This window comes from Tursiops truncatus, chromosome 7 (genome assembly GCF_011762595.2).
Source record: "Tursiops truncatus isolate mTurTru1 chromosome 7, mTurTru1.mat.Y, whole genome shotgun sequence".
Classification (NCBI taxonomy): domain Eukaryota; kingdom Metazoa; phylum Chordata; class Mammalia; order Artiodactyla; family Delphinidae; genus Tursiops; species Tursiops truncatus.
In genome coordinates this window covers 71,088,340-71,930,093 of record NC_047040.1, presented here as the reverse complement: position 1 = coordinate 71,930,093, position 841,754 = coordinate 71,088,340, and the positions used below count along the sequence as shown (strand labels likewise).

The 841,754-nt window shown below is 37.2% G+C and overlaps 6 protein-coding genes, 1 long non-coding RNA gene and 2 pseudogenes across 40 annotated transcripts; 4 read left to right on the top strand and 5 right to left on the bottom strand.

Moving 5' to 3' along the window:
- Positions 1-8,592: 8,592 nt before the first annotated feature.
- BAZ2B (bromodomain adjacent to zinc finger domain 2B) lies at positions 8,593-395,506 on the bottom strand. Of its 25 annotated transcripts, none has more exons than XM_073807661.1 (41): positions 395,384-395,506; positions 393,774-393,961; positions 336,908-337,010; positions 308,884-309,247; positions 214,731-214,773; positions 143,477-143,623; positions 124,442-124,630; positions 119,910-120,077; positions 118,774-118,967; positions 112,453-112,656; positions 111,740-112,135; positions 106,781-107,387; positions 104,832-105,125; positions 103,585-103,645; positions 102,690-102,798; positions 102,319-102,420; positions 92,205-92,415; positions 86,254-86,346; positions 86,077-86,138; positions 81,272-81,337; positions 79,520-79,585; positions 78,058-78,102; positions 77,806-77,838; positions 76,511-76,576; positions 66,534-66,674; positions 63,887-64,141; positions 62,708-62,922; positions 61,769-61,843; positions 60,697-60,940; positions 53,558-53,620; positions 52,388-52,532; positions 37,453-38,108; positions 36,791-37,064; positions 36,470-36,625; positions 35,929-36,089; positions 31,142-31,452; positions 30,618-30,753; positions 25,736-25,882; positions 17,887-18,149; positions 17,482-17,625; positions 8,593-13,066 (listed from the first exon to the last, which is right to left on the bottom strand). In XM_073807661.1, exons 6-41 carry the CDS (start codon positions 143,619-143,621, stop codon positions 12,913-12,915), a joined length of 6,651 nt encoding a protein of 2,216 aa, XP_073663762.1. In that variant the 5' UTR covers positions 143,622-143,623; positions 214,731-214,773; positions 308,884-309,247; positions 336,908-337,010; positions 393,774-393,961; positions 395,384-395,506; the 3' UTR covers positions 8,593-12,912. The 25 variants fall into 25 exon arrangements, with proteins under 25 accessions (XP_073663762.1, XP_073663760.1, XP_073663770.1 ...); XM_073807659.1 differs by having other exon boundaries at positions 336,908-337,007; XM_073807669.1 differs by having other exon boundaries at positions 31,247-31,452; positions 336,908-337,007.
- On the top strand, positions 277,559-279,335 carry LOC109547488 (Golgi-associated RAB2 interactor protein 4). Its single transcript, XM_033860133.2, has 2 exons — positions 277,559-278,603; positions 278,635-279,335. Exons 1-2 carry the CDS (start codon positions 277,559-277,561, stop codon positions 279,333-279,335), a joined length of 1,746 nt encoding a protein of 581 aa, XP_033716024.1.
- On the top strand, positions 320,825-322,055 carry LOC101327241 (small ribosomal subunit protein eS6-like; annotated as a pseudogene).
- A 71-nt stretch (positions 395,507-395,577) lies between the features above and the next one.
- On the top strand, positions 395,578-444,079 carry MARCHF7 (membrane associated ring-CH-type finger 7). Of its 9 annotated transcripts, XR_004527425.2 has the most exons (12): positions 395,578-395,729; positions 409,733-409,897; positions 421,538-421,733; positions 423,377-423,529; positions 425,144-426,248; positions 429,612-429,781; positions 435,667-435,776; positions 438,647-438,760; positions 440,235-440,283; positions 440,802-440,987; positions 442,417-442,441; positions 442,773-444,079. XR_004527425.2 is itself a non-coding variant. In XM_019922520.3 (11 exons), the coding sequence occupies exons 2-11, from the start codon at positions 409,745-409,747 to the stop codon at positions 442,783-442,785; spliced, it is 2,088 nt and encodes a 695-aa protein (XP_019778079.1). In that variant the 5' UTR covers positions 395,579-395,729; positions 409,733-409,744; the 3' UTR covers positions 442,786-444,079. The 9 variants fall into 9 exon arrangements, 6 of the variants coding, with proteins under 6 accessions (XP_019778075.1, XP_019778077.1, XP_019778081.1 ...); XR_002173781.3 differs by lacking the exon at positions 442,417-442,441; XR_002173780.3 differs by having other exon boundaries at positions 440,802-442,441.
- A 347-nt stretch (positions 444,080-444,426) lies between these two features.
- Positions 444,427-575,913, bottom strand: LOC101316502 (lymphocyte antigen 75). Of its 2 annotated transcripts, XM_019922515.3 has the most exons (39): positions 575,758-575,913; positions 569,856-570,227; positions 563,856-564,026; positions 561,023-561,187; positions 554,487-554,597; positions 553,233-553,373; positions 550,579-550,773; positions 549,485-549,642; positions 547,300-547,410; positions 546,658-546,746; positions 546,366-546,535; positions 543,812-544,011; positions 543,101-543,243; positions 531,970-532,051; positions 530,972-531,040; positions 528,430-528,544; positions 524,843-524,878; positions 524,276-524,451; positions 523,477-523,544; positions 523,116-523,195; positions 522,388-522,527; positions 520,236-520,341; positions 519,844-520,004; positions 514,252-514,381; positions 510,851-511,077; positions 506,524-506,689; positions 504,874-505,041; positions 503,332-503,448; positions 499,712-499,906; positions 496,840-497,066; positions 495,118-495,286; positions 491,336-491,485; positions 484,870-484,992; positions 483,200-483,367; positions 459,255-459,365; positions 452,794-452,910; positions 451,815-451,988; positions 450,519-450,545; positions 444,427-447,139 (listed from the first exon to the last, which is right to left on the bottom strand). In XM_019922515.3, the coding sequence occupies exons 1-39, from the start codon at positions 575,849-575,851 to the stop codon at positions 446,937-446,939; spliced, it is 5,625 nt and encodes a 1,874-aa protein (XP_019778074.2). In that variant the 5' UTR covers positions 575,852-575,913; the 3' UTR covers positions 444,427-446,936. The 2 variants fall into 2 exon arrangements, with proteins under 2 accessions (XP_019778074.2, XP_019778072.2); XM_019922513.3 differs by lacking the exons at positions 444,427-447,139; positions 450,519-450,545; positions 451,815-451,988; positions 452,794-452,910; positions 459,255-459,365 and adding an exon at positions 479,774-481,448.
- LOC141279220 (centrosomal protein of 57 kDa pseudogene) lies at positions 492,167-493,770 on the bottom strand (annotated as a pseudogene).
- A 171-nt stretch (positions 575,914-576,084) lies between the features above and the next one.
- On the top strand, positions 576,085-723,482 carry LOC109547925 (uncharacterized). The gene is made up of 7 exons (XR_004527424.2): positions 576,085-576,235; positions 647,254-647,299; positions 670,456-670,553; positions 714,501-714,610; positions 715,383-715,435; positions 716,398-716,443; positions 719,266-723,482. It is a non-coding gene; the product is annotated as an uncharacterized lncRNA (long non-coding RNA).
- On the bottom strand, positions 626,162-746,129 carry PLA2R1 (phospholipase A2 receptor 1). The gene is given in 30 exon segments (XM_019923216.3): positions 626,162-632,193; positions 632,195-632,400; positions 635,117-635,293; positions 636,573-636,689; positions 638,541-638,681; positions 640,533-640,701; positions 642,263-642,501; positions 645,655-645,802; positions 646,174-646,304; positions 646,995-647,112; positions 654,862-655,001; positions 656,556-656,659; positions 663,076-663,140; positions 668,632-668,789; positions 669,257-669,292; positions 669,869-670,001; positions 672,221-672,305; positions 675,872-676,017; positions 677,561-677,763; positions 689,476-689,645; positions 699,596-699,708; positions 702,940-703,038; positions 705,918-706,075; positions 707,373-707,567; positions 710,793-710,936; positions 711,752-711,865; positions 716,835-717,008; positions 728,081-728,254; positions 731,311-731,694; positions 745,830-746,129. Coding segments are annotated over 30 exon segments (4,404 nt in total). The 5' UTR covers positions 745,945-746,129; the 3' UTR covers positions 626,162-632,145.
- Positions 746,130-770,437: 24,308 nt separating this feature from the next.
- On the bottom strand, positions 770,438-840,509 carry ITGB6 (integrin subunit beta 6). Its single transcript, XM_004313630.4, has 16 exons — positions 840,443-840,509; positions 840,259-840,334; positions 839,432-839,511; positions 836,640-836,844; positions 835,780-836,026; positions 826,818-826,983; positions 825,397-825,558; positions 822,219-822,314; positions 806,641-806,730; positions 798,943-799,077; positions 798,304-798,721; positions 791,466-791,688; positions 788,600-788,697; positions 783,756-783,875; positions 778,217-778,383; positions 770,438-772,591 (listed from the first exon to the last, which is right to left on the bottom strand). The coding sequence occupies exons 1-16, from the start codon at positions 840,485-840,487 to the stop codon at positions 772,493-772,495; spliced, it is 2,427 nt and encodes an 808-aa protein (XP_004313678.3). The 5' UTR covers positions 840,488-840,509; the 3' UTR covers positions 770,438-772,492.
- Between the last annotated feature and the right edge of the window lie 1,245 nt (positions 840,510-841,754).

The following is an 841,754-nucleotide window of genomic DNA, read 5'->3' as shown; positions in this document are numbered from 1 at the left end:
ATAATAGACATTGTATAATCAAATTCACTTGATAATAGCCCAACTTACAGAATTATTATTAATTCAATCTCTTTGTCATAGGTCTATTTAGATATTCTCTTTCTTCTTGAGTCACTTGCAGTACTTTGTATCTTATAGGAATTTGTCATTATCATCCAAGTTATCTACTTGGTCCATAGTATTCACTTAAAGTCCGTTTTTGTTTCTACAATGTCCCCTCTTTCATTCCTGACTTTAGTAATTAGTCTTCCCTCTTTTTTCTCAGTTGGTTCAGCTAAAGCTTTGTCAATTTTGTTGATCTTTTCAAAGAACCAATTTTTGGTTTAATTAATTTTTTCTATTCTTTTTATTAATTTCTGCTCTAATTATTATTTCCTTCCTCCTGCTTGTTAATGCTTCGTTTGGTCTTCTTTTTCTATTGGAAGGTTAGCTTACTGATTTATGATTTTTTTTCCATATAGGATTTACAACTATAAATATCCCTCTAACCACTGCGTTGGCTGAAGCCCTGTAATTCTTTGTATTAATAAAATCTACCGATCTTTTTTAGGTCGATCACAATTTGGGTCTCAATAATAGCATAAAGCATTGTCCACACAAATCCATATCAGCCCAAAGTTTCACTGGGTCAAAATGCACTCCAGCCCCTCCACTTTCTTATTGGTTGTGTGTTTTTCATCATGAGGTTTCTCAAAAGCAGTGTCTCCCCTTTGAACCTAAGGTAAAATATATTAGCAGTCTTTCCTGACCATGACACATTACTACAGTTCAATCTACTTACTTTGCCAAGACCCTCTTCAATTGTGCATTTTAGTTCTTTTCCAGGACCATTTCATAAGTGATGGGATACAGAGAGGTAAGATATTATGCCCTACAGGGCCTATTTTTTTCCTTCTAATCCAATGGTTTAATAGCCAGTCTGCATCAGGATAGCCTAGGATATGAGGCAATTACAATGAACCCTAATATCTTAGTGACTTAAAATAAGGTTTATTTCTTGTTTATGCTATGTGTCCATTGGGAATTATGTTCAACATAGTTAATCAGAGACCTGGGCTAACAGAACATGAGTCATTTTGAGCATTAATAGTAGCTGTGCCAGAGGGAGAGGAGAGAAAGTAAATACTTGGCCAATAAGATGCACATGATAATTATATTCACATCTCTTTGGCCAGAACTAGCTTGTCAAATGGCCTCACTCAACCACAAGGAGTATAGGAAATACAATTCCATCATGTGCCCAGGAAGATAAGTCTTTGATTTTATGGTATTAATGACTATACCAGATGATAGGTACTCTCCTCTTAGAAAGGAAATGAGATCAAAGTTAGAGACCAGAGGAAAGCAATCTGGAGACTTACAAAGAAGTTTTACTTTGTACCAGATAATCCCTTCTTTTTGACCTATTTAGTTCACCTGGGACGTCTTAGGTCTTTTATTACAGACATGAGCCTCTTTAACACGTCCCAGGAAGCAGCTGTATGCTATCAGAACATTACTAGGCTTCAAGATATGATTATAAAGTAATATGACCTCATATTTCATGAAATATAATCCAACATATACGTGCAATAGGAGCTATCCTTTTCAAGGCAATCATTTGGAAAATTCAAACATTTATTCCAGCATAGCTGCTACCTAAAAGATATTTAGAACCTGGATTTTGGCATTGCTTTCAGAGAGTATAGCTCATTCTTTTGAGTAACTTCCTTGATGGGAAGGCTTTATTGACAAAGTTTTACTGAGTGCCATTAATATGTCAGACATTATACTAGATACTGGGTGTTTAAAAAATGTGTAAGACACAATCTCTTGAGAAGCTGTGTCAGGTGAGAGTGGGAGATACACAGCCCATAACAGCAATACCCTTAGTTATGGGAGAATATGAATTCTAGCTGCTCACAGGAAATTTGAGTGGAGGACTAAGAAAGCCAGTTAAATCCATATATAATGGACAGTTATCTCTTGTCATAAAATAAGAGCATGTCGATAAACACATGACTCATGAAATGTGCAGAATTCCAATCAGATAGCTAGAAATAATTTTAAATAGGCAGAACTGGAAAATGTGATAATCAAGGAAGCTGAGATATTTCATTTTCTCAGGAACAAAAAATGGGGATAAGCATCATGGAACAGAGAAAAAGGGGAGTTTGAGGGGTAAAATATGCTGTTTTGTATGTATTGTCCAGGAAAGAACCCCAGAAGTTGTCAGATAGAGACTGCATTTTGGTTTGCTGTGTTGTGGAGAAGGGCTGATTCGCCTGCCCTTACCATGCCTGGATAAAACACTCCCAAGCATATCTCATTCTCATTGTGTTGAGTCTATATGCTCACCTAGTATATTTCAGATAATTCAGTCTCTTTCTTAGATATCACGATACTGGAAACCTGGACATGGTACTTTAGCTAGTTGAATGGAATCTTTCCCATCATAATTTAGTTGATGTGATAATGGCTCTGATAGTAATAAAATTCTATAGGAGTAAAAAGTAACTGCCACCTGGGGGTGGAGGGTGGGAAGGAGAATAGAGGAAGGCACAAATAATAGCATTTAGCAGGTGGTGGGTGGGTATACATTGTGTTCTGGAGTTATTTTGTGGGATGAGTAGCTAATGCAGGGAAGAGAGGATGGGGTTATGATAGGACAAAAGACTAAGATTAGGCCGAGGCTAAGTCTGAAGAGCCTTTAATGCTACACAAATACCTTTTTAGCAAGGGACTAACAGAATCAGATCTGGGTTCAAGATGGCAGAGTGGTGGACAAAAGGAGGATGACTAGACTGATTTCAAAACTTATTACAACAATGGAAAAAAACATTGGGAAAGACGAGAGAGCCTAGAAATAAATCCTCGCAAATATGGTCAAATGATTTTCAGCAAGGGTGTTGAGACCACGAAATGGAGAAAGGAGTTTTTTCAACAAATGGTATGGCAAAAACTGGATATCCACAAGCAAAATAATGAAGCTGGACATTTACTTTATACCATGTACAAAAATTAAGTCAAAATGGATCGAAAACCTAACTGTAAGAGCTAAAACTATTAGAAGAAAACATAGGGGGAATGATTTATGACTTGGATTTGAAATGATTTCTTGCATAGGACACCAAAACCATAGACAAAAGAAAAAAACAGACAAATTGGACTACATCAAAATTAAAAATTTCTGTGCATCAAAGGATATAATCAATCAACAAAGTGAAAAGGCACCCCATGGAATGGAAGAAACTGTTTGTAAATCATATATCTGATAAGGGTTGTTAATATTTAGAATATATTAAAAAAAACTCCTGTAACTCAACAACAACAAACAGCTTGATTTTAAAATGGGCAAAGGACTTGAACAGACACTTCTCCAAAGAAGATGTGCAAAAGAGCAACAAGCAAGTGAAAAGATACTTATCACTAACCATCAGGGAAATGCAAATCAAAACCACAGTGAGATACCACATCACACCTGTTAGGATGGCTACTATCAAAAAATAAACAACAAAACAAGTGTTGACAAAGACGTGGAGAAATTGGAAACTTGTGTACTGTTGGAGGGAATGTAAAATGGTACAGCTGCTGTGGAAATCATTATGGTAGTTCCTTAAAAACTAAAACATAGAATTACCATCTGATCCAGCAATTCCATTTCTGGGTATAAACCCAAAAGAATTGAAAGCAGAGTCTTGAAGAGATATTTGTACACCCATGTTCATAGCAGCATTATTCACAATAGCTATAGAATGGAAGCAACCCAAATGTCCATCAACAGATGAATACATAAACAAAATGTGGTCTATACATATACGATGATATTATTATTCAGCCTTAAAAAGAAAGGAAATTCTGATACATGGTACAACATGGATGAATCTTGAAGACATGTTAAGTGAAATAAGTCAGATACAAAAAGACAAAAAGTAGAATGGTGGTTGCCAGGGGCTGGGGGAAGGAGGAGTTACTGTGTAATGGATATAGAGTCTCAGTTCTGGAATGGATAGTGGTGATAGATGTGCAAAAATATGGATCTACTGAACACCACTGAACTGTACACTTAAAAATGATTAAGATGGCAAATTTTATGTCATGTATATTTAACCACAATTTTTTTAAAAAGGGAGGATGGCTAGAGAGAGAGAGGCATGGACATATATACACTACAAAACATAAGGTAGATAGCTAGTGGGAAGCAGCCGCACAGCACAGGGAGATCAGCTCAGTGCTTTGTGACCGCCTGGAGGGATGGGATAGGGAGGGTGGGAGGGAGGGAGACGCAAGAGGGAAGAGATATGGGAACATATGTATATGTATAACTGATTCACTTTGTTATAAAGCAGAAACTAACACACCATTGTAAAGCAATTATACCCCAATAAAGATGTTAAAAAAAAATAAAATAAAAAAGGGAGGATGGCTAGAAAAAATGAGATACTGGTACTTAGTAAATGATGAGGCCTAAACTAGTATAGTGGCAGAGGGAATGGAAAATTGGAGATAAATGTACACCATAGGAATTTTAGAGGAAGATTCTTCAGGATGTCATGGAGGGATGGGTAAAGTGAGAAGTCCAAAGGAATTCTGAGGTTTCCTACCATGGGTGGCTAGATGTATGTTGATTCTGTTAACCGTGGTATGGAATACAGGGGAAAGAGCAAGTGTGAAAAGTAGGAAGACAATGAGATCATTTTTAGATTGTTGAGGTTGTGTTATCTGTGTCATGTCCTAAGATAGAGTTTGAGGTCAGAAGAAGAATATAGTGTGTATTTATTGATACAGGAATCATCAATGATAAGTAAGCCTGAGGTTTTCCAACTTCTAGGCAGACTCTGAATGTTATAACTAGGGGTTTTATGCTATTTTTAATGACCCAAATAGTCTCAAATGAATGGCACGTGTGCCTGTAATTATGGTGTACAAGGTATTATTTTTTTTAAATGCCACTGCTTTGTAAATAAAACTCTTCAAGCATTGTGACATGGAAAGAAAAACAACAATAACAGTTGTACATAATAGTGAAAAGATTGGCAACCACTACAGAGGTAATACTTGAATCTATATGAAGATGAGTAAGGAATATAACTTTTATTCCAAGTTTACTTAAGACATCAATCTGTTATATTCAAACCTGGGTTACCCCACATTATAAAATCAAGTTCCTTTCCACTTGTCTTTCATATAATATGACTCTTAACTTACCTTAAGGATTTAGACATATTTTATGCCATCATAGCACCAGTCCCATAATGAAAAACATCAACACCAAAGGATGAACTGCAATGAAAATCCTCTACCTGTGGAGGATACTGCATCGCATGCTGTAAAGTGCTGAGTTAATCAAAATAATGGGTAAGATAATAAAATTAAGACTGGAGCACCTCCAGATACTAAATCTTTAGCCAGGGTAATTGTAAGGCCAGCTTCATTTCTTACTCTTATTTCAGGAATTAGTCTTGTGTTGTAGTCTAATGTCTAAAAACATTTGTTTTATATACTTTGTTCAGTTGCCTGATTGCTTACAGCAGGAGGCTAAAGATAATTCCAGTTCCTTCCTCATGTACAGAAGTGAACTTAGTGTTCAATATTCTTTTCAGATTTTGATTCCATAGCAGTGTAACTATTTCTAAATAAACTAGAATACATTCATCTCTTAAAAATTACCATCTTGTTATTATTCCATAACACTACCAATGCTCAAATTAGTTGTGGAATATTTTGGTGAGAAAATGCATTCAAATAATGTTCAAAGTAATCAAGAAAATCAGTCTTATGTTCTGAGGAATTTTATTTGAAGGCCAAAGACCTTACCAACTGAAGCTTACTAAGTTTGCTGCCAATGCGTAAATTACTCGACCTTTTTGGTATTGGTTTTGTCATCTGTAAAATGGGCTACATACTGGCCTATATGAATGGGGCCCTCTGGAATTGTACAGCATGTAGCCTGAATTGCTGCAAAGCAGTAGCCCAGGCTATAGTAAGATGCTTTCATCTGAAACAAAATATTCAAATCAAAATTGCTTATGCAATAAATTATCTCATCTAGCAAAATGTTCAGAGGTAGTGTGGCTCTAAGATTAATTTGATGGCTCATGTCATCAAGAACCCAAGTCCTTTCCATCTCCCTCACTTCCCCCATTTTCAGCATTACTGTTGTCATCTCTCAGGTTTGTCTCTGCATAGCTGAATGATGGTTGCAGTAGCTCCAAGCATCATGGCCTCCTATAACCATCTCCAAAGACCAAAAGGGACAGAAATTCTCCTCTGAACAATTCCCCAGAAGACTTCTCACAATGTCACTGCCCAGGATTATATCACATGCTCATTCTTTAAGCAATCACTTTCAACAGGAATGGAATTACCATGATTGGCTTACTAATTAAAAGATTTATCCTCCTGGGGCTAAAAAAGTGCCCACTTTCCCATGATGTTTACAGCCAACCAACATCTACAGAGTGGATGGAAGGAAGAAGACAAGACAGCCAGCTACTGAATAGGCAATTAAAGTGTCTTCCACATGAAAAATACCTATACAATAAAAAGCTATTTAACTTAAGTGAAATAATAGATGTGAAAGTAATCCACAACTCAATTATTATGTAAATGTTATGCCTTAACCTTTAAATGGCATCATTCAGTATATTCCCCAGTTATATTTACCAGCTAAATTTACCATACTTGGTTTGTGACTTTTTAAATGTTAAAAAAAGCACACTTTTTTGCAGAGATATTATGATCTATAGATAAGGAAGATGACAAAGATGTTAGTCTTCCCAAATTCTACCAACCAGAGAAAAAAAGCACTGTTAATGTTTTATACATCCCTGCAGGAAAAAAGCACTAACATTTTAGTATATGCATCCCAGCAAAGTTTGCCCCATGCTAAGTGCATTAAATATATTTTAACAGAATTACTATACATACTATACTATAACCAGCCATTTCACTTAATTTACCAATATTAATATAGATTTTCATGATAATTTTTAATGGCTGAATAGAATCAGCCTTTGTTTTTAAACAGTCACTTCTATATTCAAAAGAATTGAGATTTGCTATAATGAGGATATTCAGAAAAGCAATTTTGAAGAAGAGCTGTAAACGTAATTGAAGAATTGGAGGAATCACAGATGAGACCATACCTTTCAAGGCCTTCCACTCTCTCCATACAAACCTGCCATGTAAATGTCTTGTTAGCCTTTGGTGATGTAATGACCTTGCTGAGCATTCCTTTCATCTCAGCACAAGGTTTATTCTCAACTGGCTATAAGCCTTAGGTCTCTTTCATTCACTACTGAATCCCTCTTCAAGATTCAACCACATTCTTTGGTAACCATTACCATGATTATTAGGGCTATTTTAAAATTTTTATTTATTTATTTAACAAACTTATTTTTGGCTGTGTTGGGTCTTCGTTGCTGCATGGGGGCTTTCTCTGGTTGTGGCGAGTGGGGGCTACTCTTCACTGGGGCGCGTGGGCCTCTCACTGTGGTGGCTTCTCTTGTTGCGGAGCATGGGCTCTGGGCATGCTAGCTTCAGTAGTTGTGGCACACGGGCTCAGTAGTTGTGGCTCGCGGGCTCTAGAGAGCAGGCATAGTAGTTGTGGTGCACGGGTCCAGTTGTTCCGCGGCATGTGGGATCCTCCCAGAGCAGGGCTTGAACCCATGTCCCTTGCATGGGCAGGCGGATTCTCAACCACTGCACCAGCCGGGAAGTCCCAGGGCTATTTTTTATTAAAGGACATGGTAAGGAGTTTGTTCAGGGAGAATAAGGGCACTCTTAGAAGTCCAGCTTGATACTTAAATTTTTTTTTTTAATTTCAAGAATGAACTACATACAACTTATAGCATACCTCACAATGCTTTTATTTAGTCATCCAAGTGAGAACAACCCAAATGATCTTCATGTGTTTGGTCAGGGTAGAGATAGAACAAATAAATCTCAGATATTAATTTTGCTACGGTGCAAAATTCTCTTCCAGTGAAGGTCCAGAAGATCCAAATTATCTTTTCCTTTAACCCTGCCTTTAGCCAACTTGTTACCCATCACACTTCCAAGCACTGCTTTTGCTACAGTAACTCATAAGTCTATATAAGCTCCAACAATACCCAAGAACTCTCAATATTTTCTACTCACCTCCATTTACCTGAGCTTTTGCCTGCTCATCTCCTGAATATCATTGGCTGAATATAAAATTTGGGGCAGTTTTATAGTCCCTAAAAAGCAGATAGGGTTAGATATGATGTCTACATAAAACAAAAACTATAAAAAGAATCAAAGTTGAAGCTGCTAAAAAGATTGGAGAAATTGCTCGATATGCCTCAAAACATGGTATTCGAATTCAAAATCTGTAATAAATTGTTAGTGAAAATTAATCCAAACAAATATTGAATACTGGTTGAGAAGTAGGGGGAAGAATCCTCTTCCACTGCTAGTAGGAGTGTAAACTGGTGTAGTCATCTGGAGGGTAGTATGGCAATAGCGTGGAAAGTTAGTGTGCACATACCTAACAACTTGGGGATTCTCCCCTACATATAGATCCTAGAGAAACTCTTACCACAGTCTGTTAGTTATCTATTGCTATGTAACAAATTACTCAAAACTGAGTGGCTTAAAACAACGATAAACATTTATTATTCCACAGTTTCTATGGGTCAAGAATTCAGGAGTGTCTCTTGTAAAGTTGCAGTCCAGATGTTGGCCGGGGCTCCTGTCATCTGTTTAACTTCAGCTGAAGGATCCACTTCTAAGATGCTGCTGTCACATGACGTGCACGTTGGTGCTAGCTGTTGGCTGTCCCATGGGGCTGCTACAGTGTCCTCAACAACACTGTTGGCTTTACCAGGAGCCAGTGATCCAAGAGAACAAGGTGGAAATAGCAATGTATTTATTACCTAGTCTGGGAATTCACACATCACTGCCACATTATGTTGGTCACACAGGCGAAACCCGATACAATGTGGGAAGGGATTACACAGGGGCATGAATCATGTGGGACCATCTAGGAAACAGGCTTGCATACGCAGGTCCATAGAAGACATGTATGACAACATTCACTGCAGTATTATTTGCAGTGACAAGGAGTTGCAGGCAACTTAGGTTTTCATTCTGAGAGAAGTTTGAAAGTAAAATGTGGTATACGCCTGTGATGGAATACCTTGTAGCAATCAAAAGTAATGAACCAGATTTATGTATTCCTTTTTCAACTCAAAAGAAACAAAAATAGACATGTATAGCATAATGCAACTGATACAAGTTTGAAAAACACTGTATATATATATATATTTTTTTTCCCACACCATATATTTTTAAAGATGTATGTGTTGCTAAATATATATATAAAAGGTTGACTGGAAAGACATATGTGGTTGTATGTGGGGGGGAAAGGGCATTGAAGAGGAGCTGAAGGAAGAAGTAAGAAAATGAAAGAAAAGGGGCTTTGCAACAACAATGTGAAGAGTGTGTCATGAATTGAGGAGAGGAATTATCTTAATTCTGTGTAGTTGAGGTTTAAAAAAAATTTTTTTTTTTTAGGCAGAGTTGTAATGTGGTCCAAGCAGGCCTCCTAAGAGATCTAACTGAGGCAAAATTCCTAGTAGATAAGGTTCTACTAGTTTCTCTGTGTTGTATTTTTTATGAGTCATATTCCTGTGGAAGGAAAATTTCAATTGTCTTAGAATACCTCTCTTATCTCCTTGTTGGAATGAAATTCTTTTAACAGAACACAAACTTCTTTTGTTTCTCAAATGCAAATAATCTTGAGAGAGGTAGCCCACAAATACAATTTATAAAAAGGAGTAAATCATTGATATCAGATCTCCTTGTTAAGGATGTGTTTCATAGGAGCCTAAATGAACAGGATTTTAAATTTCTTGAACGGGTATGGGGGTAGAGGGGATAGAAAAGAGAAGGAGCACAGAGGGGGTGCAGTAAGGTACCAAAGACAGATCAGCTCCCTCATGATTTTGATTAAAACTAGTGTTTTTAACAAATTTCATTTTGGGGTTGAAATAAGAAAAAGAGATTACCTTGCATTTATGGTAATTTAGTTCTTTTGAGTTCAAGGTATACCCACAGATAAATTTTCATTTGTTTAATTTTAACCATGGTTAACAACTAAATAAATATATTAATTTACTCTCTAGATGTTGTTTCAAACTGATGACTATTTTTGGGGTTCGGTAGTAGTGGATTGATTGGTTTATCCTCAGGATAAATCAAAACCTATACTTGAGGTCAGGCCAATTTTTTACAATTCACAGAGCAACCAGGACTAAAATGGAGAAGGTTCAGGTTAAAACCTAATTTATCTTAGAAAAAGTATGTTGTGCCTACTTGTAATTGTATGATAGCAGAGGGTTAGGAAAATGTTTTTATATTTGAGGAGAATAATAATACTGGTTTTACTGAAGATAGGCCCAACCTATGGCACCGTGAATGCAAGAGTCATTCACATAACAAATGATCCACATGTGTATTGTAACAATTGTTCTGGAGACTAATTGTGGCCCTTTGGGGATCATGGCCAGTACTTCTTGAACAGCTACTCCTGCTGAGTAACAACAATGAAGACAGCAGTCCAAAGTAGCCAATAGTCACCTTTCTTTTTTTCAGGGATATTTAATTTATTTTTAAAAGAAAATTAATCATTGAAAAACTGTTCTTCGTGTGTGTTTAAGTATTTTATTTCTCATTCGCCCCTCGGACACCAGACATGTTAATATCAAGCTCTTATATGCCAGCTAATATAAAGTAATGTAACCACATATGCTCCCTAAGGCAAAACACCCCAATGAAGACGACTCTCCATGGAGCATCTGGCAGCCAGTTCTACAAACACAAAAACCACACACTTGATTCACAGCACCACCTTGTTCTCTGTTCCACATGGTATTTTTGATTGAGCACCAGCTCCTTAAGGCATCACTGTAATATTTGGTTAACATATGTACATAATAACAGCAGATTTTCATATAAGCCTTCACAAACACTCTAGGAATTTTGGAAAATACTCTGAGGTTATGAAGCATTCTAAAGCTTAATATTTCTTCAAAACTTTTCTATTGTCCCTTCACTACTTATGAAAAGCCCTTTACTAAGGACATTAGCTAAGGATCACGTCTGCACTAGACTGTAAGCTCCATGAAGGTAGGGCCTGTGCCTGTCTTGTTCATTCAATGATTCCTCAGACCCCAGCAAGGCATCAAATCATAGTTCATGAATGCCTGAACTTGTATCTCATGACTTATTAGACAAATTTATATAATAAATTTTTCTTAATGACAACTGGGTTGTATGTCTACAATAGAGACATTTCACCTATTAGAACAAGACCTTAAAAAATATTCTAATATTTTCATATTAGAAATGTGAAATAAACAATAAAAAGTGGTCCAGAGAGGTTCAGAGACTCATGAAAGTCACATCACTTGACTTAAGACCACCTTCCTCCACCCAGCCCAATGCTCTTTGAACCACACTCTGCTGCTCCTCCTTTATGATTCTGTAAAAAGCAAATTTAAATTAACTAGCTTTTTTTGAGAAAAAAAAAATTCCAGGTTCATTAAGAAAAACTAAAAAACTAGTTTGTAAAAGTCTTTTATTGTATCCGTGCCACACATAGTAGTGAAAAATAACACTCCTAAAAAAAAGAATGCTACCTTTTCCACAACATTTTATTTTAAATAAAACTTCAAGTACTCTTACATAGGTACAAAAAAATTCTGATCTACTTGCCTCCAACAGGCCACCACAACACACAGTAGATAAAACACAGTGGTTACAAATGTCTTTTAAATTTATTTCTGAGGCAAGGCAAATGGGAGGGAAATGTTTCTATGAAAAAATACTGTGTGCGTAGGAAATTGTCACAATTTTATTCCACATGGATACAAATGATTATACTTTAATTTAGGCCCTGGTGGCTTAAAATTATATAACAAAATAGAAAAAATGGAAAACTAATATCCCCTACACCCTGTTTCAAAGGCAGGCACTACCAAGATCAAGGAGATGCCACAGTGTTGGTAGAGGATAATTACTGTACAAGCTGTATAGCTATAATTACCTTCAGACTAAAATAAAATGCTACAATCCTTCTAAGGCATAAACAATAATGTCTGCAAACAATATATACACATAATACATATTTAAAACAAGACTTAATATAAACAATAATGAACAGTATATACATGTCAATTTTTCTTCACTGTCTTGAAATACAATTTAACTACACAAGTGATGCAGCAACATATATATATATACACATATATATATGTGTATATATATATATATATATATAAATGTACTTGTAACTCTACAGTAAAGTTTATTTTTGGTGCTTTTATAGCACATCAGTGTAAACAGTTTAACTTGGCTTTGTTTTATATTTTAAAACATTCCTTGTTGTATTTTCAAGATTTAAAGCAATTTTTCTAGTTCTCCCTTTTCACAGAAAACGAAGATTCTGGATGTGGTTTAATCATAAATAATTCATAAAATTAAATACATTCACTAAAAAATAAACTACAAAGTAAAAAAATGAAAAATAGATATTTATTGAGAGGGAAAGGAGAACCATTTCCCACGTTAGAGCTCTGGTGTTGAATATTCAGTGCGATTTGATACATTTTAATTGCTATTGCACTATAACACCCTTTCCTTTGAAAATTCTTTGGGTGTGCTTCCCTGTTCTACCTAAATTAGCTGATAAATCACACAAACCAATAACCAAGGGCCTTGGTTGTTGTAGGAGTGAAGCCTTTAAAAACGGTATCATTCTTCTGATACTTTTTTTTTGTGTGATATTTATTTTAAGGAAAAAAACGTCATTATGTATGTGCCTTGCACATGTATGTAAATACAGTTCACATTGCTGGTTCGTTTGTCCTTGTTTAAAAGGAAAAAAAAAAAGAGATTATTATAACTTCAGCTCACTTTGAAAGTATCTGTCCACTTTTTTTCAAAATACTTCCTCATACTGTGGCCAGCTCTGCCTATATCAGAATCATCTTCATTAAATGTTTCACAGTTGTCAAAAACAAGCCTGACATCTAGAGCAAAAGTTTCAAGGTTTGGATACCTGGAAGAAAACACATGATTACAGGTTGCTTTTGTAGGCTGGTTTTGTTTTGCAAACAAATGAAGAGGTAATAAAAGATAAAATAAAACATAAAATTGAAAGGAAAAAAGAAAAAGATTAGGGTAACTGCATTTAAACTGATATAAAACGTATTATACCCTCTTATAAATAGGACGTTTAAAAGACTGCACGTGTTCTGGACATATAGAATTTAAAGACAGGTTAAATGGAAAACAGATTTCTCTTGAAGATCAAGATATATTTCAACAAACTTGCATTTTTCTTACATCCAATTTCCTGTTCGACCTGTATCACAATTTTGTTACAGGACTCATCCTACTTGATTAGTTTATTAACTCTGACCAACTGTATCACTTGCGGTACCCTATTTTTTACACTCAAAAATATTTAGCTACAGTAGAAATAATATAAATGCTTCCCATGCACTATGTACATGACACTTGCCCTGTAGCTTTTACATACATCCCAGGATAGGTCACTCTGTGTTAAACCTTGCCCCTTTCCCATTTCTCTTCTTCTCTCTTCAGATATGCTCTTTTGCTCAAACACTGTCATATGATGATCGAAAACAAGCAAAAAAAGCATGTGCTATCTCTTTACTGGAGATAACATTATCAGGAAACTGCCTTTCAATGAGAAGCACTGTGAATTCAGTGCTTTTTTTGGTGGGATAATCCCAGTCCTCTTTCCCTGTAAGAACACAGAGAAGAGAACTGAAAGGTGCACGACTAGACTTATTAGTAAGGAAGGAGTGGTGCATTTCAAGCCAAATCAATACATTTTGAAAAAGGGCTTTTGGAAAGTCAAATTTAAATTAACTCTAACTTATGACAAATTGAATACTAAAATAATTTACCCATTAGAAATACCTATGAAGCGCACACTGAAGCTCTGAGATCTGGTAAAAGTGGAATTATTTCTTTGATGAAATACCTTGTACAGTCTTTTCACTCCTTTCTTCTAATATGTGCAATAATAAAAGAAGAAAATTTCTTTATCTGTAATGAGCTCACAGAATTGTCAGCCCTGTGTAACCTCACCCATTTTCCTTTTCTTCTGAGAATTATTATTTTTTAAATTAAGGTGAAATGCACATAACATCATATTAACCATTTAAGGTAGATAATTAAGGCACTTAGCACACTCACAACATTGCATTACCTAGTTCCAAAACACTGTCATTACCCCAAAAGGAAACTCTATCCATTAAGCATTTACTCTCTATTCCTTCCTATCCCCAGCCCGTGGCAACCATCAACTTGTCTTTTGGTCTCTATACATTTACCTATTCTGGACATTTCATATAAATGCAATCATATAACATGTGTGGGAATAATTTTTATAAAATATTTTAAAGTTGCCTTGAGAAATATTTATCTCTTTAGACTGTTCCTTACTACAAGAAAAGGTTAATGATTAGCACTAGGGAGACAAATCCGGGAGAGAATTTTAGGCGAGATTCTAGATGAAATAAGTACAACGGAAGGAGGGGGAAGCTGATGGAACCCAGAAAGATTCATTAAAGGAGGCACTTCTTCCCCTCTGTTCTCTAAGTTTCTAGTTTAAAATTTGAAATACTGTTTGTGAGTTTGGGTTCCAGCTCATTAATTTGGGTTTAATGAAATAAGTCGAAGTGAGAGGAGTCTGAATTCTCTGAATTCTGTCTCCCACACCTGGCATCACAAACAGGATTATACAGAACTGCTTCTCTCTGCTTGCTTCTGCTGTGACCTCCTCCATTTACTGGTGCTCATTCTCAAAAGGGAGCTTAGGGCTTCCCTGGTGGCGCAGTGGTTGGGAGTCTGCCTGCCGATGCAGGGGATACGGGTTCGTGCCCCAGTCCGGGAAGATCCCACATGCCGCGGAGCGGCTAGGCCCATGAGCCATGGCTGCTGAGCCTGTGCGTCTGGAGCCTGTGCTCTGCAACGGGAGAGGCCACAGCAGTGAGAGGCCCGCGTAACAAAAAAAAAAAAAGAAAGAAAAAAGGGAGCTTAGATTTTGCAGATCTTTTGGTACTTCTGTGTTAATGTGTAAGCCTGTTTATTTTGAGGTTTAGGTTCATCCTCTATCCAGGAACTGGAGAATTATGGAAGTTAAAAATGTTCATTGCAGCTCTATTTACAATAGCCAGGACATGGAAGCAACCTAAGTGTCCATCAACAGATGAATGGATAAAGAAGATGTGGCACATATATACAATGGAATATTACTCAGCCATAAAAAAAACGAAATTGAGTTATTTGTAGTGAGGTGGATGGACCTAGAGTCTGTCATACAGAGTGAAGTAAGTCAAAGAGAAAAACAAATACCATATGCTAACACATACATATGGAATCTAAAAAAAAATAAAAGGTCATGAAGAACCTAGGGGTAAGACAGGAATAAAGACACAGACCTACTAGAGCATGGACTTGAGGATATAGGGAGGGGGAAGGGTAAGCTGTGACAAAGTGAGAGAGTGGCATGGACATATATACACTACCAAATGTAAAATAGATAGCTAGTGGGAAGAAGCCGCATAGCACAGGGAGATCAGCTAGGTGGTTTGTGACCACCTAGAGGGGTGGGATAGGGAGGGTGGGAGGGAGGGAGACGCAAGATGGAAGAGATATGGGAACATATGTATATGTATAACTGATTCACTTTGTTATAAAGCAGAAACTAACACACCATTGTAAAGCAATTATACTCCAATAAAGATAAAAAAAAAAAAAAAGCAAAAGCAAAAAAACCAGTTCATATATAGACAGAAGTTTTTGCTATTTGGATCATATAAGAACCAACAATTTTGGGCTTCCCTGGTGGCGCAGTGGTTGAGAGTCTGCCTGCCGACACGGCAGGGAACACGGGTTTGTGCCCCGGTCCGGGAAGATCCCACATGCCGCGGAGCGGCTAGGCCCGTGAGCCATGGCCACTGAGACTGCGCGTCCGGAGCCTGTGCTCCGCAACGGGAGAAACCACAACAGTGAGAGGCCCGCGTACCGAAAAAAAAAAAAAAAAGAACCAATAGTTTTAATGTTTTCGGAATTTAGGCAGGTCCCTTTCGAAATTAAAAAATAATAAAATGGGACAGACATAATTCTTTAAAAGATTGACAGTTCAGCCTCCAGAGAAATAAACTAGTCGTTTGGTCAGTCTCGTAAATCATCTGATACATGTAAGACAGACACTGATCTTTATGAGTTAAGTTCTACTCAACTCTTCTAAACTGAGTTTAAATTACAGATTACAGTGATTTTCACCAAAAGAATATCTAGAAAGAACATAATAATAATAATAATGCAATTAAATATATTTTATAGTTTTTTTAAATGTAAAGTTCCTTCTTTCTCCTTATTTATGACTTTGCTTGAAGTGATGCGCATGGGCTACACTAAGGTAAACTGGTATGCAGGAATAAAGGGTGCAGGGAGAAGGAAAAGGGAGATGCATAGCTCCTGGCCATTAACACATGGAATGCTTTTGTGTGGGCTTGTTTTGCAAGAGAACAGCCTTATTCTTGTGGCTCCAAAATGTCTAGAACCAGTGTCCAATGTCCAGAACCAACTAAATGCCAACATCTAACAGCTGCTACCCTCTGGCAAGAAGTCTGAGGCAATCTAACAAAGATCATTAACTGTGGCCAGAAGTCATTTTGCTCTTTGGATAGGATCACAAAGAGAATATGGTAGAGAGGAGCAAATAATAATTTTCTTCCACATTTAATAAACACATTTTTAGTATTCTCCAACAACTCACAATAAAGCTTTTTTTTTTTTTGCAGTACGCGGGCCTCTCACTGTTGTGGCCTCTCCCGTTGCGGCGCACAGGCTCCGGACGCGCAGGTTCATCGTCCATGGCTCACGGTCCCAGCCGCTCCGCGGCATGTGGGATCTTCCCAGACCGGGGCACGAACCCGTGTCCCCTGCATCGGCAGGCGGACTCTCAACCACTGCGCCACCAGGGAAGCGCCACAATAAAGCTTTTAATAGTTAAAATTTCCAGTGATCTTCTATCTCTACATTGTAATAATCTGAAAATATTACAGAGTCAATTTTTGTTAAATCCACATGAGACAGTGTCAATATTCCACTGATGTACAATACAAGCTCTAGCTTACATGTAATTTACTTTGGGAGGCTTTCTTGATACTCTTCCTTACCTTCCAGGCTGAGTTTGGTGCCCTTCCAATGTCAAAATGCTTTATCACACTGCTTTTTAATTATTTACATAATTTTAATTGATTTGTCTTACATACTATACTACCCTGGCCAAACGCGAGTGACACACACACACACACCCCTCTCCAAAGGCAGAGCCTATGTCTTTGTTGTTAATGTATTTTTGGCTCACTCGAAAAGTACCCAGCATGTACCAAGCATTCAATAAATATCGAACTGAAATGATTTACTTACTGTCCACTACTTAATTTCTCTCTAATTGTGGAAAAATCCATAGGCTTCTTAATAACTTTCTTATAACCAGGAACAAGTTTCAAGTTTACAGGAAGTAGAAAAGGCCATGCATCCTCATGAGTTTCCATTTCAGTAAGGATCATACTAAAGAAAACAATGCCTGAAATCAGTATCTATGCTTTAGAAATATCTATTTTTATTAAAAATTTACCTTTCATAATCTTTCAAGTAAAAAATGCAAATTAATTTATTTAAAAAGATAAAAGAATATATTTACTTATACTATAGACTTTCATTTACTACTTACACAAATTGTCAAAAAGTTGCCTTTAGTATGGCAGAAGATTTCTAAGCAAATAAAATAGGAAGTTGTAAATATACAGTACATGAAAACTGAAATAATACCTGCAAAGAGCTAGGTCCTTGGAGTCATCTCTTTTAGGTTTCTTAACAGAAGTAAAACTTTCTTGTTTTGACAAACTAATAGAAGTATTTTCCTCCATTTTTCTTTTTTTCAGGTCTTTGATTCCTCTTTTTAATGAACTACTTGTAGATGCAGAGTCTTCATCCTCAGTATCCCCTGTTAAAGTTACTTTCTTGACTTTTTTTGACTCAGTCTTTTTTCCTTTGACATGAAGTTTTTTGATTTTTAGAGTTTGACCACTTGCCTTTAATTTAAAAAAAAAAGGAAATGAGGTATAAGAAAAATAACTGTCTACAGGCCTTTTATTATTTTAAGTTAGGAAAGCCTGACAGGGCCAACAAAAAGAATATTATCTCTGATCTCAAAGGTTGATCATTTTATTATTTTCAAGAGAGATCTATGAATTTGTTCTCCCATAATAATGAGGCAAAAATCTAATAAAGCGTGAAAAGTTTATTTTAGGAATTCTTAAAATCTGAAGATGTTGATCTCGTGGTAATCCATCTTCGAAACTATAGAACTTATCAGCAGTATTTCTTTAATCTAGGTCAGCGGACCCCAACCTTTTTGGCACCAGGGACCGGTTTCACGTAAGAAAATTTTTCCATGGACGGAGGATGGTTCAGGCGGTAACTCGAGCAATGGGGAGGATTGGGGAGCGGCAGATGAAGCTTCTCTCGCTCCCTGCCACTCACCTCCTGCAGTGCGGCCTGGTTCCTAACAGGCCACCGAGGTAACAGTCTGAGGCCTGGGGGTTGGGGACCCCTGGTCTAGGTCACTAACTGAATGAGTTTAAAGATATAAAAGTACTATCTTTTGGAGCACAGTATAATTAAGAACAAAGGTTGAATATAAACAAAAATATAGATCTTATTAATAAGAAAGTTGAGATAATTAAGAAGCTAGGCCAAAACAAGGAAAATAGCTCATGAAGTGTCCAATAGAGAAAAAGTCCTTTGTAAATGATCAGATCTACTGGAAATTGATATTTCTTTCTAGGTAAAGAAAAAAAGCATTTTCTATAAGAATAGAGTTCCACAAACTTGTGGTTACCAGATGTGAACAAAGCAGAGGTGAAGGAAGAGGGAAAAAAATGCCTGTTTTTGAGGAAAACAATAAAGAAATAGTATAAAAGAGATTATATTTGGAATCAAAGAATATGATTTCCAGCTATGGATCTGTCAGTAACTAGCTATGGAACTTTGTACAAAAATATCTGTGAGTCCCTGTTTTCTAACCTGTAAAATAAGAAAGATAAGCCACACAATTCGTACGGTCATTCTAGCTCTAAAATTACACGAAAAAAAAAAAAAAAAAAAAACAAATTCAAAAAAACTCAACATGGCCTTACGCAATCTAACTACAATGTACAGGCAGCACACTGATGTAACAATAGCTGCCCACCACATCCCCCAACCTAGAAATAGCGAAATAAATCTGTATTTTCAGATTTTACAATACTACAATAAATATATCAGATCATAGAAGAATATCAGTGCAAAGACCCTGTAATGTATGGTTTTTGTTTTAATTTTCCGGAACAGTGTTTATCCTCTTTTAGCAAATTATTTCCTCTCTTACCCAGACTATTAAGAAATCTTAGACTTAAGACTTAGGGTCAGATATCAATCAGCTGTAATTTAAAGTTGGATGTATCCTTGAAATGAATTTGGCTGAAAAACGTTTCTCTGGAGTATTTCATACCAATTTCTTTGAGGATTTCAGGACCTCTTCTAGCATTATTTTTAAAAATTGCTTTTAATCAAGCAATTAAAATTATTTGTTTCTCTATTGGTAGGTTAAAAGTATAGTTAAAGAGATATTTTAATTGACTAAAATAATAAAACAAACCATAAATCTAACATCTTCCCCATACCATATGAAAGAATCACTACCCCTTGAAACTAACTGGAATAATTAAAATGTTTTACTAAGTCTCTTCTCCATTTAGTTTATTAATTTTTATTCACTAAAATCTGATTATTTTGAGTTTTTATATTACACTGAGATTTTAGCACTCTGAAATCATAAAAAAAGAGAAAGAGAATGCTTAGTTCATGAGGAAAAGGTCTATTTAATGAAGATTAAATTAAGTTAGATTGAATAATTGTGTTACTTAAAAAGAACAAAATTTCATGAATAATGGGTCAAAATTCCTAGTTCCTATTTGAACGAAAATACTATTGGGTTGGCCAAAAAGTTCATTCGGGTTTTTCTATAAGATGTTACGGATCCCAATACTTGGGATCATATTCTAACAAATTAATACTCATAGTAAGAAAACATGAAATTTAAATCCACAGAAATAAAAACTTTGGCGATGTTTTAAAAAGACAATGGAGCCTCTCTCTTTCTTTTATAAATGATGTTTATCAGCTTACCTCATTAGATCATGCACATACACTTTTTTTTTTTTTTTTTTTTTTGGGGTACTCGGGCCTCTCACTGTTGTGGCCTCTCCCGTTGCGGAGCACAGGCTCCGGACACACAGGCTCGGCGGTCATGGCTCACGGGCCCAGCCGCTCCGTGGCATGTGGGATCTTCCCGGACCGGGGCATGAACTCGTGTCCCCTGCATCGGCAGGCAGACTCTCAACCACTGCGCCACCAGGGAAGCCCTATGCACATACACTTTTAAAAGCAAGCTTTTACACAGTTGCTCTGTTACTGATGACTTTGTTCTTGGACAGAGAAGTCCCCGTTCCCCACCCTTTCTATCTTATTAGAGCCCAAATCCAAAGAGGAACTTCAGGATATTTTAAGCCGAACCTATCAGATTACACATACAAGGGCTCATTTCTGTTATGCTTGTATATCTATATATCAGAAGTTGTGAACTGGTGGCTCAGAGGCTGTAAACAGCCCACAGAATGTGTTGTTGTTTGGCTCATAATGCTTGTAAAAATCCTGAATTTGTTGCCAACATTTAACATTTGGGAGGGCATGCATAAAAATCCATAATGAAATATTGGTAGATCCTGGAACACTGGGCCCACATGTCTACATGACGGCTGGAGTTGAGCAATGTCTGTCACATATAAATGGGCCATGGCTTGACTTTCCTGTTTGCTACAGTCCCAACTCTTTTGTGTTATTTGGCTTTTGTAGGCACTGGAATTTAAAATTTCTTGTGTGTGTGTGTATGAGTGTGTATAAGTATGTATATATACACACATGCAAGTTTTTTTGATTCTGTGATCCTGAGAGAAAGTATATATATCTATCTTTAATATATATACATAGTGTATGTATATATATTGGCATGAAAACACACATATACACAGAATAAAAACAGTCACAATGACGTATGCAGAAATAGCTATTTGAGAGCAAGGTGTATAATATAGATATTTGTAAATAACTGAATTACTGGAAAGATATTTTAAAAATCTTAACTTTAAAAATCTTTACCAAAATCCAGTGTTTTTAACATTTTTTATTGCTGTAAGAAACATAACACCTAATCCACCACATTTAAAAAACAAGAAAGCAGAGGCTTAGAAAGCTGCATTTACATAGAAGGGTTTAGATGAGATCATACACCTCACATCTTCTAGTCCATTCCTGGAATGATAGATAGCCAGAATTCTAATTTAAGCAAATTTACAGAAAACAAAACCTCCTATAGCCTACCAGATGATACCCCCAAGAATTAAAACACTGATTTGTTAGTAATTCATAAAGTATTAGAGACACTTTTCTATAACTTGACATTTATGAAGTTAAAAGATAAGTTATGTACCACCAGGGAAGATTATTATTAAACTACATGTAACTATATATAACAAAAATGATCAAGTAATGAGAAATAAAAAAGCAATTATTAGTGAATATGGTGCCATGTGAGACCTCTGCTATTTTGTAAAGTATAGCCTAAAATATAATAAGGTATTAATATAAATATATCCCCCCCAAAATAGATCACAGAATTTTAAAGTCATAAAAACCTTCAAACACACAATATTTGATCCTTACAAATTCCCGCAAAGCAGATACGATTCCATTTTACAGATATATCTTTGAAGCTAAGAAAGCACTCCATATTTATAGATCTGGGAGGTGAGAAAAACCAGCAAAGGAGACTGAAAAGGAGCAAAAGCAAGAAGAAAATCAGGTGAGTATGGTATCCTAGAAGACAAGTGAAAACAGAATTTCAAGGAGGAGGGGAAGTTCCATTCTATCAAATGTAAGTGATGGGTTAGATGAGATCTAAGCACTGATCACTGGACCGAGCAATGTGGAAGTCATTTGTGGGCACAGTAAGAGAAATTTTGGAGAAGCTGTGGAGATGAAAATATGACTGGAGTGAGTTTAAGAGTGAATCAGAAAGAACCAGACAGAAAACTTTCCAGTAAAGGGAAGGGGAGAAATGGGGGAAGTGGATCAAGGAAGAAGTGAGGCCAAAAGAGGGTTTTTGTTTAGTTTTTGTAAGATGGGAGAAAGAGTACCATGTTAGTAGGCTGATGAGAAAGAACCCAGTGTAGAAGGGAAAACTGTTGACGCAGGAGAAGACAGAACTGCTGGGGCCATTCTCCTAAGGAGGTGAGAGGGGATGGGATCTGAAGCACAAGTGGGGTTATTGGCTTAGTTAGGGGCACACAAGCAGTTCATGGCAACAGGAGGGAGGGTAGAGTATGAGAGCCCAGATATAGGAAGGATGGTAAGTGTGGTGGTGGATGCTTGTGATATTTTCTTCTGATGGCTTCCTAGTGAAGCCATCATAGTGAAATGGGAGTAAGGTCATCAGCTGAGAATGAGGATGGAGGAGACAGTAAATTATCAGGTACCACTAAAGGCCCTCTTAGCCTTAAATTTAAAAGGGTGGGTGTTTTCTCCAGCCACATTCAAGATACCTTTGTATCTGTATATATAGGTGCCGGAGAAGTCATAGAGTTGGATTAACCAGAATGATGGTTTTACCAAGTGAGAGAGAGGCACAGGAGCTAAGGGTGGATGCAGTGATTATAGGAGGAAAGAGAGGACATGAATGGGGAGAGGGACAGTGAAAAGGTCTTAAGATAAATGAATTGAAGGTCCTGATGAGATCAAAGAATTATTGGAATTGGAGCACTAGAGGGAGTGAACAGGAAAGAAAGGAGGCAGTGGAGAGATGGATGCTTGAAACTGAGTTTATGAAGTGGTGGTAGTTACTGGTAGTAACTACGTCAAGAGATTAAACATGGAAGAGAGTGTCTGAGATAGGGAAAACCTAATGAAGAGTTTGGCCCTCAATACATTCTAACCCTTTCACACTTCTTACTCCTTACTTTATAACTCTAAAACCCATTTCTTTCTACTTTATCATAGTGCTACTCTTTAATCAATTAGTATTAGAATTCACAGGTTTCCAATTTATATGTGACTGGAAAGTGACTTAAAATACATATGCTTATTACCATATGACCTAGCAATTCTACTCTTAGGTATATAACAGAAAAATTGAAAACATATATTCATACAAAAACTTGGGTATGACTGTTCATAGCAGCATTATTCATAAAAGCCAAAATGTAGAAACAACCCAAATGTCCATCAGCTGAACAGATAAACAAAATGTATTCTGTCCATATAATGAAATATCATTTGACTTTAAAGATGAAGGGCTCGAACACAGATGAACCTTGAAAATATTGTGCTAAGTGAAAGAAAAAGGCCACATATTGTATGATTTGATGTATATGTAATGACAATAGGCAAACCCACAGAGATAGAAAATAGATTAATGGTTGCCAAAGGCTGAGAAGAGAAGGGGAATGGGGAGTGAATGATAATGTGTACAAGCATACTTTTTGGGGATCATGAAGATGTTCTGGAATTTGATAGTGGTGATGGTTGTACAACTTTGTGAATATATTAAAAACCACTGAATTGCACACTTTAAAATGAATTTTACAGTATACAAATTATATCTCAAAAAAAATCCCCATAAAACTCTTCATTTTGAGGGCTTCCCTGGTGGCACAGTGGTTGAGAGTCTGCCTACCAATGCAGGGGACACATGTTCGTGCCCCGGTCAGGGAAGATCCCACATGCCGCGGAGCAGCTGGGCCCATGGCTAAGCCTGCGCGACCGGAGCCTGTGCTCCACAACGGGAGAGGCCACAACAGTGAGAGGCCCGCGTACCGCAAAAAAAAAAACTCTTCATTTTGATCTGGCAATTAAAAAGTTTTAAGTAATAATACTACTTAAAAAATACTAAAATTTATATGGAGCCATAAAAGACCCAGAATTGCCAAAGTAATCCTTAGGAAAAAGAACAAAGCTGGAGGCATAACCCTTCCAGACTTCAGACACTACTACAAAGCTACAGTAGTCAAAACAGTGTGGTATTGGGGCAGAAACAGACATATAGATCAATGAACTAGAATAGAGAACCCAGAAATAAACCCGCACACCTACAGTAAATTAATCTACAACAAAAGCGGTAAGAATATACAATGGAGAAAAAACAGTCTCTTCAGCAAGTGGTGTTGGAAAAGCTGGACTGCTAAATCAATGAAATTAGAACACTCTCTCACACCCTCACACCACATATAAAAATAAACTCAAAATAGTTTAAAGACCTAAACATAAGACATAAAAGTCCTAGAAGAGAACACAGGCAAAACATTCTTGGACATAAATCATAGCAATATTTTCTTAGATCACTCTTCCAAGGCAAAAGAAATGAAAGTAAAAATAAATGGGACCTAATCAAACTTAAAAGCTTTTCCACAGCAAAGGAAACCAACAAAACAAAAAGACAACCTACCAGACTGGGAGAAAATATTTGCAAATGATGCAACTGACAAGGGGTTAATAACCAAAATACACAAACAGCTCATACAACTCAATATCAAAAACACAAACAATCCAATCGAAAAATGGGTGGAAGACCTAAATAGATATTTCTCTAAATAAGACATACAGCTGGCCAACAGGCATGTGAAAAGATGCTCAGCATTAAGCGTTACTAAGTATTAGAGAAATGTACATCAAAACCACAACGAGGTATCATCTCACACCAGTCAGAATGGCTATCATCAAAAAGTCTACAAATAATAAGTGCTGGAGAGGGTGTGGAGAAAAGGGAACCCTAGTACACTGTTGGTGGGAATGTAAATTGGTGCAGCCAGCATGGAAACAAGTATGAAGGTTCTTTAAAAAAATTAAAAATAGAGCTACCATATGATCCAGGAATCCCACTCCTGGGCATATACCTAGAAAAGAAGAAAACTCTTAATTTGAAAAGATACATGCACCCTAATGTTCATAACAGCCCTATTTACAATAGCCAAGACATGGAACCAACCCAAGTACCCATCAACAGACAACTGGTTTAAGAAGATGTGGTACACATATACAATGGACTATTACTCAGCCATAAAAAAGAATGAAATATTGTCATTTGCAACAGATGGATGGACCTAGAGATTATCATACTAAGTGAAGTAAGTTAGACAGAGAAAGACAAATATCATATCACTTATACGTGCAATCTAAAAAATAATACAAATGAATCTATATACAAAACAGAATCTACATACAAAACAGATTTCTAGAAAATAACCTTACGGTTACCAAAGGGCAAAGGTGCTGGGGGTGGTGGTGGGGAGGATAAATTAGGAGTATGGGATTCACAGATACAAACTACTACACATAAAATAGATAAGCAACAAGGATTTACTGTAGAGCACAGGGAACTCTATTCAAAATCTTGTAATAACCTATAATGGAAAAGAATCTGAAAAAAAATATATAACTGAATCACTCTGCTGTATACCCGAAACTAACACAATATTGTAAATCAACTATACTTCAATAAAAAAATTTAGTTTTAGATCATTCTTACCTTAGCAATGCAAGCTGGACAAAACCAGTCCCCATCTGGTATAGTTGTAATCTTGGGTCTATGACAGTATGTATGACAGCCTTTGTCACAGCCATCGCAAAGGAGGAGCAGTTCTTCATTATCTCCCTTTCGACAGATCTGGCAGTACTATAATACATGGAAAATCATTTAAAATTAACACTCTGCTACAAATAATAGTTTTGGGGATATTAAACACACCATTAATTCCTAATTTATATTAGTAATGAACATTCCGCTTGCTAACAAATATACAGTAGCCATACACATCTATGTATCTCTCGTTACACAGATATGGACCACATGATGGGGTGAGCAGTTCAGTTGGGGTAAATGCACATTTCAGGTACACTGCAAAAAACAAAGCTAGAGGTTGAATGCCTGCACACACTTCAGAAGCATGTACACATTAACATACGAAATAATTAACATGACATTAGAGCACATAAAGCAATGAATAGCTTTAATACATGGTGTTTTAATTTTTTAATATATTTCATTGTTTGCTTATCTTAGCATCCTCATGATATCCTGAGAAAGAAATAAGTAAGAGTTAGAGTAATTTTTAAGATCAAAATTAGGAACATGTATTAGTAACAGAATTATAAATAATAATAATAAGATGTCACTGTATTTTGACTATGTCCAAATCAGGAAACTTTGGAAATCAAACATGTGTCACAAATGTAGAAAATGGATCCTACAAAATGATTTCTAAGGGAAAAAGAAATTGATACAATAAATTAAATAAAAGAATTTAGAAGTCATAATTTATTTTCTAGGACTAAAAATAAAATTGTTCCTTCTCTGTTGAAAAACTTCTAATACCATTAAGAACTTTAAAATCTATAAAGAGATTTTTTTTCCCCCATGCACACATATTCTGTATAACAAGTTTCACAAAGGGAAAGAAGGAAGATTAGACAGGTAAAAACTTTAAAGATGGCTTTAAAAAATGGTAAGTACTAACATTATATTTTGACATTTAGTTTTTATTTCAGTCACAGTAGACAATGTCCTGTAATCAATATTCCAAAAAATGAAAACATTACTAATATAATATTGTACAACTATATTTCAATTGAAAATAATTAAAACACTTAAATTATAAATCATTTGTACTAATTTTAAGTTATGCATTTATATACTGTTAAAAACAAAATAGCTTAATTGTTCAAACTTAAATTAATTTCAATAAAACATTAAATCTTAATCTGGGAATGTCTAAAATAGTCTTTCATAACTCAATACGTACACCAATGATAGCTTAAGAATCTTATCAAAACAGCAGATACATGCTATTCACCTTAACAAATATCTACCAAATATATGTAATATACATGCAATACTGAAACTGGCATATGTACTAAGAGCAAAAGCAGTAGAGTTTAATATCCCAACAGTAAGTATTTATTTTATGACCTTTCCTGATAACCACATCACTAAACACCTTAATATGGTGTTATTTCTCCAAATTTGAGTTATTTCTTTAAAATTTCTATTATAAAAATACTCATTGAGAAATAACATTTCGAAGGTTATATTTCAATCCCTATAACAATAAATTTTAAAAATCAGGTTCATGAACATTAAGTAAATTCTCATTGTTTTCTACAATAGCTAAAAATACTATGAAGCCTGTCTTACATCTCACATTTATGATTTAAAAATAAAATTATTTTCTGATACTTATTAAGAAAGGGTGGCAGGTATCAAGTTCATAACATTTTTGAAAATCCACAGTAATAGCTCACAATATGTTAGAGCAAATGTAGTAATATTTGGTTTTAACTCCTTTGCTACCACAGTAAAAAAAAACAGTGGATGTTGCCGATTGCTTAACATTAACAACAGAAAACATATTGTGGGCTGAGAAGTATCTGGAGGCAAATCATGGCAGCTCCTTCTTTCCTAGTAAGCATGGTTTCTGGCAAAGAGGATATTTCTAAAGACATTGAGCACTTTAACATTTTTTTTTAGGACTTCTTATGAGGATTATTATAGGTTTTGTTACATTTCTAATTCAAGGTTACCAAGTGCTCATTAATCTTTGAATAAGAAACTCTGCCTTCTTTTCAAAGTAGTTTTATAGCAAATATTGTATTATTAAACATTAAAAAAAGAAATAAAAATTATGAGATGGAGTTAAATAATGATGAATGTATATTAATTTATTAATAACAATAGAAAAGAAGTTTGCAAAACCTGAAATAAAACTTTAGATTGCAGAAAGTAAGTACACTAATATAAAGGTAGATTTTGGTACAAGTTTTGGGTTTCTGTGTATAGGTTATAACAAAACTGCCTACATTGTGATGATTGTTTTGGTGTAGATGAGAAAAGTAACTGTACAAATTTCATTCTGATATAGGAATTGAATCTTTTTTTATCATTATAGCCTACATTTCACCAAATATATTTGTCTAAGGTGACTTTAAAACTGGTTTTAATAATAATTTTTAGAAGGAAAATTATTTTTACCTGGTAAAAATGCTACCAGATGACCTGAACAATGCCTTAAAACTTACAGTAAATTCTAATCTATATAGGGAAAGACCTAAATTTGAGCATATTGTGAAAAATGCAGATTCATTATTCCATGGACATTTTAGAAAGAAGTGAAAAAAACCATAGAAGAAAGCAAATTTATTTGTATAGAATGAATAAAGTATTGAGTAGTCTAAGTATAGAGGTAAAAAGGAAGGAGAGAATGCTAAATTATTTAAGAATCACTTCTTTTCTTTGGCGAAGATTATTTAAAATAGGTATTTTATCCTTAGTCATTCATGAAAACAAATCTCAAATGTTTGAATTTTAAAGTTAACCTGTAATTCAAAAGCAACTGTTAAAGAAATTCATAAAAGTCTACATATAATAGATATTTCTGTATATGATACAAAAGAGGCAAAAGGGACACGTACGTGATTTAAAATAAATCTCTCTCTGGAAAATATAAGAAATATAGCTTTTATTTTGAACATATAGCATTTGTTGCCTAGTACAAAGTAGAGGCCACTACACGATAACTAACTGGGCTTGAACAAAGAAGGAGAAAAAACATTTTTAACTGTTAGAGGAAAGACTAAAAGATCTACTCAATGCCAACTATATCCAAATATTGGGTTGGCCAAAAGGTTCGTTCGCTTTTTTTCCGCAAGATGGCTTTAGTAACACTTAGTTGTCTATAAGTTCATTCAAAACAATTTTGTTAGATTGTATGTGACACCTATCATATCAGCGTGCATTTAAAAAAAGCCTTATCAAAATTGGTGAATTTTTGTGTAGCCATTTTAATACTGAAGATGGAAGAAAAAAGGCAAAATTTTCGGCATATTATGCTTTATTATTTCAAGAAAGGTAAAAATGCAACCGAAATGCAAAAAAAGATTTGTGCAGTGTATAGAGAAGGTGCTGTGACTGATTGAACACATCAAAAGTGGTTTGTGAAGTTTCACGCTGGAAATTTCTCACTGGATGATGCTCCACGGTTGGGTAGACCAGTTGAAGTTGACAGCGATCAAATCAAGATATTAATTGAGAACAATCAACGTTATACCATGCGGGAGCTAGCCAACATACTCAAAATATCCAAATCAAGTGCTGAAAATCATTTACATCAGCTTGGTTATGTGAATCGCTTTGATGTTTGAGTTCCACATAAATTAAGCAAAAAAACCCTTCTTGACCGTATTTCCTCATGCGATTCTCTGCTTAAACATAACGAAAATGTTCCATTTTTAAAACACATTGTGATGGGTGATGAAAAATGGATACTGTACAATAATGTGGAATGCAAGAGATAGTGGGGCAAGCGAAATGAAACACCACCAACCACACCAAAGGCCGGTATATGGTGGGATTGGAAGGGAGTCCTCTACTATGAGCTCCTTCCAGAAAACCAAACGATCAATTCCAACAAGTACTGCTCCCAATTAGACCAACTGAAAGCAGCACTCAACAAAAAGTGTCCAGAATTAGTCAACAGAAAATGCATAATCTTCCATCAGTATAATGCAAGACTGCATGTTTCTTTGATGACCAGGCAAAAACTGTTACAGCTTAGCTGGGAAGCTCTGATTCATCCAGCTTATTCACCAGACATTACACCTTTGGATTTCCATTTATTTAGGCTTTACAAAATTCTCTTAATGGAAAAAATTTTAATTCCCTGGAAGACTGTAAAAGGCACCTGGATCAGTTCTTTGCTCAAAAAGATAAAACGTTTTGGGAAGATGGAATTATGAAGTTGCCTGAAAAATGGTAGAAGGTAGTGGAACAAAAGGGTGAATACGCTGTTCAATAAAGTTCTTGGTGAAAATGAAAAATGTATCTTTTATTTTTACTTAAAAACCTAAGGCAATTTTTTGGCCAACCCAAAACATGATATTGGTGCATAAAGGAAGAGCTCTCTGCTTATTCTGTATTTACTTAGCTAAGTATTTCTGGCATTAAGAAAAGAAAATTGATACAAATATAGATATTTTAGAAATGAAGTGAACGTACCTAGCAGGTAATGTTAGCAACTGGAGTGTTTACAAGATTGAAAGGGCCTTCAAAACATTCAGATTAACAACTATTATGTTGACAGAATGGAGAAGACAACTTCAGTCAGAGTTATAAACAATATTCAAAGGAGAGAAAGACAAGATTTAAAAAAATGAAAGATAACATTTGGTAGGTTCCTTCAAAAAGCTCAAAATAAGGAGGAAAGTATCAAACTATACAGTATTTAAGAATTAAGGAAATTCTCAAGTACAGCATACATTATTTTGACAATAAGTAATGCATAATTAAGAAATATCTGAAGATTGGAAAAAAAACAGGACAAAGTAAATTATAGTATTTCTTAAATAAAAACACTTACAACTTTCATAATTGATTTTTCCCATGCTACTGATTTCTGTAACTGCTGAATGCACAGAGCTACCTGTGCAGCACTGCGAGCTTCTGATAATGCCCTTCTCCATACCCTGAGCCCTGGAGCAATATCCTCTTCAATTCTGCATTGAAATATAGAAAAATTAAGTAGGTCACGTCCACATTTACGGTTACTGAATGTGAAACAATCATCACACTGAAAGCCAAGCAATGACAAAAACATGTAACAGCCAATAAGTATAAGGTTTAAGCAACTAAATTTGATGTAGTGCACAGAATGTGGCTACGTGCCTCAAAGCTTAGTCACAACCAGGTAAATGTAAGATCACTTTGCAGGATTATCAACGCACATAACAACAAAAAAAAATGTTTTTACAAAGCATCATGCAAACAGCATGATCCATATGGATCACAGACATACAAGAAGATACATAGATAACAGGCAATAGAAAATAGGCTCCAATTAGCAAAGAAGCACAATAATTTTTCAAGTTAATCTCAATAACCTACCCGTCACCATCACCACTAATGGATGGTGCAGGAGCAGGGACAGTAACTGTGCCCACATTATCCAGTTTGATCTGAATGGTGGTACTTAAGGGGCTCTTCAGATACCTTCTTTCAATGTTCCGCTCCAAATCAGCCAGCCTGGTTACAGCTATATCTAGGGGGTTGTCACTCTTCCGTTCCAGTGCATGTGCACTGCTTTCTTCTTCGCCAGTAAATTCTCCATCATGCTCCTTGCACAATTTAGAAAATGACTTATGTTCAAAATATACCAAGTCCTCCCTTTCTGATGCAGGCTCTGGACACATCCAACCCTATATATCAAAAGAATAATGTTATTATGGTTTCCTCTTAAAATGCCTGCTGGGTGAATTACCTTTACTTAAAATACAGCAGCAGACACCAGCAGACCTTAAGGATCTTTTCTAAAAGTTTTTATCTTGTGTTTCCTAATGCTAGGTAGAAACAAGAATAAAAAATTAAAAGAAACAGTTGTGAGAAGTTTGAAAAAGAAAATTTAATAACTTTTGATATTATGAAAGGTATAATGAAAATCAGCAAAGTATTCTGAGAGACTTTAGACTACATGCTTATTCATTTCAACAGAAATCTCTCCATGGTCTCTGAATTCAGCTCTTCCTTTCCATTTCCATTCCTTCTACCACTCTTCAGTACAGGGGTCTGTACAATACTTACCATTTTTCCTCCAGCCGTAGGAGTTTGCGTGAGCTGTTATATTTGTCTGTAGAGCCTTTCCCTGTTGCTCTTAACCTGGTTAAATCCACTCATCCTGCAGCTCTCATTTTAAAAGTCCTCAGGGAATCCTTCCCTGACCTACTTTAGCAGGTAAGTCTTCATATTACAAGCCCACAAAGGACCATATAGTATGCCACAGCCTTGTGGTACTCACAATTTTTTACTATTGTGATTATTTGATTCACATCTTTTTACCTCTAAATTCCATGATGGCAGGGACCACGTCTGCTTTTACTCCTTTTATCTCCAGCACAGTGAAAGCAAAGAGTAGGCACTCAATACACACGTGTTGATTGAATAAGTGAACGATCTTATAACTCAGCTTGCTTTTATTGATCTTCTACCTCAAAATCCTTCAAAGTTTCCCTACTGTTTAACAAAGTCCATATTTTTATCATGACATTCAAGTACCTCAATCTGCCTCTTCCTCTCATGTTCCCGTTCACATATCCTACACTGCAAATTCCACAACTTGCAACTCCACAAACATGCCCTAAACTTCTGGATCCTGGTGCTCTGCTCAGGCTGTTCCCTCTTCCTAGTATGGCATTCCTTGTCAAAAGCTGACACACCTTCTCAACTTCTACGTGAAATGTTCCCTGATCTCTCCCATGTCTCCATCAGAAGTTATGCATTCTTTTTCTAAATTCATGTATGACTCTGTACTCCTCTGGGATCAGTTAACAGATTCCGTGGAGATGTATATATGACTTATCTCCCTATTAGATGACAAGATTTCTGACAGCAGAAACCACATTTTATCCAATTTTGTGGTGCCTACTGTCTGATGTGGAATAGGGGCTTAGTAAATGCATATTAAATGACAAACAGAATGAACATTATCCTTTTTATTAAACCTCTTTAGAGATAATTATTTTATCTTGTATATTAGGATCAATTCCTCTTCTTTAATTCAGTAGAACATTTATATTTGTGAAGTAAGGATGGAATTATGAATAGTACATGTAAGTGCATTAGGTACAAGTCATGTCAAATGAACCGCATTCCCGTATTTTGAAAAGGGTACTAAATTCATAAATCAAGAGAACCCTGTAAACATAGCATATCTTGATGTCTGCAAGGCAAATGACAAGACAAAAAATGAAGACTAGATTAAAGAAATCTAGACGGTTGAAAACTGCTTCCAAAAAATGGTGATTGACAGAACTTGTGTCACCTTAGAAAAGGTCCCCAGTGCCAGTGTCCAAAAGGCTCTGTACTTGGTTTGTCCTGTTAATACACTTATGAGTAACTTGGTTGATTGTTATTAAATCTGCAGATGATTTAAAATTAGGGAGAAAATTTAATATTCTGTATAACAGGACTAAGATAAAAATAGTTCCATATGCTGAAAAATGTACCCACATGAAATTAATAAAAATAAAACAATGATAAATGTAAATTTTAGGTTTGAAGGTTAGGCAACTAATCACAGAAATATTGAATACTATATGTGATACAACTTGCTTAAAAGCTCTTTGAAAGAGGGCCAAAGTTTGTTTTTTCATAGCGTATACTCAGTGAAGCAAGAGAATGATGTGGATGCCAAAAAGCTAGTACAAAATTCAAGCAGCATTAATGGAAGTATAGTGCTGGATTGAGGAAAGTAAAAGTCCCATGAACACATTCAGACAGCGCTATGTACAGTTATGGATACAACATTTTAAGAAGGATATTAACACTGGTGTTTATACAGAAGAGAATCGTGTACATGGAAACTCTTTCACAGGACTAATGGTTGAAGGAATTAATTAGCTTGTAAAAGAGAAAACTTAGAGACACAGGAGCTATCTTTAGAGGAGCTGGAAGAGTAATTAGGTTCTTTGTATACTCGCAACAGAACTAGGACAAGAGACTTGCAGATTTTCCTACAAAATAATAAAGAATGTCCAAATTATCAGCAATATTAAAAATATAAATGAATGCACCTAAGTAAGTCCCACAGGCCACCTGTGTGATGTGTCTTCACAATGGCTAGTTCCCCACGTTAAACATATAACTCTATTTTCTTAAAAAAAAAAAAAAATTAAATCTTCTATAGATGTTAAAATAATGTCTTGTGGTTATTTTCATCATTTGTGTTTTTAGACTCTTCAAGAATAATATAATTCATTTTTTCAGAATAATACAGAACAATTTAGTAATACCTTAATAACAGAATATTAAAACATTTCACTTAAAAAACAAATTCTACTTTTCTTATATACTTAGAACACAGCCAAGATTGTCTAAGCAGCCAGTAATGTGATAAGGTTAATGCAGGAAAATATGAGTATGGCTCCAGGAAAATGTTTCAGGCCCACACCCTGACTTTATACTTAACGTAAAAAAGCTTGGGACTTCCCTGGCGGCACAGTGGCTAAGAATCCACCTGCCAATGCAGGGGACACGGGTTTGAGCCCTGGTCGGGGAAGATCCCACATGCCGCAGAGCAACTAAGCCCATGTGCCACAACTACTGAGCCTGTGCGCCACAACTACTGAACCCACGCACCTAGAGCCTGTGCTCTGCAACAAGAGAAGCCACCACAATGAGAAGCCCGCGTGCAGCAACGAAGACCCAACTCAGCCAAAAATAAATAAAATTATATCTTAAAAAAAAAAAATCTTGGTGATATGTTTTCCCAACCAATAGCCAATTAGAACTGGCAAATTAGGTGGAGGAAGTTGGGGGAAAATTGGGCCAGAAGAACCAACCAAATTTAAACCAGCAAGTAGTAGCAACTGACCATGAGAGAAGACAGAAACAGACTATAGAAAGCAGACACAGTCGTTTAAAAGCAAAGCACACTAGGACCATTTAATGTAGGGGCAAAACCTCTTCACATTTCCTGAGGGAATCATCATCTAATAATTGGTCTTCGCACTAATGATCCTGTGTCACCAAGATAATTTAAATCAAACTCATTATTCTCAATTTAAGAAGGTAGTGTAATGCGTAACATAAGCGATTTGACAAACATGTTAAAAAATTATGGTGCTAAATGGAATAATTTTCATTTCTCTAGAAAATTAACTTGTGTGGAAGACTTCATTTGTTGAAGATGCCAAATAAATGAGGCATTTTTATACTGTATTATAGTACTAGGAGGAAGATATAGTTTGCTAGCAAAATAGAGTCAACAAATGATAAATTTTGTTTCCCAAAGTTGGTAATTATGTTTGCGGCAAGAAAGGGATATGTTATTAGCTCTGGAAAGTGACATTTTTTGGAGAACTTCAAAAGTTTCCAAATGCCATAGGATAGTATTATGGCATAAGTTTCTCATTCTGAATAAAACATAAAATAGCAAATCAAATTACATGGATACTACATTTTCTAAACCTTTTCAGGTGTCTCATACTTATTCATCATCCATCCATTTATTCTCAGAGACATCACCTTATTATCAACTGAGAAGACTTTATATCTCTCCTACCAAAACTAAAAATTCTTGCACTACAGTAAAGCTTTCCTTTTGCCCGTCCATTGGAAGCCAGTCTGATCATGATAATGCTTGTGACATGGTAATGCCCAGCAGATAAATAAATTTAAAATTTACATATATATGTAGGGTGTGTGGGTATGTGTATAATGATACAGTGTATATTTGGATATATCTATATTCTCCAATTTTAAATTATATAGAGCGAAATTTTGACATACAACATAGCTTGATGCAAGGAGGTTCCTCTATATGAAACAGTTCAGTAGGAATTTGATAGAGCATTATATTTATCATGGGTAAAACTAGAAATGACACTTTTGAATACCATTAAGGAGGCAGCAAGATTTGGTAAAAAGAACACAGGTTCTGGAGTCAGACAGACTTGGATGAATACACACTTAGCTTACGATATGACCACTGGCAGGTTACTTACTTTGAGTCTTGTTCCTTACCTGTAAGATGGGGGAAATTAGTTCAGGATCATTTTGAGAATTAAATGAGATAAAGTGAAAACATTTAGCAGAGTAACTGGCACATATCAGGTATACAACAAATAATAGTTACCTTCCATCATCCTTAAAACAGATTTCATTCCAATCAATTTTACCTTCACTTGCAAACTTGCTGATGCAACTCTCCTTTCTAGATCTTCTACCTGTTGAAGAATACTCAAATCCATTTCCATTGCTTGTTCTTCTACTGACCAGTTCTCCACAATATCTCGAGTTACCTGGTTTTCTTCATGTTCATTTAATTCAATAATAGCAACTATATTTGAAAAGAAATTAATTTTAAAATCCACTTCATCCCTCAATGATTTCTTCTAAAAAGTGAATAAGGTTCCAGGGATAACATATACGTGTAACTTAACAAACACAAATGTACTTGTGCATACACAGGCAGATTACTCTTAAAAGTAGGAATATTCTTTTTTAAGAAACAAAACAATATGTCTGCAGGTTGTGAGAAATTGTAAGAAAGTAATACCTATTTAAGAAATGTAAAGAGTTACTGTTTGTTGAACAACATAGAAAAAAAAGCCTATTAGTAATAAATTAAGAATTAGGATATACTAAAATATGTTTTAAGATAAAACAACTAATTCTCATAACTAAGCAAGAGAGCAGAAGTCTCTTTTAGGTACATACCATCCTTATTTTTGATGCAAGCTTGAGTAATATAATCCAAGTGTTTCTGAATTTGCTTTTGTAACGCCTTTTCTCTTATTCCTCTGAGATGGAGTACTTTGAGCAAAGCTTTTAGGTCCTCTGGGTCAATAATTCTCCACCAACCAAACTGCATTTCTGAGTTAAGATAAATATGTAGATCTTTTTACAAATATTTTGAATATAAATTAATGGCACAATGCAAAACAGAAGACTTATAACTATGTAGAAAACCATCAAAGATGCAGGAATCTATAACAATAAAATAAAGGAAGTGGCTATAAACCATCTCAATGTACCTACCTTCTGGAATAGGTTTTGGATTAGGAAAATCTACTGGTTTTGCTACTTCAACAGCTACAGGCTGAGTTGAAGAGACTTTTTCATTCTGTGGTACTGGAGATTCACTTTTACTTGAAGCAACATTAGGAGTCAAGAATGAATTACTGTTTCCTTCTGATAATCCCAACCCTGATCCAAGACTAGGTAAAGGTGATGTAAATGGATTACTGGAAGTAAGCACACTGGTGGGCCACCCACAAAACTGGAGTCCCATCATAGATACTCCACTTTTCATCTGCAAAAAAACCCAAAACATTTAAAAAGTAGAACAATCTAAGAAGTTAGGAAAAGTGTTTAGAACCAGAAATTATTTACAAAATTCGGAAAAAACATTCTTTCACTTATCACAATTAGAGGCATACGTCATTTCATTTGCTCCCCAAGTAATTTCTTTTTGGATATAATGCAACAGTAATAAGTTAAAAAGTAATTAAAGAAGGCTTTGACTTAGACATCAGTAGTTCTGATGAATCTTGGTGATAGCAAGTCTGACTCTTCAATTTTCAAACCATGGCGGAGATAATATTATAAATATTCAACTGATTTCCCTTGAGAGAAAATCTTTATGGGGTCAAAGATTAAATAAAGCAACATAAAAATGAGTTACAATTAGCAGCACTAACCTGAAGAGGTGATAAAGCAAATGGATTTAGGCCAACAGGATTCTGAGCAGAAGATGATCCAAGAAGAGGAGCTGGGGCAGGCGAAGGTGACTTAGATGGTGGCTGAGACTGAGGGGTCACTAAAGAAGCAGTTGACATACCTGCATGGGTAAGTGATGTGTCATCACAAGGTGTCCTTGGCAAAAGGCTAAACCACTGTCTATTCTTTTCAGTCAGTGTTTTTAACAACTGGTCATTGGGGAGAGGACTATAGAACTTCCCTGGACCACCTGAACTGGTATTGAACAGATTATTAGAGTCTGTCTTTTCCACGCTGCTTTGTGTTGCTGTTGACTGAATGCTGCCCAATGAATGTTTTCCACTGTTTTGATAAGACAATGTGCACCCATTTGCACTACTGTTTGGTTTGGGGGTTATTACATCTGACTCAGGAGGCATCTTAGCTACTTCTAAAAGCTTGCTTAATTTTGAAAATGAACCAGGTTTCTGAAGAAACAGATTTGTGTTATCTTTTTCTTTAGTATCTTCCTTTTGCTCACAATGATTTGGATTTGAACAATTTAAAGTGTCCTCAGAAGTCTCAAATAGTTCTTCTTTGATCTGGATACTTTCTGCCTTTTTTAGTTTTTCTCTTTCTTTTGCAATTTCTTCTAGTCCTAAAAAATTGAAAAGCATTATAAAGATCAGTTACTCCAGATCAAACCAATACTATAATTATATTCTTTTATTACTTATCAAGTTATATGCATAAATATTTTAGGAAACTTTTCTAGATTACCTAATACTCCCCATTTTCCCCTTTTTTATAGATTAGATTCTTTTGCTCATTGGAAAATTAATGTAATTTTGTGACTAATCTTTAGAAAAACTAAAATATAAAAAATTTAAAAGCCCTAATACACAGCAAAAATTATTATTAATATTTTTGTCTAAATCCTTCCAGGCATTCTATATGTACACACATACACACTTAAACCTATAAATTAAAAAAAAGGAAATCTTATTATATACATAATGCCTAACCTACATGTTTTTCTCTGTAAACATCCTGATATGTCAATAAATATATAACTACATCATAAATTTTAATGGCTATAGAATATTCAATAGAATATAACATAATTTAAATAATCAATCTTCTACTATTAATAGGGCCAAGTTATTCACTATTATAAAAAATGCTATAAATGATTTACTGAGTCCTAAGATATATACTTTTCAGAGTTTTTGAAATATGTTGTCAAACTGAAAGTCTAGATCAATACACGTTCATACCAGAAGCAAGAGCATCTGTTTGCCTACACCCTCAAGGAAACTAAATACTATCAGTATTTTTTGTTTTTGTCAATATCTGGGCAATAAAAATCTAAGCTGCATTTTTTTTTTTTTCCTGATATCCAGTAAGGCTGAGTATCTTTTCATGGGCTTACTGGCATTTCTCCTTTGTGAACTTCTGGTTCATATTTTTGAACAGTGTTTTTAAAATAATTTATAAGAACTCTTTAAAAAATATAAATCCACTACTTTATTCAATTTGAAAAGTAATATATGTCCAAGGTAAAATATTCAGTAATGAGAGGTATAAAAAAAACCCTTTCTGCCCTACTCCCTTCGTCCCTATTTCTACTCTTCAGAGGTAACCATGGTTAATCTATCATGTCTATATATCCTTCTGGAAATCTTACATGCATCTATAGGAATATCATTTTGCAGTATTACATAAATGGATACTACCCTTCACTTTTCTGCAACTCAGAATAAAATCCAAACTCCTAAGCAAGGCCTACAATGCTGTATGGTCTGGTTCCTGAAAATTCCTACAACCTCTGACCACTCTTGTCCTTGCTAACCTTGCTCTTCCTTTCTTCCTTTTTTTCAGCTTCTCAAACATACCCAGTTCTCTCCTTTTCTGGGCACTTTGCACTTGCTGCTCCCTCTGCCTGGGATATTGTTTTGTTGACTGGCTCCTTATCCTTCATGTCTCAGATCAAGTCATTTCCTCACAGAGGTTTTCTCTGATCATTTTATTTGAAGTAGGTTCCCTATTCCATTCACTTGATTTATTTGTTTTCCTGACATATGGTTGACGTACAATATTAGATAAGTTACAGGTACATAGTGTAGTGATTTACAATTTTTAAAGGTCATACTCCATTTACACTTATTTAAAAATATTGGCTATGTTCCCTGTGTTGTACAATACAGCCTTGTGTCTTATTTTACCCATTCACTTTAGAATATCATCCTACATATTTCCGTCACAGAATTTATCATTATAAACAATAACCTAATTATCTGTTTATTTTCTACTCCACTCCCATCCACACACTAGAATTTAAATCAGCAAGCTTTTAAAAGTAGAGCAATGTTTCTTGCTTATTATTGGATCCCAAATGCCTAACATGGTGGCTGCTATAAAATAGAAGCTCCATAAATATTTCTTGAACGATGAAATAAAAGGATGGATTTGATATTTTCACTAAATACCTTAGACAGTTTTCCATGCTAAAACATATAACTGTACTTCATTTTTTTCAATCAGCTGAATAATATTCTATTTTATGGATACATCATAACTTAACCAATCCTCTACTAATGTTTGAAATGGCTTTCACATGCTTCTCTTGAAATTAGTTTCTACCCCAAATTAAAATCCTATACTTCAGACTTATGCTTCTGGACAATATGGAATAATAGGGACTAGATTTACACTCTTGCATGAAACAACCAAAAAAGAGGCAAAATATATGAAACAACAGTTTGCAAGAAACTGGACGTCAGGCAACAAAAAAAGAAAACAAACACAGTCAGACCTATGATTGCCCCAGCTTATTGCTTTGGGTTAATCTCCAGGCTACAGCATAGGGAGGAAGAATCCAGGTGGAGCCTGGCAGACTCCCTGAGATGAGGAGATGGAACTGAGAGTCCAGGGAGATCAAAGTAGCTACAGTGCCCAGGAGAGAGTACTAGCGAGGAGAGCACTGCATGGAGAGAGAACTCCAGAGATCTGCAGTATTCAGCTGAATAATGAGCAGTGTGTACATGTGAGGAACTTATCTGAGACCAGGAAAAAACCACCTGAAAGAATTGGAGGTGACAGTGCCAGGTGCTCATACAGGCTGGGTATCTGGTACCTGTTCCTACCAACCAGATTGGGAAACCTCAAGATTCACGGCCATCAGGTGGAGTACTCAGAAGGATCTTGCTTTACTAGTTAGGGGATAAACTAGACTGAGCACTGTTTTAGTCCTGCCTAACAAATTTTTAAAGAAAGATCTGAAAGGATCAAACTTCTCCCACGTAACTTAACTGTGTTTCAGCTAAACAAATCTCAAAAATATTTATAGAAATTCAAAAATATCCAGCGCCAAACAAGGTAAAATTCACAATGTCTCGCATTCAATCAAAATTAAAAGACATACATGAATGATACATAATTAGAGAACTCAATCAATGAAAACTAACCTCAAACTGACAAGACAGTAGCATTAGCAGACAAGGTCATTAAATTTGAAAAATAATGGCCGAAAAATTGCCAAATTTGATGAAAATTATAAACTACAGATCCAAAAAACTCAACTCCAAGCAAAAGAAACATGAAGATACATAACTACTCCAAGACATACCATGATCTAATTGCTCAAAACCAATAATAGAGAAAATCTTAAAAACAGCCAGAAAAAATTATTGTGCCTCATATGATCTTTATGCACTTCTGCACATTTGCCCTTAGAAGACCACCCTACTTCATCACCTCCAATAGGCACACATGAAAAGAGTCACAAATATTCTCTTCAAATACCCATGCTCACAAATTTCCTTAACTTTACACAAATTATTGGCTAGTAAGGAAATATTAATATTTGTGCTTGATTTATTCTGAGAACTAGTATCTCAAAAACCACTGTCATATATCCAAAAACAAACAGACCAACCAACCAACAGACAAGCTTTTTACTGGTTTGAGACTAGTTGATGACTTCCCATTTGCACCTAGGAAAGTGAGTTGATGATACATTTCAATAGCCTATTCGTGGTTGTCTTTAACTTTTATATTCAAATTGCTTAATTATAAACAACTAAACCTCTAACAGAAGTGTAAAATTATTTTTAAAAATTTGAAAAATATACAGGATATTTAGTAAAAAGATTTTTTAAATAGTTGTCTATCTCCTATTTCACACAATCCTCTGTTCTTTCCAGTCCTTACTTCTCTGACATGTATCAATGAGTGTTAAAAAAAGTCTTCAACGCAGACGTAGAGAATGGACCTGAGGACATGGGGAGTGGGAAGGGTAAGCTGGGATGAAGTGAGAGAATGGCATGGACATATATACACTACCAAATGTAAAACAGATAGCTAGTGGGAAGCAGCCACATAGCACAGGGAGATCAGCTCAGTGCTTTGTGACCCCCTAGAGGGATGGGATAGGGAGGGTGGGAGGGAGACGCAAGAGGGAGGAGATATGGGGATATATGTATATGTATAGCTGATTCACTTTGTTATAAAGCAGAAACTAACACACCATTGTAAAGCAATTATACTCCAATAAAGATGTTAAAAAAAAAAGTCTTCAAAACAGACTAAAGAAGAGGAAAATAAGTAAGAGATGAAACAGGGAGTGCCGTTCACTTGATTGATTTCCTTGGTAGTAACTGCAAGTATATAATGACAAAGAAAATACCATTTCCCAATTAAACCAATTGAAACCAATCCTAATAAGAGCAAGTTTGCTATTGGAAAAGAGACTATGTCTTCTTGAGCTTAATCAGAATCACTTTGAAACCCTTTAGTTTACCTAATAGTTGTCACTGGACCCTAGGGGTCCACGATTCTCAGTTCGAATGAAATTTTTTCCTTTGGCTCTTCTTAGTTGGGCTGAAGCAGGCTAAAACTTTCAAATAGATTTTACTAAAATCTAAGTGAAACACAAACAAAGAACACAAGAAATGTAAAAACATTGGCATTTAGAATACAGGTCTCTGTTCAGTGGCTTCCTCCCAGGGTTCAAAGGCTCTCACCCATTCAGTATAGCCTAACCTCAGGAGTACTTTCACAGCTCCTTAAGTGACTTCATGTTGTCAGTACTACCACAACTCAGCTCCTAGGAGACATCTTGCTATTACTGTGGAGAAGACTCAAGGAAGCAGGTTCTTATCGTTGTCTATCTAGGATTGTTCCTTCCCAGTCTGATCCAGGAATTTTTTTAAAAGATGCCTTTTACCATAATACCTTCATCCTTCAGGTAAGATTCCTCCACTCATGCTAACAGGAATTAGTTTCTATACTTATAGACCTAATGCTGTAAACATATCCTAATACAAAATGGAAGAGTAATATTCACATCACAGTTCAAAAAACTTGTTTCATTTTCCTTCCAATATTGAAGGAATCAACCACAATCCAATATACCCCAAACAGAACAGTGAATTGAAGGGCAACAAATCCTTGGTTTTGGCTGCATGGCCATGGGGCTTTCTTCCTTGCCACTTTCCTGGGGGCTAGCAGAAGGATAGCAGGGCCTTTAGCCAGCTAATGTCAACTGTTCTCAGGATCTTGGTGTGTAGATTTTGATTCTTGGTATGCATACCTGTAAGCACTGTTCCTAGACCCAAAGGTCCCTTGACATGTTTACTGTTACTTAGAGAAATTCAGTGCTTCTTACCCCTTCTTACACTAACCCATAAATAGAGAGCAAGGTATGGGGTATAATGTTTTGTCTCTTGGAGTGTTCTTGTCACACATCCAAGTCCTATGGAACCATTATGGGAGCTGGGAGATCCTATGTACTGTAACTTCTCTGCTTATAAGTTGCCTTCAGTAATAAATTATGCTGTTATTAGCACTATGTATGTCATTAGTGATTTTTGTGACCATGCATCTTGTACAATTGGTGACCGACAAAATCCTGATGTCATGGATTTCTGGAAGGGGCACACCCAGGGGTGGAAGAATTCCTTCTCGGGGTCAGTGGTAATTCACTTGGTGGAGTTAGAATGGTCTTAGTAGCAATGCCTGAAGACGGCAGAAGCCATAAAAGTGGTATACGAAAGAGGATGACCAGTGGTGATAAGCTGACTTGAAATCCAGTTCTGTCTCTCTTCCTTACCAGCTTAGAGATTTTCATGAGCCCTAAGCGGGGGATGGTAAACTAAAAAGGGTGACGGCAGCCCCTTTAGAAGGGAAAGTGGGGCAAACTCCCACTAATACACGAGGCAACTGGCCCCTGTGTACGTGAAAAGCCAGTTATTGTGAGGCATGCTCTAAAGGAATCTGAGTGGACACAACAGCGGGAGGAAATCCAGCAGTGTACAGAGTAAGAACTAGGTTCTCAACAGGTCTACTACCACACGCACTTGGAAGGATCCTTAGAGGTTTGGCGTGTTTGTTTGCATGATGGAGGGACAGCAGTGATATTAAATGAAGCTGAGAAGGGGGAACACATGCCCCTGTTACAGAATGAGCCGTCTGGGTTGACTAATAATGCTGTGATAGGCGTTGCCACCCTGTTTCCAAACAGAATGCTTGGTAGTGTTGGTAAAATATAGCCCCGTGATTTTCCTGACCCTTGAATGTGAGTGGGACTAGATCCGCAGAGGATGTAGCTGTTCTGAGACCCTGGCTGTGTTAGCATGATTATAAGAAAACCCAGGGCTTGAGAGGGGAAGGCCTGACAACATGTTCTTGGTGCAAATTATGTTGAATGATCAAATCAGAACAGGTCCACCTGAGTGGACGACTGCTTTGACTTTACTCCATCACGTGTGAAGCACTGATAGAAATGAAATAGTTCTTTTAGGTCACACACGCCCCATCTCAGGGGAGGAAATGGAAAGAGGGAGCTTAGTAAGTGGTACAGGTTTCCATACAAAAGAAAAAGAAAAAAGGAACAAAGGAAGGAGAAGATAAAAATAAAAAAGAATCGAAGACAGGCTAGACTTCTGGCAGAGGCTCCCGCACACCACTAACTGTGGTATTGCTCACAAGCAGAAGGATTAATAGGACAGAAGTTGATGGTTGTGTAATCCTGGAGTGCGGGAATGTGGTCCTATTCAGAAACTTGAAAGACCTACTGAGACCGTGAAAAAGATTCCTGTGAGGTAAGACACAATATTGAATGGTTCACATGCCATACTGAAGAGTTGTTAGAAGAGTGGGAGACACCAGAAGATTAGGTGGAGAAGGTCCCTGGTAAGGAATCTCCTTCAGGGATTACAGCTATTAAGCCTCACTCCCACAAACCATCTGGTAAGATCGCATGGCCTCTACACTCCTCAGAAAAGAACTCAGAGAATAGAGCTGAGGGAAATACCCTACATTAACCTGACTCTCTTGAAATGGGATTACATCAGCTCCACCTTATGAGTTTGACTCAACTCCTGAAGCCAGGTTTCTTTGTTCCCTGACCTAAGCTCTTTCAAACTTAAGGAGGACCAGGGCTGGGCTCAGTCCCCAGGGTCTCCTCCAAGGGATCACTAACCATACTCCTCAGTTCATTATGCTGGAAAGGAGAACAGCCTCAAACGTTCATGGGCTTGCTAGACATGAGGAACCAAGTATCTACTGTTCCAGAATGCAACAGAGCCGTGGCAAACACATTTCCCTACTGGGGTTGGGATTCTGGGTTCACTATGGCTGGAAGACCAGAATCACAACCACTGCAAAAGTTTTTGCATGAACTCATTCCTTCCTCAGGTTGCATACCTGGCATGGACAGACTGAGGTATTTAAGTCCTGCACAAGGATGCCCACATATCAGTTGGACTTATTTTTTGTGACCTCTACTGGTAGCTTCTATACTGTTGGTCAGGTATGTTGCCAAAACCCAGCTATACTTACAGGGCCAGGTTGTACAACAGTGTTGCATACCTGGAGGAGAAAGGTTGCATTTCTTCTTCTTTTTTAAAAAATAAATTTATTTATTTATCTTTGGCTGTGTTGGGTCTTCGTTGCTGTGCATGGGCTTTGTCTAGTTGCAGTGAGTGGGGGCTACTCTTCGCTGTGGTAAGCGGGCTTCTCATTGCAGTGGCTTCCCTTGTTGCGGAGCATGGGCTCTAGGCACATGGGCTTCAGTAGTTGTGGCACGTGGGCTCTAGAGCGCAGGCTCAGTAGCTGTGGCACACGGGCTTAGTTGCTCCACGGCACGTGGGAATCTTCCCAGACCAGGGCTCGAACCCGTGTCCCCTGCATTGGCAGGTGGATTCTTAACCACTGTGCCACCAGGGAAGCCCGAGATTGCATTTCTTTTCTTTCTTTTTTTTTTTGTGGTATGAGGGCCTCTCACTGTTGTGGCCTCTCCTGTTGCAGAGCCCAGGCTCCGGACGCGCAGGCTCAGTGGCCATGGCTCACGGGCCTAGCTGCTCTGCGGCATGTGGGATCTTCCCAGACTGGGGCACGAACCCGTGTCCCCTGCATCGGCAGGCGGACCCTCAACCACTTGCGCCACCAGGGAAGCCCCGAGATTGCATTTCTTAAACAAGCAGAGATTCAGGTAGGGGTACTGAGCAACCTCATTTCACAATTTAACAACCCTGTTTAGTCAACTTTATTTGATAGTAGCACTACAAGTATCTGTGACTAAAGTCTCTGACAAAGAGACTCTGATGACATTTGCTAGCTTTTGGATATCTGATTTCCTCTAGCCACTGAATAATATACACCTTTTCTGGATATGGAGTTACTGTGTCCCTTGTGTGTGCAGACAATACACATACTATCAAGACTGAAACGTATTTGTTATATATTGGAGTTTCCAAAAATTATACAAACAATTGGGATTTTTTTCACAGCTTCTGCCATTTAACAATGGGCTTACTAATATGGTATTGGGTGGCTGGTTCATGCTCCCCCTTACCCACAGGCAGTAGAGAATGCAGAAATAGCATTCTGAAAGATAGCTCCAATTGTAACCAGGCATGTTGACTGTTCTCATTGTTGCCATTGGACTAAATCTCAGAAGCCTGAATGATGGTGGCATGATTACACAGAGAAGCTCAGAATGGTGTGATTCTGAGGCTTCATTTCAATGCTCCCGTAAGTATTAAGTGCATATATTTAAAATTTTCACTTATCACAGGGAAATTTAAAATTGATTAACAAAAAATCATCTTTTTCAAAATTTCAAAGGATGTGGAAATTTGTGAAGTATAATATTTTACTTCTTTTTCTTTTTTAATTAATTAATTAATTTTTGGCCACATTGGGTCTTTGTTGCTGTGCACGGGCTTTCTCTAGCTGTGGCGAGTGGGGCCTACTCTTCGTTTTGGTGCGCAGGCTTCTCACTGTGGTGGCTTCCCTTGTTGCAGAGCACAGGCTCTAAGAGCGCGGGCTTCAGTAGTTGCGGCATGTGGGCTCAGTAGTTGTGGCTCGCGGGCTCTAGAGCACAGGCTCAGTAGTTGTGGCACACAGGCTTAGTTGCTCCGCGGCATGTGGGATCTTCCTGGACCAGGGCTGGAACCCGTGTCCCCTGCATTGGCAGGTGGATTCTCAACCACTGCGCCACCAGTGAAGCCCAATATTTTACTTCTTAAATGCCTTTTTTCCTCCTCTAATTCTGCCACCTCCGACTATGTTATCTACTATTAATGAAATTTTGTACACATACTTTTGGGTGTACTGATAAATTAATATGCAAGTCATTTTTGGGGGGTCTATATACTAGCTACACATTTTCCATGCAGTAAACATGATTTATATATAAATTGTAAATTTATCCAACTAATTTGTTGAAATAATTCCAATGAATTGGAACTGCTAGAACTAAGGATATCCAAAATTTTATAGTTTTGAGTCCAAACTAGAGTTTCCCCTACTATATAGATGGGACCTCATCTTGTCCCCCAGTGTTTATGTGGGTATGTTTCCTAAAACCGTACAAATGTTAAATTTTTAATCTTTAGTGATATGATATTTCAAAGAAATTGCTTTTCTTCTGTTATTGTTCAGCTCAGTCATCTTCATATATGCTTAATCCTTACTAGTCACTTGTGTTATTTCATTTTCTTCTGGTTTGTTTTTGTTTTAATTTCCCTTGGTTTATTAATGTCTTTGTTACTGGTTTCTAAGAACTCATTTAGGACTAAGGATGTTAACCATCTGTCATGCAATGCAAATGAAATATCAATATTATATTTTATTGCCATCAATTTACTATAGTGTTTTGCATTTTGGTTGTGTATTAAAATATAATCATGTTGTGTTTTAAAAAAATAAAAAAATAAAAGATAGCTGCACCAACCCCTTCAACAATGACCTCTGTAAGACTTGTCTGGTCTGGCTACCTTGGACTGTTTTTACTTTGAATACTGCTTATACCTCATAAAGGTCCTCCTACTTTTGTGAAGTTCCTGGAGTTGAAGAGCAGAAATGAGGACTCTATTTGGTATGCCAGGCTCCTGAGTTTTTTTTAATTTATTTATTAAAAAAAAATTTTTTTTAAGACTTTAATTAATTAATTTATTTTTGCTGTGTTGCGTCTTCGTTTCTGTGCGAGGGCTTTCTCTAGTTGTGGCAAGTGGGGGCCACTCTTCATCGCGGTGCGCGGGCCTCTCACAATCGCGGCCTCTCTTGTTGCAGAGCACAGGCTCCAGACGCGCAGGCTCAGTAGTTGTGGCTCACGGGCCTAGTTGCTCCGCGGCATGTGGGATTCTCCCAGACCAGGGCTTGAACCCGTGTCCCCTGCACTAGCAGGCAGATTCTCAACCACTGCGCCACCAGGGAAGCCCGGGATCCTGAGTTTTTATACCTCAATATTCCTCTCCTTTTTTGGTACCTTTCATGATTTCAGTAGGTGGTTGGGCGGTTCCTGTTGTTCATATTACGGATGAATGGATGGATACAAATGTAGATACTCTCCTGCTTTCCAGATGAAACTCACTAGCTATACCCACAGGAGGGTCAATTTTGATTCTCCCTTCACTCCAAACAGTTCTAAAATTTGTTATACACTCACTCTAGAAGTGGGAGATTTTCCCACAGGCCTTATACTCATATAGGTAATCCAAGATCTGATTATCATCTCTGTGTAATATTATTGATCATAATGATATTAGAGGGATTTTTTAAAAAACTTGTATATTTAAACTTTTAAATAGATGAGTATTAAATCTAACTTTATTAAGTAAAGACTGTGCTTTTATAGAACTTCTAAAAAGTGATAAATGAGCAGAATATAAAAATACATATTGTTGGGTTCCCTGATGGAGCAGTGGTTAAGAATCTGCCTGCCAATGCAGGGGATATGGGTTCGAGTCCGGGTCTGGGAAGATCCCACATGCCGCGGAGCAACTAAGCCCACGCGCCACAACTACTGAGCTTGCGCTCTAGAGCCCGTGTGCCACAACTACTAAGCCAGCGTGCTGCAACTACTGAAACCCATGCGCCTAGAGCCCGTGCTCCACAACAAGAAAAGCCACCCAATGAGAAGCCTGCACACCACAACGAAGATTAGCCCTCCGCGCGCCGCAACTAGAGAAAGCCCATGCGCAGCAACGAGGACCCAACACAGACAAAAAAAAAAAAAAAAAAAAGCATATTGGTAACACTCTATTAACTTTCATTACCCACTTATTTCATGGTAGTTTCTAACAGCTGGTACTTATTCATCCTTATCAGCCTTGCCTCTCAGATATAGTACTTGCCTATAATGTTACATATTTACATGCTTTTGTTCTTTGTCTTCATATATGCCATATCTTTCCAATTAGACTGTGATCTTTTTGTGGATAGAGATAGGTTAATTGATTCTTTTGTATTTCCACAGTACTCAGTACAAGGCACAGTATAGGTGCATAGTAAACACGATTAAAGAAAAGGAATCTACATCTGTTATTTATTTTATGACTTCCATAGCACTTAGAATAATACAGCAGATGCAAATTACCGAATTAATAAAAATTTTATGAGAAAATAATCTTTAAATAAAAAGTTATTCCTACCTTTCCCGTGTACTGTGCAATGAACCCAAATAATAGTATAAGGTACAATTAATAGTTAAATATCTTGTAGCTCTTTTAGATTCATTATGTGACACGATCCTTATAACAACCAAAGAATTTATACAGAGCCTATTAAAATTCTATTGTAGAGAGGAAAATCAGAGTCTAGAGAGGTTAAGTGGTGGGGCCTGAATGGAAACTGAGTTCTAACAACTACAAATTCAATGAATGCTATCTAACTGGAGAGGCCTAACATTTAAAAAAAAAGAAAGTCTCCTAGAAGCTATTCTTATAAACCTTATAGACATTTAATTAATTATTTACTTACTTTCTTAATTAAAGCATTTTTAGTGTGCCTAGGTATATAAGGTACTATGCTTAACACTATGGAAAATAAAAAGTTGTACATACAAGGATTATCAAATTTAAGTAAAATAAATAAATAGTATGTGGATCAATGTGCCAGGATAATGGTATAATTATTTGGTTTTCTAGGAACTCACAGGTAGTAAAAATTGGTTCCACTTAAATAAGCTAGAGAAGAGTTTCAAAAGGGCTAGGATTTAAGCTGGATCAAGAAAGACGGGCAAAATTTAGATGTCTGAAGAAAAGGCAAATTAGCATTACATTGAACAGAATTTGGCAAAGCACAGTGAAGTTACAGGGGGAGGAATACACATGTGTTGAGCAACAGTAAATAGACTAGCTTATGTACATTCATACTGGAGAACCATGTAAAGATCTTCTGAGGTCAGATTTATAGAGGGCCTCGAATGCCAGGTTACACACAGATTTATTTCAACATCTTATAGGCAATAGGGAGTCATTTGAGGTTTTGGAGTACAGACATGATACAATGCCAGAATGCAATGGAAGAAGGGGATTGCACAGAGAGAAGCTGAGGACAGCGGTAATAATTCAGATATATATTGAAAAAGACCTGATTTCACTAGTGTTGCAAAGAGACTGACTGCAGATATTTGGAAGGAAAAGTTTATGTCCTAGATAACTTCAAGTTTACATGCCCAAGTGACTACGAATGAGGTAACCCTTAATCAAATTGAGGGATATTTAATTGTTCTGGGGTAGGGCTCACTTTTTTTTTTTTTTAAGCTTCTCAGGTGATTCTTAACACAGCTAAGGCAAAGCCACTCACCGGGACATTTCTTTATTTTGCTTTTTAGCTTTACCAAGGCTCTGCACCCTCAAGTGACTCACAGCTTTGTCATTTTAAATTAGATTTCTAGGGATCATATGGTAGTTCTAGTTTTAATTTTTGAGGAACCTCCATATTATTTTCCATTGTGGCTACACCAATTTATATTCCCACCAACAGTGCACAGGGGTTCCCTTTTCTCTACATCCTCCCTCACCAGCACTTGTTATTTCTTGTCTTTTTTTTTTGCGGTACGCGGGCCTCTCACTGTTGTGGCCTCTCCTGTCGCGGAGCACAGGCTCCAGACGCACAGGCTCAGCAGCCATGGCTCACAGGCCCAGCTGCTCCGTGGCATGTGGGATCTTCCCGGACCGGGGCACGAACCCATGTCCCCTGCATCGGCAGGCGGACTCTCAACCACTGCGCCACCAGGGAAGCCCTTCTTGTCTTTTTGATAACAGCCATTCTGACATGTGAGAGGTGATATCTCACTGTAATTTTGATTTGCATTTCCCTAATGATTAATGATGTTGAGTATCTTTTCATGTACCATCTGTGTATCTTCTTTGGGAGAATGTCTTTTCAGATCTTTTGTCCATTTTTAAACCAGATTTTTTTGGCTATTGAGTTGTATAAGTTCTTTATATATTTTGGATATTAGTCCCTTATCAGATATATAATGTGTAAATATTTGTCCCCATTCAATAGGTTACGTTTTCATTTTGTTGAAGGTTTCCTTTGCTGTATAGAAGCTTTTTAATATGATTAGTCCCACTTATTTATTTTTAACTTATTATTTTAATTAATATATTTTCCATGGTTAAAAGTACTTTTATTTTTAAATATTTTAAGCAAACAGTTAAAAAAAGAACCCACCACACTATCCTATTAAATCAACATCTACATCAACTTAAAAACAACTACTTTATATGATTTCTGTTCTAGATGTCTATGTGATTAGTAAATCCCCTCTCTCCAATGGACTGTTAAATTTCTACATGGCATGGACTGTTTTTCATATCTTTCAACTTCCTGCAGTACCTAGAAATGCCTGGCATATAGTGGGTATTCCAAAAAAAAAAATGTTTTGCAAGAAGTTTTTCCTCCATGTACCACCATGGGGAAATAGCTATACCCTGAAACCTGTAAGCACTGACATAACGCTTTTGCCCCCATCAGAATTTAAGCATTTGTAAATGTCCAGGTACAGAGTTCTAAAAAGTTCAATTCAGATGGTTTATTGAGCACGTATATGCATTATGTTACATGCTAGTTAATGTAACAGGAATGGAGCCAGCGAAAAAATAGTCCAAAGGTAGACTGTAGAATTGTGTGGTAATTCAGAACTGAAGAAAGGAAGAAGTTTAATGGAGGAGGAGGTGATCACAAATTTCAAACATGAACAAGATTTCAAGATGAATGAGGATTATAATAAGGGTCTTAGATTGAAGCAAGTTACCTCCAGGGATACTGCTGGGATGTATGCTTGTTGGGAAGGTTAAAGAATAAAACCACATGTTGGAAAACTTGAAAATGGGAAGGACGAGAAATGGAGGAGTAGTTATAAAGAATAATACAGGTGAAGACCTTTGTCTGCTAAAGAAAAAGAATAGTTCATGTTTGATGTCAGAAAGAGTGGCAGAAGAAAAATCATGGAGAGAGAAGGAGTATTTATCAGAGCAAGGGGCATTATGAGTTCAAAAGGAATGGGAATCAAGGTTTTACAATGTTTATCCATAAAGCAGATTTGATTCTGGAAGCACAAAATATATTGAAGGAGTAACAGGGTTTTTAAAAAATATGGTTCCTTATATTACTTTGTAACAGATTAATAGTTCCTACCTTCACCACTCTCCATGCCTTCTACAAAAATCCCCCCACATTGGGGAAGAATCCAGTACCGGCGTCTGTAACGATCCTGGCCAAACATCATCGAACGTAAAGAGTGAGAAGCGTCAAAGAGCTTCCTTCTGTACTGACTCTGTTGCTGTTAAAAAATGATGCATATAATTAAGCTATGGATGTTAAGTGCTTTAAAAATTAATACATAAGCGACTTTACACTTATTATGCCTTTAGAGCAGATACATTTCACTACTGGGAAAAGACAGCAAAAGAGTTAAATATTACAAGCCTGACTTCAATTTTAGTTACACTTATAAATATAGAAATTACTTTGAGGGTAGATGGAATATTTTTGTTGCCGTGGATTAAAGAGTTAAGTTTATTTTATCAAGTATAGTATAGTAAAGCATGTCTTATACTTAATAATAAACAGTGTGACCAGGTATTTCATTAAGCCAAAGCAAATTGGCTTAATTCTATTGATTACAATATGTAACAAATAACACTCATATATGTAATTGACCAGACCTCTATTTGCCTATTTTTATACTCATGTTGTAAACCTAGGTAACATATGACTAAATTTTGGGATAAATTTGTGATGAATCTAACATGGTTATAGTATACAGGTATCTCATAATATCAATTTCATAATACTTTTAAAAACTCATTTTTTTAAAACAAAAAATTCATCTAAAACTTCACTAATACTACTGAAATTCAATTTTTAATGAGAAGTTCATAAACATTTATAGTTTACAAATCCATTGAAAATAAAACCCACAAATGTACTAATATAAAATAAAACATGAGCTGCCAAAACTATTATCATAAAATTCGACTGAATTTTTAAAGTAATTAATTCCAAGAAATAAAACCATGCATTTATTGGTATTTTATACTTAAAAGAAGACCTGAAGAATAGAAGCCCTGGTGAAATTTAGTACCATGTCTTAAGAGGCAAGTTTTTAACCTTGGCATTAAACTTTTAAGGTTTAATTGTGAGAATGTTTCTAAAGCTCCTCATTTTAGCTAGTTACAAAAAAAGCTTGTTTTTATTTAGCAACCAGAAAAACTAATCCCATACAAGGTGGATTTTTGAAATGCTGCAAAATAAATAAATAAATAAATAAATAAATAAATAAACTGTAATCTGAAAAGTGCTTACTTTACTCAGTTTTTCAATCTGTTTTTCTAGCTCTTCAACACTTGCTGCTTGGTCACCTTCATCCTATACATAACAAAATACAGTATCATTTACCTGTTTTTAAGATTTATTTATTCAGTCAATCAGTAAATATTTAATGAAAGCTTCCTTCCTATATACAAAGTACTAGGATAGGCACCATGGAAATGAGAATATCAATATCAGTTCTTGCTCCCGTTAAAGTGTTAATCTGGTAGGGAGACACATAAAACATTACACTAATAAATAAAAACTGCAGAAAGCTATAAGGACCTCAAGAGAGGTGGAGATTAAGAGTCATGGAGCTCAGGGAAGGGTGAGGTTACTTCTAGTGGGAACCTATACCAAGAGAGGCTATATGGAAGAAGTTATGTTTTAATTAGCTACTGAAGAATTGTTAGGATTTGATTGATCAGAGAAAAGAGGACAGGGCATTTCAGAAAGAGTTTGACCTGAAGACGTAAGGTGGGGAGATGAGGCACAGATGAGTTTAGGGCTAAATTATCTAGAGCTGTAAGTGCTTGGCAATGGACAATAATATGATCCTTTGAGGGAGATTAAATACCAGAACTATGCTTTACAAAGATTAGTATGGTAATAGTTGTAAGATGGCCTGGAGCAGGGAAAGGACTACAGTTGGCAAATCTAGTTAGCGAATTGTTGCAATGATTCAAGAGGAAAAGAGGATGTGGGTCGTACTAGGATAAAAGAAATAGAAAAGGAGAAAAGGAAATGGATATGAGATAGTACATAGTCAGAACTGTTAAGTCCTGGCAGCTCACGGATACAAGGCAGAAATGGGTGAGGGAGATGAAGGAAGGAGTAAATTATGATATTAAGGGTTTAAATCTGGGAGACTGCAGAAATATTGGTATCATTAACTGAAAGAGTCATTTTAGAGCAAAAAAGGGTAAGTTATATTTTGAACACATTGAGCTTTTAGAAGAAAAATAATCCCTACTATATAGAGTACTGATTTCATAAATAGAAATTTTGTGATTATATAAAATTTTTCATTCTACAAAATGAATATAGGAAAGCTACACCCAAAGTATATGTTTTAGAGGGAAAGCATAACATAATATAAAGTATATGTGCTTCTTTGGACCTCAGCTGCACGATTTCATATAGGCAAATTATTTAACTCCTCTAAAACTGTTTCCTGATCTGTAAATTGGTGATAACATTATCTTGTGATAACATTATCTGTAACATGGGATTTTTGTGAGGACTAAATAAGAACAGATCTGAAAGCAACTAGCAGAGTTCCTGGTACATAATATATAAATAAGGTTACTTTCCTTCTTTCTGAAAGTTGTCCTTTAATTAGAAAATGTAGGTACATCTCAGGTTTAAAAAACATAAGCAATTGTTTTTGATGTTCACTTTCTATATGCTTTTTAAAAAAGCCACACTGCCACCAACCACCCTCATGAACAGATATTTCTAAACCAGTATAGTTATCTCGCCAACAGAAAGAAGTGAAAGGAAAACTTCAATAGTTTTACCATTCTCTATCTATTCTTTACCCAAATTTAGGGGACCAATTTACAAAGGCATTTAGGCATATTATTTGTGGTAATAATAACATCATTTCTATTTATTTATTTATTTAAACATCTTTATTGGAGTATAATTGCTTTACAATGTTGTGTTAGTTTCTGCTGTATAACAAAGTGAATCAGCTATACATATACATATATCCCCATATCTCCTCCCTCTTGCGTCTCCCTCCCTCCCACCCTCCCTATCCCACTCCTCTAGGTGGTCACAAAGCACCGAGCTGATCTCCCTGTGCTATGAGCTGCTTCCCACTAGCTATCTATTTTACATTTGGTAGTGCATATATGTCAATGCTACTCTTTCACTTCGTCCCAGCTTACCCTTCCCCCTCCCCGTGTCCTCAAGTCCATTCTCTATGTCTGCGTCTTTTTTCCTGTCCTGCCCCTAGGTTCTTCAGAACCATTTTTTTTTAAGATTCCATATATACATCATTTCTATTTAAAAGAGAACAGGCTCAATGACCCTTAAACCTTGACTCTTCAATTAAATAGATATTTAATAGCTATATGATTGTATAGTGACCGTTTGACCAGCAGCATGTTTGAAAATTTGCTTACATAAAAATCAACTCTATCAACAAATATTTGAAATAAGACATCAAAGTAGCTATGTAACAGCCAAATTAGCTAACTACCAGTTCTAAGACTTTTCTTATGATGAAAAAGAAGTAAAATATCTACTAGAGTTTTATTTAAAGGAGCTTTGGCTAATAGTCCTTATAATTTAAGAGATATGAAGGAATTTGAAAGGCCAGAGAGAAAGGCAATAACTACAAAGCTAAGAACGCAGAATCTATCCCTGCCATGGTTCCCCATGGTTTCCCAATCAGAAGAGAAGGCTGTTGTATGTGTCACTACATATCATAGTTTAATTGTCCACATAACCTCCTCCACAGCAACTTGTGAGGTTAAAGCTCACATAGATTTCAACACAAACCTAAGTATTAGGGAAAGAGTACATGTGTTGAAGGAACGAAGAGTGAAGAAAAGTGGGAATCACCCTTGAGACAGAGGGCTGTGACTTAGTCTCAGGGCAGTATCTTCTAATTGAAAGGGATCACACGGGTCTCAATGGAAAGGCTCCTGCAGTTAGTCCTTTAAGGAGTATAACTACTGACACTCTACCTATACTTTAATCAAGAGGCCAGACCTATTTTCAGAGGATAATCTTATCAATAAGGTTCATTAAATAGTTAACCTTTAATTTTATTAGGAAATTGATAAGTGGTTACCACTTCTTCATGATAAAGAAAAACTCCCAAGTAATTTAAAGGAAATGCTAATTTGGTTTCTTAGGTCCTAAAATATTCATTATTTTCAAATGTTTTTAAACTGTTTTCTCACATTAATAACAAATACACATTTGCCAGGATTTTGATCACTCTAATTAATTCTATAATTCAACATTCATAAAAAATAAAAATGACTACTTTAAATGACACATCCGGTCTTAAAATATTAAAAATGATGTTTAAATCATTAGTACTGATTTTTAATAGTCTTCATCTCCCTTAAAGAAAAACAAATGCATAGTTTGTTAATTCTCCATGTGAAAAAGGCCAGGTGAAACACATAATTTCTGTAAATAAATTCCAATTTAGTGGGATGACCCCCAGTAGAAGATACTGAAGTCCCAACACAAGGCTGTCAAATTTATGAGAGTTAACACCTTAAAACAATTTATAATATTAAGTGCTGAAAAGGGATGCTAATTCTATAAAAAGGTGATTAGTATTGGTCAGAAAAGTTTAATTCCTGCTGTGGAAACAGCTCTACTTGCCAAATGAAGCAGATTGGTTATAAATAGTATCTTTGGGTAATTACAATACTGATACCCAAATTATATACCCTTCACATTATTTGTCACAGCATGAAAGTATTTGATCAAGTGGTTTCAGAAATACAACATTATGAAGTAATTTCTGCAAGGAATCTCAGTGTAGTCTCCTTTTCAGCCTGGTACTCTTAAGAGAAGTAAAGCTCACTCTAACAATTTTTATCATTCTGGTTTAAAATATAACATGGGGGGTGGAATTTATGAAAATATTTTGTATTTATGCTATTTTTACTTACGAGAAATTGTATAGCACATGATCTTATAAATTATATTATTATCCAGATTTAGTAAAAAATTTGATTCAGTAATTTGTCATTGGTCTTGATTAGATATTATTTTCACCCATTCCATCAATAATTCATCTAAGTCTTCTTTCTTTATTTCTCCAGCAGTACTGAGTTGATACAAGAAAGGAGAAGAGTTCTTTCTAGACTTCCTTGGCTAAATACTCCTGGCATCAAGGGCAGAAGGAATAGTTGGCTGTATATTGTTTTCTGAATGCCATTCTGCAACCCTATCAATATTTCTAGCATTCTTTTCTGGTAAAAGGTAAACATCAACCTTTATCTCCCTTTTATATATGTCCATTTCCATGGCTTATGGTAGCTTCCCTTACACACACACACACACACACACACACACACACACACCCACCCCCTCTCTGTGACCTTGCCTTCTTCCCTTTAGCCTGCTCTTCAAAACTAGCCCCGGGCTTCCCTGGTGGCGCAGTCATTGACAGTCCGCCTGCCGATGCAGGGAACGCGGGTTCGTGCCCCGGTCTGGGAAGATCCCACATGCCGCGGAGCGGCTGGGCCCATGAGCCATGGCCGCTAAGCCTGCGAGTCCGGACCCTGTGCTCCGCAACGGGAGAGGCCACAGCAGTGAGAGGCCCGCGTACCGAAAAAAAAAAAAAACCCTAGCCCCTCTCTTTACCTTAATTGAATCCCCTCCAATATTTTTAGGGACCTTATACCATTAATTATTCTCTTCCTCTCTTTAACCTTCAGTGCCTCTCTCTTATTTAATTGGCTCTTTCCCTTCAACCAAAAATCATCTCAAACCTTCTGCATCTGAAAAATCCTTGGTCTTTGTCTGCCTCTAGGAACTACCCTTTCTTTTGAGGCATAATGCTTGAAATAGTTAAGTTTACTTTCTCATTTTCTATTGTTTTCAATCAATCATAGCCTGGCTTGTGCTCTCACCCTTCCAACGAAACGGTGCTGGCACTGGTTACCAATGACCTCTGTGTTGCCAAATACAACGAACACTTTCAGTCCTCGTCACACTAGGCCCCTGCTCCCTTAACATTGTTTATCATTCCCTCCTTTTTAAAATGTTCAAGTTTCTTGATTTTTATTATTATGACATGTGTAGAAGAGAGTTAACACTGTAGGCCCTTGAAAGGTCGGCTTACAAAGTTTGCCCTTGGCTAGTGTCTGGAAACTTGAATTTTGGGGGGTTCCCCCACCCTAACTGATAAGAATAGCTCACTGGACCTAAACTGTGCTAACAATGTGGGTTACACTGAACATCTACTTTTCTTTTGGGAATCTGGAATTTAGCACATGTTATGCAGAGGGTACCTATGTGGCCAGCCCTGAATAAACAACTCTAGGCACAGCGTTTCTAATGAGCTTCCTTAGAACACAGCATTTCACAGATTGTCGCAATTCACTGCTGGGAGAATTAGGCCCATCCTGTGTGACTCCACTGGGAAAAGACTCTTGAAAGCTGGGCCTGGTTTCCTCTGGACTTTGGCCCATATGCCTTTCTCTTTGCTGGTTTTGCTTTGTTTCCTTTTGCTGTAATAACTCGTAGCCATGGCATGACTAGATGCTGATTTCTGTGAGTCATCCTAGTGAATCGCTCTGACTCTGGAGGTGGTCTTGGTATTGGAAATCCCTGACCCACTACAGAAATTTTCTACATCTTTGTTCCTTCTTCAACAAGAAGCCTTGTGGGCTCTTCTTAAATATTGACATTCCCTGGGGTTCCAACCTCAGTCCACTACTCTAATTAATAAACCAATCCCGCTGTGCAAACTTATCCAACTCATTATTTTAAACTATTGTCCATGTGCTAATAACTCCCAGATCTACACTTTCAAGACTAAACTCTTCTCCAGACTTTAGATTCTTTTTTTTTTTTTTTTTTTTTTTTTGCGGTACACGGGCCTCTCACTCTTGTGGCCTCTCCTGTTGCAGAGCACAGGCTCCGGATGCGCAGGCTCAGCGGCCATGGCTCACGGGCCCAGCCGCTCCGCAGCACGTGGGATCTTCCCGGACCGGGGCACGAACCCGTGTCCCCTGCAACGGCAGGCGTACTCTCAATCACTGCGCCACCAGAGAAGCCCCCAGACTTTAGATTCTTAAATCCAACTGACTGCTGAGCTTCTGAACAGGCACCTCAAACTCAACATGTCCAAAATAAACCTACCATCATTTCCTGTCTTCAGTTATCTGTTCCATATTCCCCTCCTCCCCTGTCATTTACTTCCTCTGCTCCTTCTGATTTCTCTGTCTCAGTTAATGGCAACAATAGCAGAGCAAGCAGTCCCCAGGCCAGATAGCTGGTATCAATCCTACCTCTCCCTCCATCAACCTACACAGTCCATCTTCAGATACTACTCATTTTTCCTCCTAAATATTTATTGAATCCTTTCCTTCCTTTAGTCCAGTTTCAGACCCCTCGTAATTCACCTAAACTACTGCAATATCTCCTGATTGATCTTCCTACCTCTGATCTTGCTCTATTCAAATCTATTTCTATCTTCCACAGAGCTGCCATAGTGAGCCAATGAAAAAAATCAAGTCTGACCATGTCATTCCCTCACTTATAAACCTTCAGTGGCTTCCTATTACCACAAAACTATAAAATCCGAGTTCACAGTTGTGGCATGTGAAGCTGTCTCGTAACACTAGAGCACTTGTAAGTCGCTTAAAGCACATTGTGGTTTCAAGGCTTCTGCGCCCTTGCTCATGCTGTTCTCTCTGCTTGAAGATTTTTCCATGGATTCCTGGATTCTTCTCTAGGTTAACATTTAGTCCAACTTGTAGCCTCAGCTAATGAGTCCAGAAAGCCTTTGTGAAAATTTATTCCTCAGAAAGGTTCAATGTCCTTCCTTCGTACCTGCCTAGTACATTGTAAATACCGCTATCAAAGCAGTTAACACTTAACATATTACATTTTCTTACTGTAAATCTTCCTCAGTGAGACTGTAAATTGAGAGGGGACTTTGATCAAAAATGCCTAGAGCTAAAAAAAAAAAAGGAAAAGAAAAAAAGCCTAGAGCTAGGCACTTAATAAATTGGGCTTTGAGAAATACATCAGTTTCATTAAACCTGACAACACTTTTAAGGCATGAAGTATTGTACAAAATAAATGTAAGATAGCATGTTAAATAGAATGAAAAAGGATACCTAAAATTAAGAATCTGAATAGTTCTCTGGAGAACTCTCATTATATAAACAGGAAAATTTAACTTCTTTTATTCAATGTAAATGCCCTCTAGGTATAGAAGGCATTGTATTCTACTCAATATTTACCTAACCATCACAAAAAACTTTGAGGTGAATATTATAATATTCAGTTTCAGATGAAGAAACTGAGTCAAGTGTGACAACGAAATTCAAACCCAAATCTATTTGACTTCAAATTCTGTGTTATTTTCAATATGTTATGTAATATTAGTTAAGTATTGAAATCGACCTAAATTTGATTACCTCATCTTCACAGATCTCAGTCTTCTTTCCTTTTTTGTCTTCTTTATCTTCTTCATCCTCATCATCTTCATCAGCTTGGTCATCACTATCATCATCATCATCATCATCATAATCACTATCTCCTCCCTTCCTTCTTCGTTTGCGTCCTGGAGTGGGTGTGCCCAATGGATGCTGTTCTTCTCCAAGATCAATGCCACCTGAAGTGTCTCTTTTGCCTGTTTTCTTAGCATGAATGATTCTGAGCCTTTAAGTATGAAAAAATGATGACATGGAAGAAAAGCCTTCTTCTTATACTTTTTGAAGAGCATACTATGAGTTGTAAGCAAAAATACCTTATGGTATTTCTCTCACACTAATCAATAAATGAATGACAATAAAAATTAGCATGAAGGAAACTTAAGAAGTATGTTCCCAGAAACTACAAAATATATTAACATTCAAGAATTATTCTGGCTATCTCTTTGGAATTAGAATACATTTTTTAAAAAACCAGAAAACTGAGAAGATTAACTCAGGAATGGCCAAGTGGTAAGACCTGATCCTATACTATCTGACTGAACAAGTTTCAATTCAAGTTACTGCAAAGAAACTATCCTCTTAACACAGAAGCTGAATAATTTCAGCATTATATTTCCTAGCAGGAAGCTAATTAAGTTTTAATGCTGAATACATTTGGATATGTTAGGCCCTCTATAAAAGCAAATTTTAATTAGAAAGCAATTAAGGAAAAAAGTAGTAGTTCCAAACAGATTCTACTTGTGACAAAAATAACCTGATAGCAACAACAATCTTAGAATATGTGATTGCTTGACTTCTTTGAAAGAAAAAAGATAAATTGACTTTCTTCTAAATTTGAAGCATATGAGCTCAGTGAATATCATTATATCTTTTGTCTACTGAAAATTCTGGCACTGAGTTCTATTAGTTTCATATCTCATCTTAATTAAGCTTTACCTTTTCTAATTCTTAGATAAAATAAAGTTTAAATTCTACCTTTGCAATTTGTATGTTTTACTCAGAAACTTGCAAAAAAAGGAAAACAGTATATTAGTTTTAATAAAACATGACTTACTTGCGGAGTTTACCTTCTACCACCCATTTATCTCTCCTCAAATTTGACATGTAATCAATGTTCTTGTCGATTTCACTGCCAATGCAAAAGTTTATTAGAAGACATATATTAATCCATTATGCAATACATTAATTTGGTAAGCAAAATGATGCAGTTTTGGGGGTAAGTACAAATGATGATTGCCAATGAACAGCAAAAACAAATGAAAAATTATATTAATACATAGCTAAGAGATGCGTAGAAAACTTAGAGATGCCCAGCAATGGTAGAAATGCATGGCTCTGAAATGTTTGGATTGATTATTTTCCTAGAAAGGTAAAGGAATAAAAGTAACATAATTAAAATCTGTAAAATAATGAACAGTAAGAGCAAGATGAACATGGAATTTGTTCACCAAATCTTCAAATACTATAGTGGAGGACTTACTTTGACTCTGAAATGAGATTAAGTACTTTTTTTAAGTGCAAATTAATATACAATAAATAAATAATATTAAGATTGTATCAGCACATGATAAAAAGTAGGTAGATAATTCTACAAATGGCAGCTACTAAGGAAAATCAGGTAGTCATTTATCATCAAAAGATGAAAGAAAAATTCTAGGTTTTTGCAACAGTGCTGGATTCTGGAGCCATAGCAAGAAAAACCTGCTTACACTTCAGTATACAAATAAATAACAAAATTACCAAATAAACAAAACGGGTTACAAAGACTATACACAGTATGATTCAAAATTTCTTTTCCAATAGACTGCAAAGAAATACATTGAAACATTATTAGCAGTAGTCATCTCTGAATGGTGAGATTAGTGTAATTTTAATCTTTTTCTTTGTGGTAGTCTGTAACTTCAAAATTTTCTATAAGCAATTTGTATTACTTTGTGACCAGACAAATTCAAAACAGAAAAGAATCACCAGAAATGTCTGGGCATATGCTTACCTCACCACACTCTTGCTGCACGCCAGTTCATTGATCAGGAAAGCCAGAACTGAGGCTTTCTGTGCTGGAGTGTGAGCCTGAAAAGCTTTGGTCTTCAGGCTTTCAGTAAGCTCAGTTTGTCCACAGTGCGCTTCCATAAAAATCTGCAAAATCTCGGAAACATTGTCTCGATTCACACCAACATTCAGCAAATGTTCTCCAAGAGCTGTTTTGGCCTATAAAAGGTTGGCATTTTTATCAGTATTGACCACAACGACTCATAAGATATAAACAATAAGACTTTTAAATATTGGTATTATATGATTTAGGTATTACTGACAAGGGCTTTATTCACATTTTTGATGAAGTGGCGATAAAACATGACGTTCAATGTCATTTAGTCAACAGATGATAGACAAGTTTTCAAGTACTTGTAATTTTTCTCTTCCTTCTTCAAACCCTTGGTTAAAAAGTTTGGTGGGGGGAAGGGTATGTAAACTTGTGGCTAAAAATGGTCTCACCATACCTTCTTTGACTACAGACACTATCCCAAGCTTTTCCAGGCTCTACCAGTAGTAGTGGGGGAGAGGTTGAAAAGTACTAGCAATGTGTTTTCTTGCTCTATGGTGTCACGGATTTTATTGCCTAGTATGCTGAATGAATAGGGAGATGGAAAAAAAAGTAACAGGTGCATCTGGAAGATTCTCTCTACATTACCTAGAGCAAAGCTGACTGAAATGTGTATCTTAATTGGAATTAAGATAAATTTGAATTATTGAGTATCCACTTAGCAGTACAGTATCTTAACATGCTGGTCTGTAGGGGCCTTGATTAGCCTCGGTTATTCATAGTGTTTCAGAGAGAACACAGTATAATTTCAGAAGGCACACATAAGTTAATTGCTTTATGAATTAAGAGTTCTCTGTTTTGCTGAATATCACTTAGGTATTTCCTTAAATCAGATTGCTTTTTACCAAAAGCTAGAGGGAAAGAAAGTAATCTGGTAATGATTTACATTCCTTAGGTTTTGTGAACCAGGTTTTTCTAAGTTTGCACCAGTTGTACCAATCTACCTTTAACTTTGTACGAAGTTATGTAGAAAAAATTGGATGTTTGTACAATCTTCTGCTAATACACTAAAGCCAGCTATCAATGCACTGATAGTACAAATTAAAAAAATTATATTTTGGGTTTTTTTACCTTGTATCCTGTAATTAGACCTGGATCACATACAGCAGCTGAGAGGAGCCTCACAAGCAAGTCTTGTACTTCACCCATGCTGTCTCCTATATTTAGCAATCCCTCTTGAAGAACACTCAGGTTTGGAACATCAATATTCACATCGAAGCCCAAAACTTTACCAAAGTTTCGTAAGAACTGCACCACCATCAGACAGTCTGAAAATGTACTTCCAGAGAGAACAAGTCCTGGAATACGAGGCAACTCTGGCAAAGGCTGAAAATAAAAGAAAAGAGAGAAAAAGTAGTTCAAAAAGCCATGATTTTATAGCTCCTGAAGTAAAGTAAGTTGCTATTTTTCTCTTGCGTTATACCAGTGGTCTTCCCGCTGGACTGTAAATTCCCTGGGGGCATTTCTATAACCCCATGGTACTAAGCATAGAATCCTGAACACAAGTAACCACTAATAAATTTTGGTTGAACTCAACATGAACTTAGGTCTCTGCAAAAGAGAACACTAATTTTAACTTAGGTATTGATAAAACACACGTTATACAACTGGACCAAAAATCAGGTAACATAAGAAATAAACATCTCAAAAGTACTTTAACATGGACATACTTAGTAGGGCATGTGCAATAGTTTCTTCTACTGATGTCCATTGATTTATAATTCACACTTTTTTGGGAGCTCAGAAGTTAACAGTGTGCATCTGTGTGCCGTATGGTTGGAGAGAGTACCATCTTTGTTTAATGACTGCAGATAAATTACTAGGTCCACATGACCAGAACCCATGACCCTATCAAGAACCCAGTAATACTGCAACTATCAGTCTTTAGGTTTCCCGTATATTAGCGAAACATTGAATTTCAGTGTTAAAATTAGAGAGCTCTCTTGCTATTTCTCAAATATGCTCACATATTAACATTTTAATGACTAACTGTATTATCAGTTGTTATGGACATTTTAAAAGTTAGATAAATAAGTAACCTAAATTAAAAACATTTTTGTCCATGAATGGGATTCAATAATAGTACTTTCAATTCTGATTGAGAAAAAGGTGCCTTGTAAATATTTCTATTTATCTAAATTTGCCCTTGTTCAAAAACGTTTCCTCCACTCTGTGCTTGCTGAAATAACTAACCAAAGACTTTTTCTACTAATAGTGTGTGGAAACACAGAACTATGGACAGTTGCTGATATCATACAAATCTTTTGTTACATATGAAAACCATTTAATTCTGAGTTTTCTTTTTTCCTGAATCAGATCAGACATACACATTTCCATATGATTCTAAAAATTTATATAACAAAGCTAACGACAGTAAGGCTTAAAATGGACTTACAAATATTTGATATAGTGCATATGGATTTAAATGAAAACAAAAGATCACTTAGGACAATTTAGGATTAAAAAAAGATCATTTAGGATTAGCAAGAAAATAAAGCTCACTTAGGATTAAAAAAATTGCTCACCAGGAGCTTATTAAACGTGTTGACTAACCACTATACCCATTCTGTGCTTAGGAAATTTTAAACATCCAATTGACTAAAACTAGAATGCATACTTTCACTTTTATTTAGAAGCATTTATGCTAGGTAAATAAATAGAATATTAGTATCATTAAATTTTCCACTTGGGTACTAAAGTTTGCTTTAAGCACTTTAGAAAAGAGCTTACATAATCAAGAGACAAGCACTATCTGTATATCATATGGCATGCAAGTAAATATAGATGCTATTGACCAAGTATAATATTCTATTACTGAGACAGTATTATAGATATGATATACATTATTATATAATTTTCTAGGAATACTATCTTCTTAACTATAGCCAAACATAATTGATTTCTATTTGTAAGTATGTGAAATCATGCCAGTTATCACGGTGATTTTGCTCTTTCCAAGTTGTTACTTTTCTGTATTTTAGCAACATTATAAATCTGTGAAGCATGATGGAAGAGAAAACACACATGAGGTACTTTGCTTGGATACATTTCTTGGCTTTCAGGATCATAAACAGTATGGGCTCTGGAGTTTAAAAAACTGGGGACTGCATCCAAGTTGCCACTTATGAGCTGTATAATGTTGAGCAAGTTCCTTAACCTCTCTGTGTCTCAAGTTTTCTCATCTGTAAATGGGCATAAATACCAGTCCTATAGGATTGTGGTGAGGATTAAATGAGAAAATTCATTTAAAGCACTTAGCATAGGGCCTGGCATGTACTAGACATACTCAATAGTTAGCTACCATCACTAAAGCATTGAAGGAGGTTATAGATTATAAATCCTAATTTATTTAAACATCCATGGAGGCATGGGGGAGGAGTTAGATCTTTCTGTAACTAAATGCCTGGGAAGGACCAAATGAAACACAGAAATCCTATCTATTTCTATAATTCATTTTTATAGATTTCTGTAGTATTTCTACTTAAATTAAAAAGGTTTGCAGTGCTCCGTTTGTATATTAAGAACTGCCATTATCAGCACAGGGCTCTAGAGAGGTTTACTCGTGGCCATCCAGGAGGGACAGATTGACCTAGACTTGGAAATCCACTGCTCCAGCTAAAAACACAAGGCTTTCATAACGGCAGCTCTGGCAAAGGAATCAGGTGAGAACACAGAAAAAATTAAATTTATTAATGAAATGGTTTACTTGATAAATTACCTTTTGGTCTGCTAAGCACATGTCTTCATTAGGCTTCTTTAGTTCCTTTGCCATTTCTAATTCTAATCTTCGTTGCTCTAGTTTACGTTCTTTATTTAATCTTTTCTCATCACGTTTTTCTTGCTTTAACCGTTCTTTTTCCTTAAAAAGAAAACCATGTCCACATATTCTGTTTAATCATTATACGTGTTTAAAAAACCTCCAGTTAAAATTTAAAAAGTAATCAAAGTGTTATTTCCATGAAAAAAATTCTCTTAGGATGTTTAGGAATAGACTTGGAATTACATAGAAACAATGACGTATTTTGCTTTTCAGCGTTTTCACCTTTTGAGTTTCAAAATAATCTTATGACTGTATGTATATATACATACATATACAAAATATCAATATTAGTTTCAACCCAGATTATTTCATTATTCAAAATTTATTCAATCCTTTCCCAGGTTATAATATGAGAATAAAATAGTTATTAATAAAAGCAGGTATATAAAATGCACATGGGCAAGTAAATATTCATAAAAAAAGTTAACTAGTATGAACAAAAATTTTTGTGTAGCTCAAGGAAGCAAGAAAAGATTTACAGCATGAAAATGGAAGCAACATGTTTGAATCTGCAAACGCAGTTCTTTCAAAGTGAATTAGCTAGTCTTAAGACGTGCACCTATGATGAAATAAAAATATTATTTACCACTCTAAACAACATTTAAAATAATGTAAAATGGGTTTTGAAGGCAATTCCAAAAGCTTTAAAATTATTTTGGGTAATGGCAACAATATGGAAATAATCATCCTGTTTCCCTGTTGTAGAGTATGGCATTCTTTTGGAAGAAGTGACTTTCTATAATAATACTGGTGTCATTACTTTATCGTCACACATCAAATACAATTCTCTTTTTAAACTGAAGTATAACTGACTTACAAAATTATATTGGTTTTAGGTGTACAACACAGTGATTCGATATTTTTATACATTCTGAAATGATCACCATAATCAAGTCTAGTTACCATACAAAGTTATTACAATATTAATGACTATATTCCTTATGCTGTACATTACATCCCCATGGCTTATTTATTTTATAACTGGACATCTTAATTCCTTCACCTATTTCATCCATTCCCCGTAATCCCCCTCCCCTCTGGCAACCACTAGTTTGTTCTCTGTATCTACGAGCTTGTTTCTGTTTTATGTTTGTTTTGCTTTCTAGGTTCTACATATAAGTGAAATCATATGGTGTTTGTCTTTGTCTGACTTATTTCACTTAAGACAATACCCTCCAGGTCCATCCACGCTATCGCAAATGGTAAGATTTCATGCTTTTTTATGGCTGAGTAATATTCCATTGTATATATACATATATATATATCATCTTCTTTATCTATTCGTCTATTGATGAACACAGAGGTTGCTTCCATGTCTTGGCGATTGTAAATAGTGAGGCAGTGAACATGGGGGTGCATGTATCTTTTCGAGTTCGTGTTTCCATTTTCGTTGGATAAATACCTAGGAGTGGGATTGCTGAATCATGTGGTAGTTCTATTTTTAAGTTTTTGAGAAACCTCCATATTGTTATCTATAGTGGCTGCACAAGTTTACATCCCCACCAACAGTGGACAAACATCCCCTTTTCTCCACATCCTTGCCAACACTTGTTACTTCTTGTCTTTTTGATAATAGGCATTTTGACAGGTGTGAGGTTATATCTCATTGTCCTCTGCCCACAATCCAATCAAATACAACTCTTATTTATTAGAGGAGAAATAATGGTAGAATCAACAGGCAATTCTAAACTATTACCACATACATCTTTCAATTTTCTTTATTTTTGCCAAAATAGAGTCCAAATCCTTACTTTTGAATTCAGGACTCTCTTCTTTTCCAACCTTATCTCCCACTGTTATAGTCTATGTAAATTTAGTCAAACTATTTGCTATTCCTGATAAACATCTATTGTTTCCTTACCTCCTTGTATTGGTGTACTCCAGTTAGGAAGGTCATTATTCCCATCCTGCATACAAATCCTAATTAAAAACCTCCACCTCCTTCCTATTCCTAATTTCTCTTAATTGTCTTACCTAATTATAGCTCTTACCTATAATTTTAACCTAGCACTATTGCTTCCTCTAGTATATTAGCATTTTTGCCCATATCTTAACCATCTCCATTTCAATTATCACTGGTAAGACAGCACGCTGACTGCTGCGTCAGAGCATGCCAAGGGGGAGACAGAGAGGAGTGGAGAAGTAATACATTCCCAGCCAAGAGCTGAGAAAGCACGATTCTTGGATATTATTATTTTTACCTAGTGATATGCAGTATCTTTCGAATTAAAAAAGCATGTCCATAATATGGAATAGAATGTAAAAGTGACATCTATACCTTAGGATGAAATGGAGGTTTGCAAGAAATCTTAAAAATTCATAGGACCTTTATTACTTAAAGACAAGCATCTACTCCCTCAATGGGATACTTTGAGGGAAACACGGAGTCTCTAAATTTAATGCATTTATTCACTAATTTATTTAGTGACTTCTACTGAATTGTATAGGACTAATACAAATCCTGTGGTTTTGGTATAAAATGACTCTCAAAGAACCAGAGCTTCTAGGATCCCCTCAACGATCAACTAATATTTAAAATGGCATATAAAGACAGTCACAATCTAGCCCCACACAAGTTCTGGTCTCCTATCTCATGATTCTCAGTGAATCTCCCAAACTCTAGGCACATTTTGTGATACAACTGTGTTGAGCAAACAGTGTAACCAGTTTGAGGCACTGCTTGGATGATAATGATAATGGATCATGAGGGGCGGGGGGGGGGGGGGGGGGGGGGGAGGGGAGGAGAGGGGGGAGGAGGGCGAAGAAGAGGAGGAGAAGCAGCAAAGCCAAGAGAGGTATATGCACAAGGTTAAAATTGACTAACCCCCTCTTTGTACCTTCCTCCCAAGACCCCAGAGGTCCTGTTTAGTTGCAACATTGTATTTATGTACCTGTCATCCCCTCTGACTGGAATGCATAGCCCTTCCTACTTCACACGAAAATAAAGCCTGTGTTTTAATTTTTCCCACAGCTAGTTCAGGAGTTTTAATATTTCCCTTTTTTGAGCTTCACATAACTTATTACAGCATTTATTGCACTCAGTGACAATTATTTGTTTAAAGTTGATCTCTCGCACTGTAGTGTGAACTTCTAGAGATCAGAGGAACCAACTTCTGCACCTCTTTGTGGACCTATTCAATTCCCAGCAGTATAATTTGCCAGAAACTCTCAGGAGAGTTTTTAATATTATCTTTGTCTCTGACAACTCAAGCCTGTATCAGTGCAATTTTCCTCTCGCACTGGTCTAAATATTGTTCTTATTTCCAACTATAATAGTTATCATATGTCTCTAATGGACATATACAGTGTGCATTAGCATATAAAAATTATTTAAGCATTGATTAATTTGCTGAATGATTAAATCTACAAATGCCACATTGTTTAAATTTCAGGGCAATAACTTACAGTGTCTACAAATGACTACGAAATATAGCTCTTAACTATATTTTAGATTGACTATAAACAATTACAAGCAAATTAGAATGTCTCCTTCCAATTTTTTGGGCCTTTATTCCCAACTTTCCCCGTCCTTACGCAGTTTTCTAGATGTAAAAATTTATGAAATAAATGTAGATTCTTGGTATATATGTCATTTACAATAAAATATCTTTATATCATCTTAATTATAGTAATGAAATTTTCTGTATCAAAATATTACTAATATCCTAATTAAGAAGTCATTTAAATTTCATTCAAAGTTGCAACACTTTTCAATAGCAAAAGTGTTAAATTTAGATTACACTAAATAGCCTAAGATACATAGGGTGAAAATTTAAAATGCATAAAAGGATTATTTTAGGGACTCTAAACGCATAACTGAAAGTATTTCTAGAACTCTATAGCAAAATAACAAAGGTATGAAATGAATTTATTCTATTTTAGAATCATAGAAGTTTAAAAACTAAGCAATGAGTGTGGTAGGAGGATCTGTTATTATAAAGTTTTACAACTTATCAAATTGCCAAACAGGCCATTTTTAAGAGGCCATGTTGCAAAGATGCCTATGTTTCCTGTATTTTATGATTCTACTGAGTCTCTTAGGTGTTTGCTCTGGGCATAATTAGGAGATTACATTTCTTTTCACAGCAACTGTACTTAAATTTCAAAGACATAAATATTCTTTAAGAGACACAGATTTACCTCAGGGTGCAAGAAGAATAAAGTGTAAATAAGACTAATAACATAAGCCATTTATAGAAGACAGATATAAAGAATAAAAGTGATACTATTTTACATCACATATTGAGCGTGAGTAGAAAAATCAGGGTAATTTTTTTAAAGGGCCTATTTTTACATTTAAAATGTAATAATAAATTAAGTTTAAACAAATGAAAAAATTATGAATCCATGATAAAAGAAATCCTTATATTTAAAATTTTTAATAAAATTATATTATTTATATTATATTTTATTGTATTTTACAGGTATCAATATAAAATACTATTTAAAAAGAGTAAAAATTTCCAGTTATCACATTTTCATAAAATCCACCAAAGTATTACACAAAAGTCTGTACTTACTTTAGATTAACTATCACCAAATATTCTTAGAGTAGCTACTACTATTCAAATGTCTCCTAAATTAAAATCAAAATTGTTAATTCTTGAGTCAGATAAGTAGAGATTTTAATACATCTAAATTACATTGATAATAATTCGTTCCAAAATTGTGCATGTATCTTTTAAACGTGTATGACATTTAACATTTTACTGAATAGTTAATATAAAATCATTTTACATGGTTTTTTTTTTTTTTTTTTGAGGTACGCGGGCCTCTCACTGCTGTGGCCTGTCCCGTTGCGGAGCACAAGCTCCGGACGCACAGGCTCAGCGGCCATGGCTCACGGGTCCAGCCGCTCCGGGGCATGTGGGATCTTCCCGGACTGGGGCACGAACCCGTGTCCCCTGCATCGGCAGGTGGACTCTCAACCACTGCGCCACCAGGGAAGCCCTTACATGTTTTTAAAGACAATTTAATTTTAAAATTGAAATTAAGTACATTATATAAAGTACAATACACAAGTATGTCATATAAGTACATTTATTATATCTTCAACTGAAAAATGGGTTTGTTTAAACAAACTGTCTACATGAGCAATTCTTTTTATTTTTCACTAAGTAATGATTAGTATAAATATAGGATTATAAAATATTCTCATGACTTGAATCATTGAATGGGTTATACATTTTTTATGCTTGCAAATTATTAGATGGTTTCTGAAACCTGAACTACTCTCTTCTATTTTATGGTTTTGTCTCCTAAAGTGCTGACATAGTCATTCTGTAATAGACGCATGTTTAACAACCTTTTGTTGTTTATTGATCCTTGGGGAGACACATATACAAAAGACTCTGTTACGGTACGACAGTTGATTATTCAGATAATATGAGTAAAGTGTTTATAAATTTGTGACTGACATAGTTTGAAGTTTTTATAAATGAAACAGGAGATTTTGAGCTACTTTGTCACACTGCTTAAACCAACCTAAGTTTCCAGTGATTAGTAATAATGAGAGCACAAATATATTAAGACTTGAATTATACTAGGACATAAGCCTTTTTTATTCATGAGGCTAAAGATTATCCTTTCTTACATTATATAATAAAAATATTTATGAACTATGATGATACACTAAAATTAATATAATAATAAGTAAGGTAATTTATGTCTGAATATTCTTATTAATTATAGATTTATATAAAGGAAAAACTATAGAAATTAGATTCCTAAGTTAGGGAACCAATATAAATTTGGGATGTTTTTAGTGAAAAATAAGTTAACACTAAATCAAAAAGTAAGATCAGGGCTTCCCTGGTGGCGCAGTGGTTGAGAGTCCGCCTGCCGATGCAGGGGACGCGGGTTCGTGCCCCGGTCCGGGAAGATCCCACATGCCGTGGAGCGGCTGGGCCTGTGAGCCATGGCCGCTGAGCCTGCGCGTCCGGAGCCTGTGCTCCACAATGGGAGAGGCCACAGCAGTGGGAGGCCCGCGTACCGCAAAAAAAAAAAAAAAAAAAAGTAAGATCAGTGTAGTGTACACAAAGAAACATAAAAATGGTGTTTGTGTTACCTTTTTGATGACTATGGGAGTTTCTTAGAATAAATTCTGATGTTATAAGAGATTTTTAATTAACAAGGTGAAAGCAATTAATTTTTTAACCTCATAATTCTATAAACATTACCCATAACATCAGCATTTTTGTTTATCTTATTTTTTTCTTCACAACTTAATAATTAAATGTCTAAAGGTATTAAAGTTTAGAATCAAGGGTTACACATAGGCTATTTTAGAATTTTGAGTTGGCCCTGCCTAAGTATCATATGGCTTTAACTTTACAATAAAGTTTGTTCTTTTAACAGTTAATAACAGAAAAAACTGCAGATGAGCTATTAGGAGGTAATAAGAGGCAGAATATGAAGCCAAGATGTGCCCATTACTCTAGTTACATTACTCTAGTTACATCTAGTTACTGGCATTACTCTAGTTACATCTCATGCACATTAATAATGAAGAAATGAACAAATAGACATAGGAAGGGTTTGTTAATATTCACGGAGGTGTAAGTTTATGTAAAAGATATGGTGAAAGTTTGGATTATCAGTAAAAATATATGCCTAGTCACTGCTTAACTGTTTATACTGTAAAGATTTCTCTCTCTGATATGATAAAAAGCGTCTTTAATTTTTTTGCTTTTCCTGCAGCATCTAATTTAATGCTGTGTACACAACAGTCTTTTAAGAAATGTAAAAACATACTTAGCTGATTACTAAGATCTATAGGTATCATTCAACAGAGGAATACAACTTAAGATCTGAATAACTGGGGACTTCCCTGGTAGTCCAGTGGTTAAGAAGACTACACAGCTCCCAATGCAGGGGTCGCGGTTTGAACCCTGGTCGGAGGGAACTAGGATCCTGCATACCACACGGTGTGGTCAAAAAAAAAAAAATCTGAATAACTGGTAAAATTCTCTAGTCCTGTTCACAGGTCTATAGTTATCAGAGGATAAAAACATTTTGAGAATTCAGCTTTACCTATGGGATTCTCTCAAACATCCTGATAAAGGATTATTTGTAACATATGTTATTGTATTGTTATTTTAAATAATAGTTCCTAAGTGTTTAAAAAAAGAAAACCACCTAGAATAAAGTAAAATGACTTTATTATTATTATATAAAGAAAATTATATAGACAGAAAACATATAATGTACTCTGTTCTGGGAAGGCCTCTTTGATAAGTTAATATTTGACCTATGACTGAACAATAGACAAGAACCACTTGAATATTCAGTGGAAGAACAGCAACAGTAAAGACCCTTTGTTTAGAAATAATAAAAAGACAAAAATGACTGGAACATAGTACGTAAGGTACAAATTGTATGAGGTAAAGTTGGAGAGGTTGGCAGAGGTCAGAGCATGTGGGTCTGATATGTCACTGGTGAGGAATTTGGACTTTATTACTATTGTAATGAGAAGCCACTGGATAGTGTTTATCCAGATATAATCTGGTTTCTTTTTTGAATAGATCACTCCGGCTACTCTGTGGAGAATGCATAGGGAGTGTGCTGAGGAAAGCAAGAATGAAAGCAGGGAAAACAGGTTCTTTAAGTTATTATGCTTTAAGCTGTTACTTTATGTATACATGCATGCACACGTGCGTACACACATATATTTTTGGTTTGATATTTTGGAATAGTTTTCTTGCATTTCTTTTCTAATTACTCATGCTTGATACGGGCAGCCCTATCACGAACTTGCATTGCTCCAATGTAGGTGGGTTAATTTTCCTTTAGTTTCTTCTCACTTTATCTGATAATTGTTTTTATATTTCAAAGTACTTCAAATTGAAGAGTATTTTGTATGCTATTCATGTTCCTTTTTTTCTGAGGATGAAGGTAGCTAGAAGAGGGAGAGCTGTACCCGGTTTCTCATATCCCTTTCCAAGTTTTATTGGAAGCAGTGTACCTGATTTCACTCTATCTAGTCAAGGGTATATCCTTTTCCCATGAAAGATGCTCTTGGGTCTTGAGAGATTCTTAGAAGATTTCATTTGAATTATCTTCATTTATCCCATGGTTGCTACCTTCCACTCAATGCAGATCTTACTCACCTCTCTTCAGCAGCTTTTCTTACTCTCCTCCCAGGCCACAGAGCAAATATAAAAAAACCAGTGAGAGAGGACATGACTTTTGGGCCTTTTGGGTACCTCTTAACCTGAGCATTCACTCCCTCGGATGATCTTATCCTTACTATTCTCTTGGGTGTCCCCTTCTACCAAATCCTAGTACGCCTGGAGATAATGCTCTTGGTTATTTTCATTATTCTGCCTTTCTTTAGCTTTCCTCTCCAAGAGGAAAAATCAGAATAACAAGCCCTGGTTCTTCTTGGTCCTTCTGGTAAGAGGAATACCTGGCAGGGAAGAACTTGACTCTTGAGGGATATTCCAGGTCTTTTCCCTGAGTTACTCCCTCAGTTCCCATCTCTCCAGATAGGAGAATATTAGGTCGAGCTTTTAGAATTTTAATTAATCCCCTTCCCTACTCTTCCCGCCACTGCATTCAGAAGGGAACAGAGTTCGCAGCCATGCCCAATCCTGGAATCTGTCACCTCTCTCTCTTTCCCTGCCTGTCATTTTTCAGAGATTGTGGTTATAAATCCATGTGTAGATTCCCTTGTTGTGTTAGGTGTAGAGGGTGTCAGTGGCCCTGGATAATTAACAAGTAAGGAAAAAACACCTACATAGTAATAAATAACTTATTGTGATAAGTAAGTAGGCACTATGTAGTGCCAGGCACCATTCCAAGAACTTTACACATACGCTCATATAGACACACACCCATTTAATCATAACTACAAACCCTATGAAATAGGAATTAGTATCATCTCCATTTTACAGATGAAAAACCTGAATCGCAGAGCGGTTAAATAACTTGCCCAAGGTCATATAGCTGGAATGTATGAAATTAGAATTCAAATCCTGATCATTTGGTTACAATGTCCAGGTTCCTAAACAATACACATACTGTGCCTTCATATCAGAAATCTGTAATGAGAGTTTAAGCCACAGCTGAGGCTAAAAAACTGAAATATAGGGCACTCAACTTCTAGACCAAATAGTCTCATTTTCATTAATTATTATTTATTAAATGCTTATCCCACTTGATAATCTTATAATCCTACCAGAATCATTTTCTCAATTTTAAAGAAGAAATAACCTGATGAGCTTAAAGCAAGTTGGTTTAGAGCCAGCATAGGTATTTGAGTCTCTGAAACTCCAAAGCCCTGGTTATAATGGCCATACCTCTATTCAACTGTTTTAATTCAGAATGCATTCCTTTGTAACATTTTTTAACCTTTAAGTAATTTCTATTAACATCCATATAAGTTCATTTTGACTTATTGCAATAATTTTCTTATTCTGAAGTATATGGTAAAAGTCTATTTCAAAGATAGTACTTAGGCCTAATTTTACACATAGAATGCTAAAGAGTAATTCTGAGGGCAGAAGTCCATGGCTGAACTGACTGATGTTTGAATTAGGACACATAGGACTTGTCTAGGCATGCCTGTAATTTTGTGAAACTCTGGTCACAGTAAGAAGAATTCATTTTATCCAAATGAATGCCATTCACTATATTTTAAAAAGGTAATTAAAATCTCAGCCAAGAAAATTAACTCATACATTGGAATCCATCCTATGGATTCTTTTATGTTCTAACACTTGGTTACTATCTCTAACCTTTCGTTTGCTTATGTATGAGAGTCGGTAAATCATGACAATCCCTACTCCAAAAAATCTATACTTAGAAGAGCCAATGTTTTAAGAAAAAATATTAATTTATGACAAGATAATATTTTTCCAGAAACATACACTTACTTCTGCTTTTTTACGCGCTTCCATAGCTTTCATAAGCATCATATGTTGTCTCCTTCTCTCTCGTTCCTATTAGGCCAGATAAAATTAGGAATATAACTCAACCATAGTTAATAGTTTGATTTTCAAATGGAAAAACAAAACAAAACAGAACAAAAAAACTCGGTATAGCATGTTTAGCATTTATAGACAAGTCACAGTAAATACTAAATATAAGACAAGAATGGCCAGTCTGTGCATGTTTTAGTTCAGGTTTAGAAAGCAAATACAAGAACAATCAAAAGCAAAAAGGTAAAGCAATGAACATGGAGACAGTGTAAACAGAAGCATACAAGGTTTACTTATGGTCAGTTGTGATGCTCCTTCAAAAGCTGGCAGAACAAAAAGCATAATGGTTGGCTGGAACAGGTCAGTTACCTTACATCTGCTATTAGAAAAACCACAAATATGTACTACAGCCAATTAAACCAAAGGTTGTGCTGTTCTTAAATTTTTAGATCAGGTAGAAATTGATTTATATTCACTTTCACTTCATGGTTTTAGAATTAGTTATTTTTATTTCAAGTACACTATCATTTTGTAAATCCAATAAGCCACCGACAAATTAGAAAGTTTTTTTCAAGCTGTTATAGGCATGATTCATATAACAACATCAATGAAATGGGATATTCCTGTTTACTGATGTCTGCCACTTGATGCACTATTTAAAGCCACAAAAGCTGCACCATGGGCTCGTAAGTGGAATCTAAAAGGCACAGTATGAAAATAAGGTAAGCATTAGCTTACTTCGATAGTCTCATTTTACTTTAAAATAAAGAAGTCACATAGCTATAGTACTGAATCATTCTTTTTGATTAAATATACGTGGTTCCCCCAAAGGGATATTTCTAAAAATTTCTAAAATTTGTCCATAAAACCAGAATATATTTCATATTCTCTCATCAACCTAACTCAAAATTCCCATTGTATTCAATGGCAGTTTTGCATCTAGAATGATGGGAGAATATGGGTCATAGTCATATCTAATTGGACAGTGATCCAACTTTCACTGTGACATCAGTAACGTAAACTTTTAGACAGCAGCCTTATATAAGGCCTGCCCAATTCAATTGAAAATCTTGGAAATGTACCATATTTCTTTATAGACAGACAAGCAGATGTATGCAATGCACTGTGCTGTAAAGCCATGCAGCAGTATGTAATATGACAGCAGCCAGTGCTACACTTTATGCATTGCTATGACAACCATATCACAACCAAATCACAATGCGGTGTTAGATGTACAGAAATAAACATACCCATACCATATCTAGTCTATGCCTCTCCAACTCCTGGTAGAAAGAGTTGGCACAACATTATGAAACAGAAATCACAGAGTCATGAAACCAATTTTTAACCCCCCGAAAGACACCAATCCCAAAACCAGGAATTTAAGCAGGAATTATACTGGAACTTTTAAAGAAAATATCTTGAAGATTTTTCCAAAAATAGATTTAAGAAAAATTATAAAATGTACATTTCGACAACTGTATAACTATGTGTCTACAGACCTGATGCTTTAGAAGAACAGCTTGTTGTCTTCTCATTTCTTTTTCCTTAAAAATAAGAAACTTTTAAGATGGATTTTTAGGGAAAATTTAGAACATGCAACAAGTATTAAAAGTTCCTTTTCTGAGATTCTATAGTCTTCCATTAGGTTGAACCATATGAAACTGCAAACATCCAATAATTTTTTACTTATATAGTGGCAACTTCATATGGTTCTACCTAATATATAAAAACTGTAGGACAGGAGCAAGGATCCTTATTCAGTAGACATTTAGAGTTAAAATTCAGTGACCTAATAGTAAACACACTTCAATGACCCATTCACTGAACTGACTAGCTAGATAGACAGAGCATATCAGATACAACTGGCACTAAAAAAAAAAAAAAAAAAAAAAAAAAAAGAAAACATAATGAAGCAACCCTCAAATCTAGCTAATTAAAACTCTCTCCACTCTGAATATAAATCCCTAAATACACTCTGGGATTAACAGCATCTATATCATTTCCATCACTGTGTAGGAATGAAAGTGACAAGAGAAAAGGAATCAGCTGGAGATTTTTATGCCCACCTATGATTGAGGGCACCATCCCAAAGGGGTAGGGCTTAATCCAAACAGTTCTGGGAATGTCACCAATTTGAATCTTTTTATAAAGATAAAATACGGATTAATTAATATTAAGGCAGCCATTTTGAAAAGGAGTAGAAATTTAAAGAACAAAGTAAGAGAGTCTATGTAGAAAAAGGTAACAAACAGTTCCCTGGTTTTATAAGATATAGCTGTAGTGGCTGTTTCTTGAACCAGTAGGACCACATGGCTGCCCAATTTCAGTAAATAACTATCAGAAAAAATGGAAGGTAGGGGTGTAATGTGTGTCGGGGTGGAGGCTGGTGGGGGAGTGAGGGTCCAACTCTCTTATGTTTCACGCCAGAAAATCAAAACCAAAACATCCCCAAACAACACATCAAGTTACAATATGTAACAATGGCTACTTTTATTATTGGTAAATTATAGCTGATAAAGTTAGGTTTTTGTTTCTGTAGGCTTTTCACTTTTTAATAGCTAAAACAGTTATTAGACATTAACAAAGAGAACGTTATAATCTAAGGAGAGAATCGGATTTGGAACACATTTTGAAACTTAAACATAAATGATACAAAATAGCTCTGGGGAGATCTTATCCATCAAAACTATATACAGGTATTATGCAATAGTTTGCATTTCTGATTTGGTCTGCTATTTAAAGAGCTCAAAGTATCACATATAACCTGTATAACGAAATATAAAAATATACATACAATATACATACAATAAAAACACACACTATACACATGTTTTATCTGTGCTAAACATTTTTTTAGATAGTCATTTTGAGGAGGGCTTTTTTTTAATACAATTGATACTGGTATAATATCATACAGTTTTTATTTTTGAAAAATGAAAACTGATTCTCATCTAAACTAACCTTTATTCGTTTCTCGGCCTCCAATAATTTGGCATTTGCTGCTTCTTCCTTCTTTTTCTTTTTTGCCTGTGCATGCAAAACAGGTCTCAAAGTCATGCAACAGCACCACTGCAACTTGAAAGTAATCTATGACTTGAAAATGGAGCTACATGCCTCACAGGTACAAAACAACATGGAACATATATGTAAACAATTACACATTTTCCCACAGTTAATATTGTACTTAACATACTAATTTCATTTCTAATGTATAGATTAGCATTAAGATATAAAAAATTCTTAAATTCATAAGCGTATGTCAGCTTTTCTTGACTTCTTCAAACTCTATTAAAAGTCTGAAATAATTGAGTGTTTATTATTTTACATTAAAACTTAATCACAGAAAAAATTTTATGTAATTTTTCCTTTTTTTTCTGATTTTTAAAAGTAAAAAATGATCATAAAAAATTTAGAAGATGGGATAGATTTTAACTGATAATAAAAGTTACTTAAATAATAAATCAGTAACACATTTAAAAATGAACATGTCTATTTGGATTTTTTTAATACTTGAAATTTGAGATAAAGTAATCCATTACTCAGCTGATATAAATGAAACACATTAAATCTGATTTTCTCTAGCTGTATATTGTGATTAAATTCAAGGTTTTTTAAAAAGATAGAATGGAAACTTATAATCTTTCATGAAGTACATTTTGAATATCAAGGTCATGATACCAAATCTGAGCGTCATAATGTTAAAGTCATTAATTATCTAGTAGTTTGATAACTATCCAGTAGCTATTGTTAATTTACTTGAAGGTAGGAGTACTTTTGATTTGGATTTTTTAAATTAATTTGAAATGGATAAGGAAACATGTGTATATTTCTAGAAGGAATAATCATGTAACATAGAACACTTCAGCTATTTGACACCCTCAGGGAATAAATCGTTTATACCAAGAGTTTCCTGAATAGCTGGGAGGTTATAGCAATTCTGAACATTAAAAGTTTATTTTCACTATTTTGGATGGAAATAGTTTTGAGATATATACTGCTTAGACACACTACGCTAAATATAATTTGGCTTTTTCTTGATGACTTGGGGCAATTATTCTGAACATCAGTTATTATACTGTACAGTTCCACAGAGTAATGCCTTTCAGCTGCTAAGGTGTTGAAAATTGCTTGCTATTCAACTAAAAGATTACAGACTCTTGGTAGGCTTTTGAATTCCTATACATGCTGGTTGGAGTTTTTCTGTATTTTCCCTTGCTATCTTGTGGCTATTATTTTACTGATTCCAATATATGTCCTCTAGTCCTATTCCATCAGCTTGTGGGGAAGCAGGGTATATTAGAAGCCAAAAAAACAAGCTGATTAAACTGTCTCTACGTTTAAAATTTACTTTCACTCTTGTAATGTTTTATTTCTAAATTAAAAGTAAATATCTGACTATAAGTCCTAATGAGTTTTCTAAAAGTAAAGAACACGAGTTTCAGCACATGAACCTTATGACACCTATACTGGCTGTTCAGAGGTTTCCCTGTTTTCTTCTTCTCTTTTGTCTTATTTCCTGGGTTGTTAGGATTAGATGAGTCTGCTAAATAAGGATCAGATAAGGTCTTACTCTATGCATTATGTTTAAAGAGAGTTTCTGATGGACATATTAATTTGTATAAGTGACAGAATATGTAGGTAAGATTTTTATTTTGGGAGACTTTAAAATATATGACTATATTACTTTAATCATATCACATTTAAGAATTCTACCTCTAGAATTTGCTGGGCTCGAAGCTCTTTTTCCATTCTGATTTGTTGTATTCTCTTAATTTTTTCCTGTAGAAAAAATTATAATAATTTAAGATAATAAAATAAACTAAATATCTAGGTGAAAAGTATTTAAGTCAAATCAAATAAGTTAAGATATAAATACAGAGTTACCAAAGGTTGCCCATGGTGGATGTAAAACTTGTTTAGTTTAACATCATATATAAGTTCATGTCAAATTAATATGACTTTATAAAATTTCTCAAAACAATTTGTAAAATACAAATGCTAAATATGTATACAGAAACTACATAAACTAAACTCATTTAGCCTGTGAATTTTTATAAGTATCTGCAGTTACAATTATACTTAGTTTTAAATAAAAACAGGACAGAAAAGTAGAAAAATAATGTATCAGGAGTGAGAAAACCTAAGGCTAGTCCTGAGTTACTGTCATTCATACGATGATCTTGAGCAAAGAATAACTACTCTTGTATAAAACGGGGAGAGGTGTTTGCCCTCTCTCACTATGTCATGAATAAATTAAAAATGCTTAAAAAAGTGTGTGGCAGGGGCTTCCCTGGTGGCACACTGGTTAAGAATCCGCCTGCCAATGCAGGGGACCCGGGTTCGAGCCCTGGTCTGGGAAGACCCCCACATGCCGCAGAGCAGCTAAGCCCGTGTGCCATAACTACTGAGCCTGCGCTCTAGAGTCTGCGAGCCACAACTACTGAGGCCCGCGTGCCTAGAGCCCGTGCTCCGCAATGAGAGAAGCCACTGCAATGAGAAGCCCGTGCACTGCAACGGAAAGTAGCCCCCGCTCACCGCAACTAGAGAAAGCCCGCGGGCAGCAACGAAGACCCACCGCAGCCAAAATAAATAAATTTATAATAAAAAAAAAAGTGTGTGGTGCCACACAACTGTAATCGATTATCATTAACAATTTCCATACTATAATTTCTTACTTCACATGATAATATTACATTGCTTTTTTTTTTTTTTTCTTTTTTTGCGGTACGCGGGCCTCTCACCGTTGTGGCCTCTCCCATTGCGGAGCACAGGCTCCGGACGCGCAGGCTCAGCGGCCATGGCTCACGGGCCCAGCCGCTCCGCGGCATGTGGGATCTTCGCGGACCGGGGCACGAAGCCGTGTCCCTTGCATCGGCAGGCGGACTCTCAACCACTGTGCCACCAGGGAAGCCCTACATTGCTTTTAACTACTACAATAAGCCAAATTCAGAAATAATCTGTAATATTATTTTTAAAAGGCTTAATTACAATTGAACATTCTAGAGAATGATTCCAATGGCATAATTGGTGTTCACATTGTCTAAATTTAATGTACTAGTTATTGTTTTAGAATTCAGTGATTAAAGTTTGATAAAACTTTACATTTTGATTTAAAAACATTATCTCATATGCTATCAGCACAATGTTAACAATTTCATGTTCAGAAACCCCTTTGAAAGTCCCAAACTGGTACTCAATAATAATATGTTTGCCCCCAAACACCCCAATTTTCCTACTAGCAAATTGCATTTCTCGTAGGATTTCCAGAGCGAACACATTTTATACTGCTTAATGTTATAATACCTGTTCCAATTTCCAGATGCTAGCTGTACCTTTGCAAGCTATACTTTAACGTTTTTAAACATTTCTTTTTATGTACACTGATGTTATTGATCTCAATATATACATACATAGACATACATAGACATATATATACACACACACATATATATGGTAGTGGTGTCATTAGCATTAGTAGAGATAAACATTATTTATAAGTTATTATAATACAGATTCACTTTATAATATTGGGTATCCAACCCCTCAACTGGGCACTCTACATAAAATATCTTATTGATCATGAAAAGAGTTGAAATTATCTTCTTTTTACCTAATAGAAAGCTAAAGTTCCTAGAGAGTAAATATTTTGCCTTAAATCAAATAGTAAATACAGAGCCTTGGTCACATTCCAATGCTTTTGTTCCTTCTGCTTCATAATAATGCTTCTGTAAGCTTCCAGAATATTGTCTTGAGGACTACCTGGTGATACTGGCCTACTAGGTGGAAAAAATAATCCAGAAGCACATGCTACTATTTTATTCTAGATCTAAAGCTGACTTTAAAATAGGCATTATGTAACTGACTATGTGAGTAGACCTAAGCTATACTTTGATTCACTTTGTTGGCAATAAGGAATAAGTCAGATTGTATTCTGAAACTAGCCTCAGATAAATATCTTGACAAAACTCTACGATCAGCTCATTTGTATTAACGTTGCTGAAACGTTGGTACTCCAATGCTTTTTTATTTTTTAACATCTTTATTGGAGTATAATTGCTTTACAATGGTGTGCTAGTTTCTGCTTTATAACAAAGTGTATCAGCTATACAGATACATATATCCCCATATCTCCTCCCTCTTGCGTCTCCCTCCCACACTCCCTATCCCACCCCTCTAGGTGGTCACAAAGCACAGAGCTGAGCTCCCTGTGCTATGCGGCTGATTGTTTGATGAGCAGCAAAAACCATGTATATTTAGGTTGTAGCCACTTCAAGACTTTAGGGTCACAAAGCTGAATTTAAAGTGCTGATAAGATTTGATGGATCTCTAGCCATTAGGAAATAGGATGAGCTATAAAAAGGTATAATATTTAGAAACAATAGTATTTCACTTGAAAATGAAACATAAACTTATTTTTATATATATGTGATATACAGTAAATATTTATATTTTAACAAAGGCATTCATTAGACCAGATATTTATAAGTCAATCTTACAGTGTCTTTAGCAGTGACAATTAACAAACTATTTGGAATTAACAAACTAAAGGAATTCAAGTTTACTGCTGACTACTTTAAATTACGGTAAAAGAGTTTAGTATGCAGTTTGGTGTTTTATATCATCTTTTAAAAAGTGAGCATTTGCTTTGTGCCAGGCACTGTTGCATGTACTTTACATTTATCACCTCATTTAATCTTCAGATAATGCAGTTATTTTCTTTCACAGTGGAGGAAACAGAGACTTAGAGGTTGAGAAATTCATCTAAGGTTACAAAATTCTTAAGTAGCAGAGCCCATATTCAACTCTTACAGTCTGCCTGACTGTAAACTAAATTCTGAATCCCAATTCCTTATCAACTCTTTCTAATCATACTGCTTTAGTCAATACTGGAAAGAACCTTCGAGACAGCCACATCAAATCCAATCCAAGCCGTTTATTTAGCAGCTATTTATATAATAACACAATTGGCTTCATTTCATACTCAGAAATAACTACTTGCCATTTAAAAATTTTTTAAAGAATATTAGTTCTCCCCATTTCCTTTCTGCTTTAATGATTACAGTGAATATATGGAGATGGGAGAGTAGTGTACACATTCCCATCTTCAATAAAGTTGAATATCTTGTCATATAATACTTTACCTGTAAGAATTTTAAAATTACTTTATTTACCTATACTTAATTTTGAAAACTACACACAGGAGAGGTACTGTAGATATACAACAGAATGCTGCTGAAATGATGCTTTTTTCATTGTTTGCACTGTAGTTGGCTCTCCTTATCTGCAGGTTCTGTATCCATGGACTCTACCAACCATGGATCAAAGCTAAATTAGAAAAAAAATTTTTCAGGAAGTTCCTAAAAGCAAAACTTGAATTTGCCCCATGCTGGCAACTATTTACATAGCCTTCACATTGTATTAGGTATTACAAATAATCAAGAGATGATTTAAAGTATACAGGAAGATGTGCATAGGTTATATGCAAATACTACACCATTTTACATAAGGGACTTGCATCTGTGGATTTTGGTATCCATGGGGGTCCTGGAACCGATCCCTTGTGGATACTGAGAGACGACTGCAGTAATTTTTTAGTAATTCTGAAAGCAATCACAAGCAATGGAGGCAAACCTTATTCTATATAACTTGAATTTAATTTTTTACTAGTATTTTACATGTTTTAGGACAACAACTTTTCTTATTAAAATTTGAATATTTAAGGAATATCCTTCATTTACTAATACATTAATTTAAAAAGTTTGAAAGTTATTCATGATGTCAACTTATATTCAAAGTCTATCAGGATATTAAAAGTACTTATACAAAATTTACTGTTTGGTAAGCAATTTTTTTTTTTTTTTTTTTTTTGCAGTACGCGGGCCTCTCACTGTTGTGGCCTCTCCCGTTGTGGAGCACGGGCTCCGGTGGTAATCAATTCTTAGAAAAACTTGGAAGTAGAAGACTTCGCTTTAAAATGAGGTGAATTTAGGGACTTCCCTGGTGGCCCAGTGGTTAAGAATCCACCTGCCAATGCAGGGGACACAGGTTCGAGCCCTGGTCCGGGAACTTCCCACATGCCACGGAACAACTAAGCCTGTGCACCACAACTACTGAGCCCGTGCTCTAGAGCCCACGGGCCACAACTACTGAGTCCACGTGCCACAACTACTGGAGCCCGTGCTCTGCAACAAGAGAAGCCACCGCAGTGAGAAGCCCGCGCACCGCAGTGAAGAACAGCCCCCGCTTGCCGCAGCTAGAGAAAGCCTGTGTGCAGCAAGGAAGAGCCAATGCAGCCAAAAATAAATAAATAAATAAAAATAATAAAAGTAAAATAAAATAAAATGAGGTGAATTTTAACTAATGAAAGAGGACAACTTTCTAAATAAGATACATAACATTAATGTGAAATACAGTTATTTCAGAAATCAAAATGAAAATAATGTACACAGAGAAAGATACAGATAGATCCCCAAAACAATGCCTGTGTTTTAAAAATCAGTTCCAATGAATAAACATACCTGTTGTTTCATAATCTTTATCTGTTCTTTTTGCTTTCGCTTCTCCTCAGCAGCCATTATTGCTATGATGAAAAATCAAGGCACAGATATCATCAGAAAAGGAACAAAGAAGAGATGCCTCTTATGAATTACCCAATCCTCACTCTTCAAGTTTAGGCTACCATTTAAATCACCCACCTCGTTGTTTTTTAGCTTCTTTGGCAACCCGAGCCTGTTCCTGCTTTTGCAGTTTTCTCAAAAGCTTTATTTGTGCTGCTTGCCTGGCTATTTCTGAAAAATACAAAATTTCAAGGAATGTTATTAACAACTTTACATAACTGCTAACCTAAAAACAATACCTGTGAAACTGGTATCATCATGAAGGACATAATTTTTAAGAAAATTGCCAAACATTAGATACCAAGTAGGAGAACCTCAGAAAATGTCATGTTCATTTCCCCTAGAAATTGCCAAACTATTTCATCGAATATGATCCCATATACATAAGAAAAATGATGCCTCTCTTACTCCTCATGGCAAAGGCTAATATAAGTACATTTTTTTTCACATTTCATGTAATCCTCACTTAGTATGAAAGTACCTGCTAATATGTAAAAAAAAGTGATTCAGCTTCAGTCTTAAAAATAACAAAATACATAAAAAAAAGAAAGAGAACCCAAAATAGAACAAAGCCCCCAAACTTAGCATTTCAGTCCGCTATATAAATGGTAAAATTTTTGAATCCATTGATATTTTCATTTATGAAGGAAAGCGACTACATCTCCTAAATAAAGAGTACAGAATGTCAATGAGTTTTAAGGACAACCTCGTTCTCATACTTTTTAAGGACAAATGTATGAAACTGGGATAGACTGACATAATTAATGGTCCCAAGTCTTCATTCCTTGACTATCCATGCCATTTGTAATGTGACTTTGCGGTCCCCTCTCATCAAGACATGCATGGAATATATCTTCTTGTTCCTTGATTTTGTGTTCAGCCATGTGATCTTCTTTGGCCAATGGGATGTAAACAGTGTGATGCAAGTAGAAGTCTGAAAGTATACCTGTACTCTTTCTACTCTTTTTACTCTTGTGCCTTGCCCTTTACTATGAGTACAAGTTCGGGCTAGGCTGCCTGAGGTTGGGACACATGGAGGCGGCTGACTCCACTAATGTGAAAAAGCCCAGCCAAGATCAGCAGAGATGCCTAACTGCCTAACTTGCCACCAGCTCATTCCATCCGCACAAATAGGTAATGCTTAGAGTTGTACACCACTGAGGTTTTGTGGTTGGCCTTAATGTGGCAATAGGTAGCTGATACAGAAAAGCATGTAACGTTACACATTTTTCTGCTGGCAAACTTGATCAAAATACTGCTAACTATAAAAGTGGTGTATCATTCATAAAATCATTTTAGAAAATACCACTTTACATTAGACATTGTTTTCAACTTTGTAGCAGGTGAAGAATTTTAAGAAACTTATATTCACTGATAATGAATATGATTAGGTAATCACTTGAGCTCTACTCATAACCTCCACCATTTATTGAACTGTTGTATTAAATTTACATGATCTTGTTTAATTTTCATAACAACCTTATGAGATAGGCAACATTATGCCCAGCTTACAAATGAAATAAACTAAGGCTCCCAGAAGTTAAAGAGCAAAGCTAAGATACACACCCAGGACTTTCTGACTTCACAGTCTATATGTTAACTACTTCTAAAACCCTTAGAGAAATTTAAATGCCTTCAGATTTTAGAAAGAAACTTAACCCTATGTCCTTGTAACAGCTGAGGTGTAGTTGGTTACTACGGTTGATTTCCTATCATGAAGACTTAAAAAAAGGGGAGGGGATATAAGAAGGTTTGATTTTATCTAGGAAACTTGAAGTGTTAATAAAAGATGAAACAGAAGCTGATACTAAAGTATACCTCCAATCTTCCAATAATTTTCAGTATTAAGTTTTAAGCATCATCAAAAATTTCTGAGCCGCATAAAAAGGATTCTCCTGTTCACGAAATACTCTGGGAAATAAAAATGTATCAACTGGCCTGCAGAGTTAGCAAGCTCTGATAATAATACACCTGTAGGACACTGTTCTCATCTATGATAGATCCAGGTAAACATTATTTTTTAACATATAAGAATTGAAGGCTTTCACTGAACTCTGATGTAAAGACCTAAATCTGCCTTAAAATGTAAAGGGTTGCTAAGTGGTTAAAAAAAAATTTCCTAGAAAAGGTGGCATAAGTATGATGCTTTGTTCCAAGCTAAACTGATGCTTTCTAATAGAAGTTTGGCTTATAATAAAGAAACTTTTATCACATATATTGGCGTATTTTTTTGTATATGAATGTATCAGTCAATTTCAAACTCCACACAAGTTCACAGTAATTTTCATGTTTAAACTCCTGGAAAAAAAAAAACATTAAAAAGCTCAACTCATATCTTTTCACTTTAGCAAGGAAGATACAATTTGGATTAATCTCTTAAAATTTATATAGCTTAACTTTCACGTTACGAACAGTTGGAGAAAACATGAAAAAAAAATGTTAAAAGAAATTAGAGACACTATGGAGGAAGGAGAATGAGCTAGAGACCAAGAAAATTCACTCAGGCTCTGAGGAATAAACTGCTCCCAATATCTTCTCATTTATTTGGTTTATGGTTGCTGAATATATTATTATTATTTTTTAAGATGTTGGGGGTAGGAGTTTATTAATTAATTTATTTATTTTTGCTGTGTTGAGTCTTCGTTTCTGTGCGAGGGCTTTCTCTAGTTGTGGCAAGCGGGGGCCACTCTTCATCGCGGTGCGCGGGCCTCTCACTATCGCGGCCTCTCTTGTGGCGGAGCACAGGCTTCAGACGCGCAGGCTCAGTAGTTGTGGCTCACAGGCCCAGTTGCCCCGCGGCATGTGGGATCTTCCCAGACCAGGGCTCGAACCCGTGTCCCCTGCATTAGCAGGCAGAGTCTCAACCACTGCACCATCAGGGAAGCCCTGAATATATTATTATTGTAATGAGCATTTGAAATATTAATTTGAAAACTACCTTTCATGGTTGAAGAATTTGTCTCTTTAAATTTCAAAGGTAAAAATTTATTTTGAAATAAAGTTTAGTTTCACTTAGAATTAGGGATATTTTACATATACCACACTTCTTTGATTCTAAGATGCATTTTTACACATGTCTAAAATCAGAGTGTGTGTAGAAATTGGCAGCTCTTTTCTTCCTTAGTGGAACATCTTAAAATACTGGGGCATTGCACAGACTAGGGCATCTCAGATCCTACAATGTATGAAATGCACAAGTGTTACTCGGTATCTCAGAAAATCTGAGATATGAATGGTATTGGCCAATTAAGAAGCAGGTTTATTTAGATAGGTTAAAAGGTTTTTTCATATTCAAACTTTGTCAGATTCTTATTTGTATTCCCTGAGAAATTAGAGACCTCTCAGTTCACAATGCTTGAAAGTACATTCAAAGTTTGCATTTATTTTACTGTTCTGAATCTTTCTTCAAATTAAGTCCAGTTGTTCAGCCTAGTTGAGTCCTTGTACGATGATAATATATAACAGAAACTTATAGAATCCCCTTGGATAACCCCCTCAAACTGTTAATGTAGAAACCTTTTAGAAATAAAAGGGGTGATAGTGATTCATTGCTATTTTCTTTCTTCCCAAGAAAAAAAAAATACATATTATACCACAGTTGCTTGTACATATTAATAATTATTATTTATCTAATGTTAAATATTTAACATTTATATACATGCGAGAAAGAACATATATATACAGTAAGGTCAAATGTAAAATAATTTGCAAAATGCAACATAATACAACAAGGGAAAAGTATGTAACGGAATACAAACCAATTTGAAATCTAGAGGGAGAAAAAACCTTGAGTAAAAGTTGAATAATCAACTTCTATTTTGTAAAAATTTAGTTACTTTTGCAAATATAAAGTTGCCATTTTGGATACTAAGTATTAATGCTATTTGTATAAGATATGCAAAACATGCATGAAGAGCCCAGACTTTGGACATCAGTTAATTTCAAGCTTTCTTATTTTACGCAAACAATGCACATTCCCCACTATTATACATTCTTTAGAAGAGCCAGTGGTTTATTGACAATACTAACTTTAAAAACTCATCATGTATGGCTGTATCTGTTAATATATTAACTTATTTTTAACCTTCACTAATAACTCTTCAAGGGAGATAAACGTCTTAATAGAAACCAAACAGAATAACTTTTAAAAATATTTTAAAAACATACTAAGACAGAGAAAAACTTATACAACATTAAGTTACATAGCAGGCAATTAACTTACATGCCACTGGTGGAAGTATGAACTGGTGCCAACTTTTTGGAGATAATATTTGCCTGCTATTTACCAAAATTGAAAACGCACACACCCTTTGATTCAGAGATTCTATCTCTAGGATTTTATACTATACATAGCCACACCTGTAGAAGGATGTGAAGATATGTGTAATATGTACTACTGCAGCACTGTTTGTGATAGCGAATGTCAGGAATAGCTAGAACAGTCACCAAAAGGAGACTAATTTAATGAAGTGTGGTAGAATCATACACAGTATCACTCACTATTCAGCCATTAAAAGCATAAGGTTGATTTTTAAGTGCTGATACAGAAAGATGTTCAAGATAAATTAAGTGGAAAAAAAGCCAAGCTGAATAGTATGTACACTATAAGCCATTTATTTTAGAAATCAAAAAGGATATATATGTAATACAACATATTGTATATGCATATGTATATATATGAGTGTTTGAAGGCATGTGCTATAGGAGTTTATGTACAGTTTATGTATACGAGTCTCTGATAGCCTAACAAAAAACTGTTAATAATGATTCCACTCATGAATATCTTTTACAGAAAGTTTTCTGTTCTATGAGCTTTTGTCATAGATATTTGTTTCATAACAAAAACAAAGGAGCTACAAAGAAGTCAACATTATGATGTTGTTTACAATAAACAAATAAGTCAGGCTTTTCCCCCAGAGAGAACCTATGAGAAGTAAAATCCTGTTAGTCTTCTAAGTTAGTTCTTATTGTTGAACTTTTATTTTACATTGATATATATGTTTATATATATGCTTGTGAATATAAGACACGAACACATATACTGATATATATTCAGATAGCCTTCACAAGAAGCCCTTCCCTTCACAAGAAGAGTCTTCCCAGTTGTAACTAGTAACTCAAACTCAGGGCAGGACTGTTTTATTTATGCCAGCTTTTTCTGTGTCAGACATAGCCTGGGAACTTAATGTTAACAATTTATGTATGCTTTTTTTTTTTTTTTTTTTGCGGTACGCGGGCCTCTCACTGTTGTGGCCTCTCCCGTTGTGGAGCACAGGCTCCGGACGCGCAGGCTCAGCGGCCATGGCTCACGGGCCTAGCCGCTCCGCGGCATGTGGGATCTTTCCGGACCAGGGCACGAACCCGTGTCCCCTGCATCGGCAGGCAGACTCTCAACCACTGTGCCACCAGGGAAGCGCTATGTACACTTTTGAGTCATAAATACATTTGAGGTTATTATGAGCACTTTGTGCTTGACAGTGATACTTTCTGATGGTCTTAAAATAAATATCTGTGAATTAAATCTATTACTTGGGCATTTTGAAAATATCTGTAATATGTGCATACTACAGAAGAACCCAAAGACTGGGGTTACTTACCAGTAATTGGAGTTCTCTGACTGAAAATTTACTCCACAGATCCACATATTTTGGAGTTATCCCCTTGTACCACCTCAAGGAATCGGGAGCTGTTAAAATGAGAATTTCCAGAAGGTTGGCACAACCTTAAGGCATGTGCCGAGTGCTGGTAGATGCCCTTTCAGTGCAAGCCTTCAAAGCTTATCACCCACCTTTGTAGTTCTCAACACACAGGGTCTGCTGTGTTTATGAATATGGCTCTTGAAAGGAGCTTACCTAATCAAAGAACTCCAGTTACCAGTGGGACTCCTTATTTTCTCATTTTTATTCTAACACAAATATCTACTTTTTAGAAATTGAGAGCAGTGTTAATCTTTCATCAGTCAAAAATATAAGAAATATTTACACTTTTTAATATGACTATTACAGTGTCAGATACGTTCTGTTTCTTACCTTGAGCTTGCAGTTTTCTTAGTAACTTGGCATCTGTGTTATCTAGAAATTCAGCACTGCCAACATTTGGAGGCCGACCCTTCCGACATCTCATCCTGGATTCCTCTCTTGCTCGCTGTCTATCTGGATTTGGTGGTCTTCCTCTACGACACTCCATTGCCCTGATACGGGGAATGACATCCTCTTCTTTCAAAAGACACCACTGCATTCCCTTTTAATTAACATTTTATAGAAATAAAGATTACAAACGAAATAAACACAAGTGATCAATATGTCAGAAAATTCTAGGCAAATTCACAGATATTTTGAAATTTATAAAGCTGGTACAAACTTTAGGAATTTTATTTTTTTAATTAAATTTATATTTATAATTATTCATGGACCTGGCATCGTTTTGATATTCTTAATGAATTCAACTTTAAACACAAAGAGATTTATATCTGTATCTATAAACATATAAATAGATATATATTTTTAAATAACCATTTCTGAACTACAATGACCATAAAGTTGGCAGATATTTGAAAATTAGTTGTGTGATGACACCTCTGTGGATTGTTCTCATGGGTTAACAGTTAAACCAAACATTAAACTATCCAAATAATAGATGAAAGTTCTCTTTATAGAAATATTAGAGCTAATAAATCAAGATGGAATGTAAGAGTTAGAATATCAGCATCTTGCAATACCTGATGAATTAATGAGTCTAAGCACTGAACTTGAATGGTTGCCAATCACCAAAAAGAGAGACAACCAGACAGACATTAGCCTCCTGATGGAGGTTCACTCGATCACCTATAAATTAGTCTTGTCCCCTACAAAATGAAATCAAATCTAGATTAGACTTAATTACTATAACTTCACAGGAAAAACTGGGTGAGAAGTGTATGGTTAACTACACAGCAAAATCCAGTCGAGGAAATACTACAAATTTCTTCAACAGTTTCTTCAACAAATAAATTTCAAGAGGTAAAAAAACCTGTGGGACAATTAAAGGAGCCTTAAAAGATGTACCAAACAATCCCAAAGTGTGGAGCTTACCTAGATATTGATTCAAATACACGAACTGTTCAGAAACTTTTGACAGTTAAGGGAAACTGAAAATTTGAACAATGACTATTATTTGATGATATCAAGGAACTATTAAAGTGTCATAATGGTACCATGGTACCCTTGTAGACAACAAGAGTCCTTATCTTTTAGAGATATGAACGAAACATTTATAGAGGAAATAACATGTATATTATTTGCTTCAACAAATTATGGAAGAGGAGAAGTGGATGGGGGTATATGTAAAATAATATTGGCCACATGATAATTTCTACAGCCAATGATGAATATATGGTGTATAATTGAGATTTCCCATTATAAGTCTCCTGATGGAAACACATTCACCAGCATAATGCTAGTGTATTATAGGAATAATCCTGTTCAGTGTATAGATACCATAGTGTCTGGTTTTCATTATCCTTCATATGTCATTCAAAACAAATATATTATTTGTTTGTGATGAGCTGCTTTTCTCTTAAAAAATACATTATTATATTACCTTACTTATTTTCCAAATCAACATGTTCAAATACAGAAAAGGCACCCTCTTAAAATAATCCTTCTAATATAATTGTTTTCTTATTTCTTTTTTTAAAGAGATAATTCCTTTAGTGTGACATTTAAGAAAATGTTTTAAACATGCTTTTTTTCTTAAAAGAATCTCAAACTAGGAATTTAGCTTGAACCACTATGGGCAATTCTGCAACCAAAAATAATCAAAAGTTCTTGAGGTATACTTTATGCCATGATACCTAACTTGGGGCAAGGAGACTATGAATATCTCATTCAATGGGTACGAAAAACACAAATACCACTCCTGCTACCACTACGGATGATGGTTACATCCCACATTCCAAGCACTCTGCTTAGTTCCAGGCATTTTGATTACATTATGTACTTTAATCTTCACAACAGTACTATCTAATACGGTGGATTTTACTGTACCTACTTTACAACTGAGAGAATTCAGGCCCAGTTGAATAATTTCCTAAGGTAAGGAGGCAATAAGGAACAGAACTATGATTTGAACCCAACTGTCTCACTCTCAAACCTGTGCTCTTAACCACTACATGTACTTAACTGATGTCACAAAGATGTTCTTATACTTGATAAATGACTGATCACAATATTCAGCCATGAAAGCACAGCCAAGGTTATGGCAAGGCAAGATTGTGGCAGAAAAAAATTAATGCGTATAACCCATATATGTTTAAAATAATATCTATACTAATTCTTTTCAGTAATTGCCAGGTTAAAAATAATTTTACAAATTAATTCTGAGGAAAGTAAGAATTTTTTTGGCTGAGATTTCAATGAAGTCAACAGAAACAGTAGTTGTACCAACTGCATTTTCATGCCATAAACCACTAAGAAGGAAGCCATCGAAACATTTTTATGTTCACCAATATGGGAAGCTTTTGATTAGTTCAGGCTTTCATTTTTCTATTATGCTCTTAGGCACCAAGGCAGCATGCATCACATAAATTGAAAAATATAAAAGTGACATTCGTGACACTTGAAGTAGAAGACAAAGACTAATAAAGGAGTCTGTAAAGGAATCTGCATTCAGTTTTTAAAGTACCTTATTAATAATAAAATCAACTTTTAGCCAAGATTTGAAGGGTTTCATCAATTTATTTTTTTATTCAGTTATAATTTTACAGTTATGTTTTATTCAGCTAGGAAAATATACCTGCCTGTGTCAAAAAAGGAATAGAATATGTTGGTGCCCCAAACTGGTAACATTATAGCGACATTATCATTTACATTTTTGCCCTTGGCATTTATAAAGTAAATGCTTTCTAAGGGAGTTGCATATATTGGACTACATATAATGTCTTTTGACTCCTGGATTTTAGAAAATGAGAAATGGATTGTTAGGAATCTGAAGCTTACATTACAGCTTTAATTCACTGAGTAGCCAAGATAACCGTGGGTAAGGAAAAAAAAGAAGCATTTTTCTTAATAAACTTTTCCTTAGGAAAAGCAAATACAATTTACATCACTTGATTCATATGCTATAAATTTTTTGAAATTATTCATCAAAAGAGTAAATTTATTACTTTTTTTCTTAATTTTTAAAACTAAGATAGTAAATGGTTCCTGAAAATAATCTTTCTTGACTAAGATTTAAAAGATATGGATAAAAAGAAAATAGATATTCAACATGATGGAGATGATGGCAGATTAAGTCTCTTATACCATTATAATTCCACTTTCAAGAGTTACTAATTTAAAGCCTTAGCAATAACATACTTCTGTAAATACTACGAAGAGAAGGAAAAAAGGGCTTATGTTTTATTTCAGAAGACTGAACAAAATAATTAAGGTTAAGTGAATGAGATAACTACATTATATACTATACACTCTAATGCATTATACAAGACTACACTGTAAGACTGTAATGTATAATAGAAATAGTTTCCAACTACTTGAACATTTGTTGAAGTACCTACTCTGTATCGGCATAACATTTTCTAAAGGTAAACTAGACAGAGTTCTCTCCCCCAAATGACCAACATTTTTAACTAGGACCCGAGGCTCCAGCTATTCTAATGCAGGTGATTCAAGGACCACACCCTCAGCAGTAATGAATTTGAAAAAGTTTAGAGGTTGGGACAGTAAGTTGCCTCAATTGTCCACTTAAAAAATAATGATGGTCTAGATTAGGACCTGAGAATCAGAGTGGAAAGGAAAGTGAATACTTTAGTCTTTTTCTGGAGGGAGAACTTCCTGGATGTGAAGGAGAGAAGTCTGAATGGAGACCAGAAAGGTCTGGAGAAATACTTGAGAAAACTGGCAAATAAATTTATTGCTTTCAGGTATTTTATACTTTAAAGACAAAATGGAGCTTTAAAGAAAACATTTGAAATGAGTTAGTTTTTAAATGTTTTCTGTATTCAGAAATTCAAAAAAGATGCTAAGAAATTTAACTTAAATAGGATTTTCTATTTCAACCTTTCTATTATTCTTCATAAATGATACTCTGAACATCTCATGAGCAACTGCTTTGTTTTCACCTTATGTTATGGACACTGAATTGTCTAGTTCAGGAGATATTTGACAGTCCTAACTCTTACATTTCACTGATAACTAAAGTCAATTTGTGGCTTACCAGAAACATGTTTAGGTCTTAAACGGAGGTGTTATCAAGTCTCACTCCTGCTTCAATTTTATACTCTAGCTTATCTTTATTTTTCTTTTGTTGCTCCCATTTTGCTTGATTTTGTATACTTGAAGGTTTATTTATTTTGGGGGGAAAGCAGTATATAAGTAAAGTAAACCAGTCCACCAAAAACCAATTCACTGAATGATCTATTTACCAAGTTACTGTGGTTTTTTATTTTTTGTTTTTTTAAGTTTTAGTATCACCAAGACTTTGCTGCAGCAATTTCACCAGGGATTTGCAGTCCTGGGCCACTAAGTGTCAATGCCCTCATTAATATTTGAGATGCCTACTACTTCTAGAACGCTCAATGTTATATAAGCGAATAGATGATCTTTACTCATAGTTTTCTGGATCAGGACCTCTATCTATCCCAGTCTTTGACTCTGATAGAAAAATAGCTGTGATGAATGTTTTAAATCTGGCTTAAGGCATTGGTCTGACAATTTTAGGTCTGTTGGTCATTGAGTGAAGGATCATTTACCGAATTGATTTCTGGCTAAATAATTTTCAGTAAATTTAACCACGGTTCAAGTAAACAAAGATAATTGTTTTCTACTACTTTTCTCTTTTAAGTGTAATTTCAGAATCTTTTACTTCCTGATACTTAGTTTATTAAAAAACTTTAGAATGTCACACCTAAAAGGGAACTGATCTTAAAGACCTCCTATAATATATATACTTCACATTACAGATGAGGAAATTAAGGCCTAGAAAAGTAGGATTCCGTTTTTCAAAGTAACATAGGATGCTGAATTACCCTGCTAGGAGTCTAAGAAAAATCTTAGGGCACAAGCAAAGCAAGGACATCAAATATTTTTCACAGGACTTGACATTCCATATTTTAAGAAAAACATTAAAGTTATTTTCATGAGAAAAATCAGAATTTTGTTGGATTTCCTTACACCTAATTCACAGTTTAGTATTATGTCTATTTTTAGCTACTTTGTGGTGCCAGAGGTAGGTAGTGAGAGCTTTATATACCATAAACTTTACAGCATTAGGGATTCTTAATCTTAATAATAAACTATATTAATATCATATACTGAATAGCACTTTAAAGATGTGAAAGAGTAAGAATAGTTATCTATGCTGGGAGATGGTTGTCACCTATTAAAAACAGTTGAGGAAGATGTGGTTTGATACAATTGTTTCCATAACACTGACTATGATTTCCAGGGACAGTAGGTTACCCTCAAAGACTTAGGACTGTCAGATATCTCCTTAGCGCTACTCTTGGATTCTTACAGTTGGCTTCCTAGTAGAGGCCTTTGCCTAGCCATCAAAAATCCTACCTGGTAGATTAGTGACATAAATTTCCAGAGTTTTGGACTTCTGGTACTGATCTTTCGTGTTCTCAGGGTCCATATATGCCCACAGCTGTGTTGCATTCGGTATGACAGTTAACAGTAGAGTTGAATTAGAACCCTGGGTGTTGACTCCCAATCGTTTGTTCTTTACTTATTTGAAATAATTACCGGCATTACAGTCTTGCCACAGACTGCGTGTTGACTGCTTTATTGTGAAGTCTCCCCTTATTCCTTATTAACAAAACCCTGATTTTAGCTGAAAAGCATTGTGCTTAGTGTTTTATCTTCCCCAGACAACAAGCTTCTCTAAACCAATGATCATAACTTCTATTTCTTTTGTACTCTGCAGTTTCTCCATGAACATTAGTTTTTCCTCAGAGTCAGGCTTTCAAGTTCATTTCTGTAGTGAAATGTGTTCACAATTTCCTTTATGGAAAATGCCTTTAGGGAAAATTTATTTGGGAAGAAATACCTGGAACATTAAGTATTTGCCACAAATATCAACTGATTAAATGACTAAGAACAAAAGGCTCTTTTCAGTAAGAACTATAGATGTTTTTCTTTTCTCGTGGCATTATGCCATTAAAAAAATATCTTAAAAAATACATCTCAAATAGAGAGAGCAACGTTTTTTTCCTAAGTCACTTTTAATTATTCCTTCTTTGCAGCTTTCCTTTTCTTTGCTTTTTTGGCATGAATGCAGCAGACATTCATTGACCTTTGCTTGTTAACTTCCTGGTTGAAAAAAATAAACTTAATTGTTATATTTATGCTTAGACGTTTTGTTCTCTACCATTCACACACAAAAAATCCTTCCCAAATTAGATTATCATATATTTCAAAATAATCTTTGCCATTAACAATTCATTTTGAAACCTTCATATATCGCTAACAAAAATGTGAATACTTTTTACCTTTTTACCTAAGTATCATATTTAGGAAAATAAAAATAACCCTATTTTATATTTACCAAAATCTGCCTAGCTCAACCACACTTTCTATTATTCTGACACTCAAAAACAAAATAAAATGAAAACAATGATAAACATTAGGTTCAACTAGTTCTTTATAATGTGATGGAGAAGTCTGTAAGAAATATATTTACCTTATTGCCTTTTCAAAGGGGTTTCACTGATTAAAATAGTTAAAAGAATTTCAGTAAGAAGGTAGCCAGCCAGTATATCACGTGATTATAAAGAGTGCCATGGTTCATTTTGTTCCATGAAATCTATCATCCTTAAAATCATGATTTTTATAGAAGCCAGGAGGAAGTGTTTGGTATCTAAGGATCAGTAGATACTAACCAGTAGATGATTTTGCAAATCTCTTACCACATTTGTAGACTGAAATAAATAAAATTGATAATGGATAAAGGCTCCCCGAACCCCAATTTCTTGTGTCAACCCTATCTTATTTAATTAAGGACTTCTCTTTTTAATTTTTTTAAAGTTAATCATTAGATTTTTGTCCTTTAGTTGATGAATTTACTAAATTTCAATAAATATGAACTCTCATACCTCTCATCTTACTGTACTGCACATAAAATTAGTCAATACTTTCAACAAATGTTTGCTGTTAATAAATATATATATAGTCACTGTCTTAAGCTCAGAAATACCTTGAGTCAAAAATGATTAACATATAAAATAACCACGGTTCTCTACTGCAGATATTATCTTCTAACAGAAATTACCATTTCCTAAATTTCATCTGTAAAATATAGAGCTTTGGAATACCATTGCTGCAATTTTTTGAAATACTCTGAATGAAATTAGAACTTAGAGAACTACTATTGGTTGTTTTTGGTTTTTTTTGGTAAGTTTTAAGAGAAAAAAGAAAAATATGATGGAGAAAATTACATTTTCCAATGCAAATGTTTTATTAGGAGAGTGATTAAGAATACTAATGAATTTACAAATACAGCATTTCATTTGCTATCAAACACCAAAAATAAATATATGAAACTTGGAAAACTGTAGCGGTAACACTTAAAATCGTTATGTAAAATCTCCATGCATTTGGAAAACTGCATGCTCAGCTTTATTGGATTACAAGGGGTAGATGCAATTATTTTTTAAATAGGAAATTGTTTTTCATACTATATACGTAATACAAGCACAATTTAGAAATTATGAAACATGCAAGAACATAGGAAAAAAAAGTTCCACTGTACCACCAATCATTACATCCATCACTAAAATTTTGGTACATTTCCTTTCAGTCTTTCAATATGCATAGTGTTGTTTTTCAATATACGTACAGCCATCATACCATTTATACAATTTGTATAGAGGCAGACCTATTGTAAACATATACAGATCATCACTGCTTGGTAATGGTGTCTTTATCCCAAATTATATTTTATATCTTCTACAAAATTTAAGCCAATCAAAGTTATTACACATGACAGTTACTCTACCAAAAATATGTAATCTTTGCTCATTTTCATAGAAAATTGTAAGTATATACATTTCTAATTAACTATATGCTTATACATATTGATCATACAATAAAAAAGTATATGGTTCTTCAACTATATGCATCTCTAATTAATTAACTAAATGTTGTTTTGATTACTCACCTTTAATTGTTGTTCTCTAAAAGTATCCTGAAATGAATTCAACTTACTCTTATTTTTTAACCAAGAGAAGTACAGTCAAAATTGCTAATATTTTCCCTTAGTAGTCTGCTGAAATGTTGGCAGCTTAACACATTCTGGATTTAGTAATTCATCATATTTCCTTGATTGGAATTGATCTCTCAACAAGACAATATGCTTTGGAAAACACTGATTATGTTTAATAAAAAGTGAATGGATGTCAAAGAACAATCTGTTCTGCCTAATAAGGCTTTATAGACTGAGTCTAATTATCACTGATAAAAAACTAAAAGTCCTTTACGTATTGGACAGCAATTAGCTTTCCTCTCAGAATAAAATTCTATTGAACTTAAAAACATAAAGATATCTTTAGCATATTTAAATGAAACAAGTAAGGTTATGATAACATGGAAATCAAAAGATTTAAAAAATGAGAATTTTTAAATAAAATTATTATTGCCTTCTAATATGTTTTGTGACTTAAAAACTGATTTAGTATATATGGAGTGCGTAAAATAACACTGTGGTTCACTAAAATTCCGAGAATCTGTTTGGTGACAAATTTAGTCCAAGTTAGACACATTTTTAAGTTTAGAAAAGAAAAATCCTAGAATATATTTCCATAAATAAGTTAAACCTCAGATGAATATATTTTGGCATTTTAGAATTACGGGTAAAGAAACAAGTGGATGTGGACATAAAAAGTCATGGACAACAATGGAAAATAGGTTACACAATGAATGCAAAAGAACACTTGTTAGAAATTTTGAGTTCAATTATGTCTCTGCCTGGTTGAGGTTGTGTAATCTTGGAAAACTCCCTTAATCTTTGAGCTCTCAAAATGAACTTCCTGCAGAATTAGGAAGGCCTCTTCTATTTCTATAACTGTAAAATTAAAGGGTAAATAGTATGGAAAAGCCTGTCTATTCACAACAGAAAATATTAATTGCCAGAAAAAATCTTTCTGTGCATTATAATGGGCCAAAAGAGAGAAAGGTTCAATCAAGAAAGAAAATAACAACTTCAGTTGGTTGAGCATTTTAACCTTTTGAAACATTGTCATGCGTATGATCTCATTTTAACCTCTCCATAATCCTATGAGGCAGAAGTAAAATTATGATTGTCTCTATTCTGCAGATAAAGAAACTGAAGAAAAAGTGGGCATTATTTTGTTGTTTGAAATCACAAAACTATTTCATGGGTTAACAAGAATCTAGGTCTCCTTAGTCCGTAGCTATGACCTCTTTCAATGGAGCTAATAAAGTTAAAGGGAATAATAAGCATATGTAGCTGAATCTAAGTAAGGAACAAAGGCAAACCATTAAAGGACACATATAGGAAACAAGGTTTCAGTGGTAAGTTCTTTGCGCTGATCGGTGAGGTTGTGTACTTAATCCTCAAACTCAAAGGGAGCTGTGGTCATTATTTCAGAAATGTGTATAATTATTTAAAAATTCAATTTCTGCAAAAAGCAGAAATTTCACTCATTTAATATTATGGAATTCCCCCTACCCCCATCAAAAATTATCAGACTTGTGACAATGAATCATGTAGTATGGCATAATCAAATGGACAAGATCCTTCCAAAAACGAAGGCATATTTATCCTCTCTTGGACTGACTTATAAACAACATGTTTTTTCCTATTCAAATTAATTTTCAAAAAACTGTTTACCTTTCAGGGAATTAAGGTTTTCCTATATTTCTCATGAACATACAGATTCTTTTATACCTGTATAAACTGTAAAATTAATGACAGAACTAACAAACAGGAAAAACTTTACTTAAGAAATTTGAAAAAAATGTCAAAGCTCCTCGTTACTGAAATATAGTAAATTGAGGTCTTGTGAGTGTTTACCACAAAGGTATATGTATAGCTACACGAGTTAACTAACAAAAGGCAATGCTCCAGAGTGTAGTGAAATTTACTTCATTTAGGTTATGTTACTACTTTTTGGTTCAAAGACTGTACTTTTTAAAAAGTGGATACCTGCGGTCCATCTCTGGCTTCATAGAAGTCACCCAATCTTATTTTTGCACTGAAGCTGAAATTGTCCCTTGAGATATCCATTATTCCATTTCTGCTGAGATACTGAAAAAATCACATATTTTTCCACTTCAGGTTTTAATAATTACAACCCAGCTCTGATGTATAGCTATCTTCAGGACACTACTGTTTTGCATATTCTATCAAGGGGCTATGGATTTACAGGAGATCAATTTAGGTTAAGCACATTCATTAGTCCCATACAAGAGAATATTTTGTATCAAGGAACTTTATCTGAGAAAGGAGTGTACTTCTTTTTCCATAAGCATGCTTAATAGGCACCAAATGTGTGTCATTTGGTGAAAAGTATGTACCTTTATTACTTCAGGGTACTGCCTAAGTTTCTTTCCACATGGAGCATAATATGCTACTTCTCCTTGAAGTCGCCCTCCAAAGTTTCTTATTCTTGTCTCTCTCTGCCAGCTACACATAATAGAAATGAGGGTTATCACACACGTAATTTTAAGAAAGCTTTTAAAAATAAAAATTTAAAAAAGTTTGAGAACACATGCTCTTTAGAAAACATGAAAAATACAAAGAAAACAAATATAAACAGCCAGTCATGCAATTCAGATACATTTACTATTAAAATAATTTAGATACTTTTGCTAAGTAATTCAACTAAAAATTAATCAAGGACTCAATTTACAAATATTAAACTCCATTAAATTTTTTAAGAGATCATACTGGCATTACGTTGGGTATTCGGACATGTTCAGGCACATGTGTCAATGTGTACTGATTTTTTTACAGCTGAAAAGCTTTAAATGAGAAGAGTACAGTAAACCTGGCTCTCTGCTCTTTGGGGATCATGAAAATTCTCAGTTCCTATTCAACCATTTTAGCCAAACTCTGCTCAAGTCCCTCAGTTTCGCCCACAGTGGCTTTCACCTTCCTTTAAATCTATCTTCACAAAAACCTCTGACACTCTTAACTGTGTCGCTGCTCTTTGCCAAATGATTTGCTCTTGTGACTGTTTCAGTCATATTCCCACCTGGATGCATATGTTCCCATCTGTCATACCTAAACCCAGAAGTTAGTCTTAATTTTTTTTCTAGTATATCAACTTCAGATATATCAGCTTTGCTCCTCTGCTCTAACAAATAACTATGCAGTATATTCACTTCTCTTATTAATAGTAGAGAATGAGAAATCAAACATGCCTAAATATGTGGGGGGAAGTATAAAGATATATCTTATTTTGCATACCCATATTCCAAAGGAATACGCAGCTCACGTTCATCTGTTACTCTTCTTCTTTTGGAAGTGCCTTCAAGAAAATTCAACCAGTTAACATAAAAGATTAGTTTACATACATGAAAACTTTCTGATAGTTTTGAAACTTTTCTTTGAATAATATATCTTAATGACTTGAATTATTTAATGTATTTCTGCAACTTGTGCATTATTTTTAGATTCTTTTCAACAAAACACATTGTATATAAAGTAAAGGGTGTTTTTCTTTTTTCTTTGGTCTGCATGACAGAATAACTAGTATTCCTCTCTAATGAAAAGACAATGCAAGGTAAAAATATACAGCTTTCCTGTCATTTTGTTATTAATGAAATGGCTAAAGAAGTAGGAGGAAAATAGCAGATAGAGGTTTTGGAAAACTATGTACAGTTGTTTTCTTTGAAAATATGAGTTTTAAGATGCTGAAAAATTTCAACATCTGGATCATACATTTTAAAATAATATAACTTCTATAGCCATATGAATCTATAGTCAAAAACACTTTTAATTAATCTAGAGTACAAAGAATAGGATTATGATTATATGGAAAATTTTTCTTAGATAATGATCAAGCTTCACCAATGCAAATGCACACATCTTATATTAGTAGGATATCATATTGGTTTGTGGCAAATGAAAACAAAACTAGAAAATTTCAAGAAAACAGTGAAATATGTAAAACAATATAATATTTTACTATACACATCTATATTTTCTTAGCTACTGAATGAGAATAGAGATTAATTTGGGAGTATTAATGTAAAACCTTTTAATGAAGACCTCTGCAAGTTTATAAAAGGTCAAATAGAAAAAAAAGATACGGCATGTTAAAGGAATAATAATGCTAACTCACTAATACAAATGACATTGGCTATGTGTTGGGCAGATATGCAATTGTACCTTAAGTAACCAAGTGAGCTCATTTTTATAAATTACAAAAAAAGTCCACTGTCAAACTCTAAATTCTAGAAGCATAAACTGAACACAAAAACAGGAAAGTATGCAAACTCAAAAGCTGCCATCAATCAGGTTCTTAAATTGGAAGCACAGAGAATAAAAATGGTAATGAGTCATATCCTTTGAAAATACACGCTGACCTTTCTTAGCCAACCTAAAATCTAGCCCTTGATTCCAGTGAGATCATCCCCAGAACACTGTATAAATAAGAATTCTTGTTATGGTTTGACTTCTACTTCACAATAATAAAAATAAAGTGTAGGTACCAGAGTGTGGACTTGAAGTAAGTGTGGAAGAAGGTGTGCCAAGGAAAGCAGGTGACTGGGATTCAGAACATAAGGCAGCAGGAGCAGAGCCTGGGGCTTTTGCTATGTGGAGGTTACGAGGTGTTGAGTGAGCTGTGAGACTGATGGAAGGGCTTTTGACAGAGGAAGTTGTTTTATTCAGTTTCATTGAAGTTTTCTCTCCTTCAGTATCACTATCTGATTCATCTTGGTCTTTATCATCATCATCATCCTCTTCTGATCCTTCTGTATCTGATTCTGAATTACTATCTGATTCTGGGAAGTAAAAGAAGCATTTGTATATTATAACTAGATAATCACCAACAGTTTGCAGTTCGTATCTAAATGGAATAGTTCAGGAATCAGCATCTGTGACTGAGAGCTCAAGTGAGCAACTTTTCTGAAGAGTAAATGTAAAAATTACTATCTTAAAAGCTATTTGAGTACAATGTATGCAGGCCATAAATCCTCAAAATTCTTCATTAAAAGTAACTGTTTTACTCAAATTATAAAACTTAAATCATAAAACAGTTCTTCTCACATGACAGTATTCACATGATGAGTTTCTGCTTAGTGGTTTCAAAAGCACTTTTAATTTAATAAAGAAGCCAAAGTATAGAGGAAACAGAATTGATTATTTAAATTAATAGATTCTAGTAGCTTAAGAAGTATACTAGGTTCAGTATGAGGAAGAGAACTCTGGAACTATCATTATCCTTTCTTCTGGGCTTTGAGGCCAAAGAAAACAATTTTTGCGGGGAGATGTTTGGCTTTGGAGGTTACAGTTATTCTATTTAGCTGCAAGATTTCATCAAGTTTCTCAGGCTTTACAAAAGACTAGGATTACAGAAATAATTGTGGGGAATAATTTAATGATTTAATAATTTAAGTTCATGCTAGCAATGTAGTCCTATAAATGCATCCATTCCTATAGATATGTAAAATCTATTTCTGGGTTAAACTTGATAACACAGGACTAATACTTGGACTGTATCTTAATCGTTCCCAGAACAACAGCTTCTGTGGAATTGTTTTTTGTGTAGTACTAGCTGTCTACACTGAAGTTCATTATAAAAATTATCTTTGAAAGTGATTAATATTGATATCCATGATCTATCATGCAAAGTTGTGTTTATGGGAACCCTAGGAAAAATATCAGGAAAAGCTGTTCTTACCCTGAGCAAATAGGTTGTTTTTACCTTATAGACACTTTTTAAATTGTATAATTGACTATATTTTCCTCTTCATATTGGTAGATAGAAAATTTACAATTGGATTTGTGGCTGACTAGGAACAAATCCAAAACCTTTCATAATATGTATTTCATCTTTGTATTTAAATTTTAAGCTATCTTATATTTTATGTTTTCAATCTTCTGTGGAACAAGAAGGAGAGTTAAGAGGAAATAAAACAAAAAGAAATTAAAAAGAAAACTAGAAAGTAAATCAAAATAAAATCAGGGGGTACTCTATATATGTTGTTAAATACATTCTGTGTTGCTAACAAATATTCATAGGGATATAGGTTTTTGGTATTTTCTGAATGACTGTGACTACAATTTTACCTTTATTCAAAATATCTAGTGACACAATATAACAAGCAGCAGAAGAGATGAAAAAGAAAGGACAAATGAGTGGTCATGAATTAAATGAAAATGAAGCAAGTTCCTGAATTTCTTAATTCATGAATTATTTATATTCAATTTAAAGTTATTTGTTTAATGTTAAATGAATAACAGAGCTGAGAACTTAATTTAGGATTTCCAATTTCAATTATTCCTGTATTTTACCACTCATTATAGAAAGGCGCATAGCTGTGTGAAACACAGTGAATGACAATGATTTTCAGTCTGTGAATTAAGAACCTCTTTAAAATGTTTTGGTTCACATAGCATTTAGAGAAATACTTTAAACTTAAAAATAGAAAATAACCTGATTGGCTGTCATCAGATTCATCATCTTCATCATCTTCCTCATCTTCTTCCTCATCATCTTCCTCTTCATCTTCATTTGAATCTTCAGAATCTTTGCTACTAGGAATGTCTGAATCTGTTCCTCTGAACTGTTCCACTAAAGATTTTGCAGGATGAGAGTGATGCTGTGTTTTTACTGTGTTCACATTATTGCTAACTGCTTTTTCCTTCCCTTGACTATGCAGTATGGGAGAGGCAGAGGGCATGACAGTTGTCTGATTGCCAGGGGTTCTTCTCCCACTTGTACTCAGATTTACAGGTGAGGAAAAAGGGGTGCTACTTGAAGTAGCAATGTTTTCATTAATCTTACTCTGCATTTTAGTTTTGGTAGTAAGTGCCAGAGGAGCTTCTTGAATGACACTTTGAATAACTCCATTTGGTTGATGATTACCTAAAAGTGCATTTGTCAAGAAAGGATTAGGGTGGTTGTTTTCTAATGTTTGTTTTGGATGTGCTGGTGAACTAGAGGTTGCTTTTGGATTTGACAAAGCTGCAATAACCTTCTTCAGGCTCTTAGATGACTCCTGTTTCTTTAACTGAGCTGGGAATGTCTGTTTATATTGTTCCTGTTGAAACATAAGTTTAAAAAAAAAAAACAATAATGTACCATAAGAACAAAAATTACTTTTTTTTTGCCTTCTGTATCTGACACAGCTACTCATATACAAATTTAAATCATGATACACAAGTGCTACAAAAGTAGTGGCAATAATGACTAGTTGGTTCCTGAATCTTGCTAGACATAATATATTTAAAAATTCAATTAGTCTTTCTGCTTCAAAACATGTTTCCTGACTGCCCACCTCTTATTACTACAGCTCCCGTTTTTCTCAATAACCCAAACTTGAAACTCTCAAAACATCTTTTACTTTTCTTTTTTCCAAGTCAGCCATATTACTATGTGGTTTGGATTCTCTCATTGAAATATTGCTCAAATTTAAGCTGTACTATCACTTCTTCCTAACCAACTCCCAATATATGCTATATGCCAATGCCAATTCTCTCGTTATATAAGCCGTATTTTATTATATTAGCTCTTTGGTCAAAACCTTTAGTGCCTCTTCCATCATTGCCAACTTTATAAACCCTAAACAGTTAAATCTGATCCTCAAATTACTTTTTACTACCTTTGTTGTCCAAGTGGACTATTTGCCATGCCCTGTGTATGTCATACTTTCACCACCTCCACATTTTGCCATCACCATTTTCTTTGCGTGAAATATCTTCCTCTAATAAATTTCAAGCAGATGAAATCCTGTTCATTCTTCAAAAGCCAACCCAAGAAGCTTTCCATGTTTGTCCCAGCCCAAAGCACTCATTGCCTCTATCCTTGAGCTCCTTTATACCCCCTTTTATTCTATCCTGTATTACCTACAGTAATCATGATTTGAGGTTAGTGGGAAGGCTGGCTCAACATTCTGTGGGATATACTTTTGAGTGCCTTCAGCACATTAACATTGGAAAGAGTTTAGAAAATAATTTAGAAAAATTATACCTTCCTTGGGAAAAATTATTTTGTAAACCATTAAGCCATAAAATTTACATATGTAAATAAGAAACAAAAAATTATTTGGCTATCAGAATCTTCATGAAAAGAATAACATCATATGAATTTCATTAAATTTGTATAATTAAAATATATAAAACCAAACCGAAATAGGATGATTAAAATATCAAGTTAATAGAAATAGAGTTGAATTTTGAAAGGTAAAATTCTGTAATGAAAATGGTTGCCTTGAAATTAAAATCAGCAGTACTGTCAGCATTGGACCTGGGCTGTTAACACTCAAGTCAGCAAAGCCTTGTGGTGGGTTATTTCACAAGTATAAATGCAGATGGAATGCCATATAGAATGACTTATTAAATATTTTAAAGCACCAGTACTAATAAGCAGTAAGAAATTCCCATATAAACTTCTTTATCTTACTTAACTTATCCTCACTGTATTTGTTTAGAAAGTTAAGTTAGTACTTTGTAAACAAAGACTGTCACATTATATTTGTATTGATACATAAAGCAATGCCTCACAAAGAGAAACTGCTTAATTGGTATTTATTCAGTGCATAAAATATGGAATATTATACTACATAATTGTGTTTACCTTTTTAAAAGAATTTTATGGCAAAATTTTTACATAAGATACTTTAATATAATTTTACTTAATATTTATATGAAACATAAATATTTTATGTTATATTATGTGAGTATACATATAATGTACTTATACTTCATATTTTATACATATGCTGATTTAAATTTTCAGCAGAAAAATTTAGTGTATTTTCATTTCTTAGAACAAAATTTTGTCACATAATCATTTTGTATTCTTTTTTTAATAGGTAGTAAATATTCCTTCCAAATACATAGGATCAAAAGAGTAATGAAAATTAAAACTTTCCCTTTAGTTTTAAATTTTATATTTTAATTTTTTGAAATTGTTTCTCACTCTATAACTCTGAAGAATCACTCCTCATATGCTGACATCTGAAGGTTTTCGAAAATAACCAACAATCACTGTATTTTATCCCAAGACTAGTATCAGTAACTCTTTTACAGCAAACATGCTATCTTTTTTGATATTAGGGGTGTACATAAAGTAGGAGGGGAGAAAAAAGAGACCTGTATAGCAGCAAGTGTCCTGCTACTTTAAGATATCCCCTTGGGTGACAGGAGTATGAGAAGAGAGAGGTTCGAAGCTTTGTCCTACCACCAAGCTCTTGCTCCCCTAGTTCTTACCTGAGTCTCTGTAAGGCCATAAAAAATCCACTAGGCAAAACTTGATAAAGACTTTTCACTCCTGGTCTTTATATATGATTAATGTATATTGATTTAAATTAAATGTCTACAGTATAAGGGTATGAAAGGATCCAATGATTAAATAACACTGAAGAAAATCATAAGACTAGTGTGGGAGCCAGATACATAGCAGGAAGCATGAAACAATTGAGACTATCATAAGAAATCAAGCAAAATTCTATGTTAGACTGTCACATAAAGAAAGAGAACTGATATAAGAGAAATATTTCTAAAAATACCCTTTAACTCAATAGTAGATACCAATAAAAAGTAGATAAAGTCTTTGAGAGTTGAGTCTACTGTGAATGCCCATTCACATAAAATATTTCCCATTAACAACCATTATCATTTCAGAAACACCAAATTATTTCATCTTAATCATGGGCTTTGAAATCAGAATGCTCTTGGTTTAAAACCTGTCTGCTCTTAACTTGTTATATGATGTTGAAAAGTGACTTAACCTCTCTGAGCCTTAGTTCCTTTACCTGACACAATTTTGTAAGGATTACATAAGATCCTATGTGTAGAAAGCCTAGCTTGGCTACATTTAAATAAGCAAGTGTTTAACAAATGACTTTCTAATAGGCAGTCATATGAAAATCTTTAAATAAGAATTTAAGAAACTCTGAAAAAATTAAGAAAACTTTCATAATGCAAGTAACTCGATGTGGCTCTATACATTCATTTGTCTTAAAGTGGAATATATATTAATGAAAAATTAAAATAACCCAGTGTGATTTTTAATTTGCTTAATTTCTTAAGGAGAGTCAATAATGTGATGCCGATAACTCCTTATGATTGACCCATGCATTACAAATTCTCATATGTGTGATACTACGATACCACTGGTCATTCCATTTAGATCAGTGGTTCTCAAATTTGGCTGCACATTTGAGTCACTTGGGAGGCTTTTTAGACATGTAATACCTCAGTCTCAACACAAGAGATCCTGATTTTAAATTGTTCTAAGGTGGTTAGTTCATTTTTGAAGTTTCCCAGGTGATTCTAATGTACACTTAGTCTTGAGAACTACTCATTTAGATTCTCAAAAGAGCCTGATTTGCTCAAGTCATTTTTCTTTGACCTTGTTCTGAAATTCTTCACTGTAAAATAAAAGTCAGTGGACAAGGACATTGCAACTTTTTTGAGAAAGAAAGGCAGCATACCACAGTGATTAAGAACAAGGATTCTAGTACCACACTGCCTAGGTTTGAATTCTAGCTACATCACCAACTAGCAGTGTGATCTTGGGAGAGTTATGTAAGTCTTATGAATCCCAATTTGATCATCTGAAAATGGACATAATATTATTAGTGGCACTTACAGATGTTAGTATCCAATGAGTAAATGCATGTTCAGCACTTAAAACAATGAATGGCTGGCAAAACAGTAAGTGCTCTACAGGTCTTTTCCAATGATTAGGATGCCTACTGATAATTTGTATAACCAAAAGACAGGAGACTGTGTTCAAAATAATATTTTTTCTCTAGTCTGGGTGAGTTCTAGAATAAAAAGCACTGGTTATTTAATTACTAGAATTCTTCTGGACATATGACTGTAGACTATATAATATTATAATATAAAACTAACAGCAAGAAAATAAAGATGAAAAAAATTCTCTGATGAGAGTGGTTCTGGTGTTTATAGAAGTAACGTTACTAAAAATATTTTGTATTTTGTATAATTAATTAAGAATGGTAAAGGAAAAACATTCTTTATAAAGGATTTTTATACTTAAAATTGACAAATTATAGGACTACAGAGGTAAATGACTCAAGAGTTCATTTCTTTAAAAAAGAATATACTAATATTAGAAAATAAAGGACATTGATTTTAAACAAAAGTAATTGTAAAGTATGTCCAATTCAAACATATTTCTCCCCTTACTGCTAAATCATTAAACCTGGGGAAAAATGACAAGACTGTGTTGCCAAAAATACATTCAACAGATGTGTATGTAAATATAAAATCAGAGAAATTTAGTTTTCTGATGTGCATATTCTATTCCTGGTGACTAAGAAAGTATAACAATAAGAGTAGAATTCAGTTTAAACTTGTATAAGACTATATAAAAGCTGTTTTTATAATAGTAAAATTCTTCTATAAATAATTTTTAACTCACCCGTTTGGAACGCAATTCACTGGTCAAAGGACTAGATTCTTCAGAGGTATTTTTATTCCCTGCTTTAAGTACATCAGGAGAAGGAACTATGAGTTTCATGTAAATTTCCTTTTTGGCTTGATTTACCAAAGATAAAGGTTTCACATTGGACACCAATCCCGTAGACTGTATTACACTTGTGTGTTTGTTCACAGATTCCTCCTTTGCCTGAGAGCTTTGGAAAATAAATGGAAGCTGCTGTGACAAAACCTGAGGCTGCTTCTGCTGGGATTGGAATGATGAGTGAGTCTGGGACTCAGACACAAGAGGTAATGGCTGGTGTATTCTTTTTTCCTGGGCTTTTTCAGTTGCTTTCTGTCCTTCTGCTTTTGGGTCTGAAACACTATGTAATAGCACCTGTAAATACAAATTAAAAGGCAACTTCTTAACGTCTATTAAAACAAAGAGCATCGAGGAGTAAAACATGGAGGAAAAAAAGGGTACTTAAAAAAGTGTTCCTAATGACTTACAATAGATGTATAAAACTCACTAAAAAATACACAAAATGTTCCTTTAAAAATGTTTCACCACCTCCTTTTTTTTCTTATGTAAAAGGAAAAACTAAAGGCAATGATTAACTTTAAACTTTATAGACTTTGAGAGTTAAGATAAGACAGTTAATTCCTAAATTTGAATAATGTGTAGATATTGCCAATGAAATGATTTGTACCTACCTGGTTGTTACTTTTATGTTGTGCTTCACTCTCTGAATCAGAATCATCATCTTCACTTTCTTCAATACTTTGATCTTCTTCTTCTTCATCTTCCTCTAGATCATCTGAATCACTACTACTAATGCCTTCACTTGATGTGTCTGATGATGTGCCTGAATCACTATCACTGTTGCTAGAACTTTCCATAGCTTTCTTCCTTGGTTTCTGGATAAAGACAAGATTTTTAAAAAGACTTCTGTTTTTGGAGAAAATTCAAGTTTCAGTAAGAGGTATGCTCTTTTAATTTTTTAACGATATTTTCAATCTCAAAACATTTTTCTAAAATGTCATTTTAGAAAAAAGTAAAAAGTCACATGTTTTAAGGGTATTTATTCAACCAACTGATCAAATTAACTTATCTGACAGGAATTCTCCAGTAAAAAGTATAAACTCTGTCAATATGCTGTACAGTATTCTGTATAGAATACTGAAAACATCAATATAGTGTGTATATATGTACATATGTATACATATATACACACTCATATGACTGCCATGCTTCAAAATGTAGGACAGATTAAAAAGAGCAATTTATGATAGGGTTACATACACTGATGTTCTACATTTAGCTTTTAGTCTTCTTTCTTTGTGCAAATAGTGAGTCAGTAGCCAAACACACCTTTCTAGGTGCTGGACTCCAGTGAAGTCTAAGATGAGCCTCTGCCTTCAAGAAACTTACATTCTAGTGGTGGTGGTGGTGGACTAGACAGAGAGTAATTTCAAAACAAATAATCCCATATAGTAAAAAGTACTGGAGAGAAGATAAAATAGGTAGAAAAAGGCTTAAGGGGCTGCTTTAATTAGAGTCAAGGAATTTAAGTGTTTTAATATTTCTGAATCAAAAAGATAGAAAAATATGATAAAGAAGGAGATTAATTTCTGGAACATTTAAAATCCTATAGGACAATGAAAATCCAAAGCTGGAAAGGGACATTTGGTCGCATAAAAGGAAAGTTGTGTGTTTAAAGGACAGACAATGGTAGTGGATAAAAAGATGAAAAATAATGAGATGAATTATAACTAATAACTATATAACAATGAAAAAGTTAAAATTCTGCCAATAGGAAGACTATAAAGGAGAAATGTCAAAACGACAGAGCAACAAGATTGAGTACAATACAAAGTTACTTAGGAACATTTCTATAGTGTTTGCTGGTAGATAAAATAGAGAACAAGATACAGAAAAATCAGCAATAAATTACAAAAGCAGCAAATTAGAAAAGTTATGGCCTTAATAGCAATACAGCCTTTCATAACTACTGGGTTTGGAGAATAAAAGACAGTAATACACCTCTACAACAGGATGCCAGGTTGAAGCCGTAGTTACAGATTGCAAACCTACACTCTTTCCTTTGTGTCTTCTAAAATTTGATTTAAATCATATAAAATACATGAGTGAGGAGAGTCACTCCTGTTATATTCTGTTTGCCATGGTACTGTGTTAACTGCTCCAAACTAGCAACTGTAATGCTTCCTCCACAGACACACCCTTCAATAAGCTAATATTTCCATCATTCCCTGAGCTACCTTCTTCGCTCACAGTAAAGCAGAAAGTGAATTGGAATAAAGGAAATCAAAGGATGAGAAACACCAAAGTAGAGATTAAAGGGAAACAATAGTAATATAATAACATTAAGCCTATCATTTATTTGGCAGAGAAACCGCTCCTTCTTTGCAACCAAAATCTGCTGTGGAGTTTTCTAAGCATGTATAGCAAGACTATGAAAGTCATTTCATTTGACTATGAAAGTCAAATCCAAAGTTATCTCTTTTGGATTTAGTAGAGGCTAAGTAAGGAAGGGAATGAGGGAGCTACCGTGATTTGGCAGAAAAAAATAAACTGCTATTTCAATGTCCAAGTAATCTGTGTAGTTTTAATTTAAAGCCAGCATGACAGATGGGTCCTATACTCCCCAAGAGTGGGTCTAGAGATGCGGGTTCTAAAGCTTTAGGGAGCATAATATTCAGCACAGAAGTTGCTGCAACCAGCAGATTCCTGGGTCCCAATTCCAAACAGGCACAGGGATCTGTATGAAACAAGCCCTTAATGTGATTCTGGTGCAGGTGGTCTTTGCAGAGCATACTCTGACAGTGTGCAAAGGGTTTGTGTTTTATAAGGTAACAAATTTAGTACCTATGTTAAAAAAAAAGTAGACATGAGTAGACAAGTCCAAGTATTAGAGAAAAATGAATTTCAATATCACCAATTCCATCTCCTTGGTCCCTATTAACATGTGTGGGGGGTGAGGGTGGTCCTTTTGCCTGCTCACAATTAGGTAGTCTGTCTTTTTTCTGTCATTTATACATTTTAAAAATGAGTCTTCTTAGGTTCATAAAAAAATGATCAAAGGAGAGTTTATTAATAATAAACTCCACCCCCCAACCAACCTGGGAAAGCTTTTCAGAACCCTCTCCTTGAACTTTCATTTCACTGTATATTTCTTACATTCAATAGCAAAACAAATACATATTCAAGGCTATTATGTACCAGGCACAGTTGCTCTAGTCTCTGGGGATACAAGGGTGTGATAAACAGACAGCAACTCTGCTCTCATGGGAACAGGGAGAAGAGAATCAACAAACAATATAAATAAGGGTTTTTCAGTGATAAATACCATGACTAAAACAGGATAATTGAGTAGACAGTGTGTGCTGGATGGACATTTAGATGTAGTTGTCAGGTAAGACTCTTCTGAGCTGAGACCTAAATGGAGAGCAAGAGCCAGTCATAGAAAGATAAAAGGGCCTTTCAAGACAGGGGAAACAGCAAAGGCAAAAGCCACGAGCTGGAAACAAGTTTGACACGTTCAAAGAATGGAAAAGTCAGCTAGACCTGCTACAGCACAGAAACCTGGGAGAGAACAGTAGGAAATAAGGCTGGATGGACTGGCAGGGGTGAGACCACACATGGTCTTATGGGCCATGGCAAGGATTTTATTCTTAGTGGGATAGGAAACTATTAGACAGAGTGATAACACAGGATGTTTTAAAACGGTAAAAAATCACTTATGTTTTTAAAAGACTGTTACAGCTGCTGTGGTAACAATAATTTGTATGGCAGCAGGAGTGGAACTTAACCTTGAATTGTCTTATTTTTTTTTCTCAACAGGCTGTATGTTAGTATATTTTAGCTTGTGTTGACTTACTTTAATTGTTTAATTTAAAATACTTATATTTATTCTAAATATACATGTAGACTATGAGAGGGAACTGGACTTAATCAATGATTTTCAATGAGTACTACTGAGATAAGTAACCCTGCCTCCCAGGAGGGATTATCAAAATCAGCTGAAGAACATTTTTCAAACTACACATGAAAAGGGCTGATGAAGCAATTTTTTTTTTTAAGTTTTTAAAACTGAAAAACATCGGGTAATAAAAGTATCGGATTTTCTTCTTCAGTTTCAACTCCCTTCATCTTCATTTAACAACCTACTAACGCAAATTCATTCCAGACCATGTATTATCCAAAGATACGCTTCTGAAATCTTAAGTTCTAGTATCCCTCACATTGATAGTCAATCTCTCTCTAGTGTTACTTCTATGTAGATGTAAATCAACACCCCTATGGTACCTGGAATTTCTTTATATCATTAAAGAGGTACCTCTGCAAGTTTTTAATACCTGCTCCTGGAAATATTTTCTACTTTAACAGCACCAATTTTGTTTAGGAATGTCAATACTGATTCCTTACTAGAACTAAGGACACGATCTGTTTCAAATCCATTCCTCCAAAGTCTTGCCTTGTACCTTGTTACTAGATTTAGCACTACTTCTAAGAGGTAGGATAGTGTAAAGTTTAAAAACATGGACACTTAACTTTTAGAAATACATATAGATATAAATATATTCCATGATACTATGTCTACGACCTGCTTCAAAGTACCATGGGAGCAAGGAATGGGTGGTGTTTTCAGACAGCGTCTGGTGTGCAGAGAAGCTAGAAGCAGTACAGAGACAGGCCTTTGGAGCTCGTACTAATGAGAATGCCCTTGAAACAAATCATAAGGGAAAAGAGTAAAGAGCAGTTGAAGAGGAACAGGTGGAAAGTATGACCCTAAAACCTGTGTCCCTGGAAGGAAACAACCAAGAGTCTTTTATCACATTTGCTCAAGTGCTCAGTGGGGTGGCTTGAAGAGGAAAGTAAATGTTTGCCTTGGGGCCTAAATAGAGTCCTGTCGAATTTTTGTGATGGCTATCATTAGGCTTTGAGGCTTCACCAGATGACCTTCCCCCAGACCCTCATATGTCTTGCTATGTGCTGGAAAACATTTATCTTCTGTTGAGAGGGAACTGAAAGATCTAGAGGAAGTATTTCTATAAAATATGCTGGGCAAAAGGGAAGAAACCTTTATTTGTTTAGCTGATCCTGGAAAATATATGGAGCTCAATGCTGTCTTGAGAAAGGACAAAGAAAAGTTTGATAAAATAGTTCCTTGGGGTTAAAAATTGGAGCCTGGGAGGCATGTTGTTCAGATTTAAAGTTCAAATCAGCGCTATCTGAAATCAGTGACTACTCATACCTTGCTCTTGCTGTGGTGTGTCACAAGCTTTTCAATTCCCTTATTATTATAGCTGAGGTCATGGAGAAAGTGGTATTACAGTATCACAAACTTTTGACTCTCTTCCCCCAGAAAAATCAGGCCCTGAAAGTGGTTTTTATAAAATCTAGATGAAAAGACATTGCTCTAGTTATTATCTTTGTTTCCGAAATGTTTGCAGTTGATGCGAAGGCTTTAACTCAGAATAAACCAAGACTTCTCTCTCAAGAAGAAATCCCCAATGGGAGCAGACCAAATTCACCGATACAGATGCACTTACTAGAAATTCTGGATATAATGTGGTAGTTCCTGTAGCTGGAGGTATCTCAGCTTACTTGGTTGGATGAATGAAATCTGGACACAGTGGTGAACTATACTTAGTAAAGTTGAAATGTCACAGCTTCCCTGGCATGATGTGGAAGAGGAAATCCAAAGGCTCAGAGTGACCAGAATATTGGAGTGAATTTACCGTGTGCAATCCGCATACCCACCCTACTCCTGATACTGCTTCTACGGCAGACAAGGTCTAGTCAGGAGGCAGAAACCACATGATCAATTTGAACAGCGAAATTTTATCATAAGGAAGCAACAACTAGTAACAGAACATGAACTACTAAGAGGGAAAGAGACCTGTGAAGAATACCAGAATAGCCGATGTAGGGAAGAGCCACTTCCTGTATGGCTGAGGTAGAGTACTAAAATAAACGCGGAAGAGGGTCTTTCTTCTCCAACCCCTCATTCACCCAAGGCTGAACTTCAGACTTTGTTGGAAAGGATGTGGCTGTTGCCCACTGGATGGCAGAGAAGCTCACTGAGGTATCACAGATCAAGGCTGGTACACAGGAGACACCACCTGCTGGAGTGCCAGAAAAACTTGCTGGGAATCTGCTATCAGGGGTGACAGTAAAGTTAGCTAGAAAGCCAACCACTGGCATCCCAGAAAAACTCACTAATAAGCTGCCTGCTGGGATGTCAGTGACACTCACTAGACAGTATACAGTACTGGGTCTCCTGAACACAACTGGCAGAGTAGCCGCCAGCTGGTGAGGAAGCCACCCACTGGCAGCCACAGCATAAGACCAAGAAGAAAACACTTGAACCAGGAACAGAAGCATTTTCCTCTTCCAGTGTGTCTCTAGGACCCTCTAATGACAAGGTCTAACATAGTGCCAACTGGCAAAGGAGAAAAGGAGAATTCAGCTGGGGTTATGATGAAATATAATTGGCCATGAGATGGTAACTGTTGAAACTGAATAATGGATACACAGGATTATTATGCTATTCTGTCTTCTGTGTATATTTGAAATTTTCCATAATGAAAGTTTTTTTGTTTTTGTTTTCCTAAAGCATGGGCTCTGGAGTCAACCTGCCTGACTTTGAATCCTGACCACTTAATGGCCAACTATTTGGGGGCTCTTTTTCCCAGTTTATAATAATAGTACCTACCTCAGTAGGGGTATAAGGAGGATTGAAATAGATACTATATGCAAAGCAATTACAGCAGAACTGGCCTGTGTTAAGTTCTCAATAAATCTTATCTATGACTACTATTTGTATTATTTATACTGGTGCTGACAGTTTTAATTTTTTGATGCATAATACTAAAACCACCCCGCAAAAATGAATATCTATAAAAATAAGAGTTGATAATTCATAAAAAGTTATTCCATAGATTCAGGTGGTTTGATCTTTAGAATACTTATATCGATCTGTTATATTTGTGCCTCAAAGAACAACTTACCTTATCTTTGATTTTGTCAGCTCTAGCATCCAAAGGCTGGGTTTTGTTTGGTTCCTGACTACACTTTCGATTTCCTCCACCTGAGCTTATACTTTTAGTTTGTCCCACAGAACTTGAAGCAGTAGTGGATAGTACAGATGTGTTGATACCAGATACAGATGACGTATTGTTTCCATTTATTGACCCATTTACACCTTCAAAGTAAAAATAAATATATTTATGCAAGAGAATGTTATTCAGCCATAAAAAGGAATGAAGTAATGACATATGCCACAATGTGGATGACTCTTGAAAACATTAAGCTAAGTGAAAGAAGTCAGACACAAATTATGATTCCATCTATATGAGATATTCACAACAGGTAAATCTATAGAGATAGAGTGCAAGCTAGTGGTTGCCAGGGACTGGGAGAGGGAATAATAGAGACAAACTGGTTAACGGGGATGAAGTTTCCTTTCGGGGTGATGAAAATGTTTTGAAACTAGATAGAGGTGGTTGTTGTACAACACTATGAATGCATTACATGTCACTGAATTGTTCAGTTTAAATTGGTTAATTTTACATTTATGTGAATTTCACTTCAATTAAAAAATTTTTAGAAAGATAATTAAATGCGAGTATTCCCCCTTTCGGAGCAAACTCCCCAAACACTTACTTAAGTGAAAAGAAAGGTAATAAAAAACATCTAAAATGCTATTATAATTTGCAAATGTATTCTAACAACAGTTATCAACTATGAAATATTAATGACAATTTAAAAGAAAAAGGCATACTAACATATTAGTTTTAATTAATTTAATGCTTAATTACAGAAAAAGTAATATATTTTATTGAGTGAACGTGAAGGAGGTAATGAGATACAGAGGAAAAAGCAGTGGAGTCTGGAGTTAGAAAACCTGGGTTAAATTCTGCTATGCAATGTCAACATGTAAACAGTGCTTCCTTGAATAACTTATTTAACCTTAGCTGCAAAATGACAATGCTTCCAATCTCAAAGAGTTATTATAAGGATTAAGCAAGACAATGTGAAAGTGTCTAGCACAATGCCCCATAATTGTTACTAAATGTGAACCCTATTAAAAATAGGTATTGAAATGGAGGATTTGTAGTACTTCACTTAAAGTTAACATGGATACCTTTTTCAGGACCATTTCGATTACTTTTTCCCGAAGCCCTCGAATGGAATGAAGAAGAATCATGATTCTGGGCTGGAGGAGCAAACAGTGGTGGAATTCCCAGTAATGGTGGAAAGAAGGTTGCCCCTGCACGCGTATGAACATCTGTTGTTCGCCACCATTCTGCACCTCAAAGTCAAACACCAAACAAGCAAAAATATTTGAATTAACTTTCTAGCTAATTTAACAGTGCTTTTTATATTTTATTCCTGAAAAAAAAATTCAAATTTCATCTTGGAACAGAATTGCTGAATTACACATAGTTCTGATCATCTTTCTAATTATAAGACAGCTGATTAGAAGTTATATACTCATTATTCTGCTCATTAAGACAGTATCCAAGGATCTTCACTTAGCAGCTTCCTTGAGTTCAAATTTATGAAGAACAAAAGTAGTCTACGGTTTTAAAAATAAAATGGGAAACTTGGTATATTAAAGAACTGTGACTCTTTGATGACTTACATCATAATTTTTCTAAATTAGTAAAGAAACAATATTTAAGACTATTTTAATCTACTTTAAAACCTTAGAATTTAAGGTTACCATCTACAACCTATGTTAAGAATTTCCTTAAATTACATACAATATAAAGCTGGCTTTGATAAATCAGGTGGTTTAAATAATAATACAAAGACCACTGTAATCCAGCATATCTCAAATGCATTTTTGGAGGAAAACATCCTATACTCAAAACAATAGAGATAGCAAAATCAGTAAGCCTTTTTATTTTGGGGGGGTGGTGTCTAAGCAATGAAAAGTGCTTCAAAGAAGATTTTTAAAACAAGTTAAGTCACATTAAAATATAAAAGATTTATAGTTTCTCCCCTTAAAGTTAATGAAGAAAGCCTGAATTTTATTTATACTTCCTCTCATAAATTACAGATAACAATGTTTTATCAATGTAAAATGACTAAACGGTAGAAAATCATCAAATGCAATTTAGATATTCAAACAGTGGCTTTTAGTTAAAACTTTTAGAAAAGGAGAGAAGACAAATTTTATAGAATACATTATTTAGGGAAGGGTGAAGATTAAGAAGAAATTTGAAATAACCCAATGGACAGTCTTGTATTGCCCTATGTAAAATCTCGGAAAGAATATTTTCCAATTGGCTAACCAGCTAGATTACCAAATCAGTTATTACCTTTCAGGCTAGTCTTCCAAGAGATATAGGATACTTTTCATTGACTTGATAACCACGAAAAAATTAGAGGAAAAACCCCAATAATATAGTATGGGAAAAATTCAATATTGTCAGTGTACTGTATTATATGATCTTTAAAGCTTTTCTAGGAATATCTCTTTATTAAAAATAGGATGTTAAGTGATGTGCACCTTCATTAGCTAAAGACAAAAGTTTAGCTTAATAAAAAGTGAAATGTTCATGGTAACTGACATTCTGAAAGGTCTAAAAAACAGTATAAGCAGAAAACTACAAAAGCTATTCTTCTGCACTGCAGGAAGGCACTGCTAGTGAAATGACACCAATGTATATTCAGCAGTGGCTGAATGATGGGAACTGAACCAAGAATAACTATACAAAACCATAAATCATTTATCTACTGTTTAGATGAAAGAACTGTATGTAGATAGGAAGAAAAACTATGTATTTGGGGCTTGTATTGGCACAGCTGGAATCTGTTGTTATTTATAGGTTTGAAAACTAGGTCCTACATAGCTGATAAAAAAGGAAACTTCAGTTTCCTGAAATATTCATATTATTTAAAATAGAGTCTATAATTAAAGCATTACAGTTGAACGTTCAGACTTTGTAAACAACCCACAAATCGGTCAGACAGTCAAAGTATAATAAGACTCAAATATTTTAGACATAATCAAACTCAGAAACAACATAAAAATGTACTTAGAATGTCAATGGTAAATAAGCACACAATAGGGATTAGAAAAAAACACAACTGGAAAATGTGTACGTTATAAATAAGGTGACACCATGAGTAAAAATACAAGTAAATAAGATTAATTAAATAAAAAGATGAAAAAGATAGCGCTTCTGATCACAAGCTTCATAAATGTCTAATAATTCATGGGAAATAACAGAATTTTTGACAAGTGATGAGCTTATTTCTCTTCCAAATTTAGGAAAATAAAAAAACAAAATTTAGTCACTCACAAACTAGCTTGTTGATAAAATGAAATATACAAAATAAGAATCACATAAACCAGCACATGATGAATTTCTAAATGTATTCAAGGGCAGTAACTGCATGGTAAAAACATTAATCATATTCAACTGAAAGATTCTAATATTTCAGAGGATATACTGAATCTCAATTTGAACATAGAAGACAGGAGAATTTAAAAATCTTTCAAACTTGATAGAGTCAGATACTTCATGAAAATTCACGGTAATATACAAATATAATGATTAAAAACTGTAAATGTTTTAAAAGAACTTACCGTGAAATACTATTTCAATATAAAAAACTTTACTATACTAATATCCATTAAGTAATTTGCATGTGTTGATTTAGTCATCTGAAATGTAGACACATTTAGAAGTGGATAATATTTAAAAATAAACTATTTCTCATTTAAAATTCCTAGTAATTTCTTCCTGTGTGTCTTCATCTATTTAGTAGGTGATTTAAAATTTTTGGCATTTTGGTTACCCTTTTGAATAAAACTAATCATAGGAAATTTAAATTTAAGTTATACAAAACGTACAACTTAAACAAATGAGGCCTCTAAAACAAGGTATAGTGTCTGTTCACTTGGCAAAAAAGTATGCTTATACAGGCATACTTTTACCACTAAAGACTCTGTCTTGTAATTGTCTGTTTATCTCCTAAAAACTATAAGCAACATAACATATACTATGTTAGTATATTCCTCAGTGCTTGGCCTACTGCACAGAACATAGTAGATGCTCAAAGAACTTTGTATAAGAAATGAATGAGTGAATAGTTTATGTAGGCTAGGGAAGTTATCAAAATTTTTTTCTATACAGTGGAAGTATTAACATTATTGAAGTTGAGATGAGTAACTCTTTACACCTGTTAACCATGTTTTCAGTGCAAAAGATATTTGATTTTAATTATACAATAATTACATTGTGGTTTAGAAATGCTCAAAAGTAATTAATACTTTATATATCAAACTATATCAAATATAATAAACTATGATAAAACAATTTTTAAAATTTAAGGTACTAGCAACTATCTATATTACTATTATTTTAATTTTTTATTCAGCAATACTATATTTCAGCAAATACCTATTGAATACTCATCTTGCTAAGCAACCATGCTCAAAACTGACTGAAATAAATTCCTATTAGTATTTTTAAAGCAAATGTCAAGACTTAGTTTAAGACTTTGTTTTAACTTTCTAGCCACATTACTATCTCCTCTCTGAATTAAAGAAATAATATGACTCAAGAAATAGTACTTGAAATATATACTTAGCCAACTTTCCATTCTACATATATAATTCAAACAAGATACTTGTTTCCTTTTAAAGAAACATTCGACAAGAATAAAAATGATGGTTACCAATTACATACTAATTAGGTGTGCTAAACACTGCATTCAGCACTAAACATGGCTTATTGCCTTTAATCTTCACAAGAACCCTAAGAGGCAGATACTATTATTATTATTATTGTTATTCTCATTTTTCAGATGAGAAAACTGAGGCTGAGAGGTCAGATTACTTGTTCAATCAAGGTCACACAGCTAAAACGTAACAAAGCCAGATTTAAATTCAGATCTATTTGTCTCTGAATTATGCTCTAATTTTTAAACTACTTTCTATAACAGTAAATCATGCATCCTTAACTAAAATTTATTAAGGTAAAGTTAATCAGGAAACACATTAAAGTTTAGACTTTCAAAATAATATAACAAGAGAAATTACAGCATGTTTGTCTAAATTAAGCTTTAATTGGTGTCTTACTGAACTCCTGAATCCTCATAATCTGTAGAATTTGGGATAATTCTGGCCTTCCTGCCACACAAGTGGTGCAAATCTATGGCTGTTTTAATGAAATATGAAAAAAGTAGAAATTTAAGAGCCAAGCTCATCTTACTTATAAATGCAGAGAAATGAGAACTCAAAATAAAAGTGTATTCATTATAAGAACTGGACTGCAGTTTTCCACTGTAAGTTAAATATTTTTTTAAAAAATCAAATAAAGCTGAGAATAATTAATCAAACTCTATACTTCCCATACATATACTTTTCTACTTCAAAAAAAAGCATGAGAAAAACCTGGCCTAATTACTCACTTTTGTGGCAGATGCCTATTTTTCTAGCTTAACACTTGAATACCGAGTCAGTTGTGCTGCCACCTAGCACACAGAGTGTTTTATTTTTTTGCACAGGATAAAAAGGACTGAGTTAATTCTTGCACAAGAGCTTTAATATACCAGGCATAATACTATTCTTTTTGTTCACGTTAATTACCAAACTACTGCTTGAACATTTTCAAGCTTTCCTCCTTTCCTTGAACACTGTTTGTAACAGATGTTTACCTGGAAAAGACGCTAGTTGGGGATGTGCAGCTAAGGCTGTGGGTGTACCAAGTGTCCCCAAACCACCAAATTCTGAATGCCCTGAGCTGGCTGAATGCAGACCAAAGACTGGGTGGCTGACCACTGGGAAGGCACTCGACACTGTGGACAGGTTAAACAGGTGATCCCCAGCTGCTCTGAATAAATGTCCTGGGAGGGAAAAAAACACACTTAAAGTTGTACTAGAAAAAACAGATGAGATTTATCTGATTTCAGCGTTCATAGTGGGTTAAAATTTATAATAGTTTATCTATTAAATTTTTATTATACCTTTTTTCTTTTGCATTTCTGTTCTTCAAACCCTGCAGAATGTTTTTAGAAACATGAAAGTACTCTAAAAATAATTAAAACGAATGGTATAACCTTATTTACTTTGAATTTTGAGATTTGAGAATGACACTTTAAGTACATAACTTTCACTAATTGTAAAGTTTGACCTGCCGAAGTGAGGCAAACTTTCTGCTAATACATGCACATTAATATTTTATCAAAATTTTTTACTCATAAGAAGGAAGATAAAAACATCTAGTTAATACGAAGTTGAAAATCAAGAAAATAAATCCAGAATCTGTCACCAATTCATTACTCAAACTGTCATACACTCTAGGCGAAGAGTTCCTAGTTTCCATGTGCCAGAATTGAAGCTATGTCCTCCATCGAACATCTTTTAAGTGAGGAGAGTTGATACCAAAAATGGATTATATTCTAGCCTGATAAGGCAATGTATACGACAGCATAAAGATTTAATAAATAAACTTGCTAATTTATATCTAAATGCATCCGAGGGTGGTTATCAATATAAAAATCATGTTTAAACATTGTGATAGAAAGTTCATATTCAATCCAAATGTGTGGTTTTTCAATCTCTACGTTTACTCTAAAGAGAATCTAGTACTAAGTGTCATAACCCCAAGTTGCAGTGTTATACCATCAAAAACACAACTTATTTTTCATAGTTTGTAGGGATTTGGCAGAAGATTTGTTAATACTTGGAAATCTTCCTTTTACTTCCGGGAAATAATTAAGTTTCCCTGGCTTGATACTGTGAAAACAGAATATCAAAAACCCACACTCCAGGCTATCTTAAGAATTTACTGCATGAAAGCTATTGCGCTCTGTGTTAAAATAAACATAAGGCTTCCTTACTATCCTGTTTATATCAGACCTGACTATGCACTACAATATAGTTTCAATACAATATGTTTAAAGTAAATTTAAAAATACAACTTAAAAATAAGTATATTTTTGTTATCATTTAGTTATCAACAAAATCCCTCCTCTTTGCTTTTTTATTCGCTGAAAACTAAGAGGAAGTCATCAAAGAGGTCACAGTGTACTCTCATTGACTAATATAAGCCCTATATTCTTTACTGAAATAACACTATATTTTTCATTGAAGTAGTAAGATTTAAATAGATTGTATCAAGTATATCTTACATTAGCCTACAAGGTAAAAAGTTCTGATTGAGGGTTGAGGTCCCACTATAACAAAGCAATAAGTAGATCTCATAGGGAAGATCCTCAAAGTGCCTTTACAAGGAAGGCTCACAAAGAAACTGAGGGAGGAGAACAAGGGAAGGATACAAACTTGAGTATATTTTCTAAGTCAGCCCATCTTAGTTTTTGTTCATCAAAGCCTAAACAGAAAATCTGTGAATTTGGTACTTTTGTGTAATCAGAATTCTAGACTGCAATTAGCACTGAAGTTAAGTCAAAACAAAATAGGGCATGCTACTGGAAGAAAGGCGGTTACTCAAACATCACTATTTTTAAGACTAGTGCTATGGCACCAGAAAGATTGTGTAAATTTTTTTTGGGGCGGGGGAAGAACAAATTCTCAAAAACCCAGCTAGTTTCTCTAAAAAATGAGCCTATAACATTAAGAGCCAGTGTTTATTTTCACATGTGATTGCCTATAAAATCCCCGATTCTCACTAATCAATTCAACTTCCTGAATGACATGTCCTTAATCAAATGTTTTATTTATAAACATACTATGATCTGTTACATTTCCTTCTACATCAGTTTTCTTGATAAGCAAGTTGAGCTAAACACTCAGTTTGTGAATTTTAGCATAATTTTTCATTTATATTTTATAAAATAAAAGTTCTTAAATTATATTTGTCAACTATATATATGTATCAGTGACTTAATACAAAAAGTTTTGTGAGGTAAGCTCAAAACTACACAAAATATTATAAAAATTCAGAACACATTAAAATTATAAAGGGTCAGAAACTGATAGAAATAGTTGCTAGTAAGCAGCATTCTTAGATGTATAGTTAAAACATTAATTTTCTAATTGTGAAGAAATAAATGAGCTTAAACCTTGGAGTCTCATGAACAGAAAACATGAGTAATACCTGAATGAAGTTGTCACTCTTGCAGCAATAATTAAGAATAGATCTTACACAACTTGATAATTTAAAAAGTTCTTTTTTTTAACTCTAAAAAGAGTGATATCTAGAAAGAGCTGAATATAAAATTTCAACAAAATATGAGCGTTATTCACCATAGATTCAAACTGGGGAAAAAAATATAGTCTTGTTCACAGAGTTATATCTATGCCTAGCAAAATTACGAAGAAGCTACCTTACTCTATTTTCTTATTCTTTCTTATAAAACTTTTGAAGATAATTAAAGCATAGAAAGTACTCGAGTGACAACAGAATCGATAGGGCCTATTCCTTGTTGGCAAGAAAAGGTTCACGTCTGTATTTAGTAAAGAATATCAGGCCCACATTATAATGATTACAATGATACCATGCATTATTAAAAACACACATTAGAGATTTTCTTTGCTTTACATGGATAAAGTTATAAAACAGAAGAGAAATAATTTCATATTACATTTAATAGTCTTTATTAAATTTTGCCTTTATAGCAAGAATATAGAAGTCAGTGATACAAAAGTGTATCTTTCTCATTAAAAGGCTCTGTAATACTACATACAATTTTAGTATTGTTTTTGCCACTGCCTTTAAAAAAAAAGCCAGCTACTAATTCCATGTAAAAACCCTCCAAAATTACTGTTCTTTATTCAACAGTTTCCATAATTCACACATTTCATGAACATATCTATTAAGCACCAGGTGCTATGTTTAGTAATTAGCATACAAGGATGAATAAGACATAATCCCTAGTCTTAAGGAACTCAATGGTTTGAACATAATTGAAATAGTATAAGACTGTTTTTCATACCACAATGTATAAAACAAGTTAGTTAATATTATAAACTGGTACTGTCACATACAGGACTTAGTAACAGATCCCAAATACCTAAAACAGTGTCTTGTACATAGTAGATATACAATAAATATCTGTTGAGTGAATTGATTACTCATTAAGAGCAGAAGAGGCACATCCATGGGACTGATTCCAAAGGGCTTCATCAGAATAGGAAGTTGTCCTGAATTTTCATTTAAACTTGCAAGGATGATTCTTACTAGTTTCCTTTTGCCTTACATGTCACCTACCCTGGGTCTTAATTTTTTTTTTTTAATTACCACTTGGCCTTTTATTTCTCCTTGATTCCATTTAGGCCACATGTTGGATTTGATCACATAAAATTCTACCACCTCCAAGTTCTTAAATTCTTAAATTTTACTCTAACCATGGTTTCCACATTTCCATTTCCTTATTTCTCAGCATGACCGTTGGTCTCTCTCAATCTTCTACCAGTCCCTTGACCCTATCTATCTCCTTCCCTCTCAATCCCATCTCGGCATCTCTCCTTGTTAACCTTGAAAGAAAACTCTTACACTTGTATGTCTACTTCCTCCTCACTTCTCAGAATCTTTAATAGCTGTGCCAAGTCCAAGCCTCCCTTCCACTTTGTCTGTAAAGGAACTTAAGTTTTCCTAACCACTAGATTCCATTAATCTTTGCCCTTCTCATTTTTAACCTGTCTCTATAAATCTGGCATTGCTGATTACCTCTTCCTTATTAAAACCCATGTTTATCCTTAAGCTCTGGGTCATGGAATTATTTTGATGTTCTTCTTAACTATATTTTTCCATAATACTAGTGTCCACTTTACTGGGTTTTCTTTTTTCTAAATGTAAGATTCTTAAAGATTTTGTCCAACTGTCTCTTTTTTCCTCTTTATATTTTCTTCCTCAGTCATTTCATGGGCTTCCACTATTTTAACTATCACTTCTATGCACATGAATTCTAAACTAGGATTTTAGCTCCTTGAGAGCAAAACTGAATCTCATTCATCTCGGTAATCCCCAATACCTGGCATAATCTGAAATATAACAGGTGCTTAATGAATGTTTCCCACTGTTGTATTTTGGGTCACACTATTTCTTCTTCTTTAGACCCTCCATGCTTATATAACATGCTCTTTGACTTCTTTTGCCTTTTATAACATTAACTATCCTTTCATAATCATCTCAAAAAAATATTGCCCAAGAAGTATTCCTGAATCTCCCAGACAGATATGTTTTGGACCTCCTTTGAATATTCATGATTATTCACAATCTTTCATCATACCATTACTAGAGTACAAGGTTATAAAGGAAAGAATCATTTCTTAATCATTTTTACTCTGTACAAAACACTGTATAAAGCAAACTGTTAGCAGTTGCAGGGATAATACTTCATAATAATACCTGCTGTGGATAACTCTAAAATGGTAGTTTTCAATTCTTTGTTTCTCTCTTCCTTTAAAAAGCTAGAATAACCAGGAGTCATTTTTAAGTGATAACAATATATCACATTTTTTCTCTGTTCCAATTATAAAAAGCATTCACAATGTTACTAAAAGCTCTTTGGGTAATTAGAAGCTAATTTAATGACATCTATGTTGTGGCTTTAATCTTGTTATACAGCAAGAGGGTGCTGTTTCGGTTACACCCTTTGGTTTCATTGCCAGGACAATGCCCTTCGCCTTCTCCAACTGTCTTGAAACTTCAAGCTACTGTTCACAAGGGGATTTTTGATCACAGACTGGAGATGACTCAGTGAACTCTACAACTACATTTACAACAAAGCATATTCTGTATTAACAAAAGAGCAGAATATCTTCTTATAGGAAACAAAAGACAACACAAGCCAAACCAGCTCTATTAGATTTATGACTACAAAAATAAAATTATTTGGATGTTAGCATGCCCTACTTTCGGAGAAGTAACTTTTTTCTACATTAATATACCTAATATCAGAAGATCCTCCCAAATAAAAACCTGTTATGATTAAAACTCTTCAATTTTGCTCAGAGAACACATTTGCAAACTGATAAATTACATCATAAAATGAAAACAGTTTTAGAACACCATAATTATTCTTTTTTACAGATATTAACATTCAAGCATAGTTTCAATATTATAGATGCAACTTTTATTAGTTTCCATTTTAACTGACAGGTAACAATGTGCACGTACTGCATAATGAAAATATATGTCTGTAATGTCTAAATCCTCAACTTACGTTATAGTAAGCTGACTACTTTTTAGCAGAGCTTTTCAGATTGTACTAGCCAATCTATATGTAAGTGATTAAAAGCAGTTACACAAAATGCCAGTGTCTCAGTAGCAATGCACGGTAACTGCAAGTGTCTTTATTAATATTAATGAACTTCACGTAGTGACACAATAAGGGTTTTTCCCTCCCACAAGAACAAAATAATATAAATAATGTACTAATGTCTTGAACCTACACTACCAGTGGACAAATCTCCTATCAATAAGGAAAAGCCCAAATAGCAAATTAAAACAAAATGATTATAAGGAATAAGTATCCTAAAGCATCTAATCTTTTTTAAAAAATCAAGGAGACTGCTTATTATGACAGAATTCTACCTATGCTGTTTTTTTGTGTGCTAAAAATGCCTTTACTTTTTCACTGCTACACAAACTTGTTGCAGCATGTCTTCTAACTCTTATCTCTAGTTCTTTAAACTGTTAGCACATTTTACAGCATTGCAAAATCAGCCTCTAGTATACAACCTGCAAAGTATGGTTAATCATGAAAAATGGTAGCACATTCAAATATAGGTTACAAGAGTACTTTAACACTAGTAATAACCAAGTGTAATAAACAAAGTGAAATTACTGTAAATTAAAGAAATGCTCAAATTATTGGCCCATATATTAAAATTCTTAATGTTTAAATATTCTGAAACTCACAATGTACAAATTCTACAAACTTGAACTTTGATTAAAGAACAGAAAGAATTCTATAGCAAATGGTGACAAAATATTCCCCCCAATAATTTTCAATTCATTCCTTTATTCTCATAACTTTTTTAGTAGTTAACCTTTACATTTTAACATTAGAAAAGCATGGTATGGAAATAAAGTCTTTCATTTTATTTTTAAGTATTTGCTTTGAGATTGTTTTAGACTTACAAGAGTTGCAAAAATAGTACAGAGTTCCAACTTCCCCTATGTTAATATCTTATATGATAAAAAATAATTTTCAAAGCCAAGAAGTTAACCCCGATTAATTAACTAAAATAAAGAATTTATTCAGATCTCATTAGTTTTTCCACTAGTGTCATTTTCCTGTGCTAAGATCCAATCTAGGATCTCACATTGCATTTAGTTACTGTGTCTCCTTAATTTTCTCCAATTTGTGACAGTTCCTCAGTCTTGTCTTTCATGACCTTGATACATTAAAGAGTACTAGTCAGGTAGTTTGTAGAATGTATCTCAACGTGAGTTTGTCTGATGCTTTCTCATGATTAGAAGAGGTTAATTAAACATGATTGGGAAGAGTACCCAATGTGTCCTCAGCACAACATATCTGGGGTCTGTGATGTTGCTATATGGTGCTGGTGATATTAACTTTGATCACTCGATTAAGTTAGTATCTGCCAGGATTCAATATAAAGTTACTAATTTCCTTTCAAACAGTCTTTTCATTAGAAAAAAAAATCATTAAAAGTCTAGGTAGGGCTTCCCTGGTGGCGCAGTGGTTAAGAATCCGCCTGCCATTGCAGGGGACATGGGTTCAAGCCCTGGTCCGGGAAGATCCCACATGCCATGAAGCAACTAAGCCTGTGCGCCACAACTACGGAGCCTGCGCTCTAGAGCTGGTGAGCCACAGCTACTGAGCCCGTGTGCCACAACTACTGAAGCCCACGCGCCTAGAGCCTGTGCTCCGCAGCAAGAGTAGCCCCCGCTCGCCCCAACTTGAGAAAGCCCGCACACAGCAACGAAGACCCAACATAGCCAAAAAAAAAAAAAAAAAAAAGTCTAGGTAGCCTTGGGAACAAAATCTACTACTCTACATAACACTGAACATGGTGAACAAGATTTTGATTCAGTTCAGCCAATATGTATCAATCTTCAGGCAAATGGCTATTCTTCAAAGATAGGAGCAGCTGCTCTTTTGTAAAAAAGCATTTTTGTTAGATCTAATGAAAGAATTTAGAGTTCACAGATTAAAATACTAAAATTACACTATATTTTATATATGTTTCTATATTCAAATATAGATGTACTTTATTTTTATAATGAAATATAAAAAATAACAGTGAAAACAATCTAATTCTAAAATCTTATTTTACTTATGTTTCAATAAAGAAGTCTTAGTTTTCCCATAATGAACAAAAATTACTAAAACCAACTTTGAAAAACACACCTTTCATTGCTACATAAACTTGTTGCAACATGTCTTTAAACTCTTTTCTCTAGTTCTTTAAACGATCAGCATATTTTTACAGCATTGCAAAATCAGCCTCTAGTTTACAACCTGCAAAGTACAGCTAATCATCAAAAATGGTAGTGCATTAAAATGTGCATTAAAATAAAAGTCATATATTAATTTGCTGGGGCTGCCATAACAAAGTACCACAAACTGGGTGACTTAGAACAACAGAAATTTATTGGCTCAGTTCTGGAGCTACGAAAGTCTGAAAGCAGGGTGTGGGCAAGGCCATGCCCCCTCTGAAGGTACTAAGGAAGGATCTGTTCCATCCTTCTCTCCTAACTTCTGGTAACCTCAGGCATTTTTTCCTATGTCTTCACATGGGCTTCTTTCTGTACACATCTCTGTGTCTAAATTCCCCCATTTTAATAAGGATACCAGTCATTTTGGTTTAGAGCTCACCCTAATAACCTCATTTTAACTTGATTACCTCTTTTAAGGACCCAATTTCCAAACAGGTCACATTCTGAGGAACCAGGGATTAAGACTTCAACATATTTTTGGGGGGAGGAAGAAACAATTTTATCCATAACCCTAGGTTCATTTTTAAGATTACTTAGTTGATTTGAAGGCATTACCTTTCTTTAGTAATTTACCTATAAAATTCTAATTAAAACTCTGAAGTTCTACTCATGAAAGTTAGGTAAGGACTCCCCTAGTGGCGCAGTGGTTAAGAATCCACCTGCCAATGCAAGGGACACGGGTTTGAGCCCTGGTCTGGGAAGATCCCACATACCGCGAAGCAACTAAGCCCGTGCACCACAACTACTGAGCCTGCACTCTAGAGCCTGTGAGCCACAACTACTGAACCTGCATGCCACAACTACGGAAGCCCGTGCTCCTACAGCCCGTGTTCTACAATGAGAGAAGCCACTGCCATGAGAAGCGCACTCACCGCAAGGAAGAGTAGCCCCTGCTCGCCACAACTAGAGAGAGCCTGCGCACAGCAAGGAAGACTCAAAGAAGCCATAAATAAATAAATAAATAATTTTTTTTTTTAAAGTTAGGTAAAATATATTTCAAAAATACCTGGTGCCTTGTGATCAAACCCTTCATTAAATAAATCTACTGAAAGGCAAAAAAAGCTAGACAGTTGAACATTCCAGGGCCTTTATTTGTGACTTAGAGATATCTAGAATATAGACAACTAAAAAACAATTATTGTTATAATAGTTCATACTATAATATAAATACTCAAAGAGACTAAAACTTTGGCTTTATATCCAAACCCTCAAGAATAAGCCCATCTCATTCTCTTGACAATTCTCTATTGACTGTAAACGTAAGCTCCATCTTTTAAATAAGAAGTTCTAATTAATAACTTTGTATTTTCAGGGTTTATTTATTCAATGCCTCATCAGTAAGGTCTGATCTTTTAAGATTCTTCACCCTGTGGCTTATAATGCCCATCTCTAACTAAAATCAGCACAGTTATTTGGTATTACCAGAGCAAAGCATAATACAGCCTAGAAAACTTATTAATTAGAGTAAATTTATCATTTAATTTGCAAGTCCTATTCCTGAGAGTTCACCTCTCCTTCCCTCCCTTTCTTCAACAATTGTTTCTTGAGCATATACTTTGTGCCAGGCACTGACTGGATACATATCAATAAAAAAAACCGTATGGTTCCTGCCTTTTAAATGTAGAAGAAGGGACAAATAAGTAAAACAACACCAAATCTATAATTATAAACTGTTAAAGAGTACTATGGAGGAAATTACTAGGTGCAAAAACAGGTAATAGTAGAGCAATTACCTAGACACTATGAACAGAGGAGACTTCTCTAATGTCTCAGGACACTTAACCTGAGACAAAGCATGAAAATCAGCCTTATGCAGTTCCTCTAAGACAAAGAGAGAACATGGTTGAGACCCTGAGATGGGATTCGATCATGGAGGGTATATCAATTAGGTTGAAAAGTACAAAACATCCAGCTCAAAATGGCTAAGTGAAAGGTAAACGTATTGATTCACATAACATAAAAACATTTGGAAAAGGCACACTTCAGATAAAGAAGGTTGGCTGAAAGCTTACTGGGACTTAATTTCTCTTCCGTCTCTTGGCTCTACTTCCTCAGATAGGCCCTTCCTTTTAGGTTTGTGGGACAAAAGGGTATCCTCCCTCACCAGTCCCAGTAAAAATCCTAGAACAGAATCTCTCTGCCTTTGATTAGTCTCATGTGCCTTCCTTAACCAATCACTTAACCATCGTTGTGTGGGAAATATGATGTTTGGACTGGCTAGATTGTATCACATGTCACCCCTGGAGTCTCAGGTGAAAATTTTTTTAAAAAAGAAAGTGATTCGTTTTGCGGGGGACAACTTCAGGTAATGGTAGAGTAGTAGTGAAGTGGCCACACAAATCATCCACAGAAAATAATTTTAAAAATGTGATTTAAAACAAAAACAAGGGACTTCCTGGTGGTCCAGTGGTTAAGACTCCGCACCCCCAATGCAGGGACCCCGGGGGTTCAATCCCTGGTCAGGGAACTAGATCCCGCATGCCGCAACTAAAAGCCCGCATGCAGCAACTAAAAGATCCCGCATGCCACAACTAAGACCTGGTGCAGCCAAATAAAAAAATAAATATCAAAAAACAACAACAACAAAACTAAAGATACTGCAAAGCATCCAAAAGCAGAGAAAAGTCAGCGGAAGGTTTAATCTGGAAAAAATGGTAACAAGAAGGGGTGAGGAGTGTGACTTTGTGGCTTTCTGGTCTGATACTGCTGTCTAAACCTCACAGCTATAACTCCAGAAAACAGTGGAAGATGAAACAGCAGGCTTATCAACTAAAGGTGCCAGAGGTCAGACTCCAGGGCTAAGAAAACATCAGGAAATCAGGAAGTTTAAAGGGGAAATCTTGGCAGTGATCAAACAGAAAGAAGGAGACTCAAATTCAGAGATTAAACTTTCCAAGTGCCTAGCTAAAAGTACACTGTGCGTGGGGCACCACAACATAGCCAGGAGAGAACGTACAGAAAGTCGGAGCTACACACAGCAGATCTGTTTAACTTGATGTATTCCTTAATTGAGTGCATACATTCACCATGATTAGAAAGCCTGAAGTATCAGAGAACAGAGTCGAAAGCTGGCAGAGCAGCTGGAAATCAAGGGGTAATCTTAGGAGCAAGGAAACCACAAAGAGAAAGAGAAGCATCTCTGCCACGTAGTTGGCTGACCCAACAACTTTCACAGGCACAGAGGTCGCGACCCACAGGGGGTCAGTCTGCAAAAGTGGCAGTGGGAAGCCAAAAAACAGAGCACATATCATTAGTATGTTTTTTGACCACAATAAAACTAAAATGGACATCAACTGAAACATTTAACATTTAAATGTTAAATTACTGACTTTTAAACAACCCATCAGTCAAAGAAGAATTCACAAAGGAAAACAGAAAATATTTTTACTAGAATGATAATGAAATGAAAACTATCAAAATTTGTGGGAAGTGGCTATAGTTGTATTTAAAAGGGAAATTCATAGCATTAAATGCATATATAAGAAAAGGAGAAAGGTCTAACATAAATGATCTAAGTTTTCTCTTCAAGAAATTAGGAGAAACGATGAGGAAATCCGATCCATGGAAAAACTGAAGGAAATAATAAAGGGCAGAAATCAATGAAACAGAAAACAGAATATCGGAAAAAAAAAATCAATGAAACCAAAATCTAGTTTGTCAAAAAGATTAATTAAAGGAAAAAAGAGCACAAATTGTTAATATCAATAATGAAAGAGAAGATATCATTACAAATCCTACAGACATTCAAAGGATAAGGTACTATTTTTTAAATTAATTAATTAATTAATTAATATTTTGGCTGCGTTGGGTCTTCGTTGCTGTGTGCAGGCTTTCTCTAGTTGCGGCGAGCAGGAGCCTCTCTGCTGTGGTGCGTGGGCTTCTCATTGCGGTGGCTTCTCTTGTTGTGGAGCATGGGCTCTAGGCGCACGGATTTCAGTAGTTGTGGCACGTGGGCTCAGTAGTGTGGCTCACGGGTTCTACAGTGGAGGCTCAGTAGTTGTGGCGCACAGGCTTAGTTGCTCTGCAGCATGTGGGATCTTCCCGGACAAGGGCTCAAACCGATGTCCCCTGCATTGGCAGGCGGATTCTTAACCATTGCGCCACCAGGGAAGTCCCAGGATAAGGTACTATTTGGAACAACTCTGTACCTGTAAATTCAACGACTTAGAGGAAATGGGCAAATTCCTTGAAAGACATCACTAACAAAGCTCACTCACAAAGAAAAAGATAACCTGAATAGTTTTATACTTCTATTTTAAAAGTTGAACTCCTGGGAATTCCCTGGTGGTCCAGTGGTTAGGACTTCATGGTCTCACTGCCGAGGGCCCGGGTTCAATCCCTGGATGGGGAACTAAAAAAATGCCACAACCCACACAAGCGTGGCCAAAAAAAATGTTGAACTCCTGATTTATTATCCTCAACAACAACATTAAAACAAACAAAAAAACAACAATCTTCCAAGCCCATATGACTTCAGAGTGGATTCTCCCAAACTTTTAGAGAAGAAATATTATCAATTTGATACAAACTCTTCCCTAAAAAAGGTTTTTAAGAAGGAAGGACTGGTCAATTGTGTCAATTCTTCCGAGAGGCTGAGTGAGATGAGGACAGAAAAGTGGCACTGGTGTGGACTGAGATATACATAAAAGATGAGGAAAAGGATAAAGCACATACAACTATGTATTTTGAGAAGTTTGGTTATAAAGTAAGGGAGAAAACAGAGTAATCGCCAGAAGAGTGTTCGGGGTGAAAGAGGGAAGGGTTTTTGGTGTGTATTATTTTTTAAGATGGGAGATACTATGAGCATGCTTTTATACTAATGGACATGATCCAATAAATACAGAAAAATTAATGATACTGTATAGGAGGAATGGAGTCCTTGAAAAGTTTTTTGCAATCTTTAAAAAGAATTGATAGGTATTTGCTTTTGTGACAGTTAAGAGCCATATCGTCTTGAGTTAAGCATTTATTTTATTTGGTTTAACTTATATTATTACATAGAATAGTGTATCAAAAGAGATCTGTAGTAAGTATATATGAGCTACTAGATGCACTAATGAAATACTATTTTTTTCAGAAGAAAAGAACCACTGAAGGTGGAATAAAGTTCATGTACAGGTATCAGGAGTTTATTATAATACAAAGGTGGGGAGATATGGCAGGGGGGCTATCACCAGATGAGCTGAAATGGATAGATAACTGGCTCATAATTTAACATGTGCCCCAACCTCCTTTTAGTGTACCTTCCTGTGATGCAGAAGCTGAACAGCTAAAAAGTATATTTACCAGTCTCTCTTGCAGCCAGGATTCTGGAAATAATTTTGATTCTGCCAATCAGATGTATTTGGCACTGAGTTAAGCTGTTAGATTGGCAGGACATGAGGTATCCTTTTTGCTGGTGCAGATCTAGCAGGCAGCACAGAACAGCCCTGGAGCCTGTTATGTCAGTGGTTCTTGATCACGGGATTGCAGCTGAGGTGGTATGATCCATGGAGCCACCAGTTAGCACAATGGTGTCCTGACTGAACTAGAGGTAATTTCCTTAAGCAGGTCAATTCAACAGTAATGCTCTGAAATCACTCATGGGGGTCAGGGGTCAGCTCCTCAATAATTTTATAAGTACCTGATTCCTTGTATTAAATCTTTCTGCTTAAAATAGCATCAGTGGTTTATGTTATCTCTAGTTGAACTCACTGATACATCAAACAACAATCTCAACTGGTGATAGTTCCAAAACAAAAAGGCAATTCAGTCTATCACAACTGGCCTGGTATCTGATAACCATATACTTTTCAAAGTAATATTAAATGAGAGATAAGTGAAATCTCAAAAATATATATGCATAACCTTGGAGGTAGAGGACAATTTCTTAGACAAAAAGCATAACCATAAATAAAAATATTGGTAAATCTGCCGACATTAAAATTGGAAGTTCTTTTCATCAAAAGACAATGTAGAATAAAAAAAGACACACCATGTGGGAAAAGCTATCTCCCACAAAGATAACTGAAAGAAGGACCAGCATCCAAAATATAAAAAGAACTCACAAATCTATAAGAAAAAGATGCACAACCCAATAGAAATATGCACCAAAGCCCTAAACAATCACTTCAAAAGAGAGGAAAACCCCAAAAGCTATAAACTTATTAAAAGGCACCTTAATGAACACTACTTCATATTCATCGACAAAAATCAAAAAGTCTGCCAATGACAAGTGTCAACATGAATGATAAGCATCAGGAATTATAATACACAGCTGATGAGAAAATAAATTGGTACTACTGGTAAAGTTGAAGACATCTTCAAAACCGTATGCATATGCATCAGGATTCATGTATAATGATGGTCATAACATTGTAACTGGCAAAAGTTGGCAACAACTCTAATATTAACCAAGAGTATTTACATGGATGTACAGTCCATTCAAATGCAACATGCAAAAAGATAAATGACCCTTTTACACTTTAAAACGTATTCTTCCTCCACATTTCTCATTACATCACCCGTCTCCCAGTTATCCAGGTCATGTCAGGGTTTCTCTCTCAATCTCTCTCTCAACATCCCTTTGCCCAAATCCAGTCATTATATCCTATAAGAATCTACTCCCCAAATATCTCTGGAATCTTGTTTCTTTCTCCATCTCCAATAACTCCTTAATTTTGGCCCTTATCATTTCTCACCCAGATAAATTTAAGTACCTTCTAATGGTCTTCTTTGCCTCTAGTCCCATCCTCATTGCAAACTGATGCTCTACATGCTGCTAGCATGCTAGCATTTTCAAAGCATTAAAATCCTTCCACTTGATCAAGTATGAATAAAAGTAAAGGTTACAATTTGCTAGGCACCTATTCTATGTCAGGCATTAGCTCAATTATCATTATAAAATGGGTATCATATTTATTTTATAGATGAGGTACCGAAGTTCAGAAAGGGGTAATGTACCCAAATTCACATAGCTAATAAGTGGACAAGCCAAGATTCAATTTCAGGGCCTTTCAATTGCAAAGTCCTTGCTTTTAGTCAATACATCATTCTGTCTAAACTCTTAAACATGGTGCATGAAGTTCTAAATGATCTGACCTTAACCTACTCCCCGGCTTGATCTCCTGTCCCTCTGTTCCATTTAGCCATAGCAGATACTGGCTATCCATTCTCTCCTTATTCCTTACTAATAACCTCTATTTTCTTCAGGATGGCAACATGCTCAGCTAAAAACTAATTTTCCTGGCCTTCCTTGAAGCTGAGATTACCATTCATACAGTTCCGACAAAAGAGATACTAAGTGGAAATCTCTGGATGGGGTTTCTGGGAAAGCTCTTTAAAAGGGGTCAAAGTAAGCTGGCATACAAATTTTGCCCTCTTCTACTCCACCTTCTTCCTTCCTGGAAAACAGGCTGTAGGTGGATCAGCCTTCTAAAAGCCATGAGATTAAGACACATGAGCATGAAGGTCCCATACCTCAGAAGACAGGATATAAAATTAGGAGCCCAGGTCTATGATGGCATCACCCACCTCAGAACTGCGGATCTATGGACTGGTACGTGTATTTGCCATGTGTTCCTATTCATAGTTAATCATTGTCATAACTGACACATACCCTAAGTTGAGGCCTGACTGATCAACTTGCGATTTCCTCAATATACCATGATTTGGCACAGTTCTACAGAGGTAGGCCTGCAATTAAGATACATGTGTGGGGCTTCTCTGGTGGCGCAGTGGTTGAGTGTCTGCCTGCCGATGCAGGGGACGTGGGTTCGTGCCCCGGCCCAGGAAGATCCCACATGCCGCAAAGTGGCTGGGCCCGTGAGCCATGGCCGCTGAGCCTGCGCATAAGATATATGTGTAATTCAGTCCCTAACTTTAAAAGAAAAGTAGGCATACCCCAGCTTTAATGAGAGAAGTTTTAAACAGTTTCTCTGTTTTATACATTCAGCATTTTACAAGTTTTGTTTGAAGGGTTCTACCTCAAAAATGGATTGAAAACCTCTGGTCTATGGCACAGTTTAACTATCACTGAAATTTCTCAAAGTTCTATGCTTTGTTTGTATTAGGTCAAATGACCACAAATCTCGAACGAATCCACTCTGTAAAGTTTAATTTTGGAACTATGCTGAAATACTATTCTTTCAGCTTTCACTCAGAGATAATATGTGAAATAGTGTCTGAATACTTATGAAACTGGCATATAGGATATTGTGTATCATGTGGCCTTTTATACAAAGGTTCTGGTGGTATATTCCCCAAACCACTCAGAGCCAGGAAAAAGTTCGTTTTTCTCTGAGGAACTGATATGTTCACTAGCACTAGTATGTGAGCCATGTAGCCCACTATGTTTTCTTTTTATTCTTAACAGCTAATTAGTTAATTTTTTTGTTCAATATCTGTGGCTTTCCTTGGCTTTTTAGAGCCTATCTTTTAATATTTTAGTTAATTGTCTTGTTTATTATGACAATATGTTTATTGAAAGCTGTCCAAAATTATTTAGAAGTAGGCAAGTTATTTTTTAAAAATTATACTTTAAAGGGAAAAGAAATATAACTCTTCTAAGACCGACAAGACCCACTATATGCAGAGAGCCTTAGATTAATCAATCTTTATTGCAGTGTTATTTTCTATCCAAGTTACTATAATAAAATTAAAGGTGTGTTGTGAGAGACAGTCCTCCAAGGTCCCTGCATGTTGTTGCCAAGAATGCAAGGTCTTGACCATTCTTTAAAACTGGGCCATTTCTCAGGACTGCAGTGAGCAACCTTGATGGATGAGGTGACATTTCCTTCCAGACAAAGAGCGGCTTTGCTTTCATTTACTATAAAAGCAGTGGGTTGCCTAAGCCGTGACACAACCTCCACTATATGTATAAGATTCAACTGGGCCCCTCCGTGTTGCCCCTGTGGGACTTGGGAGACATGGGGAGCCAATGCCAACATGATGTTTATGCTATTTACTATGCTATAGTAATAAAATCTCTGACCTAGGAGTCTCACATCTTCTACCAGCATCATAATAGTAACAGTACGTAGGTATACTCCCAGACCCTGACAAGGTGTTGATTCAAAAGAAATTAGTTGATCATTCAAAGTTCGAAAGTAGGCTTGAATTAAATCCTTTGTAACTCAGAAGAATTCCTACAGAAATATCATTAATGAAGATGACAGAGAAAGGCCAATTAAAATAACTGTTTAAAACAAAAGAATGTCCTCAAAGGGACCATTAAAGAACTGGTGAGGTTTTGACATTTTTCATATGAAAATTCTTTTTTGTTGTTTCTATACATCAAAAACATTGAGGAGATTCAAATTGTTTAAAATAAAGAGGCTAGGCGCATTATCATTCTATAATTTTACTTTTAAAAGGAGAAAATTACAGACAATGACTAGGCCAAAAACAATGAATCAAATAAGAGAAGACAGGAAAATATGATAAACTGAATTATGCAGGACAACTGAGCATTCTCCATGCCTTGTAAGGCTCTACTTTAAACATAAACCACAACACTGCAAATGTTAAAAACAAAAAATAATTTCCTTAGAAAGAAAAAAAACTCATGCTGTAGGTACTAAAGATATAATGTGTTAATAAGTGATATATTTTGGAATAAACATTGAAATAAACTATAGTTTCATTCAATTTAAGTATCTCCACATAAAAATTCAACAACCTATTTTACTTGCAAATAAATGATGAAAACTAATTCCTTTCTAGATAAGGAAATTTCTGATGTTATTCAGCAACTAAGCATACCCCACCCTTCTGCAACTCTCAACTACCACGAACAAAAAATAGCGCCCAACAGGTGACTACTCAGAATCATAAACAATTCAAGTGTCACTAATTCAGAAAACTAAGTGAGAAATAGGTGGTAGCAAAGGGTCCAGAAAACTCAAGGCTCTGTACTCAAGGAGTGAAAGCTTCAACATTAAAAAAAAAAGGACATTTCCCTAGAAATATTATATATTTTAAATACAAATTCACAAGTAAATACAAAGACAGCAGATGGGAGGAACACAATGAAAGGAGCTGACACAAACGAAAGGAGAAGAGTTATAAAAAGCACGAAAGAATAATTACAAAAGTACAGCTGTGTGCAATCATTTAGACAAAGAAACAAGGTAAAATGCCAACCATGGTATCACTATTTTTGAACACAGCATATCATCAAAGGCATTCATCATTTTATATATAGTCATCATTTTATACACAAGGGAAATGTGGTTGAAGTTGTTAAATGAATGCCTTAACCAAGATTGTACAAGGTGCGGGAGAACAGGAATTTTATTTATTTTTTTAAATGTAATGGTATTTTATTTTAGTTATTTTATAATCACTAAGAAAATGTTAGAAAATTGTTCTGATAAAATGACATCCTTGTCATTCCATTGATTGGAAAAAAATCAGAATAATTCAATAAATATATATTTGACAATTTGCTAGGGTATTTTGTCAGCAAACATTCCATATTTACGTACTTCATTTACCCAAAATTATAAATCTAATTTTTAAAAAGTAAAATATCATTTAGTTCTAATGTTTAAACATATGAAATAATCTATAAGATAAAATATATTTAAGATTAAAAATCTTCCTAGTGATAAAGGAATAAGTTAATCAAGTTTAAGTTGAAAAAAAGAAAGTATTCTACCAAATATCCAAACACGTGTTTGGGCAAAAAGTGATTTTGAGGGGTAAATAAAAGTACCTTCCACATAAAACTAAAACTGAGGATATTTTCACTACTGAAATAAAGTTCCCTTTTTAGCAGTATAAACTTCATTCATGTTTAAGAAAAATTTGTCAAATATCTTAAAATATTTTTCAAAATATTTTTCAAAATATTTAAAACTTTAAACATATTTTCCATCAGGTAAATGATATGCCTTAGTATACATCTTGTGAACTAGGATAGCTGGGGTTTGGTGAAGGTCATTTCGAATACTGGAAGCAAATTTAGGGCAAATGGTCCATGGCATTGGGACCTTATCTTACCATCAAGGATTCCTTTATATTTCTTCACTCCCTCATGGGTCTATTCTTTTAAAAGAGTTTGCATGTATTAATTTATTAATTAAAATGGTCAAAGGAAGATATTAAAATGAAACTCTCAAAGCTTCTAAAAATCATAGAAAACATGGAATAAGCAGTGCTACTCCAGTGTGCTGATAAAATACAGAAAAAGCAGAGACTAAATGTTTAACCTAGCCATTGTTCAACAGATCAACAGATGTAATGAGAACATTTGATTCAGAGTTCAATAAAACACTATGAATGCAAATTAGTAAAAGGATGGCATTCTAAAATTGAGTTAATAAAGGGTATTCACCACATGGGTTGATTGTAGAGCTAAGTGAAGCAGCTCCAGTGGAAAGGCCGCCTTTTGAAACTGCTGAAGCCACAGAAGGTATAGAAGATGAAGTTGGTGTAGCAGAGGAGGCTGTTGAGGACGGTAACCGTTCTCCAGACTCCATATCTATGGGAGGGAGACAAATGTTAATTTACAGTATTAAATAGTGGAATTAAGCAAAAGAATTAAACATATTTAAAATAAGTCAAACTTTTAGGAATACTTTTTTAAAATATGAAATAAGTTTAGAAATACATGTTCTTCAGAGAGATAAAATATGAAATAAATAAAATACAATTTAAAATACCAGTTTATGAAATAAGTTTAATGTTAAGTATACCAAATTTTCTTCTAATAGACTTGCAGAATATTCTTATATAAAAAAATAATAGGGCGTCCCTGGTGGCGCAGTGGTTGAGAGTCCGCCTGCTGATGCAGGGGACGCGGGTTCGTGCCCTGGTCCGGGAAGATCCCACATGCCGCAGAGCGGCTGGGCCCGTGAGCCATGGCCGCTGAGCCTGCGTGTCCGGAGCCTGTGCTCCGCAACGGGAGAGGCCACAGCAGTGAGAGGCCCGCATACCACACACACACACACACACAAATAATAATAATAGTCATTTGAATACAATAACTTGATAAAACTGTGTGTTGCCATAACTTTAGGAAAATTAGCATATTAACTTCTTATTCTTCTTAAATCATCTCATGGTCTACTCACTTACATCATAATACTCATATTATCTTAATGAATCAAGAAGATACAACCACGTCTGAGTGAACTGTAACCCTGTCTTCTAAATCCAGATACCAATATAGTTGTAGGTCTTAAACATCCATGAATCTGACCTGGTAATCCCCAATACAGTAAGTCCTGCCCAAAATAGACAAATACATTTTAGAGTTTATACTAGAGTCTAGTCTGAACTATGGTCTCAAAATGTCTTTAGTATGATCCATTTATAATGACTTAACCACTTCTAAGCATCTGTATTAATTTGCTTAGCTATTTTGGGTACAACCTTACATTGGTCTTATTGTAATAGTTTATGTTGATATTAAAAATCTGGAACGGAAATGGATGAAGGAGTCAAAAGGTACAAACTTCCAATTATAAAACAAGTAAGTCATAGGATGTAATGGGCCGCATGGTGACCATTGTTAATAATACTTTATTGTACATTTGAAAGTTGCTAAGAGAGTAGATCTTAAAAGTTTTCATCACAAGGAAAACAATTTGTAACTGTGTGGTGATGGATATTAACTTTTTGTGGTGTTCATTTCACAATACACACAAATATCGAATCATTATGTTGTACACCTGAAACTAATATAATGTTATATGTGAATTATATCTCAATTTTTTTTTTTTTTTTGCGGTACGTGGGCCTCCCATTGTTGTGGCCTCTCCCATTGCGGAGCACAGGCTCCGGATGCGCAGGCTCAGCGGCCATGCATGGCTCATGGGCCCAGCCGCTCCGCGGCATGTGGGATCTTCACAGACCGGGGCACAAACCCGCGTCCCCTGCATCGGCAGCCGGACTCTCAACCACTGCGCCACCAGGGAAGCCCTACCAATCTACTTTTAAGACTCTATTGTATAGAAATAAGGCACAAATAGTTCCTTTGTTATAACACTGTTTAAAGGTAAAATAAAATTGAAACCTGGCAGTACAGAAGAGTAGAACTAGAGCTAGTAGTATGAGGTTGGGGGCCTTTTTCAGTTTCAGTAAAAGTGCAGTTTTCTCATTTATTCTGGTTGTTCTTGCTGTTCATTTAAGTGGGGAAAGTTTACCTCTTTTTTAAAAAACAGGCTTATGCAGCCATTTTCCTTAGAAGTTCTATTATATACATTATTCATATATTCTTTTATTTCAACTGTTTTAATCTCAGATATATATTTCTAGCCAGTATTCCTCTCATACATAAAGTACTTTTTGTTACACTGGCCTTAAGTTAAAACTTTTTTTCTCATGTTTTAATAGGTATTTCTTAGTTCTAGTAACTCAAAATTTGGTCAACTATTCCATGTTCATTTATAGATACCTTTCTTTTCATTTTAAAGAAATTTAACAAATCCACTCTAGCCTTTGCTACTCTAGAATGAAGATTGTTTTATGCCTGCATTAACAAGGATTGGCTTTTCAAGTTTTTCTTTTTAAGTTAAATATTATTGAATTCAGATTTTATTTACTATTGTTCCCTGTTAAGCTTAACTCTGGAAAGAATCCTAGCCACCAACTTGAAAGTTAAAAGGTAGGAAGGCAATGCCTTTGTAACAGTGAATAATTCACAAAACAATCATTGGCTTGCCATATTGTAAGAACTATTCAAAGGAGAAAGTTTAAAATACATGTGCACCAAAGGATGCTAAAAGCAGTAGGTGAAAGTCTGAGTAGAAACAAGGTATTTGCATAGTCTCAAACTATCTCCTTTAAGATATTTACTAATTAAAAAGGGCAAACACCACAGTGGAGAAACTATATCACCAATAATAAAACATATTGATATCCTGTATCCTCTGATGTGCTTAGAAGAGCATATCACCTCTGTGGTATTCCTCCCAATAACATATAACCTCCATTGAATCATGAGAAAACATCAGACAAACCCAAACTGAGAGACCATATACAAAATAATTGACTAGTATTCATCAAGTATCAAGGTCATGAAAGAAAAGGAAAGACTGAGGAACTGCCATAGGTTGAAGACTAAGGAGATACAACAACTAAATGATGTGGGATCAGATTGGATTTTGGAACAGAAGAAGGACATTAATGGAAAAACTGGTAAAATTCATAAAAGATATGTAGTTTATGGTTAATAGCATTGTACCAATGTAAATTTTCTGATTTTTTAATTTTAATAATTGTACTATGGTTATATAAATTAATAACATTAGGGAAAGCTGGGTAAAAAATATAGGTGAATACTATGTATTTGCTTTTTAACTGTTTTTTAAGTCTAAAATTATTTCAAAATAAAAAGTAAAGAAAAGAAAAAACAAAGTCTGGCATACAGTAAGCACTTGAAATATATATATATTATATATATATATATATGTATGCATTGGGATTGAAGAGTGTAAACTTAGACCTTGAAGAAATAAAGAAAGAGATTACATTGTATCAGCAAGACACTTGATAATAGATGTTATCTGGGTTTAAAAACTGTATCTGAACCTTATTAGCTATGACCTTATAAATTATGTAACTTCAGTGAACTTCCAGTTTCCTCATGAGTAGTATGAAGGTATAACTGGGAAGATTAAATGGGATAATGCATATAAAGTTCTGAATACCTAGCATTCAATAACTGTCAGCAATTGTTTTTAATAAATGAATGTCTGTGCATATAATTATCCATGGGTATATGTGGCAGTAAAAGGTATTTTTAGATTATTCATTTCAAGTAAATATTTCTGAGTCACATCTATTTATAGGTTATATGTATATGCATAGCATGTTTGACATTTTTTACCCAGATAAATTACGATAAGAATTTAAAATAGGGAGATTGGGATTGACACATATACACTATTGATACTATGTATAAAATAGACAACTGTTGGAGGAAACATACTGTATACCACAGGGAACTCTAATGCACTGTGGTGCCCTAAATGGGAGGGAAATCCAAAAGGGAGGGGATACATGTATATGTATGGCTGATTCATTCTGCTGTGCAGTAGAAGCTAACACAACATTGTAAAGCAACTATACTCAAATAAAAATTTAAAAATAAAGAATTTAAAATAAATGCCTTGGGACTTCCCTGGTGGCGCAGTGGTTAAGAATCCGTCTGCCAATGCAGGGACATGGATTCGATCCCTGGTCCGGGAAGAACCCACATGTTACAGAGCAACTAAGCCTGTGCGCCACAACTACTGAGCCTGCACTCTAGAGCCAGCGAATCACAACTACTGAGCCCACGTGCCACAACTACTGAAGCCCGTGCACCTAGAGCCCGTGCTCCGCAACAAGAGAAGCCACCGCAATAAGAAGCCCGCGCACCGCAACGAAGAGTAGTCCCCGCTCACCGCAACTAGAGAAAAGCCCCAGCAACGAAGACCCAATGCAGCCAAAAGATAAATAAATAAAATAAAATATTTTTAAAACATTTTTTAAAAATGCCTCACAAAGTAGCCGCATAGCACAGGGAGATCAGCTCGGTGCTTTGTGACCACCTAGAGGGGTGGGATAGGGAGGGTGGGAGGGAGGGAGACGCAAGAGGGAAGAGATATGGGAACATATGTATATGTATAACTGATTCACTTTGTTATAAAGCAGAAACTAACACACCATTGTAAAGCAATTATACTCCAATAAAGATGTAAAACAATTTTTTTAAAAATAAACAAAATAAAAGAAACAAGTAAAAAAAAAAGCCTCACAATTCTATAAGTACAAATGGCAAGGTGTTTTACCTCAAAACTTTCAAAAAAAAACCTGGAGCACAAATATAAATGAAAATTAACATATTAATTATCAGTTGAAAAAATTTACTCTGTGATCACATGAGTTATTATTCATCATTCAAGCATACTGCATAAAAGTTGGCAGAAATCCATTTATTCAAACCATCTTAGAAAAATACATTCATTAAAATAAAAATAGGATCCAAGAGCCACCTATTCCCAGATTTCGGTTCTGGCCAAAGCATCCAGATATGATACTTGCACTCCTGTAATAGCCTCTCATTCTCACTCTGTGTGTTAAGAATACTACCTTCATCTCACGTTCCAAACAAACACCATCCAATCAATTCTTTGTGGCCAAAACCAGCCCAGACACAAGATAAAAATAAGCAGACTGTAAGAACATGATCCCCACCACAACACACTCACCTATGGGAGGATATCAATTAGTAGGTATGTCGTTTAGCTTAAGGCCATTCATGAGAGGATATTTTCTAATGTATAACTTCAGGATTTTCTTATTTACAAAGCTAATCAGGTAGGGTAAAGATTACTACAACTGAAATTTAACATATAACACTACAGTAAAAAAAAGTTGTTGATGTGAATGGGTGAAAAATGTGTGATGATGAAGGGATTTTAAATGATTTGATCCATTAGAGATCTTTCCCATGGTCTGAAGCAGTAGTTCTTAACCAGAGGTGATGCTGTAATACCCCCTCATCTACCAGGAAAACATTTGACAATGTCTGGGAACAGCTTTGATTGTCATAACTGAGAAGGTGCTACTGGTATCACATAGAAAGAGTCCAGGCAGGGATAGTGCTAAGCACCCTACAATTCACAGGACATTCCCACAGAGATAATTACCTGGCCCAGAATGTTAGTAGTGCTAAGGTTAAGAAATTCTGATCTAAAGTATCAAAAACTGTATTACTTGGAATTCAATCAACCAAAACTTTCTGTTAAGTAGCAGTTCTTTATAATTATTATAAGAAGATATTTCAAGCTGATTTATTGCCACTGCAATAAATGATAAAATTATATTCAACCTATCTTTATCAGCATACTGCCAGAGTTTATTATTTTACATTTCGTCCTAATTGTTTAAAACTGATCATGTATAATATACAATTATACATTGTATACATTAATATACATTAATTGTATACATTGTATACATTAATTGTATACATTAATTGTATACATTAATGTATACATTGTATACATTAATTGTATACATTAATATACAATTAATGAACATCATAATGTTCACGCACACTGGGTAACATGAATTTACTGTATTTTACTGAGATGATATTTACCTATAACAATTCTGAGAACAGACAAAAATCAGAATTACCACAACAACTTCTTCCCTGCATGATGATTTTATACACGCCAAAAAAATTCAATGATTAGTTGTTAATGATAATACTAATCAAATTCACACATATCAGATGTTCCTTTTTCTGTAAACATAGAGCTTATGAACACTGACAGCTGCTAGGTGTAAATGTGAACAGGTGCAAATAGGGATGGGCAAGACAAGTTGGCTCCAAAACATAAACATGATCAGCTGCCCTCTGTTTCACCTGCATGAATCCTTTAAAAGTATAGCTATAGAATAGACTGAAGATTCAGAAAGTAAATATATAAATAGACAGATATTTCTCCTGCAAAGAGTTTTCTTAGAATGTCTTTATCTTTGCTAACAATACCAAAAGTTCTCTGTGGGAGTTCAAGGCACAAAAGTAGATTTGGCGAACACTCACTTTTCCTTACAATATAACCTCACGTGAAAAACAATAATTGCAAAGAATATCAGGAGACAGTCACTATGCTGCTTCTTTTGCTTTAGCAGGATCACTAACACTAGAGCTTTATAAATCAATTATTTTCTCAAAGTTCTGACAAAGGCTTTTATATAATTATTATTTTTTATTATTATTTATTTTTATTTTTTTTGCGGTACGCGGGTCTGTCACTGTTGTGGCCTCTTCCGTTGCGGAGCACAGTCTCCAAACGCGCAGGCTCAGCGGCCATGGCTCACGGGCCCAGCCACTCGGCGGCATGTGGGATCTTCCCGGACCAGGGCACAAACCCGTGTCCCCTGCATCGGCAGGCGGACTCTCAACCACTGCGCCACCAGGGAAGCCCTATATAACTATTTAAAAAATAACTTACAGGAAACTGAATATTTGGATAAACAATACTTCAAAATATTACATAGCAAAACAAAAAATAAGCAACAAAAATTTTTCTGTTAAAGGATTTAGAGAAATAGGAGATGAGGCAGAAATACCTTATTAGACAACGAACAAAATTATTTTGAGTATAATATTTTTGAAGGAAAATGATTCTATTTATAACATTTTTATTTACCTACATTTTCAGAAATAGTCATTTCAACTTATTAAGTATAATACATTGTAGTTTAAAACAAGAATATATGAAAGGGATCAATTTCCTTTGCCGCTTGACACATTTTTAACTACTACAGTAAACAGTCAAGCAATTACATCCCCAAACAAAAGTGGGCTGGCAGTCAGGTGCTCTGGTTGCAGCCTGCGAGCTGGAGCAAGTCTCTGACAATACCTCTACATAATAGTTTCCTTACCAGAAAAATGATGGGATTGAATTAAACTAGCCCTCAAATCCATATCAATTTGATGAAAAAGAACAAAACAACAACCAAAAACCTTCACATTCCATTAACATATTTAACAATTTAATTCCTCATTTCCCTCATCCTCCCTACCACTTGCCTTCATTCTATCTTCAAATGTATGTCATTCTAAATTACAGATTTCTGTTAAATCTTTAAAGATTTACTCTTGTTTTATTTATACCTCAAGAGACTTGATGATGAGAAAATTAGCCAAGAGTAAAGCACTGATTTTCATACTGCTCAGTAAATATCTATTCAAGGAGTAAACTTTTCCATCCAAAGGATTAAGTATTCCTTTGCAACGAGCTATCTGTGAGGAAGAGGTTATCCTAAGATACAAGAAAGGATATAAAAGAATATTAAAGAAACATTTGAACAAGATTTAACATATACAGATCAACTAAACTGTAGGTAGAGTCTGTGAATTTAAATACTGATGAGAATTAACAATATCTAAAAAGGATACAAATGTTAGAAGGATTAAAAGAGAGACAATGTCTGATTAATTGATCCTTTCACCTACAAATGCAAGGGGTCCCAAAGAACAAGCAAAAAGACCCAAATCTTTGCTTAACTAAGAAACACAATTACAATTAACTGAAATTTCTAAGACATTTCTGGATAGTAACTGAGGCGGATTAGTAACAGATTGAGAAAATAAAACAGGGTAACAAACCAAAATCAAGTAACTCTATGTAAAATATCTACATATACTCAGAAGTCAAGGAAAGAAAGATGCCAAGTACTACATGACTGATAAACTAGAATAAATAATGCGTTTCAATGGGGAAGAAGCAGAGCTAACCTAACAGGGAAAACAGCATACTTCTTAAAGAACAAAATTAGCCTAAAAGTTTATGAACACCAATGCAGAAATAGTTTTGTCCTGGTCACCTTAACTCTATCTAATATTATCACTCTCCTGTTCAAAAGTCTTCAATTTATCCATATCACACATATGGGTAAAGATACACGTGAAGAATATTTATTATAACATATTAACTGCAAAGACTTTTACAAACAAAAAATTCCATCAGTAAGAAACTGTTAAATTATGATACTATGCAGCTGCTACCAAAGAATGAAGTAGATCTAGACTAGCTAATCTGCTGAATGAAAAGAGTAAAGTGAAGAAGAATAGAAATAGCAAGATCTCATGTGTGAAAAAGAAAAAAAGGGATATATTCTCATGAATGTATGCTCAGAATAGTTCTGGAAAAATATATAAGACACTGGCAACTGTGTTTCCTTGTAGGTAAAGAGACTAGGGAATTAATCTAGGATGCGAGAATTCTTTTTCACTATATATCTTTTTCTTTTTTTTAACCACTTGAATGATTTACAATGTGCTAGTATTAATGACAGTTAAACTAATTTTTAAAAAGATTTCTACAGGTTTGTTATTGCAAGAAATTATCTTTCAGAATGTTGTGCAAAAGTCCCAGTTCAAGATGGTGACATAAGAAAATCCCGAACTCACCTCCTCCCACAGCCACACTGAGCCTACAGCTATATATGGAAGAATTTCCTTTCAAAAAACCTAAAGTCTGGGTGGATGATGACTACACATTGGGCAAACAAGAAGAAAAACACATCAAAGATGGTAGGAGAGGCTGGGATGAAACCCCACCATAAACCCCACCATTGCTGCAGCAACCCACAATGCAGAAGGAACTCAAAACCTGGAGCTTCTTCCTGAGGAGCTGAGGGTTCAAAACCCACATCGGGCATCCCAGATGCTTGAGACATGAGTCCTTAAAAAATCTAACTTTGAAAACCAGTAGGGTTCCTGTCTCGAGACCCACAGGACTGCAGAGATCTGAGAAAGCCCTCTGAAAGAACTCACATGCTCGGACCCCAGGGCCCAGCTAAGAGGCCGTGTATGGTGTCCAGACTTAAAAAATGAAGGAGGCTCTCACCTGAGGGGCAGACACCTAATTTAACACACACTTCTAGGAGAGTGCTGGAATACTCACCAGGGATGCAAGCTGCATCTTTGCATTTTCCCTTTGCTGTGCTCCAGAGCACCAGTATCTCCAGGAAGGTGCCCCAATTTTGGTGGGTATCATCTAGGGGACCCTCTACATCACCTGGTTCTGGTGACCAGTAGGGCTTATGCCTGTGGGTCCCACAGGACTATAACTCATGAAGAAAGAGTTCTTAAATAGCTACCACCTCTAGGGCACAGGGGCACAGCAAGAGACAACAGACCTAGGAGCTCAGTCTTTCTCTGAAGGCCTATTAGCTAATCATCATGCCTGTGGACTGAGGGGCAGGCTTCTAAATAAACATGCGTCTGGGGGCTGACTGTAATCCTTTCCAGACACCTCAGAGGGCAGGCCTTATCTTCGTGTTTACCCTCTGCCATGCTTCACAATGTCAGTGTCTCCTGGAGGGGAACATTACAAACGTCTGATGCCCTGGATTTTATGTCTGGTGGCCCAGTTTTTGCAGCTATCACCCAGGGAACACTCTTTATCACCTGGCTCTGGTGGCTGCGGGGAGGTTGCATTCTTGCATCCTATGGGACTGTGGCAGAGACGTTTCTGGACAGGCTACCATCACCATGGCACTATGCAGACAGTGAACTGAGGCACAGTCCCCAGTCTTTCTGTAAGAAGGCCTCTTTGCTTGTCCTGAAACTCCGGCCTGAGGGGCAGACTTGGTACTCTCCCACTGCCTTACTCCAGCTTGCTGGTAAAACCCAGAAAAGAGCTAATATACTCATCTGGAGGTCTGACTTTTGTGATTTCTGCCCAGGGGACACCTCCAGATCACCTGGCTCTAGTGGCAAGCAGGGCTTATACTTGTTCTCCCACAGGACTGTACATATTTGCATACTTATAAAAGCTGATGTCTGAGGGTCTAGGTGCTGAGATCCTCCCCTTTAGGACAGTGACAGATCTTAGAACATTCTCAACTGCTGGGAGCTATTAAAAATAGGCTATTTGGACAAGCTCAAAGGTTGGAGAGAAAACCAAGAGCTGAGGCAGTGTTGAATAACAAAGTTCATCTCATACTAGAGGCCCCTCCTTCAAGAATGGGAGAGGTGGTTGTTTCACCTACTATATAGAAACCAACACAGAGAGTCAAGCAGAAGAAACTGAGGAATATGTCACAAGTGAAAGAATAAGATAAAACCTGAGGGGGGGAAAAAAAGCATAAAATCAGAGATAAGTAATACATGTGATAAAGAGTTTAAGGTAATAGTCCTACTGATACTCACTGAACTGGGGAGAAGAATTAACTCAGTTAGAACTTCAACAAAGAGATGGAAAATATAAGAAAGTACCAAACAGAAGTCACGGAGCTGAAGAATACAAGAACTGAAATGAAATATACACAGGGTGAGGTGTGGGGGGAGGAGGTTCAACAGTAGACTAGATGAAGCAGAAGAAAGAATCAATCAACTTGAAGACAAGCCTGGGAAACTCACCCAATCAAAGCAGCAAAATAAACAACAAAACAAAAAGAAAATCAATGAAGACAGCTTAAGGGACTTATGGGACAACATCAAATGGACTAACACTCACATGATATGAATCCCATAAGGATAAGAGGGAGAGAAAACTTATTTGAAGAAATAATGGCTGAAAAATTCCTAACCTGGGAAAGGAACAGATATCCATATCCAGGAAGTACAGAGAGCTCCAAATAAGAGCAACCTAAAGAGACCCACATCAAGACACATTATAACTAAATATTAAAAGTTAAAGACAAGGAGAGAATATCAAAAGCATCAAGAGAAAAACAATTTTATGAACAAGGGAACTGCCATAAGACTATAAGGAGACTTTTCAGCAGAAACTTTGCAGGCCAGAAAGGACTGACATGATATATTCAAAGTGCTGAAAAAAAAAAAAAATTTCCAACCAAGCACACTCTATCTCACAGAGTTATCATTCAGAAGTGAAAGAGAGATAAAGTTTTCCAGATAAGAAAAAGCTAAAGGAGTTAAAACTGCCTTATAAGAAATGTTAAAGACAGTTCTCTAAGCTGAAAAAAATTAGTAACAAGAAAACATTTGAAAGAATAAATCTCACTGGAAAGGTAAATATATAATAAAGGTAGTGGATTAATCACTTATAAAGCAAGTATGAAGGTTAAAAGACAAAAGTAGTAAAAAAAACCCTATGATTATAATAATTAATTAAGGGATACACAAGATAAAATTATGCAAAACAGCACACCAAAAACATAAAATATAGGTGAGGGAGGGAGAGTAATAATGTTGAGCTCTACAATGAAATCAAACAAGTTTGTTATCAACTTTAAAACAGATTGTTATGGATATGTGTTGTTTTATGTAAGCCTCATGGTAACCACAAAGCAAAAAGCTATAGTAAATACACAAGGGGAAAAGAGAAAGGAATATAAGCATACCACAAAAAAGTAATCAAAACACAAAGGAAAAGAGCAAGAGAAGAAGAAAGGAACAGAGAGGAACAACAAAAACAGCCAGAAAGCAATTAACAAAATGGCAACAAGCACATATCTATCAATAATTACTTTAAATGTAAATGGGCTAAATTCCCCAATCAAAAGATGTAGAGTGGCTGAATGGATTTAAAAAAAAAAAAGAAAGAAAGAAACCCACCCATCTATATGCTGCCTACCAGAGACTCACTTAAGATGTTGGGACACACATAGACTGAAGGTAAAGGGACAGAAAAAGATATTCCATGCAAACAGAAACCAAAAGAAAGCTAGAGTAGCTCTGCTATACTTATATCAGACAAAATAAACTTTAAAAATTTGTAAATATATATGCACACAACATAGCAGCACCTAAATATGTAAAGCAAATATAAATAGACCTAAAGGGAGAAATACAAAGCAATACAATAATAGTAAGGGACTTTAATACCCACTTACATCAATGGATAGATCATCCAGAAAGAAAATCAACAAGGAGACACTGGCCTTAAATGACACATTAAACCAGATGGACTTAACAAATATTTATAGAACATTCATTCAAAAGCAACAGGATATGCATTCTTGTTAAATGCACATGGAATATTCTCCAGTATACATCGCATGTTAGAACACAAAATAAGTCTTAATAAATTTAAGAAGATTGAAACCATGTCACACAACTTTTCCAACCAGAATGGCATGAAACTAGAAATTAATTACACAAGGAAAACTTGAAAATTCACAAGTAGGTGGAGATTAAAAAATATGCTACTGAACAACCATGGGTCAAAGGAGAAATAAAAAAATATCTGAGACAAATGAAAGTAGAAATGTAACACACCAAAATTTATGGGATGCAGCAAAAGCAGTTCTAAAAGGGAGGTTCACAGTGATAAATGCCTGTTTCAATAGACTAGAAAAGTCCCAAATAAACAACCTAATTTTATAGCTGATAGACCCAGAATAAGAAGAACAAACAAAGCCCAAAGTTAGTAGAAGGGAGGAAATAAAAAAAGATTAGAGCAGAAATAAATGAAATAGAGAGTAAATAGACAAGAGCAAAGATCAATCAAAGTAAGAGCTGGTTTTTTAAAAAGATAAACAAGGGCTTCCCTGGTGGCGCAGTGGCTCAGAGTCTGCCTGCCGATGCAGGGGACACGAGTTTGTGCCCCTGTCTGGGAAGATCTCACATGCCATGGAGCGGATGGGCCCCTGAGCCATGGCCGCTGAGCCTGTGCGTCTGGAGCCTGTGCTCTGCAACGGGAGAGGCCACAACAGTGAGAGGCCCGGGTACCGCAAAAAAAAAAAAAAAGATAAACAAGTTGGGGAGTTCTCTGGCAATCCAGTGGTTAGGACTCTGTGCTTCTATTGCAGGGGGCCCAGGTTCGATCCCTGGTCAGGGAACTAAGATCTCGCAAGCCGTGCACATGACCAAAATAAAATAAAATAAAATAAAGTAAACAAAATGGACTGACTAAGAAAAAAGAGAGAAGATTCAAATAAATAAAATAGAAATGAAAGAGGAGACACTACAACTAATACCACAGAAATATGAGAAACCATAAGAGACTACTACAAAGAATCAAACAACAACAAATTGAACAACCTAGAAGAAATGGATAAATTCCTATAAACATGCAACCTACCAAGACTGAATTATGATGAAATAGAAAATCTGAACAGACTGATTACTAGCAAGAAGATTGAATGAGTAATCAAAACTCTTCCAAAAAGCAAAGGTCCAGTACCAGACAGCTTTACTGGTAAATTTTATAAAACATTCAGAGAAGAATTAACACCAATCCTTCTCAAACTCTTCCAAACAATAGAAGAGGAGGGAACTCTTGCAAACTCACTTTCCAAGGCCAGCATTACCCTGATACCAAAAGCAGACAAGGATCACCACAAGAAAAAAAATTATAACCCAGTAACTCTGATGAACATAGATGTGAAAATTCTCAACAAATATTAGCAAACTGAATTTAAAAATACACTGAAAGGATCACACACCATGATCAGGTGGCATTTATTCCAGGAATGCAAGGCTGGCTCAACATCAGCAAATCAGTCAATGTGATACAACACATTAACAAAATGAAAGATAAAAATCATATGATCATATCACTTGATGCAGAAAGAGCATTTGACAAAATTCAACATCCATTTATGATAAAAACTCATCAAAATGGGTATAGAGGAACATAACCTCAACATAACAAAGGCCGTAATGACAAGCCCACAGCTAACATCATACTCAATGGTGAAAAGCTCAAAGCTTTTCCTCTAAGATCAGGAACAAAACAAGGATGCCCACTCCTACTGCTTTTATTCAACATAGTGTATTGAAGGTCTAACCACAGCAATGAGATAAGAAAAAGAAGTAAAAGTAAACCCAATTGGAAAGGAAGATGTAAAACTCTCAGTATTTGCAGAAGATATAATACTACATAGAGAGAAACCTAAAGATTCTATCAAAAAACTATTAGAACTAATAAATAAATTCAGTGAAGTTGCAGGATACAAAATCAATACACAAAAATTTGTTGTGCTTCTATAATCTAATAACAAACTATCTGAACTAGAAGTTTAAGGAAACATTCCATTTATGAGTGTAACTAAAAGCATAAAATACCTAGGAATAAATTTAACCAAGGAGGTGAAAGACCTGTATACTAAAACCCATAAGATATTACAGAAATTAAAGAATACACAAAAATATGGAAAGATATTCTGTGCTCATGAGTTGGAAGAATCAATATTGTTAAAATGTCCCTACTACCCAAAGCAACCTACAAACTCAATGCAATCCCTATCAAAATTCCAATGGCATTTTTCACAGAAACAGAACAAACAATTGTAAAATTTGTATGGAACCGCATAAGACCCTGAATAGCCACAGCAATCCTGAGAAAGAATAAAAAAACTGGAGGCATCATGCTACGTAATTTGAAACTTTATGACAAAGCTATAGTAATTAAAAGAACATTGTATTGGCCTAAAAAACAGACACATAGACCAATGGAACAGAATTGAGCCCAGCAATTTTTATGGTCAACTAATTTATGACAATGGAGCCAAGAATATACTATGAGCAATCCTATTTCTGGGTACTTATACTAAGAAAATGAAAACACTAACTTGAAAAGACATATGGACCCCCATGTTCACTGCGGGGCCATTTACAATACCCAAGATATGGGATAATCCTAAGTGTCCACTGACGGATGAATGCATAAAGAAATATTGTGATAAATAAATATACAATGGAATGTTATTCAGCCATAAGAAAAATGAAATCTTGCCATTTGTAACACCATGGATAAACCTTGAGGGCATGATGCTAAGTGAAATAAGTCAGAGAAAGACAAACACTGTATGATCTCTCTTATATGTGAAATCTCAAAACCAAAACAAAACCAAGCTCAGAGATACAGAAAACAGATCGGTGGTTTCCGTAGGTAGGGGGTGGAAGAGGGATGGGAGAAATGGGTAAATCAGGTCAAAAGGTTAAAAGAACTAAGGGGTCAGACATGATAAGGGGTCAAGAACATGTACATAACTGTGGGGAGTAAGAATGGAAGAGTGTACCCTCATGAGTGCAAGCCTCAGCAAAGATTTCAGCTATTGTGAGTATATGAAATTAGGTTACAGGCCTGGAACATAGAAAAAAATGGTTTTTTTAATTGTATTTCATTCTTTTACAACTAGGGTCCTGTTAACACTTTCAGTTTAAACTCAGGACTATAGGATTTTTATTGTACCTGATCAATTTTTACAACACAGAATTACTCATCTGATTTATGACACAATATACAAGCAATAGCCTCAGAATAACAATACCAAAATTATAATAATACAAGAATATGTTCACTGAAAACACAGTAATTTTGGTCCTCAGAATATAGTCCACTAGGGACATATAGTCAAATTACAATATTTAAGTCACCTTAAATAGTTCTCCTCTGTGTGGTTATACCTCTAACTAGATTTTAAAAATCAAGTCTTTTCATTAGATTTCATTCTAATTTTTATGGACATCATTCAACTAGACAAGCAATTCTGATGAACCAAAGACCAGTGTATCAAAAGCAATGTCTAAATCTGCACAGTCCAATATGGTAGCCATTAGCCAACCACACGCAGATAATTAATCTTAATTAAAACTAAAAATTTAAAAGTCACACTAGCTATATTTCAAGTGGTCAACAGACATCACATTATCATTATAGAAAGTTCTGTTCTATAGCACTTGTCTAAATGATACTCTTCCCTCAGACACTGAAATCTTGCTTAGTGAGGTAGCCTGCTTCATACTGAGTAACTACAGCTGTTAAAACTGTCAAAGCATGAGTTGGCAGCCTTAGGGCAGATACTACCTTATTAAAGTTTTCTAGAGGAAGGTTGATGGACAAGAAGTTATCTGGGTCAGCAGTAACCTCCATGAAGAAACTGAAACTATTATCATGCTGTCGTGGTTTGTTTACAGAGTATATTACCAAAATATCGAAAATATCTTTAAAATCTCTTGGAGATTATTTAAAATGGAGTTGAGTTATTTATAAACTATTCACTTAAAAACTTGAACTATTCACTTAGAAGGTAACTTCAAATAACTCTCTCGTTACATCTTGCATTACTTCTTAAATGTTTCCATTAAAATATCCCTAACACAATTGTGACATCAATTATACAAAGTTTAACCATTTACGAAAACAATCTATGTCCAACCTTTCAGACAGCACTTATTAAACCATGAAGCGTTTTATTCTATCCACAACATTGTAAGTCCAATTATTATTTGCAGAAGAGGTGATACACATATACCTGCTAAAAGTTCTCAATGTGTTTAGTTAGAGACAGAATTAAACAGGAAAAAAAAAAAAAGTGGCTTCATAGAACAGGAGCAGATACAGGATTTCTTTGCCTGGGTTTTCCCTTGCCCCTCCACTGATGCTGATGACACTCGGTATAGGTAGGATCTCTCAAGAGTTGGAAAAGAAGCTAAAGACTTGGTGAACTACTACTCTTTATACTAGAACTTATATCAGAATTTCAGAAAAACCCACTACTCCAGTGACAGAAGATAAATAATACACAGGAAACACTGGCTACCAATCCTCAAATTTTAAGTCATTCCTATTTACTGAATTCTTTAGTCCAAGTTGCAGCCATATTTTTAAAACTGTGGGTAATAACCCATCAGAGGATCATGAAATCCACATAGTAGGGTCATAAAAAGTGAAATATTCTGGGTTGCTGTCAAAGAAGCTTGAAAAACGCTGATCTATGTGGCTTCCCAATAATGTACAGTTTTTACAGGCAAACACAGAAGGATTTTACAATCCCTAGTCATACTAGATGCTATACTAGTATAGCATCTATATATATGTACTATATATACCACTATATATACACTCTTGTGTGTGTTTGTGTGTATACTACTACACTAGCAGAATTCATGCTTTTTGTAAACAGTCCATTAAAGTGAGAGTGGTTATACAAAATTCTTAGAATTGCTTTAGGACCCAGAGATCTATACTGCTAATTTTCCAGCCTATGACAAAGAAATATGGGGCATTATATTTGCTGGGCACCTGGGATGCCACCTAAATACTAGTCTTCTACTCTGCACACTTAGCTAATTAAGGATAGATCAAAGTTCTTTCACCCAGATACTATAAGGGACATCAATTATACAAAGTTTAACCATTTATGAAAACATTCTATGTTCAACCTTTCAGACAACACTTATTAAACCATGAAGGATGCTAGGTGTTTGGGATATAACAAATAAGTCAATTACGTTAAGTAGTCTACTTCAAGGTTTTAGAGTCTAACAGGTTGAAGCAATGGTGGAAATCTAATCAAGGCTAAGTTAAACAGATTCTTACTTGCAAGAACTTGAGCTATGTGACTGTCACAGTGATACCAGGTATTGAAAGATGGTATAGACTTAGGAGTTGGGGTAGCCTTTTGGGGGGCCATATGTGTAGATGAGCAAACAGTCAAGTAGGAAAATAAGTCAAATATGCAGTGGAAAGATCTCACATTTATCCTTTATTTTGTTAACGATTAGGTATTTCTATATTAAAAGCTACACATTTTCTCATATTCAGGAAAATAAAAAAACGTTTAGTATGAAAAAGTAAAATGCTTCTGAAAATAAATTGACATTCTAGAATCCAATTCTAAGTACAGATTTATAATTGTTTTATTATATACAGGATATTTATATACTTTTAATTATTCTCTAAGGATTACATTTATGGTTCATCTATACTTGTAAATTTTAATATCTACAGAGACCACATGGCAGTATCTCATATTACAGTAAAGTAGGAGAAAGAGATGAGTACCCAAAACTGTATATAAATTTTAATTAAAGAAGAAATACATTTAAAAACTCAATACTACTGAAGTTAAAGACAATGAGAAATTTGAGAATTCTAGTAAAATTTCAAGGAAAAATTATTTTACATAAAGGATTCATTCTCTCTCTGCCTCTTATAGCTGGCCTATTGCTAATTCATTTAACAACTATTATTGATCATCTACTACAAAATTATATAATGGCTTAGTTGCTAGAATATAAAGATGAATGTCATAATCTTTCCCTTATAAAAGTTCATCATCAAATAATCTTCATTTCACACTATTCTCACCATAATTTAATCCAAATATAAATTACTACAAATTAAAAAAATTTTTTCTAGTAAAGAGAAATGTATGTGCTAACTTTACAAAATTCAGAAAATATGTTGAAAATACAGGAAGGAAAAATTTTAAATCCACCTCCTCACATACTACATAAAAGTGGGAAAGAAGAGCTAGGGTGATGAGAGGGGTGGGCAGGCAGGGTGGGAGTGCAAAAGCTTAAGAGTTTGGGGAGATACAACATCACTAATAGAGTAAACAACCAGGAAGAAAAAAAGATCTCTGCCTTGAAGTAATTTTTATATGATGACAGTTTCCCTGAAGGCAAAATCCTACCCTTCACCCACATCCAGGATGTAGGAGGTCCATGCCCCACTGAGATTTCCCTGTGCTTCACTCATGCTTCCTCTATACAGACCATCTAAGGTACCAGACAGGACTTTTTGCTACTGCGGTAATTCTTGACCCTCAACAATGGGTCATATGACCCCACTCCTGTGGTCAAAGCTGTGTGAACCAGACATTACCCAAGGAGATAATGGCTGACCGTAAATCTATGACATGTGTTAGCTGCCTCTGAAAGATGCTATGATCTAATCAGATTCTCCCTGACACATGTCTTAACTAATAGGAGGGGAAGTTGTTGTTGAGTAGGAGATTATAAAGGCTATGGGCCTAAAGATATACAAGCTAAAGAAAAGTGGGTTAGGAAAAATGTTGAAAGAATACATGTACAGAGAGGTCAGTGGTCCTGAGAGAGAGGAGATAAGAGTATGGCCAATCTCAGGTACTTTTCCTTAGACTGCCTTTTTGATTTTTCTATATTCCCTGAGACTTCTCTGTAGCCTTCCAAGTACCTATCCTTTTAATTGAGTTTTAGTGGGTTACTGTTATTTGCAACTGAGACTGGTAGAAAACTTCCTAACAACAAATGTCATGTTTAGTCTTCTTTTGTCATCTTTACTCATGCTATTTACCTATTCTGTTTTCCCTTTCAACAATCTAAATACTATATTCCTTCAAATATAGGCCCAAGAATCACTTTATCCATAAAGCTGTATCTGACTAATCTTAGGCCACAACTTCCCATCTTTGAACTATAGAGCATTTTAGCTTCTACCCAGGAAGCTACTAATTACATGGACTGTATTTGTTTTATGAATTCACTGTATTATTCAACACATAGCCAGTATGTCTGCTGAGTCTTAGTTTCTGAATCAGTAAAATGGATTAATTACACCTCCTTCAAAGAGCAATTGTGAAGAGAATGCTTAGCACACTTCCTGCTAGGTATTTTGTTCTTGAGTGTTTGGCCAAAATTCAGAAGCAAGTATCTTTATTTTCTTCAAACTAAATATACAAGAGTGAGAAAATAGCTCATTAAAAGTCAATACTATTTCTTTCATAAATTCAGTGTGAGCAAAAATAAGTTAAAAATGTCAAGAGCATTTTCATTTCCAAGCAGATTTCTTTCACAGGTAAATCTGAATAGATGGTCAAGAAGTATATTAGAGTATCCCCTGTCAATCTGCCTCTCAAAAGAGTGTTATCATTACTTTAGCTTTAGATAATACTAAAATTTAAAATTTTGTTTTTAGATACCAGCAACACTTTCAGTTTAGTTTTTAGATAAGCAAAATAGTAAAACTGCTTTTTCCTGAGAAGATAATGCATAATTTTATAACTTTCATTATTCAAAAAATTAATTTTGTTCAGAGTATAACTTTTTTTAGTAATTTAAAGACCAAGATTTCTCCTTTATGACTTCAATAATTTCTAAAAATTCACAAATAGTTACAATAATTCCCTATACCATCTCTTAGCTATAAAACTTAGTCAAATTATGCACTAACATCCTTTCAAATATGCCTCTTCCATTTTCCTCTTAATTTTTTATTATTTTCTGAACTGCATATAGATGGTCCATTCCTTATTGCACTGACAGGCCAAAATATTAATATAATAATACTCCTAACTTTTCATTTGGAAGATTCAAGACCCTTCAAAACATTGCTCAGAGAGAATTTAACTGCCTACTTTCATAATACAAGGCTCTAAGTATACATCTCAAATGTGTCTTAACATGACCTGCACTAAATACATGAAAACATCATATAACTGTTAAATATAGTGATATAATAAATACAACTATAAGCCATTTTTTTAGTATTTCTACAAAGTACCAACTCAATAATAAGATCATTCTAAAAACAAGCATTAAAGTGATAAAAAAAATTTAAGTATCCTTTATAAATAGCTTACTGATTACTAAGATAAATGTAGTATGATAGAACCATATATTTCTATTGAAACTACAAAACTGTCTGTACTTTAAATGCTCATCTGAATATTCCACTTCAAATGTTCAAAAGTTAAGAATATTTGGGTTCCTCAAAAGGCTAAACATATGGGCTTCCCTGGTGGCGCAGTAGTTGAGAGTCTGCCTGCCAATGCAGGGGACACAGGTTTATGCCCCGATCCGGGAAGATCCCACATGCCGCAGAGTGGCTAGGCCCGTGAGCCATGGCCGCTGAGCCTGCGCGTCTGGAGCCTGTGCTCTGCAACGGGGGAGGCCAAAACAGTGAGAGGCCTGCGTACCGCAAAAAAAAAAAAAAAAAAAAAAATTGAAAAAAAAAAAAAAAAAAAGCTAAACATAGAGTTACCAGATGACCCAGCAATCCTTTTCCTAATTATATGCCCAAGAGAAATTAAAACATATGTCCACACAAAAACTTGTACACAAATGTGGAAATAATCCAAATGACTATAAACTGATAAACAGATAAATAAAATGTGCTATATCTATACAATGAAATATTATTCAGTAATAAAAAGAATGAAGTATTGATACATGCTTCAACATGGAGGAACCTTGAAAATGTTATACTAAGTGAAATAAGCCAATCATAAAGGACCACATACTGCATAATTCCATGTATATGAAATGCCCTGAAAGGGCAAATCTATAAAGACACAAAGTAGATTAGTAGTTGCCTTGGGCCATGGGACAGTTGAGGAAAAATGGGAGATGACTACTAATGGTAATTGGGTTTCTTTTTGGGAATGATGAAAATGTTTTAGTTGACTATGGTTATGGTTGCACAACTCTGTGAATACACTAAAAACTGAATTACATACTTTAAATGGGTGGATTGTATGGTATGTGAATTGTATGTCCATAAAGCTGTTAAAAACAAGAACCTTTGGATCTCATGTTGATAAAATGCTATTTGACTTAATGTATTCTCTATTGAAATTTAAAAATCAGTATTCTCAATTCTAGCCTCCATATTCAAGACTAAATGTAGAATGTCCCTCAAGACTAAATGTAGAATGTAGTATGACCTTTCATGTTTCACTTATCAAACTCAGGCACTCATCCATTTAGTTAATTTTACATCACTCTCCCTCTCTCCCTTCTACCTCCCTCCCTCCCTCCCTCCTCTCTCCCTCTCTCTCCCTCTCTATAGATATAGAGACAGAGACAGAGGTAGAGACAGAGACAGAGATAGATACAGAAATAATTTCTTAACTTGCTAAAGTTACATTAATTCAGTTTGGGAACTAACAGGTTTATCCAACATATAAGCTCCTAAGTACTTACCAGACTTGTTCCACAACTTCATTCCAATAGTCACATGACCAGCTAGATTTTTATAATAGAGGGATTTAACAGAGATAAATAAGCCTGAGATTCTAAACCACAAATTATTCACTCTCTTCTGCTGACTCTGATTCCTAAGTATCTTCTCTCTATTCCCACCATCATCTTAGCATAATCCTAAATCAGTTCTTACTGGAAATACTGCAAGAGCCTTCTAAGAGGTTCCTCTGCTTCTCTTCTCCACTCCTCCACGCAGACACAGCAATCCTATTTATTTTAATGGTAATCTTTTTAATATAAAAATCTGATCCTGCCATTCTACCACTTAAAAAAATCTTTCATTATCTCTCCATCAAATACACGATAAAATCCCAGGTCCTCTGTTTGGCATAAAAAGCTCTTCTTAATGAGGCCTGTGACTTCATCTTTGGTGTCACTCTCTTCTCATACACTAAGTAACTAAACTTCTCACCATTTCCCCAAATATAATATGGTCTCCCATGTATCCATGCCATGTATTTGGTACATGGTGTTCACTTCCCTCAAATGTCCTTCCCTTATTCCCTGTTAAACTCCTATACACATTCTAGGTTTCATCTCATGTTATTACCTAATCTGGGGAACAGTTCTAATTCACTGAGGTAGTCTTAGGTACTCCTTTCTTGTTGCTCTGGTATATTCCCTAATTAAAGCACTTACAACACTGTACAGCAATTTTCTGTTTTGATATCTGACTTCCTACCACGATGTGAGATCCTTGAGAAGCAGGGACTACTGCTGATCACCTTTACAGCCTTAAACCTAGAATGTAAGACCTCAATAAAAGGCTTTGAATGAAAATGTATAATAATCTTTAAAATTTATATGGAACTTGATAATTTACCAAAAAAAGTATGTGCATATATTCTCACTTTACCCTAAGGACAAACCCTGAAGTAGGTAGATCAGGCATTATTACTTCAATTTTACAGATGAGGAATTCTGACTTAATATCTATCAGTCAGTTAAAAAAAATGAGAAACTTAAGATTGAGAAAAGTCTCTCCTTACTTCTTATAAATTATGTCGGAATAACTTTAAAGTAAGTTTTCTTAAATATACTTGTCAATAACTACACAAACTGCTTATACATTTTCAGTTTCTGAAGTAGAAAAATGTTGACCAACGAGGCCTACACATTTCCTTTAATCTATCACTCCAAAGTCAACAACAAATATTAAGGACCTGTAAGAGGGACAGACATATACTTGTCAATCATGAGCCTAATTTTGAACCCGCTCTCCTGTTTCTACTTGATTCTACTCTAGTGCTGTCACTACTATCAACTTTTCATTCTTCCTCATTTTTCTGATTTGATGGTTTCATTTATTGTGTAAGACCTTGGCTTCCCTTGAAAACTATTTTGATACCCTATACTAACTCCAGTGTTTCCCAGCTGCTTTGTTGGACAACTCCCATAACCTTGTTAAAGTTAATACAAAGTAGTCTTTATCTTGCATTCCAAGTCTTTTATCACTTAACCTAATCCCACTACCATAATAGTAGAAAAATTTACTCATTCTTATTTTCAAGCAGTACCCACTCTGTTTTAAGTATGAATATTAACTTATCCTTTTTGGTCTTCTGTAATTTTGTACTTAGGAGCAACACATTTTATCATTGTTTATGTTTTCTTACCTAAAATATCAATTTTTAGGTGATTATAGATCTTCTAAATAAATAGCAGAAAGGTTTAACAATAACATATTTAATAACTAACCTCACCTCATCCTCATATCCCCAAATAAGAGTAAAATGACAAGGAAGAAAAGAGCACAGGGAATAGGGATGCCTGAATTCCATTTGCAGCTATGACACTAACCAATAGCATGTGACACTGGGCAATTTAACATCTCTAGACTATAGTTTTCCCATAGGCTTGGGACTTTACTTTTTAAAATACACCAGTAATGCTCCTTTTTTTTTTTTTTTTTTAACCTTCTCCTGAAAGTTTAGTTCAGGATGTTCAAATGTCCTGTCACATTGCCTTCTCCATGAGGCCTTTCCTGGCCATATTATTTAAAAATCAGCACTACATCACCAGCACCATTTCTCCTTAGCACTTATTACCATCTAAAATATTTCATTTATTTTTCTAATTTGTCTGACTCCCCCACAAGACTATTGACTAATATATCCATTTTGTTCACTACCGTATCTTCACAAGCCTAGAAGAGTCCTGGCACATAGAATGTGTTCAAAGAATAGTTGTTGAATAAATAGCTGAAGACCTCTTTAATTCTAAAAATTCATTCACCTAAAAAAGTAAATCAGAAAATCTCTTCAAAAAGCTTCCACAAACTGGTCAAGTAAATTGAATACAATAAATGTCTACACTTTGTTTTAACTTTGTCTAAGTATATTATAAATATACTATAAATGTGATAATTAAAGGAAAAGCATCACTCTTGATTAGTAATTTACCCTATCTATCATTCAAGAAACCTGACTTGTAAAGCACACAGTACAGAGTGTCTTCTGTTGGCACCTAGTCCTCATTTCCGAATTTTAATAAACTGTTGAAACCAAAAAAAAAAAAAAAAAAAAAAATGTAACTTGCCATTCATGTGACCTATTTGTGCTAATAAACTCTTTTCCATAGTTATACCAAACTTCTCAAATTCACTAAAGTAAGGAGTTAGGGTCTACTAGTTCATTTTTGTTAGCTAATTTTACTTTACTTAAAACATAGCAACACCCTGGGGTCAGTTGAGTCACATTTGTTTTATGAATCTCACTGAACATCTCTCTCTTAAGACGTATATCGGAGTCCCATAGAGGATAGATAAATGAGATTCCACCCAGCGTACACAATAAGATACTTTTTCATATAAATATAAAATACTATATACAAATACATAAAAGTACAGGTCTAGAATATTTCTCTAACAAAGTTTCACATAAATTTGTTTGGGTCTACTCTTCAATCTTATATAAAGGTTATATATATATATATATTTTTTTTTATAAAGGTTATATTTTAAACAAAGACACAGACAGCAAAAATGTTTCAAAATCTGCCTTAGTAAACAGAACTTGATTTACAAAGCTACATGTTTATTATATAAACACTATCAAGTTATTTTAAATCTTGATGAACAGGAGGAGTAACATTATGAAAATGATTTACAAAATATCCACAGATAAAATAAGCTACTACAAATGAAGGGACTCATCTACTCAGAGAAAATTTGACCAATTAAAAAAATCTTAATTTAGAATCTAGTGAAACAAAGGAGTGTATGATTTATTTCACAGTAGAAGAGAATTGGGCATAGTGCCTTCAACTACTAGGTTTTCAAATATTTACTATTAAATGAATTTTTTACTACAAAAAGTTTTACCCTAGACTTTCTTTAATGCAATAATTCTCAATCCTGGCTATACATTAGAATCACCTGGGGGATCTTAAAAATATTTATATACATGCAGAGCCCAATTCCAGACCAATTATATCAGAATCTCTGGGGATGGGGGCTATGCTATGCATTAATAATTTTAGAAAGCCCTCTTAGGAGATTTTAATGGGCAAGGAGGGTTGAGAATCATTGCCACAGTGCTTTACAAAGCTTCAATTCAACATTACTAGATAATATCAATCTGGGGGTTCAAATGAAAATAACAATCAACTAGTGTTGACTGCACTGTTGGCCTGGTATATAATATTACTAATATTAAGGATGCTATAAGTCTGACTAAAATGGAAAGAAAAAAAGAAAAAGATCTGCTAAAATGAGGTGGTGAGAGGGATTAAGATGAGTACAAGAAGAGTAGGAAAAATATACAGACAGCCTGGAAAAGAAGAGCACAATGAGAAAATGGGAAAAAAACAGAAATAATCACCATTTTAAAGTCCAAAAGCCAAGTGGGAAAATAAAAACAGAATAATTCATACAGTAAGTAATTGTATACAGCAAATAATTCATAACAGCAAATACATGTAAAGGGAGCTTCTATAACTGGCTTTACTGTTACACAAAGGTTCTAAATAGGTATATATGCATAAGCTAAATGAATATTACAGACTGTCTACCCTGTATCCAGGTGAGCATTCAGGGTGATTGGTAACAAGGGCAGGTATGAGAACTTCCAGCCATCTTCCTGTCATAGTAAGGACAGAGAAATCCAAACCAAGGATCTCTCCTTCCACTTCTTCTCAAAGAACTCTCATAGGCGCTGGCTGCTATGTCCTATAAGTAGATTATTTAAACTGAGTTTTACATATACACTAGGCATACTGAAAGGAAGTAGGGAAACGGGACCACCACTCCTCCAAAAAAGTTTCTACAAGGACAAGTGACTATCTGGGTAAGGCTCTACAGTTACCCACATATCCCTTACCAGGTAGCCCTTACCATGGTCTATCACTTCTTCGGTCTCCACCTCACCCACACAGAGGGAGCCAGGAAGATGGGAGGGTAACTGGACCTAGCAATGGAACCTATTGTCCCAAATATTCAAGAGATTTGAATTATAATTTGCCATATTATACTAAGATAACTTAATATCCATAAAGTTCAGTTTCAATATCATGTCTATAGAATGATTAATGAAATAAACAGATTAGAATAAACCAATCTTCTTAGGCGATAAAGATTTTAGAAAAGCTTCCAGAGAGGGAAGACAGATATAGACTTCTATAAGCTGTTTATTAGGTGGAGGAATATCTCCCAGTACTTAGGCAGTAATTCCACAAAGAACCAGATAGGCCTGTTTCAGGAAACACCCCAACCTTCAGAAAGGATACTATTAATAACTTAGGCTACAGTTTAGAGAACAGGACCTGCCTTTTACAAACTATATATTTATTACAATACAGGGCCAGCAAGGGAAACATCATTACCACCAATGTCCTGTTCTCCACTTCCCAATTTTTGAGATCCTAAAAACTTTCCTTTTGGAGTTAGAGATGAATAACTGAGAGTACTAAGTCCGTTTCCACCCTCCGTAAATTGTGTCCCAGGATGTGAGGAGGGTAAGAAAAAGCAAAGGGAAAGAATGAGGTAAGTAAAAGAATCTTAACAATATAAAATATCCAAAGAGGTTAAAGAGTCCAAAAATTGGCACTATTAGTAGGACTGATAAGTAATCCATCACTCACAAACAAACCCTTTGTTCAATATCAAGTATGATACTTTACAGGATAAGCCAACAGAGAAGTCGTGGTATTCCTAAAAAAGTATCTAAACTATGGTAATGAAAAATTATAGATTCCTGGGGTCCCCAATTAAGTTTGGAATTATAAGAAAAGAGAGCCTTCTGACAGATGCTAGATGGCCATCAAAGAAAAGCTGGATGGCAGCAAGGAGACCTCAATGTTCCTGAGGACAAAAAATTGAGGTTTTCTTCTAAAATGTAGCCTGATATACTGAAGAGAAGCCCAAAACCTTGAGAAATCTGCTAAGAACTCTAGAAAAAGTTTATTAGGCTGACTCAGTAATAAAATTCAGAATTCAAATACTACAATAGAGTAACGAGATAATAGGAATTCTGGCCAATCTTGGAAGAAGGAAGATAAAAAGGGGGATCTGGGAAGAGGAACAGCAAGCAAAGAAACTCCCCAGCTGTTGACTCATCCACATTTGGTGTTACACTGGAAAAGGCCAGTGTTTGCATAGTAGGCAAGGGCCACAAACATACCTTGAACACCACTCCATCCAGTCTGATAGGGTTACCGGTGACAAGGTCTGGGGTAGCATCCTGGAAAAACTGATAGGTGTGGAAGACTCAGAGAATATGTCAGAGACAAACAGAGACACTAATTCTAACCATATTTCCTTAGAGGACCTTGAAAAGCTTTCAAAGTGAAAGGAAACATTACCTGGACCAGTAAAGGGGAGGATTCTTCAAATTGGAATATCAACCTCCGAGTCTATTTGGACAGTTTTTCCTTTTGTTTTTTGTATGTAAAAAGTGTAGAAGCACTAGACTCTAGAATACAACCTCTCAAGAAATGGCAATAAAGAAATTATATCTAGAAAGAAAATTAATTCCAACTATTAGGTGAAAACTAAGACTTGGAAAGGTATTCTTCCTAGAAAAAAAGCAGTGGTATCTCTAAAAAAATTTCATTTGAATTTCACATAAACTAGTTCCAGAAAGTTCTAAGGCATTAAGTCTATTTGAGTATGTGTCTAGATGTTCATCAGGGATTAATTTGATTTTGGAAAATTAGATGTGTTTTTCAATCAGTGCACTAAGATACTGGCAATAAAATTAGATCTAGGATTCATTTGATGCTTCTGACCACATGACCAGTAATCTTTTAAAATTGAATGATAAAAGAATAATTAAAATAACAAAAATGAGAAGGGGCAAAGTAGGTAACAGTTAGTTATACTAAAGGTACAGATACTTTTAAAAAGAAGGAACTTAAAAGTTTGAAAAAGTGAGGTTCAAAAGGGACCATATTGCTTCTAACTGGAAGTAGAGATATTTTGAAATAGAAGTAATAGCAAGATGGGATTTCCCTGGTGGTCCAGTGGCTAAGACTCCACGCTCCCAATGCAGGGGGCCTCGGTTCGATCTCTGGTCAAGGAACTAGATCCTGAATGCCGCAACTAAAAGATCCCGCATGCCGCAACTAAGACCCGATGCACCCAAGTAAATAAATAAATATTTTTTAAAAAAAGAATTAATAGCAAGATAATTTGATTTCTACTATGGAATATTACACAACCTAATAAATACTCCTATCACCAGGGTGCAGCAAGTATCTTGAAAGGAAAGCTGACTTCAGTGGTCTTTTTTTACCCTCTTTTAATTTCTTTTTTTAAAAATTTTTCTTACTGTCGCAAGAACACTCAATATGAAATCTACCCTCTTAACAAATTTGTAAGTGTACAATACACTACTGTTGACTGTACGTACAATGCTGCACAACAGATCTCTAGAGCTTATTTACCTTCTTAACTGAAACTTTGTGCCCACTGTCTAGTAACCCTCCATTTCTCCTTCCCCCCAGTCCCTGGCAACCACCATCCCACGCTTTGATTCTAATAAATTTGACTATTTTAGATATTTTATGTAAGTGGAATCATGCAGTATTTGTCTTCCTGTGACTGGCTTATTCTACTAAGCATAACGTCCTCAAGGTTCATCCATGTTGTTGCATATTGCAGATTTTCCTTCTTTTTTTAAGGCGAAATAGTTATTTCACTGTATTCTTATAACTACATTTTCTTTATCTATTCATCTGCTGATGGACAGTTAGGTGGTTTCTACAACTTGGCCACTGTGAACAGTGCTGTAATGAATATAGGTGCAGTAATATGTCTTTAAGATTGTGAGTTGAATTCTTTTGGATAAATACCCAGAAGTGAGTTTGCTGGATTATATGCTAATTCTATTTTTCTTTTTTTTTCTTTTTTTTTCTTTTTTTTTTTTGCGGTACGCGGGCCTCTCTCTGCTGTGGCCTCTCCCGTTGCGGAGCACAGGCTCGGGAAGCACAGGCTCAGCGGCCATGGCTCACGGGCCCAGCCGCTCTGCGGCATGTGGGATCTTCCCGGACCAGGGCACGAACTCGTGTCCCCTGCATCGGCAGGCGGACCCTCAACCACTGCGCCACCAGGGAAGCCCAATTCTATTTTTAATTTCTTGAGGAACCTCTATACTATTTTCCAAAGTGACTGCACCATTCTACATTCCCACAGTGTGCGGGGTTCCAATTTCTCCACATCCTAGCCAATACTCACTGTTTTTTTGTTTTTTTGATAATAGCCACCCTGAAAGGTATGAGGTAATATCTCATTGTGGATTTGATCTGCATTTCTCTGATAATCAGTGACATTGAGCATTTTTTCATACCTGTTGGCCATTTGTATGTCTTTTTTGGAGTAATGTCTGCTCAAGTTGTTAGCCCATTTTTAAAATCAGACTATTAGTTTTTTTACTATTGAACTGTAAGAGTTCTCATATGTTTTGGAGATTAACACTTTATCAGATATGTAGTTTGCAAATATTTTTTCCCATTCCATAGGTTGCCTTTTCTCTCTGACAATTGTTTCCTTTGCTATGCAGAAGATTTTTTAGTTTGATGCAGTCTCCCTCATTAATTTTTGTTTTTGTTGCCAATGCTTTGGGTGTCATATCCGTGATACCTTTGCCACGATCAATGTCATGAAGCTTTTCCCCTGAGTTTTCTTCTAGGAATTTTACAGCTTCAGATCTTACATTGAAGTCTTTAATCCATTTTGAGTTGATTTTTGTGTATGGTGTAAGATAAGGGTCCAATTTAATTCTTTTGTATGTGAATATGCAGTTTTCCCAACACCTTTTGTTGGAAAAACTAGGCTTTCCTTATCACATATTCTTGGCACCCTTTTTGAAGATTAATTGACTGTATCTGCATGGATTTATTTCTGGACCCTCTATTCTGTTCCTTTAGTCTATATGTTTGTCTTTATGTCAGTAATATACTGTTTTGACCACTGTAGCTTTGTAATATATTTTTATATGAGGAAATTGATGCCTCCAACTTTGTTCTTCTTTCTAAAGATTGATTTGGCTATTTGTGATCTTTCATGGTTCCATGTGAATTTTAGAATTTTTTTTTTCTATTTCTGTGAAAAATGTCATTGGGATTTTAATAGGAATTGCTTTCAGTCTGTAGGTCTCTTTATGTACTATGGACATTTTAAGAATATTGTCTTCTAATCCCCCTCCTCAAATTTTCTATTTCACTTAGTCTTTTATCCCTTTAAATTCTTTACTTCCTTAGCTCAACAATGCCACAATAAAAATTTTTTTAAATATTTTATCTAATTATTTAATTTTCAGTAGGTTATTCAAAGTATTTAAAAGTCTACCACAATCCTGTACTTAATAGACTATTGTCTTTTTGGTTTTAACCAAGTGGAAAATTATTTCCCCAAAGTTTTTCCCTAAGTCTAAACTTTGTTGATGATTTAGACACCCCATAACCTCGATCTCTCTTCCTACTTAGGTGTGGAAAGACTCACTAAGCTCAAATCAATATTAAGGAATTTGTCTCAGAGGTTTGAACAAAGAAAACAAAAATTATTCTATGAGCTATCTTGTGTCAATTTTCTCAAAATTGCTGGCTATTTCAAACTCCCTATGCATCAAATATTCACATGTACATCTTTGATGAGAAATACCTCTCTGATATCCTAACCAATATTCTTACCAGGAAGACTCATTACATCTGCTGTTACTATTTCCATACTGAGTTCACAAGCGTGATTCATTACTGTATGTGTGCTTGTGATATTACATATCTCTCCTAGGGAAATCTGTAATTAGGTCAAAAAGTTTCCCTATCCCAATATTGCTTCCCATTTCCTGAGTCACATGATCTTATCAAGCCCATGAAATAAGCTTCTTTTGGCTTAGTGGTCCCTCACTGATATATGAAAAGATAGGTAAACACTGTTTTCCTAACTCACATTGAATTCCAGAATTTATACTTTAAGAGAGTCATTTTTTAAATGTCAACTGAAATACCTCTAGTCTTTTGTCTCAGACTTATATAAAATGTTAGCCTATATGAAGTAAATAAACATAAAATAACTAAATAGAATATATTGGAATATTTTCCAGTTAGAGATAATTAAGGGAGATTTTACTTTACAGTGCAAAAAAGGCAACTAAAAAACTAAAATAGAAGTACCTTAAAATTGGGCAGAAATAAACTAAATTGCACTAACTACTTACAGAAATATCTGTACCTATCTATTTATAATAGATGCCTAGGGACTGAGAAATAGAAATTTGGTGACCATGTTTTATAAACTACTAGAGCAATATTGAGAAAACATACAACCCGAAGGTTTAATTATTTTATTAAAATTCACTTTAAGAGGTAGCTCTTTATACATACACATTTTCTCATGTGTAACACATGGCTTTCTGTTTCTTTTCTTTCCTTGATCCTTTTAAAAAAATATATATGGTATTTACCGAAGCCAGTATTCATTCAACTTAATTTTTTACATACTGTATATCTATAGTATAATAAAATAAAAATTAATGCTTGATAAGACGCTTGCTATGGAAAACAGTTTGACAGTTCCTCAAAAAGCTAAACATAAAATTACCACATGACCTAGCAATTCTTCTCCAAGGTACATACATACCAAAAAAAATTCAAAGAGACTTGAACAAATATTTGTACATCCAAATGTCCATCAACAGATGAATGGACAAATAAAATGATATATATATATACATTTATATGTTTGTATTATATATATAATATTTATTTATATGTATAATGGGATATCACTGAGTCCTAAAGAGCAATGGAGTTGGGATATATGCTATAACGTGGATGAACCTTGAAAACATTACAGTGAGTGAAATAAACCTGACACAAAAGGACAAATATTATATGATTTCACTTATAGGAAATATCTAGAATAAGCAAATCAACAGGACAGAAAGTAGATTCAAGTTTACCAGGGGCAGGGGTAGGGAGAAATGGAGTTAGTGCTTAACAGTTATAGAGTTTCTATTTAGAATGATGAAAATTTTTGGAAATAGACAGTGGTGATGTTTGCACAACATTTTGAATGTAATTAATGACAATGAATTGTAAACATAAAAAGTATTAAAAAGGCAAATTTTATGTTATATACTTTTACCACCACTTCAAAAATGTAATAATGTAATTTACCAAAAGCCATTGGATTGTACACTTTACATGGGTGAACTGTATGGTGTATAAATTATATCTCAATAAAAATGTTATAACAAGTAATGTTTGAAGTCCCTCTTCAATGTTTGAAGCTCAGGTCCCTTTTCCTTAAAGAAGCCTTCCTTGATCATTCTATGACCTTCTCTTATTATCAACTCATAGTATTTTACTTGTTTATATCACTCATTTAGCACTAAATTTCATCCTCCTTTTGAAATCTCTGGTGTTTTTAAATTACTATTACACATTTAATATTTGATTATGCTTTGTTTACAAAACAAGATTAGTTGCTCAAATTATCAAATCAAGACTCATATTTAATATTTGTTTGTACTTTTTTTTTACCAAACGAGATTAGTAGTAGCTGAAATTGTCAAATCAGAATCCAACAGCCCTCTATCATCTTCAAATTATCAAAAAATATTTCAATTTTACACTTGCACTTATCCATTAAGTAAGAATTTCAATAACAACTGTTATTTCTGGGAAAAAATCATCAGAATACTCATTCCCTGGGCACTCCAATGAATCAAGGATGTAATAGACTTAGTTTTATAACTATTAAAAATAGGTAGTAGGATACTTTTAACAGAAAATGCTGTTTGACCAATCACTTTTCTTTTTCCCCAAATGAATTAAAGATAAGATACGATCCAAACAAAAAATTAAAAAGGTGAGGGCTTCCCTGGTGGCACCGTGGTTGAGAGTCCGCCTGCCGATGCAGGGGACACGGATTTGTGCCCCGGTCCGGGAAGATCCCACATGCCGCGGAGCGGCTGGGCCCGTGAGCCATGGCTGCTGAGCCTGCGCGTCCGGAGCCTGTGCTCCGCAACGGGAGAGGCCACAACGGTGAGAGTTCCGCGTACCGCAAAAAAAAAAAAAAAAAAAAAAAAAAGGTGAGGAATACACATTTAACATATATACAAATATTTTTTGTCTAAGTAGAAATGTACAGGATATATACATTTAATCCTGAACAGGATTAAATAAAATATGAAATTACACAGACAATTAATTATAATAAAAAAGGTGTCTGGGGGCCAACCAAAAGTTTTGTTTACTTAAAAATCTTATTTAGTGATTATAGTGATCTTAAAATAAATTATACATAAGAATTTGGGGTATAATGATGAGAGAGAAGGAAGACTTTAAAGAAAAGAATAAGAAGAATGAATATATATATATATGAGATATTCCTTTGGAAAATAGCATAAAAACTTGAGAAATAGATATAGCACACTTACGATAAAGTTATATACTTATAGAACAGAGATACAAAGGCTAGGTAAATTTTCTACCTATATAGAAAATTAATATATGCTTAAAATGACCTTTGAGGCTTATAGGCTATTTTAATCCACAGCAGGGTTTTCTTTTTTTAATTGGTACTTAGAGAAATGCATAATATGTGTTTGTTAAAATATTTCCTTCCTGCAGAATGTCTGAATGATTTGCTCTTTAAGTATGTCTTTGAAAACATATCATAAATGTAAAGAGTATTAGCTCAGGGCTTCCCTGGTGGCGCAGTGGTTGAGAGTCCGCCTGCCGATGTAAGGGACACGGGTTCGTGCCCCAGTCCACGAGGATCCCACATGCCGCGGAGCGGCTGGGCCCGTGAGCCATGGCCGCTGAGCCTGCACGTCCAGAGCCTGTGCTCCGCAACGGGAGAGGCCACAATAGTGAAAGGCCCGCGTACCGCAAAAGGGTATTGGCTCACATGAAATTTAAGAAATAACGTATTTTGATCTAAAGGCAAAAGGTTTAAGTTTTTAAAATATGGCATCATTACCTCAAAAGTAAATCTATTTCAATGAACAGCTATATTTCTATTCCCTACCAAAGTAGAATGACTTATGTTCACTTTTACAGTGAAAATACCCACTGGCGTCTCAGAGAATATTGCTTTTCCAGCCAGAAATACAGCTATTTATCAAATTCAGTTCCCCAGAAAACAGTCAATAAAGAGAAGGAAACAAAAAATGGTTTCCATCAGACAAAATAAATGAGTTAAAACTCATTCTTCATTAATTGGGAAGTCCTCATACCCTTAATCTCTGAGGCTTTATAATTTACACATGATCCAACAAGCTTGGGTTGAGATTCCCAAGGTCCCAGCATATTAGAAAGAGGGATAAAGATGATGATGATAGCAGCTGTAAATTTCTAAGCACATATTAAGCACTACACATGGGAACGAGGGCCAGGAATGGAGAGAGTATCTGTAATAGGAAACTGTACTGAAAGCTGTGTAGGAACTTAAAAAAGACCAACAAATGGCTTGACTCCATGACCAAGAGTCTACAAATCTTATGTCTCAAGGGTATCATTATGCTACAATACAGAATAACTAATGCTCAAAAAGACAACTCCTTGAGACCTTAAACAAATGTTTAAAACTTTGCAAGGTTAAAAATATACATTTTTAAAATAAGGAGCATGGACAATACAATCTAAATACCTAGATTTGAATCCAGACCCATCACCTAATATATCAATGACCTTAGGCAACTGTAATCTCCTTCAGACTCAGTTTCTCCAAATGTAAAATGGAAATAAAACTTACCTTACAGCATTATGGTGAGAATCAATATATGTAAAAGCACCCAGCACAACCCATGAATACAGTAGCTACTGAAATACTCTGAAAACTTAACTACTTAGAATAATTTGTTGGGATAAACAATTTTTTTACTTTTAAATGTTATTACTTTTTAGATGTTTAGACGTTACTCTAACGTAACGTAACTCTAGTTTGTAAATATGTAAAAGTAGAAAAAGCCAATTCATTTAAGTGTATAAAGAATGTTCTCAAAGTTCATCATAAATCACCACCAATTCACTCTTCAGCCTCAATTTAGATGGTATCTCCTCTGGAAAATCTTCCCACAATCTCCACTTGCATATCTATTAAACACTTAAAAATCTACCACATCCAAAACCAAACTCCTGATTGTCCATCCCTATCCCAAACCTGCTCCCTATGAAAACCGTCCCCATCTCACAGTTGATGGCAACGCCATCCTTCTAGTTGCTCAGCAGAAAACCTTGGAGTCATCTGGCCTTCTCTTTTTCTCATATTCCACATCCAATCCATCAGAAAACATTTTGGTTGTACCTTAAAAACATCCAGAATTTAACCACTACCAGCCTTACCTAAGCCACTACTTTTCAATCAGATTACTCTAAGAGACTTCTAACTGGTGGTCAATGCCTCCCTACTGTCTATTCTCAACATAGCAAGTGGAGTGAACCTTTACAAATATAAGCCAGATTTACCGAAAGCCCGCAATGGCTCCTTAAAGTCCCTACAGTGCTCTGTAAAGCCCCAGTTACCTCTGTCAAAACCTCCTACTCTCCCTTCTCCCTCACTCTACTCCAATCATTACTCTGAACACACCGGGTATGCTTTTGCCTTGAGTCCTCTACCTGGAAGGCTCTTCCCAAAGATATCTGCATAGTTAACTTCCTTGATCGTTGCTCAAACATCACCCAACTCATCACCACCACAGCCTTCTTACCCTTCTCTACTTTTTCTGTCCTCCATAACACTTGTCACCTTCTAACATGCTATATACTTATTTATTATGCTTACTGTTGACTCCGCCCCAATATACGTTCCACAAGAGCAGAGACGTTTGAAAATTTTATTTACTTATATATCCCTAGAACAGCACCCCAAATATAAATTAAATATATAAATAAAAGAAGACATTAGAACTTCTTTGTGTCACCTTTAGTATCTTGCACTTACCCCTATTATATCAGTTATCACATGGTACTATAATAGGCTGTTATATTTTTGCCTCTTCCACTAAACTGTAAGTTTCGTGAAACGAGGGACTTAATTTTGCTTTCCATTACTATCGCAGAATGTACTTATAGTGTCTGACACTTAGTAAGGATTCTAATATTTGATAAACTGCTGAAAAAAAACCCCATCTAAATCAAAGGCTTTAACGCCTTTATTATCTCCAAAATATAAACACAATGCTTAAAGGCATGACACTGAAGACTGAGTTCTTTCTAGATTTTGGTAGAGATTTTGGTCTGGCTCTGGCACTTACTGACTAAAGGACATTGACGAAATCATTTAAATTCTCTACAGCTATTTCCTGATCAGCAGAAATGGGGGTAATGATACTACCTATACCTCATGTGATTATCATGAATGTAAAATAAGATGATAATGAAGGAATTCAGAACATCCTTCTTCAAAATACGCTGCTCTGGCATATTGACTGTTTTGAGTTAAAGGCACTTGAAAAACAGCAAATACAAGAAAAACACTGACTTTCCTCCTTTCTCTTAAAAGCAGGAAATGAAATTACTATATGAAAGATGTCCTCCCTATACCAGAAGGAAGGTAATATTCTTATCATCAAAGATGAAAAGTTGAGACTGAGAGAATTCTCAACAAACAGACGTTGTTAAAATAATTCTTATCTTCCTTTAGTCTCTCCAAATAGCTTAGTCACTTTTCCACAATTGCCTCTCTTTGGTCAACCTAACATAAAAAAAGTAGATTTCACCATTTCTTTGGTCTTCATTCCTTTTGCAGACTCTGTTTCACACAAAACTATGTGTTAAATAAAGCTGTATGCTTTTCTCCTGTTGATCTATCTTACGTCAATTTAATTCTCAGGCCCTGCCAAATAGAACTCTAAGAGGGTAAAGTTAAAAGTTTGCCTCTCCTACAATAAAATTAGCGCAGTAGTTTGCACATATTAAGTATTCAATAAGTGACATCTATTATTTGCTATTACAAATTAAACAGGACTTCCCTGGCGGCACAATGGTTAAGAATCCGCCTGCCAGTGAAGGAAGATGGGTTCGAGCCCTGGACCAGGAAGATCCCACATGCCACAGAGCAACTAAGCCCGTGTGCTCTAGAGCTCACAAGCCACAACTACTGAGTCCGCATGCCACAACCACTGAAGCCCACACACCTAGAGCCCGTGCTCCGCAACAAGAGAAGCCACCGCACCGCAACAAAGAGTACCCCCCCCACTCACCGTAACCAGAGAAAGCCCACGCACAGCAACAAAGGCCCAATGCAGCAAAAACAAATAAATAAATAAATAACAAATTAAACAGAGGCACTACTATAAGTCCTACTTCAATAACTTGACCAAGTTGGAATATTCATTAAATACAATCTTTGGAATCTCCTTAGAATGACCAATAACATAAATTACCAAGTTACCTAAAATATCTTTGATAATCATTTTGCAAAAGAAGTTACCTTAACTGTCTCAGCAAAAGTATTTACATTATCCCAGAATATTTTTAAAATATTTCTGAATGTTAGGTTCTATGACCATCTTCAGTAGCTGCCTTCAGTGTTTAATAATTTCATAGTATTTTTAAATATAACCAGGATGCCTAGTTCTAGAGTTTAAAAATTAAACATCTTACTTTTTAGGTGAACTATACTTATAGGCCTATAATATATACACATCTTCTTCCCTCTACTCTAAATAATCTCATTTCCAGGAATAAGACTTTTGAGAAAAAGTTAAATAATTTAAGTATATTTGTGACTCTTTACTAAATCACCTCCAAGCTTTCCACTTCTCATTTTAGTCATGTACCCAACAATATGTAGAATCCTCTGGTAATGTTATATTAGGGATTTAGCAAAACTAACAATTTTGTTGAAATTAAAAGGGCAGTTATATGGTGTTTATTTTAAACTTTACTTTCCACTATTTTACAATAGAAATAATTTTTCTATTATTTCCTTGTCTACTGTGACTCCTAAATGTTTTCCTATTCTATGTTCAGGGTCTGTTGTCCATTTTATAAAATACTTATGAATAATCATTTTCTTTACACTTTGTACTACCATAAAGAAAAACAACATTCATTTTACTTAGCACACATATGAACAGTAGGCAAGAAAACCAAGGTAAGCAGTTTAAATGATTGTCCCAAGACCACAGATGGAGTGACTGCCAGCTTTAGGATTAAAACTAAGAAGCTCATTATTCCCCTTCTTATATTCTGAGTACTTAATATTGTTTTTACATCACAGGGATCTCATAATTAATTTAAGAATAATAATTTAATTTAATAATTAAAACAATTATCAATAATCCTGACAATATATTTAAATAGACTTCTGAAATGTATTAAATAAAAATAAAATTAGTTTACCCAAATATTCCCTGAAAAAATTAATCTGATTTACTACATAAGTTATTTTTAAAATTTTGATTAGAGTGCCAAGAAAGTGACAGCTTAATATAATTTATCATTTCAATGTCTTTTTTAAAAGCTAATTTCTCTAACCAAAATCTACAGTAAGTATATGAGAAGGTTGGATTTAATACCAAACATACTTTTCCATTAAAAAAAAAAAATCCTCCAAACTTAAAACAGTAGTTTCTACTCTAATTGTAAACTTCAACTTCAAGAATTACTTACAACAGATATATCTAAGAAAAGACAATGATAAAAAGTAAAGAAAACACAAAATACTACTGCATTTACAGGAGAAAAAGACATACAGTATAATATTAACAGCTTACTGTGGAGAGTGGGTTTAATCAGGAAGTAGCCATTATCCTTTCGATTCAGAGCAGTGACAGCACTCCAAAACAACAAGCCGTGATATTTTTCAGTTAAAAGGCATGAAAGAATACCTACTATTGTGTCCTAGCTTTGCTGACCCCAAAGGTCACCATATGTCTTTTATCAGAAGCTATCATGAAAACATAATCCAAGTAAGCATTTACAATGCTTTATTTGTTGAAACACCTAAAATCTACCTAACACAACCTCCCTCTCTCAGTTACTCACAAAACATGGCTGTCTTATTCAGAGATTAGCAATTATTGTAATGAGATACTGTCGGAGAGGGTCAAATAGTACTTCCTGCAGTTTACACATCTTGATTTCCTGGTAAACAAACTGAAAGGCAGGTGGAGCACTTAGATCACCAGTAACCGTGAATGCTCACGTGACAAAACTAAGCCAGGTGAGGTTGATGTCTCAATCTTTCTTTTCTTAATTTTATTAACGTCAAAACAGACAATAAAGAGTTCTTTCTTCCTTTTTTAAGGAGGGTTTATTCCTGACATGTGAAGGCACACAGTTTATAATAAGGAATGCTTGAGAAGCGAATCTGTTTAAGTAGGTTTTAAAAATTACTTCTCGGCAGGTAAATTTAAAAACAAGGCAACACTAGCTAACAAGGTTTGAAAAGAAACTAAGATTAACTGTTCAAAAACCTGCTAACTGTAGGGAAATGTCTTTGAATTTCAATTCCTTCAAGAAAATAGATAAAAGAAGTTTCTGAGTTATAAATAAAGACAAGCTCTTGCAAAATAAAACTATAATTCATGTGGCAGTCTTTGGGAAAAAATCTCAATTATATCAATCAAAAAGTTTACATAACTTGAAGCTACTCCCTGCATCATTTAAAATTCATATTTCAAAAAGAAAACAAAACCTAAAATATTTAACTTGAGCATTTAAAAATACATATTGTTAGCTTGAAAATTAAATTTCTCTGTCCTTAGTTTTTCCTCCAAATTGCTGTTTTTCACTCTGAAATTTCTAGTATAGTTGAATGAAGATTGATTTAAACTAACTAAGGGTATAAAACAAACACACACTCTGTCAAAATGATAAATTCACTAATTTAAAAATATTTAGGAGACTTTTTTAATCTACAAAATTTCATTTATCTTTAAAATTCTATATATTCTAAGGCCCAGCATCTGTCCTAACTATTATGAACACAGCATGCTTTAATTTTAATGCAAAGAGCTCTTAACGACCCTTTTACAGCAATATAATCAAGGCATTAAATTATATAACTTAAATCAGGTGTATATTTACTCTGCAAAATAAAACTCTAATGTATTGCAACAGAAAACAAAACAAAGTGACAATAAAATCACTGACAACAAAAAGAACACCTAAGTAGACAAGACTGTGCCAAGAATACAAAATATCAGAACAGATTATGTTACAAACATTTAATATGTATCATTTGAAAGGAGTACATATTTAATACTGAACAACATTAATGCAAGTTGCTAACCACCATCTTTACTATGATGACGCATGAAATAGCAAATTTTCAGAAAACTATTACTAAAAGTTTCAGCTGAATTTCTTGGTCCAATTAAATAATTCAAATATCCTATAGTTACTTGGAATGCAAGACACAGCCCTTATTTCCCTTATAGATAATTTAAGATATAATTCCTACCAAATAGGTAGCTTTGACTATGTAATTCATATATGGAAACAAAACAAAATTTTAAATTAGAAAACTATTATTTCAATTATTTCAAAGAGCCATGAGTATCTTAGTTTCCCATATGGATCAAATTTAAAGGATAATGAAATTAAAATAGAGAAGTAAAGAAAATAAATTTGAAATTTTGTTTCATTCAAGGTAGTTTTTATCAAATGTCAGCAAATTTCAGGGTAAGAGTTTACAATTCGGTTGAAAGGGCAAGGGTGAAAACCAGGGTAAATATGATACCCTCTGAGTTAGAAAAAGACCCCCTCTGAGCTAACATGTGAGAAAAGGAAAACTTTTCCTCCTCTAGATATATTTCAGCTCTAACTTGTTCTCGCAGTCAGGCACTCTTGCGTAAAGCACACTTAGCACAACGAACTATACCTGGCAGTTCTGTACAGGGAAAAACCTCCAGAAATGATTCCCTTGCCCCTGGCAGGTCTAAGAACCACAGAGGAGATTAGTCCTCCATGACTTAAAGAATTCATGCAAAATGAAAATGAAAGACAGGAAAGGGGACAGGAGAAGGAAGAGAGGCTCCTATATTTATTTGCTTACATTCTGCTGACAATAAAGAAGCTTTCCATAGTTATTTATATCCCATCTTATTTCAAAATAACTTAAGGTGACTTATGGACATATGATTAGTAAAACAGAATGCTTTCAAAATGTAAATTAATATGAATAAAGGGAAGCAAGAAGATGAAACACAAAGTAAAGCTGGAACATAGAAACGCCTGTCATAAGGCCTTGCACAACTCTAAGACGTGAGTGGTTCAGCTCTGAGCTTCCTAGCAATCAAAGTAAAGTGGGAAACAAGATCAAATTATAAAATTCTCATTTTGTATAAGCTGCATTTTACAAATAAGCACCAAAGCTTTCCCTAGTACTTAGAACTGAGAGAAATATCTTCATACTTTTCAATAATGCAACCCTGGACAAAAAAATAATTTTCTCAACAGCATCTTTACAGAGATTAAATAACAAATTTCATATGGAATTCCTTTCAACCTTTCTTCGGGGCAAGTTGGTATCATAACATGATGAAAGGTTACCCAGAAAATGAGCCAACTTGCTAGGAAGCTATGTATCTAACTGGGATCTTTAAACAAACACTAACAATCCCCAGCATCTTTTGTTAAATTCACAGTCCATTTTCATATTCCAAGTTAATATTTCATTTTCTAAATGCAGATTCTTCTGCTGGATGAGTAAATAAAATGGACATGCAAGTGATAACTGTGGTTCCAGATCAAGGAGAAGACATTGGTAGGATAGGTCCAGACACTTAAGAGGGATCTCTCTTTTTAACTTAAAACAGTTCCTCTCTCCCTCTTTGTTGACCCTCCATGATCCTGCTCAGTTGAACAGCCTGGGAGCCCAATCTCTGATGATTTACATTCCTCCTCAGTTTGGTATTTGTAACTACGGTAGAGAAATCTGATTTATTAGAGTTTCTAGATTCCTACCTTCTCAGACAGTCTGCACCAATTTCAATTTATTTTAGAGCATGAATCTTGGCATATTTTTGCAGCATTTACTTTTCATATTATTGGTGGGGGAGAAAGACAGTAAAATTAATATAAAAGCAATTTCCTATTTCCCATTTCATTATACAAGATAAAACAAGGTCCACAATAGTAGCACCTCAACACACCATACATCTGGACTGAATAATACTAAAATTTAACAATGCTACAATCTAATTTTTATGTGGGGTAAAATAAATAAGTAGTAGCAAATATATTCCATTACAGTTGTGTTGGTCTCTTCGCTGTCTCCCAAAGATGCCAAGGTTATGTTCTCTTACCTACCAGTTTGTTTATATTGTTTCCCATTTCTTCCTTACCACACTATCAGCTTAGATCTCATCACTTTCAGGAGGCTCCTCACTCAGAGCCTAACTATTTGAGCCCAGAAAACCTTCTTTCTCCACATGATTTAGCTCTATATTACTCTCTAATTATTTTAGGGATCTCCCTTACTAGATTTTGAAATTTCGTATTTTGTATTACCCATTGTGAACAATAAAATGTAAACATTATAAGTACAAATTAACTTAAGATGGTGCATTAATAAACTGCTGTACATATTTATAACAGCTCATGTTTGTCCAACATAAACAAGTTACTTATTATGATTGCATCAAGTGAACCAGAAGGCCAATTTTTATTTTAATTTCTTTATTTTTGGCTGTGTTGGGTCTTCGTTGCTGCGCGCCGGCTTTCTCTAGTTGCAGCAAGTGGGTGCTACTCTTCGTTGCAGTGCGCGGGCTTCTCATTGTGGTGGCTTCTCTTGTTGCGGAGTATGGGCTCTAGGTGCGGGCTTCAGTGGTTTCAGCATGTGGGCTCAATAGTTGTGGCTCGTGGGCTCTAGAGCGCAGGCTCAGTAGTTGTGGCGCACAGGCTTAGTTGCTCCACGGCAAGTGGAATCTTTCTGGACCAGGGTTCGAATCCATGTCCCCTGCATTGGCAGGCGGATTCTTAACCACTGTGCCACCAGGGAAGTCCCCAATTTTTATTATATAGATAATTTCTAAATGATATACAATCAACCTATATTAAATCAAATCTTGGGCTTTTCTATTTTCGAGCTTGTCAAAAGAATTTTAGTTGTGACAACTTTTGATAACACTACCAAAAGCCAACTAGATTTTGTAAATTATTGTCAGACCTCAAAATAACTAAAATTAAATGACAATTGTGTCCAGTACAGTTTGATCCACATTTGAATTCATATACATAACCCTAAGAGTCATGCAGTCTTTTACCTGATTAAATGAACTCTTCCAATGTGGAGCCACTGAAATTTGTTATTTCTGAATTTCCTATTTTATGAAAATTGAAATCTAACTATAGTAATCTCAACATACAATTTTTGCTATTGCAAAAGGTAGTAGTATTTACATTTGGCATAATATGTACACTTGCTTAACATTCTTCTTGCGATAAGAAAACCCATCCTAACATTTAAAAATATGTTAGAAAGCTATGGTTAACCTCATATTAATTATCAGCTTAAATCAATCAAGATTATAGTCTATTCATGTAAAAAGTTATAGGATAATTTAAATGGTTACATTATTAACCACCTTACAATTGTTTATTTCAGGGAACAAAAGTAGGAAATATATCTATAATATAAATTGGAAAGCTTTGAATAAATTTAATAACAAAAGAAAGAATATAATTCAATTTTCTTTCTTTTCCTAAAAGACAAACTGAAAAGAGTAAACCAAAGAAAGCTACACATATATATTTTTTCATTTATTGTAACATAATAGATACACACAGAGCCTGTAAAAATACAATATTCATTTTGCTGCAGAAGAACAGACATTGCATAACAATGAGATTTGCTAATGAAATCAACCATCAACCTGGAATACATATGTATTAAACCAAGACCCCAGTGTCATTTTCTTTTTGCACCGTTTGTTCTTTCTTTCATTTTTTCTTGACCTTGTCAGTATTTTTGTCCTTTAGATTTTGGAACTTTGGTAAAGAAAAATCAAGACTATAGCATTATTATATAGAGTACTGCTTTTTATTCATCACATTTATTTTTAATGTAAATTCCAATTGTTCTGCTTCTATCAGCACTATTAATGTATCTTTGGGAAAAAAAAAAAATCAATAGATGCTACCAGAAGAAACAAAGGAGGTTTATTTCTATACAAAATTGTTGAATCAGGTTTGAAGAAAACTTTTATCAACATTTGACATAAATTCCATATAAAAACTTTTATAGCAATATTAGTTCTTACTAAAGAAATAAGAAAATAATAATATATTTTAAAGTCACTTTTGTAATAATGTAATTCTTCCAGCAGTTCTCACTACTGACAATTAGTAAGTGAAATAATGTAAGGCTGATATAATAATCATGTTTTTAGATAAAAATCATAACTTTTCCCCCCAAAATGCTCTGCTGTTCTGGTCTACAAAGTTAATCACTAATTTCCATTTATCAAAAATAAGCAATTTTGAGAATTTTCTTAAAGATTTATGACTTAAATTTACGATTTAGTTATTATAATTTTCTATAAAAGCCCAAAAGGCTATGAAAATATTTGATATATATGTCTTAAAGAAAAGCATTAATGTCCCTCAGAATTGATTTATATCTTTTTGAGTATAAGCTATTTAACTAAATGACTATCTGTCCTATTGGTTGTCCATTTACACAAATTAAGTTTTCAGTTCACGTATACTACAGATAAAATTAACAGCCTAGCCTGCTGTGGTATACAACTGCTACTAATTCATGATTATAATAGTTTCTTTTAAAAGAAGTACTTATACCAGCTAAAACAACTTCAGCCAAACAAAACTGTTTCCTATTTTTATTTTCATAACAACTTAATATCTAACCTCAAACAATATCCTGAAAAATAACAAGTCAATAAATATTACAGTTTTATTGGAAAAGTAAACCAAACAAGACATTCCTTATCAAACTTAAATTCTCTGAAAGTTGGCACTGACAGTCTAATAGTTCTCAAGGCTAACTATTTTAAAAATAGTGAAGGATAATTTTAAACGAACTACATAATCACAGGGCAATCATTAATCCACACACAAAGTATTTCCCTAAAACCCCAGAAATTTCTGTTAAAATGGCAAATTATAAATCCGACTGTAGAGAAACAGACAGCTAAAAAAATGTCTATGGCAATACTGAAAACCTACTTTCACTAAGGCAAAGGATGAAATCCTAATAAAATGTGGTGATAGGCTTTGGAAGGTTATCAAGCTCCTTGCTACTCAAACTGTAGTCCACAGACCAGCAACGCTGAAACTACTTGTTAGAAATAAAGAATCTCAAGCACTAGCCCAGACCAAATGAATCAGAATCTTATGCACATTAAATTTTAAGAAGCCATGATCTAGAGAATTCCTTAGCCTACCTAACAATTTGTATATCAATTCCAGTAACTCCTGATATTCTAATAACTCCTCAAAAATCCATATTAAAATGTAGAATACTCAGAGAATAAACTATTTGTCACGTTCAAAGCCCATTACCTACTATTTGCTTAATTATCTGAAGTTTCGTATTCACATGGACTACAGATTTTAAATTTGTAGTAATACAAAAAAATAAGGTGGGAATAATGTATTTTTTGTAAGATCTTAGAAAATATTAAATAAATGGATAAAATTGAAGTATTACACAGTCTTAGCAATTATTTTAAACTACTTCAACAAAAGAATCCTTTCTTAAATAAAATCCTGTGAAGAAGCCCTGTATAGTAAAAAAGAAATAAAGGGCTGCTCATTGGGGCAGAGGAAGCACCCAGCAGTAGCCAACACATCTCAACAGAACCAACTCATACGATTCCTCAGAGTACAGTTTGAAAACCTGATTTAAGGGAATTTGAACTTAAGAGTCTAAAAGTGAACTGAACAACTGTTATACTGATCACAGATAAAGTTTACTATTCATCAAAGCAAGTTGTAAAGATCACTAAATAGAAACCCACCCATAATTTAGTTTCTCTATACTGTTTTAAAGTAAGAACACTAGATAAAATTACATAATTAAGCATTTTTTTTCTAATTCAAATTGATCTTTCCCCAAATAGGTCTAATTGGTGAACTTGGATTTAACTAATATGTTATCTTCAATTAAATTATTTTAGTTAACAGTTTGCCTACCTTATATAAGACATTATGTTATATGCTATATGGGCAATACAGATGAATAGACAAAGTACTTATCACCGTGGAAGGCTAAGACAAATACATGAAATACAGTATGTGCCAATGAAAGCAACAGAAATATAGTACTACAGGAGCAGAGTTAACTGTGGATATCAGAAAAGACTTCATGCAAAGCTAACATCTTAAGTAGGCCTTGAAAAGTATATAGGATTTTTTTGAAAGGCAAAGATGGCTAGGCAGAGGAACTGGGAAAACGGTATACTAAGTGGAGGGAAAACAATATGCTGAAGGTAGAGGCTGAAAAGTATTGGGCATGCTCAAAGAATAGCTTGAGGTAGCTTGCAAGTCCCCCAATAACAAGAAGCATGAGTTATTAATTTTTATAGTAGTAGCACTTACAAAACTCAAGTGTTAATACACTTGTATAGCCTAATAAAAGCTTTCAGTATCTACTGTTTGAATGAACTAATCAATCAATAAGTGAATGTAATCTAGTCTAGCTAGTATATAAGGCATATATAGAAAATAGTGGGAGATGTGGCTGAAAAGCTAGTTTAGGACCTTATTAGAGACAACCTTGAACATCACTTTAAGTGTTAAATTTATTCAACACTGCAAACAGTGGTAAACTACTTGCATTAGAAATATTGATCTAGCCGTTTTAAGTAGGATGAATTGGAGCAGAAAGCGATTTCCAAGAGGGATATTACAATATTCAGCCTGTTGCAAAAGATTAGGCAAGAGGAAAGGGTCTGAACTAAGATTGTGGCAGTTGAGTCAGAAATACGGAGATAAATATGAATATGAAAGATAAGATGAATCAATTCTTTTTTTACTTGTTGACTGGTCAAAGTAGAGCAAGAAACAAAAAATTAAATTATAGATGTAAAATCTATTGAACTTCATAGCAGATTCTACATAGACGGGGTAGGAAGGCAAAAATTAAGGAAAATCCAAAAGTTGGGAAAAATGTAGACCAGGAAATCTCTTATGCACTTATGGTGTAAACTCATATAACCACTGCAGAAAGAAATTAAGCAATACTTAGTAAAATCAAAGCTGTATGTAGTCAATATCACAGAAATTCTACTTCTGGGTATGTAACCCAGAAAAACTCTCACACATATGCATAAAGTCATATACAAAAATGTAAACTACAGCATTATTTGTATAGTGAAATACTAGAAAATAAATAAAAGATTGTGGTGTGTTTTTATAATGAAATATATAGCAATTAAAATAAATGAACTAGAGCTACACATGTTAACATGGATATATATATCTTTAATATACAAATACAACCACTTATGGGAAGTAAAGGTTTTGTTGGTTTGTTTACTTCTATTTATCATTTTATTTAAGATACGACAATCTGAAATAAATCAGTCAAGTAAGGAGAAGCTGGATATGTCTTATGAATAATCAATGAAACAAGTCTCTGGAGGACACAGAAAAGGATAAAAATCAAAAAGCATGAATAAACTCTTAGGTTTGGTAAGGAGGCAAAACATTTTTTGTTTGTTTTTACCAGGACTGATTTATTTTATAACTGGAAGTTTGTACTTTTTGAAAACCCTCACCGATTTCACCCACCCCCCCACCTCTGGCAACCACCAATCTGTTCTCTATTAACTATGAGTTTGGGTAATTTTTTTTGTTTTTGTTTTTAGATTCCACATATAAATGAGATCATACAGTATTTGTCTTTCTCTGTCTTACTTCATGTAGCAAAATGCCCTCAAGGTCCATCCACGTTGCTACAAATGGCAGAATTTCCTTCTTTTTATGGCTGAGTAATATTCCATTGTATAAATATATAACACATTTTCTTTATCCACTTATCCACCTGTGGACTCAGGTTTTTTCTACATCTTAGCTATTGTTAAGTAATGCTGCAATAAACATGGAGGTGCAAGGTAAAACAATTTTTTTTTTCTCAGAGATGGGTGGGAAGGTAGAAGAAAAAAAGACAATTTTGTAACTTTTTAATTTGAAATAACTATATATTTACAGAAAGTTGCAAAAATAGTATAGTGAGATTGCATGTACTCATCACTCAGGTCCCACTAATGGTTACACCTTATATAACTATAGTGCAATATCAAAACCAGGAAACTAACTACAATGTATACATATAGTTCTATGTCATCTTACCACAGATCTAGATTCATGTAAACAGCACTGCAAACAAGATACAGATCTATTCCATCACCACAAGGATCTTTCTCATGCTACTCCTTTACAGTCACACCCAAACCCCGCTCTCCTCTACCATCCCTAACCCCTGGTACCACAAATTTGTTCTCAGTCTCTATAATTTTGTCTTTACATAAGTGGAATTATTGAGTGACCTTTTGAGATTGACTTTTCTCACTGAGCCTGATGTCCTTGAGATCTGTGTATCAATAGTTGATACCTTTGTATTGCTGAGTATTATTGCATGATATGGACACACCATACCGTGTTTAGCCATTCACTTATTGTAAGACATTTTGATAGTTTCCAGTTTTGGCTATTACAAATAAAGCTGCTATAAACAACCATGTACAGTCATTTTGCTGAGATAAATGCCCAGGAGTGCATTTGCTGGGTCATGTATTTCACATATGTTTAGTTGTTTTCTTGTTTTTTTAAGAAACTACCAAACTCTTTTCCAGAGTGGTTGTACCATTTTACATTCCCAATGGCAATGTATAAGAGCTCAATTTCTCCACATTCTTGCCAGTGGTAGATATTGTCACTAATTTTTGTTTTAGCTGTTCTGATAGGTGACTAGTGATAGTTCATTTTTGTATTTTTCTGATGGCTAATGATTTTGAACATCTTTTCATGTGCTCGTTTGATATCTGGATATCCTCTTCAGTGAAATGCTACTTCAGTGAAATGTTACCAAGTTTTCTAATTAGACTGTTGGCATTTTTACTGTTGAGTTTTGAGAGTTTTTATATATCCTAGATATGAGTCCTTTGTCAGATATGTGGTTTTCCATATTTTCTCCTAGTATATAGCTTGTTTCTTCACCATCATAACAGGGTATTTTACAAAGCAAACAGTTTTAATTTTTGTAAAGTCCAATTTACTGATTTTTTTTCTTTCAAGGGTTGTGGTTTTTTGTGTCAGGTGTCAATATAAGAACGCTTCACAAAGTTAGGACTTACAGATTTTCCCTTACGTTTTCTTCTAAAAGTTTTACAGTTTTATGTTTTACATTTATGTCTATAATCCAAACAGATCTTGAACTGGAAAAAAGGAGAACTGATAGATCTGTTTATAAGAAAGTCTTCAACTACTTGGTAGAGTTATTTGCCACATTTATTGGGTATCTACTTAAAGTATGAAACACTTAAGATACAGATACAAGGTACAGGATACAGAGAATGGAGAAAACACATAGTTTTACTTCATTGTTTTAAGTGCTTTGGCAGAATTGTACATCAGTGTACCTGACTTAGACAGGAAGAACTTGAGAGTATTCTTCAAGAAGAGTATGTCTGCTCTAAGTCTTTAAGAATGGAGAAATTAGGCTACTCACAGAGGGAAAGCTATGTCAGGAAGAAATAATAGCACTAAAGAAAGGCAAAAAGACTATATACCCACTGCCTGCTTTAAGGAAGTATAAATGGTTTCAAAGTTGGGGAATACTAAGTATGGGAAATTTAGGCAAAATTTTAGATGTAGACAGGAGACAGATTGTAGAAGATATCATGTGCCCTGTAAATGAGATTAAATTTTATTCTGTAGTGATGGGAAGCTAGTAAAGGATTTTAAGTAGGTGAATAATCAAGTTAGATTTGTGATGCCTTTTAAATGGTCACTGAAGAGGACGCTGAATCTGGACACAGCAAGACTAGAGGCAGAGCCACCAGTTAGGAGGCTACTGTGATAGCCCAGGTGAGGCATGATGCAAACCTACATAAAGATTTAGGCATCACGAATAGAGAAAAAGGATGGATTTGAGAATTACTTAGGAAAACAATAAAGAAATGTTGTCTTTACTGAAAAAGGAGGCAGAGAGAAATGTTGGCTTAAGGAGCATAGAGGTTATGAAACAGCAATTGTGGAAAATCCTTTTAGTAACCAATAGTTAATCTGTAGGATTATATAATACAGCATTTACCAAAGCATTGAAAAACACTAGCCCCTCTTAAGAGGTTCTTTGAAGGAAGGGTCAAAGATTAGAGATTCACAAAACATGTTAGCACATTAAAAGATGTGCCTAAACAGTTGTTAAACAAAACAAAACCTGTTTACCTTTGTTTAACATTAACCCTAGGTTTTCCAAACTTACTTGACCATGGAATCTTTTTATCAAGCAATACTCACTCTATACAACTAAGGCTCTAGCAAAACTATTTTGGGGATCACTGGTTTAGCAACAATATGAGCTTTAGTTAAGCTTACAGCATAATTTTTTTCAATATTCTCTTTTTTTAAAAAAACTTAATTCTTAAATGTAGGTCTATGTGAAATCTCTCTAGCTTCATTTATTACTCCCTTTCATTACTCACAGCACTCCAGACACACTGGTTTCCTTATTGTTACCGGAATATGCCAAGTACAATCTTCCTCAGTGTCTTGGCACCGGCTGTTTTCTTTGGAAGAGTCATCACCCAGATATATGCATGACTTGCTCCTTCACTTTCCTAAGATCTCTGTTAAACTGTCATCTTCTTAGGAGGGGCTTCACCAACCACCCTATAACAAATACTAACTTCACAACCCTGACACTCATGACTCTTAATTTGCTTTATCTTTTTTCATAGTGTTGATTGCCATCTAATATAGTAAATATTAGTTTATTAACTGTTATCTCTTTCGCTCATTGACTGTTAGCCCCACGTGTGCACAGTCTGTTTTGTTTACTGCCTTATCCTCAGCATTTGCATGTACTAGGCACCCAATAATTAGTTATTGAATAATTTAGTAACCATCATTTAACCTCTATCTGAGTGTATTTACTTCACATCAAAGTAGATTATAGGTGAATAGCTACATATCAACATATCCATTGATAGGAATAGTATTCTTTATGATGTTATGGTTAATATTTTTTATGCCCACTTTCTATCTAAAAGGTCTAACCAGTTTTATCCTTAAAAACAAAAACCCAAAAGAAAAAAAACTTACTTCAAGATTTGGGGACCTTTCAAATTTTTCTCCTAATCAAAAACAATTAATTGTATAATTTTCTTTTTTTTTTTTTTTTGTGCGGTACGCAGGCCTCTCACTGCTGTGGCCTCTCCCTTGCGGAGCACAGGCTCCGGACGCACAGGCTCAGCGGCCATGGCTCACGGGCCCAGCCACTCCGCAGCATGTGGGATCTTCTGGGACCGGGGCACGAACCCGTGTCCCCTGCATCGGCAGGCGGACTCTCAACCACTGCGCCACGAGGGAAGCCCTAATTGTATAATTTTATCTTTAGAAAATGCATGGACATTATTTTGAATAATTGTTGTTAAATTTCTCTTTAAGTTTACTTCTTTAGACACTGGCTTAAGAAAGACTACAAATTGAAGCAATTTGTACAGCAACCTTGACCTTCTAGAACAAAGGGTAGTTTTCTTCCGTGGTGTACAGAGATTCCTTTCTATAACTTTAGCAACTGTCAAATGCTTTAGTAGGTTTTACGTGTGTAATGCTTCCACTTTTAATTTTGGCCATGACTTACTACTCTTCAGTATAAGTCAGCTGTCCAATTGAATATACTCCACATGGTAGTACACTCTCATGGAGACCTCTAAAAGCTGGATTCCTCTAAAAACTGGATTTCTCACTGATACATGCAACAATATTTCATTCAAAACATTTCAGTACAAAATCTACAAAACCCTCAAATATTTTAATATGAAATGCTATCTCTAAAAGAAAGAACCTTTAAAAATACACAAATAAATCAACACAAGATACATATTTGACCCAGGTATAAACTCTTCATTCAACAAAAATTCTTCTATACAGCAATCTAGCAATGATTAAAATGATAAACTTGAAGTCTTTCCAATAAAAATATGTGCAATTAAATAGTAAATAAAAGTCTCCAAAATTATGTATGCTCATTATGCAGTGGTCATGAATAAGTAGGTATACTCTGTAGTATTCTAAGTTTTATTCAAAGAGACTAGTTTCTTTTACCTTCATAACTAAAGCTATTTTATATGTATAACAAGTCATAATCTAAGAGTCATCTAACGTTTTTCATGAACTAGTTTAATGACCTTGGTTGAATCACAGTCTATGAGACTCAGTTCCTTCATCTGTAAAATGAGAAAGTTTGTCTAGGATTTTTAACATATTTTCTAGCTTTAATATTCTGTAATTCTAAAAATATACTTTTTCAATTAAACTCTATTGTTTTTACCCTTGCAAACTAACTGAGAAATATTTCTGATTCCAAGAAATTCCTGTTCCCTTAAAAGCTTACTTCTTTAAGAACTAGATAATAAAACATATTTCTATTTCTCTGTAACGAAAACACCTCAATTTGTACTGAAATATGATAAGTACTGGTTAACTATGTTAGGTGAATAAAAGCTCAGGACAATTTATTAGAGCATAAGAAAGACTCCTAGAAGGAGTCTAGAAGGTCACAGACTGTGTGCTGAGCTGCTAGCAAAACATCTATGATGCTCCAAAGCTGCCATTTTTCTTCCTTGACAAAGACTCCATCTGCCACTGAGCCATTTACAGCCTCCAAGTCAGAATATCAATGATTTTCAACCATTCTGCAAGCTTGCTTTCACCTTGACATCACCTCTGTAATACATCTAATGCCGAAGATACATATATCCCCAACTATGAGCATGAAGCCCATGCTTTATTCATCTGATAGGTATTTAAACTACCCTCTAATGTACCATTTTTATTCATGCTGAATTGTAAAGGAATTTTAAAGTGCATATATTTGCTATAATTCTTGTTGCTTTACTTACTTGCTTTCAATCAGATATATTCATAAAACTTTAAAACCTGAAAAGACTGTACTAGGTAGTTTTCAACTAAGACAACAGAACTATATCATGTTTCCATTTAATATAATCTACTCTAAAATTATTTCATATAAAACATTTTATTTCCTTAAAAACTGAGAACATTAAAGCAATGAAGAAATGTTGATAAAATTTAGTTTTGCACTCGAATCTGTGTTCTTTACATTGTAAACAAGTGAAACCCATTTACTTAGCAATGAAAGAGAAAATTTTTCAATTATATTTTGTTGTTTCCTACTATTTTTTAGTGGAAATAGATGCAAACTGCCAAAAACTATTAAAAATTCTTCTTCCATTCCTTTTAAACAAAAGCAGTATAGGGACTTCCCTGGCGGTCTAGCAGTTAAGACTCCGTGCTTCCACTGCAGGGGGCATGGGTTCCATCCCTGGTCGGGTAACTAAGATCCCGCATGCCACACGGTGCAGCCAAAAAACAAAAAGCAGTATAATACTTAATCATCAATATTTATAAAAATGGAAATAACCTTACTTAAAATATTGCTTCTCTACAAAGTAAATAATGAATTAAGACCTACTCTGTGCAAAACATTAAGGGGAGTGTAAAAAGTTTACAACAAGATTCTCGGCCTCAAGTAGAGGAAATAATAAATGTACTCATGAAAAACTATATAAAAAGACAAGGTATTTTACAGTGAGCGGAAGTGTGTTACACGAGAAGAAATTATAGATTACACGTTAGGAGACAAGTCTAAATACATCTTTGCTCTGAACCCTCCAAGTACTTAGTCATTAATCTAGAAAAACCATTTACTCACCTGTAAAGTGAGGTGACTAGAATAAGTGATATCTAAAGTCTCTTCCTGCTCTAGCACGCTATGATAATAGGATACCATGAGTCTAGACGTCAGATGATTACAGATACTAACTGACCCTAAATTTTCAAAGGGTACTCCCTTTGGGTAGATATGGCTAGTCCTGAAAAGGAAATGAGATTTGAATTGGGTCTTGAAGGATGTACAGCATTTGAATATATATGCAGAGGCAGAAAAAGAATCTTCACAAAAAAAGGGAATATTATAAACAAAGACACGGAAAAAGAAATCATGATTTCAGATATGTTAATATGGCAATGTTAACCATAAGCAGTAAGAAGAGGAGACATGATCCTGGAGACAGAGAAGCTAGTAAGTAAAGCAATAGAGCAATCTAAACATGACCTAAAGAGGGTGGTGGTAGGAATGACAGGAAGACAAAGAATGCAAAATATACTGAAGCTAGAACACAGCCACTTTTAAGTTTGGATTATCTAGAGCCAGAGGAAGGAGAGTAATGCAAAATGATAACAGCATTCATATACTGATGTGGGAAATAGTGATACTATTAACAGAAATAGACCTGAAATGTGATCATCTTTCTAAAATAATATGAAAGAAATATATAATACATTAAAAAGAAATAAAATCATCTAATTTTCAGAAAAAGAATTGGATTAGGAAGTAGCTACTGATGCTGGAGTCTCTGCCATAAACTGTGTAACATCCAGCCAATCACTCTAAGGTTTGGTTTTCTAAACGGAGAGTACTGAACATAATATGATTTTAAGATTCTTTTCAGTTTTATAATAACACATCATATTAATTTCTGAATAAACTTGAAATTGTAGAGGCAATCTTTTGAAATAGTCTTAATCCTGACTGATTGAAGATTTAACATTTTGCGTACATATGAAAAGTGGAGAAATACAAAGTAATTCAACCAAAAAATTATTTAAATGTTTATTTTCACCTACAGGTACAACCAAAACACAAGTGCCACAAAACTAAAGGCAAAAGCAGCAATTTCAGGACTAACCCTGCATTTTTGATCCTACATTACTCATTAGCTAACTCATTAAACACCTTTTACTAGGAACTAAGGGAAAACCAAAACAGAATAGTTTCCATGTTTAAGCTTATCATAACATTATTGGTGAGGTAAAATGAATGTATGTAAACTAATAAAAAGTTGCCTTTTGATATAGACTAACCCACATACAAAGAAAATCATAGCTTAACAATATTTCAAAGGGGAAATGAACCCCAAAGTGCAATCTAAAAAACATAATGGATATAAACTTTGGTTAAAGGAGAAAATATTCTTAGAAAGTTTCTTAAAAAGAGAGGCCACAATCAAATCAAAATTTTATTCATATTTCATACTTATTTTTATACAATGATTACTCATAATTTCAAGAAAAGGACCTCATATTTATTCCAATGTCATGATTAAAAATATATAGAGGGGCTTCCCTGGTGGCACAGTGGTTGAGAGTCCGCCTGCCGACGCAGGGGACACAGGTTCGTGCCCCGGTCCGGGAAGATCCCACATGCCACGGAGCGGCTGCGCCCGTGAGCCATGGCCGCTGAGCCTTAGCGTCCGGAGCCTGTGCTCCGCAACGGGAGAGGCCACAACAGTGAGAGGCCACAACAGTGAGAGGTCCACGTACCACAAAAAAAAAAAAAAAAAAAAAAAAAATATATATATATATATATATATATATATATGGAGGATTTATAAAGTGTGCTTCTAGAGGTATGTGTGAAACAAAATAAAACAATTTTTTCCTAAACGTTAAATTACAATTAAATCATATACTGAAATAATTTGTATTCTGAAAATAATTTTTATATTAAGTTATAGCTTTAATATTTTTCAGGAAACTACTTAAATTTAACAAACATACAAAAGAGGGAAGTCAACTTCTAGTAATGCCTTATTTCTTCCATGAAGTATGCTTACAATAAATAATTAAAACAGCATATCAGAGCTTATTACTATTAATTTCTCAGTACTTAATATTTACATTATACTCAACCAAAGATATAATTACATTGGCAGGTACTACACATGTTACAGTGTGGTAAATTTTTATTCTTTGGGAAAAATATTTCTATGCATTCATAAACTTCGATCTACAAGGTGACACCTTTCTTATTAAAATATATGTTTATTTTATTTGAAGACTAAACCTTCTCTAGTTTTCCTAATAAGTCCAATATTCAGTATGCAAAAATGATCACAATACAATACTTAAAATAGACAAAAAAAAATAGATTAGAAATAGTGTTACTTATAGAAGTACAACTTCAGATAATAATGAACTCAGCTCTCTTCAAAGATATGAATATCCTCTTTTCATTATTAACATTTAACTAAAATAAAATCAACTCTCTCCCCACCTCTCCAAGTGAAATCCACAGTAAAAAGTGGTCTGGAGTTACTGCAGTTGTCCAGTAGCTTCCTTAAACAATGCTGAGGATATCTGTGTGACAACAGTCTAAATGAGTTATTGCTACTACAGTGATTTGATAATTGGTTTGGTCCCCAAGTTCTCATATATTAATCCCTCTTTAAATGGCGCCTTAGCTCAACATCATTAATCATTAGAGAAATGCAAATCAAAACTACAATGAGATATTATCTCACACCAGTCAGAATGGCCATCATCAAAAAATCTAGAAACAATAAATGCTGGAGAGGGTGTGGAGAAAAGGGAACACTCTTGCACTGCTGGTGGGAATGTGAATTGGTTCAGCCACTATGGAGAACAGTATGGAGGTTCCTTAAAAAACTACAAATAGAACTACCATATGACCCAGCAATCTCACTACTGGGCATATACCCTGAGAAAACCAAAATTCAAAAAGAGTCATGTACCAAAATGTTCATTGCAGCTCTATTTACAATAACCCGGAGATGGAAACAACCTAAGTGCCCATCATCGGATGAATGGATAAAGAAGATGTGGCACATATATACAATGGAATATTACTCAGCCATAAAAAGAAACGAAATTGAGCTATTTGTAATGAGGTGGATAGACCTAGAGTCTGTCATACAGAGTGAAGTAAGTCAGAAAGAAAAAGACAAATACCGTATGCTAACACACATATATGAAATGTAAGAAAAAAAATGTCATGAAGAACCTAGGGGTAAGACAGGAATAAAGACACAGACCTACTGGAGAACGGACTTGAGGATATGGGGAGGGGGAAGGGTGAACTGTGACAGGGCGAGAGAGAGTCATGGACATATATACCCTAACAAACGTAAGGTAGATAGCTAGTGGGAAGCAGCCGCATGGCACAGGGATATCGGCTCGGTGCTTTGTGACCGCCTGGAGGGGTGGGATAGGGAGAGTGGGAGGGAGGGAGACACAAGAGGGAAGAGATATGGGAACATATGTATAACTGATTCACTTTGTTATAAAGCAGAAACTAACACACCATTGTAAAGCAATTATACCCCAATAAAGATGTTAAAAAAAAATGGTGCCTTAGACAAGAAAAATTAATAGAAGGTAACTGGATCACAGTATGGGTAAAATTATATACAGATTTGCTGAATACATGTGTAAATAACTATACATACACATTTAGAAACCTCAATCCAACAAACACTTACTGGAAACAAGTTTGAGGGCTTAAACTCCAACACTGTGAACAGACATATGTGAATAAGATAGTTTTGTCCACAAAGAGGTTACAACTGAATACTGTTAGTTAAAAACTTCTCAAAGAGTTTCATGCATAGTTTCACAGTGTTCATATTTTTAAATGAGATAATAGCTTAAACATCTATTTTTAATAACAAAGAAAATATAACTTTCTCAATACGCAACAAAGAATAGTCTGAGAACCCTAAATGTATATCACGTATGGTAATGAGGGACAACTGTTAAGGATGCTCATGATACTCAATCCCTATGAACATTGGCATAGTTGCCATGAAGGTTTTGATGCTTTTTTACATTTTTTAATTTGTTAAAGAATAGAAGCATGAGGTGCATTAACAAAGAAATGAAAGCCAATAAGGACATAAAATGACAATTCAGCAAAATCATCCCAAGATCTCCACCAAATTCCTACTGCATTCATCTCATCAAAATTCTTATACAGGGCTTCCCTGGTGGCGCAGGGGTTAAGAGTCCTCCTGCCAATGCAGGGGAGATGGGTTCAAGCCCTGTTCTGGGAAGATCCCACATGCCATGGAGCAACTAAGCCCACAAGCCACAACTACTGAGCCCACGTGCCACAACTACTGAAGCCTGCACTCCTACAGCCCATGCTCCACAACAAGACAAGCCATCATAATAAGCCCGCAGACCGCAACGAAGAGTAGCCCCTGCTCACCGCAACTGGAGAAAGCCCGTGCGCAGCAACAAAGACCCAACGCAGACAAAAATAAAAAATAAATTGAAAAAAAATTCTTATACAGCACCTCGAAATGTCTTTATTATTTCAAAAAACCAATGTAAAGATGAAAAACTGTAATGATAATTCTCTTTAAAATGAAAAGCCTAACTGGATGCAGTTATCTTTTTCTGAATTAGGACAAAAATTATAAAACTAAACCAGTGTGGGACTTCCCTGTTGGTCCAGTGGGTAAGACTTTGTGCTCCTGGTGCAGGGGGTCCGGGTTTGATCCCTGGTGGGGAACTAGATCTCGCATGCATGCTGCAACTAAGAACTCCGCATGCCACAAGGAAGATCCCACGAGCCACAACTAAGACCCAGTGCAGACTAAATAAATAAAAAATAAAAAAAAAACTAAACCAGTGTATTTGTTGATACTGTAAGAACTTCAAACATTAGCAAATGAAAGCAATTTTGAACTTTTAAACTGTTGTAACACTGTTACATTTAAACCTATGCTTAATAAACGAAATAAAAATGTCATCTAAAAATGTTGATATCACCATAGTGAAGAGTTGGAAGCATCTTGTGTCCACTGGAGGACGAATGGATAAAGAAAATGTGGTGTGTGTATATATATATATATATATATATATATATATATATAATGCAATATATATATTTAAAAAGGAAGGAAATTCTGACACATGCTACAGTATGGTTGAATGTCTCAAGGACATTATAAATACTAAGTGAAATAGGCCAGTTACAAAACAAAAAATATTTTATAAACCCACTAATATGAGGTACTTAGAGTAATCAAATTCATAGAAACAGCACGTAGAATGGTGGTTGCCAAGGGCTAGAGGGAGTTCTGCAAAATGAAAAAGTTCTGAGATTGGTTGCAAAACAGTGTGAATATACTTAACACTATTGAACTGTACAATCAGAAATGGTTAAGGTGGTAAATTCTATGTCATGCATTTTTATCACAGTAAAAAAAAGAAAAGACCCTCAGGTGCTTATTCAGAGGTGCCTGGCTTAAAAGTCTATAAGGTATGTCTTATATAATTAAAAATAAATTAAAATTGTGTCCCTTGCAAGGGTTTGATCACTGGTCCGGAAGACCCCACATGCCGCGGAGAAACTACTGAGCCTGCGCTCTAGAGCCCATGAGCCACAACTACTGAGCCCACATGTCACAACTACTGAAGCCCGCACGCTTCAGTAGTTGTGACATGTGGACCCCAGCTACTGAGCCTGTGCACCCCAGCTACTGAGCCTGCGCTCTAGAGCCCATGAGCCACAACTACTGAGCCCACATGTCACAACTACTGAAGCCCGCACGCTTAGAGCCCGTGCTCCGCAACAAGAGAAGCCACCGCAATGAGAAGCCCACGCACTGCAACGAAGAGTAGCGCCTACTTGTCGCAACTAGAGAAAGCCGGTGCACAGCAACGAAGACCCAACACTGCCATAAATAAATAAATTTATTGATAAAATAAAATAGTGCATTTTCTACCCTTGCAAAGTACAAAAAAGCCTTTATATATTAAAAAATTATCAAGATTAAATTCAAATGATATTATATTTATTGATGTACTGATCAAACATATAGCATTTTTACTGAAAATCAACTTATTATATGTTATACAAAAACTGATTAGAGATTATATTTCCTAAAGAGATTCATAAGACTATACATTATTATAAACAAGGTTTAAGAGACCTTAAAAATATTAAAAATGATGTAAGCAAATAAATTATAAACAGCAGCTAAAGGAAATAATAAAAGATAGTCACGGTTCTCCATCCTAGAGAGGAGCACAGTGATATTTTATTCAATTTGGGAGTGTAAGAAAGGCTTAATTGAGAAGGCAAATAAGTTTTAAGAATAAATAGTTCAATACAAGAAAATCCATCAATGTAACATACCACAGCAGAACGAAGGGGGGAAAATGACATGAGTATCTCAACCAACACAGATAAAATGTTTGACAAAATCCACCAATTTTTCATATTAAAAAAACACTCAGAAAACTAGTAATATAGGGTAACATTCTCAACATAAGAAGGGCATTCTGGAAAACCCACAGCTAACATCATAGTAAATGGTGAAAGACCAAAAGCTTTCCTCCTAAGATCAGGAAGAAGAAAAGAACGCCTGCTTTCACCACTGAAAGATCTAAGCTCCCAGTTGAGGACCTCAGAAGATGCTATCACCGCTCAGAAATAAATCAATTCTCTTTTTACAATGACACACCCCCTTCAAAAAACAAACAAAACAAAACAAAAACAAAAAACGAAACTTGCTGTGAAGACTTCCTCCAAAACTTTTAACATTTTATCTTCTTCCTACTGCAGGTACACTTACAAAAATGGAAGGTAAAGGGTGAGAGAAAACAGAAGGGGAAAAGGGCAGCAGTAATAAAGAGCACCATAACGATTTTTCACCCTCCACTTAGAAGAGAAATTTGACTTTCTAGTGTATAAGTTAAATACCATTTATTTATTTTGCTATATAGCTGGAAATCATAAACTCTTTGTAAAGATTTTTTTGCAGCATAAACATTCCTGTTCAAATACTGATACCTGGCTCCTAGTATGCTTCAAAAAGCAGGATGAGGGCTTCCCTGGTGATGCAGTGGTTGGGAATCCACCCGCCAATGCAGGGGACACGGTTTGATCCCTGGTCGGGGAGGATCCCACATGCCTCGGAGCAACTGGGCCCGTGTGCCACGGCTGCTGAGCCTGCGCTCTGGAGCCCGCAAGCCACAGCTACCGAGGACCGAGCACCTGGAGCCCGTGCTCCACAGCAGGAGAGGCCACCAAAATGAGAAGCCCACAAGCAGCAATGAAGACCCAATGCAGCCAAAAATAAACAAACAAACTTATTTATTTATTTGTTTATTTTTTAAAAAAAGCAGGATGAAAATCTTTGTAGAATGAGCATTTTTATAGAATGAGTATTTTTGATGAGGCCTTTCCCACCCCCAGGGATCACACCATCCTTTCTATATTCAAAAAATATTATACATATACTTCTATTGTGACATCCTCCACATATGTAATGACTGGTTTGTGTGTCAGTTTCTCCACTAGACTGTAAGCTCTCAAAGAAGAGAAGAGGGACAGTATATTTTCCATGTTTATAAACTTCCTAAGTAATTCAAAAGGAATAATGAATATCCATGAATTTCTCTTTAAGATGATAGAAACTTCTTAACTACAATAGTAATGGTATTTAATTTAGGAATGAGACGGTAGAATGTCTCCAAAAATATAAATTCATACAAAACATAAAGAATTTACAACAATGCTTTAATGTCACCAATGTAATAGACATTCCTCCTTAAAGCTTCCAATAGGAAGCTGAATGTAGTACATTTTCAAGTTAAACAAGGGATGAGGGGAAATAAAATCAACCATTATAAAGTGGCTTCTCTTCACATTAGAAAGAGTTCTAACTAGTTTCAGTGACATCTGTCTACCTCAATTCCCCAAGCTCACAGTGTCCTAGCTCCATTGGCACTGTGATTCCTAGTTCCTCAGATCCTCATGTGGCTGGCTCCTTCTGGTGATTCATTTCTCAACACAAGCACTGCCTCCTCACGGAGGTCTTCCCAAACTTTTATATGTATTTTGCCCTTCATTCTACCCTGCCCCCAGTGTACGCTATCACATTTTCCTTACTTCCCCCCCTCCTTTGGAGCCCTTATCAATATTTGAAAATATTTATTTCTTTACTTCTGTTCTCCTACTAGAAAGTAAACTTAATAGCAGAAGGAACTTTGTCTTATTGACCATAGTATCCCCAACTGGTAGATGGTAGAATATGCCTGTGCTCCATAAATGTTTGTTGAATGAATGAACAAATGAATGAGTGACTGACTGAATGTGAAGCACATAATATATTGATTGACCAAATGAAAGACTCACAATCCCTACCTAGGGAATATTTTATTAGAATATTTGAGAACAAGCAACTTTCCATTTACAGCATACATCATGTCTCTTTCCTTACTGAGTATCAATACTATAACTAAGGTATACAAAACTAAAGATAATTAAATAAGAGAGAGAAAGGCAGTATATGAATTGTTTGAAGAATATGTCTTAGAAAATCACCTCAGGGCACATACCGGCTGATTCTAGAATTCTTTTCTCCCATAATTCTGCTTCTGTCATTCAATCAGCTAACAAATATTTATTGAGCATTATGTACTTTATTTCTAAGTATATATACTCAGGTCTCTTGAACACAAATTAGTTTTATATTCTTTGAATAAATTATAGTAGAAACATTATTGTCTTTAGTTAGAGAAATACGAACCTGAAACCCAGTTACGACCATAACTAATTATGTCAACTTGGAGCAGTTACTTAACATCAATAAGTCTAAGATAAAATGATACTTGGAAACTCTCTGGCACATAATTAGCCTTCATTATTAATTCTCCCTTAAAGAACAGGAATTTTAGGTGAAAGAAATCATAAGAACAGATCAAATATATGTTTGTTCTAAAGCACTGAAGCACTCTTGTTACATCTCCACATTCAGTTCTAGCCTGCCATGAAACCTTCATTCTCCCACTGGCACCCTACAGGTCCTTTGATTACCTAATTAAAGTAATTCATGCAACACTGTAAGTGACCAAAATCCTACAGGACATTTAATTTAAAAATAGGAATTTGTGGGCTTCCCTGGTGGCACAGTGGTTGAGAATCTGCCTGCCAATGCAGGGGACACGGGTTCGAGCCCTGGTCTGGGAAGATCCCACATGCTGCGGAGCAACTAGGCCCGTGAGCCACAATTGCTGAGCCTGCGTGTCTGGAGCCTGTGCTCCGCAACAAGAGAGGCCGCGATAGTGAGAGGCCCGCGCACCGCGATGAAGAGTGGCCCCCACTTGCCGCAACTAGAGAAAGCCCTCGCACAGAAACGAAGACCCAACACAGCCATAAATTAATTAATTAATTAATTTTAAAAAAAGAACAAACCACTCAAAAGTCATAAGGAGAGTGTGTTTCCTTTTAAAAAAAATAGGAATTTGTTAACTTATATGAATTTCAAATTGTTAAAATGTATATATTGCCTATATTGTTTTCTATATATTTATCCATTCTAGTTCAATTGAACAGATTATCAACACTAAGAGGCACACTTGCATAGGCCAGTTTTTTGCATAAATATCTGCTGTGCCACTACTGGGGATAAGGCATTGTAATAGACTCTAAGGGGACTGCAAGAATTAGTAAAACATAATCTATGGCTTCACTAGACTGTAAGGACTTTACCATCTAATAGTTGAAACAGCCAAACACACAAATCACCTCATGTGGCAGATAAAGGCTCTATAAGAATGTTTCTGAAACTTAGGTTATGTATAAATCCTCATAAAGGGAGAAAAAAATGTATTGTGGACACGTGTTGACACACTAATTAAATTATTATGTTACTGAAATACCTAGAAAAGTAAAACTATGGATAAGGATAAACTCTTCTTCTTGCTTCCAGATCTTATTCAAAAATAGTATCGAAACAAATTTACAAACTGTGCACATAAAAGCTACAAAACTAACGGATTTCTAATTGTTATCAATATGATGTTTTTGCTAAAATAAAATCATTGTACTCAACATGAATATGGTATTGACTGCTATTTCCCCATTAGTTTCCAGTTACCTTTGAGTTTGGCATGTGTATCTTATGGTCTAGCATTCGCTGAACAATTTAATATTCCACCATTTCTTTCTACTCAAATTACTACAAAGCTATAATTTAGTTCACTCTGATGTCAACTGGCCTTCAGTTGGTACAAATGAACCATTTGTACATATCAAATCTATTTTTGTTCTTTTCTTATTAAACTGACATCGACATTGCCCTGAAAGTCGATGGCAGTGACTGTTTATAAGGTAAGCATCCCAGATGATCCAAGAATATTTCTTTTACATTAATGTTGAACTTTGTAAATTCTTATAGCAAACTCTCTCTCTCCCCCACAGAGAATATATCTACATACTCAGGAGGTCCAAGGACTCCAGTGTTGAAGAACAATGCTGTGATAGAAATAACAAATACTAGACAGGCAGAAATGATGGGGAGAGTAATTCCAACTGCAGAGGTTTCATGGAAGAGGCAACATTTGAGGGGAGCTATGATATTTAAGTTTAGTGCCAAGTGTGTATGATCGACACTGAAAATATGAAACAAACTAGAGTAAAAAAAGACACAGGAATTTTCATTGGTAAAGGCAATAAAGAGACAATAATTATGAATTTTATGAACAAAAGTTGAGGACATTTTCCTAAGAAAGAAAATCAGATAATAAAATTGCAAGTATTATAAAAATAAGTGGCATACTTTGAACATGGAAAAGTTTACACATACTATCTTATATTATGATGGAAATGTACCTACTGATGCAATGTTTTTTAAATGTTTTTTAAATATACTCACATAAGGAGAGCATCAGGAATATTTGTATTAGTCAGATTTTTTTAAACATCTATGACATGCTAATTTTAGGTACCCTTTTTTTTTTGCGGTATGCGGGCCTCTCACTGTTGTGGCCTCTCCCGTTGCGGAGCACAGGCTCTGGATGTGCAGGCTCGGCGGCCATGGCTCACGGGCCCAGCTGCTCCGTGACATGTGGGATCTTCCCGGACTGGGGCACGAACCCGTGTCCCCTGCATTGGCAGGCGGACTCTCAACCACTGCGCCACCAGGGAAGCCCCTAGGTACCCTTTTGATGCAATAAAATAAGAATTTTTCCATTTATATCAAAATATTTTCTCCTCCAGTTTTTCATTTGTGTATTTATAGAAAAGGAATGAAGAGTCAAATATCATAACCCCATAACTCAGTCTATAACACCCTCTTCTCATCCCTAAAAACAGTTTCTGTAGACTGTACTTGTAGTTTATCTACTCCTTGACTAACATTTCAATGAATGTACATCTCACAGCAGATGTATGCATGGTGTTCTAGAAAGTGTGAGGGGAAAAGAATAATGTATTAACCAGATTAACTTTCAAGTCACTTTAATTCATAAAATACTGACCTAGTGGTCTAGGTGCTAGATTCTTTGCTGATTACAATTAAAAAACACCAAACCAAATTAGAAAATTAGTTTTTCTTTTATATTCTCTCATGCCTCTACAATTATCTCTAAGATATATTAAGGTTACTGTATTTTCTATTTTTAGGCAGATTTATTAAATAGTAGCTCATTTAGAGTTTTCAGATAAGAAGTAATCTTTAAACCAAACGAGTGTGTAACATTATATACTTTTACTTGTTCAGAGAAGTTCAGTTGGGTCTCTGCAGCAGGGTGTCATTTCTATCTATAGGTACTCATACTAAGAACACCATGCATGCTTTTAGCTGCATTAATGTTAAAACAGTGCAACTTTTTGGTGAGGTGCAATAGGAGATGGAGGTTTCTTTTATCCAAATATACACTTAGGAATAGCAATGGAAATTTGATTTGTATGAAGTAATTTAAATGGCTACTATACACTAACTTTGAAGATACTCTTCACAATTCAGACTCTAGAAAACAAAATGTTTACTAGTTTATAACTTTAAGATATTAGATTTTTTAATTTAATATTTTAGATGTATTCATTGGCATAAAATATGGAAATTCTTATATAGACTTTACTTCTGGTTTGATCACTGTTACTATATTTTACCAAAGATATTTTAAATTTGACTATAACGCTCTTTTTGGTATTAGAAAAGTAGAAAAATAAAGGTCAGACAACATATAGCAGACTTGTTCTTAAATGGTTGATTTTTGTACTTTCCAAATAATGACTTAACTACCACACTGGGAAAGACACTTGACTCTTCTGAGTCTCAGTTTAGCCATCTGTAAAATGTAATAATATGTCTTCTAAAATTGTTAAAGGCTCAAATAGAAATCACCTAGTATCTTAATCCGTGAATAAATAAATAATAGTTTTGTTCTTCCTTCCTAAAAGCTTGTATAAAAATGTATTTCTTTTAAAAATATTTAATGGTAAAACCATAAGTAATATTAAAATTATTAACATTAAAAGAAACTTCGCTAGGTACTTAGCACTTACCAAACTTCTTGGTTTGTAAATTCCTATAAGATCTGACCTTTAGGCTCATTTACTTACTCAAATTTTACATTTCAACAATATTTAACTAAAATAGTTGCATGTCCCTGAACATATGTTGTTTCCAATCTATATGCCTATTTTCTTTCTGGATTCTCTTGTAACTCATATCTCAAAAATCTAGCCTAAATGTCTCCCCTCTCTTTAGAGATTTCCCTAGTCTCCTCTCCTAGACAGAGTGAGTGAATTATTTCCTTTTGTATTCTCCTCCTAAAATTGAAGCTATCAAAAAAGTGACAAGAGTCCAAGAAAAATAAATGAAATGTAAACAAATCAAAGACATTTAAACAATGGCATAAACTTTGTAAAATTATCTTGATGTAATCAGGATTAATTTTGGTCATGAGTGACAGAAAGCCAAAACTCAAGTGTCTTACAAGATAGAAGTTTATCTCACTCAAGTCATAGGTCACTGCGGGCAGGGTGACATCCTGAAGTTATCAGGGACTTTCCATCTTATTGCTTTGCCCATTCTTAGCTTGTGGTTTCCACTCATTGTCCAGTTATCATGCCCACATCTCAGCAAGTATGGAGGATGGGGGAAAAATAGGGTATGCCCTCCTTCCTTTAACAATACTTTCTGCAAGGTGCACACAGTACTACTGCTTATGTATCTCTAGCCAAAACTTAGTCACATGAGCACATTTAGCTGTAAGAGAGACTGAAAGTGATACTTTTATTCCAGGTAGTCATAGGCTGGGAACAAAACTAGTAGACGGAGAAAATTGATATTAGGGTACAACAATCAGTCATTGCCATGCTTGTTTATATCTTATCTGTGGTAGGTACCTAACTGACATTTAAAATTTACTATCTAACACCAATATTTCTAATAGTGTGTACACTGTAAAATTATATAGTAATTTCTTCTAAATTTGAATTTTTAAGTTAAATATTTCTATTGGTAGACATAAATCTCTATGAAATTTAAATAATATTCACAATAAAATTACCAAAGGAAAAAAAGAAATTTTAATAAAAACAGGAAAAGCCACTTTATTTTAAAAGTTGCTTTGTAACAAGTTACTAAATATGAAGCAAAATGTTAAATAAGAATATTTAAAATAAAATATAGCCACTGTATTAATAAAATTACATATAAACAAAACTGCACATAAGCAAAATTGCACGAATACTCTCAGAGAAGATAGAGGATTTGGGGAGATGCGAGAAGAAAAAAGTCTATGAGTTACTTTATTATACTTCCTACAAATGCCATTCAGAGATTTTTAATCAACTAAGAGGTGATCATGAAACAGAAGTAAAAATTATAATAGAATAAAGCAAAACCAGGTTTGGATCAAGATCTCACACTATGTGACTTTGGGCAAGTAACTTTACAGATAGATGATGATGACTATGACAAGGGGTCAACAGAATTTACCATGTCAGCCTCTGTGCTGCGCTTTTATTATAAGCATTTTAAAATTTAATATTCACAACACTCCTGAAGTATAAACACTACTCTGCTTTAGAGAGAAAAAAACTGGATCTTAGACTATGTAACTGACTTAAGATCAAAACAGCTATATAAATATTACAGCACAAACTTAAAGGTTTTTCTGACCCAGTTCCTCTTCTTAACCATTATGCATGTTACTTCCCTTCAAATTCTCTGGATGTTGGTTTTCTCATCTGTTATATAAGGGGAATGTAGCACAACCTAAACTTTTCTAAAGTTCATTCTGGCCTTTTAAGATATTTGTATTCTAGTAAGGTCTGACTCTCCCCACCCCGAAGAAAGCACATTGTATCAATAGATCTAATCAGCCTCCTTGCTGGAACTTATGTAAGTCAACAAAGTTATCATTACTATATGTAATGTCGAAACTAAAAATCCATACATTAAAACGTACAAATGAAAGGATCACAATGTGTAAGTAAGGTAAATTTGGATATATCCCTGATCTTTATAGTTGATGTCCTACCCCTCTCATATCAATAAAGGAGTAAACTATAACATTAAACAAGTAAGAGGGAAGAAAGGTAACTAATACTTATAAAAATCCTTTTAAATATATGCATAAATCATTTTCTGCAGATACTGAGGCACAAAGAGGCTGACTTGCTAAAGGTCATATACACAGTATACAGCGGCATCAGTACTTGAACTCGCTCTGGTTCTAAAACCTATGCCCTTTCCTAACTACCCTGCTTCCCATGGTTCAATTTTGGATATGCATGTATTAATATTCTTGTTTCAATTTTAATATAAGAAAACTAAAGATACTAATTAATTTAGTTCTTTCTGGGGTATTTATGATTACTAGCAACATTTGCTAAATACTCATTTGCTCAATTGGAAAATACATATTAAAGTATGCAGAATACAAGGGAATATATGTTATCAGTTACATAAGAATAATAAAAATTAAGCATCACCAAACTACTAAGGAGGGAGAATCACTTTCAATTAGGATGATTAGGGAAGGCCTCAAAGAGATGATTACAGGTATACAGGGCATTAGAAGGGAGGTTTGATTTCATCAGGAGAAACAAAAGACTGAAAAGGAAAAAGAATATTCTAGGAAAAGGGAATGACATGAATGTAAGTATGGAGACAAAATGTATACTCAAGGTGGAGTATGTAGTTCACATTGTATAGAATGTAGGGTTCTTCTTCTTGAATAATAGGATATTTGTCTGGGAAATATGTTAGAGCCAAACTGAGGAGGGGTCTTGAATACCAAGTTAGAAAGCCTTAATTTGAACTTATAAGAAATGGAAAGTCACTATACATCTTCAGGTAGAGACATAAAAGAATCAGAGCAACGCTTTAATAAAGTTCAACTGAGGATCACATATAGGCTTCAATAGAATTGATGATGGCCAGGAGGAAAAGAGATCATTTAGAAGATCTTGACACTTCAGAGAAATGTAACATAAGGAGTAAAAAGAGAAATTCTCCTGAGTTCTGAAGAAAAAAATACACAAGGTATATATTATATATGAATACTCCAGCTCCAGCTCTGAAACAATCTATAATAGCCCCTTCCTAACCACAGCATTCTACTCTTTTAGTTCTTTATCATCTCATTTCACCAGCTTATCTACCTCTGACCAGTCCTTTCTCCATTTTCTCTGAATATATCAGCCCTTCTCCCTGGCCTCATTTTATTCCAGTCCCATGGTCAACACTTGAACTACTCTCTCAATGCCCTCAGCCTGAATCAGTGATGAAATCTACCCTCTTCTTGACACAAGGAGCTAGAGAAAGCCTCACAACCCGTACATTATTACACAGGGTTTCTACTATCAGTCACTTATGAAACTCTCAAATGAATACTTCTTAATTTTTAACTTATTTAACATCTGATAATATTGAACACCACCTCTCTTCCTGAAATTCTTGAATTTAGAACAGTTGCAATTAAGTGTTCCCTTAATATTACCCTAAAAATGTACTGAGAGTTAGCATTTTTTAATTTAAAAAAAACACCTTTTTCATCCAATGCTAATTTTAACTTCCTTGTTTATAAAACATTAGATGCAAAACAGAAGGTTACTACAGAAATATGTTAATATTTTGTTGTAAACCATTCAGTTAGGGCAATAAAGTTCTGATTAAGAAAAAACAAACAAGCAAAGAGCAACAAATCAGAGATAGCTAAAATACTCCCTTAGGAAAATGAACATGCCATATACATCTGTAGACTCAATGATGATGATAAAGCCTTTAAAAATAGAATAGAATAAAAGTTGTCTCTGGCCTCTCTGAAAAATGTTAAATGTACCAGTTTTCCAAAAAAATATTAAAACATTAAGGTTTTATATACACAGAATAACATTTCTGATAATTACTGCTTCTAATGAACAATTAAAACGGGATTTAAGAAGCAGATTAACTGAGTAAATAATTTACTCAATTTTTTTCCTCTGTTACTTAAAAGGAGTTTTCAAAAATGCTGTAAAATTTCATTACTGCAATTCAGATTTTAATAGTTAGAATTTTCTAATAATGTAGATCAAGGCCTTGGATAAAAGTTTTTCTTTAAGTAACATATTACCTTATACACAGTAGAAATTAACACTTTAAATAAAATTAAAGCGGAAAAGTTCAGTTTCTTAAGAGAACTATCCTTTTTCAACAACTCTCCATATTTGGAAGACTGTTTATAAATCATTTAAATATCAATGAAAAATTTAATCAAGAAGTCTAAGAATACTTTCAATGCTGTTTTCACAGTCTTTCCTTAATATGTGATTAGTCCCAAGTAATTTTATTTTTGTAATTTTTTTCCTAATGTGAAGTCACCTTAAATGTTTCATGCCATATTTTAATAAAAACAAAAACTAAAAAAGATGATGTTCAGATTATGATTCACACTGAAATATGTTAGTATAATTAGGCATATAATTTCAGTTATAAATTAAGTGTATTTTTCATTTAAAATGTTTTAAAATCATTTAAAGAAGTATTTAAATAAGTAGAGTGTGAGGTGTGAATCATTAAATGTAAACATTCATTTGGCTCTTGAAAGAAAGAACAACAATCTAAAATCATAAATATTTTCTAACTTAATTCTCATTCTCAGAGAAAACAAAACATCCTTAAAAGCTTAATTATCATTTTAGTCTTACTGTGATCAATGTGGTCAATCTTGTGACATAACTGTTGAGAAATCTGCAATAAAAAAACAGAAATAGCATTCAGCTGAATCATACTTGAGTAAGTGATTTCAGAAACTAAAAAGTTTGTTTAGAATATTTGTCTTTCTTGATGCCATAAGTCATATTTAAATTAATCTAAAATTGTCAGGAAAAGTACAATTGGCATGACACAAATAAGCCTAAAACACCTGGAGTTTATTTATAGGTCATTATTTATTATAGTATGGTAAAATATGTTTTGTTATAATCAACAACACCCCAGGGTTAACGTAATATAACATATTAGTAAATAAACTATAGGTCATTTGGGTTAGTTTTATTTGTTTTCAAATAATTACCGAGAGGAGAATCACAGTGTCTTAAATATACTACAGAACAAAAGACAGCCAGGTATTGTTTACCTTTTTCTCTATGATTAGATTAGCAGTGTAGTCTATGGCCAGAACATGATCTACTTATTATCAATTAATAGGAGAAATTGCTTCATGCTATTCCTTATGAACAGTGTCAAAACTATTAAAGATTGAAAATATAATTGGAAAGGAACTATATACTATAAACCCAGGGAAAGTTATAAGTTAAACTATTTCCTAAGCTGTATATGGGTTAGAGTTCTTATTCCTGTCAAATCTAAGCTTTTAGAAATTTCTTAATTAACAAGGTATGATTTAATTTAAGGTGAACTTTAAAATGTTTAGTGTTAAAAATTAATACAATGTTAATGGTGTTTTAAGATTCATAATTAGCTTTCATGTGTTATTTCATCAGATCCTCATAACAATTCCTTCAAGAAGTGGAAAAGAGGTATTTCTCATTATATACTCAGGAAAATAGATATTGGAGAGGATACATGACTTGTCCAAGCACACAGAACTGAGTTTTCCTTGGTTCCTTTTTTATCTCACACCTCCCATCCAATCTATCCTGCCAACCATTCTTCCTCATTCTATCCTTAATTCAAAACACTTATTACTGCTTTTTACCTCACTAGTTCAAGATATTGCTCTCCAATATTACTATTATAGTCTCCCTACTTCTATTCTTAACTTAGCAACAAATATATTAGCTCACAACACTCCCTTACTCAAAACTGTCCAAAGGCTTTTCCATCACGTAAGATAAAATCCATAATACCTACCATGGCCTATTAGTCCCTCTGTCACCTGGTCTCCTGACTACATCTCCTGTCACTCTCTCTCTACTATGTTCCAGTCACAGTGACCTTTTTGATACTCCCCAAACATACCAAACTTGTCCCTCTTCAGGGCCTTGACATTTGCTGATCTCTCAGCCTGCAGGAACTGTTCCCCATATCTTTGCAGGACTGGCTTTCTCATTTCTTTCAGGTCTGATAACAAATGCCACCTCCTCAGAGAAGCCTTCTCTTCTCACCAGAGACTGTTTTCAGCTGTAAGCTGCATGAGAGATCACTGGAGCACTAGTATAACAGCTGGAATCCAACAACTACTCAAGAAAGAGCTGCTGAATGAATGAGTGAACAATTACTTACTGATTCCCTACCGCATCCAGCACTATGCCCAGAGGGATATATAAATAAAAATGCTTACAATTTCTATTTAAGGAAAATATGCATTAACAACTTTGTATACATTTTAAAAAGTCACTGTAGGGAGATTTTGGGAAGCTCAAGAAAAAAAAAAAGGCAAAGCGGGGTTGGTGTGAAAGTGGTTGTAGTGAGTTAACAGATGTGATACAATGAGGGTCTGGATAGTGCAGATGAGTACAGAGAGAATGGGAAACCCAAGATACATCTTACATGGAGAAACAAGAGGACTTCATGCTAAATTAAGTACAGGAACGAGGACAGCAGAGAAAGATTACCAGGGACACAATGAAAGAAACCTGTAGTGGTAGGGTGAAGTGACTTTTATTTTGGACAGTAAGTAAGTCCAGTGTTACCACAGGCTATTCAAATGGAGATGCTTCTCAACAACGGGTAGATATTGCGATTTAGAATAGTCCAAGGTTTAAAAATCAGTCATATAAAAAGTACAATTCAAGCCAAGAGAGTTTACCAAGGTAATGAATATAAAGAAAAAACAAGACTATCCAACAGAATTTGGGGGACACCTATAAATAAGGCTCATGGGAAGCAAGAGAGGTGACACTGTACGGTGTTTTGTTATGTTTTAAGTCCAAGAAATAGAGAAATGGAAAATACACTGAAGGCGAAAGAGGAAAGATTTCTAAGGAGGAGAACGTGTTAGCTTTAAATGATGCATGGAGGTATAAAAGAATATAAGACCGGAAACTTATTCTCTCCAAATTATCTGTTCCCACCGTATCAGATCAGATCAGAAAAAGCCTACATAGATGGAATGCATTACTCTCTGTATCCAAAGACCTGCCTTCAGTGAACTCCTTCCTAGCATTATGCTTTCAACTTCAATCAATACAAAAAAAAACAGGCTTGTGATGGTAAAGAGTCAATAAAAAGGCTTGTGAAAGAACCAAATATACTTTCTATAAAACTCTGTAATTTAAAAAGCTATTAAATATTTTTAAATACTTACATTCAAATAAAATAAGTAACTGAATAAAAAGATAAATGTTCCATTTTATTTTTTATTTTCTTGGACAAAAACAAGATAATTAAGACTAAATTTATAATTTAAAATGCATACTTGATTTAAAGCCCTAATCCTTAGAGTATAAAAACCTTGTAAAGGCATTCCTGGGCTTCCCTGGTGGCGCAGTGGTTGAGAATCCGTCTGCCAATGCAGGGGACATGGGTTCGATCCCTGGTCCGGGAAGATCCCACATGCTGCGGAGCAACTAGGCCCGTGAGCCACAATTACTGAGCCTGTGCTCTAGAGCCTGTGAGCCACAATTACTAAGCCTGCATACTGCAACTACTGAGGCCTGTGTGCCTAGAGCCTGTGCTCCACAATGAGAGAGGCCACCACAGTGAGAAGCCCACACACTGCAAGGAAGAGTAGCCCCCCGCTCGCTGCAACTAGAGAAGGCGCGCGCGCAGCAACGAAGACCCAACACAGCCAAAATAAATAAATAAATAAAATAAATTTATTTAAAAAAAAAAGGCATTCCTTCATCATGGTAGTAGCAATTTTTACACATAACTTACTGGATATTTGCAAATGCATGAGAAAAAAAAATACATGAAATTAAGACGACACTAGAGGTTAAAGTTAGACAAATCTTAGGGCTTCTCATAAAAATCCTGGGTGGCTTTTAAAATGAAAAGGTAATTCTTTAAAATCATCTTGAAACTAGGAAATATATTCAAATTAGACATATAAAAAGTAATATTACATTTTATGAAAACATAATTCAACTAATGTATTGGTTATATACTTTTCCCCCACCAGACACCATCTTAGTAAATATGCACAGAGAAAATCTCAACTATATTTACCAGTTTACCAACTATATTTACTATGTTTCCAGTAATTAGCATGTAACTATCTCTATTTTTCTTCTTCCTCTGCCCCCAAACGGAAAAAGTCTTTCCTTATCTAATCAATTTTAGCATACTCAAGACTTCACCTTCACTTGACAACCTTACATAAGTTTCAATATATACAACGTAAGGATATTTATCCCTACCAAGCTTATTGAAAAGGTTCAAAGGAATAAATGAATAAAAAATTTACTGGCTTTTTCTCACTCTATTCAATCTGAACATGAAAATATATGCTAATTAACCCTAAAATTCATTTAAAGTAATAGTCACTAAAATATTTAATCATTAATTCATATACCAGTTTAATGTTTTCTCTGTGTTCTATGCTCATTTCAAGGTGTGGTTATATAATAAAAATTCTCTCTAAAATTTACATATGAAAAGTAATCTCATAAACCGTATGCTACTGGTAGGCTATTTCAGTGTTGCAATCTTGGATTGTAGACATGGAAATTCTGTCTTTATCATTCACTTTTTAGAGAATCACAAGTATGCACAATTTGGCATACATTTTTAAGGTTAATAACAAACTTTATAAAAATCTAAACATGCTTCTACCATCATCTAGCTATTTCAAATCCTGTCTATTATTATTATTATTTTTATTACTTGGGGAAATTACTTGGTAGGAAAAAAATCACATGCTTCAATAAGCAATACTTTAGGGGGGAAGGATACTTGTAAATAATAGGAATCTATAAAACCGGAGAAACTGGTAAAAATGTGATCTACCACTAATGGAATACATATAAATATTCATGGGATGTGGGTCCCACAGATAAGGGAAGCCTGACTGTACTATGCTGCTTTATATAAGAGACTTGTGCATCTACTGATTTTGGTACCTGTGGCAGGTCCTAGAATCAATCCCCCACTGATATCAAGGGACAACTCTATTCTATACAGAGCCGTGCAATGGAACTTAATGCAATAATGGAAAAGTTTACTATCTGCACTGTCCGATACCCAGCCCATAGCCAAATGTGGCTACTGAGTACTTGTAATATGGTTAGTGTGATTAAGGAACTGACTTTTAGATATTAACTAATTTAAATTTAAGGATCCACATGTGGCTAGTGACTACCGTATTAGCGCAACTAGGCATTTCTGAAACTATACTAAGATCAAAGTGTAAATGATCCTCCTAAAATATTTGAAAATTTATTTTCTCTATTTTTTTTAGACATAGGGAAAAAACCGTCAACTGTGTTGGGCAGAATATGTTCCATTCAGGAACAGTGCTCCAAATTTGGAGGGAAATTATTTTATCTTCAAATAACTTTCAAGTTTATGTTGGGTGGAAAAGAAGGTTTAGTTTATTGCAGAATTCTTAATGTACCATAGTGCTTATAAGAGGAAGTAGTCTTAGATTTTGGAGAACTGAGTTTTAAATCTCTTTAAATTTAAACCTAAATCAGCTGGGTAGAAGTGGTTTACTTCATTTATTCATGCACTGTTATGACTAAAACCTCAACAGAACTTAGCAAAAAAAGAAATTTATTTTATTAACAATTTTAATAGTTCTGATCCTTGGGAACCTCTTTTTCCAACAATTATTTTCCCTTTCTTATTATGTTTTAAGAAAAAAACATGAGCAAGCTTTAACAACAAGACAAGAGTTTTATTTAACTAAGCACGTAATACGGTATGTATGAAAGAAGCCTGCCGTCTAGAGTAGGCATATAAATAGAAGACTTTATATAACATTAATATACGTTTTGTTAAGCAGTTTTGTCAAATTATAAAAGCACCAATCAATTTAGATACTTTATCTACAAGCAACAAAGCTCTAAAGTGATAGAAATCATTTCCTGACCCATACAAACAGTTGACTATGTTGGTGTCTGGCTAAAAGTTGTTTTTCTGATTTCATGGGGGGAAGACATCGAAGGAAAGAAAACAGGCAGCTTGAATGGATAGTTCCAATTCCAAGCAGTATTTTGGTGCATAATACTCACTGAATGCTTTCTGTCCTCAGTTTCACCTGTAGGTCTAAGCAGGGTATTCAGTAAAATATTAGATGTGCATCTTCCCTTAATGTTCAGAGAAGCTGTGAAGGCCAGAGTTCCAATGATTCCTGCCACTGCACATTAATCCATGCAAATTAATCCAATCCCTACCAGATACCAAGGGACGACTGTAATTCAACACCTGCTGTTAGAAAATAACCAGAGCCCACTATCTAAACTAGAGATACCCAGGAGAAGTCTCCCAAGAGAAGCCTCCCAAGAGAAGCCTCCCAAGAGAAGCCTCCCAAGAGAAGTCTAGAAATAAAACAAATGATAGTCTCTCATTTTAAAACACCAAACTTTGTCATATCACAACCTAAAACAAAGTGAGCTTCCCCTTAAGAGAACTGCTTTAAGTATTAAAGAAAACCAAAAGCAGAAACAAAAAAGTTGTACATCTCTTTAAGTTCTTAAAGAGATGATTTACCACGATTCTAACTTTTTGCCACTCTTTCCAAACTACTACTCTCTTCAGCTAAACTACTTCATACTAAACTACTAAATACTACTTCTGGTAAAACCAAATATAAACAGATAGCATTTAAAAAAGCACTTCTTGGAGAAAACTCTAATTTGAAAAGATACATGCACCCCAATGCCCATAGCAGCACTATTTACAATAGCCAAGACGTGGAAGCAACCTAAATGTCCATCTATAGATGAATGGATAAAGAATATGTGGTACATATATACAACGGAATATTACTCACCCATAAAAAGAAATAAAATAGGGACTTCCCTGGTGGCACAGTGGTTAAGAATCTGCCTGCCAATGCAGGGGACACGGGCTTGAGCCCTGGTCCAGGAAGATCCCACATGCCGTGGAGCAACTAAGCCCATGCCCAACAAATACTGAGCCTGTGCTCTAGAGCCTACGAGCCACAATTACTCAGCCTATATGCCACAACTACTGAAACCTGCACACCTAGAGCCCGTGCTCTGCCACAAGAGAAGCCACTGCAATAAGAAGCCTGCGCAATGCAACGAAGAGCTGCCCCTGCTCGCTGCAACTAGAGAAAGCCTGTGCGCAGCAACAAAGACCCAACGCAGCCATAAATAAATAAATAAATTTATTTATTTTTTAAAAAAAGAATGAAATAATGCCATTTGCAGAAACATGGATGGACCTAGAGACTACCATACTAAGTGAAGTCAGACAAACATGATATCACTTATATATCTATATAAGTGGAATCTAAAAAAATGATACAAATGAACTTACTTGCAAAACAGAAATAGACCCATAGACATAGAAAACAAACTTATGGTTACCAAACAAGAAAGAGGGGAGAGGGATAAATTAGGAGCTTGGGATTAACAGATACACACTAGTATATGTAAAATAGATAAATAAGGTCCTACTGTATAACATAGGGAACTATACTCAATATCTTGTAATAACCTATAATGGAAAAGAATCTATATGTACACTTTGCTGTACACCAGAAACTATCACAACATTGTAAATCAACTATACTTCAATAAAAAATAAATATAAAATAAAACAGTACTTCTTGTATTATCAGTGATTTTACATTTCTTATAAAATTATATTTCCATAAATTACCAAAATATATCAATAATTTCACTATCCTTACTACAAAAAGCTGTCATTCCCTCAAAATATATCATATCCTTCACTTGCAACACTTGTCCTTACTGTTCTGTGTGATTGAAACTTCTCTAGAAGAGTTATAATTCCCACAGGTTAACATACAAAATTTTTAGACAACTAACATAAGCTTTACTACAATGAAGTTTAGCTAGAGCTCAGATGGCAACTTTATAATTTTGCTGATAATAAAAACCACGCAAACAAAGCACAACTGGCTATTAAACTTGGTGAATTGTTTTTTAATTTAAGTATATATAAAGCTGTGTGTTTTTCTAAAGTTTACCACCCTATTCTTCCAACACTAATTAGTACCTCTCAAAATCTTTACTCCCTCTTCATGGGTTTCTGCTTTAGAGCCATAAATGGGTATCCAGTAGAAGAAGAAAGTGGTAGCACTGTCAAGAGGTGTTGAAACACTCTTGAGGCTAATATATACACAATATCCAAAAATGAACTAATCACTTAGATGAAGTAATATAATGAAGGGCTTCATTTGAGAAAAATGATATGCTGTTTTGGCTGTATTTTTATTTCTCTAACTATAAGTTTTTTAGGGAATTCAACTCAAATTGTAGCAATAGAGAGGTAAAGCCTTTAGGAATTACTATTAACTAAACTAAAATACATTATTTGAATATAAATTTTGGGGAAATTTTAGTTTTTATCTAAATTAGAGTCCATCTCAGTCTTGTCAACAAATGCCAAACGAATAATTTGCCACTGATAAGACTGCCTTGTAAAAAACCCCCTTACTCAAACAGGCTAGCAATCAAGACAAACACAAAGCTCGTAGTTTTATAAAGCTTTCATGTACCATAGCTAAAAGACTTAAATGAAACTATTCCACTCCAAACCTTCAAAGATCCAATTCAGATTACGGCTATGAAGGCTTGGTGAAGCAATTAAGCAATCTAACAACATACAATCAAAAAATATATATTTCATTAGATATAACAAAGTTGCCATCACTAATAAATACTAGATTTCAGATAATACACATTTTACTCTTTTCTATTAAAAGAACTTTGTTATGAATATTTAGGGATATTAAGTAATCATTACTACTATTTTACTTTTCCTGAGAATTCTTAGAATGATTTCATCATAAAAAAGAAATCTGGTCTAATGCTTCCAACAGGGACTACATTACCCTGGTCCACTTTCAAAATTTTGGCATACATGCATAAGATACCTTAGGCAATCTCTTAGTACATCAGTTTGCCATGCCATAATTATCTACTTCACAAGGATGTTGTGAAGTTTTAGTTAATTATGCTTATAAAATTTTTTGAGGTATACAGATGAAAGAGAGGTGTAAGGCTCAGATCCAATTATTTGCTATGTACTTGATGAAAAAAAATGCCACTTAAAAGCATTTATTAGTAATAACATGGATGAGATGGAGAAGACTTGGGTAGGAATAAGTTTGGTGATGGCGATAGTGATAGTGTTAAGAAATCAAGAATTTGGTTTTGGCAAAGTACCCAAGTGAAAAGTTTCAGAAAAAAACATGACATGATTGCCTGTGACAATGCTGCTGGGAAAACACTTAACCTAAGGACTGAGAAATGACCATTGGATTTAGCTAGATAAACTTCACTGGTGCCCAGGACACGAATGTTGTCATCAGAGTGGTGTGGACAAAAGCACTGAATAGGATAAGTAAAGCAGAGAAAGTGCAATGAGGATGTAGAAGCAGCATATATGGAAAACTCTTCGAAAGGGTTTGCTATAAAAAACTGTAGAGAAACAGCACTGTAGCTTGAGGGGGATGTGGGACCTTGAAAGGTTTTTGTATTAAGATGGAGGAATACTACAGCATGTTTATATGCTGATGAGATGGATTTAGGGAAGGAAAAAATGCTGATGGGAAAATTACAAAAGCAAAATCAATGATTACTAAGCACTTAATAAATGTATAAATCTGTCCTTGCTGCTAGAAATGCAAAGATAATAAAGACATGAACTAATTTAATAATTCTATGGAAACTATATTAAAAATGATAGGGGAAAATACCACATATAATTAAATTAAAAATCCTTTAGAAACAATATTATTTTGTAAGAGAGGCTGCCATGTTAAAAATATGAAAGCAATGTTGACATATTTTATGATGTGACAGCAATGTCCTTCTAAGCTATACACATGCAGCTGCACAGTATAAAAATAATGCCATACACAGCTCTTATTTGATTACGCACAGTGGGGCTTAAATAGGATTAATGTTAGACAAAAAGTACAGCCAGCAATTTCAGAAAACATCTCCACCATATTTTCCCTTTTCCCTCCTCTGTACTGACTGACCTATTTCCACTTTTGGATTTCCAGCACCATCCTATTCTATAACTTATCACCCTATTCAAAACAGAAAGCAATTCATATTATCAATCATTATATTGATATTATCAATCATTTTATACAATTATCAATCATTTATACAAATGTTTATCAATCATTTATACAAATGTTTATCATTTCCAAAGTTCCATTCTTTTTGCTTATTACTTCTACCATTTTCCCCTGCCTCCTTAAAAAAGTTAAAACTTAGATAGTTATAAGGAATTTGAAAGTTATAAAGACAGTTACTAATTACATATTAGGGTAAATTAATCTAGATAAGTTTCTCAAACACATTTGCATTTCAGGCTTTTTTCCCCTCTAATTATAACATCCTTTATCTCTGTATATTTTTATACCCTGTCTTGTTCTAAAATATGAGGTAATAAACTAAGATGAGGTAAGCTACTAATAAGGTACATAATATTCATAATAAAAATAAGAACCTGAGAGTGAAAAAAATAAGATCAGGCCAAGAGCTTAGTTTCAAAACTGCATGCCATAAGGCCCTGTACTCTATGTTGCTGAAGGATGAAATATATGCCTTTGAGTTTCCTGTTAACCAATGCAAAGAAGAAATGATTGTCATATGCAGCTTTTGCTTGTATATATTATTCACAGTACTCATAAAGTGAAAAGAAATAATTTTCTTAAAGAAAGCACAGCTCTTTTTGTTACTGTGACCTGAGGAAAGTCGTTGTATTGAGTGGTCAAAAATATTCCAGCAATAAACAAAATAATGAGTTTTTTGTGTGTTTTTTTGTTTGTTTGTTTGTTTTGGCCATGCCACATGGCTTGTGGGATCCTAGTTCCCCAACCAGGCATTGAACCCAGGCCACCAGCAGTGAGAGCACGGAGTCCTAACCACTGGATCACCAGGGAATTCCCAAATAATGAGTTTTGAAGAACTATTTCTTTAACTTCCCTCAGAGATTGGCCATTGCCATCATACTAGAGAGCATTTTAGCAGCTAAAACAGCATATGGTTCAAGTATGTCACACATAAGTTTAATTCAAGGATAAGATATGGACAATGCAGAGCAGTATTCTACATGTTTCAGGGATTCTTCTGCCAAATATTAAAATTTCAGAAATCACAATGAATTTTTTAGATTGAGATACAATTCACATAAAATAAAATTCACCATTTTAAAGTATACACTTCAGTGGTTTTAGTATATTCATAATGTTGTGCAACCATCACCACTATTTAATTCCAGAACATTTTCATCAACCCCAAAAGAAACACCATACCAATTAAGTAGTCATTACCTATTCTCCCCTTCACTCTCTCCTCCAGCCCCTGGCAACCACTGATCTACTTTCTGTCTCTATGAATTTGCCTATTCTGGACATCTCATATAAATGGAATCATATAATACGTGAACTTTTGTGTGTGGCTTCTTTCACTTAGCATGTTTTCAAAGCTCATCCATATTGTAGCTTATATCAGTGCTTCACTCTCTTTTATGGCTGAATAATATCCAATTATATGCACATTTTACTTACCCAGTCGTCAGCTGATAGACATTTTGGTTGTTTCCACTTTTTGGCTATTATGAATAACACTATGAACATTCATGTACAGGTTTTTGTGTGGACATAAATTTTCAGTTCTCTTAGATATATACCTAGAATGGAAGTTGGGTCATACGGTAGCTCTATGTTTAACTTACTGAATAATTGCAAAACTGTTTTCCAAAGCGGCTGTACCATTTTACATTCCCACAAACAGTATATGAGACTGCCATATACTCCATCCTCGCCAGCACTTATTTGTCAGTTTTTGTCTTTTTATATTTCTTAGTAGATATGAAGTATTATCTCATTGTGGTTTTGATTTGCATTTCCTGATATCTAATGATGTTGAGTCCCTTTTCATGTGCTTATTGCCATTTCTATAACTTCTTTAGAGAAATATTCAAATCCTTTGCCCAGTCTTTAATTGGGTTATCGTTTTTGTTGTGGCGTTCACACTGTGAACACTGTTGTGTTCAAAATGAATTTTTAAGATTGTCATCTATTACCAGTTTCTAAATTAAGAGTGACAAACGTAAAAGATTATAATTTGTGGGGCTTCCCTGGTAGCGCAGTGGTTGAGAGTCCGCCTGCCGTTGCAGGGGACACGGGTTCGTGCCCTGGTCCGGGAAGATCGCACATGCCGCAGGGTGGCTGGGCCCGTGAGCCATGGCCGCTGGGCCTGCGCGTCCAGAGCCTGTGCTCCGCAGCAGGAGAGGCCACGGCGGTAAGAGCCCCACGGACCGCAAAAAAAAAAAAAAAAAAAAAAAAAAAAAAGATTATAATTTGTGAAAATGAAGATGGCAGATCAAAACTACTTTGAGACAGAATACACATCTCGATATCATAAGGATCTATTGTATAATATTAATGTCAACACTAAATCCTTGCACTGCTTGCGAATTCTCTTCCTCTTCACCATCAAATATACCACCTAGTTAATGAACAGTTGATATCCATAAGGAGGCATATTGTTTTAACATTCAACAAAAACTGGCAATTGTCAAATAATCAGAAAAAAGGGGAGATATTAAAACAGCTTGCAGGAGTTCAAAAAAAACTTAACAAGATAAATGGATTACTGTCTGAAAAAGTAACAGCACATAATACTTGCATGCTCATTGAGTTCTTATGCAGACTGAAAAGCTTTAAAAAAATTAAAAGCTCTCTTATTTGGGGCTTTAAAAGCAATGCTGGCTTGATTTTTTTCAACAACGTCCAAGAATATGCCAGTGCCTGTATTACTCTAGTTTGAACAGGTAATGTTTTTCTTTAAAGTTCTAGGTTAGAAAAAAAGTACCTTACTGATCATCAAACTAGTTAACCAGATTCAAACAGCAGTTGGAATTCATGGTAAAAAGGATGGTGAAAAGAACACTTCTGAGTTTCCTGATTGTGATTATTAGGAGATGGAATTTGAAACAAAGATAATACTGAATTTGCTGGGAGTAGAGGACAAGATCATGAAAAGCTACTAAGCTAAAGTACTTGAATATCTAAGTTTTATTAGACATAATTTTAATTCACTTCTATCATACTAAGTTTTATTATGCTACTTACTCTTTTTTTCCTTATATTAGAGTTTCCATGACCTAACCCCTCACATTACTTGGCATGCTCTCTGCTCTACCTAGTGATGTGCAGGCAGCATTTATCAAGTAACAATGAATATACATCATCATAACATCATAACAAATATGTCTTGCCTTATATCTCCAACATATATTTGTGATATTATCAGTGATACATAATCATTACATATTAATAACACCCAGCTTTGTTCTCAAAACAAGTTAAAAAGATGGTTTAAGTGAAAAATAGATTCTTGGTCTTAAAACTGCTAGTGAATTAAACAAGCATAAAGGTTGTAATATTTCAAAGAGAATATCTGCCTTTAGTTTCTAAAACAATTGTGAAGTGAGCTATTCAAGATGAAACAATGACTGTTTTTGGAGCAATCCAAAGAATAACCACATACTACAAAATGTGCACACTGTGTTCTTCCTTTTCCTATCATATACTTAAACAAAAAAGAAGCTTCAATAAAAATATAAAACAGGGACTTCCCTGGTGGTCCAGTGGTAAAGAATCCACCTTCCAATGCAGGGGATGCGGGTTTGATCCCTGGTTGGGGAACTAAGATCCCACATGCCGCAGGGCAAACCCTGCGCCGCCACAACTGCTGAACCCGGGTGCCTCAACTAGAGAGCCTGTATGCTGCAAACTACAGAGCCCATGCACTCTGGAGTCCATGTGTCACAACTAGAGAGAGAAAACTCACATGCCACAACTAGAAAGGAGCCTGCATGCCGCAACAAAAGATCTCACCTGCCTCAGTGAAGATCCCATGTGCCACAACTAAGACACGATGCATCCAAAAAATAAATTAAATTTTTTAAAAAAGAAATGAGAGCAGTCTTGCAGGACAGAGACCTCAATCTATGGAATCTGTACTAACTCTGAATAGTTTGTGTACGGATTGAATTAAATTCTTGGAGACCCAGTTGGTGTTGAAGAATTGGAGAATTCATTGCTCGTTTTTGGGAAAAAAACCCAGTAATACTCAATACTTATTTTTGGAGAAATGAATGAGTGAAAAGTAAATACAAAAGAAGTAAATCACACTTATTTATTAAAATGTATAGTCATTCTTGTGTCACTTTTTAGAGTTTGCTTTTCCTTTTTCCTATTCTTTTGTATTCAATTTTTGTATATAGATAATGTTTGCTTTTATCTTTAATAATTATTTTAGCATAAGCACTCTCCTTTAAACTGAATATTACTTTCAAGTTCACCAAAACTTAAACCAAAGCATATTATCAAAATCAAAAACAAAAATCTGATTCTCCTTTATGAAAGAGTATCTAGCATGGATTTATATACTTGTCTCTTATATTATTTACCATAAGCAATGTAAGAATAGTGTTTAAAAGATTTTCTTTCCCAGAGATTAGCAGAGTACTAAGGATATGAAGCGTACTTACTAACTAGCTGGAAGAGAAAAGGAAATATTGTAAGAGAAAAAAAGTTAGAAAAAACTCTGGAAATTGGGAGAGAAGAAGGGAAAGATAGAAAATTGAAAAAAAAAAAAAGTACAGGATGGGACAGGGGAATAAGGGGTAGACTGAATTTGCCCAAAGAATATTTTAAGTGATCCTCAAGAAAATAATTTCATATTAAAAAAAACCATGAAATGTTAACAAGACTACACAGAGGTAAGACATGAAAGGAAAACTTGATGCAAGAAGTCTGGTAATAAGGGACCCTGAGTTGCTAAAACGATCTTGAAAAAGAACAAAGTCAGAGGGCTCCACTTTTTGCTTTCAAAACTTACTACAAATCTACACCAATCAAAGCAGTGTGCTAATGCTTTACTGCTGTATATTTAGATCAATGAAATGGAATTGAAAATCAAGAAATAAACCTTTACTTTTATGGTCAATTGATATCTGACATCAGTGCCAAAACAATTCAATGAGGAAAGAATGTCTTTTCAACAAAATGTGCTGGGACAACTGGATAACCATAATGCAAAAGAACAAAGTTGAATCCCCTACGTCACACCATACATAAAGATTAACTCAAAATGGATCAATGAACCAAATGTAAGAGCTACAATTATAAAACTCTTTAAAGAAAATATACATGTAAATCTTTTCTACCTTGGATTAGGCAATAATTTCTTATATCTGACATTAAAAGGAAAAGCAATCAGTCAAAAGCACAAGTAATCAAAGGAAAGATAGATAAATTGAATTTTATCTAAATGAAAAATTTTGTGCTTCAAAGGACACTATGAAGAAAGTGAAAAGACACCAATGTAATGTGGGAAAATATTTGGAAATCATATCTCTAATGAGGGAATTATATCCAAAATATATATTAAAAACTCTTAAAACTCAATAATTAAAAACAAATGACACAATTTAAAAATGGGGAAAGGATTTGTATAGACATTTATTCAAAGAAGATATAAAAATTACCAATGAGCACAAGAAAAGATGCTCAATATCATTAGCCATCAGGGAAATGCAAAGCAAAACCATAATGAGATACCATTTCACACCCACTAGAATGGCTAAAATGAAAAATACAAAATATAGCAAGTGTTGGTGAAGATGTGAAAAAACTGTAAACTTTAAATATTGCCAGTGGGATTGCAAAATGTTGCAGCCACCTTGGAAAATATTTGGCAGTTCCTCAGTAAGTTAAACATAAATTACCATGTCACCCAGCAATTCTATTGCCAGGTATATACCCAAGAGAACTGAAAACATATGTCCATACAAAAATCTATATGTACGTAGATTTTATATATGAGTGTTCATAGCAGCATTATTCCTAATTATTCAATATTTAAAATTATTCAAAACTCCATCACTAATAAATGGATAACAAAATATGGTATATCTCTACAATGAAAGATTATTTGGTAATAAAGTGGAAGGAAGGCAGTGATACATGCTACAACATAGGTAAACCTAGAAAACATTATATTACATGAAGAAAACTAGTCACAAAGACCATGTATTATAAGGTTCCATTTATATGTCCAGAATAGGGAAACCTATAGAGATAAAAAGTAAATTATTGGTTATTAAGGCCTGGGAGAGTGGAAAACAGGGAGTGATTTCTGGTTTATATGAGATTTCTTCATGGGATGATAAAAATGTTCTAAGGGAGTTCCCTGGCCATCCAGTGGTTAGGACATGGTGGTTTCACTGCCATGGCCCAGGTACAGTCCTTGGGCAGGGAACTAAGATCCTGCAAGCCACATGGCACAGTAAGTAAATAAATGTTATTAATTAATTTAAATTACTTAGTGGTGATGGGTATACAACTCTGTGAATATATGAAAAACCATTGAATTGTATGTGTATTTAAAAGGGAGAATTTTGGGGATGTGAGTTATATCTCAATAAACCTTTTTTTTTTTTTAAAGTTAAGAGACACATAGGAGACATTAAGAGGCTCAGACATAACTAATAGGAGGGCCATAGGAAAGAAATGAAGGAAATGATAAAGAACTGGTATTTGAAGAGTTAACAGCTAAGTGATTGTTAGAATTGAGGAAAGGATAAGTATCTAGATTGAAAGTATATTTTGTGTCTCAAAAAGGTTAAATAAAAATACATCCATATCTAGACACCACAAGATGAAACTCCAAAGCATTGGGATAAACAGGAAATCATAAGAGATGTCAAAGGGAAAAAGACAGATGACCTCATAAGGAATAAGGACATACTATTCTTCAGCAACAACAGAAACCAAAACACAATAAAGTAATAGCTTCAAAGTTAGAAGTTTTATATAAAATACAGTTATCTGTTCCTTAATGACTAGTTTGTTTATTTTTTTCTTATTTTATGGGAGGGTAATTGTAATTGTTGACAGTGTTTCTTTCTTGATTCTTCATTTACTCCGGTCTTTAAAAATCCTGAAACAAGTTTGCTACTTCATTTTTCTAGGAAATTATACATTTTATATAAGACGTCAACTTATTGAGATAAAGTTATTTGTTTGTTATTTTTTGGGTGCACAAAATTTTAGGATTTTTATGTCTTGATAAGTCTTGATGAAAGCAATCCTTTATCATTAATTTCTGTCAGCCCTGATAATATTCCTTGCTTTAATATCTAATTTGCTTTAAATTAATATGATCAATCTAGTTTTCTTTTAATTAGCATTTGTAGAGTATATATTTTATAGCACTTTACTTTTAATCTACCTAGGTCTTTATATTTAAAATGAGTTTCTCTTCAACAGCATATAGTTGGGTCTTAGACTTTTAGCCAATCTGACAATCTCTTGTTCTTATTGAAGTATTTAGATCATTTACATTTATTATAATTATTGATAAGACTGGATTTAAATCCACCCTTTTGCTACCTGTTTTCTATTAGTCCTATGTTTTTATGTTCCTTTTCCCTCTTTTCCTGCTTTCTTTTGGATTAAGTATATATCATTTATTATGAAAATGAGGAAAGACAGACAAAGAGGAAAAGGCTCCTTTTATGAATCTAGTTTAATTTTGAAAGCAAAACCAAACAAATTTTAATTGCAAAATTCTAAATAAACTAGTAAATCAAATGAAGCAAAATATTAAAATACTATTAACAAATCATGATTAAGTAGGTTTCATTCAGAGAATGCAATGATGAGTCTGTTTTTGAAAAGCTATTAATCATGGTCACAATATTAATTAATTCAAAAGAGAAAATTATAATATCTTCTCAAAAATGAGAAATAAAAAGTATTCAAGAAAATTTAACTCTAAACTGTGATTAAAAATTCTTATCCAACTTAGTGGAACAGTAGAGAATTTCTTTAAGAGGACAACATATTAATAGTCAAAAACAATAGTTAAAATAAAGAAGCATTCCCAATATGTTAAAAAAAAAAAAAAGGTAAATGTTTGTTGTTACCACTTCTGCTTAATAATTCCTACTCAATGAAATAAGTTAAGTCTGTGGGATTTCTGGCTCGCAGCCAAGGTGAAGTCCCAGTCAACAACTAGCATCTACCACAAGATGCCAGCGAAGGTATCTCCAGATAATTCCAGCCCACAGCAGTCAAGCCACCCCAGACTTCCAGTCATTCCATCTGAGGCATGTGGAACAGAAACAAGGCAACTTTGCTATAAGCTTTCTGAACTCTGAACACACAGAAACCAGGATATATAATAAAATAACTGTTGTTGATTAAAGCAACTAAGTTTTGCGTTCTCACTGGAACAATGAAACAACAGCGAAATTTTTTTAAAAGCATAATCATAAAATAAAAAGCTAACTTTGAAAATTAACAATTTTTAAGTTGCTATACAACAAAGGCACTTAAATCAAAGTGAAAAGACAAGGCACTGAATGAGAGAAGACATATCTAATGCATTTAGGATATATGTAGAGTAAGAAATACACCTAATTTTGAAAAATAGGCCAAGAATATGAATAGGCAATTCACAAAAGAAGAAACTTTGACTAGTAAACACATGAAAGCTCCTCAACCAGAAATATCAGAGAATTTAAAATAACAATCAGCTATCATTTAATAATCAGTCAGACTGGTAAAAAATTTAAGTCTGAATATCAAATTCATTCAGTATCAAAAGAAATGGAAAATTGCATGCATTTTTGTCACAGCGACTTCTCCTGAATGATGATGTTTAGAAAAGCCAGGGGCCTACTGCCAAGACAGCAGTAGGCATTGGGGGATTGAGCCACTTGGGAACACTGAAGAGGACACCCTGAGGGATGGGAGAGTGGTCCACTGGCAGCCATGAGCTCAGAGCTGTGCCAAAACACAGCACAGACTGGTCTGTGGAATATTAATTGTACAACCATCAGAGAGAGAGCAATTTGTCAACAGCTAATCATTTCAAGGTGCAAGTCTAGTTCTAGATAGATATGCTTCAGTACTCACACAGCTATGCCTAAGAAGACAAATAGAAGAATGTTCCTTGTGGCATTTATAGTAAAAAATTATAACCATTCTACCTATCCATTATTAGGAGAAGAGAAATTAATTGTATTATAGTCATACAATGAAGTATGATTCGGCAATTATGATGAATGACTTACAGTACATGAATAAAAATGGACAAATATTTAAAAAAAAAACTATTGAAAAACACAAGTTGAAAAATGATATATACAGTATAATGCTACATAAGGTGTTAAAACATGCCAAACAATGCTGCATACCATATACATGTGTGGTAAAAAATGGTACAAACACTTTCATAGGAATGATAAACATAAATCTCTCTTCTGTGGAGAGAGGGAAGAGAAAGATGGGATTGGGTTATCCATTATACGAGGTTTCAAATGTATCTGTTGTTATTCATTTAAAATAATAAGTTGAAGCATATGTGGCAAAAGGTTAACTTTTATTAAAACAAGATAATAGGTACAGTACATGCATTTTCATTGTATTATTTTATAGTGTGTATGTTTGCAATGTTTAAAAATTTTTTAAGTTTTAAAAAATATTGCAAGGACTGTTGCTGGGAATTTAAATTGATACAGCCACTATGGAGAACAGTATGGAAGTGCCTTAAAAAACTAAAAATAGAACTAACATACGACCCAGCAATCCCACTACTGGTCATATACCCTGAGAAAACCATAATTCAAAAAGAGTCATGTACCACAATGTTCACTGCAGCTCTATTTACAATAGCCAGGATATGGAAGCAACCTAAGTGTCCATCGACAGATGAATGGATAAAGAAGATGTGGCTCATATATACAATGGAATATTACTCAGCCATAAAAAGAAACGTAATTGAGTTATTTGTAGTGAGGTGGATGGACCTAGAGTCTGTCATACAGAGTGAAGTAAGTCAGAAAGAGTAAAACAAATATCGTATGCTAACACATATATATGGAATCTAAAAAAAAAAAAAAAAAGTTTCTGAAGAATCCAGGAGCAGGACAGGAATAAAGATGCAGACATAGAGAATGGACTTGAGGACACGAGGAAGGGGAAGGGTAAGATGGGACAAAGTGAGAGAGTGGCATGGACATATATACACTACCAAATGTAAAACAGATAGCTAGTGGGAAGCAATCACATAGCACAGGGAGATCAGCTCGATGCTTTGTGACCACCTAGAGGGGTAGGGTAGGGAGGGTGGGAGGGAGAGGCAAGAGGGAGGAGATATGGGGATATATGTATATCTGATTCACTTTGTTATAAAGCAGAAACTAACAAACCATTGTAAAGCAATTATACTCCAATAAAGATGTTAAAAAATTATTTTAAAAACAAACAAACAAAAACATTGCAAGGGAAGGTAGAGGGGTTGAGGGCTTGAGAAAAGTGAAAAAGATTTAGAGTCTTGATTGTGGAGAATGTACTATAAGTTCAGTTTATTAGAAATGAGTGATAGAATTGCCAGTATAATACAGTAACTGGACAGCAGGAAGCAATATATAGAAAGATTCAAAACAGGGTCTTTTTAGATAGATGTTTCCTTAATACATTTAATAATGTCTATTTACAAAACATTTTACTTGAATTTCTCTGCCCTAGAAAACAGACAACTGTATAATAATCAAAGACAAATCTCTGAAACTATAATATAAATTTATACAAATATATTTTGTTTCTATCAGCAACTTTTAAGTTACGTCTATTCTAGAAGACATATCTCTTTTCAAGGATACAGTAATTGAAGTGCTGTGAATTCTGAATACCAATATTTGAGTGGAAAATGCTTTGCTTTTATTAACTAACTGACACAATGTAAAGGAGATCTATGAAAACCCCTCTTAGGTCTTCCAAATTCTAAACTTCAAAATTACTGTATACCCGGGCTTCCCTGGTGGTGCAGTGGTTGAGAGTCCGCCTGCCGATGCAGGGGACACGGGTTCATGCCCCGGTCGGGGAAGATCCCACATGCCACGGAGTGGCTGGGCCCGTGAGCCACAGCTGCTGAGCCTGCGCGTCCGGAGCCTGTGCTCCGCAACGGGAGAGGCCACAACAGTGAGAGGCCCGCGTACTGCAAAAAATAATAATTATTATTATTATGGTCTTGTTTTTTGTATCCATTCAGCCAGTCTATGTCTTTTGGTTGGAGCATTTAATCCACTTACATTTAAGGTAGTTATCGACATGTATGTTCTTATTCCCATTTTCTTAATTGTTTTGGCTTTGTTACTGTTGGTCTTTTCCTTCTCTTGTGTTTCCTGCCTAGAGAAGTTCCTTTAGCATTTGTTGTAAAGCTGGTTTGGTGGTGCTGAATTCTCTTAACTTTTGCTTGTCTGTAAAGGTTTCAATTTCTCTGTCGAATCTGAATGAGATCCTTGCTGGGTAGAGTAATCTTGGTTGTAGTTTTTGCCCTTTCTTCTCTTTAAATATGTCCTGCCACTCCCTTCTGGCTTGCAGAGCTTCTGCTGAAAGATCAGCTGTTAACCTCATAGGGATTCCCTTGTATGTTATTTGTTGTTTTTCTCTTGCTGCTTTTAATATTTTTTCGTCATATATAATTTTTGATAGTTTGATTAATATGTGTCTTGGTGTGTTTCTCCTTGGATTTGTCCTGTATGGGACTCTGCGCTTCCTGGACTTGATTGACTATTTCCTTTCCCATATTAGGGAAATTTTCAACTATAATCTCTTCAAATATTTTCTCAGTCCCTTTCTTTTTCTCTTCTTCTTCTGGGACCCCTATAATTCAAATGTGGGTGTGTTTAATGTTGTCCCAGACGTCTCTGAGACTGTCCTCAGTTCTTTTCATTCTTTTTTCTTTATTCTGCTCTGCGGTAGTTATTTCCACTATTTTATCTTCCAGGTCACTTATCTGTTCTTCTGCCTCAATTATTCTGCTATTGATTCCTTCTAGAGAACTTTTAGTTTCATTTATTGTGTTGTTCATCATTGCTTCTTTGCTCTTTAGTTCTTGTAGGTCCTTGTTAAATGTTTCTTGTATTTTCTCCATTCTATTTCCAAGATTTTGGATCATCTTTTCTATCATTACTCTGAATTCTTTTTCAGGTAGACTGCCTATTTCCTCTTCATTTGTTTGGTCTGTTGGGTTTTTACCTTGCTCCTACATCTGTGTGTTTCTCTGTCTTCTCATGTTGCTTAACATACTGTGTTTGGGGTCTCCTTTTCACAGGCTGCAGGTTCGTAGTTCCCATTGTTTTTGGTGTCTGCCCCAAGTGTCTAAGGTTGGTTCAGTGGGTTGTGTAGGCTTCCTGGTTGAGGGGACTGGTGCCTCTGTTCTGGTGGATGAGGCTGGATCTTGTCTTTCTGGTGGGCAGGACTGTGTCCAGTGGTGTGTTTTGGGGTGTCTGTGAGCTTAGTATGATTTTAGACAGCCTCTCTGCTAATGGGTGGGGTTGTGTTCCTGTCTTGCTAGTTGTTTGACATATAATGTCCAGCACTGTAGCTTGGTGGTCCTTGAGTGGAGCTGAGTCTTCACGTTGAGATGGAGATCTCTGGGAGAGCTTTCACCGTTTGGTATTATATGGGGCTGGGAGGTCTCTGCTGGACCAATGTCCTGAACTTGTCTCCCACGTCAGAGGCACAGGCCTGACACCCAGTCAGAACACCAAGACCCTGTCAGCCACACACCATGTGTTCTTTTAAGAGCACTCTTAAGTAACAACCTGGTTGTGTGTGGTACAACTAGAGTAAAAGGGCTAAGCAAAAAGAAAGTTCAATGAGTTAACTGCAGTGAACTGAACATAAAGGTGGTCAGTGCCAGTGCAAGTATTCTGTGGTATTCTGGTCTGGAATGTACAACCTAAATCTAACCATGCAAAGATATCAGACAACCCCAAATTAGGAGCACTCAATTGAAAAGAAAGTGACGGGGGATATTTTCTTCAAACATGTCAATGTTAAAGATGATAAAGAAAAGCTGTAGAGAAGTTATAGCTTAAAGGAAACCAAAGAGAAATAACAATCAATTGCACAACTTCATCCTAGAATGGATTCCGTATTGAATGGAGGATAAATGCAAAGAATAATATTCCTTCTATTAAAGAGAAATGTGCACAGGAGGTTATAACTTTACCCTTAGTATTAAACACTGAAGCATTAGGGGTAAAGGGCCACTACTCTCAAATGGTACAGAACAACAGCAAAAGTAGGTGAATTTGGAAAAAGGGATCAAGGCTACATTGGGTGTTCTCCAGGATTTTTTTTCTTGCAACTTTTCTGCAGTTTGAAATTATACACAAAGAGTTAAAAATTGTGCTTAATTAGGTACAAGCTACAAATGGAATTCTAATTCACAACACTAAAGAATACAGGGAATTATTAACATATAGCTCTTACAAAAATAATTTTTTAAAAATACATGTAATTTCAAAGCACTATCAATTTATCATACCTAATTGTGAATGATGTCAGATCTGTGCCTTTCATGAAACTCGGCAAATATAATGGGGTCATTTGCATCAGGACATTCTGCATCTTGGTCAGTAATTTTAAGATTCATTACTTGTGGGAAATTACCTTGAGCTATGTTTGTTTATAATGTTATAAATGTTGAAAAAACATTTTTTGCATCGCTGAATTCAGTTCTTGCTGACTAACACTTCATGGATCAAAATGAATCGGTTTTCTGTTGACTCAGCCAATGTGGTAATTGACAACTATAATTCAATAACAGCAGAACAAATAAAATGTCAACTTGTGTGTCTGATCCTTATGAGACTCCATAAGTGCTTTATTTTTATCCTATCTATTTAAAATTATTTTATCTTACTTTTGGTTCATTTTCTTGTTTCCTGCTTCTTTGTTTTAATTTTTCAGTAGCCTTTTTGTTTTTTCTTTCATTATTTTTTAATCTTACTTTTCCTTTCAATTGTAAGTTTTATCTTATTTATTATTATTCATTTAGTCTCAGTTTATAATGATGAGAAGGAAGTATGGTAATATGATTGACACAAAAGATGAACATAAGAGCAAAATAGATTAGAGTGCTTTTTCCCATCTACTTCTGTTAATTTTCTACAAAATCTGAGCCTTAGTAAATTAGAAGTTATATATTCACACGAAAATTCATTCCTACAATATTAAGGTATTTGTGCCAATACCATACATAGACTGCTGGACAGTGTTGCTTTCTCACATTATATACCATCCTTGGTTTTTGCCTTATGTCATCACTAGATAAGCCCTATAAACAATTTACATTACAAAAAGGTGAGTAAGACTTTGTATTCATGGAAGGGCTTAACGCCCTGATTTAATTATAGAAAAGATATAAGTAGTAAAGAATCTTCTGATAGAACTCCAAATCTGTCTCCTGTAATTGCTTTATAGTGTCCTAGCTCCAATCTTGTCTATCTGAATAAAATTTTACAGTTCATGAAAATACTTTACATATATTTTTGTATTATTTCTTAATATATTAATGAGGTACATAGAGCAAGCATCACTGAAGGAAAGGCAACTGAAGCTAAGAGAGAGATCAAGTGATTTAACAAAATTATACAGACAGTAAAGTGGCAGATCACACAGGACTTAAACACCAATGTGCTCCAAACCTAAACAACTGGAAGGACTTCTCTTGGTCATGTGACAGGAATAGGAGAAGGGAAATATTAAAAAATGGCTATGCAGAACCAAAAGCAGGATACTGTCACTATCCTACTAGATCTAAACCATCAAGATTATCTCATGATATCTGCTAGATACCTCATAGAAGCACAGGCACCTTGGCACTTCATTTTGTGCTGGTCAGCAAAAGGCAAACATGTTCTACTTCCAAAATTTCTGCTACACTAAAAACACTGAATCAGTGATTTTAAAAGCTTTTTGTTTGGGGCATGTATAGAAGAACCAATAGGAGAGCAAATAGTAAATAATGGTGAAATATACATTAGTTCTCTTTCAAGATGAGCTCTTCAGTGAGAAGGGTTTAACCTGAATCATTGTAATTATAACCCGGAACCAAGCAAATAAAGGATCAAATGAGTTAGGAACAAGGAATGAAGACAGAAGAGAGTCGTGGAAAAAGGCTGGTCCACCACACTGGAATATGCTTTCCCTTGCCATTGATCAAAAGCATCGTTGTTGCAGAAGCAAAGCTGAAAGTGAATAATCATAGCCAGTCCTAATCGTTTACCTCTGACCCAGACTCCAAAGACTTGTTAGGGCTCGCTCTGATCATGGGGTGTGGTTGGAGGGATAATCTCTCAAGTTGGCAATATATAAGAAGCAACACTACAGGAAAGATCGACACCAATCTTCCTGGAGTTTTTTCACAGCTGTAGAATAACAGCAATAGAGGCCACACTTGGTAGGGATGAGAGCATGGATGGATATAGTCTCACCAGATAGAGAGCTTTTAGGCAGCGGGATAAATTTTCAAACTATCTTCTTACCAAGTGGGCACTCTAAAGTGCGAGTGAAAACAGAATTGGAGCCTGGGCAAGCAGTTTCTCAAATGTATCAGCCTAAATGTGAATTTAAGGGTTTCAAAGAAAAAAAAAAATCAACAAAGTGAAAGGTTAAATTTCCTCCTTAACCCTCTCAGGCTACAGAATGAGGAACTAAATGATTGCATAAAGCTACATTATCAAAGCCCTCTGGATACAAAACAGTATCCAGATAAACAGGGAAGAAAATCAAGAATCTTACCTATTCTTAAGTAAATAATAGGTCTATATAAATCTGCCCTTATATGAAGATGACTTAATGAGGAAAAAAGGAAGCTGAACAAAAATTTGGTCATTAAAATGCATGAAATAAACACAGTATGTAAAAGATTAATGAAAAAGATATATATGAGGAAACAAGAATGAAAAAATACCCTCTATTCCCGGGAAAATCAAGAAAAATTGTATCTATAAATTATAAAATGAAATAAAACAACAGAATAAATCAAAATTTGTAAATTTAATCCAACCCTAATCAAAATTCAAAGGGTTATTTTTTGGAACTTGACAAAAATGGTCAAAATATATCTGAAAAAAATAACTAACAGAAGAATTCTTAAGTAAATGAGCAAAGATTACAGGTCTGCCCTAAGAAATATCAAAACTTAAACAGCTAGCAATTAAAAGTGAGGTACTGAGGAAGAAATAAGAAGATGCAAAATCAATACAAACAATACAAAAACAATCCTGTGAATTTATTTATTTATTTATGGCCATGCTGCTAGCATGCGGGATCCTAGTTTCCTGACCAGGGATCAAACCCGCGCCCCCTGCATTGGGAGCACAGAGTCTTAACCACTGGACCCCCAGGGAAGTCCCACCTGTGAGTTTAGTATATATTTTAAAAGAAGTATTTCAAATGAGTGAAAAAAGGGATAAGTATTCAATAAATAGCGTTGGGACAACTGACTAGAAATTTAAGAGAAAAATTAGACTGAATCCATAACACACAATTCCAGATTTCCAAATCAGACTAAAAGGAAAACATTAAAAAATATCAGCAGAATCACTTTAGCACAAAGAATGACATCCTGCTAAGTAAGCATGGCACCTATGTCACAGAATACTCTTTATCTCCTCAATGTCCATTCTCTCCTTTTTAGCTTAGTGACAGAACTCTATTCCCCCCAAAACCTCACAAAAACCCAAATTTTAGCTGGGCACTTCACTATCAGCTGTCAGTTTCATTCCCCAATGCTCTCTTGTAGCCTTCTGACTAAGTTCTGGACAACTTGATATGAACAAAGTGATTTGTGCAACTTCCAAGTTATATTCTTAAAAGAGGCCCACCTTCCACTTCTGCCTCCCTCTCTGATGCTGGGAGAAAGGAAAGCACCAATTAGTACAGTCACCTTGGACTCACATATGGAATTCGCATGGTAGGGATGACAAAGCCATTCCTCAACCACTCCACTCTGGGCTATTATGTGAAAAAGAAAGTTTTATCTTATTTAGCAGTTTCGTTCTCTTTGTTATAGCAGGTTAGCATATACTTTAACATGAAAGCTGTAAAATGTAAAGGGAAAAGAAAAATCTTAGTACTTATGAAATGAAAATCTTTCACAAGGAACATGTATACAATTAAATTTATACACTTAATTATACAAAGTTAAAATGTAAACAACAAACTGTGAAAAATATATTTACAACATATGTGGTAAAATTTCATTCTTATGAATAACTAAAATAGGACATCTACCTAAAAGAAAAGTGGACAAAATATACAGGCAGGAAATTCCAGAGAAAACGTAAATACCAAAGAAAACTGACACTACGACTTACATCTAATGTTCTAATAAACATACATCTAAATGTTATATAATTTTTTCCTTATTAGATTGGTAAGGATTAAAAGGGTGGGAAAATGGGAACTCTCATACACTTAATGTTAATATAAATTGGCACAACTTTTCTACAGAGAAATCTGCCAAAATAGATAAAATTTAATGTATGTACTCTTGATCAAATAATTCTACTTCACGTTAAGGAAATAATCTCTCACACATACACACACACACACACACACACACACACACACACACACAAGCATTTCTCACAGCAACATCTCTGACAGTGAAAAGCAAGAAACTTACATTCCTTGTTTAACCAATTTGATTCATGAAACAAATTAAGAGTATATCCACATGGGACTTCCCTGGTGGTCCAGTGGTAATGAATCATCTTACGAACACTCCCAAACACATTCTATGAGGCCACCATCACCCTGATACCAAAACCAGACAAAAACACTACAAAACAAGAAAATTACAGACGAATATCACTGATGAATATAGATGCAAAATTCCTCAACAAAATACTAGCAAACAGAATCCAACAACACATTAAAAGGATCATACACCATGATCAGGTGGGATTTATCCCAGGGATTCAAGGATTCTTCAATATATGCAAATCAATCAATGTGATACACCATATTAACAAACTGAAGAATAAAAACCATATGATCATCTCAATAGATGCAGAAAAAGCTTTTGACAAAATTCAACACCCATTTATGATACAAACTCTCCAGAAAGTGGGCGTAGAGGGAACATGCTTCAACATAATAAAGGCCATATACGACAAACCCACAGCAAACATCATTCTCAATGGTGAAAAACTGAAAGCATTTCCTCTAAGATCAGGAAAAAGACAAGGATGTCCACTCTTGCCACGATTATTCAACATAGTTTTGGAAGTCCTTGCCACAGCAATCAGAGAAGAAAAAGAAATAAAATGAATACAAAATGGAAAAGAATAAGTAAAACTGTCAGTGTTTGCAGATGACATGATACTATACATAGAGAATCCTAAAGATGCCACCAGAAAACTATTAGAGCTAATCAATGAATTTGGTAAAGCTGGAGGATACAAAATTAATGCACAGAAATCTCTTGCATTCCTATACACTAATGATGAAACATCTGTAAGAGAAATTAAGGAAACACTCCCATTTCCAACTGCAGCAAAAAGAATAATATACCTAGGAATAAACCTACCTAGGGAGACAAAAGACCTGTATGCAGAAAATTATAAGACACTGCTGAAAGAAATTAAAGATGATACCAACAGATGGAGAGAAATACCATGTTCTTCGATTGCAAGAATCAATATTGTGAAAATGACTCTACTACCCAAAGCAATCTACAGATTCAATGCAATCCCTATCAAATTACCAATGGCATTTTGTACAGAACTAGAACAAAAAAATCTTAAAATTTGTATGGAGACACAAAAGACTTCGAATAGCCAAAGCAGTCTTGAGGGAAAAAAACAGAGCTGGAGAAATCAGACTCCCTGACTTCAAACTATACTACAAAGCTACAGTAATCAAGACAATATGGTACTGGCACAAAAACAAAAATATAGCTCAATGGAACAGGAGAGAAAGCTCAGAGATAAACACATGCACCTACAGTCAACTAATCTATGACAAAGGAGGCAAGGATATACAATGGGCAAAAGACAGTCTCTTCAATAAATGGTGCTGGAAAAACTGGACAGCTACATGTAAAAGAATGAAATTAGAACACTGCCTAATACCACACACACAAATAAACTCAAAATAGATTCAAGAACTAAATTAAGACCAAACACTATAAAACTCTTAGAGGAAAACATAGGAAAAACACTCTTTGACATAAATCACAGCAAGATCCTTCTTGACCCACCTCCTAGAGAAAGGGAAATAAAAACAAAAATAAGCAAATGGAACCTAATGAAACTTCAAACCTTTTGCAAAGCAAAGGAAACTACAAACAAGACAAAAAGACAACCCTCAGAATGGGAAAAAATATTTGCAAACGAATCAACAGACAAAGGATTAATCTCCAAAATACATAAACAGCTCATGCAGCTTAATATTAAAAAAACCGAACAACCCAATCAAAAACTGGGCAGAAGACCGAAACAGACATTTCTCCAAAGAAGAGATACAGATGGCCAAGAAGCACATGAAAAGCTGCTCAACATCACTAATTATTAGAGAAATGCAAATCAAAACTACAATGAGGTATCACCTCATACCAGTTAGAATGGGCATCAACAGAAAATCTACAAACAACAAATGCTGGAGAGGGTGTGGAGGAAAGGGAACCTTCTTGCACTGTTGGTGGGAATGTAAATTGATACAGCCACTATAGAGAACAGTACGGAGGTTCCTTAAAAAACTAAAAACACAAGTACCATATGACCCAGCAATCCCACTACTGGGCACATACCCAGAGAAAACCGTAATTCAAAAGGACACATGCACCCCAATGTTCATTGCAGCACTATTTACAATAGCCAGGACATGGAAGAAACCTAAATGCCCATCGACAGATGAATTGATAAAGAAGTTGTGTTACATATATACAATGGAATATTACTCAGCCATAAAAAGGAACAGAATTGAGTCATTTGTAGAGATGAGGATGGATCTAGAGACTGTCATACAGAGTAAAGTAAGTCAGAAAGAGAAAAACAAATATATATTAACACACATATGTGGAACCTAGAAAAATGGTACAGATGAACTGGTTTGCAGGGCAGAAACTGAGACACATATGTACAGAACAAATGTATTGACACCAAGAGGGGAAAGTGGGGGGGGGGGGGGGGCCTGCGGTGGTGGGATGAATTGGGAGATTGGGATTGACATACACACACTAATATGTATAAAATGGATAACTAATAAGAACCTGCTGTATAAAAACATGACTAAAATAAAATTTTTTTAAAAAACAAAAGAATCACCTTCCAAATTCAGGGGATGAGGGTTCAATCCCTGGCTGGGGAACTAAGATCCCACATGCCATGGGGCAACTAAGCCTGTGTGCCACAATTATTGAGCTTGTGAGCCTCAATGAAAGACCCTGCGTGCGACAAACTACAAAGCCCATGTGCTCTGGAGCCCGAGCACCACAACGAGAGAGAGAAAACCTGCACACCACAACTAGAGAGAAGACCGCACACCGCAGTGAAGAGGGCGCTTGTTGTGACGAAAAATCCCGCATGCCGCAACAAAGATCCCACATGCTGCAACTAAGACTCGATGCAGCCAAAAAAAATAAAGTAAATAAATTAATTAATTAAATATTTTTAAAAATCTTTAAAAAAAAGAGTATGTCCACAAAAAGGGAGGGAACCGAGAGAGGGGGAAGATGGCGGAAGAGTAAGACGCAGAGATCAGGTTCCTCCCCACAGATATACAGAAATACATCTACACGTGGAACAACTCCTACAGAACACCTACTGAATGCTGGCAGAACATCTCAGACCTCCCAAAAGGCAAGAAACTCCCCACGTACCTGGGTAAGGCAAAAGAAAAAAAAACAAACAGAGACAAAAGAATAGGGACGGGACCTGCACCAGTGGGAGGGAGCCATGAAGGAGGAAAGGTTTCCACACACTAGAAGCCCCTTCACGGGCGGAGACTGCAGGTGGCGGAGGCGGGTAGCTTCAGGGCCGCGGAGGAGAGCGCAGCCACAGGGGAGCAGAGGGCAAAGGGGAGAGATTCCCGCACAGAGGATCGGTGCCGACCAGCACTCACCAGCCCGAGAGGCTTGTCTGCTCACCCGCCTGGGTGGGCGGGGCTGGGAGCTGAGGCTCGGGCTTCGGCCAGGAGGGAGTCCGGGAAAAAGTCTGGACCTGCCGAAGAGGCAAGAGACTTTTTCTTCCCTCTTTGTTTCCTGCTGTGCGAGGAGAGGGGATTAAGAGCGCTGCTTAAAGGAGCTCCAGAGACTTGCGCGAGCCAGCACCGACCCCAGAGATGGTCATGAGACACTAAGGCTGCTGCTGCTGCCACCAAGAAGCCTGTGTGCGAGCACAGGTCACTATCCACACACCCCTTCCGGGGAGCCTCTGCAGCCCACCACTGCCAGGGTCCCAGGATCCAGGGACAACTTCCCCGGGAGAACGCACAGCGCGCCTCAGGCTGGTGCAACGTCACAACGGCCCCTGCCGCTGCAGGCTCACCCGCACTCCGTACCCCTCCCTCGACCCGGCCTGAGTGATCCAGAGCCCCTGAAGCAGCGGCTCCTTTAACCCCATCCTGTCTGAGCGAAGAACAGACGCCCTCCGGCGAGCTACATGCAGAGGCAGGGCCAAATCCAAAGCTGAAACCCGGGAGCTGTGTGAACAAAGAAGAGAAAGGGAAATCTCTCCCAGCAACCTCAGGAGCCACGGATTAAATCTCCACAATCAACTTGCTGTACCCTGAATCTGTGGAATACCTGAATAGACAACGAATCATCCCAAATTGATGAGGTGGACTTTGAGAGCAAGATTTATTATTTTTTCCCCTTTTCCCCTTTTTGTGAGTGCGTATGTGTATGCTTCTGTGTGAGATTTTGTCTGTATAGCTTTGTTTTCACCATTTGTCTTAGGGTTCCATCCGTCCATTTTTTTTTTTCCTTAAAAAAAATTTTTTTCTTAATAATTTTTTTTGTTTTAATAACTTTATCTTACTGTACCTTATTTTATTTTATCACCTTCCTTCCTTCCTTCCTTCCTTTCTTCCTTTCTTTCTTTCTCTCTTTCTTTCTACTTTTTCTCCCTTTAATTCTGAGTTGTATGGATGAAAGGCTCTTGGTGCTGCAGCCAGGAGTCAGTGCTGTGCCTCTGAGGTGGGAGACCCAACTTCAGGACACTGGTCCACAAGAGACCTCCCAGATCCATGTAATATCAAACGGTGAAAATCTCCCAGAGATCTCTATCTCAACATGAACACCCAGCTTCACTCAACGACCAGCAAGCTACAGTGCTGGAAACCCTATGCCAAACAACTAGCAAGACAGGAACACAACCAAACCCATTAGCAGAGAGGCCGCCTAAAATCATAGTAAGTCCACAGAAACCCCAAAACACAGCACCGGACGTGCACCTGCCCACCAGAAAGACAAGATCCAGCCTCATTCACCAGAACACAGGCACTAGTCCCCTCCACAGGAAGCCTACAAAACCCACTGAACCAACTTTAGCCACTGGGTACAGACACCAAAAACACCAGAAACCACAAACCTGCAGCCTGCAAAAAGGAGACCCCAAACACAGTAAGATAAGCAAAATGAGAAGACAGAAAAACACACAGCAGATGAAGGAGCAAGGTAAAAACCCACCAGACCTAACAAATGAAGAGGAAATAGGCAGTCTACCTGAAAAAGAATTCAGAATAATGATAGTAAAGATGATCCAAAATCTTGGAAATAGAATGGAGAAAATGCAAGAAACATTTAACAAGGACCTAGAAGAACTAAAGACAAAACAAGCAACAATGAACAACACAATAAATGAAATTAAAAATACTCTAGAATGGATCAATAGCAGAATAACTGAGACAGAAGAATGGATAAGTGACCTAGAAAATAAAATAGTGGAAATAACTACTGCAGAGCAGAATAAAGAAAAAAGAATGGGGGCTTCCCTGGTGGTGCAGTGGTTGAGAGTCTGCCTGCTGATGCAGGGGACACGGGTTCGTGGCCCGGTCTGGGGAGATCCCACATGCCATGGAGCGGCTGGGCCCGTGAGCCATGGCCACTGAGCCTGCGTGTCCAGAGCCTGTGCTCCACAACGGGAGAGGCCACAACAGTGAGAAGCCCGTATATCGCAAAAAAAAAAAGAAAAAAGAATGAAAAGAACTGAGGACAGTCTCAGAGACCTCTGGGACAACATTAAACACACCAACGTTCGAATTATAGGGGTTCCAGAAGAAGAAGAGAAAAAGAAAGGGACTGAGAAAATATTTGAAGAGATTATAGTTGAAAACTTCCTTAATATGGGAAAGGAAATAGTTAATCAAGTCCAGAAAGCAAAGAGTCCCATACAGGATAAATCCAAGGAGACACACGCCAAGACACATATTAATCAAACTGTCAAAAATTAAATACAAAGAAAACATATTAAAAGCAGCAACAGAAAAACAACAAATAAAACACAAGGGAATCCCCATAAGGTTAACAGCTGATCTTTCAAAAGAAACTCTGCAAGCCAGAAGGGACTGGCAGGACATATTTAAAGTGACGAAGGAGAAAAACCTACAACCAAGATTACTCTACCCAGCAAGGATCTCATTCAGATTTGATGGAGAAATTAAAACCTTTACAGACAAGCAAAAGCTGAGAGAGTTCAGCACCACCAAACCAGCTGCACAAGAAATGCTAAAGGAACTTCTCTAGGCAAGGAACACAAGAAAATGGGAATAGGAACATTCATATCGATAATTACCTTAAATGTAAATGGATTAAATGCTTCCACCAAAAGACACAGACTGGCTGAATGGATACAAAAACAATACCCATATATATGCGGTCTACAAGAGTCCCACTTCAGACCTAGAGACACACACAGACTGAAAGTGAGGGGATGGAAAAACATATTCCATGCAAATGGAAACCAAAAGAAAGCTGGAGTAGCAATTCTCATATCAGAAAAAATAGACTTTAAAATAAAGACTATTAGCAGAGACAAAGAAGGACACTACATAATAATCAAGGGATCGATCCAAGAAGAAGATATAACAATTGTAAATATTTATGCACCCAACACAGGAGCATCTCAATACATAAGGCAATTACTAACAGCCATAAAAGGGGAAATCAACAGTAACACATTCATAGTAGGGGACTTTAACACCCCACTTTCACCAATGGACAGATCATCCAAAATGAAAATAAATAAGGAAACACAAACTTTAAATGATACATTATACAAGATGGGCTTAATTGATATTTATAAAGGACATTCCATCCAAAAACAACAGAATACACATTTTTCTCAAGTGCTCATGGAACATTCTCCAGGATAGATCATATCTTGGGTCACAAATCAAGCCTTGGTAAATTTAAGAAAATTGAAATTGTATCAAGTATCTTTTCCAACCACAATGCTATGAGACTAGATATCAATTACAGGAAAAGATCTGTAAAAAATACAAACACAGGGAGGCTAAACAATACACTACTTAATAACGAAGTGATCACTGAAAAACTCAAAGAGGAAATCAAAAAATACCTAGAAACAAATGACAATGGAGACACGACGACCCAAAACGTATGGGATGCAGCAAAAGCAGTTCTAAGAGGGAAGTTTATAGCAATACAATCCTACCTTAAGAAACAGGAAACATCTCAAATAAACAACCTAACCTTGCACCTAAAGCAATTAGAGAAAGAAGAACAAAGAAACCCCAAAATTAGCAGAAGGAAAGAAATCATAAAGATCAGATCAGAAATAAATGAAAAAGAAATGAAGGAAATGATAGCAAAGATCAATAAAACTAAAAGCTGGTTCTTTGAGAAGATAAACAATATTGATAAACCATTAGCCAGATTCATCAAGAAAAAAAGGGAGAAGACTCAAATCAATAGAATTAGAAATGAAAAAGGAGAAGTAACAACTGACACTGCAGAAATACAAAAGATCATGAGAGATTACTACAAGCAACTCTATGAAAATAAAATGGACAATCTGGAAGAAATGGACAAAGTCTTAGAAATGCACTATCTGCCAAGACTGAATTAGGAAGAAATAGAAAATATGAACAGACCAATCACAAGTAATGAAATTGAAACTGTGACTAAAAATCTTCCAAAAAACAAAAGCCCAGGACCAGATGGCTTCACAGGCGAATTCCATCAAACATTTAGAGAAGAGATAACACCTATCCTTCTCAAAATCTTCCAAAATATAGCAGAGGGAGGAACACTCCCAAACTCATTCTAGGAGGCCACCATCACCCTGATACCAAAACCAGACAAGGATGTCACAAAGAAAGAAAACTACCAGCTAATATCACTGATGAACATAGATGCAAAAATCCTCAACAAAATACTAGCAAATAGAATCCAGCAGCACATTAAAAGGATCATACACCATGATTAAGTGGGGTTTATTCCAGGAATGCAAGGATTCTTCAATATATGCAAATCAATCAATGTGATACACCATATTAACAAACTGAAGGAGAAAAACCGTCTGGTCCTCTCAATAGATGCAGAGAAAGCTTTCGACAAAATTCAACACTGATTTATGATAAAAACCCTCCAGAAAGTAGGCATAGAGGGAACTTTCCTCAACATAATAAAGGCCATATATGACAAACCCACAGCCAACATCATCCTTAATGGTGAAAAACTGAAAGCATTTCCACTAAGATCAGAAACAAGACAAGGTTGCCCACTCTCACCACCCTTATTCAACATAGTTTTGGAAGTTTTAGCCACAGCAATCAGAGAAGAAAAAGAAATAAAAGGAATACAAAATGGAAAAGAAGAAGTAAAACTGTCATTGTTTGCAGATGACATGATACTATACATAGAAAATCCTGAAGATGCTACCAGAAAACTACTAGAACTAATCAATGAATTTGGTAAAGTAGCAGGATACAAAATTAATGCACAGAAATCTCTCGCATTCCTAAACACTAATGATGAAAAATCTGAAAATAAAATCAAGAAAACACTCCCATTTACCATTGCAACAAAAAGAATAAAATATCTAGGAATAAACCTAGCTAAGGAGACAAAAGACCTGTATGCAGAAAATTATAAGACACTGATGAAAGAAATTAAAGATGATACAAATAGATGGAGAGATATACCATGTTCTTGGATTCGAAGAATCAACCTTGTGAAAATGACTATACTACCCAAAGCAATCTACAGATTCAATGTAATCTCTATCAAACTAACACTGGCATTTTTCACAGAACTACGACAAAAAAATTCACAATTTGTATAGAAACACAAAAGACCCTGAATAGCCAAAGCAATCTTGAGAACGAAAAACAGAACTGGAGGAATCAGGCTCCCGGACTTCAGACTATACTACAAAGCGACAGTAATCAAGACAGTATGGTACAGGCACAAAAATAGAAATATAGATCAATGGAACAGGATAGAAAGCCCAGAGATAAACCCACACACATATGGTCACCTTGTCTTTGATAAAGGAGGCAGGAATGTACAGTGGAGAAAGGACAGCCTCTTTAATAAGTGGTGCTGGGAAAACTGGACGAGTACATATAAAAGTATGCGATTAGATCACTCCCTAACACCATACACAAAAATAAGCTCAAAATGGATTAAAGGCCTAAGTGTACAGACAGAAACTATCAAACTCTTAGAGGAAAACATAGGCAGAACACTCTATGACATAAATCACAGCAAGATCCTTTTTGACCCACCTCCTAGAGAAATGGAAATAAAAACAAAAATAAACAAATGGGACCTAATGAAGCTTCAAACCTTTTGCACAGCAAAGGATACCATAAACAAGACCAAAAGACAACCCTCAGAATGGGAGAAAATATTTGCAAATGAAGCAACCGACAGAGGATTAACCTCCAAAATTTACAAGCAGCTCATGCAGCTCAATAACAAAAACACAAACAACCCAATACAAAAATGGGCAGAAGACCTAAATAGACATTTCTCCAAAGAAGATATGCAGACTGCCAATAAACACATGAAAGAATGCTCAACATCACTAATCATTAGAGAAATGCAAATCAAAACTACAATGAGATATCATCTCACACCAGTCAGAATGGCCATCATCAAAAAATCTAGAAACAATAAATGCTGGTGAGGGTGTGGAGAAAAGGGAACACTCTTGCACTGCTGGTGGGAATGTGAATTGGTACAGCCACTATGGAGAACAGTATGGAGGTTCCTTAAAAAACTATAAAGAGAACTACCATATGACCCAGCAATCCCACTACTGGGAATATACCCTGAGAAAACCATAATTCAAAAAGTCATGTACCAAAATGTTCATTGCAGCTCTATTTACAATAGCCAGGAGATGGGAACAACCTAAGTGTCCATCATCGGATGAATGGATAAAGAAGATGTGGCACATATATACAACGGAATATTACTCAGCTATAAAAAGAAACAAAATTGTGCTATTTGTAATGAGGTGGATGGACCTAGAGTCTGTCATACGGAGTGAAGTAAGTCAGAAAGAGAAAGACAAATACCGTATGCTAACACATATATATGGAATGTAAGAAAAAAAAATGTCATGAAGAACCTAGGGGTAAGACAGGAATAAAGACACAGACCTACTAGAGAATGGACTTGAGGATATGGGGAGGGGAAAGGGTAAGCTGCGACAAAGTAAGAGAGTGGCATGGACATATATACACTACCAAACGTAAAATAGATAGCTAGTGGGAAGCAGCCGCATAGCACAGGGAGATCAGCTCGGTGCTTTGTGACCACCTAGAGGGGTGGGGTAGGGAGGCTGGGAGGGAGGGAGACGCAAGAGAGAAGAGATAGGAGAACATATGTATATGTATAAGTGATTCAGTTTGTTATAAAGCAGAAACTAACACACCATTGTAAAGCAATTATACTCCAATAAAGATGTAAAAAATAAAATAAAATTCTCAAGGAGACAAAAAAAAAAAAGGGAGGGAACCTGACAGCTCAGAGAAAGGCAAAAGTAAGATCAATTAAGGTGACAAGATTCAACAGTATCTCTATTTTAAGACATACCTAGAATTAATCTAGATTGACTAGAGTCTTCCTATACACTACAATAATTAAAACTAGGAACTTGAATGATGAAGACCAAGGCAAAAGAAACAACTATGAAATTTACTAGGCACATTCAAACTTAATACTACTTTTCAAGTAACTCTTACTCTTAAAGTTACTGAAAGAATTATTCAACATAAGAAAGGAACTAGTAGTTCATTCATGTCACAGGACTTAAATGATTTAAGGAAAGTTGTATAATTTTTAATAATTCCTTTATTTGTCTCTAATTATGAGAAAGGGTGGCTTATACAAAGTTATATATTTTCTTTTCTGCAGTACAGTGCATTATCATCCTCCAAAGAGAAACCTGCTTGAATCCTAACTTTTTTTCACTTGTCACTAGTTACCTACCAAGACATAGCATACTGATATCAAGAAAAACCTACAGACACACAAATGTTAACTTCCTGTAGTATCTTTCCCTTATAAAAATTTCCAGTGTTTAACTTTCCTATTTGAATTCAGGAAAAAGCACTAAATGAAGATTAATTTCAAAGCAAAAGGAACAACATGGAACAAGTATCAAGAAACCGTGAGTATGGTTTCAATTTTCCATTACCTCAGTCTCAATTTTCTTACAAGTAAAATAAGATTGACCAGAGCTCCAAATACATTTAATAGAGCATCAGAGTTATGACAAGCTCTTTGAAAGAATTACATGCTTCATGAAAATATTGGTGAAATAAGTTCAGGAAATTGCATATAATTTACGCTCTTTGGAGATTCATACACACTGTACTGCAGAAAGAAAATATTTAACTTTGTATAACCTACTTTTAACGATAATTAGATATAAACTATATGTCTGTCAGTAAAGAAATTATAAAATTATACATCATTGTGTAATCTTTACAAAGAATATATTTTATATATTGATATGGCAGATCTCTGTGACACAAGTTAGAAGAGATAAACTACAGAAAAATACAGATATTAACTAGCTATTTTTTTTAATTTTAGTTTTTGTGTATACACTTGTCCTTTTGTATCCACAGGGACCCCCAAGGATACCAAAATCTGAAAAGGCTCAAGTCCTTTATATAAAATGGCACAGTATTTGCTAACCTATGCACATCCTCCAGTATACTTTAAATCATCTCCAGATTACTTATAATACCTAATACAAAGTAAATGCTATGTTAAGTAGTAGTATATACAATGTAAATGTTATGTAGGGACTTCCCTGGTGGTCCAATGGTTAAGAATCTGCCTTCCAGTGCAGGGGGCGCGGGTTTGATCTCTGGTCAGGGAAATAAGATCCCACATGCTGTAGGACAACTAAGCCCATGCACCGCAACTACTGAGCCCGTGCACTCTGGAGGCCTCGCGCCACAACTAGAGAGCCCGCTCACTATAACTACTGAGCCCATGTGCTCTGGAGCTCGGGCACTGCAGCCAGAGAGAAGCCTACGTGCTGCAGCGAAGATCCTGTGTGCCGCAACTAAGATCCAATGCAGCCAAATTAATTATTTATTTTTAAAATTCTATGTAAATAGTTGCCAGCTCAGCAAATTCAAGTTTTGCTTTTTGAACCTTTTAGAATTTCTTTTCCCTGAATATTTTCAGTCTGTGGTTGGTTGAATCCACGGATATGGAACTCATGGATATGGATAGTCAACCGTATGTATACATATATTTATATGTAGTCATATGTATATAAAAAGATCTAAAAGGATACATAACGAACATCTTTAACAGTGATTCTGGAAATGGCAATTGGCAGGGCCTAAGGGGATACATTTACTTTATAAACTGATAGATTCAAGTTTTTCCAAATAAAAGTATATCTTTCTGTAATAAAAACAAGTAGCCAAGAAAAAAATATAAATGCACTAGGGCAGTTCATACTATTTAAAGTGAATCTTTTCACAACAGAAATATACTGGCTCTTTTATAAATGTGAAATTTCATGCATTTTTTAATACCATGGTGTACCTCTAGGTTACTGAATTAAAGGCTTCCTGAAATATTCACTTAGACCTTATCTGTAATAAATACAAGCTGTAAAAAACTTAAATGCTCCTAACAATAAATAGCTAAGTAAAGGATAAACAACAACCCAAGAGAATTTTTCAGTGTTATCTGTTTTATTAATTCCCTACATGGTTTCATAAGAATTGTGAAAGTTAATTCAACAAAATGATATGTATAACTATGTAGAATCCATAGCAACTAAAATAATACTTGTCAACATAAGTGAAAAAATTCCAATGTGTAATTTTGTTATGATTATACTTGTGTAAAATGAGAAGTATATGTTTTGATAAATTGAACAAATGTATGCAACCATGTGTGCTAAACCCTGAAGAAACAGAAGTTGCAGCACTTGACTATCAAGCTTATAGTCAAGTGAAATAGAGACAAGTAAATCAATTATAATACGAGATTCATTTATTCCACAAAAAAATGTATTCAGTGCCTACTGTGTGCCAAGCGCTATCTAGATGCTGTTCGCTAGTGAACCGAAACAAAAAATAATTCTTGCCTTCTTCTAGAGAAAATCTACAATAAAAATATTTGAAGGCTGTAAGTGCCATAAAAAAAACAGAGTGGAAAAAGGGATAGAGAGTTAAGTGCAGGGTGGAAGGTTTCCAATTTTGCTTAGGGTATTAAAGGAAAGAGTCATGTGAAAGGATCCCTTTGAGCAATGGTTTGAAAGAGATGAGAACAAGCCATAAGGTTATTTGAAGAAATGGGGAATGCAAATGTCTTAAGACAAGAGTGTATCTGACATGTATAGAAGAAACAATAAGGAAGCTAGTGTAGCTGGCCTAGAGTAAACTGGAGGAAATGTAGCAAGAAATGATGTGAAAGAGGTTAACGGGCTGTAAGGAAGATCATGCAAGGCCTTACAGGTTACTGCAAGGACTCATGTGGGTTAGTTGGTTAGTTGGTTTTTGTAGACTTTTTTTTTAGAGGAGTTTTAGGTTCACAGCAAAACTGAGAGGAAGGTACAGAGATTTCTCATATACCCCTCGCCCTGACACATGCATACCCATTATCAACATCCAGAATTGTATATTTGTTACAAAGATGAATCTACATGAATACATCATTATCATACAAAGTCCACAGTTTGCATTACGGTTCACTCTTGGTGTTGTACATTCTACGGGTCTGAACAAATGTATAATGACATATATCCACCATTATAACATCATACAGAGTAGTTTCATTGCCCTAAAAAATCTCTTTGCTCTGCCTATTCATCTCTCTCTCCCCCTGCAACCTCTGGCCAACACTGATCTTTTTACTGTCTCGAGTTTTGCCTTTTCCAGAATGTCATATAGTTGGAATTATACAGTCTGTAGCCTTTTCAGATTACCTTCTTTGACTTAGTGATAGGCATTTAAAGTTCCTCTATGTCCGTTCCTGGCTTGATAACTCATTTCTTTATAGCACTGAATAGTATTCCATTGTCTGGAGGTACCACAGTTTTTTTACCCATTCATCGACTAAAGGACATCTTGGTTGCTTCCAGGTTTTGGCAATCATGAATGAAACTGCAGGTTTTTGTGTGGACAAAAGTTTTCAACTAATTTGAGTAAATACCAAGGAGAGCAATTGCTGGATCCTATCGTAAGAATATGGTAAGTTTTGTAAGAAACAGCCAAACTGTCTTCCAAAGTGGCTGCACTGTGTTGCAGTCCCACCATCAAAAAAGAAAAGAAAAAAGAAAGATAGTGAGTGTTCCTGTTGCTCCACATTCTTACCAGAATTCAGTGTTGTCGATGTTTTGAATTTTGTCCATTCTAATAGGTGTATAGTGGTATCTCGTTGTTTCAATTTGCATTTCCCTGATGACATATGATACAGAGCATCTTTTCATGTGTTTATATGCCATCAGTGTTTCCTTGGTGAATTATCTGTTAAGATCTTTGGCCCACTTTTTAATTAGATTGTTTACTTGTCATATTGTTGAGTTTTAAGAGTTATTTATATGTTTTGGATAACAGTCCTTTATCAGATGTGTGTTTTGAAAATATTTTCTCCCACTCTGTGCCTTATCTTCTCATTCTCTTGTGTCTTTCATAGGACAATTTTTAATTTTAATAAAATCCAGCTTATCAATAATTTCTTTCATGAATCATGGCTTTGGTGTTATATCTAAAAAGGCATCCATACCAAAGGTCATCTAGGTTTTTTCCTATGTTATCCTCTGGAGTTTTATAGTTTTGCCTTTTACATTTAGGTTTATGATTCATTTTACGTTAATTTTTGTGAAGGTTCTAAGGTCTGTGTCAAAATTAATTTTTGCACGTGGATGTCCGGATATCACAGCACCAACTGTTGAAAAGACTATCTTGCTCCACTGTATTACTGTCTTTGCCCCTTTGTCAAAGATCAGTTGCCTATGTGAATCTATTTCTGGGTTTTCCATTTTGTTCAATTCAGCTATTTGTCTATTGTTTTGCCCATACCACACTGTCTTGATTACTGCAGTCCTATAGTATGTCTTCAAGTTGGGTAGTATCAGTTCTCCAACATTAACATTGAGCATGTTAAATTTGAGATGCCTAGTAAACATGCAGGTATGGATATCAAAGAGGCAGTTAGCTATGAGAATCTGAGTTCAAGAAAAAAAATTTCAACTTTTAATTACTGCATTTTAAAAAGAGGTCCTTTTCAAAACTCTTCCAAAAAATGTAAGAGGAGGAAACACACACAAACTCACATTCAGGCCAGCATTACCCTGATTCTAAAACCACACAAAGACACTGCAAGAAATTTACTGACCTATTAAATCTGATGAACACAGATGAAAATTTCCTGAACAAAGTATTATATTTTGTATTATAAAAATGCATGAAAGGGATCATATATCATGATCAAGTAGGACTTATCTCTGGGATACAACTATGGCTTGACATCCAGAAATCAATTAATGTAAAACACCACAATAACAAAATGAAGGATAAAAATCATATCATCATCTCAATAGATGTAGAAAAGCATCTGACAAAATTCAACATCCATTTATGATAAAAACTCTCATCAAAATGGGTATGGAAGGAATATACCTCAACATAATAAAGGCCATATATGACTATCCCACAGCGAATATAATACTCAATGGTGAAAACCTGAACGATTTTCCTGTAAGATCAGGAACAAGACAAGAGACAAGAATGCCCACTCTCACCATTTTTATTCAACATAGTATTGGAAGCTCTACCCAAAGCTGTTAGACAAGAAAGAGAAATAAGAGGCATCCAAATCAGAAAGAAAGGAGTAAAACTGTCTCTATATGCAGATGACATGGTATTATATACAGAATCTTTAAACCATAAAGATTCTACCAAAAACTGTCACAATTAAAAAATGAATTCAGTAAAGCTGCAGGATATAAAATCAATATACAAAAACCTGTTGTTTCTATACACTAAAAATGAATTATCAGAAAGAGAAATTAAGAAAACAACAAGATCCTACTATATAGCACAGAGAACTATATTCAATGTCCTGTGATAAACCATAATGGAAAAGAATATAAAAGAAGAATATATACATATATGTATAACTGAATCACTTTGCTGTACAGAAGAAATTAACATAACATTGTGAATCAACTACACTTCAATTAAAAAAAAAAAGAAAACAGCCCCATTATAATCATATCAAAAAGAATAAAATACCTAGGTATTAGTTAACCAAGGCAGTGAAAGATCTGTACACAGAAAACTATAATACACTGATGAAGACACAAAAAAATGAAAAGACAGTCCATGCACATAGATTGGAAGAATTAATATTGTTAAAATGTCCATACTACCCAAAGCAATCTACAGATTCAATGCAACGCCTATCAAAATTTCAATGGCATTTTTCACAGAAATAGAACAAACAGTCCTAAAATTTGTATGGAACTACAAAAGATCTCAAATAGCAAAAGCAATCTTAGAAAAAAAGAACAAAGCTGAAGGCATCACGTTTCCAAACACTATTACAAAGCTATATTAATCAAAAGAGTGTGGTATTGGGATAACAACAGACACATAGATCATGGAACAGAAAAGAAAGCCCAGCAATAAACCCATTAATTAAACAGAGGAGCCAAGAATACACATTACGGAGTGGATATCATCTTTTTCTCCCCATGATGTCCTACATCTTTTTTTTGTTGAGTTGAACTATACTTAATTTACAATGCTGTATTAGTTTTAAGTGTACAGGAAAGTGATTCAGTTTTATATATATTCTTTTTCAGATTCTTTTCCATTATAGGTTAACACAAGATATTGAGTATAGTTCCCTGTGCTATACAGTAAGTCCTTGTTGTTTAAACAAACATAGTAGTGTTTATATGTTAATTCCAAGCCCCAAATTTATCCCTCCCCTTTCCCTTTTAGTAACCATAAGTTTGTTTTGTGTCTGTGAGTCACTTTTGGTTTTATAAATAAGTTCATTTGTATCATTTTTTTTAGATTCCACAAATAAGGGATATCATATGATATTTGTTTTTCTCTGACTTATTTCAATTAATATGATAACCTCTAGGTCCAGCCATGTCGCTACAAATGGCATTATTTCATTCTTTTTCATGGCTGAGCAATAGTCCATTGTATATATACATCACATCTTCTTTATCAATTCATCTGTTAATGGGCATTTAGGTTGCTTCCATGTCTTGGCTATCGTAAATAGTGCTGCTATGAACACTGGGGTGCATGTATCTTCTCAAATTGGAGTTTTCTTCAGATATATGCCCAGGGGTGGGATTACAGGATCATATGGTAACTTTATTTTTAATTTTTTAAAGGAACATTTATTTTTTTTTTATTTATTTGTGGCTGCATTGGGTCTTTTCTGCTGCACACAGGCTTTCTCTAGTTGCGGCGGGCGGGGACTACTCTTCGTTGTGGTGCATAGGCTTCTCATTGCAATGGCTTCTCATTGTGGAGCATGGGCTCTAGGTGCGTGGGCTCAGCAGTTGTGGCACGTGGGCTCAGTAGTCGCGGCTTGCAGGCTCCAGAGCACAGAGCACAGGCCCAGCAGTTGTGGCGCACGGGCTTAGTTGCTCCGCGGCATGTGGGATATTCCCCTTCCCACAGGGCTTGAACCTGTGTCCCCTGCATTGGCAGGCAGATTCTTAAGCACTGTGTCACCAGGGAAGTCCTGGTAACTCTATTTTTAGTTTTTCAAGGAACCACCATACTGTTCTACATAGTGGCTGCACTAATTTATATTCCCACCAACACTGTAGGAGCGCTCCTTTTTCTCCACACTCTCTCCAGCATTTATTATTTGTAGACTTTTTAATAATGGCCATTCTGACTGCTCTGAGGTGACACTTCATTGCAGTTTTGATTTGCGTTTCTCTAATAATTAGTGATACTGAACATCTTTTCATGTGCATGTTGGCCATCTGTATGTCTTCTTTGGAGAAATGTTTACTTAGGTCTCCTGACCAATTTTTTTTTCTCTTGATATTAAGCTATATGACCTGCTCATATATTTTGAAAATTAATCCCTTGTCAGTACATTAGCATGCTTGATACTATCCCAGAGGTCTCCTAAACTGTCCTCATTTCTTTTCATTGTTTTTTCTTTTTTCTATTCAGTGTCAATGATTTCCATTACTGTCTTCCAGCTCACTGATCCATTCTTCATCCTCATTTAGTCTACTATTGATTCCTTCTGATATATTTTTCATTTCAGTTATCGTATTCTTTAATTCTGTTTGATTGTTCTTTATATTTTCTTTATTTTTTGAATTTTTTGAATTTACTTACTTTTTTATACAAGTTCTTATTAGTCATCAATTTTATACACACCAGTGTATACATGTCAATCCCAATCGCCCAATTCAGCACACCACCATCCGGCCCCCCTCGCCCCACGGTTCCCCCCCCCGGGTGCATACGTTTGTTCTCTACATCTGTGTATCAACTTCTACCCTGCAAACCAGTTTATCTGTACCATTCTTCTAAGTTCCACATACATGCGTTAATATATTTGTTTTTCTCTTTCTGACTTACTTCACTCTGTATGACAGTCTCTAGATCCATCCCCATCTCAAATGACTCAATTTCATTCCTTTTTATGGCTGAGTAATATTCCATTGTATATATGTACCACATCTTCTTTATCAATTCGTCTGTCGATGGACATTTAGGTTGCTTCCATGACCTGGCTATTGTAAATAGTGCTGCAATGAACATTGGAGTGCATGTGTCTTTTTGAATTACGGTTTTCTCTCGGTATATGCCCAGTAGTGGGATTGCTGGATCATATGGTAATTCTATTTTGTTTTTTAAGGGACCTCCATACTATTCTTCACAGTGGCTGTATCAATTTACATTCCCATCAAAAGTGCAAGAGGGTTCCATTTTCTCCATACCCTCTCCAGCATTTGTTGTTTGCAGATTTTCTGATGGTGCCCATTCTAACTGGTGTGAGGTGATACCTCATTGTAGTTTTGATTTGCATTTCTCTAATGATTAGTGATGTTGAGCACCTTTTCATGTGCTTCTTGGCCATCTGTATGTCTTCTTTGGAGAAATATCTATTTAGGTCTTCTGCCCATTTTTGGATTCGGTTATTTGTTTCTTTAATATTGAGCTGCATGAGCTGTTTATATATTTTGGAGATTAATCTTTTGTCTGTTGATTCGTTTGCAAATATTTTCTCCCATTCTGAGGGTTGTCTTTGCGTCTTGTTTATGGTTTCCTTTGCTGTGCAAAAGCTTTGAAGTTTCATTAGGTCCCATTTGTTTATTTTTGGTTTTATTTCCATTACTCTAGGAGGTGGATCAAAAAAGATCTTGCTGTGATTTATGTCAAGAAGTGTTCTTCCTATGTTCTCCTCTAAGAGTTTTATAGTATCTGCTCTTACATTTAGGTCTCGAATCCATTTTTTTTTTTTTTTTTTTTTTGGCGGTACGTGGGCGTCTCACTGCCATGGCCTCTCCCATTGTGGAGCACAGGCTCCAGACGCGCAGGCCCAGCAGCCATGGCTCACGGACCCAGCCGCTCTGCGGCACGTGGGATCCTCCCGGACTGGGGCATGAACCCATGTCCCCCGCATCGGCAGGCGGACTCTCAACCACTGCGCCACCAGTGAAGCCCTCAAATCCATTTTGAGTTTATTTTTGTATATGGTGTTAAGGAGTGTTCTAATTTCATTCTTTTACATGTACCTGTCCAGTTTTCCCAGCACCACTTATTGAAGAGACTGTCTTTTCTCCATCGTATATCCTTGCCTCCTCTGTCATAGATTATTATTTTTTTTGTTTTGTTTTATTTTTGTTTGTTTGGTTTTTTGTGTGTGTGGTACACGGGGCTCTCACTGCTGTGGCTTCTCCCGTTGCGGAGCACAGGCTCCGGACGCGCAGGCTCAGCAGTCACGGCTCATGGGCCCAGCCGCTCCGCGGCATGTGAGATCCTCCTGGACCGGGGCACAAACCCACGTCCCCTGCATCAACAGGTGTACTCTCAACCACTGTACCACCAGGGAAGCCCTGTCATACGTTATTTAAACATAGGTGCATGGGTTTATCTCTGGGCTTTCTATCTGGTTTCATTGATCTATGTTTCTGTTTTTGTGCAGGACCATATTGTCTTGATTACTGTAGCATTGTAGTACAGTCTGAAATCAGCGAGTCTGATTCCTCCAGCTCCATTTTTTTCCCTCAAGACTGATTTGGCCATTCGGGGTCGTTTGTGTCTCCATACAAATTTTAAGATTTTATTGTTCTAGTTCCGTAAAAAATGCCATTGGTAATATTATAGGGAATGCATTGAATCTGTAGATTACTTTTGGAAGTATAGTCATTTTCAAAATTTTGATTCTTCCAATCCAAGAACATGGTATATCTCTCCATCTGTTGGTATCATCTTTAATTTCTTTCATCAGTGTCATAGTTTTCTGCATACAGGTCTTTTGTCTCCCTAGGTAGGTTTACTCCTGGGTATTTTATTATTTTTGTTGCAATAGTAAATGGGAGTGTTTCCTTAATTTCTCTCAGATTTTTCATCATTAGTGTATAGGAATGCAAGAGATTTCTGTGCATTAATTTTGTATCCTGCTACTTTACCAAATTCATTGATTAGTTCTGGTAGTTTTCTGGTGGCATCTTTAGGATTCTTTATGTATTGTATCATGTACCTGCAAACAGTGACAGCTTTACTTCTTCTTTTCCAATTTGTATTCCTTTTATTTCTTTTTCTTCTCTGATTGCCATGGCTAGGACTTCCAAAACTATGTTGAATAATAGTGGTGAGAGTGGACATCCTTGTCTTATTCCTGATCTTAGAGGAAATGCTTTCAGTTTTTCACCATTGAGAATGATGTTTGCTGTGGGTTTGTTGTATATGGCCTTTATTATGTTGAGGTTGGTTCCCTCTATGCCCACTTTCTGGAGAGTTTTTATCATAAATGGGTGTTGAATTTTGTCAAAAACTTTTTCTGCATCTATTGAGATGATCATATGGTTTTTATTCTTCAATTTGTTAATATGGTGTATCACATTGATTTATTTGCATATACTGAAGAATCCTTGCATCATTTGGATAAATCCCACTTGATCATGGTGCATGACCCTTTTAATGTGTTGTTGGATTCTGTTTGCTAGTATTTTGTTGAGGATTTTTGCATCAATATTCATCAGTGATATTGGTCTGTAATTTTCTTTTTCTGTAGTATCTTTGTCTGGTTTTGGTACTAGGGTGATGGTGGCCTCATAGAATGAGTTTTGGAGTGTTCCTTCCTCTGCAATTTTTTGGAAGAGTTTGAGAAGGATGGGTGTTAGGTCTTCCCTAAATGTTTGACAGAATACACCTGTGAAGCCATCTGGTCCTGGACTTTTGTTTGTTGGAAGATTTTTAGTCACAGTTTCAATTTCATTACTTGTGATTGGTCTGTTCATATTTTCTACTTCTTCCTGGTTCAGTCTTGGAAGGTTATACCTTTCTAAGAATTTGTCCATTTCTTCCAGGTTGTCCATTTTATTGGCATAGATTTGCTTGTAGTAGTCTCTTAGGATGCTTTGTATTTCTGTGGTGTCTGTTTTAACTTCTCCTTTTTCGTTTCTAATTTTATTGATTTGAGTCCTCTCTCTCTTTTTCTTGATGAGTCTGGCTAATGCTTTATCAATTTTGTTTATCCTCTGAAAGAACCAGCTTTTAGTTTTATTGATCTTCGCTATTGTTTTCTTTGTTTCTATTTCATTTATTTCTGCTCTGATCTTTATGATTTCTTTCCTTCTGTTAACTTTGGGTTTTGTTTGTTCTTCTTTCTTTAGTTCCTTTAGGTGTAAGGTTAGATTGTTTATTTCAGATTTTTCTTGTTTCTTGAGGTAGGCTTATATTGCTATAAACTTCCCTCTTAGAACTTCTTTTGCTGCATCCCGTAGGTTTTGGATCGTCGTGTTTTCATTGTCATTCATCACTAGGTATTTTTTGATTTCCTCTTTGATTTCTTCAGTGATCTCTTGGTTATTTAGTAACGTATTGTTTAGCCTCCATGTGTTCGTGTTTTTTACGTTTTTTTCCCTGTAATTCATTTCTAATCTCATAGAGTTGTGGTCAGAAAAAATGCTTGGTATGATTTCATTTTTCTTAAATTTACTGAGGCTTGATTTGTGTCCCAAGTTGTGATCTATCCTGGAGAATGTTCTGTGCGCACTTGAGAAGAAAGTGTAACCTGCTGTTTTTGGATGGAATGTCCTATAAATATCAATGAAATCTATCTGGTCTATTGTGTCATTTAAAGCTTGTGTTTCCTGGGCTTCCGTGGTGGTACAGTGGTTGAGAGTCCACCTGCTGATGCAGGGGACGCGGTTTCATACCCTGGTTCAGGAAGATCCCACATACCGTGGAGTGGCTGGGCCTGTGCGCCATGGCCGCTGAGCCTGCGCGTCTGGAGCCTGTGCTCCGCATCGGGAGAGGCCACAAGAGTGAGAGGCCCAAATACTTAAAAAAAAAAAAAAAAAAAAAAAAAAAAAACTTGTCTTTCTTTATTTATTTTCATTTTGGATGATCTGTCCATTTGTGTAAATGAGGTGTTAAAGTCCCCCACTATTATTGTGTTATTGTCGATTTCCTCTTTTATAGCTGTTAACAGTTGCCTTATGTATTGAGGTGCTCGTATTCTGGGTGCATATATATATTTATAAGTGTTATATCTTCTTCTTGGATTGATCCCTTGATCATTATGTAGTATCCTTCCTCGTCTCTTGTAACATTCTTTATTTTAAAATCTATTTTATTGGATATGAGTATAGCTACTCCAGCTTTATTTTGATTTCCATTTGCATGGAATATCTTTTTCCATCCCATCACTTTCAGTCTGTATGTGTCCCTAGGTCTGAAGTGGGTCTCTTGTAGACAGCATATATATGGGTCTTGTTTTTGTATCCATTCAGCAAGCATGTGTCTTTTGGTTGGAGTATTTAATCCATTCACGTTTAAGGTAATTATCGATATGTATGTTCCTATGATCATTTTCTTAATTGTTTTGGGTTTGTTTTTTTAGGTTCTTTTCTTCTCTTGTGCTTCCCACTTAGAGGAGTTCCTTTAGCATTTGTTGTAGAGCTGGTTTGGTGGTGCTGAATTCTCCTAGCTTTGGCTTGTCTGTAAAGCTTTTGATTTCTCCATTGAATCTGAATGAGATCCTTGCTGGGTAGAGCAATCTTGGTTGTAGGTTCTTCCCTTTCACCACTTTATGTATATCATGCCACTCCCTTCTGGCCTGTAGAGTTTCTGCTGAGAAATCAGCTGTTAACCTTATGGGAGTTCCCTTGTATGTTATTTGTCGTTTTTCCCTTGCTGCTTTCAATAATTTTTCTCTGTCTTTAATTTTTCCCAATTTGATTACTATGTGTCTCGGCATGTTTCTCTTTGGGTTTATCCTGTATGGGACTCGTGGTGCTTCCTGGACTTGGGTGGCTATTTCCTTTACCATGTTAGGGAAGTTTTCGACTATAATCTCTTCAAATATTTTCTCTGGTTCTTTCTCTCCCTCTTCTCCTTCTAGGACCCCTATAATGCAAATGTTGTTGCATCTTATGTTATGTTGTCCCAGAGGTCTCTTAGGCTGTCTTCATTTCTTTTCATTCTTTTTTCTTTAGTCTGTTCCACAGCAGTGAATTCCACCATTCTGTCTTATAGGTCACTTATCCGTTCTTCTGCCTCAGTTATTCTGCTATTGATTCCTTCTAGTGTAGTTTTCATTTCAGTTATTGTATTGTTCATCTCTGTTTGTTTGTTCTTTAATTCTTCTAGGTCTTCGATAAACATTTCCTGCATCTTCTCGATCTTTGCCTCCATTCTTTTTCCGAGGTCTTGGATCATCTTCACTATCATTATTCTGAATTCTTTTTATGGAAGGTTGCCTATCTCTACTTCATTTAGTTGTTTTTCTGGGGTTTTATCTTGTGCCTTCATCTGGTACATAGCCCTCTGCCTTTTCATCTTGTCTATCTTTCTGTGAATGTGGTTTTTGTTCCACAAGCTGCAGGACTGTAGTTCTTCTTGTTTCTGCTGTCTGCCTTCTGGTGGATGAGGCTATCTAAGTGGCTTGTGTACGTTTCCTGATGTTCTTTATATTTTCTAATTATTTGTTGAAAATTTCTAATTTCTCACTCTGTGCATTCATTCTCCTCCCTAGTTCTTTGATCATCTTTATGATCATTACTCTAAATTCTTTCTTGGGTAGATTGCCTATCTCCACATCACTTAATTCTTCTTCTGTCATTTCACTTTGTTCCTTCTTCTGAAAATATTCCTCTGTCACCTCATTCTGTCTAAATTGCTATTTGTATTTTTACGTGTGTGGTGGGTTGGTTACATTTCTTGACCTTGGAGAAGTGGCCCTCTGTAGGAGATGTCCTATGCATCCCAGCAGTGCACTCCTCTCTGATCACCCAAGGGCCAGAGGCCAGCTGGTCCCAGGGTGGTGTCTGGCCTGTGTCTGCAGGCTGTGGGACTGTAGTTTTCTTGCTTCTGGTGTCTGCCCTCTGGTGGGTGAGGCTGGTCTAGAGGCTTGTGCAGGCTTACTGGTAGGAGGGGACTGTGCCTGACGCCTGGTGGGTGGAGCTGGGTCTTGGTCCTCTGGTGGGCAGGGCCATGTCAAGGGGTGTGTCTAGAGGCAGCTATGGGCTCAGAAAGTCTTTAGGCAGCTTGTCTGTTTATGGGTAGGGCTGTGCCCCTGCCCAGTTTGTTCTTTGGCCTGAGGCCTACCAGCACTGGAGCCTACAGGCTGCTGGGTAGGGCCTGGTCTTGGCGCCAAAATGTCAGCCTCTAGGAGAGCTCATGCAGATGAATACTCCCTTGTATATTCGCCACCACTGTCTATGTGCCCAGGACTACAGTCTGACTACTGCCGCCTCCCAGCTTCCCAGAAGATGCTCTAAGACGAGCAGGTAGGTCTGGCCCAGGCTCCTATCAAATTACTGCTTTTGCCCTTGGTCCCAGTGTGCATGACATTTTGTGTGTGGCCTTTAAGAGTGAGGAGCTCCTGCAGTCAAGCCCCACTGGCCTTCAAAGCCAAATGCTCTGGGGGCTCCTCTTCCCAGTGCCGGACTGCCAGGCTGGGAAGCCTGACATGGGACTTGGAACTCTCACTCTGTGGGAGAACCTCTGTAATATATTCTCCAGTTTGTGGGTTGCCCACCTGGGGTGGGTATGGGATTTGATTATATCACAAGTCCATCCCTCCGACCAGTCTAGCTGTGGTTCTGTCTTTATGTCTTTATCTGTAGAGGATCTGAGGATCTTTTCTGGTAGCTATCAGTCTTTTTCAATGATGGCTGTTTTGCAGATTGTTGTGATTTTGGTGTGCTCGTGAGAGGAGGTGAGCTTAGGGTCCTTCTACTCCGCCATCTTGACCACTCTCCAGGGAAGTATAGCATCTTAAATAAATGGTGCTGGTAAAACTGGACAGCCATATGCAAAAGAATGAAACTGGGCTACTACCTTACATCATACACAAAAACTAGCTCAAAATGGATTAAAGACTTGAATGTAAGACCTGAAACCATAAAACCCCTAAAAGAAAAGATAAGCAGTAAGTTCCTTGACATGGGTCTTAGCAATAACTTTTTGGTTTTGACACAAAAAGAAAAGGCAACAAAAACAAAAATAAACAAGTAGGACTAAATCAAACTAAAAAGCTTCTATGCAGGAAAGAAAACCACCAAAAAAATGAAAAGGCAATTAATACTGAATGGGAGAAAATATTTGTACATCACATATCTGATACGGGGTTAATATTCAAAACATATAAAGAATTCATAAAACTCAAAAGCAAAAGAACAAACAATCTGAATAAAAAATGGGCAGAATATCTGAATAGACATTTTTCCAAAGAAGACATACAGACAACAGATACATGATTAGGTGCTCAAAATCACTAATCATCAGAAAACTGCAAATCAAAACAGTGATATATCAACCTCACACCTGTTAGAATAGCTACCATCAAAAATACACACAATAATAAAGTGTTGGCAAGAATGTGGAGAAAAGGGAATCCCTGTGCATTGCTAGTGGTAATGTAAATTGGTTCAGTCACTATGGAAAATAGTACGGAGGGTCCTCAAAAAGTTAAAATCAGAACTACCATATGATCCAACAATTCCACTTCTGGGTATTTATCCAAAGAAAATGAAAACACTAACTGGACAAGATACATGCACCCTGATGTTCACTGCAGCAATATTTACAACAGCCAAGACATGGAAACAACCTAAGTGTCCAAGTGTCCATCAATGTATAAAGAAACAAATAAAGAAAATGTGATACATACATACACACACACATATATATGTATATATATGGTGGAATATTATTCAGCAATAAAAAAGGAAATCCTGCCATCTGTGATAACTGTATGGACCTTGAGGGCATTATGCTATCTAAAATAAGGCAGAGAAAGATAAATACCATATGATCTCACTTATACGTGGAATCTAAAAAGAAAAAAACACAATAAGGACAACCAAGCTCATAGACACAGAGAACAGACTGGTGGTTGCCAGAGGCAATGGATGGGGGTGGTGCGTGAAATGGATGAAGGGAATTGAATATAAAATAATGTCATGGGATGTAATGTACAGTATGATGACGATAGTTAATATTGTATATTTGAAAGTTGCTAAGGGAATAAAGTTCTCATTACAAGAAAAAAATTTTGTAACTATATGTGGTGATGGATGTTAACCAGACTCACTGTAGTGATCATTTCACAATATACACAAATATTAAATCATTATGCTGTACACCTCAAGCCAAAATAACATTATGTGTCAATTATATCTCAATTTTTTAAATTCCCCTTTTAAAAAAAGAAATAAACAAATTTGGGAGTCATTAGCATTTAGATGCTATCTAAATCCAGGTGAGTGAATTATTTCACAATAAAGTGATGACAGTGAAAGAACAGAAGTTGTGCAAGGACTGTAGCCTGGAGTATGGATGGCGAGATGAAGAGAAACAAGCAAAAAAGTGAGAACAGAAAACTAGGAGAAGAAACAAACTATGAAATTCTGGAATGAAAAGTAAAAAGCATGTTTCAAGGAGGATAGAGTGGTAAAATATGTCAAATGCTACAAGTTTTGTCATGAAAGATGAGAACTGAGAGCTGACTGAAGTTACAGAGGTCACCAGAGACACTGGCAAGAACAGTTTCAGTGAAGTTGATATGAAGCAAAAGCATGACTGAAGCCAGATCAAGAAGGAATGGTAGGAGAGCATTATAAGTAGCAAATATAGAGAATTAGGACAATAATGAAGGGAATGAAAATGTCGAGAGGATTTTTTTTTTCCTAGCATGTTGATGGTAATAATCCAAGAAAGGGAAAAACTATGATGCAAGAGGAAGATAAGTGAGTAATATGAAGACACTATAGGAAAACAGAAGGTGTTATGTCTATGTAATAAAAACCTCAGGGGTATGGGGGAGCAGGAGGGTGAGTATACCAGGGCTGATCTCCCAGAACTACCTCAGGGCAGATCTCTTTGAGATACCTTTCAAAGATGATTTGATGTGATGATGAGTGTGGGTAATACCAGGCCCATGGAACGAAGAAGTTTGGCAAAGGCAAAAATCCTAATGGCAATTATTTATTTCTCTTTCCAGTAGGCCATCATATTTTTGTTTCCATTATTTGCATGCCTAAGAAATTTTGTTTGTTCTCAAACCTATTAAGGTTAGTAATATCTGATACTGTATTCATATAATTCAGTTAATTACAATATAAAACAATCAGTGCAAAAAGAAAAGGTATTTCCCTGAAAATTCAATGCTTCTGAAAAACTTGATAAAAGTGGGTTTTTAAAAAAACTTACTGTTAAATTAGATGTAGGTAAATTATATGTAGGTAAAACAAGTATAAAATACTGGCAGGAAACATGATAAAAAATGTACTGGGATCTGCACCCAGAAATTTTAGTAAGTGGCTAAGTTCTGGCACCAATTTAAAGAATCTGATATGAAACTTCTATTCGGGGAGTTTGTTCAAGAAAAACAACAATGTGTGTTCAAGAAAGACAACAATAATTTCCAATTAGGGAATCCATCCTCAAAGAAAAAGTATGGATTGGCCCTCGCAAACACATTAAAAACTTGCAAATGAATGTGAAAGTTTCAATTTATTAAATGCTTACATCTAAATGTGTATGTCTTTTTTTATGATTTCCCATTTTGAACTAAAAGGATTAAATGAATAGCTATCAGCTCCAAATGCACTGGAGAAGTTTTCGTTCCTGTAAATTCTACAAATAACAGAAGCCATTTTTAAAAATTTAAGTATCCACATTTAAATATTCTAAATAAAACGGTTAAGATACTTTCCCTTCTTCCTTAAATAGTTGCCTTTTTTCTGATACTCAGAATCACCTAACAAATCAACCAGATATTTCCTATGTATTAGCTTTATGGCCATAATACAGTGATGCTTTCATTAAATGACTAGGACTTTGTCCCTATGTCAAATGGCACCAGCCAGACAGCTTTCAAGTTTTCCAGTTCTCTCTCTTATGAGAAGGCTTGTAGCAGTGACCTGCTTGCTGCCTGAATGCTTACTTAAAAATAATCTTTTTAACATTATTGACCTAAATAAATGGCTTTTTTCTTTACAGGCCTACTTATTCCATATTTTAGCAAAAGTCACCTTTACAATGCTCATTAAGAAATTTCTTATTTTAAGTATGAGTAAGGCAGAGTTAATATTTAGAATTTAAATGTATTAATAAGTCATTTTATGTGTGGTAAAGATGCAGATTATTGTTTTTACAATAATATAATTATTTCACAGCTCCAGCCTTAACATTAAAAATCACATTAAAAAAAAGATCGTGGGCTTCCCTGGTGGCGCAGTGGTTGAGAGTCCGCCTGCCGATGCAGCGGACACGGGTTCGTGCCCTGGTCCGGGAGGATCCCACATGCTGCGGAGCGGCTGGGCCCGTGAGCCATGGCCACTGAGCCTGCGAGTCCGGAGCCTGTGCTCCGCAACGGGAGAGACCACAATAGTGAGAGGCCCGCGTACCGCAAAAAAAAAAAAAAAAAAAAAAAAAAAAAGATCGCCATTTAATTGTTAACTTATTGACGATCTAGAGTCTGTGGTAATTATATTATGATTAGAAGTTACATTCGGCATAGCAAAAAAGGATTTGAGAGGATCTCAAGACAAAAAGTTATCACTTGACTCTGGAAAATATATTTTCATTTTGTGACCCAAATAGTTTTGTTTGTTTGGGTTTTTGTGTGGAAGGTACTAGGCTATATTCAAGTCTGCTGAGTAGAAGTAATCAAATCACTTAATTCTACATAAAACTCAGAATTTTTCTTGCGAATTACTACTAAGCTTTTTATCAAGCTGCCTTAAAAATGTTAACTAATCTTCAGCTGAACCAGTTTATTAACTTCAGGCTTAAAACTTCCTTACTTAAAAAAAAATTAAGCAAGATCACTAATTATTCTCCCTGTCTATATCCAAACACCACTAGCATAAATGAATTAGTTATTGTGAACATTAAAAAACTTACTCAGTTATAAAGGATAACTAAAAATGTATTGAAAAATTAAAATTATTCAATACAAAATATAGACTAGAATAATATAAACTCTAAGACTAAATAATATAAATTAAAGTATGAAAACTTGATTTTCAGGTAATATTTTGATCCTACAAGGTCTTACATGTGTTAAGTTCACAACTAAGAAATGATAACGTCTCTCTCTTCTCCCTCTACATCTTCCACAGTGCTAAGAGAGATACCTTTCTGAAATCTAAATCTAACTAAATCTAATTATATCTCTCCCCCTTTCTAAATACTTAATCTTAAAACCCCATAACTTGGGACCTCCCTGGTGGCACAGTGGATGGGATTCTGCACTCCCAATGCAGGGGGCCTGGGTTCGATCCCCGGTCAGGGAGCTAGATCCCACATGCATGCTGCAAATAAGAGTTCGCATGTCACAACTAAGGAGCCCGCCCGCCGCAACTAAGACCTGGTACAACCAAATAAAGAAATAAATATTTAAAAACAAAAACAAAAACAAACCTATAACTTTAATGATGTCCCATCACCTGCAAGCTTCTTCACTGCTTATCTAATCTAAGCCTCATCTTCTAACGTTATTTGCTAACACTTCCTACAATGTCCGAGTTCCTTAAGCCTGACTGTCCCTTCCCACTTTGCCTACCTGGCCATACTTCAATTAATTCTTCAAAACTTTGCTAAGATGGCATGCCCCCCCCCAAAAAAAATTTGCTAAGATATCAACTTGTTTAATCACTAATATTTATTGACTATGATTACACTACCAAGTTTAAGGTCCAGTGACATGTGTTGTAAATATGTAACTTTTAGATGAAAAGATGCAGGCAGTCCTTTCCCTCAGAGAGTTTAACAATATGATGACTTTCTCCCTAAAACCTTACCCCTCTGAGCTACCTTTCTCAGAGCTACCTCTTTACATTAAATCTAATTCTTCTGATGTACTTATCATACTTTATTGTAATTATTTATATGACTCTTTCCTCCTACTAGCCTGTGAACAGGGAGAAAAGTAACTGTTATTTATCTCTATAGTCTCAGCACCTGGCCAAATGAATTACCAATAGTAGTTGCTCAGTGCTACAATGAATTTTATGAGCAAAAACAATTTGCCAATGCAAGGAAAATATCTTTTACGGTCATACTTTGCCATTATATCAACATATGTAAATGAGCTTTAATTTTAATCTATAATATAGAAAAAATAATCTATGAATTAATTGTGAGTCTTCCTAACAAATGATAACTCTAAAATACAACTTTAGCCCTGTGTTTCACAGTTACTACTATCATCTTGGATGGGACAATTCTTCATTGGAGTGAGGCTATTCCAAACCTTGCAGATGGTTAATACTGCTGGCCTTGCACTCTCAGTGTCAACAGCTGCCCTTTAGTCACTATGGAATCAATACATCCAACATACTTGAAAGTGCCCCCTAGGTGAATAATTCTCCCTTGATAACTCCTGCTTATTTCAACTTTGTGACTTTGTTCAACTTTATTTGCAAATAAATCTACTCCATAGAGAATGTTGCTGTGTATCTTTAAAACTAAAAATTAAAATACGTGTAAAATAAAAAATTTAATATAAAATCATTTCTTTGTATATGAGGTATAGATTTAATATTTAGCCTCTCTACCTTAAAGAGATATACATAAGCAAAAGAAAGACTAAACAATTTATTTAAATATAGGATGAAATCATACAGAGTCCAATTTGGGGGGATACATGGGCTATATTACTAAGGCTTTGAATGGAATGTCACATTTGAGAGAGATGTGCATAGACTCAGATATGACCAGACAGCTTCAATGAACTGCTTGGAAAAATCAACCTGGAACCCTGCTTACAAGGTCCCAGGCAAAGCAGTTTTTAAAAAGAAATTATATGGTCAATCAGTATTCTTGCTGTACTTATAAATAAATCAGGCCAAGTTTAATATAAACAAATTTGTTTCACTATGATTATCTTTGGGGAAAAGTGGGGTAATTGTAGAGAGAAAAATTATGTTTGCACCTTTGTAGACATTAGATTCTAGTCCTGTTAACTGCCTTTGAGCTTTTGTTATATACCTGTAAACTGGACTAGATCCGAATTCTTCTAGTTTCCTCAAATATCTGGCTAGACTCACCAAACTAATGTTTCCCATTTTCTCCCACACTTCTGATTGGAAATCACCAAGAATAAAGTCAACCCTGGAGCCCCACTTACCAACTGCTCCTAACCACTGACACTGCTGCAAAACTAGAAAGTATTGAGCCTTGGGTACACATCTCACAGCTGAAAAAGGCCCCACCTGATACCTGGTCCTGTATAAACAATGGAGACCTACAAATCAAACTGATGAGGAAAAGAAGTAGCTGATATCGATGTAGACTGCTTCTGCCCAAGATGCCGGATCAAGACTCCCTACTCTAGCTAAACATGAAACCCTTTCTTTTTTTCTTTCTTTCCTTTATTCTGACATTGGCCTGGAAAGATAATACCCTCATTTGTATCTCCCAGGCCATTGCTAAGGGAAGTAATCTTTGGATTTAGAATAACTCTTTATTTCAGGCTAGAAGAAAATCGAACTTAACTCCTGGCTTGAATGGACAATTGTGCCCTGATAGGATTTATCTTTGTCTGTGATTATCATTATCCTTGGGCTTATGAATGCTTAGATGACCAGTGCACAGCTGGGCAATGCCTCTTAGGTTATTTAACTGTGCCACTCACTGTTCTAAAAAAAAAAAAAAAAACCTACCAGGAGGATTTTCATGATACAGGGTTCGCTTCCTTTGGCAGGGCTGTATTTCCCTGGTTAGGAGTAAATATGAATGAGAATATAATCAGAAGCCTCTCCTTAACTCTTGAACGTACTGCAGAATCCGCTGCTGCTAAAGCATTAGCTGCCCAGCAAAGATCCTAACACTCTCTAGCCAAAGTTGTTCTTGAAAATATAATAGCCATTGATTATCTTCTAGCTAAGCAAGAAGGTGCTAGGGCCACCACCCCCCGTTGTATCTGGATTGACATTTCTGGGAAAGTTAAAACTCAGTTACGTAAGACCATTGAGCAAGCCACTTGGCTTAAAAGGGTGACTCCAAGACCCCCCTTCAAGGGGGTCTTTGATTGGTTTGAGTCCTGCAGACCAGGGCTCTGAAGTGCACTCCAAACACTGGGAATTATCCTGCTCATAGTTAAATCAAAATAATCTCCCTGGCACTGTATTCTCTCAAAAATTTTAAATGCATTTTGCAGCAGCCAACTGCCAAGCAAATGATATCCCTAAGACTGGAATGTCAGAAAAGTAACCAAAAGAATGACCAACTTAAAATTCATGAACCTGGAACTGTGACCCATAGATGTCATAGAGATTAAGCAAAAACTTCATGCCACGCCAAGGATCAGTAGCTGAGAGTGACACTAATACATTAATTTTTAATCACATCTCTCTGTTAAGCTGAGAGTCTGATCAAAGGGGAGGGAATTGTTAAAGAGGAAACCACTGGCCCAAAATGGCATCACTTGTGCAAAAGCCCATAATTTTACCAAACCTAGACTTAATACCTGACAATTGCAGTTATGCTCTTCCCCAGAAATGTAATCTTAATCAACCAGTTTAGAATTTTCTGGTTGGCAGCAATGAGGTAATCTGTCACATGGGCCCTCTCCATCCAACCTGCACCCCGCCCCAACCCTGCCCCCTGCCCCCAGAGGAAAAAGAAGCAATCTGCACCTAAAAAATCCCTGCCTTCCCTTGACTTCAAAAAGATGTCCTGGTCTAAAAGTAATTCTTTCTTTTCTTTTGCTAATAGCTCCCTTGCCCCACCCTTCCATTTTGTACAACCCCTTGGAGTGCCCTTCTAGTTGCTAATGGGATGCTGGCTGATTCATGAATTGCCTAATGAAGCCAACTAGACCTTCAAAAAAAAAATTTAGTAACGAAAAATAAGAAAAATTTGCTAGGGCTTCCCTGGTGGCGCAGTGGTTGACAGTCCGCCTGCCGATGCAGGGGACGCGGGTTCGTGCCCTGGTCTGGCAAGATCCCACATGCCGCGGAGCGGCTGGGCCCGTGAGCCGTGGCCGCTGAGCCTGCGCGTCCGGAGCCTGTGCTCCGCAACCGGAGAGGCCACAACAGTGAGAGGCCCGCGTACCGCCAAAAAAAAAAAAAAAAAAAAATCAAGTAATCAGCTCAATAGATGCAGAAAAAGCATTTGAAAAAAAATCAATAATCCTTCACGATAAAAATTCCCAGAAAACTAAGAATAGAATTGAACTTCTTAAACTTCACAGAGGGCAATTCTGAAATAAAACTACAGCTAACAACATACTTTATGGTGAAAGATTGAATGATTTCCCCTGAGACAGGGAACAATGAAAAGATAACTGCTCTAAACCCATCTATTAAATGAGCAGGAGTGTGTGTGTGTGTGATTGTGATAAAATTCACCACTGTAATTTTAGAGTGTACAATTCAGTGGCATTCAGTGCATTCACAATACTGTGTAACCATCACCACTATGTAGTTCCAGAATTTTTCATCACCACAAAAGGAAATCCTGTACTCCCCATTCTCTGCTCTCTCCAGCCCTAGGCAACCACTAATCTAATATCTGTCTCTATGGATTTGCCTCTTCTGGCTATTTCCTATAAATAGAATCACACAATATGTGGCTTCTTTCACTGAGTATAATGTTTTCAAAGTTCACCCATGTTGTGACATATATCAGTACTTCATTCCTTTTTATGGCCGAACAATATTCCACTGTATGGAGAGACCATATTTTGCTTATCCAGGCATCTGTTGAGGGACAGGTGTGTGTATTTTAACAGAAAGATAGCCTTTATCCTCAAGGAATGAATCTCTATGGTGGGATTTCAAGCATAACATCAAACTGGAGATAAGAGAGTTGGCAGCAAGGGCCTTTCTCAGAACTTTCAAGTCACAATTTAGAAATCACTTGTTCTGTGACTAGCTCTGTGGGAGTGGCAATGAGGCGGGATGTCTAATGGTACATGCTCCGCACAGGTGTCAAGGCTTCCAAACCACTTCTGCCTGGTAGGGAGGTTACTACAGGACGGCATCTGGCAGGCTCTTGGAATCAAAGCTTACATCTCAGGCTACTCATCCCCCATTTCACTGGGGGAGGACATGTCATAAGAATAACTAGGTTTCCACACACAGGCTGTTTGCACAAGCATAAAGGAAGGGAGGATCTGAGTGATCCCCTGGATAATTTAATCCCCACGTCAGCCCAACTGCTGTCTTGGGTTCTCTCCATAACATATATACACACATAAAATTAATTACACAACTTCTAATAATGCACCAAATAGGTCCTCTTAAAGGTAGTTAAATCAGTCCAGTTTGAAAACATTTGGCTGGGCCAAGCTTTCTTTGTGAGGCTAAGTACTGTAGTGGTTCAGAACAAAGGCTTTAGAATCAGGTAGACCTACATTCAAATAGTGCCTCTGCTACCATTAGCTCTGGGAATTTAAACAGGAGATACAACCTCAATTTCTTCACCTATAAACTGGGAACAGTAGTTAACAGTACCAAACTCAGTGCATTCTCACCACCATATGTGAAGAATGCAGCATGGTGCCTAGGAGAAGCAATTTTTAATGTGATTATTAAAAATCACCGTCGTCAACGTTTACTGAGATTTTATGAAAGGACAGACTAAGGATCGCAACTGCCAACTCTACGTTATTCGATACAATTAAACCATGAGCTTAAATGGTTCAAATTTATCCCATCATCTTACATTCCTACAGATTTCATCCAGTAGCTGAATTTGGGGGAGGAAAAGAAAAAGGACCCACACAAAACTTTCCCAGTTGAAGACATTTTTATTTCGGTACGCACCTGAGTCCCTGGCAGGACAGGCCTGTCCTCCGCGGGAGGACATGTTCTCCCCCTCCTTTGGGAGAGGATGGGGGCCCTGCCCTGAGGGGGCAGCTGGGGGATGAGGCAAAGGGCTATGTGACAGTGATAGGTCACAATGAGGCAAAGGGCTATGCGACAGTGATAGGTCACAAAGGGCCCAGAGGATAAATAGGCTGTGCCAGGGGGTTAGGCTGAGAAAGTGGTTACTTCTCTCACTAGGACTGAAGTTCACCACACCCTCTTGGGGAGATAAAAACCCAGAAGCAGAAGTGAGGGGAGGCAGAGGGGGAGCCTACCATACCCTCTCTACACACTTGAAGAGATTCAGCCTGGGGTCCAGGCGCCCTACAGCGTCCCCACTGTGATCATCTGTGCCCCTACCCACACCCCTGACTCTGGGAGACCCTGAGGCAAAGCTGGGGGCCTGTGGGGCGGGCTTGGAAGACCTGCCGTAGGGCCGCCTGTGTGTGACTTACGAGCACCGCAGCTCGCTCTTCTGCCAGTGAGGCCGAGGGAGGGAAGAGCCAGGGGCCCACCTTAACCGCGCTGCCTGTCGTGATCAAAGGCAGCCATGAGTGGGGACTCTCTGCTCCCGTATCACACGGCCCAGAGCAGCACCGGGGTGGGCCTGTTCAACACCACCACGGGGAAGCTGCAGCAGCAACTGCGCAATGGCGAATATGACATCTTCAAGTACGCACCGATATTCGAGAGCGACTTTATCCAGATCACGAAGAGGGGAGACCTGATTGACGTGCACAACTGTGTCTGCATGGTGACCGTGGGCATCACATCCAGCAGCCCCGTCCTCCCACTCCCAGACACCATGCTGCTGGCCCGATGGGCCACCGACTGTGAAGAGCACGCTGAGCACAGCCAGGCCGCCAAGGGCAAGAGCCACGAGCCTGCAAAGACCTTAGAGCTCACCAGGCTCCTTCCCTTGACGTTCGTGAGCATCTCCACTCACAATCGCGAGAAACAACAGCTGCGCGTGAAGTTTGCCACTGGCCGCTCCTGGTACCTGCAGCTGTGTGCCCCTCCGGACGCACAGGAAGACCTCTTCACCTCTTGGGAAGAGCTGATTTACCTCCTGCGACCACCAGTGGAGAGTTACAGCCGCACCTATGCCGTTCCAGCCTGGGACATGATCGGCCTGCCTGTGTTCGAGGAGGAGGACGACGGCAGGAGCCCAGCAGTGGAGGATTTCCAAGGAAAGTGGGATCAGGACCAGGTGAGCATCTGCAGCCTCCACACGTGCTCTGAGCTGTCCGGGGCCACGTCTGCCGCTTTTGCTGGCGGGGAGGGGATCCAACTGGACTCCCACAAGCCCGACACCATGCCCGATGTGGCCACTGCAAAAGCAAAACCTACAGTGCTTGACAAAGCGTCAGCATCGCGGGCAACGACAAAGGTGGAGACAGCAGGGGTGGCAGGAGGCACCGCAGCGGGTGCTTTGAGCGTGGCAGTGATCAAGTCTCCTGCCCCTGAAGAGCAGAGCATGGCCACAGCAGCCACAGCCAGCAACGGTCCAGGAGGAAGCAAAACCAACATAGCCACTGGGGGCACTGCCAGAACATCCCTGAGGAGCAGGAAAACGGTGCTGCGAAAAATTCAGGGTATGCTTGGCAGGTGCCGCGAACTATTCAGGGTATGCTTCCAGCACGTCCACCAGTCTCTCCCCAGAGGCCGGCGTGACTGTGGTCGGAGCAGAACCTACCGGCAAGACTGCTGAAGGAAGAGCCAACGAGGAGGACGAGGGGACCCTCATCTCAACCTTGCCACAGGAAGGCAAAGTGAGTGAACAGGATGGCAGCTCACAGAGGGTGTCCCAGGCCCGCAAGGGAAGAAAGGAGAGAAGGGAGCACTGGGGAGAGGACAGAGCTCTTACGAGCCCCTCGCTCTGCAGTTCAGTGGAAAGCCACCACAAGGCAGCAGGGAACAAGACCATCCAGAAAGCAGCTGGCCCGTGCTCAGGCGGCCGCAGAGCCACTAGAGATGACCAAAAGGACAAAGGCCATGGCAGCCCGGGGGGCAGCGAGCAGGGCACTGCTCACAAAGACATCAGCCGTGCTCCCATCACCAACGAGTCCAGGATCTCGCACAAATCGGGCAGGAGCTTATCTACAGCGAGTTCAGGTCCCACCACCGAGAGACTCAGCAGGATCAGCTCTTTCTTCAGGAACGTCAGAGCCAGCCTTACTACAAAGACAGTGGCCTCCTCACGCGATAAATATGTGAGCATCATGGCGAAGCCAGTGGAAGGGACCCGAATGGAGGCCATCGTAGAGACAGCAGAGAGTGGCCAGGGGCTGGAGATCACTGGAGGTGTGACATCTGAGACCGTGTAGCCAGTGACCGTTGAAGCCCATCAATAGTACCTAGAGCTGGGAGCTGCAAAGGGGACCAGGGCTCAGGGAAATACCCCTGGAGAGCCCATTTCAGCTTCCTTACTGCAATTTAAATAAAAAACCAAACAATCTGAGAATGCATGGTGTCTTGTCGGAATTTCTAGTTCCTGAAGCCCAGCCATAGCCTCACAGTGGATTCTGTGATGTCAGCTGTGCCACAGTCTGAGACCCAGTGTCCAGACAAGGGCAGCCCCACCTCACACACATGCTCAGCGCCAACAGCAGTGCTGCATCTGGCCTCCACTCCTTTCTGGCTTGCCCCCCAGGGCCATGGCTCAAAGTCAGACTATGGTCTGGGAAGCTCTCCTTCACTATCCCCCTATTCTTTTTATAAACGCTTATTTCCCCTGAAGGTCTGTAAACATAGCAAGAACAGGACTCATGTCCCCTCGGGCTATTCAGTGGACAGAAGTATTAGCTAGCAATCAGAACCGCAAGCACTCTCATCTAGACTTAGCCGTTCCCTGCCCAGGTATTAGCTTGCAATCAGAACCGCAAGTATTAGCTAGTGTGCCATCGTAAGCATACCACTCGATGACATTTCACAAGATAAGCAACCCCACGAAACTAGCACCTGGCGAAGAATCAGAACATCACTGCAACTCTGGAAGTGCCCCCCTGCAGTCACTCAAGGGTAACCACTACCCTAGCTTCCAACACCATAGATGAATGTTGTTTGCTTTTTCAACTTTACATACTGGAATCACATAGTATGTACTCTTTGACTCTGGTTTCTTTCCCTTAACATTATATTTATGAGGTTTGTGCATGACTTTCCTGGCGATCGTCCATTTATTTTCACTGCTATACAGTATTCCATTGTGTGATGATACTACAACTTATTCTGTTATTGATTTAAGCTATTATCAGTTTTGGGCTATTAAAAGTAGTGCTATTATGAACATTTATATACAGATCTGCTGGTAAAAATATACATAAACTTCTGTTCGGCATATACATAGGAATGGAATTGAATATATGCATATGTTCAGCTTCTGATTATACTGCCAAGCTATTTTCCTTCCAAAATGACTGTGGAAATAATAATTCCCACCAGGAATGTATTAAAGTCCTGGTTGTTCCACATCCTTGCCAACATTTGATACTGTTTAGCTCTTTCCTTTTAGCCATTCAGGTGGGATATAGTGACTTTTCTCCCTTTTTCATGATAAAAATATACTTAAAAATATATAATTGGGCTTCCCTGGTGGCGCAGTGGTTGAGAGTCCGCCTGCCGATGCAGGGGACGCGGGTTCGTGGCCCGGTCCGGGAAGATCCCACATGCCGCGGAGCATGGGCCCGTGAGCCATGGCCGCTGAGCCTGCGCGTCCGGAGCCTGTGCTCCGCAACGGGAGAGGCCACAACAGTGAGAGGCCCGCGTACCGCAAAAAAAAAAAAAAAAAAAAGTAATGCATTAAATATGCTATGGTCTGAGTGTTTGTGTCACCACCCCTTCCAAATTTATATTGAAATCCTAACCCCAATGTGATGGTATTAAGAGGGAGGGCCTCTGGGAGATAATTAGTGTAACCAGCCCAAACTGACCCTATCCTGTTTCTAGAAGGATAACTGAGTTGTTTTTTAAGAGACTACAGAACAAAACCACCAATCATGCAGCTGAAGCATGTGCAGAGGAGAAAATTTGACCTCAAATACACCTGGAACCAAAGTTTATTCCCCCGCTCCATGGAACCAAAGGACCGGGACATGACCGGAACGAGAACACCAGAACCCATTCAGAAGCAAAGGGTCCATCGTCCAGGAAGATGTGATGTTGAAGCCCCTTTATCATAAATGGCCAGGTTCCAAAGCTCTCCAAGTGGAAGATCCACATACCAACCCTACCAGCTAACTCATAAAAGCTTGACCGAACCCTAGATCTTAGAGACAGATTTGAGCCTTGCCAGCTCACATCACAATAAAGCTTCTTCTTTTCTCAAAAGCCTGTACCATAGTACTGGCTACTATGTGAATCAGGCAGTGACCCCTTGCTAGCTAACATTAGGACATGAGGACAGAGCCCTTATGAATGAGATTAGTGCCGATATAAAAAAAGGCCCCAAAGAGCTCCCTTGCTCCCCCAACCACATGAGGACACAGCAAAACAAGATGGCCATGGTCTATGGAACCAGGAAGCAGGCTGTCACCGGACTTGGAATCTGCCAGCGCCCTGATCTTGATCTCACAGCCTCCAGAACTGTGAGAAATAAATTTCTGTGGTTTACAAGCCACCCAGTCTATGGTATTCTGTTACATCAGGCTAAACGGACTAAGACAGAATATAATACTAGTAATAAAGTCACAAGAGACAACATGAAAATGCCAAAGCTGATGCTTCTGCTCCAAGTTATCAGCCACATTATGAGGAAAAAACAAGGATGACCTCAGCTAAAAATAACTATGAGTTTAACAATACATCATTTGAAATATAGATATCTACTATTGTTAACAACTACCCCCCTACATGTTCAATGCACTTTGAGAAACTGGTTAATAATATAAAGTCTTCATCATTAGCAAAATATTTTAGGATCCTATTTATATCATCTTTATTTCATTTTATTTTCATTTATATTCATTAGTACATCATATATCCTACATACTATATTAGAATATTATTAGATTTATGTAGTTCATTAAAAATGTACATATATTGGTGATCTATGCTCCAAAAAATTTTAACTGATAGGGAAGCACAATCAAAAATAGTTCAGAACAAGACCATTAATATAGAAGACTGGAGGCTAAAAATCATGTAGTCTAAGAAGAATTAAGAATGAACCAGATTTAAAGACAATACCCTAACAAAGGTCACCCAGCAAGAAGCAATTACAGTTGACCCTCAGTATCTACAGGTTTCATATCTGCAGGTTCCATATCTGCAGGTTCCACATTCACAGATTCAACCAACCGAGGATCAAAAAATCGTTGGAAAAAAAATTCCAGAGAGTTCCAAAAAGCAAAACTTGAATTTGCCCCAAATCCAGAAACTATTTACATAGCCGTTATGTTGTATTTACAACTATTTACATAGCATTTACATAGTATTAGGTATTATAAGTAATCTAGAGAAGATTTAAAGTATACAGGCATCCGATTTTAACCAGTGAGAACACCGAGACCCAGAGAGTCGAGATAACTGGCTGGAGATCATCCCATAATGATACATCACAATCTTCACACTGATAGGGGAGATGTTTGATGCTGTCACTGGAAACCTTCCACAATCCCTCCCAGAACTAGCCTTCCCGGGATTCATAAACATCAGTTAACTCCCAAGAAAGGACACAATATGCAGAGATGTCCTAACTCAGTATATTTTTTAAAAGTGATACATTTGGCTTGGGCTTATCTTAATGGCTAGTAGGAGAATCATGGGGAAGGAAATCAACCAGTTTTGGTATTCTGTGCCCCAACTCAAAAATAAAATAGGTGTTATTTTAAAGTCAAAATATATATATATATATATATATATATATATATATATATATATATATACACACACATACATACAGGAGGATGTGCCTAGGTTATATGCAAATACTATGCAATTTTATATAAGGGTCATGAGCATCCACAGACTTTGGTATCCACAGGGGTCCTGGAAACAACGCCCAACCTAGGGACTACTGTTTTGTTAATCAACCACTCAAAGGAAAACCAAGTAAAAGTTCTCCAAAACTAAACAAAAAATAAATCTATAAGATAGATTCAATATAAGAATTAAAATTTTTAAAGGCAACAACCAGAGGAAGGAAACTTTAATTTAGGTTTCTAAAGCAAAAAATTCCAAAAGGTATGCTATTTCTTAATTACAAAAAAACGGGGAAAAAAATGAAGGAAGCAAACTTCTAGCAATCTCTAATAATTCCTATTCCCAATATGGACATTATCAGATTTATCTACATTTCAAGAGGAAAACAAAAAATGCAAAGAAGCACGTTTTAAAAGCTGCTAACTAGCCTTAAAACATGACATTTTACATTTTAAAATATAACTTTTTTTTTTTTTTGGCCACGCCATGTGGCTGGCAGGATCCTAGTTCCCCGACCAGGGATCGAAGCTGATCCTGGAAGTGAAAGCGCTGAGTCCTAACCACTGGACCGCCAGGGAACTTCCTAAAATTTAACTATTTTAAAACATTTATTTCTTGACATGATAAACAAATAACAGTCCGGTTAAATTTAATAATATTTTAATACCTTCTTACAGAGTTTAAGATCTGTATTTATTTTTCAAGGTTCACTTAAATAACATGTAAAAAAAATTTTGACCACAGGAGGCTAACATCAAAATAATATCAAAACTCATCCCCTAGAAAAACATGTATTATTTTAATACCTACAAATGAAAAGCACATTATAAACATTTTAATGTATAATAATATGGAAATGGAAAGTGATCTAACCATTTCACAAGAATGAAAATCTCTTTCCCAAGCTATTAGAAAAGCTCTTTCATCATAGTGTAGCTTTCTAGGCAAGTGAAGAAGTCTGAAGCAAAGGAGTTAAGTTGTCGGCTTTTTTTTCCCTCCCTGTGGGAGCCTGTGGGTGGGTGGGGGTGTGAGGGCCTCTCGGGGCTCAGCATGGACCCAGCCCTGTGCCCCCTCCACCCCGAGCCCCTGCACACGAGCACTGCGCTGGTCAGCGTCTGCCCAGGTGGGCAGCAGCCTCACCTTGGCCTTCTTCACATGCTCCACGGACTCAGCATATGTTCCTAGGGGCTGGTGCCGAACACCTGCACAGGGCGGGCAGGTTTGAGGGGCCAGGTACCGCTGAAGCAGGGCTGACTATCGTCCTGGGGGCCTCATGGGGTTGGGGGAGCACACACAGGTGATGAATAAAGGTGTCTGTCTATCGGTTAGTCCTTTCTACTTTTTTTAAGGCCTCCTAGTCAACAGGCCTTATGTCGCCTGCTTATTTCTATTAAAACAAGAATAGGAATGGGACACAACAACTACAGGTGATGAGTTAGAATGCACATTAATTTCAGTTACTGGCCATCTTAAAAGTTCCCTAGTCTGCTTCTGTTTCTATGGTAACAAAGGTAGAATCAGGAAGCAGAAGCAAATACTTTAACAGTTAAATAGTGAGAGTCAAGTATTGAATGGCATATACAGTAATTTCATTTTAAGAAAATCTAAAATGTAAAAAGGAAGAAGGGAATCATATTTCATACAATCTTAAAGACTCAAAAGGAGGAGCCTACCAGTCCAGTATTTTTCCCTTGATTGTTTTAATTGAGAATTATTTACATTTTACTTTTAACTTTTCTAAAAATTTGATTCCACTCCCACCATGGGTGGCCACAAAAACAAAACAAAAACCTAGAATCACCAAGTGTCCTGATTCACTTTCTAGAACAAAATTCACAGTACTAGATTTAAGGCTTTTAAATATGATACCATATTTTGTGATCCTAAATAGAACGTGATTTTAAGATTTTTCTTTGAAATAGTGATCCTAATATGACTTTTTAAGTGAAGCAAAGCAGCTATCTTTAAGAATGAAAATAAACCTTCTGTTAGTACGGATATGAACCTTTCCTGTACACACACACACACACACACACACACACACACACACACACACACACACACACACACACACACACACACACACACACACCTTATACCAGTGAAATATATACAATGTGTTTAGAATGGAAATTTCTTCAGTATATTTTCTAAGTATTTCTGGGATCATCTTAAGTTTGTGAGTATTCAAAATCATGACTTTATTAGAATTTTTAAACTGTTTATTCTTTTCCAAATTGCTTTATGTTCAAACTTTTCTTCTTCCTCTCTCAAAACACTGTCACTGCAAAGAGTCTCTGTCTCTTGTCTCTCATCACTCACTCTGGGGGCAGCAACCTGCCATGTCAGAAGCAGCACTATGGAAATGACCATGTGACAAAGAACTGAGGCCTCCTGCCAAAGCCAACAAGGAACTGAGGTCGGCCAGTAACCTGTGAGCTTGGCAGCAGATCCGCCAGCCACAGCTGAGACTTGAGATGACTGCCGTCCCTACAGACTTGACAGCCACCTCGTGAGAAAACCCAAGCTAAAACCACCTAAATTAATCCCAGATTCCTGACCCCCAGAAACTGAAATAAATATTTGTTGTTTTAAGCTGCTAAACCTAGAAATTTTTTGCTAAACAGAATTAGATAATCAATAAAGTATCTTATTCATCTTTTTATTTTCTCCCATCCCAACTCTAAGAGTTCCTTGACTTTAGTAAATACTTGACAAATATATCACAAAGTAAAGCACTAAAATATAATGCAGTTTGGCCAAAACTCCTACCAAATGGGCTTGCCCTACTGCTAAGGGAAACAGAAAAATTGTAAGCCCCCATCTCCTTGTGACAAATGAAATAATTTTTTTAATGTTCATTTATAAAACATATGATACCCTCACCTGTAAACATCAGAAAACAAAGAGTATGTCCAAAAGCTATATTTCAACCCTATCTACAACTGTTCTGCACAGTGAATATTCAAATGTTGGCCAAATTTTTGCATCTCATCTTTATCTATAGACAATCTGAACTATACCTTTAGTTCTGCACATCCAAATCTCACCTCTCTTGTAATAATGTTCCTAAGAGGAAAAATGGTGGAAGACTTACCAAAGGCAAAGAAAGATTGCTGATATCCTATCTAGGACATCTTACCTAGTTATCTGTGCCTTTCGTTGTCTTTTTTTTTTGGTGGTAAAATATATATAACATACCATTTACCACTGTAATAATTTTTAAATGTACATTTCAGTGGTATTAAGTACATTCATATAGTGCAGTACCACCACTATCCATTTCCAGGCCTTTCATTGTCTTTAAACCAAATTTCTCAGAGAATAAAAAAACTGAACTTCTAATATTTTAAATGTGCATTACAAAACAAATTTTAAAAATAATAAAAACAAAGTCAGGACCTTTTAAGAACCCAAGTTTGCATAATTAAGGAAAATCTTTGGTAAACAGATTAATAAATTTTATTTAAATAAAAGTTATGTCTTTAACCCAATAAGCTAAAATTAATCCCATACAGGGTTTATAATTTTGAAAATTTTCTATGTTCTAATAAATAGGATCATTATTCTAGCAAAATTTTTCTTCAACAGTAACTATTTTGTAGCATGGCAGCTTGAAGGTAATTTCAAAATCTTTAGGTAACCTAAAGCCTTGGACTGATACTAAATTGAGTTAACTAAATGATGATTATTAGAGTCCTAGGAAAAAATCTAAGTAAGATAAAATACTGAAACATTAATTACTAAGCATAGTTTTAAGTTTATATACTTTTGCTTCTTATTTTAATATTGACAGGCTATAGTTCTGGGTCATGTTAATGAAAGTGTCAATTTTTGCCTCTTTAAGGTTTAAAGGCATTTATATGGCTATAAAAAGTTGTCTTGTGTGTGATCAAGAGCTCTGCTAGTCTGCTAAAATGCTGGTGTGTGGCAGACAGTTCTCAATTACCCACCTCTAACTTTTCTCTGTGAAACAGAAATTAATTTAGCTAAAAGGTACAATCAATATGAGCAGTGGAGGCTACCTTAGGAGCAACAGTGACAGAGAAGTACAACTGAGTATGTGCATTTATTTGTCCAAAAAAAAAAAAGTGTTTCATCCCAAAGAAGGGATTCTTGGGCTTTTTTGGGTCTCCAGACCCCATTCCACTCTTAGAAATTATTGAGGACTCCAAAGAGCTTTTATTTTATATGGATTATAGCTATTGATGTTTACCATATTGGAAATTAAAACCGAGGTATTATTTTAAATACTTATTTACTGATACATTTGAAAATAGCAATGATTAATGTATTGCACAATAATACAAATAACATCTTAGTATTGTTACAAATATTGTTTTGACCTCACAGATCCCCTTAGAGAGAACCACTAACCTCTAAGGGGATCTTAGTGAAGTGTCTGTTTATTCCAGAACATGAAAGAAAATAAAGAAGGACCTAACTTGGAAAGTGAATTTTGTTTGCCTTGATTTATAACAGCCAATTCTGAAAAGAAGCTATGAAACATTTTAAATTTTAGCAAATTTCATTCAATGTTGATGGGCTTGCTTCCTTGAGGTACTGATTAATACCTTTATCTTCAATATGAAAGGCTATTCCATACCTTCTGTGCAGTGTGCGCAAAGAGTAGAAATGCTGTGTCCTACCAGAATAATTTTCTGTGCTTTATGCTCACATTTTTATTTCCTTGATTATCTAAAGAAAAAAAAAGTAATTAAGGTTCTTCCTCACTTATGAATCAGCAAACATATTATCTTCTATGTTTATTTTTAATGTTACTTTGATTAAATAACCAAATATTATTTCTCAGGTACCCACGATTCTATTTTTATCAAGCCCCGAATCTTCTAACAACTCTCAATTTTGCATTTTCCTAATCATATCCTAAATATAGACTATATAAAACTTTTTACAATATTTTATACTAACCTATCTTTGAGATTTCCCAGAGTGCCTCAAGAAAGCCAAAAAGACTTGTTGCTTCACCTTATAAAAACAGAGGTGTTAGAAAGAATTAGGTTTGTTTTATATGTTACTATTCTAAGAGTCACATGGGAAAAATTGTCAAATCAAAAAAGACACCTATCCTTTCCTAGGTTAAGTCTGTATAGGTAACATGTTATTAATGTAAATATTTCAGAAATTTTGTGGTGTGAGAAGTCCCTGGAGATGTGTCAATGCCCTCACTGTCCATTATATTTTTACCCTCAGGGGAAATGCTGATCAAAACTTTTATGACATATTTACATACCATACCCCAATAGAGAATTTTACTCTCTTCCATTTTCATATTATGAATTAGAGTAACAAATTAACCACAGCCATTAAGTCTCTGTTTTCCACAGAGAGCTTTTGTTTTACTTTGATGTTTTCTTGAAAGCTCTGCCTATAAGCTATAAGCGAGAGTTTGTGTCTTCAACAAAAAACTTTCAGAGTTTGTGGAAAGAATTGTGCCAGGTAGTTGTAACTATTAACACTTCAAAGAATAAAATATCGGTAAGGCTTTTTGGTGATATCTCTCGAACAACTTTCAGACCATCTTTGGACTAAGTAAAAATTTCCAGGACTCTTTTTAGTCTAGAAGCAGAAACGTACATAACAACAGACAGCTAACCCAAGCTCCAGAGAAACAACAACAAAAACTACACACATAGTACTGAATGAACTGACTATAGAAAGTTAATTTGACTGGAATATTGTTGACAATGTTTTAGTGTTCTGTTTTCTTTCTTCTTAAGCTATCTATAACCACAACACTTTAGTAAACTCTGCTTTTGTAAACTAAAATGAAGCTTTAAAAATATTATCTGACTCTTTCTAACCCTTAGAATTCAGAAACTCTTTAGTGAATCACCCTTTCATGGCAGTAGAGATATCTGCACAGATACAGTTAAGAATCTGTCCTCCTTTTTATTAGGATATAATTGGACAAATCTATTAAGCAACCCAAGTTTTGTTACCTAGAGTATCACATTTGAGAACAATGCTCATTTAAACAGGTATTTGTAAGAAACTAAGGTTGGCTTTACTTAAGGATCCAATGCCTAGAGAGCCCTTGCAGGAAACCTGGCCTGGTCCCTGGCTTACAAGGCTCAGCCTTACATGTGATAAGGAAGATCACTTGCTGGCAGGCTAGGAACCTTAAGAAATTTGAGGGATATTTAAGGATTCTTCTGTAGGTGAAATCTGGTAGTGTCCTGGGCTTGCTTTCCTAGCCTGAGGAAAGCAAATAACAGTAGCTTTTAAATGTCCTAGCTGAGATTCCCTATGGGAAGTTACAGTCAAGTTAATGTTGTAGCCTTAATAGTTGTACAGTAGTGTATAGGCTCTAGGTTTGCAAAAGCCAACTCAAGGAGGCCTACATGGTTAACTCTTTTTGCACCTGTGAAAATAACCAGCCATACCTTACAATGAGACCAGCTGTTTGGGGATTACTGCTATCACATCACTCCAAAACTCTTGCCAAAACCACTCCTTCTAAACAATTCAAACATAAATACCATACCTCAATATATTTAGGAACCTATGATTATCGGTAACAATGAAGGATATACAAATTAAAATGAAATTATTCCCATTAAGAATACAATGAAAAAAATTCTCAAAGTCCAGCAGCAGTAGTTTAAAATGGTATACCTTTTCTGAGGAGAATTTTTTGGATATGTGAAACGAGCTTTAAAATCTGAATAAGATAGCATCCATTCACATAATCACTGCCAAAAATCCACCAAAAAGGACCAAAATTAGTGAGGGAAATGCCATTATTCAAGAAGCCAGGGAAAATACCAACATTATAAAAAGATTTTTATTTTATACATATATGCCCCAAGAATACAAGGTGTAGATTTTAGGAAATAAGTGAGAATATTCTGAAATACCCTAAATCGTAACTTGCAGAATTAAAGTTTAGGGACACGAAAGGCCTATAGGAGAAGTGGGAATCACAGAACTTGGGACCCATGTTCACCCAGCAGAAAAACATCATGGGCTACGTTTTGGCCTCATTGTTTTCATTTTCCTCAACCAGTCATTAGGGTTGAAAAGGAGCCATTTTTTTGCAGGTAATGATCAAGTCTGACTAGGCAGACGTAAGTAAGCACTGACTCACCATAAAAAACTCATAAACCACAGTATTAGAGTGGCCATTCTCCTCTTCCTGCTGCCCCCTCCCACGGCCCCATTCACAGGTCGGCCAGGATGAAGCAGTAGAACTGCTAAAATCAAAGGCTGACCCTCAAACATAGGATCACAGGTACACCCACAACACAGATCTCAAGAGATTCAGAGAAAAAGTTCCAGGGGAAAACATATCTGAATTTTATTTTCTGTTGCTCAGGTCACCTTGTTGCTTATCAAAGGCCATCAATATCTAAACCTCTAGCACAAAACAGAAAACAAAAACCAACCAACCAACTTAAACAACACTAAGGTAAATGGAGAAGGTCATCAAGAATTACCAAGCTTCTCATGCATTTACATAAAATTAAACTTCCTTTCTGAATTTTTTAAGTCTTAATAAAATGGAAATAAATGGATACTTGCTTAATGTGATTTTCATAAACACATATAACAAACCGAAAGCCACCAAAAAAAGCGCCAAAACTAGTGAGGGAAATGCCATCATTAAAGAAGCTAATAGACGATGATACAGTATTTGAAGCATTTCCAAAATCAGGAAAAAATAAGGATGCTCAATGTTAACACTGCTTTGTAGGTACTGACCAACTTTATTCTTTACACAGAAAAATAAAGTTATAAGTACTAGGATAAAAGGCAGCAAAGTTATCTTTATTTGCATAATATAATTATATATCTAGAAAATCCTAGAGAATCTAGTAAAAAATTATTAGAAACAATAAGAGAGTTTTGGGGAAAAAAAGCTGGGAATCCACACCTCACTTCTTTCACTTGAATAGAGTCCATCTATAATAAAATTCAAGAGTAAAGCAAGATTAACCTCGAAGCCATAAACAAAAAGAGTAAAACATTTGTCTTCTAAGTATTTATATTTCTTCCTATATTGAAAACAGCAATCTTGGAAGAAAAATTCCACCATAAATATCAGAAAAGGGAAGAAGGAAGGAGAAGAGGAAAGGAAGAGGAGGATAAAAAAAGAAAAAAAAAAAGATAACCTAGCAGTGGTGTGCTGGAGCTTACTCATAATAGCTCACAAGAGCCAACTGTTAAATTTTCAGGAATGTTGTGACCCAATTGTTAAACATAGTCATTATTAAAAGTTAAATTACATAAACTTACCATTCAATAAATTATATTAAAAATAAGGTAATAAACACTTAAAACTGATCACTCCCTAATTACCTCACTTATTTTATTACATTTTATTATTGCCTATGCTGTTGACATCATTTACGTCTACTTTACCAGTTTGGTGTAAATACTATATAATGGTTGTATGACTACACATCTCATATCTGTTCAGTGGTATTAAGTTGTTGGATTGAAATAGACCATGTTTGGAGTATTACACCAAAGGAAACAACACACACTACAAATCAGGGCTCCCTCCACCAGACATACAAGCCAGTTGTTAACATTTACCAGAATACCAGAATACCGCTGCGTATATGTAAAATATTCATATGCTTTGACACAGCAATTCAATCTCCAGGAATGTATCATAAGGAAATAAATTAGAATATGCAAAAAGGCTTAGTGATGTTTGATGTAATATTATTCCATTATATATTGTAACATATGCTAACCAAAAGCAATTTAAATGTCCCAAACTTAGATAGTTGAATCAATTATGATATGCTGTTTAAAAATATTTAATGATATGAGAAAATGCTCATAATATAATCCAAAAAGAAAATAAAGTGTAAAAAGCAGAATGCAAAACTACATATAACATTGCTATTTTGTAAAATATATATGTGTATATTGACATATACATATATACATGCATACATAGAAAAAAGATTGGAAATTAAAACTTTGTTTTATTAAAAAACAGCAAAAAGCCATTTCTGGTTGAAGAATTTCTGATATTTGGAATCTGAACTCTCTGAAATTTCTTTCCACCAAAGCTGCAATCTCACTGGTGTATACATCCACAGATTTTCCAATTCCCCCTAATTACAGAAGTACTCCTCCTCCTAGTTAATGTCAATCAGTCTAACATGGGTCTGGAACCTGTTTCTTCTAATTTCTCAAAGAATTTCTGAATCATATTCCCTGCCGCTATATCTTTATTTTCATTATTAAGAAAGTCATCTTCAAGCCCACATTTCCTTCCTGAACACTTCCCAATCTATTTTTCTTTTCCTTTACAAGAAAGAAAGAAAACCTATCTAAACTCCATGTTTCTATTTCTTCATCTTTAGTCCAAACCATTCCACTGAAACTATTATTGCCAAGGTCACCAGTGTTCTTATTGCTTAATCCAATGGGTTTTTTTGGTTCTTTCTTAGTTGATATCACAAAAGTATTTCACTCCATGCCCACTCCCCTCATTTACACCTTTTAGAGGGGGAGGTTCATCACACTAACTTGCTGTTTCATTTATGAACACTTTCGTTTCACTAAATAAACTGCAACATAAAATAAATTTAAAAAGCAAATAATAGAATTTTGGATATTTGAAAGTTTTATGTTAATACTTTTCTGTGTTTTTCAAAACTGAGAGTATTTTTTAGTAAAAAATATACTTTTAATTTTAAGAAAAGTCATGTTGTACTTCTGAAACTAATATAATGTTATATGTCAATCATACCTCAATTATTTTTTTAGAGTGCTCTTTTTTTTAAAAAAAATATTTATTTATTTATTTATTTGGCTATGCCAGGTCTTAGTTGCAGCACACTGGATCTTCTTTTGCCACGTGCGGGATCTTCCTTGCAGCATGCAGGATCTTTTAGTTGCAGCATGCAGGATCTTTAGCTGTGGCATGAGAACCCTTAGTTGTGGCATGTGGGATCTAGTTCCCTGACCAGGGATCAAACCCAGGCCCCCTTCACTGGGAGCACAAAATCTTAGCCACTGGACCACCAAGGAAGCCCCTATACCTCAATTTTTTTTAAAGTTAGAAAATAAACAATAAAATGAATATAAAAAAAGAAAAATCAAAGGGCAATGAACATGATTAATTGTAAGAAGAAATAACCGGCAAGCTGTAGAGCTGCATTTACAATTTATTTTTATCATAAACAAGCAAACCGCTCAAATATAATATTAGAATTTATTTTTAAAGGTCCAAGTTATATTCTCAAATAGTCTTAATTCAGGTATCTAATAAGAAATAGAATTATTTACCAGGATAACAACCTTACCTGATCAATGAAAATTTATTTTTAATATGTTCAGAACTATCTAATAAAATTAATATTTTTTAGAAAGAGTCCTTTTACAAGAGGTAGAAAAAAATAATAAAAAATTGACAATGCTTTAAAAAGCTGACGTTTAGTTATCTAGTTTAACATTCCTTATAGCAGAGATTTTGAGGAAATGTAGTATAGATAATAAGTACTGATGGGAAGTTGGGCCTTAATATGGGCATTAAAAGACAGTTTTCCTAGCAAAAAGGAATGGGGAAGACTTAAATGCCAAAAATAAAATACAGAACTAGTGGTTACCAGTAGAGAGAGGGGGTCAGGCAAGATAGGGGTATCAGATTAAGAGATACAAACTACTATGTATAAAATAAATAAACAACAAGGATATATTGTACAGCACAGGGAAATATAGCTATTATTTTGTAATAGCTTTAGATGGAGTATTATCGATACAAATATTGAATCACTATGTTGTACATCTGAAACTAATATAGTATTGTAAATCAACAATAGTTCAATAAAAAAAAAATTTTTTTTATCCTGAGGAAAAAGAACAAAGTTGGAAGCATAACCATTCCAGACTTCAGACAATACTACAAAGCTACACTAATCAAAACAGTGTGGTATTAGCACAAAAAACAGACATATGGATCAGTGGAACAGAACAGAGAGTCCAGAAATAAACCCATACACCTACAGTCAATTAATCTAAGACAAAGGAGGCAAGAATATACAATGGGGAAAAAAAGACAGTCTCTTCAGCAAGTGGTGTTGTGAAAGCTAGACAGCTCCATGTAAATCAATGAAATTAGAACACTTCTTCACACCCTCACACCATATACAAAAATCAACTCAAAATGGTTTAAAGACCTAAATGTAAGACACCATAGAACTCCTAGAAGAGAACATAGGCAAAACATTCTCTGACATAAACTGTAGCAATGTCAGTGCTGATTCTGACTGATTCTTAGGTCAGTCTCCCAAGGCAATAGAAATAAAAGCAAAAATAAACAAATGGGACCTAACCAAACTTAAAAGCTTTTGCACAAAAAAGGAAATCCTAAACAAAACAAAAAGACACCCTACAGATTGGGAGAAAATATTCACAAACCATGCCACCGACAAGGGCTTAATTTCCAAAATACTGTACAAACAACTCATACAACTCAAGATCACACACACAAACAACCCAATCAAAATATGGGCAGAAGACCTAAATAGACATTTCTCCAAAGAAGACATACAGATGGTCAAGAGGCACACGAAAAGATGCTCAACATCACTAATTATTAGAGAAATGCAAATCAAAACTACAATGAGGTATCATCACTTCACACTGGTCAGAATGGCCATCATCAAAAAGCCTACAAATAATAAATGCTGGAGGTGGTATAGAGAAAAGGGAACCCTCCTACACTGTTGCTTGGAATGTAAATTGGTACAGCCACTGTGGAAAACAGTCTGGAGGTTCCTTAAAAAACTAAAAATAGAGTTACCACAGGATCCAGCAACCCCACTCCTGGGCATATAGCTGGAAAAGATGAAAACTCTTAATTCAAAAAGATACATGCACTTCAATATTCACAGCAGCACTATTTGCAATAGCCAAGATGTGGAAGCAACTCAAGTGCTCATTAACAGACTATTGGTTTAAGAAGATGTAGTTTGTATATAGAATGGAATATTACTCAGCCATAAAAAAGAAGAAAATATTGCCATTTGCAGCAACATGGATGGACCTACAGAATATCATATTAAGTGAAGTAAGTCAGACAGAGAAAGACAAATATGATATGAAACCACTTATATGTGGAATCTTAAAAATAATACAAATGAATCTATATGTAAAACAGAAATAGGTTCACAGACATAGAAAACAAACTATGGTTACCGAAGAGGAAAGGGAGTCGGGGGAGGGATAAATTAGAAGTATGGGAATAACAGATACAAACTACTATATATAAAATAGATAAGCAACAAAGATTTACTGTATGGCCCAGGGAACTATATTCAATATCTTCTAATAACCTATAATGGAAAATAATCTGAAAAAAAAAAAAAATATATATATATATATATATATATAACTGAATCACTGTGCTGTACACCTGAAACTAACAAAATGCTATACATCAACTATACTTCAATTTAAAAAGAAAACTCTGCTTCTCTTCAATCTAAAGATTTATACCTTCATTGAGAAAAATTAGTCCTCCAAAATTTATTTTTTTAAATAAATAAATAAGATAAAAATATGAGAAGTGACTATAAAAATTCTGCCAAGGGGGCTTCCCTGGTGGCGCAGTGGTTGAGAGTCGCCTGCCGATGCAGGGGACACGGGTTCGTGCCCCGGTCCAGGATGATCCCACATGCCGCAGAGCGGCTGGGCCCGTGAGCCATGGCGGCTGAGCCTGCTCGTCCGGAGCCTGTGCTCTGCAACGGGAGAGGCCACAACAGAGAGAGGTCCGCGTACCGTAAAAAAAAAAAAAAAAAAAAAAAAAGGAAATAAAATGTTTTTTAAAATCTAAAGAACTGACAATTTAATATTTCACATTTCTGTAAATTAAAACATTATTATAAAGCCAAATAATTATAGTAAATATAATTAAAACATACCATTAATATTTAGAAGAATTTATAGTTTATCATAAACATACTAAGATCTCAGTGCAATAACAGGTAAATGTCAAAGACTAACTACAGAAGAGAAATACAACAGGTTAAGACACTGAAAAATGGTCACTCTAATTATTCACAGAAATGCAGATTAAATAAGATACATTTTTGGGAGTTCCCTGGTGGTCCAGTGGTTATGACTCCGCGCTTTCACTGCCGAGGGTCTGGGTTCAATCCCTGGTCAGGGAACTAAGATCCTGCAAGCCGTGTGGCATGGTCAAAGAAATAAAATAAAAAATAAGGTACAGTTTTTTGCAATGCAATTGGCAAGGGCTAAAAATAATGAATATACCCAATCCAATGAAAGTGGGGTAAATAGGTAAAGTTATGTATTGCTACTGAGATATAAAATCATACAATCCTTGCAAAAGCCAAATTCACAATACATAGATTAAGAGTTTTAAAATATTCCTAGCACTTGACCCAGCAATTGCATTTCTGGGAATTCATGTTATGAAATAACGTCAAACAACAACAAATAAAAGCATTATGAATAAAAAATGTTCATTGAAGCATTATTTATAAAGGTAGGAAGGAAAGAATCTATTTGCACAACAATGTATTCCACCATTAGCACTCAACTGGGGCACAAAGGGAAGAATCTGATAATCTTGTGGGGAGGTAGACAGTTGGGAAGATTTCACAAAAGTAACTCTTCAGAAGGATATTAGAAAATAAGCAGATTCTATCAAGCAAGAAGAAAGAAAATAATCATTGCATATAGGGAAGATCATATGCAAAATCATGGAGTCATGAAAGTCTACGCTCAGGGATCCATAACATACGGTATGTTGCCTCCTATCTCCCAGTGGCTTTCAGAAAGTGATGTCTGGCAGTGGTATAAATACATACAGAGCTATAAACATAAATGCAAATGAAAAATATTAGGCTAACTGGATGTGATTATTCATCTATACATAATGTGATATACCAGGAGGGAAGTAGAGGGGTTTTAAAAAGCAGATGAGAGTTTGTCTTAAGCTAAACTCATCATGAGATTGTATGATGTATTAGAAAAAATATCTAACCACTGGTGAGCGGTAAGCCACAGTCAATCTCTCTAGTTTTCACTTTCATCGTCTGAAAAGGAGGAAATAAGCGTTCAACTACATCAAATTATTGTTATGGTCATATGAAATTAATTTAAATGTAAGGTAATACAATCTCCTACCTCCCCCAACTAGCCCAACCCCATTCCTTTAAATTATGTACCTCATATCAATCCTTCTGCCCATTCACATTGCTATTAGTCTAGTCATTATCACCTAACATTGGAATTTCTGTAATAAATTACTGATCTTTCTTTTAATAGCCTCTTCTTTCTACAGAGTTAACAGATTTCTTCCAATACAGTTAACAGATTTCTTCCAAATCTATCTTTCTAAAACAACATTTTAATCATGTCACACCTCTGCTTGAAAATCTATTAGCTAACCCAACCCGCTTTCTAACTTTATCTCCCATGATTTTCAAACAAATTTTAGCTAGGTAGGTTTCCCTCCATCCTCTCCTTTGTTCAGGTTGCTGTTCTAAGCTAAAATATCTACTACTTCCTTCAAAGCCCAACTGAAAAAAAAAAAAAAAAAAGCCCAACTGAAGTTTCACCATCTCCCTGAACCCTTTTAAATCCAAAGCAATTTTTTTTTAACATTTTGGGGACAGGAATACTTAAGCATATAAACTATCTCAAACCATGCAACCTTCATATACAGTAGAAACTCATCTTACTGGTGGATTGGGGAGTGTGGTAGGTTCTATTCAGTAGGTTGTATTAAAATATAATAAAAAATATCACCTTAAATCAACCATACTCCAATATTATTACAATTTTAAATATATATCATTGACATGGACCACACTGAAGACAGATTATACTGTTCCTCATAAGTCCAACACAGCCAGTTTTACCACCACCAATAAAGCAGATGCAATTTATGTAACTGAGCTCAGGATACCCATAGCTAGCCTGCATTTAGAAGCTATGATGATATACAAAAAACATTTATATTAAGACATAAGAGCCACATTTACTGCAAGATGCCCCACTGTGAGAGTTACTCAGGAACAGAGAGCACCGGACATGTATCCCACTTGGAGCATAAGTTCACTAAGTCAATGATGGCTATTGAAATTGTTTTTCGGGACTTCCCTGGTGGCGCAGTGGTTAAGAATCCGCCTGCCAATGCAGGGAACACGGGTTCAATCCCTGGTCCGGGAAGAGCTCACACGCCACAGAGCAACTAAGCCCCAGCACCACAACTACTGAAGCCCGCACGCCTAGAGCCGGTGCTCCACAAGAGAAGCCACTGCAATGAAAAGCCTGCACACCGCAACTGAAGAGTAGCCCCTGCTCACCACAACTAGAGAAAACCTGCGCACAGCAATGAAGACCCAATGCAGCCAAAAATTAATTAATTAATTTTAAAAAGAAATTGTTTTTCCTTTCCTACCCCAAACTTTTTTCCTGACATAAATAATTGAATATCTAATACAAAAATCACAAAAGATGAGACTTTCTGTACATCCTTTCTATGTAAATTATTAACTCCTTGAGCATATTATAGACGATGCATTTTATTTCTGGGCACCTTGAACTGTTTCTAGTTATTAAAAAATAGATGCTGACCCGTTTCTCGTTCGCAATTTAACTAACAATTTATTTAACTAATCACTGCTGCCTAATACAGAACTATTAACATATCACAACAGTACTAAACATGAGGAACTAGTTAAGTGATTGTTTCCATGGGTGGCTACAGGATTATTTTTTGCTCACTTGTGAAGCGCTAGGATTACAAATACAGAAAAAAAACATTCATTTTTACCCAGGCCCATATACTTAATTTAGTTGTATCTCTGGACTTCAGCTGCAACATATCAGATGCTCCCTCCTAAGAATAAAATATTTGCAATAAATTGCCAAAAATGACCTATTTCACAAACGGTGTTTCACATTAAAATGAAAAAGGTCAAATTCAAGGTACTATGTCATAGAAAAACACTTCATTTAAAACAAAAACAGGGAAATTCGGGTCACATTCTCTTTAGCTCTTCCCCTCCTCCCCCCAGCATGCCTTGCTCCTCCCCTCCCATTTCACACTTAGTACAAAAGCATTTACATATTCTTTAAACCAATTCTTCTCTTTTATGAGTTTTGGCAAGTACATCTCCTTCTGGAGAGGGAAGGGGAAGGAGCTTTTACCTAACTGGCCAAAGTTATTACATGTTCTCTTCCTGGACAAACTATCTCACTGTTTACACAGCCCTTCCCTAACCCGTCAACTTCCTACTTCAAAATCCCAAGGTATGATTATAGATAAGAGTTATTTTCTCAACAACTGCTAAAAATATTAATAAGAACGCACAGGAATTTTAATGCTAAGGTACTTAGACCAGAATGAAGAAAATCTTGATACTTTCCAAGCGGATTAAATTATGTAATAGTGCTACACTCCTCTTGACTCCATTTAAAAGCCTTCTTTAAAACTGTCTCCTCTTTTTGTTGTTGTTACTGCCTACCCTCAACATTTCCTTTAGCTCTGCGGTACCCTTCTTTTAAAATAGATTTGACCCACAATCTCTGTTACTGTTGCCTTGCAGACCCTATTTCTTTCATTATGCTACACTAATAACCCATAAAAGGAGAAATACATTATCCTGTGACTTACAGGCTGCCTCCCTAATTTTTTCAGATGCACAAGATAGGCTTTGCTCCTTCTTACATCACCGTAATGTTTTTTTTGTTAACAATGACCCTTTTCCCAAGGAAGTCCAGAAGTTACGTTTCAACAACCATGTCATCATGGAAACCAGAAAAGATAATAAGTATGGCTTCTCTCTAAACTCAGATACTAGATAGCCTTCTATTTCCACTCATTTTCACATTTCATTTACTCAAAACTCATCATCATCAAGATTAAGAAATGATTACATAAAAGTTTTAAGGTTTTCTTCTAACACATCCCTTCAGGTAAATGTTCATCACAATATTGCAAATAAGGAAAATGAATAAGCTTCATTATCTTAGTACAGCAACAATGAAGTATGGAAAAGTCTAATCAATGAAAATTATGACACTTTCTTGTACATTTGTCTTTGAATTTTTTTAAATCTTTCCTTTTCATATTTTCTATTCTTCGTGGAATTTCTATTATAAGTGAAATTCAGTACTGATGTAATTTAAAGTAAGGGCTTATACATTCGGTTGCTTTTTGTCCTTATGGATATTCCCATTATTGACAGTGCAGCCAGTATGTCTGTCTGTCTTCATTCATCCAAAGGAACTAAAAGAAGTAAAAGTGTTTGAGTCAGAAGACATCAAACCCCCTTGGAAAGCTAGTTCGTCATCATCAAATCTAAAAAAAGGGAAACAGAGGTGATGTCCTCTTTGCTCAATGTTCTTAGTAGGTATGACCGTGCATTAGGTTTCAAGAAAAAACATTTATAGAAGCATAGGAATATAATGAGGGAGAAGAAAGTGGTTCTGGTTAATCTTACGTTAAGCACAATATTTGAATAACTCTGACCAGAAAGGGCAGTTTTGTCAGTTATAACCTGGCTTCCACAAACAACAATCCTATCATTGAAATGGATGATTTGAAACTGATCAACCCACCTTCTCCAGAGAAAGCCAAGCAGCAGACTTTTAAAGCAATGGAGGAAAAGTAGGACCCCATAACATTTTCTCTTCCTTCTGGGGTGACCTCAAAAAGGCTGCATAACCACTCCAGATGCTCAGTAGATCTAGCCTGAATTAATTTGTTCTAGAGGGGGCTCAGGCTGTCCTATTTTAGTTGCATTCTTTCTTCCAGATCTCTGAATATTCAGTTTATTCATTCTTCTTGGTCTAATTCAAAGCTGCCTAAACCAAAGAGCCTTTTCTAATGATTCCGAACAAAAGTCATCTCTCGCCTACTCTGAGCTTTCACAAACTTTTTTCCACGAGTATGCCTGAAGACAGCATTCAGTACAAACTTGATGAATGCAGGTAGCTGCCCTCCTTTTCCCCTATTATTAGTGCTAGAACAATAAAAGTGTATCAAATACCTGTGGTTCTCCTGTAGTTGTGGTTATTGAGTCAATTCAGTTTTCAAGTACTGGCTAAATTTTCTACTGTTTTGTTGGGTTACTAATATTTTAAAAATTGAATCCATTAACTCACTTTTCTTTTTATCTAAATATAATTATCTGTTATAATGAGAACCAGAAAAGGTAGACAAATAAAATCCTAAACCTTCATTTTGGTGAAAATCTAAGGACTTCTCTCCATCTGATCTACCAAGAACTGGGGGAAGAAGCAAAACTAGACTCATTTGAAATTTACTTCCTTTTATTTCCTCAGCTTATTCTGTGTTAAGATGCTAAAGAGCAGGGAAATAACTGAAAGGCCAATCGTCAAAAGGGAGAGAAAAAAAGGGCATAGAATAATTCACAAAATGACTAATGCAACCTCCAATAATGGCAAATTAACTATATATATATATATATAAGTTATTGCAAAACTAAAACATTGTCCTTTAATAACCTTTGAATTTATTATTTAAAAAAAGTACAGCCTACTGTCAGCTGGATTAAATTTGGCCATATATTCTGTGATATTACCAACATATCCAGCCATTTGTGAAGCCAAGAAACAGTAAAATGCACTCTTAGGACTGGTACTCAACCTTGAAGTGCTGAAAGCTACTTCATCATCTAGTGTAGGGACAAACACATGCATGCACATGTGAACCTAACACTATGCTGTGTGGAAAGCTTGATATAATCACCACACCACTGTAAATCACTCAGGCATCCACTTACTTTAACATACACAAATCAAGGCAGAGCTCCCTGTGATTCCTACCAGAATATCTGAAATCACATTTAACATTTTCTCCTCCTACTCTTCTCACTTGGGATAAGTGATTTTCTTTTCAGTGTGAAAACTTGGGATGTAGTGGTTTTCTCCTCTTTTCAGTCACTACTAGGCAGCACAACATGCAGGACACTATTATAGCTGGACTAGCTTACACATGTCATTTCAATACTGTAACTGTATAGCTGTGCTTTATATTCCAGAAGTGACCCAAAAAGCAGAAGAGACTCCTCATTAGATTCCTTCTAAAAATTCTGAATAGCTTTATAGTTTTAGGATTAGCATTATTCTAATCCAATTGTAATGTCTTGTTGATTTTCCTTTCTATCTTGCCTTATACCACTCAAAATTAAAAGTACTGTCATTTTACTATATATTAGATGAAACTGTTTTACACGCTAATTAATCACAATTTATTGTTTGTGTTGTTTCTTAAAACTATACATAACTAGTAAAATATAATTAACAATATTTTCATATCAAAGATAATTTGATTATTCATCTATGGACAAAATCATAAAACATATTTTCCAAAAATTACAATGGTTGTACCATCTAGGTTGGTTTTGGGCCAAGATGAGACATATAATGAGTAATACATTATTGACCTTTTACATTTGGTTCCTTCAAAGCTTCTTCATTTTATTCAGCATTTAGTTTAAATATTTAAAATTGAAGCTGTTCTATGTTGCAAACACAGCTAAAATGAAGAGCTTCTGTAGCAGCAGTGACCAGATTTTAAATGCAGGTAGATCAATAAAAAAAAAAAAAAAAAAAAATCCACCAAGCACAGGCTCCATGTGTGAGTGGAATGGTTTATAATAGCTTGCAAATGACTATGTGCTTGCTGTAACCAGCTGTTCTTAAATTATGAATATGCAACCAATTCATGTTAAAGCCAAATCCCAGCACTATTTCTACAGAGAAATCCCAGTAGTTTTGCTTGTTCTACATGTTAGCTCTGTTAAGGATACAAATAGCAGTAAGCTTCTGAACAAATAGGACCAAACTATTGGCATTTCATGCACTGGGTCCATTATCACAGCAGGGGATGTCAATCATTGGTACATTCCTATAACAGCTCAGGCAATATAACAATGATCTCGTATGAAAAAAAATCAAAATCTCTGCAGCAAACTCAAAGTCCTTCTGACAACCTAATGCTTTCTTACTTCGGCCAATCAGATTGTCAGACCTGACCTACTAGAAGACTTGCATCAAGCTTGAAACATTTAAAAACATCAATCATAAAAACAAAGACAGGACACTGAATTATACAGTATTAACCTCCAGGGTTTGCATACAAAGACCTTAGATTTATTTATGTCCCAGCGAGTTAAGAGCTTCAGGACACCGTTCTTTACACCAAACTGACTGCCAATTTGATGAACCTCTCTGCCCTCAGCAGGAGTGCACCGTCTTTGATTAATGAGTGCACGCTTGTGGAAAAGTGTTAAGAGGAGAAAACAGAGGAAAAACACACAATTATGTCTACACATAGCTGAAGTACAATAATTATCTTCAAACAAAATGCTCCTTTTTCCTTACATACACATGCATACGTGTGCATACATAAAGTTAGTAAAGGTTCTGATCTATGTATTACCTTCATTATTACTGTTATCACTAACATTTAATTTTTATTTGAAAGGCATTAAAAAAACCAAAGTACAAGCCAAATGTCATAAATTATAAAAACAACTTTTCAAAGCATTAATTTATTTCTAAAAACACCTTATCTTACATAGTAAATTCTAAATATGTGGGATAAAAACTGTACTTACTTTCACCTCATATTCTTATAAGAGCTAGTCATTTAAAAAGCTCAAGTTTAACTTAAAATATCAGTTCTCTTAGATATTTTACATCTCAAACTACGTTATGACTTGCCACAAATCACAAAGCATTCAAAACACATTTGAAAGTCATGTAAATTCGTTTTAGTTTAAGCTCCATATGTAATTGTAAATCAATCAAATATATTTATTGTTCATAATTCCAAAGTTAATAGAGTCAACAGAAAAACTTATGAATGAAAGTTTAAACTTTTTATGACTCTTCTGTTTAGAACTGCTTTCCTTTAAGAAAGCCAATGTGGAAAAACTCCTACTTAAATTACGGGATGCTTATTTGCACTACAATTAAAATTACGTCATCTCTAAAACTGAGCTAAGCATTGAGCTTCCTTTAAAAAAAGCTTACATTTAATATACAACTCAATTTACCATTTAGTTTATATGAATATCTGACATGACACAAATATTTTATGAGTAAATATATTTCTCAAAAATTGAATCATAGGCTAAGGTAACAGAATAATTTCAAGAAACTGCATGGTGATTATACTAAAAGGTTATATAAAAGCATTATTATCCAAATATAAATTTTACCTTTAGTCTCAGTAATGTATGATCTATTTAAAAGAAAAGCATGTTCAGAAAACTTATTATTTCAGGAAATCATAATTCTGAAATCACTCAGCAGTGTATTATAAGTGTTTAAATTTGTTTATATTGTATAAGAAGTCCTTTTAATGGGATTTACCTCAGCAAATTATCTATTCTAATTATCAATTTCATTTTAAGAATTTTTTAAAAGCAAACTTTTAAGTATGTTATAAACGTCAAGCTCTTTGAAAAACTGTTAGTGTACTTAAAGATTTTAAAATTAAAAATCAATAAATATTACAACTAGAAAATATCTCTTAACAGTGATAAGCTACGTTTTATCCTTAAACTTATCACCCTTACTTTTTTTTACACAAATTTTTTTAAATGTGTTTTTTTCTGTTGAGATTATCACTCTTAATTCTCTCTTCCGATCTCCTCACCCACCAAAAAAAAAAGCAAGTAATTAGAAAAAGTAGAAAACACTTTGGCATCAATGGTGATCTGACATCATTTTAGTACCACAGTATGATAGTTGAAACTACCAATAAAAGTTACTAGTACAATAAAAATATAATTTCAAATTTTAAAATCATTTAATGACTAATAGTCAATTATTTAGTGATATTTTACCTCCTTATAAAGAAAAGTAAACCCCAAATTGCCCTTTTCCTCAATAATTCTTTTCTCCTCTGATTATCTTCTGCAACAAAAGTTTAAAGAAATGTTTATTCAAACAAGTCAACATTTATTAAATAAAGCACAGTATTTTTAAAATCTTATGATATAAAATATTTAATTAAATACAAGCAAAAACTTCTTAAAATACCTCGCTAGGTAATTGAATTAATCCCTCAGAATATCAAGTTTATTAAAAATCATTAAACCTTGATGATGTAATTTCATCTAGGGGTCAAAATCCCCACATTACTTTGTGCTAAATCATACCTTCTTTTGGTGGTTCTAGCTAGGACTAGGTCAAAAACCCAAAAACTACAACTTAAAAGCTTTCTTTGAGAAACCTTTAAACCTAAAAGTAATCAAGTTCTAATGCATACTTTCACTAATTCAAGGAGATAAGACAAAAAACTGAACTTTCATGCAACTGTGATATCCTACATCTTGTATAGTAACACAAAAGTAGCAACAAAGACATTAACAATTGCAGTTCGAGCTGGGAGTGACTGTTCTGTTTCAATTCAATGACACCACTAATGGCTTCTTAGCAGCTCCATGAAATCAACCAGCTGTCAAGTTGATGCATCAGAAGGAACAGTTATGCACTCCCATAAGAAAAAGCAACACATCAGGATGTTTGGCAAAACATCTGCTCCTTTACACTGCAGTTCTATAATAAACATGCAAACAAAGAAATGGGAGAAAGGGCAACAGAATTAAAATTCCAAGGTTTCCATTACAGTCTCATATGCATTTTAAATAAATGGCTTATAAAAATAAAAACAAATTTCTGCCAAATTGAATACTTTTATTTTAAATCTTTTGAAAATGCAAAATATAATTACTCAGATTCTTCTAGAAAGGCAAAACCTACACACAAATCTTTCCATTTTTAAAACTGAGAGTAAACTATAGTTACCAAGTAAAACCTTATTATTGTTATGCACAAACCCAAAAATTAATACTAAAATATACCCTTCTTTCATTTAATATGTATTTAGTAACTTATGCCAACAGTACTCTATTAAATGCATTTCCAAGACTGCAGAGTCTAAAAATATTTTTCAGTAGTGTTTGAAAGAGTAAATGCTGCTACACAGTTCAGCCCTAGTTTAACATATAATAACAGTAAATATACTATTCTCTGTATTTCAAAATATATATCTACTCCTACTTCTCTCCAAACCATTATATGAGTACAACAATATTAAGTTCTTATAAATAACTTCCTGTTTTAAAGCATACAATTGGATTTTCTAAAAAAAAACTCTTGTCATCACAGGCTTAAAATAATTTTATATTCAACAATTCGTTTCAAACATTTGTAAAATCTTACTTTTTTCTATCTGAAACTTACAAGCACCTCAATGTGTCTAAGTTATTGATTATGCAGCACAGTGACAATATGTACAGTGTTTACAATAGGTGTGAGACATCAAATGTACTTAACTAACATTTTCTTAAACTGCTTATCCTCTGTTGCTTGCCATTTATAATCTGCCAAATCTTCTAGTCCTTTGTTGCATGTATAATTTAGAACCATCTGTTCTATGTGCTTTTAACTATTTAAACATTTTCACCTACCTACAATTCACATAAATGGCAGGCTCAATTCAGTCAAGCTTTCTATATAGCGTTTTACATAAAGCAAATCCCTAAATAAATAACATAGCAGAAAACACCAAATATGACTGCTACAGAGATAAAAGCATACCACATACAACATAAGTTTTTATGTGTTAGACAAACCTTTTCAATGTACTCAGAAATGTTTCTATTAGCTTTTTTTGAGTTAACTGTAGTCAATGTTTTTCCCCAACCCAGAAGACAAAGAGAATGCAAATTAAATAGACAGTTTCATGTCCTTGTTAGAAGAGAAGTAAATATGCTGACTGAAAATGACTACAGCAGACAGAATTCCACTTTCCCATTCAATTTACAGTGCCTCTTATTTATATACCAGTCAGTGTATCATTAAGTTTGATCATGTGACCAACCGAACTTTAGTGAGGTGAAAAACTATTTTAGACAAGAAAATTAAAACGCCAGTTTTACTGTTTATCTTTTCATAATGGTTGACAAAGGGCATATAACTTGAGATTATAGAATATATTTTAAAATCTATTCTGCCTTTTAAATACTAACTACATTTTCACCAATAGTTTTACTTAATACTGCTACTAAATTTTTAAAGTTTCCAGTATCTCCAGGTATTTTCAATAGTTGTACCTTTTCAAATGTAAAGGCATATGTAAAATATATAAGTTAATTACAAAAGGGGATCTAAGTCATCTAAAATAAGTATACGTAAATATTAACCAAGCTGATTAAAGACAAATCCACAGAAGAGAGTGGAGTAAATAAGAAAGGAAACATGTTAATTAAAAATAACATTCAAATCCTTTAAAGAAACATGCAGACAAAAGCTAAGTGAATACCAAAGGACACTATAAAAGTTACCACCATTTTTTTGCACATAATTTTCCACCTGTTACCAAAACATAAAATGTGCAGAAACTGAGGGCTCACTTTGAGAGAACACAAAAATAAGCAGCACAGCTTATCGTCAGCCTGTTAAGTTACATGGTCCTTTACATGGTCGCTTAAAACAGGAAAAAAATTAAGCGAAAAATTTACTCCTGGGAAAATTTCTCCATAAAGTTTACATGACGTCACTGGACCCCCTGAACATTCCCTAAACTTTGTCTTACCCAGACACACTTTTCGACTTTCTAAGGCTTCTTTCCATTCCTTAAAAAATAAGAAAAAAAAAAAAAGAGGGACTTGGGAATAAAAATTGCCCAAGATGGCGAAACGCTTGTTGTTTAGAGGGCAGAGGGAAAAAATGGAGGATATTGTAATATACACAAAGGGATAAATTTCAACAACTCGGCCAAGGACTGCAGCTGCTTCTCTCTTTATAAGGAAGCAACACACAAAAGATAAATACAGAGGGAGAGAAAAGAAGAGAAAATCTCCCAAACAGCAGGGCCAGCTCTGACTCTCCGAACACTTCCTTCCTTTCCCAAGTCCCAATTCCAGGGTTCGTGGAACTACTTTAAGAGGAGAGGAGCCGCGAAAGGGAAGGGGGGAGGGGGAGCAACAAGAACACTAGAAGACCGAAGAAGAGTTGAGAGCAGGGGGCAGCTCCCGGGGAAGAACTGCTGGGAGACAGACATTACTGTCGGAAAAGCTATGCTCCTCTAATCCTCTGCGTACTGAAACAGACCTTCACAGGTATCCAGATCTTTTCCCAGTCCCACCTGCACCCCCCCCCCCAGCTCACTTTCCGTAAACTCCTGAGCTCCAAGCTACTACAAGAGAGAGAGCAAAAGAGGCCCGAATCGGGGGGGGGGGGGCGGTGTAGCAGGCGCAGCTAAGCAGTCCTACAGGGAAGAGGGGGCGGAGGCAAAAAAGGGCAGCAGTAGGCGGACGGGGGGGGGGGGTATCTTGAAACTACCCCGGCGGGGATGGGGGGAGCAGCGGCTATTCCCGGGTAGGAACGGCGATCGCAACAGTGCCAGAGGTTGTTTTTTTTGAGAAGCCAAACTGTTGGCGGCGACCTGAGCGCTGGAAGCCGAAGGGAGGAAGGACACGCGAAGCCCGGGCGGCCGAGCAGGGCGGCCGGCACAAAGGAGGCAGACTCGCCACGGCAGCGTATGCCCGCGCCGGCGAAGGCACGGCCCGCGGCCCTGCTAGACCGAAGTCCCGCACCGGCAGCTAGGAATAAAGTTTACATTCTCCTGAGACCGCACCCCCCCTCCCACCCAGAACCGCGCATCTCCGCGTCCTCCTCCCCCAAACTGCACTCGGGACCCCGAGCACCACCCCAGCCTTCCAGCCAGCACAACAAAGAGACAGACCGACCGGCGAGGGTAAACAGCCGCGGCAGGGCGAGCAGGGCGAGCAGGGCGGGCAGGGCGAGCGCCTCGAGATAAGCAACTCTGGAGTCACCCGCTCTCTGGAGCGTAGTTTCTCCTTTTCGGTTTCAACCGGCTTTACGATATTTGGAATTTTCATCGTCACCCGCACCCCTCACACCCGAGGATTTTAAACTCACCTTTACTTTCGAACTGAGAGTTGCGGTTGATGGGATTTTTGCCTTCCCCAGATGGTTGAAGGTTACGATTTTTGTTTTTGGAAACCCCACCACCTCCTTATTTCTATTATTATTTTTGCAAGAAAAGTATAAAGAGAGTTGGAGTGGAGGTGAAATTTGTGATCGGGAAAGCCCTGGACGCCCTCCTTCTCCGTCTTCCGCCTCTCTCTCTCTGATTAGTTCCTATCCAGCAGCAGATTGAAGCAGGAGATGATTCTTCTCAAGGTTTGTTCAGCAGCTTCACTTCTAGGCGAAGGCTTCATGAACCAAGTGACGTCAACCAACGAGGCTTCTCTCTCTCTCCTCTCTCTAACAATGAAAGTTGCTGTTAACAAGGGAAAAAAGAGAATTGTTTATACCATTTCAGTTCCAATAATAAATGACCTATCAGCTCCTAAAGTAGCCAAGGGAGGGAGGGGGTTGCTTCTTCCTCCCAAGAATCCTGTAGCTTTGAGTTTGCACCGATCCTTGTCCCAGGAAAAAGTTAAGAAACTCAAATGTTTTGTTTTGCCGTTAAAAGTAGAGAAGACAGAAAATAGGATTGAACACGTAATTTTAAAAAAAAGTACACTGGCGAATAGGGAGCATATATTAACCATTTCTACCTAAACTTTTTTGTCTGTAAACTCAGAATTTGGTTAAACTCTAAAAGCCAACTAATGTAATATGCCAAAAATTCGTGGATGTTTGGAACTCAAAATAAAATAAAAAGCAGGACGCAAAATGGTCCCGGGGTAAAACGTTACTGCCCTGACACCGGCAAGTTAAGCTGCTGTAATGTTTATGGATTGAGTTAAAATTTATATAAAACGTTAAAATAGTAAATCATTTTAAAGTTATACGTTAGAACTGTAAAAGGTAACCTCAGTAGTTTTTCCCCCCAGCTTCTGAGAGGGCAAAAGAAAAAGGGGGGAGGATAGCTAATTGTACGAATTAGAACACTTAAAAAATCAAGTGAAAACTGGGTAGCCCATTGCTCCATCTTTAAATTACACACAAGGTATGCTATTTGTCTATCCCCAGAATTTCTTCCAACTTCCTATTTTTTACCCTTCCATTTTCTCCCACCAATTTCAGCATCCTAAAACCAAAAAAGTTAAAGGTGAAGTCCACCCAATTCCCTCCTACGGCACACCACCCTGTAGCTTCCTAAAAATGATTCTTTTAAAAAGGTCTTAACCGTGGTAACGCTTTATTACCCAAGAAGATAAATAATTTAAAAATTTTTTCATTGAGGTAGTGTTTTTCCCCTGGAACACATTAAAGTCTCAAAAGTTCATATAATTAAAACTTGCATAATTTAATTTTCAGGATAAAGAGCAAGTGAAAGGCAAGCTATAGAAAATTAATTTGACCATATATGTATATTTTGTACATGCATATGTGGATAAATGTATCTTAAAAGATGCTATTGTTTTATGTTTCCTCTTCAGCCACTGGCTGTGATTTTAATTGTGCTGGAGGATCTTCATTAGTATTAACACATGGGGAGATTTCACAAAGCTGCTTCATTAAGACAAAAAAAAAAAGCTTGGCAGACTAGGTCTTTTTGCATGCACTGAGAATGTCAGCCTTACCTCGGTCATTTGTAACATAATAAGTGCAAGTACAATGATTGCAATGCAGGAGCGCTGGGGGGAAGGGCAGAAATACTGCCTGTCTAATAGGGATATCTGAAAAGAAGGCTGCTCATTATATAGTAAAATGTATGCTAAAAATTAGTGAAGATGATGTCTCAGGAGACTGATGCTAAATAAATTAATGTGCTGATATGTTTTTAATTATTATTTTTGTAGTAGTTTATTTCATTCTCAGGATTCACATTGAGCAGCAAAGCTGTGCTAGCATTTATTGATTTTTTTTCCCTGCCACATTCCCGGAATACAGATTTTAATCATTTCACTACACCACACTCAGTAATTTCATTAAAAACTGGAACCTTCCATCCCCAGAAAAGCATTTAATTTCAATGACATACAATTTCAGTCTTAGCAGAAAACTGTCTCTACAGTAAAAGCTGGCCTAAGGTTCAAATGCATAATTTAATCCTGAGTTTTCCATGCTCTGCATTCCTTTTGAAGCTATAATTTGAGTAACTACCTAATAACTGTAATAAGGATAATAATTTCCTTATAATATATTATTAACTCATATTTAATTAACTCAGAGGCCAAGCTCTGTACATGTATGACTGGTCAACAGTTCCACAATATCAAAATTTACTAATAATGTTACAGAAGAAAAATACAGACTACAACAAGTGTGGAAAGCCATCATTTACATATTACTTTAGCAAAGTAACATATAAAAAAGTTCATGCATTTTATAGAATAGTGGTCATTACTCAAAACAGTATTTTAAAATATTTGGAAGTAAACAAGACAATTCACTGATATTTCTATATGTAAATAAAGTATTTTAATATTAATATTTCAACAATCCATTTCTGATATTTTGCCTAATCACTAGCATTACTGTTGAAAATATTCAATTTTGAAAGGATAAAAAGAAATAGCTAGATTCAAATTGTCTCAATTTTCATAAAGAATTCTCTTAAAACATTTCTCTTGAAATAAAGTTGTGGCACACTTGAATAACTTAGATAACTAGGATGTATCTTTTACTTAAATACTTTAAACAGTATACTGCAAAGCATAGTTCAATTTTTGGTTCCAATAACATTTTGAAATAATACTGGGTTTGAAGATGGCACATTGGTTTTCCAAACAGTAAGTTTCATAAGAATATGTAATTTACATTGCCTAGTTTTTAGAGGAAAAAACCTGTGGGGGAAACTATTTAACATAAGAAAACTCATTTAGTAATTTAAAGTTTGGATATATGCCTAATCAATAGAAAAAATGGTTCACAGATAATGAAAGTGATTAACTTATAGAAAAATTCACATTAAAAATTCCTATCATTCTCCTGGGAGACTTTAGAACCACAGTTCAAAAAAATTTTTAAAGAGAGTGTGTGAATGTATATATATATAATTTAAAATTGAAGCCACATATAACACAAAGTTGTCTTTTCCTTGGTTGAATGATGAAGTAACTTAAAATAAGACTTAGTGTCATCAAAGGTTAGAATAAGGGATAAAACTGGTGATAATGAAGAACTTGATCTTGGTGTCTTTAAAATATATTAAAACTATATTTTTATTATCATTAGGGCTCTTTACATAGTTTGAAAAATATTTTTGCAACATTCTTAAAGGTGAAATACAGTTAAATGAAAATCAATAATTAACAAAATAGTTGACAAATGAAAAACTCACACAGATTGATATCTAAAATTCATAAAATGAATTTTCTATATTTCAATAAAAAACAAAAGCTTCAATTTTTATATTAAAATATATCTTTAAAATAATTTGTTGTTATTTGGTAATTCAAATATATTAATTATCCAATTTAATCTACCTTTAAAACTGATTTTTAAAAATAATGATACACTAAAAATCTGAAACTGGATTACTCCAGTATTTGATACCCATTTACTAAGAAGTTGTGCCTAAATTATTTTTTAATATGATTCCTTCCCTTTTTCATGTTATCACATTTGATCATTTCAGAGATGACAACATAATCATAGAGCTGAGGGGGTAAAAAAAGAGAAAATAATCACAAGTTTTAAAATAATTTGTCTCCCATAGCACTTAGTCTTCTACTTAAGATCATCATCTAAATCAATACCTGATGTAAAAGAATTTAATGATCAAATAGATCTTTTCCAATATAACTGATAATTATTTCTGAAATTCTATATGATACATACCTAAACTAATTACTAATACCAATAATTTAACTAAATTATAATGCCATAAACTAATTATTCCACCACTATAGACTAAATTGTTGCACTTTCTTCTATAAAGCATCATCTATTTTTAGGACCAAGACAGAACTTCTTAAACAGGCAGATATAAAGATGGACAGGTATTTACTACTGTAGGTATTGTACATGGACCTTCAAAGAGTAAGGAATTGCCATGGACAGAGAACAAAGTCTAGGCTGACTATAAACTACAAAAAGCCAAACGAAGGAGAGATCTTAATAGTAGAACAAGTTGGCCACTGTCATGTCTTGTTTCTGTTTCAATCAGTACAGACTAATGAAGCTTTATTTGTTTTCATTCACTGAACAAACATTTGAGTGCTTGCTGTATGCTGTGCACTCTGCTAGAGGCTGGAAAAACATGAAAAGCTCACATTCTGGTTGATGTTGAAAGTGTGAAATTCCTGGGAGATTACAGACTCACAAAAATCACATTATAAAGATACAAATAATAAAGTTTTGTGAGAATAAAGAGAATGGGGCAACTAATTCTGACTGAGAGTCTATAAAAAGCTTTATCAAAGAAATGCCATTTGAACTGCATCTCAAATACTGAGAGCTTACCAGGCAAGGAAGGCAGGAGCAGCTTCTAAGTGAAAGAAACCATAAATTTAAATGCAAAGAGCTACTAGGTGTGATGTCCATCCACTAGTGAGAAATTCATTGTAACAGGAATATTCAGTGTGAGGTGTGGAATAACAGGAACTAAGGAGGAAAAGGAGGCTTGGACCTGAGAGTGAAAGGCCTTAAGTACCATGGTTGAATTTATCCTGAGAGCCAACAAAGGTCAGCAAAGAAGTGACATGATCGACCTTATTTTTAGGGAAAATAAACTGTGTAGGCAGTGCAGATAATAGACTGTAGTATGAAGAGACTGCTTAACAGTCCATGAGAAAAGGGGTAAGAGACAGTGGTATTGGAGGTTTAAAGCCAGACGTTTTTGAGATAAAATGTGGATTTTGTGACCAACTGAAAACAGAGAGAGTTAAAGGAAAGGAAGAACTAAAGGAAAACTAGAGAGGCTTCTGGCTTAGGGAACTGGGTAAATGCTGCAGTCACTTAGTAAGGTCCAGAATACGTAAGGTAAAACAAATCATAAGGTAGTCTGGAATTAGACCTTGAATTTATGCTTTGTAAGTTTTTTGGGGTTTTTTTTGCCACGCTGCGCAGCATATGGGATCTTAGTTCCCTGACCAGGGATCGAATCCGCACCCCCTGCATTGGAAGCGCAGAGTCTTAACCATTGGATCGCCAGGGAAGTCCCCTTAGGTCATTTTTAAATGGGATTATTAAAATCAACTGGACAGCTTTTTCAAAATATACATACCCAGGCCCAATATCTAGAGATTCACTAGGTCTGGGTGGGGGCCTAGTATTTATTTCCTTTTTTAAAAAAATTCTGATGGTGCTTCAAATAAACACTGCTGATTAAGAATGCTGTTGTGTGACTTCCCTGGTGGTTCAGTGGTTAAGACTCCACCCTTCCACTACAGGGGGCATGTGTTTGATCCCTGGTCGGGGAACTAAGATCCTGCATGCCGTGCCACAAGGCACACAGCACCACCACCACCACCCCCCAAAAAAGAATGCTGTTATAAGCACAAGTTGGTTATAAAATTCATTTGGAATAAAAAAAAACAAGAAAAGCCCAGAAAACTCTGAAAAAGAGCATTGGGAGTAGGGGGAGGGTGTAATATCAGATATTAAAATATGCTATAAAGGCTTAATAATTTAACAGTGGCATTGGCACATGAAATAAAAAGACCAATAAACACAATAGAAAGTTGAGAAATTACCCAAGTGCATATGGAAATTTAACTTAGACAAAGGCTGTATCTCAAAGCAGTAAGGAAGAGATGGACGTTTTCATAAGTGATGTTGGGATAACTGGGTAGTCATAAAGAAAAAGACGAATTTGGATCTGTTCCAAGAATAAATTTCAAAAAGATCAGATATTTAAATATAAAAATTTGAACCACACAAGTACTAGGAGAAATTATGGGTCAATTCCTCTATAGTTGGAGAGTAGGGAAAACGTTCCTAACAATGGTCAAAACTAGATGCAGTAAAGTGAAATATTGGTAAATCTCAATATGTAAAAATAAAAAGCTTTTGTATTGAGAAAAAGAAAAAAATACTGCAAGTGAAGTATAAAGACAAATGAGAAACTGTGAAAAAAATCTGTAACATATCAGAGATAATTTAATAACCCTACATATAAAGAGTATCTAAAAATGAATAAAACACCAACACCCTGAGAGAAAAATGGCAAGAGATATGAACAGACATTTCACAGGAAAAGAAATGCAAATGCCCCTTAAATAGAAACATTCTCAACCTTGTTCATAAGAGAAATGCAAATTAAGAATCACTGAGATACTATGTCTCGCCCAACAAATTGGCAAAAATCCAAAAGTTTCACAACACAGCCTGTTAGTGAGGCAGTTGTGGGGAAAAGGAACACTCTCAAATATTCTTTGTTAGAGTGAAAAATAGAAAAACTCCAACGAGAGAGAATTTTACGGTATCTAGCAAAGTTACATATGCATTTATTTTGTGTCTAGCAAATCCCACTTCCAAGAATCTGACCAAAACTGAAATAATATAAAATAAGTATATAAGAAAATATACATTGAAGCACTGTTTCTTATAGCAAAAGTCTGCATGAAAATTAATAGAGAAACCTCACTAAAATGGAGTCTGAAGGCCAAAAGAGGGAGCCCATGTACCAGTCAAGGTCCATACAATGATCCCAATAGGAAAAGACATACCATGCATCTCCAGCTGGAAGTGACACTGTTTTACTTACTACAAATGCCAGCAGAAGGAAGAAAGATCTCTTCCTTGCCTGGCAACAGCTCAGCCAATGAAACTGTCACAACTCAGCCAATTAAGAGCCATTATACTTTGAATTCCCAGTTTCCTCCAATGGACTTTTTGTTTATCAACATCTCTCCCAACTTCCCCTTCTCCTCTATAAAAAAATTTTCTTTCCTTTTCTTTATTGGACTTGCATGTGATTCAGAGTCGCATGTCACAAATTGCAATTCTTTGCTGCCCCCAAATAAACCCATTTTGCTGGTAAAATATCTGACCGTTTATTGTTTTAGGTTAACATCTGGAAATAACACAAATCTCCATCATAGGGAAATGGCTGAATTAATTATGGTACACACATACAGTGAAGTACTATGCAATTTTTTAAAAGGAATAAAGAATATATGGAATATAAAGTATTTCACTGTCAGCTCCAGTATTTTGTTAAGTAAAAAAAATCAAAGTAGAGAAAAGCATCTATGGTATGCTACCATTCATCTATATATGTATTTCACTTTTTAAATGAAATGAAAAGTCAAAACCTTAAAACACGTGGTTACCTGTAAAAAGGAAAAGAGCAGGGTAGTAAAGATAGAATAGTAGGAAGGTTTCTCATAAAAATGTGATTTTGGAAACATAAAATAATTTACATAATTATAAAACAAAAATACATTAAATTTTAAAAGCAATCCCTTCTAAATGAAATAAATGAACTTAATTGTATATGGAGTTGGTGGCATAACCATACAGAGAAGAATATTCTAAGTGACTTGAAACACAGTAATTTTTAAAAATCACATACAAACACAATAATTTAACAGTACTTTCCTCATAGGATTTAAACTAAGAAAATGAACTTTAAAGAAGCAACAAAATAGGAACTTAATTTGTTATCATTAGCCATAGTTTTGTGGTATTAATTGGCAGTGTTATTGTAATATTATTGTATGCATAGTCTGAGAAAAAGCAAATGGATAATTAAGTTGGTGTTTTTGATGTGGGACAAAAAAGAAACAGATGTAAAATCAATGAGTTACATAAAAATTCTGTGATCATGAATTTGAACTGGATGTATTAGAATGAACTCATCACATATTTTATATTTAAAAATATATATTTCTTAGTTCTACCCACTGTAAATGCCTAAAACCAGGGACTACTTCAGTAGCAACAAGCACATACTTATGTTTCCAATTATAGACACTAAACATCATTTGCCCCTGAAACAAATTCCTTGAAGCAAAGGTTGATTCTAGGTTTGGGATAGGTAATGGCCAAGATAAGCCTAAAATACCCTATCATACCTTTAAGCATGAAAACTATCAAAGATTATTGGGGTCATATAAAAAGGACTTGAGAGTAAATTTGAAGAACCCAACTTGAATTGGCTCCCACTGGCCAAAGATGAGACAATTTGAACTTGTTAAGAATAACTACAATGGATTGAAACATAACAAATATATCTTAAGACATGAGTTCATAATGATACTTAAAAAACACATTGTTCACCTTTGAAGAATGCTAGGGAACCAACTCATTACTTTGAAAACTGGTAAATAAAGGAAACAAATTAAGACTTTATTCAACATTTCATATCAAATGTACCTTAGGAAACCTAATTTGAAATTGTGTTTGTATGTATACATATATATGTATGAATGAAGGTCTGTATATGTATTATATGTATATATGTATGTATATGTACATACATATATATACATATATATATCTCTTAAAATTTGAACATAAGATTTTTTTTAAATGAAATGTTATTGGTCTGCACTAACAGTTATTATGATCAAGTGTACAATTTACCTGTGAGTTTCAAGGCAGATAAAACAAAGAGGGAACAGGATACTATTCTTGTCTGATAAATAAGAAAGTAACCAATTCAATAAGACAAACTTAAAACATTGGAGTAAAATATCAAAGTTTTGATGTAATCTTATAGCCAATGCATAGACATCATTTGTATGGTCTTATAGCAATCCTCCATAAAAGCCAAGGGCATATGATGAACATGTTAAGTTGATTGCATTAAATCAATTAACAAATCAGTCACATAAGGCTGTGTAGATTATGCATGGGACCACTCCAGGGGCAGCAGTGTGATGAATCCAACTCATACAAGCACATGCTGTCAAAAATTAAATCTTTAGGGATTCTTGAAGCTACTAGTTAAACACAGCCATTACCAAAAATAAATATTTTCAAACTTATATTAAAAACAAATAAATACAACTCATCACTTCTTATTTTATTATGCTTTACTATTATCGATGCCCTTGAGGTTATTTATGTCCATTGTAGCATGCAGAAAAAGCTATACAGTGGTGTGCTACTGCCCATCTCTTCCCAACTCTATTACCAGTGATATCACATTGGTAGCTTGAAACAGACCACAGTGGGAATGTTTACAACCTAGAAATCGGCAAATGCTACAAATCAGGGCATGAGCTTAATGTTTTGTTGATAGTCTAGACCAGGGGTCCCCAAGCCCTGGGCCACGAACTGGTATCAGTCCATGGCCCATTGGGAACTGGGCCGCACAGCAGGAGGTGAGCAGTGGGCAAGCGAGCAAATCTTCATCTGTATTTACAGCCGCTCCCCATCTCTTGCATTACCGCCTGAGCTACACCCCCTGTCAGATCAGTGGTGGCATTAGATTCTCATAGGAGTGCGAACCCTACTGTGAACTGTGCATGTGAGGCATCTAGGCTGCGTGCTCCTTATTAGAATCTAATGCCTGATGATCTGAGGTGGAGCTGAGGTGATGATGCTAGCAGTGGGGAGCGGCTGCAAATACAGATTATCATTAGCAGAGAGGTTTGACTGCACAGAGACCATAATAAATCAGTTGCTTGCAGACTCATATCAAAACCCTATCAGTGAGTGGCAAGTGAAAACAAGCTCAGGGCTCCCACTGATTCTGCATTATGGTGAGTTATATAATTATTTCATTATACATTACAATGTAATAATAATAGAAATAAACTGCACAATAAATGTAATGTGCTTGAATCATCCTGAAACCATCCCTACCTGCCCCCAGTCTATGGAAAAATTGTCTTCCATGAAACTGGTCCCTGGTGCCAAAAAGGTTGGGGAACCACTGGTCTAGACTTAACTAATAGAAAAAAGTATTAATCAAATTAAATTTAAAGTGTTACGCTGAAATAAATAATCTTCTAATACTATTTTTAAACTATTAATGAGTTAGTGAGAAGTCACATCATTGATGAAAAAGTAAAGTTTAATTTTCATCTTACTCTTTTACTTAGACAAAAATATCAATGACCATTTATGTTAACACTACATTCTTCAACAATTGCACACCTATAGGTTGGCTACAGACAGGGCTATAGAAACAAGAGTTTGGTAAAAATCAACCAAAGCATTCTGTAAGAATCAATCGCCTATATGGATTTTACAATACAGTATTGTATATGTTATTATTTGTAAATTGTAATTATTTTTATTCCCAGAAAGATTTACTAGCACACCTCTTTTGGGGAGGACCACGATCACTAGCCCTTGAGGAGTGCACAGTCCAACTGAGAAATGTAAATACTCCAAAATATCTGATACAATGTGTTAAATACTCTAATAGAGGTATTCAAAGTGAAATGAGTACACATTAGAAGTGGTTATTTTTTCTGGGTGGAGATGGCGGAAGAAGAATGCATATCCTAATTTGTGAAACAGTCCATCTCATAGTAATAAAGCCTTCTTTGCATTATAGTTTGTCCTAATATATTATTTTCAGCACTAATGTAATAATTTAGCCCTAATGTAATAATTTAGCCCTGAAAGACAATTTTAGGCTTTTCAAGCTTCTGATACATGCTGCCATTGGGGCAAGCCACCTGAAATCACAGAAATGGTCTTTTTTAGGGTCATGAATAAATTTTTTTTTTTTTTTTTTTTTTGCCGAGTAGCTTGCAGGATCTTAGTTCCCTGACCAGGGACTGAACCCGGACCCCAGCAGTGAAAGTGCTGAGTCCTAACCACTGGACTGCCAGAGAATTCCCATGAAAAAATATTTTTATATCATATCTGATTTCAAAAATTCATATGACTAACTTCCCTCTTGACAGCCAACCTGTTTCCAGGTGGAAAACAAGAGTTTTCTATTCACTGCTCATTTTTTTTCACAGCATTTTGAAGAATATATACTCAAGGACCAAAATTCAATCATAGGCACAATTCTCATGATTTCCTTTAAAAACTGAATCAAGATCAAAGTCCATATTGTTTACAGACAATTGTGCTCTGGCAATAATGCACTATGAGAAATAATATTCACGTGTCAACTCTTTAACTAGTGTAGAGATGTTGTTCCTGTTCTCTGCTTGTACTCTGTCAATACTGAATCCAACAAACCTTTTCCAGAAAATTTTTTGGCTCAGAAAATAACCACAAGCCAAAATTTAAAAATTTCTTCCCCTTTAAGCATGGATTTTCAGTGATTAAAAAGAAAAACAAACAAGAAGCTGTCAAGCACTTTTCCCTCATAAACAGTAAAACATCCATGTATGCTCTTTACATAGAAGGTTTCACCCAACTGTAAAGTATCTGTTAGCATGCACATGTTAAGAGTAGGTAGAGGGCTTCCCTGGTGGTGCAGTTGTTGAGAATCTGCCTGCCAATGCAGGGGACACGGGTTCGAGTCCTGGTCTGGGAAGATCCCACATGCCACAGAGCAACTAGGCCCGTGCGCTACAGCTACTGAACCTGCGCGTCTGGAGCCTGTGCTCCGCAACAAGAGAAGGCCGCGACAGTTAGAGGCCCGCGCACCGCCATGAAGAGTGGCCCCCGCTCGTCGCAACTAGAGAAAGCCCACGCACAGAAACGAAGACCCAACACAGCCAAAAATAAACAAATAAATTTATATTAAGAAAAGAGTAGGTAGAGTAACTATGCTTTCTTATTACATCATTGATATTATAATGTCCAAAATTATCCCATTAAAGGAATTCTGCCAATAGTTGATCCTGAGTTCTTGCCAGACATAATATTTATTATTTTGCTGCAGGTTTAATGAACTTGGCAACTGTATGGTTTTATATCTACTTTTGCTCTGAGAAGTGCAACACTGAATTAATACTTCCTTAGCTTTAGTGTCTTTTCCACCTTTAGAGACAAAAATACTGGAAAGTGTTATTTTGTGCTTATTCTGGGAAGCTTTTACTGTTTTACCAGAATAGTTTACCCAAAAAAAAGTCATCATATTTTGTTTAAAACAGAGTCAATGGCTTTAAAATACCCCAGCCCAGGGAATTCCCTGGTGGTCCAGGGGTTAGGATCCATGCTTCCACTGCAGGGGGCATGGGTTCATCCCTGGTTGGGGAAATAAGATCCCGCTTGCTACACAGATCCTAGCCCAAGTGCATTAAAATTACTTTTTATTACTTCTCTCTCTCCCCCCATATATCTATAACCTTTCTCTCTCTTTCCCATTCTTGACTGAAGAGAGGCAATTGGAGAGAGAGAAAAAAAAATTATCCTCTGAGAGGCAAATCAAATGATAGAAATCACCTGGAAATAATATAAGTTGAGCTCTTTTTCTTGGCGCCTCGGAGGTGGTCGGCTGCTTCAGAATGAGGCTGAACATCTCTTTTCCAGCCACTGGCTGCCAGAAACTCATTGAAGTGGAAGATAAATGAAAACTTCGTAGCTTTTATGAGAAGCGTATGGCTACAGAAGTTGCTGCTGACGCTCTGGGTGAAGAATGGAAGGGTTATGTGGTCCGAAACAGTGGTGGGAACGACAAACAGGGTTTCCCCATGAAGCAGGGTGTCTTGACCCATGTAGTTTTGATTTGCATTTCTCCAGTGATTAGTGATGTTGAGCATCCTTTCATGTGTTTGCTGGCAATCTGTATATCTTCTTTGGAGAAATGTCTATTTAGGTCTTCTGCCCATTTCTGGACATGGCCGAGTCTGCCTACTACTGAGTAAGGGGCATTCCTGTTACAGACCAAGGAGGACTGGAGAAAGAAAGCACAGATCTGTGCGGGGTTGCATTGTGGATGCCAAATTGAGCGTTCTCAATTTGGTCATCGTAAAAAAAGGGGAGAAGGATATTCCTGGACTCGCTGATACTACTGTGCCTCATCGCCTGGGGCCCAAAAGAGCTAGCAGAATCCGCAAACTTTTCAGACTCCCTAAAGAAGATGATGTCCGCCAGTATGTTGTGAAAAAGCCCCTAAACAAAGAAGGTAAGAAACCTAGGACCAAAACACCCAAGGTGCAGCGTCTTGCTACTCCACGTGTTCTGCAACACAAACGTCGGCGTATTGCTCTGAAGAAACAGCGAACTAAGAAAAATAAGAGGCTGCAGAATATGCTAAACTTTTGGCCAAGAGAATGAAGGAGGCCAAAGAAAAACACCAAGAAGAGACTGCGAAGAAACGGAGGCTGTCCTCTCTGAGAGCGTCTACTTCTGAGTCCAGTCAAAAGTGAGATGTTCTAAGAGTAACAAATAAATAAGATCAGACATCAAAAAAAAAAAAAAAAAAGATAATATAAGTTGAATCTTTAAAAATGTCAAAAAAGAAACTTATGTACTGTGAATTTTTTTGTATGGCCAAAGAATAAGAAGAGAGGAGCTTTTGTGGCAGCTTTTTTTTTTTAACATCTTTATTGGAGTATAATTGCTTTACAATGGTGTGTTAGTTTCTGCTTTATAACAAAGTGAATCAGCTATACATACACATATATCCCCATATCTCCTCCCTCTTGCGTCTCCCTCCCACCCTCCCTATCCCAGCCCTCTAGGTGGTCACAAAGCACCAGCTGATCTCCCTGCTATGTGGTCGCTTCCCACTAGCTATCTATTTTACATTTGGTAGTGTATATATGTCCATGCCACTCTCTCACTTCATCCCAGCTTACCCTTCTCCCTCCCCGTATCCTCAAGTCCATCCTCTATGTCTGTGTCTTTATTCCTGTCCTGCCCCTAGGTTCTTCAGAACCTTTTTTTTTTAGATTCCATATATATGTGTTAACATACAGTATTTGTTTTATTCTTTCTGACTTACTTCACTCTGTATGGCAGACTCTAGGTCCATCCACCTCACCACAAATAGCTCAATTTCGTTACATTTTATGGCTGAGTAATATTGCACTGTATATATGTGCCACATCTTCTTTATCCATTCATCTGTCGATGGACACTTAGGTTGCTTCCATGTCCTGGCTATTGTAAACAGAGCTGCAATGAACATTGTGGTACATGACTCTTTTTGAATTACGGTTTTCTCAGGGTATATGCCCAGTCGTGGGATTGTTGGGTCATATGGTACTTCTATTTTTAGTTTTTTAAGGAATCTCCATAGTGTTCTCCATAGTGGCTGTATCAATTTACATTCTCAACAACAGTGCAAGAGGGTTCCCTCTTCTCCACACCCTCTCCAGCATTTGTTGTTTGTAGATTTTTTGATGATGACCATTCTGACTGGTGTAAGGTGATACCTCATTGTAGTTTTGATTTGCATTTCTCCAGTGATTAGTGATGTTGAGCATCCTTTCATGTGTTTGTTGGCAATCTGTATATCTTCTTTGGAGAAATGTCTATTTAGGTCTTCTGCCCATTTTTGGACTGGGTTGTTTGATTTTTTGATATTGAGCCGCATGAGCTGCTTGTAAATTTTGGAGGTTAATCCTTTGTCAGTTGCTTCATTTGAAAATATTTTCTTCCATTCTGAGGGCTGTCTTTTCATCTTGTTTATGGTTTCCTTTGCTGTGCAAAAGCCTCTGTTTCATTAGGTCCCATTTGTTTATTTTTGTTTTAATTTCCATTTCTCTAGGAGGTGGGTCAAAAAGGATCTTGCTGTGATTTATGTCATAGAGTGTTCTGCCTATGTTTTCCTCTAAGAGTTTTATAGTGTCTGGCCTTACATTTAGGTCTCTAATCCATTTTGACTTTATTTTTGTGTATGGTGTTAGGGAGTGTTCTAATTTCATTCTTGTACATGTAGCTGTCCAGTTTTCCCAGCACCACTTATTGAACAGGCTGTCTTTTCTCCATTGTATATTCTTGCCTCCTTTATCAAAAATGAGGTGACCATATGTGCGTGGGTTTATCCCCGGGCTTTCTATCCTGTTCCGTTGATCCATATTTCTGTTTTTGTGTGCGGCAGCTTTTATGTGTGGCTTTTGTTGGAGGAATTGGGATCAGTTCTTTGAGATTTTCCTGGCGTTTCACCCTAACTACTTGGGGAGGGAACAAACTTATTCCTATAGGGAGATAGCCATTGGGATATAGACCATTCCCTCAATTCAGGAGTCCTGAAGCCTCTGCTTCTGCCAGGAAATCATCCCTAATCCTCACTTTTCACCTTCCAGACATCTCTTCCCAGCAGCTTTTTCTACTTTCACATAGTAAGAAAAAGAAAAATGTAAGGAGACTCTACACAGTTACTCCCCCTACTATTTCAGTTGTATCAATGATGAATCTCAAGATCATCATTAATCTTGACATTAAGATAAGATTTGGGGGAGAATGGGGCTGGGTGCCATTCCATGATTTGGCAAATCTTTTTCTTTCCTCAGCTATCATCTTTTGAAATATATGACATTGAGATTCTATCCTGTTTCTTATTTCTGGTTACTGCTGACAAATGTTTTGTTTTCTTTTTTTCTTCTGGTTCTGCTGTTCTTATCTTTTTTTTAAAAAAAATTGTTGAAGATCATATCATTAGGTATCAGAGGAGGGAAATTCTGTAGCTTCTTTCTACCATCTTTACACAGGAGTCTTTTTTTTTGGCCACATGCGTGGCTTGCGGGATCTCAGTTCCCCGACCAGGGACTGAACCCAGGCCACTGCAGTGAAAGCCCGGAATCCTAATCACTAGGCCACCAGGGAATTCCCCCTACACAGGAGTCTCTTTTCTTAATTGCAAACATGCTTAATTGAAAAAAAAAAGTGTATTTATTTTTAGATGATAATGATACATAATAACAAAGCTTATAATCTAGAAGAATTTTTGTCTTTAAAGCCTAAAATCCTTTAATATATCCTTTAATTACTAGATCATATCATGTATTCTCTTTAATTGTCATTTAATTGTTCCTGAAATACTTATTGAATACCTATTATGTGCCAGATACTATTCTAGGTGCTAAGGATGCAGCAGTGAAAAAAGTAACTGCCTTCATAGGACTTACTTTCTCGTGGGGAGAGACAGGCAATAAACACAAGCAGACACATAGTGCATATCAGGGTCCGCAACCTTCTTCTGTAAATGGCCAAACAGTAAACGTTTTAGGCTTTAGAGGTCTCATGTCTCTATTGCGATTACTCAACTTTGTCATTGTAGTGAAAAACCAGCCATAGGCAACAGATAAAAAAGTGAGCATAGTTGTGTTCCAAGAAAACTTTATATGCAAAAACAGGTGGTAGCTAAGATTTATCCAATGGCCATAGTTTGCACATGCCTGCTATATATAATTTTGACATGTCTTACGGAAAAAAGTAGGGAAAGCAAGATGTACAAGAAGTTCTAGGAAAGGTGAGAAAGGGCCTCTGATAAGACATCTGAGCACAGACTTTTTAAAAGTGAGGGAATAAGGCATGTAGTCTTATGGGGGAAGAGCTTCCCAAGCAGAGGGAACAAGATTTACAAATGTCCTGTGACAGGAGCATGCTTAGTTTGTTCAACAAACAGTAAATAGTCTGATGTGGTCAAGAAGAGCACCAAGAGATAAGGTCAAGAGAGTGCCACAGATGGCGCCATATTCTGCAGGGCTTTTGAAGCCATTATACAAAGATGTTGAATTTTTATCCTGAGGAGGAAACCACTGTGTGGCTTTGAGCAACGAAAGGACATGGCCTGACTTACTTTTGAAAAAGTTCTCTCTGGCTTTAGTATTAGAACAGACTGTAGTGAAAAAAGAATGAAAGTTAGACCATGTAGGAGATCGCTGCAAATTCTAAGCAAAGGATGATCATACTAAGGTTAGAATTGATGGTAGTGATTGAAGTAGTAGAAAGTGGTCAGATTCTTTATATATGTTGAAGGTAGAGGTAAAGGATCTGTTGATGGATTTGATATGTGCTATAAGAGAAAGAGTTCTAGTGAATGATGACTCCACGGTTTTTGTCCTCAGGAACTAGAAGGCAAAAGTTAGTGTTTATGTACATAGAGAGACTGCAAAAGAGCTGCTTTGGGTGAGGGTGTTGTGGTTTGGTGTAAATCAGTTGGTTTGGGACTTCCCTGGTGGTCCAGTGGTAAAGAATCCACCTTCCAATGCAGGGGACACAGGTTTGATCCCTGGTCAGGGAACTAAGATCCCACATGCTGTGGGGCAACTAAGCCCACATGCCACAACTACTGAGCTCGTGAGCCTCAACGAGAGAGCCTGCATGCCCCAAACTACAAGGCCCACGCACTCTGGAGCCCCCACGCCACAACTAAAGAGCCCATGTACCCTGGAGCCCACACGCCACAACTAGAGAAAGAAAACCCGCACACCACAACTAGAGAGGAGTCCGAACGCCGCAACTAGAGAGAAACCTGAGTGCTACAACGAATATCTTGCATGCCTCAACAAAGATCCAGCACACCGCAACTAAGATCTGACACAGCCAAAAATAAATAATAAATAAAATAAATATATTTTTTTAAAAATCAGTAGGTTTGTTTGTTACTTGTTACGTTGAAGACACTAATTAAATATCCAGGTGGAGATGTTAAGCACAAAGAAGGCTATATAAGTTTGGAGTCTGGGGTAAGGTCCTGGCTGGAAATACAAATCTGGGAGTTACTTGCTTATAGTATTTAAAATATGAAATGGTGAGATCAAAGAGTGACTTCACACAGACTAAGTTCTGTGATACTGCAATACTTAGAAGGTGGAGATATGAGGAAAAACCAGGAAAAGAAATTAAGAAGGAGTGGCTAGTGAAATGAGTACATCTTTTCATTCCCTTAAGGGTATTTTTTTTTTTTTTTTTTTTTTTTTGTTGTACGCGGGCCTTTCACTGTTGTGGCCTCTCCCATTGCGGAGCACAGGCTCCGGACGCGCAGGCCCAGCGGCCATGGCTCACGGGCCCAACCGCTCCGCAGCATGTGGGATCTTCCCGGACCGGGGTACAAGCCCGTGTCCCCTGCATCAGCAGGCGGACTCTCAACCACTGCGCCACCAAGGAAGCCCTAAGGGTATATTTTTAAGAGCAGAGTTTATTTTTATCTTGATAAAAATTGATTTATCAGTTTTTACTTTTATTGATCCAGCTTTTGGAAATCTTAGTAGAAAATCATGAAGATTTTCTCCTTTCCTTATGTTTTGTTCTAGAAGCTTTATAGTTGAGGTCTTATTTACATTTAGGCCTGTGATCCATTTTGAGTTACTTTGTACATATCATGCAAAGTATGGATGAAAATCCATTTCTGCCATATGGATATCCAATTTTGCCAGCTCTATCTACTGAAAAGACTATCCTTTTTCCATTAAGTTGATTCTGTACCTTTATCAAAAATCACTTGTCTTTCAGCTTTTGTATATCTATAAAAGACTTCACTTTCATGTTTCAAAGATTTTTGCTGGGTATAGGATTCTCGGTTAAAAGTATTTTCTTTATTTTAAAGATGCTGGTCTATGGTCTTCCTCTTTACATTGTTTCTGATGCTATATCTGCTTAAATTCTGATATTTGTTGCTCTGTAGTCATGTGTCTCTTTTCTTCAAACTGCTCTCAAGATTTTCTCTTTATCACTGGTTTTGAACAATTTCGTGATGACCTACCTTATCATGTTTTAGATGTTTATTATTATTATTATTGTTATTATTATTATTACTTGGCCACTCTGCGCAGCATGTGGGATCTTAGTTCCCCAACCAGGGATTGAACCCATGCCCCCTGCATTGGAAGCTCAGAGTCTTAACCACTGGACCGCCAGGGAAGTTCCTAGATGTTTATTATTGAAATATAAATCACTTAATATAAATTTCACCCTTTTAAAGTATGCAAATCCATGTTTTTTAGTATATTCACAAGTTTGTGCAATCATCACTACTGTCTAATTCCAGATTTTCATCACCCTAAAAAGACATCCTATACCCATTAGCAGCCACTACCAATTCTCCTCTTCACCCAGTTCCTAGCAACCACCAATCGACTTGCTCTCTCTATGGATTTGCTTATTCTGGACATTACATATGTATGGAAACATACAACATGTGGTCTTTTGTGATTGGCTTCTTTCACATAGCATAATGTTTTTAAGGTTCACCTATATTGTAGCATGTATCAGTACTTCATTCCCTTTTATTGTTGAATAATATTTCACTGTATGGATATACCACATTTTCTTTTTCCATTTGTCCACTAATGCACATTTGGATTGTTTCTACCTTTTGGCTATTATGAATAATATTGCTATAAACATTCATATACAGGTTTTGGTGAACCTATGTTTTCAGTTCCCTTGGGTATACACCTGGAGTGAAATTGCTAAGTCATATACTTTTAACTTTTTGAGGAACTGCCAAACTATTGTCCAGAGTAGCTGTAACGTGTGTATTCCCACCAGCAACATATGAGGGTTACAATTTCTCCACATCCTCACCATCATTTGCTGCTCTCTGTCTTTGATATTGTAACCATCCTTAATGGGTGTAAAGTGCTTTTTGTTTACATTTCACCATAATTAATGATGTTGAGTATTCAAGATGGCATTTTCAACTAACCTCCTACACTACTACCTCTTTATAAAAAACTGTTTAAAAATTTTAACTAACAAATACCTGATAAGCATTTGACATTAGTGGTTTTTCAAAAATGTCATTTCTGTAAGATTTCTCCTATTAGACTATTTTTGAATTTGTTCAAATGTGTGCATAATCTCAACTGTGCACAGTTGAGATAGATATTGTATACTTACTTTAAAAGAATATATAAAAGAGTTGGAAAGAATCGTAGCTTACAAGTTTTGAGTCACCTGGTCCCTCTCACCAAAACTTAAGGTAGTCTTTGCTTGGCATCTTATAAATGAAAACCATTTAGAATTGAATTTAAAACTGAAATAGATCTTAAAGGAAACCTGGATCAGCTGGCTTATATGATCTATTTTGTAATTACAAATAAAGTTCAGTGACTTCCAAAATCTTTCAGCTAATTAATGACATATCTATAACTAAAAGCTAGATATGTTGATCACTATAGTAGGGTTCTTTCTAATGGAATTCACTACAAATAAGCTCAAATAATAAAAGATGTAGCATGAAATAATGCAAAGGGCAGTGGACTGGCAAACAGAAGACCTGCCTGTATTTTATTACATTTGGTTGTTCCTAGAATCCTAATTTAACCTCTTTACTATATCTTCAACAAATAGAAAATTCTACTAGATAATCTCTAATGAATTCTTCCTCATCTAAAATTCTTTGGGAGTTAATGGAGTACAAAATAGCAAGAGTAACTGGACACGGGAGTTGACTTAAAAGAGTACAGAAACTTTAAACAATAAAACTTTAGTGGAATTTTCACTGTTACAAAATGGGAATGGAATCAGTAGTACATTCCATGAATAAGAATAGCACAGACTAACACAGACAGAAAAAGAACTCAACTACCACTACATGTTGCAATGTACTGATGAGTAAAAAGATAGGCATTTCCCAATTATACAGAATGATATACCGAGGCAGCCAGAATCAGAAGGTTGATTCCAAAGGTTCCACCTTAGCTTCTTTTGTCTGTAATATCTTCAGAGACTAAAACTGCCAGCATGAAATATAAAGAAGCAGCGGCACATGGTGGAAACCTACAAAATTTTGCATACTTGGAGTGGAAAAGGATGGAAAGATAGACTTGAATATAGCACATACATTCTAAGCATTGTAAACTGAGATCTCACACTAACTTAGACAGAAAACCCAAGACAAAAAACACATGACAGGTCAACTAATCCATACAAGACAAATGTCAATGGGTATTTCAAAATGAGGTAGAAATTTGCCTTCAAAGTTAATGCTTAGAGGGCTATTTCCCAGCAGTTGTTTTAAAGTAAAAATATACAGGGGTGGGCTTCCCTGGTGGCGCAGTGGTTGAGAGTCCGCCTGCCGATGCAGGGGACACGGGTTTGTGCCCCGGTCCAGGAAGATCCCACATGCTGCGGAGCGGCTGGGCCCGTGAGCCATGGCCGCTGAGCCTGCACGTCTGGAGCCTGTGCTCCGCAACAGGAGAGGCCACAACAGTGAGAGGTCCGCGTACCGCAAAAAAAAATAAATAAATAAATAAATAAATAAATATATGTGTATATATATATATATATATATACACACATACATACACATATATATATTTACATATACAGGGGTGCCTCTTCAATGCTGTGTATTGAAAAAAATGTCAGATGGGGTTACATGAGAAGAAAGCGGGGGGCGGGGGGGAGGGAGGGAGGGAGAAAGAGGAGACTGCTTTGAAAAGACACTGTGGCAAATGTAAAATAGCATACATTCTATAAATGGTTTCCTCTGAACAGAATGTAAACATACAGTTTTCATCTGCTTGGTTACTTCAAAGAATATGCAACAGGAGAGGCAAAGATAGAAATTAAAAAGACAAGATGGACTGAAAAACAATTCATCAATAGAAGGAATTACATAATGCAAAATAACAAATAAAATAATTAATATATGCATTATAGGCACACTAAAACAGAATAAAGATGTGAGAGTTTTGAAGATTTTTCAGAATGAAGAAAAATATATATAACATTGAAAAAGATTTAAAAGAAGATGGCTGATATGGAGTAAAAAAAAATATCCTACCTAAAAATTCATAGATATATCAGCCAGGGTTCATTTGGGACACAGATGGCATATTCAACTTGGGACAATCCAAGGGAGGTTAAGGTACAAAGGTACTATTTATAAAAGTAAGAGTGAAGAGGAACCACAGGGGACAGTGCCATAATCCAAGGCTAACAGCAGAAGAACTTTCCCTTTCCTTATACCTGTAGGTTTAAGTAGAGGGGTTAGTGACTGTAATCAGGAGGGAGTAGTGTAGAAAAGGCCACTTTCAGTGTACAGACCTAGATAGCCTGCTGTGCCCCCACAGGGAGCCAGGGAAAATAAATGCTTGTTACATACTCTTCCCTGCAGTATTCCTGAGGGTCTCCTCATTGGTAAAAACTGACCAGGTGCCAGAGGGTACACCCATATGATCCAAACAAATAAGCTTCCTATGGTAAAAAGCAAAGTATACTAAGGAGAAGAGTGGATCTGGAAAGGCAAATGGAAGACAGTCATAATACTGTTTACAGGAATAAAGAAAAGAAATGTAAATTTTTGTCTTTCAATCGAAGTCCATTCACAAGTATTGTAATTACTGATATGGTTGGATTTTATTGTCCATTTTGATATTTGCTTTCTAAATGTCTTTTTTGCTCCTCTGTTACTCCTTTAGGGTCTTTTACATAAAATAAGTATGTTTTCAATGTAACATTGTAATTCCTCTTTCGATTAAATTATTTGATTTTGTAAAGTTTCTTTTTAGTCATTGTTTTAGGGGTTAAAAAATGAATCTTTAACTTATGACAATCTATTTCAGATAAATAATTGACTTAATTCTATTATAGCAAATGTGCTCCTATATGGTCCATATCAACCACCCTCGTTAGTAATCTTAATATTAATTATATTACTTTCATATACATGTCCAACAATAAAGTACTATAATTATTGCTTTAAACACTTGGTTTTTGAAGAAATAAGAAGACAAGGAAAAACATCATATGGTCTTTTGTATTTACCCACACATGTACCATTGCTAGTGCTCTTCATTCCTTCATGTGGCTCTGAGTTATTGCTAAGTATCATTAAGTAATGATGAAGAATTTCATTAAGTAATGCTTGTAGTACAGATCTGCTAAGCAATAAAATCTTAGTTTTTGTTTTCCTAGAAGGAATGTTTTTCACTTTCATTACTGAAGGATAATTTTACTGCATATAGAATTCTTAGTTGTCAGTTCCCCTACCAGACTCAACTCCAGGACCCTGAATATGTCATTACATTGTCTTCTTGATGCTCTTCTTGTTTCTGATTAGAGAACTTAGCTATTAATCACATTGTTGCTCCCTTATTCATGATGAGTTTTTTTCCTATTGCTTCTTTCAAGAGTTTCTATTTGTCTTTGCCTTTCAACAGTTTCACTGTAAAGTATCCAGGTGTATCCCTTGTCTTTTTCATATTTGGAGTTTGTTGAGCTTCTTCAATCTCTAGTTTAATGTTCTTATCAAAATTGGGGGGTTTTCATTAATTATTTTTTCTGCCACTCCCGACCCTTCCTCTCATTTTAGCATGTCCATTAAATGTATGTTGGGATACTTCATACTATCCTAAAGTTCTCTGAGATTCTTTTTTATCACTTTTCTTCAATTTGTCTCCCTATTCCTTGCATTGGGGTATTTCTAATAATTTTCAAGTTCATGGAGTCTTTCTTTTCACTACTGAGCCCATCTAGTGAATTTTTCATTCCAGTACTTTCCAGTATTTTTAAGCTCTAGAATTTCTATTTGGTTCTTTTTCTATAGATTGTATTTCTCTATTTAGATTCCTTTTTTGTTGAGTTGTTACTACTATGTTTTCCATTAGTTCTTTAAACTTAAGTTTTTTAAATATTAAAAACATATTTTTAATAGTTGCTTTGAGATCTTTGTCTGCTAAGTCTAACATTTGGACCCAGAGTTAGTTACTACTGACTATCTTATTTTCTGGTATGTGTCACTGTTTCTTTTTTTTTTTTTTTGCATGTCTAGTATTTTTGGAAACTACATTTTAGAGAGCATATAGCAACTCTGGATTCTGCTTTATTTTCCAGAAAGTTTTTGTCTCAGTAACTTGCCTGAACTTAAGTTGCAGAATCTGTCTATGTTACAGTGTGTATCACTGATGACTCTGCTTAAATTTTTAAAAAATTAATGTACTTTTTTGGGAGCAGTTTCGTTTTTTTTTTGCACTACGCGGGCCTCTCACTGTTGTGGCCTCTCCCGCTGCGGAGCACAGGCTCCGGACGCACAGGCTCAGCAGCCATGGCTCATGTACCCAGCTGCTCCGCGGCATGTGGGATCTTCCCGGACCGGGGCATGAACCCGTGTCCTCTGCATCAGCAGGCGGACTCTCAACCACTGTGCCACCAGGGAAGCCCCTCCCCCAAATTCTTATATGTTGTGTTTTCACTGTCTTTCACTTCAAAATATTTTCTAATTTCCCTTCTAATTTCTTTTTTGCTCTATAATTTATTTAGAAGTACGTTGTTGGGCATTCCCTGGTAGTCCAGTGGTTAGGACTCTGCACTTCCACTGCAGGGGGCACAGGTTCAATCTCTGGTCAGGGAACTTTATATCCCACATAGCTGCGCTGCCAAAAGAAAAGGAAAAAAGTATGTTGTTAAATTTCAAAGTATGTTGTTAAATTTCAAAATACTTTGTATTTTCCTATCTTATTGTTATTGACTTCTATTTTAATTGTGTTGGGTTAAGAGAATATATTCTATATAATTTCATTCCTTTCAAATTTGTTGATCTGTTTTTTTTTATCATATGATCTATATGTGGGAATGTACCACGTGCACATGAAAAGAATATGTGTTCAGCAGTTTTTTTCGGTGTAGCATTCTAAATGCTTATATGTAGCATATAAGTTGATAAGTGTTATATCCTCTTCTTGTATTAATCCTTTTATCATTATATAGTGTCTTTCTTTATAGTCTTTACTTTAAGGTCTATTTTGTCTTATATGAGTATTGCAACTCCTGCTTTCTTGTCATTTCTGTTTGCCTGAAATATCTTTTTCCATACCTTTAGTTTCAAACTATGTGTGTCCTTTGCTCTAAGGTGGGTCTCTTGTAGGCAGCATATTGTAGGCTTTTGTTTTTTTATCCAGTCTGCCACTCTATGTCTTCTGATTGGAGCATTCAGTCCATTGATATTTAAGGTAATTATTGATACATATGTATTTACTGCCATTTCAGATCTTGTTTTCCAGTTGATTCTTTGTTTAGTCTTTGTTCTCAATTGCTTCTCGGCCTTTTGGCTAAGATCAAGTGTAGTCTTTGTTCTCTTCTTTTTCTTGTTGTTTTTCTTTTTATGGTTTGATGATTTCCTTTTATTTTATGCTTGTGTTCTCTTCTTTTTGGTTTTTGTGAATTTACTGTATATTTTTGATTTGTGATTGCCCTGTTTTTCAAGTATGTTAACCCCTCCCTATATCTGCTTGCTTTAGACTGATAGTCATGTATGTTTAGACACATTCTAAAAAAGAAAAAAGAATATGCATTTTCTTACTCTCCTTCCCCACATTTTATGAGTTTGATGTCCCTGTTTACATCTTCATGTTTATCCTTTTGCTGTTCCTTTTATTTATCATTGCTTTCACAGTTTTTTTCTTTTTGATCTGTAGCCTGGTTAATTTAAGTGATTTACTTTCCAATTGTGATTTCCTCCTTCCTATATCTTTTTGCTTCTTTTCTATTTAGAGATGACCTTTCAATATTACTTTTAGGATAGGTTTAGTATTGCTGTATTCTTTTAGTTTTGGCTTGTCTGAGAAATTCTTTATTTCTCTTCCCATTCTAAATGATAATCTTGCTGGGTAGAGTATTCTAGGTTGCAGATTTTTCTCTTTCAAGACTTTGAATATATTTTGCCCCTCCCTTCTGGCCTGTAGTGTTTCTGTAGAGAAAACAGCTGATAGCCTTATGGGGGTTCTCTTGTAATTAACTCTTTTTTTCTTGCTGCCTTTAGAATTCTCTCTTTATCTTTAACTTTGCCATTTTTATTATACTATGTCTTGGTGTAGGTCTGTTAGGGTTCATCTTGTTTGGGACTCTCTGTGCTTCCTGTATCTGGATATTTGTTTCCTTCTTTAGGTGTAGGAAGTTTTCAGCCATAATTTCTTCATATACATTTTCAATCCCCTTTTCTCTTTCTGAAATCCCTGTTATGCATAGATTGGCCTGCTTTATATTATTCCATGTGTCTCTTATATTGCTTTCATTTTTTTTTTTAATTTGGCTTTCCGTCAAATGGAAATTTTCTGTCTGGAAATTGGGTAATTTCCATTATTCTATCTTCCATGTCACTTATTCTTTCTTCTGCATTATTCGTTCTGCTATTCATTGCCTTGAGCTCAGCTTTCGTCTTGGCAAATGAATTTTCTAATTGTTCTTGGCTCCTCCTTATAGTTTCTAGTCCCTTTTTACAGTAAACTGCATTTCTGTTGATAGCCCTTCTTAATTCCTTCAGTATTTTCATTACCTCCTTTTTGAACTCAGTGTCTGTTAGACTGAAGAGGTCTGTTTCATTATTTATTCCTTCAGGGGAATTTTCTTGGTCTTTTAACTGAGAGTGGTTCCTCTGCTTCTTCATTTTGCTTATATTTCTCTTACTCTGTGAGTTTAGGACAAACAAATTATCTACTGTAGTGTTGGAGGGCTATTTACATGCAGGAGCATGTCTGCATAGCTTATGTGGGTTTAATATTTTTTTGGTGTGAGTGCTGTTTTTGGTTTGGATGCTTGCCATCTCTTTCCTCAGCCTGTGTTGGCCATTATCCCCTTGATAAGGGGTGTGCGGATGCACGGCCCACACACACGTTCCCAGGAAGGCGGGGGCAGCGGTTGGCTCCTGGTCATGGGTCCCTTGGCGAAGGCAGCTGGCTGCACATACTCCCAGGAAGGTGGGGGCAGTGGTTGGTGCCAGGTCAGAGCACCCTTAGAAGCGGCATGGATCACATGCACCCCAGGGGAGGCAGGGGCAGTGGTTGGTGCAGGGTTGCGGGACACTTGGTGTTGGTGGGCTGCACAAGCTTCTGGGAAGGTGGAGGCGGTGACCTGCACCTGTTCACAGGAACCTCCACAGAGGCTGCAGTCCGCACTGCCTCTGGAGTCTGAGATGGCAGCGACGGCTCACGCCTGCCCCCACTCATGTAGACGGTGCCCTGCCACTTGAGAGCACAAGGAGAAAGAAACTCTTATGGCAAGCACACCCTTCTCCTTCTGGGAAGGAGATCTTCTTCCCAGATTCCCTCAGATGTGGTACACCACACCCTAGCCCCCTCAGGCTGTCTTCACACAGCCAATCCCAGTCCTCTTCCCAGTGTCTGACCTCCGAAGCCCGAACCTCAATACCCAGCCTCCACCAGCCCCAAAGGACAAGCATCTCAGCCTGGGAAATGCCAGTTGGCACTGCTAATCTGTGCAGGTCTCTCTCAGCTTTGCCCTCCACAAACCTGTTGCTGTGCTCTCCTCCAAGGCTCCAAATCTCCCCCTCTGTCCTGGCTGATCTCCCGGCCAGTGAGGAGACTTCCCCGTGTGTGGAAACTTTTCCTCTTTCACAGCTCCCTTCCAGGGGCACAGATTCCATCCCAATTCCTTTTTTGCTCTTTTCTTTCTTTTTTCTTTTGTCCTACCTGGTTACATGGAGATTTTCTTGCCCTTTTGGAGGTCTGAGGTCTTCTGCCAGCATTCAGTAGCTGTGCTGGGAGAGTCATTCCACATGTAGATGTATTTTTGATGTATCTTGTGGGAAAAAGGTGAGCCCCACATCCTACTCCTCTGCTATCTTGATCCATTTCCCCTGAAATGTCCTTTTAACATTATGAAATATCCCTCTTTATCTCTGATAATACCCTCTATCTTGAAAGCTATTTTATCTGATATTAATATAGTTATTCCTTGCTTTTAATGCTTATTGTTTGCCTGGTATAGTTTTGTCCATTCATTTACTTTCATCATACCTGTGTGTTTTTATACCTAAAAGATAATTCTTGTACGCTGTATATAGTTTGGTCTTCCTTTTTTATCCACTCTGACAACATCTGCTTTTTAATTGCAGTGTTTAGACCTTTAATATTTAATATAATTACTGTTATCATCAGATCTCATTCAATATTTTATTATTCTTTCTATCTCTCTGCTGTTATTGCTGCTATTTCTTCTTTCTTATCTTTTAAAAATATAACAAATAATTTTTAATCTTACCTTTTAATATTTCTATCAACTTTTAAGACATATCTCTGTATTTTTTTAGTATTTTATTTAAGAAAATATATCAGAATTCAACCAGAATACTGTACATTTTCATGCAAAATATAGACACCTCACAAGCATACAGTCCCTTTAACCACCTCCCCCCAACCACACTCTGAAATAGTTTTATATATTTCCTAGCAGCTTATTGATTTGTTTTATTATACACTTCTGCATACATTGAAAACCCCAAAGAACAATGTTATAATTTTCTTTTAAACATCCACAGGTCTTTTTTAAAGAACTTAAGAGGATAAAAATAGTCTTTTATTTTTATCCAGATATTTACCATTTCTGATGCTCTTCATTTGCTCCCGAAGATCCAACTTTTCTGTTAATATTCTTTTTTCCTTTGAAGAACTTCCACTACCATTTCTTGTAGTACAGGTCTGCTGGAGACAAATTTCTCTTAGTTTTCCATTTATAAAATTGTGTTAAATTTGCCATCATTTCTGAAGGATATTTTCACTGGACACAGAATTTTGGGTTGACTGAAGTTTCAGTTTTAAAGTCTCCTGGCCACTATGATTTCTTCCGTTGTTTTTGTTTTCGTTTATGGCCACTGATTTCTGATGAAAAATCTGTTGGCATTTGAATCACTGTTCTTTTGTATGTAAAGCATCACTTTCCTCTGTCTGCTTTCAAGATTTTCTCTTCATCTTAGGGTTTCATTTTGTAATGTGTCTAGGCATAGTTTTCTTAGAATAGCCCTCATGGATCTAAACTGCACTGCAACACACCTCATCCCTTGATTTCCTGTTATATCCAATATATCAGTCCTCTAAACCTAGTCCTTCCTACTATCTTTACTCATAACCTGTCCATGTTGGAATGACCAGAGCTGCTCACTTACAAGTTGATGTTTTATAATTCAACTGAGTCATCAGAGTTCCTGGAAAATACTTTAATTCTCCCAAAGGACCATTCCAAATAAAAAAAAATACATGAAGGAGAGATATGCACTAAGATAGAAAATACTTAGTAGCTACATAAGACATCAAAAACTAACCCCTTCTAGAAGATGCTACATTAAATCCTTTTTAAAATGAGTAGTATAATATCTTTTAAGTAAGTTCAGAGGTAAAAGTTCCAATTTTAAAAAGAAGAGAACAAATCAGATAGGATAGTTAGAACTTATGGGGTGATTTCACCAATAAGACAAAAGAAAAAATTGTCTAGTCTTCCTGAAGTCATCAGAGGCCTGCTCAACAGGTGAACATGAATGTTTTCTGCTCAGAGATACTCAAGATATTGGTCAAACTAATAGAAACAAAGGATTCACATATTCTTAGTAAAGAATATATTTATATCACTAAGATCAAAGACTGGATATGCTTATGCTAATTGCCTTTCACCATGTATTTTCTTCACTAACAGCCACTTCTCATGGATATAGTTTGTAATTATATCAATAAATTCTTTTATAAAACAACAAATCCCAATTGCATGCAATATTGTTCAACTCCTCTTAGAATGGTTCACTTGGGAAATACACAATTATATAATCATTCTGTCAGACCTCAGAGTGACCTGAAAATTCTTCACATCACACTCATCCCACAAACCCTTTGTCTTTTGCCTTTTTTAAAAAATATATCATTATCATGTTATAGTGAAATTACTATTTAATTTTCCATAAATAAACATTCTAAACTTTTGTATATGATATAAGAATAGATTTCCGGTTGACAGGAAAATAGTAATAGTAATTTTGCTCAAAAATATGAGCGCTCGTAGTCAAACAATGGGATTTATGGTACACACTTCAAAAATGCTGAAGATCAAAGGGTATAACAACTGTGGATACACTTAAGGATTATCATTTAGTTAATTTATATTATTCTACCAGTTTAATACACAAATTGTAACCTTCTAATTGCTAGTTCCAAAGACTCACATTGTACATAAAGAATCTTCAACAGCTGTCAAAATTGTCTACTTTTTCTTTCCTATAAATGTGTCAATTGGGAAGGATAAACACAAAAAGAACTATATGACTTTCATTAAAATAGGAAAAATAGAAATTAGACAACACTTCCTCCTGTACAGCATCCTGGGTCCCTAGAATCCTCGTGGAAATACACAGTTGCCAGTGATACTAACCAAACAGAATGAAGGTTTTTTGCAGGGATATGCAGCACCTACTTTATACTCCTGATAGGAGGGGAGTGTTATAGCTTCCTGACTTCTCCCACTGCTTGAGATTCTAGAAAGTGTTTGCCAGCTAACCTGATATATGTATACAATGTACACCTAGCATGGGGGAATTTACTGAGAGGTAGGTGAGTTATAGGTCAAATCCCAAGCTTCCCTGAGCATTTGTCCAGAACTAAGCCGCAGACTTCCTTGAAGGTTCCTTCAACATATGTACAACCACACTTGTATTGGGAAGGTTCTTATACTGAACATGGTCTAAGGACCACAGTTACAGATCCATTTCTCCACAGTCTACTCCTTGATCCTTGATGAGTTATTTAGCCAGTAGCCACGAGGTATATATTTTTGTGTATTTTGTAACTGAGGACCATAGATCCCCAGACATATATAGGTATGATTTTACGGAACACAATCTGTTCTTTTTGAGCATTATCATGGACTTACGGCTTTTTACAGATTCAACTAGTTCTAGTTATTATAATCATGGTCTTCTTTTTCAAATTTAAATTATCAAAATTCAGCCAATAAAAGGTCTTTGAAACTGGCATCTTTGTCAGTACTTCTAAACATCTTGGAAAGTATTCTTGCTATCTCACAACAATAATATATTCCAGACCAGTCTTGTTTATTCTGGCTGCAAACATGAATGCAGTGTTCTCCAAACAATTCTGGCTCATTTTACTTGACAATAGTATCTGCAGAAGGCCAACAGACAAGATATTTAAGCTCAGAGAGCCTTAGTTTCCTCTCTACAATGAGTATTTTAGAACACACTGAGCATTCTGATAATGTTTTCTAAATACCATTACCCATTATACAGAATCAGGGCTCCTTGGAGAAATGGCTCATTTTAAGTCTGGGTAAAGAAATGAACAAGACAGGCATAGAGTATCTTGTAACAGAAAGAAAATAAGTACTTAAAAAAATGAGCTACCTTGGGCTTCCCTGGTGGCGCAGTGGTTGAGAATCTGCCTGCCAATGCAGGGGACACGGGTTCAAGCCCTGGTCTGGGAAAATCCCACATGCCGCGGAGCAACTGGGCCCGTGAGCCACAACTACTGAGCCTGAGCGTCTGGAGCTTGTGCTCCACGACAAGAGAGGACTCGACAGTGAGAGGCCCGCACACCGCGATGAAAAGTAGTCCCCATGCACTGCAACTAGAGAAAGCCCACGCACAGAAACGAAGACCCAACACAGCCAAAAATAAATAAATAAATTTTTTAAAAAAATGAGCTACCTAGAAAAAAATTTAACAACAGAACTGCAAGACTTGTACACTTGAAACTCTAAAACATTGCTGAAAGAAATTAAGATCTAAACAAATGGAAAGATAGCCTATGTTCACAAACTGAAATGCTTACCATTATTAAAATGGCAATATTCCCCAAAGTGATGAAGTGATTCAGCACAATCGCCATCCAAATCCTAGCTGCTTTTTTTTCCTCCCAGAAATCAACAAGTTGATCCTAATATTCATATGGGACCCAGGAAAACCAAAACAATCTTGTAAAGAAAGAACAAGGTTGAAAGACTCACACTTCTCAATTTTGAAACTTACTACAAAGCAAGAGTAATCAAGAAAGTGTGGTATTGGCCTAAGGACAGACTTATACATCAATGAAAAGGAATTGAGAGTCCAAAATTAAACGCTTATATCTACGGTAAATTGATTTTTTACAAGAGTACCAAGAGAATTAAATGGGGAAAGAAGAACATTTTTAACAAATGGTGTTAAGGAAACTGGATACCCACATGCAAAATACTTAGTTGGACCTCTACCTCACACTATAAACAAAAATTAAACATGGTCTCAAAATGGATCAAACTCAAACTGGATCACAGACCTAAATATAATAGTTAAAACTATAAAACTCCTAGAAGAAAACATAGGAGTATATCTTCATTATATTGGGTTAGGCAACAATTTCTTAGATACAACACCAAAAAGGCAAAAGCAACTAAAAAAATGGATTAATTGGACCTTATTAAAATAAAAATCTTTTGTGCTTCAAAGAACACAAGTAAGAAAGTGAAAAGACAACTCACAAAATGGGATAAAACAATTGCAAATTATATATCTAACAAGGGACTTTTATCCAGAATATATAAAAAACTTACCATTCCAAAAAATAAAAATAAAAAATGGGCAAAGAATCTAAATAGACATTTCTCCAAATAAGAAATGCAAATGGCCAATAAACACATGAAAAGATGCTCAATATCATAAGTTATTAGGGAAATGCAAATAAAAACCAATAAGATACCACGTCACACTCACTAGGATAGCAAATGAAAATGATAGACAATAACAAGTATCAGTGAAGATGCAGAGAAATTGGAACCCTGATATCAACACATTGCCGGTGGGAAGGTAAAATGGTGTAGCTGCTTTCAAAACAGTTTGGCAGTTCATCAAAATGCTAAACATAGAACTACCACGTGATCCAGAAATTCCACTCTCCATACTCAAGAGAATTAAAAACACATACTCAGGGACTTCCCTGGTGGCACAGTGGTTAAGAATCCGCCTGCCAACGCAGTGGACATGGGTTCGATCCCTGGTCCGGGAAGATCCCACATGCCCTGGAGTAACTAAGCCTGTGCGCCACAACTACTGAGACTGCGCTCTACAGCCTGCGAGCCACAACTACTGAAGCCCACGTGCCTACAGCCCGTGCTCTGCAATGAGAAGCCACCGCAATGAGAAGCCCGCGCATCGCAACGAAGAGTAGCCCCGGCTTGCCACAACTAGAGAAAGCCCACGCGCAGCAACGAAGACCCAACACAGCCAATAAACAAACAAATAAATAAATAAATGTTCTTTTAAAAAAAAAAAACTATTCGTAACGGGCAAGAAGTGAAAACAACCTATGTCCATCAACTGATGAACTGATTAACAAAATGGGGTATATCTGTACACTGGGATATTAATTGGTAATAAAAAAGAATGGCTGGCATACCAGTACATGCTTCAACAAGGATAAACCTTGAAATCATTATGTTGAGTGAGAGAAACCAGTAAAAAAAAAAAAAAAAAAAAAAATCCACATTTTTGTGATTACTTTTATATGCAGTGTCTAGAACAGGCAAATTCATAGAGACTAAATTAGTGGTTGCCTAGGACTGGGATGGTAGGGGTGGGGAGAAGAGCAGGAATTGAGAATGACTGCTAATGTCATTTTGGAGTTTGAAAATATTCTAAAATTAGACAGTAGTGATGGTTGTGCAACTCTGTGAATATATCAAAAACCACTAAGCTGTACAACTTAAGTGGGTGGATTTTATGGTATGTGAAATGTATTTCAATAAAGCTATGAAAAAATGCATAATCTGAATTTAATGAGAAAACAATAAGGCAAACCCAATTTTAAAGAAATTCTATAGACTATTGGACTACACTTCAAAAATGTCACTTTCATAAAAGACAAAAGCTAAGGAAGTATTCCAGATTAGACTAACAAGACATGACAATTAATGACAATACATGAGAAAAATAATTGTTATAAGGAACAGCTGAGATAAAAGTGACAAATTCTGAAAGAGGACTGCATATTATTAGATACTAGTAGTCTATCAATTGTGAATTTCCTGATTTTTATAATTATACTATAGTAATGTAACAGAATATCCTTGTTTTTATCAGATACATGTTAAAGTAAAGGTATGGGGTCATGATGCCTGCAACTATTATTAAACAGATGATAATAATAATAGTAATAATGTATCTGTTATAGAAAGAGAGAGAAAGCAAATGTGGAAAATGTTAATAGTTATGAATTGAGGTGAAAAGTATAAAAGAAAATTCTTCTATAAGTTTGAAAGTTGGGCTTTTTATTTTTCAAAAAACTTATTTTTGAAAAATAAATTTGTTTTTCTATAATCAATTTTATCAATAGTTTATTTTATTATCATGAACTATTGATTTAAAACATTTTAATAGTCAGTTTTATCAATAGTTTATTATCATGGTTAGAAAAGATTTATCCACTCCTAGGTAATAAAGAAATTAATCCATGTTTTCTTCTAGTAACTATATGGTTTCACTTTGTACATTTCCATTTTTCACAGTTCAATTTGGAATTTATTCTGGTGTATGGTTGAGAAACATTTCACTTACAGCTGTTCCTTTATGTGTATATCTAGTTTATCCCAACAATACTTGTTTAAAAGTCCTTCTTTTCCCCACTGATTTTAAATGCTATTTTAACAAATTGGGTCTAGTTATAGATTTTCTATTGCATTAGCGAGCTGAAACCATTGTTTAAATTATAGTAGCTGTACTGTATGTTCTATTGTCTTAAAAAATTTTTTTTGGTTGAAATATAGTTGATTTACAATGTTGTATTAGTTTCAGGTTACAGCGAAGTGATTCAGTTATACCTATATACATATATATTTGTTTTTTAGATTCTTTTCCACTCTAGGTTATTACAAGACACTTAGTTCCCTGTGCTATACAGTAGGTCCTTGTTGGTTATCTATTTTACATACAGTAGTGTGTATATTTTAATCCCAATCTCCTAGTTTATCCCTCCTCCCCTTCCCCTTTGGTAACCATAAGTTTGTTTTGTATGTCTCTGAGTCATTTCTGTTTTGCAAATAAGTTCATTTGTATCATTTTTTTAAAATATCATTTTTATAATATTTTCATGGTTATTCTTGCTTTTTTTGTTTTTCTTAATAAACTTTATGAACTAAAGAAACAAAAAGGAGGATATTTGTACTGAGGTTTACATTTCAATTTATAAATTAAGAAAAACTGACCTTCTAATGATGTTAATAAATTTATATCCAAAAACATAATATGCCTTTCTATTGGTTCATGGCTCTTTTAGGCTCCTTCTGTGTGGTTTTTCTTTTTTTTTTTTATGGTTTTAGGCATTTTGTATTGAGTTTATATCTAGATTTTTTTTCTTGCATTATTTTTGTCTTGCTACTAAAAATTTAGTCTCCTCTTCCATTACATCTTCTAACTGCTTATTTTTGAGTCTATGAAGGTGTTAATTTTTTTTTAAATTTATTTATTTTTGGCTGTGTTGGGTCTTCATTTGCTGCTCATGGGCTTTCTCTAGTTGTGGCGAGCAGGGACTACTCTTCATTGCGGTGTGTGGGCTTCTCATTGTGGTGGCTTCTCTGGCGGTAGAGCACGGGCTCTAGGCACGCAGGCTTCAGTAGTTCTGGCACATGGGCTCAGTAGCTGTGGCTTGCGGGCTCTAGAGCACAGGCTCAGTAGTTGTGGCACACGGGCTTAGTTGCTCTGCAGCATGTGGGATCTTCCTTGACCAGGGCTCGAACCCGTGTCCCCTGCATTGGCAGGCGGATTCTTAACCACTGCACCACCAGGGAAGTCCCAAAAGTGTTCATTTTTTAATGTTGATTTTATAACCTGATATTTATATTCTCTCATTCTTTCACTAGGTTTTCCACTAATTCTTTTGGGGTTTTTTGGATATAGAATTATTCCCTCTGCAAACAGAAACAGTTTCTCTTCCTTTCCAATTTTTTATGCCTGTAAATTCTTTGTCTTTCTAAAACTTCCAAGGCAATATTAGGCATCCTTATCTTTTCCTGAGTTGGTGGCAATGCTTCTATTGTTTCCCAAATAACAAAGGTATTTGACACAGGGAATGAGATGAATACAAAATTGCAAGAAGGGCTGGAGGAAGAGGTTCTAAAAAGCCTTTAAAAATGACTCCCAGAACCACCCCTCTGAACATCTCCTTGAACCTGCTGGCTAGCAGCAACAGCCAAGAGGAGCAGAAGCCTTTACTTCACTTCTTCCTTCTACATTTTCAGGAATGCATTTTATTAGAGGGATCTAATGTGTATTCAGAATGCTAGCAGCAAGGGATTCAGGAAATGCAATATTCAGCTTCCCAGTCTCTTCAGTACAACAAGGCACCAACAGAATGTAATTTAATGGATGTTGAACAAGCCAAACAACTCTAAAATCTCTGTTTCCTCAATCAGAGATAGAAAAAATTGTATGCATTAGTGAACTATTCTCCATTTCTACTCAAGTGAGGATATGAAGGATAAGTTCAGGGTAAAGAATGTGATAGCAACATAAGTGAAACATTACAAAGAAAAAACCTTTCCAGTTATAGAATTATGAAACTTAAGAAAGCCCATCAAAGAGATACTAAAAAACAGATCAAGTAACTATTTTTCTGGGACAATTCAGGTACACTTTTATCTAAAATAATGTACAGAAAAATAATTCTCCATATTTCCCCAACTGATTTATTATCCATCTATTTTTATATTTCCCAGCATATCAACTTATTAGAGAATATAACAAAATATTAGCTTGTCTAAGTGAAAGACTTCAATTATCTCTTGCCTACCAGTGTTGTTCAATATATCTAGTTATGATATGAATCAAATATTAATTTTAGCACAGAAAGTTCTACAAGGATTCTGTTCACTTGTTGATCTACTTACTGTGTATCTTCCCATTTAGCAACACCAAAATCTGAAGCCTTTAATTAAATTATGAATCATGTCTAAATTTCCTCTTCAGAAAATTCTAGGTATGAATAGTTAGTTGTTGACACCAATCTTTATAAGTCTCTATTGACTCTTGTTCAGAAAAACTCCAGTGGCTATGTTTGACTTAAAGTGCAAGTCCTATCTTTAAAATAGTTTCATCTGACAAGCAGTTTCTTAAAATCAGTAAAAATATTTTTATACCATTTATTTGCTGCTTCCATTAGTAGTTTTAAAGTAATGTGTCCTGAGTACAACCTAAAACAGTTAAACAAATGGAAACACCTTTAAAATGAAAGATTTTTTAAAAATCCTTTTTCCCTCTCATTTGTATTCCTCTATTTATTTCCTATGTTATACTATTTTATTATATTTGTCACCTTTAAATGAATAAAATAGGGACCTTAATTATGTATGTATGTATATAGGTTAACTGATTTTTGTTTTAAGATAAAGTACATGATAGTACAAAAGAAATGTAAGCTCTCTTCATCCTGAATTTAGGAAACCCTAAGAATGAAGAAGATGTTTAGTAAACTTACAGATACCAGGGGCTTGTTTCTTTGTGATGCTTCATAGCTATTTGTGTGTTTGTATGTATGTACACAGTACTGCTCAGTGTTTTAATTTCTCTAAACGAAAACAGTAGGCTTTACCACATTAGATGTTTTTCATCCAAGTAGAAAAATTAAAAATATGCAATCATATTAAAATTGAGTCATTCAAGACAAATTCAGAGATGGAAATTAGATTAGAGGTTACCAGTAGCTGAGTAAGAGTGGGGAGTTATTGCTTAATAGTTACAGAGTTTCTGTTTGTGGTGATGAAAGAGCTTTGGAAACAGCAGATGGTTGCACAACAGTGTGAATGTCATTACTACCACTGAATTTTACACTTAAAGATGGTGAAAATGGTAAAATTTATGCTATGTCTTTGTTACCACAATTTTTTTAAATGGTTAACATGGTAAATTTTACGTTATATGTATTTTAATCACAGTCTTAAAAAAGTAGACAGTCACTTACAAGAAGGGTTACTCCCTTAAAAATTGTTACATTTATTCATCTAAGATGTAAATATTAAATATATCATAGGGACTTCCCTGGTGGCGCAGTGGTTAAGAATCCGTCTGCCAATGCAGGGACTTGGATTCGATCCCTGATCCGGGAAGATCCCACATGCCGCTGAGCAACTAAGCCCGTGTGCCACAACTACTGAACCTGCGCTCTAGAGCCCGCAAGCCACAACTACTGAGCCTGTGTGCCACAACTACTGAAGCCCACGTACCTAGAGCCTGTGCTCTGCAACAAGAGAAGCCACTGCAATGAGAAGCCAGTGCGCCGCAACGAAGAGCAGCCCCTGCTGGCCGCAACTAGAGAAAGCCCATGCAGCAATGAAGACCCAACGCAGCCAAAAATAAAGAAGAAGAAAAAAAAAATCCCACCAGGCTTTAATAAATAAATAAATATATATATCATAGTCTTAGACCTCCATTTTGGGGCTAGATTTTACCTGAGAATTTCAGATATGTAATAATCTATAATTCATCCCAATTATGCCATAAGTTGGCATAGTTTTCCCTGTTGGATAAATCATTTAAATTATAATAAATGTGCTAAAATCCTCTGTATTTTAGCTGAGCCCAAATATTGAGGATGAAATACTGAACAACTAAAAACCTAAGACAGTCTCCTAAAAGAAAACAAGTGTCAGGCCTTATTGGATAGAAGTCCTATACTGTGTTGAAGGGTAATCTTCAACAGTGATATGATGTATAGATACCAAAGCTCATATAATTATCAATAACCATGTGCATTTGTTTGAAAAGTAAAAAAATATATAGTATGAGCTAAGAAAATTCTCAAGAAATAAGGCAATTTCAACTCCCCTCATTTGAGAGATAAGAAAGGAAAAAAGAAAGTTCCCTTTCCCTAATTTTTTCCTAAGTACTCTTTAAAAGACTATTTGCACAGTCTTTTAATATAACACAATGGTATTCTGTTTAAAAGCAATTCTTTAAAGATAATGTTTTGTGTAGCTATGTTTTTGCTAATTATATATAGAAAGCTAAAAATTACTAAGTCATGAAACTAACATAATTTTAGATGTACCTTTAAAGAGACAAATGATCACTCTTTTTTAAAGTATTGAAAAGAGGATGGAAAAACCCAGAAGAAGAAATTACAATGTATCTTAATTGTTACATTTTATTTCTGATTTTGTACCTATCATTAAATATGTAGCAGGACAAAATAAAGTCATAAAACCATGAATATCACATATTGTGACCATGGAGAGTCATTCAAAGAAATTATGGTTTTACAATATGCTACTTGACCAAAGACTTCACTCTTAATTCAGAAGGTTAATTTCTCCCAAATCCATATCACCGACATTTAGAAAGATAAAAACAAGTACTTGTGTGGATTTGTTCTTTGTTTTCTGCACTCTTCAGGGACTTATGCTTAAGACTGTGTGGAGTTACTTCTGAGCACAAGACAAACAACAAACACTGTATTGTTTACATCCCCATCTAGTGGTCTTAACTTTCTATTCTGCCTAGTATTTAAAAATTGAATACTTAAAAACTGAAAACTCAAAAGAGTTATCTGGAAAAAAATTAAAACAAAACAAAAATTTACAGCTAGGAGAGAGATTATTAAATTATATAGTCTCACGCTATTTCAACTAGAGGATGTAATGGGATGTCAGGAACTATATGAAGCCAACAGAAAAAAAAAAAAAAACAATGAAGCATGTCCTAGAGCCTCTATTTTACTTAATGCTATATATTAAGGCAAACACATATTCTGGAGTAAAATGCTTATTAGGAATATTTCAGTTTAAAAAGCACAGGATCCAAACTTCTTATTCTATAGAAAAAGAATCTGATGACCTGAGCAATTAAATGACTTGCTCAAGTTTATTCAACCAGACAGTGATAGAGTGATATCAATAATATAGATGTTTTATACCCTTTCCATTACAAAATACAAGTACATACAAGATACAAATCAAGTTCATAAGACACTAAATAATAACCCCAAGTGCCAACTAGGTATACACTGGTGGGTTCTTTGGGGTTTTTTTGTATATAGAATTTCTTAGATCTTTTTATCCTCAGAATTTTCCATTCACTTCATACCATAGCACACTTACAACCTGAAGGTAACTCAAACTACTATTCTACATTCTTTTCTAAAATTTGGCTAAAATTATATTAAATTGATTTTCCTTGGGAGTAGATAGTTCTATGAATTTTAACACATGTACAGATTCATGTCACTACCACCACAATCAGGATACAGAGCACTTCTATCACCCCCCACCCCCCCAAATCTCTTGTACTATACATTTGAAGTCACACATTCCCACAATCCCTAGCTCCTGGCAACCACTGATCTGTTTTTCTATCAATATACGTTTGTCTTTTCAAGGGTAGTTTATAAAGGGAATCATACAGAAGAATGTTAACTCTCAAGAATGGCTTCGTCATTTCAGCAATGTTGCCTCTGGGATTCATTCAAGTTGTTTCATGTATCTACAGTACATTCCTTTTTATTGTTGAATAGTATTCTATGGTATACTATATAATATATGGGATGGTATATAGCATAGTACAGCGTAAAGAGAAATACCATAGTTTGTTTACATATTCAGCCATTGAAGAACTTCTGGGTTGTTTCTGGTTTGGGGTGATTATGAATAAAGAGTCTATAAACATTTGTGTCTAGGCTCTTTTGTAATTCTTAAATGTAGGGGATTTACTATTAGAAGCATTTCATAAGTCATATGTATACAGAAAATGTGACACAAAATATAACTTTCATAAGGGTAAGAATTTAAATAAATACTTTCAATGTCTAAATTACTTCACCACTATTCAGGAATTGGCATTAAGAGGACAATTATTTCTACTTATACATGGGAAACATGAAATAGAAACACTGAATAATCAAACTTCCAGGCATACATCATAATTTACTTAAACACACAGGAAGGGAATGGCAAATAATGGGTCCACTATTTCCTCTTCCTCTGCTCATGGCGTATGTCAATAGTCAATCAAGGCACACTTTGCTGTAGAGCCTTGATGTAGCCTCAGAATGCTCAATACACAGCTCTAGGTTTGCTACTACTGCATAATCAGAGTTGGGACTCCAGTTGCAACAAATTTTCCATTTCTGGTTTTAGGGGAAATTATTCTCAACAAAGCGCAGTCTGTATACAATATTTTAGGAAAAAAAATAATGCTCTGTAGTACCCTTAATCCTAGGTCTATTACCTTCCAAATGTGTAGTTTTTCATAAGACAGAGAAAGAGAAACACTGACAGGGTAGTTCTGGACAGCCATTAGTACCAGAACAAAATCCAAAGTATACAAGGGAAAGGAGCCTAATCTTGTAAAAAGAAAAAAGAAGAGGAGAAGGAAGAAGAAAAGGAATAAGAGGAAGAAGAAGGGAGGATGGGAAGATAAAAAGAAGGAGGAGGAGGATAAGGAAGAAAAAGAGGAGGAGAAGGTTATAGTTCGTTGGGAAATTGTTAAAATCTTATTTGTCACCCATTGTATTAAGCTAACTCTTCCAGTTCTGTGTGTGGCACTTATTTGATAATAAGTCTGTTTTTATGCCTTCATACTACCTATTTGGTAAACATCAGTGTTAGATTATAATAGTGGACTCCCTCCTTATATTTCAAACATAAAAATGGAAGATAAAATTTTAAGGAGAGGTTGTAGGTAAAAATAGTAACATAGGAGAACCCAGCTTCCCCATCCCCCCCAGAAAGATCAAGGATTGAACAGCTATCAATGTGCAGAATTAGCTCTGGGAGACCTCTAAAGTCACTTAGGAAGTTTTAGAAACACAATGCAACATAACAAACTGAAAATAATCACACAAGAAGAGAAGGGAGACACCTTCATTTTGGCTGCATCATCCCATCCCCCAAGCTAGTATTGTTCAGCACCAAGAAGGAACTTTCCAGTTAGAAAGAGTTCTTCTTGCCAGGAAAGGAAGAGCAGGGTGAACAGCTTCTCCAGCCTCTTGGGGCACTCCATGAAGGTACTGCTTTGGTTTCACCCGGCCCAGACCAGCTAAGCTGAGACATATAGAGACAGCTGGGTACAAGGAAGAAAAGCAGAGGCTATTACTAACAGACATGCAGCAGGAGTGATCTAGATTCACAGAGTTAAGCAGATTTCACTACTGATAAAGCCAATAGCCAGCATAGCCTCTGAAGACCACCGGCAGATGTCGCCTCACAGGAAATAGAATTTTGTTAAAAACAGCTCACTGCAGCTGCACAAATGTTAAGTCACTAGCCACCTGAGTCCTTCCCTGTCCCTGCCAGAGTCTGGTAGTCACACTAGCAGCCAGCTGGGGCTTCTACAGCTACATAAGTGCAAGACATCAGCCTAAACCTCCACTGCTGTGCTCAGGGCTAGACCCTCCACCTGTGCACTTCCACACCACTGGCTTGACACCCATTATCAGCCCCCACTACAGTGCACATGCCCAGGGTGAGCGGGTACACCCACAGGCGAGCATGCAGAAAGCCAAGGCCCCGCAGCTGCTGTGGGACCAGATCAGGCCCTGCCTCCTGTCTCTAGCTGGCACCACAGTACTCACCTGTAGCCAGCATTTCCAGCTGTGCACCTGCATGCCCCCAGTCTGACTCCTATCACTGGCCTCCACTGCAGTGTGCACACCTGGTGTAAGCATGGGCAGCCACAGGAGAGCATGCCAACAGTCAGGGCCTCCACAGTTTCCGTAAGCCCATAATCAGCCCTGGCCCCTACCATTACATGTATGTCTGCAACTGGCCCCTGCCACGACATAGGCACTAGCAGCTGACCCCCACAGCCAAGTGTAAGCACACCACTGACTCCAGCTCCCACCACTGCTTGCCCTTGTCCCTAGTTGCTGGACCTGGAAGAGTTGCTGAGGACACCAACAGCCCTTGATGCCACTGTAAATCACCTGCAGTGCTCTCCAATGCCCACAGAGTTATCGATGCTATGAATTCCAGCAGCCTGAGTCAAAAAGATATCATGCCCTTTGTACCTGGTACGGCCACATGCCCCTGCACTTGACACCCCACACCATTAGAACCAAGGTCACAACTTCATCTAGTGTGCCCCCACCAGGTGAAACAGTTACCTTACTGAAGTTAGTCCCTAAAGTCTGAAAGAGGTGACTCCTTCTTCAAACACTCAGATACCTATGCAAGGCTACAGTGATCATGAAGAATCAGGGAAATATGTCTCTGCCAAAGGAATACAGTAAATCTTAGTAAGTGGCCCCAAAGAAATGGAGACCCAGGAATTGCCCAACAAATAATTCAAAATAATTTTTCTACAGATTGCTTAGAGAGCTACAAGAGAACACAGGAAAACAATTTCATGATATCAGGAAGACAACAGAAGAATAAAACAGATCTTAAACAAGGAGACAGAAAACGTAAAAAGAAGCAGCAAAAATTTGGAGCTGAGGAATACAGTGACTGAACTGAAGACTTTAGTAGAGAGCTTCAATAGTAGACTTGAACAAGCAGAAGAGAGATCTAGAAGACAGAGCAACTGAAATTATCCAATCATAGGGGCAAAAAGAAAAACAAATGAAAAGGAATGAAGAAAAAATTCTATGGTATTTATGGGACACCATCAAGTGAAATCATACATGTATCACTGGAGTCCTAGAAGGGGAAGAGAGGGAGAAAGGGGTAGAAAGCTTATTTTAAAAAATAGTGGATGAAAATGTCCTAAATCTGGGGAAATATTTGGACATCCAAGTTCATAGGTCACCTCAAAATTTCAATACAAAACAACCTTCTCCAAGACATCATAATAAAACTGTTTAAAACCAAAGACAAAAAAAGAATTCTAAAACAAGTAAGAGAAAAAAAATGTTCTCATACAAGGGAACCCCCATAAAGCTATCAATGGATTTCTCAGCAGAGACCTTGCAGGCCAGAAGAGGATGGGATAATATATTCTTCGAAGTACTAAAAGAAAGAAACTGACAACCAAGAAACTTTACCCAGTAAACCCGTCCTTTAGAATTGAAGGTAGAAATAAAAACTTTCCCTAGTAAACAAAAGCTGAAGGAATTTATCACCAGTAACCTGCCTTAAAAGAAATACTGAAAGGAGCTCTTTGACCTGAAAAGAAGGATGCAAATTAGTAATATGAAAACATAGGAACATATATAACACACTGATAAAGGTAAGCATATAGCTAGATTCAGAATACCCTAATAATAATGTATTACAGTGATGCGTTAACTACTTAACTCTAGATAAAGGTTAAAGGACAAAAGTATTAAAAACAACTATAGCTTCAACAATTTGTTAAGGGATATACAATATAAAAAGATGTAAATGGTGACATCAAAAACATAAAAGGAAGGGAGTAAAAGGACAGAGTTTTTTTATGTGTTCAATTGTTACCATTATAAAACAGACTGTTGTATATATATAAGATACTTTATGTAAGCCTCATGGTAAACACGAAACAAAAACCTACAGTTAATACAGAAAAAGATAAAGAGAAGTGAATTAAAGCATACCACTACAGGAAGTCATTAATCCACAAAGGTAGGCAGCAAAAAAGAAAAAAGTAATAATGGCACTATAAAACAGCCAGAAAACAATAAGATAGCATTAGTAAGTCCTCACCTATCAAGAATTACTCTAAAAGTAAATAGATTGAATTCTCCAATCAAAAGGCATTGAGTGGCTGGATGGATTAAAAAAAAAGACCCAACTGTATGCGGCCCATAAGAGACTCACTTCAGCTTTAAAGACACACATAGGCCCAAAGCAAGGGAATGGCAAAAGATATTCCACGCAAGTAGAAACCAAAAGAGAGGAGAGGTAGCCATACTTATTTCAGACAAAATAGACTTTAAGTCAAAAATGGTAACAAGAGACAAAGATGGTCATTATATAATGATGAGGGGGTTAATTCAACAAGACAATTTAACAATCATAAATATATACGCATTTAACATCAGAACACCTAAATATATCAAGCAAATACTAACAGATCTGAAGAGATAAATAGACAATTCAAGAATAGCATGGAACTTCAATACCCCATTTTCAACAATAGATAAATCATCCAGACAGAAAATCAACAAGGAAATATTGAACTTGAACCGTATTTTAGACCAAATGGAGCTAACAGACATATACAGAAAATTCCATCAAATAGCAGCAGAATACACATTCTTTTCAAGTGCACAAGGAACATTTCCCAGCATATATCACAAGATAGGTCGAAAAACAAGTCTTAGCTAATTTTAAAAGTTTGAAATCATACCTAGCACGTCTGGTACTTTCAGTTACAAGCATCTTTGCTGTAGATGCCAAGAACATTTCTGCCATATAACTAACTGGCCATAAGGCAATTTTGCCATAAAAAATGAAATGAAAAATAAAAGAGGGGCATTAAAAAGGACATAAAGAAACATGATAAATTAACAACAAAATTAAGAAGACTTTCCTGTGAAATACAAAGTATTTGAATGTGTTTAAAATGTGTGTAGATTCATGGCAATGCTGTGCAAATAACTGATTTTATTTTGTGTGTTGCACCTAAGCATTTGTTTTCCAAGTCTTTTGTTCATAGTATTTTATACTTTTTTTTTGCTTGTTGATTCATCTCCTCCTTTGGCATTGCATTTTTTTCTTTATTGCCAAAATTTCTTCCTTCATTGAGGTGGTATCACTTTCCAAATACTAGGACGCATATTTGTAAAAGAGATTTGCATTGCATTGTGAAAGCCTTCTACGCTGTTAGCTGTTCTTGGTATATTGTCATATGTCCCTTGATAGACATTTCGAAGTTTTACACGAAATGTGGGTTCCACTATGTGCCTTCAAGGCTCTTGCCCTTATTCTCCTGCAATAGGATGTGTTCAAAATAAGAAACCAACACTTGTGGCAAATCATTATTATCTCGATAAAGCCATCAATAATGTTGCTGACCAGAAGAAATGCCAAAGCATTTCAACGAGTTGAAACCAAACTGTCAACCCCCAAACCGTCAATCAGTTATTTTAACTTTCACGGAAAAATTGACTTAAGGTCAATTAGTTATGTTGCAGAAATGCTTGTGGCAAAGATGTCTGTGGCAAAGATGCTTATGGTGAAAGTACCTAGAACCCATACCAAGTTTCTTTTCTGACCACAGTGGTATGAAACGAGAAATCAGTAACGTGAGGAAACCTGTAAAATTCACAAATTGCAGATATTAAACAATATGTTCCTAAATAACCAATGAGTCAAAGAATAAATCAAAAGGGAAATCAAGAAATACAGACATACCTCAGAGATATCATGGGTTCCAGACCACCATAATAAAGCATATATCACAATAAAGTGAGTCACATGAATTTTTTGGTTTCCCTGTACGTATAAAAGTTATGTTTACATTATACTTCAGTATACTATGTGTGCAACAGCATTATGTCTAAAAACACAATGTATATACCTTAATTTTAAAATAATGCCTTTGAAAAAATGGTCCCAATATACTTGTTTGACCCAGGGTTGCCACAAACCTTCAATCTGTAAAAAACACAGTATCTGGAAAGCACCAAGGTGAAGTACAGTAAAACAAGGTACGCCTGCATCTTGAAAAAAAGAAAATGGAATGACAACATATCAAAACCTGTGGGATGCTGCAAAAGCAGTTCTAAGAGAGAAAGTTTAAAAGGGTAAAGGCCAATATTAAAAACAAAGAAAAAGCTCAAAAAAACAACCTCACTTTATACCTCAAACAACTAGAAAAAGAAGAACAAACTAAGTAGAAGGATGGAAATAAAGATCAGAGCAGAAATAAATGAAATAGAAAGCAGAAAAATAATTAAAAAGATCAATAAAGTTAAGAGTTGGTTTTTGAAAAAGATAAATAAAAGTGACAAACCTTTAGTTAAACTAACACAGTGTGTGGAGAAAAGGAAACTTTGTACACTGTTGGTGGGAATATAAATTAGTACAGCTACTATGGAAATCAGTATGGAGGCTCCTCAAAAAATTAAAAATAGAACTACCATACGATCCAGCAATCCTACTTCTGGGTATACATCCAAAGAAATGAAAACAGGATCTCAAAGAGATGTCTGCACCCCTATGTTCATTGCAGCAATATTCACAATAGCCAAGATGTGTCAACTTGGTGCCTTAAAAACACAAATTTACAATTCTGCAAGTCAGAAGCTTGAAATGAGTTGTTTAGGGCTAAAATCAAGGTCCTGACAGGGTGCTACCCTCTGGGGACTTCGAAGAATCTGTTTCTTCCTTCTTTCAGCTTCTAGAGGCTGCCAGCATCCATTGGTTCCTGGCTACATTACTCCAATCTCTGCTTTGTTGTCCTATTGCCACCTTCTCTATTAACCTCTTATAAAATATCTTGTGATTATATCTAGGATTCACCCAGGATAAATGTCCCATCTCAAGTTCTTTCACTTAATCATATCTGCAAGTCCCTTTTGCCATACAAAGCAACATTTTTAGGTTCTAGAAATTAAGGTGTGGACATTTCTGGGGGGGCCACTATTCAGTCTACCAGAGTAGTTAACTCCTCTCTCACCCAGCTGCCAGCAACCACTGTCCTCTTAGTTCTGTCCCTATAGCTTTGCCTTTTCCAGAATGTCATATAAACACAATGATTACAGTATGTTGCCTTTGGAGTCTGGTTTCTTAGCAAGATGCACATGAGATTCATCCATATTATACTGCACTTATAAGTAGTTCATTCCTTGGTATTGCTAAGAAGTACTCCACTGCATGGATGTACCATACTATGTTTATCCATTAACAAGTTGAGGGCCATTTGTGTTGTTTCCAGGTTTTGACAAACACTCATGTGTAGTTTTTTCGTGTGAACATAGTTTTCATTTCTCTTGGGTAAATACCTAGGAATAGGACTGCTAGGTTGCATGGTAAGTGCATGTTTAACTTTCTAAGAAACTGCCAAACAGTGTTCCAATGTGTCTGTACTCCTTATGTCTCTTCTAAAGCACACAGTCACCCACTGGGTAAACAATGAAAAAGTGTTCATAAAGAAAAAGTGGAGGAAATAGATTTTGGTTATACAACACTGTTTGCCAAGGAAATAGGATGAATTCTCAATACAGAAAGATATAGAAATAAAAATAGAAAAGTACATTTAAGAGACAGGACAGATAGTACTAAAGGCTCCAACATATAGGTAATAATAATATTAGAAATTACTTAGAGAATAATAGAGGAGCAATCCTGAATAGATAATAGCTGAAAATTTTCCAGAACTGAGGAGATATTTAAATCGACAGATTGCTAATGCACAAGCAGAATAAAGAGTCACAACCAGATACATTATGATGAAAATGTGGGATATTAAAGATAAAGAGAAAATCTTAAATCTACCAGAAAGTATAAATAGATTTCCTAAAAGTATGAAAATTAAGACTGGCAGCAGGCATTTCATCAACTGTTGATGAAATAACAAAGAAATAAATCAACAACTTTTTATGTGAAATATTAGGACCAGAAATACTTCAGAATTCAGATTTTATGGGAGGATGAAGGATGTTAGAAAATTAATGTGGTCCATATACTGTATATTACATAGCACATTTAGCCAGCTCTGAGGAACATGGCTTAAGTAGCAAGGTGAGAGGAAGAGAGTTGACAACAGGCTTCAGAAGCTTCTACAGAGCTATGAAGAGATCATGGTAGGGAAGATATGACAAACTGTATTAACTTTGTTTGGAAGCTGCAAATTAATCACCAATTTGCATGATTTTGTTACCTTGTTTCTCTGTACTGTTTATGCAAAAAGAGTATAAAGAAGTTAAAGCTTCCAGGACTTCCCTGGTGGCGTAGTGGTTAAGAATCTGCCTGCCAATGCAGGGGACATGGATTTGAGCCCTGGTCCAGGAAGATCCCACATGCCGTGGAGCAACTAAATCCGTGCGCCACAACTACTGAGCCTGTGCTCTAGAGTCTGTGAGCCACAACTACTGAAGCCCGTATGCCTTGAATAAAAATCCATGTTAGAAGTTAAAGCTTCCAGACCTTTTCTCCCAAAACATCTAACTGCAAAAATCTTTCTTCTGGTAACCAGAGGTCCACTCTTTTTTTCTTTTAATTAATTAATTAATTGATTGATTAATTTATGGCTGCATTGGATCTTTGTTGCTGCATGTGGGTTTTCTCTAGTTGCGGCACACGGGCTTCTCATTGCGGTGGCTTCTCTTGTTGTGGTGCACAGGCTCTAGTGCGCAGGCTCAGTAGTTGTGGCAAACGGGCTTAGTTGCTCCGTGATATTTGGGATCTTCCCGGACCAGGGCTCAAACCCGTGTCCCCTGCATTGGCAGGCGGATTCCTAACCACTGCGTCACCAGGGAAGTCCTCAGAGGTCCACTCTTAAATGTTTTTGGTCTACAGTTCTAGAAACATATTTTTCAAATACTTTTTAAAATTCAGACTCAAAATAAGAAATGCATTTTACATCACAACCCAGAAATCAGTCGTACACACATATACACTTGAAATAAATGTTGCAGTAATAGTAATTACACTATGTGCTAAACACTGACATTTTCAACTCTATTTAACTTGAAAAAATGCTCGCTGTGGACTTACTAAATTGATTTCATGACACACCAATAGTAGCAACCTGTAGATTGACAAGGATTGAGAAATCTTCTATGCACATATATACAGTCAGTCCTCCATATCTGAGGGTTCCACATCCATGGACTCAACCAACTATGGGTCAGAAATATTTGAAAAAAAAAATTCCAGAAAGATCCAAAAAGCAAAGCTTGAATTTGCCGTGTACCAGAAACTATTTACATACCATTTACATTGCATTAGGTATTATAAGTAGAGTAGAGATGATTTAAAGTATAGAGGAGGATGTGCATGCATATGTTATATGCAAACTTTATATAAGGAACTTGAGCAATGGCAGATTTTGGTATTCTCAGAAGGTCTCGGAACCAATCCCCTGCGGATGCCAAGGAACAACTGTATACATTCTTTTATATAAAAATGAGATTATACAAATTGTACCTTTGTTACATTGTAACTATCCTTATTCATATTCCTTTTTACATTATTTATTAATATACTCTTAGTGTCACTAAGAGTTAAAGCATAACTATATCCTCATTTGCACACTTTTCTTATTCATTCTTATAGTCTGGAAGAAATTATTTCCTACAATGACTTTCTAAGACACAAAATAGAAGCATCTGGTATAGTAGTAACCTTCTTATACGTCACAGAACAAAGAGGTATTTTAAAAACCTTCTCTAAGAAATGCTACATTTTCTTTCTTTTTTAAAAATATTCATTTATTTATTTGGCCACGCCAGGCCTTAGCTGTGGCACACGGGATCTTCGTTGCCGCGTACAGGATCTTCGTTGTGGCATGCAGGATCTTTAGTTGCTGCATGTGGGATCTTTAGTCACAGCATGAGGGATCTAATTCCGCAACCAGGGATTGAACCCAGGCCCCCTGCATTGGGAGCGTGGAGTCTTAACCACTGGACCACCAGGGAAGTCCCAAGAAATGCTACATTTTAAAAATATTTATTTGTTTGTTTATTTATTTATTTTTGGCTGTGTTGGGTCTTCATTGCTGCCTGCAGGCTTTCTCTAGTTGTGGCGATGGGGGGCTACTCTTCATTGTGGTGCTTGGGCTTTTCACTGCAGTAGCTTCTCCTATTGTGGAGCACGGGCTCTAGGCTCACAGACTTCAGTAGTTGTGGCAGACGGGCTTCAGTAGTTGTGGCACATGGGCTCAGTAGTTGTGGCTCACGGGCTCTGGAGTGCAGGCTCAGTAGTTGTGGCGCACAGGCTTAGTTGCTCTGCAGCATGTGGGACCTTCCTGGACCAGGGCTCGAGCCCTGTCCCCTGCATTGGCAGGAGGATTCCTAACCACTGCGCCACCAGGGAAGTCCCTACATTTTCATATACAGAATTTCCTGTCAAACAGGCCAAGCTGGGCTTCCCTGGTGGCGCAGTGGTTGCGAGTCCGCCTGCCGATGCAGGGGACACGGGTTTATGCCCTGGTCCGGGAAGATCCCACATGCCGTGGAGCGGCTGGGCCCATGAGCCATGGCCGCTGGGCCTGCGCGTCCAGAGCCTGTGCTCCGTAATGGGAGAGGCCTCAACAGTGAGAGGCCTGTGTACCGCAAAAGCAAACAAATAAACCAACAAACAAAAACAGGCCAAGCTGTCCACATCATGCTTATTTACTAAAATGGAATTTGAGGGTGGAGGTATCATTGCTTGAAAGAATTAAGAGTAATGTCGAAATCTTTTTTTATGCCCTTTCATGTATGCATGTTGAACTATACTGCTCATTAATTTTGTAATATAAAGTTTTATGAATTTAATCATAGAACTCTATGATTTTCATAAGAGGGAGATATGAGTGTTTCCACTATTTATTTATTTATTTGTTTGTTTGTTTTTTACATCTTTATTGAAGTATAATTGCTTTACAATGGTGTGTTAATTTCTGCTTTTTAACAGAGTGAATTAGCTATACATATACATATATCCCCATATCTCCTCCCTCTTGCGTCTCCCTCCCACCCCACTCTATTTAAAAGGTGCAACTAAAACATACAAAAATGTTCTACTGAGGCTGTAGAAATTTTATTAATAATTTACAGATACCAAGTAAAATATAAGTATAATTTATTTAGAAAGAATGCACATCTATGAATTTTAAAATGTAACATTTGATAACTTACATAATAACTTAACTAAGGTAGAACAGTTAAAAATAATAAATAGGATGTGCATTTTACAACTTTTAACTCAATTTTTTTATTTTTATTTTTTATTTTGAAGTGATTTCAGACTTATAAGCTACAAAACACAAACCACTCAGTGCCAAGAATGCGGTTTTTAAATATCATCCTCTGATTAAAAAAAAAAGCCAGGGACTGTGAAGAAACAGCAGACTGTAGAGCTGGAACAGGGAAAATATCAATACAAGACAAGGCAGAAGCATTTTGTACTACCAGAAAGCAAGGGAATGCTCACAAACCAAAAGGGTGGGGACATGACAAAAGGCCATAGAAGTCTATCAGGACTCCAGATGGTCAAAGCCGGAGCTACTAGAGTGACCAAACAAAGAGGGTATTAGATTATAACCTCCCAAATAAAAATATACAAACCCATACAAATATAAATAAATGATACATAAATAAGTAGGGGAGAAGAGTCAAATCTTCCCTACAGAGGAATCCAAATAATATATGTAGAAACAATCCTGTCCAGAAGGTGAAGTTTAAACCTGCCCCCTGCCCCTGCCTTTGAGAGTGGGCTTGAGTTAGTGACTCCCTTCCAAATAGGATGGGGGAAAACCTGGAACTTTACAGAGGGGAAACCTAGAAGGTACTTCCTTAACCAAGATAACCAGGTTTACATCACTAGAATTACCCTGTTGATAGCATCCACTCCCTGACATAATGTGAGATGAGAATGGTACTTCACCTCTGTAGTACTTTTTCTAAAAAACCCATAACACCAGTCTAATTATGAGAAATACATATGACAAACCAAAATTGAGAGACAACCTATAAATATTTCACCAAGACTCCTCAAAACTATGAAAGTCATGAAAAATAAGGAAAGAATGAGACTGTCACAGACCAGAGGAGATTGGAGAGATGATGAATAAATGAAATGTGGTACCCTGGATTGGATCTTGGAGCAGAAAAAGGATATTAAAGGAAACATTAGTGAAACGTGATTAAAGTCTGGAGTTTAGAGGAACATTCAATGGAAAATGGGTGAAATCTGAATAAAGCCTGTGGTTTAATTAATAGTAATGTACCAATGTTTGTTTCTTAGTTTTGAAAAATGTACCACGGTAATTTAAAATGACATCAGAGGACAGAGGACACGGGTTCGTGCCCCGGTCCAGGAAGATCCCACATGCCACGGAGCGGCTGGGCCGGTGAGCCATGGCTGCTGAGCCTGCGCGTCCGGAGTCTGTGCTCCACAACGGGAGAGGCCACAACAGAGAGGCCCACGTACCCAAAAAAAAAAAAAAAAATGACATCAGAGGAAACTGAAATTGGGTGAGGGGTGTACTATCTTTTCAACTTTTCTGTAAACATTAAATTATTCTAAAATAAAATAGTTTATTTTTTTAAAAAGTACAAATAACTGCCATATACACTTCAGATTCTCCAAACTCATTAACATTTTACCACGTTTGCCTTATCACTCTCTTTCTCCTCCCTCTACAGATTTTCTTCTGAATTTGATAACAAGCTGCAGACATCATTCCCCTTTACTCCTAAATATTTCAATGTATTTCCTTAAAAAGTACATTTATCGAAATAAGGTAATTACCATTAATACAGTACTATCCAATCCACAGACCTTCACATTTCACCAATTGTTCCACTAATGTACTTTATAACAAAAACAGAATAAATTATTGTTTCTGTCTTGGCCCATGGTCTATTCCAGGGTAAGAATTGTAGTTAATTGTCATATCTCTTTAGTATTTTTTGATCTGGAACAAGTTCCTCATTCTTTGTCTTTTTCTTTTTTTTTTTTTTCTTCGATACGCGGGCCTCTCACTGCTGGGGCCCCTCCCGTTGCGGAGCACAGGCTCCGGACGCACAGGCTCAGCGGCCATGGCTCATGGGCTTAGCTGCTCCGCGGCATGTGGGATCTTCCCGGACCGGGGCACGAACCCGTGTTCCCTGCATCGGCAGGCGGACTCTCAACCACCGCGCCACCAGGGAAGCCCTCTTCGTCTTTCTTGACCTTGACATTTTTGAAGAATATAAGCCATTTATTTTGCAAAATGCCCCTCAATTTGGGTTTGACTAATGTTTCTTGTTTAAATTCAGGTTATACATTTTTGCAGGAATGCCACAGAAGTGATGTTATGCTCTTTTCAGTGCATCCTATCAGGACTCATGATGTCTATTTGTCCCATTACTAATAACATTAATTTTGACAATGGTAAAGGTGATGCCTCCACTGTAAAGTTGCTGTTTTTCTTCCATTAATGATTAGTTAGTACCTTGTGGTGAGGTTATTTTGACACTGCAAAAATATCCTCCTTGTCATCACCTCTTCATGAATTAGTTGTACGATCCATTGATGATTCTTGCCTGAAACAATTCCTGGCTATTTTGATGTATTTGTATTTCCGTATGAATTCTATATCAACTTGTCTAGCTCTCTTTTAAAAAAGGAGTAGGTATTTTTATTGAAATTATGTTAAAATTATAAAGTAGGGATAATTGTCTTTTCATTGGTTCAGTTCAATTTTTGTGTCTTTCAGAATTGTTTTAAAGTTTTTCTAAAATAGCTTTTGTACATGTGTTACATTTATTCCCAAATATTTTATCTTTTTTGTTGTTATTTAACTGGGGTTTTCCCAACCACTATATCCTCTAACTGTAAGTTTTTGTATATGTAAAGAATGTTGAGTTCTGAATGCTAATATACCTTCTAGTTACTGAATTATTTTATTGTTTGAGATAGTTTTATTATTTGATTCTCTAGGGCAGGAGTCCACAAACTTTTTCTGTACAATGTCAGATAAAGTATTTTCAACTTTATGGGCCAAACCCTTTCTATCACAACCATCCAACTCTGCCAGTGTAGGGCAAAAGTAGCTACAGGCAATACACAAACAAAATGATGTGATCAGATGTGGCTCTCAGGCTACTTTGCTGATCTTTGCTCTAGGGTTTCCACGTATACTTTCCTATCATAGTCAAATAGAGTTAGTTTTATTTCTTAATTTCCAATTGTTATACCTCTTCTGATTGCTTTTATTTAATTGCATTGCCTAATATCTCCAGTAAAATGTTGGACTGTAGTGGAGTTACTAGATATCCTTGCCTTGTTCTTGATGGCAGTAGTAAAAAACCACACATATGAAAGCATATATCACAGAGTAAGGTGTGATACATGGGTCTGATGTGAATGCAAACTTGCTACAGTAGGAGGACAGATGCAGAGGACTTTGAAAAATGATTTCCTCAACCTAAATGTCCATCAACAGATGAATGGATAAAGAAGATGTGGTAAGTATACACAACGGAATATTACTCAGCCGTAAAAAGGAATGAAATAATGCCATTTGCAGCAACATGGATGGACCTAGAAATTATCATACTAAGTGAAGTAAATTAGAAAGAGAAAAACAAATACCATGTGATATCACTTATATGGGGAAACTAAGATACAACACAAAAGAACTTATATATGAAACAGAATCAGATTCACAGACAAAGAGAACAGACTTGCGGTTGCCAAGGGGGAGGGGTGGTGGGGGAGGGTAGGATTGGGAGTTTGGGACTAGCAGATGCAAACTATTATATATAGAATGGATAAACTATAGGTCCTATTGTACAGCACAGGGAGTTATGTTTGAAATCCTATAATAAACCATAATGGGAAAGAAAAATAAAATAAAATTAGGTTGTCTTTTTATCATTGAGTTGTAAGAGGTTCTTTATGTACTCGGGATACAAGTCCCTTGTCAGATATATGACTGACAAATTTTTTCTCCTGTATGTTGCTGTCTTTCCACTTTCTTGACGGTGTCTTCTGAAGCACACACATTTAAAATTTTGATGATATCTAATTTATTTACTCTTTCTTTGGTTGATTGAAGGTGTCATGTCTAAAAAGCCACTGCTGAATCTAAGGTCAGGATGATTTATACGTACGCTTCCTTCTGAGAATTTTATATTTAGTTCTTACATTTAGATCTTCAATCCATTTTGTTAATTTTTGTGCATGATGTGAGTGAGATATGGGTCCAGCTTCATTCTTTGCATGTTGACATCCATTTGTCAGCAGCATTTGTTGAAAATACTATTTTTTCCCCATTGAATTGTCTTGGCATTCTTAGTGAAGATAAATTGACCATAAAGGTAATTTTTTAAAAATTTATTTATTTGGTTGCACTGGGTCTTAGTTGCAGCAGGCAGGCTCCTTAGTTGTGGCATGCAAACTCTTAGTTGGGGCATGCATGTGGGACTAGTTCCCTGACCAGGGATCAAACCCAGGCCCCTGCATTGGGAGCACAGAGTCTTATCCACTGCACCATCAGGGAAGTCCTGAGGTAAGTGTTTATTACTGGACTTTCAATTCTATTCCATGGATCTATGTGTCTATTTTTATGCCTTTTTGCAGGGGGAGAGGTAGGTAATAGATATTTTCATCAACTGAACTCTTTTTATCCTCACCTTCTGGTTTTTTTTGTTTGTTTTGTTTTTTTTTGCGGTACACGGGCCTCTCACTGTTGTGGCCTCTCCCATTGCAGAGCACAGGCTCCAGACGCGCAGGCTCAGCGGCCATGGCTCACGGGCCCATACACTCCGCGGCATGTAGGATCTTCCCGGACCAAGGCACGACCCGTGTCCCCTGCATTGGCAGGCGGACTCTCAACCACTGCGCCACCAGGGAAGCCCAGCCCTCTGTTTTCTTTTTAAATGAGTTTTATATAGTTCAAGTTGCTGTCGCTTCTGCACGTCTGTGAATAGAACTGGCAATTTGGGGGAGTTTATAAGATTCCTAGTTTCAAAAGTGTCCTCTGCTTTAGGTAAAGTACGGTTTCTTTATTGATTAGACTTGGGGGCTGGGCGGTGTGAACAATTTGCCCTCCTATTTTAAAAAATATTCTTCTGCCTTGCAGGTTCCTAAATTTTCTTCTCTCCCTTCTCTATTTAACTGTTTAGCTTCTAAAAGGCATTTATTTCTTCCTTTTTAACCCTCTTCTCCCCAAAACAGTTGCCTTTCCAAAACTGCCTCTTTGAGTCCTATGCAAACTTCTATGTCCCTTTTCTGCGGTCTATTCTTGCCTATCAGGATGTTTTTCAGTAATGTGGGAGAAATTTATTTTCCCGGAAGTGATTTTAGATCAGTCTTAAGCCTGTAACTAGTTCCCCTCTTATCCTGTGCAGTTTTTCGCAGACTACCCATGCTCTCCACCAAGGCTTGCACAAGAGTGTGAATGATTTGGTATTAATTTTTCTACTTACAGATAATTTGAAGTTTGAATGTTCTCTATGTTCTAGTTATGTTGAGACATGGGTTATGTGTAGTTTTATGTTCTTCTTTATTGTTTTTTTGAAGGATGTGTGGGGAAATTCAGATTCATGTATTTGCCATTATTTCAGTTACCCAGTCAATCTTTTAATATTTTTATAAGCATTTTGTTTGTTTGTTTTTCCTGGATGAAGGACTTTTGGGTTCTTAATAGTCTAGGTTACGTCTACTCTAGTACTGCAATGGTAATATTACTTGAGGATGATATTGCAACTGGCTAATCTTCATTGACTCAATGGTCAATACACTATAAGGTGAACTCTTATTAAAGACACTGTACTTCTACCATGATATTCAAATAATTAATATATCATGTGCTATCTAATCAGTGATGACAACAGTGGAAGAAAAAAAACTATTAACTAAAATACAAAATAATGCAAAAGTCCTATATGCAAAACGAGCTACTTTCTTTTGTTTACATTTCTCTCTCCACTAGGAAAATTCTTTTTCTTTTAATAGTCAAGTTTAATAAATTAGTAGTTTATTGTACTCTCATATAAATAGTCTATATGAGACACTATTTGATTCACAGCCTATGCTACTTTTGGCTTTTCTTGAGCTTTGCTTACCAGAACAGAGCCCATGTCAAAACCTTAATGACCATGACATGAAAAATAAAATATCAAATGAAATTACTATCTCCTTAAATACAAATATCTAACAAAAATACATTTATCTGCATTTAACAGAAATTAAGTTGGAATACTTGTTTTAGTGAAGATATTTATTCTTTATTTTATTACTTTTAATTGAAGTGCAGTTGAATTACAATATTATATTAGTTTCAGGTGTATAGCATAGTGATTCAGTATTTTTACAGATTATACTCCATTAAAAGTTATTACAAGATAACGGCTATAATTCCGTGTGCTATACAATATATCCTTGTTGCTTATCTATTTTATACTCTGTAGTTTGTACTGTTAATCCCATTGCTCCTCCCCCTTCTCATTCCCTTATTAAAACCAGTTTATTTTCATTATCAGTAAATCTGTTTCTGTTTTGCGTATACATTCATTTGTATTATTCTTTTACATTCCACATATAAGTAATATCATATAGTATTTGTTTTTCTCTGTCTGATTTATTTCACTAAGCATAATATTCTCTAGGTCCATCCATGTTGCTACAAATGGCAGAATTTCATTCTTTTTTATGACTAAGTGTCCATTGTATACCCATACCACATCTTCTTTATCCATTCGTCTGTTGATGGGCATTTGGAGTGCTTCTATATCTTGACTATTGTAAATAGTGCTACTACAAACACTGGGGTGCACGTATCTTTTCAAATTAGTATTCTTGTTTTTTCCAGATATATACCCAGGAGTGGAATTGCTGGATCATCTGGTAGTTCTAGTTTAGTTTTTTGAGGAACCTCCATACTGTTTTCCATAGTGGCCGTACCAATTTACATTCCCACCAACAGTGTAGGAGGGTTCCCTTTTCTCCACATCCTCTCCAAAATTGTTATTTGTAAAGCTATTGATATTTCTTTAAATTGCTGTGACGTAGTATTTTTATTTTTGCAGCTACAATAGCATTCCTTAGGTATTACTGTACTGATTTTATTTTATATAGGAGTTAGAAATGATTACTGGGAATTTGGGACTACTCATTTTCCATCAGTTAAATGGTATGTGATCATAAGTAAATACTTTTGCCACTCTCAGCTTTTGTTTTTGCATATGAGATATGTAATTAATTTGATAATACCTATTATGAGATGTTTTGAAAGGTTTAATATACTTTGAAATATTAGAATGAAAAGACTTAAAGCAAATTACCAATAATTATAATTTTGCCTAGTATATGTTACTATGCTAAAAAACACTGCAAGAGCACTTGTTGTGGTATCTTATGAAGCTAAAAGTATCTCCAACAATCTACTATTCTCTTCAATATAAAAATATTTCACTAAAAGGTACTCTTTTATCATATATAAAAAAACTTTTATCCCTTTCTATCAAATACTATACATTATATAGTATTACAAAGTCTTTTTCTTCTTAATATAAAAAGATTTTAATATGAGCTACTATGTCACGTAATAAAAATGTTTAGTCCTTCCTATCATATTTCTATATAATGGTGAGTTTTAATACTACCTTGAATCAGTGCATTCTTTTTTAATGTTCTTGGGAGTTAAGATCTGTCTGTTCACTTTACAGCTGTATCCAAAAGCACTAATGATAATTTAAAAAAATTTTTTTTTCTTTTTTTGGCTGTGTTGGGTCTTAGTTGCAGCATGCATGCAGGATCTTCGTTGCAGCATACGGGATCTTTCATTGTGGCACTCAGGCTCTTCATTGTAGCACTCAGGCTCTTCATTGTGGCACACGTGCTTCTCTCTAGTTGTGGTGTGCAGGCTTCTTTCTAGTTGTGGCGCGCAGGCTTCTTTCTAGTTGTGGCATGCGGGCTCCAGGGCACGTGGGCTCTATAGTTGTGGCTTGTGTGTTCAGTTCAGTAGTTGCGGTGCGCAGGCTTAGTTGCCGGGTGTGGGTTTAGTTGCCCTGCGGCAAATGGGATCTTAGTTCCCCGACTGTGGATCGAACCCACGTCCCCTGCATTGGAAGGCGGATTCTTAACCACTGGACCACCAGGGAAGTCCCGATAATTTTAAAATTTCTAATGGCTGTAAACATTTCTTACATAATTAAATAGTATCTTGAACTAAAGATTTCTCAGCAACAGTATTTACTCTGCCTAAAATGTATTTAGGGCATATGTACTACTACCAGATAATTACCGCTTAACTAACTTTAAGTACCTTACAAAAAACAAAACCCCAATATCTCCTTGTTCTCCTTGTTCGCTCATTTGCTTAACATTTACTGAGTGCCTACATCCTGCCAGGACTGTTTTCTGGTTATCCCAAATATTAGAAACAGTATGTGGCAACAGAGCAAAGAATGTAAGATGGAGTTAGACATACTCATTATCCTCAGAGGGTTGTGATGACATACAACTGAGGAACAGTCTCAAGTAACCCTTGAAAAACTGAGTGTGCCCCTTCATTAGAGATTTTTGAATTGAGTAGATTAAATCAATATTTAAGTAAGTCCAAGCACATCAATATTATTATTTAAAAGCCATGGTTAGGAAGAAACCTTGAATTTTCAAATTCTATTCTTCATGGAGCTTATAATAAATTTCAGTGGATACATGTCCTTTAGTATTTTGCCTCCACATTTTGATTAATCAATCACCCCAAATGCTACTTCTCACTTCTTTTTATTTGAATCTCACCCCTACTAGGTCCAGTTGCAATGCCACACCCACAAAGCCTACAATGGATTTTATTCATCTTATATTACAACACATTCTATCAACTCATAATTCCTAGAACCTTATATATTAATCTTAGCTGCTCATCTCAGCCGTAGGAGTCAACAGTCCAGGGACTTTTACTCATATGGCATTACAATGCAAACTCATTACTGGCAGAAAAAGGTCAAACAAGTAAGAATCTTTAGAAATTGTTCAAAAATTAAAGATGTGAAGTAATGAAAAAGTGCCCACCTTAAAATGGTCTCTTGAGTCTGAAATACACGAGCTGTCAATACTATCTCTCATTACTAGTATAAATCACTTAATCAAGTTATCCTAATAAAACTTTCTAAGTATTTAAAATAGAAAACTATTTTACCATACTTTTAAAACATCAATGTAAAGCATACTAAATATATGTTAGATTATAACAGAGCAAAGGATATGGACATAAAGTTTTCAAATTTTGTATCTTACCAACTGCCTTAAACTAACGAATTTATTTTAAATTTTTTTATCTGTAAAATTATTTTAAATAAATCACAAACGTAAATAACCCTAGACAGCCAGCTATTCACCTTTCAGATAAATGTTTTTTTAAAAAGCTTTGAGAATTTGGCATTAATACTATATTTCTATATCATATCTTTAACATCTATGATAATTTGGAATGACATAGAAAGCCTTATGCATATATTCTGAAGAGTCTGCGTTTCGTATTTAAATGTAAGATACTTACAGCTCTCCCAAGAAGACAGAAAAAGGAAAAACAGTGCATATGAAAAAAATTAACCTATAATAATAGCTATGTTTTTTTTGTTGGCTGCTCCTTGCAGCTTGTGGGATCTTAGTTCCCCAACCATGGATCAAACCCAGGCCCCGGCAGTAAAAACGCCAAGTCCTAACCACTGGACCACTAGGGAATTCCCAATAATGGCTATCTGAAAGAAATTTAGAGAATGAATTATATCTTCAACTTAACCACTTAAAAATCTTTTTCACAACAGATATCCATAAAGTTTTTAAATGTCATTTTCCTCTTTTTAAATTATAGGAAGATACCATAATTCAGTGAACTGCTATTCAAGCATTTAGAATATAAAATAAATAATTGAATCGGTTTTGTTTTATTTTACTTGCTATTGACATTTTATTTGTAGATGGCGATTTCTACCCCCAAACACTAATTATTTAAATAATAAAGTCTGGCAATTCAAAGATACTACTTTTTTCCCTAATATCAGACTTGCAATTTACAAAATAATTATAAAAGAGTAAATGCTACTAATTGTAAGTTCCATTTAACAGAATCTTTTTATACTATTTATTTGCTATTACTGTTTATTCTATACGCTTTTATTTAGTTAGCTTGGACTTCTAGGACAAATAGACTGGATGGCTTAAACAACAGTTATCTCTCACAACTCTGGAGGTTAAGAACTCCAAGATCAAGATGCCTGCAGATTTGGTGTCTGGTGAGGCTCCACTTCCTGGTTTGCAGACAGTTACTTTCTCACTGTATACTCACATGACTCTCTCTTCCTCTTCTTATAGGGGCACTAATTCCATTATGAGGGTCCCACTACCATGACATAATCTAAACCTATTATCTCCCAAAGGTACCACCTCCTAATATCATCATGTTAGGGGGTTAGGGATTCAACATATGAATTTGAATATGGGGGGCGGATACAAACATTCAGTCCATGACACTAGTGGACAGGATGAAAAAGTTCTTAATCTCAAAAAGTGGTGTAGTCTACTTTTTCTTAGAAAAAAGACGTTCAAGCACAATTTATATTACCTATATATACTCTAAGTGAATAGATTTCATGATTAAATTAAACAGGTGATTTACTAATCATAAATAACTTTAGAGCAAATTTAACTGGCAAACAAATTTTGATTAAAGAAAAATACTACAAACTTCATTTTGATGTGCTAAATAGAGCAATGCTTAGCTTTTAATAAAAACTACAGAAAAATTTTCTAATCATGCAATCAAAAAGAATATTATAGGGACTTCACTGCCGGTCCAGTGGTTACGACTCTGCACTTCCACTGCAGGGGGCGCAGGTTCAGTCACTGGTTGGGAACTAAGATCCCTCATGACGTGCAGGGTGGCCAGAAGATTAAAAAAAAATTATAAAGTATTCTATAAATTAAATCTAAATGTGATTAGCCTGAGTCATCAGCCACCAAGAAAAAGACACATCTATTCTAAAATAAAATTTATATGTATGTTTTACAGTGCAAATATTAAGGTAGTATTCAGTTATAGATACACAGAAGCTGCTAATTTTTATTTTTTATATATTTATTCTCTAAGTAATAATTTTTTCTATAATAATGAAAGTTATTCTAATATACTCCTTGATTTTCAAAAAAGACTTTATATTTTAAGAGCAATTTTAGGATTGAAATTGAGAGGAAAGAATAAACATTTGCCATATACCACCCACCATTCACCCATGCAGAGCTTCCCCCATTATCGACCTCACTCACCAGATGGCACTTTTTTTTTTAACTAATGATGAACCTACATCATTATCACTCAAAGTCCACTGTTTACACTCTTGGTGTTGTACATTCTATGGGTTTGTACAAATGTATAATGACATATATTCATCATAATAATATACAGATATTTCCACTGCCCTAGAAATTCTCTGTGGTATGCTTATTCATCTGTCCCCACCCCTACCGCTGGCAACCACTAATCTTTTATTGTCTCCATAGTTTTGCCTTTTCCAAAACGTGAAATACTTGGATTCATATCTTCAGATTGGCTTCTTTCACTCAGCAATATGCATTACAGCTTCCTTCATGTCTTTTCATGGCTTGATAGCTCATTTCTTTTTAGCTCTGAATAATATTCTATTGCCTAGTTGTGCCAGTTTATTTCTCCATTTAGCTATTAAAGGACATCTTGGTTGCTTCCAAGATTTGGCAATTATAGATAAAACTGCTATAAACTTTCACGTGCAGTTTTTCTGTGGACATAAGTTTTCAATTCCTTTGGGTAAATACAAAGTAGTGTGATTGCTGGATCATATGGTTAAGAGTAATTGTATTTTGTAAGAAATCATTTTCATCTTGTAAGAAACTATCTTCCAATGTGGCTGTAACATTTATTCCCACAAGCACTGTATGAGAGTTGCTGTGGCTCCACATCCTTGCCAGCATTTGGTGTTGTCAGTGTTCTAGATTTTGGCCATTCTAATAGGTATATAGTGGTATCTCCCGGTTGTTTCAATTTGTATTTCCCTGATGACATGCAAACTTTTTTTCTATATGATGTGGAACATCTTTTCATATGCTTACTTGCTATCTGTATATCTTCTTTAGTGAAGTGTCTGTTAAGGTCTTTGGCTCATTTTAATATCAGGTTGTTTATTTTCTTACTGTTGAGGATTAAGTGTTTTCTGTATACTTTTAAAAAAATATTTATTTATTTATTTATTTTGGCCACACCAGGTCTTAGTTGCAGTGTGCGGCATGTGGGCTTCTTAGTGGCGGCATGCAGACTCTTAGTTGAAGCATGCATGCAGGATCTTAGTTGAGGCATGCATGCGGGACCTAGTTGCCTGACCTGGGATCGAACCTGGGCTAACTGCATTGGGAGCATGGAGTCTTACCCACTGAACTACCTGGGAAGTCCCTCTTTGTATACTTTGGGTAACAGTCCTTCAACAAACATTTCTTTGGCAAATATTTTCTCCCGGTCTGTGGCTTGACTTCTCATTCTCTTGTGATTGTCTTTCATAGAACAGAAGTTTTAAATGTTAATGAAGTCCCAATTATTAATTATTTCTTTCCTGAATCATGTCTTTGGTGTTACATCTACTAAGGCATTACCATGCTGAAGATCATCTAAGTTTTCTCCTATGTTATTTCTATAGTTTTACACTCTTGCATTTTACATTTAGGTCTATGATCCATTTTGAGTTAATTTTGATGAACGGTGTAAGGTCTGTGTCTAGATTTATTTTTTTGCATGAGGATATCCATTTGTTGAAGGGACTATCTTTGCTCCATTGTATTGCCTTTATTCCTTTGTCAAAGATCAGTTGACTATACTTATGAAAATCTATTTCTGGGCTCTCCACTCTGTTCCATTGATCTATTTTGTCTATTCTTTCACCAATACAACACTCTCCTGATTACTGCAGCTTTAGAATAAGTCTTGAAGTTGAGTAGCATCAGTCCTCCAACTTCATTCTTCTTCAGTATTGTGTTGGCTATTGAGTTTTTTTCATCTCTGTATAAACTTTAGAATCAGTTTGTCTACATCTATGAAATAACTTGCTGGGATTTTAACTGGAATAATATTGTATCCACAGATCAAGTTGGAAAGAACTGACATTTTGACAATATTGACTAATTCTAACCATGAACATGGAATCTCTCTCCATTTATTTAGTTCTTTGATTCATTTATCAGAGTTTTGTAGTTTTCCTCATTATAGATATTATACATATTTTGTTATAGTTATACCCAAGTATTTAATTTTGGGGGTTGCTAATGTAAATAGTATTGAGTTTTACTTTCAGATTCCACTTGTTCATTATCAGTATATAGGAAGCCAATTGACTTTTGTATATTAACCTTGTATCCTGCATCCTTACTATAATTGCTTATTTGTTCCAGTTTTTGTTGATTCTTTCAGATTTTCTACATAGACAATCATGTCATCTTCAAATAAAGGCAGTTTTATGTCTTCCTTGCCAAACTATACACCTTTCCCCCTAGAATTTCAGCTTTATTTAGATATGACTGAAATAAAATTGTAAGATATTTAAAGTTTACATCATAGTGATTTGATATACGTATATATTGTGAACCAATCTGTATAAGTTTTATTGCCTTATTGCATTAGCAAGGAGTTCCAGTACAATGTTGAAAAGGAGTGGTGCGAGGGAGACATCCTTGCCTCCTACCTGATTTTAGTGGGAAAGCTTCAAGTTTTTGACCATTAAGTATGACATTAGTTGTAGGGTTTTTGTAGATAGTCTTTATCAAGCTGAGAACGTCCCCCTCTATTCCTAGTTTGCTGAGAGTTTTTATCACAAATGGGTATTGAATTTTGTCAAATGTTTTTTCGACATCTATTGACATGATCATGTGTTTTTTCTTTAACAGTCTGTTGATGTGATGTATTGCATTAATTGATTTTTAAATGTTGAAACAGCTGTACATACCTGAGATAAATCCCACTGGGTATGATATATAATTCTTTTTATACTTTTGCAAATTTGGTTTGTTAATATTTTGTTGAGAATTGTTGCACATATGTTCTTAAGTGATATTGGTCTCTGGTTTCATTTTCTTGTAATGTCTTTGTCTGCTTTTGTAACCTGGCTAATGCTGGCCACACAGAGTAAGTTAAGATCATCCAAACAGAAAATAAATAAGGAAACAGAAGCTTTAAATGACACAATAGACCAGATAGATTTATGTGATATTTATAGGACATTCCATCCAAAACCAGCAGATTACACTTTCTTCTCAACTGCGCACAGAACATTCTCCAGGACAGATCACATCTTGGGTCACAAATCAAGCCTCAGTAAATTTAAGAAAATTGAAATCATATCAAGCATCTTTTCTGACCACAACGCTATGAGATTAGAAATCAACTACAGGGAAAAAAACGTAAAAAACACAAACACATGGAGGCTAAACAATACGTTACTAAATAACCAAGAGATCACTGAAGAAATCAAAGAGGAAATCAAAAAATACCTAGAGACGAATGACAATAAAAACACGACAATCCGAAACCTATGGGATGCAGTAAAAGCAGTTCTAAGAGGGAAGTTTATAGCTATACAAGCCTACCTCAAGAAACAAGAAAAATCTCAAAGAAACAATCTAACCTTACACCGAAAGGAAATAGAGAAAGAAGAACAAACAAAACCCGAAGTTAGTAGAAGGAAAGAAATCATAAAGATCAGAGCAGAAATAAATGAAATAGAAACAAAGAAAACAACAGCAAAGATCAATAAAACTAAAAGCTGGTTCTTTGAGAAGATAAACAAAATTGATAAACCATTAGCCAGACTCATCAAGAAAAAGAGGGAGAGGACTCAAATCAATAAAATTAGGAATGAAAAAGGAGAAGTTACAACAGACACCGCAGAAATACAAAGCATCCTAAGAGACTATTACAAGCAACTCTATGCCAATAAAATGGACAACCTGGAAGAAATGGACAAATTCTTAGAAAGGTATAACCTTCCAAGACTGAACCAGGAAGAAATAGAAAATATAAACAGACCAATCACAAGTAATGAAATTGAAACTCTGACTAAAAATCTTCCAACAAACAAAAGTCCAGGACCAGATGGCTTCACAGGTGAATTCTATCAAACATTCAGAGAAGAGCTAACACCCATCCTTCTCAAACTCTTCCAAAAAATTGCAGAGGAAGGAACACTCCCAAACTCATTCTATGAGGCCACCATCACCCTCATACCAAAACCAGAGAAAGACACTACAAAAAAAGAAAATTACAGACCAATATCACTGATGGATATAGATGCAAAAATCCTCAACAAAATACTACCAAACAGAATCCAACAACACATTAAAAGGATCATACACCATGATTAGGTGGGATTTATCCCAGGGATGCAAGGATTCTTCAATATATGCAAATCAATCATTGTGATACACTGTATTAACAAATTGAAGAATAAAAACCATATGATCATCTCAGTAGATGCAGAAAAAGCTTTTGACAACATTCAACACCCATTTATGACAAAAACTCTCCAGAAAGTGGGCACAGAGGGAACCTACCTCAACATAATAAAGGCCATATATGACAAACACACAGCAAACATCATTCTCAATGGTGAAAAACTGAAAGCATTTCCTCTAAGATCAGGAAGAAGAAAAGGATGTCCACTCTCACCACTATTATTCAACACAGTTTTGGAAGTCCTAGCCACAGCAATCAGAGAAGAAAAAGAAATAAAAGGAATATAAATTGGAAAAGAAGAAGTAAAGGTGTCACTGTTTGCAGATGACATGATACTATACATAGAGAATCCTAAAGATGCCACCAGAAAACTACTAGAGCTAATCAATGAATTTGGTAAAGTAGCAGGATACAAAATTAATGCACAGAAATCTCTTGCATTCCTATACACTAATGATGAAAAATCTGAAAGAGAAATTAAGGCAGCACTCCCATTTACCATTGCAACAAAAAGAATAAAATACCTAGGAAGACAAATGACCTGTTTGCAGAAAACTATAAGAGACTGCTGAAAGAAATTAAAGATGATACCAACAGGTGGAGAGATATACCATGTTCCTGTATTGGAAGAATCAACATTGTGAAAATGACTATACTACCCAAAGCAATCTACAGATTCAATGCAATCCCTATCAAATGACAATGGCATTTTTTACAGAACTAGAACAAAAAATCTGTCTGTATGGAGACACAAACGACCCCGAATAGCCAAAGCAGTCTTGAGGGAAAAAAATGGAGCTGGGGGAATCAGACTTCCTGACTTCAGACTATACTACAAAGCTACAGTAATCAAGAAAATATGGTACTGGCACAAAAACAGAAACATAGATCAATGGAAGAAGATAGAAAGCCCAGAGATAAACCCACGCACCTATGGTCAACTAATCTATGACAAAGGAGGCAAGGATATACAATGGAGAAAAGACAGTCTCTTCAATAAGTGGTGCTGGTAAAACTGGACAGCTACATGTAAAAGAATGAAATTAGAATACTCCCTAATACCATACACAAAAATAAACTCAAAATGGATTTGAGACCTAAATGTAAGAACGGACACTATAAAACTCTTAGAGGAAAACATAGGAAGAACACTCTTTGACATAAATCACAGCAAGATCTTTTTGATCCACCTCCTAGAGTAATGGAAATGAAAACAAAAATAAACAAATGGGACCTAATGAAACTTCAAAGCTTTTGCACAGCAAAGGAAGCCATAAACAAGAGAAAAAGACAACCCTCAGAATGGGAGAAAATATTTGCAAATGAATCAACAAACAAAGAATTAACCTCCAAAATATATAAACAGCTCATGCAGCTAAATATTAGAAAAACAAACAACACAATCCAAAAATGGGCAGAAGACCTAAGTAGACATTTCTCCAAAGAAGACATACGGGTAGCCAAGAAGCACATGAAAAGCTGCTCAACATCACTAATTATTAGAGAAATGCAAATCAAAACTACAATGAGGTATCACCTCACACCAGTTAGAATGGGCATCATCAGAAAATCTACAAACAACAAATGCTGGAGAGGGTGTGGAGAAAAGGGAACCCTCTTGCACTGTTGGTGGGAATGTAAATTGATACAGCCAGTATGGAGAAGAGTATCGAGGTTCTTTAAAAAGGAACCCTATTCCTGGGGACCCAGGAATCCCACTACTGGGCATATACACAGAGAAAACCATAATTCAAAAAGACACATGCACCCCAATGTTCATTGCAGCACTATTTACAATAGCCAGGTCATGGAAGCAACCTAAATGCCCATCAACAGACGAATGGATAAAGATGTGGTATATATATACAATGGAATATTACTCAGCCATAAAAAGGAACGAAATTGGGTCATTTGTTGAGACGTGGATGGATATAGAGACTGTCATACACAGTGAAGTCAGAAAGAGAAAAACAAATATCGTATATTAACGCATATATGTGGAACCTAGATAAATGGTACAGATGAACAGGTTTGCAGGACAGAAATTGAGACAGAGATGTAGAGAACAAACTTATGGATACCAAGGGGGGAAAGCGGCAGGGGGGTGGTGGTGGTGGTGTGATGAATTGGGCGATTGGGATTGACATGTATACACTGATGTGTATAAAATTGATGACTAATAAGAACCTGCTGTATAAAAAAATAAATTAAAAAAAAGAAAAAATATAAATTTTAGGACAATTTGTTTTTAGGATGACCAACAGTCTGTGTTTGCCTGGGACTGTTCTAGTTTGAGCACTGAAAGTTATGAGTTTCAGTAAAATCCACAGTCCTTGACAAACTGAGACGATTGGTAAGTATATTTGTGATGTAGCAATAGATAATTAATACACTTATGCATATGCTATTTCTCATGGATGCAGGTGTATTTGCAAGATATATTCCTAGAAGTGGATTTTTTGAGGTCTAAGTGGTAAATTCATCTAGAATTCCAAATTCCCCTTTGTAGGGATTGTAACACTTCATATGCCCATCTGCAATATGAGAGTGCCTGTTTCTCTGTGGTCTCTTAAGTTTCTTCTAATTATCTTTTTTTGATAATTAAGTTAATTTAATATTTGATTATATGTGTAAGTGTAAGCTGACTCAAATTAGAATAAAGTAAAAAAAAAAAAAGAAGTATTCCTTCTGTTTCTATTCTCTGAAAGAGACTGTAGATAATTGGTTTAATTTCTTCTTAAATGTTTGGTAGAATTAACCAGTGAACCCATGTGGGCCTGATGCTTTCTGTTTTGGAATTGTTATGGATTATTGACTCAATTTCTTTAATAGATATAGGCCTATTCAGTTATCTATTTCTTTGTGTGTGAGTTTTGACAGATTGTGTCTTTAAAGGAATTGGTTCATTCCATCTAGGTCATCCAATTTGTGGGCACAGAGTTGTTTATAGTATTCCTTTACTATCCTTTCAATTCCCATGGAATCTGTAGTGATGTCCTCTCTTTCACATGTGATATTAGTAAATTGGGTCCTCTCTTTTTTTCCTAATTGGCCTGGCTAGAGACATCAATTTCATTGATTTCTGTCCTAGTTCTTATTATTTTTTTCTTCTGCTTACTTTGAATTTAATTTGTTCTTTTTCTAGTTTCCTAAGGTGGAAATATTCATTTAAGATTTTTCTTCTTTTCTAATACTTGCTTTCAATGTGATAAACTTCCCTCTAAGCACTGTTTTCACTGCATCCCACAAATTTTAATAAGTTGTTTTCATTAAGTTTAAAATATTTCTAAATTTCTTTTGAGATTTCTTCTTTGATCCATATATTACTTAGAAGTGTGTTGTTTAATCTCCATATATTTTGGGATCTTTTTTAGCTGTCTTTCTGTGATTGATTCCTAGTTTATTCCATTATGGTCTGAGACCACAGCACTGTATGATTTTTAGTCTTTTAAATCTGTTAAGGTGTGTTTTATATCCCAGAAAGTGGTTTATCTTGGTAAATGTTCCATTTAAGCTTGAGATAAATGTGAGTTCTGCTGTTTTGGATGAAGCAGTCTATCGATATCAATTATATCCAGTCAACTGAAGGTGTTGTTGAGTTCAAATAGTCCTTACTGATTTTCAGCCAGCTGGATTGTTCATTTCTGAGAGAGGGATGTGGAAGTCTCCAACTATAATAGTGAATTCATCTACTCTTCCCTGCAGTTCTATCAGCATTTGTCTCATGTTTGATGTTGTGTTAGTAGATGTATACACATTAAAAATTGTTGTATCTTCTCGGAGAATTGAACCCTTTATCACTTACGTAAGCCTCTTCTTTATCACTGATAACTTTCCTTACTTTGAAATCTAGTTTTTGTCTGAAATTAAAATAGCTAACTGCTGCTTTCTTTCTTTTGATTAGTGTTAGCATGGTAACACTATTTTTCTCTAACCATTTACTTTTTTTTTCTAACATCAACTCTTTATTGTATCAACACTAGTTGAATCAAATATCACAAAGTAAACACCAAAGCCTTCTCAAAAATCATACTTACACAATGTTTTACAATATATGGAAATGCTTATTCTACAGTAAGTTTTTAAATACTAAATTTGATCTGATGTCATATGTAAAAAAGTATGCATAGAAAAAATTTTTAACATATGTATATATGTGCATAGAAAAAAACAGAAGAAAATACACCGAAATGCTAGCAGTGGTTGTCTGGGTGGTGTGATGCCACCAGGCAGGAGGACAGCCTCTTTATCTGGGAGCTGCATGGTGGGGGCCCTGCGACACCCTGCCCTGGATTTCTCTGCACAATCCGAGTGTTCTACCATGAGCATGCATTTTATCAGCAGAAATTCTTTTTAAAAATCACTGAAGATATGGGAATTCCCTGGCGGTCCAGAGGTTAGGACTCCTCGCTTTCACTGCCCGGGGCCTGGGTTCAATCCCTGGTCAGGGAACTAAGATCCTGCAAGCCGCACAGTGCGGCCAATAAAAAAAAAATCACTGAAGATAGAAATCTGTTATCTTCAACCTCTGCCTTGGTTGGGATGGTTACACGTGTGTGGACATTGGTCATGACCCCTCAAACCACACACTTAAAGTCTGTGCATTTGTTATGTCAAGTACGCCTCAATTTTAAACTGTAGCAGGACAAAACCAGTCACTGTGGAGCAGGGCTGTTTCACATCCACTCACTTCTGGAGCAGAAGCCTTCCCCAACTGCGCCTGTTTCCCCTCCATCCTGACTTCAGGAAGCATCCCTGTTCTGAACAGGATTTGGGGTAACTTAGGAAACTGCTCTCAATACAGTATTTTAAAGTTGAAGAAATTGACAGGAAAGGGAATCATTGGGAATATCGAGGTAGTAATGGGATAAGTTAGCACACAAAGAAGGCACAGTCATGTCACCACGGACAAAGTGGGGGCAGAGCAGGGCCCCTGTGGCCACAGGCCATCACAGGGCTGTGTGTCCCTTTCGGGCTACAGGCACAGGGTCACAATACCTTGGGGAGGAGCAGCCCAGCCTTCTCTGTCCTCCCTGATAGGTGTATCCATTTACTTTTAATCTATATGTTTCATTATCTTTAAAGTGGTTTCTTGTAGACAACTTATACTTGGGTCTTGTTTTTTGATCCACTGTGATGATCTGTCTTTTAATTGATGCATTTAGACCATTGACATTAAACATAGTTACTGATATATTTGGATTTATATCTACTATATTTGTTACTGTTTTATATTTTTTGCCCTTGTTCTTTGTTCCTATTTTTGTCTTCCACTTTTTCTGCCTCTTGTGTTTTTTTTAATTGAAGTATAGTTGATTTACAATATTGTGTTAGTTTCAGATGTACAGCAAAGTGATGATTCAGAGATACACATGCACACACACACACATACACTCTTTTCTAAAAATTCTTTTTCATTATAATTTATTACAAGATATTGAATATAGTTCCCTGTGCTATACAGTAAAATCGTGTTGTTTATCTATTTTATATATGGTAGTGTGCATCTGTTAATTCCATACTCCCAATTTATTCCTCCCCGCCTTCCCCTTTGGTAACCATAAATATGTTTTCTATGCCTGTGAGTCTGTTTCTGTTTTGTAAATAAATTAATTTGTACTACTTTTTAGATTCCACATGTAAGTGATAGCATATAATATTTGTCTTTCTCTGTCTGGCTTACTTCATTTAGTTTCACAATCTCTGTGTCCATCCATGTAGTTGCAATGGCATTATTTCACTCTTTTTTATGGCTGAGTAATATTTCACTCTCTCCCCACCCCATATATATATATATATATATATATATATATATATATATATATATATACACACACATACACACACACACACACACACATAATCTCATCTTCTTTATCCATTCATCTGTTGATGGACACTTGGGTTGCTTCCATGTCTTGGCTATTGTAAATAGTGCTGCTATGAACATTGGGATGTATGAATCTTTTCCAATTCGAGTTTTCACCCTTTCTGAATATATGCCCAGGAATGGGACTGCTGGATCATATGGCAACTCTATTTTTAGTTTTATAAGGAGCCTCCAGATTGTTTTCCATAGTGGCTGTATCAAGTTACATTCCCACCAACAGTGCAAGAGGGTTCCCTTTTCTCCACACCCTCTCCAGCATTTGGTGTTTGTAGATTTTCTGATGATGCCCATTTAAGTGGTGTGAGGTGATACCTCATTGTAGTTTTGATTTGCATTTCTCTAATAATTTGTGATGTTGAGCAGCTTTTCATGTGCTTCTTGGCCACCTGTATGTCTTCTTTGGAGAAATGTCTATTTAGGTCTTCTGCCCATATTTTTATTGTGTTTTTTCTCTGTCAATGAGTTGTATGAGCTGTTTGTATATTTTGGAAATTAAGCCCTTGTTGGTCGCGTTGTTTGCAAACATTTTCTCCCAGTCTACTGGCTGTCTTTTTGTTTTGTTTATGGTTTCCTTTGCTGTGCAAAAGCTTCTAAGTTTGATTAGGTCCTCTTCGTCTGTTTTTGTTCTTATTTCTATTGCTTTGGGAGACTGACCTAAGAAAACATTGCTATGATTTATGTCAGAGACTGTTTTGCCTATGTTCTCTTCTAGGAGTTTTATGGTGACATGTCTTATATTTAAGTCTTTAAGCCTTTTGAGTTTATTTTTGTGTATGTTATGAGGGAGTGTTCTAACTTCACTGATTTACATGCAGCTGTCCTGCTTTCCCAACACTACTTGCTGAAGAGACTGTCTTTTCTCCACTGTATATTCTTGCCTCCTTTGTTCAGAGTAATTGACTGTAAATGTGTGGGTTTATTTCTGGGCTCTCTTTTCTGTTCCATTGATCTATATGCCTGTTTTTGTCCCAACACCACACTGTTTTGATTACTGTAGCTTTGTAGTATTGTCTAAAGTCTGGAAGGGTTATGCCTCCAACTTTGTTCTTTTTCCTCAGGATTGCTTTGGCAATTCTGTCTTTTGTGGTTCCATATAAATTTTAGAACTATTTGTTCTAGTTCTGTGAAAAACGTTATGGGTAATTTGATAGGGATCGCATTAAACCTGTAGATAGCTTTGGGTAGTATAGCCATTTTAATTCTATTAATTCTTCCAATCCAAGAGCATGGGCTATCTTTCCATTTCCTTGAACCCTCTTCAATCTCCTTTACCTATGTTTTATAGCTCTAAGCATATAAGTCTTTCACCTCCTTGGTTAGGTTTATTCCTAGTTTTTTTTTTTTTTTTCGGTACGTGGGCCTCTCACTGCCGTGGCCTCTCCCGCTGCGGAGCACAGGCTCCGGACGCACAGGCCCAGTGACCATGGCTCATGGGCCCAGCCGCCCCGCGGCATGTGGGATCCTCCCGGATAGGGGCACAAACCTGTGTCCCCTGCATCAGCAGGCAGACTCTCAACCACTGCGCCACCAGGGAAGCCCTCCTAGGTATTTTTTAATGCAATTTAAAACAATTTTATTTAACTTTCCCTTTCTGATATTACATTGTTAGTGTAAAGAAATGCAACAGATTTCTGTATATTAATCTTGTATCCTGCTACCTTGCTTAATTCATTTATCAGTTCTAATAGTTTTCGTGTGGAGTCTTCAGGGTTTTCTATACAGCATGTCATCTGCACATAGTGACAATTTTACTCTTCCCTTCTGATTTGGATGCTTTTTATTCCTTTTTCTTTCTTATTGCTGTGGCTAGGACTTCCAATACTATGTTGAATAGATGTGGTGAGAATGGGCATTCTTGTCTTGTTCCAGAATTTCATGGGAAGACTTTCAGCTTTTTGTTTAGTATTATGTTGGCTGTGGGTTTGTCATAAGTGGCTTTTATTATGTTGAGATATGTTCCCTCTATACCCAATTTGGCAAGAGTTTTTATCATGAATAAATGTTGATTTTTGTTGATGTTACTGTTGAATTTTATTAAATGATTTTCTGCATCTATTGAGAAGATCATGTGGTGTTTGTCTTTTCTTTTGTTAATGTGGTATATCAAATTGATTGATTTGCATATGCTAAACCATCTTTGTGACCCTGGAATGAAACCAGCTTGATCATGGTGTATGATCCTTTTTATTTGTTGTTGGATTCAGTTTGCTAAAATTACGTTGAGGATCTTTGCATCTACATTCACCAAAGATATTGGCTTGTAATTTTCTTTTTGGGTAGTGTCTTTGCCTGGTTTTGGTATCAGGGTGATAGTGGCTTCATAGAATGACTTTGGAAGTGTTCCCTCCTCTTCAATCTTTTGGAAGAGTTTGAGAGGAATAGGTACAAGTTCTTTGTTTATTTAGTGGAATTCCCCAGTGAAGCCATGCAGTCCTGGACTGTCATTTGAAGAAGTTTTTAAATTACAGATTCCATTTTACTTCTAGTATGGTCAGTTCAAATTATCTATTTCTTCTTGATTCAGTTTTGATAGGCTGTATGTTTCTAGAAACTTGTCCATTTCTTCTAGGTTATCCAATTTGTTGGCATATAACTGTTCACAGTATTCTCTTACCTGCCTCTTGTGGTTTTATTTTCTTTTTGTTATAAATACCTACAGAACTTAGCTTTATGGGTTTTTCTTCCTTTTTTTTCCTCTTATGGTTTTAAATGAGCATTTATATGATTCCACTTTCTCTCCTTTCTTAGTATATCAGTTATACCTCATTTTTTGCTTTTTAAAAAAAATATAATAGTGTTTATTTATTTTTACTTGTTGACAGTTTGCTTTATTTATTTTTTTATTTTAGGGCTGTGTTGGGTCTTCGTTTCTGTGTGAGGGCTTTCTCCAGTTGTGGCAAGCGGGGGCCACTCTTCATTGTGGTGCGCGGGCCTCTCACTATCGTGGCCTCTCTTGTTGCAGAGCACAGGCTCCAGACGTGCAGGCTCAGTAATTGTGGCTCACGGGCCCAGCTGCTCCGCGGCATGTGGGATCTTCCCAGACCAGGGCTCGAACCCATGTCCCCTGCATTGGCAGGCAGATTCTCAACCACTGCGCCACCAGGGACGCCCCATTTTTTGCTTTTTTATTGGTTGTCCTAGAGTTTTCAGTATACATTTACAATAGTCCAAATCCACTTTCAAATAACACTACACCACTTCACATGTAGTATACCTCATAATAACAAAATAATTCTAATTTCTTCCTCCTATTCCTTATATTATTGCTGTTATTCATTTCACTTATATATGAGAATACTTAAGTATATATATATACATAGTTGCATATAGTTTTGGTATTATTATTTTGAATAAACTACTGTTAGTTCAATTAAGAATAAGGAAGATAAAAGTTCTTATTTTATCTTCACTTTTTCCTTCTTTTGATGTTCTTTTTTTTTTTTTTTTTTTTTGGCGGTACATGGGCCTCTCACTGTTGTGGCCTCTCCCGTCGTGGAGCACAGGCTCCGGACGCGCAGGCTCAGTGGCCATGGCTCACGGGCCCAGCCGCTCCGCGGCATGTGGGATCTTCCCAGACCAGGGCACGAACCCGTGTCCCCTGCATGGACAGGCAGACTCTCAACCACTGCGCCACCAGGGAAGCCTGTTCTTCCTTTCTTTATGTAGGTCTGAGTTTCTGAACTACGTTAATTTCCTTCTCTGTAAAGAACTTAGTGTTTTTTTTTTTTTTTTTTGGCAAGGTAGGTCTACTGGCAACAAATTCTCTCAATTTTTGTTTGTCAATTTTCCCTTCAGTTTTGAAGGTAATTTCACATGATATAGAATTCTAGGTTGGAGGGTTTTTTTCTCCCAACAGTTTAAATATTTCAGTCCACGCTCTTCTTGTTTGCATGGTTTCTGAGGAGGTGTTGGATGTAATTCTTATTTTGTTCCTTTATAGGTAAGGTGTTTTTTAACTCTGTCTCCTTTCAGGATGTTTTTCTTTATCTTTGATTTCTTTTTATTTGAAAGTGATATGCTAAGGTATAGTTTTGGGGGACATTTACCCTGCTTGATGTTCTCTGAGCTCCCTGGATCTGTGGTTAGGTGTCTAACATTAATTTGGGGGAAATTCTCAGTCATTTTTGTTTCAAATAGTTCTGTTCCTTTCTTTCTTCTGATAGTAACATTACACTTATGTTAAACCTTTTCTAGTTGTCCCTCAGTCTTTGTGTAAGCAGATAGGGTGGAGGGTCCCCGGAAAAAGAGAACCAGGCATGGCTTTCTTGACATAAGGGAAGACATTTTTGGCCTAGGCCATTTTGTGATCTAATCCTGGCCACAGTGCTTGAACTTGAACAGGTCTCAGTAATTAATGATCTTAAGGGAACAAAAGAACCCAGGAACAAACAACTGTTATCAGGCAAGAGAAGTAACAATAGTAACAAAATAGTAACAAAAGAATATATAACTGCTGTAAAGACTCCCAATTATGTTTCAATGGTAAAGATTAGCCTAAAGTGCTCAACCACTAGATCAATTGGAACCTTAAGGGATGATGATGCTGACCTTTTCTTTTAATAATATAATGTATATCTTATCCATTAGAATTTACTATTTTTATTAATAAACTTTTATTTTATTAAAATATTTTAGAAATATTGAGATAATATGACAATGTTCTACTAGAAAAATATTGCCTCAAAAAGTCTTCATTTACTGCTGATTTTTTGTTTCTTCCTATGAAATTTATATAAAAGTGATGCTTTCATCTTTTCTAGATAGAGTTAAATAACATGTTCAAAAATCTTTCACATCTGGGGGACTCTACATTCTCTCTCTTTTTTTTAAATTTTTATTTTATATTGGAGTATAGTTGATTTACAGTGTGTTAGTTTCAAGTGTACAGCAAAGTAATTTAGTTATACATGTACAATATATCTATTCTTTTTCAGATTCTTTCTGACCCTTGTGACTTCAATCAACTAAAGCTTAGACTCTGTCAACCTTTGCCTCAAATCTATGCTGAATTCTCCTGCTCAAGTCCCTTCATGAATATGCATGTACCCTCAGCTTAAAAATTCCCCAATTTTGCTGTTGGGGAGATACTACTTTGGGAAAGATCTCCGGTGTTCTCCTTACTTGCTGCAAGTAATAAATCTTCACTCTCCCGATTTTTGCCTTGCTTGTTTCTTTTGGCTTGACACCCACCAAGAGGTGAACCCATTTTCAGGTAACACTTGGATATTCTGTTCTTTTTTTTCTTTTTAAGTCTTTGTTCTCTTTGATTTTTAGTTCTCAAGGGTTCTACTGATATATCCTCTAGCTCAGATATTCTCTCCTCAGCCATATATCCAGACTATTAATAAATTCATGAAAGACATTCTTAATCTCTCTTACAGTGTTTTCTATTTCTAGCACTTCTTTTTGGTTCTTTCTTAGGATTTCCATGTCTCTTCTTACGCTGCCCAGCTGTTTTTGCATGCTGTCTACTTTTTCCATTAGAGTCTTTAGCATATTAATCATAGTTGTTTTAAATTCCTGTACTGATAATTCCAGCATCTCTGCTATGTCTGGTTCTGATGCTTGCTCTGTCTCTTCAAATTATGTTTTTCACCTTTTGGTATGCCTTGTAATTTTTTCTTGATAGCCAGACACAATATACTGAGTAAGAGGAACTGCCATAAATAGGCCTTTATTAATGTAGTGGTAAGGCATGGGGGGATGGGAAGCATTCTACAGTCCTATGGTTAGGTCTCAGTCTTTTAGTGAGCTTATGCCTCTGGACCATGAACTTCACAAGAGTTTCTTAGTTTTTTTCTATCCCCTTAGGTGGGACAAAATGGCTAGAGTTGGTTATTTCTCTTCCCAAGGTTACTTAGGCTCTGATAATACCTCAGCAGGTTAGGCTGTAATTAACTAGTTTCCCCTGAGGGCAGGGTTTCTTAAGAAGAGAATGCAAGAGGGAGGGGATATGGGGATATATGTATGCATATGGCTGATTCACTTTGTTATACAGCAGAAACTAATACAACATTGTAAAGCAATTATACTCCAATAAAGATGTTAAAAAAAAATAAAGAATGGATACTTGTAAGAAAAAAAAAAGAGTAGAATGCTGTGGTGTATTTCAAAATGGTTCCTCTTCCTCTCTCCCTGCCAGAAGCTTGATGGAACTTTTCTTTGATATTTATTGTGGAAATCTGGTTAAGCTCCTGGAGGTAAACCTCACAATACTGTGGGGCGCCCCCTGTGACTGGGTCTCCCTGGAGTTTAAACTCTTAGAGTTGTCCACACTGAGCCTCCAGCAATTCATCAATTACAGTTCCGGTTTTCCTACCTGGCCCTGTTTCCTGTGGTGATTTGAGTTCTTGAGTCTCTCCTCCCATAAACCACAACTCCCTGTATTCAAATGCCTGTCTGTTTCTCCAGTCTTGGGGGTAGAGGTTTGCCTCTGTTCTTCCCTCTCTTATGGATCCATAAAGAGTTATTGATTTTTCAGTCTGTTTAGCTTTTTACTTGTTGTTAAGGTAGACAGAGGACTTCCAGGCTCCTTATGTGAAAGTGGAAACTGGAACAACTATTCCTTGATTTTTAACAGAAATACATGGTCCCATTCTTAAGGACTGGAGACCTGAGTCATTTGTTTTTTTATAAATAAAGGTAATTAACTCATTCATCTGCAGGAGGGGATGGAATGCTAAGTTCTAATTTTTTTTTAATTCAGAAAAAAGGGGAAATGTTTTCTTACTACTACTTAAAAAATTTTTAATAATTCTATCTGTATTCTAAAAATCAACTTCACATTCTATTTGTCTTAAAAGGAATTTTTTTCATCTACCTTATATTAATAATTTTTGTTCATTTCTTTTCCATGACACATTCTTTTCTTGCATAAAATAAGTTAGGAATGGGACTTCCCTGGTGGTCCAGTGGTTAAGAATCTGCGTTCCAGTGCAATGGATGCAGGTTCAATCCCTCGTTGAGGAACTAAGATCCCACATGCTGTGGAGGAACTAAGATCCCACATGCTGCGGAGTAACTAAGCCTGCGTGCTGCAAATATTGAGCCCACACACTCTAGCGCCCATGCACCACAACTAGAGAGCCCACGTGTGGCAACTACTGAGCCCATGTGCTCTGGAGCCCACCTGCCACATCTAGAGAGCTCATGCGCTGTGACTACTGAGCCCATGCGCTCTAGAGCCTGCGTGCCACAACTATAGAGAAGCCTGCACACTGCAACAAGAGATCCTGCGTGCTGCAACGAAGATCCTGCGTGCCACAACTAAGACCTGACACAGCCAAATTAAAAAAAAGTAATAGTAAGTTAGGAGTATTGCAAAGATAGTCTGTGCCAATTTTGCTGTGAACAAAGCTTAAATTCCAAATGTGGTTCTGATAGCAAGAAAAATCTAAATAGGGCAATACTTCTATCAATGTCTAAGAGTTGCTTTTCTCCTACTTTGGTTCATTTAGAAGTTTTGTAGTAACATTTACTTCTTTGTATACATCTTTCTTTCAACAAAGAGAAGAAGTGGTAATAGTTTCTATGTGGCTTTCTTCCAAGCACAGGTAAGACTAAATACTAACATTTTCCTTTCTGGACATTATCAATAAGAATTATTTAAATTTAACATTAAATTCTTTTCCCAAACTTTTTAGATACATATTTTCATCTACTCAATTAATTTTTTTTTTTTTTTTTTTATTGTTGCATTACGTGGGCCTCTCACTGCTGCGGCCTCTCCCGTTGCGGAGCACAGGCTCCGGACGCGCAGGATCAGCGGCCATGGCTCACAGGGACCAGCCGCCCCGCGGCATGTGGGATCTTCCCGGACCGGGGCACGAACCCATGTCCCCTGCATCGGCAGGCGGACTCTCAACCACTGTGCCACCAGGGAAGCCCTCAATTAATTTTTAATGCTGTACTTTGATTAATATCTTATTTCTTCAGATAAAAAGTTATTAATAAGGCCTATTAAAATCCTGATATACAACTTCACAAAAATAATTGTATTTTAGAAGTATTCTAGCAATCTGTATTACTATGACTAGTAATAAAATTAAGGTATCAGAAAAGCATTTGATTATCAAACAACCTAAGGAAGTAAAGTCTAACAAAATGGTAATATCAATTTATTTATAAGACTGTTAAAAGACATAAAGGAAACCAAATATTCATTAAATTTATATTTTCATTCAAATCCCATGATGCTAATATGCGAACACATGCCCAAAACTTTCAATTCAAGTAACTATTTGAGATAAAGTTCATAAGATTTAAAAATATCTTACTAAATGGACTTGAAAACAATGAAACAATCACTTTCCTGAGAAAAGCCTTCCCACAAATTTAGGCAAAATTTACAGTATGCAAACAAAACAAAAAAAGTACTGAATTAATATCTTCTAAAAACTGAATTAAAATATAATTAATTAAAGTACAGAGTTCTTAGCTTTGAAGAGAATATTCAAACCACAACAAAAATCAACAAACACCACGTTTGTGTGATGTGCTAAAGCTAAGAATTACAAACATTAAACCTACATGAAAGATTTAAAGCACATCACCATTTTCATACCTTTTATGATGACATAATAGAGAAAATGTAGGATTTCTTCTATATCGTCCATGGTACAAATAGCCAACTTATCAAGAGTGACTAAGGCTCCATGGTAGAAAACTTAGGTTGGACTCTGGGATAGAGAACAGGGTGATTTAAGAAACTGAATAGTATGTATGTGCGTAGGTATATCTTTTTTTAAAATTATTATGATATACAAAAGTATTGATGAGATGTTTTTAGATAACTGAAGTATATTCAATGGCTTTAGCAAACTGCTGAGAAAAGGAAACAAGAATAGTGGGAAAAGAAATTAAGATAATTCTTAGGCAGTTTGGTAGTATAACATGCACTGTATAACGCAAAGCTGGTTAAGTATATTGGGTGAGTCTGAAGGAAATAGTTACCATTCCTTATAATTGAATAGGTAGGTGACAGAAATGCAGAACAGTATTGATATATGAAAAAGATTCAAAAGGGAGCAAAACAATATTTAGAACTATAAACTATAGTTCTAAATAGTTCTGTTTAGTTTATAGTTCTGAATAGTTCTGTTTTCAAAATAGAAAATCCAGAAATAAATCCAGTAGAAATCTGAAAAGTCAATGTATAACAAAAGTAGTCTTTCTAATCACAAAGAATAGATTATTTAAGGAATGCTACTGGCAAAACTGGCTATCCATTGAGAAGAAAATAAAATTAGATCCTATTATCTTATTCCATATACAAACATTGATTTGAGTTTAATTAAACATAGTCTAGAAAAATCTAGGATATTACATGATAGAATATAGGGATAGGTAATACTTTTTAAGCTAAGATACAAACCCCAAAATTATAAAAGAAATCACAGACACATTTTACCATATGAACATATCTATAGAAAAAGATAATAAATGGCAAGTCAACAGACACATGATAGAGTTGAAAAAACACTGTGAAGGAAGGACAGAGTAGTAATATCTATGACATCAAAAAGAAAGGATAGGACTTCCCTGGTGGCACAGTGGTTAAGAATCTGCCTGCCAATGCAGGGGAAACAGGTTCAAGCCCTGGTCTGGGAAGATCCCACATGCTACAGAGCAACTAAGCCCATGCGCCACAACTACTGAGCCTGTGCTCTAGAGCCTGCGAGCCATAACTACTGAGCCCATGTGCCACAACTACTGAAGCCCTCACGCCTAGAGCCTGTGCTCCACAACAAGAGAAGCCACAACAGTGAGAAGCCTATGCACCGCAATGAAGAGTAGCCCCCACTCATTGCAACTAGAGAAAGCCCGGGCACAGCAACGAAGACCCAACACAGCCAAAAATAAATAAAGAAAGAAATTTATTTTAAAAAAAGAAACAAAAGGATAAACAATCAATATAAATAGGGATTTAGAGAAAAAGGTACTTTTGATTGAAAAATTAAGATGAATATGCACATTGAAATTTGATGCTGTTTTATAAAATAAATGGTAAAAAAAATTTCTATATGAGTATTTCTCTGTGTGTGTGTGTGTTAAATATCTATTCCTTCAACATTGTATAACTGCAGAAAAAAATGCAGAAGGATACTCACTAATTTTTCAAGAATGTTTATGGAGTAGTAAATATGGGTAAGAGAGCCAAATTAAAAAGGAAATTATAAGGGAAGAAAAGAGAAAAAAAAGAAAAGAAAAAGGGGGAAAAAAAGCAAAAGAACCATCCTGTACTAAAATAGCTAGTATGTACGATGTAATCACATACCTACATTGTTATAAAATTGTACACAAATGTAGACATGAAAAGAAAATTAAGATTAAAAAGGACGTTGCAACCAAACTTGCCAGAGGGCATATCCAAGGAATTCATATCAGTATTTAGATGCTCTTCTGCTTGCATTCTCACAAAATATAGTCCAAAGTGGCCATGGAGGCCGAGCATAGTCCTTGATTATTATCAATCTGAAGTTGTTATGTATGTGTTTGGCTTGACAGCATTAAAGGAACAGGGGTCACTTCAATCTGGTTTTATGGTTTATTCCAGAGGTCAACAAACTTTCTATGAAAAAACCAAATAGTAAATATATTTTAGGCTTTCTGGGCCATATCATCTCTATCACAGCTACTCATCTCTGCCGCTGTAGGCAAAAGCAGTCATAGACTTCGATGGTTAATTTTGTGGTTAAATTGGGGAGGCCAGAGTATCGAGTTATTTAATCATATGCTAATTTAGGCATTGTAGTGAAGATATTTTGTATAGTAATTGTAGATAGATAGATAGATAGGTAGACAGGTAGATAGATAGTTAGGTATCACATACTATTGGTTCTGTTTCTGTGGAGAACCCTGACATACACAGATAAGACTACATAAATTAAAAAAAAAAGACTACATAAATTAATGGACCTGGCTGTGTTCCAATAAAACTATTTACAGTAACAGGTAGTGGATCACATTTGGCCTTGTACCATAGTTTTCCAACCTTTAGTACTATCGATAATAAAACATAGTTGCTTTTATTAAAAACTCCATGTTTCAGGCAGTGTGAAAGGTGTTTCACACATGGATTCCAAGTGCTCCATAAGCTGAGAATTGTTCCTGACCAGGCCAGATGTTCTGGAGCAGCAATGTGATCTGGAATGATTTTTCTAGAACCAGTGAGATCTAGACCATAGCTTAAGCATAAGAAAGAGTTTCTCAGAGAAGGCTTCAAGATGGTATTCTTTTTATTTGTTTTCATATTGTTTTACCTATTGGCTTTAGGGATTGAAAGTTATTGCTTCTAATCCAACAGAAGTGAACCAACAGCATGTCTTGGATGCTCACTTATTAAATGGGGTACCTTTCAATTGAACTTGATAAGGGGAAAATTAAAATTCACTAAATCAGGGGTTTATTATTTTTGGTAAAAAGAATTTTTTACATCAAAGATTTAAAGCAAAGGACCTTTTAAGTAACATATTCCTTTGAAGACAGGGTCTTCAATCTATAGCTATTTTTCAATAATAAGTACCATACACTTAAAGTTATCTATAACTTTAAATAGTAGAGCCTCAGTTTGGTTTATGCCACAAGGTTCCCTTCTCCAGCGATTAATAAAACTCCCATTTAAGAAGAATTGGCATCCTTTGTTTTCAACTTAGGGGCCCCCCAATAAGCACTCTTATTTCATCCCAGGTATTACCTTCTGTTCCTCAAAAGTTTAAGAAATAACCTACATTTAAATTAATTTGATTTACAAAAAGCAAATATAATCACATCTTTTCACGATCACATCATTTATGCAAAGTGGAGAATATCTATAAAATTACCCTTACCATAGAGAAGCTTCTTGGAAGGTAAGGTTGTAAATGTTAAAATGTGGGGAAAACAGGAACTTTGAAATTCAATATCTGAAAGAGAATTCTAACCTATCAAGTAGCTGAAGAAATACTTAAGCATAAGAGTAAAGGGTTGTTATGATCATGGCCAAATGACAGACAAATTTATAAAGTAAAAGGGGATAAATTAATAATAGTAAAGAAGACCTTAATTTAGAGAAGTCAAGTTCGGAAATGGAAACTAATGGGTTGGTGTGGCAAGTGGTGAACAAAGATATTTAGATACAAAAAAGTACGTCAGAGTTGGTCATAAGCATAAAAAGTTCAGCAAAGGAAGGTCAAGTGGGGGAACTCTGTGCAAAAAAAGGCAACTGCGGGGTCTAAATTGGTCAGAACAGTTCTAATTTCAAATAAGTTGCCATCAAATCATTGGTCCTGATTTTAAGTTCAGAAAATATAGTCACTATCATACCTATTTGTATCTACAATCTGTTATCAAACTGTCTTTAATGTAGAAAATCTTAATTATTTGCTGATAATGATAATTATCTGGAAACTCAAATCAGAGAAAGGACATTTAAAAACAATATCAACTAATAATTCTTAAGAAGAATACTTATTAGTGGTCTTTATTTACTAGCATCAACAAGAAACTGATTTGGAAGTTCTGCTTAGCATAGGAAATTGGTGCCACACTCACCTCTGCTGCTATTATCAGCGTTGGGTGGGGATGAAGCGACAATCTGCCAAAATCTGAACCATCCTTACCAGGTTTGGGGTTTCTGTAGAGAAGTCACCTCTATCAAGTCTGACTGCCATAGCTCAGGAAAATAGTGCAGTCATTCCTCCTAGCGTACAATGTACTTCAGAAGAAGATGTTTAAGGGACCTGTGTAATAAGCCCCAGGAAGATAATATTAGTAGTGGTTTAGACAAGGAATGTAATAGCTAACAATTATGGAATGCTTATTATGTTCCAGGAACTGATGCATTATCTCATTTAATCCTTTCAACAACCTTGTGGGTTATGGGTATTCTTATTAACTCCATTTTACAGGAAACCTGGGCTTGGCAAGGTTAAAGAATTGCTCAAGACAACAAAGGTAGTAAGAGGCTGGGCTGGGATTTGAACCCATGCAGTCTGATGCTTCAGGGTGTGTATACCCATAACCACAATGCTACAGGTACACTCAAACAGGCTGGGGGGAAAATAACAGTTTTCTATACAGGGTAAATTAATTTTCTCAAACTTAATCTCTGTTCACTTTATCCCACACCAGATGGTTAATCTTCAACTCACATTTTTAAAAGTTATACTGGCATTTATGTGCCAACTTTAAATAATAATGATCTTTAGTATTTTACAATTTACAATAGTGAAGCATGGACAGTCTGTTAGTCCCCAAGACAGAGCGAAATAGAGATGATACTGATAGTGCACACTCTCCAAGTGAAATGACAAAGAAATACACATAAACTTCATACTTCATTTATTGAAATTATTTGGATCCAATGAATTGCTTAAACAACCCAATAAAACAGGTCAGTTTACAAATCAAGTGTCATCAGTATGCCTCCAAGTTTCAATAACTTATCTTCACCGGTGAAGAACTTGTATGTTTGATACATTATTCAAAACCCACATATCACCTAAATCCACAGAAACTGTGGCTTTTTCCTCTAACCTACTCCCTTTTATTCATTAGTATTCACTTACATCTTCGTTCACCACATTTATAGCTCTTTGAAGGTTTCGTTTCATTCTCATCAGACCATTTACCTCACAATTTTCCTCCCTGTTTCTAAATGGATGCATTTTTACTGGAAAATCTGTAGCTACACTACCAAAGATTAGTATCACGATTTAAAAGACATGACTGCAAAAGTACACCACCACCAACACCGAATTACCGCAAGGAACGAAAGGTCCCAGACAAATGAGCTCCAGCCTTTATAGAGGACAGACAGCTCGCTGCCACCACCTAGGGCGGGCAGGGAATAGGAGGAGGGGAGGTCGGAAAGGCAGTGTTTGATTCAAGTCAATAAACGTTCACTGCGCCACTCACCAAGCGCCAAAAAAAAAAAAAAGATGGGCGGTATTTCGAGCAGTGGGCCTTGCAGGTTTGCCGGAGAGGGCAAGACACTGTGGCGCGGACTTGGACGCTGGGGAGCGGCAGGGCTGGATCTGAGCCCTTCACCAGGCAGGCGACGGCGGCCAACCAGGGCCGGGCCTCCAGCGCCCCGCTCCCGCGGCCCGCACACTCGCCGGCCCAGCCACCAGCCCGATGGCCGACCAGCCGCAGCCGCTTACCGGTGGCGCCTCGCTGCCTCCCCGGAGGCAGCCTTTCAACGGTTGTCGCAGTCAGAGCACCACCCCGCGGTGGGGTACATCGAGCCCGCCCGCAGCTCTCGGATCCGCTCAGCTCCACCACTCTCGCGAGAGGTCGGGGGAGGCCGCGAAGTGGAGGAAGGAGAAGGGAGGGGCATTTAACGGTGGTGGCTGGTTCTGCGCCGGATCCGGGAGTCGGGCGGACGCCATTGTGATTCGGGGCCGACTCTTTTGCCTCTGTTAGAGGCCTTGAACTCCGAGGAGGAAGGCGGCGGTGTGATCGCTGGAAGCGGGACGGGCCCTGTTCAGTGCCAGCTCTGGAGCAGGGGTAATAAGCTGCGGAGCTCGGGCTTCTCCCTCTCGGGGAGGGGGTTGTAAAGGCCGCGGGTGGGGGAGGGGAGGAAACGAAGTGCTAGCCTGGGGACGCCGAGGCCGCCTCCTTCCTCTCAGAATCGGGGCGGAGGAGCTTGATCCGGGACCGCGGGTACTAAGGGGAACCGGGCACAGGCCTCCTCTGCCGGCGGCCTTTCGTCCCGTGTTGGAGTTTGTGACGGTTGGAGGGGGCAGGCTGTGCGTCTTCGTTGTGGACGTGCGGCGGGCGAGGGCAAGGGGCTTGAGCCCTGTTTTGGCCTTTGGCTACCTCCTCCTCGACGGGGGTGAGGACGGTCCTCCGGGGCGGGCCGGGAGTGTCACGAGTGAGGTATTTAATGAGCGAGGTGTTGAAGACAGGGAGGCTTAGGGCTCTGCCAACCCAGGTTCGAATTGAAGGGACTTTGCCAGCCCCTTAGATGGGATAAAGGTTTGCTCATTGATCGTCCCAGATCTTGAGTATCGTGATACTTTGGGATTCCTTTTGTATTGTGGTAAGTTATATGTTATTCAAATTGAACTACGTGGTGGTATGTATAAAAACGGACCTGTTGGCGTAAGAAGTGAAATATGGAAGGCACTAGTAGTTGAATACAGTACTCCCTCATTTTGTTGAAACTGCGTAGAGAAGATGAATGTGTACACACAGCAAAAATACTACAATTCTTTTTTCCTACGAACAGATGTAAATATATGGGGAACATCTCTGTCTTGGTAGTACATTGATCACGACCGTTGTCGTTTGGCGCTATTAAGAGCAAAGGTGCCAAGTGAAATTGAGTAATTTTTTTTCGGTTTTGTAGGATGTTTTAGGTTTTGTTTTTTCTTTAATAAAATAATTTTAAAATTTCCCCTTTTCTTTCTCTCATCTGTTCGTTTCTGTCTAGGACTAAGAGATAAGGTTAAAGGTGAATTTTTGATTTAAAATCAAACGGTATACTGTTGTTAAAAAGGCAGACACACACTGTAACTAGATTTTTTCTTTTCCGTGAGATAAAATTGTGTTTCAGAAATGGGGTCAGTATTTGATTTACAGCTCTACAGCATTTTGTGAAACAGCAGTGGCGTAGGAGGCATTAGAGGCCGCTCTGTGTTTGAGTCTTGATTTCGCCATAATTATTTAACCTCTTCCTAGAGTTGAAATGAGGATTAAATTAGATGAAATAGTGTGTAGCAGTCAGCACGCTGGGGGACATAATACTTGCAGAATGAACTTTGGATGAATGTAAGCAGTTGGAAATGATACTAAGTCCAGTTGTTTATATTCATGCATTCTTCAAATTTTACTCTCCCTGTAATATGTCCCTCACAGAGTACTGATTGCTTCTCAACACACACAATAATATACACTTATATAAGTTCTATACTACAAATGTTTTTAGATAAGAACATTTTACAGCTATTCGTTTGCCCTAAATTATACCACAGATATCAGCATGGTCGGTAAGCATAGTCCTGAGTTTTTTTCTGAAGTTGCGTGCTGGGTCAAATGTCATGAATAAGAATGGTTAAAAATTCCTGCTTATTTAAGTACAGGCAATTTCTGTTTCTGTCACATTGGTAAGAGAGCTTAATTTCCCAGGTAAAGCACAAAGATGCCCCTATATAGACATGTACATATGTTCTATGTGAAGGTGTCAGATAATCAGCTTGAACATAAAAACATCCATGGCCCCAGTTTTTAACCAGCTACATATCCATTTCACACAGCTGTTCATCTGGTATATGTTCAAGAGTTGCCCGCTTAATTTTAGGAAAATAATTGTAATGGTGTAAAACTATCAAATAATGTAAAAATTTTTGAAAGTTTGTTATTTGTTGTATTTTAGCTACTAGATTAGGGCTTCACATTACAAGAAGGAGGTTGACACAGCTTCCACCTTCCACAACTCACAATTTAATCATCAGACTAATGTATAAACAACAACTGCTATTATCTTAGTGTAAGTATTGATATATGGTAGTATTGTGAGAGCACAGAGAAGAGGTGTTTGATCTTGGGGGAAATTTTTACAGGAAGTATTACTTGAACTGAGATGTGAAGGATGATTAGGAGTTTGATAAGGAAACTGAAAGTCATGGTATCATGGTTTGTTTTAGGAATATACAGTTTGTTCCCCATAGCTGAAACAATTGAATGGAGGGTTAGAGCATGACATGAAAGACCTTCAGTACTGTTTTTGAAAGTTAGCGCTCTATGCTGTTGGGAATAAAGAGCTGTTGTGTCCCTAAGCCAAATAAAAAATGATTTTAAATTATCTATGCTGATACATCCTTCTGTTACTACAGATAATTAAGTGCTAGTAATAAAGAACAGTGGGGAATGCATAAGTGAAATGCACAAGGTTGTATCAAACCTCATTTTTAACCAACAAATTAAACTTAACTAATGAACATTTTAGCTGTTAAATAACTTAATCAACAACTGATCACATTAGTGTAATTACAGTTTAAAACTGAGTAAAGATTTTGAGTTCTTACTAAGATCTACTTGAATTCACTAAAGCAGAATTATAGTGAAATAATTTATCTTCTCACAATTATTATTTTGCAGAAATTCGATTTTTAATACACTTGCTAATCATAAGATGAACACAGAAATGGGGAGCAGGATAAAATTATAATTTGAGAGTTGGCTGCGTTTTACTTTTCATGATCTTAATTTTTAACTTTTCTTCTCTGGTCCAAACTCATGTGGTGAAAACTGGTTTTTCTTGTTCTCAAATGTATTTCTCTGGCTCTACTGGTTAGACTAGATAAGTTGAACACCTGGTTTTAAAATTACCTACTGTCATATACCCACTTTTGTCAATAACTTTAAGAAGGCATATTTTGAACCTTAAAAGTTAGTTTTCATCTCTTCATTATGATCATTGCACTTCAGTGTAACGTGTTTCCCACTTTCAGAATAACTCTAAAATGGTTTCCAGTTATGGAATGAAGATTGAAACTTGACACAGATTAAATACACTTCAAAGGAGGACAGATTACTTCAAAGTATTCTAACGTAGACTTAACATCATAGTCCTGTTTTTCGTGGAGATGTTGAACTTTTTTCTAGTTATTGATAGTATTTTTTAAGACCTGTCTGTATCTTTATGTGTTAAATATTTGTCAGCTAAAAATCAAGGCATTTTTTTAAAGACCCCACAAGTTCTGTGCTTTAGAAGTGCTTTCCTTATGTGACTACCTTTAGTTTTCATGTCTCCATGTTCACTAGGATCAATAAAACACTAGGATTTCCCATTAAGAAAAAAAAAGTTTTTTCCCAGAAGCAGATTTTTTAAACAAAAGGATATACCAAATAGAGGTAAATAAAGGAATTGTAACTGTGTTTATATTTCTGGAAGATTATTGGCTATTGAAATACATTGGTATTTTCTATGATAACTGTGGTCTTAATGCCATGAATTTATTGTATAGTAATGTTGTGCTTTTGGTAATTCAGTAACTGTAACTCCCCTGGATATTAAAGACGAAGTCTAAGTTAGACCCTGAAATCGAATCAGATTTTTCATAAGACCGGATGCATAATGATAATTGTAGGAAAGTAAAAGGAATAAGTTACAAAGCTTTACTTTATTGCTATGTAACGCAGCACCTCAAAACCGTGTGGATTAAAACTACTGTTTACAGTGTTTTTACAGTTCTCTGTGCCTGTTGGGTAGTTCTGGTTTCCCCTGGGTTCACTCATGTATCAGTTATTCAGCTGAAGGATTTCTCAGGCTGGCACGTCCAAGATGGCATCACTCACATTTCTGGCACTTGGTGTTGGTTAAACATGGATGCTTTGCTTAGTGTGGTCTTTTATGACATGGGGGTCCCAAGACAGCATTCCAGGAGAGTGAAAGTGGAAGCTATAAGACTTCTTACAGCCTTGGAAATCATATGTCATAGTGTATTCTTAGTCAAAGTAAGTCTCACAAGGTGGCCCACACTCAGGGGGTGGGGAAATAGATTCCACCTCCTCTCAGGCAGACCAGCTAGAGGACAATGCAAAAGGGTCTGGGTATTCAGCTGGGAGGGATTTGTAGCCATACTTTGTAATTACCACAGGTTGCTTAGAATATTTTAAGAACAGACATTCTTAAGGATGTCATCACTGGGATTTGCTTTAAAATAGAGGAGGGTGAAGTAGTCAAATGTTGGTAATTGTTGAAGAATGTTGTTTGGCTTCTGGAGGCTTATTATTGTCTCCACTTTTGTGTAAGTTTGAAATTTTTTCATAGTAAAAAAAAAAATTTTTTTAAGCGTATTCAGGTAATCTAAACTCCATTTTGCAAAGTGATTTTGACCTTATTTTCCATTTATTATTACCAGAATAGAATAGTACTCTGTTGCTTAGTATTTACTACTTCCTTTGTGGTATACAGATACTAAGGGGTATAAACTAGCAGTACTACAATTTATAAAGGGAATTGTTTTTAGGAGTTCTTTATAGATTTTATTGTAATGTAAGATAAAAAAAAATCTTTTCTTCTGCCAGTAACTTTCCCTTAATTATCAAAGTTAGGTCAAATACATTAAAGAAGTTTTGGAAAACTAAGTTAAGAAAACAAAACCCACCCAGATGTACAGTAAAATGTGAATAATGGCTATTTTTCCCCCAATTTCGTATGCATATACTTATGTGAGGTATGTACGTTTTCTTTACTCAGCAGCAAGTATTCTCCTGTACATAAATCTGAATGACTTTAAAAAGTCTTCACTATGTATTAAAGACAAATTTCAAATAATGAAAAAGCCAAAATAATGCCTACTAAGCTGTTCGTATGAAAATCTTTTAACATCTGATGGTATTGCTTAATAACAGCTGGTATTTGAGGATTATATACTGTGTGCCAGCAAAGCTCATGATATACCTGTAAAGTTGGTACTATTATTATTCCCATTTTGTAGGTGAAGAAATTAAGCATTAGATTAAGGCTAGAGTCATACCAAGTAAGGGACAGACTTAAAAGCTAGCATTCTCAAATACTATGTTTTTACAAAAGTTAGAAGTTGGCTCATATGCTAAAAATTGGGCAGTGCTTAATTTATCTTGCCTATCCTGTTTCCTGTTTTGGAAAAAGAACCTTTGTTAATGAATAGTTTTAAAATAAAGGGAAAGTCTTAGGTGTAGGTTGTACTGTTTGTTAGTATGAATGGGGCTGGAGCCTTTTTGTTTGTCTGGTCATTTGGTTTATGACTACTATGTGACTGTTGACAGATCCTGAACAAGACTGTTATTGTAGGAAGGGGACACAGTGATTTGTAGAGGATCACATGAGAGGATCTGAGAGGATACATGTTATTTGAGAGATCCCTTTATAAGCAGAATCATCGAAAAACCTTTGAGCGTTGCTCTGCTATTTCTCTTAGGAATTAACAGCTTTCCAAATTTGGTAGAAAACAAAAATTCAAGTCCTATTTGGTAGACAACTTGCGGCGGTGCTCAGAAAAAACTTTACTCTTAAGTAATGTGTAGAACTCCTTTGTTCCAAGTGTTTTCCTATACTGCCTGAAGTTTTTCAGTTTACTTTTTCATAGTGCCCTAAATTCTACTAATTAGACATTCAGTGGGGGGGGGGGGGGGGGGCGGGGCTACCAAGAGTGATGAGATAGAAGTTACAGTTCAAGCAGAAGGCAAGGAGGTAGCATATGTGTATGGGAAAAAGTAAAATCAGTGTAAGTGATTGAAAATCAGTTAGCCCAGATTGCGCTTCTGGGTTTTCAGAACTATTTCTAGCATGCTTCTAGACCTCTTTTGGGTACTTCAGGCTACCTGTTTTTTATAACCAACTCATCTTGGTGTGCTTCTTTGTCCTCCACTCCCAACTCCCTGCAAATAAATAAAGAGAAAAATGTTTTTCATCAGTATGCTGAATAATCCAATCCCCACCCCACCCCCATTACATTCCTTTCTACTTGGGATGTTCTGAATCTACCTTCTATCCATATTTTGGCTCTCACTAATTTGTTTGGAGCCACTGTGTCTCTTCCTAATAACTTGTCCTTAGTTTGGGGTGTGGGTGGGTGGTTTGTTTTTAGCTGCCTCAAAATTTTTAGTAGATACTGAGCCTACTAAAGCCTATAGCAGTGGTTTCTTTCCCATGGTTCCACAAAGGTAATAAGATTATTGACTTTCAGAATTGTAAGAAATTCAGGGAACTATATAAATCTATTATTAAGGCTAGGCAAAACTGAAGTTTTGTTGGACCACTGATTGTTTCATCTTTGAAAGCTCTAATTGCCTGTCAGGAACTTAATTTCTGGGATCCTTAGGGAGAAAAGTAATACACAACCTGCTTGTAAAAAGCTTCAGAATTGTTGCCTTATTAAAGTACAAACTTCCGAGCAAAGGACACAAGATTGCCTTTACAATCCGGATATAATCTACCTTATGTATTTATTTCCTTGAGAGTCCTTCGTGTTCTCCTTTTCCATGCCTTTGCTTTCATCCCTAACACATTATTTTCTATTTTCCAGTTCTTCAACATGCTTTAGCATCTTTATGTTTCCTCCTCTTTTTTTATATTCAATCTTCAAAGGTCAACTCAGATGACACCTCATCTGAAATCTTTCTCATCTTGTTGGAACTTTTGGATCCCCATTCAATGCTCCCATAGCATTTTCAGAGTTTTCTTAAGTGTAATGATTTTTAGCAGTCTGGTATGAATGTGTAATCTAACAATTAGTGTAATTGCTAATTATTTTAGTTGGTTTTTTTGGGGCTTCTTGACTGTGATCAAATCACTTCAGCCAATTTCTCTTCAAATTTTTTCTGTGCTCTAGTTCTTTCCTTCTGTAACTTTACTTAAATGTACAGTAGTTTTTTTACTCTTTCCTCAGTGTCTCTTAAATCCTCTCTTGTATTTACCATTATCTGTTTTTCCAAACTTCATTCTGGATAGTTTTCCTCTAGCCTATTTCCCAGTTCCCTAGTTTTTCAGGTTTGCCTAGGCTACTGGTAAATGCATCAATTTCCCAGTTTGCTAACATTAGGGCCATCTCTTCATCTGGTTCTGTTGATTTTTATCTCTTGATGATGGACTGTTTTTTTTTTTTTCCTTGTATTTTTGTGTCTTAATTTTTGATTGAATGGGAAACAGTGGAAATAAAAGAATAGTAGAGACTGAGATCAATAATTTTGATGCCTGGATGTGGACATACTCTTATGTCACTGTTAGTGTGGTGGGTTGAGTTGGTTTAGTCTGTAGTTAAGGCTGGGTTTGAACTTTATTATTGCTTTATATATTTTCAAAGTATTGCAGTAGTGGATTGCTGCTGCATGGTGCTTAGTGTGAGGCTGGAGTGCTGGAGGATTTCTTTGAGTATTCTTTCACTAGCCTCAACTTCCTGCAGGCCCTGCACATCTGCACCACTAAGGCTCTAAAGCTGTTGTAACTCCCTCAGCAGTAAACTGCTGCACCTTCCTATTGGAGCAAAGTTCATGGTGAAAGGAGGTGTTCTATGTTTTATGCATCCATCTCCAGTCTTAGGTGAGCTCTGTGTGCCTGATCCTCAGAGGTGGGGCTGTCCCAAGATTTATGCCCTTCTCCCTGTCTCCTGGGTATAGCGTGCAGGCAGACTCCTGCCACATTCTCCCCACCAGGGTGAACTGAAACTAGGATTTTTTTTAAGGTGGTAGTTGGAAGTTAACTGGAAAAGGTAGGTTAGAGTTCTGGATACTGGGGCAAAGAATTTAGACTTTGCTTTTAAGGTAGTAGAAAAACAGTTGAAAGTATGATTGGGGAGTGGTGCTGTTACTAGTAGGGTGAAATAGAAACGAAGAAAATGTGTGGATTAATGATGAGTTCTCTTTAGACAAGGCCTAGTGTGGTATTATTAGAGACAAACTTTGTTGGTTTACTTAGAGTAGGCCTCATATTCAAGTAAAGTCTTGCTGAAAAACATTGTAAAATTCAATTTAAATTTGTCTGTTTTAGTATAAGTTGTGTGATAGGTTTTCAGTTGCATTTGACATGAGACTATGAGATCTTGTTAACTTGCAGATAGCATTGGGCACAGAACTTTGCATGTCAGGTAATGAGAGAATTCTTTGAGGCTTTTTACCTAGACTAAGAAAGTTTAAGTTAAGATTTATAGTGTTTAATGGGCCACCAAAAACATGAACTTGCTTTAAAGAACTCTTCAGAGGTTTCCTAGGAAGCCCAGCTGAATGAAATTACCTATTAAAAATGTAGTAATTTTTTACTAGGTAACAAGCCACAGGTTTATGAGACGAAAGACTACATAAATTTTGGAGTTGGTATGAATATCTGTTTTCCACTCCTCTTGCTCATGCCAATTACTATTAAAATGCCTGAAGGTAAGGGAACACTTAACAGTGATATTAAGACTAGTTGGGTAAACTAGCAGTTAAAAATCAGCTTCAGAGAATCTTCACAAGTTGAAAAGTTCAATATAGTAAAAATCTCAAATATTGATCATAAGATTTTTGTGGCTTTGTGGTTCATTACCTTCCTTCTGCATTTGAAGTTGAAGCAAGTTCTGAAGAATGGAAATGGAATGACCTCTTGGAGCTGTCAGTGCCTCAGCTTACTCAGACATAGATGTGTTGATAAGGAACATGAGCACACAAGTCCAGTGGATCCATCATGCCTAGGACTTGAGTGAGGCTCAAAGAGAGTAAAAATTAAGCATGTTAATAATGGAAGCTTCATAGCAATGAGGGCTGTATGCAAATTGAGTGGCAAGGCATAGCAGACAGGTACATATCTCTTCTTCTCAAGCTCATGCTTCACTATCCTATCTGACTTCACTTACAAAATACAAGTTCAGAGGTTAAAGTACTAATAATTTCAAGATGTCAGCAGTAGAGCTTTTAATCAAGCACAGGATCCCATGTGTCAGCATAGGTGGACACACATCTATAAACCAGGCCCTGGTGATAAGTTTTTATCTTATCACTAGAAAGACAGTTCAACTATCCAACTCTAGAATCAAATTTAAAGAAACTACATAGAGGCAAAAGGAAAGAAGGAGGCTATTATATTGACCACTGAGGAAAGATTGTACATATGAACTTTTTGTGCTTTACTCTTTAAGTCTTGGTTAAAAGCATTGAGCTTCAGATACTTTTTTCCTGCTAGTCTTTTTTTCTGGCTTATACCTTTTCCTTTAGAGCACTTATAACTGTTTAAGTTGTATGGTTATTTGTGTTTGTTCTCTACTAGACTACAGCTTCTTCATAGTCATTATCTTAGTAGGTTCAGTGTTGTCCCCTTTCCCTGTCCCCTTTGTTTGGTATTAATTAATGTGCCTAGCACATACTAAGCATGTAAAAAACTATTTCTTGAATGAATGAACTTGAAAAGATGCCTTGTAGTACCTTGTAAGTGGTCTGGTAGAAGTTTTTCAAGGACTGCTTATTTTAATTAATTTTATTTATTTTATTCTATTTTTTGTGCTTTTGACCTACAGCTTATACAACCAGATTACATAAGTTTTCTGGTAACACCTACATTGTCAAAATTCAATCAATTTATGTAGAGGAGTTGCCAAAAATAGTTTCATGCAGTATAAATTATAGCTCTCGGAGGACCCTGCCTCTTTGCTTTCTCCCAAGAGCTTTGTTTTGAGAGATTTCCTACTAGGTTAGTTTTATTCTGCAGTAAGAATTGGGTATAAATATAATCAAAGTAAAATACGAGAGGTATGATTAAGAAGCACTGTTATTAAAGAACCATCTATAGACCTGTATCTTTTTAAAGACATTTTATCTTCCCTTTTAAAATCCTCAACAAATACAGTCCCTTGTTTAGTGTTTGTAGAGCCTTCTTGATAAAATAACAAATTTGCTACTTGTTAAATCTTTTATGGGCTGTTGCATGTCAGTATTTAACCATTAGTATTCTTTCTACTAACGTATGCCTTCTTTAAATGTCCAATTCATAATTCACCTTTTTAATAAAAATTTTTATATGGATGTATATATAGAATTTATAAAAAGCTGAAGGAAGTAAAGATTTATGTTAGGTGACTGTATGCTTTGTCATTCAAACCAGGCCACTTTTAAGAGACAGTGCAAGTACTATTAATAATTGTCCCAGGATAATGAGCACAAATTAGGACTTTTCTTGCCATAAACTAGGACTGGTCTAGGCAAACCAGGAAATATGGTCATCTCTGCTTAAAAGGAAAACAGCAGTCCTTTGCCTCACCCTTTACCTCATTCCCAGTCCCGCTTTCCATAGGCAGCAATCCTCACCTTTTAGCTGTTTTAGGATTTACCTTCATATTTCTAAATGATGTGTTCATGATTTTTTAGTATTATATATGTGCTTTTTTATTCACCATTGTGGTGGCTCAATCACACAGCATGTTTGTAGCAAAATTGATACAGTAATCTTATGTTTACACTATCTTAACTATATAAATATTAAAGAGTTCACCCAAACACTGCAGCATCTCCTTTCTTGAACAATAGCTCTGTTTTCCCAAGTTACAAAATTAATGTATTAAATTTGCCTTTTGTTCTAAGTACTCAGCATTTTTTTCCCAATTGTATTATCATCTCTGCCACGAGCCAAAATAGTTTCCGTATGATGCTATTTTTTCCTGAGAATTTGCTTCCATTTTCTGTGATCCTGTTCCAGTCTTGATCAGTTGCTCCCTATGCTTTCCACATAATTTTGTAACTGTTTCCTGGGTTCTGTGTCTGGTTCTTTAATTCTTTACACTCCTGTTTTCCTAGGACCTGCTCTTCATTTAACTAACTTCTTATGGTTTTGTTTTTTAATAGTTTTTTTAAATCTTTCATGTCTGAATACTCTTTTCTCCACCTCACATTTAGTTGCTAGATAGGAGTTCAATGCTAAATTTTTTTCTCAGTACTATAGGCATTGCTTTATTGTCTTGAGAGTTTTTAAAGTTGTAATTAAGAAGCCATTCTGATTACTTTTCTTTTGTATATGACCCATTTTTCCATTCTTGTAAATTATAGAATCTTCTCTTTCTTTCTGATGTTCTGAAATTTCAAGATGATAAATGGTACTTAGTGTTGGTCTTTTTTCTTTGATCCTGCCCAGTACTCTTGACCCCTTTCAATGTGGAGATTTGTGTCCTTCAATTCTAGAAAAGTTCTTTCTTTTTTTTGATAATTTTCTCTACCTTATTTTCTTTTTTCTCTCTTTCTGTAACCATACTTACGGTCAAATGATCGATAACTCCCCTGGACAATTCTCCTGTTTTTTGAGTTACATTTTCTACTTCTGGGAGGTGTCCCAATCTTTCTGTTGGTTTATTTTAGTGTATCACATTTCTTTTTTTAAGTGTGTAACATTTTGAATTTCCACAAGCTGTTCATTATACTGATTGCTTTCTCAAGCATCCTGTTTTTATTTTATGAATGAATGTCTTTTGCTCCCTTTGAGGATAGTAGTTAATTAGCTCCTTTCCCCAGATTTTCTCTTAAGTTCCTTTTTTTGTTATTTACTTTAGTCTTATGGGAGGTTTTCCTTGGATACCTAGTGATCCTTGATGTTTGTCTGTTAGAGGGAAGCACTAAAAAAAGCTGATTAGAAACTCTTAGTGACTAGTGGACTTTGCTTTGGGTAGGATGGTCAAATGGCAGGCTAGCTGTGTAATTGGAAGCATTCCAAATGTCAGTATCCAGAAATTTTATCTCAGGTATTTTGTTTTGGTTTTCTGACAGCATTGTAAAAACAGCACCAGGAAAGAGTTTTTGGGTCTCAACATTGAATATATAGATTTTCTTTTATTCCTTATACTTAACCTTTGCAGAGATGGTTGTATATTTCCTGGGTGGGGGTGGGGAGGGTTACATGGGAGATCCTTATTCTCCAGAGAATAAATATCCTGTTTTCGGAAGAATGGTACTAGGGGGAGAATTGAGGGTTTTACTGCTCCAAGTACAGATTTTAATTCAGCAACTCCATGCATCATCCCTTTTTTATGATACCTTGTATCTCCAGGTCTTGATTCTTTCTAGGATGCTAAGGCCAACTGCTTTGCTTCCAGTTCCTACCTCTTTCTAGAAAGTACCTAGGGTGTATTTTTTATCCTTTCTGCTGAATTACTCTACCTCTCCTCGGACTTTTTTGGATTTTCCAAATATAACATTGAAATCTCTTGCCTATTATGGTCCCTTTTCCTATTCTTTTCATAGTTAAAGCTTTTGGATTCATCGACTGTCATTTTATAGGGGTTTTGGAAAGAGGGACCAAAACAGATGCATAAGGATAACCTTGTCATGTTTAACTGGGACTTCAAACAGACCTTTTCTGATAAGCTATCTTTGATTTAATCATGTCCCAGAGTGTAGCTTTTACTCTGGTTTCTCATTAGCTAGATACTCTTAGTCGAATAATTTTAATTGATATTAGGCTTGTGTTATATCTTTTTCATGTTTGTTGTGTATCCTACTGCAGTATTGGCCATATGTTTTGTTGATGTTTTTGCGTCTTCATCCTCTTTTCTGTCATTGCTTGACACCCTGTTTTTGAGGCAGATATTGAAAAAGGAAATTCTTTTGTAGTAACTTTTAAGGTAGAATGATGCTAAAACTTAGTTGATAAGTTAATGAGTTGAAAGTGAATTAGATATTTTTAACTTAAATGTTTAGATTTGAAGGTTTTAATACAGCAAATACACCTATCTAGGCAAGTGAAGTACATTTTTCTTGCCTTAATTTCAATCCACTACCAGAAAAATAAGGGAATAATTTTTGACCTTGAAAGTGGGTAACTGGGAGGAGTTGAAGAGATTATTGTGATTTTTTTTTACTGTTACTTTCTTTTGCCCTTGTCTTTTTACTCTCAAGACTGGTGGTATCTCAGTTGTTCAGAGGCCTCATTGTAAATCCTCTCCCCAGAAAACTTTAAAAGTTTTTCTTTAATTTATAAAATTAATGTTTTTATAGCAGCCTTACTTGTAATAGCCTAAAACTGGAAACAGTCCAGTGTCCATCTGCAGTAGAATAGACAAATAAATTGTGTGTATTGATACAGTGGAATATTACATAAACTAATCAGAGTGAACTTACTACAACTGCATGCAACAGCAGAATTAGTCTCACAAATATAATGTTGAGCAAATGAAGCCAGACATAAAGGAGTACATGTTGTATGAATCCACTTATAGAGAGAGTTAAAAAATAAGGCACAGCTAATGGTGACTCTTGGCATGTGTTGAGGAATGTTTAGTGAAGAAAACTTAGAAATTATTCTCACTTTTGAGAAGGGGAGACAGGAAAACAAATTACAGTGTGTAATATGATGTCTTTAAAAAAGTATGTAAAAAGTGGAAGTAACACTTGATCTTGTTTTAAGACTATGCCCAGGAATTGAATGGGGAATGTATAGACTTTGCAGGCACATACAAAGTCCTGTGAGAGCATATTGTGTTAGGGAATGTACAGATACTACAGTATAGCTAATGCTATGAGTATCGAACATTCATAATAGGAATAACAAGAGTCAAGGGCTGATTCGTGTAGGATTTTATTTACTTATTTACTTTATTTATTTACTTATTTAGGCTGTGCCGGGTCTTAGTTGTGACACTCGGACTTCATAGTTGCCGCATGCAGAGTCTTAGTTGCAGCATGCATGCGGGATCTACTTCCCCGAGCAGGGATCAGACGCGGGCCCCCTGCATTGGGAGCGTGGAGTCTTACCAATTGGACCACTAGGGAAGTCCCTAGGATTTTATATAGAGGAAATTGAATAAGGAAAAGAGCTCAGGCTTTAGAAACAACAAACCTCAGTTTCTCATCACCACTTTTATCATGTTTGCTTCATTTTATGGGCAATAGGGAACCTTTGATGGTCTTCAGACCTCTGCCTGTAGAAGGAGAGTGATGATAATCTCACAGTTTACCATTCGGTTAATTTGCATGGTTAATTCTTGATTTGAGCTGATGATTAAGGAGAGGATTAAGAATCAAAGGTTTGCATGATTTCCAAAAGGCAATTAATCAAAATTTGCATTTCACAGGAAACATTAAGAATGGAGTCTAAACCTTCAAGGATTCCAAGAAGAATTTCTGTTCAACCCTCTAGCTCTTTAAGTGCTAGGATGATGTCTGGAAGCAGAGGAAGTAGTTTAAATGATACCTATCACTCAAGGGACTCTTCGTTTAGACTGGATTCTGAATATCAGGTAACATCTTAATTTGGAATGTGTGTATATACACAGTCTCATTTTCAAAATCCTTGGGGCCATGTGATTTTCTGGATTTTAGAAAAGTAGTAGAGTGTGTTTATAACACCCTCAGCTAGATCTGAGGCATCCTGTAATCAAAAGATTAATATATCTGCAGCGGACTGATTTAATGTTCCACACTAGCAAAAACTTAATGTTTTTCAAAGTTTTGAACTTAAGAATTTTGAATAAGGGATTGTGGTCATAAGTAAAATGTTCATAGTTTCCAAAGACTTGGAAACCTTCTAACCTAAAAGCATTGAAGTATCAGTTGAATTAACAGGCTGTCTTTTACATGAATTATGGGGTTTTATTTTTACAGTTAGTAATGAGTTTGCATTGATTCATAATCTACATAAAGCAATCTAAGTTCCTTTTATGTAGCTAATTTTCCTTAGGACCAATAACACTTTGGTTTTTGAAATAGCTTATTATTGTTATAACAATGGTTGTAGTATAAAACTGTAAATCTCAGAGGCATGGTTTGTAGCTTTAACACAGTTTATCTTGCTCATCTTTCAAATGTTAAGTTTATCGCATTATTGGCTGAACACCTCATTAAATCGCACGACATTTGCCAAAAGTCTGATGTTTCGGTAACTGACTCTAAGAGAATCCTTTAGTGAAAATGTCTGTTTAAGTCTTAAGTAATGTTTATATATTTATATATCATGCAATGTACTATATGATAGTCATTTGAAAGTTCTTCTGCGTAGTAATAAGCATTTTATAAAATACTCAGAGAAGCACAAATGAAATAAAATAATTTCTCTAAAATGCCTATATCTACTGCCAGCCTGCTGACATTATGTGTACTGTTTACTTGGACTTATTTTAAATGTTGTTTGATAATGTATTTTTTTTACTCTGTTGCTAGGCAAGAGTATGCTTGCCAGAGGTGCAGAATCACATATTTTCCATTCTACAGAAATGTTGTAGGTTAAATGATTGTGACTTGTTAAGAGCACACAATTGGGGTTTTTTCCTATATTAATAAAATTTTGTCTACTGATCTTTGTCTAATTTTTCGTATAGCTAATTAGTGAGGAACACAGACTCTGAAACGAGACCAGAAGTCTTGAATATATTTAGAAAACTTATTGCCATTCACTTTAAAGTAATATTTTCAGACTTTTTCTTCCAGTTCTTAATGTCATAGATTATTCTGAAAGTCTAATTTTTCATTGTGGAAGTTAAACAAATGCAAACATGAAAAAAAATTTTAAATGTTTTATTGGTTCTTAGTAAGATTAATCAGTTTTATAAATTTTGGTGTTTTCCTTAATGTTTTTCAGTTATTTTAAGTAGCTTCCGATCTTTTTCTTTCTTTCTTTAATGGGTTATAGGAATATTTCCAATCTTGTCAACTATTTGTAGGCTGCTTTGCTCTTTTAGTTTTGATTTAGGAACTGAAATTCCTGTGTTCTTGAGGAAAGTACTTTTCTGTTTCCTCTTCTGTGAAATGGTGACAATGGTAATTTTCTCACATAGTTCCTGTTAAAATTAATTGGAAGAAATAATACATGTAAAGCACTTAGAACAGCAGTGCCTGGACCCTAGTAAGAGTGCAGATGTTACAGGTTATAATTATCATTGTGACTGCTGTTGTTATCATTTCCTGGCTTTGCATTGGTTTAAAGAGATAATTAATATCCTTAGGGGATAGTATAATATGTTATCAGAATATTTAAATTATATATCACACATTTAGTTTTATTTAATATTCTTAAGATTATTCAGCAAGATGTGTACTTAATGAATGAAAGAGACCTTTGAATATCAAAGGGAACTTTTTTGGTTAATTGCTGATATTTTCTGACTCAAAACCATCTGGGACACAACACTCTTCCTCCCCCCTTTTTTTAAAAATTATTTATTTATTTATTGGCTGCGTTGGGTCTTCATTGCTGTGCGCGGGCTTTCTCTAATTGCGGCCAGTGGGGGCTACTCTTTGTTGCGGTGTGTGGGCTTCTCATTGTGGTGGCTTCTCTTTGTTGTGGAGCACAGGCTGTAGGTACGCGGGCTGCAGTAGTTGTGGCATGTGGGCTCAGTAGTTGTGGCTTGCAGGCTCTAGAGCGCAGCCTCAGTAGTTGTGGCACACAGGCTTAGTTGCTCTGTGGCATATGGGATCTTCCCGGACCAGGGATTGAACCCTTGTCTCCTGCATTGGCAGGTGGATTCGTAACTACTGTGCCACCAGGGAAGTCCCTCCCCTTCTTTATTATACTTAGTGAACCTTGAGAAAGGAGGGTCAGAACAGGGCATAGTAGTTCAATCTCATTTACATTATGGATCAGATGATAAGAAAACACCTTATTTATACAGTGCTTGACATTTTGCAGCAAATTTTTAATTTTTAATCTTAGTTAAATAGGACAGATGCTTGTGTCATTTCATAAATAAAGATCTGAAATCTGGAAAGATAAGTGGTTTCTCCCAGTTCCAGGATTAGTATACAGTGTGCCTGAGCTGAAGAATCTAAGACTTCTGGATAGCATTGTGTCTTTGGCAAATATAGGTTCTAAGTTCCAAACAATTGATTTTCTAAATGTCTTTTGGTTCTTGGCCATTTGTAAGCTGGGCTGCCTCTGCTGTTAATCTTGCTGATATTTCTGTTACTCTATCTTTAAATTTTTGTTACAATTTGAATGGTAGAAAACTGTGATCACCTTAATCTCTTTGGTAACAGTAAATAGAATTTTAGATATTTTTGGAAAGAAAATTTATGTAATTCATATTGTTAAAAGTGAAAATTTGGGAGTATTCTGTGAATATGTAATTATTTTTGTTACTTTTATATATTTTTCTGTAACTTAATTTAAGCAACCCCTAATCCCACTTCTTGCTTTGTGGAGAGATTGATTACTTTTAATATGAAATAATAAAATAGGCTTTTTATGGAGGTTCTAGGTGTTGTTTTATTTTATTTTATTTATTTATTTATTTTTTTGCGGTACGCGGACCTCTCACTGTTGTGGCCCCTCCCGGTGCGGAGCACAGGCTCCGGATGCGCAGGCCCAGCGGCCATGGCTCATGGGCCCAGCCACTCCACGGCACGCAGGATCCTCCCAGACTGGGGCACGAACCCGTGTCCCCTGCATCAGCAGGTGGACTCCCACTACTGCGCCACCAGGGAAGCCCTCTAGGTGTTTTTTTACAGTTTTTTACATCTTTTTCTAGTTTGTATATTAAGTTACAGAACTCAGTACTATTGCGTATTTTGCAAAGTATATATTTTCAAGAATTAAAATAACCAATGGTCATTAACCTTTTTTCTGCTCATTTTGGTTTGTTTATCTGCTACAAAGGTAGTTTCCAGGGAAATACATACATATATACATACACACACACACACACACACACACACGCGCGCGCGCGCGCACACACACACACACACACACAATTGGACAAGAAAATGAAAATCAGGAAAATACAAATAAAATATTGAGAGTGAGTTAAGGTTGTTTATAACATTGGTATGCATTTGTAAGCCCTTGGCAGTATTCTAAAGTTAAACTTCGACCCTTGTGTGGGTGGCAGGAGATCACAGGGAAACACAACCAGGTCTATAAGGTGTTTTGTTCATAAGGAAAAGGAAGCAGTGCTTGGCAGTTTAGTCTGAAAGCGGGGACAGTGAATGATATAGACGACAGTGTCTTCAGGGCAGTATTCATACTATAAGTATATACCTAGTTTAGTGAACCTATTTCTTGGTACACAGTATATGCAAAGGACATGATGTCAAACTACAGGTCAGTGAAAACAGTTCTGTAAAGGGACAACAGAGTGATCTAAATATTAACATTCTTGTAGTCTGTCTTGATCCAGATATTAATCCTAGGATATTTTGAGGGATAAATGAACTCCTAGTCATTCCATTTTGTGTAAACATAAAGTTTCTTACCTAGATTTCTCATAAAGTTGGGCATCATGAATCCATACATTCTTAAGATCAGCTGTCTTTTTTGTGATAATTGAGAAGACTGCTCATTCTGAATAGAAACTAGAATGTAAGACTTCTGCATTAGCCTGGATATGGATACTCTCCAGCATGTGAATATTTAAAATAAAGAAGAGGTCAAAGTTTTAAGTTGTTGCTTATGGTCTGGAAAATTTTTAAGCAGGAATTGTCAGTCATCACAGTCAAGGCATTGATTCATGGAAATGAGGAGACAAGGAAGAGCATTTTATTCTGGACTTGCTTCCATTACTGTGCGTTATATGATTTCTCTTGATTAAGCGTTGTCCAGTGGATAACATTGGTTGCATTTGCAGCAATTGTTAAGATTATTTTTTTAATAATAGCTTTATCGAGTTATAAATCATATAACATATGACTTGCCCATTTAAAGTGTACAATTCAGTGATTTTTAGTATATTCACAGAATTGTGCAAACCATTGCCATAGTCAACTTCAGAATCTTTCATTACCTCAAGAGAATATCCCAGATCTTTTAGCTGTCACTAAACTGTCTCCCTCCTCTCCCCCTGAGCAATAAGCAGCCATTAATCTACTTTCTGTCTCTGTAGATTTCCTTATTTGGAACTTTCATATACATGAGTAGAAACATTCTGTATGGTCTTTTATTACTAGCTTGTCTTACATAGCATGTTTGTTTAAAGTTCATCTACATGATGATAGCAGTATCCGTATTTCATTTCTTTTTATGGATGAATAATATTCTATTGTATGGATGTACTACATTTTGTTAATTCATTCAACCACTGATGGACATTTGGGATGTTTTCACCTTTTGGCTATTACGAATAATGCTGCTGTAAGCATTCATGTGCAAGTCTCTCTGTGGACTAATGTTTTCAGTTATCTTGGGTATATACCTAAGAGTAGATTTGCTGAATCATACATACAATAACTCTATGTTCAGTTTTTTGAGGAACTGCTACACTGTTTTCCAAACCCTTTGGGCCATTTTATATTCCCACAGAAGTTATACATGAAAGTTCTGATCTCTTCATCCTTTCCTGTACTTATCTTACATTTTGATTCTGGCCATCCTGTCGTGGGTGTGAAGTGTAGTGTCTTGTAGTTTTGATTTGGATTTCCTTGGTGACTCAGGATGTTGAGCATTTTTTCATGTGCTGGTTAGCTATTTTTATATTTTTGGAGAAATGTCTATTCAGATCTTTTGCTCATTTTTAAATCAGTTTATTTGTCATTTTATTATTGAATTGTAAGAGTTTTTAGTTTCAAATTCAAATTCTACTTTTTCATTGCTGATATATAGTAAAACAATTGACTTTTGTATATTAACCTTGTATCCTGAAACCTTTCTATAATTATTAGTTAGTTCCAGGAGTTTTTCTTTCAGATTTTCTGTATAATCATGTCATCTGCAAGTAAGGTCTTTCTTCCCAATCTGTATACCTTTTACTTTATTTTCTTGCCTTATTGCATTAGCTAGAACTTCCAGTACAGTGTTGAAAAAAAGAGTGGTGAAGTGAAAATAACAAAGATCAGAACATAAATAAATGAAATAGAGACTAAAAAGACAAAAGAATAAGTGTAATAAGAGATGGCTTTTTGAAAAGATAAACAAAATAGACATATCTTTAGCTAGACTCACCAAGAAAAAAAAAGACTCAAATAAATAAAACCAAAAATGAAAGAGGAGATGTTACAAATGATACCACAAAAATAAAAAGTAGCATAAGGGACTACTATGAACAGTTATACACCAAAAGATTGGACAACCTTTAAGAAATGGATAAATTCCTAGAAACACAAAACCTATGAAGATTGAATCATGAAGAATTAGGAAATCTGAGCAGACCAGTAATGAGTAAGGAGATTTAATTAGTAATCAAAAGCCTCCCAACAAAAAAAGTCTGGGATCAGAACACTTATTAATTCTACCAAACATTTAAAGAAGAATTAATACCAGTCTTTCTCAAACTCTTCCAAAAAATAGAAGAGGGGTAACACTCCTTAACTCATTTTATGAGGCCAGCATTACCCTGATATCAACACTAGCCAAGGACACTACAAGAGAAGAAAATTAAAGGCTAGTATCCATGATGAACATAAATGCAAAACTCCTCTACAGAATATTAGCAAACTGAATTCAGCAATAATTTAAAAGGATCGTATACCATGGTCAAGGGAGATTTTATCCCTGGCTTGCAAGAATGATGGTTCAACATCTGCGTATTAATTAACATGGTACACTACATTAACTAAATGAAGGCTAAAAATCATATCATCTCAAATAGATGCAGAAAAAGTATTGAACAAAATTCAGCATTCATTTATGATAAAAACTCAACAAAATGGGTGTCAAGGGAACGTATCTCATTGTAATAAAGGCCATATATGACAAGCCCAAAGCTAACATCATACTAACTGGAGAAATGTGGAAAACTTTTCCTCTGAGATCAGGAGCAAGATGAGATAAGGATGCCCACTCTTGCCACTTTTATTCAGTATAGTATTGGAAGTCCTAGCCAGGGCAATCAGATAAGGAAAAGGAATCCAAATTGGAAAGGAGGAAGTAAAACTATCAGTATTTGCAGATGATATGATACTATATATAGAAAAATCTAAAGGTCCCATCAAAAAACAACTAATAAATGAATTTGGTGAAGCTGCAAGATATAAAATCAATACACAAAAATCTATTATGTCAGAGAAATTAAGAAAACAATCCAATTTACAGTTGCATCAAAAAGAATAAAATACCTAGGAATAAATTCAGCCAAGGAAGTAAAAGACCTCTACACTGAAAGCTATAAGACATTGATGAAAGAAATCGAAGAAGACACAAATAAGTGGAAAGATATTCCATGCTCATGGATTGGAAGAATTAATATTCTTAAAATATCTGTACTACCCAAAGCAGAGTATAGAATGGGTGAAGGTGGTCAAAAGGTACAAACTTCCAGTTATAAAATAAATCATGGGGATGTAGTGTACAGAATGGTGACTGTAATTAATAATACTGTATTGTGTATTTGAAAGTTGCTAAGAGAGTAGATATTAAAAGTTCTCATCACAAGGAAAAAATTATACTATGTAGTGGGGAATGTTAAGTAGAATTATTGTAGTGGTCATTATATATGTGTGTCTATATAATTACCTTGTGCACTAGAAACTGATATAATGTTATATATCAATATATGTCAGTTTTTAAAAAAAGTGAGAAAGGACATCCTTGCCTTGTACCTGATCTTGGTGTGAAGGCTTTTGAGTTTCTCTCCATTAAATATAATGTTAACTGTGCATTCTTTGCATTCTTTATCAAGTTGAGGAAGCTACCCTCTATTTCTAGTTTGCTGAGAGTTTTTAATCATAAAGGGGTATTGGATTTTGTACTTTTTTGGATTCAGTTTGCTAATTTTTTTTTTCTTGCTGCATCACACGGCTTGCAGGATCTTAGTACCCTGACCAGGGATTAAACCCAGGCCACAGCAGTGAAAGCACCAGGTCCTAACCACTATACTGTCAGGGACTTCCCGATTTGCTCATATTTTGTTCAGGATTTTTGCAGCTGTGTTCATGAGAGAGAATGCTCTATAGATTTCTTTCCTTATGTCTTTGTCTGGTTTTGGAATTAAGGTAGTGCTGGCCTCATCATATCATAGAATGAGTTAGGAAGTATTTTCTCTGCTGCTTTCCTCTGAAAGAGATTGTAGAGAATTAGTATAACTTCTTCCTTAAATGTTTGATTGAATTCTCCAGTGAACCCATGTGGGCTTGGTGTTTTCTGTTTTGAAAGCTTACTCTTGATTCTTACTCTTTTATATATTCTAGTTACAAGTTCCTAATTAGGTATATGATTTACAAATATTTTCTCATTAAGGTTCTTTTTTGCTGTACTGTTTTAAGGGCATTTGCATTGGGAATATTTTTTAGCCTTTTTTAGAAGTAATTATTTTCTGAATGCAAATACTGACTTATACAATACTAATGGTAAATAAATGATTTCATTGACTGTCCTTCCCAAAAACCTCTTGTTGGAAGGGCAACCTAAATAAGTATCATGAAGATAAAAATAAGTAAGTAAATAAAATGAAAATTGGATGCCTGCTAGTAGTTACAGAATGTTTGTAAACTTCCCTTCCATCAAGTTTTCAAACTGTTTAATATGATTTCTCAGATACACAAAGTAGTATTCAGCTACTTTGGTTGGGCTAGACAGCCCCCTGCACATACCATACAATTTTCCTTTCTAATCACAGATAGCCTTTTGAGAGTAACCCATAAAAATTGTTTATTACAGGAGCCAAATCTGTTACTTATTTGGGGTAGAGACTGGAAATTTAGTGAAAATGAGAGAGAACTCCATGGAACTTGAATGGATATTTAATAATTCTATCCACTTCTTATTTTCATATGAATGTTCTTAGTCTGGAGGTAATGAATGCAAAAAGATTAATTGGACTTAACTAATTAAAAAACTAGTGAGTCAAGTGATACCATGAAGAGAGTGAAAAGACAACTTACAGAATGGGAGAAAATATTTGTAAATGATATGCTATCTGACAAGGAACTTGTAACCAGACTATGTAAAGAACTCTTACATCCTAACAATAAAAAAAAACCCAGCTTAAAATGGGCGAAGGACCTGAATAGACATGTGTCCAAAGATGTACAAATGGCAAATGAACGCATAAATAGATGCTCAACATCAGCCATTAGGAAATGCAAATGTACACTATAATGAGACACCACTTCATACCCACTAGAATGGCTAAAATAAAAAGTGAGACAATAACAAGAGGTGACAAGGTTGTGGAGAAATTTGGACCCTCATAAATTGCTTGTGGGGTTTTAAACTGGTACAGCCACTTTGGAAAACAGTTTATTAATTATTCTAAAAGTCAAACTTCGAGGTATTATATGACCCATTAGTTACACCCAAGAAAATTAGAAACATGTCTACGCAAAACTTGAACACAGACGTTCATAGTAGCATTATTCATAACAACTAAGTGCAAACAACCCCAAAAGTACTTTTTTAAGCATCTGGTGTCTGCAAGGCAGTATACTTAAGTATACTTTGGAGACAGACTCTTCCTGATTTCGTTTGGCCACCAGTAGTTTTAGATAGCAAAAGAGATAAGATAGTGTATAAATGAACCCCATCCTTTATTTAATTGTTAAAAGAATTCAGAGGGGGAAAAAAGCTAATTGCTTCACACTGAGAATATTTGAACAGTGGACAAAATTGAATTGGTAGGAACCAGGGAAAAGTTTGACTTTGAATTTAAGCCAGCAGAAAAATTGGTCAGACTTTATTTCTCCTCTCCTATACTGAGTATTTTTGTCTCTGGGATGACATATAGGTTACCTTTTAGAGTTGTGAGTCATGAAAATTGCCGAACAGTGAGTGTGTCTTTATCTCACCAGTGGCCAGTGCCAGAAAACTGTGGAGTGACTTTATAGACTTTTTGTTCATTTCTCACGTTGTCTCTAAATTTGATGAATTTTTATCTTTTATAATGGCTCTCTATTCCCATTACTTTCGTCCCAACAAACGAAAGTAATGGGAATTACTAGCATTTCTTGCTAGTCCAGTGACTTCCTGATTTGCCCACTTTTTGTCCATACCACTCTTTTAACCTTCCACAATGCTCTAAAGATCTTTGTAAGTAGTTGATCTGATGGTATTACCTCCTTCAGTAGCTCCTAAAGTCTTATTTGTGGAGGTGCTATTCAATAACAATTTGTCCAGTCCATGCAAAATGAGAAAAATAAGGACAAGTTAGGAATTTTGTACAAGTAAAATTTATTCACCTTACAAGTCTGTTTTATTCTGTTATGTTCTTGTTTTAGGAGCATATAAAATGCCCTTTTTAAAAGATTGGGGAATGGGGTTAGGTGGTATTCGCTATTCTCGTTTTCCTTACCTGTCAAAAGTGGCAGTTCTTCCTAAATTTTAAATCAAACCAGTTTTTTTTAATTTTTGGTCTTTGATATTCAAAGGTCTTAGAACCACTGGCCTGCAGGAATAAGTCCCTGATACCTTGACAATGGCACATAAAATGATTTCATTTTGAAATATCTCATGAATTTCGTCTCATGTGCTATTCCAGTTCATTGATTGGGGGCTCTGTGGACAGCTTGGTGTGAAAGGCTTGTGAGACCAAGTTTGTGCTAAGCTGAGGAGTTCTACGTTTAATTAGCAAAATATTGAATGGGCAAGGGATGGATGAAATCCTGATATGCCCATTCCTACTTTTTTCAGCTTTGCATCTTCTGCTTTTCCATGTATGTGCACAGTTTATTCTGTAGAGTTACCATGGACTAATACAGTTCCCTGAATGCATGCAGTATGCTTCTCATAATTAAAAGATAATCGGAGATCAAGTAAGTAGTGATGCCTTAGAAGAATTCCCTTGGCAGAATAGTTGAGACATCTTTTTATCTTTTTGTGTTGTCTGTCTATAATCTCCTTCCTCATTTGCCTACTCAGTGAACTCCACCTATGGAGTTCATAGTTAATCATCTATGAATTCTCCCCTGCTTTCCTCAGACATAGTTTTTTTTTTTTCTGTAAAACTTTCAACATATCTCCTATTACAGTACTTACTTACATTATACCTATTTATTTATCTGTACTCTAAAACTCTTTGATGGAGCACATTATTTGGGCTCTTATGTTTATAATACTAGGTTAATATAGACTGAATTTATGGCCCATGATAACATTCCATTTTTAACTTTTCTTTTGTCAAGAAATATAACACTTTAAAGAATGTTGTTTCATTTTAATATTCTTCAATAAAATGAACTACTTACCATCTACTTACATGTTAAAATGGTTTATAAATGTCTTTTTTCCTTTATTTCCTAGAATAAGTTATTTCCTAGAAATAACTTTTACGTTAGTGGTAAGTGTCTTCAAGCAATTCAGAGATTATGCGTCAAATTCGTCCTTCTTGGTCTCTTTCTGTGTTTGCGTGTGTGTGTGTGTGTGTGTACATTGTAACTTCTGTGTTATTTCATGTTGTTGTACATATAATTATATGTTTAAAGAAAAAACCTTGAGCTTAGAGTTTTACAGTATGTAGTTTTAGCTGTTTCTTCCTTCACTGATGAAGAAATTCCGTATATTAGGATTTTTTTTTAGTACCATTTATAGTGTTTTACTGTATTCCTGAGATGGACATAAGATCCAGATACATTTTGTATTAGTTGAAAATCTTATTTTTATAGTGGAGTATTCACAGTCACTTTCTGTATTGGTGCCTTTCTTGGTGTTCTGTTTATCTAAGAAGAGGAAACAAGGTTCCTCAAAAGGTTAATATTAAACCAGGAGAACAAAATGATTACATATAAAGTTTTTACTCTTCAGTGTTTCCTAGACTAGTGTTTATATTCAGTTACATAGAAGACATAATCTAAATCAGATTGGTTACCTAGCAAAGTACAATTAAAGTATAAAGTAAAGGGACAAGTGGTAGAAGGGAACAAAGACTATGAAAAACCTACATGGTAGAAAAATTTGTGTCTGTGAGGAATGAATGGTCCTTGGGAATTTATTAGAGCACTGTAGATTAAATGTAATATTTAAATTTAATATTTAAAAATTGCAAGTGTTTTATTGTTCCTTTAAAAAACTTTTTTTTAACTTACAGTCTACATCAGCATCAGCATCTGCATTACCATTTCAGTCTACATGGTATAGTGAGTCTGAGATAACTCAGGGAGCACGTTCAAGATCGCAAAACCAGCAACGGGATCATGATTCAAAAAGACCTAAACTTTCCTGTACAAACTGTACATCTACCTCAGCTGGGAGAAGTGTTGGACATGGTTTAAATGCAGTATCAGGTAATAATTAAATTTGTATAAATATAAATCACTGTGTATGTATTTTGGACAAAAGCCCTTTTCCCAAGATGTAGTGTACTAATAAGCAAGTAGATTGCACATAAGACTGGGTCAGAAATAGAGCGGAGGTTCCAAAATCTTAACTAAGTTAGAACTGAAATTAACTCTTCATCTTGGATTTTTGTTCTAAATTTGGTACAGATATCTTACACAAACAGGATATTAGCAGATTTTAATTAATTAGAATAGCTGATACATATGGTAATAAAATTAGTAAAAGTGACATGTATTTTGCTGGTTACTATAGGAGGTAAATTTTTAAATTGTTAATAAGAAAGCCAGATTTACTGATACATGTTTCCTTAGCATATTTTTTGTAAATAATAAACATTGTGCTATATAACACATATTTTCAGAAAATGTAGAAATTCTTTAGTTAAACAAAAAATAGTTGGCGATATTCTAGTGGGAGTTCTATACAAGGAATTAGAAAGCTATGGTTCTAGTCCTCTAACTATGTGACATTGGACAAGTCACTTTACCACTCTGGTATGAAAGACTTACGCTTAAAGTTCCATGCTTAGTATCTTGTACTCACAGATACTAAGATACAGGCACACATTTGTTGCACAAATTGGAAAGATCTTTTGTTGAGAGGTACTTCCTCACTTATACTTCTCTTCAAATGAAACACTAGCCAATGCCTGAAATAGTTTTAAGGTAAGATAAAACTTGTGATGACACAGTTGGAGAATAATATTCTTGAAATGCATATGTACTACTAATTGAATTAGTGTAAGCGATTCCTTTCTATTTCGATAGGCAGGACCGCCATGGGAAAGGCACTGCCCATCTGAAGGATTTTAAGAGTAGTGTGATGGGTAAGAGCAGACTGACCTTAACTTTGTAGACAAATACCATTGTGTAGAGATACTTCTGTTCTCCTCTGGTCTGTGAAGGCATAGCATTAACCCTGGGCTGTTTCCCTTAACGAAGGGAAATTATTAAGGCTGTTAGGACTAGGAGAGGAAGACCCAGAATTTCAAGGTAAATGGCGAGGGGGGAAAGTTTTGAGACTTAGTTTTTAATTTCTTTTTAAATGAAATCATATCTAACAAAGTTTAGATTATAATTGCAACGATACATTACTTCTTAGCATAAGAATGAACCAAATATGGTGGCAATAATAGTTCTGACAAAATAGTATTATAACCTACAGTATAAACCTCTTTCATTTCGAGATGGCTTTGATTTTGATTTTGGCTGTTCTCCGACATCACTTTGATCAACTTTTCATGAAATTCTGCATCTTTGACAAGCTTTATATTTTTGTTCTGTAATCATTTTACGTCATGTTTATATATCGTATGGTCAGATGTTCTAGTGAGTGAGACATTGACATCCTAGATGGGGGTAGATTATAGTATTAGAGAAGGATGTGTTTGAGTAGGAGATAATTTTATAAGTGATTATTTCACTAGTGAATAATTTATGTTTTGCTCAGTTTTGCTTTTGATTGCAACTGTGTAACTGGGGATTCCTGTAATAAACCATAATTACCTCTCTGTGTAATACTGAAGATTTGTTGTCATCAGAAACCTTGAAAGCTTTCTGTGAATTAAGACTTCTTCAATTATTTTAAGATTCTTCTTGGAGGCATAGTCAAGTTCCCAGATCGTCACCAGTGGTACTTGGATCATTTGGAACTGACTTAATGAGAGAGAGGAGAGCAGATTCCTCCATTAGTAATCTTATGGATTATAGTCACCGAAGTGGTGATTTCACAACTTCATCATGTATGTATAAACTATATTGTTATGCATAATTTATCTAATAATGTTACATTTTTGTCTTTGTATGTCGTTAAAATCACAGTACAAAGGAATAAATGAAGTGAATATTATAAAGATTTAGAATACAGGATAGCTTGATATGTTTTCAACCTTATTTGTCATTTTACTTTTAAAAATGTAAATATAAAATATTTAGATATACATGAGTATCCAGATTCTGTCTGCCTATAATTTTTTCACTCTTAAGAATGTATGTTTTACATATACTTGATAATTCTTGTATACTACAATATAATTTGCCTTGTGAATTAACTAAAACCTGAAATCATCATTTTAAGACATAATTTAGAATTCCTTTAGTTTAACATGAATTTGTCTTTATTTTCATTTAGTTGGAATAAAGACCCACACTGTTTCTGTCAGTGTACATAAGCCAAAACTTTAAAAAAAATAGAAGTCCAATGCACTGTCCATTGTGCGACAGAGCCACCTTAAAAAAAATAAATGCCATAAGACAATAATACTAAATAACTGAAGATAAAAGGTGCTAATTGAAGTTGAGAAATATAGCAGACAGAAGTGGAATTTGATTTACAGAGAAGAAGATACATTTCTATTTAAAGATTTAACTAGATTATTTTAAATAATCTGTTGGGGCAAGCCGTTGCTTTATTTAAGACAAATGAAAGCATCTTTTCATTTGCTTGGCTTTGGGTGGAGGAGCTTTAGTAGACAGTGTCGGTAGCTTCTCGGTTTGGGGCGTAAAAATGTACAGAATAGAATTGATTTGGTCCCTAACAGTTAATCCTTCCATGAGGCACCATGTATTAGCACAGTAGCAATCTAGCTGTTAAACTAGATGTATGGATGAATATTCTTTATGAAGGAATGCTTTGGTATTTCTCTTTCCATTTGATGATTAGAAACATCAGTAGTGTACTATTAAAATCGCAGATGCCAGGGCTCTCTTCTGACTCAGTATTGGAAAAAAAAAAAAAAAAGCATAGTTATGTCTGATGAGTAACCGGGTGTAAGAGTCACTGCTGTTAACTTGAAAGAAAAGATAAAACATTGGAGAAATTTTGAACTGTTAGCATGGTTTGCTGTAAAATTATAAGGGTGATAGTATTTATGTGAAATAACTTTTGTTCTTGTTCCAGAGTAAGAAAAATCTCCAAAACACTCTATTATTATTTTGCTTTTACTTGTTATGAGTCATTTACCTTGAATTTGTTTGCCCATTTAAAATCCCTTATCCATTTAGATGTTAGATATTCTTCTACCATATCAATTTCTGATTAATAAATTCAACTGTTTTAACTTCATCAAGTTGGTAGATTGATGTTTGCCTCTCATAAGCTATAATACATTTCTTTTTTAAAAAATTTGTAATGCTGACTTTATACAGTAGTATTGGATTTTACCAAAGGTATAGAAAGATAGATAAATATGTTTATTTTTTCTGTAATAATAGTTAAGCTGTGTAGTTATAATACGCCAGTATTCAGTTTGAATCCAGTGTTTAATTTTGGCAGTGATTAGTGGTTAATAGACACAACCTTAATAATGCACAAATTTTTCATGTAATTGACTACCTTTCCTTTCTTTCAAAAATAGATGTTCAAGACAGAGTTCCTTCTTCATATTCACAAGGAGCAAGACCAAAAGAGAACTCTTTGAGCACTTTACAATTGAATACATCATCTACAAATCACCAAATGCCTTCTGAACATCAGACCATACCATGTTCTAGGGACTCTGGTAGAAATTCTTTAAGATCAAATTTTTCTCCAAGAGAATTAGAATCTCCCCAAAGCAGTATACAGCCTGGATTTTCTTATATTTCAAATAGAGGTGAAACCTCAACTATAGGCAGTTCAAATAGGGTTGGCTCATCTCAAAGATCATTTCAAGAATCTTCTGACAATGAAGGTAGGCGTACAACAAGGAGATTGCTGTCACGTATAGCTTCTAGTATGTCATCTACTTTTTTTTCACGAAGGTCTAGTCAGGATTCCTTGAATACAAGATCACTGAGTTCTGAGAATTCTTACATTTCTCCAAGAATCTTGACAGCTTCACAGTCTCGTAATGCAGCATCAGCTTCTGATGGTCCTGATAACAGGGCATCCGAAGCTTCTCAGGGATTTCGATTTCTTCGGCGAAGATGGGGTTTGTCATCTCTTAGCCAAAATCATAGCTCTGAGCCAGATTCCCAAAATTTTAACCAAGAATCTGAAGGTAGAAATACAGGACCATGGTTATCTTCCTCACTTAGAAATAGATGCACACCTTTGTTCTCTAGAAGGAGGCGAGAGGGACGAGATGAATCTTCAAGGATATCTACCTCTGATATACCATCTAGATCTCATCATATTTTTAGAAGAGAATCAAATGAAGTGGTTCACCTTGAAGCACAGAGTGATCCCCTTGGGGCTACTGCCAGCAGACCACAAGCATCTGCAGCACCAAGCAGTGCTGCTACGGGTGGCTCCATATCGGATTCGGCTCACGGTGGACGAAGTACAGGAATAACAGGGATCCTTCCTGGTTCCTTATTCCGATTTGCAGTGCCCCCGGCACTTGGAAGTAATTTGACCGACAATGTCATGATCACTGTAGATATTATTCCTTCAGGTTGGAGTTCATCTGATGGAAAAAATGATAAAACTAAAAGTGTACCCTCAAGAGACCCAGAAAGACTGCAAAAAATAAAAGAGAGGTAAGTTTGAATACCTATCTTAAGCCTGTTTGTTTCTAAAATGGTTTCTCATAAGAGTGATGTCTGGGGCTTCCCTGGTGGCGCAGTGGTTGAGAGTCCGCCTGCTGATGCAGGGGACACGGGTTCGTGCCCCGGTCCGGGAAGATTCCACATGCCGCGGAGCGGCTGGGCCCGTGAGCCATGGCCACTGAGCCTGTGCGTCTGGAGCCTGTGCTCCGCAACGGGAGAGGCCACGGCAGTGAGGCCTGTGAACCCCCTGCCAAAAAAGAGTGATGTCTGAAATTTCTTGCCTTAAAATTTACATCCAGTAAGATGTTAGCGTCTTGCTCAGAAGTAAAATGGATAAGAATTAATACTGGTGGTGGGCACTGGGGGTGTAGATTGCATTGGGAAATAATCTAAAGGTTATTTTTAACCAGCTTTGGCTACAGATACATATAGATATATGTATATATAAAATATACAAAATCTTAATATACAAATATACAAATCTTACATATACAAAATCTTAATCTCTTACCCTGTTTCTAGGAAGACTAGTGCTAAATGGGATTGGTAAAGCAGCCCAAGTCGTTGTGGATTATCAAGACAATGTTTCAGCCTTTATAATATCATTTATTGGGACTTGCCTGTTGGTCCAGTGGCCAAGACTCTGCGCTCCCAATGCAGGGGGCCTGGGTTTGATCCCTGGTCAGGGAACTAGATCCCACATGCCACAGCTAAGAGTTTGCATGCTGCAACTAAAGATCCCACGTGCCACAACTAAGACCCAGTGCAGCAAAATAAATAAATAACAAAAAAATAAGATCATTTATTTACCATTTATTTGTATTTCTCACTTCAGATCTTTTTTGGAATAAGTTAAAATCGTTTCCACAAATTTTAAAATTTTCTTTTTAAGTCCAAATGTATACTGAATATTCTTTATATATTGTGACTATTTGACAGAGATAGCAGTTTAAATTCAGGACTTAGAATCTTTTTATTCATGTGAAATCTTTTGTAGAGTTTAGTTGCTTAAAAATCTTTGGGAAAGGGCTTCCCTGGTGGCGCAGTGGTTGAGGGTCCGCCTGCCGATGCAGGGGACATGGGTTCGTGCCCTGGTCCGGGAAGATCCCACATGCCGCGGAGCGGCTGGGCCCGTGAGCCATGGCCACTGAGCCTTCGCGTCCGGAGCCTGTGCTCCGCAACGGGAGAGACCACAACAGTGAGAAGCCCGTGTACCGAAAAAAAAAAAAGATTAAAGATCTGAGATTTTTCACTCCAACTTAATTATTTTGTCGTGTAAGCGTAGTTACTTACTTTTTCCACCTATTAAAATTAGTTTTATGATAAAATGGGATAGGATAGTAGATGTAAAATATACTTGTAAGAAGAAAAGACTTACGTAAAGCTAAGGTCGTTGGGTGTTTTTGTTTTTTCTTGTTCATAAAGGCCCCATGTGATGGAATTTTGGGGGAGCATAGTTGTTATATCATTTTAGGGTCTTATGGTCTTTAACAGGAAATACATTCAAATCTTGCTCTGGGGAATAAAGGGAGCTTCGCATGCTTTCTGAGATACTGAACATTGACTAATATCTTCCCACTTTCCCTTATATAGGACAAATTGTTACCGTGTGACTCTTCTCTTCTTTTAAAATTTGCGCTTTTTCCTTCCTTGTAGAAAGATTTACTCTGCCCTGGTAGTGTTAGCTTTAATGTTATTACAGGGGCTCCCTCTAATTGCAAGCTGTCTACTGAGTAATGTAGTAACTATTATATTTCTTGTGCTCAAAGTTAGATTAATTTGAGTGCAGTAGTGTAAGTAGGGCAAAAAATTAATTTAGTGATTTCCAAAGAGAAACTAAGTAAGCCATCACCACCCTGTCTGGTAAGATAGTTTAAAAAGCAGCATTTGTTGCTTATTTTGACAGAGTTTATATGTGTGTGTTCCTTTATTACATATTTTGCTTAAAAATGAGGATTATAAGATACTTTACAATTAAATGAATAAAAGTATAAAAAAATTGAGTCTCCCAAAGTAAAAACTTACCAACCAAAGAAAGTTATATCTAAAGGTAAAACATAAATGTTAATGCTTGAGGTTGTATCTCTGGTTAATCCTAGGCATGAAAGTCACCTAAAAGTACGCCTGTTCCTCTTTCCACACATCTTTTGCTAAACTCATTTGGAACCCATATAATCCAGGTTATATTTCAGTAACAGTTTAGCATTCTGTATCATCAATTTACTGAGTACCTTTTTCATGTCAGCAGTACACTAAGGCAATAGGGATTTTAATTTAAAAAACTACTTGTCTTACAGTGATCATTCTGCATTTAAATTAAGCAGTCCATGTTGGCCTGTGAAATAGAGGACATAGGTTAATGGAAACTGCTCCACACTTTAAAAGCCTACCCTTGTAGAAATAAGGATGATTTAATAACATCGCTGGGGTGGGGAAAATGAAAAATTTTTAAATCTCTTCTTTTGGTTTTTTTTATTATGATTTAATACAAAAAGCTTATCAGTTTAAACATATGTGGCTCTGCTAACATGTAAATTGAAAAATCACAGGTCAATATTTGTTTAATTCATCAAACTTGTCTTAAAAGTTTTGGGGGAACAGGGACTTCCCTGGTGGTCCAGTAGTTAAGACTGTGCTCCCTATGCAGGGGGCCCAGGTTCAATCCCATTGGGGAACTAGATCCCACATGCCACAACTAAAAGATCCCGCATGCTGCGACTAAGAGCCCACATGTCACAACTAAAAGATCCCGCAAGCTGCAACGAAGATCCCTCGTGCCGCAACTAAGACCTGGTGCAGCCAAATAAATATTAAAAAAAAAAAGTTTTGCAGGGACAAAAGTGATGGGTATATAAGTACATTATCTTTATACTGCTGGAATTGAAGTAGTCTGTGGTACTGCAGAAATTAAAATCTTAGTGAAACTTACAAATTGATTGTGAAAAATATGGAATTTAAACTCTGGTAGCAGGGGTGGGGTGTGGTGGTGGTGGGATGAATTGGGAAACTGGGATTGACATATATATACTAATATTTATAAAATAGATTAGTAAGAACCTGATGTATAAAAAATAAATAAAATTTAAAAAAATAAACTGTGGTACAAAAGATAATTACTTAAACCATTTGAAGATAAGTAATAGGATAGCCTACCTTATTTACCTTTAAAATATTTACTATAATTTTTATTCTTACTGATACAGTTTTTCTTAGAAGTTCCTGTTTACTATTATTGTTGTTTGCCTTTTTTCTACCTAGAGAGACCATGATATTGTTTGGGATTATGTATGATTGGAAATGACCAACCAGGATGGTTTTGATAGCTCTGTTTAGGAAATGTACCTTCTTTTCCAGCCTCCTTTTAGAGGACTCTGAAGAAGAAGAAGGTGATTTATGTAGAATTTGTCAGATGGCAGCTGCATCATCCTCTAACTTGCTGATAGAGCCATGCAAGTGCACAGGAAGTTTGCAATATGTCCACCAAGAGTGTATGAAAAAATGGTTACAGGCCAAAATTAACTCTGGTAAGATTTACCCTTTTGTGTATTTTGTTTTCACAGTTTTTTCAAGAGATGCACGTATGTATGCATTTTAATTAACAAATATGGTTATAATTTACTGATTGTCAAATTTATACTCTTATCAAAAGCATCAATCATTTTTTGAAGCAAAAGCATTGAAGAGCATTAGTCTTGCTTCATAAATTTAACGTATAATAGTGTTTCTTATATTTCATTTACTGAACAATCTACTGTCATACATGTATAATGCAACTGTAATTTGTTATTGTTGGTAACCCTTACATCATGCAATATCTTTTTGAATCAAAGAAATATTCTTACTGTTTACCAACTATGTGTCCTTGAGAAAGTTTTATTGTCTCTAATGTTGCTATGCAGCAATAAGATTACTGTAGGGAGTCGTTGTTTATTAGGTGCCTGTTATGGAGCCAGGCATTGTTCTAGATGTGGGATACAGAGAACAAGACAGACAAGGCACTTGCTCTCCTGGTGGGATTACGTGTTAAAGGAATGCCTTGTTGAGGTGAGGACATTTATACTTGAACGAAGAGGAGCTAGCTATTCTAGAATGAAAGGAAAAGCATTCCAGCACACAGAACAACTAGTACAGAGACTTTAAGGTGGGAATGACTTAGGTGTGTTTGAGGAATTGAATGAAGGCCCAGCATGGCTGGAATATAATTAGTGGGAAAGGAGAGGGGTGATAAGTTGAGGTAAGAGAGATTAGCAGAGGCTAGCTCATTTAGGACTTTGAGAGTTAATGTCAGAAGCTTAGATTTTTAGGTAAGTGTCGTGGGAAGCCACTGAAGGTCAGGGGAGTGAAATGATCTTATTTATGTTTTGGCTGCTCTGTGAAGAGTGGAGTTTAGTGGGACAAGAGTAGAAGCAGGGAGGTCAACCGGGAATCTATTGTGTTGACCAACCAGGAGTCTGTCTTTACAAGAGGTAGTGATGGTGGTGGTAGAAATGGATGAGGGATTCTGGTATGTTTTGGAGGTAGATTCTATAAGACTCGCCAGTGGATTGGATGTGGTGGCGTGAAGGAGAAAGAACATTTAGCGAAGCTCATATTTTTGCCTTGAGCAACTAAATAAATGGTGGGGCCATTTACTGAAAATAAAGAAGACAGAATAGAATAAATTTGGGAGAGGAAACGTAGTTCTGTTTTAGAAATATTGTATTTGTATATATTGTATTTGAAGAAATATTGTATTTATTAAATAACCATATGGAAATGGTTATGGGCAGTTAGCAAGACAGGCGTGATGTTTCAGGGGTTTTAGCACAGAAAATAACAGTTTTAGGAATCATGAGCACGTAATATTTTAAGATTTGAGATTAAGTAAGGTCACTTGAGCAAGAGCAGATATTAAAAAAATGAGCCCAAGGGCAGAGCCCTGAGGCACCCAAACGCTTAGTGGGAACAGAGAAGGAGATTTGAGGAGCAGCCTCAGTCTGGTATGAAGAAAACTGAGAAAATGTAGTGTTGTGCAAGCCAGAAGAAGAAAATGTTTTAAGAGGGTGTAACCAACCCTGTCAGGTACTGCAAAGAAATCAGAACAAAGAGATAAGAACAAAGAAATGGGGCTTCCCTGGTGGCGCAGTGGTTGAGAGTCCGCCTGCCGATGCAGGGGACGCGGGTTCCTGCCCCGGTCCACGAAGATCCCACATGCTGCGGAGCGGCTGGGCCCATGAGCCATGGCCGCTGAGCCTGCGCGTCCGGAGCCTGTGCTCCGCAATGGGAGAGGCCACAACAGTGAGAGGCCCAGGTACATCTTAAAAAAAAAAAAAAAGGAACAAAGAAATGACAGCTGGATTTGGTAGCATGGATGACCTTGGTGACTTCAGTGCTGGGGAGGTGGTGGGGAGGTGTCTTTATGATTAAATTGAGCTGAGTAAGACTGAGAAAGCAGCAGCATAGACGCCCTCTTACAATAAGCTTTACTGTCAAGGAGATTGGAGACACAGTAGGAATTGGAGAGTTATATGGGGTCATGGTACATGTTTTTGTTCTGTTTTTGTTTCGAGGTAGAAATTTGAGGGCATTTTTTATTTTAACAAGAGATACAATGGAGAGAAAAAAAATTATGAAAAGGGAAGGGAGGGTGGCGCAGTGGTTGAGAGTCTGCCTGCCGATGCAGGGGACACGGGTTCGTGCCCTGGTCCGGGAAGATTCCACATGCCGCAAAGCGGCTGGGCCCGTGAGCCATGGCCGCTGAGCCTGCGCGTCCGGAGCCTGTGCTCCACAACGGGAGAGGCCTGCGTACCCGCGGTGAGAGGCCCGCGTACCGCAAAAAAAAAAAGGGAAGGGAAAGATGGGATCCAGAGCACAAGTTGAGTAGTTAGCCTTTAATAGGAAAAAGGGTACTTCATCGCTAGAAAGCTAGTGTGGATATGGATTATTGATCAGTTTGTTGCTTTGGCGAGAAGGTGCTTGAATTCCTATGTAATTGCTTGTTTTCTTAGTAAGGTCTTTAGCTGATGAGGGGATGGGTTAAGAGATTTTCATGTGTGGGGAAAATAACATTCTAAAATGCTTTCAGGGTTTTCAGGTAGTACTAATGTCCATAAAAATCTGTGGCCATGAATATGATTTAAAAGTGGGATTGGGATACATGTACATTTTTTTAAGAAGCAGTTTTCAGATACTTGGATACAGATGAGGATTTGAGTTCGATGGGGTTGGGACCTTTGCCAGGCAAGTATGATGAAGGGAGTTAAGGGTGTTATAAGGCTGTAGTTGTGGTAAGCCTAGAAATTAGACGAAATAAGGAAGGGAGTAAGGACATTAGGAAGTGGATAGCGAGAAGTGGTAGGGTCAGTGTCTCTGAATCTCAGTGACATTGAAGAGAATTGCCAGAGTAGGTGAGCTAAAATGATGAAAAGTTGTAGGTGCACAGGAGACGATGCTTAAAATACGGATTTTAGGAGTAGTGCAGTAGTACACTGCAATGACAGGGTCAAGGGTATGACCATAAAGTAGGTGGCTTAGGTGGGGAAGGGTAATATTGGAAGCAGGGATGTTGAGGAAGTCAGAATCAAATGTGGTCTTATGTGCATGTTGAAATAGCCAGGAAATAAGCTGGGTAAAGAAGAGACGTGCTAAAGTCATTAATGAATGAGGAGGGACTTAGGGTTTCAAAACAGCAAGAGGTGTGGGGAGGGGGCATCTATCCCTATTTCTTGGTCCTGAGGTACAAAGCATTGTGGGGGAAAAAATGGCTGCAGAAGAGTATGTATCAGTTTGTGAGGCACTGTGGTTCAGGCTTGCAGTTGAAGAGATAATTCATAAAGGAGATTGGTTAAGAGGAATTTAATGTTAGACTATAAGTACCAGAGGACCTAGTGAAATGTTACTCGTAGGGTAAGAATGTGACTAGTAGGGTGGGAAATTAGACCAGAGTAATAAATGTACATAATTGTGTGAAAAGGACAGTCTGATGATGATAGCTGGGTAGCATAGGCAAACAGGTTGTGAGGTATGATGGTATTAATTTTAATAATCTGTTGGAGAAGTTTGAGTAACCTATTCAAACTGGAGATTACGAGGCTAGTGGGAAACTTTTTTCCTGCAGCAAGGTTAGCAAAGGCCTCCTTGGGGTAGGGAGTTATCTTTTCTTGTAACCTAACCTGCTCCCGAACCTGTGGGATAGGGCTGTCTTACCTGTAGCAGCCTCTTCTTGGCTGTATAGTGTTATGACAGCCTCATAGGCTTTATTAGTCACCACCCTGGGGTGTTATTAAGATAAAATGAGTGCTCAGCATGGTTCTTGACACTTAGCAAGGGTCCAGAGATGTTAGGTATTACCAAAATGAAAAACAACTTGACTCACCTTCTGTTATATTTGCAATTGGATTGTTAGTATTATGTAGGCAGGAAAACAGATAACACAATATATTGTCTAAGAACATTGGATTTTTGGAGTTAGACATGCTTAGGTTGGAATATGGACTCTAACACTTAACTATAGGATTTTGAGTAAGTCTCTTTTAACATTGGTTCTGAACCCTGGTTGCTGATCAAAATATTAACCATTGGAGTTTTTAAAAATATAGATGCCTCACATCCATTCCTAAACATTTTTAAGTAGGTCTGGGATTGAGCCTCAGTTTCATCATGAATAAAATTGAGTAATAGCTTGTTGTTATGGTCAAATGAGATGATGTTTATGAATAGTTTCTCACAGTATTGGACTCATAGTAAGTACTCAATTAAATAGGTTTTAAAGGTAATAATAAGTATTCATGGTCAAATGAATGTTAAGATCTCAAGAACTGAACCTTCCTTTTAAGTTTCCACAAGGCTTTCTCGTATTTACATAAAGACCCCATCTGGTAGGTGATTCTCTGGTAGAGATTCATTTCAACATTTATTAGGCAGCTACTATATATGGACTGTTAAAACTCTACAGGATGTTCAAAGATAAATAGAATACGTCTAGTACAAGTTTAGGCAAATGCAGTCAGGGCCTACTGAATGAGGTGGGGTGTAAAGGACAGAGTCCTGGATTAAAGACTGTAGGGATAAATGGGTTCCTCCCATCTGCGTATGGCCTTTTTGAACAACTTCTGTAGGTCACTTGTTCCGTGGAAGAGAAAAATGAAACCCTAAGATGTGAAAGACTTTGTTTTAATGATATCCAGTGTCCATATTTTATGACCATCACATTTTTTCCTGCTTCTGAATCAGAGAATAAATGTCTGATAAGAGAAAGCCTTCTGAAGTTTCACATTATTTATATTCTCCATCAGGTCATAATACTATGGACTTATCCTGAATCTCCAGAACTTCTAATCTATTTTGGCACATAACAAACACTCAGTAAATGTTAGTTAAATTGAATCTAAATCTTTATCTTGTTTATGCACATGACTTGCTCTAATTTTTAGTACATTTTTTCATTTTAAAACCCTGTCTAAAAATAAACACAAGGGGGAAAATGTCTATTTATTTAATTAGACAAGACTTACTTAATTGGAGCCAGAAGCTTAGGAGTAACCAAATGTTGAGTGCCTATAGGACAGACGGAATTTTATTTAATTGTGGTAAAATATAAATTGATATAGCATGAAATTTGCCCTTTTAACCAATCCTAAGTATATAATTCAGTGACATTAAGTATATTCCAAATGTTTTGTGATCATCACCACTATTTATTTACAAAACTTTTAAGTCATCCTAATCAGAAATGTTATACCCATTAAGCACTAACACCCTTCTCCCCCTCCTCCCCAGCCCCTGCTAACTTCTGATCTACTTTCTCTGTGAATTTGTTTATTCTACATATTTCTTACAAGTGGAATCATACAACATTTGTCCTTTTTGTATCTTATTTGTGCCTTATTTTACTTAGTTGTAGCATGTATAAGGACTTCATTCTTTTCATGGCGGAGGGGGGCTGTTTTTAGCTGAACAAAGGTGGATCCCTTTTTTTGCCTTCTATCCTGCAGGGAAGACACATTTCTTAGACCACAGAAGGTCTTAGTATATGTTGTCACATTAAAGATGCTAGCCTGAGTATATGTAACTAGTCGTTTTAGATACCATGTTTTCTTGGCATCTTGCCAGAGTACTTGAGGAAGTAGGAAGTACAGATAACATTCCATTGTCAGCTTCCCATATCAAAATGTATGAGCATCTGGTGGGCTGAACCACAAATAATGGGTGGAGGCTTAGGTACCACAGATTAGGACTTGACATGCACATCAGGTGTTACTGATTGATATTTTAGGAGACATTACTGGTTTATGGTTGTAGCACAGTCTCCCTGCTATCTCTTCCTCCCTGCCTTCCTTTCAGTTTTCTGTATTCCAAGCTGAAACCTACAAGGAAAAATGTTTTGTGGTGACCCTGCAAAATTAAGCTTTACTTGTAATTTTTTTACCAGGTTCTTCGCTAGAGGCTGTAACCACCTGTGAACTCTGTAAAGAGAAGTTGCAGCTTAACCTGGAGGATTTTGATATTCATGAACTACATAGAGCTCATGCAAATGAACAAGTTAGTATATTTTGCCTAATTTACCTTGGTAAGTGTCTATTCTGTGCTTAAAGGACAACTCTTGAAGAAAAGATTAAATCATGGTCAGAAAACCTGCATTAAAATAATAACAACAATTTTCTTTTACTGCATTAGGTATGATTTTATAATTTTTCTTTACTTTCCTATAACTTTTTGAAAGTGAAAGGCAAAAAAGCAAGTCACAGGTTTAAAATTAAGGTAAAATTTATTATATGGTTGCTAAATAAAAGTGAAAATAAAGGCTTACTAAGTGGTCCCCAAATAGGCATGCTAAGAGCTGTCTTAGTTGTGAATACCTCTTAGTCCTAGAACATTTTTGAAACACCAAGCCCTGGATCTTCATCCTCTTCCTTCCTTCCTTCCTCCCTCCATCCCTCCCTCCGTCCCTCCCTTCCTCCCTTCATTTTTTTTAATGTTAGGAATAGCTTTTTATGTGCCTATCTGCCCCCATGTTCTTCTACTATCCTGGTTCCCTCCACTCTCCTCATTCCTACCTCCAACTTTATGTTGAACAACTTATGAAATCTTTTATTCCAAGTTCACATTGTTTATAAACCTCTTTCTTTTAGTATTTGTGTCATTATAGTCTATTCATATAATGAATAATCTGATCTTATTAAATTTTTTTTCAAATATTCTCATTTCTCAGATTTTGGGGTATTATTGATAAATGTTTTCCTCCTAATAATGATTTGGTCACTAATTTTTGTTTCTTGAAGCTTTAAATTAAAAAAATTTTTTGAGATGCTTAGATAGGTAGAATGAAGAGTTCAATATTATCCCCCTTTTCTTCCTCCTAAAGGAAAATTCTGGGGAAAAAAGATGTTAAAGGAGATTACAAGGATGACTCAAGAACCGTACTCTCCAAGTGTGCTTAGCATAATTGTTATAAAAAGAGATATGATGGTGGGAGAATGCATGAATGCTTGAAAAACACTTAAAGGAGTAGTGGACACCCCCCTTTTTTTGATAGAGGTAAAGTTCACATAAACATAAAAATCATTTTAAAGTGAACACTTTGGTATATTTGCGATGTTGTGCAACCACCACTGCCATCTAAGACACTTTCATCTCTCCTAAAGAAAATCCTGTACCCGTTAGCCAGTTGCTCCCTGTCCCCTGCTTCCTTCGGCAACCTCCAGCTGCCTTCTGTCTCTCTGGATTTATCCATTATGGATATTTCATATAAATGGAATCAAGCAACATGATCTTTTATGGATACCCTTTACTTTTAAAATGTGGGAATAATGAATACCCTTTGAAAATCTGATTAAAATCACACTCCTAACAAAATATACAAAGACACAATATTTGTATGTGATTTAAGGGATTCCCAGATCCTTTGAAGCTGATTACTTAGATCCAGGTTAAGAATCACTGATTTAATTAATGAACCATTAAGGCAATTGATGTAGCATAGATGCTATTCATACTAATTATTACTTTATTCTTTAATGAGCCACTTGTCCAAAGAGAATAGTGTTTTCAGCAAGGAGTTGTCTTCAACCCCTAAGGAGTCTTTCTAGATAGCTGAGCATTGGTATTTTAAAGAACGGGGGAAAGAGTATGTAAAAATAGAATGATGGAAAGAAAAAAATTTTTTTTTCATCTTTTCAAAATGAGAGTAGATTTCAAAGGATGGTTTTCTTCTGCCATTCTTCCTTCTCTAGGTGCTCCATCATGTCTCTTAAAGGTGGTTCTTTGGCATTTCGATTCAACCAGGAATGTTTTCATGGTTCTCCAAGGATTTAATGACCCACAATCTTAAATAATTTAAGTGTGAGGAAGTATTAGGTGGGGTCATTATAAAAGCAATGACAGTCTTGATTAAGCTTCCTGGCTTTAACTTCTTTGTTCTGTGTGAATCTTGGATTCTGGGGGCCCAAGAACTACTCTCATTTGAAATGATTAGTTTAATGCAGTTTATTTCCTCATTGTCCAGTAGCTTCAATTTTTTCAAGGTGATAAGCATTAAAAATTTTTTAAAAATTTTGAGGACATAAATTTATTTCCTTTTAAGTTAAAAATAAGAAAAGTAAGTGAAGATTTAAAGAAAGTTTTAATAAGTCAATTTCAGATTTCTTGAATGCTCTGTGGAATCTGATAACCCGTTACTTGCTGAAGTTGTTACTAAGAACATATAGTTCTTAACTTCAGATGAGTTAATTGCCAAAAATGGTACAACTTACAGGTAGTTCACTGTATAAAAATTACAGGACAGATTAGGTTTTTAATAACACTATATTCATGACTTGTATTCTTAGCTTCAGAACAACAATTTTGAACCAAAGGACAGTTTTTACCCACTATAAATTTCTATGTGAATGATACGAAGAACAGTTATTCTATTACCTTTATTCATTTTTATATCTGCTGTTGCCTTAAAGTTAATTATATTATGTAATAGACACTTGACCCATTTGACTAGGTTTTAATTGTATAATTTATTGATTTAGCTATAGATGAAATGATAATTTTAAGTAAACATTTGTAGCCATTTGTATTAATAAAATCTGTTAGGCGCATTATAACTTGATAGAACCAGAGCATTCATTCTACCATCAAATGAGTTAAAAGTCCCACTTTTATATAAATTACATAAAAGAAGACTGTATGAAAATAAAGAGGATATTCACACACCTATTTGTACACCTTACAGCATTAGTAAAATTATGAAATTATGGAGCGTGACTTTTTATTTCTTGGTTTAATGGATGATGCTGTATCTCTTACTAAGACTGGATATGAATACATTTTCTCTAGTTTCTCAGTATACTTTGGATGTCAATCTCTTGTCTATTAATTTTTCATTCTCCATATTCTTTTTCTTGTTTGCTTCCCTTTTGAAGGCTGAGTATGAGTTTATCAGCTCTGGTCTCTACCTAGTTGTGTTACTGCACTTGTGCGAACAAAGCTTTTCTGATATGATGGGAAATACGAATGAACCAAGCACACGTGTCCGAGTAAGTAACCTTGGAGCAGGGGAAAAGGGAGGATGTGATGCAACAAGTGTTTGCTTTGGAAAGCAGATTGTTTTATATGTTCACAGTCTATTTCCTTTGGGGAGTTCTTACATTAAAATCTTTCTTAAAATTAAAGGTACTGTAGATTTAATAGAAATTGCTGTCTGCCTTACCTCTTTATCAAGCAACCTTATTTTCTCATAAAGCTGTTTTAGAAAAAGAAGTAATTTTCTAGCTCTTGAAGGTGATTGGAATATATTTCAGTGAAAAACGGGGACAGAATTGGAAGTACTAAGGAAAATGCTCTTTTTAATTAAAAAACAAAAACAAGACTCAGTATTTTAACTTAGAAACCTGAAATTGAACTCCAAAAACTGAAAGAGTATGGGAAATTAACTTCAATTTATTTGTTACTATCTTGTAAAAGATTACCAGTGTAGTAGTTTTTAAGCCTCCATATTTCAAACTACTTAAGATCTGGACTATTTGGTATTTAGTCTATACCCTATTGCCTTAATTTAACACTTAAGCTAGCTGTTTGTTAGGTATTTTTAATTAAATGGTACTGTTATGGAAATTTATACTGCCTTGCCCATTTTATGTAGTGGGGACTAGAGTCTATATCTCATTACAGTAGCATTCTGAACACCTACTATCTTGAAATGTGTTCATAAACATATCCTTCAAACTATTTTTTATATAGATATTCTCTTGGTGATGAAAATTTAGTAGAGTTTATGGTGAGGTATAATGTTTCCATTATATTTTGAAAATTATCAAATAGCCAATTCAGTGTATATGGGTAGAACATTTTTCTGTAATCATGTAAACACTATTCCTGTGAGCCAGTTGACAGATTTATTATCATTCAGAGAAAAGAGAACGAACTATCAAGAGCTTTCAGAATTTGAGCAAAGAGCTCTTGATTTCTAAACAGGCAACTTACCTCTTCAGAGTGAACGAACCATATAAAGTATATAATAATATGTGTTGAATTCATGCCTTTGTAAAAGGTATACACAAGTTAATATTAAAGTGGAAGTCACTTTTATTTTTTTAAAAGTACGGAGTCAAATGTAATACTTCTAGGCAGGAAAATACTGATTTATTATTTTAATTGACCACTAAAGTTCACTTGGGTCCAAAATGCAGAGGTTTAATTTTTTTCTCCATAGTTTTTGGAAGTATTATATCAATGCAAGAAGACAGCGGTATTCATAGAATATTATATCTGCTCCCAGTTTCTACATGATTAATATATGATTTTTACATAGGTAATAATGATTATATAAGACATTAAAAAAAATCATATCCTTAAGCTTGTAAGTTTTGATGTGGGGGGAGAAAGACCCCCTATTTAAAGGCTTAAAATTATGTTTGACTTTTCAGTAGAAATGAATCTCTTATACTGATTCTCTCTTTAGATCCATTTGCTACATTTAAACTACTGTATTTCTTTCTGCATTGTTTCTAGTTTATTAACCTTGCAAGAACTCTTCAGGCACATATGGAAGATCTCGAAAGTAGGTGGAATTTCCCCTCCCCAGACTTGTTGAATTTACTTTTGCAAATTAAACCCACAGAGCAAAACCTAAGTATATATATACTCTTTCTACCAAATTAGAGCTTCATTTATAGGCTTAATAATACCAGAATAATTGATTTGGGAAAGATGGGTTGGGCAACTGACACTAGTTTTTTAAGAGCCTATTTTTTAAAAATTAAATTAATTTTAATGTATGGAAGGGTGTTGTTATAACCATCGGTATTTTATTTAAAATAAAAATATATATTTAATCACCTTAATTTTAACACTTTTAATGTTAACACTTTTTTAAAAGAAGACGTTTAACTACTAATCAAAACACACTTCTTTAGATTTTTTGTGTGTGAAATTTTACTTGTTCTTTAGCTTTGTTAGATCATAAAAGGTGTTCCCTGGGTTTATATATAGTTCTAGGAATATAATGGTGAAAGAGTCCTAATTCTGAGTCCCTAACAGAAGCCATAGTTTTTTGTTTTTTTTTTGCTCCTTGTTCAGGTCCTCATGGACCTTTAATAGGCAGCCAGCTCCGCCAGCAGCTCCAATCTCTTAAGATCACGTTCCAGCTTTAGGACTTCTGCCTGGGCTCCTATGTGAAGGCACTTAATGCCCAAATCTTTACAGGCATCTGCACAGCTTACCCTCTTCTCAAAGTCCTACAACCTCCAGGGTGCTTCATACCAGGTGGGCACAGATATTGGTGGCTCTGGAACAGTTCCTGGGAATCCAAGATTACCCTATTGTGCTTTTTCACCCAAAGCAACTGGCATCCCATGATCAGATTCCAGTACACTCTTTGAAGTGTTTTTATATATGTTTTCTCCAATTGATTATCTTCTATACTCATCTTCAAAATACTTGGACTGTTAACCTGTAGTGTGCATAATATTTTTACCTCTAGAGAAAGCTTAGCATCCTTTGAAGTAAGGTTTTTTTAAGTTTTAAAAGGATTAGAGGTACAACTAGGTAATGCATTTTCACAATTTTAGTATGTGTGGAAATGGTATATAAAGGAATCAAATGGTATAATAAAGTGGGACTTCATTAGTGTAAATCTTTTTTTCCTTCATTCCTTCTTAGTTCAGATCCATCATGTTAGCTAGTACAAAGATTAGTTCTGTCTTTTGTAAATTATAATTGATACTTTGTCAAATGTGATGAGAGTAATTTGTTGCAGTGTACATTTTCCCCAGATTGCTTGTTTTTTTTCAACTAACATTCTCATTTAGAATTTAGTTTTCTAAACATATAGGAGGGTCTACTCCCAACCTGTGAATGAGAGGAAAAAGGTGAAGTTGAAATATATACCCAGACTCAACTGAGAGTGAAAGATGTGGGTGCTACAAGTTAACTTCTAAGTACTAGAGTATTAATACATTCTGAAAATTGGTTCTGACTGAATTTTGTTCTGTAGAGTTAATCCAATAGAAAACATGAGAAATTCTCTGAAAAGCTATTTTATTTCTTAGTTTAACATTTCTCCATGATATTGCATAAAAGTTAAGCATAGGATTTACTCTTCATGAGCTAAGTATATGCTTGATATTTATTTAAAGTGGATTTTAAATTTCTGCAAGGTAAATATATGGAGATTGAAGTTTCATCTATACGTGTTGCATAATTTTTTCTTGTTGATTCCATTTGCTGGTTGCCCTTAAATTGTCCAGTATTAAATACAAGAAGAGTGTACATTTAACCTTTCTGCCCTTGATAATAGGGGAAATGCTGGTAGGATGTTTAGTGAACTTCCGTTTTCCTTCACATGCAGACAGTTACATAGTCTTGTACTTACTGTGTCCTTCTTAAAGATGTTCGTGGAAGTTTTATATTAAACTCTTGAGCCACTAATGACTTTAAAATAAATTGAGGTCGGACATGTTGCGAGAGTGATAAATTTCTGACAATGTGGAGGCATAGGAATAATCTCAACAAAAGGTTTTTACTAAATCCAATTATATTAACTTAGGCTGTGTCTATATAAAGCTTTTTTGACTAACTAGAGCTTTTTCTTGGCATTGTATAGACATAGCTCTGATGTAAATTTCAAGAACACCCATAACCTGTTATTCTATGTACATTTTTTTCATTCTCATCGGATACATCAAACATGCAGCGGTAATAAGCCAGATTCTACTCAGGTGTGTGAGAGCACTTGCCTTAAGTTTACTCTTTCTTTCTCTAGTGTATTTCTCATTAGCTACTATGAACACAAATTGATCTCAGAAACTTTTTAGATGTTTTGGATCACATTTTTAAATATTTTCATTTTAATAAAAACTAACAGAAGAAAAAAGTATGGGGGTGGGAGCGTTGTAGACGGGCCTCACCCACAGTCAGACCGCCCTAACCCTGGCATATACTACATTGGGGTTTTTATCGTACAAGTCATTGCTGTTCTGGCTTCATACTTACACTTCCATTCTCATCCCCCTTAAAATCATTCTTGATCATCCTGTTTTCTTTCAACAGCTTCAGAGGATGATTCTGAAGAAGATGGAGACCATAACAGAACATTTGATATTGCCTAACTTCACATGAGACAAATGGATGATCTGTGAACAGTGTTTATTAAAACTGGCAATTAAGTATGAATTAATTTTCTGGGGAAATACCTATTGAATACATTTACTGTCTACATATATATAGAATGAAAAAATATATATATATACACACACATATTATGCATGTATATATATGTTCATTCTCAAGTGTTGCTGAATTAAAATTCTGCTGGGCCTTTTAACATGGCCAGTGAATCTGATGTTTATAAACTGGTAATTAAAAGTATTTTTCTTTTAGATGAGTGGGGAAAGTGTTACCCTTGTTTTAAATATCTAAGCAATGCTGACAGCCCTTTTTTGTGTTGTGATTACTGTAGTTATATTTATGAAAAAAGGTTGGTGTTTTAGTCTCGTTAGTGAAAAAAGTGGGACAAAGTATGCTTTTAGAATAAATTGCCAAATGGCACCTAATTATTTTTCTTTTTAAAATGCCTTAAGTTGCGGTCTCATTTTCATAATCACTTGCTTCCAGTGTTTAAAAAAAAAAAGAATGGGGAGAAAGTTAAGAAGAGCATTCATTATATTAGATTTCCAAATTTAATTTGAATTCTAAATTCACTTAGCAATGGTCTAATTTTTAAAATATATAAAGTGTACAAATGGATAACTTTTGTATTGATGTGCAAAATGCAGATTATATTTGATAGGCCATAGTATGTAGATATTCCTTTTAGGAATATTACAGCTGTAAATTATATCAGAATTGCCAGTCAGATGCTATTTGGTTAAAAATATTATTGCAGTCTCAAGTTAAATATTTTTAAATCCCACATTCAGAATTTAAAACACTGGTTTTCAATGTGTTTTTTAGTGTTGTCACTTCTTTATAGATAAATATGATATAAATAACCTGTTTGGATCCTGGTCGTTTTTAACTGTTCCTTGGTAATTCTAAGCATTTATTTGATGACTTAATATTTTTCACTACCTTTAGAGAAGAGATGAACATTAACTGTTCACCATACTGTGGTCCTGAGTTGTGTATATGTCCATAACACTGTATATTTTCTCTGTCAACACCCTTAGGATACACTTAAAAACGCCTGCAGGTGGGTTTCAGGTTAAATAAAGTCTTTTGTCCAGCTACTTTTTCAGAACCCAAATAGAAACCATGTAATTTCTCACATGTGAATCAACAGTTTGCCCACATTCAGTCAGATTGTTGGTCTTAATGTAAAACTTCGGCTTGAAATAAAGTGCATACTGATTGATTTACTTTATAGTTTGAAATGTTTCCTTTTAAACTGGTGCTCAAAGAAGCCTTCAAACCTTATAGCCAAGAATCTTATTTTAAATCCCATTTTATATGAAATATAATTGTTTCTAAAATATTTGTTCAGCTTCTGCCTGTCAACTTCTGCCTGTTATCTTTGCGTTGCCTTCCTTAAAGCAGATATGCAAAATTTAAGGATGTCAGTATCAGTATCTATTCTACAGGTCTTTAGGGATGCTTTGAATTTGAAACATTTATGCTTTTAATAGAACTCAGCATGAAAATGTAGTGTGTTAACCCACAGAATTTTTTATTTAAAAATTTTAAGTAAATGGTAGAAAACATTCCATTGGTGTGCATACAATTTATTTATGGTTTTGCTATATTAACTGCTAAATGACAGATACAGACAGTGGCTTGGGCTTTATAGTATTCTTGTAGTTCCTTTGTACCACTTAGTATTTCAGTGTTGTATTAGCTTCATATGTCCTGTAAATGTGAATTAGAGGGAATAAGAAAAATCTTTCATTGGTATCACTTTTAAATTCTGAACAAAATAGAGACCATATACTACTCAAGTTCCTAAGAATTTAAGATTGCAAATTCCTAAGAAAATGTAGTTAAAGTAAATGGCAGCTAAAAGTAATGATAGTAGTAATAGTTGCCAAACATAAGAATTACATTGTCATTATTGGGTAGAACCAAGATGTTTGAAGAAAGCAGTTTATACATTCTGAATATAAACAGGCATGCTAATGTTACTGTTAATATTAAAAATAAACACAGACTTGAATGATTCAGTTATCTGTTGACCACCAAATAGATACAAGGGCCTACTACAGATGTTCAGATATATAAAGAGAATTAAGATTTAGCACTGCATTACCGGGGTCTTTAAGGACTTGTTTGAAAATAAAATCAAACATGGAAAATTAAATCAGTTAAAACAGCCATTTTGGTAGAGCTGTCATTATTAGGTAGAAGTTATTGAAATGAACTGAAGAAAATTAGTTATGTAGAAGTGGAAGGGGAGACTCTAGAGCAGCATTGTCCACTGAAACTTTCTATGATAATGGAAATGTTCTACAATTTGCATTGCCCATCGTGGTAGCTCCTAACTGCATGTGATCTGAGCATTTGAAATATGGCTAGTGCAATTGAGGAAATGAACTTTATTTAAATAGCCACATGTGGCTAGTGGCTACTGTATTAGATACTGTAAAGATCTGTGATTGATAGTTACAAAGCTTTAAGGAACAGATGGCTGGCCTCAGTTCTTAAAGGAGTGGTAGAATTTGAGTAGCAAAAGCAGTAAGGAATTCCAGTCTAATGTTCACGATTAGCAGCACTATTAATACTCTATCAGTAATAAAATAGACATCTCAATCAATACACAAAATCTCAAAGCTTTTACAGAGCATAATTGTTTTGTAATAACACCTAGTATAAAATTTATTTTTTAGTACCACATAGTCACATTATTCACTTTGCAGTTATTGTCTCATTAAGAAAACTGCCATTAATTGTGACGAGGGATGTTTCTGATTCATGGTGGCCAGTGGAAACAGATGGCGCAAGCTAGGACTTCGTTGCCACTGGTCAACCTTGAGAGATAGTGTCTCTATCCATATGAAAAGTATTCCCATAAGATGATAGATGATGGGATATGCATTAGGGAGAGAGATTACTTTCCTCGCACTTCCAAGTTTCTACGTAAAGTAAATACAATTTTATGTGAAGTACATACATTATCTTTTCTAATTCTGTGTTTTTAAGTTGCTAAAGAAATCATAGTTTCAGCTTTCTTCCATTTTCATTTTTTACCCCCCAAATGATTATTTCACCATTGTCTTAAAATGTACAATACACATACTGAAAACTTTGAACATGATCACTACAGTAGTATTTAGTTTTTCTCTGCAGTTATTGCTTACACAGGTTTCATGTCATTGAATGATAAACTTCATCAAGGCTTGAGGAGCATGAGATATATAGGAACAGATATGGCAGTAGGAGAAAAATCCTTGAAGGACACTATGACCCAAGCGTTAACCCGCAATGCCAGCCTCCTCTACACCTTCCTGGTATGGCTGTAATTTTTTTTTTGTTTCACAAAATTTATTAAATCTTACTGAAATTCTGACCATTTATGATCAGTGCTAAATACTGTTTGTTTGTGGTCCAAAACAGTGTTCTAAGAGTACTGAAACTGTATAATTACATGGCATATGGGGTGTTAAAAATCTGTAAAATTTTCTGCATGTAAATCATGAAGATGGAAATATTAGAGGAATTATCAGAGTAACCAGCATAAGTGATATCTAAATATAGAGAATCTATTTTAAGGTCAGGTTTATTCTCCATATCTTATTGATAAAGGAGCAAGACCATAGAAATTACTAAAGGCCTAGTGATTGCTAAAATTATAGTGATAAGTAGAAGTTTTCTTTTTTTTTTTTTAATTCAACGATAAACCAAGGTGATTCAACTCACTCTGGGAGGGAAGATGGAGGAGGTAAAACAAGTAGACTGGGTTTTTTGGTTTTTTTTTTACCTGATTTACTATTAGTAAATAGTAAATCAGGCTTTAAGCTTTCCTTCATTCAAGTGAAAGGTGCATTTGGGGAGGTGGTTAAAACCATTAAATTATATCTAAGATTGTTCCTTTTTTAAAAACTTTGTTCTTATAATCCTAAAGATTAATTTTTGTCACAGTCAGTGATAACATGAGAATAGTGAACGTTACTGGAATTAGGTAATCATAGAAACCATGATTTTCATTGTTAGGTTTTATATTAAAATCTTGCATAGGAATCACTGTCAAGGTATTTGATGTCTTAATCTGAGATTTCCAGAACCTTAGTCGAATTGAACATCATATTCGTTTTCCTCTGCAACTACTAAAACACAGTCATCATTATAAGGTGATTGGGGTGCAGCTGAAAAAACTGTGGTGAAACCAGAATCCAAACTTCTTTTGTACAGGAACCAAACGACTGCTCCCAAAACTGTCAAAATTACTGTGCTAGCAATCACCAAAGCTGATATTAAAATGTGGTTATCTGAAAAGGAAAAGACAAAAGAAAATATGGGAAATCAGGATACACAAGTTGATAGCATTGCTTTTTGGGGAGCACAAATATAGTTTCATCACATAAATATTTCACTATTTTGAGAATTTCTCACATTGGTTAGAAAAACAGTTACACACATTTATTCCTATCAAGATTTATATTTCTTAGCTTGAATAATTGCCATACTTCAAAATTTGAAATAAACTTTGCAGGTCTCCAGTCTACTTTAAGATCCTAAAATGGAAATTATCCACACTGAAGGTTTCACCATATATTTCCTGTTTGCATATATCATTTTATGTTATCCAGAGTATACATGTGCATAGCTTAAAATTCATAGTTCTACAGGGTATGTAATGATAATACTGTGTTCTTCCTGCCCTACTACTACTCACCCTTAATTACCATTCCTCAAAGCAGCCACTCTTGTTACTTCTGTTATTTGCCTCCATGCATGCTTATACTGCTCTCTGATTTAAAAAATTTTTTTAATTGTAAAATATGCATAACAAAATTTACCATCTTAACCATTTTAAAGTGTGCAGTTCAGTAGCATTAAGTACATTTACATTGTTGTGCTGTGTCACAACCATTCAACTATAGAACTTTCATCTTGCAAACCTGAAAACTGTTACTAAATATTAAGCCCCCATTCCCCCCTCTCCCCGGCAACCACCATTCTACCTTCTGTCTCTCAAGCTGACTACTCCAGGTACCTCAAATAATTAGAGCCATACAGTATTCGTCCTTTTGTGACTGGCTTATTTCACTTAGCCTAGTGTCCTCCAGGTTCATGCATGTTGTAGCATGTGTCAGAATTGCCTTTTTAAGGCTGAATAATATTCATACTATGTATATACCATGTTTTACTTACCCATTCATCTGTAGATGGACACTTGATTTGGTTCCACCTTTCTGGCTACTGAGAATAATACTGCTATAAACATGGTTGTTTAAATTCTGTTCAAGTCCCTGTTTTCACATCTTTTGGGTATATACTGGATCATATGGTAATTCTATGCTAAATTTTTGGGGGAAGCTCCTGTACTGTTTCCACGGCGGATGCACCATTTTACATTCCCATCAGTAGTGCACAGAGGTTCCACGGTCTCCACATTCTTGTCAACACTCGTTATTTTGTTTTCTTTTTTTTTTTGGTTTGGTTTGGTTTTGGCTGCACCGTGCAGCATGTGAGATCTTAGTTCCCCAACCAGGGATCAAACCCATGCCCCCTGCAGTGGAAGCACAGAGTTTTAACCACTGGACCACCAGGAAGTCCCTCTGTTTTCTTTCTTTTCTTTCCTTCCTTCCTCCCTCCCTTTCTCTCTCTCTTTCTCTTTCTCTCTCTCCCTTTCTTTCTCCCTTTCTTCCCTTTCTTTTTTCTTTTTGATAGCCAACTTAATGAGTGTGAGGTGGTGCTTTGCTTGATTTTTTTTTAGATGTTATATTCATCTTATAGAAGAGTGAGGATTTAACTCTCCTATATACACATGAACCCAGTGAACCCATAAACACTCCTTTCCTCCTCTTCTGTCATAGCAAGCTCCAAACTGAATAATCATGATATTAAGGAAAAAATAAGGGCAAAAGAATAGGCATTTTATAAAAGAAGATATCCAAATGGCTAATAAATGTGTGAAGGTGCTCAACTTCATTTTTCATCAGGGAAATTAAAATAAGATCACTCGGACTTCCCTGGTGGCGCAGTGGTTGAGAGTCCGCCTGCCGATGCAGGGGACACGGGTTCGTGCCCCGGTCCGAGAAGATCGCACATGCTGCGGAGCAGCTGGGCCCGTGAGCCACGGCCGCTGAGCCTGCGCGTCCGGAGCCTGTGCTCCGCAACGGGAGAGGCCCGCGTACCGCAAAAAAATAAAAATAAGATCACCCTACATACCCATCTGAATGGCTAAAATTTGACAAGACCATCATCGGATGGACGTAGAGCAAATGGAACTTGTCAGCAGGAATGTTAACATGGTTCAACCACTTTGAAAAATTATTTCTAATAATGCTAAACATTATTAGCTACCCTATGGCTGTTTCAAGGAAAATGAGAACAAAGGTCCAAAAAAAAAGAGTATGAGAATGTTCATAGTACGATCACATTCATGCCAGACTAATAATGATCAAATATCCATAAACAGGAGAATGGACAAATTATGGTGTGTTTATAAAGTAGTATGCAGCAATAGAAAAAGTACAATATATATGTGCAGCACTGATGAATCAAAATATTCTGACTGAAAAAGTTACATTTATGTGAAGTTCAAGAGCAAACAACTCTAACCTATGATGATAGAAAGCAAAAGTGGTTGCCTGTGGGGTGGATGCTGGTAGGGTGGGCGTTTATTGGGAGGGGCATGCGGGAATTTTGTGGTGTGATGGAAATGTTCTATCTCGATTTGAGTGGTGGTTATACAGGTTTATACATAAGCAACCACCAAGGTGTACATTTAAGATTGTGCATTTTATCCTCAGTTAATTACACATCAAAAATATGGAGGTTAAAAACTGCTACACAATTTGCAAAAATTTCATAACTGGCATTCACACATTATTTTTGGGGATGCAAAATGGTACAATTTCTCTGAAACTATCAGTATTGATCAAAGTTACATATTCACGTTCAATACGGCAGTTATATTTCAGGGAATCTAAGATAAACATGTTTTTGTGCAAGGTGATTCATTCCTTGCAGCACTGTAATAATAGCAAATGTTTGGAAACAACCCAGTAGGGGTCTGGAGTTGGTAAATAATTGAATGTATCTATACAATGGAAGAGTATACAGTTGTAAAAAAGAATGAAGATTTATCTATAGGTAATGATATGGAGAGAGATTTAGTGAATAAAAAAGTAAGTCATATCTCTTAATTTGTTTATGTTGGCAAAAGAAACACTAGACATTTAAAGAAGAAACTGAATTAGTGCCCAATAAGGGTTCAGGTAGAATAGGATGGAAGGAGACAGAGTTTTCAGTGTTTGCCTTATATAGTTTTGCTTTTGGAACCATGTAAATATATTACCTGTTCCTTTCCCCAAAAATACATTTAGTAAGCCCTAAGACAGATTCTTCATGAACTGTAATTACAGCTATAAGAAAAAATTTTTTTAACAAAAGATGCAGTCATTTTCCACAAAAACAGATAATGGAGCAATGAGGAGATAGAATTTGGTTTTAAAAAAATGTTCATTTCATACATAACTTGCAGATATATTTAAAGTGTCAAGTGTTTCTGTATTCTTATAAAAGTTGTTCTACTTTACACTGTCATATAATTAAAGAGGTCTTCAGTACTACTTTAATATGCTAGAATCTTAATATATTCTTTCTTGTGGGAAAAATTTAACAAAAGACCATACTTACCTGATAAATATTTCTTTTCATATGGGACTAGAATACAAAAGAAAATCATAATTAATTTAAGTATGCCTTATTCTAAGAATGCTTCTAAACACTTTCAAAGTAGTTTAAAACGAACCCTTTAATAGCTTAGTATTACCCATATTTCTGTTGCTTGGTCATGTGTCTGTATTATCTGTTTTGAACTCAGTTTTTTTAAAAAAGGATGTAGAGAGGTAAAAACTCATTAGCTCAGTTGGTGGAAAAAGAATAAGGGAACTCAAGAAAAAGACAGTGTGATGAAGTGAGGGAAATAAGAGGATTTGGGTTGGAAAGTCTGTAGAAACAGTAAAAGTATACAATTGTGACCTTACCTTGGTAGTACAGACTTGCTCACTATTTCTGATGTATTGAAGTTATAGTTTAATTAAAAATTTGGCTTATATAATGGTGCCCTGAGGCATAGTATATGAAAAGAACCAACTTTCTAAAAATCCAACAAATATTGGAAGTCAAATGCTACTACCATAAAAGTGTGACTGATTAGTCAAAAACCCTGCTGGGGCAAGTTTAAAAAAAAAAAATTGTATGTAGTTCCAGATGTAAAGAAAGGAAATAATCGGAGGCAGATGTACAGTTTTGGTTTGCAGTTGGAGTAGAAGGGGGGAATATTAAGGATGCAATGCGGGAAATGTCTGTTTCTGTCTTGTTTCAAGCAACCCAAAATTGTATTTTGAAATTTAAATGTCTTTAGTGAGAAAACAATTCTTTCTACAACATAAAAACTAATGTTTAACAATAATATGAAAATATTTTGGGACAGGATAATTTTGTTCATTAGAAAGCACTGTGATGTGAGAGAAGAAAACTTATACTTTAATCCAGAGTAAATTATAAACTATGATGCAATTTTTCTTGGCCTAATCAAAGATGTCCTTGAATCAAATTCTTTTTACACTAACATTAGAATTCTGGAATCAGCCATGATTATTTTTCACCACTTCCACTGTTTAACCAAATCACAAAGAGGCTATTATAATTCCTTTGAACAACATAAGAAATTTTTGACTTCTTAGAAGCTCTAAGAATAAGCAGATAGAATAAAAGTATGCCTGGTTCACATGATCTGGCCCTACCTCTGAAATGTAATAGGATTACATATTTGACTTCCAAGAGTCTTGGGAGCAAACCAACCCAGTATCTTCTGAAGTCTTACTTCCTCTTTATATTGAGGCACACATCACAAAGAAAATTATTTTAAAACCAGTCCTATTTTCCCCACCTCTCTTAGAATGGAAAAAAGCCTTCAATTATACTTACTAGCTGCTTTACAAAGGGTTCCTTCCACAGAAGAAACTTCACAATTTCCTTTTTTCCAATCACCTGTCTTGGTGTGCAAAAAGGCACAGGTGTCAACTAGATCCTCGCCATCATCTTGGTCTGACCACTTAACAAATGTCATATTTGACTTGTCAAACCACTTGAAGCTGTCATCTGTCAGTTAAGGAAAATTTTTAACATTATGACAGTATAAAATGTGTTAAAAGAAAGTCAAAGAAAGGGTCTAGCTTTATTTTTTTTTAACTCTTTGACCACGCCTCATGGCTTGTGGGATCTTAGTTCCCTAACCAGGGATCGAACCCGGGCCCTCAGCAGTGAAAGCATGGAGTCCTAACCACTGGACACCAGGGATTTCCTGGGTCTAGTTTTAAAGGTGGGAAGTTACTAAGATATGTCTGGTCTAAACTTCTGATTGTAGGATTTAAATTAGAAGGAGGAATATATCCTGTACTCAGGCAAAGGATACTGGTTCAAAAAGGTTCTGAAGAAGATCCCATTTGTGATTAAAATATATATATAATTTTCATGAAGAAATAGTCAAGAAAATAGTTGAAATGTTAATGGTAACCTTAGTAATTTCATTTCATTTTGAAAATTATGTACTTTCTATTTTCAAGTGACAGTAAATACATTTACATAGTATTACCCTGACAGTTGTCTATCTTTATCCTATTGTTGACACTAGTACCAATTTTTATTACCCTACCATGTTACAGAAATACTGAGTCTAGAACCATATTTTAATCCAGATGAAAGAATCAACTTTAACTTTCATATGTGACACACATTGAGCTGCTCAGGGCAAAGCTGTGGTACATGGGTGCATACTGAAAATACAGTCCCTGGAAACCACAGGAAATAGCGAACTACAGAATTGAAGAATCTAAAAGAAAGTTATCAGTTTTACTAACATTAAGAAAAAAATGTAAGAAACAATTTAAGTATAAATATCACTTACCATCTGTGTCATAAAACATGCCTAATAGGATATCATCTGGGCCTTTCCATTGCTTTTGCAAAGTATCCAGTATAAAAGCGTTTTCTTCTTCATTATGTATGCTTATCATGTCTGCTCCTGAAATTATTTTAGGGAGAAGAAATCAGCATGTTCCCCAAATCAATGAAAATCACATGAAGTATATACAAATTATACATTATTATAGTACATTATATTTTACATCCTTTTAAAAAAGCTTGAAAAAGACATGCACATTTCTGAAGAGACGATATACTCATGAGAAAAGTAAAATGATAATGTGATAAACTGAACAGAATCATACTTTTTATTTCATTCACTTAGGGTTAGTAACTAATCTCGTAAACAACACGGAAAGAAAACATCATGGGAAGGCTGGAGCAGTAGAACACACTTCCTGCATCTCAACTTTTCACTGCCCCTTCCTCTAGCAATCATGGCCCCTCCTGCCCTCAGTTCACAATTATAGGGAGGAGTAGCTCTGACCACACTCAGGAGAGCTGAAAACTACCAGGGCAACTTGCCAGAACAGTCCCAAGACCTAGTGAAGTTCAAGTAACAAGCGGTCTCTGACCGGCCTCACTTAACTGGCCATGTGCCTGCTGCCTGAAGCCTATGCCTTCCCATATTTTCCTCTGTGGTTGCCCTTAGGGAAGTCCTGGTTAGGGAAAGTGATAAAGGAGGTCCTTGGTCCTTGTTCTCATTGGATAGCTGATATTTCCTAGTACTGTCTCACCTGGTTTGAGTAAGGAGCAGCAGCCACATATATTTTATGTCTCACATTTTCTAGCCTTTCAATCTAAAAGCTACATAGCAGCCTATAAAATATTAGCAATAACTTCACTTTTCCCAGATATATTTAATCTTGTTTCTTTACCCAACAAAGATTCTCTTGCAAATTAAAAAAAATCATTCCACTGTCTTAACTGGATAACACTTAGGAGAAAACGCTAATGGAGTTCGTTTCTCTCATGATATTGCATGTTTTTGCAAGTGAAGAATGAATGATGACATCAGAGCCTAAAAGCAACCAGAAATCTGGTGGGGAAGGTACATCTAACCCCTGGGAAAAATACATCCTTTCAGCTGTACTCAGCTAAGTGAGGAATAAACATCAAAATGTTTCTAAGAAACATGACTTTCCAGTCTCAGTAATTTTAGAAGTTAAAATTTTCATAATTTTCCAAGGAGAAGTCATTGATCCTAAACATTTTTTTTTAACATCTTTATTGGGGTATAATTGCTTTACAATGGTGTGTTAGTTTGATCCTAAACATTTTTAAAGTTATCTTGGAAGCTTTGGGTACTACGACTAATCCAGGTACTACATGGAGAGATGAGGAAGTCTTTCCTATTATTAAATTACATTCTTCCCAAATCATCCTGACTTAACAAAAACTTCCGAAAACTTGAGAATACTGCCTTGGATCAGTGGCTCTCCAACTTTAGTGTGCACCAGAATCACATGGAGGGCTTGTTAAAACAATGTTGGCTCCTACACCCAGAGCTTCTGATTTAGCTGGAGTAACATGGGGCCTGAGAATTTACATTCCTAACCGGTTCCCAGGTGACACTGATGCTGCCGATCCAGGGAACACACTGAGAAATTATAGGAAACTTAAATAATAGGCCATTGTATTTATGACACCACTCTAAAATCAGTAACTTTTTGGTAATTAACAGATATATGGAGACGAGAAAGGACCATTAGGTCATGACGTGGTAAGAAAAATTTGTATTAGGCAATTACTTTCACATCTTCTAAAAGAGGCTTAAAAAATAAATTTAACTACAGGGGAAAAGAAAACTACAGGACCTAAAATCTCCCCCCAAACAAACCATACTGTTAAAGAAGAAAAACTGGGCAGACTAAAGCTCTGTTATGAATAAAAAATAACAGGCAAACACCTTAACAGAAGAAAAAAAAAACTGGTCTCAGACTGTTAAAAAAGGCAGTAGACACGTATAGAAAACAAACTAGTGCTTACCAGTGGGGAGAGGGATGGGGGAAGGGGGCAACATAGGGGTGGGGATTAAGAGGTACTATTATGCATAAAATAAGCTACAAGGATATATTGTACAACACTGGAATATAGCCAATATTTTATAGTAACCAAAGATGGAGTAAAACCTTTAAAAATTGTGAATCACTATATTGTTCAACTTGTAACTTACTTAGTATTGTACATCGACTATACTTCAATTAAAAAAAAAGACAATTCACCCTCACGAAAGGAAATGTAACACAAGAAGTGTGTGAAAAATGCAGTTTCACTGGTAAAAGAATGAAAATAAGAGTTTCAGACGTGCCAATTAAACAGTGCCGGCTTAGGGTGTAGAAAAATAGGAACTCGTAAGTGGTTAGTTGGAGTAAAAATTAGTAAAACCTTTTTGGAGACAATTTGGCAAGATGTATGCAAGGCAATCGTTGGCTCTGCTCAGATAGGCACAATCATTGATGATCATCACATTTACAACACTGGAAGACTGGAAATAATTTAATAACCAATATTAGAGGATTAAATCAATTACGGCATATCCATATAGAGGAATAGTGTACGGTTATTAGGAAATATACATTCTATATTTACTGCCATGGAAAAATATGTTTAAGGGAAAATGTAGATTATGGAAATATATATGTACATATAGTATATACATGTATATATACATATATATCAAATATTTATTAAAATATATCTGCCTGAGGGGTTGGAAGTCTAGAAGGATACTCACCAAAATGTTAATAGTTATTACATTTCCTTAGGATGGTACAATTTAGGGTAATTTTATTTTTAAAATATTTGCATATGTGCTTTTCTGTATAGCGACTGTGCACTAATCGTGTAATTAAGAACTTTTAAAAGAAAAGAAAAAATAAGACTGACCTTTAAAATACTTAATACTTTTTTTTTTTTTTTTTTTTTTGTGGTACGCGGGCCTCTCACTGCCACGGCCCCTCCCGTTGTGGAGCACAGGCTCCAGACGTGCAGGCCCAGCAGCCATGGCTCACGGGCCCAGCCGCTCCGCGGCATGTGGCATCCTCCCGGACCGGGGCACAAACCCGCGTCCCCTGCACCAGCAGGTGGACTCTCAACCACTGCGCCACCAGGGAAGCCTCTAAAATACTTAATACTTTAATCCAAAGTTAGAATTCAGCAAGGTTCTCTCTCTCAGTCATAGCTCCATTTTCAAAAATTCTATTATGGTTTTCTTATCAGTTCTAGCTGCTATCACCTCCTGTTAAATGTCATACAGACTTTTAATCTGTTTTACCCTCATACTTACTTGTATTTAGTTGTGAAATGTAACCAAAATGCCATTTTAGAAAAATCCTCAAGGGAAATATTTAACTAGGTTAGAGTTTAGGCTTAGGTGTTCAGAGATGAGATTTTCATTCCTTTCTCTGACCTTGTGTCAGCCAATGGAACTTGAATGATTTTTAACATTGCAATTTAAGTAAATACTGTATAAACTTAAATTAATATGTCAGGAAAAAAGACACACTTTAATTTTCTTTAACAAATGATAGCATAAATCCCTGAAGAACACATGTGCTCAAGCGAATTTTTTTTTTTACAATGCATTACCAGTGATGCTACCTGCTGAGATGTAATTTGGGTCTTTAATTCTTTTTATGGTTAGTGACATAGCTCATACACAGATCACAAAAAGGAAAGACTGGAAATATTTATTTGTTCTATTATAATGAAAATATCTAAATCAAAGGTAAATGTTGCAAAATAAGAAAAATTTTAGCCTCTCACAGTTATTTTCCTAGATGAACGTAACAGTACCCAAAATAAGTACAAGTAACATCAAGTAAATTACCACAAAGCACTGGGAATATTTCTAAATATAGCTCTCAGCAGTCCAAAAGGTAACAAGTCACCTATTTTCTATACCCCTAATTATAGGTTTAAGATAGGATTTTGTACACCTGTGAAGATTTTATAAATCCAAATGTAAATGTCCTAGTACTCCTTATGCTTTTCCTTCTTCATCTATAGCAAACACTGAACTCATGTCCACCTACTGTTCTAAACCAAAACACCACCCTAGCCAAAAAAAGTAATGGTAATATTAACCAATTTTAGCTAATTTTCTGATTCATCAATGAAATGGATATTTCCAGAGTGGAAGCAAATGTAGAGGATGATCAAATAAATGATGAGATTATCAGAAATGTATGAGAAATTAAAAAAAAAATCAAATCAGTAAGACAAACTGAATTTATAAATATTTAACTGGGAAAAAAGACATTTTTCTTTAGACACAAGATAAACTTTATAAGCAAATTTATATACAACGATTTAAAATTCCTAAGTGGCTACTCTACTTGAACAAGTAGAGTTAATGGACTTCAAATAATCAAAACTTAGGCCTCAAAGTTGCTGGGTGTTTTCAATTTCATTTTGCTTCTTTTTCTAAAAAAAAAATTAGCAAATACAATTAACTACAGTTTAGTTGTAGAGGAAGTCAGTCAACAAATATTAACTATGCCTCTGTAGAGTATGCAGTTGCTTAACTGCTGAAGTTAAGTATTAAAGCTGGACGACGAAATCTGACCTTGTGGTTCATACAAGCTAATAGGAGTACAGGAACATGTCTTTTCTTGGCTCTAAGCCTCCAATGTAATTTGTTTATTGAAATCTGTGTTTATGTCCAAGTATACCTGACATAAATGGTTTTTAAAAAAGAGATAGAAAATAGTTGTTGGGGAAACACCCTTTAAAAAAATCTTGTGGACTTCCCTGGTGGCGCAGTGGTTAAGAATCTACCTGACAATGCAGGGGACACGGTTTCAAGCCTTGGCCTGGGAAGATTCCACATGCCGCGGAGCAACTAAGCCCGTGCGCCACAACTACCGAGCCTGTGCTCTAGAGCCCGCAAGCCGCAACTACTGAGCCCGTGCGCCACGACTACTGAAGCCCGCGCGCCTGGAGCCTGTGCTCCACAACAAGAGAAGCCACCGCAATGAAGAGTGGCTCCTGCTTGCTGCAACTAGAGAGAGCCCGCGCGCAGCAACAGAGACCCGACACAGCCATACATACATACGTACATACATATATATATAAATAAAAATCTTGGAAGACCAGCAAAATTCCTATTACTCCATTTCCTTGGAGTGAAACCATATTAGCATGTCGGAAATGTCTTGTTTTCAAAGAGCCAATGTTCAACACCATTTAGCAAGTAAGGAAAATATGTACTGAGTAGTACGTGGCACTTCGTAGGATTTAAAACTCCTATGCTTACATTTATTCCTTCTATAATAAGTGAATATGATTTTAATTAAAGCAATTTGATATTCTTCCAAAATGTTAATTGGTGGGTTGTCAGAAAATAGATAAAGGGCATTTTTATTTTTATTTTTTATTTATGTATTTTTTGGCCGTGCCCTGTGGCATGCGGGATCTTAGTTCCCCAATCAGGGATGGAACCCATGCCCCCGGCATTGGGAGCACAGAGTCTTAACCACTGGACATCCAGGGAAGTCCCAGTAAAGCACATTTTTAAATGCTGGTGTTATGAATATGCTTAAGACAAAATTTAATGAAATAAGAGATTTTTAGATCTCACACAGTAATAAAAAGTACCTTTAAATAATCAAGGACTCTCATCTCACCATCACAGATATCTCAGTGGAAAAACATGGTAATTCACACCATCGTTTTAGTTTGAGCTGACAAGTATCACAATAAGAGGCTTAACAACAAGGATGCACTTTGGGCCAAACAGCCAAATATATAACGAGCACCCAAGCACACCTTTTTTAAAATGACATTTTTATTTAAAAGATTTCAAAATGTGAAGTTATATTTCCCAGAGAATACTGAGCATATCATGTAGCAAATACATAGCCTTTTTTAAATTTTTATTTAACGGTATGCTTCTTTACCACCGTCTCATGTCACAGTCCCATGTAATCTAACTTCTGCCCCCACTGCATGCCTGAAACAGTACTGTCAGGGCAGAATAAGAGTGATTAAGAACGCTGGTCCTAAAATCAGACAGTCCCTGGTTTGAATCCTGGCTGTGCCAATGATTTCCTGTGTGACCTCTAACAAATAACTGAACTAGTTTTATTCTCTTGATAAAAGGAGGCTAATAATTTACTACCTGATAGGTTTGCTGTAATAATTAAAGCCAGTTAAAGTATATTATGTGCTTAAGAACAGTGCCTGACACAGAGTACTTACATTAAATACACCCTGCTCTTGCTAAGGTTCTGTCACTCTGCTTTGGGCAGTGTGGTCCAACAACTGTCTTCCAGCTCAAGGGTATACCCCAATTCCACTGTTTGTGTCTTATAGAATAAAAGCTGTCCATTTATTACAAGGACCAAGGTAAAAGTGAGATACGACAAAACTATTTTTTAAAGAAATTAGTGAACACTCTTTACTGATCTGTGAAAAAACAAAACAGAAAAAGCTCCTTACCATGGTCAGTACACTGATTTCTGACATCCTCTATGCTTTCTACTTTGATGGCTTCTTGAAGAAAAATGTAACAACTGTCTTGGAACTGAACCCAGGTGGATGAAGGGCAGTCTATGTGGAAAAAGAGATACGCTATTAAATAACTTTAATTTCATGAATTCCTAAAGATAAAGATATTAGATATTAAATTTTCACAAAAGAAAAAGAATGGCAATTTCCCTTGTTAATTTAGCCATAAGGCTCTTGGTCTTTGTTAAAATAAGAAATTGACTAGCGTGATAGGAATTTCTTTTTCACCATTGTACCATATGGGAAAAGGAAAATGCGCCACTGATTCCCTTCTGATTTGACAGAGCAAAGTTACAAGTCTTTAGGTGTTTAGTAGTTCAGACATGTAAATTATAGCATATTACATATGCTAATAACCAAGGCAATAAACTATCAAGGAAGAAAACCAATCAGAATTACAAGTTCTCTTTCAAGGTTATCTTTGCAGTATATAGTAACAATTCAATTTCATAAGTCGTAAGAGTCTTACAAGATCTTTTTGTTCAAAATATACTTTCAAGAACAGAGAAGAAAAGAAGTTGCTAGATTATGAATATTCAGATAAGTTTTCCTATTGCACAAGAAAACAAGACTGATATTTTTATGAACGTTTTAATTTAACACTTCATCAAAGCAGATTCTTTGAACTAGTTTTATGAAACAGAACCATACTTCTTCCTCTCTTGCTGTAGAGGGTCATCTCCTTCATCTCTATCTTTTGGTGTTATTCATTATAAAGATGTGTATTTTTCAGCCTTGCCTCTGGAATTTCACTAGTTAGCATTAGAAGCAAAAGTAGGCCTGTTAAGACCTTGATTTCACTGGCCAGAATGGAGAAAGGATGTGAAGATGTTATTGAATTCCAGTGAATAAAGGAACATTAAGGCATTAACCTTCCATATTCTCTTAGGTCTGTACAGGGAAAATCACTTTTTACCTGGTTTTATTTTTGCGGGATCTCAGTTCCTCAACCGGGGATTGAACCCAGACCACAGCAATGAAATCACCAAATCCTAACCACTAGACCTAGAGCCAGGGAACTCCCTGAATTACATTTTTAATATAAACAAGTAGAAGAATGGCTTACTACAAAGATCAGAATTGAACAGCCAGCTATGTTAGTCTAAATTCAACAACCTCCATCTCACTAAGCTCAGAATATGGCCGAGCCCATTCGTTGTCTCCAGTACTTAACCTCAGCTTCGTATACAGCACAGACTACAGGCCACCAAGCTACACTATCTCCCAGTTTTCTGGTGGCTTCTGGATAATGAAGTGTGAGCAGAAGTGAAATGTGCAAAAATATGCCTTTAAAAGGAAAGAGTGTGCTCCCTGGACCACATTTCCTCTTTCCCTCTGGCTAAAATGTAGAGGTATCTTCAATCAATTGTGTAAACAATGGAAACAGCCTAGGAATAACAGCAACAAGATAAAAGGATCCTAAGTGAAGCCAACATATCACACTCAGGTTGTAAAGAGAGAGAAAATAAACTTCAATCTTGTTAAGCCACTGATAATTCAGGTCATTGTTATAGCAGCTGAATCAATAACCTAATTAATACAATGGGCTACTTAAAATTATCTCAATTTGGGAGTCAGGAGTTTTTCTCTGGCCTCATACTGCTACATTTAAACCATCCAAGATGTACTAGCCTGAGGGTAGGCATCTCAAGATACAATTTATTTTGTATATAGGTTCTTTTTTTTTTTTCTTCCTTCCTGCTGTTTATAAATTCTTGTCTTACACATGTGACTACCTTGGTTTGAACTCGGGTAGGAATCTAGAACTTTCCCATTATGGTGGCTTAAAGTTGGAGAGGGATGTTTTAACAACAAGCACTTTGCTTTGGGAAAATGCTCACAGTAAACCATTAATTTTTAAAAATCTCACTATAAAAATGTATCTGCAGTATGATTCCAATGTTTAAAAAGCAAGGAAGTCTAAAATATCATGTATCACTTATATGTGGAATCTAAAAAAAGGGTACAAATGAACTTATCTACACAACAAATAGAGTTACAGATATAGAAAATAAACTTACTGTTACCGGGGGTAACGGGGGGGAGGGGTAAATTGGAAGATTGGGATTGACATATATACACACTACTATATATAAAACAGATAACTAATAAGGACCTACTGTATAACACAGAACTCTACTCAATACTCTGTAATGGCCTATATGGGAAAAGAATCAAAAAAGGAGTGGATATATGTATATGTATAACTGATTCTCTTTGCTGTACACCTGAAACTAACATAACTAACAAACTAACAACATTGTAAATCAACTATACTCCAATAAAAATTAAAATAAATAAAGTAAAATTAAATTAAATTTTAAAATAGCAAGGAAGTCTAGAAAAGTTCAGGAATTGGAAAGGCATTTTGTAGGAAGAAGGCTCAGGAAGGGCCTGAAAACAAGGTGCTTGGTTGAAAGTCTGTATGTGGAGCAAACGCTTAGATCCTCTTCCTGAGAAAGAGTACTCAGCCATCTCAGTTTCTCCATACACCTCTGCTGCCTTCTTTTCAGAAGAAAAGACTTTTATTCCTCCGTTTCCACTTCCAGACCATCAACATTACCCACTGCTCATCCTTTGAGATTCAGGCCATCTATCTACACCACTTTCTCTAAGACACCACCACTGTAATGTATTTTAACTTCTGCTTGTAATTTCATCACATAGTTCTTTCTCTTCGAACTCACCATCCAATGGCCACGGAAAGTAGCAGAAGGAACACAACTTTGAAGTCAGACAGACCTGTATTTTTATCTTGGTGGTGAGACCTTGGACAACTTATTTCCTGTATTTCCTCAGGCAAAAAGGGATAACGACCTCATTGGACTGTTGTTGTGAACATTAAGAAGCAACAAAACTGCACAGCACAGCGCCTAGTACAAGGAAGGTGCTCAATATATTGTAGCTTTTATTAACTCTACCATCCTCGGCACCCTTCACTAGAGACAGTGACCTCTCTGAAAATAGGGGCCGAGCCTTATTTTTGAATCCCCAACACCTCAGATAGCTCCTTGGACTATAATAGGGACCAAAATATTTTGCTAAATGAATGAATGAATCCTATCTCTACATCCTTAAATGGCTTAATTTATCATCCCTTCAGCATCCTCAAACACTCCCTTTGCAGTGTATTCATCTTTTCCTTCTAGAAGCATGCTGTTTTCTTATACCCTGGAATAGAACTGGATTGACCTTGCTGCCAGTTCTAACACCGTTACTGGTACACTTGGCCCTCGGTATCTGTGGATGTGGAACCCTCGGATACAGAGCACCGACTGTACTACGCCACTTTATATAAAGTACTTGAGCATCCTCGGATTTTGATATCCACAGAGGGTCCTGGTACCAGTCCCCTGAAGATACCGAGAGACTATACTTTTTAAAAATTAAACTTTTTACTGAAATACAATATACAATGTGCAAATCATACATACCTATCTTGGTGAATCTGCATAGAATGAACATACCCATGTAATCATCGGTGAGATGAAGAAACAGACCATTAACCAAACCCGTTTGGTCCACTCACTTCCAAAGGTAATCACACCTTTGGAAGTGTGACTTCTAACACCACAGATTAGTTCTGTCAGTTTTTGAACTCTATAGTAATGAACACATACAGTATGTACTCTTTAGTGTCTGGTTTCTTTTGATAAACATTACTTTTATGAGATTTATTTATGTTGTAGCATGTAGCTGTAGGTTCTTTCTCATTGCTATATAGTATTGTATGACTTTATTCATTCTGTTGATGAATGTTTGGGTAGTTTCTAGTTCGTGGCCATGACAATATATGATGCTATAAACATCCTCTGCACATGTTTTGGTGCACATATGCATGCTTTCTTGTGGGTATATTTCTAGAAGTAGATTGCTGGGCCATAGAGTGTACATGTGTCCAGCTCTGACAGATACTGCCAAACACTTTTCCAAGGTGGTTATAATCCTTTTAAACAAGTAGGTTTAAAAAAAAAACAAAAAACCCAGTTTGATAATCTTTGTCTTTTGAGTATTTCCATTAATATTTAACACAGTTATTGATGTATTTGAGTGTATATCTACCATCTTACTATTCATTTTCTATTTGTCCTACCTGTTTTATGTTCTTTTTTTCCCCCTTTGTTGTCTTCTTTTTGGATTATTAAACAATGTTATATTCCATTTTTCTTTTAGCTTATTAATTACACATTCTTTAATTTTATTTCTATAGTGGGTAGCCTGAAAATTACAGCATGCAACCTTGATTTATTAGTACCTAAAATAAATGAGTACTTTTACCATTTCCTAGACAGCACTAGGATCTTACAGTAATTTAACTTCTCTTCCTTTGTGTTATTGTTATTACTATTTTGCACGGTCAATGTTCATTTAGTTTTAAACACATATTTACCTTCTCTGTTGCTTTTCATTCCTTCTTACATTTCTGTATTACTAATTGTAATAATTTTCTGTTTGCCTGAATAAACCCCTTTAATGGTAGGTCTATTACAAATTCCCTCAACTCTTGATTTTCTGTAAATGTCTTTATACTGCCTTCCTGTTTGAAGGCTATTTTTGCAAGTACAAAATTCTAGAATGGCAGCTTATCTTTCATTGAAGATGTATATAATTTTACTGATTTGGCTTCCATCATTCCTATTGAGAAATCAGGTATTAGTCTGATTGTTACTCTTTGATGGCTGCTTTCAAGATTTTCTTTGTCGTCTTCGGTTTTTAGTAGTTTGACAGTGGTATGCCTAGTATTTTTTTTTTAATCCTGGTAATAATGTAATGCAGTTATTGAATCTGTGGGTTTATTTTCACTGTTCACTTTTGGAAAGTTCTTGGCCATCATCACTTCAAATAATGCTTCTCCTCCATTTTCTTTCTCCTCCCTTTCTGGGACTCAAAATACATATATGTTAGATTTCTCACGATGTCCAATATGTTCACTTTGCTCTTTTCTATTTTTAATACTTTTGGCTCTCCATATCACAATCTTGTTCTTTCTGGTTTACTAATCTACTCTTCAGTTTTAACAACTCTGCTATTAAACCCATCTACTGAGTTCATAATGTCAGCTATTTTTCAGTTACAGAATTTCAGCTTGTTTGTATTTTTATAGATTCTGAGTCTCTGGTGAAATTCTCAATCTTATAAACATTCTCGAACTTATTACGATTATTTTATTTTTTATTTCTTTAATTTTTATTTTATTATTTATTTGATTGCACAGGCGGGCTCCTTAGTTGTGGCACATGGGCTCCTTAGTTGTGGCTCATGGGCTCCTTAGTTGCAGCTTGCTGGCTCCTTAGTTGCAGAATGCATGTGGGATCTAGTTCCCTGACCAGGGATCGAGCCCGGGCCGCCTGCATTGGGAGCGTGTGTAGTCTTAACCACTGTGCCACCAAGGCAGTCCCTATTACGATTATTTTAAAGTTCATTTTTGAAAACTCTAATTTCTGGGTCACCTGTTGGTCTGTTTTTATTTTCCCCGCTTTGGCCTGTTTCTTATTATGCCTGGTAGTTTTTTTTTTTTTTTTTTTTTTATCAAATACCAGATACTGTGCAGGAAAAATTGCACAGTATCTGGTATCTAATATTTAAAGTTAAAAACATTGCAGAGGCTCTAGAGGATGTCATTCTCCCCTAGAAAGGATTCTGGTAGGCATCTGGAGTATTGAAGATTATCTTAATACAATCAAGGGTGGAGTCCACCTGAGGGGGATGTTACAGCCTTTGTGAGGCCCAGTATCCATGGATTCCAACTGAAAGCCTGGATATTAGCTAAAGTCCCTCCTCTTTGGCAAGTAAAAACTCAAATTTTTGTCTCCTTAACACCATGAGAATGCCAAAAACTCTGCTCTGCTTTTAGCTGCTTAAAATTTGGGCAACTCTCCTAAAGGGAAAAGTAGTGCACAGAATATTGGGCTCGCATCAACGAGTTGCCTTAGCAGCTCTCTGATGCCTGCAAAAACCATTATTATGGAATTTTATTTAGATTTTCCAGTTGTTCTTAGTGGGAGCGTTAGTATCCCACTCCACTATAGCCAGAAGCAGAATTCCCTCTTTCACACTTTTAAGCAAGTTATCGATAAGTGCTACCATCATCCATCCAACAATCATTTGCTGAGCAACTCCCACGTGTCAGATACAACGGTCAGTGCTAAGGGGTAAGGATAAAAGGATTTAAGGGGAATTGTTCCTACACTTGAAGTGCTCAGTCTGATAGGAGAGTCAGACACATATAAATAACAAAGGTGTGAGGGGTTAAATGCTGTAAGACTATAGATGAAAAAGTAATAACTTGTAGAGTAAGGAACCATTTCAAAAAGGAGACAATATTTGAGCTGCAATTCGCAGGACAAATGAGTTTACCATGTGGAAAAGGAAAAAGAAATCCCAGGCAGAATGGAACACCATAAAAAGCACAGTGACAGGCACCTAGTAAGGAGTCAAATATTTGTTGAATGGGTGAACTAAGCAGGTCTCTCCCTCCCTACACTCCTCCTACCAGATGTTTTATGTATTAAGACGTGAGAGAGAAAAGAAAAGCAATCATTTCCAGAATGAAACTCAAATTGAAAGTCACAAGGGCACATACTCTGAATCGCAAACTTTGACTCTTTTTTCTTCTCCTATTTTCTTCTGGTTCCCTTTGTTGCTTTTTCTTTAGCCTTATGGAATTGAAAACAAATGGAAATGGAAACAGACTCCATTACCACATTTAAGGACACCTGAAACACCTTTATAAAGTGAAACACTGGAAGTCTTGAACCACGGGTTAAGAAATGCCCTCTTGTATCATTTCTAGTCAAAACTATACATAGGATTTTGTACTGACAATAAATAACTCAAGAATATAAAAAAATAATTCTTGAAATACTGTTTAAATGGAATAAAGCATGTCTATTAAGTATACAAAAATATAATCAACACCAAGTGAAGTGAAATTTATATTATTTCTTTGTATACTTGTAGCTCTTAGGCTTTACAATTACAATGAACTCTGATCTCCAAACCATCTATAAAGTATATTCTTTTTATCAGTAGCAACTCATGTGTCAGTTCTCCATGAAATGTCCAACCCTCACCTTCCCATAACCTCTGATTCCTCTGAACTTCTACAGGACTTTGCACTACACAACATGTAAGAGGCCTTTTCTGGTTATAAAGACTAAAGACTTGTTCAGGTTACCCCAAATAATAGAGATGTTTTGCAAGGATACATGGGGTAATAAGAAATCTGAGGATATTATCCCAGCAAACAGGCCTCCTAGGGCTCTTACATACAAGGTACCCCTTAGGTACCCCTACCTAGCTTAGGGTAGTCAGCCTTTGATATAGGAAATTATCCTTATTTTGATTACTTATGGCTTGGATGGTGAGCATAATATGGAACAAACCATGGCCCTATGCATAAGAACTGTAGGAAGCCATTCTTGGAAAAGGGGCTGTGTTATCCTTTGATGACCAACACACATTCATGTGCACTGACAAATCCTGCTTTTCTGTATGGTAGTTATCTGATACCTATCCTGTTTTCCCAATTGGACTGTTAACTGCATGACAACAGAGATCATAACTTAAACCTAACTTGTACCCCCAATAATAACTATGATAGAGTTTTGTACATAACACAGATAGCCTGCAGAGAAATGGGACAGTGCAGGGTTCTGATTAAGCACATTAAGCTATGGAGAAAAGTCTGGCTCTGACTACATGACCTCGGGTATGTTACTTAACTGTGCTCCAATTTCCCTATTTGTAAAATGGGGATGATAACAGTACCTATCTCAGGGAGTTGTTGTGAGAAAATTGTTTTAGGTGCTAGGGATTCCACAGTGAATAAAAAGGAACAAAAATCCTGCCATCCTGGAGCTTATATTCTAGTTGAGGCAGATACATGAAGGCAAGATAAATAGGTAAAATAATACGTTAGATGGTATTATTATTATTATTATTTGCAGTATGCGGACCTCTCACTGTTGTGGCCTCTCCCGTTGCGGAGCACAGGCTCCGGACATGCAGGCCCAGCAGCCATGGCTCACGGGCCCAGCCGCTCCGCGGCATGTGGGATCTTCCCGGACCGGGCCACAAACCCGTGTCCCCTGCATCGGCAGGCGGACTCTCAACCACTGCGCCACCAGGGAAGCCCTGGTATTTTATTTAGATAGTACATTAGCAATCTATTGCTATGTAACAAATTAGCAACTTAAAACAATAAAAACCTTTATTATCTCACACAATTTCTCTGCATCAGGAATTCAGAAGCAGCTGCTTAGCTGGGTGATTTTGGCTTGGCACCTCTCATAAAGTTTCAGTCAAGGCTGCATCTATCTGAAAAGTGAACTGGGGCTGGAGGATCGGCCACCAAGTGAGTAGGAGCTGGCTGTGGGTAGAAGGCCTCAGTTCCTCACCATCTGGACTTCTCCACAGGGCTGCTCAAGGGTCCTTATGACATGGCAGGTGGCTTCCCTAAGAGCAAGTGATTCAAATGAGAACAAGGTAGAAGTGCAATGTCTTTTACAATCCAGCCTTGGGAGCCACTCTCCATTATTTCCACAGTGTCCTGTTGGTTATACAGGATACAGGTCAGCCCTATTCAGTGAAGAGTATGAACACCAGGAAGCAAGAATCTTTGGGGCCACCTTGGAGGCTAGCAACCACAGATAAGAGATGCCAGGTCCTGACTGTAGGGTGGGGGCTGGGGTTGAAGTTGTAGAAAGGTGTCCAAGGAAGACGTCACTGTAAAGGTGACCTATACAAAAAGAGATCTGAAGGAGCTGAAGGAAAAGAGCCAAGTACTTATCTAGGTCACACAGGCCTCTGGGATGGGAATGAGTGTGATGATAATGATAACTGACAAAGCCCCTTGCTGGATAATTCAATAAGCAGTATGTGATAAGACAAGAAAAAGCCCCAAAACCCAAAAATAAAAACAAAAAGCTATAGGCAGAAAAGCAGAAAACAAACTGCTAACTTCAGATCCTTCCAACTTTCAACTGTTTCTTCCTTAGGCTCATTTCAGCATTAGCAATTAACTCCAGTTAATGTAGCACTGAACCCTTCTTCTCATGCTACCAGTCAGAGTGAGTGCCCCAGAAACAAGCTTTAAGCACTACTCAAGAGATATATATTTACTTTGGGAGAAGAGTGTTCCAACAGAGGCTGATACCTCTTGTGAGGGAACTACGGAGGTTCACGCACTTCATAAGCAGAAAGGCTAAACTAAGTCTTTTTCAATGCCAAGTATCTTTGCTATAATGAAAAACCTGTCTCCCCAAAATACTGCCACAAGTTTTCAATTACGGGTTCTGTAATGTTTTCTAGAAAGTATATTTCAAGAAACATCCTTGGGTCAAAAAAAAAAAAAATCCTGCCCACAATGCTCTCTCCAAAGTGCTTTTCTGTTACTCTTGCTTCTTCACAGCTGCTGAAAGATAGGTTGTTATTAATAACGCACCTAAATGACTCTTCATGGATTGTATAATTTTATAATTCTATTGATTTAATATGTACAGAAATTTAGGAGCCTGATGAAAATTTTGAAAGCTTGTACTTAACTCCAAAAGTTTCCAAATAGATCCTCCGCTTAAAATTATCATGTGCTGGGCTTCCCTGGTGGCGCAGTGGTTGAGAGTCCGCCTACCGATGCGGGGGACACGGGTCCGTGCCCCGGTCGGGAAGATACCACATGCCGCGGAGCGGCTTGGGCCCGTGAGCCATGGCCGCTGAGCCTGCGCGTCCGGAGCCTGTGCTCCGCAGCGGGAGAGGCCACAACAGTGAGAGGCCCGCGTACCGCCAAAAACCAAAAAACAAAAAAAATTATCATGTGCTAAAAGACTAAAATGGCAGAGCCACAAGAATGTTTTGCACTACCAGTCAGCTCTAATGGAACTCTCTGTTCCCTTGTAATTAATTTTTTTAAAGAACCAGGCACAGCATAAGAGGAAGTGATCCTTGGGACAGACTTGTTCTGAATGTTAACAAAGGAGGCAAGATTGTACTTTTTTTTCCTTGCCAATAATAAGACCTTCGCCCCTCTCCTATTAGACATGAGTCAGTCACTTACCTTCCACAAGGGCAGAGGAGGAGGAAGAAAGAGGCGCTGGTTATTACCTTTATTAAGTATGGAGGAGGACATGGTGTACCAGGCCCCTGATAATCCGGAGGGCCTGGGCTGCAAAGATATCCCTGAATTGTAAGGAAATTCAGCCACTCTGACACTCAGTCCTCTCCCCACGCTACCCAACCTAGCTTCCAAGATGTCCACCCCCATCTTCTCCCTTCACGTCCCTTCTCAGAAAAGCTGTCATGACTTTTATTCATAGAATGAGGGTGCCAGTGCTTCTCTGCACCTTTCTTACTGGGCAACGCTGGTCTATTCTCTTATAGATGCAATCTCAAGATTTGTCCTCAAAATCTAAAATAATCTTAAATACTTGATATGTATAATAAAAAATTGTGGACAGCAACCCTGTTGCAAAACTAATTTTCAACACGGAAGCACATTTCTAAAAGCTTCTCAACAATGAAAGAAGTCCTGAAATAATACCTAATTACTATTTCACTTTTTCATTGGAAGGCAAATGAACACTTACTAACATTTCAAAATTTACAATCTGAAATAATTTCCCCTGAAACATCACTGCTCCATTCACAAAGGGCCAGAAAAAGTCACATCAATAGATTAAGGTGACTTAATGCTTTGAATTCAATTATGAGATGAGTTCATGGGCGGAAGTAAAAATAACTTGAAGGAAACTGCAATCCCATTATCGCCCCCTACTTCTTAAATCATTCATCTAAATTTTTTATCCTTTCATTATAAATTAGAATAAAGTACAGAGACACTTTTCAAAACAAAACAAAACAAAAAATCCACAAGATAGTAAAGTTTCTGCTGTTATGGAGCTCCCTTGGTAAGGGGAGCGAAAAGCAAGAAGAGAGTGAAGAAACGAGATTCATTCTGAGAGAATTCAGTGCTCTGAAGAAGAGAAAACACGGGGATGTGATAGAGAAGGTGGCATATGAACAGAGCTCTGAACGATATGGGAGTGGGTAGCCATGCCAAGGACTGGGGAAGGGGAGGGGGGTCTGGGCAAAAGAGCCAGGAGGTGGCTGAGTGCCCAGAGGTCATCGTGGATAAACAGAGTGGATAGCAGGAAGGGCGGTAAGAGGTGGCGTCAGGGAAGGAGGCAGAGTATTGTAGGCTACGGCAACTCAAAGTGAGAAACGATTCAGTGACCACAGAATGGGGTTTCCTCTAACATGCTTGTGTTCACTTATATTCACGCTGCTCACAGGAAACCACTGACCCAAGAAACAGACACCAATCATGTACTATGTACAACAAGTGCCGTTACAGAAGAACTTTTTAAAAGGGATGGCATGGAACCTTACTCAGGTATTTTTTGTTCATTGTGATTTTTCAAGATAATATCTAAGAACAACACAAGATCATTTACACTAATAAACTCCAAAATAACAGAGAACAATAATTTCCATTTCAATGTTACATTTATGCTTTATGCAACACCCTAGGAGCTTTTCTGTTAAGACCTTGCCATTCAGCAAATTCCATGAGAACCTTGAAAAGCTCTTTCTTTACTTAGTTCTAAGCCAAATGTGATTCCTGATCTTGTCTAGATAGACTTGTGAAGTATGATGATAAAACACATAGTTTTTCAGCCCTGTGTTATCAACATGTATGGGAATGTGCTCGGTAACCATACACATCAACAGACATAAAGCGGCACTTGTGACATAGTTTTCTAGTTGCAATAATTACCCTTCACTTCGTATGAAGAGAACAAAGGAAAACCAAGATTCACCATGTCTGGAATAGGTGCTAGACATGGAGTTCTCACTGAATGCTCACTACAGCCCCATGGGCATTATCTCCATTTTACTGAAGTGCAATGAGTTGCACAATTCGATCAAGGCCACAGAGTCTGTACCTAACTCCAAAGCTCATACTCCTTCTAAATTAATCCTTCAAACCTCCTGAGAGAAGCTGATTCATTAATAGCAATCATTTATTCGACAGGCACTTCTTCAGCTCTTGAAAAGTCTATTTAACCATACTTGACTTATAAAAGGAAAAAGAACAAAACTTTCCAAAGATAGTTTTGAGACAGGCTGGGACCTGGGACCCTTTGCTGCAATGCTTGCACCTGGACAAACGTCTCCTCCAGCAACAGAATGCAAAGAAACTATAAGAGACTAAAAATAACTGCACGCATGCACAGTTGGGGCAAATTATGAGCAACAAGATACAAAAAGATCAAAACCCAACTGCCGCTTCTGAGCTGCCAGGAGCAAAGGCAGGGTACTGCGCATGATCCCTGCACACAGCACCACCAAGGGGGTGGGCAGCCCACCTAAGCAACCTCTCCAGCCACCCATGTCTGCTCCTACCCTCAACCCCACTTAGGCGATCAGCTCGCTCCCCGCTTAGGGAGCAAGCAAGGGCACTTGTTATTTGTTCTCACTCCCTCACGCTGCAGCATCCCTAATAAAGCCTCGCCTGAATTCCTCATCTGGCCTCGTCAATTTCTATTAAGGAGCCCAAGAGCCCAGGTGGGTAACAGCCTGTCTTCCACTGCTGATCAAAACAGCTTCTCTTAAGAAGAGAAATACCACACAATCTAGAAACGGACTTTTTAAAAAATCTGACAAGAAAAGTATTTGTTTTACTGAGCCTGACATATGAAGGCGCGGCAACCCAGAGGGTGGCTTAAATGGGCGTTTAGATGTTACTGGCAAACATAAGGAGGGCGTGCATAAGGAGGGATTCACAGAATCTCTGGTCCAGCCTTGTTTTGGACAAAACGAATGTGCTCAGTCTCAACAGTGTGAAACTCTTGTTTCTGCTCCTCCATAGGCAGCAGATGCCATAACTGGTCATAAATGCTGGTCGACAAAAGGTGTCAGGATAGGAGCTTTGAGTCTGTAAAAAAAGGCAACTTCTGAGATGCTTACTCTACTGCTGCCTCCAATACTGAGATCCTTTAATATATTCCTGCCTGTCAGCGGGCTTCCAGCAGGAATTTATAAAATGGCAGTGAAATTCACAGGGGGCAGTGAAATTCACGAGCCAAACTCTTGCATAATCATTTTATTCAAACCCACGCAAGTACTCACTTAGTTCTTGTTTATTTTGCTCCTTAATTCCTGGAATTGTTCAATCAGTGATTTTGGATGGAAGTCTTTCCCCAGAGTTTCCCCCATCAACATTTTTGACATGTTTGCAAGAGAAACTTGTTTAAAAAAACACAAAACATTCAAGAGAATTGTCCATTTTCCTCACGATTCATTTTGGAAATGACTGACTAATCAAGAGTAATTTTTCAGATGTCACTTGCACAACAGCGGACTGGACTTAAAGATTTTTAAATCACACGACTTAAGTGGAATCCAGGCCTCGCCTGTTCTCGTCCCACTTCCATTCAGGGTTATTTGGCTGAACTGTTTTCCTGTTTCGACAACTTGAACACCAACCAATTGGTCAAACAACGCCGAGAGCAAAAGAGGGCCAGCTTCCTCCCAGCCCCCGCCCCCGCCGCTCACCAGCTGAGGACATCTCCGCAGCCAACTTCCCCACTTCTCCTTTCAGCCCCAAATGGCCCTGAAACTATGTTCGTCCTGGGGCTCGAAGTCCCTCCGCTCTCCTGTCAATTAGCGCCGTTTGGGACCCCTGCCCGCGAGTGGGGTCTGCGCCGAGGATGTGGACGCGGCGGGAGACGAAGGGCGCTCTCGGGTCCCCGGCTACCCCCTCCCCGGGGGCGCTCTCTCGGAACCCACCGAACGCGGAGGTGCTGGGGGGGGATGACCAGACGCCAGGGCGCACGGGTGCGCGCGGGGTGGGCGTGCAGGGGAGCGCGACATGCCCGTGGAGTTGAAGCCCTCGGCCGCGGAGGGGGTGGAGAGTCTCCGCCGGGCGGCGGGAAGGCGGTCGCTCCGGGCCCCGGCTCCCAGGCCGAGGAGGGGGCGCGGCAAGGGGCCAGCTTACCCGCAGCGGCGGCGGCGACTGTGAGGCCCAGCAGCGGCAGCAGGAGAGCGGGGGGCGCGGCGCGGGGCATGACTGCGCTGCGGACCCGGCGCGCACGCTGCTCGGAAGTGCGGAGCCGCCGCCCGACCCCTCCCACCCGCGGCCCCTAACCCGCCCGAGTGCCCGCCCGCGCTGCTTTCCGGCCGGCGCTCCGGCTGTCCGTGATTTTTAAAACTTTTCATCTGAACCGAAATAAATTCAGCCTCTCAAAAATGTTGCCAAAGTAGTACAAGGAATTTCTATAACCCTTCAGCCAGCTTTTCTAAATATTAACGTCGTATGTAACTCCAGTACAATGAGTCAAAGCCAGCATATTAACACGGGTGTAATACTGTGGACTAATCTACAGCCGTTATCACATTTCACCGATTGTCCCTCTGATGTTCTTTTTCTGTTCTAAAATCCAATCCAGGGTCATACACTATTGAGATATGACGTCTCCTCAGTCTCTTTAATGTGGGACAGTTCCTGTGTCATTGCTTATCTTTCACCATCGATCTGGATACAAGTTTGAAGAGTACTGGCCAGTCGCTATGTAGAATGTCCTTTAGTTTCAGTTTGTCTGATGTCTCCTCCTGAGGGAGATTAGAAGAACAGGATTCAGGTTATGTTTTTGTTTTGTTGTTGTTTGTTTTCTGGCAAGAGTACCACAGAAGGCATATGCCCAGCCCAGGAGGACCATGTCATTCTGTCTCATCACTGGTGATGCCAACTTTGATCCCTTGGTTAAAGTGGTGTTTGTCCTTTGGACCTAATGGTCAGAAACCTTTTCAAAGGCTCTTCTCTCAGTGGACTGTGGCCCTCAGACAACTCTTCTCTGTCAGCAGCTCCTGGATTAAGGGTCTTTAAACTACGCTTATACGGCCCGTGGAAGGAACCAACTCTGATGGATACCTTGATGTTGAACTTCTGGCCTCCAGAACTGTGGCACAATAAATTTCTGTCGTTTAAGAAAAAAAAAAAAGGGAAACCACCCATACTTATTATATGTATAAACTATGCAACTGTAACTCCACTAGTGAGTGTCTCTGGAACCAGTCAAGGCCAGGCAGGCTGCTTGTTTAAACCCTGACATTGTCTCATGTCATTACCAAAAGAGTGCTTTAAAATCAAGTCTAAACTCTACAAACACAAACAACTCAATTTTAAAATGTACAAATGAGCTGAACAGACACTTTGACAGAGAAGATACACAGATGGCAAAAAGCATATGAAAACATACAACGTCACATGTCACTGGGGAATTGCAAATTAAAACAAGATACCACTACACACCTATTAGAATGGCTTTTAAAATCAACACCAAATGCTGATGAAGATGGAGAGCAAAAGGAACTCTCATTCATTGCTGGTGAGAATGCAAAATGGTACAGCCACTTTGGAAGACACTTTGCAGCTTCTTGCAAAACTAAATATACTCTTACCATGTGATTCAGTGATCATGCTCCTTGGTATTTATCCAAACAAGCTGAAACCTTACATATTCACAAAATTTTTAAAAATATTTTATTTATTTATTTTTAAATTTTATTTAAAATTTAAAAAAATAATTAATTAATTTATGGCTGTGCCAGGTCTTAGTTGTGGCATGTGGATCTTAGTTGCAGCATGCAGGATCTTTAGTTGCAGCATGCAGACTTCTTAGCTGCGGCATGAGGGCTCTTAGTTTCGACCTGCACGTGGGACCTAGTTCCCTGATCAGGGATTGAACCCAGGCCCCCTGTATTGGGTCACCCACTGGACCACCAGGGAAGTCCCTATCACAAAAATTTATATGTAGATATTTACAGTGGCTTTATTCATAATTGCCAAAATCTGGAAGCAACCCAGATATCCTTCAATAGGTGAATGGATAAATAAACTGTGGTACATCCAGACAATGAAATATTGTTCAGCACTAAAAAGAAATGCACTATCAGGCCATGAAAAGACATGGAAGAAGCTTAAATGCATATTGCTAAGTGAAAGAAGACAATCTGAAAAGTCCACATACCCTGTAATTTTAACTTTATATTTTGGAAAAGGCAAAACTGTGGTATCAGTAAAAGATCAGTGGTTGCCAAGGGTTGGGGGAGGTGGGAAGGGAGCCATGAATAGGTGGAGCACAGAGAACTATCAGGGCAGTGAAACTGTTCTGTAAGATACTATAATGGTAGACACATATCATTATACATTTGTCAAAACCCATAGAATATACAACATAAAGATGAATCCTAATGTAAACTACGGACTTTAGTTAATAATAATGTATCCATACTGGATCATCAGTTTTACCAAATGTCCCACACTAATGCAAGATGCTAATAATAGGGAAACATGGCGAGGGATAAGGAGGTATATGGGAACTCTCTGTACTTTCTGCTCGTTTTTTAACCTAAGACTGCTCAAAAATTAAAGTCTATTCTAAAAGATCAAGTCTAACCTTTTCCAATCCTTTCTAACCCTTTCCATTTCTCTAATAGTCCAGTCGGAAATGGAGTGATTGCACCAAGGAAATCTATCTGACCAAAGGGGTCTATAAGGAGAGTCACAGAATGTTAGAGGTGGTAGGGGCCATCTTCATTTACTGATAAGGAAACTGAGGTCCAAAGAAGGGATATCACTTAGCCACAGGCACACAGTGAATGCCAAAAAATGAACCAGAGCCCAGGTCTTCTGCTGGACTCTCCCACCCTCTCCAGGTTCAGTCTCTCTTGCCAAAGTATCAATGTCTTGCTCAACTTATTTATTTCCATCATTCCTCTCAGACTGTCAATAACGGGTTTATATACTAAACCCAAATCCAAAGCAAATCCTTCCAAATGTACACAATGTTTATTAAATACGAAAACATCCTGATTCTGGACACTTCTGTCCTGCTAACTACACAAGTAAAATGAACAGCTCTATGCAGTCATGTATTTGGAAAAGTCATCTCCACCCCCCACCTCGGGCACCAAAGCATATTGTATCAATCTGGATTACTTTGCATGAAAACTAATTGTCAAATAATGGTTAGATTTACAATAGAAGTAGAACCTTAATGAATCAACACCATTTAGGCAAATAACCCTTTTCAGCAGTCTTTTATTTTTAAGTCATTTGAACTAAGGGAAGGCATATTTTCCCCACTGTTAACTCTGATGCATACTTCCTCATTTTTTATGCTAATATGACAAAACAGACTACTTAACCACGTCTGCATGGAATAATACACTATTTCATCAAAATCTCTCACTATGATGTTCTACTTTCCAGTCACACCTCATACCTTTTATTTTTCCTTCTCTTTCACTTCTCTTTGACCTCATTCCAGACTCCAATCCCTTGACTTCATTTTTCCTGGCCTTTTATTTCTCCCTTCTTCATCCAGCCTGGATACCATACCCTCCCTTGTTTCTCTGTTGCATCCACCTGGCCAACTCTGACTCCTGGGGTCTCTTCCTTTTTTCCCTCTTTTTCCAAATTAAAAAAAATTTTTTTAACTTCCAGCTGTATTGAAATATTTTGAAATATAATTGACATATAACATTTTGTAAATTTAAGGTGCACAGTGTGTTGATTTGATGTATATTGCAAAAGGATTACCACCATAGCGTTCCATCTTGTCACATAATTACCATTTCTTTCTTGTGATGAGAACATTTAATATCTACTCTCTTAGCAACTTTTAACTATATTACACAGTATTGTTAACTATAATCACCATGCTGTATATTCCTCAGAACTTATTCATCTTATAAGTGGAAGTTTGTACCCTTAAACCACATCCCCCCTTTTCCCCTACTCCCACCTCTGGTAACCACCATTCTGCTCTCTGTTTCTATGAGTTTGGCTCTTTTAGATTCCACATGTGAGTGATATCATACATATTTATCTTTCTTTGTCTGACTTACTTCACTTAGTATAATGCCCTCCAGATTCACCAATATTGTTGAAAATGGCAGAATTTCTTTCTTTCTCATGGCTAAATAATAGTCGTGTGTGTGTATCACATCTTCTTTATCCATTCATCCATTGATGGATACTTAGGTTGTTTCCATACCTTGGCTATTGTGAATAATGCTGCAATGCACATGGGAGTGCAGTTATCTCTTCAAGATCCTATTTCCATTTCCTTTGGATATACACCCAGAAGTGGGATTACTGGATCACATGGTAGTTCTGTTTTTAATTTTTTGAGGATGGGGTCTCTTCTTTCTTCTTCATAGTCTCCTTTCCCTCAATTCTAGTGAAGTAGCTGAGGGCAGGTAGAGGAAATCTATTAATCCTCTTGATGCTTGCCTCTACTAATATATGGCTTTTAATTTCATCTGGGCCCAGTAAGCCTCTTCTGCAGTCTTTTTATTTTGTCTTGGTCATTATCCTCTCTCATTCCCCACATAGAATATTTCAATTTTTTTATTATGCTCTTCAAGCTGAAACCCCATTTGATACTTGTCTTTCTCGGCAGAAAACCTCACCTTCTACTCAGTAGGAAAATAGGGGCCATCAGGTGTAGACAAACATCTTCAAAGACTTATCTGCTCTCCCCTTCCCTTTCACACAGGTCTTTCTCTTTTGTCCTCAGAGAGGAATGCATGCTTCCTCCCATCCCATCCAAACCCAGTTCCTCTTTATGTGGGTTTAGAACTGCGCCTCTCATCCCATCTGCTCCAAGATTTTCTTCCATTAATGATGCCCCATCTCTCCCCGGCATCATCAACTACTGTCCATCGTTTTTAGTTTTTGATGTGTTTTGTTTTCTTTCCTCTAAGCTTCTCAACGTGTGAATCTCTTTCTGTTCTCCTTTGGGAAAAAATCTTCTTCAACCCTCTTCCTCTCTCTAGGTATGGCCCATCTCTACATACTTCTCAAGATTTCATGTTCTCTATTTCCTAATTTCCCTTTCATTTTTCAGCTCACTCCCATCTGGATTCTGGTGATCTCCTGCATTTCCATTGGTTAAAATCACCAATGTTTTCCTGATTCCTGGATTCCAGTTTTATCTGACTTTGGCTCTTTGTTGTTTAGCAATTGGAGCAATATTGACTTGACCCTACATTGTATTAAGAGGGTATTTGGCCAGGGAACCAGATACCCTCTTAGGACTTCTCAGGACTGACATCAACCCACATAAGGTCCCTGGGGAGGGTCCTGGGCTGGGCACTGCTGAGCTCCCTTGTTGTGAGATAAGTTAGGCCTAGATAACTTTAGACCAAAACAGAGGAGGAGTCCTCCTCTGTGAACTTCAGGTCCCCTAGGCCCAGGAACAGGAAAAATGGGATGAAGAGGAAAGGCTGATGAGGAAGACCAGTGAAAAGCCTCGTGCAGATAATCCAGGAAGCAAAAAAGGATAGAGGTCTGAATTAAGACAGCTGGCAATGGAGATAACCAGTTCATGAGAAGTGTGGGAAAAAACTGACAGAATTGTTGGATTAGAGAGATGAGAAAGAGAGAATTTAAGGATGATTTCTGAGTTTCTAGCTTGGGAAACAAGGGGTATATTGTCTTCATATTAATTCAAGGAGAATATAAGAAGAAGAACTGTTTGGAAGAATAGAAAAAAGTCTCAAATTCTGCTTGTGATTAAGTTAGCTTGGGAAAAAAGAGAAATAGGTGTATACTAAAGTTGTTGAGATGTAATATTGTGAAAATGTCTGAATTTAAATTATACAGGAAATCAGAGTTAACTTTGTACAGATCATGAGGTCTAATTAAAAAAAAAGTCTTTGATATATATAGTTAAAATTTGTCTTTTTAGATAAAAAGTTGTTGAGCAAAGACCTAACAATTAGGTCTTTGTTTCTCCAAGAGGGCTTTAGGATTAAATGAACCTAAGAGAAAGGAACCTGAATCTCTGGCTTTCCCTAGATTCAACTCAGCAGAGGGGTCAGGACTGGGGGTTGCCAACACTATTTGCAGAGGAGATCTCCCAGATAACGAAACATCTTGGCCTGCGATCAGGGAAGGGAACATGCTGTGAGAGGATAGTCATTGGTAGCACTTCTAAATTTGTCCCCTATACCTGATCATTGGGTGTATTTGCCTGCTTTTTTAGGTGCCTGGTTTTGAAATATCAGTTTTGTCAGACCACATGTGGGTGTTGGATTAGTTAGGAAGATCGGAAAAAGTTGTCTTCAGTTCCTCTGAGACATTTGGAACAGGGGAAATGAGGAAGGGAACACAATACAGGCAGTTCTGATCGTGTTGAGAAGGACTTTCATGGAGATTGTTCAGTGGGAGTTAGAAACATAAACTAGATATTTGAACTACTGACTTAGAAGTGGTTGATGAATGTCGTGGGGCGGGAGGTGGTGTACTGGATCTCCTGAAGGGAGCACACAGAACGAGAAGCAAGTGGATCATAGGTGGAATCCCTGCTGATCCAGTAGTTTAAAGAAACGCTGAGTCAGAGGAATCGAAAAAAGAGCCTAAAATCAAACATTCAGAGATGTAGGGATGATTACGTTTATTCTTTTAAAAATGCACACAAAATCTTAAGGATGCCTTGCTTTACAATAGCTGGACACTTTATTTCTTGTCATGCTATATGCCTAACATAATAAAGCCCAATCTAGAGATATTTTTTCCCCAACAAGGATCAACCACACTTTTACTTAAAAAATAAAATGACTTTATTATGGCATCACTACTACATATACCTGTACTTTTTGCATCCAGTTTGTTTAGTTCTTTGAAGAAAGTCTTAACAACTAAAATTGTACCGATCATAGAGCAAGAGAATTACTTTAACAAATTCACTAAAAAATAGTTCAGGACAACTGTACTATAGAGTTTTAGACTATACTAATGTTGTCTTAGAAATTTATTTACAATGTTATCACAGTATAAACACTCTAAATTTTAAAATAAATCTGTGGATTTTATACAAAAATATTCTAAAGTACAAGTATAAGTTAAACACTGAATAGAACATTCATCATATGCAGTAGAAGCTATTATTAAGAAAATATTCTAGGTGGTAAAATTCTAAACGATAACCACAAGACTGTTTCCTAAACCATTCCTAATTTTAAATATTTTAGTAGTAATCACAAGGTTTAGTTTCATGGTAAAATTTTCATTTTTACAAATGTGAGATACACAGTTACCTTCACAGGCCTCTTTTCTCTTTAGCTTATGTAAAAAGGCAACAAAGTAATAAAAATTTCTTAGTCAGAAGTTGCCATACTATATAAGTATATTAATTGTGAAATTTTCAAAAAATCTTATCCTTAGCTGATTCCCTTTAAAAAGAAAACAGTTATATGTTGTACCTAAAACAAAAAAACACATTTCAGAAAAATGTTAAGTACTAAATCTTTTTTTAAAGTCTTTTTTTTAAAGAAAACTATGACCAGAACAAAACATTTGCATTTAAATAATTTTGGTGTGAAATATCTTTGGAATAGTATAAGAAACTCTTGCCAAGAGGCACCATTTTGCTGTTTACATGTTTCATTGCTCAATAATTTCCCCCAAATGCTACAAAATGACTATTTTAAAACAATGTTGACATTATTTACAGTTGTGTTTTTACCTTGAGGTACTAATTTTGCATTTGGCTCGGATGTTCTTAAAAGGTAGATCTGTGACCTAGTAATATGCCAGTTTTGATTTCCTAAGACGTTGTGTTAAAATACCATTAAAATATACATATCCTTATTACCAACCACATTCTTACAGAGAAAAATGCACATTAAACATTACCTTATGAACAATTTGGACTTTAGTTCCAGCTTTGGTTCCTTTTCATTCTATTAAGTAGTTATAAACATGGCATTTGTGGGTAATTGTGTAATTGTAGATACCAGGATAGCAGTTAAACAAAAAAAGAAAAAGTACTTAAGACTTCTACATTGAAACAGAGTAAATACTGACACTGGGAAAATTTTAAATGGCCCATTTTTCCTAAACCATCAGTGCAAATTAGCAAACCTTTAGAAGAGTTTAGTCATGGAAAGAAGGAAGCATAATTTCATCTTCATTGACTCCTTGTTGATACCGAACTGAAGAGAAGCCCACCCAGTGCAAACGGTTCCTTTGGAAAAGGAACCAGATCAATCCGCTGATGAGAGCTAAGAAACTTAGCACAGCAAATGTGATACCCATTCCTCTGTAATCAGGGCCTAGAACAGGGAAAGGTTTGACAGTGGAGGAGAGAATATAAACGTGATTATTATTGATTTTATACATTAGGCTCTATGTCACATATGTAAACACTGTACAAATTAGATACAATAACTACCTGATTGTTTCATAGTGTGAACACAATTCAAATTCATCATCAGATACTTAAGAGCTTTCTTTTCCAATTTAACTCTTTTCATTCAAATCCTCTTCATTGCTATAGCAATTTTCTTCCAAAGAAATTAAAGTGCTATCATTATTCTCACTTCCCTTCCCATCATCTCTGAGACCATCATTCCCAGTATATTACCTTACTTTGATAGCAAATTGCTAAAAGTTGTAAATGTTTGTGTTTGACTTACCTAGTGCCAAATAAAGTATTATTTGCTTTAAAGGAATTTAAGCCTTTAGGATGACCTCATTTAGCTCCTTGCTATTCAATTTCAAACACTGTCCCAGGCCCCTGTCTACATGCTGTCGAGATGGACTCATTTTTTCCCATGGCTTTAATACCGTCTCTATGCTGACCTCCCTTCTCTCTCCTACGTCCAAAGGCACACACCGCACATGCCATGTGGATAGCTCATCTCCACATGGATAGTTCAAAATGCCAAAACAGAACTCTTGGTTTATACCACTCTAACCCTGCTCCCCCCCAAATCTTTTAGTCACTCTCCATTCCACTCAGAATGGAACCTGAACTCTTGACTCGGGATTCCAAAGCCCTAAGTGTCTGGCACCTGTCTACTTGGCAGCTCTTCCCTGAGGCCACAGCAGGTTGTTCTGTCTCAGGCTCTCTGCTCCAGCTGGCACCTCTGCCTGCTATGACGCCTACCCTGGTTCCCAAGGCCTTTCCGATCTCAGCTTCAATATCTCCTGCTCTAAGATGTCTTCTCTGATAACCTGATCTAGAGTAGTCAACCTCCTAGTCTCCATTATATAGAGTTTATAACTATTTGATATTTTCCTCTCTTTTAAAAATAGACCTGCTTGGTTACTTATTATGTCTTCCCCTATTAGATTGTAAGCTCTGTGAGAAAAGGAATCTTATCTGTCTTGTACATGGGTAACAGCTCCACACATAAAACAGATAATCTAAATATTTGCTGAATCAATGCATAAATATATAGATACTGGTCACCTAGAATTAGGGTTTTATTTTTAATATTTGTACACCAAACTGAACATTTTATGCTAATCTTTAAAAATGTTGATGTGAAAATTTTAGAGCTTATTAAGATTTTTGTGGTTATTTTATGTACCAGTTATGATGAAATGGAAGTTCAAGTTATGATTTCCTATAGATATTCAGGACATTTTAAGTAATTAAATAGTTTTGCATTGTTCTTAATTATGAGTTGTATGGGAATGAGGAGAAAGGAAACACACTGCAGAATTAGACCTTTGAGTTTTTACATGTTTGAACTATGGAATAAAATACATCTTAACATTTTCATAGAAACAACCTCCCTAATACTCTGGCAGCTTCCATTTTTCTTAGGAAAGAATATACAAAGTTTGGACAGTTTAGCACTTTCCTCTGGGAGTCCTAGACATCTTTTGCATTTACTGTCATTTGTAATCTATCTATTTTTCTGAGGAAAAGAATCTATGAGTTAAGATTGTTTGGATATACTCTAAGGACTAAGTACTTTAGGACAAAGTACAAAACTTTGCACATAACTGAATTGTACAATTATTTCCTGACCTATTTTGCAAAGTGTTCCTTAAGGACAGGTTACATACTTACCCAAGGGAGCTCTGCAGACAACTCTTCCATAGCCACGTGAACATTCAACTTTTATCCAAGTTTCATTTGAAGCTAACAAAATGCTACATTGTCCACTGCCACTCTTAAATTTATTTGCCCATTTGACAAATGTCACTTTTGATCCATCTAACCAATTCCAGGACTGATCTAAAGAAAGAAATTAAGTATAACTATGTTTATTGCAACTAAATTACTAAGGTTAAAAGGTGCATGGCTCATATAATTTATTTCCTTAGAACTGTGCTGTGCCACTATTTTAAAATGAAATTTATTGAAAGTGAAAAAATTAAAATCAGTCCATCACCTGCACTTGCCACATTTCAAGTGTTCAATAGCCATATATGGCTAGTGATTACTACGTTGGACAGAGAAGATATAGAACAATTTCATCTTTGCAGAAAGTTCTGTTAGACAGCACTGACGTAGAATATGGTGCTTTGATTAAAGTGCAGAATGCCTGTACATTTACTGTGTGACGGATAGACTTCTAAAGACCTGTATCCCTTTTCTCTTGCTCTCCGCCCCCCTCCCCCATTAAAAATCATTCCCAGTGTGCTGGTGGGCGAGGAAAGGTACAGCGGGGTCCAAGAAGGCCTCCTCACCATGACTCCATTTTTGCTTTCCAGCTGAGGTTGCACCACCTTGTGGTGATAGTATAAACACAATTTATAATTCATTTAGATGGCCAACTTTGAATTCACTGACTTTTTGACACATACTTAATATTTTGGAATTCACATTTTAATTATTTAGAATTCAAATTTGCATAAAATGTGAAGCAGACTTCCTATTCTTCTATCAAATTTGTACTCTTCATTCTTTATCAATTCCAAGTGCATTGAAACCCTCTATCTATTACGCCTTATTGAAAAACTCTTCCACAAACCTTTTTGAACCAAATTTCTGCCATTTTACTAAGCTAGTATGAAAAAAAAATCACCATTAAGACTTAATTTAGGGCTTCCCTGGTGGTGCAGTGGTTGAGAGTCCACCTGTCAATGCAGGGGACACGGGTTCGTGCCCCGGTCCGGGAAGATCCCACATGCCGTGGAGCGGCTAGGCCCGTGAGCCATGGCCCCTGAGCCATGGCCCCTGAGCCTGCACGTCCGGAGCCTGTGCTCCGCAACGGGAGAGGCCACAACAGTGAGAGGCCTGCGTACAGAAAAAAAAAAAAAAACCAACCAAACAAACAAAAACAAACAAACAAAATACTTAATTTAGCTCTATGGTAAAAAACGTTCCAAGAGGGAAGGGAACAACAGGAAGAGAACTTCTGAATAACAGTTAAAAGCTACAAAAACACTGTGTGATAGACACTAGAAATCTAAGGGTTCCTGGTGGGGGACACGAGGGACACAGATATTGCCACAGGAGAAAAACAAATTCTGTTGACCCAAGTATCTTAAGCCTCTAAAACAATTCCAGTTGAGTTAACCTGATTTTCTATTTCATTAGTGTTTCCATCATTACTAATGTCACCTGTTTATTCATTAGGAGTTTATGAGCCTCTAAAACAGCAGATCTAGTTTATTCATCACCAAGAAGCATTCGAACTAGCCACCACTTGACATTCTTTAGTGAGGCTGACTTGGTATTTAGGACAAGTTAGAACTCTCTTTGCACACTGTACATACAGATATGTCATTTACCGGCAGAAAGTTGAGATAATCCAAGCCAAACTCTCATGGTGATGTTATTATTTTCCCTCATCAGTCTGCTCACAAATTTATTCTCATCTTCATCCTTTATGGTAACGATAGTTGCAGAATGATCTGTTGAAGGAAAACAAACCCCAAACCAATTAGCTTTATGCAAACTAGGGAAGCGGTTTATTCTCAACCAGCCATTTGAAAAAAACTATCATGATCAAGATCACGAAGATATTCAAACTTGACATGGAATGTTCTTAAAATCTGATATTTATTTCAGATTTTTAAAAATATAACATTAATAGCTTCTAAAAAAGTTAGTAATGTTCTAGATTGAAACTTTGCATATAGAAATTTTACATTTCCTCAAAATGTTTACGTGGTAATATTTTTGGATCTTGGAACTACGTAACCAGTGAGACCTTTCTGTATAAACAGCAAGTCATAAGAATGGGGTATGTAATGGTAGAAGTCTGTGCTCCCCTATAGACTTTCAACACTCTCTCCTCAACAACCAGTTCTGTATAATAACTCAGCTTTAACTTTGCTTCTGTTAAAATGAAAGCAAATAGGTTTGGGATGTCAGAGAGCATTGGCCTTCCTTTTAATATTATTTTATACATAAGAGTACTTGGTCATCCATTGTAAGTTCCTAAATATAGTATGGCACTGAATGAGTGAGTATTCTTGAAGTTTGAGAGGTTGCCCTAAACCCACAGAGATAACAGTGCTATCACCAGCATCAGGCAACGGATAGAAACAAAATAATAACTAGACTTGGAAATCCATCCTAAATGGAATCAAATAGTCTTCAACCCAAACAAGCTTACCCATACTTGAACTAAAGCATTTCTTTTGTGGTGTGAAGTATTTAAAGAAGGGCAAAGGAAAGGCTTTTCTCCTCTACAGATCACCACAGTGTGCAGGTACTTTACCTTGTTTAATACTACGTAATCCTGTAGAAAAGGTATTATCACTATTTTACAGATGTAGAAATGGAGGGGCAAGAAGATTAAGGAAGTTTGTCAGACTTTCATAGCTAGACAGCTTTAGAAATAGAAAGTCAATCTCAATCTTTCTAATGATAAGAGTAGTTACGAATGCTCTCCATTTGCAGAGCTCTGTGATAAATTAGCACACATTATCCCATTTCATTCATTCCTATAACAACCCAACCTTTACCCAAACTTTGAAGTGAGTACTATTTTCATTCTCATTGTTCAGAGGAGAAAGAGAAACAATTACGTAGCTTCCACAATATCATTCAGCTTAGTTAGTATGGAAGCTGGGATTTGAACCCAGACCTGTCTCCAAGACTTAAGTGCTTAAACCCTACACTACAATGACAGTAAACCTTTTTTTCTCCTTTAGGAGCAAAAGGCTTCTGACTTTCAGAACATGTATATAGAGCTCAAAATAGTTCCTATCACGTGTAACATGTATAACACACAACAGTTCCCACACAAAAGTTTCCATCATGTAGTTAAGCAGTAACAAGGAGATTTTTAAATCAGTAAAGTGTCTCCACAAGTTAGTAAAATAAATAAGATAAATGTCATCTGCCTGCTTAAACTGAGACCCAAGGATGCAGGTACTTGAAATACTCTAGGTGGTCTCCCTAGAAGTCATTTCACAGTTTGACTACCCGCCAAGTTTCTCATGGGAGGGAGCCAATCATTGCTGCTCTTTCATTTTAGTTAAATCTGAAGACAAAAAGTCCTGTCCCTTATAGTGTTCAGAGGTGTGGGCCATCCCTTTTGCAGAATGGATGAACAACCCATACTTCTTAGACTTTGTTACCCTGGTCAGGCTAAGCTTACTTATTAATGACTAGGTAATGAAAAATCTACAATTTTGCATTTACTACTTAACCAACTTTACAAAAAATCAGCTTCTTAATCCTTTCATTTAAGCATATCTATCTATATTTAAAACAGTTTCATTTGTCAGTATTTTCACATATTAGTTTACTTAGCAATTTTTTTGGTTTTGTTTTGTTTGTATGTTTGTTTGTTTTTGCAGTACACGGGTCTCTCACTGTTGTGGCCTCTCCTGTTGAGGAGCACAGGCTCCGGACGCGCAGGCTCAGCGGCCATGGCTCACGGGCCCAGTCGCTCCACAGCATGTGGGATCTTCCCGGACCAGGGCACGAACCTGTGTCCCCTGCATTGGCAGGCAGACTCTCAACCACTGCGCCACCAGGGAAGCCCGATCATTTTTTTTTTTAACATCTTTATTGGAGCATAATTGCTTTGCAATGTTGTGTTAGTTTCTGCTGTATAACAAAGTGAATCAGCTATATGCATACGTATATACCCTCCCTCTTGCGTCTCCCTCCCACCCTCCCTATCCGACCCCTCTAGGAGGTCACAAAGCACCGAGCTGATCTCCCTGTGCTATGCGGCTGCTTCCCGCTAGCTATCTATTTTACATTTGGTAGTGTATTTATGTCAATATTACTCTCTCACCTCATCTCAGCTTACCCTTCCCCCTTCCCAGGGTCCTCAAGTCCATTCTCTACGTCTGCGTCTTTATTCCTGTCCTGACCCTAGGTTCGTCAGACCATTTTTTTTTTAGATTCCATCTATGTGTGTTAGCATACGGTATTTGCTTTTCTCTGACTTACTTCACTCTGTTTCACAGACTCTAGGTCCATCCACCTCACTACAAATAACTCAATTTTGTTTCTTTTTATGGCTGAGTAATATTCCATTGTATATATATGCCACATCTTCTTTATACATTCATCTGTCAGTGGAGACTTAGGTTGCTTCCATGTCCTGGCTATTGCAAATAGAGCTGCAGTGAACACTGCGGTACATGAGTCTTTTTGAATTATGGTTTTCTCAGTGTATATGCCCAGTAGTGGGCTTGCTGGGTCATACGGTAGCAATATTTTTAGTTTTTTAAGGAAACTCCATATTGTTCTCCATAGTGCTGTATCAATATACATTCCCACCAACAGTGCAACAGGGTTCCCTTTACTCCACACCCTCTCCAGCATTGTTTGTAGACTTTTTGACCAGTGTGAGGTGATACCTCATTGTAGTTTTCATTTGCATTTCTCTAATGATTAGTGATATTGAGCATCCTTTCATGTGTTTGTTGGCAATCTGATTATCTTCTTTGGGGAAATGTCTATTTAGGTCTTCTGCCCATTTTTGGATTGGGTTGTTTGCTTTTTTGATATTGAGCTGCATGAGCTGCTTGTATATTTTGGAGATTAATCCTTTGTCAGTTGCTTCGTTTGCAAATATTTTCTCCCATTTTAAGGGTTGTCTTTTCGTCTCGTTTATGGTTTCCTTTGCTGTGCAAAAGCTTTTAAGCTTCATTGGGTTCCATTTGTTTATTTTTGTTTTAATTTCCATTTCTCTCAGAGGTGGGTCAAAAAGGATCTTGCTGTGATTTATGTCATAGAGTGTTCTGCCTATGTTTTCCTCTAAGAGTTTTATAGTGTCAGGTCTTACATTTAGGTTTTTAATCCATTTTGAGTTTATTTTTGTGTATGGTGTTAGGGAGTGTTCTAATTTCATTCTTTGACATGTAGCTGTCCAGTTTTCCCAGCACCACTTGTTGAACAGGCTGTCTTTTCTCCATTGTATATTCTTGCCTCCTTTATAAAAAAATAAGGTGACCATATGTGCGTGGGTTTATCTCTGGGCTTTCTATCCTATTGCATTGATCTATATTTCTGTTTTTGTGCCAGTACCATACTGTCTTGATTATTGTAGCTTTGTAGTATAGTCTGAAGTCTGGGAGCCTGATTCCTCCAGCTCCATTTTTCTTTTTCAGGATTCCTTTGGCTATTTGGGGTCTTTTGTGTTTCCATACAAATTGTGAATTTTTTGTTCTACTTCTGTGAAAAATGCCATTGGTAGTTTGATAGGGATTGCACTGAATCTGTAGATTGCTTTGGGTAGTATAGTCATTTTCACAATGTTGACTCTTCCAATCCAAGAACATGGTATATCTCTCCATCTATTTGTATCATCTTTAATTTCTTTCATCAGTGTCTTATAATTTTCTGCATACAGGTCTTTTGTCTCCTTAGGTAGGTTTATTCCTAGGTATTTTATTCTTTTTGTTGCAATGGTAAATTAATTTAATTTCACTTTCAGAATTTTCATCATTAGTGTATAGGAATGCAAGAGATTTCTGTGCATTAATTTTGTATCCTGCTACTTTACCAAATTCATTGATTAGCTCTAGTAGTTTTCTGGTAGCATCTTTAGGATTCTCTATGTATAGTATCATGCCATATGCAAACAGTGACAGCTTTACTTCTTCTTTTCTGATTTGGATTCCTTTTATTTCTTTTTCTTCCTGATTGCCATGGCTAAAACTTCCAAAACTATGTTGAATAACAGTGGTGAGAGTGGGCAGCCTTGTCTTGTTCCTGATCTTAGAGGAAGTGTTTTCAGTTTTTCACCACTGAAAATGATGTTGGCTGTGGGTTTGTCATATATGGCCTTTATGTCATATATGTTAAGGTAGCTTCCCTCTATGCCTACTTTCTGGAGAGCCTTTATCATAAATGGGTGAATTTTGTCAAAAGCTTTTTCTGCATCAATTGAGATGATCATATGGTTTTTCTCCTTCAATTTGTTAATATGATGTATCACATTGATTGATTTGCATATACTGAAGAATCTTTGCATTCCTGGGATAAACCCCACTTGATCATGGTGTATGATCCTTTTAATGTGCTGTTGGATTCTGTTTGCTAGTATTTTGTTGAGGATTTTTGCATCAATGTTCATCAGTGATATTGGCCTGTAGTTTTCTTTTTTTGTGTCATCTTTGTCTGGTTTTGGTATCAGGGTGATGGTGGCCTCGTAGAATGAGTTTGGGAATGTTCTTCCCTCTGCTATATTTTGGAAGAGTTTGAGAAGGATAGGTGTTAGCTCTTTTCTAAATGTTTGATAGAATTCGCCTGTAAAGCCATCTGGTCCTGGGCTTTTGTTTGTTGGAAGATTTTTAATCACAGTTTCAATTTCATTGCTTGTGATTGGTATGTTTATATTTTCTATTTCTTCCTGGTTCAGTCTTGGAAGCTTGTGCTTTTCCAGGAATTTGTCCATTTCTTCCAGGTTGTACATTTTATTGGCATGTAGTTGCTTGTAGTAATCTCTCATGATCCTTCGTATTTCTGCAGTGTGAGTTGTTACTTCTCCTTTTTCAGTTCTAATTCTGTTGACTTGAGTCTTCTCCCTTTTTTTCTTGATGAGTCTGGCTAATGCTTTATCAATTTTGTTTATCTTCTCAAAGAACTAGCTTTTAGTTTTATTAATCTTTGCTATTGTTTCCTTCATTTCTTTTTATTTTTGATCTGATCTTTGTGATTTCTTTCCTTCTGCTAACTTTGGGGTTTCTTTGTTCTTCTTTCTCTAATTGCTTTAGGTGTAAGGTTAGGTTGTTCATTTGAGATTTTTTTTGCTTCTTGAGGTAAGACTGTATTGCTATAAACTTCCCTCTTAGAAATGCTTTTGCTTCATCCTGTAGGTTTTGGGCTGTCATATTTTCATTGTCACGTATTTCTAGGTATTTTTTGATTTCCTCTTTGATTTCTTCAGTGATCTCTTCTTTATTTAGTAGCATATTGTTTAGCCTCCATGTGTTTGTATTTTTTACAGCTTTCTTCCTGTAATTGATATCTAGCCTCATAGCGTTGTGGTCAGAAAAGATACTTGATATGATTGCAATTTTCTTAAATTTACCAAGGCTTGATTTGTGACCCAAGGTATGCTCTAACCTGGAGAATGTTCCATGAGCACTTGAGAAGAAAGTGTATTCTGTTGTTTTTGGATGGAATGTCCTACAAATATCAATTAAGTCCATCTTGTTTAATGTGTCATTTAAAGCTTGTGTTTCCTTATTTATTTTCATTTTGGATGATCTGTCCATTGGTGAAAGTGGGGTGTTAATGTCCCCTACTATTATTGTGTTACTGTCGATTTCCCCTTTTATGGCTGTTAGCATTTGCCTTATATATTGATGTGCTCCTATGTTGGGTGCATAAATATTTATAATTGTTATATCTTCTTGGATTAATCCCTTGATCCTTATGTAGTGTCCTTCTTTGTCTCTTGCAATAGTCTTTATTTTAAAGTCTATTTTGTCTGATATGAGAATTGCTACTTCAGCTTTCTTTTGATTTCCATTTGCATGGAATATCTTTTTCCATCCCCTCACTTTCAGTCTGTATGTGTCCCTAGGTCTGACAGTGATCTTTTTTTTTTGACACTGATCATTTTTAATGGCTACTTCAATATTACATTGAGCTCATATATCATAAAATACTTACCCATTTCCCCACCACTTGGCAATTGGGTAATAATGCTATTATAATTAGTGAGTGCTTTAGAAATATTTTCAAAAACATAATCTTTGTTTTAAAGGGTTTCGTTAAGAAAAATTCCAATGATTAAATTACTGAGTCAAAGAAAGTCAACACATTTTAACTTACCAAGCTCCGAACAAAACCGTCTGGCTTCTGAGAAACTGTGCAATGCCTGATCAGATGTGTAACAGTGGTCCCTGTACTGAATCCACTGTGACTTATTCCCTTTTACTGCTGGACATCTTGATGAGTATGTAGGAGAGGACACCTCTTTAGCTGTAAAAATGTTAGACATAACTGTGAAAATGCACAGAAAAAAATGACTGACTTTTAAAATCTCATTAAATGTCACTGACACTGTGGTTGACACTGTGGCTCCTGTGGGTAAGAAGCATTCAACTCAATACACATCGGAGAGAGCTACAGCCCACACTTGCATTCTTGTTAGTTTTTGGGATACCATTTTTAAAACTGAGAATACAAAGGAAAGTACTTAGCCCTCTAAGATGAATTTAGACTAAAGTAAAAACAGTTGGAAAGACAGACTAGGAGAAGAAGAAAAGACAGCCTGGGTAGACCTGTAACTACTTTGAAATAATAATTAAAATTCTTTATTTCTTTGGATTCCTTTTTATAGTAATAATAAAAACGTAGTTGTACCTTGCCACAAAAAAAAAAATCACACCCACAAGTGAAAATTTGGTAATTTGTTTACAAAGCACAACAGATCAGCACAGCAAAATCTGTCTCAAACAAAAGAAGTGTAGCTTCGCAGCTCTTAACAATTCCCCTTGTTTCCATTTAAACTCTTTAATTTTTAATTGTGCTGTGTAACACAAGAAGCCTGTGTAATGAAGCCTGTGCCCCTTAAGACCATTGTTAATTCCAACAGAAGAGAGTATGAGAACTGGAAAGTAAATTGCTGGCATCCTGTTGGTGGGGTACAGATTATCTGAATCAAATATCTGACCTCGTATGGCCAGTAATCTCAACCCAAACCATTTTTCTGTATGCATTATGTATGGTCTGCATATCCTTCAGTCACTGAAGGCCTCTTCTGCTTTTTTATCCTTGTCACAGTTTGGTAGAATTCTTTTTATTTATGATCCCTATGATTCCAGAAGAATGGCTGCTGTCCTTTCCTTCTTCATCAAGAGACTTCAGGATGGCTCTCCATTCCTCCTTCTGCTTCTCTATCCTCTGTTTCTCCACCTGGGCTTGTTCTTTTTTGAAATCCAGTTATTTGATTGGCTTCTGCCTCCATACTTCCCACTAATGCCACTAGTTTGAGTTCTAAGTCTTCCTTCAGTTTGACAATTGATTACTCCTGGGTAAGTTTCCTAGTTGCAGATGACGTTTGGTCATCTGCAAATTCATCTGCAAAGTGTGTAAGACTTGTGACAATTCTTCATTAATGCTGCTGGAGGAGGAAGACGGTATTAGCAAGCTCTTGATTCTACCACATTGTGAATATAGTTTCTTTGCCAAAAATATACAGCTGACTACTCCTTCATTGCACAGGCAGTAATGTGTGTTGCTTCATTAGATGCAAAACATGTTGAACATTGGCTACCAATGCATGGCTAGGACAAGTGGACTTTTATGAATGGGCTGGCTTAAAAAAAATTCTTCTTACACTGGGAACATATGGAAATGCCTTATCTTCAAAGTTTGTTTGTTTCTAGTCCAGGCTGCAACTGGGCTGTTTTAGACTGCATACATTTTCTTTCCTCACTGTTCTTCATGAAGTTTTGCTTCCAACTCTTGCACTGTGGTAAGTTTGTTATATTCCTCTCAAGAAGATTCAACTTTTTTGAAAGGGGTAAAATACACGCAACATAAAATTTACCACTATAACTATTTTTAACTGTACCGTTCAGTGGCATTAAGTACATTCACATTATTGTGCAAACATCACCACCATCCAGCTCCAAAATTTTTTCATCTTGCAAAATTGAAACTTTGTTCCCATTAAATAATAACTCCTCATTCCTCCCTCCTCCCCGCAACCACCATTCTACTTTACGTCCCTGTGAATTTGGCAACTCTATGTACCTCATATAAGTGGAATCATACAGTATTTGTCCTTTTGTGACTGGCTTATTTCACTAAGCATAATGTTAATGTCTTCAAGGTTCATCCATGTTGCATTATGTGTCATAATTTCCTTTCTTTTTAAGGCTGAACAATATTCCACAGGATGTACACAGCACATTTTGCTTATCCATTCATCTATCAATGGACACTTGAGTTGCTTCTACCTTTTGGCTATTGTGAATAGTGCTGCTGTGAACATGGTTTTACAAATATCTGTTCGAGTCCCTGTTTTCACTTGTTTTGGGTACATACCCAGATGTGGGATCGCTGGATCATACAGTAATTCTATGTTAAATTTTTTGAGGAGTCATCATACCATTTTCTACAGTGGCTACATACCATTTCACATTCCCACCAGCAATGCACAAGGGTTCCAATTTCTCCACATCCTCACCAGTACTTGTTATTTTCTTTTTAAGATCGAGTATAAGTTTGCACTTGTATTCGTTTCCCAGGGCTGCCATAATCAATTAGCACAAACTTGTTGACTTAAAACGACAGAAATTTATTCTCTCATAGTTCTGGAGACTACAAGTCTGAAAATAAGGTGTTAGCAGGGTTGGTTCTTTCTAGAGGCTCTGAGGAAGGATCTGTTTCATGCCTCTCTCCTAGCTTCTCGTGGTTGCTGGCAATCCTTGGCTTGTAGCTGCATCACTGCCATCTCTGCCTCTGTTATCAAATGGCCTTCTTCCTGTGTGTCTGAGTCTCTCCTCTTATAAGAACACCAGTCACTGGATTTAGGGGCCATCCTAATCCAGTATGACCTCATCGTAACTAACGACCTCTGTAAAGACTATTTCTAAATAAGGTCACATTCTGAGGTTCTGGGTGGACATGCATTTTGGGGAACACCATTCAACCCAGTACATCACTGAATTTGTGTTTGAGCTGTTTTCATTCTCCTTTATCCTATAAAGTCTGTTTCTCTAACACAGATGTCCTCTCCATTTCTACATACTTTATCATATTTCTCATGTATTTCAATTGTTTTTCTAAAAGATTAAATTTATTTTCTATACCTAACAACTAAGATGTCAGTTCTTGATTGTGTCTTTATTCCTCATTCTCTATATCATTCTCCTTTTCTTGTATTCACTCGTATATCTAGATAAGGTGTTCACATTTTCTTCTGCTTAAATCCATTGAAATTCCAAATGTTAAATCTTCTCTTGAGGATTCTTCAGAACAGAAAATATGGTAAGCACTGAGAGAACCAGAAGCTTCAGATAACCACATGGCCACCATCTCGTGGCCTGCCCAGAGCGCCTCTGCAGCTTGTGTTGTAGGTTCTTGTGCTCTTCATCATGATTCATACTCCACCCACCAGGGACGACCCCAGGTCCAGTCCCTGATGGAAGGGGCTCTTTCCTTAGATTTTAACGATCCTATATGTTTGGAAAACATTTAGTTACACAAAACATTTCTTTACTATAGAAACTCTTTACTATAGAAACTTTCAGAGCCATCAATATGGTAAATCATAGAGGTATTTCCCAAATTTCTATGCTGTAGAACCCTTTTTTAAAAGAAGCATCTCAGCCTTTGAAAAACATTGCTAAGTGAAATTAAAATTCACAAATTCTAGAGTAAAACTCATCTAGTGACAGAACAATTGAAAGTCTTTGAGAACAAATTCCCTGAATGGGCATATCATATTTGTTTCTCTTCACAAAGTATCAAAAGTATTTTGATAGGACTTGTGAATAAACCTTATTTAAAATATACAAAAAGTTCCTTTGAGTATTTAATCATGTGCATAAAATAAATGTCACGTTTCAGTAAATATACAGTTATTTGAAATCAAGTCTTACATTTTGTAGGTTTATAACAAATAGCACCATCCTTAACAGAGTTGCATTTTTCATGTTTCCAAATTCCTTTTGGATCCAAGACAACACAATTTCCAGCAGATTTTTTATCTTTCCATGGGATGTAGTCAAAGGCACTTCCATCAGACCATTCAAAACTTGATTCACTTCCCTGTGTTAAGAATAATAGAGATAACTTGAATTCAGATGTATGACTTCAAAAAGAACATTAAGAAGAACATGCATGGAGAGAGAGGCATGGACATATATACACTAACAAACGTAAGGTAGATAGCTAGTGGGAAGCAGCCGCATAGCACAGTGATATCAGCTCGGTGCTTTGTGACCGCCTGGAGGGGTGGGATAGGGAGGGTGGGAGGGAGGGAGATGCAAGAGGGAAGAGATATGGGAACATATGTATATGTATAACTGATTCACTTTGTTATAAAGCAGAAACTAACACACCATTGTAAAGCAATTATACCCCAATAAAGATGTTAAAAAAAAAAAGAAGAACATGCATGCTATAAAAAATACAGGGATGGAGTGTTAATTATTTGCTTACAAGTATTGTAGATCTGGACCTACTTGTAAAATCAGGGATTTATTTTTGATGCATTGATCTGAGACATTTGCTCTGGCATAATTTAAATAGGACTTTAAAGTTAAAGACAGGGTTACTATATCTCTAGATTTGTTTTTTTTGTTTAAAGGATGAGTTTATATAACACTTGAAATTAGATGACATGCAAATGTCTTCCATTTGTCACAATTACAGATTTACAGTCTCAACCTTCACATTATTCTAAATATTGTCTTTTATGTTTTATAGTTTTGTGGTTTGTGTCTCTGGCTAGATTTTTTCATATTACAGAAGTCATCAACCAGCAGGGGTCTGGAAGAGAAAAATACTTCCCAAGAAACTCATACGGGAAGATTAGTTTTGACTTGTCCTCGATTCTATAATCCTAATTTGCCATCCTTTTATTTTCCCCACTTTGTTCTAAAGATTATTTAAATTAAGCCTTCAATTCTAATCTCAATGGATGTCTATTCTTTGTATACTAGACATCATTATCAGTACATGAATATACTAATTAATAGGGTTCGAATAGTGGTACAAAAGATGTGTTTACCTGCAGAAAATTATTTTCAAATTAGTGTTAATTTCTAGGGGGAAAGTGGGGAGAAAATATACATCTATTAGTCCTAATGTTAAGAGTTTTACTTGGCACCTTATACAGTATAAATTTTGTGCTAATAATCCTCTATTAAGGAAAACATTATCACCCCAATTTTACAGATGAGGAAATAAGCTTGCAAAGGTTTAATAACTTGCTTGTGATCACCCAACATGTAAACAGAAGACCTGCCACTCGTATTGGAACTCAGGTTTTTCTGATCCTGTGCTATTCCCTTTTCACCAGCTCTCCAACTGGTCTATCCCAAATAGGTTACAGGGGTGTCGTTGAGACATTAATCTACTAAGCCCTTGGGATGGCTTGGCAGTGCCCAGGGCAGCTGCAGTCCTGGCCATTTGCCTAGATCACTCTATAAATATAATTTTCCATTTGCTCTATGTTGTGAAAAGATAGAAAGCACTATGGGATGCAAATGTAATCCGAGGACTTAATCTGATGTTATACTTTGAATTAATATCTTATGCTCAGATTTCCAGCCCTCTAACATATTTGGAAAATTTCTGGAAAACAAAACAAGACTTACATCGTGACTTGAGAGCCCAACCCATAGTGGAAATCCATCGCGCTTTACGATATCTTCCAGAAAAAGCTGGCCATTTTGGTCATGAACACTTGCCAAATGACCTCCACTTTGAGAACATGTATTTAATGCTTCATACCATGTTACCCTTTTTTGAATAACATTATAAATACCACCTTCATGTGGAATAAACCGTGGCAGAGTAGTATTATAGTCTTCCTTGTAGTCAACTGTAATATTTAAATTAAAAGTGTTAGTGATTAAATTTAAATTATTCAAAATACATATTTTGGGTAAGGTTGGACATGCAATCATTTCAAAAGTTAAATAAAACTGGGGCATCCCTGGTGGCACAGTGGTTGAGAATCTGCCTGCCAATGCAGGGGACACGGGTTCGAGCCCTGGTCTGGGAAGATCCCACATGCCACGGAGCAACTGGGCCTGTGAGCCACAATTACTGAGCCTGCGCATCTGGAGCCTGTGCTCCACAACAACAGAGGCCGCGACAGTGAGAGGCCCGCGCACCGCGATGAAGAGTGGCCCCCACTTGCCACAACCAGAGAAAGCCCAGGCACGGAAACGAAGACCCAACACAGCCAAAAATAAATCAATATTTAAAAAAAAAACTTCCTCCCCTGAACCCTTGGATAGCCTTGATCAGATACTTTAAAAAATAAATAAAAAATAAATAAAACTGGGCCTCTTATTAATAAGGGAGGTCAAATGCATACTTTCTCTTATAGCCACAGCATATATAATAGGCTCTTAACTATTACAATTGTCTGAGTGATTAAAAAAAGGGATAATCATTGTCTTTTATTTAAGGAGCTCACATATTAGTTGGGCACAGAAAACAACACCACCTGAAATGAGGGCAAAACAATTAACCACTAAAATATGTGTGACTGACTAGAGAAAGAAAGAGTCATCTGAATTAAGGGAGTCAGAAAACCTGCTTGATAAATTAGATCTCCAGACTTTAGATTAGATGAAATTAGGACCAAAAAGAAATAAGGTAACCAGAAAGTCAGCTAAAAACAAACAACAGTAATAACAAAACCACAATGATGGTATTTCAAAAGGACACAGAAGCCAAGTAAAAGAGCTCCCAATGGCCAAATCTGAAACAATTTGAGCAAAATATTAAATAATATAGTCTATTAGATTATAACCCAAAGTATAAAATAAATAACCATGAGCCTGTGCTGATATAAATAAATGACGAAATAAATTTTTTTTAACGGGAGAGGATAGACAAATCTCCTGTGTAGAATTCCAAGTAACTTATATAGATACTTCCCACCTCAGGAAGATAGAGAATAACTCTCCATTCCACAAGTAAGGACTGAGTATGGTAACTTCCTTACAAAGAGTATGACATGGAAAGGGGGAAGAAGAGTAACTCTGCAGTGGAGAAAGCTAATGAACGTTACCTAGACCCAGGTGATCAAGGTTAAAATGAACAGTGGTAAGTAAGTCATGCTGACAGAATATACCCTTCACAGGATGTGATGAGAATGACATTTTACCTCTGTGTTTTTTTCCCTAAACCCCAAACCCATAACCCCAGTTTAATCATGAGAAAAACATCAGCCAACCCAAACTGAGGGACATTCTACAAAACACATGACCAGTGCTCCTTGAAATTGTCCAAAAAAGCAAGAAAATCTGAGAAACTATCACAGCTGAGAAGAACCTAGGAAGACATGAAGACCAAGTGTAACGCAGTATCCTGGATGAATTCCTGAACAGAAACCAACATAAAGTAAAAACTAAGAAAATCTGAACAAGGTATGGACTTTAGGTAATAATAATTTACCAACATTGGTTTATTTGTTGTGACAAGTGTACCATACTAATGTTAGATGTCAACAACAGGGGAAACTGGTTATGGTATATATGGGAATTCTCTGTAGTATCTCTGTGACTTTTCTGTAAATATAAAACTATTCTAAAATGAAAATTTTATTTAGAAAGGAAAGAAAAAAGAAGGTAGAAGACATCATGACAGGAAAAAAAACCATAAATAAAGGTGCAAATGAGAATGGGTATACACTGTACATGGGACAGTGAAGAGATCAGCGTGACAGGAAAAGATACTTACTGAACCAAAAATGGGGAAAAAAATGGAGACTGAGAGAAAGCCTAGAATTTTAGAAGAGACTCTGGTTTCTAAAAAGTCTCAAAAGCTTACATGAACTCAAAACAATTAATAATAGGGAATCCCTGGAGATTGTTGATGGAAATGGTGCATCAGAAAGTTATTCTGCAGGACTGTGAAGGGAGAAAATGGGCCTGGATGCAACTGTGATGGGCTCCATGTTAGCAGAGGACTTAGAGCAGAATGGCCATAGGAACAGTTTTTAAGCTGTGAAAATTTAAAAACTGACATGCATTTAAAAATACACGTATTTAAGGAATTAGGCAAGGTTGAGAGACATTCACTTTCGGCCTGTAATGTCAAAACTCTACCCAAACACACTTCCTTATTTATAGAAATCTTATCCAGCCTTCAAGCCCCAATCAAGTTTTTCCTCCTCCTCAGTACATTCTTTGTTTTCATTATTCCTGTTTTCATTGGTCTCTTTTGACTTCCCAACAAATGTAAGCCTGTACCAAATAACCTAAGACTAACCTGCATAAAACAGTGATAAACATTTAATGCTGTCTCCCCAACTACATTTTATTCCTTGAGATCAAGACCATGACACCAGGGAGTGTGTCTTTTCCTTCCTCTGTGACGTCTACAGCGCCTCTCATAGGACTGAATACAAGGGAGCCACTCAAAAAGTACAACTGCATGATTCCCGCTAGTGAAGCTAATGACTTTACATTCTCTTTCCCTGGAGTAGAAACCCTACATTAGCATACTTACCCATTTCAATTTTGCAAGCCAGAATGCTGTGCTGGTGAAAGTAAAGTATGTCTTCAACAACATTGAAGGTTTGAATATCCCAGAAACCATCAGTATTCAAGCCAGCAAAAAACTTGTCATTTTTTACAGCTGGTCTTCCTGATCTCCAGTGTGTATATGACAGCGTGGTCTTATCAGACCACATGAGAGAATTATCTAGAAAAGAAACACTTTTTTCTATGCTTAGAGATTAAATCAAGACTTGAGTTACACTTATGAGGTTAATATTTCAAACTCAACTAATTTTCTTTCTTCTTTCACCACCTTCTAAAAGGTTGTATAATTATGTGTATCCCTCTAAAATATTTTCTAACAGTAAACCATGCTTATTTTTAATATAGAAAGTACACATTATAAACATGAAAATTAATATTTATTTATCATTCTACCATCCTGAAATAACTTTACATTTTGTTATTTTTTTCATCCAATATTCATTTTTTCCTACATGTATGTTTAATTGTAATGGAAATTAACACAATTATTTAATTCAAAAAATTAACATATATAAAACTAGTGATAGAAACCTCTTCTCTGGACCTAAACTGTGCACAATTTATGTCAATTGATTTTTGACAAGGGCGCCAAGACAATTCAATGGGGAAAGAATAGTTCCTGGGACAACAGGATATCTACATGCAAAAAAAGTGAAGTTGGACCTTCTCCTTTCACCATACAAAAAACTCAAAATTGATCACAGACCTATATGTAAGAGCTAAAACTATAAAACTCTTAGAAGAAAACACAGGAGTATGTCTTCACGAGCCTAGGATAGGCAAAGTCGATAGACACAAGTGATAAAATAAAAAATAGACAAATTGGGCTTCATTAAAATTTTTAAAGTTTTTGTGCTACAAATTATACTACCAAGAAAGTGATGAGAGAAAATATTTACAGATCATTTCTTTGACAAGGGACTTATATCCAGAATACATTAAAAAGTGCTTAAAACTCAGTAATAAAAAAGACAAATAATTTAAAAAATGGGAAAAGGATCAGAATATAGATTTCTCCAAAGATAACATACAAATAGTCAATAAGCACACGAAACGATGTTTAATATCATTAATCAATAGGGATATGAAATAAAAACCTCAATGAGATACCACTTCGTACCCACTGGAATGGCTATAATCAACATAACAGATAAAAGCAACTGTTGGCATGATATGGAGAAATTGGAACCCCTAATGGACAATGGTACAGCAGCTTTGGAAAACCATCTGTTAGTTCTTCAAAGAGTTACACAAAGACCCAGCAATTCCACTCCTAGGTATATACCCAAGAGAAACAAAAACATATATCCACATAAAAACTTGTACATGAATGTTATTCATAATAACCAAAAAAGTGAAAACCTAAATACCCATCAACTAATGAATGGATAAATAAAATGAGGTATATCCATACAATGGGATATTATTCAGCCAAAAAAGGAATGATACTTGCTACAGTGCCACATGCATAAACCTTGAAACCATTATGCTAAGTGGAATAAGCCATTCACAAAATAGTCACATATTATATGATCTCACGTACATGAAATACCTAGAGTAGGCAATCTGTAGAGACAGAAAATAGATCAGTGGTTGCTGAGGGTTGGGAGAGGGGATGGGGAATGAGGAGGGACTGCTAAATGGGTATGATGTTTCTTTGGGGGACAGCGATAGTTGCACAACCCTGTGACTATACCAAAAGCCACTAAATTGTACACCTTAAATGGCTGAATTGTATGCTACGTGAATATACCTTACTAAAGTTTTTGGTAAAACAAGTTGCTAGGCCTATTAAAATTATGAATTGGTATGAAGAGTGATGTCATTATTACCTACACATACTCCTTGTTGTCCTGGTTATTTCTTCCTTTCACTGATTACCGTCTCCCAAGGCATTCTACCTAAACATCTGCCTGCAGCCATGATACACAAGGAATCTGGTACATGTGATTTGGTTCTTGCTTGCTGCTTTATCTCACCTCATGTCTTTGAGTCCCTCTCTCCCTCTCCCCCAATGTTAATAAAGTTACAATTTTCTGGCCCATGCGACGGGCAATGGTATATTTCTAAAGCTGTTATAACAAAAGAGTCACTTTTTCACTTGGCTTGAAATATCTCTCAGTTGACACATGGCTTCTCTTAGTAATTTCTATTCGCGGCCCTACTTTTGAAGAGTCAGAACTTTAAAAAAAACCAGAATCCTTTGTATAGGTGGTATATACAATTAAATAATATTTAAGCATATTTAAGTGATAAAAAACCACTATGGATATAAATTAAGCCAGTAAGAATTAGTTTTAAGCCAAATTTACTGTTTGCTGGAAATATCTTTCTATATGTCTCTTATATGTCTGTATATTTTAATAGAAGTTTTGTTACAACTACATCTTATAAAAGAAGTTAAGATGATTAAAAGAAAGCCTACAGATCTGAAAATGCTTTGCAGAATACAGAATACATTTTCAGTTGTTTCTGATAATATAACTAACAAAGTACAGCAAAGGGTACAATTGAAATCTCTAACTATATCCTGGGTATAGTTTCTGTTGCTCCACATGGGATCACTGTTTCCTCAGTCACTTTCAGGTAAAGTCTGGGAACTTTCTACCTAGTTCCTCTCCATTTTCTTCCATTCTTAAATTTAAGAGTGTTCAAGCATCATCAGAGAAAAGAATTGGGCATCTAAGTCCTACCATGATGAACTAATCTTCAGCTGGCAACCCAAGTCTTACCCATTACTTGATAGCTTAATTTTTGTTAACTCATCTGCAAGCCATAAACATTTAAGAAAAACCTGAGTAATTCTAAGAAAGAGACAGGTTAGATAGCAAAGAGAAGACTATTTTTAAAATGGTCAGATTTGAGTAATTAAGTTTCTTTGCCTACCCTACCTCTAGCTATCATTGTCCTGTGCCCCTTATTAAGCCCCTTTTTTGGGGTGAATGTATGATTTTAATGCTTTATGCCCACACAGTGATTTTTTTCTAATTCCAAAACTTTATGATTTTCAGGATACCTCTAATTGAGTATCTTTCTAAATTGGTCTTACTTCCCCTATTATTAGAGTCTGTGCTTTAAAAAAAATTTCATAGCAATTATATCTTGAATTTGTGGCATTTGCAATCTCAAATATTCTATCCCATTGGCAGACTATGTGTCTCATTTTTGTAATGTATACCCCAAGCCAATGATATAAAACCAAAGATGCAACATTAGTAGAAGTGTATTTCTCTTCTCACTCATCCCTATATCTCTTACTTTACATAGAGATATAAAGTAAGTATTGGAGATTTATGCAGGAGTGCAGTCATTTTAGTTAGTCTTGTACTGCTAGGAGGGAGGGTGAAGAAAGGAAATTATTTTCCACCATTTAACTCTAAGCTTGGTGGTAAAGGCATTTTAGTGGCAGAGCAGAGACACAAAAACTGTCTTGGTATTTGTATTAAGTTATGCTAAGTGCATAATTATAATTTTGTATACTGATTAACATATACTCTGAAGAATATACTTTCACAGCTTGATAAACAAGTAGTTTATAATGAACTATGAATATAAATAGTGAAAAACAGTAGATTTACAACTTACTTTCATAAGTTATACCTAACATGACCCATGAAGCCATGTAATGGTAGCGTAGAAGCTGCTCAAGAACAAAGTTATTCTCTTTTTCATCTCGAATACTCAGAATATGTGATTTTGGATCTGTTAAATAAAAAAGAGTCAATAATTTAAATAATTAATTATTTAGAACACTTTGTTTGATAGATTTAGTCATTTTTATTTCCCAGTTTAACACACTCCAAAACTTAAACAATAGTAGAAAATAAGAAAGACATATAAATCAAAACTATCTTGTTGTACTAAATGAATAGGTTAAAACATTTTCAAACTTTTTTTTTTTTTTTTTCCTTGCGGTACGTGGGCCTCTCACTGCTGTGGCCTCTCCCGTTGCGGAGCACAGGCTCCGGATGCGCAGGCTCAGCGGCCATGGCTTACGGGCCCAGCCGCTCCGCGGCATGTGGGATCCTCCCGGACTGGGACACGAACCCATGTCCCCTGCATCGGCAGGCGGACTCCCAACCACTGCGCCACCAGGGAAGCCCTTTCAAACGTTTTGATCTTCAATTTGGTCTCACAGAATAGTGGAAAACTAGTAGCTGAGAGGAGAATTTGAAACATTGATTCACTTCCCTTTTCCCCATTTAAGGCTTATTTTGAGTTGGTACAAATCCACCTATATTAATGACACACTGTCAAAGACTATAATAAATAAAAACCTCTTAGATGGGCTAAAAGACAGACCTTCCTTTTCCTTAGCGATGACTGTTATAACAGGATTTTAAAAGTTTAATATTTCCCAAAGTGTGTTCCTCGGAAAAGAGCTACATTGAAAAAAACTTTACAAATTTTGGTTAACCAAAAGTAAACTAGTTCATTCATGTCAGTATTTCTTAAAGTATATGCTAATGCACATTTGATAATGTTTAAAAGGAAGTGAAGATGTGTGGTATTTCTCACCCTTGTTCTTTAACTAAGGATCTTTTTCTTTACAGAACATCTCAAGAGTAGTGTTCCACAGAACACACTTTGGGGAATAACGGTTTGACATTTTCCATAGGAACTTCCTATAAAGTTGATGGGTCCATTGTTCAAAAGTCACAAATCCTCAGTGGATCTCATAGGAAATATCTGGAGAGTCCTGAGAGCTGAAAGTATGAAATGTGTATTTCTTTTAAGCAGAGCTGCTTCTTTCTGGCTTATCTAAGTTTTCAACTACTCAAACTGGCCTATTTTCTCTCTGCCCACAGCCTAACTTGATTTAATATCCAGCTCTCTGCTCTCTAGTGTCATTTCTTTCTCTTTTTAAGTAGAACCCATTTATACATCTAAAGAGAGACTAGTTCCCTAATGGATGGGTAAGAAAGGAGATAACTCCTATACTTTCCATTTTAACTAAACACAAATTTTAATACTTTGTCATTGATAATGTAGAAATTAGGAGAGGAATATTTTTGAGTTCTAGTTACTAGCGCTAATTAGAGATATTTATTGAATATAATACACTCAGATGAGATTTGTTTACTAACGAGCACAATGCAACATATAATGGCCATACAACATACTCACTCAGTGTCTGGCATTGAGAATGAACTTCATCTCGTGTCGTCACTATATATCTATTCTTTGTTATCATGAAATTGTAGCAAGAGTTCTCAAATGGTATCCATGGAGTATTTAGAACAGGAGACGGACATCGAACACTGTTAACTGGTTTGACCTCTTTTTCAGTCTCATCTAGAAAAAGAATTAATGGTAAGAATTCTAACTTCAGATATAAATGTTAAATCCTGTTCATCATATTTAGACTTGATTTGTAGGAAATATTCAGGAAGCCAAGAAATAATAGCCTGGTGATGCTTGTTCTGTTTATGCTCAAATAAAATGTGACCTCTTAACCGGCTTTCTGTAGGAAGGAAATTACTTAATACAATTTTCTTTTCCCTGATGTGGAATGAGTAGAAGAATGTGGAAAATGAGGTGTTATTAGGTTAAATGCAGTTTCTGTCTTCCTGCATCACCAAACTTCTAATACAAGGGGCCACTTCAGAGAAACTATACAAACATAATAAGAGGCACCTAAATATGACTTTGAGAATTCATCTTCAATTTTCTGGTTACTGATACCTTCTCTAACTTTAAAAGAATATTTTATGAAATACTTGATGTTCTAAATAAGTTATTGCTTTAACCAAAGCAAACAGAAATAATTTAAAATCTGACATCTAGAAAAATCTGAATTCAGCATTTCTTTTTCATTTTATGAAAAGGCCACAGATTCAAAAAGATGCAAATAGAGATATGCTCTATTCAAAGCCAATCACACTGATTCAACACATGGTAGAGACTATGCAATATTTCTCCCAGCTCACAGCAACTCCCTTTGTGAAGTAGTGTTTTTTCTAACCACAAACCCACAAATGTGGGCCCCTGGAAGCTGTAAAACCACTTTCCTCCGACTGGGCTAGAGACGGCATATCTGACTTAAGTTGAGTCTATCAGATTCTCTCTTTCAATTCTTTTCAGATTTGAAAAATGGAATTCAGAGATAGTCAATTCATCTCCAGTTACGGCTAAAATTGAAAGCTGCAGAGCTGCCATGTTTCACCATGTGCAGAGAGAAGCAGGAAGTGCAGAGAGAAGCAGGAAGTACATAAAGAGAAGAGTGCAGATCCACTGAGAGAAACAGAAAGGAGGGGTGCAAGACAGCATCTCTGGCTTTGAGATCCCCTCTCCTCGGGAGGCTCAGCTCTACCCCCATTTCTGAGGATCTAAATTTTCCTTTGGGCTTAAGCTAGCGTGAGCTAATTACTGTTAGCAACCAAATGAATCTTAACAGTGACTCATAAAAGAAATGTTACGCATTGATGATAAGAATTACAAAAGAATTCCCACAAGTGTAAGTTTTCCATAAGAATATAAACACAAAATGTATGCAAAATGAGGCTAACAAGGACTTAAAACTCAAAGGTCAATTACTATCGTCAGGTGACAAAAATAAAGATAAAACATCTAAAATAACAAATTAATGACAAAATATTTAACATATAATAATTCTCCTCAAATACAAATTTTCACAACAGATTTTGTTGTAAAAAGGACATGATTATAATTACTTTATAATTTTAAAACCAGATTTTACAAAACCATTTCCTCAAAATTCCACTACTCATGAGACTGATAACAATTTAAGAATTAAAATATTTGAAATTAGCATACTTCCTGAATAATAGCAAATAGCGCCTGGTTGATTATTATCGCAGTCAGATGTTTTCCAGAATCCATCAGTGTCTAATACTACACAGTCTTCAAGTTGTTCATTATTTTCTGCCCAGCGACTAAATTGAAGATGTTTCCCATCTGACCAACCAAAGTTGAGTTCATCCTGTATGGAGCAGAAATATATCTTAAGTGGTTACACTTCATGTTATCCCTATTGTATGATTTTGACCCTTGTGGTCGATCTAATAATTTTTAAATTTGTTTAATTTTATTTATTTATTTTTGGCTGTGTTGGGTCTTCGTTGCTGCACACGGGCTTTCTCTAGTTCTGGCGAGCTGGGGCTACTCTTCATTGCAGTGCGTGGGCTTCTCATTGTGGTGGCTTCTCTTGTTGCAGAGCATGGGCTCTAGGCATGCAGGCTTCAGTAGTTGTGGTGTGTGAGCTCAGTAGTTGTGGTGCATGGGCTTAGCTGCTCCGTGGCATGTGGGATCTTCCCAGACCAGGGCTTGAACCCGTGTCCCCTGCACTGGCAGGTGGATTCTTAACCACTGCTCCACCAGGGAAGTCCCCAATCTAATAATTTTTAATTTTATCTTATGTTTAGCACATATTTACACAGCACTTACTACATACCAGGCATTGTTTTAGGTACTCTGCAAATATTATATAATCTTCATAACAACCATACGAGATAGGTATTATTATTATATCCATTTTACAGATGAGAAAACTGAAGTCATGTAATGTGCACAGTCACACAGAATGTAAACCACAGTGCTGGGATACAAATCCAGGCCGTTAGGCCCTGGAGTCCATGGTCTGAACCATTATGCTTTGCTGCCTCACACATAATTGGAACCATTGGTTGTTGGAAATCAGAAAGCTAAAATGGAGTGAGGACCACTGTAAGCTCTGATTAACTTAGAGATAATATGTAGTAGTGGAAAGAACACAGGCTTTAGAGCTAAGCATACCTAGTTTTGAATTCCAGTTCGGTCACTTGTTAGCTTTTGATTGTGGCATTACCTTGCCACTTTTCCATCCCTTCATCTATTAAATGGATGTGACACTTAATCTCATGGGGTTGGAATTAATGGGGTAACGTGTAAGACACATAAGTCAGTGGCTATCTGGTACACAAGAAGAGCTACAGAGACGTCAGCTCCCTTCCTCTTAAACCTTCAGGCCCTGTGGATCTCACGCCACCCTTTTCACATTTGTCTTTGAAGAGAAACGTCCTTATTCACTACATTCTATTGTGCGCTAGAAGTCTGTGAACATCTATCTTTACATCCTGACAAGGGCCTGACCACCCACCTGTCTTGAGAGAGGCTTTACAAGGTAGGTACAGATGTGCAGGAGATGGATTGTGAAGTACAGGCCTGCCTGAGTTTTCCTGTGGTGCTGCCAGAGCACCAGCCCTTCCACACTGACCCACTGAGCTATGCTTTCCTGAGGCCTGGGGCAATTTTGCATCACTGGTTTATTTGGAATATTGGGCCAAAGGCCACACACAGTCTCACAGTCTCCTTAGTGAACCCAAACTAGCAAATGTGGCCAAACCTCAACACCACCAACTGTTTCATTCAGAAGTGTTCTCTACCAGTGTTCCAGTTGTAAACTTATGGCCAGTTAATCTCTAAACCAAGTGGCCTCAAATGTGGCCCTTTGCCCCTGTGATGTTGCCTGTACTGAGTATTACCCTGGATTCCTTCCCTCTTGTTGCACTCCCAACTAACCCAGGTCCCTGGGCCTTTGGAACTTCTGTTCCTTGTGGATAAGTCATCCCACTCCCACCATCTCTTTACTGAACACTAAATCTCTTTATTAAGACTGTAAGTATCTCTTCACTAAATTCTAGACCTTGATTGATCTTGATTAAAACCTGTCTTTTCTAATAGAATAAGTTCCTTTCAGCATCCCCAAGGGAAGGCTGCTTGTTTTTTTTAGTCTCAGATATCACAGAGCCATGAGAATGAGGTAGTGGGTATTTTTATTTCCTTCAGTCATTTCCTTTGAGGTTTATGCCCTTCTTGTCTGACATTCACTGAGGTCTTGGCAAACTCCCAGAGTCCTTCCGTCTCTCTGACATTCACTTTGGTCTTGGCCCCCTTGCTCCTTCCTGATATTTACTAAGGAGGTGTCCCATGCCCTGCTCTGTCCTCCTGGTCCTACCACTGACTTAGGGACGTCTATGTTCATGTGGATGACTCACCCCGTTCCCAAGCCTTCTTGACTTCCTCTTCTTCTATGGACTTTCACTTCTATGTACTCGAGTGACCTGCTCTCACAGCCACACTCCAGACCTTCTATAACCCAGAACTGCTGCACTGCAGACACTGTAAACATGCCTCGGTCCAGACCAACATCATTTCCTGCATGAATGTCTACAAGAAACTCTAACTGGTCTTCTATCTCTGGACTGCTCACTTCCTTCCCCAGCTTCTGCCCAGCATAGTTTTTCTCAAGTCAAAATCTGATATTGTTACTACCATGTTTAAAATCTTTCAAAACCTTCCCATTGCTTTCAATGTAAAGTTGTATTTACTTACACTCTGCCATGTTCCAAAGATTTCAGGCAGCTCATGAAGATACAAAAGAAAGAGCTATGTAAAATTTAATATGTTAAAGAGCAAAAGGGAAAAGAAAAACACAGGTGATGACTGAAAATAGGATAAGAAAGAAGACCGAAATCATCAAGTGGGGAAATAAAGTTACAAAACTGTATGATCCGAAGTGCCTTAAAAATAAATTCGTGTACATAGAAAAATAACTTGAAGGATATATACCAAATATTTAAACCACATTTATCACTAGATACTGGAATTATAGGTGATTCCAATTTTATTCTTTTAATTTATTCTAACTTCATGATTTTTCTCCAGCGACAATACTGCTTTTGTTTAAAAAGGTTTAAGGTGGTTAAAACTAGGAAATGTGATAACTTAATTACCACCCGCACAAGAGACACAGTGATGGGTTTCACATAATGCCAAACACAAAAGAGAAAGGAAGTAAAGCAATGTTATGAAGGAATTGATACTGTGAGGTCTAGGGAAGCAGTTCAAGCTGATAACCTGGCTGGACCTGAGGGTACATTTTAAAATCCAGAATTTTGGAGAAGCTAGTCTTCAAGCAATTTCTAAATAGTGCTTCTTTAATTGAGCTTCTGACAAATGCTGGTGGTAGTAAGTCCACAGTTTGTCAAAGATAATGTTTACTTCTGAGTCTTAAGTTTTAAGTTTTTCATCCATTCTCCAGTTCAACTTGGGGTTTGCGCAAGGACTTAACTTGTCTTCAATCGCATTTTCTCCATGCAGCCCTAAAACCATCTTGGTATACTGAGGGTTAGCCTACCATCTACATAACTCAGGTTTGCTTCATAATGCAATGGACACTTCTTTCCTACTCTCCCAATTACCTTCCCTCCGAGAGTGGATTAGGTATACTGGTTCAGGTGACACTTATCTAACTAGGGCTTTACAGGTCACACACTGCAGAGACGCAGGAAGCAAAATTCACATCACAATCTTTATAAATAAGTGGCACCCCCATCAGTGCACAACGTATGCAGCCTTTTAGACCAGCCCTATATCTTACTTTTCAATACATCTCCGTGGGCAGAGCACCAGCTTATTACATACAAGGCTCAGAAAAGAGGCAAAAATGGCCTACAATGCTAAGAGGAATGCTACAGCTTTATTTAAAAAAAAAAAAGATTCTCTATTAATTATAGCCAAAATCTTTAGCAGCATAAACATTCCTGTTTGTGCTACATGTATGTAGTTTAGTGCTGGGAGTTAATAGGAGACTAGCATTCTTTGCTGGGCTATGAAATGAATGAGAAGTACCCAAGATCAGGGCTTGAGATGTGGCAAACTGCTATTCTAATCCCTTTGCAGAGTGGCTTAATTTCAGTCTGCTGATTCGGAAAGGGATAAAAAGCCCTTTAATAACGTTCACGGGCTTCTGCTCACCCAACCCCATCTGAATTTTTAATTCTTCCCTCCCTCTCTTCTTTTCATTGGCTGAGGAGACATGGCAGCTCCTGATTCCAGCTCCATCTTCGACTGGAATAAATAAAAAGAAGTGCTCAGCTACCTATGTCTATTAGACATTTTTCTTAAGCTAAACGATAAAGCACCTGATCTTTCAACAGTGGAAAGATGACTGCTGCTAAAAATGACATACCTCACGAAATTCATTCACTGGAGTAAGATTTTATGATCTCTGGTTTCTTTTAGTCTGATATGAGAGATGCTGTGTGCAGAAAAAAATGTCACATTCCGTCACCCAATCCTGGCAGTGGGACTGAAAACTTACGTCATGACTGGAGAGTCCAATCCATAAGGAAGTGTTATGAAGGACCGCCTGCACAGTCAGGAAGGCCTGCTGGTAAGGGTCTGTGATGCTCACCAGCTGCATGTTTTCTTTCTGGCACTCCTTGAGAGCATCAGTCCAAGTCAGAGTCTTCAGCATTATTTTGTACAGATTATTTTGATACTTCACAGTTTCTGAAGTATTCTGCAAGGTCTGTCTGCTTTCAATTTCTGTGTGTAAAAGAAAAATAAAGCCACAAAAACCACCTACTTGGCAAGTCATGGGACATTCTTTCAAATTTCTCCCTGTAATAATGTACTTTAGGTATTACTTATCTATTCATTTATTTTAGACTTTGGGTGGGAGAACTAGGTATGTTTTGCTGTATACCTTAGGTAAATTTGTGAACCACAAATTTGTTTTTTACAATTAGAACAAAATTCTGATTTAGTTGATCTGATTTAGGAAGGAGAAAAGCTATAAATAAAAGTAAACTGCAATAGAAGAAAAGCTATAAATAAAAGTAGACGACTTCTAATGGCAATAAGATTACCATTTCAGATGGGTGTCGAATTCTTCCTTTGTTTGAACTGCTTCAACAGGAGGTGTTGGGTGTCCCCTTACAAGTTTTCATCTGGGAGAACCCACGAAAAAATGTATACAACCACCCCTAAGAGGATATATTTGAATTATTGATTTACAGTACCTCTCTGAAAAAGGCAGTTACTAAAAAGTATGAGACAAATGAGCAAAGATTAATTTAGCAAAAAGTTCTTCAGAAGCGCATGGAGTACTCAGAAAACTGTAAGACACTGATGAAAGAAATCAAAGATGAGACAAACAGATGGAGAGATATACCATGTTCTTGGATTAGTAGAATCAATATTGTGAAAATGATCACACTACCCAAAGCAATCTACAGATTCAATGCAATCACTAACTATCAAATTACCAATGGCATTTTTTACAGAACTAGAACAAAATATCTTAAAATTTGTATGGAGACACAAAAGACCCCGAATAGCCAAAGCAGTCTTGAGGGAATAAAACTAAGCAGAAGGAATCAGACTCCCTGACTTCACACTATACTACAAAGCTACAGTCATCAAGACAATATGGTACTGGCACAAAAACAAAAATATAGATCAGGGCTTTCCTGGTGGTGCAGTGGTTGAGAGTCTGCCTGCCAATGCAGGAGACATGGGTTCGAGCCCTGGTCTGGGAGGATCCCACATGCTGCGGAGCGGCTGGGCCCGTGAGCCACAATTACTGAGCCTGCGCGTCTGGAGCCTGTGCTCCGCAACAACAGAGGCCGCGATGGTGAGAGGCCTGTGCACCGCAGTGAAGAGTGACCCCCGCTTGCCGCAACTAGAGAAAGCCCTCGCACAGAAACGAAGACCCAACACAGCCATAAATAAATAAGTAAATACATTTAAATATAAAAAAAGAAAAGAAAAGGGATAAAAAAATATATATATATAGATCAATGGAACAGGATAGAAAGCCCAGAGATAAACCCATGCACCCATGGTCAACTGATCTATGACAAAGGAGGCAAGGATACACAATGGAGAAAAGATAGTCTCTTCAATAAATGGTGCTGGGAAAACTGGACAGCTACATGTAAATGAATGAAATTAGAACACTCCCTAACACCATCCACAAAAATAAACTCAAAATGGATTAGAGACCTAAATGTAAGACCTGACACTATAAAACTCTTAGAGGAAAACATAGGTAGAACACTCTATGACATAAATCACAGCAACATCTTTTTTGACCCACCTCTTAGAGCAATGGAAATAAAACCGAAAATAAACAAATGGGACCTAAAGAAACTTAAAAGCTTTTGCACAGCAAAGGAAACTATAAACAAAATGAAAAGACAACCCTCGGAATGGGAGAAAATATTTGCAAATGAATCAATGGACAAAGGATTAATCTCCAAAATATATAAACAGCTCATGCAGCTCAATATTGAAAAAATAAACCACCCAATCAAAAAATGGGCGGAAGACCTAAATAGGCATTTCTCCAAAGAAGACATACAGATGGCCAAGAAGCACATGAAAAGCTGCTCAACATCACTAATTATTAGAGAAATGCAAATCAAAACTACAATGAGGTATCACCTCACACCGGTAAGAATGGTCATCATCAGAAAATCTACAAACAACAAATGCTGGAGAGGGTGTGGAGAAAAGGGAACCCTCTTGCACTGTTGGTGGGAATGTAAATTGATACAGCCACTGTGGAGAACAGTATGGAAGTGCCTTAAAAAACTAAAAATAGAATTACCATATGACCCAGCAATCCCACTACTGGGCATATACTCTGAGAAAACCGTAATTCAAAAAGAGGCATGTACCACAACGTTCACTGCAGCACTACTTACAAGAGCCAGGCCATGGAAGCAACCTAAATGCCCATCGACAGACAAATGGATAAAGAAGATGTGGTACATATATACAATGGAATATTACTCAGCCATAAAAAGGAATGAAACTGGGTCATTTGTAGAGACATGGATGGACCTAGAGACTGTTATACAGAGTGATGTAAGTCAGAAAAAGAAAAACAAATATCGTATATTAATGCAAACATGTGGAATCTAGAAAAATGGTACAGATGAACTGGTTTGCAAGGCAGAAACAGAGACACAGATGTAGAGAACAAACGTATGAATTGGGAGATTGGGATTGACATATACACACTAATATGTATAAAATAGATAATAAGAACGTGCTGTATAAAAATAAAATAAAATAAAATAAAAACCCAGAAGCACATGGATTAGCTATTTGAAGTTCTCATTACATGGCAAAGGTTTTTTTTTTAATTGTTTGTTTAAAAACTTACTGTGACCAATGAAAACGATTTAATACCTTTAAAAAAATATCTTTTTGAATATATAGATGATCCCTACTTTTAAGTAAACATTTTACTTTTATTTGGATTATAGGAGGGCATAGACAGTGATCCATTTATAATGCTTCACATCCTTTTTTTTTTTTGAGTCCTAGATTTAACCGTGATTGTTTATACCGAACTCAGTTAAAAACATTTTTTTCTCCTCCTTTCCTCATGACAGTAAAATCTGAAAAATTCCAGAGTAGAAAGGAGAACAAAATGCAACCATAATTTACTGTCATTAGATAACACCGATTAACAAACTCCATTGGATACTTAATTTTGATATTTAATTATGGCAATGATCTTGACAAAAAATCACATTCTATTTGAGCTAATTTGACTCACTGAGCCAGTATGGATTTAGTCATGCTAAAATTTTAAGGAAGCTGTATGATTACAAATTAATATTAATTTATAAGTTTTTTTGTGAAAAAGTACTGTACATATCTAACAGCATAAAGTACCATAGTTATCTAAATAATAATCTATACCTGAATATTTCTGACAGAGAGACAGAGTATGGTGTTCACTGCAGGAAGTAAAATTCCACGTCCCAGTAAAAGGTGACTTTTGGAGGTTGAGCATTAGAGCACAGTGGTAGGACCCCTCTTCATCAAAAATCTAAACAAAAAGGCAAATATGTACAAGCAATTATGAAACTAACAGTCTGAAGATCCCAGCAAGGGAACTTTATATTCCAAATTGGATTTTTCTTCCTGTAAAAAACTCCATTAAGGAGCTGACCATGAAATCACTAAGAAAATCCTGATAAACTAACTTTTTTTTTTTTTTAACATCTTTATTGGAGCATAATTGCTTTACAATGGTGTGTTAGTTTCTGCTTTATAACAAAGTGAATCAGTTATACATATACATATGTTTCCATATCTCTTCCCTCTTGTGTCTCCCTCCCTCCCACCCTCCCTATCCCACCCCTCTAGGTGGTCACAAACCACCGAGCTGATCTCCCTGTGCTATGCGGCTGCTTCCCAGTAGCTATCTATTTTACATTTGGTAGTGTATATATGTCCATGCCACTCTCTTACTTTGTCACAGCTTACCCTTCCCCCTCCCCATATCCTCAAGTCCATTCTCTAGTAGGTCTGTGTCTTCTGATAAACTTTCAAAACATGTGAAAGGGCAATTAACTTTAGAAATTATAGAACAAAATAGTGGCGATATTGATGAATACATCTTCAAAACAGATAAAGAAAAACTGTTAGAAGACAAATACACAATTATAATAATATTTAACACTCTGCTCTCCTTCTTGACGTTGCAAGTAAGCAAAAAAGTAATGACTGTTAATTCAACTCATTAGATGTTTATAAACTTTTTATAATGACAAATGGTGTACCACACAATAGAGAACTCACCTTAAAGCTTTGATCCTATACTTGTCACTATAAAACATCCATAAATAAAAGTATCTATCTAGATTTTATTCTCTGACCACAAATCAATAACATTAGACATGGAAATTTATTCAAAGTATATTGTCCCTATACTTTTCTGTATGGTTGAAACATATCACACTCAGAAAAATAAGAAAAGTAAGCTTATCCCAGGAGCTAAAAAAGTTTAAAAAAAACTGCATACTCCCATGCTATTCAATAAACATTAAAACAAAAATGAAAAAATTATAGGAAAGACTAATATGAGAAATATTACAAGAGATATGAGTAAAACTTTATGTGAAGGCAAACATGTATTATTAAATGCATTCTGATTTTTAAAGGAAAGATGAACTAAGAATTCAATATGAGATTAGAAAATCAGCAAAAATATAACTCCAAGAGAAACAGGATAGAAACATGTAGTAGTATTTGTATATCTCAAGCAATAGGAGTAGGCGGTGGAGAAAGGGGAGGAAAAAACCAGTAACATACACTAGTTTTTGTAAAAATCTAAATAAGAAAAAGTAAAAACGATTAAAATAAGACATGGAGATTTTAAAAGATAATAGCAGACACGACTTTATTCTAATACATTTGAATATCTACATGAAATAGACAACTTCCTTGAAATATACAAATTAGCATAACTGTTACAAGGAAAAGTAGAAACACTAAAATGTACCAGTAACTTTAGAGGAAATTGAAAATTAATAATAATGCTCATTTTTAAAACTATATGTCAGGTACTGTGCTTAAAAGCTTTAAATGAAATATTTTATGCAATCCTCACATTGTGCTGTAGGAACAACAGTATCAGAACTTACAGATGAAAAAATGAGACTTAAGCAAAGTTAAGTGAATTTCCTAAGGCTTACGAAATGGCTGAATGGAATTCAAACTCAACCTGACTCTAGAGTTTAGCCCTCACCTACTACACCAAATCCCTTCAGTATTAAACTATGATCTCTGAACAGGGTTCTAATATCACATGGTTTTGTATACAGTTCCTTCAAACTTTCAGGGAAAGATAATTCCCCAGACTGAGTCATAATTTCAAAACACAAAGGCAGAAAACTACCCAGTTCATCTTATGAAGCTGACATGATCAGAAAAAAAAAAAGCTTAAAAAAATTAACTCTATGAACAGAGATGAAAACATTCCCAAATAAAATTCTAACAAATCTAATTCAGTAGTAAAATAATAACCCACTCTCAGCAACTAGACTTTATGATAAGGAGATAAAAATGGTTTAATATAACATCTATTAATGTATTATACTACATATCCATAGGCCTAATGGGAAAAACTGTATGACAATTTCAATAGATGGTGAAAACAAGTTTTAGAAAATCCACTACTTATTCCTGAATAAAAATTCTAAATAAATGATATATCTTAAACAAAAAGTCCACATCAAATATAATAATGAAAGACTGCAGATATTCCCATTAAAGTCTAGATCAAGTCTAGGATGTTATTTATTACTCCTGGTATTTACCATGGTTCTGGAAATCCTACCACATGTAGTGAAGCATGAATGGTTATTTGCCAATTATGATTATCTAATTAGAAAACCCAAGAAAATCTACTGAAAAACTCTGAGAAGTAATAAGAGCTTTTAGTAGATGGATGCCTATGAAATAAATATACAAAAATACCCAAATAATAGATTTCCTACATATCAGTAAGACAGTTTTAAAAAGCTGCCATTCTCAATGGCAAAAAGAAAGAGAACTTCTCTAAAAACTTCACTGAGGAATTTAAAAGGAAGACTTGAATCAATGGAGAGATATGTTACACCATATTCTTGAGGGAAAATTAATACAAAGATGTCAATTCTTCCTAAAATGTTGTCAAATTCTTATCAGAAGTTTTCTATTGAATTGTTTAGATTGGAAATTAACTAAATAATTCTAGTTTGTCTTGAAGAATAGACAAAAACAGCTAAAATATTTTTAAAAGACATACAACAAAGGATAACTAATCCTATTATATTTTTTGAAATATGGCAACATTATAGTATTTAGATCAGTGTGGGAGCTATACAAGAATATGTCTCATACACACACAGATACATACACATGCACACTTCACATATGATAAAAAAGGCATTCTATATTGATTTTAACAGATGGAAGTATATACAACAAATGATGCTAGACAATTGGCCAGGATTAGGGAAAAGGATTAAGTAACCATTGACAACATATGCCATATACCATGGATGTATCATATTGTCAGAACAAAAAAGCAAGCTATAAAACAAAATGAAGAAAATAAAGGCATTCATTTAACTAACATTTACATGAGGGACTTTCTAACCTAAAAGCAATGGAGGGGAAAAAAAGAAATAGAGTTGAACACATACCAAAAAAATCAAAACTTATTTCTGTAATATTTTTGGTATTAGACCTAAAGAAAAAAAAAAACCTGTGAAAATATCTGCAATAAATGCAAGAAACACAGGGTTAGCACACTTAGTATTTACACAGTCATAAAATCAATAAGAAATACATGAAGGCTTTGATAAATTGTCAAAGAATAAGAAATTCACATTGGATGAAATTCAAATTATTACTGAATTTATATGTTTTCATTAGAAATCAGAGCAATACAAATGAAAATATGATATCATTTAAACTATCAAATTAGCAAGAATTTTAAAAAGATAATTCTCCTTAGAGCATTGTAGTAGAGGCAATGCAGTGGAGAAGCTAAGAATGCTGACTCTGCAGACTTGGATTTAAATGCCGACCCTGCACGCATACCCTGCATGATTTCTGGGAAGTTACATGACTCTCTCTGTTTGTCTCCACATTTCTAAGATAGGAGAGGAGTACAGACTGTTTCACATCTATTGTGCAGATTAAATGAAATAATGCATGTGATGCATTAGCAGAGTGTCTGACACATATTAGCTGCTCAATAAATGTTGGAAATTATTAACACACTGGTATGAATAGAAAAGTAATCACAATATATTGCTGACAAAAATATAAACTCATAAACCGTTCTGGAAACCAATTTGGTAACCAGAGTTTTACAACTACTTATATTTTTTGATCTGGCTATATCACTTCCTAAATCTATCTTAGGGAGGTAACCTGAAATATACGGCAAAGATTATGCATGAAGATGTTAATTGCAGCACTATTAAGAATTATGCAAAACTGGAAACAGCCAAAATACCCAGCATTGTTTAGGTAAATGATGGTATATCTATCAAGAAATATTGTGCAGCCATCAAAATGCTTATCAAGCACATCTTTTAATGGCATAAGAAACTACTTATGATATAATACTAAGTGAGAAAAGTAGATACAACAGTATATATACTATGATCTTATCTATGTCAAGAAGACAATGTATAGAAAAGCCCTAGAAGAAAAATGCTGAAATATTCATTGTAATTTCCTAGATCAGGATTCAAATATGGTTTGAGACTTATTTAGTAGCTCATGAAACCAGTTCAGTGGATCTTGATTCTTATTTGTGACAATGAAATAGAATAGGATAGAACACAGAAAATAGGTTGACTAGACTAGATCAGACTAGAGTAGAATAGAAAAGAAAGAAATATAAGCTCTAAGGGTAAGTATTATTTCCTGAAACTTTTGTTTCAATTCAATATTATATTTATATCTATGTGCTGAATGGTAATTTAAATTTATTTCTTACTATGGGTCATGAGTTAAAAGTTTAAAAGCTACCAGCCTAAGTATAAGCAGGATAAGGGTTGATATTTTTCTTTATTTTATTTACTCTTCTATAACTTCCAAATGTTCTACAATAACCAAGCATTATTTTGATATTTACTTTGTACATAATTACACATGTTGCAGAGTTCCCTTTACCACCAACGTCAACGTTGAGCAAAGTGCCATTGCATCAGGAATATCAGTTGATATTGTCTAGGATGTACTTTTGGAATTCAACTTTAAAGTTAATCTCTTAATCTTTGCCTTTTGTGCAAAAGGTGGTTTGTATCCAGTAAATAAGGAAGACAGAAGTAGTGGGCAGCAATATCATGGTACAGGGTAACTACTGTTGATATAATGCCTTCTTCCATTCTATAGCTTCTTTACATTTAGATCTTAGGGAAAAATGATCACTAACCACAGACTTTGTACGTTTTAACCTCAGGAGACTGAGGCTGACAGCTCCAAATTCCAAGATGATAAGTAAAGCATTTATATTAGCTTCTATTTGTAACTCACTATTGATGGTTTTACATGGTTATGAAATAAGTGCTATGGAATCTGATACTACTATGAAAAACTAGGGCATCTACGTGAAGGCTGTGGAAGCTCTGTTGTTCTTCTTCTTGTGACAGCATTATTGATATAATTCATAGATGGTATAATTCATTGATTTAAAGCATATATTCTATAGTTTTTAGTATATTCACAGAGTTGTGCAACCATCACCCCTAATCAATTTTAGAACATTTTCACCACCCCAGAAAGAAATCCCATATGCTTTAGGCCATCACCACCAATCCTTCTAGCCTCTTAGCCTCTGGCAACCAGTAATCTACTTTCTATCTTTATAGATTTGCCTATTTGGACGTTTCATATAAGTCGACTCATGAAATAGGCCCTTGTTCTTAATCCAATAATTTGTGGAAGACTCAGGTATTTCATAGAGCTACGTAGTTTACTGATTAAAAAAAAAAACAACCTTACATTTGTTGGTATTCTCAGCCTCCGACCAACCAATAATGGGTGAAAGTTACTGTATGTCAGCTCTCTGTTATCCATCCATTTGTTTATCTTCTCATAGGCAGTCCAGCGCAGACCAATCCATAAAGTAGCTTCCATATCCGGAAGCAAGGATGTAATAAAATCTGTCAGAAAGATTTAAAAAAAAAAAAAAAAATTTGACTTATTCAAATTAAAGATATACTAAAAATGTCAATGAATACCTCTTGCTTATCTAACTACCAGGATAATCTTTCACCTACTCTGTAAAAAGTAATTTAATAAGATTCTTTGTATGTGTTAATTCCCCACAGCCTCCCAACACAAACATGGCCTCCAGATCAGAATAAAACATGTTTACGAAAAAATTCTGCTACCTTGTTCTCTCTGGCTCAGCACTGAAGGAAGGGTTCCACCATAGGTGTGACAAGTATCGCTGGCTTCAGAAAATGTAAGAGACTTAGGTTTGATCCTTAAAAAGCACTGCAAACAAAGAACACATATGAAGTATAAGATTCCACACATGGGAAAGCTCACATAGGAAGAAAATGCCTCATCTTTTAGAAGGCTGCTAATTTTCTGTTTGTGAGATATAGACACTCACAAAGTAGTACCAAAAGAATGCAGATCTACACTCTTTTTTTTTTGAAAGATTTATTTATTATTTATTTTATTTCTTATTTTTGGCTGCGTCAGGTCTTAGTTGCGGCACGCGGGCTCTTCCTTGTGGCACTCAGGCTTCTCTCCAGTTGTGGCGCGTGGGCTCCAGGGCGCGTGGGCTCTGTAGTTTGTGGCACGTGGGCTCTAGTTGAGGCACAAGAGCTCAGTAGTTGTGGCGTGCAGGCTCAGTTGCCCCCATGGCATGTGGGATCTTAGGTCCCTGACAAGGGAGTGAAACCATGTCACGGGCATCATAAGGTGGCTTCTTTACCACTGGACCACCAGGGAAGTCCCAAGAATGCAACGCTACACTTAATTTAAGCAACTGAAGAGTAGTCCTTGAGCTACTTTAAAAAAAAATCTCCCTTTTATTGAGTGCTTCCTTCCTAAAACACTTTGCACAGTATTATCTCATTTAATTCTCACAACAAATGGGAAAACTGAGGCACAAGGACATTAAGTAACTTTACCCATAAGTGAAATAGCCATAGCATGGTATGGTCAGCATTTAGACTCTGCTCCATTTGGTTTCAAATATGTATTCTTCATCATTACCTTATATTAAAAAAACCACATTTTTAAAGAAATCATGCCCCTGTCTCTTGACAGGATATTTTAATGGGGTGAAGGGGATTAAGAGATACAAACTAATAGTTATAAAATAAATAAGTCACAGGGATGTAATGCATAGCAAAGGGAATATAGTCAGTAATTTTATAATAACTTTGTATGGTGTGTAATCTATAGAAATATCAGATCACTATGTTGTACACCTGAAACTAATATATTTTCATTCAACTATACTTCAATAAAAACAAACAAAAAAACCATAAATTTACATCAACTATGTAAATTAATCTAGTACTTTGGGGGGGGGGGAAAGATTGTCCAAATTTTAAAAAGTCAAAATATACCCCTAATATTTTAACTTTACTACAGATGCTTTCAGCTGTCAGACACACCTCTTCCTTTTTCTTCTTGATATTATGATCATGTTAGTGTGGAGTAGCATGTCCCAAATTGTGTTCCTTGAAACATGCTATAAAATGGGTTTTTTTTTTTCAGCCTCCTTACAGACTGGAATGGCCAGAGAAATATAAAGTCATTGGGTGGCTTCTAGAAAAGACTCTAGAGAGAACACCCTGAACTTGAGCTTGGAAGCCATAAGTTGAGGATGGCAGAGCAGAAAGACAAAGGAAGCCTGGTTTTGAAGACCACAGAGCTTTCATACCAACCCCAGCCTGCTTATCTTCAAACTTCTTTTATCTGAGAGAATAAATGTTTTAGCATACTATAGTAATCTTTTTAGCAGCCAAATGCATTTCCTAAGAGATACATACACCAATATGAATTGTGCATCTCAAGGAAGCAAATATAGAATGTGGCATTTCCCAAAGCTACTTAATCATAAACCCTGCTCTGGAAGCAACATCAATGATTAACATTTTGTTAGCATATGTGTATATTCCCAAAAAGTAGTTTGGGAAATGCTGGTCTAATTTGATTGGTAAATGCTGCTTGGATGTTTTCCTTAAGGGGGAAAATTTATCAGCCAGAAATTAAGCCAGTTTCCTACATGCCAAAGAGATAGTCCTGACTAGTCAATATATTACTATTCACTGAAAGATCAGCTTTGGCAGTTTAAGTGTCAGTAGCAACAGAACAGGAACACGGTACTCTGAAAGACCTGTACGCGTGATTAACTTGAGAGTTAACTTCGTTTCTGAAAATGTAGAGAATCAGGTGAGATACTGAAATATGCAGAGTCTATCTTAGTGAAGTTACTTGGTGGGATGCCATTCTGCCACAGGCCATATGACCATCATGAAAGCAATCATCATTTGCACAACGTAGCAATTCTCTTTTTACCTTATTCTGAAAAGTAATCCAATCCCCAGAGCACTGTATTTTAGCGGCAGGATCTGGACTGTATTTCTCTAATGAAGATACATTGTATTTTTCACAGACGAAGGGCAACTTCGTACTACAGTCTGCTGGTTTATGTATGTCTGAGAAATGAAAAGCAGGATTACTGTGGTGAGAATTTTCCATTCAGCACATTTTAAAACCATCCAGTAGTGAAGAAAGTCTCTTTAAATCAATCTTTCCCAAATGGTTAAAATATATTCCTTTTCTTCCCTAGTTATTTTTGTCTTCTATTATTATCATTCATATTAGTAAGTTGCAGCATACAAATATTGCCTATAAAAATGAACATACTTGGTACACACACAGTTACTATGGTTCCTGATGGCAGGAAATAGAGTTGAAGAAGGCTAATGAGGGGGAAAGGGACCTAAACTATACTTTAGAATTGTTGCCTGTTCATCTTTGTGAATTTGTCTATATCCTTATTGGTTATGAAAGTGATCAGTTTATTTCTAAGTAACTGCTTTAGGATAAAGGAAGTCGAAATATTCACAGTGAAAAGCACCTTTATTTGCATTTGGAACTTGATCTACTGTCATCAGCAATAAATCAGAATATGACGAAGCTGCCAAACATATAATCAAAAGGAAAGCGAGATCAAGCTAGTAATTGAAACTGAAGTTCACATATTACATAATTAACGTTAAAGGATTGGGAATTAACCTTACCGCTAAACCAAGTCTTGGCAGAGAGGTAAAAGCATTCCTCTCCAAATGTTATAGGAAAGTGATGAAACGGATGTCGTGAGCTGAAAGAAAATAAGAGATGTGTCAGCTCATAACGTAGTTACATGTTCCCTTCTGTTTTTTCCTGAAGTAATTTTAATTCTAAATTTAAGGTTAGGCCATTATTTTATACTACTTTTTTTTGATGCTCATTTGCTAAAGGATTTGGTTTCTCTAGTCTAGGTAGTTTATGGATTAATGTTCAAAACTAATTACAAACAGTACTCCATTTAGTAAAAAGGGATTTGGGACTGCTTCTTTTAAACGATAACTTTACAAAGGCACCATCCAGGATGTCACATACCTCAAAAAACGACGTTCTATTAGCTGGTCGGTAGTTCTCACCCACCACTTCTCCTCATCGCCAGATATCTGAAAAAAAAACCCCACAAAAACAAAACAAAACAAAAAACAACTAAACACCCATCCTTATATATGCTGACTTTTCTAGAAGAGTTTTGATTTAATACCCTGGCCCATCATAACCACAAACCACTATAATTTCCAGATATTCATTACTTTGGTCTCTAAATTATATAAACCAGGTCCTTTCACAGAAGAAAGTAGTTTAGAAACTCTTTTTATATTCACAGGCCCTAGTTTGCATACAAAAAATATGGTCACCGTAATTATGGGCATATATAAATTGAACAGTATCCTATTGCTACTAGTTATAAATTTTATAATTTATAATTATGGGCATATATAAATTGAATAGTATCCTATTGCTACTAGTTATAAATTTTAAAATATACAAATTATTTTTCCTCCAAAAAACTATTTTGCAAAATTAGTTATTATTAGAAACAGAATCTCAAGTTAACTACCAAGTTAACTTTTAGTAAAAAACGTGACAAGGAATTAGACTAATTTATATTATCTGTTGAAGCTCATCTTACCAACTGACATTAATAATTAATCTTGAATGTTTTAAAACATTAAGCAATTCTTTTTAACTTTTCTAACCCGAAGTGATGAACTTATATGTTGTTAGGCAAATTTTACTTGAGAGGAACATTTAACTTTTGTAGATTTTTGAAATTTTTTTAACAGAATAAATGTAAAAATAAGAAAATATTAAAAAATACGTTCTTTCAAATTACATTTGCTATTTTGTTTTTGATGGCTCTTAGTCCCGCAAAAGATGTTACACTAGCCAGAGAGCTGTGATTGCTAGCACAATACAGGACGGCTTCTTCATAGTTTAAACGGGGATCAGCAACAAACCAATATTCACTCCCTTCTATTACAACTGGAGGTCCATGAATTCCAGCACGCTCTAAAGAAGAAAAATAGCACAATTATGACTGCATAAACCAAACTGTACCCTCTCAGCATGGATTATTTTTCAAAACTATTTATAAATAATAATCCATTTAGATTACTGGCTCTCTTTGGCCAGGGCAGTGCTGCCTGGAAGGATCCAACCAAGGATTCCTGAGCCAGTGAGTGACTCTGTTACCCTCCTGTACTCACAGAGAAGGACAAATCCAGCCTCAGAGTCTCACCCCACACCAGCTAATCACCTTCCCTGCACGGAGATACTTCATCTCATTTGAAGACACGACAGAGAAGAAGCCGGCACTTAGGCCTGGGCTTAAGTAATTAACTAAATACGTCACTGAAAAGGTAAAAGCAGCTTTGGATACATTTTAGTTTTCTTAACTCACCTGGATTGTACCAGTCTGGCATTTTTGGAGTACGACCTGTAGAAGAAAGCAAATGGCTTAAGTTTAGTATCCAATTACAGACCATGGCGTACTAATAAGTGCCTTTAGTCTAACTCAAGAGGACTTGCAGTACGGCTGAGATTTGTCCATTTCTGGCCAAACCATCTCCTTTCATGTTAGGATCACTTCATAACACTGAATTTTGTGGGGCCCACACTAAAGTTGTTTTTGTGGCAACCAAAAAGGCAGATTTGTTAAATATTAATAGAGCATTACTAGCAGTTCTCTACCTTACATCACAGAAGTCACAAAGGAAGACTAGATGGATAAAGTATAGATAATAATTAGAAAGTACAAATAAGTAAATGAATACATTGTATACATTACATAGAAGCACTAAGGAACATGCACCAAAATAATCATCACTGTAGGATGAGGTTATTCAGGAACCATGTCTCCATCTAATGCAATTTGAATACACCTAGGTTGGTAGAGTTTATTGCCTCCCAAGATATCCTTGGAAAAAAATGTTCTGTGATCCAGTACTGAAACTTTTGAGAAAATGAGAGACAAAACTGGGAAGAAAATAATAAAATTCACCCAGCAGGAAATATGGTACCGTACAAAGAATTATGGTCTTTGAAGTTGGGTGAGTCAGTGTCTAAACGCCCTCAGACTCTGCTGCTGTGCTACTTGGGATCCGTTGTTTAACTCCCTGAGCCCCAACTTTCTAGTCTATAAAAATGAAATTCTCCTACCTAACTCACAAAGACAATGTAAAGATCATATAAGATCACCCCTATGCAAGCACCCCGCACAGGGCCAGGCACAGAACAGTTCCTCTCAGGATGCTAGCTGCTTTCCTCTCCCTTTTTATGCTGGTCATAGGTCACGTGGTTTCAAGCCAAAGACATAATCTGAGGAATTTTAGAAATTACAGGGTAAAATAGCTGTTCTTAATTTTGCTATTGTATCAGGGCCAATGCACGAGAGGACCCTACTTCGAGGACTGCCTATATATCCAGCATCTGTGGTTTTTCTCTCTAACTCAGTCCTCTGTATGTTGGATAATTTCCATTAACAATGCAAATCAGTTAAAAAAAATAGACATAGTTTCTTGTTTGTAATCTTGTCAAAGAATTCTGTTCATTTGTATGTTGGGGGAAAGCTATGGCTAACCTTTAAATTTCTTTAAATTAGTGAGAAAAGCAAAATAAAAGGTGCCTTTTTACACAGGATTGCAAACATGCATGTGTGTACAAGGTATCAAGAAACACAATATAAAAAAGTTGTGTTTATAGGTCATTTTCCTAAAAACACTTATATGAACCTTATTTTTGCTACTGTTTTTGCAACTAAAAAGGAATGTTTAAAAAGTATATATATCCATAGTGATTACGATAATTAAAAAAAAAGTAGGTTGTCAAAATATCCCTTTTAGAGAGGAGGGGACTAATTAGAACCAGCTGTATGCGGTAATAAAAAAGGCAAGAGCTAGAGAAAAGGCTTGGTGATCTGGGCTATTGAAGAGGTAAACTGCTTTAAGAAAACCAGAAAACACAGATTAATACAGAAGTGTCCAGTTGAGCAGGCTTTGGCTGTTCTAATAGCCAAGAAAATATCCAACCAGTGAATGTGACACATTGTAACTCAGAAATTTAGGGACTGTCAAAGCGGAGTTAATATAACATTTAAACCCTGGATCAAACCATCACTGATTGCTTCAAATGACTGCAAATAGGCTGAGGCAGGAAGTTCTTTAGTTTTTAATTTTGTTTCTGTATTGGAGAGAGCAGGGGTGCAATTATTTAAAAGATTTATTTATTTGGTTACCTGATTTATGTTTGCTAAGCTAGTTAATTCCCTTCTCTTTTGTTTAAAATAACAAATACATTAAAAAGAAAAAAGAAAACTATATGTTCTTCATAATATTTCCTGTGGTTACTGGTTTGTCATTTCTAAGGTTTTCCTGGTGTATACTCTAGGGTTTGCCTCAGTACTCAAACATGAGGCAGGGGAACAGCTACCAGTGAAAGCATACTTTGGAGGGAGCAGTGACACTCTCTGTGGCATGCCAAATACCAAAGAATAATAGGAGTGTCACAACTAATGCTTCAAGCCAGAGATATTGTCCAAGTTAATTATATATTAGTTACTTTGCCACTTGTTTGAAAGGTATCCAAGCTGGTTTTCCTTTTTTCTTCTTTCAGGTTTAATCAATAATCAGGACTAACTAACTCAGGTATAATTTCTCCTTTAGAAAACCCCCATCAGGGACTTGCCTGGTGGCGCAGTGGTTCACAATCCGCCTGCCAACGCAGGGGACACGGGTTCAAGCCCTGGTCTGGGAAGATCCCACATGCTGCGGAGCAACGAAGCCCATGCGCCACAACTACTGAGCCTGTGCCCTAGAGTCCATGAACCACAACTACTGAGCCCGTGACAACTACTGAAGCCTGTGCACCTAGAGCCCATGCTCCACAACAAGAGAAGCGTCCGCAATGAGAAGCCCACACATTGCAGTGAAGAACAGCCCCTGCTCGCTGCAACTAGAGAAAGCCCGCATGCAGCACCGAAGACCCAACGCAGCCAAAAATAAATAAATAAACAAATTTAAATAAATAAATAAAAATAAATTCCACACACACAAAAAAGAAAAACCCCATCAACACACACACACACACACAATTCCCCTTTTATTAATGACCCCCCAGTTTGCCCTGTGAAAGAGACTTTCCAGTTACTGCACTGCATGTTGCATCTGAAGCTCTTTTAAAGGCAAGATGGTAGCTTTGTTTAGGAAAGAAGAACAATCTCCTAATGGGCAGTTCCATGAGATAATCTTTGGGTTTCTGAGAACTTATATGAGGAATTCCCTTTAGTTTCAATGATCTGTTTACACTCAGTTCAGAAATTCATTTTGGAACTTCCTGTGCATTTACCATTATATTAATTAATTTAACGTATCTAATATCTGCTTAAAAATAATTTGGAAGTTAAAATCTTAACATTTTCTGTAATACATCCTTGACATTTTCCTACTAAAAAGTGAAGTAAAAGGATATCTATTTATTACCCTTTCTCTCTGTTTTGTCACCAAAGGCTCTACTATCAAGCTAACTGGTTTCCTGAATTTGAATGAGATAAACTACTAGTAATTTTGAGCTCACTGAAAACTGTTTCTAAATTGTAAAATTTAGATTGGGGACCTGCTTCATTCTTCCCAAGCCTGTCTTCATTTCGTCCTTCATTTTGCAACACAATAAAAATTAAAATGATTCCCTCTACTTCGTCTCTCCTTTCACTTGAAATAATCCTTCATTCCAAGACCTAATCTCCCTAAATTAGCCTTAAATTTTATCTCCTGTACAATTTCTTTCATGACAGAAGAGGAAGGTAGTCTCTAATTTCAATAAGGCAGCATTTTACTAGGGGTAGGAGTCAGGCAGGATGGAGCTTAATATATTAACTGTAGTGTCAAAGGCTTTTAAAATTATAATTATAGACTAAAATGCCCTCCTAGGTACTCTGGCTCAGCATTCACAAGTTCACACGAGAAGACTGTGAAAAGGAATAACTACATTTACCTTTTGGAATCTGGCACATCCATTCAAGTTTTGTATCACAAGCAAAAGGCCTTAAATAAATAAATTCTCTGTCATCATAGAAATACCACCTTCTTCGCCATGGCCTATTAATGACCTAAAGGAGGAAGAGGATTGTAGAATATTTTCAAGTTGATGCAGCCCTTGTACAACACTAAACTGTAAGCCCTATGGTCTTTAAGTCTGCGTTAGCTCTAGCACCTAGGATATATGTTTATGAATGAACACATGAAAGAATGCAGTGTTTAAGCAGTAACAGTCTAAGCAAGAGCCTTCAAAGGGACTGATAAAATATAGCATAGGGTCATGTTTATGTCCAAAATGCAAATTACTGGGGTTTTTTTTTTTCTGTTTTTTGTTGATATGAAATTGTAGAATCTTGCAACTTTAAATTTTGGGAAGATCAAGCTAGAAAAGAATATTTGGTTCAGTGGTTTCCAAACACCAGCCTGTGATCATAGCAGCTCTGTGAAAAGTGACATAAAACTCTGGCATCAGGGGCCCAAGTTCCACCTTTGACGTTGCTTTGTGTTTCTGGGATATTGCCCTCCTCTGTGTGGTCTAAGATGGCTCTCTACAAATTCCAGGCAGCAAGCAACAGGGAAAGGAAAGGGGAGGACAGGACCTGGTAGGAGCATCCATCAGTTTTTGGACTGCTATCTCTTAAGGGCAACATTCTGGAGGGTTAGAAGGTGGCAGGTGAGGTAAGATTCTCCTTCCAGACACTGCCCTAGCTGGCCTTGTTACTGATCAATGTCTCTTCTATTTAGTTTTTTTGGTAGGTTCTTCCAATCTTTTCACACATAGGGACACAACTTGCATAGAATGTAGTTTATTGCATCAGTGTTCTGGAAACTTCACAAACTTCTATTAAGTTTTCATTCTTTCATGTGTTAAACTGGGAATTCTATAAAAACAGCATGATACTACAGAGTGTTTTACTAAAACAGTTACTTTGAAATAATGCTTTCCAATGGCCTTCTCAGTACTTGGTCTCAACCTTCGTGCAACGTTTCTGGTCAATCATCTTCCTGAATCTCTTTCTTGGGCTTACATAGCAAAGATATTTTCTAGATGTCTCCTCCCTCCTCATCCTCTTACATTTTATAAAATGTTGGTAATCGCCTCAAATCCACTTCTTGGCCCTTTGCGATTTTTTTTTTTTTCTTTTTTTGGCCGCGCTGCGTGGCTTGTGCGATCTCAGTTCCCTGACCAGGGACTGAACCTGGGCCCTGGCAGTAAAAGCCCAGAATCCTAACCACTAGGCCATTAGAGAACTCTTTTTTTAATGAACATTTTCCTTCAACTCCAGTTTCTTTATTCTAACTTACTACAGCATATTTCTTACTGCAAGCCTGGATTCAAGACATCAGTTAAAACTAAAATGTACTACTATTTTCTCCATAAACAAATACCCCTTCTGACTGTTTCTGTAAGTGCCATACATAGCATAGTAGACCCATACACCTGGGTTTAAATTTCAGTTCTGTGATCATGTAAGTTACTCAGAGCTCACATTTCTTCCCCGTAAGATGGATACAGTAACAGTACCTACCTGACAAGGTTGCTTAAGTATTAAGTGAGATAATATATGTGACATGACTGTGCCTGGCTCATGAGTCAACAAGTGTTAGCTGCTGTATCATAACCATCATCACCGTCATTGTTACTCTCCTGGAACACTCTTGTTCTTGCATAAAACATACACTTTGTCTGTCATAGCCCTTGTAATTGCCCTTTTACTTGTCTTTACCTCCTACGAGACTGTAAGTTCTGTGAAGACAATGACTGTTTTATATCTTGTCATTGTTGACCCCCCAGAGCATCACAGACTGCTTGGACATACTACTTATGGAACGAATAAACAAATGAAGTCTGCAAAGGAAGAGGCCTAACTGGTCTTCCATGTCTTCTGGTCCTATCTTTTGCATCTTGAAATCTGCCTCAAGATGAATCTTCTCACACCCTCCGTAGTTCTTGACAAAAACCGTTAATCATGCTCTGTTGCCTACCAAAAAAATGCACAAACTCCTTAACCTGGCATCAGTCTAACTTCCCACCTTTGTTTTCAACCACAGCACCAGCTAAAACTTCTTGATCCGCATTGTTCCCCTCACTGCCCTAGCCTCTCCCTTCCACTCCCACTTTCTTTTATGCCTTACCCTATCCTACCTGTACAAACTCTATCCATCCTTAAAGGTCCAGTTGAGGTCCCACCTCTTTCTGGAAATAGGCAATAGAAATCACTTCCTCTTCTGAGTTTCACTAACCCTCCTCAGCCCACTCATTTGGAGCTTATTACTGCATAGTAACAAGAGTCGTCTTTCTTGAATATGAATTTTATCTTCTCAAATTAAGTGTCAGTTAGGTTGCTTGAGGGCTGGGCCATGGGTGTACTTCTAACCTCCCACTGCACCCAATATCATGCTCCACACGCAAAAGGCACTTCATGGGTCTGTTGCCTGACTGCACATACTGCCAGATTTATTTTTTAAATATGCAGATTTTCCAGCATTGTACTGACCTTGACAGCAGCACAGTCTCTGATATCATAATCCTGCTGAAACTCATTTGCCGTGATAATAGTAGACACCTTAAAAGACAAGAGAGGCTTGATAACTTAAGACTGATGTATAAATATCTGCAATTTAGATGTAATTTAGGCAGCTTTAATAACTCAAGTGTGTTCAAAAGCCAAGAGAGGAAAACTTTTTCATCTCTTTTTTATGTCAGGATGCTAAATCACGTGAGGACTTATAAAATGCCATGAGGTCTTCAGATTCCAAACAAAGGAGGCTACAGTTTCAGAAGTGGAGGTTAATCATGTATTAAGTTCACAGTTGGAGTCATAAAGAATCAGGAGCTTGCAAAATACTTTTTTTAAATGCATGTGTTGAAATGTTAGTTATTCGATTGACTATTCTTGGATATGCTACAGTTTGAAAATGAAGTCAAGGAATTTTACATTTCGAAAGAACACACAATGACTTGACACAACGGTAATGTGGAGCAAATATTTAATACCTGAGAATAATTTGCTCCTCTAAGTGTTACCTAAAACCTCTCCTTAGGATAATGTAAACATTTGAAATAATATTTAAGGACTTTTTAAGGTTCTCCTGAATTGTTTCCTCCAATTAAAATTCTTTCTTTTTTATATAACTCATATTTTTAAATAATAAAAATAAATGTTGCTCATTATGAAAAAAAGGGAAAAAAAACAAAGAAAAAGAAAAAAAATCACTTTTACTACCCCAAAATTACCGCTATATTTATACATCTATATTTTTATGTATTTTGGATTATATGTAGAGAGACTATGTGTATGGTTATTTTTTTAATAAAAGTGAGATTAGTAACTTATTTTCCCCCACTTCATATATGTGAATCTATTTCCATTTCAATAAAGATACATCTACATAACTTAATGGTTGTATGACTATATTAATTAACAATCAACTTTCTTGTTATTGAAATAAATACTCTTTCCATATTATCCTAAACGAGAAAGATTAAACTTACTGGTGTATGATCACTCCATTGCCAGGATCCTTGTAAGTCAGGGCTCCTTTTATTCAAACCTATCCAAAGCCAACGCTGGTCACTATGTGAAAAGGAAGTGTTAAGAAAATTTGAGCACAGCATTTGGCAAAAACATTTAGCATCCACATCTCTAAAATGCTTAAGACATGTAAGCTTATTCAGAAGTCCTTCTCACTAACTGAGAAACATAGTTTCAAGCTATATAAACAAGTCTCCTGAAATGAAACTGAACCCTATTTACAGGGTAGCTATCAAAAAAGTACCAGACTTTTTTAAACTAAATTTTATGTTATTTTCTTCATATGAAAGGCAAAAACTATTCTGCTTTGAAAAACTTAGGAGGGGGAAAAAAGTGTATGATTAATTCAAAACTTTTACTGAAGAGCTTCAATTTTAGATAATGTTTTCAGATACAAAAACAACCATAGCATTTCCTTAAAGCATTTGTCTATAACTATCAAGTATCTTTTCTTTAAAATGAAGAACTTGGCTAACCTTTGGCTTGGCTAACCTTTTATTAAATGAGATTTAAAAAAAAATTTAATTCCCTCTGCCCACTAAGTTTAAAGTAAAACAAGCATTCAAGTATCAATATTTTCTAAATACCAAACTCCATGGGTTATACCAGAGCAATATAATTAAGCAATCACTTAAGTGAATATATTTAACCGTCATAACTATGATGCTTTTATGTACAAGGCATTGAGCTATGTGCAATGATGATACAGAAAAGTACAAGACATAATATCTACCCTCAAGTGGCATATAAACTAGTCAGGGAGACAAGATATATATGAACAAAGAAAATATGAGGCCATTTTTGAAAAACATCAAATGATAAAAATTTGCATACATTTTAAGCACTACAAAAATTTCGGAAAAAGGAGAGGTCACTGTGGACTGTAGGAAGTCAGGAAACATTTTGTAGAGTTAATAGGACAAAAGACAGTCTTTGAAGAATTGCCAACATTTCTTTCGAGCCATAATCTAAGTGTTTACCACGTGCCAGTATTCAGGTTGGCTGAGCAGAGAAAGGATAGGCATTCCAAGGAAGAATACATACAACAACATATAGAGGCAGGGACATACATTGTAAGTGATCCCTTCCCCTCAATTAAACTTATACTCAAACCAGGGAGATATTTTCAATAAATTGAAGCGATATAACCATAAGAAATTTCTCCACCTCTAACTTCATTTGAAAATACTCTCTAAAATATAGTATACTTCTTAGGCCTTAAAAAGTAGACCATTTACCATGCAATTTTTTTTTTGGTGGGGGTGGTGGGTTGGTGATGCTGGTTATTTCCATATAATTTAACCTTCTGATTGTATATGTCATGTACCACCAGTACAAGAGTGAATGTTATATATGCAAAACAATGCATACATAAATGCTAAGTATAAATAGAACACATATTAGAAAAGGGGTAGAACCCAAATCTAAAGTTAATCCCTACTCTCAAGTTCAGTAGAATATATGGAACATATGGAACGTACAGTTACAAGACTGCTGGGAAACACAGTAAGTCTGCATTTAAAAATATTTGCCAGTGAATCCAAGGCAGGAACAAACTTAATTTTAAATTAATTTCTCACTTTTTAATGAAATAACTGCTTTTCTTTGTCTCTTTCCTCTGTTCAACATTCCCTCATATTTTAACATCAATAAGCATGTTTTTCACCTTACCAACCTCAAGCTTTTCAACTTACTGCAATGGAATATGAGGGCGGTCCCCTTTCAGTTTTTATTGTTTTACTGTTTTCTTTCAGAAAGAAAGATTACCAATTTGCAGAGTTAAGATAACTCCAGTGGAGACAATTAAGTCTAGTTTGAATTTAGCAGCTAAAAAAGGATTTTGCAGTTTGTGTCTTCAACTAATCAGAGATTTCCTACGGACTTCCAAATGTATCATACTTTCTGATTGCTGGATTTCTAAACCACCAGGTCTAGATAATTGCCATATACATTATAATTAAAGTCAGACAGCTAAAATAAAGAGGAGGTCAAGTTTGCTTCCTCAAACTTCACTTCTTTCTAATTTTTGTAGATTATGTATTTGGGCCTGGAGAATTTGTGCGGAATTTTGTGTTTCCCTAAAGTAAGCATTAGATATTTTATCTTCTTTGCACAATCAACAGTACGACTGCAAGATGATCAAAGATCGTTTGCCATCTGCATTTATTCTATAGGCAGCTCCCACAGAAAGCTTCTTTAGGGGTCTGTCCCCACCATTTCCACTCAGTCTGCTCTTAGCTCCCCATCTTCCCTTAGAAACCTCTGCTTTCAAGCCCATTTCTGCCTCCTCTGCTGCATCTCAGAGAACAGTTTCCTAGAGAGAAGTTTATCCCGTTGTCCGAAGCTTCTCATCTTCACTACTTTCTGAGACTGAACTTCATTGCAACCCAGACCTTTATAGTTTTTAGCTTCCATTTCAAGAGATTTATTATTCGGTTATAAATATAGTAAATAGTAGCTACTTGTGGGGTTTTTTTGTGTGTGTGGTAAGAGGTGGAAAATATTTCCTCATTTGTAACTTCTTCCTGGTTTGGCCTGATTTGTCTGTAGGTAGATAAAGAGAAGAAGAAATTCGAAATCACATTAATTGTTGCACACCTCTAATGTGGATTTTCAAAAATTCGAGGGAAGAAAAAAAATTTGTGGTTAGAAATGGATCATAACTGAGGAATTAAATCAAACTGAAAATTTCTCTCTGTATATAAATTTCTTCTGCTCCAAACACTAAGTATATGGTTTTAAGGCTATGAGGTTAAGAAGACATTGCACGAAAGGTTACTTTGTGTATTTGCGTTAAAATTTCTACTCTCAATCAAATTTCCTGCTGCATCTGGTTCCTAAGGAAAACAGCACCTCAACCATAACCCCCAGTAAACACTATTTGATGAGGGCGCTTAGTCTGCAAAGCCTTAGATTTATATCCAAATCCACTCATGCCACATCACTGGAGGTAGTGCATACAGCAGCAATCGCACTGCAAACAAGGCTTTCTTCCCTAATCCTAAAACTACTTTCGTTCTACAATGGCTTTCCCTGGTGGGCTGCTGTTAAGAGTTGCAAAGATTTTAGAGCCTTAATGATCTGGTGCACCATGAACCCTTTTCATTGAAATACAGAGACATGGAACTTAGATTGTGAGAAGTAGAGCAGTAATCTGACCTTATTCCTTGGCAGGCAAAACACAATTTGGGCAATGGACGTCTTGCTGAGCAAGGTCAATCCCTGCAATAAAAAGCTAAGGTGTTCAAGGAATAAGCTTTAGAATCATTTTCTGATATAAATGGGCTGGCTTCCTTTCTTCCCTTCAAGCCATGGTTATAATATTGAATAAGTTTTAGAATACGTTGTCTAAATATAGCATGGGCAAATGATCTCTCTATTAATGGAGCACGTATTAAGCAGACGTTACACTCTGCTTAATACATGGTACTATATTAGCTGCTAGGATGAGTACAAATAAAATATAGTCCCTATGAGTGAAAGGATTAGGTGATGTGTTTTTCCTTTGTGCTCTTCTGTTTTCTAAATTCAATATACATTTCCTCTGTGATCAGAAAAAAACCTAATCATTGTATATTCTGTAGAAAATAAAGTATATGATAGGAATAGAAGAAAATGGAAAAGATTTACACAAAATGTTAACTAAGTTTATAACTAGGAGCTAGGATTTGAGGTGATTTTAATTTTCTTCATTATCACTTTTTACATTCCCCAATTTTACATAATGAACCTGTATTTTTAAATTTTTAATTGAGGGGGAGAACTCATCAAGTGTGATTAGAAATTAAAAAATCAAGAAAGAGTCCTTAATTACCTCTCAGACTTGTTTTCTAGTGTAATTTGTTCTGTATATAGAAGCTCTTAATGATCATTTATATCATATATGATATTCCATTTTTCATCAACTGATTCCCACAAATACAGTTGCCCCTTGGTATCCACAGGGGATTGGTTCCAGGACCTCCCTCATACCAAAATCCAAAGATGCTCAAGTCCCTTATATAAAATGATGTAGTATTTGCATGTAACGTAAACATATCCTCCTATATACGTTATTTTTAGATTACTTATTATACCTAAAACAGTGTAAATACTATGTAAATAGTTGCCAACATGAGGCAAATTCAAGTTTTGCTTTTTGGAACTTTCCAGAATTTTTTTCAAATATTTTCGATCTGAAGTTGATTGAATCTGCGGATGTGAAACGTGTGGATATGGAGGGCTGACTGTATCCACAACCTCATTGCTTAGTACTTATCCATGGCTCCCTGAACCACTTAAAGGTTCCTAATCTCTTGCTGGGTTAGGAACTTGATTCAAAACCCAGTTTGTTTATGTCAGTATTTTCCTTAAAGATACTTTAGCTTAGACAGTATGATACTGTGTGTGTCAAGCTTGAGATCTAGGGGCTAGCAAGCTGCCCAGCTGAAATTCTCTCTTCAGGGAGGGTCAGCAGGGCATTACAAAGGTTATGTTCCAGAGGCAGCCACCACAAGGGAGACTGCAGTCCAAAAGCCGTACCTGAGACTTTGGTTGTTAGCAGAGTAAATGTCAGAAATAGGTTAATATCAGCAAACTTAGAAGCTTGTTAATCAGCATGATCTTAGAAATGGGCACTCATTGGTAAAATTGAAGATATGAGGAATAGCTAAAAATACTTAGGGACACTCTCACTCTTCATGAAAGGGTATGAGAATCTCGTGAGGCTGGTATCTTGTACCACTGGAAATGGATCTACGTCCTGATCTCTCTTTTTTAAAAAAGTTTATTTATTTTTATTAATTTATTTTTGGCTGCGTTGGGTCTTTGTTGCTGTGTGCGGGCTTTCTCTAGTTGTGGCGAGCGGGGGTTACTCTTCATGGCAGTACACAAGCTTCTCACTGCGGTGGCTTCTCTTGTTGTGGAGCACGGGCTCTAGAGCGCAGGCTCAGTAGTTGTGGCTTGCGGGCTCTAGAGCGCAGGCTCAGTAGTTATAGCGCACGGGCTTAGTTGCTCCACGGCATGTGGGATCTTCCTGCACCAGGGCTCAAGCCCATGTCCCATGCATTGGCAGGCGGATTCTTAACCGCTGCGCAACCAGGGAAGCCCTGGGGCCTGATCTTTTAATGGTCCCATGTCCAGTCATTGGGTCAGGTGACTGGGACTGCCTGATGCCAGCTATAGTGGGAACAGAAGAATCCTGCTTTTGGAACATTGTCACATTTACCTCAAATGAGTGTTCCATGCCAAGATGGTCACTAGAACCTAAAAGGACAGACTACCGGGATGTTGTAAGCTTACAAGACAGGTTATATAACATGTTTTTTGCCTGCTTCAATGACTGTTTAATAAATGTATGTCTGGAAAGATTCGGTCTGAATATTGCATTCATTATACTCTACTCTCAAGGTTGTGGGCAGTAGCTAAGAAACACTCACCTTGAAAGAAACTTAAGAGTTTGTATATTCAAATTAGCTTAGTGTGCAATGAAATTTTGAATATTAATTTCTAATGCTAGAAAATGAAGTCTAAAATACTAGAAATTATACAACAGATGCTTAATAAATGATTATTTATGGAACGCATGTATTGTATTTTTCATCAGATTCCAAGCACACTGTAGTGAGACTTTACTTGCTTTAATGAAGAAAATACAATCGTTAGCATATTAATGCAAATCTGGAAAATGTGGAAAAATGTTCAAACATTTAAACACGCATTCAAAATCTTATCTTCCAGAGGTAACAACGATGATCTTTTCTGATGTAGTTTTGCAGTCTAATTTTTGATGTAAATAGTATATTTTCTACTCTTTTATAATTTGCCTTTCTTCCCACTTAATACATTATAAATACTTGCATGTTGTAATGTTCTTTTTTTAAATCTTAATGAACAGGGGATAAATTCCAAACAAAGATCAACAAAAGTGATGATACTAGGCATCTTTACCTTTTTTCTGACTTCCATGGAAATGCATTTAATGTTTAATCATTAAGTGTCATATGGCTATTAGTTGAACTACACTTCTATTTTTAATTTAATAAGAAATTATGTGTTAATTATGTTAAGTATATATTTATATATAAAACCAGGAATGAATAGTGAATTTTACCAGGTGCATTCTCAGCACCTATTAAGATGATCACGTATTTGACTAGATATATAGAGTTCCTAATACTGGCCCAACCTTGTACTCTTGGAAGAAATCCTACATGATCAAGGCATGTTATTTTGAGGTACTATAACACAGTCGGTTAAGAAAGTGGGCTCTAATGGGTTCATATATTGGATCCTTTATTTACTAACTATATAACCTTGGGCAAGTTGTTTTACTTCTCTGTGTCTCCATCTCCCCATTTAGATAAAATGGGCATAGTAACCTACCTCATAGGCCGTTGTAAGGATTAGTTAGTAGAAAATACTTAGGACATTATCTGGCATGCAATAAGCAGTGTATCTGCGTTTGTTATTGTATCCCCCGTTAGTATTTACTTTTTCAAGTCTAGATATGAGGTTGGTCTATAATTCTTTGTGCTATCTTTGACAGGTTGTGATATCAGAATTAGACTATTTGTGAAATAAACTGAATGCTTGCACCAGTTTCTATGTAATGGAATACAATCTCTTGGTTATACTACTGAAATACGTGGTAATGATCTCTTTTTTAAGATATGAAGGAGATCACATATAGAACCATATATGTAGTTACTATCTTTTTCTTGGAAGAAATTCTTTGTTAACTTTTTCCATTTTTTCCATGGCTATTGGAATACTGGGTTTCCACTTATTAAATCAATTATATACTAATTTATATTTCCCTAGATATTGTTCACTTTAATAATTTCATTATAATAACGTAGAATTATGCATAGGATTCTTACCAATTAAAAAATTCTCCATTGAAAGGATTTTATAATCTGTTACTTAGGTTTCATTTTAAGTATCTGTTTTCTTTTTTGTTTTCATGATTTAGTCATCAGTAGATTTTTTTCCTCTGTTTTGTAGTTTTATTTCTAGAGATAAAACTCTAGGATTTGTCAGTTCTACTGCTTTTCCAGTTTCTAATTAATTCATTTCACTTTTATCTTTATTAGGTTCTTTCTTATGGTTTCCTTTTATTTATGTTGATAAATATTTTAACTTTTAGGTGAATGCTTATTTTCATTATTTTTGTTTAATAATTAAAGCCCTTAAAGCTATTAATGTACCTCCAGCTATAGCTTTGGTTATATCTCATGAATTTCAGAATGAGTGTTTTTATTATCATCTATACAGTTTTGATTTACTTGCCAAAAGAGTTCTTAAAAACACTGAATGTTTATTTTGTAAATAAGAGTCACAGATGTAGAAAATAAACATGGATATGGGGGGGAAAGGGTGGGGGAAGGAATAAATTTGGAACTGGGATTGATACATACACACTACTATATATAAAATGGATAACTAATAAGGATGTACTGTATAACACAGGGAACTCTACTCAATACTCTGTAATGACCTATTTGGGAAAATAATCTAAAAAAGAGTGGATATATGTATATGTATAACTGATTCACTTTGTTGTACACCTGAAACTAACACAACATTGTAAATCAACTATACTCCAATAAATTTTTTTTAAAAAACACTGAATTTTTAGGTGAAGGGGATTTGATTTCACTTCTAATGTAACTTGTATAATTCTACCACTTTGAAATGTTAGGGTTTTTTTTTTTTTTAGCCTAATAGATCCATTATTTTAAGTGATCCAGGCAAAGAGCTTGAAGAGGAAGTATATACAGACTTTTTAATCTATAAATAAAGAGGATATTATTAAATCAATCTTAATTATACTATTCATATGTTCTATGTTATTTCTATTTTGCCTGTCTCGTTCGTTGATAAATGAGATGAGTGTTAGAGTCTCTCATTACTATTTTTTATTGAAAAATTTTAGCAATATAATTAATATTTTTGCTTTATACATTTTGATATCTTAAGTGTGTAAGGGTTCTTGACTATTATAACTTCACTGTAGATTGTACCTTTAATCAATAATAAGATCTCATTTTCCCATTTAATGTCTTTTTACTTCAATTGTATTTTATCTAATATTAATACTACAACTCTAGCTTTTTCATTCACATTTACACAATATAATTTTGCCCATTATTTTAATTTTCCCATTCTAAGTTTTACATTAAGTTTGTGATTATTAACTCAATGCTACTTGGGTGAATAAGGCCCATACAGCAAATTATAAAGAAATAAAATAACATAAGTGAAGTGGCCAAGGAGTAATAAATTGGAGACCATAACAAATTGGAGAGTGATGCCACATTTTGGTGGGCCATTGGCTAATCAGCACTAATTATTGCTGCAATATGAAAATGATGCCAGTAGTTTTAATTTTAAAAAGAGTGTCAGAAAATATGGATTTTATCAAAATGTTTTGATTCTGAAACACTTTGTGGTCCCTTCCTTCCAGGAAAAGAACATAATACTCCTTGGGCTGGAAAGGTACTAATTGGCAAGATTTGTTTTAGGTATCTTTCAACAGCATAGAGTTGGGTTTCATTACTGAACACATTTGCAAACTTGGACTTAAACATAACTGATAATGGATACATTTGGTCTTCTGCCATCTTCTTTATGCCGGACTTTATGCTTTGTTATTTTATTCCTTTATAATTTGCTGTATGGGCCTTTTTTTCCCCACTCATTACATATTCAGTAGATGAACATACTCTTTACAGTTTTAAAAAAATACAAACTCTGTGTTTCTAAATATGATTTCCAGGTAAAATGAAGAATTTATTATACTTTCAGTTTTCACAATCATTTTATCTCTTTACATCTCAGTTTTTATTTACAAACAGAGTTATAAACTCTGGTATTAACCAGAGTTAACACCTGGTTTTATTAAAATATTCTTGTTTCTCTTTCAGAATTTAGGATAATTACATTCTAACTTTAGGATAATTTAGGGTAATTTTATAATTACATATATTGCATTATTTAGACTGGGACTATGTTTTTATGTTATGTATTCTTCCTTCTAATTCTTTAACAACAAAATACCTGTTCATGTGTTTTGATTTTTATTCATCTCTCAACTGGAATATGTCTGAAATTTTTTTCAAGTAGGGAGCATTATCAATTACTATCTTCACAAATGAAAAACCACACAACTGGGAACTAAGATCAACACATTGCCCACATGTTCCAGTTCAAAACTCTTTAGATGTCAATTTTTAAAATGCCTTCTTATATTTAATGTCCTAGAGAAGAAGGCTAGCTGGATTTTGTGTTTTGGTACCTGTTTTATTTTTGCTATTTTTCTTTGAAGTCTTTGTTTTTTTGAGTCAAAACGATCAGGAAAGTATTCACTAGGGTATGTCCAGGTGGTGATTTCTTTTCCATAATTTTGCCTGGTATACCCTGAATCCTTGATTTACAAGTTCTGGTCTTCTTTTTTTTTTTTTTCGGTACGCGGGCCTCTCACTGTTGTGGCCTCTCCCGTTGCGGAGCACAGGCTCCGGATGCGCAAGCTCAGCGGCCACGGCTCATGGGCCCAGCCACTCCGTGGCATGTGGGATCTTCCCGGACCGGGGCACGAACCCGTGTCCCCTGCATCGGCAGATGGACTCTCAACCACTGCGTCACCAGGGAAACCCCAAGTTCTGGTCTTCTTTTCGATTCAAAAAGTGACGGGAGGGACTTCCCTCGTGGTCCAGCGGCTAAGAATCTGCCTTCCAATGCAGGGGATGCAGGTTTGATCCCTGGTCCGGGAAATAAGATCCCACATGCCACGGGGCAACTATGCCATTGCGCCGCAACTACTGAGCCCCCACATTCTGGAGCCTGCACGCCACAACTACAGAGCCTGTGTGCCGCAACTACTGAGCCCACGATCTCTGAAGCCTGCACACCACAACTACAGAGGCTGTGTGCCACAACTACTGAGCCCACGATGTCTGGAGCCCGCGCACCACAACTACAGAGGCTGTGCGCCGCAACTACTGACCCACGATCTCTGGAGCCGGCGCACCACAACTAGAGAGAAGCCTGTGCACTGCAACGAAGAGCCCATGTGCTGCAATGAAAGATCCCGCATGCTGCAACTAAGACCCCACACAGCCAAAAATAAATAAATAAATAAATTTAAAAGTTCATTCTCTTAAAAAAGAAAAAAAAAAGTGAGGGGAAAAATAAATTGTGAAGTAGAAGCCCCTCATACCTATGATTGTCCCCAAAGCTTCAGAAAAAATTCCCTCTATGGCAGCAACACCTTGCCCATATTTCTCCACATTATCTTTAAGGACACCAAGAAAACTGTTCAGGAATCCTCCTTCTACATAACATCAAAATCACAGTGGCTTATTGACTCCATCTTTGTTACACCTCTGATCACTTCCTTACTGTCCCATCTTACTGCCCTTCTTCAATGTAGTTTTCTACCAGCTGGGCTGTAATAGCCTTATAATTAATTGTTCTGCATCTACCTACCATGTCTCTCTGTCTGTCTGTCTGTTTCTCTCTCTCTCTCTCTCCACACACACACACACACACACACTTTGTTTTTGTTTGTTTGTTTTTTGCCTATTGACTTACTAAACTCCTTCCCTGGCAAGAAAGGGTGTTTCAATTTTATACCCAAATTCCATTTTCTAGCTAAGTTCTTTGGCTCATTTCTCTTTCACCATATCTGTATATTCTAGTCCCAGTTCCTTTGCTTATGTCCTGCTTTCCCTGGCTTTTTCTCCCATCTTAACTTTCAAATATTACCTTACTTCCTAAGAACCATCCTTCTTCATAACATTTTCCCCAATTATACCTCCCAGAAACACTTCCTCCCTCCTCTAAATTCCCATGGCCTCTCCCTACTCGTGTTCTAGATTTTTCCACCATACTTTTCTTATCCCCACTGCTGCACACTATTACACTACACAAAGGGTGGGGTCTCTGTCTCCTTCATCTCTGAATCCCTCATAGCGTCTTGCACATAAAAATGTTTGATGTTGAATGACTGTTAAAGTACTGAAAAACCCTTTTAGATAATAAAACATGTCAATTCTGAATACCTAGAGGACATCAAATTTAACAGAGAAGATCTCATTCTAAAAGTATTACCTGAACTGGTCTGTTAGAAAGTGAAGAAATTTCTTTATTTCATCCATATGACTGAAGCTAGGAAGGTGCCCTCCAAGTGCTTGGCAGAATCTCTCAGCTTCTTCCCAGTTCCTCTTTCTTACAATTCTTTCTATATGAAATAGCTTAACAAAATATAATGTTAATTTGTTTCCTGGTATAATCATAAAGTATTCATAAGTTCAAAGTCAATTACAGTCAAATGTGTGGGCCCCTGAAATGGACTCTTAGAAGTGTAATAAAGTCATAGGTAAAGGCCCATATACTGTGACACAAACAGGTCCTGTTGAAAGTGTCAACTAGAGGCCAGACTGACACGGACCCTAAAGTAAAATTTTTGACGTGTAAGAAGTGACAGAACTCTTCATTTGACAACAATAATTAAAGGGATATGAGAATCGTAAGCAAAGTATTAGCATGGCATGCAGCTCACCCAATTTCCCAAAACAAAAGAACCCTAGGAAAGAGCCAGTTCTGGCTCTGGCCCTGCTCTTTTGGGTAGCACATGCATTTATATGGGAATAAGTCATCTGACACCAGAGGTTCAATGATACCCTGACAAGGACTCTGTGCTCCCAAACACTTCAGGAGGTGATGTATATGTCTGGGAAGGAGCACAGTTTGGACAAAAACATGGACTAGGAGAGTAGACAGATAGCTTCATTGAGGGATTGAATGAGAATATTACTTTACCTTATAACAAGACAGACCTGAGGGGAAACTATGCCAGCCTTCAGGACAGGGGTCTTCAGGCTTGGGGGCTGCTTTTTCAGGCTCAGGGTGCTCACTTATTTTCTTGCAAATTGAAAGTGCTCTGAAGCTTCTGCAGTCTTTTACCTCCCACTTTCCAAGAGACTTTCCCGTAGCCATAGCCACACACCCTCCTGGAGAAGCTGGGGTTGAACAGAAAAGTTTAATTAAAAATAACATTAAAGGGACTTCCCTGGTAGTCCAGTGGTTAAGAATCCACCTTCCAATGCAGGGGACGCGGGTTCGATCCCTGGTCAGGGAACTAAGATCCCACATGCTGCGGGGCAACTAAGACCGTGCACCGCAACTACTGAGCACGTGAGCCACAACTAGGGAGAAGCCTGCATGCCACAACTAGAGAGAACCCAGTGCACCACAACAATGATCCCGCATGCCTCAATGAAGATCCCAGGTACTGCAACTAAGACCCGACAGCAGCCAAAAAATAAAATAAATATTTTTAAAAAACATTAAAAAATTAAAGCCCAAACATTTTCTAGTGCCTACACACTTTATTTGATTCAAAGTGGGGAGAGAGAATAGGAAAGAAAATGGAGGAAATAAATGTGTTGTTCACAATAATAATGATGACAGTAATACAGAGAAGTGTTTACTACTTGCCACGTACTATTCTAAGAGGATTAAGTGAATTGATCCTCACATAGAGTGGATTCTATTGTCACACTGAGGTACAGTGAGGATTAGTGATTTGTCCAAGGTCACATGTGAGAAAGTTGCTGATCCAGAATTGGAATCTAGGTGGTGTGTGTGTAGAGCTGTACCCTAAACCACTATGATGCTCAGAACAGTCTAAATCGTTCATATTCACCTAACAGCTTTCAACAGTTTTTAAACAACTTAGTAAACCTCAAAACAAGACTCTCAGATTCAGATCCAAAGGAAGAGCTGGTACCATAAAGGTAGAAGGAGGTGTGTGGTAATATACATTTGTTTACTATTAATTTTATGGCAGCCAGAATTTTATTTACTCCCTACAACATTAAAAGATAGTTTGTATTGTCAGATCCATTTCCAGATGAAGAATTAGTGACTTGCCCACAATCATAGTTAGTGAGTGGAGGAGTCAGAACTTGAACCCAGATTTGTCTGGCAAAATGCCATGCTCCCTTTCCCATTACATCACACTGCTGAAAATGCACAGAGGACAAGAAGAACATACATTGCAAAGTAATAAGGACAACTTCCATTCCATCACACAGAGAAGCCATATGGTCTCATGTCTCATTATACAAGGACAGCAAGAGGAACAAGGAACTGGGAAAAATAATGCTGTGTTACCCTGGATGGGTGTGCTATTTTCTCTTATTCTACCCCCTATCCATGGCTTGCCCAATGCAAACCAAACTGGCTGAATCTGGGAGTAATAATGGTAAAGAGGACTTACAGGCAGTCTTTCTGGCTACAGACTGAGAGAATAGCTATTACAGCTACTTCCTAAGCACCCCTGCCCCCAACCACTGAGGTTTATCCATGAAGAATGTGACACTGACTCTAAAATGTCTGAGTGTCTATAAAAGAAATCATGTATTTTGTATTTTAGAACATTCTAATTTAAGATGAAATTTAACCAGGATTAGCATCTGCATCCTCCATCTTCTACAAGTAAAAAGATGACCTTGTTATTATCAATACCACTCATATTTATACTGATGATCATGTATTACAAATTTTGTGGGCATTCTCTATTTCAAACAGTGTGTTTAACTACACATTCACATGTTCCAATTTCTATGTTATAAAAATGGTCTTCATGATTCCATTATACAAACATAAGAAAACATAAATAATTCAAAGGAAGAAAAGTCGAATGCTGTCTCATAAAAAGCGAAAGTCCTCTAAAAAGCATTGAATTAGAAATCAGATCTGGATTTTAGCAATTCAATAACCAGGTAACCTTCGTCAAGTAAGTCACCTTTCTAAGCCTCTGTTTTCTCAACTCTAAAATCAGAAGGGCCTTCTGAGGCCTTTTCTGGCTCAAATGTTCTGATTCTATGACTAATTATGGTCAACGCTTTAGGCTAAAGAAGGATAAACTACCTTTCAGAAAAAATAATACCTATAATACATTGCCTCCTTAATTCTCACCCATTGAGAATAATAGAAATAAACACATTCAATTTTGCAGAAAGAAGTTAAGAAGCAGAGAGGTGAAAATGTAAAGTGCTCCTCAATGAAGCTTCTAGGTTCTGTTTGAGACTATGTGGAAAAGATAACAAACTCACACTGATGCTTCTAGCTCTGTGCCATTAGATGGTGGTTTCTGAGAACTGAGTTTTCTAGCTTTTATTGGGTAATTGCCGAGGATTTCATAGGGAAGACATAGTCGCTGCTTCTATTTATGGTTCCGTAGACAGACTCTAGTCCTGAAAATCATCATCTCCTTCGTATTTCAAAGGTATGTGAAGAACAGATTTGGGAGGAATGCTGCCTTTCACAAGTCACTGTATTCTACTGCTTTCAAGGCTAAGGCACTCACCTGGCTCAAGAAAATTCCAGTTGGAAAAGGTTACAGCCCGCTTTATTCCACCAGCACTTCCCCAACTATACTCTCCACTTGCATCTGTATCTCTCAGGCCAGTCCAGAAGTATTTTTCTGGAGACTTAGTATACTTTTTAATCATATCATTCAGGTATTCTTGCTCAAATCTACAAAATGAGAGTCAAATTAGTAGGTGTTTTTTACAGTGACTGAAATACTATATAAATTGAAGACGCACTTTTTTTAGGAAGATTATTTAGCAAAGGAACCCAGAGTTAAAAGTTCACACCTGCTAGTTACAGTCAGATTGCAGTTGGTTCCAAAGGGGACCTCATCCTTGTAAATCTTGTAACAGGCTTCTCCATGTCTCTTCCAGCCCTAAATCAGAGGAAAAATATCACACTGTCTTCTGCACTTGATAACAAGCCAGTTTCTGTTACATAAGTAACATCTTACAACTAAGGGAAATTAAGGACATGGACAGGGAATTTAAACACATGATGAGAGTGGGATACAATTTCATAGAAAACCTCCATAAGCCTGTGAGCCTGTGTCAGACAGAAGGAATGTCTTAACTTTCTTTACCCCTAATGCCTAGCTCATCATAAGAGTATAACAGTTGTTAGTTCAATTATTTTTGAATAAGAATAATACAAGTAAGAGAAGTAAAAAATTAGCGTTGAGGATATAATCATATACATTTTTATAGAAATTCATGAATAGATAATTAGTTTTCCTATAACTCTTTCTTCTTCTGTAAGAGTGCCGATATCTATGATTCACCACCTTCTGGCTTGCTCTAACGTATAAATGAACAGAACCTAGTAATTTCTTCTATTTTCCAAGTCTAAAGTATTTAAGTCTCAACTACCATATCTAACCAAGAAGGTATAATATTGCCTAGAAAAATTTCCACAGGGGTTTTACATACCTCATCTGGAGGACACATCTTATCAGATCTTGTATCATTCAATTTTTCTCCCTTTTTCTTACATACATATTTAAGTTTCTCTTCACATGATTGGACCTTCCACTGACCTAGCTTTTAAAAAACAGAAAATAATTTTTCCCACAAGAGAAATTATTTGCCACACATTTAGAATTGAACTCTTATCTTAAATCAAGATAGTTTCTTCCCACAACTATCAGGGAGGGAGAGGGGGAGGAGGAAAGGGAGGGGGAGGAAAGGAATATAAATGAATGATTAAATCTGAGAACATACTCCTAGAAAATGCTACCCAACAAACCTGGAAGCCTGTTATTTCAGCATCACCTCAAGGTCACAGTGGGGATGAATTTCATTTTCTTATAAGAGTGACAATAAAACCACCAAAGGACACTATACAGAAGTTGAAGAGAGAAGAACCCAGCCCACAGAGTTGCCAGAGTTCTAGTCCTCTTCCATATGACACAGCCAGTTTGTCCACAGGTTAAAAAACATTGGGGCAACGATAGCCAGGACATGGAAGCAACCTAAGTGTCCATCGACAGATGAATGGATAAAGAAGATGTGGGACATATATACAATGGAATATTACTCAGCCATAAAAAGAAATGAAATTGAGTTATTTGTAGTGAGGTGGATGGACCTAGAGACTGTCATACAGAGTGAAGTAAGTCAGAAAGAGAAAAACAAATACCGTATGCTAACACATATATATGGAATCTAAAGAAAAAAAATGGTTCTGAAGAACCTAGGGGCAGGACAGGAATAAAGATGCAGATGTAGAGAATGGACTTGAGGACAAAGGGAGAGGGAGGAGTAAGCTGGGATGAAGTGAGAGAGTGGCATGGACATATATACACTACCAAATGTAAAATAGCTAGCTAGTGGGAAGCAGCCACATAGCACAGGGAGATCAGCTCAGTGCTTTGTGACCACCTAAGGGGTGAGATAGGGAGGGTGGGAGGGAGACTCAAGAGGGAGGAGATATGGGGATATATGTATATGTATAGCTGATTGACTTTGTTATAAAGCAGAAACTAACACACCATTGTAAAGCAATTATACTCCAATAAAGATGTTAAACAAACAAACAAACAAAAGAAAATTTGGGGCAGGTCACCTAATCTCCCTGTCTGAGTTTCCTCATATTTAAGATGATGATGGTGATTAGAACAGCTACTCCCTAAGAATTTAGAATCAAAAGATTCTGCCAACTCTACTTCAGTCTAGACGTCAAAGTTCCAGCTTTCAAATGTGCTCCTTAACATTGATTTTGCTTAAGTCACTCTGCTTTCTTTGAATTAAATTTTAGTAAGTCAATTGTGATGCGGGTCAGTTTTGAATGTTGGAAGCTGTCTAGATCAGCCATCAGTTCACTCTGGCCTATGGGACCTCATTTCTATCTTTGATACTCTTTTAAAGATATCCTGTGTACCCTTTTAAATGGAGCATTAAATGGGACACCCTTCTAAATTTAGCTTTACACCTTTCTAAAAACATCTTTACTATTGAAACACTTCTAAATAGCCCTACCATTTATGGCTTCCACTTAAGTCTCTCTAGAAGTCTGAGTGACACGACTGGCCTCCCAAACAATTAGGAGTCCACAGGAAAGTGCTACAAACAAAAATATAGAGATACGTATGTCCTTTCGGCTCAATAGTTTATTTTGGACTCTTCTGAAAGTCCAAAGCATGCTCAGTAAACATTTATGCATTCTATAGGAGTAAGATAGTCTCTGAACAAAGTCAGACCTAATTTTTTAACAATAGTTTTTCAGTTCTTAAAGTTGGCTTACTTTGATCTGAACATGAGAAGATGGGATTTTCCAGGTCACATTGTGGCTACCTGCTAAATATCACACTGGTGGTACTGAGAGAAAGCAGCTTCTCAGAAGCAATCTGGCACAAGAATCTGAGCTCTAAAGGGATTCTCTTGATCTGTTTCACACCAGAGAAGATACTCTCAGACAGGAATTGGATTGCTTCTTTAGTAATTGCTTTATTTACCTTTTCTCAGCAGCTACTGGAAAGACAGTCTACAGTGTTTTTACCTTTTATTTTCTTTCCCAGCTTAAACACAAATATCCCAACCAAAGTCATCTTATTATTATTATTAGATTTTCAGGTATAACAATAAGGATATAAATAAACTTGAGGAGGTTTCCTACCTTTCCTAAATAGGAAACACAGTTGGGAGTCTTATTGTAGGGAACATGTGGCTCATTCTCATCCCAATAGGTCAGAGTAACTTCAGTACCATCTGACCACTGAAATAGAGTTGGTGTATTTATGTTCCTAAGGCCTGTCCATACTTCTTCTTTGGCATCTAAAAGAAAAATGTTTTATTTGTTTGGTTACTCAATTACATACTTCAATATGTACACCGCTACTGAGTTTTACATTCTGATATGGGGTGTTAGGAGCCTTGACGGTATTTTTTTTCTTTTAAAATTTTAATTCAGTAAATGGTACTCTTAATTAACCTGTAAAAGTATTGATAAGTTAGGCAGGCCCGATGATGAGGGCTTTTCAGGTCACTTATACAGGTAGGGTACACAGGTGGAACAGCTGTACTATGACCTGTAGGCTGGATGTTCCTGATACCTGGTTTAGATAAACCTTGCTTTATGAGAAATAATGAAACTCTACAAATACAGTCATAGATATTCCAATTAGAATAAGGATATTGTCCATCACGGCCATGGAATGACTATACTGCCTTCCCAGGTAAAACAGCTGGCACCATGCTGGCACAGAATAGGTATCTAGTACTTACTATTACTATGGGTGAATCCTAGGAGGAGGTCTTAATACTGGCTCTCTAGTGTTTCGTTCTTCATTTTTCAGCTTTCAAATAATTATAAAAGTGAAACAATCATCACTTAAGTGTTGGGAGTAATTTAAACAGCATTTAGCTTATGAGAAGAGGGAAATGATTCAATCAATGGTTGTACTGTCAGGTTGGTAGCTGCTAGCTACATGCGGCTATTTAAAACTGTAAATCAATTAAAATGAAATAAGTAAAAATTCAGTTCTCCAGTCGCCCTAGCTACATTTCAAGGGCTCAAAAGCCGCAAGTGGCTGGTGGCTACTGAATTGGACAGCACAGATTACAGAATGGTTCCATCACTGCAGAAAATTCCATTAGACCATGCTGATGTACAGGATCAAACTGTAAGCTTTTCATTCTTGCTAAGAATCTGAAAACGGGGGTACTTTCAAATGTTTTAAACCTCTCAAAGAGGATATCTTAAAAACTTACCCCCATTATGGAGTTCTGTGACAATCAGCTCCACATCTGCTAAAGAATGAATGCTGATGAGGTCACTGCTGAAGGTTTTGCATTTCATATGTGCCTTATCCCAGGAATCGCTTTCATTTACCAGCAGATAGCAAAATCCATTATTTGGCAGCCAGTCTGCTGCATCACAGCGGGTATCTGAGTATGTCCAAACATCTGGAGGAAAAGAAGCTATTTATATTCCAGTAAAGACACATCTATTTTGAATCAATATTTAAATTCCTGAATATTGAATTGCAAATTCTTCTTTCTTGAATCATAAGACTTCTGGAAAACTGGAGAATGCGATGTCAGATCAGTGACATGCATTTTTGTGGTGCCTAAGGTATACATAACATCATAAGAGTGACTGCAGGGATTCAGATAATAATGTGACTTTAAAGGGATACAAATGTGCTACATGGCTGGCCACAGACTATTTAAAGAGGGATTGCCCTTAGTCCTAGTAGACAGAAGAAAAGTGTGGGGTAAGCCAGTTGTTGACAAATCTCTTCCTGGGTATGGGATTTGTGAGGTTCCCCTCCAGTCTCTGACTTTGAGAGATTATGAAGTTGAGCCTCCTTTGCATGTATGGTCAGCTTAGCAAAGGAATGTGCATTAATGCTCACTGTTGAACAGAGAACAGGCAGAGATTTAAGGAACATAATAAAACATTTATTCACTTCACACCCAAGAAATGGCATCACTGGAGGAAAAGGGCATCTCTGGACCTCTTCTTTCCTCCCCTCTGCAGGTCCTACAGTCCATGGAATGAGGGACTCTTTGTTTTGACTATAATAAAACTCATTCAAGTGATGGTCAAGAAAGATTAGAGAAAAAGAGCAAGGTATAAACCATACAAAATACTTCTACCTACCCCTCTTAAAAGAACTAGAAAACAGTTTGGCTTTTCAGGCTTCATGGATTCGGACCACTTGGAATGTTTGTTATAAGAAAACATAGCATCTTAAAAATGTGGACAGTTTGATTTTTACTAAACGATAAAATTCAGGTTCAGCTTCTCACACTTGTAAAATAACTCAATTAGCTTTAAGGTCCTAAAATAGCGCTTATTATTATGATATTTTACAATTATAATAAAAGAACAGAGGGAAAAACACCCATAATTGAACTTGAAATAATTATTTTCATATTCTAGTCTTTGTCTCTATGAATACATATTTTTACAAGATTAAAATGATAGGTAGGCATATGATTTTGTTCTGCCTTTTTTTTTTTTTTTTTTTTTGCGATAGGCGGGCCTCTCACTGTTGTGGCCTCTCCCGTTGTAGAGCACAGGCTCCAGACGCGCAGGCTCAGCAGTCATGGCTCACGGGCCCAGCCGCTCTGCGGCATGTGGGATCTTCCCGGACCGGGCACGAACCCGTGTCCCCTGCATCGGCAGGCGGACTCTCAACCACTGCGCCACCAGGGAAGCCCCTTGTTCTGCTTTTTGTATTTTCCTGCTGGCACAGTTATTTTAATAAATGCATACTGTTCAATCATGTGGAAGCATCTTAATTTACTTAACAATTGATACTACAGGATATTTATTTGATCTATCATTAGTCATCCTGGTTTATTTTCATTTGTGCTGTTTTTTCTGCTATGCCTTTTATCGTATGGACTAAATTTGGTTTGAATCAACTTGGAAGATAAATGTTCATTTTCCCCTATTATTTTTTAAACTTAAAATATAGCTTTATGCTCCTATTTGGATGATAAGAAATTTTATGCTTTATTCTCTTCCCCCAACATTCCTTAAAGCAAGACATTTTAAAACCTCCTCTTCTCCTCCCAGTTTTAAGTATTAGTTTTTCTTATTCAGTGAGGATTTAATCAAATACCAGGTATACGGTGGGCGCTGTGAAAGACAGTAGGGTATTTCTCTTCTCCATTCTTTCAAAGACTTTTCTTTCAAACTTTTAAACTTTTCTGCAGCTCAGAAGTTGCAGCTGTCCTGTGTCTCTCTTATCCCCGAACTCCCTGGAAAAAAACCCCTCTGTGCACATATTTTGTCCATCTGCACCCCTCCTTTCTACCTGACTTAGCAACACAAAGAACTAGTCTGGCAAAGAAGGAGAGAGAGGTGGGCAAAGAAGGGGTGGGCATTGTGGGGAAGGGGGTGGGAACATTCCCGTGTCCATCATTTTTTACTTCCCACGGAGGTAGGTAATATGTAAGACCTGGCCTTAAAGCCGTGGCCCTCAAACTTGAGTGTGTATCAGAATCACCTGGAAGGCTTTTGAAACCCCAGATTGCTGGTTCCCACCCTCAGAGTTCCTGATTCAGTAAATCTGGGGTAGGTCCTGAAAATTTGCATTTCTTACAGGTACAGGTGAAGCTGATGCTCTTGGTCTGGGGAAACCACTCTGCTCTAGAGAAAGAAGAGCCACCTGTGAACAGAAATATATTTCCTATCTAGAATATCTCTGCCTTCTCATGGGCATATACCAAACCAAAGCTTTACTCATGTGGAGTTGATAATATCTAACCACAGGTTCAAAACCAAATACTCCCCTGCACTGGCAGTATCAGGTGAAGGAAAGGGGAAAACAGGTATCTGAAATGGATTCACTTAACTTCACAAAACTGTAATTGTGGCACCTCTTTGTTGGAGGAAGTGAGAAAGGTACCTGTCAACTCCACTGTGTTATTTAACAGTTTCTTGCAGACGTAGGGCAGTTGAGCCTCACAGGAAAAACTCTGCCACAGACCCGAGTCGGCATCCATTCTCGCACAGCTTGATCTGTCAATTATAGGTGCACTCGGCACATCTTGAACAGCAGGATTTTCAAAGAGTTAAAAGAAGAAGGTTGGGGGCAAGGGTGGTGGTTAGAAAAAAATAACTTGTATTCCTAATTTTCTGCTTTTAGGGGGACTCATAAAATAGTTAAAACTTTCAACTAAATTGAAATGTTTAAGCTGCAATGGACAATCATGTGCTTACCTATGTCTTCTTAAATACAGGATGTGGCGGGGGCGGGGGGGGGGCAGGAATACTCTGATCTGTTGTAGTTAATTTAAAAAACAAAACCAAAAACCAAACCTCTGCCCCAAACCAACTTGCATGTCATATCTTGTGGTCAGTAGTTACCCTACACAATAAAAATACCGATTTATGATTCTGCCATGCCTTTAAGGCTTTAAGATTAAATTCTCTTTAAAGATTTTATTTACTGAGATAATAGAAAATTTATTTACTACTTATAAAATTCCATTAACTAAAATGCCCCATGTATTGGTATCTTATTGTGCTTAACTTGTTTTTCTTATATGTATGCAGAATATTTTGGTACTGAAGTTAGTGTTAACTTTTACATTCTACATTTGTCAGAAGCCTATGGTTTTATTTTTTAAAAAGGTATCTAAACCTTCTTTCCAGGGGGAAAAAAGGCATTTTGGCTAGTTAGTGAGTTAGGGTTTGTTTATTTAGTATAAAATTTTCTTTAAGGTCTTTGTGTATTAAAATATAACCATTATGTTGTCAGTACTTGGGTGCTGCAGTGGAAGACACCAAGAGTTTGAGGAACTATTTCCATATCAGAGTTAAGCTGCAGATGAAACACAACATGGGTCAGTCATGGACACGTCAAGTCCTCTCAGGGACACAGAATGGTTCCTGGGCCACGTAGCGGGGCTCATTCTGCTCCTATCTAAAAATGCAGGGTCACTCTAAAGATTAGGGACAAATGCTCAGTTGCCCATGCTGGGGGTCAACTTGCCTATAATGGAATCACAAGCGTGTAGGAAAAAATATTCTTCTGAGAGGTAACCATAATAAGAGTTGTCAAGGTTTGAAATTTGTACAAGCTCTCAGGGGATGGGAAGCTCTTATTTTTTTTGAAGCCTGTGCTCTGTGCATAGTAAGCGGAAGAGGGAGCAATTACCTGGGTCCCAGTTGAGAAAGTTTAATGGCTTGTGGTCTGACCATTCCCAGCCTCTAGCAGAGTACAGCTGATTTAAACCAATCCAGAAAATTCTTGGAATGCCTTCTTTTTCTGTAAGAATTACACATTTTTAAAAAGTGACAAAATTACCTGTTATAATCTAAGTCACACTTAAGTTTATACTAATAGCAAAAATATCTGAAGGCCTTGATTATGAGGCAGGAACCCTGTAGGAGGCTGTCTATCCAACAAAGGCAGATGATGTGAGAGGCAACAAAACTGCAGTCTATTGAGAAACCCAAAGGCTGCTAAGTTAATTCACTGCTGCTTTCCCATTAGCTTGTCCAATTCCCTTTCTTCTAGTAAGAACAGAATTTTCTCAGAGTAGATGTTTCACTATCTACTTTTAACCCTCTTGTACTGATATAGAAAAAGTAGTTTCCATTACATATCTAAGTTTTGAAGGTCTGATTATATTCCAGACTGACAGTTTACATTCGTTAAGCACATATCATTTGCCAGGTACTAAGGACATAAAAACCAAAACGATAAAGTCCTGCCCTCATGATGAGTTCAATCTAGTAGGACACAGATATGGATCCCCAAATGGTGAAGTGTAACCAGTACTGTTTCAGAAATATGTACTGAGCTAGGCAAGGGATATACAACTCTAGAGTCCAGAGGAGACATTAAGGCTGGAGATACAGAATGGGACACACACACATACACACACACACACACACACACACACACAAACACACGCAAACACTCGTGTTACAGTTGAGATACATCATTCAAAGTTATTATTTGACAACTAGATGACATTAGCACAAAAGAAAAAGAGAAGCAGAAATACTTTAAATAGAGAAGCTAAGTGCTGATATGCCACTCAATGTGCACATGCTCACAAGCAATGGATGCAATCATGCTTGTTGTATGGGGCCATGTGTATTAAAAAAAGAATGTGCGAACAATTGTAAGGATTTTCACACCACTGTCAAGGAAGTCAACACCATTATTCAAGAACCTGGTAAGACTTTATCGACATCACAAAGAATTTGAAGATATTAAAGGCCAGGTAGAAGAGATAAAGCAACTAATGAAATGGTCTACAGAAGACAAGGATGATGTTGACAAACAGGAAGAGCTAACAGGTTGGAATCTCTATAAATTTGTTGAAATATTCCCAGCAATAAAACACATGATAACAGTTTCTCAATTCCTCCCAGAGAATTCTGTATGATATATTATAGTATTATATATATAATTCATGTATCTCTCTATATAAATGTAAAATACAATTCTATATTACATAATATATATATTACATAAGTATAAATAATTCTTAAAGTATGGATTTTGTTCCATCATACATATCAGATATATCTGTGTGATTTGCATGCAGAGAACCATATCCATACTTTAAGGGCTCTTTGAGGGTAATTTTGACTATATGTAATTTTTGCCTTACTTTCACACTTTAGAACCCAAATGCCTAAAACAAGTAACTTCACCAGAACTGACACCTGGGAGTGGAGGAGAATCCCTGGGTAAAGCAGAAATAGCACTAGCAAAGACAAAAGCGGCCAAGAGCAGTAACCTGGACACCAACATCCAAGGGATGGGCAGGAGTCTGGGAAGAGGGTGGTAGGACAGAGGCCCAATTATCACTCCAGTGAGGAATAAATGTGAGGTTAAAAGTGAATTGTAGGGGCTTCCCTGGTGGCGCAGTGGTTGAGAGTCCGCCTGCCGATGCAGGGGACACGGGTTCATGCCCCGGTCCGGGAGGATCCCACACGCCGCAGAGCGGCTGGGCCCGTGAGCCATGGCCACTGAGCCTGTGCGTCCGGAGCCTGTGCTCTGCAGCGGGAGAGGCCAAAACAGTGAGAGGTCCGTGTACAGCAAAAAAAAAAAAAAAAAAAAAAAAAGTGAATTTTAAGGATACACTGTGCTTTCCAGGAGCTTCACTGTGAAAGATAGAGGCAGGGCTTCAGGGTCTAGGGAAAAAATTTTTAATGATAGAAGTTTAAACAAGTTTATAGCCTACTGGAGAAGAGTTAATAGAGTGTCGATAAAAGTATAAGAGATAGAAGAAACAGTTGACGTGGATACAATGAGCTTGGAGGAAGTAGTTAACCTTGAACGAGCTGGAGAAATAACAGTATAGATAAATTTGTAAGTGTGAGGGTGACAAACTAAGGGTTCACCTCACTTTTCTCAAGGAGATAGATGATAAGGATACTCTCTACTAAGGAAGGAGAAGGTGGATGTTTGGGTAGATGGCTTGAGGAGAATGTTGAAGGGAACTCTGGATTTATCCTTTTCTTTCACCTTGTTAGCATAAGCAAAGGCTGCCAGCACTGGCATAGCAAGACCTTGAGGAATTACTCTAATCTAAATCTTTCTTCATTAGTAAATGTGATTGATTTTCCAGCATTCCTAAAGAAGTCCTGGGAACTATGACATATTGATGGTACTCCAGACTCAACCATACCCTGACATTCAGAATTCCTTTCATTCATCTCTAACCATGGATACTATAGAGGACCAATCCAACCAGGGATACTATAGAGGACCAATCCTTCCCATCTATCCCAAGTTCAATGTCCTCTTTTCCATGAAGACTTTCCAGATATCCCCCAGCAGGAAGTCTGAATAATCCTACTGCTTCCTATGAATAATCCTATTGTTCACCTGCATATGACAAGTACACATTTACAATGGAACGAAATGATGTTTGGAGGGTGTCAGGCTCTTGTTTACTTCATCACAATGTTCTATTTGTGATCTGTATTGATGATGACTTATTCTTCACTAGAATCATAAGATTTTAAAATTGTGACTGTGTTGGTAAATTCAAATGCTCTTTATGTGTCTCGTGCCAGGTGGGTGTGATAAATTTTAAAGGCCCTGGTTGGCAGATGCAAAGGGCAGGGATTTCTTATATGGCCTGGACAATTTGGAGCTTGATTTTTTCCTTCCTAGAGTCCAGGCAAGGAAAGCTATGATGCATTTCCTCCAAATGCATCATTAGATTGTTTGGCAGGGCGTTGACCAATTTGAGACTCTATCAATGCCCATCTTTGCCATCAAGAATCAGATGATTGCTAGCGTAAGTTCCTATATCTAATCAAATGGGCGAGTCCAATGAGCTAGATGTTCTTGACTGTTCCCAACACCCCTATTCCGACATGACCCTATATTTCTATTCCTCTTCCCACAATGAGAAACTGCAGGGCCTCATAATGGTCATGCATCTGGGATGAACACCAGAAAGGCCACAGCAAGCAGAGGCCCTGACCTAGGAGTGTTCTAGCCTTGGGTCACTATCAAGGTAGTTCAAAGTGAGCAGCCCCTGAGGCCAGAGATAAATTAGAAAGAACTGAAATGTGTTGTTCCTGCTCTGGGGACTCTCAGTCCTCCTTTGAGCTCTGGGGTTGAATCTGTGGTTACAGGTCCCCGGGAAGCCCAGAGCCATAGGAAATTAGACTCTCAAACAGAATCCAGCGAGGCTGAGGAAACCAAATCCCCCACCGTAGGTCCCTGTATTAGTAAAACAAAATCGAAACAAGCTAATTAGGTGCAGGGCAGGCACAAAAGAGAAAGAAAGTTCTTTTAGACTGCATGGGATTTATCTTCAAGAGAGCTGAGTCTGCTTTATTTCTGTCAGCAAATTCCCTAGTCCCACCTAACTAGTAGCTGCGAAACCCTGAAGTCCTTTAGGAATAACATTCTCCACTATCCTCTGCGTATGTACAACTCTTATTTCCCTGAGTAGATCAAGCACTTTGATCACAAAATCTCTGATTCACTTTTGTGGGCCCCACTGTTCCTAGCCCACTGTTTAACATGGTAGTTTTCAGGGAAGGAACACAATATTAACAGGGACTTCAAGAAATGTTCCAGATGTTAAAGTACAGCTTTCTTAGGTCTTAGGAAACCGGCAGTCATAATTAGGCATACTGATATCCCTAAAGAACACTCACAGTGAAAGAGAAGCTTGGATCACTAGAAAGGGCTGTACCTCTAAAATTAGTGATATGCAAAAAATGTGGGGAGTGTCTGGCCAGGGATAGGGGAAAACTGGGTCCTTCAACACATTTTCTCACTTTTATGTGTTATTAAAGAAAACTGATGCATAAAGGAACCCTGCAACATTTATTCCTCCAAAGGCATCATTAGATTGTTTGGTATGGTGTTGATAGTCACACTTTGACACCTTTTTCCTTCATTGAAGCTATCAGTTTCCAAATGTCAGTATTTTGGGAGACTTAAATGTATTGGTCCTGTCTACTCTCAAAAATATTTTTCGTAAGATTTCAGCGGGGTCTGGAATAGAATTCCATTGCCAAACACTAGCCCATTATGCTTCTTTGACAGATTTCTATTCAAGACGTCTGATTATTTAAGTCCCGAACAACGCAGGAAAAGGTTAAAACTATAAGAAAGAGGTCTGAATAAAGCTTAAGCCAAAAAGCATGACAAAAGACCAGCAGACTTTTTTTTGAGGTTACGCAGGTTTATAACATTACAGAAGTTTCATGTGCGCAACATTATATCTCAACTTGTGTACACACTACAGCGTGCTCACCACCAAATTTTAGTTTCCATCCTTCACTACACAGTTGACCCCTTTTACCCATTTCACCCACTTCTCTCCCTGCTTCCCCTCTGATAACCATTGCTCTGTTCTCAGTATCTATGTGTTTGTTTTTGTTTGGTTTGGGTTGTTCGTTTATTTATTTAAATAGTTCACATGAGTGGAACCGTACAGTATTTGTCTTTATCCGTCTGACTAATTTCACTTAACACAATACTCTCAAGTTCTCCCCATGAGGTTTTTCACAGGAATAGAACAAAATTTTATATAAACAAGATTTACCTGGAGGCACAAAAGACCCCAAATAACCAAAGCAATCCTGAGAAAGAAGAACAAAGCTGGAGGTAGCCACTCTCTGATTTCAAATTTTACCACAAAGCTATAGTAATTAAAACAGTAGAGTATTGGCAGGAAAAACAGACATATAGATCAAAAGAACAGAATTGAGAGCCCAGAAATAAAGCCATGAATATATGGACAACTGATTTATAACAAAGGGGCAAAGAACATACAACAGAGGAAGGATAGTCTCTTCAATAAATGGTATTGGGAAAACTGGACAGCCATGTACAAAAGAAAGAAACTAGACCATTATCTTGTACCACACAAAAAAATCAACTCAAAATGGATTGAAGACTTGAATGTAAGACCTAAAACCATAAAACTCCTAAAAGAAAACATAGGCAGTGTGTTCTCTGACACCAGTGTTAGCAATGTTTCTGGATATGTTTCCTTAGACAAGAGAAACAAAAGCAAAAGTAAATAAACTGGCCTATATAAAACTGAAAGCTTCTGCACAGCAAAGGAAACTATCAACAAAACAAAAAGACAATCTACCAAATGGGAGAAAATATTTGCATGTCATTTATCCTATAACAGTTAATATTAAAAATATACAAAGAACTCATACATTTCAACAGCAAAAAACAAACAACCCAATTGAAAAATGGGCAGACGATCTGAACTGACATTTTTCCAAAGACGACATACAGATGGCCAACATACATATGAAAAGATGTTCGACATGGCTAGTTATTAGGGAAACTCAAATCAAAACCACAATGAGACATCACCTCATGCCTGTTCGAATGGCTGTTGTCAAAAGGGCAAGAAATAAAAAATGCTGGAGAGGATGCGGAGAAATGGGAACCCTCTTACACTGTTGGTGGGAATGTGAAAGTCCAGTAGACTTTTAATGATGAAAACAAAGAAAAAAAAGATATGTAAGAGGAGTAAGTACTATAGTAAAAAAGCAAGGGCTCTGGAGTTATACATGTTGATATTCAAATCCCAATTCTGGTACTTCATAGCTCTGAGATGTTGGGTATATTATTTCTAAACATCAATTCCTAATCTGTAAGTGGGGATAAAAATACTTGTCTTATGGTGTTGTAATGATGATTAAATTATAGTTGACCCCTGAACAATATGGGTTGGAACTATGCAGGTCCACTTATATGCAGATTTTTTCACTAAATACATACTACAGAACTATACAATCTATGATTGGTTGAATCTACGGATGTGGAACTGAACTCATTTATTCAAGTGTGAAGATTTTTTACTGAGGTGATCTACTCTGACTCAGCCACCTTCTCCACCTTCCTCAAGTTCTCTACCATTCAATGTTCAAAGAGTTTAATGCTTACCTTTCTTCAAATCCTTTCACCTAGGCTTCAGGTAGCAGTTTAATCTTGCTACCTCACCTCGTTTTCTGAATATTAACCTCTCTTGGTCTCTATCATGAGATGCATTTTCAATAGACAGAATAGGATTATATTCAGTATTTTTTACTTGTGGGCTTTGGTGTTGAAGTTTAAATCCCAAGAAAAGATAAATATATGCAGAAAACAACATACCTAGATACGAAAACAGAAGGCAGACAGCACCTTTACAATCGCAGCAATTTGCTCTACCACACGCAACTTAAACCTACCTGTAAGATAAGTTAACTCAGCAGCACTGTTGATGCTCAGTAAGTCAGCTCCTTGATTCTGACATGAAACATAAGCTTCTTTCCAAGAAAGAGTTGCCTGAGTGTTAAACTGGTAGCAACTTCCCATCTCCTCTTTCTTTTCCCAATTATCTTCACAGCCATTTTCTTTGATAAAAAGATATGTTAGTGATCATAAAGTAAGGGCACAATGTTGTCTATTACTTAGAATGCTTACAAATACTGCCATTCAATTTGCATACTCTTAGGATATGCTAAAATGGAGGCTGTTATTGTTCTACTGGACAACGTTTTGATTCTTTGGTTACACAAAAAAACTGAAGTCATAGGACAGGAAATGACTTAGGCTGGCTAAAGCTTCCACTCTCCTATCTTCTACCCTCCCTTTACCCCCATCAATTACAATGCCATGTTTTAGCCCATGCCTACCCTCTGCCTCAAAGTAGGAGTCTTCAACTGTGCTCAACCCCTGAGCTCACTTAAAGATGGTGGCAGACTGCAGAGGGGTTTGCTCATGGCCTGCAGTGAAACCACTGGATATGCATGTGTGTGTGTTTAGACATGCTGCTTAAGTACCCAAGATTTAAAGCCTAGTGATAGCTTATTTGGGAAACTCAGTCCATTTTCTCCTTAATATTTTAATAGATGATTTAATATATGACAAATATTATATAACTAACATTATACATGCATTGTATATCTATATGTACATATATATGTGCATATATGTGTTTATAAACATACAGATACGCATGTGAACATCATTTTCTTTCACAAATATCTAAAAAGCATGTATAATTTCAGATGAAGAACCTTCAAGCTCTTTCTGGGACAAGATTTGTAGGTCTTGATACAACTAGTTCAAAAATATACTCACAGCCTCCTATGTGCTCCCAACAAGAAGAAAAAACCAACATAACTTATGTCAAGCGTATCCCAGGTTTCACTTGGGGTTTTTCCAAAGGGTCTCCCATAACCAGTCAAACTTATGGACTCTCAAGCTGGAAGGCCCCTTAGAGATCATTTTGTGTCATGTCTTCATTTCACAGATAGGAACAAAGATATAGGGGTGTTTGTGGCAAAGCTATAACCAGAGTACTGTTGTCTAAGTCTGGTGGTGTTGATCTTCTGAATGGCATACACTGCTTCTTCAGCCACTTCTGAATGTCCTAAATAACAACAGACGTTGTTCTGATATTTGGTAAAAACAAAATAGGTGGATTTGCAAGTGCATTGCCTAAAGGTTCTTTGTTACCACTAAGGCCAACACTTGTAAATCTGGAAACTTTCAGCAGGAGGGCAGTGTGTTTGCTATAAAATACAGTCTCCGTGGTTTGGCAGTTCTCAGGTTTGAGAAACTCACAATCTTGCTTCTTCTGTAGAAAGGGAGTCACATGAATGCACTGACAATCCCCCCTTCCATCCAAAGTAGGCTAAAGGCACCAAGACACATGTCAGTCAAGGCAGCAAGGTAGAATGGGATAAATACACAGGGGAATAAGGGTCAGGAATCCTGGGATCTCCACCTGGCTCCACACAAATATGGTCTGACCCAGACAGGCTATTTCATCAACCAAGGCCCCAGAAATCTGTATTTTAACAAACTCTCCAAGTGATTCTGTTGCAACCTGAAGTTTGAGAACCACTGGCTCAATATAATTTCTTCAAGTTGCTTAGGACTCTGCACTTTGAAGCTCAGCTTCCCTTAAGGAGAACTGAGCTCTGGTGGTGGTATTACTAATACCACCAGATTGACTACTGAATAAGGCATGATAGTACAATTATTTGAGGCAAGGACTTCAGAGCCAGATATCCTGGGTTTGAATCCTAGCTCTGAAATTTATTAGCTATGTGACCTTAGGCAAATGAATTAACTCCCCCGTGCCTCACGTTGCTCATCTGTAAAATGGTGCTAAATAATGGTACCTACTTTATAGAACTGTGTGAGGATTAAATGAGTTAAGAAAGGCTGAATGCTTAGAATAGTACCTGACACTCGGCGGTGCCAGGTAATAACTATTACTACTTTAAGTAATAACTATTACTACTTAGGCCTGGAGCTTTTTCCTTTCTATTTACTGTAGATTCTTTTAACTTATTGCCCATTAAAAAATATTTCTTAGGCACCCATCACATGTCAGGTACCATGATCCCCTGTAATTCTCACCAGATTATCGAGAAAATATGTCTCGGTTATATACCGGATAGTGACGCAGCTACTGCTTTGGTCTCTCTTTCTAAAGAACAATGAATATTTTAGCACACCCTGAAGAGTTTGCTTCAAGTAAGAAGCAACTAGAAAAAATGCTTTGACCAACGTACAGGTACAGCAGAAGGAACAACGTCACCAATTTTGAGAGGGATAGGGATATCTGTCTCTTGTTCGCTGCTCTTTACTCAGGCCATAAACATACTTAGGTCTCCATCATCTGAAAAGAAGCTTCCTCAGTCCACTATCACCCATCTTCTTTGAACACTAGTTTTTTGGAAACTGCTCTATTAAAGGCCAACAGCAATTTCCTGACTGCTCCTGCCTGGTCCATTTCCCCTTCCTAAGGTATCTGGGGGTATAGAACACTTCCTCATCCTTTGTCTTCCATCACAACATTCTGTCTTGGTTTTCTTCCTGGCCTACTTCTGAAAGTAAGTTCTTAGCTACACATGACTTCTCTCTCTTTCCTCAAATATATACCCCTTCTCTAGGATATTTGTTTTCGTCATTTTTGAGTCACGACGGACCCTTCCTTCTCCCTTTTGCCTCATAGGAATGGTATCCTTTCCCTTCCACATATGAAGTTTACCAGCCCATACATACCTGGTTGTAAGCAGATGCCCCACTTTTGATCATATTCATAATTTAAGGTGGTTGCACACCATGGCCCACTGCGATCTCCATCATGAATGCACTCATGGTGCCAGGTCCCATTAACTAAGAATGGAAATTCACAAGGTCTCCCATAGGAGTTCCCATCTCTAGTATAGATCTCTGTGGGTTGGGGAGAAAGTAGAGGAAAGAAGAGTTAAAAACTGGATAACCAGCTTTAGTTAACTAATTTCTAAAACTGTTGTGAAACAAAGATTATGTTTTCACATGTATGAGAATATAGTATCTGGGTGGGCTGCACAGTGTGGAGATTCAGAGCATGGATGCCGGCTCCCCCACTGATCATCTGTGCGTCTGTGGGCAAGCTTTCCAACCTCTATCAGTCTCAGTTTCTGCATTTGCAAATTAGGAATAATGATATGGGGCTCATAGGGTTATTCATGAGATTCTATGAGATGATCCATGCAAAGCTTCATTAACTGTGATGCGATGAAGAGCTAAAAGATTCCAGCTTTACCCAGTAAGGATCAACGGACTACTGTGGGTAGCAGAGTACTTCACCAGAAGGGGTGCCCCGCTTGAGATTAAACTTACACTCTATTTTCTTTAGTAAGAGTGAGGCTAGAAAAATACCTTGGAATCACTGAGGCTGGTTGTGGACTTTGAAACTAACTGTGCAGTTAGAGAGATGCACAAATAGCCCTGTTGTTTACAGTCTGGTGGTAGAACTGAGGCTGTGCGTTTTGAGGAAGGAGGACGAAGGGCTGCTGAGTCTCTCAGCAGTCTCTTGGAGAGGGCAGGACATGGTAATTCAGGTTCTGAAAGAAGAACCAGCTTCAGCTAGGCAGTCATGGAACCAGCTGGTGACCAGCAAGGTAGCAGAACTAGCTTTTCCTTTTAACAATTTCCTCTGGTACACAGAGAGGAACTGAAAAATTATTCTAACCTCAAATATGTCTGGAAATGCTGGAGGAAGTGCTAAATACTTATGTTGATAACAGTTCTTTTGGAGAGGTGTCTTATAGAACAGCTAACCCTGTGACTATCTCGCTCACTTTTTTCCATAGCCTTAATTTGTTTAAAACCGTGGTTGTTACCAGATCAAATAATGACTATTAGGTAAAGCATAGTAATCAGATCTTAGCATCATTTACCAGGCTATTAGGGTCCCTCAAAATGTCTCATAGATTTGCTTGAAAGTGTGCTTAAGGTAGAATTTGATTCCATATCCTTTATTATTCTCAAATGTTCATTTAACTTAAGTGTGAGACTTAATTTGACAGTTTAGAATGTATTAAGGAGCAGTACAGCAAAAGGAAGAGTAATCTAGATGCTTTTACTTGCAAACAATCTTTTAAGGAACATTGGGTTTTCCTCTGACATATAAATGGTTTTGAACAGTGTACTTCTGTTAAAGAGTAATTTGACCTTATATTTTATAAGGATTCTGCTTATTAGCATGTTTTATTTTTAACCATACCAAAACTCCCAATAGCTCATGACCAATTTCTCTTCCCAAATTACAGCACTTAAAAGGAGAGTCCCTGAGCACAATGACTATCATTTGTAGAACCATCAGGGTTTTTTTGTAAAACCTTGTGTTTCTGTAATACAAAGTACTTTCACTTGTTCTTTCCCATAAGCCCACAAGATCAGTAGGGCAAGTATTACACTTGTTTGTGAAATCCCCATTTTTGCAAAGTTAAGTGAAACATTCAGTCATTCAGCTGTGCCAGGGATGAGAACTGACTCTCTGATTAGAGTCCTTGACATATAAGGACAACTTGTGACACCAATGGCTGCTTTCTCAGGTTCCAAGGTAGTGTCATAGCTCAAAGCTGGGCTTCAATTAAAACGCTCTCCTGTTCACAATATGCTTTAAAGAATGATAACATGGAACAACCACCACAAGAGCAGCAGCTAAATTATGCTAACTGCTCACTAAGGGTTCTTTTTTTAAATAGATCTTTATTGGGGTATAACTGCTTCACAATACTGTGTTAGTTTTATTCTTGCACATTGTTCGATGCTACTGGACCTCTTAAGTCCCAAGCGTCTCCCCAGAGACACAGGCTTTCTTGAGAAGAACCTTCTCTGAATGTATGAATTTATGGTGATGGCAGCCTTAAGACAGCAGCTTATTCTACGATAGGCACAAATTTGTGAGATGAGATGCTTACACGGAAAACATTTTTTTTCTGGCCGCATGGCACTGCATGCGGGATCTAGTTCCCCGACCAGGGATCGAACCCGTGCCCCCTGCATTGGGAGCACAGAGTCTTAACCACTGGACTGCCAGGGAAGTCCTGAAAACTAACATTAATCTCTTTGGTAACACAAGACAAAACAGTTTCAATGTTTAGAGAGCTCGGCAGGCTTCTGAGTTGCTCAGAATTTAGACACTTCTACAGCCACCCCTCCACTGTCTACTTCCTCGGCATGATTCACCAAACATTCAAAACTTGAAGACTGCTAGTGAGGTCAAGATATCTTAATGATATAAATGCATACCTGGATGCTAGTCAAGAGCAATTTATTCATAAAATTTATACAGCTAAAATTTTTCTCTGAGAGAAACATGGCTCACACAGGATGGGGGTTGGGGAGAGAGGTAACCCAGGACACAACGACACATAAATGTTCTTATATCAGAGGTAATAAAAAAAGAAATTATACAGCAAAAGCCAAGGGAGAAATAAAGAAGCTAAATTTGGCCTTCCCTGGTGGCGCAGTGGTTGAGAGTCCGCCTGCTGATGCAGGGGACACGGCTTCATGCCCCAGTCCGGGAAGATCCCACGTGCCACGGAGCGGCTGGGCCCATGAGCCATGGCCGCTGAGCCTGCGCGTCCGGAGCCTGTGCTCCGCAATGGGAGAGGCCACAACAGTGAGAGGCCCAAAAAAAAGAAGCTAAATTTGGGGAACACAATGCTGGTTTTGAGCCTTAGCTTTGCTGTAACAAGCTGGGTTACCTTGAACTTCATTTTGTTGAACTCAGGTATCTTATCTTTCTTATTCTGTACAATTAGACAGGAAGGAGGGCGCAGGGACCAACATGAGGAGTCTGAGAGAGAGCAGTCCTAGGGGAAGTCCCTAACTTAAGACAGCAGTCTACAACCCAAGAACAGGAAGGGACTGCATAAATTTAAAAGAGTAGAATTGCCAGGACTTAATATTTGATTGAATTTGAATGGTGGGAGAAGAAAGCAGGGCAACTCTAGAGTGACTTGTAGATTTCTGACATATGCAACTTCGATGGTACAAGTCACCTGGAGAGGAATGAAGAAGAGGCACGTTTGGCCCTGGCCTCTGTGCATGTTAAAACTCGAGGTATGTGTTGATAAGTCAGGACTACATGCATCTTTTCTTAGAAATTTTTTTCTTATCTGGAAATTTAGTGTTCCAAACACTGTATTTGCTAAGGTCAAGAAACACTCTATGCCTATGGGCTCTTGCTGGTGAGCACTGTTTAGCTTTCTCTGGGGTAACATCCTAGGTGGGTTCCTTTTGTTTGTTTTTTAATTAATTAATTAATTTTATTTTTGTCTGTGTTGGGTCATCGTTGCTATGCACGGGCTTCCTCTAGTTGTGGCGAGCAGGGGCTACTCTTCATTGCGGTGCACGGGTTCTCATTGCAGTGGCTTCTCTTGTTGTTCTCATTGGCTCTAGGTGTGTGGGCTCAGTAGTTGTGGTTTGCGGGCTCTAGAGCACAGGCTCAGTAGTTGTGGCGCACAGGCTTAGTTGCTCCACGGCATGTGGGATCTTCCTGGACCAGGGCTCGAACCCGTGTCCCCTGCATTGGCAGGCGAATTCTTGACCACTGTGCCACCATGGAAGTCCCCTAGGTGAGTTCTTAATCTTTTCTGTGCTACTGATCACTTTGGCAGCCATGTGAAGCACACGAGCCCCCTTCTCAGCAGAATATTATAAATGCATAATATAAAACACATAGGATTACAAAGAAAACCAGTTACGTTGAAATAAAGGCATTTTGCGGACTGAGGAATTTATAATTACAACTATGTCCCTCAAAAGAATTAGGAGCAGGGGACAGAAAGAGCCCTGCCAAGAAAATTATCTTTTCTAATCCTTGAACAAATACAAGGAAACAAGTCAAATCCAGTTCAAAAGGCAATTTGTTTGGTTCCATGTTTTCTCTTAGCTGCCAAGTTACAGAAAGGCTTTTATAGCACAAAATTTAAGCTTGCCATTAAGTGGGATCCAGAAAGCAGTTGCTCTTTTTTTTTTTTTTTTTTGCGGTACGCGGGCCTCTCACTGTTGTGGCCTCTCCCGTTGCGGAGCACAGGCTCCGGACGCGCAGGCTCAGCGGCCATGGCTCACGGGCCCAGCCGCTCTGCGGCACGTGGGATCTTCCCAGACCGGGGCACGAATCCGTGTCCCCTGCATCGGCAGGCGGACTCTCAACCACTGCGCCACCAGGGAAGCCCAGTTGCTCTTTAAGGTTAGGAGGAAGGTGGCTAGCAGAAGCAGACTTTTCAACTACTTAAGGGATGAGGACTAAAGAAAAGGAAAATGCCATCTCTGATTCTCTAATATTTCCCGTAACAGCAGAACCTGACATCTCAGAAGCTGCTGCATCTTCACTAGGAAACAGAAAGAGGTTCCCCTAGGAGAAAAAATTATGCAGACAACAAGAAGAATGGGAGGCCAAATTTAGCTTAAGAGAAGAGGAAAATCTCTGTAAAGCTATGTAAATGTACAAAGAAGAGCACAGACAATAGTTAAGACTTAGATAATTAAATATATATATATATATATATGCACCAACATTTGATGTAAGTTAGAGCAACATAATGAAAAAAAGATTTGCTTGGGTAATTTACATTTAGAGGTTTAAAAAATGAATCTACTCTTTCTTTCTAAACTCAGAAATTTGTTATCACTGAGTCTCTAGACTCAAAACAAAGTTCATGATCAGCTCCCCCAAAGGCAACAGAGACAGTTTCAGACTTACGATGGTTTGATTTATGATTTTTCGACTTTGTGATGGTGTGAAAGTGGGACTCATTCCATGGAAACCGTACTTTGAATTTGGTCTTTCCCTGGGCTCTCAGTACATGGTACAATCCTCTCCCATGATGCTGGGCAGCAGCAGCCACAGCTCCCAGTCAGCCACACGCTCATGAAGGTAAACAACTGACACACACCATTCTGTTTTTCACTTTCAGTACAGTATTCAATAAACTACATGAGATAGTCAACCCTTTATTTTAAACTAAGCTTTGTGGTAGATGATTTTTCCCAACTGTAGGCTAATGTAAGTGTTCTGAGCACATTTAAGGTAGGCCAGGCTATGATGTTCATTAGAAGTGTATTAAATGCATTTTTGACTTATGATATTTTCAACTTATGATGGGTTTATAGGGACATAACCCCATTGTTAGTGGAGGAAGATCTGTATTCATATACTTATTTTTGGAAGGAAGTGAGGAAAAAGTCCACTGTTAAAATGTTGAATCATAAATTCAAACATCAAAGTGTGATAGCATGCCAAAAATAAAAGTAAAGCCCGCAAGACTCTTAAAGTTTTTCCATTACATCCAAATCTGCAGACAAGAAAAAATTCATTTCCTTTTTTTTTCCTTTCTCTTTCTTCTTTTTTAACTTAGAATAGGTTCAACTTTACTAGATCATTTGACTTTTATCCTGTGTAGAGGACTTCCTGTTCCTCTAACATTTCCTTTTCTCTGGAGTTCAGGATGTAATCATAGGAAGTACATATGCTCAGGCATCGGAGAGATTTCGAATCCCAGGGTGCCACAGAATGGCTGCAAGACCTCTGACAAGGCACCTAACCTCTCCTAGCCTTGCCTGTTAAAGGAAGCAAATGGCACTGACATCGGTGTCTGGAACTAAACACCAGCTCACTCCCCTCACAAGTGTATGACTCTCCTTGTGGTCAGTGGTACATGTTCAAGGCCACTTTCACCAAATACAGCAGCAAGTGAGTCAAAGTGCCTCTCCAGTACTCACCATGGTAAGGCTGGGCACAGAGGTTTTCCTCTGAGCCTCCTTTTTTCCAGACGTCAGATGAATTGGTACTTGCTATGGCATGTCCACCCTTCAGAGTCAACCTGTACTGGGCAGCTCCGTACAGAGAGTGGTGCTCACATTTCCACCACAGCATGGCATTGGAGTCACAGCTGAACATTCTCAAGGTATCCACGGGTTTGGTAATGTCTAGGCCAAGGCACTTCTGGGATTGCAAATGAAAGAGTCGATGCTGGGACACCCACTTCCACAACATGTCCTTGGTTTCATCACAGTCCTTTGCTACTATCCAGTCATTCAGTGGCGTGATGCACTTGCCTGTGTTTTCATTAACGATGGTGAATGAATCATTACCTGAGACAAGACAGGCAGAAAAGACATTTCAGGATTCTGAATTATGTGGTTGATATGCCCTGGCCCCTGTTTGCTAAGGAGAGTCTGAGCACCCCTGGACTGTTAAGACCCTCCAAGCTGTATAAACTGTAATGTTCTACACAAGGTCGGAGGACAGTGAGAGCCAGAGAGGCAGTTCAGTGTTGTGTAAGAGCATGGGCTCTGGAGCCAGTCTGCCTGGGTTTCTAGCTTGCCTCTGCTACTTACCGGCCATGTGATCAGGATGTTATTTACCTGCTATGCCTCAGCTTCCTCCTTTGTAAAACAGTACTTCATAGGGTAGATGTGAGGATACAATGAGCTCATACATGTAAAGCACTTAGAATAGTATGCATATTTGTTATTGCCATTCACTCAACTATTTCTCCCCCTTATTTAGTAAGATGAAGAAACTCCTTAGTTTTCATCTTCTTTAGATAAGTGACCTGTAGTCAATGAAAGATATCCTGAGCTTATTCAGGACTGCAATTCTGTCTTGCTTACACTTTGGCTACTACAGCAGGGTAAATTGTTATATAACATTAATGTGTCTGAGAGGAAATAGGGTAGAAGCAGAATAGTGAGATAAAAGGATGAGAGGAAATGGTGGCCTGGGTTCTGACGGTAGGGGCACCTATGACAAGCTCCATTGTTGAACCTCCAGGAAGGTGACAGGATGCCCCTGGGGAGGGGATGTGGGGACTGACCACCTGGATCGCCCGGGAAGGTCAAACCTGAGCTCCAGAAATCACCTGAGCCACAGGATTCAAGACTCAGTAGGTTTGGACCACGGGAAACTCAGAAGTAATCAGTGTGAGCTGAGGGCAAAGGGAGGGATCTCCCTGAATGCTTCCCTGGCAGTTTTGCATGAGCTGGGGAAGACCTCAGTAGTGACAGAAACTGAATTTCTGTTAATCTGGTAGAATGGGACCTCAGAACAAAACTTAATTTGATTTTATGAGTTTGTGGAGCAAGAGTCACTCACATCTGTTACAGAAAACCACAATTGAACAATTTGGTCAGTGCTTTTACAAAGAAACATATTCCGACAAAGAAACACTTTTTGAAGGTATAGCACAGAACCTCATGTTGGTGAGTTGAAACAGTTTAGACAAACGTAAGCAATCTTTGTCAATGAACCAAAGGGTTCAGCAGAAGGAGCTGTAAGATTTTAGTTCTCAAAAGGCACTTTGATTTTGATACCAGCCTCACATTCAGTGGTTTTACTAACACTAAACACCTTTTCTACTAATAATTCACAGGCTTGCAGAGTTAAAAATTCTCACACTAAGTAAGGCCTTGAGGGGAAATTTCACCATGCAAATAACAACTATAAAATTAAGTCCAATTCCAGTTTGAACTTTGGACGGAAGTTTTGTTTGTTTTAAATAGCAGTAGCAGGGGCTTCCCTGGTGGCGCAGTGGTTGAGAGTCCGCCTGCCGATGCAGGGGACACGGCTTCGTGCCCCGGTCCGGGAAGATCCCATGTGCCGTGGAGCGGCTGGGCCCGTGAGCCATGGCCGCTGAGCCTGCGCGTCCGGAGCCTGTGCTCCGCAACGGGAGAGGCCACAACCGTGAGAGGCCCGCATACCGCAAAAGAAAAAAAAAAAAGCAGTAGCAGCACCAAGAGAAACAACAGGAACAACAAGAACAAAATCCTTTAAAACTTTATTTCTGCTTTCAAATTGGTATTTTAAAATACTGCCTAGGGTTGCAGCTAGATCTGTTTGGATAGCAGCTTCCATCCCTCACTCTTCTTTGACATCACTCTGCCATTCTCTATTTTATGGGCACAGCTTGGAAGGATAGTTAACAAAAAAAAGGAAAATGTACTATTTTAGAAGATTATCAGACTGTGATGTACCTCTTTCCCAACCTATTCCCTCTCACCTCTCCTGTGTTCCAAAGTATCAGGAATTACCGCAGAAAAAAAGAAGTCTGCTTCTGCAGGAGAGTGGGCGGTGGCCACCCCTGCTGGAACCGTCCCCTCTCTTGCCCTATAATCTCTCTGCACATTATAATCTTTCCTGGGCACTTTGCTCTGTGCCCTTTGACCCCAGCTTTGCCTACCTTTGCAATCTGGATTTCTAGATTTTCTAAGTTGCCTTTGCAGAATGCAATGGATTAGCTACAGCTCTTAGAATAGTGGAAAGAGCAGTGGAATAAGGAGTTAGGGTCCTAGACTGAAGACTTACCTCTGCTATTGGTTAGCTGGGAGACCTTGGGGAAGTCAATTAATCTCCTCAGGGTCTTCTAATCTCCAAATGTAAGATGAAAGCAGTGGATATAAGAAATCTAAGTCACTTCCAGTACTAACATCCTATGCTTCTACTAACTGAGTTTTTCTAGCCTTGTAGGCTTTACAGGCCTGTGCTAAGTTCATTGCATATTGTTCTTAAACAGATGTCCACAACTTTATTATGTCATGCTAGTAGAATTTTAGGTCATTTGAATTCCATCTGTATTGGGCATGTGCACTTAAGTGACAGTGCTGCTTTATAAGTACTCTTTAGAAGAGAAAAAAAATTTAACCTTTCCCATTTACTGTATGTTTAACTTTTAGGACACCCATGGACTTAGCAAGCTTGTAGGACCTCTGAAAGACTACAGGAGAGGTGTGGAGTAGCTACATTGAATAGGAATTGCCAAGCTTCTTACCTAATCGCAAACATCTGTGATTATAGATACTTGCCTCATTCTAAATCTGTCTTTTAACCAAGTATGTAATATCAATGCTTGACACCTATAGTGATCACTTAGCAAATACATTAATTATTGATATGATTTAAGGAAACTTGTTATTAGCCTTCATACATGATGTATGTGTAAGCATTCGTACATAATACATAACGTAGGGAGAGTCTTGTACTCATGATGTTTTCCCCTATCTTTCTTAACCCTTAAGAAGAAGCGTTCAGTCTGCCCCAGTCTTGTGACCCTATTGGGAGGGTAGGTTGAAGAGTGGGAAGAAGAACTAAGAAGGTGTGAAAATAATTTATTTAGAAAATTTGTTTAATAAGGGTCTATGACATATATCAGAAATGTATTACACTTTGAAAAGGTGATTGCAGAGCAATTTATAAAACAGATTCTTTATTGATAGCCCTATATTGCATCTTGTTCACTTTATACTGGCCCTAAATGGAATTTTAATATTTACCTACAAATACAATATTGGGACAAGTCTAAAAGACAGAGGTTGATGAAAAGAAGCCTCAACACCTCTAGCAGCACTTTTTAATGTTTCGTTTTATATAAACATTTTACTGGTGTTTGAGAGGAAATGGCTACATAGCATTATCATAATTGAAAATGAATTTTTAGACCATCACAGGAAAACTATTTCTTATTGTCTGATTGTGAAGTAACTCCTTTGTTACAAGCCCTAAACCAAAGAGTTCTGCACATTCCAAAGAGAAGTTGGACCTCAACTTTTTGTAACCACAGACAAATGGAGAAGAGATGGCTTGGGAAGGCAAGAAGGATGAAGACTGCAGCTTTTTTAGTTTCAGGGGAACTTCCACAGCCCACACTGCTAAGCATTTTGTGGAGCTGCTACCATGTGTGCACAGAGTGTACACTAGGAGAGACTCAGAAGTCTGGATTTGCCAGTTCAAAAACAGGTCCTCCTGCGTGCAGCAGCGGGGAGACCCAACTCAGCCAAAAATAAATAAATAAAGCCAAAACAAACAAACAAAACACAGGTCCTGAAGTGACACCTGGGTCCACATCAGTGTACTAGCAGTCAGAAAGTCATGGGGTTCAGACTGGGTGGTGTGGGCTGGTGAGAACCTCAGAAGTCCCTGAAGAATGAGTTTACTTCAAGCTGCTGGCTCTCCAAGGAGGCAAAAAAAGTTAACTAAGCAATTGGCATTTCCCCAAGGACACAGAGGTACTCCTCCAGCGTCTGAGCAATGGAGACCACCTGCGCAAACCTAGCTGCGTACATGGGATGGAGTGCACACCATCACCAGCATCATGAAGCCGGCATACTGCCAACAAGCTACCCAAGTGGCTAGGGTTTCAAAATTCCAGCGCTTCCCTTAATAGGGCCACAAGTCTGGTCTGATGGTGCGTGTAAGCTGATCAGAGCAGCTGCTCAAGGTGGGGAAGGATGCAGGAAAACAAATACCTGCGAGGACCTAGTGCAGGAAGAATGGCGTTAAGCTGGTGCTCTTTGCTTTGGGTTAATGAGAAAGGCCAGGGATTGCAGAGACTGCAAAAATTAAGGAAGTCTTGAGTTCTATGGGGGAGACAAAACAGATAAGACTAAAGCAAATGTAGATGGAAACCAAGAGTATAGTGATTGAAAGGCTAGAGTGTTTTGACTATAGTTAGTCGCTGCGGTGAAAATTTTCTCTCTGGATTAGGGGGCAGGCAGAACAGAATTTCTCACATCAGTAAAGGCCTTTAGGTAGTTTCCAACATGGAGGATCAAAGAACACAGAAATGTGAATCAGCACAGGGTCAACTAAAAAGTTCTGAATGTAGATAAGACGATGCCACTCATACGCTGAACAAACTATAACTCAGATAGTAACTTAGGTTAGCTGCAAAGAAAGTAAATGCCACAAGCAAACTGAAGCTTTTCAAAAACTCCCTCGACCATCTTTTACTTCCTCATCTAGACAAGATGACGGAAGTGATAGGTAGGGACGGCTCACGGATTGCCTATTAAGCGGCCAGACTAAGAAACAAAATCCTCAGCGCACCTTTGGCCAAGGCAAAAAGAGAAAGTAAAAGCATACTCCAGGTGCTGCGAAGGGGTTGGTGCGGCAAGCACTGCCCAGAGCATCAGCGATCCTGGTCCTGCTTCTGAAGCGACAGGCAGGAGGTCTCCGGGCAAGCAACCTGAGCTCCACCGCGGGACCACCGGCCTCTGGGGTAGGGCATGGGGCGGTCGTCTGGAGCTGATAAGCCAAGTAGAAGAAACGCTCGCTGCTCGAGGCACTGGGGGAGGGCATCATAACAGAGTCACGGCCATGGTCACCGGAGGAGACATGGCTTTTTGATGTGCACCATGAGCGCAGTGAAGTCAGGGCATCGTTACTCATTCTGGCGCTGTGGGTGGAAAGCTCCTCTTGACATTGAGTGGCCAAGGTGACCAAGGGACGAAGGAGGGGCGAGATGGGCGGGATGGGGCTTGGGGGGGGGGGTGTTAAGGAGCCCTATACTCTAGGGAAGCAAGATTTTAGAGGAGAGAGGACGAGGAAGGAGCGGGAGCCTCGTTCTGAAAAGACTCTGGGTGCCTCCGCTACGGTGGACTCCTCGCCCTCAGCACGAGAAAAGCCCGGCGCTCCCACGCCCCACCCAGCCCTCCTCCGGGACCCCGGGGGGTAATGGAGCTGCTTCTCCCTGGACCTCCCTTCGGCTCACTTGTCCGGCTCCAGCCCCTAGCAAAGCAGAGGTGACGTGACTCCGGAGCGCAGCCCTAACCCGAACTGAGGAAAGTCAGCCGGCCTGGCAACGTCGAGGTCCCTAGCCGGCCGGCGAGCGGACGCGCCCGCGGTTACCTGAGCGGTCAGAGGGCTCCACCAGACCGAAGCACGGGAGGAGCAGCACGAGCAGCTCCGCCGCACGGAGAGGGGTGGCCCAGCGCGTCCTCATCCTGAGCCGGCTCGGGCGGGTCAGTCGAGTCCTCGGAGGCACTCAGCACCCAGCACTCCCGCTGCGCGCAGTCAGCCCCGCCAGCGCCTTTGGCCCCTGGCTTCCCCCGGTGCTCCGGACCCGCCCCCGCCGCCCTCGGCCAATCGGATCAGCACGTCCTCGGCCCCAGGGCGTGGGGGGGGCGGTGCGGATACAAGGCGGGAAGACGATGCGTAAGGAGCTCTGCGCACCTGCGAAGGGCGGCCCCGCGAGGAGGCGGGTGGTGAGCGTCAGGCCAGAGGGCAGAGCGTCACCCAGACTAACGGATGAGGGGGGCCTGCGGCCCGCCGCTTCTTCAGTAAAGTTGAGGAGACGCGGCCCTTGCTGGGACTTGGCACTGCCCTGGTGAGTGTTCATTTTAGGACCTTGATTTCTGCCTAGCCCCCCTCAGTCAGGCAAGACTTCTTCCTTTTGCACGGTTGGCCTGGGAAGGCACCCACATCCCCTCGTACCCCAAAGAGGGAAATGTGCACCCATCCTGTTACAGCTGCGGTCGAGCCAAAGAATTCAGTCGTCCTTGGCAACGTCTTGCGTATTTTGATAATGCAAACAAAGGTGAGGTAATGGCACAATGAGGTTCGACCCACAGTTGTTAAAGAATTAAAAGCAAGAGCTATTCGAGTGACCCTATAATACTTCCAAGGATGATTAGGCTTTATAACCATTTGGCTTTTGCAAGTAAGCTCTTTTTTTAATAATTAAACAGCAACAATAATAATCCAATAGAAATGTGGAAGTCTGCATCCAAAACTGGTAATTGTGAGAGTAGAATTTATCCTCAGCCTGTGGGAACCGCCATCATTATAAACAGGGTGATCTAAGTTACCTGGATCTGAATGTCCTATATTTTTAAACCCGTATTTACTGAGCGCATGGTGTGTGCCGGGGATGGCCTCCCTCCCTCCCTACAGGGTGAATTCTTCCAGGAAGAGGTGAATAGGAAGTTTACCTTTTCTGATGCCAACCACCAAGGCTTGGATGATGGCTTCCAAAGCTCCCTTGGCCCTGTTCTCTCACCAAGCCCCTGCCTTTCGGTTCAGTGTATATATTGAGCACCTGTCAGCACAGGAACTGGGCACTTCCCAGGATGAGATCAAAGGATGACACCCTGCCCTCTCCAGCTTACTGAGTACTGGGGGAGAGTGAGGCACACACAGTAAATCAGGGCAGAATGAATGGGGAGACTCCACAAAGCTTCAAGGAAGGCAACACCTCAAATGGGCCTTGAAGCATGGGTAATGGGTAGGCATTTGACCAGGCACAGCTGGTGGGAGGAAAATACTGACAGAACAGAGGCAGGAAAAGGCAAAGCAGTGTCAGAAGATAGTCAAGAGTCCCGTGTGGCCACCCTGCAGGGTGCAGGTGCGTGTTGAAAGAAGCTGTCATGCAGGCCTAAGTGGAAATGACAGCAGAAAAGTGAGATGTGGCTATTTTGTGAAATGCCTTGAACAAGATATTAAAGACTTTGACTTAATTCTGTAGGGAATGGGCAGTGGCAAGTTCTGGTTAAGACAATCTGCTACTGCTCTGATTCCCTCGACGTCTGTGGCTGCTTACCTTTCTGATCCTGCCCAGCTTGGAGCTCCTTGACAGCAGTGATCTTTTTTTCTTCATTAATAGAACCAGGCCTGTCTCAGAGTGAGCTCTCGATAAATATTAGTTTACTTAATTAATGAGTGCCTAAAGCTGCTACCTTAGCCTAGGGCGGTATGAGCTGTGGCTTGCATTATATTGCAATAGTTTCTCAATTAACCTCACTGCCAACAGCTGTTAGCCTCTCAGGAAAGTGAAGGCTTCTAAACATGGTCTGAAACGTGCTGCCTTTCTTCACTCACACCCTTTCAGTGCTACTTGCTTATAGCAGGGGTTCCTAAATGGGAGTTCAGGGGGATTGTGAACCCCTGAAATTGTATGCAGCTTTATGAATGCTCTTTCCTTTCTTTCTTTTTCTTTCTTTCTTTCTTCCTTCCTTCCTTCCTTCCCTCCCTCCCTCCCTCCCTTCTTCCTTTCTTCCTTTCTTTCTTTCTTTCTTTCTTTCTTTCTTTCTTTCTTTCTTTTCTTTTCTTTTCTTTTCTTTCTTTTCTTTTCTTTCTTTCTTATGAGGAGGGGTCCAAGGCTTTCATGAGAGTCTCAAAGAAGGCCATTCCTTCAAAGAAGGAAGAAAATTCCATGTAAGATAAAGCAAGCCCCTCTATGACCCCACTCTTTGTCTTTAATTACTTTCCTATGTCACTCCTTGATTCAAGCAACCTGTCTAAATGTCTTGCCTTTTCCTATCTCTGCCCATAAGTTTATATTTTCCCCTATCAAGAATTCCTCTTTTCCCCCATCCTTGTCTTAGTTCCACCTTTCCAGTTAAGGCCCTGCTCAAATCTCATACTTTATATAAAATGTTTCTAAGACGGTCTCTAACCTTCCGGTATTCCAATCATCGGTAGAAGGTACATTCTGTTCCCTTGGTAGTGCTACCTCCTGCGGCTATTTTTTCTGTAAGTACATGTGCCTTGACATTCCACCTAGGTTATAGATCCTAAATAAACATTTATTGTCTATGGTGACAGTAGAAAGCAGTGTATCCTTTAAGCCTCAACTTGAATGTCACTTCCTCAAAGAAACCTTTCTTGACTCTGCAGGCTAGGTGAGCTTCCTCTGTGACAGGTTCTCAGTGCATGCCACACTTTGTCTTGATAGCACTTAGCACAGCTGGATTAAATAATTACGTGCTTGCACGTTTGTTGAATGTCTGTCTCCCTCCCCAGGCCATAGGACCCATGAATGTGGTGACTGTATCTATTTTAGTCACTTCTATGTTCGCAGTACCTAGCCCATGAGTTGCTGGATGAATAAAAGAATAAATACGTGGTAAATGCCTCATAAATGGTGCAGGTAACAGGAGGTCTAGGTATTTAAAAGAGGGAGAAATCAGGGTGAAAGTGAGGGTCTGCAGGCCTTGATCTTCCCAGACCAGGGCGTGAACCCATGTGCCCTGCATTGGCAGGTGGATTCTTAACCACTGCGCCACCAGGGAAGTCCCATTTCACTACTATTTATTACTATTATACTCATTGTGGAAACTGAAACAACACAGACAGTATCAACAACTTGACCATGGTCAGTAGCCATAAGTGAAGATACCAAGAATTTGCATGAGTGTGTGTGGTTGTTACTATTATTTTATTGCCAGTTACAATTAAGGAGAGGGAGTATGAACTTTTAGGACCCCTGAAGTCATGTTTTTTTTTTTCTTCTTTAACATCTTTATTAGAGTATAATTGCTTTACAATGGTGTGTTAGTTTCTCCTTTATAACAAAGTGAATCAGCTATACATATACATATATCCCCAAATATCCTCCCTCTTGAGTCTCCCTCCCACCCTCCCTATCCCACCTCTCTAGGTGGTCACAAAGCATGGAACAAATCTCCCTGTGCTATGCAGTTGCTTCCCACTAGCTATCTATTTCACATTTGGTAGTGTATATATCTCCATGCCACTCTCTCACTTTGTCCCAGCTTACCCCTCCTTCTCCCTGTGTCCTCAAGTCCATTCTCTACGTCTGAGTCTTTATTGCTGTCCTGCCCCTAGGTTCTTCAGAACCTTTTCTTTTTTTAGATCCCATATATATGTGTTAGCACAGGGTATTTGTTTTTCTCTTTCTGACTTCACTGTGTTTCACAGACTCTAGGTCCATCCACCTCACTACAAATAACTCAATTTCATTTCTTTTTATGGCTGAGTAATATTCCATTGTATATATGTCCCACATCTTCTTTATCCACTTCATCTGTCAATGGACACTTAGGTTGCTTCCATGTCCTGGCTATTATAAATAGTGCTGCAATGAACATTGTGGTACATGACTATTTTTGAATTATGGTTTTCTCAGGGTATAGCCCAGTAGTGGGATTGCTGGGTCATATAGTAGTTCTGTTTTTAGTTTTTTAAGGAACCTCCATACTGTTCTCATAGTGGCTGCATCAATTTACATTCCCACCAACAATACAAGAGGGTTCCCTTTTCTCCACACCCTCTCCAGCATTTATTCTTTGTAGATTTTTACATGATTGACATTCTGACCCGTGTGAAGTGATACCTCATTGAAGTTTTGACTTGCATTTCTCTAAGGATTAGGAATGTTGAGCATCCTTTCATGTGTTTGTTGGCAATCTGTATATCTTCTTTGGAGAAGTGTCTATTTAGGTCTTCTGCCCATTTTTGGATTGGGTTGTTTGTTTTTTTGATATTGAGCTGCATGTATATTTTGGAGATTAATCCTTTGTCAGTTGCTTCGTTTGCAAATATTTTCTCCCATTCTGAGGGTTGTCTTTTCGTCTTGTTTATGCTTTCCTTGGCTGTGCAAAAGCTTTTAAGTCTCAGTAGGTCCCATTTGTTTACTTTTGTTTTTATTTCCATTTCTCTAGGAGGTGGGTCAAAAAGGATCTTGCTGTGATTTATGTCATAGAGTGTTCTGCCTGTTTTCCTCTAAGAGTTTTTATAGTGTCTGGCCTTACATTTAGGTCTTTAATCCATTTTGACTTTATTTCTGTGTATAGTGTTAGGGAGTGTTCTAATATCATTCTTTTACATGTAGCTGTCCAGTTTTCCCAGCACCACTTATTGAAGAGGCTGTCTTTTCTCCATTGTATATTCTTGCCTCCTTTATCAAAGGTAAGGTGACCATAGGTGCGTAGGCTTCTCTCTTGGCTTTCTATCCTATTCCATTTATTTTATATTTTTGTTTTTGTGCCAGTACCATACCGGCACGATTACTGTAGCTTTGTATTATAGTCTGAAGTCAGGGAGCCTGATTCCTCCTGCTCCGTTTTTCTTTCTCAGGATTGCTTTGGCTATTTGGGGTCTTTTGTATTTCCATACAAAGTGTGAAAATTTTTGTTCTACTCCTGTGCAAAATGCCAGTGGTAGTTTGATAGGGATTGCACTGAATCTGTAGATTGCTTTGGGTAGTATAGTCATTTTCACAATGTTGATTCTTCCAATCCAAGAACGTGGTATATCTCTCCATCTATTTGTATCATCTTTAATTTCTTTCATCAGTGTCTTATAACTTTTGCATACAGGTCTTTTGTCTCCTTAGGTAGGTTTATTCCTAGGTATTTTATTCTTTGTTGCAATGGTAAATGGGAGTGTTTCCTTAATTTCTCTTTCAGAATTTTCATCATTAGTGTATAGGAATGCAAGAGATTTCTGTGCATTAATTTTGTATCCTGCTACTTTACCAAATTCATTGATTAGTCCTAGTAGTTTTCTGGTGGCACCTTTAAGATTCTCTATGTATAGTATCATGTCATCTGCAATCAGTGACAGTTTTACTTCTTTTCCAATTTGGATTCCTTTTATTTCTTTTTCTTCTCTTATTGTTGTGGCTAAAACTTCCAAAACTATGTTGAATAATAATGGTGAGAGTGGGCCACCTTGTCTTGTTCCTGATCTTAGTGGAAATGCTTTCAGTTTTTCACCATTGAGAACGATGTTGGCTGTGGGTTTGTCATATATGGCCTTTATTATGTTGAGGTAAGTTCCCCCTATGCCTACTTTCTGGAGGGTTTTTATCATAAATGGGTGTTGATTTCTGTTGAAAGATTTTTCTGCATCTATTGAGATGATCATATGGTTTTTATCCTTCAATTTGTTAATATGGTTTATTACATTGATTGATTTGCATATATTGAAGAATCCTTGGGAGAAACCCCACTTGATCATGGTGTATGATCCTTTTAATGTGCTGTTGGATTCTGTTTGCTAGTATATAGTTGAGGATTTTTGCATCTATATTCATTAGTGATATTGGCCTGTAGTTTTCTTTTTTTGTGACATCTTTGTCTGGTTTTGGTATCAGGGTGATGGTGGCCTTGTAGAATGAGTTTGGGAGTGTTCCTCCCTCTGCTATATTTTGGAAGAGTTTGAGAAGGATAAGTGTTAGCTCTTCTCTAAATGTTTGATAGAATTTGCCTGTGAATCCATCTGGTCCTGGGCTTTTGTTTGTAGGAAGATTTTTTAATCAGTTTCAATTTCAGTGCTTGTGATTGGTCTGTTTATATTTTCTATTTCTTCCTGGTTCAGACTTGGAAGGTTGTGCTTTTCTAAGAATTTGTCTATTTCTTCCAGGTTGCCCATTTTATTAGCATATAATGCTTGTAGTAATCTCTCATGATCCTTTGTATTTCTGCCATGTCAGTTGTTATTTCTCCTTTTTCATTTCTAATTCTCTTGATTTGAGTCTTCTCCCTTTTTTTCTTTATGAGTCTGGCTTATGGTTTATCAGTTTTGTTTATCTTCTCAAAGAACCAGCTTTTAGTTTTATTGATCTTTGCTATTGTGTCCTTCTTTTTCATTTATTTCTGATCTGATTTTTTGATTTCTTTCCTTCTCCTAACTTCGGGTTTTTTTGTTCTTCTTTCTCTAGTTGCTTTAAGTGTAAGGTTAGGTTGTTTATTTGAGATTTTTTTGTTTCTTGAGGTAGGATTGTATTGCTATAAACTTCCCTCTTAGAACTGCTTTTGCTGCATCCCATGGGTTTTGGGCTGTCGTGTTTCATTGTCATTTGTTTCTAGGTGGTTTTTGATCTCCTCTTTGATTTCTTCAGTGATATCTTGGTTATTTAGTAGCATATGGTTTAGCCTCCATGTGTTTGTATTTTTTACAGTTTTTTTCCTGTAATTGATATCTAGTCTCATAGCGTTGTGGTCGGAAAAGATACTTGATATGATTTCAAATTTCTTAAATCTACCAAGGCTTGATTTGTGACCCAAGATATGATCTATCCTGGAGAAAGTTCCATGAGCACTTGAGAAGAAAGTGTATTCTGTTGTTTTTGGATGGAATGTCCTATAAATACAAATTAAGTCCATCTTGTTTAATGTATCATTTAAAGTTTGTGTTTCCTTATTTATTTTCATTTTGGATGATCTGTCCATTGGTGAAAGTGGGGTGTTAATGTGCCCTACTCTTACTGTGTTACTGTCGATTTCCCCTTTTATGGCTCTTAGCATTTACCTTATGTATTGAGGTGCTCCTATATTTGGTGCATAAATATTTTCAATTGTTATATCTTCTTCTTGGATTGATCCCTTGATCATTATATAGTGTCCTTCTTTGTCTCTTCTAATAGTCTTTATTTTAAAGTCTATTTTGTCTGATATGAGAATTGCTTCTCCAGCTTTCTTTTGATTTGCATTTGCATGGAGTATCTTTTTCCATCCCCTCACTTTCAGTCTGTATGTGTCCTTAGGTCTGAAGTGGGTCTCTTGTAGACAGCATATATGTGGGTCTTGTTTTTGTATCCGTTCAGCCAGTCTATGACTGGGTTGGAGCATTTAATACATTTACACTTAAGGTAATTATCGATATGTATGTTCTTATAACCATCTTCTTAATTGTTTTGGGTTTGTTATTGTAGATCTTTTCCTCCTCTTGTGTTTCTTGCCTAGAGAAATTCCTTTAGCAGTTGTTGTAAAGCTGGTTTTTTGGTGCTGAATTCTCTTAGCTTTTGCTTGTCTGTAAAGGTTTTATTTTCTCCTTCGAATCTGAATGATATCTTTGCTGGGTAGAGTAATCTTGGTTGTCCGTTTTTCCCTTTTATCACCTTAAATATGTCCTGCCACACCCTTCTGGCTTGCAGAGTTTCTGCTGAAAGATCAGATGTTAACCTTATAGGGATTCCCTTGTATGTTATTTGTTGCTTTTCCCTTGCTACTTTTAATACTTTTTCTTTGTATTTAATTTTAGATAGTTTGATTAATTTGTGTCTTGGTGTGTTTCTCCTTGGATTTATCCTATATAGGACTCTCTCCCCTTCCTGTACTTGATTGACTATTTCCTTTCCCATATTAGGGAAGTTTTCAACTATAATCTCTTCAAATATTTTCTCAGTCCCTTTTTTTTCCTCTTCTTCTTCTGGGACCCCTATAATTTGAATGTTGGTGCATTTAATGTTGTCCCAGAGGTCTCTGAGACTGTCTTCAATTCTTTTCGTTCTTTTTTCTTTATTCTGCTCTGCGTTAGTTGTTTCCACTATTTTATCTTCCAGGTCACTTATTCATTTTTCTGCCTCAGTTATTCTGCTATTGATTCCTTCTAGAGAATTTTAAATTTCATTTATTGTGTTGTTCATCATTGTTTGTTTGCTCTTTAGTTCTTCTAGGTCCTTGTTAAACGTTTCTTGTATTTTCTCCATTCTATTTCCAAGATTTTGGATCATCTTTACTATCATTATTCTGAATCTTTTTTCAGGTAGACTGCCTATTTTCTCCTCATTTGTTTGGTCTGGTGGGTTTTTACCTTGTTCCTTCATCTGCTGCATATTTCTCTGTCTTCTTATTTTGTTTAACTTACTGTGTTTGGGGTCTCCTTTTCACAGCTGCGGGTTTGTAGTTCCAGTTGTTTTTGGTGTCTGCCCCCTATGGGTAAGACTGGTTCAGTGGGTTGTATAGGCTTCCTGATGTAGGGGACTGGTGCCTCCGTTCTGGTGGATGAGGCTGGATCTTGTTTTCTGGTGGGCAGGAACGTGTCTGGTGGTTTATTTTGGGGTGTCTGTGAACTTAGTATGATTTTAGGTAGCCTCTCTGCTAATGGGTGGGGTTGTGTTCCTGTCTTGCTAGTTGTTTGGCATGGGCTATCCATCATTGTAGCTTGCTGGTCATTGAGTGGAGCTGGGTTTTAGTGTTGAGATGGAGATCTCTGGGAGAGCTCTCACTGATTGATATTACTTGGGCCCAGGAGGTCTCTGGTGGACAAATGTCCTGAACTCGGCTCTCCCACCTCAGAGGCTCAGGCCTGACACCCAGCCAGAGCACCAAGACCCTGTCAGCCACACGGCTCAGAAGAAAAGGGAGAAAAAAAAAGCAAGCAAGCAAGAAAAAATAAAATAAGATGAAGTTATTAAAATAAAAAATTGAAAAAATTATTAAAATAAAAAATAAAAACTAGTAAAAAGAGAAAGAAGAGAGCAACCAAACCGATAAACAAATCCACCAATGATAACAAGTGATAAAAACTATACTAAAAAACAAACAAACAAACAAAAAACCAGACAGACAGAACCCTAGGACAAATGGTAAAAGCAATCCTATACAGACAAGATCACACAAAGAAGCATACACACTCACAAAAAGAGAAAAAGGAAAAAAAAAATATGAAAGGAAGAGAGTAACCAAATCAATAAACAAATCTATAAATGATAATAAGCTCTAAATACTAAACTAAGATAAACATAAAACCAGAAACAAAGTAGATGCAGAAAGGAAACCCCAAGTCTACAGTTGCTCCCAAAGTGTACTGCCTCAATTTGGGGATGATTCATTGTCTATTTGGGTATTCCACAGTTGGTGGGTACATCAGGTTGATTGTGAAGATTTAATCCGCTGCTCCTGCGGCTGCTGGGAGAGATTTCCTTTTCTCTTCTTTGTTCGCACAGCTCTTGGGGTTCATTTTTGGATTTGGCCCCGCCTCTGCATGTAGATTGCCCTCTGGCGTCTGTTCTTCACCCAGACTGGAGGGGGTTAAAGTAGCAGCTGATTAGGGGGCTGTGGCTCACTCAGGCCAGGGGGGAGGGAGGGGTACAGAATGCAGGGTGAGCCTGTGGGGGCAGAGGCTGGTGTGACGTTGCAACAGCCTGAGACATGCCGTGTGCTCTCCCAGGAAGTTGTCCCTGGATCCCGGGACCCTGGCAGTGGCGGGCTGCACAGGCTCCTGGGAGGGGAGGTGTAAGTGACCTGGGCTCGCACACAGGCTTCTTGGTGGCTGCAGCAGCAGCTTTAGCGTTTCATTCCTGTCGCTGGTGTCCACGTGATAGCCACGGCTCACGCCCATCCCTGGAGCTTGTTTAGGCGGTGCTCTGAATCCCCTCTCCTCGCGCACCCTGAAACAATGGTCTCTTGCCTCTTAGGCAGTTCCAGACTTTTTCCCGGACTCCCTCCCAGCTAGCTGTGGTGCACTAGCCCCCTTCAGGCTGTGTTCACGTGGCCAACCCCAGTCCTCTCCCTGGGATCCGACCTCTGAAGCCTGAGCCTCAGCTCCCAGCCCCCACCGGTCCCGGCGGGTGAGCAGACAAGCCTCTCAGGCTGGTGAGTGCTGGTGGGCACCGATCCTCTGTGTGGGAATCTCTCCGCTTTGCCCTCTGCACCCCTGTTGCTGCGCTCTCCTCCGTGGCTCCGAAGCTTCCCCCCTGCCCAACCCCATCTCCACCAGTGAAGGGGCTTCCTAGTGTGTGGAAACCTTTCCTCCTTCATGGCTCCCTCCCACTGGTGCAGGACCCGTCCCTATCTTTTTGTCTCTGTTTATTCTTTTTTCTTTTGCCCTACCCAGGTACGTGGGGAGTTTCTTGCCTTTTGGGAGGTCTGAGGTCTTCTGCCAGCGTTCAGTAGGTGTTCTGTAGGAGTTGTTCCACATGTAGATGTATTTTTGATGTATTTGTGGGGAGGAAGGTGATCTCCACGTCTTACTCCTCTGCCATCTTGAAGGTCCCCCCTGAAGTCATGTTTTTAATTGTAAAGTATATCATACCTAAAAAAGAGTGGCTATGCTTGGGGGCCTCCTCCTGATTATACCCACCTCACTACCACACAGAAGTAACACTCCTCTGAATTATCATTCATTGTTTACAGTTTCCCATCTATGATTCATTTCTTAAACAGTGTATGTAACTTGGCTTGTTTTTGAATTTTATGCAAATAGAATCATTTCAAGTTTTTTTCCTACTCTCCTTTTTGCTCAAAATTACACCTGTGACATTCATCCGTGTTGGCATTTGTAGGTATAATTCATTCATTTTTACGTGGTATTCAATTATAAGAATAAAGCACACTTTATCCATTCTCTTATTGGTGGACATTTGGGTAGGTTCCAGCTGGGTGGTTTGCTGTCCTTAGCAATGCTTCTGTGAACATTTTTGTACACATCTCCTGTGCACATTGCTGGATTTTCCTGAGGGTGTGTTCTTAGAAGTGGAATTCCTGGAGCATAGTGTATGTTCAGCATCACATTATTAGATGATGTCAATGCGCTTTCCATTCTGCTCTCCCAGTGATGTGCACATGTGTTTCCACTGCTGAACACCTCCATCAGCACTTGGCATTTTAACATTTTTGGTGGGAGGCAAAATGGTATCTGATTGTGGTTTAAAGTTGCATTTCCCTGATTACTAATGAGGTTGAACATGTTTTCCTATGATTATTGGTTATTTGTATTTCCTTTTCCAGTTCTTGTACAGGTTATTTGTCTGTTTTCTCTTGGATCCATTCCATGACCTTCCCTCCCTTGACTCCCAAGGGGCTGCTCTGCATTTTTCAGGCTCCCTCACCCACTGCCTTCTGATTAGGTTCAGCTAGTGGGAGTTCCTGACAGGAGATGGAAGTTTGGGAAGGGGAGGCCCTGAGGTGTTTCTCTCCTCTCTGCTTTGCAAGTTTGTCTAGCAGTGCTGTGTCTCTTCTGTGGTTCCAGCTTCTGCCTGGAAACCTCACCCACCAGGCAACCCCTGTTTTGTTTCTAGCTCCTTTTGAATGGTTCCTTCTCCAAGGTTCTAGCTCCCACAGGGTAGCCCTGGCTCTTGTGCTGATAGCACCAGCCCTTTTCTGTCCCTCAGGCCCCATGGGTAGTAGTAGCTTCTTGTAGTTGTTACCTTCTACATAGCCTCATTAGCACTTGTTTTTAGCCCCTCCAACACCTCTGTAACTAGTTCTTTCTCGATAGTAAAGTTCTTCTGTTGAACTTGTTTTGTTCTCCTTATTGGACCTTGGTGATACCGATTCAACTTACAAAAAAATTATACCTGAGACAGCATCCAAAATTGAGTTAGTATGTAAACAAGAAAAACTGCAAGTGGAGTGTGTTCACTGCACAAGGAGCTGTGGCATAAGGAGAGCCGGCGTGGGATGCATTTAAACTGAGGCTGCCCACAGATGGTCTCAGGTGTAGTAAGGAAGATCCAGGAGACCCAGGCAAGGGCTTGGTCTAAGAATAAATTTTAAACAATTCCCACTACACTATGATAATAAAGATCTGTGCTTATTCCTGGTCATAACTAAACTCATGAGAACTATAGTCATAGACATAGACCCCAAAGGTCAAAGACGAGATTGTAATTCATCCACTTAAAAAACAAAGAAAAGGGCTTCCCTGGTGGCGCGGTGGTTGGGAGTCCGCCTGCCGATGCGGGGGACACGGGTTCGTGCCCCGGTCTGGGAGTGTCCCGCATGCCGCGGAGCGGCTGGGCCCGTGGGCCGTGGCCGCTGGGCCTGTGCGTCCGGAGCCTGTGCCCCGCGGCGGGAGAGGCCACAGCAGTGAAAGGCCCGCGTACCAAAAAAAAAAAAAAAAACAAAGAAAAAATTTAAACAACTCTTCCTGTTAAAGTAAACTGAACTTCCTTCACAGACTTTCAACTGTAGAATTCTCAGATGAGGAAATACTCTGTTAGGATGTCTACAGAACATTGACGCAAGAGACTAGACAAGGAGTCGATGTGGTAGACGTTTTCACTTGCTTGACTTAACCTCATGCACAGACACCAAGGAACTGTGGAATTACAGAGCTCATAGAGATCTTGGAGTTCATTATCAGCCCTCTCACTTGATAGACAAGGAAACTGAGGCTCAGAGGATTCAGTGACCATTGTGGATATGAGGAACACTAAAGGGGTTAGTTGTAGACCCCTGAGATTCATAGGAAGAGTCCAAAACACCAACAAGAGCAACTTAGGGCTAGCGAGCTACTTCTGATTGGGGGCAGAGGTGGAATTTGGGTGTGAGGTGATGGTGCAAGGGTGGGTCACAGATCAAGAGGATGCTGATGCTTGTAGGAGTTGTGTAGCTGGTAGGAGTGTGTTGTAAAGATCAGTGATGTGTTTCAGATAGGAGTGCAATATCTCAAGCATGGTGGGAATTCTCTAGGAAACATTTTCATCAAAGGAGCATGCTTTGAAGAATAAGGAAATAATTGTGGTACAGATGATTTTCTGGATGTGGGAAATGCGATGAAGGGGTAAGTTTTGACTTTGCCAGAGACATGCATTCACTATGTTTTGTCAAAGAGGCAAGAACTGAGGTGATGTGTTTGCTTTTTCCTTATGTAATTGGAGGCTCTTTTCTCAGATTAACTAAATCCATTGCCCAAATCTGTTCCAAGAAAACAACAGTTCAAATGATAAATAACCAAAGCCTAGGAGTCCTTGCTTCTCGGGGAAACTGATCAGCTTTACACTTTAGAACAGTTATTTTTCCAACTTTAGCAGAAGATAAAGAAGGTCAGGTTTTCCAGCTTTAGAAATCAGAGGTGTTATGACCATATACCAAAGCTGACTCATAACCCAGGGACAAAGTTCAGGACCACCTAACCTGCTAGTTAAGGGTGAAGTTAAGAATGCTGGATTGCTAATTTTTAGAAATATATGTGAAGTGTAATGGTGAGAATCCTACTAAGAAATTCTATTACCTAGGGGCATGAACCTATGACATTACCGTATTTACCAATTTTACCATTTGCTCGCCTTTTGTCAACTCACTAATATCTCCATAAAGCAGATGGTCCAAACCATTTCCTCTTCAGGACCCAGTTCCATCTCCCCATGGGCTTCCTCCATGGAGAGGAACATTCCTCTCACTTTGCTGATAGGCTAGAGGCCACTTGATGTGAGTTCACTAGGTCTCTATTTTTCCTCTCTGTAAACTTATCTTTTTCTCAGCCTTGGAGGAAAAGCCAGCCCCCCCTTTTTTTAACTGTGCTCCCAATCACACTTCTCCCCTCTTCAATATTTTTTGTCTCTCCTTCTCCATGAATCAGAGGAAGAGAGACTCTGAGCATGTTTAAATTTTTTAAAAAAACTTTTTACTGTAGAATGTAAAAGCGACACCCAAAGTAGAGACAATTGCTGTTCCCATTTCCCTCCTTCAACAGTTATCAATATGTGGCCAGTCTTGTTTCATCTGTACTCTGACCCACTCTCCACTCTTCATAGATTATTTTGAATCAAATCTCAGACATCAAATATTTCATCTGTAAATATGTCAGCATACATCTCTAAAAGATAAGATCACGTAAAATATTCAACCGTATTATCTCCCGTAAAAACATTGACAACAATTCCTTAATACTGTTAAATATCCAACTGGTGTTCACATTTCCCCAGTTAGCTTATAAATGTTTTTTGCTTTTACATTGACACCAGTTGATATAGCTCTTAAGTTATCTCTTAATCTCTGGGCACCCTGTCTTTCCATTCTTTTCCCCTTGTACTTGTGTGAGGAAGAGCCAGCTCATTTGTAGAATTTCTCACAGTCTGAACTTTTATTATTCCATCAGTGTTGTGTTGTTTAACATGTTCCATTATCCCTCATATTTCCTATAAATTCATAGTAGGCTTTATAAGATTCAGATTCAACTTATTCTTGACAGTACTATTTCCTATGTGTGGTACTTTTCCGTCAGGGAGCACAAAATGTCATATTTTTTCTTGTTGTTTGGTGATGTTATCAGCCACTGATGATCATTACCTGGAACCTTTAGTTTATTAAGAATTAGAAAAGGGAGATGTTCTAATTCTACCATTTTTCCTTCACTTATTAGCTGGATGCTTCTTTAAAGAGAAGCTTTCCCTTATCAACTATTTGGTTACCCAGAGCTACAAATCATATAGGAAAGGCAGGAAAATGCTTGATTCTTTCCCTTTATTTATCAGTTTTAAAAATAAGGAGGTGGTTCCCTAGCATCCTCCAAAGGGGACCAATGAGATTTTAGTTTTTTAAAAATCATTTAGTCATATTTTATGTGTTTTAATCCCTTGTAGTTATCATATTTATTGACATTCCACTTTGGCCAGCAGAGTCATGGCTGTAGGAGTTTCATAGTTTCCTTGTGATCTGGAATGACAAGATGTTTCAGCTTTAACCTGTACATTTCTGGTTTCAGAGCTGGAATCATCCACTTCTCTAAAGATCTTTGCTTCCTTAAGTAGGAAATGGTATTTAGAGACAACTACTTACTAGGAGTATTCATTCCTGATAGGTTGGTCCTTATTTCCATCATGGGCTTTAAACTCAAAACATGTGGACATGAGTCTGAGTCCTCACCCCACTACTCGTAGCTGTGTCCTTAGGCAAGATACAGTCTTCCCTTGGTATCTGCAGGGGATTGGGTCCAGAACCCCCCTTGAATACCCAAATCCATGGATGCTCAAATTCCTAATATAAAATGGTGTAATATTTGCATATAACCTATGCATATCCTCCCATATACTTTAAATAATCTCTAGATTACTTATAATACCTAATACAATGTAAATGCTATGTAAATAGTTGCTGGAGTATGTGACAAATTCAAGTTTTGCTTTTTGGAAATTTATGGAATTTTTTCCGAATATTTTCGATTCGTGGTTGGTTGAATCCTTGGATGCAGAACCCATGGGTGTGGAGGGCCCACTGTTCTTAACTTGAGCCTCAGTTTCCTCATTTGAAAAAAGAATAGATAATGATAGTCATAAGATTATTGCAAGCCTTAAGTTGCCTAGCACAAAATAAACAACCAATAAATAGTAGCTATTAATATTTCATGTCTTCATTAACACAGATGTGCATGTTATCAAATAGAGGGGGCTTACTAAACTGATCCAATGCTACCTATTCAACTTTATCATTCATTACTTTTCCATACTAACCACTGGAAATTTGAATATGCAACTTTTGTTCACGTTCCGCCAACCTGGACTGTCCTTTCTCTTTTGTGCAAAGTTTGATCCTTCAAAGCCTGTTCTCTTTGACCTCTTACGGCAATACCTCTTATCTTTGGCATTTGATCATATGTTTTGTATTGTTTCAATAATTTTTCCATATATGTATGTCTTTTCCCCAGTAATACTGTCACATCACTGATGGCACAGTTGTTTTGTTATATTTTATTTTGAAACATAACATATATGAAACAGTATGTAAAGCATCAATGTACAGTATAATCAATTACAAAGTGAATATCCATGTAACCACCACTTAGGCAAAAAGTATATAATATTTCCAGTACTCCAGAAGCTTTTTTTTTATCACACACCCTTCCCTCCTCTCTAGAGGTAGCCACTATTTGCATTTTCATGGTAATAATGTCCTTGATTTACTTTATAGTTGGAACTCTTACAAATAGACCCCTTAGGTGTTGCCTGTTTTTGAACTACATATGGATGGGTTCATGATCTATGTATGGTTTTATATCTGATTTCTTTCGCTCAATACTATATTTGTAAAATTTATTCACATTGTTGTGTGTAGCTGTGCTTTTTTAACATTTTCATTGTTGTGTATATCCCATTGGGTGAATATACCACAGTTTGTTTATCCATTTGATGATGTTTCCAGTTTCTGGCAAATAGAAATAAGGCACTTTGAGCATTGTTGTACAAATATTCTGATGTACAAGTGCATGTGTTTGTTTTGAGAATATTGCACAAGTGGAATTGCTTGGTCACAGGGTTTGAATATATCAAATTTTAACAGATAATGTCACACTATTTTCCAAAATTCTTTTGCCAGTTTACTCTCTCACCAGCAGTGTAGAAGAGTTTAATAGCTCTGCAATCAAACCAACAGATTTTCTGACTTTTAAGTTTTGCCAGTTTGGTATATGTGTGGTAGTATCTTATTGTGATTTTAATTTGCTTTTCTGTGATGACTAATGAGATTGTGCACCCTTCCATGTGTTAATTGGCTGATTGGATATTCACTTTTGTGAAATATGTGTTCAAGTGTTTTGCCCATTGAAAAAAATTAGTTGTCTATCTTTTTATTATTAGTTTGTAGAAATTCTTTGCATATTTTAGAAATTAGTCCTTTCTCAATTATAAATATTACAAATATCTTTTCCTATTCTTTGGTTTATATTTTTTAAGCTTTAAAAACATTTAAATTGTTTATATGTGTTTTGTTATATAACATGTATGTGTGATATATAACACATATAGAGTTATACTTCAACTTAAGAATATATATTCAAACACACATATATATATATTAAATGCAATGACTTAGTATACAACTTAATGAATTACCCAAAATAAAAAACCTAGGTAAACAAATATCACCAGAAATAAGGCATGTTGATATCATGTACCTTCTGTATGATGTAATGAATGACTCATCAGTTTCGTGGTATTTTTTTCTCAAAATCCATAACTTTAGTCTAATCATGTGAAGACATCAGGAAAACCCATGTTGAGGGATATTCTGCAAAATACTTGACCATTAGTCTTCAAAAGTGCCTAGGTCATGAAAGATAGAGAATGATTGAGGAATTTTCTCAGAGAGGAGTAGACTAAGGAGATAGGACAACTAAATATAATGTGATGTCCTGGATTGGATTTTGGGAAAAGATATTAGTGAAGAAACTGGGGAGATCTAAATAAAGTCTGTAGTTTAGTTATCCGTATTGCACCAATGTTAGTTTCTTAGTTTTGAGGTGGATTTTATTAGCCCTTCTTAACAGATGAGGAAATTGAGACTTAGCTTGAAAATTTGCCAAAAGCTAGATGGTTAGCAAATGGCAGAGCTATGACTCAAAGTCGGGTAAGAGCCACTGCAAAGCTTTTTATTATTGTTTTTTCTGTTTCATTATGTACATTCGTTTGTCTTATTTTTAGATTCCACATATAGGTGATAATATACAGTATTAGTCTTTCTCTGTCTGACTTATTTCACAAAGCATAATACTCTCTAGGTCCAACCACATTATTGCAAATAGCAGAATTTCATTCTTTTTTTATGGCTGAGTACTATTCCATTGTATATATATACCACATCTTTATCCATTCATCTGTTGATGGACACTTGGGTTACTTCCATGTCTTGGCTGTTGTAAACAAAGCTGCTATGAATGTTGGGGTGCATGTGTCTTTTCAAGTTACTGTTTTTGTTTTTGGAATTTTTGAGCTATATACCCAAGAGCAGAATTGCTGGATGATATGGTAGTTCTGGTTTTAGTCTTTGGAAGAACATCCGTAGTGGAGGTTTTCCATAGTGGCTGCACCAGTTTACATTCCCACCAAGAGTGTACAGGTGTTCCCTTTTCTCCACCTCCTTGACAATATTTGTAATATATTTGTAGATCTTTTGATGATAGCCATTTTGACAGGTGTGAGGTGATATCTCATTGTGGTTTTGATTTGCATTCCTCTAATAGTTGGCGATGCTGAGCGCTTTTCATGTGCCTATTAACCATCTGTATGTCTTCTTTGGAAAAATATCTATTTAGGTCTTTGGCCCATCTTTTTAATCAGGCTGTTTTTTTTTATATTGAGTTGTATGAGCCGTTTATATATTTTGGATATTAACCCCTTATTGGTCATATCATTTTCAAATATTTCTCGCATTCAATAGGTTGTTTTGTTGATGGTTTCCTGGGCTGTGCAAAAGCTTTTGAGTTCAGTTAAGTCCCATTTGTTTATTTATTTATTTATTTTTGCGGTACGTGGGCCTCTCACTGTTGTGGCCTCTCCCGTTGCGGAGCACAGGCTCCGTACGCACAGGCTCAGTGGCCATGGCTCACGGGCACAGCCGCTCCATGGCATGTGGGATCTTCCCGGACTGGGGCATGAATCCGTGTCCCCTGCATCGGCAGGCGGACTCTCAACCACTGCGCCACCAGGGAAGCCCCCATTTGTTTATTTTTGCTTTTGTTTCTTTTGCCTTAGGAGGCAGATCCAAAAAAATATTGCTGTGATTTATGTCAAAGAGTGTCCTGCCTATGTTCTCTTCTAGAAGTTTTTGGTTTCAGGTCTTACATTTAGATCTTTAAGCCACTTTGAGCTTATTTTTTGTATATGGTGTGAGAAAAAAAGCATCTTTCTTGATTGTAATACTTATGTGCAGAGCAACCTGGAGGGTTCAGACTCTTTCTTCTCAAACCTTCTGCACTGCATTGCCTTCATATCAAAAGATGGATGAGGACTAGAGAAGCTCCACACTAAAGAAAACAGTGGAGATAAATTAATATTTGGTGAACACATGATGAGGAAACTGGTGGCCATGTGACTCCTTGGGTACATGAATGAAACTTTTTCTAAAATATACAGCTAGGAGGGAAATTGCTAGAAATTAAGGTATGTGTATTCAACTTGTTTTAATATCGCCAATTGTTCACCAAAATGGTGAGCAATTGAACTCTCAGTTCACCAATGTGAACTCTCAGTTTCCACTGCTTTATATTGTCGTCAGTGATTGAGCATTCTGTGTTTATTGCCTTTTGATCTTCTTCCTTTGTGTGTTGATAGTCATTGTTTTGCTGTCTTTCTACTGATTTGTTTGTATTTTTCTTATTGGTTTTTAGAAGTTCTTTATATATTCTGGATACCAAACCTTTTTCAGTTATATGTATTACATATATCTTTTACAAATTTGATGTATATCTTTTTCCTTTATCTTCCAGACATTTTAAACTTTAACTTAGTCAAATATATAAATCTTTTCCTTTTAATGCAAAGAAGAAAATCTTGTCAGGCAACAACAATGGATGATAATTCAAGAATAAAAATTAAAACCTTTGCTTGTTCCATAAAGGACACTGGGGTTTTTTTCCCTCCCTTTTGTGGGTAGAGTTTGGATGATTGTGCTGTATGAGGTCATCACAAACAAATTTGGGTAGAATTTTTTTTTGGGGGGGTGGAATATTTGTGGACCTTTCTCTTCTCATTTCCTTCAAAAGTACCTTTGTGTTTGTGATTTCTTCCATTTCATGGCTGTTTTATAGTGTTACTGCTGTATTGTGATGTCTGGGTGTGAGTTAAGGTAAGTAGTTATCAAGTCTAAAGGATTTTTTTAGTGTTTTATTATTCTTACAGTTAAATGATTTAATCTGTAAATCACCTACCATGTTTCTGTATGCAATTTACAGAATGAAAGATAGATACCTAACAATTCAAAAATTAAAAGCAGAATACAACCATAAATAAATGTATACCCTTGCTATCTTGTAAATAGCTGTAAACAGTTTCTGCCCCATGGGTGGTCAGACTTCCCCTATGAGTGAGTTAATGGAAAACTAAGGAGATACTGTTAAGGTTCTTAAACATGGTTCAACCTCACATTGCTCTTAGTGAAAAGAGTTGATGTGTGTGTGTGCATGTGCATGTGCACGTGCATACCTGTAGGTGTGCTTTCCCTCTTGATACTATACTCCCAAGTTTGTTACATCTTTGTCTTTCATATTTTAAGGTACTGCTTTATGATTACAAATGACACATTATCATTTCCACACTTTTTCATCATTTCCACTACAGAGAGCATTTTGGTTTCTTCAATTTGACATACACAGTTTGCAATTATTGCCTTTACTTGTTATCCCCTTGCCATATTTATGCCCAGCAGGCATTATCCAAATAAATATGAATATGTTCTCAGGGCAGCTCTCTGGCTCTGAGATTCTGTTTCTCTTACTCAGAGAGGCTGCCAAGGCCTATGGCCAAAGCCTTTGATAAAGGGTAGGCACAGATTACGATGCTCTCTGTTCCACATGACCCTGCAGCTCCAATCACAGCTGATTAGATCAAAGATGGGCTTCTGCCTCAAAGAGAGCCAGTTTCTACATGGCTTAACAGAGTATGAAATATTCTTTTCTATGAACATAAACCAAAATCCATAAGGTAGGCTGTTAAGAAGGGCAGATTGAAAACTCTCAAGAAAAAAAATGAAATGACCTTTTCTGAGATGGGTTCCTCAAAAGCAGGCCCTGGGATAATTGTGTGAAAGTGCCCTCCTGAAAAGAATCTTCAAATAGAATATAGAGTTTATCTCACTGTCACAGGACTCTTGAGATAGGAAGTTTCCCAGAAAAATCTAGAGCAGTGTGGACCTGGGACAAGGATAAAAGTAAGACAAACAAGGGTGGGATGTCAAGCAAAGCCCCACAGAAAGTAACTTTGTAACTGTTCTGTAGAGAGGTTTGGAGACATGTGGGTCTCACCACAGACAATCCCATCAGGGGTGAGGGAGCTGGGGCATTTATACTCCCATACTCATCAGTCTTTGGCCAAAAGCTGAGGCTGGGGTGGGGATATCAATTCCCAGGCACTGTCTGCTCTCTGTGCATGCAGAAAAAGCTGGGCCTTATGCAACCTGAGGGCAGCTCCCTGACAAAGAGATGCAGGTGCTGGCTGCTGGGAGTGAAAGCACTGCAAGACTGAAGTGCATTGACATAGCACAACCACCAGAGGGGATCTGCACAGAGCACCGTTAGTTGTGTTCTACAGGCCTGGCATTAGAGGTTGCTCAGCAGGGACTATTGTGATTCATGGAACTAATCACATCCTCTCTCTTATGGATCTTGGGACGACAAATACAAAGAGTTAGCAAGAATTCATGAGGCAGCAGGATCCAGGAGCAAGAAGCAGTAGAAAGAGTTGAAAAGAGTAGAAGTAAAAGTGTACAGAATTCTTTGTTTGTGGGCATGTGCCATGGTTTCACTCAGCTGAACTCTCTCATTCCCCTGGGGAAGTAGTCTTTTATTATTCTATCACTGCTTTTTTTAAAACTTAAGGAATTAAAAAATTTTTGGCCATGTTGCTCAGTTTGCGGGATCTCAGTTCCGCAACCAGGGATTGAACCCAGGCCTCTGCAGTGAGAGCACCAAATCCTAACCACTGGACCACCAGGGAACTCCCCCATCACTGCTTTTTGTAATGACAGAATACCTTAAGTGTAAAGTAAAGACAACAGGCATGACTCCCACAACAGAAGAACAAGATAGTCAAATCCTTGGGTTCAACTACTTTATTATTCTGCTTCTGTTTTCCCTTTTCCTCACCTATGTCAGGTGAGGTGTGGATTCCACCTGGAGGGACTAACTAGATTGTTACTGAACTTATCCTTCTGGGATTTTCAGTATGGGTGGTGGGCATCTCTGATGAATTAGTCTAGAAACTGAAGGTGTTTTTGTAACACTTCTCTACCTCACTGGCAGAGCCAGCTTCATGGTGGGCAGTAGGTAGTTGCTACAAACTGTGTGATTTGGCACCAATCCTTGGACAAATACTTCAGCCTCTCATCTTCCACCCAGCCACCATCCCCCCCCATTTATTATGCATTTGAGTTCAGCATATTGGAGTTGTTAAAATGAAAATGTTTTCTGGAAATAACCAGTGTTGGTGAACAATCTAAGTTCATGTGCTCATGTGCAGTGATGTAGCTGAAGAATTGCAAAACTGTAGTTTCACAGAACAACTGTTTCTTGCAATCTAGGATAACTCTCAAATCCATCTTAATAGTGAGACTTGCTGGAGAGAAGGACTCAAACCAGATAAATATTAAATTAGCACAAGAACTGCTCAGTCAGTGGTATTGAGGTGGGCATTTTTTTCTTCCCAGGCCTGGCAACCTTATCTCTGTATTGGACATTTTAAGGGAATAGACAAGAAATACCAATGCCAATGATTCATGTTGTTTAGGTACAGACAAGATTAGGGAAGGGGAAAATGATTTACAAAGCCAGTATAGCATGTGAAAACAAAAACAAAAACAGAAACAAAGCAGTTAATCTTGAAGCCCATTACATGTGGAGTTGAATTCAGAATGGCAGATAATCTAGGTCTTCCCAAATCAAATAGCTATCCTCATGCCACTGCATCTACCCTGCTGCGCCAAGGTACCCACTTCATGTTGTAATAGTATCTGGGAGCTCTCAGGAGTAATGATGATATGAATACATTAAATTTTTTAAAAAGCAACAATATTCATTAACATTATTAAGCACCTACTTTGTGCTTTACTTTTCTTATCTATAAAATGGGGCTAATAATATTACCTAACTCATAAAGGTATTGTAAGAATTACATGAGGGAAGCAGTTAGATTAGCACCTGAGACAGTTCTAGTGTGTAATCACTAATATTTATTATTACTGTTAGCTACTCAAGTCAGTGTTGGAGATATAAAAATAGACAAGATACAGTCCTTCTCTTCAAGTAGCTCTGAGCCTAATGGAAAATGAGACATGTGAAGAAGCATTTATGATTTAGGAGGATTCAGTGCAACAGTAGAGACACATTAACACCAGGGTCCTGGCTTAAAAGAGGGACCAGTTAATTTTGCTTAGATAAGTAGCGAAAGATTTTCCAGAGTAGGAGGTTCTGGGAGCTGAAAGAGGTTGTTATATGGGAGAGGGGTGAAGGACTTACTAGTACTGAGACTTGTATATGCAGTGTCATAAAGACATGACACAGTGCAGAGCATTTGGGAGCTTGAGTGGATACCTAGAAGCGGAGCAAGGTCTGTCGGTGCAGAAGTGGCCACAGGTGATGCTGGATGGTAAGGTGGAGCCATGTCAAGAAAAGGTTCTGTGTGCAACACTTAGGAGCTTGGACTTTATCCTGCATACTGCACACCATTGAAAGGGTTTGACCAAAACAACAAGAACAAAACATATAACCAGATTTACATTTTAAAAAGGTGACAAGATGGCTCTGCCAGCTGTGGATACATTTAAAGTTGGTAAGACTGGGAGAGCTGTTAGGAAAGTCCAGCAAGAGAAAGGAGAGTGTTAACTAGGACAGTTACAATGAGAGGAGATGAGTGATAAGGGAGATCATGCAGGGGTATAGAATATTTTTTTAACCTCTTTATTGGAGTATAATTACTTTACATTGTTGTGTTAGTTGCTGCTGTATAACAAAGTCAATCAGCTATTCATACACATATATCCCCATACCCCTCCCTCTTGCTTCTCCCTCCCACCCCCCCATCCCACCCCTCTAGGTGGTCACAAACCACCGAGCTAATCTCCCTGTGCTATGTGGCTGCTTCCCACTAGCTATCTGTTTTACATTTGGTGTATATATGTCAATGCCACTCTCTCACTTCGTCTCAGCTTACCCTTCCCCCTCCCCGTGTCCTCAAGTCCATTCTCTACATCTGTGTCTTTATTCCTTTCCTGCCTCTAGGTTCTTCAGAACCTTTTTTTTTTTTTTAGATTTCATATATATGTGTTAACATACGGTATTTGTTTTTCTCTGACTTACTTCACTCTGTTTCACAGACTCTAGGTCCATCCACCTCACTACAAATAACTCAATTTCATTTCTTTTTAATATGCCGAGTAATATTACATTGTATATATGTATCACATCTTCTTTATCCATTCATCTGTTGATGGAGACTTAGGTTGCTTCCATGTCCGAGCTATTGTAAATAGTGCTGCGATGAACATTTTGGTACATGACTCTTTTTGAATTATGGTTTTCTCAGGGTATATGCCCAGTAGTGGGATTGCTGGGTCATATGGTAGTTCTATTTTTAGTTTTTTAAGGAACCTCCATACTGTTCTCCATAGTGGCTGTATCAATTTACATTCCAACCAACGTGCAAGAGGGCTCCCTTTTCTCTATACCCTCTCCAGCATTTATTGTTTGTAGATTATCTGATGATGGCGATTCTGACTGGTGTGAGGTGATACCTCATTGTAGTTTTGACTTGCGTTTCTCTAATGATTAGTGATGTGGAGCATCCTTTCATGTGTTTGTTGGCAATCTGTATATCTTCTTTGGAGAAATGTCTATTTAGGTCTTCTGCCCATTTTTGGATTGGATTGTCTGTTTTTTTGATATTGAGCTGCATGAGCTGCTTGTATATTTTTGAGATTAATCCTTTGTCAGTTGCTTCGTTTGCAAATATTTTCTCCCATTCTGAGAGTTGTTTTTTCGTCTTGTTTATGGTTTCCTTTGCTGTGCAAAGCCTCTGTTTCATTAGGTCCCATTTGTTTATTTTTGTTTTTATTTCCCTTTCTCTAGGAGGTGGGTCAAAAAGGATCTTGCTGTGATGTATATCATAGAGTGTTCTGCTTATGTTTTCCTCTAAGAGTTTTATAGTGTCTGGTCTTACACTTAGGTCTTTAATCCATCTTGAGTTTATTTCTGTGTATGGTGTTTTGGAGTGATCTAATTTCATTTTTTTACATGTAGCTGTCCAGTTTTCCCAGCACCACTTATTGAAGAGGCTGTCTTTTCTCCATTGTATATTCTTGCCTCCTTTATCAAAGATAAGGTGACCATATGTGCATGGGTATATCTCTGGGCTTTCTATCCTGTTCCATTGATCTATATTTCTGTTTCTGTGCCAGTACCATACTATCTTGATTACTGTAGCTTTGTAGTAAAGTATGAAGTCAGGAAGCCTGATTCCTCCAGCTCCGTTTTTCTTTCTCAAGATTGTTTTTGCTATTCGGGGTCTTTTGTGTTTCCATACAAAGTGTGAAAATTTTTGTTCTACTCCTGTGAAAAATGCCAGTGGTAGTTTGATAGGGATTGCACTGAATCTGTAGATTGCTTTGGGTAGTATAGTCATTTTCACAATGTTGATTCTGCCAATCCAAGAACATGGTATATCTCTCCATCTATTTGTATCATCTTTCTTTCATCAGTGTCTTACAGTTTTCTGTGTACAGGTCTTTTGTCTCCTTAGGTAGGTTTATTCCTAGGTATTTTATTCTTTTTGTTGCAAAGGTAAATGGGAGTGTTTCCTTAACTTCTCTTTCAGACTTTTCCATCATTAGTGTATAGGAATGCAAGAGATTTCTGTGCATTAATTTTGTATCCTGCTACTTTACCAAGTTCATTGATTAGGTCTAGTAGTTTTCTGGTGGCACCTTTAGGATTCTCTATGTATAGTATCATGTCATCTGCAAACAGTGACAGTTTTACTTCTTTGCCGATTTGGATTCCTTTTATTTCTTTTTCCTTTTATTATTTTTTTCTTTTTTTCTGATTGCTGTGGCTAAAACTTCCAAAACTATGTTGAATAATAGTGGTGAGACTGGGCAACCTTTTCTTTTTCCTGATCTTAGTGGAAATGGTTCCAGTTTTTCACCATTGAGAACCATGTTGGCTGTGAGTTTGTCGTATATGGCCTTTATTATGTTGAGGTAAGTTCCCTCTATGCCTACTTCCTGGAGAGTTTTTGTCATAAATGGGTGTTGAATTCTGTCGAAAGATTTTTCTGCATCTATTGAGATTATCATATGGTTTTTAATCCTTCAGTTTGTTAATATGGTGTATCACATTGATTGATTTGCATATATTGAAGATTCCTTGCATTCCTGGGATAAACCCCACTTGATCATGGTGTATGATCCTTTTAATGTGCTGTTGGATTCTGTTTGCTAGTGTTTTGTTGAGGATTTTTGCATCTATGTTCATCAGTGATAGTTTTCTTTTTTTTGTAACATCTTTGTCTGGTTTTGGTATCCGGGTGATGGTGGCCTTGTAGAATGAGTTTGGGAGTGTTCCTCCCTCTGCTATATTTTGGAAGGGTTTGGGAAGGATAGGTGTTAGCTCTTCTCTAAATGTTTGATAGAATTCGCCTGTGAATCCATCTGGTCCTGGGCTTTTGTTTGTTGGAAGATTTTAATCACAGTTTCAATTTCAGTGCTTGTGATTGGTCTGTTCATATTTTCTATTTTTTCCTGGTTCAGTCTCTGAAGGTTGTGCTTTTCTAAGAATTTGTCCATTTCTTCAAGGTTGTCCCTTTAATTGGCATATAGTTGCTTGTAGTCATCTCTCATGATCCTTTGTATTTCTGCAGTGTCACTTGTTACTTCTCCTTTTTCATTTCTAATTGTATTGATTTGAGTTTTTTCCCTTTTTTTTTGATGAGTCTGGCTAATAGTTTATCAATCTTGGTTACCTTCTCAAAGAACCAGTGTTTAGTTTTATTGATCTTTGCCTACATTTACTTCATTTCTTTTTCATTTATTTCTGATCTGATTTTTATGATTTCTTTCCTTCTCCTAACTCTGGGTTTTTTTTTTTTGTCCTTCTTTCTCTAATTGCTTTAGGTGAAAGTTTAGGTAATTTATTTGAGATTTTTCTTGTTCCTAGAAGTAGGATATTGTATTGCTATAAACTTCCCTCTTAGAACTACTTTTGCTGCATCCCATAGGTTTTGGGTCGTCATGTTTTTATTATCATTTGCTTCTAGGTATTTTTTTATTTCTTATTTGATTTCTACAGTGATATCTTGATTTAGTAGTGTATTGTTTAGCTTCCATGTGTTTGTATTTTTTACAGTCTTTTTCCTGTAATTGATATCTAGTCTTATAGCGTTGTGGTCAGAAAAGATACTTGATACTATTTTAATTTTCTTAAGTTTACCAAGGCTTGATTTGTGACCCGTGATATGATCTATCCTGGAGAATGTTCCATGAGCACTTGAGAAGAAAGTGTATTCTGTAGTTTTTGGATGGAATGTCCTAAGTCTATCTTGTTTAATGTGTCATTTAAAGCTTGTGTTTCCTTATTTATTTTCATTTTGGATGATCTGTCCATTGGTGAAAGTGGGGTGTTAATGTGCCCTACTCTTATTGTGTTACTGTCGATTTCCCCTTTTATGGCTCTTAGCATTTACCTTATGTATTGAGGTGCTCCTATGTTGGGTGCATAAATATTTACAATTATTGTATCGTCTTCTTGCATTGATCTCTTGATCATCATGTAGTGTCCTTCTTTGTCTCTTGCAACAGTCTTTATTTTAAAGTCTATTTTGTCTGATATGAGAATTGCTACTCCAGCTTTCTTTTGATTTCCATTTGCATGGAATATCTTTTTCCATCCCCTCACTTTCAGTCTGTATGTGTCCCTAGGTCTGAAGTGGGTCTCTTGTAGACAGCATATATATGGGTCTTGTTTTTGTACCCCTTCAGCCAGTCTATGTCTTTTGGTTGGAGCATTTAATCCATTTACATTTAAGGTAATTATCAATATGTATGTTCCTATTACCATTTCCTTAATTGTTTTGGGTTTGTTATTGTAGATCTTTTGCTTCTCTTGTGTTTCCTGCCTAGAGAAGTTCCTTTAGCATTTGTTGTAAAGCTGGTTTGGTGGTACTGAATTCTCTTAGCTTTTGCTTGTGTGTAAAGGTTATAATTTCTCTGTGGAATCTGAATGAGATCCTTGCTGGGTAGAGTAATCTTGGTTGTAGGTTTTTCCCTTTCATCAGTTTAAATATGTCCTGCCACTCCTTTCTGGCTTGTGGAGTTTCTGCTAAAAGATCAGCTGTTAACCTTATGGGGATTCCCTTGTATGTTATTTGTTGTTTTTCCCTTGCTGATTTTAATATTTTTTCCTTTGTATTTAATTTTTTATAGTTTGATTAATATGTGTCTTGGGGTGTTTCTCCTTGGATTTATCCTGTATGGGACTCTGTGTACTTCCTGGACTTGATTGACTATTTCCTTTCCATATTAAGGAAGTTTTCAACTATAATCTCTTCAAATATTTTCTCAGACCTTTTCTTTTTCTCCTCCTCTTCTGGGACCCCTATAGTTCGAATGTTGGTGCGTTTAATGTCCCAGAGGTCTCTGAGACTGTCTTCAATTCTTTTCATTCTTTTTTCTCTATTCTGCTCTGTGGTCATTATTTCCACTATTTTATCTTCCAGGTCACTTATCTGTTCTTCTGCCTCAGTTATTATGCTATTGATTCCTTCTAGAGAATTTTTAATTTCATTTATTGTGCTGTTCATCATTGTTTGTTTGCTCTTTAGTTTTTCTAGGTCCTTGTTAAACATTTCTTGTATTTTCTCCATTTTATTTCCAAGATTTTGGATCATCTTTACTATCATTACTCTGAATTCTTTTTCAAGTAGACTACTTATTCCCTCTTCATTTGTTTGGTCTGGTGGGTTTTTACCTTGCTCTTTCATCTGCTGCGTATTTCTCTGTCTTCTCATGTTGTATAATTTACTGTGTTTGGGATCTCCTTTTCTCTGGCTGTAGGTTCGTAGTTCCCATTGTTTTTGGTGCCTGGCCCCAGAGGGTAAGGCTGGTTCAGTGGGTTGTGTAGGCTTCCTCGTGGAGGGGACTGGTGCCTGTTTTCTGGTGGATGAGTTTGGAACTTGTCTTTCTGATGGGCAGGACTGTGTCCATTGGTGTGTTTTGGGGTGTCTGTAAACTTACTATGATTTTAGGCAGCCTCTCTGCTAATAGGTGGGGTTGTGTTTCTGTCTTGCTAGTTACTTATTGTAATAAACTATTACTTATTGGAGATGGTTTAAATCAGTGGTCTCCAAACTTTAAAAATTGTGTATCTAATTGATAGTTTTTGGCATGGGGTGTTGAGCACTGGAGCTTACTGGTCGTTGAGTCGACCTGGGTCTTTGCGTTGAGATGGAGATCTCTGGGAGAGTTCTCACCGATTGATATTATGTGGGGCCGGGAGGTCTCTGGTGGTCCAATGTCCTGAACCCGGCTCTCCCACGTCAGAGGCTTAGGCCTGACACGTGGCCGGAGCACCAAGACCCTGTCAGCCACATGGCTAGGTACATGGGGAGTTTCTTGCCTTTTGGGAAGTCTGAGGTTTTCTGCCAGCATTTAGTAGATGTTCTGTAGGAATTGTTCCACATGTAGATGTATTTTTGATATAATTGTGGGGAGGAAGGTGATCTCCACGTCTTACTCCTCTGCCATCTTCAAGGTCTCCTCAGGGACATTGAATATTATAAGCTGTTATTGAAAGGGTGAGAGATATAATTGTTATTTATAGTATTATACAATTAGGTTTCCCAATTATTTTAACGAAACTTACTTTGATGACTCTCAATCCAAGTACAGTTGAGATTCTTTGCATTTCTCTTCAGACTGTATACTGTGGTCTTGGGTTTTGTACTTTGCAACCAAACTTGTCTGCATTTAACTTGTAAATATTGGAAGAGGAGAATGAAGTCAGCCATAAAGCTGCAATCGTCTGTGTAGCTTGTCTTGTATTTGCCACAGTCCATCATCGCTGAAAGGTGTTAGAATGAAGAATTTAGGAGTTTAGTCAAGATGAAAATGGGAAATTCTGGAGATATAAAGAAAACATGGGATGGTAATGGTATTATGTAAGGAGTATATTGGTATATGTTAGTGAATAGCTCTGTTAGAATATCAGCACTATTTGGAAAGCTGTCAAGATCATCTCATATTTAAACTATTAGGTGCATATTTAAGCTGTGCAAATCACTTGCATTCATTTCATGGCTAATCAATCCAGTCTAAAATCGTTTGCCAAATAAAAATAGGATTTTCTCTAGCAGCCAGATACTTAAGTCACTAGACACCAAATTATGGGATAAAAAATCAATTCAACATCCCAGTTAATTATTGGCTTAAAACAATATTGTGTTGAGTCCTGGCACACACCCTTTAGCAGCAGATGTCTTGGTTTTGGATCATTTTGATGATCTCGGTAACTCTAGCATGATAAACTAATGATGGAAATTATTTTTTCATTTTAATTTTACATTGTGGATGGAGCTATTGGCCTTTAACATAACCTAGTTTCTATTGCAGCCAGGGCCTAAATTAGAACAGTAACAGTGGAGAAGGAGAGCAGGTGACATATTCCAGAGCTATTTGGAAGGTTTGGTATCTGAAAGTGGAAAGTGGGAATTGAAAGAATAAATTCCAAGCTTCTAAAGTGGGCAACTCAAATGATGGTACCATTTACTGTGATAAGGGAGACTGGAGGAGGGGGAGGTTTTAAGCGGAAGACAAATTCTGTTTTAGATTTGGTGAACTTGAGGTATTAATGGTCTGGATGTGGAGAAATTCACTGAGTCTGGAATTCAGGAGGGATCTGTGTTGGAGACAGAGATTTGAGAGTCATCAGATGAAGTTATAGGACTGTCTAAACAATGAAAGAATTCTAGGGAATACTAATATGGAGGGGAAAAGAGGGAGGAAGGGGAGAGAGGAGGCATGAAGACAGTCAGAAAGAAAAGGTGGAGGAAGAAAACCGTGAAACTATTACTTACTGGAGATGGCTTAAATCAGTGGTCTGCAAACTTTAAAAATTGTGTATCCAATCGATAGCTTTTTTGAACAATACCCATATATATATATTTACTTATGAATTATATACATATAACATTATCAATCCATAAGTAACTATTAGTAAAACTTAATTTCTCTAAGTTTTAGGTATAAACTAAATATATTTTATTTAGTAAAAGATGTTTATTTTTCCCATTTTATGTCTATCAGGGAGCTGAAACGACATCAGTGTCCACACATATATGAATTTAGTCACAACGAATCATACCACCAATATTTGTAAGTTTAAATAAATATATAAGTTTACATGAAGCTAAAAGAGTTCTTGTAAAAAGTATTAACTAAATGTGTAAATGACAAGAAAGCTGTATCGCATTTAATTGGCATGATTTTTCCTTCTTACTGATACATAAAATAATGGTGCCTGTTACAATCAATGGAAGTTGCAAGATTTTCTTTTCCCACCCAAGTGAATCATCTTGTATGCCCCACTTTGGAGATTGGGTTTTAATTAAGAGAGAGGGGTCCACAGTGTGGAATACCTTGAAGAAATTAAATAAAGTGCTGTCTTCTAATAAATGGAAAAATGTTTATCACCTTTAACAACTCGGTCACTGGGGGCCTTGATGGGGGCAGTGTCAATACTAGAAGAGGTGGCAGCCAGATCATGGAGGTTCAAGGCCTAAGCAGTAACAGGTTACATTTAATACACACTCACTGCATGCCAAACTGTGCTAACTGAGCACTTTTCATATAACTCTGAGAAGTTGTGATTACCCCTGATTTAAGGTAATAATCAGAGACTTTCAGAGTTTAAGTGACTTGCCCTAGGTCATACAGCTAAGTAATTGGTCCTAGCAACATTTGAACCCATGAGATCTGCGAGGTGGAAGAGGAGAACCATTGTTTTCCAGCTGCAGGTATGCGCAAGTGCATGAGCATCTGTGGATGGCAGACATCTGGGCAGACATGCCAAGATTTCCAGGCTTCCTCCTGAGAATCACCTACTTTGCTGCTGCAGAGGGCTGAGATCCTCAATAGTGGTTTCTACAATGTATGCATTTCTAAATTCCTTGAATTCCAGCAGTGGCTTCTCTGACCTTTGCTCTGACCTTTTCCCTGGACCTTCTAGAGACCGAGTAATCCTCTAATTTTCTGTGTTAAATCCCCTTTAACTTGATGTGTTTAGAGAGCTTTTTGTTTTCCTGACAAGCCTTGGCTAATGGATCCCCCCAGTTCTTCATTTAAGCTGGATTATGAGCTTTTCCACATCAGTATTGGTCAGGATTATCATATCTGTCAGGATTCTTAGTTGCAAGCAAGATAAAGAAAATATAGCCGATTTAAAAAGAAAAGAAATTTATTGAATGGATTCAGAGAGCGTGTGGAATTGCTGGGAGGGCTGGAAAACCGGCTCTGAAAATGAATCTAGGCAGTAGATGGGAAACCATGGATAAAATCATGTCACAGAGCCACTGCAGTGACATCCACTGTTACAGTCAGTGGTGGGTGTGCCTAATTGATGAATCTAACCCATGCGCCTCTGTCCTGGACTTAGAGGTGACAGGGCAATTGAGGATCTGACCTTTCAGCTTTTAGAGTGATAGCTCTCTGCCTCATAATTCAGAGGAACCTCAGACAAGAGATTCAAATGCTGGGAAGCCTCATAATTAATGCATATCTTCTCTAACATCCAATTTTTGTGTGTGTGCTCTTGTTTATACCTTTTGTTTTCTCTGGCAAACCCTCCAAATGCTCATCATCCCCACTGTGTGTATTTATCCTTTAGCCAGCTTCCTCCTGGAAACCTTTCCAGCTGCAGGTGCCTGCTTCCTGCCCTGAACTCCTACAGCAATTTGTATCTTGTTTGACCTTATTAAATTCTAATTTGTTTTTATTGATATCTTCAGTTAAAAATGTCAAAGTTATAGCACATTTAAGGTTGAATGAACATTACAGGTTGTCTAATGTGGCTTGCTCCTCAGCTCATTGAGGTCACGGCTTGCCTTACCCAAATTTGTAAACCCCCAGTTCCGAGCAGAGTACTTGCTTATAGTAGACACATCGTAAATATTAGTTACATTGAATTAAAGGAGCCATACCAAGATTTGCTTGTCCCCATTTCCATTCTCTCTTCCAGCCACCACCTTCCACCACCACTTGCTGGTATTTATCTCAACCCTTCCCACATCCTCTAGGATCTTATTTCCCTCCTTTTCTTCTTCTGGAATTTTCATCACCTTCTACAGATTCCTGCCCAGTGGCCTGAAATATGCTCAATGTCCCTCATTCTAAAATAACCATTCTTGGCTATCTTTCTTTCTACTCCCACACTTAGAAAAAAAGTTTATATACAGCCTCCATGTTGTCGCTCCTCTCAGCGGCTCGTTTCTTATTCAAGTCTGGCTTGTTTCCTCTTGAAGGTGCCAGCGACCGCAATGGGCTGATCCAGGAACCATTTGCCCGCGTCCTCTTTGGCTTCCTGGTTGTTTGCCTCTGGTGATCACGTGACCACTGCTCTTCTCTCCAGAGAGACTTGCACACCTGATCCCTCGGCTGCCTTTCCTGCCCCTTCGCTGCCCTCTTCCTCCCCTCCCCCACCCCGGGGGCTAGCCCGGTTGACTGCACCTTCCCAGTCAGAGGCTTCTGCCCAAGACAGTCAGAATGTCTTCTGCAGGTGGAGATAGCACTAAAGTCTCTGCGGGGCGTGCCCTGCAGACAGCACTGCGGTCCCTTTGTCACCAAACCGTTTCCTTGGCCTGTGTGAGCTTGTTCCTCCTCACAGCTGCTGGCCTCATTTGGTCATTGTTTTCTGGGCCCGGTTTTCCCCTTCCCACTCTCTAAGCCCATGTCCTGTCGATACCCTCCTCTTCTGCTTAGGTGAGCCAGAGTTGGATTCTTTGCTTTGCCCCCAAGACCCCTGGCTAGTACATTTTCTTTTCTTCCTCTTTCTGACCCTTAAGTGAAGGTATTCCTCCCAGCTCTTTGCTTGCCTATTGTTTCTTTTTTTTTTTTTTACCATCCACACTTTTTTTTTTTTAGCACTGGCAAGCTCACCTATTTCCCAGATATCGGTTACCACCTTTATGTTGATTTTTCCCAAAACTTTTTCCAGGTTCCACCTCTCTCCTGAGCTCTAATCTAATCTCATGTTTCCATATGCACACCCACTGCCTGTTCTGATGCACCCAAACCAGTAAGACTAAAATTCAGACTCACCAATTTCCATCTCACTAATAAACCAATTTCTCCAAATTTATTTTTCTTGCTGAACACCCAGACTTTGGATTTTTCTTTCTATGGTGTCCCTCACATCCCCCAATAGTACCAAGTCCTTTTTATTTTTTTCTGGACCAATACCTCTCAAATCCTTTCTTTCCAGGACTTCCCCAGCAGTCCAGTGGTTAAAAGACTGTGCCTTCCAACGCAGGAGGCACGGGTTTGATCCTTGGTTGGGGAACTAAGATCCCACATGCTGTGGGGTGTGGCCAAAAACTTAAAAAAAAAAAAATCCTTTCTTTCCCTCATACTGTCATTACCTTGTTGTTGCCTGAACAATTGTCACATGCTCCCCACTGAGCTCCTACCTCTAGCTGTCCCTCCGAATCAATCTGACACATGTGGTCAGATTAAATTTCCTAAAACACGGTTCTGGGCACAGCACCGTCTCTCCTGCCCTTTCGCGCACCTTCTGTGCTGCAGTCTAAAGTGAAAACTCTAAAACCTGACTCTCAAGCCACCCAGAGTCAGATCCTAACCTACTTCAACCTTCCTTATCCTATACGTAGGATTTTAAAAAACACTTTATGACCCATAATCATGTTCCATACTCTCCCACTCTCAGGCCTTTGCTTAGGGTGTTTTCTTTACATGGAGTCTCTTTCTCTGTACTCAACCCAAGAGTCAACTTCAGTGCCAAGCAAAATGCCATCTCCTCCATGAAGTCCTCCTTCTGTATATTATTTATTTGTACTATTCTACAATTTTTAAAGTGCCTATTTTGCCTCCTCAAAGACAGGGATTGGGCTTGGCAAATTGTTATTTTGGTTGAACACAGTAACTCCATCAATTTATTTTAATTGAATTGAATATGCTCTGATAGCAACTTCTTTTCTTTTCCACTCCATGCTTACCCTCACTTCTTAGTTTAATTGAATTTCAAGTGGATAAATGTGTGGGAAGAAGGGGATGCTCCATATGTGATCTGCTGTAGGTGAGGATGACCCAACGTTTTTAAGATAATGATAATTTAATTATTGTTATAGCTAGGATACTTAAATGCAAAAAAGTGAACCCACTCTAGCTTAAGCAGAAAAGTAACTTATGAAAGTATATTAGGCAGCTCACAGAATCGTTGAGAGGGTCTGAGACTACACAGTAAAAGCAGTGCATAAATTATACCAGAGGACTCCACAGCCACACCCTTTGGACATAGAATCCGCAGCTCATAGCATATTTGGCAGTAGTTCTGGAATTTCGGCCTCTTCAGCTGTGTGCATCTGCCACCACTCTCACCACAGTGGGCTCTGTGCAGAGCCTCTTTCTTCGACTTTGTGTTCGTTTCCAGTGTGTAACAAATTACCAGAAACTGAGTAGCTTAAAACTAAAATTTATTTGCTCACAGTTCTGGAGGTCAGAAGTCAGAGATCAGTATCACTGAGCAGAAATCAAGGAAGCTGCAGGCAGGGCTGTGCTCCCGCTGGTGGCTCTAGGGGAGAATCCATTCCTTGTCTCTTCTAGCTTCTGGCTAGAAGCATAACTCCAGTCCTTAAGGCCAGGATCTTCAAATCCCTGTCTGGTCTGTCATCACATTGTCGTCTCCTCCTTGTATGTGTCAAATCTCCCTCTGCCCTCCTTTTTTAAGGAGACATGCAATGCCGTGTATGTGTATATGTGTGTATAATGCGGGTTACTCTCCCTGTCTCAATACCTTTAATTTAACCACATCTGCAAAGTCTTTACCTTATAAGTTAACATTCACAGGTTCCAGGTATTAGGACCTGATCTCTTCGGGGGCCATCACTCAGCCTGCCTACCATAGTGTTTTCTTCTGCCCTGAAGTCTCACTTGTGTACACCTCCCTGGTGGACTCCAGGTCACATGCCTGCTGCTGAGCTGCAAGGGAGGCTGGGAAGTAAGCTTATCAGGGAAGGTGTTCAAAGATGATAAATGGACAAAATATATGTCAAATATCAACTAAAATAGTCACCAAAGCATCATAAAAATGAACTTGGTGCGAAAATCTTTAAACTGAGAGAAGCTACTTATGGCTGACTGTCTTGGGCACCAAATTTCAAGCCATGCAACTACGGACAAGGAAAATTATCAACCTGCAAAATCACTTTCTTTGACTTGGGGAGGGGGTGTGTGACAAAAACAAAACAAAAACTTCAGGGACAGCTTTGGGCTGTGTTCCTCCTTTGATCACAGGAAAAATCTTCCCTAGGACCCTAGAGTGGACAATTCAGTTAGATCCTATATTTTGTTAAGAATAACATTTGGTTATAATGTCATGGTAAATTCCATTTCTTATCTGGTCTGATGTATATCACACCTGTGGTGCCCAGCATCGTCCAATACATTTATGGCAACAAGGACTTGGACAATAGGAGATGGACAACTTCTGATTTTTCAACTCCCTGATATGATTTTCAAACAAACCAAAAGGTCCTCCTTGTACCTCCCCCCTTTTTTCCAATGCACATGTGAGCCTCCATGTCAGCAATTAATTTTCCCAGCTCCTCTCACCTGTATGTCTGCTAGAAATAATGGTGCCAACTTTTATTTGCCTAATCAGTCTGTCAAAAAAAAAAATCAAATAGTCTGGTAAGAAATGCCATGGCTTAATAGTATTACAGTGGTGGTAGGTATCTTACAGGTTGTCCAAATAACTGTGGCAGAGCAATAATTCTACATTTTGAGGTGTATGTGTATATAAGACAGGGAGGGAACCATGTAAAAGTTACTGAGATTAGCATTTATAGCAACTACATAGATGTCAATGTAAATACATTTTGGGCTCTCTGTATAAATAATCTGAGAACATTGTTTTTATTGTTGACACTTAGCTGTAGGTTTCTAAGACACACTTAAAATCCAATTTGTTCCCTCGAGCACTTTTTTGTGAATCTGGCAGCATAACAAAAACTTTCTTTTGGAGACCCAGAATCAAAGTGATGAAAAAAGAGTTGTGAAAAAATTTATTTTTTCTTTAACCTTAGAGGCTTCCTATTTCTTTGATGAGAGATATTATTCGGGAAGGGACTGTTATGACCTGATTGACAATGATCTTGGCTCCTCCAGACACTGACTGAAAAGTTTGGGGCAAATACCTAACACTTTCTGGCACTCCGCTTCTCATTATAAGATGAGAATCATAACCATGTCACTTTCTTACTTTCCAGCACCAGTCACTTCTTCCTTTATTAGATATGACTGGCATTTTTAGAAAAGTATATTTTAGTCCTTGTCTCTCCCTTGGGTTCTAGAGTGGTTTTGTGTATATCGAACATTCACCAAATGTCCATCTCTGTTTTAACGCCAACCCACTCGTTCGATGTGACCTTTGTGGTAGGGGGAGGAAGGATGAAGGAGAACTGGAGAAGTTTTGGAAGCTTCACTCCATGAATTAATATTTCTGCTTCAGCATAATTCTGGTATTTGATCAAACATAAAAAGCTTCGAGCTTTTAATGTCCTGCTGACACCAGTATCAACAAAGCATTGAAGTGGAAGCTTTCTGGCGGCTGATTAGAGGGAGATTTTATTTCACTGACTTTAAGACTAAGCATACCTTTTAGTAGATTTTTCTCAAGGGTAAGCTACATCATGCATTATAAATCAAATTCAAGAGCTTTAATAAAGGACCCTTGGTAATTTGGTAATATATTATCACTATGTTTTGGAAAGGCGATAAATGACTGCTTTTTATAGTGTAATTTAAAATAATAATATGGATTACAGTTGTATTCAGTCATGAAAGTATAATTTAACAGTTTGGGCTTATAATAACCTTTTTTCCCTTGACAGTGTCCACTCTAATTTTAGCCCAAGCATGGCTTACTTGGGAATGATTTACTGTGCTTGCTGTTAGAGTCTAGTAGGGCTGAACATGTGTTTAATTGGAGTTTTATGTTGTTGTCTTGAAAAAGCTTCACACAAAAATGAAATTGAAAGCTGGAGGATAAAGACTGTCAAAGTGTGAGCTGTTCCAATATCAAAAGCATGACCCAAGCTTGCTGTACCTATAGGGGCCCTCCAGGAAATGGGGAGCACATGAGAAGTGGAACTGAAGAGAGTTTAATGAAGGAACTATTTATAAAGGTGTGGGAAGGTGCCAGGGAGCAACAAAGGACAGTGAAGCACCCAGGAATTCCTGCACTAGGAGACTTTACCACCCCAGGCCTGAAGAGATAAGTGGTTTTGCTGTTCCTGGATCTGGAAAAGGCTGTGGGCCTGGGGCAGGGTATGGGTGCTGTGGCCTCAGTAGAAGAATGTGGTCACTGTTCGGTTGCATTTAGGCAAGGAGGGAGTCAGGGAGATTTGAAATCTCTTTGCAGAGTCTCCCATTGGGGGGACCCAACGAAAGCTGGAAGGCAAGGAAGTCCAAGTGATATAGTCTGAGTTACAGAGCAAGGTGAAGACAGGTGGGGCGTGGATTTGGAGGACTATCCAGCATACATACCAGACTGCAGGTGAGGAAACATGAACAAAACTGATGCTAAGAGACTTTGCATTTTTATCTGATACGTATGTGACCGATTAGAACCTAAACTCAATGATCTACTAGTTCCCGTTTTTTCTGCTTTCTAGCCATTACACATAAAAAGGACTCTTTCAAAGTTCTCTTGTTCCTCAGGTTATGTGACTTTCAGAGCTGTTTTGTATCTTTAATCAAGTTGGAATGCAATGCACTAGCTTTTAGCAAGAATATGTTGGTCTCTAGGAGCACAGAACAAAACAGAAACCAACCTAATTCCTGCTACTATCCAGGACTGCAGGAGGAAATCTTGCTATTCATAAGACCCATCAAAAAAGGTAGATGGGTAACTTTGCTTTTAGTTGTTCGTCAGGTATTCTGTAGATCTCCTCTGGGCTTCCTGAATCCCCCTCCTGTATCTTCTTCCTTCAACTCCCCACTTTCAGAGCTCTACCTGGGGCTTCTTCCCTGCTCCACAGACCTGTTTGGATTCCAAAGCAGAACTGCAACTATGTCTCAACTTCCCAGGTATCTGAGTTAGCTGAGAAGCCTATATGCCCTTCTCTGACTTTATAGCCCAGCCTCTTTCATTGTCCTTGGTCTACCATCCCCCCCACTCCTCTGAACCTCCACTTTTCTTACAGTGCTCTGGGGTCAGCCGAACTGCAGGCAACACAGACTACTGATGAAAGCTTGGAACTGGGAATCATGAGACAGATTCTAATTCCAACCTTGCCACAAATTAGCCATGTATCATTCATTGGTTAAATCAAAGAATATTTCGAAGCCTTGTTTTTGTTATCTGGAAAACAGGGTGCGTGAAACATCTGTGATCCCTTAAATACTACTGTGAAATCAATAGAATGAGAGTTGGTGGAAGAAACCTAGTTGTCTTCACAGGAAATGGAGGCTAAGTGGAGATGGGATGGACCTTGAAGATCACAACTGTGTCCCAGGATCTGGTTTTCGGTTTTAAGCCACAGAAATTCACCCTAGTCACTCTGGGACTACGGGATGTCATGCCTTGACTCACCCTAACTAACACCCACAAAATCTGGGGTAGAGATTTTTATGCCAATTTATGATTGTTCTGCCATCCAAGTAAGCACCATGACCTGTTCTTCAGTCACTGTACCAGCATAAGTTCCGTGCATCTAGATCCCCTTTCCAATGAGATTACCCACCCTTGGGCACCTCCTACTGCAACATTCTGGAGCCATCACTGCCCCAACAAAACCACACAGGAGACTGAAGTAGCTATCAAAATACCATTGTATTAATTAACAATGAGAAATTTAAGATTAGTACTTATACAATCAGCACCGTTTTTCAAGCTGCATGGGCAATTTAATCACAGTCTCAAGCTATTTCCTTTACCATAGGCAACCGCTCTCCTAAGAGCCTAATATACTCAAAGTCTGGGAAGTCAGACATTCTCACAACACTAGGCAGATCTACACTAAGGAGGTTTTTGTTGGGCATGGAAATAGAACCAAGATAGTTATGCTTACACCACAAGGTAAAATGGTTTAACAATACATCCGTCTCACCCAGGGATGTCTTTGGAACGCTAAAATACACTCTGCCCAATATCCAATTCCCCTTGCCCCAACACTGTTGAGGATGTCTGTCTCTGAGCCTACTTCCATGGGGCAGTGATTCCCCTCCCCACTCCCTTCCTCAGCACCTACTTGCTTTCTTTCCTCGGGCATGTTTAATCAAGTTGAAATCTAGACGGTAGACAGGTGGCCTGGGGAGCTATTTTCTCTCTTTTAGATGACTTGCTTATTTATGTTCAGATCCATTCTGTGTGGATTTCAGAGTTAAGTTCTGAGGGAAATTCTCACTTCCTGTGTTTGGAGTAAATCTCAAACTCTAACAGCTGAAGAAGAAGCTGAAAACTTCACTGCCTTGGTGGGCCAGCCAAGCCCTCTGTGAAATATGCTGTTAAAATGAAGGCAAGGCTGGAGATTGGTTCAAGATGGCAGAGTAGAAGGACATGCCTTCACTCCCTCTTGTGAGGGCACCAAAATCACAACTAACTGCTGAACAATCATTGACAGGAAGACACTGGAACTCACCAAAAAAGATACCCCACATCCAAAGACAAAGGAGAAGCCACAGTGAGATGCTAGGAGAGCCACAATCATAATAAAATCAAATCCCATAACTGCTGGGTGGTGACTCACAAACTGGAGAACACTTACAACACAGAAGTCCACCCACTGCAATGAAGGCTCTGAGCCTCACGTCAGGCTTCCCAACCTGGGGGTCCAGCAATGGGAGGAGGAATTCCTAGAGAATCAGACTTTAAAGTCTAGTGGGATTTGATTGCAGGACTTCGACAGGACTGGGGGAAACAGAGACTCCACTTTTGGAGGGCAAACACAAAGTAGTGTGCGCATCGGGACTCAGGGGAAGGAGAAGTGACCCCAAAGGAGACTGAACCAGACCTACCTGCTAGTGTTGGAGGGTCTCCTGCAGAGGCGGGGGTGGCTGTGTCTCACCACGGAGATAAGGACACTGGCAGCAGAAGTTCTGGGAAGTACTCCTTGGTGTGAGCCCTCCCAGAGTCCACAATTAGCCCCACCAAAGAGCCACGTAGGCTCCAGTGTTGGGTTGCCTCAGGCCAAACAACCAACAGGGAGGGAACCCAGACCCACCCATCAGCAGACAAAGCGGATTAAAATTTTACTGAGCTCTGCCCACCAGAGAAACACCCAGCTCTACCCACCACCAGTCCCTCCCATCAGGAAACTTGCACAAGCCTCTTAGATAGCCTCATCCACCAGAGGGCAGACAGCAGAAGCAAGAAGGACTACAGTCCTGCAGCCTGTGGAACAAAAACCACATTCACAGAAAGATACACAAGATGAAAAGGCAGAGGGCTATGTACCAGAAGAAGGAACAGGATAAAACCCCAGAAAAACAACTAAATAAAGTGGAGATAGGCAACCTTCCAGAAAAAGAATTCAGAATAATGATAGTGAAGATGATCCAGGACCTCGGAAAAAGAATGGAGGCAAAGATCGAGAAGATGCAAGAAATGTTTAACAAACACCTAGAAGAACTAAAGAACAAACACCTAGAAGAACTAAAAAACAAACAGAGATGAACAATACAATGCCTGAAATGAAAACTACACTAGAAGGAATCAATAGCAGAATAACTGAGGCAGAAGAATGGATAAGTGACCTGGAAGACAGAATGGTGGAATTCACTGCCATGGAAGAGAATAAAGAAAAAAGAATGAACAGAAATGAAGACAGCCTAAGAGACCTCTGAGACAACATTAAATGCAACAACATTTGCATTATAGGGGTCCCAGAAGAGAAGAGAGAGAGAAAGGACCAGAGAAAATATTTGAAGAGATTATAGTCGAAAACTTTCCTAACGTGGGAAAGGAAATAGCCACCCAAGTCCAGGAAGCACAGAGAGTCCCATACAGGATAAACCCAAGGATAAACACGTGAAGACACATAATAATCAAATTGAGAAAAATTAAAGACAAAGAAAATTATTGAAAACAACAAGGGAAAAATGACAAATAATATACAAGGGAACTCCCATAAGGTTAACAGTTGATTTCTCAGCAGCCAGAAGGGAATGGCATGATATATTTAAAGTGATGAAAAGGAAGAACCTACAACCAAGGTTACTCTACCCAGCAAGGATCTCATTCAGATTCGATGGAGAAATCAAAAGCTTTACAGACAAGCAAAAGCTAAGAGAATTCGGCACCACCAAACCAGCTCTACAACAAATGCTAAAGGAACTTCTTTAGGTGGGAAACACAAGAGAAGAAAAAGACCTACAAAAACAAACCCATAACAATTAAGAAAATGGTAATAGGAACATACATATTAGTAATTACCTTAAACATGAATGGATTAAATGCTCCAACCAAAAGACACAGGCTCGCTGAGTGGATACAAACACAAGACCCATATATATGCTGTCTACAAGAGACCCACTTTAGACCTAGGGACACATGCAGACTGAAAGTGAGGGGATGGAAAAGATATTCCATGCAAATGGAAATCAAAAGAAAGCTGGAGTAGCAATACTCATATCAGATAAAACAGACTTTAAAATACAGAATGTTACAACAGACAAGGAAGGACACTACATAATGATCAAGGGATCAATCCAGGAAGAAGATATAACAATTATAAATATATATGCACCCAACATAGGATCACCTCAATATATAAGGCAAATGCTAACAGCCATAAAAGGGGAAATCGACAGTAACACAGTAATAGTGGAGGACCTTGACACCTCATTTACACCAATGGACAGATCATCCAAACAGAAAATTAATAAGGAAACACAAGCTTTAAGTGGCCCAATAGACCAGATAGATTTAATTGATATTTATAGCACATTCCACCCAAAACCAGCAGATTACACTTTCTTCTCAAGTGCACACAGAACATCCTCCAGGATAGATCACATTTTGGGTCACAAATCAAGGCTCAATAAATTTAAGAAAATTGAAATCATATCAAGCATCTTTTCTGACCACAATGCTATGAGATTAGAAATCAGTTACAGGGAAAAGACGTAAAAAACACAAACACATGGAAGCTAAACAATATGTTACTAAATAACCAAGAGATAACTGAAGAAATCAAAGAGGAAATCAAAAAACACCTAGTGACAAATGACAATGAAAACACAATGATCCAAAACCTATGGGATGCAGCAAAAGCAGTTTGAAGAAGGAAGTTTATAACAATTAAGCCTACCTCAAGAAACAAGAAAAATCTCAAATAAATAATCTAACCTTACACCTAAAGGAACTAGAGAAAGAACAAACAAAACCCAAAGTTAGTAGAAGGAAAAAATCGTTAAGATCAGAGAGGAAATAAATGAAATAGAAACAAAGAAAAAAATAGCAAAGATCAATAAAACTAAAAGCTGGTTCTTTGAGAAGATAAGCAAAATTGATTAACCATTAGCCAGACTCATCAAGAAAAAGAGAGAGAGGACTCAAATCAATAAAATTAGAAATGAAAAAGGAGAAGTTAGAACAGACACCACAGAAATACAAAGCATCCTAAGAGCCTACTACAAGCAACTCTATACCAATAAAATGGACAACCTGGAAGAAATGGACAAATTCTTAGAAAGGTAGAACCTTCCAAGACTGAACCAGGAAGAAATAGAAAATATGAACAGACCAATCACAAGCACTGAAATTGAAACTGTGATTAAAAATCTTCCAGCAAACAAAAGTCCAGCACCAGATGGCTTCACAGGTGAATTCTGTCAAACATTTAGAGAAGAGCTAACACCCATCCTTTTCAAACTCTTCCAGAAAATTGCAGAGGAAGGAAAACTCCCAAACTCATTCTATGAGGCCACCATCACCCTGATACCAAAACCAGACAAAGATACTACAAAAAAAGAAAATTACAGACCAATATCACTGATGAATATAGAGGCAAAAATCCTCAACAAAATACTACCAAACAGAATCCAACAACACATTAAAAGGATGATACACCATGATCAGGTGGGATTTATCCCAGGGATGCAAGGATTCTTCAATATAGGCAAATCAATCACTGTGATACACCATATTAACAAATAGAAGAATGAAACCCATATGATCATCTCAATAGATGCAGAAAAAGCTTTTGACAAAATTCAACACCCATTTATGATAAAAACTCTCCAGAAAGTGGGCATAGAGGGAAACTACCTCAACATAATAAAGGCCGTATGTGGAAAACCCACAGCAAACATCATTCTCAGTGGTGAAAACTGAAAGCATTTCCTCTAAGATCAGGAAAAGACAAGGATGTCCACTCTCACCACTATTACTCAACATAGTTTTGAAAGTCCTAGCCATGGCAATCAGAGAAGAAAAATAAATAAAAGGAATACAAATTGGAAAAGAAGCAGTTAAACTGTCACTGTTTGCAGATGACATGATGCTATACATAGAGAATCCTAAAGATGCCACCAGAAAACTACTAGAGCTAATCAATGAATTTGGTAAAGTAGCAGTATACAAAATTAATGCACAGAAATCTCTTGCATTCCTCTACACTAATGACAGAAAATCTGAAAGAGAAATTAAGGAAACACTCCCATATACCACTGCAACAGAAAGAATAAAATACCTAGGAATAAACCTACCTAGGGAGACAAAAGACCTGTATGCAGAAAACTGTAAGACACTGATGAAAGAAATCAAAGGTGAGACAAACAGATGGAGAGATATACCATGTTCTTGGATTAGTAGAATCAATATTGTGTAAATGACTCTACTACCCAAAGCAATCTACAGATTCAATGCAATCCCTATCAAATTACCAATGGCATTTTTTACAGAACTAGAACATAAAATCTTAAAATTTGTATGGAGACACATAAGATCCCGAATAGCCAAAGCAGTCCTGAGGGAAAAAAAAATGGAGTTGGAGGAATCAGACTCCCTGACTTCAGACTATACTACAAAGCTACAGTAATCAAGACAATATGGTGCTGGCACAAAAACAGAAATATAGATCAATGGAACAGGATAGAAAGCCCAGAGATAAACCCAACCACCTAGGGTCAACTAATCTATGACAAAGGAGGCAAGGCTATACAGTGGAGAAAAGACAGTCTCTTCAATAAGTGGTGCTGGGAAAACTGGACAGCTACATGTAAAAGAATGAAATTAGAACACTCCTTAACACCATACACAAAAATAAACTCAAAATGGATTAGAGACCTAAATGTATGACTGGACACTATAAAACTCTTAGAGGAAAACATAGGAAGAACACTCTTTGACATAAATCACAGCAAGATCTTTTTTGACCCACCTCCTAGAGTAATGGAAATGAAAACAAAAAACAAATGGGACCTAATGAAACTTAAAATCTTTTGCAAAGCAAAGGAAACTACAAACAAGATGAAAAGAAAACCCTCAGAATGGGAGAAAATGTTGGCAAATGAATCAACGGAGAAAGGATTAATCTCCTAAATATATAAACAGCTCATGCAGCTCAATATTAAAAAAACAAGCAGCCCAATCCAAAAATGGGCAGAAGACCTAAATAGACATTTCTCCAAAGAAGACATACAGATGGCCAAGAAGCACATGAAATGCTGTTCAACATCACTAATTATTAGAGAAATGCAAGGCAAAACTACAAAGAGGTATCACCTCACACCAGTTAGGTTGGGCATCATCAGAAAATCTACAAACAAAAAATGCTGGAGAGGGTGTGGAGAAAAGGAAACCCTCTTGCACTGTTGGTGGGAATGTACATTGATACAGCCACTATGGAGAACAGTATGGAGGTTCCTTAAAAAACTACAAATAGAACTACCATACGACCCAACAGTCCCACTACTGGGCATATCCCCAGGGAAAACCATAATTCAAAAAGACACATGCACCCCAATGTTCATTGCAGCACTATTTACAATAGCCAGGTCATGGCAGCAACCTAAATGCCCATCAACAGACGAATGGATAAAGAAGATGTGGTACATATACACAATGGAATATTACTCAGCCATAAAAAGGAATGAAATTGGGTCATTTGTAGAGACGTGGTTGGATCTAGAGAGTGAGAGTGAAGTAAGTCAGAAAGAGAAAAACAAATATCATATATTAACGTATATGTATGGAACTTAGAAAAATGGTACAGGTGAACCGGTTTGCAGGGCAGAAATAAAGACACGAAATGAGAGAACAAACGTATGGACACCAAGGGGGGGAAATGGCGAGGGTGGTGGTGGTAGTGGTGGGATGAATTGAGAGATTGAGATTGACATGTATACACAAATATGTATAAAATGGATAACTAAGAAGAACCTGCTGTATAAAAAATAAATAAAATAAAATTCAAAAAATGAAAAATAAAACAGGCACTACATTGTAAGGTGCTCTCAGAGAGCACTGGTTTAATAAATGTGACATTCCAGAGAGTAAAAAAAAAAAAAATGAAGGCAAGGCTGCGTTCCCACCAATTCTCTCATACACATGGGTAATGTGATGGGCTGTGTCTGTTCCCAAATCCATTTATGCCAGTTGTACTAGGTATTGTAGTTTTATAGTTTAATTAAATTTTGAAGCAAAATATGAGTATAAAAAGAGAATTCTTTTATGAAAACTAAAAGCTTTGCAAAGACTCAATAAAGGTGAATAGCTAAAATTTCTGTTGTTGAGCAAGACAACTATAAATATTGGGGAAAATTATAAAAAATTAGGGCTTTGCACTCAGATTGGCTTACAGATATCTTTAAATTTTCACTCCACTAAAGACCATGAAACCAGTGATTTTGAAGGAGACCTTACGGATATGCTTTATGCACGAGACCAACAGGAAGCCATACTGAAATGAATGATACTGTCCCTATACCAAGACATTTGTGGATAAATGTATATTTATGTGTTCTAATGAAAAATAAAATGTCTATGCTACCTATGCATCTATCACTTTTTATGATTCCTTGCTGTAACTGATATTTTTGATTCCCTAACTGGAGATCCCAACTGAGTCAAATGAGAGTGCTTCAAATGCAGTATGATAATAACTACAGGATAATTATAGGGGCTACCACCCATGGAACTACATTTTTAAACAAATTCAGTTTATTATTAAAATGGAACAGGAAATTTACTTACTAATATGCGATTACAGATTATCTTCTAAAGCAGAAGATAAACAAATTGGTCTTCTTGCTCAATATCTCTCTAAACTTCCCTTGGGGAGTATAAATTGAGGTAGCAACTCCAGGGAGTTTCTACTGAGTGCCAGAGTCACCAGGCTCTCTGATCCTTCCCTGTTGCCAGGAGGCGCTGCTTCACTCAGATGCACCGCTTGTTGGGCAGTGAGCAGAGAGACTGCTTTTCCTTTGCACCTTTAGGTGTCACAGGGAGTGAAATGGGAATAAAACAATTTTGGGTCCAACCAGAGGAGCCCTTGCTTGAAGACTGCAAGTACTGATGGCTTGGGTAAACACTGCATCTGTTCAGGGATGCTCAATCTTGAACAAATTTCTCAGTCTCCACAGAATCAAATTTTTAATCAGGAATGCCAAAGCTTTTGGTGACACATGAGGTAACACCCCTGTTAAGTTCCCATTCCTCCCTAATCCTTCCAGTGAGTTTTTCCTGATTCTGCCTTCTGTTCTGGGTCTTCCCCTCTAACCAAACTCTATAGAGGTAAGACTCCTGCTGATTCCTACATCTTTTGAGTTGGGTTTCCAGTTCCTGCAAAGCTCCACTATCAGAGAAGGTGAAGAGTAAAGTTTAAACAACCTCCTGGGGACATGACCTCATAAGTTGGGACTGAAGGAGCTCAGGTTAATTAATAAACTACCGGACAGAAACAGTAATAAAGTCGCAATTTCAGGGTTGGAGGAGGGGCAGAAAAATATGGAAAAGTTCCTTTAATAATTTGCCATATTAAATTCAGAATATTTGGAAAATACCCAGGATAATATGTAATGCTTGAATTTAATGTAAATGAGAGACTTAGGAGAAATGAGAAACGGAAAACGGCATTTTATATTAGTTTTAAAAATCAATTTCCATTATTAAATAGAAGCCTGGGAAAAAATTGAAAATGGCACAGATCAGGATGTCTGTTTTTTGTTTTTTCAAAAAAAAAAAAGGTATTGCTACTCATAATTACAAGAAAAGGATGACAATATTTTAAATGAGTAAACTTTGGCCCATCGTGCTCACTTCATGGTGTGAAGAAAACAGCACTTGAATGATTTTTTCCCTTAATTTGTCCTAAATTACAGCAAAGTGCTCTGCAAGAAGCAAGTGCTTGTGTTAATTAACTCTGAGTAAAGAAGGTCACTGGTATACATAATACTCATTTTGTGGCTTTGGTTACAGATTTTCTTTTGCAATTAGAATTCTTCATTAGGCTTTATAAACACATGCAGATTTTCACTTTTTTTATCTAGCATTTTAGATTTAGGCACACTGTTATTTTTCTCTAAAAAACTTTAAAATTGCAACAGTACTAATGGAATTGACTTAAGAAATAAAACATGGTTCAACATATTTATAAGTACACCTAAAATATTAACCTTTTATATAAGCCTGAATATTATAACTGAATTTTAAAAAGTGCATACACTATTGTACTTCAAATTTTACAACATAAAAGTGAACAAATCCGAGTTTTCGGTCATTTTATACTGAGTTGTAAACATCAGAGATAAGATTCTGAACGCTGTAAATTCTTGTAAGTAATCCAAGGTACCAAAAGTTTCATCTTTAGAGAACCATGAACAGCTAAGTCAATGTTTCTAAAATAAATATAACTTTTAAGTGTTTATTTCTAATGTTCAATTATAAAACCTTTAGTTTTTTTTAATATAAGCCAATATTTTTATGCCTAAGAATTAAGAGAGCCGTAATGTGTGTTAGTTATGTTGCTCATATAACACGTGATATAATATAGACTTTTAAACTGAAATTGTTTATGGAAGTAAATAATAATGCCATGGTATGATCAGCAATGCAGATTTACTCACCCTTTCCATTCCACTCCAGTAATAACTAGGAAGAACTATAAACAAGTTGGCTTTAAATAGATTTAGCCCTAGTTCAAAGGTAATAATGTTTGCCATTCTTGTGATTGTCTTTTTTCTGAGGATTCAAAAGTTAAGTGTATGCAAATTCGGTACATCTTTTCTTCATTATTGACCCAAAACTAAAAACTTTCTTTCTAACTCAAGAAGATATCAAAGAAATCTGTTTTATCTAAAATTTTCTACTATTTAATAGGCACTACTCTCTCTGTCAAGCTTCTTTCTCTACCTGACAGAATTAATCAGTACCCTTTTTTTCTGATTCTTTTCATCTTGTTTATATTTGTATTGCATTATATTACACTTATTATTTACATATTCCTCTTCCTCTGAGACCTCATGAGCACAGAGATGGGGTTTTGTTCATACTGCCACCTCCAGAACCTAGGGCCCTCTCTGGGCCACTGTAGGCTCTCAATAAATGTTTACTGATCAGAATTGCTTATCAATGTTGTAACCACTCAATTCTGCTGTTGTAGCCTACAAGTGATCATACACAATAAGTGAATGAATGAGGATGGCTGTGTTCCAATAACTTTATTTACAAAGACAGGCAGCAGGCTGGACTTGGCCCTGCCAATTGCTGCTCTTTATCGTTGTTTTGAGGGGTGGAGGAAGAGGGAATAAAGATTCCAACCATGTATAGTAATAATCACCACAAAGTTTCTTATAAATGTTGGCAATAAGAATTTTGTTGGATGTAACATTTTGAAATACCTCCCAATGCTCGTTCCCGAAGAACAAAGAGAAAACTAAGCAAGTTTTGTTTTTTTCCCTTTCTGTACTTTGTCTACCATGAAGACTAAGCCATTAGGTTGTAGTGGATAAGCACAAGTGAGAGAATTAGAAGTGCTGATAAGACACTATGGAGGTGAAATAAAAGAAGAACGTAGAGGCCAGAAAGCAAATAGAAGTAACCGTGGCTGACAAGACCTATGTTTGTCCAAATCCTCCACCGGGTGAGCTGTTATAGACGGATTGAAGAAAAGTTGGGTTTTTCTTCCTTCTCATTTGGGGCAGGAGAAAAGAATGTCATACAGCAGTAGTCCTCAAACATTTTTGCTTGCATACTTCCTAAAAGAATTTTGAAAAAAAATGTATATCGCTTCCTGCCTTTCTAATTTGACATCTAAAATTTTTTATAATTAGGATGCAATTTTCATCAAATTATAATAACATTTAAAAGTAAACACGTCATGTCACCCTTTCAATATATCCAGTGGAATCTAATATCATAGCAGATTTTTAACTTTTTATTTTGAAATAATTTTAGATTTACAGAAAATTTGCCAACACGGTACAGAGAATTCCTATACACCATTCACCCAACTTCCTCTAATGGTACATATATAAACATAGTACAGTCATTAAAACTAAGAAATTAATACTGATACAGTACCACTAACTATAGATTTTAATTTCACATTTTTCCATTATGTGCATTTTCCATTCCAGGATCCAATCCAGGATTCTACCTTGCATTTAGTTGTCATGGCTCCTTGTTCTCCTCCAATCTGTGACATTTCCTCAATCTTTCCTTATCTTTCATGACCTGGACACTTATGAAGTCATCAATTATTTTGTGTAATGTTCGTCGATTCGGATTTGTCTGATTTTTTTATTGTTAAATTGGGATTATACATTATTTTGGGGTGGATACCAAAAAAGTCGTGTGCCCTTCTCAGGGCATCATTCTAGAGGATACATGATACTGATGTGGCTTATTACTGCTTAAGTTAACCTTGATTACACGATTAAAGAGTTTTCTCCATTGTAAAGTTAGTACTTTCCAGTTGTAATTAATGACTATTTGGGAGGCACTATTTTAAAGCTATGAACATTTCCCGTTTCTCCTTAAATGTTCATCCACGAATTTTAGCACCCACTGGTGGATCTTGCCTGTAACAATGATTACTGTTGTGTTTTCCTAATGGTGATTTTTCTCTCATTCCTTCTACATTTTTAATTGGGATTCTTCTGTAGAAAAGAACTGTTGCTCCTCCCTGATTTACTTATTTATTCATTCATTTATTTATTTACATTAATATGGATTCATAGATATTTATTCTATGCTTAAAATCCAGTACTATTTTTATTTCGTTTCTCAAAGCGTTCCAATTTTGGCCATTGGGGACTCCTTCAGGTTAGTCCTATGTCCTTTGGACATGACCCCATCTTTTTGTAAGCATTTCCTTACTTTCTAGCATCACAAGATATTTCAGTTTCATCTTGTATTTTTCCTGCCCCAGACCTGGAATCAACCACTTCACCGAGGAGCTCTCTTTCTTTTGATTGGTGATACCATGATAATTTGAATTCTATCATAGTCTATTTAAAGATAGAAACACACAGAAACAAGCTCTTAGCAGTCAGAGTTTCTTGTTTCTTTTTCTGTTTAGTCTTGTATTTCCATTCTAATCTCCACACAGAATTTTATCCTAATATTTTATTCTTGAAACTATTTTACTCATTTCCTTGCCATATTTGCCTGTAGTAAAATATGTGTATAAGTTAAAATTATCTTTAAAAATTTCCCTGTGAACATAGGCAGTGTGATACATTTTCTTCTGTATTGAGTTGCCATTTCAATTACTATCAGCACACAGTTGATCAGACCAACATGAATATATTACAATGCTTAATAAATAATCAGTATATATAAAACTAAAATGTTATAGGTAATGCATCTCTTAATGAAATGGATGTATCATAGAAGAAAGTAATTAATATTAATTAAAAATTGCTAGAATGAGCCAGGATTCAGCATGAATTCTATTCCCGCACTCCCTTTCTTTTGTAGCTATATGTGCTGAGAAAATCTGGCAGAGATTGCTGGTGCTCACTGTCGTCCGTTATCCTCTCCTTCCTGAGCACACTGGGAGACCTCCCAGACTTCCTTGCAGTTAGGATGGACCCTGTGAATAACTCTGGCCAATGATATGTGAGCGGAAGTGCCATGTTGTGTTTCTAGACCCAGAAACTTGAGTTCTCTACTCCTTTTAAAAATGACTATCAATTTTGCCTGTTACTCTTTCACTTACGGGCACCTTGCTTTACCTGGCATACAAAGTAAGGTTTGGAAAAATAAAATATTGTTAATTTCATCATACTTTTGTTGATACTACTTTTCTATTAAAATGTCTTTATATGAATACATGTTTTAATCAGAACACTGGAGTTGCACATATAATTCATCCAATTGAATGAAAATGTTCATCATAAAACTTAATTGGTAAAGCCAATCTTCATTGTCAAAGAAATGATCCAAATAAGACAATGTTCAAAAAAAGTCTGATTTCATTTTGCAATTCACATAAGCATGATAATACTCATCCCCAAAGCTCAGTTAGAAATCTAAGATAAATAAAGCGCAAAGTCTTGCCATGAGCTCTTAGCCCAGATAAGGTAACACCTCAGGGTCTTATCAATAGCTGCACTGTCTTTACTTTGCTTTCCCTAGATTTTCTCTCCAGAAATAGTCTTTCATAATAGACAGGGGCTGGATGAGATAAAGTCTCAAAGGAAGGCAGTTATCTTTCCTGCAGTTTATATATATATATATATATATATATATATATATATATATATATATATATATACAGACACACACACACACACACACACACACATACACAATGCATATTTAGACTATCCTAACATGGGGCAAAATAACCCTTTTCTAATCCACCACTTCATCCTTAACAGAAAAATGTATGAAAACAGAGGAAGACGTGAGAATTTACGTGAGAAGTTTCACTGACATCATTATTTTGAAATTTTGTCTTTGTCTGGTGCCATGGAGGATTTTACCAAGAGAAGGCATCATCATAATATTTGGAGTAAAAGACGTCTTTTTTTTTTTTTTTTTTTTTCTGAGGTAGAAAAGGACATTTCTGCAAAAAGAGGTGGGAAAGAAGAACCAGCATGACACCTTGATCTCAGGCAAGTCAGTTCTAAGAAAGAATATATATAAAGGTTAATGAGTCTGGAAACTGAGCTCCTTAAAAATATTGGGGCTTCCCTGGTGGCGCAGTGGTTGGGAGTCTGCCTGCCGATGCAGGGGACACGGGTTCGTGCCCCGGTCCGGGAAGATCCCACATGCCGCGGAGCGGCTGGGCCCGTGAGCCATGGCCGCTGAGCCTGCGCGTCCGGAGCCTGTGCTCCGCAATGGGAGAGGCCACAGCAGTGAGAGGCCCGCGTACTGCTAAAAATATATATATATATATATATATATATCTCCATGCCCCTGTATCCCTTGGAAGTCTTTATGTATCCACAGGGTACATATTCTCAATTTAAAGACTGTTAACTTAGAGAATGTATTTCAATAGCCCATGGAAGCTACATAATTAATCGAAGATAGATCTCTAACTTCTTCTGTCAGGCAGAGGTAGGGGACCCACTGAGGCAACCAAGGCCTTAGGAGATGGAGGACCTACTATTTAGGAGGAGCCTGGACCAATGAATAACTGAAGTCTTCCTGCAACCCCATGTTAGTGTGGATGAAAAATAAACCTTTGCTGTGTTAAGCCAATGAGATTTTGGGATTGTTTGGTCCAGTATTAAGCCTCCCCTGACCAAGGGAGTAACTGATAGTGCTGCAGAGGTGACATGGCCTTATTGCCAAGAACTGTAATGTCCAGGTACGGAACTGAATGGGAGTCACAGCCAGGGATAAAGCAATGCCAGGGAAAGCCAGGATGGGGCCAGTCCAAAGAGACTAGACTACAGGTTACACCAAATACAGACTTCATAGAGACGCCAGTAGAATTCCCAGGTGTGGGCCAGACAGCCACCATCAGTGGACACCAGATAACACAGACACAGTCAGTTATCACCTACTCCCCACAGTACCACAAGGACACAACAGGTTCTCATACATCCAACCACCATTTTGAGGAGGGAATGGAAACTCCGGAAGACTGAATGTTTATCTAGTGAGACCATGTAATGCACCCTTGATAGGGAATGGAACTTTCAATAGAAGAAACATTTAAACTGAAAGAAGACTGTTGGAATTGGAAGAGCCCAATATACCTTCAGTTGGAAAAATCCAAGATTTCCTATTACTCAGAGTTATAGAAAATAATTGACTGTTTTCTGGAGGGGGCACATTAATTACGTGTGAATGAGTTTGTGACCCTGCTACTTTTTTCTTTTCATGTATAGCATGAAATCTAGCTCAGATTAAAAATAGTTGTGGAAGAAAGTTTTTAAAAGTGCACGTATGTGAATAAAACAGAGTATTTCAGTAATTCCTATTTCTGAAATTTCAGTAATGGGAAGCAGCGTGTGATCTGTCCATTAGGATGTGGTTCAATACTAAATATCAAAGTACAGAGCACTGACGAGCAATACAGTTTTTTCTTTCCTGCAGAACCACTTTACTAATGACATACTTGGTCAAATTTTTATGTGTGACTGACTACTCAACTTCAATATACCTTGACTGGAAGGATAATTGATTAGCAGTTTTTACCAAGTCCACTAAAAAGAACAGAACTTTAATTTCACTTGACAGATTATTAAATTGAGCTTTTATAACATCTGGTTAGTCCAAACCAATGTTTCCTTTGAGTCATAGATATACAACTGTCACATAATGTAATATCTTAAAAAAAAATAAAGTCCCCAAACAAACAAAATTATGGAAGTAGATTGTCTCAGTGTGTAAACTGCACAGCAGTAGCAAAGAGCTGCTTTTGGAAGCTGTATTAACTGTTTCAGGCTGCAAGGACTTCATTCTTAGGACACGTTCTTCAAATCGTATTTCTAATGATGATAGTTTTCCACTCAGAAACTTATTCATACTTTCTCCCAAGCTCCATCTTGTGACTACTTGTCACCAGTTTTGAGGCAGCTGGTTGTAATAACTAAAATGCACACTCTAGGGAGACTCCCCCAGTTTCTCTCTATCACAGAACCTTACTTAATTTTCATGATCACCTGATATTTTCTTCTTATGCATTTCTTTACTGGTTTACTGTAGGTTTTCCTTCATTCAAAAATAAGTGCTCGCCCCAATACCTCCAATTTCTAGAATGGCTCTTGGTTCTTAACAGGAACTCAGTAAACATTTATGCAATGAGTAAACTTTTGAACATTGATTATGAAGTCCTTTTACTTTATAAGAAATTAATGAAGGAAGATCAAATCTGTGAGTTTTAATTTATGGATAGTATCATACTTTTAATCATTTTTTCCTGACTGCATGAACTAGCCCAATGCAAATGGAGTCGGTTCCCCCAAACCCTAGTTTACTCAATAGAACTCCCCAAATAAACTCCTTTATATAGCAAAGGTATCTAGATTACTGCTGAAGAGTAATTTATTTAGTACTTGTCTTGTTCTGATGAAACTGTAATTCACATCTTTCATTTTTCCCCTTTAAATTCAAGTTATTTATATCTTTTGGTTATTAGAAGTGGTATATATACATTTTATACCTTTAGTCTTTGATAAAGCTTGTGAATTTTAACAGTATTAGGATAACAATAAGTCCCTCTGAGCTTATCTATAAGATTTTTTAACTATCCAACTTTGTCATCATTTAGTAATTGATGATTTTAGGCCACATTGCATGGTTGCTTATGAAATTGTGCTGCTAACCAAGATTTTTACTACTTAAAGAAAGGTTATTTTTCTTCTCCTTTAGTTTGAGAAGTCAGAACTAATAAAAATGAATGTCACCCTAAATACTAGTATAGAGTCCAGAACCTGTGAGTTTTAAGCTTAGAAATTAGTGTTTTCCAAACCCTGCTGTTAAACTGATCAAATTAAAAAACAAACAAGAAACCTCTCAAAAGCCTTTTCTTTTTTCCTCTCTTATACAAGTGTAGGACTTTAAAATTTGTTTTGCTTTTCTCTGCCTCTCTCTTTTAATGGAATGAGTATTGGCAAATGTCTGAATAGATATCAGATTAGTTTTAAAATTCCCAAAAATTTTTGGTAGAAGCATATTAATGCAAAAACTATTATTCACATTGGTTTGAGAGTTTTCATTTGGGAGTTTCTTTTAATAGTCTTTGTTTTCTGAAGAATAGCCATTGTAAAATCTCCCCTTTTAAAGAATAGATCACAGTTCGAGGAAATGAATAAATGAACACCTATCTGATTTGGTTACAATTCAAAACCAGTAATCATTTTAAGAATAATTAAAATGGTGACACGATTCACATTAGAGCGGCATCTGGTCTGTAAAGGAAAGTACTCTTCTTTACTCATTCTCATGGCCGTGGCATCCTCTCACTTCATTATTATTGGTCATTCTTCTCAAGATCAGAAATGAGAATATTTTCTTCTAAATTTACTGTACTAAAGTTGGTTGCAGGATAGTAAGGATTTCCAAACTGTGCAAGTCTCCTGAAGATACCACTATTGTGCTTGTATATGCAGAAGGAAAGTGTGGAAATTGCCAGAATTACTATCAGTGTCACTGCTACTGCAAGGGGTATAATGCTGTGACTTGGTCCTGAAAGAAGATGAAAAAAAGAAAACTTCAATGACAAGTAGTAAGATAGATACTGTCACATAGTTACTTTTTTTTTTTTTTTTTTGCGATATGCGGGCCTCTCACCGTTGTGGCCTCTTCCGTTGCGGAGCACAGGCTCCAGACGCGCAGGCTCAGCGGCCATGGCTCACGGGCCCAGCCGCTCAGCAGCATGTGGCATCCTCCCGGACCGGGGCACAAACCCGTGTCCCCTGCATCAGCAGGCGGACTCTCAACCACTGCGCCACCAGGGAAGCCCGTTACTTTCCATTTTATTATTTCTATGAAAAATCAAAACTTTCACTACTGTTCTAAACCTACATTTTCCTGGATCCTCCTTTACTGTGTGAATATCTAAAACCAAATACAAAAAATACTGAGATGAAAATTTCCTTTTAATCAGCAAAGTTATGTCATTGCTTATAGCAGGGCTCAGCAAATAATGGTCCATGGATCAAATCTGGGCACCTGTTTTTACAAATGACGTTTTATTAGAACTCAGCCACACTAATAATGTCTCTATTGTCTATGGCTGCTTTTGTGCTACAAAGGCAGTGTGACAGAAACCATATGGTTCCTACAGCCTGAAATATTTACTATTTGGTCCTTTAAAGAGAAGTTTGCTGACCCCTGATTTATAATAATCATTATTAGTGCTCACAAACACATACACTGCTTTTTTTTTTTTAAGCTGAAGAATCCCTATCCAGTTTCAGCACGGTGCTGCATTAAAAATATGAGTAAAATATAGTCCCTGCCTGCAAGGAACTCAGTTTTGTTGGGATCTGATGTGGAGTTGGTCCAGCAACGGTAACCTCCCTGGCTTTTTGCAAAGATTAAAATAATCAGGACCTTCTCACCTTTTAGATCTGAAGAATCTTGGGAAATGAATAATAGCTCCTCCATTCAAAAAGTTAGAGGGTTCCTGTTTGAGGATTTTCTACTGTAAGAATGTATCTTTTCCAAGTAGACTCTATATCAAAGTTTGAACTCTGCTATTTTTGCTCTAAGCAAAGATCCAGAGAAATATGTAGGGAATGACCCAGAGGCAGAGCAGTAAAGGATTTGTGAGTGGAGGAAGTGCCTTAGTGCACTACTTATGCTCATTCACTCTTAAAAGAAATGTCAACATTACCAATAGCAAAAATACACTTTAAAAAAAAAAAACCTCGATTTTGCAATTTTAAAATAATATTGTATAATTTTGCATAATATTATTGAAAACATGTAGTATTGTGTATGTGTAAAGATACTTTTTAAAGAAAGACTGTTAAACGAGTATTCATTCTCAGGAAGGAGGCAGCGGGCAGGTATAGAAGGGGCATATGGAATCAGAAAATGTGGAGTGTAGTTCTCCATGTAGCCTCAGTTTGGACAAGTACTTTTCTCATCTGTAACATGGGAATACTGTATCTGCTTCACTGCCTTGGAAAGTTGCTGTGTAGGATAAAAGAGGTGTCTTATGTAGTACAGGAAGCTTTAAAGTCCTGAAGAGACATAAGATGTTTCTGATTTGTTCTTGATAGTCGAATGCTAGCGGTTGCTTGGCCACACTAATAGGTTAGTCATGGTTTCCACACAGAGTTGATATCTACACTTTCAGAGCTTCAAAGTTTGGTTCCCACACCTACCAGTTTTTGCTCTAATTCCCAATATCTAATCAGTCACCAAAGCCTGATGATTCTCTTTTCCCATTTCCACCTTCCCTTTTTTGTTTCCAGTTCTATCACTCAAATTACAACCGTCTCCCTTTACATCAGATGGGTGTGACTCCACTGTTGGTGTCTCTAGAGCATGTAGGTGTCCCCTGCATCCTTCACCATGGAGTTCAGCTCTTTAGCCCAGCACTTTCTGTGGATGGATCCTACAGTAATACGGTTTTATTCCCAACACCACCTAACGTGGTCCAGTCGAAGCTCATTCTCAATTTCTGCCTTTAGTCATTCTGGACCTTTTATCCAATATTCCTTCCCTCCTCTATTCTCATTATCTTTTGCAATTCCAAAGACTCATCCCCTCTATGAAGTTGTCTTCAGGAGCCCAGGCCATATCAATCCCTCCTTCTTTGTTAATACCAGCATCTAGAAACTGTTGTGATTACTATAAACACCTTCCCACTGTTAATGATCCTTGTTAATGTCTTCTCTTAGAAAGCTCTATTATTTGCAATGGACTAGAATTTTCTGGCTTATATTTCTAAAATTATTTATAATCACCACAACCTAAGTATGTAGCTCAAGATCAAGTTATATGACTTTTATAGTATATTATGGCCTGCAGTAGAGAATCGCATCTACTTATCCACAACAAGGATAGCTAGACCTGAATTATATTTCCTGGGACCAAAGATGGAGCTTAAAATTCTGAGTAGAAGCTGCCAGAATGAGGGTTGCTGGTTTACATTCCCAGCTCTATTTGCTTGAGGTGAACTTCTTCTTTTGCCCATTAAGTTAACAGCTAGGGTGACACAAGAAAGTCATAGTCTTTGATTTGATTTATAATGATTTTTTTCCTTCATATCAGAGGAAGGAGCTGAAATGTTCTCCGACTTGTTTGATGTAAAACAAGACGACAATGTTAGAATCTATCTGAATACTCTCTGAATACCTAGATTTTAAAAGCTTTAAGTGCTAAGGAGGTGGGTCAACTTTAGTCAAGGTAGAAGCAAAATGAAGATTTACTTTCTAACTTTACCCACCTGCTTCCATTTTACATATAAATCCTTTTTTGTCTTGACATGAGGATAACTGCCACACTCCTTCGGGAATCCTCAGGGCAACACACAGATGGGGTTTGACGTGGTCCATCTCTGGCTTCCTAATACCCCAGTTTGACTGGTCTGCGAGAGTTCCATCAAACCACTTTATGGTTTCATCTGTGGAAAAAATGCTAACATGAATTATGTGCATGGTTATCAAACATACTAAGTCTGGAATGAACCTTAAAAAGCAGCCCCTAAATTTAATGAGACTCTCTCCTTATCTGATGCACTAACAGTCATGAACTCAACATCAAAAGGTAGGTATAAGTGAAATTGCCTTGTGAACAACTCTCTTTATTTTAGATATATTGTTCTAATTTAGTTCATTCAAGATATCATGTTTCTTAATGTAACAGTTTGAATTTGAAATATTCCCTGTCATTACAAACAATTTAAAGAAATCATTTAAAGTCCTAACAGCTATATCATTACAAAGTAGATAACTTTCTAAAATAATTTTACAGTGAGCTTCTTTTTTGTTGTAAAGTGCCCCTTAAAATTTATTAGATTTATAGATAGAATAATAAAATTTGTAGTTTGAACTTAAAAGCTTAAAGAAAAAAAAACTTCATTACTTCAGTGTATTGAATATCTTAGAAATCAAGTAGTTGCAAACAGTCCTTTATGAGCACAGAGTACAATGAGCTTCTTTAAAAAGCAAGCCAGTGGTATACCAAGGGGTTGGGGCAGTGGTAGAATCCATCCATGTGTAGGTGATAAGGATTTAAAACAAACAATAAAACTAAGCATAAGTCAGTCAGCTTTTTATTATCACCCTGTGCTAGAAGTTTTAAGCAATGTCGGTGATTGAAATACTCTTCCTTGCCAGCATGAACCCATCCTCTACCTTGGTACACCACTGTAACAAGTTCTCTATACCAGTTAAAGTAATTTTCTTTACAAGTACTTTCAACAACCATCAGTTACATAAAGAAAAGAATAGCATGCTCTCATCTGATTACAAACGCTGGTTTTTATGAGTAGCAAATAACAGTTCTACTAGCACTATTTATCACTGAAATATTTCCATAACTCTGTTGTGCTCTTATAACATTTAGAAACCTGGGGTATTTTCAAGTAAATATGGTTTGGTGTCTATGACTAAGTCTGTGAACACAAAGTTCCAGCCAAGCATCTTCATAATGCAAGATTAAGTATGAGATAAACTTGTTTGTTTTCATTTTTGGTTTTCTGGGATTATTTCAAAGGGCAAGAAGGTATAAAAAGGGGTTAGCAATGATGTCTTTGGAAGAAATGGCTTTAGGATTTATGATATTTTTTTAAACAGCAATGTATCCAAGGAAAGTTTTCTGGTTTGCAGATGCCATTTCCATCAACCTTGACCATTGTGTATTTATTTATGCCCTCTCCTCTTCTCTACCCAGTCACTTACTGTCACCATCAAATTGAGCATTCAGCCAAACCATCCTGACAGAAGAACTGAAAGCTAAAAGCTGATCTAGGAGAAATGAATTTTCAGCTTCATCTTTGATTGTTAAAAGATTAGATCCTATAAAAGAGACAAACAGCAAATGAATAACTATTTGTGTTTACATGTAAATACAATTAAAATAATGTCTTCTATACCATAATTCATAAAGCTCAGGCTTTAATGCATGTAAATCAATGAAGTTAGAACACTCCTTCACACACCATACACAAAAATAAACTCAAAATGGTTTAAAGATTTAATATAAGACATGACACCATAAAACTCCTAGAAGAGAATGTAGGGAAAATATTCTCTGACATAAATCATAGCAATGTCTTCTTAGGTCAGTCTCCCAAAGCAAAAGAGATAAAAGCAAAAGTAAACAAATGAGACCTAATTAAACTTATAAATTTTGCATAAACAAAACGAAAAGACAGCCTATGGAATGGGAGAAAATATTTGGAAACAGTGTGACCAGCAAGGGCTTGGTTTCCAAAATATACAAACGGATCATATAGCTCAATATCAAAAAAAACACAACCCAGTCAAAAAATAGACGGGAGACCTAATTAGACATTTCTCCGAAGAAGACATACAGCTGACCAACAGGCACATGAAAAGATGCTCAACATTGCTAATTATTAGAGAAATGCAAATCAAAATTATACTGAGATATCATCTCAATAATATCGAGATGCTATCCAGTCAGAATTGCCATCATCAAAAAGTCTACAAATAGTAAATGCTGGAGAGGGTGTGGAGAAAAGGGAACCCTCCTACACTGTTGGTGGGAATGTGAATTTGTGCAGCCACTATGGAGAACAGTATGGAGGTTCCTTAAAAAATGAAAAATAGAATTACCATATGATCCTGCAATTCCATTCCTGGACATATATCCAGAAAAGGTGAAAACTCTTAATTTGAAAAGATACAGGCACCCCAACGTTCATAGCAGCACTATTTACAATAGCCAAGACATGGAAGCAACCTAAAGTGTCCATCGACAGATGAATGGATAAAGAAGATATGGTATATATACACAATAGAATATTGGCCATAAAGAAGAATGAAATAATGCCATTTGCAGCAACATGGATGGACCTAGAGATTATCATACTGAGTGAAGTAAGGCAGACAGAAAAAGACAAATATCATATGATATCACTTATATGTGGAATCTAAAAACATGAAAACAAATGAACTTATTTATAAAACAGAAACAGATTCACAGACATAGAAAACAAACTTACGGTTACCAAAGGGGAAAGTTGGGGGAGGCATAAGATAGGAGCCTGGGATTAACAGATACATACTACTATGTATAAAATAGATAAACAACAAGGTCCTTCTGTGTTGCACAGGGAACTATATTCAATATCTTATAATATCCTATAATGGAAAGGAATCTGAAAAAGAATATATATCTATATATCTAACTATCTATCTATCCATATCTGAATCACTTTGCTGTACACCAGAAACTAACACATTGTAAATCAACTATACTTCAATAAAAAAATTAAAAAGCTCAGGCTTTGAAAAGTGAAAGTTTCCATTGTTAATAAGTAATTTTTGATTAGAATTTTAAAAGTAGTATGACATTTATTAAAAGATACAAGCTTGTACTTAAAGAATAGAATATTAATTTTCAGGAACATTAAAGATTCATAATTCAGATTCATTCAAAGGGGACACTTTTTTGGGAAAGTGCAGTATCCTGAGATATTGTCTTGGGTTTTTAATTGTATACTGGACATTGAACATTTTAGCCATCCCCCAAACAAGCAAATTCAATAATATTTACTTTTTCAATTCTTTTTGTTGCCTCTAAAATCACTAAATAATCAGACAAATGAAGAAAACTACATTGTTTACTGAAATGTCAAGAAGGAACACATTGAAAGCATTTTACCACAACAAAAGAATTACCTTCCTTTTTGCAAAATTCGTGAGCAGCCTCAAAACTCGTACTGTCTAAGACGGTAGAAAAACTGTAGCAATTACTTTTGAATTTTATCCAGGGAATAGATGTTTCTGAGCACAACTCTGGGTATCCAAATGGTCTTGGTTCTATGACAAAGTGAGTTATGATTTCAGGGTGGTGACTGGGTTCACTTATTGAGATAAACATTGCATTACATTCTATGAAAGACCAAGATAAATATATGTAATGAGATTTTCATGATAATACTCTGAAAGAGTGGGTTTAATGTAAATGATTACAAAACTGGAATGGCTTATAGCATGTCTGGCAGAAATAATCTTTTCCTACACATAACAGGGTATATTCATGCATAGCTTCATAGGCTTAGTTTGGGTGTTATCTTTAATATTTACAATTAGTGTCCTAAAGGTTGGAAAAACTGGGGGATGTGATTCAGAGAAATACTGGCAGCTGAATGAAGTTGGTAAAAGACACTTCCAAATGCACAGAATGTGTTCCATTCAGTGCTGAAGATTTAGTAAATCCTTACCTGCTAGTCAACTTAGAGAAAATAAAGCATTCAATAAAGTAACATATCATAACATAACATAACATTAGTATAACATAATATATAACATATCATAACATAACATATCATGACATAACACAACATATCATAACATAACATATCATAACAACATATCATATCATGACATAACATAACACAACACATAACTAAGGGGAATTGGGGGAAGTCTTTGTTTCAGAGGGCAAGCATGAGAGTCAGATGCACCCACACTGAGATCCTAGGTGCATGGCTGTGGGTATGTTACCTATCTTCCCCACACTCCCACACACGTAAAAGAGAGCTAACAATAACATCTTTCTTACAACTTAAGTTAGGTGAGCTAGTGCCTGTCACATAAGCACTCAATAAATGTAGCGTTATTTAAAAAAGAAGGATAACTTCATGGTGTTTTAGAAGGAGAATTAGCTTTCCCAATACATACGGCTATCATTTATATTTTTGTCCTGAATTGTTTTGAGCTGAACTTACATAATATGTGTGCTATTTGACTTCTAGTATCCAGAGAGTAAGTAAATACATGCACACTTACTAAATGAGAGATTTAAAAAGAAACCAGTTAGTGTTAAGGAAATTTCTTTTTGTACACCATAGCAATCAAAGGAAAGGGGACCTGATTTAATGGGATAAACACATCAGAGATCAAGGAAACTTGGCTTCTGCTCCTGGTGCTGTTGACAGACATCTGTGAGATCTTCAGGAAGCTATTTAATGTTCTGAGTTTAAGTTTCATCTTTAAAATAATGCTCATCTGGTTGGGCGAGGTGAACATTCAGTGTAATGAGATACTATTATCATTCCTGTCATGTTTTATATATACATATATAATATAAATACAAATATTATTACCATAATGGTGATGATGATGCTCTAGAATCCTATTAATCTTTGACTTAAACATAAATCTTCAGTGGTATTCAGGGTCCTCCACACATGCTCCTAACCTACGTTTCTAACCTGATTTCCTACCTCTCTCTTACCAAAAACCTGCCATGCAGGAAAATCTCAACACCAGCTTTGCTCAGCTACATGCCCAGTCCTTTCTTCCTCCCATGTCTGCCCAAGCTTTTCTGCTCAGAATGCCTCTCCATGTCCCATCATTTCCTGATCACACCCATTCTTCAAGACCAATCTCCACAGTCCTGTCCTTCAAGAAGGCTTTTTGCTTTTCCCCGAGTGGATCTGATGTGTCCATTTTCTTGCTAACCCCCCACAGCACTTGCTATGGCTCTTATATCATTTGGTAGCCCTGCCTCATGTAACACTTATTTGTACATCACCTACCAAACCGAATACTTCTCGAGGGCAGATACTTCTTACTACTTTCCCTCACAGCTCTTGCTTAGCACAGTGCCTTGCATACAGTAGGTTCACAGTATGTATTTCTTGAGTTGAATAGAATTGAACCTACCTGTGGGCACATGACAAATGGCTCCTTGCAGATATGACTCACAGGCTGTGCTACTCCAGTGTCCACTGGTGTCAGCGAAAACACAGTCACCCAGGAAGGATGACTCATCGTCTTTCCAAAAAGTGAAGGAGGATTTGGTGCCATCTGACCAGTCAAAATTAAGACCATTCTGTGGAGGGAAACTGAGCCATCATTTCCTTGCCATGAATGCTGGCAACGTCACCCAGTGCTGTCTGAGCAGCTCTCACTTCACGCATGGATTTATATTTCCACATCTAGACTTATATTTCAGGAAGTCTAGGACAGCTTGTGGAAATGGCCTGACAAAAAGGACTATCTGCCATAAGCAATATCTTCTTTAGTTTTGGGGAATCCTTGGTTCCCTCCCACCATAATTTCCTGGTAAGCAATCAGAGTGAAGTTGAATCAATATCTTGTTCTTTACACCAAAATAAATTTAAGATTGATCAAAGATTCATACATATAATTGAAAACATAAAAGTGCTAAAGAAAACTTGGCTAAATATTTTATACTCTTGACATGGGAAAAATTTTTCCGAGTCTGATAAAAAAAAATCCAGAGGCCATAAAGCAAAATTGACTATATAAAGTTAAAAATTCTGTAATACAAAAATACAATAAACAGCCATGAAATACCATCCTTCCACCTATCCTACTGGCAAGGATTAAAATTTTGACATACCCCATGTTGGCAAGGATGTGAAAAAACTAGATGCTATCATACACTGTTGTTAGCATGTAAATTGGCACAAAATTTTAGAGGGCAATCTGGCACCATCCCTTGTTAAAATTTATAAAGGGTACTTAGCAACTTCATTCCTGGGGATTTATCCTACTTGTACAAGGATATTTGTTGTGCATTGTTTGGAGTTGTGAAAACTGGGAAGAACCCAAATGTCCATTCACATGAGAATGATTTAATAAATTGTGGTATATCCATATATGCTGCTGTCTCAAAGAATGTATTAGATTTTTATGAGCTGACATAGAAAGCTGAACAACGTATATTAAATTAAAAGCAAGCTTAAGGACAGTATATATAGTATGAGCTCATTTATATTTTAAAAAAATATACATACTAATCCATTACATGTGTATATATATGCATACACAGAAACTTTCTAAATGACACACAAGAAACTGTTTACGGTGATTAACTTTGAGGAGTAGAACTAGAGGTCAGGATCGCTATTTGAGTGTATAATACTTTTATTTAAAAAATTTTAAAAATATTACTTTCCAAACCATTTCCCTAGAGGGGGAAAATAACGCACATGTTAAATTCCAAGGGGTACTGAATTAATTAATAACCGGATTTCTATGCAGGAAGCATGATTCATTTTTCTTGGGGATTCTTTAAAGGCAACATATTACCCAAACGCAGGTGCTTGAGTTCAGTATGTATTCCAGTGCACATATAAGTCAGTATCCTGAAATTTTTCAGACATCTTCAGAGAAACTTTGAAGGGCATGAATTTCCAGAAATTAGGCAAGTAGATGTTTACCCTAAAAAGGGACACCTTTTGTAGTTATATGCTGCTCATGAGGTTGGTCAGTAGTTATTGTATAATCCAATTACCTAAATGTTACATTTACTGTTATTTCATGGCTTTTTTTTTTCTGTGCTGATTTCAGTGGCTATATCACTAAGGATGTAGATATGAAACTTAATCATGCAAGGATTGTCCAAGGGATTTTAGGACACCTACATCTTCAGTGAACAGTCCAATCCAGTGGGCATGTCCTAGCCGGTTGAGGATAACAGTGAGGAAAGACTGGTGGTACTGGTCTGTAATGCTGACCAGTTCTGCTCCGTGCATCAGGCAGGTTTTTAGTGCTGTATACCAAGTCATATTTGCATTAATTATTTTGTAAGTTCTGTTTCCATATTCTAAGGTATTGGGGATTGGGTACATATCAGATGTATTTATACTGTGTCCAGAAGTATCTAGAAAAAGAACAATAAAAATTATTTGTAGAACCTGGATGAGAAGGGGAAGGCAAAGCTTGGCATGGATCCCTGTACGATGATCCATGCTGTCGTTAACATCAGAGTTTTTCTTCCCAGAATTGACTATTTCAAACTGAAGACAATACCTGTAAGCATAGGTAATATTAAAGAATGAAAACACTTAGGAAATTTAATGAATGAGTTTTAAATATATATAAACATATATTGAATCATTTCTAGATTTCCCAGTTTTGACAATCCCTTGTCAAACTGACCACTTTTTGGTGGAACTGATAGGATCTCCTTAGGCAAGCTTACTTCTACTAGGTACACTCAGCCTAATGCATGCCGCTGGCAGAACTTAATACTTACTAACAGAATATTAACATATATAATGTAGTCAAACACTGCTTTGCAAACACAATTTACAAGTGCATATTCTCAAATATAATACTTTATTAAACTTTTGGGACTGTATGATAGTTGCTATCATGTTTAATGCTAACATGTATAATTTCTAAAGAGAAGTTAAAAAATAAGTTAATGCTTAGAAATACATACAGTTCTTAGAAACCATTACTATTAATATGTCACCTATCAGAGTCAAGATTTATAAATTAAAAGACAAGGTTTTCCCACACATGATCATTGGTGCTTTGTATAAATGAGTGGCTGTGATCAAGTGAGAACCAAGCTCATGTGTTACATAGAGATGTTTCCTCTTTACTAAGTACATTTGCCTTTTTGTTCTGTACTATCTTTAGGCCGAGTTTAGGCATCCTAAAACACAAAAAAGGTAAGCATTTCTCAACTGTCTGATCCAAGGTGGCTGGGATTTCTCTCTGTATACTGGTTTTTATCACGTTTGGGGTTGAAAAGGAGCATGGTGGATAGGTCCAAAGACCTGGGACTCGATCGCAGTCCTGACCCTAAATGGCCAAATTAGTTAATCTCTCTAAACTTTAAATTTCTGCTCTGTAAGAGATTACTAAAGCCTTCGTTAGAGGCGTGTGGGTAAAATTCAAGGAGATATGCACATAGAGCACCTACTGTAGGATGTGGAACACAGCAGGCACTCAATAAATGCTGCTTCTTGCTCTCCTCTCCTCTTCTTGTCACACTCTCCCAAATAAAAATGGCAGGGTGAGGCTTTGACTTTTCCTGAAACTGTTACCTCAGTATAGCAGTAGTACATATTGTAAAACCAAAGTAAAATTAATCTATTCACCAATTAAATTTTGATGGACCACACTTTCATCATCTGTTTTTCTTTGTAGAAGTCTGTTTGCCAGCTGATGTACCAAGACTAAATGTTATTTATACAAAACCAACATAATACCAAAGTAGCCATTTAAAAATGATAACAATTATTAAAATTAAAGTAACTGAAATTCTTTGTATGTGTGACCCAAATACCAATTTAACTGGTTTTCCCCACTAAGACATGCCCCTTTATTTTCACATATATGAGTTTCTCCCTATGTTATTGATTTCATCAAGTTTCAAAACATAAGTGATTTTGAGCACTGTGATTTTGCCATCTGCTGCCCTGAGAAAGATCCACTGGAAACCAAGTTCAAAATTGGGGGTCTTGACTTTGCCCTTGTCTCTCTTTTTATTCAGATATCTTTATTCTTTCAGGCAGATCAAAGACTTTAGGTTCGAAACCCAATGTAAACACATATTCACATGGCACACAAAGAAGAGGAGTCAGAATTTGGATATTCACTGTAGACTACAAGAACTTGTGTAGTTGAATAACAATATAATAGAAACAATAATAACAAAAGCAACAATTGTTTGTTAAACACATGCTAGGAACTTGCTAAGCATTGTATATATGTAGAGTCTGTGAGATAGTTATTATTCCATTTTACAGATGCAGAAATCAAGGTTCAGAGAAGATAAGAAACTTGACTGACAGTTTATTTATAGAGGTGGAATAGGAACCCAGGTGGGATTTGAACTCCACCACCACTGCTCTATACTATCTCCAAAAGAACATAAACATTGTTAGTCCCAAAAATATCAAAGAGAGAAAGTGGTCAGAGAGTACATTTCAAGAAGAGATCAACATCAAGGTCCTAGAATAGAATCATTGTATTTGAGAGAACTTGAGTATGTTACTTATTTTTCCTAAGCCTCAAGTTCCTCATCTGTAAAATGCGGAGACTTTTACCTACTTCATAGAAGTGTCGGGAGGACTTTATGACACAATACTTATAAAAAGCAAGGCACAGTGCCAGGCGCATCATAAGTGTACAAGTAATGACGTATTGATGTTATTTCTTTTCTGACGAGACTCTGCTCTTCTTATAATACTCTTGCTATAGCTGATCTGGTATCTTTCAGTTCCTGACCACTACCATGCTAAAGTGATAACTGTGAACTAGGAAAGAGGATTTCTCTGGAACGGCTTTTCTGAGGATGGGTTGATACTTAGTATCATCAAAGAGTTCACATGTATGCAACACTGAGAGGTATAATTCATATTCCAAGTAAGCATAGGTAGCCTAGGCTGCCTGGAATTCCACACAGCTCCAGACACAAATTATGGCCTTCTAGGGAAGCCTGGGACTCAGTAAAGGCATGAGATGTGAGCTGTTGTTGTTGTTGTTTTTATTTTTGTTACTCAAGGTCACTTACAGTGCATTCACATTGTTCATGCCCCCACTGGCTACCTGTAATACTATAGCTTTGGTATTTCATACCAGAAGTCGTTGGGGGTTCTGATATCTAGAAACGTGCTGTTTGCCATATTTAGCCACAGAGACCATTTTAGGGTTCCAAGAAAGGAGTAAGTATTGAGTTGGTTTATTTCCTTGACTCTCTTCCAACATATTTTCAGTGTCTTTTTTAAAATATCTGAACAGACACATAATCCTAGAACAAGCAGTAAAGCCTTTTAATATGACCAAGATGGATGCATAAACTTGGTCATCACTCAAGTGGTCTCTGGAGTCCTTAGAACCCCACTAGGGGGCACAACCCTGAGGTAGTGGAGATTAAGTGACCATATATATGTAAAGCTTAAAAAATAAGTGCTGGCACTTAGCTATGAAACTATCATTTATACAGTGTGTAAAACAAATGTGGAAGAGAAGAGTGGGCCATGGAAATGAAAGGAATAAAAAAACAAATATTTCTTACCCTGCATTTTTTCACAAACAAACCCATAGCCTTCTTCTCTACAGTCTTCAAAATACCATTTTCCAGTGAAGTGAAAATTAGGATTATTTGACAGCAAGGCACAGAGAGGAATGCGTTTTTGAACCTCGGTGGTGTTATGACTTGGAATCTTCAAAAGAATACATGTTTTTTTAAAAATGGTAACATATAACGTTATTATAACGTTGATATTTTTATTAAGGACATAATTTTAAAAATTCAAACACTGTTATTCCTTTATTTGCATTTAATAAACCTGTTCACAAATCAGTTCATAACCCACAAAATAAATAATTATTGTGATGAGTAAAGAAATTATATTCATGGAACACATGACAATTATATGAAATTACATTATTAAAAATTAATATATTAACAACCAACTAATAAAAATTTATGCCTACGAAATATAGGAAGTAAAAAAAGAAAAACTTCAGTAAACAAGTCTCAAATAGGATCTCTTGCTAAAATGATTTCTAAAAAATAAATCTTAAAACTTACATTTACTATATCAAATGGGGACCAATTAGAATATGACACGGGCCTTCCATTTAGCCATTTTTCGTAATCATCATTTTGTAACCCTATCCACACATTAGTGGTATGGCCAAAAAGATTCATAGTAATGAAAGCTGAAAAATAAGAATACATTATCAAATTTAATACCATATAAACCATTTGGGTAATCATCAAATTCTGTTTATAGCTATGATTTTATTTAAATGATAGCAAAACTTAATTACGAATCAACCGTAGGAATTTGTTACTTTGTCCTTATTAAGATGATGCCATCTCTGTCACTTTTGTTCAGTTTAAATTGACAGCAATTAGCTGGCTAAGCCTGGGATTTCATCATATCATTAGTAAAACAATTTCCAGTGTTCATTCAATGCCTTTCTAAACAAAAGAGGGTTTATCCATTATACTTAACTAAAGTATACGATTATTGCCTAAATAGCAAATGAAAGTGTGTAGGTAAGTCTAAAGGGATCTAAAAAATTATACCATGCAATTATAATCGACTATACCTCAGATTATTTTAGCCATTTTGAAATGCCGATCATAAATATATCCTTATTCTTTCCACTACGCCTGGTGAGACAAAAGGCTCCCAAAAATCAGCAGTTTGTAAACAATGGAGTGTACTAACTTTTACAGATGTCATGATATAAACCTTATAGGTCAGACTGAAAACTTACGTGTCACCAGCAATATAACACTTAAAATGTTGATTTGGAAATGTTAGTATTTTGGAGGACTATTTTAACAGACGCTTGAATAAAAATGGTGATTTTTGCCTGATTGAACATTGAGTACTCTACCTTGTTCCACCTCATTTTCAATGGCGACAAGTGTCCCCCCTTCTTCAACACAAAAATCTTGAGCAGATGTCCAGTTCTTCCAATTGCTTGGGTCCTTGGGGATTTTCATCAAAAGGCACTATAAAAATGTCCAAAAAAGCATTCATTTCCATATTTTCCTAAATGAATTAAAAGTTTCCTAAAGATACTGAGGACCAGCTTTGAAAATTTTTTATAATTTTCTTGCACAGAAATGACTCTTTTTTTTTTTCCCCCCCAGCTGCTCCAGAGGTGTGAAAGAAAAACAAAGAGGACCAGCTTTCAGGGTGAGTCAGTGCCTTTTGTACATTTGCATCGGGTGGGAACAGAGGATGCAGGATGTCAGAACGATGTCTTCAGCTTGAGGAAAAATAGCATTCCTTTTAAAAAGGAGCCAGCCTGACTGCAGAGTTTACAGTGGAGGATTTAATCTTGAAAATATTTCTTTTGGTGTTAGTTAATAGATTTGTTCCATTTTATTTACAAATACGCTTCCTCACTTTAAGTGAGAGAGGAATATTGAGGAATCAAACCATATCAGGTATTTAAATTCACTAAATACTTGGAGTCAGCCATGTGGTCCAAAAGTCAATGAGGAAGAGGCCGAAAAGAAAAAAATGAGCCCCGTGGGAAGAAAAGCAAGGGAGGACCAAGGAAACCTAGGAAGGAGAAACAAAGGGGAGGGATGCCAACAAGGTCAAAAGGAACTCAGAAAGAAGGCTGTGGGGTTGGCAGTGAGAGTTGATTTTCACTCGAGAGAGAATCATGTCTATGGCGTGGCAGGGGTTACTTATTATGGGATGAGAAATATGGAATGGTAACTGCTAGGCAGATCAGGCAAGTTGAAGAAAATCACCCCCTCACCAAGCTCAGTGAAATTTAATCATGTTGGTTGGGCTATATGGAGTCAGGGGAGAGGGAAAGATAGAAGAGAAAGGCTGCAACAGATCAGGCAAAGTTCCAGAGAAGTCAGGAGAGACTTTATGCCAAAAATATTCCATGTGGATTATTCTCTCATTAATGAACATAGCCAACCCTGGTCATTGATAGGTGTGATCTTGAGGTCTGCCACTGAGAAAATCCCAGCTACAAGATTATTCTAGGCTAATGTGGCAACCTCCATGCCACGTGAGAGCGCATCCTTCTGCATCCTTCTTTAATTTCTGAGTTTATCAGTCCCCCATCCCTTCCCTACCGTCATAGACGCCTTATAAAGCAGAGGGACTAAGTGTTGCTCCTCTCTGAACAGCAAAACAAACAAGGTCCTCAGTAAATATTTAGGCAACAAAGTAAAAGCCAATAGACCCTGAAATGATTGTCAAATGACATTCTCAGGATTCTAGATTTAGTCCAGTGGTTCTCAAACAAGGCCATTTTGCTCCTCAGGTGATATCTTCATAATGTCTAGAGACATTTTGGTTGTCACAGTTCAAGGGGGGAGGGGGTGGTGACTGCTATTGGCAGCTAGCGAGTTGAGACCAGAGATGCTGCTAAACATTCTATAATGCACCGGTCAGTCCCTCACAACAAGGAATTATCCAGCCCCTGATGTCAGTACTGCTCAGGTAATTCTTTTCAGAAACCAATTCTGAACATGTCACCCTTCAGGGATTTTCCACTGTTCTTAGGATAAAAACCAGAAACTCTGATCTAGCCTGAATTTGAGTTGCCAACTAAGAGAGGAAGTACATTTTCTCTTCTTCTGATCCCCTTTACCTTATTTGCTTCACAAAGAAATGGAATTGGCTTTAAAGGGTTTTAATTTTATAACAACTACCCTTTTATCAATTTCCTTTCATTCTGCCTCTTTCCTCTAATTACAAATTCCAAAGAGTGGCGCATACTAATTATTAGGAAGTCTTATCATTTAATGCGAATTCACCTTGTGTTCAGATAGTTGCACTAATGAACCATTCATAAATACCAATGAACCTCACTGTTTCATTTAGCTCAATAAATCTCTCCAGAAAACACACACACATACCCCCTGCTTCCCACCCAGCCCCCACCCCCCACCCTGTTTGCCTCAGCCAGGATTTACCAGCTTGAGTATGGGAGTGTAGACCCCCATTGCCACAACTTCATTGTTTCTAAAAATATAACATGTTTACTAACACACTTTGAAATTGTGTCAATAATTAAAGCAAAGTAGCAAGATGGAGTACAACACCCTCAATTTTAAATTGTTTATTTACTTACTGATTTGCAAAATGTGATCAAGTTTAATGCATCTCTGATATTACTGTGAATTAAGGATACCTTACTGTATTCCAAAGGAGTTTTGAATATAAAACTCTTTTGTCTCAAAGTCATTTCCAGTTCAATACTTGAAAATGGAATTCATGATCTTCCTCCCAAATTTGGTCCTTTTTCAGTGTTCTTACTGACATTGAATGGCATAGTCAGTCATGCATTTACCTAAATCTGAAACCTGAGCATCTTCTCACCCTTCAGTCACCTTCATCACCCCTTCGGTCCTACCATTTGGACATCTCATTTCTGAGACCTTCACCACTCTCCCTATTCCCACCACCCCACAGTCTCTGCCACCATCATCTTAGCCCAAAGGACTTATCTCTTGCTTGGACTATTGCAATATCTTTCTCACTGCTCTTACTTTCCTCAACCTTGCCTTCCTCCAGTCTATCTTTGGTACTGCAGCCTGAATGATTCTTTTCAAAACTCAACCCTGATGATCATATCCCTCTTTAGTTAAAACCCTTCAGGGTTTCCTATTGCTCTTAGGATAAAAACCAGAAACTCTTAACACAATAATCGCCCTTGCCTACTTCTTTTGTCTCACTTTCTACATTCTAGTTCTCTATGCTTTTTTTATTTTCTTCAATATGTCACATTCCTTCTCACCACAGGTCCTTAGTACATGTAGTTTCCCCTACTTTTAATGTTTCCTGTCCTTCTGACCACCTCAGTCAGGTCCTCCTGTTATATACTTTTATGGAACTGTGTAACTCTCCATCGCTTGTGTCACAGTTGTAAATTAGAGTTATTTTCCTGATTGATTTGCTAATGTTTTCTCCCCCTCTAGTCTGTAAGCTCCCAAAGAGAAGGGATTATATTTGTTTTCCTCACCATTGAGTTGCCAATATCCAGCATAGTTAAATGCAGTGAATGAATAAAGTGCTAAGAATTTCAATAATTTAAAAGAGGAGAGAGTGTTGTTTTTTTTTTTAAGGAAAAACTATGTCGTGCATGAAACCAAATATTGGCTAATCCAAAATTAGATGGTGCAAAGCAGCCATCAGCACTAAATCCAGGTCCCTGAATAAAAATGTATAAGTAGAAGCACAAGAGTTAATCTAATATACACAGAGAATTTCTTCCTCTTACATACAACTCTGCTGTGACAAGTATCTTAGATGACTCACTCTTCCTGGGGCAATCCCTGGTCAAACCTCTTTTACATCATCAAACATCATCAAACATGGGGAAAATAATTTATGAGAAATGAGAAAAGACGCTTAACTTCTGGTATCTCATTTTTGAAACTCTTAAAGGTGAAGAGTCAACCAAGTGGGATTTTTTTCTTAGAAATAACCAATGAAAATTTGTCCTAGGAAGTTGACAAACGAGAAGCAAAGTTTAGTGGAACATAATACAGTGACGCTTATTCATAATTCTGAAGTGAGTAATGTCTGTCGTTGCTATCTCCCAGTTCTCCTTCTGTAGCTTTTTTTTTGTTAGTCAGAACTATGCCACTGGGCTTTCCACTCCTCTCAACTATTAACCCTCCTATTCCCACCTTTTCTAATGATCTGATAAACCCACTTATCCCAAAGTGTAGGTGACAGATGAGGCCATCTCAGAAATATTTCCCTTAAAAAACGTAATGGAAAGTGTTAAGGCAAAGGAATGAGACTCCAGTGGTGGGATTTTAGCCATTAATATGCAGGGGAGAGCACTGTGGGTGGGGAGACACACTTGGGGACCCTGAAATCTCACTCTGTAAAAGGTCACCCTCTCATGAAGCCTGCTGTGACCCTATCCTTAGCAATCAAATCCTCTGAATGATTAGAAGACTAAGTTGTGTAACTGTTGCATTGCTGGGCAATTATTGGCTGCACATTAGAATAACCAAGGGAGCTCTTAAAAAATACTGATGCCTGGATCCCATGCAGATCAATTAAATCAGAATCTTTAGGATGTCACTTGCACCTTGAAATTTTTAGAAAGCCCACCTGGTGATTCTAAATATTTGATCAGGGCTGTGAACCATTAATCTAGCTACTAGTTATCAATGAAAATTAAAAATACCCTCTGAGCTACATGAGGGTGTTTTAATCCTGCTCCATAGTTAGCCTCAGAAAGCCCTTCTCCTCTCATGTGTGTGTCTATGCTTTACTCATGCCCCTTCTTATTCTTCCAAAGGAAGCATTCACTTGCTGTTTTGCCCTGGGTCTGCTGTACCATCACTATTACCATGCCCATATGTGTACATACTCCCCATGTTTACACAGGAGGAAACATGGAATATAGCTAAGCTGTGTAGATAAGAAAGTTTAAGGAAAGGACAATGGCCAAGGGTAAACCAAAAACACCCATTGTAAGTTTCTAAGAATTATTTCTCTAATGCCAAGGGTATGACTTGTCATGAATTTCCTTAAAATATTCTTTTTTATACATGGAATGCACTTGTTTTAATAGTTGTGAAAAACTATCAGGTATAAGAATTAACTAAAAATGGACCAAAACCTAAATATAAGAGCTAAAACCATAAAGCTCTTAGAAGAAAACATGAGGTAAATATTTGTGAACTTGGATTTAGCAACATATTCTTAGATATGACACCAAAAGCATGAGCAACAGAAGAAAAATTAGAGAAATTGAACTTCATTAAAATTAAAAACTTTTGTGCATCAAAGGACTTTGTCAATAAAGTAAAAAGACAACCTAAAGAATGAGAGAAAATACCTACAAAACATATATCTGATAAGGGTTTTACATAAAGAACTCCTACAACTCAATAACAAAAAGACAAATAACCCAAATAAAAAAGTGGGCAAAGGAGTCGAATAGACATTTTTCCAAAGACAATATACAAATGGTCAATAAGCACATGAGAAGATGCTCAACATCATTAGTCTTAGGGAAATGCAAATCAAAACCAAATCTAGTGAGATAACACTAGTCTCTAGTGTTGGCAGTAATCAAAAAGACAGGTAGTAACAAGTGTTGTCAAAAACAAAAACAACAAGTGTTGTCAAGGATGAGGAAAAATTGCTAGCATACACTGTTGGCAGGACTGTAAAATGGTTCAGCCACTGTGGAAAACAGTTTGCTCGTTCTTCAAAAAGTTAAACATAGAATTAGCATATGATATAGCAATTCCACTCCTAGGTATATACCCCAAAGAAGTGAAAGCAGGGACTCCAACAGATACTTGTGTGCCAATGTTCATAGCCGATTTATTCACAATAGCTAAAAAGTGGAAATAACCAAAGTCCATCAACAGATGAATGGATAAACAAAATGTGGCATGGAATATTATTCAGTCATAAAAAGGAATGAAGTTCTGATACATGCTATAACATGGGTAAACCTTGAAAACATTATGCTAAGTGAAATAAGCCAGCCACAAAAGGAAAATATTGTATGAGTTCATTTATATGAATTATCTAGAATAGGCAAATTCATAGACATGGAAAATAGATTAGAGCTTACTGTGGGCTAGAGGGGATGGGGAATAGAGAGCTATTGCTTAACCAATTACAGAGTTTCTGTCTGGGATGACGATAAGTTTTGGGAATAGAAGTGATGGTTGGATAACATTGTGAATGTAATTAATGCCACTGAATTGTACACTTGTAAATGGTTTAAATGGCATATTTTATGTTATGCATATTTTACCACAATAAAAAGCTAATTGTCAAAGGTTTTAATAAAAACCTTAGTTATACTCAAGTTCTATTGACTATTTGCTATGTTTGTCATATTGAAATGTATAAATAATTTACAACTGGTAGAAAGAGTTTATGGTTTGAGAAAATAAGAAGCAGACTGAAGGTATCAACTATTAAAATAGTGTCTCAATACTATATAACATTTTAGAGAATGACTATATTATTTTAGAAAATATTTCACAGTGCCTCCGGACTGATTGTGTCATAGAGCTAAGGTGATTGGTAATTCTTAAGTTCTTATATGAAGTGGCAGCTGTAGGAAAGGGACAAGACTCAGGGTCAAAAAACTTAAGGTTGATTCTCAGCCTGACACTTATTCGCTGTAAGTTTCAGAAAAACCACACAATTTTATTAGACTCAGTCTTCTCATAGGTAAGATGGGATAACAATTCTGTGTATTTTAAAAATTCAATAAAACAAGAAATATATATATTCATTATATATATATTCATTATATACATATATATATTCATTATATATATTCATTATATATATATATATATATTCATTATATATATATGAAATTGCCAGCAGAAACAGTTAGCTACATGGTAGAAGAAACCCAAATGTCCATCAATGGATAAATGGAAAAACAAAATGTGTTATGTACATATAATGGAATATTATTCAGTCTTCAAAAGGAAGAAAATTCTGACACATGCTACAACATGGGTGAGCCTGGAGGACACTGTGCTAAGTGAAATAAGCCAGTTACAAAAGGACAAGTACTGTATGATTCCACTTACATGCAGTGTCCGAAATAGTCAAATTAATAGAGACAAAGTAGAATAGTGGTTCCCAGGGGCTGTGGGGAGGGAGAATGAGGGGTTGTTGTTTAATGGGTTTAGAGTTTCAGTTTTACAAGATGAAAAACGTTTGCAGAGTCATTGCACAGCAGTGTGATTATACTTAATACTACTGCACTATACATTTAAAAACGGTCAAGATGGTAAATTCTATATTATGTGAATATTAACACAGTTAAAAATATCAGTGCCAGATATGTAGTGGGTGCTCAATAAATGTGTATTAAGTCCAAATGGCCCCATTTCACAAATTAACAATGAGAGGAAGATCACAAGGGAGGCAATGCCCTACCCATGTAACTAAACACATAGACTGAAAATTGTCCATGATGGAGGAGCAATTTCATACTAGCATATGAAATTATGACACAGTTTGAGTTTTTAATTATCAAAGAGTTAAACATTTATAATTTGAGATACATTTTAATTACTTCCACCTAAGGCTTATAAAGTTATTTTATTTTAAAACATAAGGAGTAGAGGGGAAGTCTCAGCCTTAATTGGAGACAGTATCAGAAATAATAAATCTAGTTTACAGTATCCCCACTGGCCATTTAGAAAAAAAATCCAATTCTGCGTGGAAGTGCCAGCTATATGAGGCTCAAGACAAAGCTGACGGAGCTACGTTATTAGTCAGGCAGGTGACAAGGCGGATAGAGCTCTATGAGGGCTCCAGGCAGGGAAGACACAAAAGAAGAAGACAGTCTGGGCCCTTTGGAGCTGACAGCTCATTTGGGAACAGGGCCTAGATACACGTGCCCACCCCCACACACATGCCCACACGCACACACATGCCCACACGCACACACACGCCCACACACATGTGCACGCATCCACATCCCACCTAATGAAACTCATACAGCGCAATGAATGACAATGTCAGTAGCAAAAACTGAGTATACGTATGAAGGGTGGTGTCAAGGCTGTTTTTGACAAAACCTTTTAATTTCAAGAGATCTGTCCCTAAATAGAAAACTTCTCAAATCTCTTGAAAATTGTGACAAAAAAATTCCAGGTCCAATGGACAACTCATAGTTTTTCAAAGCCACACCTGCTTTTTGATTACTTTCTAAAATTAAAACCTACAAAAGAGAAACAAAAGCAACTTTCTGAAAACAAGTTTACCTTATAGTCAAAATATAACCATCCTTTGGGACATGTTCCATGTTTTTTTGGTGTATCTTTCTCTTTCTCTATGATCCAAAACTTTTTTCGCTTACAGATGCTAGGCATAGAAACTGAACACTCTTCACTAGCCCAGAGTCCTGGAAGAGAAAATGGTTAGAAATGACCAGAAACAATGGTGACTCTTTGTAGGCATTCTCTATTGGTCACTGTTTTTTTATGACTGCTGTGGTTTACCAGACTTTGTTAAATCTAGAAATTGAACTAAATTTAACTACTAATCATAGAATTCTCTAGTGACAAGAGCTAACTGGGCAAGGTGCCAAATCAGTAATTCTAATTTAAGAATGTAGAAAGTTTGCAAATGCAAAAGAAAAAAAAAATCTAAACAAATACTGCGATTGCAATCACAAAACTGATGAAAGTTTTAAGAATATTTGACTTGGTTAGCCAAAGAATACTTTGTAGAGTAATATTTTTGACTTAAAGTATTCAACCTCAAGATAAAAAAATTCTAAAACAATAGATGATCATTTCTACTTTATAATTATTAAAAATATAATAATTTAGAAAAAATAACTCAGGAACTTCTAAGGAAGAAGCACTTCTGAACCCTGACCCTTAAACAAAACACACACATTTAGAGACATGCCCTCGGGAATATAGCCCAAAGTCCTCAGTCTCTTGGAAAATGTTCTTTTAATTAGAAGAGCTATATTTTCAGAGTAAAGGTTTATAGAATGCATTTCATTAGCATTCAAGTTACAAATTCCAGAATAGGGCAAGGATGCATGTAAATTGCAAGGGCAGATTCAGTTTTCTAGTGTGAGGGGTATAAGCCAAAAAGATATTGGCATTCTGAAGGAGGGGCCGGAATGCTATTTTCAATGCCGATTAGCTGCCATTCTTCCAGAATCACAAATAGCCTTTCTGTAGGCTGTTGTGACACCTGCTGGCAAAAGCGAGCTGATTAACAACATGGTTTTTCCTCTCTTAACTTTCTCTGCAGCTGCCCTTACATCAGAGATTGCTTTCCATGTTTATCCCTCTTCTGACTTGGGAGAATCTGTTAGAGTCAGGGACATCATTACCTTTTATTGGATAGAAACAGCGGGATGGATATGAGTGGACAATCAACCCCAATAACACTGTATTGATGAATAGAATTTAAAAACCCATCTTAAATGTGCATGTACTAAATCCAACTGGCAAAGAGTTGGTGTTCTAAGGCAGGCAGCAATTAATGCCTGGTGTTAAAAAAAGAACACTGAATTCAATGAAAATTTTTCTTAAATGGGAAAATGAAAGTAAATTTCAGAGGTTAAAGTTCTGACCAATTATAAACTGGATCCTACAAAGAGATTTTAAAAAATGGGCCCATGTTGAAATTTCACAGAGAATAGTATTTGTCAGGCAATTTTTAACCCATTTCAGTGGGCCCATTTTTGGTAGTTTTGGTTCAAGAGGAAGGACTTATCTGGATGTAAATTATTTTCAGGAACATGAATGCATGGAATAAACTGTAGGAATGGTCATCCTTAAGACTTAAGACATATAAAATTAAACACACTCAGTTGAAAAGCAAAATAACCAAACAAAACCTTCTCACTGAACTAATGCAATGAAAAGGAGACTTCAAGTCTTCTAAAAATTATGTTTGTATTATAAACCCAAAAGTGGATGAACAAAATAACCTGTTATGGATGAAATGAAGCCACATCTCTGGCTCTGATTAATCATGGATTCTTCTTTTCCTTTGTCCCAGTTCTGGTATATTACTGGTGATCCATCTCTCCAGCTGCAGGAAAATCAAAAAATTAAAGGTCTTCTCTCATTCTGCACGTTCAATCTCCAACACCATTTTTGGAGTTCTGGGATATGGACTGAAGGCATAATATTTTATTAAATTAAAAAAAAATTCATGTCTGTGGTTAGGGAAATGAAAATTTGTAAGTTAAAGATAATGTTTGAAGGCTATTCAACAAATTTTTAAAAATTTAATTTAATTTAATTTTTATACAGCAGGTTCTTATTAGTCATCGATTTTATACACATCAGTGTAAACATGTCAATCCAAATCTCCCAATTCATCACACCACCACACCACCACCCCTGCCATTTCCCTGCCTTGGTGTCCATATATTTGTTCTCTACATCTGTGCCTATTTCTGCCCTAGAAACCGGTTCACCTGTACCATTTTCTAGGTTCCACATGAATGCATTAATATACGATATTTGTTTTTCTCTTTCTGACTTACTTCACTCTGTATGACAGTCTCTAGGTCCAAGCACGTCTCTACAAATGACCCAATTTCATTCCTTTCTATGGCTGAGTAATATTCCATTCTATATATATACCACATTTCCTTTATCCATTCGTCTGTTGATGGGCATTTAGGTTGCTTCCATGACCTGGCTATTGTCAATAGTGATGCAATGAACATTGGGGTGAATGTGTCTTTTTGAATTATGGTTTTCTCAGGGTATATGCCCAATAGTGGGATTGCTGGGTCATATGGTAATTCTATTTTTAGTTTTTTAAGGAACCTCCAGCTATTCTCCATAGTGGCTGTATCAATTTACATTCCCACCAACAGTGCAAGAGGGTTCTCTTTCTCCACACCCTCTCCAGAACTTGTTGTTTGTAGATTTTCTGATGATGCCCATTCTAATTGGTGTGAGGTGATACCTCACTGTAGTTTTGATTTGCATTTCTCTAATAATTAGTGATGTTGAGCAGCTTTTCATGTGCTTCTTGGCCACCTGTATGTCTTCTTTGGAGAAATGTCTATTTAGGTCTTCTGCCCATTTTTGGATTGGGTTGTTTGTTTTTTTAATATTGAGCTGCATGAGCTGTTTATATATTGTGGAGATTAATCCTTTTTCCATTGACTTGTTAGCAAATATTTTCTCCCATTCTGAGGGTTGTCTTTTCGTCTTGTTTATGGTTTCCTTTGCTGTGCAAAAGCTTTGAAGTTTCATTAGGTCCCATTTGTTTATTTTTGTTTTTATTTCCATTACTCTAGGAGGTGGATCAAAAAAGATCTTGCTGTGATTTATGTCAAAGAGTGTTCTTCCTATGTTTTCCTCTAAGAGTTTTATAATGTCCGGTCTTACATTTAGGTCTCGAATCCACTTTGAGTTTATTTTTGTGTATGGTATTAGGGAGTGTTCTAATTTCATTCTTTTACAAGTAGCTGTCCAGTTTTCCCAGCTCCACTTATTGAAGAGACTGCCTTTTCTCCATTGTATATCCTTGCCTCCTTTGTCATAGATTAGTTGACCGTAGGTGTGTGGGTTTATCTCTGGGCTTTCTATCCTGTTCCCTTGATCTATATTTCTGTTTTTGTGCCAGTACCATATTGTCTTGATTACTGTAGCTTTGTAGTATAGTCTGAAGTCAGGGAGTCTGATTCCTCCAGCTCCGTTTTTTTTCCCTCAAGACTGCTTTTGCTATTCGGGGTCCTTTGTGTCTCCATACAAATTTTAAGATTTTATGTTCTAGTTCTGTAAAAAATGCCATTGGTAATTTGATAGGGATTGCATTGAATCTGTAGATTGCTTTGCGTAGTATAGTCATTTTCACAATGTTGGTTCTTCCAATCCAAGAACATGGTATATCTCTCCATCTGTTGGTATCATTTTTAATTTCTTTCATCGGTGTCTTATAGTTTTCTGCATACAGGTCTTTTGTCTCCCTATGTAGTTGTATTCCTAGGTATTTCATTCTTTTTATTGCAATAGTAAATGGGAGTGTTTCCTTAATTTCTCTTACAGATTTTTCATCATTAGTGTATAGGAATGCAACAGATTTCTGTGCATTAATTTTGTATCCTGCTACTTTACCAAATTCATTGATTAGCTCTAGTAGTTTTCTGGTGGCATCATTAGGATTCTCTATGTATAGTATCTTATTATCTGCAAACAGTAACAGTTTTACCTCTTCTTTTCCCGTTTGTATTCCTTTTATTTCTTTTTCTTCTCTGATGGCTGGGGCTAGGACTTCCAAAACTGTGTTGAATAATAGTGGTGAGAGTGGACATCCTTGTCTTGTTCCTGATCTTAGAGGAAATGCTTTCAGTTTTTCACCATTGAGAATGATGTTTGCTGTGGCTTTGTCATTTATGGCCTTTATTATGTTGAAGTAGGTTCCCTCTATGCCCACTTCCTGGAGAGTTTTTATCATAAATCGGTGTTGAATTTTGTCAAAAGCTTTTTCTGCATCTATTGAGATGATCATATGGTTTTTATTCTTCAGTTTGTTAATATGGTGTATCACATTGATTGATTTGCATGTATTGAGGAACGCTTGCATCTCTGGGAAATCCCACTTGATCATGGTGTATGATCCTCTTCATGTTTTGTTGGATTATGTTTGCTAGTATTTTGTTGAGGATTTTTGCATCTATATTCATTAATGATATTGGTCTGTAATTTTCTTTTTTTGTAGTATCTTTGTCTGCTTTTGGTAGCAGGGTGATGGTGGCCTCATAGAATGAGTTTGGGAGTGTTCCTTCCTATGCAATTTTTTGGAAGAGTTTGAGAAGGATGGGTGTTAGCTCTTCTCTAAATGTTTGATAGAACTCACCTGTGAAGCCATCTGGTGCTGGACTTCTGTTTGTTGGAAGATTTTTAATCACAGTTTCAATTTCAGTGCTTGTGATTGGTCTGTTCGTATTTTCTATTTCTTCCTGGTTCAGTCTAAGAAGGTTCTACCTTTCTAAGAATTTGTCCATTTCTTCCAGGTTGTCCATTTTATTGGCATAGAGTTGCTTGTAATAGTCTCTTAGGATGCTTTGTATTTTTGTGGTGTCTGTTCTAACTTCTTTTTCATTTCTAATTTTATTGATTTGAGTCCTCTCCCTCTTTTTCCTGATGAGTCTGGCTAATGGTTTATCAATTTTGTTGATCTTCTCAAAGAACCAGCTTCTAGTTATTGATCTTTGCTATTGTTTTCTTTGTTTCTATTTCATTTCTTTCCTCTCTGATGTTTATGATTTCTTTCCTTCTACCAACTTTGGGTTTTTTTTGTTCTTCTTTGTCTAGTTCCTTTAGGTGTAAAGTTAGATTGTTTATTTGAGATTTTTCTTGTTTCTTGAGGTAGGCTTGTATATCTATATACTTCCCTCTTCAAACTGCTTTTGCTGCATCCCATAGGTTTTGGATCATCGTGTTTTCATTGTCATTTGTCTCTAGGTGATTTTTGATTTCCTCTTTGATTTCTTCAGTGATCTCTTGGTTATTTAGTAATGTATTGTTTAGCTTCCATGTGTTTGTGTTTTTTTCATTTTTTTCCCTGTAATTGATTTCTAATCTCATAGCATTGTGGTCAGAAAAGATGCTTGATATGATTTTAATTTTCTTAAATTTACCGAGGCTTTATTAGTGACCCAAGATGTGATCTATCCTGGAGAATGTTCTGTGTGCACTTGAGAAGAAAGTGTAATCTGCTGGTTTTGGATTGAATGTACTATAAATATCAATTAAATCTATCTGGTCTGTTGGGTCATTTAGAGGTTGTGTTTCCTTATTAATTTTCTGTTTGGATGATCTGTCCATTGGTGTAAGTGAGGTGTTAAGGTCCCCCACTATTATTGTGTTACTGTTGATTTCCTCTTTTATCGCTGTTAGCAGTTGCCTTATGTATTGAGGTGCTCCTATGTTGGGTGCATATATATTTATAATTGTTATATCTTCTTCCTGGATTGATTTCTTGATCAATATGTAGTGTCCTCCCTTGTCTCTTGTAACATTCTTTATTTTAAAGTCTATTTTATCTGATATGAGTATTGCTACTCCAGCTTTCTTTTGATTTCCATTTGCATGGAATATCTTTTTCCATGCCCTCACTTTCAGTCTGTATGTGTCCCTAGGTATGAAGTGGGTCTCTTGTAGACAGCATATATATAGGTCTTGTGTTTGTATCCATTCAGCGAGCCAGTGTCTTTTGGTTGGAGCATTTAATCCATTCATGTTTAAGGTAATTACTAATATGTATGTTCCTATTACCATTTTCTTAATTGTTATGGGTTTGTTTTTGTAGGTCCTTTTCTTCTCTTGTGTTTCCCACTTAGAGAAGTTTCTTTAGCATTTGTTGTAGAGCTGGTTTGGTGGTGCTGGATTCTCTTAGCTTTTGCTTGTCTGTAAAGCTTTTGATTTCTCCATCGAATCTGAATGAGATCCTTGCTGGGTAGAGTAATCTTGGTTGTAGGTTCCACCCTTTCATCACTTCAAGTATATCATGCCACTCCCTTCTGGCTTGTAGAGTTTCTGCTGAGAAATCAGCTGTTAACCTTATGGGAGTTCCCTTGTATGTTGTTGTTTTTCCCTTGCTGCTTTCAATAATTTTTCTTTGTCTTTAATTTTTCCCAATTTGATTACTATGTGTCTCGCATGTTTATCCTTGGGTTTATCCTGTATGGGACTCTCTGCACTTCCTTGACTTGGGTGGCTATTTCCTTTCCCATGTTAGGGACGTTTATGACTATAATCTCTTCAAATATTTTCTCGGGTCCTTTCTCTCTCTCTTCTCCTTCTGGGACCCCTATAATATGAATGTTGTTGCATTTAATATTGTCCCAGAGGTCTCTTAGGCTTGTCTTCATTTCTTTTTTTTTTTTTTTTTTTTTTTTTTTTTGCATGGGCCTCTCACCGTCGCGGCCTCTCCCACTGCAGAGCACAGGCTCCAGATGTGCAGGCTCAGCAGCCATGGCCCACGGGCCCAGCCACTCCACAGCATGTGGGATCTTCCCGGACTGGGGCATGAACCCGCATCCCCTGCATTGGCAGGCGGATTCCCAACCACTGCGCCACCAGGGAAGCCCTGGCTTCATTTATTTTCATTCTTAATTCTGTTCTGCGGCAGTGAATTCCACCATTCTGTCTTCCAGGTCACTTATCCATTCTTCTGCCTCAGTTATTCTGCTATTGATTCCTTCTAGTGTAGTTTTCATTTCAGGCATTGTATTGTTCATCTCTGTTTGTTTGTTCTTTAATTTTTCTAGGTGTTTGTTCTTTAATTCTTCTAGGTCTTTGTTAAACATTTCTTGCATTTTCTCAATCTTTGCCTCCATTCTTTTTCTGAGGTCCTGGATCATCTTCACTATCATTATTCTGAATTCTTTTTCTGGAAGGTTGCCTATCTCCACTTTATTTAATTGTTTTTCTGGGTTTTTATCTTGTTCCTTCATCTGGTACATAGCCCTCTGCCTTTTCATCTTGTGTATCTTTCTGTGCATGTGGTTTTTGTTCCACAGCCTGCAGGATTGTAGTTCTTCTTGCTTCTGCTCTCTGCCCTCTGGTGGCTGAGGGTATCTAAGAGGCTTGTGCAAGTTTCCTGATGGGAGGGACTGGTGGTGGGTAGAGCTGGCTGTTGCTCTGGTGGGCAGAGCTCAGTAAAACTTTAATCTGCTTGTCTGCTGGTGGGTGGGGCTAGGGTCCCTCCCTGTTGGTTGTTTGGCCTGAGGTGACCCAACACTGTAGCCTATGTGGCTCTTTGGTGGGGCTAACAGTGGACTCTGGGAGGACTCATGCCAAGGAGTACTTCCCAGAACTTCTGCTGCCAGTGTCCTTGTCCTCACAGTGAGGCACAGCCACCCACCACCTCTACAGGAGACCCTCAAACACTAGCAGATAGGTCTGGTTCAGTCTCCTATGGGGTCACTGCTCCTTCCCCTGAGTCCCGATGCACACACTACTTTGTGTGTGCCCTCCAAGAGTGGAGTCTCTGTTTCCCCCAGTCCTGTCGGAGTCCTGCAATCAAATCCCGCTAGCCTTCAAAGTCTGATTCTCTAGAAATTCCTCCCCCCATTGCTGGACGCCCATGTTTGGAAGCCTGACGTGGGGCTCAGAACCTTCACTCCAGTGGATGGAGTTCTGTGGTATTACTGTTCTCCAGATTGTGAGTCCCCCACCCAGCATTTATGGGATTTGATTTTATTGTGATTGCGCCCCTCCTACAGTCTCATTGTGGCTTCTCCTTTGTCTTTGGATGTGAGGTTTCTTTTTTGGTGAGTTCCAGTGTTTTCCTGTTGATGACTGTTCATTTGTTCTGATTCCGGTGTTCTCGAAAGAGGGAGTGAGAGCATATCTTTCTACTGCACCATCTTAAACCAATCTCCTATTCAACAAGTTAACCATTAAGATATAGTCCAATCATTCTGCAAATAAAAACCTGTTAAACAAAGTTAAATGCAAATGAATCAATGTCCATACCGAAATTCATCATTGACTCTTTCTTCCCGAAGTCCAATCCACCAGTTTACACCATACTTTGATAGCTATTTAAAAAAGAGAGAGAGAATGTCAGCATTTATCCTACTTTTTTTCCCTTTTCACTATTAAGATTAATGGGGTCACTGTTAATAGCTTTCTATTCTTCAGTATTTTACCCAGTTATCTAAAGAAGAGTACACTGAGGCCTAGCATCTTTAGAAGACCTGAAACTTCATTATTCTAAACTACTCCCTCCTCATTATGTAAGAAAATTGGAATCAAATATTGAAAGCTCTTTTGGTTTCATACAACATGCCATAACTTTGTTACAATGTTTCCTATATATATTTAAAAGTAAATTCTCTAACTCTCATAATAGGAATTTAAAAAGTAATATTGTAAAGTAAAATAGAATGTGGATTCCTTTTTTGACTAAAAATTTAGTGGTTTATGCGCTCAGTGATTTATAGAAGTTTACTATACATGCCACCTACTTGAAAAACAATTCGAGGCACAAAGACCTCAATAGTAAAAATAATTTGTATTTTAGGCACTAGTCTGATCGGTAAGTTTTTAAACTAAGTACTAGCACCCTCCCCATTCAAATGGAAACTGCATTATAGGACAGAATAATACTACAGTATTTCCAGTGTTTGACAACTAGAAAATTATCCTTTATATATTTTATGAATTTACACCATTATTTATTACATAGATCCCAGTACAATAAAGAACAAACTTGAAACACCATAGGCATGCACATGCATATGCACATTAGAGCAGATGTAATACTGGACTTATGACCCAGGAAATTGAAATTCCCTCTTTAACTATAAAAGAAGAACAGGCATTAGGGATTTCTCTAAGGTCTTTAAATCAATATTCTTTATTGTGTGTGTGCTGTGTGTGAAATGTAACTTAATTTTTTATGCTAAAATCCTGTTAATTTGAAGGCATTGTACATTTAAATTTACACTTTCATTTCTTCTGTAAAGACTTGGGAATGCATTTTAAGATATATAAATATTTTTCCATGTGAATTTCAGATCGTCATACAACAGAACCTAATAGCTCTCTAACATTCTAATTTATACACAGGTATTTTTACTCCTTAATCAGTGTGGCTGTCTGCCATATCAGCAATTTGAAAATAATGCAAGATGGAGCAACTATAATTTTGGATCCCTGAGTTGTTGTTTCATGGACGTGTTCTTACATGCTGAATTTAGACTCCTATTGTCAGATTTTGGAATGGGTCCATGGAGACTGGCTTTGAAATCAGTGGAAGAACCACAACAATTTCATTCAATCTAAAGAGGTCTTATGTTCAACAAGAGTGGAAATCATGGCCCGATTGTTCACTGCCCCAATTAAGGACCTCTAAAGAGGAAGTATAACTACTGCATCTTAAGTGGCATATTTATTACTACCTCGATTATAGCACGGTAATCCTCCACAGGGCACATCACAACCTGTTGTGATATGGAACAGAAATTCATAGGACAAGATAGAGACACCCAAAGTGAAAAATCCAATGTGAAAAATAGATGTTGTAAATTTCAGTTTAGGTATGAAACCGCAACAATAGAAGACATTAGTATTCTTTTGTATAAAAAATGTGATACAACCGTGTACCTCATAGTATCAATTATGTTTTGTTACAGAAAAGCAGTCATTATAGATAGCATCATATGGAAGAACACACCAAAAAGAAATAACCCACAGCAATAGCCAATATATTAATCTACTAAGCAGTATAAGGAAGAACAACCTGTCATCTCTTAAAATGTTTCCATAAAAATAGCAAAACCAAGTTATTTTAAGGATTTAAAACACCAGATTTTTGAGGATGACTAATAGATTTGATATACTTTTGTTAGAAATATTTTGAAATAAAATTTTAAAAGTAAGAGTAAATTGTAATTTTGAAATGCAAATATTGTATAACACAGCATAAAAATGCTAGTTCATGTCAAACAACGCCTAAAGTGCTCATTTTTTTTACTTTTTTGGCATTAATCTGACCAACAAGATGGCTCAAAAAACTAGTACTCAAAAATTTCCTCGCATGATGCCTTGTGGTCTTCTGTTAGTCAAAGAGGAAATTCTGACTCATCACTTTTCCAAGCTGGAAATATTCTGTTAAAAAAATTCTGCTTCAGATTTAAAAAAATGCATCCAGCTTTCTTTTTCAATAATTAGCTCTTCTACTCCCTAACTGAATGTTGTCTTTGTCTTTCACATTTCTGAGTTACTACTCTTCTTAGAGGAGCTACACAATACATATGTAACTTTAAAACTATTTAATTATTTAATTCTTATTCTTCCTGTAACTATAGGATGGGCATGCCACAAGAATGAGTGGTATGACCTCTACATGTGTAGTTCCTCATCCAGAACTTCTGGACTGACTCATTCCAGCCAGACGTTCTTAGACATGGGATTTCTTAGTTAAGAAATGTAAATGGTCACCATAAATACCACCGCTACCACCAACAAACATTGCCTAACTGCTATAAACTAAGCAGGAGGAAGAACTGCTTTCGAAATGTACAGCATTCTTTTTTCTAAATCAATACCTTTCCCATTTGGCTTTCTTGCTCCATTCTTGGTCTGCACATTCCCTATGATGATTTTCTTCTGTGGCACAGTGCGGTGTTAGATCAGTCAGCCACTCACCCATAATACTGACAGGGCATTCTTTATTAATATGGTCATAGGTTTGGTAATAATGTTGCCATATAAGACACTACAAGGTTTGTCTGGTTTGAGATCACTAGATCTAGTCCTCAACTAGATCATGGCAATGGCTTTGCCTTTTCAAATGTCTAAGCCTGTGGGGTTTTACTCTTCCCTTCAATGGGAGGTATTAACTCTGCCATTTCCACTGACTTCCCAACAACCAAAGACTGGGAGAGTGAATTAAGGGAAAGGTTAAGAGAGAAGACCTGCAGAGGTTCCTAAAAGAGCTAAGCTCTGCTGGAACGATCAAAGAAGCCCTTTACTGTGCATATCTGAGACATAGCTGACAGCCATCTTTTGGGGAGGGATTTTATTTTATTTTATTTATTAATTTAAAAAAGTTGAGGTATAGTTGTTTTACAATATTATATTAGTTTCAGCTATACAACATAGTGATTCAAAACTTTTATAGATTATACTCCATTTAAAGTTATTATAAAATAATGGCTATATTTGCCTATGCTGTACAGTATATCCTTGTAGCTTATTTATTTTATACTTAGTAGGTTATATCTCTTAATCCTCTACCCCTATCTTGTCCTCCTTTTCTCTCCCCACTGATAACCACTAGTTTGTTTTCTGTATCAGTGAGTTTGTTTCTGTTCCGTTATATTAATCATTTGTTTTGTTTTTTAGCTTCCACATATAAGTGATAACGTACAGTATTTATCTTTCTCTGTCTGACATTTCACGAAGCATGATACCCTCTAGGTCCATATACGTGTTGCAAATGGCAAAATTTCATTCTTTTTTATGACTAATATTCCATTGTATATATGTGCCACATCTTCTTTATCCATTCCTCTGTTGATGGGCATTTAGGTTGCTTCCATGTCCTGGCTACTGTAAATAGTGCTGCTATGAACATTGGGGTGCATGTATCTTTTCGAATTAGTGTTTTCATTTTTCTTTCAGATATATACCCAGGAGTGGAATTGCTGGATTTAGTTCTTTGAGGAACCTCCATACTATTTTCTGTAGAGGTTGCACCAACTTACATTCCCACCAACAATGAACAAGGGTTTCCTTTTTTTGGATGGATTTTAGAACTAGCATTTTAATGTAATGAATATGCTGTTCTGCTGCCTGCGGCCATTTTTTAAAATGACCTTGTAAGTCAGATGACCTGAGATCACTTCCAAATTCCACTACTTAGCTGCTGTGTAACAAAGTTCCTTCACCTCTTTGGAGTCTTAGCTTCTTCATCTGTAAATTATGCTGACGATAGAACTTCCCACAGAGAGTTCTTAGAAAGATTAAATGCCATTAAATGTTAGTACTTAGCCGTGTTTGACACTGTTACAGTAAGTATTGGCCAAATATCAGCTCCTCTTGGGACGTGCACTTTGCATGTCCATGGATTCGTTTTTAGCCATTCACACGATCTCTTGTTATTGCCACCAGGGGTGAGGAGTCTGCTGTCTAGCTAAAGAAACAAATGTATTTTCCGAGGTCATGATATGTAATTTGTTGATACTTAATATTACAGTTTTGGCTTGAGTGTTCCATTTGTAGGAGATGAAGAGAAGTAAAACAATGCATGAACCAATAATACTGGGGAACATCCAGTTCTCATGGTTGGTCTGCCACTGAGTCTCTGTAAGGCCGTGCAGTTGTCACCTAACTCCTCTGGTTCTTGACTTTTCCATCAAAATGCAGTAGTAGTCCCAACCTGCATGCACTTCACAGGCTGTATGTGTATCAAACAGAGTTATAGAAACAGGAAAGCCCAATGAGGTGTGAGGGGAGACATTTCTCTTACAAGTCAAGGATGCTTTAATCCAGAGCTTCATTTTAACAGTCAACTTACAAGCATAGGAAAAGATGATAGAGCAACCAAGGATTCCTGCAGAGCATGAACTAATGTTAAATTATGGGAAAAGAAAAAAGGCTCTTTCTTATCTTCAACAATTTCCTAGGGAAAATTGGGAATGAGGTTTTTCCTCCCTGGTGCCCCCCTTGGTAATTTGTACATACTGCTCCCTTTTCCCTTATTACATCATGTTATTTCCAGCTTTTTAAAGACACTGACTGTATTTTATTTTTGTGTCCTTGACAAATACCACAATGTCTGAGACATACCTAATGCTCAATAAATGCTTGCTGAAGAAATACACTGAAAACCAACACTATTCCTTGGCAGTCTATTCATTGTTGAATGGATTTTGCATGCTGCTTTCTAACAAGCCTAGCTTCTCAAAGGATTTCTCTATCTGAAGTTGAAATGGAGAACCACTGCTTACCATTTTCTGCATAGAGTCTAAAACAATATTGTACTCTTATAAGTCAAATTTGAAACATTAAAACAGCCATGCACCTCCCAGTACTCTTTGTCGCTCATTTGTGCTTTATTTTCCTCCATGGCATTTATCCATTTATCTTTTTCTAAAATATTATGTAATTCTATTTATTTATATTGATTACAGTCTTCCTTCCCAGACTAGACTAAAAACTCCAGGTGGGCAGGAATTTTGGTCTATTTTAATCACTGATAGAGCCTCAGCCCCTAGAAGAGTAGACTCAATAAATATGCATTGAATGATGGAATGAACCTCACAAAAACAATAAAATGCTGTTTACTCATCCTTTGTTGCTAAAAAAGCATGAGGAGAAGTGAAATGACTGACCAGCATCGTAAACCTGTGTTTCCATTATTTGCTCTAAATCTCTGTGACAGGAAGAAAAACAGTTCTTAAAAATCTAAGACTTTTAATGAAACAGATAAATGTCTGAAGTAATATAAAAACAAAATCCCTCAAGGACAGAAGAAGGAGTTAAGCTCCGAGTTTCTCATATTTAATCATATTTAAGTACCGCTCTTATTTTGCCGTGGATGAATTCTTGTTCACGTGCAGAATGAATAGTGAGAATATCACTGCGCAGCCAGCCACAGACAAACTCAAAGGAGGACCATTCCGTGGCAGAGGTATGAAAAAGGTACTCTGCATCCTGATAAAAGAGCCAGGGTGCATCTGAAAGAAAAATAAGCAACACAGGTGAGGCAACAATTACTGAGCAATGTAATACAGACTTAAACAGGGTATACTATGATTGACCCCGAATGTGTAATTTGGTCACTCAGCATTAAGAAAATGTGTGTGTATACACCCACTCCCACACATAAATAAGTATACAATTTACTTATTTTCCTTGGTCTATTTCATATAAGAAACATTCACGTATATTCAAAAGTCCGGGATAGATACATATTTTTAAATCATGTGTCATGAAAATGGAGTTAAGCTATGATATGTCTTCAGTAATATTTAGTGACATTTATTAGTTTGATTATTTATTAATGATGAATTTGTTAATTTGAAAAAATTAGTTCTCAATTGACACAAGAAAAGAGAAACTCGATTGGAGCTACGTAATAACACAGTAATGCTACAAAACAGCACAGAATTAGAAATTCAAGAACTGCCAGGATAGTTCTTACCATACTGGTACCAGGGTGGAATCTTGGGTCTCACATCTGCAGAGTGAAAGCAAACCGGTTTGAGTGAACTTTACTTACAGGTGTACTATCTCTGAATTACTTCAGGTCTAAACACAATATTTTGGACTTTGCTTTTTAAAAGATCATTTAAGAACCAGGTGTTGTTTGGAAAGTGGTAAGTTCTCATACTTGAAGAGGAAGCTCAAGAGAGACCTCTGGTTAAAGAGAAAAGGATGTGAATACTTGTTGAGAGCCTACTGTGTGTCACACACTGTGCCAGGTGCTTTCACGTACTCATTTGATAAGTAATCTTGTTTGCTTGTAATGTCACAGTGACATTTCTTCCAGGTTGTACTTGCAAAATACAGTATTCCACAACATAGGCAGTTATTTTCATTTCCTACTAAGTTAGCGTACTGCACTGGTGTCACCTTTTCTCATTCCCCCATGATACATTATTTGCTAAAAGAGTACAATTTGTTTCATCATGAAGGCTGTTGGTACTGTGCTCCAGGGTGCTTAAATTTTAGACCTCTGTAACTGTTCACTTGGGAAAATGCTATAGATTATTAGAATGCAAACAAATAGTAAAGATCTTATTAATATTTTTACCTCTTGGAATTTTGCATATCCATTCACGTTTGGAACCACAGTATGAGGGTAGCAACGTTTTATTCGCCTTATAAACAGCACAGTTTCTTGCATCTTCTCCAAAATAATTATTGTCTAAAAATGAAGAGACAACCTGCAGCAGATGAAGTTCATTATTCCTTAATAACGATCCCCCGCAAAAAGTTTCAAAAGATCAAAAAGACATCCCTGTAAATAAATCACAATAGACTTCTGGAGGAAGTAGTTTATGATGCCAGTTAAAGGTGGTTCCACATTTGTGAAAAGCAAGCTAATCAAAGCTTTATCATTTTTTTCTTGAAGATGCCTTTTTTTTTTCTTTCTTTAAGAGGCATTCTACTCTTTTCTCCAGAAGGAACAAGTCAGATGAACTTGCACTGTTTTCTCACTGGCAAGATTAGGCTAGCCCTGGGATCCTGGGTAAACTGTTTAGAGGCTCAAAGATCTTTCAGAATCGAGTCTCACCTTTGATGTAGATTCTTTTGCATAAATACTAGGCTTTTAGTCTCTAATCACTGACTTCTAAGTCAACCCTAGCTTTAATCAGGAAACTATTCAATGTTTTCCAGGAATGATCACGTAGCGGGGTAGTGACTAGAGATTCAACCTTCTCAATGACTTGATGACTACTTGACAGAAGAGTGGATGGGCCGTGAGTAAAACTGAGGTACAAAATTTGAAAAAAAGAGGGTTTTGAAACCATTTATACTCCTCAAACATCTACACGGTCATGCAACCATTCATCTAACTTAAATATATATAAGCTCAGATTCAGAGAATGGCATGAGTTTGATATTTATTTTGTCCAGAGGGAAGTGGCAAGGGACTCAGTCCACTGCTTCATCGCTTAATCTCATTGATTCTGAACCAAATTGTCTATTCCTCTATTACTGATGAGTTTTTGTTTGTTTGTTTTACTAAAACGCATTCTCAACCTCTATGTACCACATCTTATTCTCCAAGTGCCGTATTAATGTTAACCACCCAACTGTGCCATGTGGTGGCTGCCATTTATGGGGTAGGTCGACCCTGCTATGCCCCTTCCACTCTCTGGGCCTTGGTTTCTTCATCAGCAAAACAGTTGGGTGGGGCTGGGTGATCTCTAAGATCTCTTCCTGTTCTCTGGTTCTGATGCCCTTTTCAAAGAAGCAGTCCTGAGGTAGAATCGTTATTTTTTTAAACTAGCACACTCTTACTATTTTTGTTCCCACTATAAGCATGTAGCTTTTCTGCAAACCCCTTCCTTGCTACAGATTTGAACACCATCTATGTAGCAGGCCTAGAGATAGATCCCTTTTCTCTATTGATGTTTACTATTTCAAAGTTTGGCTGCCGCTGTTTTGCCAACGAGGAGACATTATGATATTGTGGCTTTGGAGGCAGACAACCTGTGTACAAATACTGTCTCTCTTATATATTATTTTAGGCAAACTCTTTAATCATTTTAATACCCACTGTATTGAATCACTGTAAGGATGAAATGAGATCATGCAGGAGTGCACTCAGCTCAGTGCTCAGAACATAATTAGGGCTCAATGAACAGGAGCTGCATTAAATGCTCACTGCAGGCTGTTGCTAACCCCAGTTCACAGGTGAAACTGAATAACTTGATTTTGCATGTGCCTAACTTGAGTTTGCATGTGCCTTCAGATGGATCTCATTTTAATCTGGGATACTGCTACTGTTTTTTTCCCTATTATGAGGAAAATCTGAGAAATCCTCATTGCACCTGAAAAAAAAAAAAACCCAAAACGTAATTGTGAGTTCCCTCTTTCCTTCATAGAGGTTTTTTTACACGTGAGGCTGAATGAAAAGCAAGTCTTTTTTTTCCCTTCCAAATAACTTGCTTTGTCTGGGAAGGAGGAGCTGTTTCTAAGGCTGGCATTTCTGTTCTTTTAGAGTGAGAGAAACTGAAAATGTTTCTTTTCACTGTGACACAGACAAGGGTCCCACACTCACACAATCAGGTACTACGCAGCAGAGGTGTGTGGGGGGGGGGGTGCAAAGGAAGCCTGGTATTATTTTAGAGAACAGTTGCTTCTCTGCTGGAGATTCTTCACATGGGAGATGGTTTTGGGGGCTTTTTCAGAGAATTTGATTCCTTTTTGGGACGAGATCTTATAGCTGGCTTTAGAACTATCTGGCTAGCAAAGGTTTCTCAAGACCTTGCTGAAATAACTCTTTTGGTACCAAGGTCTGGTGCAGTTTTTGATTTAGGTTTGGGTCATGGGGAAGATGGTCATTCTTTCCAGGTTCTCTTGGTTGGTTTACCAAGTGGTTCCAGGGCCACCTGCTTTGAATTCATTTTCTTTTCTCTAGCTTGGAAAGACTTACAGGAGTTCCATCAGACCACTCCCAAGAGCCAGCATTCAGTGGGTTTCTTTTGTTAAATCCAATCCAGAACTGCCTTTCTTCTGTCCTATGAAGAGAGGAAACAAAAACTTGGCTCTTCCCGTTGAATTCACAACATTCTGTAAAATGTTCAAGAAATATTTTAAAGTATTTAGTTGTGTAGGGAACAGCTGATGCTACTGGCAAAACTGGTCAAGTCAGCAAGCATTTATTGAACATTTCCTGTAAGCAAAACCTGAGCTATAAAATGAACTGAGAGAAGATTAATCTCACTTCCCATTTCTCTTGGTTTGTATGGTGTGCTCATTGGTGATGGGCAGTTGGGGGAAACAGTCAGCCCGTATTGAGAACATGGCTTTCGCATGTTCATTAGGAACGGCAATATCTTTCAATTAAGACAAGAACACATGAAAGCAAGTTGGTAAGGACTTTTGGAACATCTTTTCCCTAGAGGACTATTTATTTGCTAATTTACTATACTATTTATACTACTTTACTCTTTTAATTTGTTGTTCTTTTGTCAAATGTTCATGTATTCTCTGAAGGTTAATCACCACCACCCCATTTAATAAAAGGTACACAGCAGATTTTTTTTTTGGTTTTTTTTTTAAATGTCCCAATGTAAATAATTCCACAGCAAACCAGTCTGAGGCACGGTAGATTAACTTCAGCCGTCACCACTGGTTAGACTTGGTGAGAAGCCCCACAGAGAACCATCTTCCCTCCTATTAGGCTGAGGACGAATGCGTCAAACCAGAGAGCACTCAATAAATCAAGCAATAAAGCCTAATTATACAACGAATCATCTGACTAAGATAATTTTCTGAGAATAATTTTGAAGAATTAAAGAGTTAAAAGATTCAGAAGTCATGACAGATGCTTTATTTTCCTTAGTGCGCAGAAGAAAGCCTGTTCCGAAGCAAGCCTGTTCTGAAGCATCCCCTTCTCAGATATTTGAGCTCCTTTGCCTGAACGATACAAATGAAAGTAAAATGTGACTTAGAAAAGGTCAGAATCACGGAGGTGCATTGGTCACTGCCATGATAATAACTTACATTTAAGGTTGTGGGAAGGTGAGAATGCTGCCTTAAGGTTAAACCAGGCATATTAATCTTAATGGCCAGGCTGAAAACTCACATCACTCTCCCTGCCTTGAGAGCTTTTTATTCCTTTCCTCACTGAATTTAGAATTTTACATGTTTCCTGCTATATATTGGCTCCTAAACGATGAACTGGTACTTATTTTCTCTTCATCATTTTCCTAAAATTATGTAACTTTAATTAATATAATATAATATGAATATAATAAAATAGAAAAGCAGCGCCATAAGAAGGAGAAGAAGCATGTATGCTAACTATGAGAACTGGTTTATTTGGTATAATTAAGCATGAGATTTGACTGAACTCCCTGGCAGTCTGGACAAAAAGTAAAACATACGTTATATAGCTTTCGTGATTAAGTGCCAAAGATCAATAATTTGATAGATACTTGACACTAAATTCACTAAATTCTTGACATTCCAAGTGTGAGAATTTATATAAATACAAGTGTTATAATGAAATTTGATGTTACAGCAAACTTGGAAGCAGTTTTCATGTATTGTTTCATATAGCAAACCTCACAATATGCAAGTATGAAAGGGTGTTTTGCAAGGGGCTGAAGTCATGAAGCCAAGTTACAACTTAGAAAAGTGGAGACGATCACATCTCCCTTGGATCTGAGGCCCCACACCAGACTAGCAAACCAATCGACAAGGAAGCTTCTTGAACTTTTCTTCAACCTCAGAGAATCTGACTCAGCGGCTCTGGCGTGAGACCAGAGGGCACTGTGTGAAAAAGTCTCCCAAGTGAGTGTGAGAATCAGCCAGATTTGGGAAGTATGGTCTCAGGCCAGCATTTCCTGCAGGGACTAGAAGTTCCATGGGATGTTGGTAATTGGTCTCAAAAAAAAAAAAAAAGGGTTTTGCAGTCAAAGAAATTGCTTCCTTCTAGAAGCCTTTACAATGCTAAAGTATATGGCAAATTTCCAAGATCGTGCCTTGTTTTGCAAACATATTTGACCACAAAATCCCCCTATTTCCCCTGGAGTACTTCATGAGACACACACTGGGAGATATTCCCACCTTTGAGGTCATTTTTGTAGATGCTGGAGATGAATAATTTGATAGATGTTACATATTAACCTTCTTAGGGGAGGGTCCTAAAGGAAACTTGTGGGGAAGGCCAGGATTTTCCTCAAAAAGTAGTTCTGGATTTTCTCTGAGATTCAGGTAAGTGTTTCATTGAGACTTCAGATTTCCAGAGCATGGAACAGAGTACCTGGTATTATATTTGTGTTACATATATATGGAGGCATGCCCCCGCCCCCAGACCACGACATCCTCAGGGGCAGGATTTTGTCTGTCATATCTATTGCATTCTCCAGCCACCCATGCATATAATAGGGTCCCTTCCATAGAAGATATTCTCAAAATACATGCTAACCGACAAGAACATTCTAGAGAAAGAGGCCAAGGGATGAGAAGACTTACTAAAAGAGAACATGATGGTTATTTTCAAATATTTGAAAATAGAGTAGACTTGATCTGGCTTACTAGAAAGTTGATCTTTGAAACTAGCCTCCAACGATGGAATGGGTTTTATCCCAAGTAAAGAGCACTTTGAAACTGAAAGGAATTATGTAGACCAGTGGTCCCCAGCATTTCTGCACCAGCGATTGGTTTCGTGGCAGACAATTTTTCCACTGCCAGGGGTGGGGGGATTGGCGGGACGGTTCAGGCGGTAATGCCAGCAATGGGTAGCGGCAGGTGAAGCTTAGCTCGCTCTTCCGCTCACTTCCTGCTGTGTGACCCAGTTCCTAATACACTGCGGACCGGTATTGGTCTGCGGCCCGGAGGTTGGGGACCCCTGATGTAGACAGTAGATGACCACGGGAATGTAAGTAGAAGAAATTCCCATATTGGGTCAGAGGTAGCACAAGACCTCCTATGTTTCTTCAAATTTAAATTTGATTGATTTTCCAACTTCGTTAAATTCAAGATTCTGTCAACTTGCAAAATGGATGCAGACAAGTGAATGCTTGTTTCCTCAGAGGTAAAATTAGAAGGTTGGATTGGAATTTTTTTAAAAAATTAGCGGGACTTTCTTTTTTTCAAACCAAATCTCACATGGACTCCTGTTATATACAAAACAACTAGAAGGGGAGTTGGCTGGACCTGCTGAGTCAGTGAGCAGGGAACCAGGAGCTCTGCCCACTTGGCCTCTCCTGCTCTGGGGGCTCAGGACCCTCCGGACCCTCAGACAGCACTTTGAAAACCACTGGGCTAGATAATTTCTGAACTTGGCAGAAAAGCTCTAAAATTCTGATTTGAGGTACACAGAAAAGATTTCAAATATCAAAACAATCGTCACTTTGTTCTTTGATTTATGGAATGAGTCGTGGGTGCAATATAAATATAAAACTGTAAGTATGTATTTTTCTTTCACAACTAGTGTTTAGTTGGTTTTAGACTTAAATACTTGAGATTTTGAATATCCCAAATACCCGCCGATATTGGGATACTCATGCCTAAGAAGCCATTACTTGGAGACAAAATATGCGACTGAAATTTTTCAAAATTAACAAGTATTTACCGATTAAATTTTGAATGTAAAAGCTCATTCACAAAATTCTCTTCCTCGATGTGGGCAAAGCTTGCAAGATGAGCTCCAAATTCTTCACAAAATTCTTCAGCTTCTCTCCATGTTCTTTTCGTCAGAACTTTTTCACTATGAAATACCTGTGTAGTAAAAGGAAAAAAAAGTTGACACGGTCATGAATAAGGTGAGGCTGTTTAATTCTGGACAAGAAGATGACAATAATATAATTGTTGTCATTATTCTACTTTAAAAGCTTGACCAAGTAGGGAGAAATAACATTTATTGAACTAAAGTGTGTCTAGTTGTTGTAATACCATTATCTCATTTGATTCTCATGACAAAGTCATGCGGAGGATATGATAGGCTCAGTTTAACAGATGAGGACTCTTTTCCTCCTTGAGAACTCTTTTTTTTCCCCCTCCTAAATTTCCTGTGACTGGGATATGCTTGTCCCTTAATAAAATGTTTGTCAAGAGATGAGGACAGCCAGGATAAGAGAGGTTACAAATTTCAGGTCACACAGCCACAAACTAGCAGAGCTAGGATTAGACCTAGTATTCCATAGCTGAATGAATCTGGCTAACCCAGGCAAAGAAATGAGAAATGAGACCTGGGACCTAGGGCGGGTATATTTCTAGGGTCTTTGGGTCTTAGCTGTGACTAAATTCTTTCCTGTTTCTCAGCTGTCCTCACAATAGCAGGAAGAAGTCAGTCAAATGGCGGGCATACTTTTGACTTTATTTAAGGTCAAGGGTGAGGAACTGAAGACCTGGAGCTTCAGATTCTGGCCTCTGCACCCTTCTCATTTTTAACTGCCTGACACTATGCTGAGTCTCTAATGCCCGGCAGGCACCCTGCGGCCAGGCTTCACCAGGCTCTGATTTGCTGAGACCGGGATGAATAACCTTCCCAGTCCCATGGACCACAGCACAGCATTTCCATATTTTAAATTATATGTCAAAACCCACCTCCGCTGGGAACCTTTTCTCGAATCACTTTAAATTCATAAGCCCTACTGCTATGCCCATCAAACACACCATGTATTTGTTGACATATCAGGGTGATGTGTAGTAGAAAAAGCACTGGACTGGGAGTCCCAAGACCGCAGTTTATTCCAACTCTGTCAATAAATAATTTTGATCTTGGGCAAATCACTTCATCTCACTTCATGCCGCAGTTTACTCATTTCTAAGGTTTAACTTATTGCTCTGTGTGGTCACTTCTGGGCCTATTATTCCATGAATTTAATGTAGGATTATACCTGTGTACATTTAAATTTAGTGTATTACAGGTGTTTCAGGCCATCTATGAGACTGCAATATTTCTAGAGGTAGAGGCTGTCTCCATTCTGCTCTTCATGTGCCCAGGTGCTGGAGAAGAACTTTCTCCCAGGATTTTGGAAATCTCTATTTGTAAAATGAACCAAAGACAAAACCACCAAACAAAAACATCATATTTCAAAAACGTATTTCTGAGAAGAAGATTGTAGATACTGATTTAAATCTAGGATCTAAAGATGATTTGCAAAAAGACATTTCTAACACATATGTGTATATATCTATACCTGTATCTCTCTCTACATCTATATATCTCTATCTATATCTCACTCTATATCTATCTCTCTGTAAATCTGTATGAATAATGTTGGTCCCATTGAGAATGCCCATGTAACCTTCATATTACCTTGAAGCAACTGGCCAGGCCAGGCTCTGACTCCCAATCCAAATAGCAGGAGGAAAAGGGCCATCTCTCTTCTTGCTCAGGTTTCTCCTGATTTTCCACTGGTTGCTTGCACAGGGACATTGCCTTAAAGTGTCTACAGTCCTTCACTTCCCAGCGACCAGGGGGACTCCTTCCTCGAATGACAACACAGCCACCACTGTAGCCTAAAAGCAGAAAACAACACTTTAATACCAGATGACGAGAACGTTTTGTGCTTGGAAGACAGCTCATTAGAGTGTTGAATAATTGACATCTCATAATGAAGCATCCAGACAAGAACAATAAAGATGAAAAAGGATGTTTTATTGGCGTGATCATCTCATTTCTCTTCATCTCTGGAGAAGAGAATAGTAGATGGCAAAGTGAGAGAAGGGAGAATATGAAGCCTAAAATTGGGGCATTTTGAGCTCAGATGGCAAATTATGGGAAATTAGGTGCTGTTCCAACTTGGGACTGAAATATCCCCCATATCTCATCAAATGCCAACATCCCTCTACTTTGAATTATTGAGCGTTTTAACTGTGCAGAGGAAAATTTAACTCGCCATTTATTGAATACCTACCCTGTACACTGTGCTTTGAAACCCTACTGTGAAAAATTAACAATGAAAAATGCATGGTGTTGATCCTCTGGGAAATAGATTCAACAGGAAAAAAATACATAAATGATGGAGTAGAGCAGACTGCAAGGTACACAACAGAAAACCAAACTGTACACCGTGGAAGAGTGGAGAGAATGAGGTATATTGTAAATGGGGTGAAATTCTGGGGGCAGGGATGGGGCAGACATCAGGGAAAAGGGAAAGACCATTTAGTTATGGACAAATTCCATTTTATTCTTTTGCATATGTTTGAACATTTTGGAAGATGAAACATATTTTTCCATAGAAGCAATTTCTATGTTAAGATTCTCAAGTTTGTCATCAAATATATACAACTCATAAGACAGCTAAAAAATGCACTTCAAATTTCAGTGACTAGTAGAAAACAATCCCATTCCAAAAACACAATAAAAATGGAGTAAAAATGAGCTTCTTTTTTCATCAGTCCAGAGCAATCATTCAATTAACTAAATCAACATTCAACAACAACAACAATAAAATTATGCATCTGTATCTATGTACCAGGCTAGGCTTTATATTACTAGCTGCTTGAGATAGAAGGACAAAAAACATTTAGTTTAGTGTGAGACACAAACAGATAAACGATTAATGGCAGCAAACATGATGGATTAAGTGCTATGGTAACAGTGTGTTAAAATTTCTGTGGGGAGACTTCAGAAGGAGTGATGGAGTCTCAGGATGTCAGTAAAGGATTTGCAGGAAATGACATTTGAGCTGAAGTTTGAAGGATGAAAAGGAGAGAAAAGTTTTCAAGGAGTGCTTTTAAAAAAGCAAGTGATTATAGATGAAGCATCTAAAGACTTGTGACGATTCTGGACCTAAAGGCACTTTAAAAAATGTAGTCACTTGGTACTAGATATTTGTCTTGCTTAATTTCCCTTCAGAAGTAATGGCTTCAATTTCTGTAGATACAGGGTAATTGACATTATCCTTGCCAGCCATGTTTTGGTTGTTGAATGCTGATAGAAAGACTAAAGAGAGAGAGAATGAGGAGTGGAATGAGAAGGAAGAAGACAGAGGAAGATGTACAAAGATTTACATTCCTCCTGAAGGAATGGAAAAGAGTTTTTGAAGAAGGAGAAAGAATAATGAAGCTACAACATGAGTGTTTGTGTCTTCAACAATCCTGGTTGCACACCCCGTGTTAGACACCTGCAGGAAGCTCACAGTCGTATGTGTGTGTGCACGCTGATGGTCAAAGAGACCCACGGAGATGAAAATGACCAGTGGTAAACAAGAAAACATGATTGTGTGACATGCAGAAGGAATGGAAGTCAACAGAGAGAGTTGGTCCACACAAAGGCCATCAGTTGGCTCCACTGGCCAGAAGAGCTAGTTAGAGTTCAAGGTGGAGTCTGGGGGGGCCCAGCAGGGGAGAGAGTATAGCATGCCACTGCCCCTGCTGTGATGGAGCACTGCAGGCCTGCTGAGTGTAATTGTGGAACGCAGCTCACAATCTAGCTGAGTCATGAACAACAGAGGAGATGCTGCCTGCTCTGTGTAATGAAATTCGAATGAAATTGAACTGTGGAAATCCATGTGGAATCCGAAAACCTAATATGTATATGGATGGAATTGCTCTAGTTGAAAGAGCAGGAAAAAACACACACTCCCACCTGACTGTTCCATCCTTTCTTCCCAGCAGCCTTTGACTTGGGGTCTGAACTCTGGGGTTCTAGTCCCAGCACAAATACTTAGTAACTTGAAACTCAAGGTTCATAAATCACAAAAAGCCTTGTCTAAAACATAGGGGCAATAATTCCTTTTCTTCTTATGGATTTTCGTGAAGATCTGATAAAATAATATATTAAAAAGCTCCCTGAAAGATATGAAGGGCTAAAACCATCACTAAGATGTTGCTTCTATTCTTATTTTGACTGTTTTCATTACAAAAGCTGGGATTTTGTGGCACAGGTTCTGCCTGCATGTTCAAAGAATTTTTAAAAAGCTCAAATCAGCAAGTTTAAAATGCGATATACTTTTTTGTTGGTCTTGCATTTTGTCTTACTTTCCCACATCAGACAATGATTAAATAGCTTTGGTTTTAGACACTAGATATTCAACTCATCTTCATTAGCGAAGAAGATGTTTGTGAGCTGCTCTGAAGATAAAAAGTGTGCAGTAGTGTTATTGGTATTCGAAAATGGTTAACTTAATGAAACATTTGACCTAAATTTTAGAGTCTCAGCCTCAAAGAAGCAGTAAAGTGGTATAATAAAGGGAGACTGGGCTAAGGGAGATATAAACCAAATTTATAATTTTATGTTGTGGGGATGCTTGTGAAGCCAAATAATAAGGGTAGGGTGTGGAAAAGAGCAGAGGTGTTTCTTCTCCCAGAGAAATTGTTCTCCAATTTGATTAACTCATTTCCCACTGGAAAAGAGCAACTGTCATCCTATCCCTTAGCGGTGAATCTCACATTTGAACTGATTCTCCTCACCTGCCTTAGCCTCCCTCTATCCCCGCCCCTTTACCCTCTCCATCAAACACAAATGGGAACACTTTCAGTTAATTAAGAAATTCCAATTCACTAGTCTAGTCTCTTCAATTTGGTAAAGCTATCTAGCCTTATAGTAAATTGAACCAACCTGGGAAAGCCTCCATCTTTCACTTCTCTGGCCGTATACCTGAAAACAAACAAAATCTATTTGTGGCCTCAGGGCAGGAGGGAATCATAACTGGGCCTTTAGACAATTATTTTACTTGAGCCTGTCTACTCATTTCCCTTTCCCTGCAACAACTTTCACATCCTTAATCTCAGGCCCTCTGCCCCAGCCACCTTCCATCTCTCTCCTCTCCTTCTCCGTGGAGAAAAGTGAAGCTTTGGGTCAGGGAAGGTGAGGTTTCATGGAGTTCTGCTTATCTGCCTGATACCATGTTAGGCATTTTATATGGTCTTTTTCCTATTTAACTTCAAAACCTCTTTGAGGTGGATATTAGCATCTACAGTTCACTAATGGAAAAACCAAGGCACAGAGGTGTAGTAACTTGCCTTAGGGCCATGTAGTTCTTGAGGGTTTGATCTGGAATTTGAAACCATATTTAACTGAGTCTACCATGAGACAATGTCAAGGTACAGAGGAGGTGGACATTCAATAAATAGCTGTTGAATGAATGCTTGAATCTTCCCCTCTAACTATGCTTCTCCATTTCTATGGAGCTCCCTCTCTTTCCCCTGGTCATGCTTCTCTCCTTGGTGAGACCATAGCATTTCATTGAAGATCTACTACCACATTTTTAGTGTGTATGACAGTTACCTATATATTTATAAAAAGATATGGGAAATACCCAAAGGGTGCTCAGAAATGAGGCTGTTTGTCCTCATTTATGTGTTGGTTCATTTCAGTACTCTGATGTGACCTAAAATGGATAACTATCTATCTGCTGGCTAGATACGGTTCTCCTTTCCATGCGTAGGGCAGTTTCAAGAAAACAGATCTGACTAAGCAATCCCATTTTCCTTGTCACTGAGAGAAGATTTCCACTGACTTGAGACAATTAGGGTAAATACTCTGGAGTTATCCCATGAGTGAAACATACCTTTTTCACAGTGCTATCTAGATCTAGAAACACAAACCTTTTGTCACAGAGCCTGAGTTATGGATGGATGCAAAATTTTCTCTATGAAATAACTGTGAAACTCTAATATAACTTGGAAGAGTATTTTTGAATGTCTTAAAGGATGGACTAACCTGTTTTCTTTCACCATAGAGCAGCCTCCATTTATATTGAATCCTTAATCTAAGTACAAAGTACATTTAGGTTTCTAATGCATTAGCTTCTCCCTAAATGAGAAAGGCCCTATTTGCCATCTTTCCCTTTAATCAGTGGCACTAGTTAGTATGGATCAAAACTGTTTTTCCTGTTTTACCTGAATGGTTACTTCTCTTAAAATACCAAGTACCATAGTCTCTTTGTTGTTGTTTTAGTAAGGATAGCAGGAAATTATCTCTTTATAGAAATATCCCAGCTATGAAGCTATGAAGAAATCCCTAATGAATCCATGAATCTAGGCATCGATCATTAATGGCTTCTAACATTGCAAATAGTAAGAGAACTGGACATTATATGCCTCCATATGGAGCATACAACTATCTATGAAATGGTCTTTCCAAAAAAATAAGAGTCTGATTTAGATCAGGCCTCTGATTCCAACTTTTTAAAAATGTCATTTTAAAAATATCAATTTTATGAAAAATAAAAAGAATAGAGTAACTTTTTTTATATTAAAGACTTCCATTTATTAGCACTGTGACACTCAGTGCAAAGAATACTCAAATGTTTGCTTTTTATACCAAAGGTAGTATATTGTTATTCTTCCAGCTCAACAAGCAGTATATACTCTTTAGTGAACTGTTACTTCCTAGAATAGCAGGCGGGCCTCTTCCAGAAGAGTAACACATTTTTAATGTGTTGTGGGGATACAGTAAGAAAACCTAGGGGCTTCCCTGGTGGAGCAGTGGTTGAGAGTCCACCTGACGATGCAGGGGACACGGGTTCGTGCCTCGGTCCGCAAAGATCCCACATGCTGCGGAGCGGCTGGGCCCGTGAGCCATGGCCCCTGGGCCTGCGCGTCCGGAGCTTGTGCTCCGCAATGGGAGAGACCACAACAGTGAGAGACCCGCGTACCGCAAAAAATAAAATAAAATAAAACCTAGACTGAAGGAAGCTCTACAGGACAAACACATTTGCATCAACAAATAAAAATTTTAAAAAATGACAGTGGGCAAGGAAGAGGAAAACACAGATTAAAACAGACTTTAGGAGATATACCAACCAATTACAGTGCATGCACCTTTTCTTGATCTTGATTCAAATGAAGAACTCTAAAATACATTATATAATAGTTATGAATCATTTAGGAATTTGAGCATTAACTGAAGATTTATGATGCTATGGAATTATAGTTAATTACTTTTAGTTGTGATAATTGTATTATAGTCATGTTTCTAAAAAGGAGTCTTTATCTTTTAGAGATAACACTGAAATATTTATGGATGAAATGATATGACATCTGGGATTTTCTATGAAAAAATATGGGAAATGGGAGGAGTGGGTGGGAGTATAGATGAAACAAGATTGACCATGGGTTGATTATTGATGACACTGGGTGATGGGTATATATGGTGGTTCATTATGCTATTTGGTGAACATAATATAAGGTTGAAAAAATGGCAGGACTATGATTCCACCACAGATTGAATATTTTGATGATATGACATAAGGACAGAGTCTTCACTGAGTTTATAAAAAGCTGCAGGCTTCCTGTTCAGTGGTCAATTTATGTAGTCAGTCTGGGCTGGATTAAGGTTCTGACATGGGAACCAAGCTATTGGATTCTTTTGTGACAGGCAGGAAAAAAAAATGTCATTTAGGATGGTGTTTCTGCAAACTGCAATTTAAAAGAAAAAAGGAAACACAGGGGTTTTTATATTGCTGTTTTCTTCAAAAAAAGATTTACATTTTCAGAGACAATTTACTCAATGTCAATCAGCCTGAGCAGCCAAACTGAGCATCACGGTATTATTTTTGCTTCAGGGAAAAGAGAAAAAGAGTAGTGCCACTCAAATAAATTACAGCAGAAACTTATGAATGACAAGGAGTTCTGCTTCAATTCCAAATTTTAGACATTCAAATATGCCCCAAGGAAGATAACATTAAAAACTAAGAACTTTGTCTACTCAAAATATATTAATTTATTTTGACAGGTATAGACACTCCTCACAAAATTACAAAGTATATTAGAAATGATACCTGGGTTTTTTTTCCAGTAATAGTGTGACATGGAACTTTACTATTCTCTGCATTTTAATAACATTCATAAATTTGTAGAATGAGAAGGTTGTTTATTGAGTGAATTGTGATGTTTCTTGTTTAGAGCTATGCAGTCACCGGTTTATATACAAATTTCCTAAACCAATGGTTATACACAAAGAATCTAATTTGTCTTACTTCACCTTGCATGCATCCTTTAAAAGTATAGATTTTTAAAAAAATAAATAAATAAACAATATATTTTAGAGCATTTTAGGTTCACAGAAAAAATTTAGCAGAAGGTACAGACTTCCCTTATACCCTGTGCCCCACGTACCTTACTTCTGACATCCCATACAAGAATGGTACATTTGTTAAAACCTATATTGACACATCATTATCACCCCAAGCCCATGGTTTACATTAGGGGCCGCTCTTGATGTTGTACATTCTGTGGGTTTGGACAAATGTACAATGACATATATCCACCACTGTGGTATCATATAGAATGGTTTCACCGCCCTCCAAATCCTCTGTGCTCTGCCTATAAACTCCTCCCTCCCCCAGCCCCTGGAAACCACTTATCTTTTTACTGTCTCCATAGTTTTGACTTTTCCAGAATGTCATATGGTTGGAATTACACAGTATGCAGCCTTTTCAGATTGGCTTCTTTCACTTAGTAATACACATTTAAGTTTCCTCCATGTCTTTTCATGACTTGATAGCTCATTTCTTTTTAGCGCTGAATAATATTCCATTGTCTGCATGTAACACAGTTTATTCACTCATCTACTAAAGGAAATCTTGATTGCTTGTAAGTTTTGGCAAGTATGAATAAAGCTTCTATAAAAAAAAATCCGTATGCATGTCTTTGTGTCGACATGTTTTCAATTCATTTGGGTAAACACCAAGGAGTGTAAGTGTTGGATTGTATGGTAAGAGTATGTTTACTTCCGTAAGCAAATGCCAACCTGTCATTGAAAGTGGCTATACCATTTTGCATTCCTGCCAGCAATGTATGAGCACTCCTGTTGCTCCAAATCATTGCCAGCATTTGGTGTTGTCAGTGTTTTGGATTTTGGTCATTCTAATAAGTGTGTGGCAGTATCTCGTTGTTTTAATTTGCAATTTCCTAATGACATATGATGTTCGACATATTTTCATATGCTTACTTTTCATCTATATATCTTCTTTAAGATTTTTGTCCATTTTTAGATTGGGTTTTTTGTTTACTTGTTGAGTTTTAAGAGTTCCTTGTATATTTTGTATAACAGTTCTTTATCAGATATGATTTTTACAAATATTTTCTCCCATTCTGTGGCTTGTCTTCTCATTCTCTTGACATTATCTTTCTCAGAGCACAAGTTTTAATGAAGTTTTAGTTCTAATGAAATCTAGCTCATCAATTATTTATTTCATGGATTTTGCTTTTGGTGTTTTATCTAAAAAGTCATCACCATACCCAAGGTCATGTAGGTTTTCTATTATCTTTTCTTCTGGGAATGTCAAAGCTTTGTGTTTTACATTTAGGGTTATGATCCATTTTGAGTTAATTTTGTTAAGGGTGTAAACCCTGTGTCTAATTTTTTTTTTTTTTTTTTTTTTGGCATGTGGATGTGCAATTGGCCACGCACCATTTGTCAAAAAGTTTTTTCTATTGTATTGTTTTTGCTTCTTTTTCAGTGATCAGCTGACTATTTTTGTGTCAGTCTATTTCTAGGCTCTTTATACTTTTTTATTGATTTATTTGTCTTTTTTTTTCTTGCCAAAACCATATTGTCTTAATTGCTGTAGATTTATAATAACTCTTGAAGTCAGGTAGTATCAATCCTCTGACTTTGTTCTTCTCCTTCAGTACTGAGTTGGTTATCCTGGGTCTTTTGCTTCTCATTATAAGCTTTAGAACCAGTTTGTCAATATCCACAAAATAATTTGCTGGTGTTTTGATTGGGATAGCATTGAGTCTGTAGGTCAATTTGTGTAGTAGTGACATTTTGACAATACTGAGTCTACCTATGAACATGGAATCTCTCTCTATTTATTTAGTTCTTCTTGATTTCTGCCATTAAAGGTTATAGTTTTCCTCTATAGATCTTATATATATTGTTAGATTTATATCTAAAAATTTCATTTTGAGGGGTGTTAATGTAATATGTTTTTAATTTAAAGTTCCCCTTTTCATTGCTGGTATACAGAAAAGCAATTGACTTTTGAGCATTAATCTTGTATCCTGCAATCTTGCTATAATTGCTTATTAGTTCCAGGAATTGTTTTTGATTCTTTCTAATTTTCTACATAAACAATCATGTCATCTGTGAACAAAGTTTTATTTTTTTCTTCCAATCTGTACCTTTTAATTGCTTTTCTTGTCTTATTGCATTAGCTAGGACTTCTAGTACAATGTTTAAAAGAGTGTTGAAAAGGAACATCCTTGCCTTGTTCCTGATCTTAGTGGGGAAGCTGCTAGTTTTTCACCATTAAGTATGATAACTGTGGGTTTTCTGTAGACGTTCTTTATCAAGTTGAGGAAGTTCCCCTCTATTCCTTGTTTGCTAACAGTTTTTAACATGAATGGGTGTTGAATTTTGTCAGATGCTTTTTTCTGCATCTATTGATACGATCATGTGATTTTGCTTTTTTAGCCTGTTGATGTCATGGATAACATTAATAAGTTTTCAAATGTTGAACCAGCCTTGCATACTTGGGGTAAATTCCACTTGACTGAGGTGTGTAACCCTCTTTATACATTGTTGGATTCAATTTGTTAATATTTTGTTAAAGATTTTTTGTGCCTATGTTCATGAGAGATAGTGGTCTGTAGTTTTCTTTTCTTGTAATGTCCTTGTCTGACTTTGGTATTAGGGTAATGTTGCCCTCATAGAACGAGTTACAAAGTATCCCTCTGCTTCTAACTTCTGGAAGAAGTTGTAGAAAGCTGGTATGATTTCTTCCTTAAATGTTTGGTAGAATTCACCAGTTGAACCCATATGAGCCTGCTGCTTTCTGTTTTGGAAAGTTATGAATTACTGATTCAATTTCTTAATAGATGTAGGCTTATTCAGAGGGTCTATTTCTTCTTGTGTGAGTTTTGGTAGATTGTGTCTTTCAAAGAATTGGTCAATTTCACCTCGGTTGTCAAATTTATGGATATAGAGTTGCTCATAATATTCCTTTTTTATCCTTTTAATGTCCATGGGATCTGTAGTGATGTCCCTTTTTTCCATTTATGATACTAGTAACTTGTGTCTCCTCTCTTTTTTCTTAGTGAGCCTGGCTAGAGGCTTATCAATTTCATTGATATTTTCAAAGAACCAGCTTTTAGCTTCATTGATTTTCTTCATTGATTTCCTGTCTTCAATTTCATTGATTTCTGCTCTAATTCTTATTATTTCTTTTCTTCTACTTTGAATTTAATATGCTCTTCTTTTTCTAGTTTCCTAAGGTGGAAGCTTAGATTACTGATTTTCAATATTTCTTCTTTTCTATTATGTGCATTCAGTGCTATAAATTTCCCTCTAAGCCCTGCTTTCTCTTCATCTCATAAATGTATTTTCATTTTCATTTAATTTAAAATGTTAAAAAATTTTCTCTTGAGATTTCTTCTTCGACCGATGTGTTATTTAGAAGTGTACTGCTTAATCTCCAAGTATTTTGGAATTTTCTCAGCTATCTTTCTGTTCTTTATTTCTATTTAATTTCATGTGATCTGAGAGCAGACATTGTATGACTTGTTTTAAATTTGTTAAGTGTGTTTTATGGCCTAGAATGTAGTCTATCTCAGTGGATGTTCCACATGAGCTTGAGAAGAATGTGTAATCTGCTGTTGCTGTTGTTGGATGAAGTAGTCTAGAGATGTCAATCATATCCAGTTGATTGATAGTGCTGTTGAGTTCAATTTTGTCCTTACTGATTTTCTGTCTGCTGGATCTGTCCATTTCTGTCATAGGGGTGTTAAGAGTCTCTAACTATAACAGTAGATTCATCTATTTCTCCTTGGAGTTCTATCAGTTTTTCCCTCATATATTTTGATACTCTGTTGTTAGGTACATGCACATTAAGGATTGTTATGTCTTCTTTAGAGCTGACTTTTTTATCTTTATGTAATGTCCATTTTTAATCCCTGGAAATTTTTCTTATTCTGAAGTCTGCTCTGTGTCAAATTAATATAGCTATTCCTGCTTTCTTTTGATTAATGTTAACATGGATATCTTTCTCTATCCCTTTACTTTTAATCTATAGGTGTCTGTATTTAAAGTGGGGTTTTTTTAGACAACATATACTTGGGTCTTATTTTTTGAACCACTCTAAAAATATCTTTTAATTGGTGTTTAGTTCTCTAATTATTGTTATATATGTGATATATGATAACAATTATTATAATATTATAATAATAGTTATCTTTCCTCAGGGAGGAGCTTGAGGCCTCTAACCCATTTCCTCTAGATACAAATTTAAAGATAACCTATTGCCTATTGTCTATTGGGGTAGCCCTGATTGAGATCCCCAGGCAAGAAAGGGACCAAGGGCTTCCCTGGCAGTGCAGTGGTTAAGAATCTGCCTGCCAATGCAGGGGACATGGGTTCGAGCCCTGGTCCGGGAAGATCCCACATGCCACAGAGCAACTAAGCCTGTGAACCACAACTACTGAGCCTGTGCTCCAGAGCCCACAAGCCACAACGAAGAGTAGCCCCCACTTGCTGCAAGTAGAAAAATCCTGTGCATAGCGGCAAATACCCAATGCAGCCAAAAATAAATAAATAAAATAAATAAAATTATTTTTTTTCAAAAAATAAAGGGATCAAGGCATCCAAACAGGGTTCACACTGAGGTAAAGGTGTGTTGGATCTAGGTTGGTGACCTAAGATTAACACAAGGGCCTAAAGCTTGGTCCACAGGGCCTGGTTTTAGTGTAGATTATGGCTGAAACCATTAGCTTCTCCGGCACAGTTTCATGCTTTGGGATCCAGAGCTGAGCACAGGATGGTGAATTAATAGACCTGTAACTCTGAAATTCTGGCTAAGGCACCACAGAAGTCCATGGAGGAGATGGACTAGCAAGAATGTTACCTAAGTAACATTCCACAGCAAAGTCACGTGGCAGTGACTGTGAACTGATTAGATATGCTCAAATGTGGCCATTCACTCTGCTTTGAAGTATGACAGAGTATTCTGGACTGAGTAAGCCCCTGAGATTCTTGGACAATGAGGGCGGATGAGGAAAAGACTTTAGGAGGGAGAAACTGGACTTCTGCTAACAAAGGCATGTGTGGTCTTGAGCAATGAATTTATACCTTGAACTCGTCAAATGACTCATATGAATTATACTTTAAAAAATGGCCAGCCATATATCACCCCTGAGAACCGGTGGTAATTGTTTTAGTTGATTTATGCATTAAGAAAACACTAAGGAAGAATCAGAGGAGGTGGACCGTGAGGTTGATAGAATTTGGGGGCAAAGAAAACAGGAGGGAGAAGTGGTGTGACAGTGCCCTCTACTCACGGGGCTGACGTGCATTCCAGTGTGTGTACTTCACCGGCTCTGACTTCTGCCCTGCCGTCTTCCAAGTGTATTCTCCTGTATCATTTTGATCTTGAAGAGCTATCCAAAAATAAGTGTCCTTCGTTTTTACCACACTACTGATCAAACTGGTAATAAAAGCCTGTTCAAACCTGAAAAAGGGAAAAAGGAAATGATTATAGTAAGTTTCTGGGCAATAAAGAAATGTCGTTAAAACATAATAAGGTGCACAGAATGGCACCCGTGTAAGCATTTCTCATGAATTCTTTAGAACATGGGACAGAAAAATACTCAAAGACCCTGAATGTTACTAATAAATGCCAAACATCAGTGCAATTTCCAGAAATATATGAGTGAGGAAAATTTGATCCTCAAAGGTGGTGCTCAATTCTTTCAAGGAACAGAGTCCGGTTCCAGTTTCGGAGTGTAGGTAGTAAAGTCCAGAAAGCTAGCGATACATTTCTTGGCGCAACATATGCCCTGTTGTGTAATTAGGCCACACAGCACACACATGCTGTAATGTGCATGTGGTGGGGAGGTGGCGGTGGGGGAGGTGGAGAAGAGGGAGGAGGAGGGACCCTATGCTTTTCTGAATGAGCATCTGCCGGACACAGGGTTCACATGCGCCCACCCACCACACTTGCCTGGTGAGAATGGAACAGAAATTGGAGTAGCAATTTTATGTCTCCCAGAGCAGTTTGTTCACAGGCACATGGAGTCACTGGCTTATTCAAATGCGTTCAGATGTGCATATTCACTGAAGATAAATTTAAAACCTTAGGAACTAATCCAAAGAAGTATACCCACTATATTCCCCAAACGGCTGAATGAATTAGTGTTCATTGACTGCTGGCAATGCTCCCTCTTCAACATGAATGCATTGAAAGCAGAATCTAGAAAATTTGTATGCATGTTTCCACATGAATACCTAACAGAAACATGTATTAAACTTTAACCAGCATTGAAGTTTTAAGCTAAATTGGAAACTATCTTGAAAAATTTACTTTCAATACATGTAAAGTTTTGAAGAAACACCTTTCAAACAGTGGTAACTTTTGGCCAGACCCGCTGAGTCATTAAGAAGGGAAACACCTGATGAAATTATCCAGGAAACCTAAGGAGAAAGCATTAGACTTTTTCATCTGATTTTGGATTTTTTTTCATTACCATGCATCTTTAACTTGCTAAAGGAAGCAGAAGAAATGGGGTCATTCAAGAATAGAGGAGTCTCAAAGGAAATAGGGGAGAGAAAGAGAAAACACAAAGAGGCAAACTTTTTAACTGCCTTATGAACATCACTAGCAACAGTTAGTTTTATGAGGCACCCATGATACTCATCTTTGCAGAGCATATGCTTTAGTGAATATTTTCTGCAGATAGTCTATTGATAATCTAAATAGCACACATTTGAAATTAGAAAAGTTCTTTTTAAATCAGATTGCAGTGGCAGAACCTTACATAAACATGCTTCAGAAAGAAGGTATATATAAAAAAAGAAGGTATGTAAAAGTAAATACTCTCTAGATGCTGTGTAAGTTTCCTTACACTTCCACTGGTCCATGCTTTTATAACATGGGATCTGTTTTTCCTTCTCCCCTCTGAGGCAGAGTAGCATCATTATCATGCGTAGCTGGTGCCTGAAACTACAATGCTAGGAGGCCAGCAAGGCACTGCACCATGGAGGCTACGGTCAGGACCACTAGGCACTGTGCTGGTTCTAAACCCAGGGGACATCACTGGTTCTTCCATTACCTTGTACTATGGCATTTATTGGATAATGGAGAGATAACGTTGTCTGTGAGCTTGGTTTCTGGTATCATTATTCATGACAACACTTTGCTTTTGTCCCCTGTTGGTTTTAGATTTATTTAGTCCACTCTGATTTGCTATTTTATAACCATTTATCATTGCTCAAAACAATACAAATCTGCTTTTTGAATTGGCAAGTATATCTTTTAAGCAGTTACATATAATACTAATACATTAAATCCTATAACCTTCAGATAAAAACAGGACTCTAGTTTTTCCTGGTCCAGTTTAGAAGATGGCATTGTAAATAACAAAATTCAGCAACTATATCTTTTTTCTAAACCATGTACTCTAAGAAATTAACTCTGGATAACAGCATGCAATCTCTTGAGTGTCTGTTTCCAACTGATAAAGAAACAAGAGCTCTTTTTATATTCTTTATCACTCACTGTTTGGCTTCAAACACTTAAAGAGTTGTGAAAACTCTGGCTTAACGGTAATAGAGCAGATGACCTCTTAAAGTCTTTTCTGGCCCTGTGTTTTAGAATTCTTCATTTGAGAATATTCCAGAGTTTCATACCTGGATTTTCTGTCTGGTTTACCGATGTTGTTTAATTTAAATGTTATTATGATTTAAGAAACAAACAATAACCATATGTACATATTTTTATGTATTTTTTGAGGAATTCAGTAAAGTAAAAATTGTTATTCTTCAGAAAAACAAATGATAAAATATTTTGCTTATAACCTACTTATAAAATCAAAGTCTGTAGGTGAATACTTCTTAAAAATCAGGAAAAAAAATTTCCCATCAATCCTTTAAAAAGGCAAGCGATCAAATGTTTATTTTCAATGTAAACCAGAAAAAAACAAGTGTATCTTGAACTTCTATCAGTTTGAGAAGAATCTGTTGCTCATGGTGCTAAACATTAAATTTTAATTTAAAAAAAATGCAATTTGAAGATAGCAATGCATTTTTTGGGCATACTTGACACATTTTTTCATTTCAAAGTAAATATTTTATATTTCAAAAATGCACACTTTGAAAAAGGTATTTTATGCTTAAATCTCTAATTGAACATTATATTTCTTCATCAGTTTAGCCAGTGACATATGTAGCTGAAAAAAAAAAAGATGTTTCTTGTCTGTGAATAACACAGTAGTTAGTAGAAATCAGTAATTAATGACTGTGTTTGCGGTACCTAAGACCAGAGATTGAAAAAACGTAATGCATTGGAAGTAGCTTCACTAGAGAGCCATTTCAACTTAAACAATATGTGTATGTATGTATATATATATATATATATATACATACATGATTTGGTTAGGAGGGACTCAGCTTTGAGCTGAGTAATTGCAATTGTATTTCTCCCAATAAAACACTTGTTAGCACTTTTGATACCATTTTCAAATAACTAACTCTATTGCTGAACTAATATTAAAGTGATAAATTGCTTTCTTTTAAATGAAGAATGGCAGTAGAATATCAGTAGTTTTCAAATGGGAGGCGTGTCATGACCACTACTGCAAGAAGTTTCTGATGGTATTCCTCAAGAACTAGAAATGTTAAGTTTTTTGGATATTGTTTCTTTCAAAAGACTAGAAGAAAAATATAGAATTAGAAAATACATCTAATATGTACACAAGAAATAAACCTGGAAGAGCAATGCAAACTTTTAGTGGCAGTTACCTTTGGGAAGGGAAGAGAGATTGGCTGGGAGGGGGCAAGAGTAAAGGTAAGGGGGCACTTTCACTTTTTAATCGCTATTCTTCTGGCTTGCTTGCATTTCTACCAATGAGAATGTTTCTATTGTGTAATTTTAAAAAGGGTAAGTAAAATGTGTTTTTTTTTTTTTTTTCGGTACGCGGGCCTCTCACTGTTGTGGCCTCTCCCGTTGCGGAGCACAGGCTCCGGATGCGCAGGCTCAGCGGCCATGGCTCACGCGCCCAGCCACTCCGCGGCATGTGGGATCCTCCGGGACTGGGGCACGAACCCGTGTCCCCTGCATCGGCAGGTGGACTCTCAACCACTGCGCCACCAGGGAAGCCCCAAAGTGTGTTTTTAAAAAGTAAGTTAACTGCATTCTACCAAAAAATTAAAAACTGTTAGAATTAATAAATGAATTCAGCAAGTGGAGGATACAAAGTCAACACACAAAAATCAGTTGCATTTTTATATACTAACAATGAACAGTCTGAAAAGGAAAATAATTCCATTTACAATAGCATCAAAAATAATAAAGTACTGGGGAACGAACTTGACCAAGGAGGCAAAAGACTTGTACACTGAAAACTAGAAAACATTGCTGAAAGAAATTAAAGAAGATACAAAGAGTCCATCAACAGATGAATGGATAAAGAAGATATGGCACATATATACAATGGAATATTACTCAGCCATATAAAGAAACAAAATTGAGTTATTTGTAGTGAGGTGGATGGACCTAGAGTCTGTCATACAGAGTGAAGTAAGTCAGAAAGAGAATAACAAATACCATATGCTAACACATATATATGGAATCAAAAAAAAGGTTCTGATGAACCTGGGGCAAGACAGGAATAAAGACACAGATGTAGAGAATGGACTTGAGGACACGGGGAGGGGGAAGGGTAAGCTGGGACAAAGTGAAAGAATAGCATTGACATATATATACCACCAAATGTAAAATAGATAGCTAGTGGGAAGCAGCTGCATAGCACAGGGAGATCAACTCTGTGCTCTGTGACCACCTAGAGGGGTGGGATAGGGAGGGTGGGAGTGAGACGCAAGAGGGAGGGGACATGGGGATATATGTAGACATACAGCTGATTCACTTTGTTATACAGCAGAAACTAATACAAGTTTGTAAAGCAACTATACTCCAATAAAGATGTTAAAAAATAAAATTAAAGAAGCCACAAATAAATGGAAAGACATCCCATATTCATGGATTGGAAGATTTATTGTTAAAATGTCCATACTACCCAAAGTGATCGACAGATTGAATGCAATCTCTGTAAAAATCGCAGTGATTTTTTTTTTGGCAGAAGTAGAAAAATTCATCTTAAAATTCATACGGAATTTCAAGACATCCTGAATAGCAAAAACAAGCATGAAAAAGCAGAACGAAGTTGGAGGTCTCACACTTCTTGATTTCAAAACTTACTAAAAAGTACAGTAATCTAAACAGTGTGATACTGGCATAAAGACAGACATATAGACCAATGGAATAGAATAGAGAACTCAGAAATAAATCATTGCATATATGGTCAAATGATTTTCCACAAGGGTGCCAAGACCATTCAATGAGGAAAGGACAGTCTTTTCAATAATAACGTTGTGAAAAGTGAGTATCCACCTACAAAAGAATGCAGCTGGACTCTTACCCTACACCATTTACAAAAATTAACACAAAGTGGATCAAAGACCTAAACATATGAGCTAAAACTGTAACACTCTTAGAAGAAAACATAGGGGAAATTTTTCATGGCGTTGAATGTGGCAGTGATTTCTTGGATAAAACACCAAAAGCACCAGCAAAAAAATAAGAAAGGATAAATTGGACTTAATCAAAATTAAAAACTTCTGCACATCAAAGGACACTATCAACAGAGTGAAAGGCAACCCACGAATAGGAGATAGTATTTGCAAATTATGTATCTGATAAACAATTAATATCCAGAATATACAAAGACTCCTACAATTCAATGACAGAAAACAAACACTTCTGTTCAAAAATGGGAAAAAGACTTGAATAGACGTTTCTCCAAAGGAGATATAAAGATGCCAATAAGAACATGAAAAGATGCTCAGCTCACTAATCATTAGGAAAATGCAAATCAAAACCACAATGAGATACCACATCACATCCATAGGATGGCTAATATGTAAAAACAGAAAATAAGCAAGCGTTGGCTAGGAGGTGGAGGAGTTGGAGCCCTTGTGCACTACTGGTGGGAATGTAAAATGTTGTAGCTCCTATGGAAACCAGTATGGTTTTTCCTCAAAAAGTTAAAAATAGAATTATTATATGATCCAGAAATTCCATTTCTGGGTATAGTACCCAAAATAATTGAAAGCAGGAACTTGAAAGATATTTGGATATTCACATTCATAGCAGCATTATTCACAATATCGAAAAGGCAGAAGTATCTTGTGTCTATCAACAGATGAATGGATAAACAAAATGTCATATATCCATACTATGGAATATTATTCAGCCTTAAAAAGGAAGGACAGGGCTTCCCTGGTGGCGCAGTTGTTGAGAATCTGCCTGCCAATGCAGGGGACATGGGTTCAAGCCCTGGTCTGGGAGGATCCCACATGCCGTGGAGCAACTAGGCCCGTGAGCCACAACTACTGAGCCTATGCGTCTGGAGCCTGTGCTCCGCAACAAGAGAGGCCGCGATAGTGAGAGTCCCGCACACTGCGATGAAGAGTGGCCCACGCTTACCACAACTAGAGAAAGCCCTCGTAGAGAAACGAAGACCCAACACAGCAAAAATAAATTAATTAATTAATAAAAACTCCTACCCCCAACATCTTCTTTAAAAAAAAAAAAAAAGGAAGGACATTCTGACACATGCTACAACATGGATTAACCTAGAGGACATCAGGATAAGTGAAATAAACTAGGCACAATAGACAACTACTGTATGATCCTAGTTATAAGGTAACTGTAGTAGTCAACTTCACAGACACAGAAAGTAGAATGGTGGTTGCCAAAAGCTGGGAGCAAGGGAAATGGGGAGTTAGTGTTTAGTGGATACAGAATTTCAGTTTGGGAAGATGAAAAATATTTTGGAGCTGGATGGTGGTGATGTTTGTACAATAATATGAATGTACTTAATGCCACTGGACTGTACACTTAAAATGGTTAAAATGATAATTTTGTTATGTATTATATTTTTCCACAATATTAAAAAGTTAACTGTAAAAGTGTTTAGGGGATATGGTTGCAAGAAAACGGCAGAGCTATAAAAATGCTTGCAAATAATGCACGTTTAAACTTAGGAAAAAATGAGATATTGCAGCATTTCTCATTTGGGGCAAAATTCTCAAAATCGAATGTCATTTGGATTATTTTGTACAAATATTCCAAGGATGATTGATCGAAGGTTTAGATATACATGCATTTAGACAATTATCCATAGTAACTCTGGAACTCAAGTTTTGCATTCCTGCTCTGTCTGAAAGCAGGTGGCCAGGCCTAACAAAATTTTCTAACAGCAAGCAAATAAAATTCTGTTATTTGGGAATAAGGGTTTGTTTTTCTTCCCCTCTCTCTTCCACAAAGTGTTAAAAGTCCTAGGCCAGGAGCAGTTGCCCCATAACAAAAGAAGGACGTAATTTGTAGCAGGTGGTTCTAATTGTGCCCGTAAAATCTGTTGCTCAGTTGTGCAGAAGAGCAGAAAATCAATTAGCAGCTACAAGCTTAGGTACTGGTGAGTGACAGGGGTGTCTTAACTCAAACAGGAAATCAGTAATGGAAGAAAATGATTACCAAGGTTGCTAGTGGATACTCCTGGATCTGAGGAGACTGTCCATCTACTGCCCAACCTTCTCAGACAAAAGATGCTGTTGAAAAATACTCGAATGTGAATTGTCACTCAAAGAACAGTATGCCGTGGGTCTTTGTTTCTTATCTGATAAGGTCCGAATGAATAAAAATCAAGAGCTTAGGACACTTCCTGTCTTCAACTTGTATGTCTCAGTCTTGAGTCATTGCTCTGGATGCAGACATGTTTGCAAGGCAGTGTTGATGCATGTTAACTGCCTGGGAGAGATGCCTCACTGGGACTAACATGTAGTACTCGGGGGCTTGACTGGTGACTGAGTAGCATGCCAGCAAAAGGTCACCTGGGGGGCCTAGGAGGTCGAGGAGGGGATGAAAACAAATTTACCCAAGCTATAGATCTATTTTAGAGTTGGACTACACATCAGCTTTGGCTACTGAATAGAGTTTATAAAAAAATTTATAGTATTCACAGCACACTCTCTTATTCAGTTTTGGGGGAAATGAAACATAGTAGGTTGTTTTCTAGACACTTGCTATCATTTGCATGAGGTCCCCAAAGGATTCCTAGAAAATGAAGTGTTTGAACTCTAACAGGTTTCTGCCTTACTTGGGTCACTTTGGCACTATGAGTTATCTGTAATGTCACTTTGAGTTTGTCCATTTATTGTGTTATTCCACTTTCTTCACTTGTTTCATGCGTTTGTGTTCTATCTCTTTTGCTGCTGGCCTGCAAGTGGTACCTGGGCAACTGCACTATGCCTTTTATTTTTTTTTTGTACAGCATGCCAGTGTTTAATATGATGCCTCTCACAGTATAGATATTCAATAAATAATTTTCTAATAAACTTTTTTTTTAATTTATTTTTTGGCTGTGTTGGGTCTTCGTTGCTGTGCGCAGGCTTTCTCTAGTTGCGGTGAGCGGGGGTTAGTCTTCCTTGCAGTGCGTGGGCTTCTCATTGCGGTGGCTTCTCTTGTTGTGGAGCATGGGCCCTAGAGTGCACAGGCTTCAGTAGTTGTGGTGCGTGGGCTCAGTAGTTGTGGCTCGTGGGCTCTAGAGTGCAGGCTCAGTAGTTGTGGCACACGGGCTTAGTTGCTCCGTGGCATGTGGGATCTTCCCGGGCCAGGGCTCAAACCTGTGTCCCCTGCATTGGCAGGCAGATTCTTAACCACTGTGCCACCAGGCAAGTCCCTCTAATAAACTCTTGACTGTTGATTTTTGCATAGTCAGATAACATATGAAAAGTAGTTAACACAGTGCCAGGTATGTGATAGACACTCAATGAATATTACACACAAAAAAAGAAAGAATAAGATGTAAAAACAGGTGAAATAATTAGACCTTCTTCTTCAGTGAAAAACATTATAATTAACGAAAGAGCATATCTTCATTGGTCAAGATCCTGAATAAAGTCCAATGTTGACTCACTGACTGGAGGACTTCTAGCCCAAGGTACTCTCGAAAGCTTGTGGGTGGGTGAACAAGGCTGAGGATAAAGGCTTTCTTCTGCCTGGTAGCTATTCTGGGAAGGAGAAAGCAGAACTAAAAACAACACTGAGATACATCAGAAGTGGTGCTGTGCCCCGAAGAAAGGGTTTCTTGAGCATAAAATTTTTCACCTGGCAATTTATTTTGCCAAATGTGGTCAATCTGTCCCTCTGTGTGTGTGTATGTGTGTGTGTATATGTGTGCATTCCTGTGCATTGTTTGGAGGAAAGACTGAGACAGAAGGTAAGAGGTAAGAGGAGGAAGGAAACACTGGCAGCTTTGACGTTGACGTCCCATGTGGGGAGAGCAGAGAAAGCACACAGAATTCCTCCTACAGGTTAGACCTGCATGTGAAGGGGTCTCTAGATAAAACCATAGCACCAGTTGTCCTGATTCCTGGTCTTCAACAGATTTTTTTTAAAGGCAATGACCTCGGTAAAAAAGCAAGCGACTTGCTTTGTGGGTATAATTTTCCACGGAACCACTGAAGAGTTCTACCTTGATTCTGTCTTCAGCCTGGAGGAGTCTGTCTCCCAGCTCTCACTGTCCTCCTGGCATTGATAATGACACTGAGGTCTCTTCTGATGTTGGTACTTTTATCCCTTGCTACACATCTGTAACATGTTGCAAATTGTATGGAGTGTGAAAAGGGCACAGTTTCTCTGTTTGTATGGTAAAGATACCTGTGCATAGAGAAATCTAAATCTAAACAAACGTAGACCTAAGAAGCACTGGGGAAGCATTTGAAAATCCTCCACAGTTTAGTTTTACTTACTTTTGTTCTAAAAAAACTCCACATGACTCATACACATTACATTTAAAAAACACTTCATATTTAAATAACATATTTCTTTTCTATTGCAAGCACTTAGATAAAATATCATTACAACTGAATATATTAGCAAAGCTAGGTAATTAAGAAATCTTTATGGAAAATAAAAGACATCTTAAATTTTACTATTTGTTACTCAAAAATCAATTTAAAATTAACATTGTAGGGGCTTCCCTGGTGGCACAGTGGTTGAGAGACCGCCTGCCGATGCAGGGGACACGGGTTTGTGCCCCCCACATGCTGCGGAGCGACTGGGCCGTGAGCCATGGCTGCTGAGCCTGCGCGTCCGGAGCCTGTGCTCCGCAATGGGAGAGGCCACAACAGTGAGAGGCCCGCGTACCGCAAAAAAAAAAAAAAAAAAAATTAACATTGTATGGTTTAAATTCATCTAAATCAATAATTTAAATAACTTAATACTCTGTTGTACAGTACACTTTAGATTTTCACTAGTTACTGATTGTGGCTAGATTTTATCATCCCAAGAACCCTCACGGCAAAAAAGCACTGCATGTTTCTGATAGAAAATTTCTATTTTACCTGTTTGTAATGGTTACAAGTGCAGGAGGACAGTAGTAACCACTGGAGGCGTGGTCAAAGCTTCGAAGGACGGTGTCAATTTTGTAACAGAATCCACCATGTCTCTCCCATCCCTTAAACAAGGAAAATGAAAATTAAGGACACAATCTGATTTAGTTAAACAGTAAAATATATATATTTTTGGTGTATTCTCATTTACCAGTTTCTTCTCTGACCCACTCAAAACTTGAATGTTTGTCTTGATATATTTATATTTATTCTATCTGCCATTAGCTACAGCCACTTCTACATTTGTTTAATTAATTCTTAAAACCTAAATGTTTTAACTAATTTAAAATCTTTAAGCCCAAAACTTTAAAAGCAAATTAAAGAAAAGGGACATTCACTCAAAATTTCTCCTTCTCTCCTTTCCTCTTTCTCTCTCTCTCTCTCTCTTCTTCTCTCTCTCTCTGTTCAGACTTATAAGATTTACTGTAAATGGTTCCTATGGGATGGTAAAAATCAAACATGTTGGCTTTAAGGACAGAATGCATGGGTTTGAATCCTGGCTCCACCATCATGTGACCTTATTTAATCGCTATGTGTCTTAGTTTTCTCCTCTGTAAATATGGATAATAATAGTATTCATGGGGTTGTTCTGAGAATCAAGGCGAGAAAATGCAGGCAGAGACCCCAGAATAGAGCCAGGAACTCGGTATGAGCAAAGAGGACATAAGTATCTAGATAACACTGTACTGTTTTTGTTTTTGTTGTTGTTGTTTTTTAAGGGTCTTTCATACTGCTTATTTCATGTTATCCCACTGAGATTAGGGACTTAGATAATGTAAGTGAGAGACTAGTGGATAAACTGGCCTGGAACTTAATTTTGGTGCAATCCAGAATGGTTTTGTCTGGATCGTCAAGCTTCCAAATAGAAATTGGCTAAAATATATATATATACTTTTTGGTAAAGATTACTCCTTAGTCAACTGGCTAGCCCCTTAGAGAGAAAGCAAACAAGCTTTGGCACCTAGACAAAAAATGACAAACGTGTATGGCTAAGCCCTGGGAGCAAACAAGGGTGGCTCTATTCTTTAAAATCATACAGTACAGGAGACATGGGTTCATTAGTCTTCTATATTTAGACTTAGTTATTTTAGTTCTTTCTCTTCCAATATTATAAAATCATATCACTTCTATCAGTCTATTTTTATGTAGTCACCAGTTTTAAAATACACTTCATTTTGTGTCATGCCAATACTTGCCAGATTTTGATCAGATATAAAATGATTTCTGCTATACTACTCAGAAAATGTCTCAACCTTGCAGTAAATTAGAGAAAAATCTTATTTTAGAAATAAGCTATTTTAGTTCAAAACATTATTAAATGAGGCGTGGATCACAGGAGCACCACATCCAGCCCGCCAGGATGTGCTCTGAATTCACTCCCTTAACTTCTCTCTCCAGCCTTATCTGTGTGAGTAATTGACAGTGTCAGCCAGAACCCCTCCGTGGGTCACTCCAGAGGGGGCAGGGAGGTTAGACTGCTTTTGTATTTGGAAGGACAGGAGGAGGAAGGCTGACAATTTGACCTTTCTGACAAAGTACTCCTTCTTCATTACTGGTTTTTAGATCATAGGCTGCTTAGCAAAACAAAAAACCCAAGAACTTGAACAGGCTCAAGGAAAGAGGGGGAAATGTGGCATAGTAATAACCGGAAAACAAAGACTCTACTATAAGCCTTTGTCCGCACAATGAAAGCGGGAAGAATAATTGATTGTATTTGTGAATATCCTTTGTACATGAGATGCCATTTCATTTTACATGAAATCATGATGGTGACAGTACTGAAACGTTGCTCATATTATCTAGTCCCCCAAAGGTGACTCAGATGGAAATAAAATTTTAAAAAATTTCTGCTTTGAAATTATCCAGACTTATTTTGTAAGTTGGTTTTGCATGTGCAGACTGTGTAGAGAATTGCACTGAAGCAGATGGCTAAAAGAAAGGAAACTTTCGAAACCATATTCATAGATGCATAAAGAAATTAATGGAATTTCGCCATAAGAGTAAAGAACTGGCTCTGAACCCAGAATCCTTAAATATTGATAAGGCTGGTCAGAAAGAGGGAAGCAGTATACAAAAGTTTAGATAGAACATCAGTTGTTTCTGCTGTGTAAGAAGTTAATTACTCTTTTGACACAAATAAAACATGTTGAGTTGCCTTGAAAGCCACTGTAGGATGGATTTTTTTCAATATTTCTGAGCAGATAGAGATTAGATCAGTGATCAGTAATAACTAATTCAGGAAATGTAATCATTAGGTAAGACGTCTGGTCACGTGTCAGCTATGGCACAGGTATTGTTCAGCTAAAGTGTGAAGAGTAACTAATATGCTTACACATGGATGAATGAATCAAATGCAGTTTCTGAAGAGAGGGGTTATCGTTTAATTGGAACATAAGTAACTGGATTAGAAGAGAAAATAATTAAAAGAGAATTGCATAAAAACAAGATTTGTGAACATTTTGAGACTCACACAGCATAAAAATCTCCAATAGTTAAATCCAAAATTTTTAGGTGTGTGTGTGTGTGTGTGTGTGTGATGAGAGAGAGAGAGGGAATGCATGTGCTAAGGACACTGATAGATAAATTGTTTGTAACACAGCAGAATATTGAATGTATTTTAAGAAATTTAAGACAGATTATTTTCTACCTTTAAAGTTTAAACCTAAAGTATGTTTTTTTATTATTTTTAGTACTGAAAATAGTACTTTAAGTACCAAAAATAGTTTATTACTTAAAATACAAAGTATTTTTATTATCCCTTTCCTAAATAACAAATGTGTTGCAAACATGCATTTCTCTTTGTTATTGTATTTTATTCAAATATTCAAGTTTAAGAAAAGTGAAAAGGAAAACAAGACTCTGGGTGCAGAAGGTCACTCTCTGACTCAAAAGGAATGCATTTGCTTTCACTCTGACAGTCTTCATTGGAAGACAATGAAAACCGCGTGTGAGACAGTGTATCACATGATAGGCATTGTTTATACAGATGGTATAACAGGATCATTTACATTTCTTATCTCAAAAGAAAACTAGTCTTGGGTGGAAATAGATGGTAAGACAACAATCCTTCCAAGAGCTGTAAATCTTTCATGTGCCCCTAGCTGATAATTGTTTGGTTTGTTACAAGAGCCCACTCAGAAAAAAACGAAGGGAAGGAAAGAAGAAAGGAAGGGAAGGAGGGGAAAGAGAGAGAGGAGGAAGCCAAGGCAGGAAAGAGAGGGAGAGAGATTCACTTTAATTTGATGGTGGATAAATCAGTCTGGTTATGAAGTCCCTGCAGTGTTCACAGCTCTTACCTTTTGGCAACCTGATTCAGTGTCAGAAAGGACACGGCCTGTTTTCTTACAAACGTAAAAAAGTGTTTCTTTGCAATTTTTAACTTTCCAGTGTCCCTCCTAAGAGGAAAAATATTACAAGATGAATGAATACACTCCATTATTGATGCTGATAATCAAAGTCAATAATTCTGAATTAAAATATGATTAATAATGCATGTTTCAAGGGGGCGTAATGTGTCAGGATCTTGTGTTAGAAAAGGTTGATTCTCTACATACGAGTGGGAGGTCTGGCTTTACATTAAACTGCTCTGAATATTTTGTTAAAGATGGGATAAGTAGTGATTCTCAATCTTTTGTGTGCACTGGAATCACCTGGAGGGGTAACTAAAACACAGTTGATTGGGATCTGTGTGTCTCATTCAGTAAGTCAGGTGGGACCTGAGAATTTGTATTTCTAACAAGTTTTTAGCTGATGTGAATGCTGCTGGTCTGGGGGCCACACTTTGAGAACCACTTATATGAAACTATTCCCCTGACCAAGTGAGAATGCTGCTTCTTCTCTCCAATCACTTCTAGGTGTTAAATTGAATGCTTTGCTGCTTACCTGATGCTGTATAAACCTGATGCTGGGGAAATGCCTGGAAAGCACCATGAATCACCCGAGATAACATTATCATAGCTGAACTTCATGTTCAACCCCCAGTACCCTTCTTCATCACGAATTCTCCAAAGCCCCACTCCATTTCCTCTTTATATGACGGGCAGATACCTTCATGTCTTCTCCTAGTTCTAATGAAGGCTGTTCTCATATCCTTCATTGATGATGAAATACAATAACTGCTAACTGATTAAAATTTTATCCTCCCAAAGGATTTTTTATTTTAACACAAACCAGACCTTTAGGCTAAAACCACACAATTTAAATTTTCACACAATTCAAATTCAAAATTTAGGTATCTCAGGCATGCAGGGTTTTAGGTGAGTAGAGAGCTCTTCCATGACCCTCAGAAACATACTATGTAGGAGGCTGACACCTTCACCTGTAAGAGCAGCCTTGTAGCCCATCCCCATGGAGTCTCCAGAAAACCATGCAGTTATAGGATATTGTCAGGCACACTGTAATTGCTTAGTAACTATTGGATGGACAGATGAATGGCTACCAACCTCTCAGATTCAAATTGAGGTATCGACCATGTTTAGGTAACTAGTTAATTATAATAATTACATTCATATTGAGTTCAACTTTAAGGGAATAAGTGTTACTTTTTATGCATCTACTGTTTAAGGAGCTACTGAGTTGCTAAAAAGGGGCCACAAAATACCACATTTACAGCAGCATCGTCCTAACACATCCAATAATATTAATACCTATCCTCACTCTCTTAAAAACAACTTCTCGGTCCAAATGTTGGCTCCTGCTTTGTGAATATGCTAAGTGAAATACCCATGTCTGTCAAATAAAAAAGGAGAATGTCAATAGGAAACTAAGATCACCTTAATTATATCAAAACTAATGAACCAATAAAGCATCAAATACTGTAGAATAAACTACAGTGGTTTTCAGCAGAGTAACACCCAAAACAAACATTTGGAGAGGTCATTGTTCCCCCTCAGGTGTGACTCTGAGACACTGCCTGAGCACTATCATTGTAACTGCATGGATTTGTGACACCCTTGAAAGATAAAACAATGAAATGTGTCATAAAAGTAAGTGCTTAAAAAAAGAAAAAAGTAAGTGCTTAGACATTTCCCATGTTTGGCTGGCACAATCACTTTGTCAAGCTACTTAAGTAACATTTAATAAACTGCTTCTTGGGGGAACTTGATATGGTATCCCGGTGTCTTAAAAGAGTAAGCATGCCTACCAAATCCCAATAACCTCCTAAAACTTCACCAGTGAGCTCAGTAGCTATCTGATCAAAGAGATTGTCTATTCTAAACATATAAAAAAACCCTTCAAATGGCTTGGGATTAAACAAATTCTGTATAATCAGAGGTTTTAGATAAATGAGAGACTAGCACATAAAGGTAAGTGTAATGTTAAGGTCACTGGGACCATCACATTCATGTGAAGAAAGCAGCAAGGTTTTCCATTGATTTGCAGTTTTCAAAGAGGTTACATGCAGTGTTGAAATCCTTTTATGTTAAGAAGATAATGGAGCTTAAAAACCATCACCTTCCAGAGTAATTTCCGAACTCCTTGGTTCTTCCCCTCATCTTCACCAGGGTGGTCAGTGGCACCCCCATCCACCAAAATGGTGGTGCTCAAAACCTACCTGTCTCTCACCCCCACGTCTGCTTTAGCAACAATTCCTGTCTTCTAGAGGATCCTTGAATCTGTCTTCTTGTCTCCATATTCACTACTCTAATTCAACCACAGGAGTAGCCTCCAAACTGGTTTCTCTGCTTCCACTCTCTTCTCTCCAATCAATTCTCTATGTAGCAGCCACAGTTGATCTTAAAATGTAAATCAGATCATGCTTTCATCTACTTGAAGCCCTTTAGTGGGTCCTATCCCAGGCCTATAAGCCTCACATTTTTGCATTCTTCCTGCCCCATCTCCTACCACCTTTCACCGTCCATACCTCCACACCATCCTGGTCTCCTTTTTGATTATCAAACATGGCAAGCCTTGGCCTGCCTTTGGGCAGCTGCCCCCTGCCTGGAATGTTCTCCTGCTCTTCAAGAGATTTTTTTTTTGTTCAAGTCCCAGCTTAAATGTCACCTCTTCAGAGAGCCCTCCTTGACTGTCTTGTCTGAAGTAGCTGTCCCAACCCAAGTTTCTCACCATCTTGAACCTATGTCCTCAGAGCTATTATCACAACTATAATTACCATGTGTTTTTAGTGTGTATATGTTTTACTGCTTAGCGTGGAAGCCCCAGGAGGAGCAGGCACTGTGCCTGTCTTGGTCTCTGCCACAGCCCAAGTCCCTGGCACAGGTGGCCCTCAGTACAAGTCCAGCAAAGTGAGCATTGAACAAATGAATCAACTTACAGATTGCTCCGCTGAGACACATAGCTGGCTTGTATTTGGAAAAATTTGGGGCTCAGGTGTGTGCCAATTAGTAAAGATGACTGAGGAGCCATCAGACCATTCAAAGGAAACTGGAATTTTATTGTTGCTCAAACCAATCCATGTTTCTGATGCATTTTCTGCAAGAGATAAATGTAAATTACTTACAAGAATCCTAGTATCTGCAAAGGTGATAACACAGAGGGGCTATTACCAATATATACCACTTTGCATGTGATTCCTTCTTTGTTTCTTCTTGGAATGAAACCTGTTTAAGTTTTGGTATAAAATACCTGCTTAAACCCTTCCCCCCTTAATCTATCTAGATCTGCTCAACATAGGCCTTATAAGTGAGGCAGAGTGTCAGTGAAAGCCAGGGCAAGGAGAAAGCTTAAGCAAGTCAGATTGCCAGGACTCTAGTTAGTTCGTGCTACAGTATGGAAAGTAGATCTGCAAAGTCTGGTTTTTCTTCTACCCCGAAAAAGCAAAAATAGGAAGGTCAATCAAATTAAGAAAAGGCACTTAGAAAAAAACCTTTTAATGATGTCTAGCTTTACTTTTTTTCTTTTGGCTAGGGAAAAAAAAGGAGCAGAAATTCTTAGAAACATTGAATAGGAGCAGTGGGGTTGCTGGAAAAGTAAATAAAATAAAGCTGGCCAGTCTAGGTAGGGAGAAAAGACCCTCGATGGCTGGGAGAGTGTTCCAGTGCCCCGCTGACACAGAGGCAGCCACAGGATTCTTTCAATCCCAAATGCAAAGGGTGAGGAACAATGACAGAAGGAGTTTTGTTTTCACTCCAAACTAAAACCTAACATTGAAATAGAGTAGACGCCAGATTTTTCCACTAAAAAAAGATTTACTCTCGGTCAGTGATTTCGATGTTTTCCAGCAGAATTCTATGTCCATATATGACATAGGTAGGGGCAGATCTGCTCTGGTGGGTAAAGCTGGGTGGAGGCCTCAGAGCTTGGAACCCCTGAGCATGCTACACAGCTTGAAAAACACCACACCAAATAAATTACCCATTTTCACTGGCTAAAGTTATTTTAATATAATCAATTTTGTAAGGAATTTCCTTTATTGCTTGGATTACATGGCCACAGCACATTACTGCTATCTAGTGCTCATTATGCTAAATTACAGGTTCAGGTTTTTTAAATTAGAAATTTCAGGAAATGACCTTTCCCCCTTAAAAAAAAAAAACCCCAAAATGAAAACATGTAATATATCTGGCATCTATGAGATGTTACAAAGTTTCTGAATATGTATTTTGTAAAAATTCAGTGAATTTTCACTCCTGGGTATTATTTGGAAATTTCAGATACATGTGCCATAAAGAATCAATTTTAAATAGCTTAATTTCTTTTCAACTTCACTAATAAAGAGAGTTACTCCATTAATTTCATACTTCTTAAACCAAAGACACTTGGCACTCACCATCTCCAAGGAGGGTTACAAGAAACTCCACTTCTGCTAACGAATCTATGTCTATTAATGCACTGTTATTGGACTGGCAAGAATGCAAAGCTTCATTCCAGGTCTTTTTCTCTTTCTGAAGTTTATAGCAATTACGATTGTGGGGATTCCAGCCAGGCTCACAGTGGGTAGCATAATATTTCCAAGCATCGTTTTCTGTTTGAACCAACAAAAAACGAAGTTATTTACCACAATTGTTTTAACATTACTTATTACCCCCAATATAAATCACCATTAATATATGATTATTTTTTAAATTTGAAAAACAGAAGCATATGATACAATAAGATATAGATCATAGCATTCTAGATCTTCAGACTTGAAAAGGATCCCATCTATGATCTGGACTAGGATCTAATGGATCTCAGTGCTTCATTTTCCAGATGAGCTATCTAAGGCACAAAGAGGTTAAGGAGACTTGATAAAGGTCATACAACCAAAGTGAGAGTCAGGGCTAGATATAAAATTTAGCATTTAGAGCTATCCATTTAAAAAAACCTTTTTACACTAAAAAAGGAGTATTATGGAACACAATTTAAATGCTTTTTAAAGGATTTTATATACAGTATTAGGTGCAGGGGGTAGATAGTTATTCTCAGCTGAAAAGAATCTGAAATTCTGGCCGCTTTATCTAGAGCAGAGATGATAGCTTTTATTTTGGGGGTCAGGCTTAGTGCCTCTGATGTCCCTCTGGGTTCATATGGACTCTGGGTTCGACTTACAGCAAAATAATGCCACGATGCTTTAACACTGGCAGGGAAGGCAGCTGTGTGCATGCCAACTTTGGCTCTCCTCTTCCAGGAGCTTGCCCCCAGCCTGATGACAGCATTTTTACTTTATTTTATTAACCACAACTGGGTGCCTTCCTTAAGCACTAACTTAGTTAGAAACAACTTCACTGCTAATTTGGGAAACAAGACATTCTTTTAAAATCACTTCTAGGACTCTGACAGCTATTAGAATCACAGTGGATGAATGTTAGAACATTTAGATAGATAGATAATATCAACCTAAAAACAGTCACAGACCCCTTGAAAAAAGGAACCCTAAACTTCACTCTAGAGGTAAGATAAAAAGATAAAAGAGGAACTTCTCTGATTGACGTAAGGGTGGAGATAAGGAAAGAAACTGGGGACCCTGGATGCACAGTTGGAAGACACTGGACTAGATCATCAAAAGTATTTTTTGGACTTGAAACAACAGCAAATAATCCAAACAAACTTAGCTTAGCTGCCATCATTTCTGGTCTTCTGACCTCAATTAATAGATCAGGAGAGCAAATAAAATTGAAGAAAAGAAGGATAGCAGGAGGCAGTGCAGGAGGGCATAAGAAAAAAAATGAAGACAGAAGAAATTGAGGCAGGAAAATGAAAGGAAAAGAGGGAGGGACAGGACAATAACAGTGATAGCAATGTCAGCACATTCTTGACATAATGAAAAATTCTCTACGTAAAAAAATGATGAGATGCTTCTTCTCCTCACCCCCATATTCTACAATATCTTTAGGCTTAGCTACTTAAAGGAAAATAAAAGTTAAAGCTTAATTGTAAGAGGGTGTGGAGAAAAGGGAACCCTCCTACACTGTTGGCAGGAACATAAATTGGTACAACCATTATAGAGAACAGTAAGGAGGTTCCTTAAAAAGCTGAAAATAGAGTTACCATATGATCCTGCAATCCCACTCCTGAAAACTCCAGAAAAGATGAAAACTCTAATTCAAAAAGATACATTCATCCCAATGTTCATAGCAGCACTATTTACAGTAGCCAAGATATGGAAGCAACCTAAATGTCCATCGACACATGAATGGATAAAGAAGATATGGTACATATATACAATGGAGTACTACTCAGCCATAAAAAAGAATGAGATAATGCCATCTGTAGCAACATGAATGGACCTAGAAATTTTCATACTAAATGAAGTAAGTCAGACAAAGACAAATATCATATGATATCACTTATGTGTGGAATCTAAAAAAATGATACAAGTGAACTTACTTATAAAAGAGAAATAGACTCACAGACATTGAAAACAAACTTATGGGTATCAAAGGGGAAAGGGGGGGATAAATTTGAAGATTGGGATTAACAGATACACACTACTCTATGTAAAATAGATAAACAGCAAGGACCTACTGTATAGCACAGGGAACTATATTCAGTATCTTGTCATAACCTATAATGGAAAAGAAGCTGAAAAAGAATATATATATATATATATATATATACACACACACAACTAAATCACTTTGCTGTACACCTGAAACTAACACAATATTGTAAATTAACATAACATAATATCGTAAATTAAAAAGCTTAATTGAGGACTTCCCTGGTGGTGCAGTGGTTAAGAATCTGCCTACCAATGCAAGGGATATGGGTTCAATCCCTGGTCCCGGAAAATCCCACATGCCGCGGAGCAACTAAGCCCGTGAGCCACAACTACTGAGCCTGTGCTCTAGAGCCCGCAGGCCACAACTGCTGAAGCCCACGTGCCTGTGCTCCACAACAAGAGAAGCCACCGCAATGAGAAGCCTGCCTACGTCGATGAAGAGTAACCCCTGCTCGCTGCAACTTGAGAAACCCCGCACACAGCAACGAAGACCCAACGCAGCCAAAAAAATAAATAAATAAATAAATCTATAAAAAAATAAAATAAAATATAAAAGCTTAACTGTAAGGGATAATATTTTAGAAAGATAATTCAGATTATTGTTTTAAATGTAGAGTTGTTTCTAATTATGCTGGTAATGATTCTTTAAAAATGGTTATGTTTTTATCTCTACTTCCTGAGTTCAGACATTAATTCCATAGAAACTAAGAAGAAGTAATAGATCTTAAGAATAGAAATAACTGAGCTTCAGGTACTAGATTGTAATTATGTGGCATTTAAGTCTTAGGTACACCTAAAATTTTGTTTGTTATTTCAAGGAGGAAGTATTACTAACAAGAGATATAGAGTATGATAGGAGATCAATGAAGTAAATAATTTTATAAAACTATTTTCTAATTCATATGTTTAATTTCTAGGGTAACCATAAATAAATAAAACTCAACTAGAATAGAAAATGAAGCATATCTTGTTTTTCTAAGGCAGAATGAATAAGAAAGCAAAGTTTTTAAAAAGAGAGGGAGAAAATGTTTTCTATACTTAGGTTATTTTGCTTTAGTTTTTAGTAAAAACCTAAATGCATTTATTAAATTCATGGTACCTTTGGAATAACAGATCTTATCTTGTTACACATTTTTATTCATATAAAAACTAGCCTTAGCTAAGTTTAAATTATAAATTATTAGCAAAAAGTAAAGGACTTTGAATATATTGAGAGGGCAAGTAAGCAACTTACTTATAAAAACAGCTTAAAATAAAAACACTCACCAACTACTTCGTGATCAGTATGGTTTAGATATTTTTTACATATGTAAGGCAAAGTGGACTCACAATCCCGACTTCTCCAGGCATTTGGCATAAATGCATTAAAAGTTCCACAGTGATATTCAACAAATGGCTCAAAATTTATTTCTGAAAATACAATATGTGTGTACTTAATGTTAGAAGCAAAAGCAGTTAGTTCAATATATACTGAAATGTAGTTTTAGCATCAAGGAGACAGCCCTTCTCTTTGGCATATGTAGTAAATCCTATAAGATATTATATTTATGATTTTGCAGTTGAAGTCCAGGCATGACAATGAAATGATTTGCCAAAGATAGCAACAGCTGATTTTATTGTTTTAAGGTAGAGAGATATTTTTCAATCTGTTGCTATTTTTTTTCACAAAGTGCAATCGTACTTTATTATATTTTCTAGTTATTCAAGGTTCAACTATAACAATCTTTTAAACAACACATTTAAACAGAATGTGAGTGCGTTGTATTACACAGTTAATGTAATTGACTTAGAATCCATAAGAAAAACCAATTTTCCTTTTTTTGTGTGAGACATACTGATGTAAGACAGTAATTGATCATATCTTTGGAGGGCAAAGGTTAACTGAAGAGAGAGGAAATTGACTAGGAGAGAGTGGGAAAAAATATACGAAAACAATCTGTACATAAACATCTACTTCTGAGATTTAATTTCTTATCTCTGTTGCTATTTTTAAAACAACTGACTAGAATCTTGGTTTTGACCCAAATCCTCATGTACCCTTGGCTTACTTCTTGGCCTCCATTTTCTCGTTTGGAAAAGCATGCCTTATAGAAATTCAATCAGGCTTTAAAAATGTTTATAAGCCACTTTCACAATAACACGTCGTATACATATGTGGGAAATATTGCTATTTTAGGCTATGGGACGATGCCACCTGTTGAAGGTAAACAAAACGCTGCAGGTACCTGGGTTCCAGTTCAGATAGTTGAGTGGTGTTCTATCCGACCACTGCCAACCAGCATTTTCATCTAGCTGATTCAGACCTATCCATACTTCCACTGCTTCATTGCCAAAGTGCTCTGAAATAAGAGAAATACGGAGTTTCAAAAAAAATATCAATGTTACACGTCTTTCTTGTTTTCCTGTTCCTGGGGCATGGAGTCATAAATTAACTCCATCAATGGCAGAAAAGAGTTTAAGTGCTACTAAACCCCACCCTGGTGCTTCAGAGTAAAAAAAGCCAGCCTGAGAAACATGGCAGTCTCCTAAAGGCTCACTGACAGCAACTGTGCAGTGTTTAATCTAAGCATACAGGAATGCTGCCTCTCAACGGCCGTCAATCCATCAACAGTTCATGGTTTCAAATCTGAGACCATCTGACCCGTGTGAGCTTACCCACTTGAGGGTTTTAGAGGGGGAAGGAGGAAGTGCCCAGGGCCAGTCCTACAAAGTGCCCCTCTGTCTTCCTATTTTTTTGCCACATGTGTCTGGTGGCCTCAATCTGGAGGCTCAGGACCCAAGTACACTGAGCTCAGGCTACCTCAGGCCCTGAGAAAGAGGAATAGGAAGAAATGCTATTAAATCTCTATAATGGGTATGTGTGTGCAGAGATGTAATGTTTACACTTGTCAATACTCTTGAAATATTTCACAGTTAAAAAAATTGAACAACTTAGAGGACCTTTTCCTTAGGGGTCTGGCTAGGAAGCAGAAGGCATATTAAGTGTTGTTAGTGCCGGGAGGCAAGCCCTCAAATTTAAGGTATGCTAAAGAAATGGGGGAAGGGCTGTCCATTCGAGAGCCAATGGGGGTTGTCTGGCCAAGAGGAGAGCAGAATCCACGGGACCAGAGTATGTAGAGGGATCAATAGCAGGTTGGCCAATCCAAAAATGGGCAGAAGACCTAAACAGACATTTCTCCAAAGAAGATATACAGAGTACCAACAAATACATGAAAGAATGCTCAACATCATTAACCATTAGAGAAATGCAAATCAAAAATACAATGAGATATCATCTCACACCAGTCAGAATGGCCATGATCAAAAAATTTACAAACAATGAATGCTGGAGAGGGTGTGGAGAAAAGGGAACCCTCTTGCACTGTTGGTGGGAATGTAAATTGATACAGCCACTATGGAGAACAGTATGGAGGTTCCTTAAAAAACTAAAAATAGCACTACCATATGACCCAGCAATCCCACTACTGGGCATATACCCTGAGAAAACCATAATTCAAAAAGAGTCATGTCCCAAAATGTTCACTGCAGCTCTATTTACAATAGCCAGGACATGGATGCAACCTAGGTGTCCATAGACAGATGAATGGATAAAGAAGATGTGGCATATATATACGATGGACTATTACTCAGCCATAAAAAGGAATGAAATTGAGTTATTTGTAGTGAGGTGGATGGACCTAGAGTCTGTCATACAGAGTGAAGTAAGTCAGAAAGAGAAAAACAAATACTGTATGCTAACACATATATGGAATCTAAAAAAAAAAAAATGGTCATGAAGAACCTAGGGGCAGGGTGGGAATAAAGACACAGACCTACTAGAGAATGGACTTGAGGATATGGGGAGGAGGAAGGGTAAGCTGGGGCAAAGTGAGAGAGTGGCATGGACATATATACACTACCAAATGTAAAATAGGTAGCTAGTGGGAAGCAGCTGCATAGCACAGGGAGATCAACTCGGTGCTCTGTGACCCCCTAGAGGGGTGGGATAGGGAGGGTGGGAGGGAGGGAGACGCAAGAGGGAGGAGATATGGGGATATATGTATATGTATAGCTGATTCACTTTGTTATAAAGCAGAAACTAACACACCATTGTAAAGCAATTATACTCCAATAAAGATGTTAAAAAAAAAAATAGCAGGTTGGGGCCATGAGCAGTGCAAATGCTTCTTCAGCTTGGTGTGGGAGAAAGCTTTCTGTAGGCTCTTTCTCCTAACCATTGTGCCTCGGCTCCTCCTGTTTTAATTCAATTCCAATTTTGTTATCAGTGCTATGTAGAAACATGTGCCTTGACCTGCTTGTGTAGAAAAATATGCTTCTCAAAATTGTAGAATTAGGGGAAATTTTTCTTTGGTTTTCCTTTTTGTGCACCTGAACTTTAAAAAATTACTCTACAACAAACATGTACCACGCGTGCTGTAATATTTGGGGAAAAAACAGTGTCAGAGACTTTAGTGAAAGTAATTTTGTGACACTTTCAAATGTTGCCATTGAATCTTCTAAAGGACAGCATTGATCCCTTATGATTCATCTGCTTCAGAACCCAATTTATTCTGAGCCAGATGCAGGGGCCCTGCCTGAGACTGAAACCCTGACAGATAAGAGTGATAAATAGGGTGACCGTATGTCCCAGTTTGCCTGGAAAATTCATGGCTTATCCTGGTAGTTCCAGAATAAGTATTGATGGCAGAACCTTTTACTCTTCAAAGGGTCTCAGTCTGGATGATCGATTGTATGGTCACCAAGGTTGTAAAGATTAGTGCATTCACATCACAAGGCTGCAGCACCTTCTGTGATTGGGTATTTTGAAACAACAGTGGAAAACTGGAAGAAGCTAAACCTTTAAGGAAAGAGAAAAAGGTGCTTTATAATTTTGAGATCCCTGAAATCACTGGACAGGAACAGCATTCATGGGCTCTGCCTTTCCAAGTTTCTGGGGCATAAACACAAGTCTCTTTCTAATGTCTATTTGGTTAGTCCTTCCAATAGCACCATTTGATTAAATCATCTAACTGGTGTCATTATGACAGAAGGCAGAATGGAAGATGGATTGACAAGACGGAGAAATTTCCACATTTCATATCGGGGTAAGTGCCAAGTGCTGCTTTCAAGTAATCTACTTAAAATATTTAAGTATTAATTATTCTTACCTTAGAGTTATTTTGAATACCCTCTGTGTGACTGTTTTAACAGTACATATTAAAAAATCATTGTATAATTTCTAATCTGTGTTTAAAAGTACAAAAATAGTCTATTTAGCTTTACAAGTAAATTGGCTCACAATTCTATACTAATAAATGCAAACTGAAATTCCTTTGGCTATTTCCTGGCATTTGTGGCAGTTTAGATAATTCCTTATACCATAGTTAATGTTCATCAGCGATTAACAAGAAACAGTAGACTATTTTCAACATTAAAAAATACCTTGGTCAGAACAAGCTTCTGTCTTTATGAATACTCTTCTGTTTTCCCAATCTAAACAATCCCCAAAATCTAATTATAAAATTGTGGTATTTAAATCAAAGTCTCTGACATATCTTATTCCTTTAATCTTTATTCAAGTCTGATTAAGTCCAAACCCTCTTATTAAAGATCCCAGCAGTCAGAATAGATAACAATTTTAATTCATAAATTGTGCACAAAATTTTCTATAAATACCATTACAGGCTAATAATGATTTTGGAAATGGGTGTTTTCCTGCAATATGACTCACTCAGATCAGTTTCAGTGATAATTTCCCACTTTTGCAAGTCTGTGGGGAAAGGGGCAGACATATACTGTTCATGCATTTGTTACAATCCTTCTAGAAGTTATTAATGACTTTCAAAAGCCTTAAAATATGCTTCTTCTTCCACCCAGTGAATCCACTTCTACAAACTTAGAGAGAAATAATCAGGGATCTATGCACAAAGGTATGTGAGGGGTGGTTTTACATAGCAACAAATAAGTAAATAAAAACAAAATAAAGAATTTTATCTACCTATCCCTATCTAATATTTGGAGATTAGCTAAATATATTATCTCTAACCTGTATCGCTATGTAACCATTAAAAGCTATGATATAGATCTATATTTATAGACACGGACAGATGTTCATTCTATGCAGGTAAATTATATAAGCATGTTACTAAACTGTGCGCGTAGTTGCCGTTAAAGGTTTAACACATACTGAGTGTTTGATTTGTGTGCCAGGCACTTTTCTAAATTTTCACCTGTTCTATAATATGTAATTTTCACCACCAAAAAGTAGGTATTGTTATTATTTCCATTTGGTAGAGGGGGGAAGTTGAGGCACAGAGAGGTTAAGTTACTTCTTTAGCACTGCTAGTAAGTGATGGAGGTGGGATTCAAACCCATGCAGGTGGCTCTTTGGCCCCTGTTCCTAACCTCTGTGCAACAACCACCTCATCTTTTTATTCAATATCATTTTTCATAGATACTATGGATTATGCATGCATTTGTATGGGTTTTTTTTGCAGAAGAAACATGGTTATCTCTGGATTGTGGAACTATGAGAGTTTTTCCTTTGGTTTTCTTTCTGTATACTTGAACTTTTAAAATTATCCTAGAATAATTTTATTATTGTTATTCTAGAAGAAACATGTGTAATATAATTTGGAAAAAAAGCATCAGAAACTTTTAATGAAAGTGACTAGTTTTGTGACACTTTCAAATGTTTCAGAAAGATTTTTAAATGCTGCATGTACACATCTACAAACACATTTAATCTATAAAAGAGAAGTAAAAAGAGAGTTTAGGTGAGAGGTGAAACAGATCAGACCCAGCTCCTTAGCAGTCTTTTGACAGTTTATGTTATTACTTTACAGCATTAGTTAACATGTGTGTGCTTTTGCTTTTCCAATTAAATTTTAAGTTCTTTGGCATCCACTGGAAACCCTACTACACACAGTGACTGACAGGTAAGATTCTGCTTAATTAGTAAACAGCTTAATTATTTATAAATGGAAACGGAATGGCTAAGCTCCCCAGCAAAGCAGGAATTCGGACTTAAGTTTAGAAGTCTCCCTATGCACTTGTTGGAGCTGAAAATTCTCCTGGGTCCCTTGCTGTAGCCTCAACTTCTCTTTTCCAGGGCGGGAGAAAATAAGAGAGGCACGGCCAGGTGTCAAATGGAATGACCCAGGGTTCAGGTCAAAATTCTGGGTGTGAGTTTGGGCCATGTTAATAACAGAAAAATATTTTCCAAGGGACCTTTTCTTTCCAGAAGGCATCTTGGCATACATGGACATAACTGTAAACACCGATCATTTTAATTATACCGACATCAATGTGCATCATCCACCTACTTACTCCTTATGAAATTTTCTTCAGTCTCATCTGCAATACTTAATAAAGCACCTCCTTGCATCTGGCATGAAGAGTGTGCCTCGCTCCAGGAGAGGGAGGAAAGCAGGTTGAATTGGTAGCAAATGTGTGAATTGAGATCCTTCTCCCAGACAGCGTCACAACCCACCTCTGTAGATGCTGAAAACAAAATCCATTAAAACGTTATAATCTTATTTTATTTATATGGCGATATATTTCTAAGATGAATTTGAATGGCATGATTGCAACTCCTAAAACTTCTTCAGAGCCCTTATCTATTCTTGATTAGGTCTTTATGATGAAATCTGCATTGTTTTCCTGTAAACACTTTATGGTAAAACCTGTTCAAGATTGAAAGGAAGTTCAAGAAATTATCAATAAAGAAGCTCTGATCCTTTCTGGGAAAATGACATTCGCTATTTTTAAGAGAAGGAAATATAATTGGAGTATAGATATTTGTGAAAATAACATCTGAATTCTTTAAAGTCAGAACTTTATACTGAAAGCTGTGTGACCGGAAGTATTTATCTGAGATAGATGCAAATATCGTTTCAAAAAGCTTTTCCCTGCCAATACCAAAATGCTAGATGGAATAAAAGGGATACAGTAGAAACATGACTCTAAAATGAACAGAAGTTTTCAAATACACATTGAGAACAGGAACACTGATATTTAGTTTAAGAAAGTTCTTTCAGTCAAAAGGAGGAGAAGCAAAATCCACTTGCAAAACATTGGCCAAGGATTGTGTGGTTTGCTTAAAAGTAAATTTAATAAAACATGAGACGTGGCTCTGAAATCTGAAGTTTATTGAAATAACAGAAAATGAAGACCTACTTTGGGTGCTTTAAATCAAACCCTAAGGTGAACCTAAGCAGCCATAAAAATTACCTGAAGTCAAACTCAGCCGAAGAATTTCAGACAATGGGAACCACGCTACAGCATGAGTGTAACTGATGACCAGACAATCTGCTAAAATCTAGAACAACTTTTCCCAAAGTGCAATCCACAGAGTATGACAGCTTCAAGAGCTCTCCAGGAAAAGCTGGGACAGTGCATACGTAGCCTCCTCCAGGGAATTCATAATACACAGCAGCATATTAAAGCCTCTGAGAAGTTCTCTAATAAAGAAACAGCTTCATTTTAATTCAGTATACTTCAAATTTATTTGACAATGAAATCTTTTTGGTTTGTTTTCTTTTCCCCACAATACTTAGTTAGATGGCTCCCTTGGGAATGTGGAAAGTTTGTTTTCATATCTGGTTGCAATGTGCCTTCCCCAGAATGGAGTTAGTTAAGAAGTTATTATATAAATCTAAGGTCGTCTACAGAGTTTCCTGACTGACACGTGTATTTATAGAAGGATCCAAGATTGAAGGAGGATCTATCACCAAGAAGACAAGTCTATCACCAAGGAAAACTGTAGGAAGAGGAAGAGAAAGGGAGGAGGACGTCTTCAGTAATCATCTTGCCCTGGTGGCTGAAATTTCCCCATTGAGTTTGAACCCTTAGAGACCATCTTCAGTTAAAAAGCTATGCCATCCATGAGATGGACACTAAGCATTATCGGACATCAGTTTAGCCCTGTTCATCCCGTGTGAGAGCTGAGGCCATGAAAGAGGAGTGTTTACAATTTCAGTGTGCACAAAAATCACTTAGCCAGCTTCTTAAAAAAACCACAGGTTCCTGGGTTCTCAGTCTCAGAGATTTTGAATTGGAAGGTCGGGGTGGGATTCAGAAAGCTGACTTTCTAACGTATTACTGATTCTAATGCAAATGGTTCACAAAGCAAACACTGGGAAACCCTGGTTTGAAAGAAATCATTTGAAGCACTTCCCAAGGAGAGCAGGTATGAGTAGCCTTTGGCTACTAGAAGATAGAAGGATGTCAGAAGGGGTGATAGGAGAAGGATGTCAAAAGGAGAGGTCTGGGTATAGGGTACCTACCTCTCATCTACTGCCTTGGGTAAAGATTTGATAATAAGTCCTAATTACCTCCATGATAAGCCACGCCATGATAAGAAAAGGTTCGGAGGACACTTCAGTTGATCTCATTCCCATTTTTGCCAAGAGTTGGTCCTGCCCTTTCAACAGGACATGGATTAAGCTACGTAAAGGCAGCCTTTTGCAGAAATCTTCCTGAATTCTATACATTAAACAGTTAAGATGAGAGGCTTACACGTGATCCTGTCTGGGCTACAAATTACACTTCCCAGTTTTGTTAGATCTCCCCTGGCTTTGTGTTATGTGTGCCAGTTCTTAAGTTTAATCAAAAGGAAACCCCCAGTCAAATGTTTGCAAAAGGTGCCCATATTCTTCTAACAAGGCAATCCATTTGTCATTAAAATTTGGTTGTAACTAAAACATAAGAATTTGTATTTCTATGCCGTCGGACACAAGTCCTCTCTTTGCTTCTCTAGATGGGCTGCGTGTCACTCCATGGATCCGATTTGAAGATTTCATGGTAACAAGTGGAATGAATGTGCCACCCTGGGCCTGGGCACTGTGATGTGTTCTGATCTCCCTTCAGGACCGAAGGCCTAATTTCCCCAGCTGCCAGCAGACACCTCTCAACATGAAGCCTTCTTCAAGGATTGCCTTGGCGGAAGAGGCTCCTTGCCCAATACCACTCTCCCTTCCTAAGTGCAGTCTGCAAACCATGACTGGTCAGTGCAGGGCTATAAGACCCCTCCTCTTACCCCAACTAGGGACAAATCCAGCCTGAGAACTCCTTGTGGGTCAGTGTCGGGAGTCACCAGCCCTGCATCACCGTCCTGTGCAATCCTGCTCTCTTCCCTTCGTTTCCGTGTGTATCGATCCTGAGACTCCTCCCCAGGAGGCCTCCTGCATGCTCATCTTGTCCTCGGAGACTGTTCCCCGGGAACTCCCTTGCCACAGGGTCCCGTCCTGGCCCGGGGCATTTGCGTGTATTTATTCTTAATCCTCTTGCTTATTCATAACTAACTTCTGCTTCTAAGCCACTGAAAATTGTAGGCTGGTACGTTTACTTTTTCTTGAAAAATTCTAGTCTAAGGGATGCCATCAGATTGTTATATTTCTTTGCATCTTTGGTTGTCTTTATATCATCTCTTCTGTCGCTAAATTCTGAGCTCCTTGAAGGAAGCAGCTATGTCCTATATATCTTTTTATTTGTTTATTTATTTTTATTTTTGGCTGCATTGGGTCTTCGTTTCTGTGCGAGGGCTTTCTCCAGTTGTGGCGAGCGGGGGCCACTCTGGTGGCGGTGCGTGGGCCTCTTACTATCGCGGCCTCTCTTGTTGTGGAGCACAGGCTCCGGACGCGCAGGCTCAGTAGTTGTGGCTCATGGGCCCAGTTGCTCCGTGGCATGTGGGATCTTCCCAGACCAGGGCTCAAACCCGTGTCCCCTGCATTGGCAGGCAGACTCTCAACCACTGCGCCATCAGGGAAGCCCATCCTATATATCTTTGCATCTCCTACTGTTTGAAGAAAGATTGCCAAAAATCTTTTGCATGATGGTGATTTTTTTCCCTTTCAAAATACACCTTTCTTCTAATGAACTGAAGTATATTCATGTCAACACCGATTTTATTATAGATTATGACTGAGATGCAGCCATTTCTCCTTCTCTATTAATATGGCTTTTTTGTCATCCCTAAGTATACAGCTTTGTCATTGTCCCAGGTGTATCTTTCCTGCCACTTTAAAAAATGGTTGAATTCTTTTTAAAAACAGAACTCTTATACTATTGAAGCAACTCCAGGCTACAGAGTTACTATTTTTCTCTCTTTGGTCTTTCATACACTTAGCAAATAGTTATTGAATATCTGCTCCCTGAAAAGTGTTTTGTTGGTAAATCTCATGTAAAAGGGATACCAAACCAAGTCAGCACTTTCTGCTGTTCATCCCCAATGCCTTACATGCTCCTTGGTAGGCCTGATCACAGTTGAGATTAAATGACGCATTATGGGATTGCTTATTGATTGTCTGTTTTTCCTGATAAAATTAAGTATCAGGAGAGCAGGTACCATGTTCCAACTTTTTCATGTTATTTCCCAAGCTTACCACCAGAATCTAAAGGCAGTTAGGCAGAGGAGACTATGCTATCAAAGGAAGCTGAGAAGTGGTGGCCACAAAGGAAACAGGAAAACTAGCAGGTGTGGGCCCCAGAAGCCCAAGGAAAGAGATGGTGTCAGTTTGTTACACGTTGTTGAATCTTTCAGTAAGATGAGGACTGAGTCCATTAGTGACTTTATGGAGCACATTCCAACAGAGGGACCCAATCATCTGCCTGCTCCATGCCTGCACCCAACAGATGAGCACTGCCAAGAAAAGTCATCCGATGGATTCATTATCAACCACCCCCAATACTTCCTGGAAACATTACCGGTTTTCCCTAAAAAGCTTGCTCTCCCAGCAGCCACCGTGTTCATTTCACACCTTTCCTGTTGTCCAAACCTCTCACTCTTTCTTCCCCCTCTTCAGAGAAAGTCCACAGCCACTGGACTCGTTTCTCCTCATTTTCCCCATCACTTAATCCATCAACCTTCTTGGACCTGTACTATCCTCTCCTTCTTCCCTCCCATGGAGTTGTCTTTACATCCATAAAAGGTCAGTCTGTCCATCTTTGATCTGGACCCTATTTCCTTCTGCCTTCTGAGAGACCATATTTATTTCACCAATTGTTTCACTTTCCTGCATCCTCAACCTTTCTGTTAGAGCCTTTCCAGAAGCATTCAAAGGTGACCTAGCAGCTCTCATCCTTCAAAAACAAGAAACAAAAAAAATCCCTCCCTTGGCCTCCCCATCGCAGTCTCTACCTTTTCTCTACCCCCATTAATCACATATTTTTATATGTATGCTGTCTCCAATTTCTCATCTCTCATTTACTCTTTAAAAAAAACAATTTCACTGAGATATAATTAACATGCCATATAACTCACCCATTTAAAGTATATAGTTCAATGGTTTTTAGTATATTCAAAGCATTGTGCAACCATCACACAATCAAGTTTAGAACATTTTTGTGGGAACCCAATTCCCATTAGCAGTCACTTACCATTTTTCCCTCAGTCCTCACCCCTACCCCCAGCCCAAGGCAACCACTAAACTAGTGTCTGTCTCTATAGATTTGCTTATTCTGAACATTTCATATAAGTGGAATTATACAGTGTGTGATCTTTTTGTGACTGGCTTCTTTCACTTAGCATAATGTTTCCAATGGTCATCCATGTTGTAGCATGTACCAGTACTTCATTTCTTTACATTGTCCAATAATATCCCATTAAATACTACTGGGTATACTACATGTTATTTATGCATTCATCAATAGGTAGACATTTGGGTTGTTTCTATTTTTTGGCTATTATAAATAACGTTGCTATAAGCATTTGTGTAAAGGTTTTTGTGTAGGTATATGTTTTCATTTCTCCTGGATATATACTTAGGAGTAGAATTAAGGGTCATATGGTAACCCAATGTTTGACCTTTTAAGGAACTGACAGACTGTTTTCCAAAGCAGCTGTATCCTTTTACAATCCTTTCAGCAGTGGATAAGAGTTCCAATTTCTCTATATCCTTGTCAGCATTTGTTATTGTCTGTCTCTTTGATTTTAGCCATCCTGTGGGATGTAAAGTGGTATCTCACTGCAGTTTTTGTTTGAATTTCCCTGATGGCTAATGATACTGAGCATCTTTTCATGTGGTTATTGGCCATTTGTAAATCTATTTTTGGAGAAATGTCTATTCAGACACTTTACCCATTTTTAAATTGGGATTTTTGTCTTTTTATTATTGAGTTATGAGTTCTTTATATATTCTAGATATATGTCCCTTATTAGATATCTGATTTGCAAATTTTTTACCCCATTCCATGGGTTGTCTTTTCACTTTCTTGATTGTGTCCTTTGAAACACAAAAATTTTTGATTTTGATAAAGTTCAACTTATTTATTTTTTTCTTTTGTTGCTTGCATTTTGGTGTCATATCTAAGAATTCATTGCATTTTCAAGATCATGAAGATTTACCCCTATGTATTCTTGTAAGGGTTTTATAGTTTTATCTCTTCCATGTAAGTTTTAAAAATCTATTTTGAGTTAATTTTTTTTATAAGGTGAGAGATAGGAGTTTAATTTTATTATTTTGAATGTGGAATCCAGTTTCCCTGCACCATTTTTTGAAAAGACTATTGTTTCCCCATGGAATTGTCTTGGCATCCTTGTCAAAAATCAGTTAATCATAAGTGTGGCCTCTCAGTTTTATTCCATTTTGACAGTATCACATTGTCTTGATTACAGTCACTTTGCATAAGTTTTGAAAATGAGAAGTATAAGTCCTCCAACTTTGTTCTTCCTTTTCATGATTATTTTGGCTCTTCTGGGTCCTTTGAATTTCCATGTGAATTTTAGGATGAGCCTGTCAATTTCTGCAAAGGAGTCAGCTAGGATTTTGATAAAGATTGCTGTAGTAGTGCCATCTTAGCAATATTAAGTCCTCTGATCACATGAACATGGAATGTCTTTCCATTTATTTAATTTTCTTTAATTTCTTTCAACAATATTTTGTAGTTTTTAGAGAGAAGTTTTTCATGTCTTTCGTTAAATTTTTCCGAAGGATTTTATCCTTTTGGATGTTACAATAAATGGATTTGTTTTCTGTCTGTCTCTTTTTTGATTTGTTTTCTTAATTTAATTTCTGGATTGTTCCTTGCTACAGTATTGAAGTACAATTGATTTTTATATATTGATCTTGTATCCTGTGAATGAGTCTATTTGTTGTAGTAGTTTTTTAGTGGGTTACTTAAAATTTTATGCATACAGGATCATGTCATCTGCAAATAGAGATAGTTTTACAACCCCCTTTCCAATCTGGATGACTTAAATTTTCTTGCCTACTTGCCCAGGCTAGAACATCCAGTACAATGTTGAATAGAGGTGTTGAGAGTGGATAGTCTGTCTTATTCCTGATCTTATGGGGAAGCATCTAGTCTTCTACCATTAAGTATGCTGGCTGTGGGTTTTTCAGAGATGGCCTTTATCAGGTTGAGGACATTCTCTTCTGTTTTTAGTTTAGTTTTGTTTTTTTCATGAAAGGATGTAATGTTTTGTCAAATGTTTTTCTGCACCTATTGAGATAATTGTGTGTCCTTTCTCCTATTTATATAGGTATTACATTAATTGATTTTCAGATTTTCAACCAATCTTACATTCTTGGGATAAGTTCCAGTTGGTCATGGTGTACAATTCTTTTTATATGTTGTTGGATTCTGTTTGCTAGTATTTTGTTGAGGATTTTTGCATGTATATTCATAAGAGATATTAGTCTATAGTTTTCTTTTCTTGTGATGTCTTTAGTTTCAGTACCATGGTAATACTGGCCTCATAAAATGAATTGGGAAGTGTTCCTTCCTTCCTCTTCTGTTTTTCCATTTACTCTTTAACCCACTCAATCTGGTAACTAGAGTATATATCTTGTCAAGGCCATCAATGACCTCCATGTTGCCAGATGCAGCAAACACTTAGTTTCAGACCTTGTCAAATCAGGCCCTTCAGCAGCATTCACTTGAATGTGAACTTCATTAGGGCAGGCACCATGACTTTCATCTTTCACATTTGTGATTATAATCACAGCACCCAGCTGAGTGCTTGGTGCATAGCCAGTGTTCAGTACATATTTGTGGAAAAGAGTAAATGAATGGTTTGTGGAAGTGGAGGTCAGGCATACATCTTCATAGAAGCCAAGAAGAGACAGTGCTCTGAGGAACGAAAGCAAGGTGAGGCGGGGGAGACAATTCTTTTGAGAAGTCTGTCTATGCAGGGGATGAGAGATAGGTATTTTCAGGAGGCTGAAGTGGAGATGAAGGATTTGTATTATTTTAAGATGTTATTTTAAGACGTGAGTAGGTTTAACTGCTAATGAGAAGGATCCATCATTCATCTATGTTAGAGTAGGAGTGTGCACTGGAATCACCTAGAAGGCTTGTTAAAACACAGATTGCTGGGGCTGCACTTCTAGAATGTCTGATATAGGTGTCTGGGATGTGGCTGGTAATTTGCATTTCTAGCAAGTTCTCAGAGAATGCTGATGCTGCTGGAACCACACTTCGAGAAACACTGAGATAGAAGTTGGAGAAGATTGGACGGGAGACTCCAGAGTCCAGATGGCGAGATTTGCCCTAGGTAGGAGGAGGAACACTATTGCACAGGAAGGAGAAAAAGGAGATGGGTGCAAACCCAGGTAGGCTTAAAGGCTTGGGAGCAGGAAGTTGTCAAAACTTCCCTTCTGATGGATCCTGTTCTCTTTGAGAGGTAGGGATTGAGGTCATCTCTTAAGAGTTGGGAAGGAGAATGTAGGGCAGGGTTAGAAGTCAGGTGAGAGTAGAGAGGTTTGTATGACCCTTGCTGGGAGTGAGAGAGCAGCATGACAAGAGACACGTAATAATACTGCTGACAAAGCCGAGGTTGGCGGTCATACATCAATATTGGTACCTATCTGCTCTGTTACCTCATTCAAGTTACTGATAAAAATTGTATCAGGTGAATAAGGTTCCAGGGCAATCAGATCATCCCAGAGGTTGGTACCCTAAAAATATCTCAAACTAACTAAGCCTAACTCTCCAGCTGTGTAAGACACACAACCAGGACGGACATAGTATGACACAGAATTGCCTCTAAACAAACCCAGAAAGATTCTTCTATATCATCCTTGTTCCTGAAGATCTATAGTGACAGATGTTTTATCATATCCCTCCCTGCTAGTGTGTTTTTGTATGTGTTTATTGGCACTAAATTTACATTGTGATCGCTTACAATCGTTTTTAAAAAAGGGCATTATTCTACATTGAGATACTAAAAAATTTCTGTGTAAGGAAGATGAGATACAGAAGTGTGAATCTTTGCTTTAATCTACTCACTCCTCTCTGTTCTGTCCACTCGTTGACCCCATGGAAAGAACTATCTGCTTGCTCAGATTCCAGTCTCCGGCACATCATTTTGACTTAAGTTGGCCACCAGGAACCAAAAGTAACAAGAAAGGAAGAAGACTGGACATGTAATTTAGCACTGCGCAAATAAACATGCTCTCTGGTGGTTGTGGTAGAGGTTAGGAGAGTTGGAATCTGGCAAGCTGTCAAGTGGAGGACGCTTCTGAACTGTAGGAAGCTGAACAAATAGATAGTCTAGGCACTGAAAAGCCCTGGGCACAACTAAACCCAGGCTTCCACCTGGGAAACCATAACTGGCTAAAGTGACAGAGCATGGTGACAGTGCCCTTCAAAGAATCTCAAGGAGAATAGTGTAGTTTAAAACAGTATTAGGGCCATGTGAAATACGTGTTAATCTTATTAGTATTGGTTTCTTTACTTTTAATAATGCCATCTACTGGAGATAGAAATGGAAAGAGAAGATGATGTAAATAATGTGACGTCTGACTCAAGAATCCGAGCAGTGTAGGGATTACATGCACATACACCTCCATACAGACATTCAGATTCAGATAGAGAAGGCTGATGATCTGACAGTCAATAAATGATGAAATACTTTCATGCTGGTTGGTGAAGAGCTGCTGTCCTGAGCTCCTCAAGTGCCCCTTGCTGCCTCAGCATCCCCTCACATTACAGCAGATACGGGGTTAATACCAGCAGTGGGCCTCTGGGACTCCTAACCTCCACATTAAGGTCTCCACTTGGACTGGCCAAGAGCTCATACTAGATTGGTTGCTAAATGTCTTGATATCACCCATGTATATAGATGTATGTTGCGTAGAACTACCTGCATATTATGAATTATCTGATGAAGAATTATCTGCCACAGGATCACCTGGGCCACTTGTCAAAAATGCAAACGCTCACTGCATCTCCGGGACTGGGCAAGGATATATGTTTTAAACTATCCCCCAGGTGATTCTAGAGCATCATGTCAAATATAGTCTGCATTTCCAGGCATGGAGCAAATCTGTCTGTCCTGTATTCCATCTAGAGGCCAAGTTCTTGGAAGAGAGGGTCCTAAGTCCTAACGCTATGCTTAGCTTAGTGCTGTTGACAGATAATAAAGACGTAGGATCATTGATTCAGAAGCACATGCTGAAAGGATAAATTAGGCCTGATGATGATATGATGATGATGATGATGGTAATCCTGGTGAGTACCAGGTACTATGATAAGTGGCTTAGATGCATCATCTAATTGTATCCTCTCAATAACCCGAATAGGTACTGTTATTATCTCCATTTTATAATGAGGAAGCTGAGACTCAGGATCTCATTGTTGGGAAGAAACAGGACTCCAACCTTCGTCTTTCCGATTTCAAAACCTACACTCTTTCTAATTCACTAAGCTGTACTGGCTCTTAGATTAGAAAACAATTCAACAGGCAATTTATAAATCAGATTCTTTGGAGTTAATCTCTTCAGTTTCTTTTTGTTTCCATTTCTTTGTGGCATTTTGTTAACTATGCAGAGGGAAGGTAGGCATGGAAGATGAAGAGATTGCAAAAGCTATATTCTCTGCCTTGCAGAAACCAAGGTGAAGGAAATTGAATACAGAAAGTAGAAGGTATATATAAATAACCCCCAATACTTAAGAACCACTGGCAACCTTTAAGCTAAATGAAAATACAATAAAATAATAAAGTACTAACTGACAAAAAAAAAATTAGAACATTGCAGCTGTCATTGGACCTTGAAAATTGGGTTAAGTAGAGAAAAAGATTTTGAGGTTATAGCTAGAAATCGAGTAACAAGGAAAGGGAATCAAGACAAGAACTCATTGTCGAGTAATAACAAGGGCGACTGTGATTTTAAAAAGATCATCAAGGGCCAGCTGATGCCTGGACGTGACAATGGGCAAAGCAAGCAGTCAGGACATGGAGAAGTTAAGGCAGCTCATAAGAGGGAGTGGATTGGAAGGATAACTGAGCTTTATACACATTCAGGTTTGTTTTGAAGTATGCTTCCTGGAAGCTGGGATTAATGAGATCGCAGAGTATTATAATATGATTCCGGTTAAAGCATCCTTATGTACTGAACTTAATGAGGAATGGCTAATTAACATCTTTCAAACTTAGGGAAAAAAAGGAATATACATCAGAATTGTCTTTTCAAGGCAAAAACAAACACAAAATCAAAGCCTGGATAAATGGAATCAAAGAGCTTATTCAGATTTTAGTAGATCAATCTCAGTGCTTTCCTTTAGATACAAAAACTTTCTAATCATCCTTGACTCCTTCATGACATATGGGGAAGACTAGATTTTATTCTTACTGGGATCTGGGCAAAATCCCCACTTCTCATCTCTTTCGTATCGGCTGGTCGTGGCACACCACAGCAAGTTGTCTTCCCGCCCTTCCCGGGTACATTCATGATACCACTGCCGGTTATACTGGAAGGGAAACATACACGGTGTCCCGTGGGCGTTCCCTTTGATTGTATACAAATCTAGGAGAAAGAAAAGGACAAAGTCAAATAAGTAGTATGTCAGCTTTATCTTTGGAAACTGTCATAAAGTGAATGCATTTTTTATTGACTGAAAATCTACACTGTGCAAGGCCCTCGCTTTACCACAGCGAACCCTCAGGACTTCAGGGTATAGTGTATGGAAAAGTGCAAGGCTGAGTGCTGTGTTCAGGGGAAATGCTGATAAATGGCTTGTTTGTATGTTTATCTCCTTGTTTATTCACTATGGTGCACTGCTACAGTAGCATACATATTTGTGAATGGATGAGAAGAAAAAATTTATCTATTATTATTATTTTTATTTAACTATAGTTGATTTCCAGTATTGTGTTAGTTTCAGGTATACAGCTTCAGATTCTTTTCCATTATTGGTTATTTCAAGATACTGTATGTAGTTGGAGATTTCACTTTAAAATATCTTCCAGTCCCCAAATACATCAGCCATCAGCATCTGAATCTCGAGGTTCATAGGCATTTATTAATTTATTCATTCAGCAGACATCTGTTGAGCATTTAATGTGTCCAGCACTGGGTATATGATGTAATAATGAACAAATGAGTAAAAGTTGGCTTTCATATGGAGCTTCTGTTGTAGTGGGGAGAAAAAAAGAGAAGGCAAATATACAAGTAAACATGTAATTTCAGGTAGTGGTAAGTACCATGAAGAAAAACAAAATACTGTAAGAACAGAATGACTCTGTGTGTGTGTGTGCGTGTGCGTGTGCGTGTGTGTGTGTGTGTGTGTGTGTGTGTGTGTGTGTGTGAAGGGGTAGAGGCACTACTTTTGATAAGGTGGTCAGGGCAGGCCTCTCTGAATAAGAACTGGGGGAAGAGGTTTAAGTCTTTGGAAGAGAGTTCTTGGGGCATAAGGAGCAGCAAGTACCGGGGAGCACGAGGGACCTGCGACAAGAACTGTGAGGGGCGGACGGGGAAGCGCAGGGAGGCCCCGTGTGAGGCAGAACCAGGAAGGCACTGGAGTGTCAGCTCACAGAGGGCCGGTTCTGCCACATCATGGGCTTTGACCTTTACCCTGGAGGCGGTGGGAAGTCATCAGTGGGTTTTGAATGGGAAAGTCACATGATCCGATTTTTAAAGACTCACGGGGTGCACAGTGGCAAACAGAATGTACACAGAGAGAAGACAAAGTGGATGCCCGGCTGGAGGCCCCTGCAGTGGTCTAGGAGAAAGATGGCCCTGCTGAGTGGCCGGCTGGCTGCTCCCTCAGAGTATTTCAATGATCAGTCATCCTTGGCCTTAAGCAGAAAACAACAACTTTTCATAACTCAGCTGGGGCTTTCTATAGTGAGGGAGATCAGGGCCACCCTCAATTAAATCAGTAGGTCCTGGAGCGAAGGGGCTGGCTGTGGAGATTCCCACCCTCTCCCACAGCTGGTGGGGGGCGGGTATTGCCTGAGCTCACTCCACACCACCAGCCCTAGAGGCTGAGGCTGTTAGGAACTACTGGTATACCAGGACACATCCTCTTGTTTCCTTCCTCTGCCTTCTACTCAGTCTTCCTCTGCATGCATCGTGAGCGTGGGCATATGGCTAAAATGTTAACCTGGAACAACATGCCAAGTTCTTCCTTAGAACTGTAGATTATTCAGTGTGCTGGTATGCAGCACTTGCTTTATTGTAGTGAGTCCTGAGAATGGCTTGCCCTTGGCTGTCTCTCTTTACTCATTTCTCGCAGGTACGGGAGAAAGTCTTGCTTTAGGTCTTGGTAGCTCCTTGCTCTGTTTCCTATAATTCTTAGAAATAGAAGCTCTTAGTAAGCCATAATTCTACAGAGCACCATGAGGGCAGGGACCACACCTGTCTTGTTGGCCTTTGTAAATCAGATGCCCGGCACAGAAACAGTCAGTGTTCAATGGATGCGTGATGGACGGTGAATGGGTGGATGAATGAATGAAGAGAGCTACAAAACAAAACCTGACAAACAGGTTTGAGGTTTCAGAATTTCAGAACTAAGCTGCTTTCTTTCTCTGTTTAAAAATACCAAATATCACAGAACTATGGAAAATGAAAACACCTCCCCCTACCTGCCACCAAAACCATGCTTTCCTACTCCCCGGCACACATCAAATAACCCCTGACAATAGTCTGCCTTTAAATGCCTTGTAACACAGGACTTCCCTGGCGGTCCAGTGGTTAAGACTTCGCCTTCCAATGCAGGGGGTGTGGGTTTGATCCCTGGTCGGGGAGCTAAGATTCCACAGGCCTCGGGGCCAAAAAACCAAAACATGAGACAGAAGCAATATTGTGACAAATTCAATAAAGACTTTAAAAATGGTCCATGTCAAAAATCTTTTAAAAAATAAATTAAATAAATAAATGCCTTGTAACATGACCACCACACGGATGCCAGCCAGGCCTTAGGAGGCACTGAGGTGCCCTGCAGACACATTCCATACATGGGACAAAGTTTCTACAATAAAAGAAATATTGACGGGAGAGGCTCTTATTTTCATCCTGAAAGTCTAACTTCAAAAAATCTTTTCCTTCTATTTTTATTTTCTTTCCCCCTCGTCCTCCTGTTCTTTCTCCTTTCCATTGATTCCCAAAGTTATTGAAATGTTTTCTCCTCTAATACCTTTAAATTCGCAGTTCTGTTTCTTTAGCAGAATTTAGCAAGCCCATTCCAAGACTCCAGTGATCCTTTTTTTTTTTGGCGGTACGCGGGCCTCTCAATGTTGCGGCCTCTCCCGTTGCGGAGCACAGGCTCCGGATGCGCGCAGGCTCAGCGGCCATGGCTCACGGGCCCAGCCGCTCCACGGCATGTGGGATCTTCCCGGACCGGGGCACGAATCCGTGTCCCCCGCATCGGCAGGTGGACTCCCAACCACTGCGCCACCAGGGAAGCCCCCTCCAGTGATCCTTTTACAATAAGCGAGTAAGCAACTAAATTGTATTTAGCAGAAGTGCCTGGAGGTTCTAGGTGCTGTGCACCTCTTTCATATATTTTACAAATCTTTACTTATGGGCAAACTTGCTAAACATATCACTTCATGCGTACTTTGGTTGAAATTCTTTTTTACCTTTGTGCAGATATTCACAAATGCCTCCACCGCCTGACATATAGGAAACCCACTTATGAAGATATTTCCAGGAGGCCACAAGCGTGTTGTCGTGCTTCACCTGGACCATGTACTGGAGCGGGCCGGTGATCATCTTCCTGTTACAGCGCCACTTCAAGGAGATGTGGGTGGAATCACACTCGTATATGCTCAGTGGCTGCTCTGGATTAGACACATTCAGGCCCAGGCAGCCGCTGCCTCCGATGTTAAAGAGGCGGTGGTTTGAAACCCACTTCCACAGCATGTACTTGTTGGGTGGTTTGCAACTCTCCAGGGTCAGTGTAGATTTACCGGCTTGAATGCATTTCTCGAGGTTCTCACTTTGGATAATGAAGATCCCTTTATCTGAAACAGCAAAATAGAAGATATGGTATACAATCTTCATATATAATTAACCAGTGTCCGGAGGATCCCAGTGTGCATGTCTGAGCTGTGATATGTCACACTGACAGCTGTCGCAAACAGATCTGAAGTTGATGTGTGGGGTCCACCACAGGGGCTTGATTTGCACAAAACAAAGGAGTTTCTTGGGAAGCATACATGGACTTATTAGAGCTAATGGAAAACCTCTGGTCTAAGACAGCATTGGCCCTCCAGTAACAAGGGATGCTTGTGAATTCACTCCAGAATGGTACTGATAGAAAAGGAGCTCGCCACAACTGAAAAGAGAGTGGGGACTGGTGATAATACTCAGCGCTGCAAGGGAGAGACATTGGGTGCCCAGAGGCATGGTGACACTTTGGTTTTCTTCAGACAAGTGCCTGAATGTTAGGAATATGGCAGCTGAATCAAGAGCCACTGAAATGAAAATTTCCACCATCACATTTCAGTAGAAAACCTAAAGGATAGAAGTCAAGGGCTGCTTTGTGTCTTGATATAAGACGCAATGCTGGTGAGAAAAAATGCTTCTCCACATTTGTTTTCTGTGCCGGGTCCATCAGGTGTGGAAGGATGGGGACATACGCTGTGGGGATGGACTCTTCCTGGGAGCACCCTTGTTGGGCAACAGCAGACAGATGTCCAGGACACTAGGTGAGGCCCCTCACCTAGGTACATGAGAGGTTGCAAGAGCACTGTGACAGGATTGAAACCACACAGGCCACGTGGGAATGTGGAGGAAGGAGGCATTTTGTGATATACCCCTGAGCCTCTAATCTTTGGGAGCCAGAAGAAGAGATTTGGGTGAGTTTCCTTTGGAAAAGCTGGCAGGGCCCAGCCAGGACTTAGTGGTATCTACCTGCCCACTACCTGACTTTACCTCAAGTCGCTGGCCTGGAAGGCATCTATTACACAACAGTTATGAACATGTCCTCCCACAGGGTTTTTGAAGGTGGAAATCATGTCTGACTTCTTTTATCCAAGTTCAGAGTGTCCTGAGCACATCGTGCAAGTTCAGTAAATGTTTGATGTTGATTAAACACGCCAGCAGCTGCTGCTGACTTAGGCTCATGGTTGCTGGGTTACTCAGCGCAGACTGTCTGGTCAGGTCCAAGAGCTCTTTTGTTCTCCTATTCACTAGGCTCTGCTCTCACATCTTACTTCCTGTCCATTCTTCAAAAATCTAAAGGGACATTATCAGGTTCCCTTAAAACGGCTGTGATTTGGGGCCAGGCGTGTGCGGTGGCAGGGGCATAGTGGACACAGGCAGAGCCTTCTAGAGGTTGGGAACACTGCAGAATGAGCGTCCTCATGCACTGGAATGTTTCATTTTGGTAAAAGTTCTTTTTGTTCTTCTAAAGTTGCTCAGGCCAAGAAGAACTGATTTACAATAACCAAAATCGCTTAAGACACTGTTGAAAAAAGATTGTCAATGTATTAATGGAAGCTATACTTCATGTAATAATTGATAACCTTATTTATAACCCTATATTTGAGGAGTTGAAATAGTTGTCAGAAAAATTGCTTTGATCACCATACATCAGAACAAAAGAGAAAGGAGTGGGGGCAGGGGGCAGAGAATGAACTGTTTTAGGGAGATTTCATTTAGATCAGGAAATTTGTTTTCCTAATGAAGCCCATGTCTGTGTAGTTATTAGTATAGTCATTCAAGATCAAATCTACCTCTCGCCAATGCAGTGTGGACTCTGATAATTATTAACCTTCTCTCCAGCTCTCCTATTCACCTTTTCATGCCTGGGTAGAATGTTAACCTTAATTTCTGTTGTAATCTACTAATAACTTTCTAGCTAGCCCAGAGTCCCATTAATTTTTCACTAAAGGATAATTATTTTACTATAATTGTTCTGTACTTTAGCTTCTATCTAATATATATGTTCAAATATATCCAGCTCTGCAACTCACTGGCTGTACCATAGCCCTCTGTGCCTCAGTTCCTACACCTAAGATAGGTGGGTAGACTACCTGGCTGGTGGGTGAGAGCTCAGGAATCAGGCAGATCCACCACAGACCAGACTTGTAACTTTGGGCAAATTTCTCGATCTCTGTGAGCCTTGCCTTTCCTCTTTGAACTAGGAATATGTGTGATACTCACCTCATAGGGATGTTAAGCGTATTCCATTAAATAACCCTTGCAAAGCACAACATGCACTACCATGGCACGGGAAGAACTCAGTAAATGTGAGTTGCTGTTATTATTGTCATTACCATCTTTCTGGCTTCCTGATTCTTAGTCTGCAGATCCAGCCGTAGGTCTGGTTGAACACCTGTAGAGTACTAATTTGAGCATACCCCCAAAGACTTGTAACATGAGCACGAAAGCTCATTCTTACTTTAGATTCTGCAGCACATAGTAGGTGTAGACTTTTTAGTTTTAAACAATCCAGAAATACCATGCTATCACCTTTCATGGAGGAAAAATATTCCTCAAATAACCAGGTGACAAAATTTTTGTCTCATTTGTTCAAATACATGTGAGATTATGAATTGAGTCTTCATCTATTCATCTTCCACACTGTCAACCTGTAAAGTCTATGCTGCAGCTCTCTTACAAGAAAGACAGAAATGCTTGATGTTAACCAGCAGTGTATGGTTGGGTAAATGAGTGGTCTGTAAGTAAATGGACATGGAAATTATAAATCACTAAAATTTGAGATGAATAAATAGTGTTTTAAAATGTCCAAATTATTAAGTGTTAAGAGAAAAGGAGTGGTAGAATCAGAGCTTTTGTAGTTCTACCACTGGTCATAAAAACACCTTTCCAAAGCAGAAGATATTAGACAAACTTAATTCCCTGCTGCTCAGTTTTAGGGTGCTATCATATTTCTAAGCCCAGCTGCCTTTAGGATGTGTCTTTGGAAAAGTTCCTCAGAATGTATCATAAACAAGTAGCTCTGACTTACCAATAACAATAAACATGCCATCACCAAAAGAATAATATGTCACACTAAGCTAAAAAACGGCCCAATCCCATTTTCCCATTAAGCTATAATAGAATCTGGTCCTAGCACCATTAATCTCCATAAATTCACTGAAGAGAAAACAACTGTTTTCAAAGAGACTATGAGGAAACCCAATATAGGTATCAATATTCAGATTATCATTATATGTGCATATGAGTCATCTCTAACAAAAACATAAGATGAAAATAAGCCACCAATCCTTAGTGTCTGTAGACAGATTTCAAAAAGGATGAAGATCAAATGTGGGAGGAATCAAGATTGATTATATATGTCAAGGACATCAGTTCTGCTTGAACACTGATTAAGTGATTAATGAAGTACTGCCAGAATTACTAAATCTCTTTGCAGTAAAATGCTATTATACTTCCCTTAATAATTGTAAGTTTAGGAGGAGAAAAAGGATTGATTTACTAGAAGTAACTTATAAACTGATTTTCATCCTTAAAAAATAAAATAAAATCCATAGAAGATAGGGGTGCTACTTTCTACTTCTGAGTTCCTTTCAAGACAAGATGATTTTAGATCCACCCTTTGGCCTCACAAGGTCACATGTATTTCTAAGGAATGGAAGGAGAATTTCTTTATTCATTTATTTATTTATTCATTCATTGAACAAGCATTCACTGGTTGCTGACTATGTGGAAGGCACTGTGTAGGGTACCAGAGATAGAGGAATCATTTATCTAAATATCTGTTCTTTAAAACGATATCTATTCGTTCTGGAATCATGGGAAGTCTCCTAGTTAATGAAAAGAAGGGAGTTCCATCAGTTCCAAAGTAAACGTTGTAACTGCACTTAAAATAAGCCCTTAAAAACAAGGGATGAAAGATAAGAAAAAGAAAATAGACTAGAATTTAAAACACTTGACTGGATCTTCAAGTGATGTCATGTGTGAGGTGGATACGGCACCTCAGTGTCATCAGACCTTTCTAGGTGGAGTGTGTGTGTGTGTGTGTGTGTGTGTGCACGTACTGGCCCATTTTCCAGGGAGGAGACAGCAGAAGAGCACTGGAAGGAACATGGACACGGCACAGGAGACTCCCTACCCATACACCCAGAACCATGAACTTCAGCTCTGGATGGGACTGTAAAGCTCATTTAACTGAATCATTCTTATACATTTCTTTTTCCAAATCCATTTTTTTCTTAAAAGTTTTATATTGATATACTTAGTGAAAACCATATAGGTCTAACTCTATTTACATCCATTCATTTATAACCTAGAAAGCAGAAAATGAGCTGCTGTAGATTGTTGCCAAATAATTTGAAGTGGGAGACTTGAAATTTCAAACAAACATTAATTGAGCACCTATTACGGTGGTGTGTTAGGAGCCCTGCAGATAGAAGGATATATGTGCCATAGTGTTTGCCCTCAAGGAACTGATGTTCTCCCTGGGAGTACATCATGAAGTGTACAGGAAGAGCTATAACTTAATGCCAAAATACATATTGACGTAAGAGGTATAAGCACAATAAGGTGGAAGGCAGGAGTTAGAAGGGGTCCCTTTGGCCTAGAAGATCAGAGAAATCAATCAATCAGTCACTCTCTCACAAGAACACACACACACACTTTCATTCAACAAACATTTGATAGGGACCTAATATTTGTTGCACATGGAGGTACATGGGTGAACTAGACCAGCATGGGTGCCTGTCCTCATTACAGAGGGAGAGTTCAGGTAGTGCAGGAGGTATAGACAGAAAGGTGAAGGGTTGGGTCAGGGGGCACTGTGGACAGAGCAAAAGTCATCAAAGCTCAGAGGTGATGAAAATAATTAGCTCTAGAGTGATGTGTACCTCACTCTCTAAAAGTGTTTGGTGGTTGTAGAATATAAAGTTGGAAAGAGGTGGTTTGGGGCCATTTTATGAAAAGCTTAAATTTTATTCAAAAATGTGTATATTATTCAGATAAAGGGAATTTTTGGAACAAGAGAAGGCATGACTGAGGCTGTGGTGTGGAAGATGAATCAGGGTGGTAAATCATTCGATAAAAACATTTATTGAGCATTTTTATGTCCCCAGCATGGTTTTAGGAGAGTAGAGGTATGAGACAAATGTCCAAGTTCCTGCCCTGGAGGAGTTCTCACTTAGCTGGGTTGAGACAGCCCACGTGCAGAATGGAGAACAGTCTGAAGGCTATTGCTTTGATCCGGCAAGAGAGACAGAGGTGTCAGTTCAACTGGTGGTGATGAGAAAGGAAGGGAATTGTTAGACTCTAGTCACTAGAGAGAGAATTCAAAGAGGGAAGAAATGACAGGATTTGGTATTCGATAGAATGGGAGGATTCTGGAAAAGGTAGTTGCAATGACTTGTTTTCTGGCTTCAGGAATCTGATACACTGTCAGATGCCGGCCAATCCCTAAGATACCATGAGGTTGGAGTCTAAAGCCTAGGGCTGCGATTAGAGTCGGAAGAGTGCCAACTGGGGATCCCTGCAGGAAGTTCCTCTTGAGGCCCTTCCATTTCATGCTCAGCACCCCTTCTGATCACTTCCACCCACCTTTTAGTGTCCCCTTATACTTTAAACAGCTCCTCTTAGAACTGGCTGAGGTATGAAGTGTTACATAAATAAGATATGATTTGAAATGTTAAGCCTTGGTGAGATGTATGTTCTTTTGATTAAAAAAAAACAACAACACTTGAAACAAACAATGAAACAATTCCTAAAGAAATCCTCTTTCTATGGTGGATTTTAGGCAATCAAAGGGTTTTCTCGTGTTTAATAAATAACACCATGACGGTGGCACCTAATCCAACCGACATATAAACCGGCCTCTGGGCCCTTCCATGTTATGGGAACTGGAAGGAAACGCTCAAATGCATGGTTCACGGCAAGTGCAATGTTTAAGACAAGCTTCCTAATAGGAAGCCCACAGCTTGCCAACTGCACTCCAATTTCAATCTCCTACTCCATTCTCCTGGGTTTAAACCTCTTCTACTCCATCTACCCACACAGCTGGTGCTGGGCTCACGCATTTCCTTCCCCGGAGCATCTCTTGAATCTGTCCAGTTCCTTGCTCTTCTGACAGTATCTCAGTTTCGGCATGGAAAGGGTCCAGGAAGTATGGGGAGGGCATCTCTGCCCTGAAACCAATCTAAAGTTGAGCAGCTTTTCTCTTGAGATTTATCGACATTTTCCAGCTACACAAATTCAGGTTTGTCCTGTCCAGTGACTCCGATTCAGATTTGATTGTTTTCCTTACTTAGATTACTCTGTAGCAGGAAGGGATGCTGTGTGGGGCTGAATCAAGTCCCGTTCATGGCTGAACGATGCAGAGAAGCTGGATTCTTAATATGACTTTCCAAACCAATAAGCAAGGAATTTCTGACGTTTGCAGTATGCAGCATGTGCATTGTACTTGAAAGGACAGAACAAAGTGAAAAGTGTGTTCTCTCCTCCTTGGCCATCTCTGCATGAATACTTGCATTTTTATCCCAGATCATCTGAGATTTGGTGTTTATCTCTTGACAATCTGACAGCACTTAACAAAGCCCGTGGCTTCCTATCAATTGATTTCTATAATCAACTAAAAAGTTAAGTATGTTTTAAAATATGCCCTTGTCCTGTCTCAGAACCTCTTCTCTTTCCCTGCCCTAGCATTGTCCTTGACTTTGAGCCTTCTTTATTCTCCTGCAGCTTCTGAACCTGGATAATCACCACCTCCACAGGCCCGTGGGACCCCTCTTGCTAAATCTTTTTACATGTTCTCTTCTCTTTTCTTTCTAATCTCCCAAAATCGTCACTCCAAGTTCCACGAGGCATACAATACTTTCTCACATGCAGGAAAAATTAAACCTGGCTTAATCTGCTCCACCGGGCTCTAGTTTTGTCAGGATTCAAATTGCCTGTCACCAACCCCTGTGTGAAGTAGATTAACCCTTCCAGACTGTTCTCGCCACTCTGCCACTCTCATTCCCTCCCCACCTCCCCTTTCGTCCATCACATTTAGCGGTAGATCTCCTGACCTCTGCAGAAAATCTTCTCTCTTTCAAAGTTCTTCACTGTGTCTCTGTATCTTACCAGTGAATTTTTAAACTGAGTTGAAAACATTTTTCTTCCTTTTAGCTTTTAGTCTATTCCTCCATCATTTTTGTCTTTATTTAACTGGAAAGTATCTAACAGACATTCAGACATTGCTGGTGTAAAACTCATTATTTACAGCAGCTCTGTTAACACCTTATAGACTGTGCTGAAAATATACCATCTCAGTCACCAGGGAGTCTTGCTACAGAAGACCATGTTATGGCAAGAAACAATAAGACAGAACATTGTTAAACTTCCCTCAACATGCCTTCGTGTGGAAGCCCTGGGGGATATGATTCAAAGACTGGGTCACCAAAACAAAAGCAGAAAACAACTCAGCTAACAACCAAACAACCCTGGAAATGACGTGAGGTTATTGAAAGCAGAAGTGTTTACACTGAGCTATCCATCTTATCTGCTTTGAGAATATACTCACTTAAGAAAAATATGTATTTACTTAAGTGGGAGACAGAAGTGAAAACACAACCAAGAGACTTCCCTGGTGATCCAGTGGTTAAGACTCTGCACTCCCAATGCAGGGCGCCCAGGCTCTATCCCTGGTCAGGGAACTAGATCCCGTATGCCGCGTACTAGAGCCTGTGTGCCGCAACTGGAACTCCTGCACATGGCAATGAAGATCCAGCATGCCGCAACTAGGACCCGGTGCAGCCAAATAAATAAATAAATATTTAAAAAAAAGAAAGAAAGAAAAAGAAAACACAACCAAATCCAACTCTTAATGGTAGATATATTGTTAGTCCTTGTACTTGTTTGCTAAGGCTGCCATCACAAAGTACCACAAACTGAGTGGCTTAAACAGAAATCTGTTATCTCACAGATCTGGAGATTACAAGTCAAAATTCAAGGTGTCGGCTGGGTTGGCTCCTTGGAGGCCTGTGAGGGAAAGATCTGTTCCAGGCCCCTTTCCTTGGCTTGTAGACGGCTGTCTTCACCTTGTGTCTCTTCATATCATCTACTCTCTATGCGTATTTCTGTGTCCAAATTTTCCCTTCTTAGGTGGACGTCAGTCATATTAAATTAGGGCCCACACTAATCACCTCATTGTAATTTGATTACATCCGAAAAGACCCTGTCTCCAAATGAGGCCTCATTCTGAGGTATTTGGGGGGTTATGAATTCAACATCTTAATTTTGAGGGGGACACAATTCAACTCATAACAGCCCCGTGCTTCTTATTCAGCTACGTAATTCACAGAGCCCAGAGTAAAATGAAAATGTAGGGCCCTGGAGGGGACAGGGAAGTCCAGTCAATCTTCACTTCCCGTGGGCCTGTGAGGGGTTGCAACCTCCGTGGCAGAAAGCTCTGGGAACACACTCAGTACCTGGACTGGAGACAGGTGATAGGTCCCCACTCAGTCCCCACGGAACATGCAATGGTGCTGCCAACCCGGTGGGGACAGCAGCCTTGTCCTGCCCCCAGATACCACTGGCCGTCCACTCCCAGGCTCTGGGCCTCCAGTTTCCCAGCCCCAAGGCAACCTGGTTGCCATGGTGGACGGAGCACAGGAGTATGGACGGGGAGGCTGAAAACCCACCCAAGGAAAATGGGGAGGTGACGTGAGGAGGGACTGAGATTTACTGGAGGCTTTAATCTCTTGGTCTGTGCTCCATTGTCCCACAAGATTTCATACCCAAAGAACAAATTCAGAAATAAAAATTACTAAGGGGCTTCCCTGGTGGCACAGTGGTTGAGAATCCGCCTGCCTATGCAGGGGACACGGGTTTGTGCCCCGGTCCGGGAAGATCCCACATGCCGCGGAGCGGCTGGGCCTGTGAGCCATGGCCGCTGAGCCTGTGTGTCTGGAGCCTGTGCTCCGCAACGGGAGAGGCCAAAACAGTGAGAGGCCCGTATACCAAAAAAAAAAAAAAAAGAAAAAATTACTAAGAATTCCAAGATCCCAAACCACAGAGCATTCAACCCCAAGGGCAAGGCCCTGCTGAGCATGGAGCCCTACGAGACAGTTCTGGTCACACGCCCATAAAGACTGCCCTGTTAACTGGCCAAGGCTAACACTGTGGAAAAAAGACCTTGGCAAACCACAGAGCACTTCTTTTAGGGCAGAACTGCTTGAGGTTGAGAGTATCTGCCTTAGTTTCTCCATCTGCACAATGGGCTTAATTAATTATAGTGCTGTCCTCATAGGATCTTGATAAGGACTACCTCAGTCACTACGACCCCTTTATAAATGTTTGTAAGAGAAAAACAGATCTTAACTTTGGACATGGGTAGTGAAAAATAGCAGCAAAATAAGACCAATGTTTATAGTTAAATAATTACTTTGAATTTCCTGTTTATATTTTCATAACCGAAAAGGAAATTTCTCAAGAGCGTGATGCAAAAAGCCAGAAATAATGAAATATTTTCATTAGCATATTTCTTTGGAGCTGTTGTAGTCTAGAAAGTATAGTCAGTTAGAAAGTCATGTGGCCCCGCATGAAAGCAGAAAACTCTTGTCTGTTTTGTTTAGCTCTGTATCACAGAACCCAGTTTAGAGGAATTCTCATAAAATTCCTCCATTTTTTTTGAATGACTTTATAAAATATTCTACCCTAAGTGACTCACTGTAGTGTTTATAAGGTGTTCTTGGGTTTCTTTCTTTTATGAACTGTAATATTTCTTTTCACTCTGATCAATTAAAAAATATAATTTATGTTCCTAGCTTTGTTTTGGAACATCTCCTAAAAGGCTTTCAAGGATAATTTCTAAAAGAAGATGGAGACAAGGGTCTATAAATGTCTCAAATACATTACTTTGATAGATTATATGAAGATTCATCACATAGGGATGAGTTCAGAAGAGGCAGAACAAAGAATTGTTTCTTCAGAAACCCTGATATAAATAAGCAAACTCTTAGCTCAAGGAAGGGAAGCTGAGGGGACAACGAAACTCTGTATGGCTCAACCTTTCTGGTAATTGGCGTGGAACCCACATGGTGTAGTATCAGTTACTGTGACAACCAATAATAGGAAAAGAGGTTAGGAGCTAATGAGAAAGAGTAAAAAGGACCAGAAAAATTGGAAGTCTATGCTGACTCTCAAAGGCTCATGAGGAAAGAAGCCAGTCAGAGAAAATGGGATGAGAAAAGTATAAAGTGGAAGAGTTTCTGAAAGATGATGAATGGAGATGGAAGAAACAGAGTCTGAGGGTTGGAGTGATTGACGGCCAGGCAGGGCAGCTAAACCAGGAGCTGATCATGCTTTTACTTAAATTCCAAATCCCCAGATTAGGAGAATGGCTCATTGCCCAGGGATATATAAATTGCCTAGAAAAAAATCAATGGCTTTGCACATTTCGGCTTTGTGAAAATATTTACTCCTACATGTGGAAGCACAGGTTTGGAAAAGGAGGAGTTGAAGAGAGCAAGAGGCTGGCCTCCTGTTCCTCCTGTCACAAGATCAAGTCACATGCTCCCAGCAAACAGCGGGATAAGAATGAGCTATTTTATCAGGTCGCAAGGCTACACAGGGGTCCTCTGCATTAGTGCCTGTGGATCCGGTTCACATCCCTACTCTACAAGCTCCTGTAGGTGCAAGTTACTCAACCTGTCTTCACCTGCGAAGGAAGGGTATGAACTAATAGCACCCAGCTGGCTGTGGTGAGGGGCATTTTGACCTTTGTATTAGAAATGGGAGCTAAGGGGAAAATCTCAGGGTCACGACTCCTTCCCACTGCTGCCTCCAGGGGGTGGCTCTCACCACCCTCTTTCAGAAACCTCTCCTTCGTGGCACCCTCTCTTCATTGCTCCGTACCGAGCGCACCGCCCTGAACCTCTTCCTCACATTCACTACGTGACTCCAGCAAACACTCCATTGGCCTCCCCACCCCAAGGCCTTTCACTCCCAACACTCTGGCCTGGTGTTTTCTTCAGTGCAGGCTGTGGCCCATTAATGCATCATGAAGTCAAAATAGAGTGGAACATTACAAAGCAAAATAGAGTAGAACAGAGTAGAAAAGTAGCAGCACATCGTATCAGGTAAGGGCGTTTTTTAATGAAACTTTTGTTTCAGACGTATATGTCTGTACTGCTCTGGACACTCGGTTCCTTGACCCCCTCTGCTCCGAGGACCTTCTTTCACTTGTTCTCGTTTTAGTGACCACTTCTGCAGCAATACCTTGGACCTGGTCACTACTGAGAATGGACCCGCCTCCAAAATCCATTATTTCCATTGTATAATCACTACCCTTCCTGTTCTGCCGTCTCTCTCATCTCCTTACTTTCACCCTCACTTCCCTTGGTCATTGGCCATTCAAAAGAGCCTACCTTGACCGTCTCTGAGGACTGACACAGCCATGGGCTCCCTCCACCCCTGCTGCTGGGAAGCTGAGTGCTGTAGAGGAAGCTCTCTTACTATGTTGGTTGGGGCCATTTCACATTTATAATTTTCAGCCCTCAACGTCGCTTCAAAATTCTTTTACTTGCCCCCAGTTCATTTCCTTTAGCAACCTCCACAGAGACTATGCCCACTTTTCCCCAGGATGCCCTGTCCCCTTCCTTGATCTCCCCTCTACCCTCCCAGTATCTGGGGTACTTGAATGAAATGATCAAGTTTTAGCACTTGCTAGAATGAAGGGCTCAGATTTCAGAACCACAATGAGGTCCCTTGCTATAGCAACTCGAGGTAGGAGAGAGGCTGCAGATATGCCATGTACAGTGCTGTGCACAGGGAAGTAATTGTTACAGGGCTGTCAACACGTCAAGATGGTCTGGACTGGCCAGAGGAAGAGGGCACCGTGGTGATACTGAAACAAAAGGACAATCCTTGGGTAAGTACTATTATTAGTTCCCTTTTTACATATGAGGAAACTGAGGCACAGAGAGCTTAAGTAACTTGCCCAAGGTCACACAGCTGATAAATGGTAGAGCCAGGATTTGAGCCCAGACAATCTGGTTCCAGGGCCCATGAACTTAACTACTATATGACACTGTATCTACTGATTTTTTAATACAAATTTATTGGTAAATGACTGAAAAGTCAGCACAATACTATCCATCGTCTGCCTCTCAAGGCTGGGATGCATATAATAAATAAGAGATCAATCAGTAACACATATCAAAGAAATTTTCAGATGATAAACACTATATGTATAATCTGCCTTGTATTACTACCTATCCCTTATTAGTGGATGTGAAACTGACATAGGTGCATATTTTCTCCTGGTTGCTCTGGGGATGCCAATCATGGCTAAGAGTAAGTTAATGTAGTCCAGTGAACACAGGGGCAAACGTAGGAGCCCAAACACAGCTAAAAAACACTGCTGTATTTCAGCTTCTACATCTGAAAAATGGATGGCTGGACTAGACAATGTCTCAGGTCCCTTCTAACGCTAAGATTTTGTTTTTCCATCTTTGGACAAACAGGAAAAACCTGATTTTAAACCCATCTAGATTATACTTGAAATTCCACTGATGTGAGTGCTTGGAGTCAAGGAGGGGAGCCTGTGTGAGGACTGGAGCAGTCAATGTCACACAGTCTCTGTGCTCTTCAGAAATTAGGAGCAGCATTTTCACATCTGAAGAATCTCTATGCCAACTATGTCAAATGCCTTCAGATTTGCAAACTGTCACCTGGAGTGGACAGGAGGTAGTGGATGATTCTAACGTCATAGTGTCCTTGACTATTAAAAAGAAGGCACTGATTAGCAACTACCTCAGCCGGGATTTGGATCTGCTACATATAGAAGCGATTAGCCCATGCGTGCTAATCCTGGCTCAGAGGAACACCAGCGCATTCTCTCTGTGTGGCTAGGTTCCAGCTTCTGTCCTCCCGGCTGCTGCCCTCTTCTAGATAGACATTTAGTGCCCAGGCAAGACCCACATTTTAAAATGTAAAGAAATAAGCGTGGCACAGCGACTGTTTGTGAAGACAGTCACAGGGGGTCACAGGCGCCTCTGCAGGAGCATTTTTATTGAAATGACAAAGGAGGTAAGAGGACTCTGACCTTCGGCCACTTTAGAATAAGAATTGCTCAACCTGTCCCCGGTAAAGCCTCCTAGGAATGCTAGAGAATACAGTCCAGAGAAGATTACCTCCAAAATGTACACATAATATGTTGAGAGGGGAAAAAAATAAACACAGACATTGGTGACATGTTTTACTCCTTCTGTCCAAGCTCATCCCCAAAGGCTGAGAGTATGGAGGCTGCCTGGAGGCTCCTCCTGGTTTATTTAGCTTCTCCCAACCTCTTTCCTCCCTTCACACATGGGCTTGCACTTTTGCACGCTGGCTCCTTTGCCTCAGAGGCAGCCCATACAGTTATTTACGAAAACGGTGATCTCTCTTTCTGTCTCTGTCCATAGCCCTTTATGAATTTTATGTACAGTAGGTGCTCGATAAATGTTTGATCCATTGATCCCGTGTACACGTGTATATGGCCATGGTAACTCCGCAGGAACTCTCCACTCGCCGGCCTGCCGCGCGCCTTGCAAAGGATCCCATTTTACCCTCAGTGGTCCTATGTCTGTCACAGGCCCCATTTTTCAAAGGGGAGAAACTGAAGAGCAAAGAGGGTAACTTGCTCCAGCTCACAAGTTCATTGGGGCCACAGGGGCTCCTCTTCCCTATCTGGTCTGAGAAGCGTTAACAGAGAAGATTGTTTTCTTTCCCGAAGGGGCAGAGAGGAGAAGCCAGGCTGGGGCCACTCCGCAGGTGGCAGCGTACACCCAGAGCGCTTGCTTTGGGAGGGGACAAAATGGGACATCTTTTTGCCGTCATGTATCCCAGAGATGGTCCTCCCAAATACACCGCTCTAGGAAAGTTTACATTCGAAACATCTCCTACCCTCCTACGTGCAGCTTGCGCCGGGCCGCAGCCGAGTCAAACCGCCTGCGAGCCGAGGCCCCGCCCCACGCCGCGCCCCCGACCGAAGCCTGGAGGAAGCGGGGCGGGGGAGGGGGTGCAGGGCCTGTCCCGGTGCAGGACTAGCCCATCCGCAGGGCTTTCTCCGGACAGCAGAGACGCGGGCCACCGTATAATCCTGGCCACCCTCGCCCGCCCCAGCTTCGCCCCTTCCTCCTCTTGCCCACCCCCGCCCCCGACGTGCCCATCTGGTCCCTCTGGGCCGGGGGACACTCACCCTGCCACTCGAGAAGCCGCTCGGGGGTGAGTGCCACCGCCGCGCCCTCGGCGGAGCCCGCCGGCACCGCCAGCAGCAGCGGCAGCAGCGGTGGCAGCAGCGACAGCAGCGCCATCGCTAACCACTGGGCTCGCCGGACACTGCGCCCGGCCCTGCGGTGGGCGAGGCGGGACCGCAGCCTCCTCCGCGCTCCACCCCTCCCCCAGGCCTCGCCACCCCTGCGTCCCGGAGATCCACTCCGTCACCGTCACCCCTGTCGCCACAGTGTGCGGACACTCGGGGTTATGGGCTGGAAGGCGGAAAAGTCCAGGAGATTTTCCCCGCCCTACCCACTCCGGCTTGGAGCGGGAGGGAGCAAGAGGGGGTGGACCATCTGCCCATCCCAGAAATTCCTGCCTTTGGGGTGGGGAGAGAGGAGGGGTGAGGCTGCCCCGTGCACGCGCCTCCTGCTTCCAGCCTTCTCTCTCCTTCTTGCGGAGGCCAAATAGGAGTTGGGGGTGAGCGAGTTGAGAATCTCTGGGACGGGAAGTCTGACATCTGGGTTTGCAAGCCACCCGGATTATGGTAAACGCTGCGGGTTTGGCAGCAGGCAGCTTAGAGGAAACCGAGCTGCTCCGTGGACCCAGGCGCGCTGGGAGCGCTCTGGACCTCCTCTCCCCTGGAATGTGGAGCCCAGAGATCCCTGGGGGTGCGCCGGGGTCTCCACCCTCCTCACTCCAGAGTACGCTGAAGCTTCTTCCATTGTTGAGCTCCTTTCCCATTTAAAAACTACCTCCCCCTTCCATCTCCTTGGATCCTCCTAACCCAGCAAAATAGCTGGGTTATCCTGTGTTACAGCTGTTACCGCGTTGTCCCACTTTATACCTAGAAAACCGGTCCAGAAAGGCAAAGTGATTTGCTCTAAGAAGAGGTTACTCCTTAACTTGGCAAAAGTTCCTCCCTAAACTAGGAAGCCCTGACTAGAATGTAGTCTTTCTAAGGGTAGTCGTTCAAATAACTGGCGGAACACTAGAAACATTCAATATTTATGAGAACAGGCTAATGTAAGATCTTTCCTAAATAGTCATTAAACAAAACATTGCTTACGACGCTAGTCATTAAAACATAAGAGGAGGGAAGAAAGCAAAAGGGAGCTTTAAAAAAATAAAAGGAAGGTGATGGGGTCTTGGAGAACCTTGCCTTTCTCAGCTGCCTGTTGGCCAAGACCAAACCAATAGTTTTGAGTAACACTGTCAGTTTTAGACTGAATTGTGTCCCACCAGCTCCCCAATCATATGTGGAAGTCCTAACCCCTCAAATGTAGTTGTATTTGGATATAGGAATTTTAGGAGTTAATCAAGTTTAAATGAAGTCTTGAATGTGGGGTCCTAGATAAGGTCGGCTTTATAAGAAGAGGAAGAGAGAGATCTCTCCATACAGGCACTAAGGAATGGAGGACACAACAAGAATGTAACCATCTGCAAGGCAGGTAGAGAGACCTCATCAAAAACCAAAACCTTCAGGAACTTGATCTTGGACTTTCTAGCCTCCAAAACTGTGAGAAATACATTTCTGTTGTTTAAACCACCCTGTCTCTGATATTTTGTTGAGTCAGCCCAACCAGACTAATAAAACTGTCTTAGCCTGGTTCTCCAGAAAGCAGAGCCTGGGTTGAGATCTCTGGCAGAGAGTGGGATTGAAGATCAGAGTGAAATAAGGAAGCAAGGACAGCTACTGCCTTGGCCACTGTCGTAGCAACATGCGCTCAGTCCTGCAGGAGCCTCAGAAGGTCTCAGAACTGTCTGTCCTGGGGAGAAGAGGAAAGGGGGAAACATTTATCCTTAGGCTGACCGTCTCTGCTAGTGAAGGTGGTCCTAGGGTTATTAACTCCTCTGCACACTTCCATAGCAGTGGTAAGCTCCAAGCTTGGTCCCGTGCCTTGGCAACCGGAAAGCCCTGTGGCAGGCAGCAACAGGTGCATGGCATGGCCAGAGGTGAGGTGCTGTCACGTTGCCCCAGAGGGAACCTGTGCAGGGCTGGCTGCTGCAGAGGTGGCTGGAGTAAGAGGTGTGGCTGAGAGAATGTGAAAACTTCCAGCATATTATTACATATAGAAGTCAGTATCCCTGCCTGAAACATGCAGAAAAAGATGCTTTCAGCATAAGAGACTATATAGACCTCAGTCATGAAGTACTTATAAATCTCTCCTGTGACTCAGCACTACATCATGTGTCATGGGAATTACCCCAAAGTACAGATGGTTCAGCCCTGTCTGAGTGGGCTGGCATCTATTGAGGCAGCTGAGCACGATCCAAGTGGCATAATTAAGTAGGAAAGTGCAGCCTTGATATTAATCTTTGGTGAGGTGCAGTGCAGTGAACGTAAAAGTGGGAGAGGCCACGAGGGGCTAGAGTGATTGTGCAGGGCTAGATGTGTTCAGATGGGGTGAAGGGTATTTAGGAGGAAGAGGCTGTTCTAGGATGGGAGGAAGTCGTGAGAGAAAATACGAAGTCTGGAGTGAGAAACGCTTGCACGGGAGAGAGTGAGTAGGCGGGCCTGGCTGAAGCAACGGGTGGCTACTGGGCAGCCTGGCAAACGAGGTCCGTCACTGGGACACAGGACTGCCTCCCACTGGCTGTGGGATCCCGGTGAGACATCCACCTGCTATGGGCTTCAGTTGTATCCTCTCTCTAATGGGGGGAAAAAGCCTTCCCTGACCCAGAGCAGATGATATTCCAAAGTAGCAGGGCTATGAATATGAACAGGATAAAGAGGAGAAACCAGCCATATTTCACCTTCAAAGCAATTAGCGTAATGAAGAATGGTGATGACAGCTTCCTGACACCAAATTTCCTATTCAATGATTAGAAGATTCCAGAAGGGCTCGTTTTCATCTCTTTGAGGTGGAAATCTGTGGCAAAATCTTTTACACCTTCAAGAAAATGATCCTTCCCCATACCCGGGTCTTGCGCCTGTTTCAGATTCGGGAGGTAAGGTAGTGTGATGGTGAAAGTAGGTGCTTTGCTACTTACCAGCCGGTTAGTCTCCTTAGCCCCAGTTTCCTTCCGTGTAAGATGCAGATGGTACTATTTGCTTCTGTATTAAATGAGATAAGATTGTGCAGTGCTTGGGACAGAGTCTAGCATATTTTCAATGTCCTTTCATGGGAGCTGTGAGGGTGTGGGGAGGATGAGCAAAGGGGAGCTCAGGAGCGAGCTCTGCAGACCTCTGTCCTGCTGAAATGATGTCTCCTGCCCCCTGCGGCCCGGAACACCTGCACCTGCAGGCCTTGTACATCTTCCATCATTTTGAATTAGAATTACTTCTTTATTTATAGCTCTCACCTGAATGTAGTTTCCTTGAGGAACCCACTACATTTTCCTTCTCTTTGATTCTCCAGGGCAGCACAGTTCCTGGCACTTAGTAAATTCTCCAAAAGTCTCTGCTGAGTGAGTGAATGAAGGAGGGAAGGAAGGAAGGGGGCGGACAGGAATAGAGTGTATGGAGTCATTTGAAACTCTAGAAAAATATTAGAAACCTGAATGATGTTGAATGAAAATGGTGAAGAAGATTCAGGATTTAAAACTTACTTAATGTGTGGGTTATGGTGAGGGTCAAGATTAACAAATGTATTTCGAGCACTGTAGGAATCAGAGTCGCCGCAAGAAAGGGTGAGACCCTGATTTATAGTGGTTTATAGTGAAACACTATTTACAAAGTTATGGGCAGAGTGAAGGGAACCAAAACAGGAAGGGAAAGACCTAAGTTCTAGCCAGTGCTGGAAGCTGTCATGACTGTATCGGGGCCTGAAGGAACCTGGGAGGGAGCAGTTATAGGGACCTCATGAGAGCTGTACCTCTGTGACAGGGGCCATCTGGCAGGACAGGAGAAGAGCAATTGTTACCAAACTGGAGCCTGTCAGGGGGGAAGCTGAGAAAATGAAGAGCCTGTCCCTTCTTCTCCTGCCCTCTGATCTCTTCCAATTGGCTGACCCAGCCGGTAGTCAGTGGTCCAGGAGTCCACAGAAGTCAGCTTTCCAGAACACAGTGCAGGGTGGTGAACTACGGACAGTGAGTCTGGAGAGACAGACAGTGACTATGAACGTGAGCATGTTCTGTCCATCTCAGTACTGGTGTGGAGGATGCAGCAGAGAGCAGGGTGTGATGAGTCCTTGACCATGATCACAGAGTTCTGAGTCTGGGGGAGAAACAAATAGGTAAACAAGCAATTACAATAACAAACGAATATCATAACAATTACAATGCATGTCATGATATGAGAATGTGTCTGAAACTTGACAAGTCCTTAGAAGGGCCACTCATCAAAGCTTGAGGCTCAGAGAAAGTGATGCGAAGAAAAAGTGGCATCCAAATTGGCACCTTGAATAGCTAGCTAACTTCAAAAGATATGCTTAAGCGGATGAAAGGAAAAGCCACCAACTGGGACGAAATATCTGCAAATCATATACCTGATAAAGAACTTGTATCTGGAATATATAAGGAACTCTCCAACTCAATAATAAGAAAAACCCAAATATCAAATGGGCAAGAGATTTGAGTAGACACTTTACCAGAGAAGATGTACACATGGCAAGTAAATACATGAAATGATTTCCAAGACCATTAGACATTAGGAAATACAAATTTACACCACAGTGATATACTTCTACACATCTATTAGAATGGTTAAAGTTAGAAAGACTGACCACGCTAAGTGCGAGCAAGGATGTGGAGAAATTGGAACTCTTACCCACCGCTGATAGGAATGCAAAGTGGTGCTAACACTTTGGAAAATTGTTTGACAGTCTTTTAAAAAGTTTAAAAAAAAAACCATACAACTACTTCGTTTCCTAGAACTGCTGTGACAAAGCGCCATAAACAGGGTGGCTTAAAACAACAGGAATTAGTTCTCTCACAATTTTGAATGCCAGAAGTCCAAAATCAAAGTGTCGGCAGGATTGGTTCCATCTTGAGGGTCTGAGGGACAGTCTGTTCCTTGCCTCTCAACCAGCTTCTGGTGGTTGCTGGCAATCCTTAGCATCACTTGGCTTATAGTACATCATCATATGGATTTCTTCCCTTCATATCTCTCTTATAAAAACATCAGTATTGCATTTAGGGACCACTCTGATCCAGTATGATCTGATTGTAACTAATTACATCTGAATATACCCTATTTCTGAATGAAGTCACATTCTGAGGTTCCATGTGGACATGGTTTTGGGGGGACACTATTCAATCTGGTACAACAACCATATGATCCAGCCGTTCCACCCTTAAGTGTTTACTTAAGAAAAATGAAAACACATGTCCATATAAAGTTTGTACACGAATGTTCATAGCAGCTTTATTTGTAATAGCCCGAAAGTGTACACAACTCAGATACCCAGCAACGGATGATTAGATAGATAGATTTAGGTATATCCAAGCAATGGAAGCCCACTCAGCAATAAAAAGGAAGGAACAGCTGATGAATGTAACAACATGGTTGCATGTTGAAATAATTATGCTGAGTGGAAGAGCTAGGCAAAAAAGAGTACATCCTTTATGCTTCAATTTCCATAAAATTCTGGAAACTGTAAACTAAAATGTGGTGACAAAAAGCAGGTGAGTGGTTGCCTGCGAATGGGAATGAGGGGCTGATGGGAGAGGAGAGATTTAGCTGAGCAGAAAAGTGTTCCAGAACAGAGGGAATAGAGGCAAGAGTGGACATGAGGTGTTTGAGAAGTTCTTTTAGCAGGGATATTGGGTACTGAGGTGGGAGGTTCTAGGAACATTAGGGCTAACTAGGAAAGCTGAGATTAGGTCTTAAATCATGTTAAAAAACCTCTATGCTAGAGCCAGCAGGGAGCCATTAGGGGGTTTCACTGTGACCAGATTTATGTGTTACATTTTAGAAAGAACATTCCAGCCATAGTATGGAGAATGGACTGGAGGTGAGCAATTCATAAGGGTTAAGAGGCTGCGGCAGGATCCTGGATAAAGAGGTGGCTCTTGTCTGGACTAGAAAGGAGACAGTAGAAGACTGGGGAAAGTGAACACACCTTGTGAGATGTATAAGAGGAAGGATCAGATCAACAAGACTTAGTGTTTGAGCGGGTGTGTTGGGGAGAAAGAGAGAGTCATCAAGAATGATGTCCCATTTCTGGCATGGCAACCTAGTGGCTTCATCCTCTGAGAAACAAGTTTGGGGAAGGAGTAGGGTTTCAGTCTGGGATACACTGAGAGGCTGGTGAAGATGTCTAGGGGGCAGTTCCATATATGGGTATTAAAGTCAGAAAGCATAGATTTGGAAGTTATCTGTTGTTGATCATTAAAACCATGGGAGTAGACGTGGTTGTTGTAGGTCAAGAGAAAAGAGAAGAGGCCTGAAAAGAATCATAGGGAACAGCATTTGGGGATAGCTAGAGAAACAGACTGAGAAGGAGTTAGGTGTCTGGAAGCTGGGGAAGAATGTTTCAAGGACAGAATCATTGACAGCTCCATATTCTCTGGAGAGATCAATGGATGTAAGGGCAGAACTGTGCACTGGATTTGGGGACGAGGAGGGAAATTATGACCTTGTGGAGAGTGCTTCTAATGGTTGGAGGAGAAGGCATGTCAGTGAGTGGTTTGGGGATGACTAAGACGACTCTTCCCAGCTGCTGGTGGCCGTGGGGCGCAGGACATGTAGCTGTACAGGCTGTGCGTATATGGTTGCGGATGAGGGTGAACCAGTTGCTGCTATTTTTGTTACTTTGTTATTTTAAATTTTTTTAATTATTTATTTATTATTATGATTATTTTTTTTTTTTGCGGCACACGGGCCTCTCACTGTTGTGGCCTCTCCCGTTGCAGAGCACAGGCTCCGGACGCGCAGGCTCAGCAGCCATGGCTCACGGGCCCAGCCGCTCCGCAGCATGTGGGATCTTCCCGGACCGGGGCACGAACCCGTGTCCCCTGCATCGGCAGGCGGACTCTCAGCCACTGCGCCACCAGGGAAGCCCTACTTTGTTATTTTTTAGATGAGCGACTTGAGCACATCTAAATGCGGATGGGAAGGATCCAGCAGAGAGGGGGAATTCAAAGATATTTACTGTTGGAAAATTCAGAGTGAGGTCCTCGAGAAGGAAGAAGTTTCCAGAGCAAAAAGTGAAAGGATTCACTTTAGGAAGGAAGGTGATGCCTCCCTTGATAGCAGGAATATAGGAAATAATGGTTGTAGACACAGGTAAATCTGTAAACTGAAGGTAAAGCTGAGAGTTCTCTCCTCTGCTAAGTTCTAGTTTCTCTGTGAAGTAGCAGGGGCGTTCATCTGCTGAGCATGAGTGGAGAGCTGGAGTTGGGGAGAGGAGGTGAGACTGGCTCTGACGTCCTCAGAGAGAGCTGCTGGGGAAGTGTGGCCGGAAATCTGGGCATAACCAGGGGCCCAGATGTGGTCAGGGACTATGATTTTAGAGTGGATTTTTGTTTTCTTAATGATGCTCCGTAGCCCAGCTACCTGCAGGGAAAAGGTGGACACCGGGCTTCATCCAGATTGATGTCACCCAATCAGGATATTACCTACAGGGAGTTGAAGATATTGGCAGGAGAGAAGTTGATGATGATGAGGGGATCTCACAGGACGTGGCTCCATGATCACAGCTGGACAAGCTGAGGCAGACAGAGGGGGCTCTGGGGCCACACTGCCAGTCTCAGAGCCTGGGTTTGTCATCTGCTGGTTGTATGACTAGGGCAGGTTTTATCTCCAGGTGCCTTAGTTGCCTCATCTGCAAACTTGGAACAATAATAGTGCCATTTCATTGGTCTGTTATGGAGATTAAAAGAGTAAATACCTGGAAGCTGCTTAGAACAGTGACTGGCAGAGTAAACACTCAGCAAAGGTAGTTTTTATTATTGTTATTACTTACATAAAAAAAATATCTGGGGGGCAAACAAAGACTGAGGATTGATTTGGTCTCTTGCTGGGTAGAGAAAAAAGCCATACGATAGACCGTGTTTCTTCCAAGGAGCTGCCATTTCTGGAGTGCTACCTGTAGCCACAGCGTGGTGGTGAAGAGGTAAGTCTGCTTGGGTGGGAGTCTGCTCTGTCACCTACACCAAATCACTGTGCCTCGCCCAGCCTCTCTTTCCTTTCTGTAAAAGGGAGCACGATGAGTGCCCACCCCATAACATAATACATGCAAAACACCCAAAACCTGGCAAGTAGTGAGTGCTCATGAGACATAACTACAATTATTAGATGATACCCACAACAGTTACACTGTGAAGTAGGTATTATTAGTCATTATATACTGATGAGGACAGAGAGCTTAAATGACTTACTGTTAAAGCCCTACCCTGAACTGCTCATTAACTTCACATAATAAGCTATCTCATTAAGAGGAAACTGTACTGTAGATAAAAGAGAATATTGGTTTACATAAGACATGAGTTTTCTAACCTATTTAATATGTACTTTCAGCAGCTTTCCCCCAGCCATTTATTAAACACTTCTGGATGTGTTCAAAATATTGCTTTATGTAGTGATTTACCAGTACTGTGGTATTTTAACTAATAACACCCACAGTGACTGGAGTACTAAGGGGTGAAAACAAGTAAAAATTCATTGGGCTAAGGGCCAATGTCCATAATGAGTTAATGAACTAGTTTTTCACCTTAGTCTAGACAGCAATTTATATCAATTTAATTCAATTAACGGCTTTCCCAGTGTGTGGTATTTAGCCAGAAAGTTCCACTCACTTGGAAGTTTTAGCTGAGCCTCTGTCTTGACTGGGTCTTCATAGGGTATCTTAAGTCTCCCCTGTCAGCACACAGCCTAATTTCTGCATACTCATGCTCTCCTTCTGCTTCTCACATGTAACCTCGTAGAGGATGTGCAGAGGTAGCAGGCAAAGGGGCACCATCTGTAGAGGAAAGAGGAGACCCCTCCGGAGAGCATGTCACATGTTTTCTGAAACCCAGCTGGCCCCGTGGTGCTCAGCCCTCACTGTGGTCAGAGTCCCCTGGAGAACTTTTGAAAAGCACCAATACGGAGGCCCCTACACCCAGTGATTCTGACTCAAGGGGTCGGGGGTAGGACCCAGGCAGCAGTACTTTTTTTTTTAAGCTCCCAAAGTGATTGTAATATGCCGCTGGGGTGGGGAACATCTCGCTTCTCCCATGAACGCGCATTGGATTCTGAATAGATGAGGGCAGGAGATAATGTCTGGCACTTGAAAAAAAAGTGAAACCAACAAGAAACCTCTCAGTTCAGGGAGAGAGGTGAGTTTTAGATGTAAAGTTTCCACTTGGCTGTGTTGTAATCACACAGGGAGGGAGAAGCAAGGTATGGGCAGCCACAGCAGACCGGGAGACCTGGCCTGGCTGTCACGGGCTATGGGACTGCCTGACTCTAGGGGCCCCATTTGGAAACTTGTGCTACCAAAGAGCCTTCTCCAGCTGTGCATCTCTGGTTGTCACCCTGCAGGCTATAACTTTCCAGAACTTAATGGGAAAGCCTGGTGATGGATCAATATTTATTTTACCATTTATTAATCATTTTCTAGTAATTTAGATATCCTATTCCATGTAATATTCAGAAAAGTGTGTAAGGTAGTTTTTGTAATCACCAATGCGCCTTTTAAATAGAAACAATAACAAAATCGAGGGGTGGCTGCACCTTTTGATTTCATCTAAAGAATTCCCTGATAAATCGAAGCAGAGTCTGTGGGTGTGTTCACATGTTGAAGGACTAGGTAAAGGCAGGAGGAGGAGAAAGAGAGAGCAGGGAGAGGTAATGGGTTAAAAATTCTTCTTCCATTACTTCTCAGCTGTGTTCCTTTGGCCAAATTACATAACCTTGCTGAGTTTCCTCACTATATAAATATAAAAAAACCTACCATAAAAATTTCCAGCAGGGCTTCCCTGCTGGCGCAGTGGTTGAGAGTCCGCCTGCTGATGCAGGGACATGAACGTCCAGGAAGATCCCACATGCCGCGGAGCGGCTGGGCCCGTGAGCCGTGGCCGCTGAGCCTGCGCGTCCGGAGCCTGTGCTCCGCAATGGGAGAGGCCACGGCAGTGAGAGGCCCGCGTACCGCAAAAAAAAAAAAAAAAAAAAAAAAGACGGCAGCCTTACAATGCAATATTTTCTCCAAAAGAGAAAGAGCAGAAGATATAAATGTTGAAGCAAAAACAGGAGAGGTGACAATATTCTTTTTATTTATAGTTAAAGTTGGTATTAAACATTGATTTTTTTTGATCTTCTGAAAACTGATTTATAAATCATTTTTCTATTGAAAATGTTTTGAAATGGCATTTACCCATCAGACGACTATTTTAAAATGGATAAGTTTATGTCATATTTTCTTGCTTTTGCACCTTTAAAATAAGGTGCTTTTATTTTGCATTCTTAAAAGTTGTTTATTACTTTATTTGGTAATACCTAATTACAATTTTGAAAAAAAAAAACCAAAAACCTACAATAAAAACCTACCATTCAGGGTTGTTGTAAAATGAGAGATAACGTGAGTCGAATGCCACGCACCAGCAGGGCCACCCAGACACTCTGGGACCCACAGCCATTCTGCAGGAGGGAAAATGATCCCAGTGGATCAGGGGCAGAGAGTCTATGGTGTGTTCCTACTTGTCTTATAATGTGTGCTTGGAGGGTTGGAGACCTGTCAAGTTTTATTTCTAAGACAATTCAAAATGTTAAAGCTCAGCGCGGAAGAAAAAAATAGACATGAGATAGTCATGGGGCTATAAAAAGGAACTAGACAAAGTCCTCACCTGCCCTTCTTAGGTTAAACCAGTTAAGTATTCAAGTCCAGTGTAGCTTTCTGAGAAGCAGGTCTGCAAAGCTAAGTAAATAGAGCACTGAGAAGGTGGCAAACCTGTTTTATATTGCTCGGCTTCTAGAATCTTCCAAGGCATACTGCATAGCTTTTCCATACTTTAACAATTTTTCTAAGTTAAAACAGGAGTCATAGTGTTGTCGAATGTATGGATTTTGTAAAAGGGGAAGATATGATTGGCTAAATGACCAGGAATTTGTGAATATAACTTAATTTTTCCTGTATTAAATCAACATATAGTTTTGTTCCTGCATAGTGGCTTTATTTTCATTTTATTAGTAGAGAAAAAGCAATTTATTAATATAAGGTCAGAAACCTCAGCCTTTTAAACTAAGATTGATGGGCTAAATAACATTTTTAACGTATTCCTAATGAATCCAGTGAAAATTAGAAAATTGTAGGAGACCTTTATTGAGATGAAATTGACAAACAATAAACTACATAAATGTAAAATGTACAATTTAAGAATTTTTGACATATCTTTACACCCATGAAGCTGTTATCATAATCAAGACAGTGAACATATCCATCATCCTTACTAATTCCACTGTGACGCTTGGTAAGCCCTCTCTTCTATTCCTTCCCATCCCAGGCCCTAGTCAACTATAGATCTGCTTTCTGTCACTATAGATTAGGTTGAAATTTCCGGAATTTCATATAAATGAAATCATATAGTATATGCTTTTTTGGGGGTCTGGTTTCTTCACTCAATATCATTATTTGCAAATATAGCCATATTGTTGCATGCATTAAAATTTCAATTATTTTTTATTGCTGAGTCATATTCCATTGTATGGATATACCACAATCTGTTTATCCATTTACCTACTGATAGATATTTGGATTGTTTCCAGTATTGTGCTATTATAAATAAAATTGCGAAGAACATTCATGTATAAATCCTCAGGTGGACACATCCTTTCATTTTTCTTGAGTAAATACCTACAAGAAGAATAACTGGATAACAGAGTAGTTATGTATTTAACGTTTTTGTTGTTTTTTTTTTGCGGTACACGGGCCTCTCACTGTTTTGGCCTCTCCCATTGCGGAGCACAGGCTCCGGACGCACAGGCTCAGCGGCCATGGCTCACAGGCCCAGCCGCTCCGCGGCATGTGGGATCCTCCCGGACCGGGGCACGAACCCGTGTCCCCTGCATCGGCAGGCGGACTCTCAACCACTGCGCCACCAGGGAAGCCCTGTATTTAACTTTTTAAGAAACTACCAAATTGTTTTCCAAAATGGTTGTACCATTTTACCTTCCCACCAGTAGTATGTGAGTTCCAGTTCCTCTATATCCTCCTCACTGTTATGGGTTGAATTTTGTCCTTCCAAAAGATGTTAAAGTCCTAATCCTCAGTACTTGTGACCTTATTTAGAAATGAGGTTTTTACAGGTGATCAAGTTAAGATGAGGTCATCGTGACATTTGGACACAGAGACAGGCATGCATACAGGGAAATTCCCATGTGAAGATGAAGGAAGAGATTACGGTGATACATCTACAAGCTAAGGAATGCCAAAGAATGCCAGAAAACAATCAGAAGCTAGGAAAGGGGCGTGGAACAGATCTTTCCTTCACAGCCCTCAGAAGGGACCAACCTTCTGACACTTTGACTTTGGACTTCTAGCCTCCAGAACTGTGATACAATAAATCTTGTTGTTTAAGCCACCTAATTTATAGTACTTTGTTATGGGAGCCCTTGGAATTTAATATTCTTGTCAACACTTGGTACGGTCAGTCTTTTAAATTTTAGCCATTCTAATAGGAGTATAGTGATATTTCATTGTGGCTTAAATTTGCATTTCTCATACAGCATGGTGCTGTATGTAATTAATAAGTTTATGTATTGTTATGTATTGAAATTTGCTAAGAGAGTAGATCTTAAGTGTCCTCACCAAAAAAAAGGGTAACTATGTGAGGTGACGGATATGATAATTAACTTTATCATAGCAATCATTTCACAATGTATACATATATTGTATAATTTAAATGGATACAGTTTTATTTGTCAATTATACCTCAATTAAAAATAAATAAATTTGCATTTCTCTAATGACTAGTGATGTTGAAAATCTTTTCATGTATTTATTTGATAACCATATATCTTCTTTGGTGGAGTATCTGCTCAAATATTTTGCTCATTTTTTATTTGATTGTTTTATTACTGAGGTTTGAGAGTTTTTAATATGTTGTGGATATGAGTTCTTTATCAGATATATAATTTGCAAATATTTTTCCCAGACTGTAGCTTATTTTTTCATTCTCTTAATATTGTCTTTTGAAGTGCAGAAATTTTAGATTCTGATAAAGTTCACTTTATCAATTTATTCTATTATGGATCATGCTTTTGAAATCTAGTTATCTTTGCCTAATCCAAGGTCATGATGATGTTCTGTGCTTTCTTCTAAATGCTTTATATTTTACTTTTAGATCTCTGGTCCGTTTTGAGTTAATATTTGTTACTATGAGTTTCATTTGTTTACATGTGAATAAGCCCATTTGATTTTAAATATTGTGAGATTCAATTTGCTAACATTTTGTTTTGAATTTTTTCCGTCTATGTTTATGAAGGATATTGGTCTTTAGTTCTCTTTCCTTGTAATGTTTTATCTGGCTTTGGTATCAGATTAATGCTGGCCTCAAAGAATGCTTTGGGAAGTATTCCCTTCTCTTCAATTTTCTGGACGAGTTTGGGTAGAATTGGTATGTATTTTTTCTTCCTTGAGTATTTGGTAGCATTCATCTGTGATGCTATCTGGGTCTGATGTTTTCTTTGTGAGAAGGTTTTTATTATAATTTCAATTTCTTCTGCAGATATAAGGCAATTCGGGTTACCTATGTTTTTTTCTTGAACAAACTTTGGTAGTTCTTGTCTTTCAAGGAATTTTTCCATTTTATATAAGCTTTCAAATTTATAGGCATAAAGTTGTTCATAATAGTCCCTTATTTATTCATTTAATATCTGTAGAATCTATAGTGATGTCACCAGTCTCATTCCTGATATTGGTAACTTGTGTTCTCTCTTTTTCTTTCCCTCATCAATCTGGCTAAAGGTTTACCAATTTTATTTACCTTAAAGAAGCTTTTGGTGTATTGATATCCTCTATTGTTTTCTATTTCATTGGTTTTCAGTTTGATCTTTATTATTTCCTTTCTTTTGCTTACTTGTGCTTTATTTTTTTCTTCTTTTTCAGTTTCTTAAAGTAGAAGCCTGAGGTCATTGATTTGAGACCTTTCTTGTTTTCTAATATAAGCATTTATTGCTATAAATTCCCTCTAATTACTGCTTTGGTGGCATGTTATGTATTCTGGTATATTGTACTTTCATTCAGTTCAAAACCTTTCTAACTTTCATTTTGAGTTCTTCTTTGACCATGGGTTACTTAGAAGTGTGTTATTTACTTTCCAAATATCTGAGGATTGTCCAGATATCTTTTTGCTATTAATTACTAATGAAATTCCTTGGTCGAAGAAGACACTTTATGACTTAAGTCCTTTTAAATTTATTGAGATTCGTTTTATGGCCTGGAGGAGTATGGTCTATTATGCTAAATATTTTTTTGTGTGAAAATTATAGTACCTTGTTTATTTATATCATACCTGTTGTAAGCATCTGTAATTATTTTTTTTAACTAATCTGTATTGGAGTATAGTTTCTGCTGTACAGCACAGTGAATCAGTTACACACATACATATATCCACTCTTTCTTAGATTCTTTTCCCATACAGGCCATTACAGAGTATTGAGTAGAGTTCCCTGTGCTATATAGTAAGTTCTTATTAGTTATCTATTTTATATATAGTAGTGTGTATATGTCAATCCCAATCTCCCAATTTATCCCTCCCCTGCCTCACCTTTCCCCCTTGGTAGCCATAAGTTTGTTTTCTACATCTGTGACTCTACTTCTGTTTTGTAAATAAGATCATTTGTACCATTTATTTTAGATTCCACGTATAAGTGATATCATATTATATTTGTCTTTCTCTGTCTTACTTCACTCAGTGTGACAGTCTCTAGGTCCATCCACGTCACTGCAATTATGCTAAATATTTCATGTGTGCTTAAAAAGATCATGTCTTCTTCTGTTTCTGGTTAGAGTGTTCTAGAAATGTTAATTAAGTAATCTGGGACAATTGTAGGACTGTATGGTCAGGCCACCCAAGATGGCTGTTCTCTTGCTTTCCTTACATCCCCTGCTGGAGCAGTGTCTGCCTTACCTACACCCTATTCATCTGATGGACCTTCCCTTTTAATCATAGAGCCTAATCAGTAAATGCCTACCTACTTGCCCCCGGCACCAGCTAGTGGTTGTTCTAATCTTTAGGTCAGAACTCTCTCCAATATGATAGTTTGTCAAAGGGTCATTGAGAGGCGTGCTCCTCTGCTCGTTTCTCTGGTAACCGATAAGCCAACCTGACGTCAACTTCTGTTATAACTGGTAACCTCCCTCTCCCCAGGTAGCAAAGACTGCTGCCTTGTCTTGCCCATCATCTGACTCACTGGGTAGGGTGTCGCCCCAGGACATTGCTTCAGACATGTAAGATTCCCTCCATCCATTAAACCATTGATGTCTCTGTCGCTGACTCCGGGCTCTTTTTTCAGTCTTGAGGCTGGGCAAATAGAGGGCTTGCAAACCTGAGGGATACAACCCAACAGGGACTCACCGTGTTTGTTTCCTATATCTCAGGGATAACTGCCCTTTAATGCCTGATGTCCATTGTCTTGAAAACCATTGTTTCATGTATTTTATTTGTTTGTTTTTGTTTATACAGGTGGCAAGGTAAATCTGGTTGGTCCCCATTACTCTGTCTTTTTTTGAAAGCAGAAATGTCTTTTTTTTAGGGATATTTTTTCTCACATCTGCATTTGACCTTTAGATGAGGGGAAGCAGGAGACAGGAAGAAAACACTAGCTTAAGGAACTCTAGAAATCTGTAAAATAACATTTTTTTTCAGTGGCTTATGACTCTGCTTGGTTTTGTCCCAAGGAGTATGTGTGGTGTGTGTGTGTGATTAGTACATACGGTAATGCATTTCACACTTAGCTAGAATGAGTAGACTTCAGAACCAATGAGTAAACAAAAAACAAACCAACCAATCAAATCTGAGCAGCCAAGTTAGATGTAAAATCTTAGAAGCATGTTACTGAAGTGTCTGGGCTAAAAAGTCTGTGTTTTTAAGGGTACAAATGAACTTATGTACAAAACAGAAGTAGAGTCATAGATGTGGAAGATAGGCTTATGGTTACTAGGGGATAAGGTGGGGGAGGGATAAATTGGGAGATTGGGATTGACATATACACACTACTATATATAAAATAGATAACTAATAAGAACCTGCTGTATAGCACAGGGAACTCTACTCAATACTCTGTAATGGTCTATATGACTCTAAAAAAAAAAAGAGCTGATATAGGTATATGTATAACTGATTCACTTTGCCGTATACCTGAGGCTAACACAACACTGTAAATCAACTATACTCCAATAAAAAGTTTTTAGAAGGCTGTGTTTTATTTAAGGAGAATACTTCAGACCCATAGTCTTATGAATGATTCTAACATTGGGACATCAGGTTTCCATCCAATTTCACAGAAATGGTATTTGAAGGACAAGGGGCTGCACTAGGCATTCACCCTGAGAAACCTGATGAGGGGTCCCATCTGCACTCCAGCAGCCATCGCTTTCCAGGCCAGGGCATCCCTGTTTCCGAAGCTTCAGGTCCATCTTAGGCAGTGCGGGAAAAACACTGACCAGGTCTTCTCTTCACCTTTCTTTTCCTAGGCTCCATGAAAACCATTTGCCTTCCATTAGCATTGTCTTTCCTCAGACCATAGAGTAGAAAGTACCATCAACTGTCTTGTATCTTTCTTATAGAAATCACATTCCAGCCCTTTCCTAGTTGTCTTATTTCTATTTATGGATATCCACATTTTCCTGAGTCACTTACTCCAAGATGGTCTCTTGGGTTATTTCTACAGGGGTTAATCATCTCCATTTGTGCCGATTTTCACTAGTGTCATTTCCAGAGTAATTTAACTTCCCGTTCTGGGGACAGCACACTTGCCCTCTGGGGGCTGGATAAAGCGATGCTGTGCTTAAAGCAAATCACCCAGGCAGCTCGACAGTACTTTCTATACCATTCCACTTCCTCCAGGGTGATGAAATACTCTGCCTTGGGTTTTTCCTCTGGTCCTCTGCCTTTCATTGTACACCCTGAGGGGGTTGTGTGACTCACCTACGTGAGCTGCAGAAAATCTGCATCTCTTTTCACTACATCATTTATGTTCTGACTGTGCTCTCTCTTCAGGCAAATTCCAGTTTATTAGTAAGAGCAAGTATTTTCAAGAAAGGTTAAGCCCAAATCTGAACTGGTCTTGGCTTGTTGGCTTGAGTTTCTTAAAAAATGAAATCTGAAATCTGTTACTTGTGTTCGTTATTTATCATAAATAGTTGCGGCCTTGTTATTTCCATCGGAATTCTTAATTTTGCCTGTAGGTCCTCACGACCTACATGATTCCTCTACTCTCTGTCTCCCACCCCCCAATTTTCCCTACTGCCTTCCTGTTTCTCAGAAAAGCCTGCGATTTGTTTTCTGGGCTGCCCCTCGTGGGGGACTGGCTAGGGAAAGGACTAAGTGAGATACATGATTGTGAAATTATTTTTAGAGCTGAGCAATGACCTCTACGGGTGTACAAGTGTTAATTTGAGAAATGTTGCTCGAAATTGTTTTTCCTTTGTCTACCTCCGTAGCAGATATGTCTGTCCTTTGAGTCCCAAACCCTTCCAAGTGTCCGCACCCAGTGGGTTATGAATAAAGTCTTTTTAACATTGAGACCTGAATTTCGCTGGTGGTATTTTTCATCATGGTACCTAGAAGACTTAAGGGACCTCTTCTGAGGTTCATGTTCACCTCTAGTATCTGGGGATCCCCAGGGGGCACGTCCCATGCTCTATGGCAACTTGGTGGTGCTCTTTCTGGCAGTTGCCTACATGGTACCACACCCAGGCCCGGAACATCACTCCAACTCCACTGCCTGAGCTGAGTCTGTGCCTCCAGGCCCCCCTGAGGCTCCCGTCACCCAGTGTGATCCCTCCTGAGCTTGTGGGCTCTGCTCCACAAGCAGCCCTGGCAGGACCTGTCCCATGATGGCCACTCACCTCTGCACCACAGCCGGACGCTCTGCCTTCCCAACCAACAGAAACCATCTGTCTTTCTTTTGCCATTTGGAGGCAGCTCCTCTCTACTGTGTCCCTCTGTTTTCAAAGGGGCCTCACAATAGGCCTCAGGGTTTAGCAGGTCAGACTTCAGTTTACACAGAATTCTTTTAAGAGCTGGTTTAAGAAGCTGTCACCCCATATACTCAGAACCAGCATTCTCCTCTTACAGTTTGACCCTTGTTCTCAGTTATCTAGCTCATGGTATCAGAGACTTTTCTACGTTATTCTTTTTCGTGCACTCCATGGTTTTTCTGAAATTTGTCTTCCGTTTGACCTCTTCCCTTTATATCCCCACTTCTCCAATTATACCTAGACGCCAACCTTGGATACTCTGCTCTTTCTGACAGAAGGGATTATTGGAGGCACTCAGTTAATAAACACAGCTATCATTTCCTGCATATTTACTGAGTGTATATGTCAAGTACTTTAATATATAGTTTCATTTAATTCTCACAACCACCCTAGGAAATAGGTGAGAATACATGCAGTAGTGATAAACAGAAGCCAGATGAGGACAGGAGTGTCTGTCAGATTATTACCTCTTCCCTGTGAACTTCTCAGTATGTGAAGTTAGACACATTAAATATTCACACCCTATTACTGCCTACATCTAAGTCTAGGATATTAAAAGGTAACTTTGTGTGCCAAGAAAGTTTCTTTGCAGCTGCAGTGTAAAAATGACTATGTATCGGGCTTCCCTGGTGGCGCAGTGGTTGGGAGTCGGCCTGCCGATGCAGGGGCCGAGGGTTCGTGCCCCGGTCCGGGAGGATCCCACATGCTGCGGAGCGGCTGGGCCCGTGAGCCATGGCCGCTGAGCCTGCGCGTCCGGAGCCTGTGCTCCGCAACGGGAGGGGCCACAACAGTGAGAGGCCTGCGTACCGCAAAAAAAAAAAAAAAAAAATTACTATGTGTCCTTTCCTGTGTGCATCTGGAGCTGAAGTCATTTTCAGGTTTTTTAATTAATCATAGAGTTTTATTAAAGCATGGGCTGGTTATCTCTTAAAATTAATATTAGATCTGAATAAACCAAATAATGACTGAACATGACCAAGAAAGCCTAAGAAAAACATTGTATATATTTTCTTGCCTTTATGACAAATTCATCTCTTTTATTATTCCCAGTGTTTTTAATCTTCTTTTATTTATATTTTTCTTCTCCAATTCCATCTTCTTCGTAAGAGAGTTTCCAAAATCTGACACACTTCTTGAAATCAATGAAATAGCATCTAATATACCAAAACTATGCAAGATACGTTTAATAGCTAGTCTGCTTAATTTAAATGTTCATTTTCCCACTGCAGTGTTTATAAAACTAATAGTATTTTGTAGAGAATATAGTAGAATATAGTCATTTATTGCAGGAGATGAATAAACAAATAAAAGAAGCATAGTTTTTATTTTTAAAAAGTATGAAACAAAATAGTTGTTAATCAAAGGGGAGAATTATGAAATAACTGTTAAGTTTATTAGTAGTATTAGGAAGTGTTTTTTTTGTAAGACATTTCATAAAGGCGATTACAACTTTAATTTGAGCACTTTAAACACTGTAGCCTAAGAAGAACTCTTAAAAGAAGTTTTAAGCAAATGGTAATCATCACCTTTCGTATTTCAAAGACTAATCACAACTTGTATCTCCACTAGCTTGTTAGGGGAAACAAACAAACACAACAAGGGCTTCCTAATTACCCATACTGGAGAGCCATTCCTGCCACAGTCATTACTATTTTCTGATTTCTTTTGCCATCACCATCAACCCAGCCCCACTCCTGCCTCTCCTTTCTAATTAATTAGCTAGCAAAGTGGGGGCACTTGTCCACTTTTCCCTCCAAGTTCTCTGTCTTGCCGCCCAGGCTGGGCCTCTCTGAGGTGCCAGATGAGGGCTTGCAGGTATTGGCTTCTGCTGGAGCCGCCCCGAGGGTGGCTGGGGGGCAGTGAGGAGAGCAATGTGTGTGCTCAGCAAGGACTTGTAGGAAGACAGGGGCTCTCCAGTCAGATAACCAAGTCCACCCACTTAGCATAAAACACCAGCGTCCCACAAAACGCCCCTGTGGATATAGAAGTCTTTGCTGCTGAGAGAAGTTTCCTTGACATGTCAAGATCCCTACCTCCAAAACATCCTCAACTTTCCTGCCAGAACTCACAATGTGAACATCACATGTGTGCATAGTGGCAGTCCTCTGAGGTATCTGACTTAAAGGGTGACAGGCAGGGCTCTAGAAAGAGAACTGAACTGGACACACCCCACACTGATGCTCAGGCTGGCTAACTTCGTTGGTTAGAGTCTGATGCCCTGAAAGGGTCTTTACTTTATAGCTAGATTGATCATAACCCTGCAGGGAAGCCTACGTGGTTCAGGGCAAATCCATGATTACATCTGGGAAAGCAACTCTAAGACATATCCTACCAGATGCAGATTAGTAGTAGCGCCTTTCTGGGCATACAGAGGAAGGGGCAGAGCCAAAGGTGAGCACTGCCATTGACCTTCAGGATAGTATGGTGGTTAAGACGGAGGCTTCAGAGTGAGATGCGCTCAGGTCAAAATCCTGCCCTTGTATATATGTCCATGCCGCTCTCTCACTTTGCCCCAGCTTACCCTTCCCCCTCCCCGTGTCCTCAAGTCCATTCTCTACATCTGCGTCTTTATTCCTTAGGTTCTTCATAACCATTTTTTTTTTTTAGATTCCATATATATGTGTTAGCATGTGGTATTTGTTTTTCTCTTTCTGACTTACTTCACTCTGTATGACAGACTCTAGGTCCATCCACCTCACTACAAATAACTCAATTTCGTTTCTTTTCCCTCAGCTTTCTGAATGCCAGTTTCCCTCTTAGTAAAGTGGGGAAAACAATACAAGCCTAAATACAATAAGATACATAACATACTTTACATAATGCTGGTTATGGTAGATAATCAATGAATGGTAGCTTTTATCATTATTATGTCCTTAACTGTGATTTATAAGACAGTAGAGCATGGTGGTTAAGAACATGGATTCCAAATCCAGAGTTCAAATCCTGGCTTCAAAGCTTGCTAAGTTCGTGACCTGGGCAAGTTACTTAATATCTGTAAAACAGGAGATACCAATAATACCATTCCAAAGGATGGTTGTGAGCTCTGTATAAATGAGCATATAAAAAGCTCTTGGAACAGTAGATGTTACCTATTTTTATTAACAATGCAAGTTATTTAATACTAGTAAGTTACACCTATTAAAATAAGAAACAATAAATACCTCCATTAAAATAATAGATGTATCTAATAAGATACATCTATTAGAGTAAGGAAGAAATATATATGTATGTATATATGCACACAAACACACACTGATATTAGGTCTAGCAAAGCCAGCTGGATGAAAAAAAAAAACACAGCGACTTTTTCCCCAGTCAGTTATTGACAAACAGTGGCGTTTCATCATGCACTGTCTTTCAATGTTGACCTGGAACTGGGTTGGCTACTATACAAGGACCATGAATGTAAACACATTTCAGGCTAGAAAAGCATATACTGTTTGAGCAGTAAGTCTCCTCATTAAACGTGTACCTAGAAATCTCAAAGATCAGATTGAAATTTCAAACTGATCTAGAACTTCTGTGGGATTTGTAAAGCCTTGAAGTGGTTCACAACACCAAAGAGCATGTGTGAGTCTAATCTGTGCCTTCCAGGGCCTGGTCTCTCCCAGGGTCTAGCTCCGGGACAAGCTTAAGAGAGGAAGAATTCCTAAGTTGCCCGTGCTGCTCCCTCTTTGCTGGTTGTGCAGCCAAGTGGGAGAGAACAGAAGATCACATATTTGACCCTTTGCTCAGCCTAGGGTGATTCACATTTGGATGCCTGTAAAGCACAAGGGAGGCGGCATAGCAGCCTACAGCCCACATTTAACAGCCTACAGCCCACACTTAACAGCCTACAGCCCACACTTAACAGCCTACAGCCCACAGCCCACATTTAACAGCCTACAGCCCACACTTAACAGCCTACAGCCCACATTTAACAGCCTACAGACCACACTTAACAGCCTACAGCCCACACTTAACAGCCTACAGTCCACAGCCCACATTTAACAGCCTACAGCCCACATTTAACAGCCTACAGCCCACAGCCCACATTTAACAGCCTACAGCCCACACTTAACAGCCTATAGCACACACTTAACAGCCTACAGCCCACACTTAACAGCCTACAGCCCACATTTAACAGCCTACAGTCCACATTTAACAGCCTACAGTCCACAGCTCAGAAGAATTCATACGTTGGCCCAAGTAGTGACTATTTGACCACTGCCCACCATCCTGGCCTCATGCAAAACTCTGCTCATTTAGTACTAGAGCATCCTAGTCCAGCTATTAACAGAGGCCCCGATCACTTAAGTTCCCTTGCTTTTTAGCTGTGTTGGCTTGAGTCTGCTGCTGTATAATGAAATTTAATAAAAGGGAGAATTTCTATTTATCACATTTCATTTAATCCCTGTTTTTCATTCCCTCTGAATAAGGGGAATGAATAATGAGATTTTTTCCCATTTAGATTTCCATAAAATGAGGCTGATATAAAATCATTATGAACAACATTTAAATAAATTTACCCTCTTGAGAGATCAACTTTCTCCTGCAGTTAAAAATATTATTGGTGGGATCGCTTCTGTCGTATCATGTCCCTTCAAGAAGTGCTGGAAGAAATGGGTGTGGAGAGGCGAAGAGAGTGATTCAGAGGACTCTTGCTTGCTTTGGGAGGATTCGGGGTCTTCCATTTGGGGGGTTTCACAAGAGTATTTCAGGGCACGACTGTTTCTGATGTTGAGGAGGGTTAAACCTGAACCAGATTAAATGCACCACGTGGGCTCAGCTGAAATCCCCATGGTGCTGGGCTGTCTCACTCTTGCCTTGGAGCCCTGCAGGATGCCTTTGTCAGGGGGAACAGCAGGCCCCAAAGGATGAATACATTTAAAATGAACAGCCAGCCACTCCCACCCCCATGTATCTCATTCTCAATATCGCCCAGCGTAGCTGTCCCAAAAACTTTCTTTTCCCTTTCCCCCCAAACTTCCTGCCTCTTCCCCAAATGTAGCTGGGTAAACATTTTGTTTCTTTCCCTTCCTCTTAATGGCTCAACTCAGATCGACTTATTCTTGCATTCTTCCTTTAACATTTCTGTTTTCTTAATTACCCAGGTTTAGCTGCCACTCCGGACTTGGGCACAGGACTTGTTGTGGCCCCCGACCCCTGGGGAGTTAGGTGGAAGTTGAGGCTCTACCCCTAAGGGAACTGTGTGAGTAGGTGTTGGAGCAACTCCCAGCTTAGACCCAGGGAACAGGTGGAGACAAGGGGATCTGGGATGTGTGTAAACTGGATCCAGTACCCTGATAGTGTATAGTTATTTGTTTATTTTCTTCTCCCCGACTTGGGAGCACAGGGATTGGTTATTTTGTTCATTGCTGAATCCATATTCATAAGAAATGTGTCTGGCATATATTAGGTACTCAACAATACAGATTGAATGAATTTATTGAGCCCCTGCTATGTGTTGGGGATTGTTATAGGTGCTAGAAAAGACAGGAACTGCCACCACCTAACAGATGGAAAAACTAAGGAGAAAAGTGACTTTCTCAGAGCTATTCAAAGTGGAAGCAGTTTCTGGATTTCCAGACATCTGGCCTTTCGTCTACAAGAAACAGCTTGTTTCTGAATATTAGCACTCTTGACTTGACTTCCCCTGTCTTTTTGTAAAGAGAGGGTCTTTCTGAGGGAAAGGATTTTTTCTAAGCTGACTCCTTTTGTGAGCAGTTGGTCTTTCTCTGCTTAATTTTTCTGATTTGGAAAATGAGCATGGCATCCTGGAATCTACTGGGTTGGCCAAAAATTTCTTTTGAGTTTTTCGCATAGCATCTTACAGAAAAACCCAAAGGAACTTTTTGGCCAACCCAATACAAATGGATGGCCAGGAAGACAGCACTACCTAACTGTATTAGTTTGCTGGGGCTGCCATAACAAAATACCACAGACTGGGGAGCCTAAAAATAGGAAATTAATTTTCTCACAATTCTGGAGGCCAGAAGTCCAAGATCAAGTTGTTGGCAGGTTCTTCTGAGGTCTCTCTCCTTGGGCTGTAGATAGCCGTCTTCTCCCTGTGTCTTTATGTGATCTTCCCTTCCTGCATGTCTGTGACCTAATCTCTTCCTATAAGGACACCAATCATACTGGATTAGGGTTACCTCATTGTAACTTAATTACCTCTTTAAATTTCTTATCTCCAAATGCAGTCATATTCTGAGGTACTAAAGGTTAATACTTCAGAATGTGAATTCTGGGGTGAGAATCACAGTTCAGCCCAAAACACTTACCCTAAAGAACTTCATTTTACAAAATGTGAGGTAATGTCCAGGCCTGTTTAAAAACCTAGTGATTTCAGTATTGTAAACATGCAGCAAATTACAGCCCATGCCCTGCTGTCTCCTGCCTTTGGTGGCTGCCTCTTTCTGCTCTTCTCTTTGGCCCCAGACTGAGACCAGCAAGGCGGTCAGAACAGGTCACCCAGGGATCCAGAAATCCAAGAAGAGGGTTTTGTGTCACGTAAATAAAAGGAATTACCATTCATCTAAGGTTCATTGTTTAAATTACCATGTTTATTAATGTCAACACAAAATACAATAAAACAACTTACAAAAAACCCATTTTATCATCACGTAACATAACTCTTCAGTGAACAGAAGTACTACTGTTAATGTTTTGGCCTTTTCAAGGTCCAGCCTTGGGTCAAAACAGTATTCAGAGAAATAGCAGATTCTTTTCTACCTTCCCCAATATATACACAAAGGAAATTTATATATTCTAAAATCCCATTCCAGTAATAATACAAAAATATCACATGTAGAGATGAATACCACTATTGTGTCATTGGTATTGCAACTTCCTTCTTGCTCTAGATTTCCCACTGACCCTGAGCTTCAGTCAGGAACGTATGGGTACATCAGCCCTTCAGGTTTCCCAAGTGATTAGTAATCCTTTTAGTATAACTGTATACTACCCAAGTGTCTAATTTACCTGAGTTATTTAGAAGCCTGAAAGAAAAGTCTCCAAGTGATCAAATGTGTATCAAGCTAACTGATAGAATTGAAGAGACTTACTGTAGATTAATCTGTGCCAGTTCAGTGGATAAACATGAAGCCTCCATTACCTAATGAAGTACTCACCTAGTAAAAGGCTTCACATTACAATTTACTCAAAGGTAATAAACATTGCACAAAAGCACAAGACCTCACCTACATTCCAGTAGTTTAAGTGCTATTTGCTTAGTCACTACATTATCAAACAAATGGTAGTTATCACTTACTTAACAAAATCTTTCTATCATTTCACTGACAAGAGTCAGTCTCACCCTGTGGGAAGAAGCAATGGCTTGGACCTAGAAGACCTCAGTTCTGGACCAGTTCTACCCACTCTCTGAGGCTTAGTTTCCTTGTGAGGATCAAATGAGATGAAAGTGTTTTGTAAAACAGTATTAACTATAAAAAATAATATTCTACAGAGTTCATCTCTTCAATTAACCTATGGATCCCTAATTACCCACATGTATTTTGCAAGTAAAAATCTTACTTTTTAAAGTAACATATTCACCATATGCAACTGAAATGTGCAAGCTGTGTTATGCAAATGAGAAAAGAATATAGATTTAAATAAGCCTATTACTCATGAGAGACTTGTGTACTCTTGATGTGTTTGATTTAAAACCACTAACAATTTTATTCTGTTTAACCCATGGTCCTTTTGTATATTATTGGAGCTCTTTTTGAATAAGCTATCTAACCATTTACAGTAAATTTTTTAACAAGAAATTAAAACTTTCACATGACATTTACAGGGTTTACATGATTGTGAAACTGAGTAAAATGGGTTGAGAAATACAGAAGGAGTAATAGTTTGAAAACTCAGGGTCAATAGGGAAACTGAGTATAGAAGTTTATTTTCAGGTAATTAAACATAATCTAATGATAGGCTTGTTATTTTTGTTTTTTACTGGTGACTTCCTAATTTATAAATTACTTCTTCTTCATCTGTAAAATAAAATACTTGACTTTTGGGTACATTCAAATCCGCAGAAATTATTAACACTTCATTTTCATTCTTACACGTGGGATATTTTTGGAAGAATTGCATCCTACGGCTGAAATAAAAGTCAGCATCTCATTTTTTCATAAATTAAAAAAAAATCCTCCTTTAGGAAAGGGCAGATTTACTAAAAGTTTAGAATTCATTGGCAAGTGTGAGTATATAATGTGAGCATATGGACTTTGAGACTTTGCTGAGACAAAGACGTCAGGTATTCCTGCAAGAAATGAGATTCTAATTTCAAACATTTTTTAAATGCAAATCAGGCCCCCATGAATTATTTTGATGATTTTTTGAGGCATTAATGCAACAGAGTTAGTATTCCTGAAATGATCCCCAAAGTCACCCCTTTTTTAAGGATATTTCTCTTCTTGATTATTTTGAACCTGCCAACATAGTCTCTAACCTTCACACAGAGAATGACAGATCTCCAAATGACCTATTATTATCTTAAACCAACCTCATTTTGAAACAACAAAGAAAGAAAAATTAAATAGTGCATTAACATTTCATATCAGTGAAACAGACTTTTTCCGTGCGTAAAGTAGTTCTATCCATCCGTGGAAAGGTCTACCTTTTGTTTTTCCCTGTGTTTATAGGTTACATTTTTAAAGGTACTGGTGGAGCCTCTGTACAGTGGATTGGTTCCCTAAAAAAAAAAAAGGTCCAAATGAAAGTATGTATATTATGTTATTACATGGTTTTAATATAGCTAAATAATTTCATTGTGTATAACAGATTGGAAGTTGAGAGTCAGGCTCAATCTTGAAAGGCATTTGAATAGTTTTGATTAATCTGATATGTCATAATTTTAGCATTTAAAAATGTATACATCTTTATTTTTTTTATTATGAAGAACCAGTCCTATGCGTGCAACCTAGAAATCTCACCCTTTTTGGAAATGCACTAAATCGTGGATAGAAAACAAGACTTTGGCTGTTTTGGTCACTGCCGTTTTATCAGAGCTGAAAGCTAGCTCACAGTAGGCACTCGGAATTTATTGAATGAATAGAATGAACCAATAGGGGACCCAAAAGTGAAATGTAAAAAATAAAAGTGGGAAAAGTGAACTGGTAGAAGCACACAAAGATGAACGACATAGTATCCGCCTTTAAGAAATGTGTTGCTGGTGAGAGGCATCAAACAAGGGCACAAATAATCTTGCTAAAATGAGACCAAAATTCAGGAAGAGTGACAGCTAGCTGCTTGAGAGAAGCAGAGAAAGATCCCCAGGACAGCAAACACCTGATGTGGATAGTAAAAGAATTCAGTGGCTTTTCCTTACTAGAGAATAACAGTGTGGGAAGGAGGGAGTCACAAGAGACTGACATGGGGGACGCTGGGCTCATGAAGGAGTACAGGTCCCAAGGCAGGTTGGGCAAGACAGCTTTGCCCTTGCGGCAATAGAAAGGTTGTGTGCCAAAGCCTGGATAATTCAGTTGTGCTGTTTGGCTGTAGATGTGTTTCCAGGTGCCGTCACCAGGACCAGAAGGACCAAAGCTCTCTAGGTGTTTGGAGAAATGCCCAGCCTGATCCTCCCACTTCTCTCCTTTGGTTTCATTGTTCCAGGCAGGAACAATGTCTGGGTGAGGAGCAGTTTCTTCCCTCCCATTTCCCAAGGTTGACGAGGTAACGTACTTCAGCAGGTGCCTGGCACATAGTAAGTGTTTAATAAATGCTGCCTCTCCTTATTAGTACTTACTTATAACTCTTCTTCACATTTGGAATTTCCTTTTCTTTTAGGTCCTAGAGAGGGTACTAAAGATATCTCCCCCCAGGGCTTTGGGACTCAACATTTCCAAGCCCATTTCTGAGTATTATGGAGTCTGGGTACCACCTCTAACCTTCCAAATTACTAAATGTTATACATTGGTCTCCTTATCCCATGAACTGCAGAGATGGTAGCAATTTCTAGGCATAGGTTTGAAAAAAACACAATTGTACTTGTCTCCTCAGTACATTTCTCTTGCCTCTCAGAGGAACTGAATAAAACTGAAAACCATTCCCTGGCCTCTCCCACTTGTTGCCCTTGGATTCGCTACAGTGTCTTCATTGTGAGGAGGAACCACACCTGCACCTGTTTCTACATTGCCCAGAGTCAGTGGCCTGACCTCTAACTGAGTAACACGTTACCTTTGTCCATGTGCCTTTGGAGAGAGATGCTATCTCAGTAATGAAGGCAAAAATAGAAGAGGTTACCTGGTGGTGGATGATGAGTGAAGGCCAAGTCACCATATTGCTTCTACTCCTGAGGTCAGCCTGGATAATCATAAGGACCCTACAGTCCTTACTTAGTCCTACTACAATAAGAACTTGAGATTTGGAGGGTGTAGGGCAGACTTATGTGGTCTTAGATGCAAGTGGAGTCTTGTTTACAAACAAAAATCATGAGTAGAATTCTATTAAATTTAAGAGATTGCAAGCTATTAAGTTTAAGTTGGCTACAGAAGAATAAAGGACTCAACTGAAGAGGAAAGATGGAAAAAGTAAAATGTGCAGGCTGGGAATGATGGGTGGGGTACTGTCCTGGAGGAATAGAGGGACTTAGGAAACAGAAAGGACACTCGGTTAAGAGTAAATAGTCTGTGAGCAGGGTCAGGGAAGATCTTTGTAGGACTAGGAGTTCTGTTGTGGGCCCCATCCCAGATCACGTCAAACATCCCACACTAAAAATAATTTATATGCACGACAAAGGAGGTGCCTTGAGTTGCAATTGACTGAATACACAATGCTATTTTGCGGACATTTAGTTGAATGTTGAATTTTGATTATGCAGTTTTCATTCTGTGTTTTGAAGCAACTTTGTTTATCAAGGTCTACAATATTAGTGGTGGGGGGAGCATCTCTTAAGAAGCTAGTTATAGGGCCTGGGCATGCTAATAGGGTTGAGGGATGAAGCAGATCCCACCACAGTAGGAGGGTAAGGTGGAAGCTTAAAAGTGGGGAACAGCAAGTATACATTGTCAGGGGGCAGTAGTGTTTTTTCCTGTCCTCAGCTGATGATCAGAACTTAGGAGAATGAGCTCAAACAGGATTTTGTTGGCAGGTGAAAGTGTGGCAATGTCCCACCAGCCTCCTCTAGTGCCACGTAGGTGGCAACCTCCCTACCTAGGATTTCCAGCTGAGACACAGGTTCAGGTCTGGCTCCATTTCGGGTGGGTCTGCACTCCTGCACTATTTAGACAAGGTCAGGTTTCCCCCAGCCATCTGGGGTGACCAGGCTGATTCCCCCAGGAGTCTGGGGGTTGCTAATTTAGGCTGTGGATTTTACAAAGGCAATGGCACATTTTTAGAGCTTGAAAAAGTGGTATTAAGAAAGCTCTCTGTCACGACCCACAGCTCCCTTAATGATTGCCTAACTGCCAAACGCAGACCTGATTTGCTCAGCACAGTACAAAATCAATCCATGACTGCAACGAATGTCAGACTGAACATTTTTGCCTCTAGTTAATGACTTGTCATCCTAGAAAAAATGTTGAATTAAAAATGGATTTAAATATCTTCCCTTTGTGTTTTCATAAAGAATATCTAAAAGCATAATAAAAGGTAACCTTTCTTCATAGCTACGATGAAGGAAATGTTTCAGGAGGCAAGGACAAAGCTCTTTCGCATCCTGAGCTCTGTCACCTTTAGAGTCTAATGGGGGGCTAGGGGTCAGAGGTCCCACTACTGTCCCCGGAGATCCCCAGGGGTTTGAAGACCAAATTCAGTTCTTCAAGAAGAAACAGGTTTTAGATAAAAACAAAATCAAATCGAGGACCCCAAAATGGATGCACTGAGCAATATTCTTTTTTTTCCAATAGGACATATTAGTGAAATTTGAATTGAGTTATTTGAATTAAACCTCTTTTGCATCCAAGTGAATAATTATGACCCAGTCATTATCTAGTCCAGAACATCAAACGCTTGTTATTCAAAGAAACTCAATTTAACAGGGAATAATATTTTTCTTTTATGCTTTTATCTGTTTAATGCATATTTTTGTTCTATTTTAGGTGAAGAGACAGCAAAAATTCAGCATTTGAATTTCAGTCATGTTCTACATCCTGAGGGAAAACAATTCATGTTTTAGGGGAAATTAACTGTTAATTAAAATGTTATTTTAAAGATATTAATCATTTGTCAGTATTCATGCCTTTGTAGGAGAACATGAAAATATGCTGGTTAGTAGATACACATCACATAATTGCCCAAGCGCTTGTTTGCGAACACCTGCCTCTTCCTTCTAGGAGGGTCAAGGCTGTGCTTGGAAGAAGAGGCTGCAATTAGGATTTTAGCTCCACTATGGACCAACAGTTTGGGAAGTCTCTTAACCTCTCTGAGCCTCAGTTTTCTTACATTCGAAAGTGTCAAGACTACTTCACTGGGCTGGGGGTTGTTGGACTAACTGCTGCTATCGTGTTTTGCGCCAACTGAATCACATTGTTTTTTGTCTGTTTGCTTGCTTCTTTTTCAAATTCTTTTCCCATTTAGGTTATTACAGAATATTGAGCCGAGTTCCCTGCGCTATACAGTAGGTCCTTGTTGGTGATCTGTTTTATCTATAGTAGTGTGTACCTTATGGTTACCAGGGGAAAGGGTGGGGTAGGGGAGGAATAGATTGGGAGTTTGGGATTGACGAGTACACACTAATCAGATTGTTTTGCCTGGTTGCCTTCTGACCTCTGCCAGGCAGCGGATGAGAGTTAATAACAGCATCTGTGGCCAGGGGGTCAGGTGAAGTTAATTGCTCCAACACTTTGGCCTCATAGCACTAGGTTCTAAGTCACCAAACCTGTCAGGTTACATTTTTACCTCGTTAGAGACGGATACCTTATATCCTCACCGCAAATCCTCACTTGACATTCCTAAGGGTTTTGTTTAATCAGGAAAACTCCACACACACACAGAAGAGGAGGAAGGCTGTATCAGGAACCTCTGTAGACCCAGATTCAATAGTTATGAAGATTTTGCCACACTTGCTTAACTATCCCTCTCTCTCTCTCTTTTGGCTGAATTATTTAAAAGCAAGCCCAGCCTTCACTCCTTTTTCATTATAAACCTTAATTATTTTCTAGCAAAGCCTCATGCCATTATCATACCTAATTGAATTAACCATAATTCCTAGCTATCAGTCTAATAACCAGTCTGTATTAACTTTTTTCCAGTTGTCCAAAAATATATATTAGAGTGTTCAAATCAGGATCAAAACAAGATCCATACATTGCATTTGGTTGTTCTGTCTAAAGGCATTTTTAATGGGAAGATAAAGTAGATAAAAGCTTTCATTGTCCATTGTGCTGCACCATATATTATAGTTGTTTCAAAATAACTGCACAAGATATAAACATTCCTTATCAAGATAAATTTATCCAAAACAGAACATTCCATTTGCTTTAGGTATTGAAGATATTATAGACCTAGAGCAAAAAGTGTTAACATCAATTTACTTGGGGAGATGAACCCAAAGGAGCTTTGTATTTGCCTGTATTGCCTCCAGTGATATCGCTGTTTTTAGAATCAGCAATGTAAGATAATTGCTATCAGATAGCTGGACACACCATTAGAGAGAGAGAGATGAAATTAAAACCATGAAATTGTTTCTGTGGGCCTCTAGAAATGGAATTATCTCTCCTGTGGAAAAGAAACACAGAAAATCGGAGTCCTGTTTTGTGTTTGCCTACTGTGAAGAGGAGACACATAAATTACATTTATTGAGTACATATATTTAAAAGTTGATACTTTGGGGGTTTTTTTTCAGGTAGCTGTTTAAAATTTATGTTTTTCAGAAAAACTAACTGGACAGTATTTAAAAAGCCTTCTTGACTTTGTAACTTATTATGAGTAATAAGTATTTCCACGGAAATTGGCATGAACGGTCATACTACTCATGAACATTATTCCATTAGCTCTAACAACCGAGTTATGGAAATATCTAGATACAGCACCTATACTTTATCAAATGGGACCTGCGGGATCCTCCTGGTGGTAAAAAATAGAAGGCATTTCCTTGATGTTTCTAAGTAGCTATACAGTATAAGGAGTTTCACGAGACGCTTCAGAGTAGGGGAAATCCTCATTGCACTGAGAGACAAATGTATGCCGTGAGGGCTATCTGGGTCCCAGATAATGGACAGAGGTCCCTTTGTCCCCAAAGCAGAACAGAAATAAGCTGTTGGGGACGTGATGAGAGGAGTAGAGAAAGAGCATGACGTTCTAACTCTCCCAGCTCAGAAGAAAGCCGACATCCCATCTTTTACACAGGAAAAGGAGTAGCCCCTAAGTGTGCACATACCGTTTGCCACTTGGCCTTTGACCTTTCTGTTTCAAATTTGGCAACTTCTTTCCGATCGTGAAATGACACCAGCAGCTTCCAAATGCACAGTAGGACGACTCCAATGAGAAGAATAGCCAGCGAAACCCCCAACATGATCATGGGAATATTCGGAGGTTTTGGACAGTCTGTGGAAGCAAAGAAAATTATATTAAGAAAGTGGTACAATTAATGTTCTGATGTAGTGAAAACACTTCTCATGAAAATTTCCAACCATACTTTTTCTCCTTTTGTAACACCTTTTGTTTCGCTGAATTAGAAAAAAAAAAAAAAAAAGAGTTACTTGTTGAAGGGTAGCCCTATTCATTCAAAGTAGAACAAAAGATAAAGTAAGAGTTTGGTTATTCAAAGCAAATGGATAGATACTTGAATGGCTGACTCAAAAAGAATTCGAATTCAAAACAGTGACAATTAACACCCATGGAATATTTAAAGGATCAATAAAAAGACTATAGTTTACTAAAGATGGTCTCTTCTGGGTATATGATAAAGCAGAAATGGAACGTGTTCACACAAACACACACACACACTTACTTTTTCATGAATTTTCTTGAACCGTATAGGAGATTATACTCAATTTTGAGTATTGATTATACTCAATACTAATATTGAGATTATACTCAATATTAAATACAGCCTACCCCTGGGAAATACACTACTTGGGCTTTTTAATATATAGACAGAAGACAATCATGGCTTTCAGTTTTATTTCAAGTCTAATGCAGTGCCCTGGTGTCCTGGAAAATTTCTGGACTGGGTTCAGGAGAGATGGGTTCCATTCCCATCTGATGGACAGTAGCTGCCTGAAACCATCAAGTCCCTCCATCTCCCTGAGCCCCAGTGCCCTCATCTGTAAAACAAAGTTGTGGGAGTTTAGTGTTTCCTTAACTTCCTGATAAATTTAAGCCCAGGTGCTCATGCTTATTAAACCCACCCCTGAAATTGCTGGACCGAACCCCTGAGATTCTGATTCGGTGGGTCTAGATGGAGCCGTAAATTTTTTATTATTAAAAGTATCCCAAGTGATTCTTATCTTCAGGGAAGTTTGAGGAATTAGGTGTTCTGTATAATCCTTTCTACTTGAACATTCTATGAAATGTTATTTTGACTCTATTGATGATAGTAATATAATTTTGCAATTACTCAGTACCTTCTCTCATTGACAGCAGAATGACTAATAATACTTGCAATATGCCTGGGAGATGATACATTTCTTAATGAAACATTATAATTAAGCTCCCCCTTTGCTTTCATGGGAGAAAAAAAATCCCACACAGAAATTATCATTAAATATCTGTTTCCCTCTGCAAGAAGTGAGGCAAATCCATGGTAACTTGGGAGGAAATGAATCATGCTCAGTTTATCCTAACTCTTATTGCTTTTAGATATTTAAAAAGGAGGGTTATACACACAGGACTAGTCATGCCGCTTTCAAGGTAAGATCTATAGCTGATCTGAATTTGAGCGGAATTAATGGCCCCCTAACAGCATGATGCCTGGCCTCACACACTTTTGTGCTTTGGCCAAAAAACCATTTAAGGAGATTATGCAGAAATAAGTAAAGGAGCTAATAAAATAGGTACTACAGTATGAAGATCTAAAGACTGTTTCTAGCATAGCAAATGAACCATGGCTGCTTCTAATAAGTTAGCAACACTCCTGCAAAGAAAGTGGCAGGCCTGTGTCAATGAGAATGTATACTGGCTACATCTTTGACTGAAATGTCTGGGGTGGGGCATAGGATGTTCCTGCTCGAAGCAAGATGAAGCTTGCTGAGACCCTGCAGTCAGAACATAAATTAGGAGAGCTCTCCAGTAGGAAATAAATGATGGAGAAACAGCCATGGCCTGGTGGAGATAATTATTTTAAGAACTTAGAGTCATTGGGAATTAAACATTTCTCAAGAAAGGATTTTGGCCCAAGCTCCAGAGCAGGTATTACACAACAGAAATTTCCACTTTCCATACTCTCTTTAGTATTTCTTGAGATGCTCTCACTAAAGACATTTGTAGGTGGGGCAAGATGCTTTCTCCATCACTGTGCTCCGTCCAGGGTTGCCTATCGAGTCTGGGTCAGCGCTGCGCCTAATTCTAAGGCGCTGAGTTTCTAATGCTGCCAATCTGGTTGCGCTACCACATGTGGCTATTGCTCAATAGTCACTAGAAATGTGACTTTTCAGAATTAGGTTTTGTGTTAAGTGTGAAATACACACAGATGTTGAAGACTTGATATGAAAAAAGTAAAATATCTCGTTAATAATTTTATATTGATTGTACACTGAAATAGCAATATTTTGGATGCAATGGATTAAAGAAAACATTATTAAAATTATTTTATGTTTTTTAATGTGGTTACTAGAAACTTTAAAATTACAACGTGGTTTGCATAACATTTCTGACATGGGAGAGTGCTGATCTGACCTATTTGGGGGATTCAGATATTTATGATGCTTGTACAGCCAGTGAGAGGCAGTATAGCACAGTAGTTAAGAGCACGGGCTCTGGGCCAAACTGCCGGAGATCCCCAATCAGGGCTGGTACTTAATTGCTGCAGGACCTAGCAAATTATTAACTTCTCAATTTCCTTACCTGCAAAATGGAAATAATAGCAATACCTGCTTTATATGGTTGTTGAGGGTGTTAAATGAACCAATACATGTAAAACATATAGCATAACACCTGATATATGGTATTAGTAAGGGCTCAATAAATGAGAGCTGCTGTTATTATTATTATTATTATTATTATTACAACAAATGCACCCTTCTCGCTTTTCTATCCTCAAGACCTCAAGGGCTTGGAATCTCCAAGTTGGAAACTGTGGGTGTAACATCCACACCCATATCCCTGCTAGGAAGGCTCCCCAACTATCATTCACTGACTGTGGCTCTCAGGAATGTGGCTGAAATTTCCTCCAAAAGGAAAAAAGATGAGTGAAGCTCTCCCTATGTTCACACACACACTGATGGTGACCCTTCACTGGGTGTTTTTTTTTTTTTCTATTTGTTTGAAGAATACTGGGCATCCTTAACCTTCAGATCCTCCTTTCTCATTTTGCCTCTTTTCTCTCCTTGCCTCCAACCGGCTACCGTGGGATCCTCTGGTCTTAAAGCTGTGAGAGGGGACTACAGATTCCTGGGGACGGGCTCTGTCCTCAGGGCCCCTGGAAGCTCCGGGCCTATCAAGGAGCTCGAACATTTACCAGGAAAGAAGCATCCTTGAAGCCGTCAGGTGACTCCTGTTAAACTTCTGGGAGGTCATTTTCCCCTCACTATTCCCTGCTACAAAAGCATAGGGAGAATAAAAAGCTTTAATAAAAAGATATCAGGGCATCTGAGGGCTCTCAGAAAGATGGCATGTTGATGTACCACTCATATTGTGTGGATGAATAAAGAAGAAAAACCCAACAGTTCAGTAATGAGCAAGCATTTATCAACCAAAATGTTTCACAAGAAAAAAAAATCAAAATGAAACCATCTAGATACAAAACCCCCTGTATTAAAAACAGAACTTACTCTGGAAGTTCATTTTTGTTTGGAACTTGCTTCTCCAATGGAATCAATATTATAAGGAATGGCTTTGATTTCAGGAGAATCAATATTTTCAGGAGAATCAATATTATAAGGAATGGCTTTGATTTCAGTGGCTAAAGCCACTGCCATGGTCACAGACAGAAGATGGGGGTGTAGTTGAAGAATTTGACTTAATAAAATACGTAATGAGGAGGCCGGTTTTCGTACTGTAAAGTATTTCTTCCTCGTACAGCAGGATTCACCTTAGATTTTCTTAACTAATGACCTCTACAACGTCCTTTACATATGCATTTCAAAGAAGTCAATTTACAGAAGCTTTTCAAGAGCAAGTCTCCTGGTGCACTCTGCCCACCTGAGTGGCATGGTCACCATCATACACTTGTCTCTTGCATTGTGCCGACCCCTCCCTCCCTGACCCTCAGCACTGCAATGTGATACTTTTCTAATCGTGTTTGCTTGGTTAGTTCATAACGTCTTGAACTTACTTTTTGGTAATTTTGTCATTGCTTTTCACACTCTTAAGTGATGGCAGCTTGGTACTCTTGGTTTCAAATTCAGGACTTAATACTTTGTCAGCCCACCGATAAACCAGCACACACAACAGAACACATCTGTCTTCTAGCCTGCCCTTGCTGCTATGGTCTGGGCCGGAACTTAGGCCTCAAGCTTTTGAGGGAAGGAGGAGGAGGCTGCTGACAAGATCTGGAGAGGTCTGATTTAATGCAGCTGTCATTTCTGCCAGGAAGGTTTAGGGACACATCATTAACTGAAGACAGAAAAGGTGAGGCACCTGTGCGCATCTAAGAAGGCGGCCAGGGCTTTTAGGGCAGAGTCACTCAGAGGAGGTCTGGAAGCCACCTGTATCAGAGGCGCCTGGAGAAGTGTTAAAATGCAGAGTCCTGGGCCACACATCCAGCCTGCTGACTCAGGAGGCTGGCGGTTTAACAAGCTCCCCCGGTGAAACTTACTAAAAGTTAAGAACTTCTCAACAAAAGTATCAATACCTTCCCCACTAATTTCTTTTCTACCTGCTACAAGTTTCTCTCTCCCCTTCACTGAAGATGAGATTTTTATGTGAGGGTTTCCTGAGTCCCAAGCTGACTCCATGAATTGGTAAGGAGAAAAACTCACAGAAGCAACTCACAGACTCTGACTTCCTTTACAGATCACTTCCTTCCTTCCTTGTCTGTTCACATCTTTCCGACTCAGCATTATCATTTAAAGACCCATTAGGTAGGTTATGAACTGGTACATATTTTACATGCATTATTTCATTTAATCATTGAATCAACCCTTAGAAGAAAGTACTGTTATTTTTCCCATTTTACAGATGAGGAAATAGAGACTCAGAGAGACAATTATCTTCCAGAAGTCAAGGAAGTAGTGGAGCAGGATTTGAGCCAAGGTTTGCCTGAGTCAAAGCTCATTCTCAGGCTTCCCTGGTGTCTGAGAGTCCGCCTGCCGATGCGGGGGACACGGGTTTGTGTCCTGGTCCGGGAAGATCCCCCATGCCGCGGAGCGGCTGGGCCCGTGAGCCATGGCCGCTGAGCCTGCGCGTCCGGAGTCTATGCTCCGCAACGGGAGAGGCCACAACAGTGAGAGGCCCGCGAACCGCAAAAAAAAAAAAGCTCGTTCTCTTAGACTGCTATGCTTCTCTTCCCTGTCAGTCTTTCCTAAAAACATACCTTTTGCTTTCATTGCATTTAATTGGTCCACCTTTCTACAATTCATCAGCCAGCTTTCAGGGATTGGTACAAAAACACTTCTCTTGTTCTTTGGTCTTAATAAGAGGCGTTGGAACATATCAAACCTTTCAACAGGTATCTTTCAGTCACTGGGAAAGTAGAGGCACTCCATCAAAATTTGGAAATGTCTTTCCTGGCAAGCTACCCAGAGCAACTTTCTGGTTGTTTTCTCCTCTCCCATGTAACATCTCTTACCATTGGCAAGGGAAGGCATGTCACCCACCTTTCTCATTAATGCTGTGAATGATGGTTTTCCCTTCGTTATCTGTAGTTATTAGGAATGTAATAAGACATTCATTTTCTCCTCGCAGAGAACAGGAAACAGAACTATCCTTTGAGAAATCTGTAGATAAAAGAGTCATTCATTAGGTTAAATGAGATTCCAAAAGAGATTTTTTTTAAAGCAAAGTGGCACTGAGTTTTATTATACAAATAGGAATTTTCAACATTACAGAATAGGAATAGAAAAGACATAGAATTTTCCCTATCCACTGAGGTTTTAGTTTCTACTCCTGTTCCAGAAGAACAGTTCCAGGTGTGGTCAGTCAGGACTGACCATCGAATGCACCCATCAAAATGATGGTGGGAGGATTTCAGTAGAATGAAGTACTTCAAGGCAGGTACCCTTAGCTGTCTTAGGAATAGGATGGCTCTGATTATGGTAATGAGGAAGCTATACGTTCTCCTTGGCTGACAGCATCTGGGAGGAAGCTGAGATTATATTTCAGAAAGGGACTACACAGTCCAAACTGATAGTGGCATTTCTAAAGGGGTCTTTCCCGCAATGGCATAGTCAAGATTGTTGGCCACGTATTGTCAAAACAGTAAATATAAATTAATATGAGGAAATGGAAAGTGAAGTGTTACGTAGCTCAGGGACCACCAGGATAAAGGTAAATCCCAGAATAAAAGGAGACCAGGATGACAGTGGGCCTACCACTCAGTATAGCCCTTTTCTCAATTAAAAAAAATTCAGTTTTCCTCAAATCTTTTCCAAGTAGAAGAAAAATGTTGAGCTTAGGCAAGAAGCAGAAAATGAATGTCATGACCGAAATTGATAATACAGTAAAATGGTCAGTCTAAGATGCTAATACTATTTATGAGCCATTTTAGTGATCTGGTACCTATGCCAAAATTACATAGGAGTTTTCTAATTAAAAAAACAAAAAACTTGCTTAAAGTTCTCTTATCTTCTAAGTTAGAGACTTTTTTAATGATACTGTTACAAACACTTTTTTTCAGAAACCTGTAAATAGAATGACCTTTTGCTCTTATCCTAAAATTTTAAGACATATGATCCAAAATTAGTATATTATGACACAGTGGGTCAGAATACAAAACTGGGACTGTCCCAGATAATCTTGGACATAGTCTTGTTAGACCTATAACTTTTCTCATTAGCTTCAACATAAAAAGATTTTAATAAAACAGAATCTACATGTGTTCCTCTGATTCTAACAAAGAAAAATTAAGTAATAGTCTATTTTTTGGTTCAACAATGCTATCGCCATAGCAAGATAGAAAATTAAGTTGTTTTTGCATTTAATTTATAAGTTAAACATCTCATGCCAGAGTCTGTAAGAAGCATGCCTGTATTATCTATCACAACAGGGACTAGTAAAACATTTGGCATTATTAATAAGATTTCAGAGGATAAATATAAGTGAACAAACTGTCTTTGGATCCATTAGAAGCATCTATTTACATAGGAATATTAAGAAATCTAATTACAAATTATTCTCATCTGGTCCTAAATGTTTACCATCATCTAAATCACCTCAGAGTTCTGCAGTGATGGATTCCAGGGACCCACCCTGGCTCTTCTGAGTTGAGAAGTCCGTGGTTTGGACAGGAGTTTGCATTTTAGTGAATTGTTAACGGTATTTTTAACGAGGTGATTCTGATGAAGAGGTTTGGGCACCTCTGGGCAGCATTTGATTAGTGAAATTTGTGACATTTCACTAATCAAATACATTTCACTGTATATATAATTCATACTTTGGTCATTTTTAGATGACCTCCACCACACATTCTCCTACCAAACCACCCAGTTAGCAAGGATTCATGAAGTCTCCGGGAATATGCTTTTTTTTTTTGTTTTGGAGAGTTCTTTTCCTTCCCTCCCCGTCTCTGCCGTGACAGTGGACACCCGCCCTGTTCCTCTCAAACTTACTTAATGGAACATTTTATTCTCAGGTAGAAAATATGTGGACAGCTCATAATACTCCTTTCAGTAATATTAATCCTGCTTTTTTATTTTCCCTTAAAGAGCTACACTGAAGCACAGGGAGGCTTAATTTACTTGGCCAGGATTTTTAAAGTTTTAATGGAACCGCTAATATGACCTTTGAGTCACGACTCCCTTCTTGCTTTAATTACTTCACCACTCCTTTGCATGACTGTTATGACTCTAGATTTAGCCTGTTTTGTAGTGTTTGGGTATTAAAATGCATTATTGAATGTGCAGTGAAAAGGTCCAGCTTGGGCTGGAGATTTGCATAATTAGCTGCTAAGGTTTTCTTTTGTTGGTTCATTAGAAATGGACCTTTCTTTTTTACCCAATTTTATGAGTGCTAGCAGTGCTGTTCTAGAATAATACGATGAAAATAAGATCTCAGGCAGTCCATGAAATCATACTTAGAAAAGGAAGAAATGTGAGAATGGAGGTGAAAAGGCTGGGGTCTGGGAAGGTCCAGAAAAGATGTGGAAAATATAAACTGTCTGCACCATTGAATCAAGATAACCATGTGTTTAAGACCTCGCCTTTGAGGCTGAGGCAGTAGTTCTCAGAGAAAACAGTTTCCCAAGGGGGGGAAAAAAAGAGTTCTGTGGTCAAATAAGTTTGAGAATCCCTCCTTACTCTAATTCCTCCCTTTGCTTCTCCTGCAAATTCACAATGCACATTTAATTTAATATACAAGACAACTCTCAGTCTTGCAAAAAAAAACAAAAAGCTTAGCTTCCCATTTACAAAGTTTATATGACCATGGGTGCTTTTGTCCATTGAACACTTTCAGAACTAGTGTTCCATGGAACACACTTTGAGTAACAATGCTCTGAGTACATGAATATTGGGGTAAATTAAAAACTTCTACTTCAGTAAAATGGAGTGAATAAAGTTAAACCATATGTCCTTAGAAATACTCACACAAGTCACCATAGCACAGGTGAGGAATAATTTATTCAGATTATGAAGTTTATGGTTATCTTACTTTACTCTCCATGTCCTTATTAGGGGGAGAATGGGCTGATAAAAGACCCCATGGAAGAGCAAAGATGTTGTGATAATTTCAAGATAATATGATCAATAACATAACTGGACGAGTAACTTGAAATAGGACTTATAAAAAGGCCCATTAGAAGAGTGACTTTTTTAATTCACAGGCTGACAAAGATAGTTTTTCTCTCGAATTCATCAAGATTAGTGCTTTAAACGGTACTGGTAATCCAATTATTATTTTTGATTTCTGAGCTAGAAATAGTTGTAGTCCCCTATTTTGAAGGTAATTTAGTCAATTATACAAGAAAAATAATGCAAAAATTTTAAATGCCACTTGAGAATCTTGTCTTCCTCTCAAATCCAAGCATTTATGATAACCTATACTCAGAAAACTGTGTATTTAAATATAGTAATTCCCTGTTCATGATTTACATGTTTCCAAGGTTTACTTCTTTTTTCCCCTCAGCACATTAGATTTCTCACGCTGCTAGTCAATTCAGTTCTAGTCATTTGCAGGGCATTTTCTGCAATTTTTAGTCATTTCTTTAAAACACTTGGTAAATATCCCAACTGTGTGCTGTGAAATGAAGCCAGAAGGATATGCTGAGATTTTGTTCTAGTTACTAATGTGGACAGGCTACAAATCCCACTTTACTCGGTGCTTCTACTGCATCTCACCTTCGGTATTAGTGTAAGGTACATACCGTCTTGTCCAATTTATGGTTATTCGGCATATTTATCTGAGGCACCAGAAAAGCACAGGCAAGGGGTTTCATGAGCACTAATCACGCCCCTCCACACAGGGTTATTTAACTGTGCACAGTCAGAAACCTCAATTTTAAAACAGTGTTGGTAAGTTTCAAAACAATATAAATATCACTAACTTATTTCACTTTGGAAATGGATTAATTTCTGTATTCTAGCTTTGTCTATTCAAGATACATATCCTAGAGTGTCATAAATGGTCGTCTGTTATCCCACTCCTCCTGAGATGCACCGTGGCGGTGCCTCTGAGGCGTGCAGAACAACGTTCCTACCTGAGCAGCAGGGGTAAGGCAGGGAGTTTGTGATGATGGAAAAACAAATCCCCCAGATGGTCCCTTTGGGAGAAGTCAGTCATCGGCTTTGTTTTAAAGTTCACAAGTTATTTTTTAAATGCATTGCCAGCTAAAAATACAACCAATTTACAGATTTGAGATAACATCTTGCCATTAGAAAGAATCTGATTTTAAGTAAGTAACTTCAAAAATGGCAGGTGGAAGCAAGAGCAGAGTTTGCTTAGCAGTTAAAGGTAACAGGCCCTTCTCGTAGTTTGGGACCAAGGCAACGGGGAATTAAGGATGACCATGTAATGCCTATGTTTGGAAAGCTGGGAGTAAAAGCATATGCAGGGGAGGGCAGGAAAAATGGCCACTAACCAGAAACTGCCTGGTGTCTGAGAGTTGCTGTCAGAAAACCCATATTATACCTTACTTTGTCCTATCGTGAAATAAGGTAATCGGACGATAGAGGATGATTTCAGGTTAGGAGGTTAACATTTAGCTATTTCTTCAATTTTCCACTCTTCTAATTCAAAAAAATATAGCATTCTGGAATTCTCTCCAATTGCATGTGTTAAGCAGAGATGAATTTGCAACACAGCAAATAGCATAGCCGGGACTTTAAATTGCTTGTCTCCCAAACCATCAAGTCTTTAGCCTTCTGGAATGCATTTACTCTTAGAAATGAATGCGAGTGAATTAACACCCTAGTACAAATGAGGTCGAGCTACTGAAGAGCCCTCCACCGAATTTCTGCCTCTCCAAAACTGTGCAAAGGAAAGGAAAGCAATTTCAAACAAGTAGAACCTTCTTCTTCGTTGATGGTCGCACCAGCTAATTTGCATTTGTCAACACAGTCTTCTCCGGCCTGGCCATCCGCAGACAGGTAGCATTCAATGCAGCTCCTGTGAACATTATTCAACAGAGTTGATCAGTTTGTGTTGGTGGAAAATAGATACGCAGCTGGGTTGTTGCTTTAATGCTGTTACTATGGTTCTGGCTATAGGAGTGTCTCAGAGAGGATATTGTGTTTCGTTACTTTCAGAAAGATGGTTGGGTGATGTCCAAGAGGAAACTCCTTTATTCTGAATTCCATTCAGTAATCAGCGTTCCATGAGCCAGCCTTGATAATAGCTACTATCCTCATTCATCTGTACTGATTGCTTCTGATTGGTTAGATTAAAATTTTTTTTCCCCCAACAACAACAAAAAACCCAATTATTTTGGTATTTGATTTAGCTATATTTTCATTAAACATTTTCCTGGGAAGGGTTTATGGTACTAGACAAAGTGTGACTTTCTTAATAGAAATGGTCTGTGTTTTAACAAGAATTCCAAGAATTCTCATATGTCCTGAATGACTATTTTAAAGATTCACTTTTCTGTGAATGCGTCCAAGCCTTGATAGGGGTATTTTCGAAAGCTGAGGACTACAGCCTGGATCCTCATTAATGCAGGTTTTTAAATAAAGGATTGCTACTTATAGAAAAGTGTATTTCCAAGAACATAGCCCAGGAATTAAGCTACTCTAATGATGTCTACACAGGAAAGTAAACTTAGACCCTGAATTAATCTCGTGCTGACAATCACTTTACAGATGGATAGTGTTTGGAGTAACCCGAAGCTGCAAGTTTTCTTACTGTGGGCACACATTGTGCTGGCCCAGGAAAGGTGTGCTCCTCTAAGCGCTGGAAACATTCCCCACGCCCACCATGCCTCACCAACTCTCAGCTGAAACAGCACTTTCTTAGGCAAGCCTTCCCTGATCCTTATCAGTTAGTTCCCTTGTAGTGGAAGCTTCTGAATTCCTCTGCTGGAAGGGTTTAGGAGCAGCAATCTACGTGGAGCAGGGGTAGCAGTCTTACCTGGGAGTGGTCTTTGCACTGCAAGCACACTGCACGTATCTGGGTTATATATTTACTTGGAGTGGTTTTGCAGTGGGGCTGCTTGAGATTGCGAAAGCCCTTGAAGGCTCTACACCTCTGTGCATCCCGCTGATGGCCGCCCGAGCTAGTCTGGTAGCTTTATCTCCTGCCATAGTGTTCCACTGCACCCTCTCTATCCCTTATTGTGACTGTTAGCCCAGATATCGTTATAATTACTTTTTAAAATGTTCTGTCTTTCCCAGTAGATGCTCAGCAGCTGTGACAGCAGGAACTGTAACTGTTTCAGTATCACTGTATGTCTATGGCCTAACATGATTCCTGGCTTATAGTAAGTACTTAATACCTATTTGATAAATAAGTGCATGAAAGAATAAATAGAACGGTTTCACCTCAAAACTAACAAACACCAAGGGGATCACTCTACCCGATTTCTCAAATTCAAACTACTTGGACTATTAATTTCACGTCTTATAAACCAGATTTAAGATTGAATTATGTTTGACAAAGAAAACAAACTTCTGGTTACCAAAGGGGAAAGGGGAAGGGGAGAGATACATTAGGAAGTTGGAATTAACATACACACACGACTATGTATAAAATAGAAAACAACAAGGATTTACCGTATAGCACATGGAACTATATTCAATATCTAGTAATAACCTATAATGGAAAAGAATCTGAAGCTGAACACCTAAAACTAACACAACATTGTAAATCAACTATGGTTAAATAAAAAAATTTTTCAAAGAAGATTGAATCATGTTTACAGAGAAGATAAAATAGAAAAATAATAGAAGAAATACCTTGAAATGACATTTTATATTAAATTCTATTCAAGTGAGTCTAACCTTGCACCCGTGCTTCTCTTGGCATATGTCCAGGCACAGTGACAGAGAAGTTCTGACACCTTGGATAGTGAGCAACCACTGAGTGAATATTGATATTGATTTTCTTACTTTGTTTACATTGGAAATGCACATGTCCCCATTTCAGGTACCAGAGTTAATGAAAGTATGAACTGCTTAAGCATGTTTGCTGTATAATATATTATACCTGCAATGTCCTAACACAGCCAATTTGGAGATTTGCTTCACTTAACCTGCAAATGTTGCCCCGCTTTCATTAAGAAGTTAACTGCCAAGCAAAGAAACTTTTTTTTGTTTTTTTACTGGAAAATAAAAACAATGCAGTTGTTTTGTTGCTGTTGTTGTTCACATTGTATAAAAGAAAGTGTCAGTCACAATAGCTGTGTAGAATGACAACCAAAGAAAGGTGCCAAAGAGCATGAGTGGTAAAGAAGAGGGAAGGAATGGAAAGCCAAGATCATCTTTCTGCCTCTTTGCCTTTATGAGTTTATAGATAGGAATGAATCAGTAAGGTCAGGCTATAAACGTCTAGATAAGAAAGAAGCTTGTCTGTTTCCCTTAAAAAAGTACTGAATGTGAGTGTCCTCAGTCTACTCCCAGGGCATTCCTGATGTGTGGTTGGTACTGTAAGGGAGAGACTGTCGATGTTATCAGCGTGGGACATCAGCTCAGCTTCCCGGCTAGACTCTCTTGCAGAAATGTGACTTTGTGGTCCTGGATCGTCAGCGCTGAGAAGCAAGGGAGAGGCTGACGTTCCAGGCTGACGATCGCAGGGGCCCTGCAGGTTTGTGTGTTTTAATGGAGGCTTGGAGACCAAAGCCAGCAAGAACAATCTGAGGTCTGAGTGTATAAAACGTCATTATAACTTTGATCACCATGAACCCTATGGACAGGAAGGACTGGTGAGCGTAGAGACATTACCATTTAGAGTTACAGGGATCGCCACAGGTGGGACAACGTTCGCAGGTGGGTCCCGAGGCTCCGGGGTTCGTGCAAACGCACTTGCCGCACACACAGCCCCCTCGCCCGCTGCAAAGCGCCCCGTCTTCGGAGATGCAGGGCTCCGTGCTGGTGGTGCAGTTACAGTACTCGCCCGTCCAGCCGCTCCTGCACACGCACTCGCCGCAGTCACAGTCGCCGTTATCTGCAAAACAAAGCCCTGGGTTTCTTAGGGCTAAAGCCACTTCTGGATCTTGGGGGCCATCTTTTCTCTTTGCCTTTGAACACCATCAAAAAGACAAGAAAAAAACGAGAAAAAAAGTGAGTGCGTGTGTGGGGGTGCTGGCGGGGGGGGAGTAAGCGTAGATAGATTTTATGGCACGTATTTTGCGAACTGTGTATATTCATTGATCTGGTCTCTTAACTGAACCAACTTGATTGCCTGATGTTATATCCAACAGAATTTATAACCAGATGAAATAAGATAGTCCAGAAGCCTATAATAGCTACTTGGTGTGTGTGTGCAAGTATGTGTGTGTATATACAGTTGGCGCTTGAACAACGCATGGGTTGGGGCACTGACACACCCCGCCCCCGCCCCACTCTCACTCCTCCCCCCAGGCCAAAATCTGAGGATAACTTTGGACTCCCTCAACTCTTAACTACTAACAGCCTCCTGTTGACTGGAAGCCTCACTGATAAAGTAAACAGTTGATTAACACGTATTTTGTATGTTATGCGTATCATATACTGTATACTTACAATAAAGTGAGCTAGAGAAAAGAAAATGTTATTAAGAAAATCATAAGGAAGAGAAAATACATTTACAGTACCATACTGTATTTATCAATGCCGTAAATTTACAAGATGAATCATCTGGCAGTACCTACATCAATATTGTCTTATAACACTGTAGATATTATACAACTTACCAACATTAGACATCAAAAATGAAAAGATAATGTGAAAAAGAAATTCATATTTATTTATAGGTATAGCTATTCATGCCTTGATAATGAAGAAGCAGCAATATGATTGCTTTATGGTAGCCTAGTATAATTGACATAATTGCTTCCCAGTAGCCTAGCCTATACACCAATGAATGAATTGTTAAAAGTGTTTATGGCATACAGTATTATAGACATATTCATATAGAAGCATGATTACATTTTCTAAAAAACCACTTACCTGTAATGGTAGGCTGATATGCAGTTTGTCCAATTATGAGAAAGGCATACTGTACAGTAATATAATGCTTTGAAAGCAAAGTTATAAAACAGTAAGAAAACTAACACATTATTAATTTTATATTAAATATCACTCACCTTACGCCTATGTAAGAATAGGCTAGTATCTATATATACTGTATGCATTCATGACATGCCTAAATATTTTTTTGATAATTCTGGCTATGCAGTTCATCTGTGAGTATGTTCAAATTGTTGCAAATCTCCAAAAATTTTTCCAATATATTTATTGAAAAAAAACTTGCACATAAGTGGACCCACGCACTTCAAACCCGTGTTGTTCAAGGGCCAACTGTGTGTGTGTGTGTGTGTGTGTGTGTGTGTGTGTGTATATATATATATATGTAGTTTTTAAAATTTTTTGCTTTCAATTAAGATGCCATAGGATAGACATACAAGATAGACTTTAGTAACCCCACCTCTACATCACTCAAGCTGAGTAATCATGAAAGCCTCATCTATAAAGTAGAGGGAATAAAAGCTGCTTCCAATGGTTGTGGTCAGATGAGATAACGTGTAAATCTCCTAGCTTTGTATTCACCAACTAGATGTCCTACAGGCATACAGTGAGCGCCCAACAAATTCATTTATTTAACAAATTTTAATTGAGCATATATCATGTGCCAAAGATTGTTTTAGGCTTGAGGATACAAAATTAAATAAGACAAGGTGGCTGAGCTTATAGCTTAGTGTAGGAGACAGGCAAATAGGTACTACTGCTAATAAGTACAACGTGATAAGTGCTATACACACAGAGGAAGTTTCCAAATTAGACAAGAGATTTGGGGAAGTTTCCAGAGGAAGTGATGCTTGAGCTGAATTTGGAAGATAAGGATAGAAGAAGAGGGTTACGTGCATTATAAGCAGAGAAAAAAGCATAGGTAAATGACAGAAGTGTGTAATCACATGACCTGCTTAATACCCATAGTAAAGTCACATGAATAAAGCCAAAGGTGTGTATGGGGTGTCCGTGAGGATAGGAGGAAAAGGTCAACAAAAGTCAGAAATCACATCATGAAAAGCTTTATGGACTAAAGTAAGAGGTTTTATCCTGAAAGTTATGAAATTTTAAGTAAGGGAGAGACCTGAAGAGATAGATATGTGTCTAGAAATGTCCTGGCATCAGTAGAGAGAGTCAAACTAGACACCGAAAAGCAAGGAGGTTCTCCCAGCAATAGAGGCAAGAAGATATGAGGCCCTGAACAGTGTCCATGGGAATGGAGAGGAAAGGGTTCAGGTGAAATTCACTGCATGGGATGCCCAGGGCGGTGGGGGAGGGGAAGAGAGAGGATGGAATCCTCCCCAGGTCACCCCCCTGGGCTGCTAGCTGGATGGGCTGCTGTTTACTGCCCTGGAATGGAAGTAACTCATGCGGTGCCTTATCCCCAGTGCCTGGCACAGAGAGTGCTTAATTGTTAAATGAATAGATTGTTCTGAGGCAGAGAAGAAAGAGCAGCTTAGGACGGGGAAGACGATGAGTTCATTTTTGGTTCTGTTGAGTTTGAGGGACCCATGGGTGGTTGAATATGTATATATAGCCCTGAAGTTTGGGGTTTGGAGTCCACCAGGGATAGATGGCAGTTGAAGCTGATGTGGATGAGATCATCTAGGGCAAGCAGATAGAGTGAGGAAATCCCTGGAGAGCATCAGCATTTAAGATGTAATCAGAGAAAGGGATCGTCACAGAAGAGGCTGAGAGACAAGAGCGGCTCCTGAAGAGCTCCTGAAGAACTGGCCACAGAGTACCGTCCGAACTACTGTAAAATGTTAAATAAAGTGTTTCAGGTAAATGGGCTCATGTGCGCTTTCATAATATTTTTTGGGTGCCTGCCATGCACAAGATCCTAAATTAGCTTTTGCTGTTCCAAACAAACAGCATTTACTTACAAATTTCATAACTGACACTTTTCTTCAGAAAAGGAAAAGCACACCAGCCATCGCCTCCCAAGTTTTGCTCTTTGGCAACATTCCAAAGGCATGTGGGCATGGTGGCGGTGGTTGAGTACGTAGTGGGTGAGTGCACAGGTGTAGAGCCAGACAGCACATGTTTGGGTCCTGGCTCTGGTACGGGCTGGGACAAGTTGGGAAAATTACTCAACCTTTCTATGCCTCAGTTTCCTCATTGGTAAGGAGGGGTTATTAATAGCACTACTTCATCAGATTGTTATGATGATTACCTGAGATAATATATAACAATGTTTAGAACAGTGCTTGGCCCATAAATAAGCAATATATAAGTTATTATCATTACTCCTAAACACTATCCAGTAAGAAGAATCTGATAGCAAAATTATCCATCAGTATTAAAACTCCTGTGATTATACTGAAAACCAAACAGATGTAAAAGAAATCACAAGTGAGGCAGGTTTCCATTTGTAGGAGACGCTGCCATGTTCATTGTAGAAAGAAGCATTCTGGGTTTTCTCTTGTAAACTTTGGTCTAGAAGGTCGTGACTTTTCTATCTTCATGACCTGGCCTTAAGAGACATGGAGTAGGAAATCACAGAACAAAGGATAAACCACAAAGTTTTTGAAGCTGGATTCTGACTTCTCCTGGTGTATATGTACCTGTATCTATACCTATATTTATATATCTACATCTGTATCTGTATCATCTATATCTATATAGAGAGGGTAATATAGTAATTTGTACATATATATACTAAAAAGACTTACACTTCTCTAATGAAAGATGACTTGAAATTTATCTGGATCCATGACATTAAGACTGCATTTCATAACCTATTTAATTCATAATTGAACTAATTAATTCCAAGCTAAGAATAGTTAGTTTATTTAGGCCAAAGCCATTCATTTAATTTTTATATGTAAGCTATCCTCTAAAGTACAATTGCTTTTTGTTTCTTCCTCAGCAAGAGGGGAAACTTACTTTCATGATAGGGGGGTGATTTCCACATTGAAGTTTATTCTGAAAAATGTATACGGTATATAAATATTGTCAAATGAAATGTGCACTTCCAAAGGCTTTGAGAATGCCCAAGTGTATCACTGCATATAAGAATTCCTTGGCAGAAATTTTAGAAAACCCTTCCAAGAGCTCCTTTCAGAACTTAGAAACCCTCCCTTTCTGTGGGCCTTCCAGAACCATTAACCCAGTCACACATGTTGTTAATCGATATCCACAAACAGCCGATTATCTAAGGTACCTGTTCATACAACAATAACAACCACAACACAACTTCATAATGGCTTCATGTAGAGGCAAGATGATAACCAAAGATCAAGAAAAAATTATCAGGCTCTTTTGAGAGGGAGATATCTTTCTGGAATGCCATTGACTGATAACTCAGTGCACAATGGCAGGAAGTTTTTTCTGTAGTGCTGTTTGCCTGTTAGAGTTTCCAGTCTCTTAGAATCAAAATTTAAATGACTAATGGAATTTGGGCAAGGGAAAAATCAATGGAGCCCTCTATCTTTGAGTGCTTACAGATGGATGGAAGAAGGTGCATGAAAAGAACATTGTGATAATGGCCCTTCAGAGAAGCAGCACATTGCAGAGTATGTTGGTTGTAAAATAAGTGAGATTTACATGAGAAATGAGCCTGTAGCATAGTCAGGCCTCTGTGACAAACAACAGCAACAATAGCTTGTGTGTTCACAAGGCCAGGATCAGTTTTATCCCTACACTAAGCACAATGCCAGGCACATAGTAGGTGCTCCATTGTTCTTCGTTGAATTTGAATGACTGCACTTTTGTTATACCTTTTAAAAGAGAAAGTTACTAATAATAGAGGAACATCCTTTGAGATGTTACTGAACATAAAAAAGCATTCGAGAAACAGTCATGGTTGAGGATGGGAAAGTACCCCAATGTATGAAGGAAATGGGCATTGGTGAAGTTTTCTGAGTCCAAATGAAAAAAAATTGTATTTTCTAAATAGAATTTCTTTAGCGATCACTGTATCTGATTCAAAGAGAGGCACTATTGTCAGACCATCTGAACTACAAATACACAGATCAGGTTGACTCTGAATCTATGTCTGTCTGCATGCGTGACACAAAATAAACTGAAACACCACCAAAAAATGGGAAGAACTGTGTTGTTGAACATAACCCATCGATTTACACAGCCTTAGACCTCTGACTTCAGATATAAAGGGTGAAATACAGGTGGGGTCATAATTGCTGTTATACTGTATTTGATTACACTTCGGAGTTTTTTTTTTTTTTTTTTTTTTGGAAAGGCAATTTCAAATGTCTTAAGCACATATTTTATTAAAGATTTCTATTAGAAATGCAATCTGGGGTTCTGCTGAATAGATTCTTTTCGAGACTTGGTGACGGCCTCTGGCTTCAGGCTGTGTTCTGTCTGCATTGTGTGAAAAGAAGACCAATGTGGGTTTGGAAACACACCCATTAGATAAGGAAAAACACCTTTGAATGAAAGGGGAGAGAAATGTGTCTCAATCTGGACAGACCCTAAACTTTGCACTCTTTGGTGGGGAAGAAAGGAGGCAGCCTCAGAGGAGTCTATTGGCAGCAACAGCAAAAGCCAAGAAATGAAACGGAGGCGCACTTCTAAGGGTATCAGATGTTTTTCAAAGGCCTTTTTCCCTGAAAATCAGTCTCTTTTATATGTTCCTGACACTGTGGTTTGAAAACGTAACTTGCTTAGTTTTCTGTAAAGATAATGGCTTTCTGTTTTGAAAAGCTATCTGCTCACACACTGTGAAAAGAAAAAAAAAAGCCATGAGCTTAAATTCAGCAGTCGGTTACGATTTCAATTGTAACACAAATCTGTATCATTTAAAAGTATAATTAACACATTTGTAATTCTTGTCTGACTAGATTGTACTTAAATACGTATGTGCATCTCTCAGAATGATTTTATAATAGTCATGTTATATGTAATATAGCTTTAAACTAAAGTGATTTTTACTTCTACAAAGGATATTAGAACATAAATATTTCTGCTACTTAAAATTTTTCTCAGTCTCAAAAAACTCCAAGGATTTTTCATTTTTACCCTTTCCATAACCTTCTTCACATATGTCCTTATTCATCTTTATTATACCCTGTGCCTAACCTAGTATCTGTTACCTAACAGGTGTTTAATAAATATGCATGGGGTGAATGAAGGCCCCGAAAGTGCATTTAGAATTTTTGTGTCCCTCGTCCTTTGCAGTATGCTCCTTAAGTAGCCTGGCTTTTTATCTTTCCAAAGTAATAAGCATTTAAGAGTTGAGTCAGATACCAAGAGCCTGATCCAGAATAGTCTGGAAGATAACGGAGTTCGATTACATGCAGTTTTGTGGCGTCTGGGTAATAACCAAAGAGAAGGCATCCGTCTTTTACCTACTTACTCCCAGGGAAATAATAATAGAGATGTAAGTTCAGCTGGCAGAGATCTCACCCCTAGGGAATGTCAGAGCCAGAAAAAAACATAAGGGAAGGTCAGTTACCTTAGTCTAAAGGTCAACCCACTCAACTGATCAGCAAACATTTACTGAGCACCTGCTGTGCCCAGGTGGCTGTGGAAGGTGCAAAGGATGCAAAGCCCTTCCTTGATACGTGCACGGTCGCCCTGTAAGGTGGATTTGGACATGGCCTACCTCCACAGAGCAGCCCTCTGTGTCTCACGCAGGAGAAATTGTCACACTGGCAGTAAGGGCCGTAAATGGCTCCATAGGGGGACAAGTGGCAGATGCACTGCCCGCAGTAGCAATCGCCTCTTCCGCTGCACGCGGGGAGTTCCGGGGCCTCCTTGCAGGAGTCGGTGCTCAGCGTGTCCTCCCCACACTCGCAGTGAGGACCCATGTGGCCAGGGTGGCAGGCGCACACTCCACACTGGAAGGAGCCGTTTCCGTTGCTGCATCTGGAGCTGTTCACCTCCACTTCCTTCTGACAGTCACAGCTGCATTCTGGACTGACAAGGATCTCCAGGGCGTCCCCCAGCCCCACAGGCTTTATGACAATGTGCCTGCTTCTTCTCTCACAGTTTGGTATACTCACAGTCACGTTGAACGAAGCCTGGAAAAAAAGAAAATACTAATTATCTTCTGCTAGCCACCAATATGCATGGGAAGAAACAAAGCTGCTTGGGGATCAGCTTTGCGAAAGCATTTATTAGGAAATCTTCGAAAATCGCTTTTGAAATTCTTGAACGGAAAAGTCTAGCTTCAGTGCACTAAGGTAACTTCTGACAGATCATCTAGATGTTTTTTCAGATGACCTATGAGCCGTCTACTTACTGTGTCTCCCACCTTCATGTGAGAGCATTTCTTTTGGTGTGGAGAGGGGGTCCCAGTATTACAGACAGCTGTGAATGACAGGTTGAGTCCTTCTGTGTCTCCTAACACCTCCAGCTCCACCTCAGACCGGAGTTCCTTTAGATAAGACATAAAGAGTTGAATGAAGTCACAACCAAAAAATAGAGCCAGAAGAGAAGAATCTGTGAATCATGTTCATTAAACAACAAATAAATAAAATTAAATTGGGTCTAAAAGAAATTCACCATATCACCACTCAAGCAAAAAAGCAAGCAATACACACACACACACACACACACACACACACACACACACACACACATATCATATTTTATCGAATCTAAGATGTCATCAATTCTAAGATACACCATTATTTTATGACAAGTAAACTATGACAAAATACCTCGAGATCGTTTGGCACTCCATATGAATCAAACCTGTCCGTCTATCATTGCTTTAAAAATTATTTTATCCATTTTGAGGGTTGGAAAAATTTCTCCAGTCCTGAATTGCATTGCTTGGCATATAAAAGGCAAATCTTTTGCTGTATCTCAGTAACAAAATATAACAATAGCTTGCTTTACTTGTATCCTACATATCATCATTTTTAGGTCCCATAAAGCAGCTGGTTGTTACTTTATAAGGAATACAGATCATTCCACCAACAATGAATATTTGCTTCACTGATATCAGTATTTGTTTCCCTCTTATTCAGTTTTGGTACATTTCTGCACAAACAATAACTTTTCAGTATCGAGTCATAGTGCAAACCTGGAAGATATTTTAAAATAGCAATTGAACTCGACACTACCAACAGTGTACTTAACGAATTGAAGTGGCAATAACACATACAGTTACTGCCAAGGTTATACATGTGCAGACCATGAAAACTACATTGTGACTTCTATTCTGTTGAAAGCATTGGTAAGACATGACTAATTATAAAATGTATCCCAATTTTAGAGATGTTAAAATGTGAGAGAAACTGTGCCTTGAAATCAGTGCTGGAATTTATAGAGTCCCTATTGTACATTTAGTATAGAGCCAGGTCTGGGGGAATGGGTATAAGACAGGATTTCTGCCCTCGAGATGATCATCTTGCTGAAAAAAAATTAGGTGGAACCAAGTGAAGCAGTTAACGTACAACGTCAGTCAATGTACCATTAAATTAGAAAAAAAAAATTGTGTAATACATGAGGGTTTGGGAGAGTTCAGGAAAGAGGGCTGTCAGTGAAGACTGAAGTATTAGAAGACTAGTCCTTAATGGCTGTGTTGGATTTAGATGTGTGGAGGGGATGACAATGGTATTTCAGGCGAGGGGACCAAAAGAGAGAAAGCTCAGTGCCAGGAGTGGGACAGAATGGAGAAAAGAGGGGCTCAGCCCAAGCCTGCACCCCTACTCTCCGGGGAGACACCAGACCACAAAGAACCCTGAGGTTTGGAGAGATGAGTTAACACCTGCGGGAAATATTCCATGAAGCTTTTCAGCAGGGGCCTGATTTACTGAAAAGGCAGCTGCAGGGAGGTTGTCTGGAAGGCATGTGCAGGACAGGCCAGAGGAGGGGACAGGAAGATTTAAGTCAAGGAGGCTGGCATGTTGCTGCACTCACCACGCCTGAGGCGTGAGGAGCAGGGATGCAGTGGCTGGGATATGCGATGACGGGGCTGGAAGAGGGGAAGACTAGATACAGGGCGTGTGGGTGATGGCAGAGGGGTACGTAGAGGCAACGTTTCCCAGGAGGAAGAATGTCAAGGAAGGGGAAGGGAGAGCTGCTGTTTGGGGAAAGCTAGTGTTATTATTCAGACCTTCTTTATTCCTCTTTCTTTTATAGAAGTTTGTATTTGGGGGACTTCAAAACCAAATTAATTTCAAATAATTTCAAATTAATTTCAAAACCAAATTATTTTTAAAAAACAGAATAAAAACAAATTGTAAAATACTATGAAGTAAGTTATACTTCATCTAAAAGGATTTGATAGAGTCCCTATACCCATTCCATTGATAGAATTTTAAAAGCATATTCTGCTTCAAACTTTCCTGAAATATAATTTTGCCAACTGCATGGTACGATAACCCTGCTTTCCTCCTAATTCTAAGGTGCTGACTGTAAATTCTAAGTCACTCCTCTTCCCTGCTTTGTTATTTGCCCCACGTGGTCACTCCTTCCATAGATGGGCACAGGCTGACTTTTCAGAATGTAGTCTTTGTCAGAGATTAAAGTGTCGTTTCCCAGTCCTAAAGATTATTCCCACCATGTCTTAAGATTTCAATTTCTGCCAATTTAGCATTAACATATACCCTTTAAATCTGTTTTATCTCAACTAGTTACATTACCAGTTTATTCATTCAGAAAATATTTATTGAGTGTCCACTATGTACCAGACACTGTTCTAGGTGCTTGGGAAACAAAAACGTCTAAAATAGCTTACCCCTTGATTGAGTTTATACTATAGTGTGGGAAGACAGAAAGGAAACCACACAATAAATAAGAAAATTATGTAGTACCAGGAAGGTGATAAATGCTATGGAAAAAAGTTAGGGTGGGATAATGAAGATTAAGAGAGTGTGGGCAGGGGGTATAGGCTACAATTTTTAAAAAGTGATCAGGGTGGGATTCATTAAGAGAGTCACTTGTTTCTCTATGACATAAATCACAGCAAGATCCTTTTTGACCCACCTCCTAGAGAAATGGAAATAAAAACAAAAATAAACAAATGGGACCTAATGAAACGTCAAAGCTTTTGCACAGCAAAGGAAACCATAAACAAGACCAAAAGACAACCCTCAGAATGGGAGAAAATATTTGCAAATGAAGCAACTGACAAAGGATTCATCTCCAAAATTTACAAGCAGCTCATGCAGCTCATGCAGCTCAATAATAAAAAAACAAACAACCTAATCCAAAAATGGGCAGAGGACCTAAATAGACATTTCTCCAAAGAAGATATACAAATTGCCAACAAACACATGAAAGGATGCTCAACATCACTAATCATTAGAGAAATGCAAATCAAAACTACAATGAGGTATCATCTCACACCGGTCAGAATGGCCATCATCAAAAAATCTAGAAACAATAATTGCTGGAGAGGGTGTGGAGAAAAGGGAACACTCTTGCACTGCTGGTGGGAATGTAAATTGATACAGCCACTGTGGAGAACAGTATGGAGGTTCCTTTAAAAACTACAAATAGAACTACCATATGACCCAGCAATCCCACTACTGCGCATATACCCTGAGAAAACCATAATCCACAAAGAGACATGTACTACCATGTTCATTGCAGCACTATTTACAATAGCCAGGACATGGAAGCAACCTAAGTGTCCATCATCGGATGAATGGATAAAGAAGATGTGGCACATATACACAATGGAATATTACTCAGCCATAAAAAGAAACGAAATTGAGCTATTTGTAATGAGGTGGATAGAACTAGAGTCTGTCATACAGAGTGAAGTAAGTCAGAAAGAGAAAGACAAATACCGTATGCTAACACATATATATGGAATTTAAGAAAAAAAAATGTCATGAAGAACCTAGGGGTAAGACAGGAATAAAGACACAGACCTACTAGAGAATGGACTTGAGGATATGGGGAGGGGGAAGGGTAAGCTGTGACAAAGCGAGAGAGAGGCATGGACATATATACACTACCAAGCGTAAGGTAGATAGCTGGGGGAAGAGCCGCATAGCACAGGGAGATCAGCTTGGTGCTTTGTGACCGCCTGGAGGGGTGGGATAGGGAGGGTGGGAGGGAGGGAGACGTAAGAGGGAAGAGATATGGGAACATATGTATATGTATTACTGATTCACTTTGTTATAAAGCAGAAACTAACACACCATTGTAAAGCAATTATACTCCAATAAAGATGTAAAAAAAAAAAAAAAGAGGGTCACATTTCAAGAAAGTGAGAGGAAATTAGCCACGCAGATATATGTGAACAGAGTGTTTCAGGAAAAGGGTGCAGCCAATGCAAAGGCCCTAAGGCAGGACCATGTCTGCCTTGCTCTGGGAGCAGAAGAGCAAAGAGGGCAGGTTTGCTGCACTGGAGCAGAATTAGAGGAGAGTAACGCGAGGTGAAGTCAGAGGTGATGGGGTGGAGGGGAACAGACCTGATAGGGTCCTCGTAGGCTGTTATAAAGAACTCGGCTTTTACTCTACATAAAATGAGAAAGCAATTAGGGTTACCAACAAAAGAGTAATAGGAGTTGACTTAACATGTTTAATGAAACTTCTGGCTGTTTTGCTGAAAACAGATTGTAGGAAGCCAAAGGTGGAAACGGGAAATATCATTTAGGAGGCTTTTGCAATAATTCAGGTGAATGAGGATGGTGGCTCCAATTAGGGTGAGGACAGTAGACGCAGCAATTGGATCAAACTCTAAATAAATTTGAAGGTAGAGTCAACAAGATTTCCTGATGGATTAAATGTACAGTGTGAAAGAAAGAGGGGGGAGTCAAGGATTGTTTCAAGCTTTTTGGTCCTAGCCACATGAAGGATGGAATTACCATGAGTTGAGAAGCAGAAAACTACGGCGAAGTATGTTTGGGAGAGTCCAGGTTACTCTGCTGATGTGCCCACTAACATATCAACTGACTCCTAGATCTCTCCATTTGGATGTTTACTAGAGAAATATAGCACGGTTGCTGGGCAGCATTGAGGGCCAGCTTGAAGTCTGTGATCATGAATTTAAAGTGAGATCCGGTAGCATAATTGTATGTTTTTCCCATTCCCATTCAGCTGTGCAGAGTGGACAGTTGGATTTTACCAGGACCACTATTGGCCAACCACCTCAAAGGAGTGATAAGGTGCAGGGGAATTGAGAGAGTGTCTAAGGAGTGACCACAATGTTTGAATTTAAGCTGAGGGGCCAGGTGAGAGAGGACATCAAGGGGATGAGGAACTGTACACAGAGGACAGGGTCAATTAATTGGAGATCCTGATGGGTTGGAAGAAATATTAGGGGAACTAGCAAGAGTGAGGTGAAAAGATTGGAAATGGTGAGCAGAGAATGGATTGCATGTAACTGAGACTATCGGCAATGATAACGTTTAAGGTATGACAAGAGTGTGAAGGTATGAGGAGGTAATTAAAAGGGAAGGGAACAAAATCGTTTCAGAAGCAGAGTTCAAGAAACTGAGAGTCCAGGGTACGGGAAGGATCATATATATGTATACATATGGGCTGAAATCATCAAGAAATAAGACAGGAGTTGTGTTGGAGACAGTGACACTGAACTAAACGAGAAATGAGGGATATGACCTGAACGTTTGTAGATGACAGCAATTAGGAGTAGTGAGTGACATAATCTAACCAAAATGAAGGAAATCTCAGCAATGATCTAATTGGAATATCATATTGCAAATTTCACCAGGAATATTTTAATGTGAATTTCCCAAAGAAAAGACGTAAATGTTTGTTTGTATGTATCATCTTTTCACTCATTCATTTATTGAGCATATACTATGAACCAGGCAAAACAAAACAAGTCACTTCCCTTCTGGAACTTAAATGCCAACAGAGGACCTTACCCTTGGGAGTATGGGTATTTCAGCAGCTTTTATTATGTGGTTAGGGAAGGAAGGAAAGTAGTGAATGATGGCCAGGTGAATACACATCTGGTATTTAAGGCTTTTTAAATGTCAATACAGCACTGTAAAATACTGAGCTGAAGTTTATCGTCACTAATCATATACACAAATTGTTTGCCTCTGCCCCACTACAAGTCAGAAGCGTTTTATGTTTTCTCTCAAGATAGTCTCTTTCTTTCTCTCTCTTTTTTATAGGTTGGAAAGAAATCTAGTCTATGGATCCCCATATTTTAAGGTCCTTTTAGGATACATTTAAAAGATAACACAACAGAAAAGTAATTTGAACCAGTGCCAAGATCTGTTGCATACCTCGCAGTGACTCATAGAGTTTCAATCATACCTCCAGAGCAAGATGGTTTGATATAAGAATAACAGACACTTCATATTTTTGAGACAGTAAAATGAAGACACAAGATTCACTTCAAATGTTTGATGTCTTGATTTCAACTACTCTGTAAATTATGTGAGTGATTGGAGATGTAAAGTGAGACATAAACTCTGACAGAGCAAGCAGGGGCACAGACAGGGCTGGTCAGACAGGAGGAGAAATATTTTTGACAATTCACTGTTTTCTACTTCGCTTAACTCCTTTGAAAATATTAGTGGCCAGCACTTTTGAGAGTCCTGAGTTAAAGAAAATTGAGCGTGTTCTAATTCAGTGAAGAATTGCCATGTGATTTTACTTGATTCTACACATTAAAACTTTACTGCATAAGAGGGAGGAAGGTTTTTATGGTATTTTGTTGACAAGCTTTCCTGTCTGGAAGAATTTCAAGCATGAACTAGCATGGTGATTAAATTTTTATGTGAGCTAAGAAAACTGAAGTTTCTGAGGGTATGAATTTTAAAAAAACCTCTCATCCTATAACTTTAATGGACCATCTGTATTTTCTTCTTTGAGAAAATGTATTCGAGAAAAAAAAACTTGCTTTTCCCTATTAAGGTGAGTTTCAAAATTGGTGGGGTGATGTCAAAAACACTGGGTTTTTTCCTCAAAATACGTGACTCTTCCTTCCCTTAAAATTCTCCCAAGACATCTGTGAGAGGAATCTGGACACAGCTATTTTTAAAAAACTTTCCAGATGATTCTGAAATGTCAAGGAACACTGGTTCAGTATATGCTAAGTATTGGCATAGAGTGCATATGGGTCCTTTATTTGTCATTTTAAAGGATCAAAATTAGAATTTTATTCATCTGCTATTATGTAACTCTGTTTAGAGCAAATATTAGAGCTTTACTGCTTTATAAAAGTTTATTTTTTTCATTCCTGTCCTAACTTAGAGCTTCATCTTTGTGTGTGTTTGTGTGTGTGTGTGTGTGTGTGTGTTTCTTTGTAAGTAAAGGCAAAAAGGGGGGATGATAATGATATTTAGGAACCGAAATAAAAAAGAGTTGGCAACTGGTCATCCACTGTTGATTGAGTTATAAAACGGTGACATACAGAGAAAACATAGCAACCCTGTAGGTATGGATCTTATTTTAAGGGAAGAATTCTGTCTTCAGGCACTAATTTACAAAGACAAGGCAAAAGAAAAAAATATGTATTTATGTACATATATGACATAAAACCAGTGGAAAATTTCCTTGGTTCTCAAAAGCAGAAAATCTACAAAGTGGTTCCTGGTGTGCTTTGGTGTTTTTTCCCTTGAGTTATGATTTAGTCTCATTAAGCCTGTGGAGTTAGTTCTCATAGCTCTGTTACTCGTTGGCAATTTAAACTTAATTTTTTTTCAGGCAGAGAAGAGGGAAGCTTAATTGTACGACTCATGAAGCCTTTTCAGTAGAATTAAAATTTTGCAGGTGACAGTGCTGTTGTTGGTTATTACTATAAAAACAACCTTTATGATCAGGTTTATGATTTTTCTACATTCTGCCCCACCCTCCGGGAAGAATATCTGCCAATAAGGTGAACAAAATTTATGTTTTGGATATAAATTTTTATATCCATTAATGCAGAGAGCTTTTCTTTGGATAAGCACTGTCTCTACCAACAAAGGAGAGGGCATTTAACAGCCTAAAACATATCTTAGTTTTTAAATACCAAAGAAATGCAAAAAGAAAACCCAGCAGTGAAATATCATACTTCATAAGCCGAGATGATCAGCTGGAGAATGTTTCCAGAGTCCTTCTGTAGTACCCCTACTGTAGCTCCAGGAATGAGTTTTGCATAATTCTGTAAACGAAAAAGAATAAGTCAATCTTTGCTCACTGCAATTGAGAAGCATTAAGTGTGGGTTCAACCTGCTGGTTGAGATCACCTCTCTTTAACTGGCCAGGAGAAACAGGCTCCAGATAATAAACGGGTGTTTCTCCTGAAACTGTAGCCCTGTCTGGTGCTGCTTCCCGTGCTCAGGTGGAAAAATGAAAAGGCCAGAGCTGCTGCTGGGGAAATCCAGCCCCTGCGTTGGCCTTAGTCTAGGGCTGTGATTTACATCACAATGGGACTCAAGTCTCAAATAAAAATAACACTTATATAACATTTTCCATTCGTGGAGCATCCTTTGTCTAAAAAGTTCTAAGCATACTACCAGGAACTGTCTCCTCTTTTTTGTAGCATTGCAGAAACTAAGGTTTGGGTCACGTGGGTCCCTCACTGCTCTCAGGTCGCCCTGCAGGTCATTCAGTCCGGAGGTCTTAATTGTCAATCATTGTCAATCGCTTGGTGGAGCAAAGGAGTGAACTGTTCGGATGCTTGCTGTTAACTCCCCCTTTCCTAGCAGTAACGAGTACACTTTTAGGGATGTCAGCATGGTACTGGGGTTGGTTGGGAGCGCTCCCCACACATCATGACCCTGTGAATCAGCACCTACCTTTAAACTATCTGCATTCTCCACCTACGTTGCTTCCCCTGAGATGTCGTTCCTACCAGAGGAGAACTCACAATATTAGCCCATCCCTTCAGGTACCAAACATGGCCAAGGACTGAAGCGTTTCAAAGAAGGCAACTTTCTAGACAGCTGAAAATTACCCCTTCCTTAAGTTTTATGTTTTAAAACTTTATTTTCAAACAGAAAGTTTCCGAAAATGTACAGGACACATTCTTGTCTTCATAAATAAAGACATTCAAGCATACCTTGACTTTTTTCTTGAAGAAATAGTCATATATATCAATATTAACTATAACTCTATAATCGTCAAAGGCTTCTATCCGTAGGATTTGCAGATAGATCACATCCTTACCAAGTGGACCCCAACTGCTATGCTTTCGTTTCATTTATTTGTTTTTAGTTTCTGTCTTCTCCTTGTTAAGCTGTAAGGTATCACTCGCCTACCAATTCACTCATTTATTCATTTGCTCTTGCATTCACCAACATCAATTCAGTAGGCTTAATATGCACTGCTACATCAAGAAGAAACGATCACTCATTTTGTCAGCTGTTCTCTTCTAAAGTTTCCATGTATTGTGAAATCCGATGACCGAATTTATCACAGTTGTAGGCAAAAAAAGAAAACTAAGCTTTGAGTGAAGAATTTAGGGCATCTCCTAAAGTTCAAGCATAATGATATCCTATCTTATTCCAAAGAAGATTTAAGTAGTTTAGAAAATGCACAAAACTAAATCAGAATTAATAATCATGATAGTAAGTAAATAAATCAGGATAAGGGGAACCCAAGGGAGGAACAAATGAAGCCAGGGTGATGTGGGAACACCAACATGTTTTGGGAGGTCCCAGGCACTTGCAAGAGGTGGGCACCCGGCTCAAATCCAAACCTTCTACTCCTCATTTATGGAAAAATGGGCTTTGGTTTTAATTTGTGAGTTTTGCAATGTTCTACTTATTTCACCATTCATAATTGTGTTTAAGTTTGAAGTTGCTGGAAAGCTGAACTGTTAAAAAAGTGTCAGTCGTCCATCCGCCTTGACACTGTGTTTTATTATTGAAGGGGCTGTGGATAATAATCCAGGTAACATCCCTCCCGTTACTTTGGGCCCCTCCGTCACTGCCTATTGAGGTGGGTCCCCAAGTCAGATAGAACTTGTCAAATACGAGGAAGGCACTGGTTCATCGACTCACTTTTCAAATAAACACATGTCAAAAGGGCCATGAAGCGTGAGAGCTGTGGTTAACAGCAAATACCTAAATGGGAACTTGAATTTCACTCAAGTGGAGCTGGAATGTGTGTAAATTTGACTGGTTCCAGAAGAGAAGGCAGAGGGAAACTTTAGAGTTTGACAAAGAAAGGTTTAGAGCCTTTTGAAAAGGAATTTCAAGGTCCTTAGCTTTGCATGAAACTGCTATCCTTGAAAAATGTCCTGATATCCCCCAGGCCAAGACATAATGGGTATTTTCCAGACGCAATGGTTCAAGGGGCCTCCAGATTCTGGGTTCATTCTTGGTTAACAAAGCCAAATCCATCTAATTCCTAAAGCATAATTACGATCCTGCATGTGGTGTGACATTTGGCTACTAGGACGAGTGGAAACATTAATCACATTTGTTGATCGTCACCAGAGTGAGGGTACAAAGGAGTTGGCATGTAGGAGAAGTACCCAGGATGACACTGACCATTGTGGAGAGGAAGACTATTAATTAATTTCTGGATGCTGATTCCCCCCAAAAGCACTGCAAATAACTAACTAAGAACATGGACAATTTGGCTTCTTGATCTAACACTGTAAAAACATTACACTTTAAATCTTGTAGTATTATGATTACTGTAAATATCATGTGTCAAATTCATTTCTGTCACTAAAGCCCTAAAGTGTTATTATAAATTGTCCTGATTAAACATGTTTAATGTTAGAAAAAGGATGATTTTGCATGCCTGGGTGTGATCAATTATAGCAGTGTGACCGGAAAAGAGAACTCTTGGGTATTAGAAATGATGAACTCTGAAGACGCGACGTGGCACGAGCTGAGTAGAAATGCAAACTCCTATGCTTGGACTTGAATTTCTTGGGCTTACGTTCCCTGTTCTCTGTCCATGGATTATCTTAATTATGGATTTTCTCCCTTTCCTCCCCACCATGCCACCCAGGAGTTTCTGAGGTTGCTTTTCTCACTCGTGTTTGCAAGGTTGGCTTTTTCTGTTCACCTTCGTTTCCTTAACTTCTTTCATCAAGGCCTAGTTTTTCGTTCACATTGCCCCAACCTCAAAAAAGATTTTGTATTTGTCCAACAGTCTGCATTTGCTCCCTAGAAATCTCCTGTTTGTCAAGGCTAGAGGATCAGAAGTGGACAGGCCGCGATTTAGCGGGCAGGCGTCGAAGGCTTCAGAAGATAGTACCTGGATTCACACCTGCACACTTCAGGTTCCTCTCAGAGAGCGTCTCTAAGTTCAGGGCCTCTGGGCGTCCGGCTGCCAGAAATCAGGGGTGCACCCCTGCTGGGCTGAGGGCAGGGGAGCCGCAGCCCCACATACCTGCAGCCCCAGGTAGCCGTAGACCGGCTGTTGGTTGGTTTTCTCTTTAAAGAGACTCAGGTTGAGGACCTTGGCAGCCTCTAGGCTGCTCTTGGTGCTATACTGCTGTTCTCCCCATGGAAGAGACAGCTGCCGATGGGGCCTTCATTCCTGCTTTGACTGCACTTCCTGTTGGGTTCACTCTCACCTCCAGGTTCAGAGTCTGGCTCTGTTCCGGGATACAGTTTATTATTGGCTGTATCCTTGCTGGGCATTGTGATTGGGTTTTTGCCTTGGATGGTGACTCGAACGTGCCCTCATGTCCTCCTCTGGTGACATTTCTGCTATAGCATCATGGGTTCCTCGCCACCTCAGACCTGTCAGCCACCATTTTACACAGACCACACTTCTCATGTGCCTCGTCAGAGGGGGGGAAGTCGGAAGTCAACTGGCCGCATATCTGCTAGTAGCATTTTAATAAAGAATTTGTAAAACCAAATATTTAGAGCAACCTGCTTCTTCTCTTTAGGCTTTGTGCTTGCTTAACTCTTTCTATGGAGCCTCACTGATGTGGAGGGATTTTATGCTTAGTGCCGTTTATTTTCAACATTATATGATTAACCAACGTCACTGTTCTTGTTCTTTAACTATACTTACTAAATAGTTTTTTGCTAAATTTTTTTTTTTTTTTTTTTTTTTTTTTTTTGCGGTACGCGGGCCTCTCACTGTTGTGGCCTCTCCCGCTGCGAAGCACAGGCTCCGGACGCGCAGGCAGCGGCCATGGCTCACGGGCCCAGTCGCTCCGCGGGCATGTGGGATCTTCCCGGACCGGGGCACGAACCCGCGTCCCCTGCATCGGCAGGCGGACTCTCAACCACTGCACCACCAGGGAAGCCCGATATATAGTTTTTGATTTATTTATTCTACTTATTTTTGGCTGCATTGGGTCTTCGTTGCTGCACGCAGGCTTTTCTCTAGTTGTGATGAGCGGGGGCTACTCTTCGTTGCTGTGTGCAGACTTTTCATTGTGGTGACTTCTCTTGTTACGGAGCACAGGCTCTAGGTGCACGGGCTTCAGTAGCTGTAGAGCGCAGGCTCAGTAGTTGTGATGCACGGGCTTAGTTGCTCTGCGGCATGTGGGATCTTCCCGGACCAGGGCTCGAACTGGTGTCCCCTGCATTGGCAGGCGGATTCTTAACCACTGTGCCACCAGGGAAGTCCCTAACCTTTAAAGATTTTAAGCCTTCGTTTTACCTGGAAAAGTGAGTACCTTGCCTGGTCGCAGGGCTAATAAGTGGTAGAAACAGGTCTTGACTTTAAAGCAAGCGCTCACTGGGCTCTTCGTGCTCACTGTGCAAATGCCAACAGCCATGGCGGGGTGGGGGGGGGGTGTCTCATTGGAAAGTTAAGGTAATAATGCCTGGTATTTATATATATAGGGGTTTAGAGATTATAGAACACTTTCCTACTCAAAGCAAAAAGAAAGGAAGAAAAAGCTTTGTGTCCGTAATCACTTTCACATTGAAAGGCTACATCTTGAAAGAAACGTAAGAAGTCGTGAAACCATAGAGGCAAAAACATTTTTTTTTTCCTGGGGGACTGTACTGTACTTTTTATCTGGTCAAAGTAAAACAGCTCTTTGCAGGTGAAAGCCCGCTTTTGTCAGGAAGTGTGCTTCTTCCAGAGCTGGGGACCGGCTGGGTTGGCTGAAATAAGTCCTTCTGAAGGTAATCAGTAGGCTTTCTTCCCGTGAGGTCTTTCATTTTTGTGAGGTTTTATTCTCCTGTTCATTATCGGTAAACGCAGGGCTCCCGGTATTATGCAAAAGTTTACCCCCAGGCTTGACTGTGCTACTAGGACTCCCAAGATTCCAAAAAGAATATGTAATTGTTTCTGGCACTAGGTAGCGTGAATGTCTGTCTCTGGGTTGCCTGATATCGGCTTTGCCTTCAGGCTTTTAATTGTCAGCATTCCACAGTCAGACCGGCAGCGATGGGGGTGTGCTAATTAGATCAGGTGCTTGATCTTGAAGTCTGTACCAGCGATGACTAGGTAGTCGGCTTCGGAACTTTTGAGCACTCCCTGTCTTTCTCCCAGTCTGCCCTGGAATGTAATTATCTTGTCAGCCGAGAAGCTGCAGCGCACAGCTGAACGAGTGCTCGGCAGCAGTCACAGTGCGATAAGGGAAGACAAATGGCCCACCGTGCGTGACTGTTCTGAGACAAACAATTGCACAGAGAGGCATTGGAGAATGGAGGCTGAGAACAAAGGGTCTACACTGAGTATTTGTTCCTGAAGATACTTCAGATCGTCTCTTAATAAGATTACCCTGCCTTTTTTTTTTTTTTTTTTTTTTTTTTTTTGCGGTACGCGGGCCTCTCACTGTGGTGGCCTCTCCCGTTGCGGAGCACAGGCTCCGGACGCGCAGGCTCAGCGGCCATGGCTCACGGGCCCAGCCGCTCCGCGGCATGTGGGATCTTCCCGGACCGGGGCACGAACCCATGTCCCCTCCATTGGCAGGCAGATTCTCAACCACTGCGCCACCAGGGAAGCCCCCTGTCCATTTTAAAATCAGATGTTTTTAAAACTATTGAATTGTATGAGTTTTTTGTATATTTTGGTTATTAACCCTTTATCGGGTTGCAAATATTTTCTCCTATTCTTTGGTTGCCTTTTCATTTTGTTGATGGTTTCCCTTGCTGTGCAGAGTTTGATGTAGTCCCACTTATTCAGTTTAACTTTTGTTGACTTTGCCTTTGCCTTTGGAGTCAGATCCAAACAATTACTGCCAAGACTGATGTCAAGAGGAGCTTACCACCTATGTTTTCTTCTAGGAGTTTTATAGTCTTAGGTTTTACATTTAAGTCTTTAATCCATTTTGAGTTAATTTTTGTGTATTGTGGAAGATAGTGGTCTAGTTTCATCCTTTCACACGTGGATGTCCAGTTTTCCCAGCACCGTTTATTGAAGAGATGGTCCTTTTCCCATTGTATATTCTTGCCTCCTTCATTATAGATTGATTGACCACACATGAGTAGGTTTATTTCTATCATATGATCCAGCAATTCCACTTCTGGGTATTTATCCAAAGAAAATGAAAACACTAATTTGAAAAGATACATGCACTCCATTTTCATTGCCGCATTATTACAAATAGCCAAGATATGGAAGCAACCTAAGGGCCCATCAATGGCTGAATGGATAAAGAAGACATTGTATACATATACAATGGAATATTACTCAGTGATGAAAATGAAAGGAATCTTGCCATTTGCTACAAGAATGGACCTTGAGGGCATTATGCTAAGCTAAACAAGTCAGACAGAGAAAGACAAATACCATATGATTTCACTTACACATGGAATCTAAAAACAAACAAAACTAATCAAATCAGAACAAAATAAACAAACAAAAAAGCCAAGTTCATAGATTCAGGGAACAGATTGGTGGTTGCCAGGGGTGGGGAGGTGAGAGTGGGGGCAGGAAGTGGGAGTGACATGAGTGAAGGAATCCAAAGGTATAAACTTTCAGTTATAAAATAAGTCATGGGACGTAATGTACAGCATGGTAACTATAGTTAATAATACTGTATTGCATATTTGAAAGTTGCTAAGATAGTAAATCTTAAAAGTTCCCATCACAAGAAAAAAATGTTGTAACAGTGTGATGCCAGGCGGTAACTAGACTTATTGTGGTGATCTCTTTGGGCTGTGTATACAAATATTGAATTGTTATGTTGTACAGACAAAACGAACATAATGTTATATGTCAATTATACCTCAATAAAAAAAAAAGAAAAGAAAAAAATTGCAAAATCTCAGGCCTCAGCCCAGACCTCCTAAATCAGAGGTTATATTTTAACAGCCTCCCTGGGTGCTTGGAGACACCAAGGGAGATTTTTAAAAATACTGATGCCTGGGTCTCAGCCTCCGAGATACTGATTTAATTGGATCAGGGTGTGACCTGGGCCTTGGATTTTTTAGAAAGCTTCTTAGATGATTCTAATGAGCGCCAAAGTTTAAGAATGTCTGGTCCACACCATTCTTGTTGTCAAGAGGATGCTTCCAGGAATAGCTCTGGCAATTTGGAAAATAAAGGTGTTATGTTTTTAAAACTATACACCTGTAACCCATATGGGGTCCTCAGTTTGTCATACACCTGTGACATCTATTTTTTACTCAACAACAAAAGTGGTGGTTTTGAATGCCTTCTATCCATGGAATAGCACTAAGACCGGGGGGTCTTGTTTTAGCCTACCTTTCCCACTCCATCCCCTTCTACCCCAGCTCACATCAGGCTGACAAACCTCTTTTCAGTTTGTCAAACACACTGAGCACTGAGTACTTTGCTACCTCAGGGCCTTTGCACACTCCTTCTCCTCTTGACTGCTCTTAACCTTCAGGTTGCTGCTTTATTCATCACTTCTTAAAAAGGGTCTTCCCTGAAGATCCTATGGAAGTAAGGTCTTACACTCTCCTCTTCCATTATTCCCCATTGCTGTACTCTCTGTTCCATTTTTCTTAGTAATTCTTTCAAAGCTTTTAGTATGTGGCCCAAATATTGCATGAACATACTAAAACATAAAAAATTATTTGCTGTTTAGAAATTCAAATTTAATTGGACATCCTGTATTTTTATGTGCTAAATCTGGCAACCCTATAGAAGAAGTATGCCAACCCCTGAATTAGTGAATAAAATGTGCCCAAATTGTTCAAGCTCAACACAATTTTCTGTTTCAAAAATTTTCTGATTACTTTTTGAAGATTCAAGACCGTAAGGGCAACAAGATACTGAACAATGTTGTAACTAACAGTGGCCCCGCTGTAGCCTAGTTTGAGCTCTTTCAGATAATGAGCCATAAAGTTAAAACATATAATACTCTCAAATTTCTCTTATGTTTGGGAGCTGTCAGTTTAACTTGTCCCTTGTGCCTTGATGTCCTCTGTAATTGTGTGAAAGGCTGTGCCGTGTGGAGAATGCATGGGTACAGTTAAACTCTGCATGCTGGTCCAGGAAGGGGTGAGCTTCCTTTAATCATAGCTGTAATTTGGTCCAGCCTCACAGATAGAGAGTGGCCACCTGCAGCCATAGGAAAGGCTTCTGGGGATAGATAGGTAACTGAGTCCCCTCACACTGTGGACCCTCCTAGGAAGGGAAGTGTAGGTACACAGCTTTGAGCACTTTGCAGCATGGAGAAGAGCCTTTGAAGGAGCTGAGTTTGTTCACAGATGTCAGAGTCCTCACCAGTAGGGCACTTGCAGGGATAAGAAAAGGGGTTACTAGAAATAATTTGTTGGTCCTATTAAACATGTTGCATGAATGTATAAAAAAGTAACCAAGTATCCTTGGAATATGTAAAAACGTGACCTGGTAGGTAAAGGTGTAGTAATTCTAGATGTTCTGGGGCTGCTAGGGGTGGGCAGCAAGTTTGCTTTTATTTTAAAACACACACCCTCTAAGTCTGGCAACCACAGATTCAGAATTCTGCAGAATGACCCTGATTTCATCTAATGCTATTCTTATTAATGAAAGTGGTTGTTCGACATATAACTAAGTGCAACTTAATTTTTATGCCTTTTTAAGACTGTAAATATATAAACACATTCCAAAAATTTGAACATACTTAATATGTACAATCTGATACCAATTATGTTAAAACATGTAAATGCACGTAAAAACAAAAGAGAAGACATTCTAAAATGTCAAGAATGGTTAGCTGTGCCTAAGTAGTGAGTTTATGAGTGATCTTTATTTTCTTCATTGTGCTTTTCTGTATCTCCCTCTTTTTTTTTAAATAATGTATTAATTTTATCATCAGAAAAAGAGTAATTTAATGTGTGGTTTTTCTTTTTTGTTTTTTGGGTTTTTTTTTCAACAGTCCCATGTTTTTGGTAGGAGAGTAACTAAGTGATACAACCACTTTGGAAAGCAACTTGGATACACCCAGGGGGGTTGAGGATGCCACTCCCCTGTGACCCAGGGGCTTCACTTCCAGACATGGATCCTCAACAGAGAACATGCCTGCAAGGATGTGCATGGCTGCAACAATTGTAATGCTGCAGGATTGGAAATGATCTGAAGCCCTCAGGTACAAATGAACATGCTACAGTAAATACACGTAATGAAATATGTATAGCAGTGGAACAGAGTAAACAAGAGCTCTAAGTGTTTCCACAGATAAGCCTCAAAAACGTAACTTTGAGCACCACAATGTGAATGTACTTAATGCCACAGAACTATATGCTTAACCTATAAAATGGTAAATTTTATGTTGGGTATATTTTACCATCATTTAAAAAAAAAACCCCAAACATAACATTGAGTCCAAAAGCAAACTATGGAAATAACACATACAGCATGAAATTAAACTTGTGAGCCCAAACTACGTAATTAGTTATGGGTAGACATATGTTTTAATGCTTCACATAATAAACATGGGAATGATAAACACTAAGTTCAGGATACTGGTTACTTCTATGGAAGGGAAGAGGGAGGTGGGCAGTTACACAGCAGGCAACTGGATCTGAAATGTTTTATTTCTGTAAAATATCGGAAGCAAATATAGTGGCAAAGTGTTAAGATTGGAGAAAGCTGGGCAGGAGGTACGTGGGTGTTCATTGTGTTACTCTATTTTTCCATGTGCTTGAATGGTATCATCATAAGAGGCCTACAGCCTGTGTCAGACCATGTGTCCCCTATTCCCCCTTTGGCCGAAACCTCGATAACGGTCACCTTAGAGACTAGCTATTTTTGGTCGGTTGGCCAATGGCATAAGCTCCCTAACTGTGGGACCCGTTCTTACCGCTCAGGACTTAAATATCACACAAGGCAGAATCCAGATGTGTCTCTTTTCAAGTCCACACATATTCAGATGGCTCTATTTGTCTAAGTTAACAGCAAGAGTAAGTAAAATCCAGTGTTTACTGGCCTTGAAGGACTCTGCCGTTTGCAGCGAATGCTCTGCTGCTCCCGTGGGCTCTGTGCTCTTACTGTTCAGTGACTTTCAAAAGCCGGTTACTTTGTGAAAAGGCTGCTTCTCTGTTGGCCTAACGGTTAGGAATGGGCCTGCTCTTTCACTGCAGAAACTCAAGTTCAGTTGTGACTTAACTCACTGTTGGGGCTGTTGACTCAAACTGTCTGGGCTCAAATCCTGGCTCTCACATGCAACTTGCTTTTGGATTTTTGGGGGTGCTAAAAAGGAGATTAAAAGATAAAGTGAGTTAAAATAGTTAACCCCAGCTGCCACCTAATAAGCCCTCAGCAAACCTTCCCTATTATTCTCATGGTCATAGTTGCTGATTCTCTCTGGCCCTCACTTTCCACCTCTATAAAGTGAAGGGCCAGCACTGGGATACCCTCAGCATCGAAGGTAGTTTTAAGATTGCCGATTAATTTGCTGCCCCTTCTAATAAAAATGGTGAATAGAAAAGAGTAAAAACATTGACAGATGTGAAAACTCTGGCCCCTCAGGAAAACTCTGCCTTGGGGTCTCTAGAATATAACCTCTAAAATAACCTCTAACCTTTAGGTAAATCATTGGCTTACAAGTCTGCTAATGCTCTTGAGGCAGACACTGTGTCTTCTTCTCTCTAGTCACCAACCCTGGCCTGGCTCATGGATGTTTGATAAATGAATGAATGAATGAAGACTATGGTCAATAGCACCCTGGTTCTAATGATGTTAGACATTCTGGGTATTACGTAAATCTTGAAATATTTAGGCCTAGTATTGATGAAATCTCATTTTATATTTCTACATGGGTTGGCCTAAGAAGGCATCTCATTAAGACCCTGACTATAAATTTGTATCTTTTTTTCTGTGTGTTTATTTTCTGGATGATGAGTCCTTGTGTTCTTTAGAAGAAAAGTACTCTGTGTAACCTAGGGGGTAACTACTGATGATTTTTCGTGTTTATGGTTTATTAATTAGTCTGGAAAATACTTCCAACCACTTTGCCCTGATAATCTGAGGACACGAGTTTGTTTTTTCCAAAATCTCCCTCTCTGAGAGGTGTTTTTATTAATGAGGAAAGTGCAGGCAGCTGGCTCTCCTTGGTCTTTATTCTCAGATACCAGCGAATAAAGAGAAATCAAAATCCTTTTCCATTACACTTGAATTGAGAGCAATTTATTAACTCCATGGACGTTTCTCGTAATCCAGAAGTTCTCTTTTTAATTCCTACATGATTTTATTTTCATTAAAAGCATAAATTTGGAATTCCCATAATTACAGGGTGGAGTTCATAGATAAAGAACAACTTTTTAGACCGTGCCCTAAAATCAGCTATATTACAGCTAACTATACTTTATCCGTGTGTAAATCATTGGAATTTATGGTGATTTGCGCCCCCTCCAGGTCCAGAATCATTGACTACCAAAGCTGGAGGTCATCCACTCCTGTCCTTTTATTCAGTAAAAACCGATCCGAGAGATAAAGGGATTCTCACTGGAAAAAATTGTTTTGGTCTTTTCCAACAGTAAACATTATAAAGCAAAACAATAATAGAACAGGCTACAAATAGCAAAAGGGTCCAATTATTGTTTTATCTCCCTCCCTAATTTCTCTGCCTCCTTTCAGTTCCCTTGCTATGGTGAAAAGCTCAAAAGATGAGGAGAAAAAGGAAAGAAAGGGTGAAATAAAAACTGGGTTTTTGATTCCTGAAAAATTGAAACTTGTATATGGTAGACAATTTCAGAAGCCACACTTCTGAAACATCAGGCTCATAGCATATTGCAGCAGCCTTTGTTTTTGGATTAATGACCGTCAAGTGGTTAATCACTCGGGTTTTCCTTTTACAGACTAGGAAGAAGGCTCTGGAGCTTATCCAACAGGGTGATCCCAAGGCTGATGGCAGAGTGTTCCTTTCCTCTCTAGTGCCAACTGGATTCAAGTGCAGAAGAAACAGCCAAGGCTGCAGGAGACCATAATGGTAGGTCAGGCTCCCCCACCTGCTCTTGGACATGGGCTCCCTTGACCTTGACAGGCATTTGTCACACAAAACTCCAAATCTCTATTTAGAAACTTTGAGCCCATTTGAGAAAAAATGAAGTGCTTGCATTGCAGTTTTTTGTTTTTTAATTCATTCAACAAATATTTACTGAGAATCTACTTTGTATTGAGAATTGGCCTAAACAGAAAGATGAGCGAGACCCGCCATGCTCTTTACAGAGTTAATAATAGAAGATTTTTTACCTCCAGAGGGGAGGGCCTTTTTGTTGGTAGAACAACCTGCTTGGGCCCCTGTCCCCATGCTTTAGACCCATCATTCTGTCCTAATAACCACAGGGACATCAATTAGTGGCCACAGATGTTAGTGAAGTGTCTTTTACCAAAACATCTTGTTTACTTTCTAAGTGGTGTTTCAACATTACATCATAAACACCAGGTCATACAATTATTATTATATATATATACAATAACAATTAATGTCATAAAACTCATCTTTTCCAGCCAGAGGTAGACATTTTGAAAGATAATGGGATATTTTAAAGTCTTGCAAATAATCCCAGGTGATTAATAACAGGATTTGACAATGTAGTAAAAAATGCTAATTTAATTGCTTTTCTCAGTCTCTCATTAGCAAGGAAAGACTAGTCAAATTAGACAGTTGGGGCTTAGTAGCCTGATACTAAATTGATGTAAATTAACAGTAAATATTTGAAAACAGCAGAGGAGATAAAAAAAATTTTTTTTAAAGCTTGGGTAATTGAATCCTGATTCAAAATGGTATTTAGCAGTTGAATGTAATATACTACCTACTACTCAGTCTATTATCTATCATTATCTTTTGAACCCTGTAATTGGACAAACAGAAAACTATCCATGATAATAAGTTTGTTCAAAATCATCTGTTTGCTGGAGTCTGGGGCACACACTGCAGTCATAATGAACAGGAGGCAAAACTGCTCACTGTAGCCTTTCCATTGTTTGTTCATCTCTGTTACCACAAAGTACGGCAACATACACACCTGGGCAGTCCAAGGCATCTTACCAAAATTATTTTAAAAAATAGTCATTTTTTCTTGCGTTCCATGAACGGGCAACATAACTCTTTATTTGCTGCAAGATGGGCACCATTGAACCTGACCTAGCTCCTGTCCCGGGTGTGTGTACATAACTGTGCTTAACACAGAACTGGGGCAAACAGTTTGCCTCCTGGAATTTCCATTAGATCCAACCACTTAGTTGCTTTATTTATCCTATCACTGGTTTTATTTTTCAGTGATTCTTTGGTCGTTATGCTGCCTCTCTCACAGCTATCCAAACATCAGGTCACATAGGGCTCCTGCACACATAGGGCTCCTTCTAAGAGATTTAAATGGAAAGGCAACCCAAGCCATTACTGGTCTATTTTCAGTTTCCATTATCAATAAAACAAGAAACCAGCATTTTCATGCTGTGCAAAACCTTCAGGGAAGTGCAATGCTGCTGTCATTATCTTTAGACCAGGCTGCCGTCTACTCCCACTAATGCAGAGGAAATGATGAGTCCATCAGAATGAAAATAAAATAATGAAAGGATCAGAGTCACAGAGCGGGCTGCTGGCCTGGTCCACTGCATGGCTCCCTGCAAATGTCCCTTTGAATTTAGTGGAGCCTAGATGGTAAAAACCACAGGTCACAACGGAACATAAATTCACCTCCTAATGAGATTAGTAGGCAGGCAAAATAAATGTCCTGCTGTTACGTTAGAGGCCAGCTCTAATCTGGTGTTTTCCTTGGACATGATCATTTCCTTTGCAACAGGGAACCGCGGATGCAACCTGTTTAAATCTGACAGATTCTGTTTTGCCACAGAGCTATTTTTCACCTTGCTCTGTCTTTTTAATAGCAATTTTGAGGAGGCATTTGAATGAGTTGTGTCTTAAAGACTACTACCGAAGGGAGTTATGGGTGTCTCTGTTCATGGTCATCAATCGTGTTTCCCAGATCCCTCTTTTAAGAAAACTTTGTGCAACTTCTCCTCCCCTACCTAAACAGGAGCCTTGCTTTGGAGGAGGTGTGGTGACCCCCAGGGTCCTCTCACTCTAGCCTTACGAATCAAAGGCAGAATAGACTCACTATTGTATTTGGGGTACTTTTCAAAAATCTTTACTGCAACTCTACTACTTAAAACCACTGGAAACGAGTATCACATACTAAAAAGCCTTAAGAAAATGCCTAGATCAGGTGAACCCACATGGTCTCTGAGTAGAACAAAGCCCTTGAGTATGTAGCTAGATTGCAATGGACTTCCTTCGTTTTCAGCAGAAGGCAGTCTCACCTGGAGTACAATACCCTCCTCTCATTAAAAATGCAAGATAGGATCTCCTCCTGGATCCTTTCTACAGAACTTGATGCAAGTTCATGGATTGTACCGTCCTGAGCAGTGAGTGGCATTTAATCAAAGCCTTCTGTGAAATAATCTCAGTGTTTCCTGAGCTCTGTAAATTCACCAAGCGAGTTAAGAGGTCCTTTCAAAAGGAATGGGAGACCCGACTTTGAATTTAGGAGTATTTGAAGCTTCTGCATAGAAGGTACAGACGATTTAACGGACACATATTTTCTCAACATTTTCTAGGACTCAGGCTGGAGATTCCTCCTCTGTGAAACTGCCCATGAGGAATAATAGATCATTTGCTAGTACCCCAATGCATGGCATTTTGACATATTGTTTTTCTGAGGCTGGAAAGAAGCCACAGAAAACTTTTGCACTTGTAATATGTGTTTTACTGTGTATGCAGTGATTTATGAACATTTTTTTCATCTAACAAAACAATTTCCTTTCTGCCATTGGTGCTTCCATTCAAAAACCTGAACTGCAAATCCAACTACTTTAAGGGAGAAATTATCTTTTGGCCCAGGGTTTAACAAATTTTTTTCTTTCAACTTTTCACTTCTCAATAGTTTGAGTTGTATCTCTACTTGTGTATTTTCTATGTATCGAATTTGCAAATGTCAGAGATTTAAGTCAAGTCTCCTCCCATTCTCATAATTTTCTCTGCTCACTGTTAACTCTCCTTATCAGATGAAAGAGCTCAAGGGAAGATAGATTGATTTTCCATTAGATAGGTGGTCCTGTGTTTATTGGGACTCTCTTCCAACTTTTCATTTCCATAACTGTTTCTTCCTTATCCCACCATATCTGTCCTCCACTCTCTGCTGCACCTCTGTGTTTATAATTTAAATTGCAAACAGTAACTGAATCCACTTTGCCAGTGTCCAGTATATCTGGTACGTGTTAATGATTATCTATTGGCCTCCCATGTATTAAATTCAGAGTTAAAGTTTCATGTCCAATAATCTCCCTGAAGGAATTTCCCAAATCATGTTTGCTTACCTCATACAAATGAACTTGTTCTTGGGTTACAGCAAAGATCAATAATACGTTATTTTGCACCAGTTTATCAATGAGTTGTCCAATTGTTGGATATTCCTAAAATTGAACACAAAGATTTTAAGTATCTTCTTAACAAAAATATGTAAAATAAAGGAATATCTCTTTCAAAGATATCTTACTGAGTTTGGCATTTTCAATTCTCACAGGCATTACTGTGTCTATCACTCCAAGTAAACAAATACACAATTAGCATTATTTTCTTAATTGGTTTAGTAATTGTTTCCTAGCTATTGTAAGTTGATTTAATTCCTTAGAGTCAGTGCCTGTCAACGTGGTGTATTATGATCTGTCACTTCCAAGGAGATCACTAAATTTATCTAAAGACTTACAGTGTGTCATCTTTTCAAGGGTAGAGATACATGTCTTTTTCTAAGTGCCACTTGCCTGCAGGTAAATATTGGAGGGAATTTTAGAATTGAGAGAGGGACCATGACTATGATGAAGGTGAGGGAGGTGACTCTTGCAGCTCTGAAACTCTGACTGGAATTGGATGGGGCGGGATGAGGGTTGCGGAAGGACCAACCTGCTGAGGAAGCACACACTGCCACTCCTAAATCCCTCTGACTTGAGATATTCCTGTACCAGTTCTCCAATTTGGTCTTACTGCCTTTTTGATGTCACGAATTGGTTTTATGGGATGCTGCAATATTTTTACAGGGCAATTGAAAAGCCATTGTATTCAATTTACTTCTGTTCCATTGATACATTCATTCCTGAGTGATACAAGTACTTTAAAATATAAAGTCATTAATTATCATATTTGCAGATGACCTTTACTTTCCAAGCCTGGAAAACCTGGAGCACATTTGCCTGGCGTATGACTCCAAATGTGAATAATGTGTAAAAAAACCCTCAAATGAGGGAGTGGCCTGCAAACAAGGGAACTAAGAATACCATGTTGCTTATGACTGCAGTAAGCCAAAGTGCAGGAACACTGACGAATAAGCCTTCTTGCACACGAATGTGGTGTGTTCATATATTCTCAGCGCTTCCGGAATATTTTTGTCTTCAGCCACAAAATTAAAGTTGAGGGAAAAGTATAGTTTTGCCTAAGATACTCAGGTCAATTACCCAACTGCAAATCTGGCTGTGTAATGCGTGCTTTCTATCCCATTTGGATTTTTATTAGTGGATATTAGCAGAATCCAGGTACTATCTATAAAGCTTTCTGAGTCTGACATTCTCAGTTTCCGTGTTTCAATTGCCCAAATATTAAGTATCCTTCAACCTTAAGCCTGAGGTCCTCCAACGCTGGTCCCTACTTATCTCCAGATGTTCTCCGAACTTTCAACTGCTGTGCCTGTGTAGCCAGGATGGTACCACGTAGCCCTCCATAGGCGGGTGAATATGGTTTTCTATTTGATCCAGATCTTTTGGTTTAATTCCCACAATTATATTCTAAGTTCCTCAAGGCCAGGGATCATGTCCTGTTATTTTGCGGCCCCAGGAGCCTGGCCCAGTGTTGAGAGCATAGAAAGTGCTCAGAGGACCCGGGGGCTATGTTGCAGGCAGGGAAATAGCCCACGGCTCTGTGCATTGTAGCAACTTAATAAGAATCACTTGAACGTGTATTACAGGAGAAGGTCATATTAGGCAACAGGCAGTATTTGCTTCTGTGATCTTGCTTTTTTCTGAGATGTCTATTATGGGGCATTTGAATAGTTGCAAGAAAAAAGTAACAAAAAAGGGATCCACTTCTCACGGTTTATTACCCCTCATTGGCTAAAAGACAAAATGTGGCTACCCTCACTAATCCTGTAATATGGAAGGACAACCCATACAATTAAAAAAATATAAATTTGGTGAACACTATTGATCAAAAGTTAGGTAGAAACAGCCATGTAGAAGTTTAGAAATTTAGGTCAAGAAATAATAGCAGATAATTCATGAACCATTAGATTTTTAAAACTAATAGCCAACGCTGTAGTAAGCGTTTCTGTACATTATCTCACTAAAGTCTTTTCTTTTTAGAGGATAGTTTTTCCAATCTGATATCAGAATCCTGGGTTCTCTTCCCTCTTTCTTTCTCTCACCTACACACACTTCTACAGCATTGTCATTTTCAAAAGTCACTTAAATTCTCTGTACCATTTTTTCCCCAAGTGTTAAATGGGGATAATATGACCTTTCCAGGTTTCTGCTTCATAATTCAATTCTATTTTTAGTGTGCTCCAGGCACTGTGCTGTCAGCAAATAGAGATAATAAACCAGTTCTGGTACTGAGGATGTATGTTAAAGACAGACAGAAACCAACAAGCACATTTTCGTATGGCAATGGCCAAGAAGCCATCTATGTATAAGAGCCAGGGGAGAGATGATCGCTCTGGGGCCCAGTGGAGGTCAGACAGGGTCCTCCCCGTCCCCGGAGCAGTCATGATCGAGCTGGGTTTTAAAAGATCAGTAAGAGTTTCTCAGCAGCCTTGGAAGAAAGGGCATTCCAGACAGAGGGAAGGACACATGCACCAGCGTGGCAGCCTCACGGTCTGTTCAAGGGAAACAATTAGACACATAGGGTTCTGGTGAGGATCAAATGAGATCATGTACATCAAAAGAGCTCTGAAGTTTTTGCCTTGTTTTACAAAAGTCAAGTGTTTTTTCTTTTTTTTGAATGTCACGAGCATTTTTTAAATGACGAAAATAAGCCAAATTTAATAGGCACCAGCCGAGCAGCACCTGACTAGTGGTTTCCCAGGGAGTCCCAGGGTCCATGAAAACATGGAATTATGGAGGCAGCATGACTCTGGGACCATCGTCTGAAACAACTCCTAGGTGACTACTGTTCTGGTCTGAGCCTTCCTTTCCAGGGCTATGGTTCAAACAGAATGAGCTGACTGTATTATATTTTGCTGGCCTCGGGCTCTTTGAAAAATTGGGGAGGTTCTGGGATCATTCGTACTATAACAAATCTGAACTTATCCCACATCGCCACCGCCCATCTGTGCTCTTGAGGGGACCTCTGAGGGCAATGAGGTTGGAGAAAGGCCAATGTGTTAATCTCAAATCAGAAAATGTGCACTGCTTCGACCAAGGGTGGGTTACTCTGCTATGTATTACAGCAATTGTTGCTCCATTCGCCTACTTGTAGCCCTGAAACCAGTGTAGAGTATAGGTTACACACCAAGACTGTTGACATGGAGTATTCATTCTTGCTGTCCAAGTGACAGAGCCCATCGTTAGGAATGACAATGCCTGCCAGTTTGCTGTCCATTCCAAAATGAGAATCGGCATCGCTCACAAAGACCAGGAGATGGAGGGAGTCGTTACGCCAGCCAATTTTTTCCTACAGTGAGAAAGAAGCATTTAGCTTGTATGGGAGAGGGGCGGACGTTTATTGAGAGTGGATCAGTTATGCTTGGACACATTCAGATTATTAAAATATGTATTGCTGCTCGATCTATTTTAGACTGTTTCATCTATTGTGAGTTGGTAATATTAACATATTAAAAACATGAAATTCTGTGACCTTTGTTTTATCCTGGATTACATTTTCAGATGATTTATGCTTCAGACAAAATGGTTCCACTACAATCAGTATCCAGTTGATCTTGACATTTACACAGTTAATTATTTTTACTGTCCAGTTTTCAATTTACCAGAAAAATGACAGAAGGGAGTGAGGGAGGTCATAGATTATCCCAAATCCAAGCTGAAGCAGAGCTAGTAAGAATGCAATACAGAATGGACCTGAAGTAAGCCTGTTTTATTAAAATTTCACCCAACCTGTAGGCACCTATTTCTCTTTCTACTGATATCATCCAAAAATTCTAAACATAATACAAGGATAAAAACTGCTTATCAAAGTATGACTGCAGAGTACTGTTAATTAAGATGGTCTGTTTTCTGTCTCTTTGCAGAGCTCTCCCCTTTAATTAAGATTATTCAAGGAACTAGTTGGACAGAAGCTCATCGTAGCTGCCCCATGGTACCTTATCTTTTTCCTTCCTTCCTTAATTCTTTGGCCCTCCCACATTCTAGGACCTTCGGCCCTATCTGTTTCCTGATATTTTCCATGAAGACTGTCATCTGAAGACAGGGGAATCGTTCCCATGGGTATGAGTTTGATTGTCAAGGAGGATAGGTACTCTTGCATTGTTGTAGAGACACTGTGGCTTCTGATGCTTATTTTGTTGTTCGAAACAATAGATAGCTGATCATATGTAGACGTTTATTCTGAATCAGAGCATTTTTACTTTTTTTTCGTTAATTGCTATCTTTGTTTTTTTCTTTTTTTTCACCATGGTTGATTCAAAAACTAATGAATATGATTTGGATCTTTGAAAATTAATCATACATGACTATTCTTTTAACCAATTTTTCCCAACTGTACTACAATGTTATTAGACTATTTGAATATTAGGCATAAAAAATTGTCCCCGTTTCAACATGATGGAATTAAAAAATGTACAAAATTTTAAGTATCTGTTGTAGAAATATGGTGATTAAAGGAAAGATAAAGTTAGCTAAGCTTTTCAAAGGAGATTTGTTCACAAGAGATGAAATTTGTGTCAACAGAATGAAACACTGCTCCCCTCAGCATACCTTACATACAGCAGCTTGCATAATTGCATCAAATCCACCTTCTGGGGTGTCAATATTAGCAGAAATTTTCTGATTCTTCACAATTTCATTGAATCTTTCTGCATCATTTGTCAACGGCAAAATGTGCTTGAATCCAAATGTAGGTAAACAAATGTATGGAATACTACTGCAAAAGGAAGATGTAAAATGTCCTTGAAATATGATGCAACACACAATGAATGGGTTTAATAGCCCAACAGCATTTCCTTCAATGAAGATGCATTTTTCTAAAGTGCCCGACTCCGTAACTTGGCTGTGAGTCTCACTGTTAAGGTTGTTTTCATCATCTCCCACCCAGCCCTTCCAAATTGGCCACATTAGCTAACACTTAGAGCTTGCTGTGTGTCTTGCATTGGTTCAGACACAGAAAACAGATAATCAGGTGATCAGACTCCCCGTGTGTGTTTGTGTGTGTGTGTGTGTGTGTGTGTGTGTGTGTGTGTGTGTAATCACTACCTTCTATTGCCTCTCAACCAAAATCCACCATTAAGTTTACATGATGACAACAATTCCTTTGTATTTTGATAGCTTAAACTGTCACCAAGGATGAGTCTCCCTGTAGCAAGACTGAGAGAGGAACCTGTCTACTCCGTCCTCTGCTCAGTCCTGCCTGCCCAGGGCCTGAAAATCAGAGCAAGGCTCTTGATTCTAGAGCCCAACTTTATTGTGATAGAACAGACTATTGTGGACAAGCCTGGGGTAAAACCACCACTAAAAACAGTTTACCTGTGAGGAAAATGCCATGTTAGGATGAGATCTGCCCTAAAGACATCACAGTAGAACAGAAATTGCTAATCCTGAATCAGCCACATTTTATTCTGAAAGCCAGCTAGTAGCTGTGCATGAGACTTTGGGCAAGTTACTCAACCCTTCTGAGCTTTAGGTTTTCCTTTGTAAAGTAGAGATAAATAACATAGAGCAGAGATTCTCAAAGTGTGGTCCCTGGACCAGCCACGTGAGCATCACATGGGAACTTGTTATAAATGCAAAATCTGGGGTATGACTCCGGACCTGCTGAATCGGAAATGTTAGGTGTGGACTCAGAGACCTGTGTTGAGCCAAGTCTTCCTGATGCATTCCAAAGTTTGAGAAACATAGGTGTAGAAGCACAGAGACAAAAAGGAGTAGCCCCCAGTGAGGCTGTGGTATGCTTCTGAGGAGAGCTGGCTGACTTAGGTGAGCATCTTTGCAAGTTCAACAGCCTGTCTTGTCAGCATACAAGGAGCTGATGCATCTTTGAGGAGTAGGCTCTTTTTCACCATAGTCATCTGCCTGAGGTATACAGTCAATTCTCATTATTTACAGATTCCATATCTTTGAAAATCCATATTGCTAAAATGTATTTGTAACTCCCAAATCAGTCCTTTCTCTGTCATTCGTGTACGTGCACAGAGTGACAAAAAAGCTGAGTCGGGCTTCCCTGGTGGCGCAGTGGTTAAGAATCTGACTGCCAACGCAGGGGACATGGGTTTGAGCCCTGGTCCGGGAAGATCCCACATGTCGCGGAGCAACCAAGCCCGTGCGCCACAACTACTGAGCCTGCGCTCTAGAGTCCACAGGGCACAGCTACTGAGGTCCATGCACCTGGAGCCCGTGCTCCGCAAGAGGAGAAGCCACCACAATGAGAAGCCCACGCACCGTGGGGAAGAGTAGCCCCTGCTCGCCGCAACTAGAAAAAGCCCACGCACAGCAACAAAGACCCAATACAGCCAAAAAAAAAAAAGTTGAGTCACCTGATATGATACATATGTTTCCAGCTGAGGTCAAATAAGACAGCCTTCTTGTTCCAGCTGTCATACTGTAAACAAATGTCCTTTTTGTGGTCTATCTGGTGCCATGGTTTTTTTTTTTTTTTTTGCATTTTTGTGATTTTGGGGTAATTTTGCTGTTTAGAGTGGCCCCCAAGTGTAGTGTTGAAGTGCTGTCTGGTATTCCTAAGTGCAGGAAGACTTTGATGTGTCTTATGGGAAAAATACACATGTTAGCTAAACTTTATTCTGGCATGAGTTACAGTGTTGTTGGCTGTGATTTCAACATTAATAAATCAACAATATGTATTAACTAAGATGTCTTTAAATAGAAACACACAGAAAACAACGTTATGTATTGCTCAGTTGGTGAAACGTGACCAGAGACTCGTAGGAACCTAACCCTGTGTCTCCCCTAGGAGAAATGCTCAGCATTCTCTAATGCAGTTGTTGAGGAGAATTTACAGAACAAGACTTCTGTAAATGATGAGAATCAACTATATATATATAAGTCAGAATGACTGTGGATTTGTTTACACTGAGAAATGAAGCTCTGCCAGAACCAGAATGCTGGTGTCTGCAAGGATAATCATTTACTTCCTGTCAGTAGACTTTCACAAAAAGTAGGTCATAATCTGATGCGTCCTCAGATTTCAGAACAAGGGGGGGTTAAAGGTGGCCAGCACTGAATGGTACAGTCTGAGATGTCCCATTTTCTTAATGGGGTATCTTTTATTTTCTAATGATTTTAAGAACTCTATCTCTAAATAGTATCAAATTTTTGTCTTTGTAGTTTGTTTTTAAATTTTGTTTACAATGTTTTTGGATATATACCTTAAAATTTTTTATATAGTCGATTTTTTCCCACCTTCAAAGATGAATGTATTTTGAAATGTGAAATGAGGAATTAAAAAAAAAAAGTTAACCTATTAAGTGATAATAATGTAGCATTTGTCCTAATTGCTCCTGTAGTATTTAAAGCAGCTACAGGGTAGAAGAAAATGCCATTAGATTGAGAATAAAAAGACTAAATAGTTATCTATCTAAAATGAGGGTGATAATAATAGTTACTTCACAAGGTTGTTGTAAAAATTACATTAAAAGTATTTTATAAAAAGTATATAATTGTGTGAAGTATACCATTGTCCCTGGAGCCCAACTAGTCTTGGAAATGTTTCGTTTGATCTTTTATTTGGGGGTGTTGGTTCACACTGTACCAAAATGGCATTTGAGAATCTTCTGGAGCCAGAGAACTAGTATTCCTATCTTTCGGTAAGAAATTTGCATTTTTGTTGGTTAGAATTATTTGCTATGTAGTTCTTACTAGAACTCTAATCTTTTGGAAAGGGGAATACATTTATTTAATTCAATAAACATATTCATGTGCTGGGAGATGAATGAAGCTAAAACAAAGCAGAATGTCAGAGCTGGGTCACACCAGAAAATTTTGACTGGAGGCTGCCTATTTTGGTCAAAGTTCTTCCTCCAACAAATGCTTATATTTGGTTGTTATTTTCTAAGATAGAAATTGAAGGAACTACTCATTGCTGAATAACTTGATTTTGAGTCCCTAGACAACAATAGATTTGCATTTAAAATGCATTCAAATTTAAAATTGTAAAACACAATATAAAAAGTGCTACTTATATTTTTATTAAAACTTTAAATAAAGTTCATAAAATAAGACTATAATGATATATACTAAAAGGTTAACACCATCTTTTTTGAGTGGGATTAGAAATGATTTCCATTTTCTTCTTTTTGTCTGTATTCTCACTTGGGCTTGTTATTAAAAATTATATTATATACTCATATATGGTTTTTTGTGTGTACATATAGGAAATCTAAGCATTTCATGGTTCAGTTATCTCTTTTGCAAAACCACAATGAATTCCTCACTTCAAGTCTTCAAAAATAAAACAAAACACCAAATCAAACGTGAAATGATGTTAAAAAAAATCCCTCAAAATGTTCGATGGAGAAAATTTTATCTTTGTGCTGTTAAATATTTTTAAATGCATATTACAATTCATTACAAATAGGAAAATGGAGAAAATATGGTTTTTCTTGATGTTTCTTAGACAGCAGCATAAGAGAAACTTCTTTCAAAAACGTAAACCATTCAGGCTTCTTACGTGGTGAAACGAAGTTTTAGTGACTTTCCATCTAACGAAGATAAAGAACGCAAGCTACTTCAAAAAGCACTAGAGACTAGATTAAAACTGAGGTTTTAAAAGTGTGGTGTGCAGACCCACAGAGGGCCCTGACACCTTTTCAGAGAGTTTTTCAGGTCAAACGTATTTCATAATAATAAGGGATGTTATTTGTCTTTTTCACTGATGATGCAAAGCAATGGTGACTAAAACTGCTGGTGCCTTAGCACAGATCAAGGCAGTGGCACCAAACTGCCTAGTATTCCTTATAATTTTTTTTTAAATGCTAGTTTCACTTGATTGTCCTTGATGAAGCAGTAAAAGATATTAATTTTATTAAGTCTACACCCTTGGATACGTGTTTTTAAAAAATATTTCTGTGTGACCACATGGGGAATATGCATACAGCATTACTGCTGCACATTGAAATACATGTTTATAGTGGAAAAACACTTGCGGCTGTTTGAACTGAACTGGCCTATTTTATGGAACAATCATTTGATCTGAAAGCCAAACTATCATTCCAACTTAAGTTTTTGGCAGACATATTCTTAAAAATGAAGAAAGTAAGCCTGCTACTTCCAGGAAAACGACTATCAGTATTTGTTGCCAATGCTGAAATCTGAAGTAACTAGAAAAGTAGAACTTCAGAAAATTATCATCTGCCACCCATGGCTTAACGGCTTCCCAATACTTCAAGATTTATCTGATGGGATTAATGATGATATTAACAAATATGATTTTTTTAGATATTATATCATGAAATTTGGAAGATCTACATAACTCACTGAAACTTCATTTTCCAAATGATCAAAGCGTTATATTACAAAACCACATGCACACACACACACAACACACACACACACACACACACACACACACACCAGTAAAAGAGCGATTCAAAGTGCAAAACAGACCAATGGTTTTTAATGTAACAAAATATGAAGTTCATTGATATTTTTTCAGATTCCACATTGAAAATAAATTTACCTCTTGTACAGTTTGAATGTAATATCAAAGAAGAATGTCTACAGTTATTGGAAAAATCTATTAACTGCTTCTCCCTTTTCCAACTATATATCTGTGTGAAGTTTGACTTTCTTCATGGAATTCAACCAAAACAAAGTATTACAACAGATTAAACAGAGAAGCAGGTATGAGAAGCCAGTTGTCTTCTTTTAAATCAGATATTTTAAGAGATTTGTAAAAATGTAAAATAGTGCCACTCATCTTGTTAACTTTTGTTCTGTTTTGGAAAATGTAGTTATTATTCCTAAAGGTGTGTTATTATAGTAATATGCAGTGTATTTTTCATTGTAATTATTAAATAAATTGATAAATAATTATTTTTATATTTTCTTAGTTTTACATTCTAAGACACTGAATATTGATAGATATAAAGCTCTTTTGGATGTCTTAATTTTTAAGAGTGTAAGAGAGTCCTGAGATCTAAAAGTTTGAGGACCATTAGACAAAAATAACTAGAGAAAATAAGTGTTAATGAGAGAAAAAAAATTAAAACTGGTTTTGAATGTCTGTTATGTTCTGAGCCTATTCAGCTCTCATGATTAGCCCAGGAAGTGAATATTATTATCCTCATTTATAAATGAAGAGATGGGAGCTCCAAGGTTATGATTTAAGCCCAGGTCTGGAAAACGCCATGCTCTTTTCTCTTACCTCTCATTGCCTTTGTACTAAAGAACATTTTATTCCATAATTATAAGGTTTGAATTGATCAAAGGATTGACCTCTCTGTTTGGTGTTTGGGTTCTTGGTGTGTAAATGTGTGGCGAGTGGAATCTGGACAGAGAAACTGGGAGAATTAAGGGCGTGATTAGAAAGGAAAACATATAATGTTGCAGCAAAAAAGAACTCATTATTTATAACTTTAGCTAATGGTAAATTTTGCCAACAAGAATAAAAGAAAAACCTCTATGAAATAGGAAGATGCTGACCTTTCAAGAGCTCAAATATGTGATCCTCCTTTGGGTTCCCGTTCACCAAACCCTGGGCAGTGCTCTGGCCTTCCTTTACCCCACTCTGTTGGTGTTGATAGTAGCTACCACCTACTGAGAGCTTCATGGTCAAGCCCAATATCAAATGCTTCCTTTCATTACCTCACCCACTCCTTACAACCCCTCTGTGTGATCGGTATTATTATTCCAAACTAAAGCTCTGAGAAGTGAAGCGGTTTCCCTAAGGTGACATTATGAGTGAGCAGATGAATGGTTACCTGGTAACATGGGTGTATTCAAGGGATCAATGGAACAGAATAGAACGTCCAGAATTAGACACACATACAGTCAATTGCTTTTTAACAAAGGATATCAAGATAATTCAATGGGGAAAGGAAAATCCTGCTTAACAAATAGTGCTGAAACAATTGGATAGTTGCATGTAAACAAAAGATAGACCTAGACATTTTCCTCATTCCAAACAGAAACCCTAATTTGAGATCATAGACCTAAGTGTAAAAGCTTCAACCACAAAGCTTCTAGAAGAAAACAGAGGAGGAATCTTTGAGACATTAGGATAGGCAAAGATGTCTCAGGACAAAAAAATACACTAATCATAAAGCTAAAAATTGATTAACTGGACTTCATCGAAATTAAAAACTTGCTTGACCAAAGACATTGATAGAAAAATAAAAATACAATCCACTGCCTGGGAGGATATATCTGCAAAATATATTTGACAAAGAACTTTTGTCCAAATATACAAAGAACCTATACAATACAATATTAAGAAGAAAATCTAATTTTTAAAAATAGGAAAAATATTTGAAAAGATACTTCACAAAATAAGATATGAGAATGGGAAAAAAATACATGAAAAGATGTTCCACATCATTTGTCATTAGAGAAATGCAAAGTAAAGCTACAATGAGATACACACCTATTAGAATGGTTAAAACTAAAAAGACTGAAATTACCAAGTATTAACAAGGATTTGAAATAAATGGAACCCTCACACACTGCTGATGGAAATGCAGAATGGTACATGCACTTTGGAAAACAATTTGATGGTTTCTTAAAAAAATTAAAACTATACTTATCATACAATTCAGCAATTCTAATTCTAGGTATCTATGCAAGAGAAACAAAAACATACATCCACACAAAGACTTATATGCAAATGATCATAGCAGTATTTTTTCATGATCACCAGAAATTGGGAAACAACCCAAATGTCCATCAATAGATGAATAAATAAAGTGTAGTATAATAAATTCATACAAGGGACTATTACTTAAAACAAAAAGGAACAAACTACTGGTGAACACAAAATCAGGGAAGAATCTCGAAAACATTATGTTGAGCAAAAGAGCCAGGCACAAAAGGTATATACCATTTTTTCCATTCATATGAAATCCAAGAATAGGCAAAATCAATCTAACTGATAGAAATCAGAAAGTGGTTGCCTCTGGGGAAGCAGAACTGACTGAAATGGGGCATAAGGAAACTTTGTGTGGTGATGGAAATGTTCCATGTCATGTTTTAAGTGGTGCTTACATTGGTATATTCAACTGTCAAAACTCATGAAACTGAACATTTCTGCTGTGTGTATTTTAGTACCTGTCAATTATACCTCAAGAAGGGGGGTTGGGAACAGATATTATCTCTGGTATTTGCAACCAAACACAATTCCTAAGAGTTGCAATCAGTGATGAATTCTTTTCAAGGTCAAAATATTTTTTGGGCTTCCCTGGTGGCGCAGTGGTTGAGAGTCCGCCTGCCGATGCAGGGGACACGGGTTCGTGCCCTGGTCTGGGAAGATCCCACATGCCGCGGAGTGGCTAGGCCCGTGAGCCACGGCCGCTGAGCCTGCGCGTCCAGAGCCTGTGCTCCGCAACGGGAGAGGCCACAACAGTGAGAGGCCTGCGTACCGCAAAAAAAAAAAAAAAAAAAAAAAAAAAAAAAATATATATATATATATATATATATATATATATTTTTTTTTTTTTCTTTTTGCTGTCAGATTCTAGTTGGGAACCGCATTGAAATGTCTTAAAACGATACTATAAAAACTGTCTTCTATAGAGATTGATTCCTTGGGTGTATACTAGTGTTCAAAGTCAGTGTACGTTTGGAAAGCCATTTCACGTGTATACTATATTTATAGGAGTAAAGGGCTTGGCTTTGGACAAGCCCAGATCTTGGTACAGATCACTGATTAGTTAGGTGGCCTCAGGCAAATTACTAACCTCTCAGAGCCTCTGTTACTTCCTCTGAGTGTAGGGATGATGAAGCCTGCTTTGACCTGAAGCTATTATGAAGATTGAATGAGGTCATCTATGTAAAATCTTTAGCATAGGGTCTGGCACAGAGCAAATGGAAGCTCTTTTTCAATAGAAGGATATCAAATAATTTTATTTTGACCATGTCATTGATATGTACAGGTAAGTCATCTCAAAGCAACTTGCCCTTGACCATCACCTGGATAATACATGGTTTTAGTAGCCGATCAGAGCATATTATAATGGAGTCATTGCCTAATTTCCTAATGAATTTGACAACAGTGAAGGCTACAAAGGGCTTTTCCAAGCAATAAGAGAAATTCACGTCTCCTAAAGTATATCAGAGGTAGCTACAAAAGCTGTTATTTTGGCTGCAATCATTGGAGTGGAGACACGTACTCTGAGAAAGTGTGGGTTACTGTCAAATAGCCTCAGAGAGTGGTGGTCATTGAGGATAGAAGGCCTCTGAGGGGCTGGGGAAGGGCTCAGGCCAGTGGAACCTGCAGTGAAAGACCTGGTCCGCTTGTCTGCAGAGCACAAAGCCAAATTTGTCACAGACTGACCTCCGCAGCGAGACAGATGCTGCAGATGCTGTGAGGACCCAAGCTAGAACCAGGTATTAAGTTGACTTCCCCTTGGCTCTGAAAACCTAGGCAACTGACAGCTGCAGAGATCCAACCGGATGGGAGGGAACTGCCAGGCACTTAGCAAGCTCCTACAGCTCAGAGCAGGGCCAGCTCTACAGGAAATCAGTGTTCAAAGATGCCAGAAAATCATTTACTTACCTGCAAGGGTTGGCGATTTCTTCTGGTGTTGTTTTCATAAAAGGGGAGATGGGTTTTTCTACAAAAGAGCCGAAGCCCAGTCTAAAGTTGCTGGTTAATTTAGACATCTCCTTGGAAAGCAGGGAGCCTAGCTCTTTGATTGTGTTGAGGTCATCATCCATGGAGGCCGAGAGGTCCATGAGGTAATACAAGTCCACCGGGTAATCCTCGGTCTGGCGAACTTGAACTTGCAGAGTCTGTTCACTGCCTGAGACACCCCCGCAAGAAAAGCAAATCATAAAAACACATGGAGACTTCTTTGTGACTAGGCAATCCCTGGCTGTTTCATTTCAATAAGAACTTACTGAAGATACTTACAAATTCATACACTGTGTGGTAAAGTTTATAAATGAACACACCCATGAAAATCTTTCAGCAGTGAATTTAGAGTAACTGAAGGAGGTGAAAGTTAGGATATTTTATATCTCCTTGGGAGAACTAGCATCCATTTAGATGGAAGATAAGCTGAATTTTGTGTGTGTGTGTGTGGGTTTAGAAAAGAAGAAAATAAAGAGGAGTTTAAAGCTACATTACAACCCTTGAAGAAATGTGAGGTAAGCCTTAGCAACATTTGAGTAATTCAGATGGTTACTATTAGATAAGGCTCTTTTTGGTAACACATTTGGAGTGCAAAGTGACCAATGTGAATAAAGAAAAGTGTTAGCCTAGCAACTCTCTATTTCCTTAAGAATGGGAAATCTGAGTCATCACAAACAATGATATGTAATATGGTACAAGGTGTATTAATGGAATAACAGTATTACTACATGTGATGTTAGATTTATTTACATGAGCCAGTGAGTGTATAAATCATAACATACCTGGTCTCAGTTTAAGAGCCAAGTTTTGAGGGGCAATCTGAACGATGCTGGAACTATTTTTCTGTCTGCCTACACTGAGAGGCTTATTTATAAGTATTTCTACTTGGGAGACAGGGTTTTCGATGAAGGTTAGTTGACATCCTTTAGCTAAAAGATTTGCTGGAGTATCACACCTTTCTCCAACTCCAGATAGATGGGTAAAATTCTAAAAAAAAACAAACAAACAATAAAGAGAAAAAGATGACAATAAAGACAAAAAAAGAAGACATTTCTTATGATTACTTTTTGCTTGCTTTCTAGTTAGGCATCTTGTCATAGTATACCATATCCCCACATGCCTGACATTGATTGTAGGTCTTAAGTTATAGCAGAATAACCAGAGAATTCTGCCAGTAAAATTGAAATTTCCTTTAATTATATTCAGGAGAATTCACTTAACAGCTTTCTTTTTTCTTTTTTCCTTTTCTTTTCTTTTCTTTCTTTCTTTTTTTTTTTAATGCTCACTCCTTTACAACGTCTCCTGTGCTGTGACCAGATCCTTGAAATAGCTGGGTCATAGAGTTGACATCATCGTGTGAATTATCTGTTCAGGATAACCTGTAGGTTTGTGGAATCCTGGGACTGTCCAGACTCTCAGTGTGTCTATTACCAAATCCAGTGACAAAGAGCTTTTTCTGTGGCTTCCTAAAGGGCAAAGATTGTGACATCTCCCTATCTACTCTCTGTCCCAGTTTAATTTATGGATATATTTACCCTTCTATTACAGTATTACTTCACTAAAGTTGACCTCTTGGGGACTTTAAACTCAAGGTCTTAAAGTGTTCCAGTTTAAGGTCTTTTAGAAATTTCTCCAACATTTGGATGTGGGGAAGGGAAGGGAAAGAGAAATTGTGTAAAAGACTGCTTTTCTGTGTAGGACTCGGGAGTTTCCCAGTTCCCCTCTGATCCACCTGGGTATCTGGAGGCAGTGAGGTGAAGTGTTTTCAGGCAGAAATGTGGCCATCCAACCCTGGAACACCCAGAACAGAGAGATGCAGTTGAGAGATAAACACCTATCTCACCTAATAGCCACGGCTGCTCTAGAGCAGCTGAGGCTCTGGGCAAGGTTGATCTTGGGGCCCGTTGATTCTCATACTTGGAGAGAAGCAAACCAAGCTCATATTGTTTTTCCTCATTCAGAATTCTAAGCCACTCTTCCTGTTTCACCAACTAAGAAAGTTACATTTCTTTGGAAATTGATTTTTTGAGAATATAATGTGTTATCTATCATCAAGGCATGTGTATATTTGAGGCCTTAGAGAGAGGTAGCAAATTCTGTAACTTCCCATGATGCATCCAAAGCAAACCATGGCTTGACAAGACCTCAGAATCCTTCTTAACACAGTGTCACTGCTACCCCCTATAATCACTCTGTCTGCCAAAAGGTCATAGGCAGTGTTAACCCTGGAACCTATTTTCTATCTGCTCTAAGCAGAAGCCTAATTTACTTTTTGCTCCAGCTGTCTCTACTGATATCACTACTTCTAACTTCTGCTATTTGTTATACCAGTGTGACCTCTCAGAATAATCTGGCCTTCAAATTTGTTGAAAATTTGACTACGGAGTATTATCCACAAGCAAAGCTATCCACAGTAACTTAAAAGCCTCTCTTCAATAAGTGCTAAAGGAGCACGTAAGTGAAAATTCTAGAGATGGGCATTTTGTTAGACTGATTTGTTGTTTTATGTCTCTATCATGAAACTAACATTGACTTCTTCAGAGAGTCAATGTCAAAAAATGTGGGGTTTTCGCTCTTTGTATATTCCCAAACCTTCTTTTGATACGTGAGCTCCAAATGGCATAACTGTCTGCCCTTCTGCTGGAGCCCCCTCAGCAGAGGCGATAGCGGGGGAGTGAGCTGTGTCTGTACTCCGGTCTGCGAGCGCCTCCACGGACACATGTAACCGAAATGTGGGTTTTAACAGTGACAGCCTGGACCTGAGTTAGGCGACCAGGTTTGTTCCCCTTGAACATGCTACTCAATTCTTGCTGAACTTGGCATTCGTATGGTTGGATTTGTGTTTAGATTCTCTTTATGAGATTCAGCAGAGAACTGCTTTCATTCCAGAAAGAGCTAAGGCAGCTCCTTCTTACCAGGAATCATTTACAGTTTGCCTAGTTGTGTCACAGGAGACACTGATTCTGGATGGCTTGTTATACATTCCCCAATCCCCTTCTGCTACCTTCACGTAGTTTTCAGTTTGATCAGATAAGGAATGTCTGTTTCGGGTTTTGTCATCAGTGCGGTACAGAGTCACCAAGCTCGCATAGTTTTTAAAAGAACTGGATAATGTCTGAACAGTAAAGTTTACCCCAAGCCTAGAACACTTCCCTCAGATCCTAGTAATGATTCAGAAGGGATGCTGGTCCACAGATGGAATACAACTATGATATTGAAATCAAATGTATGTTTGAAAATTATCAACTTCATGATCTCTGGTTACCCAGAGCCTCAGCATTTTACATGTAAGCAATTAGAAATGGCTTTAACATCAGAGGAGGCATCAGGTTAAATAAAGAATCTTGAGTTACGTATATTTCAGAACACTTTGACATTCACTCTGTCCTCAAATTGCTTTTGAATGTAATCACACGAAGGACACTTGGAATCACAAACGCTTACATTTTCCTTTCCTGATCTGTTTTACTTCTATAACCCTAGAGAAAGCAGGAAGCTATCAGAACACTCAAGGATGGAATTACCGTAAATGTAAGTGCACTTTTTACACACAGGCTGAGGTCATTTGTTTTACCTCCTGAGAACACCAGGCACACTGAGGTCCGATGAGTAAGCAGTCCTCACAGGTCTCTGCATCCCCCATGGAACAGCCACCTGTTTTTAAACCCAGCAAAACACAAGGGATTCAGCACACTCTCTGCCACTCCATTCACGAGATCTACGGCTCTTAAGGTACTTGAACAAAACAATACCAAAGTTCATTCCTTAGTCTTCAAAGATCAGTCCTCAAGACGAGAGCAATCCATAGTAAACTTCATATTTTACATCTATCACGTTGAAAGCAGGCATGTCTTAGTAGCCAAAAATAATCACGCTCTTTTTTCTTAAAATATGAAAATATCTTAACGTTCACAAATACAGGATCATCATATTTATCGTCCTCACTCAGTATCATCCCCCTTTAACTTTTTAAAAATTATTCGTACCCATTAAAGAACGCTTCTCTCTTAAATGTACTGTATTTTTATTTAAAAACTAAGTCCCTTTTCTCTCTCAAGGTTATCACTCTCAAGTGGAAGGCCCTGTTGTATAATAAGGTAGCTAGAAAAGTTACCAAAATGGTTGTCACAAGAGTATTAAGAAGTCCTCTTGTGCAGTAGTGCTGTTTAATTCTCTCATTAAGGTGCCCATGCAACCTTTGTATTTATTTATCTTAAGCCCGGAGCGTTCGCTGTGGGAACAGCCTTGCGGCTGCCTGTAATTTGTTAAAGTGTTCGTTCAATGGCAAAAGAGCAATTGAACAGATCAAATAAAAAATGACTTCTGATCTAGTTTCTGAATCACACGGCAGGTTTGTCAAGCACACTACGAAAGCAATATATTGGAGAGCTAAAGTCTTACCTTGTACGTGATCATTCCTTCCTAGAAATAGAAAGAACAGGCAAAGCAGTTCAATCCCCATCCGTTTCAGTTCTCGCTGTGCAGACAGATTAAAAAATGAATTACCTTCAACATTACAAGACTAAAGCTGAACATCGTTAAAAGTCTTTCTTTCTTGAAGTGTAAAATTGTAAATACTACTTACACTGCTTTGAAAAGCAACTTGAGATGTAAATAAAAAAGTTTTCATTAAGACTGAAATGAAAACAGAAGCTACCTGGACAGGTAAAGAAGAAAAGCTGTGCTTAAGAGCAACTTCAGCATGATTTACTTCCTTGTTCTCCTTATAAGGAAGGCAGGTGTACAATCACCAAGAAGGTGGGGAAAATTCATTCAGTAGAAATTTTTGTGTAAATTCTATTAGTCTCTCTGCATCCTAGAGAAAGTTGACACCTTTAGTAAAATATTGATAGATGAAATGTCAAAAGAGCAATTGAAATATGATCTAAAGTTGTTTCTAAAATAATTATAATTTAATGTAAACAATAAAGATGATAAATAAAACACAAATATGTAAGTTATGTATAAGGAGGGTTTAAAAAATGAGCTAAAGGAAAATACCTGAGATTTTTATGTTCCATTGTTAAATCCTTTCAGAGAATTGAGATGAACTCTGAAAAATAAAAATCATTATTTTATAATTTAGAAGGCAGTCTAGGGAAAGCAAAATACTGTGTTCCCTTGTTTTTTAAGTTGGATGAAAGATATTTTTCCATAAGTATAAAATTCCTATTTAAATGCATTATTAGAAAAAATATAATATTTCAAAATTAGTCTCAGACAATAACAATGGAAACAGAAACAATGGAGTCCAAGATACTGAATCCCTCTCCTCCACATAGCGACCAAGTTCTCTTTCTCATGTACGGTCCCTGCTCCCAGCTCACTACTTGGCACATAGAAGATATTTATTTGTTGAACAGAAAAGTGACACTTTAAAATACAACAATCTATGGCTAATTTCAGGAGTTTGATTATGAATTTTTCCTAATATTTTCCAGACAGTGTTTGGGGTTTGCAGATACTGCAAACAAATATTTATTTCGTTGCTCTCCAAACTGCTTGACCTTAGACAGGCTTCTTTGTGGCTTGCTTATGTCCTGGGAGATTATCTTTTAAAGGTATATTTCTAGGCAAGCATGTGAAACTTGTGAAGAGAGAAAACCAATTATAGTCTGCTCAGGTTCTTCTCAGAAAGCTATGTTCAATTTTGAACTCCATCATACACAGGAATCTGCAAGAACATGGCAAGAATCCTTCAGAGAGAAACCAGAATTATTAAAGCCTTGAGAGGATACCTTTTGGGAGAAAAATACGTTATATGAAATCAGTTGATTTAGGTTGAAGAAGAAAGATTAAGGCACAGATATCTGTGTCCCTCATATTACCCCTGGTTAATACTGGTATCCTGTATTAGCTGTCATTCATGTATTCATTCATTCATCCATTATTCAATA

What these genes read in the sequence shown, in the direction of transcription:
- ITGB6 (XM_004313630.4), bottom strand. Translation starts at nt 840,487, where the DNA reads ATGAAAACTTTTTTATTTACATCTCAAGTTGCTTTTCAAAGCAGT. An exon ending in TGCAAGCTGCTGTATGTAAG is followed by an intron (nt 825,559 to 826,817) that starts GTATGCTGAGGG and finishes TTCTCACTGTAG; the next exon opens with GAAAAAATTGGCTGGCGTAA. An exon ending in TCACAGCATTAATGAGAAAG is followed by an intron (nt 778,384 to 783,755) that starts GTGGGTGACATG and finishes TTGCTTCCACAG; the next exon opens with ACTGTCCAAAACCTCCGAAT.
- BAZ2B (XM_073807661.1), bottom strand. Translation starts at nt 143,621, where the DNA reads ATGGAGTCTGGAGAACGGTTACCGTCCTCAACAGCCTCCTCTGCTACA. An exon ending in TAAAGATTATGAAACAACAG is followed by an intron (nt 81,338 to 86,076) that starts GTATGTTTATTC and finishes TTTTTTCTACAG; the next exon opens with GAAAAAATTAAGAGAATACA. An exon ending in CTGAGATCTGTGAAGATGAG is followed by an intron (nt 53,621 to 60,696) that starts GTAATCAAATTT and finishes TGTTATGTATAG; the next exon opens with GATGAAGGTGACCAAGCAGC.
- MARCHF7 (XM_019922516.3), top strand. Translation starts at nt 409,745, where the DNA reads ATGGAGTCTAAACCTTCAAGGATTCCAAGAAGAATTTCTGTTCAACCC. An exon ending in GAGCTCATGCAAATGAACAA is followed by an intron (nt 435,777 to 438,646) that starts GTTAGTATATTT and finishes TCCCTTTTGAAG; the next exon opens with GCTGAGTATGAGTTTATCAG. An exon ending in ACATATGGAAGATCTCGAAA is followed by an intron (nt 440,284 to 442,416) that starts GTAGGTGGAATT and finishes TCAAACATGCAG; the next exon opens with CGGTAATAAGCCAGATTCTA.
- LOC109547488 (XM_033860133.2), top strand. Translation starts at nt 277,559, where the DNA reads ATGAGTGGGGACTCTCTGCTCCCGTATCACACGGCCCAGAGCAGCACC. An exon ending in GGTGCTGCGAAAAATTCAGG is followed by an intron (nt 278,604 to 278,634) that starts GTATGCTTGGCA and finishes CGAACTATTCAG; the next exon opens with GGTATGCTTCCAGCACGTCC.
- LOC101316502 (XM_019922515.3), bottom strand. Translation starts at nt 575,851, where the DNA reads ATGAGGACGCGCTGGGCCACCCCTCTCCGTGCGGCGGAGCTGCTCGTG. An exon ending in GGAGCCCTCTGACCGCTCAG is followed by an intron (nt 570,228 to 575,757) that starts GTAACCGCGGGC and finishes GTCTTGTCTCAG; the next exon opens with GTAATGATTCATTCACCATC. An exon ending in ACGGTTTTGTTCGGAGCTTG is followed by an intron (nt 484,993 to 491,335) that starts GTAAGTTAAAAT and finishes TTCCTTCAACAG; the next exon opens with ATCATTCTGCAACTATCGTT.